Source organism: Cervus canadensis, chromosome 10 (assembly GCF_019320065.1).
Source record: "Cervus canadensis isolate Bull #8, Minnesota chromosome 10, ASM1932006v1, whole genome shotgun sequence".
Taxonomy (NCBI): domain Eukaryota; kingdom Metazoa; phylum Chordata; class Mammalia; order Artiodactyla; family Cervidae; genus Cervus; species Cervus canadensis.
In genome coordinates, this window is record NC_057395.1 from 53,692,555 (window position 1) to 54,703,595 (window position 1,011,041).

The 1,011,041-nt window shown below is 52.2% G+C and overlaps 16 protein-coding genes, 1 long non-coding RNA gene and 2 other non-coding genes across 34 annotated transcripts; 10 read left to right on the forward strand and 9 right to left on the reverse strand.

Annotated features, from left to right (window-relative positions):
* The first annotated feature begins 21,930 nt into the window (after window positions 1-21,930).
* On the forward strand, window positions 21,931-28,066 carry LOC122448296. Of its 2 annotated transcripts, XM_043479520.1 has the most exons (3): window positions 21,931-22,062; window positions 22,491-22,883; window positions 27,333-28,066. In XM_043479520.1, exons 1-3 carry the CDS (start codon window positions 21,987-21,989, stop codon window positions 27,533-27,535), a joined length of 672 nt encoding a protein of 223 aa, XP_043335455.1. In that variant the 5' UTR covers window positions 21,931-21,986; the 3' UTR covers window positions 27,536-28,066. The 2 variants fall into 2 exon arrangements, 1 of the variants encoding a protein (XP_043335455.1); XR_006271558.1 differs by lacking the exons at window positions 21,931-22,062; window positions 22,491-22,883 and adding an exon at window positions 23,082-23,270.
* Window positions 28,067-72,912: 44,846 nt separating this feature from the next.
* Window positions 72,913-83,070, forward strand: GATA5 (GATA binding protein 5). Of its 2 annotated transcripts, none has more exons than XM_043480488.1 (7): window positions 72,913-73,252; window positions 73,437-74,002; window positions 75,301-75,473; window positions 80,860-80,985; window positions 81,464-81,551; window positions 81,831-81,958; window positions 82,294-83,070. In XM_043480488.1, the coding sequence occupies exons 2-7, from the start codon at window positions 73,465-73,467 to the stop codon at window positions 82,447-82,449; spliced, it is 1,209 nt and encodes a 402-aa protein (XP_043336423.1). In that variant the 5' UTR covers window positions 72,913-73,252; window positions 73,437-73,464; the 3' UTR covers window positions 82,450-83,070. The 2 variants fall into 2 exon arrangements, with proteins under 2 accessions (XP_043336423.1, XP_043336422.1); XM_043480487.1 differs by having other exon boundaries at window positions 72,921-73,252; window positions 75,298-75,473.
* Window positions 83,071-118,355: 35,285 nt separating this feature from the next.
* RBBP8NL (RBBP8 N-terminal like) lies at window positions 118,356-133,204 on the forward strand. Of its 3 annotated transcripts, XM_043479638.1 has the most exons (14): window positions 118,356-118,439; window positions 124,617-124,761; window positions 125,806-125,848; window positions 126,393-126,488; window positions 126,794-126,906; window positions 127,476-127,548; window positions 127,862-127,998; window positions 128,131-128,219; window positions 128,478-128,644; window positions 129,195-129,900; window positions 130,149-130,275; window positions 130,720-130,790; window positions 130,883-131,009; window positions 132,571-133,059. In XM_043479638.1, the coding sequence occupies exons 1-14, from the start codon at window positions 118,422-118,424 to the stop codon at window positions 132,588-132,590; spliced, it is 1,932 nt and encodes a 643-aa protein (XP_043335573.1). In that variant the 5' UTR covers window positions 118,356-118,421; the 3' UTR covers window positions 132,591-133,059. The 3 variants fall into 3 exon arrangements, with proteins under 3 accessions (XP_043335573.1, XP_043335571.1, XP_043335572.1); XM_043479636.1 differs by lacking the exon at window positions 130,883-131,009 and having other exon boundaries at window positions 132,571-133,204; XM_043479637.1 differs by lacking the exon at window positions 130,883-131,009 and having other exon boundaries at window positions 127,862-127,992; window positions 132,571-133,204.
* Window positions 133,205-134,736: 1,532 nt separating this feature from the next.
* On the forward strand, window positions 134,737-145,554 carry CABLES2 (Cdk5 and Abl enzyme substrate 2). Its single transcript, XM_043479689.1, has 10 exons — window positions 134,737-135,178; window positions 139,497-139,568; window positions 139,655-139,747; window positions 140,865-140,942; window positions 141,211-141,319; window positions 141,705-141,870; window positions 142,220-142,323; window positions 142,439-142,545; window positions 143,128-143,332; window positions 143,417-145,554. The coding sequence occupies exons 1-10, from the start codon at window positions 134,790-134,792 to the stop codon at window positions 143,555-143,557; spliced, it is 1,464 nt and encodes a 487-aa protein (XP_043335624.1). The 5' UTR covers window positions 134,737-134,789; the 3' UTR covers window positions 143,558-145,554.
* Window positions 145,555-145,649: 95 nt separating this feature from the next.
* On the reverse strand, window positions 145,650-146,978 carry RPS21 (ribosomal protein S21). The gene is made up of 6 exons (XM_043479690.1): window positions 146,883-146,978; window positions 146,574-146,636; window positions 146,431-146,494; window positions 146,221-146,292; window positions 145,800-145,855; window positions 145,650-145,720 (listed from the first exon to the last, which is right to left on the reverse strand). The coding sequence occupies exons 2-6, from the start codon at window positions 146,621-146,623 to the stop codon at window positions 145,711-145,713; spliced, it is 252 nt and encodes an 83-aa protein (XP_043335625.1). The 5' UTR covers window positions 146,624-146,636; window positions 146,883-146,978; the 3' UTR covers window positions 145,650-145,710.
* Window positions 146,979-163,328: 16,350 nt separating this feature from the next.
* On the forward strand, window positions 163,329-215,101 carry LAMA5 (laminin subunit alpha 5). Its single transcript, XM_043479134.1, has 80 exons — window positions 163,329-163,751; window positions 168,204-168,356; window positions 176,877-176,994; window positions 177,797-177,915; window positions 178,001-178,171; window positions 178,358-178,455; window positions 182,781-182,896; window positions 183,260-183,378; window positions 183,486-183,576; window positions 183,798-183,932; window positions 184,108-184,170; window positions 190,085-190,225; window positions 190,307-190,444; window positions 190,531-190,665; window positions 190,749-190,883; window positions 190,970-191,107; window positions 191,518-191,570; window positions 191,773-191,878; window positions 192,021-192,073; window positions 192,164-192,269; window positions 192,681-192,780; window positions 192,914-193,070; window positions 193,185-193,323; window positions 193,485-193,627; window positions 193,704-193,810; window positions 193,905-194,058; window positions 194,585-194,745; window positions 194,854-194,962; window positions 196,751-196,848; window positions 196,929-197,130; window positions 197,206-197,332; window positions 197,909-198,048; window positions 198,563-198,678; window positions 198,762-198,973; window positions 199,289-199,493; window positions 199,718-199,862; window positions 200,060-200,200; window positions 200,284-200,442; window positions 200,647-200,748; window positions 200,852-200,935; window positions 201,428-201,658; window positions 202,101-202,214; window positions 202,419-202,546; window positions 202,785-202,865; window positions 202,973-203,187; window positions 203,569-203,669; window positions 203,878-204,058; window positions 204,154-204,303; window positions 204,679-204,830; window positions 204,917-205,027; window positions 205,252-205,363; window positions 205,990-206,160; window positions 206,315-206,511; window positions 206,713-206,829; window positions 206,945-207,099; window positions 207,374-207,515; window positions 207,640-207,742; window positions 208,360-208,470; window positions 209,228-209,407; window positions 209,502-209,650; window positions 209,728-209,898; window positions 209,996-210,132; window positions 210,216-210,369; window positions 210,489-210,622; window positions 210,697-210,859; window positions 211,107-211,232; window positions 211,324-211,472; window positions 211,567-211,699; window positions 211,780-211,926; window positions 212,025-212,155; window positions 212,267-212,431; window positions 212,529-212,667; window positions 212,757-212,902; window positions 212,988-213,180; window positions 213,267-213,431; window positions 213,538-213,700; window positions 213,822-213,955; window positions 214,031-214,124; window positions 214,335-214,454; window positions 214,595-215,101. The coding sequence occupies exons 1-80, from the start codon at window positions 163,473-163,475 to the stop codon at window positions 214,720-214,722; spliced, it is 11,061 nt and encodes a 3,686-aa protein (XP_043335069.1). The 5' UTR covers window positions 163,329-163,472; the 3' UTR covers window positions 214,723-215,101.
* A 157-nt stretch (window positions 215,102-215,258) lies between these two features.
* ADRM1 (ADRM1 26S proteasome ubiquitin receptor) lies at window positions 215,259-221,057 on the reverse strand. Of its 3 annotated transcripts, none has more exons than XM_043479136.1 (10): window positions 220,914-221,057; window positions 219,981-220,194; window positions 219,218-219,334; window positions 217,748-217,871; window positions 217,322-217,408; window positions 216,691-216,772; window positions 216,227-216,459; window positions 215,925-216,082; window positions 215,679-215,781; window positions 215,259-215,490 (listed from the first exon to the last, which is right to left on the reverse strand). In XM_043479136.1, the coding sequence occupies exons 2-10, from the start codon at window positions 220,191-220,193 to the stop codon at window positions 215,384-215,386; spliced, it is 1,224 nt and encodes a 407-aa protein (XP_043335071.1). In that variant the 5' UTR covers window position 220,194; window positions 220,914-221,057; the 3' UTR covers window positions 215,259-215,383. The 3 variants fall into 3 exon arrangements, with proteins under 3 accessions (XP_043335071.1, XP_043335070.1, XP_043335073.1); XM_043479135.1 differs by lacking the exon at window positions 220,914-221,057 and adding an exon at window positions 220,410-220,799; XM_043479138.1 differs by lacking the exons at window positions 219,218-219,334; window positions 220,914-221,057 and adding an exon at window positions 220,410-220,804.
* Window positions 221,058-228,952: 7,895 nt separating this feature from the next.
* Window positions 228,953-264,731, reverse strand: OSBPL2 (oxysterol binding protein like 2). 3 transcript variants are annotated; one of them, XM_043479383.1, is made up of 14 exons: window positions 264,610-264,731; window positions 246,460-246,630; window positions 243,060-243,204; window positions 241,311-241,386; window positions 241,027-241,161; window positions 240,329-240,426; window positions 237,825-238,007; window positions 236,176-236,283; window positions 235,326-235,415; window positions 233,839-233,962; window positions 232,452-232,580; window positions 231,064-231,187; window positions 230,405-230,495; window positions 228,953-230,177 (listed from the first exon to the last, which is right to left on the reverse strand). In XM_043479383.1, exons 2-14 carry the CDS (start codon window positions 246,494-246,496, stop codon window positions 230,075-230,077), a joined length of 1,443 nt encoding a protein of 480 aa, XP_043335318.1. In that variant the 5' UTR covers window positions 246,497-246,630; window positions 264,610-264,731; the 3' UTR covers window positions 228,953-230,074. The 3 variants fall into 3 exon arrangements, with proteins under 3 accessions (XP_043335318.1, XP_043335317.1, XP_043335319.1); XM_043479382.1 differs by lacking the exon at window positions 264,610-264,731 and adding an exon at window positions 247,625-247,768; XM_043479384.1 differs by lacking the exons at window positions 230,405-230,495; window positions 264,610-264,731 and adding an exon at window positions 247,625-247,771.
* A 15,872-nt stretch (window positions 264,732-280,603) lies between these two features.
* Window positions 280,604-285,105, forward strand: HRH3 (histamine receptor H3). The gene is made up of 3 exons (XM_043480536.1): window positions 280,604-280,860; window positions 281,877-282,043; window positions 283,057-285,105. The coding sequence occupies exons 1-3, from the start codon at window positions 280,605-280,607 to the stop codon at window positions 283,984-283,986; spliced, it is 1,353 nt and encodes a 450-aa protein (XP_043336471.1). The 5' UTR covers window position 280,604; the 3' UTR covers window positions 283,987-285,105.
* A 127-nt stretch (window positions 285,106-285,232) lies between these two features.
* On the reverse strand, window positions 285,233-288,981 carry LOC122448874. Of its 3 annotated transcripts, none has more exons than XM_043480545.1 (3): window positions 288,305-288,981; window positions 287,877-288,031; window positions 285,233-285,674 (listed from the first exon to the last, which is right to left on the reverse strand). In XM_043480545.1, exons 1-3 carry the CDS (start codon window positions 288,709-288,711, stop codon window positions 285,415-285,417), a joined length of 822 nt encoding a protein of 273 aa, XP_043336480.1. In that variant the 5' UTR covers window positions 288,712-288,981; the 3' UTR covers window positions 285,233-285,414. The 3 variants fall into 3 exon arrangements, with proteins under 3 accessions (XP_043336480.1, XP_043336479.1, XP_043336477.1); XM_043480544.1 differs by having other exon boundaries at window positions 287,877-288,046; XM_043480542.1 differs by having other exon boundaries at window positions 287,877-288,981.
* Window positions 288,982-291,494: 2,513 nt separating this feature from the next.
* On the reverse strand, window positions 291,495-300,952 carry MTG2 (mitochondrial ribosome associated GTPase 2). 2 transcript variants are annotated; one of them, XM_043480539.1, is made up of 7 exons: window positions 300,817-300,952; window positions 299,252-299,476; window positions 297,381-297,528; window positions 296,630-296,745; window positions 295,768-295,986; window positions 295,465-295,603; window positions 291,495-294,742 (listed from the first exon to the last, which is right to left on the reverse strand). In XM_043480539.1, the coding sequence occupies exons 2-7, from the start codon at window positions 299,453-299,455 to the stop codon at window positions 294,348-294,350; spliced, it is 1,221 nt and encodes a 406-aa protein (XP_043336474.1). In that variant the 5' UTR covers window positions 299,456-299,476; window positions 300,817-300,952; the 3' UTR covers window positions 291,495-294,347. The 2 variants fall into 2 exon arrangements, with proteins under 2 accessions (XP_043336474.1, XP_043336475.1); XM_043480540.1 differs by lacking the exon at window positions 300,817-300,952 and adding an exon at window positions 300,023-300,804.
* A 120-nt stretch (window positions 300,953-301,072) lies between these two features.
* SS18L1 (SS18L1 subunit of BAF chromatin remodeling complex) lies at window positions 301,073-329,570 on the reverse strand. Its single transcript, XM_043480541.1, has 11 exons — window positions 329,244-329,570; window positions 314,747-314,823; window positions 314,150-314,234; window positions 313,410-313,554; window positions 312,780-312,977; window positions 311,868-312,029; window positions 311,579-311,683; window positions 310,699-310,791; window positions 306,359-306,478; window positions 304,778-304,905; window positions 301,073-303,698 (listed from the first exon to the last, which is right to left on the reverse strand). Exons 1-11 carry the CDS (start codon window positions 329,310-329,312, stop codon window positions 303,672-303,674), a joined length of 1,209 nt encoding a protein of 402 aa, XP_043336476.1. The 5' UTR covers window positions 329,313-329,570; the 3' UTR covers window positions 301,073-303,671.
* A 93-nt stretch (window positions 329,571-329,663) lies between these two features.
* Window positions 329,664-335,340, forward strand: PSMA7 (proteasome 20S subunit alpha 7). Of its 2 annotated transcripts, XM_043480547.1 has the most exons (7): window positions 329,664-329,902; window positions 331,928-332,054; window positions 332,713-332,837; window positions 333,464-333,586; window positions 334,004-334,123; window positions 334,770-334,832; window positions 335,126-335,340. In XM_043480547.1, exons 1-7 carry the CDS (start codon window positions 329,807-329,809, stop codon window positions 335,216-335,218), a joined length of 747 nt encoding a protein of 248 aa, XP_043336482.1. In that variant the 5' UTR covers window positions 329,664-329,806; the 3' UTR covers window positions 335,219-335,340. The 2 variants fall into 2 exon arrangements, with proteins under 2 accessions (XP_043336482.1, XP_043336481.1); XM_043480546.1 differs by having other exon boundaries at window positions 334,770-335,179.
* A 1,693-nt stretch (window positions 335,341-337,033) lies between these two features.
* Window positions 337,034-347,516, reverse strand: LSM14B (LSM family member 14B). Of its 2 annotated transcripts, XM_043480537.1 has the most exons (10): window positions 347,225-347,516; window positions 345,126-345,289; window positions 343,882-344,017; window positions 343,032-343,148; window positions 340,817-340,984; window positions 340,515-340,592; window positions 340,156-340,317; window positions 339,654-339,804; window positions 338,647-338,832; window positions 337,034-338,165 (listed from the first exon to the last, which is right to left on the reverse strand). In XM_043480537.1, exons 1-9 carry the CDS (start codon window positions 347,349-347,351, stop codon window positions 338,661-338,663), a joined length of 1,275 nt encoding a protein of 424 aa, XP_043336472.1. In that variant the 5' UTR covers window positions 347,352-347,516; the 3' UTR covers window positions 337,034-338,165; window positions 338,647-338,660. The 2 variants fall into 2 exon arrangements, with proteins under 2 accessions (XP_043336472.1, XP_043336473.1); XM_043480538.1 differs by lacking the exon at window positions 343,032-343,148.
* Window positions 347,517-372,777: 25,261 nt separating this feature from the next.
* On the forward strand, window positions 372,778-435,195 carry TAF4 (TATA-box binding protein associated factor 4). Of its 2 annotated transcripts, XM_043479347.1 has the most exons (16): window positions 372,778-373,100; window positions 373,182-374,141; window positions 407,720-407,886; window positions 408,799-408,918; window positions 410,920-411,039; window positions 411,794-411,916; window positions 413,554-413,643; window positions 414,180-414,422; window positions 416,833-416,980; window positions 417,344-417,458; window positions 418,480-418,649; window positions 418,948-419,078; window positions 419,873-419,998; window positions 420,540-420,596; window positions 421,046-421,165; window positions 433,708-435,195. In XM_043479347.1, the coding sequence occupies exons 1-16, from the start codon at window positions 372,854-372,856 to the stop codon at window positions 433,873-433,875; spliced, it is 3,105 nt and encodes a 1,034-aa protein (XP_043335282.1). In that variant the 5' UTR covers window positions 372,778-372,853; the 3' UTR covers window positions 433,876-435,195. The 2 variants fall into 2 exon arrangements, with proteins under 2 accessions (XP_043335282.1, XP_043335281.1); XM_043479346.1 differs by having other exon boundaries at window positions 372,778-374,141.
* Window positions 435,196-451,032: 15,837 nt separating this feature from the next.
* Window positions 451,033-926,248, reverse strand: CDH4 (cadherin 4). 2 transcript variants are annotated; one of them, XM_043480167.1, is made up of 16 exons: window positions 925,970-926,248; window positions 923,643-923,754; window positions 580,282-580,508; window positions 556,845-557,018; window positions 507,172-507,327; window positions 502,608-502,752; window positions 485,249-485,421; window positions 470,358-470,495; window positions 461,183-461,368; window positions 456,765-457,018; window positions 456,119-456,261; window positions 455,457-455,690; window positions 454,376-454,609; window positions 454,055-454,194; window positions 453,212-453,376; window positions 451,033-452,649 (listed from the first exon to the last, which is right to left on the reverse strand). In XM_043480167.1, the coding sequence occupies exons 1-16, from the start codon at window positions 926,024-926,026 to the stop codon at window positions 452,443-452,445; spliced, it is 2,745 nt and encodes a 914-aa protein (XP_043336102.1). In that variant the 5' UTR covers window positions 926,027-926,248; the 3' UTR covers window positions 451,033-452,442. The 2 variants fall into 2 exon arrangements, with proteins under 2 accessions (XP_043336102.1, XP_043336103.1); XM_043480168.1 differs by lacking the exon at window positions 925,970-926,248 and adding an exon at window positions 925,256-925,498.
* Window positions 603,432-607,606, forward strand: LOC122448678. The gene is made up of 3 exons (XR_006271721.1): window positions 603,432-603,497; window positions 606,054-606,240; window positions 607,541-607,606. It is a non-coding gene; the product is annotated as an uncharacterized LOC122448678 (long non-coding RNA).
* Window positions 667,312-667,418, reverse strand: LOC122449107. The gene has a single exon (XR_006271909.1). It is a non-coding gene; the product is annotated as a U6 spliceosomal RNA (small nuclear RNA).
* TRNAE-CUC lies at window positions 673,201-673,273 on the forward strand. The gene has a single exon. It is a non-coding gene; the product is annotated as a tRNA-Glu (tRNA).
* Window positions 926,249-1,011,041: the final 84,793 nt, after the last annotated feature.

The window sequence follows — 1,011,041 nt, forward strand, 5'->3', positions numbered from 1 at the left end:
CCCTGAGGCACTTCCAGCCTTGGGTGCCTCTCCCCATGGGTCTGGGTCTAAGCACTCTCCCTCCACAATGTGCCCCAATGTGTTGCTTCTCAGTCATCACACTTTACAGATGAAACCGAGGCCCAGACAGATGCAGCAACTTGCCCGGGTCACACAGGCCCTCAGTCCCTAGGCTCCAACCCACTTAGCTGTGGGAAGTCCGGCTGAGCTGGGCTGAGGAGTGTGGCCAGCAGGAGGGACACATGGCTGTGGGCAGGGCCACCTGCTGCCACCTTGGGCTAGGAATATCCTGGATGCCTGCTGGTCACGTGCACTGCACCTAGACACACCCACAGCCAACTCTGATGGGAGAGCCGGCCACCTTGTCTATGTGGTGACCTGTCACCTGCAGGGGATGTGTGAGTGGCCTGTGTGTTTTGGGCATGTGGTCTGTGTTTGTACAGCCGTGTCACACCTGACTGTGGGGCACATGGACCTGGCACTGCAGGTTGGGTCTGAGGGGTTTCTGCTCACACGTCTTGTGTCCAGCTCGGCCATGTGTGTCCAGGTGAGCGCAGGAAAAGTGGGGTGAATTCACTGTGACTGCAGAATAAGCCCTGGAGTTGGTGTGGCTGCAACCTGCAGAAGCGTGCTGCTGGTACTCAGAACACGGGTGCACACCTATCCCCATTCCCAGAGGGCACTCAAGGCCCAGGTGGCCAGCAGGTCTGGGGAAAACCTGGGAGAAGTCACCTGCTCAGAACTCGTACCCATCATGTGGGTCTCAAGATTCATCTCCCTTCCCCCAGGAAGTCCTCCCTGATCACTCACCCAAAGCAGGTAAGGAGTGACTGCCTTGAGCCCTCCCACCCCACGTGCCCTGCCTCCACTGGTCTCTGCTGAGTCTGGCACAGAACCTCCTCAGGTGTTTCCTGAGTGGGTTAGGATGAAGATGAGCACAGAGCTCGACAGTGCCCAGGCCTGCAGGCTCCCAGGAACCAGGAGCTGTGAATCCTTCCGAGACTCTTGCCACTGCATCATAGGTCTCCTTTGGGAGAGCGGGTGGAAGATGTAACTTAATCCCAGAAATACCAGGCCTCCTGGGCTTCTGGTAGTGGGGTTGGGAAGACTCCCCCTTCACACTGGGGAGGGAGGAGGTAACTTCACAGCTCCATCAGCTGGGCCTTGGTGCCCAATTCTTTGGTCAAACACCAGCTCAGGTGCTTAAATCAGCCAACTTCAAGGAAAGCGGGTGACCCACTGTGATGTGGGTGGTATCTGTCCAAGCAGCTGAACAAAGACTGACATCTCCCCTCAAGGCCATCTCCATCAGTGTGCCCACGGAGTGGGGGACTTCAGTGGGAGATGCTAGCGGGGGCGTCCAGCCTGGCAGTGGCCCCGCTGGTCGGGGGGAGGGCACAGTTTACTGGTTTTGCTGTTTGTCCATTTCCCCTCTCAGACCAGAGAGGCAGTGACAAGCACCTCTGGGCAGCAAGGGGTTGCCTGCTCTCACCTAGCACACACATACCCAGGTTCCTGGACGAACACATTCCGAGCAGCCTGAGTCTATAGGTCTCAGTCACAGAAACTCACACATAACAGTTAGGCTGGGCTATAAACTCAGGGACAGGGTGGGGGTGTGGGGAGTGCTAAATGCTTTCTTTCTAAACAGCCTGATGGGAGGAGCAAATAGAAGTGAAGTGAGAGACCTGCAGGCCCTCGTGAAGTCCTCCCAGAGGAGGAGATGGTGGGTGGTGGGGGTTGACAGGCTCTTGTGATGTCCTCCCAGAGGAGGGGGCAGTGGGGAGGGGGTGAGTTGAACTGGGACTCCTCCACCCTGCTGGGGGCTTTGCAAGGAAGGCGACTGTGCATGGGGAGGTGGGCGGCTGTCAGACCTAGTTTCTTGGGACCTGGGGTCCTCACCACCCTCCTCTCTGAATGTTGTGTTCCAAAGTTTTTCAATGCTCGTTTTTGAGTGAAAGCAGCTGTTGCCACTGGTTTAACATCCAGATGGTGAGAAAAATGCCAGTTGCCCCTCTGGCCCCAGCCCCTTGCCCCTCCCACAAGTTGTCTGCAGAGCAGTTTCTCCAAAGTCTTAGGAACAGCTTCTTGATCAAACTTGCTTTAAAGCAAACCCCTCTCCCAACGGGACCATACAGCCTCTAGGGACTGCAGGTTCCCAGGTGTGGGGTTTGGTGCTCGAAGACCCCCACAATCTATGCAGCTGCTACTGGGACCTTGGTGTGACTGCACCAAGACTCTAGATTTATTTACCAGGCCCCCATCGCCATGCAAGCCTGCAGGGCCTCCCCAGCCTGGAGGTCCTCCCTCAAGGCCAAATTCAGGCAGGAACATACAGAAAAGGGGGGAGGTTTGGGAAGAGGGGCTGCCCCTGAGAGGCACCCACAAGCCTCCAGGTTCAGGGTCCACCAGGGGCCAGGCTCTCCTGCCTATTCACCTGGCTCTCCCCATCAGGAGTCTTCCCTTTGACCCTTGGGTGGTCATGAGGGTGCACGGCTGGCCCAGGACACTGATGTCAGGACATGTGGTCACTTGGCTGCGGTCTCCCAGCAGGCCCTGTGCCAGACTACAGGGGTGCCGCCCCCAGACAGGTCACACCGTCTCTGCACCTTTGCTTCTCCTGGAAGGCCTCCTGCCCCCGAACCCACGGGCACTGAGGACCCCAATCCCACCCCCCCGCCCCCCGCCACAGCAAACCCTGCCTGCTAGTCCCCGTTCCCTGCCTGGTTGCTGAGCCATGTGGGGAGATTCTGCCCAAGAGGGACCTTGCCAGCTGGGCCTGTGTCCCCAAGTTGTCAGCATGACTTGAGGCTCAGGGCAGCCCTCCCTACACAGCCCTAGCACAGCCAGCCCTGGGGGGACGGACACTGCCTGGCAGCCTTCCCTGGACAGAAGCCCTGCCCCGAGTGGGCCTGTCGGAGGCAAACCCCACTTCCCGGCAGGGATGAGAGCTAGCCTCCAAGGAGAACTCGCGGTTCACTAGGAGCCCCATCCTACGTCCTCCCATCATCCCCCGTCCTTGATGACCTGCCGCCCCCTCCAGGGAGCACTGGGAAGTGGGCCCTGCTGGTATCTCCCCACGATGCTGAGGGTCTGTTCTGCTCAGGAGAGGCCTATTCTGGCATAAGTTGCCAAAAGGGCACAGAAGCAAGATCCACGACCTTTGTTCACTGTGACAGCTCCGCTCCGAGTCATGCGCCCCAAGGAGCCAGACCACAAAAAGCCGAGGACAACAGCCCATATGGGTAGGTGTGGAGCAGCCGGGGGTCCCAGTGTGTCTGGGAGACCCCAGTGTGTCAGGCCCCCATAAGGGACAGGCTTGCTACGCTCGGGGGCCCTCCAGATAATCATCCTGGAACCATTATTATTACATGGGGGAGAGAAAGAGAGAAAAAAGCATCAGAGAGAAGAAGGGGAGGGGCTGCAGGACTGTGTGAGGGAGGGCTGTTGACAAGGCTCCGGGGGCCACCTCTCCAACTCTTGGGTGGGAGGAGGGGCACCTAGTGGCCCTCCACTCTGTGGTTCTGGAAACTTCTGCCTGTATCTGAAGCCCAGTTCAGGTGTTCCATGGACTGTGACCTTGGATAAGGCCCTTAACTTGCCAGAGTGTCCCTTCCAATCTTTAAAATGGGGCTAGTAACAGTGATCTGGGTGAAAGTGCCCCCATGAAGAGGGACCAGGAACCCAGAGGCAGGAGGGCTCCTGGCACCAGCCTCCATGGGGGTTCTCCAAATATCAGATGCCAAACATCATTCCCTCCCGGCCCTGCAAAAGGGACAAGTGGCAGAGCACTGGTTTGTTTTCATTTTATTTTTAAAACAAGCCTCCCCCAGCAGGAGGTCCCTTGCTCGAGGAGCCCACATGCTCGACCCCCATGGGCCCACCCCGGCAGCACAGAGCTCCAGCCGAAAGTTGGGAACACGTGAGCAACCGGTAAAGACCCCCACCTGCCACTGCAGGAGACCTAAGAGATGCAGGTTCCATCCCTGGGTGGGGAAGATCCCCTGGAGGAGGGCATGGCAACCCACTTCAGTATTCCTGCATGGAGAATCCCATGAACAGAGGAGCCTGGCGGGCTATAGTCCATGGGGTCACAAGAGTCAGACATGACTGAGGTGACTTAGCACACACACACAAGCAACTGGTCAGCTGAGGGACACACCTGGCTATGCCCTTGGCCTCCCTCCTGGGCACACCTGGAGAGGGACCTGTGTCACCATGCCATTTGGTGCCACTTTTTCTGCACTGCCCTCTGGCATGGTGGGGTATAGTCAGGCAATGTGCCCACTGCTCTCCGCTGCCCTTTGGCTGGGCTCCACTCCCCCGGAGCTGTGTGCTCCTCATCCCAGGGCAGACATCATGGGAAGGGCGTGAGTAAGCAGCACAGACTAGCCACAGAAGTGGTTATTAGCATGTCATTATTAATTATTGATGAATCAATACAATTAATACAGTGCCGCATGAATAATTCATGTGTCAGCACTAGGTCTGTGGAGGGTATAGTAGAAGCTTGGCAGGCCTGTTTTCAGGCCAGGGAGTCCCCAAATATAGTGAGTCTCTGTGTTAACACCCTCATTCCAAGTTGCGCCTGGAACCATTAGTGAGCAAGCATTTTAATTAAGTTGCTGAGGCTCAGATTAATGGCTCTCGTCTTCCAGCTCAAGGGTTCCTCCTCTGGCATCAGTAGCTCGGGCTCAGAGACACACAGAGGGGAGGGCACAGGGTGGGGCTGGGCTTCTGCAAGCCCAGCTCCCCAGCGTGCGCCGACGGGCATCCCCACACGTCCCCTGCCCACCAGCCTAGGGCTCGCCTGGGGGCAGACGGTGAGCTTGGCAGGGAGCTGTCCACAGGCAAGTCCTGAAAATGCTCTCCACTGGTTTTTCTACTGTTTAAGGAAGCACTATGCCCAAATCCCCCTGCCTGACCCACTGGCCTGCCTGGGCAGGTTTTCCTCACGTGAAGAAGGCAAATTACTACCCAAGGTCCCCCCACGAACCACTGGAGAGTCCTGGAACTTCCTGTCCCCCAGCCTTCCTCTGTGCCCTGTCCGGTCCCCCAATAGTCTTTTCCCAAGCAGGGAACTTCTGGTCAGTTGGGAGGACCTTCTGTTTGGGGGTGACAATGCACATGATGTGCATGTGCTATTTTTATTGTTGTGTTATTATTACAACAGGAATGACTGGAAATTGTGCCAAATCCAAAGCTGACATGTCCTTCATTGAGAGTGGCCAGAAGTTCAGTGCTGTGGATGGGGGAGGGACCACAGGGATGGATGAGGGTTGGGGGAGGGACCACAGGGATGGATGAGGGTTGGGGGAGGGCCTTGGTGGGGGGACTCTGCTGACATAGAAGGAAAACAGGAGGGAGGCTCACAAGGAGACTAGGGCACCCTCCTGGAGTGAGAGACTCTGGATATTCCTGGGAGCATGTCCTGCATCCCATGGGCTGCCCAGCTCTCTCTGCCCCTAGACACCACACATCAGGTCAGGAATGTAGATGGTGGTGTTCCCCTGGTGGGCTGTGAATCCCAGGCATGGCATTTTGGTTCCTCGCCTTTACCATGAAGAGGAATGCAGGGCAGCTCTGGCTTAGATGAGAGCAGGCTTGCGGATCTCCCATAAGGTCCCAGAACAGGACTTCCCAGAGGCCTCTGCACATGGGCCTGGCAGCTTCAGAGCAGCACATGATCTTCCCTGAGAATGGCCAGTGGGCTCATAGGGCTGTCCTCCAGTGAAGGGGCCAACTCTGCCTTTAGGTTCACGTAAGAGGCCTCTCCTTGCCTCCGGGTGGACTTGACCCCTGCCCCTGCTCTGCTGACCCCCGGCTTCCCTCCTAGCTTCTCTTCTCTGAGGAGACAGTGGCTACATGGACAGGGGTCCTACTTGCAGCTTCCAGAGTGGGCAAGGTGGGCAGGGGGTGGCAGGCCCACCTATACAAGCTCACCCTGACTCTAGGATTCCAATCTGTCTGAGTCATGATGGAGTAAGGAGGATGGGGGAAACCTACTTCTTGCAGCAACTTCCCTCATTCTTGGCTCCAGGAATTAACTCTCTGAGGCAGTGCTGAGCTCCGCTGCCCGAGCAGACGCACTAACAGAGAAGCATCTCTGACAAACCCGAGCAGGGACCCAATGTCCTTCAATTTCAAGACAACGGTTGGGTGTTCCTGGCCCTGGTTTTTCTCAGCAGAAGCCAGTCGCCCACCGGTCCTGCCACCTCTGCCAACGACTTCAGCTCACCTTTGTGTCTCTGGTATATTGGGGAATATGGGGGCACAGGAGGGTCTGGGCCAGACCTGGGTTCCCCACCAGGCCCCCTTCCCCTCTGTGCTGGCCAGAGCCCCTCTCCCCTCCCTGGTGGACTGCAGTGTCCACCCCATCCTCAGCGGGTCTTCAAGCAGAGCTGTGACTCCCCAGCCTTGCTCCTCTTCCCCTGATGAGCAAACCAGCTGGAAGAACATGGTCTCCCGCCTACCCCCAATGCCCCTCTGCCTAGCTCAGGAGGAAGGGGGCCAGAAGGGGATACACCAGATGGAAAGAGTTACCTTGGAAATGGAACCAGTATAAAACCTTCAAAGACAGGGACAACCCCAGAGGACTGCAGAAAGTTCAGAGCCCCCAAAGCTGCTCTCCAGGATTTTTCAAGTTCTGGGGGACACAGAACACCTCCTCTTCAGCCCAGCCCCTGGGGCCCTCTGGAGAGACACCAGAGGGGTTGGGCAGGGGCTGTTCCAGGGAGTTACTGCAGCTGACCCCGCCTGAGCCAGCCCCCAACACCCACAGAAGGGCAGGTCAGGAGAAGCAGAAGGCCCACACAGGGAGAAGCAGGTCGTGGAAGCTGCATTTGGTTCATTTGGGAAGAGTGAATGTGTGGCTATTGATCTGATATTTTTATGCAGGACTGGGGCACTTAGCCAAAGCGAGGGATGAGCAGATTCATATACATCGTCATCGGCGTCTCTGGAGCGATGTTGGGCTTACATTTAAAGCTGGGACTACATGCAAGTAGTCCCATCAGTGATTGTGTCCCTGGTTGGTGCTAGAAGATGCCAAAAAGAGGCTTCCATAGGGTCTAGCCCTGCTCCCCTGAGAAAGCCATTTCTGGCAGGAGAGCTGAGAACTACGGTTCAGCTTTGCCTGGGGTCTGTTGGGTGTCATTTGCTTTTCACTCCGATCTTGACTGGGCGCACACAACCTGGCCATCTCCCAGTGAACCTACTGACGGGCTTCACCCACAAGCCGGGAACCCCCCTCCCACCCTGGGTGCCTGTCAGGGCCCCACACTCCCACCCACCTCCTGGAAAGGGCCCTGTGTCTCCTGATGCTTGACCATCCTCGTGGGAGGCTCAAGCCCTGGGGACCAGTCTATGTCCTCTTGTGAGTCTCTCACTGTGGACACAACAGTTCTGGAAAACGCTAAACATCTACTGAAACCAGCCCTTCAACGGCCCGGATGGTATCCATCCGGGTTTCAGTTATATTAAGCCTACAAAACATGTGCTTCTTGTTGTTGACATCTGCATTGTAACATTTCTACTTTTATTTATTTTTAGAAATAAAGACAAAGCCCAGAAAAGAACTTGACAGCCCCCCACCACTATACATAGAAGGCTGGGCCCCCCACCACTGCGCCTAGACGGCTGAGCTGTGGAAGTGATAACCGGCCATTGGCCAGCCCTCCCACACCCACAGCCCTGAGCACAGTGAGGGTAGCTCCAGATGCAAGGAGCCTGGCTCTGTCTGCCTGTGTCCTTCTCCCATGGTGCTAACAACTCCCTGGCTTTTCTCCGGAAAGCCTGGGCAATTCTGGTGGGGGGCCTCCTACCACCCCCAAGCAGTCAAGGGACCCAGGCCTGGTTCACGAGTAGCCGCCAGGGTGTCTGTTGGTTCTCTCTTCCTCCCACCCTCTCTGCCCCCCTCCTTGCTCCCTTGGGCGTGACCAGACCAGAGACGAGACAGGAAGTCGCACATGGGGACTCTGCTGACACTTGGCCCGACTGTCGTGTTTATTCGAAAGTGAGAGGGCTTCCCCAAAACTGGCAGGCAGAGGGAGATGACAAAGCAGGTTGAGCCCCCACTTCTGACAGGCAAACCGGGAAGCAGGCTCCTTCTGCAGAGGCTGTTGAAAAGACAGGAAGGGGCTTTCCAGCCTGTGGACCCTCAGCAAAGCCCCCCGACCCCACCCGTCCTCATAGGAAGGACCTGCTACCTTTCCCACCATCATCCTCTCTCATCCTCCACCATCTGGGGCTGGTTACTGGGGAGCATCCATGTCGTCAAGGAGAGAGAGAAAGATGAATCTCTTTCAAACAAGAATTTCCTTTTCTTTACTATAATGTAAGGGGTATTTCAGGGCTGCCTGGTAAGAAAGAAATGTCCAGAACAAAAGTGAGGACCAGGCTTCCAACCAAAAACTATAGGCCCTCAGCTACTGAGACCCAAACCTCTACCCAACACAGACATCCATCCACTGGAGCCGAGGGACACCACGTGGGAGAAACAGAGTCAGGAGGTGGGGGGGCAGTGTCCCCTCTATGAACTGGAGATTCAGGATGAAAGAGAAGTCCCCTCATCCCAGCTAAGCCTTTGTAGGGGGCAGCGGTGAAGCTGTGTCCAGGCTCCAATGTGTCACTTTCCTGCTTCAAGAGCCTCCAAAGCTCCTGGATCACAGGTTCTCCCAGAACCTAGAAGGCGCGGTGCTGGGCCCACACATCCCCAACTCCTGGGCAGGGCCCCGGAGGCACCTCCGCCCTCAGCTGGAGGACTATCCTGGCCAGGCACACAGAACGGGAGCCCAGCCAGCAAACTGGCCCCTGGTCTGGGCTCAGCATCTGCAGAGAAGCCCCCCTCCCGAGGGCGGGTGCTCCTTTCCTGGGCTCTGGCAGCTCTAATCCCCACGGGAGATAGACATGAAGTGGATCCAATCCATTGAAAGCTAATAGATCAGCTTCTGGGGCAACAGCCAGCTTTGTGGCGGGGGGCGGGGTTGGCAGGCTGCAAGCCCAGAGTTTTCCCTTCCTGAAGTCGAGGGGTGGGCGCCCAAGTCCTCAGCGGGTGCAGGACTCCACACCAAACTGAGAGCTGCTTCAGCAGGCAGGAGGCAAGAGTGGGGCTCCTCAGTGTGGGGGGTTTCTGGGATGGGCTCTGTCAGGAGCCAACTGATCCAGCAGCCAGCTATCCCAGGACCCAGGGTGGCCCAGGACTTGTGGGGGCAGGGATTCAGTGGGCCTGCCCCCAATCACCACCCTCAGCACCCCCAAGGAAACCAATATGCAGCCCTCAATGGTCTCCTGGACCGAGGTAGCTCTGAAGGGGAAAGCAGAGCAAGGCCGAGCGGGCATGACCAGCTCCTGGACACACACTCTCAGTGATGCTACGGTGTGAAAGCAGACATTTATTTTCACGGTAAACTGGAGAGGGCGGTGGGGGTGGGGCAGCCAAGTTCTGCTGCCTCGTTGCTCGCAAGGGGAGGGTGTCTCCGAGGAACCCACCTCAAGGAGGGGCGTCTGGGTCCCCTGGCCGAGCTGGCCTGAGTGGCCTCCATGTGGCCGTGTGTCCTCCCGCCGGGCCGAGGCGCCATCAATGCGCAGCTACAGCTGGTTGAAGGGGACCAAATCCATCGAACAGTTGATTTGGTTCCATTTTACCAGCTTTAGCAAAGCATTCGGTCCCGGGTCCGCGGGAAACAGCGGCGTCGACGATGAAGGCGGCTTCCTGGTGACGTCTGGATGAGATGGGGCCACAGGGTGTCCAGACTCCGCGCCCCCACCCTTCCCTGAGACCACCTGGGCCGAGGGGCCCCCGAGCTCTGCTGGGCTGGGGTGGAGAGGCATGGGGGAGCGAGGGTGGGGGTCTGAGGGTCAGTCACATGACCAGACACACACGCACGCGCCAGACACACGCGCACAGACACGTAGATACAGAGAGACAGACACACACCCCCAAAACACACACACTCAGACACAGACTTGCCCAGATATAGACACATACACACACACACTCACAAACTCATCTTTACACACCATTCACACCCATTCACACTCAGAAACACACATAAGTTCACAAACTCAAGGACACACACACACACATGCATACACGGTGTTTGGCCGCCCACTGGGTCGATTGGAGGAGGCAGGGGTGGAGATGAGGGGTGAAGGGGGCCAGAAGGTCCTATTCTTGCAGCTGATGCCCACCCCTCCAGCGTCTGCCTCCCATTCCTCCCACCACTGTCCCTCACTGATTCTTCAGCCATCCTACCTTTTGTCCAAGGCCCTTGGCACCACTACTACCTCGGCCCTGGGGCCCAGGAACCACCATCAGGACCTGCCCTCATGGGTGTACATCCTGGGGGCTGGCCAGAAGGGGAATTGGCCCCCATCACATCTTTAGCTGCAGCCGAGGCAGGACAGGCCCCAGATCCCACCTTGGGCCCCAGCTGACCATGAGCCCAGTTGACCCGGCTGTAGGTGGCCAGGGCCCGAGATTTCCGGGGAAGCCAGGCCTGTGTGCCTGTAGGGGGAGAAGCAAGACAGAGACCCACATGAGGACCTTCCCCAAGGCCCAGGCTCCCAACCTGGGGACCGGCAGCCTGTCAGGTGTGTGAGGGTGGGCCCCCCGGCCAGCCCCGGCCGAATTTGCCTGATCACCCTCGGTGATTCAGAGGGAGCAGATTCCTTTTTAGAAAATTAGTTTTTCTGCCAGCAGTCGATCCATCGGAGCGATGGCAGGGATGGGGTGCAGGGGACGCAACATCCTGTGTGTGGCCCCACCTCTGGGCACAGACCAGCTTGTCCGGGAGATGTGACCACACATGCCTACTGCCCCCGCTCCACCTGCTGCTCTTCTCTGGGACCCTTTCTGCCCCTGTCTCCTCACGCCATGGCCACAGATGCTCGGGCAGTGGGGATGGGCCGCAGGGCACCATGCTCTCCCTCCAGGGTCACTCCAGGACCCCCAAGACCCCAGCCCCCGTCACGCAGCCTGCTACCTTCCCCCGTCCCTGTCTTGGCACCCCCTCCTGAGAGCTGAGCCTGGCTGGGACCCCTCTGTGGATCGCTCTGGCCTTTCACCTCAAGACCACCTCCCCAAAGTTCAGGGGAAGCCCAGGGGTGGGTGCCAGGCCCTCCTAGACTGACACCTGTGACTAGATTGTTGGCCTTTATCAGAACTTAGCTCTGGAGGCAGCGGGGCTGAGAGGACTCAGTTCTGCAAACCCCTTTCTTGGTTAAACTCCAGGAGCACAGGGGTATAGGGGCAGATATGAGACTCCCCAGAACAGTAGCCCCAGTCCCGGTGAAAACACCATGCAGACAAAGCAACCTGGCTGTCTTTATCACCTCTGTCAATATTCCTAATGAAGCCAGAGATTTAACAAGCAACAGAACTGCCCTGTGGGCTCCACGCCCCGGCTGGCATGAGGGGACCAACAAAGAGAGCCAGGTACCCCATTACTGATGCCCAGTCCATCGTTAGGCAAGAACCCAGATCTCAGCACAGGTGGGTGACCCCCCAAGCTGTGACCTGCTCTGGCACCTCCCTGCAGCCCACCTCTTCTCCTCATCTCTCTCCATGCATCCCTGCGGCTGGAGGAATTTCCCCAAATGACAGGCCTTTGCTTCTGCGTCAAACGCTCTATTCCTGACACGCCCCTTGCACATTTCAGTCCTCCTCCAGCCTGGCTGGCTCCCTGCTCAAGGCCATTTGGAAGCCAAAGCAGAAGACAGCACCCAGGGCAGGGGCTTGGTCCAGACCCCAGCTCTTTCCTCCAGGGAGCTGGCAGACTCTCTTTCACCAAGGAGTGCAGCAAGCATTGCACCCATGGTCACCATGGCAAGGGTGCTGGCTGCAGAACCTCGCCTGACCTTGGACAGTGGCTGATGGCCCTGTGGCCGGGTTGGTTAAGCAAGCCTGCCCTGAGCTGCCCAGAAGCCCACAGGGTGTAAGCACCCAGGACGCCACCGCCTGCAACCCAGTGGGGTCCTAGAGAGCAGGGCATGGGGACTTGGGTGGCATCGCCTGCTCCCAGACACAGCTTACCCATCTCTCCTCCCCAAGGGCCACTCTCCTGGGGGCCATGGATGTCCAGTCTCTTGCTCCCCTCGCGCCCCCCATGCCTTTGTTCAGGGAATGTTCCAGCAAGCCTTTGCTGAATAAGTGATTACCACACTTGATTGTGCATCTGAAGGGCACACAGGGTGGTGCCCACAGCAGGGTCCACTGTGAGAAGCCCCTGCACCCCGAGTGCCCAGCTGGCAGTTTCAACTCACTTTGGCAGACATCCCTGAACCCCTTCACTGCATCCTGGTGTCCCACCTACCATTAGGGGTCCCACCTTCCTTGCAATACTTTTCCTTTTCTATCTAGAAAAGTCCAAATACTAATGGACTACAAGCCCCAAGCTCTTAAACACGTCCATGGCTCAGAGACCAAATACCCCACAAGCCCATCCTCTACTTCGGAGGTCCCCACTCCTCTTCTCAGGCCCTGCACTCGCCTCCCCCAGGTGACCTTAGGCAGACCACAGCCCCCTCCCCATGAGGCCACGCTGCTGCTCCAGGGCCTCTGACCCCAAAGTTAGAAGGAAGCACAATGGGGCTAAGCCCTGAGGCCTCCCAAGGAAGCAGGAGGGGCCACTGCCAAGTCCTTTGGTGACTTGCAGTCACGTCACAGACTCTGCATTTGTGTGAGCAATGCCTCTGGCCCAGGGCATGGCCTGGCACGGGGATGGCCTGGGTTCTGGTGAATTTGCCATTTGCCGGAGAAGCGGGGCTGCACCCGCCCTCTGCCTCTCTTTTTACCAGCGTGTGAAGAAACAAGGCTGCAGCTAATACAGTTTGTGCATTTTATGAACCAAACAATTAAATAGGTTTTAAAACATCTGCTGATGGAATCACCCCACATGGGGAAGTACACTCAGCATTTTTAAGCAGCAACTGATATGAGATGCGGGGAACCGCTGCCGAAAACACCAGCAGCCCCGTTAAAATCAATAGAAAATTAGATGCTATGAAAAATGTGATCTGTGTCCAATTAGTCCTAATTGGAGCAAACAGCGGTGTGGACAAAGGCCAGCACTCCGTGTGTGCACTGAGGCTCGCCTGCAGCAGGCTCTGGGCCACACCGGTCAGCCTTGCCCAGCAGGGCGGTGACACGCTGACACCAGGGCCGGAAGGTTGTGGGGCTGCTGCTGCTGCTCCTGGACACCCTCAGGCCTAGAGCTGTGGTGACCACCTTATCCAGGAAGCCCCCCTGCATTGGATAAGGCCCCAGACCGAGAAAGCAGACTCAGTACAGCCTCACCAAGTGAATTCCACCCCGGCGCCCAGCACCCCCAGCAGTCCCCAGGTCTGACCTTTGGTGGTGCAGAGAGCAACCTTGGGCTCTGGAGCATACACATCAAGATGGAGCTCCCGGGGCTTCCTTGGCCCCTCTGAGCCTCCATTTCCCTACGTGGGGGTGCCAGATCCTAGTCACTGTCACTTCATGCCTCGTCACCACTGTCATAGCTCCAGGGGTGCCCCAGCCACTTGCCCCTCAAGGGCAGCGAGGGACCACTTCACCCATGCTGCCCCACAATCTCTGACCCAGGACCTCAGCAAACAGCGTCCACTATGGGCAGAGAACACCCTCAGGGACGTCACAGTGGACACTATGGCCAATGTCCTTAGTGAAGGTGTGGCACCAAATTCTGCTCATGGATGACCAACTGCCCAGACCTACCTGAGACCAAAGATGCTGCCCTCAGAGCCCGCTTCATGGGGTTGAAGTTGTGCCCTCCTAGGGTCATCACAGAGACAGGGACCCCAAGAACAAGCCCCCTCCCCTCCAGCTTCGTTCTCACACCCTCAGGCAGTGGGCGGCTCCTCCCTGCCGACTTCCCTCCCCTCCTGACCCGGGAGGTGCCACCCACTTGTATCTGGATCCGTTCTGTGTTTTTCACTATGGAGTTTTAAAAATTTAAACATCAATAACCTAATATTTCTTCAGTGGCAGCACTACCTATTAACACTAGGATTCACCACTAAATTAATTTTTAATTCCAGATTTTGGTTAATTATTAAAATCAATAGCAAAGAATGACGGTCGTGGGAGTTCGAGTGGCCTGGCCAAAGGAGCCTTCCCGGGGTTCTGTTCAGGCTGCTGTGACTATGCAGGGGAGTCTCAAGGGAGACCCATGATTCAGACATAAAAGGGAACCACACCCCCAAAACAGCCCCGTTTCTCATTATCGCCAGCACTGACCCAGCCGGAGGCCGACCAAGACCCACTCAACCCGGCTCCATAACTTTTCTGTCTATTCCAAAAAAAAATGCATTATTTCTCAACACTGATAAAAGTTTAATACAGAGTTGCCCGGGTTTTTAATAAACTTGTCAAAAAGAGCAGAGCAAATTGATGGCCCCTCCTGGAGATAAATTTTGCCTCAAACAGACCCAAAGAGCAGGGGGACAGGGCAACGGGAGGCAGGGACAGAAAGGGACGAACGAGGGTTTTGCTGTTCTTTGCAAAAACTCCAGGACAGATTTTTGTGTCTTGTTATCTCAAACGGACCAGAATAAAAGCTGGTGTGATTTCAGGGGAGAGAGCTGCTAGCCTGAGACTCGATGGGCAAGCCCTGAGGTCTGGGGAGGGGTGGCAGCTTCGGAGCAAATTAATGACTGATGTGTCTGGAGATAAAGAAAGGGCAGTGGGTACCATGGGATCCGCGCAGCCCATCCGCCTGTATAGGCAGATCCAGCACCGCAGGACTCAGAGCATGGGACTGGCCTCATCACCCCCAGATAGACTAGTGGGAGGGCCACTGTGGCCACCCACAGGCTGGGGACACCGCCCACACCAAAGCCTGTGTGTATCGTCCTCCTTCCAGCTTGGCCAGGCCTTCAGGATCGGGAGACACAGAAGTGCACTCCAGGCCACAGGACTGGCACCTAAGCTTTGAGGGGGACTCAGCAGGCCCTGTGCCTTCACCCAAGGTCATCTGCTCCACCGGCCTTGGTAGCAGGGGTGAAATTCCAATGTTAGAGATTTACTTCTTGGTTAGAATAGAGGGAGGCAAGGTCCCTGGGGAAGGGGAGTGACAGGCTGCTGGCTGTGAGTCCTCTAGGGCATGTTGCCATGTCCAGCACAGGAGGGAATGGCAGGAGATGATGAGGAAAAGACCACAGGGTGCGGGGCCTTGGGGGACCCCAGCACCAGCCTCTGCCTGCTATAGGACGAGCCCCCCAGCCTCTCACCTCCCCTCACCCCAGACACAAAGCTCCAGCCCAGGCTGGGGTCCTGGCCCTCTTCAGCCCTTGGATGTGGCTGGCAGAGGTCTCCAGGTGCCGCTGGATTTGATGCCCACCAAGGGGGCTGGCAGGGAGCGGGGAACAAAATACGGGTTGGGGCAGAGCTCAGAGCCTCACTGCCTGGTCTGTCGTCGCCACTGCAGCTGCGGTCCCGGGCACTCCGCTGGCGGGCGGGGTGCGAGAGGGCCACCCCGGGTTCATCCAAGTTCAGCCTCTCCAACAGGACAGCTGAGAATGTGGACTAACTATTTATACCGGCCACGGTGGACGGGCGACGGGGGAACACGCAGCCTGGTCGCCATATGTGGGCATGACCCGCGGTGTGCAGGCCTGCCAGGGGGACGGGCCCAGAGCTGCGTGTCTGTCCTGGGTGTCCTTCAGCCTCCCAAGTCCCCACGGGCACCCGTGACAGGTTCTGGGGACAGCTGCCCTCTCACCGCCCTGCTGTTAAAAATACCTGGGTCACTCCCCCTCCATCCCACATGTCCTCCTGCACTGGCTCATGCTCACACCTGCCTCTGGCCCCGGCCGTCCTCACTGGTTCCCTCCCCAAACTAGAGGCTTGACCCCCTGGGAGTCCCCAGACTCTCAACCACCAGGTCCTCTGGTGTCACCCCTGGAAGGGAAGCAGCCAGCGACCCTCCTGCAACTTCTGTACAGTGGCCTTCTCGCCTTTGTTCTCTGCCTGTGCTGGATACGGGAGCCTGGGGGTGCCTCTGAGCCCAGCCTCTCTGGCCCCCACCGGCACCTGGTTGGACCACCTGCTTAGCCCAGGAAGCAGAGCGGTCCTGAGACTTAGCGGGGCTCCCGAAGACCCAGGTGGGTCAGCCCAGGGAGCTGGTGCCCTTGTCAGACCCGCTGCCTGCATCTCTCCACCTAGGGAGCAGCGGCGGCTGCAGTGGTGGCCCTCTCGTCCCTGCCCTTGAGACGCGCAGCCCTGCATGCAGCCCGCAGCCGCGCCTCCGCACTGCAGCGCCCTGGGGAGCAGCTCTGCAGCGGCTGCGCTGCTCCCCCCACCAAGCCCTCACTGCTGGCGGGCCGGGCCTCCCTGGTCAGGGAGACTTGGTACTTGGGCACTAAAAGGGGAGCCAGGAACACAGCCCGGAGCAACTCCAGCTGTGAACACCTGGGACCTGGCCTTGTGGGGCCAGCTGAGAGAGGCCGGAGCTGGATGTGGGCCGGAGTGAACAGCACCAGTTTCTGAGGCTATGCGGGGGCCCTTCCCTTCCCGAGATTCATATCTGTCTCTTCTCATCCCCAAGCCAGCTGTTGACGGGCCGAGGACAGTGGGCAAGGCCAAGGCCCCTCAGAAAGCCCCAGGGGCTCCAAGCCTGGTGACCCTAAGGAGCAGTGGGCATCAGAGGCAGGGAACAGAGCTGCAGTGAGGCGAGAGGCCCTCTGCAGTTGGACATGCAGCCAGCGGAGCTGGGCTGAGTCAGCACCGCTCAGATAGGACCATGGTCACCCTTTATGCTAAGGTGGCAGCAATTAATGCAACGGCCTGGCCCCGCCTCTGGCCACACCTACTGACCCGCTGGCCCCACCTCCCCTGTCAGCAAAGGGCTCCAGGGCCATCTTCCCCACCTGGCCCTCATCCCCAGATTACTCAGATTCCCTCATTTCTTATTTGGGACATTTAAGGGTGGGGGTTGCAATTCAAGCAGTGTTCACTTTCATGGACCCGGGGCTGTGGCAGCTCAAGTGTCTGTCCTGCAGGTCAGTCTCATCACCTCACGAGCAGTTTGTTCTTCAGGCGACATTTTTCACGTGGGGCTGTCAGTTTTAAGAGAGATCTCTGATACCTGCTGACAGAGGCTTTCACCATGGCCACCCCAGCCCCTCTTTGAAAGCCTTGTGCAATCTAGTTTCTTGCCTTTGATGAACCCTCAAACAGAGCCACACAGCCCCTCTTTGGAAACCGTGCCTCAAGGTATGTGGCCCTTGGCTCCAGAAAGGAAAGACAACTTGCCCTCCATGCACAGCACACCTGAGCACACCTGAGTGCACTTGAGCACACCCATGCAGAACCTGACCCTGATTCAGAGCTGCTCTCTGTCCAGTGTGGAAGCTTCAGCTGGAGCATGGCTAGAGTTCGTGAGCCGTAGCATAGAAAATTTCAACTAGTTTCCTCATGAACTGATGAGCCCTACAATCCTTGGACCTACTGTTTCCACCAGCAGAACCTGGACTACCATTGGACTGCTGTGGGCCAGATTCTGCATTCTCAGATGCCTCCCCGGGGACCTGCCCTCTCTGAGCTCTGGGAAAGGGGCATTTGCCACCCCCACCCAACCTGGACTTCTCCCTTCAGCCACGCAAGGCCGTCAGGATCCCCAGGTTGGTGGGTGAGCCCCTGAGTATGAGCTGTCCTGCTCTCACCCTCTTGGCTCACTCCAGGCTCCTCTCCCCTCACTGGAGCCCCAGAGCCCCTATGGCAGAGTGTCAGGGTTTGGGGGCACTGTCCAGCAAAAGACCCTCTGGGCAGAGCACAGGCACTGCTCCCACAGGTCTCCCCCATCCTTCGCAGAGAAAGGCCCAAAGACTCCACCCGGAGGAACGCCAGCCTCGCTTGAGGGCCCGTCCCCAACTCCTCCCCTGGAAAACCAAGAGATGGAGCTTATACAGAAAATACAGCCTCATCAGCATGGCTGGGGGCAGCAGGACTGGGCAAGGGGCTCTCGCCAGGAGGGCCCTCTGGTGCCCCTTTCTAATTCGGCAGGTAAGAGACCCGCCACGATTTACAGCTGAGAAGGCCAAGGCTCTCTCTGCCTGCAAACTCTCTAGTTTTACTGCTCAGTCAAACCTAATTCCAAAACACTAATGCTTTTATTTAAACACCACATCCTGCAATAAAGGCTTAATGTGCAGCGGGACGCATGGAGGGGAAGAGAGCGCGTGTCTGTGGCCAGCCTCGAGGGCTGCACCCGGCTGCTTCCCTCCCTGCGGCCGGAGCTGGAAGCCGTAGGCAGAGATGACCTTCCCAGGATTCGGGGCGCTGACCCCTTCTGGCAAGGTCATCTTCCTTTTGGCCCCGGCGGCCAGAAGGAAGGCAGTGCCAAGGACAGTCCCACCTCCCACGGTGGATGCCAGCAGAGTCAGGAGTGAGGATACTTGAAAACTGGGAAGGGACCCTGGACCCTCAAATATAGTCAGCTCCCCAGGAAGCAGTGGCCACAGGTGAGCTTGGAACTGCCCATACCTCCTTGTCCCCAGCTCCTTGAGGAGCCTTAGCGGCTTACAGAACCTGGCTACCCCTAGACCTTTACAGCAGCTGGAGAAGGAGGCCAGCTCACTCCTCCTCTCCACCCCACCCCCCACCCAAGGGCCAAATTCCTGCCAAAGGTCAGGGTGCAGGAGGGGCCAGGGCACCTGCCATGGGCCTGGGCAGCAGTGCCAGGGAGGGCAGGAAAGAGGTGACGCATGCTTTGGAAAAATAGCCCCGAGGCCGTGGAGGACGTGCCCTGGGCAGGCTGCAGATGCCACCACTCCAAGAGCCAGATACTGACAGGGACACCCCTCCTCCCACAGCGGCCCGGCCCCACCACCTGCCCCCAGAGCCTGCTGCCCTTTGCCTCGCCAGAGAAGGTTCTGTGCTGCAGAGACAGCCTTCAGAACTGGACACAGCATGCCCCCAGTGCCTGGGCGCTCACGGTCCAGCCATGAGACCCAGAGGACATCACCCCAGCCCCTGTTCTGCCTGGGACCTGGCTGGTGCAGGACAGGTGGGTTGGGTCCTGGCCTGCACCACACTGGCCAGCGTGACCCCACCGTCCTTCAAACAGCAAAGCGCTTTCAGCCAGAGTTGCTGAAAATCAGAGAGCAGCGTGGGGCCTGGGGGTCAGAGTGGGACCCAGGCCCCAGGAGGGGCTCGAGTTGCCTGGTTCAGACCCTGGTCTCCTGTCTTATGCATCACAGGTGCCCCAGAAATGCTGGGCCAGGGTGTCTCAGAGGAGGGAGTGTGGCCTGGAGCTGGGGAGGCTGAGCCACATGGTGCTCTCACCGTTGCCTCGCAGATGGCCTGACAGCAAAGACCGAGTGTCTCTCCCTGAAAAAGCCCCTCACACGTGGCCACCCAACCCCTTCCCTCCTAGGCAGCTGGCCCATCCTTCCTGGAACAGGTTACTCTGCTTCTCCTCTGAGCAGTTTCATGCCTGCATCTCACAAACAGCCCCTTCTGCTGGCAAAGGCCCCTTCCAGGGTGGCAACAAGTGATGCCCCAGAGCTACTGGCGCCCCCGCACCCCCAGCCCCTACATGCCCCCCAGTGGACCCCATGCCTGCCACAGGCCGCCTCCCCTCTGCCGCAGTCAGCACGTTGAATATTTAATGTCTGGTGAACGCTTCCACCTGCTGACACAGGCAAAGTGACAGAACAATACCGGCCGGGGACAGGCCGGCCACTGACGCCCAGGCAGCCTGCCACAGAGGCCCGGCCGGCCACAGCTGCCCGTCTGTCTGTCCCCTGGGCGGCCCCATGGGCGCGCTGCCCCCTTCCTCCAGCGAGAGAGTTCCCGACCTGAAATACATACTTCTTTACATTCCATAGCTTAGCAGGTCCATATGGGCACATAAAGAAGTATGTTTCCCAAGCAGGTAGTCCAGCGGGCATGGCTGTGGGCGCAGGAAGGGCCCCCCGAGAAGCTGCCCCGGACCCTGGAGCCAGCACACCCCGCCCTGCATCCCCACGGCCCCCCTGACCCGGCCCTCCCCTCTCTCCCCCACTGTCTCTTTCACACTCTCTCTCTCTGTCACACACACACACACACACAGTCAGGAAGGGCAGACGTAGACAATGTATCTCTAAAGTCTCAGGACTCCCTTGATCACCACACATCTGTTTAGTTTTGCATCAGTGACACAAGAAAGGACCCAGAATGCCACCTCTCACCGTTGGTCCAGGAAGGATGAGCCATTCCCTCCTCCTGCCGGCACCTCCCCTCCACCTAAGCCCCACCATCCTGGCCAAGTGCACGTGGCGGGGGAACTGCATGAAGGGACAGCGCTCGGGAAGACCCCGCCACGGGTGGCCAGGTAGCAGGGTAGTCAGAGCCAGCATAGAGCCGTCACCCCTGGCCACAGATGACCAAGAAGCAGGCAGGCCTTACCTGGGCAGCAGCTGGGCAGCTTCCTGGGCGGGTCCCTGGTGATTCGGCCTCCCAAGAGCCAGTGCCCGAGAGCAGGGCTCGGGCCCCGTCTCTGAAGACATGCATGAGAAAGGCAGTTGCAGGTGGACCTCGCGTCCCCAGAGGGTGGCTGGAAGCTGCTAGGATGGGGCCCAGGCCGTGGCCAGCTCCCTCGGTGCCTTGGTCTGGCCACAGAGCAGACGCCCAGCCCGGTGAGGGACTGGTGCCGGCTTGGCCTCCCTGCACTGACCGCTGCCTCCGCCGACACCCTCCCTCATCCCTTGCTCTCTTCTTCACCCGTTCTCTCCCCTCCCCCCAACTCCTGGCACATCACCACCTAAACCGTTGCTTGTGCCGGTGGCGGGTGGCTCCCACGGGCGCCCAGGGTGGCCGGCCCTCACCTGGCTCTTTGTGGCCTGTGCCCAGCCTCCGCCAGGCCTGATCAATACCAATTTACAGTCAAATGCAGGGGCCGCCTTCCTGTTAATGAATTTCCCCGGTGCTCACCGCTTCTAATGAACCCGTTAAACAGGGTTTAAGTAAACTTAGCAAGCGGCCAACTAAGCACTTTGGAATACTTAATTGTATCGATATTGTTTTCCACAGCATTTCAAAATTTCTCTGTGATGGAAAGCAGAGGCCCCTCCTCCCCACCACCTTCCATGGCCACCACGAAGCCAGGAGTCAGAAAACCACAGGGGTCTGAAGCAGGGTAATGGGACCTTGGGGCCAGTCCCCATGCAGGAAGGGGAGCCACCCCAGCCCAAGCCGGCATTGGGAGGACAGAGGAGCAGCAGGAGACAGGGCCCCGCTGTGGCCAGGTAAGGCCATGGGTAAAAAGTAGAACTTGGAAGGAGGGTGTCACTGACTGCTCGACACTCCTTTGGGGTGGGGAGACAGACCAGGTGCAGATACACAGAGTCTGTCCATTGGCCCAGGTCCTGTGTGGCTAGGAACTGATCCCTGCCTGAGGACAAGGCCCTGGACCTGAGTGGACTTGTAATTCTCCTTTCATTAGCAAGACAAGGTCCAGGGTTACCCTGCCCGCCCTTCCCCATGGGGCAGCCTGGCCATCACCATGTGGATGGGTGCAGAGAGGGTTCCAGCATTGCTGCCACCCGGGGCAGGGCCGTGTCTGCAGAGCCTGCATCGGGCAGAAGAATCTGAGCGATTTCTCAAGTCCCTGAGCTTGGCAGCCACTCTGGGCACAGCAGAGCTGGAGTTCATGGGGGTGGGGGTGTGATCAGGGCTCCAAGGGGCACCCCACTAAAAGCAGAGCGCTACCCGGCAGAAAGACACAGAGGAACAATGTCCCACTTCTGTGCGCTCTTGCCATTTGTCATCCTCAGGGAACCAAGGATAGAAAAGGACAACTAAGACCGTTGCTCCAGCCCCCACTTCTCCTCAAGCCCCCCGGGGGTGGAGGGCGCCCTTGAGAGAAGCTCGAATGATACCTGGTGTCTGAAGTCCAAGTTTCCAGGCTACCCTCTGACAAATGAGGCCTCAGAGACTGGGAGGTGTGGCCAAGGCTCAGGTCTAGGATCGCCCCTCCGACCCCCATTCCCAGGCGTTCATATGGATGGTGTCTGGAGGTCAGGGGAAAGCTGGGGGCCTCAAGGAGCAGGAGAGTCACCCGAGGTCCAGCCAGAGCCCTGGTGAGTTTCTATCCATTCAAAAATGAACCACAGCCACTTTTCAAGAAGTTTCCTGTCTCAACAGAAAAGGACCACCTCCAAGGGGACCACGGAGGGCAGTGTGCTGGCCCGGCCCTGTGCCAAGTCCAGCCCTTCAGCTGTGAATGCTCCCAGCCCCCAGCCAGGTGGAGGTCGCTCTCTCTGGCAGAGACCACCGGCTGCTCCCTTCCAGCCCCGTCTCCACCCACGTGTGCCCCTGCTGTACACGCCCAGCACAGGGACCCTCCCTACCCTGACCCTGGCTATGAGAGCCGCCAAAGTCCAGAGTCCCCTCCTGGGGCAGCCTCACCACAGGCCCGGCTCCGGGACCCCTGCCCCCAGCATCTCCACAGCCGCAAGTTCCGAGGGAAGTTTCGCCACATCCCCACCCGAGCCACGCTTTGTTGCAGGTCAGTCACGCCTTCCCCTCAGACCCCGCGGCCCCCACCGCAGCACCTCGACCCTCGTGCACCCCGGCAGTGACTGCAGGCACCGCTTCCTTGCAAAACGCCCGCATGTCAAAGTTCTCGCATCGCGGTTGGACGCGCCCTCCCGGCCCTGCTGTCTGCTGGCTCTGCAGTTTTCCAAATGCGGACGATGCCACGAGCCAAGAGAAAACTCCGAAGCACCCCCAGCTGGAGCCACGCGGCGCCGGCACCATGGCTTCCCCCTCGCCGCGGGCACACCCCTACCACGGCCGCCGGCAAGTTTGCGGGGGGCCGGGCGGGCTGAGTGGGACTCACCGCGGAGCCCCTCCGGCCGGGCTGGCGACGGCGGCCGTGGGCGCAGGGTCGCGGCTCCCGGTACGGTGCGCCCCGTGCGGCTCCCAGAGAGATGGTGCTGCAGCCGCGGCAGCCCATCCTTCTCCCCGAGCCAATCGCGAGCGCAGGGGTGGGGGAGGCCCGGCTCCCGACTCGTCCGCACTTGGGGGGCGGGGGTGGGGGGAGCGGAGAGAAAGAAGACACCAGGCACCCCTTCTCCGCACCCTTGCCCTTCCCCCAGCCCTCCTGCAGCAGCGAAGACTTAGCAGGGAGGGAGATCTTGAGAGAGAGAGAGGGAGAGAGAAGGGAGGCGCAGGGTGGCAGGCTCTGCGGAGTTAGGGAGCGACCTCTCAGCCCGCACACCTTGAGCCTCCCTGCCTGGGCTGTGTCTGCAGGACGCTTCCGCACCCCGGCCGGGGTCAGCGCAAGGTAGAGGTCAGGTGAACAAAAGGGGACGGTCTGGCGGGTGTGCAGGCTCACGCAGGCAAAGCCGGCCGCACGCGAGACCCACACAGCCAGGGGGAGGGGAGGGGAGGGGAGGGCTGACCCGAGGGGCCAGAGCGGGCGTGGGCCCCCCCCTCGGATCAGGAGCCGGCCTCACCTTTGCAGTCCTTATATACCCAGCCAAGCATCCCAAACACGCGCCCCGGCCAAGTGGCCCCTCGGGCTGTGCTCTCTGACCATATTTAGTCAAGCAGGGGAAAAAATAGCCTGTCAGCTGGGCCGCGGCTGGCCGGCCACCGGGAACAGGGTGGGAGCGCCAGCGCCATTGACTGCCGGTCCCGGGGCCCAGGCTGCCGGCCGGCCGCCGCCCCTACCGGCCCCTCCCCATGGGCCTCCCACTGGAGGTCCCTGCCCTGCCATCCCCCCTGCTATTTTTAGCCCAGCCCAGTGCAGAGGCGACTGGCGGCAGCGGGCAACCACACAGCCCGCCCCAAGGGGTGCCCTGGGGAGACCCCAGCGGCCCCAGGGCACAGGCAGGCAGCAGGCCTGCCACCTCCTCCCATCCTGGGCCCCGGGGGGCTGTGCCCACCTGTGCCCCCTCCACTTGGCCCTGTTGCCCAGAGTTGGGGCCCACATCAGGTGATAAGGGAGCTGCCGGGTTTCCAGAGGCTCCTAGGCCAACCCCATGAGACGACAGGTCACCTTGGACAGCGAGCAGGAGATGTGCTTCCACACTGCATCCCAGGCTGCAGCCAAGGGTGCATGTGAGCAGGGCACCCCAGATCCGTCCACACACCGTGACATGTGGGCACCCCCACCCTGGGCACAGTGAGCTGGCTGTGTGCCGGGCACAGCCTGCAGGCACCATCCTCTCAGGGCCGGATGCAAAGATCCCCTGCCATGTGTGGGCCGGGCAGGTCTCCTCTCATCCTGGGGTCCCCCAGGACCAGGAGAGCAGACGGCATTAACAGGGTGGACCCACTTCCCCAAAGGTCAGGTGCAGGATTCACACGGGAGGGGGAGGGGCAGTCAGCATCACTGTCCCCAGAGTCCTGACCAGGGCATGGGGCGCAGGAGGACCCTGCCCGCAGAAAGCCATGTCCCCTGAACCTTGCAGGCCTGGCCCAGCCAGGGATGTGGGGGTGTCTGTGCCCCTCAGAGTGGGCTCCCCTGTGCCCATCCCCCACGACACCCCAGGCCAGGACTCGGAGTGCAGGGTCCAGTCTTGGGCCCAGGTTGTGGTGAGGATGTTCTCTGTGGATCACCTGGGGATCCAGCCTGTCTCTCATGGAATGTCCCGGGCAGGGAAGGCGTGGCTGCATACCCCAGCAGTGCCGCAGAGGGACATGTAGCAAGAGCAGGGCTAGGAAGTAGCAGGGGTGGGGCAGGGGGACCACACTCCCAGGAAGTGCCCAGCCAAGGGCCCTCTGTTAGCTCTGAGCAGGGGTGGCAGGGTTGGGGTGGGGGGGGATCACAGAGGTTGAGCAGGAGCATCAGGCAGCCAGGGACTCCTGACTGCGTCTGATTGGGGGTGAGGCAGGCCTATCCCCAAGGCGACCCTGTGAGTGATGCTTCAAGCAGTAAGGGCGGGAGGGTGTGGGGCTGGCGCTGCTAATCACCTAACCACCCCTAATCACCTCCTCGTGGCAGCTGGCCCTACCGGGACAGAGCAAGGGCTCTCCTCCCAGGAGAAGGGCTAAGTGTGGGTGGTCGGTCCCAGGGGCCCACAGACGATAGAGCACTCTGTTCACTTAACCATATCACCAGCATCCACGGCTATTCCAGAAGCTTCTCTGGGGATTATCTCCTAATCTTCAAAGCACCCCTAAGAGGCAGGCATCCTGTTGTCCCCACTTTGCTGGGCAGGGACAGGGCTCAGAGGGGGAGCTGACTTGCCCGAGGACACACAGCAGGGGGCAGAGCCGGGCAGCGTCCTGCAGGCTGGTTGCTCTCCAGTCCTGCACCTTCCAGAGCCCCTCAGTGGGGCAGTAAAGACAGACCCAGCCTGCCTCGGATGCCAAGCATGGGAGACACACGGAAGGCCTTCCTCCTAGTGGTTCTCAGGAAGGCCGCAGATGACACGATGGCATTTTCCATGTGAGGATGGATAAACAGTGGCCAGAGAGTCCGGAGGCCCACCTCCCACCCTCGTTCATTCCCCAATAAGGATGTGTGGCTCACCCACCGTGGCCAAGTGGGCTGGCCATGCATGTCCAGTGGAAATTCTGCCGAGGCCGGATGTGCTGTGCTCACCCACGGGGCCACATGTGGCTGCTGAGATCTTGTAGTGGGGCTGGTGTAGCTGCAGACCTGAGTCTTAGATTTGATGTCATTTAATTAACTTTAGTTTCAGTAGCCGCCTGTGAGCAGCATCTGCTGTGTTGAGCGGCAGGTAGGAGAGAAGATGGAGAAGGAAGCGGGAGTTCTAGGATGCACAGAGGAAGCAGTTCGGGGAATGGATGGGCTTGTAGATCAGAGGTCAGGGGAGGCCTCTGTGGGTGATGGACAGGAGCCCGTGGATGTGAGAAGTGTCTAGGTGGGAACACCCACACAGAGGGCATTAGGAGGGCAGAGGACAGTAGTGGGTGAAGGGTGAAGGGACCCATGGCCGGGCTGGGCAAAGGCTGGTGCTCATGTGGGAGTAGTGCTGCAGGGGTCAGGGTTGAGCTGCCATGAGACCCAGGCCACCAGGACAGATGCTCCCCAGCGAGGCTGAGGTCCAGCAGGGAGAGGCGCTCAGGTTGTGGCCAGACCTTGAGTTTGTCCACAAGACCTGCTGACCGAGGGGAGGTGAGCAGTCCCTGGGGCATAGGGTGCTTCTCCCAGGAAGGTGGGAGGAGAGGAAAGGGTGGGTGGGGCCTCTGCCTGGTGGGAGGGGCCTCTACCCCAGCAGCTTGGAATCCCACTCCCTCCCCTCCCCCACCCCCCTTCCTCCCCCACCTCCCACTGTCTCCTCCCACCCCTGGTGATGCAGGAGGCACCTGAGTGGCCGTGAGGGGTGGGGGGGCTCCCTCCTCAGAGCCTGTTGTACATCTCAGAGGGGTCCCTGGGATTGGTCTGGGGGAGCATCTCCTGGTAAGGAGCTCCTGTAATCTGGGTAACTGGAGGCAGGGGCAGTTTCTGGGTCCTTCGCCCCTCACCCCTGGAGCTGGGCAAGGAGGGGAGTGGTGGGTAGTGGCTGCTGGAGAGCAGTGATTTCCTGGAAGCACGAGGACAGTAATGGAGCCTGGGCGGCCCCCGGGAGCAGTGGCTGCTGGCTGAAAGTGTTTCCTGAAGCTCTGTCCCTGGGGGCGTGGGGCGGAGCTGGGGCTAGGGGTGTGGGGTGAGGGGCCTCAGGGAGGGGGGCTGGGCAGGCAGCCCTTGTTTGCATCCCTCCATCTGCCAGCCTGGAAAGAGAGGAGCTGCTGAAGCTGGGAGACCCCAGCAGAGCTGCCGGAGCCTGATTCCAGGCTCACTGAGAGACCCTCGGGTACCTGGGCAGGATGAGACAGGAAGAGACCACTCTGACCTCCGAGTCTCAGCTTCCTGGTCTGTGAAGTGGGGCCATGGCCGCTCCTGGGCGGTGATGAGGCTGGTATGGACAGAGCCCCTGGCCGAGGCCCAGTCAAGAAGACCCCCCCCCCACCAGACAGCATCATGGTCTCCCTCACCAGCGGAGCTGAGGGATGGATGAATGAATGACGCATTCAGGGATCAACTGACACCTCCACCACTAGGCAGCATGTGTGGGGAGTGGGGCAGACGGCTGGACACAGGTCAGTGTGCATTCAGCTTTGGGGTGGAGGTGAGGCTGAGGTGTTATTTGGAGTGGCGGGAGACAAGGCCAAGCCAGTGCCCTTGAAGCCACAGTCAGAGGGGGGAAGACCCTCACTCATGTCTGGGAACCCACCTCCCCAGGAGGCATCCAGAGCCATTCCGAGCATCAGTCCTCAGTCAACTGTGTTCCCTCTGACAAGACCTTGCTCCTGCTCACTCATTCTTCCCCAAATCTTTAAACAGAACAAAATAAAACCTAGATTTTATCTTAAAATTTCACTGTACTTTCAGACAACAGCAAACACATTCTCTGCGATGGCTTCTCCGCTAAGATGAGCCCAGTTTTACCCATCAGAGCCCCTGAGCCGTCGACGTCGTCCTGCGGAGGTGACCTCAGCATCACCGGTCACCAGAACAATGACCGCAGCGGGACACCGCCTCACACCGCCGGGACGGCTGGAAACAACAGGAGCCCCAAACCGGAAAATAATTAGTGTTGCTGTTGTCAGTGAGGATATGGCGAAATTTGAACCTCCAGTGTTGCTGATGAGACGGTAACACGGTGTGGCTGCCTTGGAGAATGGTCAGGGAGTGCCTCAAAAATCAAACCATCATGCCAGCAACCCCGCTCCTCGGAGCATGCCCCCACCCCGATGACGGGGACCTAAGCAGACCCTCGCACTGGAGCACACACAGCAGCTGAAGGGGGCCCAGAGCTGGCTGCCCATGGATGGACAAACCCACACGGGTCACACCACGCACACACCTGGGAGACGCGGTACTGACTGAACCACACGGGCCACCTCAGCAGGAGGAGCCACAGAGGTGGAGCAGACAGAGGATGCCGGGGCCAGGGGACAGGAGAGCAACCACCTGATGGGAACCCGGCCCTCTTCCCAGGGAGGGGAACATTCTGGAACCAGAGAGAGGTAGCAGTGATGGTGCCAAATGCCAGGAAACTGTTCACTATAAAATAGCTCATTTGATGTTATGTGGAGTTCACCCCAATTAAAAAACAACAAAAAGATAAGTGGCACTCAGGGTTCACCCCACCTCCTCTCCCCACTGACCCCACCACCTGGACACGGGCAAACCCCCAGGCTGTGAAGACCACGTTTCTGCTCTCCTGGGGACCTGAATGATGGAGAGGGTATCCCCAGCTTCACCTCTCTCAACACCCCGGCACCTGCCTCCAGTTGGGCAGGGGACAGGAATGGGGAGGGGAGGAGGGAAGGGGGAGGGGAGAAGGGGGAGCAGGGAGGGGAGGAGGGGGAGGGACAGAAGGGTCAGGAGTGGGGATGGGAGGGGCACAGCTGCTGCCCTTCGGGCTAAGGACGGCCGCAGTAGCAGACTTCGGAGGGATGTCATGTTGCCCAGTCCCGTCTGCCACTGGAATAGTCCCTGTGGGGTGGACAGGATAAAGCCACTCCCCAAAGAGGCCCACATCCCGTCCCCAGAACCTGTGGACACAGCTGTCCCCCTGCCTCGGTGGCAGGACCACAGACTGGGAGGCACAGAGCGGCTCCTAAAGCAACTAGGGTGTCTGCGCTCCATGCATGTCTGCCTGCAGGACTTCTCAGAGCCTTTATGAGACCAGGGCCAGCGTGTGCTGTGAGTCCCAGAGCCCAGCCTCTGCTCACCCACACCTCACCACCCTGGCACACATAGGCACACAGCATCTGGAGGGGCTTGGAGGAGGTGGTGAATGGAAGGGAAGACCATGACGCAGAACCTGGTGTGGAATGTCCATGGTGGGGGGGAGGACCATGAGGTCCTGGTGCCAGACCTCAGTGCCCAGACCCTCAAATGTTCACATGTGCACAGGCCAATGCACAGGCCAGTGCGTCCACACACACATGCATGCACGTGAGCACACGCACACAGCAAAACAAATGTGCATACATTACCATAATGGCAGTGGGAAAACCACCCTGACAGCTCGTAAAGAAAGTGATATTTCACTGCCGTGATGTCAGCAGAGAGCAGTTTGTTTCCAGAGACATCCTCCCCCCAAGAATGGTGACAGCCTCACCGTCATGGAGACGCAGGGTGCTTCAGGGACCTGACCACGGCGCCGCTGCAGGTCCCCAAGGGTTAGTGCAGCTTTGGGTCAGCAGGGCCTGCCCCACCTTGAGCTCCCACTAGATCAGAGCTCCAGGGAGGGGTAAAGGAGGGCCCTAAGGGCAAGTGGCATTGGAGGGGAGGGGTGTTGGGGGTCCAGGCTGAGCTCCGAGCCCTCAGGGGTCACCCCCAGTTCTGAGGACAGAGACTGGCTTCTTACTCCACCTCCCTCTCCTCTCTGTCCCCCCATCTCAGTGTGTGTTCCAGAGGTGACAAGGGCTTCTCCACCCTCAGAAGCCTCCCCCTGGGGAGGACTCACACAGACCTGTCCTAGAAGAAAATGGGCTCTCAGTAAGTAGACACCACGGAAGATGGGCCAGGCTGGGTGGCTCTGGGTCCCACCCCCGAGTCCTGACCCTGTGCCCCACTCCTTCTTCCCAGATGCACCCACAGAGGGGTCCCCACCACCTGGTTGCCCTCAGCATCGCCCCTGAGGGCAGAGCTGACCTCCTGCTTCCATCCCTAGCTAGTCCTGCAGGGAATGGGGGGCAGGAAGCCGTGGAAGGGGGCTGTTGGGTCCCTTCACACACTGCATCCATTGGCCCTTGGGAAGGTGTTTTTCTGGGTCAAGGAACAGACTCCTATTTCCAGGGAGAAAGAAGCCCCTGATCATAAAGATGGGGCAGGGTGGGGAGGTCCAGGAGCCATTTCTGGTTGCATTTGAAGTCCGGCCTTAAACGTGGACGCTCATCACAGCAGAAAGCTTTCCTGGCTCTTGCGCAGATGCAGCCATCAGAACAAGCTGTGAAACAAGGGGATCACGGCTCTGCAGGTGGGTCCCGGCACCCCACAGAGGAACCGGCAGCTGGCCGCCTTCCTTCCACGGGCCACCTGCCCTTTCTTGGGGCTCCTACCTCGTCATGGTCATCTCACAGTTGTCCCAGTCACTTCAGCCCCTGCTGAGGGCTGTGGGAGGCCAGGCAGGAGGGCTCAGAATGTTCCAGAATGACATGGACTTGGTGGCCAAGGAACCCAGGAAATTGGGGGTGGGCTGTGCACAGGCAGGCTCTGGGGAGAAGGGGAAGGGTCCCAGATGAGCACGCCCATCATCTATCCTGTGCTTGCAAGCAGAGCCAACTCAGTTTCCAACCCCTGCCCCCCACCACAGCCACTCCCCTCTGAGGGGCCTGAGTTGCTGTGGGCACATAGTGTGGGTCGGGCAGGAATGCTCTGGTCCAGCTCTCTGCTGAGGAAGCCCTTCTCACTGCAGTTGACACCTCCCTCCTGTTTCTCAGCCAAGCAGAGTTTCCCGTCCTTCACATGACAGAGGAGCCGGCTTCAGACCTACCAAGTGTGGGAATTGATAGAAACAGGCATTTAGACCACTGACTTGCAAACCCTTTTAGCCCCCAAATCATTTCCCCTTGATAATGTTGGACAGTGGGACAGAATGTCCATCAGGTGGGTGATGCACAGGCTCCAATACGTGTTAGGTGCCTGGACACTCCCTCCCCACTGTCCCTTCCCACCACTGTGGGCAAACACAGGGTGATGGCTGGGGGCACCTGTCCCCTGCCCCTCCCTCCTCCAGGGCTCAGAGAACTTCTCCTCCCCAGGTAGACCGCAGGTCTCTGGCTCTGCCCTGGAGAGGTCGAGGGGTGTCATTGCTCAGTGGATGCAGGCAGGGCCTCCCCAGGGGTCCTGAGAACATCCACAGAGCCCCTAGCGCCCCATTCACACCAGATCTTCTCACTAAGGCTTCTGGGGGAGGGGTTACTTCCTGCCACTGGCTAGCCATCCCAGGAACCCTGAGACAAAGGGTGTCCGGGGGTGTTGACCCAAGAAGATCTCAGCCACAATTAGCTGGGTCCCTTGTCACTGCCCCCTAAATGTTCATTCTACGACTGTTGTGAAAGTGCTTAAAAAAAGACAAGCAAAGCCTAACTCCAGAGACTGAGCAGCTGCCCGCATGCGGGCTGCCATGCCAATCCCACTGCTGATGGGGTGACACAGTTGCCACCCAGTGGCTTCTCAGGGTCCACGTGGGTAGGCACTCTCTGGGTTTTTGCTTAATTTGGGACATTTTTTTTTCATTCCCTGCGTGTAACATTTATAAATGTCACAGTGTGCCCGGGATGTGCTATACCGGAGGCGTGTCCTCTGCAAGGCTGCTGGGCCCTGCAGCTCCAGACTCAAGGGGGCCCTCCTGCTCCCACTGGGAGCTGGCTCTGCAGACTGGCCTCCACACCCCAAGGCCAGAGCTCCCGCCCGCTTGCCCAGGTTGTTACGGCCCATCTTGACCCACTAGGGCTGATGGAAAAAAGGGGTTCCAGCCCATCCCCAGGGCCCCCGAGCCACTCAGATCCGTGTCATACTGGGCACCCCAGTAATGGCGAGCTTCTCAGCCTGGCTGACAGCTGGTCCCATGGTGCTGGTGACAGTGACAGGTCTTCCCTATCTGCCCTGCTCCAACCCCGGCCCGAGGCCCAGCTCCTCATTAACACAGCCCCCTCCTGGCCCTGCAGGCTGGTCTTGCACCAGCCCCGGGCCAGCCATAGGGGGAAGCAGACATTCCTGGGGTAGGCAAGGGCCACAGCCTGGCCTAGAGAGAGGGTAGGGTGACCCACCTGCACTGCCGGGATCTGGGCTCCCACTGACCGAACCCCCGGAAGAGGACGTACTGCGTGCACCCGCTGTGTGTGCGCTCATGTGGCTGCATTGGCCGGGACATTCTCTCATGGAATTCTCTCTCCTTCTTCACCCTAAGTGTCAGACGCCAGACCCACCAGTTCTGTCCCAGAAACATTCCTAAGCCTCCGTAGTGACAGAAACTCGTGGGCTGGGGTGGGGACAGCCACACTCAGGGTCCCTGGTGGGGGGGGGGCAGGGGGCTTTTGCTTTCTTTCTTTGTTTCTTTACTTATTTTTGCCTGTGCTGGGTCTTCATTGCTGCACACAGGCTTTCTCTAGTTGCGGCAGGTGGGGGCTACTGTTCGTTGAGGTGTGAGGGTTTTTCCCTCCGGTGGCTTCTGTTGTCACAGAGCAGGGCCTCTAGGGTGAATGGGCCCTATAGTTGTGGCACATGGGCTTGGGTGCTCTGCAGCATTTGGGATCTTCCCAGACCAGGGATCGAACCCATGTCCCCTGCATTGGCATGAGGACTCTTAACCACTGGACCACCAAGGAAGCTCCCTCCTTTTTCTTTCTTGACAGAGCAGTTTCCCTGTAGCAGGTGAGTTGATGGTGAGAAGCAGGGCCCTGACAGGAGCCGTCCACTTAACAAATGGAACTTGCTCAGCCCTGATGGATGGCTTTGCCGGCTCGTAAAACTCCAGAGGAAGTCGAATTCGGGTTCTCAAAACCTTGGAGATACTCCGTGAATTTATTATGTGATCTGATAAATTATTGAATCCCAGTCCTCGCAGATCTGGAACAGGCCTGGCAGGCAGGGGTGACACTCTGAGTCCTGAGGGTCCAGGGGACTCATGGGCTGAGAGTTACGGTTCCCCAAGAAACGCTCTTCTGGTAACTTGGGCTGGAAATCCCAAATCCCAGGGAAGCTTTCCCGAGGCCACAGGGAAGCTAAGCCTGAGAGCCCTTCAGGGTGGTCTTTGGGACTCTCTGTGACTCTCGGCCTGGGGTCTCAGGTATTTCACTGGCCAGCCCTCTCTGGAGAACTTCTCCAATTTCTTTTGAAAATGAGCCTGTGGGAGGCAGCATCCTTGCTGCATTGTCCCCCCAACCCTGGTATGTGGGTAGGACCAGCCACTGTGATAGGGACTCATTCCCAAGATTAAGATGTTGCTCTTTCAACTATAAGTTCATGAGAAGGAATATTCTGCAGGGTGGGCCAGGCCTAATCAGGTGAGTCCTTTAAAAGGAGAAGCATCAGAAAGGCGCTGTCCTGCTAGCCTCAGAGAAGGAACCAACAGCCAGGTCGTGACCTGCCCTTGGGGGGCCACATGGCAAGAGTCTGTGGGCGACCCTTGGCCCATAGCCACAGACAACCTGGGACTGACAGGAATGAATCCTGCCACAACTTCAAGGAGCCTAGAAGAGACCTCAGCCTCAGCCACACCTGCTTTCAGCCCAGGGAGACCCTGAGCAGAGGAACCACACTGGGCTGCTGAGCCTCAGGGACTGTGAGACGATAACTGGGTGGTCATCTGTCCACAGAGCAGAAAATGGACACAAAACTGAATCTTAAACTGTAAAACGTAGGACACAGTTCAAGTTGCATCCATGGGGGAACATGCACAGCTGGTCTCTGCGTCCTCAGCCCCTTTCATCTCCCTGGGGCTGCTGGCTGTGTTGAGAAGGATGCCAAGGTGCACCAGGCTCCATGGAAAGGGCATGGCTAGGCAGGGATGCCCTGTGGGTGATGGCATATGGGCCCTATATCCAGGCCTGGCTGGACTGAAGGCTCACAGTTGGAAGAGTTGTATGGGAGTCTGCTGCAGAGATTTCCCCAGCAGGTGCTTCCTCCCACCCCCACCCCAGGACGGGAAAAGAAGAGCAGATCCCAGGTATCTCTGGATCTGGCTCTGTCACTGAGGTGATGGACAGTCAATTCTGTGTCCTGCTCCAAGCTGGGAACCATGGGTGCTGCTGGCCCCATCCAGGGTGCCATGAGGAGCCCCTGTTACCTTCCCATCCCCCCATTTATTACATGGTGTAGGTCTCCCTGGTCCACCCCCCACCTCCCCCAAGATCTGTCATTATCCCCATCTCCTCCCGGACAATGTCACTGCAGCCCTCACTCCGCACTGAGCTGACCTCAGATTTTTGAGATTGTCAATCAGCTAGCTGGTGCTGGGCTGGGGTCACTGTCTAATGGGACAGGATCCCCGCAGCCACAGGGCTGAGGAGGGGTCAACCCAAAGGCCCACTGCAGTGCAGGGAGTGGTTTCTGCAGTGCGTTCCACCCAGGACTAGCTGCACCCCCCTCTGGGGCCTGCCCCTGTGTGGGGAGCCCCCGGGGCTGCCACCCCCAAGGCAGTGTCTCTGAGCCCCAGGAGTGACCTTCGCCAAGGCTGCGAAGCCCGCAGCCAGCTTTGCTGAAGCACCATGCGTTCACAGTTATGAGCTATTTTATTGCCCAGTCAGTAAAAAACCTTCTGATTATGTCATTGCAGAGGCAGGCGAATGCCAAAAAATATAAATTTTCTTCTGTCCACCACTGACCCCTCTGCCTTCACGCCAGCCTTGGTTCTGGTTCCTTCCCTGGGTTTTCTTTAATTAGTGAGATGCAGAAACAGTCCTGTATCCAGGGCTGCCCCCAGGGCTCCTTTCTGGAGGCCAGGGACAGGGGCAGGGCGGGACGGAGAAGGGGCTGGGGGAGTGAGGGTGGGGACTTGGGGGTGGTCTCCTCAGCTCTGTGCTGGGGAAGCCGCCTGTGGCCCCATGTCTCTGAGTCTGGCCCTTTCAACCAAGGGTGTGGGCACAGAGGTGGCCTCAGGCTGAAGGCTGCACCCACAGGAGACTGGACCCCTCCCCAGGAACCAGGGCCTCTGAGGAGCAGCACAAAACCCCCCTTTAGACAGATGCACTGGGGTAGGGCACATCCATTCACACGTTCACTTGGAAGACACTTGCTGGGCCCACACGGTGCACCCTGGTCTGCTGGTCCACGCTCTGGACCCCGCCCCTGGGGAGGGAGCCCAGCACAGGGAATGATGGAGATTCAGACCCCCACGGCCAGCTCAGACACAATCCAGGCCTCCCTGCCAGAGAGCCCAGCTTAGAATCAGCAGCGGTGTGGGTAACAGGAGGGGAGGGGGCAGGGAGGACTTCTTGGAAGGGGTGGCACCCACCCACCTCGGGGCTCAGGCCCACTCTCCAGCCCCTGGGTGAGGCCTGGAGCCCCCCTGCAGAGCCAGCTGGGGGCACTTGGCCAATCAGGGCAGAGGTGCTAAGCAGGACACTTTGGGAAGCTGACATCACTGCAGAGTCAAGCCCCACCCGGCACCTGTTGCGTAGACCCAGAATAGCCGCTCCCAAGAAGCCAAGCTGGGTTGGATGATCAGAGGACTGGGGGAGGGGCTCTGGGGGATGTGGGTCTGGGGGAGCTGCTGCAGTCACTTTCCCCTTTAGGCCTGCCCGGCCAGCCCACTCCCACCCCACAACTGAGCAGTGAGAGTCCAGCAGACAAGTAGGACGACGTCTGAAAGGCATGTGACGTGGGCACCTTCAACCACTGCCATCACAGCCTGTCCCCTGGTCAATGAACCCCAGAGCCCCAAGAGCCCTGGCTCACTCCTGGCATGTTCTGGACCTGCCGAGGATGGGACCAGCACACAGTAGGTGCTCAACAAACCTTCACAGGCCCCACGGCGGACGTTGAGACAGCACAGTCCACGATGCCTCGGACACCATCTCCCAATCCGGCTCCCCTGCAGGGGCTTTTCTCTCCCCACTTTCTTCCCCAGACCCCCTCCCTGGGGCTCAGCCCCCCAACTTCCCTTGGGCCCCTTTCAGGACTGAGACAAAGATGAAGAAGCACCTTCTCAAGGCTGGAGGCCCACTGAGGAGGCTGGTCCTCCCTTGGAGTGACAACCTGGTGAGCCTGGGGGCCTGAGGCTGCTGTGAGGGAGTTGGGGTTCACCCTGTGCCCCAGCTGAAGACCCCACCACCCCCAGCATCACCCTTTCTCCAAAAAGTTCTCATGGTGAGCTCACGCCTTCCATAGGTGTAATTAAATATGACAACCTCGCTGCCTCTCCCGGCCCCCGAGTCAGGTCAGGCTTTTTAATTAGCCCCACCAATAAATGTGTCAGAAGTCCCCTTAAAAATATGTTTCTCTCCAAGGGCCGTGCAGAGTGACAATGTAAACGGGGCTTAGACACCAGGCATGGTTGTCTCAAGTTCTCACACAGTGGCGTCGCCTGAGAACAGGAGCCCCACCCCCCCTCACCTGCCCAGGGATCTAAACACTCAGCCCCACCAGGCCCCTGACCATGGTGGGGCGTCCCCTGGGGCCCCAACTTCACCAGGTATGGTGGGGAAGGAGGGGGCTGTGGTTGGCGGGCTGGAGGCACCCACAGCTGCTCAAGCTCAGCCCTTGTGGGCTGTGCCGGGCAGCAGGCTTTGTCTTTGGCCTCCACCCATGTCTTAGAGGGTATCCTGGTGTTCTGGGGGATTTTCTCTCCAAAGATGGTGGCCCCAGGGGCCATAAGGAGGGTGTCCACCCCCTTGGGGCTGGTAACCAGCTATTCACGCACCCCTCCAGCCCCCACTGTCGAGGGTCACCAGCTCCAAGGCACCTCCAGGGTCAGAGAGAAGATGAGATGGAGAATTTCACATTCGGAATCTGACCATGGGGCCTGGCTCCCCACCCTGCTGCCCGGGTAGATGGGGGTGGGGTAGGCAAAGAGGATGCTTACCTTGGGGAGGTGGTAATTTCAAGAATCTTTTACCTCCTAGGAGGGTCCAGAGCCTCCCCTGTTCTCCCTATTGCCTCACCTGGGTCTAAGTCCCAGTCCATTGGGTGCCCCCCACCCTCTCTAGGTGGCATTGTCCCCAGGAGGCGGCTGCTCGAAGCCCAGGTCCCCACGTGTAGGGTTGCCAGGGGCTCAGCCCATGTGAGCATGACCCTGAGACGGAAAGGATGTGCGTGGGGGTCGTGGCCTGCCCTGGGCGGGGCCTCAATCAGGCAGGACCCTTTTCACCTGCCCTCGGCTCCTTGTGAGCATCTCCCAGATGAGGAGGAGAAAGAGGCAGAGGTGGCTATGTGCCCTGAGCTGGACTGAGGGACCAGTGGGCGGCAGGACAGCCCTCTCCCCCTCCCCATACAGCCCTGGGGAAGGGCCAGGCCCCAGAGCCATCAGGGCACCCACGTGGAGGAAGGCGGAGGCTCTCGCGACGGGTACAGCCAGCATTCATTGAGCACCTGCTGTATACCTGCACTTTGTATTCCCCACTCAGCATCTTTACAAGCCCGCCACGTAGTTCTGGTGTTAAGTCAAGAGGGCGGCCTGGGGGCTGAGGTCCAGTAGGCAGGGCCACACACCAACTCCCGACAAGAACTGAGGGGCCCCAGGCTCACCACCCCTGCCACCCCCTCTTGCACCCCTGGGCGGGTGGGGTGGGTGGGGTGGGCCCTCCCCAGTGGGCCCTCCCCTCCCCTCCCTCAGCTGGCGTCCTGACCAGAGAGCCGGGTATTGACTGAGGGCAGACTAGGCATCGATTGGCTGAAAGGTGAAACCTGAAATAGTCCCCGCTGCCAGTAAACAGGATTTTTAATTGTTTAGGCAGCTAATCTCTGGTCGCCTCCCAGGAAGCTGGGGGGCAAGGGGTGGGCACGGAGGCTTTGATTGTCCACAACCACAGGACAGGCCTGGTAGGGACCCATACCACCCACCCTGTGCATGGCCCATCAGGAGGTCTGTCCCCCTAGGAGCCCAGGCTCCCTGGGCCGCTGGTCTGTGCAGCCGGCCTGAGTCAAGGCTGCAGGAAATGGCACTAGCTCTGAGACCTAGTGTCGGTCCTGGCGCAGCTGCCTTCTGTTGAGATCGGGCACGTTCAGGGTGGTATGGCTATAGACCACAGCTGCCTTCTGGACCAGAGTCCCCAGAGCAAGTCCCATCCATGCCTCCACTTCCTCTTTGCTAAAATAAAACACCAACCACAGATGACACTTGCCCGCCTGAGCCAACGTGGGCACCGCCCAGAGGAGTGTCTGGCTTGGGAGGGGGAGGTTGTTCAGTTAAGGATAGTCATCACTATGAAAGTAAACCTCTAACAAAACTGGTGAAAGTCACTAAGGATGTTCTGAACGTTTGACTACATGTGCTGAGAGGCCTGGGCAGGTGCTATTGGAGAAGCAGGTGTGCTTGTGATGCAGGGGGTCATTGAAATACAGGCCCTGCACCTTGGAGGGCATTAGAGTCCTCATAGGTCATCGTGCGCACCTTCTGCCATCCTCAATGATTCCAAATGTGGTGCTCCCAGGGTGAGGTGGGCTGGGCTCGAGGATCCAGCCCTGGGGGCTACAGAGACCCCTGTAAACAACAATACAACGTGAAGACAGCAGAGGCTGAGAGAGCAAAGATGGGGGTCATGTGGGGTCGCAGGCCAGGATGGGAACTTTGATTTTATTCTAAGGGCAGGGGACCCCCAGGGAGTATCAAGAGGGGAGAATGGTGAGTCCAGGACAGGAGGCTAGGGTGGGGGCTGTGATGAACCAGGAAGGAGGTGGGCACAGCAGGAAAGCCTTCACAACGACTTATTTCTGGGCCTGGGGCCCTTTGCACTCTGACCCTGGGGCAGTGACCTCCCCCTCCTGCACTCATCCCCACTCGCCAAGGCCACCAAGGCCTGGAGCCAGGGCTTCAAACACCCACATGCCCCACAGAGGTGCCAGGTCTGAACATGGGCACCTCCCCCAAACCCTGTGCCCAGCGCCCCCTGGACCCCAGACCCCAGCACTGAGCTTGCCAAGCGGCAGCTCTGCCTACACAGCTCCAACTCATTAGGGCCCGGCTGACATTTCTCCCAGAAATAATTAAGTTTGACATCACAAAGGGCATTTCCCGCAGCCAAGGTCATTTCAGAGCCGGCCACGGCCTCTCTGTCCGCAGTCCCTCCCCAGCCTGCAGCTCTAAGGAACGGAGTTTCAGAGACCTGGCTGCACAATCGAAGAGTCAGGAAAGCTAAGGCCGCTTCTCTTGCAGGAATAACTGCTGCCTCGTCAGCTGCAAACCGCCGGGCTGGGGTGGGGGTGGGGGGCTGGCAGTGCCGCCTCAGACTCAATCCCCACGGGACCTTGGGCCTGTGGGCTGCTCAGGGTCCCCGCACTGTCAGCTTCCGACTCTTTGGACACAAAATTCTCTGGCTCCCCATCACCTGAGTCGGGGCTGTGGGGAGCCAACTGCGAGGCAGGTGATGGGGGCTCTCTGCTCCCACCTGCAAACCAGTGATAGAACCTCGAGCCCGGCATCCAAGGTGAGTGAGACAGTATGCAGGCTGTGTGTGCTGCCCAGCACATGCGTGTGACTGTACAGGGGCCCCTGTAACAAGGCCCCACAGACCAGTCCTGTTCCCAAGGCTGGTTCCTCCCCAGGGAGGCCCTGCCCCCAGCCCCTGTCCAGCTCTGCTGACTGTGGGCATCTCTGGCATTCCTGGGCCCGTAGAAGAATCTCCCTGGCTTCAACTTTCATCTGCACATGGTGCCTCCCTCTGAGCGTGTCTGTCCCAAAGACCCCTTTTCGTAAGTTTATTTGGATTAGGGCCACACTTCTCCAGAGTGACCTCATCTGAGCTAATTACACCTGCAACAACCCTATTCCCAAATAAGGTCACCTTCTGAGGTCCTGAGAGTGAGGACTCCAACAGACAGGTTTTCAGGGGATGCAGTCCATCCCACAGCACTAGAGGCTTCAGGGTAGGAAAACCCTCTGCACACAGAAACTTGCATGTGGAGGTTGACAGCAGCTGTATTCATAATCACCAAACTTGGATGCAGCCAGGATGTCCTTCAGCAGGTGATGGATAAATAAACTGTGGTGTTTCCAGACAGTGGGATATTATTCAGCACTAACTGAAACGCGCTAACAAGCAATGAAAAGACATGGAGGAACCTTAAATGCATTTAACTATGTAAAAGGAGCCAATCGAAAAAAGCTATAGACTTTGTTATTCCAACTCTCTGACACTCTGGAAAAGGCAGAACTATGGAGACAGTAAAAAGATTAGGGGTTGGCAGGAGGTGGGGGGAGGGAGGGATGAACAGGTGGAGCACAGAGGACCTTTAGGGCAGTGAAAATACTCTGCATGATGCTATAATGGTGGATACATGTTATCATGAAAGTGAAGTGAAAGTGTTAGTGTCTCGGTCGTGTCTGACTCTTTGCGACCCCATGGACTGTAGCCCACCAGGCTAGGAGCCTGGTGGGCTACAGTCCATGGGGTTTCCCAGGCAAGAATACTGGAGTGGGTAGCCATTCCCTTCTCCAGGGAATCTTCCCCACCCAGGGGTCGAACTCACATCTCTTGCATCTCCTGCATTTCAGGTGGATTCTTTACCGTCTGAGCCACCACGAGAGCCCACATGTTATTGGACATTTGTCCAAGCCCACAGAATGTACAACAGTCTGCCCAGATGTAAACTGTGGACCCTGAGTGGTGATGACGTGTCAATGCAGGTTCATCAGTTCTAACAAATGCACCATCTGGTGGGGAGTGTGGATGATGGGGGAGACTGCATGTGCATATGGAGGGGGATGGGAACATAAGGGGAATCTCTGTGCTTCCTGCATGATTCTTCTGTAGAACTAAAACTGCTGTTTAAAATATAGTCCATTACATTAAAAAAAATTTGCCAGAGGGACCCTGAAAAGAGGGTCAGGTTTCTATGAGAGTCATAACTGTGTGCCCTGTACCTCTAATCCATAATCAGGACGACAGTGTCTGTCTTTACTGCCCGCCACCCCCCTGCCCCGGAGCCACCTCGGCTGACCTGGAAGGGTCGGCAGTGAGCTGACCCTGAGCTCAGGACCCCCAGGAGGCAGGATGGGACACCAGACATGGGCATGGTCAGCGGTTGCCCCAAGGAGAGGAACTCAGGCCCATGCCACGGCTGGAAAGCTCTGGAAGAGGGGGGAGGAGGGTGAGGGCCCGCCTGGCCACTGAAGGCGGATGGTTGGTGAGAACCAGGCCTGCAACAGCCACCCTCACAGTGCCCTTTGCCTGCACCTTCTCCCCAACATGCTGGAGGGGGGATGGGGGAGGGGGTGGCGCTGAGCACAGACTTGGCCCCAAGTCCCAAGACAGCCCACCCATCCTGCCATCTCCACCATCTCCTTTCCTGTCTGCTTCCCCTCGGCGGCACTTCCTAATCCAGCCCCGCAGTGACCTTTGGCCCAGCGAAGGGATCTGATTAGAAGGCATTCCGAGGGGGCATGGATGTCACTCTGTCCTCCGGGAGGGTCAATGCAGAGCCTTGTCAAGGTTTGACAGAAGCCAGGCTGAGGCTCAGAGAAGCGCAGTGAGGTATGGTGAGTGCAGCACTCCGGCGGGTCCGGTCCACCCGCACGTCCCAGGTTACTGCATCCCGGTGTGAGAGGCAGAACCTGAAGACACGGCGTCCTGACCCTCAGGACAGCAGGGGCTCTGCACGTGTGGTACAGCTAAGGACCACAATGGAGAGACTCTCTTGGGCCCCTCAGTACCTCTGAACACCGGACCACAGACATTTTAACACAGCCGTAGGAGGAGATGTGATGTGGAGCCAGGAGGGACTGAAGGTGCCAGCTGCTGGCTGTGAGCATGGACGGAAGGGCTCTGGACACCAGAACTGACCTCCTGGGGGGCCTCCAGAAAGACCAGCCCCGGGACCACTTGATTTTAGCCCAGGAGATTCATCTTGGACTTCTGACCCTGAAGACTGTGAGATGACACACGTGTGCTTCAAGTCACTGGATTTACGGGGTGTGTTCTGGCAGCAGCAGGGCTCTGGTGTGCCCCGTAAAATACCTTTTGATTCTGGGGCCAACAAGTGCGTCCTGCCTGGCCAGTTGCCACTCTGCTTTCATAGGATTGTGCCTCACTAAGCCTCTATCTCTGAGGCCCCTTCTTTATAGGTGTACCCACCAGCCCTGACCCCTTGTTTCGTGTCCTTGCATGGCACCCTCCACCATGGGAACCCTCCACCAAGACATCAAGCAAAGGGCATCATCTTGCTGAAAGAGATTTCCTTCTCACGTCCCAGTGCAATTTGGGCTGGAAGTTGCCAGACAGAAACTTCATTTTTGCTCAACATTTCTCGCCCAGTTCTCCTTGGCGATTTAGCAGAGTACACTGCAGCTTATAAAAAAAAATTAAATAAATCTAAATAAAACCCAGAGAAAAAGACTGCAAACCATTCAGTACTTCTGCCTCTTAAAGGAAAACTGTCTCCAACTAAGGGAACTCTGACATTGGTGATGACTCTTCAGATACAACACCAACCAAAAGTGAGGTCTGTGAAAGAAAAGATTGATGAATTGGGCCTCATTGAAATTTTAAATTCTGCTCTGTGATAGACACAGAAGAGAATGAAAAGATGTGCCACAGTCAGGAGAAAATATTTTCAAAACACACATCTGATAAAGGATAAACACACATCTGCTTTCCAATAGAGGCTTCCCTGGTGGTTCAGATGGTAAAGAATCTGCCTGCAGTGCAGGGACCCGGGCTCGATCCCTGGGTCGGGAAGATCCCCTGGAGAAGAGCATGGCAACCCACTCCAGTATTCTTGCCTAGAGAATCCCATGGACAGAGAAGCCTGGCGGGCTACAGTTCACGGGGTCACATGCCAAGAGTTGGACACAACTGAAGCGACTAATGCTTTTTCACTTCTTCACACTCAGTAAGAAACCAGATTAGAAGTGGGATGATGATCTTGAGAGCCTTCACCCAAGAAGATAAGCAGATGAGAACAAACACAAGAAGAGATGCTCCCATAGTTTATCATCAGAGAAATGCAAAATCAGAACAATGAGATGCCACTACCTACCTATTAGAACAGTGAAAATCCAGAACACGCACACACCAGGTGCTGGCGAGGAGGTAGAGCAGCAGGAGCTCCCATTTGGGGCTGGTGGTGATGCAAAACGGGGCAGCCACTTTGAAAGACAGATTGGTGATTTCCTATAAGACTTGTCATACTCTTAGTATGCACTCCACTGTGCTTCTTGGTATTTTCCCAAAGGAGTCGAAAACCTCTGTCCACATAAAATCCTGAACATGGATGTTTATAGCAGCTGTGTTCACAGTTGCCAAAATTCAGAAGCAACCCAAGATGTCCTTCAGCGGATGATGGATAAAAACTTGTGGGGCATCCAGACAGTGGAATCTTATTCAGTCCTGAAAAGAACTGCACTGTCAAGCCATGAAAAGACACGGAGGAATCTTAAGTAAATTAAACGAAGGGGAAGAAGCCAATCTGAAAAAGCTACAGACTTTGTGATTACAACTCTATGACACTCTGGAAAAGGCAGACCGATGGAGATAGTAAGAAAGATCAGGGGTTGACAGGGGTTGGGGGGAGGGAGGAATGACCAAGTAGAGCACAGAGGGTTTTTAGGGCAGTGAAAGCTACTCCGTGTGATCTATATTGGTGGACACATGTCATCATGCATTTGTCCAAACCTACAGCATGTATAACACAAGAGTGTGCCCTGATGTAAACTACAGACTTTAGTTAATAATAATCTATCCACATTGGCTCATCATTAATAACAAACATATCACACCAATATAAGATTCTAATAATAGGGGAGGGATATACTGGAAATTTCTATACCTTGCACTCAACTTTTCCGTAAACTTGAAATGCTCCCCCCAAGTTAAGTCTATTAATTTTACATAAAAGCAAAAAAACTACCATAGCCATTCATGCTATCTTCTGCATTGAAAATACTGTACACAGTTGAGATCATCATGGGTACAAGGTGTGGAATCCAGAAAGCCACGGTTTTGGTGAAAAACTTAAATGTGATGAAGAAGCTAGTAACAGGCTTGCAGCCGGCACCCCTCCCAAACCTCCCAGGAAGGCCCATGTCCCGCCTGGGCTTGGCTGGCGGCTCTGACTCCTGCGGAGCACTTAGCGGACCTGGAAGGACATCCTGCAACAGGGCGTTGTGTGCTGGGATCCCTGGACCTTCTTGAACTGGGGTGATGGCCACTTTGCTGCACCTGGATGTGCTGATGCCTCTGGGGTGGGGAGCCTGGGGACCAGGAGACCCAGTGGAATTCCAGGGGTCTCCAAAGACCCCCTATAATGTGGGGGGCAGTGTCTCCGGAGAGGCCAAGCCTGGAGTGCCCCACCTGTTCCTCAGGAAGCCCCCTCCTACAAGCTTCAGGGGAAATGATTCCTCTCCCAGGAAGGTGCCGACACCCCAGATTCAGCTGCCTCCCTCACTCGTGGGTCATCAGCAGCGCCCATCTCTCACGTGCCCCAGGGCCTTGTCATGTGACATCATCCATGAGATCATGTGGCTGGGGTCCCAGGAGGACAGAGAGGGACCACGGGTTTCCCACCACTGTCTCCTAGCACCTAGGAGTCCGGCCTATAGCAGGTGCTTGTGAAACACATGTCGAGTGAACAGATGGATGGAAGAGATCCAGGCTTGTCGTCCAGGAGGCCCCGAGGGCAGTGGCTGCTCCAGACCAGAAGCGGCTGATGCACTGGGCCCACAGGGCCTGGCCAGCTGCCAGGGAGGGGAGGGCCAAGGCGCTCCCGCTGGGTGGCTGGGTGATTCTCGGGTACTTGCAAGCACAGGACGGCCACAGCCTGAGGGGATTAGGGAGCCTCCCAGTGCCAGGATCAACCATCACCTAAGGCTATCTCAGGACCTTGATTCCCAAAGCATTTGAGCTGCCACATCAGGTGGGCCCATAGGCAGCACCTCCTTCCTGCTCAGCCTGGGGATGTGGCCAGAGTGGCTCATGTCCCATGGGGTGGCCTGTCCTGGAGCAGGCGTTCAACACACCCAGGGGGCTCTGCAAATGGCCCAGCAGGTTCAAGTGAGCCCTCAGCATCTCATTCCAAGTGGAGGTGCATGCCCACTCTTGGGGGGACCCAGTGCACAGGGCCTATGCTGTCCTTCATTCTGTTTCCCCACCTCCCTGGGGGTGGACTTGAGAATCCCTGGGCACAGCCCCAACCCTCATTTGAGTCTTGGACTCTACAGAGGCCTCAGAGTCTTCAGACAGAACTGAGTGTCCCCGGACAGACCTGGTGACCACGTGGTCAGCCTGTCTCTCCAGGTCCTCTGACTGCACCCCCCGGGGTCTCATGCCCACAGGCTTTCATTTGCTTCACAAATATTTTTGGAAGGCTTGACCTTTGCTGGGACCACCAGGCACCACCCCACACGTAAGGACCATGCTCTCTTATGAGGAATGCTCACAGGGGTGACTGAGAGCCCAGCCCTGGGTGGCCCCTTCTTGCCCTTGTCTGTGCCCCAGTCTACGGGGCAGGGGGCTCACACAATTACCCCTCAGAGCAGGAAAACCTGGGACAAAATGTTGGCAGGGGTCAAGGTCCTCTCTCCCACTTCATCTACGTTTCAATCAGTCACTCAACAAACGTGTTTAAATGCTTGCTCTGTCCCCAGACCTGTGTGGGGTAGGCCATTCCGGTCCACAAGCAAGTCCAGTCTGACAGGCTCCCACGCCAGAGGCCTGTGGTACAGCATGGGGCAAATCCGGGATTATTGATGAACTCATTTGGAGCATTTCTTTCCCTTTGCCACAATGAAATAAATATTTACAGGTTTACTCCTAACTTCGGGGACTAGAGGAGTTCTTAATTTATGGCTGTAATTATATCATTGGCTCAATTAATGCCCACTAAAAATTTTATGCCATATGTGACATTAACGTAGCACCTCTGAAATAAGTGGCCAATCCCACAGCATAAGAAATTTTGGCATTTATGGGGTTTGCTGCTTAGTAGATTGTCCTAAACTGCCTTTTATTCTCATCTGACTCTGTCTGGGGAGGCTATACCACAGGATCTGAGACCCTGAGCCCTGGGACCCAAGTGGGTCCCCTCAGGTCCACTGGGCCAGCGTCCTCACCCACAGCTCCCAGGCCAGCCCCCAGAGTCACCCCAAGCCCACGCTGCCCCAGGTACCCTCCAGGGCTGCCCTTTAGGCTTGTGCAAGGGGATGCTTTCTGAGCCCTGCAGATTTTTGTTCGTCTACACCAGTTCCCTCTTCTCTCCCTTCCAAATGGAGCTGAAATGAACAGCCTGACTGAAAGGAGAGGTGGCCTCATGCACACGGATGCTTCTAGAAGACCAGTCCACCTGGGGGATGTGGCTGGGGAACCAGGAGGGAGTCCCTCTAAACAAATGTCTCCCCCAGGGACACAGTACCAGGACATAGGGTGGCTCAGGGTCTGTTCAAAAAAAATGATGTCACAAAATGCATGTGTTCTCAGAACCAAAGAGAATGCATCTGCCTTCCCAGCAAAATTAGTTGCCTCAGACCCTTTGGGTTTCTGATGAAAGCTCTGGTTCTGTCCCTAAAATCACTCATGGTCTCAGAAGCCTGGAGGGGATCATGGCCCCCCCACCAAGCCCGGCTCCAGCCTGTATGCCCTCCACAGCCCCACCAGGCCAGTGACAGGGTAGCCCCTCACCCCAAGAGCCAGTCCTGGGCTCCACACTCCAGGAAGCGAGTCCTTTCAGGCCTCCATCACTTGCCAGGTGCCGGGGGACCTGTCCCCGAGCCCTCCGCCCCAGCCCTGGTCCCAGCACCAGGCACGATGTCAGAGTTATATTAAGGACTGACAGCGGCATGGGGAGGGGTGTGCGTAACCAGATAAGACCATCAGAACAGTTGTCAGAGGAGCCGGATTTATCCTGTCCCAGTCAGCTGATGGGCTCCAGTTACAGCCTGGCGGCCCAGCGGGTGCGTGAGCCTGCTGTCCACGCTGGGCACTGCACGGATTGATCAGGAGAGCGGTTTTCCTGAAGAAATGCACTCACCACACTCAGGTTAAAAATAGCCAGCAGCAGAGCACTGAGGTGCCGGGCGGAAATGGCTCTGGGTGGCTCTGCTCGGGCTCAGGGGGAACTGGAGAGAGAGCTCCGACCACGACAGGATGGACCTGGCCCAGCCACTCCCAGACCTGGGGCGCGGAGTGGGGCTGCTGACCAGCGCTCTGTGGCCACATCACCACCAGCGGTGCACAAAAGGCTTAAATGGCCTCAGCCTTTGGAAGAAGGCAGTCCCAGACTGGGGAGGGTAAGTGGTGGCCGCCCAGGCCCCCTCCCAGGCATCGCAGACTGGCCAGCCCTCTGCTGTGGGAGCCACCACCCCACACCCTGTGTCTCTGCTCTCCTCCTCAAGTTCACGGCAAGCGAGAACCCAAGTGGCCTGGCTCTCCAACCCACCCAATGAGGGTGTCCTCTGGCTACTCTCCGGCTGTGCCCCAGGGCTGGCCAGCCTGCCCATGGGCCGTGGGAAGGGGCGGCTTTTTTGGGAAGTCTGTGCTGTGCACACTGGCCCTGGCGAGGAGCAAGGAACAGGGCGCCTAGTCACAGCTATTTAAAGGCCAGGAATGGACAGGTGCAGGGCGGGAGTTGTGTTGGATGTGGGGGAGGGGCTGGTATTGCAAGGCTTCCCGCTCCTGGGGCAAGAGGGACCCTGGAGGCTTCCAGGCACCCCTACACACTCCCACTGGGACCTGGATGGTCTCACTACATGTTGCAACTAGAAGGGAGAAACCACAGTGCCCACCCATGAGGACGCCCCAGGCAGGGTCTGGACGAAGCTGGAGGGGCAGCAGCCAGGACAGCCTGTCCCTTCCCCGGTCGGCACCCACACAGGAAGCTGAGTCAGGCCTGCAGCTGGCCCAGGCTTGCCTGGAGATCCAGAAGCAGTTTTCAGGCCTCCAAATGCCCGAAAACCCTGGCTCCCAATGATGGGAATGCACGAAGCAGGAACCAAGTTTCCTATGTCATTTCCAAGTGGACTTTAGCCTTCCCACTAAAGCATCCTCCTCCTCCTAATGGTCAGAGGTCCACTCAGACCCTCCTGGGTCAGGTCATGTCCCCACCACACTCACTCTAAGACTCCAGGCAAGTTTCTTTATCTGAGCCTCAGTTTCCTCATCTTCAAAATAGAAGGATGGGAATTCCTTGGCAGTGAAGTGGTTAGGACTCCAGACACTTCCATTGCAGGGGCCATGGGTTCAATTCCTGGTCGGGGAACTAGGATCCCACATGCTACATGGCATGGCCTAACAATAATAATAATAATAAAATGGGAGGATGGTGGCACTCCTGCCTGCCTCAGGGAGGCATGGCACACCCAGTTGATGGGCCAGGGCCAGAGCCTAACAGGCATGCTGTAAACAGTGGCCACTGCAAAGCCCTTTGGGAAGACAGAGCAGGTTGGCCTAAGTCTCACTAACGTGTAAATGACTGCTACAATCCTCCACTCTGGAAAGGGTTCCTGGGGTAGCTGGTGAGGGAGAACAGAGAGACTAACGGCAGGCACTCTGCTCCAGGCACTGTAGGTCTAGCCTGACTCTGGCCTAGTTGGGCTGGGGTCACGGAAGAGGTTGAGGGTCCCACCCCAGGACCCCCGCCCAGGTGCTCCGTGTCGATCTTAGCAATGGTGACTAAGCACAGCAGGGCTCCACCAGGGTTGGCTAATGGGGCTTCTGTCCTGCAGCGGGCCGGTGGGGGGTGGCGCTCTGAAAACACCCTTGGCCCATGGGCTCCTCCAGGGGATGGAGAGCGGCAGAGCAAGCCAGCCAGCCGGGCAGTGTCTCTGCCCAGCTCTGCGCTGGACAGGGGAGGCATGAGGGTTTGCAGTCAAGGCCTTTTGCGAAAAGGAAATTGCCTTGTCCCCCCTGCCCACTGGCTTTACTTCTGGGCTGATTGGACACGGAGCCCAGGCTGGGATCCGGAAGCCGTGGGGTCAGTGGGGCCCTGGGTGTGAAAGGTAGGGATGGGACTTGGCATCCACATGGTTCATCTCACCTGAAGGCTGGCCCTGCGGAGATGTGGCCACTCTCCCCGTCCTGTACCTTGGAACCACTAAGTCATACCCACACTCCTCACATGGCCTGCCTCGGGAGCGCTGGTGTCCCTGCGCTCCCAGGATCCCTGGGAGCACCCCCACCCCCTCAATGCCTTGTCCCTGCCAGTTGTGGGGTGGCCTGGAGAGCCCTGAGAACCCCTTGGTTCCGTCGTCTCGAGAGGCGGCCACTGCAGGACCTCCCGCCCTCCAGGAGCCCCTGCAGCCCCTCCCCTGCCCCTGCACCTGCTGTTCTGCTGCCCTCCAAGGTCACGTGGGAAGGCAGGTGGTGGGACTGGACCTGTGACCAAGGGGGGCAGGATGGGGAGGAGGGGAAGCCTCCCGACCCCTGTGAGCATCATGATCCCCCATCACCTCTCAGAGGAGGTGGCTCATTCACCCAGGAACAGGGATCCCTGAGGGAGGTGAGGGCTCAGCTGATCCAGAACCAGGGGGACTTAATGGGGGGCCTGGGCTGGGGAGGAGCTGGAGACGGCCAGAGCAGCCACAATGCAGAGACGGCAGACACATGACAGTGTCCCTGTTACCCGAGAGCCGTCAGTGGGTGCCTACACCCCCAGAGGCTTGGTATGAATGGGCTGCAACCCACGGTGCTCTGGGAAACTGAGGAAGGCTCTATGTCCACTCTGAGGGGGACGGTTAGCAGAGGGAGGGGAGGGGACTTGGGCTGTGAGTGAAGGTAGGAATTTTGATCAGAGAATCAGGGGGCTGGTGGGACACCCCCCAGGGCACCTGCTCCACTTCCAGCCCCACCCCCTGCCCAGGCCCTCGGATCAACACACACCTGACAAGTCAGAGACGAGCCCCTAGGGCCCTTCCAGGAAAAGGGAATGAAAACACCAGTGGGGACAGGACTTCTGCTGGACACGGTGCTGGAAAGGGAGCATGAGGAACCTCCCAAAAGGAGAGATGACCTCAGAGTCTAAACCCAATCCCAACCCCTCTCAGCTATCCTGGGACTGGAGGCTCCCAGGGGAGCACCCTCCTGGTCAGCAGGCCCATGGGGTCTCCCCTGGGACAGGGAGCTGAAGCCAGTGGGCTGCAAGACCACAGAGACAGACTTGAGTCTGACCCCACTGCCCCAGGCTAAACTCCTACCCTGATCAGACAGGCAGCAGTAGCTTTGTTCCCAGGGGGGTGGTCAGATGATGGGGGTAGTCATGGGGTCCAGGTAGTTAGGGGTGCAGGCAGTCAGGGGTGCCGGTAGTTGTGAGGTGCCAGCAGTTGGCGGGTGCAGGCAGTCAGGGGTGCAGGCAGCCGGGAGTGCAAGTAGTGATGGGGTGCAGACATTCGAGGGGTGTGGGCAGTTGGCAGATTCAGACTGGAAGACCAGCATCTGGGGCCAAGGCAGGGGTGTTCAGTCTGCTCAAGTCCAGGCACTTCCCAGGCCACTTTGGGACCCTGGACCCCCTGGGGGTGCAACTGGGGGACCCTCTGAGATCCTCGGAGCCAGCCGCTGTTGGGCAGTGTTCTCTGATGACAGACTGCCCCCAGAGTGTCTCACATGAAACAGGCCAACTGGAGGGAACTGTCAGAGCAGCTCAGGGACCAGAAGTCTCCCTGCCAAGTGGCCCGACAGGCCAGGTCAGGTGAAGGGACAGGCCAGCTGCTGGGCCCGTTGTCCTGTGTCTGCTCTGGGAAGAGTCCAGGTCTCATCTCCAGGCTGGTCCAGGGCAGGTGGAGGCACAGAGACCCCTGCACAGATGGTTCATGTAAAGCCCATTTCTGCAGGGCCAGGCGTCCAGCCCCTACTCTGAGCAAATCGAATACTTGGTGGCCAAAGGAAGAGACTCACCCAGGGAGGTGACCCTCGCGGGCCACACCTCTGCCCTCCAGGGCTTTGCTGATGACAGGAGCTGCGGCCAGTCTGTGTGGCGCCGCGGACTCGGATGTGTGCTTGGCCCTGGAATCACTGTGTCAAGAAGTTCTTTTCCAGCCTGGCAGGGCCGTGTCCAGAGCTGCTGCCAGCGCACCCCTCAGTGGGATGACTCCTTGAGATGCCAGGGGGACATGGGCCGGCCCAGCACTCTGAGCACCCTACACCCTCTTTGGAGAGGTTTGGGGGTGCTCAGACCCCTCCTCAGAGACTCAGGGAGGGGAGACCCTGCCAAGAATAGCCTCTATGCCTTTACTGATGGTTCCTGAGGGCCCTGGGGTCCCTCTGTGAAGGCCTGGAGACAGAGGATGAGTCACCCACCCTGGGGCTCAGCAGGGTGAGGCCTGTCTGATGGGGGAGACGGTGCCCCCTCCAGTGCCCAACAGGGGAGATGTAGCCCCACTCTGGGGTCTGGGTGAGGACTCAGGACACTTAGACTAAGTGCCCGAAATACCATCCCCAGACCTGGTCTGTCTCAGGGTGGGTGGGGCCAGCAGAGGGAATTTTGGGGTGTGCCCAGTGACAGGCAGAAAGGCCTTGAGGGAGCAGAGCACCCCCTTTCTCTGCAGCCTCTCCCTGCCTCACTGCTGCATGAGCCAGACTGGACAGCTTGGGGTCCTGCAGGCCCGATATTCTAAGCCCAACCTGAGGAAGAGCCCACCTTCACCCCATGCCCACAGGACACCCAAAGGCAGGTGGGTGGGCAGGTGGGCAGCTCCCGGGCCTCCAGAGGCCAGCAGTGAGATGCACACTGGCAGAGAACAGGGCAGGCATCCCTTCCCCTTCAAGTGATGCATTATGCGGGTCCCTCAGGAATGGGAAGGGCCCTTTGGCCGCTGTGACCCTAACCTGATGGGAGACCAGGAGCCTCTTTCCCAGATGCCCTGGGAGACAGTGGCATCTGCACTCATGCCCTCCTTGATGCTTCCAGGATGTGCCCGGGCCACCCAGAAAGGAGGGAGGTGACCACAGGCCCCTCCCCCACGGCTCCCCCTCTCCCTGCCCCCCAGAGAGGATGCTCAGCCCATTAAGTGGCCTGGCGGCTGCCGTATCTACACCTCCTACCTGACACCTCTGTTATCAGAGGAGCCGGGCCAAGGGTCCAGGCAGCCTGCTGTTGGATCACGCTGCCCCGCAGCGCCCTGAGGTCACAGCCCCATCTGAAGCTTGGGAGGTCTCTGATGCGGTGACACCAAGGAGAGGACCAGGTTGTCTGGGGACCAAGCATTCCAGATGGCAGGAAGAGCAGGTGCCAGGGTCCTGGGGCAGGAGCAAGCTTGGCAGTGGTCCTATAGAGCCTGTGCGTGGCAGCCCAGGATGCGGTGCTCCCCCGTCTGGTGATTTGGTGCTCCCCTGTATGGTGACAGGGTCACCCACCCAGGCTAGGTGGCCCCCGGAGTTGTTGGGAGTTGGGGAGGAGGTTGAGGTGCCACGTCCACCTCAGCTGGGTGGACCACCCAGCTGGACCTGTAGGTCCACCCTATTGGATTTGAACAGCACCAGGAGGTGTGTCTGCCAATCACCCTTGCAGCTTGGTGGGTCTGAGTATTTTTAGCTTAAAAGTAGCCCCATCAGAAGGTGGTTTAAGACACATATCAGTGACAGGGCCTTGTCATCTCACTCGCCTGGGGTCTGTCCTGGGACCCACCAGAGGCTCCACTACATCCAGGTTTTAGAGTGTTGGGGGAGGGGCAGCCCTGAGACTAAGCGGGTGGAGGAGGTTGTGTGGGATCAGAGGTTCTAGAGCCCTAGGCAGGCTGCAGCCACTGGGGGGCCACCCTCAGGCTCTGCCTCGGGGTTCTCAGCCAGGGATGGGGCCAGGGTCACTGACTATGCCCCTCTGAAACCCCACCCAGGTCGCTGCTCACAGACCCCAAAGGGAGCTGGGGTCACAGAGAAGATGCTAGTCCTGGGCTAGCAGGCAGCACACGGGCACCGTGTCCATTGCTCAAGGCTGGTTTCCACCCAGGTCAGGGGAGGGGGGGGGTCCCAAGATGCCATATGACACGCCGGCTACGTGGAGAACCAGGGCTCCTGGGTTTGCACGGGAGTCACAGCTCCCAACCCACAGCAGTGCACACAAACGCTGGCTCACACACACATGCGTTCACACACAGGGACACACACACAGAGGGTAAGACACTCCTACACTCACATGAACACACAGATCCACACGCACACCTACGCTCAGACTCACACAGACACAGCACACTCAGGCTCATCTGCACGCTTGCACCCCCATCAGAGACAAGACCTCGGGTACCGCCTAGTGGTGATGTCCTGCACACCACCAGGAGGAGAAAAGTCCCATCGTCTGGGGTGTTTTCTCAAGCAGACCACGGGGCACAGCCCGCTTCCCTAATGGAGACCAGAGGTGGGGTTACCGCTTGACCGAACTCTGAACTTGACCTGCTTTCAGAGTTCCTGACACGCTCAGATGACATTTGCCCAAATAAAATGTTTTCCCCCATAAAACACTCAAATCGCATTCAGTTCAGTTCAGTTCAATTCAGTCACTCAGTCATATCCGACTCTTTGCGACCCCGTGGACGGCAGCACACGAGCCTTCCCTGTCCATCACGAACTCCCAGAGCTTGCTCAAATTCATGTCCATCCAGTTGGTGATGCCATCCAACCATCTCATCCTCTGTCATCCCCTTCTCCTCCTGACTTCAGTCTTTCCCAGCATCAGGGTCTTTTCCAATGAGTCAGTTCTTCATATCAGGTGGCCAAAGTATTGGAGTTTCAGCTTCAGCTTTAGCATCAATCCTTCCAATGAATATTCAAGACTGATTTCCTTTAGGATTGACTGGCTGTATCTCCTTGCAGTCCAAGGGACTCTCAAGAGTCTTCTCCAACACCACAGTTCAAAAGCATCAATTCTTCAGCGCTCAGCTTTCTTTACAGCCCAACTCTCACATCCATACATGACTACTGGAAAAACCATGGCTTTGACTAGATGGACCTTTGTCAGCAAAGTAATATCTCTGCTTTTTAATAGGCTGTCTAGGTTGGTCACAGCTTTTCTTCCAAGGAGCAAGTGTCTTTTAATTTCATGGCTGCAGTCACCATCTGCCCAAGAAAATAAAGTCTGTCACTCTTTCCATTTTTTCCCCATCTATTTGCCATGAAGTAATGGGACCAGATGCCATGATCTTAGTTTTTTGAATGTTGAGTTTTAAGCCAGCTTTTTCACTCTCCTCTTTCACTTTCATCAAGATGTTCTTTAGTTCTTCGTTTTCTGTCATAAGAGTGGTGTCATTTGGATATCTGAGGTTATTTATATTTCCCCCGGCAATCTTGATTCCAGCTTGTGCTTCATCCCACCTGGCAGTTCGCATGATGTACTCTGCATATAAGTTAAATAAGCAGGGTGACAATATACAGCCTTGACGAATTCCTTTCCCAATTTGGAACTACTCTGCTGTTCTATGTCCAGTTCTAAATCACGTTAATATGTGATTAGTGGAAGTACTTAAATTTATCTTCCCAAGAATCTCATTGTAGAGTGGAGACACTGCCCCTCCCAGAGACCCTCAATGTCTGGGCCTTGGTGAGGGGTGGGGGGCACCTGTGCAGGGGCAGGATCATCCCCATCGACTATCAGCCGGTGTCCCCACATCCATTCTTGCCTCTACCTCTGTGACCTGGACCCCCTCTCTTGCCCCAACTGTGCGTGTCTCCCAGGCCAGCCTGAGCCAACAGTAATTGATAATTCATAACAGCAGTCTCCTTGCCTTAAACAAAGATCAAGTGTATTTCAGAGAGTATTGGGGCTTCCAGACAAATGTCCCAAAGGTGAGCTGCTCTCTGAAAAAACATCCCTGTCACTTCCCCCAAGCCCTGGTAAAGGCCACCTGTTGCCTCCCCTTCCCTGAGTGATGGCTCTTGTTAAACATTAGTGAGATGGCACCCACCAGACTCTAGAAGGGGTGCATGCCTCCTTGCACCCCCCATTCCCATGCTGTAATTTTCCAACTCTCACCACAGATAAACTTAGTTATTCCACAAAAATGTTTTGCAGGAAGAAATGATTCTTTGCTCAGTGTCCCCGAGTGTGTCTTGGAAGGAAAGGTACGAGGAGCATCAGGAAGCCCAAGCCAGGCAGGGCAGAGGATCAGGGCCAGTGAGAGAACACTCATGGTGCAGCCAGCCCCAGGCCAGGGAGGGAAGGCTTCTGGGGTCCCTTCCTTTGCTGCTGAACCTCCCCCTCCGCAGAGCTCCGTGGAGGCCGCTCTGAGTGCACACATGCTGTTCCCTCCACCCCAGTGCTGTTCTTCCCCTCCCCACTCTCTCCTGCTCAGCTGTCCTCCGTCTGCCCAGAGACCACCCCCATCCCCTGCCTTCAGAGTTCCTCCCAGTGTGAAACAGATGTGTGTATTTCACTGTCTCATGAACGTCCTCCTGCCCCTGGGGGGATGGGCCAGCCACAGTGGCTCCCACCTTTATTGGATCAAGCTGCCCCATGGACCTATGACCCGAGCCCAGGCATTTCACCAGGCCCTGCAGCCCTGAGCTCCGCCCAGTGGCTTCTCTCGACATGTTGGGGTGGGGGTCCTGCCCAGGCCCCCAGACCTCCACTCTCTGGTGCCTGGCTCAGTTTTGGGGGTCCTGCTTTGAGGCCCAGGGCGGAGGTGATGCCTCAGGGACTGCCTCCTCTCCCTGTCCAGGAGGGGCTGAGATGACTAAGCTGCGGGCGTGGAGAAGGCTCAGCACCCATCAGGCAAGAGGGCGGGGAGAGAGGTGGGAGTGAGGACCCCGCCCGTCCAGGGAGAACTTTGTGTCCGAGTAGGCTCTGAATCCTGTGCACTGAGGCTGGAGGCCCTGAGGTCCTCCTGTTCCAGCCTGTTCTGACCACTCAACGCTCCATGGAGCCACTAGGGGGCGCCCACCGCCCGTCCACCAGACCCAGACACCCCCCAACCAGGATAGACCTGGGGCATGGGAAGAGAACTTCCCACCCAAGACCCAGCAGGGTCCACTGTGGGGTCGGCAGGAACAGGGCTGGGGGCTCATTAACCTTGAACCTGAGGGGTTGGCCCGCTCAGCCAAGCCCTCCCCAAGGTGCCCTGTAGGTGACCACGCAGAGAGCACAGGTGTAGCAAGGGACATGCCCCGCCCAGGGGAAGACCTGTTCCCAGAAGTGGGCGCCAAGCTCTGGCCGAGGACCACCGTTTAGACGCGTCAGGCGCTCAGCCTCTGAGTACAGAACTCACCCTGCTGAAACGCGTCGCCCTCCTCCCCACAAGCCCCCTGCAGGGGAAAGGCGCCCACCTGCCATGGACTTGAACGGCCTGGAGGAAGAGCGCTGGGCGCCTTCCTGGGGCCCCAAGGGGCCGGGTGACCCCTGGACAGAAAGCATCACTGGTTGGACGTTGGTGGTCCCTGCTTGGTCGCTCCCCAGGCTCCTGTCTGCCTGTCATCCATCACGTCATCAGCACACATCTGGGGCCTCTCAGTGCCGGCAGCAAGGAGACCAAGTGGGGCCTGCCTGTGGTGGTTCTTACTCTTCTCCACAAGCGGAAAAGACCCATTGCCAGACAGTGGCCAGGGCCGGGGAGGGGTCCATGGGGGCCAGTGCCAGCAAGGAGGGCTTCCTGGAGGAGGTGACACATGCATCGCATCCCAGCAGCACAGGAGGCTTCCCTGGGGCCCTGACAGGCTTCCTGGCCCTTCCCACAGGATCACAAAGATTCCAGAGAATGAGGATGCCATCGTTCCCCACCTCGCCCCAGCTCCAGTCACAGTCGGGTCACCTAGGGAGTTGAGGGCGAGCCCACTAGGGTCTGTACCCACAACCCCCCAGGCCTCTCCTGGGCGGGGGTGCCGCTGAGCCCTCGGCAGTGGGCAGTGACCCTCCTGCCCCTCTCCCCGTGGGACATGCCAGGTGGGCCTGGCTTTCTCAGGGGACACGGTACTTTGTGGAGCATTCATTATTGGACACTTGGAATGATGTGTTCCGGGAAGTTCCACAACTATATTTAGCCCAGTGGCTTTTAGGCCCGAGGCTGCTCACAGGAGGAGAACCAGGCCCCGCCCTCACCCCTCATCCACACTCAAAGGCCAGGGCAGGGCCCCCTCCACTGGAGACCTGCTGTGTCCTTGGTCTGCAAAGTGGACAGCAGCACACCCATCCCATCTACAGCCCACCTGCCCCCAGCAAGTCCTCAACATCAGGGCGCTGCTGTCTGTGGTGGCCTCAGGGGCATATCTTAATTCATCTTAATTCTGCTGCCTGGACAGTACCCACTCCGCACCCACCCCGCCCCCCGCACCCCCCTCCATGGGCAAAGACGCAGGAAACCCCAGATCTGAGCCAGGGCAGGAACTCAGGGGTGTGGCTGCAGGAAGCAGGCGGTGGGGAGGGGGGCTCTGGGGGCAGGGTCTGTGGAAGCTGGTGAGAGGCCACCCTCTACCCCCTCCCCTGGCCAGGGGGCTGTGGGCTTCTGGAGTCTCTTCTTAAGAAGCCAGACTCTCCACTGGGCTCCCAGCCCCAGGTTAGAACCCGACAGCTGTCCTACCCGAATGGCAGGGGCTTGGCACTGTCCCCCCGCGTTGCTGGGGGCCCCCATGCTCCACAGGCTTTCCTCAATGCCGTTGGACCCGCCAGGTCTCACCCTCCCTCGGGAAGCTGTGACACAGGACTGGCTGGGCCCCCTGCGGGGAGAGGGGGCACCCTTCTCAGCTTGCCCATCCCCCAGCCCCTACACCCCATAATCAGTGGCTCCTGGGGAACCCCCCACACCTCCAGTGCCTGCAGTAAATCAGCTCAGCCTGGGCTCTGCAGGCAGGTGGAGCTGGGCTGGCGCTGCAGAGGCTGCGAATGGACGGAGGTCTTGGATACATCTGGCCCAGTGCAGCTCCAGGACCAGGCTAAGCTCCTAGGCTGGGCAACAGGGGATCCCACCTCCTTCCTGGGGTCTACAGGGTCATGGGGCATCCTCCAGCCTCCCCTTCACCTCTTTGGTCTCTTTCTGTTCTTCAGCTCCATCCTGCCCCAGGGCCTTCGAATATGCTGTCCCCTCTGCCTGGAAGACGCCCTGGGTCTCCAAGCACTGCCCTCCCGGCCCTGGTTCTCAGCACCAAGGGCCCCTCCTCCAGGGGCCTCCCTGACAGTCCATCTCACATAACCCTGCCTCCATTACAGGTCTTCTGTGACCTTCTTGCCCTCGCTATCACCAGATTCTGTCTCTCTGTCCTCTCTGACTACTCTCCCTCCTTTAAGCCCACAACAGCAGGAGCTTGTCTGCTATCCTCTTCCTCTTCTGCTCCCATGCCTGGCACAGAGCAAAGGCCACACCCACCAGGGTCTCAAGGGATGGTTTATCCTCCCAGCCCACCCCACACCCCCAAGTCTGGACAGCACTATTGACCAGACCTCCACCCTCAGCAGCAGGGGCCTGGGGGAGAGGTGGTCCTGTCTGCTGTCAGGATAATAAACAGATGCCATGGCTCTGGAACCCCTCTATCCTTAGGGAAAGAAACTGAGTCCTCTGGAAAGGACAACAGAGAGTCACATGGTGGGTCCTTAGTAGGTGAGGACTGATTCCCTGCATGGCTGGTGACCTCTCCACTTCCAGGCTCCAGGCTTCTGCTGCTGCTCCACTTTCTCCAGAAAACTCCTATGCAGCCTCCAAAGCCCCGCCCAGAAGGCCCCTTGCCCTCAGAAGCCCCTCCAGGTGCCATATTCACATGGGCCAAGTGAGGGAACTGGCTCAGAGCCCCAGCCACAAGGTCAAGGTCACACTGAGAGATTTCCCACCCAAACCTCTGCAATACCCTCGGCAGGTACCAGAGCAGAGGCGCCCAGCAGGGATGGAGTTCTCAGCAGGGACAGGTAATCTGCTGGGGGCCCAGGAGGACTTCCTGGAGGAGGAGACACCCAGAACGGCTGGCAAAGAGAAAAGGGGGAGAGGAGGAGACCTGGCAAGGATTAGGGTGACATTTATGAGAGGGAGAAAGGGAGCAAGGCAGGGTGGATACACCCCAAGCTGCCCACACAAGGGTAGGGTAGGGTGGGAAACCCTGGGGTGGGAGAGTGGGGTGGGAGGCTGCAGAAGTCGGCAGGGGCTGGAGAAGCCCCTATTCAGCCTGGGACTGGCTCCCCCAGGTATCTCCTTTTATGAGGGGGACAAACAATGATCCCATCCCCCAACACCATGAATTCCTCTTTCCAGATTGGGAAACTGAGGCACAGAGCAGCTCAGCAGGTGGCCAGAGGCCAGCGGGGAGGAGGGTCAGTGTGAGTGGTCACCGCAGCTCCTGAGTCCACACTCTTAGTTCTGTCCTCAGCCCCACAGGAGCCGGATTCCTCCAGAAGCACCCACAGGGCTGGATGTCTGAACCTGAGCTTGGCACCTCACACTGGGCTCCCCTCTTCCCCCAGTCTCTAAAACGGGGGAAGGGGTGAGCGGGGACCCTGTGCCGATGTTAGCTCTTTGTGCCATGCGGCTCCCCACCCAGGCCTGTTTTCCCTGTTTTCCCACGTAGCCAAAAGCAGGAACCTAGCGGGGATGGAGTTCTGAGCAGGGAGAGGCAATCTCCCGGGGGCCCAGGAGGGCTTCCTGGAGGAGGGGACACCCAGAATGGCCGGCAAAGAGAAAAAGGGGAGAGGAGGAGATCTGGCAAAGATTAGGGTGACACTCACGAGAGGGAGAAAGGGAGCAAGGCAGGGTGGATACACCCCAAGCTGCCCACACAAGGGTAAGGTAGGGTGGGAAACAGTGGGGTGGGAGAGAGTGGGGTGGGAGGCTGCAGAAGTCTGAGATGAACCCAGAGCTGCCCTGTGGGGACAGAATTCAGCTTGGCTAGGCTACAGGGAGAAGTGGGGTGCGGTAAGCACCAGGGAGCCCGTCACCTCAACTTTATGGTGGGTGAGCCATGAGTCACTGCCAGTTACAGGTCAGGCCATGCGCCGCCTGCCTCCCCAGGGCACCCCAGTCTGCAGTCGGGGTGCTGCCAAAGGTCAGGGCGGTCTGTGCTGGGAAACACCCTCTCCCAGGCGCCACGGGCCCAGGCGCAAAGTCCAGAGCTGCCTGCTTGCAGGGCCCAGGGAATCTGCCCAGAGGCACTCCGCAGAGCAGGAGGGGCAGGGAAAAAGACCCCTGGCAGAGCCCAGAGCTCATAATCCAGAAAAGCCCTAGTGAACCCCAAATGGCCAGGGTGGCTTCAGGACAGCTGAGGCATCCAGCTCCCTCCCTCACAGTTGGAGAGGTTAAGGACTGAACAGCTTCTAATCTGTGAAGGTACACACAGGACTTCAGTCACCCTACGGGTGAAAGTTTCCACTGAAACCTTGGGTTGGGAGGGGAGGAAATGGGCCTCACGAACAAGGCTGCTGCGTCCTTCAGCACTTCTGCTAAGGGATCTGGCAGCATTTACTAAAATAACACGTCCTCAGAGCTGTCCCCAGCAAGCCCACTTCTGGGAATTTATGAAGGTTCCCAGATGTGCCAGCAGGCCACTCAACAGCAGTTTCCATGGCCAAGAAATCACCCTGGACACATCGAAATGTCCATCCTCAGTGGCTGGCTGAACCCGCCATTGCTCGTCCCACCAGAGTTCTGTGCAGCTGCTCAAGAACACATGCTCACGTGGAAGGATCCATGTAGACTGTTCAGGAAAAAAATAAAGCTAATGGCAAGAGATGCAGATTTGTTCAAAAAAAATGAGCACCTTTCCATAGACTGACGTCTGTGTGTTTGTGTAAAGGGGCAGGTGAGTCAGGACAGAGCAGATCCTGAGGTCTCTGGGGGGCCCATGGGGAGGGGGACGGTGAAATAGCATTGGTTTTCCTTCAGAAACTGTTACTGTGGACACAAATTACTTTTGTAATTCATAAAGGCCAACAGGAAATCCTATTGAGGGCTGTGCTTTGATGTCAAAATTTTTTTAAAAACAAAGATTCCTTTGCCTGATACACCAGGTGTATTTATGCTCCCCAGGTGTCTTCCACCACCAGCCACCCAGTTCCAACCACTTGCTCACAGCAGTCACTACCCATGTGCCTTAAAACCCTCTCCTCTGAAAGCTCTTTCCTCTCACCTTATTTGGCAAACTCCTACTCACACCTCAAAGCCCTATCCAAATGCCCTCTCCTCTGCAAGGCCAACAGACACATTTCTGGGCTGGATAAGCCCCTGGCTGGGGATCAGACTGACTTGGGGGCCTCTCAGCCCTTCCTTGCTGAGCCCTGCATTGGCCTCTAGCTGTTAAACAGGGCAGTAGGGCCTCCTGGCAGGAGTATTTCCAGGATTCACAAAGGGTGTCCCCATCAGGCTCTCAGCATTGATGATGATGATAATGGTGAGTGTGAGAACCATGAGCCAGGCCAGGATGAGCTCCCTGGGAGGTTGGGCTCATCACCCTACGTCTCAGATGAGGAGACCAAGACTCACAGGTTGCCCTCACCTGCCCTAGACAAATAAAATGAAGGCCATGCTGGACCTTGCTCCAGGTGGCCTCTATTGAAATTGGAAACAGCACACATGTTCATAAACTGGTGGGTTGGGCTTCCCTGATGGATCAGTGGTAAAGAATCTGCCTGCCAAAGCAAGAGACACAGGTTCGATCCCTGATCCAGGAAGGTCCCGCATGCCATGGAGCAACTAAGCCCATACACCACAACTACTGACCTGTGCTCTAGAGGAGCACACAACTACTGAGATCCATGTACACAGTGTCCATGCTCCACAACGAGAGAAGCCACTGCAATGAGAGGCCTGAACACTGCAACTAGAGAGTAGCTCCTGCTCACCACAACTAAAGAAAAGCCAATGCGACAATGAAGACACACACAGCCAAAATTAATAAATAAAATTATTAAAAAAAAAAAAACACCACTGGTTTGTTAGGGCCCCAAATTCACTTCCTAATGGTCCCCAGAGTCTCCTGGTTAACTGGTCAGTGGCTACAGGGCGCCAGGCAGCTCAGCCACAGCTGGGAAATGGATGGTGGAAGGAGCCTCCCCTGCCCCACCCAGGGTCAAGAGGAATGTGCCTGGTGGAGCAGTGCCAGCTGGACAAAGGTCACATTTCACCTCTTCCAGGGCTGTGGACTCAACTTAGAGTGTTCAGTCCTCAGGAAGGAGGCCAGGCCCATGCTGACCCTGGGATGCCCCTGGCAGGCCTCAGTGGGACAGTGGGCAGAGTGCAGTCCTGGGGGTCAGGAAGGTGGAAAGGACTGTTCCTCCTTGTGCAGATTTGGGCCAGTTCACGTCTCTGGACTGTTTCCCTGTCTGTAACACTAGGCTGCACCAGCTCATCTTTCTGTGGATCCAGGCAAGCTGACCCTTGTTAGAAGCAAAATCAATCCGGGTCCAAGTTCGGAGCTTGGGGACCACTAGAAATGACTCTCTGCAGTTACAGGGGGTCTGTGCAGTGAGACTGTAGTGAGTGGGGATCTGGGAGCTGGGGGCCAATGTGGAAAGGACCCTTGTCCCCAGGCAAGATGTCCCTCCCCAGAGGGGCAGCCTCACCCCTGGTGGCCCCAAGTTGAGTTGAGAAAGGTGTCAGGGAAATTTATTTCCCTTCCATCTCCTCCACCTCCATCTGAAACTGCCCACGGGGGCCAGGATGGGGGCAGGGGGGAGGTGCTGGTGTTCTCCAGCCAAGGCCAGAGGATTACTCAGCCAGATAAGCCCCCAGAAGGCTCTGGCCAGAGCAGGCTCGTTTATCAGACTTGGGCAAAACCAACAGAGGAAAATGCCACAGCAGGGCTGGGCAGACACCCCACCCCAGGCCTCTACTCTGTGCAGACCTCTGCAGGGCCTTTGCTGCTTCTTGTCCCAGAACTGGGACTGGCCCTGATCATGCAAGCTTATCGCCATGAAAAACATCCACCTCCTTGAATCAACGGAGCAAATGCCACCAGCTGTCGGCCACACAACTTATCAGCCCCATAAGTGGGGAAAGTGTGAACAGCCTTTGAGGAGAAACCAGGAGATCAAAGAAAATTGCTCTGTGGACAAACTTGGGAGGCCTAGCACATTCTTCTGCCTGTATCCCAGAAAGGGTACCAGCAGTGGGGGACCCCACTCCTCCCACCTTCCTGCTGAGACCTGACCTCCTTGGCCAGGTAAGGCCTCTGTGGGGCTGCTTCTTACTCTGTGAGCTGTAAGTGAGCACCCTTTATCTGACAAACCACAGAGAAAACCGACAAAAGCAAGATACAGCCCTTCCTCACAGCGGGGAGCAGAGCAGAGGGTGTGACAGACATGCAAGTAATAAACGCATAACAAACATGTTGGACATGTCATATTGCTTAGTCCAGCATTGCTGAAGGGCACTTGGAGAACATCAGTCCTGTGAAATGCTCCTCAAAAGAGGGCTCACTGGCCAGTGCCTTTGGACGCTGCTGGATGTCAGTCTCCCAGCCCCAGCTGCTTGCTCATCACTATATGAAAGATTAGCCAGTCCTCCCAAATACAGTCTTTGTGGGCCATTTCACTTTGCTTCATCCTGATTCTTAATTCCAGACAAGGATTGCCTACAAAGCCTCACAATCTTGCTTTTAGAAACCTGCTCCACGTCTTCCACTCATTCAAAGAATTTAAGGCCCAGAGAAGATGACCCTGCCCCCATGAAGATGGAGCTACATGTAGCTTCATCAAGTCACCTGGACACTCTCCAAGTCACCCCCAAACTTTCCAAATTCAGGTCTGCCTCTTGATGGCAAAGTTATAGAGACCCTTCCCCACCAGGAGAAGGGCTATGTCTTTAGCATAAGTTGATTGAGAAAAATACATAATAACCAAAAATTACAACTAGTCAAGCCATTCAAAGACATGTGAATTTTCTGTGTGGCTTCAGTGGCAAAGACATAGGAGTGCACAAACTTGCCCATCTGCTGAGGGAGTTGTGCACACATAGGGACTTGTGGGTGCTGGGGTCTGGCTCTGAGCCCACCCCCAGGCCACAAGCTCCTATGATTGTGCTGTCTTCTGAGCACACAGGCATGAGGGGCTTCTTCTGGGGATAAAAACACTGAGGCTCAGGGAGGGACAGGGTCCTGCTCAAACAAATCAACAAGTCAGTGACAGGTGTCTGGTCTCCTGAGACCAGGTCAAATGACCCTCCTGCCAACCATTTTGCAGAGCAATGATGTCCAAGTCAGGAGTTGGCCACAAAGGGGCCATGCAGGGAACCAGTGGCCAGTTGGAAGAGGTGCTGTCTGTGGTCTGAGGGCGTGCCCTCACCTTTTCTAAAGGTGGAGCTCTGGCCTAGAGGAAACACTGTGATTTTTTTCAAGAGAAAAAAAATCTGTATTTTTATTTAAATTCTTCTATTTTTAAAACACAGTGGGGCGGCCATGCAGGGTGGCCTGTTTGCAACCTCTGGCCTCAGTGTTCTCAGACAGGATGGAGTCATGGACAGTTGGAGGTCCCAGGGACAGGGTGGCTGCTCTTGAGCTCCAACTCCCTGAACCCCTCAGCATGGTTCCACCCTGACATGACCTCCTGCATGACCTGTGTGTTTCCTGTGTCTGCCCCACGCTGCATGGCTCACCAAGGCGGCCCAGGCCTTGCCCGTCCAAACTTGGCCGAGGTGTCAGGAGAGGAACACACTTGCTGCTTGTTGGCCAAGCCCAGCTCCAGCAGGCTCTGACTGGAGACGGCAGTCCCCCAGGAATGAGGGTGACCCCCCATGAATGAGTGCAGCCATGTGCCAGGCACCCCTCCCAGCCCTTTGCCCTAGACCAGCAGGGTGGGCCGCCAGGCACAGACACAGCCAGGCTTAGGCCAGAGGTGGGCCTTGGGCCCCAGGGCTCCTTTCTGTAGCCCCAGAGGAGAAAGGGCTAGGAGAAGCTGCCAGGGGTCTCAGCCGTCTCTGGCACACCCCCACCATCAGCAAGCTATGGGTCTCTAGCCCATGAGATGCTGACAGCTCCTTATCTTCTCTCCAAGGGAAGCCAAGCCAGGGCAGGGGTTCCGGGACCAGGGACGCCAGCCCACGTCTGCGTCGGGAGACAGATACACTGATTTTCCTCGGGACGTCCAGCTGCAGAAATGTCCCAGCTGCCGCTGTGGCTGCACGGGAAATTCTTTACACGTGAGGCACGAGGCTGGTGATCTCTGGGCGGGGGCTCGGAGGCAGGCGCAGCCTGGGACGGGGCGGAGTCAGGCTGGAGCCAGGCAGCCGCCCTGGGGTCAGCCTGGAGGGGCGTCCACCAACCTGCGGCCCCGCCTCCTGGCTGAGGCACCTCTGGCTGAGCTCTGCATGACATCCGGCCCAGAACCGGGTCTCACTCGGACGCCGGCGGGGCACCACTGACCGGGAAGGCCTCCCTCCGGCTCTGGGGGCCACCTGGCCGTCCAGGACTGGGGACTTCCCACCAGTGGTGTCGCTTCCTGGCTCCCCTTGTGCCAGCCAGTGTGCCTGGCAGGCCCGCCCTCTCTCCTGACAACACCCCCTCCGCACAGATCAGGAGAGTGGGGCTCAGAAACCACATGACCTGATCCCACATCACAGGATGGAGCAGCCAGCCCCCTAGGCCACAGACCCAGGCTGCCCCCTGACCAGTCTTCAGGGGGGCAGGCCCAGGACCCTGACCCTGAGACATAACCACTCCCTGTCCAGGGAGGGAGCCCAAAGCACAGGGCTGAGCCTGACTGCCTCCAAGGTGACACCCGCTCCCAGCTCAAAACTCTGCCCAGCAGTGGCCCCAACCACAGCCTCACACAGGTGAGTGTCCTGGGATGCTCATGGGCAGCAGTTCCAGGCCGGGGCCCCAGCTGGCCTCCCCAAAGGACCTGGGCCCTGGAGGAGAGGTGGCAGCTTTCTGCTATCTGTGGAACACCCAGGGAACGTGTTTAATCCCCCCACACATACACTCCTCCCCACCAAGCCCCTGGACCAGCAGGATATGGTCAAGGGCACTGGACAAGGCCCCTCGACACTGAGGTGCCAGTGGGCTTGGCCCTTGCTCCTGGCTACTGGGGAACACAAGGCCTCCTCTGCCAGGAAGGAGGTTTCTGCTGAAGTGGGGCCTGCCTACCGTCCATGAAGTCCTTTTCCGGCCTGGAACCTCCTTCCCTGCCATTGGCTCCCTCTCTGCTCCAGCAGAGCAAATGTGTCCAGCCTTCTGCAAACCCCCAAGGGGCTGGGACGGCGCCTGACCCAAGGCACCCTTGCGCCCTCACTCCCCAAACATGTTTTCCTGTCGTCATTGGAGCTCCTTCAGCCAAACTCTATAAAATGTGATTTATTTCCCATTGCATTTCTGTTTATCTATGTGTTCAATGTGGAAAATACAGGAAATGCAAGAAAAGCAAAAGATGAAGATGAAAGGCGCAGTGGTCCCAGCCGGCAAGTGTCCTCTGCAATCCAGACTGTCTGACTCTTTCGGAGCCCTTTCAAGGTCCCTGATTTTCCTCCCGGTCCTCAGCTGCCAGCAGGAATGGGGCTGACGGCTCTGACACTCCCTGAAGTCTGTACATTGAGCAGATGTGGCTGGGACGTGATAAAGTCCTGGTCTTGGCTGGGAGACCCTGCCATCCTGCCAATGGAGGCTGGCTCCCGGGCGTCCTCCCCCCAACCCCTGGCGGGAAGAGCCCAGAGGTGGCCTGGGGCTCCCACCCCACCTCACAGCGCCCGGGAGACCCCCAACCGAAGATGGACACCTCACGGGGATGTCCTCAGAAAGACAGTGGGGACAGGGCAGAGGGCCAGGGCCAGAGGCAGGTCAGGAGCAGAGAGAAGTAGGGTGAGGAAGGCTGGGGGAGGAGGACAGAGAGAGGAAAAGGGGAAAGAGGAAAGGAAATTTCTTTGAAGATGAGAGCAAAAGAATACAAATCAAGGTGATAGAATGGAAACAAGTAGGCGTCAATACTGCTGAGCATCCAACAAGGCTCCACCCCCCTGCCTGGGCTGTGCCTGAGCACCCTCCACCCACTGGCCCCAGGTGCCTCCAAAAGTGAACCTGCCCCCAGTCCTGAGATGGCGCCCTAGGCACCTCCCACCTGGAGCAGCCAGACCAGGTCACATAGACAGTGCCGTGGTCTAGCTCTGCCCAGACCCACTAGCAGGCCCACTGAACCCCTTCAGGCCTCAGTGCCTGGGTGTGAAAGTGAGAAAGAAATACCTCCCATTTTCATGATAAATCCCTGGAGGCTGGGGTCATCACCTACAAGCCCAGGTGAGTCTGCCATATGGGAAACTCTGGCGGGGGTCGAGGGCAGACTGCCAAGGGGTGGGGGTTAGGCAACTTGCTGAGAGAGGCCCTGGCAGCCCCAAACCTGTTCCTATTGGGCCGAGAAGGGGTATTCTGGAACATGCCTTCAGAGAAGAGTTGCCAGTTGCAAGCAAGCAAAACAGACGCATGTACTCCACAAAACAGACCAGTGTACTCCACAGAGGGGTTCTCACAGACCCACCCCCTCCATGATCCAAATTCAGGGCTGGAACTGGCCTCCCAAGAGTGTCTAGGGCTGGAAAATCCCCTTGGTGGCACAGACCAGTCAGGCAGAGCTGGTCCTGCCCTGGGATGGGTAATTATGGGAGGGGGTGCAGGCCTGACCCTGACTTGGCACAACCACGGGCAGCTCCACCCACCCATCTCCCAGCCCTGGTGAAAACGGACAGCAGGGCCCCTGGCGACCCCCAGCCCTGCCTCTCACCCACCCAGACCAGCAAGGAAGGAGGTAATTTATACCCTGCTGGCCGAGCGGGGTGGCCCAAGGGACACCCGCTTCCTAGGGTTGCCAGACAAGCCCCAGGCTCCCCAGTTAGAGGTGAGCCTGAGGTAAACTGCGAGCACACCCTAAGTACACATGTGTCCTGGACATTGCACAAGATACTGACTCAAAACGTCACTGATCTGATATTCAAGTTTAACTGGGGGGCAGCATTTCTATTTGCTAACCCTGGCCACCTTCACTCTGTCTCCTGTCTGGGAACCCCCCCCAGCCTCCATGATACCTCCTCACTGGGACTCCAAGGGCTTCTGTGCCCTTGGTTCAACATCCAACCTGTGCTTTTCTCTCCACCCACCCCAACCTTCCCGTCAAGGAGATGTTCCCGCATCTTTGCTGATGTCACCCGGGAGGGTGAATGCAGGGCCAGGAGGGGTGAGGGCTGAGCCCCTGCCCATGGGGACCAGGGAGGGAGCTGGGACAGAGGCCTGGAGGTGGTACCTCCTCAGCCCCCAAGTGTGGCAGCCAGTTGCTCCCCAGGGAGGGACAGGAGGAGCAGTAATGTTGAACCCCCTCTCTGTGAAGCCTGGGCCTGGGGTGAGGGGTGGTGGCTGACCCTGGGAAGGCTCTGTGCTCTCCCTCACACACCCCCCATGCCGCTGTGATACACACACCTCCCTCTCCCCAGAGGAAAGTTCTGGCATCAGCACCTCACTGTCTTGCAGAGTTTCAGCCAGGATGGAATGGGGAGATTAGGGAGAGCTCAGAGCCAGGTGGCACCAGGGATGCAGGTGAGGGTAGGGGAGGCAGGGTCTCTGGGAAATCACACCCCCACCCTTTTCCCAGGGAGCCCCCTAGATGGGCCGTCCCCCTCTAGGCTGGAAGCAGGAGGGGGAGGTGCCCAGGTCCTCGGTCACCATCACTCACAAGCTTCTTCAGGGCCGAGGTCTTCTCCACAAGCAGCCGAGCAGCAGCTCCATACTGGGGAAACGATGGCTCAGTGGGAAATGAAGACAATCAGCTTCATCACCTGCAAGAGTGGATCCCACTTGTGAATTTTCCCAGCCCCACCAGCAGACATCAATTTGGAAATGAAAAGGAAGAGTTGGGGGCTGGGGGGAGGCAGGCGAGGTGCTTTCTGAGCCACCCTAGGTCTTCAGGGTGTTTGATCTTCTGGGGTTTCCCTGAAAGGTTTTGTGTCTGTGACGAAATATGCAAGCATGGGTGGGTACATACATGTGGCTGCATGTGCAGGTGTCTGTGCATGCATGAGCAAGCACATGCATGCCACTAGTGTGCACTCGTGTGTGTGTGTGTGTTCAGGTGGGCACTCCAGCATGTTTGTGTGTGTGTGTGCCCCCGTGTGTTCAGGTGCTGCTAACATGTTTTCTTGTATGAGCTCAGTGCATTTCTGGGAAGGCATAACAGGAACGGGTGTCTCTGGGGAGGGCGTGGGGGACAGACGACCCCAGTGGAGGACCCGTCCCTTCACCCAGGGTGGCCCCCGAGACAGAGTTGCAGGTTAGTTTCCTGAGACCCCCAACCACCTGGGCTGCTACTAACGTGTGGTTACAGCTCCCTATGCATCTACAATGTCCGTGAAACCGTCCAGCAGGACATGGAGGGGGGTGTTGGCCATCCTGCTTAGCAGAGGGTGTTAACCCTTTGGGGAGGGGGGAGATAAACAACCATCCTGAATCCTAAGCCACTGGCGGCAAAATGCGATCCCAGGAAGGACAAGGGAGAAGCCTGCTGCTGGTAGGGCCGTCAAAGGCCAGGGAGCCACATGCACCACGTGACAGCCAAGCATCAATCCCATAGCAGCCTCTGCTTTTCATTCTTCAAGTCAGGGACCCACTGCCACGGAGGGCCTGGGGGTCACAACCTCGTTCAAGTCAGGGAACTGCTGCCATGGAAGGCTAGGGACCTACATGACCTTGTTCAAGGCCCCCAGCATGATGTCACTCAGGTGAAGTAATTTACAGGTAACAGATGGGAAGAGGCTGCCTGCACCAGCCATGTATCCACATATCCATCCTCACTGGAGCCCAGGCAGGGTGGGGGGCAGAGATCCCTGCATCACCCTCCTCCCAGGGGTCAGACGGCCGGCCGTCTCTCTGTCCATGTGCCTGCTCTGTGGCTCTATACCCTCCCTCTGCGGGAACTCCGGGGCCTGGAAGCTGGTGGAAAACAGCGGACATTCGCCATCTCTACAGCCACTGGCTTGCTCCCGACAACAGACGGGGAGATGACTCGCACAAGTGTGATTATGTCTCCCCCAGAACAAGCTCCCTGAGTCCCTTCCCGGAGGACCCCTCACTCTCATGAGGGTTGTCTGGTGACCCAGCCGCGAGGGCCTGCAAGACCAGACTGGGTTACAAAAATGACACAGTGCCCGTGAGCTCTATTTCCATTTTCTGCTCCCCTTTTCTCGGCAGCCACCTCAAGGCCCGACTGGGTCATCCTCAGGGCAAGCTGTGTGTAAGGCCGGGGTCTCCCTCCACTAAGCCTGGGGAGAAGGTGAGTGATGACGCCCCCACCCAACCACATGGACCCTCTAAGGGCTGAGGACCTAGAAATGCAGGCTCTAGAAGAGCCAGTCATGGACCAGGATTGGGGGCAGTGGCCAGAGGAGCAGGTGGACAGCAAGGGCCGAGGAGACGCAGTGGACAGAGCAGAGCAGGCCCAAGAGTGCCCCGGAGTGAGGTTCCAACCTTTGGCCCCCGCCAGGCCTGGCCCTGGTTCTCATCTATGATGTGGCGTGACCGCTCACAGAAATCACCCCCGCTCAGCAGGCAGCCGTGAGCCTTAGAGTCAAAACACAGAAGCTCTGGGCCCAGTCAGGTGTGTGGGAGACCCTCAGGAAACCTAGTGACAGTGATGCCAATGGGGGGCCCTTCCCCCTGCAGCTGCTGCCCCTCGCTCCAGCTCTGAGCTCCCCCAGAAGGGCAGGCAGCCCAAGGCGGCCTTGGGCTCCAGAGCTCAGCCCTCCTTGCAGGAGAGGTGCACGTACCTATGTGTCCACAGTGACTTGTACACCCACGTGGCCCCCCAGCCCCTCCCCATTGTACCTCTGGAAAGTCCCCACCCCAACCTGCCTCACCATGCTGAGTTTTGAAGTTCCTGCTGGGGTTGGAGAGGCCCTGGAACCCTCCATCTGGACCCCACCTCATTCTCCCCAAGGGGCAGGAGGAGTCAGCAGACACCCCAGGTCAGGGAAGAGGGGCCTCAGAGTGCAGAAGGCAGAGGTGGGGCTGACTTTGAAATGGTTTTTCCTACCCAGAAGGGAGGGAGCATGGGGCTTATCTGAATACCTGGGGGAGGACACAGAATTCCTCTGACCTCCCAGCCTGTCCCCACCCCAGGCCCCACCCAGCCAGCCCGGGGCTCCTTCCCTGAGCCCCCACCTATGGGAAGGGCAGACCCTGGGAGGCTGGGGTTGGAGGGAGAGCTCTGGCAGGTGACCCAGACAGCTAGCTGCGCCCTAAGGGGCTGGCTGCTGGGCACTGACCCAGGGGTGGCCCTGAGGCACCCAGGGAGAGGCCTGAGTCCCTCCTGGGGGCTGGCCCAGAGGCCCCGCCCCCTCCTTATTTCCCCAGGAGGTCTGTTTTCATTTCTGATGCATGTGTCTGAGTGAGGGGCTCCCAAGCTCTGGGCTGGGAAGAGGCAGCTGCTGCATAAATGACCCCCAGAGTCCAGCTGGCTGGGAGGGCCTATCCCACCCCAGGACCCAATCCCCCAGCCACTCAGGCCCTGGTCCTCACTTTGCCTAAGGCCCCTCATGCAGCCCCTGTCTGACCTGGAATCATGGATTTCGGCTCTGCCTGGTCACCAGGGGGTTAACAAGCCAACTCTCTTATCTCCTGGGTTGGGAGATAGGGGTAGGGTCCCCACTCCCCCAGACCCCAGGCCGACTCTGGTTGGGTTCCCAGAGTGAACCCAGAGCTAACCTAGAGTTAGCTCCTAGAGGGAGCTCAGGGAGGGGTAATCAGGACTGACCTCCAGGTAGAAATTCCATCTCGTGTCTCTTTCACCCACCCCAGTAGCCCTGATTTCAGGGCCCATCACCCAGCTCTACAGTCTCTTCTGCTGCAGCTGAGACCCTGGGGCCCCAGCCCTCTGCTCCCCCCAGCTGGCTCCCCCTTGGCCTCTGTCTGGTGCCAGCGGAGTGCAAGTCCCAAGGAGACACCAAAGGACCCAGTCACACTAACTCCTCCCCAAGCCAGTGTGAGGGGAGGCAGTGAGGGCCGCAGAGGCGGCGAGGGTTCTACTGGCTTCGCAGTGCTATGGGCTCGGCGCCCTGGCCGCTGGTGAACCTCCCCAGGGAGATGCGCATCCACGAGCCCTGAGGACCTTGGCACAGTGAGTTTCCAGGACCCCCGCCCCCTCTCCTGCCCCACCCACTACGGAAGAGAGAAAGTTGAGATCCACTGGCAGGGTCTGCAGGGGGTAGGGTGAGGAGGGTTTGGACTGGCGGGAGCGCGTGGGGAGTGGGTACCAGGGGAGCCTGTTGGGGTGGTGTGGACCCTGGGGCCCTGAGGGTGGGAGAGGAGGCAGAGACTGGTATGGGTGAGTGTGGGGGAAGCACTGGGAGTGGAGAGTAAAGGGGATAATGAAGACCCCCAAGCCCCCTCCCAATGGCACATGCCTAGGCTTTTGAAGAATCCAGAGCCCGTGGGGAAACTTCCATGGGGTCCCCCGCCCAGGTGAGAGTGGAGCCCTTGCTTGCCATCTTCCAGGGGCCTTAGGTGACCTGATGTGCGCCTCAAATTCTAGTCTTGTCCTGGAGTAGAGGGAGATGAGCAAGTGCCCACCCCTCCACAGGTGGAGAGCACCCAGACCAATGGTGGAGGTGATGGCCCATTTCTGCAAATGAAAAACATTCATTGTCCCAAGTGCAGCAGCCAAGCGCCCTCCAGTGAGCCCTGCTCCCAGGGCTGGTGGTCCAGCGCCTGCTGTAAGGTGGCTGGAGAGTATGGCCTGGTGGGAGGCTGGGTCATCAGCCAGCGAAGCTGCTTGGAGGCCACTTTCACCAGGGTGCTGGCACCTTTGGGCTCACCCAGGGAGTGCCAGGGGCCACCTCCAGACCCGAGTGGCCTCCCACCCTTCCCACATTTCCAGTGCCTTGAGGAGACTCTTTGAGAATTCCCCACACAGTGAAAGTCCCCCCACCAAGGGGTGGAGGCAAGGACCTTGGGGAATGGAAGTGCCTCCAGACTGAGGCTGCCCGCCGGACCTGCGTCCCCAGCAGGGAATGAGAAGGGACAGTGGCCCTGCTTGGTCATTGAGGAAGCTGCGGGACTCCCATAGGACTTCGCCAGTGCCGTGGCCATGGAACAGGATCTGAGTTCAGGGGAACCGAGCTGGGCTGGGCTATCACTTTGGGAGCCAGATCCCTGCTAAGGGCCCCAGACCAAGGGCGCAATGAGGAGTCCGCACCACCATATCCATGATCGCTGCAGAGCCAGGGTCACAGACGCATTCACCGCAGCCCAAGACACTAAACCAGCCTTAGCCGCAGCCCGCCAATAACACCCATCAAGAAGGAGGGCTTCAAAAGCCCTAACACATTTAGAGAAGTCTCGGCGTCGGAGCTCCTCCGGGTAGGCGGCGCCGAGCACCTGGCTGGTTCGTGTTGCCCGCGTTGGCAAGGACTCAGCGCTGGCTGCCCCGGGCCGTGTGCGTCTGGTCGCCTATCCCGCGGAGCCCCGAGCGCCCGGCCTGCTTCGGTCACGTGGCACCGAGGCCGCAGCCCTGGCTCTGACCCCGCGGGGAGGGAGGGGAGGGCCCCCGGGAGGGAAGGGGCGGCGCGGCGGGGGCGGGCCAGGTCCGGGCGGAGCTGTACCGAGGGGCGGCCGAGGAGCCGGGTCGCGAAACCGCAAGGACCCCGGCTTCCAGACTGCAGCCCGCCGCCCGCCGCGCCCTCGCGCCTTCGGATCCCCACGACCAGCGGGCGAGTACCGCAGCCGGGCCCGGCCGCTCGCCCCTACCCAGCCGGGCTCCTTCTCCCAGAGCCCAGAGCCTGCGCCCTGCGGACCCGCCGGTTTCTCCTTCTCTGTGCCCACTGAGCCCACCTGGGAACCTCGGAAGCCCCGGCTGTGAAAGAGGTGAGCTCCGCGTTGTGGCTGCGCCCGGATGCCCCACGGGCCGCTCGAGCCGACCCTGCCCCCGGCTATCCTGTCCCCGCGGGTTCCCACCCCAGGAACCTCCCAGCTGGGGATCCAAAAGCGCGACTCGAGCGATAGCACCTGTGGGGCACAGTGGCCGTGACCTGGACGCCCGTCCCTCTAGTCTGCAGGTCAAGGCCACGCCAGGGAAGATGTACCAGAGTCTGGCGCTGGCCCCGAGCCCCAGTCAGACCGCCTACGCGGACTCGGGCGCCTTTCTGCACACGCCGGGCGCCGGCTCCCCAGTGTTCGTGCCGCCCGCGCGGGTCCCCTCCATGCTGCCCTACCTGCCGGCGTGCGAACCGGGCCCGCAGGCTCCCGCAATCACCGCGCACCCCAGCTGGGCGCAGGCGGCCACGGCAGACTCGTCAGCGTTTGGCTCCGGCAGCCCCCACCCACCGGCCGCTCCGCCGCCGGGGACCACTGCCTTCCCCTTTGCGCACAGTTCCCCGGGGCCCGGAGGCGGCACCGGGACCCGGGACAGCGGCGCCTTTCAGGGCGCGATGCTGGCTCGGGAGCAGTACCCAGCGGCGCTCGGGAGGCCCGTGAGCTCCTCATACCCCACAGCTTACCCTGCCTACATGAGCGCGGAAGTGGCCCCGTCCTGGACTTCTGGACCCCTGGACGGCAGCGTCCTGCACAGCTTACAGGGCCTCCCGGCTGGCCTCCCTGGCCGCAGGGCCACCTTCGGTGAGTGCGGGACTGGGAACTGGCTCCACTGACCAGGGTCCTGGGTGCTGGCGGTACCCGGATGCAAACCCGCACCCTGCGAAATGCCCCCCTCTCCAGGATCAGGGCTTTTTCAGCCAGGTGGGACACCAGCTTGGGGCAGGCCCAGACCCCGGGGAACGTGTAAACCTGGGTGGAAATCCGCGACTGCTGGCACCTCACCCACACCAAGATGAAAACCCGGTCTTGAGATCCTTTATACACATATCTGTTTTCGCTTTTCGTTCATCCAAACCCAGTATCCTGGGATCATACCATTTAGAGCCTATGTCTTAAACGGTTTTTATGAAAAGTTTGGGAAATGACTTTTTTTTTTTTTTAATGCTCAAAATTCTCGTTTATTTAAGTAAACCACCACATTCGTCTCTGTTCTAAAATGTTTACATATTCTAATTTGAGACCCAGTCCCAGTCCCTCTCTGGGATCTAAATTTGAGTGATCGGATTCCAGACCTGTAAAGCTGAGAATTGCTCCCCACCCCCCTTCTGAGTAGTGGGCGCCACCGACCCTTTCTCACCCCTGCTCCCCCAAAACCAAGGCCACTCCTTTTTTTTTTTTTTGCTGCTCCGGTCTTTTAGCCTACACTCCTCCTCAGCTCCTTGGCAGCAACGGCGCAGGAAGCGGGATCCACTTGACCCGGCCGCCGAGGCGCCCCACGCCTGGCGCCCACCCCCGGCCAGGCGATGATTGATCCCTGCCCCACCCCCACCCGATCCAGCCGCCCAAGTGTCGCCAGCGCCTGGCCAGGTCTGGAGGGGCCTGGAGGCCGCGCCGCTGTGGCCGTGTGTGCTGCTCAAGTGGGAGGACTGTGCCGAGACCACGAAAGCTGACAGTGAAGGCACCGCGGTCCCTGTAGGATCCCGCGATCCCCGACTGCCCCTCCGATCGACCCGCGTGGGTCTTCTGCCAGTGAAGACGCTCCTGCCTCCCCACTGGTCAAAATTAGTGATACTGGACCCTGTTCCGAGTAGGGCAGTTAGTTCCTGTTGCCCTACCCAGGGTTGCATTTATTAACTCTCCCCCCACCTTATAAAGCATCCCTGACGAGTGACTTAAATCTGGCACAAACATCGCTGTGTGTGAATTTAAACTTAAAAAGAAAGTTAGATTAAAAAAAAAGAAAGTTAGACAAAGTAAATTAGCAAAATAAAGGCACAAAAGGGAAGGGAAGGAAAAGGTGGTGCGAACGCGGCGGCTCAGCGGCTCCCGGGAAGGGCCCGAGCCTCGTCCAGCGGCCGCCCGCCTTGCTCCCGCAGCAGCTGAGCTCCTGGAGGAGTTCCCCGGCGAGGGGCGTGAGTGCGTCAACTGCGGGGCCCTGTCCACGCCGCTGTGGCGTCGCGACGGCACCGGCCACTACCTGTGCAACGCCTGTGGCCTCTACCACAAGATGAACGGTGTCAACCGGCCCCTCGTGCGGCCGCAGAAGCGCCTGGTGAGTGCGGGCGGCCGGGCCGGTCTTCCTCGATCACAGCCTGGGAGCCAGTGGAGCTCCGGGACGGGGAGGGGAGGCTCGGGCAGGATGACAGCACCTGGCCCACTGCCACGGTCCCCCTGTGATGGGGCCTGCTCCCCCAGAGGGTCTGTGGGGTCTCCCCCAAGGGGCTGGGCTGCTCTGAGCTTGACACTGAACCTCCTGTGCCGGGGATCACTGTGCGCCGGCTGGGGACTCAGCCTTGTGACTCTGGGGACTTTGGGCTGCCAGGTGGTGGGGCGGTGGAGAAGTAAGATGACCCGGCCCTCATATGGGACTGGAGGGAAAAGTGGCCGCTGGATGCTGGCTTTGTTGGCTGACAGTGACTCTTACAGGGGAGGGACACTGGGACCGCTGCCCCTGATATTGCAAGGATGGGTCCAGACCAGGTGTGCGGTCGTTCGCTGGGGGAGATTCGTTTTCACTTTCGCTTCTCTCTGCTGTATGGCTGGTTAGCGAGTAGGGGACTGGGCGCCCGAGTTTTGCCCACAGCAGGGCAGAGTCCCCAGAAGCCGTGTAAAGGTTTCCAGTTGCTTCGTTCTCTGCCGTTTTGCAGGCAAACTTTGATGGTCAAGTAATTCTGTCAGTAATTCCATCTGTCCAAAGTCGGGGGGTCGCAAGGGCTTCTTCCCGGGTCCGGGCTAAGGCTTGTGGGAGCCCTACAGGTGGCTTGTTCTGGTGTGTCAGGCCCTGGAGTGTGGAAGGGCTTTCCATGGCAGATGCTGTGGAATGGGCCTGCCACGGCTGCAGGGGCGGTCAGTCACAGGCCTTTACTGGAAACCTTTACTGAAGGTTTCCTTTACTGAAGGCCTTTACTGAAGCCCCAGCTATGGCGGCACCGGGGCTGGACGCTCTGAGGCCCCAAAACGGGTGGGCAGGAAGCAGGACTGAGGCGGTCAGCAGCTTGAGGGCAGCTACTGTTTCTCTTCCTCTGATCTGGCCTGGATTCGGAGGCTCTGTGGGTCCCCCACCTCTCTGCACCCGTGTGGTGCCGCTCACAGAGAGGGTTGCCCTCAGAGTTCACAGCACCCCCACTGTTGTGTCTGCCTGTATTCATGCCCACAGCCCAGACAATGTCTGTTGTGGCCTCCGGGAAGGGGAAACTGAGGCCAAGGGAGAGGGTCCTAGGGGGCTGTGACCTAGGCTGGCTCCCTCCTCTTACTCCCTCTGCTTTTCTTGGGTCAGCCCTGAACCGGGTGCTAAGTACACAGGAGAGGTGGGCCATCCTCTCCACCTCATCCCTTGCAGGGCTCACCTCCCGGCAGAAAATTCCTAACTTGAGGGTGGGCGGGCAGAGGCCACCATCTGCACGCTGAGGCATCTACATTAACAACAGCCAGGTGACCACCAGGGGCTTCCCTGGACTCGCAGCCGGCTAGCGGCAACCCCAGGCTCAGACCAGGACTGTGGCCTCGAGTTCCCACAATGCCCCACTCACGCTGAGCCTCCTGACTCTGCCCTGGGTCTTCTTGTCTAGCCCCCTGCGAGCTGAATTCAGGAACTGCCCACTACTTGCTGGAAAGGGAAATTGGACAGCCGTGGCCAGCGCCATGGGTGGGCTGAGGACAGACAGGCGCTTGGCCTGGTGAAGCCTCTGTTTCCAAGTCTGGGGACATGAAACAATTAGCTTTGGGGTGCCATCTAGGATGGGGGAATTCCTGCATGTCTGCTCATCTCCCTGAGGCTGCAGGGCCTGGAGGGCGAGCATTCTGCCTGCCCTGAGTCCAGGCCCACATGAACCTGAATGTAAAACACACCCAGGAAGTGTTTGCCAAGCGGTGCTGAGGTTCAGGGCATCCTCATGGCCCCTGTACTCCCCGTGTCTCCCTGAGCAGGCTCCTAGGGGGCTCCTCTCACTGGCTGCAGGGTGCCTGCCTGTCCCTCAGGGTGGCCCCACTGCTCACTGCGTGGCTGGTCCTTGCAGGGCCAGGCTCCACGTGAAAACCCCAAGATTCTCAGAGTCCCAAGGCCAGAGCCCCGCCCATGTGCTCCTGGCCAAGGAGGTGCTGGGCTGGTCACCCCAGGCTTGCCCCTACTCTGGGGCCTCACTCTCCCTGGAGTGTGAGCAGAAGTGATGGCTCAGGAGGGCCCTCTCCAGGAAGAGCTGGTCTCGCCCTCCTTTAAATAATTCCAAACGTCCTAGAAGCTTGTCACCAAGAATACAGGAATGTGACGATGACAAGTGTGCATCCCCTCCTCCCAGCAGGAGCCCCTGGCTGTTCTACCTTTTGCCTCCTGTGTGTATCTTGGGTTGCAGGGTAGGGCTTACACCTTTGACCCAAGGCTTCCGTCAGTGAAGACGAGTAGTGGGGGGTTGTCGCAGTGGCTTTGCTGATGTGTGCCTGCGGCCAGGGTCTCTGCGAGTGCCACTTGCCCTGGCCTGACCCCTGAACATCAGAGCCCAGAAGCCAGACTCTGAGGACGGCAGGCCTGTGAGCCTGAGGCTGGTTCTGGCCCCAGCTCCAGGACATGGCTGTGCCATGGACAGCCCAGCTTCCTTGGGACACTCACCAGCCCCGGGTGAGCCTTCCTTGCACAGCCTCGCATCCACAGCACATGCTGCCCCAAGTGCGGGGGGGCTCCCACGTCCATCACAAGTCCATCAGGCTAAGTGTCCCCAGGTCTCCCCGCCAAGAGCACGCGGAAGACCTGTTTGAAATGGCAGCGTCTTTGCTGCTCCACCACCTGCAGCCTTTACTTTCCCAATACCCTCTCCAGAGCCCCCCACCCCTGCCAGCCCCCCACCCGGCTCCAGCTGCCCCCTACCCTCATTCCTCTGGATGCCTAGATCCTTGTGGAACCTGGCACTCAGGCCAGCTCTGCCACTGGCTTTGAATTTCCACTTCTTTTGAAAAGAACCGACTGAAAGAGAAAAAGAAAACGCAGGCTGGAGAGGCCCAGCGATTAGGGGGCCCTGAGAGTGGCCAGGCCTGGCCGCCTGGCCTGGCCATGAGTGCAGAAGGACAGAGGGAGGCTCTGGGTGTCCGTGGATAGCCCCGGGGATGTGGCCACGGGGTGTGTTCAGCCAAGGGAGGAGGTTCTGTCCACCCCGGGACCACCCCTGCACCCTGGCCTCTCATTGTCTGAGCTTCAGTTCCCTACCCCCTGTAAGACGCAGGCACTGAGGGGATGGAAAAAGATAAATCAACAAACGTGTCTGAGAATTTTGTCAAGGCCATTCTTTTTACCCATTTTCTTGATTTTAATCTGATTTCCAGTTTATGGATTTTAATCTATGCTCACTGGAGAAATGTTCAAACGTGACTTTCGGGTTTCGCTGCACCCCCAGGGTCCAGGAGGTGGGTTCACACCACCTGAGCTTGTGTCCTGTGTATACTCGGTCCACCTGAGGAAGTTTCTGCCCCTCCACCACCCGAGTTGGTGTGCGTAGTTCTGCTGCTTCCTAGATGCATGGGCGACTCTGGGGGACGCGTGGGGGCACGTGTGTCCGCAGTGGTGCCCACGTGTGTGCAGCTGTGTGGTGTGTTGTTGAAAACAGTGCTGGCATGAAGGCCTCGCATGGGTCTCTTTACACCCTTGCGATAGTGTTCCTATAGGAAGGATTTTAGCAGGAAGTGGCCAGACAGCCCAGGAGACAGCACTCCTGTGACCCCTGAGTTTCAGTGATGTCAACTTTTTTTTTTTTGGAATGTGGGATGGCTGTGTGAACTCTAAGGGGGCAAAAGTTGGTAAGAGCCCCCGAGGGTCCCAGCTTGTTTGGAGGGGAGGGGCCTCAGGCCATGGTCCTCCTGGTCTGAAGGCACAGCAGGAGTAAGGAACCATGATGTAGCCCGGGAAGGTAGGTCAGGGTGACCAGATTGATTACTAAATGCACAGTTAGGTGTGAATTTCACACAAAAAATAAATAGCATTTTAAATGTGTCCCAAATATTGCGTAGAGTGTACTTACAGAAAATATTTACTGTTTATCTGAAATTCACTTCTAACTGGGCATCCTGTTTGCATGTTTGTTCAATCTAGGAACCTTGGGGAGGTCCCAAGAACCTCCTCCCACCTTAAGAAAATGAATGGACTGGGGGCTCAGGAGATTCTGGACCGGTGGTGGGGGGAGCGGCAGCAGGGATGGGAGGAGATGCTGCCTCATGCGGGACAGTGGGCTCCGGGGGGTGCTGCGCCTCCATTTGGGCATAGCTCCCTGCAGCCGAGAGGCAGATGGAAGGGAGGAAAGGGGACAGGGAGGACAGAGACTCGGGTAGTGTCCAGTAAAAACAACTGCTCTCTAGACAAGGTCAGGACGTGGTTGCCAGCCCTCCAGGGCGGTGTCAGGCTGGGGGCCACTTGACCGGGGGACTGGGGCTCCTGTGTCAGGGCCGTGTCCCACCATCTGCCCTGGGGCTGCGGCCACCACTGACCTTCCACTTCTGCTGGGCCCAGGCCGGCCACCAGCTCTCTGCACTCCAACCAGGGCGCAGGTCCATCCCTAGGCCCCCAGGGAGACCACTGGTGATGCCTGCCAGGCTGGATGTCAGGCCCCATACGGCTGTGGCCTGGAGGCCGCCGGCCAGAGGGTGGGGTCTCTCCAGCCGGGCCAGGAGCTCCGGCCCTGCCCTCCCTCCGGAGCCTCCTAGGCCTCATCCTTTCTCTGTCTTGGCCTTTGTGCCCCGGATCCCAAGGCAGAGTCCTGCCCTGGAGATCGGAGGCCGGGCCTCAGACTAAACAGGGCGGATTCCCTGAACTTCTGACAGCTGCCCAACCCAGGGAGGGAGGAGATGAGGCTTTTCCAGGTCTGTGTCTTCTTGGGAATGGTTGGTGGGGGTCTCCAGACAGGCCCCACTCTCCCTCCCAGGCCAGTGAGCAGCAAGGGCAGATGTGGACACCCACTGCCCACTGTCTGGTGCAAGCAGTTGAGCTGAGCATGTGCTCAGAGCCCCAAGTCTTCAGAGGCAGGCCCCCTGAATGTTCAGTCTGGGGTCTGACCCGAGGGGGCCCTATGGCCCCTAGGGGTACTGTTCCACCACAGAAATACAGAGTGAAGGCCCAGGGTTGGTTAAAAAGAGGCCACAATGGAAACCCAGCAGCCTGTGTGTCCTGCACTCCTCACAAGATCCTGACCCTGCAATGGACCTAGGCAGGTCTGCTGTCACCCCAATTTTATTGATAGGGAAGCTGAGGCCCAGAAGGGTGAAGTGACCTGTCCCAGGGCTCCTGGGCACTAGGTCAAAGCTCCTGCACACAAGGAATCTTGGGCAGCCTCAGGACCTTAGCGCCCAAAGGCCTCTCACCCAGCCCCTTGCATACTCAACCCCATAACTGGTCAGCCCTGAGCCCAGTGTCCATCCTCCTGCCCGGCTGCACCTGCCACGCTCACCCCGCCTCCCATCCACAGTCCTCATCCCGCCGGGCTGGCCTCTGCTGCACCAACTGCCACACCACCACCACCACCCTCTGGCGGCGCAACGCAGACGGCGAGCCGGTGTGCAACGCCTGCGGGCTCTACATGAAGCTGCACGGGGTGAGCGGGGTCATGGGGCTGCCGGCACAAGTGCACCCCCAGCCCGAGACGGGGCTGAGGAACTGGGTAGGGTGTCGATCAGGCAGGGCCTGGGCTGAGCAGGTACACGCCTGTACACATGTGGCCCCACTGCCCATACCATGCACATATGTTCCTGCTAGACTGGTGGTACAGACGGGCTCTCGGAAACCATAGCTTCACTGCAGCTTCCCTGCAGCCATTCAGCCTGGGACAGAGGCTAGACACCCCCAGGGCTCTTCTGGACCCTCCAGCCCCCAGCCCTGGGAGGCTGGGGTGGGACAGGCTTCGCCCCACCCTGCCTGAAGGAAAGCACTGAGCCTGGGGGTTAGCAACTCCCCAAACAGGGCCACAGCAGTGACTAGCTCTGCAGGGCTGAGATCCTGGCAGATGGCCTTGCAAGAGGCCACAGGTGTGACTGCAGACAGTGACTAGCCATCCACCCTTGCCTCCCTGCCAGGTACCGCGGCCCCTGGCGATGAAGAAAGAGAGCATCCAGACACGGAAACGGAAGCCAAAGAACATTGCCAAGACCAAGGGCTCCTCAGGTACGGGGGCCAGGGCTGGGGGAGGCCTCCTATGGGGAATCACTCTGGGTGTTTCACATTCCACCATTAGGGATTCACATGTTTGGTGCAAGCATCATCTTCCTGAAGTGCGAGTCCCTGCCACTGCCCTGGGATGGTTCTGGCTGGGGGAGGGACTAGGGTGGCCTGAGTTCATGGCATGAGGCAGGGGCTCCAGTGGAGGAGGCCACATCCACCCCAACCCCATGTTACCAGATCTGCAGTGTCTATAAATGCCCCATCTTCCCCCACCCCTGCCAGGGTCTTCAGGACACACCACAGCCTCCCCACCAGCCTCTGTCCCTGACCCAGAGGTTTCAGCAGCCACTTTGAAGCCCGAGCCCAGCCTGGCATCCCCTTCATGCCCCGGGCCCAGTGTCACCTCCCAGGTAAGGAAGACGGGGTGGGTGGGGTGCGCAGAGCTGGTTCCCAAGCACTTCCGGGAGGAGCCCTGGCATCTTGGCCAGGTCAGAGCCCCCATGGGCCCCTCCTGGAAACTCGGGGCTGGACACACAGCTGGCCGATGGAGCCAGGGGGTGCCCTGTGGCCAACGCTGACTGAGAACCCTTCCGAGGTTATCACATCGTTCCTCACAAGGAGTGCCCACCCCATTCCAGGAGCTAAGGAAGCCCCTTAGGGGAGACCTTCCTGTTGAAGGGCTCCCACCCTCAGGTGGGCCAGCCAACTGTTCCCAAGGCTCACACATGGCCCGTCCTCCCTGCAGGGCTCTGCACAGGTGGATGACCCCCTGGCCCCCAGCCACCTGGAGTTCAAGTTCGAGCCTGAGGACTTTGCTTTGCCTTCTGCAGCCCTGGGCCAGCAGGCTGGCCTTGGCGGGGCCCTGCGCCAGGAGGCCTGGTGTGCACTGGCTTTAGCCTAGGTACCTGGGCACCCCATGGACCCACCTCGCTGCCTCTTTACTCCAACACAAAAGGAGACCACCAGGCCTGCTGCTAGAAGAGACTGGAGCCAGCTGGACCTGGAAGAGCTGGGTGTCCCTCAACGCGGCAGCCATGGCCTTCTGTGTAGATGGGAGGAGGGCTCGAGCCCCCTCCCTGGACAGCAAGGGACCTTCAAGTGATGTGCAAGGCTCTGGCTGACCCAGGGCTCCCAGCCCCCACTTGAATTCTGTCGTCAACACTTGCCGTCGTCATGTTTACAGGTTGTAGCAGCAGGAAAAAACACCTTCCTGTTGTAAAACCAAGATCACAGGTGAAACGACTGAGGCCAGGCAGCAGCGGGGGACGAGGGGGCTGCCAGACACAGGGCTTCCCTGGCCTCCCTCAGGCTGCCCACTTCCCATGTTTGATAGATAGAGACACGGCATGGAGACCTTGCCCTCCTTGGAGCATGGGACAGCCAGGGACAGATGGGCAGGTTGTGCACCGTACCAGGATGCCACCCCGAGGGGCCGATCACATTGTAGTCATCGTGGACTGGTATTTATTTGTATGGTTTTCCCCAGACAGGGCAGTAAAGAGCCTTCCTTGTTCTGACTGAATCTGTGGCTATATTGTGACCATTTCATACGTCAAGGTACCTGGGACCCCCATTTTGACCCACAGGGGCACTCTCAGGGCTGATGGTGGGGTGACCACAGGTCCTGGCTCATCTGGGTCTGTCCCAGCAGCATCACCAATAACACCCCCTTTCACTTACAAAGACATCCCCCACCCCAGGGCTGGATGACAAATTAGCTGTTGTGCTGGGTAGAGGCACCTCTGCCCAAGGAGCTGACAACGGCTCACAGCCTGACGGCAGAGGCAGCAGAGAGTGGGGCCCCCTGCAGAAGGGCCCCTCCATTCCTCCCGTCCTGCAGCTGCCCTTCACCAACAAGACCTTCTGATTTTTCCATGGAAGCCAGAAACTGGGCTTTCTTTTTTTAATGTAAAATCTTCCAATTGAAAGCTTTCACCTCCAACTCCCAATTTGATTCAGAAAGCTCAAGTTTTGTAAACCATCTAGAACAGCCACTGTCGTGCTATCCTATGTAAAAACGTCTCCTTCGTATTTAAGAACACTCATCCTTCCTGAATGTGTCCCTTCATCCTGAGTCTGTACCTCGAGATTCAACCAGCTGCGTCTCCACATGACCTTGTCTTTTTTTTTTTTAAGACAAACGACACCATCAGAAAACATGTAAAATAAAAACTTGATTTTGCTCTCCTCTCCCCATCACCGGTGGGTTCCGGGCCTCACCCCTGCCTGCTGGGATCCATTCAGGTCGTTTCTCCTTCCAGAAACACGTCCCCGGGGGCCGGGCTGCAGGACCTCACTGGCTATCCTGGGTTGTGCCAGGGGTTCCTAAGGACTTGATGAGGCCCCTGAACACTGGGCGCCTTTGAGGGTGCCACCAACACAAGGGCGGGACACTGGGTGGAGCAGCCCAGGGACCACACTTTGAGAAGTCACCACTTGGAGGTCAGGCAGACTCCAGTCGAGCCCCTGTCCCTATCCTGGCCTGGGGCTCTAGGGGAGGGGGAGGGGCAGCAAACATCCCCCTGCAGAGTGAAGGAGTGATGCGGACAGAGGAGGTGGCGGGGAGTGCCGGGTGAGAACCATGAGACAGTGCCACCACTTCGGTGGTCGTGGTGGGAGCACCCCTCCTCCAAGTGAGCACCACACCCTGTGTGGACCAGCGAGTCTCCGACTCCTTCCTCCGAAGGGCAGGCTCCGATCTCCTTCCTCCCCAGAGAAAGAAAAAGCACCTGAGAAGTGGCAGGTGGCTGAGAGAGGTGACACAAGGCGCAGGGCCCCTGCAGGGCCCTGAGCGACCTGAGCAGTCTTCCTGGAGGAACCTGCAGCTCCGTGAGCAGAATGCGGTAGGGAGGAGGGGGCTGGATGCCCCACCCAGGAAGAGAGGTCCTGAGAAGGAGTGTTTGGCAAAGAGGAAGGAAGAGGCCATCTCTTCCTCCTGGGATGGGGGAGGCTGAGCCCCCACCTCTGGACGTGAGGAGCTTCAGGGGAGAGCATCTCAGTTTAAGCCTTTCTCCCCAGCCTCTCTACAGGACCCGGAAGCTGTCAGGACCAGAGCCTGAATATAGCCGCCTGGCACCCCACTTCCTGCAGCTCTTCCTCCCGCCTGCCGGCCCCGCGGCTCTGCCCGGCCGGCCATAAACAACCGGATGAGCCGGGGAGGCTGGCAGGCGTGGGCAGCTCCAGGCCGCTTATCAGACGACAGGATGGAAAGAAAGGCCACTTCATCTGTGCTGCCTGCTGCCTGCACCTCATTTCCCACGTCTTTCAAACTAGAGCAGTGTCCAGGGAGCCTGGGTGGAGGGGGCCACAGCTCCTCCAGCTGGGGAAGCACCCTCCCGTCCATGGGAAGTGTCCACCGAGCCCCGCTGTGCTCTGTCCTGGGTGCCTGGGGAAGGGAGAAGATCAGACTAGCCGGGGAAGCTGGAATATTGGGGACATGGCATAGAAACAGGGAGACCCAGGAGCACTGGGGTTTTTGATCCAGAAAAAGCATTTTCAGTGCACCCTTCTCCCCACTTAAAGCTCTTAACCTGTTGCCTCGCTCCAGACGCAGAACAGGGAGGCTGACAGCATCCCAGGGCAGTCTGGAAGCACAGCAGCTCCTCCCCCGGCCTGGCTGGGCATCCTCGAAGAGGATGTCAGGGTGGTGATCCCCAGTGGCTCCCCCTCGCTCTGCTTTCCCCAGTCTTGGGGAAAATGATGTCGTTAGTCAGCAGCATATCCCCTGCCCACAGCAGTATATCCCCTCTACACAGCAGGCGCATGTCCATCCTGTGGGCCCTTTAGTTGGGGCATCGCTGCCACGCAAGCTGCCTGCACCAGCTCAACCCTTCAGGGCAGCCAGGCCGCCGTGTCTAGCTGTGCCCAGACCCCCTGAGCTTCCTGGTGGAGCTGGGGCCAAAGTTAGTTTTCCCTTCGTTACTGAAAAATGTGGCTCTTTAAAAATGGGTGCCAATTCTGTAAGCCTCTCATCTGAAAACATCATGCGCTTCTTAAGAAGTGAAAATCGTCCTTTGGAGGAAGCAGTGCAGGTTACCCACTCTTTATCTGACCAGATAAAGGCCTTTCTTGGACAAGACCTGCTACTGTCGCCATCATCCTAGGCGAGCCATTCCGCCACCAAGCACGCAGGCTGCAGCCTCGGGGGGCAGGCTGATAGGTGTGTAGTCTTCCCTGCCCTCCCTCTGCCACAAGCCTGGGGGAAGTTCACAGGGCTCGGGGCGGTTGTCCTTCAGAAGTTCCAGCCCCCACGTAGGCCCCTACTCAGCAGAGGGGAAAGGAGGTCAAAGAGATCTAGCACCCCTGAGACTGTGAGGCTGCAGGCCCCAGGGTGCCCCGTCTTGCTCAAGTGCACCTCAGTGGGGGCTGAACCGGCCCCAAAGAGGAGGGGGCTGGTGAGTCCCACAGTCCCACTGGAGCCAGGGTGGAGGGGGTCGGCCCTCAAAGACCACGTGGAAGCCACGGGGGGCAGCCCCCCCTGCAATGCCCTGCGAGGCCCGCCAAGATGTTGACACGGACGGCTCCAGCCGCCTTATTTATTATCTGATAAAGGGTTCTCGGCACCGCGGGTGGACGGCGTCTGGCCGCGCTGGGGCCTGGGAGAGGGAGGAGGCTGGGTGGGGGCCGGGGGCTGGAGCAGGCCTCCACACTGGACTCTGGGGCAGGACACACGGAGGAATCTAGACTTTTCCTTCTCCAGCCAACAGCCTTCCTTCACTGCCAACAAGCCTACAGGCCAAGGAGAAGCCCTGCTCCTGCACGGAGGGCCCCGGGGACCTCCTGAATGGGTGTCACACCTCCCGAGAACTGCACCCTACCCCGTGCTCCCCGTGGTTTCCAGAAAACCCCCAGCCGGGGGCCTCCTCTCCATCCAACCCCTCCCACCCAATTACTGCTGCAGCCCATCCCCCACCCTGCTGCTTGGCCTGAAGCTCAGACTTTCCATGATGCAAATCTGGGCCTGTTTCTCCTTTGCTTGCAAATGCTCTGGCCCAGGTACTGCCCAGCAACTGCATGGATGGTCCAGCTACCACCACCTTGTGGCCTCAGGGACCCCCTCCCAGCACCTGCATCACTTGGGTACGGGGACCCTCGCTGACCTCCAAACGTGTCACTCCTCTGGGCCTTTGTATGGGCTGTTCCCTCTGACTGTGCGCCTAACTAGGATGTGGTCCTCAAGGGTCAAGACCCCTGATGCCACCTCCTCCACAGAGCCTTCCTCGGGCAGTCAGAATCCGAAGGCCTCCACCAGGCAGGGTTGTCATGGAAACAACCTAGCTGAACAACAAGAGGAGGTGGGCTAAATGGCCGAGCAAATGTATGTGGTAAGCCTCCTAAGAACATTTGACAATTACAGCTTAGCCCAGAGTTTTTTCCTTGAATCTTCCTTTTTTTATGACCAAGAAGGAGACAACTAGGGGCCATCCGTGGGGTCTCCATGTTCAGCCCCGCCCACCAATATCACCACCTCCCTGTGCATCTGAGAGAGACCCACATGAGGCTGCAGGGGAAGGGAGTTGGGGGGCTCCAGGACAGGCAAGGGCCATCTGGGGCCCCTTGGGGGCCTGGTCATCCTAGCGACCAGCTCAGAACCCTCAGACATCTCTCCCAGGCAGTGGGCTGCCCGTGGCCCCTGGTGCTGCCCCCTTTGGCAAGGATGGCTCCTCCCAGCTGATCACTTCCTGTCTGAGCATCCTAAAGTCTAATCCCCACCATTCCAGGCAAGGCCCAGCCCAGTGCCTCCTCTGCGGGGCTGCAGCCATCCTGACACCTGCCCATTCCGTAACCACAGATTTGAATATTCCTGTGCTTGCCTGGTCTCGCCCACTAGAACACAGCTTCCCTGTGAGCAGAGGCCTTGTCTAATCCATTCCCCTGTGTCTGGCGATGAGCCCAACGCCTGGCCAACACTCAGTGATGGAGGAAGGAATGCATGGATAGACCATGGGCCCGGCCCCTGCTGACTTGTGGGGTTGGGCTGACTAGTCACCTCCACAAAGCTCATCCATCCACCTAGGGGTGACGGGCTTCTGACCGCCTTCTGTCACCCTTTAGGGCTCTCAGTCCTGCTGCGGATGCCAGCAATAGGGACAAAAGGCGTAGGGAGCCTAGGTATCGGGTGTCCCCAGAAATACAGATGTGAAATGAGACCCTGTACCTATCCTGGGTTGGGGGCTGGGTGGGCTGCAGGGCTCTTACATGTCCCTGGATGTTCTCAGGCCTGGACAGCCGTGTGCAGGGACCAGGAAAAGGAGGGGCCACTCAAAGTGCCGCCCGGCGGGCAGGCCTCACCCCAGAAGACCCATGGATGTTGCCCAGGCTGTGTCGGCCAGATTCTGGTTCCCAGAAGCTTGGAAACGACTCTGGGAGGGGAAGGGCAGGAAGCCCCACCGTGCTCTGAAGGCTTCACTTCTGGCCTCTGATCTCATCGCTTCCGAGTCATATCTCCCGTGTGTAAAACGGGCCAAGTGGTTGGAGGTCACAATTTCCAAGTTCAGTTCTGGCATTTCTTTGCTTTTTAATATGCAGAGGCGCTCAGAACACAATCAGAGACTAGGCCTTTTGTCTTGACCTCCCAGAGGCCAGGAATACACCGCAGGCTCTGTGGAGGGAGTGAGGCTGCCCACCTGTGCGAGGAGAGGAGTGAGGCCATGTGGGGGCAGGATGGAGACAGAGGACACGGCGCAATGTTGACCCCTGACCTCCCCACCCCCAGGGTCTGGCAGTCACAGCCCCCTCTTCCCATGGCCTGTGCTGGGCCGTGTACCCCTGGACCCAAGGAGTCCCCCAGACCCTCTTGTCTGCACTGTGCTGCCTCTCGGAAGACAAGGCAGATACGAGGGGAGGGGGAGTGACAGAGCCCCTGCCACAGGTGAAGCAGGTGAGATCTACCAAAGAATTTGGAGGACATACCCCCCATAATTTTCACATGTATCAGGCAGAACTGCTGACCACGGGCCAAGACCAGCCGTGTCCCTCTCACAGAAGTCCTTCCAGCAAGTCTAAAATGGGATGCGGGGCTGGTGGTGAGAGGAGTCAGGAGGGGCCCCACACTGCTGGGCCTGTTGGTCAAGAGGAGCCCTTCAATCTCCCCACTGGGGAGCTCCCCTGATGGGGGCTCCTGACTCCCCCAGGCAGAACTCAGAGGTCACCCAAGGGCACTGGTGAGCTTGAGGCCAGCCCTCAGATCCCCCAAGGCTGATCACTGCCTTAACCCACCCTGGAAACCAGAGGTCTTGGGCTTGAGGGTTGGGGGTTGCATCCACCTAGAGGACAGGAATGGTCCTCAACTTGAAGGCAGCCCCCACTGGCCCATCTCTCACCCCTGGGAGCAAGGACTGGGAAAAAGGGACAGAAGAAGGGCTGGGGGCGGGACTGACCCTTGGCTCCAGTCACAACGGGTGGTCTGATTTCCTCAACCAAGTCCGGAAGTCCGTCTCAGACACATGGGAACAAAATCAGCTGAGATGAATGGCTTTGGGGATCCTCCCCCCAGAGAGCCCCTGCTGGGTTCCAGAAGGGTAGTCATCCCTCCATGAGCTCCTCCGAGTCCTCAGTACAGAGCCCGGAACCCTGAAATCACAGCCCAGTGGTTAGGGAGAGCATAATGGGTTTCTCTGAAGCTTTTAAACTAAACACAGAAAACCCTTAAAGCAGCGGCCTCCTTAAATCAACAGCTCTGAGCCAGCACGTGCCGCCCACTGATGATCTGGGTTCTCCTCAAGCCGCGCCAGGATTTTCTGGAGAAAGATTTAAGGCCCGCCAGCCCGGCCCCGTGAACCTTCCTAACTAAAACACGGGGCTGTCCACTTCCGGCCTGCTGGTCACTGAGAAGTGGCCACTCCCCCACTCTTGTCCCTAGTGGCTTCCTGCACTGTGGCCCCCAGACTCTGCGGAGCGCCTCGGCCACGCGCAGATAAATCTCCCTTGTTTATTTTATGAATGAGAAGGGACATTAAATACTCAAACGAAGTACGTCTCTGCACTCTGGGGCCAAGAGACACTTAGAGCGCCAGCCCTCCCTGGGGCCCTTAGTCGTGTCCGACTGTTTGAGACTCCATGGACTGCAGCACGCCAGTCTTCCCTGTCTTTCACTTTCTCCCGGAGTTTGCTCAAACTCATGTCCATTGAATCGGTAATGCTATCTAACCATCACATCTCATCTCATCACCAGGACAACTCATCCTCTGTTGTCCCCTTCTCCTCCTGCCCTCAATCTTTCCCAGCATCAGGTCTTTTCTAACGAGTCAGCTCTTGGCATCAGGTAGCCAAAGTATTGAAGCTTCAGCTTCAGTCCTTCCAATGAATATTCAGGATTGATTTCCTTTAGGATTGACAGCTTTGATCTACTTGCAGTCCAAGGGATTCTCAAGAGTCTTATCCAGAGGCTGCTCTGAAACACCCTTGACCCACTGCATTGCCCCCTCACCATTCCTCTACACACTCGCACCCCTGCCCCCAACTGTGGGATCCCACCCTCTGGGCCTCAGCCCAGCTCCAGCTTCCTTAGACTCAGCTATTCCACCAGTGCTCCCCAAGCCCCCCCATACATGGCTGCTCCCCCAACAAAGTGGGGGGCTCCCAGCCTCTCGCTCCCTCCTGCCTCCCGCAGATCCCAGCTCTGAGATGGGCATGCAGCAGGCATTCCATAAAGGTCAGTCCCAGGCAGGTAAGGATGGAGGGGGCCCAGGGCCCATGCCAGGCCTGTGGAGAGTGGGCTGGGCACCCCTCCTCTCAAGACCCAGAGGTATCTCACGCTCCTGTTCCCCCTGCCCCAACCGAGACACGTGGAGAAGAACCCTGTCAGAATGACAATAGGCTCTAAAAATACCCCGAGGGCAGGCAGGATTTCCCAGGAACAGCGTAAATTCTGTCCAGCGGAAGTTATAAATATCAAATAATGCTAATTCGGAGTCGTCAGTCATCCGGGGACAGCCTTGTCCTTTGTGACAGCAAGGGATGTTTTTCCAGATTAGTGATTTATTGCCCTTTACAGTTAAATCCAGCTACAGTCAAAAAGAGGAAAAATGGAAAAAACAGAGTTTCCCTGGAGCCACTGAGAGCTGGGGCAGTGCCTGGACCACCTCTGTCCTGGCCCCCAGGCCTGCGAGCAGCCCCTGCCACTGCCCCAACCTGTCCCCCACCCCCACCCCCCCAATCAGCAGCCCTGACTCAGGTTCCCTCGGGGTCCCAGAGTTGTCCTTTGTTGTTGTTCAGTCGCTCAGCTGTGTCCGACTCTGCGACTCTGTGTCTGACTCATGGACTGCAGCACACCAGGCTTCTCTGTTCTTCACCATCTCCCGGAGCTCACTCAAACTTGTGTCCATTGAGTGGGTGATGCCATCCAACCATTTCATCCCCTGTCGCCCCCTTCTCCTGCCCTCAATCTTTCCCAGAGTCATCCTTGATTTCCCCAAAGAGTGTCCTGGCCTGCCCCCTAAGTGAGGCAGATGACTCTGCCCCTCAGGCCACAGGTGACCTGAAGCCTCCCTCCCCCAACCCCTGCCTTCCTGATCCTCCCTGGTGTCTGCCTCCCAAGCTCAGTCCTCCACGTAATAGCCCTGTGGCTCCCCAGGGCCCAGCAAGCACCACACTTACCCTCCCTCCAGCCTCTGCCCGCCTCCTCCTTGCAAACCCCTCCCGGAGGCTTCATCTCCCACCTCCCCACTCACACTCCCAGCCTGGGCTCTGGTCTGCCCCCTCCCTAGACTGTCCCCACTGGGGTCCTGTAGGCTCCTGGTGTGGCCATCCCTGCACCTGGGGCCCAGCACAAAATTGGCACTGTCGGTCTCCCAGGGATACACCAGCAAATGCCACAGCCCCTTCAGGGAAATTCAGAGGCTGCTGGGCTCCTAGGGCACAGACCTGCCCCAGAAAGGTGGGGAACACAGGGGCTGCAGGGCCCAGATCACACAAGTCCAGGCCTCCTCTGACACCAGGACAGGCAGAGGTCAGTTAAGAAAAGCCAAGTGGTCAAGGAAGGGTGGCCCACGTCCTAGCGCCCTGGGTGGGGCAGCGGGGGTTAATGGCCCTAGAGACATCTGCCACAAGCGGGGTGCATGGGGATCCCAGTGCAAAGGTCCCAGAGAAAAGAAAAACAGCCATAAACCAAAGGGCAGCATTCCAATGAACAGAGCGTTCAGGCAGCAGCTGGTGCCCGGTGGAGGAGACTATGGGTGCTGGGACCTTCCCAGGCCGCTGGGCTTAGGCAGGGGAGCGTCAGGTGGGGACACTGGACTGGAGGATGCGCACCCCTGTGGTGGCCAGGAAGGACATCAGGGCAGGGTGACGACTGTGAGGGGATGAGCCCGGGGGCAGGCAGGGCTGCGCACAACATCACTCCCGCAGTGTGCGTCCCAGACAAGCCCACTCGGGTTCAAGGGAAGCAGTAGAGACCCTTCTCATGGGAAGAGTCCCTGGGCCTGCCCCCAGGAAATGAATCCTGAGTTGCTGGTTCCTCTCTGGGCCCCTCCATGCAGAGGCCCAGGCACCAGCGATGGACGTGGGATGAAGGGCTGATCCACCACTTCCCACGCGGGGCTGGAGCGTGGGTGCAGAAGGTGGACAGGCAGGCATGACGGTGGGCCGCCCATCTCCCAGCGGCTCGGAGCAGTGACCGTGTCAGCTCACAGCTGCCCCGACTCCAGAGAATAGCCCTGGGCAGTGGGGGACCAGGAGATCCTGGGGACAGATGCCCACCATGGAGGGGCAGCCATGACTCGAGACAGACAGACAGAGGCAGGGGACTGACTCTGGGTATTTCCTGCTCCAGAGGGCCCTCGATCACCACCCCCACCACCACCCCCACCCCCTGCCAGGAGCAGGCTGAAGCTGGTCTCCAGCTGAGACCACCTCCTTGCTCGGCGTCCCCTGCCCCACCCTGCATCCCACCACCTCTCCCTGAGAACCCTCCCAGGGGGTCACTGCACAGGGGTCTCATCTCAGACTCTGCTTCCAAGGAACCTGATCTATCGGGTCCCCGGGTTGGGACAAAGTTTGGGAACCAAGGCCGCACTCTGGGCAGCTGTCCCAGCACTATCTCCTCCTGACCAGAGCTCCTAGCTCAGTTCTCTACCAGCTTCAAGCCAGGTGCAGGAGCAGAGAGCTGGTCCTGTCCCCCTCCTGGAGGTGTGGGAGAGCTGGCCCTGCCCCTCTCCCGGAGGTGTGGGAGAGCTGGTCCTGCCCCCCTCCCGGAGGTGTGGGAGAGCTGGCCCTGCCCCTCTCCCGGAGGTGTGGGAGAGCTGGTCCTGCCCCCCTCCCGGAGGTGTGGGAGAGCTGGCCCTGCCCCCCTCCCGGAGGTGTGGGAGAGCTGGTCCTGCCCCCCTCCCGGAGGTGTGGGAGAGCTGGCCCTGCCCCCCTCCCGGAGGTGTGGGAGAGCTGGTCCTGCCCCCCTCCCGGAGGTGTGGGAGAGCTGGCCCTGCCCCCCTCCCGGAGGTGTGGGAGAGCTGGCCCTGGCCCCCTCCCGGAGGTGTGGGAGAGCTGGTCCTGCCCACCTCCTGGAGGTGTGGGAGAGCTGGTCCTGCCCACCTCCCAGAGGAGGGGGAGAGCTGGCCCTGTTCATCTCCTGGAGAGGTGGGGGAGGGGAGGGAAGGGAACCAGGGACGCTGGGTCCCCTCCATGACACTCAGTGAGGCAGAATCTTGAGGTGGCCTCACTCCATGCCAAACCCTAGCCAGTCGGACTCTGCGGTTAGTTTCCTCCCCAAAGAGGAAGATTGAGACAGTGTTTGCCGAGGACAGAAACCCCAGGCACAGCAACCCCCTCATCCCCTTGTCAGTGACAGATGGGGTGGGTTTTCCATTCAGCCTCCTGGCAGACACCCCGGAAGGGTCCAGCCACCTGGGTGGGGCGGAGGTGGTGCCAGCTCTGCTGCCAGGCAGAGGTGTCTGCTGATGCCCCCGGGAAGGAAGGGAACTGACGGGGAGCCAGCGGCCAGGGGAGGGGAGACTCAGATTTTCCGATGACAGCAGGGTGGCCAGAGGCACCGCTGATGAGAGGACGGCCCCTTCATCCCCACTGGGTCCGCCTCTGCGAATGGTGGCCAGTCACAGCCACAGGACGCGGCCCAGGGCCTGCCCAGGGAGGTCCAGACCAGGAGCCAGTGTCACATGTGCCCCCCCAGAGGGGGTGGTGGCCTCCCCAGGGCCTTAGCCAGCTCCAGGCTCCAGAAATGGGCCATGAGTCCCTCACTCAGTTCTTACACCCATATGGGACAGAACAAACTGGGTTGCAAAGAGGATGAGGATGAAGGCTGCTTGGTGGGAAGGATGAATAGAGGGAGGTCCCCAGGGCTCCTAGGGAAGCACTTGCTCTGTCCCACACAGTCACCAGGTCCTACAGCCTGGGCCCGGCGCGTGCCTTACCAACGGGGCCAGCAACTGGACAGTGGTCAGCACAGGCCATCAGCACTGGCCCCACATATCCTCCAAACATCCAGGGGCAAGACCTGGCTGCACAATCCCACCCCTGCACGTGCCACGGCATCAGGGAGGGGCAGGTGCAGGCTGGTCAGGAGTGAGGACCCTGACCACACCCCATGGGTCCATCCCAGGCCTGCACATGCTGGCTGCACGGCCTTGGGCAAGTCACTTAACCTCTCTGTGCCTCCAAGCAGCCCTGCTGGTTCCTGAAGACTGCAGAAGCTCCCTCCCCTCAGGCTATGGGGGGGATGGACAGAGCACAGCAGGGGGCTGGCCACCTGGGGACATCTCCTGGTTGCTCCACTTAGTACAAAATACTAAGCTGCCAAGTGAGGCGTTAGTCTGACCCCACATCTCTGTCTGCATTCCCAGGGCTGATGCATGGGCCACGTCCTGGGGGGATGAGGTGGCAGGGGGAGGGGACATGCAAGCCTGTGAGTCCACATGGCAGCCACATCACCCACACTGCTCATTTTCCCTCCCGGCAGCCCTATTCCATACGCGAGGGCCCAGAGGCCCAGGGCTCCTGGTGACATGGCCAAGGCCCCCAGTGAGGGCGTGCCTCTGCTTGTCTCCTGGGCTCCCCCACCTTACCATCCACCAGGCTCCAGGCAAAGTGCATTCACACTTTTGGGAGGCCTCTGGGCAGGATCGACCTGCGGCAGACTCTGGGGCACTGTGGATAGGAATGGGGGGCCCTGGGGAGGCCTGGCCCCTCCTGGCAGCCCAGTGCCTCCCCTCTAGTCTGGCTCTCAGATCTGTAGGGCCAAAAGTCAGCCAGCAGGACTGTGATGACTGGTGCTGCCAGTGATGACCCGCAGGGCCCCTCCCCACATCACAGGAGTAGCGGCTACCAGGAGACCAGAGAAAGGGCTGCTGACAACAGAAACGTCCCTCTGAAACCCTTGAGCCTGGCTAGGTTTCACCACCATCCTGAGTAATCACGAGTCCCAGGTGTGAGGGTCCACTCATCAGCCTCTGGACCCTGGAAACAGACTGTGCTGGCCCTTCCCCTCCCCCTCTAGCCCCACCCCGCCCCCGCCCCTTGGGTCACGAGGATTAGCGGGAACCCAGGGGGAGGAGGTCCCAGGAAGGCCTGGCTGCACTGGGTTGGGGTGGCCCGAGGATTCTGGGGTCAGAGGGAGGCAGTAGGGGTGAGACCTGGCCAGGCTGGAGAGAACACATGGTCTGTGCCCAAGGGGACAGGACCTGGGAAAGCCCTGGGCAGTGAGGTCAACCTGGATCATCACCAGTGGAGAAGATGTTTCCTCAGTTACTTGTCCAGCCAGACGTGTTTACAAGTGGCCGTCACATGGGTGTTAGTGTCCCGGGCGGCTGAAGCAAAGGACTATAAACTGGGGGGTCTGATGGCAACAGGAACCCACTCTCTCACAGCCTGCAGGCGACAAGTCTGAAATCGAGGCGTCAACAGACTGTGCCCCTTCCGGAGGCTCCAGGGGAGGATCCTTCCAGCCCCTCCCTGCTCCCAGCGCTGCAGGCAGCCCTGCTTCCCTGGGCTTGTGGCCACATCACTCCATTCTCCACCTCTGTCAGCATGCATCTTCCCCCCATGTCTCTTATGGATGTCCTCTTCTAAGGACACCAGTCATTGGATCAGGGCCACCTTGTGACCTCATCTCCACTGGATCACTCCTGCAAAGACCCTATTTGCAAAGGAGGCCATACACACGGGTTCCAAGGTCAGGACCTCCTGGGGGGTCAGAGTTCACCCTCAACAACTGGCAGGTTCTGGGGAGGTGGCCTGGGGGAGGCTGGGCCCCTCATCTCCTGGCAGCGTTGGGGGGAAGCAGGCGCAAAGGCCCTGAGGCAGGCACCCAGCTGGGGGAGAAAGAGGGAAGGAGGGCAGAGCCTGGCCAATCACGGGCTCCAGCTTCTCCTGCAAATGAGGTGTGGGCTGCAGGGGCGGGGGGAGGCAAGGGCCTCAAACTTCCATTATGGGGGCCTCTGCAGCCATGATGGGCAGAAGGGTGAGCTGGGCTCAGAGCAGCAGATCAGGCGGCCTTGGAACCACACTCAAGGACCACTGGAACCAGGACAAAGAAGGATCTAAATGCCAAGCATGGGAAGGCTGAGCAGGGTACCCGCCACACAACTTGGGGGAGCAAACGAGATGCCCCACCTATGACCCAGGATCCACAAGTCCCTAGTCCTTGGGGAGAGGGGTCCCCAAAGCTGAGAAGCGATCAGGGCAGTGGCCTCCTTCCCTCACTCGTGTGTTCAGCCAGCCTGGGCTCCGAGAGCCTGGGGGGTGAGAGGCGTCACATCTCCCCAAGGCTCACATGAAAGCAGGTGGAACACCTGGGTCTGCCATGCTGCCCTGTAAGGATGGGGCCTCAGTGATTCCAGGGGACCCCATGCACCTGCTCCCACACATCCCACATGGTCCCCTCAGACTGCTGGGTGCTGAGCCCCCGGATGGGGCTGCCTCTGAGGGGGGACTGGCCTCAAGGCCCCCTCTCCAGACCCCAGCCGCATCGCGGTACCAGTGATGAAGAGGTCCAGGTGCCCCCTAGGAAGACCTGGAGCAGGGTGTCCTGATGCCCGGGGCCCCTCACAAACTCAGCATATCTCCGGAGCAGCGCTGGGCCTCCGCCGGCCAGCTCCCTGGCGCCAGCCATGGGCCCCGAGGCCGGGCAGCTGGCGAGGCGCCCGGCAGCTTGCTGTTGCTCACTGACCAGCACACTCGGCCCCGATGGCCCTCCCTGGACAGGCGCAGACGGCAGCGGTGAGTCCTAATGAGCATCTGGAAGCCAGGAACCCGAGGGGCCTGCCCGGTGGGAAGGGGCCCTGGAGCCGCGACTGCCCAGATCCGAGCTCACTCGGAAGGCCCCGCCTTCGGAAAGACCAGGACGGGTTACTCTGTGTCCTCTTCTCTGAAGAGGAGGTCGTCCCTTCTGCCTTTGATCTTCCATAAAGCCCTGCGGCTTCTGCTTCGTGTCGGCCGTGACATTGACAATTGTTTATTAGTTCTAAAATAGCTGAAATTCATGTCAAACATTCCGCATGTTAGAAAAATGTTTATGAAGTGTTATCATGGTTTATGTAACTGTGCGTGTTTGGGAAAGCAACATAGGATGTGGGGACCACACAGGCCTCAGCCCCAGGCCGGGCCTGCCTGGGTGAGGGAGGGTCTCAGGAGCATCCCACCCTGCTCTGGGGGCTCCCACTGCCTCCCAAGGTCAGGGAACTTTCCGTCCGTCCCCCTGGCCACCCACCAGCCTTGGGTTCAATGGAGGGAGGAGTCTTACCATCCCCACCTCTAGGGGTTTATTAAAGGAAGCCTAATATGACTATTGCTATTACCGAAGCTTCGAAGAGTCTTTCCCACTGGGCTGGCCCCCGGTCTGTCTAGGGGTGAGAACACTGTCCTGCTTGTCTCCCCAGATTTTGAAGTGTTCACTTATCAGTCACTGAGTGGACCTTTCTCTGGAGGCCTTTGCAGTCTGTTCCAGGACAGGGGTGCCGGCACAGGCCACGTAGTTCGGGACTAGGAGTCTGGGCTTAGTCGCAGGCGAACTCCGAGTCTCTCCGCATGGGACCCTGGACAGCTCACTTCACCTCTCTGAGCTTCAGTTGTCCTAGCTTCAAAGCAGGATCAATACCCCTTGAGAATGGCTAAAATTTAAAGTACTGACAGCTCTGTGTTGGAAAAGATTGGAGCAGCTGGACTCTCATACCTGCTGGCCAGAATGCAGATGGAGTGGCCGCTGCGGAAAGCAGCATGGCTGCTTCCTACAATCAGGGAGATGCCATGTTAACCACCATCCATTTACTCCTGTGTATTTGCCCATAGAAAGGAAAACCAACGTTCACACAAAAGGGGCACACAAACAGCAGCTCCACTCAAAAAGTTGCATCAACAGGAGAGCAGATAAACTAATGTAGTCCACCGACTCGAGGGAACTCTCTCAGCAAACAGAGTGACCACTACAAAGGGACCCGGTGAGTGCCTCTCACACATGTGACTTTGACCAGCAGAGGTTACCCGCCGTGTGACTGTGCTCACCTCTGGTGCCGAATGTGGACTAGAGGCTGGGAAAGACAGACGACAGGAACGTGGATACGCATGTACCAGCAGTCACGGCAGTGCTGCTCACTGTAGCCGCAGGAGAGAACAGCCTGTGTCCATCACAGGATGATGGATCAACAAGGTATGGCCCATCCACACAATGGACCTCAGCTGGTCATGAAAGAGAACAAAGAACCACACTGGTTCCCTCATGGATGAGTCTCAGTAACACGAAGCTGAGTGAATGCAGCCAGACATGGGCCACCATGTATCGTAGGACTCCATTTACACAGAACGTCCATTGAGACAGACAGCAGGCTGGTGGTCACCAGGAGCTGGGAGAAGAGAACAGGGGGTGAAGGCTTGATGGATACAGGGTCTCCTTTCGGGAAAATAGAAATGTTTTAGAACTAGATGGAGGTGATGGTCACACAGCGTTGTGAAGGTACTACATACTCCCAAATTGTTTGCTTTAAAATGCAATTTGAGATCGTGGGAATTTCACTTTAATTTAAAAAATTAAAATAAAGCCTGATCAAAGCTTTGGGAGAGTCTAACCCTGGGTGTGCAGTGTTCTGGGTACACACGGGCGGCAGAGCTCAAGTACCCTGATGACTGGCAAACCCCGGGGAGTGCAGCAGGGACAGAAGCCCCACTGGACGAGAGAATCGATTCACCTGACAGCACATCACCTGTCCTCACAAAGCTCTCAGCGCCCTGGGGGAATGACAGCCCACTAGAGTGTATGGGACGGCCACCCCGACTTCCACCATCACAGTCCCTTCAGGCCCCCTAATCTGCTCATTTGTAGAGGGTCATTCAAGCTCTTCAATCCATAAAATAAAGGCTTAAATTCTGATCCCAGAGCATTTTCCCTCTGATGGGGAGCCAGAAAAATCCCCTTTCTGGGAAGAACTGGGGTGAAAGGAAGTCCTCGGTGCATTCCAGCCACTCCCAGAGTCAGGGGACCAGGCTGATGGGAGGCCCAGTTGCTGCTCCCAGGCTTCAGCCCTGGACATGCGGTGGCCCCCCTCCCAGGCCTGGCCTGTGAATGTTTGGACAACCCCAGCATCCCTCATCCTATTACGTACCCCCCAAACCTCCCAAGGAGGAGGCTCCTAGAGGGTCCACAGCCCACAAGGGGCTGCTGGAGACTGGCAACGTCCATCACAGGCCCCTCACCCCCAGGATGCTGAGACCAGCAAGGACAGTTTGTGAGCTCCGTTCCCACGTCCTCATCACTTAACTTTTTTTTTTAAGGCCCTAACATTCTGACTTTTAATATTTTCAGCTCTCATTTCTCGTAAAACAACAATATCAGAATTTCTGTAAAGACATATGGCCCATTAATGTATCTTTATGATGTGTGTGGGATCCATGGCGCATGGGCCGTGGCTTTCTGACATCACACTCCGGGCCGCAAGGCCCCATTACAACATCCTGGTCCACAAGGCCCCACCCCCCACACCCCCCCCTCCACCCGAGCACTGCAGGAAGATGCAGTTTTATTATCTGTGAGGTGCCAGCGGACAGCCCAGCTCAGGGCTGGGGTCACTCTCATCACAGACACCTCCTTACCCCTGCCTCCTCTCCTAAAACCCCGGATCGAGCCCCCCTGACTGGCTGTGACTTCCAGTCCTCACTACGCGTGCCCATAAATTCCCGCAGCTCCAGGAAGCCAGGGCCACTCTGCTCAAACATGCAGTGCCCGAGAGCCCAGCCACTGTGGTCCAGGCTGTTTATATTTGGGGACAAGGAAGCAGAAAAACAAGTTTTAAGCTTCCTGGAGTCAGGCGAAGAGGCCAAGAACTGCTGGCCGGGCTCCGGGCAGCCGTCACAGCCCTGGTGACCAGGATGCCATGTCCAGGGGCGAAACCACCTTCGCTGACAGCCCTGCTCCCTAAGCCCACGTGTCATCCGGCTGCAAGGCTGAGGGGTCAGTGCCCTCCTTAGCCACTAACCTCCAAAATGGCAACTAACAAGGAAATCTCAAGACTGCACATTTGAGAGGACTTGCCTGGTGGTCCAGTGGTTAAGAATCTGTCTTGCAACGCAGGGGACACAGGTTTGATCCCCGGTCTGGGGACTAAGATCCCAGATGCCTCCCGGCAACTAAGCCTGAGTGTCGCAGCTACTGAGCCCACGTACCACAACTAGAGGGGAGATCGGGCACCGCAACAGAAAGATCCCGCATGCTGCAACTAAGACCCGACGCAGCCATAAATATACGTATAAATTTTGTTTAAAAAAAAGACTGCACATTTGCAAGGACTCAGCAGGCCCGGCACCGCCTGGGCCTTCCACATGGGCATTCTCTCATCAAATCCACCAGGAGACAGATACCTTGGACACCCCCGTTGTCCCCAAAACAAAGTTGAAGTGGGTGACAATCCAAAGCACACCAGGTTTAGCCCCAAGCTCCTCTGCAGTCCTCAGAGCCCCTACCCCAGGGCCAGCAAAGGCTATTTCAGGAGGGTGTGGAAGATTCAGTGAAATCCCAACCAAGATCCTAGCAAGTTGCTCTGTGGATACCAACAAACAGATCCTAAAGTTCACATGGAGAGGAGGTGAAAGGCCCAGAATGGCCCACACAACACTGAAGGAGAAGGGGCTTCCCTGGTAGTCCATTTGTTAAGACTCAGCACTCCCAATGCAGGGGCTGGGGCTGGATACCTGCTCAGGGACCTAAGACCCCACATGCTGCAACTAAGATTTGCACGCCGCATTGACAAGGGATGGTCCTGCAAGCTGCGGCTGAGACCTGACACAACCAAATAAATAAATAAATATCAAAAATTTTTGAAAGAGAAGAACAAAGCTGGAGGAGTGATTACCCAGCTTCAGGACTTACTAAAATGCTACATTAATGAAGACAGAGTGGTTTGGAGAAAGAACAAACAGATCAATGGAACAAAACAGAGAGCCCAGAAACAGACCCCCATAAACACAGTCAACTGGTCTTGGAAAAAGGAGCAAAGCAACACAACAGAGCAAAGACAGTCTCTTCAACAAATGGTGCTGGAATCACTGGACACCCCTCCACCAGCAAAAGACGAATCTAGACGCAGACCTTACATCCATCACAGGAATGAATTCAAACGCATCACAGACCTAAATGTAAAGTACAAACTAAGAAACTCCTAGAAGATAACACAGGAAAAAGCCTAGATGACTTGGGCAAGGTGATGCCTTTTCACATACAACACCAAAGGCACAGTCCATAAAAGAGAAAACTGATAGGCTGAACTTCATCGAAACTGAAAATATCTGTTCTACAAAAGACAGTATCAGGGCTTCCCTGGTGGCTCAGTGGTAAAGAGTCTGCCTGACAATGTAAGAGACACAAGTTCAATCCCTGATATGCCCAGATCCCACATGCCATGGGACAACTAAGCCCGTATGCCACAACTACTGAGCCTGTGCTGTAGAACCTGGGAGCTGTAACTACTGAAGCCCAAGAGCCTGGAGCCCATGCTCCGCAACAAGAGAAGCCGCTGCAATGAAGAGTAGCCTCATCTCTCTGCAACTAGAGAGTAGCCCCCGCTCGCCACAACTAGAGCCAAGTCCTCACAGCAACAAAGACCTAGCATGGCCAAAAATAAATAAAATAGCAAATTTAAAATACATATGTATTTAAAAAGACAGTATCAAAAGAGAACTTCCCTGGTGGTCTCGTGGTTAAGATTTTGCCTTCTAATGCTGGGTGTATGGGTTCAGTCCCTGGTCAGGGAGCCAGGATCCCACGTGCCTTGAGGCCAAAACCCCCCCAAAAAAAACCCATAAACAATATTGTAACAATTTCAATAAAGACTTTAAGAAAAAGGTCCACAACAAATAAAAATCTTTTTTAAAAAAATGACAGCAGCTATACCCTAATACAAAATAAAAGTTCAAAAAAAAAGACGGATACAAACACCAGTCCCCAAAGGGCAGAAGCAGTACGATCCCATAGCGTATTTTGGGAATGACAGATTCTAGAAATGCAGAACAGGTCAGTGGCTGCTGGGGTTTAGGGACAGAGGCCCCAGAGGCAGTGTTCATAGAAGGACAAGGGAAAGAAAGGTCACAGTAGGTACTGGGGACACCATCTCAGCACTGGTGGTAGGTCTGGGAAACAACAGAGGAGATGAGATTGTGTAGAACTTCACACACACACCAGGGCAGTTAACGATCTGCAATTCAATGAAGACTTAAAAAATGGTCCACATTGAAAAACAATCTTTAAAACATTTTTTTAAATAAAATAAAAATTTAAAAAATCAAAACCCAGAAATGTACATTATGTCTCTTGATTGCGAAGCTTTTAGTGCCGCCTTACATTTTTATACTCTTTCCTCACCCAGATTCAGCCCTGGTGGGGACTCTGGCCACACAGACAGCCCTCTTCTCCTGCCCCTTGCTCTCCATCAGCCCCCTGTCCAGACTCTACAGGCCAACCTGGATCCTTCACCTGGTCTCCTGCATGGCTCAGCTCAGGACTGGCACAGCCCTCTGGCCTGGAACAAGCCAGGATGGAGCCTAACCTGAGACTCCACTTCTCATCTTTCTGCAAGAATCAGTTGCCCTCCAGCACTCTGTCACAGGTGAAAAACAAAATGAACCCCAGAAATGGAAGTGATATGGTGGGACTTCCTGGGGGTCCAGAGGTTAAGACTCTGCCTTTCAATGCAGGGGGCACAGGTTAGATGCCTGGTCAGAGAGTGAAGGTCTCACTTGCCATGGGGAGGAGGAAAAAAATTTTTTTAAAGAAATGGAAGCAACAGGAAAGTCTGTGAGTAGAAATGGCTAAATTCAGTGAGGTCGCTCATGTGGAGGAATGCCCTGGAGCTGTCAGGATGGAATGAAGACTAGCCTGATCCTACAAACCACCTAAGAGCTTGCTAAAACAAGAGTCTCTGGTCTCACCTCCAATCTGCTGACTCCCAATCTCCATACCAGCCTGGACATCATCCATCCATCCATCTATTAATATCATCCATCTGTCTATCCATCCATTGATCCATTCATCTATCCAACCACCCATTGATCCACCCATCCATCCATCTATTAATACCATCCATCCATTGATCTATCCATCATCCATCCATCCATCTATCCATTTATCCATCCATCCATTGATCCATCCATCCATCTATTAATATTATTCATCCATCCATCCATCTACCTCTCTATCCACCAATCCACCTATGTACCTGTCAGTCAGTCTACCTCTCTCCAGCTATTTGATTACCATCTGTCGTTCTTGACCTGCATTTCATGACCACAATAGACACATAGACAATTTTCAGTAAGAACCCCAGAAGACTCCAACATTAGGATGTGTGAAACATGCTATGCTAAAGACTGTGTGTGGTTCTCACCAACTGCTCAATTAAATCACCTCATTGTTAAAATTCTGAATCCTTTGGCAGCTCCCCAAAAAGTTAAAGAGGAAGTCATCATACAACCCAGCACTTCCACTCCTAGGTATTTACCCAGGAGAACTGAAAACAGGTGATCGGTAAAACATGTGTCCATGAATGTTCATAGCAGCATTATTCCCTGTAGCTAACAGGTGGGGGAAAAAACAAAAGTCTATCAATAGGTAAATGGATAAACAAACATCTGTTCATACAGTGGAATATCATTCAGCCCTGAAAAGGAGTACTGACACATGCTACAACACGGGTGAACCTTGGAAATACTATGCTCAATGAAAAAGTGAGACAGCAAAGACCATATAGTGTGATTCAATTATATGAAATGTCCAGAACAGGCAGATCCATAGAGACAGAAAACAGCTTAGTTGTTGTCAGGGGCTGTGGGGAGTCATGGCTAACAGGTACTGGACTTGTTCTGGGGATGATGAAATGTTCTGGAGTCAGTGGTGTTGATTGCCCAAATCTGGAATTATACTAAATGTGCACTTTTAAGATGATTAAAATGCACAGGTAGGTGGTTACACACAGAAAGATCTGGGGGGAAACGCAGTCAGCCTCAGCAGAGGTTACCCTGGGGAGGGGACAAGAGGTGACAATAAAAAGAGACTTTGGCCTTATTTGTGGCATTTTACTGCTTTGCAAGGTGGGTCGTCCTTACAGTTCTTGCGTTATCAAAAGGAATCTTCCAAATAGGGTGCCTGGTCTTGAGGCCACTCAGAGGGAGGGTTGGGGGTGCCGCACCCTCTCCCTCCCCTAAGAAATCCCGGGCCCTCTCCACCCTTCCAACTGCCCAGGCCAAGCCCACTGCCAGTTGCCCCTTCCCCCAGCCAGGTCATCAGGAGTCTGTCTTCAGTGAGGGTGGGAACAGCAGTCCCAGACATCACAGGAGCCCCTCCCCACCCCCGCTTTGCAGGGCCATATTAATAGGTGACCCATTTATCTGGGGGCCAGTGCCCTGCACCCCCCTCCCACCCCATCCATCAATCCAGTAACACAAACAGCAGGCAGAACAGGCCCAGCTTTTAAAGGTACATTTGCAAAAGCCTTTGATGCCTTATCTCCAACCCCTCCCAGCGCAGGGATAAAAGCCCAGGAGAGCACCTCACCAGGGCCAGGGTTTTACCTCCAACTGTCCAGGGAGGCAGGGCTGGGGTCCTGGAGCCCTGCTTCTGCAGCCCCAGTCCCCAAGTATCAGAGGAAGGCCGCCTGGTGCAGAGGACCTCCGGGCTGGGCTCTGGGACCTGCCCCAACTCTCTGCTCTCCTGCCCTGCCAGCTCCAGCCTCAAACTGAAGTGGAGGACTGGGGGCCCTGGAGCAGCCTCTGAGCTCTGACACCAGGCCACAGTCTCCTGGACAACATGCCCTCTGAGGGATGGGTGACCACCTGGTTAGGTCACCCCATCCCCAGCTCCTGGCTCCCTGGGGCATCAACTCTGAATGAATGCATGCGTGATGCCAAGACACCATCTCATCTAATCCTCACGTCCACCCTGCCAAGTGGGCATCCTCGTCTCTGGGGTACAGTTGAGTACACTGATGCTCAGAGAGTGCTCCTGAGCACCTGATTCTGACAGCCAGACATCTCCTAAGCAGGAGGGACCTGTTTGCATCAGGGTCACAACCGTGTGTGCACCCAGAGCTTAGGACTGAGCCCTGTAGACGCTCAAATGAGTGAATTCATAAGTGAATGAGTCTGTGGGTGACTGGGAAGCAGCGGGTATCTGCCACCCTATCTGCCACCCCCCAGACCCTCCTTTGGATACCTCTTCCTTAAGCCAGGAGGCACCTTTCCCTGCCCTTGCCCTCCACCCATGACCCCAAAGGTAGAAAAGCTTTGCATGGTGCTCCTGGAAGTTGCTGGCCAGCCCAGTGGTGCCTGCGCCTGAACCCTGACCAGCTGTGGCTCTCCTGATGGCCCCTCAGTCCCAACACACCGAGAGGGGTGTCCCAGAACTCACAGGGCATTTTCCTGCACTTTCAGGAAAAGCTGGTCCAGCTTTCCCAGGCAGGTCCTTGGTGAAGGCCAGTCAGATGAACAGGGAAACTGAGACTTGAACCAGGTCTCCCAGGGGATCCGAGGCAGCTGAGCTCAAGATCCAGGGCTCTTGACATCAGCCCAACAGAGTAAGGGAGACTCCAGGCTGGGGAAGGAGACCTGTCCCTGAGCTCCCAGGCTCTGCACACTCCAGGCACACTCTCTAGCCACGTGGCTTCTCCCTCCTGATCCCACCCAACGTCACCCTCTGATCTCTCAGTGGATGCCTCCTGCTCTGCACTCCCTCTAAAGGCCCCCTCAGTCAGTTAAGTCACAAAGTCATGTCCAACTCTTTGCAACTCCATGGACTGCAGCACGCCAGGCTTCCCTATCCATCACGAACTCCCAGAGCTTGCTCAAATTCATGTGCATCCAGTTGGTGATGCCATCCAACCACCTCATCCTCTGTCATCCCCTTCTCCTCCTGACTTCAGTCTTTCCCAGCATCAGGGTCTTTTCCAATAAGTCAGTTCTTCATATCAGGTGGCCAAAGTATTGGAGTTTCAGCCTCAGCATCACTCCTTTCAATGAACACCCAGGACTGATTTCCTTTAGGATGGACTGGTTGGATCTCCTTGCAGTCCAAGGGACTCTCAAGAGTCTTCTCCAACACCACAGTTCAAAAGCATCAATTCTTCGGTGCTCAGCTTTCTTTATAGTCCAACTCTCACATCCATACATGACCACTGGAAAAACCATAGCCTTGACTAGACGGACCTTTGCCCCCTCACCCTGTCACAAACCGTCCTTCACTTCCTGTTCCCCACAGCTCCAGCACCTGCTCATGTGACCAGGGTGATGGGATGTCACCAGGGCCTGCACACAGTGGGGTTCTGCAAGCAGTGGACTCCCTCTGTACTACCTGGCCTACAGTGGTGCTCTGTGACCTGCCAGGTGGGGTCCTAGGCTGCGTGTCACCTGCTCCTCTGCACCTGGCTGGTCCCACCGCTCCCACCGATGTGGCACGATTAGCACAGGAACAAATGTCTTATGAACAGTGTCCTCACAGTGTCCGCACGTGTCTGGGACAAAGAGAGGGAGCCTGAATAAAGCTGTGCCCCCTACCCCCGTCACCCCTGGCCCCAGGATTACTGGTCCCTGCACAGTGTGGCAGCAAGCGCAGCCGCCGTCACCTGGGAGCAGCCAGCTGATCTGGTCCCTAGCTTGGCTGGACAGTGGAGTCTTATTCTCTTTGGGCATGGGGGTGGAGAGGTACAGGGCTAGGAGAAAAGCAAGCCTGCGTGTCCTAGAGAGCATTTCAGCTTTTGCAAAATCAACTTCATTCTTATTAAACTAAACATGCTCTGACTATCCATACCATCCAGCAATCATGCTCCTTCTCTTTACCCAAAGAAGTTGAAAGTTGTGTCCACACCAAAACCTGCACGTGGATGTTTACAGCAACCATATTCATAATTGCCCCAGGTTGGATGCAATCAAGATGTCCTTCAGCAGGTGATGGACAAACTGTGATGCATGCAGACAGCAGAGTATAAAATAATATTCAATTGAATGGCACGAGAAAGAAATGAGCTATCAAGCCATGGAAAGATATAGAGGAAATATAAGTGAGTTTTACGAAGTGAAAGAAGGCAACCTGAGAAGGCTGCAGACTGTGTGATTCCAGCTCTGTGACACTCTGGGAAAGGCAGAACTATGGAGACAGTGAAAAGATCAGGGGTGGCCGGGGGGTGGGGGGGAGGGAGGAATGAATAGGTGGAGCACAGAGGATTTTTACGGCAGTGAAAATACTCTGTATGATGCTATAATGGTGGATACATGTCATGATATGTTTGTCCAAACCCACAGAATGTACAACACAACAGTGAGCCCTGATGTGAACTGTGGACCCTGAGTGGTGATGACGTGTCAATGCAGGTTCATCAGTTGCAACAAACGCACCATCTGGTGGGGGGTTTGGATAACGGGGCCGGGGGCGGGCGCGCAGCCCAGGAGGCATATGGGGAATCTCTGTGCTTCCCTCTCATTTTGTTGTGAACCTAAAACTACTCTAGTGCATTCATTTTTAAAAAACTTTATTGGGGTATAATTTGCATAAAACAAAATTCACACTTTTAAAGTGTAAGCTGATGGGTTTTGCCAAACAGGCACTCCCCTGTAATACCAACCACCACAATGCTATATAGAACATGCTGTCACCCTAGGAAGTTTCTGCCACCCTTTGTTCACCCAATCCCGGACCTTGGCAGCCTCCCACTGCCTCTGGCTGTTCCCTCTCCGAGCGCTCTTGGCCTGGAGTCCGCTGGCGTCCCCTCCTGAGCCGCCCTCCCCCAGTGGGATGCCTGACATTCACTGCATCGCTGGGGTGTCAGAGGTCTTCTCCTCCCAAAGAGGTGTGGATGGCTTGTGGATGGTTCATCCACGCACCCATCGACGCACGGTGCGTTGCTAGAGACATGGAGACAGTGCTGCAGGCACCTCGGATCCCTGGGTTGTGGGACAGCTCTGAATTTCCCTTTATGGGGAACGAGAGCTTTTGTTCAACTACTAACATGGTCCAGCCGGAGCCCATGCCCAATCTACTAACAAGCACAGTGAGTGAGCACCCCCTGGGGCAGACCCTGGTCCAGCAGGCATCATGAAGCCAGTTTTCACAAGGCCATGGCTCAGAGAGGTGGGGTGACTGGCCCAAGGTGAGCCAGCTCTCAAGGGGCAGAGTTGGGGTTCAAACCTGGCTGAGGTGGGGGGAGGGGGCAGGGCTCAATTAGGCTGACCCTGGCTGCTTTGAGGGTCAGCCCCGCCCCTGCCCCTGCCTCTGCCCTCCCCGTGGGGACGCCCAGACACACGCACACAAAGCCAAAGCCAAAGCCACAGCCCACCCTCACATCCACAACCCCGACCTTGAACGTGGCACACCACTTACACAACAAGAGCACACCACACACGTGAATAGACACGCTGAGGGGTGAGCACACACACACACACACACACACACACACACAGTCCCCACAGGCCAGGCTGCGCCACGCTCACCATGTCCACTCCCTTGTGCAGGGCACATGCCAAGGGCCCCACAGCTTGCAGACACCTCCCCCAGGGGCCCAGCCAGGAGGGATCTGCAAATCTCCCGGCAGGCTAGAGCTTGGGGATGCTCCCCTGAGAGTCTGGGGTGGGGGGTGGGGGGCAGCCAGGGTGGGGCAGGGGCCTCACCAGGGAGCAGGAAGTGCCTCCTGGGACCTCACCAGGGAAGCTGGCCTGGAGCCCAGGTCCTCCCCCATGGAGCCCTGAGCACTCCCTGGGGTTCCCTCAGGTACCCCAAGTGAGGACTCCTGTGCAGAGTTGGGGGTAGGAATTTGGGTGTAGCTTAAGTGGGGTCAGGGTGAGGGAGCACAGGGTGGGGGCTTGTGGAAGAAGCAGGGGGAGCCAAGGGGGAAGAGTAGGGGGTGGCAGCTGCGGCCCTCAGGCCAGCTCTTTTCTGCATGAGTGTAGCCAGTGTCGCGAGCAGAGTACAAACACGGAAAACCGCAATGCCTGGCTCCTCCTGTGCCCACGGTGGTGGCCCCTGGCCCAGCCCCACAGGGCACCCCAGGCCGCCCTGAGACCCCAGATGCCCACCCACCTAGGCCACCTGCCTGTTCTCTTCTAGGGGGTGGAGGGACCAGTGAAAGGCAGGGGACCCAACCCAGCAGGACCACTGCCAACTCCAGGTCTAGATTCTGTCATGCGAATGTATGTTCCTCGGTTCTTTGTCTCTGTCACAACAAAAATTTGGAGTGACGGACATTAAAGCCCCCTGGCGGGTCATAGCTCTCAGAGGACAGACCGTGTTATAGCTCTCAGGTCTCAAACAGACCGTGTTATAGCTCTTAAATAAATCAGTGTTACAGCTCCATTTATTTAGATAATAGCAGGAAAATCCATCTTTGAGGCGTGAGGGCACGAAGAGAAGATCGCCCCATCGCGCGGGGGAGAGGGAGGGAGCAAAAAAAAGAAGAGGGTTTTGGCTCCTCTTTTTATGTTTCTCTGTCCCTGGGCCTGTCTTATGTAAATTGGGCTTAGGCAGGAGCGTTGTTTGTTTTACCTAAGGTTCTCACTCCGCCTCGGAACTTTTTATTTTTTTTTTAATTTTTTTTTTATTAGTTGGAGGCTAATTACTTCACATTTCAGTGGGTTTTGTCATACATTGATATTGAATCAGCCATAGATTTACACGTATTCCCCATCCCGATCCCCCCTCCCACCTCCCTCTCCACCTGATCCCTCTGGGTCTTCCCAGTGCACCAGGCCGGAGCACTTGTCTCATGCATCCCACCTGGGCTGGTGATCTGTTACACCGTAGATAATATACATGCTGTTCTTTCGAAACATCCCACCCTCACCTTCTTCCACAGAGTTCAAAAGTCTGTTCTGTATTTCTGTGTCTTTTTCTGTTTTGCATATAGGGAACTTTCTTTGTTCTATTTTCGAGGGCTTTCCCTTCCAGGTCTTTTAGCCACTGCCATTTTGGACTCTTTTTCCCTATTCTAACTACCTAACATTCCCCCCTCAAGAGATGGGAGGCCCAATTCTTTGGGAATAGGGGAGTCGAGGTCTCTCTGGCTACTTCCCACTGAACTGGGACGGCGAGGGGCATTGGGCCCCCCCCTCTTGTCTGGGGTAGGGGGTGGGGGACAGCCAGGTGGGAGCAGGGGCCTCACCAGGGAGCAGGAAGTGCCTCCTGGGACCTCACCAGGGCAGCTGGCCTGGAGCCCAGGTCCTCCCCCATGGAGCCCTGAGCACTCCCTGGGGTTCCCTCAGGTACCCCAAGTGAGGACTCCTGTGCAGACTTGGGGGTAGGAATTTGGGTGTAGCTTAAGGGGGGTCAGGGTGAGGGAGCACCAGTCCCCCTCTTGTCTAGTCTCAGGCCTCAGAGTCCTTATAGCGGTGTCCATCTAAGGGTGACTGATGTTTTCCGTGGTTGGCTGTAGTTTTATCTTTGTTGAACTGGCGCTGTATGTAGTAGCTTGACCTGGGCAGAGGCAAGACAGGTTAGACAGTTGACAGTACATGGAGCAATCATTAGCAGCATCAGTATGGCATAACAAGGACTAGTAGGAGCATTAGCCAATTTTAAATTCACATCGCCAGGATAGCTCAAGTCCCTCCTTGTTCAGGGATGAGATCTATCTCCTGTCTGTTTTGGAGTACAATCTCTGCCAAGCTGTGTTGGCTCTTTAGAGCTGTCTTGAGAAATCTTATCCCCAGAGACCAGATGTTGGGGTTGTTTATTAGAAGGGCACTCATTTGTAGTTCTGAATAGGTATCTGAGATCTCCCGGGGGCTCACAGGTGTATTGAGTGTCCTCTTCTGTTTTCTTCCATGGCTTGACTCGTGAGTAGTGAATCCAGGAGTCATGTCCTGGCACCTTGACCGCTGTGGGAGTAGAAAGTATTACAGGGGAGGGGCCCTTCCATGTGGGCTGGAGTTGAGCCTTTGGAGACCCATCTTTTCAGACTTTAATTAGGACTGGAGTCCCTGGAGCATATAGTGGTGAGTCTTTAGAGTCTTTTGGGTCCTGGTTCATACCCCACAAGCATATATCCTGTTGGAATTGCCCAAAGGCCATGGTATAAGACCAGAGTGTCTGAACCTCTGGATCTAGGAAGAGGTCATTGACATAAACAAAAGGTCTCCCATATAGAATCTCATAAGGACTAAAACCAACCTGTTCCTTAGGGGCAATACGGGTACGGAGGAGAGCTATTGGTAAAGCCTCCTTCCATCCCAGGGAGGTCTCTTGGGTTATCTTTTTTATCACTGATTTTAAGAATTGGTTGGCTCTTTATACTTTTCCTGAAGACTGAGGCCTCCAGGCACAATGGAGATAATAAGTAATGCCCAATGCTTTGGAGATTCCTTGGGTGATCTTAGAAGTAAATGATATCCCATTGTCACTTTGTAATGACCTGGGCAGACCAAACCTTGGAATGATTTCATGGAGCAGTTTTTTTACTACCTCCTCAGCCTTCTCAGTCCGGGTGGGAAAGCCTTCAATCCATCCTGTGAATGTATCTATCATGACTAATAGGTATTTATACCCTTGAGAAACTGACACCTGGGTGAAGTCCATCTGCCAGTCCTCTCCTGGATAAGCCCCACGTCGCTGGACGGGCTGGGCCAGCTGGGGTCTTTGAGCTCCTTGGGGGTTGTTTAATTGGCAAGTGGGACAAGAGGAGACCACTTGTCTTATAGTTGTTTGGAAGCCTGTTCCTCTGAAAGACCTTTCTAGTACCTTCAGAGGGCCTTTTCTCCTAAATGAGTGGTGGCATGTAAGGAGTTAACCAACTTCCATTGGAGGTTCCCAGGCAGAAAAAGGAGCCCCTCCTTTTGGAACCACCCTATATGATCTTCTTGAAAGCCCTCACCCTTAGCTTTAAGAGTTTCATCTTCAGTATATGAAGGAGTTTTTGGCAATTTAGTCTGTGGAACTAAGGTGGCAACCCCTATTAGGTCATGGTTCTGTAATGCTGCTCTCTTAGCTGCCTGGTCAGCTGCTTGGTTCCCTCGTGCCACGTCAGTGCTCCCTTTTTGGTGTCCTTTACAGTGGGAGACTGAAACCTCAGTGGGCAGATGGACTGCCTCTAAGAGTCTAAGGATTTGATCACCATATTTGATGGGGGACCCTCGGGTGGTCAAATGGTCCCTTTCTTTCCAAATAGCTGCATGTGCATGTAGCACCAGAAAGGCATACTTGGAGTCAGTATAAATGACTATTCTTTTTCCTTTTCCCAGCTCTAAAGCTCGAGTCAGGGCTATGAGCTCAGCTAATTGGGCTGAAGTACCTGGTGGTAGAGGCTTAGCCTCTATGATCTCAAAATTGGAGACTACTGCATATCCGGCTCTTCTTTTTCCATCTAAGACAAAGCTGCTTCCGTCAGTGTACCAGATTTCTTCAGGATTGATCAGAGGATCTTCTGACAATCCCTCTCGGGGTTTTGTCCAGTGGTCCAAGGTTTCTAGACAGGAGTGAAAGGGGAGAGAGCCCTCGGGGGTAGGCAGGAGGGTGGCTGGGTTAAGAACCTCACAAGGGGTTATAGTGAGGCCTGGATTTTCCATCAGTATTACTTGATATCTGAGGATTCTTTGATCAGACATCCATAAATGGCCTTTCCTATTTAGGAGTTGTTTTACTTGGTGGCTGGTAAAAATAGTTAGTTTGCCCCCAAAGGAGAGTTTTAAGGCATCTTCTATCATGATTGCAATAGCTGCAAGATTTCGAAGTCGGGGGGCCAGCCTTGTGCGGTTGGATCAAGTCTCTTGGATAAGTAAGCTACAGACTAGGGCTCAGATCTCAACCTTTGAGTTAACACTCCCAAGGCTATTCTCTCTTTTTTATGGACATAAAGTTGGAATGCTTTTTTTGGATCTGGCAACCTCAAGGCAGGTGCCTGAGTTAAGGCCTGCTTTACTGTAGCCTCTGCCTTCTTTTGAGGAGTTCCCCACATTAGGGGGATTGAATCATCTCGTCCCTTTAAGCTTTTATATAAGGGATGGGCAATTAGACCATAGTTGGGTATCCAGATTCTACAGTACCCAGTTAGCCCCAGGAAAGCTCGCAAGTGTTTGAGAGTCGTGGGGGAGGGCAACTGGAGGATTCCTTGTACCCGATCAGAGGACAGCCTCCTGGACCCATGTGTAATCTGAACTCCCAGGTAAGTGACCTTTGTCTCGACCATCTGTGCCTTAACACGGGAGACTTTATATCCCCTTTCTGCGAAAAAGTTTAAAACCCGAATTGCATGTTGTTGGGCACTTTTTCTCATCTGGAGAGCAGATTAGTAAGTCATCTACATATTGTAATATTTTCCCATTAGGTCCCAGGTCCAGCTCTAGGAGATCCTGGCTAAGGGCCTGTCCAAACAAGTGGGGGCTATCTCTGAACCCCTGAGGTAATACTGTCTAAGTCATCTGTTGGTGTTTTTCTCCTGGGGCCTCCCACTCAAAGGCAAAAAGATATTGGGATTTTTTAGCCAGTGGTATGCAAAAAAATGCATCTTTGAGATCCAAGACTATAAACCACTTGGCACTGGGTGGGATTTCTCCCCAGATTACATAGGGATTGGGTACTGTGGGATGGAGGGGGACTACAGCTTCATTTATGATCTGGAGATCTTTAACCATTCGCCAGGTTCCATCCTTTTTCTTTATTGAGAGGATTGGGGTGTTACATGGCGAACTGGTAGGGACCAATAGCCCACAAGCAAGGAATTTATTTATTAAAGGCTGTAGTCCCTCCCGAGCCTCTCTTTTGAGAGGATATTGTTTCCGGTTAGGAAACCGAGTGGGATCTCGGAGGACAATGATGACCGGTTCAGCTTGGTGGGCTCGTCCAGGAATCCCTTGGTCTCACACCTGGGGGTTAATTTTGTCCTCCCATAGTCTTTGCTCTCTCTCTATTGGAGGTGTGATGGGTTCCTCAGTAGTAACTAGAAACTGTAGGGCCCTAGGGGCTGAAAAGCTTCCCATCACAAGGGTGGTCCCCAGTTTAGTGAGTATGTCTCTTCCCATTAAGGGAGGAGGACACTCAGGGACCACCAGGAACTGGTGGGAAAATATCTGTCCATCCCAGCAACAAAGAAGTGCTTGGGTGAATCTTCTAGTAGTTGCTTTTCCTGTAGCACCCAAAATGGTACAGGTTTGGGAGGAGAAGCCTCCGGAGTAGGAGATCAAGACAGAGTAGGTAGCCCCTGTGTCAACCAAGAAATTCTCGGACCTACCTGCCACATCCAGTTGCACCCTTGGCTCCAGCCCCGTGATGGTTATCTGTGACAGGCGGGCTAGCTGGAACGGGCCGCTTCAGTCCTCTTGAACCATCGTGAGGGAAGGCTTGGCACTTGACCTTGAGGCTCTTGGGTCCCGAGGGCAGAGTGTCGCCCAATGTCCCAGTTGATGGCATTTGTGGCAAGCTGTTCTAGGAGACTTGTCACTAGGACACTCTTTGGCCCAATGCCCCGCCTGTCTACAGATTAGGCATTTGCCTCGTGTCTTGTCATTCAAGGGCTCGGGGTGTGCCATAGGGCTTCCCTGGAGGGCGGCCAGCATCTGGGCATGCCTTGTCTCTTTCCTTCTCTCCCTCTCCTGGGCCTTGGCCTCTTTCTCCTGTTCTCCGTTATAAAAAGTATTGGTGGCTGTCTGGATCATCTCATCTAGAGAGGCAGCAGAGTCCTGCTGCTGTAGCTGTTGTAACTTAATTCTGATATCTGATGCACACTGGGACAGGAATTTGTCCTTTAAAATCACCTGTCCTTCATAAGAGTCTAAGTCCAAATTGGTAAACTTTTGGAGGGCCTCTTTAGCCTTTCTAGAAAGGCAATGGGGTTCTCATTGGACTCCTGAGTTATTGCTGAGACCCGGGCATAGCTGATTACTTTTTGCTGGGCTGCTTTCAGTCCTGCCTTTATACAGATTAGAAAATGATCTCTTTCCCAGATGTGCCCAGGGTCATTATAATTCCAGTTAGGATCAGAGGAGGGGACTGCAGATTCCCCTACTGGGTATCTATCGCTTGACATGTGAAGCCCTGTTGCACACCTCCGGGCTTCCTTTAAGACCCTAGTATGTTCAGGGTCAGATAAAGTTTGACTAAATATGACCATGATGTCCTTCCATGTCAAGTCAAAGGCCAAGGTAATATGTTGGAACGTATCTATGTATTTGCCTGGGTCATCTGTATAGCTTCCCAGGTCTTGTTTGATCTGTCTTAGTTCTAAGAGGGAGAAGGGTTTATGGACTCGGGATGGCCTGAATTCTCCTCCAGTTTCAACTAAGGGACATACTCGAGCTGACTTTTGTGGAGGGGGTGCTCCTGGATATGGGGGAACGCTTGGATGCAAGGAAGAAGCACCAGGCAACTCGGGAGCTGTGGGAGGTGAGCCTTCACGGGGGGCTTCCTTCTCTTGGTTGCCTGTGCCTAACACCATTTGCCTAGTGGGCTCACTTTTAGGGCGTACAACAATCCCATACTTAAGACAGAGTTCCTTCATATCTCTCAGTCTGAAGAAAATTTGGACATAGGGGATCTCTGTCCATTTCCCTTGTCTTTTGCAGAATAATTCTAATTGCAGGATGGTATTGTAATTTAAAGTCCCATCCTCGGGCCAGTGTTCCTCGTCCCCCAGTGGATACCGTGGTCACGCAGTGGCACAAAAGAATTTTAACGACTCTTCCTCAGAGTTAGAGGATCGAACAGCTTCCAGTTGTCAAGGATGCATCTCAAGGGTGTCTGCCGGAAAGTGGATTGGTTATTTCCCATCTGAAAAACAGTCATGTTAGGGAGGAAAAGGAAAAGAAAAAAACTAATAGGCTTTTTGAAGCTTATCCTACCCAGTACTGTGGCAACCTGAGAGCCAGGCGTCCCTGGGTCAGGATGCAGATCTCCAGGCAGGCTGAGGCGTGACAGCCTTTCAAGGACCAGATCCCTAGGCAGGTCAAGGCGTGATGGCCTCCTGGGACCCCCGGGCTGCAGTTTGGGCATCCCCAAGGTCTCCAGCGTGACCAGTGCTGGGTAGAATTAAGGGGTTGTAACTCATTGCTAGTTTGTCCACTGTGGATGGGAAGATACCATGATGTAAGCTCATCCTACCTAGTACTGTGGAAACCTGAGAGCCAGGTGTGTCCCCGGGTCAGGATGCCGATCTCCAGGCAGACTGAGGCGTGACAGCCTCCTAGAGATCGAATCTCCGGGCAGGTCGAGGCGTGACGGCCTCCCAGAATTGAGCCCCTGGGCAGGTCGAGGCGTGACGACCTCCTGGGACCCTTGGGACTAGCGGATCCCCGAAAGGCTGAGGCGTGACAACCTTTCGAGGACCAGATCCCTAGGCAGGTCAAGGCGTGATGACCTCCTGGGACCCCCGGACTGGAGTTTGGGCGTCCCCAAGATCTCCAGTGTGACCAATGCCAGGTAGGACTAAGGGGTTGGATGTTATACAGTTCTTCCCTCCCAAGGCCAGCTATTTTCTGGTTATCCCCCTAGTAGATTGTAGAGGCAACATTGTGGGCCCGGATGGGGCTGAGGAAAGGAGCATGAAACAGAAAGGAAGGGGGGCAGAGCACAACCTTTGGAAGAATGACATAGCACCAGAGCATAATGTAAACCGATTAAAGTCAATTGGGTCCAATCGAGCAAACTTTAATCCCCAATCTGTAAGCCAATGGCTGGGATGATCCTCCCACTCATTAGTATATGAATTCGCCCCGCTCGCAAAACTTAGTTAGGCCACATTCCATGGCCGGTACCCTGTAGAATGGGCGCTTCTCTCTGAATCTTAGCAAATCCACCTCCCACTTATCGCTTTGTCTCTCACTGAATTTTTGCAATAAGACCTCAGAGCCTGAGCCGGATATCCTGGGTTTTGGTCGGGCTCGAGTCCCAGGAGAAAGAGCTGAAGGAAAAGAGGAAAAAGCAGTGGGAAAGATGTGCCAAGGAATCCCCTTCATAGCCTACTGGAAATTTTGCTAGATATCTGACCAGTGCTCAGTTTTTATTGGCCTGATTTTTGGCACAAAGAATAAGGACAGGAGAACCCCCGCCGGCTTGGGTAACCGCTACTGGGGCTCAGCAGTAGTGCCTTTGGGACATACTGAAGAATAGCCTCTCCAGAGTCCCTCTGGCGCCCACTGCCGCCTGCCTGTTCACGGGGGGTTCAAGGAAACGAGAAACGAGAGATTGTAATTGTTAGGCATGTCCTTCCAGCCATAGGAGCGAGGACCTCCTACCTCAACCGGAGGTCTGCTGGAGTCTGAGGCTGAGCCGCGTGGGCTTTCTGCTGAGTTTGGTTTTCGCTGCCCCGGTTTCCAGCACGACGGGCCTTCCCCTGTGTTGAGGTTTCTTCACGTTCTGCTTCTACCGCAGGAGCTTCGCTGAGTTGGGCTCCTGCTGTGCTTGGCCTCTTCCGCGTGGAGGTTGTTTCAGCCAGGTTTTATCCGAGTCACCGCACCATAGATGTCACACTCCTCGGTTCTTCGTCTCATCACAACAAAAATTTGGAGTGACGGACATTAAAGCCCCCTGGCGGGTCACAGCTCTCGGGAGGACAGACCATGTTATACCTCTCAGGTCTCAAACAGACCGTGTTATAGCTCTTAAATAAATCAGTGTTACAGCTCAGTGTTACAGCTCTATTTATTTAGATAATAGCAGGAAAATCCATCTTTGAGGCGTGAGGGCACGTCGATCCAAAGACGCAAGACGCGAAGAGAATATTGCCCTATCGCGCGGGGGAGAGGGAGGGAGCAAAAAAAATGGAGAGAAGAGGGCTTTGGCTCCTCTTTTTATATGTTTCTCTGTCCCTGGGCCTGTCTTATGTAAATTGGGCTTAGGCAGGAGCGTTGTTTGTTTTACCTGAGGTTCTCACTCTGGTCCTCGGACCTTTCTTTGTTCTATTTTCGCGGGCTTTCCCTTCCAGGTCTTTTAGCCACGGCCATTTTGGACTCTTTTTCCCTATTCTAACTACCTAACAATTCCATCTCCAGAGCTCCAATAGAGGCAGGCCCGTGGTCATCATTCCCAATTTACAGACAAGGAAACTGAGGCAGGACAGCTCAGCCCAGGAGAGCCAGGGGAGAGGCTCGCTGCTGTCCTCCACCCCGAGGTAACAATGTTCCTTCCTCCCCCAGCTCCCCCACAACCTGCCCCTGCCCTGCCCCTCACAGCCACTTCCAGGCTCTGGATTCTCCTTGCTAACTGCCCGGCTCCAGCCAGAGGCCCAGGCCATGCAGAGATCATGGAGAAACAATCCTCTCTCTGTGAGGGTCAGACCCGACCCGTTCTGCCACTTTCTTTGCGATGGCAGAACCCGTTGGGTGGCTTTGGGCCGGCTCTGCCTCCTCTCTGCTCCTGGCCCGGGGAATCAAAAACCTGTCAAGCGGGTTTGGCCAAAATTATGTCTTGTTCCCAAGCAAGTTCATAGTGCTGGTTTCCATCTCTCAGGCGGGAGCTTCCCGGAGCAGAGCGGAGGTCCCCGGAGGTCGATGCGGACACGGGGCCATGTGAGTACCTGGGGGCCCCAGGGCCCCAGCGGCTTCAGTAGTTGGGGGCAGGGGAAGGTGCACAAGATCTGGGGTCACTGTGGGGTGCTAGCTACCAGGTGGAGACCCAGCCCCTGCTCGTGGGGGCTGGAGGAGGGGCCAGGGTGGGGTGGTGGCTGCAGCCCTTGCTCTGGGGCACACAGTCCAGGGGACTGAGTGGGAACACAGGCTGCAGCGAGCTTCCTGGGCAGACAGGCTGGGGGAGCCAAGGCTGGGAAGGCTGGGGTTGGCACTGCTGTGCTGGGAAGTCCCTGGGTCGTCTGGGGACACTGGGAACAGGCCGGGGGCCTGGCACTTCATCCTGGTCCGGCCTCACCACCCGGATCCTCAGACAGGCTGCAGCCAGGGAATGAGGGGTGGAGTGCGTGCGGTGCAGCCGGCCACGTCTCCCTGCTGGGCACTGTAGGACATCAGCTGCCCTCAGTTCGGTGTCCCCTGGGAAGCAGTGACAAAAGGCCCCCAGGCCTCGGTCCTGCTCAGCCTCCCCTGCCAGGCCTCAGGGAGGCGGCTGAGAAGTCGCAGTGGCCCTGGGCCGGCCCATCCTTGAGGAATCAGGTTGCAGGGCCCACTGTTACCCGAGCCACCAGCGACACCTCGGCCATGCTTAGCGAGCGCACACCTGCCTTGTGTCTCTGTGCATGTGTGCACACGCACATGCGATACTCAAGTATGCGCACACACGTGCAAGCAGCTTTCCCCCGTCCTTCAGAGTGCCACATGCACGGTGAGGGGAGTGCACGCATGTGCACACGTTTCTCTGTTGTGCACTAGTTGTTGGGATGTTGTTAGGATACTGTTGTGTCTGCACGTGTGGGCATCACATACATATGCACATGTGTCACGGGTCTAGGTGTCTGGCGATGCTAGAAACCATCCAGGCAGTGGCACCTCTCAGGACCTGCCATCTGAGCTGGCCCAGGAGGTTGCAGGAGGCTGCACTGGCCATGTCCCTTGCGAGCTGGTGACTGTGGAGTAGTGCCATCTTTCAGAGCCATAGATCCTTCATCTGCAAAGTAAGGGCTGTCATGGCCACGCCACAGGCAGCATGAGCCCAGGGACTGACTACATGAGACGTTCCTGCCAGACGCCTGGATGTGGAGGCTGGCAGGCTGGCCCCTGACCACCTGCCGTCAATGGGCACTGGATACCTGCCACATGGAGGCGACCCAGCCGCCCAAGGTGGTGCAGACTCCTCAGTCTCCAGGAGCTGGGCCAGGGCACCGCCGTCGTTTCACGGCCCGGGACACTGAGACACAGTGGGAGAGAGACTCAGCTAAGGTGGCCGAAGAAGGGGCTTCTCCCTCACCACATGGGGCGCAGGGAGCCACCACCAGAGCCTCCGACCTGCTTCGCACCTCAGTCCCTGAATCTGTAGAATGGGACAGTGAGCGCCAGAAGGCAAGGTGAGCTCCAATCACCTGTGGGCTGAGCCGGGGCACACAGCAGGTGCTCCATAAAGACCTGTGTGGAGGACATGGAAAGGGCTTGGATGGTGTGCGCAGCCTCGTGAGGTCCTTGGTGACGGGCAGGCGGAGCATCCGTGGATCACCCTGGGACGTGGTAGGGGGCCTGCTGTAGACACCACACAGCGCATAGAGCCCTGGCCCGGTACTCGGCTGAGCGACTGCTCGGGGAACAAAGGCCACCACTGTGGTTACTGCTGCACCATTGTCATTGTGTTACTCACAGGTGGGTGGATGGATCAATGGCAGAACAGGCGCAGAACTGGGGGCCTGGGGCTCCTGGACCCCAGGGCCTGCTGGAGAAGAGGCCCCAATGAGAGAAAGTGATCAGGGCCCTGCCGGCCGGCCCAGGAGCCAGGCAAGAACCTCACCACCAAGGCTTTGTGGCTCAGCGGGCAGCACCCGGCCTGGGGCCACAGCGGGGGCTCTGGTGGCCTTCTCTGTACATGGTGGCAGGGGCATTTCCCTGAGCCATGGCCACCAAGACCCAGTGGACCCTGAGTGTCCATGAGGGGCACGAATGTGTGTCATCAGTGCTGGCATCTGAGACTCTGCTCTGAACTCAGGGGCGTTCTTGTCCTCCTGTAGAGGGCCTTGGTGGCACTTGAACTTGGGCTCCTATAAGGAGCCCTGCTGGACCCCTAGGGCCACCTGCAGGGGAGGGGCTGGCGCGCAGCTGCATGCAGTGGATGCAGGGTCTCCATCTGCAGTTAGCTGAGTGCATGCCAGGCCCTGGGCTGGGTACACACTTCACCCGGACGGCATTGTCCAGACACATGTATTTGGTGGGACACACCCACAACAACCTGAGCTGGCGGCGCGGTTACCCCAGATGAGGGACTCAGGCTCTGGGAACGCACTAGTCCTGTCCACAAAGGCTCCAGGCAGGCCAGGGTGCACTGCGCAGGCTGACCTTGCCCAGGTGAGTGGCAGGTGCATGGGGTCAGCAGTGTGCCTGACCCCTGCCCTGCCCTGCCACCTGCAGCTTCTGGGGCTCCACCCAGCAGAGACCTTCCAGCCTGGGTGTCCAGAGCAGGAGTAGGCATGACCCTGGGCCCTTGAGGAGCAGCCTTCAGGCCTCTGCTCCCAGCGCCCACCGCCCCCCGCCGCAGCGGGCAACTCGGGCCACCCTCTCCATTGCCCAGGGCCCCCAGGCCCAGAGGCAGCAGCCAAGACCCCACCCCATAACCTGCTCACTCCTCCTGACAGCACTGTAGCCCCCACCCCAGGCCTGGGGGGAGCCCTCCTGCCTTGAGTTCCCTGAGCCCCTGAGCCCCTCTCCCCTCAGTGGCTCTCAGCACACCTGGCAAATACCACCGAGGCCCCCAGGGAGGGCTGGCCCACCGCCCCCTGGCAGAGACCACATGCACCTTTTAAAAATAACCTTATTTATGTTCATTTACTTGTTTTTGTCTGCGCTGGGTCTTTGCTACTGCACAGGTTTTTCTCTAGTTTTGGCAAATGGGGCTACTCTCTAGTTGTGATGTGCAAGCTTTTCATTGCAGTGGCTTCTCTTGAGGAGCACATGCTGTAGGCAGGCGGGCTTCAGTAGTTGTAGCTCCCAGACTCTAGAGCACAGACTCAGTAGTTGTGGCACATGGGCTTAGTTGCTCCACAGCATGTGAGATCTTCCCGGACCAGGGCTCAAACTCGTGTCTCCTGCACTGGCAGGCAGATTCTTACGCACTGAGCTACCAGGGAAGCCCCCACATGCGCTTTTACAGCTGAGGTTCTTCCTGCCCACAGCCACCAAACCCCTGTCAGCTGCGGACCCACCTCCTCATCCTACCGCTGCTTCCTTGGACCTACCCCTCCCCCCTGCACTCAGAGAGTGGGGGCTGGGACTGCCCCAGGAGACTGACTGTCCTCTTCTCCTTGGCCAAACACCCTCTGTCACCTGCCAGTCCAGGGGAGCCACACCACCCCCATGGCACTGTCACCAGGGGCTGGACAGCCCTGGTCATCCCTGGGAGATGTGGGGCTCCCAGCAGGACAACACCCTCCAGCTGCGCTGCCCCTGCCTGACCCCGTGTCTGTGTCCATGCTGCCCTCTGCCCATCAGAGACCCCAGAGGGGCAGCCAGGTGGGGCCTTTGGGCGGTTTGGAATAGAGACGAGCCTGGGGTACCGGGACAGAGGAGGGTGTCTTGGCCTTTACCTGCCCTGCTCCACACCACAGCGCTGTCATTAGGAACAGTGTTGGCCTCTCACTCAGACCTGCGCCTGTCCGCAGAGCCTCTCCAGGGCCTGGGGCACCGCAGGCTCCCAGGGACGGCTCCTTCACGGGCGTTGGCCCAGCCCACGGCCCATGGCAGACGCTGATGGGGAAGAACGGCCTGTCAGGCGGGTCTGGGTGGAATTTCAGGCACAGTGGCTTGGCCCTCCCCAGCTGGCCCACCTCACCCTGCAGGGAGCCCGAGCTGAGGAGAGCTCCTGCCGCAGTCCCGTCTCCCACCACAAGATGAAGATGGGAGAGCCAGCAGAGCAGGGCCACCTGGAGCACATCCCTGGTCCACAGCGGGCAAGGACACATCCTCAGCCCCAGGAAGAAGTCAAGCCCCGAATCCTGCTTCCCACTGGGCAGCCAAGGAGCATGCTTCAATGTCTTTGGGCCTCAGTTTCCCCATCTGGAAAGTTGGCTCCTTGCAGCGTGGTCAGGGTTAGATGGGCTCAGGAAGTGGGGCCGGATTACTTTGTATTCCTACTATAGCCTTGGCTCCCCCAGCCTCTGCAATTCAGCATCTTATTCCCTAACCTGCCAGGATATGCCACTGGCTCCCAGCCTCAAGGAGGGGAACCCCGCCAAGCTCCTCATTCTCAGAGCCCTCACCCACCCAACACACAGCCAGTGAGCAGGGATCCCCCCTTCCCTGGCCATCTCTTGGGAGTGTCCCAGAGGCCAGGCAGGTCTAAAAAAAAGTTTGGGGAGCCCCACCTTCCTGTCACTACATCCCTCCAGCACATCTCTGCCTACGGGCTCTGGTGGCCACTGTGAGACACAGGACCATTCTCTGTCCTCTTGCTGGGCCTGGGGTTCGAGGACCAGGCTGAGAGCCAGCCTCCCTGTCAAGTCCCCTTGGAAAGCTCCAGGATAGTGCTTGCCCTGGCCCCTGGCTTCTCTTGGGGTCACAGGGCCTGCTCCCCTCAGTTAGTGATCCCAGTGCCAGAGTGCCCACCACCCAGCTTCAGAGAGCCTAGAGCAGCTGTGCCTCTTCTACACTCCCTGTGCATGAATCCCGCAGTGCGCTGGCTTCCCCAGTCTGGCCCCTACTCTGCAGTGTCTCAGAACCAAACCGTAATGGCCCTGGGTCGTCATCTCTCTTGCCACTGCTGGACACTCACCAGCAGGCATTGGAGGATTTCCAGTTTGGAGACTACTGCTGCAAACACTCCAGTCTCTGAAATGCAAGACCACAACCCTCCTTCGGGCAAGGCCGAAGGGGTCTTTGGGCAGAGGTTTCCAGGGTTTGTGCAGAGGCCCTCCTGGGGGTGGTGGAGCACTGCAGCAGTGGTTGGTGGCCTGGGCCCAGGCAGGCTCTGTGAAGGAGGGAGTGATATTCTGGGCATGTGCAGAGAGCAAACCACGAGCTGCTGCCAACACCCAGTGTAGGACCCCGGGAGGAGAGGACTCAGTGTACCAGGAGTCAGCCGCTTGTTCTCGAGGTCCAGCGGACCCCTGGGCTCCTCAGGCTGAGAACAAGGAGGGACCAGAGGGGCTGCCTCCCCCCAGCTTGGAGGTGATGGCACGGGTCTGGGCTGGTGGCATCTCTGCTGACCTGGCTATGAGCTGTGGGTCTGACCCCCACTGGGTGACAGATGGTGCCACAGGGTAATGGTGGCCGGTGGTACCCACCACCAGAGATGTGCCACCAGGACCAAGGGGCTCCCGCCTGGAGGAGGGTGGTGCCTGGCACCACAGTAAGGAAGCTGCCGCTGGGCTGAGCCCCGGCCTCACCCCCAGCTCCAAGCTGGACCCTGCAGGATCCCGAGGCATGTTCACCAGGCCCATTAGACAGGCCCCATCGCCACTACCAGAGGGAAGAAAGGGCTGCTCAGAGGTGCCAGAGCTCCCAGCAGTCACACGATGGGCAAGGTTATCTAGCTCCCAGCTTGGGTTCTCAATCCCACAATCTTTTAAGTTTTAACAAATGCCTCATGGAGGTGAAACACAGGCAGGAAAACGGGCCCAGGCCATGAGGGGCAGTTAGGTGGACTTCTGCCAGGGCACAGTCACCAGTTCCGGCAGAGAAAATAGCCAGCCGACCCCCGAAGTCTCCACTGTGGCCCCATGGGGCCATCCATGCCACTTCAGGAACCTGGACCCTACTGAGAGAGCTTTCCAGGCTGAACACATCCTGGCTTACTGACCCGCCAGCTGTCGGCCGGCATGGACATCTCCAGTCTGGGGCCTCATCACAGGTCACATGCACCCTTGTGGCGCCAGCATCAAGTGGGAGCTGGTCCCCTCAGGCCATCTGCTTTGCTGTGAAGACTGGATTAGGGAGTTGAGATGAAGTGAGAAGTCCCTACAGGAGGGACATACATGCCCCCCTCAGGTGTGGACATGACCCAGTGGGTGGTCACAAGACAGGACTCCCACACCTGCCTCCTGCACCCGGCAGCCCACAGATCCCTCCTGAGCTAATGTGACTGTACTCCTGCTTCCTACTCCACAGGCTGGAAACAGAGGGGCAGTAGAGGCCAAGGGGCCGTCCCCACACCTGGAGCACAGAGGACCCAGGGCCAGGGCCACGGGAGCCATGGAGAGCTTCACAGAATCACTAAATAGACTGAAGGAAGTCCACGAGAATGAGGTCATGGGTGAGTACCTTGGGGAGGACAAACTTTCAGCCAGACAGCAGTCTAAGGGTCAAGGTCAGGCCAGGGGACTCCCACATGTTGCCTCAAATTCTCACCAAAACCAGGACCACGCCTTCCAGGCCCAGAAAGGGAGTCCTGACCCAGAGCCCAGAGCTGCATAGTGGCCAGGCACCCAGCCTTAGATCAACACCCAAGTGCAGCCCTGAAGGGGTGGTCCCCAAATGGTCAGCTCACATCAGAACAGAAAGAAAAGACCAGCCTGGCCGCAGAGAGCCAAGACACTACAGCCAAGACCAGCCCCTTGCCCAAGGTGGGGGCCTCCATGTCCCCCAGAAGGGAGGTCACCTTCTTTCCTTGTAGGAGTGGAGCCCAAGGCTCTGGAGGCTTGTCTGGAGCCTTCTGGGTGCTGAGCTAAAATCCCTCTGCCGCTTCCAGAACCCCAGGCTAAGCTCTGCCCTGGCATGCATGTCTATCCAATTTCCCCACCAGCAACAGGACTGCAGCCACCTGCTCCATTCACTCCCCCAGCGCCTGGGCCAGACCCTCCCCTGACTTTTCTGAGAGTCCTCACCTGCCCCCCACACCAAAGGCCCAGAGACCCAGAGAGGCAGGAACTGCTTGGGCTAGCCTAGGGCCCAAGCCAGACCATGATAGGGAGGGGAGGAGGGGCTCTGCTGGGGTCTCCCTTGGGGGCCCATTGGCAGCACCCAAAAAGCATCCCTCCCGGGCCTTGGCTGGGTAACTGCTGACTCCCAGCATCCGGGACCCATCCTCAACTGACACCAGAGCCAGAGACAAGGGAGGAGAGAGGCTGGGCCCAGACCGGGGTCCCAGGCAGCCAGGAGACTGAGCAGAAGCTGGCGGCAGACACAGACTGGGAGCCCTTCAAGGGGGTGACCTCAGGGAGTCCGTGCAGGGACTCAGGCAAGTGGCGGGCGTCTGGAGAGGGCTCTGCCAGACAACCAGGGACAGGAAACACCCCAGCTCCATGTAGAGATGGCAGCCCGGCTGGGCCTGACCTCTGCCCCTTTCCTCACTCCTCAGGCCTGCAGAACAAGCTTCTGGAACTGAACTCAGAGAGGTGCCGGTGAGTGAGGACAGGCCTGGCCCAGGAGACTGGAAGGGCAGTGACTCCCAGAGCTCATCTCCCCCTCTTCCCCTGCAGCCCCAGAGCCCTGACACTGCTACCAGCAGTGATACAGGAGAAACTGAAGCTCAGCATAGTGGGTAGGGGGAGGCTGGTCCAAGGTCATGCTTCCAGGAGCTGGAGGAGCGGGGCTGGAAAGTCTGAGCCCAACAGAGTGAACAGGGACCCTCCAAAGGGTTGGGCAAGGAGTATCCATGCAGGGCACATCTGGGACTGATAACTGTCAACAGGGGGACTCCTCATGAGTCCTGGAGACCCACAGGCAGACTCCCCAGGTCCCCACTTCACAGAACTCTGCCAGGTGGCACGGGGATGAGAGAGTCCTCAAGGTGGCTGTACATGCTCACGCTTGGGCGAGCTGGCATAGCCCTTGCAAGGCCCTAAGTCTCAAGGAAGTCCTAGGCTGGTGGCCAGGGAGAGGCTAGTGGGTAGCGGAGGGCTTTCTGGGTAGAGCAGACCCCCAACTTCAGATCATCCCCCACAGGGATGCCCAGAGGGTGGAGGAGCTCTGTGCCAAGAACCACCAGCTCAGGGAGCAGCAGAAGGTGCTGAAGGAGAACCTGCGGGTGCTGGAGAACAGGTGGGGTCACCTCACACCCCACTCATGATGGGGGCAGGAGCAGAGGGAAGACCAGAGCGTTCTGTGGAGAATGAGTCTGGGATGCTCTGGAGTCAACTCCGCCACTGCAGGACTTCTCAGAGCCTTAAGTAAACTGCATTTTTCAAGGTTCCTTCCCAAACTCAATAGCATGTGGTGTGCTGAGCCCACGGGGTGGGCAACGCAGTGGGGAAAGGCAGGGCAGGTCCTGGGAGTGGGGCGGGGGGTGGGGTATCCCAGCCCCTCCCTCTCAGAGCGGCCCCTCGCCATCCCTCCTCGCCCCACAGGCTGCGGGCTGGGCTGTGTGACCGCTGCATGGTCACCCAGGAGCTGGCCAGGAAGAAGCAGCAAGAGTTCGAGAGCTCCCTCCTCCAGAACCTGCAGCACGTCTTCCTCCTCAGTGAGCACCCCCTGCCCCGCGTCCTGCACCCCATCTTCCTGTGGGGGGCGGCGACCCCCCACCTGCTCAGCCCAACGAGGGGTCTCGGGGAAAGGGGAGGAGGTGATCCAGGCCTGCACTGTCAGGAGGGACATCCGCACCGCAACTCACAGACAGATGGTGCAAAGCCCCCCGCTGACCCCCACAGGCCACCTGCTGCACAGTCACCAGGCCGGGGCATCCCTGTCCTCTCAGGGCCTCAGCTCCCTCCTTCTAAGGATGAGGAGGGTCCCGCAGAGAGCTGGGTTCCATGCGGCCTGCTGATGAGCACAAGCCCCTTTCCTTTGGCTGGGGGGGTCCCTGGGAACTGGGGAGTGCCATCCCTTTTCATGGCCTCCAGGCTGGTTCTGCTCACTCAACATCCACCCACCCACTCAGGCAGCAAGCATCTATGGGGCACCTACTGTATGCCAGGCCCCGAGCCAAGTGCTGGAGTCCCAGTTGGGCCAGGACAGGGGGACTCCCAGGGTCGTGAGGTCCCCACCCGCCCTTCCCTGCCCCAAGTCCTTCCTAATCAGTGCCTTCTGCAGCCACTGAGCTGACGCGGCTGCAGGAGGAAAATGATGCCTTGAAGGAGGAAGTGAAGCGGCTTCAGGGCCCAGGGTGAGTGGGGGGAGCCCCAGGCACTGGTGCAGGGGGAGGGGTCTCACAGGCCAGCACCCTGGGACAGATAGCAACCTCCCCTGGTCTGCAGGCACAAGACACCCCGAAAACAGAGCTGGGCCACAGCACCCATGGCAGCTCTGGCGCTTGGGCCACCCCCAGACATGGGTGTGAGCCCACGATGATGTCTTTCCTGGTCACCTGGGTCTCCCGCACAGGCGGCTTGGCCCCCAGGAGGGCACCCTGGCCTTTCTGATCATCTCTGGGATGCTGCCCCCTCACCTGCCTCATCTTTGCCTCCCACTGGGGACAGGCCCAAGCCCCAGCTCAGGGAGGGCGCCTCGGAGCCCCCGTCACCCCTGCTGCTCCCCTCCCTGGGCGCCCGGAAGGCCGTCACTGAGAAACCACTGGGAGGCCACGAGGAGACGGAGGATGACCACGCAGGTGCAGGTCCACAGGAGAGGGGGGTGTGGGGGCAAGGGAGGCTGAGCAGCCTGGGACCAGGGAGCCCTCGGGCCGGGGGCTGAGCTGACCCCTCTCAACCCCTCCCAACCATCCTGCCCTCTGTCCCTCCTCCCACAGAAAGGCCGGGGGTGTACGGGACATCTCCAATGGCCAAAATCTCCCCAAGTCCCAATCTGCCTGAGGCACGGACCCCGGACATGGTGATGGTGAGGGACCCCGAACCCCTGAGCCCACTCCTCCCTCTTCCCGGGCAGCCCAAGGAGGAGGCCAGAACTGTCAGCCTTGCTGTGTGCCATGCACATGGCACGTGCCCGTCCTCGTGCCAAGCAGGGAGTCCTGAGCTCCATGAGACGAGGGTGGAAGCGAGGCTCAGAGTGGGTGGGTGGCCTGCCCAAAGTCGCACAGAGAAAAGGGCAGAGGGTAGCAGCCGAGCCCACCCAGGCTGACCCGCCCACCCCGTGCAGAACCCCCAGCGCATCTCCAACCAGCTGCACGGGACCATTGCCGTGGTGCGGCCAGGGTCCCGGGCCTGCTCCGCCGACCAGGGCTCCACCAATGGGACGCCCCCACTGCCACCCACCAGGAATAGCCCACCCAGCCCACCTGGCGAGCACAGCCTCCCTCTGGACAGGTGAGCACCTGCCCTCTGCCACCACCAGGAGCTGCCTCAGCTGGGCAGCCAGTCTCCTCCTCTGGTCCCAGCTTTAAGGCAGGGGCCAGCAGCAGGAAGTCCCTCGCTTTGTCCCTTCAGGAGACCTGCTCTCCCTGGCTTGGCTTCCCCCTGCCTGCAGCATGGTTCCCACGTGGACATCTGAACTGCCAGGGTGGGGTGGGGATTCGTGGACAGAGGAGATTGGGACTGGGCACCCCTCTCATCATGGTCTGAGGAGAGTAGGGGTGGGGTTGTGGTGGGTACCCAGGTGGGCAGGGTGCTCCAGGGGACTGGGCAGGCAGCTGACGCCCAGAAGGGGGAGAGGCCTTAGTGGCTGGGTGCCTCCTCTGACCCCCAGGCCCCATGTCAACTCTGAAACCAGGCACCCAATCCCCAGGGGCCTGGGCACTCCCCTCCCCACTGCCCACCATGTCACGTGGGCACCCGCCTCACCCCTAGGGCCCCCAGTCCTCCCTGTGAAGTGGGGCTGACCATGCCCCACAGTCACCAGGCTTCTCCTTGCCCACAGCTTCCTGCAGGCCTCTCGGACCTCTGCCAAGACCTGCGAGTCCCTGAAGCACTCCCTCCAGGCCGACCGCCTCTGCCTCCTGAACCGCCACCTAACTCTGCACCTTGGCAGCCCCCCGGCCCCCACCACAGCCCCCAGCGGCCCCCAGTCCCAGGGCCTCAAGGCTGGGGAGGCGGAGGTCTGGGAGGAGCCCTCAGGCCTGCTGGGCCTGCCAGGCGCCCTGGCGGGCATGCGGAACCCACGGCTGGAAGGCGCACTACACATGCTCCTGGCCCAGCAGCTGCAGGCACAGGGCAGGGTGGGCAGTGCCCGGCTGAGGGGCCCTCAGGGGCCCAAAGGGATGCCACCCTCCCCACCAGCAGACTCAGACTCCGAGGGTCCTGAGGGTGAGGCGGCCAGGGCAGCCCTGCCCAAAGGGAGGCACCCACAGCCTGCAGGCCCGGGCAGCCCCCAGGGGAAGGAGGGCACGACCACACAGGACTATGTCCCAGACAAGCCCCTGGACCTCTCAGAGCGAGGTCGGTGCCGGGCCAGTGCCCCCAAGCCTGCCAACCAGTCAGGGTCACTCAGCCCCCCACGGGCCCCCACGCCCAGCCCTGAGCCACCCCAGGGAGTGGGACCACCTGCCCAGTGTGGAGCCCAGAGACTCAGCAATGGCACCCAGGAAGCCAGAGAGCCAGAGGCAAAAGAGCATCCACCTTCCCCGGTGAGCGACCAAGCCCCATTCCTGGGCTCCGTGTATCCCACCCAGAGCACCTGAGCCCCGGGCTGCCCTCTCTGCTCCACCAGCCAGTTCCCGAGGGAAAGCCTGCTGCCCAGGTCACAAGCCACGGGGAGTCAGCTGACCCTCCAGCCCCGCCCTGTCCAGGGCCCCCGCAGGCTGTGCCCGAGGCCGGGTAGGGGAGGGGGAGGGAAGTTGCCTTACATGAGCTCAAGTCTCTTCCTTCTCGCCAGGACGCCCCCTACTCTGCCCCAGGGCCCCACCTCAGCCTGCCCTCTCCAAGTGGGCCAGGAGAGGAGGACAGAGGGAGGCCTAAACTGCCCCCCTACCCACCAAGGCCTGGTGGAGATGGCCACGCAGGTGAGGATGTGAACACAGGAAGTGTTCCACAGTGGAAATGGAACCACCGTGAGCGGGGAGGGCCTGACCCAACAAACTCTGGTCTCAGATTTGGTTCCCCACCTCCAGACCCAGAGTGGAGTGAGGGGCCCAGGGAAGGCACGTTTCTGACCACAGGAAGTGAATGGAGGGCATCCTAGCAACTGGGGCTTCAGGGCAGGTGATGAGTTCCCTGTCACCCAGCAACCAAGCCAGGGGCACCCCAGTGGGTGGGGTCATTGCAGGAGTGCAGGAGACTTTGGGCTTGGACTCCACCCCAGGGCAGGTTACTCGGGCTCTCGGTGCCTCAGTTGCCCCAGCTTCAGAGGTGTTGCCACTGATCCCAGCCTGGTAGGTTAGGGGCCTAGGCTTCTACTAGATGCCCAGGCCACCATCCTGGCCTGACCCACACCCTGCGTCCTGCAGAGCTCAGCAAAGCCCAAGGACAACAGCCGGCGTCGGATGAGCTGGACGAGCCAGACACCTCGGACAGTGAGGTCAGTACAGCCGTACACTGGGGTGGGGTGGTGGCACCCTGGCTGCCCCAGGCTTGGGGGATCCTCACCATGACCACACCCCCACCCCTCAGATGGGCCTAAGCACCAGGGCGGAGGCCACACAGAGCTCGCCAGGGGAGGGACCCGGGTGCATTTGCAACAAGGAGTGTGGACGGGGCCCGCAGAAGAGGAAGCGGGCCTCCGACCCCTGGAGCAAAGGTAGGCCCCCGGGTGGAGGCAGGGCCGTTGTAGCACCAATGCCCCCAGCCCTTCTGACTACTTGGAGCTGCTCCCAGAGCAGTCTTGTAAGAGGACCCAGGTCAGGCCTGGGCAGACACTGCGTCCACTTCCTCCTCGCTGGGCTGGTCCCTTCACCCCAAGCCTGTCTCCCTCTGGAAAGGGGGCAATACCATGGCTGATATGAGACAGTAGTGGGACACAGGCAAGGATAGTCGTGTCATCTTCAGGGGAGACGGGGCATCCTGGGCCACAAGCAGTCCCAGGCCTGGTGGTCCTAGACCCCTCCCCTCTCACAGCCCCACCTGGGAGGGGGCAAGCTCTCCTGGACCACCTTGTCCACTTCTGAGGAGGAGACCCAGCAGAGGGTGCTGCCTCCTGGGCGTGAGTGTGTTTGTTCTCGATGGGGGGCTGGGGGCTGCTCTCCCGTTTGCCAAGGGTGGTGCCTGTGGACTCCCCCTCCACCCAGGTCGACGGTATAAGGACAGCTCCCACTTCCTGCTCCGGCCACAGTGGCATCTTGGGCCAGGTCTCCAGGCGCCCGTGAGAGCCTTTGAACACCTGAGCTGATACTGCACGCCGCCTGGTGTTTGTCCAGGCAGGTCCGTGTTGCAGGCTGGGCCATAGCTGCCACAATGCACCATTGTTGCCGGGAAGGTGACTGCAGCCTGTGTTTGTCAGGCAAGCGCTAGAGGAGGCCAGCATGCTGGTATGACCTCACAGCATAGCCAGCTGGGCATTTTCGGAAGCCATCCTGGCAGGCACGGTCCACAGGGGTACACTGCATCTGCCCCCACCGTCCACATGGAGTCAAGCCACCCCCTTGCCCACCCACCCAGACCATGGCACCCATACCCTCAGCACCTCACAGGTGATAAGTGAGAATAGCATCCTTGTGTTGTGTGCCCATACAGAGAGAGGCTCAAGAAGCGTCCAGTCGTTACTGCCTTTGGGCCTCGTGGGCCTGCCCGGGGATCAGCCATCACTGTCTCATAGATGGCAAAGTGGGGGCTCAGGGTGGGGTAACTTTCCCAGGGTCACAGAGGTGGTACGCGGGGTCAGGATGCCAACCTGATCCATCTGACCCAGAACCAGAGCTGGTTCCGCATCAGAGGCACACCTGAAGCTCAGCATCGTGTAGGTTTCACCTGCAAGGGTGCCAGGAACCATATGTCCCTTCTCTGTGACCCCAGAGGCAGGCCCATGGAAGCACCTGCCAACATCCCAGGTGTTCTGAGAACATTTCCCAGTGAGCTCAGCTTATCCAGATGCCCCAGACCCTCTGCAAGGCAGCAGGGGAGGCCCCAGGGCCAGGCAGATTCCAGGGTCACACACTTTCTACCAAATTCCCAAGGCTTCCCTCCAATCAGGTCGCCCTGTCCAGCATCCGCTGCCATCAGGAGCAGGTCAACTGCCAGTGTGGGCTCCTGTGTTCCCAGAAACTGCCCACAAGTCCCTGGGCAAAAGCCCAGTGTCCCCGCAAGAGAGGACACACAAGGTTACTACCGTGCCTCCCAGCTTAACATTTGTCCACTTCCCCCAGCCTCCAAGAAGCCGACCTGAGGAAGGAGGAACCAGGGAGCCAGGAGCCACTCACCCAGCACCAGCACCTGGGAAAAGACCGGGGCATCCCAGCCTGCCCAGTCATGAACCCCACCCGACTGATTGCCCGCAGCCAGGACAGCCCCCACCACCAGCCAAGCAGACGGCCCCAGGAGTGGGGTAGTGGACTGGGTCCTGCCACATCCATGGGGGTGTGAAGGCCAAGATGACTGGCCTTTGAACACCTCCATCTCGGAAATGATCTTAACCACCACTCTTACCCCAGCATCTGCTCCCCTGTGGGGAGCAGGGTCCTGGGAGACCGGCATGGCTCAAGCTCCAGCCAAGCCCCGCCCCCAGCCCTGCTTTGCACGGGCAGGCCCTACTGAGCAGTGCCCCTCCTCCCACCAACCCAGACTCTACCCAGACTACTACCCTGGACCCAGGGACTGCATGCCTCGCTACCCATTCCAGATGGGGTGTCGAGCTCCAAGCAGTGGTCTCGGGCGCCCCCTTGAGGGGTCCCACAAGTGTGCTGCCTGGTGAGGGCTAAGAAGGCCGGCAGGCAGCAGTGCAGCGCCTCTGCAGAGAAGGGGTCCCAGGGCATGGGGAGAATAAAGTGTAAGGAAGGATGACGTGTGCAGCTGGCAGGGTTTGGGTTCAGCCAGGCCTCCACCTTCCCCGGGTGGGTGACTCTTGAGTGTCCAGGGATGGGGAGTCTGAAGGGCAGGACCCAAACCAGCCCTGTGTGCTGAGCCTCTGCCGAGGACTTCAGGAACAGAATGTGCACCAGGAGCCACGCAGACCCCCTCCTCACTGACACTTCCATGTCCCTGGCCCCACACCCGCCACTGAACCGTCAGCCCTCTGCACGACCACAGGGCAGCTCATCCAGGACACCGCCCCGCACAGAACCAGGAAGACCATGTTCTGCCCCCCGCCCCCCGCTATCTCTGCAGCAACCTCAAAGCTTAACATGGTGCCAGCTGGCAGAAGAGAGACCACCCCAGAGCCCAGCCCCATTATCCAGCTGCAGATAGCATGGTTTTGGAGCTGAGGGTCAACAAGCAGATGACAGCCCTCCATCCTCCCATCCCCCTTTATCTTCCTCATCTGACATCAGTGTAACTATTAGCCACCAGCTTGTGGATCCCGCCCCCTCCACCTGCCAGGGCCCTCCTACTAGAACAGCGGGCCAGCAGGGCCCTAACCCGTCAATGTTGACCCCAGCTTCTCCTCACTAACAGAGAGAAATTTGTGTGCCATGTGTGGCACATTGCGTGGGGAGCATTCACAGAGCTGTGTGGCAAATTTCATGGCGAGTGCCCAGTCCCCAGCCTCCAGGCAGACCCAGCGCAGTGACGTTCCCTGGGTGAGCCACTCAGCCCTGACAATACCCTGAGGTCGCAGTCACTGTCCCCACTTTAAGGATGAGTAAACCTACAGGCAGAAAGCTGGACAGAGCAGGCCAGTGGCATACAGGTGGCTATACAACCCTGTCCTGCAAGACGCAGGTGGGCTCCTGAGCATGAAGCCATTGGCTCTGGAGTCTGGGCCGGGAACAGAAGGCCTGGTACCCCGCAGACTCAAGGTCACTTTGCTGCTGAGGGACGAAAGTGCAGGACTCTGCCTGGGGCTCAAGCTCCAGCATCACCCTGCCTGCCACCCCAGGCAGGTGCCTTCTCCCCTCCGGCCTGCGGTCTTCAGTCGCTGGAGACCAGGTGGCATCAACGGTCATTCTTGGAGCTCCTCGAGGGGCCGCCCAGAACTCTGATGCCGGTTGCCACAGCTCCAGTCCTGCACCTCAGCCCTACCCCCCGCAAAGACACACACCCTGAGAGCGGAAGTGGAGCCTAAAGACAGGCTCGACGGAGGCTGACCACGAATGCCGCAGCACAGCAAAAGGAATAGAGCTCTGGAGTCCCGGGGCCGCGACTTCCGAGCCGGGGACTCGAACCCGCGGCGACGCCGCCACTCGCCCCGAGTCAGGCCTCGCGGGCCCAGAAGCAGACAGACTCGCGGCTCCTGGCTCCCCAGGGCAGCATGAGAACAGCCTCTAGGACCCAGGGGAGCGCCCCCCCCACGCCCCCGCGCTGGCCAATGGGCGGGCGCGATGGCGATATATTTGCATGCGAGCGCGCCCCGGCCAATCGGCGGCGGGCCCGGGCGCGTGCGCGAGCGGGCGGGCGGCGGCCGGCGGGCGGCGGGCTCAGTCGGAGGATGGCCGCAGCTGCGGCGGGTGGAGCGCCGGGCACGTCCCCCGGTCCCGCCGCCCGGGTAGCGCCGCAGGCGCTGCGGAGGCGCGGGGACTCGCGGCGCCGCCAGGCCGCGCTCTTCTTCCTCAACAACATCTCCCTGGACGGGCGGCCCCCGAGCCTGGGCCCCGGGGGCGAAAAGCCCCCACCGCCGCCGCCACCGCCCGCCGAGACGCGCGAGCCTCCGGCGCCGCCGCCTCCTCCTCCGCCGCCGCCGCCCGCGCCCCCCGCCGGCCTGCCCCTGCCCGGGCCCGGAGGCAGGACCTCAGCGCCCCAGAGCCTGCTCAGCCCCGCTCCCGCGCCCACCGGCTTGGGCCTCGGCCTCGGCCTGGGCCTGGACGGGCAGCGCCAAAGGTGAGTGCGGCCCGGGTCACCTGGAGCCTGGGGGCGGCGGAGTGGCCCGAGGCTGGGTCAGCGCGGGGGTCGGGGTCACCTGGCAGTCACCCAGGGTTCAGGGTTGGGGTCACTGGGCTCCGGGTCAGTGGAGTGGCCCTGGCAGAGCTTGAGGTGGCCTAGGGGCCTGGCAGCCCAGGACATAGGGTCGGAGTGACCTGGGGCCATCAGCTCAGTGGCAGGATGGCGAGGTGGCCGTGGGCTGGCTCAGTGCATAACATGGGGCTGAGGTGACCTACGGAAAACCAGGATCAGCCCGTGACACAGGGCTGAAGTGACCTATCAGCATAGGACTTGGAGATCAGGAGGTGACCCTGGTCCTCTGTGAGCCCCAGACACATGTTGGGGTGTCCTGGGCCCTGTCAGTGAGGGAGAGAGACTTAGGGTTTCCTGGGTCTTGCCAGCCCCAGAAGGGAGTCTTGCCTGGGCCCCTCCCCAGCCTAAGGTGTCAGAGTCAAGGGTCTTCTGGGATCTGTCAACCCCCTTTACATGGATGTTAGGGTTTCCTTGGGCCTTATTGATCCCCAGACTTAAGGGTCATGGTCCTCTTAATCCTGCCACCCCTGAATACAGGGTCAGGGTTCCCTCAACCCTTGCCAGCCCCCAGACACGGAGCCCTGTCCGGTCCAGACACACACACACCCCTCCCCCGCCCATTTTATCAGTTCACTGGACACAGGGACTCACAAACATCCACCATACGTTCCCCTTTGTTCTTTGAACTGGGCAAACCCCGCTGTGGGCCAGGGGTCTTTCCTGCACTGTGACCTCTCCCCAGAGTCTCCCACATCCGGCCAGACTCCCAGCCCACAGCTGCTGGTCTCTGGAGCCCCCCCATCACCCTCTCCTCCTTTGTCCTCTCTGAGCTCAGCGTCCCCGGGCCCATCACATCCCAAGTCGCAGGCATTTCCCCTGCCCCTCACCCATCTCAGAGCCTCCCCAACCCCGAGCCCTGCCCCTCTAGTCTGTGCCCCCTGCCCACACGTGTGGCTGCCGGACACCCCACTTCCTTCCCCCAGAGACCCTTTCACAGGCCCTGGAGGTGTGCAGAGTCCTGCAGCTGGTGCCGCACGTGGGTGGGCCAAGACCTTGAACTCACCGCAGTCCCCTGGTGTCCAGAGGCTCTTCTTACCTGGAGGTCATGACGGCTGCACTGGCTGTCGTTGCCTTGCAGCCCTGGTCCTCAGGCAGTTCCAGGTGATGGGTTCTTCTGAGGGACTTCGGCTGGGAGGTGGAGGCCAGGGTATGGTGCTTGTTGCTAGATTTCTTGACTCTACATTCGGAGTCCTTCTGAGTGGCCCTGAGGCCACTGTCACACTGCGTAGGTAGACTTCAGTAAGAGCTGCATCTGCACAGGCTAAAAAGCCTGATCCTGTCCACAGATGAGCCTCGCCAGGGCTCTGACGGGGGCCGGGGGCTGGTTGGGACAGAGTGGTCTGTTTGTCCCAAAAGTGGCAGTAAGTGTACCATGTACCCAGGGAGATGGGGCTGCTTACCCGACGGGACTGAGAGGAGAAAACACTGTTTTCTTGGTGGAAGTCAGCCCACTTTAAAACAGCCCCAAAGCCTGCTTGTCCTCGGTTGGCAGACTCTCCCACAAAGTGGTCCTGTCTCCTGGAGGCCCTCAACCCAAGGACAGTTCCCTGGTCACACCGGGTCTCCTTCAAGCCACTCTAGGGCAGAGTGGCACGGCTGTCCGCTGTGTGAGGCCCTCCCTCCCACTTGGCCTTCACATCCCTGGTCAGATGTCCTTCCTGCCCTTCAGGCCGTACCTGCCCACGCAGACTCTGCCCCGCCTTGGTTTCTGCTCCCGAGCCCAGGGCCCTGCCCTTGGGTCTGACGGATGGAGGGCCCCTGGGGTGGGCGCTGTCCGTTTCTCTGTGCTCTGGGGGTCCAGAGGCAGGGCCGTGGATAGTCGCTGCTGAGTGTGGGAGGGTGGCTGGCCTAGCGAAGTGGGCTGCCATCTACTGGCTGTGGGCTTCAAGGGACACTTGTTCTGGGCATGGAGAGAGTTCTAGGGTCTTTTCTCAAAGTCTGTGTCATAAGAGGGGTGGTCTGAGCCAGGCTCTGGGAACAGACCTGGTTGGAATTCTGACTTCACCACTCGTGAGCTCTGTGACTTGGAGCAGGTGGAACCGCCTCTCTGAGCCTCAGTTCGCTTCCCTGTGAAATGGGTTTGTGTTAAGTACTACCTGCCAGAGGGGCTGTTGCGAAATCAGATGGATGGCCAGGCTCAGCAAGGGTGGCTTGGCAAGACCAGGGCCAGGGAATGGAGACTTGTTACGTCCAGGTTGTCCAGGGCATGCTCATAGTCTGGTGTGGCTTTTTCGCAGAGCCAGGGAGTGAATCCTCAGAACCCTTATCTTCTTCCCTCGAACTTCAGACTCCCTAGAATTTTCTTTTCATATCAACACCATGGTCACTTAACACTTGGCAGGTTCCGGGCTTCCCCAGCTGGTCAGAAGCGGGCTTTCAGGTGCTCCGCCTGCCCCACCAGGCCACTGTGCCCTCCTCCTCTGCCGCGCGTCGCACTCCCCTCCCCCGTGGAAAGCCTGGCAGCTTCATGCAATAGCAGGGTTCCCTCTGGCAATCTTGTAAAGCCTCATCCCAGCAGGGCTCTTGGCTTCCCTCAGGCTGCGGGCCTCTCCTCTGGAGTGGGAGGGTGGAGGGAGGCAGGAAGGCAGCAGCCCCTCACTTGGCTGGCCTGTTCTGTGCTCAGAATTCGCGGTGCCATTGTCAGCGCTATCCTTGTCTCTGCACCCAGGCACCGGCCAGGTTCAGGGAAAGAGCCCTGAGAACACAGCGGCCTTGATTCCAGTGCCCCTGCTGTGGTCAGGAGGGCAGCAGGTGGAAGAGTCTGGTGGTGGAGGCTGGTGCTCAGAGCTCGTGGGATGCAGCTCCCAGGCCCGCCCGCACCGGCTCTGTGCCTCAGTTTGGCCCCTGTACACTGAGTGCTGTGAGGACTGACTTGATGTGTAAGATGCTTAAAACAAGGAAAGATAAAAGGAGACAACAGTGAAGACAGCGGTGCACGAAACCAGCTGGGCTCAGGTGCTCAGCTTGCTGAGGGGAGAGGCCTCTCCTGCAGGGACCCGAGACCAGCAGGAGGAGCCAGGTCAGAGGCCAAGCAGCCTCTAGGCTCTGGGGTGTGTGCGCTGATTGTGCCCCCAAGGGCCCATGGCATCTGCCGGGCGCCTCCATGGAGACTGCCGCTGGCCCAGGCCCTGTCAGTGAGGTCCCAGGTGTGCAGGAGCCATTGGGCCTCACCTGGGAAATTACCTGAGGAAGACAGCCTGAGAAAGCCACGCGGGACTGCTCCTGGGGCCTCTGAGCCCGCCCGCGGGACGCAATGCACACACCTCCCCAGGGATGGTCCGGTCTCCACTGGGCCGGCTTCGCTGCCTGGCTCAGGTCCTTCCTGCATGTCCACCTCCAGCAGGGCACCGTCTCAGGGCAGGGCAGGTCCTGCCTCATCACCAACTGTGGGTCAGTGCTTACCCAGCCCCTACCTGGGGCGTTCCCAGTTGCTGGGCAACAGGCAGGAATGGACAGTCCCTGAGACTCAGTCCCAGGATCACGGGTGATGCCAGGGCTGCTGCCCGTGGGAGGATGAGGGCCACATGAGAGCTGAGCATCCAGTTGAGGGGGATGTAGCCATGGGAGGACCTAGAGAAGGAGGATCCAGATGGAGAGAACAACCCCGGTGAGGGCCCTGAGGCAGGAGAAGGGCTGGCACAGGAGTGGGGGGCAGTGAGGGTGGCCTGGCTGGGGGGGAAGGGCTCCTGGGTGTCCCTGGCTGGGGACTGAGCAAGCTGTGTCAGTGCTAATGGTAGCTCCACACACCAAGATGGGCAGAGCGGGTTGGCAGGACATGTGCTCGTCTGCCCTTCAGCCCTGCAGAGCCACCGCCAGGCCCCGGTGTCCCCTTCCCTGGCTTCCACCAGATCCCTTCTGGAAGCACTTCCGCCTGCAGCCTGCTGTGGGCACGCATGATCTGTCTCACCCCATTCCTAGGCCCAAGGGAGCTCTCGGGACCCCTAGGCTGAGCTTTGAGAGGCGGCGGGCAGACCAGGGCACGCCCAGCCTTTCCTCTCAGCACTACGCCCCACCTCAGGCTCTTCTGGCCTCGGGTGACCCTGCCCAGCACTCAGGTCTGCTTGCAGACCTGCTTCTGGCCCATGGCCTGGGTCCCCTCCCCAAGAACAGAGCCCAGTACCGGGGCAGCCTGGGGTTGCCCCCTGAGGCCCCGCACCCTGGGGCTCTTCTGTCCTCCTCACAGAAGACGTGTGGCGTCCCAACGCTGCTCCCTCGAGTTTCTGGAAGACACAGTGGGATGTCCCTCGGGTCAAAGGTAAGGAGCCCGCCTGTGTCCCCCACCTCTCTCCTGGGGCCAGGATGGGTCTAGGAGGGGCAGAGTGACCTGCTTTTCACCTGCAGAACCAAACACATATCCGGATCGCCAAGACACAAAGGCCTGAAGAAGACACACTTCATCAAGAACATGCGGCAGTACGACACCAGGAACAGCAGGTGCAGGCGCACGGCCCACCGTGTCCTCCCTCCAGCCCCGTGGGACCTCGTCCTGCCTATGTCAGCAGCCCTGCCTTCCTTCAGCTCAGGAGACTTATCCCCACAGCCCATCCCTTGTCCCCTTGGAAGTGGACCCTCCTTCCCTCCCACCCACCTCCATTCATATTCCCTGAGTGCCAAGGTCCACAGCACGTCCTGGGCGAGGGGCCGCCCAGTAGACTGGTCTTGAATAGAAATGCTGAACGTTGAGAACACAGTGGGGAGAAGGAAACCCAGAGGGCACCTGGCTTCCCTGAGCCGGGCACATAGCCCTCGGAGGCCCTGTGTGGGAGTCGCCTGGTCCCTGGTGCCCCATGTCCCTCACGCCCCACCCTCCTGGCCCTGAGGCCATTGTCTTGACCCTGAGCAACCCCTTCCTGCTGGAGGCCGTGCCCAGGTACCCACCAGGTAGCCCTACTTGGGGAGTGCTGAGTCTTCCCCCTGGTGGCCACAGCTCAGACAGTCCAGAACCCCCAACACTGTCCCCATGACGGGCTCCGTCTGGTGCTTAGAAGCAGGCCCCAGGCCGACTGAGTGCTAGCCTGGCCAGGAAAGGGGTCTCCTACCATCGTCCTCCCTGCTGGACTGGGGCTGGGCCAGGCAGAGCTGTGCCCAGAGGGAGGAAAGGCCAGCCTTCCTGCCATGTGCCCCACATAGGGCCCCTCTCGGGCCACTTTGGCTCGGGATGTGGAACTTGGGGCTTCCTGATGCTCTTAGGCTCCTGTCTTCCTGGGATGCCTGGAGACTGGCTCCTTCAACCAGCCAGTCCTCCGGGACATGCCTCTGCGCTCCTGCACAGCCTGTCCTCTCCTGGATGACCTGGCCTCCGGCTTCCACCCTGCCTGCAGTGTTGTGCATCATGTGGAAGGGCCACACTTACTGAGGGGATGATGCACAACGCCCTTCTTAAACCAGAAAAACTGGCGAAAGCTGGGCAGCCAGACGGACCAACCCTGGCCACTGGGCCCCCTTAGCTGGGCGTCCCCTGACCCCTGGGACAAAGCCCAGTCCTAATCCTGGTGGGAAGGGGTCTCCTGGGAAATGCCAGCTGCCCTGTTCTCACCCGTCCCTCCTGCAGGATTGTGCTGATCTGCGCCAGACGGTCCCTGTGCGCGGCCTTCTCAGTCCTGCCGTATGGAGAAGGCCTGCGAGTCAGGTGAGCGGCTAACCCCCACCCAGCGGGGGCTCCACACTCTCGCAGCTTCACCCAGGGGCCAGCAGACCAGCTTCTGCTGAAACTTCTCAGGGACTCCAAAGGCCCTGTGGGTCCTGGTTCTCTGGGAGATGCTGCTAGACATAGGTACCTGGGACATTCCTGCTCAAGGGTACAGAGGTGGGGGTGCTGCCAGCCTTGGGCTCAGCTCCCAGTCTGCGCGAGGTCGGCAGTGGGGAGTGGCAGCTGTGTACCATCCTATGCGTTGCAGTGACCTGAGAGTGGACAGCCAGAAGCAGAGGCACCCATCTGGCGGCGTTTCTGTGTCTTCCGAGATGGTCTTCCAGTTGGAAGGCGTTGAGCTGGGGGCAGATGGAAAGGTGGGAGCTGGCGCTATACTTGGTGGGGGCACAGGGCTTATGCATGTCTTCCGGGAAAGTAGACTCAAAGATGTGTTTGACTGAAATCCTCTTAAGTGTGAGGTCCCGTGGGAGGAGGCCACACAGCCTGTGCAGATGGTCTGGTGGCCTTGTGGGGCTGGGTGACAAGATCGGCTCTAGTAGTGAGAGTGAGGGGCTCAGGACTCCTGGGCCAGGAGAAGTTCCAGCTGCAGATCCCAGTGAAGGATGGGGCATTCTGGAACCTCTGAGGGAGTGAGCAGCATCAGTCCTAGGCAGTGGGAGCTGTGGTGGCCGGGAGGGAGCTTACTGGACCTCTCGTCTTGGACGGGGCAGCAGGGTTGAACCCAACGCACTGCCTTTCCAGGTTGTATCTTACGCCAAGTTCCTGTACCCCACCAACGCCCTGGTCACGCTCAAGCCAGACAGCCACGGCCCAACGCCTCAGCCCCGCCCCAGTGTGCCCCGCACTCTGCTGGGGTCCCGATGCAAACCCATCCCACCCAGGGCAGCGCCAGTCAGCTCGGAGCTAGGTAGTCAAGGGCCCTGACCAGGGGCAGGGCAGGTGGCCCCGGTGTCACATCCCAGCCCATGGTCCTTAGTCCAGGCTTGGGGAGGAGGCTGGCCATGACCTCTCAGGAGAGTGGGGCCCCCACCAATGGCTCCAGGGGTCCTTCATCATCAGGACACCCTTCCTCCCACCCAGCCCCAGGAGAGAGGACCACACCTGGAGCCCCTGAACCCCATTCTCCTTGTCCCACAATGACACCCTCCACCCAGCTGCTCCCTGGCGCTGACAGGTCCTACCCCAGGCTGGGGTTGGCATAACCGCTGACCCAAGCTCCGGGCTCGTGGTGGGTGAGGGCTGCCCTCTGCCCACAGGGGCCGATGCAGGGGATGCCCTGGAGTACAACCCCAACCTGCTGGATGACCCTCAGTGGCCCTGCGGCAAGCACAAGCGTGTGCTCATCTTCGCGTCCTACATGGTAGGGGCGTCGCCCTGGGGGCGGCTGAGGGGTCAGCACTGAGGGGGCGTGCAGCCGCCTCCCCTGGCCGGGCGGGTGCCCCCAAGCTGCATGGGGATGGTCTTCTCTGCTGCAGACCACGGTGATTGAGTACGTGAAGCCCTCCGACCTCAAGAAGGACATGAACGAGACCTTCCGGGAGAAATTCCCCCACATCAGACTGACACTGAGCAAGATCAGGAGGTGAGGCGGCCTTGGTCGTCCCCAAGTCTGCGGTGTCCCTGTGCCCACAGCCCAGCCAGCTCAGCCCTTCTCTCCCATCCCCCATGGAGTCCTGAGCTTGAGAAACCCAAGGCGTCCCTCCTCAGCCCACCCTCCTGCTGTCCAGCCCGACCAATCCTGGCAGCTCCCTGCCACCTCCTTGGTCAGGCGTCTTATTCCTGCCCGCACCTGTGGGGGGCCCCACACCAGCACCCACAGCCCCTAAGCCGGCCACTGACCATCCCCACCTGATGGGTAGGAGGTCAAGGCCCCACACGAGCCGCCCACACATTCCCCCGGTGCCTTGGCACTGCCCTTCCCTCCCAACACCAGTCCCCTCGCTGCCACAGGAGCACAGGGACCCAGTCCTCTGTGGGGTCCCCTTGTGGACAGTGCGGGTGCTGTGGGCCGAGGAGAGACCAAGACCAGCCTGCCACTGCCCCTCACCACCCCAGCTATGGGCCCTCGTGCTGGGCCGCACCCTCTGGGAGGAAAGGGTGCTTTTCCGGGGCCCAAAGACACGCCCCCCAGCCCCACAGTCTGTGGCTCCATGTAAACCCGCAGTTTGAAACGAGAGATGCGGAACCTGTCCGAGGAGTGTGGCTTGGAGCCCGTGACCGTGTCCATGGCCTATGTGTACTTCGAGAAGCTGGTATTGCAGGGTAAGCTCAACAAGCAGAACCGCAAGCTATGCGCCGGCGCCTGCGTGCTGCTGGCCGCCAAGATCAGCAGCGACCTGCGCAAGAGCGACGTGAAGCAGCTCATCGACGTGAGTACGGGCCGTCCCCGCCCCCAGCCCGGCCCAGACCCGGAGGAGGGGCCCGGCTCAACCCCTCTTTCTTCTTGGATGCAGAAGTTAGAAGAAAGGTTTCGGTTCAACCGACGGGATCTCATCGGCTTTGAGTTCACGGTGCTCGTGGCCTTGGAGCTCGCTCTCTACCTTCCCGAGAACCAGGTGTTACCTCATTACAGACGCCTCACGCAGCAGTTCTAGCCGGCCGGCCTCCTCGGGCACCTTTCCAGGCCGGTGTGTGGACGTGGCCCCTCCACACCCTGGCTTCCATTCCTAAGCACACCACACCGCCACGGTACTTTGAGAGCCCTTCTGCGTTCCTCTGAACAGACCTGGGCTCTGTCAGTGCTTCTTATTTTCCTGTGCCCACGACTGCCCTGGCACCAGGACTTTGGTTTACTGCGCCCAGTGGTGAATCCACCGTGCTTCTCCTCTTTGCGTCACCCAGCCTCCTGCTGCTGTCGGAGCCACCACGCTGGTGTCTCATGGAGGCCTGGGTTTCCAGACCCCACTGCAGATGCTGGGTTGTTGGACTTAACCCATTGGAGCATTAATCTCGGCTATTTGGGGTTTTCGGAGGTGGAGACAGCACTGTGGAACCCTCCACCCCGTCAGCCCAGCTCCCCTCCCAGCCCAGCCCAGCCCAGGTGGGTGTCTGTCCACCTCCCCATATCCACAAGCAGAGTTCTGCGTCAGCCTAAGCCAACGAGGACAGACTCCTGGTTAGTTGTGATCTCATTTTTTACTCTCAGACCTCTGTTCTTCCAAGGATCGCGTCACTGTGAAGTCCTGAGGGCCTGGGTGGCACACACCCCAGCTGGCCTCTCCATGGAACCAGTCCGCACCACGCAGGGATGTCTCACCGGAAAACCCCACTTGCCCATGACAGCCAGGACCTTCAGAATGACTGGATTGCTGGTTCTTGGATTTTCCTAAGCAATATTGTGGGGGAAAATGTATTTTATTATCATTTAGGATTTGGTTCTGTGGGTCTTTTTCTAAGGGAACAAAAACTAGCTGAGTATGTGATCTGAACCACACCTGATCCTCCGGTGGGGAGGAAGACAGACCACTTCAACCATCTTACTCACAAGGGTAAAGGCTCTGCCTTCTTCCTTCCAGGCAGGAAGTGAAAGCCACCTTGGCCAGAGCAGTGGTCACACCAAGCAGACCCCAAGGGCAGGTCGTTGTCCAGGGCAGGCCTGTGTCCAGCTCGCCCACCTCACCAGGCTACATGTTACCCAGTTCTTCCACTTGCTGCCCCACCATAAACACTGAAGACCTAGGACTGGATCTTCTCCTTCATCAGCCAGCTGCCCTCAGAAAGGACCATGTCGGCTGGGCCATCAAGCTGCTTCCCACTGTTGTCCCAAGAACCTGTCACTGGAGGGGCGCCGGGGCAGCCCCACGCTGCATCCTGCCCATGTGGACTGGTCCTTCTGCAGAAGAGATGCCAGCCCTCATCAGCGCATTCTACCACCAGTAGCTCAGCAAGATCCCAGCCCAGGAGGGCACAGGGACCCCAGCAGGGGCACAGGACAGCTGCCCCACCCCACTCGCTGCTCTTCCTTGGTCACTCACTTAGGTCCAGGGGGGACTGCAGGATGGAGCTCGAAGCTCAACTCTGTACCCAACCTTATTTATTGAGGAGTGCCTCTTCCCTGTCCTCCCCTCAGAACACCCCCAAACTCTGATGTGCACCAAGGGGGCTTGAAGGATGAAGCTGCTAGGCCCCAGGCAACCCTGGAAGGTGTCAATTGTCTCAAGGACACTCCTGTTACAGGCACCTAAAGGGACCAACTTCCAAAATGTACCTGCTGGTTTACAGTTAGCTTTGAGGAACACATCTTGAGAATTTCCCTACAGATGTTAGAATGGCAGTACAGTGTTTATATAGTGAGAACCAGTCATTCACCAGGCCCTGTAACCTTCCCTTCAGTGTGTTGTGTCCTTGTTAATGTCAAGAGCTGCCACTGTGTGGTACTCAAAGTGAAGCCAGTATTTAAGGCATTAAATGTCAGCCTGAACTGTCACCCCAGACACCTGTGTCCAAGGGCCTGGGGCTACTCCCTCAGTGCCTGGGAGGCACCATAGACTTAATGTGTGCTAAGTGGCTGGCTGACCTCACTGTCAAGTGTCAAGGATCTGTTTGCAAAAAGTAATGTATTTGTGCTTTAAGTAAAAATTTGGTTTTGCAACGCGTGTCATAGACTGTCTTTCAGCTATCACCCCCAACACTCCAGAGCCCCCAAGAGCCCACCCACCCCCTCCTCCGGCTGCCAAACACACACAATGAAGCAAATAGGTTTTCACTTTATTTATAACAAATATTCCATATCCGGGATCCTCTTCAGTTAGAAGTTCCTGGAACAAAAAAGGACAACATTAAAACCTGGTTTCTGAAGCATCCTGAGCCCTAATGCCCAAACTCCAGTCCTCTTACTTTGAGACAATGCCGTCGGCCTTGGCCAGCCGGAGAATGGAGTCATCTGATTCACCCTAGGGGAAAAAGCACGTTGGGACCAGCTGCCCTTCTGGCCTGAAATCCCGCCCAGCTGCCCACCGGTTGGACCAAGTGGAGACTAGCTAGCAACAGGCAGACGGTCGCCTCTGCAGAGGGGGACAGGGTTTCAAGGAGGTCCCTGTGACAACTGGAGAGCTCCGAGGTTTTCCAAGGTGAGGGGGCCCCTTTCTTGGATCCTGAGCATCCTATTTCTACCCCCAGGAAGAGGCTGGTAACCAGCACAATCTGATCCAACACGCTCCAATCCATTTCGCCAACAAACCCGCTCAGGCCTCAGCGAGGGGGATGCTATTCCGGTTCAAAAGCCCACCAGGTAAGCGCGGGGCCCCAAGACACACACCATCCTGCGAATGGCCCCGCAGATAGCGTAGGTTTTAAACTGGCCGTTGAACCTGCCTGTCACCTTGTCAACCTAAAAATTGAGAAAAGGAGTCGTAAAGAGGTGCCCAAGCACCTTCGGGTCGAAACCTGAGGTTTGGGAATCAACGTGCAAGTCCGCCCGACCTCGCCCCCTCACCCAGCGGGTAGGCCCTGCGGCCGCCCAGCTCACCTCGGCCACGTTCATCTGGATGGACGCGTGGTCCTTGGCGCCGATGATACGGTTGCTGGCGGAGCTGCGGGGGGAGCGCAGTGAGCAGGGAAATGTAGATCGGGGATGGAGGGGGTTTAGGGGTAGCAGAGAGGGACGCTCACCATTTTCGCGGCACATACAGGTCCACGAACTCACCGGCGTCGTTCTGCATGTTGAGCGAGCGTCTGCGGGACCCCAAGGCGGATTCGTAAGGGCGAACTGTGTCCGCGCGCCCCTCCCCACCCAGCCCCGACCACCGCGCGCCTGGGTATGTTACCGTCCCGATCCCGGGCCCAGCGCCGTACCCCCACCCCCCGACCCCGGACCCTAAAGCCGTTCTCCTGCACTGATCCCAGACCCCATGCCACCCTCCCTCCCGACCTCGGGCCCCGCGCCGTCCCCCTTGCCAGTACGCCAGCCTCGCAGCCCACCTGATGGCACCACGATGAGTGCGAGCGCAGAAAGGAAGCGCCGCTTCCCCCGGCAGCGCTATTGGCGGACGGGGCGGGGCCGCGACGAGTACTTCCGGGTCCTGCGCCGCCGCGAGTTTGCGCAGAGAGAGCGAGCGCGCGCGCCCTCGCGGTCCGCCGCTATGACGCATTTCCGCTTCCGGTGGGCGGAAACCTGGCGTCCCAGGGATCTGGGCGGGCGGCTGGTGCAAACTTGCTAGACCGCAGGTTGGCGCGTTTTCGCAGCGGTGGTTTTCGCCCCTGTGGGCGCTTCCCGCCGCCGGGATCGCCGGGCCAGAGTCCTCCCAAGCAGGACCCGACCCGGGTGGGAGGGCGGGAGCGCTGACACGAGCCGGGTTGTCAGCACGTGGGAGCTGCAGACTGCCCCGGGGGTCTTAGCCCAGGGCCAAACCAAGGACCGCGAAGATGGACACAGAACGAGCGCCGCTGGTTATAAGAGCAAGAGCGAGCCCTGGGTTCCTGAGGGAGGAGTGGCAGGGCTGGGGTGACGGGCTCCTCCCCAAAGTGGAACTCAACTGCCCCAGAAACCGGGGTCTGAGCTAGAAAGGAGCTCGGCCACGCCTCGTGGCGGAACCAGGTCAAACCCGCACAGCGGGTGCTCAGCACTATCCGGGGCCTGCCCAGGACCCTTCCGCCACATCAGTCCCACTCCATCCTCCCCAGAGCATCTATGCCAGGCCCGTCCCTGGTGCGAGGGTCTGTTAATGAAGAAAATAGAAAAACTCCAGGCTGCAGAGCTAACTCCAGAGCCCCCCGTCCCGCAATCCTGGGATTTTGCCCCGCCGTTTCAGCTGAAACACCCCCTTGAGACTTCATCTTTCAGATGAGAGAGAGGGCCCCTCGGGGGTGGACTCCAGAGCTTGTACACCCCTCCGCCCCAGCTGCCCAGGGCCGAGCCCGGCAGTGGAGCCTCCAAAATCCCGATGCCTCTTACTCGGCAAATCCTCCCGGTCCTCCAAGATTGGGCTCCCACCTCACTTCCCCCACTCAAGTCTCCGTGAGGTCACACAGGTGAGGGCTCTCCCAGGGCTGTGTCTGCTCACCTTGTGGCGACTGCAAATGATCCTGGTCGGCCTGGCCTCAAGGTGCCCCATTTGAGTCACTGCCAACTTCTGTACAGGTCCGGGAGGATTTAATGTCTGGGCCTGGTCAGGGCTGAGGCTACTCATACCTGGAAACCAGTGTTCAAGTGGGCAGTGTGTTTGCTGTTGCTTCCACTGAGCTCTGGCAGCTGGGCCTCAGGTCACTGAGGCCCGCGCCCTGTAGGAAGGTCATCATTCCCTGTTGGTTTCAGCTGGAGAGATGTGTGCCCTTTCCAGGACCCCCAGCACATGCACGGACATCACGTGTTTATGTTTGTGGTTGTATTATGGACCAGGGTTCTTGTCGTCCCTACATGCGTGTGTGCTAAGTTGCTTCGGACTCTGCGACTGCATGGACTGTAACCCTCCAGGCTCCTCTATCCATGGAATTCTCCAGGCAAGAATACTGGAGTGGGTTGCCTCCTCCAGGGAATCTTCCCAACTGAAGGATCAAACCTGGATCTCCTGCATTGGCAGGTGGATTCTTTACCACTAGCATCATCTGGGAAGCCTTTCTTGTCCTCCCTAGTCAATAGAAATTGATACGAGATGAGATAAGAAATTCAGGCAAGGCTTTATCAGGGTTCCTGCTGCAGTAGGAGGGAGTGAAAACAAGTAATAGGTTCCCTGGTTCGCTCCCATTATATGGGATGAGGGTAGGAGTGGGTCCAGGGATTGGGCTGGAGGGTAGCTTAGGTGGTTTGCCCATCTCTGGTGATTTTGAATGCAAGGGACATGTGCTGGTATCCTGCTTTTGCTCCCAGCTCTTTAGAAAGGTCAGCTGGATTTTTAATCTCTTTGTGTCTTATCCATAGTTTGCTTTACCTGCACATGTAACAAAATCCACTCACACCCATTAGAATGACTACAATGAATTTGAAAAAAAAAATAAGTGTTGAGGCTGTGGAGAAATTGAAATCCTGTGCATTGTTGGTAGGAAGGTAAAATGGTACAGCTGCTGTGGAAAACAGTATAGTGGTTCTTCAAAAACGTAAAAATAGAACTGCCATCTGATCCAACAGTTCCACCTCTAGGTTACTTACCCGAAAGAAGGCGGTGTCTTGAAGAGATTTGTACAGCCGTGTTCACAGCAGTATTATTCACAATAGTCTGTGATGGAAGCAACCCACGTGTCTATGGGTGGGTGACGGGATAAGCCGGATATGGTCTGTGCACACAGTGCAATGTTGTTCATCTTTTAAAAGGAGGGAAATTGTGACAAGCATATGGATGAAACTTGAGAAGTTGTGCTAAGTAAAATAAGCCAGTCACAAACAAGTACAGTGTAATTCCAGTTACACAAGGTGCCTAGAGGAGTCGAATAACAGCGGCCAGGGGCTGGGGGTGGGGGTTAGTGTCTAATGGGTGTAGAGCTCCATTCTACAAGGTGAGAAAGTTGTAGAGATGGATGGTGGTGATTGCTGCATAACATTATGAGTGTATTTAATACCACTGAACTGCACGCTTAATGGCCAAGGCAGTAAGTTTTATTTATATATATTTTACCACAATAAAAAAACATTTTAAATACTATAAGACACGCATGGACACAGAGAAGACAACACTGTCTCTTCCTGGTGGGGCCAGAGTTCCTCAGGCCAAGTTCTACAAAAGGAAGCTCTGACCCCACCCTCTGGCAGTGAAATCTGTATGAGCCCCTCTTTAAGAAACTGTTTAAATAAATTTTAAAAATAAGAAGAAACCCTGCTGTCCCAGGTCCCACAGACAGAGGATCGAGTGGTCCCTGAAGGGAGCCAGTTGGGCCTTCCATCAGCAGTGCTCCTGTCATCTGAAGTCAGGGCTGGGGTAGGGGGCAGCTGCTCAGGCTGGAGGCTGCGGGAGGTCCGGAACTGAGGAGAGGTGTCCCCGCTTGTACTCTCCTCAGCAGCCACTATGGGGCGCCCAAGAGCTGCATCTAGCCCTGCCGGCATCACTGGGCGGGGCTCAAGGACAGGCTCATCAGTCACTTTCCTGCTGGCCTAGGGGGCTGGCCACCTCCCTCAGACCTCTGGCCCCCAGCCAAGGGGTGACTTGTTTACTGAGCTTCCTATGGGGTCTCCAGGTTGGGAAAGGGCTGGAGGCTGGGTGGGATGAAGGGGTTGGGGGCTGGAGGACCTGGCACTTGTAGATACTGTCCTCCTGGGGCAGCCCCCAGGGGCTTAGAGCAGCAGCTGTTGAGCAGGGTGGTCCCCATCAGGATCCCTGAGTACCTCCAGGCCTGCAGAACCTACACCTCTTCCTGCCCCCTGCACCCCCAAGTGCTCTAGATCACCCCGCCTTGCAGTATCACATCAGGATGACAGGCTGACCTTGCCCCCTCTTCCTGCCTCTTAACTGTGTGGCCAGTCACTTAGCTGTCTCTCCTCCTGGCTGTAAAGTGGGAACAGTGGTAAGAGCACCACCCTGAAGGGTTAACACATCTGGGGAGCTCAGAGTGGACACAGCAGTCAGGGTCCTCAGCAGCCCCACTGTCTCCACTAGCATCACTGTCACCCTCATCACCACCGTCACCATCATTATTTGGGTGGTTATGCCATGACCCCGGGTCTACACGGCTGTAGAGCTGACTCCTGGGTCAACTTGAAGCCGCACTATCACCACCCACATCTCACACAGGACCTCATTTAGGCTGCCCAGGAGGGTGCTGGTGGCCAGAGATGTTGGCCAGTGTCTGCATCCAGCATCCACTGCCCATTCGCCTGCACTGTCCTGGGGCCCAGCTCATGGCAGGTAAGCGGGGCTCTGATGCATGGGATATAGCCTTCCCAGGCAAGGGGCTGAGGGGCTCCTCCCGGAGAAGCTGTGTCTGGGCTGGGTGGGGCTTGGGCAGCCTGACATGCATTGTGTGTGGAGGGGAACCAGCCCCGAAACCAGGAAACCCTCCTTCCGGGCCTGGACGCGGGCCCAGGGTGAGATACAGGTCAGGGCCAAGGGACAGGATTCTCCCCGTGCAGACCTAGCCAGGAGCTGCAGCCACAAGCACCTCCTGCCTGCCCTGGTTCCCTGGGAGAAGGTCCAGCTCTGAACACAGACCTGCCTCAGAGGTACTCCAGCAGTCCCTGGTGCCACCGCCTCCAGCCACAACTCCAAACCGTCCTCCGGTCTCAAGGAAACAGGCGGTTCTGTCTGACTAAGTCTCCCCAGTCTCTGTGAGTTCAAGGGAGGTCCCAGCAGCCGTGCAGCCCCAGCACGTAGGTCTGACCTCAGTGACCTGGGGTGTGGGGCCTTGGGCACCAGTGCTCACAGGCCATCAGGGCTAGGAGCCTGAGAGCATCCAGCTGGTCACCCTTTCTGCTCTATTTTATTTTGTCATTTTATCATTTATTGTTGTTCAGTCGCTCAGTCCTGTCTGACTCTTTGCGAGTCCATGGACTGTAGCATGCCAGGCTTCTCTGTCTTTTACTGTCTTCCAGTGTGTGTATGTGTTAGCCGCTCAGAGTGTCTGACTCTTTGCAACCCCAGGAACTGTAGCCCACCAGGCTCCTCTGTCCATGAAATTCTACAGGCAAGAATACTGGAGTGAGTTGCCATTTCTTTATCCAGGGGATCTTCCCAATCTGAGGATCAAACCTGGGTCTCCTGCATTGCAGATGGATTCTTCATCATCTGAGCCACCAGGGAAGCCCAGATTTTACTCAAACTATTCTGTGTTAGACTTTTTCATTGAGATATAACCCACACGTGGTGATAAGGAGCACAGACCCTAAGTGCCCCCCACCCCCCTGATTTTTACATCTGCGTTCACCCACGCAGGCAGTGTGTGCTGCACACTGCTGGCATTGGGGCAGCATCTGGATGGGCCTCTCCCCTCCCCACCTGGCTCCCAGGAGGCCTTCATGGACTTCTTCCCCAGTTACATGTACAGACATTCTGGAGGTGGGGTGGGGGCCTAAGCTGGGCACCTGGATCCCCACTGACACCCAACAGAGAGCACTATGAGGTCAGAGACACCCAGGAATGTCTCGTCTTCTTGCTCCACCCCTCCCTCGGGGCCGGGCCACAAGGGCTGAGCCAAGGGACAGGAATGGAGGCACTTCCACCCTAGGCATGCACGCGGCAGCCAGCTGGCTCATCCCAGTGGACACGCCACAGGCTCACCACACTGGCCAGAGGCCAAGACATTCCAGCCAAACTGGGTGGAGTTTCAGGTTCAAAGCAAGAAGGCTGCAAGGCCCACCTTTACTCCTGGGCCAGGCCCGCCAGGGGGACACCAGGTTCTATCCCCAGGCTGACCTCTGACCCCACCCAGGTGGCCCCATGTCCACCCTGAGAGGATGTGCAATTATGAGCCCACTGTACAGAGAAAAAAACCGAGGCCGAGGGAGAGGAAGTGGCTCCCCCAGAGTTACAGAGCCAGGGCACAGGGCAGGGTTTGGCCCAGCTTGGGGCTCTGGGGGTGGGGGGTGGAATGTAGTGCAGCCAGAACAGGGCCTTGGACAGGAGGAGAGGAATCCCCCAACACTGCCCCATGCCCAAGCCCAAAGCTGAGCCCTAAGGAGGGTTAACTCCGAAGCAGAGTGTGGGGGTCCCTCACCTGCCCGCTGGGGACACCCAGCTGGGGACCTGGAATGGACTAGAGAGGAAGGCCCTCCCTTGGGCCCCTGGTGGTGATGATCTGCTTACAGGGCCCATCCTCTGAGCTCCAGGCAGTGAGTGTGTCGGCAGCTGCTGGAACGTGCCCAGAGGCAGAGGTTTGCTGGGCCTGGAGAGTGCAGGTGGAGGGTGAGGGGGAGCCCAAATTCCTGCCCCGGTGAGGAGCCTAGCCCAGGCTTGTCTCACTCTGCCCATCCCCAGCTCTCCCCTCCCTGCCCAGCTCTGCAAGTCCTCTGAGGCCCCAGGATGTCCAGCAGGGCCCAGCCAGGAGGTGCCTCTGCCCCCACCCACCATGACCTCATGCAGGTGACTGGGCAGATGGCTGTCCTGTGGCCCCAGGTGAGTCCTGGGCCCGGCAGCGTCCCCAGGGAGCCCCTGGCCCGGTTGTTGTTCACTCACTAAGTCGTGTTTGACCCTTTGCCACCCCATGGACTGCAGCACTCAGCTTCCCTGTCCTTCACTGTCTCCCGGAGCTTGCTCAAACTCATATCCACTGAGTCAGTGATGCTATCCAACTATCTCATCTTCTGTCGTCCCCTTCTTCTCCTGCCTTCAATCTTTCCCAGCATGAGGGTCTTTTCCAATGAGTCATCTCTTCATGTCATTGCATCAGGTGGCCAAAGTACTGGAGCTTCAGCTTCAGCATCTGTCCTTCCAGTGAATATTTGGGGTTAATTTCCTTTAGGATGGACTGGTTTGATCTTGCTGTTCAGGAGACTCTCAAGGGTCTTCTTCAGCACCACAGTTTGAAAGCATCAGTTGTCCTGGAGAAGAGGACAATAAGCCTCTCATCTCAGGAAGGTCTGGGGCAGTGGGTCTCACCTGGGGACGTTCCTTCCCCACCCTGCCCAGGATACACAGCAGTACTGGCTGTCCTGCCTGGGAGAGGGGAGGGCGCTGTGGCCACAATTGGGTAGTGACCAGGGATGCTGCTCGAAACCCCACAGCACCCAGGATGGCCCACAGGGAGGCATCCAGCCCAGAACACCAGTGGGGCCTGGTCTAGGACTTTGAAGGGCAATGGTCTCTCCGAAGGGGCCATAGGTCAGGTGGTCAGGGAAGGCCTCTCTGAGGAGGGGACATTGTAAAGCAGGGACCAGCCTTGGAAGGTGCCACCCCTTCCCACTGGTCACCCTAGTCACAGCAGCCTGTGGAGAGGAGGGCCAGGGGCTCACTCAGTGGTGGGGGTGGGGAGAAGCAGGCCAGGATCTGATGCCAGGCCTGGGGAATTCCAGAAGGCGGAGGGAGGCCTCTCACCACCCCTCCTCCCGGGCTTCTGGCTCCCAGTAGCCCAGGCCACATTCCTCCCCCGGGGTGGGCAGGTGATGGGAGCTCTGAGCATTCCAGTGGAGATGCTGGAGGCCTGAAGGCTGCTGGCACCAGCCTCCCGTGGGGCCCAGGTAACCTCTTGAGGCTCTGCCCCCACTCAGCTTCCTGGGGCTGGGGCCACAGGCCTCACTGAGGACGCGTGGGGTCAGGTGTACCAGAGAGATGTGAACATAGGTCCAGCCAGGAGCAAGCCCGCAGGATAGGGACTGAGCACCTTGCAGATAAGGGCAGGACTTACCAGCCCGGCAGCCTCCTGACTCCTGAACAAAAGGCTGGGTTGCACAGAGCCTCAGAATCATGGTGCTAGCAACAGGCAGAGTCCACAGAACCCTCTGATGCCCTGTCTCCTGTCTCTAAGACAGACTTTTGTGACCATCAGACCAGGCGCCTGCCAAGCCACCAGCACACAGAAAGGGCTGCTCCCTAAAGCCCCGCTAGGTGAGCGGCACAGACGTGGTGCTGAAGGGCTAGGGCCAAAGATGAGGTGAGAAAACAGAATCGGTCCCATTGGCTCTGCGAGCCCAGAGAGGTCGTGCCTCTGACCTGAGGTCACACAGCAAGCCCCGGATGGAGCATAGAGGCCACAGGAGACCAGGCTCCCAAGGAGGGGTGAATCTCAATTCCCACCCACTGGGGAGGCCAGGCACAGACTCCCAGAACCACCCCCCACCCCGAGATGAAGATGGGCTCCCAGGCCACCAGCGCCATGCCTGGCACGAGCCTTCCAAGTCTCGAATGTTTACATTCCTGTAGGAAATACCTCCCCAGAAGAGCCCAGGATGAATGTTCTGTAAATGTTGAAACTTGAGGCAAACAGAGGCCTGAGCTGAGCCCACCCACCACCCTACCTCTCCGTGCGACAGAGGCCCCGCGCGGGTCCTGGAGGGGACCTCCTGTGCTGCCGCCAGGACAGAGCCCTGGGCGGGCAGATGGGGGTCCAACAGTGGGTTCCTGTATGCCCCCCATCCCTTCCATGGTCTCAAGCCCCCTTTTGTGAAGTTGGGGTGACAGGAGATGGGCTTGGTTGGGGTGTCACTTGCACTTGAAGCCCTGGTGGCCCTGGGGGAGCCCCAGTACTTGGGGGGTTTCACAGTCAGGCCCTGAGGTGTGAGCCATAGGCTGACCTGCGTGTGACCAAGGGCCCCGTGTGCGCTCAAGACAGGGTGAGTCAGTCAGGGTGAGTCAGTCTGCTGTTTACGGTTGAGTGTCTTGGTTCCCTGCAGCCCTAAACACAAACCTGCACCTCTGCCATGCTCACGGGATGCACGGGACCAGCTGGCAAGCATGGGGGCTGTGTGGCTGTGGGTGGTCCGGCACCCAGAGGTGACTCAGCCTCCGCCATCTCCGTCTTTCGGCACCCACTAAGCCGCGCCTCCCCATCCACACCTGGGAGAGGCCAGTGGCCCAGGTGCACCCCAGCTGCCAGCCCCCTGGTTCCAGCAGCTTCTTCAAAGAGCCTGCCTCCCAGGCTCAGTGGTGTGGCAGGTGTGGACCTGCCGGGCACCCGAGCGCCTGGACCACCTCCCTCCTGCTCACCCGCTAATGGCATCTGGGCTGGTTCCCCCTTTCAACTGTTAGAGAAAGTGCCGCCACAAACATTCGTGGAGGAGATTCACATGGACCCATCCCTGGGAGTGGAGGTGTGGACCCACGGGGACACTGTTTCACCTTTCAGGAAGCACAAGACTGTTCCACACCCACACCATCTGCATCCCCACCAGCAGTGTGGGTGCTCCAACTCCCCAAATCCTTGCCCACACTTGTTGCTGTCGGTGTTTTTACTATGCACTGTGGCCTTCAGGCTGCGCGAGAGGAACAGGGGCCTGGGCACCAAGCCCTCACCCCTCTGACCTGCCTGTCCCTATCCCAGGCCTCCAGGCCAATGTGAAGGCAATGGGGCACAGGTGTCCCAGCGTCCAGCCATGACTGACCAGCACCAGCTCAGCACAGGACTCAGGACACTAAATAACAAAATAATAAGGTGAAATGTAATAAAATACTACATAGTTGTTGGAGGAAGAAAGGGGGAATGTACCCTGGAGCTGGGGTCTGTAGGGTGAGCCGAGAACTGGGTGGAAGATTTCTGGTGGAAGGTGTGGTTTGTGCAAAGGTCCTGTGGTGCAAGGGAGCACTTAGCATTTGTACGGAGGCCAGTGAGGCTGGAACACTGAGGGCTCTGAGGTGGTGAGGGGCTGCTCAACGACCTTGGAGGCTGTAGGGGGTCTGAAGACAGGAGCAACAGGGCAACCTGCCTCTTAAAAGTCACCTGAGGTTACAGGCAGAGGAGGACCCCTTGTTACAGTCACAGCCAGGGGCCTCAGGGTGGGTGAGTTGCAGCCCCTGGGCAGCATTCAAGTCAGGGCTCCCAAGAGCTGTGCCCGGCCCCTCCTGGGAGGAGATGTCACGGGTTTCTGTCAGCCCAGGGCACGTGCCCATCTGGACTGCAGAGGACGGACTGGCTAAGTGCTGCCCCGGGCCTCCTCCCCTTCCCTGGCCTGGGCAGCCAGGCAGCCCTTGCCCAGAGCATATCCTGGATGGACAGACAGCTGTCGACCCCTCAATGTGTTGTCTCAGGCCCCCTTCCTGGGTCACAGCACTGCCCGAGACTTAGCTTTCCCCAAGAGCCTGCAGGCAAGATGCAGGCCCATGGCAGGGGCTGGCCCCCACACCATCCTCGTCTTTCTTTCATATGGGGAGACATAGGGGGTGGTCTGGGCCGGCCCTGCCCGCTCTGCTCACCTGGTGAGCAGGGTGACAAGAGCCCCTGCCTCCACCGCTGGCCCAGGAATGGCTGCACCGAGCAGTGTGGGCCCTGTCACCACTTGTCCTTCCCGGCCCATGGTCTGGGGCCTCCCCTGGCCGCAGCCCCAATGTGCAGGCAGTGGACTCTGGTCCCCCCTGGAAAGGTGGACTCCACCTCGACTTGCTGTGTCCCAGGGCCATGTGACAGCTCAGGGGCCCAGGGGAGCTGCGTCCTCATCGGCTGGCCCACTCCCCAGCCCTGCCGGCAAGGGCCACCAGGCGCCCACGGCCAGAGCTTCCAGGTGGCAGACAGGCCAGTGGGCAGGAGGAGCCTCTGTCACCACTGCTGCTGCTGATCTTTGGGGGAGGGGCTAGGGCTGCCCAGAGTAGGGGAGCTCAGCAGAAGGAGGGCAGCAGGTGGGAGGAAGAGGGACACCAAGAGACACAGAGAAAAGGAGAGACAGACAGACAGAGGCAGGGAGACAGAGGCAGAGAGAGAGGGTAGCCAGAGTGAGAAACCCAGAGAAGGAGAGAGAGAGGTGGGGGTGATGGAGGGAGGGATGATGGGCTGGGAGGGGGGCGGGGAGGCTGGGCAGGGAGGTTGAATCCCAGCAGGTGTCCAGATGTGGCGTGGGGACCCCGGTGCCACTCTGGGAAGGGCACTGATGCCAGGCTGGGCCTGCCCAGGGAAGGAGGCAACTTGCTGAGGGCCAGTGACCTGGGGCTGCAGGCCCCAGGCTGTCTCAGGCTGTACCTGGTATAGTTCGGGTGGTACTGGGGCGGGTGGGGCAGCTGGCCTCGAATCTTGCAGCTCTTGCCAGGATGGCAGACCCCCAGAGTTCGTCACAGGGCCTCCAGCCAGATGTCCCAAAGTTGGCAAGGGGGTCAGGCTTATCTGGCTGCTTTTAGGGGGCTGTAGGCCAGGGGACTAGAGCCATTCAAACCACTCCCCTTGGCCCAGCCTGGGGCTCAGCCCCACATCCCTGCCCTTCCCGTGGGATCAGATTCCTCCTGGGCAGCAAGGCCTTCTGGCCATATAAGGCCGCCTGTGGGCACCTCCTGGAGGAGCTGCAGAGCCCTCACCCCGCGGGAACCGGAGCTTGGCCAGGCCCCCAGGGACCTGGGGGGAGGGGCCTGCTGCAGGTCAGTCCTGAGAGGGAAGGGGTGCAGGGACAGCCCAGGGCCCTAGGTGCCACCCCCTCCTTCTGTACTGGGGACCCCCTGCCACTCACCTGCTTCCCCCAGGGCTGCCCAGTCCAGAGTACAGAGCAGGGAAGTGGTGAGTGTGGGGGTGGGAGAGTCCTAGGAGCCAAAGGTCAAATGGGGTAAATAATAACACTGCAGACATGTTGGCCCCACGGGTGTCCGATGTGGATGCTGCCGTCCTGTGTGGGGGATACAGGGATTGATGTAAGCCTTCCGGGGTCACCCCCCCGCTCCCCACAGATCTGAGAGCAGGAGGCCTGGACCCCCGATTTTACACCTTAGGAAGGTGCTGGGAGGTGACCCATTGAGGGAGGCACCTGGGCCTGGAGTCTGAAGAGCGACCTCCCTTCTGAACCAGCCCCTTCCTTTGCCCTCTGGATATGATTGGCTCTCCAGGGAGGTCCGGGCCCCCTCCTCAGGGGTTCCTAGGGTGCCCCCCAACTCAGCCCGCCGCTCCCCTGGGGCTGGGGTGGGAGATTTGTGGCTGAGGGTTGCTCTTCAAGCCCAGGGCTGGGTCAGGGGGGCGTCTGGTGAGCCATAGTGGGAAAGATATCGTGCAAGGATGCAGACATGGGGGCTATCTCAGACAGCAGCTCCTTCCTCTCCGCAGGCCCTGCCTCTCCTTCCAGCTCACAGACCCCGTGCTGGGAAGGGGTCCCCAGAGCACAGCAGTGGGCTTCTTCTGGGGAACCAGAGGCCCAAGTCTGGTTACAGGGCCCTGCACAGCCTGGAAGGACCTGTGACAGGGTAAACCCAAGAGGCTGTCCTTCATGTGGTGGGCACTACCCAGGCACCTCCTCTTCACCAGGCCGGGGGATATGGCAAGATGGACAGGCAAGACACAGGTGTGATTGAACTGAATCTGAGAAAGGGTAGGTGCATATCTGTCTGACCCACTAGAGGCCCAGGAAAGCAGACAAGGGGCTCTGTTGTGTCCTGGGTAGAGGGAATAAGGCCAAAGTTCCATGAGACAGAAGCGGAGGGAAGGCTGGAGGCTCAGCCTGAAGGCCCAGACAGGCAGCGCATAGCTGCGAGGTTCCTTGGAGCCTGGGGGCTTCAGTGAGGGGTCTGGCTTTTATCCTAAGATAAGCAAAAGGCAGTTTGGCCTGGGAGGAGGGAGACAGGATGAGGCGTGGCAGGGCCCCAGCCCAGCAGGCAGCTGGCACCCCTAGCTGTTATCATAAAGGTTCCAGTCCATAAGGTGACTGGTCCGATTCCTCCAGCTCGTGGCGTCCTTCACAAAGCTTGGTGCCCCATGTCAGCAGGGTGGGGGGTTCCCCTACACTCAGCTGGAGACACTGAGGCCACAGGAGGGGATGTACAAGCCAGACCCGGGACTCTGGACTCCTGCCTGATCCAGGCTTTCTGTTCATGGACAGCACAATGACAAGCCCATGGGGAGTCACGAAGCCCCACATTTCTGAGCATCCTGGACGTGTGTGCCTTCTACAGAGCCAGGCCTGCCCATCTAGGACACCGGTCGGGAAGGAGGTGAGACGAGTAGGACAAAGGAGCTTTGGGGAACTTCTGTGGAGAGCCCAGGCCTGGGGGCTGGCCAGCCCAGCCCATGGCACTGGGCACACGTGAGCTTGTCTGGACCCCCTCTGAGGTGCAAACTGCCCACCAGGATGCCCAAGGGTCTGGCCTTTAGGTTGGAGACTGCAGCCTGTAGGCTGGGCACAGAGCATCCAGAGCTCCGGGGACAGAAGGCTCCTAGAGGAAGGCTCTTGGCTGGCCAGCACGGGGGTCAAAAGCATCTGCTGCTCGTTGGGATCAACCCAAAGCCTGGTGGCCTCAGAGGTTTCCCAGAGCCAACGCCCTGGAGGCCTGGGGGAGCCCCAAGGTGGCCCGGCTGGGGTCACAGGCAGGAGACACCAGTCCATCAGGGGCATCCAGGGACCTGTCCCCAGACACTCCTCAGTTGAGAATGAGGGGACTCCAGCCTGGCACCCTTCTGGTGCCCATTCAGGTCATCTGGCCTCTCCTCTGCCCTCCCAGTGGACTGTGCCAGCCCACGGCCAGGAGAGGGCTCTGGACTGAGCAATGGCCCAGAGGCCAGGAAGCTCTCTCAGCCCCAGACCTGCTGGCTTTACAACCCTTTACAACCTCCTAATGAGGCCTCCCCTCAGCTGGTCTGCGTCCTCCCCCCGCAGGCCTGGGCTGGACCAGGGCTGCCAGCAGCCGCCAGCATCAGCCTTGCCGCCTGCCCCACAGCCAGCCCGGATGGACCGGGTACATGTTCTGGCCAGCTGGGCTCCCCTGGGGCAGCGAATATTCCAAACCACAACCAAGCTTCTCCTGAAACCTCTTCCTGCCAAAGGGAGACAGACACTCCCAGTGAGGAGCAGAGAGCTCACCTTCCTCCTCCCACGGGGCATTGCAGTTTCTCCCCCCAATCCCCCCAGAGGAGTGGCGCCGGGTGAGAGCTGGGATCCAGGACAGCGGTCAGGGTCAGGCACAGTCATCTGTTACCGACTGTGACGTGATGATGCGGCTGAGTGTAATGAGGGGTGCCCCTCGCAGCTGTTCCTGGGGAGTTATGGTCGCGGTTAGGACTCAGCTCAGGCTATGGCAGGTGTGCCCTTGTGGCCTGGCCTGTGGCCCCCACAGCTGCCCTGCAGATGGGGCTGAGCAGGGCTCCTGGGCATGACATCAAGGTGGGGGGGTGCAGTCTCGAGGGTGGGCTCCCCTGGCACCAGGCCCCACCACAGGGGTCTTATCCCAGGGCTCGGTGTGGGGGGGATCGGCTGGACCCCCTACCTGGGTTCAGGAGCACCTCTTTCCCACTCGAGCTGCCACCTGTGTCCGATCTCCCACAGGTCCCAGGGCTCCAGTTACTTTGGGGCTGGATGGGGGGAACTCTGGGTGTGGGGTCCTCCCGTGGGACATGGTCAGAGCGCAGCAGGACAGAGTGGGTCAGGTTGCCTCCACATGCCTCCCCATGAGCTGCCTCCATCCACCACCCACCTCCCAGGACTTGGGGTCCCTCTCCTGTGGACTTAGGACAGAAGGCTAAAGCAGCCTGTTTCAGGGTGGGGGGCACTGCATTACGGACCTGTACCCCAAAGGTGCCCAATACATCTGGGAGGAGAAAATGAATGCCAGTCCAACTCCTTCTCTCCCTTGCTAATCACATGCTCCTGACTGACCCCTGGGCCTTGGAAACTGACCCTCAGTTTCCCAATTCCTAAGTAGGAAAGGTGGCTGGGTGGCCCAGGAGTCAGAGCAAGACTGGACACCCTCGCTGCACCAGCTGAAAATGACTTGCTGGAAATGTGCCTTGGGCATCAGGCATGAAGGTGAGCAGAGACGGGCCTCCTTCCCCTGCCCTGCTCCAGCTGGGGCACCTAAGCGGGCACAGGGTGGGGGCCAAGCGGGCACCTCACTTAGCTCCTTCCACCACATTGCCCTCTGCCCACTTCACCAGGCAATGCGCCTCCCCCTTCACCCCCAGGCCCAGGCCACCAGTTGCTCAGGGCAGCTGTCTCCCGGAAGCCGCGAGCCCACGATTAACCCTCCGCATGCTGGCCCGGCTGACTCAGCGCATTCTCAGGCGGCGGCCCCTCCCTCCCGTCTGCTCTGTGCCCTCTGGACAGCGGTGGCCTGGTCACTGGGAGGCTCAGAGGGCTCCTGCCTCTCACCTCTGTCCCCTGGCCCCTCCATGGGTGTTGAGAAGCTGACATGGGGGGCGGCCCGGGTGGAGGGTTCCCAGCCCCAGCCCCCAGGATGCCAGCTCACCAGCGCTAAGGGGGTGCTGATGCCAGGGCCAGAGCACACTGCTGTGATGTGTGTTATGGGGGCACCTCTGGGCAGTAGGGAGGGCGGGGCCAGGACAGGTCAAATCCCCCATCTGGAAACCCTGCTACTGCCCAGAGGCAGCTGTCCTCTCAAGGGGTCATAAATTAGCTGGTGAGCTGGCCTGTCAAGGCACAGGGACTCTGGATTCCTTCCTGTCCACCTGCCCCTCCCCCCATCTAGGCCAGGCCCTCTCCAACTCAGAGGGTCTCTGGAGAGGAACCACCTCTTCTCCCCCTGCCCAGGTGGAATTACAGAATAGCCTGAGAGCCGAGGGAGATGAGAGAGAAGAAGGGAAAGGAGAGGGAGGGGAGGCGGGAGCCAGCCCACACCGCCGCCTGCCTGTCTTAACTCTGCAGAGAAGCTGCCTCCAGCCCCTGGGGATTCAGGATTTGCAGGAGGCCAGGGACAGCCAGAAAGATGTGACCAGTGGTGTGACCTTCCGGGAACAACTACTGGGGCAGGACCCGCCAGGACCAGCTGGCTGCCACCCCACGCACTTACTCGACTCCCCAGGACTCCAGGGGGTCCCACGTGGGACAGACACCCAGCTGGCCTGGCTCATAGACTGGGGGCCCTGCCAGCCCAGCAGCTGCGCCAGCCCCATCAGGGCTTCCCTTGAGGCGGATGTGGGCCAGGAGCTGAAGGAGGGGAGGAGACCCAGTGGCCGAAGCCACCCAAATACAAAAACAGCTGGGACACAATCCTGAGCTCGACCGACCTCTCTTCCAGCCCCGTTTCCCCAGTGTCCTTGAGAGCCTGCCCTGAACCTGAGGGTTCCACTAGCAGACAGAGACGGTGGGATCCACAGTGCCTCCCAGCAAGGAACCCCAGGCACCAGGGTGGGCTCACACTTGGCCCCTCCCTTCACACAGCAGGTGCTCAATAGATGCCCTCCTTTGCAGCCAGTCTTCCTGGCGCCTACGGGGCTCAGAGTATCCTCCCTTCACTGCAGAGGGCCCCACTTCCCCGTTTTAGAGAATTTTTAAACCAAACCTTGCCCAGGCAGGAGTCAGGTGGGGTAGAATCTGACCTGGCCCCTCGCAAGGAAGCACGGAGTCCACAGTTGAGGGTCTCCCTCTCCTTCTGCAGATCGGATTGCCTCCGGGGCCACTACCAACCGCCATTCACAGCCGGCAGAGCGCACCTTCCAGCACACCTGCTGGATGAGGCAGAATGGGGGCCAGTGCCATGCGCAAAACACCGAAAACCCGCCGGCGAGAGGCGGCCAGGATGCGCTGCGCTCCGGAATTCACATCTCAATCCCAGGGACCCCGTGTTTGGGCTCCCGGGCTGCGGTCACTCGGGTCGCTCTGCCGGTTCTGGGGTCGCGGGTGGGGGTGGGCTGGGCCCGGACTGGACCCGAGAGGAGTGGCGCCAAACCCGGGCCCGCCGGGGACCCTCGGCCGCCGAGAGGTGCCCGAAGTTAGGGAAACAAAGAGCGGATCCGCTGGACCGAGAGGAGCGGGCCGGCGCGTCCGGGGCCGCGGTGCTGGAGGGCGCAGAGGGCCGCCCGGGACCGGGAGCCACGCCCCGGGGCCGCCTCGGCGTCGCGTTCCCACGGCCCGGCCCGAGGTCAGCAGGTGTCCCCCTTCCAGGAGGCCGGCCGGGCCGGGGTCCCAAGGGTTAAGGCGGCCGGCTGCCCCTCCCCCCGGCCTCCCCCGCCCCCTCCCCGGGGCGCGGGGCCGAAGCTCCCGGGCGGGCCGGGGCGGGGCCTGACGTCCGCGGGCGGAGCGAGCCGAACCCGGCCGGGCGCCGCAGACCCGCCGGGCTCCCGCCTCGCCCGCAGTCCGCGAGCTGGAAGATGGCGAAGCCGGGTGCGCGGCCCCGCGGTCCCCGGGGCCCCGCGCCGCTGCTGCTGGCCGGACTGGCGCTGCTGGGCGCGGCGCGGGCGCGGGCGGCGGGCGGTGGCTTCAGCCTGCACCCGCCCTACTTCAACCTGGCGGAGGGCGCCCGCATCGCCGCCTCGGCCACCTGCGGTGAGGAGGCCCCTGCGCGCGGCGCCCCGCGCCCCACCGAGGACCTCTACTGCAAGTTGGTGGGGGGCCCCGTGGCCGGCGGGGACCCCAACCAGACCATCCAGGTGAGCTAGGGCCGGAGGCCGGGCGGGGGTGTGGGGACGCCGGCGCGGGGTGAGCGCCGGGCTCGGACTCCGGAATTCCAGCCCGACTCGGCGAAGAGCCCAGGTACGCACCGCGGCCGCCGCCGCCCGTCCCAGTGCCCCAGTTGTGCATTTCGGGGGACGGAAGGGACCGCAGCTCGGCCCTTCGGGTTCAGCGCAGAGAAGTGCGCTTCCCGCCGGGAAGGCGGCACGCAACCCACCCGGGCGCGGCTGGCACCAGTTGAGTTCGGCCGCGGTGACGAGTTGGACGGGAGGGGTTGGTGCCTGGTCCCCCGCGGCCCCGAGTCCCGGGATCCCGGCGAGGGCGGGACTTGGCCTCCGTGGCCGGCTGCCCTTGGGGAGGGGGCCGACCGCTCCGCCTTCCTCCGGGACAGGCTGGAACCTGCTGGAGACGGGATGGGCCAGGGATGGGGGCGGAGGGGCCAGACACAGGGAGTGCTAACTCCGTCTGGAGGGTTGAAACTGTCCCCGCCGGGGTTTCTAGGGAGTCGGTAGGACCCTCGAGGTGGGAGGGGGACAGACGGAGGGGTTTTTAACTGGGGATGAGAGCTCGGAGCTGCAATCAGGGGCACTTCTCTGCCTGGGGACGGGGTAGGGCCTGCTCCGGAGGTTTCCTGACATCCCATGCTGGGCCCATCCTCCCATCCCTGCCCTACCTAAGGGAGAGTCTGGGGGCCCCAAGGCTGTTGTAATCTGAGCCTCAGCCTCCAGGGACTTGCTGCCACCTTCCTGGTAGGAGAGACGGGGGGAGGGGAGGAGCTTTGATGGGGGTGATGAATGAGGGAGGTACTGCTGGGGCCCCTTTACAGGGCCTGCCTGCCCACTCCCCTTGCTTCCCCACCCCTGTGGGGGTGGGTAGAAGTGAGAGGGGGCCCTGGTGCGGCAGTGTTGTCTGGAGCAGAGTGTCACCTCCTTCGGGCTCCTGGACTCACCTTTCTGGACTCATGCTCTTCTGAAAGCCCTGCCCAGCTGAGGGGGAGGGCTCAAGCCCACGTTTCAGGTGGGGAAACTGAGGCCTGTAAAGCCCCAAAGCAGACCAGGATCTGGCTAGGGTGAGCGGGGCCACCTGGACCCCTACCCTGGGCCCTTAGTGTCTCTAGGTGACATCAGAGAAGCCAGGTCAAAAGGAGGAGCTTGTGGGGAGCTCCAAAGCTGCCCAGAGGGCCTGGCTAAGTGCCCCGCCCCCAGATGCTCAGCTGGGATTCCACAGCTCATCAGCGCAGGCTCCCCGGCCAGCTCACCCCTACCAACCTGTGCTGCCTGCCCAGGCCGTTGAGGGAAGGCTGCTTATTACCTCCTCACAGTGTTTAAATGAGCAGCCCAGGAGCTGGTGGCCTGTGGCCCAAGGCCCTCTCCTTAGCTGTGTGGCTTCCCCCATCCCAGTCTCAGGCTCCTCATCTATAAAATGGGTACATCACGAGGGCCGCTTCACCTGAAACTGTGAGCTTGGCCTGCCTGAGGGGCCCAGGAGGCGGTCCATCACACAGTGACTGCTTGGCAAGTGGCCATGGCCGTGGCGTTGCAGGCAAGGGCTCTGAGCAAAACTTGAGTCCTGCACTCTCAGTCTAGCAGGTTAGGGCTGAAGCCTCACTTTAAAAGTCTGCAGTGCTCAGCTATGGCACCCCTGTGCAGAGGCTCAACCATGGCACCCCTGTTCGGAGGCTGCCTGCATGGCCAGAAACACTGATGGCCAGCCTTGGTCGAGTCACTGGACCTGCTTCCCTGTCCCCTTGGGGGATGAGGTCTGCTCAGCACCCTGGCCTCTTGTTGGGTTGGTGAAGGGCCTTGCCTGTAAGCACTGTCTGGAGCTGAGTGACCAGGCCCACCTCTCCATCCCAAGAGCCCAATTTTGTGGGTGGGTCAGGGGGGTCGTGTGGTCCACGGTTGCAAGCCAGCAGTTCCTGGGGTCTCCTGGGGGAAATGGAGCAGAAGCTGGCTGGGGGCATGCCACCCAGGGCACGGGGTGAGCCCTGCTGTACATCGGGGTGAGGCAGTCCTGTGGGCAGCTGGGGCAGGCAGAGGGTAACTTGGGGATCTGGCCCTGTGACTTCAGGTGGGCACGTGAGAAATTCTGGGCTGGCCCCAGTGCTGCAGGGGAAGTCGGGGGCTCAGCTGCCAGCATGGTGACTCACTGGGAGGGGAAGTCCTTATCACTGCTCCTTGCTTCCTCGCTCTGTTCCCAGCAGGACCCTCTGCAGCGGAGGGGCGGAGTGAACCTCGTTTCCCCACCCCTCCACCCCCGGCTCCATCCACTGTGCGCCCATGTCACGCAGCCCTGCTGTGGCCCCAACTCTCAGGGGAGACCTGAGCAGACACTTACGTTGTCTCCCTTGACCAAGGCAGTCTTCTTTGAAAGGCCCACCACCCCAGCCAGACCGCCCTACCCACCTCCTCTGAGAGCCCCACCAGGCCCCAGACAGCTTGCATACATGTTCTCGGTGTTTCCCATGATCCTCTCTGAGCCCAGCCCCTGGGAGCTCTCAGAGTCTGGGACCCGGAGCCCAGGTTCCTCCATCTGAGCTGGTGGTACGGCTTCTACAGATGGTGCCCCTCTTCTGGGTGTCCTCCATTGCTCCTGCCCTTCTGTGCGGCAGCTCTGGGTCATGGCCTCAGGGATGCAGTTAAGAGCAAGGCAGGGGGACTTCCCTCATGGTCCGGTGGCTAAAACTCTGTTCTCCCAACATAGGGAGCTTGGGTTTGACCCCTGGTAAGAGAACTAGATCCCATATGCTGCAACAAAAAGATGCAGTGTGCCACAAGTAAGACCTGGCACAGCCAGATAAATAAATAAAATACGTATAAAAACAAGGCAGGTGTACCCCCCCTCTTGCCCCTTCTGCCCAGGGAGGCAGTAAACGGAGAATCGGAGAATCGCAGCAGCCTCATGTGACAGAATAAATAAAGCAGAGTGGTGGAGGGGGGCTGTCAGGTCAGCTTCTTGGGTGGTCCTGCGCAATGGGGCTCTGCTGAGGAGTGACAGCTGAGCTGGAGGACAAGAAATCAGGGTGCGAGGGCTGTAGGGAGAGGGTAGAGGGGCCTCCCCAAGCACCCAACACACGGGGTCCTGCTTCTTGGCGGCTTAGTGCCCGAGCTTCCTCTTCTAGGTCTTGCTGTCCTGGGCACATGGTGGAAGCTGTGAGCAGGTGTGTCCAGGGGAGGCAGGGGCACACCTTGCGTGGGTGGAGGCTGGGGGCTGTCTGGCTGCCAGGCCTGGGAGTGGGGACAGGGCATCTCCCACGCTCCCAACTCTTAGGAGGAGGTCTGGCCCCCTGGGAGGCTGGGAGGGGTGGAGCGGCCACATTTCCCAGACGCGGCCTCTCTGGGCCTCAATCAGTGCCAAGTCTCCGAGGGCCGCCTTTGTGTGCGAAGGGACAGCAGGTCTGGTTTCCTCTGGGCTGGGGGGTTGGGCCTCCACTGGGCCAGCAGCCAGGGCCCAGCGCTGCCCCCTACCCCAGCCTGGGCTTCCAGCACCTGCTCCTACCCCATGGGGACAGCAGGCCGGGATGGCGCTGGGAGCCCCTGTGTCTCCCGCCAGAGGACAGGGCCCCGGCAGGTGGCTGGACCGTGACAGAAGCAGCTGCCAGGCCCCGCGTGGGATCCATTAATCCTGCAGTGGCCGCAGCAGGTGCCAGCATTACGCCCACTCTTCAGACAGGGCAGTGAGGCTCAGCCGTTGCTGGGACCTGGCCGGGTCCCAGAGCTCGGAAATGGCAGAGCCAGCAGGTCCCGGCCTCGTCTGCCGGCTGCCCACGTGCCTGCCCTCTGGGGCCTCCCCACAGGCTGCCTCCCTGGAGACCCTGCTCCATGGCTCTGGGTGAGAGCCTAGCAGGGAGGTTTGAGGGATGGGCTGGTAGAGGTGGGGAGGGGCACACACTCGGCCTGGGCCTTCTGACTGTAGCCCCACCTTCCTCCCTCTTTAGGTTTCCACTGGGCCCCATCCTGTGCCAGCCCTTCTAAAGCCCCCTGCAGTGGCCAGTTTTGTGGGAGAGAACGACATGTGACTTGCTCCTTAGCCAGCCCTTTGCCCTTCAGCTCCAGTTACACTAGCCTTCTTGTGGTTTACTCTTAGTTTGCTCTTCCTGCCCCAGGGCCTTTGCACAGCCAGCCCTTCTGCCTGGAGCATACCCTCTCTTATGGTGTAGGACTCAGAGCCACCTCCTCAGGGAGGCCTACCATGATTTCCCCACCTGCGCTGGGTGCCCCTCCCCCGCCTGCTCTCCTGTTTCCTCTGTGGCAGGTGTGATCGTCTCATATGAGCCGTGTTGGCACCCAGTGTGTGTTTGCCAAGTGAAAGAGTGAACGGCAGACAAGGCTCCACAGGCTAGGGGTGGGCCCCGTGGGCAGGGGTGGGAGTGACTGGAGAGGCAAAAGGTCACAGCACTCCTTGGCCATCTGACCACCTCTCCCCCACAGGGCCAGTACTGCGACATCTGCACGGCCGCCAGCAGCAACAGGGCTCACCCTGTGAGCAATGCCATTGACGGCACGGAGCGCTGGTGGCAGAGCCCACCACTGTCCCGGGGCCTGGAGTACAACGAGGTCAACGTCACTCTGGACCTGGGCCAGGTACAGTCCCTGTTCCGTCTGCCGCAGCCCCACCCTGTGTCTCTGGCCGTAGGGCTCCCCTTGAGGCATGGACTGGAAGGCGGGGTCTCCACCTACAGTAGACTGGGAGGCCGGGCTGGACCGGGCACGGATGGGCTGCTTGTGGCAGGCTCAGCACAGACACAGGGGTGGCAGGGGGCACCTTCCATTGTTTTCTCAGCATCCTCATGGTTCACAGCAAGGCGGGAGGCCAGATGGGGGCCTTCCCAGAGGTCACATGGAGAATTAGGGTGAGGGGCGCTGGGGGGCTGACACGGAGGTGGGACTGAAGGCTGTGGGCCCTGTGCCCCTGGCCAGGCGCCCTGGTGTTTACTCAGAGGAATTCCTCCGCAGGGAGCCAGGCCCACTGGGGAGTGGGAGGGGCTGCAGGAATGCACAGGCCAGCGGAAGTGGACATTCCTAGGATACCTGTGCTGCGGGGCCACCCAAGGGTTAGGTGTGCACCCCCCGACCCCGCACTCCCAGTCAGGCATGCAGGAGGATGTCAGGCATTTCCCCCTTTGGTGGATCTGGGCTGGTTCAGGCTCACAGGCTTTGTCCCACTCCCCACATGACATTGTTAGGTGTCTAGCCTTGGAATCCTGGCCTGTGAAATGGGCCAGCAGTCCCATCACCTTCTTGGGTGGAGTGGGGTAGGGGTGGCAGGTCGATGAGGCCGAGCCCAGGAGCAGCCAGCTCTGGGCCTGCCTGGGCATCAGGCTCAGGGTTGATCCTACTCAACCCCATGCTCACCCCTTCTCTGGTCATAGGGACTTAGCCACCATCCTGGTGCGTGACCTGGTGGGTTTCTGTTCCTCACTGGGCCTCCATCCTGCTGTCACCTTGAGGGCATCCCAGGAGAGTTGGGGATGCATCTCCTGGGAGCCTGGCTGGGTGGGAGGCGTGCCCTGCAGGTGGGTTTAGGGGGCAGTGTTGGTTGCCTCCTGCCCCCACCTGGAGGCCTGGTGGGCAGGGGGTAGTGAGGGGAATGGGTTTGAGTCCCAGTAAGTGGCCTGGGAGTTCCAGGGGAATGGGGGGGGGGTTAGCTCTTAGGCCCTGGGAGGGGCTCCCTTCCCAGGCCCTGCAGGAGGCCCCTGGGCTGCTAGTGCTGCCTGGCCCAGGTCTGGGGGGCGCCAGGCCCACTGCCCTTCAGCTCACTGGGCCTTCACCACACCTGTGCTCTCTTCCTTTCTGCTGGGAGCATGAGAGGGACCTCAGCACCCCTGGGTGCCCCAGGGTGCCCCTGTCTCTGGCACTGCCCTAGTGGGGGCGCCAGGGAGGGAGAGGGGGATGTGGACTCTGCCCCTGCCCCGGGGTCAGCAGGGGAGCTTGTGCGGAGCCACTGGGTCCTTCTCGCCCCTCCTCCTCTGTGGACAAACCTGGCCTGGCTGGGGCAGGGCAGGGGTGCTCTCTGGGCACACAGTGGTCTGGCCTCCCAAAGCAGGTGGGCACAGTGCCCTCCCGAGGTACAGTGGGTGGGGCCAAGGGGGAGCTCGGACAGTGCTAACACCACCCCACCCCCGCCCCGCCTCCATGGCCCCCTGCGCCTCAGTGTCTGTCTGTGTAGGACAAAGATGCGGAGGCAGGCGGGACATTTGCCCTGCAGACTGGGCCTGCACTGGGGCCAGGTTTCACTCTGTGTGCGTCTTGCCCACCAAGACTCGGTTTCCCCAAATGTAAAATGACACAAATGGGAAAGCGACCGTTTCCAGCCCTGCTTGTGGGGAGATCGACTCTCCCACCCTCCCACTGCTCTTACTCTCTCTCTCCCCCATCCTCTCTTTTTGCCACCCTCCCACCCATCCGTCTACCAACCCACCCTCCCACTCATCCATCTACTTACCCACCTTACCAGTCCACCCGCTAACATCCATCCACTTGCCAACCCTTTGCTCTTCCCATGTCCCCACCCCTCCCTTCTTCCTTCTCCTCTTTATGACTTACGGAAACCCCCATCTTGGTTAAGGGGATGCCAGCCTTGGTTGGGGTGGGGGCAGGGGAGCCTCGGACATGCCCAGTTGTGTGCTTTGGAGTTGGGTGGAGTGGAAGCACCCAGTGTCCAACTCTGTGATGAGAGAAAACCCTTTCCTGGACATGTTTCTGAGCCACGGTGGAATTCCAGAGGTGATTCCCATGTTCACCACCTTCCCTTTAGGAAAAGGAGCTCATTGCCCTTTCCTCCCCGAGTCACTGCATGACTACTACTGGGTCCCTTCGGCCAGTGCCTTCGGCCAGTGGGGGTTGGGAACAGAGACCAGGTCCCTCGTGGGCAGAGGGGCTCATGGGGGTAGGAAATGGGAGCTCTGGAGGATGGAGGGGGCACCAGCCGGAGTGCTGGGGGAAGGTGTTTTGGAGGCACCCTCACAGCGACCCTGGGATCTACCTCCTCAAGTGCCCCCATTCTGGTCACGGGAGCAGCTGGCCTGCAGCCAGACTGAGGGTGTCCCGGGCAGGACCCTCCAAGCACACTGGCTGTGCAGGGGGAGAGAGGCCAGTGGGAGGGGCCTGGGGGTTCCCTGGCTTAGGGGCTGGGCCTTCCTTTGGGGCACAGGTCCCCCTGGGGTGGGGCTGGGTCCTCTGTCAGAGTCGGTGAGTGGGCAGTGAGGCTGGGCCCTCCCCTTGCGGCGGCTGCCAGGGGCCTTTGTTCTGGGATGTGAAGCGGATGCCCCAGGAAAGCGGGTGGGGGCGGGGCAGCTGGCCCTGGGCATCAGGAGGACTTCCTGCCCCGGGAGGCCAGGGAGGACCGCTGGCAGCTCCTCTTCCTTCTCACCCCGGGGGTGGAGCTGCAGCTGGTGGGGCCTGGTCCCTGTAGCGTCCTTCTGTTCTGGGACCTCAAGGAGCTTTCTCCCTGTCTCCTCCTCATCACCTCTGACCTTCCCCAGGATGGGGCAGGGGTCACTGCACTCTATTCCCCTCATTTTGCAGATGGAAAAACCGAGGCCCCAAGAGTGAGGGTCTGGCCGAGAAGGGCATGAAGTCCAGGCCTCCACTCCTGCCCTGCTGACCTTGGCCAGGACCCCACACCTGAGAGGACTGGCTGTGGAGCTGAGCCTGTGGGATGCCAGCCTCAGAAGGGGGTCTCTGGCTGGAGACCGAGGGGGCACTGTCCCAAGTCCCAGCAGTGGCCTGCCTGGGGGTCCTCCAGGGGCCAGCGGGTTTTTGCTGTCTCCTGTCTCCCCCGGGCCTCTTGCCTGTCTCAGGCTCCCTGTTCTGAGCCTCACTTTCTATGTTCCCAGGGGGTCTTAGGGAGCTGGGCAGGGTGAGTAAGGGCTGGTTCTGGGAGGAGTCCCCTCCCTCTCCAGACGCCCCCTGGTGGCCCAGCCATGGGGGAGGGCCTCTCCCCAGCAACCCCCACCTGTGGGCTCAGCCCTCACCCTCAGATGCAGAGGCAGGTGAGGAATAGAGGTCCCCTCCCAGCTGTGGGCTGTGTTCTCTGCTTGTGCCCTGATGGGGCGGCCCTTTGTCCCAGCCCCAAAAGGCCAGGCCTGGAGGGGAGGAGACTGGAGACCAGGTGAGGGGTACAGTGGAGCAGGGTCTGGGCTGGTAGTGGGGTGTAGGCTGGGGGGTTGGGTGGGAGGCCAAAAGTGTTGGTTGAGGGACTGAAAATGCCAGGGTGAGGAGTCTGCCCTCCCTGAGGGACAGTGGGGAGGCAGGGAGGGCACCAGCTGTCTCCCACCCCCACCACAGGGGGATTGGAGCCCCAATGTGGAGGAGAGGCCAGGCTGACTGTGCCTCCGGCCCTCCTCTGGATGTGGGCTGTGAGCATGTGCCTCGGCCTTGCTGCTCACAAGGGCCCCAGACGTGCTGGCTGCTTTGTGGTCAGGACCCCCCATGCAGCCCTACCCTGCCCACCCCAGTCCCGGACTGTACCCACTCTGAGCTGGTCAGTCTGGGGCTCCCTGGGCAGGCAGCCTGGTCCCGGCGTGCCCGCCGGCCTGCTGGGTTATGAGGTCACGGTCACTGGCCAGGCTGGCCAGGCCCAGCTGGGCTCTCAGCCATGTGGGCAGCGCCCCAGGAGGGTCAGCGGGGTTGCTCAAGGGAAGTGGCCGGAAGCAGCCAGGCTCTGCTTACAGGTGGGGGGGGGGGCGGGGTCTGAACCGGACACAGCTCCTTGGGCTAGGCTCCCTGGGGGTTGGTGAGAGCGTGGGGGTCTGGGACAGCCTCCCCAGGGTGAGTCCTCAGGTCAGCAGGGGTCCCTTCTCTCCTTGTGGGAGTCGGGAGACCGTGCCTCAGCTCGTCCCTCGGCTTGAAGGATGCAGGGCCAGAGGGGCCATGGGGGGCTGGGACTGGGGGCTATTTGTCCTTGGCCCCTGCTGCCACTCACCCCCGGCCATCATGGCACACAGCAACACTCTGGCCTCCTCATACTGAGCCCCCCAGCCTCCTTTCTTCTGTCTGTTTTTAAACAAACACTATGGCATTGGCTTCCAGCAACACGGCTCATGCTAAAGTCTATAAACTGTTTGGGTGTTGGGGTCCCCTTGGGATAAACTCCACTTCCTATGGCCCGAGGCTGACCATCTGGCCTGACCTGGGCCAGGCTGCAGGTGCTGTGGGACAGGGACAGGAGCTCTGGTGGGGGTGGGGTGGACCCCAAACCCCCCCTTCAAGGCAGGGGACCCAAGACAGCATATGGATGGTTGGGGGTGTCTGAACTCCCCGCCAAGCCCAGCTCCATTGAGCTGGTGAGCTCCTATAGAGCTGTCAGATCGCCCAATCGCTGAGAAACCCCCTACGTGCTCCATTCTACACACCAGTGTGTTGGGCACCTGGCCCCACAGAGTCAGGGTTCCTGGGGCCTCTGCCTGCCCACTCTGTGTTTCCAGGTTTTATTTTTCTTTCCAGCAGTAGCTTTTCCACTCCTGGAGTGGCAGCCACGTGTGGCCTGTTTTCAGCTCCCCGTTGTGTGGATGGCCATTCTTATTGACCCAGCTGGGGGCCTGAGTTGACATGCCCACTAGGCCACCCCACCCCCCCACCTCCCACTGTGGCATTTATATTTATCAAGGTTTCCAGATGGGGTCTCCAGGGAGAGGGCAAACCCGGGGTGCTGGCTCAACTAGATTCAGCACACAGGGCCCTGAGGCCAGTCCAACAGTCTGGGGTGGTGGTCCAGGAGGTCTGGGTGCCCCTGGGAACAAAGGGGGAGGTGGTCCGGACGCCTGGTCTAGGAGGGGCTTCCTGCCCCACCCGGCGGGGCTGGGACCCTGGCCCATCCCTGGGAATCAGCAGGGGGCCCTGCTTCCTGCAGGGTCAGGCTGAGTCACAGGCTGCCTGGTGATTCATGCTGGTGGCCCAGCGGGTGGGGGCAGGGTCCTCTTTCCCCAGGACAGGGGCACAGGGCCTGGCTCAGGGCAGAGGTGGAGTGTGCTGGCCCTGATGACCTTGTGCTCCCAGAGGCTCCAGCATCAGCCCTGTCCTTGGTACGTGGATGCCTGAGCCCAGGAGGCTTCCTGCCTGCTGTGCCCCCCTGCACCCCCGTCCCTGGCGCTATGGAGACCCCCAGGGGTCTTCAGCAGCGGCTTCCTCTCTGGCCCTCCCTGTGTCTTCTGACACCAGCCCATCCCCTGTTTGCCCTCCCCCCGCCCCCCAATCTCTGCCTCTGGTGTGGCTCTGGGTGACCTTTGCTTGCCTGCAGGAACAGGTGGCCTCTTCTCTTTGGAGATTCCCTGAGCCTTCACACCCTTTCTTCAGGTCTTGCACCCTGACCCCTGGCCTCTGACCTCTACAGTGTTTGTCCCACTACCCCCTGCCCACCCTGGACCATCTAGCCACTGAGGCCTGGGACGCACCCAGGCTCTCCAGGCTCCGTCACCCACTCCAGGCAGCGGTCACAGGGCAGACCCCTTCCTGGCGAGCCCAGCCCTCCGAGGTCAGGCTGGGTGGGGGGGCCGTGGCCGAGAGGCGGGTCCGGCTGCTGTCCTGGAGACGTGCCTGCCCCAGAATAGCAAGATTTTTAAAAATAACTCAGGAGGCTTTTGTTTGGCTTTTGCTTTAAAAGACTTTTTTTCCTTTTGCGCAGAGCTCTGTAGCAGCGGGAAAGGTCAGGGGAGTTGGCAGCTGAGCAGAGTGAAGCAGGCGGGGACGATGTGGGGGGGGCCATGTCCAGGGAGGCCAGGGGTCTGCACTTGCTCTGGGTCGTGCCCAGGGCGGCTGTGCGGCTCCCCGAACCAGATCGGGGACAGATGGGAGAGCTGAACATATGCCTTCCTATCCTTCCAGCCTGCTGTGACAGTGAGACAACCAGGTGGACAGATGGACGGAAGGCAGGGGTCTTCCTTGGAGCGCACCCAGAGGGCTGGGCCTTGGGGGAGGGGGGCGGTAGTTTTCCTGCTGCCCCTGTCCTGCCTGATTAGCATCTTCGAGTCAATATTTGTGCAAGTGCTCTCAGCTGGGAAAAATGTGTGCAGCCCGCCGACCTGAGGGAGGGACCAAGCTGGCCACGGAGGGTGCAGCCTGGTGGCCTCACTCAGGGAAAGGCGGGGGTGGGCCCCACGGGGCTCGGAGCGAGGCTTTAATCTCTCTGGGGGCCTTCTGTGGCAGCCACGCTGCCACCCCCAAAACAGCCTCTCCGTGTCCAGTGCACACTGAGGCCCCCACCCTGCCGTGTCCCCCTTCCTCATGAAGACCCCTCCTGGCACAGGGGCCGTTTTCGGTCCCCAGGGCTTTCTGGAATGCCTGAGGGGTTGGCCAAGGTGTCTGCCAAATGTAGGGTCTGTACCCCCAGAGGCTTGAGCCCTTCCCCTGACTGGGCAGGGCCAAGTGGAAGATGATCTCAAGGCCTGGCAATGGGTGAATAGGCCCTCACCGCCCCCTCCCCCCGCAACACACCCCGGGACAGGCCTTTCCCTGCAAAAGCCAGGCCTTCCTGGAAGCGCAGGGTTAGGAATGGGTGTGTCTCAATGTCCTGGGATCTCACAACCCCCGCCCCCTGCCCTACCCCCACTCCTGGATTCTAGGCGCCTGGTCTCCTGAGGGCTGGGCCCTGAGGGGTCCGTGGTCCCCTCACTGTCCCTCGAGGGGTTACCCCAGCAGCTTAAGGCTGACCAGGGGAGAGGGTGACTGTGGGCATTGGGCAGCCCTGGAGGGAACCCCTGCTCTGTCCTTAGGCTTGGGGCCTGGCTGACTGACAGACCAGCTGGTTCCAGAGCAGTGGACACTGGAAAGGGCCTGTTCCCCTGGGCTGGGCAGGGCCTGACTGAGGGGACAGTGAGTGGCCTGAGGTGCGACGTTGCTCTTGAGGCTGGTGAGCACGCCCACCTGTGAGCAGGTCTGGCATGGGGGTGTGACTGAGGGCCCTCAGGGGTGGGGCAGGCGTCGTCCATGGGTGGGGTGCTCACTAGCTGTGTCTCTGCCCTTCGTCTAGGGCTTCAGCTCTCCTTGTGTACAGACTGGGCACCGGGTTCTCCGCCAGCCCTGCCTAGGTCTCCTTGGAGCCCAGACTTTGCACATAGAGAGCAGCTCAGAAAATGGCGCCTCATCTTTGACTTTGGGGCGGAGGTGGGGGAGGAGAAGGGGTCATTGGCCCTCTAAGCTGAGGTCTGGGGCACGGGACAGAGGGACATCCAGGGATGCCGACCTCTGGCCCAGAGGGGAGAGACAAGGGAGTGAGGTCAGATTGAGACCCAGCGACGGAACAGTAGAGGTCAGCCTGGGACACCTGGCGGGACCTTGGGGGTTCTGGGTGCCTCTGTATGAACAGCCTCCCCCGTCCCCCTGGCCAGGTGCTGCCCCAATGGCTGGGCCCAGCAGAGCTCCAGCTTCTGACTCCTGGGCTGGCAGGGTCTCCCTGGCCCAGCTTTAGGAGGGCCTATGTTTGTCTGTCTCCCTTCTTGGGGCCTCGTGCCAGTGGCAGGCAGAGGCTGGGCCCTGGTGGATCCTCGCTGCCTGCCCCTGTGGCCAGTCAGTGGGTGAGATGGGCAGGTCCTGAGTTGGCTCTGAGGATGATGGGGTCACCAGGATGACTGTGACAGGGGCCCCCATCCCGGGCAGGGGTTCATCGGCCTGCTGTGCAAGGAGGCCAGGCTCCTGGGAGCTTGGGACATCATCTGGCCACCTTCCCAGGCCAGCCACCAGAGCTCTGGGGACAGTGGGATGAGCTTCTGCCATCACTTTGCCCAGCCCCACTGCCTGGGCCCTGTCTGACTGCAGCCCCCATCAGGCTTGTGTGCAGCCTCAGCTGGGGTGGGGCTGGAGAGGGGGTGTGTCTGAGCCCTAAGGCACCCTCAGGCCCAAGAAGGGAGCCCTCCAGAAATGCTGGGTTCTGCTGGTCATCTCTATGTCCCCGGTGCAGGTCTCACTGGCCCTGGGCTGGCCTGCAAGCCGAGGGGCTGCTTCCTGAGCCAGCTGGCCCTCTTACCTGGGTGTATCTGGCCCCTGAGGGCAAGCCCACAGATATCTTCTGGAACCTCACCTCACAGGGTGGGGGCGGCCCTCCAGGTTGTTTGGGGGCCCCACGTGGCATGGAAGGGGTCTCAGGGGTGTTCACCCACCATCCGGCAGGTTTTCCACGTGGCCTACGTGCTCATCAAGTTTGCCAATTCCCCTCGGCCAGACCTCTGGGTGCTGGAGCGGTCCACGGACTTTGGCCACACCTACCAGCCCTGGCAGTACTTTGCATGTGAGTCTCCCGGAATGAGGGGCTGGCAAGGGGGGATACCCTGGGTGGGTGGGCTGCCAGTGCTGTGCTCTCAAGGCCTCTGGATACCAGGCCTGCCCTCACGCCCGGCTTCTAGGTGGGCCGGGCTGTGGGGTGCATATTCCTGAAGGCAGATGGGGGTTCAGGGCCTTGTGTCCCTGACATGGCACTGCTGGGTCCATCTCCTAGCTCGCTGTGGACTGGCCGTATGCTCCAGCAACTCCCGAGGTGGCAAAGGCCACCAACTTAGCTGCCCCATCAGGGGAGCACGGGAGCGCTGCACCCCTGCTCACTGGTTGGCTCTGCCATGTGCCACCCTGACCAATCATGTCCATGCAGCTTTGATTGGGTGGCCCTGGAACTTGTGTCCCCCTCAAGCTCCAAAGCCCAAGAGTGAGTGCAGGGCAGCCGTATGAGGGACAGTCAGGATGGGTGCCCCAAGGGTGGGGTTGGGGAGGGACACGCAACGGGACACTCTGCAGAGAGAATGGCAAAGGCCTGGACGGTCAGCTCGCCAGGGGTGGGCAAGTTCAGAGCCTCGGGGCAGGGGCACCCTGGGTCCTGACGCGCCCTCTGGAGGAAGCTGCGATGTGCTCCAGGCTCTGTTCAACAAAACCCCGAGGGTGGGCCGCGATCCTGCATTCCCATCCTGCATTCCGGTTGATGCTTCCTGCTGGCTGAGGCCATGGGGCTCCCGGAAGACAGGGCGCGCAGGGCAGCAGGGCACTGCCTCCTCCAAGGGCTTCCCCAGAGCGCCGCGCGCTCACCCTCGGCATTCCCGCAGCCTCCAAGAGGGACTGCCTGGAACGGTTTGGACCGCAGACGCTGGAGCGCATCACGCAGGACGACGACGTCATCTGCAGCACCGAGTACTCGCGGATCGTACCTCTGGAGAATGGCGAGGTGGGCCGGGCGGGACGGCGCGGGGCATGAGGCCTGGCGGTCAGTGACGGCACCATGCCCCCGCCTGATCTGCGTCCATCCTCAGATCGTGGTGTCCCTGGTGAACGGCCGCCCAGGTGCTATGAACTTCTCCTACTCGCCGCTGCTGCGTGACTTCACCAAAGCCACCAACATTCGCCTGCGCTTCCTGCGCACCAACACGCTGCTGGGCCACCTCATGGGCAAGGCGCTGCGGGACCCCACAGTCACCCGCCGGGTGAGCTGGCGGGCAGGCGGGCCTGGTGTGGGCGGGGCCACGGGGGCTGGGGCTGCTGTGGGCGGGGCCCCGTGGGGCCGGGCTGCTGTGGGCGGGGCCACTGGGGCTGGGGGTTGATGAGGCGGGGCCACCTGGGCTCAGGGCAGGAGCGGGAAGCCACGCGCTGACGTTGCGGGCCCTGCACAGTACTATTACAGTATCAAGGACATCAGCATCGGCGGCCGCTGTGTCTGCCACGGGCATGCGGATGTCTGTGATGCCAAAGACCCCACAGACCCCTTCAGGTGAGACCTGCTGCTCCCTACTCATCCCCCTATCTGGTGCTCAACCTGAGGGAGAGGAGGCCTGGTTTCATTGCCCCTACACTGGCCCCTTGCCCCTCGTTTTCCCGTGGCCTCAGTTTCCCCGTCTGCATAGTGAGGTGGAAGGGCAGGGCCTAGTGTCTGGCTTGGGTCTCTGCCCTGCTGCCCACAGAGGTGGAGCCTTACCTGGACCTGTGACCCAGCTGCCCCTCTGGGGTGCGGGGAGCTCTCCCACCTTCCTTGAGGACACAGATTATACACTCCCTGCCGCCCCACCCTGACCTCCATCCTCAACACAGGCAGGGGCCGAGGCTCAGGACAGGGAGCAGCCCAGAGACCCCCATCTGACACGCTCAGTGGAGGCTCTGAGCTCAGCCAGTAAGGCAGGGCTCAGGAACCTAAGTCTTTAACAAGCTGCCACTGGTGCTATGTGCCTAAGTGGCTCCAGCGCCATGAATTCAGCAGTGAGCACTCAGCTAAATTATCAGCTGGAGCCTGGCACTAGGCCAGCTCTCCTCCGGGCTCGGCAGTGGATTCGTCCGTGTATTCACTCCTCCCTCCCTCCTTTTCCCTTCCCTCTTACCTCTCTTCCTCCCTCCCATCCATCAGCAGCTGTGTGTGGAGTTAACACATGCTGGGCTGTGTTTCTGCTTCAGAGGCACAGGTGGGCTTCCCGCCCCACCCCAGCAGCCCCTATTCTGGGCATGCAGGGAATGGGAGGCCTCTGCCCAGCACAGACGTCCTGGCAGGGCTGAGGGCTCTGGGGCATAAAGCAGGTCCAGGGCTGGACAGGCGATGCTGGAAGAGGCAGCAGAGCCTGCCAAGGGAGCCTGAGGCCAGGCTCCTGCAGCCCCCACCCTCTGTCAGCCACCTCCTCCTGCTGCTTCCCTCGCCTCAAAATCATGCAGGCCCCTCAATTCTGGGGTTTATCACTGTGTCCACATCCTAGTTGATAGGGAGGTGGATGAAACCCAGACAGTGCAGAAGCTCACCCCTGTTCTCATAGTCAAAAAACACCAAGAGGTGAACCCTAGACCTCCTCAGGCGTGGCTGATGGGTCTGCAGGGGGAGGGGTACGATCACACTGGTGCAGGCTCCCAGGACCCGTGTGGCCCATGCAGGCTCAGTGTGGCCCTGGGCGAGGATTTCTGCCCACAGCTTCAGGTGCTGAACCCAGGCGCAGCTGGTTGCTCCAGGAAATTAAGTGCCAAGTGGGACTCGTGATGGTTGTTTAGGGCGCCAGCTGGGCGGCCAGATCAGCCCCGGAGGAGAGGCAGGCCTGCCCATGCCTGCCGGGAGGGCGTCAGCATCTGCCCTGACTCACTTGCACCTGGGCATAAACAGAGCTCTGCTCACCCTGCAGGGCGTGTGGGGTGTCTCTCCCGGAACCTCAAGTGCCAAAACCCCTCGCACACCCCTGCCCTGCAGCGTCAGCCTGCTGTGTCCTCCCTGTGTTGTGTCTCCTGCCTCTTCCATGAAGGCTCTGCCCTACCAGCTGCTCTTCTCTGCCCCTCAGCCTCTACCACCATCACCTCCACCCCCACCTGCATCCTCTCTGCCCTCTCTACCACCATCATTCTGAGTGCCGACTACCTGCCCAGTCTGTGCCCAGTCCCCAGTCTTCCCCACCCCTCGGTTTGGAAGGCACTTGTTTTGTTTCTGTTGTGCCTTAGTCTGTTCAGGCTGACAGAATGCCAGAGGCTGGGCAGCTTATAAACCATGGAGACTTATTCCTCACGGTTCTGGAGGCAGCTGAGGCCCCCTTCCTGGTTCATAGGTGACTGTCTTCTGGCTGTGTCCTTGTAGTGTGGGAGGGGTGAAGGAGCTCTCCGGGGTCTTTTTATTTTTATTATTTTTTAATTTTTTAAAGATTCTTTTTTGTTTTAAAGCATTTTATTTTTGGCTACGCTGGGTCTTTGTTGCTTCTTGGGAGCTCTCTCTAGTTGCAGAAAGCGGAGTCTATTCTTAACTGTGCTACTTGGGCTTCTCATTGTGGTGGCTTCTCTTGTTCCAGAGCACAGGCTTTACGGTGCATGGGCTCAGCAGTTGCTGTGCGGGCTAAGTTGCCCCACAGCATGTGTCCTTCCGGACCAGGGATTGAACCCATGTCCCCTGCTTTGGCAGGCGGACTGCCAACCATTGGATCACCAGAGAAGTCCTCTTTGGTGATAGTTTAGCTGGCTGTAGAATTCCTGGTTGATGGCTATCTCTTTCAACACTTGAGAACTGTCGTTTCACTGTCTTCTGTTATAATCTTTAAACACTCTCTTTTTATGGTTTCAACCTGATTGCTCCATGAAGTGAAGTTCCTGGGGTGCGACCCTGCTGTTGGTTGCATCGACTGACCCCATTGGGTTGTTTCTGTGCAGGTTTTCAATAGGGCTTCACCTGTGTGATGACCATGTGCCCTAGATTGGGAAGAATCCCTCCAGTGTGGTTTTCCAAGGACTTTTGACAGATGCCCTAATCTTTGTGTTAATCTCTTGGTTAAGGGGTACACTGACAGTGTTCAGTTGCTCAGTCGTGTCCGACTCTTTGCGACCCCATGAACCGCAGCACGCCAGGCCTCCCTGTCCATCACCAACTCCCGGAGTCCACCCAAACCCACGTCCATTGTGTCAGTGATGCCATCCAACCATCTCATCCTCTGTCATCCCCTTCTCCTCCTGCCTTCAGTCTTTCCCAGCATCAGGGTCTTTTCCAATGAGTCAGCTCTTCGCATCAGATGGCCAAAGTATTGGAGTTTCAGCTTTAGCATCAGTCCTACCAATGAACACCCAGGACTGATCTCTTTAGGATCGACTGGTTGGATCTCCTTGCAGTCCAAGGGACTCTCAAGAGTCTTCTCCAACACCACAGTTCAAAAGCATCCATTCTTCAGTGCTCAGCTTTCTTTATAGTCCAACTGTCACATCCATACATGACCACTGGAAAAACCATAGACTTGACTAGACGGACCTTTGTTGACAAAGTAATGTCTCTGCTTTTTAACATGTTGTCTAGGTTGGTCATAACTTTCCTTCCAAGAAGTAAGCGTCTTTTAATTTCATGGCTGCAGTCACCATCTGCAGTGATTTTGGAGCCCAGAAAAATAAAGTCTGACACTGTTTCCACTGTTTCCCCATCTATTTGACATGAAGTGAGGGACTGGATGCCATGATCTTAGTTTTCTGAATGTTGAGCTTTACGTCAACTTTTTCACTCTCCTCTTTCACTTTCATCAAGAGGCTCTTTAGTTCTTCTTTACTTTCTGCCATAGGGTGGTGTCATCTACATATCTGAGGTTATTGATACTTCTCCCAGCAATCTTGATTCCAGCTTGTGCTTCATCCAGTCCAGCATTTCTCATGATGTACTCTGCATATAAGTTAAATAAGCAGGGTGACAACATGCAGCCTTGATGTACTCCTTTTCCTATTTGGAACCTGTCTGTTGTTCCATGTCCAGTTCTAACTGTTGCTTCCTGACCCGCATACAGGTTTCTCAAGTGTAGATTCTTGAAAAATGAAACACCAGCCACAGGGCCTTGGTTGCGGATCCTCGGGGCTTCCTATGATGGCCCCTCTGTGGCAGATTATTCCTGGTCCCTCTCTGGATGCCAAGGAGCAGTAGTGTTGACTCTCCAGGCTCTGTATGTAGCCCCTTGTGCAGGAAGGGAGGGGCTCAAGTGGATTTGGAGCTCTCAGTCTCTTCTTCTTGGACTGGCTCCTGAGGCCGGCTCAGGACTTGCAAGCACTGTGGTACTGGTCTAGGACTGAGGTGCACACGGCCCTGGGGTGGGGCTGTTCTTCCTGCTCCCCCTTTGACTGAGTTGTGGAGGTGTGTGCCGAGGGGAAGGGTGGTTCTGTGCTCAGTCCTCAGCTGCAGCCAGCTGTCCCCCTGCCCACTGAGCCAGCAGGAGCTGCTCTCCAGGACAGTAGGCTGGATTCCAGCCCTTTGACTGGAGTCCACCCCCGGCTGGAAGAGGAAGCAGTTCTTGGCCACTTGCCCCTGGGGAGGAGCCCTGGGTAATAGGGGCGTCTCGCTGAGCCCAGGGCTGCCTGCTGAGCAAGACCCAGACCTCAGAGTTGGCCCAGGAAAGCTGCAGACTTGGCCTGAGTCCTGGCTGTGATGGGGAGGGTGTAGCTAGAACCTGAGGGGCCCAGGGCTCAGGCTCACCTGTGGTCAGGGGCCACATGCACGGACCATGCCATGCTCTGCCCGAGCTCCCAGCCTCCATGAAGTCCCTACACAGCCACTGCCTTTCTCCGGTCCCTCTGGGTCCCTGGTGGGTCTGAGCCCTTCCTGTGCCCATGTGTCCCCTACAGGCTTCAGTGCGCCTGCCAACACAATACGTGTGGGGGCTCCTGTGACCGCTGCTGCCCCGGCTTCAACCAGCAGCCATGGAGGCCAGCAACCACAGACAGTGCCAACGAATGCCAGTGTGAGTGCCCCTCCACACGCCTGCGTGGTGCTCACACATGCACTACTACACATGCTCACACGTGCTCAAATGTACTCATACCCACACAATGCACTCTTGTACTCACATCTCATTCTTCATATTCATGTACACACGCATGTTTGCACACATGTGCATGTGGACATGTGCTCACACAGTACACACAGCATTCATACACATTCACACATGCTTATACATGCTCAAGAGAGTGCCTGGCACACAGGCAACATGGCACACTCCATCACCTGAGTCTGGGGTCACCTGCGGTTTATGGGACGTGCCTGGGGGTCCCAGTCTGGCGGGGGTCATGGAGGCCTGGCCACAGCTGAGCCTCTTGCTCTCCAGCCTGCAACTGCTATGGCCACGCCCATGACTGCTACTACGACCCAGAGGTGGATCAGCGCAACGCCAGCCAGAATCAAGACCAGGTCTACCAGGGCGGGGGCGTGTGCATCGACTGCCAGGTGGGTGGGGCTGTCGCTAGGTCTGTGGTGAGGGTCTCGGGTGGGCAGGGCCCGCACAAGGCTGGGGGCAATGGGTTCCTGGACTAAGTGGCCCTGTTCCATCGCAGCATCACACCACGGGCATCAACTGTGAGCAGTGTCTGCCTGGCTTCTACCGCTCCCCAGACCACCCACTCGACTCACCCCATGCCTGCCGCCGTAAGTGGAGGTGACTGGGTGTGGTCGGGGTGGGTGTGTCCCAAGGGTGTCCAAGAGCAGGGTGTGCCCAGATGGGGGGTCCTGGGGCCTTTGCAGCTATCTGGGAGGCCATGGCTCTCATCCCACATCCCAGGTTGAGGGGTGGCGGTGCAGATGCTGACCCTCCTTGGAGGCCTGAGAGTTCTGGGCTTGGGGTCCCCTGACTTCCCACACCCACTTAGGCTGCAACTGTGAGTCGGATTTCACAGACGGGACGTGTGAGGACCTGACTGGCCGCTGCTACTGCCGGCCAAACTTCACAGGGGCGCGATGCGACGCGTGTGCTGAAGGCTTCACTGACTTCCCACACTGCTACCGTGAGGGCATGATGGGGGTTGGGGGAGTGGGCAGGCACCTGAGTATCCCCCGATACTGGGCTGGAGCCAGTGGGGGGTGGGGATCCCATCCTGCCTGTACCTCTGGTGATGTGGGGAGACCCTGGCAGCCAGGTGCTTACCCCACCTTGCTGACATGTGCTGTCCCCTCCCTCAGCGGTGCCTTCTTCCTCCCACAATGACACCGGGGAGCAGGTGTTGCCTGCCGGACATATCGTGAGTAAGTGTCCCTCAAGATCCCCATCCTGCCCTAGGCCCCACTGGAGCAGTGGGGCAGAGTGGGCCACACCCAGGCCCACAGAGACGGGGTGCAAAAGTAATTGTGATTTTGCATTGTTGACCTTTGCTGTTTGATATTGGAATACATTTTTAAATGTGGTTATGTGATGCATCATTTTAGTGCACATTTCTTATTTTATGTTCTTTTTGCTAATGACTTATTGAAAGTTGAAAGTGTTAGTCACAAAAAAAAAAAGAAAGTGTTAGTTGCTCAGTCACGTCTGACTCTTTGTGACCCCATGGACTGTAGCCCACTGTGCTTCTCTGTCCATGGGATTTTTCCAGGCAAGAATACCAGAGTGGGCTGCCATTTCCTTTTCCAGGGAATCTTCTTGACCCAGGGATTGAATCTGGGTCTCCTGCATTGCAGGCAGTTTCTTTACTGTCCCCCAGGAGAGCCCTAATGAATTATTACTTGCTGTTTGTGAAAGTGAAAGTTGCTCAGTCATGTCCGACTCTTTGCAGCCCCAGTTTATTTTATATTTATTTTAGATTAGAGAAAAGATATTAGGCAAAAATCAAATTTCAGCAATTTTCTTATTCGAGTTCAAAATGGGTTGTAAAGCAGCAGAGACAACTTGCAACGTCAACAATACATTTGGCCCAGGAACTGCTAATGAACATAAAGTGCAGTGGTGGTTCAAGAAGTTTTGCAAAGGAGACAAAAGCCTTGAAGACGAGTGCAGTGGCCAGCCATCAGAGTTGACAACAACCAAGAGAATCATCGAAGCTGATCCTCTTACAACTACATGAGAAGTTGCCAACTAACTCAACGCTGACCATTCTACAATTGTTCAGCATTTGAAGCAAATTGGAAATGTGAAAAAGCTCGGTAAGACAGTGCCTAATGAGCTGACCACAAATTTTTTAATAATCGTTATCTTTAAGTGTCGTCTTCTCTTGGTCTGTGCAACAACAGTGAACCATTTCTTCATTTGGAATGTGATGTGTGACCAAATGTGGATTGTATACGACAGCCAGTGACAGCTAGTTCAGTGGTTGGACCCAGAAGAAGCTCCACAGCCAAACTTGCACCAAAAAAAGTCATGGTCACTGTCTGGTGGTCTACTGCCAATCTGATCCACTACAGTTTTCTTTGAATCCCAGCAGAACCAATACATCTGAGAAGTTTGCTCAACAAATCGATGAGATGCACTGAAAACTGCAATGCCTGCAGTTTTGGTCAACAGAGAAGGCCCAATTCTTCTCCACAACAACGCTCGACCACACATCGCACAACCAACACTTCAGAAATTGAATGAATTGGGCTAAGAAGTTTTGTCTCATCTGCCATATTCACCTGATTTCTTGCTAACCAACTACCACTTTTTCAAGCATCTTGACAACTTTTTGCAGGGAAAATGCTTCCAACAACCAGCAGGAGGCAGAAAATGCTTTTCAAGTGTTCATCAAATCCCGAAGCACGGATCTTTATGCTACAGGAATAAGCAAACTTATTTGTATTGATTGTAATGGTTCCTATTTTCATTAATAAAGACGTGTTTGAGCCTGGTTATAATGATTTAAAATTCACGGTCCCAAACCCCAGTTACTTTTTCACCAACCTGATATTTCCATTTTGTTCACTTTGTCTTTGGTTCTTTTAATTTTGTGCAAATAATACATATTCATTCTAGAAAACCTTAAAAAATATAGGAAAGCGGAAAGTTAGAGAGAGTTATCCAGAATCACAACTCCTGAAAACAACCCCTCCTCCCTCTGCGTGTATGCTGTGTTTTTATAAACATCCACGTGCACTGTGTGCACTTTTGTGTAATTGCGCTTTCCACCCACACCATCCTGTAAACACGTCATTTCACATTCTACGTTATGTACACAGATGTAGTTCTTGTTTGACCAACTCTCAATTCTTGGTAATTTAGGTTCTTTCCAGAGTTTTTAAAAATAACACCATAAAAAAAAAAAACACACCATAGTAAACATCCTTGCAGCTAAAGCTTTCCATGAATTATTAACTATTTCTGCAGGACAGTTTCCTAGAAGAAGGTTTTGAAACATTTTTGGCTGCACGTTGCCAAACTGCTCTCCTGGCAAAATCGTCTGCCTGGGTGGAGTGGCATCATTCACGTCACTCGTGTCAGAACGTTGCTGTCTCTGCACGGCAACATTCATTATTACAGAAATCTTCAGTTTTCCTGGAGTTGGGGTGCACCTTTTGGTTGGTGGCTTATCAATGTCTAATTGGCCAGTATTTTCCTTTCACAGCAGCTCAAGATAGTGGTGTGTCCTGTAACTGGTTCTTAGATCTGATGGCATTTGGTGTTTCCTTGGTCTTAGCCGTATTTCTTTGCCTCATTTGCGTTTGAATCTTCTCTCATGTTTCTGGACTCTTTCTGTTGCTTTCACGTGGGAATTTCCCATTTGAGGTCATGGCTCAGTTTTCTTTTCACTCGTTTGCTGCTGTAAGCTCTTTCCACATTAACTATAGTATATATGCCTCATGGGTCACATGCTTTTCTCCCAGTGGGTAATTTGCCCTTGTTGTTATTTTCTTCATGTGAATCTGATTAGACCATGGACATCTTAGGTGATGGTTTTAATTTTTTTTTATTATGCATGTTCATTTTCTACCTCATCTTAAGTCAGTTTTGGTTACTTATGTTTTCTTAGCAAATTTTGCTTATATCATTTGGATTTTAAAAGGTGTTGGCATAAAGTTATGCACAGTATTCTGTACGTGATTTTCAAATTTCCTTCCGTTCCTTTTGTCTGTTTTTCTTTTCTTTCCTGCCTTCATGAGATACAACAGAAGTTTGCTGAGTTTTTTAGTGTTTTTGAAGTGCAGCTTAAGGTTTATATTGATAAGATCTGCTGGAGTTTTTCTCTGGTTTGGGAGAGAGATTTTACTTCCTAATATAGAAAAATTTGAGCTAAAATCTATCTTTCTCTCTTCTCTCTTATACCCTGTTGAGGTATAATTCTAAATCAGTATGTTAATTTCAGGTACGTAACACAAAGGTTTGGTATTTCTAGACATTGTGAAATGATCACCACACAGAATTATAATTTTTTTCTCATGATGAGAACTTTTTTTTTAATTTGGCTGAGAACTTTTAATGTCTACTCTCTTATTAGTTAGTTAGTTCAGTCACTCAGTCACGTCCGACTCTTTCCAATCCCATGAATCGCAGCACGCCAGGCCTCCCTGTCCATCACAAACTCCCAGAGTTCACTCAAACTCATGCCCATCGAGTCGGTGATGCCATCCAACCATCTCATCCTCTGTCGTCCCCTTCTCCTCCTGCCCCCAACCCCTCCCAGCATCAGGGTCTTTTCCAATGAGTCAACTCTTCGCACGAGGTGGCCAAAGTATTAGCTACTTTCAATTATGCAGTATGTTATTATTAACTACTGTTGCCATGCTGTGGGTCATATCCCCATGACTTATTTAACATTGTATTTGGAAGTTTGCATCCTTTGACTCCCTTCACCCATTTTGCCCAACTCCCAATCCCTGCTTCTGGCAATTATCAACCTTTTTTTTTAATATCCACTAGCTCAGGGTATTTTTAAAGATTCAGTGTGTGTGTGTATTTTTTAAGATTCTACATATAAGTGAGATCATACAGTATTTGTCTTTTTCTACTTTCTTCTGACTTATTACCATTTTCATAGTTTCTTGCATTATTATTATAGTTTCTTGTAATTATCCACAAAACATTTAAAGCATTTTTTCCTCAACCAGGCTGATTTTATTCTACAGGAAAATGTCTGGAGACATCTGTGGTTATTATAACTGGAGGATGCCATGGTCATCTAGTGGGTAGGGGCCAGGGATGATGCTAAATATCATGCAGACCACAGGACAGACCCACCCCCACAATAGTCATCCAGCACAGAATGGTACTGGTGCCAAGGTTGAGAAACCCAGGGTTAAAGCTATGAATTTGCTTCAGAATGTAGCTTTGGCTAGGTGTATCCCATAGAGTTGATATGCTGTGTTCTCACTACTGTTCCTTTTAAATTGTGTATCATTTCAGTTTTCACTTTCCTTTTCACCTGAGTTGTTTAGAACTGTGTTTGTCATTCCAGATGGTTAGATTTCCATTCTGTCCCTTCTTTTTATGGTTCTGTTTTATTTTACTGCACCATGATCAGGTTTGGTAGCCTGAAAATTTCTACTTTTTGTCTTTGGATTTTGAGGTTTTCTTTCTCACCTGGAATGTGACCCCTTTTAGATTGTCCGAGAATGTTTGACAGGAACTTGTGTTCTCTGTGGGAATAGATTTGTACACATACGTTTATTAAAGGACATGTTAATTATGCTATTTAAACCCATTCTGTTCTTAGTTTTTGTTACATTCTGGGAACAGTATTTTCAGTCTTTCTCTCTGTTTCGCCAAATTTCCCTCCCAATTTCAATAGTTTTAGTTTTCAGTACCTCTGGACCATGTTTATCCTGCTCTTAGAGCTTTGGGTTTTCAGCATCTTTTGGGGGGCAAGTCCATTTCCTCCACACACAACATCCTTGTCTCCATTAATGCTCATGCCTGGGCTCACCACGCTCCACACTCTCCCTTTTGGAAGCTCTTTATTTCTTGTCCAAGTCCTTGGTTCAAGGTGCATTCTTTCAAAAGGGTGCGACCAGATTCTCCTTCAAGAGTCAAACCAATGCCTTTGGGTTTATCTCATGAGAGGAGATGCGGCCTGGCAGAGGGACTGTGGCTGCTATTGGTTTGGGCTTGCCCCTGCCCCAGCTGTATCAGTTCTTTCATTCTGCTTAAATTTTTGCTTTCTTGACTTTTGCTGGATTGACCGCAAAACTTGTTTTGGTTGGCTTGTGTTTTCTTCTCTGAGGGTTTGCAAGTTCTGTTTCTATCTTCTGGTCTGGGCCAAGGTTACCTTTATGTTTTGACAAATAATGAACCATTATTTTGTGCTGCAGTCACAGAATTAAAAGACAGTTGCTCCTTGGAAGAAAAACTGTGACAACCCTCAACAGTGTTTGCTGACAAATGTCCATATAGTCAAAGCTCTGGTTTTTCCAGTAGTCATGTACAGGTATGAGAGTTGGACCATAAAGAAGACTGAGAACTGAAGAATTGATGCTTTTGAACTGTGGTGCTGGAAAAGACTCTTAGGAGTCCTTTGGACAGCAAGGAGATCAAAGCAGTCAATCCTAAAGGAAATCAACCCTTCCAATTCACTGGAAGGACTGAAGCTGAAGCTCCAGTACTTTGGCCATCTGATGTAAATTGCTGACTCACTGGAAAAGACCCTGGTGCTGGGAAAGATTGAGGGCAAGAGGAGAATGGGGCAACAGAGGATGAGATAGTTGGATGGCATCACCAACTCAATGGACATGAGTTTGGGCAAACTCCAAGAGACAGTGAAGGACAGGGAAACCTGACATGCTGCAGTTCATGGGGTTGCAAAGAGTCAGACACAACTTAGTGACTGAACAATGAACCATTATTTATTTTATGTCAGTAACAAAAATAATATTAGTCCCTTTTCGTGCATCAGTTAAGACATCTAGCACACTTTTTCTTCCTTCTTCCTAATCTCCAGAATTACTTATAAAGAGTAGAATTTTCTTTTTGCCTTGTTAAGATTTTGTTTTTGCATTTTCTTTGGTTATGTCAACACCTGCAGTTGACTTGGTGTCTACATTATAAACAATTAATTATGTGTATATAAAATGCTCCTGATTTCATTGCATGCCACTGTTTTCCTGAAACATCCACTTTCCCTTGTTGGCCTTTTTAAAGTCTTTCTCATTGTGCATAAGTACAGTGTTAAAAGGCAAGGAAAGGAGTTTGTGGAGAAGGGAGGTTTTGAGCAGGGCAGCTGCAGGGCCTCTGAGACCCCCATCCCACCCTGTCCCCCTCCAGACTGTGACTGTAGCGCCGCCGGGACCCAGGGCAACGCCTGCCGAAAGGACCCGCAGGTGGGGCACTGCGTGTGCAAACCCAACTTCCAGGGCACCCACTGTGAGCTCTGCGCCCCTGGCTTCTACGGCCCAGGCTGTCAGCGTGAGTCCAGCCCCGGCCCTGGCAGCATCCCCTCGCAAAGCCCAGGAGTCCGGCCCCTCTGTGACCTCCTCCTCTCTGCAGCCTGCCAGTGCTCCAGCCCCGGCGTGGTGGACGGAACCTGTGACCGTGACTCGGGCCAGTGCATGTGCCGGACAGGCTTCGAGGGGGCCGCATGTGACCGCTGTGCCCCCGGCTACTTCCACTTCCCCCTCTGCCAGTGTGAGTATGGCACCCCCAGTGGGCAGGCGGGAGTGGGGTTGGGTCTGGGCTGCCAGCTCAGGGCCCCGTGCATTCTCGGCCTGCAGTGTGTGGCTGCAGCCCCGTGGGGACCCTCCCTGAGGGTTGTGACGACACTGGCCACTGCCCATGCCGGCCAGAGTTCAACGGCCCCCACTGTGACCGCTGCCGCCTGGGCTACCACGGCTACCCTGAGTGCCACGGTGAGCGAGTGGCTTTGGTGGGGCTCCGGGCAGGGGGGAGGACCACTGCAGGTGCCCAGGGCATGACCCCAAGTCCTCTGCAGCCTGCGCCTGTGACCCCCGGGGCTCCATGGACCAGCTGTGTGGGGCGGGCGGGCTGTGCCGCTGCCGCCCGGGCTACGCGGGAGCCACGTGCCAGGAGTGCAGCCCCGGCTTCCACGGCTTCCCCGACTGTGCCCGTGAGTGCCCTGGGAGGGGGAGGGGGGCAGGGAAGGGAGGGCGCGTACTCTCCACGTGCTGACTCCCCCTCCTCTCCCTCCTGTAGCCTGCCACTGCTCCCCCGAAGGTTCCCTGCACGCAGCCTGCGATCCCCACAGCGGGCAGTGCAGCTGCCGACCGCGAGTGACGGGACTGCGGTGTGACATGTGTGTGCCTGGTGCATACAACTTCCCCTACTGCGAAGGTGGGGCTGGTCCCGTGTGTGTGTGTGATGTGCTGCGTGTTCCCGCAACGCTGGTGCTGTGCCCTGTGTGCTCTCTCGTGTGTTCATGCGGTTCACACAGTGCAATCACATGAGTGTCCATGTGTTGTGCATGTGGTCACGTGCTGTCCATCTCTTCACGCTTGTTCATGTGCTTTGTGCGAGTGTGTGCTCATTGCGTGTTCACAGCTGTGTGGTGGGGGAGAGCACATGCCCTCACAGCTATGGGGACTAGGGCATGAAGGCACCTGTGGTTTCTTACCTGTTCATACGTGTGGAAGGCATGTGTGCTGACTCCCATGGGGCCTCAGGTCCTGGCCAGGCCTGGGGAAGCCCTCAGCCGTCAGGATCGATGGCTGAGTAATGACCATGGCCTGGGCCTCTCTCCACAGCTGGCTCCTGCCATCCTGCTGGCCTGGCCCCAGCTGATCGTGTCCCTCCCGAGGTGAGCCCGGGGCAGCCCTCTGGTGCTGAGGCCTTCACTTCTAGAAACCATCACTCACCTGCTGCTCGGTCGCCGTGGCAACCTCAGAGCCCATTTGGTTCCCTGGCTGGGTCATGCCCGAGATGGGGCCAGGCTCCAGGGCTGAGGGTTTGTGCTAGGAGGGCAGGGACCTACTCTGAACCTCAGTCTCATCCTCTCCCAGGCACAGGCCCCCTGTACGTGCCGGGCTCATGTGGAGGGGCCAAGCTGTGACCGCTGTAAACCTGGATTCTGGGGGCTGAGTCCTAGCAACCCTGAGGGCTGTACCCGTGAGTCTGCCTGGGGTGGCGTTAGTGTGCTGGGGGAGACGCTGGGGAGGGGAGGACTGGCTCCACAGTGGCCAGGGTGGGGATGGAGTCCAGCCCTCCTGTCCCCCACCCTGCTCTCAGCCCTGCTCTGCCTCTCCCCCAGGCTGCAACTGTGATCCCAGGGGCACACTGGGTGGGGCTGCCCAGTGCCAGCCGGTGAGTCTGAGGGCAGAGGTGCTGGGGTCCATGGGAACAGAGTGTAGGGACCCTCCCAGACCTGGTCCCAGCTTCTCCCTTGGTCTCCAGGGCAATGGCCAGTGCTTCTGCAAGCCCCACGTGTGTGGCCAGACCTGCGCGGCCTGCAAGGACGGCTTCTTCGGGCTGGACCAGGCTGACTACTTCGGCTGCCGTAGTAAGGCCCACTGCTTGGCCCTTGGACCACGTCCTGGGGAGGCTGAGGCCCAGGGAGGGACACATGGGACAAGGGCCAGCCAGGGCCTGGGTGTCACATGGCACTCGCTGAGCCACTCTGGGTGCCTGGCCAGACCTGTGCTGGTGTGGAGGAGGTGCAGATTTCACCCCGTCCTTCTCCCTCCGTCCCATGCCCTGGCAGGCATCACTCACCAATCCCAGGGCCCTTGCCCTAAACCCTGACCCTCTGCTGTCCAGAGCCCCGGGCAGCTCCTGGTGGCAGCCACACTCGTCCTCTCAGCCTGGGTCACTCTTGATGGAGGGTGGATGGAGCGGAGTCCTGAGCCACGGGCTGCAGGAGGAGCACGGAGGCTGTGGGGCTGGGCCTCACTCACTCGCTCCCCCATTGCAGGCTGCCGGTGTGATGTTGGCGGAGCACTGGGGCAGAGCTGTGAGCTGAGGACAGGCGCCTGCATGTGCCGCCCCAACACCCAGGGCTCCACCTGCAGCGAGTGGGTACCCCACCCTGTTGGGCTGGGGGTGTGGGCTGGGGCAGCAGCTTGTCCACTGGCTTCTCCCTGGGGACCCCAGTGTGCGGTGCAGGGCCAGTACCTGTCCCGCCCTGACTGCCCCTGCTGTGGCCAGGCCCGCTCAGGACCACTATCTCCCCGACTTGCACCACCTGCGCCTGGAACTAGAGGAGGCGGCCACGCCCGAGGGCCATGCTGTGCGCTTCGGCTTCAACCCCCTGGAGTTCGAGAACTTCAGCTGGAGAGGCTACGCGCAGATGACACCCATCCAGGTGCGGGCTCAGTGTTCCTGGCATGATGGCTGGCAGAGGTGGGCTCATGGGTGTGGGCTGAGCATGACCAGGAGGGGCTGCCCCGACTTTCTGTACTCCCCGACCCCACTGCAGCCCAGGATCGTGGCCAAGCTGAACCTGACCTCCCCTGACCTCTTCCGGCTCGTCTTCCGCTATGTCAACCGCGGGCCCACGAGTGTGAGCGGGCGGGTTTCCGTGCGAGACCAGGGCAGGTTCACCACGTGTCCCAACTGTGAGTGCTGGGGCTGCCCCCTCCCCACCCAGCTCCCACCACATCCCCATGCGTGGGTGGGGAGGCCAGACCCGTCCTCCTGACCCTGGGGAGTTGGTGACCGTGGCCTGGGGTGGCCGTCTCATCCCTGCGTCCAGAAAGCCCACTGTCCGCACCCCCAGGCACAGAACAGAGCCAGCCCGTGGCCTTCCCACCCAGCACCGAGCCTGCCTTTGTCACCGTGCCCCAGAGGGGCCTAGGGGAGCCCTTTGTGCTGAACCCTGGCGCCTGGGCCCTGCTCGTGGAGGCCGAGGGGGTGCTCCTGGTGAGGCGGGGCTGAGAGGGCTGGGGCGGGGCCCGGGGCAGGGGCCACGACACCTAACCTCCCCCCTCCCCCCAAGGACTACGTGGTTCTGCTGCCTAGTGCCTACTATGAGGCGGCCCTGCTGCAGCTAAGAGTGACCGAGCCCTGCATGTTCCGGCCAGACGCCCAGCGCTCTGGAGACAAGTGAGGGCCAGTCTGGTGGGGCTGGGGGGGACCTGCCCCTCCCGGTGCTCAGGCCACCTGCCCTTTGCTGACCAGACTGTGTGTCCCTAAGCAGCTGCCTCCTCTACACCCACCTACCCCTGGATGGCTTCCCCTCCGCCGCTGGGCCCGAGGCCCTGTGTCGCCGTGACAACAGCCTGCCCCGGCCCTGCCCCACGGAGCAGCTCAGCCCCTCGCACCCACCACTCGCTATCTGCTGGGGCACTGATGTGCGTGTCCCCGGGGCCCCTTGGGGACAAGTAGGATCAAGTCCTGGGGAGGCGTGCCCTTGGCCTGGAGGATGGGGGGGTCCGTGTTGCAGAGGGGACATGGGTGCAGGGCAAACGTGACGGGGGCAAGGCCCACACAGTGGCTCGGGCAGTGCCTGCTGCCTTCAGGATTTTGACCTTGAGAGTCAGTGCCTGGGGCCTCAGCTGTAAATGCGGTGAGGGTGGCCCAGCATTCCAGCTTATCACGAGGGGGCAGCAGGTCGTTGGTTCACTTCAGGCACCAGACACTCTCCAGTGATGAGGCTGGTGGGCCACGATGGGCAGGGGGCGCTCAAGAGTGAGCAGAGGTTGGAAGGTCGAGTGGCTGCAGGAGGAGCGCCTCCAGCATCAGGAATGGTGGGCACACAGGCCCTGAGACGGGAGGACGAGGCTCTGGGCACAGAGGGTGGGAAGGGCTGTGTTCAGGAGCACCCTGTTCTCTTGGAGGGGGCCTGGGATGGGGCCTCACATCGCACTGTCCCCCCAGGTGGACATCCAGCTTCAGATGGCAGTGCCACAGCCAGGCCCCTATGCCCTGGTGGTGGAGTATGCCAACGGGGACGCCCGCCAGGAGGTGGATGTGGCAGTACACACCCCCCAGAGAGCCCCCCAGCAGGGGGTGCTCACCCTCCACCCCTGCCCATACAGGTGTGTGGGGAGTGGGTAGAGGGTGCAAGCCCCGGGTGTGGAGGGCGCTGGGGCTGGGTTCGGGACCCCAGGGCTGCCCTACCCACTAACCACCCCTGCCCACCCCAGCACCCTGTGCCGAGGCACGGCCCTGGACGCCCAGCGCCACCTGGCCGTCTTCTACCTGGACACGGAAGCCAGCATCCGGCTCACAGCCGAGCAGGCACGGTTCTTCCTGGTAAGGCCCTGACCCCTCGCCTGCATGGGCCCTGGGACCCCACTGCAGGGCTCCATCTTTCCAAAGATTTAAACATGTGCAGAAGTAAAGTGTGGTGAGCCTGGGTGCCCATCGCAGGCACCGCCCTCAGCTTGTGCTAAATCCAGGTTCTTCCAGAACCCCTCCCCTGCAGGTTTTTTCCTATGGGTATGAAATGTGTATTTGTTTATAGAGAATGCCTGTAGTCACTTAAGGGGAACTATAATGCGTTGGAGCCAGGGTAGAAAGAAATAACCTTTCTAAATTTTTTATTTATTTTTGGCTGTGCTGGTTTCTCTAGTTGTTGCAAGCAGGGGCTACTCTTCGTTGCGGTACTTGGACTTCTCACTGCAGTGGCTTCTCTGTTGCAGAGCACAGGCTGTAGGGTGTGTGGGCTTCACTTCAGTAGTTGCGGAGCATGGTCTCAGTAGTTGTGTACACGGCTTAGTTGCCCTGCAACATGTGGGATCTTTCCAAATCAGGGATCAAACCCGTGTCTCCTGCAGTGGCAAATGGATTCTTTACCACTGAGCCACAAGGGAAGCCCAGAAAGAATGATCTTTTGGTATCAAAAGAAAGGCCGCTTTTTGATATAATTTACAAAAATGCCACACCATGTGAGCATCTTAGGTCCTGAAGCTTGGGACTCAACTAGCATCGAAGTCAGTTGCTTCTGTGTCCTCCTCACAGAGTTGGAAACTAAATCCCAAGGTTAACTGTTTGCAGGCTTGTTCTGAATCATTAAACTCCGTGCAGTGTTAACCATTAGTTTGATGCCCAGAACCAAGCATACGTGTTTGTTCAGTAAGTGACAAAATAGATGACATTTTTCTCATCAGAGTATTACACAGTTTCATCATTACGTATTCCTAGGCCTTTAAAAGTTTTATCAAAGTAATAGGTGCACATTTTTATAAAAGCTTCAAATATTGAAAAGACTTGCAACAAAAACCACAGTCCCACACCCCATCTGCCATGTCTCATTCCTCCTTCCAGAGTCAGTGTGTCTCTTCCATGTTGCTGAGTGACTCATGTCACATAGCTTTCTCCTAAGGTTTTGATGCTGGAACTCCTGTGATTCCTTCCTCACACACACACACACACACAGTCCTACAGTCCTGGGCTGGGTCACTGTAAACATCCCATAGAGCTATACCAACTGCCCAAGCGTGATTCTCCCACACGCCCAGTACTCAGGCCAGAGGCAAGACGGCCCCCCCCGATGCCCCTTAGGCCCCTCCCGTGGTCACCCTGGACACTGGTTGTGCCGCCTAGTATGCCTGTTCTGGAACCTGCCATAACGGGAGTCACGTGGGTGTTCTGTGCTGTCTTCTCTGCCAACGCTGTGTTGGGATGGACTGAGCTGTCTCTGTAGCCTCGCAGTCTTCTGTCTCCGCTGTTAGGTTTTTCTAGACACACTGGGAGGTCATGTTTTACCATACTTGTCACATGTGTTTCTACCCCTTGGGGACAGCACAGGGCGGAGACGCCTGCTCACGAGCCCTGGCTTGCAGAGCACCTACCTGTGCTGGGTTCTGCCCTGTGACCATGGACAGTGGTGAGGGCGCAGGAAGAGGTGTGGCCTGCGGTTGGTTGGGGCTGGAAGGCACTCCAGGGCCTAGAAACCATGTTTGAGGGCTGGGGTTTGTGCAGCCGGAGGAGAGGCAGGCTGAGTGGGGATCAGGGGCTCAGTGCCGAGAGCCGGGCCAGCCTGGGCAGGTGTGGCTGGGCTTCACCTGCCTTTGCACCCACACCATCTGCTGCCCACAGCATAGTGTCACCCTGGTACCCACGGACACCTTCAGCTCAGAGTTCGTGGAGCCCCGAGTCCGCTGCATCAGCAGTCATGGTGCCTTCAGCCCCAGCAGGTAGTGGGGCTGGGGGCCTGGCGGGGGCGGCAGGGTGGTGGCGGGGACACGGGAGCTCACCGGTGTATCCCCTGCCCCAGTGCCGCCTGCCTGCCCTCCCGCTTCCCGAAGCCGCCCCAGCCTGTGCTCCTCAGAGACTGCCAAGTGCTGCCGCTGCCGCCCGGCCTCCCGCTGACCCGCTCGCAGGAGCTGACACCAGGCGCACCCCCACCCGGGCCCCAGCCCCGGCCCCCCACCGCCGTGGACCCCGACGCAGAGCCCACGCTGCTGCGCCACCCCCAGGTGAGGGCCCGGACTCACAGGCTCGTGGGCAGTCCGCCTGTCCTGGTGTGGGCTCACCAGAGCCTCTCCCCGCAGGGTACCGTGGTCTTCACCACCCACGTGCCTGCCCTGGGCCGCTATGCCTTCCTGCTGCACGGCTACCAGCCCGCCCACCCGACCTTCGCCGTGGAGGTCCTCATCAATGGGGGCCGTGTCTGGCAGGGTGAGCAGAGGGGTTGGACCCCTGGGTGAGAGGGCTGTCAGGGGTCTAGTCCACATGGCCCATGCAGGATGTGGATGGGGTGCGGCTGGTTCCACAGCTCACGAGGCCACAAAGCAGAGCCCATCCCCTGGCTGTGAGTGACTGGGCCACACAACTTGTCCTGCCCTCGGCTCTCAAACAGGGTGCCCCAGGCCATGGCAGGTGGCAGCCCCTGCCCCTGACGTCTGTGTGGTAACTCAGAACTCCCCCACCACATGCCAGGGTGACTGAGGGCTCCCTGGGGACACATGTCCATATGTATTTATTTCCTTCTGCTCTGCAGGGCTCAGAGACCTGCATCTCACGGGCCCTCGTGCGTGAGCACGGCCAATTCGTGTTGCACCAGTGCACCCAGCCATGTGGGCCTCTGTTTGGGTCACACATCCGTGTCATGTTCATAGATGCACAATCCACAGTGGCACGTGCTGCCCTGGGTGCCCCCACCTCCGTGGCGACTGCAGGGGTTCCTGGGACGAGGCCGTGGGGCAGGGGTGGTCTGCATGTGGTGGGTGTTGACCTGCTGGTTCTCACCTCCAGGCCACGCCAACGCCAGCTTCTGCCCGCATGGCTATGGCTGCCGCACACTGGTGGTGTGTGAGGGCCGGGCCATCCTGGACGTGACTGACAGTGAGCTCACTGTGACCGTGCGTGTGCCTGAGGGCCGGTGGCTCTGGCTGGTGAGTTGGAGGCTGGTGTCTGTCCTCCACCCATCCTTCCATTAGAGGTTATCCTGCCAGGGCATGTCCCCTGCTCTCTACAGGCGACTCTGAGCCCGGTGCTAAGGCAGCAGCATCTGGGGACCTCTAGGCCCATCTTGAGAGGCCCTGGGTGTCCTTGAGCCAAGATGACACCCACCAGCTCCTGGGGGCCCTGCTGGTCAGAGTGGCCTTCCTGGAGGAGGAGGCCTGGAAGGAGACAGGGGTGTCTGGCAGAAAAGGATGGGAGCACCCGGAGCCCAGTTGCCTCTTCACAACCTGTTCCTGAGCTCCTGTTTGGCTGCAAAGGCTGGCCTCCCCTCTGAGTGACCAAGGGAGGAACCCATAACCTGGCAGCCTCGCCAGGGTCCAGGACAGGGTGTGATGCTATCCGACTGGATGCTGGCCTGTGGGAGAGAAGCACTGGTGTTGGCCCCTCCCCTAACCTGGACCCTGAGCTGGGCCCACAGGAGGTGACCGGGCCTTGATGCTCTAGGAGTACGTGCTGGTGGTCCCCGAGGAAGCCTATAGCTCCAGCTACCTGCGGGAGGAGCCCTTGGACAAGTCCTACGACTTCATCAGCCAGTGCGCCGCCCACGGTTACCACATCAGGTGGGCCGGGCTCGGGGCTGGGGGTGGGGGTGTGCAGAGGTGTGACTGGCTGGCAGCTGGCCTTACCCCCACCCCTCCCCCAGCCCCTCCGGCTCGTCCGCCTTCTGCCGCAGTGCCGCCGCCTCCCTCTCGCTCTTCTACAACAATGGGGCTCGGCCGTGCGGCTGCCACGAGGTGGGCTCCACGGGCCCCACATGCGAGCCTTTCGGGGGCCAGTGTCCCTGCCGCGCCCATGTCATCGGCCGCGACTGCTCCCGCTGTGCCACGGGCTACTGGGGCTTCCCCAACTGCAGGCGTGAGTACCCCAGTCCCGGGAGTGCCCGGGGTGCCCGCCAGGCAAGAACGGTCAGGAGAATGTTCTGGAGCTGATGAACTAGCCCTGCCCCCTCCTGTCTGTGAGAGTCGGGCCTTGCACTGTTGTCCGGAAGGTCCTGGGGATCGGACAGCAGTTTTGAGCACCTGACCTCACATCAGAGGAGCTGCCTGGGACTTGGGGCCCGGAGTGGGTGGATCCAGGCTGGGGTAGGGTGGCCTCGCTCCCCGCCCCACCTTCAGTGCCCTCAGGGCCGCCATCGGGCTTGCTGACCGGGTGCTGTGCCCGCACCCACAGCCTGTGACTGCAGCGGCCGCCTCTGTGATGAGCTCACAGGCCAGTGCATCTGCCCCCCGCGCACCATCCCGCCCGACTGCCTCGTCTGCCAGCCCCAGACCTTTGGCTGCCACCCCCTGGTGGGCTGTGAGGAGTGTAACTGCTCAGGGCCCGGTGTCCAGGAGCTCATGGACCCCACCTGCGATGTGGACAGCGGCCAGTGCAAGTGAGTGCCTGCGCTGGGGGTCTCTGTGGCCTTGGAGCAGTCCCAGGTCCCCTGCCAGCGATCCCTGACCCCATCTCCCCCAGCAGGGTCTCCCAGGGCTCAGCAGCGCCCTCCCCTCTGGCTCTTGGGGGGTCATCACCATGGTGGGGGGACACCTCTGGTCCCGTCTCAACATGAGGGGCAGGTGGAGGGAGGCCCAGCCGGCTCCTGACCTCTCACGGCAGGTGCAGACCCAACGTGGCCGGACGCCGCTGTGACACCTGTGCTCCTGGGTTCCACGGCTTCCCCAGCTGCCGCCCCTGTGACTGCCACGAGGCAGGCTCTGCACCTGGCATGTGCGACCCCCTCACAGGCCAGTGCTACTGCAAGGTGAGGGGTCCACCGGCCCGGCCCGCTGCCCACCGCGTACCCCGTCCTGCTTTGTCAGCTGAAGTTCATCCTCTCCAGGAGGGCTCCTTCTGGAACCCTTTGGGACAGCCAGCCCAGTTGCAGGGTGACAGGCAGCACTGGCTGGACCCCCTACACATGGCTGACTGCCCTGCCCTGCCGTGCCCTCCCACCCACAGGAGAACGTGCAGGGCCCGAGGTGTGACCAGTGCCGCCTGGGGACATTCTCACTGGACGCTGCCAACCCCAAAGGCTGCACCCGCTGCTTCTGCTTCGGGGCCACTGACCGCTGCCGGAGCTCGACCTACGCCCGTCGTGAGGTGTGTGGGCAGGCAGGCAGGGACACATCGGCCCGTGTGGACATAGGACATGAGCCTGTGTGATCCACCTGTGTGCCCCGCAGTTCGTGGACATGGAGGGCTGGACGCTGCTGAGTGGTGACCGGCAGGTGGTGCCCCACGAGCGGCCGGAGGCGCTGCTGCTTCGCGCTGACCTGCAGCGCGTGCCCGAGGCCATCCCCGAGCTATACTGGCAGGCCCCACCCTCCTACCTGGGGGACCGGGTGAGCAGCCAAGGGTCCCCTGGGAGGGCACCTCGAGAGGATCCAGGGCCTCCTGGAGGCTAAGGGCAAGCAGGGAGGGAGGAGGCTCTGTGAGGGTGCTCGGCCCCACCCGCACCCCCAGCCCCAGGGTGCCCAGAACCACTGCTGTCGACTCCGGGCCCCTGGACTGAGTCTGGCCAAGTCACATCTCTGTCTGGCCTCCAGGTGTCATCCTATGGTGGGACCCTCCGCTACGAACTGCACTCGGAGACCCAGCGTGGGGATGTGTTCAACCCCATGGAGAGCAGGCCGGATGTGGTGCTACAGGTGGCCGACCAGGGGATGTTGGTGGGGTGGGCAGTGGGCACAGGCAAGCCGAGACTGTGGTCAGCCAGCTTCCTGGCCCTTATCCACCCACGTGCCTCCCCAGGGCAACCAGATGAGCATCACGTTCCTGGAGCCGGTGTACCCAGCGCCTGGCGACGTTCACCATGGGGAGCTGCAGCTAGTGGAGGTGAGTGGTCATCCCTGGTCCCCAAGGCTGCGGGGCCTGCTCCCTGTGACGTGGAACAGCGTCGAGGAGCAGGATGGGTTAGCTCCTCCAGTGCGCTGTCCTCGTGGTTCCCTCTGCACGCTGCCCACTCCTGTCTTTTACGTGTCTCTTTTCTGGTGGGCCTGTGTCATCCCTGATGCTCAGCCTGTGTCCTGACTTCGGAGCTGTGCTGTCTGCTCTGCATCTGTAGCCTGTGCGTCTTTTTCTAAGATCCCTTCAGGGTCACAGACAGTCTTATATTCAGTAGGCTCAAATAGACCGCTTTCGTGTTTGCAGTTAGTGTTTCTGTGAGTTAAGTCTTTGTCTCTCAGGTCAGGAGTCGCTCACCGTACCACATGTCCCCCACCCTCACCCAGGTGCTCTGAGTGCCCCCGCCCCCAAGGGAGGGTCTGTCTTGGGCTCCTGCTGTGCCCTCCTGTGGCCAGCGCAGTGAGCCCTGTCGTGGTCATGCAGGGGAACTTCCGACACATGGAGACCCACAGTACCGTGTCGCGCGAGGAGCTCATGATGGTGCTGGCTGGCCTGGAGCAGCTGCATATCCGTGCCCTCTTCTCGCAGGCCTCCTCGGCCGTCTCCCTGCGCAGGGTGGCGCTGGAGGTGGCCAGTGAGATGGGTGGGGGGCCTCCAGCCAGCAACGTGGAGCTCTGCATGTGCCCTGCCAACTACCGTGGGCACTCATGCCAGGTGAGGCAGTGGAGGTGGGCACCAGGGCCAAGTGTTCCGCCCGCCCGGCCCACACGTCCCTAAGCATTCACACTTGGCCTCCGTCTCCATCTCACCCCACTTCTCCTCTTATACCTGCTGGGCATCACCCTGCTAGCAGCCAGCCTTCCCACCTCAGGCCGAGCCGGCTGCTTATTCGACCATCTGCTTGTCCACTGTCAGGCTGCTCCCTGCCTGGCCCCTGTGTGCACTAGCTGGCCTTCACTCATTTAGCGCACAGTTCGTCTTATATCCACAGTTCACCCAGACAGCATCCACTTCACCTCCTCCACACCTCACCTGTGCCTTCAGCCCGTCAGGGTCAGGACCCCAGAGGGCTAACCCATGAGCATGGTCCCTGGTTTGCCCCCGCATCAGGCTGGCCCTGCCTCCTTCCCTGACCACCAATGCCCACCCACTCCAGGAGTGTGCCCCTGGCTATTACCGGGACATCAAAGGTCTCTTCCTGGGTCGCTGCATCCCCTGTCAGTGCCACAGCCACTCAGACCGCTGCCTCCCTGGCTCAGGCATCTGTGTAGTAAGTGGGGCCCCGTGGGGGGTGGGAAGCCGGCACCAAAGACACAGGGTAGGGAAGGCCAGGGCACCTTTGGGTCCGTGGTGGTGGGTACGCTGAGGTGTAGGCAGGGGTGGGTGCCCTGGGCACAGACCCTGCAGAGCTGGGGATGGAGCTGGTGGGAGCCAGGCCTCCACTGTGGGTGCTGAACTGTTCCCTCTGCCCCAGGGCTGCCAGCACAACACCGAGGGTGACCACTGCGAGCGCTGCCAGGCCGGCTTCGTGCGCACTGGTTCCGAGGACCCTGCAGCCCCCTGTATCAGCTGCCCCTGCCCCCTGGCCGTGCCTTCCAACAAGTAAGCTGGGCCAGCCATCCCGGGTCCCGACTGTTGGCTGGTGGCCCAAAGTCTTTATAGACCCAGAAGGGAATACCACCCCCACACCTGGTTGAATCAACACTGCCCTCTGTGGAGGCCATTGCAGCCAGGTGGGCCCATGAGGTGGGACCCCAGCACCTGGTGCCTGGCCCAGCCTAAGTACACAGGTGCTTGCCCAGAGGATGCCAGTGTGTGATGACCACTTCCGTCTTTGCAGCTTCGCGACAGGCTGCATCCTGCGAGGTGGCCGCACCCAGTGTCTCTGCAAACCCGGCTACGCTGGGGCCTCTTGCGAGCGGTGAGCTGGGCGGCAGTGCCTGAGTGGGGCAGGGTCTGTTTGAGAGGCCCAGGGCACTGAGTGCCTGAGCCAGCGCCACCCACTGGCCCCGCTCATCCCCACCCCAGGTGTGCACCCGGCTTCTTCGGGAACCCCCTGGTGCTGGGCAGCTCGTGCCAGCCCTGTGACTGTAGCGGAAACGGCGACCCGAACATGCTCTTCAGCGACTGCGACCCCCTGACAGGCGCCTGCCGCGGCTGCCTGCGCCACACCACTGGGCCCCACTGCGAGAGCTGCGCCCCTGGCTTCTACGGCAATGCCCTGTTGCCCGGCAACTGCACCCGTAAGCGGGGAGGGCAGGAACGAGGGGTGTCCCACCCAAGCAGGCTGTGTCCTGGGCCGAGCCCAGCATGGATGGTGTGGACCTGACCAGGCCCCCCGAGCTCACAGTTAGGCACCCCCTGGCTGGGCCAGGGGTTGTTTGGAGACTCTGGCCTCTCTTGAGGGTGGGGGCTGAGCCTGGGCTGAGCGAAGTTGGGCACAGTGGGACAGTGAGCGGGCAGCTGTGTGGTCTGGACCTGGATGGAGCAGGGAGGTGGTGAAAAGTAAGCATCTGGGGGCTTCGTTTGGGGCAGGAAGAAGGTGCATGTGGAGTAGGAGCCTAGTAAGGGCTTCCGAGGGCTGGGAAGAAGCTGGGGTGATTTCCCAGGGTGACTTTCTGCAGGGTGTGACTGCTCCCCATGTGGGACGGAGGCCTGTGACCCCCACAGTGGACACTGCCTGTGCAAGGCCGGTGTGACTGGGCTGCGCTGTGACCGCTGTCAGGTAGCACTTCCTGGGAGGGGCGGGGCCTTGGTGTAGGGGCGGGGCTCGGTAGGATGGGTGGGGTTTGTGGGTGGGGCTCAGGGCGATAGGGGCGGGGCCCGGTGGGAGGGGAGGGGCTCTGTGTGGGCGGGACCTCATGGCTCCAGGGCTGAAGGAAGGTGGGTTTTGAGGGCTGGACAGAGCCGTTGACTGCAGTCTGTGCCCCCAGGAAGGACATTTTGGCTTCGAGGGCTGCGAGGGCTGTCGCCCATGTGCCTGTGGACCAGCCGCCGAGAGTTCCGAGTGCCACCCCCAAAGTGGGCAGTGCCACTGCCGACCAGGGACTGGGGGACCCCAATGTCGCGAGTGTGCCCCCGGCCACTGGGGGCTCCCCGAGCAGGGCTGCAGGCGTGAGTGCGAGCAGGCGGGGCACCTTGGTGTGGCGAGTACCCCCAGGGTCCTCAGCCAGCTACTCATCCCGCCTCTCCCGCCCCTCCCACCCAAGGCTGCCAGTGCCAAGAGGGCCACTGTGACCTGCACACGGGCCGCTGCACGTGCCCTCCTGGGGTCAGTGGGGAACGCTGTGAGACCTGCAGCCACCAGCACCAGGTGCCCGTGCCGGGAGGTCCTGGGGGCCACGGCGTGCACTGTGAAGGTGCGTCCCTGCCCTGCCCACTGCCCTGGCCACCGAAACACACCTGGTTCACCCTGCCCTGGGGCAGTGCAGGTCCCAGCCCCGTGCTGACCTGGCGACCCTGACATTCATCTCAACTTCCAGAGCCGCCCTAGAGCCCTAGCTCTCCTTCTCAGTTTTCTGAGACCTCACAGCTGTCCTCCTGTTGACCCTGAGACCCCCATGCTAACCTCTGACCCCCCACTCACCTCATCACCCTCAGCCCAGCACCCCTGTTATATCTCTGTGAGCCCCGGTGACCATCTCTACCATGCTGACGCCCCCATGACTCCCTGCTGGGCCCCGGCCCCGCCCTCCCTGCCCCTCACCCCACACCGACCTGCCCCCTGCCTACAGTGTGTGACCACTGTGTGGTCCTGCTCCTGGACGACCTGGAGCGGGCTGGCGCCCTCCTCCCTGCCATCCGGGAGCAGCTGAGTGGCATCAACGCCAGCTCTGTGGCCTGGGCCAGGCTACACAGGCTGAATGCCTCTATCACCGACCTGCAGGTACTGCCCTGCCTGACCCCCAGGCACCCTCTCCCGGCCCGTAGCCTACCCATCCTGGGTCACAGACTCACCTTTTTCTCCCCCAGAGCCAGCTTCGGAGCCCCCCAGGCCCCCATTATGAGACCATACAGCAGCTGGAGGCACTGGAACAACAGACCTCAAGCCTCGGGCAGGACACTCAGCATCTGGATGGCCAGGCAGGCCCCTGGGGACTCCTGCCCCAGAACCCCCTGGAACATTCCTCCTCCAGAGAAGCCCCCACTCACTCTCAGCCAAACCTTCCCTGAGAAGTCTCTCTCCTCAGGCCCCAAACCATCCAAAGTCACCCCTGACCTTCAGCTCAGGCTCAAGGTCCCTCCCAGGGCCCCAGGCTTTCCCCAGCCAGCAGGGGCTGAGGCCTGATGGGGAACTTTGTCCACAGGCCACCAGAGCCCGAGCCCAGGCCAGTCAACTACTGGACAGCACTGACGCCACGCTAGGCCGGGCACAGACGCTGCTGGCAGCCGTCCGGGCTGTGGACCTTGCCCTGAGCGGTAGGCACTGGCTCAGCTGGGCGGGTGAGGAGAGTTGAGCAGAATGATGTTCAGGGCTGAGGGCAAGGGGTGTGTCTCTGGGGGCTTGGCCTCTAAACACACTTCGGGGTGTCTGTTTAGACAGGGAGATGGTGTCCTGGTCACAGAAGCATCAGGTCTGAGTAGGGAAGGGAGAGGGGCAGCCCATGTGGCCAGAACGAGAGGGCAGGCAGTCCCTGCAAAGTGGGAAAAGTGGTGGGTGAGCCTTAGTTACAACCTGACACCTGTCACAAGAAGAGATCAGAAGGGACCAGGCCCAGGCCAGGGTCTAGGAGATGAAATTGCAACTGAGCGCTGGGCTGGGAGGAGGGATGGTTAAACCAGGGGGCCAAGGAGTGGGCTGAGCAGAGGGAGTGGTGGGGGTATTGCCGTGGGGGCTGCAGGAGGTGAGGGGACATGGGCCAGAGGCCAGGCAGGCCTCAGAGTCGTGGCCTGGAGCAGGATCTCTGTCCAGGGCCTGCCAGCTCATGTGTGGGGTGCCTGAAGAGGCTTAGCCAGAGGCTTCTGGATGGAAGCTAATGGGCAGAGGTCTGCCCAATAGCAGGCCATCCCTGGGCCCTGACAGCCCGTTGCCCAAACCCCCACAGAGCTTGAGTCCCAGACGGACCGCCTGGCACCAGCCAATGCCTCAGTCCCGTCAGGCGAGCAACTGCGCCGGGTCCTGGCCGAGGTGGAACGGCTGCTGCAGGAGATGCAAGCCCGTGACCTGGGGGTTCCACGAGCAGCCGCTGAGGCCGAGCTGGGGGAGGCCCAGCGATGTGAGTGGGGTCTGCCCAGCAGGGCAGAGTTGGGAGGGCCCTGGGGCTGAGGCCAGCCCAGACTGGTGTCGCATCAGCTTGACAGGGTGGATGGGGGCTGGCAGGCACCAGGGGGCACTGCCCGAGTGACCATTCCTACACTGGGCCTTGCCAGTGCTGGGCCGTGTGCAGGAGCAGCTGACCAGACCCTGGGAGAGAAACCAGGCACTGGTCACACACACCCGAGACCAGCTGGCCCAGCATGAGGCCGGACTCATGGACCTGCGGGAGGCCCTGAATCGGGCAGTGGGCACCACACGGGAGGCAGAGGAGCTCAACAGCCGCAACCAGGAGCGCCTGGAGGAAGCCCTGGTAGAGAGCTGGCCCTGCCCCTCCTCCTCCCCGCCCCCTCCTCCACCCCACCACCTCCTCCACCCTCCTCTCCTCCCCGCCCCCTCCTCCACCCCTCCTCCTCCCTGCCCCCTCGGACTCATCACCACGTCACCCCCACCCCTTTACTTTCCCACCTCACCTCTGTTCTGTTACCTCCCATGCTCTCCCCATCATCTCCAGCAACGGAAGCAGGAGCTGTCCCGGGACAATGCCACTTTGGGGGCTACTCTTCAGGCTGCCAGAGACACCCTGGCCCGGGTCTCTGAGCTTCTGCGTGGCATGGACCAGGCCAGGGAGGTGAGCACCCCCCTCCCCAAGGGCTGCATACTCAGTGGGGACGGGCATGCCCAGATCAGGTTTGGGTGAACAAGGATGGGGACGAGGGTCCCATCTTACCTACCCCTCACCCCAGGAGTATGAGCACCTCGCTGCCAGCCTGGATGGCGCCCGGACGCCGCTGCTTGAGAAGATGCATGCCTTCTCCCCAGCGAGCAGCAAACTGGAACTGGTAGAGGCTGCTGAGGCCCACGCGTGGCAGCTGGACCAGCTGGCACTCAACCTTTCCAGGTATGGGGCCCAAACAGGATGCCGTGGGTAGGGCAGAGCTGGTTTGCGAGGGCTGTTAGACGGAGCAGCCATTGTTCCTGCAGGGCCGGGCAGAAGTTGGGGCCCAGGTTGGCAGACAGGAGCAGGAAAGGAACACTGGGCAATGGAGGGTCATGACCTAGGCCGGGAGTCTGGGGCCAGCAGGCAGGCAGGCCCAGCAGCTGTGATGGGGAGGCCAGTGAGCTGGGCTGAGCCCCCACTCTAGCCTCGGACCTTCCCTGGCTTCCCCTCACAGCATCATCCAAGGAGTCAACCAGGACCGCTTCATCCAGAGGGCCATTGAGGCCGCTAACGCGTACAGCAGCATTCTGCAAGCCGTGCAGGCTGCTGAGGGCGCTGCTGACCAGGCCCGGCAGCAAGCGAGCCACACGTGGGCGGTGAGGCCCTGACCCTCCCACCCCACCCCACCTCCACAGCCCCGGCTGCAGCCCCAGCTACAGCCCCTGTTCCTGGCAGCCCCTTAAGGCAGGGCTAAACCATGTCCTATCCCCGCATCTGCAGATGGTGGTGCAGCGGGGCCTGGCGCCCCGGGCCCGGGAGCTACTGGCTAACAGCAGTGCCCTGGAAGAGGCCGTCCTGGGAGAGCAGCGGAGACTGGACCTCGGTGAGTGTCATGTCCCGAGGGGTGTCCCGGCTCTGTGGGACTCTTGCCCTCCAGCCACGTTGTATGGGGGTTCGTGGATTGCCACTGTGAGAGTCAGGATGGCAGTTGCCATGGGTGTGAATTTTCCCCACTGCCCAGGCAAGTCCACTCCTGGAGCCCTGCAAAGGCTCACCCACCCTATCTTTGTGACAGGCACCCAGGATGTGGAAGGGCCTGGGGAGAGGACACGAGAACCAGCTGATGGTTCTGTTGTCTTGGCTGAGGGCCATGCGTGTGCTAGGCCATGGGGGAGGGCCAGGCAGGCTGTGTGTGTGTGTGTGCACCCTCTGCTGTGAGCACCTCAGGGCGCTGGTGGCCATGCACAGTGGCTTAGCTTTTCTGAGCCTCCATTGTTTCACCTATAAAATGGGGACGGTTGCATTTGCTGTGGGCCCAGGAGGCTGCTCTGAGGCTTGGGCTGCAGTACTTCCCCCCACGCAGATGGCTCTTGTGTCCAGGTGTCTCCCTCTGACTGTGTGTGTGTGAGCCTTAACACTCCCTGGTCAGGAGGACTGAAGTGGCTGTACCTGTACTGTGGGGGCGGGGGCTCCTCAGGATTGAAGCCATCTCCCCCACAGCGCGGGCCACCCTCCAGGACACTGGGACCCAGCTCCGCGATGCCCGGGCCAGGAAGGAGCAGCTGGCAGCCCGTGTCCGGGAGGTGCAAGCCATGCTGGCTATGGACACAGGTAGGGTGGCTCTCCTCCCTGCACTTCCCCCACCTCTTGTCCCCAGAACTGAAGGGGCACCTGCCCACACGGGCATCAACCCACCAGCCCTGCCTGTCCAGTGGGGTCACCATCCAGGAGGGGGACCAGGGTGGTTCCAACCCCAAGGACTCTCCCCAGCCCTAAGGACCTTCTTCTGGTTGGGAATCAAGACACCAAACAAAGGTTGCCCCCAACGTCAGCCTGGGTAGCACGTGAAGCCAGGAGGAACGGGGAGCATTTGGAGAGAGGACGTGGGGCGGGCGGGGAAGGTACAGGTGTTCAGTGGGCTCAGAGGTGGCGGCAGCAGCAGAGGTCAGTGTGGCTGGAGCTGGACACCCAGGAGACACCTCGAGGGTCTGGGGGCCAGGAGGGCTCAGGGCACAGGAGGGATCCCTGCTGACTTGAGAGTGGACCCTGCCTACCAGCCTAGGGGCCACGGGAACTCTGGAAGGACCTCAGGAAAGATGGAGTGGCAGGGTGGGGGGCCGACTAGGGGGAGATGAGGCTGATCTGATGCAGGCAGGCTTCAGGGGACTCCACTCAGGCGTGTGGCTGGCACAGGCGGGCTATCTTATCTGGGAGAGGGTGGTGGGTGAGTCTCAACTGCCCTGAGATTCTCACGAGGCGAGGGGCCGGGGGTTAATTCCCTGTTGCTGGTCCTGGCAGGGGGGTCTTAGCGGTCTCCCCACATGGGGATGAGCCCCCCCTCACTGAGCCTGCACATGGCCCACCGCAGATGAGACGAGCAAGAAGATAGCCCATGCCAAGGCCGTGGCCGCCGAGGCCCAGGACACGGCTGCCCGCATGCAGTCCCAGCTTCAGGACATGCACAGGAATGTGGAGCGGTGGCAGGGCCAGTACAAGGGCCTGCAGAGCCAGGACCTGGGCCGTGTGGTGCTTGATGCTGGCCGCTCAGGTGAGCCCTGGGGCATGGTGCCCTGATGGTGGGTGGGCCAGGGTGTGCAGGCCAGGCACTCAGGGCTGCTTTCCCCTCTGTTCCCTGCCTGCAGTGTCCACCCTGGAGAAGACGCTGCCACAGCTGCTGGCCAAGCTGAACCTCCTGCAGGACCGCGGGGCACACAACGCCAGCCTGGCTCTGTCAGCCAGTATTGGCCGCGTGCGGGAGCTCATCGCCCAGGCCCGTGGTGCCGCCAGCAAGGTGGGTGCGAGTGCCAGGGCCACGTGGGCATCTGGGAGACCAGGAGGCGGACGCTGACAGGCCGTGTGTCCCCACAGGTCAAGGTGCCCATGAAGTTCAACGGGAGCTCAGGGGTGCAGCTGCGCACCCCTCGGGACCTCACCAACCTCGCCTCCTACACTGCCCTCAAGTTCTACCTGCAGAGCCCAGAGCCCACAGCCGGCCAGGTCGTGGGGGACCAGTTTGTGCTGTACATGGGCGGCCACCAGGTAGCAGGCGGGCTCTGCAGGCTGGGTGGAGCTGGGTGCCAGGCTGGAGCGGGTGGGGTGCCCGAGGCCCTGCCCCACTGAGTCTCCTGTCACCCAGGCCACCGGTGACTACATGGGTGTGGCTCTGCGGGGCCAGAGGGTGCACTGGGTGTACCAGCTCGGCGGGGCAGGGCCTGCGACCCTCAGCATCGACGAGGACATTGGGGAGCAGTTCGCGGCCGTCAGCATTGACAGGTAGGACACCCAGTCCCCACAGCACTCCCCCACCTGCGAGTGTGGCCGCGTGTCCACACCTCACCTCCCACTTCTGCCTTCAGGATCCTCCAGTTTGGCCGCATGTCTGTGACGGTGGAGAATCGGATGGTCCAGGAGACCAAGGGAGACACAGTGGCCCCTGGGGCTGAGGGGCTGCTCAATGTCCAGCCGGACGATTTCGTCTTCTATGTGGGGGGCTACCCCAGCAACTTCACGGTGAGCCTGGCCGGCCTGGGTGCGCAAGCCGCCCTGCCCTCCTGTCCCAGGAAGTCCTGCTCAGTGTCTGGCCTGAGCTCCCCGCTGGGGTCTGCCCTGACTGTGCACTGTGCCCACAGCCCCCCGAACCCCTACGCTTCCCCGGCTACCGGGGTTGCATTGAACTGGACACGCTCAACGAGGAGGTGGTCAGTCTCTACAACTTTGAGAAAACCTTCCAGCTGGACACAGCTGTGGACAAGCCTTGTGCCCGGTACGTGTGGTCTGAGCCAGCGCTCACTCCGACTCCGCCCACCCTCAGCTGACCTTTCCACCTCTGACTGGCAGCTCCAAGTCAACCGGGGACCCATGGCTCACAGATGGCTCCTACCTGGACGGCTCCGGTTTTGCCTGCATCAGCATGGAGAGCCAGTTCAGCAACACCAAACGCTTCGACCAGGAGCTGAGACTCGTGTCCTACAGCGGCATCATCTTCTTCCTGCAGCATCAGGCATGTCCGCTTGTCCATGCCCCCCTCCTTCCCCCACCCACTATTCACACCCCCCACCTCGCCTGCTGTCCGTGCCCCCACCCACTATCCATGCCCCTGCCTGCCTGCTGTCCATGCCCCCATCTACTATTCATGCCCCTGCCTGCCTGCTGTCCATGCCCCCATCTACTATCCATGCCCCTGCCTGCCTGCTGTCCATGCCCTCTCCCCTGCCCACTTGGCTGTGCTGACCCTCCCCTTTCCCCAGGACCAGTTCCTGTGCCTGGCTGTGCAAGAAGGCAAACTCGTGCTCCTCTATGATTTTGGCGCAGGCCTGAAGGAGGCCGACCCGCTGCAGCAACCTCCGCCACAGCTGACTGCAACCAGCAAGGCGGTAAGGCTGGGTTCAGAGAAGGCCCTGGGTGGAGAGGGGCAGCGGGGTCGCAGCTCCCCTGAAGGTGCCCACCTGTGCTGGCGCCTCCCAGATCCAGGTGTTCTTGCTGGGGGGCAACCGGAAGCGTGTGCTGGTGCGCGTGGAGAGGACCACAGTGTTCAGCGTGGAGCAGGAGAATGTGCTGGAGCTGGCTGATGCCTACTACCTGGGGGGCGTGCCGCCCAGCCGACTGCCTGCTAGGTGAGCACTGGCCTGGGGCGGGGGGTGGGGGTGGGGGGGCAGGGCGCGGGGAGGCCACCCCTGTGGCTCATCCCGTGGGCACTGGTGCCTGCAGCCTGCGGCAGCTCTTCCCCTCTGGAGGCTCTGTGCGAGGCTGCGTCAAGGGCATCAAGGCCCTGGGCAAGTACGTGGATCTCAAGAGGCTGAACACCACGGGCATCAGCGCCGGCTGCACCACTGACCTGCTGGTGAGTCCCCTCCCGCCCCCGGCCGTGTGCATGCCCTTTCCAGCTGCCACCGCAGGCCCTCACAGTCGCTCTGCCCGCAGGTGGGACGGGCCATGACTTTCCACGGCCACGGCTTCCTGCGCCTGGCTCTCCCCAGCGATGCTGTGCCCCTCACAGGTGATGTCTACTCTGGCTTTGGCTTCCGCAGCAGCCAGGACAGTGCGCTGCTCTTCCAACGAGAGTCCCTGGTACGTCCGCCCCACCTCCAGGGCAGCAGGGTTGGGGCTTGTGGCCAGAGGGAGTCTGGGCCCCCAGCCTGGCTCACTGACCCAACCATGCTCTTCAGGGTGGGCCATGCGAGGTGACCCTACAGCAGGGTCATGTGACCCTCCGGCTGGCCAGGACTGAGCTGAAGACACAAGAGCGTTTTGATGACGGGGCCGCCCACTACGTCACTTTCTACAGCAACAGCACGGGGTGAGCCCGGCTCACCTGGCCTCTCCAGGGCAGGGAGGCAGGGCTGAGGGTTTGGGGACAATGCACTGCAGGTTGGGTGGCAGGGCAGGGAAACACCACTCTCCTCACCAGGGTCTGGCTCTACGTGGACGACCAGCTTCAGGAGATGAAACCCTACCGGGGGCCACGGCCCCAGCCTCAGCCCGCGGGGCCTCCTCAGCTCCTCTTGGGGGGCTCGCCCAAGGCCGATGACATTCGTAACTTCAGTGGCTGCATCAGCAATGTTTTTGTCCTGCGGTGAGCTGAGTGGGCATGGGGGTGGGGGGTGGTGTTTGCTGGCAAGAACCTGCTGACTTGGCCTCAGCCACTGACCTGCACCCCTCGCCCTCCGCAGGCTCCTGGGGCCTCAGCGCGTGTTTGACCTGCAGGAGAACCTGGGCAGCTTCAATGTGAGCTCAGGCTGCACCCCAGCCCCTCGCACCCAGCTCCCGGAGCAGGTCCCACAAGGGCTGCGGGCCACCGTGTCTCGGAAGGTGGGGTACAGGAGGGGTGTGGGCGGCGGGGCTGGGGTGGGCAGAAGGCCGCCTCCTCATGTCCCCGCATCCCCATCCGACCCACCCAGGCTGCCCGCCGAAGCCGGCAGCCTGCCCAGGACTCTGCCTGCTCGCCACCTGGGTCCCTCAGGACCATCCGAGACGCCTACCAGTTTGGGGGTCCCCTGACCAGTTACCTGGAGTTTGCACATGTCCCGGCCTCCCGCAGTGACTGGTAAGCCTGGGTGGGGACCAGGGTGGGGGGTGCCACCGTGGGGTGGAGGTAGGGCACAAGGCTGACGCCCTTGCTTGGCTTCCAGGTCACAGCTCTCCATGCTCATCCGCCCACACGCCCCCCGAGGGTTCCTGCTCCTCGCTGTCCCCCAGACAGCCAGCAGCCCCTCCCTGCTTCTCTTCCTGAACCACAGACGCTTTGTAGCTCAGACCGAAGGCCCTGGGCCCCAGCTCCGAGTCCAGAGCCGCCAGCGTTCACGCACTGGCCAGTGGCATACGGTGAGGGACTGGGAGAAGGAACACGGGGCAGCGGGTCAGGGGGCATCTGGGAGCTCCCACCCTGATGTACCTCTCCCCACCCCCAGGTGTCCGTGCGCTGGGAGAAAAGTCGGATCCAGCTGGTCACAGACGGGGTCTGGGCCCAGAGCCAGGAGGGGCCAGGCCGGCAACACCAGGGGCAGCAGGGCCCCCGACCACACACACTCTTTGTGGGGGGCCTTCCTGCCAGTGGCCATAGCCCCAGGCTCCCAGTGAGTACCATCTTGCCCAGCCTCCCGCCCCTCCCCAGCCAGATGCTGTCCACCTTCCTCAGCACCCCAGGGACCTGACCCCAGCCCACTCTCTGTGTTCCCACAGGTGGCCATCAGCAGAGCTGGGTTCAGGGGTTGTGTGAAGAGGCTGAGGCTGGATGGGCGGCTCCTGGGGGCCCCCACACGGATGGTGGGGGTCACACCCTGCTTCTCAGGGCCCCTGGAGAAGGGCCTGTTCTTCACAGGCAGCGGGGGAGCCGTCACTCTAGGTCTGTCCCTGACCCATGCCCTCCCAGGTCTCTTGGGGTGGCCGAGGGGCAGAAGAGTGACAGCCAGAAAGGGCAGGGCCTGGGGTTGAAGCCCTCCCTCTCTCACCGCCCCTCCTTGCAGACACCCTGGGGGCCACACTGCCCGACGTGGCCCTGGAGCTGGAGGTGCGGCCCCAGACAGCCACCGGCCTGGTCTTCCACTTGGGCCGGGGAGAGACACCCCCATACCTAGAGCTGCAGGTGCTGGGGAAGCAGGTAAGACAGGTGTGAGCCGCAGCCTCAGGGTGGGATCGGGGCAGGCAGGGCCCCCTTGACCTCTCACACCCCCAGGTCCTGCTGTGGGCCAACGATGGCGCTGGTGAGTTCTCCACGCTGGTGACACGCCCCGAAGCACTGTGTGATGGGCACTGGCACCGACTGGGAGGTGAGCCGGGGCCTCTCCCAGCGGGAGGTAGGGGACACTCCTGACCCCCACCTGCTGCAGTCAAGCCTGGAGGGACTCGGCAGGGGTCAGCCGCAGGCCCCCAGTGGGGAGGGTGGCAGGGACTTAAAGCCAAAGAAACAGGGTGAACAGCCCCTGGCCCTGCGGCTGGCGAGTCCTCCTGGCCCAGCCACAAGGAAGCCGTGCTTGCAGTGACTAAAGGTGGGAACGTGCTCCGGCTGGAGGTGGACCAGCAGAGCAACCACACCCTGGGCCCAGTGCCGGCCACCTGGACCAACACCCTGGTGCCACTGCACCTCGGGGGCCTGCCAGGTGAGTGCAGCCTCGGCCTGGGGGCAGGGGGAGGGGGAAGGCTGCCCTGGGCACCAGGTGCTGAGGTTGAGAGTGGGGAGCCCAGGCCTGATGAGACACCAGCCTCTGCTCCAACCGGGCCCTCTCCTCCCCGCCTTTAGAACCCTGGAAAAGGCCTCCCTACAACGGCTGCGTGCGGAACCTAGTGCTCAACCAGGTGTTGGTCACCTGGCCTCCTACTGCGGGCGTGCAGGGGGCAGTGGGGGCCAGCGGCTGCCCAGCCACGTAGCACAGCCACACGAGGGGGTCTTCTGGAGCCCACAGGTGGTCTGCCCCGTCAGGCAGGGTCTTGCCCCCCAGAGCCCCCAGCCCCTCCACCAACGTGCAGATACCACCACCCTCAGCCAGCTTCTTAGATGAAGTCTGTGTGTATTTACCTAGACTCCAGATTCTACGGGTAATAAAGTCTTATTTCTGGGAGTGGTTTTTAAGTTATGTCTGACTTCCTAAAGGAAAGGGTAAATAACACTGTAAAATGGGGGTTTGTATTTTTTATCTTTCAATTTAATTATGAAATTTCCCTTCCACCAATATTCAGTAATAGGAAAGCTGTAAATCACTGGCCCCCCCTGCTTCTTGAAACAAAAATTAAAAAGTAACCTGTGTAACTGAGTGTTGACTTTAAATGTAGAAAAAGAAAAGCAGCCCAGTGGGTCTGGAGGCCCAAGCCCAGCACAAATGTCCCTCAGAGTCAGAACCCAGGCCCAGAGGAGCTTCTTGCACCCAACTCCCGTCAGCCCACCCTGGCACGCAGACAATCCAGAGTTGGCAGATAAAAGAAAAGACTTTTACTGATTAGCACATTGGGGCAGAGGTGAGAGGGTGTGATCACAAACGCCACTACTGAGGCCAAATGACCTGGGGGTTCAGCCCTCGTGGCCACAGGCAACCTAATCCAGGCTCATGTCCTCTTCTTCGTCCTTCTTGTCCTTCCCGTCGCCCTCCTGCTGCTCAGGGCTGGCGCTGTTCTGCATGGCTTTGGCAAATGCTTCCACGTCTAAAACACATTAAAAAGCCTGACGTGACCTTTCCAGCCTCGGGCCCGGCACTGCTGACCGGGGGACGGGAGGTGAAAGCCAGATGGAGGCCAGGGTCATAGGACTAGGCATCCTCTGCACACGAGGGAAGCCTTTCTTTTCAACAAGGCCTCACCTGTGGCCGAGGGGTGGGGGCGCAGATACTTACCACCCTTGTTGGCGGCCTCCACAGCCTCCGCGGGCAGCCCAAACTGGCACATGAGGGGGCCCAGCTGCCCCGAGGCCAAGGCCGCACTGAACATGCCGAGGGCCTGTGGGAAGAGCCAGGCACCTGAGTCCATGAGGGAGCTGAAGGGGCCGCAGGAACCAAGACACTTGGTGCCAGGGGCCGTGCTGCAGGCAGCAGTGTCCCCGACACCAAGCTTCCCGCAGGACACCTGGGCCATGTGTCTACCTGCTGGAACTGGGGTGAGGTCAGCGTGTTCTGGATCTCCTCCGCGGTTTGCGGCAGGGACTCCCCTGATGGCAGGTACGGCAGCAGGCGCTCCTGGACATCCGCGTTGGCAAGGATGGGGGCCATGATCTCCGGTGTCAGCACGCTGGCCAGGTCAACTAGGGCACAGGCAGTGGCCGTCAGTGGCTGGAGGCCAGCCAGGATGCCCACACGGGAGGACAGTGATAGACTCAATTGTGGACCTTCCGGGCGTGGTGTGGTGAGGCGAGGCGAGAGAGGCAGGGGCAGAGGCTCCGAGTTACCTTGCTGGCCGCTTCCCGGCCCGGCCGGCACACTCATGGTGGCCAGGATGCTCTGCAGGTCGCTGAGCTGGATGGGCTGGGCGGGGCTGGCTGCTGTGCTGGCTCCGTCACCTGAGCTGGGTGCGGGGCTCGGGCTGGTCGCTGAGGCAGCTGCTGGAGCGGAAGGGGCTGGGGTGGCGCGAGTGGAGGAGGTGGTGGAGGACGGGGTGACCGCTGCTGACTGGCTCCGGGAGCTGGGGAGAGCGAGGGGACACTGGAGGGTTACATGCCCACAAAGGTACCACAACACATCCATCCAGCACCAGACGTCCTTGTGCTGCCAGATCTCTAGGAGAAGTCTGAACCATGAAATGGACAGACCCTCCCCAGGTGCCTACTCTGTGCTTCAGCATCTCGTATGTCCAGCCTCTGTGAAGGAGGCAACACCTGGTGACACCAGAGAGCCAGGGGTGAGGCTCACCTACCTGGACGAAGAGCTGCTTGCCGGAGGCCCTCCGCTCCCCAGTAAGCTGGCCAGGCCTGGCCCAGTCAGGGCCCCCAGGCCACCTGCAAGGAGCAAGGACACAGTTCAAAACTCACGCCTGGCCAGAGGCCCCCTCCCCCACCACAGAGCAGACCCACCCAGCACTACAGCCCAGGACAAGCAGAGGAAGGAGCAGAGAGGGCCTGTCTGTGGGGGCCCAGGGCCGGGACTCCTCAGGCGTGTTCTGGCAGCTTAACCCACTGAGTCTATCACTTCTCCATCCCATGACACTACCAATGCACCCAGACTCAAGGACACAGTCCAAATTCAGTACAAAGTAACAAGCGTTCCCCGACAGGCCAACCTGGGAGACCAGTGGGCCCAGGCAGGATCCCTGTCCCATGTTCTTAGTGCCTGCTCCTCAGCCAGCTGTGCTCCCCTTTAGTATGAAACTGTGTCCTCCCTGGGGGCCCTGGAAGGCCTTGCCCGCCTGGTGCCAGGTCAAACCCTAAGGCAAACCACGCCCCTGCCCAGAGAAGCCAGCACACAGACATGGCTCTGACAGAGCCAATTAGAAGCTGCAAGCTGCCCGACTCTGTTACTAAGAGGCTCCCAAGCCCTCAGCACGTTACCCAGTCCTCCGAGGCCGGCAGGTCCGATGAGCTGCATGAGCTGGCTGTGGCTCATGTTCCCCAGCAGGCTCTGCAGGCCACCCTCCCCTGCAGGACAGAAGGTGCTCAGATCGGGGCTGCGGCGGCCAGGGGCCTCCAGCTGGGTCTGCCCCCACCCCTCCACCGCCACCAGGGTCCTGGGGGCGGCCCCCATCTCAGCTGCCCCTGAGCTGTGCACTGAGTGTCTCCTGCCAGGAGCCAGCACAATAGGGCTCACAGACAGGTCACCAACTGAAGACAAGAGCAAGGACCAACTCCGGAACCGCCCCACGGGGCTCCTAACCTGGATCCTCCACCTCCGCTTAGCCACCGGCCCGCACCACCCAGGGTCCACGTCAGCGGAAACCGACTCCAACCTCACAGCACATCCGGGAAGGTGACCATTACCGCCCAGCGCAGACAGCTCGTGGCCTCCGCTCCCACTCGCCCCCAGGGCTCCGGGCATCGGCGGGTTGTTCAGATACTCGTTGACCTTCCGGCAGTGCTCCTCATCCTGGTCCGTCTTGGGCTCCTGTGGGGAGGACACAGCAACAGGCGCAGCTGAGCAGCCCACCCATCTTACAGATGGGGAGACTGATGCGCTAGGAGCACTTGGCATACAAGTAACCCGATCCTCCAGGATGAGGCTCTTTATGTGACTGTCTTAAACCACAAATCCCGGATGTCCCTGGTGGTCCAGTGGGTAGGACTTCAGTTTCCACTGCAGGGGGTGAGGGTTCAAGCCCTAGTCAGGGACCTAAGATCCCACATACCTCGGGGGCCAAAAAAAACAAAAAATAAAACAGGAGCAATATTGTAACAAATTCAATAAAGACTTTAAAAATGGTTGTCAAACTTTTTTTTTCATTAATTTTTTATTGAAGGATAATTGCTTTACAGAATTTTGCTGTTTCAAACTTCAAGTCTAAGTTTTTTTAAAAATAAAAAATAAAATAAAACCTCAAATCCTTCAACGCATGTAATGCTGTAAAATAACCCTGTAATTACACCACTGTCACCAACCAGCCCTGGCCTGCAGCCCTCCAGAGTTAGCTGGGTGCTGACGGTGAGCACTTGGGCATGCAGGGGGTCATCAGGCAGCATCACCCTGAGGGCACCCTCAGAACTTCGAGACAGAGCACCCATGACTGGTGCACTGCCACCCAGAGGCCCCCAGAGCACACCAAGGGGAAGACACAAGACAGGGTCACCACACAGGGTTCACCTGGCTTCCGGTCTGGGCTTCTCATGACCCTGGAGGGGACACTGGGAGACCAGCAAACCACAGGCAGAGATGGGACCCAGCCCAGAATCACTCCTGTCAGTGGCCCAGGGATTTCCAGCCTTGAAAGGACCCCCAAAGCCAAGCTACACACTCTGGACTCTGGCAGAGTCTGCTACAACATCCCCCTCCCTCACCCTACTCCCCACAAACAGTGACACTCTTGAATCCTTAGGTTCCATGGCAAGCAGGGTCAGCACCAGCTGATAAGTGAAAGCAAATTCTACCATGAGAACAGCTAATTCTGATAAGCTGGCACTTTTCAAAAATTGTGTTTGAAAATAAAATAACATAGGTCAATCAAACAACAATATTTTCTGGGTACCTACTATACGCTAGGCATTGAGCTTGGGTCTCCTACATTGCAGGCAGATTCTTTAGTGCCTGTGCTACCAGGCAAATCCATTATTTTATATACTGAATAGAATTAGAAAACAGACCTAATTCACGCCTTCATGGAATACGACTTGTATATGAAGGGGTTTTGGGGGGGGGGACTACAAAAAACCCACAGATACCCAAAGGCCCGATGAGCAAATTTCTAACCAAATTTTATGGCAAGATTTTAAGAGAAAAAGTAAACAAAACCTGCATACCTGCATCCAGAAGAAGAGTCGTTTGGACCCTGCCTTAAACTTGAGCACGTAGACCCTCCCGCTGGGGCACTGTGGCACGCGCTTGAACTCACAGTCATCGGGGAAGATGATCAGATCCTAAAGAGAGGCACTGCTGGGCCCCAGGACCTCCAGGAATACAGGCCAGGCCCGGGCCTGGGGTTGTGTGGTGGGCTGGGCAGAAGCCCCGGGACACAGAGACCAAGCCCCTCACCAGCAGGGTCTGTGCAGGGCAGACAAACGAGGGTCACAGGCACCCCAGGAAGGTCGTGAGGGCCAGGAGAGGGGCCTGGTACTGAACAGGGAAGGGGGGTTTCCGGCTCCTGGAGGACTTTTAATAGAGACGTTTTGGGAGCAACATTCCAAGATGAGTTAAAAAGTCAGCCCTGACCTGCTCCTGAACTTAACAAAAAAAACAATACTGTCTGAATAAAATGATCACTAAAGAAAGCTTTCTAGAGGGGCTGTGATCAAGGTCAGGATTTTTACACGATTTCTCCAATTTTAGGCACCTGATCTTCAGAGTTTTACACATGCACCGGGTGACAAGAGGAGATGGACATAATCGTTGAGACTAAAAAGCCCACAAGCAGATCCACGTACCCCACCAACACACTCCAAGCTGTCAACCAGTTGCTTCAAGCCCAGAGCGCGGTGTCCTGCTGTAAAGACACGCTGTCCTGACCACTGGGGGGCGGGGGGAGGGTAGGTGTCCTCAAAACAAGGTTCACTCCCAGGCACTTACATCCTCCACGTTCCCCGATGTCCTGTCTTTCCAGCAAAAGTGAATGAGGGAGTCATCCGTCTGCTGAATGTACACAAGCCCTTTCCGTTTATCTGGGGTGACGGTAGTTCCTTTTAATGACATTTTTCCGGCCCGAAACTCCACCAAATACTTGTTGGAGGACCCACGGGAGCCTGGCACCAGGCTTGGAAACAGAGCTCCTGAAGTCGTCATCCTAAAAGAAGCACCATCGCGCAGGCCCGGTCACGACCGCGGACACCCTAACGTCCTCCTCGAATGCTGCGCTCGAACAGCAGAAGGAAAGCGCCTCTCGGAGCCGGGCCAGGCCTCAGACGCCCGACACCTGCGGCCGAACTCATTCCGGGGTGGGCCGGCCCACGGGGCCAGGTTATCAGCTTCTGCTCCCGTTTCTCAAACCCCGAAATTTACCTGTGCATCTAAACCGCATGGCAGCTGGGGACCTTCGTCAACACCACGTTCCGTACATTTTAAATAATCTATTAACCTGCGGCTCCGAAAGATTTAAAACCTCGAGCTGGGCAGACAGGCCGCTAACACGCTGGATGGCAGGCCAGACTTCGGCCTAAACCTCGCTTCTACCGGACACACGGCCGGTAAACTGCAGCGCGGCCGGCTCGCTCCCCTCGGAGAGAAAACCCGAGCGAGCACCTGAGGAAACGCGAGTCCGGCGGCCGGCGAGGACTCCGCGCGAGTGAAGACCCGCTCCCAACCGCAGGCCCCAACCGCCCGGCGCTCTCGGCTGCGGGCGCCGCGGGCCCGGGGCGGCGGCCGGGGTGCCGGAGAGCCCCCGCCCGCGCTTGCCCCCGGCTTCTGCGGCCCCAGCCGACCCGGCGCCCGCCCGGGGACCGCCGACGTCGCAGGCCCCGCCCCCGACCACCCCCATAACCGTCCCCGCCCCCGACGACCCCGCACCTGGCCCGCGCCGAGACTCCGCCGAGAGGCGCCGTCCGGGTTCGCTCTTCCTCCTCAGCGCCTGCCGGGCCCCGCCGGAAGACCCCGCTCGCCCCGCCCCGCCCGCCGCTCTCGCCGCTGATTGGGCTACGTCAGGAGAGGGGCGGGCACTAGTCTGCGGGCGATTGGCGAGGGCCGCCGCCCGTCCCACCAGCAGACCCGCCCCCGCGCCGGCGGCTCTCTTCCGGAGGAAGCGCGGGCCGGCGGCCCGCGGGCCAGAGCGGCCCCTATTGTTGCTGTGTCATAGGGGCCCGGCGGCGGCCCCTGGCGGCAACACCGGGAACGGCGAAGCGGTCGCAGGCCGAGCGGCGGACCTTGGACCTGGGACCGAGAACGGGGCGGGGGGCACCTGCGGGGCGCGGGGCAGGGTGTCTCAGGTGTGCTGACCGTGCGGGACGCCAGGTTCCTAGACCCGGCGAAGTAGTCGCCGGCTTAGGGGAGGGGATGTCATAGGACGGCGGGGCCGTGCGGTGTCTTCGCGTCCCTGGAAGAAGGTGACTGCAGCCCTGGACTCAGGTGCGTGGACCCAGCGTCCTCCCGACGAGCTGTGGTCCCCTGGGGTGGCGCTGCCCTGCGCCTCGAGACCCTGTTGAGAACTACCCTCCATCCTCCCTGTGCCCTGGGAGTCCCCCAGCCCCCCACAACAGTGACGGCATGACTGTGCCCCCATCCTCCCCAGACCTCCTGTAATCGGCCGACAAGCCTGCTCCTTCATTCCGTGTCTGGTGTGTGATGTGTGCAGTCAGAACCGAATGAAATCAGCTGTCCTGCGCACACTGGACGAGGGGAACGGAAGCGCTGCCCTCCCATTGCCTTTACTCCCCTTCACTTACGCTTTGTAGTTTCTGCAGAGCAGCACACACACCTGGAGCCCATGCTGCAGGTGATGTGTGACTCCCCGCTCCAGAGGCAGGGCCATCCTGAACTGTGTGGCCACCTCCATGCCTGCTTGATTTATAAGGGAATCGGCTTCCCTTATAGCTCAGTTGGTAAAGAATCAGCCTGCAATGCAGGAAACCTCGGTTTGTTTCCTGGTGTCGGGAAGATCCACTGGAGAAGGAAAGGGCAACCCAGTCCAGTATTCTTGCCTAGAGAATCCCATGGACAGAGGAGCCTGGCAGGTTACAGTCAATGGGGTTGCAAGAGTAGGACATGACTTAGCTGGCCCCTACCACCATCACCACAGAGGAACCTGGCGGGCTACAGACCTCCATGGGTTCTCACAAGAGCTCGCCACCACTTAGCGACTAAACCACCACCACCATGAACACATAAAATCCATTTTTAAGCTTTTTTTTAAAAGGTATAAAAGTGAAAACTATTCTTTTATTCAGCATTGTTTTTAAGATGTATCCATGTTGACACATACAGCTCTAAACATAGTCTATCTTACTTCCTGTGTAACATTCTGATGGATAAAACACCACAAGTTCTGTACCCATTGCTTTGTGATCTAAAGAGTCTATTTTTTTTGTTTGTTTGTTTGGAAAAATAGAGCTGGTTTTCATTTTTAAATATTTATGTTGATAAATGTGTTTTTTTAATTAATATTTATTTTAAAATTTCTAATATGGTAAATATCCATAGATAAAACCCATGTATGCAGAAGCTCTATGGGGATCCTTGATAGTTTTTGAGAGTCTGAAGAGTTCCTGAGACCAAAGTGATGGGAACAGAGACCCGTGAAGAAATTCGGTGGCCTGTGACTGGGGTCATGATCCCCGCAGCAGTACCATCCTGCGCGCTCTGTGAAACCAGGCAAGAAGACAGTAAAAAAACAACCTGGCTTCCTTGAGAAGGGACCAGCAGGTGGGGGTCACTTTCCAAAGTCTTGAGAAGTTCAAAAGCTGCCAGCAGAGGCCACAGGGAAAGCAACTTTCTAGAACCTGAAGACCCTTCTGGGCAGTGACCTCGGTGGGGCCTCAAATGAGCATTTCCTTGTCCCAAACCAAGGGAGCTTGTGTCCTGGGAGACTAAAAAGAGAAAGCTTTATATACTTTCACTGGTTTCTGTGAAAAACCAGTAGGGAGATGAGCTACTGGTAGATGGCCATCATGGAGGCCAGTCCATGTGCCCCCCGCCCCAGTATGGACTCTGGGAACTGGGCCCCGCAGCAGAAAAAGCAAACCCAGTCCTTCTCCCTGAGCCTCGGCACCTCCCCCAGGCGAAAGGGAAGGGGTGCAGTGACTGTGGGCGCAGGGAGGGTCGACAAGGAAGCTGAGTGCCCAGACATCTCCTAAGGAGGGTGTACCGATGGCCTGACGTGCAGGAAAGGATGGTGGACAGCACTATTCATAAGGGAAATGCAAATTAAAACACATGGATTAGAATGGCTTAAAAAAGGAAAAGCGACAGTACTAAGTGCTGGGGAGTCTTTGGTGCTGGAAATACAAAATGGCCCAGCCACTTAAAAAAACCATTTGGCAGGTGGCTTTTGTTGTTGTTTTTTCTTTATTTAATTATAGATTTTCTTTTTTAGAGAAATTTTATGTCCACACCAAAACTGAACAGAAAGTACAGAGTTCCCACACACCCCATCCAACAGCCTTGCCACCACCCACATCCCCCACCAGAGCTGTGTGTTTGCTACAATCCATGCTCAAACACTGGAGAAGGAAATGGCAACCCATTCCAGTATTCTTGCCTGGAGAAGCCCATGGACAGAGGAGCCTGGAGGGCTACAATCCATAGGATCGCCAAGAGTCAGACATAACTGAAGCAAGTTAGCACATGCTTATATGTGGACACATCACGTCACCAAGAGTCCAGAGTTTACATCAGAGTTCACGCTACATCCACATGTTCAGACAAATGCTTAGCGACATGTGTCCATCTTCACAGCATCACACAGAGTGTGCTCACCGCCCTGAAAATCTGATGTCCTCTTCCTGTCCTTCCCTCCCTCTTGCTTAATCCCTAGCAACCACTGATTTTTTTTCCCCCAGTTTTTTATTATGGTAAAATGACACATAACAGAAAGTTTACCATCCTAATCTCTCTTTAAGTGTAGAGTTCAGTGGTAGTAAGTACATTCATAATGTTGTGCAGCTATCACCACCATCCATCTTCAACCTTCTCATTTGGGAAAACTGAAACTCCATCTCCATTAGACACTGACTCCCCATGGCCCTCTTCCCCCAACCCACCACCATTCTACTTTCTGTCAGCATGAATTTGACTGCTTTCGGCATCTATCAAATTGTACAGTACTTGTCTTTGTTGTGACTGGTTTTTTTCACTCAGCATAGTGTCCTCGGGTTTCATCCATGTTACAGCATGTGTCAGAATCCCCTTCCTAAGGCCGAGTAATCTTCTGCTCTAAGTATGTCTACACCACATTTTGCTTATGCGTTCATCAGTGCAGGGATGCTTGGGTTATTTCCACAACTCAGCTATTGTGAATAATGCTGTTGTGAACATGACTTCCCAGGTAAAGATCCTGGGAAAGATCTTGGTAAAGATCTTGGAAAGCTCATGGTAAAGATCCTGCTTCCCAATGCAGGAGACATAAGAGACCCTGGTTTGATCCCTGGGTCAGGAAGATCCCCTGAAGAAGGGAATGGCAACCCATTCCCATATTCTTGCCTGGGAAATCCCATGGACCGAGGAGCCTGGCAGGCTGCAGTCCATGCGGTCGCAAAGTGTTGGACACGACTAAAGTGACTAAGCACACACGAACGTGACTGAACAAATATCACTTCAAGGCCCTGCTTTCAGTTCTTTGGGGGTAAATACTCAGAATGGAATTGCTGGATTATATGGTAATTCTATTTATAAGTTTTTTGAGAAACCGCCATACTGTTTGCCACACTGGCTGTACCATTTTATTCCTACTAACAGTGCACAAATCTTCCTGTTTCTCAACATCCTTGCCCAAACTTGTTGTTTCTGGGTTGTTGGCCATCCTAATGGGTGTGGTATCTCACTGTAGCTTTGTTTTTCATTTCTCCAGTGATTAGTGATGTTGAACATGTTTTCACGTGCTTATTGGCCATCTGTTTATCTTCTTTGGAAAAATGTTTATTCAAGTCCTTGCCTATTTTTGAATCAGCTTTTTTTGTTGTTATTGAGTTTTAGGAGGTCTCTGTATATTCTAGATATTAATCTGTTATCAGATGTTTGATTTGCAAATATTTTCTCCCACTCTTTGGGTTGCCTTTTTACTCTGATGCTAGTGTCTGATGCACAAAATATGTTTAAATTTTCATGAAGTACAACTTGCTTATTTTTCTTCACTTGTTGCCTGTGCCTTTGGTGTTATATCCAAGAAATAATTGCCACATCCAAAGATGTGAGCTTTGTGTTCTATCTTTTCTTCTAAGAATTTATTGTTTAGGTTTCACATTTAGAGCTTTGATACATTCTAATTTTTGTAAATGGTGTGAGGTAAGGGTCAACTCCATTCTTTTGCATATGACTATCCAGTTTTCCCAGCACCATGTATTGAAAAGACAGTCCTTCCTCCCTTGAACCTTGCCATTAAACTATTTATGTTGATAGTGTTGATGGTTACAAGATGGCATGAATCTGTCAACTGTACACAAGGGTGATTGTCACTGTGTGTCAAGGTTTGAATTCCACTTCCTCCACTTACCTGCTCTGAAGCCTCAGGCAAGCCCATCTTCCTGCACCCCCTCTTCCTCCTCAGTGGGTGGGACTGGATGGTAATTTTGGGGATTAAGCACCCAGGACACCAGGCTCAGGCTCTGGCAGGCCTGGGTTCTCTGTGGTCCCCATTGTCAGACATGGTGGCCATGGTGGGGGCCCCACATCTATGTACCTGGGCATTCCCAGGGCATTAAAGTTGTATGAACAGTCTGTCCCTCTGCCCGGAGCTCTCGTGGCTACTGCATAGCTCACCCTTCTGGAAAGCACACAGCCAGCGGGCACCTAGAGCAGCGGTCGGGCACAGGGGCCGCCGAGTCAAGCTGGCTGACACCGTGTTCTGGGTGTTTCATTGCTTCTGGCAATGGGCTCCAGTCCCCGGGGAACCCAGACCCCTTCCTCCATCTTGTGTGCCCGAGCCCCCTCTTCACTGTAACAAGCAGTTTTCTGAAACAATCTGTTTGCTGGGCCAGTCCTACAGGACTACAGTCCAAACGTCTGTCGCCTGATCTCCAGGACACGTCCACAGCCAATTTGCAGTCCTTTCCAGAGAGGCCAGAGCAGCAGACAGTGAAGAAGTGTTCAGTCCAAAACAAATGTCAGCTGCCGCCCTTTGCTACAAGTCTCTACTCAAAACCAGGGTTTAACATCTATCTCCACTGACCTGTCCAGTCCTCCCCCAAATCTGCGAATGACTGATTCCATCTACGTGAACGAATACTGACAGTTACTACATATTATAAAATTATGACAATAAAGCCACTTCATTACATGTTTCTTGCCTGACCTTTTCCTGCTGCACGGATAGGATGAACTGTTCCTGCAGTGATGGAGGGAGGACCCTGTCTGTGTGTTGTCACCTTCTGCAGAGACCAGGGAGCCCTTCGCCATGCCTCTGGTCCAGGACAGCCAGTTCAGAGAGGGAGAGGAACAGGGCCTCCAGTCAAGGGCTGACTGTCCAGGAAACTTGTGCCAGGAGATTTTGAAATGGTGTCTTCACTTTGTGAAACCCTCATGCGAGAACACACAGGATAGTGAAGCCCAAAGGTGACGAGGATTGAGGGAAAGGCTGCCTGATGTCCTGCAGGCGGTTACAGGCCCTTCTGTCAAGAGACCCGATCTTCATGCCCACTTTGGATACAGGAAGGTCCTTCGGAAGATGAAACCAGGTCCTGCAGGAACTTTCTGTTGACTAGACTCTCCTGTGGCGTCGACAGCTCCCCACGGGGCACAAGGCTTCACTGAGCCGCCCCTCCCCTCCTGGCACAAGGGTCGACAGGATGCGAGGGCTATCCTCACTTCTGATTTTTGGAAGCTTGTTAGCATTGTAAATGGCAGCCCACTCCCGAATTCTTGTCTGGAGAACCCCAGGACAGAGGAGCCTGGTAGGCTCCTGCATCCATAGGGTCGCAGTGTCAGACAGGACTGAAGTGACTTAAGATTGTAAATGATGTCTTCTTGGTGGATGCTCGAGGCGAACTTGTTCTCATCCCAGGAGCAGGTGTCCTGAAAGAAAGCCACCTGCTGCAGCAACCTGAGGGGCTGCCTGGCTGGAAGATTCTGGGCCTTTCTCTCATCCTGTTCTGATTTCCTAGCCACGGGGCCTGACAAGGACCCAGCAGCAGATGGCGATGGCTTTGGCTGGACCCCTCCACACCCACTGCAACAGGTGAACAGCAGCATCAGCAAGGGCTGTCCGGACACCCAGAGGCCATCAGCGCTGGGCTGAGTGCTCCTCCCCAAGTGTTGAGCAGGAGGTTCCTTCCAGGAGCCCCAGCATCATCTCTGGGGACAAGCTCTGAAAGGGAGATGCTGCTAAGAACATGGTCAGAGCTGATCCTTGGGGCCCTGCTGGTGCCATTGCTAGCTCCGTTTACTTGGGGAGGCTGTGATGACACCTGGTCATGTGTGGCCAATGCCCTGCACAGACCTGTGAGCCTATGAAGGAGCAGAGGTCGGCCTGGCACCTTCGTTTTCCCCTCACAGAGCCACCACGCTGTGGGGTGGAGGGGCCTGGCCTTCACAGAAGCCTGCAGTGGCCAAACACAGCACTGCCTATGAGGGCTGGGCCTGCTTCTCTGATGCCTTCTTGTGACTGGAGGGCACACCTGGTGAGGAGCCTGCCAGTGCTGGGGCGGCCCTGACCCTTGACCCCACCAGGGAGAGCAGCACCCCACCTGGAGGGGACCAGCCTGTGTGGCTCAGGGACGCAGACGCTGCATTGGCCCCAGCCCTAGATGGCCTGTGAAGTCCAGCCAGCTCCAGTGTGCGTGCAGCAGGTCCATCGGCCACCATGCTGCCCGTGTGGCTGGCTCCCCAGTGGCTCTCAGAACCTTTCACTAAATCAACAGACACAGAACTGAACCTTCAGAGGCAGCAGAATCAAAGCCTGAAGGTCTTTGGGTGAAGTGGGTCCTACTTTTCATCCCACAAGGACATTCCAAGTTACAAGGTTGCTCTGAAAACCACCCAGACCCTCCATCCAAGCTACGATCACCCACTGGGGGCCCACCCTCCACACACAAGGCCATGCCCTCCACACACCGGTCATGGGGGGGGTCGTCTCTTAAAAGCAAATCCCACGGAAACACTCTTTTATTAAAGAGAGACCCCTGACGTCCCAGTGCATCACGGTGGCCAAGCTGAGGGGCAGCTCTGGTGCGTGTTGAAAACTTGTGCTGCCCGCGCTTTGGAGTCCCAGGCCATCCTGCCTGTTCTCCTTCCACTCGAATCGGGCTTGAAGGAAGCAGCAATGGGGACTACGCTGTGTGATCTGACCCTGGGGAGGACCCAGGGATGCAGATGAAAGTGTCGGTCACTCAGTCATGTCCAACTCTGTGCGACCCCACAGACTGTGTAGCCTGCCAGGCTCCTCTGTCCATGGGATTCTCCAGGCAAGTATACCGAAGTGGGTTGCCATTCTCTTCTCCAGAGGATCCTCCTGATCCAGGGACTGAACCTGGGTCTCCTACATTGCAGGCAGATTCTTTACCATCTGAGCCTGCAGGGAAGTCCCCAGAGATGCAAACCTTGCAGCAAATTACTGGAGTGGTAAGAAACAGGACAATCCGTGAAAGCTGCCAAACTGTCCTAAACACCATTGCTCTAAACGTGTCCTGGGTCCCCCAACCTCACATTCCCCAGAAAAGCAGTTTGTTTTAGTTACCGGCCCCCACCAGGGATACAGGGCTCCCGATGCCAATGACCAGGTGTGTCAGCACCTCCTCTCTGCAGAACTCTGAGACCACACATGCTTGGGGCCTCTGTGTGGTCTGGGGGCCTCTGCATGTTCCAGGGACCTGGCTTGGGTCCCACCAGGCAGATGCCCTGGAACTCGACCGTGGCATCACGCCTCCGGTTTCCAAAGCTACAGAATCAAGCCTTCAGAACAAGGGTTCACTTTTAAAAGTGTTTTAATTACAAATGTGGTTTTGAAGCCATGACACACAATGCCGACACCCTCTTGCTGAGAACCCACACTGTGTACAGCTGCATGTGTGTGCATGTATGCGCTTGTGCATGTGTGCACACGGCAGATTGTCTTCGATTCAAAGAGCTCTGCCACGGCCGGTGGTGTTGGCATCTCTACAGAAAGTAAACAGTCACAGGGTGTAGATGTGTGCGGAGGTGGACACGCACAGCGGTGAGGACACCCCCGAGGCGGGTCACACATGCATGACAGGAACACGAGTGCTGCAGGGACAGGTCGACTGTCGTGCGTGCGGGACTCACTCTGTGTGACGGCATGGCCTGCAGCGAGGGGGAGCCTCAGGGACCAGAGGGCTAGGAGCCATCTGAGAACTACTGGTCAGAGTTTCTGGCCACCCTCGTTGTCATGGTAATGCTTCATTTTGGACAGTGTAAAGTGGTGATTAATGCCTATCTTGCTCTTCAGCAAAGTATTATTCAAGTAGTTTGAACTTAAATATTTTCAAAGTAATCTTTACATTATCGAAGATTGATAAAAAATACAAACTCTGACAATTTTTCATTTCATTCAATCAGCTGCTTTGAAAACCTCCACTTCTGTGTTACTGTGATCTAAAAAGCAATTCCTGGCCTGTATAAGGCTCCTGGTGGGACTTTTCTCAAGATCCATCTTTTCCTGTTATTGGTTCAGATTTAAAATACTTTTAGAAACCCTTTGCCGCTGCATTACGAGGAGGAATATGGACCTTTCCCATTAATTCCTTTATTTACAACTTTTTGTAATGAAGAGGGTACTGTACTCTACGCCAGCCCAGCTCGTCCTGTCACATAAAGGGAACTGTAAAGACTGTTCCTTCTCAAACCTTAATGGAAACATGATGATCCCAAGGGAAGTTTTATGAAGAGGCTGCAACAGTAGTAAAATGTTTGGCAATCAAAAGTTAATTAGAATTAAATCCTCAACCAGGGATGGTGCAATCTCCATGAAGTCATGAGAAAAGCTGGTTTCTGCCGTGGCGGAAGCTCAGAGCAGCCGCTTGACGGAGTCCAGCCTCCGGGTCTCCGGGTCTGGGGGCCGGTCCGGCCTCTCAGTAGATGTCGGGGCAGCCTGAGAAATCCCGCTCGAAGTAGCCCCCCGCGTACAGCCAGTCTGGGGTCCCAGTGTACGGGTTACTGCCTCGGTGAAACCACCTGTGACACAGAGCGGGTGGTCAGGAGGCCGGTGGCCTTTTCTCCACTTAGGATCACGGCCCCTCCAGTTAGCGCCGTCACCTGACATGTCATCTCACGTGCAGCCCAGGCTGCAAGCTGCAGTCTCATGGGACACGGGGTAGCTTCGCTCAGCCCCTCCTCACTGCCCCCAGGTGGGTTGGTCTGTGCCTCCCCCGCCCCATCCCCGTGGCCGCCGGGTGCCTCACCGCGTCTGCCACTCAGCCTCCTCCCGGGCCCGCTCCCTCCGGGCCTCCCTCTGCTTCTCCTCCAGCCGCTCCTTCTCCTGGCTTGCCAGATCTAGGTGCAAGCACGGGGCAGGTCAGGGACCAGGGCGACGGGCAGAGGTGAGGCTGAGAAAGTGGATGAGGGACACCCCCACACCCCCCACCCAACCCCACCCAGGTGGGAAGCCACACACAGGGAACCATAGGCAGTAAGTGTGCGGGAAACCAGACCCAGACACAATCCCACAGCCAGGCCCAGGCCCCAGGGCAGCCAGCGCCCCACAGAGGGGCCGTGGGGTAGGACAGGCATGGGGGGGACCCTCCACACCAGAGACTTTCAAATAACAACTTCTGAAATGTAACCTTATTGTCTGTTGAACCTAGTAAGAAAATCGGGGACTTGTATAATATTTTGTATATATTCTCTTTCATTTCCTTTTTCTAGTAACTTAATCTTATTTTATTTATAAAAGAAGAGGCCTGCAGCAAACTAGTAGCTTTACAACTCTTCCCCACAGACGGTTTGAGAAGCACGTCGAGAAGATGTGACGTGTGTTCAGTTAATGGGGATGCGTTCCTTTCCCGCACCACCCACGTGGCCAGGGCTGGGTGCTCGGTCAGCCCCCCACACGAACACGCACCCATGTTGCCATTCTCCATGCCTCGGATGTCGGGGCGTAGCCGGCAGTCAGTGGGGGCCAGGATCTTCTCCATGCCTGTCTCCAGTTCGTTGAGACTCACTGTGAAGCTGGTGAAGTTGTACATCTGGAGGGTAGGCACAGAGTCGTTACTATAAACGATACTCTTTTCCGCACTTGCCTGGATCTCCTCGGGGGCTCATCTTCTCCACCCCCACAGGAGGCACCCAGACTCTCACTGTGACATCTGACCTACACGTCTATCTCCTCATGCCCCAGGGGTCCGAGAGGAATCTCTATCTCAACCCCTCCGCGGTGGGGTCTGCCGCCTCCTGACACCCAGACCTGGGGACTTGCCTCCCTCCGGCCCCTTCTGCTCTGGTCCCGAAGGCTATCTCCACAAGGGGCTGGAGGGGCCCCTGGTCCCTCAAATGACCCCATGGTTCCCCACGTCATGTACAGTAAGAGAGGAGATTGGACCCTGGCCGCTCCCCTGCCCGAATGTGGTCCTCTGGCCAATGGCCCGAGCTCCCTAGTCCTTGCTCCATGTACCCATGTCCCCAGGAGGCCCACCTCCAGCCCATCAGACCAATCACTCTGCTGTGTGGGGCTGGGGTCCTCGCCCATCTGTCCTCGGGCTCTACTCCAAGAGATCTGGACCCACCTACTCCAACCCAGTAAACGTTCACTGAACCAAAAAAACGGGTGTGACTTCTAGTTTTTACTGGTTTTGTGTGTGTGTGTGTGTGTGTGTGTGTGTCTGTGTGTGTATGATCTTTAAACAGAAGCTTTTTCTCTATTATTTTATAATTTGTATTCCACTGAAACTGCAGTAATGGCTGTGCTGAGATCATCTATTTATTGCTGAATGTTTGTTTCTTTTATTTTGCACAGGTTGTGGCTTTACTTAAAGGATGTGACAAAAAATTTTTTAAAAATCTATGGTACACTGTATATATAAATAATATAAAATTTATAATATATTAAAATGAATTTTACTATACATTTATCATATAATTATTTTTATATATTAAACATTACTGTATGTAATATAATCATTTTACCATAGGTAACAAAATTATAAGTGCAATTTTCCAATTTTATCATAGGTAACAAAATTACAAGTGCAACTTTCCAAAATAAATATCAAAAATGTATTTAAGGACTTAAATTGACAAGTCAAAAAAACAATCTCTTGAAACCAGTTTGGAAACCCTTGTGGTCAGACACAGCCGGCGTAGACACTGAGGGTTCGCAGTGTAACCGGGTCCTGAGGTGTGTGTGGATGCCTGAGCTGAGTGCTGACGGGTGGGGGTCATAGGGCTCGGAGGGCAGGGAGCCCCGGGGGTGACAGGATGGCGGGGGGCCTGGCTGGGGCCGGGCACACAGACCTGAGCGGAGTTGGGGGGCCGGGTATTGACTCTCCAGAGTAGCTTGCTGCCTGGAATGACCTGCACCGTTTCCTGAGACTCGGGCACAGTGTCCGCCACATCGCCATCAGCCTTCTCGGGGCCGTCGTCCTGAAAGACACAGCACCCACTGCCCCCGGAGCCCTGGCAGACCCTCCCAAGCCCCCGAGAGGGCAGCAGGCACCACACTCCTGGTAGGGGAGCCCATGTGGCCTCCTGAGCATGACTGGACCTCCTCAGGCAGCTGAGGGCGCCCCCAAGTGGTCCTCTCCCCACACGCTGCCCTTCTGCACACGTGGTGACTTCAGGTGTCTCAGCGTCTCTAGACTAAGCCCTAACTGGGGGTCACACCTCAATAGAAAAGTACAACTGCTACTTCCTTTTCAAAAGCAGTGAGACCTGGAGAAGAAGAGTGGCTTTCAGTTAGCTGTGAGGGAGATACTTAATTATAACGAGCACAGCCTGGCAGTCTTCCCCGCCTGCGGGTTACATGGTGTGGTGCCAGAAGCTAAGTGAAGACACACAGCAGCGGTTTGCACCCCCATGAAATGCTCCCTCCTTGTGACGTCACCCCGAGCGGCAACACAGCCAAGCAAATGCACTAAACATGTCAGTAAACAGATTTAACATCTGCTGTGTGGTCTTCAAATGGAACTTTACTTTTTTTTTTTAGTTTAAAGGAGTATTTTTTAGAAAAGATGTCTAATAGCACCTGTGAAATATTACAATATAAAAAACCAACAGGGATGTCCCAGGCAGTCCAGTGGCTAAGACTCTGAGCTTCCCCTATAGGGGGGACAGGTGTGACCCCTGATTAGGGAACTAAGTTCCCAGACGCCACATGCCTCGTGCCTTGGCCAAAAACAAAACAAGAAACACTAACAATCTCAGCAGAAGTTGAAGATTCTGTTAAACAGACATTGAACACCTCGGGTTTGGTACATTCTAATTTATCATCTAGAAAAACGTGAACCCTCTTTTGAACTACTGCCTCTAGTTTTAAACTCAAGAAGAACTATTTTTTTTTTTTTTTTAAAGAACTAGTCTTAAGATAATCAGTATTGGGTTTTATCACCTGGAACTCAGAACTAGAAACGCACTTGCTTGTATACTGGGTCTCAGCTAACAAGGTGCGGGGACAGGAGATGTATCAAGAAATATCCAGAAGGAAATGGAAGCACCCTCGATCCTGCTGATAGGGGGGTGGGCAGAGGCACCCCAGCACCCGGCCGCCCAGAAATCAGGTGGACAAGCACCTTCGCTCTGAGAGACAGATTCTGTAATCCATCTCCTCCAGCTGGATCACAAAGGCACTGCCTGGCCAGGCCCCCACACCCTCGCTGGGGACTCCCCCACGGCAGCCCCGTACCGGTTTCGTCTTCCGCAGGGAGTCCCCTCTTCTCTCCTGCTTCCTGAAGGACTCGTACGTGACAGGGTCTATGCCCCACAAGCACTCTGTCCACTTGCCATAGATCATGAAAAGCTTCTTTTTGCTGGAGGGAAAGGGAATTTTTAAAAGCAAGTAACAGTGATTAGCAACCATTCATCCAGACACGCAGCACCCTAACTTGACCCCAAATCAATCCTCATTGTCAAGTCTTTTTGTAAACCCCAGGATACTGCTGGTGCAAACATGCAGATGGAAAGTTCCATTTCAGTATCGCCACTCACAGCTTTTAGACTAACTCTTCACACTCCTTTGCCAAAGCAGGGAAGAGAAAACAAGGGTACGAGAACCTGAAGGGCTGCGGGAGGCAGCTGGGGTGAGAACAAGTGTGTAACATAACACCCTATGAGCCTGACTGTCATTTTTTAAATACACTACATCTTTAAGTACCACGTCTCCTGCAGCCCCTTCTCTACATGTTCTATAAACAACCCTCCCCACATTCAGCTGCCGCTGCCTCTTCAGCTCCATAACCTGGAGTCAGACCCCCATCACTTCCACCCACAGCCTCCAGAGAGGGCGCGCTGCCTGATTCCCAAGGAACGATGCACGCTGTGCCCTGTTCTCCTTTCCCGCATCTTCCTGGGTGAGCAGGGAGTTGACCATGTGCTCCTGGAAGGCCGTGCTGGCAGCCGAGGGCCATGCTGGGAGGGCACCTGTGCCTCAGAGGCTGGGCTTGGAGGGTGGCAGGCAGGGACACATGGCCGGTCCTCTCTGTCCAATTTGGGATGGAAAACCAGAAACTCGGAGCTGGGCTGGTGCAGGTGGGTGTCCACTGCTGCAGCCTGTGTCTGTAGGCCAGCTGACGGTGGTCTCTCTCTGGGCTGACTCTGCAGGGCTGGTCGATGCCAGTGCCCCGAACAGGACTGCTGTCCTGTGAAGCCGCACACCAAGTCCCAACAGATTTCAAGGGGCGAAGTGGTCAGAGTCCTAAGTCTAAAGGGATTTGAACAGGTGAACGTCTGACACCCAACAGAGTGGGATAGACTTTTACCCACTGCTTTACACTAGGAACTACTTCTACCTGAAAATGTACATATTTTAGGAGCTGAAAAGAGTCTTACGGCTGTTATGTGGTCCAAGTTACTTGATGGAAAAAAAGAGAGAGAGAAACTGAGACCCAACACAGTGTAACTAACCCAAAGCAGGGAAGAATCCCCCAAACTTGTTAAAATACTACTGGTCATTTCTCTGCTCACAGAAACTTGAACAAGTCCCAGATTTCCTGATAGGAACGAAAAAATCATGTGGGAAAGGATGCCCATAAACGAGTGTTTGGGTTTTGCCTGACAACCATACTGAGCCCAGCAGAGAGAGCGAAACATGAGGTCAGATTCTAAAACCATGACTTCTGCAGAAGACGCATGCACCAACTGGGCACCTGTGACCCGACCTGCGCAGGGATCTACCTTTTGTCTTGAATGTACCCCTCCACTTTGTGAAGTTCTTTCCCAAACAGTCCACATGGTTTAAAGTGAAGCACGCACTTATCTCCAGTCCTGCAGGGAAGACAAACACAGGCTTCTGTTGTGGATGGGAAATGTCCAGAAAAGGTGAATCGAGGGGGTAGCGAAAGAGAGAAGGAGAGACAGATGGAGGTAGAGATAGAGAGGGAGAAACCGAGAGTGAGGGGAAGATGGGGAGATAGCAGGGGAGAGAGGGGAGCAAGTGAGAGCTCGTACGAGGGGCTCCCCAGGGCGGGGCAGCATCAGGACTGCACGGACGCCCCAGGGACCTTTCGAGGGGACAGAAAGCTCCAAGTACTGCCTGGTGCTGATGGTTACACAATTCAGTAGATTTACTAAAAATCATTTACATGTCTACTTTAAATGGGTGGATTTTTATGACATGTAAATTATATCTTAAGAAAGCTGTTAAAAAACAAAGCAAACCAGCCATGAACTTCCAAGAATAAGGCCTGACAGACTGGACAGTGGTCACTGTTTTCACCAAGAAATCAAACCATTCTTGAGTGTAATTTAAAACTTCAAACTAAACCACTGTGACTAAGAACACAGAAGTAACAACACGGAGCACTAACGATGACTCTGACCAGTGCCGACCAGAATCAGATCCGACTGCACCACGTGTGGTGCCTCGCGGCCAGTGCGGCCCGTCTGGAAGCCGAGCGCACTGGGGACCAGGGAGGGCCCTGGGGAGCTGAGGGTGGCATGAATACACAGCTGAACGCCAGCGGCCGGTGCTCTGGGCGCCCCATCGCCACCCTGACTCGCAGCGTCTCAGCACTGGGCCCATTACCTGTGGTTTAAAATCTCCACTGTCCCATACTGCTCTATCCAGAGCTTGCCGATAATCACGTTGTGGACACAGCACGTAGGGTTGGTCCAGGTGTATGCCTCCTTATGTCTGAAATACGCCAGAGAGCAGAGACACTGCGTGACCCCAGAAGCCAAGTCCCAGACAGAATCACACCATAATTGACTGAAAGCTGCAGAAGGGCACAGCATAGCTTTGAACTCCCGAGCAGGGGCTACTTCTTTAGCATTCGTTTGAAATGTCCTTTGTAGTATCAACAAAGCTTTCTATTTAAACGTGGAGACAAGTTAATCAGCAATAAAAGGCTTCACAAAGGCAAGACGTTTCCTGTGAAGTCGTCAACAGAACAGCCCCCCTACCCATCCCCGCCCCGCCCTGAAGGAACCACGAGGTCCCTAGCAAGCCTGGGCCCTGGCCTTCTGGGGCCGACTTGAGGCGGGGTGGGTCCTGCGGTGCAAATGCCTTTCCCATCAGTCAGGCCCCTTGCTCCCCAGCTGGGCTTCCCCCAGGAGAAAAGAAACCTCATAAACAGGCAGAGAGCGGAGGGCCAGATCCATGTCTCAAGGGAGGCTGTGTCAGAGCCACAGTTGAGGGCAAAAACCAGGCCAGGGCACAAGTATTTCACGAGGAACATTGGGAACTTTTTGAATGTCCTGGGAACCCAAAGCGTTCATTGACCAGGCTTGCAACTCTGCAGCTCCCGGTGCCCCACCCCAGAAAGCCAAGAGCAGGTGACCAGGAGGGGCTGCCCTAGTCTGCCCTGAGATGCAGGGGTCTGGGGTGGAGACCACGCTTCTCTGGCCAGGTGGGGCTCACAGGAAACACAAATGACATCCAAAGCTCCCACGGAGCTGCAGGTAACAAAGCCCGTGCTTCAGGGAGTCAGCTGTGCCTCTCAGCCTGGATCGTCCACAACAGGTTTGCAGTGCCAGTGGGCTGCTAGAGACTCAGTTTCTGCCTGGAGGGTCTTTGATCAAGGTCAGATTGGGCATGTCTGGATTTAAAGGTATGCAGGCATCCTTGAAGACGGCCTCTCCATTCTCCTCCCCTCCTGGAGTTCAGACCCTCGACCACGGCTGGTCTGTGTGACCACGGCACGTGCACGTAGGCTGCGGTCACTTCTGAGGTCAGGTGATAAAGGACACTTCTATCCTGGTGCAACCCTCCTTGGCCCCTAGCTCTGGGGGGTGCCAGCGTCTGGCTGCACAGGTGTACGGAGCAGGGGAGCGGCAAGTAACCCAGGTCTCCGCCAGTGACCGGGGAAGGGACTGCGGGAGCAGAGGCTCTGCCTGGTTGTCTTCAGGGGTTCGTCCAGCCCGCAGCCTGGCTGCACCAGCACAGAACCTGAACAGAGCCCCCACATCACCCCCAACAGCACATGAGGACAGGACTGTTTCAGGCTCTGAGCTGGGCTCTCACACAGCAGGGGATGACGACCCCGACCAGGGACTGAACTGCAGAGACCAGGGGAGAACAAACAGGACCCAACCCAATCCTGTAAGGAGCACACTCCCTGCCCAGGAACCACCGCCCCAACGAGGCCTCCAGGCTCCCTGGAGGAGGGCCTGTGCTGCAAGGCTGCCTGCCTGGCAGAACACCATGGCCCCTGCACCGCACAGCTCCCCACTCACTTGAGCAGCTCCAGTGTGATGGTGCCACGGGGCTCTGCCTCCACGCTCTTCCCCCAGAACTTGAGCTTTGGATAGATGGAGCCATGAAAGAGGAAGTCCTGGTGGAGGCCCTCCGAGTAGAATGCACTGATCGGGGGGTGGTGGCTGACCTGCTCAGATATGAACCTGAACCCTAAGTCTTCCCTGGGAGCAAAAATGAGGAAAAGAAAGGGGCAGGAGAGATAGCCAAAGGGCCTTGTGAGTGACAGCAAAGCCCATAAAGTCAGCCCAACACCCCCGTCCCCAGGGAAGCCCATAGCTCAGCACCCGCATGTGGGGTGGAGGACCCACAGAGCCCCTGACCCCCACATCTGGGAGGGGTGCTGGGATAAGGGGACCACACATGCTGTCACACGTGGCAAAAACATCCTACACGGCTCTCCAGTGTCACACTTGGCCTAAGGCTGACCACACACACACACACTGTGCCCCTGGGGCGATCATCCACACACAGAACAAGCAACTATGCGGACAGGCCTCCTGCCCTGACCCCCTGCCCACCCCAGTGCTCTTAGGACCAGCGACTCAGAGGCCTGACAGCAAACTGTCACCAGAGTTCTAGAGGGATGCCCACTGCCCAGGAAAACCAGAGTAGGACTGTCCAGCCTCCTTTCAAGGCTCCCAGGATGTTTGTGATGAAATGTCTTATGCCCCAAGATATTCCTGGCCAGGAAACAGGATTTTTAGTACACTTTCTTTTTCAATAAAAATGTCAGTTTTTAATTGTTCCAGAACTCTGAATACACCTACAGCTGTAGTCATTAAAAATTATAAAAGCTCAACCACATAATTACTAACTTAACTGGAACCAGAATTTCCAATCATTACAGAGGAAAGAAAGTTGAAAAATTAGATTTTAAAAGGTTGCCTACCAAGGTATGTAATTTACAAAATGAATACTTGTCTAAGAACAGAAAGTGTTATTTTTAGTTATCCATGAGCAAGCTCTAGGGACAAAAGGATACTGGTGAGTGGCCAGTTTAGTTACATTGCCCAAACAGGAAGATGGCTGTCTCACACGCGTGGCACGCGGCAGACACCGGAAGCGTGACTGGGAAGTTGCGGCCTGACACGAGTGTAGAGAGTGTGTCAGTGTTCCCTACCAGTTTGTGAGGCTAGTTCAGCCCTGAACCATGCTCTGAAAGAGACGGACACTGGGCTGTCACTACATTCAGCACCTTGGAAGGCTTGCATGCTCTTAATCCCCCTGCTTACTTTCTGTTGTCTGGAACTCTTAATGTACTATTCTTTGATTTATCTTTTCAGATATTTCAATGATGCTCTTAATATGCACAAATGCCAAAAACTATCTAACAGCTACATAAGGGCAGAATCTCGAATACTGGACTAGAGTATGCTGACCAGAGGGAGGAAGCTCTTGCTCAAGAGGAATATCTAAGGAACATCTACACGAATTCCAGATACAAGGGTCCCCCTGAGACTGACCCTCAGGCCAGCCTTCCCCTGCCTGGGCTTCAGCTTCCCTGTTTCTCCAAGGAGAGGGCTGTGCCTTACAGTCCCTCTAGCTGTGACCTGCCACAGCCCCAGGCCACCTGCTGCACTCCTGTTGTTTACAAGCCCCCTGGCAGCACACAGCATGCCTTCTCCTAACTCATCCAGCTTTCTCGAAGAAAATGAGACGTGGAGAAGGGGTCCTCCAGCACCCAGAGCCAGCCAGCCTCTAAAGCACACTAAAACCCAGGAGGATCCCCACACAGGTCCTGTGCACAGAGGGGCCACTGCTGAGCCATCCAGGACAAGCCAGAAATGGTGGAATCTGAAACTGGCATGAATGCTGCCTCCCCACCTGGGAAGAGATGTATGTGCAGGCTGCCTGCATCACTAAGATAACAACTCCTCCCCGGACGGTCTGAAAGCAGTGCTGACACATATACCTCCGCACACACGGTAAACTCTGACACATCTGAAGGGCCCGTTCTCAGCCGCCTAGCATCCCCACACCCCAGCATCATCTACTCACCACTGGAAAGACTCAACCATTAACAACACATATGCTGACAAGGACCCAAGAACTACAGCCAGAAGTTTGTGGTTCTTTGAATCCAAGATTAGTCACACAATACACCACTGTTTTATAAAGATGCTGCAAATTACAGTAGGCCTCGCAGACATGCCCACACACACAAGCACCCAGCAGCCCTATACCCCACCATCCCCTCTCTGTTCCTGAACCTAACCTAAACTACACATTTAGGTTAGGTCCTGAGCCTAAACCACACATCTCGGCCATTCCTGAACCTAACGCAGTCTTCAGTTTTCAATTCGGTTTCTCACAAGGGTTCTGTTATGCCATTAACACAACACCTCTCTAATGTGAACCATCTTTCCACCTGCAGGAAGCCCCTCAATTCAGTCGCCTGGAGACGTCCATACTGCACAAGGACCCTCCTCACCCGTCACCAGAGTCCTGTGCCCAAGACACCACGAGGGCCCCATCCGCTTACCTGATGAGCTCATACGTCTCCCCCAGGAGTGGGTTGAAGGGCTTGCCGGTCCTCTCCCACTGGGAAGCCACAGCTGAAACCGCAAAGGCCGCCACAGACTGAAAGCAACCAAAGGCCAGTGAGGGGGTGGTGACCACGAGGACATGTGAGCCGAGAGCTGGGGTGGCGCCCAGACATACGCTCGGGGTGACTTCTCGTCTCCCGCTGGTAATGCATGTGAAACCACAGAACTTCCGGGGAAATGCTGTTTATCACCCACCGCTTCCTCAAAGCCACAGAAAGCAGGAACTCTGCCGTCTCCCACCCCAGTTGGGGCCTGCCCTGCAGGCTATCACACATGTGTACACACACACACATGCATGCACATGCACACACTTGCATGAGAGGTGGTGCTGAAAGGACCCAAGAGGGGCCAACTGCCAGCCCCACACCCCCCTGCAGCCCTGCATGCCCAACCGATAGGAGGCTAAGACTACACCCATGGAGAATGTGCCTGTGGCAAATGCCTAGGCCACTGGGCAGGACAGTTCCCCAAAGTCAGTGGGAGCCACTCCAGCCCTGCTCCCAGATGTCCCACTGCTGAGGGCCTGGGTCCCTGCCCCCACGTGGCCAGTCAGATCAAATCACATTCTTAACTGCTGTGGTCTGCATGTAACCAAGCACAGTGCCAGGTGCCCCCCGAAATGAGCTTGCCTCACCTGCATCCTTTCCAGGGACTGGGGCTGGCGGGAGGCTCTGTGAATTAGGTACACATGTTCCATGTACTCTGTGATCCGCTGCAGGAAACTCAGGGGCTCATTGAAGGCTATGGGCATCGTGATCTTGGACAGTTCCTAGGAGGAGCCAGAAAGGACCCGCTCCATTAGCAGCAGGCTCTCCCCACACCCGCCCCTGCTCCGAGCACCACTTCTTGGGAGTCACAGCTGCCTGCGCCAGACAAGATGGTGGAGGCCCCGCGGGAAGTCTGGCTGTCTGAACTTACCAAGCCGATGCACTTCTTCAATATGCTCCACACGCTGAAGTCGCTTCTGGTAAACATCGGGGCAGGCAGAGATGTCCTGCAGAGGAGCAACCAGAGCGACACGTGTGTTTCAACAACGTGAGAGTCACTTACAGTGGATGGCTCTGCTCAGTGGCCCTTGTCTTTCACCTTTTCTAAGCATTAGGGTTTCTCTATGCTGGCTCGCTAGTGGAGGAAAAAAGGACCAGACTGCTGCGGAAGTCCCAGAGAAAGCTTTCTGCACCGAATACTGGAGGGCCTCCTGGGAAATGATCACAGCCACATGGACGACCTTCCCCCATGGAGCTGGGGAGTCAGGTCACCACACCCCCACCCCAGGGCAGCCGGGCGCCAACAGCCAGGAGTAGCTGCAGGACCATGGACAGAGATCAGACAGGAAGGAGTCCCACTCAGAAAATATCTCAGAAACCAGCTCTTAAACCCCTCTGAAGCCGGTGTTTGTCTTTCTTGAGGTCCTGCGTGGCCACAACATGACAGGCCCTGGCTGTGAGGGGTCACGAGGAGGGTGGGCAGGGCCCAAAGATGGCCCTGCATGTAGACAGGAGTGAGGGCAGAAGCTGACAAGATGGAGGAGAAGAGGGCCTGGGGCTGGGGCTGGGGCACAGAGCAGACAGAGCCCTAACGAGGGAAAAGCTGGGGCACCTAGGACCCCACGAGGCTGGGACCTCTGACAATGGGCGGGGCTTTCCCCGGGGAGAGGCACAGGTGCAGGTGTCATCCTTAGAGGAGACCCTTACAGTTCATGGTCCAAACTAACACACTGGAGAAAGGGCTGCCGGCACCCTCACTCAGGGCTGTGTGTCTACTGCCTGGGAGCTTTAAGAAGGGGGCAGACCTGTCCAGAAACGGTGGAATCTGGGCGAGAAGCAGGCACAGGAGGTGCCCACAGGAGGCCCGGTGTGGCAGGGACAGGCCGGGACACAGGAGCTGGCAGAGCTGAGGGTATCCAAGACACATCTCCAGAGGCCAGCAAGGCAGGCTGGGGGACGGATATGGGAGGAAGAGGCGTGCGGCACCAGGGCCAGCTTGAGCCAGATTCCGGGGTATGGGAGACGGCGGGGGGCTGATGGCTGAGCCCAGGCCATGAGACCAGGCAGGAGGTGCTCTGGCAGCTCAGGTTCCCGCTGGGTCCAGTGCAGGGCAGAGGCTGGGTGAAGGTGGGCTCCCTGGGTGGACAGAGGCCACTGCCGCCATCCCAGGGGCTCCACATGCTTCTTGTCTGTCCCACCTGAGTCCTCCCTTCTATTGGCGAACTCGGGTCACTGTCACTGGAGTCTGCTCACATGAGAACCCAGTGGTGGTTAAGAGAGAACGGAATGTGGTCTCGCTGCACCAAACCACCCTGAGAAACTCTCAGGGTCAGAGGTTAGTGTGTGGAAAGAGAATGCAGGCAGATCTGCATGAAGCCAGCAAGATGGTCTGGTAACAGTGAGGGCAGGCTGTGTGCAAACACCAGGGCACCCTGGAGCTCAGTCCCGCAACCCGGAGCAGGCACAGCCGCCCTGTCAGCTTACGGATGGGGCTCAAGTTGAAGAAGCACCATCACTGATCTGCAGGGGCCACCCAGAGGCTGGCTGAACAGGCCCTGGATCTGCCCAGTGACGCTGGACAGGACGTTCTCAGCTCACAACCTGCACCCTCAGCATATCTGGAGCAAGTTGAGTACAGGTGTGCTGGGAGATACCAAGATGTACCCATGGGACAACCTACCTGTGCTTCTGAATCCCATTCTCCTGAGGAGTCCTGTCCCCAACTTTTCCGATCCCATTACTTTTGCTGGTGTCCACATGAATCACGCCAGTGAGTCTCTGATTTGCCTCTGAAAATTCCCCGGAAGAGTTATCAGAGTCAAAGCCTGCGTGAGACAAGCAGAGGGTGACATGGCAGGACGTCACCTCTAAGGATTCTCACTGAAAGCAGAAAACCTGAAGCTCTAAAGTGTTTCTAATGGACAGTCAGAGTAATTAACTCCACTTGCCAAGAGCTGCAGACAGAGGTGGAGAACGAGGACTGCTCCCGGGGGCTCCCCAAGGAGGACCCCACCCTGCCACCCACATTGCACGCTCCATGGTCCTTTCCATGTGGGGCAGCCCCAGGGCACTAGGATGGTTTTCCCCCGTGGTCATCAATGACTCATGTCCTCTGGGGTGGTCACACCTAACTCAGGCCACAACATCCTCCTCCTCTGTCCATGTTTGAGGTCAAACTCAAACTCTGCATCATGTTCTGAAACACATCTGCTGTAGTATTTCTAAGACTAAGCACCACGCCAATGAACCAGCAGAACCTAGCCAACCTATGAACAATAACCCAAACCGTGGATGATGGATGTGAACCCAGAGAGTACACGGTACACGGAAAACTTGGAGAAAATGACCCATGAGGACTAATGTGAAACACAGGTAGCCATCTCCTGGCCTGTGCAGTCCCCGAGGAAGAAGGTCACAACCCTGGGCAGACCTCTGGGTCTTCTCCACCAGGAAGGCTTTTTCCGAAGTGATCAGTGACCAGGGACAAAGGAACTGTGTTTCCTTTTGCTCCAGAGCGAGCCTGGAGGGAGCTGTGGCTTCCAGGTGAGTCATTCCAGCTGGAGCAGGGGCTCCTGACCGCTGACCCCCAGCAATGAGCTCACGAGGAGCACAGGGTGGGCTCCCATAACAGCCCCTCATTTCTGAGTAGAAAGTGGGGCCCAGCGTGAAAGACCCGGGGGGCTACTGCCACACACAAAACGTAAACCACCTTGCCACTGATAAGCTTCCTTGAGAAAATGCAAAAATACCTTCTTTCACATTCTTCTCTATTGGCAGATCCACAAAATGTAGTAGCACTGAAACCAATGACACAATGAATTTGAAAGGATATATTAAAAATGATCAATACCTTCTGAAATAACCTGTCACCTCTAGTTTTTGCTAACCATCCCCAAAGTGACACCTGCTGATTCCCAGCATAAACGTGGGTCTAAACATAGCCTGAAGTGGTTCCAGCTTAGGAATGCTGAGTGCACAGGTATCCCTGTATCCCTCGGGGCTGAGAATCTAGGCCACCGTTAAGTAGAAAGTTCGTTTAGATCACAGCCCTGGGGTAGGCCCCAGAAAACAAGGCAGCTTCTCCCTCACAAGTGCCTGAAGTCTTATCTCTGGTGAAGCCAACGCTCTGTAACAGCTTAATCATCTTAATACACAATGTTTCTTGTTATTACACAAAGAGAAAATACAGAACAGACAAGGAGCAAGCTGAAAGCATCTATAATCTGATTACTTAGAGATACCTGTCTTTGACAGGTCAGTCTGACTTTTTAAACAGCCCTTCATCTGTACATATTCTCATGTGCTTTATTTAAAACCTTTCAATTGAAAGGTACTGATTCTTATAGGGAATAACTGCCCATTGAAGTCATCCATTCAGTAACTGCTGGGTTTAAATATGTTTTAAATTAGAGTCACAAAAGTTAACACCGACTCTAAGACAGGAAAGTACTCACTGGGCATTTCACTGCATTGGGAGACTTCAGATTTTTCATCTTCCTGTTGCTTGTTTGGGAACCAAAGGACTGAGGTGAGAAACTGTTTTCACCGAGAAACCTGCTTCCTCTGCCTCCATCTCAGGGACTTGTGGAAGGTCCCGCCGTGCGGAGAGCCAGGGATGGAGTCATACACACATGGCACCCCACACAGCTCAGGGCCTCTCCAGGGAAAGCCCTCAGGAGAGCCAGTTACACTGGTCCCAGTAAGAGGGCACCTCCAGGAAGCTCCTGGGTGAGAGGGCCTCACTGAGGTCAGGCTCTTTTGGTTTCAGACGTGGTGCCTCTGCCAGGGCCAGGCGGACCAAGGGCATGATTCCCTGACAACCAGCCGCTAGGTGGAATTCAGCTGCTAACAATCACTGATGAGCGGGTGGTTGAGCAGACAATACGCTTCCCAGGAAAACATGTCTACAGGGAACATAATAGCTATGAAATCTTGGGAGATGACTCAGTGGTTCAGCCTTTAAGAACAGCGAGGAGAGCACAATGCCAGCTCCTTCTGGGGCTTCGGACGAGAGTAAGTCCATCACCTGGGGCTGCTGGCCCGCAACTGCTCCAGCCCTCCCTCGGGAGAAGTATGGTCAATGAACACAGGCAGCATGGGGCCAGGGCACCACCAGGGCTCCAGGTGTCCCGGCGGGGACAGCACAGGTGTCTGGGGACAGCGACCACCACCAGGCAAGAGCCTCCTGTCGTGCTGGGCACCACGCTCTCTCGGCACCAACCATGGTAGGGCCCCTCTGACAGCACTGGGGAGATTATCACTGAAGGATCTGGTGGTAGTAACATTTCAGAGCCGCTGTTTCTATGTCCCCACATCTGAGAGCAGGCCATGGACTGGAAGAATCCCCTGAAGTCCGTCTCCACCAATAAGAACCCTCAGCAAGAAAAGCAAAGTGATGCTCCCAGTGCTGACAAGTGGGTGGAGGGCAGTGGGGGCATCTTGAACTTGAGTTTGGGGCCCCCTCAGGAGGTGACAGGAGGAGGAGGGGCTGCTCTAAGCAAATGTGGCCTGACCCAGCCTGGCCTCTCCTGCCCCCCACCCCCTGCCCCCCGCAGTCACTCACACACACACAGAACACCCATCCCACCATACATTCCACCCCACTAGCCTGGGTACCAGTGTTCACAATGGTGTTTGAAATGCGAAACAGAACTGAACTTTTTTTTTTATAACCGAACTTTTAACACAGCAAGAGTTGCTGTGGAAGCAGATGATCTACTATTCTTTGGTAGACTTTAAGTGGTACAAAACAAGATATAGTTATAAGACAGGACAGTAAGGTTTTGATCATTATAAACAATATAAGGATGCTGACCAACACATTCAGGAGCCAAATAAAAACATTTACACCCCAGGGCAACCCTTTCAAAGACTGAAACACACAGTTGCCCTTTCATGTTATCTCCTGTGGTCCAAAGTGGATGTTTTCCTCCAAATCTGGGCCAGGACAAGTGCTTTTCCTGGGAACACGTCACCCTTCTCTCCGCGTGGCTCTCCCAGGCCATCCTCATGTCCCCAGGCTATGTCTGAGGGCTTCGCACTCATGACCTGGCCTCTGCGCTGGCACCCCCTCCGCTTACCTGTGACGGCATCGAAGAACTCCTCCTCTCCGTTCATCCTTCAGCAGCCAGGCGCCCGCCGCCTGATCTGGAGGGTCCTCTACTCAATCATTGTACTGAATCTACATCGACAGTGTAAGAAATTTCACTCTGTGAACTTTTTAAGGTAAAAATCCAACAGGCACTGGAGACCTACAGGGGAAAAAAATTTTTTTTGGTGTATTTAGCTTTCAGAGGTTGTATAGTTTAGAAACATCTAAAAATACCCATTCACTATCCTTGAGTTCATCTCGATTACATCTGAGCAAAGTAGTAAAAGGAATGACCTCACACTAGAGGAAACAGTCACATCTGTGTCCATCAGAGGGCACCACTATCTGAATTTACTTTAAAAGCCACTGTCCACAGCTGTATAAGGAGCACTGAAATGACTAATCTGGGGTCACGTGGACAGTTTGAAAGGCCACTTAGTGAAAGTGAGGCGTCCACATATCAAGGCCCCAACACACCTCTGCCACTGCATATCTTCACCAGAAGCTGGAACAAGTGGTTATAAATAATGCAAAGTTCTGTTAAAACATTTATTCCACATTAACCTGAAACCAACTTTCAACTCTGGGGAATTAAGACTGCTGTGTAAGTTCGCTGTCCTCAGCATAAACTGTAATCAACTTAAATTTTTCCAAAATTGTTTTAGCTCAATATTTTGGGAGAACTCATGCATATTAACTTCTCCCTTATGAAGCAGTGTTTCATCAATGGCAAGAGACTGTCCCCACAGGTTTGACGTTCCAGGAAAATCAGCAGAGACCCACGGTTCATTCACTGTGTGAGGTGGGCACAGGACAGAGCGCTCCCCTCCAGTTCTGAGAGCAGTTCCAAAGGAACAGATGGTCCCCAGGCCTTGGAGCGGCCACATGGCACCTGGTATCACCACCAAAGGGTTCATCTCGGGCTCCATCCTGAGCACAGGTGAGCGTCTATGTCATACAACCAACTGGGGTTGGGTTTTCCATCCTTCCTCCGCCCAAAAAGCTCTTTCAGAATTTCCTTTCCTTCCCCATCTTCCTAACCTGCAGGCAGAACCACACCCGGGCAGCTTCAGGAAACACCCATTCAAAGCCTCACTCAGTCATCCATGCTGGTTCTGTTTTCCTTTTGGCAAATTAGAGAAGTTATTGCTCACTTCTGACTCTTCTCTGATGTGACAGGCCCAATCTACAACATCCAGCATCACACTCAGGCTCCAGAAGCCACGAAGCAGAACCAGGGTTCCCTGGAGGAGAAATGGCTGAGTCCAGAAGTGGGGTCCCTCTAGAGGCAGCAGGAAGCTGGCAAGACTACTTGAGTCAGGTCAAAAGGTTCAGACGAACCTGCAGAGGCTCCACTGAGACACCAAGTTCCTGTGAGCCCTGAGAACAGCCAGAGCAGTCACATCACACATTTAAGTCCCCGGGTTCACCGAGATACTGAAAAAGAAATCGACTGGTCACTACTGGATGGATGATGACAATACGTTCTTCTGAAAACTAGGACATGCAGGAAAGCACAAGCCTTTGAGTTGCCTTCCTGTGCAGGCTCTCTGTCCCACTTTTTAAAGGCGTTCCTGCTGATCCATGAAGGACCGGGCTATGTCCATTCTGTGTGCAAACCTGATGAATTCCCATGTCTGAGGCCATTCCATCACAGACCCACATGCGCAACCTGCCTCCTCCTCGGGGGTCCTGCTAAGAGAATGGACCCTCTTCCAACCTTAACTACCAACGTAAGGAACACAGAGAAGACAGGAACATGCCAAACTCCACCAAAGGGACACTGTGGGCAAAATCCAGACCCTGGGCAAGTATACAGGGTGAAACTCAGCTTCTTCAACCAATAAATCACACACACACAAAGTGGCAGGTAAAGGGACACTTCCCTATCTTGAGTGAGATGACAGTTTCACGGGTATAGACAGATGTCAGAACTCATCGTACGCTTTCAATATGTGCAATGTAGGGAACTCCTAGTGGTCCAGTGGTTATGACTCCATGCTTGCACGGCTGAGGGTGCGGGTTTATCCCTGCTGGGGGAACTAAGATCCTGCAAGCTGTGTAGCGGGGCCAAAAATAAACAAATACCTGCAATTTACTGTATGTTAATTATACCCCCTAGTTCAGTTTAGTTCAGTTTAGTCCCTCAGTCATGTCCGACTCTTTGTGACCCCATGGACTGCAGCACACCAGGCCTCCCTGTCCATCACCAACTCCTGGAGTCTACCCAAACTCATGTCCATTGAGTCGGTGATACCATCCAACCATCTTATCCTCTGTCATCCCCTTCTCCTCCTGGCCTTCAGTCTTTCCCAGAACCAGAGTCTTTTCAAATGAGTCAGCTCTTCGCAGCAGGTGGCCAAAGTACTGGAGTTTCAGCTTCAACATCAGTCTTTCCGATGAACACCCAGGACTAATCTCCTTTAGGATGGACTGGTTGGATCTCCTTGCAGTTCAAAGGACTCTCAAGAGTCTTCTCCAACACCACAGTTCAAAAGCATCAATTCTTCGACGCTCAGCTTTCTTTACAGTCCAACTCTCACATCTATACATGACTACTGGAAAAACAATAGCCTTATCTAGACGGACCTTTGTTGACAAAGTAATCTCTCTGTTTTTTAAGATGCTGTCTAGGTTGGTCATAACTTTCCTTCCAAGGAGTAAGCGTCAAAATTTTAATTTCATGGCTGCAGTCACCATCTGCAGTGATTTTGGAGCCCAGAAAGTAAAGTCAGCCACTGTTTCCACTGTTTCCCCATCTATTTGCCATGAGTGATGGGACCAGATGCCATGATCTTAGTTTTCTGAATGTTGAGCTTTAAGCCAACTCTTTCACTCTCCTCCTTCACTTTCATCAAGAGGCTCTTTAGTTCTTCTTCACTTTCTGCCATAAGGGTGGTGTCATCTGCATATCTGAGGTTATTGATACTTCTCCCAGCAATATTGAATCCAGCTTGTCCTTCATCCAGCCCAGCATTTCTTGTGATGTTCTCTGCATATAAGTTAAATAAGCAGGGTGACAATATATAGCCTTGAGGTACTCCTTTTCGTATCTGGAACCAGTCTGTTGTTCCATGTCTAGTTCTAACTGTTGCTTCCTGACCTGCATACAGATTTCTCAAGAGGCAGGTCAGGTGGTCTGGTATTCCCATCTCTTTCAGAATTTTCCACAGTTTATTGTGATCCACACAGTCAAAGGCTTTGGCCTAGTCAATAAAGAAGAAATTGATGTTTTTCTGGAACTCTCTTGCTTCTTTGGTGATCCAGAGGATGTTGGCAATTTGATTTCTGGTTCCTCTGCCTTTTCTGAAACCAGCTTGTACATCTGGAAATTCACGGTTCACATATTGCTAAAGCCTGGTTTGGAGAATTTTGAGCATTACTTTTCTAGCATGTGAGATGAGTGCAATTGTGCGGTAGTTTGAGCTTTCTTTGGCATTGCCTTTCTATGGGACTGGAGTGAAAACTAACCTTTTCCAGTCCTGTGGCCACTGCTGAGTTTTCCAAACTTGCTGGCATGTTGACTGCAGCACTTTCACAGCATCATGTTTTAGGATCTGAAATAGCTCAGCTGGAATTCCATCACCTCCACTAGCTTTGTTGGTAGTGATGCTTCATAAGGCCCATTTGACTTTGCATTCCAGGATGTCTGACTCTAGGTGAGTGATCACACCATTGCGGTTATCTGGGTCATTAAGATCTTTTTTGTACAGTTCTTCGGTGTATTCTTGTCACCTCTTCTTAATATCTTCTGCTTCTGTTAGGTCCATACCATTTCTGTCCTTTGTTGAGCCCATCTTTGCATGAAATGTTCCCTTAGTATCTCTGATTTTCTTGAAGAGATCTCTAGTCTTTCCCATTCTATTATTTTCCTCTATTTCTTTGCACTGATCCCTGAGGAAGGCTTTCTTATCTCTCCTTGCTATTCTTTGGAACTCTGCATTCAAATGGGTATATCTTTCCTTTTCTCCTTTGCTTTATGCTTCTCTTCTTTTTACAGCTATCTGTAAGGCCTCCTCAGACAGCCATTTTGATTTTTTGCATTTCTTTTTCTTGGGGATGGTCTTGCTCCCTGCCTCCTGTACAATGTCACGAACCTCTGTCCATAGTTCATCAGGCACTCTGTCTATCAGATCTAGTCCCTTAAATCTATTTCTCACTTCCACTGTAATCATAAGGGATTTGGTTTAGGTCATACCTGAATGGTCTAGTGGTTTTCCCTACTTTCTTCAATTTAAGTCTGAATTTGGCAGTAAGGAGTTCATGATCTGAGCCACAGTCAGCTCCCGGTCTTGTTTTTGCTGACTGTAGAGAGCTACTCTATCTTTGGCTGCAAAGAATATAATCAATCTGACTTCGGTGTTGGCCATCTAGTGATGTCCATGTGTAGAGTCTTCTCTTCTGGTGTTGGAAGAGGGTGTTTGCTATGACCAGTGCGTTCTCTTGGCAAAACTCTATTAGCCTTTGCCCTGCTTCATTCTGTACTCTAAGGCCAAATTTGCCTGTTATTCCAGGTGTTTCTTGACTTCCTACTTTTGCATTCCAGTCCCCTATAATGAAAAGGACATCTTTTTTGGGTGTTAGTTCTAAAAGGTCTTGTAGGTCTTCATAGAACCGTTCAATTTCAGCTTCTTCACACTCCCCCCCAAAAGATACTTATAGGCACAGATGTCATAACTGCATCTTTTAAACTGCTCTTATCTTTTCAAGCTATGCATTGAAACACATCAGATAGAATAACAGCATGTCTGGGAGTTTCTTCAAAATGACTTGGGGAGAGGCCGGGGTGGTTAAGGGGACGAGATGGGCCAGAAGCTGGTGAACTGCTGGGTATGGGGACAGGCTCACAGGGGACCATGGTGCTGTGCTTCCTGCTTCTCTGTACCTTTAATATCTCCCATAATAGAAGGCATGTTCAAAGCCATGGTATTTTCTTTTTATGTGCTTCCTTGCCCATAACAAAAGTCCCAATGTTCAAAGTAAATCAATCAAAACTCATGGAAAGCCTTTAAAATGAAGGTCAGGCTTAAAGTAAGATGTCAGGCTGGACAAACAGTGAAGACAGGAGCTGAGCCAAACAGCTGGGACTGTGACGTGGCTGCAGCCCTGTGACCCCCTGCCACGCAGATCTGTGGTCCAACCACCACCAGGTACCTGAGCCCCATGGAGAAGGCTCCACAAGTCCAGGCCAGAAGCCTCGCAGCCACCTCAGACCTGCACACACCTGCCAGGTACACAGTTAATCCCGCCCAGCGTCCAGGCCATGCCTAGGGGAGTTATCCTAAAAGCCACACACCTTGTATGGTCTTTACTGTGCCAGGAGAAACCAACCACCACTATGGGATCAACATAAGATGGCAGTGATCTACCTCCTTCAGGACAGAGGGCATGCCTGGGAGCGACAGCCCCCAAGGGCTCTCCCTGAGTTTGGGGGGGCCAGGGGCAGGGAGAGTGGGGCCCCAGGGGCATGGGGGCAGGGCATCCTTGGTCCTATCTCGGTTTGGCCGCCCACCTGACCTCTTCTCGGAAGCCTTATGGCTGTGGGACCCTCCATACTCAGTCCCCTGCTGAGTGGCCTCTGACCCCAAGGTGGTCCTTGCCTCCAATCCAGCCCACACCCACGGAGGGACACTAAAGTGGGCGGGGAGCAGAAAGCCTCCTCTCCGGTGTGTCTGCTGGACCTCAGAGAAGACCGGGTTTCAGAAAAAGACTTTCTTTTTTCAAATCAGCTGCTTCCTTTTCTAAGTCCAGAGAAAAACGCAGAAAAGTAAGCTTGTGCTGGACATCTTTGTGGGCCTCCAGGGGCTCCCCCTCTGCAGCCCCTCCTCAAGCCCCACAGTGAGCACTCCCTCCAGGTCCCGTCAAGGGCCAGCAGCCAGGGCGCCCCACTGCTTTCAGGTCCCCACAAGGTGCCTGCCCCTCCACAGAACTCCTCACCTCTCTTCAAGGTGCCCACCCCCAGAGTGCTGCCCCATGCTCCCAGGACCCGGCTCTAAATGCGGACTGTCCACCACCACATATATGAATACCCGCACTCAGGTCTTACAAACCCATCTTTACATTTTCTTAGAAAAACAGACCTAGTCACTGAGGAATAAGTGGCTGGCTTAGGGACCTGGTGGTTAATCTCCAAGGTCAACTCACTAAAGAGTCAAACTGTGTATTACTTCTCTGCTCAAAAATGAGCAAGGCAACCTAGATGCAATCTTCACAAAGAAAGAAAAGCTCACCAATAATTTGAAAATTCTAAAGCTACTTTTGCAGTTAAATGTCAATTCTGAATTTAAGTTGTCCAAAATAATATAAATTTTATTTAGTAATTTAAAAATACATTAGCAAGCATCAACCAGATGGAAGATAAGAAACAGAAGACTTGAACAACACCATCAACCAATTAGATCTAACAGATGTATCCAGAACACCCCACCCAACAACAGGACACACCTTCTCAAGTGCACGTGGGAAGTTCTCCAGGACAGACCATATGTTAGGCTACAGACTATGTCTCAGTAGATTTTAAATGATCTGTATCATACAAAGCATCTTCTCTGACTACAAAAGAATGAGTTAGAAATCACTAACAGAAGGAAAACTAGAAAATTCACAACGTTCTGGAAATTAAGTAACATTCTCTTAGGAATTCCCTGGTGGTCCAGTGGTTAGGACTCAGCTTTCACTCTCAGGAGACTGAGTTCAATCTCTGATCAGGGAACTAAGATCCCACAAGCTGCCCGGTACTGCCAAAACAAAAAGAAAAACTATCTTAAACAACCAACAGATCAGAGGAAAAAACTACAAGGGAAAAGTAGGAAATCCTTATAAACAAATGAAAATGAAAACACAACACACCAAAGTTTATGGGACTCAGTGACAGCAGAGCTAAGTGGAAATTTTATAGCAACCAATACTCATGTTAAAAAATAAGACATCAAATCAATAACCTAACCTCACAACTTAAGGGAGGAGAATAACAAATGCCAAAGCTAGCAGAAGGAAGAAAATAATAAGAATAGAAAAATAGAGGAAATCAGTGAAACCAAAAGTCAGTTCTTTGAAAAGATTAACAAAATCGATTAATCTTCAGTTAGACAGACCAATAAGAAAGAATACTTAAAAAACTAAAATCATAAATTGAAATAAGGACATTACTCATTCTACAGAAATAAAAGAATTATAAGAAAGGGCTATGAACCCTGCAAAACTGGATAACCTGGATGAAATGACAAATTCCTAGAAACACAAAACGTACTAAGCTCAAATCAAACAGAAAATCTGAGCAAGCCAATCAGTAATCAAAAATCTCCCAACAGAAAGCAAAACAAAACAAAAATCTCCCAACAAAGAAAAACCCTGGATTTGACAACTTCACTGGTGAATTCTACAAAACATTTAAAATAGAACTAACATGAATTCCTCTCAAACTTTCCCCAAAATTAAGAAGAATAGACACTTCCTAACCCCATCTATGCAATCAGGCAAAGACCCTACAAAAAAAAACTACAAACCAATATCCCTTACAAACACAGATGCAAAACTCCTCAACATAATACTAACAGATAGAACACAATGACACACATTTAGCAACATATTAAAGAGGATTACATGTCATGACCAAATGGGATTTACTCCTGGAACGAAAGGATGATTCAATACATGAAACTCAATTGATGTAATATATCACATTAATAGAATGAAGAAGGGGGAAAACCACATGATCATCCCAACTGATGCAGAAAAATCATTTGGCAAAGCTCAACACCTTTTCATGATAGAAACACTTGATCAACTGCAATGGAAGGACAACATCATAAGGGCCAGATGTGAAAAAACAACAGTAAATATCATACTCAGTGGTGAAGCTTTTCCTCTAAGATCAGGAAACCACTGATGCCCACTTTCACCAGTTATAGTCACCACAGTACTGAAAGTTCTAGGCTGAATAATTAGGCAAGAAGAAGAAATAAAAGTCATCCAAATTGGAAAAGAAGAAATGAAATTATGTTTGCAGATGATGTGATCTTATATAGAGAAAACACTAAAGATTCCACAAACACACACAAAAAAACTATTAGGATAAATTAATTCAGCAAGGTAGCAGGATACAAACTCGACATGGAAGAATCAGTTGTATTTTTACACAGTTAGAGTGAACCATCTGAAAAGGGAATCCCCAAAACAATCCCTTTTACAATGTTATCTAAAAGGACAAAGTTCTTAGGAATTAACCAAGGAGGTTAAAGACCATACAATGAAAACTATAAAACACTGCCAAAAGAAATGAAAAACATAAGCAAATGGAAACATATCCCATGTTCATGGATTGGAAGACTGAATATTAAGATGTTGATACAATTCAAATCAATCTATAGATTCAATACAATCCCTATCAAGCATCAATGATGTTTTCTGCAGAGACAGAAGAATCCATTCTAAAACTCATATGGAATGTCAAGTGACCTTCAATAGCCAAAACAAACTGAAGAAAGGAGAACAAAGCCAGAAGACCACACTTCCTGATTTCACAACTTACTACAAAACTACAGTATAATCAAAACAATGTGGTACTAGCCCAGAGACCAATGGAAAAGAAGAGAGTCCAGGAATAAATCCTCACATATACAGTCAATTGACTTCTGACAAGCAAGTGTGCTAAGACCATTCAAGAAGGAAAGGACTATCTTTTCAACAAATGGTGCTGGGAAACTGGATATCCACAGGTAAAGGAATGAAGCTGGACCCTATCTTATACCATATACAAAAATTAACTCAAAATGGATCAAGGACCTAAATGTAAGATCTAAAACTAAAAAATTCTTAAAAGGAAGATACAGGGCAAAACCTTCATAACTTTGGATTTGGCAATGATTTATTGGATAAGACACGAAAGTGAAAGTGGCTCAGTCATGTCCAACTCTTTGTGATCCCATGGACAACACAGTTCATGGAATTCTCCAGGCCAGAATATACTGGAGTGGGTAGCCTTTCCCTTCTCCAGGGGATCTTCCCAACCCAGGGATCAAACCCAGATGTCCTGCAACTGCACCAAAGGCAGAGACAAAGAGAAATTAGACAAACTGGACTTCATGAAAAAATTTTAAAATTTGTGCATTATATACTGTCAGAGTATAGCGGCAACCCCAGAATGGGAGAAAATATTTGCAAATCATACATCTGAAAACAGACTAATATCACGACTATATAGAGAACTCCTAAAACTCAATAACAAAAAACAAACAACCTGATTCAAAAACGGGCAAAAGAGTTGAACAGACATCTCACCAGAGAACACATACAAATGGCCAATAAGCATATGAAAAGATGCTCAGCTCACTAATCATCAGGGAAATGCAATCAAAGCTACAATGAGACACAACCTCACACCCTTTAGGATGGCTACTATCAGAAGCAACAGAAACTGACAAGTCTTGGTGAGGGTGTGGAGAAACAGGAACCCGTGCGCATGGTTGGTAAGAACATAAAATGGTACAGCCGTTGTGGCAAACAGGAGGGCAGTTCCTCAAAAAATTAAAAATAGAATTACCACGTGATCCAGCAATTCCACTTCTGGATATGCACCCAAAAGCACTGAAAGCAATTCTTTCAATTTTTTGCGCGCCCATGTTCACAGCAGCTAAAATGTGGAAGCAACCCAAGTGTCCATCCACAGACAAAAGGAAAAGCAAAATGGGGTCCAGACACATGACGGAATATTATTCAGCCTTAAAAAGGAAGGAAACCCTGCCGCATGCTACAGCACTGAAGAACCTTGAGGACATTATGACCAATGAAATAAGCCAGACACGGAAAGACAATTACTGTGTGATTCCACTTACACGAGGACTGTAGAGGAGTCAAATTCATAGAGACGGAAGGAAGAAGGTGGTTGTCAGGGGCTGGCAGAGGGGAAACAGGGAGCTGATGCTTAATGGGTCTTTACCATTTCACAGGATGAAAAGAGCTTTGGGGTGCATGGTGGTGATGGCTGTATATACGACCACTGAACTGCACACTTAAAAATGGTCAGGATGGTAATTTTTATGCTATTTGTATTTTACTGCAACTTTCTAAATTGGAAAAAAAAATACATTAGCAAGTAGGACAAACAAGAAATGAACAACTGTGCATAGAGCTCCACGCGCTGGGTGCCAGGCTCTGAAGCACTGCCCTAGAAAGGGAGAATTCCCCTGGGAACTCTGACAGATTCTCTGCGAGGCTCTCGCTAAAAAGGGTCCCAAACCCCAACCACACTCCAACCTCAGGGTGTGCTGCTCCTTGTAACGGCTCAAACGAATGCAGCCAAAACCTTCCATCCCCATTCCCACTGGGAGAGACCAGGGAACTAGAGCACCAGGGCTGGCGTGGGGGAGCGGATTTGGGAATTGAAGAAGGGTACAGAACTGGCCAGAAGGCCCTCAGAGTGGACTCCACGAGGCCTGGTCCCACCCCCACCTCCTGCTCCCCAGAGCTTACACTCAGAGGGTGGTCACAGAGTAGGTGACCCCAAAGGAATCGCTGGTGAGACCCGGCCAGGGCCTCAGCCGGGGGGCACGCTTCCCTGATAGGACATGTGCTCAACCCATCAGATGCAAAAAACAAGATTTCCGTCAAGAATGAGTCAGAGACAGAAGCAAGGCAGCAGCAGCCAGCAAGAGCCCAGTCTGTCCATAAGTCTCTCAGTGTCCCACAGCTATCAAGGTCAAGATCAAACTCTTCCCGGAGACAGACAAGCCCGTGCAAAGTGCAGAGGGCAGCAGTCACTCTCAGGCCAGTGATGGAACAGACCAGAGGTCCCAGCATTGCCCTAGGGCCTCCCCTTCCCGGGGGCAATCTGGCTGGGACCAACCTGGCCACACCCCCGAGGCTGTCCTGTCAGACCCCAGAGAGATGCTACAGAGATGCTTCCACGTTACCAGAGCACACAGGCTGGGATGACCACCAAGAACGTGGAAGCAGCATCTCTTCTGAGTGTGAAAACCAGAGTTTAGCACATAATGGACACCATCAGTATCTGGAGGAATTGAAGAGCCGAAGGATGGGGATGGGAAAATTAAATCTGGAAAAGGGGAACCAAGACTGCTGGGTGATGCCAACTCATCCTGGGGTGGGGCAAGTGTGCCCACAGGCTCTCCTGATCCGGCCGCTCCCCAAGGAAGGAACAAGGCCCAGGGACACCACCAGTCCCGGGGCCTCCCGAGGCCGCATCCCCTCCATTTGGCAGTGTCACTGTGGGTGAACAGTGACCTTTGTGGTCACTGACTGTTTCAGTTTTGAGATGTCCACTTTGTCAAGGAAACCCACCTGTCACCTGGATGCCTGACGACTCCTACCTATCCTCCTCCTGCCACCATGCCACAGAGCCCAGCTTCTTTCTTCTGTAAAATAACAAGACTTAATGGACCCAAGCACGCAGTTTGCACCAATCCCAGCGCCGCGCTAAAAGTACTCTCTCTAACCTGCTCTGTCCGGAGCTGTGGCCACAGGGCCACAGGTGACTCTGAGCTCATGCAGAGAGGAAGCCAACGCTTATTTCTCTATGACGCTACCTGGCTGAATCCCTTCTGCTCCAGTGGCCAACGTGGCAGGTGGTGTCCATCCCAGAAAGAGCGCTGCAGGGCCTCGCTGGGCTGGGACAACACGGGGACCCAGGAAGCTCCGGTGGTCCCGCTTGGCCTTTGCACACAAGTCAGGCAGTGGCAGCAGAGCTGGCCTGGTCCCTGCAACTTTCCCAACCAGCCACAGATGGAGTGCAGAGAAGAGCATCAGGCCAAGCCTGCCCTTTGTTCTTATTTCCAAAGCTGCCCTGGTTTTCACATCTTGAACTCACTGAAATGCGCACTTCACTACCTGCTGAAGAATGATCAGATCTTCATGCTCCTGAGGCTGGAAACGCTTAGTGGTGGAATCAGGTAAACACCCCCACTCTGCTCGCAGCAAGGCCTCTCAAAAGGCTGGCCGTCATCTGCAGAGCACCTATCCACATGCACCTCAGGGACCACAGGAAGGAACCGAGAGTGGCCTTTTGGACACTGGTTCCTTACACTCGATGGAATCCAGCTGAGTCTAGTTGTGCCTGAGGCTCCATCAGGGTGCTCTTTTAGGGCAAAACAAGTACGTGTGTATTTTCTGACTATGGACTTTCCACAGCCCCAGCCTTCTGCAAGGTGGTGTGATCTTCATCACAGATGAAAATACTACAGGGACCTCAAAATGTCTTCGCTGAGGGGTGGATGTTAGGGCGGGGGGCCAGGGCAGCCCAGCCCCAGAGGCTCCCGTCTTGTCCATGCCAGCGAGCAGTTTAGTCAGCACATGACTAGCCAAGGTTGTTAGGGGTTCAGGCAAGAAACTGAAAGTTTCCAGACTCAGGAAGGTAAGCAAACCTCTCTGCTGTGTAAACAGCTCCATTAATCACCCACTGTTTACCATTCTCCACCCTACAGGGCAAACCAGCCCGGTCCCAGGAGCCACACTTCCTGCTGGGCCTCAGCAGCAGCTGAGACCCCCATCCACCTACTTGTCCATGACAGACTCAGTTTAGACCTATGCGCCCCCCACCCCCACCCCTGGGATCCAACTGCTCCCTGTGCAGTGGCAAGCACCAAGACAGTACATCTTGGTATGCACTTTGAGGACACACTTTGATGACCCAGCACACAGTACTAAAGGCAAGGACTGCACGGGATGAATGGATGCTCTTCTGTGCAGATGCATTTGTTTGAATCAACACAGAGTAAAGCAGAGTGGTGTGAATGCAGCCTGGGGTGTGGGTGAGACAGCTCTAGACAGGGAGCCCGTTCACAGCCTCCGGGGCTGTGTTCATACAAAACCACAAGAGCCGCAGCCACCATGGAGGCAGCGCACTGAGGGCCGGGAGCAATCAGGCCGTGGAAATGCCCCTCCTGCGGCGGGTCCATCTCTCATGAGCAGGAGCACAGCCTCGACACGTTGGGGGGGACTGCTCCAGATGCCACATCCATCATGGGGCAGGGACCAGTCTGACAGCCTCACCCTTTCGCCTGCTCCCTCTCCCACTCCAGGTCCTTCCCCATCAGCTCCCGCCCAAGTAGGACATACTTGCTCGCTCCCCCAACCAGTTTCACCTGCTAAGAAGTTCACCAACCGAGTCACACCTGCCCCAGGCACTTCCTCAGCGCCAACCAAGGTCAGGGAACTCCACCAATTTCTAACCACCCCACCCCTAAGAAAAATAAGAGAGAAACGAAAAGGGAAAAATTGCAAAGTTCTGTTTGCGTTCATTCTTTTCCCCAGGAACCTGACTCAGACTCTTCATTCAGTTCTCAAAGCAAGGGGCAGCAGGGGTGGGGGGTGGAGGTGGTCCCTGATCCTGATCCAAAACAGGTTAGGACCCTGTAGTAGACCCTAACCCCTGGCAAGAACACCAGCCCCGCTGGAGTCACAGGAGTGGGGCGCACACACGACCCAGGCCTCCCACCTAGGAGCCCGCTCCCAGGAGGTGAGGTCTGGGCCTGGAACCTCCACTTTTTACAGAGTTGCACAAGTTCTTCTGGTAAGAAGCCCTGCCATTGAACCCACAGCACCCTACCTCCAAGACAGACTTCATGGCGGCCCTGGGCCCTCCAGCCCTCTCCCTCACGTGTCGGAAGATGCCCCATGCTTAATGCTTCTTCAGAACACAGGCACTGGTGCCCAACTGGTACCAAGATGGGGACAAGATGCTCTGGCCCTCCCTGGTCACGGCCCCAGTTCCCACCTGCCACTGCTGGAGCTCTCTCTGAGGTGCTCCTTTTCACCCACAAAGCTGCCCGCTTTGGCCGTCAGAGCACACACTTTCCTGGTTTAAGGCAACAGTGGAACTCACCCTTCAGCCAAGCACAGTGGCACAGGTGCCAAGTCACAGCTGATCTTTTCTCACGACCAGCGTTTCATTTGTTCAGTAAAACACACACCTACCCCTGCCCCCCCTTGGCTGCCATCATCTTTTCTAGAATCTGGGTTCAGGAAGACTTTGCACAAGACCATTTCTCATGCCAGGCTCTCCCCCAGCCTGGAAGGCACCTGTCCCGGGCACCTGTCAAGGCCAGTGGGCCCACCGCTCTGACAAAGGTATGAGCTCGAGGTCAGACAGGTCTGCCTCACCCAGAGCCACACAGACCATTCCTCCTGCCATGACCCCAGTGCCCAGGGGTGAGCAGACTTCCTCCCCGCCCCCAGGCCCCCAGGCTAAGGGCCGGGCTGGTTCAGGGCCAACTGGGCCAGCATTGACTCGGAGTTTGCATCTCAAAGAAAATCCTGCAAGAACTCCACTGATGAAATGAGAAAGCAAAGAGACAAATAAACATCAGGCAAAGAGGTCTCCACACCTCCACGTCTCTAAACACGGTCCTTTCTGAAGGCTGACCTCCGCTGTCCAGCTCATCACACAGGTACGAGTGTTTACATCACTGGGAAAGCCAGTTGAAAGATGGTGATGCTTTGAAAGGCTGCCCGATGACCCCAAGTGCTTTTCTGAATTTGGAAAAAAGAGGAAATAAGAGCCACAGAGATCCCGGATGGGCTACAGTGACCATTTCATTACATGTTTGTTAAGGAGAGCTGCCGGGCTGGGCCAGTATTCCACACACGCTTCCAGCCAGAGGGCAATACGGCTGCAACGCCAATGCCTGGGATTTATCAGCAAAAATGCTTTGACAAGTACACACTGCAGCAGAGACACAAATTAATCACGGTGCACAGAAACTGCATTGAAAGTCCCAAACTAAGACCTAAACTACTAACGATTCTTAGGATTTAAGTATTTGTAAATAATTATGTTCAAATGCTAACTTCCTCCCAGGATCCATATCAATTCAATCTTAAAGTGCATCAAGTTTCTGTCTGTGGGCCTGAGCCCCAGAAGAGATAATGCTTGGGTCCAGGGGTCTTCCTACAAGACAACTCCACCTGAATAGTCATATCTTAAAAGTGTTACTGTAAAAAAAAAAAAAAAGTGTTACCGTAGCTCATTTCAGTAGAACTGCAAATCTACCTATCAAAGATTTCCCTGGTTTCCCTTCACTGATAAGTTGCATTTGTCTGTCTGTGTCAGTGTCGGGAGAGGTCAATTTCAGGGCTCTCAGGTCTGCGACTGAAAGTCTACTGAGAATCTATGACAGTGCCAGGTCCACTCAGTTACATTTTCACATATAACCTACGCAATAGCCCACTTTACAGGCCAGCATCCTTGAGGCAAGAGCAGATGAGTAACTTTCCTCCCATCAAAGAGAGCCAAGGGGCCAGAACCGGAGAGCCTCAGGCCACTTCCGGGAAGATTCCTAACCTCTCAGACAGAACACTTCAGCCACCTGAGGACCAGCATCACAGCCCTTGCTCAAAGACGCAAGCCTTGAATGCCTTATACCCACACAGCCAAACTCCTAGGAAAAGATGGGCATTGGCTTTTCACAGGAATACTAAAGAAATCATTTGAAGACAGTATAAGAATATATAAAATGTTTCCAAAAAAATAAAATGTTTCCGACATTTCATAATTAGCTGAAGATTTTACCAAGATTTGTACCAAGATCTCTAAAGTCAGGCTGGTTTTAAGTATTTATCCAAGACTCGTTTGCCAGCACTTCCTGGAAGGCCTAGATAAGATGCAGTGGGATGAAGGTCAAGCGGCACTTTTTAAACACTAAAATGACACTGCTTCTGAAAATGGTAAGCCAGAGCCAGAACCCTCTGAATACACCTAGGAGGAGAAAGGAAAGCCCTCAGTGCACGGTTTACAGCCTTAAGTTCACTGATCAGGCTTGCATAGAAATGAATTCAAAACCACAGGCTTGGGCCCAATAGCATATCCATCCATGTCACCCCTGCCCCCTCAACTTGCCCTCTCACACAGCGAACATTAGCGGCTTCCCCACTGACTGCAGAACTGGGCACCAGGCAGGATATTTCAGCAAAATCCTGGATAGCCAGATAGAGAATTACTACTTTATTTCAGAAGAAATTAAACGGTTTCATAAACATTCATGCTCACCCCAAATGAAAAGCTATCAGTTATGTGTGCTGCAAGAAACAAAGTTCTGACACACAGTCATAAGGCAATTAAACGTTCCACAGAAAAATGCTGAAGGGACCTTGAAAAAGAAAATGTTGGTTTTAAAAGGCAGTATAGAGAGGTATTTAAGGATGTGCACCCTGGAGCCAGACTGCCTTGGTTCAAATCCCTGCTCTATAACTTACTCCTATGTGCTTTAGAGTATGTCACTTAACCTCTCTACTTCGCTGGTGGCTCAGACAGTAAAGAATCCGCCTGCAAGGCGAGAGACGTGGGTTTGGTCTTTGGGTTGGGAAGATCCCCTGGCGGAGGGCATAGCAACCCACTCCAATATTCTTGCCTGGAGAATCCCCAAGGACAGAGGAGCCTGGCGGGCTGCAGTCCATGGGGTTTCAAAGAGTCAGACACGACTGAGCCGACTAAGTACACACACTTAGCCTCTCTGTTCCTCAGCTTTCTCATGACTAGACATAGGATAATGGAACTAAGGAAGAGTCTTGGAGGCTGTTGTGAAAACCACATGAATCAAGTGAATATAATGTGCTTACAGCAGTCCTGGACAACCCTTGTCAGGTATTACTGTCATCTTAGGTAAGAGCTTATTAACAGAAGGACAGGTGAAGCAAATAGAAAAAGTAAGCTCTAAGGAGCTTTCGGCTGTCCCTAGACTGAACAACAGCACCCTGCCAGGAGCTGCATAGGACAAGGAGCAAGTGCAGCCCGTAAGGTTCCTGTCCACAACCAAGGGGCAGAGAGTTAACCGTGTACCTGTCACATGTCAGAGCTGCTGCAGACAAGCGCTGCATCTGCTGTCTTATCAGCCCTGCCAGGAACATGGCTATGTGTCACATAGGAAGGAACTGAGGCCAGGAGTGCTGGGCAAACACTGCCCAGGGTACAGTCAGGAAGGGCCTTCGCTCTGCCACCAGGACAAGGAGCCACAATGACAGGGGTCCCGGGACACCTCCGCTCCCCAGCCCCACTGGATGGACAGGGCCTGCAGCTCACAGCCAGGCATGCAGCGGGCACCCCAGAGACGTCTGCTGAACTGCAGAGTGAGACCACGTTTCCAAATGTGCACAGGCCGCCCCAGCAAAGGGACTAAGGCACAGGATGCTGCTGCTGGGAGGTCCAGAGTTTGTCCTAGACTGACCCCAAGGACAGGAACCCAGCTTCCTGGGAGGCGATCCTCACACTCAAGAGTGCCAGGGACAGCCTAACACCACCCAGCTGCTTCTCCCAGAAAAACCTGGGAAGACTGATTGCTGATTACCCAATAGTCTTGCCCTTAATAAGTCTTGGGCTTATTAACTCTCAAGATTTATTCTGCTGATTACTGAAATGTAACTGCAGAAAGAAGGAAGCTTTTAAAATCAGATTACATATCTAACTTATCTAACATGTGTTAAGTGTAGAGCTCTCTGCAGTACGTACAGTCTGCTAAGTAGACAAATTAAAAACAAAAGGAAGAGCAGGGGAGGGGGTGGACATGGGCACAAAACCTCGTAGGGCACAGACAAACCCACAGGTGGTCGCAGGGCAGGGGAAGGGAGGGCAGGAGAGGGAGGGCTACACCACGAGCGGGGACACTGGCTCTTCACCGCGTGCCCTTGCAGGCTGGTTGACCGAGGACGCTGCTACCTTAGACACAAGGGAAAGTCGAGGGTCCCGCCACCCCTGCCCAACGCGCCCCTCGACTCATCCCTGCCGCTGAGAGGGGCGCCCGGAGGGCTCCCGGGCCCGCTCTCCAGTCCACTTCCGGGTGCGGCGGCCGGCTGTCCAGCACCGGAGCCGCAGTTGCCCGGAGACGCGGGGTCTGGGCGGCCGCCCGGGACCCAGGCCCGCCGCCCCCGCCCGCGGGCCGTCCCAGCCGCCGGCCGCCAACTTTCCTCCCAAGTTTTCTCGGACCCAGGACACGGCCGGCGGGCTGGCTGGCGGCGGGAGACCGGGCGGGCCGGGGCTGGGGTCGAGGCCTGGCCAGGGGCCGGGGGGCGCGAGGCTCTGGCTCCCCCCTAGCCGGGCCCGGCCTCCCTGCCGCCCGAGGCCCAGGCCCGCCCGCCCGACGCCGGGCGCGGTTCCCGGGAGACGTAGGGTCGGGGTGCCAACCGGGTCACTCACCTGGACTGCTGTCCCTCCGCCGCCCGCCGACTCCCGCTGCCCGCCCCGCCCCCGCCCCGCAGGCCAGCGACCCACTGACACCGAGGCGGAAGTGCGGCCGGCCGCCCCGCCGACTGACAGCCCAAGTTCGCCACTCGCTGCGCCCGGCGCCGTCGCGTCAGCCGCCGCCGGTCCAATCAACGCTCGACCCGAGGGCGGTGCTGGGAGGCGGGACTATGCTAATTACGTTGCCAGATAGGCCCCGCCTTCCGCCCCTCTGGAGTCCGGCCCTTGCGGAGGAGTGACGATGCGGGAGACCAATCAAAGAGGGCAAAGGCGGGATTATGCAGATATAGACGCGAAAAGGGTGGGCGAGAGGAAGGAAGGGGCGTGGCTGGGTGAGCTGAGTTTACAAACAGCGAGTCAGGTGGCGGGGTTGCTGATGAGGCGCGCGTGGGGGCCTCTGTGCCTGCCGCTCCCAAACCTTGGGGACGGGCGGAACCCGGAGTCACCCTTCAAAAAACTGCCTTCCTCAGCAGCATGCAGGGCTTCTCACCGTCCACCCTCCGTGCCATACCTTTCACCACTCACCAAAACCCGGCGCCAGTTTACCCTCCTGACCGTTCCCTCCTTTGTTTAAAACCTTTCAGGGCTCTTACTGACGTGGTAGTGGCTCCACGGTTAAACCCAGAAGCTCTGGAGTCAGATCCGAGCTTGCATCCTTACCAGCTGTGTGGCTGTGGGCAAGTAAACTAACGTCTCTGAGCTTATGAGTACCAAGATTTCCTTTGCAAACCAGGTTTCTCCTACCCAATCCCATCTAAATCTTAGGTCTGATTTGGGGTGAGTGGAGTAACATGAATCAGGCTGACTGCTGAGAGTTACAGCAAGTGGTTCATGGGTGAGCAGGTGACCCTGTGCTGGCCAGTGAGGGTCAGTACTGGGACTTTCACTGAGGGTCAGATAGCTCAGGCCAGAGGGAAAGCTGAGGTCAAATGACTCTCCCATCTACCCACAGACCTCCACAGAACTAGTAGGTGAGAGAAAGATGTAAGTCTGGGGCTACTGATGGGCATCTTGTCACTGTGTGGGGAGGGGCCACCTGAGGACAAGACTAACCCAGAGGAAAGCAAGAGCAAACACCCCTGGCTCGCCTGGAACCAGCTGCCACCTTGGCAAGCTCTATCTAGACTTTTCAGGCATGTGCATGCTAAGTTGCTTCAGTTGTGTCTGACTCTTTGCCATGCTATGGACTGTAGCCCACCAGACTCCTCTGTCCATGGGAATCTCTAGGCAAGAATTCAGTCAAGTGAATCACCACATTTTCCTTTCTGCTTAAGCCAGTTTGAGGTGGGACCCTGGAGCCACAAGAGTGCTGACAGACCTCCCCAATCACAGAGCACGTGCTGGGCTTCTGCTCCTCACCATCTCCTCCTCAGCACCAGCCCCCTGGGCCTTTGCTCTCCCTCCTCAGAACACTTCCCCACTTCCAGCTGGGGTGCCTTGAGGGCAGGCCTTAGCTGCCTCTGCAGCCCCGTGCATATGAAGGTGCTGCCTGTAAATAGTGGGGCGCAAGCAAGTGCAGCACGACCAGGGCCTGAACTGTGTTTCTGAGCCCAAAAAACCAGTCATCCCCATGCCAGGGTCTGGCCCTGGCTCACCGGTGGGCCCACTGTCAGTGGGTGCTGGAGATGTGCGGGGACTGAAAAGGAGCTCTCCCAGCCTCTGCTGAAGAGAAAAGCTGGGAGGGAGGCGGGGCTCAGCCTCGGAAACAAAGGGATTGCCATGGTTACCTCTGAAGAAACGACTCCAGCAGGAGAGGGAAGGGTGCAGTGTGCAGGCTCCCAAGCCAGGACAAGGACAAGGCCGGTTGCCAGGGAGATGCTCCGCAGTTTCCCTCGTGGGCCTGGCCTGAGTCCAGCGCAGGGTCTGTTACTCTGACAAGCCTCTAAGACTCTGACCCCCAGGTGAAGGACATGCTCCTGAGGGGTTCGACTAACCAGCCCACCCCTCAGCCATGAACTCCAGAGGTGAGTGCACAAGGGTGTGCTCAGGCCAGGAGACAGGCTGGGGTTGAATGATCCTCCGTCTGCCCATGGACCACACTAAGCATGGCCATCTCCGCCCTGGCCTTAGGGGTAGGGGTGGGCTCCAATCCCAGGTGGGTCCCATGGCTGGGGTGTTCATCCCCTTCAAACAAATGCAGCAAACTGGGTTCTGAGTGTCAGCTGTTGCTTCCTCTTTCCTGTGCCTGTGGGTTGGACAGGAATCCTCCCCCAGCTAGAAGCTGCAAGGAGAGTGCCTTGGGACCAGTCAGGAACATTTCTTATGACCTTCACTAGGTCAGGAGGCCAATTCCAGAGGCAAAATTCTCCAGGAATGGGCTGAAAACTAGGAGCAGGAAAGCAGGCAAAGAGGGTGTGGGGCCAGACAATGATGATGAAAGCTGACATTAGCTAGTTTCATGTCTGCAACAGCCAATCCAATAGATACTGTGGGTCATCATTCCCACTTCACAGATGAGCAAACTGAGCCTCAATCAGGGAAGTGACTCACCCAGGACCTGCAATGAGGAAGTGGCCTGACCGGGTGTGTTTCTGCCTGGCCCAGCCCCAGAGCTTGCCAGAAAGACAAAGCCCTGTCCAGACCTCCTGGACCAGGATCTGCATCTGAAATAGGTGCCCAGGTGTTCCTGGAACCTGGAGGGCATGGCTCGTGGCCAGGACATCAGCTGATTCCTGTCCCATGGTTGCAGGGGTCATTGTAGTGTCCCCCTTCATCCTGAGCACTCGGGCCTAGCTTGGCCCCAGAGTCCCTTCAGGACCCCAGGGTCCATCCTGTGTGTGCTCTCAGAGTTTGAGAAGTGCTGGGTGTCTGGTCCCACTGCAACTGCTCTCAAATCTGACGAAAATCAGACCAGCCCTGCAGTCATGTCTGCCTGTGACCTTCCCCTGACCCCAAGTGAGCATGACTGGAGCCTCCCTGTCCCAGCTCCTTCTGAATCAGGATCAGGTGATATTGTGGCCCACAACTCCTCTCCCCTCAGTCGCCAACTGAACTCGTGGGCGCGAAGCCCTGCATCCTGGGCTCCAGAGGCCCCAGCGTGGGGGAGCACATGCCCTCACTTTACCCTCAGGAGGCACATTCACGTGCATCATCCCCCTTCCTTCCATCACTTCAGGAGGCAGAACATAGATCATCGCTCCCCCTTCAGAAGTGCAACTGAGGCTCAGAGGCCACGAGCCATGCCACCCAGGCTCCAGGAACACCTGGGCACCTATTTCAGATGCAGATGTGAAGGTCCAGGAGGTCTGGGTCAGTGGTGACACTGCCAAGCAGGCCAGTGGAGCCATCCCTGCCTGCAGCCCACTGCTCTGTCCCCAGCTTCATACTTTCCTTTCCAGCAGGCTTCTGAGCCTGGGTGAATCTTTTTATCTCTATCTGTGGCCAGAGAAGCAACAGAGCTAGGCATCCAAGGATGCCAGGTGCCTGGGATTGCCGACCTGGCCTTTGCCCCTGGGGAGGCCCCCTTGAGGTCACTCCTCTCCCTGCCCATTCTCTTGCTCCACGGAATGGAAATTTCCCTCTCCCCTTCTGTGGAATGCTAGGAAATCTTCTGTCCGGATGCATCCTGGGTGAGCAAAGGGTGACTGGCCACTGCAGGGGGGCCCCAGCCCTCACGTGGCCCACGCAGTACCTTCCCCACACAGCTTTCAACTCTCCTCTGCAACGTGACAGCACTCGGCTTCCCCGCCGTCGGAGAAGAGTATTTTTAGTTTTGAACCCACCACGTGGAGAGACAAGTTATCAATAGCAACGGCAAAGGGCTTTTTCTTTTTTTTCCCCATGGCTTTGGGACCTGAGCAATCTGCACCTGTTAATTTCTGCCAAAACAGAAAAAAATGTAATCCTCTGATAAACTTTTTACCCCGTGCCTTCCTCGCTGCTGCAGCTTTGCAAACCAACTCTTCCCCAGGTGGATGCCACCCAATTCCGCAGTGCTCTGCCCCCAGTCCCTAGGCCTCTGCAGGGGGCCACCTTGCCCCACAGAAATAGGAGAAAAGGCAGGGCAAGGGTGCTGGCCTGGGACAGGCAGGAATGAGGGGCCGGGTGGGGTTGGGGTGACTTCCGTGCTGAGAGTTGACATGGGCCCCACTTCCAGCTTCAATAGGAGCCCTAGCACTTACTGAGCACATACTGTGTGCCCAGCTGTAGGCCAAGTACCTTTGAGTGTTCTGTCTCAGTTAAATGCCCTATTCACCCTTTGAAGGGTTTCCCAAATGAGGTGCCATGAAATCCCAATTCTGGCTGCCATTAGGTGATTCGAGAGGAAAGTGTTCCTTCGTCAAGCAGGTTTGGGAATGCTATTTAAACAAAGCCAACAAGTGTCCCTCTTCTCAGGGCCCTTCCCACTCTGTTGGGTATGGATCCCCCAGGACTCAGAAGGGCCTGCGACAGACCCAGGATTTCCTTGAACTGAACTTTTTTCCCCTATGGAATGCTTTGTATGACTCTGAAGTGGCCTTCTACCTTGTTGGGGGGACATTTGGGCCCACTTGGCTCCTGCTTTTTAAGATTAGTTAGAGCTGCATATATGAGAAAACCCAGAATAACAGAGGTGTTAACAAAACAGAAATGTACTTCTTTTTCACATGCCACAAGCCTAGGCTATCCAGGTTTGGCAGGTACTCAGTTCCTAACTTATTGTGTGCTGTGTGCTATGCTAAGATGCTTTAGTCGTGTTTGACTCTTCTGCAGCCCCGTGGACTGTAGCCCAGCAGGCTCCTCTGTCAATGGGATTTCCCAGGCAAGAATACTGGAGTGGGTTGCCATGCCCTCCTCCAGGGGATTTTTCCCACCCAGGGATCAAACCTGCATCTCTTACATCTCCTGCATTGGCAGGTGTGTTCTTTACCACTAGCACCACCTGGGAAAGCCCTTATTGTATCACTCTTCTAATACTGGCTTCTAGCCTCAGTGTCACCTCACAACACAAGATGGCTGCTGGTGCTCCAGCCATCACATGCATATTTGGCCAGGAGGAAGAAGTGAGGGAAAGAACTAGGGCCCCACCAAGTGAATCAGCTCCCTTTGAGAACCTATTCCTGAAGATAACACCAGGTACTTCTGTTCACATCTCACTAGCCAGAAGTTTATCCCATGCCACTTGGTGGAGCAGTAACATTTTAGCTAAGTGCATTTCCAGTTTGAATAAAACAAAGGGGCTGGGGAAGAATATTATGTGTGGTCACTTGTTCAGAGGACCTCTCTACTGGCCTTTCCTGACAGAGACCCCTGAGAATACCCAGAGGATCATGTGTGGTCAGGCCTGACTGTGGCCTGCAGGTCTCCCCCAGCATCCTCTGCAGGCTCAGAAATGCAGTCAGATACCTGGCATGGTGTGGGCTCACAATAGCTGCCCGGAAAGAAGGGGCAGTGCCAGCTGCAAAGAGGCACTCTCAGCTCACAGCCTGTGTGCCTGCTGCATGCCCAGCCTGGTGCCAGGCAGGAGCCTCAGCGTTGTCCCTGGACTGGGCCCTGGTTTCTCTCTTCCTGGCTGTGCCCTGACTGCTGAGCACTGCCTGCACTGCTGGCCCTGCGCTGGGTGCTGGGTGCCATCGTGAGCAAGCATGGGCCTAGGGACCACGGGGGACCTGCAGGCAGGCAGGGTTGCTCGGGTCCTACTCTCCCCACCCCTCCCAGGGGCTCACATGGAGTGGGAAAGGTGGAGGCGCATCTGTGTGCAGGGGACCAGTGGGGCGGGTGGAAGCAAGAGGAAGACAGCTTGGGCTGGGTTAAATTTAACTTGTCGGAGCGGCTGGCCCGGCCAGGGGAGCTCCAGGCGTGGAGGTGGGAGGGGGCAAAGTGTAAACCTGCCCAGGAGCAGGAATAGGGGTGAATCATTCTTCTGCCTGGGAGCAGCCAAGGCCAGTGGGGAGGGGACAGGTGGCAGCCGCCCTGCCTCCCTTCCTGGCAGCTGGCGGTGGGTGGGGATGGAGGCCTTGCATAAGGGCATTTGGGGACTTTTGGAGGTTTAGGGATGCTGCCCCCTATTCTATCCCTGGAGAGGAAGGAGCAGCTAGCAGTCTGTGCCAGGCGGTCACAGCGAGGGTGGGGGCCTGCCCTTGGGGGTCACAGCTGGAGGCAGGGGCAGAGGTGGCCACTGTGGTGGGGGCTCCGTGCTCAGTTTCCGGCTAGCTTCTAAGGAGGGGCCAACACTATAGTCTTGCACTGGGACCCACACATTCCGTAGCCATCCTGGGGAGGATTCGGTGCAGGAATTGGGGCCCATGGGGTGCTACCTTTCCACTTCCTGGGGCCACAGGACTTAGGAGCAGCCGGCCTGGTGGCTCTGTGCCCTCCAGGAAAGGGGGCTGGCTGGGCAAGCAGGCCAGGTTTGTTCTGGGCAAGAGGCAAAAGGGCTGATGATAGGCCTCATGCTCAGCAATTGTCCAGTCCTGCCCCAGCCACTGGAAGGCAGTCTATCCAAGAGCCCCACGGCCTGGAGCTTGGGCTTTCAGGACTGGGTCCCCCCTGAGGCACCCCAGAAGACAAAGTTAACCTGGCACCTCCCACTATTCACGGGCCTCGGGAACCCATGCTGCCTTCTGGGCTCCTAGCTGAGCTGCACATAGCAGATGCTCCATAGATGCTCTGGAGGCCAGCAGGCAGTTGTGGGAGTGGGTTTGGCACACAGCAGTGAGCTGGGGTCGGGGAGGAACCTGCAGCCCCCAAGTTAAGGCTCAGCCACTTGCTCACACAAAACCTCGCGGAACAGCCTGTTTCCCCAGTGGTCAGGCCCTTGGAGGACCTGAGGGCATGGGCGTGGACCCCTGTGATGAGCATCCAGTGCTCCCAACCCTGTATTCTAGCAAAGGCCCCAGAACCTCCCACAGCCTGACCCCATCTCTGGGCCTATCAGTAGTAAGAGTCTGGAACTGCAGAAGTCACGACCTCATTTTGAGACAAGTAGTTAGGCCATGGTCTTGGGCGAGGGGCCCCCTCATCTGCTGCCAGGGCAGTGAGTGATGGGATGTCAGCCTGGAGGGGCCACACCAAAGGGAGAGCTGGGCTGGGAGACACAGGCTCATGAGAGTCGTGTTCCTGGATCCAGCCAGGCCTGAAGGAGGCCCACCACCAGAGAACCATCAGATGCATGCCCTATTGGGCCAAGATTTCTCCATGCTTGTCAGGGAGACCTCTGGACCCTTCCTCTGTCCATCTGGGCTTCCCAGTGAAGAGCCTTCCAGTGAACTTAGCTACTTGTTACATGAGCATTTCCAGCTCTGCATGAATCAGCTAGACAAATTTAGAAAATGTGAGAGGATTATGCAATGCCAGGAAAAGGTGGACCCAAACTGAGGTCTGCCAGGGGCGTGTGAGAGGGGGCAGGGGTATGAGGGAGTGGGGAGGGGTGTAAGGGAGTTGGCAGAGGTGGGAAGGTGGGCAGGGACTGGGGCAGTGGGCAGGAGTCCCACTAGGGTAACCAGCATCCAGGGCCGTGGGGAGGGCTCAGGTGGTCCCACTGTGCTGTCTACAGACAGCAAGGCTCTAGTCGGGGGCTGGGACTTTGTGGTTCTGAGTCACAGCCCAACGTGGCCACTTTCCATTCGTGGCCCAAGTCAGGCCAGCCTCCCAGCGCAGCCACTGACTAGCCGGGCCTAAGAAAAGCCAATGGCTTCTGATCAAAAGCTCAGAAGGGCGAGACCCCAGCTCCCAGGGCGAGACCCACAAGGTGCTGCTCCTGGGACCCCAGCCTGTGACCCCACCGGCCCCTCTGTCTGCTGAGCTCACTCCCCACCCCCCATCCCCGGCCTGGTAGAGGCTGTCTACTTGTTTCTATGTTGTGATCTCTAGCTGTGGGTGAGTGTGTGCAGAAGTGTGTGTTTGTGTGTGTGTGTGTGTGTGCAGCCAGTGAACAACTGAGACTTGTGCCCAGGCTAGGGGAGGGGGCTGATTCTGGAGCAATCTCTTGACCCCATGACCCCTACCCTGGCCCGGGACCTGGTCCCACAGTCAGGACCACTGTGGAGGGAAGGGGACATTTCTCTGACCTGGCCTGTCCCTACAGGTGGGATGGAGGAGCCCCACCCATGCTGGAGTCAGAAACACACCCACAGACACACACCTATACACGTGTGTGCTCAGACACATACACTGACTCATAGACACATAGCCAGGCCCCCATGCACACACACATACTGAAAAGCACCCAGACACGTGTGTACAGAGACACATACACATATATAGTCACGAACACACACAGGCATACACAAATGTACTTACACATACATACAGACACACGTGTACACACCTCCTCGAGGACTCAGGGGACGTCTTCATTAACTGCACCCCCCAGCACTGAGCTGGCCGGTCAGTTATTTTCCTGACAGGCACAGGCTCCCCAAACGGCTGCTGGAGCAGCCGGGACTCAGGGAGTAAACAGAGGTTCTGCTCCGGGACTGGGCTTGTCTCCTGCGGGAAGCAGCTCCCAATGTGGGCCTCGTCTTCTGAATCCTCTGAAGGCTGCCTCGTGAGGAAGAGAGACCCAGGGCTTCCTGCCCCCTGCCCCCCGCAGGGTCAGGGCACTGTGCGTGTGCCTTGGGACTTGCACCAGGCATGCATGACATAGCCACACACGCATGCACACATACACACATGCTCTCTGGACCCCAGTACACGGCAGTCGGGCCAGATGGGGAGACCTAGAGTAACCCTGTGGGCTTCTGGGAGGGGAAGGCGGCATGGCGGGGAGCAGGGGTGCCTATGCTGGAAAGAGAAGGAGGTGGCCTATGGTTCCAGGGCAGGGTCTGGGGGGCCCTGATGGGCTCTCAGCCTCAACCCCAGAGCAGAGTAGGGCAACAGCCAGGCAGGTGGTGCCTGCACAGGAGTCAGACCCCCGCGATGGCTCCCAGTGTGCCCAGCCCAGTGGCCACCCAGCCCCCACCCCAGACCAACTACCCAACCCTCACTGTGACCGTCCACAGGGAGGGCGTCGCTGGCCCATGAACGGGCGTGCTGCCCCAGCCCATCCCGCCCAGCCTCAGCCCCAGGCATGGGGCTGCAGAATGGACTGGGGTCACCTGGCCCAGGTCATCTCATCGGCATTGTCACCAGGGCCACCCCATCTGGTCACCCTAGGAGAGGCCCAGACTAGGGCAGGAATGCAACAGGGCAGGCAAGCCAGAGTAAGGTCAGGCAGGACAATGCCTTTGGGCTCTGGCCTGCTGTGACAGTGGCGCTGCTGGGCGCAGGGTGCAGCGCGGGGACATGCTCTGCGGGGGCTGGGCCTCCGGGGGCAGGCAGATGGCAGCCAGCCAGGCGTCCAGACAAAGACGTGGCTCAGCGCCCACTCCCAGCCCTTGCCTCACACTCAAGATTGCGGGGCTGAGACCACAGCAGGAAGCTTTGGGGTTGGGGTGCAGTTGCAGCATGGGAGAGGACCTGGGGGTCAGGCTGGGCAGAGCTGGGCATCGCCTACTGCTTACACACGTGACCCACACTCACCCACTGCCACAGCTCCTCATCGGAGCAGTGTGTCCACCCTGGCCTGGCTCAGTGACCCCAGGAGGGTTGACACTTACTATCCGAGTCTGATCGGGATCTAGTCTGCAGGCCCTGGAGAGTCTTGGCAGGATGCACAGCCTATGCTTAGCTAAGGCCCCCAGTCCCGGTGATACATGATGCTGCTGATCGGGGCCATGGGTGGCCCCACCAAATATTCCTGGGGCTGCAGCGGAAGTTCCCAGGCTGAGACCAGCCCCCACAGCTGGATCTGGGGGCCTCCTGAAGCCACATGCCAGCCCACACCCAGCCCCACCCAAGGCTCTGGAGAAGGCACCCCAGAGAAAGGTTCCCCTTTGCCCTTCTTTCCTGTTTTCTCCTTGGTTTATGCATTTTTAGTGCTTGGAGAGAACCTGCAGAGATGCAACTGGTTTCATCCACTCCCTCAGCAAAGACTGGACGGCCAGCCCTGGGGAGAGGGCACATCCAGAGCCACAGGCCAGGTCCCAGAGGGACTTCAGAGGCACAGCACCTTGTCCTCGGAGAAGAGCATCGCTACCTCTCTGCCTCCCCCTGCACCTCCCCTGGCAGCTGTTCACATGCCCATAGATCACACCTCCTCCAGAGAGTCTTCCTGAGCTCTCTGCTCTTGTGCTAACATCTCCGCGGGTGGGCACTGTCTGTAGGAGGAAAGGGCAGTGGGTGAGAAAATTCAGACTCAGGATCCGGTCCCCACTCCGATCAGCTCCCCAGGCTCTCCATGCTCCCTCCAACCTGAGCCCTCTCCCCACCCACCACATGGACACCAAGGCCCCAGAGCTCTGTTTTCTGGGGCCATTGATGGGAGATCCTGCCTCTGAGCTGGCAGCAGCGGCTACAGGAGGGCTGGGCACAGACTGGGTGGAGAGGGCTGTCAGCCTCCTTCCTGCAACCACCGCTGGGGAGGACCCCAGCCCCTTCCGGCCCAGGCCCTGCAGTCCTGTGCAGAGAGCTGCCCCTCCTCCCTCAGTGCCTTGCCTCACTCCCCTCACCCTCTCAGCTCACTCTCGCAGAGGACTTTGCACTCACAGCAACCAGGCACAAGAAGACACAGATGCCCAGGGAGAGCCATCGCTGCATTCCCTGGCCCAGCTTCCCCAACTAATCCCCATTCATGAACTTCATCTCAAGGGTCTCCCACTGGGGTCTCAGTGTCCAGGTACGCTGTCCCCCCAGGACCAGGCATGGGCTCCCTGGGCACCGCCAACAAAGGTGCTGTCTGGGGAAGTGGCGGAGGCACATAGTACCCACAGGGGACCACCTGGGATGGGGTTCCAGTGACATTGACTACGTTGCTGTAAACGCAAACAATGCTGCCGCAGCTGGCCACCAATACTGTCCATGCCAAGCCAATGGGGCTAATTCTGGGGCTCTGATGTCACCCCATCTTCCTTCAGGGGAGTAGACGAGAGCACAGGAGAGCAGCCTGGAGTTGCAGGGAAGAGATCTCAGGGGAACGCTCACTCCTAGGAATGAGGTGAACACAGGGGAGAGACAAGAAGTCAGTATTTGAGCTCCTGGATGCAGCTCTGTCTGAAACCCAGTCCTGGACTTTTCAGCCTTGGCCAACAATAAATATACCTTTTCCTCAGGCTTTTTTGAGTTGATTTGTGTCATTTGCAGCCAAACCAAAACTATTTCCTCATTCTCCTGTCCTCTCCTCCTTCCTGCCACCAGGGCCCTGGGCCCAGTTCAGTCTTGTCCCCGAAGACAGAACACTAAGTTTTTCTTTCAAAGCGGTGGCCTCAGGAGCCATCCTGATCACACCCGGGCCTGAGCTCATCAGGACGCAGCCTGAGCTGGCTCAGAATGTCACCAGGAGAAAAAAAAAAAAAGACAAGGAGCAAAAAAAGAAAAATCTGCATTCCCATATTCAGATGAGCTTCTGCAGAATGAGTGAAAGCGAAGAGGAGTCACAGCACTCGGCCCCAGAGTGCTGACAAGCACCCTGGCAAATGCGCCCTGGCTGGAGAGCAGGACAGTTGCCCGCAGCGGGTCGCTGGCAGCTCCACTGTCCTCATTATTTCTCATTAGCGGGCTGTGTCACCACGCAGCAGGGCAAGGCTCTGTGGGCACCAGCCCAGGGCAGGCGGTCCCGTGGAGAAAGGTCTTCCAGTGGGGCAGTTGGAAGCAGAGCCGCTGCCCAGGGACAGCGCGGAGTGGCCAGCACAGTGAGCCTCAGAGCAGACACACAGAAGTCTGTACCACGGCCACTGGGGAGATGCCCGAAAAGAGGCTGGTCTCAGTGGGGGCGTCACCTGCCCTTCTTTCAGCAACATCCCTGTGGAGGGGCCTCTGAGCAGCTCAGCTCTGTGCAGTGGTGGGGAGGCGGACAGCCCTGTGCTGCGGCTGGTCTCGGGGCCTCAGCTGGTGCTCAGCCCCTCCAGCCTCCACTCACCAGTCCACATCCTCCTTGCTGTCACCTCTGCAGGTCTCAGAGGCCTTCCTGTGAGAGTTACCACAGTGCCAGGAGAGCCCTGACCCCGCATATCTCCTGGCCACTCTGTGTACCAGCAGCGCCACCTCCCCTTGCTGACTGGGGCTAATTAGCCCTAACAGAACTGAAAGCCCTCCTCTTGATCATTGATCCTTGGGTCCAAGGGGCTCAAAATGCCAGGGAGGCAGCGGTGGTCCCCAAACCCCCTGTCCTGGCACCCTCCGTCCCCTGCCTGGGGTCTTTTCTCTCCCTGGAGTGCACAGCTATCTGACACGCTCATTGCTCAACTCCTGTGTTACGCTTGCCTCCCTGCATCAGAATGCTTGATACTCTGATATTCTGTTGACGTTTAGTCACTCAGTCGTGTCTGACTCTTTGCAGCCCTATGGACTGTAGCCCGCCAGGCTCCTTTGTCCATGAGATTTTTCAGGCAAGAATACTGGAGTGGGTTGCCATTTCCTTCTCCTGGGGGATCTTCAACTGAGGGATCAAACCCACGTCTCCTGCATCTCCTGCATCAGCAGGTGGATTCTTTACCACTGAGCCATCAGGGAAGTTCCCTAATATTTAGTAGGAGCTCAGTAAAACCTGGGCTTCTCCGTTAGCTCAGCTGGTAAAGAATCCGCCTGTGATGCAGGAGACCCGGGTTCAATCCCTGGGCTGGGAAGATCTCCTGGAGAAGGGAACAGCTACCCACTCCAGTATTCTTGCCTGGAGAATTCCATGAGCGGTCGCAAAGAGTCAGACACGATTGAGCAACTTTCATGGAGAAGGAAACGGCAACCCACTCCCGTATTCTTGCATGGAGAATTCCATGGACAGAGCAGCCTGGTGGGCTACAGTCTATGGGATCACAAAGAGTCAGACACGACGGAGCGACTAACACTTTCACTCTCAATAAAACCTTGTTGGGTGGATGAATGAATGAATCAGCCAGTTAGTGAATAGGCCTCTCCTCTGTGAGGGCTTGCAGAGGGCCTGATTTCTCTAATCTAGGGCTTATGTGGTCAGGACGTTGCTTCCTTGTTGGACTGGACATTTTGAATCCCAAATGCTGGCTGTTTTGATAAATGGAGAAACTCAAGCTGCAGGCCATAATCTCCAAGGATGTCCTGGTGGGCTGAGAAGAGGGGTCTATGTCTCCTACCCTCAGCCAGCCTTTCCCGGTGTCTTGGGTGGGGGGGGTTCCTTGCAATCCTGGGGTTTGAATATCCCTCCTTGGGACAGAGGCCTCAAGGCAGGAGGCTCTGTGGGCAGCCACGTGGGGACCTGCCTCATTCATCCCAAATTGCCTTGGCCAAGTTGGGCCCAGCACAGAGGACTCTAGGTTCCCGTCCACCCAAAGTCAAGGCCCCAAGAGTTGGTACCTTTAGTGACCTCAGAGGCCTTGATCTCAGGGCTGGGCCAGGAGTGTGGCCCTCAAGAGAAGGGCCTCTGTCCTTGTGTGACTTGGGCTGGTGGCTTCCTGGGCTCCGTACAGGCTACTGGTCCTATCACTTTGTAGGGTGAACGCGGGGGCTCATGAGGTCATGCCTGTATGTGACAATAGGGGGCGCTCACCACCCACAGCCACGGTCACCCTCAAACCTCTGGGCCAGCTGTGGCTTTCCTTCTTCTGATGGCCTCCTTTCCAGGTCTCCACACTCTGAGTAACTCCCCCAAGGCACACAGCTGGGTCCCCAGTGCCAGGGTCTGAGCTGAGTCCACCTCCCCCCATCACATCCCTGCTCCAGCTGCTGTGGTGTGAGACCACCAGGGAAAGCTGGAGAACACGGACACCACATGGAGCCTGACTGAGTCTGTAAAGGGGTTGCCCTCCGCTCAGACACCCCCTGACTCAGCCCTCCACCCAGGACAGCAGCTGAGGCTGGGGAACAGGCTCCCAGCCAGTGAGGAGAGGACTAGAGCCCCTCTCCAAAACCCCATCCAACTCCATCTCTGGAGACCCAGGGAAGGGGTGTGGGCGTGCCCACGAAGCACGACTGGCCGGAGCCAGCCCTGGGATGGCCACAGCTGAGCACAGGGACGCGAGGCCCTCACCCAGCACCAGTGATGCAGGAAGGCTTGGATGGCGGGAGCGCCTGGCTGCCCACTCCATGAGCTCTCTGCCTCGGCTTGTCTACCCATCAGCTTGCTCCTGGGACAGCCTGGTGCACCATGCAAGTTGGGGGTGCAGTCAGGGGGAGCTGCGGGAGCCTGTAAGAGGAGCAAGACTAAAAAAAAAAAAAAAGAGGAGCAAGACTGCTGGTAGTGGGGAGGTATTGAGAGAGGGCTTGGGTGCCAGGTGGTGAGCTGGAGTCTCAACAGCTCTCCCCCAGTGCAAGCTGCAAGAAGTCATAGAATCATCACGCATCCTCTGGGGCTGGGGTGAGGGGCTAGGGTCTCCTCCCTGCAGTTATCCCTGGGGAAGGAGGACGGGGAGCCCAGCACCCCTCACTCCCCAAAGTTTCTAAGGCACCTCAGGACTAGAGGAGGAATATGTCCCAGCTTGATCAGGAAGCTGATGTAAATGTGGGGGTGCCCGTGTGTGCCAGCACTTGGGGTCCCTCTGCAGCCCCTCCCCCAGCCTCCCGTCCCTACCCCCATGCGCAGACGCGCCCTTCTGTTCTGCGGCTTCCGCGGATGTGCGCCGCTGGCGACTGAGCGGAGTCGCTGCTTCCCTCTCCCTCGGGCTGTGCTCCCTCGCTGTCTGCTGTCTGATGTGTGTGTGTCTAACTGCCGTTCGTGGGTCCCCAGCCTGACGCTGGGTGGCTGTTTCCCTGGTCTGTGGGTGTCTGTGTGTCTGCCTACGGGCGTGTCAGTCTGTCTCGCTGTGTTTGTCTCGTCCTTGACCCAGTCTATCCGAGCGCTTATGCCTGGGGGAGGGGGCGCTCCCTCCTGCCGCTCTCCCCCCATCCCCTCCCGCAGGCGCTAACGCAGCGCGCCGCCTTAGCTGCGCCGGGAGGGCAGTGACCTCGTCTGTCCCCGCAGCAGCGACCTCCCGACTGCACTGTCCACCGGGGGGACCCCGAGGCTGGGTGCCAGGCCGACGGGCGCTTTCCTCCAGCCTACGGCCCCCTGAGCTCAGGATGGGCACGCTCCCTTCCCGGCTGGGTTCGCTGGTTCCCCATCTTCCCTTATGTAACTCCACATCTGTCTGCGCCTTGCAGGTCATCCTGGACCCTGCCCTGGGTCCTGCCCAAGGGAGAGTGAGACCCAGAGTCCCACGCATATGGGGGTTGGAGCGAACCCCTGACCAGGGCACCGGCTCTCAAGACCCCTCCCATCTTTTCTCCTTGGGAGATTCCTTTCTCCAAGTCCTGCTTGCTCGAAGGGTGAAACGAGGAGGGGGTCCCTTGGGGGCAAGTTCCCCTGAGCGCGGATGCAGGAGTTTCCCCTCACCCCAACTCCGGACCCCCTTAGGCGCCCCAGATCCCGATGAGAGCCAGCCAGGGGTCACTGGGACGGAGGGCACGGGGCATGTTAAGCGGCCCAGAGACTGGCTCCTGTGTGCGCGGGCGGCTGACCGCAGGCGAGCCCCCAGCTCGGGCGCCCGCCGTGCCAGGCTCTTCGCCAGCCGGCGTGCGCACTTGGGCTGGGGCTCCGGCGGCCCGGCGGGCACGCGGCGCTGTCCGTGGTGCTGCCGGCGCCGGGCGGGGCGGGGGCGGGGCGAGGGCGGCAGCCAATGGCGGGGGCGCTTAGCGGGGCGCGGGGGGCCGCAGGCTGGGCGCGGGGCTCACTCCGCTGCGCGCGGCACTCCGGGCGCACGGACGCTCAAGCAGCTGCTCGAGCTCCAGCTCCGCCCCGGGTCCGCTCAGGCTGCAGCGGTCGTGCCGCTGGCCCGGTTCGGCTCAGATTCCGGGCCGGGCCCCCTAGGCGCGGCCCGCCCCGGCCCCCGTCTCGGCGCCCGCGGACCATGCGCCGGGCATCCAACGGGGAACCCGGCCGGGCCGAGAGCCCGCAAAGACCAGGCTCCCGGACCGGGGCCCCTCCTGGCCGCCCGGCCGGCGGTCCGCACCCTGCCCCGCGCTCCGGCGCTGCGTGAGCCGGCGGGGCCATGGAGCGCTCACCGCCCGACGGGCCGCTGAACGCGTCGGGGGCGCTGGCGGGCGAGGCGGCGGCGGCGGCAGCGGGCGGGGCGCGCGGCTTCTCCGCCGCCTGGACCGCGGTGCTGGCGGCGCTCATGGCGCTGCTCATCGTGGCCACGGTGCTGGGCAACGCGCTGGTCATGCTCGCCTTCGTGGCGGATTCGAGCCTCCGCACGCAAAACAACTTCTTTCTGCTCAACCTCGCCATCTCCGACTTCCTCGTGGGTAAAGCCCCCAGCCCCCGCCCGAGTCAGGGGCGCCCAGCTGGGTCGGGTCAGCGGGGGCTGGAACGTGGACCTAGTGTGCTTTTCCTCGGGGACACACCCCGCTAGGGAGCCAGGCCTGAGTAGGGGGTGTCCAGGACTTTGGGGAGGTGGGCACAGCAGAAGTTCCTTGCCTCTCGGGCCGCGGGACTCGGGCTGGGGAAGGACGTCCCCAGGGAAGGGGTCCGAGCAAGTGGGCGCTCAGCAAGGCGCAAGGCGCTGCGGCCACGGTGCAGCGCGGGCTCCTGCGCCGTAGCCAAACAAAGGCTGCAGCGGACTCAGGACGCGGGGAGGGTGCTGGGGGGTGGCTGGGAGGAGGGGACGTGGAAGGGAGATTTTTAGAGCCGTGTTGGGGGAGGAGGCCGCGGGGAAGGGGGGGGTTGGGGACATGCTCTGAAGCGCGCGTTCTCACGTGTCCGTGCGCTGCTGCCGGCTGGGGGGGCGGGGCGCAAGGAGGGGGCCGGAGCGCCAGACACCTGTTGGGGCTGAGAGGAGCGTCTGCCAGCTGCTCAGAGCGGGGCTTGGCGGTGGGAGCCGCCCGCGTGGCAGCAGTCAAGTGCCCTTTGAGCCCGGAGAAATGTTTTCTCGGCTTCTGAGCCGATGAGGAGGAGCTACCCAAAGGCCAGGATAGGAGCTGGGGTGCAGCGGGGCGGAGAGGAAGGAAATTCTCCTTCCTTCCTTCAGGCACTGGGAGGGCTAGCAAAAGGCCAGGAATGACGCTTTGGGTCTCCTTGTGCCCAGTGGGCCCTACCGCTGGAGCTTTATCCTGCTTCCAAGTCCAGGAACACAGTGGGGCTGGGGGTGGGGCAAGGGTTGGAGGCCAGGTGCAGGGCTCAGAGCATGCCTAGGAAGGAGGCAGAGGGGGGGTTGCTGGTCCCAGAAAGGGGCCCATTATGTGACCCCAGGTCCTGCTTATCCCCCAGCTGTGGGGGGTCTGACCCTAGGGCCCTGCCCAGCCATGGCCCTCCTCTCCCACAGGGGCATTCTGCATCCCACTCTATGTGCCCTACGTGCTGACCGGTCGCTGGCCCTTCGGCCGGGGCCTCTGCAAGCTGTGGTTGGTGGTGGACTACCTGCTCTGCACCTCCTCTGTCTTCAATATCGTGCTTATCAGCTATGACCGCTTCCTGTCGGTCACCCGAGCCGTGAGTCTGGGATGTGGGTGCCCATGTTCGCTCCCAGGGGGCAGGGTGGCCAGAGGCGGCCAGGAGACCCACCAGGCAGGGGGTATGGCCACTTCTGAATGGGCGGTGCTGGGTGGGCTTGGGATCCGCTCACCTCAGGCATTCTGTAACCACCTGCCTGCTCATCAGCCATCTGCTGCCAGTAGGACTGGTCTGGGTTTGGGCAGAAGGGGCCGTCTAGACCTGAAAGAGGGGATCACTCCAGCCTCCACCCTGGAGCAGGTCCAAAGTCCCTGGAACTAAGGGACTATCTGGGGCCAAGGGCCCCAGGTGGAACCTCCCCGCGGCGGGGGGGCGGGTGGTGGTGTGCCTCAGAAAGACAGGCTCCACGAGCTGCCCTGGGTGTGGGTGGCCACACTTAGGGACCCTGGACTGCCTACCCTTCCCGTGTCGGAGTCACGCAGGCACAGGGCTGGCAGCAGCACTGCAGCAGAGGTCAGTCTGGTGCCGTCTCCTCTGACGGCTCTACCAGGCTCCCTCTGCTGGGGCTGTGTGTGTCCTGGTCTAGGGAAGCAGTGGGTCAGGGCGCAGAGAGCGTGGGTTTGGAGCCAGCTCTGCCCATGGAGCCCCTCCACCTGTGGTCTTCCCTGCCTGACCTGAACCATCAAGAATGTGGGAACCAGGGTGGAGCAGGTGTGAAGATTAAATGAGATGATATCAAAGGTGCCGAGCACAGAGCAGGGCACACGGCGGGTCCTCCAAGGACTGGACAGTGACGTGACTCCTGGGGAGTGCACAGCTGGCGGGGGGATGGCTGACAGGCAGCCTAGCACAAAATTAGGATTCTGAGGGGCGGTTCCAAGCCCATGGGAGAGTCACAGGCCTCAGCCTACCGGGGGTTCATGTAGGAGAAGGGAAGGCATCTTTGCCGAGGAGGGCCCTGCACAGAGGCCTGGAGGCTGCCCGGAGCCCTGGGCGGCACTGTGCCCTGGACTCAGTCCCCTTGCCTCCTGACCCAGCGTGTCCCACTGCAGGTCTCTTACCGGGCCCAGCAGGGTGACACGCGGCGGGCGGTGCAGAAGATGGTGCTGGTGTGGGTGCTGGCCTTCCTGCTCTATGGACCCGCCATCCTCAGTTGGGAGTACCTGTCTGGTGGCAGCTCCATCCCTGAGGGCCACTGCTACGCCGAGTTCTTCTACAACTGGTACTTCCTCATCACGGCCTCCACCCTCGAGTTCTTCACCCCTTTCCTCAGCGTCACCTTCTTCAACCTCAGCATCTACCTGAACATCCAGAGGCGCACCCGTGTCCGGCTGGATGGAGTGCGCGAGGCGGCCACCACCGAGCTTCCGCCCGAGGCCCAGCCCTCTCCACCGCCTGCCGCACCCAGCTGCTGGGGATGCTGGCAGAAAGGGTGTGGGGAGGCTGTGCCGCTGCACAGGTACGGGGTGGGGGTCAGCGAGGTGACCCCGGGCCCTGAGGCCGGGGAGGTGGCCCTCGGGGGTGGTAGCGGTGGGGGTGCCGCGGCCTCGCCCACCTCCAGCTCTGGCAGCTCCTCAAGGGGCACCGAGAGGCCTCGCTCACTCAAGCGCGGCTCCAAGCCATCCGCATCCTCTGCGTCCCTGGAGAAGCGCATGAAGATGGTATCCCAGAGCATCACCCAGCGCTTCCGGCTCTCACGGGACAAGAAGGTGGCCAAGTCACTGGCCGTCATTGTGAGCATCTTTGGGCTCTGCTGGGCCCCCTACACACTCCTGATGATCATTCGGGCTGCCTGCCATGGCCACTGCATCCCCGACTACTGGTACGAGACGTCCTTCTGGCTGCTGTGGGCCAACTCGGCCGTCAACCCCGTCCTCTACCCGCTGTGCCACTATAGCTTCCGCCGGGCCTTCACCAAGCTGCTCTGCCCCCAGAAGCTCAAGATCCAGCCCCACAGCTCCCTGGAGCACTGCTGGAAGTGAGCTGACCTTCCATGGCACCCGGGATGCTTGAGGCCACTGCCACGCCCTCGAGGCCCTGGGTTCCTGGGCAGCTGGGCCTTCACGTCCACCTGGCCACCCTGCAGGCATGTGCTCTGCCTTGTCTCTGGCCCACCCTAAATGCCATGGCAGCCTCTCAGACCATCCGCTGGCAGTGGAGGCAGCTTGGTGGGCGGCTGGAAGGGCCCCTGCTGCGTGAGCCAGGATGATGCCACCCAAGTCCTGCTGTAGCCCAGGAGGGACAACCCAGGGCTCCCAGTCACTCTGTCCACCCCCACGGACAGTGTGATGGCTGGTCATGTCCTTGCTTCTCACAGTTACTGCTCAGTGTTCTTCCCAAAGCAAGTGCTTGGCGTGTGCTCCAGGCCTCTGGGGCCAGCGCTTGGCCCCTGCACACACACACACCTGCGCATGCCTGCACACCTGCCCTGTTCCAGACAAGCCCTGGCTGCTGGCTTTGCTGCTGTCCATCCCCTGCTTGAGGCCGGACCCGGTCCTTCATCCCTCCTCCCTCGAACTTTATCTGCTCCCAAAGTGCCGGGCGCTCCCCAGGAACCTTGCTCGCAGCAGGTCTCTGCGTCTCCATTCTGGGTGTTTCAGGAAGACGGAGAAGAAGAAAACACGTCCATGAACTCGATGTTCCCTAGATGTTTAATCAAAAGAGACAAAATTGCTGAGGCGCTCGGGGCTGGATTGGCAGGTGTGGGCTCCCACGCCCTCCTTCCTTGTGTGCCGCTTCTGGCTGAGCCGAGCCAGCTGCTCTGCCCACCCCGCCCCCAGCTCAGGTACTGGGCCCCGACTGGAGGCTCTGAGGGTGGCCGGAGCCCCGGACGCCTGATTGTCCAGAAGGCTGCCCCTCCCGCTCCATCTGCTCAACCAGAGTTTCCTGGTTGGGGAGAGGGAAACAGCCGAGCCCTGAGAGTCCTCTCAGGGCAGTCAGAGGAGCCCAGCGGCCAGGGGCCAAGCCCAGCAGAGGGGCCGCTTCGCCGCATCCCGTGCACTGGCTGGCGCGCTGCATGCTTTGCTCCCCACACACCTGCCGTGCTGCCCCTGCAGACCCTGAAGTCCACACAGTAAAGTGTATTTTTTTATTGGTGCTGATTCCTGAGGACTTCATGGGGGTGGCCGAGCATCAGTTGGAACCCATGGGGACACAGGAGCACCCAGGCGGGCATGAGATGCAGGCCTGCCCCTCCGCCTGGCCGCAGTGTCTCTTCAAGCAGGGGAGGGGGCACTGTGATGGGGAGAGAAGGCGAGCCGGCAGTCATACGAGGGTTTAACCCCAGTAAGGGACACGGCGCCCCAGCAGCGCCCCGCCCGCCACTCCCTCTCACTTCAGGCTTGAAAATACACGGCACAGCCCCCACCTGCTGCAGTCTGCCCGCCCTAGGACAGGGGTTCTCACTGTTCTCAGCCATGGGGAGCTTTCAGGGGTGTGGGGGCTGGAGCCGAGCTCAAGAGGACGATGGCCCAAGGTGGGGAGGCATCTCTGGTAGCGTGGCTTCCTGGCCACGACTTGGAGGCGGGACCGAGTGTGATGGACGGGGACAGGGAGAAGGAGATGAGGAGGATGGTGCTGGGTGAGCCTGAGTCCATTGGGCTCCACAGAGGGGCAGACACTGGCCCAGCTGCCCAGAGTCCACTTGGAAAGAAGGCAAGACCATCCCAACCTAGGGGTGACATAAACATGGGTGGGTCAGATGCCACTGCCTCCAGGAAGCTTCCCCTCCGTTCCAGCCACGAGGACCCTCCCTGCCCTGACTTCACAGACACCCCCTGCCGTGCCGGCACAGCATCCACAGTCCTGACCACATCCTCTCTTCCTCTGGCTGAGAGACACTCGGCAGCCTCAGTGCCTTACGGCTGGGTGCCGTGGCTCCCAACTCCAGCAGTGAGGTCCAGACAGTGCTGACTCCCACTACAGCAGGGGCGCAGCTATTCACAGCTATTCACAATGTTTAAAACCCACAACCTTCCTCTTCCAGACATTTTTTTTCACCAAACTGGTCCCCCTTCCCCTCCATGATCTCCATCCACCAGAGAGACCCCTCTGATCCAGGCAGGGCAACAGTCTTGTTAGTGGCCCAAGGGAGGGCCAAGCCTCAGGTCCACTTTGGGCCTGGGCACTGTCGGGAGCTGAGCACTGGGAGCAGGGAAGTGAGGCAGGATCGGCAGAGGCCACCCAGTGCCTATGGCCGGAGCTTGGGGAAGCCCTCGCAGCTCTGGGCCCTGGGGTGAGGCTGGCCACTGACCTTCCCTGCGGCCCTGCAGACCTGCCTGGCCCCTGGTCTGTGGGCGTCATTTCACAGCCCAGAGCTGTCTGGAGAAGGACAAAGAACCCATTCTCTGCAGCAGTGGGCGCCTCTGTGCTGCCCGCACAGCCAGAGCCCACGCTGCCCCTCAGCCTGGCCCTGCTAAATGGCTACAAATTGGAGGATAAAAGTGCAGGCTTTCAAGCAATTTTGCCTTCAATCTCTGGCAACTGCCGCTCCCCAAGCTCCCTTGCAGGGGTGGAGGAGGAGAGAAGAAAGACACAGAGTCTATTGGGTTGTGTCCTGCCACAAACAAACCCGCCAAGGGGGCCTTCCTCCTTGGATCCACTGCTGGGAGCAGAGACAAAGCCCAGAAGCAGGAGCTGCCACCCCCGTGGGCGCCACCCACATCAGCAGCTGCTGTTTACTGAGCACCTACTGTGTGCTGGGCTCTGAGCTGGCCATGGGCTGGTGGGAGGCAGGTAGACAAACAACTGGCCCATAAGCAGGGCCGTTCCCACGGGGGTGGAAGACAGGGTTGGGGGGACCAAGAGGAGGGGGCACCTGACTCATCAGCCATGTGGACAGGGAGCCTGTCTGCAGAGCTATTGTTTCATTCCTTCATTCCACAAACCTCCACTGACCCTAGTGGGGGTTTGAGCCCATGGGCTGAAAGAAGGGCATGTAAGTGAAAGGGACCCAGATGGACAGCAGTGATGCTCCGGGGCCTGGAGGCCGAGATGAGGAGGGTGGCCTTGCTTCTGAGGACAACGAGGCCACCAGAGAGTGAGCCTGAGGCCCTAGGATGGCGCGCAGTCGGGGTGGTCTGCCTGTGTCAGCCCAGCCCTAATAGTGGGTACCTGGGGGATTTGGGAGGACAAGTGCAGAGACTGGCAGAGGCACACAGCTGAAGAACTGGGCAAAGGCCTGAGGCAGGGTTCTGCCCTGGGCACTCATGGGTGACCTGGCTCCCCTCAGGGCCAGATGTTGGCCCTCGGGAAGCAGGGCTCAGGGCCAACAGGTCTCCAGGGTCCCCCCTCCTGGGGCTGGCACTGGCTCCATCTGTCTGGCCACCCCCCACCACTGCGGTACTGGCTCTGGGAGAACCCCCTAGGAACTGGCTCTGCGCAACTGCTGGGTGTGGGTCCTTCCCACCTTGGGGTGAAATTCCCAGGAGACTGGCAGGCAGCTCCCATCCTTCTACAAAAGGCTAAATTACTCAGCAGTCCTTTGGGGCATCAGGGTCATGATGGGGGAAGCCTGGGTTCAGCTGGCAGGGCTTCTGGAGGTCTGAGCCATGGGGAGACCCACCCTATCTAGCCCCTGCCTCCACCTCCCATCCTGACACTCGTGGCTGGGCTCAGGGGGTGCAGGAACCTTTCCACCAACAGTTATTGGAGCCTGTGTCCTCAGGGACTCCCCACAGAGAGGGGTGGGCTCAGCTCTACACTCAGCAGGCCCTGACAGTTGGGGGCCTGGAGGCTGGGAGCTCATATCCCACACTCAGCAGCCAGTAGGGGCCAGGACTCCATCTTCCCACCCCCTGGGTCCCTCGGGGCACCACGGGGGATGTGGGGTGTGAGCGGGTCCCCCACCCCACTGTGTCCTCCTGGGACTCACCTGCGTCCCTGGATGACGAGTACAGTGGGGAGACCTGCCTGGTGGTGCGTCTGGGAAGGGCTCCCATGAGCCTTGGGAATGAACTTGACTGTGCTGATCTTAACCCAAAGCACACAGTGGCGCCTGCTGTATGTTCTGTGTGTGGTGCACAGGAGCTGGAAGAAGTTGCCCTTTTGGAGCCAAGAAAGTGGGAGAAAAAAGGGAGAGGTAGGAAGGAGGGTGGAGGAACCTGGACCCAACCACCCAGGTCATGTGGAAAATGTGCTTCAGGGGAAACAGGCCAGGGCAGGGGGCTGCCCCTCCAGAAGGCTAAGGGGACACTCTGCCCTCTCCCACCTTCTCTTCCTCTCCCGAGCCCTACTCTGGGCACCTGGAAACACACACGCTCCTGAGCAAGCCCAAGGCCTCTCACTGCCCAAGCCCAATACCTTCTTCTGGTGGCAGCAGCTCCTGCTTTTCCTTTGGGAACCATCCCCCTTTCACTCCAGTGGGTCCACGGGCTGACACCGTCCCTGGGCTCCAGGATGGCTGTGAGTCCCAGGTGTGGCTGGTAAGAACCACCAGGGGACAGTTGGGGCAGTGCAATCCCCAGTGTGGCCAGATAGCAGCTGTCCTGGGACTTTGGGGGTCCCCGGGAGGCCGATGCTCCCCTGCATCTGGGGTTGCTGGCCTGGTGGCCTCCAACACTGTTCTCTAGAGGGCTCTCCATGGAGGAAGCACCTGGCGCAGCCAAGGCAGAGGAGAGCCACACTGAGAGCTGGCAGATGGCTTCCACCTGCTGCTCTCTGAGCGCCTGGATCCAGCCTGGCCTGAAGCTAGCGCCTTTTGGTTTCATGAGTCACCAAATGCCCCTCTTTTCCTAAAGCCGGCACAAAATAACATTTTGTAATGTGATGGCCCAGCTTGGCATCCCTCTGTCTTGGGGTGGGGGAGGGGAAGGAAACATTCCTGCTCATGAGAGGGCTCTGTCTTTAATAAAAAATGGGGAAGTGAGTTAATCATTTAGTAAATAAAAATTAGTTGTTTGTGATGATTGTGGGCTTCCCAGGTGGCGCAGTTGGTAAAGAACTCATCTGCCAATTCAGGAGACCCAAAAGACAAGAGTTCAATCCCTGGGTCGGGAAGATACCCTGGAGGAGGAAATGGTAACTCACTCCAGTATTTCTGCCTGGAGAATTCCATAGTCAGAGGAGCCTGGTGGGCTGCAGTCCCTAGAGTCACAAAGAGTCGGACATGACTAAGCACACAACACAACAGTTGATTTACAATGTTGTGTTAGTTTCAGGTGTATAACAAAGTGATTCAAAAATGTCATGATTGTTAGTAGGAAATAATGACTGTTGGGATGTTAAGTGTAACATACCGGCTCTAAGGAAGGAAGGGCAGGATGCCAGGCTTTTGGTCTGTGACATCCTTCCCATCCACAGGTCACCAGGCACTCTGCCTTGGCTTAGATTCCTTCTCCACTAAACAGGGTACCCCACACAGCACCTAGCGTCCGGCCCCCAGGGTGGCAGGCTCTGTGTCCAGAGGAGGTGCCTTGCTGTGAAGCTTGTCAGACACAAATCTCAGAGGGGCACAAAAATATCCTTCAAAAGAGAAAGAAGAAAGACAGGAGAGAAGGGAGGGGGAGGGAGGGTTTGGAGCAAAGGGAGGAGGGGGTGGTAGCGCCGGGCTAAAAATGCATCTGTGACATTCCAGAGTCACCGGCTTCCAAATTCAAACACGTCAAACTGGGTGATCTGTAAACGCTCTGCTTTAAATGCTGGACAGTCCTCAAAGAGCTCAGCAAGCCCTGGTTCTGAGCAGAGGTATAGGATAGGGACTGGCCTGCCCTCTGCCCTGGGCCCCAGTTTGGCAGAACCCCAGATTCAGAGTAGCCACGGGGGTGGGCAGGTGGGTGGACTATTCCTTGCTGGCCCCTCCCTGATGCCCTTCAAGGCCCAGGGCTTCCTGTATCAGCGGAGGCTCTGCTCTGCCTGGGAATTGTCTGCCCCTCATCCCAGTTCCTCAAACCTATTAATTCATACTAAAGTGTGATGGGTTGACTACTCCAGAGAGGGGAGATGTGCACTTTAACAGAGGGCCATTTTTGAATCTAAAGGAGTCAAATTCTAACCCAAAGTGTTTCAGACTGCGAGACACCCCAGGTGGGGGAGGGCTGAGGATGGTGTCCACACACTGTCCTGAGCTCCCGCGGTGGAAGCCCATGTCACTGAGGATCCCAGATCATTGATGGAAGTCAACATCCCTCAGTCCGAGCTCCTGGATGGAACCCCCATGCTGGGTCAGCAGCTCTGTGGGCCGATTCCTGGGACCAGGGCTGGGTGCTCCCCGGAGGCCACCTAATCAGCTACGGACTGCAGACAGCCCTCTGTGGTCCTGATGAGCCGGCTGGCCCGACCTCATCAGGGGAAAGCAGCCATGTGGGCCAGCGCCACCATCTGAGGGAGGGGGTCACCACTGCTGGGCCACCCAAGGACACCAGGGGGCAGCCGGCTGAAGGTAAGCACTTGGTGCTGCCCTGGCATGGGCCATCGGGGTGGGTCCTCTGCCCCTCCAGGGACGGGAAGAAGGCAGGACCCTGGTGGGGTGGAGCCTCTCCCCCAGGTGGCCCGGTTCCAAAGCCCTCCCTCCAGGGCCAGTGTCAATAGGGATGTGTTTGCACAACCTCCCCCTGCTTCACCCCTTCACTTCCGCCATCAGATAAAATGCAAGAGCTCAGTGCAACCTGGATTTCAGAGTCACAACAAATAATCTGGTGGCTAAATACCGCATTCTTTGTTGCAAGTCTGAAATTCAAATCTCCCCAAGGTGGTGACCCTCCCTGTGTTCATGGACAATGTGGGGGAGGGGCTGAGCTCTGAAGATCCATCCAGCTCTTTGGAAGCTATGGGAAGGGCCTGGGGCTGGGCAGGTGAATGGCCGGTGGCTGCCTGTGGCCCGAACCCCTGGGCTTGGCCAGGGACGGTATGCTAGCATCTTGGGGGCATGGCCCTCTAGACTCCAAGGCTTGCTCTGTCCTTGGCCATGGGTCCCAGAAGATCCCACATGGGGAAGGGGCTGTGTATCCAGGGTGGGGCTGAAATGAGCAAGTTTTAAGACCCCAGGCCAGACCACGGGCACCCCTATGCTGTTGGACCTTATAGATGCGTCCCAGGTATATAGATGATAAAACCAAGCAATAGGGGTGGGTGACAGGCATATCCCAGTGCCTGCGATATCCCAGTGCCAAGTGTAGTGGGTTCCATGGGCTGGGCAGCCCACCCAGGCCACAGTGAGGCAGAAAGCCTACCCCTCACCCCCACCTCCATTCCAAAACCATAGCAGAAAGTGGAGACATCTCCTAGCTCTGGAAAAATATGGACCCACTGGTGCCTGGCTACTTCTGACAAGGAAAAATTTTTTTTTCTCCAGAGAATTAAAGGTTTGCAAGACGAGACCCCTCCAGATGCCCCTCTTTGGGTACTTACACTCCTATAGGCAGCTCTGGCTCCACCCAAGGGCTGTGTGTCCCCACTGCTCCGTCTGCCCTGTTGCCCTTTCACGAGAGACACCCTGGCCATGGTGGGCGTGAGCATTAGAGCCTCCCTGCAATGAGATCGATGGTGTCAGCAGTGCTTAGCGCTTGCTCACCTGCACATGCGTGCATGTAACTGCATGTGTGCACACAAGTGCGTGTGCTTCGTTCTGTGTGTGTTTACTGTGGTCAAATATATGTAAAACTTACCCTTTTAACCATTTTAAGTGCACAGCTCAGTGGCCTTAGGCACTCTCAAGAGTTGTGCAACCATCCCCAACATCCACCTCCAGAACTTTCTCGCCTTCCCAGACTCTGAGTCCACCCATCAAACCTCAAGTTCTGTGCGACTTCGTCACGTGATGACATGACCAGGCACCTCACGTGCTTTCAGAGCCACAGCCATCTCTACCCCCAAGCCTGACCACCACTGACCCGTCTGGACAGAACCCTCAGGGGGTGGTGCCCGCCTCTCCATGACCTTTGAATGTCCCCCCACCCCCCACCATCTGCAAACACACTGGTGTGTATCCCCACACACATGTATGTTTTACCCAAACTACTATGGGCCCAGCAAGTCTGTCCTCCTGCTTCTGGTGTCCTGGCCCTGGGATGCATCGCAAACCAGTGAACTGTGTCTCAAAGAGCCATGTGGCGGCTGATTAATATACCAGGGGCCACATGCCTGAGACAGGCCAGCACGGCCCAGGGCATGGCCGTGTAGGGTGAGGCTGACTTTGATCAGATGGTTGGGGGGCCACCAGCTGGGGGGCACTCATAGCGTGTCTGAGGAAGGGCATTGGCAGCACGGAAGCCTGGTTTCCCAGAGGATCCTTACTGGAGGGTCCCTGGTGTTGCAAGGAAAGAGCTGGAGTGGTGGGGCAGGGGGCCCAGGGGCCAGGGGGAGTCAGGCCAGGCACAGGAGAGGGTCGCCAAGTAGGGGTGGGGCAAGGATCTGTGCATGCAAGGATGGGGCCGCATAGGCTGCTGCCTGGGGTGATGAGGGGGCGTCAGCTGGGTATGAAACAGGGTGCTGACAGGGCTGAAGAGGACCCCAAATTCACATCAGTTGGAAACTCACAATATGACCCAGTTTGGAAACAGGGTCTTTGCAGATGAATTGAGAGTAAAACGAGGGAGAAGAGAACAGGGAGGTGGTGGCCACCCTGGCCCAGGAGGCGCTGAGACCACTGTCATCCATGGGGGAACAGAAGGCTGAGGAAGTGGAGAGAAGACCTCAGGGGAGGCTGGTGGCTGAGCTCCGGGGAGATGGAACCAGTGGGGAGGGATGACACTGAACAGACACCACCCGGAGGAGGGAGAAAGCCGTGGGAAAACCCAGGGCCCCACAGCCCACGCCCCGATGGCCCGACGCAGATCCAGGGAGGGAACAGGGAGTAAGCGTGAGAAAGCAAAAGTCCCCGTTCGGGGCCAGAAATCAGTAAGTGATGCTCCAGGCTGATCAAGGTAGTTAAGAGCGGCTCAGACTTCAGAGCAGATCACTCAGCAAAACGGCCAGAAGAGGCAGGTCTGGGGGAGCTGGGACGGGGGCTCTGGCTTGGCGTCCACCGGGTCTTTTAATGTCTTTAAAAGCAACCCAAATGCACTGAATGTCTGCCACCACACACTTGCTCATTCCACAAATGTATTGGTGCCCCTGAGGGTCAGGTCCTGAGGCTCTGGGGGACACAGCGAGAACTGGACGAACCCCCGCCCCTGCAGTGGGGCCCCTGGCGGGTCAGCCACACGGGCATCTTAAGCATCTCCGCCTCTGAAGAGTGAGCGTGGCGGGGGCCCTGTGAGCAAGATGAAAGGCCGTTGATAATTAAACGCTACTCAGACCTGGCTTTACTCTTTGTGGTGGCCTGAGAGAACAAATAGATGCAAAATCCATCTCTGGTTTCCAGAACACAAGGACCTCTGAAATTACAAGACATTAAAATAAAGCTTCGGGTAAAGAACTCTTGTTCTTGTTGCAGATTTGATGTCAGATCAAAACGGAATTGCTCCTGAAAGCTGAGGCGCTGGCTTATTGTTTGAGGTCTGCCCAGCCCCCATCATGCAGAAACAACACGGGTCTGAGTGATCCAGAGGCTCAGATGCCTTGAGACCCTGAGGCCAACTCCCAGAGGGCCTGTTCCCCTGCCCCCCCTCACCCCTCAGGGACACGTCAGGGGAATCAGACTTTAGCGGGGGAAACAGAAGTTTAAGACCACCTCGCTCGATGCATGGGCTTGTCTTCATTAAGGCATCTGCAGTTGGGGGACCCTGAGGTGTGGGTACAGCTCCCAGTGACACCTAGAAATACAGACCTGTCCCTGACCACCCTGGGGCTCAGGCTGCTGACACCCTGCCTGCAGACTGCAGTTAATAACCCACCGCGAGGCCCAGGTCGGATATTGGGAGCATTCAGTCGTGAAGCTCAGCTTCCAGAGAGCACAGCACCGTCTGGGATGACAGGGCGGACGTCACCCTCACTGAGTCCCTGTTCCTTCACAGCTGGGCACCTGCAAACGCTTCCCCGCCCCCTGCCTCATGCAGCAGACGGAGCATTCCTGTGAAAGGGTGTCAACAGCTGTGGCATCAGAGGCCCACCTCTGCCTCAGCTGCCACCACCTACAAGTCAGCGCTGCTGACGCTGGCTCCTGTCCACGTGCCCATCTGGTGACGTCAACTAGCATGTAGCCCATGCTATTAATAATTAGGGGCCAATTAACACAGATGAGCCCATTGCAGCGTGTCACTCACACGCAGGCAGGCATGGAAGCACTGGGGACAGACTGGCGGGGGCAGGAGTGTCCGCTGCCCAAGGGGTCCTGTCCCGGGGCAGGGGGTGTGTTGGCTGGGAGCCCCAGGTTGGCAGGAAGGCCCCTGCACCAAGGCCTCCTGGTTCCTTGGGGTTCCTTCCTCATCTCCAGTCACAGCTGGCCTGCCAGGCGCTGCCTTCTCTGCTACCACCGCAGCGGCTGGCGGCCACGCGCCAGCTCGGCGGCCACGTGGCGGTCGTGCAGTTCCTTCAGACGCAGCAGCAGCTCCTCCAGGTTTTCCCCGGTGGCCGCCGACAGGGCAATGGCCTCCTGGCCCAGGCGGGCCTGCAGCTGGGGCAGCCGGGCCCTGGCCTGCGGGAGGTCGATCTTGTTTGCCACGACGGCGTAGGGTCTCTTGGACAGGCCTTCGTCGTATTGCTCCAGCTCATACCTCAGGTCGTCCAGCTGAGTCCAAGGCTCTGGCACCGAGAGGTCTACCAGGAACAGGAGGAAGGGGCAGCGCTCAATGTGCCTGAGGAACGCCAGGCCCAGGCCCCGGTTTTGGTGGGCACCCCGGATGATGCCGGGGATGTCAGCCACTGTGGAGGAGACAAGCAGACAGTCAGGAGGGGAGCCCGGGGCCTCTGAGCACTGAAACTTTCCTTCCAAGGAATATCTCATGAGTGAAGTCGTTCAATTTTCCGCCTTGCTGATTCACCAGGCCGATTCCATCTGAGGCAATGCAGCTTCCAGTCTTGCTAATGCTTTGAAATATTTGGGTGACTGGCATGACGACAGATCAGTCTAATAAGAACTACTTAACACATTCCAATCTTTCTGGCTTCAAAAGTGATTCAAAAAAGGGGAAAACGGCTTCCTGTAATCTATTAATAATTTGATTACTGATAGAAATTATGATAGAGCCCTCTGCAAATATAAAGTGCTATACAAACCATGTTGCCAGCAGGCTTACTATTTTTAATGGGTACATTATCTTCTGGAAAAAGTTTTCTCCTCTCAAAATGGTACAGGAAAAGCTTTTAAATTCACATGTAGTCCACATGACTGATGCTGCCGAATTCCCCGTAGATGGAAGAGAAGAATAGAGGCGGTGAAAAGGAGTAATTTCCTCAGGTTTGAAATTTAAACTCAAATTCCAGAACTGCCACTAACAGATGCCTGGGGGAGGGGGTGGGAAGCAAATCTAAACTGATTTTGATAAAGAACTATAATTTTTAAATGAAGAAAAACAAGTATGCATGTAAGTTACATAAGCATGGCTCTGAACTCCACCATCACCCACTCCTCTGAGAGGTCCTACCTGCTATCTGCTGGTGGTCTTCGTAGTGAACAATCCCCACGTGGGGGTTCAGGGTCGTGAATGGGTAGGAGGCCACAGCAGGCCTTGCATTTGAAATGGCCCGGAGAAGCGAGGACTTCCCTGCATTGGGGAATCCAACCTGGAAGACAGTGAAGACTATCACCACAGAGTCTATAACTGGCTGGGGTCAGGGTGTCTCAGGTGGGGAACAGGGGACAAGCAAGAGCAGGGCTCCTAATGAAGCCAAGAGGATCTGATAGGAGAAAGCGGGTTGCCCGGCCACCACGATGCACAGACACCCACCAGTCCAGCGTGTGCCACTGTCTTGAGCTCCAGGAAGAGGATGCGCTCCTGGCCTGGCTGTCCGGGAGTGCAAGTCGTGGGTGCACGGTTGTCGTTAGCCAGGAAGAAGCGGTTACCCTTTCCCCCTGACCCGCCCACCGCTGCGATGAACTCGTCTCCTGGGCGCGAGAGGTCAGCCAGGACTTCACTTCCCTCCTTCACCAAAGTGCCCACGGGGACCTGAAACACAACAAAGCGCTTTTAGGGGCTGGGAAGGACTGGGGGCAGGAGGAGAAGGGGACGACAGAGGATGAGATGGCTGGATGGCATCACCGACTTGATGAACATGAGTTTGAGTAAACTCCGGGAGTTGGTGATGGACAGGGAGGCCTGGCGTGCTGCGATTCATGGGGTTGCAAAGAGTTGAGCGACTGAACTGAACTGAAGAGAAGAGGGTACTTCCAAGCTCCCAGAGGGAGGAGGGCCCTCAGGGGTCTGCAGGGCAGGATGCACAATGGCTTCTCCCAGTAGCACTTCTGTAGCATCAGGGTGAGCAGAGCATCTGCCAATGAGAGCGATGCTGAGGGCATGAACCCACTGCTCACACGGAGATGCCCCAGGGGGGTAGGGCAGGGGAGGCTTGTGGGGCTGCAGATAGGGACTGCGGACCTCTGGGTCCCCTCGCTGGAAGACAGAATCGTCTCGTTGACTGTGAACAGGTCACAGATGCACATGGTATGAAATCGGCCAAAAAAAAAAAAAAGAAATCAACAGAGTCCCCGTCTGGGGTTGCTCCATGGAAGACGGGCCCCTCTGGACCCCTCGCAGGACCTGGGAACCCAACGGCCCACAGGGTGGACAGGGGACTCTGTGCCTGGCCTACCCGAATATAGAGGATGGAGCCATTCCGCCCAAAGCAGTTCTTCCGGCCGCCATCCTCGCCGTCAAACCCCTGGTACCGCGAGAGGACAGAAGACAGAGACTTGACATGCTGGTCAACTGGAAGTCAAAGCGGGAAGCGTCACCGCCCTCTGTGTTAAAGGCAGACCTGTCTCATTTCATCAAGTTTCTCTTGTTCAGATTAAGAATGCAGATGGGATGAAGTTATGGCAAAAGTTACCAAACAAGCAATGAGACTTTTTGAAAAAGCTAAATTCTTAATTTCTTTTAAAAGATACTACAGTTTCCAAAAAATTCACAACTACCCATAATATCATTGTGAGTTTGAAAATAGCTGTACTTTATTATTATGTTGTGAATGGCTACTAACTTCAAGTGGACTAGTTAGCTAGGCCTTTGTGCTCCATGCGTGTAGGGGTGATCAACACCCTTTCAGCACTTGACTGAGATAGTAACAGTAAACAGATTTAACCCTTGGACATATGGTACCAGAATGTTAGATTCCCTGATAGTCTTTATGTTCCTGAAATGTTAAAAAAAACAACAAACCATCAAAGTTGGTTTGAAAGTCGGTTTGGAGTGAAATATCTAAATGTGAACATCCACATAATTTAATAAAATGATGTCCACCCATCGGTTTTGAATTCAAATTCCTGTTAGGGCAAGAAGGTGCAAACTCCCCACCCAGAGATGGTAGACACAGTGAACTCCCCCAGCTGCCCAAGGGCACCTGCCTCTCAGGATGACATGGCCCCCGTTGCCTCCATCACCGCCGTCAGGGCCTCCAAACTCCTTCCGGGGTTCGCTGTGAAAGCAGCTCACCCCATTGCCTCCGCGTCCCCCTCGGACAAGCACTCGGCGATGATCCACAAAATGCCGTTTCTGCAGAGAGCACAGGGTGCCCTGATTGGTATTAACTCCGCAGTCCTTGCAAGGACCAAGCAGCCGTTTGAAAGGTACCTTTTCTACCTAGGAAGAGCTTTAAAATTAGATGCTAATGATACTAACATTGCTAATCTCACCTAAAATGCAAATATAAGAAAGAGTTCCCAGAAGTCACTGCTATTTATAGGCAAATGGAAATCCAGGACGCAGATGTAAAGAGTGGTCAGCATGGAATACACACCCCAGAAACAAACGCGACACTAACAACCTAAATACAGCACAGCATAGGAGACACTCCTTAAATAAAGCGTCTTCCTACATTTTTTTCAAATATAAACACACTACTGAAATAACAGACCTTTACTAATGAAGTTTCTGTTCCTCAGCACGAGACACTGAGAGGGACACTCCCTGGGCCACTGCCAGGCTTCCCGCTGAGACCAGACGTCTTCTCTGGCCAACTGAGTAGGTCCACATTTTTAAACGTGGTGATGCAAACAGAGCTCTAATCTGTGAGCAAGTTCTTCTCCAGGTCCCTAAGGGAGCTACAACTGACCTAAAGAATTAGACTAACTAACCAACCAGGCTAATATTTAATAAATGTTCACTCTCACAAGACATCCAGCTGCCCGAGGTGCCAGGGTGCAAGTTGGGGCTACCACCCCAGCCCAGCTGCCCTGTCCCAAGAAGCCTGTCTGCTTCCCACAGGAGCACACAAGCAGATGTGGCCGCCCACACAGCCCCTCCGTGGGGACCAAGGCATCTGCATTTCCATAAGCAGATCTTTTTTTAAAAAAGGAAAACACACCAATATGTTAAGATGCTCTGGCACCACCAAATGGAAAAACCATGAATGACTATTCAAAAACACAATGCATAATTTTGAACATGATGGAAAGCAACCTGATGGGAAAAAAGCACAACTGATGAGCACTGTACAGAAGATAAAACTAAGAGTTAATGTTTACATTCTAGGGAGGAGACATAACCATTGAAAACCTGATACATCTGAGTACACTTGCTGACTGCCAAAGTAATTTTTCCACAGGAAGTACTCTCTGCCCTAATGAGCCTCATGTGGAACCCCCTACTTAGGAGAAAACAAAGTGGTCTTAAACATGTACGTTCTTCACTTTGATTAAAGATCATTCATATTTTAAATAGGTTTTGATAAATAGAAGAACAAAAAAGTGTGAGACTTTGAGAACTATAAAACTAAACGTCTATGCGTCCCCCTCCAATGATATAAATTAAGAACTATTCACACATATTTAAGAATATGAAAGTGAAAATTGAAAGTGTTAGTCACGCAGTTGTGTCTGACTCTCTGTGACCCCATGGACTATAGCCTGCCAGACTCTCCTGTCCTTGGAATTCTCCAGGCAAGAATACTGGAGTGGGTAGCCGTTCCCTTCTCCACGGATTTAAGAATATATATAACACTTATCTCAGACACATAGGCTAGTGATACAGGGGTCTGGGCACCCTCCGGATGAAGGGAGAGAACACCCAGAAGGGTCATCACTTTTAGCACACTGGGCACCACCTTGGGGCTGCCACAGTTTTGGCCAGCACAGTACTTGGTATCCACATGCCTTCATCTCATGTCCTCATTTTCAAGGATAAATGAAGACAAGGTAATGGGAGCTCAAAACAACATCCTGTGACTTCCAATGAGGAAACTGGAGGCAAATCCCTTCAGGGTTTCTAGAAGTCTCACCAGTTTTTTCTCCGAGAGTGGCTGCTTCCTGGGGGGTTCCTGGTGCTTGTTGCAGTCTGCACAGCTGACTGAGAGCAGCCTGGGAGAAGTGCGCAGCAGAAGAAGGCGGTTGGGCCCAGGGACCATGCGGGCTGCCAACGTCCAGCACCCCACACCCTCCAACACCGCCTGGGGTCTCGCTGAGAAAAGCCTCGAAGGTATCATGACTCCTTAACAAAAGGCAAACTGGCAAAATAAGACAGCTGGTTTAAACCTGAACATGAAATTGAAACTAAAGAAGTGTGGGCGCCTAGGCCAGAAAAATCCTGATGTATGTTTCTGAAATAAATGAGCCCACGAAAGAAGTTCTCACCTCACTCGCCACTTTCCACCCGAGTCAGGCCCTCTGAGCCCATATGCCACTTGGAAGGAGCTGCCTGGAAGCCTAATGGTTAGAATTCTGGGCTCTTACTGCCAGAAGCCTAGGTTCACTCTATGGCTGGGGAACTGAGAGCCCATAAGTCTCGAGGCCAAAAAAACCCCCCAAAACAAACCCATTTGTTTCTTACAACCCTATGAGGGGTAACACCACATGCTGGATTTTTCCCATTGGCTTTTCGAGACTTTTCCCACCCTGCTGTTTCAAGAGAATACCCTGCAGGACCACCCTCGTGGCCTTGCTGTTGGGCAGAGACTGGACAGAGTAGCAGAAGAGCTGGATACTGATTGAAGGCTGCACCACCAGCCAAGCAGCCCATGTCTACGCTCCTCTGTCCTGGTCCTTCTCCTTACCCTGCGGGTGTCCAGGAGCCGAAGCAACTCCATTGTCACCAGCTCCAGATAAAAACACCAACTCTGCTGTTTCCCTGAATGCTCCCCTTCAAATGGGGGCCTTTACACCCTCCTTAAATTGTCCTCAAGAGACTGTGCCAGGATTTTGGACCCCTACATTTTGCATGCCCATTTTAAAGCAGTGGAGGCTGAGACTCAAGAGAGGCTGTCATTTGCCCATGTCCATAATGTCCTCGCTGCACCAGTGATTCACAGCAGTGTTCTTCAAACGCGGGACACACACGCGACCACCGTCCAGTGCAATAAGGCAAGGGTAATTTTTAAAGAATCAATATCGTGTTCCTTAACTCTGGACACGTTTCTTCTGCTAAACTCTATCTGCCTGAGAACTATTTTAAAAGCGTGTTCTCCTTTCCGCTGGTGTCTCGAGAAGGGTCCTCCACAGAAGGAAGCCCCCTCCTGACAGGCCTGCGAGCAGGACGGACCGGGGCGCCCGACCAGGACAAGTCTGGGAAGTCCAGCCTGCCCCGAGCTGCCCTCAGAGCAAGACGCTGCTTCTGCAGAACTGTTTACCACGTGTGTTCACGCTCACACTGTTCTGTACGACCGCGCCACCGCAAGTACAGAACAACACCCGCGAGGACCTCGGCCCGAAGGCATCTCCGGGCTCCCGGAGCGCGCCCACGCGGGCTGAACGGAAGCAGGCAGCCCGGACCGGGGACTCGAGGGCGCGCTCGGTCCCACGCCCGCCCCCTACCCTCTCCCACGAGTACCCGGACTCTACCCACACTCACCGCCCGAGTGGGCACGTCACTTCCGGTGCCGCCTCCAGGGATCACTTCCGGGATCGGCCCCGCCTGCGCAGGGTTCCCCAGCGCGCATGTGCGGGAGGGGGAGGGGCTACGGGCGTCCGGACGGAGCCGACGAGGGTTTCCAGCGAGTGGGCGGGCGTTTCCTTTGAACCCCGGGACTCCGAGATCCCGGGCCGGGCAACCCTCTCCCACCGCGGCTTCCGGCTCCCCATCACCTCACGGAAACTCACTCTTCAGGTCGGTTCTCGAAGAGCCAGTTTATTAATCACACCAAAGGCATAAAACAACTTAAGACGCCAAAGTCCGACTGAAGAGAGAAACGGCGGATGAGGACGGCTGTCCCAGGACGGCCTGTGCTCGCGAACGAGACGGGGCTATCTGCCCGGTCACGGCCGGACGGTCAGACGCCCACTTCTGGCTCCGAGGCTGAGCGGCCGCAGGCGCTCAGCGACCGCCGAGGCGAGGCTCCGGCTGGGCGCGGGAGAGATGCTCGGCCGGCCGGGCCGGGCCGGAGGTGCCGAGTCCAGACGGGGCCGGGGCGGAATCACCGCCCGGCCTCCCGCACCTCAGCCGGGAGACCAGGAGGCACCGACCACGCCGCGCGGACGACTCGCTTCGGCCTGAGAGCTTCCGCAGACAGAAGAGACGCAAGCGAGTGACGAGCCGCTGGCATCACTCCCCACATTACATAAAAATGGACGGCACGTTAAATAAACATTTTGTTATTAATCATTAAATATATTAACACCAACAATCGTGTATAAATTAGGAAATAAATGTACAAACTATCTCACAAAGTGCTTTTTAAAATATATACAACAACATTCAAGAAATTCTTAATGTAAGACATTTCAGATTGAAGTTTTGGGATAAGTTTTTTTCAAGTGTCCTTTTCCTTCAAAAAGTATTAATACAGCACTTTAAAAAAAAAACACACACACGAAAGGCATATTCCCATATTGGCAAAGAATAAAAATAAACTATTTTCACAGTTCTCTGAAATGTTTTAACATTTTCAACGGGAAATTTTAATCCCCAATTGAGTTTGCAAATTACCTCTATGAAAATTGTCAGGAAAGAACAGAACAAAAGGGAAATGACTCCCTAAATTGAAATTGCTAATGTCTGTGTCATTTAGCAATTAAGGGCTCTCACTTCAGTAATTTAATGTAGAGATGTATTTTTTAAGCCCTTACTAGTGTCAAGGGTTTCTAAAACCCGAAAGTCTACAAAATAAACACTTATATCCCACTGTCCGTGTGATTCTGTCTCCACAGAAGAGGGCAGAATGTCCTACAACAGGACTTGTACTGGACCCCAGCTGTCCCTTCAATGAGCCTTGGTGCCTCAGCTGTAAAACAGCAACAGTAACTGTTGCCATGTTCCCAGTGGGGACGGAATTCATTCCGCTAGAAACACATTAAAAATGTCTTATAGGCTGCAAAGCATCCAATTATGGATAAAGTACTACTTTAAAATTTTAAAACATAAGACTTCACTAAAACATCACCTTCAGTAGACTTGAGATATCAAGAATTGGATTTTTTTTTTTTTTTGGATTTTCTTGGTTCTTGGAAATACGTCAGCATTTACCCAAAGATGTTTTTAAAGGGGCCATAATAAATATGGGTATTATTATCCAAGTAAAGGTTAATAAAATGTCTGTAGGACTTACTAGTGAAATGTAGAATTTTTCCTTTGACTTGACTTTTCCACATGAGCTATCTTTAACGTCTGTGCAGAGTTTAAATGGCATTTAATGTCCTAGGAATGTAAAAATGACTCAGATTTCTCTACGTAAGAGCTTTCCTTTTCTTTAGGAAGAACACAGTAAAATCAGTGGTGTTCTCTTTAAAAAATAAGATGTGAATTCCAGATATTCCTAAATGAAAAGGAATGCTTGCTTGGAGACTTGAATAAGCAGGTCCCGGAAGAAGTAGTATAAAATAACTTGTCAACTCTTTGGAGAATTTGGTGTCACTATTTTAAATTATGAATTTAGAATTGAGCATATTACATATTAAAATTCCAGAAACAGCCATCCAATAAACAAGGGTCAAACCCAAAGTAATTCCTTCAGTAATACCCTCTCCTTCCTTCAGTAATACTGCTCTCCCTGGGTGAGGCTGATCACAGTTGCCTTCTTGGATTCCTACTTATTTGGAACAAAGTCATTGATCCCTCTTTACTTTGTAATACAAAAACGTGTAACTTTTTGGATAAACAGAACCTGTGAGAGACACAGGTAAGGAGCGAGCTCTGGAAATAAAGGTTCACAGCCTCTCCAAGTGAAGCTTATTTATCCTTTCCATTGGGTAACAGAGACTGATGCAAACCACAGAAAATGCTTCCCCCACCTCCCCCTCATTGAGGCCCAGGAAGAGGCTGCCAGCCAGGGGCAGTGCAGCCAGTGAGAGACAAGTTTACGACCCCCAGTACAAGCATGACATGAGAATCAGACCTCAGGTCTGTTCATAAGAGCACGCGGACTGTGGCCTCTGGTAGGTTTGTCCCATCACTGGGCACAGAAGACTCCAATGACAAAAGGACCCCTAAAGCTAGCTAGAAACATGGAGGGGGGGACAAAAAGGGACAACCTCTCCGTTGTATGAACATACAATACTATACACAGCACCAAATATGTCACACCATCAAAGCGCCATCTGGCACCAGCGTGCACGCTCGGTGTCCTACCCCGCATGAAATGTGCGCGCTTCACAAGCAGACGCTGCGTGAGGCAAGGGGCAGCCTACAGGTCACAGCCCCTCAGAACTGTCACTGGCCTGTCCATCCTGGGCGGACATGCCGCCTCAGGATTCCTCACAGATATGGGTTCTTCACTGCTGGTAATTTCCGTACTGGCCCTGCAAGAGAGCAAGACACAGATTATAGCCCAACAGGTCTGCGTGAGAGGGTCCACACCTGAGGATGAGACAGATCCCACCCCAGCCCACACCCAGGATGAGAGGTGGACGGGGCATGGTTGGCCAGCGACCAAATGCCTCAGCCTGTTTCCATGAGGCAGGTGGGTAGCTGATGTTCTGGAAGCCACCATCCAGGCTGAGATGACTGACTTAGGTCAGTGGGTGGAAGAGGTTGGCCTACGTGGTCACACAGTAGCTGACCGTGCTGCGCCTGGGCCAGGTACCCCCGACACATCCCCACCGGACCCTGCCATGAACAGGTTTGGGACGGGCTCCCCAGGCACACTCCCCTTGGCACCGCTTCCCGCACACTCACCGGAACGTTCCAAAAGCCAATAAGATTTGCTCCCCTAATGACTCTGCCCTGGGCTTGTTTACTTCCTGTTGAAAACTCGTTCTCTACGTAAAACTGGCTCATTCTGTATCTCTCTTTAGGGAGCAGGGTGAGAAGTATTTAAATAATGAGATACAGGACCTTACCTATTCAGGTACCAAGAGAAAAACATCCCTAATCCACACAGTGCCTTAAGGTTTTATTAGACATGTAAATGGTCGTTAGTGCCTCTGACCTACCACATAGTCACTGATGGATAGTCACCTCTTGCCCAGGACTATCCTCCAAGGAGACTGCAGAGTGCCCAGGACTGATCTCCTCCCACCTACTGCCCTGCTCCTGCCCCAGACAGGTCCGACTGTGACAGGCAAGATGCAAGCTCTACAATCTGCCCAGGTGCCATAACCTGAAGGCACGCCACGGACACTGACGCTGCCAGGCATGAGGGAAACATCCGAGGTGTGAACGGACGAGACTCCAGGTGAGTTTAGGACACAAAGAGCCAGCTGTGTCTGACCAAAGTGGCAATTTTTAAAATCCTTACAGGCTCAGAGAATTCATGTTCCGGAGGAACCTGGGGAGCCAGCCTGTCCCATTTTATTGTTCCTCGTGGCCACAGGGGGAACTTTTGTCACATGTGATGCACAAGGCGGGGCGTGGGTCTGGAAACGGGCAGAAGGCTTGCCTGCTCGTAGCCATAAGGCCGCTGCTGCTGGGCGGACGGGCCTGTCTGAGATGCTCGGTAGCTTCCGTACTGCTGGCCTTGTCCCTGCTGGTAGCTGGAGTACTGTGAGGGGGCGCCCTGGGCGGGCCCTGGAACACAGCAGGATCCGTGAGATCACCCCCGCAACGCCCTCTCCCACAGGTCCTCCCAAGCCCCTGAGACATGCGTTCGTGCTAATTCAGTCATGTCTGACTCTTTGCAACCCCATGGAACGTAGCCCGCCAGGCTCCACTGTTCATGGGATTCTCCAGGCAAGAATATTGGAGTGGGTCGCCATGTCCTCTTCCAAGGAATCTCCCCAACCCAGGGATCCAACCTGCATCTACTGTGGCTCCTGCATTACAGGTGGATTCTTTATAGCTGAGCCACTGGGGAAGCCCCTGAGACATCGGCACCCGTTTTTCCTCCACATTAAACCTGAGCAGTGAAAGCACCACAGCTGGCGGCCACCCCTGCTACATCCGCATGGTTCCAGCTATGCTCCCCCACATCCAGACAGGGACTGGGGGCCACTCTCAGAGCGCTAGACCTGTTTCCTGGGACCAGTTTACACAGTCACAGTTATCACTGTAAACACAAGTTAAATGCACAGGAAATGGTGAAAATACATGCAAGACAGTGATGGTGCCTTGAAGCCTAAGTGGACAGTGTAGGTGGAATTGACAAAGGCTGAGGGGTTTTTCCAAAACCAGCTGCTTCAAGGGCTGGGACAGGGGAAATGCTATGGTCCCAGAAAGAAGCACATGCCCAAAGCCAAAAGCAGGGGGCACGTCCAAGGGCCATAGGCACCAACCCAAGCTCCCGAGAGGCAGGGCTGAGACAGCTTGAACCGTAAAATAAAGAAGTTTGTATCATAACCCGATGTGTAACATCAGTACCTGTGAGCACCTACCAATAGAAATATATGATCAATAACTAAGTGAACAGGGGAGAAGACACCTGTCTTCCCTGGAGAAGACTTCCTGGACAATCTATGTGGATGATACCTCCTCAGGTGGGGATGGACCCAGTGACACCACAGTCTGGAGGACGGGATGGAGGGAGTCGGGCAGTGGGAAGGCCTGGCAGGCGCCCATGAACCACATGACCACGGTCAGCCTCAGCAGAGGCAAGTCACACCCATGGGAGGGGATATGAAGACACTTCCCCACCATGGTCTTCTTTTCAGAATCCAGACAAAGCCAGCCTGATGGAGGGTCTACAAAGTGCCTGCCTAGCCCTCTTCAAAGTGCCAAGGTCAGGAAAGACAAGGCAAGTCTGAGCAACTTGCAACCCAAGGAGCTGTAGGACCCCAGACAGTTCAGGACAGGAAAGGACATGAGGTAGGCCCAAGAGATCTGAAGAAACTGGGTTCAGTCCACGGCCACGCACCAGTGCTGGTTTCTTAGCTGTGACCATGGGGCGCTAGGAACAGAAGAGGTTAGCCGTGGGGTACCATCAGCTCTCCCCACAGCTTTTCTGGAAACCTACAGCTGTTCCAAAATAAGAAGTGTGCAGGCACCCATTGAGTGACCACATTCCTGCAACCCCCCTCCACCTTACCGTAGCCTTGCTGTTGTCCGGGGTAGCTCTGCTGGTTGGGGTACTGCTGTTGGGAGTACGTCTGCTGCTGGGCCGTGCCCTGCTGGTACCCTGTCTGCTGCTGGCTGTACTGTGAGTTTCCTGCAGAGGGAAGTAGACGTGAGCTTGTTTCCAGAGAGCAACGGCAGCTCCGTTGTCCCCCAAGGTGTGGGCTACTTTGGGTTCCATAGATTGACTCTGCTGTTCCAGTACCTTTTCTTTACCACAACAATACAAATTACTTTATTATACTTCTCTCTTACTCTCTGATAGAAATACAAAAATACAGCCAAAATAAAAAGATTATTGCAGTTAAAACAAAGCCTGATACCAGGGCTTTGAGGTCCTGATCCCGGGGACTGGTGGCCTTATTTGGAAAGAGGGTCTTTGCAGATGTAATTGTTAAGGGGAGGCCATACTGGATTAGACTGGGCCCTAACCCAGTGTCCTTATAAGAAGGAGATCTGGACACACACACAGGGAAAGGCTGTGTGACTTCCACAGTTCAAAGGGACCCCACGCGTTTCAGTGCACTTTCGTTTTACAGACAAATGTGCAAGCCAGTTCAGACCTGTAATGTGTTTGTCCTCTGACTTCATGGATGAAAAGATGCAGAAATTTGCCTCTGTATTCTTCATCTATATGTGGGTATAGTCCCAGAGTTGTTTTAGGTTCGTTTTTTCTTTTTTTTCCGAAAAAAATGCCTTAATTCTCATTTTCAAAAATCTTAACTAGTCAGCCAGCACCCATGCTAAAAGCCTCATTTTTGGAAGAAAGCTCATAGTAAACTTTGAGAGAGTGGTAAGCATATTAACAAATAGTTATCAAGGGTTAAGAGCGAATGTAAACAACCATTTAAAAATCCTACACCTACAATGGAAAAGAACCTAAAATAAGTACATATGTAAATATATGTGTGTATATATATATATATATATATATAACTGAGTCACTTTGCTGTACACCTGAAACACGACACTGTCAATCAACTATATTTAAATAAAATTTTAAAAATCAATAAAAATTAAAAATATTTCTACAAAGTCTTCCTAACACAGGTCACAAGAGTTTTAGATTGGTGTAGAGATTAAATGCCATTCAGTTTTCATAGTGCTTTTATACAAAGACCAATTTAAGCCTAGTTTCATTGTTTTCTTTCATATAGGGCTTTGCTCTTCAACACCACAGTGCCTGCCCTTTAACTTACAGTATATCTGGTCCTACTTTGCATAAGACCCCACCCTCTAACAGGAGCAGCTGGAGGCAGGGGGCCCAGGAGTGTTTACTCCTCTGTGGCATCAGAGAGCCAGTGAACAGCCTGCCCAGAAAGGAGAGCTATTTGTTGTTTTGTTGTTGTTCTTTAATGAAAACATATTCTGGAAGTAAGAGACAGAGGCACCGTCAAGAGGCCAGGTTATGAACAATGGAATCCAAATAACCCATTTTTCTACATTATTTTTCCAGTTGTAAATAACTTTCCTCTTCTAGGAGTTGTAAATTGTTAAGTATTTAAAAACTGGGATCCTAATAATGTACATTAAAAAATAACAGCTTTATTGAGAGCAAATTCATGTGGAAAGGCTTAAAACCCCACTAGGAAGTCCATTTCCAGCTGCACACAAAGAAAAGGAACACGCTCTGTAATATGGGCAAACTTTTCTCCAAGGTGGGCTCTGAGGAGCCTGCCAGGTCTTTTTAAAAAATTATTTGTTTATTATTTGGCTGAGCCAGCTCTTAGCTGTGCTGTGGCATGTGGGATCTTTAGTTGTGGCAGGTGGGATCTAGTCCCTTGACCAGGGATCGAACCTGGGTCTCCTGCACTGGGAGTGTGGAGTCTTAGCCACTGGACCACCAGGGAAGTCCCTCCTGGGTCTTTCTGACTGATCACCATCTAAGGAAACACCCTGACTTCTGCTCCCTCCTCACAACCATGGCCAGTCCCAGCAATAATGGCCAATGGGACAGCCAATGGCCAAGGAGGTGTCAGCAACTGGTGGAGATGAGGGTTCACTGTCCTTGTGTCTCCTGAGAAGTACATCAGAGACTTGGCAGGTTTCTCCAGGGCTGCAGAGTTTCGGGGCCCATCTGCACGTTCTCATGTCTTACAGTCCCTGTTCTCCTCCTGTGGTAACAGGTAAAGGGGCTAATTTACAACAGCAGCCGCTGAGGCCTGGACACAGCAAGTGTGCAGTAAGAATGCAGCGCAGATCTCAGGCACCCAGAAAAACCTTCCCTTGACCCAGGGCCAAACCCCAGCAGAAGATGGGCTGGTTTGGACAACTCTGAAACAAGAGGCAGGACTCTTTGAACATGCCTGAGGGATTCTCAAGAGGGTCTTGTGGGAGCAGCAGAGCCAGGGAGCCCAGATTCTGCCCTTCCTAGAACAACCTGGGGCTTTCCCTCCACTGGAGCAGAGACGACAACTTCCCTTGTTTTTCCGCTCCTTTTCATTTGTTTCTATCTTGAGCAGAGACGACAACTTCCCTTGTTTTTTCCGCTCCTTTTCATTTGTTTCTATCTTTAAGACTATTGCGACAGTCTATGATGTGGCCATGAAAAAAGGAAACATTCATTGGTGAAAGAAGAGGCTGGTGTTAATAAATGTGGCAGGAATGTGGCCACAAAACAAAGGAACAAACCCATGATGGTGACTTGTCTATAAAACCTTGTCGTCAAGCACAGATGAGCCTTGGGGCCTGAGTGGCGGCTGTCTGGGGCACAGCCACCCTGCTGTCCCGAATGCCCACCCACAGTTACCACTGTCATCGGGAGAAACTGAGAATCGACCCGAGGACTAGGGGTGGGGAGCAGATCTGCACAGCCACAGGGTTAGCGCTTTGATTTTCAACGACAGCCAATAATGTTTAATATTTCGAAGTTTGACTTCTAAATGGACAGATACATTGATGCAATTTGAAATCTAAAACCAAACCCAGTCCACCTTGGAGAGGTCCAGGGCCCGCCTGCACCACCCGCCTGGCCTGGCCTTATCACCCCGGAGTCACTTCCATCACTGTCCCCAGTATTTCTGGTCTGTCTTTGGTGGGTGGGTGTGCTCTTAGCACTCACTGTTTTGCACAGAAGGCAGCATCCAGACACCCTGGTGCTGCACATCTGGTGTGACCCGGGGGACCTGCCACAGCAGCACTCTGGACATGTCACAGTGGACACTGGCTGTGTCTAGCCTCTGCTCCTGCAAACCTCATGGAGAGGAAATGCCTGTGGGACGCCAGGGTTTCCATGGAGGGCTCTGTAGTGGTCCTGACAGCAACCCTGTCCCACCCAGCTGGGTTTGCTGTGCCACTTCTCGGCATCTCTCACTCCAGGGAACCCGCAGGGCACCTGCCTCCTGTGAACAATACCAGGACCAGCCACCCGTGTCTCTTGAGGTTCCTCATTCCCTTGGGGGACAAAGCTAGTTATGGCAAAGTCCTTCACGTCGGTTTCAAGCCACCCCTTATCGCCCCCGCCCAACACCCCTGCCTTTTTCAGGGCACAGACCACTCCTCTGAAGGAGACACCCCCACCTTCCAACCTAAAAAAGACCAGGCAGGCCAGGCGTGGCCAGTACCGTGTGTGGTCCTGTGCGGGGGTCACTAACCAGGTGGAACAAAATGTTTCCAGATCCAGGAGGAAACCATGCCGTCTGCCACACCTGCCCTAAAATAAGTCACTGGATGTTTTAGCAAAGTCCTCATCAATTATGGAGGGTGAGTGCTTGTAACCCAAAGCGAGGGTACAAACTGCACTTGAGGCTTTGACAAGCCTGCCCTGGTGAGCAGCGTGGAAGGCGGGCAGGGGCTCCTCCTGAGGAGGAGGCTGAGCCCAGCTTTCCCAGAGAGGGAGGGGAAACAGGGAGGCAGTGTTTCCTGGGGACAGATGGTCAGTTCAGGAAGATGAAGGCTCTGGCGATGACGCTGTGACATCACAGCGTGCACTAGTGCCACTGAAGTGTGCACTTAACAATGGCTAAAACACTAACGTTATGTGTTTCTACAATTAAAAAAAGGTCACCCCCAAAGTCACATTTTCTAGTTACTCATTCCATTTATATCATCTGTCTTTTCTTTCCTGGGCCACTGGCAGCACTGACGTTGTCCCCACTCCTGACCAGCAGACTGGGGCCCTGGATCACATCGCCCATGAGCTTATTAGTGGCCCCTCTCCTCTCAGGGCTTCCTGGGGGCAGCAGGAAGTCCTTTCCAGGGCCAGCTGGCACTCAATCAGTTTGGCGACATCACCTTGGCGGCTTTATCAGCACCCGCCCCATTTCTGCAGGCCCTGTGCACATTGGGCCTGGAGCTCACAGCCAGCTGCCTTACCGCCCTCGTAGTAGTGCTGCGTGGAGTCCTCAAACGACCGGTCATAGGTCTGCTCTGTGTAGGACGCTGGCTGGTAGGCATAGTCGCCGTGTCCTGCAAGGAAACGAGACGCCTAGCGTCAGCGGAGGTCCTGGCTTCCCAGACCCGGGAAAGACCACATGGACTCAGCCATCAGGTCAGGATGGCCTGCCACTGGATGTGGGTCCCGTGTCCTAGACGGAGCCCGTGGGGGCGCTTCCTGCTGTCTGGCAGCCGAGGTTCCTTTAAAGTGCAGATGGCCACCTGCTCCTGGGGCCAACAAGCCAAGGTTTACAGGGCATACTTGGTGCCCCATGTCCGACACACACATGTCCATTAGCTCTTAATGTCGCTATGGTCACCATCCCGCCACCAGCTCCCATCGGAGTGCATGACCCCTCTGGTCTTGGCCACCTCCCCACGGCCCACTGCCTGACCCAGTCACACATCCCTGCATGGGGTCCTCTCCAAATCCCACCCATCCTCTGTAGTCACTTTAAGCCATCTCCACAAACCCTGATTTTAAAGATGCTGGAACGGTGACATGAAAAAGGAAAATAACCTGCAGAAGTTGTAACTGAGCAGCTGGGAGGTGGGTGTTACGGGACATAGAGTTGGCTCAGGTTTGTCACGTTCCTGAAGGCACTTCACCACGAGCTCGTGTCCATCCTTTGGACATTTATGTCCATCCATTCAGAGGACTGTGTCCCCAGCCCCAGGGAGCCCAGTGCCAGAAGCTTTTCTCAACAGAGACCAGCCCCTACCCTCAAAGGGAACTCTGGGTGCTTTGCTGGCGGGGGCACTGGGGCTGAACTGGGAACAGCTGGGAAGTGGGGACAGATGCCAGGGAAGTGGACCTCACCATCGGGGTAGTACTGCTGGCTCATGGGCTCCGAAGCGGCCTGGCCGTGGCCGTACTGCTCACCGCCGTAGTACTCCTCCTGGCCCAGGTACTGCTGGGACGAGCCTGGGGGAACAGTGCTGACGTCACCTCCCCGAGCCCCAGAACCTCCCAGACAGGCCCACTCAGAGGACACCCCACCAGGCCCACCCAGGGGACATGGGGCCCTGCCACATGTCCAGCCCCCAGGAGCCGGGCTTCCCACAGCGGCCTTCCCCCCACCGGTTCCCTGTACCGAGGGTGGCCTCACCTTGCTGGGAGGGCCGGTAGGGCGCCATGGGCCGCTGCCCCATCACGCCGCCCCCCTGCCCGCTCTGGCCCATCATGGCCATGGACTGGCCCTGGTAGTGCTGGCTCCCGCCCTGTGCCGCGCTGTAGTGAGACGAGGCTGCCTGCTGGTGCATCATGGACACTGGGGGACACGACAGACCCCAGTAACCCAAGCAGTTCCCGGGTGGTGCCTCCCCCACCCTCAGACTAGCCTGCACCCTCACCCCAGGCTGAAGCTTCTACAAGGTCCCCCCAGGGGGCCACGTCACCCTTCCTGCCAAACTGCCTTTGGGTGACTCATAAAATGTGAAACGGGGTCCCTACTCTGGTCCCAGAGAAGCCTGTGGCCCTGCCCTCCCCAGACTGTAGCCTCAAAGGGGGCTCCCCCTGCCTATCCTTTCCTGCCCCCCTGCTCGGGACCCTCCAGGCAGCGCTGTCCAGCACAAGGTATGTGAGCCACATCACAGAATGAAAAGAAACAGGTGAAATATATTTCAGCAACATTTTATTTGAATCAATATATCCCAAATAGGTTGTTTTCAGTATGTAATTAACATAACAAGCAAGGAGAAATTTCGTACCCTCTGTTCCTGTTCTAAGCTTTCAAACTCACGGGGCACCCCAGTTTGGACGCAACGCTTCCTGAGTGCTCAAGGCCCCAAGCTGCCCAGCGGGGCTCCCGCCACCCCTCAGCATGCCCTGCGTGCCTCCTGCCTGTGGAAGCCCTACCCCATCCTCCCAGCGCGGGGTGGGGCATGCCACCACCCTTCAGAGCCTCCCCTGAAGCTGTCGTGGGAGCAGCCAAGCCCCCCACCCGCCGGGCCTGTACCCACCAGCGCCGCCCCTTGGGAAGCTGCCAGAGGAGGGGGCCATGGGCAGAGCGGAGTGGTACCTGGGTTGGACTGCATGCTGATGTTGGCCCGGGACACATAGTTGCTGATGGCGCCCTGGCTCTGCAGGGGTACACTCTGCGAGGCAGGGCCTGAGTGGCTGTAGCCGGGCCCTGAGCCGTGGCCGCTGCCCGACATACTCATAGAGGTGGTGGGCAGCGTGCTCTGCGCCGTCTGCTGCAGGGACACGTGGTTCGGACCTGTGGTGGGTGAGGGGGTGTGAAACCCACAGAAGACCGGCTCTGAAGAACCCCCCCACCCCGCTGAGCTTCCTTCACGTGACTGTGCAGGGGGGAGGCTGACCATGGTCAAGCACACAACCAGCGAAGGAAACGGCCTGCTTCCCATCACGTTAATCAACCGTCCCAATGGCTGCCACTGACTCTCAACCCAAGAACAGGACACCTGTGCACTCAGGTGACCAGGTGACGCATGCCGATTTGCAGGGTCACAGTCAATCTGGGGCTGGAACAAGGGCCCTACCCCAACCCCTGTCACCCGCGCACGTGTGCCTGCAGCAGGGCCTCTGGGAAGAGGGGGCCTCCACCGCAGCACCAGCCACTCGGGAGCCCAGTCGGTGACCCGGTTGTTTCCCGGAACCAACCCGAGCCCGACGCGCCAGGGCTGCTCACCGTTGCCGATCTGGGCCTGCATGAGGGAGGACGGTGGCAGGCCGGCCCCGATGGCATCGCTGAGGCTACCCTGCGAGTGCAGGCCCTGGGCCGAGCCGCTCTGGGACAGCCCTCCCGGGCCCAGCGTCATGCTCTGCGTTGGCGGCTGTGGCAACAGGAAGGTCACCGGGAGGAGGGTTAACGCGGAGAACGGCCTCTAGACTGTCTCATCCAGGGACTCAGCCACCCCAAGACCTGTAGCCACATTTGCTGGCTGCCTGGCAAACGTCTCTAAGACAGACCACCACTCTCATACAGCTGGACAGCTTAGGCCAAGACAGAAATGCTACTCCAAGTGTTCCCCGAGCTTATCAACACACACTTTGAGGTTCAAAGCTGGGCCCCCCTTTCCTGGGACTCAGGGAGTTGCTTCACCAGCCCCAGCTGCGTCCACCTCACCTTCTCCACACCCTTCCCCACCCGCCTTGGTCTCAGCTGGCCAGGGTCTCTGTCCCTGGTAGCCCCGAGTCCTTGCACAGTCTGTCCTGTGCTACAGTCTCAGGTGGCCAGGCGCCCTGCTCCTCCTCTACCCCCAGGGCCATCTCTGATCACAGGACTAAAGATGGAGCTTCCAAGTGACCCCCTCCCTGACCTGGGCACCCTCATCTCCCAGATCTGAACCAGATAGTTCTGCAGCTTTGGACCAATGGTGTCTATACCCCCCCCCCCGCCCCCCGCCACCAGCCTTGGTGGGCACTCACGGCGGGCAGCAAGGACTGCATGTTCTGGTTGGAGTCTGCGATCGTGGCCAGGTAGACCAGGTTCCGGTGTAGGATCTGCTGGTATCTGCAGGCGGGGGCGTAGGTGAGGGGAGGAGCCTGCCCAGCCCTGCAGCCAAGCCCTGGGGTGGGGCGAACGGACAGGTGGCACAGCGCTCTGCAACCCAGAAAGGGCCGGGGGTGGGGAGGGATACCCCGACCTGGGACCACTGAGTCTGTTCAGAGGATGGAGGTGGGGGTGGGTCAGAGGGACTTGGGGGCCAGGGAGATGCAGGAGGGGCTGCCAGGGGGCGAGCCTCATCGGTGGACCCTGGCACTGGGCTCACTTGATACCCCAGCCCTCGAAGAGGCAACAGCATCTACGACAGCAGTTTCTGAGCCCACTCTGCACCCAGCCCTGGGCCCCACAGTGGTCCCTTCTCCCCTACACTTGCATTTCCCTCCAAACCCGCCCACCTTTCTGTGGGGAGCCACCCAGGGGAGCCGACTCAGCAGCTTAGCTGACCCTGCGGCCCCACTCGCTCAGGCCACCAAGCCCCAGAGGTGGCTGGGAGGGGTGCAGGCAGTGCGGCCACTCACTGGGTGCACTCAGCCGTCTTGCCCTTGCTCTGATAGTCCAGGATGCACTGGATCAGGTGGTGGTTCTCATCCAGCATCTGAAGGAGAAGCAGACGTGATCGTGGGAACACAGTGTGTTTTCGGGTGGTCTTCGAGGGGGCTTGAGGGCACCATCCCACAGCTCATGAGGCCCAGTGTTGCCATCAGCAGAGCTGCCCCCTCACAGCCCGAGCCAGCAGGGCCCAGCACTTTCCACATGCCTGGGCCAAGCCCGCAGCCCTGCAGGGCCAGGGTCCATCACACCCAGCCCCACCCAGACAGGTCCCAGGTTCTCTGCAGAGGAAAACCCACAGCCTGCAGGACCTGTTTTCCAGGATCCTTGAGGGTGGATCGGAGTCTGGAGAGCATGAAACCTGCAAGTAACAGCCATGTGGTGGGGATGCCTAGGGGAGGCATTCTCCAGAATGGCCACTTGGGGACAGCACCTGGGGTGGCCCTGGAGACCAGGAAATGAAAGAGCCTGCAGAAAAGGTCACCACGTGGGAGTGTGGGAGAGGCTCCCAGAGACCAGCCAGGAGGCCCTGCGTAGACACTTCCCATCTGGACGTGGGGTGGAGATGAGGGCCTTGCCCTACCCGCTCAGCCCCTGAGCCTTTGGGCTTGGCTTCTCTTGCTTGGTTTTTTTAGTTACAGCCTCTTCCTCTTTGCTGGACTGTTTTCCCCACGCTGGAGATGATGTGCCAAATTCTGCCATTCCCATGCCGGCGGTGAAGCGGACCGAGATAGGGAGCCACAAAGCGGCGCTGTGGGCCGGGGCTGCCTGCAGAGCCCAGCGCAGGCAGGCTATTAGACCCACGGGGACTGGACATCCCAGCCATTTGCCCAGGAAGTCTTTCCCAGATTAATTAAGAAAGGAAAACAACCACAGAAGGCCGTGTCCTCTCCCTCTCAGAGCCGCCCCTAGAAGGCTCCACAGGCTCTACCTCCTAGGCTCATGTTGCCAGGCCAGAATCCTCTCCCAAGGTCACATGCTTCACAAGAACCATAAGTCCATTTCAGCATCCTTCCTATCTGCTCAGAAAAGGGGGGATGCTAAGTGCTCAATGTTGGGATAACTTATGCAATGACAGGAAGACCATAGGATGAGACGTTAACCAGCTGTTAGGAACATTTTTGTAGTTCTAATAACTATGAGAAAATGTTACACTGTTAGGATTTTTTATTTTTTGTTGGGATTTTTTAAAAACAAGGTACTATCTCACTTCATGGAAAGCAGAAGGGGAAAACGTAGCAGCAGTGACAGATTTTATTTTCTTGGGCTCTAAAATCACTGCACACGGTGACTGCAGCCATGAAATGAAAAGACACTTGCTCCTCGGAAAGAAAACTATGACAAACCTAGACAGTGCATTAAAAAGCAGAGACATCACTTTGCTGACAAAGGTCCATATAGTCAAAAGTATGGTTTTTCCAGTAGTCATGTATGGATGTGAGAGTTGGACCATAAAGAGCGCCAAAGAACTGATGCTTTCTAACTGTGGTGCTGGAAAAGACTCATGAGAGTCCCTGTGACAGCAGGGAGATCAAACCAGTCAATCCGAAAGGAAATCAACCCTGAATATTCATTGGAAAGACTGCTGCTGAAGCTGAAGCTACCACGCTTTGGTCACTTGATGCGAAGAGCTGACTCACTGGAAAAGACCCTGATACTGGGAAAGACTGAAGTCAAAAGAAGAGGGAGGCAGAGGATGAGATGGTTAGATAGCATCACCAACTCAATGGATATGAGTTTGAGCAAACTCCAGGATAGTGAAGGACAGGAAAGCCTGGTGCATTGCAGTCCACGGGGTTGCAAAGAAATGGGCTTCTTAACGGAGGCTGACTTCTGTTGTTGCGTCTCACAGGCTTAGCAGCTCCATCTTCCTGGATCAGGGATCAAACCTATGTCTCCTGCATTGGCAGGTGGATTCTTAGCCAGTGGCCCACCTGGGAAATCACTGAAGGAGACTTTCTGAGGAGAATAATCAGACCCTGGGAGAGACTTCCTGAGGTGGGTGACCCAGTTCTGACTGAGACGTTCTGAGGAGGGATGACCTGATCCTGAGGTGGATGACACTCCTGAGGGGAGATGGCCCAATCCTAAGGGAGACTTCCTGGAGAGGAACGCCCCAAATCAGACAGAGATTCCCTACGGAGGGACAGCCTGATCCATGGAAAGGATTTCTGAGGAGGGATTATCCAACTCCCTTTCTGAAGAGAATGACCTGCTCTGAGGGAGATTTTAGAGAAGGAACGACCTGATCCTCAGGGAGACTTTGTGAGCAGGAATGACCTAACCCTGAGGGAGACTATCTGAGGACGAGTGTCGGGATCCTGAGGGAGACAGTCTCAGGAGGGATGACCCGATCCTCAGGGAGACTTTCAGAGGAGGGATGATCTGATTCAGGAGACTTTCTGATGAGGATAATCAGACCCAGGGAGAGACTTCCTGAGGCGGGATGACTCAGTTCTGACAGAGATCTTCTGAGGAGGAAAGACCTGATCTTTGAAACACTTCCTGTGGAGCGATGACCTGATCTTGGGTAAGCCTTTGGAGGAGAGATGATCTGATCCTTAGGGAGACTTGGAAGAGGAATGACCCGACCCTGTGGGAGACTTTGTGAGGAGGGATGAGTGGATCCAGAGGGAGACCTTCTGGATGAGAAATGAGCCAATGGGGAATCTTTCAAAGGAGGGGTGACTCAATCCTAAGGGAAGCACTCTCAGGAGGGATTAGCCCACCTGAAGGGAGACTTCCTGAGGATTGAAGACTCCTGAGGGACATTATCTGAGGGAGCTTATGAATCCTAAGAGACTCTATCAGAGGAAGAATGACCTGATCCTGAGGTATACTTTGTGAGATGGATTACCTGATCCTCAGGGAGACTTTCTAAAGAGAAGACCAATTGCCCGGGAAACTTATAGAGGTGATGACCTAATCCTGACAGTGACTGCCAGAGGAGTGACTACCTGGTCCTGAGGGGTGTCTTCTCAGGAGAGATAACTGGATCCTAAAAGGGCACTTCTGAGAAGAAATGAGGCAATCCCAAAATATCCTGGGGAGCAACAACCCGATCCCAAGGGAGACTTAACATACTTTCTTAACACAAAAAGGAAAAGGCATCTTCCACACTAATTGAGTGCAATGTGTCTGTGTTACTTGTATCCGACTCTTTGAGATCCCATGGACTGTAGCCCGCCAGGCTCCTGTCCACAGGATTCTCCAGGCAAGAATACTGACGTGGATTGCCAGTCCCTCCTCCAGGGGATCTTCCTGACCCAGGAATTGAATCCAGGTCTCCTGCATTGCAGGTGGATTCTTTACCATCTGAGTCACCAGAGAAGCCCTATTGAGTGCAACTGACCCATAATCTTCAAAACATCACAGTTTTAAAGACCAAGATGGAAGACGAATTCCTTACTGGGAAACTGAATATACGTGACTTGGTATTTTCTTTTTCTATGAAGCACATTTTTGGCATAAATGGGGAATTAGAATTAGGTCTACAGACCAGATAACAGTCCTGTGTCCATGTCCGTGCCCACATTCCCATCTCTGTTCTGTGGTTATGTCTTTGTCTTTAGGAAAGTGATGCTTAGACATTTAGGAGTAAAAGTCAGTTTGCAAATCTCAAACAATTCTGGCAAAAATAATATTTATACACAGGGCAGGGGGGCAGAGAGAGGACGAGAGAGCAAATGAGGCAACATGTTAACTTGGGGAAATCAGGGGGAAGAGAATATGGGAATTATTTTAAAGGTTCATGTCTCACACACCTTTTTTCAGGAATCTGTAAAATGACGTGGTCCCATAAAACAAGGGAGCAAATGGCAAAAGGGGAAGACCTCAGACCAACACAGAGGCCTAAAGAATGGGGACCATGGTGGAGGGAAACCTGGAGAGGCCCAAGAAGAGTAGCACTGAGACCATGAACCTGACAGATCACCTGAGCTGAGGCTTCCATGACTGGGAGAAAGTCTAGAATAAAGTAGTGAGAAATGATTTAAAAGAAAGTGAGATTGCCAACTCCAGGGGAAAAAAAAAGACTGGACAGGAAAAATGATCACACACAAGATCGTGCATGGAACAATATTTACACTATCACAACCAAAGGCGGATCAACCACCAGGGGGCCATCCTGGGGCAATTGGAGCACTTGTGTGTGGTGGTAGAGGGAGCACGAAAACGAGCCATGAACCCCTTTGCCATCATCTTCATGTGAGAGCAAATGTTAGGGACTGAATATCTGCTGTCCCCCTAAAACTCCTGTGTTGAAGCCCTAACTCCCAATGTGATGGCGTCTGGAGGCAGTACCTTTGGGAGGTGTTCAGGTTTGGATAAAGTCATGAGGGCAGAGCCCCCATCATGAGATCACTGCCCCGGTGAGAAGAAAACACCAGAGCTTCCTCTGGGATGAAGACAGCAAGAAGGTGGCCGTCCACAAACCAGGGGGCAGGTCCTCGCTGGGAACCAAATCTGCCACCACCTTGGTCTCAGACTTTCAGCCTCCAGGCTGTGAGTGGACTGAGTCAACAGACAATGCTTAAAGCTAAAATCATTCAAGAAGCAGCCACTTGGTTTAGCAATGGTGAGGGCAAGTGGTGTTGCTGGGAGGTGGAAACCAGCATGGGGGTGGAAGAATGACCCTGAATTTCTAATACAAGCCTCACAGCATGATTTGATTCTTTATGTGCAGGTGTGGTTTTGATGAGTGTAAAATCTAACCTTAAAACAAGAAGTAAATGACCAGAGGGAAACCCTGGCTCACTCCAGATTGGAGATTACAGAGATTTTATTTCCTACGAAAGTCACTCAGTCATGTCCGACTCTTTGTGACCCCATGGACTATACAGTCCATGGAATTCTCCAGGCCAGAATACTGGAGTGGGAAGCCTTTCCCTTCTCCAGGGGATCTTTCCAACCCAGGGATCTAACACTGGTCTCCCAAATTGCAGGCGGATTCTTTACCACCTGAGCCACAAGGGAAACCCAAGAATACTGGAGTGGGTAGCCTATCCCTTCTCCAGCAGATCTTCCCAACCCAGGAATCGAACTGGGGTCTCCTGCATTGCAGGTGGATTCTTTACCAACTGAGCTATCAGGGAAGCCCTGATATTTTCTGATGGACTAGAAATCCATCAGGGTCTCCCTGCGAAGGTTCATATCCTGCCAACTACATGGTGGTTATCTGTGAATCAGTTCCTTCTTATTTCCTATATGTGTTCATTAAAATTTCTAAGAGAGGCATTTGTTACTGTTATCATTTAAAAGATGATTCTCTTTAAGCTTCTTTTTTTTGGATCTTTTAAATTTTCATTTAACTTTTTCTTTAAAAAATTTTTTAAATTTTATATTGGAGTATAAATGATTTACAATGTTGTGTAAAAGGTGATTTTAAAGAGTCTGGGACTGCCGGGGCTGGATGGGTCCAGGGGTTCACTTGTTCTTTTTCCTACCAGTGTGTGCATGCTAAGTTGCTTCAGTTGTGTCTGACTCTTTGTGACCCTGTGGACTGTTGCCCCCCCAGGCTTCTCAGTCCATGGAATTCTCCAGGCAAGAATATTGGAATGGGTTGCCATTTCCTCCTTCGGGGAATCTTCCTGACCCAGGGATCAAACGCTTGTCTCAGGCATCTCCTGCAATGGCAGGGGTGTTCTTTAACACTAGTGCCACCTGGGAAGCCCCTTTCTCTACCTAGTGTGTGTCTAAAAAGTGTGTATCCTTAATACAAAGTTGAAAAATAAAGACAACACTTACACTGACAGGGGGATTAACAATCTATTTCACATATTTATTGCTGTCTTCTGAGCTTTCTCACAGGAGATTCTGTGTCTTCCTGCACCAGAGGGCATGCCCCTTGCTCTCTGCCCTCTTGGGAAGCCTGGTATTCGTAGGTTCAGGAGGATGGTGCAGGTGATGTCACAGAGAAAGGAGCTGGAGACTCGTGAAGTATAAGAGCTGAAACTCAAGTGCCAGGCGTGGCCCAGGGCCTCTGGAGGCGAGAATCCTGGGGTAGACAGTAGAGAAGGTGGCAACACCATTTGGAGAAGCTGGCGCTCAGCACTGAGGGCCACGACTGCCAAGTTGATGGTGAGATCCCATTTCTGAAGGCCTATCCTAGACCCAGGCAAGTGTGACAAGGAGATGGCCAGACCCCACCCTTGCTTGTGATGGAGTGGGCAGTAGGCGGCCGGAGTCAGGGCGGGTCAGCCATGGGCACACATCTGCTTGGTTGTCACAGGGCAGCTGTGTGTCAACTGTGATCTTGACAGCAGGGATCCAGGAGCACTCAGCAGTGACATCTGAGCCATGGTTGGAAAGCCGACCAGGAACACACAGGTGGAGATGAAGGCAGGGCAGCCTGAGTGGCAGGGATGGCCCAGGCAAAGGTGTGGTAGAGCAGGGCACATCCGAAAGCAGAGACAGAAGTTTCAGGAACGTGGATAAGAGGATGCGGTGGAGACGGAGAACTGTGGAGCGGCTGGGGGAGGGGGAGGCCTGTGCCCAGAAGAGGGTGACCCGCTGAACCGCAGCCTGGAGGGACTGCAAAGGCCAACGGGACCAAGGTCATGGGACACAGGGCACAGCCGTTACCTGCTGCATGTCACAAACGTCCCTGTGCCCCGTGGTGAAAATAGCGGCTTCTTAGATCTCATGATTCTGGGCCGTCAGGGCGGTCTGCCGCAGGTCTCTCCTGGCCTCGGCTCTGGCATCGGTGGGGCCTCCTTGGCACGTGGTCACCTTGGTGGTCTCAGGCCCTGGTGTGTAGCCGGACAGCACAGGTCTCATTAAGCCTCTGTTGTGCCAGCCGCTGTTTCAGCGGTCAGAGCCCCATGAAGCAAAGCCCGGGGCCGCCGTGGGGCGGGGGGAACACGGGCTCAGAGCGGGGGTGGCCCCACTCAGCTGTTGTTTCTGTGACAATCCACCACAGGCTTTACCAGGGACTGGACCTGGCTTCGAGGGAGGTGATGACCGACCTGGCACTCTGCTGCCCATGGGCCTGCCTGGAGGTGAGGACACAGGTGATGAGGCAGGGCTGGGCTCAGGGGGCCACTGACGCCACACGTGGGGTCCTGACGGGTGGGTGAGGGATTGAGGATATCAGAAATTTGGGAAGGGGAGGGACTAGGGGCCCTGGAACCCCCAAGAGAGCAGGGTACAGGGACTGGAGCCATCAGAGAACCCTGGAATAGGGGCCACAGAGGGACCTGGAGGCCCTGAAACTTGCTGCCAAGGGGGGATCGGGTCACCCCACAATGGGCAGAAAGACCCTTCACAATGTCCTTGTGGCTGTTCTTGTAATTAACAAAGGCTGTACCCTCGATGTGACTTAGCAGCAGCAGCAGTACCCTCGAAATGGGAAAAAAATTCACGGATGTGCTGAAGTCCAGGGGGAGGGTGGGCCTCCCACCTCCAACCTCCCACCTCCCACCTTTGTCTGCCACTCCAGCCAACCTCAGCTGGTTTGTGAAGCATCTCCCTGTCCCTGCTGTGCACACATGGGGAACATTTCCGTCCCACTGGTCTCCCACCATCCCTGTCTCAGAGACTGTCCCGTATCAGCCACAAAGGTCCCCCCTCGTTGTTTCCTAAGCACCAGAGAATTCCACAGAACAAACACGGTATTCAGGGGCTTCTGTGGCTACAAAAGAGACTGCAGAGCATGCCTCCACACATGAGATAACTCCATGTGAGATAATTCCTGGGAGCCACCTGAGCTGTGGGAGGGACGACTGGAGAGCTGGGTAAGCGTCCCCAGTGGCCAACCCTCCTCCCGCCATGGTTCTCAGGGCAGATGTTTTGCTAATCCATCAGGGCTCCTTCCTGCCAGCACACAGGCAGCTGCCACGCAACCACCCTGGAGGATAAGTAGGGGCCCCCAGGCCACAGACCCGGCTGATGGATGCCGACAGGACCCCTTCCAACAATCTGCCTGATGGGACAATCTGTGAATCAGATGTGTGGGTTTCAAAAAACCCCAAACCTTACTCCTATGGTGTCCTTGGGAGGGGCTGGCCCGGCTCTGTGGTCCTCCCTCTGTGGCTAACACGTGTGTTCAGACTCTAAGGACATGGTAAGGCAAATTAACATGGTTGTAGTTGTTCAGTTACTCAGTTGTGTCAAATTCTTTGCAACCCCATGGACTGTGGCATGCCAGGCTTTCTTGTCCTTCACCATCTCCCGGAGTTTGCTCAAACTCATGTTCATTGAGTCGATGATGACATCCAACTACCTCATCCTCTGTCATCCCCTTCTTCTCCTGCCTTCTATCTTTCCCAGCGTTAGGGTCTTTTCCAGTGAGTCGGCTCTTCACCTCAGGTGGCTAAAGTACTGGAGCTTCACCTTCAGCATCAGTCCTTCCAAAGAATATTCAGGGTTGATAACCTTTAGGATTGACTGCATTGATTTTCTTGATGTCCAAGGGACTCCCAAGAGTCCTCTCCAGACTACAATTCGAAAGCATCAATTCTTCAGTGCTCAGCCTTCTTTAAGTCCAACTCTCATATACATGACTACTGGAAAAACCATAGCTTTGATTATACTGATCTTTATTGGCAAAGTAATATCTCTGCTTTTTAATATACTGTCCAGGTTTGTCATAGCTTTTCTTCCAAGGAGCAAGCATCTTTTTATTTCATGGCTGCAGTGACTTCACTGTCCACAGTGATTTTGGAGCCCAAGTAAATAAAGTCTGTCACTGTTTCCATTGTTTTCCCATCTATTTGCCATGAAGTGATGGGATGAATGCCATGATCTCAGTTTTTTGAGTGCTGAGTTTTAAGCCAGCTTTTTCACTCTCCTCTTTCACCTTCATCAAGAGGCTCTTTAGTTCCTCTTCGCTTTCTGCCATAAGGTTGGTATCATCTGCATATTTGAGGTTATTGATATTTCTCCCAGAAGTCTTGATTCCAGCTTGTGCTTCATCCAGCTCATCATTTCTCATGATGTACTCTGCACATAAGTTAAACAAGCAGGGTGACAGTATACAGCCTTGATGTATTCCTTTCCCAATTTGGAACCAGTCTGTTGTTCTATGTCCGGTTCTAACTGTTGCTTCTTGTCCTGCACACAGATTTCTCAGGAGGCAGGTAAGGTGGTCTGGTATTCCCATCTCTTTAAGAATTTTCCAGTTTGTTGTGAGCCACGTTAATGTGCACACAGCTGCAAACATATGTCCATCCTCCTCAAGGACATGGGGCCCGCACATTATTCAGTCACCGCCACTCTGCCCCTGTGAGCCTGGCTCCCTTCCCTCTTCACAGGACCCTGGACTCCTGCGGTTTGGGATCACCTGCCCTTCAGAATCTACTCTTCGCTTTTGCTCAATGTCAAGAATACCATCAAAGGGCTGAGACCATCACTTACTTACAAGGTGGCTTGCCTTACTGTACCAGGCGATCACGGGTTACCACAAGTGCAGTTGAAAGGACCCAACCATGTCATCTTCCTTAAAACAAGGAACCCGAGGCCTGGAAGTGGGGGTGGGGGGTGCTGGGCTGTGAACTGTCATAGCTCCACCCTCACTGCTGACCCCATGGCCCACTGCCCATCCACCAGCCCTGCAGTCCCAGCACAATCACCCATCTGCTCAGGAGCTGTGCTGGCCAAGGGGGTTGGGGCCACATTTCAGGAGCCTCAGCTGCACAAACATCCAGCACCTTTGCCCTGGGGCCTTCTGACTCCTGTCATGTTCATGCAGCAGGGCACACAGTCATGGTGCCCGCCAGAGATCAGGCAGTCCAGACTGGCCTGACGTTGCCCACATCCTGCCACTTGGGGACATCAGCGCTAGGTCCCCTCACTGCGGGGGTGAGAGGGCGGCTTCTACTCAAAGCCTGGGGACCGCATGGATGCTGTCATCCAACTCCCAGCACAGGGCCCACCGGCCCAGGGAGCGGGCTGGGGCAGAGGGCCGGGGCCACGAGCAGGGCACAGTGGGGACACCTACTAGTGAGTGTCAGAGGGCCCCTGGCTACCTCCCCCTCCCTCCACCTCCAGGCTCTGGAAGAGAGACACAGCCCTGAGGAGGCAGGCTTGCGGAGGGGTCGGGGGTGGGGCCTGTACTTTATCCAGAGGCTTCCATCCTCCACCAGGGGGCTCCCAGGACAACATCTGGGTTGAGGCAGTGCCTGGGCAGAAGGGCAGAGGCCAGGCGGTGGCTGTTCCCTCCCTGAGAACACCCATATGGGATGCACTCAGAGCCTCCACAGGGCAGGTTCAAGTGCTCTCAGGGGCAGCACCCTGCCTCCCCACCCAGGGCTGGTCCCAGAGACCACAGTGAAGGGGACACCACCATTCCCACCCCGGGAGACCCTTCCCAGGCCTCTGCTCACTGGGGAGAAAGTGCTTTCGGTAATTACTGCCTGAGATGATCAATAGCAAAGTTCACAGGAGGCTCTGAGTCCCCAAGACCCTGTCAGTTGTGAATTTTAAAATGGCCAATCTACCTCCCCCATGAATTAGCCTACATTTTTAAGGCAAGTTTCAGGTCTGAGAGAGTACAGGGCACCCCCCTACAATGGGTCACCCCTTACCCCCGTGCCCCCACCCTGCCCCTGGGCACAGAGGTCCTTGCGGCCGGGCAGCCACCCTGCTGGTCTCTCTCCCATGCCTGACCCGTATCAGCAAACACGCCAGCTGCCTACCCCTCCATGAGCTCCCACAGAGCCTGTCCCGCCTGCACAAGGTACTCGGGTGCAGAGGGACAAGACGCTACCCCCGCTCTTCAGCTAAGGAAACAAGCTAAGGAAACCAACATAAACAGTGATGATAAAACTCACATTTATTAAGCAACTACTATGTACGAAGCAGCAAGGAGGCACCTACACATCAGCTAAGGCAAAGCAGCCAAGGGCCCCTCCAACACGCCCCAGCCCAGCCACACAGGCTGCAGAGACGGCGGCCCCCCAACCCCCACCAGTGACATCCAGAGCAGCTCAGGGCAGGTCCTGGCCTATAGGTCAGCTGGCCAGGTACAGAGCCACTGGCTTTTCCTGGGGACACTGTCCACCTCCACCTCAGACCCTCTGGCCAAATCATGTCCCCCGTGGTTCTCACCTGGGTTGAACCTGCCCTCACACTACGCTTGGTCACGGCAAGCAAGACCACTAAGTGCATGACTGAGGCACCCCTAATCAGGCTGGCCCTTCCAGCCCCGCCAGTTTTGGTGCCTGATGTGAAGAGCCATCTCATTGGAAAAGACCTTGATGCTGGGAAAGACTGAAGGCAGGCAGAGAAGGCAGCAACAGAGGAGATGGTTGGATGGCATCATTGACTCAACAGACATGAGTTTGAGCAAACTCTGGGAGATGGTAAAGGACAGGGACGTCTGGCATGCTGCAGTCCATGGGGTCACAAAGAGTCGGACATGACTAAGCCACTGAAAAACGCCTGCTCTGCTCCCTGCAGACCACAGGCGGGACCACTGGTGACTCTCAACCTTTGAGACCCTTCCTATCCCCACTCTTTGGTCCTCCTTGTCTGATACGCCCCCGCCCCATGTGTCCTCCTTTAGGAGTTGAACTGTGTCCCTCAAAATTACCTGGTCAAATCCTAACTCCCAGTATCTGGGACCATGGCCTTATTTGGAAATAGGGCCCTTGGAAAAGTAACCAACTTATACTTGAGGTTACATGGATTAATGTGTTAGTTGCTCAGTCGCGTCTGACTCTTTGTGACTCCATGGACTGTAGTCCATCAGGCTCCTCTGTCCATGGGATTCTCCAGGCAAAAATACTGAAGTGGGTTGCCATTCCCTTCTCCAGGGGATCTTCCCGACCCAGGATTGAACTCAGGTCTCCTGCGTTGCTGGCGGATTCTTTACAATCTGAGCCAACAGGGAAGGATTAGGGTGGACCTTAAACCCCACACCCGGTGTCCTCATGAGAAGAGGGAGATTGGACATAGACACATAGGAAGGGGCCAGGTGAAGATGGAGGCAGAGGTCAGGATTATGCATCTACAGGCCAAGGAGCTCCAAGGACCACCAGCAATCGCCAGAAACTCAGAGAGAAGCCTGGAATAGATCCTGCCTCGGAACCCCAGAAAGGAAGCAACACTGCCAACACCATGACTTTGGATTTTCAGCCCTTCAAACTGTAAGAAAATTCATTGCAGCTGTTTTAAATGACCCTGTTTGTGGTAATCTGTTATGATAGCCGTAGGAAATGAATACAACTGCCCATCCCAAACGCTTGACTGATGGAACCAGGGTCACAGATGCTCCAGCACATGCTAGGCACTGACTGTGCTGGACACTGTGCCAGCCTGGGGACACAATAAGAACGGGTCAGCAACACAAAAACTTGGGAGCCCAAGTGACATGTCAAAGTGCTGCACTTACCACATTACTGCCAAGGGTGTACAAGGAAGGGGCATTTCAGTGGGGCCTTGAAGGTTGAGTAGGAGTTTGTGTGGCAAGCTCCTGTCCAAACATACTCTAAGGACAAGAGTGTACTTCCTGCTGTCTCTCTACCAAGTAGGCTTCTGAGGAACCCCTGGCTTTTTCCTCAATGCTCTGAGCATGAGCACATACTGTGGACACAGCTCATATGAGTGCAGAACATGTATTTCTGATGCCCTCTCAGAATACCAGTAAGAGAGCCCTGCGTATATATATTGACAAAACACCAAGGTGACCACACAGACTGCTAGTCCTATCAGGTCAAACCAGATGACAGCCTAAGCCGAAGACCCACCTCCAACAGTCAGCAGGCATACATTCTGCCCTGCGATGCGGTCTTTCTGATCTGATGTTTGGGAGCAGTGCTCAAACACACACTTCTCCCTAGAGACTTGTAAAGTGCAAACAACTGGATGAATGCTGATGCCAAGGCAGCTTCAGGAACCGTGGCTACACTTGTCACACTTAGCTCCAAACACCAGGGTCCTCAGAGCCTCTTGGGCTGCCAACCTGTGTGTCTGGGTCACATGCTTGACTCTCTGCCCCACCAAGGGTCCCACATGGGGTGTCACTGTCAGGGCAGACCCTGGAGTTGCTGTCCAGGTGTGACTCCTGGCCCCACCGTGTACCAGCACGCACTCAGCCTCCCTATACCTGTCTCCTGATCTGTAAAATGGGGACAATAGTAACTCGAGACATTAAACGAGCTGAGACCTGCAAAGCCCTTAGAATAAGGCCAGTAAGCTCCCCATAAGGGTTAACCAAACAAATAAGAATGCTCTGTTTTTAAACCTGTATTTCTCCTGCTTAAGTCCTCTCTTCCCCACTTAGCATTTATGAGGCTCCTCCTTTGTCAAAACCAGTCACAACAAAAGTCTCAAACAGTCAAGAGGCTGAGGACAAGTCCACCAGGTCCCTGCAGGCCATCAAAGTCAATCCCTTCAGGGGAAAAACAGGCTCACAGAAACCAAGGCATACTGCAGAGGACCACAGGTTAGAAAAGAAAGTAACATAGCTGTCAAAAACACCAAGAAAATTCAAGCGGGAATGACTAACACCCTCTTTCTTCTAAGCTTATCTTCTAAGGAAAAACAGTAGGAAAACTGAAATCTTCATTTTCACAACTTAAGGCTTTGTTAAAGGTGCCCCCAAACCAACTGGGAAGGTTATCTCTAGAAAACTACAAGGCCGAACTTAAAGAACGTGGGCAAGGCTGTAAAGCGAATGTGTAAAGTTTCTGTTAGGTGAGAGACTGGCTAGGTGTCACACTGAAAGACAATTTGACACGCGAATAAGGGCAGCAAGGTTTGGCCGGCAGGTCGGCCCGGGGGTGTAGCGTGCTCCTTGAAGGGCTGCGGGGCTGCTGGAACTGCGTCCCACCCTCTGGATGCGCCCCTTTGTGCATCGGAGTGTACTTAAGCGGGCGGTAGGGGCCGGCTGCTGGGACCTATTCCTGTCGCCCCGTGCACCCCTCGACCAGTCAAGGTGCGCGTAGGGGCCAGGGCCGCCCACCACGCAGCGCCACCGCTTTCGCCAGCGAAGCGGATCCCTTGTGCACGCAGGGTGGCCGGCGGACACCACTCAGTGGGCGGCTGGTCCCACCGCCCTGCACCCCTGCCCACGGACCGTGGCCCCAAAGATGGTGAGTCACCACTGTGCCCGCGCGGCCCGCAGTCGATCCCAGGTTGGATCCGAGGATACCAACCCGCGAGCAGCATCTTTCGGACACCACCCCTTGGGCAGTCTGTTCCGCCACACTGCGCCCCTGCCCGCGGCCCCTGGTCCCGAAAGCGGCGGGTCCCCACCGTGCCCGGCGTGGCCCAGGGTCGTTCCCGGCTTGGATCCGCCAACACCACCCCGCGGGCTGCCCCGCGCCCTGCTCACGGCCCACGCGCGCCCCCGCCCAAGCTGGCGCACGTCGGCGGCCAAGCGCGCGCGGGGCCCCGGCGGGGTCGCTGCGGTCGCCTGCGCCCCGGCTTTGTTCGCGCCCCGCGCCCGCCGGCTACCCTCGACCCGGCCGGACGCCCGCCCGCACCCCGCGGCTCCCGGGCCCCGACCCCGGGCTCCCAGCCCACCTTCTGGATGGTTTGCTGCGTGACCTCGCCTTTGCCTCTAGGCCGGGCGGACGCGAAAGCCACCGACATGGTAGCGGGCGCTGGATCAGCCCTAGATCATCGGGGTTTATTCTCCGGCTGCGATCGGCAGCCGGAGGCGCTCATTCTCCGCAGTCGCTGGGGGGCCGGGGGGCGCGGGGGGAGCCGCGTTGTGGGCTCGTCCGCCCCTCCGCTGCCGCTTCACCCTGAAGCCCGCCGCGCCCCTATCCCGAGCGCCGCATCAGCTCGAGGCGGAGCCCCGCACGGCGCCCCCGGGCGACCGCTCCGCGCCCCGCGCCCGGCCCGCCGCCGCCGCGCCACCCCCCGCGCCCGGCCGCCGGTGGTTCGGCCGGGCCCCGCCCCGTTGCGCGCGCACGTCAGCCCGGCACCGCCTGACGCCCCGGGACGCCGCCTTACGCCGGTAGCGTAATCGGGGGCGCCGGGGCGCGGGCGCGCGCGGCGCGGGCGCAGCGACGTTGTGACTCGCCGGCTGCGCGGCCGTGAGTGTGCGCTTTTCCCGGGCCCGGCCGCGTAGTCCAGCAGGCATGAGCTACGACCGCGCCATCACCGTTTTCTCGCCCGACGGCCACCTTTTCCAAGTGGAATACGCGCAGGAGGCCGTGAAGAAGGGCTCGACGGCGGTGAGCGGGGAGGCGGGGCGCGGGGGGCGACAGAGGCCTGGGCGGCTGGGTGGGGCCCGGGCGCGTCTCGCCGACCCGCTTCCCCGGGGGCCACGCTGACGGGCGCGCGGTGGTTCGGGATCCAGGGAGGCATGGTGGCCTGGGGCGCACACAGAAGCTGGGACTGGGGCGCCGCTGCGAGAAAGGAGCGCCGCAGGCGGCGGTCGCGAGGGCAGGCCGGGAGGCTCTTCGGGCTCCGGTTTCCGCGTACGGGCGAGCGGGGCTGTTGGTGCCTCGACAAGGGCTCTGCTGGCTGCGGGCTTCGCTTCCCCGCGCCGTGTCCGGAGCCGAGCGCGCGCCTGCCGCCGACGCCATCTTGGCGGGGGGCCCTGCGCGGGCCTGGGGGGCCGGGGGCGGTGCGAGGGCGTGGGACTTGGTGAGGCAGGGCCCGGCCCTTGCTAGTTCCGAGGCGCTCCTTGAGGGAGTAGGTGGCTGCGGCGGACTCAGTCTGGACAGCTCCCAGGTAGCCGACTCCCCCCTCCCTCTCGTCTCCCGCCCCCAGAAAGTAGTTGCCCTCCAGGTCCGGGGCTATCTCGAGAACAAAGGGCGACCGGTGTCAGCATCGGCCTTGCACTTCCCGGGCCGCCGGCGCGGCGGGCAGGCTCCCTCCTGGGTCCGATTGCTGAGTCCTACCCCCTTGGACCCTGCCCTCGACTCGTGTCCCGTCGCACCTGAGCGGTCTGTCATTTAGGCCGCTGCTTCAGGTGTGAATACTTGATGTCTTTAAGATACCTGTCAGTTTGTTTATCGGTCTAACTGGATGATGGGTTTTTGTGGGGTTTTTTTTTCCCCCCTAATCATTTAGTGTTTCGGAGGCCTGAGTAGGCAGAGAGAAAACACACGGTTCTGTGAATTTTGAAGTACTTTTTATTTCATGAACCTCGAAATTAAGGCCCCCAAATCCACTTTCTGACCTACCTCAGCTCAGCTTGAAGATTACTGGGGGAATGTCAACTGACACCCCTCCACCGTGGGCCAGCCAGGTGGCTGCCTTTGCTTGCCCTGACTGCTGCCTCTGGGTCTGGCCTTTGCAGACAGTTTATGAGAAAGCTCCTTGAAATCTGAAACACTGCCACCCGGTGCTTCTCTGCACGGGACACGGAGACTTCTAAACATCCAACAGGGCTAAGACCTGGCTCCCCACATTGAAGAATTAGCTGGCCCAGGTGCCTGTATGGCCAGGGCTGAGATACCCTGTCCAAACTGAGAGAAGTTGCTTTTACAAGTGATTGTCTCGTTTGTGTCTGCTGTACTTTGAGTGGGTTAACTGGCAGCCAGTGTGGTTTTCTCCCCCATGTATTTAAAACATCTCTTTCTTGTGCTACAGTGTCAGCCATAAGCAGAGAGCCATGGGCCTCCCAGTAACAGTTGATAGTTGTTCACCTGATACCATACCAGGCACTTCTCCACTGCTGTGCACATTGGTTTCAAAAGTGCAGGAGGGGGAGTTCCTTGGCAGTCCAGTAGTTAGGACTCTGCTTTCACTGCAGTGGCCCAGGTTCAGTCCCTAGTCAGGGAACTAGGATCCCTTGAGCCTGATGGTATAATCAAAAAAGAAAAAAAAAAAAAAGTGCACAGGAGAGAGAGGGAAGGATTTGGGTAGTTTCATAATCACAGCAACATTGCTTTTGGAACACCTGACTTCACTGTTAAGGGTCTCACGCTCAAGCTTTACAGAGACTGATTCACTGGGTTGAAATGACACATGTTCACAAGCACATGGATTATATAGCAGTTATTCCTTAGTTGTGTTGTAACTGAAACTACATACCAGTATTTTAAGGCACAAGGCTAGGTGCCTAGATGGTGATGCCTGGGCTAGCGCTACCAAAAGTGGATTGAGACCCACAGTTTGCAGGGTGTGCATGCCCCCCCCCACCCCCACGGGTGTTCACAGGCCCATGTTAACATCTGCTCTTAGTGGTGTGTCTCTGGTGGCAAAACCTCTGGTCAGTTTCGTAAGTGCCCCATTGATATTTATTGAAGGTCGGTGTTCGAGGAAAAGACATTGTTGTTCTTGGTGTGGAGAAGAAGTCAGTGGCCAAACTGCAGGATGAAAGGACAGTGCGGAAGATCTGTGCTCTGGATGATAATGTCTGCATGGCATTCGCCGGTGAGTCTGGGGCCAGCACCGTGTCTCTGTCTCTTGGAAGAACGGCCCTCTGGAGGTTAACCTGGTGAAAGGGCTGTAGGGGACATGTGGTTGGGTAAACTGGAATCATTTAGAAGAAAGATTTGGCCTTTAAGAAAAGGGCTGGCCTCAGTTTCAGGGGTAGGATCCTCCCCAGGAGGCTGAAGCAGAGGGGCTAAATGAATAAACAGTTCCAAAAAGAGGGGCTGTGCTGTCTCCTATATTGCTGCTATCAGGAGAAAGGTTAGCTGTCCACAGTTAACCGTGTACCTATGAAGTGGGGAAGAGCTGGACAGCACCCTGCTCTCGGGATGTGCAGTGTTCTTGCACTTCTGTGGCTTCACTCATTTCCTCCTTCAGCAGGAAGATCCCAGTTCCCCTAGAGATTGACTTGTCAAAGACCTAGTGTGTGTGTAGCCTAGCACCCATAGCTCCTTAACCATGCAGCTTTCTTAGAGAATTTCACAGAGGCTGCTGGTCCCACTGTGGGGCTCTCAGAGTAACCTTGGTGCTGCCCATCAGGACCAGTTTTAGAACTTGTCCAAGGTTATCTGCTGTCCATGCGTGTGATCTGCACCATTCTTGACAGTTGCCCGGATGAGGCATGGCTTAGGGGGCATTGTCTTTGTGATTCTTGCAGGCCTTACCGCTGATGCAAGAATAGTCATCAACAGGGCCCGGGTGGAATGCCAGAGCCACCGACTGACCGTGGAGGACCCGGTCACCGTGGAGTACATCACCCGTTATATCGCCAGTCTGAAGCAGGTGGGTGTTCCTGCTGTGGCTCGGCTCTGGTGTCGAGCTGTGTCCTGGAGCGTCCTGCCACGGGATATCACTGTGGGGAAATCAGGAAACTGCACTTGTTCCACAGGAACAGTCCTAACCTCGACTTTCTCATCTGTAGTTTTACTGTTGTTTATCCTTTACAGTGGCATTTGTGGTGTTCTTATTTAGTGGTGTGGGGTAGTCCAGATTCGTATTTCTAGAGGGACATGATGTAGTTTTTGTCTTGTTCTGAATGACCAGTCACCAAACAGTTGTGAGGGGGCTAAAAGCCACCCCCACTCTTGGTGAAATTCTAGTCACCTGTGAACCTGGTGTGTAACCAGTTTGTGTCTGCTGTCAAAGTAACTCCAAGGAACCCCAGCCACTTTCCATGATGCATTCTGGTTTTCTAAGAATGAAAATGTAGCACAGGAAGGAGGAATGCTGAGAAACCATGGGCTCGTTTCATTTTTCACTTGAATTACAAGTAACCTGAACATGGGCTTAATTTACTTTCATCCTTTTGTTAAGATCTGTTTGGAACATGGTGTGTGTTTTATTTGCAGTGGGTTCTGGGTGGCCTCTGGGCGGAGGCTGCGATGACAGTGTGTCTCTTTCTCCACTAGCGCTACACGCAGAGCAACGGGCGCCGGCCATTTGGCATCTCTGCCCTCATTGTGGGTTTTGACTTTGATGGCACCCCCCGACTCTATCAGACTGACCCCTCGGGCACATACCATGCCTGGAAGGTGAGTCCCTGACGAAAAAGGAGCTTGGGGCCATTTTGCCTGTAGAAGCAGTTTTGGAGGCTGTTAGGGACCTTGAGCTGGCCTCATCTTATAGAGGGATGTATGCATACACACGTTTTGTGCTCATGACACTTGTGATGCGGAAGCCGGGAAGTAGTTCAGTGTTGATGTTTGGGAGCAAAGGACAGTGAGCTGTAAGGACACGTGGCGTATGCAAGATGCCCGTATGTCTTTTCATTAAGAGTCCCATTCTTGGTGGGTATGAGCACCAACTCCAAATAGCCCTTTGCAAAAAGAAGCCATGGGGCAGGGCTTTCCCCAGCCCGGCTGCCTCTCCACAGCACGCAGGAGCAGGGTGGCACTGGCTGGCTCTGGATCGTTGCATTCTGTGCCATGTAACACACATCCCTGTTTCAGGCCAATGCTATAGGCCGGGGTGCCAAGTCAGTGCGTGAATTCCTGGAGAAGAATTACACTGACGAAGCCATTGAAACAGATGATCTGACTATTAAGCTGGTTATCAAGGCCCTTCTGGAAGTAAGTTTGTGTTTGAAACCTGGGCAAGATGTAGACACCCATGCCATGGTGGTGGTGGTACTTGGCCTGGGGAATGGACAGCATGGGATAGAACAGCCTAATGTATAGGCAACAAGGAGAGGCACAGGCACTCACAGTACCACCAGGCACCACTTTAGTGCTTTGTCAGCTCCTTACACATCTGGGGCAGTCAGGGTACCAAGTGGCTAAGCTGGCCTAGAGTTCAGACTTTCTGAGGCTTAAGCTATGGCTAGAGTCAGAAGAACTGGGAATAATGGGTGGGAGCTGTGATGTCTGACTTTGTCAAGACCTTGGAGGTGCTGGGAGTGAAGCCAAGAGGCAGAGGGGGATTACAGCTTTAAGGCTAGGCTGGGGCTCAGGCCTCGGTGGTGGGGCAGGCTGCGAGCAGTTGGCAGGGCCCTGAGTACATGTGCTGCAGGAGGAGAAACAGACAGCAAGCCTGCCCAAACCCAGCTGCCCCAAGACAGGAGGAGTGCAGATATCCCGAAGGACTGCATCAGCGTGCAGCTGGGACACCCCGGTGTCCCACCCTTCCCCTTGTGTGGCAGTTCTGGGTTCAGGTTCACGGGGCACTAAGTCTAGTTGAGGTGGGTGAGGTGTCTAACACGCTTTTCTCCCCTCGAAGGTGGTTCAGTCAGGTGGCAAAAACATAGAGCTGGCTGTCATGAGGCGAGATCAACCCCTCAAGGTAATCACCAAGTTGGTTTGCTGTCCTTCTCTTTGGGTATGTTCCCAGTGGTCTGAGCAGGGGGCAGTGCACATTCAGAACTGCTCTAGCACCAAGAAATGTTCTTTCCAGGGGGCCCCACACAAGTGGAAAAGAAAACATTCCCACATTGACCATCTACACATTGGTTCCACCTTGTCCCCTGGGTCAGCCACATGTGACTTCGCTCTCCTGTAGAAGCAGCCAGAGGGGGCATCTGGGACTTAGGTTTGGGGGCACCTTGTGTGGCTAACCATACACTGTTCCTTTGGTAGATTTTAAATCCTGAAGAGATTGAGAAATATGTTGCTGAGATTGAAAAAGAAAAAGAAGAAAATGAAAAGAAGAAACAAAAGAAAGCATCATGATGAAATGAAATTTTGCTTGTAATGATTTTTTTAAATTCAAATCATGGCTGATTTCCAAAACGATACGTATGCGTTTCCATTCCAAGTGTCCTACAATAAATCTGCCTATTTTTTAACCTTTCTTTCAGAGGTGAATGCATCTTTTAGGTGTACAGATAGCTCTTTAGGGAACTTGCTCACTTTGGGTCTCTGGAGCATTCCTTCCCACTCCTCACCAGGCTCTAAGACAAGGTGATGGCTGAGTGGGATCCCTCCCTTGGGATTTGTGGAAAGGCTGTACGGGGCAGTAGACAACAGGTGCCATGGAGGCAGAAACTTGGGGTTTCTCCACACAGGATGACAATTTCTTTTCACATTTTGTTGGAGTCCTTGATCAATGTATGACGTCAGGACACAAGGCCAGACTGTGCTCAGTTTAAACCAGGAGCTCACTTTGCAGCACAGCTCTGGAACTGGTCTTGAATTTCTGGTTCTAGTAAATCAAGTCAGCATTCCTCCTGTTTTGATCCTTAAAGACTTCTGGTCCCTACCCACTCTCCCTCTTTAGCCCGAAAGATGATCCTTCTTTTAGCTTCCAGCCCACTTACAGGGTAAGTAATGGTCCTCAGCTTTGCCTCGGTAAGAAAACCCCAACCACCCACTTTGCCCGCATAGCTCTTGTGGGCTCTGCCACCAGCTTTAGCAATGGCATTGCCTTTTGGCTTCCAGTACTGCAGGAGAACCCAGAGGGCTTTCTTGAGTCTCTGGGCTGGTGGTCTCTTGTGACTGCACTGGTAGTACTCTAGGGCTCTGCTCTGTCTTGTCTATGGTTTTTCTTGAACTGAGTTCTCAGTTCAATGGATTATATCCATCCATCAGACTTCTAAAGAGTACCGGGAATTCCCTGGTGGTCCAGGAGCAGGACTTAGCACTTTCACTGCTGAGGGTCCCGTTCATTCACTCTTTGGTCGGGAAACTAAGATCCCATAAGCCACACAGCACAGCCAAAACAGTCAAGAGGCCTAGATACATTGTAAACTCAGCCTGAAGTGTCTAGTTGTCACAATGATTGTCAGTTTAAATTTCTAATAGCAAGGTTAGTCATAGGTGGTAAACTGTGACTTAACTACATTTAGACTCTTTAGCAGAGAAATACCTGTTGAGCTTGAGTGTGGAGTCACCTACCTAGTTTAGAATTAGTGTTTAGGCTGGTTGTATCCAGCAAGTCAGCTGTGGAAGGTGTTTATTTTTCATTGGTCAAAGATGTCAGTCGCTCAAATGGAAAGTTGCCAAGAATTTGTTCAAATTCTGCAACTACCACCAGGGCTCAGGACCTGCTAGGAGTGGTGGACTGCCCAGAAGAGGACGTTGGCCAGAGCACAAGGCTGGGTCCACCTGCTGCCTGGCCCTGCCCTGAGACTGCCTTTGAGAAACCACCTGGACGCTCATTAACAGTGATGTGAGGCGTGTCCATCTGGAAGCAACCAGGTCTCTGCTTTTCTCTGTGGTCCAAAGGTCCAGCCCTGTAACATGTTATAAAGCATCAACATGAAGTTCTGGGGGTGTGGAAGCTGCATTAAGGTAGCAAACCTTCTGAAGCTGGTTCTTTAAACCAGTGTTCCAAGCGTCTAGAGAGCAGGATCACTGACCCCAGAAGGGCCTGGCTGATGGCCCACATCCAGACTGACCAGGTCTTGCTCACAGCACCAGGTGTCCCCAGAGATCTGACCAGCTCAAGGCCTGAACAGCACACACACAGCATGCATATGGGACGGGCATGTTAACCCTGATGTAATTTAGGCAACAGAGTCAACAGGACTATTTCTAGAGCGAGAGAAGAGTTTTAAAGGTTTGCGTGTTTATTTATAATTACAAGTTTACATTACTCCAACAGGGCAACCCCACCGCTATGCTCTAATTCTTAGCCATGAAGTCCTACAAAAATAAACCTAAGCCTTTACAGTAACTTAATACAGAACTAAAACCTTTATACCTACTTAAAGGGATTTAGTTACCAAGGTGCTTATGTTCACCACAATGCCCTGTCAGAGGGAACATGCTTCTACTAAAGGTCTCATGCAATGAATTTATATTCCCACCCTCCCCTCCACCTACCAGTAAAACAAAAACATGGAACTATTTACAACTGAGAAGAAATATGCTCTTGGGTCAATCGACCTCGCAAAAAAAAAGACTGGCTCATTTCCAAGTGGATGAGACACCAAACAGTGTTCGGCCTGAGTCCAACACTGACTGGCCTGGGTCAGGGACTGGTGAGGACAGGCACGCCACAGAGGGGCTTGTCCTGGGTGTTCACCCCACCCCGATTCCTATGAAGTCATGCTCCAAGTGACAGCTCACCTCCAGGAGCCCCCCACCCCGACCCCACCAGCCCCTACCTTGACATTGCCCCTTGGGATGTCAGGGTCATCTGCTTTGCTTATACAACATGATCCGTGGGACACCGCACTTTCCCTGCCCTAGGCCCACCCGCCCCCACATGCCCCCGTGCTGGCCATGCCCGGCTCCCGGGCCCCACCTGTGGCAGTGGGGGTGCCAGGCCAACAGCACCCGCGGCCAGTTGAGTTACAGAGATGCGTTTGGCTGCTGCATTTGCCAAATGAAATTTGGTTCCACCTTAAAGTCAGAACTGTCCAAGAAAGGTCACAAAATGAGGATCACGCTTTCGCTCTAGAATCTTTCTGCAGAACACCAAAACCTTACAATCAGGCTGTGCACAACTAAAAACGAAAAATAGGCTAGGACACCTCAGAGCGGTTTCCCATGTACACTTCCCCAAACAAGAGGTTCTAACTCAGACCACATCCAAGTTCAGTCCAAAATTTAAGTAGTAGCGCGGAACTTTCCAAACTCAGTAAACGAAGTGACCATGTCTCCCCCAGTAAGTGCAGCGTTCTCCATCATCCTCGTAGACACGGCCTGGCACCCGTGCTGCTTCAGCAAGAGCCTTCAAGAAGACATGACACCTATGAGTGTCTCACCAGGCAGCTCCCCAGCCCAAGCCCAGCACACCTTGGCCTCCAATGAAGAATGGGCTACTCAACCTTCCCCCGACCCCAAGTCAGCCAACACAACCTGAGGTCATTTTTTGTCCACACTGGGGGTTGGAAGGCAGCTCCAGGTCCCACCTACAGCTCATGCACCATCCAGGCCCCAAGGGGCACACGTGATCCCCCTTGACCTAGTTTAAAGATGCAGACTCGGGGGCACTGCAGGGCCAGGCTGGAGCTGAGCCCCAGCTTGTAATCATTTCTCCTGATTGACCACACTAGAGAAGGAAATATCCCACCCTTCTGTGCCTGGACCCTCATTTTGACAACCTGGGGCCTGAGTCCCACTGTCCCTGAAAGCCCCCCCAAGTGATTCATTAAGATCACAGGGCCCAGTCTGGCCACGATGCTAAAGGATCACGAAGCCCCCTCACTCACCTTTGGCTGCCTCCTTACACCCTGCCGGTCCCAGCTCTGTGGGAAGTCGGATTACGGCGGGTTGCACCGTTGCCCCTGCCCCCTCGAAATCCACCGCGGAAACTACGGCCTCGGAGGAACCTCCCTGACACCCCAAAGGTCTCCGTGTTGAGCTTCCTCTCCTCAGCCCACGTCGTCCGCCTGGAACTGAACCACAAACAAAGAACGTGAAACTAACTGCAGCAGGCAGCTCCTCACACAGCCTGGGAAGGAAGGACAGATGGTGACTCATCACTGGAGCCATGAGGGGGCGGGGGGGGCAATCCAGTCAGGACCTTGGAGCCCGAGCCTCTGCACTGCAAGGGTTCCCAGGCCTGTTTCCCACTGGACAGGTCTCTCACACCTGCAATGTCTTAAGGCCAGCACAAGACCCCCGTGTGCTCAGGGGGAGGGGAGACAAGAGCCTCTTCCTTTCCTTTCTGCTGCACCCCCAGCACAACTACTCCACTTAAGAACGAAAGGACCTAAGTGTCCACACCATGCTCATCCTTCAGACTCCATTTACTGTCTAGCATGTTCCCGGGCAGCACCTGGGCATCAGCTGTTGGGTACTAAAACCGTGGACACCCTTGCCAGCTGCCTAGGTGGCAAGGGCCTCAAGCCAGCAAGGTCAGACCAGGAAGCAGGCGCAGGCGAGGTGGTGCAGAACTGAACATCAGCAGTACCAGCAGGGAGCACTCCACCCCCCCTTGATGGGGAAAGGGCAGCTGAACAAAGAGGAGCCTGGATCTGCGTCAGATCACTCCAGCACCAGTGACCGCCAGGGCTCCCAGGCCCCCACCTACTGCTGGTGCCACTGGGGCTACTGTATGCATGATGGTAAAAACTGAATGGGGGCCCAAGAGATCTGCCCTGAACCTGAGATCTGGGTTTGGTCTCCATGGGAGCATGCCCCAGTCTCAAGAGCGCAGGTACACCATCTCCACAGCAGCTCCCCGAGGCCTTGCCTTGTCCCTCAGCCCCCCAACCTGGTCTTGAGTTCAGAGGAGATGTTGTCAAAGAAGGACTTGGACTTGTCGTAGTAGCAGTTGGGTCCCAAGTGGTCCTCCTCAGCAGGGGCCTCGTCACTCTGGGTCACCACGGCCAGGTCCTTCTCTTCCCCTTTCTCAGCTTTGTCATCTGCACAGAGAAGCAGAGCACCGAGATGCCAGGGAGCAAAGCAAGCCCCTTCCGCCAGGACAGGCCCCACTGGGCCACTCCGCCTGACTGAGGCTTTGGGAAACACCCAGGAGTGTTCTGCACTGAGTGGAAGCTCTTCTGCTCCTCAGGGCTGGTCTCGGTCCCCCCTGCACTGCCCCAGGCCCTGCAGCCTGCCTTTGTCCCCACCTCCAGACGCCTCTCCTTGCCGGGACTTCCTTACATGGCAGCACGCTCTCCCACTGACCACCATTCCCAGCTGCCCCCCACCCCCAGCTGTCTTTCCTTGACCCACTCTATGGACACTCCTGGGGTGAGGGAAAATTTTCAGACCTTTAAAATTCAGTTTCTTCTTAAATTCCTTGTCCAGCTCTTCTCGGTTGAACTGGGCATTTGCACTCTCAAAATCAAAGTCACCTTCAAACTTGATTGTGTTTTCCTTGATGTTAGTTGGACGGCTTTGCCCTCTGGAGCGGTTCCTTGTTCGTCTGTTCCCTGTGAGAAGAAAGGGTGGCCCTGGCTGTTAAACCACTAACCCAACATTGCTCAGCGTGAGACAGCAGAGCAAGAGGGACAGAATACATGGAAGCCACCGCTGAACCCAGCCCCCCGAAACTGTCACCCACGAGAAGCAGGCAGGAGCCATGAGCAGAGCACAGCTCCCCAGAACTCTAAATGGCAACACCTGTTACCTGAGCGCCTCCTCTGAGGTCTTCTGTTCTCGTCGTTCACCTGCCCTTGAGTTTGCACAGCTGCCGGCTGAGCTACATCTAAGGCGCAAAAGGGAAGAGTTTAAGGCCAGCACCTGCAGAAGCAGAGCCCGGTGAGGGATGGGGGTGGCACCCCCAGGGGACACGTGGCAAGAGGCTGCCCTGCAAAGCCTATAGGGCTTGTGAGGTGTGGGGCCGGGGGGTCTACTTAAAAAATAGAGACCCCCAGGAAGCGCTGTGCCTGAGAACATGAATAAAGACCAGGGGAGAGAGCAGTTAAGTACCGGGGGTGGCCTTGCTGCCGGGTGGGGCCGGGCGGCCATTGAGCTGCATGCCCACGGTGCCCTTGCCAGGTAACAGCTTCTTGGAGTTCAAATTATCAAGAGATCCAGTCTGGACAGCCTGCTCCACCATGGGGCTCTTGCCAACTGAGACAGACGGAAAGCTGGCTCCTGAGTTGAGGAGAAGAGGATATAAAAATGGAGAAAAGGAGCAAGCCTCACACCCCGCACCCTGATACTTGTCTCCCACCTGGCGAGTGAGGGAGAACAGGAAGGCAACCGCCTTGAGAAATTCTACTAAACGCAGCACAGCCCCGACCCGTGCCATCCCCTGCATTGAGCCTAGGCAGCAACAAAGCCAGCAGGCTCCCCTAGTTAGGGCACCCCGAGGAGGGAAACCCCTACCACCACGAACACCTCTCAAGTGCCTTAGAAAACGCTTCCCCCAACCACACAAGCTCTAACCCCATGGGGGCTCGACAGTAATGAGATGCTGGTGAATTCACGGTCTGAGAATGTGTTTCACTCTGGGCCCTGCTGGACAAGAACCATCTCAATCTGGCATCTTCCAAAAAATGCAGTGGTCAGCCTTTGAAGTTAAAAATGCTAGAACATGGTCATTTTTGCTTAAGGTACAATAAAATCAAAAAGGATGAAGTGATGAAAGCTGACTACAGAGAAGTGACAGCCTGCGCTCTTCCCGTGAAGGCTCGTTTTAAGAGCCCAGGGTTCCCAGGCTGCCCCAGGAGTCCTTCCCCACCCCGAGGCATCCCTAGGCCTGAGGGCAGGAGAGACGCCTCGGAAGCCAGTCTTGGCAGAATTCCCAGCTCACGGGAGGGGCTCAGCCACAAGAGGAGGTCAGACAGGGAGGTCAGGCCATCTCCCCTCCCACGTTCCTATGGGCACTGTTGCAACGGACAGCTGAAGACTAGGTGGAGGTGCACAGACTTCTGAGACAAAGAACAATGAATCCTAACTATGGAGTAACTATGTTCGGAGGAGCAGCCCAGCACACATGAACACAGGACAGTCTACCTTAGTTCCACACACAACAGAAATGACTGTGAGAAATTCCTTGTAAAGATCAGGACTCAGAAGCCAGGCCCTACACACAGGTACTTTTTTTTTATTTTGGCCACACCACAAACCATGCAAGATCTTAGTTTCCTGACCAGGGATCGAACCTGTGCCTCCTTCAGGGGAAGCGTGAATTTTTAACCATTGGACTACCAGGGAAGTCCCCACACTGGTACTTCTAAGTGTTCTCTGTGATGGCATTAATTAACCTAGACCACTTTCTCTGACAATCATGTCACTGAACACGGCCTTCCCCCAACAAGACACAGCTGCGTCCTACTCACACTATAACCAGACTGGGCAAGAACCTTGGGCTTGTTTGCTTTTCACAAAAACAGACCAAACTATCTTGCCCTTAGAGCAGTTCTACATAAAGAGCCCCGAGAACAACCAACTATCTTGGGCAATTTTTAAGTGGGGGAAAAACCACCGCAGCCATAGCTCAGATCCTCTGGCATCCATGCAGGAAAGCAACACAAGCAGGTTAACAGACTGACAGTAGTCGTGGGCTCTAACGGAAGCCCCAGGTACCATCGTGGACCGAGTCTCTGCAATGGTGAGGGCGGCACACACAGCGCTCTTGTGTCAGATTGCTGGTGAAAGGAGAAGACCCAGAAAGGTCAAGAAACTCCAAGTGCAGGTGCCCGGCAGACAGGTGGCACAAACCAGCATTAACAAGCCAGGGATCAGGTCCACTATTCACCTGGTCCACAGCTCAGGTTGGCCTCCCAATTTTAATGGAGCTTCTTTTCCCAAAGATATCTGAGGCCCCCGATTACTCATGCCCTGGGTGGTGAGGAAAGTGCCACATGGATCCCAGAGCAGCAGGCGATCGCCCTGCAGTCTTCCCCACCAGAAACCGCAGAAAAGGGCCTTCTGAGCAGAGGTAATTATGGCAGAGGTGAAAACAAGCCCTGGACTCAGGATGAGTAAACAAAGTGCACTGCCGGTTCTTCCTAATCAGTCGTTTAAAACTGTGGGAGTCATTACTCCAGGACTGCGTGCAAAACCACACAGAAGCACTTGAACTGATCATGGGCTCAGCAAGTTATCTGCTACAGCTACTGTCATTCTGGGCTACTGGTTTACCCCTCGCTCTTAGCTCGCAACACGGCATGCAGTTCTCCAAAACTGCTGTTACCCTTGGAAGTGAGCTGGTGTGGCTCTGAGGACATGTCAAGCTCTGAAACAGGTTGTGGAGATGGAGAAGAACTAGGGCTGGAAGCCGCGGCTGAGGCTGGAGGGCTTACCAACTTCTCTAAAAGAAGATAAAGGAGACAAGAGCAAACAAGAAAGCACACAGGTGAGTAAGGACAGACCCCGCTCGTACCCAGCAGGCTCTCTCACGGGGCACTCTGTTCACACAGGCCTCATCTAGGAGGCGGGAGCCAGGTGAGAAAGCCTCCTGCACTGCGGGAGCAGCAGTCAAGATGGCAGGAGTCTTAAAGCACGACTCATGAGCCAAGTGGGCAATGCCTGCAACTCTGTGGTCTGAATACACTGCAAACCTATGGCCAGGTAACCCTCAGTCTATGCATGTAGAGGAGAATTTACTGAGCCGTGGGGGAAATTTCATTTTTTGAGCAAAGCGCTGACAGGAGAATGATAAAAGGATAGAATAGGTGGGTGTTGCATTTAACTTTTATATTTATAGGCTGACAAATGTGTAAGTGGTTAGAACTCATCTGTAATTACACATATCAGTTATTTCTTCCTTGAAGCAGTCGTACCACAACTTCCACCCAGACACAGGCTATTTTAAAGGAATTCTGATTCGATTCATCTGTTTTAAAACTCACACTGCTGCCTCTCTCACTCATTTGAGGAATTACTAATTTCTCACTAGCTGAAGGGGCACTGAGAAAGGTACATTACGCAGTGTGCACTACAATCTAGATGTGACAAGAATGCAGTGTCCCCACCACCAGGGTCTGTGCCCATCTCCTGGATGTCACAGCACAGGCAGTTCACAGGTGGCAAGGGTTACTCACCTAAACCCAAGGACGCGGCATACTGCTGGCTAAGCAGGGAGCTGGCGGCCAGCTGGCTGTAGGGCGGCATCCCTCGGAAGGGGCTGTAAGGCACGTGTGGCTGGAAGGAGGAGGCCGAGCCCGAGCCCAGGGAAGACTGAGCAACGAGACACACAGGTGAGAGCAGCGCAAGGCCTCCCGTCACCCTGCCTGGAGAGCGCCGTGCAGACCAGCAAAGGCAGCCAGGCTACCAGCCTGTGTTCGCAGAGGCTGAGGCGGCGCGGAGGCGCGAGAGCCTCCAAGACGACCTCAGAACCGCCAATTCCACACTTCATCCCCACTCCACCAGTATACGAAAGTCTAACACGATCTTCTCCTAACTCTATGAACCCCTCTGATGGCCCCCCGCTGCCTGTGACCAGAAACTCAGAGAACGGGGGGTATCGACTAGGCCCTTCCCCCAACATTCAGGGGCCCAGCTGTGCCACTAGGAAACTGTCTCCACGCGTCTCCTCTCTGGCTGCCCACCTTCAGGCAGACTGGTGCCTGGGCCCCACTGTCTCTCAAGGACTTGCTCGGGTACTTCCTTCTCAGCTTCCTAGGGACACTCATTCCAAACCTTTCCGAAGTCTGGCCTGGGGCTTCTTTATGGGTTCCACAGCCCAGAGTGCAAGCTCCTACCTCCCAGGGGGCATGCTCAGCCCCAGAGCCTCCTGCAGTGTGAACCCCAGAAGAGTCAGTGACTATCGAAGTTTACAAGTCAAGAAAGTATCAGCCTGGGCTCCCTAGTAATCCAAGGCAAATGCCCTAATGCAGCAGGCAGGCATGTGGTATGAGACCTGCAACATCAACGTCCCGCAACTCTGAATGCAACGCCTGGACAGTGTAGAGAGAGCGAGTTCTGCTGACCCAAGTCCCTCCAAGCATCTCTGCTGCTCATAGCATGCCACTGGGGCTCCAGGCTTACCCAACCAGACACTAAGGACAAGCCCCCCAGGTGCATATCAGTAATTTCCCCTAGAAGCATCTCGCCCCCACCCCTCCCAGCACACCTACCTCCCTCTTCAGTACACCCCACAGTTTTAGAGGAGGTTAAGACCTCCCACAGAATACCAACTGCCTAGACAAAAATTCAACTACTTTTCATGAAAAGGTCATTCTTTGAGTTGAGCACTCTGGCCATGGCCAGATGACACCAAGTTCTACTTGGAAACCAGCACCTCTTAGAAACAATGCCCACAACAGAAACACAGCAAGGCACTTACTTGAACGATAGCAGGATCCTGGGGGAGCGTGTGCTGAGCTTTCGGAGGTTCACACACCGTAATATCTTTGATATCACTTCCTCGGAAGATGATGTACTCATAAATCTCCTCTCTAGGGGGGGCAGGCCTATCTGTGGGACGGTCTTCAGTACCAAAGGACCTCACTTAGGGGTTGAGAAAAAGAAGGGTTAATTTGTTGTCCTCAACCAAGTGCATTCAATCAGTCCCCTCCTAGGAGCCAGTTTCCACGTTTCAACTACTACCCACCCCCAATTATCAACGGAGAAGACCCCATTATCAACCGACAAGTCCCCAGCTGTCAAAGCTCCAAAAAGTTCTAGGTCACAAAGGACAAGGAAAGATTCATGAAGCTCAATATTCTCATTTTCAAACACAAACCAGCGCTCTCGCAAAATGAGTCGTCTGATTTACAGAACCCCCATTCACATCTGACTTAGCAGATTAAACAGCCCCAAAGCTGCTTTTTGATTGAAACTTCACAACACATCAGCCCTGGGGAGTCTTGTGTTCAACCGAGAAAAGCCGTGGGTTGAGTGCTATCCGCACCCTTCTGTCCACAAGCAGCCTGGGAGGAGCTGGTAGAGAAACAATGGGAGAGGGGTGCCCTGAACATGGACCCCCACCAGCAGTGTCACTGTCTCCCGGCGGAACTTCCTAGGGGGTTAACCCATAATGGCAGGGTTCAAGGAGCCCAAGCAAGTGTCTCCTCCTGGGATCTCTGAGGCACAGATGGGCTTGAGACTGCCTCTAACTAATTTGAGCACAGTGAGGACCAGGGACTACTCTGGGCCTCAGGTTTTCCAACCAGGGTCTCAGGCCAAATGCTGTCAAAAGTCAAGAGTACAAATGACGATATAATCTTATAATACTAATACTAGTCAGTACTAATACAAATTAGTACTTATACTAACACAATACTAATAGTACTTGTATCAACACCTCCTGGAGCAACGCGTCCATCCAAACACTTAACTACTAGTCTTTAGAGGAGCTATTACCCAGAGCTGGGAACTGACTGCGACCTAAAGGCCTGGGGCTCTAACACAAGAGAGTGGGTGCTTCGCCTTGACCCTTGAAGCCCAGCACAATGTCCCTAGCCTAACAAGACTCACCAACCACATGGGGCTTCTATAGACCTGGCTGCACGCAGCACTTCTACGAGGCAGAGGAACGACACTAGTTACCTTCCCGGAGGATGAAGACAAAGGAACTTTGGAGCCACCTCCTGCCTCAACACACTCAGAAAGACTCTGAGCTCCAGCAGAGGGACAATGCAGCCATCTTTCCCTAAGTCTCCCAGGACTTCAGTGGGGTTACCAACGCCCGCAGGGAGAGGTCTGTCACCAAAGAATAAACCCACAGACCGAACGTCTGAATTAAGAGTAGGAAGGCGCTTTCAAACGGAGCACCTAGCCGCCAGCCGACGCTCTTATCCTAGCAGGAGAATCCATTAAGACGTGGTATTTGTTCAGGCTCAAGGCCCCAGCTGCTTAATAGGTTCCAGAAGGGCTTCCAGGAGTCGTTTTCTCACCCCCCGCCCCCCCAGCGGCCTGGAGAGGCCCGGGGAGACTCGGGTCTGCACGCTCCCCCTACCCCTCCCTTTCCCTCCCCTCCCCCCAGGGTCCGGGTTTTCTCGGCGCCCGCGGCCCCTTCGGCCCTAGGGCAGGTGGGGGAGAAGACAGCCCAGCAACGCCGAGCCCCCACCTGCAGAGGTGGGCTACGCCACCACGGAGAACGGGGGGCGGCGCCGCGGGAGCTGGACCCGCCCCCACCTCCCCACCCCAACTCCGGGCAGAGCCGGGCGGCCGCTCACAATTACGCCGCCTCCGGGGCCGGGAGAGCCCATTGTGCGGGTCGAGCCCCGGAGGGCTGCAACGGGAGAGGGGCGGAGGCCAGGGACGCCCCGGGGGGCGCGGACCGGATGCGGGGGTGCGCCGGGGGGCGGGGGAGGGGCGCCCCGGGAGGTGAGGCGGGACTGGGGAGGGGGCGCGCTGGCGAGGTGGGGGTAGGGCGGGGGCGCGGGCCCGGCTGTTGGCGGGGGCGGGGGCCGGACGGTTGGGGCGGCCGCGGGGCGCTACCTTTGGCGAGAGCCACGGTGGAGTTGTCCGTGTCGATGGTGTAAAGGATGCCCTCGTAGCGGATCTGCGCCTTGGAGATGAGGCTGATCTTGCTGCCCAGGTACGGAGTGCCCGAGGAGCCGCTCATGGCGGCGGCCGCCCGGCCGGGCCTGGCCCGCTCGCCTCCGCGCGGTCGCCTCGTCGCCCTCTCCTCGGCCTCGGCGCCGCCTTACCGCCGCGCGAGGGCCTGCGCGGGGACCAGCGAGTGAGCGGCGGCGGCGCGCGGCCGGGGGCTCTGAGGGGAGCGCGGGGGAGGAGGGGCCACAGCAGCCACATCCGGGGCCTGCGCCGCCACGCCCCGCCCCCACACGCCTTTCGCCCATTGGCTCGCCTCGCCGGCCTCCCTTTAAATATGGCCGTGCCGCCGGCCTGGGGGCGGGCCCGCGATGTGCGCCTGCGCAGCCAGCGCCGCCAGCCCGGGCAGGCTTTCCCCAGCTCTCCGCCCCACTTCTCGGCTGGCTCCCGGCGGGCCCCGCGCAGGGTGGTAGCACGAGACGCGACGGGCAGGACTGGGGGAGGGGTGGGAATCGGCCGGGGCGGAGCGCGCGTGCGCGGGAGGGGCGGGGCACACGTGTGGCGAAAGGGCGGGGCGCCAAGCTCTGCCTGCAGCGCGTGCTAATCTTCTCGCCACCCAGGGACAGGGAGCCAGTGGACAGTGTTAACGGCTCTCAGTTTCCCCTTTTTCAGCAGCTTGCCGGACATCTTTCTCCGGCCCTGGGCGGGAAGGCCAGAGTGCGCCCCAACTCTCCCGTTCCCCAGGGGCAAAGATTGGGGGCTCCCTTCCTCGGGGAGTGACGGAGGGCCGAGGTCACTGCCCGTGGGGTGAAGGTGGGAGGCCGGGGAGGTCTCTTCCTTAAGAGTAGAAGGTAGGAGGCCGGGCCATAGTCATTGCCTGAGGGGTGGAGGCGGAGGGTCCGGGGGCAGGGTCTCTTCCCCGGGGGCACGAAGACGGGATCAAGGTCACTGCCCAGGAGGTTAGGGTGGGGGCCGCCCCTCGCGCGTGGGGCGCCGTAGTAACTGCGGGTAATGAGCGCTTCCGGCGCGTTGGCCGCTAAATATAACATGCTGAGCGCATCTCCTTTAATCCCGCCCCTCCCCCTCTCCTGCGGTGGCGTTCCGCGTCCCTTAAAATAAATCCCCGCCGCGCCACCAGGGCCTCCGAGCCCCGCCTGACCTGGCCTGCTTGCCGCCTTGTCCGGCTCCGGCTGGAGGTCTCGCAGTGAACTGGGAAACGGGTCGCCCCTCCTGTTCGCCAGGCCCCTCTTCCCTGTAAAGCCCTGTACTCCATGGGTGGTTACGTCTGCACTTGCTTTTTTATTTTTTTTGGTCTGTCTCTCTTGACATCGGATCAGAGGCCAGCATTGGGTCATGTAAAAGCTTAATGAGTGGTGACCAGCATTTTATAAAAACGAAACAGAATGAGGCGGAGAGCGTCTCAGGGAGAGTGCTCTGGCTCTGGGAACCGTTTATTTCAGGTACACGTATTTAAGTGGGTACTTGACCAAGATGTAAACGGCGTTGCTTGCAGTAAGTGCCCAGTGAAAACGCAAGAGCCACCGCAGTGAACCCCTTACCACACCATGCACTTTGGCTCTGACTCCCCATTTTACAGAAGAGCCCCAGCATGGGAGGGTCACCCAGCCCACAGGTTGCAGATACCACAGACTCCTGCAGCCTGCCACAGACTCCTGCCCTTGTGAACCCCCTAGTCCCACAGGCACCCCGCAACAGAACAGTACTGGGTTGGAGAAAAGGGAGCAGAGAAGGAGCAGAAGACAAGATGAAAAAGTCTTCTAAAGTTTAACTGCCGAGATTTAGCTGTGCTTCTCTGCTGCTGGAGGTGCACTGGTGAGATGGCCCCTGGGTTAGCCCAGCTCCAGTAAGAAAGGTCACCAGGCCTGGGGGCTTCTGCCCATAGGCGTGACACAGGGCTCTCCCTCAGCACAGTACAGTCTTCCCCAGGGTGTGCCTATGTGCTATCAGTGCCCCCCCCCCAAGGTCTCCTGAGCACCTTAGTGACTATCTGGGCTGGGGTCCCCTGTGCAGCTGATGCCTCCCCACCCACTATCCAGGTCCAGAACATGACTTGCCCCAGGTCACAGGTTCTGTGGCTCACACATCTCGCCCCAGCCGCGTGTGCGCGGCGGGGTGGGGGACTGGAGGTGCGTTCTTCGCCAGCAGGAGCCGACTCAGCCATGGACAGGGGCGCTGGGTCATGAGCTCCAGGGTCAGGGCAGCAGCAGTGCCCGAGACCTTGGAGAGACCACTGGGCTCCCGGTGTGCAGCCGGCTGGTTCCCTGAAGATGTCAGTTGCTGCAAATGGCAGGGCAGAGGCTAAAAATACACGTGGCGCACAGGTCCAGGAAGGCTGGCTGTGCCATTCATTCCTTGGCATCCTGCCCACAGTGGAGGGCGCTTGCAAAAGGACAGGGGGGGGGGGCAGTTGTGTGGGGCTTACATGTATCCCAGGAGTCCATTAGTGTGGTCTGTTTCCCAGGAGAGGACACACCCCTCCAGCTCCACCACCCTAAATAGCCGTTCACAGTGCCCACCTGCTCAGTCATCAAGCCTTAGGCTCCCAAGCCTGGGGATGTAGTGTGTGCTAAGTCGCTTCAGTCATGTCCGACTCTTTGCAACCCCGTGGACTATCCCTCGAGGCTCCTCTGTCCATGGGATTCTCCGGGCAGGAATACTGGAGTGGGTTGCTATTTCCTGTTCCAGGGGATCTTCCCAACCCAGGAATTGAACCCACATCTCTTATGTCTCCTGCATTGGCAGGTGGGTTCTTTACCATTCGGGCTACCTGGGAAGCCTGGGATGTAGAGAGAGGAGCTAAGAACCCAGAAGATTCTGGGTAGGTTGGACTCCCTGCCTCAGTTTCTCCTTTTGCCAGATGGAGATGACAGCTGTCCTGCCTCTCTCACTGGGAGCATGTTAGGACCCCAGAATATAATGCTTGTGATGGGCTTTTGATAGGTGCTGGGGCTCTGCATGGGAGAGGGGGGGCCATGCAGAGGACCACAGAAACGGCTGGCTAGGTTTCCACTGCACCCACGAGCCACACACTAAGCCCTGGTGCTTGGAGGAGAGTGTCCTTTATTAAGGGCTTCCCAGTGGTAAAGAACCTGCTTGCCAATGCCCAAGAGATGCAGGTTTGATCCCTGGGTCAGGAAGATCTGGAGAAGGGCGTGGCAACCCGCTCCAGTATTCTTGCCTAGAGAATCCCATGGACAGAGGAACCTGGCAGGCTACAGTTCATAGGATTGCAAAGAATCAGAGACGACTGAGGAGACTCAGCACGCTCACGCACATGTCTCTTACTAGGGACAAGTGTGAAGATACACAGAATCCTGCCCAGGGTTTTATTGCTGCCTGTGTCCTGCAGCAGGTGAGGGGCAAGTTGCCACAGAAAGCCACTTTGTGACTGATACGCAGCTGAGAAGGAATGCCTGGCCTGGCCACTGACCTCACAGGTATTATGGCTTAGTAGGGGCTTCCCCGGTGGCTCAGTGGTAAAGAAGCTGCCTGCAATACAGGAATCACAGGAGATGCAAGTTCAATCCCTGGTTGGGATGATTCCCCTGAGGAGGTCATGGCAACCCACTCCAGTATTCTTGCCTGGAGAATCCCATGGAGAGAGAAGCCTGGAGGGCAACAGTCCATGGAGTCACAAAGAGTCAGATAGGACTGAAGCGACTTAGCATGCATGCACATGGCTTAGTAGCAGCAAAACAGAACAGGTGAGTTGTTAGTAATAGATAGGTGGTCACAGATAAAGCAGGAATCGAGCCTATGGTCTGAAACTGGGAACATGCCAGCAAGGCAGGACCTCGCCTGTCCCCTCCTCTCCTCCAGGACCTGATGCACACATGGGAGGGGTAGATGTCCACCCTCTGGGAGGGAGACATTGCCCATAGAGAGTGAGGAGCCAGGAGGGAGCTGAGGAGTTACGGGTGGGCTGGGTCAGGGGCAGGGGGCTGGCTTTGGGAGTCTTCCAGGCAGTCTTCCAGGGGTTGGGAGGCCCCGGACAGGTGTGCTCAGGGCTTCAGTGGTCTGGGAGTAAAGACAAGAGGAGCAGGGTTGATCCTGCACAGCCAGGCATCCTCCCCAAGTTCTCATCTCTGTGAATCCACTGGAAGTGCATTCCCTGCCCCAGGGCTTGCAGGGCTGTTTTCCCTGGAGGCTCCCAGAGCTCCAGTGGGTTGAGGTTCATGCATCTTTGGAAACCCCCCTGCCTTCCTTTCCCTTCTCCTTCATCCCTTCCTTCCTCTTCCATCTCCTTCTCCTTCCCTCCCCCTCGCCCCTTCCTCATCTCCTCTCCTCCTCTTGCAGCCCACCATCTACCCAGCTGAGCCTCCTGGTGATGAGGCATGCTGTGGGGAGTAAACAGAAGTGTATTTGGGGACTTCTCTTGTGGTTCAGTGGCTAAGATGCTGTGCTCCCAATGCAGGAGGCAGAGGTTCAATTCCTGGTCAATGAATTATATTCCACAAGCTGCAACTTAGAGTTCACATAACTCAGTGAAGGTTGAAGATCCCTCATGCTGCAACTAAGACCCAGTGCAGTCAAATAAGTGTGTTAAGAAACAGACCTAGCTAAGCAGCCTTGGCCTGCCTTTCCAGGTCCAGCTGGGTGGGACAGTGAGCAGAGTTGATGGGACCCTGGCAGAACCAGATACTTGGTCCCTGAGTATCAGGGGGCTTCCCTGGTGGCCCAGTGGTTGGGAGTCCGCCTGCCAGTGCAGGGGATATGGATTCGATTCCTGGTCTGAGAGGATTCAACATGCCTCAGAGCATCTAAGCCCGTGTGGCACAGCTGCTGAAGCCTGCGTGCCTGGAGCCTCTTCTCTGTCATAAGAGAAGCCCTCACGCACTGCAACTAAAGCGCGCACAAAGCAATGAAAACTCAGTGCAACCAAAAATAAATCTCAAAAGAAAAAAAAAAGACAACAAACTTGAAAAAAAAAATAAAAGAGCCCAGGAACAACTTAGGGGGCACATCCTGGGACCCCTTAGCCACCCTCACCACCCAGGGCCGGTCACACAGAACTGGCTGTGTTGTCCTAACCTCTCCTACTCCAGCATTCTAGAGAAAAGTGGGGACCAGGTTGTGGCTCATGTTCTGAGGATGGAAAGTGTGAGCACCAGGCCAGCAAGCAGCAGGGACTCTCGTAACACCTCATCCTGGGTCACCCCCATCTGCTCGCATGCTCAGAGCCTCCCTGAGAAGGGTGATAAGAAGGGTCGTTAGGGACCAGGGCCCACCATGCATACAGGGAGGGTGGAAGGAGGTTGAGGTCCCCGGGGTCCCCCACATCAGCAGCTGGGCCCACCCTACCCATCCCACAAGGCCCCCACACCCCTTCCATACACCTGGGCTCCCTCACAACCTCAAGGAAGAAGTGTCCAGGCCGGAGAAGTCAGTGGTGAACGTTTGACTCCTGAGAGCAGGGTGGGAGGAAGACAGGTTTCAGAGAGGAGAAGGAAATTGCCCAGAAGCAGAGCCCTGGGACACCATTCCTGGTGCCTCCCACCTCACCCCCTGCTGTGTGCCCTGGGCATCTCCTGCCCACATTCTTCTGGGGTAGTGAGCCGCCAGCCACGGTGATGGGCAGGCCCACGGTTCAGGTGACCTGTCCCCACCCCCTAAGAACCTCCATGCCAGGCTCTGGGTTTGGCACCAGGCACATGCACCATCGCTGTTTATCCAGCTCAGCTCACAGGGGGCCTGCCAGCGCTCCATGCCAGCCACCCAGCCCTGGCCTCCTGGTGGTTCCCAAGGGGAGCTCAGAAAAGGGATGTGGGCAGTGGGGCAGGAGGCTATAGGGAGAGTCCCCTGTGTTCCCCTGAGCACATGACAAGTGTTTTTATTTATCAGTAGAAGGTCGCTCTAAGGGCCCAGTGGTGATGCATGTGTCTGTCGAGCAGCAGATGCTGTGGAGCAATCTCACAGCAGAGCTGGAGACCCCCATGAACCATGACTGCTGGCAGGACATTGGGTCAGTCTGGGCACCACACATAAGCAGACCATGGTCGTATAGACGGGGCCGTGAGGGAAAGAGACTCAAAGAACCCACGCTCTGATCCCCTGTATGGAGTCACAGGCCTGCACTGCACGATGCAACCAGGATGTTGGAGATCAGGTTGGGGCCCCCCAGCCGGGGGCGGGGGGGGCTAATGATGATGAACCCAGCCTGAGCTAAATGCTCATCCAGGGTCATACGGCTAGTGAGTAGCCGGGCTGGGATTCCGATCTGAGCCTCCGGCTTCTGACCATACACCCTGCCTCCTGGCATTCCTTGTTCAGCCCCCAGGGGAGAGATCAGATGCCCACTCCTCACTCAAGGAACCCCCACTGTGTCTGTGCCCAGGGCAGGCTGTCCTGAGCTGAAGCTTGGCTGGGGGGCATACCTTCTTCTCTTGACCCCATGCAGAGAGTGCAGGATGCGTCCCAGGACGTTGCCACAGTAACCCAGAGACTTCCCGGGAGCGTCCTAGAATGTGAACACCCCGTCAGCTCCAAGGCTGGACGCCTGCTTGTCTTTGCACCTGCTGATGATACACGAACACAGACCTGACACAATCGCAGCTCCAGGAATGAAGTCGTGTAAATAAGCAGTAGAGGGCTTCCCAGGTGGCTCAGGGGTAAAGAATCCACCTGCCAATGCAGAAGATGGGGGTGGGGTTCCATCCCTGGGCTGGAAGATCCCCTGGACAAGGGAATGACAATCTACTCCAGTAATCTTGCCTGGAGAATCCCACGGACAGAGGCGCCTGACAGGCTAGAGTCCATGGGGTTTGCCAAGAGTCAGACTAGACAGAGAAACTGAGCACACGTGCAGAGACGGTCCAGCCCCCGAAGCCTGTGGTCACTGCAGTGCTTGGGAGCCAAGCCGAGGGCTTCTTGGCTGCATGCTGACACCCTCACCCAGTGAGAGGCTGGAATGTGGATAGGGAGCATCCTGCCGGGCCCATGGGTGCTTTGGCTCGTGAAGGTCCAGTTTGTTAACACTACACACCTTCTCTTCTGTGACTGCCGGAAGCTCCCTGAACACCAAGGGTTGGCGGCAAGGAGCCAGGTTCGTGGAGAGCCTGGGCCCCGAGGCAGACACTCATTGAACTGCACACGAGCCAGGCGGGCACGTGTATGGTGGGAGGGGCAGCCTGTGGGCCGGGCTGAGGAGGGGGCTCTCCTCCAGGAAGATGCCTCCGCCCAGAGCTGCTTCTGGGTTTTCCAGGAGGTTTCAGCAGCTGGATGGGGTGGGTGGGGGTGGGCAGCGCCAAAAAACACACCCCCATGGCTGGAGTTGCTCACACAAGCCACCGCAGACGTCCACAAGTGTATATTTGTCTTTCCCAAGGAGCAAGCATGAGAAATGTTTGCCTTGGGAGTCTCCCTGGGTTCGGGAAAGTGTTTTCACAAATAGTGTTCACCATGCTCCCTGGAACCTCAGGGCCAGCGGTCCAGAATCTGGTTTCTCTCCACACTGGGCTATACCGAACTCACGTCTGTTTATTCATTTCTTTGTTTAGCAACATTTTTGAGGTATTATTTACACACCATAATATTAACCCATTTAAGGCATTCAATTCAGAGATGTTTAGTATAGTCACAGAGTGATGCAGCCATCACCACTGTATAATTCCAGAACATTCCAACCCTCCAAACCGGGGTTTCCCTGGTGATCCAGTGGTTAGGATGCCGATCTTCCACTGCAGGGGCAGGGGTTCGATCTCTGGTTGGGGAACCCCGCATGCTGTGAGGTGCAGTCAAAGGGAAAAAAGAAAGGTCAACACAGCGCCCCCAAACTCTGTAGCCATTAGGACTCACTCCCCACTGCACTGTCCCCCCAAAGGGGCAGGCAACCAATGTGGATTTGCCTGTTCTGGACATTTCCCATCCATGGAATCGTACCCTGTGTAGGTTTCTGTGACTGGTTGTTTTCACTATGCAAACGTTTATAAGTGTGTTCAAGGCTCATCCAGGTTGCAGTGTGTATAAGTACTTATTTCTTTCTGTAACTGAATAACATTCTGTTGTAGGACAGTGCTTATGTGTTCATCAGTTGATGGATATTTGGGTTGTGTCCACCTTTGAGCTACTGTGAATAATGCTGCTATAAACACTGTGTACAGGGCTTTGTGTGGACATATGTTTTCATTTCCCGCGGTATATACCTCAGTAGAATTGCCTGCTCATATGGTGAGTCTATGTTTAACATTGTGAGAAACCACCAGACGGTTTTCCAAAGTGGCTGCACATCTTTCTGTTCCCACAGCAACGTGTGAGGGCAGCCGGTCCTTGTCTGATGCTATCTGGGGACAGGGTGTCCGTGTCTCTGCAGGACTATTCCTTCCATTTGGGGATGAAAGGCAGTTCCCTGCTCAGATGAGCGCCCCAGCACTGAGTGTCCACCCCTCTGTCAGCAGTCGCCGAAGGGGCAGATTTGTGCTCAGCTGGGCAGGATAGATAGAGGTTTCTTTTAGGACAGGCCTTGGGAGGGGACTGACAGCCTGCTTCTGGGAGAGCTGCCCTGGGGTTGCTGTGTATGCAGCCTGCCTTTCATCCCAGTCAGTCAGCTAGCGCACGAGTCATAGGCCTTCGGCCCAAAGTCCCCAGACCTTACAGCTCCAGGTCTTCAGGCCTGTGGGTCATCATCCTGACCTTGGATACAAGCACCGCAGAGGTATTGTGGGTTCCCTGCCATGCCACTGCAATAGAGTGGACGTCAGAATACAGGGAGTCGTGAATTTTTTTTGGTTTCCTAAAACGTATGTTTAGGGTCATGAATTTTTTTTGGTTTCCTAAAACTTATGTTTAGGGGCTTTTCAGGACTGATGCTGAAGCTCCAAAACTTTGGCCACCTGATGCAAAGAGGCAACTCATAACACCAGGAGAAAACAAAGGACAGAGAAGCCTGGCGTGCTGCAGTCCATGGGGTCACAAAGAGTTGGACATGACTCAGTGACTGAATAACAACACCTAGTAGTCTAGCAGCTAAGACTCCATGCTCCCAGTGCAGGGGATCTAGGTTTGATCCCTAGTCAGGGAACTAGATCCCACATGCCACAACTAAGACCTGGTGTAGCCAAATAAATATTTTAAAAGTTATGTTTACACTATAGTCTATGAAGTGTGCAATAGCATAATGTCTAAAGGATAATGTATATACCTTAATTTTAAAATAATGCTGTTGGAAAAATGTGTGCTGATAGACTTGCTAGATGCAGGGTTTCCACAAAACTTCAGTTGGTGAAAAATGCAGTATCTGTGAAGTGCAATAAAGCAAAGCATAATTAAACAAGGTATGCTTGCAGGATGCTGACTGTGCATTCTGATTTCTGCAGAGAAAAATAAGGTCCATGGAGCAAACACTTTGAAGGAGTGCTCAGAAAAAAGGACAGCAGCTGAAGTTCACAGTTGCTGAGTGTGTGCTGGCCAGTGTACCAAGCAGTTTCCATCTACACGTTTGATGTTAGAAGCAGTGCTCTGGGTTGGTGGGGGGTTGGGGGGTGGAGTGCTCTACAATTATCCCATTTTATAGACGGGAGAGCAAGGATGAGGGCAGTTATGGAATGTACCTACCGTTCTAGCTATGTGTTAGTTGCTCAGTCCTGTCCAACTCTTTGTGACCCCATGGATTGTAACCCACCAGGCTCCTCTGTCCATGGGATTGTCCAGGCAAGAATACTGGACTGGGTTTCCATTTCCTTCTCCAGGGGATCTTCCTGACCCAGGGATCGAATCTGAGTCTCCTGCATTGCAGACAGATTCTTGCTGAGCCAGATGCAAACCCCAAACATTTGCTGAATGAATAAACCAACCCTCCCCGGTCATCCTGCCTGTCATCACATAATGACCAGGTGAGAGGGTCTCCGGGAAGCAGATGCTGAGATTTGTGAGGGTTCAAAGGGTATGGCTGGGGGGTGGGGTGGTAACACCTCTGAGGGGAGAAATGGAGGAAATTGGCATAGGCTGGGACTTGACAAAGTCTCCCTGCTGAACAGAACTCTGGAGTCCAAGTGAGGAGTCCCATGTGGGCAGAAGTGACCAGGCCCTAGGAACACAGCCTCGCTCGGGGGCTGACTGCGGCCACCCTGAGAAGGGCACCATCTCCGTGAAATCTGAGGCAGACCCTAAGCCTCTAATGGCTGTGGGCAATCAGCCAGCCCCGCTCCTATATGGGGCAGTGCGTCTCTTTGGGAAGAGAGATCTGTGTGACCACAGTCCACACCCTTGGGCGAACAGGTTCACTCCCTGGCACGTGGGGGCTCTCCAGGGGTTCTCCAGCCTCTCTTCCTGGGGATACTTAGATGAGAGAGGGAGGTGGATGTGCCCTCGCGGGTCTCGGGGCCTCAGCTGGTGCTCAGCCCCTCTGGTCTCCACTCTCCACTCTCCAGTCCACACCCTCCTCATTGTCACCTCTGCAGATCTTAGGGGTCTTCGTCAGGGAGTGACCCTCACCCTCATTCCAGAGGATCTGAGCCCCAGTTTCTGTTCCTCCTCAGGTTGGGGGCGCTCCTCTGTCCATTCATGGTAATGGTCATATGGGGAGCACCATGGTGCCAGGGACACCCTCAGAATTCACTCCCTACCCTGCAGACTTCACAATATATGTCAGCCAAACCTTGAAGTCCCTTTTCTCCAGTATCGTCCCAGCTACATTTGTGACTTACTTCTCGTTACAGGCCTGGAGGCCCAGAACGCATGTGGGACAGGCATCTGCTGTCTTGTCGGGGAGAGTTCCACATCACTGCTGGGGAGTGGGCCGTGTCTGCAGGCTCACGTGGCAGAAGGCCTCTGTGGAGTCAAATTCTGCATGCACACATTCAGGTCCCCACCCCTTGGGGGTGCCTGGGGTCCCAACCAGGGTCCTGATGTAGGCAGAACAGTCTTGCCTCAGCTGAGCACTCAACCATCTGAAGTATAGCCTCTCTGGCCACCATATTTGAACTTGAGTGTTTTCTGCTCTTGGACCTGAGATGGGAATTGCTTTGAAGTTGCTAATGAGATTGCTGGCCCTCACACCCTGTTCCCAATTATTTAACTGCCCCCAGCCTGTCATTAGCACCTTAATGTCAATGTCTCTAAGTCAGCAACTTAGTTAAGGAAGGTTCCATTATCTCCTCCCTCCTCCAGATGAGCCAGTGGAGATCCCTCCACCAGCCTCTTTCCCAGCCCCTTCCCCAAACCATCCCTGGGGAAAGTGTTCACAGCTGGGCCCCTGGCCAGGGATAGGGTTCTTCTCATTGCCCTGACAGTGAGTGGTCCCATCCACAAGTCCACCCTGCTGCCTTCTTTCCTGAACAGCTCTAGTCCCAGTCCCAACTTCTCCAGGAAGCAGACAGTGAAGTGGAGTTGGGAGTGCAAAGGTTTCTTGGAAAGAAATACCTGCAGAGGGGAAAAGGGAGGTGACAGGGCTGAGCAGGAGGGACCACCAATGGTGATGTGTCAGCCCAGGGGGGTGGCTCAGGAGCACTGGCCCATTGTCGGAGTCCTACACTGAGCAGAAATAGCTGGCAGGGCCTGGGATCACCCGATCAGAGAGTGACCTGGGTTTGCAGCTAATGGCTGGAGGTTCTAGGGTCACCCTGCTCCTTGCAGCTGGGCTGTGGTCCTTTCCCAGAGGGCTGTGAGCAGCACATCTCTGCACCTGCACAAAGAGGGTGTCAAGAATCCATCCCTTCCCGGGAAAGCCCTCAACCTTGTCACTTTGGGCTGGCTTGTCAAGAGTGCCATATTCCCTTTGGGAGACTGGCATGGTCCTGGCTCTTTTCTGTGAAATGCAGCCCCACCCAGATGTTTAGCATCTTTTCATGTTCTTATCGGTCTTTTGTATATCTCCTTTGGAGAAATGTCTATTCACATCCTTTGCTTGTTTTAAAATTGGGTTATTTGTCTTTTTATGATTGAGTTGTGATAGTTCTTTATATATTCTAGATACAATTCTCCTCTAAGTGTGATTTAAACTTTTTCTGTCATTTTTTTTCCATTTTCTTGATGTCTTTTGAAGCACAAAAGTTTAAAAATTTGATGATGTCAAATTTATCTTTTTTTGTTGTTATTGTATGTGCTTTTGCTGTCATATACATATATATGTATACATATATATGTATATGTATTGTATGTATATATGTATATGTATGTACATATGTATATATGTATATGTATTGTATGTGCTTTTGCTGTCATATATATACATATACATATATATACATATACATATATATATATATATATATATAAAAATCACCTAACCCAAGGTCTATATGTGTACTTCGCTCTAAGAGTTTTACAGTTTTTGCCTTCACATTTAGGTGGCTCAGATAGTAAAGAATCTGTTTGCAATGCAGGAGACTTGGGTTTGATCCCTGGGTCTGGAAGATTCCCCTGGAGAAGGGAATGGCTACCCACTCCTGTATTCTTGCCTGGAGAATCCCATGGACAGAGGAGCCTGGTGGGTTACAATCCATGGGGTCACAGAGAGTCGGACTTGACCGAGCAACTAACACTTTCACTTTTTTTTTAGGTCTTTGATCGATTTTTAGTTCATTTTTGTGTCTAGGGTGAGAGAGGGGTTTATTCCTTTGCATTGCAGATGGTATGCAGTTTTACCAGCACATTTGTTAAAAAGACTGTCCTCTCCTCAGTGAATTGTCATGGCACCCTTCTCAAAAATCATTAGATCGTTCATGTGAGGGCTTATTTCTGGGCTCTCTTTTCTGCTCCATTGGTCTCTATCTCTCCATACCCTAGTTCTGCTCTGTCTTGATTACTGTGGTTTTGTAATACATTTGAAATTAGGAAGTGTGAGTCCTTCGACTTTGTTCTTCTTTTCCAAGATTGTTTTGGCTATTCTGGGTCTCTTGAATTTCCATATGAATTTAAGGATTCCTTTGTCGATTTCTGAAAAGAAGTCACCGTGAGTTTGATAAGGATTGTATTGCATCAGATATACAAGTGGTATCAGGGCAATGCAAATAAAAATCAATTTGGGGAGAGAGTTCCCCAGTGGTCCACTGGTTAAGGCTCTGTGTTTCCACTGCAGGGGGCACAGGTACGATAGATAGCTGGTTGGGAAACTAGGATCTTGCATGCTGCATGGCACAGCCTAAAAATTAATAAATACAATAAAAGATGCTGAGTGAAGGAAGACAGACACAAAGGAAGACATGTATTGTATGATCCCATTTATGTGAGATGTCTAGAATAGGTAAATTCATAGGGAGAGAATCTGGATTAGTGGTTGCCAGAGGCTGAGGAAATAGGAGATGGAACTGACTGCTTACAGTTTTCCTTTGGGGTGAAGAAAATATTCTGGAACTGGGTAAGGGTGATGGTTGTACAACACTGTGAATGCACGGAATGCCACTAAATTTTACACTGTAACAAAGTTGAAATGGTGAGTTTTATGTTATGTGAATTTTACTACAATAAAAAAAATATTAACCTTTACACACAAAATAAAACATTGGGAAAAGAAAGAAGAGAAGTCTGTGTAATTCCACTGGCCTCAGGTCCCCAACCTGGCTGCAGGAGTGCATGCTATGAGAACTCAGGTGGTGGTCACCTGGGGGAGGGGAGCCTGGGAGGGGGGTCTCTGGAATGGTGGGCACCGTTCTGCTCCTTGATTTGCTGCTGGTGATGTGGGCGTGTCAGTTCGAGAAGTCACTGAGTTGTGCATTTTTTTAAAAGTGTGTGTCTTTTTCTTCAAGCACAGGTTAAATGATGAAAAATCAAGCGATGCTTCTCTTTTGTTTCTCTCTCCTTTTTTTTTTTGCTTCGCTCTCTTTTTAATGATAGCAGAACAACACATCCATTCGAGAAAATGTGGAAACTCCAGAAAAAGCACAGAGGAGAAGGGAAGCAACCTTGAGCTCCCCGTCATCTTTCCAGTCTTTTCGCAGACAGCCCTGGGGAGGGGGCAGCCCAGCAGCTGGAAACTGGTGAAAAACAGCCCTCTGTGGCTTCTGGCGGATGGATCAAGCCCACTTGGACCTGGTCAGCTGTGTCCAGAGTTGGGGGCAGGCCTTCTCTCCTGGTCTCCAGGTCATGTCTTTTAGGTTTACGTTCCTACTTTGATTCTTTCTCATGCTCTCAGGTTCATCAGGGAGAGCCCATGGGGCATCAGGCTCCTAATGAAAAGATTCGCCCTTTTGCACTCAAGAGTTAGGCTATGTTTTTGCTTTATAAGCTTTAAAAAAAACAGCATGTGGGTTCTTGGGGCAGGACATTCATTTTGCAAATGGTTTCTGAATGACACAGTCCATTTTGATAAAAAAACAATATGACTAGCAAAATAAATGCATCGTCATCTTTTAGTGGCTAAGTTGTGTCTGATTCTTTGTGACCCCATGGACTGTAGCCCGCCAGACTCCTCTGACCATGGGATTTCCCAGGCATGAATACTGGAGTGGGTTGCCATTTCCTTCTCCAGGAGATCTTCCTGACTCAGGGATTGAACTCAGGTCTCCTGCATTGCAGGCGGATTCTTTACCGGCTGAGCCACCAGGGAAGCCCAAATAAATGCATGTTGGCATGAATTTGGGAAAGGCTTTAATGTGTGAGCCTCTCTCAAAGATGCGATTCACTGGCTTGTTCTTGACCACTAACCTCATTCTGCACGTGGGACTCCCTTTTGTTCTCCCCAGAAAGGAGCCGGTGACTCATTTCGCTTATTCCCCGTTTTAGGGAATCTGGGGGGAAATGACAGGCATCCCAGGCTTCTTTTGTATGAGAGCAATGGGTCTTAACCTCAGTGGGAAAGACCATAATTCCAATGATTTTTTCAGAATGTAGGCGGCTGCATCCCACCCAAAACCTGTGGACACACCCTCCCAGAGAGAGGCTGGATGCATCTGAATGCACACCTGTGCAGGTGCATGCACCATGTGAGTCTGTGTGGGTGTTTGTTTTACCTTTTAAATGCTAAGTGTCTCATGCATATAAAAGAGTATATACATCACAATGCAGGGCTTCCCAGGTGGCCCTAGTGGTGAAGAACCCGCCTGCCAATGTAAGAGACTTAAGAGAGTGGGTTTGATCCTTGGGTTGGGAAGATCCCCTGGAGGAGGGCATGGCAACTCACTCTAGTATTATTGCTTGAAGAATCCCCATGGACAGAGGATCCTGGAGGGCTATGGTCCGTAGGGTCGCAAAGAGTTGGACACGACTGAAGTGACTTAGCACATATCAGAATGTATCTTTTAACTAACAAGAAGAAAGTGAGTGCCCATGTCCCCACCATCCAACCTAAGGAGTAGGGCATCATTAGCACCTCCAAGCCTGGGAACCTTCTTCAGTGGAAGGAATTTCACTCAATCCACCCCCTCCACCTCGCTGGGCTCCTGCCCCTGTCTGAGTTGTCTTTGGCTTCAATTCTTCAGGAGTGAGGGGAGTACTACCTGGCCATGTAGGGCAGGGGTGGCAACTCGGGGTCCCTCTGCTCAGGACACTGTCAAGCAGGGCCAAACTTCCAGCATCAGGCACCTTCTTGGTCAGTACACTACAGTTGCTGGGTAATCACCACAAATTAGGGGTTCCCTTTTAGGAAGATGGTTATTAAACACTCATGCTCCTGTGTGCTCACTCAGTCATGTCCGACTCTTTGTGACTCCATGGACTCTAGCCCGCCAGGCTCCTCTGTCCATGACATTTTCCAGGCAAGAATACTAGAGTGAGTAGCCATTCCCTTCTCCAGTGGATCTTCCCGACCCAGGGATCGAACCTGTATCTCCTGCATTGGCAGGCGGGTTCTTTACCGCTGAGCCAACACTCACCAACACCTCACTGAATGATTGATCCTTGACTTCTAGGACCTTCAGGTTAGTTGGGGTAGTAAAACCTACAAGTATAAAATAACTAGAGAATGTTGATGAGGTCACTTCTGGGTAATTTATCCAAAAGAACTGAAAGCAGGGGCTTGAAGAGGTATTTGCACACCTGTCTTCATAGCAGCGTTATTCACAGTAGCCAGGAGGTGGAAACAATGCAAGAGTTTACCAGAAATGGGCAGAAAGAAAGGGATTTGATGCAAGCAAATTGCTGTGTTGGGGACAGTACTGACAAAGGATTTAGGAACTTTGTGTTTCCTTCTATGTCTCCATTTCCTGGTGGCCTTAGGCAAGTCGCTTGCCGTTGCTGGGCTCTGGTTTCTGTCTCTTAGAGAATGAGGGGTATGTTTAAGTCTTTCCAGCTTGGAAAGCTGAGTATGCAAAGCCTGATACATTTCCTCATTGACTTTCACTCAAGTGTGACATTTACAAAAAAACTCCACACATCAACACATTCTCTCAAACCAAACACGCCATGTAATGCCATTGAATGAGTGGACTGCCATTTGTTTATCCATTTCACTGGTGATGGAAATTTGGGTTGATTCCAGTTTGGGGTGAGTCCAAACAGTGCTGCTCAGACCGTTCTGGTTCTTCCACGGGGCACACAGGACTTTCATCTATGGGGTGCAGGCGGAGACTTGCTGGGCCCCAGGCTGAATGCCTGCACTGCTTAAGCAGAAATTGCCAAACAATTTACAAGGTGGTTGAACCAATTCCTACTGTCACTTGCAGATACTCCTCCTCAACAGCTAGATGGTGTGGTCCTTTTGAGTACGGTCTTTCTGGCAGGTCTACAGTGGGTTTGGTTTGCATTTCCCTGGTGATCGATGAAGCTGGCCACTTTTTATATTCGAACGAGTCTTTTTATACATCAGAAGTCCTATGCCCATTTCTCTATATTGCGTGTAACTTCTCCCACTCTGTGGGCTGCCTTTCCATTCCTTTAATGGTGTCTTTTTAATAATTTATTTAGTTAGTTATTTTGGGTTGCACTGGGTCTTTTTTGCTGGGAGCGGGCTTCGTCTAGTTGTGCTGAATGGGGGTTACTCTTTGTTGCGGTGTGTGGGCTTCTCACTGTGGTGGCTTCTCTTGTTGCAGAGCACGGGCTCCAGAACACTGCCTCAGCTGTGGTTGTGGCACACAGGCTTACTTGCTTGGAGGCATGTGGGATCTTCCTGGGACCAGGGATCGAACCAGTGTTCCTTGCATTGCAAGGCAGACTCTTAACCACTGGACCACTAGGAAAGCCCCTTCCTGATGTCTTTTGTTGAGAAGTTCTTAATGTAGTCCAATGTATCAACTTTTTTTCCTTTATAATGTTCAGCACCTTTTGTACTTATTTTTTAAAAAGACCTTCAAAAAAATGAATGCCCTGGCAGTCCAGTGTTTAGGACTTGGTGCTTCTACTGCTGTGGCCCAAGTTCAATCCCTGTTTGGGGAACTAAGGTCCTATAAGCTGCATACCACGGCCAAGAAACGGACAAAAACTTTACATGTTCTGAGATTATAAGCCCATTTCCTTCTATAAGTTTTATTATTTTAGCTTTCACATTTAGCTCTTCAATTTACCTGGAATTGATTTTTCTGTATGGTGTGAGGTTTGTTTTTCACCCTTTTGGGGAGCCATGGTCCCAGGACCAGTGGTGAAAAAGACCATCCTTTCTCCGCTTCAAGGCATTGTCCGGTATGTCATAAGTAGGTTGACTAAACACATGTGAACTGTTTTGAGGTCTTGGTATTCATCTGGCCTATTCACCTATTCTTGCACCAACCCCTCACTGTCTTTTTTTTTTTTTTAATTTTTATTTATTTATTTATTTTTTTGTCATACCTCACTGTCTTAATTACTATCACAGTCATGATATCTGGTAGTGAAGGCCTTCCAGGGTTGTTCTTCAAGATTACCTTTGACTTTTTACGTTTCCATATAAATTTTAGGGCTTCCCAGGTGGCACAGTGGTAAAGATATCTGCCTGCCAATGCAGGACAAATGGGTTCAGTCTCTGATTCAGGAATATCTCAGATGCCTTGGGGCAACTAAGCCTGTGTGCCATAACTACTGAGCCTGTGCTCTAGAGCCCACGCTCTCCAACAAGAGAAGCCACTGCAATGAGAAGCCCACACACCACAACTAGGGAGTAGCCCTGGCTCGCCACAACTAGAGAAAAGTCCAAGCAGTAATGAAGACCAGCACAGCCAAAAACAAATAAATAAAATTATAACAAAAGTTGGAATTTGCATTTCTAAAATAAGCATTATAAACTAAATTCCCGTTATACATTGTTTATCTTGCAGCCCACACATTTTGATATGCTGTATTTTCAGTAAAATTCAGTTTGAAGTATTTTCAGATTTCCCTTGTGAATTTTTTTGACCCATGGGTTAGTTAGATATTTCCAAATATTTGGAGTTTTAACCATTTTGTTATTGATTTTATTATTCTTACTGTTATCTTAATTGTTTTTACTTTTTGGCCATGCCATGAGGCATGTGGGATCTTAGTATCCCAACCAGGGATCGAAACCACACTGCCTGCATTGGAAGAGCAGAGTCTTAACCACTGGGCCACCACTGGGCCAGGGAAGTCCCTGTTATTGACTTTAATTCCAATATAAACAGAAAACATATTCTTGCATGATTTCAACCTTTTAAAATTTGTTGGGATTTGTTTTATGGCCCAGCATTTGGTTTACCTTGCTGAGTATACTATGTGCAATAGAAAGGAATGTGTTGGATGTAGTGTTGGGTAAATAGCAAGTCAAGACAGTTCGATTTCTGGGTTGGGAAAATCCCCTGGAGAAGGGAAAGGCTACCCACTCTAGTATTCTGGTCTGGAGAATTCCATGGACTATATAGTCCATGGGGTTGCAAAGAGTCGGACATGACTGAGCTACTTTCACTTCACAAGACAATTCAGTGTTGTTCAGATCATTTGTGTCCATCCTGAGATTTTTGCCCATTGATTCAACGGCTGTTATAATCTCCAACAATGGGGACTTCCCTGGTGGGACAGTGAAAAAGAATCTGCCTGCCAATGCAGGAGACATGGATTCGATCCCTGTTCTGGGGAGATTCCACATGTCGGACAACAGCTAAGCCCATGCGCCAAAACTACAGAGACTGTGCTTTAGAACTGGGGAGCCACAGCTACTGAAGCCCGTGCACCTAGAGCCTGTGTTCACCAACAAGAGAAGCCACTGCAGTGAGAAGCCAGTGTACTGCAACTAGCAAAAAGTCCCTGCAGCAACGAAGACTCAGTGCAACCAAAAAAAAAAAAAACCTCCAACGATTGTTGAATTATCTATTTTTTGTTTAATTCTGTTAATTTTTGCTTCATATGTTTTGAAGCTATGAAGCACATAAATTATGATTTTTGTATTCTTAATGAGTTAACCAACCATTTTTCATTAGGGCAGTGTCTCTTTTTATCTCTGACAAGCACTGTGTTGAGGTCCATTTTATCTGATGTTAATACAGCCTCTCTAGCCTTGTTAACCTGTTAGCATGATATATTTTTCTGAAATACATCTCTCAAAAATAGCATATGGCTTTCTTCCTTTTCTATCTTTTTAATTGAAGTGCTTAATGCTTACCATTTGATATGATGATGAAGTTGGTGAGATTTAGGTCTATTGTCTGTTTATGTTCTTTCTAAAAGGTGCTCTTTTGTTTTCTTTTAGATTATCTGAATATTTTCAACATTCTAATTTATTGATCAGATTTTTAACTGTGACTCTGAGTTAAACTTTTTAGTGGTTGCTTTAGGTATGTCAATACATATTATTAACTTTTCAGTCTTCTTTGAGTTGACATTGCACCACATCACATAAAACGTAGAACCCTAAAAAAAAAAAACAAAAAAACAAAAAAATTTAGAAACCTTTCACTAGTATAGGTCCATTTTTTTGCTATAACTTTGCTATAGTATATTTAAATGCAGGAAAACCTCCCACAATTCAGTGTTATAATGTTGCTTTAAATAGACATGTACTTTAGAGAAATGAAGAGGAAAAATATTCTTTCATATTTATTCTGGTATTTACTGTTTCTGATGCTTGTCATTCTTTCCTGTTGACCAGTGTCTATCTGGTATCACTTTCCTTCAGTTTGAAGAATTTCTTTCAGCATTTCTTATAGTTCAGGTCTACTAGTGATGAATTCTCTTAATTTTCTTGTACGGTAAAATATCTTTATTTACCCTCATTCTGGACAGTTTGAAAGTTTGATGTTCTACAAAAGGGTTCATGGGCTTTCTTTCAATACTTGAAGGTGTTGGTCCATTTTCTTCTGGTCTCCATAGTTTTGGGGAAAAGTCAACAGTGTCATCTCACTGTTCCCTGCATGAGATGTGTTGTTTTCCTGCAGCTGTTGTTGTTTAGTTGCTCAGTTGTATCTGACTCTTTTGTGACCCCATGGACTATAGTCTGCCAGACTCCTCTATCCATGGGATTTCCCAGGCAAGAATACAATACTGGAGTGGGTTGCCATTTCCTTCTTCAGGGGGTCTTCCTGACTCAGGGGTCGAACCCTCATCTCCTAGGAAGCCCTCTCCTGTAGCTGCTCATTAGATTTTTCTTTTTACATCTGGCTGCCAGCTGTTTGACTGTGCTCTCTGCTTGTGCATGGTTTTCTTTGATTCTATCTTAGTTGGGGAATTCGGGAATTCTTCAAGTATATAAATATATGCCTTTCACCAAATATAGAAAATTCTGGAAATTATTTCATCAAATACTCTTTTTTGCCTTATCCTTTCCTCTGTTTTTGTGATTTTGGTTGCACAGATGTTGATATTTCAATACTATTCAGTATTACAGAGATCCCTTATGCTCTTTTAATTTATTCCCCACTCCTTCTTTTTCAGATTGAATAAATTCTATTGATATACCTTCAAGTCTACTGATTTATTTCCCTTTGTCATTCTACTCTTCTGTTTGGTTTCAGTTAAGTGTATGTTTGTGTGTGTGTGTGCTTCAGTTGTGTTTGATTCTCTGTGACCCCATGGACTGTAGCCCGCAAGGCTCTTCTGTCCATGGGATCCTCCAGGCAAGAATAGAGTGGGTTGCCGTGCCCTCCTCCAGGGGATCTTCCCAACCCAGGGATAGAACCTGGGTGTCCCACATTGCAGGCAGATTTTTAATCATCTGAGCCACCAGGGAAGCCCAACTTTATGTTTAGAAAATTTTAACTTTCAGTTATAGAATTTCCTTTATAAAATATATTTGCCAGTCCTCTGTTGTGATTTTTATTTTTATTTTATTTATTTAGTTTTGGCTTCACTGTGTGGCATGTGGGATTCTAGTTCCTGACCAGGGATTGAGACTGTGTCTCCTGCAGTGGAAACTCAGAGTCTTAACCACTGGACCACCAGGGACGTCCCAAGTCTGCTGTTGAGTTTCAAAAAATCTTTTCCCTTGTTAAAGTATGTTTTTCTTTATGTGAGTGATTATAATACTTTGAAATTTTATTTTGCTAATTCTGTTATTTGGATCATATCAAGGATCAATTGCCATTTTTTTTTTCCAGGATGGCTTATATTCTCCTTCTCTTTATTTAGTAATTTTTTTTCTGTATTTAGTAATTTCAGATTGTGTCCTGGATATTGTGTTATTTTGTGTTGACACTAGATTCTCCTACACTAACTCAGAGTGTTGATTTTATTATTTCTGTGTTTGTGTTAGCACACAGCAAATGACTTGGTGGGACTGACAGCAAACACTTTCCCTTGGACAGCAGCTCAGATCTCATCTCAGTTCTTTCATTCTTAGCCAAGATGCTTAGAGTCTGTCCTATACCTGTGTTCCAATGTCACCTGGAGATTTAGGCCCAGATTATAAGTAGAATTGGAGTCTCCCCTTCTCTCACTCCTTCCTTTCTGGGATGACCCCAAATACTTTCCACAGGGTATCACTGCCCCAACTCTATCTCCTGGCTCTCAGGCCAGCAGGCCTGGGGGTGTTTCCTTGGTGTTTATCTGTTGAGGCTGAAGCTCCAATATTTTGGCCACCTGATGGGAAGAGCTGACTTTCTGGAAAAGACCTTGATGCTGGGAAAGACTGAAGACAAAAGGTGAAGGGGGCGGCAGAGGATGGGATGGTTAGATAGCATCACTGACTCAATGGACATGAATTTGAGCAAATTCCGGGAGATAGAAGAGATAGAAGAGGACAGAAGAGGGAAGCCTGGCGTGCTGCAGTCCATGGGGTCACAAAGAGTTGGACATGACCTAGTGACTGAACAACAACAACAACAATCTGCAGTTAGAGTAGAAGCTGTGAAAACAGGCAGCTCACCCTGCCATTCTCTTTTCCTGAGTGTTGACTCCTCTCCAGCATCTGCCTGTGCTCATGACAGGGGCTCCAGGTTAAGGGTTATTTTGTATTTTGTCCAGAGTTCATAGTGCTATCTATGGGAGGTCAGTTCAGTAGTTTACATATTGGAAATGGAAGCCTAGCTTGTCCATTTCTGTGAAAGGATCCTGTCTGGGATCTTAAAATCCATTTGTATGGAATCTAGATTATCCTGGGGAGAAACGATATTTTTACAATATCGAGTCTTTCAATTCTTGAACTTCGTATATCCCTCCATGTATTTATTTTTTCTGTAATTTCTCTCAATCATGTTTTACAATTTTTTGGTCTGTAGGTCTTGTGCTCTTCCTTCTTAGTTCTGTATCAGGGTATTTGGTGATGCTGCTGCAAGCCAACAATGCCTTGCGACCACCAGGAGCTGGAAGAGGCAGGAAATTCTTCCTGCATTCTCCAGAGAGTGTGGCCCTGCTGACACCTTGATTTTGGACTTTTGGTTTCCAGAACTGTGAGAACAAGTTTCTATTGTTTTAGGCCCTCAAGTTTGTGATAATGTTACCAAGACCCTAAGAGATTCATGGAGCTGCATTTACAATCAGGTATGTGTTCCTGAGCTTGCCCCTGGGATGTGGAGCCATTCTTGACCAGAGCACAGCCCACTGATGCTGTGTTGCTGGTTGGGACCAGAGCCGGGTCACCAGCTGCCACCTGGCTGTATGTCTTTTTTTAAAAAAAATTGTTTTATTGTGTGGTATTTCAGGCAGACAACAAAAGCATAGATGATATAACAAATGCTGCATATCTTTCACAAATCCAGGGCAACACTGCAATTATTGACTTGTGGTTATGTTTATTCTTATATTTAAGAGAGCGTGTCTGATGTTTTCTCTATTTTATTGAAAAGACAATATACCGCTTAATAAACCCTATAGTCCCACATAGCTGCCAGCCTGGGAGGTCTCCTTTTTGCTCATGGCCTTGCACGTTTGCACCGCTGTGGGTGGCGACGATATACTGTTTTAGGGTTCTGCCATTCTCACTTAACAGCAAACATTTTTCTGTTTAAACCTGGTGTGTATATTTACACTCGTTTTCGGGCCCGTTTCTCTTTTCATGCTAGGTGGAATTTTTGTTTCAAACTACGTAAGTCATACGGAAGCTTCTAGTGGGAACAAAACCAAGCAGCGATTGAAAGAAAATGCTCCGAGTCCCCAGGGTGGCCAAGGTTAAGTCTGGCAGCATCTCCCCGCCCTCCATAGGGAGGAGGGGAGGAGCCACGTGGCTACCGCCCCTCCCCCACCCTGCAGGGGGGCAGGTCTCCGGAGGGCGTCCGAGGCGCAAGAGCTGTTTAAGCAGTCGGTAGCCCCCACCTTCCCTTGGGGCGCAGAGACCCCGTCTGGAAGCGGAGTCGCGGCGGAGCGGGGTGGGGAGGGAAGACGGTGCACCGACGCTTCACCTCCCACACTTCCTGCTGGACCGGAGGGCGCCTCGGAGGACGCTGGGGGTGATGTCAGCACCGCTGCGGTGCGGAGGCCTGGGCGGGGGAGGGGCCCCGGGGTTGCCCCTATGGGGAAGCAGGAGGGGCCCGGCACCGTACCACCTGCTCCCTTCACTTTAGATCCCAGTAACTAGAGGGGCGGACCCCCCCCCCGCCCCCCACCGGGCCTCACCGTCTCGCGTCAGCCAGTTATTTGCCTCGTAGCACGGCTGTCACTCTTCTGCCCCGACTCCGATCTGGGTGTTTTGAGTGCAGACCACGGTGTACCCTCTGTTTCCCACTACGGCACCCGGGGCCTGCTTTTGTTTGGCTCACTTAACATTTTCTGATGAGTTGTCATCATTAAAGATGAGATTTTACACATATTCCCACATTTCTGCTCTTGCTCGCAAACCAGATCGTCGGCCCCCGCTGGGCTCAAAGCGCGGTGGGGATGGGACCCAGACACCCCGAGTTCAGGGTACCCCCAAGCCCAGGATTGTTCCACCCCTTTCTTTTCCTGTGTTTTGGGTAGTCATATTCAGGTGCAAAATTCCGATTCTCTCTTTGCAGGGTTTCCCCGACACGGTCGCCCGGGGAGGCCCCTTCGCAGGCTCCAACCCCCGCGCTCATTGTCTGAACCCGCCCCGGGAGCTGGGCTCGCGGGGGCCGCCGGCTCTTTTGTTAGGCGGGTAGAAAAGATCATTTGTGTGTCAACAGCTTCCCGCATTGTGCTGCGGGCCGTGTGACTGCGGCGCGGCCTGTTCGGCCGGAGGCGCTTCTCTGGGTCTACCCCCCTCACCCCCCCAAAAAAGAGAAGAAACCACTAGACATGTCCCAGAATACCATCTTTTGGTTAAAAAAAAAAAAAACCACGCAGAATTTCACGTGAATTCTTCCTAGAGAAGGTGCTCGTAAGGTTATTTTAAATAACTTACTTCGTCAAAAGGACAGAATGGGAAATAAGGACCCCAGGAAGACCTCCAAGCTGGACGCTCCCCTTCCCTACGCGAGAAGCTGGTCCCGGCCGGCACCGCCGTCTCACCCAGTGATTTAGACACTCGCGGCCAGGGGCCGCGCCGCCGGAGGAGATGAGTCACCCTGGTGTGGCCTCGGGCGCCGACCCCTGCCCCGCCCCCGCCGCCCAAGCAGCGGCCCTCACGGCTTGAGACGCCCGGTCTCGGGCTGACCGAGGCGCCGGTCCGGGGGGCAGGCCCGCGCTCGCCACGCCCGATGCCCCGAGCTTCGGGGCCTGCGCCCGCCCGGGAGCAATGGCGACGACGCCCAGGCCACCTCGCTGATCCGGCCCCCAGGCAGTGCCCTCACGGGGTGCCGCGTTCCCGCGGGCTGCGGCGGCCTTGGTTCCGATATAGGCGTCCCCGCTCCCTCGACCGCCCGCCCGGCGATCCCGTCAGCTCCGGCCGCAGCCATTTTGGAGCAAGCGGAGACAAAGAGCTTGTCATTGCTGCCGCCCCCACCAGGCCCCGACCGCGGTCCCCGCCCGTCTTGTCCTCTGGGTCGTCGGCCTCTGGCCCGTCCGCCAACCTGGACCCTGACATCCCCGCCAGCCCAAGGACTCCCCGACCCCCAGCCCACTATCCCGCCAACCCCCGGCGGCCCGCCCGCGCCCCGGCCTCTGCCGCTCGCAGCCATTGGCCGCGCCTTTTAAGCGCAAAGCGCGACCAATCGCGGGACGCCGGGCAGCCGGGAGGGGGGCGCCGCGGCCAATGACTAGGCGCCGGGCGGCGGGCGGGGGCGGGCACGCCGCCGCGCCTGCGCACCGCGTTGCCGCCGCCCTCCCCCCGCCCGGCCGCCCGCGCCCCCCGCCCGGCCGCCGCCCCCGCCCCGCCCGGCGCGCGCCGCCCCCCGCCCGCCCCCGCGGCCGCCCGCCCGCCAGCCCGCCCGCCCGCGCGGAGCCTCCTCCCCGCCCAGCGCCGGCCGAGCGGCGGCGGCGGCGGGCCGAGGAGGAAAGATGGCGGCGGGCTCGGATCTGCTGGACGAGGTCTTCTTCAACAGCGAGGTGGACGAGAAAGTGGTGAGCGACCTGGTGGGCTCGCTCGAGTCGCAGCTGGCGGCCAGCGCGGCCCACCACCACCACCTCGCGCCCCGCGCGCCCGAGGCGCGGGCCGCGGCCGCCGGCGCGCTCGGGAACCATGTCGGAGCCGGAGCCGTGCCGGCCGAGGGCGCGCCCGCAGCGGCGCCGGAGCCGCCCCCCGCAGGTAGAGCGCGGCGCGGCCTGAGCGCGGGCGGCCGCTGGCCGGGCCCGCGTCCTCACCGCGCCGCCCCGCTTGTCTCCGCAGGGCCCGCCGCGAAGCTGAGCGCGCTCGAGGCCGGCGCGGGCGCCGGGGCCGGAGCCGGAGCGGGCGCCGCGGCCGGGGCCTGCCCGCCGGGGGCAGCGGCCGCGCCCGAGCCCGCCGCCAAGCCCGTCGCCCGCAACGGCCCGCCCGGCGGCCCCGGCGCCGCGCAAACTTTGAATGGGAGCGCCGCGCTGGGGAACTCGCTCCGCGCCGCCGCCGCACCTGCTGTCAGCCTGCTCCACAACGGGCCCGCGCCCGCGCCGCCGCCGCCCAAGCCTGCCGCCGCCACTGTCATCCAGACGCCGCCCTTCCTCGGCGCCCCCGCCGCGCCCGCGCCCCGCGCCCCCTCGCCCCCCGCGGCCCCTGCGCCCGCCGCGCCCCCTGCGCCTCCCGCGCCCGCCGCCGCCGCCCCGCCGCCGCCGCCGCCCGCGGCCGGCAGCCTGGCCCGGCCGCCCGGGCCCCCGGCCGGACCACCGGCGGCCGCGCAGAACGGGGGCAGCGCCGCGCCCGCGCCCGCCCCCACGCCCGCCCCCGCGCCCGCCCCGGCCCCCGCGCCCGCGCCTGCCCCGGCGCCCGCCGCCAACAGTCAGCCCGGGCCCGCCGCCGCGCCCGCGCAGGTGGCCAAGGCCGACTCGCCCAAGACCGCGCTGCAGCAGGCGCCCCCGCCGCCGCAGACCCTGGCGACCAGCTGCCCGGCCGGCGCGGGGTCCGGCATGATCCTCGGGCCAACTATGCAAGGGGCGCTGCCCGCCGCCGCCGCCGCCGGCCTCCCGCCGCCGGCCCCGGGCACCCCCACCGGGCTGCCCAAGGGCTCGGCCAGCGCGGTGACCCAGAGCCTGCCCAGGACGCCCTCGGCCACCACCGGCGGGATCCGGGCCACGCTGACGCCCACGGTCCTCGCCCCACGCCTGCCGCAGCCGCCGCAGAACCCCACCAACATCCAGAACTTCCAGCTGCCCCCAGGTGAGTGGCTGCGCCGCCGGGCGGCTGTGTGTGTGTGCTCCCCAGCCGGGAGTCCAGGAAGTTGTCGGGCTGGCAGGACACGGAGGTCATGAGCCCTGCGCGGGCTGCCGCGAGCGGGGGTGCGTCTCTGCCCCGGTCGGGGCCGGTCCCCGGCGTGTATGTGCTGGAGTGTTGCGTGATGTGGCTGCGGGGGCCTCTTAGCTGTGCCAGGCTTGGCTTCTACTCTCCGCTTTGCGTTGGGGAACTTTCTCTGTCGGGACTTCCGCCGAGTGGGCCCTTTCCTCTTCTCCTGGCTTTGTGTGTCCCTGCCCGGTGCCCCCAGAGTGGACAGCAGTAGCAGCTGGTGTTCTGGGGACAACTTGCTGGGTTATTCAGTCTGGGCCGGTGACTTTCCCACGCTTGGCTTTTCTCTCCCTGGTTTCTGGGATCAGGCATATGGTCTGTGTCCTCACTGAACTCTTCTGCTCTGTTACTGGGCTGGTCTGTGATTGGTGTCCCCTTCCGGTGGTCTAGGGACTCCCTTTCCCGGTGAGGTCAGGGGAGTGACGCCCCCTCCGGGAGGCTGGGCAAGCCTGCGTGGAAAGCTTTTGCTCCCCTGCTGACACCAGGATGGCAGAGTTCCCAGGTGAGCTTGTAGGGATCCCGGGACACACACCCTTCCTGGTCACAGCCCTTGCCTCACGCGGCTCCTGCAGTCGTTTTTCAGCACTTCTCGTGGTAGCTGTGTGGTTCTGCACTGGAGTCCTCACTTGGAGGACGCAGGGTTACTTTGATTGTTGCTGATGCAGTCCGCGGTGGGCTGGGGTTCCCCGGTCAGTGAGTCCTTTGGAGGTACAGATGGTGTAGGAGGACAGGCAGCGTCTCTGAACCCACACTCCATCTCCCGTCCTCTGGGCAGCTTTTTAGGGCTTTCTAGGTCCCCGCGGCATTCAGTGTATCCCACTGCTTTCTTTCGGGCTTCCTGGGCAGAGAGAAACCCCAGCACTGGAGGCTCCCAGTCTCTGCTTCCATCCCCGGCCTCGCCTGCGTGGATGCAGAGCGCTCCTCCCCTGCCGTGTAGTAACGTGCTGGCGGCAGGAGTAGTGGAGACAGCACTGTCTGTGTGTGCGTCCCCTTGTGCCTTCTGAAGCAGCCGTTGGTCACCTTGAGAGGATTTCAGCGTCTTAGAAGGAAGGTCTTGTCACAGTGCCGTGAGGTTTGGAGCGGTGGTGGCACCTGGCAGGGATCTGATTTCACACCCCAGAAGGGAGGAGGCAAGGTTCCAGCCAAGAGTGCTGTGTTTGGGGGTGCTCGTGAGGGCTGCCCTGCTCCCCGGAAGAGGTGACATGAAATAGGTACCTGAGAGGTGCGGGGTGCCTCTTACAACACGCTTTGTGTTTGAGTTTGTAGGAGGGTTTCATTAAAGGTTCTGTTTTGCTCATTATGTGTATTTTGACCTTTTAGTGGAAAATATGTTTGATCTTTAGTGAGGTTTAGAAAAGAGAAGTGACGGTGGCAGCAGGTTATGTAAAACGTCAAAATACTTTTTAGTTACTCATTAAAGTACCCCCTCAGTGGTCCTCAGCGCCTGCCCCACTCCTGGCCCGGACAGTTCCCTGCGCGACGCTTTTGTTCTGAAAACTGTCAGTGAAGTTTGAGTCAGTGGAGCTGGTGAGGCTGGCGCTGTGCCCAGGGAGGAGGCCCCCCCCCCCGCCCTCCACCCTGGGGCACGCGTGTGATGCCTGTAGGTGTGGCGGTTTGGGGCTGACTGGATCGCCTCGCCTCTGCATAGGTGCAGCCTTCACTGCCTGCCGCCTTCTGGGGGAGGAAGCTGTGGTTCTGAAAGGGCGCCTCTGTCAGCTTTGTCATGATTGACCCTGGACGCACTTTCATCTCCTGTTCTACCGGCGGTGTTAAGGATGTCTGCATGTGACAAGTAGGCGACTCCTTGAAGAAAACTGTAAAAGTGCTGACTCTTTGCATGAGTTCTCATGAGTCTTTGCGGTAGTCCCGTGTGTGTATGTGTGTGAGCAGAGAACAGCTCATGTTGACATTTGGGTGACAAATGCGGAGAGCTGTGCTTTAAAGGGGCCAAATGCTTTCTAGAAAATAAAAAATTCATATCCATCTCTTCATGCTTCCCCTACCCCCACAGTCGATCCGCTGATTTGGAGCTCTGATTAATTCTATTCCATCATTTTAATAAAAGCAGGAGCAGAACAAGCATAGTTAAAACTACTACCAGTTCCCCCAAAACAAAGTACTTTCTTTTAAATAGTACAAATTAATTCTATAAATCAAAGTGACAGATTATGAATATTCTAGTTGCCTCATGTAATTGATCGATTAGAAGATACTAAGTTCTACTTGAGGTCTCCTGTTCATTGAAAGCTCTCATCATAAAAATGTATAAAGCGGAGGTGGAATTAACTTGTGAAAATAGCTATCGCCTGGCTGATAATGCACTCTGGTTAGTACTCAGAGGTTAGGGGTGGGCAGGGTTTTCAAAGCTACACATAGGTGTCAAGTGAAATAACAGACTGTTGGCAATTGGAGTGTGGGTGAGAGAGGCCTGCCCCACCGTGGGGGGTGGTGGTGATGGAAACAGAGGGACAGAGGCTTCGCTGAGTCCCTGAGGGTCCTGCAAGGCGGCCGGCCTTGTGTGTTTCATCCTCCCAGCCCACTGTGAACTCCTGTTGAATTTGGTTTCAGCAGATTCAGTTATGATGTCTTTGTCAGGATGGTTTTGTAAAGAGACATTGATGTTATTGTGATTAATTTACTTGTATGAAGGTACCAGAGTCTCAGTTTTAAGCTGCTGTGGGGAATACTGAGAACACGTAAGTCTTCAGAGAGATTGTTGCAGCAAAGGCGGTGGTCCCAAGAACAGTGAAGAGCACTAGTTAGTTTTGTACAGCTTAGAGTAGTCATAACATCAAAGTAATATTATGATTATAGTTGAAGAGAAAAGTGATATGACACCAAAATTAGCATGTGCGCAAATGGTTTTAAGAGATCTTTTCAGATAGGTGTTACGTTAGAGATCCTCATTTTTAAAGGTTATCTTTTGTTGGCAAGTTTGCATTTTCAGTAGTGTGTGTCTCTGTTCTGCTTTCACGGAGAATTTGTCCTCCTGTGATGCTCAGGTCTGGCCGAAGTACAGTTCTCATTCCAGGAGAGAACGCCTTTCCTCCATACCCTGGTTTCGGGACGTTTGCATGGGGCTGACTTAAGATGAGCAGTCTTGAGGTGGCTGCGCTTGGAAAGACGGGGTCTAGGGTGGAGTTCCCATCCTCGGTGAATGGAATTGTTGGATGGTGGGGAAAGAGGAAGAAGAGTCTGGGGGCCGACTGCTGTGTAGACCGGGTTGAGTTCCGGGAGGGCGGACCCTGAGCAGCATGGTAGGGCTTGGGGCTCAGGATGTTCTGGTGGCGGACTTCTGCAGAAGTGTTTGACACAAGGGATAGTCTTAGGAGTTTATATGTTGTCACTTGAGGGCACTTTTCACCTGGGACAGAATCCATGGTTCCAGGGGCCTCAGTTTCCCCAGGTGGAAAGTGGGCTCGACCCTGTTGTGAAGGCCGTGAAACTGCATCGGGATGAGCCGTGCACGATTGTCAAGTAGTGTTTATTTACATGGTGTCTCAGCTCCCTGGCATTTGTAAAAATGGCAGCCCACTCCAGTATTCTTGCCTGGAAAACCCCATGGACGGAGGAGCCTGGTAGACTACAGCCCATGGGGTTGCAAAGAGTTGGACACGACTGAGTGACTTCACCTTCACCTTCAAGCAGTATGTGCTATGGATGTAGCCTAGTCTACAGGATGGCTTTATTCCCATCAAATCTGCGCCCAGATTGGATAGGTACTCAGCACCCGGGGAGCCTACACTTTCTCACTGTAGGTGAGAAAGTTGCTGAGGTTTCACAAGTGGGCCGCAGATCTGGGGGATGTGTCCTGACAGACATGGGGGACACGGGGTGCAACTCTCTGCAGAGAGAGTAGATTTGGGCAGGGGCTCACTTTAGGCCAAAGGCCTTGGCCAAGTTTTTCTCTTGATGTACTTAGATAATAGTGGAATTTGAAAAGAAGGAAGAAAAATAACTTTGGGGCAGCTCTGCTCAGCGACAGATGAAGTGATGTCTCTGAGGTCGCTTCCCCACTGCTAGCTTGGGGTAGGCCCTCGGTGGACAAGCAGGCGTTCCCTCCTCCTCGCTCTCTGCCCCACCTTCTGTCCTGGCTGTCCCCGTCTCTTTAGTGTGGACATAGCTGTCTTGGTGATGTGGCCTGGGATGATGTCTCATGCCCATGTGGGTGTCTTTGGGACTGATGATCCTCACATTTTATAGCAGCAACCTGAAGAGGCGCCCCCAGGCCTTTTGGGGGTGTCTTTTCTCACTGTGCTCCAGGGCAGTGAACCCTGCCCTGGTGGCGGAGTCACCGGAGTTTGAGAAGACAACAGTCAGTCCTGCCGCAGGAGGGGTGAACCCTTACCTGTTAGGGCTCTGGAAGGAAGCAGTTAGGAAGATGGTCTCCTGGCTGGTGGACGGCCATCCTGTCTCCCTGGACGGTGGGGGTGAAGCCTGGGCTCCTCAGATACCTTCAAAGTTGCTGACCGGTGGGCGCTGGGCCCCCAGCAGTGGGGTGGGATCAGAACAGGACTGGCCCAGTTCTGCCCTGCCCTAGCTCAGGAGGTGGCAGTGGGAAAGAGCAGTAGGGGCGGGCACACCTGTTTGTTTCTTTGAAATCGTAATGAGATGACGGTGGTTCTGACATGTTTCTTGAGCCCATTGCAGTGTGTAAATGTAAGCTTTCCTCATCTTAAGTGATACGTCTGAAGAAAGCTTTTTTATAAATCACTAGTTGTGTGTGAATTGATCAAAACATAATTAAAACTGTTTTTGAAAATCTTGAAGCAGAAATTTGAAAGGACTCTGGAGAAACTTGCCTGAGCTTTGGGGTAATTTGCATCATTCTCAAAAGCACTTTTCCTTGTCTTCAAGTTGATAACAAGCAGGAGACTCAGGCTTTCCAGATTGTCTTGATTGACTCAGTTGCTGCTTGGGGCTCTCACCTCTGAGATTTGCCTTTGGCTGGAGGTCGGCAGCATGTTATTTAATCAGGCCTCTGATGGCAACAGGACAAACTCAGAAAGAAAAGCAAGGGAGAGGGGAGCTGTCTGCAGCAGGACCCCCCGTCCTGGGTGCTGGGTGCCTGGCAGGTGACTGCACTGCACTGTTCCTTTCGTGCCTGAGGGGATCATGGCCCTGGTCTGTAAATTACAAACCCTGCATTTCAGACCATCTTAGAATAATCGCTCTTTAACGCCAAGTGAAGTAGATTAAGTGCTATAAAATTATGTTTGAAAATTGGAAACTTGATATTTCTAGGATAGGGCCATGCAAGCTTTAAATTAACAGTTTTGAATTTTCAGTTCAGTTCAGTTACTCAGTCGTGTCCAACTCTTTGCGACCCCATGAATTGCAGCACGCCAGGCCTCCCTGTCTGTTACCAACTCCTGGAGTTTACCCAAACTCATGTCCATCGAGTCATTGATGCCATCCAGCCATCTCATCCTCTGTCGTCCCCTTCTCCTCCTGCCCCCAATCCCTCCTAGCATCAGGGTCTTTTCCAATGAGTCAGTTCTTCACATGAGGTGGCCAAAGTATTGGAGTTTCAGCTTCAGCAGCAGTCCTTCCAGTGAACACCCAGGACTGATCTCCTTTAGGATGGACTGGTTGGATCTCCTTGCAGTCCAAGGGACTCTCAAGAGTCTTCTCCAACACCACAGTTCAAAAGCATCAATTCTTCGGTGCTCAGCTTTCTTCACAGTCCAACTCTCACATCCATACATGACCACTGGAAAAACCATAGCCTTGATTAGACGGACCTTTGTTGGCAAAGTCATGTCTCTGCTTTTTAATATGCTGTCTAGGTTGGCCATAACTTTCCCTCCAAGGAGTAAGCATCTTTTAATTTCATGGCTGCAGTCACCATCTGCAGTGATTTTGGAGCCCCCAGAAATAAAGTCAGCCACTGTTTCCACTGTTTGCCCATCTATTTCCCATATCTTCAAATAGCTACACCAAGAAATTAAAATCTTCAGAAGACAAAGTCCACAGTTTAGATTCCTTCCTTGCCCCCAGTTTGAGAAGCACATGGATGCCACACCTGTTTCTTGTCTGGCTGCCCATCTGGCTGTGCTGCTGCTCGGGGGTGGGTGGAGGCCATGCGTGGATGGAAGGGGGAGCCCCCCACCCTCCCAGCGTGGGCTTCCTGAGGGACCTGACGCAGGCCTGTGAGCGCAGAGCCCCTCTGTGGCCCTGTGAAGCTGGGTCGGACGTTTGTCCTTCCCTCCCGAAGTTAGAGCCTGGATGGGACCTTTCTGTGTTTTCCACGTGGCCTGGGAGGACGGGACATGCCTGCTGATGTTGAGCCCCAAACTTGGGAGGTACGTGACCAGGTAAAGAGGAGGGTGCAGGGGGTTGGTGCTGATGCTGGGGAGCCTGTGTCCTGGAGGACTTGTTATCGTTTGAGTATCGTCCCCCTCCAGAGATGGGGAAATCCTAAAACAGTTCTTCAAATTGGATGTTGGATTTTAGAACTTAGGGGCAAGTGGTAAGAAGGTTTTACCTCGTGAGTGACTTGTTTTGGGGGGTTAGTGGCCTGAGTGGACACTGAATGGATAGGGCAGGTCTCGGAGACCTCAGCCCCTTCCCCAGTGCTGGGCGTGGCTGGCGTGCTGGTCAGGCAGAAAGAGGCCTGTGGGGTCAGCAAGGAGGCTGCGGGCTTTGGGGAGGAAGTGTATACTGTGCTTACACCTGATTCTCGGGGTTGGGGGGAGAAGGCAGCTTTTCTGCTCTTTGTGCAGAAGTACGTGGACAGCCACTCAGGAGAGGTGTTTAAAGGAGTTTATACAGCTCTCATGGGGGGGGCTCGTCTTCATGAAGTTTATTCAGATGGATGCCAGGTGTTAGTGAGCTCAGCACGGAAGAGACAGGCCTGTGTCGAGCCTGTTTGATCTTGTGAAAATGCTGTAAAATAGTAGCGTCTTAAGTATCATGGTGACTATTTGAAGAGTTAAAAAGGAATATGTTCTTGATTTTTTAAAATATAACTGTTACACAAATTGTTGGTCACTTGAAAATGATTTCTTTGCCCACCTGTTTTTTCTGATCATAAAATTAGTTTTATTCATTATAGGAAGTTTGGAAAGAAAGGAAAAGTATAAGGAGGGAAAAGAGATCACTCGTAACCTCACTTTGTCAGACAGGTCTCATTTTGGCGATGTCATCTCAGCCCATGTCAGGTGCAGAAGTGCCTCTAACTTTTACAGAATCGGGGTCACCCCATAAGGTCCGCCTTCTCCTGCCTGAGTTTTGGGTGTGGCTCCCACCCCGCAGTGGTCTTTGAAGTTCCCTTCGTCCACTTGATGTCCCTCTGCCTCGGGCCAGTGCTTTGTCTCAGCTCTGTGACACCCTGCAGTGCTCACGTCCACTGGTCTGTCGTGGCCGTCCTGTGTCCGCTCTGTGTGCCTGCTGTGCTGAACGTTTGCAAGTCTTTGATACTGGTGTCTTTTGAAGGACTCAACTGTTTACGCTTTTAAAACCGTGGTGTTTAGAAACATGGCCAAAATGTGACTTTTTAGAAACTGGTAGTGTTCTGAAGATTTCCTTTTGCAAGTTGTATCTGGTTTTGTGTCTGGATTCTTAAACCATGTGAGGGTAATTAAGCCCTTGGTTGATGGAGGTGTTGGTGGAGACTGTGTCCTGCTTTCCAGGCGTGGACTGAGCCAGTGAGCCGGGCTGCTGTGGATGCCGGCGTCCAGGCTGGGGCCCCAGACCCACAGAGCCCCTGCTTTCGGGGGCTTGGTTTTGTGGGTTTCTCACCCCAGGTTGATGAAGGCATGGACAAGGGACCAGAAGGCCTTCCGAGCAGGCATTTGAGGCCTGGGTGGTGAGAAAGGAGCTGAATGCTGCCAGGGACCTGGGTTCAGGAGAGGAAGGGGCCAGTGCAGGGACTTGAGAGCAGGTCAGGGAGGAGAGCCCAGGTCGGGGGAGCCATGGGGACCAGCTGGCGGCCGGCTGGTCACAGGGCTGTGCATTCAGAAGTGCTGAGGGTTGAGTTTATTCCAGGGTTCTTGGCAGGGCGGTGGTCGGATCTGAGCTGCGTTATGAGAGCACTTTGTGTGTGTGGAATACAGGGGTGAGGTAGGTAGAGGCAGGTTGGCCAGCAGGGGTTGTTGGTGGCCAGGGCAGCATCCAGGTGTAGGCAAGTAGCCGGGCCTGGGACGCCAGTGTCGACATGGAGCATGGTGGACCTACTGATAGGTTGGAGGTTGGGGTAAGGACAGAGCATCCTGGGGGGAGTGAGGTTGGGGACCGGGGTGACATGAAAGAAGGTGGGACATTCCTTGGGGGGCAGTGGGGGTAGGCACAAGTGTGCTTGTTTGGACATGTTAAATTTGAGATGCCTGTTTGTGGAGGGAGTTGAATATAAGCAGGAGATTGAGGGAGAGGTCAGAAGAGGTCAGGATTTGGGAGTTGTGGTATTTGCTGGACTTTTTCGTCGTGTGGTCACCCCCACAGGAGCCTCAGTGCAGATCCAGAGAGGGCTGCCTTCTGGGAGAAGGTGGGGAGGGGCAGACCCTGCTGGGCAGAGGGTAAGGAGGAAGGGGGGAGTCTGAATGCTGCCAGCCCTTCTGGGTAGAGTATTTTGTGATGTTGGACGTTGTCACTGGGGAAGTGCTGTCTGCTGGCCTCTCTGCCTTATTATGAAAACCCCCTAAAATGAACGTGGGTACTTTTGGTGTGGGGCTCGAGTTAACGAGCCCAGGTGTGTGCAGTCCTCGACTCCTGCCAGGTGCCAATGGGCAGGCATCTATAGGTCTTCAGGGGCCTGTAGGTTTCTGGAGCTGACGGTCCCCTGCAGATGACCTCCTTTGAAGATGCTGAGACTGGAGGTGAGTCACTTTTCAAGGACCTAATGGCCACTTACCAAGGGGCTGGGCATCCAGGGTGCCTCCTTCCTTCTGGTACGCCCTCCTGGCTGTGCCCACTGAAGCAGCTGGTGTTCAGGGTCCAGGCTTTGCACAGGGGAAGTCCGCGTGTGGAGAGGCTGTCCTAGGGAGCATGCTCGCTTTCTGTCTGGAGAGCAGGTGTGGCAGGGCGTGGAGTGTCCAGCTGCGGGCTTCTCCGAACGGCAGGAACTGTGCGCCATGGTCCTGACTTTGAAAGGCCCCTCACGGCCCCTGCAAGCGCTCCAGTTGAGGCCACCCAGCTGACTGGGAGGGTGAACTGTCAGGAGGCACCCTGGCCTCGAGGGGCAGAGGCTGCGGCTCCTCCAGCTGGGCCTTGAAGGCACAGAGCTGTCTCGGTGGACAGTCAGTGGCCCTACTCGTGGTCCCGCAGGCCAGGGCAGTGGTTCCAGAGCTTGGCCGCTCGTCGATCAGCAAGTGTGAACTGAGCACCAAGTTCAGGTCTGACCTGGTGCTGAAGCAGAACTGTCCTGCCCTCAGGGAGTGCCATTCTGATGGGCGGGGCGTGGCTGAACCTCTGCAGGTCAGTGGGGGTGGAGTGAGTGGAGTGTCATTTCTGAGATGCCGTGTCATTAGTCACTCCCTCCCTTGGTGTAATTTCTCAAAATAGGCTTTTTGCCTGTTCTGTTCAGTTCTGGATGCTCCGCAGTTTTCTCTGCTGCTTTGGACTGATTAGATAACAAGTCAGGTTTCATGCAGCTTAGTGACGTGTTTTGCAGTTAAACTCAGTTCAGAGTGTCCACCTTGAAAGTCCTCGGGTGATGAAGACAGCCTCCAGCTGGGCCATGGGAATGATGGGCAAAGAGCTCATTAGGGATCGTGTGGGTCCAGGCAAGGCTCCCAACCTCTGTGTGCCTTCGCAGCCTGGCCTGGGTCCTCGTGGGTCGACTCTGCTTTCCTTCCATGCTGAGCAGTTGGGAAACCACATGCCTCTCTGAATGTCTCTGAGGCTGCGCTTGGGGGTAGTGTTGGCTTGGTGACCTTGGGGGCTGCCGGCCTGCTGGGGACCTGCCACTCTAGAGAGAAGTGTCATGTCCCGGCCTAGCCTCAGCAAGGTGGGACAGGCCGTGCGGGGACGTGTGGGCACAGGCAGAGCTGACAGAGCATCTGGGCTCCATTCCCTGGGTCAGCATGCCCCATGTGCAGGGAGGGGGCCCAGGATGAGCCCCGTTCCGTGGCTGTGCAGGGACACTGCTGGGGTCAGTTCCCACAGTGTGGTTTGTGTCCTGTGTTCCTTCACTTGTGGGCAGTTGTCCAGAGGATGGGCTTGAACCCTCTGAAGGTGTAGCTCCTGAACCTGCGGCCCCCAGCAGAGCAGGCGCTTCCTCAGGACCATGGATCTCTCCCTGAGGCTTGTCTCCAGGAGCTCCCGACAGCAGGGCAGGTGTTCTGAGTCTGTGTAGGTGGGACTTTCTGGGAATTACCCATTGGTCTCGATTGTGGTCTCATCAGTGAAGCAGGGCCCCTGGGCCTTGCTCTGCCTTGACTTCCACGTTGGCATGGCCCTCACGTGGGGAGTCCCGGAGACCTGGGGGTGTTGTGGACAGTCCATTGTTCAGCAGACCGGCCGAAACTTCGGGAAACATTGGTTGAGACAGAGACCAGTAGAGGGCAGGATGTGTGTTTGGATCTGAGGTGTGTAGAGTTGAATTAGTCACAGTCTCTGGTCGTTTACTAGTTAAATAATCACCTGAGACACCCCTGGCAGGAGACCTGGGTCCTGCCTGCCTCCTGTGTGACTGTCTGGACCTCCCAGGCTGCAGCAGCCCGTGTCCCAACTTGTGATCACCACACCCTCGTTTCCCCCTCCTACCCACTTGGGGCATCTTCCTATATGTAGCTGAACCACGTGTTGGATTTTGTTGTCACTCTGTAGGGAGAGCCGTGCTGTGGGTCGTTTTCTGGGACCTTGTGTGTTATGGTGCAGGGTTCCTCCTCCTGTAGGGTGGGCGTGGGTACCCTTGCCCCTCTCCAGTAGGGGAGCAGGGGGCACAGGCCTGTTGTGGGAGGAATTGTCATCCAGGAAGCATTGCCATTTCCCAGCAGCGTGTGGGACATCCTGCGAGCAGGCCAGTGGCTCCCTTAGGAAAGCCATGTGCTTGCTTCTGGAAGTTTGAGTTTGGGTCGTCTACCCATATGAGTGTGAGTCAGAAAGTGGGTTCAGGGCTGGGACCTAGAAAGGGCTTCTTAAAAGGGGGGTTGCTCTTCACACCACGGGACGGTGTGCTCACCTGGTTCGGGGGAGGGTAGGATAGCCGGGAGAAGAGAAGTTGCCAGAGACGGGTTCTGGGTGTTGTGACACCTGGAGGGTGGAACAGGTGGAGCCCTCGAAGGATGCTGTGGAGGGGAGAGGGCGGCGTGCGTCCCCGCCACAGAACTGCCAGGGGATTCCCGCAACCTCCTGTCCATCTACTCTCTTCTCTTTCGAGCTTAGTACCACTTAGGTTCCTTTAGTCTTGGTTTAGAGGGTCTTGGTGGGGGAGGAGGTTGTTCCACTATCAACCAGTCACTCAGAGGCTGTTTCTCAGGTGTGGTTTGGGGCTCTACTCTGGACTCTCCAAGTACTAGCAAAAGTAGATTTAAAAAAAAAAATAATTTTTTAAAGCATTTTTAGTTTCACAACAATTTAAGAGGAAAATACAGTGATTTCCTATACACCCCTGCCCCCAACACACACAACCTCCCTCCTCATCCACAACCCCCACCAGATGATGCATTTGTTACAGCTGGTAAACCTGCGTCGACACGTCATCACCATGCAGGGTCCACAGTTTACATCTGGGCTCACTGTTGTGTTGTGCATTCTGTGGGTTTGGACAAATGTGTGATGATGTGTTTCCATCATTACAGTGTCACACGGAGTGTTCTACCGCCCTCACAAGTCTTGGTGCTCCACCTAGTTGTCCCTCTTCCTCAGCCCCTGGCGACCACTCATCTTTTCACTCTCTCCATAGTTTTGTCTTTTCCAGAATGTCATACAGTTGGAATAATACACTATTGTTGTTTTCTCTGATTGACTTCTTTCATTTGGTAATATACACTTAGCATTTCGCCATGTCTTTTTCATGGCTTCATAGTTCATTTCTTTTTATCGCTCTGTAACGTTCCACTGTCCAGGTGCACTACTGTTTGTTTATCCATCACCTAGTGAAGGACATCTTGGTTTCTTCCAAGTTTTGACAGTTATGCATATGGCTGCTATAACATCCACGTGCAGGTTTTTGTGTGGATATAAATTTTCAGCTCCTTTGGGTAAATAGGAGCAAGAGTTGCTGCATCGTATGGTAAGAAACCGCCGAACTGTCTTCCCAAGTGACTGCACCGCTTCACATCCCCGCCAGCAGTGAGCAAGTGTTCCTGTTGCTCCACATCCTCACCAGCACTTCTGGGTTTTGGCCTTTCTATTTGGAGTGTGGTAGCATCTCGTTGCTTTGATTGGTGTTTCCCTGATGACATACTATGTGGAGCATCTCTCCATGTGCTTATTTGCCTTCTGTACTTCTTTGCTGAGATACCTATTTAGGTCTTTGGCCCATTTCCAATTGGGTTGTTTGTTTTCTTGCTGAGTTTTAAGAGTTCTTTGCATATTTTGAATTACAGTTTATCAGATGTGTCTTTTGCAAGTATTTTCTTCTCCCAGTCTATGACTTGTCTTCTCATTCTCTTGATATTGTCTTTTGTAGAACAGATGTTTTCAGTTTTGATGAAGTTCAGCCTATCAGTTTTCTCTTTTATGGACTGTGCCTTTGGTGTTGTGTCTGAAAAGGCATCACTGTGCTCACGTCACCTAGGTTTTTTCCTGTGTTATCTTCTAGGAGTTTTCATAGTTTGCACTTTACATTTAGGTCTGTGATGCATTTGAGTTCATTCCTGTGACGGATGTAAGGTCTGTGTCTAGATTCGTCTTTTGTTGGTGGAGGGGTGTCCAGTGGTTCCAGCACCATTTGTTGAAGAGACTGTCTTTGCTCTGTTGTGTTGCTTTGCTCCTTTGTCCAAGACCAGTTGACTGTGTTTATGGGGGTCTGTTCCTGGGCTCTCTGTTTTGATCCATTGATTTGTTTGTCTGTTCTTTCCCTGAACCACTCTGTCTTCATTACTGTGGGTAATCACTCCTCCAGCTTTGTACTCCTTCAGTGGTCTGTGGCCCACTCTGGGTCTTTCGCCTCCTCTCCCATGTGACCTTCAGAATCTGCTTGTTGATACTCATGAAATAACACACTGAGATTTTGATTGGGAATGTGTTGAGTCTACAGATAAAGTTGGGAAGAACTAACATCTAGACAGTATCGAGCCTTCCTCTCCATGAATGTAGAATATCTATTTCTTCATTGATTTAGTTCTCCTTTGACTTAATTCATCATTGTAGGCATTATGTTAGATTTATAACAAAGTATTTCATTTTTTTTGATGCTAATGTAAATGGTATTGTGTTTTTAATTTCAAATTCCATTTATTCGTTGTTGGTTTATAGGAAAACAATTGGATTTTATGTATTAACTTCGTATCTTGAAACCTTGCTATAACTGTTTATTAGTTCCAAGGAGTTGTTTGTTTTTTGGTCACTTCTTTTGGGTTTTCTGCATAGATGATCATATGATCTGTGAACGGAGACAGTTTTATTTATTTCTTTTCCAATCTGTATACTCTTTATTCCCTTTATTGCCCTGGCCAGGACTTCCAGTTTAAGCAGTGGTGAGAGGGGGGCATTTTTGCCTGCACCAGATCTTAGTGGAAAAGCTTTGAGTTTCTCACCATTCAGTATGATGTTAGCTGTCAACTTTTTGTAGATTATCAAGTTGAGGTAATTTATGTTTTTTCCTGTACTGAGACTTTTTATCGTGAATGGGGGTGTTTGGGGAGCCTCCATGGGAAGCTAGGGGCACACACTTGGCAGGGGAAGGCTGAGGGAGACCCTCATCCCGTCCAGGCCTCGGTCCCTGAGTGAGTCCAGAGTTCTGAGAAGGGCATTTCTGGAATGCTAACCCCTCCTCCCCCAAGGGCGAGTCCCCTGTTTGTTCCGGGGTTCTGGTGACAAGGGCCAGTATTACAGCCCAAGGGACCTGGCCCCACCTGAGCCCCCAAGGGCTTTTGGGACTTTCAAGGGTGAATTTTGGTGTTTGTGTTAGAAAGCGACCCTCCCCAACCGGGGTGTCCTGCTCTGGGTTGGGGGTGGGCTGGTTCCCGCACCCACGGGTAGTGAGGAGGGAGGTGCCTGCTGGGTGGCTGGGGTGTGGGGGTGGGGGCCAGCCTTGGTGAAGGGCTGTGAGGCAGGTGAAAGAGTGGGTCTGGGGGATCCCAGGAAACAGTGGCGTGGGTGCTGCTTTGTCCATCAGGCAGCCACGTCTGAGTGTCCTGGTAAGGGAGTCCGGGCGCTGTATTGGGACGGTAGATCTCTGGTCCCCTTGACATGTCGTTTTCCATAGGACTAGAATTTGATGGCGGATGTTTGTATTCTCCACACTCTTAGTGTGGAGACCAGGGGTCACTTTTCTTACGGCAGAGCCTGGCTTGTGCAGGTTAAGCCCTTGGTGGTTGCACCGTGTGAGCGCTGCCTTTGCAGCAGAGAGAAGGGCTTGTTGTCTCGGTGTCTTGTGAGATGTCACCACCTCCACTTGTGAGTCTGGTTCTTTACAACCAGGCTGTGCCTCTGGAGGTCTCCCTGCGGGCAGCTTCGCCAGGGATCCACCGGAGCCAGTGTCCTGTTTCTTTCTGTTAGGGTCTCCTCTGCTTGGGCCTGGGCTTCCAGTTTCCCGTTCACGTCCCGGGCTCCTGTTTTAGGGATGAGAATGTCAGGTGACGGAATGTCTAGCGATCTCCAGGCTGTCACCCCTGCTGGGAACGTGTGTGAATGCTCGTTAGCTTTAGGAGCTTGAGGTAGCTTTAGCTCAGTGCCTGCTCGCTTCGCTCTGAGAAGGTGGCACCTCAGGGCTGAGCACAGCAGTAAGAAGACAGCTCTGCTCAGAACAGACCGGAGTTTGGAATAGACATGAGACAGGTCTTGAAGATGGCTGGCAAACACATGAAAAGTCATCAGAGGACTTCTAATGAAGGCCCCTGTGGGGTATTCCCACCCTGTCCACCCCCACTGAGGCAGGTAGAGTGAAAAGGACTGAGCACACCTCCAGTGGGCGGATGTGTGGGGGTCGTTTCTGAAGTGGCCTTGGTAAGGTACACATTTCCTCATCTGAGCTTACAAACCAACCAGGTAACATCTGGTCTCTAAATTTATTTTCATTGTAGAAAGTTTGATGAACAGAAAATAAGTGCGGGCAAGGAATGATTATTATTAATGTGTACTGTGTATTTCTGTCACCAAGAGGTCATTATAATAATCTCTGACCCATTGTTTCTTGATGTCTAGAATTTCCCCGGTCCTTAACTATACCCTGGTTAACATGATCTTAATGGGTGTGCACCTAAGTGACCCGTCATTCACTTTTCAGTACTGGTCTAGTGCCAGCTCTGTGCCAGGCCTGTGGTGCATGATGGGACCCTGCGCAGAGGGAAGACGTGCTTCGGTGGGCAGGGGCGTGCGTGGGGTGAGTGGTGGAGGGTGGCCTGGTGGGTCCTCACGTGCCTGTGTGGTGGGCTCTCGCTGTGGGAACGACCCAGATGCTCACTTGAGTCTTCTCGTGTGTGTTTCCTCTGGTCTTGGCTGGGTCTGGGGTTGGTCTGTGTGTTGCAAGGCAAGTGGATCACACCGCGTTTCTGGAGGTGCCTCTTTTGTTGTCCCTGTCTCTCCACTGGGGGCCAGGTGGGGTGGGGATGGCTCTTCATTCTGTCCTGCTGGGCTGTGAGCGCTCACTGTGTCCTGTGCTCTCGGGGTCCCAGGCCTGGAGATGAACTTTTCCCAGTGAGATGGGGAATGTTCTTTAGAGGAAAGTGGCTCTGGAAAAGCCAGGGGCTGGACTTGGTCTCTGAGGGGAGGGGCTCCTCTCGGTGTTTCTAACACAGGTTACCCCCCAAGTCTTCGAAGCTGTGTATGTATTTATAGTGTTAAGATTTTATTTATTTATGTTTGTGCTAGGTCTTCATTGATGCACATAGGCTACTCTCTAGTTGCGGTGGCTTCTCTTGTGGAGCATGGCCTCAGTGGTTGTGGCGCATGGACTGGGAGCGGATTCTTATCCACTGTGCCACCAGGAAAGCCTTTCTCTGCAGTCCTTTATATGTTTAAGACTCCGTTAAAATAATCTTTTCTTTTGTTCTATGCTACCAATTTGATACATGGTTTACTTTTTTTTCTATTTTTGTTTTACTTTGTTTTAAACTTTAGTTCCTATTTTTTTGTTTGTTGTAATTTTGTATTTTGAATGTGTGAAACATTTTCAGACATTTCCACTGTATGAATGCTGAACTTTTTAGAAGGACTTTCAACTCTAGTCCCGCTTTATTCCTTTCCCCTAGAGGGATAATTTAAAAGTTTTTGATTTTTATTAGTTTGTGGGACATCTTTTCAAGTATGTCTTTTTGTAAAAATAAATATGTGCACACAGAGATATATTCTTTCCCCTTTTTTTTCTACAGGTGGCATATACATTGACTTGAATCTTGATTTCCTTTTTTTAGCAGTGTAACCTGGAGATCATCATCTAGTGACGTTTTGATTGAAAAACTACATTTTATATCTAGCATACTCTGAGAAGAAATAACTTTTCGTAGTGACACCTTCCTGCATGCTCAAACACTAAAACTTAAAAAAGTAGGTTTGGAGGGGGATAGTTGAAAATGACGTTTTAGTTTTCCCTGAACGACCAAAGGCATCCATCAACATGGGCCGGCCGGCGAGTGTTGGGCTGGAGGCGGAGGGCTGTGCTGCCTGCGGAGGGCAAGAGCCCGGGTGGTTCTGGTCCAGCCTGCTGTGCGCTGGGAATGGGGGCCTCGGCTTCCAGGATGACTTGGAGGTCTGGTCTGTGACGTTTTAGGGTTGACAGGGCTCATCTTTAAACACTCATCAGCACCCGTGAAATCTTTTTGGGGGTATTTGCATGCAACAGAGCAGATCCGTTTTGCACACACAGATTGAATTTTGAAAAGTGGATGCCCTGTCTGTCCCCTGTCACAGGACGCAGGACGCTTGTTTACCCTAGGCCACCCTGGGCCCACGCAAATGTCCTTTTTGCTCTTCTGTCACTGCCGCCTGGTTTTGCCTTCCTAGAATTTCCTGTGTGTGAAGTCATGCGTCCTGTACTTTCTGGTGTCGGTCGCTCTTCCCTCCATGCACTGTTTGAGTTCACCCACGTGGCTGTGTGTGCCAGTGATGCGTTGATCGTGCTGAGCAGCATTGCACGTTTGGACACACGCCATACGGTCACCCATTCACGGTGGGTAACTTCCCACTTTTGACTGTGACGATCGACACTTCTGTAACATCAGTGCCCTGGCTTCACATGGACGTGTGCGTGGGCATGCTCTCCTCCTGCATGAATCTTAGGAGTGGAATTTCTGAGTCGTGTGGAAGTGTACGTTCAGTCTCATCAGAGGCCACCTCATTGCTTTCCTAAAGTGGTCGTGTGAATTTCCTAGAGTTCCTGTTGCTCCGTGTCCAAGCTGGGGGTTGGTGTGGGAAGGCTGTTTCATCTTAACTGTTCCAGTGGATGTGCAGTGGTATCTCATTGTGTTTATTTTTTGAAGTCTCTTTTATTGAGGCATAGTTTTTACACAGTAAAATTTACCCTTCTCAAGGTATAGTTTTGTGAGTTTTAGCAAACATAAATTATGTAACCATCACCACAGTCACGATAGAGAATTGTTTAAAAAAAAAAAAAAGAGAATTGTTCGAAAGGCTGAAAAAGTTTTTCCTTTTGCCCCTTGCCTCGGTGGTTAGCTGATGATCTGCCCTGTCTCTATGATTTTGCCTTTTCTAGAATTTTATATAAATGAACTTACACAGTGATAGTCATTTCTCTCTGGCTTCTGCTTAGCACAACACTTGTGAAAATTTCCAAGCTGTTGTGTGTATCGGTGTATGCTGTTTTGTTGTAAAGCAGTGTTCCGTGCTGTGGATGGATGTGGCGTTTGTTTGTCTGGTCACCATTTGGTGGGTATTTCGGTTGTTTCCCGCTTTTGACTGTTAAGGATAGCGCTTCTGTGAAGCTGAATAACTGAAACTAGCACAGTGTTGTCAATTGGACACACATAAGAAAAAAATAATATTGCTTCTATAAACTTTCTTACCAACCTCTGTATGGACGTGAGGTTTAATTTCTGCTGGGCACATGCATAGGAGTCGGACTGTTGGAAATGGTAAGTGAATATTAACTTTTTAATCTGCCAAGCTCTTTTCCAGAGTGGCTGTCCTATTTTACATTACCACCAGCAATGTGTGATGGTTATTTCAAATCCTTGCTGTTATTATGGTCAGTATTTTAAATTTTAGCTGGTTTCTTGGGTGTGTGATGCTATCTCATTATGGTTTTAATTTGCATTTCCCTAATGACTAATGTTATTGAGCATTTTTTCGTGTGCTTATTTTTCATTTTCCTATCTTTCCTGAGGTGTGTATTCAAATCTTTCACCTGTATTTTTTTATTGGGTTGTTTGTTTTGTTATTATTGGTTTGGTAAGAGTTTTAAAAACAGATACAATCAGTCTTTTATCACAGAATTGTTTTATAAGTGTTTTTTCTTAATCTGTGTTTGCCTTTTCATTTAACTAACTGTGTATTGCAAAGATCAAGTTTTCAGTTTTAACGAAGTCCAGCTTATCAGTTTCTTTCAGTGTTCACATTCAGTTCAGTTTGGTTGCTCAGTCGTGTCCAACTCTCTGTGATTGCGTGGACTGCAGCACACCAGGCCTCCCTGTCCATCACCACCTCCCGAAGCTTGCTCAAACTCATGTCCGTGGAGTCGGTGATGCCATCCAACCATCTCATCTTCTGTTGTCCCCGTCTTCTCTTTCCTTCAATCATTCCCAGCATCAGGGTCTTTTCCAATAAATCAGTTCTTTGTATCAGGTGGCCAAAATATTGGAGCTCCAACTTCATCATCTGTCCTTCCAATGAATATTCAGGACTGACTTCCTTTAGGATTGACTGGTTTGATCTCCTTGCAGTCCAAGGGACTCTTCAAGACTCTTCTCCAACACCACAGTTGAAAAGCATCAATTGCGCGCTCAGCTTTCTTTATGGTCCAACTCTCACATCCATACCTGACTGCTGGAAAAACCGTAGCTTTGACTAGACAGACATTTATTGGCAAAGTCATGTCTCTCCTTTTTAATATGCTGTATAGGTTGGCCATAGCTTTTCTTCCAAGGAGCAAGTGTCTTTTAATTTCATGGCAGCAGTCACCATCTGCAGTGATTTGGGAGCCCAAGAAAATAAAGTCTCTCACTGTTTCCATTGTTTCCCCATCTATTTGCCATGAAGTGATGGGACTGGATACCATGATCTTAGTTTTCTGAATGTTGAGTTTTAAGCCAACTTTTTCACTCTCCTCTTTCACTTTCATCAAGAGGCTTTTTAGTTCTTCGCTTTCTGCCATAAGGGTGATATTATCTGCATATCTTAGGTTATTGTTATTTTTCCCAGCAATCTTGATTCCAGCTTGTGCTTCATCCAGCTCAGCATTTCTCATGATGTAGTCTGCATGTAAGTTAAATAAGCAGGGTGACAGTATACAGCCTTGACGTACTCCTTTCCCAGTTTGGTACCAGTCCATTGTTCCATGTCAGGTTTTAACTGTTGCTTCTTGACCTGCATACAGATTTCTCAAGAGGCAGGTAAGGTGGTCTGGTATTCCCATCTCTTTAAGAATTTTCCAGTTTGTTGTGATCCACATAGTCAAAGGCTTTGGCATAGTCAATAAAGTAGAAGTAGATGTTTTTCTGGAACTCTCTCGCTTTTTCTATGATCCAACAGATGTTGACAATTTGATCTCTGGTTTCTCTGCCTTTTCTAAATCTAGCTTGAACATCTGGAAGTTCTTGGTTCATGTATTGTTGAAGCCTTGGTTGGAGAATTTTGAGCATTATTTTGCTAGTGTGTGAGATGAGTGCAATTGTGCAGTAGTTTGAACGTTCTTTGGCATTGCCTTACTTTGGGATTGTAATAAAAACTGACTTTTCCAGTCCTGTGGCCGCTGCTGAGTTTTCCAAATTTGCTGGCATATTGAGTGCAGCACTTTAACAGCATCATCTTTTAGGACTTGAAATAGCTCATGTGGGAATTCACATTATGTTTTATCAAAGAAGTTTTTGCCTGACCCAAGGCACAAGGATTTTCTCCCATGTATTCTTATAGGATTTTTATTTTTTTAGCTTTTACTCAGTACAATTCAAGTTCACTTTGGGATATTGGTAAGGTCGGGGGTTGAGATTAATTTTTCTCCCCATAAAATACTCAGTGGTACCTATTTGATGTGGTCTTTGTTTATGGATTGTATTCTGGTCCCATTTGTTTATCCCTGTCCACAGTTCTTGATTAGCATAACTCCTTCATAGTAAGCCCTGAACTCAGGTAATATCAATGTTCTGAGTGCTCTTTTTAAAAAATGTTTGGAGCTACTTGTTGTTGTTCAGTTGCTAAGTTGTGTCTGCCTCTTTGTGACCCCGTGGACTGCAGCATGCCAGGCCCCTCTGTGTCCTTGGAGCTACTTGAGTTTCTTGCAGTTCCATATAAGTTTTAAAATCAGCTTGTCCATTTCCACAGAAAAGTCTTCTGATATCTTCCCTGGGATTGTATTGAATCTGTGAACCAGATTTATGATAATTGACATCTGAAAGACATTGATTTCTGATCTATGAACATAGAATACCTCTCCATTTATTTAGGTTTTTAAACATATCTCTCAGAATTATGGTTTTCAGTGTTTATGTCTTAAACATACTTTGTTAAATAAGCATATCTTTAAGCATTCATATTTTTAAGTTACATAAATGGTACTTAAAAATTGAAATTTCCAGTTACTTGTTGCTAGTATTCAGAAATAAAATTGCTCGTTTATTGACCTGTATCCTGTGACTGTGCCTAACTCATATATTAGTTCTTTCAGCAATTTTATGGGTCCTTTAGCATTTTCTGCAGAGACAACTGTTTTGTCTGTAACAGAGAGAGGCTTCCTTCTTCCTTTCTGATCTGCACATCTTTATTTTTCTTCTTGCTATATTGCACCAGCTGGGATCTCCAGTGTAATGTTGAATAGAAGCAATGGAAAGGGACATTTTTGCCTTGTTTCTGATTTGGGGGGATCGTATTAGACTTCTTCCCTTTAAATGTGTGATATTAGCTGTAGGATTTTCATAGATGTCCTTTACTGGGTTGAGGGAACTCCCTTCTCTTCCTTGTTTGGTGAGAATTTTTGAATGGATGTTTAATTGGCAAATGCCTTCCATGTTCATGTATTGAGATGTTCTTGTGTGGTTTTTTTTTTTTTTTTGTCTGTTAATAAGGTATTACATGGATTTAGTTTTGACTGTTAAATCATGGTGCATTCCTAGGCTAAACCCCACTTGACCGTGAAGCAGTATCATTTTGTGAACTATTATATTTGCTGAGGTTTTTGTGTGAGTTTGTGAGGGCTGCTGGTGCTGTCTTCCTGCAGCATCGCTGTCTGGCGCTGGTACCTGAGTGATGCTGGCGACTCCAGTCTGCCTGCCTCCACGCAGCGCTCCTGTGGGTCTTCATCCCTGACAGCACTTGGTGTTGTCAGACTTTTCAGTTCTTCAAACCTAGTGCGTGTGAAGTGCTGCCACATTATTGTTTTAGTTTTCATTTCCTTTTCCTTCAGTATTGAGGAAGTTGACATTATGTTGTACACTGCTGTTTGTGGGTATCCTTCTGTGAAATGTCTGTTTATGTCTTTTTGCCCTGTTTTCTTTGAATTTTTCTGTTAATTTGTAGGACTTCTGTCTGTATCCAGCTCACTATTCCTTTATAGGTCATGTAGTGACCAGTTGTTCTTTCAGTTTACGGCTGGTCTTTTCACTTTCTTTATGGTATCTTCTGATGAACAGGAGTTCTTGATTTAACGTAGTGGAATCTGTTTTTTTTTCTTTATGTCAAATACTTTTTCCAGTCGTGTTTAAGAAGCTCTTTCTAACCCCAAGGTGGTCATAGGTGTGGTCTCCTGTATTTTCTTCTAAAACTTTAGTGTTTACTTCCACTTTTATGTCTTTAAACCTCCTGGAATCTGAAGTGCATATGGCACGTGAGAGTTCCGTTTTCACTCTTCATTCCATTTGTATAAACAGTTGTCCTGGCACTGTATTTGCAGTGACCTTCTTTGTCTCAGTGATCTGCATGTCCCTTCTGTAATATTTTTGTTTTTATGTTATGTAGGGGTCTGTTTCTGGGCTGCCAGGATTTTCTCTTTATTTGTTTTTTCATCAGTGGCATCATGTCCATAAATAGTGTGGCTTCATGCTGACTCTTGGTGTCCAGTGGAGCCAGTGTCTCACTAGGTTCTTCCTGATAATTGTCTGTGCTTGTCTTGGTATTTTGATCTTGCTTATACATTTTTGAATCAACTCTTCGAGGCCCAGGTTATTTTGATCAGAATTATATTAACCTGTGGGTCAATTTGAGGAGGATTACCATACACAAATAGTACATATGTATTCATGAATATGGCATTATCACTCTACTTAGTTCTATATCTTTCAGTCGAGTTTTATAATTTTTTTCTGTTATAGGTCTTGTGCATGTTTGATGTTTGGTTGGATTCATTCCAGGACACTCTAAAGTTTATTCTGTTATCGTAAATAGTAGTTTTTAAAAATTGCATTTTTCTAGTTCTTTATTGATGAAATGTTGAATTGTAGTTGAGTTTTGGATATTGATTTTAAATGTAGCGATGTTATCGAACCTTTCATTTAAAAATGTATGTGCAGTGACTTTTCTGGTGGTCCAGTGGCTAAGACTCCTGCTCCCAATGCAGGGGGCCCAGGTTCAATCCCTGTTCAGGGAACTAAATCCCACCTGCTGCAACTAAAACTCAGCTCAACCAAATAAAATAAAATGAGTAAATATTTCAAAAAATACATGTGCAGATTTTGGGGTAGGGGTGTTATATATAGAGAATACTGTTGTATGCATTTATGACAGGCTTATTTCATTCCAGCCCTCATGTTCCCACTTCTCAACCTGTTCTCTGGTCTGTGGGGTTTGCCAGGATCACTGGTATGGTGTTGGGTAGATGGGTACTGCTGCCACCCTTGAATTGTTCCTGATACCAAAGGAAATGCTCCTGAGGATTTACCACTGGGGCTGGGAGTTTGGAGGTTCATTTCAGAGTTAGCGAGGTTCCTTGTCTTCTAAGACCATTTGTTTGCTTTTCCTGGTGGAGGATATTTATTTTTTAGTCCAGTGGATTTTGAGTTTTATCAGATGCCTCTTCTGCTACTGTGGGGTCCCTTCAGTTATTTAAAACCCAGCTGTGTGCTCATCAGCTCCTCACCTTCCTGGTCCTCTGGCTTCTCCTGCAGAAGAAGAAGACCATGATCCCCACCTGGGCCCAGGGCCCTCCTGACGGGTGGCCGCGGGTCTTGGGCCTCAGCCCCCAGTCCCCTTGGCTTTCTCCTTGGCGTGTTCCTGGGTGGTCTTTGCCTGCTGTGCTGCAGTGTGGGGTGCCCTGCCTTACCCCTCCTGACACTGACCCCCGCCCCTCCCTCCTGGGTCGTTTTGGGGTCCTTCAGTTGAGACCAGGAGTGTGCCCTGGTTGCACAGAGCACTGGGCACCTCCCCCCTGTAGCATGGCCCTGGCGTCGATGGATCAATCACATTAATTGATAGGTGGTTGTGTTGATGGGAGGTGGTGGGTCGTGGCTAGTGCCTGCCTCACCCCATGTGTAGGAAGCCCCTGGCCAGTGTGCATTTCTGGTTTTTCTCCAGGGCCCCATGCAGTCCAGCATGAGTAGGTCCTCAATGAGTGTTGGCGGCAGTGAATGAACGAAGGTGGTTCAGTCTCTGGTTTTGCTTCTTCCTCTCGGGCCTTCTAATGAGTGAGGGCAGGTGGCTAAAGTTTGCCGTGAATCCTGGACCGTGCGCACTGTCTGCCACCTGACCTTGGTTCCCTGGAAACCGTGCAGTTTGCACTGTCCAGATGTCTCACAGCATGCAGACCCACCCTGGGCTTCAGTTGGCTGCCGTAGACCCAGGCCCTGCACCGGCCCTTGGCCTGGATGCTGGAGCCCAGGGTGGGGTGGGGTCAGGGCAGTGGGCCACGCTTCCCGCCTTCAGCTATCAGATCAGAGCAGCCCCTCTGCTCTGGCCTCTTTGCCTGAAGGCCGATTTACTGAGCCCTTGAACATGTGAGAGGGTGGAGATGGACACATCTGTGGCGTTCAGGCTGGAGAAGCTGGTACGGACCCGTCCTCAGAGTCAGAGCCTGCTGAGCACACTGTCTGGAAGAGGGGTTCTCATCTCTTTGCTTATTGACCTTCAGAAGGGCCCAGAAGGTTCCTCCAGAGCATCTTGTGTGTTCCCCTCCTGCCCTGTCTCTGGAGCAGCTCTCGACACGCACAGCTTTGTGGAGGGAAGAGGTGCACCCGCCTCCTGGCTGCACCCCCTCCCCTGTTCTGGGAGGAGCATCTGCTGGTTTTTTTACTTATTTACACACGTTCTTACCCGCAGAAGCAACAGAAGGTGAATAATAAAAACAACAGAAGATAAAGTTAAGGGAAAGTCTGAGGAAAGAGAAAATAAAGGAAAGACAGGGTGGACTGGGTTGCCTGGAGAAGTGCCCCCTGGGGTCTCCTGGTGCTGTGTGTGGGGCTGGGGGCACAGACTGGCTAGTGCCGGTCAAAGCGGAGGGAGCAGAGATCTGTGGGCAAGAGGGGCTGCGCTGCATCACACGTGGATGCAAGCTGTCCGCTAGCTCGGAGTGTTCAGAACTTGGGACGTGGGCTGCAGTGAAGCATGTTCTTGCAGAAGTTCGGGGAGGCTGCAGACAGGGGCACCAGGGCCTTGGGATGCTGACTGACCTCTCAGCACGGCCACCCTGGCAGCCGATGGGTGCAGGCTTTGGGCGCCAGCACAGGGCTGGGAGGGTGGTTCAGGGCCTCCAGAGGAGCTTGGGGAGGCCTCTGAGACCTGTGGGTTGCAGGCATCTTGAAAACCTGAGGAGATGAGAACCGCTCTGTGCTGACTAACGTGAGGACAGCAGAGAGGCAGAGGAGGGTCCGGGCCAGCGGTGTCCTCCACAGGTGCGTGGAGAGGCCTGCTGGGCCACACAGTCGTTTCCCATTTGCTGTGCGTGGACATGCAGGGGTGAGGGCCCTGGGCCAGGGGACCTCGTTGGGCAGATGCGTGGACGTGTGCCACCTGTCGGGTGAGGCCTGTGTCAAGTTGGAGGGAGACCTTCCCTCCGTCATGCTGTGCCCTTAGGGGCACACGCCGCGTCCTGTGGCATCGTGTTCCCTCTGTCACCCAGAAAGGAGCGAGGTGACAGGCACCTGGAGCTCAGAGCCGGCCCAGGACACAGGAGGCGAGCGCAGTGTCTGAGACGGGGCGGGGCAGTGCTGGCCGCCGAGGCACATGGTGGCGCCCTTGGTGGTGGACCTCGGGGAGGAGGGCCTTGGGGAGGAGGGGAGTGGAGGCCGCCCCAAAGGTTGAGGGCACTTCAGGACTGGGGGGCTCTGGCACCCCCGCACTTCTTGGGATTGTCTTCCTTTCTGGGATCTCCCTGAAGTGACAGGGCAGTCACAGTGCTAGTTTAAACAACTGTGACCCTGGGTCTTCTCCTGGAGGACAGTACCCTGAGGTGTGTCTAGACCGGGTTTTTATCTCTCGGGTACATAACTGAGCGCGCACACGTGACTTTTCCACGAGCTGGTCACTTGTATTGTGGTGCTGTTGTCTTCTCACATCCCGTCCCATCACACGTCCACGGCACGCGTCCCTGCCAGCTCACTGGTGGACACCGTGTGGACACGGCGCATCTGTCTGAGCCCTGAAGGCGAGTGCCGCTGCACAGGACCCCGCACTGCAGTGGCTGGGTCCCGGGGCACCCATCCTGGTGTTGGTGCTCGCCCCACGCCCCCGCCTGTGCCAGGCCTGGAGGGCAGAAAGGACGCTGAGCTGCCTCTGGACGGTCCTCGCCTGAAACCTGCCTCTCCTAGCTTGTCAGTGAGGTTGAGCGTCTGCTGTTTGGCCCTTTGTGTTGCTTTTGGGAATTGCTTGATGGACATTTTTATGGTCAATTTTTAAAGTAGGTAAGACAGTTGTGGTTATTGACTAGTCAAGTTTGGGGTAAAATTTTGTTTTCAGAAATTGTGCTCTAAGCAGGTCCATTTCTGGATTTCAGCCTGTGTGGACGTGCTCGGTGTGGGAAAGATGTCCTCCAGCCCTGACCCCCCCACCGCCCACCTCGTCCTGGTCCTCCTCCTCCAGCCTCTCCTGTGGGGACATCTCTGCTGCCCTGTGTGCACACAGCAGTGAGCTGCTTTCCTTTCCTTATTTTTAATTGCAGGGCAGTTGCTTTACAGTGCCGTTTGGTTTCTGTTGTACAGCGTGAATCAGCCGTTAAGTACACGTATGTCCACCCTGGGAGCGAGGTTCAGGCCCAGTGATGCCTTAGCTTACTTAGAGCCGATGCTTGGTTTCATCAAGACTTTGAAAGTCACTGTGTGATGTGAAGTGAAAATCAGGTGTGGAGTCCTGAATCTCCAGCCGTGCTCCGCCATGACCCTGAGCTGTGTTTGTCTGGGGGAAACCTGACTTGGAGGCTGGAAGCAGCGGGAGGGGTCTGCCTGCTCGGGGCTTTTCTTGTTGTTGTTTTTTAAATTGTTTTATTTATGCATTTATTTGTGGCTGTGCTGAGTCTTCATTGCTGGGTGGGCTTTTCTCTAGTTGCAGCGAGCAGGGGCGACTCCAGTTGTGCTGCGCAGTCTTCTCGTGGTGGTGGCTTCTCGTCGCAGACCACGGGCTCTAAGGCACAGGGGCTTCAGTAGTTGCGGTTCCCCGGCTCTGTAGCACAAGCTAGTAGTTGTGCCGCATGGGCTGAGTTGCTCCCAGGCATGTAGAATCTTCCAGATCAGGGATCGAACCTGTGTCTCCTGCACTGGCAGGTGGATTCTTTAGCACTGAGCCACCAGAGAAGTCTTGTTGTTTGTTTTGATCAAATGTTTCACGTGTTGTTTCCTTTCACCTTTAGCTTTGAAAGCTCTGACAGTGCAGGCAGGCAAACACTTCCTTACGTTTGCAGCAGTCTTGCTCCGTCCTCAATGCTCAGGTCCTGTGAGGCTGAGGTGAGGCCAGGACACGGCAGCCCCGCCTCCCACACGTCTGACCCCCCCCACCAGCCTTCCTGGAGTCATAGCTCTGTGGGTTTAGGCACTTTCTTTTAGGTGATTTAAAAGGCAGGCAGCCCTAAGAGTGAAAGAATATTTAGGCTGTAATTAAGTCAGCGTCACTGGTGTCTGTTGGTGTCTGGCTGAGTTTGCTTCTGGTAGAGTAGTTGGGGGACCCTGCCCCCAGGGACGTGCTGGAGGGGCCCCCGGCAGGACTGCGGGTGGTGTGGCAGGAGGCCCCCGTCACACCCTGGCCAGTGGCTGTTCTCTTGGGCGTGGGTCTCAGAGATGCTTCATGAGCCCGGGCTCCTCTTCTGCTGCTGAGGGCTGGGGTCTGGATGGGCCAGTCCTGGGGCTCCTCCCAGGTGCCCCGCATGGCTCTGAGGAGAGAGTTCTCCGGCTGTATCATGCCTCTTTGCATTCCTCTGCTCCTGGTCTGATTCTGGCTTCTTCAGTGTTCATGTCAGGGTTCAAGGGCAGTTTTATTTTGCATCTTGATTATGGAAGGTCTGCCATTCATCTCACCGTCTCTGCAGACCCTCTGAGCTATCTGGCTAGTGACGGGGCTAGGAATGCTTGTTGGGGGCAGGTGGGAGGGCAGGGAGGGGTCTGGCTCCTCCAACATGACTGCTGTTCCCTGCTTGTGCCAGTACAGCCGGGCTGTGTGCCAGGCCTGGGAGCCCCCAGCCGAGGTCGAAGGACACGCGTGTGTCCTGGGGGCAAGGTTGGGGCTGAGCGCTGAAGGCCATGCTGAGACTCTCTTCCCAGAAGTGGTGACTTCCAGGTGGACGATCCCAGGCAGAGTGGAAAATGCCTTTTTAATTTGTCGTGTAGCTCTGGCTGACCTACATTTTGGTTAAAAATACAGTGAAAAATGTTGGTATGAAAGGGATCAGGGAAACTGTAACCTTGGGTACAAATGCTGGAGTTGATCTTGAACTCCGGTTCTTTCAGGAGGGTGGGGCTCATTTAGTCCTAAGGACTGTTGTTGTGCTCGGGCTGTGATGGGGACGTGGCCCCACCCCGACAGAGCTCACTGCACTCTGTGCCCCTGGGTGCCCAGCCTCCCAAACAGGCGGTGCTGTGTGTGTCTGCGGTATGACTGCACGCAAGCGTGGTCTTAACAGGGGTGCTGCGGGTTTATGCTGCGTGTCTTTCTGTAAAATCCTGAGCTCTCACAATGACAGAAAGTAGAAAATTGCCTGCCTTCATCAATAAAGAAATTATAAATACGTTTTGGATGAAATACATAGCCACTGAAAATTATGGTTTTGAAAAGAAAACACCAAACTGAATATCAACAGAATTACCCCAATTTTCTTTATGGTTATCAAAACACATATGTTGTACACGTGCTCATAGAAACAGAGGGTGGAAAGAAACTCAGAGTCTTGTAGCCAGAAGGGGCGGGCTCCTGAGAGTTCCGTCTTCCGGGTTCGTCTCCGCGTTTTTCGAGTCTGCTCTCATGAACGCTTGTGTCTGCACTAAGAAAGATGTTACCATAATTTAACGTGGAAGTTTGAGTGGCTTTCTGTTGTGTGAACTCACCACGTCATGCTTGTCGCTGTGCACACTGGCTGGTTTTGGTTCCAGAGCACCCTGAATGGGGTGTGAGGGGTGCAGGGAGGGGCCTGGTGGGGTCCACGGTGCAGCCAGACCTCCAGGGTGTGTGTGCGGGGGACCTGGGGGCCGTGTGTCTGTAAGGCGGGAGGGTGGCGCCTGCAGGGGCCCTTCCCTGACCGCTCCCAGAGCTGGCCTTGCGCCGGCAGAGGGATGACGGCTCAGACGGCCTCCTGGTCCCCGCTGGGGCCGGGGTGCTGGGAGTCCCAGGCCGGGTGCTGCTGTTGTGAACACACAGTTGCTTTTCCATGATCTTTTATCTAAAGTTTGTTTTAGTTACATTTTGAGACCGTTGTGTTTCCTTGCTTTTGAGTGGTACTGCAGAGTCATCTGTTAGAAATGAGCACTATGACCAGAGTTTATGAGATCCAGAGAGTGTGATGATGTCACGACTGTGTGGCATATTCTCCCAGGTGGCACGGGCATGCCTGACTCCACTTCTGTTGGAATCAGTGGCTGTATGCGTGTTACCCAGGGAAGCTGCCACGCCTTCTGGAGCTGCCACCCGTAGAGCTGCTGGCTGGCGCCGCCCGTGGCCCTCGTGCCTGGAACAGCTGTCCTGGTTCTCTCTTTCCCGGGTCTGTTCCCACCGGAGACGTTGCTGATGCTGCCGAGAGGTCTCGTCAGTACGAGAGTCCCACGTCACTTCTTGGCAGGAGTTTTGCTTCTGTCCTCAGCTTTCCCCACTCTATCGGCACATTGCATGGCCCAGTCTGTTTTTTTTTTTAGACTTTTGTGTCCAAAAGACCACTGTTACTTGACTGGCATATTAATCACATTGCTTTTCTTGAATGTTATTTAGATATTCCTTTGAATTTCTGTGAACATCATTCTTTAAGCAAATAAGCAAGTATTCAGTAAAGTGTAGGCATCAGCTGCCCCATTAGCGAGTTTGAAATTGGGGTGTCCAGCTGTGGAAACTGCGGGGCCTGCTGGCCTGCCCTGCTCCCTTGAGTCCCTGTGATGAAGGAGTGGCGTCTCTGGATGGTGCCTGAGTGAACTGGTGAGTGAGTGGCTGGGCGTGTCACTAGGTCCCCTCTTTTGGGGTCCTCAGCACAAACATGGGCCAGGGTTGATGACCATGCAACCCCCTTGAGCTGCCCTGTGGCCCGAGCCTGTCCTGGGCGTGGTGCAGACTTCTCAGGGCGTAGGCATCAGTTCCGGCTGCCAGCCTGCCAGGCCTTTCTCTCCTCAGTGCTTTCACAAGCTCCCAGGTTTTAGAGATTTCAAAACAGTGAGTTATTTGCAGCAGCTGTGTTTTGTTTTGTTTTGAAAATATGGCTTATTGTCTTTCAGTTCAGTTTAGTCGCTCAGTCGTGTCCGACTCTTTGTGATCCCATGGACTGCAGCACGCCAGGCTTCCCTGTCCATCACCAACTCCTGAAGCTTGCTCATACACATGTCCATTGAGTTGGTGATGCCATCCAACCATCTCATCCTCTGTCGTCCCCTTCTCTTCCTGCCTTCAGTCTTTCCTAGCATCAGGGTCTTTTCCAGTGAGTCAGTTCTTTGCATCAGGTGGCCAAAGTATTGGAGCTTCAGCTTTAGCATCAGTCTTTCCAGTGAATATTCAGGACTGATTTCCTTTAGGATGGACTAGTGGGATCTCCTTGCAGTCCAAGGGACACTCAGGAGTCTTCTCCAACACCACAGTTCAGAAGCATCAATTCTTCAGCTCTCAGCTTTCTTTATGGTCCAACTCTCACATCCCTACATGACTACTGAAAAAACCATAGCTTTGACTAGATGGACCTTTATTGACAAAGTAATGTCTCTGCTTTTTAATATGCTGTCTAGGTTGGCCATAGCTTTTCTTCCAAGGAGCAAGTGTCTTTTAATTTCATGGCTACAGTCACCATCTGCAGTGATTTGGGAGAAAATAACTCCCCAAAATAACAAGAAAATAAAGTCTCTCACTGTTTCCGTTGTTTCCCCATCTGTTTGCCATGAAGTGATGGGACCGAAAACCATGATCTTAGTTTTCTGAATGTTGAGTTTTAAGCCAACTTTTTCACTCTCCTCTTTCACTTTCATCAAGAGGCTCTTTAGTTCTTCACTTTCTGCCATAAGGGTGGTGTCATCTACTTGTCTGAGGTTATTGATACTTCTCCCAGCAATTTTGATTCCAGCTTGTGCTTCATCCAGCCTGGTATTTTGCATGATATACTCTGCATATAACTTAAATATGCATTATTGTCTTTATTTTAGTTTTATTTTAAAATTTGTTGTAAGTTTTAAAGTTTTATTTTATGTTGGAGTATAGCTGATTTACAATATTGTGTTGGTTTTGGATGTACAGCAGGGTGGTCCAGTTACGCATATATTCATTCGTCTAGGTTATCACAGAATATTGAGCCTCCCTGCACTGTACCGTAGATCCTTGGCAGATTATCCGTTTGAAACGATTCATTCATTTATCTGGCTGCGCCAGGTCTTAGTTGTAGCATGTAGGCACTTTTAGTTGTGGCATTTGTATTTTTTGGGCTTCCCCAGTGGCTCAGTGGTAAAGAATCTGCCTGCCAATGCAGGAGACAGGTTTGATCCCTGGGTCAGGAAGATCCCCTGGAGGAGGAAATGGCAACCCACCCCAGTATTCTTGCCTGGAGAATCCCCTGGACAGAGGAGCCTGGCTGGCATGGTCCTTGGGGTTGCAAAGAGTCAGACGTGACAGAGCACATGTATGTACACATTAGAATTCTATAGTTTTGGCATACAGACTCTTCAGTTGTGGCATGTGGGGTCTAGTTCCCTGACCAAAGGTTGAACCTGGGTCCCCTGCATTGGGAGCAGAGAGTCTTGGCCACTGGACCACCAGGGAAGTCCCAGTTATCTATATTACATGTAGCTGTGTGTATATGTTAAACCCAGTCTCCTAAATTACCCTCCCCGACTCCCACCTTCTCCCTTGGTAACCATAAGTTTGTTTTCTAAGTCTCTGAGTCTGTTTCTATTTTGTCAGTAAGTTCATTTGTATCAATTTTTTAGATTCCATATACAAGTGACATCATATGATATTTGTATTTCTCTGACCTACTTCACTAGTGTGGTCATCTCTAGGTTCATCCATGTTGCTGCATGTTGCACTATTGTATTCTTTTTCATGGCTGAGTAGTATCCTGTTGTACATATGTACCACATTGTCTTTATCCACTCATTTGTCAGTGGATACTTAGGTTGCTTCCTTGTCTTGCCTGTTGTAAATAGTGCTGCAGTGAACATTGGGATATGTGTATCTTTTCAAAGTACAGTTTTCTCTGGATATGTGCTCAGGAGTGGGATAGCAATCCCACTAGATCATATGATAAATATGTTTTTAGTTGTTTAAGGATCTCTGTTTAGATCTGCCCATTTTTAAATTTTTTGTTTGTTTTTTTGATATTGAGCTGCATGAGCTGTTTGTGTATTTTAGAGATGATCCCTTGTAGTTGCATCGTTAGGAAATATTTTCTCCCATTCTGTGGGTTGTCTTTTGTTTTGCTCCTGGTTTCCTTTGCTGCAGCATGGCTCACTTGAAAGGGTTGTCTTGGAGGGCGCTCTCATAATGGGCACACATGCGAGAGGTTTTTCTGGACCGAGAGTTGCAGACGTGACCCCGGGGAAAGGCTGTATTTCCTGATGTGATGATGCGTGTTGAAGGAGCCGGGACCAGCAGCTCCAAAGACTTCTCCGACTTCTACGTTGGATGGAGCTCCCGTCTGGTTCAGCAGGGAATGCCTGTTGTTGTGATGGCTGGCAGGAGGTTCTCTCGGCCTTGAGGTTTTCAGCTGCCCTGTGGGGCTGCCCACTCAGCGGGCTCCTTGGGCCACACCCCTGCCCGGCTGAATCCTTCTTCCGTGGGGTGCCTCGTGCCCATTCTCCTCGAGCCTGGCTTTGGGGCGACTTGTTCATAGGACTCCTTTCAGCCCCATTGCTAATCCGTCATGGGAAATTGTGTGAAAGCTGTGTTACTGTTTCTAATGGAATCTAGGATGTAATTGGTGCTGGTTTTTGAAGCTAGAATTAATGCCACACTCCCTGCTAGGATTTGGTTTCCAGTGATGTAGCTGGAGCCCCATGAAGGGTGAGTGGTCCTCCGTGTCTTTGTGTCTCTGTGGGTGGGTGGGGGGGTCCCAGGTCACCATGGACACACGAGGGGGTGTCTGGGCTTCAGGCACTCCAGGCCCGGCCCCAGGCATGTGGGTGGTGGGCACTGCTGTCTCGAGGTCCAGTCTAGTCCCCAGGGATGGGGACCTGATGGGAGAAGAGACCAGGCTGCCTCTCCCAGAGCCAGTGGCGGGCTTGGGTGGTGACCTGCTCCTGGGCAGGGCTTGGGTCTGAGGCTCCAGGTGCAACCTCTCCTGAGACACCTGCTGCCTTGTGCACTTGGCCACTCCAGGCGGCCCATGTGGGGAGCACACCTGGCCGCGGGGGCTCTTGCCAGGCCCTGGCTCCCTGGCCTCCGACCTGCAGGCCAGCGCGGGGTGCTGTGGGGTGGACGGGCTGTGAGGAGCTCTGCCTGCCTGGCTGACGGCTGCTACTTACATCAGTGAAAGCCCCTCTCATGTCTCTGTCCTCCTGTGCACATCCTGTCATCATGTCTCTGCTGGCAGGTGTGCTCAGAGCTCAGTGATGGGTTCGTAGCGTCTCCCTTTCCTCCTCAGGGCTGTTGGCTCCCCGTGGAGTCGGGCCCTGGGACGCATTCTTGACACCAGCCCCCTCCCCCCCCCCCCCCCCCAGGTATGGTCCTCGTGCGCAGCGAGAATGGGCAGCTGCTCATGATCCCTCAGCAGGCCCTGGCTCAGATGCAGGCCCAGGCCCACGCCCAGGCGCAGCCGCAGACTACCATGGCACCGCGCCCGGCCACCCCCACAAGTGCCCCTCCCGTGCAGATCTCCACCGTGCAGGTGAGCACGCGCCCAGCCTGGGGGGGTTGTCGGGGGTAGGATGGCTCAGCTGCCCCAGGAGGAACTCGGGTTTCCTACCTGCACCCCTCCCCCCGCCACCTCCTGTGATACCTCCCCCACCCCCCGCCCGCGCCTCCTCTTCCTCCTCTGCAAAGTACGGATCCTGCCACCCGGTAGGACCATGACGGATGGTTAGGACACTTGAGTGCAGGACCCAGTGAGCCCTGAGCCTCGTTAGCTGTTGTGACCAGAGGGATGCAGAGGAGCTTTGCAGAACTGTGTTAAACAGCCCCCCCACCACACACAGATGTGTGAGCCTTGGGGGCTACTCCCCCCCACCCCCAGGCTGTGTCCCCCCCGAGGATGCCCCCCCCCCTCCCCCGCCGAGGTTGTGACTGGAGGACAGGTTCAGTGCCTGGGACTCGCCCCTCCCCTAGGTTCTGCCTCCTGGTGCCTTTCTGTCCCTTCTGAGCTGGTTGACTGGTCAGAGACTAACATGGAGACTAGAGGGGTCCTGACAGCTCTGTCGTCCTGTGACTTCAGCCGCATCCCCTGGAGTTGGTGTCCCTGCACTGTAGACAGAGGGGCCCCTCCCTGAGCATCCAAAACAGCCCCAAGCAGCTCGCAGGGTCTGTGGAGGTCTGTTCCGTCAGATGGTTGTAAGATGTTCACTTTGAGTGCTGTGTGATTACAGGAAATCAAAGTGTTGCTTTCCCAGATGCACGCCTCCCTCGAAGACCACGTGGGCGGCTCTGCTAAGGAGTGTGTTGTAGTTATATGGTGGCAATTAGGGGGCCTCGCTGACTCTGCCTAGCCTGGGGGCCCAGGTGTGCTCTCTGTGCTGAAGGAAGGACCGTGTGGTGTGCCGCCTCTCACTTCCCTCCTTTTAGGCGACAACTCCTTGTTTTTCAGGCACCCGGGACCCCAATTATTGCACGGCAGGTGACCCCAACGACCATAATCAAGCAGGTGTCTCAGGCCCAGACGACGGTACAGCCCAGCACCGCACTGCAGCGCTCGCCCGGGGTTCAGGTGAGGTGGGGGCTGGGTGGTGCCCACGACGCCCGGGGTCAGGGGTCGGGCCTCATGAGTTTGGGTGCTGGATGCCAGGGTTCAGGATTTGGGGCAGGAGATGCTTTCTCTGCCCACCAGTGCAGGGGAAGCCAGGCTTCTCTAAAACTACACAGAGTTTAGCACCAGCAGCACTTTCAGAAGCCGCCTACTGTGCCGGAAGCGCAATTAAAAAATGTCACCTACTAACATTTGATGGCGCATGTCTCTGAAGCAGAAACGATCTACAGCTCAGAGTGTGTGTGTGTTGCACTGAGGAGGGTGTGTCCTCACTGTGTGTGTGTTACTGTGTGTAGCTCTCACAACACCCTCCCTGATGGACACCAACAGCGCGGTGTGGGGGCTTCTGGCCCTGATCCTGAGTGCAGCCAGCTTGGCCTCCTTGCTTGCCCTGGTCTCCCCGCTCGCCTTGGTCGTCTGTCTCTTGCCGCCCGCAGCCGTGACACTGCTTTCAGAGCAGCTGGAGGAGCAGTTGGTCCCAAGTAGAAGAGCTTGGTGGTTTCTTCCTGCGATAAGAGCTGCATGGTGATGGTGCTTCCTGGGGTTGGGAGTCGTCTGGCCGAGTTCAGCCTGGTTGGAGTGTCTGAGCTTCAGTTGTAGAGAGAGGAGCCTTTTCTGAGAAGGTGGTGAAGCTCATGGTGAGCTTTTGCACCAGGCTTATCAGAATAGGTTCTGTCTGCCATCTCAGTATTGTCCAGGTGAAAGGTGTTTTCATGGGACTAGTGGGAGCCGTGTGAGGAGTGCATTTTGATAGAAATGACAACCTCCAAGAACTGGATGTGCCCAGGCTGTTTCTGATTGTCCAGAAGCAGCTCTGCTATGCCTGCTGGTCCATTCTTTTCCTTTCTTCCTCTGAAGTTTTTTATTTGCCATTTTCTTGTTACAGAAGTAATAAGTGCTTAATGTTACAAGTGAAAGAATTTATCAATGATAAAGAAAGCCCACCATGTCTTCTGACTGACATTTCTCCTGGGAAACCAGTGTTTACAGCCTGGGGTTGCAGATAGCTTCCTGCCCAGAGGCCCCCCCTGTCCCTTTGCCCCCCACCAGCAGCACCATTGGAGCACCTCCTGGAGCGGGCAGGCACTGGAACCCGCTTTGCTGAGAGCAGCTGCACGCGTCATGTTCAGGGTTATACTGCCCCCTACCTTCCAAAGTCATAAGAAAGTTTGAAAAATCGAAGTGTAGATTTTTACGTTCAGTTCAGTTGCTCAGTCGTGTCCGACTCTTTGTGACCCCATGAACTGCAGCACGCCAGGCCATTGGAAGAGTGCCAATTTAAAATAGAGAAGCAGTGAACATTTGCATGATTACTCACATAGGATAGAAATCTCGAGAATTTGACAAGCCCAGTTGTTTGGTGTCTAGTTGTTCATTTGTTTAAATGTATTTGTTTAGCAAAGTCACCCCTACCTCCCAGCACCGACTACATTGAGCCCCTGCCTGGTTAAAAACCATTTCCAGAGCATTTCTGGATGTGACTCGCTTTGGGGGAGCAGAGAAGGGTGTTGCGGCAGTGGAGGGGAGCCCGGGACCCCAGTGAGTCCCGGTGCTGCCCTGTGGGGTGCCTGCCTGTGTGACATACTGGATTTCTTGTCACCAGCCTCTCTGCACGAGCCAGGGGATGGGCTTTTCAGCTTGTTTCTCTGTTTTCTTTTTTTCCTTTTAATTTCTGAGATGTGATCTGGGTTGTTACGAAAACGTTACTTGTCCTGGCCGCCATGTGACACTCAGGATTGACTCCTGACAGCCAGGTTCCCTCTGGCCGTTGGCTTTGCTTCTGTCAGTTTTTGCTGAAGGTGCAAAGTGCTCCTTCCTTGGTGCTCAGGATCGCAGCTCTTGGGGACACAGTCAGCTGTGGGGCTGGCATGGTCCCTCGAGGTGGCGGGTCCTTTGGGGCCTGCCTGTTGCGGGAAGTCTCACGAAGGCCGTTTGTTTACCTTGTGCTTTGGATTCTCGTAGCCTCAGCTTGTTTTGGGTGGCGCTGCTCAGACAACCTCACTTGGGACGGCAACAGCTGTTCAGACGGCGACACCTCAGCGGACGGTCCCAGGGGCCACCACCACCTCGACAGCTGCCACGGTGAGAGCTGCCTCTCGGGAGCCACGGGGCCGTGTGTCGGGGTCATGCTGCCCCAGCATGCACGTGGGGAGCCCTCGGGTCTCCATGGCCCCGTACGTGGCGGGGTCTGAGGGCAGTGGCCTCTGCAGGGTCACAGGGAGGGTCCGGCATCCTGCACCACCAGGATTTCGGGCTGTGGGAATGTCTATGTGGATGAAGCCCAGACCAGCCACATTCAGGGACGACGGGGCCCGCACAGCAGTTGTAGCCTGCCAGAGCAGTGGCGTCGTCCTCTTCAAGTTTATTTCCAGCAGTTTTCCTACATGTGGATGAATCTTTAAACCAGTGGGATTGTGCTCCATTTGTGATTTAAAACTTTTTCATGTTTCTTTGCTGAGTGTTTTTCAGCATCTTTGTTTAGTAGCTGTGTCATGATTCTGTTTCTTTTATTGTGTACTTAGGTATCGGTTTTTCTTTATGATAAGCAACATCACAGTGAATGTCTTGTAGATTGTCTTTTTGCATTTATCAGTTACATTTCTGAAAGTAGAATGGCTGGGCTGAGTGAGCTGTGAATTTGATCTGTGCCTTGGGAGCACAGGTCTTGGCTTATACTCCCATCATCAGGCGATGAGAGTAACTGCATTTTCCTGAGACATTTTAGAGAAGAAATACATTTCTTATATGATACACAGCATCTTAGTTAAACCAAAGGCTATGATAACAGTTTGCTTTGTAAGAGTTTTTCACTTATACCTTCTTAATTTCTATCCAGGAAACTATGGAAAACGTGAAGAAATGTAAAAATTTTTTATCTACGTTAATAAAACTGGCTTCATCTGGTAAACAGTCTACAGAGACGGCTGCTAATGTGAAAGAACTGGTACAGAATCTGCTGGTAAGAGCCCGCACGCCGGCCCCTGCCTTAGAGCGCAGTACTTGGCTACTTGGAAGGGGGGGGCGGGGGTGGCGGCTGCAGTCTGGGCCCCTCTGCCCTTGCCCTGACACTTTTGCCCCTGGCTTCTTGGAACCTCGCAGCTGGACAGCTCTCCCAGCGTCTCCTTTTCCACGTCAGTCGCTTGGCGTGCTGGCCACACAGGAGCGATGTGAATTCACCAAAGAGATGGCGGGTGTTTTAAGGGCTTTCCCTCTCACTCCTCCTCGTCTTTTGTGGAGGATTTTGAATGACACGGAAGCGGAAGGCAGAGTGAGGAGCGCTTGTGGGCCAGCTGCTGGCTTCGCGGGTCCTGAGTTCTTATCTGGCTTTGCATCCACTGTGCCCGTGTTGCTGCCCACAGCCCCTCCCCAGTCTCATTCCTGGACATAACCTGGGACCCTGGGGATCCTCGCAGCCCCCAGGCTTCTGGAACCTGAGTCCAGTGTCACCGCAGGGCTTAGTCAGTCATCCGGTCCACTTCTGGCTGCTGCCTCTGTGTTGCTGTTCACCTGGGGTCCCCTCCTTCCCGCTCTTTCCTTGCTCTTGGTCTCTTGGTCCAGGAAGCCTGGTGGTTTAGCACACGGGCTGATGGCCATTTCTGTCCTGCTGCTGCTGGGTTTGTCGGCGCGACCCCTCCACTTGCAGCCTCCCTTCCATGCCACGGGCTCAAGCTGGAGGGGAGCTGCCCCTGGGCTCAACACGTGGGTTTGGGGCTGGAAAGGAGTGAAGTTGCGCTCTCACAGCAGAAATGATCACTTCAGATGCGCCTTAAATATTTTCAGGAAACTAAGAGATTGAAAAACAGTGTCACCTCCTGAGAGGAACAAGAACTCCCAGCTTTTTGTTTGTTTCAATTACAGTTTATCTTCTAATGAACATTTGTAGTTAAATACATGCTGTTCTTTCTTCCCACGGCCCCTTGTCTGCGGCCCCTCCTGGGACTGGAAGCACGGGCTCATCTCACCATCTCTCTCGCTTCCCAGAAGAGCCCAGCGCTATCCCCCTGTGCTGTGCCCTTCTCAGGGTTCTGGGACCCCCGTCCTGCCCTCTTTGCAGCCCTGACTGCTCCCTCCTTGACTTGGGCCCAGTCAGCCCCGGGCTTGGAGGCTGGTGGGAGGTGACCCCGCGTGAGAGGGTGCAGGTGGGCACCTTGTCTCGTAGGACTCCTGGGTGTGGGCAGAGCCACCTGGGTCAGTGCTCACGCCTCCAGGGCACCTGTGCTGCCCTGTCCCTGCCCACCTCTGGTCCTCCTGGTCTCATGGCCGCTTGCTGTGGCCCCTCTCATCTGGGCACGTGCTTCTCTCTCTGGCGCCCCAGCTGGGGTCTCAGCATAGGTGTGGTCTCTCCAGGGAAGGGCGTCCCTGGCCTGCCTTACCTTCCGACTTGGTCTCGAGGGTACTTTTAGGCTTGTCTGTCTCCTGGCAGAATGCCTGATGTACAGTGGTAGTAAGAAAACTGAGGAATGGCACAGCGAGCCCACGGCCTGGAGGGAGGAATAACTGTTTGTAAAACTTGAGACCTGGAGAAATACTGCATAAAGATACATGTGTGCAAACTTGTATTCACTGAGGAATTTTAATATGAATTTTGTCTTCAAGGATGGAAAAATCGAAGCAGAAGATTTCACTAGTAGGTTATACCGAGAACTTAATTCTTCACCTCAACCTTACCTTGTGCCTTTCCTGAAGGTAATCCGAAGCCCGCTGTGAGCGCCCAGTGTTGGGGGGGGGGGGTGGGCTCCTCTGGGAAGGGGTGGACTTGGACGGGTGTCACCGGTGCGTTTGCAGCTTTCAAGCCCCTGAGACAGACTGTTAAGTTTTCTGTTCGGAGGCTTTTCTGTAAGTTTCAAGAGCCCTACCGCTGCGACCACAGTGTCGTGTTGCACCTGGGGGTCCAGAAGGGCCCTGTCCTCTTAGAGGGCGGCCCGTGTGCCCGCGGCTGAAGGGGGCCACTCTGCTGGGAGGCAGGTGTCGCTCAGACGCCTCTGCTGCCCTAATGCGCTTTAACCGCCTGTCGGAAATGACGCTGCTGGTTGGTGTTTAAACAGTTCCAGCCAGTTCTCACTGAGGGCCACCCTGCCCAGCGGCAGTGACAGTGTGGGGTGCTGACACTGGATCCCTTGAAGCCCCACACCGACGCTGGGGCGTATTCTCAGGGTTGTGTATTTCTGGGTCAGAGGAAGGGTAGTGCTGCCAGCCGACCCCATGTCTGTCTTTCCGCCCAGAGGAGCTTGCCCGCCTTGAGACAGCTGACCCCCGACTCCGCGGCCTTCATCCAGCAGAGCCAGCAGCAGCCACCGGCCTCACAGGCCACCACCGCGCTCACCGCCGTGGTGCTCAGTGGCTCGGTCCAGCGCACGGCTGGGAAGACGGCGGCCACCGTGACCAGCGCCCTCCAGCCCCCTGTCATCAGCCTCACGCAGCCCACACAGGTGGGCGTCGGCAAGCAGGGGCAGCCCACGCCGCTGGTATGAAGGCCAAGCCTTGCCCTGCTCCCCACCCGCCCACCTGCCTGTGGCCCAGAGAAACTGGCAGGGGGAGTTTGGGGTGTTAAATCCTGAGTAGTGAACTGTCAGGTTGAGATCAGGGCCCTGCAGGTTCATAGTTTATTTCTCAGTAAAGCGAAGTAAGCCTGTCGGTTTCTACCCTCTGGCATGTCCGTTATCTGTTTAGGCTTGAACAGACGGTTCAGGGTGTCCCTGGGTTAAGTGGACATAGCATGTGTGTGGTGCATCTCAGCCAGGCGTTGTCTTCCATCAGGAGCCACGGCCCAAACACACGGAACCAACGCAAGTGCTGAGCGTTGGGCACGTCAGTTTTCATGGCTTAGGACCCAGCTCCACAGCATAGTTTGGGGCCTGGGGCTTCCCACACATGCAGCTGCTGATGGTGGGTTGGTGTGTGGTTCTGATCCAGGTTCTGGTTGTGCAGCTGTGTAGAAGGCGTCTCTGCTGGGAAGAGTGAGGTTTGCCGGCAGGCAGGTGGAGTTCGCCAGGCATAGAAAGTCAGTTGCTTTTTTGTCCCCCCTTCCAGTTTCAAAGGGGTGTAGTTCCTAAGCGCGTGTGTGTGTGCAGTCGTGTCCAGCTTGTTGTGACCCCATGGACTGTAGCCCTCCAGGCTGCTCTGTCGATGGGGATTTTTGGGCAAGAATACTGGAGTGGGTTGCCATTTACTCCTCTAAGGGATCTTCCTCACCTAGGGATCGAACCTGTGTCTCCTGGACTGAAGACAGATTCTTTTACCGATGAAATCACCTAGGAAGGTCCTTTGTTCCCACTGTTGTTTATCAGTTGCTCAGTGGTATCCAACTCTTTGCCACTCCATGGATTGCTGCATGCCAGGCTTCTCTGTCCTTCAGCATTTCCCAGAGCTTGCTCAAATTCCTGTCCATTGAGTCAGTGATGCCATTCACTCATCCTCTGTTGTCCCCTTCTCCTTCTGCCTTCAATCTTTCCCAGCATCAGGGTCTTTTCCAGTGAGTCGTCTCTTCACATCAAGTGGCCAGAGTATTGGAGCTTCAGCTTCAGCATCAGTCCTTCCAATGAATATTCAGGGTTGATTTCCTTTAGGATGGACTGGTTGGATCTCCTTGCAGTCCAAGGAACTCTCAAGAGTCTTCTCCAACACCACAGTTCAAAAGCATCAATTCTTCAATGCTCAGCCTTCTTTATGGTCCAACTCTCACATCCGTACACGACTCCTGGAAAAACTAGCTTTGACTATATGGACCTTTGTTGGCAAAGTTTGATGCCTTTGTTTTCTAGTACATTGTCTAGGTTTGTTACAGCTTTTTTCACGAGGAGCAAGCTTCTTTTCATTTCATGGCTGTAATCGTTATCTGCAGTGATTTTGGAGCCCAAGTAAAGAAAATATGGTGCTGTTTCCACTTTGTCCCCATCTATTGGCCACGAAGTGATGGGACCAGATGCCATGATCTTAGATTTTTTTGAATGTTCCTATAGACAGTTAAAAAATTTAATAAAACAATGCAGGTCTTTGTGTTACTTTCATTGGTTGTAGAGTGTGTATTTTATGATAATGCCCAAGTGATACTCAGGTGGGTGATCAGAGTCATGAGGGGAGTGCTGGTCTCTCACCTGCTCAAATTGAAATCTGTGTTTGTTTCTGCCTTCATCGGTGGTGAGGAAGATGGGCTCCACAGAGGTGGAGAAGTGTCTGCTGGCCACGGCTGGAGCCGGTGTGCCTTGGGCCAGTGTGCCAGTGTGAGGGCAGGGCTCCCTGCGCCCCTCCCCCGGAGGGGAGGGCTCTGCCTCGGTCCTGCTTTATTGCAGCAGAAAGACTAGATGCAGCAGACTCAGGCACCCATCATCACCTGCTGTCCTTGAAGCCTCTGGGGACGGGAAACCCTGAGGCTTTTCTCTTAGCTTGTGCCACAAGGTGGCCTGAACCTCTGGGGAAAATCGTGCATCTGTTCTCCCAGATGGTGTGGATTTCCACAGGACTGGTTGCAGAGATCACATGGGCCAGGGTACCCCCAGCCCCCTCCTCGAGTACCTATAGCACAGGGCAAGCCCCCAGGTGACCGTTATAGAATTCAGAAGCTGGGTTTTGAGCATCCTGCCTGAGGCTGTGGTGGGTCTGAGGTGGCCCTGGCACCCGTGCTGGCATCTGGGGAGAAGCCACTTGTTCCTGCTGGTTCAGGAGCTCTGTGGACCCTGTCCCCCGGGTGCTGACCTCAGGGCCCCACGTGCGGCTCTGCTCCAGGAGCTCGAGGTGGTGGTGGAGGCACTGGACGTGGGGCACCATCCAACCTGCCTGGTCTTTTGGGACGGCTGGGACCCTGGGCTGGGGATGGGTGCTGGCAGCCCCTTTGAGGGTGGGGGTGTGTGCTCATGCTCCCCCGTGGACTCTCCCCAGGTGATCCAGCCGCCGCCCAAGCCCGGAGCGCTGATCCGGCCGCCGCAGGTGACACTGACGCAGACGCCCATGGTCGCGCTCCGGCAGCCCCACAACCGCATCGTGCTCACCACGCCCCAGCAGATCCAGCTGAACCAGCTGCAGCCAGGTGAGCGCCTGACCCTGTCCGCCTGGTCCTCATCGCCGTGGGACTCACAGCTCAAGCTTGGCTACTTCACGTGGCCCGTCAGTGCTGTTAGCCCCGGTCCCCACCCTGGCAGCATGGTTTTTAGAGGACTGGATTCCTTACCAGCAGTCATTCTTAGACCTCAGAAAGTGTGATGAAATGCAGGAAGATAAGTACTTGAGACAGGCTGCCTGCACTTTTCCTGTAGCTTAGAGTTAGTAACGTGGTGTTTCTTACGGTTTAGGAAGCTTCCTCATGGCGGGTTGGGGGTAACGGCCTCCCTTGGCCCACCCAGCCCTGGCGCGAGTCCGTGCAGGGGGCATACCCTTCTCTCTTGCTCTGCAGTCCCTGTGGTGAAACCTGCTGTGTTACCTGGAACCAAAGCTCTTTCTACTGTCTCCGCACAAGCTGCTGCTGCACAGAAAAATAAACTCAAGGAGCCCGGGGGAGGCTCGTTTCGGTAAGGAGTGTGCACAAGAGGTGCCAGAGGGAAGGCCACGTGGGTACCTGCCTGTGCCCAGGAGTGACTGCTCCATGGCACCTTTTGACGCTGTGTCCCCACCACGCTCAGCTCTGATCTCCGAGCTTGTGTTTTCCCACTAAGCGACTCGAGGAGGTTTGCTGCAGACACAGGGTGGGAAAGGCAAGCCAGCTGACTCTGCAAGCCAGCAGGAGGTTTGTTTCTGAGACATGATGGCTCAGCCTTCTGAGTGCATCATGGTCCTCATAGAGGATGCATCCCGTGTCCTCCCATCAGTCTCAGAGCCTTTAGAGGTGCTGTGCTTTGGTCTCTTGATGGGCAGCTGGTCTGAGTATTGCCCTAGGAATGTCTGCGGTATCTCCTCTGGTTTAGGTCCAGAGGTGGTGAAGTGTGCACGTGTTGGGGGCCCACTGGTCCTTCCCTTCCCAGACGCTTTGGCTCCAAAATGGTTAGGCAGCACTGGGAGGCTTCGGGGCCCACATCAGAGCTGGGCTGTAGGCAGGACAAGGAGGTGGGGGCCGGGCAGGGTGGGAAGGATGCTCATGAGGGTGAGGGAGGTTGTGGAGGTGAGAGACACGTCCACCGGCGGGTCAGAGAGGAAAGGAGCGAGGGTTCCCAGAGGCCATGCTTCCTCCTGCAGGTGAGAGAGCCAGATATGCAGAGCAAGTCAACCAGATGGGCCTGGTGGGGTTGAGTCCCGGCTGAACACTCAGGTGACAGCTCTGGGAAAGCCATCACTGGGGTTGCCCACCTGCCCTGGGGGCCTGGGACCAGTGACACACAACGACAGCAGCACGCCCAGCGCCCTCGTCTTGTTGTCTAGAACCGATTCTTCCACAGTGACCAGGCGCTTCACGAGGCTGCTGGTTCTAGGTGGGATTCAGGAGGATGCAGGATAAGTTAGTGCCTTTCTGGTGGTTAGAAAGCAGTGCTCGAGGGTCAGAGTTCGTAGAGTTCTAACCCTCTTTGAGTTAGAGTCGCCGCCTTTTATTCCCTGAAGGGACGATGATGACATCAATGACGTAGCGTCCATGGCTGGAGTGAACCTGTCAGAAGAAAGCGCGAGGATATTGGCCACAAACTCTGAGTTGGTGGGCACCCTGACACGGTCCTGCAAAGACGAGACCTTCCTACTCCCGGCACCTCTACAGAGAAGGATATTAGAAATAGGTACAGCCCTGGGATGTCGGGCCCCACGTGTGGGCTTGGTGTGGACCACAACCGCGTGCTCGGTGCGCAGCTGTCCTGAGCTGGGGGGACACACCTCGTTCCTGGTCACCTGTTTTGCCAGGGCTGTGCTCTCCAGGGGGTTGACAGTGGTGGTCTCAGGGAAGCAGGTGTAGACCCCCTCCCCTGCGGGCCTGCCTGGGGTGCCCTTGGGTGCACAAAGCCATAACCAGTGAATAAGAGGAAGACAGCGAAGGGAAGAACAGCGCTCCAGTGATGGTAAAGTGCTGCCTGTCCCCAGGGAAGAAACACGGCATCACGGAGTTGCACCCAGACGTGGTGAGTTATGTGTCACATGCCACGCAGCAGAGGCTGCAGAACCTGGTGGAGAAGATATCGGAGACGGCCCAGCAGAAGAACTTCTCTTACAAGGTAACTGCTGTTTCCCTGGGGGACGCTCCCTGTTGTCCCTCCCCGGGGGAGGGTGCAGAGGTAGGCAGCCAAGTGTCCAGCCTGTTTGGAGTTTTCCCAGAACTGGATTTGGGGATGAGGATACTGCTTTCAGCCCCATGGCACCTTTGGGTGCCGTCCACCTGGCTGGGGAGGAGGAGCCGAGAGCTGATCTGCTGGTCCAGGCAGGGGCCTCTTCAGCTCTACAGTGGGTGGAGTCTTCCATCCATTCTCCACACTCCCCTGCGGTCCTTGGGCCTGAGGCCTGAGCTGTCCCTGCAGCCCTGAGGGGGTCCCGCCTGCCTGTGATTCGGAGCAGCTCTCCGTTTTGTTCTGTGGAGGGCCACTTTTGGGGCACCGTGGAGAGGCCAGGTGCCTGCCGAGCCCTACCAGGCACTGCCTTCAGAGCAGCATTTGGAATAAAAGCATGTAGCTGTTTATTTAAAAAAATTTTTTTTAATGTTACTATAAAAATTTTCGCTGTCACTTAAAAAAAAATCAAGTGATGTTTGGTCCTGGATTTTGGCACCAAAAAAAAAAACAAGTGATGACAAAGTGTGTAAAATGGAAACTTCCCTGTGAGCCCCAAGGAGACTCACTTGTGACGGCATGTGAGCATCCAGAGTACTTATCAGATGTGGAGCTGGGAGGTGGAGGGGGTCGTTGGAGTCTGCACACCAGCCTGGGGATTGGGCCGAGGGAGGCCGGAAGCGGTACGCCGACTGGCTGACTGGGCTGTCAAGTTTATGACAAACAGTGTTTTCACTTTTTTGTAGGATGATGACAGATACGAACAGGCAAGTGATGTCCGGGCTCAGCTCAAATTTTTTGAACAGCTTGATCAAATTGAAAAACAGAGAAAAGATGAACAGGAAAGAGAGATCTTAATGCGGGCAGCAAAGGCAAGTGCTTGTGGCTCACTCAGTTTTCCCATCTCATCCTGAGGGCTCACACACACGCTCGGGGTGTCTGGGGGCCAGAGCGCGCACACACTCATTCGGGTATCCAGGAGCCCGAGCGCTCATACTCATGCTTGGGGTGTCTGGGGGCCTGAGCGGTGTTTGAGGGTGACCTCATGACATGGTGCACGGGGCGGGGAGCCTTCGAACAGCAGTGGTCACTCAGTGTGTGGGCAGGTCCCCTAGCCGCGCGTCACCCTTGGGCTGCCCGTACCCACCATCCTCATGTCATATCACATCAGATTCTGCAGTTGGCAGACCCACCACAGGCCACACCATGGTTCTTCTGTCCAAGTGGTATTGATTTTCTCAAAAATAATGTTTGTTTTTTGTGATGATATTTGGCTAGGTGCATTTAAAAAATTTGACGTTTTCTGTTGTAAGACTTAGATTTTGTTATATCACGAATAAGATAACATGTTTGTCGGATGAGAAACGTTTAGGTCATAAATTGTTTTTCTTTTTTACTTGTTTGATAAAATAGTCTCGATCCAGACAAGAAGATCCAGAACAGTTAAGGCTGAAACAGAAGGCAAAGGAGGTAAGCTTTTCTAGTCTAAGAACCTGCACAACACACTGGAAAGTGTGTTTGTAGTCAGCCTGAGCGCTGATGGGTGAGAGAGGGGCTGAGGAAGTGATGGCATACCTGAAATGGGCCTCCACATAGCGACTAACACCTCTCCAGGTGTTTGCCTGTGCAAACCGTTTGTGTCCTGCTTTTACGTTTCCTGGTAATTTCTCATTCGGGGCATCTAATCTCTGTACTCTCAAAATTTGCTCACGTTTTCTGAGCTTTTTAAAAGATTTCTTTTATTATTGCTTTACTACTTTTATGATTGTAAAATATGCTTACTGTATATTAAAAAAAGTCAAACTAAAAGTTTAATTTAGAAAAATTTGGAAAACCCTTTGGTGTCTGTGTATTACTTTTGTAGTAAGAAAAAAAAAGGTGCATAAAATGACAGTCTCTGTTTGCTTTTCAAAACAAAGATGCAGCAACAAGAACTGGCACAGATGAGGCAGCGAGATGCCAACCTCACAGCACTAGCCGCCATCGGGCCCCGGAAAAAGAGGAAAGTGGACTCTCCGGGACCGGGATCGGGACCAGAGGTACCGCTTGGATGCAGGGACAGGGGCTGGAGGGCCTCGGGCGTCAGCCTCCCACTCACCCTCCAGGGAGTCGGGCTTTCGCACCATTTACATGTTGTCTCACCGCCCTCAGAATACGTTTTACATTCGATGCTTTATATTCAAATCAACCTATTTGTGGATGTCACTTGAGCCATCCCTTTGCAGGAGGAGGTTTGATCTCTGTAGCTTATACAGTGAGATTTAGGCTGACTTTGGAGACCATGTGGGACATTCAGTCAGCAGAGTGACCTTCCTTGAGGTGACTGTCCTCATTGAGTGTGGATGTGAGGTGAGCCCAGATCCCAGCATGAAGGAAAGCTCTGGCCTGGTTCTGTTTGTCCACATTTTGTTAGTTTCCTGTTTTGTTTGCTCTCGTATCTTTATATATAATTACAAACCCTCTTTTAAAGTATCATGATTTTTTCTTTAAACTGCCAGTTGTGAATCTCAGGAAGACGAGAACATTGTCTTTTATATTTACCTGCTGACTTGCCATCTCTGATGTTTGGTGTTCCTTCCCCGAGTTCCAGGTTTCCATCGGCAGTATTTCTCTTTGGCTTGAAGGACAGCATTTAGTGTTGCTGGTAGTGCAATCTGCTTGGTGATGGGATCTTTCAGCTTTTGTTTACTTGAAAGTGGTTGAATTTCCTCCTTAAAATTTTGAATGAAATTTTCCCTGAATATTCACAGTTCTTTTCTTTCAACTCTGTTTTTTTTAAAGTCAATTTCTCTACCTTCTTGAATAGGCCAAGCAAATCCAGATACGTATAACTAAATTTAATAGAATGACAGACGAACAGGGACAAGCGATTCTGAGAACTTTAGCTGCCTTTACATTTCCCCTATCTCCTGAGGCCTGTCTTAGTGCTGGTCTGTCTCTTCTGAGGGAGCTCCTATTCTCATTTAGTTGTGTTGTCTTGCTCCAGCTCACAAAGAAGATGGGAGGTGTCCCAGTGTGCTTTGCAGAATTACAGAACTCTTATTCTTTCTTAGATGTGAACACAGCCATGAACGTGTGAGCATCTGTATCCTGAAAGAAGTTGTATAGTATTCAGTGTTCCACTGTGATTTCGATCCTTGTTTCCTGTTGGTCATGAGTTTCAAGATGACTGTTTCAAGATGACTGTCTTGCTTCTTAGAAGTTTGTTGTCTTTGTTTAGACGTGGTTCTCTTGACCTCTGCTGGGGCTTCTCTGAGCTTCTTGGGTCTGTAGGTCACTGTTTCTCCTCAAATTTGCAGCACTTTGGCCTTTACTTCCTCAAACCTTTCTCTGTTTCAGTCTTTTCCTATGGGGTTTCCCAGGTATACCTCTGTTAGCTCTCTTGACACTGCCCTGTGGGTCTCTGAGTCTGTACCTGTTTTTCTGTAATCACTTTCTTCTCTGTTCGAGACTGGATAATCTCTACTGATCTATCTTCAGATTCTCTGTCATCTTGCCTGTCCAGTGAAGTTTTACTTTGTTGACATATTTGCAGCTCTGGGATTTCTGCCTAGGTCTTTTTCTTTTTTTAAATCATTGCTAATTCTTTGCTGAGATTTCCCTGTCTGCTCCTTATTGAGGCCAGATTTTCCCATCATCCTTGGAACCTCTTTGTAAAAGCTGCTCTGACGGTTTGTCAAATCCAACATCTGGGTCATCTTGACTCGATCTCTGTTGACTGCTCTTGCCCGCAACTGTGGTAACAGCTTCCTGTCTCTGCACGTCTAGACATTGTCACCTGTACGCTGGATGTTGTGAATGATATATCATCACCCTCTGAAGAGTGTCACTGCTTGTTTAAGTTCAGCAACCGGCTGCTCATCTTGAGTGTGTGCTTTGCGTTTGCTTCGGTGTTCAGTAGGGTCTGTGGCGATCTCACCCAGTGGGGCTCAGTCAGCACATTTGCCTTCCCTGTGAGGTCAGGGTGGGTCTTGCATAGGGTATGATCCTTACTCCTGGGAAAGGCCTTGGCATCTTGGACTGGACCCCGGGAGTGAGGACGTGGGGCGGGCTGTACTCCTGCAAGGACTGTTAACTTGCGCGTGTTTTGGTTACATCACACAGCTGTTTCATGGTAATCTTAGTTCCATAAGTAACTTGATGGTTAATACTGACTAGTCTTTGTGGATGTCTCTTTAGTCATTTGGTTTTCCACATCTTATTCTCTGTTGGATTCTTTTGGAATGTTTCCTGGGGGCCGAGTTCTCCAAATTTGTGCGTGTTGACGACAGTTTTGATAGCTATAAAATCCTTGGCTCACATTTTCTTTGCTTGAGACTCTTCCTTGAGTAAGTAGTTACATTAGATATTTTCCCCTGATGTAAAAGGTTTGCTGTCTGTCTGATGACTGTCTGATTTTATTTCTCTTGTGTTTCACATGTTCTTTCTGCCCGAAGTTGCCCACAGAATTCTTTTCCCTCAAAGCCAAGCATTTTACTTGGAATCGGCTGTTTTTAGGTGGTTGTTCTTGGGGAGAGGTTGTGTTCATTCAGCATGCAGTTTGAACGTTTTTGTATTCGGGAACATTTTCTTTTTTGTTTTTGTTTTTCTCTTCAGAGATTCCTGTTATTCATATGTTGTATCTTTCATACCTACCGTCAGTATTTGCCTTTTCTCTTCGATCCTTTTAATCTCTCTTTTAAAAAAAAGTTTTATGCTTTTTAACCTTCTTACTGTCTTCTTTCTTCCTTAGTGTCTTATTTGTTTTATTTGCTCTTGTGTTCTTTTTTAGTGTAGTCTTCATTTCTCAACTGAAATTCTCTTTTCTTTCTAATTTTTCCTTGACTTTGTCAACTCATTTCCAAGTTTTGCTAATTTTGATTTATGTTGTTCTTTCATGCATTTTACCATTTTCTCAGTGTCTCTGCCTGTTTGGAAATAGACATCATAGTTTTGATTTCTTATTGATTGTGTTTCTGATGTTTTCCATTATCTCTCTGGGTGGTGTTCTGCTCCTTATTCTCATTTTTCCTTAGGGCAGCTTGTCTAGGGTTCAACCTTTTAGTGGTTCACTTTTGTGTGAACTGTGTGGTCTTAAACATTCAGGAGGAGGCAGTGTGAAAATCTGCTGGCTTCACTGAGCTCCTCTTCCATAGTTTGCACATGGTGTTAGATGTGCTGTCTGTGATTCTTGGCTCTGCCCCTCTCCACTCTTAGCTGGACCTTTTTGTTTCCTCTGTCCTGTCCTGCTCAGCTTCTGTTTCACTCCTCACAGAGTCCCCTCTGTGTGGGCCCCTGGCTGGTCACAGGCAGAGGTCCTGGTGGCAAGGCCACAGTCAGAGTACCAGCCCAGTCTAGTGCCTGCTGTCAGGTGAACCTGCCCCCTTCTTGGTGAAGACCCTGAGGGTTTGGTTTGAGACCTCAAAGCTGCCCGGCAGCTTTTCGTGCATAGTTTTGAGGTGGTCTCCAGGCTTGTGGTTGCTTGCAGCTCGTCTCCACTGGTTTTGTTCTGTGTGTTGCCTGCTGGCCTTTGGTTTTGCTTCCTAGCTGCTCTGGATTTTCTCTGGCCTTTGGGAAGATTAAAACCTCTGATGTCTCTGGCACCATCTTTCCAGGATGTATTGATTAACATTTTTCAACATGTTTTCTTTTAATTTATAATAGTTTCAAACCTTTAGAAAAGTTGGAAGAACAGAATGAGAATCTCCATATCCAGATTTTCCGTTTTGAACACTTGGCACCTCTATTTCATCACCTCTTCTCTTTACACATGCAGTGTGCCTGTGCACTTGTATATTATACATGATGTGTATAAAATCTTTTCCCGATGGATATCCCATCACCTCTAAATGCTGATGATGCTGGACACTCTCTTACGTTACTACTGCACCCCCCTCCCCCCCCGCAATCAGGACATCGCCCTGATGGCCCAGGGTCCCCAGACCTGCTTGCACTTCACCGCCTGTCCAGGGCGTGTGCAGTGTCCGGCTGGCACGTGGTGTGAGCCTCTGCCTGATGCCTGCATTCCTGACAGCATTAGAGAGGACAGGCTTCTGGTTCTGTAGGGCGATCCTCAGTGTCATTAGGCCGACAGTATTGACTTCTTGCTGCTGGTGACCATAGCCTTGATGACCTGACTGCATGCTTGGTTAAGAAAGCAGCCTTCCCCACTGTGTAGTTGCCTGGTCCCTTGGTGTTCATTAGTGTTGTGTGAGGAGGGGTCAGGGTCACGCACTGCTCTGTCCCTGTCACCCCTCCCCTGGCCTCAGCACCCACGCATGGCTCCCGCTGCGTCAGGACCTCCAGGCTAGGGGCCAGGCTGTGGCGCTCTGTGTCCATCATGCCCCGACATTTACTGGTTGCCTTCTGCTGTGAAGAAGAGCCTCCCTCCCACCCTCCTCCATCCATCCATCCACTCATCACCGTGTGTGGACACATGGATCCTGCCGTGTTCAGGGGGTGTAATCAATGCTCTCGTTGTTTCTAGATTGATCAGTGGAAGCTTCTTCAAGCTGGTTCTATATCCTTTTGAAACGTTGCCCTCAACCTGTAAGCATGAGAGGTGTCTGGGTGACTGTGCCTGCCCTGTCCTCGCCCGCGTGGCACCTGGGAGCGTCCCTGCAGTGGAGGGTGATATTTGGAGACCAGTGTCTGAGCACTGTGCGTGCTGGTCACCACGGGGTCCCTGCCCCAGGCCCTGGAGGCCCCAGCATTCAGAGACTGGAACGTGTGTCTGTGCACAGTTGTGTGCGTGTGTGCGCCTCTCTGTATCGAGAATGACCCTATGCGTTCCAGTGGATCCTGAAATTCTAGTCTAGGACCTCAGGGCTTCTTCCAGGCTCCTCCCCTTCCTTCCTTCGGAGTCCCTTCACAGGCAGTGAGACATCAAGTTTCCATTCTTCTCAGAATATTTGGTTCTTCTTTGTTTTTGCTCCATGTAACCAATCCCACAACCACTCTGGCCGCTGGGGTCCCTGTGCTGGGAGGGGAGGGCCCAGGGGAAGGGCATGTTGATCAAGTTCTGTCTTAGGTACTGAAATACCTACAACGTAGAGACTGGCGGGGTGGGTGTGGGTGAGAGCAGGAGAGGTGTTTGGGAGGATGGAGCACCCCGAGGAGACAGTGGAGACGCGTCACTGGAGGGGGCGTGGCACCGTGCATTGTTGGTGTGCTGATTTGGGACTTTCGGAAAAGTGAGTTTTGTGTGTGATAACAAACACAAAATCTGGAGCTTCAAAAAGTCCTTCAAGTGCTTTTCTTCATCAGAGATAAGGCTTGATGTTTTTCTTTTTTAGTTTAGGACTATATCCTTAGGGTATGTCTTAAGAACTTTTATTATGAGCCAATTGTAGACTTGCAGAAAAGTTACATAAAGGGTAGAGTTTCCGTGTACCCCTCACTCAACTTCCTGATGTGAAGTAGTGCTGTGATACTGTGAACTCAAGACATTACTGGGTTTTGTCTTTCAGAATTAATTTTAAATATGTAAACTTCATATTTTAGAGCAATTTTCGGTTCACAGTCAAATTGAATGTAAAGTACAGTTTTTCCTATGCCTCTGCTCCTCCACCCCCTTGCACAGCCTCCCCCATTATCCATGCCCCCACCAGATGGTGCATATGTTACAGCTGATGAACCTGCATTGACACGTCATCACCACTCAGAGTCCACAGTTTATATCAGGGCTCACTCTTGTGTTGTACATTCTGTGCGTTTGGACAAATGTATATAATAACCTATCCACCTTTATAGCATCACACACAGAGTATTTTCACTGCGCTAAAAATCCTCTATGCTCTGCCTGTTCATCCCTCCTGTTCCCCACTCCCTTGAAACCCATGATCTTTTTGCTGACTCCATAGTTCTGTCTTTGCCAGTGTCATAGAGTTGAAACCAGACAGAATGTAACCTTTTCTTACTGGCATCTTTCACATAGTTGAATGTTTTTAAGGTTCCTTCATGTCTTTTCATGGCTTGATAACACACTTTGTTTTGTTGCTATTTCATTGCCTAGATGCATCACATTTTACTTAAACATCACCTACCAAAAGACATCTTGGTTGCTTCTGAGTTTTGGCAATTATGAATACAGGAGCTGTAAACATCTGTGTACAGGTTTCTGTGTGGATGTGAGTTTTGAACTTATTCAGGTAAATACCAAGGGACACAATTTTGTGTGGTGAGAGTATATTTACTTTTGCTATAAACCTCCATACTGTCTTCCCAAGTGACTGTACCGTTTCACGTCCCCAGCAGCACTGAACGAGCGTTCCTGCTGCTCCACACCCGCACCAGCACTCGTGTTGCCAGTGTTCTGGGTTTCGCCCTTTCTCATAGTTATGTGGTAACGTCTCTTTGCTTTAATTTGCGCCTCCCTAGTGACATCTCTTCGTGTGCTTATTTGCTATCTACATATCTTCTTGGTGAGGTGCCTTTTAAGATCCTTGATCCATTTTTAAAATGGGGTTGTTTGTTTTCTTGTTATTGAGGTTTTAGAGTTGTTTGTATAGTTTGGATTTTTTATTTTTTAAGTCAGATGTGGCTTTTGCACATTTCCTCTGTATTTGCTGGTGCCTGCTCTCCATTGATGCTGCAGGGCCCTGTCCTGGTGTTCGGTCTCTGTAGCCCTCCGTGCTTCCTTGTCTTTCCTGACCTGACACTTGGAAGAGTGTTTATCAGTTGTTTGGTAGGCGGTCTCTTGTTCTGGGTGCATTGTCAGGTTCCTCTCGGTGAAATCCAGGTGATATAACGGGGCTGGAGTGTCGCCCCAGCCATGCTGCGTCCTCGGCGCGTCATCTCAGGAGGCGGTGACATCCGGGTGTCCCGCTACAGGCGGTGGGTCAGCTGGGCTTTTGGGTGTCCCCGCTGGAAAATGCGTTTACTCTCTTAATGAGAGTCTTGTGGGGAATTCTGGGGCTGTGCTCCGTCAACCCCTGTTCCTCCCAGTCCGTATCACTGCTCCATGCTCGGGGCCTCGGGCTCTCCCTGGGCCTTTGTTGGGGGAATCTGCTCTCTCTACCTCCTCCATTCCTTGCCTGCCTCTGTCACGGTGGGGCTTGCAGTGGGGTCTCCGGTCCTGGCCCTGCTCAGTTACCACAGGCCCCTTGTGCTTGGCTTCTGTCTCCTCTCACTTAACCCGCTACCTTCTGAAGGTTTCTCTCCTTCCCACACCACCTCACGTTTTCCTGCTGTAGCTGTGGGGTCGGCCATGTCTCCCTGGAGCCATGGTTCCTTTTGCTGGGACACGTGTAGGACCGTGTGTTGCCATGCTGTTGAGTTTTGCAGACCTGCTGGGCAGCAGGGATACTTGGTGTTTGTGAATGCGCTGTGGGTGCTTGTTCTCAGGACAGGGTATCGGCTCTCGTGGGGTTTACAGAACCTCCTGGATTACACCGACTCTCGGCTTATCTGCATCCACCTGCTGTGTTCTGTGCTAGATGTGGAGCTCCACAGTCACCCTTGTCAGTGACTCTGTCTTCATCTCCTGCGGGTTTTGCTTTTCTGGGGGTTGCTGTGGTATTTGATACGTACATACCCGTAAGTGTATCTTCACAGTCAGTTGCGATTTTTAGCATCATGAAGTATCTGTCCGTGCCCAGGGGGCTCGGTGTCCCCCTTGTCCTCAGTCAGGCCTGTTTCCCCTGCTCTCCTGTTCCCCTTGGTCTGGAGCCTCTGTTCCTCCTGGGCCCGTGGCCTCTCCTGTAGGTGCACCTCTGTGTGGTGTGCGGCAGGGTCCTGTCCTCTGAGTCCTGCTGGCGAGTGTCTTTCCATCACGCACAAGTTAAGCCCATCATCTGTGTTGATGCAGCTGACATGTGGGTTCAGACTCTGTCACAGATTCTTAGGGTTATGATTGTTTTGGTGTGATGTGTAGTCTTTGCTCCTTAGTTAAGATAATTGTGTTTAGGAAGGTGTGTGCCTCTGCTCTAGTGGTCACTTTTGTATGTAAGTGTTTGGGTGTCTTTGCCCCGGGTTTTCACGAGGTAACCAAGATGTTTCCTGTTGGACTTCTTAGCTCAGGTCCGCATTCTCCTTGGCCCCAGGCAGCCACACGGCCTCCCTATGGGTCCTGTGACCCCTTCCATTTCACTCTTTGTCACGTCATTTCTACTTCGTCATGGCATACGGTGTCATCTCCCGGCCACTTCCTCAGTGTCACTGTCGCAGCGGCTGTGTGTTTGTATTATAAATGCTTATTTCTCCCTTCTTCTGCGGATTCTCTGTTCTCTCTCACTGGGATGACCCTGACCTGTGGCCAAGCTCTCACGAAGCTCAGGTGCAGAGTCCCTGCCATATTGCAAGTTGAAACGGTTTTTCTGTGGCCTTCATGTGGAGGGCAGTCAAGCTGGATATAAAAATGTTGGTTCATGCTTGCTTTCAGTGATGTTTTTAATGCTTTTCCTTGCTTACTGTATAGGGGTTTCCCTAGTGGCTCAGTTAGTAAAGAATGTGCCCGCAATGTAGGAGACCTGGGCTCGATTCCTGGGTCAGGAAGATGCCCTGGAGAAGGAAATGGTAACCCATTCTAGTACTCTTGCCTGGAGAATTCCATGGACGGAGGAGCTTGGCAGGCTATAGTCCATGGGGTTGGACACTGTGTGACCAGCTTTCACTTTGGCTTACTGTATGGGTTTGGGAAGGAGAAGGAAATGGCAACCCACTCCAGTACTCTTGTCTGGAAAATCCCATGGATGGAGGAGCCTGGTGGGCTACAGTCCATGGGGTCGCTGAGAGTCGGACACGACTAAGTGACTTCACTTTCACTTTTCACTTCATGTATTGGAGAAGGAAATGGCAACCCACTCCAGTGTTCTTGCCTGGAGAACCCCAGGGACGGGGGTGCCTGGTGGGCTGCTGTCTATGGGGTCGCACAGAGTCGGACACAACTGAAGCGACTTAGCAGCAGCAGCATGGTTTTGGGAAAGCCTGATTCCAGGTTAATTTATCTTGGAAAACTGACAGTTTTATGAGGTTTCGTGGAAGTTGATTTTATGGGTTAATTTTCCTAGGTGCCCACTCACCTTGTCCATGTAGGTTTGGTTTTTGGTTTCCATTTCTTGCAAGTTCCCTCAGATTATGGTTTAGTGTATTACTCCTGCCCTCACCTTTGGCTCCCTCTCTGGGGGCTCCGATGGCTCAGTGTGTGTCCTCCTTTCGTGTCTTCCTTTACCCTGTGTGTTCCTGGCCCTTTAATTTTTTTCCCCTTTGTCTCCTTTCTCTTCTTTTGTTCTGCTTTTCTTCTTTGCCGCTTATGAATTTTTATTCGAGTTTTTTCTCCCCTGAGCACCTTACAGTTTATTTGTGTATCAGATAATTTTGTCTTTTTTTCTCATTTCTTTCTTGAGTCAGTCAACTCTCATTTCTTTCTGGCTTTTAATCCATCTTGCCCTTATATTTTGAGTTTTTGATTCAAGGTGATTTTCATACCCTCCAATGTGTAAGTACATTTTTTTGTTGAAAGGGTTGTCTTGTAGTTGCTTATTTTTCCATATTGCGTTTGGACCTGATATGTGCGGGATTTCATTTTCTGACTGCTTGTGGTGGTTCTTGGTGGTCTTGCTGATCTTCCTCTTGTTAATTTCGTGGTATGGGTGTTGACAAGATTTGTGGTCTGATGACGCCCTCTCCTGACTGTTGTGCAGAGCCCAGTGACTTAGCTGGTGTCTCTCTTGATGTGGAGGGCTGAGGTCCTCTGGTGGAACCCGCAGGACCCTACCCCTCCCGACTCACTTCTTGGTGTGCACTTAGGCACCCCCCAGCCTGCTCTGGTGGGAGGAGGACTCTCGCTGCTGTGTCTACTGCTTGGCATCATGGGGGCATAGCCCCCCTCCTCGGTCTTTGCGGAGCCTGGGCTGCATCTTCATGTAGTGCGGATGCTGTGTTCCCTCCCTGTTCTGGATGGCCCTGGGGGAGATGATGAAAGATACCAGGGTGACCTTGGCTCTCCTCAGCCAAGTGCCAGGGGTCCCTGGCGCCCTCCAGCTGCCTGTGCTCGGGCGTGGACAAGCTCGGGAATTGCACTGGTGTGAAGAGGAGCAGAGCAAGCCAGGGGGTGTCTGTGCTCTTGGTACTTTGACCTCCGTTACTTACCACCTGGCACATGGGGCATCACTCAGACACCCTCTCATGGTGTGGACCTCTTGCTACTATTGTAGGTGCTCTGGGGGGAGTGGCAGTAAGGCCCCCCGTGCGAGTTCCCCCAGACAGTCCCCGAGGGGCTGGTGCTCTCTGCCACCGTGGTGAAGGCCCGTGGCAGGTCCCTGCAGCTGCAACCAGGTGCCATGGCCCATTGTGCATGGCTCGGGGGCCTGAGTGAAGTGACTGGCGAGCCAGGCAGGTTGGGGCTAAGGTGATTGTTTCCACTTGGTTCCTGCATTGAGTACTTGTTGCCTGTCAAGTTGGTTGTGGCATTTTCGACAGTGTTAAGGTTGCCTTCAAAGGAGACAGTAGGGGATAGCCGAATCATTGATCCTCTTGACAGTCTTGGAATGGGACAGGTTGAATTCACACAGTGCTTTCAGGTGGGGAGCTGGGGTCCAAGGTTGCTGTGTTTCAACCCCAACCGCTGCACATGCAAAACAGAACAAATCCATCATCCTCTGTGCTTGAACCTGTTGGTGAAAGTGGATGCTGGCATCTTCCGTGCAGTTTTCTGTCATCTGAGGTCACTGCTGATAACCTAGGGCCACTTCCTGCAGGCTGGGCACTGGGTTCCTGTGACTGCCTTCTGTGGCTAGGACACCCCAGAGCTAGTTGGTCACAGGCTGGCACTCACCCCATGACATTGGACGACATTTAGTGTCAGGTAGGAGGCCTTTGAGCACAGGCTTCTTGTTAAAGTCCATGAAAGAATGACATGTGGCCACCTCATGACCACTGGTGCCTGAGACATGATGAGCGTGGCCAGCATGGCCACGGCCCTGGAGTCCCGCTGTGGGCTGTGCTAACGCCTGCTTGTCTTGTTTGGAGCCACTTTTGACTTCTGAAAAAGATTTCATTAGAATATCATTTACCTTGATTTCTGAGTTTCAGCATCCTTTACATTCTGTGCCTGAAGTGATAGCCCTCACCCTTCTCCTAGCTGGTTTTGGTCATTGAACTATTTTGAAAGTAACAGCGTCAAACACGGTCCAGAATTGTAGTGAGTGTCACAGAAGACACCTGGCCCATGGTTTAGGTAGCGCTTTGTTCTCTGTGAGCCTCGAGGTCAGGTGGTGCCCCGTCCGCTCCTCCCAGCTGTCTCTCCAGACACTGGCCTCTGCAGGCTCCCCCGTGTTGAGGGTGCAGACCCACAGGGCCCCGGGCGCAGGCCAGCTCCCATTTTCCTGGTTCCTCTTGGCTATGTGTTTTCATCACCACCTTTTCAGGGGCGCTGTTTGTTTTGTACACAAAATGCTCCTATAGGGCTGTTATGGAGACTCAGGGAAAACTGGCAAGAAAACCTAAGTAGTTGTTTCAAACACGGACAAGTAGTCACCAGAGGACTTGTCTGGAGGAGGGACCGGTGTTTAAGGTTCTGAAGGGGGGTGTAAGGAACTCGTAAATTAACGGAAGACGCATGGGATGCCTCGCCTGCCATCTGCTGGCCGCTTGCTGCACTGCGGCCTCCTCCAGCATCACAGGACTCATGGCTCCCACCTTCTTAAACTTTGAGAAAACGCAATAAAAGTTCCATTGTAAGTTTTGCACTTGAAATACACATGAGCAACTTTAACCATCAGAATACAGACACTTCCTGTTTATTCTGAACGGAAAACCAAGACCCGTCCAGCTGGGAGTTATATGGTTTGCGCCCACGAGTGTCGGATGGAGACGGTGACAGACGTGCTGAAATCATGGATGCTGCTGCTGGGGGGGCGGCGACACGGCAGGAAGGCACCCAGAACCCCAGCTCGGCAAGCAGGCAGGCTCCAGAGCTCACACCTTCGGCCGGATCCCCCCGCAGGCTGACCAAACTGGGTGCTGAGCAGTGCAGACCACTGTCAGCCCAAGGGAGTGGGGCCACCCTCCAGGCCGCAGACGACATGGTGACTGAAGAGTCCTGCAGCCCAGCTTGCCGACCGCCAGCCCGCCCAGCCCACGAGCCTGGACCTTGCGGCTTTGGGAATGTGCCTTTGTTGGCGAAGTGGTGGGTGACATGGCCATCGCAGGTGCAGTGCCAGCCCACCTGAGTCCTGGACACCAGCAATGCCAGCCACGAGCCCTGGAGCCGTTCTGCGTCCCTTTGGGGCAGGAGCCGCCACGTTTTCCTTCTGTGCCCGGGGCCAGAGTCTGAGCTCTGTGGGGAATCGCAGGGTTAGCATCTTCCAGTGTGTGCCTGAGAGCACCAGGCCTGGAGGTGGGCGCGGGGTCATGCCCCCTGCCCTCACCCCTTCTGTTAGGGACTGGCTGAGCACCGCGGCTCCAGCAGTTGGCCTAAGCCTGTCCAGGCCCGGCTTCCTCCATAGCCGGGTTCCGTGGGACACCTGTAGGGAACCGTGCGCTGCCCCCAGGCCTGCGGTCCTGGGGTAGCACCTGGCCTTGCCCCTTCCTTCCAGCGCCGAGGGCCCTGCCCACCTCTGCGCTCCACTAACTCGGCTGTCTTCTCCTTTCTCGTCACCAGGGCTCGGGCCCAGGCTCGGCGGTCCCAGGCAGTTCCGGCGTCGGAACCCCCAGACAGTTCACGCGGCAAAGGATCACGCGGGTCAACCTCAGGGACCTCATATTTTGTTTAGAAAATGAACGTGAGACAAGCCATTCACTGTTGCTGTACAAAGCATTCCTTAAGTAGCACGGACGCGGCCTCTTAGCAGAGACGCCTGGGGACTTTTTATATATTTGCAGATTACGCCTTTTTGTAACGAGCAAATGGGATATTGTTTAAAAAACAGCCACCTCTTTACAATGGAACAGTTTTATATTCCTGTTTCTAAGTCAACTCTTCAGTACGGAGGAAAACATGTTTCTGTAACAGAGAACACAGAGGCCTGCGGGTACTCTTACAGGACAATTAAATCCTAACTCATCTTTGATTGAGTGGCCTTCTTGCCAAACAAGCCATATATAAAAACTGATGGAATCGTTTAGCAAATAACTAGCTGCCCTCTTGTCACCTCATAGCGGTTTCTACATCGTTTGTGCATTTGGTTTAGTTCAACCCAGCTTACTGCGTAGGTGTGTGTCTACAGCCAGTGACCTCATTTCACTTATTTTATTTTTGTATTAGTCAGTTGGCAAAGCAAACTGATTTTTTAGACTATTTATCTCCCCCCCTCCCCCGCCCCTCCGTTCAGGATCCTCGAGGAGCAGGCAGCCCACCGTCCGCCTGCGCCTCGGGGCTTGTCCCTCTCTGCTTTGTGGGGCCCCGGTGACGCGGCTCCTTCTGAATGTGTGGTCAGCATCTGTACAAATGCATTTTATTTGCTATTGTTTGTAAAGCTGTAAAGTTAAAAGAAATGAAAACCTTTTCAGCATAAATCTATTTTACTTGCACTGTGTTTTTTAGCTAAAAGTGAAAACTTAGATGAAATAAAATCAAAGTTGAGAAGAATCATCAAAAGACTGTTTCTCAGTGTGAATCAAGTGTTGAAAAATGGTTGGTGTATTTTGTCAGTAATTGTACATAATTTTTGGCACATAACATGAAGATGGCTATGTAACTATAATTATTTTGCTAAGAGACTGTATGCAAGCTGTGGGCCCACTTTACAGACGTCCAGAGCAAAAGCCCCTTCTTTGTACCTATTTTTTTATTACAAATATACTAATTGGTTCTTTATATTTTCAGAGGTTATTGTATTAAATTGTCTATTGATAGTACTTTTATGACTGTAAATACTTTGGCTTTCTCTGTGTGAATTCTCATATTAGACTTTATTCGCGCGTGTGAACTGAATGCTGATCAGTATTTTTTATGGACACCCGAAAACTGTTACACCTTTTATTTTGTCTTTTAGGAAATCCCTGTCTTTCCATTTTTTCATGTAAATTTTGCACAGTTACTTGTTCATATGTAAATATTTTACTTTCAAAAATGAAGTTTTTAATTGCTATTGTTTTATATAGGATTGAAAGAAAATTAACTCCTTTATTAAAAACAAATTTATCTGTATCTGTTTTGCCTGTTTTTCCCAGTTTTCCACTTATAGATTCTGCTGCCAGAGATTCAGCTCTGGCTCTGCTGAGGTGTGTCTTTATGAGCCACTTGTTAGGAGTCAGTGTCTAAAACCCAGCGAGTCCGGTAGTAATAGCCTCACCTCCGAGGACAGGACCTGCCTCCAGAGTCAGACCTGGTGTCGCGTGCGAGGGCCCAGGAGCCGAGCTCAGGCCTTGCTCCTTGCCGGGCCACTCTTCCTCGGACACGGATGGACTCGTGCATCGTGGACGCCGGGCTGCTGTCCGTGCAGAGGCCTGGGGCGCCCCTGGGAGAGGGAAGGTAAGGCGGGGGTGGGGACATGCGGGCGTCCTGGCCCCAGCCCTGACGCGGACCCACCTTGTTGGAGGGGGTGTGGTCTCTGGAGGCCCCGCCCTGTCTGGCGGTGAGTGACAGGTTGGCCTTGAAGCACTGTGGTTCCTGAGCGGGCCTCTGCCAGGGGTTCGGCCGCCGAGTTCATGCCAGCACGGGTCTCGCCAGAGCCGCCGCCGGCCTCGCCTGTGTGATGGCAGTTGGCGTCCATGTCTCATGTTGATTTTGACTGGTTTGCTGGGCCTCCCAAGATACGTGGGTTTCTGTCAAGTTACAGCCTCAGTCTGACCCATGTTGTGTCGGTCTCCCCAGTGACGCAGCACTGCGGTTGGTCGTCTCCGTGCTGGAGGCTGAGGTCGAGACCCAGATGCAGGCAGTGTGGTGTGGAGGGCGCGCCCAGGCCTCCCCGGCTCCTGGCGGTTGTGCACGTGCTGCCGCTCCTTGGCTTGTGGAAGCGTCGCTCTTTGCCTGCCGGGCCGTTTTCTCTGTGTGCACATCTGTCTCCGTGATTAAATTTCTCCCTTTCATAAAATGCCAGTCGTTTGGGTGAGGGCCTGACCTAGTACCTCATTTGAGCTTTGATGGCCTCTGTGAGGACCCGGCCATGTTCTGAGGTCACGTTCTGAGCTCCTGGGGCGTTGGGACCCCCCCAGCGTGATAATTTTTGGGTAGGGGAGGCAGTTCAGCCCATAACACCTGTGATGCTGGCGATGAAAGAGGGTAGATGTGAATTTTTAGAGCCTTTCTTGGTGGCTCAGATGGTAAAGAATCAGCCTAAAATGCTGGAGACCTGGGTTCAATCCCTGGGTTAGGAAGATCCCTGGAGAAGGGAATGGCAACCAACTCCAGTATTCTTGCCTGGAGAATTCCATGGACAGAAGAGCCTGGCTGAGTACAAGCCCATGGGGTTACAAAAAGTCGGGCAGGACTGAGTGACTAACACTTAGCAGGAAGCACCAGGGCATGATTTCCAATCTTCCCTCTGCACCAGAGTGCTGGAGGTTGAGTACTGAGGTCATACTTGGACTCTCCCCCATGACTATTACTTTGTTCTCACTAAGTCCTTGGCTGGGAAGTATTGAGAGCAGAAATTAAAGGGTGCAATAGAGGATGAGATGGTTGGATGGCATCATCGACTCAATGGACATGAGGTTGAGCAAACTCCAGGAGATAGTGAAAGACAGGGAAGCCTGGCGTGCTATAGTCCATGGGTTGCAAAGAGTCGGACATGAATGAGCAACTGAACAATGATAAGTTCTTGGCCCTGAGATAAACTAGTTCAGTCAGTGAAGGGTGGCAGTACTTGCATTTCTGCAGGTGCAGCCTTGGTTCCAGCTTATCTGCACGTCTGATTGGGTCTGGTCGTCCTGCCCAGGGCCTCGCCCAGGTGCAGACTGACACTCCCTAGGAATGACCCCCGACAGAAGTGTGGCCAGCAGCTGAGAGGCACACATGTGTCTGTGTTTATGCCTCCTGTGAGCACAATTGTTAGTTGTCTCAAGTCTGACTGACGTTCCTGTGTGGGCTTGGGATAGACAGCCATTGGGCCGGGCCAGGACCATGACCAGGATGTCTGCTCTGACCATGTGCACCCCCCAGGGAACTATAGTGGCAGCTGGGCAGAAAGGCAGAGGAGAGAAATGCGGCATGAGGTTTGGAGATGAAGAAGGTGAAGGCAGGACTTTAGACAGCACAATCATGGACATAGAAATCCCCAGAGACTCTACAAACACATTGAAACTGAGCTGTGTGTTTGGTAAGATATCAGAGTGCAAGGTCAGTATCCAGAACAAAACATAATTTCATGTACCAGAAAGGTAGAAAGTACAAAAGAGAGCATCACCACCACCACCGAAAACATGGGGGTACCTTGGAATATATGCAGTTAAAGATCTTTACATTGAAATTAGAAAGAGGACCTAAAGGGAGAAATACGCTGAGCCCTTGGAGGGGACCCAGTATTGTGAAGACAGTAGTTCTGTCTGGACTGATTCAATGCCATTCCAGTCAGAACCCAGCAGTTTTCATAGAAACTGAAATCTGATTCCAGAAGCTTATGTGAATCTGCAGAGGACTTAGAAGAGCCAAGACAGTTTGGAACAAAATTGGAGAATTTCCACCCCTGGATTTCATGATTTTCTGTAGAGAGAAAATAATCAGGACAGCACAGTATTGGTGTAAAGACAGATAGGATCCATGAACAAAATAGAGTCCAGAAATGCATCCATACATTATGGTCACTAGGTTTTTGCTGGTGTGAACCAGATCCCGATGGGGGATGTGCACCTTGGCTCTACCCTCACACCACACGCGTCGCTTACAGATGGATCACAGGCCTGAAAATGGGGCTAACACCACAAAGCTTCTAGAGGAAGATGTCACAGATCATTGTGACCTGGGAGTGGGCAGGGACTTCTAAGGGGACAGAAGGCACAAGCTGTAGAGAAAAGATTGGAAAATTGGAACTTATAGATCCACTCATCAGGTGCTCTTGTGACAGAGAGAGGCCAAGCCAGGGACTTCCAGAAAACATTTGTGGTGTGTACTCTTGACAGCGGACTTGTGTCTAGCATACATTAATAGGAAGAATTCCACAACTGAGCAGTCAATAGACAGCTCAGTAAGAAATGTGCGAGGCCCTTGGATAGGTGCTTCATAGAAGACATGCCAGTGACCCAATACATGAATGGAAAGGTGTTCACCATTACTGGTCATCTGAGAGGAGCAAGTGAAAACCACAGCAAGTTGCCACCACGTGCCCACATTGGCTCAAACTATGATGATCAATGGTATCACATTGTGAGTGCCCTGGCCAGATGGAACTTCATGTGTGCTGTCATTGTGTGACATGGCGGGACCACCTGGGGAACCGTGTCACTTTTTCTAATATAAATGTACTCCATCAAGGTGAACACATATAAACCGGAGGTTATTTATTCAGTGAAATAACCATGCTTGCGTGTGTACTCAGTTGTGTTCGAATCTTTGTGACCCTCATAGACTATAGCCTGCCAGGCTCCTCGGTCCATGGATTGCTCCAGGCAAAAATACTGAAGTTGGTTGCCATTTCCTATTCCAGGGGACCTTCCCAGTCCAGGGATTAAACCTATATCTCCTGCATTGGCAGGTGAATTCTTTGCCATTGCACCCTGTGGGAAGCCCTCGATGCAGTACTACCCGGGAGTAAAAGGAACGAACTACAGTAAGTCCCCTACACACAAACCTTCAAGTTGTGAACTTTCAAAGATGCTAACGTGCGTTCCGTCAACGTCAGATGTAAGTGAAATTGCAACTTGCCCTCTTGTCTCCTACTGTTGACAATCTTTTGGCTCCACCATCTCTCACCTCCTTCCCTTCCTCCAGTTAGTGACTCTCCCTGCCTGCTCACTCAGTGCTGGCCCCTATATGCCAGCGGTAGTACTTTCAAGGTGCTGTCCTATAAGATTAAAAAGGTTTTATTTGTTGTGTTTGGTTTTTATGTTTTTTTTTTAATGTTTTTATGTGTTTTTTTTATGTGTTATTTGTATGAAAGGTATTGTAAACCTATTACAGTGCAGTACTATATAGCCGATTGTGTTAGTTGGGTACCTAGGCTAATTTGCACAAATTGGGTTTATGACTATGCTCTTGGAATGGAACTCATTCATAAGTAAGGTACTTACTATACTGATGTGGCCAGTAACCTGGGGCATTAGCTCAGGTGAATAGAGGCTGTTTCTGGGCCTGATGTGAGGAGCTGTTAGCAGAGGGGAGGCCAGGGAGGCCCACGGTGTCTGGGAGTGACACCCACGGCAGGGGCGTGGCACAATTTATGTGGCTGCAGAGTCGCCAGTGCCACGTGAGGGCTCAGGCCAGCACACTTAATTATCAGGCTGGGGACAAGGAGCGCCAGAGAGTGGTGAGCTGCTGCCCTGCTCCCAGGGATGCCCTGCAGGTGGGATGCTGCTGAGTAGGGGGTGGAGGTAGAGAGAGGATGGGTTGGGGGTCGAGCTGTGTATATAACCTTGGGAACAGACTGTGTGGGAAGAGGGGCAGGAGGCTGAGGAAGGCCTTTTAAAGATGGGAGATGACCCCTGAGGGACTGCTGCTGCTGGCAGCAGTGGCTGTTTCAGTCAGTGGTGGTAGGCTGGGGCATGCTAAGGAAAAGAGAGGGTGTGAGAGGGGGCAGATGGGGGATGTAGGGAGGGGGGCTCAAAGGGGGTGGGAGGAGTGGAAGGGGTACAGGGGGAGGGCTGTGGGCAATCCACAGGAGCTCTACATGTTTGGGGGCTGGTAGGAAGTTAGCTTTTCTGGCTGGTGTTTCTGGAGAGTATGGCTGAAACCGAGGTCAATACAGAGGCAAAGAGTGGTGTTCTTGGAGCACCTGATCCAGCCATGCCTGAAGGCACAGCAGTGAGCCTTTTTCAGAGGTGCTAGGGCAAGGTGGTGGCAAGAATTTCACTTGTCAATTCAACCAGGTCTGCAAAAGCAGCCAGGCCCTGAGAACCAGCTCCCAGGAGGTTGGGGAAGGACCGAAGACTGCCCCCTCACCCCCACCCCACCCCAATGTTACAGCCCCCACCCTGGAAGGAACCTGTCTTAAGTGTTCCTTACTCACACCCTCATGGACCCTCCCCTTCTCCCCTTCGCAGGGCAAACTCAGCGAGGAAGCCAGGTGCAGTCCCCAAGTCTGGCTGGGCCAAGGACCCCTCCCCACCGAGAGGAGGGGAGGGACTGCCCCTTGGGAGGGGGTCCTCTGTCAACTGTGGGTGAGAGCATGCAGGGATTTCTGGAAGAGCTGGGCCTGGGGAAGAAGGGAGTCATGCAGGGAGGGAGTTGGGTGGGGGTGACAGCACCAGACCCTGGCCCCTCATTTGGGCACCTGCAGAAGGGGTGGGGTCCTCAGGCCTCCCCCCACCTCATCTGCCCTCACTGGGTTCCTGGCAAGGTTGGCCTATGGCTGCTTCTCCTGCAGCACGGAGTTGGGGCTCGTGTCCCCTCCTCTGGATGCAGCCTTTTCACCCACTGGGCCTCAGTTTGTTCATCTCTAAAGTGGAGACAATAGTAACACCCCCACCCCCAACCCCAGGGTGGCTGAGAGGTTAACCAAGGCACCTGTTCAGAGTGCAGTTTCCATCTTCGCTTCCCTGGGGAAGGGCAGAAACCTGGCTGATGCCCTGGGTTTAGAGCCCAGAGGGCCCATTACTAAGCTGATTGCCCGAGGGGCAGCTGTGTGCCCGCCCCCCAGGTCTGTGGGAGTGGAGTACCTCTCCATGCACCCAGAACGCCCCAGTGAAGCTACCAAAATGTTATTAAAAAGCATGGGCATGCAGCTGTGTGTGTGAAAACACTGGTCAAATCTGAGAAAGAAATGGGAAGTTTTTGTGCCAATCTGTGGATTATAACCTAGGAGGCAGCTTCTCAAAGGGCTCTGAGGATGTCTCAAGGAGATGAGGGGAGGGGCAGCATAAGTGAGCTTTTAAAAAATTATTTGTTTTTGGTTTCACTGAGCTTTTGTTGATCCCCGTGGGCTGGGCTTCTCTTTAGGATGGCTTCTCATCTTGTAGCATGGGCTTTAGTTGTGGCTCAATGGCTTTAGAGCACAGGCTCAGTATTTGTGGCCCACGGGTTTAGTTGCTTTGTGGCATGTGTAGTCTTCCCAGACCAGGGATCGAACCTGTGTCCACTGTATTGGCAGGCAGAGTCTTATCCCCTGTACTACCAGGGAAGTCCATGTATGTGACTTTGTTCGTGGGGTGCAGGCACCCAAGCACACAGCTTGGTGGGAGGTAACTGTTGTCTTTGAGTAGGTCTCTTGTTAATGGTTTTAGTGCTTTTCTCAGTATGGGAAGAGGCAAGAAACTGGTTTCCTAAGATTCTCTCCTAAAAATATCTGACTACCTGCAGGCCAGTCCTGCCAGTTTCCCCAGAGCCCAAAGCACCTTGCCCTGGTCTTTGCCGTGAATTCCTGTTGGGCTATGCTGCAGGTCAGCAACTGTGGTGGCTGGTAACTTGATTCTTGTAGAACTGGGTGGCGGGCAAGAGTCTTTGTGTACAGTCTCCTCCCTTTTGGCCTGAATTTCTATGCAGAGTTGGAAGGCATTTCATGACCAGTTTGTCCCCCTGCGCTCATTCTCTGGTCAGGTGAGGATTTTGTTGCTGGGCACTCGATGTGCTATTACTGGACCAGGCCCTGTTAACAGTAGTCAAGACTTTGGGCCACCTTCTCACAATCTGTCATAGTCTAGAATACAGTTCCCTCTTGTTGCTTCCTCAGGCCACATCTAGAGTTACACGATTACAGTCGTTGGTCTTTTACACTGTGTATCTGGTCAGTGGTTTCAAGTTGCCTTTGTTGTTGTCAATCTTAAAGGAACTCAACCCTGAATATTCACTGGAAGGACTGATGCTAAAGCTGAAACTCCAATACTTTAGCCACCTGATGCGAAGAACTGGCTCATTGGAAAAGACCCTGATGCTGGGAAAGATTGAGGGCAGGAGAAGGGGGCAACAGAGGATGAGGTGGTTGGATGGCATCACCGACTCAATGAACATGCATTTGAGCAAATTCCAGGAGATAGTGAAGGACATGGAAGCCCGGTGTGCTATATAGTCTATGGGGTTGCAAAAAGTCAGATACAACTGAGCGACTGAACAACAACAGTCACATGTTTTTTAACGCAGGAACCAGGAATCTTGTCAAATAGGCAGAGTATGGGTGACATAGCTAGAGACATTGACGAGGTCCTCTGTACGTATTTAGGGCTTCCCTGATAGCTCAGTTGGTAAATTATCTGCCTGCAATGCAGGAGACCCTGGTTCAATTCCTGGATTGGAAAAATCTACTGGAGAAGGGATAGGCTACCCACTCCAGTATTCTTGAGCTTCCCTTGTGGCTCAGCTGGTAAAGAATCCACCTGCAATGTGGGAGACCTGGGTTTGATCCTGGGGATTGGGAAGATCCCCTGGAGAAGGAAAAGGCTACCCACTTCAGTATTCTGGCCTAGAGAATTCCATGGACGTATAGCCCATGGGGTCGTAAAGAGTTGGACACAACTGAGCCACTCTCAGTACATATTTAAGCTGCAAACTTCCATGAGGTGCAGCCCAGGTGTCTCCCCAGGTCATCTGGTTAGTCTCTTCTCTACCAATCCTTATCTTTAAGGGAAATGACTTAGGGGTCTTGTCCATAATGCACAGCAAAGATGTCTGCACACATAAGGTGAGTGATGGGTCATCTGAGCGCCTTCCAGGACTGAGAAAGGACTGAGAAAGTGTGATCTTCTAGGGAGTTACATGGCTAGTGCCAGAAGAAGCAAAACTGATCTTTATGGTTGAGCAGATATTTCTGCTGATGGGGAGGTCTGGTTATTTCATAATGCACCCTAGAGGGGAAGGAGGAGGTCAAAGGGCAGAGAAAAAGATTTAACTTTTTCTTGCTTGCCTTACAATATGAATTTTTATTTCATCACCAACACCACCAGACAGAAAATATGAAGAAGCAGCCCTGGAACCTGACAAAGGTCCTTCTCATGGGCCTCCCGGTTTCCCATGTGAGAAGTCCTAGGGCCTGAGCTGAGCAGGCAGAAGGTAGACACATGCCCTGAGATGTGTCCTCAGGCCCTGAAATGGCCTGGCCCATCTCTGTTCACCACTTGTGGTTGACCAGCCACCCAGGGTCACCAGGGACCCCCTTCCTGCTAACAGGATGAGGCAGGGCAGGGGCTGGTGCCCACCATCTTGCAAAGGGCATGTGAAAGACCTGCTGGATTGCTCCAGGCATAGTCACTGGCCCTTCACGTCCAGCATCCTCTCCCGGCTTCCTCCATACCTGTAGCCTGGTACTCGACCCAGAGAGAAGTCCTGTAACTTTCCAAGAGAGGCTGAGAATCCAGATTTTCTTTCTTTCTACAGAGTCAGAGGGGTGGGGTGCGGGTGACTGTCCCCACCTGGCCACAGGCCCAGCTGATCGGAGCCCAACTATGCCTCCTCCTCAGCTGCTCTTGACTGCCAGCCTCTGTTTCCATGGCAACTGTTCCAGAAATTTAAAAGGAAGGAAAAGTCCTTCCTATGCTGGCTGCCAGCACAGACCCACTCCTGGCTCCAGGTGCAGAGTGCTCACCTCTCACCCCCTGCCTGGCCACTGGGGCCAGCATGCTTCTGGAAGTTTCCTGCCCCCTCCCTAAGTCACCCCCCAGAGTCTTCTACAGCATTTGGTGGTGGGTGGAGGTCTCGGTCAATAGGGCCAGGGTGCAGTGCCCACCAGCTGCCTGGTTGGTTGGTGGAGGAGATGGTGCCTGTTTGGCAAACAAACACATGTGCACACCCTGCCTGCTTGCTGACCATAGCATTCATCCCTGGGGGCTGGCCCTGTAGTGTGGGTCCCCTGGGTGCCTGCCCACCCCTGGGCATTCTGAAGTGCTCATGGGCACTTGGCCTTTATCTCCTCTCAGTTCATCTTCATCTTCTCAGCCACCCACTGGGAAGTGGTGTTGGCCCAGAGACCTTTAGGGAACTTGTCCAAGGTTAGAAGCTCCAGGAGGAGCCAAGCTGGACTCTGGCCAGGCTCTGGCTACACACTCGCTGCTGCCCCAGGGAGGCAGGGAGCGGGGGCCTGGTTAGCGAGTCTCATCAGCTGGGGTGCCGGCTCCTCTGGGCCAGGCCATGCTGGCTGCTTGGAGCACAGTGGGGACAGCCAGGGCGATCACTGCCCTGCCAAGATGTAGAGACAGTTCGGGGGAAAACTCGAGGTAAAACCCATGAACATTCAATAGTGAAGTTGTTGAAGGAATCCCATAAGGAGGCAGATGGTGAGAACTGAAGGACCATCTTGGCGGGGGAGCTCTGTGTGCAGAGGAGTCTGATGGTTGAGGACCACGAGAGCCTCCCAGGCGTGCAAGGCGGCAGGCTGCTCCCGTGGAGCCCCGGCTGCTGGGCCCCCTCCCCACTGCCTGGCCCAGCAGGGGAGGGCCAGGAGAAGCGGTGTCCCCGTGGCAGGAGCTCAGCAGGGCCAGACCTCTCCTCTCTCTGTCGCAGTTCTTGCCTTTGAGGTAAGTTCCCAAGCAGGTGATTTATTCCCAAACAGGCAGAAGTTCCCATGGGCGCTTCCTGAGGCCACACGGGGCAGGGCCAGGCAGCTGAAAGTCAGCACCGCGGACAGCGCCCTTCAGCCTCCCGTGAGTCAGGACAGCTGTGTGTGCGTGTGTGTGCGCGCGCACGCGCGGTGGGGCGGGTTGGGGACAGGGTTGGTGGGCATTATTTATTGGGGGGGAGTGGTGATGGAGCACGTGGGTTGGGAGGGAGGGCGGAGGGAGTGGACTTGACTGACTGTGGGCAAGTGACCCTGACACCCAGCCATCCCTGCCCCTTTAGCCAGTGTCCAGGGCCTCCTGCTTCCTCAGGGTCAACCTTGAGGACCCTTATTTGGTGAGGTCTGATGGTGTCCAGCTGAGTCAGTGTTTAGGAGGCCTCCAGGCTGCAGAGTGTCCCCCACTCCGATCCAACCCCTAAGGGCCTGGGTCAGGATGAACTTACTGCCACCCAGGCCTCCGGGGAGCTGCCGGGCAGGTTAGCAGGTACAGGGAGTGTAGGGTGGTCTTCAGGCCCTCTCATTCTAGGGTGGGCCCCCCTGGAGGCCTTGGCCTTGGCCTTACCTCCAAAGGGGGCTGACTGAACTACTTACCCCACCCTTGCTCAGGGGCTCTTCTGTCTCTGATGAGGCTGCTTCAAGCTGCAGTATGGAGGGTCGAGAGAGAACTCTGCTTGTGCCCATGCACTACCCCTCTTCCCCAGACTGAGGTGCTTCAGGGCTGTGCTTGAGAGGCCTGCCCTGGGCACCATGGGGGTAGGTCCAGTGAGCTGGCAGCACCCCTGCTTTTGTGGACAGGCCTGCTGGGGCAGATCTGTGGCACCTGAGCCCTCCTTCACCTCCCTCACCCGGCTCTGGGCTGTTGGGATGGGGGCATCTCCCGGGGGCATGTCCCTGAGCAGATGGAGGAGGACTATGTGTTGGGGGAGAGGGCACTTAGGGGTTGAGAGAGGATGGGAGAGCAGGAAGGGATAGCCAGGAGAGCCTGGGAGAGCTGAGAGTGCTCCGGGCTCTTGTGAAATAGCGCCCAGCCTGTGTTTATCAGTTAAAATTGGGTTCAGGGTGAAAGTTTATTTTTTTTCTTTTTTTATTTTATTTTTTTTATTTATTTTATTTTATTTTATTTTTTTTCTTAAGTGAAAATGTTACTGAACTCAGGTCTGGCTGCTCACTGCTTAAAAATCAATACTGGAGTGGCATGTGTTGGCAGGAATGGAAATGGTGCTTTTAATCAGAAAACCAGCAATCTGGGGAGAAGGGACTCTGTCCCCCAAAACGGAGTCCCAAGATTCTGCTTAGCCATGAGGGTTTTAAGGGGGAAAGAGGAAGTGAGGTCAGTTAATCATGGAGATGGGGGCTGGCCCCCACTGCCTGCAGGCTCGTTGGCTCCTTGTGATCTTTCCTCAGTTGCTGTCTTGTTCATGTACTTTGTTCATGAGATTACTGAAGGCGGAAGCTGGGATAGAGCCCTGGTTATCTATTAATTGCTTGGTCTTCCTTTCTATGTCTTTGATCTATGGAGAGACCCAATAGGTTAGGCCAGGGATTGTGTGATCAAAGATTTGAAAGGTGTGCTTGGGCCAGAGATGAGCAGAGCATGGGGGTGCCTGGTTTGAGGTTAGTGACAAGGCAAAAGGGCCTCCTGCAAAGAGCTCCTTCTTGCAAAGAGCTGCTTACAAATTCCCACTTGTTGGGAAATTATTCCATTTCTGTGGGATCAGGGGTGAAGTCCATCTTTTGTAACTTCTGTATGTTGACATAGTGAAAGTGAAAGTTGCTCAGTCATGTCCAACTCTTTGTGACCCCATGGACTATACAGTCCATGGAATTCTCCAGGCCAGAATACTGGAGTGGGTAGCCTTTCCCTTTACCAGGGGATCTTTTCAACCCAGGTCTCCTGCATTGCAGGTGGATTCTTTACCAGTTGAGCCACAAGGGAAGCCCAAGAATACTGGAGTGGGTATCCTATCCCTTCTCCAGCGGATCTTCCCCACCCAGGAATTGAACCAGGGTCTCCTGCATTGCAGGCAGATTCTTTACCAACTGAGCTATCAGGGAAGCCCTGCATGTTGATAGAGGGCACCATATTCTCAGAGTGGAAGCTGTCGACATGGGTGTGTAGCATGTCTTTGCTGACAATTTTAGTCGTGCATCAACATTGAGTCTGCGACTATGCAGTATTCACTAGCTGCTGGAGCCACTCCTTGTGACTCTGGGAGGCCTGGGAGACTCAGCTTTTCTACAGAGAGAGACAGGGGGTGTGGAGGGGCCTTTGTGTGTTTGTGTGTGGGGAAGGAGGGGCACAGGGTTCTGCTGGGTTCCAAAAGCAGCTCCCGGGGGTGCAGTTGCCCACCAGTCTGTCCATCTGTAGGGCCCGCCAGCATCAACCTGGGGGTTCTCAGCCCTGAGTCTCCGCTCTGTCCCTTATCACCCCCTCCTGGGACATGTGGCTGCTTCCGCTCATGGTGTCCACTTTCCACTGTGCCCTGATGACCCCCGTCCGTCCCACTTGACATCTCCCTGAGCTCCAGACCATCCTGCTGCCGGCACAGGGTATCCAGCCATAAGGCCAGAGCTGAGTGCGGGTCCTCCCCACGCCTGGGCCGAGCTGGAACAGGGCCTCCATGGGGGTCAGTCCACCACCTGCCTCCCACATCCTGCCCTCACCCACACAGCCATTTCCTCTTCTCTTGGCCCTGTTCTCCGTCACTCTCCGAGCCTTGGCTCCTCCTCTGCTTAGGCTCTTCTCCTGTCAAGGAAGCTTTCTCGGGGGTGGGCATCGGGTTTGTGGTGGGGGGCTGCCATGTGGCTGGGGCATATGGAGGGCCATCCTGTATCACTGCCTCCCATGGCCTCCTGTGTGCATCCCCCAGCACGTCAGTCCCAGAGTCTGCCCCTTCCCCCAACTGCTGGCTGAACCCGGCCTCCTTGGTGGAGCAGCTGAGGCACCAGGGGCTTTGCCAGTGCTTGCCTGTGAACTGACTGCTCTGACTGCCCTCCTGGGCCTGTGTCCACATGTAGGCAAGGTAGTGACCTCTCTCTAACAAAATGACCCAAGGGTAGGCCCTGGGGTCAGAGAAGGGACTGTCTGGCTTCCGAGAGGCCCCAGGCTGGCCTTTGTGGTTGTTCGAGCCAGCCTGGTTGTTAGGGACAGCCAGGCCTCTGCCTCCAACCCCATGGATTGGGGTTTCCCAGGCAAGAATACTGGAGTGGGTTGCCATTTCCTCCTTCAGGGGATTTTCCCCACCCAGGGATCAAACCCATGTCTAATCCTCATCTCCTGCTTGGGTCTCTTGCATTGCAGACAGATTCTTTACCTGCTGAGTAAAGAATCTTCTGAGCCACTTGGGGAGCTGGGAGGGTGACCTTAAGCAGAATGACCCCCCGGGCGTTGCCCCGGGGGTCTGATTACAAGGAGTTTGTGCCCGACCCCTCTTTGACTGCCTATCCCAGGCCCACAGCAGTTGCCTAATTGTGAATGTCATTAGAGGCAAGTGCTAATTGTGCCTGTGATTGTCAGCTGCGCCTGTGATTAGCTGTGATTTGAGGCCCAGAAAGGCCTGGTGGGGGTGGTTGGGGCTCCCTCTGCGGGTCTGACTGCATCACTTAGTACTGGCTGAGCTTGGCACCCCTCAGCCTTTCCGAGCTGCTTCCCTGAGGCTGGCAGAGCCCCAGCGAGCCCAGCAGTGTCCCTGGGGGTCCCCTGTGTGGCTCTGTGACCAGCAAAGTGTGAGCCAGCGCAGCTCAGACTCAGGCCAGTAGTCAAGGGCAGGCTGTGCTGTGAGAACATTGGAGGACTGGGCCCACTTGCCTTGGGGTTTCTGGCTGGCATGGGGCTGGGGCTGCAGTTTGGGCTGGAATGAAGAGCCCCTGTAGTGGGGAGAAGGTGGGAGGTGCACAGAGAATCAGAGGAGCAGGAGAATCCTCAACGTGACCCAGGCCTTTCCTGCTGTTACGAAGGTGTGTCTGCCAAGGCAGGAGGCGGGACGCACCTTGTTTGTTAGCCTGCTTTATACCTTCTAGGAATGTTACCATATTTAGACGCATGGCGCTTGGGTCTTGCTTGTCCACATCCCTGGGCCTCACCTGTGTGAGGAGCCTGGTTCTGTTGAGGGCTGTGCTTGGAGCCCAGAATGGAGGCCGAGACACAGAGGGCCCTGAGATGTTTGCCGAGCGAGCAAGTCCCACTCTGGACACCAAAGCCCCTGTGTTCATCCATCTGCCATTCACAGGGACACTTGAAGAAAAACAAACCAGGGTGAGGCCAACTGCGTAAAAGGGGGGCTTTATTTACTCCCCTGCAGCAGCGTCTGCTCCCGCACACGACGACCCTGCGGAGCCACTGCGCAGTGTGGAACCAAGACCGCCTGGCACTAAAAACACATTGAAAACATCAACGCTCTTCCCTTTTTTTCCTTTTTTTTTTTTGGTACAAAATGATACAAACAACAATACAAAATAGTTGTGCTGTTGACGATTACAAAAAAAGTTGGAACGTTTGTCTAACTGCGCGATGCTCAGAGTTGCAGTGAGAATACATCATACTCCAGTATCTTTCCCCAGAACAACCACAGTCATGCGGGCTGCTACACATGTTGTCCATTGTCAGAAAGAAACATGCAAAAAAAAAAAAATCAGAATGGGAAAAGGAGAGAGAAAGGAAAAGCGAAACGCGTTCCAATTATACACAGAGGTGCTCCCCCCATGGGATCCCGGCATCGCGGAGCCTGTCGTATGTACACCACATGGCCAGAGACTGTCTCACAGGGCGCTCTTCGTGGGGGAGACTGTGTTTGCTTTTTTGGTGTTCCTTTCAGCCTTGACAAAACCCAAGACTCCCCTCCCTGACATTTCCCCTCAGAGAGAACAGAGTTGTCTCGAAGACCTGGGTGGGTCAGTGGTGCTCACAGTAGGGAAGCCTGATGGCTGGCTGGTACCCTGACGCTCTGGCGGTGGGAGGCCTGGCGCCTGGGTGTTCTGAGAACACGAGAAGGGGAAGGCCGGCTGGGCCGTGGGGAAGGGCTGCTGAGGCCTGATAGGCTCGGGGCCCCGGGCTGGGGATGCCTGCTTCTCAAGGCTGGGGTGTCCTTGCAGGTGAGTCCTGGTCACAAGAACAAAAATCTCTGCGGGCACAGGACCTGCCCGAGCACCTCGCCAGCGCTGAGTCCAGGCCTTCTCTGGCCGCCCCTCCTAGTCTGGACCCGTCGCATCTACAAGCTACGTGAGAAATGTTTGATACTGACTGTGTAGCTAATGCTAACCGTTGGTTGGGACAGAGTTCCCGGATGCTTCTGGGAGTGGGTGGGGGTCTCCAGGGGCTGTCTGGGGTGGAGGTGAGGAGGGGCTGTTCTTCGGCTGCCTGGGAGCAGGGATGGGGCCTGTGTAACATAGACAGATTGTGGGGTGGGGGCCTGGCAGTAATGAGAGAAGGGGGAGAGGAGCTGCAGGGAGGCTGGGGGGCTGGTGTTCAGGACAACGAGCTGTGGGTTGGGCCTGGCACCCCATCCCTGGGGTGATCCCAGGACCCTGGGGACCCAAGGAGGCTTCAGGAGTCCAGTGGGGAGAGTTCACAGCTGTCTGGGTCCCCCACCCCATATTCATACTTAGAACTTTGACTGAAACTTGACTGAAACTTAAAACTTTGATTCCAGCTCACATCTCACCAACCCTGAGGACACTAGCAGTCCTCAAATGGCCACGCCCCCAGGTGCTGGGACAATCCTCATTGGCTGTCTGACCCCAAGCGATTTGCATAGCAGGAAGCGGGTATCCCCCCACCTCAGCAGGCTACCCACCCAGGTCTGTGAGATGGCCTGTATGCCTGGGGGCATTAGTACATGACCCAAGTGGCCGCTGCCTCCGTCCACCTGTCCCTTCGTCCCTCCCTGGGCCATTGTGGACGGGGTCAGGATGGACCTGCCTCCCTCAGGCTACAAGCCGAGTCGCCCCCCGCAGCTCAGCTCAGCCCTGGGAGAGTGGATGGAATTAGCGAGGAGTTTGGTTTGGGGAAGACCCTGACGTCCAGCGGAGACACACCCACGCAGATCACACACACACACACACGTGTACACTCAAGTTCATCTTTGAGGCTGAAGCTGTTTAGAAAAGAGGATGACCATGGCATTGGGGGCAGGCCATGGGCGGGGGTGTGGATCAAAGACCCCCCTCCATGGAGAACATGGGGAGTATGTGCACCCCTGTCTCAGGTCCTCTGGAGGCCTGACCCCAGGAGCAGGCCCAGGGTGGGGCTCCAGGGCAGGCCCGATGCCAAGTCCTGCTGGGGAGCTGAGAGCAGGTGAGGATTCCCCTGGAGGGGCCTCTCCAGCCAGCCCAGGTGCCTTCATACCAGGCAGGCTATCCCTGGGTGATGCTTGGGGGGAGAAGCTGCTCCAGGGCATTTTCTCACCCGTTCCCCTCTAGCTGCCCACCCCCCGCAACCCTGGCAAACACAGCAGGGGCTCCGGTGGGTCCTTGGGACGCAGCGCCTCTTGCTGTCCTGTGGAACTGAGCCTGGAGTCTGGCTTGAGAGTCACACTGCCCATCAAGAGGGCACATCCAGGTCTGAGAGCTTGAGCAGCTAACTGGCCCAGCAGCTGCTGGGTGCTGACATGGGTCCAAAGGAAAGGAGACTGTTCCCGGCAGGCATGGCCCAGACACATGTGTGGGATGGACGGCACGGATGATGGGACTGTTCCGGCATTGGAGTAGACCTCTGCCATCCTTGTCAGCTCCTGGGTTCCAGAGACCGGTCCAGAGGGGCAGGGCTGGGGCAGACCCCAGAGTCTCCTGCTGGCTGTGATGGTTTCTGGACCCCAAGTGAGCATCAGCTCTCCCTGTGGTCGGTGCAGCCCTGCCGGTGGCCAGAGACATCCAGAGCCTTTGGGGCCTGGACTGGTGCGTGTCTGGGGGCCTTTGACTTGGGGTTCCTTGGGAGTCTCACTGAGAGGGTGGAGGGTTCATGCCAGGGGTTGGTGGGATGCTGGCTGGTTTTGCTTGTGGTTTCTTGGGACACCATACTGTCTTGGTCCAAAGATAGTGGGGACCTGGGTGGCTTTCAGGGTCACAGTTGGCCCTGGGGGAGGCCTAATGATTGACTGGGGGGCCCTGGGGATGGCCAGGGGCAGCCATGGGGAACATCAGGGATGGCCCCAGCTGTTTCCAGATTCTGGGAGTCGGGGCAAAAGTCAGAGTCACAGTGGGTCTTGGGTCCACGGGCTTGGCCTGCACCCAGGGGACTCGCTGCTGCAGAAGCTGAAGGTGGGTCTTCGTGCTGACCTGGGGACCCCATGGGGTAGGAGACCCTGACTGTGGACAGCAAAGCATGAGGACTCAGAGGGGCTGATGGGGTTTAGACCCGTTGTTCTTTGTCAATTTTGTCAAGCGAGTCACCCATTTGTTTTCTTGATAAAAGATTTAAAAAAAAAAAAAAGACACATTCTTCCCAATTCCTTAATTGGTGCCTTCAGAGCTGGGACTAGCCAGGGCTAGAGGTGCTCAGGACCGGGTGGGGGGTCTGTCTGCTTGCTTTTAGTCGCTCCTGAGTTTGAGGGAATCTGATACATGTACCAAAAGGCACTTTCATTTTTTTTTTAAAACAGTGCTTCTGTCCTAAGAAATTCAAGTTAAGACAGAGTGCCTCTTGCTCTCCTCAGTGCTGAGTCAGCCGCGGGTCAAGTGTTCATGCCAGACAGCTGGGGCGGGGGCAGGGCGGGGACCCCCACCACGGAGTGACATGGCCTTGCGGGTCGGGAAGGCCCGTTGCCTCCTCCAGTCCTGCTCCTCCCGTCCGTCCGTCTGTCCATCCTTGCGTCCGGCGGGGAGGCCCGTTAATCCTCCTCACCGCCTCCGTACATGTCCGCTAGCTTCTTGAATCTGGGCCCCCAGTCGTTCAGGTAGTCGTAGTCCTGGTCTCCGGAGCTGGAGGAGTCCAGGGAGCTGACGGAGCCTGCTGTGGAGCCGCTGCCCTCGTAGTCAAACACCAGCAGCGAGTCGTATGGGGGCGCCGTGGGGTCATTGTCGGCTGCGCGCAGTCCCTGGGCCACAGAAACGGGGTTAGAGTGCGGGGCGGGGCCATGCGTGCAGTAGGTGCTCAGTAAGTGCTGCGTATGTCTGTGAAAGGGGTCTCAGAGCTGAGTAGAGCAAGGTTTACCGACTGGCCTGGCGGGGGAGGTGGCCACACACCGGCTTCGCCGTGCCCCCCTTTCCCACAAAGGAAGATATGCAGAGGTGGGGCGCACCCTTGATGCCCGTGGACTTGGCAGGTGGGCACCTTGGGCTCAGTATCAAGACTGGGGGGGAGCGAGCTAAGGGAGGGACCCTGTTGGCTGGAACTTCAGATCCCAGATGTCAGGAGGGACCCTCAAGTGTGTGGTCAGGGGGCGGCTCTGGATGAATGCCCACCCCCCAGGCCATTCCCAGTGGGGATGCTGGGGGGCGGGGCTTGGCCTGCCCCCCACCACACCCCTAGGCAGGGCTCAGTGAACCCAGGTCTGAATCTGCCTCCTCACGCCACCCTCCTCACAGAAAAGTGAGCTTTTCTGGTCCGTGTGAGCAAGTGTGCCCCCCCGCCCCCCCACCCCCTACCAGACCACCCACCTCGTTGATGAAGTCGCCGATGTCTCCCGGGTGGGGCACCACGGGCCTGACTGGGTACTGGGGTTCGGCGCCCACGGGCCTCTCGTCCACCCGCCGCACTCCGGGGGCCTTGCTCAGCACGTGCTCCATGGCCTCTGGCTGCTGTAGCTGGCTGAGGTCATAGTCCTGTGGGGGGGGTGGTGGAGTCCGCGAGGGGGCCCAGGGTGGGGGACAGCAGGCAGAGACATGGGGGAGGTCCATGGGGTGCATCCTCATCCGTCTCTATCACCTGGTCTGTCCTCCCTGAAAGGCTTGCCTCGCCTCTGTCCATCAGATCCTGTCTGTCCTCAAGGCACATGTAGGGTCTGTGCCCCCAGCCCCCCACAACCTGGGCCCACCCCTCACCTGCTCTGTACCTCGTCACTGACCTGGGACCGCTGTTACCCTACTTCACAAGGATCTCTAAGCTTCCATGGGGTAAAGTGACAGTGAAAGTCGCTCAGTCTGACTCTTTGTGATCCCCATGGACTGTGCTGTCCATGGAATTCTCCAGGCCAGAATACTGGAGTGGGTAGCCTTTTCCTTCTCCAGGGAATTTTCCCAACCCAGGGATTGAGCCCAGGTCTCCCACATTGCAGGTGGATTCTTGACCAGCTGAGCCTGGTAAGGCTCACCCCAAATGCCCAGTGAGGCCCAACCCACAGCTCCCAGGTCCCCTTCAACGAGCCCCGGGATGTAGGGTGGCACAGGCCTGGGGTCAGTGGCTGAGGGAGGTGCGAGTGGGGGCTCAGGGCTGAGGAGGGGAGGTCACAGGGCCTGCTGGGGGTGTGCTCAGCGGGGCTGGGCAGGCCCCCACAGCCTCACCTGGTCCTCCTCGCCGCCCCCTTCCTCGTCGTACTTGAGGATGTTGTCCCGCACGTCGTCCTCGGGGTCGATGAGCAGCTGCTTTGTGTGACGCTCCTTCTCCCGCCGCTTCATCCACACGACGAAGAGCAGGACCATGGCTGCGGGGTGGGGCTGCTGTGAGCAGGCGTGCGTGTGTGCACCCTCGGGAGTGTGTGGAAGGCGGGCACGTGTGGCCACTGGGGCCCGTGTCCATTACCACTCCCCTCGTCTGAATTGGGCTGGTGGCAGACTCTGGTGGGTAGGGTGTCCCCCCACCCTGGAACCTCCAGCCGCACTCACTGAGCAGCATGACGATGCAGATAAGGATGGCCACAATGGCACCTGTGCCCAGCCCGGCTGCCGCCACTGCGCCCACGGTGGTGCAGTCGCCGTTGTCGTCGCATGGGCACACCTTGACTTTGATGATGGACGTGTGGGACAGTGGCGGGTTCCCCGAGTCCGTGACGGTGATGGGGACGTCATACACCCCGGCCTCCAGGTGCAGGACGCGCAGGCTGAGCTGGGCGTAGTCACCTGGGTGGGGGCGGGGCGCGCTCTGCTCAGCGGGCAGCCAGCCCGCCCTTCTGAGCCAGACAAATGCAGGCAGAGGCTCGGCCTGTCTGGCTAAGACACACATAGGCACACACGCACATGCACACATACATACCACACACCATCTGTTGTCCTGTAAGGTTAAGAGACTTGGCAATTCAGGAATAGACCAATTGCAACATGTAGGATGAAGGAATTATGTCCTTAACATAGAAAGAGTTCTACCAAGTCAATTAGGGAAAAAAAAACCATTCCAAAGAAAAATAGTGAAGGACATTGAACAGATAATTCACAGAAGCAAAAAATGGCAAATAGATGAAAAAATGTCCACTGGTAGTTAAAAGATGCAAGTGGAAACAGTGATTTTGGCTAAGAAATTAGAAAAATGATTTTAAAACAATAATGCTGTGTTGGCAAGGGTTTGGGGAACAAGTAAATGCTATCAGGACTCCAGAACTTGGAAGCCCTGTCCACCAAGACCATGGCTAGGAAAGTGCCTCAGGGAACATGGTGGTGGTGGTGGGGCCCATTGTTCAATGACTGGCTCGGGGAGTGGTCTCGGTCACATGCGGTTACAGTGGCAGAATGGTCATGTGGAGCTCTTTAAAGGACAAGGTTGGGGCCTGCCTTGGGGCCTCCTTGGTGGCTGAGCCCTGGAGTAGGCAGGGCCCCTGCCCTGGAGAGGGTTGCGCAGCCCCTATGAGACTGGCTCCTGACTCCACTGCTCCTGCTTCCCTGGTGACAGGCCTGGGTGGGGCTGCCCTCCGGACTCGGTCTGACTTTCCCGGTGGCCGGGCAGCCAGTGGGCGGGTGCCCGAGGCGGGCTCACCATTGAGGCGGGTGACAGTCCAGTTGTTGCGCACGCTCGCTGGAACGAAGGGCAGCTCGAAGACGTAGGGCCCGATGTTGGGGTCCACGTCAGCATCAGCCGCTGTGATGTTGATGGCATTCAGGCTGGGCTTCTCACAGACCTGCGCCTCCTTGGGCAGCAGCTCAGGGGCGTTGTCGTTGATGTCGATAAGATAGATCTGGAGGGTCCCAGTACCACTGGCCGGGGGGATCCCTGTGGGTCGGACATGGGCAGTTACGCGGTCACTCCTGGGCTCCACGAGCGCAGGCCTGCCCAGGACACACCCCATGGCCCCATACACTGGCTCTGCCGTGTGACATACACAGCGACTCAGTTGCACACCACGCATGAGCGGCACACGCCTGCGGACGTGTGGTCGTCCTGGAGCCCCCAAGCCCAGCCCCTGCCTCAGTGCAGGCCCACAGTGTGGGAGGACTGGTGCCGGCTGGCCAGAGCTGCTCCCTCTGTCCTCCGCTGACCGTGGTCCTGCCTTTTGGTGGCATCTCCAACCTGAGTAACAATCGTGTTGTTTGGCTGAGGCAGGCTTCGAATGGATGAGGGAGGGGCTCCGGGGCACCAGTGGCTGAGGGGGCCCCGCTCACAGCCCCCCACCCAGCACATCTCCCTGCCTCTGGGTGCACCATTGTCAGCCGCCAGGAAAGTGGCCTCATAGACGTTGTTCTTGATGTAGAGAGACTCGCGGTCAAGCACAGCCGCCGTGCTGATCTGGCCGTTGGTGGCGTTAATGTGTAGCCAGTTCGCTGGGTCTGAAAGCTTTGAGTATCTGCAGGGAGGAGGAGGGGTGAGGCGAGGGGCTGGGGGAGCCCCTCCTGCCCGCCCGCTTGCTCTCTGAGCTCACTGGGGCCTCTCACTTGGGCCGGTGACAGCAGTGGCTGGGAGTCCCTGAGGAGGACGGGCTACTCAACCTCACAAGAACCGTGGGAGGCAGATTCTCCTATCACCCCCCTTTACAGAGGGGAGATGGGGGAGCAGAGAGGGCTGGTGACTTGCAAAGTCACACAGCTCAGGAATGAGCGGTGGGGTCTGGACCCAGTCTGACACTAGACGTGGATTAATGTCCTTCAAGCTTTTCCCACTGTCTTGTGTCGGGGCAGCTGAGTGGCTGGTGATCCAGCTGTCCCCAGACTGGGCCTCCCTGCCTAGGGGTGCCCCTAATCACCCACCCAGGACTTTCTGGGTCTCAGGTTTCACGGGGCACTTTAGGACTCTTCTCTGTGGAGCATGGGGCACCCCTTCCCAGGGCCCGAGGGTGCTCTGCGGGCCCACCTCACAGCCTGCTGCATGAACCGGTCGGGGTCCACTGCTGAGAACGTGGTGAGTACGGTGCCAGTGGGCACGCCCTCCTCCAGGCGGATCAGCTTGTGGTTGGAGGGGAAGTAGGGGGCCTCGTTGATGTCCATGACGGAGATGGTCACCCCCGCCGTGGACTGGAAGGACATCTGGATCCCGCTGGCCAGGGGCGCCTGGTTGGACACCATCACAGTCAGCATGAATGCTCTGTTCAGCTCATAGTCGACTGCCTGGAATGAGAGGCACCAAGAGGGGCAGCCGGCTTAGTGCCCACGGGGCTGCTTGGTCTGCACCTGCTAGCTCTGGGCCCAAGAGGCCAGTCCCCAGGAATGCCGTCCCCCAGCCTCTGTGTCTGGCTTCCTGTGGGGTTAGGGCAGTGGGAGGAGAGAGAGTGGGGTTGAAGGACCTCACACCTCACCTTCCACCCCCAAGTCATGGAGTGGCAGCAGCTGGGCTCCCTGGGGGCCACAGTTCCCCCAGGCGCCCCCCAACCAGGCCTCCAGCTCTCATCCTGCATTGGGAGTGTGGAGCCCCCACCCTGCCCCTGACACCCTGGGGGACTGTTGTCTGTCCAGGCTGCTCACGTGCTGTGGTGGCTGCAGGGGTGGCCCCCAAAGATGTGTCCACCTGGAGCCTGTGAATGTGCCCTTTGGGCGCATAGGGTCTTTGCAGGTGTGATGAAGGTGAAGGTCTTGAGAGGTGTTGCCCTGGATTGAGGTGGCCCCCAGTCCAAGCATGGGTGCCTGGGAGTCAAGGGAGAGAGACTTGAGATGCAGGGAGGGGCCAGGTGAAGGCGCAGAGGCAGAGATGGGCTGGTATGGATCCAGCCAAGGACAGCACCAGGAACTGGATGAGGTTAGGGGGACCCTCCCAGAGCTGTGAGAGGACGTCCTTCAGTTGTTGTCACCCATCCGGTCAGGGGTGAGTTACCGGACACCAGCCCCTGAGGGCTTGCGGGCCCTTCACCTCTGTGTGGGCCCCTGCATGAACATTCTTTCCAGTTCACACACATGTTGGGGTGTTAGGACCCTGACTGATAAGTGCTGGTGTGGTCTGCAGGGTGTGGCTGGCCTGCGGGGTCATCTTCACGTGTTGAGGAGGATGAAAGCTGCACAGAACTACCTGGGGCCCCAAGACGTGTAATTATTTGTGGCAGAGCTCGCAGCAGTCTCACTGGACAACAAGCAGCACGTCACACTGCGACTGAACTTGAATAATTCTGCTTGGATGCATGTGAAGTAGCACGTGCCCGAGAACGTTCATCACAGCATCATCTGTATCGTTCACCGAGGATGCCACGGTTTCCACGGCACTGGTGGGCGGACGAGCCGCGTCCACACAGTGGGGACATTTGCAGCTGTAAGAACCAGGGTGATGCACACAGAAGTGGCGAGACCTCCAGGATGGATTGGTGAGCTGAAAAGGCAACATCCTTCATGTGCTGCCTCTTGTGTAAAAGGGGGAGAGGAGTGTGGATTTGTGTATGTACCTGCTCGTACTTCTAGAAAGAAATGCTGAAAAGAGGGAAAAAAAACCTCGTTAAAATGGTCACCCCTGAGCAGAGGGAAGGACCCGGTGGAGGGGAGTCTGGGGGCATGAGTTTGCTGCATGTTTTGCCGTATAGCTTTGATTTTTGGAGCCACATAAAATCTTGTTGTTGTTCAGTGGCTAGGTCATGTCCGACTCTTTGCAACCCCTTGGACTGCAGCATGCCAGGTTCCTCTGTCCTCCACTGTCTCCCGGAGTTTGCTCAGATTCATGTCCATTGAGTCGGTGATGCTCAATGGTAATACAACTCCCAAGAAAATAATGATTTCTAGTGACTAGGACAGTATTTAGATCGTGAGTCCTTCGTGGTATTTATTCTGAGGATAACAGTTCTTGCAGAAAAGTCTTAAATTCATTTGGTCTTCCTGGTGTTGGCAGTGCTGTTTGGTTTGTTATTTTTTAAGTTTATTACGTAAAGTCAGTTCTCTATATCTATGGGTTTCACATCTGTGGACTCAACCAACCACCAACTGGAAATATTTGAAAAAAATTCCAGAAATTTCCAAAAGGCAGACCCTGAATTTGCCACACACAGGCATCTATTTACACAGTGTTGGTATTGTATCAGGTATCATAAGTTAAAATATATGTGAGAGTATGTGCAGATTGTGTGGAAATACTGTGCCATTTTATATGAAAGACTTGAGCATCTGTGGATTTTGGTGTCTCCCTGAGCTGGAGGTCCTGGAACCAGTCACCCCATGGACGCGGAGGGGCAACTGTGTGTTGTAGGTTCAAGTAAATTAGCAATTAACATTGTTTGGAGCCAACCAAGAGTTTCAGTGTAAGAGAAATGAGATCAAGTACAAAAAGCAATGAAGTTAAGTAAAACCCTCCTATGTTCAGTTTGGATGGAGTGTTCATGTGAATGAATGGGTGAAAGATTTGAGATGGTCAGGAAGCACATTCTCTAAAATGAGGGACCAGATGTACCATGAGGAAGCCATCGACAGGGCTGGCACCATGGACCCCGAGTTTGTGACAGGTCTGCAGTGGGGGGGGGCGGGGATGGTCTCAGTGTGGAGAAATTCAAGAGATGGTGCAACCGAACACAGTGTTGGGACCCTTTTGGGATCCAGACTTGAAAAACGGCACAGCACAGATGGCCTTAGGAAAATGGAGAGAAGTTAGGTGTGGACACATCCTGGAGACTGCAGAGGTGTGGTTGGCTGTGCCAGGGGCTGTAGCGGGACATGGTTAGGAGAGCAGAGGAGGGCATCCTGAGGTCTGGAAGCATGGATAGAGCAACGCTAGCAACCAGGGAATTGCAGTGCCAGGCGCGGCACTCCTGTCTCTCATGGCTAGGTGCCCTTGGAAACGTCTGTGATAAGTACTGCGACACACCTCTGCTAAAGGGGACTTGATGGCCTCGTGGGGCCAGTGGTCCTGTGAGACCTGTGGGTGCTGGAGGCGGGCCCCCTGCTTGCCCAGCTGAGGTGTCCCCGCCCTGTCTGGACTCCCACCGCAGTCTCTGTAAGCGTTTAGTCATAATGCCTGGTACATCAAACTCATGCCTTTTCAGCCTCTGTTACTACATAAGCTATGGAGTACAGGAAGGAGTTTAAGAAGTAATCTAACTGGGTGGGCATGGAAAGGGGGCTGAGGGTGCCTGCCCACGGGAGGGCCTGGAGGCGGGAGCAGAGATCGGGGTTCTGGGGCCGACACCCTCATCTCCTCCCCACTGTCCCCTTACCACCCCCGATGACCCTGAGGGGGAACTCTTATCCTCTGCAGGCGTGGTCTCATCTGCCGATAAAAGGGGTGTCTCACAGACCCCCCCAGAGCCCCCAGTGAGGCCCCCATCCCTGCATGGCACTTACCCCTTCATGGCTGAGGCCTCCCTGCCCCGCCAAGACCTGTGTGGCTGCCAGGTCTCCAGCCCCTCCCCCAGGGCCCCCCTGAGAGTAAAATGGGGGCCACTTCGCTTGAATACACTGTTTCATAGAATTACAGTGGTTTCGTCTGTGAACAAGTCACTGGAGGAAGTGATCTTTCTCCCGTGTGTGTCAGGTCGTGTCCCTGGAGGACGTGGGATAATGCTGTGTTTGCGTTAAAACTGTGTCACCATGTGAGCGAGGACACCTTCCAGAGGATGGTCATGGCCAGTAAGGTCCACAGGAGGGAAAGGAAAGCGTATTTGTCATGGGGAATATGATCAATTGTAACAGGGAATATGATCAATTGTAACTGGGAAAATGATCAATTTGGGGAAATCAATAGGTGATTTGCTCCCACCCTTCAGTCGGAGTCTGACACACTCACCTGGTCTCTGTTTGGCTGCCTCCCCCCGACAAGGCCACGACCCCTTGCTCAAAGCCCAGGGGCTGGTCTATGCCCCAAGAGGGAGTAGCCCAGTGCGGGGTGCAGGCTTTTGGGCCGGGGGCACTAGAGCCTGTGGGGAACCCAGGAGCCGCACTGTCTCCACGGTCAGGAGGCTCCAGGGGAAGCCTTGCTCTGGGAGCTGCAGGGGGAGGAGGGGCTGGAGGGACTGCGACCCCTGAGCTGGCCTGCTCCCTGGTGTTCTCTCCTCCTGACCCTCCTCCGGGCACCTGGGTCACAGCTTGCTCACTGCCCCCGACAGGGCTTGTCATTTCCTGAGGGGAAGCAGGAGAGGCTGATTCTCGGCTTTCGAGCTTCGGGAGCTTTGGGCTGGGTGTGGAGAGAAGATGGGAGAGTTCTCTCTTGGTGGGGCGGGGGATGCCAGGTCACACTGGCAGCGTCCTGGGGGTCATGTGACTGGTCCTTGTGAGACTGCCTTTGACCCTGGCTTTTGGGAGTGCAGGCAATGAACCTGGACGTCGTTTCCGTTACGTCTGTCTTGGGGCGGGAAGTGAGGGAGCACCCACCTTAACCACGGTGACCATGCCCTCGTTGGTGGTGGGGTCCGTGCGGACGCTGAAGTGGCCCGAGGGGTCCCCACTGATGATGCGGTAGACGGCGTTCCAGTTCGGGGAGTGCGGCTGATCTCGGTCCATCACTGTGAGGTTTGCCACCACCATCTCCACCCGGTTTTCTGGAACTTCCCCAGCGTACTGTAGAGTGTCAGAAAAGACAGTGTGAGGAACCCACATGGAAGCCTGGTGAGATCAGAGAGACCCCTGCCCACCCTGGGGGCTGCCCTCTGCCTCCAGCTGCTTCCACACGGTGATCCCCAGGGGTCGGCCCATCCCACGTCTGTGCCAACCCAGGGGCGTCCAGAGAGGCCCAGGCTTGTCTGCATACCGAACCCCGCCTGTGACACCTGAACGCCAGGTTGCTCCCCTAAGTCCCCTTCATGCTGCCCTGCTCCGTGCAGTGGGGGACCAATGCTAGTACCTGGGGCTTACGAGAGAGTAAAATGTGCTCGTGGGACGGGAAATGAACAGGAGTGGGCAGCAGCTGCAAAGGGCTTCCTGAACCGAATCGCCTCTGGGTCCCTAATGGGCCCTGGGGCCTGTGGTCAGCAGCTGTGGGTGGGCAGGTGACCAGACACGGAGCCTTGGCCCATTTTTTTCCTATCGCAGCTTGGTGAGGGCTTCGAGCCATCCCCGTCAGCGAGTGTGGTTCACAGGGCAGCAGTGGTTATGGGCAGGCAAAGTGTGTGTGAGTCTGCATGGCTGTTGGTGCTGGTGCTGAGGTGCTGATAAAAAGCTGAGCGCCTCCCACCAGTGAGAATCACTGCTGTGCAGACGTGGCCCAGCTCAGAAGAGCCCTGAGCTGGGTTTATGCTCTGCATCAGTCTGGAAATTCTTCCTTGTGAACGAGGGCCCTGCATCCTTACTTTAACACTGGATCTGCAAGTCACGTGACTGACCTATGACTGCGCAGTGTGCTTTTGGGCCACAAAAGCCGGGCACAAACCTGGACAAATGGCCAGGGCTTCCTTGTGTTCACAGCAGCACAGCTCTAACCATGGTTACCGACTTCCGGGTGAAGTTTATTGGAAAAGGGTATTTTAATTTCATGCAGGTTTAATAAAGGTTCTCAAAGAAGGGCCTTAAGCTGGTAAGTCTGGTTTAGGATTTTCTTGTCAGCCTTCCCCTAGCCATCATGAGTTTTTAATTTAATTTCTGAGGTTTTCAGGCACAGGGAAAGCCTCCCCCATGCCCCATGGGATACTAAGGCAGATATTTGGGAAAGGAGGGATTTAAGGAGCGTTGGAATGGGATTTCTTGCCTTGCTGGTGGGTAATCCAGAACTCACACCTACCCACCCCAGGGGCAGGTGGATTTCCTGTTCAATCCTAACTCCTCCCAAGGGAGGGTCACGGTAGCAGAACAGTTGGCAGGGAACAGGGAAGCCCAGCGACCCCTCAGCTGCGCCGAGCAGATGGAGGTGACAGCGCCTGCCCCCCACCCCCTGGGGGATGCCAAGCCCCCGAGATGTTGCTCTGTGCCCCCTATTCAAGCCATGACTGGTCCCATCTCGGCTCAGGTCTGAGGACCTGCCCCCTCCTGCCACCTTCTCCCAGGGCCCAGGACCTGGTATGGCTGAGGGTGTGAACTGCGAGGGGGTGCCCCGACCTGGCCCCTGCCTGGGGATCTGTCCTGGCAGCCCTTGTCCAGCCAGGATGTGGTCGAGCCCCGCCAGCCTTGGGGCCTGAGGGGCTGAGTTGGCTTCTGTTGGGAAGTGACATCCCAATAATTTTAATGTATATTTTTTCAGTTTGTTATTTGCAGTTGGGGTTTCCAGTCTCCTCCTCTTCTCTCCTATCCACCCTGCACTTCTGGGCTCCTCTCTCTCTCTTCATTTTTCTACACGTGAGGCCCTGGGGACTCAACAGGGAGGGAAGTTCCAGCTCAGGGATACGGGCCGAGAGGGATGGAGCTTGGGGTGGCTGGTGCAAGGGGTCAGAGGTGGGGGCGGCACAATGTCCCGGTGATTTTAACCTTTGAAGTTTAGTTTCCTGTCCAGTGAAACTGCAGCGATTTCTGTTGGCTGCTGAGTTTGGAATCGGGAGCCGACAGGTGGGAGCCGTGGCTCATAATAACGGGGTGAGACCTGGGGGCTGACGTCCATCCTCCTCCACCCCCGGGAGGAGCCCAGGGCCCAGGACCGGGTGGGACGCTGCAGCCTCGCCCCTCCTCGCGGTGATGTGGTAGGAGCTCGTGAGTAATGCGGGGACGTGCCCCCGTGACACTGGCTCAGGGGAGGACCCGACCCTCAGCCATAAGACACCTTGAAGCCCCTCGCTGGCTTTGTGGTTCACAGGCGGGCTTGGTCACCCCCTTTCCAGAAAGGGGGTACTGGGGCTTGTCCTCTCTTCCATCTTCAGGAAAGCCTGGGATGGGAACCGCCAGAAGCTCACCCTCCATTTTAAAGATACGTATTTCTTGGCTCTGCCAGGTCTTAGCTGTGGCACGTGGGACCTTTTGTGGCACGTGGGATCTTCAAAGTTGTGGCATGTGGGGTCTAGTTCCCTGACCAGGGATTGAACACAGGCCCCCTGCACTGGGAGTAGGGAATCTTAGCCACTGGACCGCCAGGGAAGTCCCCCTTTTAAAAATATTTAACCTAATTTTATTCATGCTTGTCTTGGATGGGGTCATCTAGTCAAATACACAGTGAAAACAAACCTACCACAGTCTACAACTATGTACCTGCAGGACTCCCGGCCTCCTCTTTTGATATTTACATAATATAGTTTATTTACAAGAAAAGGATTGTTGTGCTCTTCACCTGTCCTGTCCACTGGCTTTTCAGTGATTAATCTATCTGGAGGATTTTCCATATTAGAATATTATACATCACTTCATGTTTGTTTCAAGCGGTTCTGTTGTATTGATTGTATCAACATATAAGAATTTCTCTGACCACCTCCTTTGCCATCCTTTTTTTTTTTTTTAATTAACAGATAAGGAAACTGGACTTGGAATGAATGTTCTGGCGCCTCCATCCTGACCTCTCCCCTGCTGAAGGCAGAGCTGGAACCCTGTCCACTCAACTGCCAAGTCAGGCCCCTTGTGATGGAAGGCAGGTACCACCCAGTGGCATTTTTAGGGCAGAGAACAAACTTCCCTGTAGTTCAATGGATGCTCCCAGCTTCACCCTGAGCTGTGTAACACTCAGGTGTAAAGAGGGGAAGACACTCCTATGTTCAGAGAGGTCTGGCCATCAGCCCAAGGTCACACAACAGGGACTCTGGGGGCAGAAGGCGTTTCCCGACTCCAGGAGACCCTCCTGTGGGCTTGTGTGTGGCTGGTGAGGGGGCTGGGTCTTGGGGCTTTGGTCTAGGACCGGGGCCTGCTGTGGGGCTGTGTTCTGGGGGCTCAGCCCTGCCCCCCAGGGAGTGCTGAGGTCAGTGGCCTTCTGACAGCAGGAAAGCCATGCAGGGTCAGCAAGCGTAGTGCAGGCCCAGAGCAGGCAAAGGGAAAATGACTTTAATTAACATTTAAGAATAGGAATCGGATCATGCAAATCCACCCTCCCATCTCTTCAGCTTCTGCTGATTGTTCTTGATTAAACTTGACAAAAATAGCCCAGCTGTGTATGGGGGTGTGGCCAGCCCCCCCTGAGCCCAGCAGACCGTGTCCTGGGGTCCTGCTTGCCACGGGGCCCCAGGAACATGCTCCAGGGTGCCTCCTTGGTCATATGCACACCCTGGCCGGGGTCTCAGTGTAATTCCTGGGCTTCCCACTCTTCAGAGGTGGGTGTGGACCTGGGAGTATCTTGCTGGTCATCCCCCTGCCCTTGTGCAGATGCCCCGGTGCACACAAGGAGTCAGGACGGTGTCCTCCTCCTCCTCCTCTCCCCCTCCCCTTTGCCTCCTTGTGGGTCACCCAGGATCCAGCATTTCTGGGGGCTCAGGGTATTTGCAGTGTGGCTGGTGTGCAGAAGGGCAGATGAGGTTAAGATTAGAAGCACGAAGAGCCACAGGACGCCAGGCTGTCAAAGGCAGACCAGGGCTCGAGACAGTGGACAGAAGTGGTCCCCCGTGGACCCGCCCTGCAGGAGCTTGGGTGTAGGGGCCGCCTCGAGTCCCTCTCAGGAGCTGCAGAAGCCAGGGTTGGGGAGGGCTGGCAGGTGCAGAGGACATGGGAGCTGGGAGGGTCTCGGAGGACAGGAGTGTGGTGAGCAGGTGGCCGGGGGAGCAGGAGACCTCGGGCAGCCCAAAAGTAACTCTCTGAGCCTCAGGTGTCTCTGGTGGGAAAAGGGTCTCAGCCATTTCCCTGAGAGAAAACCCTCCTCTTAGGAAGAGGTGTTTGAACATGAGGCTTCACAACGTATGGCTGATCGTCCAGCCGTTCCGAGGAATTCTGTGGGCACGTCTACAGGGAGCGGCAGGTATGGAGGATGGTGTTGATGGGGTCACGTGAGTGGCTGTTCTTTTTGCCTGAAGTCTAGTTGATTTACAGTGTCTGTTAGTTTTAGGTGCGCAGCAAAGTGATTCAGTTGTATGTATAGATATGTATATTCTTTTTCAGATTCTTTCGCCATATAGGTTAAAAATACTGAGTTCCCTGTGCTATACAGTAGGTCCTCGTGGATTATCTATTTTATATATAGTAGTGTATATATGTTAATCCCAAACTCCTAATTTACTCCTCTCCCCACTTCCCTTTTAAGCTTGTTTTCTAAGTCCCTGCTTCTCTTTTCTGTTTTGTAAATAAATTCATTGTATCGTTTTTTTAGATTTGACATATAAGTGATATCATACTGTATTTGTCTTTCTCTGTCTGACTTTATTTACTGTGATCATCATCCGTCCCTGTTGCTGTACATGGTATTATTTCATTCTTTTTTATGGCTGAGTAATATTCCATTATGTCCCACACCTTTATCCATTCCTGTCTCAGGGGACACTTAAATTACTTCCATGTCCTGTCTGTTGTAAATAGTGCTGCAGTGAACACTGGGATGTGTGCATCTTCTCAAATTATGGTTTTCTCTGGATTATATATGCCCAGGAGTGGGACTGCTGGATAATATCTAGATCTGTATTCAGTTTTTTAAGGAACCTCCATACTGTTCTCCATAGTGGCTGCACCAGTCTGCATTCCCACCAACAGTGTAGGAGGGCTCCCTTTTCACCACAGCCTCTGCAGCATTTGTTGTTTGCAGACTTTTAAATGATGGCCATTCTTACTGGTGGGAGGTGGTATCCCTTTGCAGTTTTGATTTCCATTTCGCTACTAATTAGCATTGTTGACCATCTTTTCATGTGCCTTTTGGCTATTTCTATATCTTATCTGGAAAAATGTCTACTTAGGTTTTCTGCCCATTTTTTGATTGGGTGGTTTTTTTATACTGAGCCGCATGAGCTGTTTGAGTATTTTGGAGATTAAGTCCTCGTCAGTTGCTTCATTTGCAAGTATTTCCTCCCATTCCGTAGGTTGTCCTTTCATTTACGGTTTGCTCTGCTGTGTAAAAACTCTAAAGTTTTATTAGGTCCTATTTGTTTTTTTAAAATTTATTTAAAATATTTATTTATTTGGCTGCTCTGGGTCTTAGTTGAGGCATGTGGGATCTAGTTCCCTAACCAGGGATTGAACCTGGCCCCCTGCATTGGGAGAGAGGAGTCTTAGTCACTGGACCACCAGGGAAGTCCCTACTTGTTTTTATTTTCAGTACTCTGGAAGATGGATCTAAAGATATATTGCTGTGATTTATGTCAAAGAGCATCCTCCCTATATTTTCCTCTAGAAGTTTATAGTATCTGGTCTTATATTTAAGTCTTTAATCCATTTTGAGTTTTTGTATGATATTAGAGAATGTTCTAATTTCATTCTTTTACACATAGCTGTCCAGTTTTCCCAGCACCACTTACTGAAGAGACTGTCTTTTCTCCATTATATATTCTTGCCTCCTTTGTCATAGATTAGGTGACCATAGGTGTGTGTTATTTCTAAACTTTCTATCTTGTTCCATTGGTCTATATTTTTATTTTCATGCCAGTATCATAGTGTCTTGATGACTGTAGCTTTTAGTATAGTGTGAAGTCAGGGAGCCTGATTCCTCCAGCTCCGTTTTTCTTTCTCATGATTTCTTTGGCTGTCTGGGGTCTTTTGTGTTTCCATACAAATTGTGAAATTTTTTGTTCCAGTTCTGTGAAGAATGCCATTGGTAATTTGATCAAGATTGCATTGGATCTGTAGGTTGTCTTGGGTAGTAGAGTCATTTTGACAATATTGATTCTTCCAATCCACTTAGTGTATTTCTCCATCTGTTTGTGTTGTCTTTAATTCCTTTCATCAGTGTCTCATATTTTCTGAGTACAGGTTTTTTGTCTCTGTAGGTAGGTTTATTCCTATGTATTTTATTCTTTTTGTTGTGATGTTAAGTGGGATTGTTTTCTTAATTTCCCTTCTGATCTTTCATTGTAAATTTGTAGAAATGCAACAGATTTCTATACATTAATTTTGTATACTACAACTTTACCAAATTCATTGATGAGCTCTTGCTCATCTTTAGGATCTTTAGCATCTTTAGGATTTTCATGTATAGGATCATGTAATCTGCCAACAGTGACAGTTTTACTTCTTTTCCAGTTTGGATAAGTTTTATTTCTTTTTCTTCTGTGATTGCCTTGGTTAGGAGTCCCAAAACTATGCCAAATAAAAGCAGCAAGAGTGGACATTCTTGTCTTGTTCTTACCTTAGAAGAAATGCTTTTACGTTCTCACAGCTGAGTATGATGGTAACTGTGGGTTTGTCATACATGGCCTTTATTATGTTGAGGTAGGTGCCCTCTATGCCCACTTTCTGGACAGTTTTTTTTTTATCATAAATGAGTGTTGTTGAATTTTATCAAAAGTTTTTTTCTGCATCTATTTAGATGATCATATGGTTTTTATTCTTCAATTTGTTAATGGGGTGGATCACACTGATTGATTTGCAGATGTTGACAAATACTTGTATCCCTGGGATGAATTTTCCTTGCTTATGGTGGGAGGTCCCAGTCTTTTTTTAAATTGATTGATACTTTTAATATGTTGTTGGATTCTGTTTGCTAGTGTTTTGTTGAGGATTTTTGCATCTATGTTCATCAGTGATATTGGCCTGTAATTTTCCTCTTTTGAAGCATCTGCCTGATTTTGGTATCAAGGTGATGGTAGCTTCATAGAATGAGTTGTTGCTTCCTCTGCAATTTTTCAGAATAGTTTCAAAAAGATATGTGTTAACTCTTTTCTAAATGTTTGATGGAATTCACCTGTGAAGCCATCTGGTCTTGGACTCTTGTCTGTTGGGAGTTTTAAATCACAGACTCAACTTCAGTACTTGTTATTAGTCTGGTCATATTTTCTATTTTGTCATGGTTCAGTTTTGGGAGATGGTACCTTTCTAAGAATCTGTCAGTTTTTTTCTAGGTTGTCTAATTTATTGCCATATGGTTGCCTGTAATAGTCTCAAAGAACCAATTTTTAGTTTAACTGACCTTTCCTGAGATGGGATTTGTGTACATTGTGACAGTGCTCTCCTCCCATCGTGTTGTGGTTTCTTCTTTATACCCCTGGATGTAGAAAATCTCTTTTGGCAAGTCCCAGTCTTTTTTTATTGATGACTGTTCAGCAGTTGTGATTTTGAGTTTTGTGGTAGGAGATGGGCTCAAGGCCTTCTACTCTACCATCCTGCCTTCTCCTCTATTCCCCATTCCTATTCTTGCAACATTTCTGTGAACTTGAAATTATTTCTAAACACATGTTGAAAAAATTCCAAGGCCATTTGGAATCTGGATGTGGAAATGTCTTCAGGACACATCATAAACAGAAAACTAGAAACGACGCAAGGACAGAATTAAAACACCAGGGCCTCTTCCTCAAAGTAAGTCATTTTGTAACTTTAAGTTGTTGTGCTATGTGTGTGAATGACCTAACCAAAATTCAAGTTAAAAGAGAATGATTAAGTTGGGAGACATAATGAAAATTTGTTCCTGAAAGTTTCCAAGGATCCATGCTGAGAACAGAAAAACCGCAGAAGGGTGGGGGCTGCCTTGGGGATGGGCTTGGGGTTCCTGCAGGCTGGGGGGATGTCTCACTCATGTCCAGACTCCCTGGACGTTGCCCCCTGGCCCTGGAGAGCCCACAAAACGGAAGCTATCCCACCCTGACCCCACAGGGCGATCTGCCATCTGCCCACCAGGTGGCACTGTGCCCTCACAGCTGGGACTGCCCTCTTCCCGCCTTGGTCCAACGGGACCTAGAGCCTGGGACTCTGGGATGCAGGATAGAGGGCTGCGAGATTGGGATTGAAGGGTGTGGGGGCCGTGGGGAAGCAGGATGAGGGGATGCTGACGTGGGCTCATTGCAAGGGGCTCTGACCTGTGAGATGCCTCTACAGCAAGCTGACCCACCTCCTGGGAAGGGTCTCCTCTCCTTCCCCTGAGAGCTCAGCTTCTGGGGCCCACTCCCAGCTGCTCCTCTCGTGGACTCTGTGGCTCTGGGTAAGTGACTTAGCCTCTCTGAGCCTCAACCTCCTCTCCCATAACTGGGTCCTGAGCCTCACGGGGTTGGTGGGGACCACAGGTTGACCAGAGGCCCAGGCTGGTGCTGGGGGAGAGGGGCTCTGCAGCCTGGTTGGTGCCCCAGGTCTTCATTTGTTGCAGTTACTCTCTCATCTACTCGGTGCCCCAGGAGCCCTCACTGACCACGCTCCCACCACCCACCACATTTCCGGCCAGGCAGCTGCAGGGTGGGTGTAGGTCTCTGTCCTGTCAGCACCTCCACCCCAGGCGAGTGGACCAAAGGACAGATCCTTGGGAACCCAGAGGCGTTGGGAGCCCATGACTCCTGGTGGCTCTGTGATCCCACGTCTGTGCCACTAGGCCGTTCCTGTGGGCACTCAGGCTGTCGGTGGGCAGCCTGGCTTGTGGCCTGGTCACAGCCTGCCTGCCGTGCCTGAAGGGGCAGGACACATTGTGGCCCCCACTGCCCTCCTGCTGATGGTGGGCTGTGGAGGGTCCTGCCAGAGGGACCTGGCATGTCCCCCTGCATCCCGCAGCCTGTCCCGCCGAGCACACCCCAAAGTGGCCGACGCTTCAGCCCCTCCCTAGAGCCTGAACACCACTGGCCAACTCCTCCAGATTCAAGAAGGGACACCCACTCACCGTACTGGCAGTGAACTCCGGTGGGTTGTCGTTCACGTCCGTCACTGTGATGATGGCGGTGGCTGTGTTGGAGAGGCCGTAGTTCAGGTTCCCTTCCATGTCTGTGGCCTGAATGATGACCATGTACTGCTGGACTTTCTAGAAGGGACAAGGGGGAAGAACAGAGCCGCCGTTTGGGTTTAGCTGTTTATACTTTCATCAAAGAAACATATTCCCTGGATGGACTCAGCTGCTGCTGGGTCCCCTTCCTGCCCAGGGTATTGGGTGCTGGGTGCTCGGCAGGTGACTTGGCAGAAGAACATTTTCTTCACTCACAGTGGGTGGCAAGGTCTTTGCCTTCATCCCAGCACCTGGCTTTCACACGTGTGGATCAAAGTAGAAGGAAGGGAAAGGGGGCTTGGACTGTAAGACACTGAGGTCTGTAAAATCAGGGTGGAAGTGTGCAAAGAGAGGCGACCCCAGATGTGTGTCTTCAGGGATCTCATTTCTTTAGCATCTTCAGTGTCAGAAATTCAAACAGGAGAAGGGAAGTTGAACCCCCGACCCTGTTATCTGCACACCAGCAGACTGTGTCTGCATGCTGCCTGGAAGGAGCGGTTAGTGTTCGGATACAGGTGTGGGTTTTAGGAGGCAAATAAAGCTGGATGGGGGCAGCGGATTTCTGGGCACTGAAGGGGCTCCCCAACCCTCCTGCAGCCAGACCTCGCCAGGAGCCATCAGTGCAGCACCCCGAGAGAGCAGTGCCTGGTAAGGTGTCTAGACCTTCGTGGGTAGTTGCGAGTCACTGAGGGGCCTTTGAGGATCAGTAAACTCTGGCCTATGGGCCAAATCTGTCTGCCACTGCCTGTTTTTTGTAAATAAAGTTTTATTGGCACACAGCCAGGTTCATTCATTTACACATTGTCTGTGGCTGATTTTGCACAACAGCTGAGCTAAGTGGCTGTGATGAGCTTACATTACTCGCAAAGCCTAAAACATTTGCTATTTGGCCCCTTTCAGATGTTTGAGTCTCTCCAGCAAGTAGTGTTGGGAAAGCTGGACAGCCACATGTAAATGAAGTTAGAACACTCGCTCACACAATACACAAAAAAATATGACACAACACCATAAAACTCTTAGAAGAGAACATAGGCAAAACATTCTCTGACATAAAACATAGCAGTGTTTTTTTTTTTTTAGGTCAGTCTCCTAAGGCAATAGAAGCAAAAATAAACACAAGTTTTGCACACCAAAGGAAACTTTAAACAAAGTGAGAAGACAACCTACAGATTGGGAGAAAATATTTGCAAATGATGTAATCGATAAGGGCTTAATTTCTGAAATCTACAAACAGCTCATACAAATAAATAACAAAAAAACCAAATAACCCAATAAAAAAATGGGCAGAAGACCCAAGTATACGTGTCTCCAAAGAAGATATACAGATGGCCAACAGGCATATGGAAAGATGTTCAACCTCACTAATAATTGTGCGTGCTAAGTTGCTTAGTCACATCTGACTGTTTGCAACCCCTGTAGCCCACCAGGCTCCTCTGTCCATGGAATTCTCCAGACAAGAATACTGGAGTGGGTTGCCATTTCCTCCCCCAAGGGATCAAACCTGGATCTCCTATATTGCTGGTGGATATTTTTACCGACTGAATCACCAGGGAAGCCCTTACTAATAGAGAAATGCAAATCAAAACCACAATGAATTATCACCTCACACTGGTCAGAATGGCCATTATCAAAAATATCTATAAGCAATAAATGCTGGAGAGGATGTGGAAAAAGGGAACCCTCTTTCACTGTTAGTGCAAGTGTAAATTGGTGCAGCCACCATGGAGAACAGTATGGCGGTTCCTTAAAAAGCTAAGAATAGACTTACCATATTTTCTAGCAATCCCACTCCTAGGTGTATATCCAGAGAAAACTCTTAATTTGAAAAGACACATATAACCACAATGTTAACAGCTGCATTACTTACAATAGCCAAGGCATTGTGTCCATCAACAGATGAATAAAGATGTGGTATATACATAACAGTGGAATATTACTCAGCCATAAAAAGAATGAAATAATGTCATTTTCAGCAACGTGGGAGGAACTAGAGATTATCATACTAAATGAAGTGAAGTCAGAGACAAACATATGATAGCACTTATATTGTGGAATCTAAAGTATGATACAAATGAACTTCATTTATGAAAGACTCACAGAGAACAGACCAATGGTTACCAAAGGGGAAGGAGGGGGTGAGGGAAGGATGGAGTGGGCGTTGGGATTAGCAGATACAAAGGACTACATATAAACTAGATGAACAATAAGACCCTGCTACAGAGCACAGAGGGCTGGATTCAATATCCTGTGATAAAGTGATGTTTCTCTAGCACTTCTGTCCCTGACCCTCCAGGGCACCGCTGGTCTGAGGGCAGACTCGGGGCCCAATTGTTGTAGCCTTGGGGTGGTTGTGGTGGGGGCTCCCTCTCTGGACATGCTGGTTACCCCCACAGTGCAGACTAACACCGTGCCCCTCTCCAGTTCTGTCTGCGGGTTGTCCCTGACAGCAAACACATTCTTATACTACAGTAAACACATTTAAAAGCAGTTTCTCAGACTCACAGACTTAGAGAATGAACTTGGGGAAGGAGTGGCGGGGAAGGGGTAGTTATGGAGTTTGGGATGGACATGTACACACTGCTGTATTCAAAATGGATAACCACAGGGAACTCTGCTCAATGTTACGTGGCAGCCTAGATGGGAGGGGAGTTTGACATGTGTATGTATGGCTGAGTCCCTTTGCTGTGCACCTCAAACTATCACCACATTGTTATTTGGCTATACCCCATACAAAATAAAAAGTTAAAAAAAAAATAAAAGCAGTTTCTGCCACTGCTATAAATGGCAAACCAGCATCACCCGCCATAAATAGAAATTAGTCCTAAACATGACTGTTTATTTCTAAAGGTCCGTCTGTGAATATCTAGGCCCAGCCCACAAAGTATGCGGAAGAGGGGGACCCAGGCCGACAGAGCCTAGAGCAGCCTCCTGTCACCTCTCATCGCGCAGAGAAACGGAGGCCGAGAGACACATACAGGTGCCAAGAAGACCCTTCCCCTCTCACGTGGCGGGTCTGGTTAACACAGAGCTGGGGGCTCACCTCTGCTTCCTGGGGAGGAGCCACGGGTCCCAGGAGCAGGTGGTGGCCTCAGCGGGCTCATTCTCTCCCCTCCTGCCTCATCCACTTTGCTGTGGCCACGGGGCCTCCTTGCTGCTCCTCAAACGCACATTCCCCTCCCCACCGGGGTCATGCAGGGCTGCTTTACCTGCTCTGACACTGCTTGCGCCCATCAGCCTTCCCTCCTCGAATAAAATACAAGTGTGCACCTGCTCCCCCTGACAGACACCCACTCTCCTGAGACCCTGCTTTTCTTCTCAGTGTCAGCACGGCGGCCCTCTGCCTGTTCTTGCCCCACGAGCCGGGCTCCAGAGCCCGGGACTTTGTGATCAGAGCTCTCCCTCCAGCGTCTAGAGCACGTGTACACACTGTCACTTGGCGGAGGGGACCCTCCCTGGCACCCGCGGTGACCGTCTGCGTCACAGCTTGGCTCTGCAGGCACTGGTCGATTGCTAGCTGATTCCAGCTGTGCTAGACACTGGCCCGGGCTGAGGACGGTGGCCAGGCCGGGGGCACACCTCGGACAGGCCTGTCCTAGAGCAGCTGGCCCAGGACGGGGGTGGGCGTTGGGGATGCCTCTTGGGCTGACCCCCTCCACAGGCCTGGCTGCAGAGATGTTTCTGGACCTCGCACAACATAAACCGCGGCAGGCAGAGTCAGGGAGGGGGCTCCTGGGATCAGTGTTGAATGGAGACCACTTCACGGCTGGCGATCTTGCAGGGCTGAGGCGTCCAGAGTCCCACTGCGGGGCACCCCCAGGGCTCTGCCAACCCAATGTGGAAGCTCTGGCCACCTGGGGTCCTGGGGGATGAGGAGCAGGAAGGAGATGCTGGGCGTCCCGTCTGACCTGCCCAGGCCCTGCTCTGCGCGGGCGTCGTGGGGAAGACGACACGCAAGACCCGGCTCAGGAGCCCACTGTCCAGTGCAGGCAACTCCTCACTAAACGGGTCACACGTGGGCCACACAGCCGGCCCGGGACAGATGGCGCTTGGCTCCTGGGCCCCAGCCACCCACCTCTGTTCCTACCCTGCTCTCGGTGGCCAGCAGAGGTCATACTTCAGGGACAGTAAAGAGATGATGGGACAACCTGGTGACTGGTTAAGTTGTGTTCCCAAGTCCATCATAAGCCTTTTAGATAAAGTCAAGGTCGAGATGGACCTGCGCCCCCTGGGTCAGGGCAGCCCAGTGCAACAACAGGTGTCCAGTAAGAGAAGATGAGGGCAGAGGGCACACGAGACGGGGCAGAGGCTGGAGTGACCACAAGCCAAGGATGCCAAGGGCTGCAGCATGGCTGGAAGCCAGCAGATGCACAGGCAGTGATCCACGACCCCCCAGAAGGGACCAGCGTGGCCCAGCCCTCGTCTCGGACCCCTGGCCTCCACAGCTGTCATTTGACGGCACACAGTGTGTGGTCGCCCCAGGAACCAAGGCCTCAGCGTGCCCTTCCCAGGCCACTGGCAGGACCGAGGCCCCTGAAACAGCCCCATCCCCACGCTGGCCTTCCTTGAAGCAGATGGCGAGACCCCCACTGGGAGAGGCTGTCCTGTGATCCCATGGCCTCAGCATCGGGACTCTGCCCGTGCGGCTGCCTGGTGGGAGGGAGGGAGATCCAGGCTGGAGGGCTGAGAGGAGCGACCTCACCCCAACTTGGCTCCTGGGACCCCACAGCAAAGGGAGGGATTTAACCAGAGCAGAGGAGGGAAAGTGTTCACCCCTTGACACTGCTGTCATGTGACTGACTGCAGCAAGAAGTCACCCCTCCAATCTTTATTATCTCTTTAATTGTGGAATCACCGCCTCTACTTTGAGACCATTATCGGCTGCGGCCCTAAGACGACACTGGAGAACCAAACCATCTCAGAGACAGGGACACTTCATGTGTGTGTTTGCATGGGTGTATATGCATGTGCAAGCTTGTGTTCTTGTGTGTATGCCTGTGCTTCTGGACCCGTATGTATGCATGTGTATGTTTGTGTACCAGTGTGTGTGCACATACATGTACACGTATAGGCACATGTATGTCTGTGTGTATGTATGTACATGTGGTGTGTTTGTGCATGCCTGGGACTGTGTGCACATTGGTGCCTGTGCGAGTGTGTATTGTACAGACAACCACCACTAGAGGGCATGCTGGTCCTGCTTTTGGGAGCCAGGTGGTGGTGGTGGTGTCCTTCTAGGCTGTGTGGTGCAGGGGTGAGGGGAGTGCGGGGTGCAGAAAGAAAATCCAGAGAGAAGGAGGAAATATGGGCAGGGAGCAGAGCCCAGTGTCTCCCCATGGGTGGGGCCTCTGAGATCCAGCCAGCACAGCTGGGCTCAAGACAGGTCATTGTGGGGGCACTGGGGGAATGCGGGCCAGGCTCTGCTGTGGCTTTAGCTTTAGAAAGTATATTTTCCAGACTTCATAATGGTCACCTGAGAGTGGGTGGTGGGGCCCAGGTGGACCCTAGGAAACGTCCCTGGACAGACACCCTCTTGCAAATGTTCCAGCTTTACTTGCTGGGAGGGTCTAGTGTGAGTAAGAGATTTGAGTTTTTATTTAAAAAGCCTTCCTCAGGCCTTGCTTCTTGGCCTTAGTGTGCTTGTCACCATTTGCGTGAGGCCGGGGAGGGGCCCCAGAGTTGGTGGGCTGCGTGGGGCTGTTTTCAGGCTGGTTCTAGTGCCTCCTGCTGGTGGATCCACAGACCACATGCAGTAGCCCCACCCATCCTTCGGCCAGCCCTGGGGAATAGGGTGCAATACCATCCCCACTTTGCAGGTGATCAAACTGGGTTCTCAGGTCGGAATTGGTGAGCCATGTGGCGGCTGGATCCCGGACTCCAGTAAAACCCTCTTCCTGGGTCCCCCTGGGACTCAGAGAGGACCCTGGGCCCAGCTCTGGACCAGTCATCGGCCAGCGTTCCTCCTGCACCTCTCCTCTCCCTATGACGCCCACCCCAGCGGAGCTGGAGGGAGGTGGGGGCGTGGGCCACCCGCTGGAGGATGGTTGGTGATAGCTGCGGCCACCAGGGGGCGTACTGAGCAGGTGCCCCTGCTGGTCAGCCTGGCAGCTGCCCAACAGTCCCCCTGCTCCTGCCGGGTGCACAGCCTCCAGAGCCGGGCAGCAGTGGTGCTGCAGTGAATTCATTAAAACGTGATCTGACCATTTTCCAGTTCAGGAGGAGGGAAGAAAACTGCAAGCGGGAGTCCCTGGGGTTTTCACTCACCTCCCCATAGCTCAGCATTTAAATTTTGCAGAACATCCATCAATAATGCAGCCGGCTGGCCTGCCCTAGAAAAGCATCAAAGATTCCTGCACCCTCCACCCTCGGCCCTCTCCACTTGGGGCTGCCAGGACATGCAGCTCGGACCCTGCTGCCCCACTGCTCCTGGGACTGGGCCAGCCTGTCCCTGGAGACACTGCAGTCTAACCACCTGCCCATGTCTGGTTCTCATGTGCTCAGCCCGTGGGTGTCCTCAGGGCCTGAGAACACAACGGGGGACCCACTAGATGGGCCCTGGGCATGGGGCGAGCCACAAGGCTGATGAACTGTTCACACAAGCGCATTGAGACTTGTCCCAAAAGGCATGGAGAGTGTGGCCACCATGGAAAATAGGCAGTGGGTCCTGGGAATTTACAGTCACCTTCTGACCACAAGTCCATGTCTAGGCATATGCCCAAGAGGACGAGAACAGGCGTCCAAGCAGGGGCTGTTCTGTGATCACAGCAGGACCTGTCATGGGGAGTGGTCTGAACGCCCACCAGTTGACGAGGGGATGAGCAAATGTGCCTGTCTGCAGCAGAATACAATTCAGCCATGAAAAGGGGTGAAGCACTGACCCCAGCCACAGCGTGGACAAGCCTTGAACACAAGATGCTCAGTGAGAACGGCCAGACCCGCAAAGGCTCACGGTTGTAGGCCGCTCCACTGGGAGGGCAGGATAGAGGGGCCGGCCCTGGGGGGCTGAGGGTGGGGAGTCACTGCTGATACCCGGGTATCCTTCAGGGCTAGAAAGGCCCTGAGGTAGACAGTGGTCAGGGGGGTGGGGAGGGAGCACAGCGCTGCAGAGGTGCCAAACACCGCCAACCCACCCACGTGAACACAGTGGGCTTCGCAGACCCAAATGACACTTCCAGGTGCCCACACTCCACTCCTGCCTCGTGGGGTCCCCAGGCACCCGCACCCCATGCTGGGCCTGCAGGCCAACCGCAGGCTGAACAGCCTCACAGGGCACCCACTCCGCACCCACAGCTTCAGCCCGGCGGCACCACCCTGACCTGGATGGGAAGCTGGCCTGTGCCAGGTGGTACCCCAGTCCATCCTCCTGGTGGCTCCAGACTCTAGGCCCCAGGTCTGCTGCTGCTTCTCTTAAAAGCCACTGTCAAGAGTGAGAATACAGGGCTTCCCTGGTGGCTCAGTGGTAAAGAATCTACCTACCAGTGTAGGAGACACAGGTTTGAATCCTGGTGTGGGAAGATTCCACATGCCTCAGGGCAGCTAAGTCCCAGAAAGCAGGTATGGGGCTGAGGGCCTGAGCCACTCCTGGGCATGCTCTGTGGGCAGCTGCTGGATGGCTCTGTCCCGCATGGAGAGAATCCATCAGGGAACTCAGCACAGACCCTGGCTTTTATTTTGCATTTCTCATCTTTCTCTAAAGGAAGTGCTATCATCTGCTTTCCCCGGGGCTTATTTCCCACTGTGACAACATTAAGTGGAGGCCGGCAGGGAGGTGACATCTGGAAAGCCCTGGAAACCCTGGGAGCCGGTTGGACCCAGTGTGGCCAGGAGCATGGTGTCGGGGGTCCTCGTGAAGACAGATGCACAGGCGGTGCGTCCTGATGGGTTGCCCTGCTCGCTGCCAGACCCCCACATCTGCAAGACCATCCTGTGACTCAGGAGACCCTTGGAAGGCACGGGCGAGGCCAGTCTCGGAGGCAAGCTGCAGCCCTGAGACCCTCCTAGGATCACTTTTCTTCTTCTCTCTGTTCTCTTTTTTTGGGGGTGCAATGACTTCAGGGGTGAGGACCCAGTTGTGAGGGGGGTCAGTAGATTCAATGGGCATTTTTTTTTTCTCTGAGACCACAAAGCCGCATTTGGTGTCTTAAAAACAGTGTTCGGCAAAAATGATTCAAGAATTGGCCAGTGGGATATATTGAACCCCCTTCGTGGATCACAGCCTTGTCGTGGTAAAGTGACTTGTGTAGCTGAATGAAGCTATGGTAACTCAATGGTGCAGGGCTACAGGGACGGATGGATCATAGTGGAGAGTTCTGACAAAACATGGTCCACTGGAGGGGGAAATGGCAACCCACTCCAGTATTCTTGCCCCAAGAACCCCATGAAGAGTATGAGAAGGCAAAAAGACATGACACTGGAAGATAAGCCACCCAGGCTGGTAGGTGTCCAATATGCTACTGGGGAAGAGTGAAGGGCAATTACTAATAGCTCCAGAAAGAATGAAGTGGCTGGGCCAAAGCAGAAACATTGCTCAGCTGGGGATGTGTCTGGTGGTGAAAATCAAGTCCACTGCTGTAAAGAACAATACTGCATAGGAACCTGAAATGTTACATCCATGAATCAAGGTAAATTGGAGGTGGTCAAGCAGGAGATGGTAAGAGTGAACATCGACCTCTTAGGAATCAGTGAACTAAAATGGACAGGAATTGGCGAATTTAATTCAGATGACCATTGTATCTACTAATGTGGGCAAGAATCCCTTAGAAGAAATAGAGTAGCCTTCATAGTCAACAAGATTCCAAAATGCGGTACTTGGATGCAGTCTCAAAAATGACAGAATGATCTCTGTTCACTTCTAAGGCAAACCAACATCACAGTAATCCAAGTTTATGCCCCAACCACTAATGCCGAAGAAGCTGAAGTTGACCAGTTCTGTGAAGACCTACAAGACCTTCTAGAACTAACACCAAAAAAGATATCCTTTCATCACAGGGGACTGGAATGCAAAAGTAGGAAGTCAAGAGATACCTGGAGTAACAGGCAAGTTTGGGAAGCAGGGCAAAGGCTAACAGAGTTTTGCCAAGAGAACACACCGGTCATAGCAAACACCCTTTTCCAACAAAAGAGGTGACTCTACACATGGACATCACCAGATGGTCAATACTGAAATCAGATTGATTATATTCTTTGCCGCTAAAGATGGAGAATTTCTATATAGTCAGCAAAAACAAGACCCAGAGTTGACTGTGGCTCAAGAGCCTGGTGGGCCACAGTCCATGGGGTCACAGAGTCGGATATGACTGAGTGACTAACACACACACACACAGGGAAAAAAAACCACTAGGACATTCAGGTATGACCTAAATCAAATCCCTTATGATTATACAGTGGAGGTGACAAATAGATTCAAGGGATTAGATCTAAGATCATGGCATCCAGCTCCATCACTTCATGGCAAATAGAAGGGGAAAAAGTAGAAGCAGTGACAGATTTTATTTTCTTAGGCTCCAAAATCACTGCGGATGGTGACTGCAGCCATGAAATTAAAAACGTTTGCTCCTTGGAAGGAAAGTTATGACCAACCTAGACAGCATATTAAAAAGCAGAGACATTACTTTGCTGACAAAGGTCTGTATGGTCAAAGCTATGGATTTTTCAGTAGTTATGTATAGATGCGAGAGCTGAACCATAAAGGAAGCAGAACGCCTAAGAATTGATGCTTTCGAATTGTGGTGCTGGAGAAGACTCTTGAGAGTCCCTTGGACTGCAAGGAGATCAAAGCAGTCAGTCCTAAAGGAAATCAACCCTGAATATTCATTGGAAGAACTGATGCCGAAGCTGAAGCTCCAGTACTTTGGTCACCTAATGTGAAGAGCTGACTCATTGGAAAAGACCCTGATACTGGGAAAGATTGAGGGCAGGAGGAGAAGGGGGCAACAGAGGATGAGATGGTTGACTGGCATCACTGACTCAATGAACATGAGCTTGAGCAAACTCTGGGATCAGTGAAGGACAGGGAAGTCTGGCTTGCTGCAGTCCATGGGGTTGCAAAGAGTCAGACACGACTTAGTGACTAAACGACACACACTGAACTCTGCCTGGTCCAAGACCACCACTGACCCCACTCCCCCTGATGCCTGCTATAGTCTTACAGAGAGCTCCTTTTCCAGGAAAACAAATTTTTGGAATTTCCCACGTGGCCTGTTGTGACATTTCTTGTGAGCAAGGGGGGATGCTGGTCTTGTCACTAAGAATGTTTTCCACCTGAGCTGAGTTCCATGAGTGAATTCATAAAGTTAGTGGAGGTCACAATCATCACTGGCCCTGGGATAAGCCATCTTTATCACTCATCACTCTCTGTGAAATCTCATCTGATAGCCACATAGAGTGGAGACGCTTGAAAAATATAGAAAGGTGTTGGAGTTGCTTTCTTAAAAGTCCTATTAAAAAAAAAAATCCTATGAACCATAATATGGTGAATTTCGCCCACCTTTGGGAGAAGTTTCAAGATGGTGAGCCGCCCATGGTCAGCGGTTCAAGGATGGAGCTGGACGGGCAGGTCACATAGCCCAGTGACTATCCTCCCTCCAGAGCACCACCTGCCTGGCTTATCAGGCCATAAATATTCTAATTAGGAGGGAGGCAGATGAGCAAGATTAGCGAGAGGGGCCCCTCGGATGATGGCGATGCGAGAGACACTCAGCCGCTCCTGTGTCACCCCAGCTCTCCTGACATTTTTAATCATGTAGAAATGCTCGATTTACATAGCTCTGCCTAATTAGACACAGTGGCAATTATGTTTGTGGATTTTCCTCCTTTCTAAAGACGACTTACTCTGCAAACAGGAAGCCAGTTTTGAAAGAAGTATCTGCAGTGTTTCCCCGCCAAGGGGAAACCTCTGTCCACAGGAGTGGGGGTGGGGGTGGTCAGCATCCTTCAAAGAGAGCAGAAAGGCCCTGCCTGTGGTCCTTTGTACGTTTAGTTCATGGGTGTCCAGACAAAGCCACAGGTCATGTTGGGAAACCACACGGGAAGGGCGCGGCAGGCTGAGTTCCCACCCAGCGTGGGTGCACCCTCCATACATGCAGCCGAGGCCCTGCAATGTCTGTTTCTAAGTAGAGACATACCGGCCACTGCCAGAGGAGTCTGGCATCCCACCCACAGGGGGCAACTCAGGACAGAAAGAGGACAGAGTAGTGGATGGCGTCCCCAGCAACTGGGCACTGGCTGCCCCAAGGGGCTTGTCTTTAGTGCAGTTAGTATCGGGAGTGCATGGTACACAGTAGGTGCCCAGTGAACACCACCTTGCTCCCTCCCTCTCCCCACCGCCCACGTGAATGACCATCTCCCTGGGGGAGGCTCAGAGCGAGCCCCCCAACCCTGTGTGTGTTCTCTGACCCACCCCCTTTGTGACTCCAGGCCCCAGGCCACCATCCTCATGCTTCCGGCTCCCACTGGTCCCAGGTGCCTGTGTGACCCCAGACAGGATGGCTATGGTCCCTCCCTCTGGGCCACCAAGCCTCCAGCTCACCCATCCATCCACACTGTGTCCTTATCCTGGCCTCACATGACCTGGGCCCTGGGGATGGAGCCTTCTCTCGGCCCCTCACCAAGTCTCTCCCTGTTCCTCACTGGAGCTGGGGACACTGGCCACCCCCTTGGGTCACATGTCTCCTTGTGGGGACGTTGCCCTGATGGTGGGATGCAGGGGTGCTGGGAGAGAGGCTCATGCATATGTCATGGGCCATGCAGACCCATAGGAAGGGACCCCTGGCAAAGAAGAAAAGTCCCCGGAGTATCTGCCTCACACTGGGCTCTGTAGGAACTGCAGGTTCAGTGAGAGAAGAGGATTCTGGGGGGGCTTCCCTGAGGAGGTGGCATCTGGTGAGAATACGGGAAGAGCCAGATGGGAGAGGCCAGTGAGTCCGGTGGCTGGAGAGGGGAGGGGTGGAGACAGAAGCCAGCATGGTGGTGATGGTGGTGGTGGGGCCAGGCCACGGGATACCAGGGCCGAGGAGCTCAGGCGTGGGGGCCTCAGGGTGCTAGTCTTGCTGCCCTTGTCCTGGCCCACCCTCTCCCTCGCTCTGTCTGCGGGGTTGCCCTTTCCTGGTCCAGGCCCTCCCGGGCTGCCCCCCACACACCTAAGGGCTCATCCTGCAGTGGGGAAAGGAGTGGCCAGCAGCTGTCTCAGGATAATTGCAGTCCTGGTCCGTGGATGCACTAATTAGTGCAGACAGCTTGTGCTTAATTATTTCACTTGACCCGCTTAAGATTCAGCAACCACCTGCTCTGGGGGGAGGTGGGGGGAGGAGATTTTGGGGGGGGGAGCCGGTGGGGTGCCCATGACCGACCCAGGAGCAGTCCCAAAGGAGAGGCCTGGTCTCAGGGGCGGGACTGAGTCAATCAGAGGCCAGAGGACCCTGGGCTGGGCACTGCCCAGGCTGTTTCTTCTTGTTCAGTTGGGTCACTGTGAACTTGAAGCCAGGCTAGTCCCAGAACACCGGCTGGCTCATCCCGTGCCGGGCAGCCAGCCAGGCGCTGCAGAGCCCAAGGAAGGGGTATGCAGGAGGGGGTATGCACACCGAACTCTCCAAGAGGTACCCCTGCCCCCACCTGGGCCCAGAGTGGGCGGCTGATTCAGGGTTGGTTGCCAGACAGAGCAAACAAAAACAGCCTGCTCAGTTAAATGTGAACTTCAGACAACGACGGACAGTTTGTAGAATGGGGGCTGAGCTCCTCCTGAGCTCTGAGACCCTGTGGCCCTGGGCAACTAAGAGCCCTGAAGCTTTGCCTTTCTCATCTGGAAAGAAACGCTGTTCCAGGAGTCCCCCCAGGGCAGTTTCAAGGACTAAGATGTGACAGTGCACACAGTGCTTGGCCCATGCTGGGGTCCCTGGGGCGCCCCACTGTCCAGAGCAGGCTCTGCCATGCATGAGCTCAGTACACACTTGCACAAGTAGCAGACATGCCCACACCTCCTCCTGCTTCTGGCTGACCACCCATCCTCTGTCTGTCCCACTCCACACCTGCCCAGATAGTCGTAGGTAAAGGCAAACCAGGGACAGCCCGCAGGCCACTCACAGGGGAAAGCAGGGGCATGGTGTTCAGAGCCGCCCTGCGCCTTCGGAACGAGCAGCTTCCCCCGCCCACCTCCCCGAGCTTTCCCAGCTGGGGTCTCCCTGCTCTGCATAAGGTCCCTTGGGTGCTGCCCTCTCTCCTCGGGCAGAGGCCCTGGAAACACCTCTTCTCTCCTCCAAGCCTGAAGCTGCAGCCAGGCTCCCAGCAGGACCGTGCGGCGGGCTGCTCGTTATCTCAAACAGGGCAGGTGATGGCTCAGCAGGCTGGGCGACTGGGGCCAAGGGCTGGTACCACCTGCTCCTGCCTCTCTGCTTCCTTCACCTGAAGTCCAGGCTCATCTAGCAATGAGCAGGGGCTCTTTAGAGGTGGTGGAGGCCAGCAAGGTTGTGCTGGGCAGGGGAGTGGATCTGCCCCCCGGGGGAGGTGGGTGGGACCCTCTGCTCTGCCAGGCTGGGGCCCAAGGTTGCCAGGATCTTGGACTCATGGTCTCCAGCACTGAGAGAGGACATGCTTCCTTCGTTAGGACAGCCCTGGGACGCTCATACACACCCTTCCTGAGACCAGGACGGGGTCTCCCTGGACGCCAGCCCCTACCAAATCCTTTGTGAACATCACATGATGCCATTTCCTTATAAGCCACACCACTACCTGGACTCATTTATCTTGTGGGGATCATCCCCCCTCGCCCACTCCTCCCTGCTGTGAAGTCAGCCCCACACAAACAGTCACCACTTGCCCTGTCCACTACTCTCTGTCTGGCACCCTTGGTGGTTTCCAGCACAAAGTCAGTGCTCAGTGAAAATTTTTTATTGAAAGGAGGAGTCTGTGGGGTGGGAATCTGTGATTGCTCAGAACCAGTTAGGCGTGTGGTGTGCAGTGTTCAGAAAAAGTGGGTCTTTAGTCCCAAAGGGGAGGAAATATAACTGATTATATCAACCTCCAAGGCTCAGAGCAAGGCCACCTCTTCTGAGAAGCCTCCAACTTCTTCATAGTTAGCTCTACCTCATCCGTTCACGACACCTTGTGGACAGAGTCCACTGCCTATACATGCAGTCCACTGCATATACACATGAACTGCTCTATAAAAACGTGCAATCCACTACACACACATGTGATCTACTGCATATAAACACATGGCCCACTATACATAATGTGATCTTCTCCACATTCACAGCAATCCACTATATATATATATGCGAAATCAACTACTTATATATGTGATCCACCGAGTATACACACGGTCCATTGTATATACACATAATCCACTTCATATCAACGTGATCCACTTCATATCAACCCATGATCTACTTCATATCAACACACAATCCACATCATATAAACACACGATCCATATAATACACACAATCCATATAATATACACAATCTACTTCATATAAGCATGTGATCCAATCATATAAACATGTGATCCACTTTATATAAACACGAAACCCACATCATATAAACACACCATCCACATAATATAAACATGTGATCCACCACATACAAACACGTGACCCACATCATATAAACACACGATCCACACCATAAACATGTCATCCACTGCATATACACATGATCCCCCTCCTCCATCCCTTTGGTGGCGGCAGCAGCAGCGACCACCACCATTCCACCCAGGCCGGTGGCGACCCCCCTCTGGGCCACCCTCTCCCACACAGACTGCAGTGGGGAGACCGTGGTCCGGCCCCACAGCGCCGCCTCACCTCTCGGTCCAGGCCAGCGGCCACAGTCACGATGTCGCCTGTTTCACTGTTGATGGTGAACATGTTCTGGGAGGGGCTCTGCGGGGTCTGCGTCACGATCCGGTAGCGCACCATCCCGTTGGCCGTGGTGGCGTCATCCGCGTCGTTGGCCGTGACTGTCATCACGTAGGTGCCTGCAACAGAGACAGGCAGCTCCTGGGGGACTTGCCTGCCATCCCCGCCGCTGCCCCTCACACACACCCTGGCAGATGTCTCCCACGATCATGTCTTCCTGGAGGCTGGATGTGGTGCGTGTCCTTCTCCACCCATGGGCTGGGCCACTGCCAGGCCCTGGGAATGTGTCTGTCCCTCCCCCCACCCCCAGATCCCCCTGCAGAACCACAGGGGTGGGGCCTTCTTCCCAGGCTCAAGCCTGCTCTGAGGCCGCTGCTCTGACGTCGTCAGGAGAGGGAGCCACCCAGCGTCAGCACAGCCTGCAATTCCGGCTCAAAACCCTGCACACTCCCTCCTGAGCCACACAGCCCAAGGCTCCGGCCGGCATGGTGGGGGCTCAGCACATAGTAGAGAGACAGGGCTGTATCCAGAAGGTGCCTAATAGGCACTCAAGGATGCTCAGTGAGAAGAGACCCCTCAGAGGGGATGCTGTGCACACGGGATGCAGAAGCAGGTGCAGTAAATTCGGAGCGTGCGAGCTCAGAGGTGGTGAGTACCTAGACCCTCCCTCGGCTCAGTGCCTGTTCCCCACCAGGCGCCAGGGTTGGGGTCTGCAGAGGACACCCCGGGATAGTCCCCTGACTCCTGAGAGCAGGGTGTGGTGTTCCTATTGGCACCCACCCTTCCCCATTGGGAGGCCCTGGCTAGATCAAAATGCCCCCCACCCCTGGCCACAGTGGTCGGGTCAGCAGTGGGCGCCATACCCAGTCAGAGCTTGGGAGCAAGGAGATGTACTTTTTGGGGTTTCTAGGAATTCAGCGTGCCATCCCTGCCCCTGGACTTGGCTGGGCCGGCGTGTGAGGCTGGGGGCTGTGATCACTTTGTGGCAACAGAGATGGAAACTGGAGGACAGGGCCACCTCAGAGGAAACAAAGCCATGGCAGGCTCAAGTGACCACCTCTCACTGGGCAGCCCCTGGGTCAAGCTGCACCTGAAGCTCTTATCTCTATACAGAAAAAAATGAAGACTTTTCTTTATAAAGCAGTTTTAGGTTCACAGCAAAATTGAGGGGAGGGTCCCTTACAGATGCTTTGTACACCTGAACCAATATTAGAATATATTCCCTTTCTTATTTTATGCTATTTTAGGCTTCCCTGGCAGTTCAGATGGTAAAGAATCTGCCTGCAATGCAGGAGACCCGGGTTTGATCCCTGGGTCGGGAAGATTCCCCTGGAGAAGGGAATGGCAACCCACTCCAGCATTCCTGCCTGGAGAATCCCATGGACAGAGGAGCCTGGCGGGCTATAGTCCATGGGGTCACAAAGAGACATGACTGAACTAACACTACACTACCTTTGTTGCTTGCAACGAAGAGTTCTGACTGGCATGGGCTCCCAGCCCTGCACCTGCCCCTGGGGCATGCCACCCTTGTCCTCATCTGCATGTTCTTGGTTCAGCTCCGTGTTCCCAGGTTGTTCCAGTGTGCTGTCAAGGGCCCACAGGGGAGAGGGAGTGTGGGCACCATCCTCCACTGGGTCCTTTTTGGAGGTGGTGGCTTATGCTGAGGCTGAACTTGGCTTGGGGCTGGGAGGGACCCCAGGCCTGTTGGGATCCAAGGGGGTAATGGGCGGGGGGCTTCATTCATCAGACATATGCTAGGCATTTGCTCTGGGCTGGTGCTGTGCAAGGAGCTGGGCGGACAGTGGTGGAGACACTTCCATGGTCGAGGCAGGGGTCTCACCTGCATGCTCCCAGAGTCTCTCATGTACAAGGTGTGTACCCAGCAGGTCCTCTTGCATGCCTGTCCAGCCTCCCCCACCCTCCTGTCCAGGGAGGGCCTGACACAGAGTCAGCTTTACTGTCGGCTTTAACTGAATAAAAGTTTTTTTTAAGGCAGATGCATTTTATGGAAACAGAAAAGAAGGCAAACAGCAAGAGGAAGGTGGAAATCTGTTTTACAGGGTTCAGGTTTTCTGTCCTCATCCTCCAACCAGAGACAAATGGGCTCAGGACCCACCTTTTCATGACTGAAAGACAGGACATCCTCGGTAGATGGGGCTCAACACTGCAGGAGGCAAGGAGCTCCAGGCCTGCAGACCCTGCTGCCCACTCATAGAATCCTCAGATTTATATAGGTTTTTTTAACAACACGTAATCCACACATCAGAAAATTCACCCTTTTAAAGTGCACAAGTCAAAAAATTAAATAAAGTGCACAAGTCAGTGTATTCTGGCATTTTCAGTTGTTGTGCCATTGTCAGTAGAAAGTATCTAATTCCAGAGCATCCCGTCATCCTCCCAGAGAAATCTGTGTCCACTAAGAGTTTCACCACATCCTCCTTCCCAGCCCCCGGCAACATGTGTCCACTTTCTGTTTCTATGGATCGGCCTCTTCTGAGCATGGCTTATAAATGAAATCATATACCATGTGGCCTTTGCGTCTGGTGTCTTTCTCTGAGGCTAATGATTTCAGGGTTCATTCCTTTTTTTTTTTTTTTTAGTTCTACCACTTTATTGCTACCAACCCATTTCCCTCCACCCTTGTGCACACATGCTCAGTCATGTAATCCCATGGACTTCAGCCCGCCAGACTCCTCTGTCCATGGACTTTTCCAGGCAAGAATACTGGAGTGGGTTGCCATTTCCTTCTCCAGGGGTTCATTCCTTTTTATGGCTGAATAATATTCCAGTGTATGGGGATGCTTAGCTCTCAATTTCCTGGTAGCTCAGTTGGTAAAGAATCCGCCTGCATTTATAATAGCCAGGACATGGAAGCAACCTAGATGTCCATCAGCAGATGAATGGATAAGAAAGCTGTGGTACATATACACAATGGAATATTACTCAGTCATTAAAAAGAATACATCTGAATCGGTTCTAATGAGGTGGATGAAACTGGAGCCTATTATATAGAGTGAAGTAAGCCAGAAAGTAAAGCACCAATACAGTGTACTAACACATATATATGGAATTTAGAAAGAAGGTAACGATAACCCTATATGCGAGACAGCAAGAGAGACATAGATGTAATGAACAGTCTTTTGGACTCTGTGGGAGAGGACGAGGGTGGGATGATATGGGAGAATGGCACTGAAACGTGTAAAATATCATATGTGAAACGAATTGCCAGTCCACGTTTGATGCATGAGACAGGGTGCTTGGGGCTGGTGCACTGGGATGACCCAGAGGGATGGGATGGGGAGGGAGGGGGGTTCAGGATGGGGAATACATGTACACTCATGGAGGATTCAAGTGAATGTATGGCAAAACCAATACAATATTGTAAAGTAAAAAAAAAAAGGAATCCGCCTGCAATGCAGGGAACCCTGGTTCAATCCCTGGGTTGGGAAGACACCCTGGAGAAGGGAATGGCTACCCACTCCAGGATTCCTGGGCAACCCTGGTGGCTCAGCTCATAAAGAATCTGTCTGCAATGCAGGAGACCCTGTTTCATTCCCTGGGTCGGGAAGATCCCTTGGAGAAGAATTTTCTACCCACTCCAGTACTCTTGCCTGGAGAATTCCATGGACAGAGAGCCTGGTAGGCTATAGCCCATGGGGTCGCAAAGGGTTGGACATGACTGAGTGACTTTCCCTTCACTTCACCCCTCAGTTACTGACTGAACACTTGCTGTGTTCAGGCACCAGGCTCTGTGCTCAATGTGTAGAGAACAACCATATGGACATGGTCCCACCCCTACTAGGCCAGTGAAGAAGGACAGAACACACAGGAGAGACACATCATTGGCAGCTGGGATAAGGGCTTTGAAGTGGGTAAGAATGCTTGTGCGAACATGGAGAGTAACCAGGTGGGAGGGGACTTCAGAGGAAGGAGGGCAGGCCTGAGAGATGAGGGCAGTGGGGTGGGGAAGTAGGGGGCAGGACTGTAGGCAGGGGGGACAAAGGCCCTGGGGCAGAGAAGAGCTCTGGATGTTTGAGGAAAAGGGAGGTGCGGGCATGTGATGGGGCTGGAGGTGGGTTGGGCCCACAGCAAGGATTTTGGACTTTGTTCTAAGATCATAGGGAGATGTTTTCATCAGGAGAGTGGGTCGAATATATGTCTTAAAGACACATAGACAGCTTCCCTACTGGTCCAGTGGTTAGAAATCCACCTTGCAATGCAGGGCGGGGGACACTGGTTCAATTCCTGGTCCAGGAAGATCCTACATGCCTGAGGGCAACTAAGCCTGAGAGGCACAACTACTGAGCCCACACACTGAAACTGGTGAAGCCTGTGTGCCTAGAGCCTGTGCTCGGCAACAAGAGAGGCCACCGCAATGAGAAGCCAGGGCACCACAATGATGAGTAGCCCCTGTTCACCACAACGAGAGAAAGCTGACGTGTAGCTCCGCAGACCCACCACAGTCAAAAAATAAAAAAAGTAAATAAATCAATCTTAAAAAATATATCATTAAACAAAAGACATGCAGAGAACAGGCTGCAGGCAGCCAGAAGTGTGGGGGTCGAGGGTGGCAGTGAACATGAACTCATTTGCTGGATTTCAGAGGGAATTGGCTGCAGTCAGACCAAGATGTTGCACACCCACTAGGATGTTTATTCCTTCATTCCACTCATGTTTATCGAGTGTCTTCTAGGGGAAACATACAGAACTTCTGTGTTTTGAAAGCCATAGGAAGAAAGTCCATCAAACGCATCCACCTACCTTCATGCAATGGCTGTTCTCAAAGAATTGTGTGTAAACCCAATTTTAATGAATTTAATTATCAGTAGAATTCCCCCAGAGGCATTCAGTATTTAAAAGAAATCCAGAAAGTCCTGTTTTTAGCAAATGGTGGACCATGTTATTTTAAACCAATCTTCCTCCCGAGGAAAACGAGAGAAGCTGGACCTCACATGCAATAAGAGCTCATTCAGGGCAGAGACACACCAGCAGCGCAGACTTGGGGGTGCTGGCTGGAAAGGGAAGCCCAGGCCTGGGACCATCTTTCCTCTTGAGATGTTTGCTGATTCCAAATCGGTTTCTGACAGCTGAAGAGCTACATGGATCTTTCAACAGACTGATGGGAATGGGGTGAAAGCACTGAGCTTAGGGCTTGCCGTGGTCGTGTGTGTGGGAGCACCTGGAAAATGCTGATCTGGAAGGGCAGTGCACTTCCAGGGGTGAGGGTGAATGGGAAAGAGATGGCCTCGCAGGAGCACGGCTCTAGTTAAGGTGACTTAGGTTACCAGTGTCCCTGGCAGGAGCAAAAGCACATCCTCCACAGAGAAAGGTCCTGTCTCACACAGCCTCAAGTCACCACGGCAACTGTTCACACACAGGGCTCCGCCCGTGATGAACCAGGCACACAGGAAGACAAAACCTGTCTGAAAACAGAGGGAAAGAACTGACCAGGACCAGAGCAGGGGAGACTCTGATAACTGAGTCATCAGAGGCAGGTTAAAAACAAATCAGCCAGGAACTTCCCTGATGGTCCAGTGGTTGAGAATCTGCCTTGGAATGCAGGGAACACAGCAGCCAAGATCCCACATGCTGCAGTTGTGTGCCACAACTACTGAGCCCGTGCTCTAGAGTCTGTGGGCCGCAATTAAGGTCCGATGCAGCCAAATAAAAACAAAACCCAAATCTGCCAGAAAAGTCAAAATGCACCCCTAGTCAATCACATAGGATGCCCCACACTAGGCCCCTACTGCCAGTCCCCCAGCCCCCACTGGGGCACACCCAAGCCCCCCTCTCCACGCCTTCCAGTCTGCCTGTGATGGTGGCTGGTGACCCACCCCCACCCCACCGCTCCCCACCCTGCCATGCCCTGAACACACAGCCTCTGCTGGTCCCCATCAGCCAGTCTTTATTTTCACATTACTGTCAGGGAAGGTGGATGCGAGCTCTGTGTGCCTTCTGCTGCACAAATGCATGTGCATCAACAATGGTCTCAAATAAAAGTAGAAAAATGTCCCTGACCCATGAACCTCACACCTAGCAGTGCAAATGAGGAGCACAATTAATAAGTAATTGAGAACTTCCCTGGTGGCTCTGTGGTAAAGAGTCTGCCTGCCAATGCAGGGGACACGGATTCTATCCCTGGCTGGGAAGATTCCACATGCCGCCAAGCAACTAAGCCTGTTGCTGAAGCCTACTGTTCTACTACCAAAGCCTACCCATTCTAGAGCCCATGAGCTGCGACTACTGAGCCCGCATGCCCTAGAGCCTGTGCTCTGCAATAAGAGAAACCACCACAATGAGAAACCTGCACACCACAATGATGTGTAGCCCCTGCTTGCTGCAACTAGAGAAAGCCCATGCAAAGTGGTGAAGACCCAGCATGGCCAAAAATAAAAAAAATTAAAAAAATAAGTAATTGATGCTGAAAGTCTGACAACTGGCTGAATAAACTGTGGTACATTCCCACAATGGAATCGTTTAAAGCCAGAATATTTCATGACACTTGAAGTGTTCATGATATACAGCAAAATGGAGAACAATCCAGTTTCTAAACTGTGTTCTTTAATATAACAATGTGTTCGTGCAGAGAGGAGACCAGAGGGATCTTTGACAGATGTGCTCACGGCAATCTGCGTGGCAGGCAAGATGGAAGAGGGTGTTTTTTTCTTTGTGATTTTCTCTATATCTCCCAAGTTTCCTCCAAAGATTATCACTTGATGATCAGAAGGTAAAATGTTATTTTAAAAAAGGAAAACTGATGGGACTTTTTTTCAGCCTTAATCACAATTTGGTTTCCTTCAAAACAGATTCTGAAAACCTGGCGGGTCCGTGGCCACTGCTCTGTGGTCAGGTGACCCAGGCATGCCCAAGTGCTCTGAGCCCAAAGGCCAAGGGCAGGGTTGCCATGGCAACAAACCCAGATGAAATATAAGTGTTCGGGGCCCTGGAACTGATCTAGGGCTCAGGGTTATTTTCACTTCCTTCCTAGAAGAAGAGGGCGGGGCAGGGGTGGAAGGAGCTCCTTTCTGAAACCTGGAGAGCTGCCTGGGGAGACGGCCTCTGCTTGTGGTCTGGGCACTCGTCCCAGCCCCCAGCGCCACCCCCAGTGGGCACTCCGAGATGGTTCCTCACTTGGGGGCCAGGCCTTGACCTGGGGGCCGGCCTTGACCTGGGCGGCACCCTACCTCTGCCCCTGGCCTGTGTCCCATGACTCACTCCCCTTACACTTGACAGCACCCCTTCCTAAACCCTCCAGCGAGTGTTCAGCAGCTACACCACACCTCGGGTTGTGAGCAGGGCTGGCCCCAGTGTCTGGGAAGGCATGACCTGGCCATCAAGTCCCCCGCTAAGCCTGACCCTTCTCCAGTCTGGTCCACGGGCAGCGTAAGCGCGCAGTAGCCTCAGTGTCATGGTGTACCTGCTGAGGCAGCCTGGGCCACCCATGGGAGGGAGCGATTTGGCCGTGGTATCCAGCTGTGCGCTCTGCTGGGACTGCTCACTGCAGCAGCCTCTGTCGTAACCTGGGAGTTAAGCCTCTCCCCACCAGCTGGGCTGTGAGATCCAGGAGGAAATCACCTTCTGGGGCTTTCTCCTTGGGTCTCCCTCCCTCCCCAGTAGAAAGGCCTGACTTCATCTTAACAAATGAAACTGAACATCGCTCTGCATTTTCATCTAAGAGGGCATGCCGTCTGCTGCCTGAGATGCTGGACATCTCTCTATTAATCGGGCCAGCAGGGAAAGGGGGAGAAGACAGAGGTTGGGTTCTTGCGAGGAGTTCATGTACAAACGCTGCCATGAGCCTTAAAGGATTAATTTCACAAGCCTTAAATCGCAGTTTAATTTGAAAACTAATTCAGCCCCATAATTGGCTTTCTGCTCAAATCACTGAGGCTAAAGATTTAAATTCTTAATATTCGGATGACTTTCAAGTATCTGGTGCCATCTGTGCAATAGTCCGTGGCATTAGTCTCAGGGGGACCTCCACTGGCACAGAAATAAAATAAATAAATAAACAGGGCCCACTAATAGAATAATCTATTTAAGCAAAACTCTGCATTATATAGATGAAGGTTTCTTTGACTTCATTTGCAGCATGTAGATTTCTCTGCTATTTAATATTTTAAAGTGACATTAATTTCAAAATTTATAACATAGGCCCTCATGCAGTTACAAGGGGTTAGGAAAAGCAGAGATTCCAATTAGAGCTTTTTTTTTTTTTTAAGTAAAAATAATCGATACGGAGGAATCTTTTCTTGGGAGGCTCGAGAGACGCCATGAGACCCGTCTGGCTGCCTCCAGGCAGGAGACCACACGGCAACTCTGATTTCCAGAGGGAAGGGCTGTTGTAAGGACATGGACCCCCAGCTGGTGCAGGTATGAGGATGGAGCTGTGAGGTCCGTCCTGAGCCCTGTGAGCTTGTTTCCTGAAAAGTGGGGGCTGGGCAGGGTGGCAGGAAGTGTGCGACTGGAGGGTCAGCAGGACAAACCTGACTAGGGGTTGAGCCACATAGCATCAGACACTGCCAGCCGCTGGGGCACACCGCAGGCCTGGCCGCCTCCCTCTGCACAGGTGTGGACCCTCCAGGAGGCCTTCACAGAACTGCTGTGCACCCTCGGAGCTCCAGGGAGGTGGGGCCCTGGGCACGGAGGTGTGGTCCCCACCCCCGAGCTGGCCTGTGGCTCAGGCTGAGCTGTCACTGAATCCCATCCTTGCTCAGGCACATGGTGGTGGTGATGGAGGAGGTGATGGAACAGACAGGGTCTCTGCCCCACGAAGGGGAAAAGCAGTGATGACAACAAACTGAGAGGATGCAGTAGTGATTCGACCAGAGGCCTCAGTGTGAAGGGAGGGGCCTGCTGGTGAGAGCGGTGGGGAAGACAGCTCTGGAGAAGCGTGGAGGAGCCAGTGTACTAGTGGTCAGGGGGAGAATGGCCAGGCTGTGGGCACAGCCCGTGCAGAGGCCCTGGGACAGGAAAGACTTCTCCCATCCTGATGGTCTTTGCCCACACCTGCATCAGATGCCATCTGTAGGCCCCTACCTAGCACACCTGTCTTTTGGTTCCTCAACTGGACAATGGGCTTCCTGGAGGTGGAGTTCACGCTTTCCCACCCTGGAAAAAGGGCACCTCACACACAGCTTTGGTGTGTGCTTTTCCAGGGGGATGGTTCCCACGCTACATACTGCCCTTCTCCCCTGATAGCGGATGTGATGCTTGGAGGTACAGCAGCCATATTGTGACCTCGTGGTGAGAAATCAGAGAGGGAGGCAAAGGGCACAGAGATGGTGAGTCTGCCGGCTTCATGCGCTCATCTAAAAGGCTACTTGTTTCAGCTGGGTTTTCTGAGACTTGCGTCCATAGTTATTCCTGACCCAGGCTGGGGAGGGGAGGCAGTTTAGCTCCAAGGTTAGAACTGCAGCTTGTGAGCCAGATCACCTGGTTTTATTCTTCCCTCCACCTGAGCGGAAGCAGGACACACCCGGGCCTCCGCCCCAACTTCCCCGCGCTGGCCCCGCCCCGCCGGCCCCGCCCCCGCTGGCCCCGCCCCCAAGTCCTCTGCACCAGCTCCTCTCTGAAGTACCCGGATAACAGCATCTGATGCTGGTCTCCTGGGTAGGTTAACAAAGCCTGAGACCACCACCCTGTGGAGGACATTAACTATTTGATGACCATGAGTTCTGAGCACCGTGGCCCGACCTACAGGCGCCTAAGAGTTGATAATATTGACCCCTGCGACCCCGCCCTGCCGTGTGACCCCGCCAAGCATAGAATTGTGCACGAGCTAGTCATCACTCTCCTGCTCGCCCCCCATACCCGCTACCCTCAACCCCGCAAGAAGGGTTTGGATCTTTTGAGCACGAACCGCCTGTCCCCGTTTGGAGCCGTTTCAGTAAACACCACACGTTCCTTCACCACAACCACACCCCGTGTGGGTGGACTGGTACCTCCGCACCGGGGGGCGGCCCGGGTTTGGTTCGGTGACACAGGTTCCCGCTGTGTCTCTTCTTACCTGCTCTTCGCCTCTGTTCACTCCTGTCCACAGTGCCTGTCACCGGGCTGTCCGCGATTCAGCAGGTTTCCTGTCTGGAGGCCCTAACGCGGTGCCCAGCCCCCAGGGGGCCGGGTCAGTGCTGTTTTCATGGCGGCCGCGTAGTCAGAGCATCAGTGGCAGGTGCGCCCACTGCGGGGGAGCCCGAGGCCTCCAGCAGAGACGCGGGGCCTCCCCCGTCCAGGTTCAGGAGCCTGGGAAGCGGTCGGGCTCAGAAGCTGCAGGTCAGGGGGCCCAGAGTTTTTAAATCTATCCTTCTTCTTCTCAAAGAGGCCAAGTTCCAAGGAGCCGAACTTGACCTTTTAAAGATGCGCCTGCACCCCAGAGGGGCACCCCGAGGTGCAGGAGAGCCTTGCTTCTGGTGAAGAAAACAGTTGGCCTGGCCAAGGGCCTCCCAGGGTCTCAGCCTCCGCTCTGCAGTGCCACCCCCCAACCCCATGCAACTCTGGGAACAGGACTGGGGTCAGAGGGGTGAGTGGGGGCCCGATGGGGAAGCCAGCTCGGCTGGAGGCCGGGGCTTGCAGGGGTTCCCTCCAGCTTCTCCTCGTGAACGCCCGTCGCTGCGCCCCATTGGCCAAGGCCCAACTGTGGCCTCATCCTAGGAGGGCCCCTCCCCTTCCCTCTCCTGCGCATCCTCCTGGAGGGGGCAGGGCCCGGAGGAGGACCTGGGCCCAATCCTCCCATCAGCTCTGGGACCAGGCCTCAGCTTGGCTCCGGCTGGCCCAGCCCAGGCTGCAAAATGGCCATCATTCAGCCGTGGCCAGTGGAGAGTTTGTGAAAATTCAGAATGTCTGAGGTTTGGCTCGGCCATCAGGTGACCTGAGGGACGCGGGAACATAATGTTGAGGACAGCTGGTTTTAAGCGAGTCTTACGGTTCAATCTGAGATTCCATCTGACAATGTAACTTGCTACCAGAGTTGGGAAAATGAACCGATATTTTGAGTAAGAACATTTAACAATAGAAATAAGGTAATACCTGTTAATAGTAATTACACCATTAACAATAGCACAGGTGTCAGGTGCCTCAGGTGGACGCCTTCAGCTGATTCCCCCAGGTTGGTGGTACTATTACCTCCATTTAACCATGGGACAGAGTGAGTGGCCGGCCGAGGCCCTGCCATGCCACACGCAGGCCACAGCTGGCCACTGGGAGTCTAAGACGAGTGGCTGAGTGCCATGTGACGTCACCTGCCAAGTGCTCAGTCCCACCCCGCGAGGACCAGGGGTAGCTGGGGTCTGAAACAGCCTTTACCTCTGCTCCACTCAAGGTTTCCTATGGAGCTACCGGCATCCAGGGAGCGAGGTGCTGGCGGATCAGTGGATGGGAGCAGAGAACCCAGAGCAAACCCACAAACAAGCCAACTGATTTTTGACAAAGGTACACAAGCAACCCAATGAAAGACAGAAAGCCTTTCCAACAAACAGTGCAGGAGCATCTGGGCATCCATAAGCAAAGAAATGAACCAGACTAAGTCTCACGCCTTCTATAAAAATCACACAGAAATTAACTCAGAATAGAAAAGTCAATGTCCAAAAGTGAATTAGAACAGTCTATAGCATCCCTGAAATGTGAATATAATGGAGTGGGGGGAAGCACATTTTTTTGTTAATAGATGAACAAATTTGAAACATTAAGAGAAAAGAAATTAACTTGGAATGGACCAAGGATGAAATATAAAATGTGAAACTATAAAACCTTTAGAATGAAGCCTAGAACATCTTCAGGACCCAGGGTTTGGGAAGAGTTCTCAATACCCAAGTCCAATCCATCAAAGGAGAGTGAAAAATTGAACTTCATCAAAATGAAAAACTCTTGCTCCCAAAAGACCCCCTGAAGAGCATGAAAACATGAGTCCCAGAGTAGGAGAAATTATCTGCAGACCACACATCTGGCAAAGGGCTTGCATCTCAAAGAATTCTCAAAACTCAGTGATTAAAAAAGCAACTAATTAGAAGATGGACACAAGACATGAAGAGACGTCTCAGCAAGGAGGAGATGCAGATGGCAAGCACAAGAAGGGATCACCACCATAGTTAGCATGAGGGAAAGAGAAATAAAAACCACAGTGAGGTACCAATGTGCATCTGTCAGAATAGCTAACATGACATAATGACACCACCAAATGCTGGCAAGGACACAGAGGAGCCGGAACACTCAGATGGTGGGACGGGAGATTGTACGGTCACGCCAGAAAAGTGCATGGCACTTCCTGGCAGAGCTAAACACCTGGTCCCCGTACCCCCCAGTGACTGAGTCCTCAGGCATTTGTCCCAGAGAAATGAAAATTCACATGAAAGTCTACATGTGAGTGAAAGTTCTTGGCAGCTTCATTACTGCCCCAAACTGGGACAACCAGAATGAGGGTAGGGCATCCACACTGTGTACTTCTCAGCAATGAAAAGAAATGTGCGTAGGACACACAATTTGCCTGAATATCCAAAGAATTATACTGAGTGGAAAAACCCAGCCCCTAAAGGTAACATGGGCTTCCCAGGTGGTGCTCAGTTCATTTCAGTCGCTCAGCCGTGTCCGACTCTTTGCGACCCCATGAACTGCAGCACGCCAGGCCTTCCTGTCCATTACCAACTCCTAGAGTTCACCCAAACCCATGTCCATTGAGTTGGTGATGCCATTCAACCATATCATCCTCTGTAGTCCCCTTCTCCTCCTGCCCTCAATCTTTCCCAGCATCAGGGTCTTTTCAAATGAGTCAGTTCTTTGCATCAGGTGCCCAAAGTATTGGAGTTTCAGCTTCAGCATCAGTCCTACCAATGAATATTCAGGACTTATTTCCTTTAGGATGGACTGGTTGTGCTAGTGGTAAAGAATCCGCCTGCCAATGCAGGAAATGCAAGAGACATGAGTTTGATCCCCAGGGCAGGAAGATCCCTTGGAGGAGGGCATGACAACCCACTCCAGTATTCTTGCCTGGAGAATCCCATGGACAGAGGGGCCTGGCAATCCACAGTCCATGGGGTCACAAAAGTCAGACACGACTGAGTGACCGAGAGCACACTCAAAGGTAACGTACTGCTATGGTCACAATTATATGAAAGTCTTAAAATGATAAAATCACAGGTATGGAGAGCAGGTCAATGGTTTCAAGGGTAGGGATGGTGGGCAGATGGATCAGTGAGCGGGGAGATGGGTGTTAGCCTTCTTAAATGTTACTGTCTTGACCATGGAGGTCATGTGAATCTGCACACGTGATAAACTGCATGGGCACACACGCACTCACGTACACACACGTGCTGAAGTCTGAGTGAGGGCCAGGGCTTGCACCAGTGTCACACCCTGGTGTGACCCTGCATCTGTGAGAGGTTAGCACTGGGGGAAGTCAGGGGACGGGTCTGTGGGGTGTCTCTGTGTTACTTCTTACAACTGCACGTGCGTCTACAATCATGTCAAAATAAAAAGGTATCTTAAAAAGATATTTCTTCCAATGAGATCCTATCAGGAAGCACATTGAAGAGTTGCTTGGAGTGGTGCTTGCCTAGGAGGTTCAAGGTTGCCCAAAGCCCGGCCTTCCTGCTTCCTGCCCACCCAGGGCCAGAGATGCCTCTGTTACCCCAGGCCTCAGTAAGCACCAGGTCACAATCCTCTTGGGTTTCTTCTTGTTGCCTCTCAGTTGAACCTTTTTTCCGGGAAATTCTAATTTTGGTTCCACTTTCTGGTGCACTTGAAATAAACAAAACTCCATTTCTTTATGGAAAACATCTATATTACAGACATAATTTTTCATAATTATTATTAATCTGAACTCATGGGCACAGGGTCAATTTCAAAGCTAGGGAAAGAGGATTTGATAGAAAAGACTGCTTCCTTAAGACTGGTTTTGCTGGACAGGGATGCGCATCCAGCGCCCACGTGTCCTGACAGCAGGAGCGCGCAGAGCCTGTGTGCACTACGTAGCCACTTCTGCAGGTGCAGCTTCTGCCTGGAGGCAAGAGATGGTCCCTCCCCGGGGGGTGGGCACAGCAGTTTTGGGGGACACAGAACAGGGGGGCGTCAAGGCAGAGTTTGGAAAGGCAGAGGTGGGGTGTGTGCCTGGAAGTGGTGGGGCACCCACCCAAGCAAAACTCCAGTGTGGGACATTCATAGGGCGGTCAGCCGACCTGCCTCCCTTTCACATCTCCAGCCTAGCATGCAGTCTCTCAGGTCTTGGTGGCCCCTGGCCAGTTCCCTCCAGGATTTGGGACCATGATCAGGAGGGGACCGAAGATCCCAGGCATGGGGAGGGACTGCTGCTGTGGCCCCATCTGGGTGGGAACCCAACATGGCAACCACTGCCCCCACGTGGCCATTTATATAAATACAATGAGAAATTCAGCTTCTCAGGTAGATGTGAGTTGGACTATGAAGAAAACTGAGCGCCGAAGAATTGATGCTTTTGAACTGTGGTGTTGGAGAAGACTCTTGAGAGTCCCTTGGACTGCAAGGAGATCCAACCGGTCCATCCTAAAGGAGATCAGTTCTGGGTGTTCATTGGAAGGACTGATGCTGAAACTCCAATACTTTGGCCACCTCATGTGAAGAGTTGACTCATTGGAAAAGACCTTGTTGCTGGGAAAGATTGAAGGCAGGAGGAGAAGGGGACAACAGAGGATGAGTTGGTTGGATGGCATCACCAACTCTATGGACACGAGTTTGAGTAAGCTCCGGGAGTTGGTGATGGACAGGGAAGCCCGGCGTGCTGCAGTCCATGGGGTGGCAAAGAGTCAGACATGACTGAGTGACTGAACTGAACTGGACAGCTGTATGAACCGGAATTGTGTGTGAGGCCCCTGTGACTCAGCAAAACCAGAGAGGGCTTCATGACATGGAGGGCCCTGGGGGTCGGGGAGGATGTGGGGTGACCTGGGATCTGGCCCCCGGCGGCTGGCTGATGTCCCCGCCGCAACATCCCAGACCTTAGCCAACTCCTACCCAGCTGAGTCAATACTGAATACATCTTTCCACTTGTTTTCCATTAGAACATGTGTCTGAAACCCTTCATTAGCCTATCATTCCAGAGAATAATGACTAATTTCTGGCGGTAGTTTTTCCTTATCCCACAAAGGCATTGTGTAAAACCTTTTATTATTGTAATTTACTGGGGTGAGAGAAGGACTTATAGAGACTGTTTCCATGTCCTGGGGAGCCTCCTGTGTTGAGGAGGTGGGCCCTGCTCTGTCTGGACATGGCCTCCTCCTCCTGGACCAGGGCGTCAAGCCAGGCCCAACAAGGCACCGTGCAGCTCCATCCTGGCTTTGCACAAAGAGGTCACATCTCTGGTCCCCTCTGATGGTTATTCTGGGACCAGAAGTGGAACTGGGGGCACCCAGGGGCTCCGAAAGTCACCCAACATTTAGTGCAAACAGCCCTGCAAAGGTGTTGAGTGCCCAGGGAATAAAGGGCCAGCCTTCAGCCTGCCTAGGCCACATCCAGAGATCTGAGGATGCTCCAATATCCTGGCTTAAAGGCTTATCAGGATTTTGAGGGGAAGATGAAACAGTTTGTTGTTTTTGTTATCCTAATGAGTAAAGGCAGTCATGCGTTTGGAAAAACTGTCTCATTGATTTGTTCGAAAATAAGACGTGGGAGACTTGATTTGAGGCACCTTCACAGAGTGTCTTGGGTCTTGGGGAGAGAGGACCCACTGCTTCCGTTAACAAGAACGTCCCCACCTGCCTCACACCCACCAAGCCTGACACCCACTGTCCACCCTGCTCCTTAAAGAGCTGGCTGTCAGCAGTCCTCATTCGCTTTCTTTGGCTGTTTGTAGCTAATTTGGCCACCCACCTGCCCCTCAGGGGCCGGCAGGGCCCAGCTGCCTGAGGTTTCTGCAGAAATAATGTCACATTGCTTTCCCTTTGCTGACAGGCTGGCCCAAGCCTCCTGATTCTGAGGACAATCAGTTGTAAACGCATTTCACCTTGTGGAAGCAGCAGCCCCTGGAGACAGAGCTGTGACAACTGCCTCCAGGGAGAAGAGATGATAAATGTTTGCTTTCATGCCCCTCTGCATGCTGGACGCCTGCTGACCCCTCCTCAGAGGCCCGGGAAGTCTTCCCAGGATGGGTGCCCACCGGGGGCTGGGGAGGGGCAGCCTCTGTGATGTTCAGATGGCAGGCAACACCTTTACTGTGCGTATGTTCCCAGTATTGCACGGGGCATCACTCATGAATCAAAATGACCTTTTGTTTCTTTCAAGTTCAAATGTAACCAGAGTCCGAATTTTAGTGGCAGCTTCCAGCAGCCCTTAGCAGGGGCCTCAGCAGTGGTGCTTGGCTCAGCTCCACACTGCCCCCTGCCCCTGCCTGCCCTAAACTGAGTAGTTGTCCTGAGGACAACTGCCCCCCACCCTCCCCCAAGTCAGGAGACAGTGTGGGGCTGGGTTTCTTAAACCTTAGCAAGTGCAGAGTTACTTGGAGCTTGGCTGCCTCCTCGGGGCCCCACCTGCAGAGTCTGAATCAGCAGGTGGCCACCAGCTATGCACTTATAACATGTTCCCAGGTGATGCTGGGGGGTCTCTTAGCTGTTGTGCCAGCATCCGCTGGGGATTCGCACCCATGTCCACACCGAGGGGTTGGGACTGCTTGCTCCACCTCTTCAGGCCTTGAGTCCTGTCTGAGCTGAAGGGGGAGGGAGGCGCCCACTTCTTGGTCATTATGGGATCCAGAGACCAGACACTGTAAAGTGGTCATTATCATTTATGCTGGACAGGAGTCCTTGGGAAGACGGGTCAGCTCTTGGGTCAGCTCTGAGGGGGGCCAAGGGCCTCAGCCACACAGCTCACTTCTTTAGGCCGAGGGAGTCAGCCCTCTCAGGGGCTTCCTGCTATGCCCAGAGGTGCCCAGGAGGCCTCAGATGGCCAGCCTCCTCCCTGACCGGCCCCAGGACCTTCGCACATGCTCTCCCTGCTGCCAGAGTTCTTCCCTGCACTTCTGAGTGCTGCTCCTGATCACAAGTCAGCTCCTGGCCCACAGGTCACCTCTGCAGAGGAGCCTTCCCTAATCTACAGCCATCCCCATGACTCAGCGCCCAGGGGTCTCCTGAGCCAAATCGTCACTGCAGTGGCTCTGGTCCCTTGTTTCAGCCCCTCTGTCTGTGTCTGCCCTGGACTGTGAGGTATGTGGAGCAGGGATGCCCACTCCCTAGTGCGAGCAGTGGGTGCTTAAATAAACTCATAGGCGATGAGTCCCAGGTGTCATCATGGCGGCAGGGGCTGCGTGTCCCTCTTCGGGAACGTCCCTCCCTCGGGGCTCAGGGCTCACCTGGCTTGGAGCCTTCGTCCACGGAGCCGTTATACACCTGGTTGAGGAACTCGGGGCGGTTGTCGTTCATGTCGATGACATAGATGTACAGGTCGATGGGGTTCTCCACCTTGTTGCCGTTCATATCCACAGCATGTGCTCGGAGCTAGAAGGAAAGCAACATATGCTGTCAGGGCCGGCAGCTGCCGCCGGCGGGGATGTGCCTGACCCTAAGCCTTGTGAACCACTAAGAGCAGATTTCCTGTGACCTACAGCCCTGGGGTGGGGTGACAGAGCAGTTCAGGGCCCCCCCAAGGGGCAGCCTGGGGAGTGCGGGGTGGGCTTGGGACACGTCATGAGCCTGGGTTCTCTCCTCTGTGGGAATGGGGAGGCATCCTGGGAAGGTGAAACAGAGCGACCATGGGAGCTGGAGGCTGACCCGAGGGTCCACGCCGATATCCGTCCCCGCACCACTGATGCGGAGGACTCACGTCTACCTAGAGCAGGTGCAGAAAGGCTGTGTGTGCTAACGGGGCGGGGGCTTAGGCCCCTTGCTGCCAGGAGGCCAGGCCTGGGGGAGGCCCAGAGAGGAGACACAGTGAGTCCTTGAACTTGGGCATCCACTTCAAGTCTACCCTGTTGGCCTGGTTTATCTTTCTTGGGGCAGCAGAGAGGAAATGGGTCCACCCTTGGGTGGAAGGCCCCACTCCAATGGGGAAGGGGCTCCAGGGAGCTCCATCTGGGAACAACTCAAGGTACAAAGGGTAGGTCCCCCAACTTGGGCTGGAGGGCCCACAGGGGCTGCTCAGACTCTCCTCTTCGATTTTGGATTTTTATCTTTTATTCATTCATTCACTCATTAATTCATTCGCTCCATCAATATCTATTGAGGGCCCACCTGTGGGCAGGCACTGGCTGTGCCCTAGTTCGTGACTTCATGAGACCCGGGGCTGCCCTGGGGCTTCTCATGCAGGAGATGGCCCCTGAGAAGGCATGTGACCGCAACGACCCATGGGGTGGGGAGGAGGCCAGGCAGGCCTCTTGGAGGAGGTGATGCTGGAGCTGAACCCTGGATGAGGGGCCCAGAGGACAGCAAGCATGGGGGCCTCCATGGGGGATGCAGAGTGGCTGAGCCCCACGGGCAGCAAAGCGTGCTGGAGTGGGGCCATGGGGGCCCTGAGACTAGACAGGAAAACCACACTTGGAGGTGGAAGGGGCTGGCCTGTCTCTCCAGACCAGCACTGTGACTGTCACACAGCCATGCCCTCATCTCTCTGTGGAAACCATGTCACCCTCGAAACCAAACACACTGGACTACAGGGTCCTTATGCCAAGACAGCGCCAAGTCAAGGGTGCCCAGAGGAGCCTCCCGCAGAAGGGGTCTCAGAGCTGGGGACCCCGCCTAGTCATCAGGCAGTCCCCTTGATGCCCTGCGCCCCCAGCTGCTCTGCCAGCCTTGGGGGAGGGGAGGGTGCCATCCATGACTGCAGGAGGGGCCTTGAGTTATCCGCAGCCTCGGCCGACAGCCCTGTGTAGAATTTCCCCCTTGAAACCATGTGTTTGGGGGGAGCTCAAGGCAGGCTTCATGGAGGAGACGATCCATGTCATCACAAGGAGACAAATGAGCTCAGGTTCCTGGGAGCTGCAGCCTGCAGAGCCATGCAGCTGCCCCCTTCAAGACAGATCAGCTTGAAGTATCACATTTAAACATCTCAGGATGGGGATTCGGGTGCAGTTGTTTCTCCCAGCCGACTGCTCCCCAGTGCCGCCCCCCCGCCTGGCCATTGGGTCGCCATTCCTGAAGCCCGGTTTGCACCTCCCTGCTGTGGAAGTCCTCCTGTAGGCGGCCAGTGTGTGCTTACTAAGTCACTTCAGTCGTGTCTGACTCCCTGTGACCCCATGGACTGTAGCCCACCAGGCTCCCCTCTGTCCATGGGGATTCTCCAGGCAAGAATACTGGAGTGGGTTGCTGTACCCTCCTCCAGGGGATCCTCCTATGGGCGGCTGGGCCATCCTTCATCTTGTCAGACGTGGCCAGGCAATAAGGCGCTGAGCCAAAGGTTGAGGAGGCTTTGAAAAAAGTAATTCTGAGCTAAAATTAAAGTTATTATCTTCTAACTGAAGTGATACCCCAGTTGGGCCGCTATCTTTAGCAGCAGGAGCAGGCCGAGTGGAGCTCTCGATGGAAAGTGGCTGGCAGGGTCTCCTCATCCCCCTCCAAAAGCTTAAAACAACATTTGATAGATTCTGTTGGAAATCTCTAAGAGCCCACCCATCCCCCTCCATCTCTCAGGCTGGACACACAGCTGCAGGCTTGGGGATGGGGGTCTGTCTTGATGTTGGAGACAAGAAATGCTTTGCGACTTGGAGATAAGAAATGTCCTGAGACTTGCAAATCTGGGTGTCTTGTGCAGAGTAAATTTCCTGCGATGCGCTGTGCATGCCTGCCATGTGTGGGATCCTGTTGTCTTCCATCAACCCTGTGCTGGCTCTGGCTGGGAGTGCCCCGAGACCTCCACAGGCACTGCCTCACCTCATTGTTCACAAGAACCGTGAGACAGGTCTGTCGGATCTCTATTTACAGGCAGGGAAACAGAGGCTCAGGAATATCCCGCCCAAGTTGACGGCTCGTGGCCCCAGCAGCAAGGCTTCCTAAGGAAGCCATGAAGGCACCTTCTGGGGGAATCGCCTTGCAGAGCAGACAGTGATGCTCATCTGTCTCGTGATCACAGGCTTCGTACAGTCATCTCCAGGGACCCGTGTCCACGGTCTGTCAGCTCCCTCTCAGGTGGGAGATGCTGCTCCACCCTCCTAACAGCCATGATGACGGTGGGACTCAGGACAGGATTATACGGCACCCGTCGGGGGAGCAGAGAGGACTCTGGGATGTGAGGCGCAGGTTCCAGGTGGGAAGGTTACAGGAGTCACCCTGTGATCGAGTCACGTCATGTAGGGGGTTGACTTTAGTGGCAAGGAGACTGTCTGGGTGGACAGAGGTAACTAAAATCAGAGCCTCACTAAAATCGTGGACTCTCAAATCAGAGTGATCCTCTGGCCCACAGCAGGTGAAGGATTGGGGAGCTGTCTCTCAGTCTACTGCCAAGTGGGTCTCCTTTTCCCAAATGTGGCTCCTGCCTTCCCAGGGTCTGGTTTGGGGGTGCGGGGAGAGGGTGTGTGGTGCTCTTGAGATCGAGCTGCTCTTGGGGTGCCCAGAGCTGGGGGTCCTCAGAGTGGACAGTGACACCCGGGTGTGGCTCTGAGCTGTTTGCACCCAGACGGCCACGAGATGAGGCCCACAAGTCCTCCAGTGTCAGCTTCCTGTCCGTCCCACTTGACAGGGGGCGAGTGTGTGACCCTCATAGTCATTCGGGCCTTGTACTCAGAAGGGTCTGTATGTGGTTTGACGCTCGGCCATCACCATCTTAAAACTCATAGTCAGCTCAGAGGGGTCCTCATTGCATCTTTTGCTGGACTCAGAAATTCTGCAGCCATCCTGGGCTAGGAGCTGAGCAGTTGAGAGAGGAAAGCCTGTGACTGGCCTGCCCCCGTGGTGGGTTCTGTTCTCTGCCAGGGGATGTGGTATGGACAAGCCTGCCACGTGGAGCCTCCCTTCTCATCCAGGAGATGGACAGTGAACCTGGAATATGAAGAGCAGGGTTCACATCTGGCACTGCAGGCTGAAGCCAAGTGAGGTCAGTGCCGGTCCATAAAGGACACAGGGCGGAGGCTGTGAGTGCATCCCCTCACCTGAAGGTCTGTGAACACAACCCGGGAGCTGGGAGTTCTGACGCCCTGGCTGTAGCCACAGAGGCAGCCTTACCACGTGCTGGGCCCTGTCCTGAACACCACAGGGATGGTCACCCTGAGTCCTCCGAGCACACGCTGAGGCAGCCTGACTGTTTCCCCTTTGCAGGAGAGCATGGAGGTCGGAGGGGTTAAGGGCACATGTCTCAGCTGCTGGGTGGGGCTGCCCAATTCCGCCCCCCAAGTCCGGCTCCAGCCTCTGCCTCCCGAAGGTACATGCTCATCCCATGACAAGGAGGCAGAGCCCAAGGATGCCAGGACGGGTGGTGTGAGAGCCGTGTGCCCACCGAGCTCTAGGGCCAATTGTGTGCCAATAGGCCAGGAGGCCAAGTGGAAAGTGGTGGACGGTCCCTTTAACTGAGTCTCACAGCCTTCACTTTCTCATGGTCTTTTCCTCTCCACTGGCGGCTCCCCATGAAAGCAGCAGTGCTCGCTCAGAGCTGCCTTTCTGCTCTCAGAGGAAGGGGCAGAGGGGCCGGGATGCGTGTCCGGAACTGGAGAGGTGGGGGTGACACAGCAGCTGCACGACCCCTCCCCCAGCAGAACTCCTGGCTGGTCACGTCGGTCCACGGCTTCCGACCAGTGGCTCCCCCAGTGTGTCCCAGACCCTCCCGGCATCACCAGGGACACGTTACTAGAGCACATTCTTGGCCCATCTGCTCTGTGAATTGCACAGCCCGGGGAGGTGCCCTGCAGGCAGGTGGGCTTTTCTGATATGGACTTGGGTTTGCATTCCCCTCCAACCCCCTGCCCTTAGGAGCTCGAGTCCAGGGACACTCACGTGGTAGGAGGCTCGCTCCTCCCGATCCATGGGCCGTGTGACGTACATCCGGCCGGACATGGAGTCGATGCTGAAGACCTCCATGGGGGGCTGGTCGGCGCCCACGCCTGTGATGCTGTATCGGATGGGGATGTCATTGTCCTTGTCGGACCGGATCTGGAAGGGGGAACAGATGGGGGCAGGGGAAGGTCAGGCTTCTTACCTGGACCTTCTGCTCATCCCACTGGATGGCCTTGCATGACGTCTCTCCCAGGGGCATATGAGGCCACAGCCAGCGCTTGGTCCACTCGGGGGACCAGAAGGGCAGGTGAGGCCAGGGGTTCACTGGGAGCCTACAGTACATGTCCGGTGAGCCCCAGGTGACAGGGAGGAGGGGACACAGCATTCCAAGAGGAAAGGGTCTGCAGGGAGCTCAGCAGAGGTGAGGACGCCCACGGTAGAGCCTCAGTGATGGTCTGAGATGGCCGAGGACCCTGTTCAAATGCCCCTCACGCCAGACCTCAGGAAAGACAAGGGCAAGGACACAGCTCACTCCATGGGGTTTTTAGGGAAAAGGTCAGGGCCCAAGACACTTTTGCCCCCGAGTGATCATCTGTGCAGAAAGGCAGTGGACATGTTTGGGTGCGCAGAGACACAGAAAATGTCCCCTGTTCCTGCTCTGGTCCTCCTCCCCTGCCCTGAGAGGGGGTCATAGCGAAGACCTCGAGAACAGGGGTTGCCTGGGAAATGCACCCCCCACCCCGCACCAGCATTTGGACACAGAAACACAGACCTGAAAGGTGTTGTCAACATGGTTACAGAGCTGCTTACAGGCACAAACAGTGTTTACAGAAATTGTATATTGTGGAAAACAACAATTTAATAATGGTGAAAAGTGAAAATGATAGTTGCTCAGTCATGTCCGACTCTGTGACCACATGGACTGTAGCCTGCCAGGTTCCTCTGTCCATGGGATTCTCCAGGCAAGAATACCTGAATGGGTTGCCATTCCCTCCTCTAGGCGATCTTCTCGACCCAGGGATTGAACCTGGGTCTCCTGCATTGCAGACAGGTTCTTTATTATCTGAACCATCAGGGAAGCCCAAGAATACTGGAGTGTGTTGCCATTCCCTCCTCCAGGGGGTATTCTCGACCCAGGGATTGAACCTGGGTCTCCTGCATTGCAGGCGGGTTCTTTATTATCTGAGCCATCAGGGAAGCCCAAGAATCCTGGAGTGGGTAGCCACTCCCTCCTCCAGGGGATCTTCCCGACCCAAGGATCAAATCTGGGCCTTCTGCAATGCATACAGACTCTACTGTCTGAGCTACCAGGGAAGCCCTCAATAATGGTGATCTGGGTTCCAAATCTAAAGTAAGCTAGCAAAGCCTGAGAGCTGGGTGAAGCAACGGAAAGAACAGAGAAAAAAATGCACGATTCTGTGCTCTACATGGGTTGGGGGTGGACTATGCAGACAGCCCCTCACTTTTGACCAGGTCGTTAGATAAATGCACGACTATAGGAGATAGCAAGGACACCCGCAGAATTAAACATAAGGTGCATGTCTTTCATTCAGATGAAGCAGAGGTCCTGGTCATGTAAGGGGCAGTTGACGGGCAGGATACCATGTAAGACAACAAGCTTCTCCGATGGTGAGAGATTGTAAATAAGCCACAGGGACGTGAAAAGAATAACTGCTGGGGCCAAATTAAGATTAGCATAAACTCTGAATACACCTTTAGAAAAGACAACTTTTAAAAATCAAAGCCCAGGGGACCATGGCAACATTGACCAGGACTTTTTACTAGAATAATACAATTAAAATTTAAAGATGATTCTTAAAGAGATATTTTAGAAAACATTCTGAAGTAACCACAAATTAAGAATCAAAACTGTATTTAGAGGTGATTTAAAAATAGTAATGACAATGAAACAGCAAAACCCAAGGAATTTGGCCAGAGACTGAATCAAAACAAACCCTTAACTTCAAATATTTTCATCATTAAAACAGAATTACAGTGAATGAACTGAGCATTTATATCCAGAAGGAAAGGAATGACAAAGCAGGATATGGTGAACACCCGGGTAATTAAGATGAATGCAGAAATTTCTGAATCTGAAAACAGAAAAGTTGGAAGGACTGATAAATAGATGCAAGAGCTGTACTCTGGGGAAAAAAATTCATAAGAAATAGATGTACCTTTGGCAAGCTTAAGAGGAAAAATAAGACTTAAAAAAATCTATTTTATTCTTTATATTTTATGCGAGCCAAGTTGAAAATCCTGATGAACGGGTTATTTTTTGAGAAAATATAAAACTTCACAGTTGGCTGGAAGGAAGAACAAACGTGAAGGGACTGCTAATTCTTCAGGAAATTCCTTGGCAAAGGGCTCGAGGGTCAGGGGAGCTCACCTAGGAGGTGTTTAAAGTCTTCCATAGAAGAGGACATATAGAGAAAACACCTGCCTTGGCTTTACAAATCCTCCCCGGTACCATTCTCCTAAGACCACAAAGTAAGATAACTGCAGACAACTCCCCCAGGCCAATGGAGGTGTGACGGTCAGCATGGAGACACCAGCGGGTGGGGTCAACCCACCAGAGCTGCCTTCATCAGCTGAGCAGAAGGGCCCAGGGTGACCAGAGAGAGTCCTGGCTAGGAGCTACCGCCCAGCAACCTCCCAAGAGCCATGTCAAATGAGATCAGGCTTCCTTTGCAAAATTGGTTTTACCATGATTATCTGATTATCTTAGAAATGGGGGTGATTAAAGAGAGAAAAGTTAGGTTTCGGTAGAACTCTGTGCCTTGAGATTCTAGTCCTGTTTGTAGTCTTTGAGGTTTTATTTTTTACCTGTAACTGGACTGGATTTAACTTCTAGTTTCCTCAAATATCTGGCTACATGGTTCCAGACCAACGCTTCCGATATCCTCCCACGCTTCCGACTTAGAATCACTAAGAATCGTGCTGCTGCGTTTAGTCGCTCTGTCGTGTCTGACTCTTTTCGACCCCATGGACTGTAGCCCACCAGGTTCCTCTGTCCGTGGGATTTCCCAGGCAAGACTGCTGGGGTGGGTTGTTATTTCCTCCTCCAGGAGATCCTCCCTACCCAAGGATCAAACCCGAGTCTCCTGAATTGGTAGGCAGATTCTTTACCTGCTGAGCCAACTGGGAAGCACTAAAAATGAAGCTGCCCTTTTCCCACAGCCCTGCAAACTAAGGCTGGATGAGTGGGTATGAAATTCAGGGAAGCACCTGAAAGATCTCACGCACAGACAGCCTGCATGCCTGCTGCCGTGCCAATGACCACTCAGAAGGTTCCCCGGACAAAACACGACCCCACCAGAGGCATCCAGACCACAAAGATGCTGTGAGCTCGCCATCCAGAAATCTCGCCTGGCTGCCTCCCACCCCAGGGCTCGGAAACAGGTCTGCTCTAACCAGTAACTTAGATTCTCTTTGGCTTTCATAGAGATGCCTCCTATCATAACCTGACTGTATGCCTGCTCTGGAGCCTGCCCACAACCCGTCCCCCGAAATGAGACAACTGTTTACTGAACTGACCTCCTCTCAGGACTGAGAGATGGGTTCAGGGAGATGGAGCAGCCTGCCAGCCCGGCTTCCGAGCCTAGAAACTGCTGGGGGGAGTGTCAAGGCAGGGAGGAGGGTAGCCCCTGCCATGTGCTGCTGGGTGCAGTGACGTTTCTGCTGCGGGCACTTGAGAGCCATCAGCTGTAGGAGGGGCTTTCTCTCTGAGTTCCCTCATCTACCTGGAGAAGAGCCTCAGAGGGGCTCAGGTGTCACAGCCCCGCCCCCTCCCCCCCCCACCGGAGGAGGGATTATCCACGGAGGAACATCATTGCCACCAGTCCTGGAAGGGGGCCTGGAGGAGGGCAGACCTGTCACATGACCGCACCTCCCACCTCTCCTCCGAGGGCCATCATCTTTCCTACAAATCACTTCCTCTCCCCCTTTCTCTGGGTTGGGAAGATCCCCTGGAGAAGGGAATGGCTACCCACTCCAGTATTCTTGCCTGGAGAATTCCAAGGACAGAGGACCCTGGCGGGCTATAGTCTATGGGCTCACAAAGAGTTGGACACAACTGAGTGACTAACACTTTCACTTTCACTTCCTCTTAAACCTGAATTCTAAGGCATCTTGGAGAGCTGCTCATTTTCCCCTGGGTCTCCCCCAAGAGTACACGAGGCACACATGTTAATAAACTTCTGTTTTTTCCTCCTCTTGTTTATCTGTCTTCTATTACAGGGGTCTCAGACAGGACCTCAGAAAGAGGAGGGAAGTTGACTTTTCCTCCCCTACACGCCTAGCAGGATTTACCTCAGAAACTAAAGACAGCTTTTTCTTGGGCAGCTGATCTCTGTAGCAGGACAACTACCACAGGATGGTCTCCATGGAGGTGCCTCAGAGATTTGATAATGAACATCCTTTCCAACTGAATTTGGACCTTTAGCACAAACTACCCCCCTGAAAACTCTGCTTCTGAGAAAATTCGACTTAATAGAGAACCCCTTTCCAGCCAGCTGTGACTGTTTACATATCGGAGGCGACCCCACCAGGGCAAGAGCGTGGGGGTAGGGTCACTGGCCACCCTGACCATGATGGTGGCTTCCTACCTGATACATTAGAGGATGGGGAACAGAAAATGTCAGGAACAGTCGGCAAGAAGGAGGCAATGCCTCATCACACAGGCGTCAGTGACCTGGTCTGCTTGGGTGCTGATCAGGGCCTCTGGGAGAGGAACGGGCACGTGCACACATGGGCATGTGTATACTCAGGCATGCACATATGGGCCGCGCACACATGGGCCCGCACATATATACAGGTATGCACACACACGGGCATGCATGCACATACAGGCTTGTGCACACTTGGGCCTGCACATACAGGTCCTTGAAGTCTGTGAGGGATGTCTTCGCTCTGGCTTTCTGGGCTCCTCCTCCCTCTCATCAGGTTGGGCTCTCCTGTACCTTGTCTGCCCTAAGCAGGAGCACTGACCATGGTCTAACTGGATGCCTGTCTGCACCCCCAGGCTCCAAGGGGCTCCCCTCACTCAATCAGCGCTGCCCCACGTCCTGCTGGAGAGAGATGCGGGGTCCCGGCTGCCTGCCTTCTGCCGGCTCCATGGCTCCGAGTGCTATGCGTCCCGGAGAAGAGGCTCTGGCCCGTCGGCATCACACAACCCCTCTCTGTCCACCAGGGATGGTCCTTCAGGCCACACCACGTCTGACCAGCCCTGTCCGAGGCGCTGAGCGGGGAGGAGTTTCGACCCGGCTCCATTCCTTGGAGTCAGTTTGTAGAAAGAGGGTCCTCCCTGGCTGAACTCCCTTATCACCAGATCTGGGGGGCAGGGAGGTGCCTGTGATGATCGATTGAGGGGAGAAGGGAACTGAGTAACTGGTGCAGAAACTCAAACCAGTTCTTCCTCCCAGGAGTCTGGAAGATTCTAGAAAGGCTGGTGAATTCAGAGGCTTGCTTTGAGTTTAGGTTAAGAGAAGAGGACTTGGGATACACAGGAGGGCCCCCGAGGACAGCAGTTGAGCTGAACTGGATGAAGGGGGGGCGTGTGAGCCCCTACGGTCCTGCAGAGACACAGCCGGCCTGCACCCTCCCGGCCAGACTGCCCATCCTTCACAGGGAAATTTAATTATGAAACTGCTGAAAAGAACCTGCCACACGTTTAAAGCTTTTGATTTTTTGCAAAGGAATCTCATTACATCCTGACCATCAGGCTACATTCCCTTAATTCTCCAGGTGCCGTTCACTGGCGCCTCCTGAAATACATGCTGAGTGCGTCCGGGGCTCTCAGGACGCCCTCAATTCTCCCATAGTTTACCGTGTTAAGAAGAAATACTGTGTGAATGAATTCACCAGATCAGGCGAGAGCAGTTTCTCCTTGATTTGTGCCTGGAAAATGAGAAAAACATCCCAGCGGCGTCCGGCAGGGCCGTGAATAAAGAGTGGAGACGGCTTTTCCATCACCCGTCCCAGTTTTATGACGCCACCGAGAATCATGCTGTTTTGCATTTGTTATTAAAGGACAGAACAGATGGTAAAAGGTTAGTTTAAAGTGATGTCTACATTAAAATAACGTATGGTGCCTGGCCATTGTGCTCACCCAGGGACCTCCTTCTAGGGCCGGCTCCATCCTCCGGAAAGGCTGCCTGGATGGCAGGATTCCGGCAGAATCTCCCCCAAGGAGGAGGTATTTTCCTAATTTCAAATGAACTTGAAACTGGAGAAAAAGTCACCCTGTGTGGTCTTGTGACTTGCAAAGGCCTTGGAGGTTTATCCCAAGAACTGAAGGAGCAGAGAGTCCTATGGATGCAGAGAAAACCTCGCCCCAGGAGGGGAAGGGACCTGTCATCCCTGGGACCCTCATTGTTGGCTGGGTACTTCCCACCCTAGTTGTTTCAACGTCTTCACTCAGCCCACATGGCCTGTGCTCTTTGCCAGGCCCCCCTGCGCTGGACGGACATGGTCCTGCCCTCACGTGGTTCATGCACCAGCCTGCATGTGAGCTCAGTCGCTCGGTCGTGTCCTACTCTTTGTGGCCCCTTGGACTGAAGCATGCCAGGCTCTTCTGTCCATGGAGTTTCCCAGGCAAGAATACTGGAGTGGGTTGCCATTTCCTCCTCCAAGGGATCTTCCCAACCCAGGGATTGAACCCACATCTCCTGAGGCTCCTGCATTGGCAGGCGGATTCTTTACCACTAGCACCACCTGGGAAGCCTCATGGACCAGAAGGATTAGATTTACAAAGTGACAGCCAGTCAGTGCAGAATTATAAGGTGACAATTATGAAATGGGGAAAGAACAGGGTCTGTGAGAGACTCTGGAAGGACTTGAGGGCAGAGGGGATCTTTGAGAAAGGCCAGTTAGAATTCCGTGGTTTTGTCTACTGTGGTATGCAATTCCTGGACAGGCACACACAGATAGAGTAACACACCCAAACATATGCACAAACAACACATGCATAAGTACACACACACACACACAGACACACAGACACACACACACACACACACGTGTGTACATGCATGCACATGACTGGATGTCCCTGCCTTTCTGCTCTAAACCTCTTGGAAGGCGATGTTATTCTGCAGCTTAGTGGCTTTGCCACTAATAAGGCCTCCCTGACCCCGTCTCTGTGTTTTAAAAGATGCTCTCAAAACCCTTAGGATCAGGATCTTCCAAGAGGATGTAATTCTTCGGTGAAGTGTTTTAGCTCTTTCTCTTCGTGTGATATTAAACCCAGGGATCTTCCCAGGAAAGCAGATTGCAAGCTCTCATTTTCTTTACCTGGTGGGAGTTTTGAGTTGCCGGCAGCAGAGTGAAAAGCCCTGAATCGTGACCGCAGATGCTTCGTTCCCCGCCTACCTTGGATTTCAGGCAGGCCAATCTGAACTTGGCCGTGACTGCAGTCAGCCAGGAGAGGCAATTTCTTTTAAAATCTGACTCTCATGAGAGTCCAGAGGTAAGAACATGATTATACCTAAATGCATTTCAGCTTCCTTGGCCTCACTGGTCCTCACGCCAGCTCTCGACGCCGGGACTCCTGGATTCTCATGCTGACAGAGAATCTGGATTTTCTCAGGTTCTGTGTTTGTCCTCTTGTCTGCTTTGCAGGGATGGCTCCCTGTCTCCCACCTCCTTCCCCCCTGTTCCCTACTGCCCAGCACTAAGGCTGCCCCACACCCTCCTGGGCCATGGGAACACAGACACCCTGCCTGACCCCAAGGATGGCAGGTGCAGGCCTAGCACCACACACACAGTAGGTGCTCAATAATCACCAATCGAACAAATGAAAAGAAGGACATGCTGCCCGGGGCGGGGCGGGGGGCAGACATGCAAACCGACAGCCAGGGTCACAGCCAGGCACTTTGGGAAACCAAAGTGTGTGGGAGGCCCTCTTCCTGGAGGAGAAATGTCTTTTCTGAGCCTGGAGGGAGGAGGCAGAGAGCGCAGGGGGTAAGGTGGAGAGGGGAGCCTGAGGGGGTGTCAGGTGTGGCAGAGTTCTAAGATCCTAGGTGGGAGGGAGAAGTTCCAGCCAGTCCTGTGCCTACTGTCTGACGATGAAGAAACAGCAGGGACACGTGGAGTGGGATAAAAGCAGGAGGAAGAGTCAGGAGGGAAGTGATCACCCCTCCCCAGGTGACAAGCAGGAGAGGAGGACCACCCCAACTCCGTCTCCCTCCCCTCGTCCTGCCTGGCAGAGATTTCTGGGGGCCCTGTGGGGTTGGAGGAGGGGTCAGAATGGTTTTGCTCTAGAGACACCAGGGGGATGAGGGGCGTGGTACCACCTGGTCCCCGCCTCTGGCAGGAGAGGAAGGGGTGTGTGTGTGAGGGGAGGTGGGGAGGTGGGGGGTGAGGAGGTGGTAGTGATGGGGCGAGTGGTGGGGGGGTGGGGGGGTGGGGTGAGCGGATGGGGTGGCAGCCTGCCCTCCACTGTGTTTATCTCGGGTCCTCACTGTGTCTCGAACGCCTGCAGCTGGGATGAGCTCCCCTGTGAATAGCAGGGCCCAGGAATCTCCCCTCCTCACCCCTGTAGTTCCTTAAGGACTAGAAAAGGGAAGTCCAGGATGTTGGCCCCTGACCGTCGGGTCCAGTCCCTTCTGCAGATCGGGAGACCAAGGCCTGAGAGGCTGAGGACTGGACGAAGGTTTCACAAGCCATCGCGTTTCGAGGGCAGAGTTTCAGGTCTAGTCTTGGTCACGTTGCCTTCCTGGGAAGCTTCCTTGAGCAGAAAGTGAGGCTGAGGAAGTTGTGCCCACTTGTGCAGACGGGACGGGGGCCCAGGAGGTCTCTGTATCTCCCTAGGGTCACTTGACTCCCAAAGCAGACTCAAACCCTGGGTGTCGTGCTCACTCTGGTAAGTTCTGCAAATCTGCTGGGATTGCTGAAATGCTGTGTGTTTTCAAAAGACACCACCTCACACCAGTCAGGATGGCTGTCATTAAAAAGTCTACAAACAGTAAATTCTGGAGAGGGTGTGGAGAAAAGGGAGCCCTCTTGCATTGCTGGTGGGATGTAAACTTATATAGTTACTATGGAAGATGGTGGAGATTCCTTAAAAACCTAGGAATAAAACCTAGGATTAAAACCACCATATGACCCAGCAATCCCACTCCTAGACATATACCCTGAGGAAACCAAAACAGAAAAAGACACACGTACCCCGATGTTCATCGCAGCACTGTTTACAATAGCTAGAACATGGAAGAAACCTAGATGTCCATTGACGGATGACTGGATAAAGAAGCTGTGGTACATATATACTATGGAATATTACTCAGCCATAAAAAGGAACATATTTGAATCTGTTCTAATGAGGTGGATGAACCTAGAGCCTATTATACAGAGTGAAATAAGTCAGAAAGAGGAATATAAATATCACCTACTAACACATATGTATGGAATCTAGAAAGATGGTACTGATGAGGTTATTTTCAGGGTAGCAAAGGAGAAACAGACATAGAGAACAGACCTATGGACATGGGGGGAGGAGAGGAGGGAGAGGGTGAGATTTATGGAGAGTAACATGGAAACTTACGATTCCATTGGCAAAATAGATAGCCAATGGGAATTTGCTCTATGACTCAGGGAACTCAAACAGGGGCTCTGTGATAGGCTGAAGGGTGGGATGGGGAGGGAGATGGAAGGGAGGTTTGGGAGCGAGGCGACATGGGTGTGCCTGTGGCTGATTCTTGTTGATGTATGACAGAAAACCACAAAATTCTATAAAGCAATTATCCTTCAATTAAAAAAAAAAAAGTCATCATGGCTCAAAGGCCCAGGACTGGAACCTGACTTCAGTTGCTGTTGAAAGCAATCATGAAGCTGTAACTGAGTTCTGCATGAGGCACTGTTAGCTTGCAGCAAAGTTTAATTGAAAAGCCCTCTGCCCTGGGGCTGGGCGAGCAGTGAGATCTGGCTAGGATAAAACCATTCTTAGCATGTGATGGGACAGACCTGGGGCCGGAGGTGAGTGAAAGTCCGGATTCCTCCCACTCTCCACTCCCTGATACATGAACATGGCTTTAAGAGGCTTGACAATGTTTGTGTTTCTTGCATTTTACAAAATACTTTCCATGCACAGTGAAATTCAGCTTTCAATTACTTTCAATTAGGTTCTTATAATGAGCAGAAAAACCCAGAATGTGATGGGGAAAGGCATTTGTTGTGTAACATTGACACTGTTATACATTTCCATTCACAATTACTTGGAATTTTACAAATCATGAAAAAAATCCTCAAAGTTATATGAATATTAATAACAGCCATGAATATGTTCTTACAAAATTTGCCTGGTGGGGAAGCGTGAATTAGATGCTTCTCAAAAGTGTTCTTCAGGTTGTACCAAATTAACAAAGACAGGTAGCTTCTTAATTCTGGGCATGGGACAACTAAGACATTATTGCTGAAGACGGGAGTGGGGCAGGGTCCACTCCTGGCTCTTCTGGCAACAGAGGCCTGATATTCTTTGGGGAGCATCATTCCCCATTGTCTCGGTCAAGTCAAGGTGTCAGTCAAGTCAGGCGGTTGGTCAAGACTCCCTGCCCTCCCCTGGGCAACAGGCAGACCCATGAGTTGACCTGGCTGGTCAGCTTGTCTCTCAAGCGTGGATACCGAGTTGAGAAAGCGTTGGGGCTGGGAAATGTGGCTGGAGCCCCCCACTGCAGGGCCATCTCCCTATCAAGACCAGAGCACTGGACCACCTGCTGTCCAGCCTTCCCTTCCGGGGGGACCCTGCAGTGTGGAGAGGTAAGCCTTGGAGCAAAGAGATGGCCTCCGGGGGCCGCCCAGGTGAGGAGGGGTCTGTCCTCTCCTGAGGTGTCCAGCTAGTCATCAGGGAGGTTTAGTGCACCTCTTACACCTGCCTACTCGTCTTCCCAGCCCCTACATTGCCAGTGTTTTCTTGTCTATGTTCTTGATGACTGCCCTCTTTCTGTCTCCCTCACTGGTCTGTCCAGGAGATGCTCAGGAGAGACGGTCATGTGGCTTTCAGCAAACTGTAATTTAACTCACACAGCACCCAGCCTCTAGTGGTGTTCAGTGGACATAGAGTACCTGGACCACCTCCTGGAAGACCAAAGGCTCTGAACACAGTCTGGGGTTCCCTGCAGATTCTTGAACTTAACCACTATCAAGGGCTGTCATTACACAGAAGCCAGGGCGGGGGCAAGTTTCCCTCTAAGCCCCCTGGCTGGACCCCTGTTGTGTCAGGGAACTGAGCCCATGGATGGGACCCTCTGCCTGAGCTGGAGAGACGGGGTGCCCAGGGCGGATGGCACCGGTGGTTGGAGTATACTCTCAGACCTGTCACCCACATCCTGCCTGGTGTCATTTCTGGTCCCCAGATGAAGAATCAAGTGTCTCGGGACTTCCCTGGTGTCCAGTGGCTAAGACTGTGTGCTCCCAATGCAGGTTCAATCCTGGGTTTGATCCCTGGTCAGGAAATGAGATCCGACATACTGCCACTTAGAGCTTGCATGCTGCAACTAAGACCTGGAGCAGCCTAATCAATCAATAAATGTTAAAAAAAGAGAGTCAAGCATCTTGCCAGGAACACTTCTTCACTAATTTAACATAATGTGTGTCCCTGCCCACCTCTGGAAGGCCAAGCACACACAGTCTTTGACAAGATGACCCCAGAAGAGATCCAGTCTCTGGGATGGAGGCTATGGCAGCCAGACCATGGATGAGGCTGGAGAGAGGCCCAGGTGGGAGCCCAAAGGTGAATTTTGAATGAGATCTTATATGTGAAGCATGTGGACAGGGTTTTGTCCACAGTAAGCACTCAGAATTCTTATGAGCGAGCCTTGTGGTGAGGAAAGAGCCAGAGGCTGGATTTAGAAAAATTTTTACTTTGGTATCATCACATAGGTAATTTCTCAAGTCAGGAGACAAAGGTATGAAGGAGAGAAGAAAGAAAAAAATAGCCTCCAACTCTGGACTCCACAAGTCAAGTGAGAAAAATCTACTCTTATGCTGCAAATGCAAACATTTTAAATGTGACTCTGAGATGAAAGAAATGGCCATTGGGTACCAGGAGAAGCGTGGGGTTTGGAGAGACCCAATGCTTAAACATCCTTCTTGAGGAGCCTTGTCTTTGTGCTGCCGACACTCAGAAAATGTAGCTTCATCTTGTAATCTTACGAGGGTTAAGCCTGTTCTTACAATGCACATGGCCCCAGTGTTATTGCACAATTTAATGGTTCTTTCATAGAATAAGAGAGAAGAGGCTCTAGATGAAGAAGGCCTTCATCTAGAATTAAAGGATTCTTTTTCTCCTTCTAAATATCCCTACAATTGGATTAAACTTGACCTGGATCTCTTGTTTGGCACTGGCTTACTATTTCTTATCAAGACCTCTTTTCTTGGGAGTTTTCATGCTGGTTAATTCCAAATAAATTAATGAGATCAGTATTAGAAATATGAACACGTGCACACACAGACTCGCAACACAGAAGCAGACAGCTCGGCACGGGAAAGAAAATGAGGGGAGTTTCACCTCCTTAGATGAGACCCAGGACCCTGTAATGTTACTCCCCAGGAGTCTCTGTTTTAATTCCTTCCTCCTCTTTACATCATCAATTCACTTAATTCACATCACAGAGGCAGGAGAGCATCCTTTGTGTATCCTTATCCGCCTCTATGAGATTCTGGAGCCACCTTTCACTCTGAGTTATACCAGTTACCTGGGGGTCCAGCTACCCAACGGCAACCCACACTTGCCAAGACAGCAGTCAGTGGAGATGCCTTTGGACACATGATGAGACCACCCTGAGGAGCCCAGATCTGAAAGCTGCAGAGGATCATTGGATTTTTCCCCAGGGGACCTGTGACTCCCAGGCATCTGCTGGAAGATCATAATGTAAAGGAAAACAAGCTGATGTGTTCAACTGTGGCAAACAGAGTAATGGTCCTTAGAGACTTGCTTTCCCTGAGCAACTGCTTCCCCACCCTAAAGACACTGTCTCTTCCAATCTTTCCAATAAAACACACCATTTCCACCTAAGAAAGCTGCCCCATGACGTGGCTCCACTGCAGAGTATTACTGACTGAGCCTTACTTTGATGTAAATTTACTTCACGCAGAACAGCATCTCTTGTTTTCTTAAGACTTTGCATGAACTGGCAACATAAATGTGCTACATGTATTTATTCCCGTGGTGCCAAATAAATAATTTAGGTGGACATTAAGGGATCTAGCAATTCAGCTGTGTACAAAACACACAAATTCATGGTGAAGGTATTATATCGACAATGACAATCATGGGTTTCGTGTGAAATAGTTCTGGGTTCAAATCCTCATTCCATTTATTAGCATCCACATGGGTAGATTTGATCTCCTTTTGGGTGTTTCTGTGAGGGCATTTTTGATGGAGGTGATCATTAAATCAGTGAACTTTGAGGAAAGCAGATTGCCCTCTTTAACATGGGTGGGCCTCCTACAAACAGGTGAAGGTCTGAACAGAACAGAGACTGACCAACCCCAAGCAGGTGGGAATTCTCCAGCAGATGGCTTCAGACTTTTCTAGATGGGCAGCTCTCCTGAGTCCCCAGGCTACCAACCTACACTGCTGATTTTGGCATGAGCCACTTCCTTATATCATAAGTCTCTTTCTTTACATCCATCCATCTATCCATCCAAAAGGAAGTCAACCTTGAATATTCACTGGAGTGACTGATGCTGAAGCTCCAACACTTCGGCCACCTGATTCGAGCAGCCAACTCATTGGAAAAGACCCTGATGCTGGGAAAGACTGAGGGCAGGAGAGAAGGGGATGACAGAAGATGAGGTGGTTGGATGACATCACTGACTCAACGGACATGAGTTTGAGTAAACTCCAGAAGATAGTGAAGGACAGGGAATTCTGCTGAGCTGTGGTTCATGGGGTCGCAAAGAGTTGTACACTCTTTAGCAACTGAACAATTTGCTAAATGAAGTCCCAGCTCCTGGAATAGCTGAGACACTTTTAGGGTCCTGGTCAGGATATTGGGGACCCTGGGGCGGGCTCTGTGCCGAACTGTGTCGCCTTGGCTGGGTCATACCCCTAATGTGCGCAAGCTCCGGGAGATGGTGAAGAACAGGGAAGCCTGGCGTGCTGCAGTCCTTGGGGTTGCAGAGAGTCGAACTCAGCTGAGCAACAACAGCGACAACAATCCATCCTACTGGCCTTGTTTCTCTGAATAAGCCTGGTAATTACACCCCCTCCTCTCCCACGGTGGGTGCTCAGGTTGCACAGTGGGGCCAGCTGCCGGCTGGGAGCATGCTGATCTTCAACCTGCTGCTCTGGCACTTCTATGTCCAGAGATCACAGGCGGGACTTCTCTGGTGGATAAGAATCCACCTGCCAATGAGGGGACACCGGTTTGATCCCAGGTCCAGGAAGATGCTGCAGCACAACTAAGTCTGTGAGCCACAACTAACAAGCCCATGTGCTGCAACTACTGAAGCCCGTGCGCCTAGAGCCTGCACTCTGGCAGCAAGAGAGGCTGCCGCAGTGAGAAGTCGGGGCAATAAAGAATAGCCCTACTCTTTGCAGTCGGAGAGAGCCCATGCGCAGCAACGAAGATCTGGTGCAGCCAAAATAAATAAATAAATTTTAAAAAGTTAAAACAAACTCACTAAAATTACAGGTAGATTGCAGCCTCCTGTTATGTCCAGGGTCCAACTGGGGGTAGCCGGCCCTCGTCATCAGGGAGAAGAAAAACTGGGCAGCTAGCCGATTTGACAAGTCCAGTGACCTTCGGTCGGCCATGCTTGAGACCCCCTGAAGCCCAGTGACATCCTCTGTGGGGAAGGTGGGGGCTTGGGGGGGACACACCCTCTAGTGCTTCCTGAGAGAGCCTTCTACCCCCCAGCCCTGCCCCCCCGGGCCGTGCACAGGGTGTCACCACTGCCCACCATGGTGAGTGACGGCTGAGGTGCACCTCTGGGGTAGCCCTTTGCCTCCCAGGCCCTGGGAACTACAGGTATGTCAGCCCACGTTTTTCCTTTATCAGTTTTCATTTTAGCACCATAATAAAAATTCTGATAATCTAAACATGGCAATAACTCTGCTCCATAAAACGACTGTCTCCTCATGTTACTGCTGTCATCAGAGGTGCCGTAATAACACTCACAACACGAGGGAAGATGGTTATTGTATTAAAATGAATAAATGACAAAGGTTTTTATTACATGAGTGATTCTTCTAGGCATCAAGACGCTCTTTCTGCTTTGCTCGTGTAATGAACACATAATTCACCAGCACATTAGAGCACTGGCCTTGGAGTCTGAAGGCACAGTCACGGCAAATAAGTAAATTATTAATGAGATGAAATCTAAAAATAAAATCGCAAAGCCCCACCTTCCTCCATAAAGAAGGAACAAAAATTTCTAGTAAGTCTTCAAGCTGGAGGAGCTGGTAAGGGACCCGCTGGCTGTGCCTCCTTGCTCTAGAACATGCGTGGGAGGGCAGCTGATCCCAGTCAGGAAGCTCCCTCCTCCCTCCCTGCCTCCTACTGCAGAGGCTGGGGTTTGCCACCATTTGCTGTCACAGCAGCCCTTTGCAGTTCAGAGGGTCTTTGACAGTATCTGAAGGGTGAGATATGAGGAAAAGTCTGGATGGGAAATCCTGGGCTTTTTAATTTTTTTGCTTTCCTTTCCTGACAATAAGCTTGAAAAGATAGTTACTACTGTCATTTCTTGAAGTGGAGAACATTGCAGGAGCACTGGCAGCCCTTTTGCAACCATGAGGACACAAAACCAATAGCTAAGGGTGGCGGAGTAAGGAAATGGCAGGTTTGATTCCTTGAAGACATTGATGAGCCCATGAACTGGCACCAACTCACTTTTGCTTGTCATAACATGAAATAAAGACTGTGTCCAGGCCATTGTAGATTGGGCACTGTTTCTTGCATGGAAAACTAGATCCTGCATACTGCAACTAAGAGTTCAAATACCTCAACTAGAAGATCTCACATGCCACAACCAAGACCCAGCACAGCCAAAGAAATAAATAAGTTAAAAATAAATATTCAAAAAATTTAGAAAAAAATTCTCAAAGGGAAAAAAAAGGGAATTCTGACCTGTACTACAGCACAGGCAAACCTTGAAGAGATTATGCTAAGTGAAATAAACCAGTCACAAAATGAAACTCTATATGATTCCACTTCTGTGAGGTCCCTAGACTAGGAGTCAAGTTCATAGAGACAGAAAGCAGAACTGAGGGGATTCCAGGGGCTGGAGGTTAGTGTTCCAGGGGGACCGAGTTTCAGGTTTGCCAGATGAGAAGAGTTCTGGAGAAGAAAGAAGGTGATGGCTGCATAGCATTATAAATGCATTTTCAAGCCACTGAAACATGCACTTAAAAATGGCTATGACTGATAATTTTATGTCATGTGTCTTTGACAACAATAAAAAATCAGTTTCACATCTTCTTCTTTTACTCTTCTAAATGTGGCTGGTAGAAAATGTGAACTTCACGTGAAGTTTGCGTGTTATCTCTGGAGAGTGACGCTCTGAGCTGGGGTTGTGGCCCCACAGCATCCTGCGTCTCTCCTCTGGCCCTGAGCTGCTGGGGCTGCTAGATTCGTGCTTGTTTCCTCGGGTTCAGGTGTGTTTACTTCTCTGGGTCTCTCTTCAGGTACACTGTGCCCTGGTCACAGAGGGCCTGCTAAATGTTGGCAAAATTGAACCAAATTACAATGATCAGATCCTTTCCTTTGCTGTTTCAAATTTCAAACCCATCCTAAAGATCACAGGGAGCACAGAGTGGGGCTGAATCACAGAGGAGGAGAAGGTGGAACTTGATGGGGGCGGGGGTTGCGGTTTCTGGTTCTTTCACAACAGCTACTGCCTTATAAGGACAGCAAGGAGGTCAAACCAGTCAATTCTGAAGGAAATCAATCCTGAATACTCACTGGAAGGACTGACACTGAACCTGAAGCTCCGATACTTTGGCCGCATGATGTGAAGAGCCGACTCATTGAAAAAGACCCTGATGCTGGGAAAGATTGAGGCAGGAGGAGAAGGGGGCAACAGAGGTTGAGATGGTCAGATGGCACCATCAACTCAATGGACATGAGCATGCGCAAATTCCAGGTAACAGTGGAGGACAGAGGAGCCTGACATGCTGCAATCCATGGGGTTGCAGAGAATCAGACATGACTTAGTGATGACACAACAATAACAACTGCCCCACAAATCCTAGAATTTGCATTTGAGCCCAGCACTGGGCACATGCGATTCCCTGAGAAATGGCAGCTATTCCTAAGGCCCCGTGCCCTGGGGACCCTAAATGACCTTGGAGTTCTCTGGGGAAGGGAAGGCTTGGGGGAGGTGAGTATGAAGACAGGATGGAGTTGAGAGGAGATGGGGACCCCCAGTCTGGAACAAGGTGCAGCCAAGAGGAGGAAGTCGGTTGGAGATGTTCCCCAGAGGAAACCAGCAGATCTCGTGGGAGAAGGGGACCTCAGATTCCAGGAGTCAGTGCCTGAGGACTTGACCCAAGACCTTTCAAAGCAGGTCTGCCACAGCTCAAGGTCACAGAGTCAAATTGGTAACGCGTGTCCCCACTGTGGCGTCCCATCCCAGAGAACCCAGCATGCCTTGCAATAATAGCTAATTAACCCAGCCCCCCCCGCCCCATAAATGAATATGCATTTCATCAGTACAACTAAAATAGATCCTTTAGAAACATCTTTCCTCCTCAGAGTGCACAAAGCTGGGAGAAGGTTGGTAATTATACGTGTATCACAAGCAGTCCCAGCCCGGCGGGGGCTCATTGCTTCATATAAATTATACCAATCAGCAGCAGAGGGAAGAGACCCCACAAGGGGATGGAAAGTGGTGCTTTCCCTAACTGATGCACACAAGTACGGGATCCTGGCAGAATCGTGTGGGTCTGGGGCGGGGGTGTCATCGTAAAGTGAGAGTTGCGCTCCCACTTGGCTGCCGTCAAAAACCATGGAGATCCTCTTGATGATGTGTTTGGAGGAGACGTGATCAACCACAGAGTTAGGGGGTCTGCAGAATACAAATGTGTCTGCAGGTTTCCTCGGGCAGTGGGGGATGGATGATGTGTTTGAATGCATCTGAAAGGAACAGCGGGTGCAAATACCGATACATGCTCTCACTGCTTCTGTGTCCCCCTTTCAGAAGGGGACAATTTCAAGGCTAATGCCATATTCCCTTGGTTGTCTCTGACGCTCCTTCAAGTTCACTCAGTCCCTAATGGGCCTGGCCAACATGCTCTTTGAGGGAAGGTCCTGCTGGGAGGTGGAGATGAAGTCCTTGCATGTGCAAAGACCCTGGACCTCAGGGGTGGGGCTGAGAAGAGAGGAGGGAATCTGGAGGCTCACTGAGGCAGGAGAAGGCAGTGAGTGCCTTTGGCTGCAGCCATGGGGCTCCTGCTGCAATGCCAGCCTCAGGGAGTTCCAGTGGGCCCCCTGACAGCTTTCCCTGGCTTGTTCTAAGCAGACCCACCAGTGAGGGCTGTGAACAAAAAGGAGAAGCTTAGAGAACCCACAGCTATTTGTGTCATTAGTTGGGATGACACGCAAGGCTCCTGCTTGGATGATTAGGGGGTGAAGATGTACAGAGAGCAGGTCTGGGCACCTTCTGGTCCTGGGTCCCCAGGAGACGCCACTGGAGTCTGAGACCTCCCCGGCCCCACAGGACCTGCTCTGGGGTGCTTTGGTGCCTGTCTTGAGCAAGCTGCTATGATGCAGAAGTCACTTATGGAAGCAAGTGCAGGTGGCAGAGACAGCCTCAGGAATGAGCCCATACCCCGTGGTGGGAGTGGAAGGTGTGGGAACCAGGGGGCAGCCTGTGGGAGAGTGTCTAGTCGGTGAGGTCACAGCCGTGTCTCCCGGGAGTGGCTACACCTGCTGTTCGTTAGGAGAGCTTCTGCCTTTTGTCAATCTGTGACGACCAGGATCGTCCCCACAATTCTAGACTCCATCATCTCCCATCTGCCTGTGGACAGATTTCCATGTTTCACCAACAGCTCACCAACTGCAGGAAACCCAGAGGTCACATTTGGCTTTAAATGGTCATTTGCATAAGTCCCGAAGAGCCAAGGGCACGGTTTCCATCTATAATAGGGGCTACATTTTACGTTTCCGGTTGGCAAAACATGGCCTGTTATTATGAAAATTAACATCTCATAGGATAAAAGAAAATAAATTTGGTGTTTAAGGAAGTGGAAAATAGAATTTTCCATCCTCTTCCCCCGAGAATCTCAGCTTAATGTGGCTATCAGGATTGCTACTTTTGTTTTTAGAAAGTCAGGGAGCCGCTGAGAGACTTGTTTGCTAGGCTGTGTACTTTTTAAAAATATATATATATTTTTTTGGCCATGCTGCCTGGCATGTGGAATCTTAGTTCCCTGACCAGGGATTGAACCTGTGTTCCCTGCATTGGAAGGTGGATTCCTAACCCCTGGACCACCAGGGAAGTCCCTCTGCTTCGTATTTTTACCCCTCTGAACACTGGGGAGATATTGCTACTAGGCAAACAACAGTGAAAGCAAACAAACATGTTACGAGGGTTTTCAGGTCGGGAAAGTGGCTGCACCTCCTAAATGCTGCACCCCCCATGACCCCACGCTCCTGTCCTCGAGTTTCCTTTCTCGAAAATCTGCTTCAGGACAGACATCCCCATCATACCTGGGCCTCCAACTGCCCTTGGGTGGATGTCTGCTCCAGAGTGAAGCTGTGACAGTCTTGGGAGGTTGCCCAGGGGCCGCCCTGGGAAGCTCCCATCTGCTCCCCAAATGGAGACATGCATTTCCCAGGTTTTAGGTGACTTTAGTTTCCTCTGTGCCAAGGCCAAGAGAAAGTGCTTGCTGAAAGCTCTTCTGTGAATGAGAGATGTGGGGGTTTAAAGTCAGCACAGCCTTTCCAGGTAGTGGGAGACGACCCAGTTCCTGACTCCAAACCTGCCTGTTGCGACCGGCTCATTTCTGACCGGGGCGTATTTTGCATTTGATAAGCTAGGATTAACAGTTTCAAAGACTTAGAAACAGAAAACCAGTGTTCCTTTGGTTTATTTTCATTCCAGCTTGGAATTCCCTGGGCTGTGGCCTCCAAGGCCTGAGAACATAATCTCTGAGCTTTTATGCCCCCCTCCCCACCTCTTTACTGCAAAGATAAATCCCATTCTGGGGGGCTTCCCGAGGGTCTTCAGGACTCCTGAGTGCTGAGGAGTTTGGCTTCAGACTGTTTATTCTCCAGAAGTCCAAGAGCTAGGCTAAATTCTGAGCCTTCCTGGACTGATGGAATCAGGAAAGACCAGGTCAGGAACTCAAATTACTCTGGAAGCAGCTGTGGGCCACGCTCCCAGTTCATGAGGGCAGAAGGTGCTGGAATCACTGCAGGGGCCACTCCTGGGCCTGGACAGACACCTCAGGGCCACAGAGCAGGACATGTGGCCCCACTGCCCAGGGGAGGAGGGCCAGAGTGGTGATCTGGTCACCACAACTCTCTCGGGAGGAGGTGTCAGGCTGGGACCGTGGTTTCGAGTCAGAAGGCTGTCTCGGGTTATGAGGCATACACCCTTTCTGCCTGCATCCTTTTCTAGCCCTTGACCTCCGCCTTGCACCCTAGGGCATGCACTCTGTCCAGTGCACACATCCTTGGAACTCAAGGGCACCCAGGTGCAGAACTTTCCAGCATCCTATGAATACTTTCAGAGCTCCTGTGTTGCTGCAAAAGTAGGCAGGGAATCCTTGGTTTACAGATGGGAAGAAATTGAGTTTTTTTCAGGAACTGCCTCCCTACACCCACAGCTGTGGTCCCTCAGGCATCACAAAGCCCTGTGCAGCACCAAGGTGCCCCAGGCTGCTGGGCAGGGAGCACCCTGTGGGTAAGTAGGGGCAGAAAGGAGCAGGACCTCCCTCGGGGGGCTTCCTGCAAAGAACAGTCAGTGTTAATCCCACCCCACCCACGACAATGCCCCAGGGCGAGAATGTGCTTCCTTCAAAATGTTCACTGGGGAGGGGCTGCCTGGCCTGGAGGACTCCAGATGCTGGCGATAAAGTGCTCATCACCCGCTGAGGAAGATGCTTGAGCACTGGAGTGAGTGGGAGCAGGAATTAATGAGGGACCACTTACAGACACACCAACATCCTAGAGATGTATTTACGGGTGTGGTGGTGGAGTGGGGAGAGCTCATTTTCCTATCACGTAAAGCAGGGTTTAATTGCTGCGAACGTTCCCTCGGAATGGGGGCTCTGCCTTGGGTCTCTCACACCAGGGAGTTTTCTGCCAGGTGCTTTGGGAGATGCCAGCTCACAGGTGAGAGGGCAGCATGCTCCAGTTCACAGGCTGGAGGCAGCAGAAACCAAACCAAACAGCAGCAAGGATGTGGCTCCCAGGGCAGACCAGCTGCCTCCCTTGAACCCCTGGGGAAGGTCTGAAGGGTTGCTTTGCCGGCCTGGGTTCCAGTCCTGCCCCAACGTCCCAGCTATGTGACCTCGGGTGGCTTACTACAGTCTCTGTGCCTCACTTTGCTTGTCCATGAACTGAGGTGACAGTGCGGATGAGAGCAGCTAAGTCCTGGGATGTTCTGGGTGGGGGGGGGGTCAGTCCTTGCCTACGGAGGGGCACATTTCAGATGCACAAGTAGACCCAGGGGGGCAGGCTGGTGGCCCCCAGTCACACGCGGGGGGACCTGATGTGAACTCAGAGCTTGAGCTCCAGAGGCTGGGCCCTCCCCTGGGGGGTTCTTCTGGGCCACTAGCCACGAGCGGTAGGGGCTGTGGTGGTGTCAGCGGTGACCGTCGTCCACTGTTTTGGAGAGGACAGTGGACCAGGTTCTGGGGTCCCCAGGTAGCCAGGGAGGGACGGGAGTCACACACTGGGTGGAGGAAATGAAACACAGGCTGGCTGGAGCTGGAAGAGGCTGGACGCTTTCCCTGCCCTTGCGGGCAGCTCTTCTGGCCCAGGTATTGGTGTGGGGTGCTTGGAGGCAGGTGGGCCTGGAATTGCAGCTGCTGCCTTCCTGTGTGTGACCCTGGGTAGGTGACTAAGCCTCTTTGACCCTCAGTTTCCTAATCTGTGAACAGAGAACGATCACACGTCCTCATGGACACGCTCGCTCCATCTGACCTTGGGAGACAGGAACCAGGTGAGAAGTGCACCACTTGGCCCCCAAGGGGCTTCCCTGCTGGCTCAGATGGTAAAGAATCCACCTGCAATGTGGGAGACCTGGGTTTGAGCTCTGGGTCAGGAAGATCCCCTGGAGAAGGGCATGACAAACCACTATAGTTTTCTTGCCTGGAGAATCCCAAGGACAGAAGAGCCTGGTGGGCTACAGTCTATGGGGTTGCAAAGAGTTGGACACGAATGAGTGATTAACTTGGCCCCCGAGTGTCCCAGCAAGAGGGTGCTGTTGTCACCAGGCAAACCTGACTCTGGAGCCAGAAGCCGAGTTCCCAAGGGTGTGAGGCTTGGGAGGACGGATATGAACCCGGGCTCATTAGCGGATAGGCCAGAACGAGGGTGGGGGCCTCCCAAGTGCTGGAGGGAGTGGAAAGCACATTTTAAACATCCTCCTTGCGCTGTTGTTTACTCTGTTAATTCTCAAAACTGAACGGGTTTGCCGAGGATGCTTAGAAATTCTGTTTGAAATCTGTGGCAGCAATAATTTAAGCTCTTCTGTTGGAGAAGGGAGGCATACTGTGAATCTGGGTCGGCTCTAGTCTACGTGGCGCTTGCAGCCCCTGGAACCTGGGCATCAGCGGCTGCAGTGGGATCCTGACTCAAGCCTTGGGCTACAGAGCCGACCTGCTGGCCAGCACGTCAGTCTTGTTTGTTAGGAGGCTGAGGTTTTTCCCCATCTGTTTCTGCAAGTGCCGCTGACCTGCCTGAAGAGGCTCCTCTCTGAGCCTGGGGAGCAGAGCAGCTGCTCCAAAACCGAGTGCTTCTCTGACACATCTGGGGTGCAGTGGGTGGGGAGGTGGAGGAGGCTGTGTGCCTTCTGCACATGATGCAAACCCCGAGAAATTCACATGTCCGCGTCCTAACTCCTGGGATCCCCCCAGGGGGCTTGACCGGGTAGCAGACCACCTTCTACAGAAATACAGAGACTATCTGTTGGTTGCTTCCCTGTTTCAGATAGTAAAGAATCTGTCTGCAGTGCAGGAGACCTGAGTTTGATCCCTGGGTCGGGAAGATTCCCTGGAGAAGGGAATGGCAACCCACTCCAGTATTCTTGCCTGGAATATCCCATGGACAGAAGAGCCTGGCGAGATACAGTCCGTGGGGTTGCAAAGACTCAGACACGACAGAGACTCACAGACACATCTGTTGGTTGGTGTGTGAATTATACATCAAGGGTGGGGAACATTCTTACCCAGTTTCAATGCTATGTTTGGGATGGTTTGACTTAAGGTCTAGGCCATATGGAGAAATCCTCTTGGGATGTTGGAAAGCACACCAAAGAGAGAAGCAGATACGCATGTGGCCAGGGCTCTGCCCAGACCCACCTACCTGGGCAGCAGCTTCTCCTCCAGCTGCTGGGAGGGGGCTGAAGAGCTGCCCTTGGCCAAGTGAGCCCCCTCCCATGGGAAGTTACTGCTCCCCGCCCAGGCAGCCATGGCCATGAAGGCTGTGGGCACAAGGGTGGGTGGGGCTGGGCGCCACTCTCCTCCTTGGCTTCAGTTGGACCCAACTCTCTGCTTGGCTTCTTCCTTGCCCACCCCACTTCCCTGCCTCTTCTCCTGATAGCGCTACCCCACCAACCCCCATATATGCACCTAAACCCCAGCCTCAGCTCTGCTTGCAGGAAACCTCAGCTAAGTGCAGGCAGCCACCCTTAAGAGCAGATGAACCGAGCAGGAGGGAAGCTGCTTCCAGAGGCCCTCGGCCAGGGATATTGCTGAAGACACGCAGGTGGTGGATGGCAGAACCACCTGAGCTTCGATGTAGAGTGCAAGCTGAAAGTCAGATGGCTGGGCTGCAGATTGCCGGGGAGGGGCCTCCGCTGGGCTTATCGCCAGGATGGTGGCGAGGCCAGGGCTCTAGGAATCCCAACACCTGTTGGCTCAGGCAACAACCATTTCCCATTTTGCTTTTCCATTTTCAACAGGTTGATTTCATCTGCTTTGCTCATGCCTGTATGGTGAGCATCCTTTTCTCATGGCAAAGGCAAGAAAGCTATTTATTTTTTTCTCCTTGCTTCAGATCGTTAAAAGTTTGATCTTTATTACAGGCCATTGATGGTCACTGCTCTCCCTTCTGGGTGATTCTGTGTGAGCCCAGCAGACGCATTTAATGCAGAGCCTTGATTAAGGCCTAACTGAGATGCTGGCATGCCAATCCTGCATCTCAGGAAAACCTCGTTTCTTAAGCCTGAGTCCTGCGGATCTTTCTTCCAGCAACTTCTCACTTCTACCTGGATCACATCCTCAGCATGGAGTGCATTTTTTTCTCCCTAAGAGTTTGGGGATGTTTGTGGTTTTTAGAAACGTGATTTCTGCTAGATTCCTCCGGAGCAGTGTGCCTGACAGGAGCCGGCTGCTGATGAAGCAGCTGTCAGCGCATCACCAGCGCTTTTGCAGGAACGAGGTGCGTGAGCATGTTTGATTGATTCCTTTCCAGCTCAGGTTACAAATCCCGTTACAAGGGTGGCATAATTGGCAGAGCAGGGTAATGTCAGGGTCTCCAGCCCCCAGGAAGCCCGGCCTAGAAAGTGCAGAGGCCACACGCTCCTGCCGGTCCCACCCCAGGGAGTAATAGAGGGTGGGGGGCAGCGGAGGTGTTGGGGGCAGTGGCTTTGCTGAGAAGCTCTGAGACTTACAGGGTGACCAAGGGTCTGGAGTACGGAAGTTCTCAGGGACAGTGGCCTCCGACTGGTTCTGCAGAGAACTGATGCGTTTATGGCATTTGGGGTTGCTCTTGAATTGGCAGGGGGAAGGGGAGGGGGCTTGGCGGAGATGGAGGAGAACAGAGTAGGGGCTGGGCAGGGAATCCGGGGAACACAAGCAGACTTGGATCTCCACTGGGAGTGGCTCCATTCTTCTGATTCCTGGTAACCCTCCACATTGAGTGAACAGAGGAGGGAGCCCGGGTGTCACGTGGGTCTGAGAATCCGGGGGGCACATGCGCGGGGCAGGCTGCCTTCAATTTCTATTTGATTACATCTTGACTGTGGGATTGTGGGGTCACTTACTTTCATTTAAAAAATGGGTCTTGAGTGAAAATAGGAATATAATGGGGTTTCCCAGATGGCTCAGTGGTAAAGACTCCACCAGCCAATGCAGAACACGCAGGAAGCGTGGGTTGGATTCCTGGGTTGGGAAGAACCCTTGGAGAAGGGAATGGCTACCCACTTCAGTATTCTTGCCTGGAAGATTCCATGGACCAAAGCGCCTGGCAGGCTACAGTCTATGGGGTCACAAAGAGTCAGATATGATTAAGCAACTGAGCAGACAGCACAGGACAGGAATATGACGCTACAGCATCACTACAGGTCAGAGTCATGGTGAAACACACTCTAGAAAAACTCCCCAAGTTAGAGAGAGGGCTCTGAGTCTGGCTCAGCATTTCTATGTAAAAGACAAATTCTTTTTTTTTTTTTTAATAAAGGGCTTTTAGACTTCACTTTATTTTATTGCTTTGCTTAGCAATACTCTCTTATTGTGATAAAAGATACACTATGTTAAATCTACCCTCCTAACCATTTCTACATTTGCTGTTAAGCAGATTTTCGCTGTTGGGCCATAGACCCCCCAGAACTACCCCCTCTTGCAAAACGGAAACTGTGCCCACTAAACACCGATCACTCCCTCTTCTCTCCCTGCACTTGACTGGAGCTGGTTTTTACTGGCAAGAATTCTGGGAACCTGCCCTCAAGCAAAACCACTTAGCACACATAGGGGGCAGAAGGATGACAATAATAATAACACCTACAGCACAGACTCTTGCAGCTCCATGATGATGGGTGGATTTCACCCCAGTCTAAATCTTCTCCCCATGCCCTCCCCACACCCACCACCCTACCTTCTTCGCTGGGGTCAACCAGCGCCTTGCTTGGCCAGCGGGCCATCAGTGACTGGCCTTGGCTGCCTTCTGCTTCTCTGCTTCTTTCTGGAAAGCCAGCCTGGCTCCTGCTGGGGGATGGAGGCCTTCCGCTCAGCCCAACCCCTACCAAGCCCCCAGGCTCGAGCAACCGTTGCTGGGGTGGTGAGGACTACTGCAGCAAGAGACACAGTGATCTTTTCAAATAAAACTCAGGTCACCCCTCCCTATAAAACTCCCACCGCCCCTGGGAATGCCCATATACCTCCCCGTGGCCTTTGGGTTCAGCTGAAGGCTTCTCATCACCCCTCTCTGGCCTCTCTGCCCTTGCCCCTCAGTCGCCCGTCTGTCTTGTATGTTGGTTGTAATGTCTGCACTCAGCATTCTGCCTTTGTTCCTGAAGAACCGAGCCACGAAAAACAGCTCTGGCCAGAAACGGCCTGCTTTCCTTCACAAATCCTCATGCCTTAAAACTCAAGTTCCTGTTCGGGTCTCCTCATCCATCACCTCCAACTGGATAAGGTTGCACCTCCGCACGTGCCAGCTTTGCCTCCCCTCTTCCTTGTGAACGTTAATTAGTCCTGGTGTCACGGACACGCGGCTATGATTACAGTCATCGCCGGCTCGCAGGACCTTGGTGGCTAACGAGAGGTCCCTTGTTGCCAGGTGCCTCCGAGCTGGGGATCGGCTTTAGTTATGTAAACGGTGGAGATGACAGGTCAGCGTGTCTTCCTGGGTGTCATATACAATTTGTCACAACACTGAAGACCCTAGATTAATTTGATTTCTGAGTTGTGCTGACATGTCACACCCGTTTTTCATTCGGCTGGCCACCCCTGGAAAGACAGGCTGGTTGTGACAGCACACCGGTCTTAGAAACACTTCTGAACAGCGCAGAGAAAGGAGAAGCCTCAACTGGCGGAATTGGTCATCTATATTAATTCCGAGTTAAAGGTATCAAGCCCATGGAGCACTCTCCACGTGGCTGCCATCAATGACCTTGCCATCTCCCAAGTGGTAGCAGGTGCCGTCCTGCTGGGGCTGCAGTTGGTTTTCAGGGGTGGATGGACAAACACAGCTTTTAAACAACCACATCATTTTGATGCTGTTTTTGGGGGCGGGTCTGTTTTCCTTAGGCTTAGTTCTGGGGGCTTTTCATTAAACAATGATTGCACAGAGTGGCCTTTAAACTTATTTTGAGAGGGGTGGTGATGGGATGAATTGGGAGGTGGGGACTGACATATATACAGCCTCGCCTGGTGGCTGAGTGGTAAGGAATCCACCTGCAATGCAGAGATGTGAGTTTGATCCCTGGGTTGGGAAAAAAATACCCTGGAGAAGGAAATGGCAACCCACTCCAGTATTCTTGCCTGGAAAATCCCATGGACAGAGGAGCCTGGAGGGCTACGGTCCACGGGATTGCAACGAGTCAGATACAATTTAGCGACTAAACAACAACATTAACAAAATAAAACAACTAATGAGAACCTACTGTATAGCGCAGAGAATGCTGCTCAGTGCCCTGCGGTCACCTAAACGGGAAGGAAATCCAGAAGGCAGGGCAGACGTGTACATAAAGCTGCTTTACTTTGTTGTACGGCAGAAATGAATACAACGTTGTAAAGCAATTATACTCTAGTACAAATTAATTAAAAAATAAATAAACTTAATTCATAGGAAAAGTGAGCTGATTAAAACAGCACCATCAGGGAAACCATAGCATATGCAGATTCTAACCGAAGGCAGAAAGTACGGAGGTGGGGTCATGAAATGCTCACCCCAAGGGGCTTGACCCAGACCCCACCACCGTCCTGACCCCACCCCGCCCCCTTGGGGACATGGTAGCGTATTTGAAAGGCAAATGGGAGGCTGCAAAGCTGGGAGGGAGGAGGAAAAGCTGAGAAGCTGCTCTGAGGTGCAGAGTCGACTGCTCCTCTGTTTCTAATCACGGTAGGAAGGATCCTGCAACTACCCCTTAATGTTCCGAGACGAGCTCGCTCTAGGAGGGGCAAAGCGGGGTGGAGGAAGCCCCACACATCATTAAGATCTAGAGCCGGGCTTTAATGTGCCCACGGTCTTGAAATGAGGTCTAAATGGAGCCTTTTTTCTGACTGCAGGGCACGGTGGTTATAAATGTGTCTTTGCACGGAGATTTAGCTGTATTTTTTGCAGCTGCCATTGCTGCATTTGAAACGAGGCCAAGAAAACAGATGTACCCGTTAGGTTTGAGATCAGAGTCATGGTTCTGGAAGTGCAGACTCTTGGGTGACCCAGAGCTTTGTGAGGAGGGAGCTCTCGCAGCCCTGCCCCACCCATAGTGGCATCTGTCCCCTCGTCTGTCGGGGCAAGGTTTCCGAGTCACTGCGGCCCAGGTCCTTGCAGCCACAGATGACTTTCAGGCACCTTGAACATGGCCGGAGTACGTCTCACCGCCTTTGTCAGTCTCAGGCATAATTTTGTCTGGATTGGGGCATGGTGGCTGACTGGCCTTTTCCAGCCTCAGGTCTTGCCCAACCCAGCCCAGCCCAGCACAACCCAGTCCTCCCAGCATGGTTTTGGAGCTCCTGATGCCTGCATCCCAGCCATGCCTGCCAGCCCACCGCTTGGCCGATATTATTTAAGGTAACAGCGATGACATCACTGGCTGTGAGTGTTCTGTCTTTGCTGAGCAACCCCAGATACCCTGGGGGTTGATAAAGTGCTATGGGCAAAATCCCAAGGTACCTGGTCGCCCTCTTGATACAAGACACTTTCCCCGCTTGTTCCACCACGTCATTCGAGCCTGAAGAGCTGTCAGTAATTTCTCAGCTTGTCTTGTCCTCTTGCTTCTGCTTATTTTCCTGAGCGCAATTACCATGTGGCTGCTCCACACAGTTTATCACAGCACACAAGACCTGCCCGAGGCTGCCCTCCCTCCTGGATGGTGGGAGTTGCCAGACCTCCAGGCGGGGCCAGGATCCTGGGCTCCCTGTAGGCAGCAGAGGGAGTGGATGGGAAGGAGGTTTCTGGACCCGATCAATTTAGCCTGAATAGCCCCAAACTCAGACACGGTAGGTATCTTGAACCCCCTGTTATCAGATGCTTAGAGAAAGGGCATAGAACAGATAGTTCTCTCAACATCCTGACCGTTCTCAGGCCCCCAACCTCCACAAAGACACTAGCCAGGCAGAGCCAGCCTGGCCCACCCTGTAGTTTGGAATACAGCGACCTTGGGCTTGACAACATCCATTGCTTCTTCCAACATCACCCACTTTCTTCCCAAGGCAGCTTCTCCCCACCAGGCACCTCCTGAACCCTCCCAGAGGACCCTCCACGCCCCCCACAGCAGTGCTTCAGCTGGGCGGGCGTGTGTGTGGTGGGGGTGTTTCCACGGTCTCGGAAACTCATAGATCAGAACAAACGTCTCCTTCGTTTTCAAAATCGTCTACTGTGGTGGTTTCTTAGCAACCCATTATTAGAGGGCTTCTTGGCAGTTAAAATAAGCTCTGCCTCTCTCAAAAGTGTGGTTCTGGTTTCAAGAAGCCCAGATCCAATCTGTGCCAGGCATCCGTGTCACCTGGCAGGATGTGGCCCTCAACTGTGTCCTCGGGGTCATCTTGGCCCTGCATTGCTCTCAGGGGTGGAGGGGTGGCAGATGGTCCCTCCATCATCCCACTTGGCCTCCTGGAGCACTGATGTGGAGGGTTGCTACACATGCATGTGGCTGAGATGGATGCAGCCGTGGTGGGGATGAAGGGGCCTGCCTTCACTGTCTCCACTCTCCTCCAGAAATTAAACACCTGTCAGAGTGAATGGCTATGCGGTGTTCCTCCAACAGCCCCACCTCTAGCCTGGTCTGTGCCTAGACTCTGCTATGGCGGTGAACTTCTAACAGGAGCGTCCCTCAACTCTGCTGGGGTCCGTGTGTGGACATCTGTGTGCATGTGGATGTACCTGCGCATGCATGCATGCACGCACAACACATGCACACATGTGTAGGTGTGTGCTTGTGTGTGCATGTGGACACACATGCACGTGCACATATATGCATGGCACGTACACACGTGTATAGGTGTACACACATGTGTGTGCACACATGTACATATATGCACGTGTGTGTGTGTGTGTGCATGTGAGCATCTCTCTGGGGAAAGGGTCTGGAACTACCCTCAGACCCTCAAATGGGTGTGGATTGCCCCCAACCCCACATTATAGTCTTTCATGGCAGCAGAGCACCTTCTGAATTACTGGGTGGCAAAGACTCTTGAGGGTCCCTTGGACTGCAAGGAGATCCAAACAGTCCATCCTAAAGGAGATCAGTCCTGGGTGTTCATTGGAAAGACTGATGCTGAAGCTGAAACTCCAATACTTTGGCCACCTGATTCTAAGAGTTGACTCATTGGAAAAGACCCTGATGCTGGGAGGGATTGGGGGCAGGAGGAGAAGGGGACAGCAGAGGATGAGATGGCTGGATGGCATCACCGACTCGATGGACATGAATTTGAGTAAACTCCGGGAGTTGGTGATGGACAGGGAGGCTTGACGTGCTGCGATTCATGGGGTCGCAAAGAGTCGGACATGACTGAGTGACTGAACTGAACTGAGACCCATGTGGGTGGGTTCTGGAGCCCACCTTCAGGGGTGTAGACTGACCTTGTGCTGTTCTAAACCATGGGTGTAAGTGGAACCTGGTCTCTGTTCTGGGCATGGGACCTCAGGTCCATGCCTCAGCCCTGGGGAGGGAATGAGGACACCCCTCTTCCTGGTGTCTATGAAAGAACAAACAGGCCCCCTGGAGAGGGCCCTGCATCATGCTGGCCCTAGGTGGGTGCACTGGACATGGAGCCCCCTGCCCTCCCCAACCTCTGGGGCCAGGGCTGAGCACAGGGGTGGTGGGGGTGGGGGTGGGAGAAGGTGAGTGGAATTCTGCTCCTTCATTTACTGAATGTCTGCTTCCCATAAAAACACTGTCAAAGACTTTCAGCCTTTCTTCCCACTGTGGATAAGAAAGCAAAGGCTCAGAGTCCCATCAGAGCCCTGTGGTTTCCATGCGACTCCCTCTCCTCTGAGAGGGGTAGATCTCTGCCAGGATGACGGGAGGTTGGGGCGCGGGGAGCTTGCCTGGCACCCTTGTCTTATTACAAAGGGGGCATGGTCAGTCTGCAGGTGGTGGGACAGCCTGGGGATGCCAGACCCTGGCCATGCACCAGGGTTACCTGGGCAGCTTCTGAACATTCCCAGGGCTCCGGCTGCCCCAAGACCAGTGCGAGCAGAGTCTATGGGGTGGTCACTGGGGCTTCCCTGAGAAGCGAGTGCCGTTAGGCCCACGCTGCCCACTGGTCTCCCTGCCGCTTCTAGGATTCAGTTGTGGCTCCTTAAAATGGCGTGACCCTGTGGGGTCTCCAGGATCCAGCCCCATGCCCCTCGGCCTCATTCCTGCCCCCTCTGCCCCCACGGAGCACACGTGCTCTTGGGTGGCTGGTTTGGAGCCGCTGGTCCCTCTGCCTAGGGGCTGTCTTATGTCTTCTCACCTCATTGCTGGGTGGGTGTAGGAGCTAATCAGATTCATGAGTTGCTCCAGAGAATTTGCTGGAACCACTGGTTGGAGAGAGACTCTCTCCTTCCACAGAACTGGGGATGTGGGGGTATGTGCTCTGTGCTGCTCATACCTGGGGTTGAGGGGCGCTGCTGAGAAGGGCTAATGTCAAGGATGGCAGATCCACAAGATGAGGAGAAAGCCACCTGATGATAGAGACTTCGCCTGAGCGCCTAGATCCTACCATGCCTGAAGCTGACACAGCTCATCATGTTTCATCTACATGAGCCATAATCCCTGAGTTTGAGAGTGGACTGGTGCCATTTGCAGGTAGAATCCTGACTCTCCTACCCCAGACCTCAGCCCCCGTCATTTCATATTCAGGTGATGGTGGCTTCCACACTGGCCCCTTCACTTGAGACCCTTCCACCCACCCTGAGTTTCTGAGTCTGCTGCCCCTGCTCATCTGCTGGGTCCCCACTCTGGGCCCCCCAGCTTGACCACAATACACCAGAAGCTGAACTTGCCCCTAGGTGAGAGATGGCCGGGTCTAAGCTCCTCTTATAACGAATTTTCATCTGGACAGTTTTATAATCCAGTGGCTTGGGAGACTGGGAAGACTAAGTTTTCTACAGATGGCCCTTCCTTTGTGGCCAAGCAGGGAGCTGGTGTGTCCCCCTCCTAGGACCACAGATGACACCCTGAAACCGTCGCCTCAGGACTCCCCACCTGGAGAATGCCTGGGTTGAGCCTGGTCCATGCTTGTTCACAGCAGTGGCACGGAGCCCCCCATTTGGGTGGATTCCATCGGCAAGGGGATAAACTCAGAGGAGCAGAGACTTTGGCTGCAATCCCCCAGCCAAAGCTTCCTTAACGTGTAATCAAGTTACCGTTTCACAGTTCCAAATAAAGTTGAACAGGCGAATGCAAAGATCTCATTCGGGAGTCGAGCTTAAATTTAAATACCGCCTGCCTCCCGGAATTAGGGATTTTCAGACTTTGAAATAACCAGCCCGGGGAAATTGGTTTGGACAGACTCTTTGCCTGCACTTCCCTCTCGGTGGCATGGGTAATTGCTGGCTGGACGGATCACCACCGGCATGCCAAGTACCCTCGAGTTCCTCGCTGGTCCATAAGCACTGGGAGGTTAGAATCTGCTGGGGCCACCCCTGAGAGGACCCCACAGCACTTCACGGGCACACAGGTGAGGCAGATGCCATCGGACACCTCACTGAAGAGACTGGATGGCTCATGGATAGGTGGTTAATTAGTGGGTTGTTGTGTGAAGCGTGGGGGTGGGGGGTGGGTGAGAGAGGAGGCTCCTTGTGGTCCACAACTAGTCAGATTCCAGCAGTGACATCGCAGACATGACTGCCTCCCCATCTGCCTACGTGCAAGGATGCCAGACCCACTCCCAAACGAGGCAGAAATATCTGAGCCAAAGTCAGTCTGTGAGCATTGTGCAAAGGTAGGTGGGGTGAGGAGTACCGGACCCAGCCTGCAGCACATAGGGTGCCCTCCCCCCTCCAGTGGCCCCCAGTAATGAGGCTTGGGAGTCAGTGGAGGGCAGCCCCGGTCACCTACCCCCCGCCCCCACATCCACACCCGTGGCTGCATCTCTGCTCAGTAGGTCCTCAGCCCCTCGCTGCCCCAGGCGTGCAAGGCATCTCCATGGATCTCGCTTTGTTTTCCTTCAGTCACTGTCTTGTTTGCAGCCATCCTGGAGCTGGTATGGCTGATTAGCTTGAAGCAGCAAGTGAAAAACACAAGCCATAGATTCCTATTTTTCCTTCCCTCCAACAGAGAAGCTTGTTTTTCTTTCCCTGAGTAAGTTTTCCTTCAAAGAGATATTCTGCAGAAAGAATGCCTTTACTGCCATCCCAGAGATGGTAAAAATGGGGATGATGGCCACCCCTGGACCTGGGTGCTCTGGGCTCCCAGTACACTTTGCCAGACTTTGTGGGTTCCCAGCCTAGCTCTGTGCTTTGAGCTGTGTGACCTCCAGTGAGAACCTTGGCTTCTTTGAGCCTGATGCCTCTGCTGGGAACAGACGTGGGTCAGAGTCTGCTTCTCCTCCAGGGCTCAGGGGTTGAGCTGAGCAGGGGTGGTGTCGCCTGCACTCGGCTCCTAGGGAGGCTAGTAAAGGTGAGCTGTTGTGAACATCCTTGTTTCTGGGGGAGCAGGTGACACAGCATGACAGGAAAGGGGGCAGAGACCAGATAGCACCTCCTCTCCCCCCACCTACAGGGGTCCCCACATCCTGCCTTGGGATTGACCGGCTGAGCAGGGCCATGTGTCCTATTCAAAGACATCCGGGTCTGGATCCCTGCAGTCCATGAGTGTCACCTCACAGGACAAATAAGAGTCTGCAGCCATGATTGCATTCAGGCTCTTGGTCTGGGAGATGATCCTGGATCAGCCGGGAGGCCCTAAGGTCCTTACGCGGCAGAGGGAGAGGGAATTTTACTAAAGAGCAGCCAGGGGTGGGTGCTGTGACGCTGGCCTTGGAGATTCAGGAGGGGCTGCTGGCCGAGGAACGCAGGTGCCTCCAGAGGTTGGAAACAGCCAGGATTCTCCCAGAGCTTGTGCACTGGCGGGAAGAATAGGAGCCCCGCGCTCCTCCCATTCAGAGGGGCCGGAGCAGCATCAAGAGTTCACACAGATTGTCCTGACCCTTGGAGGGTTCTGCTTCACAAGGGACACTGAGGACACACTCCCGGCCCCGAGACTCAACTGGGAAGGGCCAGAGGTGGCCCAGACCCCAAGGCTGACCCCTGATTGCCCTTGGTCTGGCTGCTAAAAGAGAATTCCTGTGGGATCTGGCTACAGACAAGGTGCTCTGAACCAGGCCACAGGGGTGAAGCTGTGTTACCTGGGAAATCCCTGACCACAGTCAGGGTTCACTGGCCTCTGTGCACAGGATGCCCATAGAGGGGTCTCTCCAGGAACCCCTCCTAGGTGGTAGATAAATGTCCCAGAGCTACTGCTGCCCCTCCCCCGCAGGCCTGTGAATGAACACACCCGTCTCATGCCCATCTCTGCTGCCAGCAGCTCAAGAAGCCCCAGAAAGGCCTCTTTGGTCTGTCGTGTTCTGTCCCTGCTCTTGGCCACCGAGTTGTGCAGCTGTCTGGATGGGGCACCTGAGCATGGATAGTAAGCTGTTCTGGGCTTATAGGGAGATATGAGACACAGCACACCTTGCCCCCCAGGGCTGGCAGAGGGGTGGGAGCAGGGCAGCCTGGGGGCATCCACTGCTATTGTGATGGGCCTCCTTCCACTCCAGGATGCTCCTGGATGGAGCTAGTGGCTGGAGGGAGAGGAGACATTGTTGGGAGCACCTTGCTGATCTCACCAGACATGTTTGCAGAGACCCTGCTGTCAGCCCCCAGCAGGACCCCCAAACTGAGCATCCTTGTCCCGGGAGGGGCCCACAGGTATCTCATGGGGTGTACCGGCCTCTGCCCCCCAAAACCATGAGGGTCAACGCAGAACAAACTGGGGACCCAAGCTGAAGCTGCCGGGCACAAGTGCCAAACGTGAAAGCTGAGTTTGAGGAAGGAGCGTCAGCCTGCAAAGTCCCCCCCAGCCTTAAGAGAATTTCGACTCAGGACTGTTTATGGCTTGCTTGATTTCTCCTGATATTCATGAGGCTATTTAAAAATAATCCTCTTACACTCTGAAACATACTAAACTGTTTTTTTCCCTGGAGTGTAACAGCTGGGCGTCAACAAACTCCACACTTAGAGCAGCCAGATACATGGACCTGCCCCTGTAAAGTTCCCAATTTAAATGCGATTTCCCGATGGAAGCAAAAAGACAGCTATTTAGTTTATTTAAAACATTCAAATATTATCTGATTATTTAGAAACATTTATAGGGGCTAATTATAAGTAACAGTTGATCAGGAATGTAGCGGTTATAAAATTAACCCTCAATAACTACAGCTCTGACGAGTAGCTGGTATGTACCTAACGTTACATTAAAAGCTTTTAAAATTTGCATTAAGAGAGGCTAGAGCTCAGCGCAATCTCCGGGAGCCTGATTTTGAGGAAGGATCTGCCACCCCTCAACCTCTGGCTCCGAATGAGATGGGTCAATGGGGCTAGTTTTTATCGGCTTCCCCAACCTGGGAGCCAAGCAGAAGGCTGGAAACAGCCTGGTTTTTCTTCAGCAAACATCCTCCTGGTGTGAGAGTCTGCAAGTCCCACAGCTGGCCCCACTCATGGGGCCATGAGTGGTCCTGGTCCACAGCACCCCACTGCTCACAGGCTTGGCCTGGATCCCACCTGGACCTTCTTGATCCGAACCCCAGGCTCCGAGAGGCCTGGCACCAGCACCGTAATGAGCCCTGATACATATTACTTTTTCTAAACACAGTCAGAGCTCCACATGAGCCAGAACTTGCTTAATTTAAAAACATCGGCTGGGACTTTCTTGGTGGTCTAGTGGCTAAGACTGTTCTCCCAACTCAAGGAGCCCAGGTTTGATCCTTGATTGGGAAATTAGATCCCATAGGCTGCATCTAAGAGTTCGAACGCTGCAACTAGAAAGATCCCATGTGCCTCAATGAAGACTGAAGACCCTTCATGCTGTGACAAAGACCCGGTGCAGCTGAAACAAAACCAAACCTGGGCTGTGGACAGACACATTCTGCTGTCAGGCAAACCTTTACCTCTCTGTCATGATGCTTAAGCTCTTTCGTGGTCATTTCTTGCCCTGGGCTTTGCCATGGTTCACAGGAAGAAAGGATGGTGTGAACCCTTGTAATCGGGGGTGACATTAGTGTCCCTTCAATGCTAGATGGAGGGGAGGGACCCATTGGCTTCCTCACTGACTGGCCTTCTGGCCCCCAGTTACCAGGCTACAGAGCACAGCACGCCCCCCTGGGCCCTGGGGTGGGGCCCCACTTCCTGTGCAGCCAGAAGGAGGGTGCCTTGTGGCTCTGTGGCCCCCCCGACCTTGGGGCAGGGTTAGGGGCATCCCATGGGCAGTCACCATTCACACCAGCCAGTCAGGAGGCTGCACTGTCCCACTCCTCCTCCGTCTCCCCTCCTGTCCCGCCAGGCCCATGTCAGCATCCCTTGGGCTGAATCCCCCCATCCTGGAGCTCAGGTGCAGCTCCCATCCTTAACTTTCCATCTCTCACATGTAGCCTGCAGCTGAAGGCATATCACAGAGGACGAATCAGACAGCATTCTTGGGTGTGGAGGGCGGGGGTCGGGGATCACCCAGACCTGCCACCTGGTCTGAGGCCCTGAGGGATGTAATTTCTGCTCTCCTCCCTGGTCAGCCTCCCCACCTCCTCTCCCTGCTGCCCACATTCTTACTGCACAGACCTCCATCCCTCTGTGCACCAAGCTCGTTCCTGCCCCAGGGCCTTTGCACTTGCTGTTCTCTCTGCCTGGTCCTCACACAGCTGGCTTCTAGCCCTATAGGAGCTCAAGGGCCTTGGGTGACACACCCCACCTGATGCACCATTTCTGTTGCCAACTGGCCCGTCCCTGCCCGTCTCATCCCCGTGTTTGATTTTATCATGGTTCCTTCCATGTTCTGAACCTCTCTCTTCTCTTGTCTGTCTCCACCACCAGCACGTAAGCTCTCCAGGACAGGATGGGACCACCACCATGGGGCTCAGTGCTGACCTCAGAGTCAATGCTGGATAGATGTCTTTGAAGTGACCAGCTAGGTCACTATTTCCTTCAAGCCTAAACTGGACTTCTCTCTAAAAAAAGACTGAAATTTCCTCTAAGGAGGAATCTGGAGGAATAAACACACTCCTTTCTTGTAAGCCTACATTTTCTTGGCTGTTGATGATCTGAGAAAACAATCAAGATGTCTTCTCTGGTCCTAACATCTTCCTCAGGGATTGGCATCATCATCGAGTCCAATAATTTTGTCATGTTCATAGTTAAGCCAAATGGATGACTCTCCCCCAAACCTGGGGAAGAATTTTCCACCACTGTCAAATACGTATTACCTTTGTCCTCAATGGGGAGTCTTCAGATGTCGAAAGGATTTTAATGATGCCAACTAATGATGTGGGGTTTTTGACTTCTTCAATTTATCCTTTACTTCACAGGCTTTCTAAGTTTTGAAAAATTAGCTGGAGTGTGTGTTGCTGTGGTCATGACAGAATTCTGCCTTCCAGCATGGAGGGTGCTGAGAGGGTGAGAGTCCTGGATGGCCAGAAGGACAGATGGGCAGACGCTGGGTAGACAAGCAGGTAGGCGGGTGAGGGAAAGATGGATGGATGGACAGACAAACGAGTGTATGGATGGACAGATGGATGGATGCGTGGGCAGTTGGATAGGGACATGGATGGATGGAGAGAAAGACAGACAGATAAACGTACAGAGGGATGGATGAATAGGTGTACAGATGGACAGTCACTGGCCTAATAGGTTACGGATGTACTAGTCACCCCGACATCCTTTCCCACCAACCCTGTCCAAATCTACAGGGTAAGTTTGCAGCCCAGTTTATCTTTGGATTCTGTTCTTTTTATTTAGGTGTTTGACTGCGTCGGGTCTTAGCTGTGGCATGCGGATCTTCGATGCCTCATGTGGATCTTTCTTTGTGGCTCATGGACTTTCTAGTTGTGGTGAGCAGGTTTAGTTGCTCCCCAGCATGTGGGATCTTAGTTCCCTGACCAGGGACTGAACCCACGTCACCTGCATTGCAAGGCAGATTCTTAACCACTGCACCACTTAGGAAGCCCCAAGGATTCTATTCTTTTTAACAGGAAACCTAAGTGCTATCTGGATGCTGATCTCTGCAGACAAAGTGCCCAGGCTTGGGCTCCCTGTTTGGCCATGGAGAACAAGCCTCTCCTCTCTCTTCTCTGTCAGTTCCGCCTCCCTGAGGCAACTGGTAAGTTGAAAACACTGTGCTTCCGACCCCTGGCCAGCTCCGACCTGCACGCAGCTCCCTGGGCTGCGGGGATGAAGTGCGGGGGACAGAGGTGGCCTCGGAGCCCAGCGGAGCATGGAGAGCAGGTTTCTACCGACGCATGGGACACACCAACCGTGCCCTCTCCCTTAATTTGTTTCACGTGTGTAGACCTTTCCTGAAGCCACGACTGCGGTAACCCGCTTCGTCCTCATGATGCACTGCTCAGGGATAGAGGAGTGGTGTGAGGCTGTGAGTGAGGTTGCTGGCACCTCGTCCCGGGGGGCACCCCCTCAATCTTGGGGGCTTAAGAGGGCCCAGGCCTCTATGAGACACTGCTTAATTGTCTGCTTAATTTTGCTTTTAACGCATAGACACTGAGGCTCCATGGCTTTTCTTGTTCTTAAGGCTTCCTTCTTTGGGAAATGAAATCAGCTTCTTGACTTAAACAAGCCTTTACAGCTCAAGAAGCCCCAAAGCCCAAATCAAGCTGGTAACTCAATGGCCAGGCAGACTGGGAAGCTGAACACCTAAGTGTAGGTGCAAACGCCTCTTTGGACTTGGGTTGATTAAGGGAGGGCAAGTGCTGAGTCTGTTTCTGATGGTTGAGATGGAGAGGGCCCTGTGCTCAGGGCCGTGGTGGCCTGAGACCTAGCCGCTCTTGGACGGGAGTGTAGCCAGAAGTAAACAAAACTCAGAGCAGGCTGGTCGCAAGTCTAGCCGTCAACACAGCCTGTCTCTGGGGTGTCATTTTTAAGAATAACTTTGGAGATGTAGGCTTGACTGCTCCAGCATCATGGGGGCGGCTGAAACCGCAGTCTGCCGCTGTCTTCTGTAGGTTAGAGGCGGCCTGAGCTCCCTCCCCAGACACTCTCTGTTCTGACTGGCTTTGCTTGTGAGCTGGCGTCTCTGTGCCCTTGTTCCAGGGAGGGGAAGTCAGATCCTCAGCTGGGAGCTTTGTGGACAGATTGCACTGCCCCCCGCCCCCGCCGACCCCCTGACCTGATTCTGTACAATTTGGAGGAAAAGAGTCTTCAAAATAAAATGTCTGTGGTTTGGAAGTGATTAACAGGAGACAGTAAGCATCAGAAACAAACCTGTGTCTCCTGCAGGACGCAGTACCTGTCGTCGTCCCAGGACGGCAGGGGCCTGTGCGCTTCTCCCCCTAGGCTCCAGGGAGCACCTGGACGACCCCCACACACCAGCAGGGCTGTCCTCTGCCGTCTGCTCCCTCCTGAGCTTGGAGGCGTCTCAGAAAACAAAGACTGCACTGTGCGTTCTCCCTCCTCAGCGCCTGCAGGGACCCCCGTCTGTGACCACCCCGGGGTCATGTGTCCTTCTGGTGGTCTCCCTGCAACTGCTGCTCCCATCACATGCACACTGAGGGTCCGAAGCTCCAGGGCCCCCTGGCCACGGGATGGACTCAGAGCGACCAAAGGGAGCCCCTTATTCTCTGGGGATCACAAGCACCGTATTGGGTCATCCTGATGGGCAAGCCCCTTGTGACCTGGTCCTGGCACTCCCTTCCTCATCACCCTCACCCTCTCTCTGCCCATCCCCATCCACTCTGACCTCCTGGCTCCTCCTTCAAGACTGAGCTTGATGTTCCCTCTGTCCAGAATGCTCTTCCCCTTGGTATCACTCTGGTTCATCTGCCCCTGTATTTGCTCTCATGCCAGGGAAGACTCTCTGGGCCACCTTGTTTGATGGGGACACCCTTGCACCCCACATCTCCTGGTCCCCAATACATAATCAGCAGCTTGCTTCTCCATCTCTCTGAACATAGACTCTGGGGTGGCTAGGCTCTGTCTCACCGTGTCTTTGTGTGTCCTCTGTGCCAACCACAGCAGAGGGGATGCTCCGTGTGCATGTCCAGGCTTAACCTTCACCATGACCTGTCATCATTTCATACAAAAAAAGGAGGCCACACCGCAGAATGAAGGGCACCTCTTCCAGGAAAGGACGGCTGACAGCCCTTCCCCGAGGTACCCTCAAGTCTCTACATCCTCAAGCTTATCTGCAGGCCATCCACCCTGCAGCAGCTCCCCTAACCCCACTCATCAGTGTGGGAATGAGGGTCGGAAAGTCAGTTTCCCTGGTAATGTCCACATAGTCCCGGAGGTGACTTAGGAGTAAAAGAACAATGAACTCAGCCTGCCCACCAGCGTTGGTGGGGGGAGAGTGTGTGTGTGGGGAGAAGCAGGCTTCACCCACATAGCCACCTCTTCCCTCAATTATTGGCCACTGCTCCCCGAGTTCTAGAATCTTCTGAGCTCTGATGAGCCCCACCTGGGCTCTTCTCTGGTGTCCATGGTGAGCACCATGGACATGGTGGGTCGTGTCCATACTTGTGGACATCTGGTCTGTGGACATGAAGCCTGGGGGCCACGGCAGAACCCTGGATGTTGGGAAACAGTCGGGAAAGGGGGAGGCCCTGGGAGCTGCCCATTCTCAGCAGGTGCTGAGTCCGCGTCCTAAACCCCATCCACCCAGGGTGATCCAGAGATTCTACGACTAAATTACATTTCTGAATATTAAGTTAATGGTGGAAACCTAAAATATTAATATATTCTAATTGAATATTCTCCAATAAATTATCTGAGCATTTACAGCAATTTGATTTTACTTTCATTTCTTAAGGAACTTTCAGCTGCATAAATATAGCCATTAAAGCAATTCAAGAAAGGGAACATTCTCTACTCAGATGAGGGAGCCGTAAACACAAAGGGACTTGCACGTGTCTTCTGCACGATTGATTAAATCACAGAACCCACGGTGCAGAGGCATTCAACGACGCTTTCTTCAGGTCCCTCTGGCTTTTGTGAGGGTAATGCATGCTCCCTGCAAGTAATTACAGGGAGGCCTGGAGGCTGCCTCGAAAGAGCCCCGAAAGCACGTTTGGGTGGGGGCTGCGCTTTTAGAACTGACTTGGGGGCTGACGGTGCTGACCCTCCCCACCAGGGCTGGACAGGCGGAGGACCCCGCATTGCAGGTGCTGGGCACTCTCGCTGCCCCGCTTCACCAGGAAAGGAGTTCTGCTATTTCTCTGAAACTGTTATTCCCAATACTTGAACACATTCTTGTGGAGGGTGGAGGTGTGTCTCCTGGTGGGGACGAGAGGATGCCCACTGGATTCTCTTCTTCAATCCTTTCAACTCCTTTCATTCCAGATCCTTCTGCTGCAGCTCCTTCCATTTCAGCAACCCTTGAAACAGTGGAAAGTGTGGTGGAGGTAGAGGTGACACTTCTGCAATCTCTTCAGATCTATCTGGGAAGGAAATCCAGACACAAGCAAAATCCCGGAGCAACCCTGCTTTCAGTTTCTCCCCAGAGGCTGAGAAAATCCACTTCCTCTTCACTCACCCATGTGCATTTCTGGCTTTGATGAACAGGCCTGAAAGACCCACTAAAGAGGTTAGGAATTAAAGCATCTGAAGGCTCTGCCTCTTAGAAAGCAGCCACCTCTGCCCAGAACCTGCTCCTAGGTGACTCCTTGAAAGGGAAGTACGCTGAGCTTTCAGAGGGCAACATCCACCTGGGAGAGGGTCCTGTGCACTCGGAGGAGGGCCTTGTGTACCTGGGGGAGGCTCTGGGTACCTGGAGGAGGGTATTGTGCACCTGAAGGAGTTGCACTGCCACAGGGGCGAGTTCCAGTTACACTGCTGTGTGCATCAGACGATCAACCTGACAAGCAAGATTGAGTCTAGAGCTCGGGCCACATTAGTCGTCTTTCCAGCAGGTCCTGTTATTGTCAAATTTGTTATAACTACAGAAACTAAAAACCCACAATATACTGCTATATGTTTGCTTTAAATAGTCAGCTGCCTTTTTAAGTAAGTTAAGAGGAAAAATAGTCTTTTACGTCAACCCACACACTTATTTTTTCCTGTGTTCTCCATTTCATCCTGTAGATCTGAATTTCCAACTGGTGTCATTTCTTTTCAGCCTAAAGGACATCATATACTGCTTAATGTGGGCCCACTGGTAAGGAGTTCCTTAAGTCTGTTTATCAGAAATGCCTTTATTTTACCTTTAATTGTGAGGGATATATTTTTTCTGGATATAGGATTCTTGGTTGACAGTTTATTTTCATTTAGCAATTTGAAAACATCATTGCCCAGAGACCTCCATCACTCCTAAAGAGAATCCAGCTCTTGCTATCATTGTGGTCCTTGTTGTGCTTCATTTATCCTCTCTTTCAACGTTTTCTCTCTAGTTTTAGAATTTCAGCAGTTTGACAATAATTAAGGTATGGTTTTGTTTGTTTTTAATCCTACTCTAGATTCACTGAATTTATCAGATCTGTAAGTTTGTCTCTCCACCAAATTTGGGGAAATTTCAGGCATTTTTCTTATCTTATTACCTCTCTCCTCTTACTTTGGGATTCCAGTTACAAACATTGGGCCACTTGGTCTTGTCCTATCGAAACGCTGTGCATTTCAATCCTCTCTCTCCTGCCGTTCTTCAGATTGAATAATTTTTACTGACTGATGCACTGACCTCTCTTCTGCCCTGCACAATCTACTTTGTAAGCCCATCTAGTAAGTTTCTCATTAGAGATATCATGCTCTCCAGTTTTACCATTTCCATTTGGTTGTAGGTTTGGAGTTTCCATTTTTCTGTTGTGATTCTCAATGTATTCATTCATTCTGACCATATTTTCCTTTAAGTCCTTGATGTATATTTGTGAGAGATATTTTAAAGGCCCCATTGCTAATTCCAATATTTGGGTTAGATTCTATGAGCAGTTTTGGCCTAATTATCAGTCATGTTTTCCTTTATTGGCATGTCTAGTAATTTTTGTTTGTATTCTGGTCATTGTAATCATTGTAGATGATGCACTGTAGAGAAGCTGGCTCTGCTGTCTTTTTCTAAAGGGTTTTAACTTGGCTGGACTGAAAAATTTAAATCTGTTTACCTTGCCTGGTAAGTCTCTTCTTGATTCTTTCAATCATCTAGCTGTTGCTTTTCTCTGGATTCTCTGGAATCTTCTGTGGGCATGTGAAGTTCAAGGGGCAGCTGAGGAACTGGACAGAACTTATGAGTATTTCTGGGAGTCTCCACCTGTGGCTACATATTTTACAGGATTTATCCCCTCACATTCCAGCTGTTTTTAATTCTAAATCCCATCTTCCAACTCTGCTGGCCAGTAAGACTGGTTTTCTGGGTGAGATCTAGCTATATTTTGATGCAAGGACAGATTGGGGGTGCTCTTAAAGACACACAAACACAGGTCACACTCAGTTCTGTTTTCTTTTCAAGGGTGGAGTCCTCAACAGTTTCTGCCTACTATTGATCATTCTCAAGCAACTTCAAATAGTTTTTAGCAAAAAATTTTCCCCAAAGTTTACAACTGCTATTTGAGGAGTATTGGTCTGATATACACTACTCCCGCACTGCCACAAACAGAACTTCCAGTTTCATTATTTTCAAGTATCGTTTATCTAACCCAACAATCTCCATAATGATCATGAAAAGCGGACTAGTAGATGTGGGCACAATAGTTGAATCATTCACTCAGTAAGTACTTAATGACATCTGTTCTGTCCCCATTGTTGTGTTTGACAGGTGAACTATCTCAAGGACCTCTGTGTTTACTGGGGAGACAGATTGATAATCACTGGAAAAAAAAAAAAAACAGTGCCAAAAACTCTGCCACAATGGCAGACAATGTGGGAGGGCCTGTGTTAGTTCTGAGAAGTGGAGCGTTCTCAGAGAACAGAGGAAGTAGCCAGGTTGGGATGGCTAAAACACAGGGAAAACACAGGACTCCAGGCAATCAAGGATGTGATCAGAACTGGAAGCCGCACGTGGCCCAGCATGGTGGGAGTTTGGTGCACGAAGGGCAGTCAGATCATGGGGTCCCATAGGATGCGCTTGGAGGTTAGGTTTTCTCCTGGTGATGACAGGGAAATGATGGGAGGGGGACAAGACATGCACGCTGTGCTTTGAGAGATAACCTGGTTTCCACAAGAAGGTGCATAATGACCACATCCATCATTCACGAATGGATGGATGCCTTCAGAGTACTAGGTTCTGAGGTAGGCTCAGTGACAATTACATTGCTAGGCCACCAAGCAAATGTTTTGTAGGATAACACAGAATTCATACATGTGTAGGATACCTCATGTATTCATACATCTGATGAACATTTATGGAGAGTCTACTATGGGCAGATCTGGGGTTATCTTCCATTTCCCTGTCACACATCTCATGATGCAGACCCCAGCTCAGGGCACTTTTCATCCCACAACTGGCTCCTGAGCCCTTGTTCCCCAACCCCAGGTCATCCTCTCTTTACACAAAGGTCTGTAAACATTTGTGGATGGACCTGAGGCAGTGTGGTCCACATGCACAAAATGGGAACTAAACTGTCGAGAACATGTGAAGAAAGCCTTTGACTTCAGTTGGTTGAAGTTCATTTGGGTTATCAGATGTTGAGGGGCTGGTTTTTATGACCCTTCCCAAGCCATCTGCAGCCCAGTTCCTGCTCTCCCTACTCTAGGGGAGTCTCCGGCTCATCTTCTCCATGTGGCCATCTTCCACACAGAGCAATTATGTAAGGACTTCATTCTGGAGCCTTCTGTTCAGAGCTCCCTCTCCAGGCTGGCTCTCGGGCAAGGGCTCTGAGGATGGGTTTGGATGACTCATTGTCTATTAAAATGCCAACTTCCAAAATTAAAGGACTTGTCTCCCAAGAGCCTTGCCTGCCTCCTCGTCATCTTGAGCCGACCCTACGGTTGCCCTGGACAACCTCTCAAGTTAACCAGTTCTGAATTTTTATTAGACTCAGCTAAGAAATGTGTCCTCTTTCTAAAAGTTTGATTTTACCCTCATTCTGAATCTTGCCAGAAGTCAAACCTAACATACACACTAGAAAAGCGAGTGTCTTTTCAAAACCCTCCTCTAATCTACATGTGAAGGTGTCTCAACCAAGGTAGTAAAGGGACCAAACTCTGGATGACAAGTGGGAAATGGATGCTTGCTGCTTTTTGAGGCCACAAAAGGGCTGTGTGTTTTCTCCCTTCTGATTCTCCAGCCTGCACGGTGCCTGGCACCCACAGGTGGCTCCAAACTGTTCCATCCGGAGCCCAGACAGAGCTGGAATTCAGGAGCAGGAGGGTCGCCTGTTACCCTTTGCCAGGGGGTCCCCTCCTGCCATTTTCCATGATCCTGGATAACGAAGAGCCTCTGTGCAGCTTCCTAGGAGGTTGGCTTAATGGCTGTGAACTGCTTCCTCCTTCCTTCTGAGAGGAAGCCCAGCCTGGATCTTCCAAATGGGCTCTCCATGAAGTGACTGCGTCTCCTCACTCACCACTTAATTTAGCTTGTGATTTAATTTGGGTGGGCACAGCCCCTGAGTGGTTCCACGCCTCGCCATGGCCATCATAGCTCCTGGCAGCCCCGCCAGCCACAGCGACCCTTTCCTGGCCCAGGACTCCCCTCTGCCTACCTATTATCTCTTCTCCCAGCACAGCAGAAGGAAGGCTTGTGAAGAAACATGATATCCTTTCCAAGGAAAAAGCCTGTAATTAACGGAGGTTTTTTGGGAAGAACATTCTGCCTGCTCCTCTCCCTCCCACTTTTTCATTTAACATATTTTATCAGAATGAAATGCCTTAATGAGCACAGAATTGCAGCTGATCCCAGCTGCACCTCCATGCTCCACACCCGGCTTCCCGCTCCCATCAAGCTGTATTCACATTCATTGTGATTGGGGGCTTCTTTCAGGAGCACCCCTCCCCCCCCCAAGAAAAACACTGACAGGAAACTCATCGACTTCCTGTAGACAGAAATGGGTCAGAAAAGCACCCCAAACCCTTGTCCATGCTACTTAAGAGTTTAAGGAGGAAAGCGGGGAGGAGAGAGGGAGAGAGGGCAGGAGGAGGCAGACAGTGAGCATGTGAGAGTGTGGGTCTGCGTGTGGAGTGGGAACGGGTGTGTGCACACCTGTGTGTGTGCATTTGTATGCATGAGTTTCTGGGCTGAGTTCTTGCGTAATGACTTGGAATCCATTGTGTGTGTGTTAGTCACTCAGTCGTGTCTGACTCTTTGAGATTCCATGGACTGTAGCCTGCCAGACCCCTCTGTCCATGGGATTTCCTAGGCAAGAATACTGGAGTGGATAGCCATTTCCTTCTCGAGGGGATCTTCCCGATCCAGGGATTGAACCTGGGTCTCCTGCATTGCAGGTGGATTCTTTACCATCTGAGCCACCAGGGAAGCCTTTTGGAATCCATTGGGAAAACATAAATACTGTACAGAAACCACAATGGAGACCCTATTTTCCATCTGCTGAAGATTCATCTCCCCAAAAGGATCAGCTCAACTTGGATGCCTGACTCCGGTGGAAGCAGTCTGACCCCAGAGGAGCCAGGACAACAGTGCCAAGATCCCCCAGATGCCCTGTGTCTTGGCTACCATGGGCACCCAGGACAGTGTTCACCACTGGGGTGGCTTCAGTCACTCACTCATACATTCATTCAACACAGGCAGTGCCTACTGTTCATAGCACTAGAGATGCAGGCAGGCCTGGCCTTCAGGAGGCCTGTCCTTACATGAATAAATAATGACCATGATGTCGGAGCATACTAAGTATGGAAGACATACAGCAGGACAGCAGGGTAAAGACAGACCAGCTCAGAGAAGGGCAGTAAGTCAGGTCAGATCGCTCACCTCCGCCACCCTCTCCTCGGAGCAGAGGGACCCTTAGAGAGGAAAGGACATGCACCATTCTCATCTTGGGGAAACCTGCTGGGTCGGTGCCCAGTGCTTCCCCACACATAGCCCTCCTCCTGGGACAGAGCTGCGCTGCATACCCCAGTTCCCCTGCAATTTGGCCAATGGGATTCTGGCCCAACTGGTGTTTGCCACGTCCAGGCCCAGCCATCCTGTGCACTTCACTCTGGAGCCCTGAGTGACCACCCCCAAGTGACTGTTTCAGGAGCAAGAAATAGGCACGTACTGAGTTACATTTCTGAAATTGTGGGAAAGCTCGTCATAGCATCAGCCCACCCTAAGCCACCCTCTCTTCCTGCAGTCTGCGTCAGGGCAGACATCGACTTGGAGGTAGCCTCTCTCCAAGGGCTGCAGACACATTGGACGTCTGAGGAGCAGAGGACACACTCTCTCCAAACCACAGCAACACTTCAGACTAGAAAACAGGACAGCTTGCCCCCCAGTGACTCTGAACTGTGTCCGCTGGTTTCTGGCATGTGGAGTGTGCAGCTCTGCCCACCTGACGCCGGACACCTCGCCTGGTCACCAGCAAGGCCAGTCATCGGGAGCTTGTGTGTACAAGGACCTGAGAACCTCTGCCTACTGCTGCTTGCCTGCCCGATGTGCAAGCTTTGTGTTAACTTGGGAGGGGGCGCGTTTTCCCGCATTGGAGCATGCAGACATCACTGTGGCTTGTGAGAAGACGTGTCCCCATCAACATGCCCATGGGCTGGTGGGGTGGTGAGCCCCTGCCAGTGGGGGGACGCCGGCCCTCCCCCTGCCGTCACCAGCCACAACTTCTTTGTCCCTGAGACCCTGGAGGGGGTCAGGAGGAAAGCACACCCGTGTCTTTTCCTCCATCATCCATCAGAGGACAGACACCGCAGGACTAACGGACCCAGCAGATCCTGGGGACCCTCACAGGATAAGGCTCTGCCCGTGGAAGTCTCCTCCCCTTTCACAGGCCTGTGCGCAGCCTGAGACAGAGGAGGGAATTTCCACGTGTCAGGTGATAATATCATTAACCTGGGAGGCTGGGAACCAGGGCAGCAGAATATTCCAGCAGTGCTTCTGACTGGGTGGCTGTAAATCTGAGATTCCAACAATTCCTCTTCGGGTTCAGGTTGGATTAACATGCTAGAGCAGCTCACGGAATTCAGAAATGTGCACTCACTAGCTTGTCAGTTTATTGTAAAGGCTGTGACTTGGGAACAATCAGGTGGAAGAGGGGTGTGGGGTGAGGTGGGAAAGGGGCACCCCAGATTTTCATGTGCTCACCCCCCGAGGCTCTCTGAACCCCGTCCTTTTTGGTTTTTGTGGAGGCTTCATCACGTCGGCATGATTGATTAAATCAGGGCCATTGGTTCAACCTCTAGCCCCCTTTCCACCCTGGAGGTGGGGGTGGCAGAAGTACAGGTCCCAGCCCTCCAGTCTCAGGGTTGGTCCCCCTGCTGACGAGGGTCCCCGCCTTTCCAAAAGTCCCCTTGTGCAAAAATTCAGCTGTGCTAGACAGGGTTTGCTATGAATGTCTGCAGATATCTTTCTTACTCTTATCTTTTAGGAAACTGCACAGGCTTTAGGAGTTCTGGTGAATAATGGGGATGAACACCAAACTATATATTTCTTAAGTCATAGCATCACGTGTGGAGAAGGCAGGATGATGTTCATGACAAGTCACTGCGGCTGTGATGTGTGTGTGATGGGGTGTCTGACCTGGGGTCCCTGCGAAGTTTGTGGCTTCATCTCTGCATACTAAACACCACCCTCCCTTTCTTCATCAAACAGAATCGGAAACAAAACAGACAAGTCAGGCCAAGGAATGAAGATGACGCCTTAATAACGGAGTGGGGCAAGGCACTCTCCATGGAGGGCATTATCTACCGGAATTCTCACTACCATTTTATCAAATTATTGCTCATATTAGGTTGCAATTTTCATTCAAAGGGAAGAAGAAAATGCTAGTTGATGGCCTTGATTATTGAAACATGAATTTGTGAAATGAGTCTTTCCCTTCTTCAGGAGAAGCAACCTCATGGTGGCTGTCGGGAGCAGGTAACACCAAGGGAAGGGACACAGAACTGCCCCCTGGCACCCCAGGCTCATTCTCAGGCCCTCTGACTTCACCAAGGTCGCTGTCAGCACGGACAAGCCATCATTCTCCATTTAGCATCTTAGTCACAATGGGGAAGAAGTGTGCACAAACAGATCAAGGGAAGATGTCAGAGGTCAAGGGCCACGAGCCAAGTTCCTGTCCCATCTCCTCCCATGCACCAGAATCGTCACTTGACAGTGACCGGAGAGAGAGGACCCAAAGCGAGTAGGCCTGTCCACCCTGGAGGATGCGGCCGCCCTTCTGATTTTTTTCTGTTCTGTGCAATACTGATCTTGTTACTGAAAAGGCGAAATCTTGATCTTCTCAGACACTCAGTGCAGAGCCGTCCCAAGCTCCAGGAACATGCCCATCAGGCTCGATTCTCGACATCCTGGGAGGAGAAGCCTAGACTAAAGCTGAGAGTAGCCCCCTTGGCAGGAGGCTCTCCACTCACCCTCACCAGCTGCTGCGGGAAGGGCCCGCGTGAGTTCTCCGGCACGTTGATGGGTGGGATGACCCAGTCCCGTTTCTGCCGCCTCAGCCCGTTGGAGCTCTGGTGCTGCGGCCATGGCAGCAGCGTGTCATTCGGAGGCTGGACGGGGTCCAGGGCTGCGTTCTTCTTTCCTTTCTGCAGAAAGGGAGAGAAGAGGCAGAGAAGCCTGGTTAGGTTTTGCAGAGGAAAAGGCATCATTTAGAATCTGTGTGTGTGTGTGTTTGTGAATCACTAAGTCGTGTTAGACTCTTTGCAAACCCATGGACTATAGGCTGCTAGTCTCCTCTGTCCATAGGAGTCTCCAGGCAAGAATACTGGAGTGGGTTGCCATTTACTTCTCCAGGGGATCTTTCTGACCCAGGGATTGGACTCTGGTCTCCTGTATTGCAGGCAGATTCTTTACCATGTGAGCCACCAGGGAAACCCCCAGAATCTAGATCCAGGAAAAGACTGGATGGTGTTGGGAAAAGTGTGTGTGTGTGGGTATGTGCTAGGGGGAAAAATTCTAGCAAGCCTCTCATCTGTACAAAGAAATGGACTACAGATTGAGTGGGGGTAAAGAAAATATAGCTGACTATTTAACAAGTAGATCAGGGCTTTTAAAGATGAAAATAATGGAAAAAAATGACAAAGGAAAGTACTCATACATTTTAATTTAAAACCCTTATTTATGGATGCTGCTGCTGCTGCTACTGCTAAGTCGCTTCAGTCGTGTCCGACTCTTTGCGACCCCATGGACTGCAGCCTACCAGGCTCCTCCATCCACGGGATTTTCCAGGCAAGAGTCCTGGAGTGGGATGCCATTGCCTTTTCCATATTTTTGGATGAATTTACAACAAATATGACCAGAGTTAATAACCTCTCTATATAAAGAGTTCTTACAAATCAATAAAAAATGGAACTTTATTATAATAGGAAAAAGACCACAAATAGATAATTACAGCAAAATAAATACAAAGGATTGATAAACTCATGAAAAATGTTCACATCTTCCAGTTATGAAACCAAACTAAAGCAGTGTATCTTCCTCACCCATCAAAGTGACAGGAGTAAACAAAGTGAATCCTCGGTGCTGGAGTGTATGCTGTGAGTCAGCAGGGCGTGACTGTTGAGGGTGTGGGATTTGGTGTCACACAGACCCTTGTCCAAAGATTTGTGGACATGGGGCAAGGCCCTCAATCTCTCTAAGCTTAAGCTGCTTCTTTTGTAAAGTAGGGATGGTATAACAGTACTGAATTCAGAGAGTTGCTATGGAAATTAGACTGATAAGAGCCCATGCCTGATGGGAATCAGTGGGACTGGATGTTGGCTGCTCTGAAGTCATGGACCTCCTCACTGCTGGGACCAGCATTTAGCCAGTGACTGTCAACGGCCTCAGAAAAGGTCCTCGCTCTTGACCCATAACTCCAGAGCTGAAACCTGTCCCAGTGAAACTGTGTGGACAAAATCCTACAAATAAAGATGTTCATTGTAGTTGTCTGTATGATAATAGTGTGCAAATATAAAATAGTAAAATTATCAGGAAAAAATTCTGGAATTCTGATAGTAGTAAACAGTAGTTAAATTCCTTGCACTACATTCATATTTTGGGATATTACATGTCATTAGAAGTTACTCTTTGAAAAAAAAAAAAAAGAAGTTACTCTTTGAATACACAAAGAAAATTCCATACAATAATAGCAAATGAAGAAACGGTACCAAAGTTACGGGCGATATGAGTTCCATGATTTTTTAAAGGGTAGAGAAAAGGCTGGAAGGAAACACACAGAAATGAGAACTCTGGCCTTCTCTAGTCACCAGTGAGTTTTATTTTACTTGACTTCTTTTACCTTTCTATACTTCAGGATGCTATAATGTACATGAAATTCTATAATTAAAAGAACCCACAGAACTCCTGTGTACATGTGACACCTACCCCTGTGTGGCCTCCAGGTTTATTTTCAAGGCACCTAGTTTGGCTGCCTCTGCACCGTTTCCACAGTTGATGTTCATTTTACTCCAAGCCTCAGAGCCAGGAGCACATGGAAACTCATGGTACGGAGACAGACCTTGGACCAGGATAGCCCAAGCTCGGTTGGAGGCACCTGGCCCTACATGGCCCTTCTCCAGTCACGGCGGGGTCTCCACCCTCAACTGAGCTCTGGACCCAGTGAGAACCCGCTGGCCTTGGTATTGGCCGCTGTGGACAGAGAGCCTCCCTCACTCCCTTTTGCAAAAAAGTTGCATAGAAATGTTAGACACAGGCAGACAAAACTAGCTGATTAAAAAAAAACAACAACAACTTGTATCCTTCCTGAATGCCCAAACCTAATGTTGATTTTTTGTTGTTGTTTAGTTCGCTCAGTCGTGTCCGGCTCTTTGCGACCCTGTGGACTGCAGCACACCAGACTTCCTTGTCCTTCACTAGCTCCTGCAGTTTGCTTAAACTCATGTCCATTGAGTCGGTGATGCCATCCAACTACCTCATCCTCTGTCATCCTCTTCTCCTCCTTGCCCTCAATCTTTCCCAGCATCAGGATCTTTTCCAATGAGTTGGCTCTTCCCATCAGGTGGCCAAAGGATTCATACTTAAGCTTCAGCATCATTACTTGCAATGAATTTTCAGGGTTGATTTCCTTCAGGATTGACTGATTTGATCTCCTTGCTGTCCAAGGGACTCTGAAGAGTCTTCTCCAGCACCACACTTCAAAGGCATTAATTCTTCAGTGTTCAGCTTTTTTTATTGTCCAGCTCTCACATCCGCACACAACTGCTGGAAAACCATAGCTTTGACTGTACAGACCTTTGTAGGCAAAACCTAATGCTACATCAGTGGAGAAACCTATCTAGGCTAACGGTACTCCACTGAAGACCCCCTCTGGGACTTTCCCCACCAGAGGCCCAGCTGTCTTCCGTGTTGAATTCCTGCATTTAAATGCATTTAAATCGCATTTAAGGCAGTTAAAAACCAAAAGTTTCCCTAGGTTGCATCCCACCTTCATCAGAAGGATCCGTGTGAGGTGTGTGCATCCCCAGAGGCCTTGATTTCTATGGAGACCTGACATCCTCCCAGCCTTGTGACCAACCTTGAGTCTCTCATGATGATGGGCGGGGTCGTCTCTAGGCTCCTTGATGAGCATCACAGAACAGCATTCAGGGAGGTCCTAGCTGCGTGTCTCTACTTCCCTGGCAGCCAGAAGGTGAAAGTGTCAGTGGTTCAATTATGTCCGATTCGTCTTTTTGACAAATATGTCAATTTGTCTTTTTGACCCTGGACTGTAGTCTGTCCATGGGATTTTCCAGGCAAGAATATTGGAGTGGGTTGTTATGCCCTCCTCAAGGGAATCTTCCAGAACCAGGGATTAAACCCAGGTCTTCTGCATTGCAGGCAGGTTCTTTATTTTCTGAGCCACTAGGGAAGTCCCTGGCAGCCAGGATGCAGATGATTGCTCTCCATGTGCCAGGGTCACTTTGTGGTCACTGAACGTTCTCCACCGTCTCTGCCTGCATCCTTCCTCCCTTCAAGGCCTCAGGAAGGTTATCCTTTCTCTACCAGGGGACCCAGGGAGGCCAAGTCACTTCTGAAGGTAGGATCTGAGTGCCGGGGGTCAGGCCTCAAGGTTGGAGCATCTGGCTGCATGCTACCCTCACTTCTGGGGTTTCTTCATCAGGTCACATCCCCTCTAGGAGTCCTCATGTCAGCATGCAGTGGGCTGGTTAGACAGGGACATTCCCAACTAAGAGGCCCAAAGACATTGGTTCATCTCTGAGTTCCCCACAGGTCAGCTTGCAGGTTAGAAACGCAAAGTGTGAGATCCCTGCCTGGACTCACGCCCTCTGGGATGATGCCTGTGGTGTGTGTTTATGGAGCCCTCCAGGGGACCAGGGGGCTGTCACCCTCCACAGATGCAAGACCTCGCTCCTCGGGAAATGAGGGTCACCTGTCCTAGCAACTGCCTCAGGAGATGGGAGTGAGACAGTGTTTGTTCTGAGCTTGTCTGTGTGAGGGCAGCAGATGGAATCAGCCAAACACACCTTGCATGATGGTGGGGGTTGGTGGGCTGGGGCAGGGGTACCAGCCACAGGTATAATCTCTGGGAGGTGGGGACTGGACATCTGGGCTCCCCCCACATCTCCCTGTGTGTGATGCAGAGAATGCAGGTCTACCTGGCCGCCTGCAGAGGCTCAGCTGAGCCTCTGAATTGCAGACTCAGGATTTGAAAGGTTTTCATCGAACCGTTCTGTTCTCCTTTAAAAAACCTGCCTCATCCTCCTCTGCTGAGGCTGCGCCTCCATGGCGTTAATTTCCCTAGTGTTGTTTAAATAAATTGCACATATTTGCTACTATTTTAAAGCTGTGAGACAAATGTAATAACAAAATCTGGAGAAGATCGATGCCAGACCTGCGCTAGCTTCGCGGGACGGGAAGACACCCCATTCCTCTGGGGGAGGGATGCTGACGCTGACATGGACCAGCCGTTGCCAGGGGGCGAGTGTGCGCTTCTGGACCTGTGATGACCTCAGGCCGCTCGGCTCGCAAATCCCAACGCACAGTCACACAGATGGGAAATAACGCTGTGGCCACTGTGGAGAGCATCTCTGAGCCGACGACAGCCAGCATTTCTCCATGCGCCAAGGTCACCAGTGCTTCTGGAGCCACTATGGTGGATGTCGGGTGAGACACGGATGTAGCCTCTGTGCTCCTGTTACTAAAAGCCACACATGTGCGTGTTCATGTCCAGGCCTATATAGGCACATGTATGTATGGACACGGACATGTATGTGTATGTGTACATGTGTACATATATGTGTGCTGTTGTATGTCTCTCTCTCTGTATATAAGGTGTCACAACTTTCTCAGAACCAACAGCCCGGCCCTGACCCGATGACCAAGCCCACATCACTGGTTCCTTACAGACACCTCAGCTCAAGTCAGAGGCCTTGTAACCAGTAGGGGGTGGTTCCTGACTGCCGGGCTGGCCTTGGATTCGGCCACACTCGTACCTGCAGGTCTGCAGAACGGCGAGCACTGAGGAAATCGCCTGGTGGTCTGGTTGGACCCTCGACCCAGCCCACCCGCCTGCAGAGTGGGCGGCTGCGGGGATGGTGTGCAGCGGGGGATGGCATTCGAATCCTGAGGCGGTTCCCCTGAATTCTGTACATCATCCCCTGTGAGTCTGCACCTCTGTTCTGTGAGTCTGGGTGGAGTCTGCTGGCTCTGGGGACCCCTTGGAGCCCTGACCGTAGGATGGGGTGGCCGGTGGGCTTCTATGGGACACAGGGCTGTCCTGCCCACAGGTATGGCCTTTCCTGAAGAGGGCAGATGTGGGTGGGGACCATGGCTAACAGGCGTAGATGACGCAGAGACTGGACGCTTGTTTGTGAAGCCCTGAGTCTGCCTGCTCCTTAATCGGCTCTTACTTACAAAGCATCTCTCCTTTGAGATGGCCTCTCCCACTGAGACTTAATCGATTGGGTTCAGCACTGGATTCTTCTGCCGAGGAGGCTCTGAAATGGTGAGCTGCTCAGAAGAGTTTCCCCAGGGGCGGCGGGGGCGGGGGGTGTCCTTGCTCCAGGCCTGGGCCCTGAGTGAGTCTTTTATTTCCCCTGGGCCTCTGTTTTCCTCTCCAGGGGCCAGACGAGCTCTGGGGGGCAGCTGGGCTGTGGGCCAGAGGTGGGGAGTGTCTGCCTCAGGTCACAATCTGGGGATGTTAGGTGGTCTCACTCCCAAGCGATACAGGTGAACTACAGGGTCACATCCTCAATAAACACGCACTCTGTAAAGAAAACGTCTGGTGCTTGTGTGGCTGCTTGGGCTGGTCCCCCTGGAGGGGTATGCGCCCCACTCTGCCTGTGGCTCTTGGGGATCTGGGGTGCCTAGGACAGGGTCTAAGATCCTTCCAGGTCACCTCGTCTCTGGGCTCAGTGCTTCTCTCTTGGCAGGGTTTCTGGACCAATCTCAGGTGTAGCATCCTCTCTCCAGGGAAAAAGGGACGCACCCTCACACTCAGGAACACACTTCAGTGAACTCAGGAAAGAAAGGGATGCAGGAGGACAAAGACTGTCCTCCTTTCTCAAGGGAAGGCCACGGCCCCAAGTCCACAGACAAGCTACACGATGCCCCCGCAAAGCCATCACTTTCTACCCTCTCCCTGCCCTGAGCCCAAACCTGGAGCCCAGCAGTGACCCCTGTGCCCATCTCCCCGAGATGGCTTTCTCCCCAGCTCCTCACAGGGCATACCATCTCATTTTCTTAAGTTCCCGCAGCCCTGAGCCCGCCTGGCCCTGCTCTCCTTTCAACGAGGTTGTCCTCTGAGTCTGATTATGAGCGTAATTGAGAGTGACTCCCCGGTGAGGTCTTCAGGGACTCGCCGACATCAGGAAGAAGCTGGGTCATTTCCCTCCCATCAACGTTCACAAGTGAAAGATGAATAATGCAAAACTATCCTGGGGCAGGTTTTAAATTATCGCTTCTTTTTTTCTTCCTTTTTTTTCCAAAAAGTAAAAAAAAAATGAGAGAGAGAAAAGTGTCAGGGGAGGACGATAGTTACACGCTCCTCCTCCGATCTACATGCAAAAACTTATAATTGGTTATATTTTCCTGTTATCCAACCGCTCACTGGTAGGAACACAGAATTATGAAGAGCCAAGTGTAAGCAAATAGCTGACTCATAGAACACTCAGAAGTGAGCAGGGAATACAAACAACCCAGACTCTGTCTCCAATGTAGAAACTCCTTCTTAGCCATTCTGGATTGAGGAGGGTGTCAGCTGGTTAGCTGTGGGTAAGTGGAGAATGTTCACCTCTCCTGGTGATGGGAGTGCAGGTGAGGGTCCCACTATGAGCCAGTCTGGGTCCTGGGGCCCTTGGCTGTTGCCTGGAGCAGGTGGACGGGGAGCAGGGCCTGGGACACAAGCCCAGGTCATCACACGTGGGGGCCCGGCCTTTCAGCAAACTGCAGTGAGCTCCAGTCCTCCAGAGAAGACGGCTCCCCAGAGGCCTCTGCCCTCATGGGATGACGTGGATCTGGAAGTGGCTTATAAACTCCCAGACCACAGTGTGTTTCTTAAGAGCACCTAGTCACCCTGCCCCTCAAAGATGGGGTCACAGATGAAGTCTGACGCCCCCACAGCCATTGCATGAAGCTGTTGGGTCCTGGGCTGCTCTGCCTCAGTGCCTTAAATTTCCCCCACTAAAAAATTATTTATTTGTTTTTGGCTGTGCTGGGTTTTTGTTGCTATGCAGGCTTTTCTCTAGATGTGGCAAGTGGGGGGTTCTCTCCAGTTGTGGTGCACGAGCTTCCCATTGCAGTGGCTTCTCTTCTTGGGGAGTACGGGCGCTAGGGTGCATGCCAGCTTCAGGAGTTGGGGTACAGGGGCTCAGTAGTTGTGGCTCCCTGACTCTAGAGCACAGGCTCAGTAGTTACAGCACAAGGGCTTAGTTGCTCCGTGGCATGTGGGATCTTTCTGGACCAGAGATCAAACCTGTGTCTTCTGCACTGGCAGGCGGATTCTTTACCACTGGTCTGTTAGCGAAGCTCTCCCCCCACTTTTGAGAGAATAGCATAAGCACAAGTCCACCAGATTCAATAAAAGCTAAATTTATCAGAAAATGTTCAAGCCAGCTCCCCGTGGGACCTGTCCATCAGGCGAGGTAACCCTGATGTCCAAGAGGACGCTTCTTAATCAAGGGGCACAGGGTGGGCTCCCTCCCCCTAGAGGTGATAGTGGGCACTCACCACCCCGGGCAGCTCCTCCTGGGGAAGGTGCCCCACACATTGATGGGCAGTGCAAGCCCGGACCCTTAATGCTGAGAGACAAGGCTTCTGTGAGGCTGGAGCCTGTGGCTGCAATTTGCATAAGCAGATAAGGAAGGGATGATGCAGGCAACAGGGAATCCTGTTCTTTAACTTGCTGGTCTTCCCTGCTCTCTGGTTTCTAGGCTGGTCATGTGCCCGGGAGCCACGTGCCAGCACCTCTCTGGGTGGTGGATGCACAGCTGAGGGTCAGAGGTCTGGAACTGGGACCTGCACTGAATTTTCTGGGAAATGCAGGGAGAGGAAGTCCTCAGGTGGAAGGTCCTGGGAGTCCTGATTAGGCTGGGGCTGCTTCTGTTTCAGAGAAGGCAATGGCACCCCACTCTAGTACTCTTGCCTGGAAAATCCCATGGACAGAGGAGCCTGGTAGGCTGCAGCCCATGGGGTCGCTAAGAGTCAGACACGACTGAGTGACTTCACTTTCACTTTTCACTTTCATGCATTGGAGAAGGAAATGGCAACCCACTTTAGTGTTCTTGCCTGGAGAATCCCAGGGACGGGAGAGCCTGGTGGGCTGCTGTCTATGGAGTCGCACAGAGTTGGACACAACTGATGCGACTTAGCAGCAGCTTCTCTTTCATCACAGAGGTCAACCTGTGCCTGTGAGTCTCACTCTACTCCATCTCTGGGTATCCACCCCTTTCCTTTAACCAGCGCCCAGCGTCCAAGCCCTGCCTGCTTCTGCACCTTCTTATGTACAGAGTGACCAAGATCACTTGCAGTCTCATCGGACCCTCTCGGTGGCCCCGATGTTGGGGAAGGGGCTGGCCCATCCCAGCAGAAACATGACTGATGTAGGGCTTGGTGCCCCCAGGTTACAGAATTTGTGGGTCTGTGCTCAGAATGAGACATGAGGGGGTGACATACTGTGTCTGCGTGTGGACTCACAAACGTGTGATGGAACACAGGTGCATGAGATCCACCCTCAAGCATCAGTGTTATTTACGGCTCTCTCCTTGGTTTCTGATTCACCAGCCTTCCTGTTTTCATTGCTTCCTTGCAGCTTTGGGTTAAACATGCTTCAAATAAGGAAACAGCGTCCTACCCATCCCAACTCCCCCAAATGTCAGGTCTAGTACTGATTTTCACTGAGGATAATTAGATTTCGTGAGAAAAAAAGAGAGGCACCAAAATCTATAAGATAGTTCATTCCTCTACCTCCGACTTCCCTTTCAATATACATTTGAAAAATGGTACATTTTGTTTGCCTGCAAGCATGTATATTTAAAATATTTAACTAGGGTTCTGTCTGCAGCCTTCTGGCTGGTTTCCATGGCAGCTAAGGACCGGCAGAATAAAATGGTATTTAACAAACACAAAATAAAACAACAGAAAGATAGCTCCCTTCTTTAACAAATAGAGCATGGGAGCCATTCTAAACAAACATTTGCATGAGTTTGGTTCTGAAAAGCACTTAGTGGAATTTTTTTTACATCCACAACACAATGGGGAAGACCAATGCCCTATCCTTGCCCCTCAAAGCAGCTATGGTATTTCTTACTTCTCATCTCTTCTAAGAAGGGGAGACTGTTTTGAGAATTCCCATGAAAGTCACGCAAAGAAAGGTCTCCTGCACGAAACAGCATGATTATTTCCTTGTGTATCCATATTTGGAAGGAAAGTCTGACGCTAACACTTCTGTACTCGCTGCCTGGGGTGCGGGGGATGCGGGGGTGGGGTGGAGTGGGGGATGGGATGGACTCCCCCCAGCCTCGCTCACTTGTACCCAGAACAACCCAGGAAGGGACGAGCTGACACGGTCGTCACTCATACCCGAGCAGAGGTCCAGGGACTGGCCAGGTTCATACGGCTGTGACGGCGGCTGGGGTCTGAACTCGGGCCGTGTCCCGTGGCCCCTCCCTGCTCATCACTCACAAGGGGAAGCCCTGACCTGGAGGCCGGATGTCGCGGTGCTGTGTGGTTCTGACAGCACTGCCGCTGTTTCCTAAGCAGACGGGTCAGGGACTGTGGGGGTGGGAGCATCCCTGGGGAACCGCGGAGCCCTGTTTCTTCAGGCAACTTGTTTCCATCACCAGCATCCTCAGGGAAGCTTCGTGTTCTCAAGTAGTTTGAAAACCTCATTTCTCTTAACAGACACTCAAAGCACATCCCTTGCCCTCTGCAGCCTTGTATCCCCCACAAAACGAAGACACAAGACAATGTGTCTCCTAGGGCCTGAGAATTTCCCCCTGATCCCGCCTGGCTCTAAACTAGGCTCTCTGCACTGCCAACGTGTGGAAGCAGGGCGTGCTTTGGGGGGGTGTCCTGTGCACTTGTAGGGTGCTTGGGTCCACGCGATGCCAGGAGCACCCCCCCACCCGCTGTGACAACCCAAACTCCAGGCTTCTCCTCCGAGCGCCCTGCTTGGGGACCTGCTCTAGGGAATTAGGACAATTATGTTTTGATAGCAACAACATAAATGAAATTACTCTTTAGTTTACAGAAAGAAGTACAATTACAGTAAGAGAAGATAAATAAATGAAATGAGCAAGTTAAGCCAAAATGCATGGCTTTTTCCTGGAGTTGCAAGCGATGGGACTGGCTGGGATCGCTCGCATTGGTGTCAATTAGTGAGAAAAACGGTCAGTTTCGTCAGCATGGATGGTTCTGGAAGGCTTCGGTCAGGATGAAGGTAAGCATTTTGTGGGTGGTGAGGGAGGGTCTCTTTCTGTTTGTACTCACATCTTGGTGCCTGCACAGCTGCAGGAGAGGCAATGAAGGAGGCAGGGGTGTGTCCTGCAGAAGTGACGGGTGTCCCCTCATGGGAACAAGGAGGCAGAGTGGACTTGGCTGGGTGGGGATGGCTTCCGCCCTCTGAGGCTTAAGAGAAGCTGAGAAGGGGGAGGTGCTAGGATCCAGGTGGTGGGTATTGGGTGGTGGGACCTCCTGCAGCAGGGAATGGACAGTGGCCTGGCCAGAACACAATGGTGAGATGCGATGGCCCCCATGGGGCAGGAGAGGCAGTGGGGCCAGCCCCTGGGGGCCTTCATCCCACTTAGTAAACCAGCCCTGACCAGCGCCTACTCCTTGCCTCTCTCTCAGCAGAGACACAGCAGGAAGCAGGCCGGGCATGGTGCTGGCTAAGCCAGGGTGGCTGCAGAAAAAGCCTCACCCTCCTGTTAGGTAGTTAGAATAGGGAAAAGGAGTCCAGAATGGCAGTGGCTAAAAGACCTGGAAGGGAAAAGTCCGCGAAAATAGAACAAAGGAAGGTCCGAGGACTGGAGTGAGAACCTCAGGTAAAACAAACAGCACTCCAGGCTGGCCCAATTTACATAGGACAGGCCCAGGGAGAGAAAAACATAAAAAGAGGAGCCAAAGCTAGCTCTCTCCCTCCCACACGCTGGGGCGCTCTTCTCTTCGGGTCTTTGGGTCGACATGCCCTCACGCCTCGAAGATGGATTTTCCTGCTATTATCTAAATAAAATAGAGCTGTAACCCTGATTTATCTAAGAGCTATAACATGGTCTGTTCGAGACCTGAGAGTGATAACACGGTCTGTTCAAGACCTGAGAGCTGTGACATGTCGAGGGGGGCTTTAATGTTCGTCACTCCAAATCTTTGTTGTGACGAGACAAAAACCGAGGAGCATACACTCTCCTGACACTCCCACCCTTGCTCTCAGCCCACCTGGAACCCCGATACATCTTAGAATAGACACAAGTGCCTCTCCAAGGGCCACCTGGCCTGGGCCCTGCCTAAGGGTGCTCCCCTAGCCCGAAGGTGCTCCCATCTCTGCCTGCTTCTCTTATCTCCAGTCTTGACTCAGATGTTGCACTCCTGGCCCCCGGGACAGACCAGCAGCCTCTGCCCTCTACCGGCCCAGCCCTGGGCCATTCCCCACTCCCACGATAGGCCAGGGAAAGTGACCAGTGACTGTCTTGCCTTTCTCCCTGGGCCTGGACCCTGGGCACCTCTCCTCTGCAAAACGCAGACCCTGACACTCGTTCAAGGACATCAGCAGGCTGAAACATGGTCCAAGTTGGCCCTTTTCCACTGTATCACTCCTGCTCACCCCGGGGCAGCCGGCAGCTCTCCGAAACTGCAGAAGGTGCAGCTTCCAGGGGTTAGAACTCACTTCTGCCTTCGCACTTGTGGAGTTAACAGCTGTGGATTTCTGGAGAGCACTGTGCACCCACTGAGGTCTAACACTGATCACCTATCCCTGGGCGGGGCCACCCGCTGTGGTCACCATGGATTTCCTTCCTGGCAGTCTGTGTGGGCCTGTGACATGGACACTTGGTTCTTGAGTCCCCCAGGCAGTCAAGCCTGTGCCTGAAGCTGGCCCGCATGGGCGGCACCACCTAAACCTGCAGGAGCACCGAGCTCCCCATCGCTCATTCACATGGCTGCCATCCTCCGAAGGAGAACAGGCGCATGGACAGCAGTCTGCTCGCTCGCTGGCCGTACCGTCACGTATGGGCCATAGTGGGAGTCACTGTTTCTGTCACGTGGAGGCCACCTTTTGGAAAAGCATAAAAGGACCATCTTGCTACTTTCTGAAGGTGCGTGCACACCCTGCTTCCCGGGCTCCACCTGATGACCTTCATGCACTTTCCCAAGGTGACACTACGCGTGGCAAGCTCCACGGGCCCCCTTTGGTTAAAACTCCCAAGTGGGCACCGTAGGGGTTAAGGCACAGTGCTGGTCCTCTGGCGCTCATGGAGGGCTGCTCCGGGGCCAGCCTTTCCTTAGGGACCGGAGTTGGGGGGTCTCAGGAACTGCTTCTCAGCCAGGTCCTCTATTCTGTGTCCTGTCGCCGATCTGGGCGTCTGTGATACCGACGGGCTCCTTCCACTCACAGAGGCAGACTGTGGGGATGGGGCTTTAACACCTGTGGTCTTGGCACGATGTCCTCACCGGGACTGGAGACATGAACAGCAGCGGGAAGAGGACTGCAGGCTCCGAACTCTCATCCACCTTCAGGAGGTTGCACGGACGGTGTGTGTCTCCACCTCTGGGGTCGGATCTCCACCTCAGCTGGAAGGCACTGGCGACATCCCCGGTGACTGACTGTCCTGGGCCCACCACAGACAGGGGTTTCCATGGCAGACACTCACGTCATCGTTCTGGAGGCCAGACGCCAAGACCAGGTGTGTGAAGGGCAGTACCCCGCAGGGCTGAGCGAGAGCCTCGCCCCAGGCCCCTATCCTGGAGCCTGGTGGTTGGCGGTGTCCTTGTTTTGCAGAAAGGTCACCTCCATCCTTGTCTTCATCTTCACACGGGTTCTGCCCGGGACTGTGCTGTTGTGCTGTGCTTAGCCATTCAGTCTCATCTGACTCTTCGCGACCCCATGGACTGTTTCCTGCCAGGCTCCTCTGTCCATGGGATTCTCCAGGCAGGAATACTGGAGTGGGTTGCCATTTCTTCCTCCAGAGGATCTTCCTGACCCAAGGATTGAACTTGTATCTCCTGCATTAGCAGGCAGATTCTTTACTGCTGCACCACAGGGGAAGCACCAAGGACTCTGTCTGTGTTAAAATTTCCTCTTTAATAAGTTCACCAGTCACTTAGGATTAGGGTCTCCCTGCCCCGAGGACCTTACCGGAACTAATTCCGTCTGACAACCTGGTCCCATTCTGAGGAACTGTGGGCTAGGACTTCCACACAGGAACTCTGGGGGCACAGTTCAGCCCATCACCTGGGGAGGTGGAAATTCCAGGGAAAGATGGCGCTTTGGCATCTCGGCCCGGGCACGGGATAACACGTGACAGAGTTTATTTTTCATAGATGCTGACACACTCTACAATCTAATATTAGTTTCATAAACAACAGTTTCCTTTTTGCAAACTATACCCACAGGTCCCATTGACACTTTCAAGTGATGCACAGCCAGCCAGATGACGAGGGTGCGAGAACTTGATCTCAGTATCGACTGCAAGGCCGAACGTTGCTCCAATTCCTTGGGGGCAATGCAGCTCTCCCGTGGGAAATATGTGACCTCATTTGCATTTTCTAATTGAATTGCTATCAGCTTTCCTGCAAGACTGCACACAAAAACCTTCTTCCAGATTCCAGCCCTGCTGGTATTACCCACAAAAAGACCGCCTTTAAATGGTTGCTAAGAAGGGAGAGGAAAGGGAGAAGTTGCCAGGAGTTTATGGTTCACCTGACCGTAAAGCTCCTTTTGCCCGTGCCTTGAGAGTCGCTGAAATGACGGACGAGGGAGACCGTGCTTGATGGGACCTGACGTGAGAGAGTAGGGATTTATGGAACCGGGAAATTAGGGGGTCCCTTTGGGCCCTCCTCCGGGGATTTGCTTCAAGTCTCCTTTCATGAGAGTTTCTTGGGACTTTTAACCTTGCAAATGGCTCCTTTGAAGCAGGTCCTTTGACTTCCCTGGTGGATCAGACCAGGGCATCTGCCTGCAATGCAGGAGACCTGGGTTTGATCCCTGAGTGGGGAAGATCCCCTGGAGAAGGACATGGCCAGTATTCTTGCCTGGAGAATTCAATGGACAGTGGGGCCTGGCAGGCTACAGTCCAAGGAGTCACAAAGAGTTGACATGACTGAGTGATTAACACTTTCACTTTGTGTTTCTAGAACCTTCTACCAGCAGAACTCCCACTTGCGGTGTTCCCCTTGAACTCCCCACCTTTCCAAACCCAGCTAGGAAGCCCTCTACATGCACTGAAAAGATGCTTTGAAATTGTGAAGTATAAACGACCTGTGGGAAAGTGCTTGCAACTTCAGTAAACAAACACAGGAATGATAACAGAATGAACACCTGGCCCAGGTCCCCCCTCTCATCCCTCAAAGCCCCCCAGGCCCGCCTCCTCCTGCTTCCTCTGTGAGGTTGTACACACACTCCACGTTGTCCAGGTCTGGACCACAGTCTGCATTTCCCAGCCCTCTATCCCTCGATGCATGTCTGTGGGATTTGCCTACCCTGTTCATTTTTGCTGCTACACAGAATTTCACTGAATGAATCCACCCCCAGGTTCTTAACCAACCTAATGCTGATGAGTCTTGGGGTTCTTTTCAGGTTTATCAAATTCTGGTGCAGAGCTCTTGGTATGAATGGGTCCATACTTCTTTTGGGCTTGTACCTAAGACCAGCAGCATGATGAAAAATACACAATTGGTCTCTGCCCTCCATTCCTGACACAGAACTCTTGAAACCCTTGCAACCTCTGCAGTGATGGATTGACAGGGGTACCTTACCCATGGCTCCTAAGTCCCTGGGAATTTTCCAGGTGATAGGGCATCTTTTGTTCTAATGAAGTGACTCTGGGTGGGCTCCTGGAGGGGGCTGGTCACCAGAAAGTCTGAGTCATGATTAGAAACTTGGAGCTCTCAGCCCCCTGCCCACTCCATCTTCTGGGGAGGGGAGAGGGGCTGAGTTGAGGGGTTGAGTTCATGGATCATGCCTGCAGGATGAAGCTTCCACAAAAATCCCTGAACTCTGGGGTATGGAGAGCTTCTGAGTTGGTGAACACATCCATGTGGCAGGAGGGTGGTACACCCATCACCACGGGGATAGAAACACTTGCATTTGAGACCCGTCTGGACCTCCCCCTATGTAGTGCTTGACCTGGACATTCCTTCATGATAAACCAGGAAGAGTAAGTGTGTGCTGTCCCCAGTTCTGTGAAACTTCGTAGCAAATGATTGACCAGAGGTGTGGGTGGTGAGAACTGAGTTGGATAGGAGCGAGTAACCAGGAGGAGACTCAACACTTGTGACCCACATGTGAAGGAAAGTGGGCTTGTGGACTGAGCCCTGAGCCTCACGGTCTGTGCTGACTCCAGGCTGTGAGGGTCAGAATTGAGTTAAATTAGAGAACACCCAGTTGGTGTCCATGCAAAGTCAGAGGATTGGCTGGGGTGGAAAACCTACAGCTTTGGTGTCAGAGGTGTGAGAAGAGGAACAGTTTCCCTCTCAATTAGGCAAAGGTATATTCAAATTTAAATGGAAAATGCTGATTGTTATTGGAGAGGCTGTACCATAGTGCATCCCCACCAAGCACATGGGAATGCCATTTCTCCTCGTTCTCATCGATGTGAGAACCGGTGTTGCCAGTCTTTCGAAGGCTAGTCATTCTGGTAGGTTTTTGGCTTTTATCTGCGTTGCCTGCTGAGGTTGACATGTCCTCACATGGATCTACCACCAGGCTCTCCTCTTTCATGGGCAGCTTGTTGTTTTTAATTTTTCTCCTATCAGGTTATCTGTCTTTACATAGTGATTTGAGGCTCTCTCTCTATTCAGGTGGAGAAGGTAATGGCAACCAACTCCAGTATTCTTGCCTGGAAAACCCTATGAACAGAGGAGCTTGGTGGGCTACAGTCCACAGGGTCACAAAGAGTTGGACACTACTGAGTTTGCACACTCATCTATATTCAGGACATGCCTCTTTGTCAGTCATTAAGTGTCACAAATATCCTCTCTCATCTCCGGTTTAACTTCTCACTTAAAAAATTATTTATTTTTAATTGAAGGATAATTGCTTTACAGTCTTTCCGCTTTCTTAAGTAGTGATAAGTAGATTCTCATTTTTCATGAAGTCAAATCATCAACCTTTGCTGTATTCTCTGTGCTTCATCACGTATAAGAAAGCTTTCCCCACACATCACTCCCAATTCTCTTCTATTTGTCTACTTTGTCTTGCAAACTCAGAGTTACAATCTACCTGGAACTGATTTGGGGTGTAGCATGGGGTAGGGGTCACTTGGGACTTCCCTGGTGGCTCAGATGGTAAAGAATCCACCTGTAATGAGGGAGACCTGGGTTAAGAAGATTCCCCTGGAGGAGGGCACAGCAACCCACTCCAGTATTCTTGCCTGGGGAATCCTCAGGGACAGAGGAGCCTGGCAGGCTGCAGTCCATGGGGTTGCATAGCCTCGGACATGACTGAGTGACTAAGCAAACACACGGGTCACTTGACTTTTCCCCTTTAGGGTACCCCATTGGCCCAGCATCACTTATGGAAAAGACAGTCCTCCTCCACTATTCTAAGTAGGCTTGGCAATTTTTTTTGTTAACGGGTCACACAGTTAAATATTTCAGACATTGCAGGCCAAGAAGTAAAGTCGAGGATATTAATTTAAGTGCTTATACAACCATTTGAAATTACAGAAACCATTCTTAGCTTGCAGGCATCAGCAGGCAGGTGGCAGATCAGATGTGACCTTCGAGCTGCAGTTTACTGGCCTCTGCCATCCAGTGCCACTCATAAAAGAGCCAGCGTTGGCACTGTGCATATTTGACAAGGTAAATCAAGTCATTTGTGTGAAGTGGGTGAATTTTGTTGTATAAAAGTTAAACATCCATGAAGATGAAAGTGAAAGTGAGTCGCTCAGTTGTGTCCCACTCTTTGCGACTCCATGAACTATACAGTCTATGGAATTCTCCAGGCCAGAATACTGAAGTGGCCTTTCCCTTCTCCAGGGGACCTTCCCAACCCAGGGATCAAACCCAGGTCTCCTGCACTGGAGGCGGATTCTTTACCAGCTGAGCCACAAGGGAAGCCCAAGAATACTGGAGTGGGTAGCCTATCCCTTCTCCAGCAGAACTTCCCAACCCAGGAATTGAACTGGGGTCCTGCATTGAAGACGGATTCTTTACCAACTGAGCTATCAGGGAAGCCTTCCATGAAGATAAGACTTTCCAAAATGTTAAATATTTTTTCTGGGCCACTTTGTTCCATTTGTTTGATCTCAAACAGCACCATCTAATGACTGTAGCTCAGTGGCTCTCAGATGGGGCTCCTGGGGAACATCTGGCGATGACATGAGACAGCTTTGTTGCAAACAGGGGTGGCGGGGTGCTGCTAGCATCTGGAGGGGGGCAAGGGATGCTGGCAAACATCCCACAGTGCACAGGGCTGCCCCACATCAGAGATGATCTGGCCCCAAATGCCAGCAGGGGTGAGGTTGAGAAACTGGTGTGGTTTATTCAGTCTTGATGTCTGAAACACCTGGTCTTCCCATTTTTGTGTCATTCTAGGTTATTCCTGCATGTGTGCTCAGTCATTCAGTTGTATCCAACTCCTTGAGACCCCACGGACTGTAGCCTACCAGGCTTCTCTGTCCATGGGATTCTCTAGGCAAGAATACTGGAGTGGGTTGCCAAGCCCTCCTCTAGGGGATCTTCCCAAACCAGGGATCAAACCTATGTCTCGGGCGTCTCCTGCATTGCAGGCAGATTCTTTAACACTGAGCCACCAGGGAAGCCCTTTGTATTTCTGTTTAAAAATTTAAAGTCAGCTCTTAGCCTTTCTATAGAAAAGCAAAGAAAAAACATGTTGGATTTTTGCCAGGATTGTGTTAAATCTATAGAAACCTTTGGGTAGAACTGACATCATCATAACATTAAGCCTCTTATGAACAGGGTGTATCCCTCTATTTTCAAAGATCTTTAAGTGTTCTCAGTAATACGTAGGGAATTCCCTGGTGGTCCAGTGGTTAGGACTTCATGCTCTCACTGCCAAGGAGCTGGGTTCAATCCCTGGTGTGAGAACTAAAACCCCACAAGCTGCAGAGTGAAGCCAAAGAGGAAAAAAAATTGCTCTCAGTAATATGTAAGGGTCTTGTATAATTAATGTTATTGTAATTGGTATCTGGTTCAGATTTTATTTTCTAACTATTCCTGGTCTGTTGTTGTTCCGTTGCTCAGTCGTGTCCAACTCTTTCGACCCCATGTACTGCAGCATGCCAGGCTTCCCTGTCCTTCACTATCTGCTGCAGTCTGTAGAGATGCTATTGCTTTTACATCTAGCATCCTTGCTAACATCATTCATTAATTTGAATAAATTAGCCCAGATTATTTTGGATTTTCTACATTCACAATTATATAAGCTACACAAAATGCTAGTTCTATTTATTCCGATTTCTTTTTCTTGCCTAAACTTACTGGCATGAAGCTCTGATGTGTGATGTAAGAGTGTCCTTGTCCTATTTTTGAAGTCACGGAAGGCTTTGAGTATTCCAACTGTAGTTCAGATATTTGCTATAGATACTCTTTGTGAGATTAAGAATGGTTTCTTTTCTTCATTTGCTGAACAGTTTTATCTTGAATGAAGTTAAATTTAACAATCACTCTTCAGAAGATCATGTGATGTTTATTCTATTTTGCATTACATGGGTTAATGTTTAAGTGTTAAACCAAATCTTGATTTCTTGAAACAGACAAATGTGGCCACTGTTTATCCTATGTAAACATGGGTGGATTCATGTGTGTTAAAATTTTGCTTAGGATTTTTTTCCCATCTATTCTGAGTGGACAGGCATGTAACAATCCTCTCTCTCATTGTTCTTTCAAGGTCCTTGCTGGCTTTGGAAAAAGTTCCTGTTGGTTTTAACATGGTCCCCCTTTGGTTGGGGAAGCCATCCCTCTTGTAGGATGCGTTTTAACTCCTTATAGCTTGGGTAAAACTTACCAGTGGAGCCATCATGGTGAGAGTAATTTTTTTGTGTGATAAAAATCTGAGCTAAAACTTTATTCACAATAATAAAACAGTTCAGGTGTTCCTTTCATGTTAATTTTGGTAAATTTTATATTCTAGAAAGTTACCTATTCCATCTTTGTTTTCAAATATATTGGTATAAATTGTACATAATGTCTTCAAGTGACCTTTCTAATGTCTGTGTGATTGGTCATGAAGTTCTCCTGTCATTCTAGACAGGAATGTAGTAGTTAAAACTACTAAACTGAGCCAACTTCTGTCTTTGTTGATTCTATTATTTTCTATTTCATTATATTTTCAGGTTTTTTCTTGGTCTACAGTTTAGTAGTTAAAACTACTAAACTGAGCCAACTTCTGTCTTTGTTGATTCTGTTATTTTCTATTTCATTATATTCTCCTCTTTGTTTTATTATTTCCTTCTTTCTGCTCTGTATTTCATTTCCCATTTTTATAATTTCTTGAGATAAGTGTTAAAATTGCTGATTTTCTGCATTCTTTATCTTCTAATATATGTATTTAAGGCTAAACATTTCCATCCGGCATGACTTCAGTGATTAATACATCCCAACTAGTTTTATTACTCAGTTCAAAATAGTCTCCCATTTTCATATGATTTAATTTCTACCCAAGGGTTAATAAGAAGGCATTTACTTAACTTCCAAATCTATGGGGGCTTTTCAGTAATTTTCTTTCTTATTGATTTCTAGTTTAATTGCTCTGTGGTAAGAAGAACAGAAACTACATTTTGATTCTAAACTTTTGAAGCATTTTGAAGTTTGCTTGAAGTTTGGCTAATGTTTGTAAATATTCTGAGTATACTTGTAAATAATCCGTATTTAGAAGCAGTTGGTTTCTGTGCTTTATGTACATTTCACCAAGGTCAGACTTCTTAATTCTGTGCTCCTAATCTTCTATTTCCTTACTGATATTTTGTCTGCATGTTCTATTGTTTACTCATAGATGTTAGCTAAAATTTACCATTAATTTCATACTTGTTTATTTGCCTGGTATTTCCCTGCCCCCATGCTTTTACTTCAAGCTTTTCTGTATCTTACACTTTTTAGATGTATCTTTTGTAAGCTGCATCGTGGCGGTTTAGTCGCTAAGTCGTGTCCTACTCTTGTGACTCCATGGACTGTAGACCCCTTGGACTGTGGCCTGCCAGGCACCCCTCTGTCCATGGAATTCTCCAGGCAAGAATACTGGAGTGGGTTCCCATTTCCTTCTCCAGAGGATCTGCCTGACCCAGGAATCGAACCAAGGTCTCCTGCATTGCAGGCAAATTCTTTACTGACTGAGCTATAAGGGAAGCCCTGTAAGCTGCATATGGATAGATTTTGAAAAATATATTGTCAGTTTGTTTTTTTCCAAGTACAAGAGTTAATCTTTTTTTTTTTTTGAGTTAATCTATTTTTAATGATTACAATTAATAATATAATTGTAAATCTACCCCATGGGTCTTTGATTATCATCTGCTTTTCCTCTTAATTTTTAGTTATCTTATTTTGTTCTTCCAGTCATTTTCAGTTGAGTGCTAGAAATTGTATACAAAAGAAGACAGATATAATTTGAGGTCTGGCAGGATACCTTCCACCGGAGAAGATTGACATTTGCTTCTGGCAGGTGACTAAAGACACCAGCCATCTGGATCACCTTAATCCGTTTACACAGAGTGACATTCAAAGGTTGGCACTGTCTTTGTAAGGGTGCCTCCGCCAGTGTCCCACACTGACCTTCCTCCCTGTCCTCCCAGGCACCACCCTGGTGAGGACCCAGCAAAGAACTCAGAGGGCTGGGACTGTGCCAATGACAGCAATAAGATCTACTATTTTCCACCTCTTTGGGGACAATGCTCTCATAGAGTCTGCACCCTGTCTGACCTGACATCATCCCACATAATCCTCTTAACAACCCTAGGGTGGGATGTGGGCAGCGTTGCTGTCCCATTTTCCAGAGCAATATGCCTCAGAGAGGTTGTATGCTTGTCCCAGAACATCAGCCGGTAAGCTGGAAGAGCTTGATCCAAACAGACAATCCAGGGCAGCCAGGCTCTGTTATGATGCTGGGCTTAGCTGTGCCTAGAACGTCCCTTATTTACTCCTTTCCGGAACATCAGTTCTCCCATGCATCAAGAGGCTGAAGTCAGACAGCTCAGCTTCCCCACCTGTGAAGTGGGGACAGCGACAGTGCCCACTTCTGGAGATGTTGTGAGGATCGATGTGGACACACTTAGGGGAGGGTCCTAGAAAGTCAGAGCAGGGCTCTTTGGGTTGGAAGATCGGAAGCACGGAGCCCTTAGCAACGAAGGCGATGGGAAGTAAACAGGGAAGGACCGCGTCAGGTGGGTGGCAGGGACTGTGCCCACTGCCTACATGGTCACGTGTCACGTGCTCAGGGTGCGACCCCATAGTCACCCCATGGATGCTCTCAACCTGGGACGTGGAATCTGCAGATCGGGTGCTTCTCGGCCCTGCCTGCCACGGGGTTGGAGGTGCATGCATCCTGGGGATTGTCTAATTGCAGTCACCTTCTTGGAAGATCAGGGGATTAACTGCCTCAGAAATCACTTCATTAACATGCTTGACAAAAGGTGTCATTATGTTTTTAATTAGTGCCTTTTATCTGAGGCCATCCATGGGCTTTAGAGAGCCCTGCTCCTTGCCCACAAGGCACCCTCTCCGCATTGCAATTGCAATCAAGATGTAAGCCTTCCACTGCTGTCCTTGGCTCGGCCCTGGCAGGGAGGGGCCCCCATGAGGGCCATGTTGCCCACCATGGCGTGGCTGGTCATGATCACTCAGGAAGGGATGGAAAACCACATCCATCTCAGGATTTTCAACATCCTCAAGGTGAGACTCATGGTCTGAAGGGCACCCCTGTTAGAAGTGTGTTTCAATACCTAGTTCAGGACACCCCCGAGGGCACTCAAGATGTCCTTGGCTAAGGTGTCAGCCTACCTCCCAGGATAAGGCTAGCCCGAGTCACCGATTTTCTAACCTAAATCACCTCCTTGTGGTTTAAAAATATGGCTTAAAAATAAGACAAAAATGAAACACAGCCCCAGTTTTCCAAAGTGAGTTCCTCAGAACACCTGCCTTGAAAGATTTCCTGTAAAGAAGGCTCCTTGGTCAAATAGGTTTGGGGAAACCTGCAGACTGTGTCCCACTGGGGTTTGCTGAGCACTTTAGTTCTGTGAGTTTCTGGACAAATCTATAGAAAGGCATCTGGTCCATCTGGCCTAACCCTCTACTTCCTGTGGGCCTGTCCCGAGCGAATACTGATGGATGTTGTCCCTGACGGCCTGTCTTGCTTTAACTGGTGTGCTTCTTTTCTAGTGAACCACATGCATATCATAACACCAACGGCCACAAGGTCTCCCAAGGGTTCTCCCTCCCTACGGGTCCACCTTCATGTAGATGGACATGCAGTGGGACCCATCATGCGGGTCCTCTGGGCCGCAATTTCTCTGCTGACCTAGCAGCTCCCAGCCTGAGGCCAACACAGCTACAGAAACATGGGCCAAGGTGAGCAGAGCTGGTCCCCTCAGGCTTGGGAAACCTAACGTGGGCATTTCTGGGGGCTGAGGGGTCTGGGCCTGGAGTCCTGGGGCACACGGGGCTGAGAGATCTTTCAGGATGGGGGGACGGTTGGGGGAAGGTGAATTCACCCCTCCCATCCTATCAACATAGCCACGTAGCTAAGTTAGAGGGGAAGTCTGGGGGCCTGGGCACATGGGCTGGTGTGTGTTTATGTGAAGTGTGCCCTCCCTACTCTCCCTCCTCCCTTTCCTCCCCCTCCCTGACCCCCTCTGCTCCCCCTCCCCTCTCTCTGAATCAGTGTCACACCAGCTACCCTGCCTGCCTTGCACGGCCAGCCATGTGGCCTCTGTCTTCTTTCTCGGTCCTCTAGGTCTCAGGAGCCCCCAGGCTGGGGGGTTACAAGCTTAGACAGGAGAGGTGTCCAGTGAGAAATGAAGCCATGAGGCCCTTGTTCACAAAGGAACTGACCATCAGGGTGGTGATGACTGCACCAAACTGATGGGGCCTGTGGGCAGCCCTGCCTGGGAAGGTGGGAGGTCAGGGGTCACCCCCAAGGCCAGTGCCACCCACTCAGGTGTCTGCCTCTGCCAACCAGGCTCCGCTCAGCCACCTGAGGAGGAAGGACATGCGCCCAGCCCCTCCCTGCGTGCAGTCATGCCTTACCTTGTGTCCGGAGTGCGTGGACGAGGTCTGGGCCACCAGCAGCCGCACTGCGGCATCCCAGCGCTCAGCCGTCTGGTGGTCCCACGCAGTCACGGTGAAGGCCACCTGCTCGGAGGGGATGCGCAGCTCCCGTGTGGCAAAGACCGTCCCGTCGGCCCCGACCTTGAAGTCCATGCTGTTGGTCTCATAGTGCGTCCCCTTGGTCCCCAGGCAGCTGCTGAACTTGACTGCAAGAGAAAGGGGATAAGGTCAGTGTGGGTGGGGAAAGCCTGGCGGGCAGGCGCCTGCTCAGAGCTTACGTTCAGCTGAGGACCTGGGTCTCTAATGTGGTTGAGAAAGTGGTTATTTAACTGATTGCTTGACCTTCAGGTACTGAGTTTTATCTCTGTGTTTGTGTGTTTAGTTGTGTCTGACTCCGCGACCCCATGGACTGTGTGTAGCCCTCCAGGCTCCTCTGTCCAGGGGATTCTCTGAGCAAGAATACTGGACTGGGATGCCATTTCCTCTTCTGGGATCCTCCCGACCCAGGGATCAAACCTGCCTCTCTTGCATTGTAGGTGGATTCTTTATCACTGAGCCTCCAGGGAAGTCCAGGGGTTTTTATCTCTACCTCCTGAGAATCAGCTGAGGCCTTAGAAAAAGGAACAACAACAAAACACAAGGAACTTGCTTCATTCTCTCTGAAGCATAGCTGTTCTCATCTCTGCAAACACATCCCCCTCTCCCCCTCTTAACTACCACCTCTGGGCTCAACTGGAGTCTGAGTTGAGGGAAGAGGATTCAGTGGATTCTCTAGTGACCTTGGATAGCTGGAACTTTCTTATGACCTGGAAGCAGGCGTGTAAGGTAGACGGTCTACTGATACCAAACATCCATTAGGCACCTCCCGTGACTCCATCGCCGGACCACTTGTGCCCCCCCGCCCCCTCCTTGCAGGAGAAGACATAGCGGAAGCTGCCTGTTGACTGGGACCACATCATGACCTTTTTATCCATGTACCTCTGTAGCTGTCACCTGAGGCCATGGTAAATTACGAGGCACCCACAGCCAATGTCACATTCTGCTGATGAAAGGAATGGATAAAGTTACCTAGCATTTATAAAAATGTGGGTATCTCAGCAATTATGGTGGGAGGATTGGTTTTTTAAGCAATTTCACTGTCACAGCTTACATGATTTAATTACTATTTATTCTAGAAACTAAAAAAAGCTCCTCACTGTTAGTTCTGATAAAATGTTTCCCCCGGGTTCACCTTTTATTGTTGGCTGCCTTGAAATAATAAATAACATGAACGTTCCCTCATTTCAAATACGTCACTCCAGACATCTCCCCAGTCACCGACACCTCCCACTTGTGGGTTTAATACAAAAATGCTCTTCAGTGTGATGGAGCCAGGCATCTCCATGTGTGCACAGACTCCAGGGTTCACAGACAAGGTCCTAGGGTGGAAGAGGGCAACCAAGGTGACGAGTGGGTTGAGGCTCCAGGGAAACGCCCCCCAGGTGAGGGAATAGTCACATTGTTTCCCAAGTGACAGGAGAACACTAGACTGCTTTCACTGTACCATCGCCCAACGGTATACAAATTAAAGTCAGCAACAAACTGAGTGGATCAATCATTTCTGACGCCCAATTGTCTTTGACAAAGATAAAAATGACAATGCTGTGATTGCCGGAGATTAGCACAAAGTACAGAAATAAGCCCTTTGTTCTCTGAAAGCAAATTTCTAATATCACTAATGGGACTGGACAGCAGCGGGGAGTTTGCATTTCTTCAGGATTAAGTGACGATGTTGTATTTTTTTTAATTAGTGCAGAGCTTTGGCGGCATTTGAGGGAAGTGTGGACGCAGATGTCAGAGAAAAAAATCACCTGCGTAGGCGCTGCCACAATAGGAAGGTTGGGGCACCGTCCATAGGAGCAGGGACCTTGCAGGGGTTGGACGTCCTCCATGGATGGGAAACCCTCAGGACATTGAAGATGGCACTATCAGATGCGGTCTACAATGATAAAGCCAGCCTCTCCACGCAGGTGCCTTTAAGACCATTTTTACTGTCGGGATCTGACTAGGACCCTCCTGAGGAGGCACAGGGGCTTTGGGACAACACACAGCTGGCCTCCGGCTTGGGTCACTGCAGGCTGGCTGATTGGCCCCACACAATGGCTCATTTCACCACCTTGTCTGAGACTCGGAGCCCATGTCAGTGAGGAAGCGGGAGCTGGAACGTGTCTGTGGGAAGTTGGGGGCCGTTCCGAGTGCACGCAGAGTCGGGGAGCTGGCTTTTCAGAAGGAGGAGAGTTCAGGACAGTGCCTTCCTGGGCACTGCTGGGTGACTGTCTCTCTGTCAAAGGGAAAGATCAGGAAAGCTTGTTCTTCGTGACACCAGGGGCGTTCATGGCACTTTAGCTCTGAATAAGTGAGCTCCCACCTGAAACCCTAAGAAATGTGGGTTTAGATTTCTCAACATGCAAACACTGCTCAGAAGGTTACAAACATTATATCTTGACATAAAAATGGGAAGTGAGCTCTTGGCGAGTGGGGGAGGGGGCAGACTCCCCTGAGACACATCTGGGGTCTTGGGCAGGAGCTGCTGCTTCACCCAGGAGCCCATTTGTATTTTCCTGGAGAGTTTTTCAAGGCGGATGCCTCTTTATCAGTGGCTGGGACGCTCAGAGTTGGCGCTGTAGCCGGGGGTTAGCCGAGCGGAGGCATTTACTACCCTCATTGAATCCTGCCCAATTTTCTCTCTTTGCTTCCTCTTCAATCCACTTCCCTCTTCTTGTTCTTTTTCATTTTGGGATCTACCTCCTGTCTGCAGGTAAAGTCCTTCTCTTTTAGGGATCAGAAGCTGCCGGGCCGTTGCACGCCCATGGACTCCTCTCGGGCCAGGCCGGGTGCTGTGAACCCAGCACAAATGTCCGAGAATGTCCTCCAGCCTCGTGGGAAGAAGACACCTGTGCAGAGTCGCAGGCACCAGGGTCATGACCTCCTCCAGGCTCCACTGGAGAAACCTGCCTGGAGAGGTGACAGCGCCTCCTTCCATCCGTGGCTGGGATGTGGACCCCCTGGGTGCTCGCTCCCCGCAACCCAGATCCGCCACACATCTCTGAGGCCTGCTAATTGCTTCCATTAGTTTTAAACAAACTTGACAAGAGGCAGAAGGATTCCTGAGAGAAATTAGGTCCAGTTGATGAAACATGCACAGTCACAGCCCCCACTGCCCCTGTCCTCTTGGAGGTGTGGTGGGCTGTGGGAGGCCTGGTGGTCCTGGGGGGAGGACTCGGCCACCCACCTGAGGACAGGGCCAGGGGTAGGGGGTGATGTGTGTGCCCCTGCTGGGATGCCAGGGTGTGGAGGGCCTGCGTGGGGTGTAGCTGACCTCTGCAGTCACGCCCACCCTGGCAAGCCTCCTGGGGATGCAGCTGGGACCCTGGGTCTGCAATCTGACCAGCAGCAGGTGCTCTGAGCACCAGCCTTTGGGAGCAGCAGCAAAGGGTGAAGCTGGGCCGGTGCAGGCAGAGGCTGGATGAATCCAGCTCATCCTGCATCCCAGCATGTCACCCATCCAAGGAGATGGGGAGCAAAGACACTGGCCAAAGTCACACAAGGTCATTCACTGCACAAACATATTCATGGGCTTGTGGTTCCCGGCTCTGGAGATCTACCTAGGAACCCCTAGAGTGAAGGCTCCGGGTGGGTGGTGACTGGGAAATGGCAGTGTGGATGGTGGAATCTAACAGAGAGCAGGCCAGGCTGGGGGCCCCTGGGTGGGGAGCCCTGCAGGAGGTGTGGGGTCAGCCAGCCCTTGACATTCTGACCGTCTTGCATGACTGGAAGCCTAGGTCCCCTTTCCCAGCTGGCCTGGCCCCCGAGAGCCTGCCTCTCCCTTTAGACTGGATTCCATTTCCAAGCCCTGTTTATTTTGAGAACAGACAGCCGCCAGCATCCACTCTGCTCCTGAAATGTAACTTGATGCTGAGAAAGCCCAGCGTTTACAGCAGTAGCAGCACTGTCAATGGCTATTTGAGAAGCACATGCAAGAACCCAACACCCAGGAAACTGTCTAGTTGGACACTATGGGAAAGGCTGAACACCAGGAGATTCAAGAAGAGTAGGATTTCATCTTCCAGGGGCCTCCCCTCGCTGACCCTCACCAGGAAGCCCGGAAAATGAAGTGGAGGCTGATGGGCACCCTGGGCTGGTTGCCCTCGGGCTGGGACCAAGGGCAGGGATGCACCCGGCCAGCCATCTGTCACTGAGGCGTGTTTTCCTTCATGCTGTGTACATGTTAGTCTCTGTTTGTCATCCTCGTGGTGTCCCCGCCAACACGCCCACTGCGGGTCCACTGAGTTATTGCTGGAATCTCTGTGGCCTCCCCCGCCCCAGGGCGGTCTGCATTCTGCCCACCCCTGGAAGGGCCCTGGCCCTTGGAGAAGGCAGCTGCTCACACAGAGCTCCCATGGGAAGCGCCATCCATCCATCCGTTCTTGTGAATTTACAGATGCCACAGTCAGCAAGAAGCACATCCCTGCCAGATGGAGCTCAGGGTGGGGGGGTGGTCATCACACGGGGTGTGGCTCCCAGGGGTTGGGGGGTGGGGGGCTCTGTGTGAAGGAAGGAGCCTGGTTCTGAGACAGCCTGATCCAGACGCCAGCGGGGAGCGCTTTCCCAGGATGAGGACCTGGTGCCTCTGCCAAGCTCCAGGGATGAAAGGGTCCCCAGGAGGCCTGGGCTGGGGAAGGCTTCCAGGCGTGCAGCATGAGCAAAGATGGGGGGGGAAGGGTGGACTCTCAAGGACTGAGAGCCGGTGTGGTGGGAGCTGGGCTGCCGGGTAAGCCAGGGTCAGAATAAGCACACAGGAAGGAGCTCAGCCGGTGAGGTGACCTGGCAGTAAAGAAACCCCCTGCTAATGCACGAGACCAAAGAGAAGCGGGTTTGATCCCTGGGTCAGAAGATCCCCTGGAGGAGGGCATAGCAACCCATTCCAGTACTCTTGCCTTGAGAATCCCATGATAGAGGAGCCTGGTGGGCTGTATACAGCCTGGGGGTCACAAAGAGTTGGACATGACTGAAGTGACTGAGCACACACGCAGCACGGGAGGGAAGAGCCCCTCACCCCCCAACTCTGGGGGTTTCTAGGAAGGTCCAGTGCCCTTTGAGGCTGAGTGGGTGTACCGGACGTGACACCCTCTCCTGGAGCCAACATTGAGAGAGGGTCACAGCCTTTCCCAGCCATAGAAACAGCCAGTGAACTGAGTTAGAGGCCCACTGCTGTGACTTCAGAGGTACGTCCTCAAAAGTTAGCTACAGTGGATCATAGTATCCCCTGTACCCACTTCACACGTGTCTGCTTGCAGGAGAAGAACTCAAGAGCCAGGAAAAGATGGAGAAAAGGAAGAAAAAGAGTGAGGAATCCAGGAGAGGCTTCTGCAATTAGGTGATTCACCACCCACCCAGCAAGGATGGATCACCAGGGAGATGTGCAGGGAGGCCCTCCATGGTGGGGGTGGGGGACAGAGAGGAGACTGGCAGCGCCTGCACAACCTCAGGACTCCCGGCACCCTTGTCCTGGGGGCCCCCGAGGGAGTCTCTTGTGGGTCATCCACGGAGCATGGCTGTGTTCCTGTGGGGTCTCCCATTATCCCTCAGCATGCTGCCTGCTGACTGGGGGGTCCCCGAGAGACCGTCACCATTGCCATTGCCCATCTGGAGGGCTGGCACTGCAGCCATTGAACACAGATGCAGACAAGTGGTGGCCGGTGGCTGGGGAGTGTCTGCCAGTACGTATGGGGTCTCCTTTGGGGGACGAGAAGTGTTGGAACTAGGGAGAGGTGATGACTGCTCCACACTCAAATGTACTGAATGCCACTGGATTGTTGCTCACATTAATGGTGAAATTCATGGTGTATGAATTCACTGCGAAGCAGTTTCCAGGGCCTCCGGGCTGCTGCAAGGACTGGGAGAAGGGTCTCTCTGCTTCTTGCCCCTGGAGACCCCAGTCCCCCAGGCCCCGCATGCCCAGAGCTCACAAAGTCTCCCTGTAAACAGCCGTGCCCTGGGACGCCAGCTCCCCTCCTCAGGGCCCCTCCCCTCCTGGCCCAAGCACAGGTCAGAGAGAGAGGAGGGTGGGGTGAGGGGATACTGACTTCATAGGAGAAGTTGGGAGAAGGGGACAGCGCACCTGAGCCCTGGAGGGAGGTGAAGGCTTCATGAAGGGGGTGTCCAGGCTGTCCTCCTGGAAGCTGCCAGCGTGCATGAACCACGCGTCCACACTCTGGGTACCATGCTCCCCGTCCCCCGCCCGCCCCGCCAAGAACCCGAGATGCCCGAGATGTCTTCCCCTTCTCGCCAGGATCTCCAAGGGGTGTCTCAAACCTCTAGGATGTCAGGACTGGAACACGCCCCAGAAGCCATCTATCCCACCCCTCATTTTATCAACAAGCAAACTGCTCTTGCTGGGAGAAGATGACATTGTGGAATGCACTCATTCACTCCAGGAATTCCACAGATCCTCCCCGAGCCTGGTGCTACATGGGCCCCGAGTTGTTACATATGCCAGCATTTCCCAACCGGGCCCCAGGTACTTTTATAACGTAGCTAACCAACACCCCAAATGCAAGGCATTTGTAATGTTTCAGCTGGTGAACATCTCACAGGTCAAAACTGCACATTTCGCAAGCTGGACTCAGCAGCATGGGGCCCTGGCTCCGGTGAGTCCAAGCTGCTCTGTGTGTGCAGCCCCATAATTAGGCCCTGGGCTAAACAGCAGAGACCTGCTTCTTTTCTTTTTTAGGACTGTGCAAAGCCCTTTCTTAGGAGAATGTTCCCTCCCCCATGCCCATCTTGCTGCCTCACAGCAGACAGATGCAGCCATGCTTATCCACAGCATCTGCTGAGAATGCGCGGCACCCATGAAAGGGGGCACAGCAGCCCCCCCAACCAGGAGGGTTTCATTCAACTCCCTACCCTCATCATTTTTGATTGCTCGCTCCCTGACAGGAAGGGGGCGCTAATGTGCTGGGAACGGGCGACCCCTGATCTGCTTCTTTGTCGGCACCGGCATCAGCGTGCTGACATTTATGGGGGCAGCGGGCTGCATCTCCCGGAGTCTGCCGTGCTGGAGACGTGAGTCGCGGTTATGAAACCTCTAGTTTTATTATTTTTCTTGTTAGTTGAATTGAGAAAGATCAAATGAGCCAGAGGTGATCTTGTAACTGGGCCTGTGCTGAGGAATAAATATGTTTGCCTCCCTCTCCTCTCCCTCCTTCCATCCATCACTGGCTGTACCTGCTCAAGTGGCTGCCAACCCTGAGGTGTCCTGTGTGTGCAGGTGTGTCCCCAGGGGCCACCTAAGCTGCACCATGGTCTCCCTCCTTGCGGTCCGAGGCTCAGCCACCCAGGACTGTTCCATCCCACCCTGCACCCCCTTCGCTTCCCTCTGCTCTGTGTATAGGAATGCTTTCTCCTGCCCAGGGATCGCCCCCCTTCAGGGCTCCCTGTCCCCCAAAATATGGGGGACCATCCTTTGTGCCCCCAAGGCCACTGCCCTGCTCACATGGCTTCAACCACTTAGGTCAAGTGTGCTGGGCCCCCAGGCATGAGGCCTGCCTTCCTCACTGTGAATCCCAGCACCTGCCATGGGGTTCCTCTAAAGGCTATTGGAATAAATGCACGAGTTCCATTCCCCTTAGCTTTAAAAATGGGAATCCAGGGATACACCAAGTCATGACAAGACGTGGAGGAAACGTAAACACATGTTACAGTGAAAGCAGCCGATCTGAACCGGCTGCAGACTGTGTGAGTCCAATGGCATGGCACTCTGGAAAAGGAAAGAATATGGAGACAGTGAACCATCAGGGGCTGGAATTTACTGATGGTCCAGTGGTCAAGATTCTGCCTTCCGATGCAGAGAGCGTGGGTTCAGTCCCTGGCCAGGGAACTAGATCCCACACGCTACAGCTAAGAGTTCTCATGCCACAACTAATACCTGGCACAGCCAAACACATACATAAATAAAAACAAATATTTTTTAAAAAATCAGGGAGTGCCAGCGGTTGGAGGAAGAGAATGATGAAAAGGAAAAGAGCACAGAGGATTTTCCAGGTGGAGGAAATACTCTGTGATACTGTAACGGTGGATACATGTCATCACACATTGGTCCAAACCCAAAGAATATACAACATCAGGAAGGAACTCTAAGGTTGGCTGTGGGTTTTGGGTGATGGGAGGTGTCAGTGCAGGTTCATCCACTGTAACCATGTCTGGCACTAGTTGTAATTAGTGAAAGTGAAAGTGTTGTTGCTCAGTCCTGTCTGACTCTTTGTGACCCCACGGACTGTAGCCTGCCAAGCTCTGTCCATGGAATTCCCCAGGCAACAATACTGGAGTGGGTTGCCATTTCCTTCTCCAGCGGATCTTCCTGACCCAGGGATTGAACCCAGATCTCCCACATTGCAGGCAGATTCTTTACCTTCTGAGCCACCAGGGAAACCCCTAGTTGTAACAATGTCCTGCACTAATTGTAACAACAGGAGGTGTTAATAGCAGGGGAGACTGCAGGGAAGAGGGGGTGTCTGGAACTCTACTTTCTGCTCTATTTTTCCCATGAATCTAAAACTTCTCTAAAATATAAAATCTACTAAAAAATGGATATTCACTCTCCATCAGACACATCTTCTCCAGAGAAAACACTCTGTCTCAGAGATGTTAAAAATCCCATTTTAAAACAAAACACCAAAACCTCTCTGATGCCATTTCATCTATGGCAGACAACGGGAAACCTGCCTCTCCCCCAGGTTTCTTTTATAATGAGTCTAGCGCAGTGATCCAGCTATCCCGACTTCATATCCATTTTTCTCTCCTGGAAACATCGGTGGAAGTGGTACCAAGTGTGCGCCCTGGTCTGGGTGACTGTGTTTTCCAGTGTGACCTCCGCCCCAGTACTGCTTTGATGAGCTCCTGGGGTCCTAAGTGAGGATTCACACACCCTACGAATCCAGGGATGCTGGTGGGAAAGGCAGAGATTGTCTCTCCACACATTGCCCACCAGAGCTGGGACTGCATCACAAGGCTTCAGTTTCAGAACGGTTCTGAGCCCACGTAGGAGGGGTACTTCTCTCAGTTGTGGGACTAATTAACAGTCCTTTGTTGAGGAAGACAGAGGTGCAGGTGTCTCAGGAGACAGAGGGCTTGGGGAGTTGAGGGAAGGCAGCGACTCCAGATCCGAGGAAGGTTGTTTACACAGACATTCCTTCTGCAGCGGCCGTCAGAACTGAGGTCTGAGCTCCTTGTTAGTAAATCCCACTGACACCCCATCAGAATGGAGCCCGAGGCCTTTAAGTTGGGGGGGTCCTCTGACGAAAGAGACAGTCCCAACCTTGGTGAAAGAGGAGGTTGGCAGTCCTTCTGTCTGCACTCACAAGGCGCCAGCAGGGGTGATGCTGGTGAATCTGGCTGCAGACCTGCCAACTGGCCTGCTGAGTGCCAGGTGTGGGAGGTGCCCAGGTCACAGCTGGAGGACAGCATGATAAATGACTGACCACACCTGTGTCATTCCCACGCTTAGAGATTTGGGCTGTGAAGGATGTTCTTCCTCCAACATCCGGGTGTCACTGGAAGGGGGAAGGGCCCCGTGGTCCATATCTGATCTCGAGAATCTAGGAGCCTTGCTAATAGCCAAGGATGTTGGGGGGTTCTCCAGAATTGGGAGTTGACCCTAGGGGCATGGCCCTGCCCAGATTCTTTGCTCTTTCATCAAGATTCCTGGAGTCCATTTGATTCTTTGGAAAAATGGAGGTGGTTTTTGACCGTTAAGAAGAGAAGTCTATGGGGGCCTCCTCTGGTGGTCCACTGGCTAATAATCCATGCTATCAATGCAAGAGGCCTGGTTTGATCCCTGGTCAGGGAACTAGATATCATATGCTGCAACTATGAGTTCAAATGCCACAACTAAAAACTCTGTTTATTGCAATTATGACCTGGCACAGCCAAATAAATAAAGAAAAATAAGTAATACAAAAGAAGTCTATGGGGACTTCCCTGGTTGTCTGTTGGCTAACAATCCATGCTCTCAATGCATGGGAATCATAGGCATCGTTTAAGAAGCACCACTCCTAAGTTATTTCCAAGGCTCCCCCGATTCTTTCCATCAGCTCTTGCCACTAAGAGCTTGACGTGTAAAACCACACCCAGGTGTCCATTCACAAACAGATGGGCATGACTACAGTTTAAGCCACTGCGAGAGACATAGCTACACATGTATGGACAGTCTTGACAGTCTACAAGTGCAGTTCAGGCTTGTGGCGGTAATTCTGTGCACTGTGGTGAGGATGGCCTGGGGTAGACCTTTCCCGCGCTCCTGATGAGGATGGTCAGGAAGAGAGGATAAGGCTCGGGTGATCCTTAGACCCCAGGGAGGAGGTGGTGGGCTCTCTGTGAACAGACTCTGCGACACTCAGGGCGGTGCCCAGGGGCTCCCTGTTCCATCCCAGGCGTGGGAATGTCATTGCCACTGGTGTTGCTGGCAATGAATGAATATTGCTAAGCTGCACAAGTACAAGCTAACACGTCTCTTAGGGGCCCTGGTTACAGCTAACAAAGATGATCATTGTAATAATAAGGACTGTGGTTGCTTATAGAGGTCTCAGCACCTGCCAGGCTCTGGGCCAAACTCCACACCCAGAGCACACGGCGTCCCTGCCACTTGGGAAGGACAGCTGTCACCTGTTTTACAGGTCAGGGTGGGGAGGCAACCCCTACACTTGGCCTCTGTTTAGGGAGTGTCGGGGCGGGGGTTCCTGAGAGAAAATAGTGTGAGGTTGCTCCCCTGGTGGGGCTCAGGGGACAGCTGTTTGCCTGGTGGTCACCCCGTGAGCTCCTGGCCGCTCTTCTGCCTTAGTCTCCTTTGGGGGGCCACCCGGTGCCCGGTTGCCCCAGAGAAGACTGTTGCTGTGAGAATAGGGTGGGTTTGTAGCACCTTCCATGGCCCCCTCCGTCCTCTAGCCTCGCCTTCTGCAGGCCCGGCTTCAGTGACCTGGGGCCAGGCTCCATCCCCTCTAGGGCTCCTATCACATCTGAACTGGGTGGGGGGCAAGGGGTAGGTGCTGGGGCAGACAGCAGGCTCAGGGAGGGAGGGGGACAGGCTGGGGGGCAGGCCATGGGGGACCCTTTACAACACAAGGAGCAGGACCGGCTATTTTTAGAACCATCAGCCTCTGTCATTAGCTCCCATGCATCAGGATGAAGCTAATGAAATCATTCACAATTAAGGCCCAGGTAGAGAGGAGGTGCTTTCTGTCCCCAGGGTCCACCTCCCCTCCTGCTTCCCCTTCTCACCTCCTCCCCTCCCTATTCCCTTCTCCCCTCCCCACCTCCCTTGTCTCCCTTCCTTCACTCCCCCTAACTGTCCTCTCTGCAGGTGAGGCCAACAGGAGGAAGGGGAGACCCTGGCTGGGCCCCCAGACTTGGTTTATGATTTTACTCCATTTTACCAAGGGGCAGTGGAAGACTGTTTCATGCTCTCTGTATTTTAAAAGCACTTGCAAGCATTCCCGCTCCCCAGATCCATCCACTCACAGCTTCCTTCTCCTCTCAAGCTCTCAGAGACTGTTCCTACCATCTAGGGAGGACGTGCTGTTTGAACCTGGGCTGAGGATGGGGAGGGCAGCTCCAGGTGACACAGGGACCTCAGTCTGGTGGGTGACTCCGGAGACTCCAGCTCAGAGAGGTGGGATCAGCCTCCTGGCCCTGGTCCCTTCCAGCCCCGGGATTTGGGGGCTCCCCACACGCCCAGCACCATGAAGAGAGGAGCAGATACATGCTCCATGTCTGTCCATCTGTCTATCCTGATCTGCGTCCATTCATCTGTCCAACTGTTCATTCACATACTGACTGTCCTGGCTCAGCCCTCACACCCTGCTCTCTGCTGGGCCCACCCCCCACCACTTGGGGATCCCCCCCTCTTCTTCAAAGAGGGGAGACCCCCTGGGCAGAACCAAGTAGCCTCTCAGGTGGGGCTGCACCACAGAGCAGATCTTTGGGAAGAGTGGCCACATGCTGCCCTCTGAACTCTCCGGGGTGGGCCTCCCTCTGACTCACTTTGGGCTCTGATGGTCGGGACCTGGAGACACACCCACCAGGCTCACGACGAGGAATGCTCGGTAAAGAGCAAAATCAACCTGGACGTGGAGAGAAAGAGCACAATTCTTCCTGTCCCCCGTCTTTCCGGAGCACCTCGTTCCTTAGCCACGGACCACCCCAAGGAAGCAAAGACCTGAGACATCTGTGCTGTTTCTGGTCCTAATCCTGCATCCACAGAGCTCAAGGAAGCAGGAGCCCATTCACAACATCACCATCCACAGAAGGCCCAGGACCATGGGTCCAGGAAGGAGGGGGGCAGGAACATGGCTTCCCAATGTGGCCGCCATGCTCACTGCTTCTCCCTCTTGCAATCTTCGTTAGAGGCACAGGGGCCTGGGAAGTCTGCGAGGGCCAGGGGGCTCTATAGCCTAAGATGGTTGGATCCAAGGCTGAGAGAGGTGTCTCTGCTCCCATGATTGCTGAGCAAGGAGCACCTGCTGCTGAGAAATGGGGCTCACTGGCTCCTGGGTCTCCTCCTGGGAGAACCTTGCTCTGGCTCCCAGTTCTGGCCAAAGCAGGGCACATGGCAACCGCCCAGGAGTGAGGGAGCCACAGCATGCCCTGCATTGGAGGGAAGGAGGGTGGACTCTGTCAGTAACACGTGAACACGTACGCAGTGACCAAGTTAAGGACAGAGGCTCGGGGAAACCGTTGTTCTGTGGACCCCTCATGACAGGTGTGATTTCTTTTCTATCATAAACACAATGGCGAGTAGAAGGATAAACGTCCAAAGCAAGTCTTGCGTCTAAGGAAACTGTTGTAATAGATGCCTCCAAAGCTGCTACTGTTTCCTCTCAGCCTGGGGCATGAGTCGGATGCGCCCCTGCGAGGGCATCCTGACCTCCCTGCCTTGTTTGCTCGTCCTCTCCTGTCAGTGGTGAGATTCCTGTCGGTAGAATCTGTGACGCTGATCTGTTCTCACCTTGAGCAGAAGACTCAGGTTCAGGGAGGTTTGTCCATGCTTCTGCACCCCATTTCTCTGATGGAGGCCACTGGACAATTGTTGCTGTTATTCCCTAGCTCAGTCATGTCTCACTCTTCGCAACCCCATGGACTGCAGCATGCCAGGCCTCCCTGTTCCTTGCCATCTCCTGGAGTTCACCCAAGTTCTTGTCCACTGAATCGGTGATGCCATCCCACCATCTCATCCTCTTTTGCCCTCTTCTGCCCTCAGTCTTTCCAAGCATCAGGGCCTTTCCCAAGGAGTTGGCTCTTCGCATCGGGTGGCTGAAGTATTGGAGCTCCAGCTTCAGCATTGGTTCCTTCCAGTGAGTATTCAGGGTTGATTTCCCGTAGGATTGACTCATTTGATCTTGCAGCCCAAGGGACTCTCAAGAGTCTTTTCAAGCTCCACAGTTCGAAACAGTGTGTTGGCCATTAAATCCCGAAGTGGAGGAGAGAGCTGTGTGCTGGGCTGGGTCTTGCAGGAATCTTTGCAGATTCCTGCCTACCTGAGCAGCACTGCAGGGGCTTCACCCTCTGCAGGGAGAACAGCCAGTTAATGAAGTCGATTTGGAGGCGATGGATCCTGGCCCTGCCCTCAGTCCTTGCCAGGCTCCCAGTGCTCCCTCCCAGGCCCTGCCCGTGGACCTTTGTGCAAATGCAACGTTTATCCTGGGGTAATTACCCCTGGTGCAAATTTGACATGAAATCTTGATAAAGAATTGTTTTTTAACATAGTGGCAAAGAGGCTCAGCCAAATGCATAAAAATTATGTGACATTTTACTTCTGAGTGTAAATTAAAATTTGCAGAAAGGTCAATGAACCAGGAATGATTTTGTTTCAGATGATTTAGACCATGAGAAATGGGAAGGCTGGAGGCAGGGGAGAGCTCCTGGTGTCATCCACACCTGCTGAGTGTTTGCCTGCAGGGGGCTGTCCTGCCATCCAGCCCACCACCCTGGCCCAAACTCGATTTGTTCCCAGTGGGCCTCACTCCTGCCCAATGCATGTTAGAGGACTGTGAAAGAAGGTTCTGGACTTTCCTTGTAAGGCCATCTCTCAGAGAAAGGCAGCCTTTGGACTAGACTCCTCTGGCTGCCGGAAAGAGAAAGTCATGTACAGGAGGCTGCAGTTCGTCTCACTGAGTCCCTACTATGTGATCAGCACCTACTATGTGCACCGACTGTGGCTGGTGCGAAAGAGGGCGATGAGCTGCCTTGCCGAGAGCTGAGGCCTGGGAGCCAGTGGCATGAGCTGTGCGGCCTTGGCGCACTTGCTAAACCTCTCTGATCTTCACACCTGAGCCAGCACAATCACCCTCACACCACAGGGTACGAGCCTGTACCCACAGTCAGATTTATGGACTCACTGCAGCAAGGGAGATGGCATGCTGAAATAACAACCTCTGCCTTGAAGGGTTTTGCCGTAATTCAATGAGGTGATGCACAGAACAAGCCCCACACAATTGTGCCCGGAGGCAGAAAGAAGCTGGCTAAGACTCCGGTGCCTCTTCCCACCCCTCCAGGGTCTGCTCTCCACTCCCAGCCCCTCTTCTGTGCCGGAGAAATGCAAGGAAGATGAAAGAATGAGACAATAGCTTTTACAACAAGATGTGAAGGGGTAACTTTGTTTTCTAGGCTCTGCAAGTAACCAGAGCGCAAGGTCTTATCACTTTGCTTCCTTTTACAAAAGCAAGGTGCTTCCCCAGGAGCCACATCTTTATCTCAGCAGTCGGGGCTGCAAAGTGTATCTTAATTTAAAAAACAATTATGAGCGAAACACAAACTCCCAGGAATTATCCATTCTTCAGAAAGAAAGAACAAAGAGCCCGACAGAAAGACACGTGCCCCCGCTTGTGGTACAACATTCCTGCGGATGTTCACAGACACTTGGGGGATGAAGATGCCTGCGTCCTGCCTGGTTCCCATTGTTTCTGTTTGGGGCGGGGGGTGGGGCATGATCGGGTGGCTTTGTAGGTGAGAACAGCCTAAACACAGCCCAGTGCATCCTGCATTCATGTCTCTAAAGGCTTTTGTGATTTAAAGCAGCAATTATATACAGGCCTGAGATAAAGACTCTGAGAACTTATCTCTCCTTGGGGTGGGAGGGGAGGGCAGCAGGCGAAGGTTAATGCTTTGGTGAAATATTTCCACAGTTATTTCATGCAACCGTTTTGCAATATCCCTAATGTTTTCGCACATTACATGCTCTTCCGGGAGAGAAACAGCTTGTGTTTTTGAAAGCAAGGAATAAAAACCTAACAGGCCTGGTGGCTGACTTGTACCTTGGAAGATTCTACAAGGAGGTTACAGCTTGGTGTTGTTCTTTTATATTCAGGCACTGAAGATCCGGCTGTGTCTTTCTCGCAGTTGGTACTAAACAAAAATGGCCAACACTCAAAAGCAATCTCTGATCAGAACCCACCGAAGCTCCCTGTTTGGCTGCAGGTGACACTGAGGACGTGGGTACTGACCCTGATTTCAGCCCTTCCTGTCAGAAGGCCCTCCTCCACGTTCAATTTCTTCCCAGGGACTGTCTCTCACACCTTTGGAACTTGGGGTTCACGTGGGTCAGGGCTCAGAGGGGACCATGCGAGTTCCAGGGGGCGGGCAGCACTTCACCACTTCACCTGCTGCCCAACTTGTTGTTCCCGTTCCCACGTCATGTCTGACTGTTTGTAACCCCATGGACTGTAGCACGTCAGGCTTCCCTGTCCTTCACTATCCCCCAGAGTTTGCTCAAATTCATGTCTGCTGAGTCAGTGATGCCATTCAACCACCGTATCCTCTGTTTCCCCCTTGTCCTCTTGCCCTCAAGTTTCCCAGCATATTAGGGTCTTTTCCAATGAGTCAGCTCTTCTCATCGGGTGGCCAGAGTACGGGAGCTTCAGTTTTAGCATCAGTCCTTCCAGTGAACATTCAGGGTTGATTTCCTTTAAGACTGACTGGTTTGATCGCCTTGCAGTCCAAGGAACTCTGAAGAATCTTTTCCAGCACCATGATTCAAAATCATCAATTCTTCAGTGCTCAACTTTCTTTATGGCCCAGCTGACCTCGGGCATCATCCCCTTTCCCCTCACCCCCAACGGGGGCAGTGGGACTCTCTGCTCAGCGCAGGACCCAACTTTCCTTCCCTGTGACAGGGTAGCCCCCCAGCTCGGCACTCTGAGACGCGTCCTAAAACCATATCTTGAACCCAGCAATCTCTGGGGACAAGGGTGCAGGCTATTTCTTCAGGCTGCACAGGGTGCACTTTAAAAGCTTCTTTTGGGGGGCATTCTTTGTGCATAGGTCCAGATAGAGGTGAGATCGGGCTCTCCTGAGATGTCAGGATGAGAGAACAGGGCAGGCTTGCGAGCAGAATGGCTGTTCAGTGGACCCTGGTGATGTGGAATTTTCTGGTACCTCGCTTGTCCTTCATTGGTCACTCACAAGTTCCAGGGCCATCCCTGGTGAGTCAGGGACAGTTCTGCTGTTTGCTTCCATTAGTTCATTAACATTAAAAAAATATGACTTCCTGCCTGTTCAACATGGAATTCTGGCCTCTAGCCCTGGCTGGAAGCTAAGAGGTTCCCTCTCCAGGTGGCCAGGGGCTGGGGACTCCAGGCTCTGTGTCTGCGTCTGGAAGTGGCGCCCAGCACGCATCTAGGCAGGAGGGCCTCCTCCCTTACCCCAGCCTCTCCCCCTCGCTTGCTGCCCCTCTGACCACTCAGACTCTGCCTGTGATTAGGGACTGCTCCTGGGAGTGGACACTCCCGCAGGGCCAGGGGTGGGTTGGCAGGAATGTTTCTGCAACAGTGGGTCTGATATAGGCTTTAAACTGCCAGGAGGCGGCGGAGGTGGCGGGGGAAAGGGGGAAGGACTGGGGGGTCTTCCCATCCTATATGCTCCCTGGCTCTGCCCTCTCACCCTTCCCCGGGCCTCCAGGGTGGCCGGCCAGCCAGCTCGGACCTGCCTGGAATCAGTCAGGGCCCCTGAAAGCTTCCCAGCACCTCTCCCAGCCCCTCTGTACTTTGCCCACCCCTCGGCTCCCAGAACCTAATCCTAGAACCTGAAAACACCTCACCTTCAAGGCCAAAGGGATCCCAGATGTTTTCTAGTTAAGGATCTGGAGATGGGAAGTGATCCTGGGCCACCCAGGTGGCCCTGAGTGTCTTGACCAGGGTCCTGATGAGAGGGAGGCAGGAGGTCGGAGCTGGAGAAGGAGATGTGCTGAGGGAAGCAGGTCAGAGAGAGACTGCAAGACGCTGTGCTGCGGGATTTGCAAACGGATGAAGGGCTGTGAGCCAAGAATTGGCTTCTAGAAGCTGGAAAATGCAGTGCAAGGATTTGCCACCCCAGAGCCTCTAGAAGTAGCCAGTCCTGCTGCGTGGGGACAGGGCCCCGGTATGGACAAGTGACCTCACAGATGCCAGGTAATAACACTCATGTGAATTTTTAAAAAAAAATCTATTTATTTATTGACTGTATAGGATCTTCACTGCTGCATGTGGGCCTTCTCTAGTTGCAGTGAGTGGGGGTTACTCTTAATTGTGGTGTGCGGACTTCTCATCGTGGTGGCTTCTCTTAGAGCAGGGCTTGGGCTCTAGGCACACGGGCTCAGTAGTTGTTGGTTGCAAGCTCAGTCACAGCTCTCGGGCTCTAGAGATCTGGCTCAGTAGTTGTGACGCATAGGCTTAGTGGCTCTACCGCATGTGGGATCCTCCTAGATCAGGGATCGAACCCATGTCCCCTGCATTGCAGGGCAGACTCTTAACCACTGAACGACCAGGAAAGGCCCATTCCTGTGGTTTTAAGCCACCACATTGGTGGTGCTTTGTTACAGTAGCCCTGGGAGTCTGACTGGCCCTCCACTGGCTGGCATGCTCCTTGCAGGCAGGCCTGCCGTCCTGGCCTCCTCCTCTCCAGCACGAAGCGGGCTCTCAGCATACATTTGTTGAGTGAATGAATGAGCATCTGGTGCCCTGTTAGTCTGAAGCATAGTTTGCATCTGCAGAGCCGTGGAAATGTGTTGGATGAGCGTGGCTCTGTCCACACCAGCTCCACCCAGGCCCTCTCCTCGTTGTCCCAGCCCACAGCCCTCCTGCCCGAGGACCCAGAGGTGGGCAGGCTGTGAGTTCTCTTGTCCTTGCTCACCAATTTGCGTTGCTTTAATTGCAAATCGTATAAATTTGCACTAGAAGCTAGCTGAGAGGGCCTCTCTGCCACAGGAGAGATGACTCAGGAGCTGCAGAAGGATTGAGGGCCCGGCGTGGCTGCAGACCTCCTATGCTGCAACTCATCCTCCAGAACCTTCCGTGAGGTCGCAAGGCCCTCACAGTCACTCTGCAAGACTGGACCCCTGTGAGCCCAGCGGCTGTAGCTTCTCCCAGATGCTGAGGCTCCCAAAGTGAGCTCACCTGTCTGAAGATCAGCTGGCAGTAGAGGAGCTTCCTGCCACTGTTTTTTTTTTTTTTTTCTGGAAAGTTCTCTGGCTTGGTTTTCAGCAGCCTGGGCTGGGCACACCACCCAGACCAGGGGAGCTGGCCAAGAAGTGAGGAAGGCTGTGGGAGGCCCCCCACCTGGCCTTCTGGTCTCTGCATCCCCGCCCCTCTCTGGCAGCCCCCACACAGGTGAGAAAACATCCCGCTCAGCCCTCGTTTCAAAGTTTTAAACTCACTGTTGGTGGCGAACTTCTCACTAAACACGCAGATGGTCCTGCCCAATCCTGTTAATGGAGAAGCTCTCACACAGCTATGGAAACAGACATGATGATCTGTTTCCCAACATTTGGAAAAAAGCCTACAGAGGTGTAAGGTGGCACACAAATGAGGATAATTAGCGTGTGCCATCTGCGGGAGAAGAAAAGACACAGGCCTCCCTCCCTGCCGTACCTGCTATTTTGGGCTCGTGAAGATGCCGGGAGCGTCTGGGGGTGGGGGGGGGGCGTGCAGCACCAAACACGGTTCAGTTCCCGGCACCCTTGCCCTCATTCACTCAAGAAACTGTGGGAGCGCCTCTGCCATGCTCCTCTTTCACCTTGAGAGGAGCTGGTGATAACGACTCGTCACTAGGAAGTACTAAGTGGAAGTTCCTGACAGCCCCAACTGAATCTGTGGACAGCAGCTGTCCGGGAAGTGGTTGGGCCTGGCCACAGCCTCACAGATTCGCTCACAGTTCCTGGAGATGGGCAGGTGCGCCCAAGTTCATAATGTGGACAGCCGGCCACAGCGTCCAGGTGCAGGGGTGATGGACCCTGGGGTCATCCATGAACTCAAGCCTGTCTCCCCCATGTCTTCTCAGGCGCCCTGGACCTTCTTCCTAAGGCAAAGCCTACTCCCCACTGCCCAGTCCATTCTGCCGAAAGCCCAGTGTTTTGCTTTTTAATTTGGTTTCTGTCACTCGCTGATACCTCTGTAACGTACAGTAAAGATGAACTGCCAGGGGAAGATGGCGGGCAGGGTGTTGCTGCAGGTTCCTAAGTGCTCATTCGTGATTTCTGTGCTCGTCTAGCCCTGATCTGTAACAAACAGTCTGGGGGCCCATGTCCATCTGGGACCCCACTCTGAGCAGTGCCCACAGCAAAAGGCAGCAACACCCCGTGTGAGGCTGGGGCGAACAGAGCCGGGCAGCCAGGGAGAAGCACAAGGGGGCCTCGGCTGGGGGATTCCAGGTGGCTTCTGGAGGAGGCAGCATTTCACTGAGCCACAAAGGGACGGGTGGGCTGCAAGCTGTGGGGAAGCAGCTGGCTCCCCGCAGAGGAGGCCTGTGAGGCTGGAGTGGGAGCTGGGACAGGAGGTACCCAGGTGAGGAGCCAGGTGGCAGTGTGTGCCCAGGGTGTTTCAGGGAGAGACAGGCAGGACTGTGGCAGGATGGTGGGCGTTGCCATTACCTGGTAGGGGACAATGATGGCTTCAACTCAGGCCAAGGCCAGGAAGAGAGGGGAGATGGAAGGGGCTGAGCTGCTTGTGGACTGTGTGTACTGGTGAAAGACCAAACAGATCAATGGAACAGAAATACACCCCCAATACAGTATACTAGCACATATATATGGAATTTAGAAAGACGGTAACGATAACCCTGTATGCAAAACAAAAAGAGACACAGATGTGCAGAACAGACTTTTGGACTCTGTGGAAGGCGAGGGTGGGATGTTTCGAGAGATCAGCATCAAAACATGTATATTATCTAGGGTGAAACAGATCACCAGCCCATGTGGGATGCATGAGACATGTGCTTGGGCCTGGTGCACTGGGAAGACCCAGAGGGATCGGGTAGAGAGGGAAGTGGGAGGGGGAATCGGGATGGGGAATACATGTAAATCCATGGCTGATTCATGTCAATGTATGGCAAAAACCACTACAATATTGTAAAGTAATTAGCCTCCAACTAATAAAAATAAATGGAAAAAAAAAAGAAATACACCCCCATAAGCACAGTCAACTCATCTTGGACAAAATAGCAGAGATAACACACAGGAGCAAAGATATCTCTTCCAATAATCATGCTGGAACCACTGGACACCCACATGCCCCCCGCCCCAAAAAAAAAATCTTCACACAGACCTCACACTCTTCACAAAAATTAACTCAAAACGGGTCACAGACCTAAATGTAAAATGCAAGCTATTAAACTTCTAGAAGGTAACACAGAAGAAAGTCTAGGTGACCTTGGGTATGGTGATGACTTCTAAATACAACACCAAGGGCATAATTTATGAAAGAAATAATAGATAAGCAGGCTTCCTGCGATTTGCTCACAGATGGGATGATGGGCATAGGAGAGGTCCCAGCTCTGCCAAGGGGGTGGTGTGAGAAGGAGTCCCCACCCCTGCCAAGAGGGAACCAGGGGGGCCACAGGGTCTAGGAGCTGGAAGCCCAGCCTGAACCTGCTGGAGTTGGGCTCCTGCCAGCTTGGGTGGCCATCTACCCAACACCTCTGCAGGTCATGCCTTTCAATCCAGAGTCAGGGGGTCCCTGAGGGACACTTCCTCCCGCACTCCAGCCAACAAACACCTCTTGGGTGGCTGCTCTGAGCCCCCAGGAGGCAGGGACAAACAGAAGTTCTGAACATTCACACAGGAAGCCCTGGGACATCCACTGCCTGTGGCCAGCAGAGCTGGACACCAAGGATGCAGGCTTTACTGGGCTGCTACCCTCACTGAGCCATCTGGGGCCCCCAGGGAGTGATCCCCTGAGCTGATCACCCACTCCAGGCATGGCCAGGCTGTAGATGGATGTGGGTGAGACAAAGGCTCCACAGACACTGCTATGGGGTGCTGATTCTGGGTTCCCTGACACTGTCGCCTTGGGAGGAGATGCACACAGACCCAGCTTCCTGTCCAAGGGCCGCGGCAGCCGAGTCTGCTGCTTCCCAGGGAACATGTGACCCCCTCTCTGGGCCGGGGCAGCCAGATTCTCAGTCCCAGTGCAGATGCTTTAGCGAAAGCTCCCGACAGCCTCCCAGGAGGAGGACACGTAGGCTCAGAGAGGTGGGCTGTCTTCTGTAGAGCCTCCAGCCCTGCAGCAGGACCTCCATCCCAGTCCATCCACTCAAAGCCTAGGGTCCTGACCCTTCGGGGCACCAGCTTCCCCCGACCGAGCACAGGAAGGATGCTCACCTCCCTTGCTTCGGTTCCCCTTTTGTGGGGCGGCCTTCTCCCTGCCTGCCAGGACTGGATGCTCTGCGCTGTATGCAGGTGAGGACACCAACCTGCCCTTTGACTTGTTTTTACATCACTCTACACATCCTGCATCACGGATTCACCCAGCATGAGTAGGAGGAGGGTGGGGGGATACATGATCATCACAGCTCGTGGCGGCCAGCCATCCTGGGTTCAGATGTCCTTCGTCTTTATAAAAGGCACGGGTTCCCTTTATGAAGCCAAGTCCACGCTGGGTTACCCACTTCAGGGAAAGTCCAGAGCTGATGGCCAAATGAAACTGCTCCGGGGCTGAGCCTCATCATTAACACCTGCCTGACCCTGTTCCACTGAAGCTCGCTGTTCATCTGACCTGCGAGCACAGCACCCTGAGGAGACATTAGCCCCACGTTTGCTAAAATGCGAGGGAGCCAACGTATTTTCTGTGAACTTGGAGGGAAAATGGGCTCTGTCGGCTCAGCTCACATTCCTTTGCAGACCTGACAATCTGTGTCCCTGTCTTTGGAAACCCAGCACCTAGTTGGACTGGCCCCTCCATCTGCCCTTCCTCCCCTAGAGCCTGTGCTGTGCCTAAACTCTCTGCTTCCAAGGAACCAGCCTTTGTCGCATGCCTTCCCCTCCCTCATTATATCTATGAAAACTTGTGTTATTGTTGAGAGACGTGGGTCTCCTGCAGAAGAGGCTGACTGAGCTATTGCCAATGGTCAGAGCTTCACGGCTGGTGCCTGTGTTGTCCCCTTGTTCTCCCCCAGCCTCCTTTAATCCGCAGGAAATCTAAAGGCAGGACTGACGCTGTCTGGCTCTGAGACAGGGTCCTGGGCCCCTCCTGCAGAGCTGCTCACCTGAGAAGTTTTTCTGGGCAAGAGCGGCAGCCCAGTGGGCTGCTCCCACTGCCCCCAGTTATGAGCACAGGCCATGGGAGGGCTTGTTCTCTGCCCCGAGGGGAAGAGAGGGACTCCAAGGAGCCAGTGCTCCGGACAGAGAAATCTCTAGGTGTCTTTAACGGGAGGAAGCAACGTGGAATTTACAAGGGGCTGCAAGCTCTGCATGTCACATCTGGGGAATCTTGACACAACTGGGGTTTTGATTTGGCCGTTGGAGATGTGATTTTTCATTGTTGACATAAATGTGTGCAAGAGAGCCCAGCAAACCCCTAGCAAATGGAGCCTTCCAGCGGCTCTGCGGGCTTCTGCCTAATTTAAAACTTCGCTGAAGCGTCTGCTGTTGGAGACAACCCAGACGCTGGCTCACAAGCCTGGGCAGAGTGAGCTGCCAGGCGACACCACTGTTAATCCGCCTGGTATTTCCGCCCGGACTGGACCTGCAAGGGTCAGAGCCAGCCCCATGTGGGTGGATCTCCTGACGGAGGGTCCCTTTGAAGTGTCTGGAGAGGACACAGCTGCTGCTTCCTTGGACAGCTGTCGGCCACGGGCTCCAAGATTGATGGCGATGCTGCCGGGGACAGTCCACTGAGCACTGCAGCCCCTGCTGCTCGGTGAGGTGGGCCTGGGAGTGGGACGGTAATGCAAGCCGCAGCTGAAAGGCTGACCGTTCATGTGATGTGGGGTGAACCTGGTCCCCCAGCCTGGCTGGTACCTGCCACACCCCTCATTGACTGGAAGGGGCATGGCCTCTCCAGGTGACTGAAGGGTATTCTGCTCATTTCGTGGAATCTGTAACAGCCCCATCTGAGGATCTGGAGGGAGTCTAGGGAGAAGATGGGAACAAGCATTTTGTGTGAAGACACACCCCAGAGCTCGTGGTGGGTCTGCCCACGGCTGGCCGGGTTTAGGTATGAAGCCAAAGTGGTGATGGGCGGGGCGGGGGGATGCTCTGGGGTTCAGGTGTCACCAGGCAGAGGGAATGGGACTGGCAGGAGGGCAGTGACTGGCCAGGTACACCAGGCAATAAGGGAACCCTTAAGCCCGCGTGCATCTCCAGGTCAAGCTGGAGCAGCAGGTCAAGGCTGTAATGAGGAACGAGGACAGGTCTCACAGGACTCAGCTTTTTCCCCACTTGGGACAGAGACCAGGGTTCCCAGACCTTGAGGGGCGTGGCCGCCTGCCTGTCTATTCCAGGGGCGAGGACTCAGTGGACAGTGTCCCAACTACACAAATCTGCCCTGCCTCACCCCGACTCATGCTTGTTCAACCTTTTCATTTTATTGGAAAACTTTAATTGGGAGTTCTGAAAGGTCACAATTAATATTTCCAAATGAAAAACACAAGTTAGAGTGGCTCTGAGTAAATATTGTTTAAATCCACATCCAATCTGCTTAAAGTCAAAACAAAAAGGACAGGATTGGGGGAAGGAGGCCAAGTAGGACACAGGGTCTGGTGGGACAGTCCAGTTGGGGCCCAGAGGGGCCACTGAGTCCTGCATAGTAGACCAGATGGCTGCACCCACCTGTTTCAACCATACTTCTCTTTCCCCGTTGATCTGTGGGTGCCCACAAATGGCATCTTTTCAAGATTGGGTTAAATGCTCTGCAAATGCAAGGTCATGCCCCACCCTCCATTCCCAGCCACGTGGTTCCCCCAGCTCCTCTTCTATGGAACTTCCACTCCACAGACACCTCCATCCATGCCAGTCCCATTTACCCCATTAACAATTACACCCACCTCCCATTTCATCTGTGTGTGTGTGTATGTGTGTGTGTGTGACCTGTCTCCTCAAACAAGGAAGGAAGTCCAGTGACATCATGGTTCCTGCATGCAGAGCAGACCCAGCATGAAGCAAGGTGGATGGTGCACAGGAGGAAGGAGGAGATGGGGGCCCAGAGGCCCCCTGGTCTGTGCAGTATGCGTAGCGTCCAATGGCCCTGGTAGCTCTGCAGCTGTATGCTTCGCTTGCCCAGACATTCAGCAAAGAGGGGTGATATCTACCGTCATCCGTGCTCTCCCCCAATGTCTGGCACTGACCAAAGCACACAAAAAACGACACATCCAGTTTGCAGAAAAGAGCCTAGGTGCCCTCCACATGGCACAAACACCCACACACCCAGGGGACCACCTTGCACGATGAGCAGGTCGTCAGGAAAACCAGGCCTGATTTGCTTGGAGTAGAGTGACAGACGTAGATCAAGAACTCTAAATTTCCATCAAATTCGACAACAGTTAGCTGCAAAACCTTTCAAGGAGCTTTGAAAAAGACGCCAGGCTGAGGCAGGCAGGCACACATGCCTGGGCCCTCTTCCTGCCATACTGCCCGTCACTGGTCTACAGAGCACTAGGAACCCGTGGCTCAGGTACAGACAGCCTTCGTGGTGTTGAGATGCACACTCAGATAAATAAGAACATGTTTAACGACAAGATGCTGTTTTTTGTTGCTTTAACTCTGAATCAAGGTCGCAGAACAATTGCAGCATCACTGAAATGGGCCTGAGGACTCACAGCTACACACAAAATGCAGAGACTGGCACCCGAATTGGCCACACTTGCTGCCCTGCCCTGGGAGCACGGCACCTGCTCTCCTGTTACAGTGGGGTTCTGAGGGTTTGGAATATTCTGGAGGTCAGAGGGCTCTGCTGGGATTGTTCCTGTCCCACTCACCTTTGCTAAGCTGCCACCCAGGCCGCCCGGGTCCATAAGGATCACAGGAGCCTCACAGAGCCCCAGGCTTTCTGCTTACTTCCCACCCCACCTGCCTCTCCATGTCTCCTCTTTCCTCCTGATTTATCCTCAGCTCTGATCTCAATTTAAGGCCTGATGACTGGGTGACTTCTGAGAGATAAGCTTGAAGACCCAGGGGTGGAAGGAGCTGAAAAGATTGGGTGGGGCTGGAGAAAATAACTCGGCCAGGGCGCTAGTGACACCTGATCTGCAGAAAATAATAATGTCTGGAGTTGGCAGCAGCCTGTAGCATGAGAGGCTGCCGTTCCATCCAGAGGCTGAGATGAACGCCCCCAGACCCCTCCACCTCTGCCACTGAAGCCCTCTGGAGTCATGGGCTGCCCAACCCTGGGGGTTGATGGGACTCAGGTTGACCATGGGGGTGGTGCGTGGACCTCAGGGACTAGCCTCTCTGCTCCAACCTTAACGGTTGCTGCCAGCTTGCTTTTCCAGCTGCGATGACCTTTTCGGGAGGAAGGAGTGACCAGCCAATTAGACTCGGGAGTGTGGAGAAGATCAGAGCATCTATGAGGCCCTGCATGCTTTCAATTGAGGTTCTGATAAATCACGCCATGGCTGAAGCTGTAATGAGGAGGCAAGAGTCACCTTTCTGCTGATAAAGACCAGGTAAACACACATCCCTCAACACGACTCGGAGGCTACGCTTGCAGAGCATGAAGTGGGGGTGTTCAGTGGGATGTGTTCTCTCCTCCCAGAGGCCCTGGGATCCTCGAACCCCCCAAAGGATGAGCTAGCAGGGCAGTTTCTCAACCTGGCCTCAGTAGGTCACCAGCTAACAAACCATTACAGATGCTTAGCTTCTGGCTCTAGTGCGGACCAGCATCCCTGGGGACTTGCCAAGACCCTGCTTTCCTTTTCCTAATGTTTACCCAGGGCAGATAGTGAAGGACAGGGAAGCTTAGCGTGCTGCAGTTCATGGAGTTGCAAAGAGTCGGACACAACTTAGCGACTGAACAACAGCAAACCCCAGGGCAGTAGTTCTCAGCTCTGTGTCTGGGGCGTTTTGGGGGTTCACTTCTGGGGTGGGTCTAGTGGCCTCTACGGGTAGTAGCCAGGAGCACTGCTACTCATCCCGTGATGCCCAGGGCAGCCCCTCAGCCAAGGGACACCTGCCCCTGAGTCAGCAGCACCAGGGCTGGGAAACCCTTGGAGCGTGTCTGAGAAAACCCTGAGGCTGACGCCCAGCACGGTGAGAACCCCGTGGCTGTCAGGTGTCATTTGTCCAGAGGGGGATTAGAGAAGCGAGGTCAGCGTGGAGACAGAGGAGAAGAGCTCTCGAGTTGGCGAGGTGTCAGGTCAGCTGTTTTCCAAGTCGACTCCTCTCCCAGATGCTGTGGCTTCTTTGCTGGCCTCTTCCATTCCTTTTGTAGGTGCTACTCAGAGATCCTGAGTGTCCCTGTTTTCTGGTCCTCTAACACACAGCAGCCCCACACCCAGCCTCGCAGGGCCTGGAGCTGACTAGGGGTTCTCTGTTACTCCGTGAACACCGCCACCCATGGTGCTCAGGTTCTGGATGAGAAGCACCAAGATGGGGGCTGGACGGTGATCAGGGGTCAATCTCTCCCAAACTGTGAACCTGCAGGACTTTTCCTGCAGCCCCAAGAGGGGCCTGGCGCAAGCTTGTGGGGCCACTCGAGAACTTCTGATCCCTTGGGCGGTGTGGACAGTGAGTGGCATAAAATTGAGATGGCACTGCCTCCAAGCAGGAAGCCCTCTCCAGTCTGCCCTCTGACCTCTGGCCGAGGGAGGTGTGTGTCTCCTTGCTGGGTGATCCCACCCACCATGCAAAGTGCTAATTACTCTATGTGGGTATTAGTTCTGTGCCGACACTCCCAATCTGCAGACTTGGCTTCAAAGCATTCAAATTTTGCTCAGAAAACACGGTGGTTTTGATCTTCCTTTGCAGCCGAGCAGTAGGAATGGTGCACGTGTTTTCCGCACCTCTCCGAAGAAATCCATCTTTCACACCCTGCTTCATGCCATATGTTGGGAGCTGAGAGAATGAAAGATTTAGCTGTCAGTCTCTGAAGGCACAACCAGCCCCACTCCAGCTCTTCCGTGGGGCCTTGGATCTGCAAGTATGACATTTCACTTAGCTTCTGTCAGCAGCATCCCCGCGTATTGTTGCCATGCGCCATGGAGACTTCTGAGGCTGCTCCATGCACAGGAGAAAACTGTCCAGTAATCTCTTCATGGTGTCATGTAGGGGTGGGTTGGACTGTGGTCCCAAAAGGATGCAGGAGGTTGTGAGATGCAAGGCGGTTTGATACTGCCCTGGTGCACCCCTGTAGAGGTCCTGCCTCTTACTTCCTGATTTAACCCTCCTCCAAGTGAGCCTGGGGGGCCCTGATGCTCTGAGGATGCATGGCCTCCAGGAAAGCATGTTCACTTTCTAGTTTGAAACCCCAGGTAACATTTTATTTGGCAAAAAAGATTTAAATGTTGTTACTTCCTCATTGCCCTCTTGGTATTTTCACCTTGACCTAAGTGAGAAATAAATTTGTCTTCTGCGTCAATACTGGGAAGGTGAACAGGCTGGTGAAAGTGAAAGTGTTAGCCATTCAGTCGTGTCCGAATCTTTGCGACCCTGTGGACTGTAGCCCGCCAGGCCCCTCTGTCGATGTAATTCTCCAGGCAAGAATCCTGGAGTGGGTTGCCATGTCCTTCTCCAAGTGATCATCCTGACCCAGGGATTGAACCCAGGTCTCCCATGTTGCAGGTGGATTCTTTACCGCTAAACCACCAGGGATTAGGCTGGTAGGATTGCAAAATACAGCATCCTAAAAAAAATGCAGAACAATTAAGTTTCCTTCCCATGGAAGCTGGCTTGTCTTTCTGTTCTGCAAGTTCATAGAGAATGCCATCTTGGGCATCTGAGAAGCAGTTCCAGTTGGAGGGAAACTTGGAGCTGCTAGCGACAATATTCATTTCTCACCAGTAGCACTGGATCCTGCCTCTCTGGTGCAGTTACGGGGAGCTGGCACTGTCTGAGTCCTATCAGGGCACCTTATGCCTGTTGGTTTTGTCTGTGTGTGGGAGTGGACACAGGCCAGGCACGGCTATTACTCTCCAACATTCTAGCTGAAGAAGCTGAAAACCCCAAGTCAATATCCCAGGGAGTGACACAGTGTGGATGGACAGACCCAGGGGCTAACATAGAGCAGGGGCTCCAAAAGCCTGAGAATGAGTGTGATGCCTGTGTGTTCAGGGGCCCGGGTGAAGCTGCAAGTGACTGTTTGCTACCATTGCTCTGAGGCTCCCAAGTCTTTTCATCCTAATCAGACCCCAAACTTCCACGGATGGCAGGCCAAGCCTGCTTCCCTCGGCTGCCCCTCCTGCCCACTCTCTGGGCTCCCGGCAGATGTTCCCATACAGCGTCTGGCACAGTAGATGACAACGGAACACAGAAAGGAAAGAATGACCACACGATGCTCAGATGAGTGACCCACCCCATCACAGGGCCCATCCTGTCCTATCTGCTGTGCCCAGCGAGTGATCAGCAGATCTGGAGGTGGGTTAACAGGGTCCCGCAGGTCCCCAAGTAGCCATTGAGAACCCCCAACACCTTTCTTCCTAGCCTCCCTGGGGCTGGCTGCCCTCATGGCTCATTTTAATTGGATAACTGAAAAAAATCCTCCTTTCATAAACCTCCCAATGCTTAGTTTAAGGGCTTTGAGGAAAGTGTGCTAAGTTTTGACCAATATCCAGTGGGCATTTCCAAGGCCCTATCTAGCAAGAAAAAAAAAAAAAAAACACTCACTTGCTGGTAGAAAATAGAGCATTAAAATAGAATCTGAATCAATTTTTCTGATCAATTGCGGCAGAAATGTGTGTAAGTGGCTGCAAATTGAGTCTCAGGGAGCACAGATGGGTTTTTGCGATGGTGTAAAGTTGTTATAAATTTGCCCCCTGCCCCATCACACTCAGACGCTCAGGGAATTGTTGGCGAGGGTGTGTATCTGAGAAAATATCCTGGTTGATCAATAAATGCTTATTAGGAAACGTGGCATAACACATGCCCACAGTAAACAAATGTGTTTGATTGTAGACAGATGCCAAGTTTTTCTCATCTTATTTTCCTCTTTTAAGCCTAAAGGAGATTTGTGTGAGGTCAGCCTATCTGTTTAAAACAGATCCTTTTAGGAATATGTTGACCACCCAGGAAAGAAAATGCCTTTGATGCCTCTGGAAATAAAGAAATATACCTTTTAAATTCCTTGATTAAACTTTAGGACACAGGTGGTGAAAGCAAATATAAAAAGATATAAACACACACACATCTTTATCTCCCAATGGACCTCATTTTCCCTCATGTCTAGAAATTTCCTTACACCAAGACAAGGTGAAGAATTTCCCTTCCTAGTCAGAAACAAAAGATTGTTTCTCTGCTGATGCACACTATACTAGAAATTCAAGGAAGACGGTAATGGGTGCTAACTTATTTTTAGGAGTCAAATATTTATATATTTATATCTATACCTACACATGGGCTTCTATGGCTCAGTGGTAAAGAATTCACCTGCCAATGCAGGAGTCCTGGGTTTGATCCCTGGGTTGGGAAGATCCCCTGGAGGAGGAAATGACTACCCACACCAGTACTCTTGCCTGGAGACTCCCATGCACAGAGGAGCCTAGCGGGCTACATATAGTTCTTGGGGTTGCAAAGAGTTGGACACGACTGAGTGACTGAGCTTGCACGCACACATACCCACACAGACACACACACTCGTATCTGCTGCCGGGTGGGTGAGGTGGGCTGGGGCCTGGTCCCTCCTCCCACTGCAGCTGTCATAACGGGAGTCATGCAGAAGGGCAGGGTCATCAGTCTGAGAATCGTCCAGTAGGTTCCTCTCTGGGAGAGATGCTCGGCCCACAGCAGCTCTGCAGAGGCTGTGGCTGAGTCCTGGGGAGTGCGGCCCCTCCCAGAATCTGTAGCAACACTGCCACTTGGTCCTTAAAACCTGGAAACCTGCAGCCAGTGTCTCGTGTCTCCTCTGTCAGGCCAGACCTGAAGACAGCAAAGCACAAGGCTATGAGTGTGGCCAGCCATTCTCACGGGGAGGTGGGGTGGTCTCGGGAGGGGTCCCTGGGGTCATCAGAGCTCTTTTCTCCCTGCACGAGGTGCACCTGGATAGGCCCCTCAAGTCCTGCTGCTTGGAGTGACTTGGAGGGACAGGGAGACCCACGGGGTCCTGTAGGGAGGAGCCTCGGCAGGAGGACAGGAGGGGGCAGCAGCCCCTCCTCCGCCCTTGGCCACCACTGCCCTTTCCTGGGGCTGACGCCCCACACCAAGAACCAGCCTCCAAGGGCACAGACCTGCCCAATAAGCCCAGCCACACCCAGCATCACCACCTCCTGGAAGTCTCCCGGCCTCTCACCCTTATCACCTGCTTGTCACCCAGCTCCCAGCCTTGGTCCTCAGTCAAGGGAGCTAAAGTGACACCTGGGTGCCCTGATTAGGTTGTGGGGGCCAGTGGTAGCCACTCACACGTGGGTCACATAGGCAGGAGAAACTCAGCCAACACAGACGCTGGGCAATGGCTCAAGTCATACTGGGGAGTGAATCAAAAGGAACGGCCAGAGGGATTTCAGTCGTAAAGAATAAAACACATGATCTCTGTGCATATTTCACTTTATGCAGAAGACAAGCTCTTGGAGGACTATCGCCTGACTCGTGGCTGCTCTCCACGTGGCTGGGAAGACAGAGACGTCTCCATGGACATGACACATCCCCATGTTTGAACTTTCCCTGCATCACAGGCAGGGATATATGACATATGTGAATATGTCATAAGGAAAGATGGGGTTAGAGAGACGCACTTGATGGTGTGATCACTCACCTAGAGCCAGACATCTGGAATGCAAAGTCAAGTGGGCCTGAGGAAGCATCACTATGAACAAAGCTAGTGGAAGTGGTGGAATTCTAGTTGAGCTATTTCAAATCCTAAAAGATGATGCTGTGACAGTGTTGCATGCAATATGCCAGCAAATTTGGAAAACTCAGCAGTGGCCACAGGACTGGAAAAGGTCAGTTTTCATTCCAATCCCCAAAAAAAGGCAGTGCCAAAAAATGCTCAAACTACTGCACAATTGCACTCATCTCACACGCTAGCAAAGTAATACTCAAAATCTCCAAACCAGGCTTCAACAGTGCTTGAACTGTGAACTTGCAAATGTTCAAGCTGGATTTAGAAAAGACAGAGGAACCAGAGATCAAATTGCCAACATCCGATGGATCATCGAAAAAGTGAGAGAGTTCCAGAAAAACATCTACTTCTGCTTTATTGACTTTATGCCAAAGACTTTGATTGTGTGGATCACAATAAACTGTGGAAAATTCTTTAAAAGATGGGAATACCAGAGCACCTGACCTGCCTGTTGAGAAATCTGTATGCAGGTCAAGAAGCAACAGTTGGAACAGGACATGGAACAACAGACTGATTCCAAATTGGGAAAGGAGTACATCAAGGCTGTGTATTGTCACCCTGCTTATTTAACTTATATGCAGAGTATGTCATGAGAAATGCTGGACTGGATGAAGCACAAGCTGGAATCAAGATTGCTGGGAGAAATATCAATAACTTCAGATATGCAGATGACACCACTCTCAAGGCAGAAAGTGAAGAAGAACTAAAAAGCCTTTTGATGAAAGTGAAAGAGGAGAGTGAAAAAGTTGGTTTAAAACTCAACATTCAGAAAACTAAGATCATGGCATCTGGTCCCATCACTTCCTGGCAAATAGATGGAGAAACAAGGAAACAGTGACAGACTTTATTTTTCTGGTCTACAAAATCACTGCAGATGGTGACTGCAGCCATGAAATTAAAAGACACTTGCTCCTTGGAAGAAAAGTTATGACCAACCTAGACAGCATATTAAAAAGCAGAGACATTACTTTGCTGACAAAGGTCCGTGTAGTCAAAGCTATCGTTTTTCCAGTAGTCATGTATGGCAGTGAAATTTGGATTGTAAAGAAAGCTGAGCACTGAAGAATTGATGCTTTTGAACTGTGGGGTTGGAGAAGACTTTTGAGAGTCCCTTGGACTGCAAGGAGATCCAACCAGTCCATCTTAAAGGAAATCAGTCCTGAATATTCATTGGAAGGACTGATGCTGAAGCTGAAACTCCAACAGTTTGGCCACCTGATGCAAAGAACTGATTAATTTGAAAAGACCCTGATGCTGGGAAAGATTGAAGGGAGGAGGAGAAGGGGGTGACAGAGGATGAAATGGTTGGATGGCATCACGGACTCAATGGACATGAGTTTGAGTAAACTCCAGGAGTTGGTGATGGACAGGGAGGCCTGGTGTGCTATTGTCCATGGGGTCGCAAAGAGTTGGACAGGACTGAGTGATTGAACTGAACTGAACTGAACTGTGTATTGTCACCCTGCTTATTTAACTTATATGCAGAGTACATCATGAGATGGGGGTGCTGCTGAGTTCTAGGCTCAGGTGAGGGCTCTTGGGAGGCACGCTGGGAAGAGGCGGGGCCATGCAGTGGTTGAGATACAGGCCCCTGTGGTGGTGCTGATGCTGAGCCCAAGGAGAATGAGGGTGAGGATGCAGGCCCTGCCCACGGGGCTCTGGGGCAGAGTTCTGCTGGCAGGGTAAGACCATCTTATGATTTTTATTAGAATGATAGCTGTTCTATAAGCGCTCAGCAAACATCATTTAGAACTAAGTTCATCCTATCAGTGGGTGGTAGGTACAAGAGGGGGTCAAATGAAGGGGCAGAGCACAGGGTAGAGAGAGCAAGGGGGCTGCAGAGAGGGGAGAAGGGGGATGGAGGGGGAGTAGGGAGATGGAGAGGGAGGGGAAGTGGGGATGAAGAGGGAGATGACGTGGGGGTAGGGAGGATGGAGAAGGAGGAGGGAGGATGGAGGCAGAAGAGGTTGGAGGGAGACAAGGACCAGAGCAGGTCAGTTTAACTTGATCTGGTGACTATTTGCACAGCAGTTATTGATTTGATGATGGTGGAGAGACACAAGTGTTGGATAAGAATAATCCAGGGCTTCTCTGGTGGTCCAGAGGTTAAAAAATCTGCTGGCCAATGCAGGGGACACAGGTTCCATCCTTGATCCAGGAAGATCCCACATACCACAGAGCAACTAAGCCTGTGTGCTATAACTACTGAAGTCTGTGCACCCTAGAACCTGTGCTCTGCAACAAGAGAAGTGACTGCAACTAGAGAAAGCCTGAAGCAGCAATGAAGACCCAGCACAGGCAATCAATCAATCAATTAAAAAAAATAATATTCCAGGCTACATGTCAACCGCTAGAATTAAGGCAACAGCCTAGCTCAGGAGAGGGTCTCTGAGCTCCCAGGGTGGAGGACAGGCCCCTGGGTTGCAGACCTGGCTTCTGAGACTCAGTTACAACTCGGCCAGCAGGTCCTGTGTTCTGTCCAGTTCTTGGTCTGCTGAACTTAGATATGACCTAAATGAAACACTAGCACTAGTGAAAGTAAATAATAGCCAAACTGATAGCCCTTAACTAACCGGAATTAATTTCCTTTTAAGAAAGTAGGTGCTTGCTTAGTCGCTTCAGTTGTGTCCGACTCTTTGTGAACCCATGGACTGTAGCCTGCCAGGCTCCTCTGTCCATGGGATTCTCTAGGTAAGAATACTGGAGTGGGTTGCCACGCCCTCCTCCAGAGTATCTTCCCGACTCAGGGATCGAACCCACGTCTCCTGTGTCTCCTACATTGGCAGGCGGGTTCTTTACCACTAGCATCACATGAGAAGCTCTGTAAGAAACGACCAGATACTACAAAATCCAACCTAAAACAACGCCCCCACACCCCTCCTACAGTGGCGAGGCGGCTAAGTCTTCTTCCTGGTAAATATTTCCATGCTCCAGACGCTCGGAGACTATAGACTGCATTTCTATTTTTCAAATAAATGCTCCCTCATCAGGTGCTCGAGGACTAGCAGATGCTCCCTGAGATAAATGCTACCTGTCAAGTTGTCCCTCTGATCAGGCTTTAAGGGAGAAAGAATTTCCAAATCATTTACTTGGGAATTTAAGTAATCTTAAGTGAGTTTGTTTCCCAGAAAGGAATCCCTCCCCTATTTCACATTGTCAAAACTATTTTTAAATAGAGTTATTCTTTGTGCTTAAAACTACTCCTAAAAATAACTCCCTGGCTGTTTGGTGGAGTTAAAGCAGGCTCGCTGATTAGAGGGTAGCTTGAGTCAGCAGGTGCCCTCTGCTCCCGGAGGCCATGGGCAGACAGACGGAGGGGCCGGTGGGCTGCTCGCCAGCGCCTGCATCTCTGATGATCACACCTTCCTCCCTCCTTGGCTCAGGCTGCCTCAGGTACAGACAGTTACCACATGGGAGACTCTGGGTTTGGAAAGAAACTATAGTTAACAAGTCACATCCACGGTGGAGGAGGGGAAGAAAGACACTGTCCAGTTCTGTCCGGTAGATTATGTCTGGAGCTGGAGACACAGTCAGGGAGAGAAGCCCAAGGAGGAGGGAAGGTCACGGAGGAGGCTCTTGGGAAAGGCGGTGCTTCCCTTTGGGGAGAGCTGGATGATGAGCATCATTCCTGCCAGTTACACTGGGCAGGGCTGGCCAGGTCAGGGATGCCCGTTTATGGTCACTGTCATGGGAAGTGCTGAGCGGTTGGGTCCTGAGACCAGGCAGCAACTTGTCAGTGGGGAGGGAGCAGAACCCCTGGTGGGCTTCAAAAGGAGGCTTTAATCTGACTTGAGAGCTGGAGAGGGGTCAGTAGTTAGCTCATCTCCATTGTCTGGTGCTTGCACATGTGTGTACACACAGCACACGCATGCATACACACACATGTGCACACATGTGCATACAACACACATGTGCACACACATGCACACACAGTGCACTCCTCGATAGAGCTTCTGAGCCTAGTCTCTTCACGCTGTCATCACAAAATATCACAGTCTGGGGGCTTATAAACAACAGGAACTTATTCCTCACAGCTCTGGGGACTGGACATCCACAACTGAAGATCCAGTGTCTGGTTCCCAGAGGGCCGTCTACCTGCTGCGTCCTCATGTGGTGGATGGGACCTCTGTTATCAGGGCTCTAACCCCATTCAGGGGGCTCCACCCTCACCACCTCATCACCTCCCAAAGGCCACCTCCCAACACATCACCTTGGGGGTGAGGATTCAACACATGAACTGGGGCAGGGGAGAAACATACATTTAGTCTCTAGCAGGCTCGCAGGTCTCCTGAGCCGAGCAGCTGTGGGGATGGGCAAACACTTAACCAGGGAGACGGCCCAGCAGGGAGACCACCTGTCATCAAATTCACGAACAGTTTGTAAAACTCCAGGAGTTTCACGGAAATTCTGGTTCTTTTAGGAAAAGCTGGCAGGACCCTTATTCTCTTGGCAGAAAAATATGTAAAATTATCAGTACAGACGCCACTGGTCTATTTTCACTGGAAAAAAATCCCACCACCTCTGATGGTGCTAGAATGGGTCTTAATTTTGCCTTCAGTATTTACCAGAATCTGTAAGAACTGCAAAATCTCCTCTGATAAAAGGAGGGAGAGGTGCTTGGAAGGAAAAGCTTTTCTCCTAGGATGCTGCCGTCTGGAATGTCAAATGGCCCAAGGGCGCCATGCCACTGGTATCCAGGGGGCCATCTGCATTGCCCATGATAAGGGAAGGGTTATACACTGGGCACATTTGAGGCTTCTGAAGTGGGTGAGGGGTTACCCCGAGAGGGCTGGATCCTGGAGCTCTAAGATGGTGGGCGTCTTGGTGACCCAGGTCAGGGCAGTGGAAGGGGGTCCGGAGGATGGTCTCATACCATCCAAGGTGGAAATGACCATAGCCAGGCCCCAAGCCGCACAGGCTGTGTCCAGGCTAGAAGTAACGTGATAGGAAGGACCACTGTCTACACAGACGGCAGGATGGAGGACAACCCCGAGGTAAGCGGGGGCAGTGAAAGCTGGTGCTCTCTCCCCGGAGGCCTGACACGTCCCAAGTTCAAGGAGAGGCAGGCAGAGCAGGAATGGCTTGGTGTGCAGTCTTCTCCTTCAGTTCCTATCCTGTGCTGGGGGGCTATCACCCCCACTTCACACCTGGGGTGGCAGATGCTTTCAGAGATCAGTAGGTGGAGGCAGGTTTTGAAGTCAGTGGGAATTTATATACGGCTCTCAGAAAATGATGTTAGCTAAAACATAGACTTACAGACATTCTGCTGAATGAAAAGAAGCTGGAGACAAAGGACCACATGTTGCATCACTACATTTTGGGAGAAATCTCCAGAAATGGGAACTCTACAAAGATAAAGAGACCGCGGTTGTTGAGTGAGGGTGGTGGGCACAGGCTTTCCTTTTGGGGTGATAAAGTATATTCTGTAAAAGGATCTGAGACAGGCTCAGCCAGCAACACCCCCGCTCACATTCATATTAAATGAGACTTACTTCATGGGCATGTTTAAGAATAGGAGGTTCAAAGACATGAGTTCTGTGACTGCTGGAAACTCCTAGGGACTGTGCCGGGGGCCCTCTGAGGACCCTCCCAGGCTGTCCTGCTCTCAACGCCAGTCCTCGTGCTGGTTTTGTTTCGAAGTCAATGGCTTCTAGAGTTGTTTGCTGGTTTCTAGAGTGCTGTGTGTCCCAGGGTGGGGGCCTTGTCTGGAAGGACTCTGTCTACATCCCTGCCAAACAGCGGGTGTGAGTCATCCCGGCTAAGGAATCTGTGAGTAGGGGTGGACACATCCCACATGGGCTGCCAGGCAGACCATCCCAGCCCCCCTGGAGACACCTGCCAGTTAGGATGGCCTCCTGTCTGTCTCCACTGTGGATGAGAGCCAGGCCCGTGTTCGTCACAGCCAGTGGCAGCAAGAAAATCTTCTCTTGAAAATAGGGCTGTTAATTAGGGTCATTTTCTCAGCACAGGGCCTGGCTCAGGGCAAAAGGCCTGTGACCAGTCGCTGGTGTTACGAGGCCAGTCTTCTCCAGAAAGACTTATACTATGGGCAAGCAAACACATTTTAATATTTGACTTGAAGATTATACTTCATTATATAAAGTATTTCAATTGTAGTGTTGGAGAAGACTCTTGAGGGTCCCTTGGACAGCAAGGAGATCAAATCAGTCAATCCTAAAGGAAATCAACCCTGAATATTCATTGGAAGGAGTGATGCTGAAGCTGAAGCTCCAATACTTGGGCCACTGGATGGGAAAAGCCGACTCACTGGAAAAGACCCTGATACTGGGAAAGACTGAGGCAGGAGGAGAAGGGGGCAACAGAGGACAAGATGGTCAGAGAGCATCACCAACTCAATGGACATGAATCTGAGCAAACTCCGGGAGATAGTGGAGGACAGGGAAGACTGACATGCTGCAGTCCATGGGGTTGCAAAGAGTTGGACACACCTTGGCGACTGAACAATGATGATATAAAGCATGTGTTCCACTATGCTGGCAGCTGACAAGTTACAAGCAAGGTTCTGACCCGCTGACCTATCTATGCGATGGTCACAAAGCTTGGTGTTGCATATACCCCAGCCCACAGGTGGGCAGGAATCTGCCCTCCCACCCCCACCAGTCCATACCCCTTGGGACATCTGCCTTCTGAGTCCAGCACCCGCAGTCTGAGGGTGCCAGGATGAGGGGGACCACTTGCCAAAAGTCAACCCACGCTGCTCAGTGCAGGGGGTGAGAGGCTTTGCCCGATCTTCCTTCTGTGCCGTATATACAGTCTCTGAAACAGATTATTTCCTCTGTAACTATGGGTCCCCTCTGCCATCCTAATGTCTATTACTCACTACTTTCAAAGATCAGGATTTTACAAGACTAACATATGGATCTCAAGATTTATCATATGCCCTGTACCACACAGACGTGGAAATACAGCTGTGTGTGCTTGCTCACATTCTGCATATTTATACCCAGCACATAAATTCACACAAACACATTCCAGGGAGAAAATAGTGCATCGGAATCAGAGGAGGTGAGTCCTGCTGCCAGCCCCGAATGGCACGGTGACTCTGTATTTATTTTAATAGACTCCCATCTGTCATTTCCAGCTATAGAAAAACATGCTGGAGTTTTAGAAAACCGGCCAAGACAGAGCCATTCACAATTTGTTCTTATGCATCTTTTCACACAGTGCATTTTTCCAAAGAAAGGGTGAAGCTGGTTGGGTGAGCAGCTAATACCCACTTTCAGTATACTTGTTTATGGACATATTGTCCCACAATTGAAAAAGAAGTTCTGATGACAAATGCCATTAACCCTACAAATTTTGAGAGTAGTAGTGTCACACAGATTAGAATCAACCAGAAATTTCCAAGGGGGCTACTCTCTAGTTGCAGTGCATGGATTTTTAATTTTGGGGGCTTCTCTTGTTGTGGGTGGGTGGGCTGCAGGAGTTGCGGTACGTTGGCTTAGTAGCCCTGTGGCATGTGGAATCTTCCTGGACCAGGGATTGAACCCACGTCCCCTGCGTTGGCAGGTGGATTCTCAATCACAGGACCACCAGGGAAGTCCTTGGGACTTGTTTAAAATGAGAATCCTTACGCTTTACCTCAGACCTACTGAGTCAGAAACCCCAGGGATGGAGCTGCAGGTCTGGGTCAACAGCCTCCAGGTGGCCCCGCTGCCCAGTGGAGTCGGGGCTGGGGTCCTCGCTCCCCAGCATTGGTTCCTTCATCTCCCCAACCTGTGATGTCTATGAATTTAAACCTCAACTTGGCCTCTTTGTCTTTTGTTTGCCTATTTTTTGAACCCCTTGTGTGTGAAGGGGTGGGTGCTGATGGAGATTTGGGGGCCTGGCCTTTGGCCCCACCAGCCAGGCAGAACTGGGGACAGGGACTCACCTGTGTCGAGGACACAGATGTACAGTTCTGTCACCGCTGGCGGCTCACACAGGCTCATATGATCAGGCTTTAACATCACAATGTCATCCACACCTGCAAAATGCAAACTTCAAATCTCTCTCTGCCTTCTTCTTGGCCAGGAAAACAGACACATTAATGAAGAAATCATTTCCAGAAGCAGACAGAGAGCTCCCTACTGTAGTCATACCAATTGCACCCCATTCGAGGCTGTGAAGGGCCCTGACTTTCTTTACACCCCAGAGGCTCTTTTGGGGGGCTCTGTAGGGGAAGCCACAGCCCTGATCCTCTGGGCAAGGATGCTTAGACCATGGCTTTCCTCCACGCCCAGGTCAGTACCCCGTTATCCCCTCAGGGGCGGGAGACTAGCAGATTCCGCAAATCACATGCACAGGTGTAAAGTTCTCAGAATTATCTATTGCATTTTGGCCGCCTTTTGGGTGATTTAAGTCTCATTTTCACGCGTGGCAGAAAATCTTAACAATTCAGAAAGAGTATTTTGTATGATTTGGACAAAAGGGAAAATGCATCCTGAGCCCTGCAGAAAGCTACTTAGTGGTGAGGTGCTGTGTATAATGTGTAGGTAATTCACACCCAATTATGTCTCAGATTTGGCTGTGTGTGGTTCAAAGAGGGGAAAAGCAGTGAGGATGTGAGGGTGGGTGTTTTCCCACCCTGTGAAGTCTCCTTTAAGCACATTAGGGGCCTGAGTTCTCTCCCTTCAGTCTCATGGCCAAGCGATTGGTTAATAAATGCTCGGGTTGAATGTGTATCAGAGGCCACTTCACATCAAGCACATTTTCCCCCCTAAAACGTGACCCACTGGTTTTCCAACAGAAGTGGGGCACCAGAGGCAGGGTGCTCCCCCCGCAACTCCCAGATGCTATGGTCCTTCAGAAGCATCTACTGAGGCTCCATGAGAGGAACTGTCCCCCGGGAGACGGGTGAGCAGGCCTAGTGGCAAGGAGAGGGAGAGTGCTCCACGTGTCAGCCCAGGAAAAACTAACACAGACCCCGAAACTGCTCGACTGAACAGCTCTTTCTTGACTACTAGATGTTGAGACGTCCACCACAATATATGGTATATAATGCTTATCTACATCGTTTGTGACTTTGAAAGTATTTACTTGGGGCTTCCGAGGTGGCTCAGTGATAAAGAACCTGCCTGCCAATGCAGGGAATGCAGTTTGGATCCCTGGGTTGGGAAGATCCCCTGGAAAAGGAAATGGCAACCCACTCCAGTATTCTTGCCTGGAGGATCCTATGGACGGAGGAGCCTGGTGGACTACAGTCTCTTGGGTCTCAAAGAGTCAGACACAGCTGCGTGAATAACACTTGCACTTTCAGGTAATCCAGGATCATTTCCTAAATTTACTCCCACCTGCAGAGTCCCTTTTGCCCAGTCAGGTGACATCATCATGGGTTCTGGGGATTAGGAGAGTTACCTCCTGGAGGGCCCTTGTTCTGTCCGTCACAGGCACCGAATTGAGCTTGAGTCTGGACACAACACCGAGGTGCCATCTGGGTTATTTCTAGTTCCAAGAAGACTAGAAATAACTTGAGGGAAATAACTACTGAGAAGCTCCTTGCCCTGCAAGGTGGGTGACTTGCACCTGCTCTGCTCCCTGCTGTCACGACCACCACACTGTCTTCTGCCTCGTCCCGCACATCCTTGCAGCCTCCGTCTCCCCAGTGAGCCCTCTCCTCCCTGATCTGCACACTCACTCCTCGGCCCCTCACCTCCCACTCACCCAGCTGAGAAGACAGCTCAGCTCGGCAGGGACATGGGCACAGGCTGGCTCTTCCTCAGCAGCTCCATCGGACTCCATGCACGCAGGCAAGCGCTTTGCACCTTTTTCTGGATAAACATTGGTCTCAACGGCTCCCCCTCTCCTGGTGACAGAACCTCTTCCCTGTCTTGGTGGAGCTCCTCAGGAGGGAAATTCCACATGCAGCCCCACTGGGGACACAAGACCCTGGTCTGGATGATCCAATGATTCCAGGGCCCGACTCTCCACTGCCCGGGCAGGGATGACACCCTGCTGAGGCTGACAGATGACGTCATTTCCAGTACTTCCCTGGAACCATGGGGGTGGGGGGTGGGCGGGGCGAGAAGTCTCTCTCTCTGTCTTTAAACAGCTGATTAGTCATTTATTGAAAAGGCTGATTTAAGCATCTGTAGTGGTGACTTCCCAGGATGACTCAGTGGTAAAGAATCCACCTGCCAATGCAGGAGATGCAGGAGATGTGGGTTCGAACCCTGAGTTGAGAAGATCTCCTGGAGGAGGGCATGGCAACCCACTCCAGTTTTGTTCCCTGGGAAATTCCATGGACAGAGGAGCCTTGTGGGCTACAGCCTATGGGGTGGCAGAGTCGGACACGACTGATTGACTGAGCACACACAAAGGTGATTTCTGTCTCAACTCCTGGCTCAGTAGGTGGAAGAGGTCAGCATGATGACCTCAGAAGGATGGTGCAGGCTGATGAGTCGCTGGTGGATTCTCACATGGGAAGGATCCCAAGTCTTAGAACCTTAGAACCATTCCTCGTGGTGAATCTCAGAGTCCTGGTGGGCATCCGAACCAGTCCTTTCACTCTGAGGCTCTTTTCCTTTGAGCCTCTGATCAGGTCAGCTCACACCTTCTCCAGCGATTTCGCATGGTGGCTGGGGAGGGTGATGCTGACTTGGTGAGTCACCACCTCTGGCTCCACAGGGTGTCTTCCCAGTGTCATTTAGAAGCCACGGCTGTGACACAGATTCCTGGCTGACTTGCTCCTCAGCAAGAGTGGATGATGCTGGGTCAACCAGGAGTGGGCAGCACCGGCTCTCCAGGGCGATTGCGTCCTCCTTTCTTGACGCTGGGGTGGCTGGAGCACAAGGATGGAAGTTTCAGCAGGGTGGGATCTACCCGAGGTAGGGCCTGCCTGAGGCTGAGGATGGAGTGACCAAGGGGAAGCAGCCAGAGTGTCTTAGGCACCCCGAGTGCTGGGCCCAGTGGTTCCTTCAGCCAGACCTGCTGGGGGGTCGCCGGGAGAGCCACCCTGCTCCTTAGGCTGCTCTGGGCCTGCTGACCCCCACTTCCCGCCAGCTCCTCCTCCTGGGGCCACGTGTCCCTCCTGTGGTGAGAGCAGCTCCTCCTAGGAAGGGTGCTGCCCCGAGCCGAGAGATGCTGGCCTCTCTGGATGACCTGGGTAGGGGCCACTCCATTCCACATCAGTGTTCGTCTGTAAACACGGCTGCCACATGTTATTTTCACTAGAACCTATAGTGGCTGAGGGGAGTGGGGGTGGGTGGGTGGACCCTCCTTTTGTGGAAAAGGATGGGTGGACCCTCCTTTTGTGGAAAAGGAAGAGCGTTAGTGGGAGAAGCATTGCTTTGGCTCAGAGGTAGATTTGAATTTCAGGAAAGGACCTTTCTCTGGGAACATTTCACCTGGGGTAACTTTCTGACGGGCCATCCGTTCTCACTTTCTTGCCACTCTCCAGTTCCTCTGGGCTTGAGAATAGAAGCCAGAGCAGAGGACACTCAAAGGCAATTGAATACAGATCCCGCCCTCCTGATAGAACCCTCAGTAGCTCCCAGTGGGCTCAGAATAAGCATGACATTTGCACCATGACCTCCCTTCTGTGACCTGTGACCTCTCACTCACTCTATCATTCACTCTTTCAAGCTCCTGGTTGGCCAGTGACTGTGCTGAGGACCTGGAGGGGGGCGTGGTTTGAGGTCAGGGGGCTGAGAGCAGGGGGTACAGGGACATAAAGTTAGGTGCCCCCAAGTCTCACTTATTACCCCAGACCACGTCACCAAGAGCCTTGTGCACACCAGACGCCTCGTTGGCCAATCTCTGTGCTGTTCCAGGGGAGGTCACATCACCAGGCTTGTTGCTATAAATAGGACTGAGTCCACAACTGAGGCCAGAAACACACCTCTCAGGACTCCTGGGAGGAGACTGGCTCCAGGTTGGTCCATGAGGCAGACCCCCAGCTCCTGGCCCAGCCCGCGGTTCCCATCTATGCACCCTCCTCTAGGGAGGCACAGTGGCTCTCTGACCACACTCAGGAAAGACCTTCCCCCTTCACGGAGGTGGGGACCAAGAGCTTGACTTGGAGGGTAGGGGACAGTCACCTTGCCTGCAACCTAGCCGGCCAGCCAAACCTGGGACATGGCTTCCGGTTCCTGTCTGCACGCTTTGGTACCTGGGCCACAGCGTCCACCTCAACTGGGCTGGATATGGGTCTCGGACCCTCCCCTCCTTGGCCTCTGCCCTGTCTGCCCTGAACAAACCTCCTAGCATGTGACCTTAACACTTAGCCGCTGGGAACCCCTCCCTCCTGCCGCTGTTTCCTCTGCTCCCTGTCATCAGTCAAGATCACTCTGAGAAGCAGACAGTCTGAGGAACTCGCCCGCTCCGTGTCAGAGCACTGTATAAACTTTGCATGCACAAGCCGCCAGCCTGCTCGTCAGACACTCAAAGGTCAGAGATAAATCTGATGCTATGTGACCCCCATGTATCATAAGCCAGTTCGGCTGCCCTTGGCTACGTGCACCTCATCAAAAATGAACAAACAGGAGTCTGCCTGGGAGCACCTCCTTGCTTCCCCATCATCCCAGAGCTCTTCTAGCGCTCTTTCCAGACCCCATGAGCTCAGCTTGGCACACTTCACAGGAGGTGTTTATCACTCACTCAGCAGACCCAACTGGGATCTTGCACCTCGGTGGAGGCAGAATCTGTGGAAGGGACTCACCACGTATCAAAGTGAATCCCCCCAATGTGAAATCATCCCCATCTGATCTGCTTGTAAACAGGCTTTTGTCTCAAGCCCATAGCTGAAAACCCAGACCAATTTGTTTTTAATGTCATGTAACTGACGGAAGGCAGGAGGAGAAAGGGATGACAGAGGATGAGATGGTTGGATGGCATTAGTTGCTCGATGAACATGAGTTTGAGCAAACTCTGGGAGATGGTGAAAAATAGGGAAGCCTGGTGTGCTGCAGTCCATGGGGTTGCAAAGAGTCGGAAACAACTGAGCGACTGAACGATGATGACAAACTGATCAAAGATCAGAGAGTTTTGGGTCCATTTCAGGAGTGAGTTGTCCAGCATGGCCAGTGCTCAGCACAAACTGTGTCCAGATTACAGTGAGTGACGCCCTGACAGCAGCTACTTGGATCTGGAAGACAAGATCCCACAAGCCCCCAGGGGACGCTACTGCCTTCTGGCTTATGGTATGAGACCAAGACTTTTCATCGGCTCAGCAGAGCACATGCCCCTCAGCCTTCATACCCGGGCAGGACTGTCCTACATGTCCCACCTCCTGGCTGTCAGCCACCAGCCACCACCGCCAGTGACATTTTTTGCCTGGAGATCTCCGTCTCTTAGTAACTAAAGATTTTTATTTACTCAACCCCAGTCGAATGGGTTGGTCAAAATAATTTCAGTTACGAAGCCTCTTTTCTGTTCTTGTTCTGATTTGATGACTTGTTAATTTCAAGAAACTTCATTTGATTCCCGCTGCCTTGTCCCTCCGAACAAACATGGAAAAGGTGAGCCATTGTTGTGGAGTCCGGTACGACGTCGCTGTTTGGGGGCGTCTGCTGACATCCTGGGAGTAAAGGACCAGAGGGTTGGAAGTGAGGTGGGCCGAGCAGAGGCATCTGTGGACTTCAGGAAAGGGTCCCGAGAAGGAAACCCTTTTCTGTCTGTGCAGTAGGGTTCATCTCGGGGATGGGGTGCTTAGGTCGGATGGAAGACCTGTGTCCAGGGTTCCTGACTCAAGGAGGCTGGGCCCTGCCTTTCCCTGTCTCAGAACATGGGTTTACGGGGATGCCTGGACCCGGCTCCCAGCTCAGGCAGGTGGTGGCATTTTAACAAGCTGGTCAGGGGCACGTGGTGCTCCACCAGCACGGCAGGGGGATCGGGGAGGAAGGGGGCACCAGCTCACCCTCTAGCCCGAGCTGTGGCCTCTGCCTCCTCCCAGGCTGTTCTGGTCTGGCTTTCGACTCACAGCAGACAGGAAAAGAGACCAGGCTCATCTCAGCAGCTGAAGCCACTGCCAAAATGTCCAGAGGCAAGTGTGACCCCAGCTCGGGATGGGGCAGGCAGCAACGAGGGTCCCTCCCTGGGCCTTGCTCTCCCAGTAGGTTGGTTCTGGTTCTGGGGGCAGTTAATGTGCTTCCGTGTGGGGAGGGCATCTCAGCTGGGCAGAGGCCGAGGTGGCCCTTGGGGGTCCAGGACCACTCATCTGGGGCAGCAGTGGTCTAGCATTTGCAGACCTCAATCACCATGCCCACCAGCATGGTGCCCGCCAGGCAGGTCACTACTCATCCACCATCCTGCCTCTTCCGCTAGCCCTGAAGTCTGCACTCTGACACGTGCACTCTGATGGGTTCATAGCTGAAGGCCCGGAGGGCTTCCTGGGTCAGCAGACAGTCACCTACAGAACCTGGGGCCTCAGGCCCATCTGTCTGGACCTTTGGGTGTGGGGGGCCCATGCAGACCAGGAGGGGTGTGGTGTGGGAGCTGGCCTTGTAGAGGAGGGAGGGGCAGAGAGGTCAGAGCCCTGTGGGGATGGGGTTGGGGAACAGCAGGACAGAGACTCACTAGATGTGTTACTTACTTCCTGATGGCCCGCCTGCCAAGTGCACAGAGAACAGAGGTGGCCATGGAAATTTCTGGAAAGGCTTCTACCCACCGGAAGCCCCTGCTTTCTCTTATCACCCCTGGTACCTCATTGTGTTACAGCATGCACACCATCAGCATGATGTTATTTTTCTTTACACTGATTCAGTTTATCACTGTCCATACACATACACACCCACACACAGGTATGTGTGTATACACACACGTGCATGCACACTCATGTATTACATACATGGATGCACACATGTATACATGTAGGTATGTCCACACACATGTATGTGCACATATATGTGTATGCACACATGCACACATACACCCATCCTTTCCACCGAATCCTTAAATCTCTCTTTGGTAGAAAATCGGCATCACTTGCTGTAAAGAATGGGTCATTGTAAGAAATAAAGGAATGTTACTATGTTCTGGCCAATAGTACACAGTGCTTGGAGGCAGGGTGCATGATGATTACAGACAGGAGCTCTGGGACTGGATTGCCTGGCTGAAATTCCGCTTTGGAGATTTTTTTTTTTTCCTGTATGATCTTGGACAAGTGACTTAACCTCTCTGTCTCAGTTTCATCATGTATGAAATGGGGCTAATAAAACAACCCATCTCACCGGGTCTTGTGAACTAAAGGCTTTGTCCCCAAATGGCTGAGTGCTGTGTCTGCTACAGGACACAGTGTTCCTGGTCTTGTTACTATTGTTGCTGTCACTAGTAGGGCTGTGATGGTTCCTTCCTGGCTGAAGTTCTGTGCCCGAGGTCTATTCTGCTCTTTGAAAGAGATTAGAAGAATCAAAGACACATTTGTTGAGAACTGGCATTTTCTCCTTGAGGTGGTCAGAACAGATGGGCGAGCCTTGGCGTTAGAAAGCAGATGCTTTCTTTTTAAGGCTCTTCTGTCTGCACTCCTGCACTCTACGTGCCTCCCCTGAGTCCTCGTCCACCTCAGGGATCAAGGGCCACCCTGGAGTCTGGACCTTGGTGTGCATCCTGGCAGGGTAGGGGGTCCTGGAAGTCCTGCCCTTCCTGTACTTCTCACAGTTCATCCTCTCGGGATGCTCCCCAAACATGTGAGAGGGCAGGGCGGTGGGAAGTGGCCGGGGCCACACACAGTGCCCAGTAGCCTGAGGGCACAGGTGCCCAGGAATCTGCCCTAGCTCCTCTCTCTGACGCCTTTGGTGGGTATGCCAGAGCCATCCTGGAAGACCAGGAGGAAGGAGAAGGGGGTTTTGCCTCCAAATGCTAATTCCTGGAGAGGCCAGGGCGCCAGATGCAGGAGCCTCTGTCTGCTATCACATGTAATTAAACTCCTGAGACTGTGGTTGTGCAGGTAGGAAGTCCTATCACCTGCTGTCCTCTGATTGCTTCCAGGAAGCGGGTTCGCTGACGAGGGAGCCCCACACCCCTGACCCAGGAGGCCCAGCCTCACCAGAGCCTGGAGCTAGAGGCTGCCCGGCCAGGAAACGATTTTTCCAAGAAGAGCACCAAAGACAGTGCAAGACATAACTTTTTTTCAAGCTCGATAATGAGCAGCTTTTCTAGCCTGTGTTCACGGGAAGTGGTAGCAGAGCAGTGGGAACGAGACAAATTAAAACAGGCCTGGACTGAGCGGGCGTTTCCTGAATGAAACATCAAAGGCAGCCCCAGGTGGGAGGCTATTTACAGATTCTGAGAGCCTGAGTTATTCATCACCATGGCCCCTGGGCCATGAGGGTTCTCCCTGTGTGTGTGCTCACCACACGGAGGCCTTGCACGGAGCCTGCTGGTGTCTTCGCATCTACCCAGAGTGACGCAGGCTCCCTGTCCGGACTTGCCTCGGGTCCCCTGCAGAAGGGCAGTCATAGGAGGGGTGGGCTTGGGAGGGAGTGGGGTGATGTGAATGCTGAGCACCTCTGCTAAGTACTCAGGGACCCCAAAGTACTGAGTACTGGGGCCCTCTGCTAAGTACTCAAGCACTCCTAAGTATGCAGTACTGGGCACTTCTGCTAAGTACTCAGGGACCCTGAAGTACTGAGTACTGGGGCCCTCTGCTAAATACTCAAGCACTCCTAAGTACACTGGGCACTTCTGCTAAGTACTCAGGACCCCAAGTACTCAGGACACCCCAAGTACTCAGTATTAGACACCCTTATGAAGTACTCAGGACATCTAAATACTTCGTACTGGACATTTCTGTTAAGTGCTCAATATTGGGTGCCTCTGTGAGGTACACAGGCAGTCGGCCACCCTGTGAGATCCCACTTCCCCTCTGGGGGTGGTTCACAGCCTGGAGTCTCACCCTGTCTTCTGGGCTTTACCAAGGAAGAGTCACACTTTTCCCCAAATGGTCCCCATCTGCCCTGTCTCACTCAGGCCAGGCTTCTGTTCCATGGGGCTCTGAGGGTGACTGTCCTTCCCTCCAGACACCTGACCCTAGCCCGGCCACTGACATGTCTGCACATTCCATCGATGACCATCTGCCAGCCTGGACCACCGAGGCTCAGGGTGGCCTTTGATACAAAGGAAGACAGTGGTTGGGGGTCTCCTTGGGGCTCATGGTTATGAGACAGGGAAGGCGCAGGTGGACACGGCTTAGCATGGGAAGACAGGGACCTCGGGGGACTGGGGAGACCCTGAGGGAGTTCTGTACTCGTGTGTGTGCTGGGGGAGGAGTCATTCATGGAAGCGACTCCTTGGAGGTAAGTCCTAGGAGAATCTGGCTTTAAAAACTCATGTGTGTGCCCACCTGTGGCAAATCCAGGTACGTGGCTGTGGTCAACCTTTCCACAATTTAAGCATAGACAGCCACTGTAGCTCATTCTCATTCCTCTCACAGGAAGATGCTGTTTCTCGGGATTTGGGGTCTTCCTCGCAGCTCCCCTGCAGCCCTAGCTCTCTGGGTCCCCAGCCTCCTTCATGTCCAGCCTCCCTGGGAGGTCTCCCTGATGGCGGGTTTGGCAAATACCATCCCCAGCAGCTACCCCATCCCCGGGGTTCTGTGTAGAGAGTTGAACCTCACCTGGGGCCCCCAACACTGTGCCTGTGGAAACCAACCTCTCCAGGGGTGAGCAACCCCAGCACTCAACTGACTGCAGGGGACACGCTCCTTGGAAGACAGGTGGCCATGATCTTCCCTGCAAGGTTTAAAAAAATTTTTTTTTATTTTAAAAATATTTATTGATTTGACTGTGCAAGATCTTAGGTTCGAACTCTTGCAGGTCCAGCATGCAAACTTTTTAACTGAGGCATGTGTGATCTAATTCCATGACCAGGGATTGAACCTGAGCCCCCTGCATTGGGAGTGTAGGATCTTAGCCACGGGACCACTGGGGAAGTCCCTCTGCAAGCTTTTAAAGACAGGTGCCTCCAGGGACTCATACAATAGGATCTGAGGGTCCTTCCCTGTGGCTGGGTCCTGGGCTCAGAGCTCTCACATGCACTGTCTCATAATTCTGCACAGCAACTATCAGAGTGACTGTGGACTAAGATGGTGCTTCTTGAAGCGACTTCAAGACCACCAGCCCTAGGGAATTGACAGATGCACAGTTTTGGCCCCCCAAAACCTACTGACTCAGAAACTCATTGGTGGATGGGCTGCCCACCTATCCTGTCCACGCATCCTGCCCACAGCCAGGCACCTACCGTCATCACAGGAGGGCACGTCAGTGTGTTTTTAAAGGATTAGGTTCCTTCACCAGCATGGATTTAACACTACCAGTTTTGGTCCATCACAAACCCCATGCCATGCCACATTCCACTATGAGCTGAAGGCCATGTTTATATTACTAAGTATTCTGCAAACACCTTCATCTCAAGACCCTCTGCTCAACATCCCTCCAGCAACACACAGAACCTGGATGCACACACGCAGAGACAAGACTTCTGAGCTTCTGGAATGATCTCCACAGCACTGGTTTGCTTTTCCCTTTACTGTGACCTTGAAGAAGTCACAGACATCCCTGTCCTACATTTTGCTAATCTGGGAAACTAGAGAACAACTTATCTGCCTCATCAGAGGTGCTTCAGAATGGGTTTTGATAAGCGAGAGAAAAGGACATAAAACTAATAGCATCAGATAGGCATTTGTAAGCTGCTTTGAAAGTCATCTTGTGGGTTTATCTTTATAACCCTCAATCCCTCGAATCACTCAGAAACACACTCATGAAAACGTGCACCAGTTACCATGTGGGACCCTGCTGAAGCATCCTGTTTGTGGAGACGAACCTCCTCCTTTCTGACTTAGAGCATGGAGGTGAGCTGGCTCTGTTGTGTCAGCAGTTAGGTTTGCATGTTCATGAGTCATGGTGTGGGGCAGAGGAAAAAGGGTGTCTACCAGGTCAGGCCGCAGGGAGTGCAGCCCATGGAAGGATCCATGGTTAACCACATGTCCCTGAGACGCTTGCCCTGTAAATAGATTCAATCACACATCTGTCAGGCCCTGCTCTGGTCCAAGAATGTTCTAGTTGCTGGGGGTCTCTGTGGCAGCCTCAGTGGGACTTGGCTGTTGTCAGTTGTGCCTGGCAGGTCTCCAGTGAATGTTTCTGGGGTAGTAACAACAAGAGGCACCGGAAATCAGTGGCTAAGAACTCTCTGCATTCTCACGCCATGGCCCTTTGAGAGCATGGAGGAAGAACCGGGCTAGCACAGGCAACCCGAGCCCTGGTCCACCTCCCTGTCTGCCTACCAGGGCCTTGTCTCCAAATCTGCAAATCCCGCCATGGTTGCATCACCCAGGAGAGGGCCTGTGGAAGCCCGACTCTCCAAAGTCCTCCCCTCCCAGTCGGCCCATCCCTCCACCGAGGGAGGACCATGCTTGGAGGGCAGCCCCTGCAGCCTCCCTGGCCCTAGCACGAGTGGCTGTCCGATCGTCCATGACCATCACGAGGGCTGATGTCACACCTTCCAGGCCCCACACATTCAGATGTTTGGAACAGGGTCATTTCAAACAGGAACAGGGTCACCTGGTCCAGGCAGGTGCATTCTTGGCCCCTGGTTCCTCTTATCAGCTGCCCGCCTTTATCTGTGCTGTGCTGGGCACCCACTGCTCACGGGACCCTGTGATGGGATGCCAGGGACCTGTTCTGTCTGTTCCCTATGCCCTACCCCTACCCCATGCCTAGAACAGAGTCAGCACCTGAGCGAGTGAAGGAAGGAATGAGCAGGTAAGCAAACAAGCCCGCTTCCAGAGCCGACACGCTCATGGGATGCACAAACCACCCGTGACAAAGGATGCGATTCCCTGCTTGGCTGAGACCTTCTGCTGAGGCTGGGCCCAGGGAAGGGGCCTCTCCTCCAGAGAGGGGGACACACCCGTGGTCAGAGAGTACCTGGGATATAGGTCACTTCTTTGAGCTGGGTCCCTAGTGCCAGTTCTGGGTGCAGAGGCCAAAAGGAAAGAGTTGTGTGTGTGTGTATGTGTGTGCATGTGTTCCATAATAATGGTCACACTTACACAGCAACCTATCTATTAAAAACTGGAAGGCACACATGGTTACAAAGCAGATGGGTCACAGCCCAAAGCCTCTCACCAGCAAGGAGCCTTGCCTGAGTTTCCATGTTTGCTCCCGGCCACCTGCCTAAGCTGAGATGCACACGAGTACACAGTGCACATATGCACACTGCATTATACAATTAAAAAGGTACTATTCTTATTAAGAAAAGGATCAAAACTTCAATAAATGTAATAGAAAAGTCCTTCTTGGTGCCCCTGGTCCCCGCCTGCCTCCCCAAGCCAGTCACCTGTTTCCACAGGTGGCTGGGAGCCGCCGGCCAGGCTGACTACTGCTCCACTTGGGGGATCCATCTAGAACACCTAGAGTTCTGTCCTCTGGTCTGAAGACCTTTCTAGTCAAGGTTTTTGTGGGTGAGGTCACACTCCCTATAATAATTTAGCTCCTGATTTTATTGTTCAACCTGATTCTATAACTGCTTTATGTCAGTTTTGGTAAACATTTTTAGTAAGTGTTATAGATGCCAAATGAAACTCAGCAATGGATTAACACACATCTAATAAATACAGTTGTGTAATAAATTACAAAAGAGCCAGGTGAAAATCAAATAATTATGCATATGACTTTTAAAAAAGATTACATTGCTTTTCACACAATATAAATTCACAACTAATTAACAACAAAAGCTTCTATAGAATTCTTGAACTTTCTTTGGCATAATTATAGGAAATGAAAATGCATTTTTTTGAAATGAAAAATCACCCCATGAATTAATATCCCAAGCATTAACCTGTGAATAATCATCAGGTAAAATTAAATTTCAATATTCCGTGGATTTGAAGGAATTTTTCTCAAACACTAATGGTGGGAATGCAGATAGTCAATTTTTTTCTAAAGGACAATATGATAGAACTTAAAAAATACTATAAATTTCCATTATTATGACCCAATAATTCTATTTTTCAGAATTTATCCCAAGGAAATAACAGACAAATGCAAAAATGACTGTTTATTATCACATTATTTATAATACTGAAAAATTAAAAGTAACATAAACATCAGTCATTCAGGACTGGTCATATTACAGTTTCCCCATAGTAGTGTATCCAGTCATTTAAAACATTGATATAAATTTATAACATGGATAGCTGCACATGGTTTATTGAGGAACCAGGCACCTTACTCTTTAACATAGAGAGTATCACCCACTGCAATAAATGAACATATATATATATATGTAATTTATGGGAATAAGAACCTGCATAAAAGAGGCTATGTAAAAGTAATTTTGCATGGATCCTGGGGTTATGGATGATCTTTTTCTATATTTTTCACTTTTTCTATCATGAATGTCTATTATGTACTTTAAAAAGGTTAAAGAAATGGTGACATTAAAAAATGTTGACATTGACTCAAACCTCATATTATTCAGTTCGCTTTTTCTCCTCTCTGTGATTGCAGGCTGCAGTCCTAACCAAGGACATCCTCTAAGTAAATATGTGGAAGGTCAGTCACTATCCTCTACCCAGCACCCAGCACCCCTTGCTGTGGGACTCTTGTCTCCTCTGAGCATCATCTGGACAGCAGATACTGGGACCTGCCTCTCACCCTGGAGCTGAGGTCTCTTCTCTTAACACCTGCCATCCACAATCACAAAGGTAAGTGAATTAAAAGAGGAATACCCTTTTTCACAATTGTGTTTAAGACTAAGGGAACAGAGAGAAGCCTGAGAGAGGTACTAAAATCACTAAATCATTGGAAAATAAATGAGCATAGATAAAAATTTGGGATTCTCTAAATTAGAAGAGAGGAGGTTGGTGGGAGGCCCCTAGAGTGGGGTTGACCAGATGGCCCTTAGTTCATCTGTGGGGTGGGGCAATCTGTCCAAGGTCACAGGGCTCTTATGAGGTGAAGCCTGAGTTCTGGCTTCACCAGAACACCAGAGGTTTGAGTCCACACCCACGCACTGACCAGGTGAGGGGCTGACTGGACCGAGGGCTCCTGTTAAGATAAGTTGCTGGTCTTAAGTGACAAGGTAAGGAAGCTGCAGAAAGGAAACCAGGGCAGTAACAGGAGCATCCACCTGTTCTTGGGAGACTCTGCACACAGGGCTGGGAGATCCAAGCAAGATCAATACCCGTGAGTCTGGGAAACACCCACCAAAATGCAACTGTCATTTCCCCAAATATGAAGAAACTGTCAGAAGTCACTGCCTTGGCAAACCACAATTCTAACTTGCAAGATAACCCAAATGTCCTCTCTGGAATGTTACTGGTTTTAACACCTCCTTCAGTAAAGGTCCAATGTTAGTCCTGGGTGGAAATAAATATAATGACCCTTTAAGAACATAATTATGTAGACAGTCTATGTATGGATATGTTGATCAAAACCCTTGCTGATATCTAAATTAAATAATTTTTACACCAGCTGCAGAGCCTAAGGTAATTGTTAGCTTTTGGAAAAACTAACAAAATACTACTTATTTCTGAATTAGCAGCACTAAAGACCTGTAATTACTATTACCTTTAAGTATGGAAATAAACCTCTTAAAATATAGTATAAACATAGCATGTGGATGATCATAGATTGATGCAAAAGGATAGTTTTTTTTTAAAGGTGAGAACTAGTCTCTCTCATCAAGACTACATCCCATTGCCTGGAGTGGTGGCTGACATACAGTAGATGCCCAATAAATATTTTTTGGGGAAAAAGGATGACATATTTAATAATAAAGCTTCCTGGCTAATATTAAATGAACTAGTTAATGACAATGTCAGTCAGCATTTGTCCATGTGTCCAGATACCCATTACATAGACAATCAAATCTATACACACGTCACAGCATAGATAGCAAACGCAGCATTCATTCAACAAGTATATACTGATTCATAGTTTTTCTGTATAGCATTTGTGCTCAGCTGCAGAGTTGTGTCCAACTCTTGACGAACCCAGGGATGGTAGTGCGCCAGGCTCCTCTGTCCATGGGATTTGCCTGGGAAGAATACTGGAGTGGGCTGCCATTTCCTACTTCAGGGGATCTTCCCAATATTCTGATTGCCTACTGTGTTTCAGGCATCATCTTAAGCATTATGAATTCAGTTGTAAAGAAAACCCAGTACTGGTCCTCATGGAGCTTATGGTCTGGTGAAGAGATTCATCGTGAATGATAAATATATAATTATAATATATGTAATTACTGAATGGGGAAATGCACAGAGCAAAGGACAGGGCTGTAAGAGAAAAGTGCACAGTGGGGCAGGGGAGGGTCTAACGTACACTGAGGTGGTCAGGGCAGGCGTCTTGGAGGGGGTGACCATCCTGAAGGGAGAAGTGCCTACCAGGTGAAATGCAGGAGAAATGGCATTCTGGTAGCAATGAGCCATAGACTCTGAGGTTAGGAGGCACTTGGCTTCCTCAAGGAAATCGGAGACACTGTGACCGTGTTGAAAAACAGGCCTGAGTGCAGCCACCAGATAATGGAGGGCCTGGAGTCCATGCTGAAGAGCCCAGGGCCCGCTTCACTAATGTGATGCCAAGCAATTGATGGATTCTGAGCAAAGCAGTGATTGACATAATTTTTATTATAAAAATATTGGTCGGCAACTGTGTAGAGAATGAAGGTGAAGAGGCAAGCATAGGTGATGAATGAGACCATAATACCAGGAAAGGTACAAGCCTCCCAGGAGGATGCAGCTAGGACACTTATCCCTGAATTAACTGCGCTAAAGGCCTGTATTATAAGGCTTCCCAGGTGGCTAAGGGGTAAAGAATCTGCCTGCCAATGCAGGAGATGCAGGTTTGATCCCTGGGTTGGGAAGATCCCCTGGAGGAGGAAATGGCAACCTACTCTAGTATTCTTGCCTGGGAAATCCCATGGATGGAGGAGATTGGTGGGCTATAGTCCATGGGGTCACAAGGAGTCGGACACGATTTCGTTACCAAACAACAAAACAGCAATCGCAAGCTAAGATGCTTCCTTCAAGTTCTCCCACACTTCCTGCTCCTCTCTCTTCCCACACTGACATGGAGCCCCTGTTTGCTCCAGAAGGAGCTGAAGCCTCAGCCATTCCTGGCAGGTGCCAAGCCTGCAAGACTCTTCCTGCAGGAAGCGAGGTATTATAATGAATGCAGAGTTCCTTGATTCCCTGTCTCCATTGCAGGCAAGAATGTCAATTCTTCACTTCTCAACTGGAGTTTTTTGACAACTTATAAACTGTGACCTGGATGTACAACTTATAGACTCTCAAAATTCAGTTCAATGAAGTAGCAAGAGAAAGGCTTTTCTTTTTTTAAAAAAGAAGTGAGAAAGAGAGCTAAAGAATTTAGGACAAGATCCAGGTTGCATTCTTGGCACACAAGGGCCCAGAAGCACTGAGCCTGGTCCACGTCTTTGACCTTATCTCCCACCCTGTGACTTTGGGCTCCAGCCAGAGGATGGTGGTTGAATGCAAACAGCGAGTCCCTGTGTCCCGTGGACTTTGTCCAGATCTGGCGGCAGCCACAGAGAAGGGTGGATCCCAGTGGCCGGGCTGGTGTGACCGGGGTGAGTCAGCACGATGGTGACCACAGTTATACTTGGACCGTCCTCAGAGGGAAGCAGGCAGTACCCTTCATGGTGAGCTCCCTCTCGAAATGCCTTGCAGCAGTAATGCAATGAAGAGTGGACTCTGATCACATGGTTACAGCGCTTTGCGACTGGCAGTGGAAATTGTAGAAAACATGGAAAAAGAGAAACACCAGGGCACGAAGACTCTAGTTGGGTTGAAGGGACAGAAATGTTGGGTGTAAATTGAGTGTCACGGTGTTTGGAGATGGTTCCTCTAAGGATGTTGTTAAGGTTACATAAGGTCACAATGGTGGGGCCCTGGACCTATGGGATTAGTCTCCTTATCAGAAGAGATGCCAGAACTCTTGTGATCGCTGTCTCTCTCTCTCTCCCTGCACTCAGAGAGGTCATGTGAGCACACAGCAGGATGGTAGCTACTACCCTGCCAGGAGGAGAGGCTGCACCATAAAACCTACCACATTGGAAACTTGAACTCGGACTTCCTAGCCTCTGAACGATGAGAAATGAATTTCTGTGTTTAAGCTGCCCAGTCCACATGTTTTGTCATGACAACCTGAGCAGACTAATGCAGTGAAAGCTCTGTTTGTAAAATAAATAGGAAAAAACCCTGCAGTGTATCCCCTGTATAAATTCATATATTCTTTGTATTGAGTGTTCTTAAAGACAAGTGTATCTGAATCAATGGAGAAGAAAATGGTAACCCACTTCAGTATTCTTGCTTGGAAAAGTAAATGGACAGAGGAGCCTGGTGGGTTACAGTCTATGGGGTCACAAGGAGTCAGACACAACTGAATGACTGAGCATGTACATACATACTTGAATCAACGTATCCATTGTTTTTTTTAAATTTGGGCTTATTTATATTTTAAAAATAATATGCTAATTGAACAACATCAAAAGGCTCATCAAAGCTGGCATGTGGCTGTGATATACAATGGAGCTTCCCAAGGTCAGGGACACGCCTGGCAGTAGCACACCTGTTGAGCTCCCAGAGTTCTCCCTGCCTCTGGGAATGAATCAGTGATGTGAGCTGAGGGGGTGGAGCAGCCGTGAGGGTGGGTGTTCTGTGCACGGGGCCCTTCCTGGGATTCAGGGCTCTTTGAGGAGCAAGCATTGTCCTTCCTTCTGCATCATTAGAGCAGAATCTCCCCAGGATATTCTCATTGCTGGTGGGACAGTCATAGTTTCCTCATGACAAGGCAATTGGTTAATTCACCCTTAACGCCTCCACTTTGCTCTGACACATGACACTTCCTGTCTGACACCACCTCTCTCTGGGCTTAATGAAGACCGTGGCTGTCTTGAACTGCTATCTATTGACTTGGAAGGCATTCGCTTCCTGCTGCACATACTTTTACGGCACTTGACAATCCTCAGCTGTTCTGAAGGTGCTCTTTAGGGGTTGGAGGGGGGGTTCCTAAGCCAGAGGGAGGTTGAAGGAACCCTTCACACCTTAGGTTCACCAGTCTTGAATTGGCTGATGGGAGTCCCCTCCGCAGAGTCCGAGCCAGCCATAGCAGTCCTCCCCAAGTGCCTCTGTCTTTGGGATCCAGCTTCGAGTGCCAGTTTTCTGGAGACTTCACGGGACAGGGGAGGCTGGTTTTTCACCTTGGCTCGTCAGCTCTGCTGCTCCTGGAAGATGGGAGGCTGCCTGTTCGCCTGCAGAGAATCTCAGAAACTGGCAAGTAATCCGGGCCACAGAAGGGGCGAGGAACACATTTCCTTCTGCCCTGATTAGGGCTTCCCTGGCTTTCAGTGGGGTCTGAGTGGGACCTCCCCACCTGCTGAAGCTGCTTGGGTGAAGACCTCTCCTTTCTGCTTCTGCTGGAACTCATGCCTAGCCCAGCCGGTTCTCCTTCATCAATAGAGCTCTCATGCAATCTGGGGGAGGGGACGGGCTCGGTAAGTGACTCCTTACCAAGATCTGGGACCAGCACTTCAAGGGCAGGATGGTCAGTGGCCAGGTTTGGGAGATGGTGTCACCATGGCTGGCTGTGAACCCTTGCTCCCCAACCCCATGGCTCTGTGCGAGCCCCCACATCTGCAGGGACGATGACAGGGTCTGTTCTCGGGCCTCAAACGCACACCCGAGGCCGGGGCTCCCCTCTGACCAAACCTTCATCAGGGTCCTCTGAGCCCTCTTCTCTACCTGGCCTGGACCTTGCCCTGCCAAACCCAGGTTTCATCAGAGAACCCCGCTGGGTGGTTTATGCACAATTCCCCTCGCCCTTGGTATCTGACTCCTTGGCCTGCCTTTAGCAAGAACCCCCACCCTTTTCATCTCATCAAGCTCCTCTCTGTGATCATCCCCTACTCTGCCGGCTGGTCATGCATCCCCAGCTCTCCCTGCTGCATTTGGAGGTCAGGTCGGTCTGCCTCCCCTTCTGCAATTGAATCCAGCAGAGTCTTCTCTGCTTTCTTTAACGAGTGTCAGAATAACGTTTTCTCTTTAACTTCTGCAACATAGCAGGGGCTCAATCTACTGACAGTGTTACAATGTCGGCGAACAGCATAAATGAGGGAGAAAAACGCAGAGGGATCAGGAAAGGGCAGGTTCAAAGTCAGAGAACATGGTCAGAAAATCTGCAGTGGTGGGCTCACAACCAGAGGTTTGCTGCCTGCTTGGTAGGAAAGAAGGGCCACTACTGCCAATAATAACAACCCAAATCACCAGTCATGAAATGGGGGAAAGCCTGAGAGTGTCCCCAGATTCATCCATGGGTGGAAGGCCCCAGTGAGCCCTGCTCTTGGCACCTTCCCCTGTCAAGCTGCCTCCTTGTCAAGCTCCCCTCTGATGCTTCAGGACCCACTCCAAGGACCCCCTTCATCACAGCTGCCAGAGCATGTCACCAGTCTCAGAGGCATGGAATGAAGCAAGAAGAGTGACCCAAACATGCAGCACAAGCAAGAGGCAAGTCAGAACTCAACACCCACTTACATGGGCCTCCTGGTACAACCTGTGAGCCTTGGGGGAGCAGACTCAAGGCTGCCCGCCGAGCTCCTTGTGGAGGTGGACATGCACAAGGACCATGTCCTGAGTGGTTGCTTCGCCCGGGGCCCAGCATGGACTCTGACCCCTGTCATTGAACCCGGAGCTGAAACCGGCAGCGTTAAGGAGTCATTAGTACGAGCAGAACCAAGACTCACCCGGAGACAGACCAACAGCATAGCCCAAACTCCTGTTTCTCTTCAAACATTAATCACCATCTCATGTTTAATTAATCTGTGCTGAGTTTGCTGGGTGATGAAAGCAGAATTTTCTATCAGTAGGAAAAACACATATGGATTCAAGGCTCTTGTGTGACTCTGCCGGCAGATCCCTGCCAAGTCTGAAAGAGCCTTTCAGATCCCTCTCCCCCGAGGCATCCCTCATCTTCCCCTGGGTTGGGACAGGGACTCACATCGAGAGATTACTTTCCCCTTTCTCATGGTGGTATGGCTTGTACACTTGTCTAAGCTCACCAACAATCCCCTTGGACAGTGACAGCCATGGTGTTGGCCCTAGCAGCCAGCACGGGGCTGGGTGGCTGGTCCCCCCTTGGAAGCACACTGCCTTCTGGGCTGTGTCTGCATTTGCCCAGTGCAGGCTCGCCTTCTCCTCTGGAGGCTGGACTGGTGCAACCAGGGATGGAGGGGGGCCATTTAGGGGGTCATGGTGAGCTTGGCCACAGAGACACGACTGAAATCATTATTTGTGTTCTGATGAGCTGGCTTTAAATCTCTCTGTGCAGGAAAGCTAGCCTGGCTTTCCTGTTCAGATGTCACAAAGAGCGAGAAAAGTAAACGATTTTGAGCACATGCTTTCCTCCAGCTAAAGAGAGATTTTGCTATTTTCTCCGGGATTTTCTATCAAAATCTACACTGAACATCAAAAGCTGTGGTGTTTCTTGGGGACGCCAGATCTATGGCTTTCTTTTTCTCATCAGCTCTCCCAAGTGAACCATCCACGAAGATAAAACAGCAAAAACTCCTATAAGAAAGTAATTACTTCAAAACCGAACAGAAGGCAATTATGACTAAACAGAGCTGCGTTTGGGTTCGGCATCTGACAAAACGGCTCCGAGATGACAAAGATGGGCATTTTCATTGCCAGATAACCAGACCGTTTTCTGTTCACAGTGGTATTCTTAATACAAAAAAGGACATAAAATAATTGGCCAGCTAACCTCCAGTCCACCAAGAAATAAAGATGCTGCTCACAGCTCCGAGAGGTCCTGAGAAGCTCCTGCCTTCAGCTCCGCGCTGAGAATATAAATTGCCAGAGGAGACCGAGATGGATCTTTAAGGAAAAATGAACTCTTCTCCTTTAGAATTTTGCAGGATTATGGCCCATGTTGGACAAGTACAAGCTCAATTTATCCTTGACCCCCGATCGTCATGTTAAACTCCAGTTTTAATCACGATGACCTACCACCCGACTTCTTTATCATGTCTCTGAAGAGGCCATGTGCTTAAATTAATATCATCAATGGCTTTATTTCAGGTTGGGAACTGTGAGCATCGGATAGTTAGTGAGCACACAAAGTAAATGACAGAGCAGAAATCTGACACAATCGGGGGAAGGAATCAATTAATTTGATGGTACTTGCCGGCTGGATTGCAGCACTGGCAGAGGGAGCCAGCGGTTGGCCCACGCTGGCTCCCTTATGAGGAGGATGAGGTGGAGAGCACTCTGGGAGGCCCATGCGATCCGTGGGCACTTAACAGCACAGTTCATAATTGCACTGATTACTACCACTGAAGCAGGGTCAGGTGCCTGTATTATGAATTCATGCCCGTCTCTCATTTTCAGTCCATTGCCCTGCTTGAGCTTCAGATGGGCTGCCAAATGCTGTAGAATGTCCTGCACAGAAGCATGATCCAGGTGGATGGTCTCCTTCGTGCATTCATTCCTGCGTTCGTTCATTTGTTCTACCAGCAGCAACACCTGTGACGTCCTTATATGCCCCTTCTGTGCTCTACACGAGACAGTTCACATCACTCCCATGATGACACCATGAGATGCTTATAATTCCTATCATCCTGTCAGCTGGGACCTGAATTGGCTCCAACCCCCATCACACACTTGTGGAAGTTCAAAGCCTCTCTGGGATCTCTAAGAGTTTCTAGGGGGGTTCAGTTCTCAGGGTCCCCTCTGCTTCCACATCCATAGTATGCCTCTGTTCTGTGCTGCATCGTTCCAAATGTCAAAGCAACACCCTAAATCAACTCTTTCTGGAAGCACAGAACTCAAGAGGGCAGAGAGGGAGATGGGAGTCCGCACAGGCAGTATACACTTCAACAGAATGTGAGGCGTCTCTGCTTCACTGCCTGGCTTCCAGGCTGGACCAGGTCTCCACGGCGAGCAGAGGGTGTGCCCCAAAGCCCGGAGCACCCATCATCTTTACCCGCAGCCGATGGCTGAAAATGACCAAAGAAAGGATCCACCCCACGGGCTACCAGTCTTCACCCACCCTGTGGCCTGAGAACTTACACAAGGGTAAGTCAGAGAATGACTCTTACGGAGCATTCAGAGCTGTGGAGAGCAACCTGGTCCACATCAGACAAAGTCATTTAAGGCCATCGATCGAGAGATGACAGGTGACCCGAGGGCAGGGGAAGGGCTGAGTGACTGTCCTGATTCTTAGTGAGACCCTGAGTCCAGGTGCTGGGAAGGGAGTGGGCCAACCAGATCGAGAGAGACCAAGTCTAAGTGAAAAGAGTTATTCACAATTCAAATAGGGAAAAAACCCAAACCTAACCAATTCAGCCTGAGAACCTGATGCTATATGTTGTTATATGCGCATTTCAGGGAATTCAGAGGCTGTGAAGGAAATGGTGGGCAATTCAGAGCATCAGAGAAACAAAGAAGTAAACTGTGAGCTCAGGAGACATCTCCTGGGCTTTACGATCCATGATTTGTCATCGATTTACTCCCCCAAAGGGACTCGATATCATTCAAATTTAGTCAATATGCTTTTTATTTTTATGTTATTTTCCTTCTAATGACAAAGATCCTCTATACTGAAAGAGAACAAAGCTAATATTTTGTAAGGTTTAGGTGCTTGTTTAGATGTGAGGAAAAGTACACAGGAGAAAAATAAAATGGAAAAGAGGAAAGGAAGAAGGTGAATTGACAGACAAGTTGACACAGGGCAGTGAGAGAGGAAGAGAGTCCTGGTTCCTAGGAAGAACTAAAGCTTCAGGGTCAGGCAGAAAGTGGGTGCATGCGGGCAGTGGGGCCTCCCACGTGCTATGGGAGGAGACTGGGTGGGAAGTGAGTGACCCATGGCCTTGCTGGTATGACTCGAAGGGCAGAAGGAGGACGGTAACCACCCTGCTACAGCTCTGTGTCTGCTGCGGGGGCTGCATGAATCCACGTGCATGATGGACAGCAGAGAACTGGGCCGGTGTCCAGTTGTGACTGCGCACCAGAGCTGTGGGCAGTGTCAGCCACTGGAGGTGGGGTCGGGGTGGAGAGTACTATCCCTGAAACTTTCCACAAATGTACAACCATTTCAAAATAAAACAGTTAGAAAAGTATTACAGTAAAAACAAAGAAAAACAAAAATCAAAACAAGTCAAGACAAACTGCAAAATCACAGGAAGACTCAGTGCACCCTGGTCTCCAGGGTGGATCCAGGAGTCTACAGTGGATGAGAGTCCAGAATCTCTCCCTGCAATCTGGGGGTGGAGGTGGGCTCGGTCCAGGTTGTGCGGGGGTCACCCAGGGAAGGTCAGCGGGCTGGCTGAGGAGCGGCTGGAATCCTGTCCCTGGTCCCAGGCTGACACCCCTTCCACTCAGGCTCAGGCTGCAGACTCTTCCGGTAAAGCCTGGATGAAGCTTCCTGGGCAGCTGGACACATCACATCATGAGTTCAGATGGTTGGGCCCCAACATGTCCAGTGACTGAGGGTCTCAGATGTCTCAGGGGTCAGAGGTGGGCTCAGAGTTGGGAGCATCGGGCCCTGGGGGAGATGGTGGAGGGAGAGGGAGGGGGGCAGTGGTGGGGACCAGTGACCACCATCCCCTGCCTTCCAGCCTGAGTGCAGCCAGGGCTGAAAACTGTGTGAGAACTTGCAAACAGGGCTCGGAGGGGAGAGACAGAAAAGTGTGTTCAGATGATCAGGAACCACCAGGGTCTAACAGGAGACACAGGAGACGAACGAACTCAACAGAGATGGAGATTTCATTTCAGTTGGTAAATGAGAAAACTAATTATTCAAGCAAAAATCCCAGTTTAAAACCACACTTGACTTATTAATGTAATAAGAGCCCTAGCAGATCTCTCTCCAAAAAAGAAATTTTTCTCTTTCTCATTTTTAATGGTTTGAGCCAAAGTCTCCTAGATTGAATAGAAATAGACTTTGACTTCTTAAGAAGGTTTTGATTTCCCCACATTCCATCTCAGGGTCTCCTGGAGCCCTTTCCTAGTGGGCAGAGGGTCAGTGCCTCCAGAATTCTGCAGTAGCCCTTAGCACGAGGATCTAAATGAGGGATAGCTGCTTTTTACCCTGGAATGAGACGAGAGAGAAATAACAGCGTGTAACACCAAGGTTCACGTCCAAGGGCAGAGGTCAGATCTGATGAGCAGAGCAGTGGACGGGGCTGTCTGTGCTTGGGAGGCCTGGCTCTGCACGGCAGTCATAAGAGGTGGTTTCTGGGCTCAGGAGAAGTCCCTCTCCTGCCCCTGGCAGAACTCCAAACCACCTCCAAGCACAGAAGCAGACCTCTGTGGCAGCTCTGAGGCCTCTCTTTGTCCAGCCACCTGCCCTGAGGTCTATGAGGTAGCCTACAGCCTGGTAGCTTTGGGAACATGGTGGGGGGGGGGGTGTTAGAAGGGCGGGAGCCAGAAAGATGGTACCCTCAATTCCAGTGCTCAGAAGAAGGGGGTCCCAGATGTGTGCAAAGTGGGGAGCCCCTGGAGAAACCTCCTCCTTGTGTTCTGACTTCAGGAATTCCAAAGCTGCTTCATTTGGGGTTCAGCCTCATCAGGGATGACAGCGGAGACCCACAACATCTCCCTCCTGAGCAACTGGACTTGGGATGGATGGATGGATGGGAAGATGGGAGGATGGGTGGGAGAATGGATGGATGGGAGGATGATTGGGAGAACTGATGGATGGATGGGTGGATGGTGGATAGATGGATGGTGGATAGATAGATGGGAGGATGGATGGATTGATGGATGGATGAATGGGAGGACAGTTGGGAGGATAGGTGGATAGTGGATGGGTTGGAGGATGCATGGGAGGATGGGTGGATGAGGCAGGACTGTAGCCAAATCTGGACAGGCTGGTGAGGAAGCCTGGGGATGGTGGCTGGGGTCTCCAGGGTTTGGGGTGAATTTCCCCTCAGAGCTCACTCTGTAGGATGTCCTGGTCTGAGTCTGTCTCCTTCCAGGCCTCCATGGGCATCAGGAGCTCTGTCAGACGCTGTCACCCTCCTTGGAGCCCAGAGAAAGGCAGACACTGGGATGAGACAGGGCTCCCTATCCCAGGGCTCCATGTGGCTGGAGTCACTACAAAGTGCATTCATCTCCAATAGGAGAAGCAGAGTCCTATGTAAAGACTGAGATCTTCCAGTAGAGAAGCTTGGAGGGGCTCAGTCTGTCTGGCTGCGATGAGGAAGGGCACTTGGGGACACATGTGGCACCAGCACCCCCACGTGGGCAGGACACAAGCTGGACAGCACCAGGGTTTTTGGGAGGCCCCACCCCTGGATCTTCCCCATGGCCTTGGCTACCTCTGGGAACGGCTGGAAAGTCCATGGCTGACTCCAGTGATCATTCTTAATAGGTCTCCCTGTAATTGGAAGATAAACCTTCCAAGTTTGTAGCTGTCTCAAATTCATCTTTAACTTAAAAAGAAATATCAATAATTAAAGCCAACCGCAAGCACCGCGGCGACACGTGTGAGGGACAGATAAGGACCCGCCGAGCCTTTGATTGTGACTCGTCTGTCTTGGCAGATTTACTCCGGAGACCCTGCTCTGAATTATCTTTTTTATTTCATTTCTGGTATCGCCGAGAGCTGAGAGCATCCTGACTCCAGCCCCTGGCAGATGCTCCGTGGGACTTGGGCAGCCAGGGAGCTCCTCAGGCCTGGCGGCCACTGCTGTCCCATTGCAAGCAGGGTGACCACCCATCCAGCCCCTTGCTCCTGCTTCCCACGTGGTTGAAAACAAGGTGAGCACCTTGGGCTCTGCAGACAAGCCTCGGGCTCCCAGCTGAGATGCTGCCCACCGGTTCAGGAGCTGAGGTGCTCGCAGAGAGAGCCCAGACATGTCTGCAATGCCTTGGTGGAGAAGTGCAAGCTAACATTCATGAAGCATTTATTAAGCTCCCCTGCATGCAGTGCACTGCTCAGAACCAGGCTGAAGGGTGTCCAGGACACCATCCTACCCTACAGGGAGGTGAGAGGGGGTGTGGGGTCTGTTGTCCACTCCTGACCTCACACATCCGTCTGGGGATATGGTCAAGTGGCCATACTGGGAGGGTCTGGATGCAGGGGTGAATGTGCTCATGGCTCCGCTGTGTCCCTGCTTCTCAGACTTGAGTGTGAAAGCCCAGGACTGGGCCAGAACAGCCCCGCCCCCATCCAGGCTGGACACACAGATTGTGGGGCTGGGGGTCCTCCCGGTCTATGGATGGTATGCTCTCTCCTGTACCCGGAAGACCAGCCAGGCTCCTGGCAGGAGCACTCACACCCATGCTCAGCCTTCAGTGAATACAAATAAAATACGAATTCGTGCAGCCTGAGTTACGTAGACAAATAGATAAACTGGAGACCTCAGAGGCCAGCGGGGAAGCTGGACACTGATGAACAAGCCCACAACATTGTCACTGAGGAGGGACTGTCTGGGGAAGGTGTTCAGCCCCATACGCATTGGGGACGAGGAGCGAAATGTGATATGAGTGGTGCCTCTCTTGACAGACAGCACGGGACCTGTCAGTGTTTTCAACCTGACCTTGGTCCTGGGGAGAGGACACAGCACGTGTGAGAGGTGCACAGATCTCCGGGAGGGAGGGCAGTGGGGGTGGGGGTGGGGAATTTCAGAGATGCTGGAAGGAAGACAGCCTTTCCAGGGGCCAGACAAACACCAGGGCCCAAAAGTGAGATGAGAACCCGCTTTGTGCTGTGTGGGGAGGTAGGGCAGGGACCCCTGATGGGACCGCAGAAGCTGAGCAGCCCAGGAGCCATTCCCTGATTTCCTTATCTGAAAAATGTGGCAATGAGGCCAAAATTGCCCTGCTGTCAGGGCGAGCACAGCGCTTAGAGGACGAGCACATGGTGATGCCCTCTGCAGTCTGTGGCAGCTTCCGCTTTTTACGTATGGAGGCCCTGAGTATCTGAGTGTCTGCCTAGATGGCTGAGTCTAAAAAAAGACCCTGAAAAACAAACAGACAAAAATCCCCATTTTTTTTTTTCCTCTTTAAAATTATGTTGTTTTCACTGCTTCCAGGTTTGTTTTGGTTGATCTGATGATATTTGGTTCTCCTGATAAGTAGATGATCATTATTTCTGACCCTAATATAGCCCTGTGTTTTCCCTACTTCCTACACCCACACAATCTCTTTGGAACAAACTCTCACACAGACTGCTCAAAACTGCGGACGCCTCCAATACAAATCCTTAATAAAGATGCCAAGTCGGTTCAGCAAATGTCAGAGATTTCTGATGTCACAGAAGAGGGAAAAGTTCTTATTAAATATTTGCATGTTGAATGAATATACAAATTAAACAACCAGAGTAGAAACAAATTTGTTAAAAGTGGCCCTTCCCGTGTTCTCGTGCCCAGGGTGGGTGCCTCTGGGGATCTCAGTACCACCAGGAGAGTCCTGCGGGGGCTCTAGGCACCACGCAGCGAGATGCTCCTCTCTGGTCTTCAAGACCCAGTGGGTCTTGTCCTGGAGATGCTTACACATCCCATCAATGATGCATGAGCCTCAAAAGGCAACCTGATGGCCTAGGAAGACCCCAGCTCCATGACCTAGAAACAAAAACACCTATTACTTAGGTGGAGCCTCACAGTCCACAATTATGTATAATTGAGTTCAATTTATTAACTGTGTGGCTCTGACCAACTGGTTGACCCTCTTTCACCCTCCTTTGCTGCGGTTCTACAGACGGCTTCATTTGGGTCACCTGGATTGGTGCTGGGCTCCTGAGATCAGTCCTGGGAAGAAGCCAGCACCCTGCTCCCTCTCACCCAGGCCTCACCTACTCCTCCCGCTTCTGCAAACACGTCTCTAAGCTCTTGGTTTCATTTTTTTCCTCATCAGAGAAGCCCCCACAGTTCCCTCTGGGGGATTTCCTGGCATTTTCTGGGGAATTTTTTGAGAGATTTTCTGTCCCTCGAAGTTGACACTGTCTTTTCCTTTCTTATTCCTTATCCTTGCATTGAGAATCCCCATCTTCACGCCCCTGGGTGTGGGCACAGGGGGTTGGCCTCACAGTCTACCCATCTGGCCTTGGATTCCACCTGATGAACACTGTCCTTGCCAGACACCCTCAACCTTGTCTGGAACCACTTTCCTGGGAAGTCAGGAAGGGAGATTGCAAGGTTCCCTGATATAGGCTACATCTACTTCCCAGGGAAGCACTTGAAGACCAAGAAGCCCAAAGTCAGCCTTGCCTGAGGCTGAGACTTGGACAGTAGGGCTCTGTGGGCCCACGACTCCTTGATGTGGCTTTACGGGTGAGTTTTAGGAAAGACGGATGGTAGCTTTCCTTTGTTTGGACCCTGCTCATGAGGGGCAGCAGCATGATGAAGGATGGTCTCATGGAACATTTACTGGGAGCTTGGGGCTTCTTGTTTCATCTTTGCTGTATCCTCCAAGGTAAGACTCTGATCACCTCAATTTACAGATAAGGAAGCAACAGCAGGTGTGTGTGCATGCTCGTGTCTCTTTGCAACCCCATGGACTGTAGCCTGCCAGGCTCCTCTGTCCATGAAATTTTTCAGGCAAGAATACTGGAGAGGTTTGCTATGCCCTCCTTCAGGGGATCTTCCCGATCCAGTGATTAAACCCACGTCTCTTGCACTGGGAGGTGGGTTCTTTACCACTAACGCCACCTGGGAAGCCCCATTGCAACAGCAGGAAGAATAAGCTACTAATACTTGCCCCAAGACCCAGAGTGAGGACAGGGCCCAGGTTTGAACCCAAGCCATTTGGTTCCAGAGCCATTTACAGTGAGGTCTGACTGGGGTGGGGATGACCTCTTAGAGTAGGTCCTGCCAGGGTCAGATTTGCTGAAGACAGTGGAAAAACCGTGTTTCCTGATTAGATTTTATTTCATTTACAAAACACTTTACACTCAATGACTTGCTAAAACAGCTTTTCCTGTTGATGGCTGGTCCCCAGGGCTGCACAGTGACAGGTCAGAATGTCCCTAAAGATCAGCTCTGACACACTTTCAACAAATGGTGCTGATGTACAGAGCAGAAAGTACAGCCATCGCACAGGACTCTCAGTTAGCCTACCGGGCTCTCTTTCTGCGGTTTAATTACAGGCAATTGTGCATTTGTAGGTGTTTGGTTTTTTCTTGAAATCACTTCTATTGTAGTGGGAGTCCTAAACACTTTGACAAAGGGTGGAATCTACATAAGGAAGAAACAAGTGGAATTAGCACCTTCAATATTTATTCTAAAAGGGAACTGAGAAGGGGGCTCCAGCTGGTGTGGAGAAATGTAAACCCCAAGGTTCTCCTAGGAAGGTTCCATGTCCCAGGACAGGAGGACAAGAGGTCTGCTGGTGACAAGGTGTCCTCACACTCTGCCATGGGCGTGATCCTGTTTAATCCTCCCATCAACCCAGCTCCATTTCACAGATGGAGAAACTCAGAAACATGTTCCATAAACTCCCAGCCACCAGCTGGCCCAGGGCCTGGCTGGAATGTGAAGCCAGGCCCGTTCCAGTCCAAAGTTCAAGCTCTCAGCTGACACTACCGATCCTGTGTCCCCACTCAACCCAAATACCCGTGTCATTAGTCTAAATATCAGTCTGCCCCAAAGGTATGCCTCTTAGTTGGTTTAATTAGATTAGATACTTTAGCATGGTCCACAATGAAAGCTCAGACTCATCCCACTGCCCCAAATGGCTTCCAAGTGACAGACGGCCTCCCATCCTCATGGCCTGGCTCCTCACTGAACCCCCGAGGTACTTGGCTCTTCAGCCTGCAGCCCCCATTGCTCATCACTTCTACCTTGAACAAAGGTTTCCAACTGGGAGTGATTCTGCCCCCACCCAGGGGACAAGTGGCAATGTCTGGAGACACTTTAAGTGACAACTTGGTTGTTGATGTCAGTGTGCCCCCTCTACAAACGCATGAGCTGACAGAGTGTAGTATTGTGTTATAGCATATTATGGACTGAGTGTATGTCCACTGAATTCATATGTTGAAACCCGGACCCCCCTGCATGATGGTGTTTGGAGGCAGAGCCCCTCAGGAGGTGATGAGGTCAGAGGATGGAGCTCCCACGATGGGATCAGCGTCCTCATTAGAAGGGACACAGGAAGCTTCCTGCCTTTCTTGTCCCTTGCCCCATGAGGACACGGTGAGAAGCCAGGTAGAGACTCCTCACCAGGAACCCAATCTCCTGGCCCCTTGACCTTGGACTTCAACTGCCAGACTGTGAGAAATCAATGCTGTTGTTCACCCGCCTGTCTGTGGAATCTGTTATGGTCAGCAGGACTGAGACAGGCAAACCCATCCATCACTTCCTCCCAGCTCTCCTGTGTGAAACAGGACACAGAGTGTCACAGTCAAACTTCTCTTTTTCCGCCTCTCCTGCTGCAAGTCCTGGAGGGCTGGTCCTTCCCTGAGAGGACAGAACCCAGTTGTGAGATGACTAACCCAAGCTAATGTCGGCAGAGAACTTGGGGACCCTACTTTAATATTACTAATTATAGTGTATACATGTAATCTGGGCTTCCCAGGTGGTGCTAGTTGGTAAAGAATCCGCCTGCCAATGCAGGAGAACTAAGAGACTCAGGTTCGATCCCTGGGTTGGGAAGATCTCCTGGATGAGGGCATGGCAACCCACTCAAGTATTCTTGCCTGGAGAATCCCATGGACAGAGGAGCCTGCTGAACTACAGTTCATGGGATCGCAAGGAGTCAGACAAGACTGAAGTGACTTAGGATGCACATACACATGAACTATCTTTATTTTTGAAGTAAACACCTATGTGAGACAGAAGCACAGACACACTTCATTTGAAAGAGTGTTTTCATCTGTAGCGAATTAAGTAAAATAGAAAATTGACACATGTAAATAATACCAGCAATCTGAGTTAAATATTTAAGCCGTCTCTAACCTCAATGACTACATACTACTTCCAAAACGGACTCTGAACGGTAGAACCCTCCTCGCCAGCACAGCCCCTAGCTGCTGGGTGTTTCATGTTGGATGGCATTTCTGGCACTCTCGCTCATTGTATTTCTGCCAACTTGTGCAACCAGAGGACGGCAGTGATGAAAGCCCCATTTGACAGATGCGGGCATCAACAACTTTGTTACTCTGATTGACTGCATGGTATTTTAGGCAAATTAACCTGTCCAAAAACATTCTTTATTGCTGCGCTCAGGCACAGATGGAAATACGAACTTGACAATTCTGGGGACTAGCTTCGCAATTAACTGTAATGTTTCAATAGACTAATGAACTTTCATTCGAGGCATGTTCCCTGTCAGCAGAGGAGATGGGCAGTTGTCTGAGGAAGTTACAGGACGGCAAACACACTCAACAGCCATGCTCTGTGCTGGGGGGCAGGCAGGGCATTGTGGGGGGCCCCGGGGAGCCAGCACCCAGTCTGGGATCGTGGTCCGTTGGAGGGCTCCTGTCTCACATTCCGACTTTTCCTAAAGAAACCCCAGTTTCAGTGCTGACCTTTGACTAAAGAAATGTTGGCAGTGCCATTTTAAGAAATGCATGAGAGCAAATATTAACAGTGTGACTGGAAGACAGATTCCAAGGACCCCCTGAACATGGGGAAACAGAGAGAGGCCCACAAATCCACAGATGTGATGGACAGAGACCAAACCGAGTGGGGATCAACCCAGAGACACAGGGAAGCGGACCCTTGCTCCCTGGAAGAAGGCCCCTCACTAGGAGATGGCTGGCAAGAGGGCTTGAAGCCCCTCCAGCTGCTGGGGTGCCCAGGGGATGCTTCAGTTTTGTGTCTGATCTGTCACAACATACAGATCACTCTCTACCACAACACTCTTTCCAAGTAGCCCAGTGGGAAATGGAAGATGCTGGTTTCAATTAAATGGACTAAAATGAAAATAATTTAAATATCTTTGCTAATGAATTATGGAACATGCTGGCAAACAGTAACCGCTATCTCTCTTCTTCTGACTATATTTGCACATCTGTCTATCTATCCATCTACCCTTACCTATCTATTTATCCACTCATCCATCCATCTATCCATCACCCCTATCATCTATCTGTATCTACTTCTATCATTTATGTATCATCTGCTAGATATCATGTACCCACCCATCTTTCCCTTTCCTTTCTTCCTTTTCCCTTTTTCCTATCTATCCATCACGCATCCATCATCTTTCCCCTTGCCCCTTCATTCTTTTTCCTTCCTCCTTTTCTGTCAGTCCATTCACCAATCCACCCATCCATCCACCTTCTCTAACACTATCATGGCACAGAGCCTTAGGCATCCACACCCATGAGGAGGCCCTCTTCCTCTGAGCTTGTTCAGTCACAAGGATGTCCAGGAAGACAAGCATGACAGCAGCTGTGTTTCCCTGTCTGGTGCCTCCCGACTTCTAGACTAGAGACATCACCAGCTGCAGTCACCTTTCCATCAGGCATCCTGAAAAGTATGCAGGGAATGCCCAGGAAGATGTAGTCGAGGGGCTCCGTGCTCTTCTGTAGTCTTGCCCCAGCACTTTGCCAGCCTGTGTCTTCCTAGAGAAGGTTCCATCTGAGCTGTTCCTTCACACAGACTCTTCTGTGGCCCCAAAGTCACACAGCCCACCCCTCTGTTGGGCACTTGGCTTTTGGTCAGCCCCGCTTGACAGTTCTCTGAGGGACCAGTCTCCATGGGACGACAGAGCCATGCATGTGGGGCTGTGGCCACAGGGGCAACTCAGGATCTTCCCCTCCTCCCTGATGGAGATGCTCGGGTCCTGCACTCCTGGACCTCGGAAAGGAGATGGCCCCCGACTCAGCCGGGAGGAGGGGCGACAACCCAGGAGCCATGATTAGGACAGAGACAGTCCCCCGACTTGATGGACCACACCTCACCATCACCCTGAGTCTGGAAGTGCAAGCTGCAGTGCCCCCAGTCTCGTGCACACTGATTTTTAACGAGATCATTAATTCTGCCATCTCTCGAATCCCTACATTAATAATCACAAGGTCTGTTGGAAAATGTAGAGCTGGCTGGGCCCAGATACATGCTTTTTCCTTAAGACACTGCAAAGAGACAAGAGGAAACGCCAAACCGAGGATCCTCAGGGAGCCGACAGGGCAGTGTCTCCAGCAGAAAAGTTTCCAACTACCTGCTGTCCATTAACTTAATTTTCCTTACAAAATATTAATACTGGAGACTTAAAAGTTTGCAAATCAGCTGCACTTGAGAACTTTGAGGTTTAACTGATTATAAATCTTTTTCATTGTGGGAAGTTGCTCGCTTACGAAAACACGCAAAATATGTGGATCCATTTCCAGAGCATGGAATTCCGACACTGTGGAAGGGTTTCTGCCAGCAAGAGGTGGGTGCCCATTGACTCTTGCACACTCTGGGAAAGCAGAAGTCAGCGTTTTCTTACTGAATTGGTCACTAGACAGAGCCCAGCAGTAGGAGTTCTCACTTGAGAAAAAAGGGCGGGGAGGGACAGTGCCCCGGGTGGGGTCTGGGCAGGTAGCCCATCCCTGGGGTCTGCAAGAACAGCGCCTCCTTACAACATGAGAACCTGGTGCTTGCTCTGCTCACCTCCCCAAACAACAGGGTTTAATTTTTTGATAGCTTTTTGCTCACACCCTCTGGGGTGTTTTCTTTGGCACCAACCAGTTCTCAGGCAACAGAACTGATATACAACCATTCAGTTCCATTGGACACTAGCTACTGACAGAGAACTCGGACCGCACAGGTTCAGAGCTCAGTCCCACGAGACCTTCCCTAATTTAGACACAGTCATAAGTCCTAGGTTGTCAATTTTTTCTTCTGATCAACTGGGGGTTCCCATGACCCCCTTATCAGGTTCAATAATTTGCTAGAACGTTACCTATTAATACATTTGCTGGCTTATTATAAAGGACACATCTCAGGCTCAGTCACATGGAAGAAATGCACAGGCCAAGGGTATGGGTGGAGGCAGAACTTCCATGCTGTTTCTGGGCTCCCCATCCTTCCCGCACTGCTGGGAAGCTCTCAGGAATCTCAGGGTTCCAGAGTTTTTAATAGAGTTCAACCTCCAGCCCCACCCCCTCCCCTCTTGGAGATTGGTGGTCAGGTGGGGCTGAAAGTCCAAACCCTCTGAGCACTTGTTCTCTCTGGTGAGCAGCCCCTTTGAGGTTCTCCAGGGACCGGCACTAAATCTCCTCACTAGTGTAAACTCGGGGGGATGGAGAATGGTCCTTATGAGGATCTAAAGTTACTCCCACCACTCAGGAGGTTCCAAGACTTCCAGGGGCCCTGTGCCAGGGATCGGGGACAAAGACCAAACAAAAAAAAAAAATCATTTATTTTTATTTACTTATTTATTTGGCTGTGCTGGGTCTCAGTGAATTCTTTAATTGTAGCATGTGGGATCTGGTTCCCTGACCAGGGGTTGAACCCAGGCCACCTGCATTGGGAATGTAGAGTCTTAGTCTCTGAACCATCTGGGAAGTCCTCAAATGTATTTCTCATTCTACTGCTCACCTCCTCTCGGCCATTCCCACCTCCTGGCAGATCCTGCCTCTACAGGATGAGACAGCTGTATCAGAGACTCACAGGCTCAGTGCTCACAGGGACCCCAAAACATGTACACATTTAAGCTGCAGCACATCTGGAAAATCAAGCACCAGCAGCTGCCATGGGGAAACAAACAGGCACCCCTCTCCCACTGCCCTGTCCCCGATCTGAACTTTCAAGGGTATTGGAAACAAGCTGCAAAGAGCCCATAGACTGTGTATCCTGGGCCCTGGGAGCAGGCTGGCCACACACACCTGTCCACAAGGAAGCCCAAGATGCTGACAGGAGGGGTGGAGCCATGCTTGGCTGGACCTCCCAGATGGGCTGCTCCTCTCCTTTTTACCTCCTGGAATTAATTATTTCCCTAGTGGTTTAGGCAACCAGGTCACTAGAGTCACTTTTCTTTTGAAGCCTTTTATCCGTTTTTTCTAGTGTTGCATCCCGGATTCTGCTCAGAGGTGTACAAGTTTTGCAAGTATAAGAGTTTACAAGTGACTCTTACTAACACCAGTGTGGAGATGATGAAAGGAGATGCATGTTCACCCTGATGCTGGCGTGTTTCCAGGATGATTCAAGGAGTGGGGACACTGCCACCTTGCACTTATTCTGCTGCTGATCATTGGCTGTCTGGTTGGGTCTGTGATGCAGGTGGGGGTCCCTGCACTTCAAGAGGAGCCGTTCTGGATACTTGAATTGCAGCCTTGGGTTCGCTCTGCCTGGAGGGCGGCTGTGTCTCTCTAAGCTGGCTCTGATTTCTAAACCCCTCTGAAGGCGTGTTAGCTTTCTGAAGCACTGGGGTGAAGACTGGGGGCTGTGGTAATGAGGCTGGGACAGTGAAATGGAGACAGAAAGTGAGGGTTGGGGAGAGAGAAGGAAAACCCTGTATTTTTCAAGACGGAGCACTTGGAGGGGAGAACAGATGAACCTTCTCTAAGCAGGTGCATGAGAAGCATGAGATCAAAAACCCATATCCCTGGGCAAGCAGGACCCCTGATCACACCTTTGCTTGCCTCTGAGAGGTGTGGAGGGCTGCTCCCACATCATTTTCTGCTTCACATACAACACAGAGGGAGCGATAGAGGCTTCTGAATGCTGAGTTCTCTGTAGAAAAAAATGAGGTGGAAGAAGAAATGGTCAAGCACCAGACAAGAGAAAGGAGAGCCTGGAGACAGAAGTCTGTGTGTGACCCCTTCCTCACACCAAATGCAAAAGCCAAGTCCTCAAGGGTCGCAGAGCTCTGTGCAACACACAAAACCGTAACATCAATGATCAAAGATGGAGGGGGCTGTTTGTGACTTGGGAATGAGGAGAGAGTCTTTAAATAAGACCCGAGAGTCTAAACATTGGCAACAGAATGAAGGACTTCTCTTCAGTAACATCCACAATTGACAAAGTCACCCTATGTGTACCCAGTTGGAGACATTCCATCTTGTAAAATCAATAATGTGAATGCTACCTAAGAAACCTTTGCAAAACCACAAGGAAAAGGCAGGACCAACTAAATTCTTAAAATCACAAGGGATGCAAGTAGAGAATTCACAGACAGGGTGTAAGTCAAATGGGAACTAAGTGTGTGAGAAGATGTGAATCACAGAAATGCTCATCGAAGCAGAAACAGGCCCCCAGGGCCCACTGGATTCAAGAACACAAGAGGTACTGTGCTTGTTCCACGTCTGGTTTCTACAGGACAAGCGTTCTGTGTATCAGGTACAAGAACGCGAGGCCTCCCTCTCCGTCTCTCCTCCTTCATTTCCTGCCCTACCTCTACTGCTGCATTAAAATAGATCTTCTCAGAGGAGGGCCATCACCAAACTCTTCTTTTCACATCTGCTTCAACTTGGGAGGCGCTGCCAAAAAGTACGTAAGAAATAAACCAAACTGAGAGCAAGGTGCCAGGTGGAGGTGGCCTTCTATCTCCCAGGTCAGCAGCCTGTACAAAGCCCCATACAAGCACCAGACAAAGGTTCCTCAGTGCAGAAAACCCTAGAGGTGATTCCAAAGCAGGCGAAACCAAGCCTTTGCAGCAGTCATATCAGTAGGTACTAGTGAAGGCAATGAGAATCTTTAGAACACTCATATGTGTTTGGTTTCCAAGTAATAAGACAGAAAGAGACATTCTCCCTATAAAGGCTTGACTGGACTAATTTCAAAAGCCATAACTGCATGCCCTGGACACTTGGCATTTGAGGAGTTCATGGAGCTCTGAAGCCTGAGAGGGGAAAGCAGTGTGGGATTTAGCAAAAGCTGGAGGAACTGGGAATGGCTCTCGATGTCCAGTGTTGGGCTTGGGCATGGGGCTGCAGAGCTGGCACTGCTGGACAGGTCTTGGGGCAGCTGCCGCAGAGCCAATGCTGCAGCGGTGGCCTCCAAGCCTGGCAACCAGGCCTGGCCCTGCACGGAACATGAACATCTACTCTCTGACCTGAGGTCCTGCTTGTCCCCAGTCTGGATGAACGCATGACGGCTTCATGGGGAAATGCCTCCAGGGACCCTCAGCAGTGATGCCGGTGTCCTGCTGGCCACGAGGGCCAATCACAGAGTGAGGTTGATGCAGTGCAGGTGGTTCGTCCAGTGACTCAAGAGTGAGTGTCCTGCATGCAAGTCTGCAGGATCCACCACTTGAATAAAATGAGTGTTAGTCGCTCAGTCGTGTCTGACTCTTTGTGACCCTATGGACTGTAGCCCACCAGGCTCCTCTGTCCATAGGATTCTCCAGGCAAGAATACTGGAGTGGGTTGTCATGTCCTTCTCCAGGGGATCTTCCTGACCTAGGAATTGGACCCAGGTCTTCTGCATTACAGGCAAATTCTTCACCACTGAGCCCGCAGGGAAGCTGAATAAAATAAGAGGAGGTGAGGAAAACGGCAATGGGTCGTGTCAAACATTCCTACATCACAGAGCAAAACTATGTGAGAAACAACCATGCTCCAGAGTCAGGCCACAGCTCCACAGGCTGAGGGGACAGTGACAGTCTAGCCAGGAGTCCCAGAAACTGAGACCCCTGGCTGCAGGCTGCAGAGCTCTGTCCAGGGTGCTGACAACTCCTGGGTGCAGTGGTCGGCCCTGGCAATCACCCGCTGGTGTTTGGGGCTGTTCCATTTGGACAAACAGTGGGCCAGCCTGTTGGCAGGGAGGACTCTTAATGGACCCATTGATATTATTTGTTCTCAAAATGACAGCTGCAACTTCCCATTTGACTGGAGCCCTTGGGTAAATTTATTGTTAGCACTTTCTAGACATGATCAAGACATTCCCCTGCCAATTGGTGTGGCTTAAAAATAAATCTGCTCTTTCCCAAATTGTGTGTGCTGGACTGGGTGTCTGTTAGAGGGCTGCACAAAGAAGGCTGGGTTCCTCTCTTCTAGCCCAGGACACAGTGGCCACTCAGGGGTGGAGAGGGACAGACTTGGAGGGAAAACACTCATTTTCACACCGGTGCTGCTTGAAACCTAACAAGGGTAGAGTTCCTGGAATGTGGAAAAGCAGGAGGGAAGCTGGATGGAGCAGGTGTAGACTGAGTGCTCCTGTCGGGAGGGAGGCCGACCCAGCAGGTCAGACTTGGACAAGGCCAGTGCTCCAAACTGGCCATGAAACAAATGCATAGCACCAGGCACCCGCCAATGAAAACCCTTTCTTATTCCTAATGAAAGCCTCCTAGAGGCACCTTGAGTGGCCCAGATGAAAACTCAGCCAGGATTTAGAAGGCTCTCAAGGGCCCTAGCCCAGGTAAGGAGGACTCTCTCCCAGAGAGGATCCAGGCTGCCAGTCCCTCCCTAACTCTGGCTTCCACAGAGGCTTTCACTAGTCTCCTTGCAGAAAAACTCCTTCAAAAAGTCACATGAGTGAGCGAGCTAAGTCGCCTCAGTCATATCTGACTCTTTGAGACCCTAGGGACTGTAGCCTGCTGGGATCCTCTGTCGATGGGATTCTCCAGGCAAGAATCCCGGAGTGGGTTGCCATGCCCTCCTCCAGGGAATCTTCCCAACCTAGAGATTGAGCTCCAGCAGATCTTCTCGACCCAGGGATCAAACTCGTGTCTCTAAATCTCCTGCATTGGAAAGTGGGTTCTTTATCACTAGTGCCACCTACCATGTATACCCATGTGAAAGCTGCTCAGTTGTGTCTGACTCTTTGAGACCCCATAGACTATGCAGTCCATGGAACTTTCCAGGCCAGAATACTGGAGTGGGTAGCCTTTCCCTTCTCCAGGGGATCTTCCCAACCCAGCGACCGAACCCAGGTCTCCTACATTGCAGGCAGATTCTTTACCAGCTGAGCCACCTGGGAAGCCCAAAAAGTCACACACATTTTACTGAATCTTATTACATCAATGCAGATTTCATGGCTGCCAACCATACTGTATGTCATCTCCCCCATTTTCGCATGACCATGTTAGTTAGGTTTTATGTCCATTTTAAAGAGATGGTGAGGAAAATAATTCATGAGAAAATCATAAGTAATGAGTGTGGGTCACCAAATGTGTTTTTGAAACAGGACTTTATTTCTTCTTAAATGGAATCAAAAAGCTTTTCTGATTTTTAAAAAGTCTTTTTGCATTCCAGAAGATCGTGATATTACTGAGCACTTTTACAAAAGGAAAAAAGCAGACAAATGTTAAAAAGGAAAACATCTTGGCCAGTGCCTCCTGGGCCTGGGGCAATTCCACCTCCGTGGATGTGTCCACTGAAGACCCACGGCCCTCAGCCGAGCGTTGCTTGCTTTCCGTCACGTCTGTGTAATCAGCTGAGCCTCTGTGTTTCGGGGCTGAGTGGCAAAGGCAGATTAAAACAGCGACGGTGTTAAAACAAGATTGTAAAGGTTAACAGACCAAGAAATGGACAAATTACCGCCACTGGCCATGGCCAGCCCCATGCTCTGTCCCTTCTCTGTCCTGCCTCAAGCTGCCTGTCAGGCCTCTGGACCAGCTTCCTGAAGGCCAGTGAGAAAAATCTCTTCTGGACACCCCAGCCCCTCCCGCCCTCGACAAGGTATCACAGCAGGGACCTTGAGGCCAAGCTGGAGGTGGTGGCATATGAGCCTCGTGCCCTTCCCCACCAGCCTCTCCATATAAGGCCACCAGAGCCACTTAACTTGAGTCCGATCTGAGGTTCATTTCTTTTCCTTTCTAGGACGCGTCACTTCCAGGCCCACCCCCTGACCTCATGGGCTGGTCTTTCCCATTTCAGGCAGAAGTCAACACAGGCACGGGCAACGCCCCCGCCTTCCACGTGTTCATAGCAGACACCCTGGAATTGTGCTAGGGACGCAGGAAGCCTGAGTCCAGCCCTGACCATGTGGGCCATGAGACCTATGTTTTCAGGCCAGTCCCTCCCGCCATCTCCCCCAATTACACGGGCATCCCAGCTTAGTTCCCTTTCTCCTGAAGTGATGCCCACAGCAATGTCCACCGGGAGCTCCATAATTAGGCCATTACTGTGAACCGCTGGGTTGGGAGCAGCCATTTGTCAAATGTCTTGTCCAAAAAATGAAAACGAAAAATCCGTATGTGTGTGTGTGGGGAGGGCGGAGCATGTGTGCACACATGTTCTCGTGTGCGTGTGTGTGTGTGTGTGTGTGTGTGTGTGTGTCGGGGGGGGAGCGTCAGGAAGAACAAATGCCAAACAGAAGGAGGGCTCCCCCCACACCCCACCATGTCCCTCACCACGGGGTGCCTGGACTCCCGGATGTGCCAGGAGCAGTCCTCCCGGCTTCGGATCGGCCTCCTGCTCAGGAGCACGTCCAGGTCGAGGCCAGAGGAGCGTTTTTTACACTGCCAGATGGCTCCCAGTCCGGGTCCTGTGCTCCCCTGCAGTTACTGGAGCTGCCTCCCAGGACTGGGCCTCACCGGGGACCAGCCTCACTGTCCAGGAAGGCTCATTAGTGGCACAGGGCCGTGTAGGGCCGAGCAGGGCCGCAAGGCGACGCCGCAATTATGTTTGCACCGCCTCCTCCGCGTAAGTTCTTGGCCTCACTGTCAGGCAGTCACCGTCTCAGGAGTCTCCCTCCGGGGCTTAAAGACACTGTGTTCCTGGCTCCTGACACAAAAGTTAATTGGGAAGAGAGCAGTGACATCAGTGTGAACACTGCGGTCTCTGCTAGGATGTGGAGAAGTCGCCGTGTGTGTGTGCTCATATGTGGATGAATGTGTATGTTGCACAGCCACATGCATATACCAACATCCCTGAAGTGTGCTACTGTACCAAAGGCTTTGCTTGTCTTATCTGCCTTAGTAACCCTCAAAAAAGATTACAGGAATTGGAATTTTTACTTTTCTATCTGGGGAACTCCTCTGAAGGTTTCCTGATGCAGCTCAAAGGCCACCTCTTCCCGGAAGTCTCACTAATGTCCCCAGCATGTTGCACACTAGGAATTCTGCCCTGTGGGGCCAGGAAGGGCCTGGGAGACAGGATCCCCTGCCAGAGAGAGGCTCCAAAGAGGTCCAACCTCTGCTTCCACCCCCATCCCAGAGGGTGTGGCTGGATGTGGGCAGAGGTGGTGAGGTGGTGCCTAGGCAGGCACAGGGAGGCCGTGGCATCTGAACCAGCCACTGAAGGTCATCCAGAGTCTGCACAGTGATACCTACTGTGCCTTGGGTGTCGGGAGGGCAAGATAGATGTCAGGTCACAGGTCAGGAGTGTGCCGGAACTTGGAGCAGGAGAGGAATGGAAGTCAGGGGAGCTGCCTTAAGGAAGGACAAATGAGCAGGGTGTTGAAGGATGAGTAGGAGTTCACAAGCAGGATAGGGTAAAAATTGTCCTCAAGGTTATGATGAAGTAATTAACACAGACGTCTCTGGCTGAGTGCTTACTCTGTGTTAGATTCTCAGAGCAGCCTGGTGACGTAGGCACCTTCAAGGTTCCCACCACGGAGATGGGAAAACTGAGGCACAGCCCAAGGCCTTGTGGCAGAGAAGTGGAGGAACTCTGCCTGGCACTGAAGTCTGTGTCCTCAATCACCCCGCGTGTGTGCGCGCTGCCTGAAGACAGCACGGCTGCAGAGTAGGTCCCATCCTCCCTGCCCCAGGGAGCGCCACGTGCTGGCATTCAGAAAGCCATGAATCCAGAAACTGATGGTCAGCCCCACTGCCCTCCTCTCTCATGTTGTTTTGGCCAAAAATTAAATGATGCAACATAACCTTTGTGGTTTCATGCAACTCTTGCCCTCCTCACCTGGCCACGGCCCCATCCCTCCAATACCGCATATCCTGCACCTCAGCTATGCTCTTACATGTCCCCCGACTCTCACCCCTTCCCCATATTCATAGCGGAATTCTGGGAGCCAGCTGGTCTTGAGAAACATCTCTTGATAGGCAGGTCATCTGCTTGACCAGAGAGCACTGCTAAATTACAATAAAGCCTCACACCTTCTGTCGTTAAACCCGAGTGAATGCCTGTCACTCCAGCTCAGCTCTGACAGTGGTTCTCTGACAGTGGAAAGACTGATGCTCTGTCCTGCGGCTGGGACTCCTGAGCACAGAGTCATGCAAGGCACATGGATGTGGGGCTCAGCTTCAGCAGAAATAGGAGAGAGTGTTAGGAGGAGGAAGAGGGATGGGAGGTTCAGCTGATGCAGAGAAGGAGGTGTGGCCACGGCCGGTGATCAAGGAGGCACACGGAGCAGATTCCAGGTGCTTATCCATCGCTGCCTCTGCCATTAGCTCGGGGCTTGCTTCAAAGGAGCCTGCCCTCTTGGAGGGTAAACGTGGTTGGACGTCCCTTCCAGCATGTCCCCAAATCGGGGTCACAGCGTCCATGCTGGCCCCCCGATCCCATCATCACCTGTTGTTGCAAGCCTGCCCTGCCAGGTTGGGGCTGAGCCTCAGGTCAGCTTGTCCGCTTAAGACTCACTCTGCAGCCCTCATCTCTGTCCCATGAGAGCCCTTCCTGCCCCCACACTCACCCCATTCATGTCCACTGTTGGCTCCACTTTCCTGGACAGCCCCCCAGGACCAGACGGCCATGCACAGGGGAGAACAAATCTAGGCATTAGTGGGAGGCAGGGCCTGGGGCCACAGAAGATCCACACAGTGAGGCCAGAAGCTGCCAGGGCTCAAGAAAATGCCAGGAGTAAGGACAGCAGAAGGCTTCCCCGGTGGCTCAGTGGTAAAGAAACTGCCTGCCAATGCAGGAGATGTGGGTTCCATTCCTGGGTTGGGAAGATCCCCTGGAGAAAGAAATGGCAACCCACTCCAGTATTCTTGCCTGGAGAATTCCATGGACAGAGAAGCCTGGTGGGCTACAGTTCATGGGGTTGCAAAGAGATGGACACAACTGAAGTGACTGAGCATGCACACACAAGGACAGCAGAAGGAGAGGGGTGGATGGAGGTGTGGGCAGAGCAGATGGAAGGGCCTTCCAGGCCAGGGGTTCTGGCCGTACGTGCGTGTGCCTGGAGCTCAGGGAATCCAGGAATGTAGAGTACAAGCTAGCCCCATCTCACCCCTGTAAGCAGCGCACCCTCCATGTTGTCCCAGGTTTGTATCTTGTGCTGCAGCTGTGGGTGGCCTGAGGGACTGATGGTCAGCACCACTGGGAAATTCCAGAATGTGTTAGAGCCACTGCAGGATACTCTTACTTAGCAGGTTAATAAAAATACACACTTCTATGTCACAGATTTGTTTTTCATATTTTGACAACCATATTCCAATATAATTGCTTGCCTCTGTGATCCAACAAGTTTCATTGTATGCATTTGGAAACATTGCTCTGTTAAAGGGGGGGGGGTGTGTCACAGCACAGCTCTGTCCATCTGGCAACAAGATCAAGGATACAAATACCTCAGAAACAGACACATAGCAGCTGGGGGTGGGAGAACAGGGAGGAAGCCGGGAAAGCCCAGGTGGCCCCACTGGGGACTTAACCACCCCCGTCCAGTAACATCATGCATCATCACTATTCTAAACATGAGGGCTCCTGGGACATCAGTCTGTCGTCTGTCGAGCTCACCACTGTGTCCCCAGACCCAGACCAGAGCTGGCGCTCATGACCCAAGAAGGGATTATGACTTTAATGTTTTCAAATTAAATGATAAACAACTTTAACTAAATGGCAGCCACTGGTTTTGTTACAAACAGCACACTTGATGCCTCTGCTCCTCCAGTTAGCATTTCCTACGGACACTTGGGGCACTGAGATGACTGGAAAGCATGGGCTTCCCTTGGGAAGCACCTGGCTGCATCCCCTCAAGCCACTGGGACTTGCCACTTCCGGTGGCAATGAGCTGTCAACCTTTGGGTGTGGCCGGTGTCCCCAGAGCTACTGGATCAGGACCCCTCCCCTTCAGCAAGCTGAGAATGTGTGTTGGCCTTGGGAAATCCTAAAGATAACCCACCATGAGTGCCTGTAAGAAGGCTCTTTTGCTTGTCAATATAAACACCTTGAATTCCTTTGTTTTACTGTGGTGGGAAGTCTCTGGCAGGGAGGGAGATGATTTTAGAGGTTGAGATCAGAGTTACTTTACCCCCAGTGCTTAATGCTGCTTTGGTCCCTGGAGATTTCTCAGCTCAATTCAGGCAAACTTGCCCTCTCGCTGAGAGATGTGTTTGTTCCAGGCTGTCGCTGTAACAGAGCCCGCATATTCCCAGAGGACCACCCCCTCCCCCTGTAGGCTCACACATTCTGGAGGGGAATGAGTGGCCTCTCCTTGCCCTGAGCCAAGAGATTGAATTTTTATGGGCAGACATTATACCAGGAGGGTTTATGGGAAGCCGTTATGGAAAACGTTGCCATCAACCCAGCCCATGGTCATCTCCTTGAGTCAGAGGCAGAGCCTGGTCCCCAACAGTTCAATCTTTCCCACCAACATGCTCCTGAAAAGCAGCCCAGAGAATTAATCCACAGGCACAGGTCTGCGGTGTAGGATGCACCACAAGGCTTAGACAGAAGGGACAGCTCTGGAATCTGAATGAGCTCCTGCTTCTTCCATCCTGCATGGCGCTAAGGAGCCTCATAGAATGCTCTTGAATCAATGAAAACATTTTCCTTAAAGAAAGAACGGTTAACTCCTGTATGCTTCTTGTTTGTTCTATGGGACAGCAGGGAGGAACGGGGTTCCCATGATTGGACGGGGTTCCCATGATCAATTCCATGATTCCCTCACAAGCCCCCTTCTCTCTTCTCAGGCTTCTCTGTGGGGAATGGCCTCTGGAGTTCACTCAGGCAGCTCATGGGGCCTCAGAAAGGTGCCTGCCTGTACACTCCAGTGAGGGAGTCTGCCTGGAGAACTTCCCGTGGTTCTGATGAGACTGGACACTCGGGCTGAGAGGCTGCCCGGCACCCAGTCCTTCCTATGTGCAGAGCCTGAGAGGTAGGCCGGGTGGGGGGGTGTACACAGTGGACGCTGGCAGGGGGGTTGATTAATCCCTTAACGCTTTTAGGAAGACAATGGCATTTGGGTTTCCTAATTGTGAAGGAGAGGACCAGGAGGTCACAGGGAGCCAACTTAAACCATTACTGACCTCTCTTTACCTATTTCCTGTTACGCAACTCAGGCCTAACGACAGTCCCCAAATTGCAGGTCATGGTTTACATCCCCAGTGAGTGGCCAATGCAGACACAAAGCAGGAACTCAGTAAATATTGGGTGAACGGATGGATGGGTCCACAGTGAAGATTTAGTGAAACAACGGGTGCAAAGTTCTCAGATACTAGCTATTAACTCTATCCTATTTATTGGTCTTGAAAAGGAACTGTGCCCGTGTGGCCGGCCCTGGGGCCCAGGGCTCAGCTGACACAGGCCGTGTTTAACACCTGGCGTCAGCGCTGAGGTCCTTTCCTAAAGCGGCACATTACTCCTCCTGCTGCATTTTATCAATTAGAGAGCATTCTATGAGGCTCCTTGGCGCCACGCAGGATGGAGAAAGCAAACAGAAGCACAGTCCAGGGTGTGTTCTGTCCTTGGGGCCCAGAGCCCCAATGGAGCGGGTGCTCAGGGCTGGGAGGGGCTCAGGGTCTCATTGAGCTACAGTGGGCTGTTCTCTGAGCCTGTTTACACACCAGGGAACCGGCCATTCTGGAAACTCCTGCTGCGGGAGGAGGTGAGTCGATTCTTCCTTCTCAGAGGCGGGCCTGTTCCTCCCGGAGCAGCAGTGGGGCAGTTACTGAGATAGATTGAAAAAATCTCACAGCAGATGACCCCGTGTTCAGCCCCTTCTCAGGTGCTCATGGGGTCTGGCTCCTCCCAGGGCTGCAGATGACCTCACCCCCACCCCCACCCCAGCTGTGCTTCCCACCTCTGAGCCTGCACCTCCACGTGCACCTGGACGTTTGGCTCCTTCTTTCAGTAAATACACAGTGTCTGCCATGGGGGCTTCCCTGGCGGCTCAGCGATAAAGAACCCACCTGTTAATGTAGCAGACACAGGTTCCATCCCTCAGTAGGGAATATCCCCTAGAGGAGGAAATGGCAACCCACTCCAGTATTCTTGTCTGGAGAATCCCACGGACAGAGGAGCCTGGTGGGCTACAGTCCATGGGGTCTCACAGAGTCAGACATGACTGAGTGAGCAGGCACGCAGGTCTGCTGTGTGTCTGGGAGACATCAGCAAACAACGCAAGTCCCTGCAATGCTTCTACTCCAACGGGGCACACGTTTCCTGTGATTTCACAGCTTCCTCAAAACCCTTTCAGGGGCTCTGCAATGTCCAGTGATTTTTATAATAATAATAAGATATTGAACCTAGAGAGTTCTGGAATGGAGGTGTGAGGACCCCACAGACTCCTTCCCCGGAGAAACAAATGTAACTGGTAAAAGTATTTAATAAACAATCATTCAGCATCTTTGGAAATTGTCCTAAGAACATAGACCAAGTGGAGAAACACTCGTTCAGGCAAAGGTCCTAAATCACAGTAGGAACAGTGTGAGTCTGAGTCTTTGAGACCACCTGCTCCTTAACCTTAACCCTGCCCCTCCAGGTCATCAAGAGGAAAAGCCTACTCCACGTGGGTGTGGCCAAGAAGACAGGGCTTCCTCCCTCTAGTTCCCCGTTTAGGGCAGCAGGTTCTCTCTGGGAGGAGTAGGACTCCAACATTCCTCAAACCTCCCCCAAGCTCTGTGGTGTGGAATGGCTGTTCCAGGCCAGTGTGGCTGAGAGGTCTGGGGCTCCCTTCCCCCATACACCACTCATAGATCAGAGACCTGAGCATCTGGGGAGGAAATATGTGCAGATGACATATCTAATAATGAACTTGTACCCAGAATGCATAAAGAACTCTTACAGCTCAATAGCAAAAAGATGGATAACCCAATTAAAAATGGGTAAAAGACTTGAATAGATATTTCTCCAGAGACCCAGATGGCAGATAAGTGAATGAAAAGATGAACAATATCATTATTGTGGACCCATCAGAACCCAAGCAAATCACAATCACAATGAGCTGTTGTTGTTGTTCAGTTGTTAAGTCATGTCCAGCTCTTTGTGACCCCATGGACTGCAGCATGCCAGCCTCCTGTGTCCTCCACTATCTCCCAGAGTCTGCTCAAATTCATGCCCACTGAGTTGGTGATGCCATCCAACCATCTTGTCTTCTGTCACCCCCTTCTCCTCTTGCCCTCAGTCTTTCCAAGCATCAGGGTCTTTTCCAGTGAGTCAGCTCTTCATATCAGGTGGCCAAACTATTGGAGCTTCAGCTTTAGCATCAGTCCTTCCAAAGAATATTCAAGAATGATTTCCTTTACGATTGATCTCCTTGCAGTCCAAGGGACTCTCAAGAGTCTTCTCCAGAATCACAATTTGAAAGCTTCTATTCTTTGGCTCTCAGCCTTTCCATAATAAGCTACCACTTCACGTCTACTATGAATAGGAATCGATGTAATAATAATTTAAACAAAACCCAGAAGACAACAAGTGTTGGTGAATATGTGGATGCATTAGAACCCTAATACATTGCTGATGGACTGAAAATGATGTAGTTGCTTTGCAAAATGATAACTTGGCAGTTCTTCAAAATGTTCAACATAGGACCCAGCAATTTCACTCCTAGGTGTATATGCCAAAGAATTGAAAACATATGTCCACACAAAAATGTGTAAACAAATAGTCCTAATAGTTTATTCTTAAAAGCCCAAAGGTGGCAGTGATCCAAGTGTCTATCGAGGAAGAATGAATAAACAGAATGTGATAGATCCACACACATTACTTTCCTGCAGCTGCTCTAACGAATGACTACTAACTCAATGGCTCCAGACCACACAAATTCATTACAGTTTTGTAGGCTGGAATCTGAAAAAGATCACAGAGCTGTGTTCTTTCTAGAGGTCAAGGAGAGAAACTGTTTTCCTACCTTTTCTTTTTTTTTTAAAAATATGGAACACTTCACAAATTTGCGTGTCATCCTTGCGCAGGGGCCATGCTAATCTTCTCTGTATCGTTCCAATTTTAGTTTATGTGCTGCCGAAGCGAGCACTTTCCTGCTTTTTCTAGTGTCTAGAGGCACCTTCGTTCCTCAGCTCCTGGCCCCATATCACCCCAACTTCTGCTTCCACTGCCACATCTCTTTCTCTGACTCTGACCTGTGGCTCCTTCTTGTATAAGAGCCCTTGTGATAACACTGCACCCACCAGGATGATCCAGGGTAATTTCCTTATCTCAAGGTCCTTTTTGGTTTGTTTTTTGTTTTTTGTGGCTGTGCCACCCGGCATGTGGGTCCCAGCTCCCCAACCAGGGACTGAACCCTCACCCCCTGAAATGGAAGTGTGGATTCTCAACCACTGTATTGCCAGGAAGTCCCATAAGGTCCTTAACTGACTCAACCTGCAATGTGTCTTGTGCCATATGCAGTGATATAGTCACAGCTTCCCGAGTCAGGAGTAGACCTCTTTGGAGGGCCATTATTCTGCTTATGATATCATATTATGAAAACCTATTCATCAATAGAAGAGAAAGAAGCACTGATAAAACTTCAAAACCCATGAACCTTGAAAACAGCGTGCTATTGAAAGAAACCAGTCACAAAAAACCACATCTTATATGATCCCATTTACATAAAACATTTAGAATAAGTAAATGTACATAGATAGAATGTATGTTGGTGGTTGGTTGTTTAGGGTGTGTGTGTGTGTGTGTGTGTGTGTGTGTGTGTGTGTGCAGTGAGTGGGAGGTTAGGAGGGGAATGGGGAGCAACTGCTAATGCATATGGAGTTTATTTTGGGGTGATGAAAAGGTTCTAAAATTATATTAATGGTGATGGTGGCACAACTCTGTGAATATACTAAAAATTCTGAATTTTACATTTTGAAAGAGTGAATTTTTTGGTATATAAATTTTATCATAATAAAATGGTAAAATGGTGAGTGCCTTGGCAAAAACCAGGGTCATGAAGTCATCATGTTTTTCATCACCAATACTTCACTGTGGGAAAAACATTATTCCATTAAAGAATGTCCTTGTTGAAGCAGAAGCAGAATTAATTTTATTAAACCTTAATATATTTCTTTTTATTATCCAGTGTGATGAAAGGGAAAGTTCAGATACATACCAAAGGGAACTCTTTGTCTCGAGGTGAAGCACTTGCGTGACTGTTTGAGTTGCCAGCTGAACTAGCTACACATTTTTTTTTCATAGAAAATTATTACTTCTTAAAAGAACAACTGACAGGCAAACCATAGTTTGTCATCACCCAGTGTTTGGCAGACATTTGCCTGAAGATGAACAAAGTGAGTCTGTCACTTTGAGGAAAACAACTGACAACATTTGTTTCCAGTGATAAAATTAGAGCTTTTTTTCAAGCGAAAATTAGATTTCAGAAAATTTGTGTCTGTTATTGTGAGATTGAAAGTGTCCCAACAATGAAAGACTTTTCAGATGAGACTCGTGGCGGTATTAATAAATGTGATTTTTAAAATATTGTATGACTGAAGCTACACATAACGCAGAAAAACAACAATTTCAAAAGGCTAATCCATGATGTTTTAAAATTACTCATCAGTTAGAGACTCATTCTAAACATAAGACAGGTCCATGGATTTTAATTTAATGGAGTATGAGAAGTTCAATGAGATGGTCTCAGCTTCCCACATTGCAGCTAGCCTTTAAGAAACTAACAAATCAACTTTTGGTATAATATCAAAGAAGAGTATCCAATATTATCTGAAAAGATGATTAAAACACACACCACAAATCTGAGTGAGGCTAAATTTTTCCATATATTTTTCAACCCAAACAACACAACACATAGGGAATGCAGAAGCAGATATAGCAGTCTTTTTCCAGACATTGAAAGAGTTTTGTAAAAATGTAAAACACTGCTGCTCTTGTCACTCATTTGGTTTTGTTTTTGTAAAATATGGTTATTTTTCATAAAATGTGTTATGTTAGCAATGTAATGGGTTTATTTTTCTTATTTTTAAATGAATTCATCAACAACTAGTTTCAAATATCTCAGTTCCAATGTTTACTGTGGTAAATATGGGAAGATTTCACCTGTATGCACAAAAACGCTTTGGGTCTTGAATGATTTTTCAGAATATAAAGAAGCCCAGAGAACAAACACTTAAGAAGTGCTGGTAGACCCTGCTGGATGTAGGCACGGGTGGTGCTAAGTGGGGAGAGCAGGATGAGGAAATTCTGAGCTCTGAGGCAAGGAGACAGGCTGCTGACCAGACAGGGTGGTCAGGGCAGGTCTCAGACAGAATGTGTGGGGTGAGCGATGTCCTTCATATGCATGCACTGAAGCCCGAATCCCCCAAGCACCACAGGATGTGACTGCATTTACAGACATGGTCTTCAGAGAGGTGATTAAGGTGAAAGGAAGTTGTATGGGTTGGCCCTAATCCAATATGACTGGTATCCTTGGAGAAGATTATGAATACACACAGAAGGACTGATAATGAAGCTGAAGCCCCATACTTTGGCCACCTGATGCAAAGAACTGACTCACTGGAAAAGACCCTGATGCTGGGAAAGATTGAGGGCAGGAAAAGGGGATGGCAGAGGATGAGATGGTTGGATGGCATCACTGACTTGATGGACATGAGTTTGAGCAAGCTCCGGGAGTTGGTGATGGACAGGGAGGCCTGGCGTGCTGCAGTCCATGGGGTCACAGAAAGTCTGACACAGTGAGTGACTGGACTAAACACACAGAAGAGAGCTGATGGAGGTGAGAACGTAGGGAGAAGACGGCCATCTACCAGCCAAGGAGAGAGGCCTGGGGAGGCCAAGCCTTGATCTTGGACATCAACCTCCAGAACTATGAGACAATACATTTCTGTGTTTAAACCTCCCAGATGGCAGTCTAAGCAGGTCTGGGAGAGTCATACAAGAGCTGTGGAGCTGTGAAGCAGGTGGATATAAGGAGGAAGGGCATTCTGGGCAGGGGGAACAGGGAGCAACAGTGCAAGTGCCTAAGTAACAGCTCCATTGGCGACTGGGACAGAAGGATGGCAAGAGCGGGAAGAGGGTGGGTGGGGAAGTGGGGACTTCCCTAGTGGTCCAGTCATTAGGACTTCATGCTTCCAATGTATGGGGCGCAGGTTCAACCCCTGGTCAGGGAACTAAGATCTCACATGCTGTGTGGCCAAGAATTTTTTTTTTTCAAAGGAAGAGGGTGGGTGGCGACAAGGGTGGTTGCTGCAAAGCCCTTACTCTGCTTTGAGAGAAAAGTGGACTCTGGAGTCCTGGGGGCTGCCCAGTGATGGGACCTGGTCTGGGCTTTGGCTCGATCCCTCGGCTGTGTTGGACAAGGATCAGGGGTCAGCCAACTACAGCCTGCCCACCACCAACTGATTTTGAAAAATAGTTTGGTTGGAATGCAGCCATGTCCGTTCTTTTACATATTGCCTATGAGGGCTTTTCGGGCTACCGTGTTGAGTAGCTGAGTACAGGAAGCAAAGCTGAAAGTATTTACACTCTGCCCCCTGAGGGGACAAGCGTGCAGACCCCTGGCAGTGACGGTGGGGATGAGTGTGGATCAGAAGACAATTTTGTCCCTCAAGCACAGAGTTTTCAAAACTGAGAGTGCTATCAGCCAGGTGACAGGGTAGGGAGCCCCAAATCCTTCCACAAGAACAATCATGTAATAACAATACATAGATCAATTGCCTTTGAGAAGAATCCAGAAACCAGTTAAGAGAGTCCTGCATCTGAGATGAACCAAGAAGAACCACATCAAAATGGATAGGAAAAAGTGTGACATTTACTCACCCTAGTCCTGCCCCCAGCACAGAAGAATATGATTGATTAAAAACTCCCAACTCTTGGCTGCTCCCTTGGGAGGGAAAGAGAGGCGTGAAACATGGGCCAATACTCTGACTTTTTAGGGGTCTGGCTAAGAGACCAGCTTCTGCCTTGGATGAACCTAAATGTTGACAGGGAAGGGAGCCGGGTTGGGGGCCTCTGAGAAAGGAATTCCATGGCAGTCCAGCACCCGAGAGGCTTAAGTGCCACAGACAGAAACTAGGGAGAAGTCCTGAGTAGAAACAGGCTGTCCTCAGATAGGAGGTTACTTGGACCAGCAGAGAGACTATCATCACTAGAAAAAGTCTTGAGAGGTCTCCAGAATCTTTAACTGGTGGATTGGTGAAGGTCTGTCTCTATAAGCCAGATTATAGAGACTGAGAAAGGCAGTCATTTTTTTTTTTCCCAAATGTGCCAGTCCCAACAAAGAAACACAGAAATACAGATGAACCTATTTGCAGGGCAGGATTAGAGATGCAGATGTAAGGAATGGAGCGCAGGGGTGGTGGGGTGGTGGTGTTGAGGCGAATGGGGACATTGGGATTGATGTGTGTGTAAAATAGAGAGCTAGTAGGAAGCTGCTGTTGGAGAAGGAAATGGCAACCCACTCCAGTATTCTTGCCTAGAGAATCCCGTCGACAGAGGAGCCTGGTGGGCTGTTGTCCATAGGGTTGCAGAGAGTTGGACACGACTGAAGCGACTTAGCATGCATGCATGCATTGGAGGAGGAAATGGCAACCCACTCCAGTATTCTTGCCTGGAGAATTCCAGGGACAGAGGAGACTGGTGGGCTGCCATCTATGGGGTCGCACAGAGTTGGACTTGACTGAAGCGACTTAGCAGCAGCAGCAGCAGGAAGCTGCCATGCAGCACAGGGAGCTCAGCTCGATGCTCCGTGGTGACCTAGAGGGGTGGGATGGGCGTGGGTGGGAGGGTGGAGATATATGTATACATATAGCTGATTCATTTTTTCTACAGCAGGAACTAATACAACATTGTAAAGCAACTATGCCCCAAGGGAAAAAGAACAAATTAAATCTCAAAAAATCAACTTTAAAGAAATGGAAATAAATGATTTACCAGATAAAGGATCCCAAATAACCATCATAAGCTTGGTCAAGGAAGTAAAAGATATCAGAAAGACAACTAAATGAAATTGGGGAAATGATGCATGAACAGAATAATGTATCAACAAAGAGAAACTATGAGGAAGAAAGCAGCAGACACTCTGGAGCTGAAGAACACAATGATGGAATTGAGAAATTCACTAGAGGAGTTCAACCTTGAACCTGACCAGGCAGGAGAGAGACTGGAGAACTTAAAGACAGGGTATTCAAAATAATCAAGTCAGAGGATCAAGAAGAAAATAGAATGAGGAAAAATGAAGAGGGCCCAAGGGATTTACAGGACACTATCAAGTGGAAATACTTAAACATTATGGGAACCTAAGAAGGAGAAGAGAAAGTGGCAGAGAGTCTATTTGAAGAAACAGTCAGTGAACATATCCCAAATCTGAGGAGAGAAACAAATACATTAATTCAAAAAGCTTAAAGGTGGCTAAGTGGTGTAGAATCAGCCTGCCAATGCAGCAGACACAGGTTTGATCCCTAGGTCAGGAAGATCACCTGAAGGAGGAAATGGCAACCCACTCCCTTATTCTTGCCTGGAAAACACATGGACAGAGGAGCTTGGTGGGCTACAGTCCATGGTGTCACAAAAGAGTCAGACATGACTGAGAACACACACACACAGACCACCAACTATGTTACATCTAAAGAGACCTATACTGACATGCTATAATCAAACTGTTAAAAATCACAGACAGAGAATCTTAAAAGCAGCAGGAGAAAAGTCACATTTCACACAGGGGCTCTGGTAAGACTGTCGGTGGAGCCTCAGTAGAAATCTTGCAAACTAGCAGGGAGGGGTGAAGCTTCCAAGTGCTAAAGAAAAAACTGCTAACCAAGAAAACGGCGTCTGGCAGAACTGCCTTCAAAAATGAAACATAAGGGACTTCCTTGGTGGTCCAGTGGCTAAGACTCTGTGCTCTCAATGCAGGGGGCCTAGGTTTGATCCCTGGTCAAGGAATTGGATCCCATGGGCTGTAACTAAGAGTTCTCATGCTGCAAGTAAGAGATCCTACATGCCGCAACTAAGACCCGACATAGTCAAATAAATAAATTTTTTTTTAAAGGTAAATTAAGACTTTCTCAGATAGACAAAAGCTTAGTAAGTTCATCAGTAGATCTGCCCTGCAAGAAACACTAAACAGAGACTTTCAAGTTGAAATGAAAAGATGCTCAACAGCAAAATATGAAATATCAAACCTTCTGGTGGAGGTGTCTATATAGGTAAATAAAATGCCTGTAGCATCATAATGTTGGAGTAGAAATCACTTTTAATTACAGTGTAGAATTTTTTTAAAAAAAGCATAGAAAGTAACTATAAATCTTTGTGAATGAACTTGCAGTATAAAAAGAGGTAATATGTGTCACAGTAAGATAAATGGGCTGCAGGCTTGTAAAGGATAGTTTCCATATGTGGTTGAAGCTAAGTTCTCATCAGCTTAAGTGAGAGTGTTACAACTTTATGTGTTTTGTGTAATTTCAACAGTAACCACACAGAAAACACCAACAGAATAGACACAAAGGGGGATAAGAAGGCAATCAACATACATTATCATTGGCCTCTGGGTGTCCTAGCATCTAAAGTGAATCTCTTGTAGACAGCATATTGTTGGATTTCATTATTTTGTCTTTTTTGATCCATTCGGTCACTGTGTGTCTTCTAATTGGGGGGTTTAATCCATTTACACTTAGAGTGATTACCAATAGGGGAGGACTTACTATCGACATTTTTACTGTTTTCTGTATGTCTTTTCCCTCTTTGTCTCTCCTTCCCTCTCCTGCTGCCTTATTTTATGTTTTCAGACTTTTTTTTTTTTGCAGTGACAAATCCTTAGTTAGACTGAGAAAAGATTCAAATAACTAAAATTAGAAAGGAGAGAGAGGGCATTACCACCAATGCCAGCAGAAATAAGCAGGATTATAAGAGAATACCATGAACAATGATGAGCTAACAAACTGGATAACCTGGGAGAAATGGATCTATTCCTAGACGCATCTGACCTACCAAAACCAAGCCATGAAAAAAATGAATAAAAATCTGAGCACCCTGTAACTAGCAACTAGAAATGCTGCCAGGAGAGAGGCAACCCCGCCAGAGCCTGCTGGCAGACCCTTCATGCCTCCTCGGGACCGTTACTTTGAAAGATGGGTGATCCCTCGTTTCCAGAGAACCGCTACACCCACGCTGTCAGAGCTGCCGTGCTGTCTGGACGTGTGAGAAGCAGTGAGGGGAGATGGGGTTTAAAGTGCTCATCTCGGGAATTTGGTCTCGTAGCTGCCAGAACCGTCCTGTTAGAACATTCCCTGATGGCATCACTGTGCTGCCGACAGGAGGAGGTGACTGTCGCCCTCCACTCTCTCGCCCTGGCCCCAGGTCCTGGCAGCTCGGGGTCCTCGCCCATCCTGCGTGACTGGCTCCCTGGGTGGCAAGGGTTGGCTCAGGCTCAGCTCCCCGTGAAGCCCTCTCTCCTGCCATGCCCTGTCCCCACCTCACCTCCTGCCCTAGGGAGGTGCCCATTTCTCCGGGGCTCGCCAGCTTCCCACTGACACCCACAGGGCCTGTGGGAATGGGCAACCTCCTGTACGTGCCCCCCACCCCAGCCCATCCCAATCCTCCCCACAGGCTGTTTCTTGACATAGAATAAAGCCTCCTCTCCCTTCTGAGCACAGAGGAAACGCTGCTTCCCATGGGCGCCTCCCCAGGCAGCACCTCTGCAGCGCTCGCGTGCTGAGAACCTTGCAGTTTGCAGCCGGAGTGGGGCTGTCTCAACACTCATCACAGACTGCAGGCTGGTGGGGGGGTGCGCAGGGCGCAAGGGCTGTCCACAGGGAACCCCCCGCGGGACCCCAGAGGACCCACCAGGGCCACTCACTCCTTGACCAGGTCTTCAGTGAGTGGCTCCTGTGTGCTGGGGATGCCTCTCTGGGGACACGACTGATAAAAAGGCACCGTGAACGAACTAGCAAAGTTATGTACCAGAGCGGGGAGGCGGATGGCAGACAGACGGGCAGCACAGAGAGAACTCAGGCGGAGCGAGGGGCCAGTGGGGCAGGGCAGGTGGGGCGGACGGGAGGCGGCCTTGAGGCCTGGGGAGCCGTGTCCTCGAGACCCTGGCAGATGCTCTGTTGGACCACTGCCGTGTCCCACGGGAGCATGCAGACCTGATGGTGAGTGTCACAGACAGAGCGAGGCTGGGCATTATTCCTCAGAGTGGAGCCTGGGGACTCAGGGACCCCCAGCGGTCAGCCACAAGTATCTGGATGGTAGCCCAGCACCCAGAGTGACACCAGGACGGTGGACAGTGTGTTGACTGCTGGCCTGCCTCTGACCTGGGGCCCACAGAGCCCCTCAGGCCAGGAGGCTGCCCCATGGTCAGAACCTGGCAGAGGAAAGGCTCTGTGTCCTGCCCGAACTCCCTCCAGATGAAGCATTCCAGAAATCTACTGATTCCAAATACTCTGTTATTAAAATGTGCAAGGAGACTACTCATTTCCTATAAAGAAAAATGTTTTTTTTGCCAGAGAGTCAGTGTGGGCCTGAGTCTACGGTTGCTGACACAGTGGGGGAGAGCCACCCTGTCCCCGGGGTGTGGTGGACACCCGCATCTCCCTGCCCATGGGGTGCTGAGACCCTGCAGGCTGTGAGGAAGGTCCCTTCTTGCCCAGTGGGCACCGAGGCTCCTGGGATCACATGTAAAGCAAACCTAAACCTGCCTCCAGGGCGCCCGGCTCAGGGCAGCATTCTGGCTGGTTCTGTCTGTGCTGTCAAGTCTGGACACCAGCCCCATCACATCCCCCCTCGCTGCTCCCTGTCCATAAATCTTGCACAGGGCTGACCTCTCTCCCTCTGATCCCTTCACACGAGTCTGCCCACAGCAGTTGAGTGAACACAACCTGCATTGCATCAATTACTTGGGCTCTTGGTATAAAATCCTCCAGCGCCTCTGTCTGTGGGGCCACCGGATTCTCTCCCACCCCAGGGTCCTTGCACCTGCTCTTCCCCTGCCCAAGGCTCCCTCCCAGCCCTCCTTCCTGCAGGAGGAACCTCAGCTGCCCCCGGCTGCCCCTTCTCAGGGAGAACCACTCTCAGCACCGGGGGACCCCTCGGCGCTGCTGATTACAGTTTCTGTTTATGGTGTTGGTTCACCTGCTTTTAATTGCCTCTCCCCAAAAGTCTGGGGGTCCCTGAGGCTGGAATCTTGTCTTTCTGTTTCACCCTTGAATTCTCATCATTTATCACTTTACCTGGCACACAGTAGGTGTTCTACAAGTGCATTTTGAAAGGAAGACTCAGGAGAGCTTTGGCTTCTCTTGTGGACTCACCTGTTTCTGTATGTCAGTTGTTGAATTATAAGCTACAGGCATATTATATTCACAGAATAGAACAGAAATTTTCCAGCAGAAAAAAAAAAGAACCTAAAAATTTATATATTAGAAACAAAGTTAAATGGAAAGGTTAAAACAAACCTAACTTAATTATTTCCCTTCCGCGAACATTGAAAAACTCAGATGAAGAAGAAATCACTCCTGATTAATTTACATCTGTCTTAAATCCAAATGGAGCCTTTTTGTTTTAACATCACTTAATGCTGAGGCAGAGGAAGGCTTGTGTTTTTAAAGACAAATGATTTGAGTCTTATTTTTAAGTCTCCACGTAGCACAGATAATTCTAAGAAGCTTGTTTGGCAAAAGTTAATCAGACATTGGAGATTAAATTTTTCCTTTATAGTATGCACACATTTAAAGTTATGAAGAGAAATTCTGAGCAAATAAATCATGCTTTATAAATTACTAATACCCAAGGAACAGATTAAGACATGTGGTGAAGTTGCGTTCCAGTCTCAGATGTGTAGGGACACACACATCTCTGATCTACTGTCAAACGGCTCTAAATAAAACAATTAGAGATGTTTGCATATATTTATCTTCTTGTGTGTTTGTACGAGCGGGATGCCAAGAGTGTGCTTGGAGCTGCACAAAAGATGAAACAGGACGAGGTCTCAGCCCTCGGGGCCTGCAATCAAAGTGAGGCAGATAAAACAATTCAGACATGAAATACATCAGTTGAGAAGGCTGTTAAAATTTATGAGGTGCAAGGTTTGTTGGCTTTTCCAGGAAAGGCAGAACCGAGAGGGGGGCCAGCTTACTGAGAACCACCGTGGGTGAGTAAGTTCCAGGAGGAAAGTTGAATAAAAGATACAAGTGCCCTGTACTGGGAGAGAGAAAGAGTGGGTGGGGGTCTGCGGGGGGGCCGGCTGCGGGTGGGAAGAGCAGGGCCCCCAGGAGCAGAGCCCCCAGGTAAGAAAGCCAAGGACCTGCGCCTCAGGCCTAAACGGAGACTCGATTTCACCTCTGGGGGGGAAGTGCCATTGCTCAGGTGACCACTGGCATCTGGGACTGGTCCCTCCATGTAGAATTCAGGGTCCTCACTCTACACGTCTCATCCTGCCGAGGGCCTGGAACTGCCCGAGAGCAGGGCTGGTCCTCAGTGTGAGTTGAAGAGAACAGAGCCCTCCCTGCCCTGGTTTCCTGCCCAGACCCTGCTTCTGGAAACAGGCTGACACCTCGGACCACAGAACCTCAGACTGATGGCTACAGGAAGGAGTCCGTCCTCTCTCAGGGCCCGGGGTTCAGTGTTAACTCTGTTAAACTGCTTTGGAAAGCAACCTAAAAATCTGGAGCTTTCTCCGTTTGCAAGCCCCAGTTCCATCTCTTTCCCAACTCTGGCTTGCTGCAAGTAATAGGTGATGCTTCCAGAAGAGCCATGATCCTGGCATCTGGGTAAGTAGTTCTCAGGCCCCACACCTCAGAAGGATCCCTGAAGCTAGAAAAGCAAGTTCTCATAGCAGTACGGTAACATCACTTATGTCTCTAAAATGGAAGACAAATCTGTTCACGCTTAGGTATGTTTTTAACTGTGCAGGGAAGTAAACACACGAGGCAGTAAACACGGTTACTCCAGGGGAGAATCGATTGAATGTGGGGCTGTTGCTACTCAAATGGCACGACTTGACTTCCCAACGATAGGGAATCATTCATGTGATAACTCATGCAGTTAAAAATGAAATTTAACAGAAGATGCCAAAGAAAGTGGCTGCTTTCTGCTGCTTAGTTTTCCTTCAAGAAAGATGCTGAGAACTGGGTGGGCTACCAGGAGGCTGTCAGTCTTCAGGTTACCTGCTTCCTCCTCCTCCCCCCAATCCAGGCTGGGGTCTTCCACACTCAACCCACCAGGTAGGGCCAGCTGGTATACCAGAAACAAGTGCTGTGGAAGGTGCTGGTGGCCTGGCTGCAGGTGGGTAGGTTGGGGAAGGAGGGGGATGTGGGCCTCTTCCACCAGCACCCCCCTGCCACCCTCCCACCCCACTTGCCTTGCTCTCTGCCAAGGACTCTCTTCTGATCCTTTGAGCTGAGACAAGACTGCAACAGGAAGACGGAAGCCTAATTCGCAGTCTCAGAGTCAGTGTTTCTTGGTTAAACTGACTTGGAAATCAGTGTAAAAGTCCAGAAGAGAAGACGCTCTGCTCCCACCCCAGTGGGGGTCTCCAAGGATGAGGAAGTGAGCAGAAAGACAAGGACCAAGTTGGAGGGGGAAATGCTGCTTCATTGTAGTGTCCACACCCCACCTTCTCTGCCCCACTTCAAGCTGCCGCGCTCCTCACCCTCCTCAGGGGTTTCTCCCTCCTGTTGCCCAGGAGACCGGAGGCCAGGTCTCCACAGGGTCCCTTCTCCACTCGTCCTCTCCCCCTCGTCCTCCCCTGTGCCCCCTCTGGTTCTCAATCTCTCTACAGCAATCAGATGAAGACCCTGATGCCGGGAAGCTGAGCCACCTTCTCCAGCCCCTGCATCATCTCTGCGCCCTGAATCCCACAGCATCGTTCTCCACACCTCTTTTTTCAGTCGTGGGGCACCCGGGACAGCAGTGAGGAGGGCAGCTTCCCCCTTCCACCTTAAGCTCCATAAACCACATCCACTTCATCCACACTTCTATCCTCAGGCTTATTAGCACACAGTAGGCACTCAGATGTTTGTTCAGTGAATAAATTAATGATTGAACCACAGTGGGCAATTTCTGAACTGTTATTTGATTGCTTTGAGGTGTGCATGTGTGCGTGCGTGTGTGTGTCTTGTCTCCCACAATCTGGTGCATTCTCCAAAGATGGAGGCTAAGAGCAGGACCTGTGGTCCCAGCAGCCTGGGTTCAGACTGCACCTCTGCTACTCACTGCCTGAGTGACTCTGGAGGTCACGCCAGTTCCCTGTGACTCACATTCCTTGTCTGCAGAAGGCAGATGCTTCATAAGGTTATTGAGAGCATCAGATGAGTTAATGTGTGTGAAGGTCTTAGGACTGTGTCAAAGAACCCATCCATGGTGAAGAGTGTTGGCTGCAATCTTCATCATCATCACCATTAACATCACCATCACCATTATGACTATCACTATCATTGTCATCATACCACCATCATCATAACCACCATCACCATGACCATCATTATCACCATCATCACTATTGTCACCATTATCACCATCATCATGACCATAATCACCATTATCATCACCACGATTATCACCACCATCATCACCATTATCACGACCATCATGACCATCATTATCATCATCATCACCATCATCATCATGACTATCACTATCATTGTCATCATATCATCATCATCATGACCACCATCAACATGACCATCATTATCATCATCATCATGACCATTATCATCATCACCATCATTATCATCATCACCATCACTACCATTGTCTTTATCACCACCATCATCATCATAACCACCAACATCATGACCATCATCATGACCATCATCACCATTATCATGACCATCATTATCACCATCATCACTATCGTCACCATTATCACCATCATCATGACCATAATCACCATTATCATCACCACAATTATCACCACCATCATCACCATTATCATGACCATCATGACCATCATTATCATCATCATCACCATCATCATCATGACCATCACTATCATTGTCATTATCATCACCATCATCATCATAACCACCAACATCATGACCATCATCATGACTATCATCACCATTATCATGACCATCATTATCATCATCACAATTATTACCACCATCATCACCATTATTGTGACCATAATGACCATCATTATCATCACCATTATCATCATGACCATCATGACCATCATTATCATCACCATTATCATCATGACCATCATGACCATCATTATCGTCATCTCTAAAGCTCCACCAAACTTCAGCAGGGCCCCACAACAGATCTTCCTATTGAGCTGACATCCTATTGAGCTGAATTTGGGCAAATAATCAGAAAGAGAAAACTTCCTTTGAATATGAAAATTGAAAATTAAGGGGGAAATGATGCATAGATAACATATAAAGAAGAGATCTGCATCTGAACAAGCCTAATAAATAGAAGTGATTTGCTGGTGGGTTTAGAATTGACAGGACAGGAGGAGGTAATGACCCAGGGCTGATGGGGCAGGGAAGACCCAGGGTGAGGAGAACTTCTGCCAGTCAAAGGGGAGATGGCTGGAAATGAACAGGAGCCCACGGTTTGAGCCTATGCCACTCCACACAGCACTCAGCTGTGCAGATGGCGTTTCCCAGCAGAAGCGCTTTGCTGGAATGTTTCAGAGCAGACCTGTGGCTGGGTGCCAGTCCTGCCACTTACCACGCTGGCCACCCTGAGCCAAGATTCCTGAGCTTCAGGTCCCACTTTCCTTATCTGTGTTGTGCAGGAGGAGGAGCAGGGAGCCTGGTGTGGGTGGGAGTGGGGCACGGCAGGCTCTGCACACAGCAGTGGCCGACCGCAGGCATGCAGAGGGGATGGAGGGCTGTCGGTGGCACCCTTGAAGGTGACCTCCCAGGAAAATGCCATCGCTCCTCACGGGGAAGCTGCGTCCTCCTGACAGGCTTGTCCCCTTATGTCTCACAGTGACCGATGGCAGGCAAATATCCCATGGGTGGGAGAGCTGGCGGCCAGGCTGGGCGCCCTGTGCTCCTCACCTCCCTTGGGCAGCCATGGCATGGACTGCCCTGGAGCTGGCAGCCTCTGTGGGCTCTGGGTCACTGCTTCTGTCACCTGGGGGTTCTTTTTCCCTCAACTCATTATATTTTACTGTTGTCTGAGTGAAAATCATATTATGCAGGTGGCCCTAGTGGTAAAGAATCCGCTTGCCAATGCAGGAGACTCAAGAGAAGCGGGTTCGATCCCTGGGTTGGGAAGATCCTCTGGAGAAGGAAATGGCAACCTACTCTAGTATTCTTGCCTGGAGAATTCCATGGACAGAGGATCCTGGCGGCTACAACCCATAGAGTTGCAAAGAGTTGGACAGGACTGAGTGAAAATCTACTGGGACACCCTGAAAACCTTCACCTCGCTGTGGCCAGGCAACGTGCTGCCATTGGAGACAGAGCAGCAGGCAAGATTGGGGCTTTTAGAGGGAGAAATAGACTAAATTGATCCATTAAAGACAGGCAATCACAGAGTTGGAGAAGAGCGTGGAAGAAAACTGAGTGATCTGGCAGTGGGCAGAGCAGGCACTCTGACTTGAAAGGGGGTCAGAGAGGTCTCTCTGGGTGGAAGGGGCTTCTCAGATCTGCTGAGAAGGAGTGGACACTGCCGTGGGCACCCAGGGACCAGGATAGGACACCCCAGGCCCAGGAGCAGGGGAGTTGAGTCTAGGCTATCTAGAGGCATAGAGATTTTATTCCCGGAGCAGGGGTGAAGCCAGTGGTGGACCTTAGCAGAAAGAATCCTGACCTTGTGCTTATTAGAGGTCCCTCTATTGTCTGGAAGGCTTGCACACGTGAAGTGCTGTCCTAACCTGTGTGTAAGGGGGGAGAAGTCGGCGAGGGGAGGTGCTTCTAAAGCCTGAGTGATACAGCAGCAAACACAAAGCCTGAACAGTGTGATGTCACAGACAAGACACTCAAATGTGGAAAGAAGGGCAAGTGGTGATGCTGACGTGACTTCAGTGAGAAGAGAGAGAGGCCGGGCTGCCCGGAGAGGAGGGGTCTCCTCGTCCACCCCCCTGCAGGTCCACTTGCTCCTTCTCCTCTCCCAGACGTCCCCACACAAGGTGGGGCTTTTTGCCATGAGGCAGCTGGGAAGGCTTCCCTGAGGAGGGAGCTTAGGCACATATGCTTGTGCTGAGATTTGAATGACAAACGCTGGGAGGACCACCAGGGTGGCGTCCCATGATGATGACAAGACAACCCAAGGACGGGCTGGCCCGCACGCTGGTGAGACCCTAGGACCCTGAGATGGCTCCACTGGGGAGGGTGACAGAAGGGGCCTGACGCTGCCCATGGTCATCAGCCTCCAGGAGAGATTTCAGGTATTGGAGAGAGTCATACTGTGGGGGCTGAGTAACAGCATCCACAAATGTCCATGTTTGAACCTCTGGATGCTGTGAAGATGTCACCTTCCAAGGCAAAGGGGACTTTGCAGATAGGATTAATTAAGGACTCTGAGATGGGAGGTGACCCCGGATTCCCTGGGGGCCCAATGTTGTCACAGGTCCTCATAAGAGGGAGGTGGGAGGGTCAGAGAAGGGATGTGATGACTGAAGATTTTTGCTGCTCCCTGACCATGGAGGAGGGGCTGGGGGTCCAGGAGCCTGGATGCCTCCAGAGGCTGGAAAAGGCCAGGATCCAGATCCTATCGTGAAGCCATCAGGAGGAACCTCCCGCTGACATCTGGACTTCCAACCTCCGGAACCGTGAGATCATAAATCTGCTATTTTTAGACCCTCTCTGTTCATTTGTTACAGCAGCAAGAGGAAGTGAATACACATGATATGTCCACTCTTGTATATTTGGAGCCAGGCTAGACAGGCAGCTCCTAGGATCTCCCTTGTTCATGCACCATTTCTCTCTCAGGCTTTCTGCCTCTTCTGAGAACCAGACCAGAAAAGAGCAAGACGACCCTGGAGGAAGACTCTCCTGCCTCCCCTTCCCTATTCTAGCAAAGAAGTTGCTCTCTGGGTCATGGTTGATTTTGGGGTGTGTTCACTGGCCGTTGGTTTGCAGATAAGCCCTCATGGACAAGAGGCTGGGACCCAGGCCCTGGACAGACTCCGTTTGGTGACTGTGACTTCCCCAGGCCCTTGGGTCCCAGAGAAGCTGCCTGCTGTCACTGACTGTGGCTCAGGGCTCAGGGGGTCTCTGTGAGGCTCAGGGTCACCTCGACTTTTTGGGGAGTCACAGTTCTAGTGCTAAACTTTTGACATGAACAAAACTGGGGGTGGGGAGGTCGTGCCCCACTTCTGAAGCCCCACTGTACATTGCTCAGTATGATTTCACTCTATGTTCCTGCACTTCCACAGACATGGTCTGCAGACAGAGAGGCAGAATCATCTAAACAAGGCATCTCGGCTTCAGCCTGCAGAAGACACACAACAGACTGACTTCCCTCCTTGAGTCTCAGCTCAAAATCAATGAATTGCCTTCACTGTAAGGGCAGCGCAGCCGAAATGAGCTGCGTACTCTGCTAATTAAGGCGTGAGAGGTCTGAGCTGCATAGGCACCAACCAGACACGCGTGAAGTGGTAACAAAACACACTCAAACATTTAAAAAAAAATAGAATTTGCCTTGACTTTATGCAGATTTCTCCCCTTTTTACACCAACACGAGTCTGTAAATCAAGGCCTGTGCCCCAGGTTGTGTTATAAACAGAAAGGGTGTGCTCCGCAAGTGGGCTGGTCTCCAGCTGATAAAGATGCAAGATGCACGGAAGGGGCTGGGTGAACCTCAGGTGCACAGATGTTTACTCTACAGTTTTATTTTTATTCAGAAAGTGTGTGCAATTTAATTAGCTACTTATTTTATAAAAAAAAGGTACATTTTGACTCCAAGAGCTTCTGAATGACTGCAGTAGAGGGGGAGGGACCTTCCCGGTGAGCAGCACAGTCGCTCACCTCGGTTTGACTGGACCTTCATCGTGAAGGCAAATGTCATCCGGCTTTGTGTGGAGACGTGCCCGTGACGACAGGTGCCCCCTCTGTGCTCTGCACCGGGCATGGGGGCGGAGGATAGGGAAGTGAGCCATACCGAGGCTCTGTTTTCATGGAATCCAAATCGGGACCTTGCTCCAAGGCAGGAGGGATTCAGAGGGAAGTCCTCCCAGGTCACCTGGCTGCTCCTGGTCCTCCCACTCGCTCTTGTGGACAGGGTGTGGTCCTGTGGATGCCAGTCTGAGGAGTCCTGGGAGGAGCAAGTGCAATGCATATTTGCCAGTTGGAACCCATCATCTCTTTTGGGAAGCCCCTCTGCTCCATCTCAAGTGGGTTTGAGCAGGACAGGCCCTCTCCCCTGGTGCCACATTTGGGCCCCGAAGAGATGACCCGTGTTGCCCGCCCCTTGGCCACAGTGGTTCTGGGGTGGAACCCAGACCTGCCAAGGCACAAGGGAGAGGAAGTGTCCCCTCTCCTTCACAGACCCAGCAGGGGGACACTGTCCTCTCTTCCGCTGGGTGGGGTGCAGGCACCACCTCACTGCAGGCGCGAGGATGGGACCTGCTGGGGGCTGGGCACAGGAGAACTGGAAACGGATGGGAGGATGAGGAAGAAATGATGCTGTGATGACATGAGCTCTCATCAGACGAATGTTGGGTTTGGTTTTGAGTCCCTCGTAACCCAGACATTGCACAGCAAGGAAGAATATGACTCGTGAGGAGGTGGCCCGACAGGCAGCAGGCTCCTGGCAGAGGGACACCTCGAGCTGCCACCTCCAAGGACCATCCCGTGAGGTCGGAGTGTGAATGCTGAGCTGCAGACCTTGTTTCTGACTGCTGAGCTGCGAACGGTCTCTCTGGACCTGTCGCTCATGGCTCCAAGCCCAGGCCAGGGGGAAACCAGAACATCCCCAACTCCTTTGCATTAACTTGAAGAGAAAGTCGGCAGCTACATCCAGTGAAGTCACAGAACATAGTGGTATAGAACCTTCTGACAAACCCAAAAAGTGTCACCGTTTCAAGAGAGCCGAGTCTGCTGAGACCCACATGGCACTCACACATAGTTTCGGCCCCAATCCTGCCCGCCTGCCTGCTGCCAGTGGACCGTGAGCATAGCATTCTGTCTGTCTGGGGACCGGCCTCTGCTCTCCAGGCAGTGGATCCTAAGCATCACAGCCACCCCAGGAGTCAGGCCCAGACTGGTGGGGAAGCTGCATAGGCACAGGGGCTGGGAAGGAGGGAAGTGGTTAAGATTCTGTGCTTCCACTGCAGAGGGCTCGGTTTGATTCTTGGTTGGGGAACTAAGAGCGTGCCGTGTTTTTTTTTTTTTAAAAGGATAAGATGGGAGAGAAATGAAGACAAGCTTTGCCTGTTCACAGCTTTGCCTCAGGCTAGTTTGCTTCTAAGGCGGTAGGAGTAGGGAAGACACTGATCAGAAATGTTAATTGTGTCAAGACACACACACACCTCTTCCCACGTCCTCCTGGGGCTGCCCAGGGCCACCACCAGGAAGATTTAATCAGCAAGGTGGAGCCACCTCCTCCCACAAAGGCTTCTTCCAGAATGCTGAGAACAATGGCCTCTTCCCAACATGCTGCCCATACACCCAGCCCACCAGCTCCATTTGTCCTCCCTGGGACCCAGACCCCAGCCCATAGCGTGTGTGGGGAGGAGAGAGATTTGGCTGAGCTGCGGTGGACCGTGATGGGGTCCTTCCATCACACAGATCATCAACAGGCAAGAAACCTGCCTGGCAACAAAGGTAAATATCTCCTTGAGCTTCTTGCAGCCATCAGCTGAGTTTTCAAGGCTGCTTTTTAATTTTCTACTGCACTTTATGGCTCTTGCAATGACTTTCTTGTCTGGCATTAAAAATAAATAAATCTCCCAAGACCCTAGAGTCCCAAGGCTTAATGGGGCTAATTGTGGATTTGCGTTTTCAATCTTACAGACGAACTGCTTAGGGGCACAGATAAATTAATGTGCTTCAGACAAGCCCTCTTTCTTTCTCACCATTTTCGAGCGCCTAGGACGAGGGTGACACGTGGGTTTCTCTGGGTGCTGAGTGACAGTAGTGGCTGCCAAGAGGTCTGAGCTGAGCAGGTTCACAAGTCTCCATCTAACCCAGCTGGGATTGATTAGTGATGTCTGCCTCAGGTGAGGGGGGGATGGGTTTGCACAGATGTCATCATTTCGCCAGCCCACATCCATGCATGGTGCTGTCCAGGTGCTGAGGAGATGGTTAAGCCAAGTGGCTGCTCAGGCAGGCACCAGTGAAGCCAGGAACATAGGTTAGAGAACAAGGTTAATCCATCCAAGCTTGGTGTTCTCAGCACCAAGAGGTTCTTTATTCTCTCACAACCCTGACGTGCCACCTACAAACACCACTGTCTGGAAGAAGGATGGAGGTGGAGGGGGTTAACAGCACCACTGGCGCTTAACCCAGTGAGGATGGATCTGAAGTGTCGTCTCGCTGGAGGAAGAAGCTTTGTTTTATGTTCACACGCACAAATGTAATAAATGTCAAGATGCAACCCGCACTGAGAAGCCGAGCTCCCAGGAGCTGTGTTCCAGTTCCTTCTGCAGCTTCAACTCACTGCCATGCCTGCTGCTTCAGAAGGGAAGCACACACCCCCTGGGGCCATCCTTCACCTCCTCCACGTGTCCCTCCCCACCTGGCAACATCCCACTCAGAAAAGCTGATCCCAGGAGGAGCAGTGTCTTAGAGCCAAAGCCCCTGACCATCTCCCCAGCCCCTCCCATAGTTTCTCTCCCCACTCCGACCTCTTCACTGAATTAAATCCTATTTATTCCCGAGATCCCAGTTCACATGTCCCTAGGGAAGCTTGCATCCATCAGGCCATGCTCCTTTATTCCTTGCTCTGTAGGAGTCAGCAAACATTTTTTTGTAAAGGGCTGAGAGAGTCACTATTTTAGGCTTTGCAGGGCATATGGACACTTTGCAATTGTTCAGTATTGATGTTGTAGCATGAAAGCAGCCATAGACAATACATAAACGATGGACATGGCTGTGTTCAATAAAACTTTATCTGCAAAAACAGGCAGGGGGTCATAGCTTGCAGACCCCTGCTCTATAGAGTCACGTTCCTTTCTTCTTACTGCTCGTTTTTTCATTCCAAGTTTCGATTGTCTTTCATTAACAGATTTAAACTCTATGAGTACAAATTGGTTTTTTTTTTTACCACTATGATAGTCCATCTGACAAATGCTTGTGAAATGTGGCACTGAGCCTGGTGCTGGAGCTTGTGCAAGACATAAGCATGTATCCTGAGAGTCGTACTAACACTGACAGGAAAAACCTCTTCCCCCTCTCCTTAAACTGGAGAACAGGTAGGTTTGGCTCTGCCATTGCCAGTTTGTCTCACTGAGGGGACAGCCTTGATTGAAAGGAGCCAAATTGGAGGTGGCAGAAATAAGAGACACCAGACCCAGATGATAACATCTTCAGCCCCTGGTTCAAGCCACAACTGAAGGTATTGTCTGGATTTCTCTGCTACTTAACTTTTTTATATTAGTTACTTTGAGTTCAGTGTGGCCACCTTCAGTTGAAAGAGTCCTAATTGAAGAACTTGATTAAGGAAATATGGAGCTCTGACCCTATTTTGACACTTTTCTAGTGCCTCAGTTTTTAATGTGGTGGAACACTCCATGAGTTCATTAATAGGCATCTGAGCTGCACTGTGGTTATTCCTATATCCTGAGGCTCTGCCATATTAGTTTTCCCCTTGCTGGAACAATGCCCGGGTGTTTAACTGGCCACCGTTGGGGCATATGGCAGTTGGCACAGCTATGAGAATCTCGGACTTGGCCCCAAGCCCTTATGGGTGAGGACAGAGCCTGCAGAATAGAGCGCACAACCAGTTCCTACAGCAGAGCTGCGGACGCGTCCCTCCATGGAAGAGCCGGGGCTCCCACTGCAGATGTCTCACCCTCTGTGACTGGCAGGTCAGAATCTGCTCATCTGACCAGAAACCTCTGTTTCTCTTATTTGGGTCATTTGCTGAGGCTCTGAGTTATCTTTTTTAAACTCAAACTGAAAATTACATCTTCTCTGTTAAATAAGTTAAATAAGATCCACAAGGTTCCAGTGGCATTCACACCTGGAGACGAAAGTGGGTAGGGCAGTAGCTGGCTAGGAGCAGAGGATGCAACTGTGTGTGATATTTATCTCCCCACAGCGATGTGAAGGCAGTGGGCACCACTCCTGGTGTGCTCCACGGCGCCCCCATTACACAAAATACCTGCATCTGTATTCATTTCATTTTCCTCCTTGGGGCTCATGCGCCTCACGTGAACATAGCCTTGCTTGGTGGAGCGCGCATGCAGCTGTCTACTCGGACGGCGATAGCGTGAGATCCCCATTGAAAATATTAATCTTGGCATGGTTACAAGTGAGGAGATGCTCTTTTGAGTCTGATGTATGGGCTGGGCTACTGAGCTGAGAAGGAGGGGAGGGCATTTTGCCACCACAATCAGGAGAGCGGGAACCTGAGGGCTCAGTGAGGGAGGGGCCCCAGGCCACAAGGGTCAGCTGGGGCTGCTGGTGAGAAGTGGATTCCTGGGGCACCGCCCAGGGTGGGGGAATAATTGGCTGGAATGCCCACCTGCAGACCACTGGCTTCACTGTGCCCCTACAAGTGCCCTGATCAATCAGCCCGAGGCTGAGTGGGACTCAGGAGCTGTAGCAATTAAAACTCGTGCCTGTTGTTCCTCCGGGGTGGGGTGGGGGTGGGGGTGAGGGCGCGAGGATGCAGGATGCTTGGTGCGGGGAGGGGTACAGAGTTCCTGGCTGCGCTCGAGATGTTATCGGCACACAGCTTTCCCTTCCATCTGTCCTGGTTTGAGTGTATCACGATTGTGTCTGTGTGCAGTTTACGGATACAATCACAGTTGTGATATGAGGGAATTTCTGCCAGATGAGGACCCAGAACACAGAGGCTGTTGCCACTTTCTCTTCTGCTCCTAATGAAAGGGTGGTATTAGCGAGAGGGCGTGTGGTGGGCTGACTCCTGGCTCAGTGGGCACCAGGGCCTGGGGTCCCCTGAATGGCATGTGCCAGCAGCCAAAGACACAGGCTGCACATGTGACCCTAGGCATGCTCACAACTCCCTCCACCAGCCTCATCTCCTGATCTGTGATGGGTGACAACCACACACTGAGGGGACCCCACAGGGTTGTGGCCAGGTTGCAGGGTCATGACGTGCTCTTGGGACCTCAGTTTCACTCTCAACAGCATCCAGCCTATCCCCCAAAATGCCTAACCAGGGACAGTTCCCCAGAAATCTCCAAATCCTCCCTTTTTTTGGGTTTGTTTATGAAACAAATCTCAAGGTAAATGCCAAAGTGAGTCCTGAGCACTCGGCGGGGCTCAGGGGTTGTCTAGTAATAGGACTTCCACCTTCCCTCCCTGCAGTTACTAGGGTGGCATTTCCTCCACCTCCCTTCATGTTGGGGGTCCCTTCATGATGGGGGTCCCTCTATGACGGGGTCCCTCTCTGATGGGGGTCTGATTTCCCAGGTTTGGAGCTCAGCTGAAATTGGAAACCCCTCCCCAGTCAGCTAGCTCTCCCTAGAGGCAAATTTTATACACAGGTGGGTCTGCAGGTGGAGCCCCATGGCCCCAGCCAGGAAGGGCTCCTGTCCCCAGCTATTTGTCTACAACAGGAACTTTAAAAAACAATTGTGGTTGAAAATTCATGGCACAAAATTGTGCATCTTCACTGTGTTCCAGTGAACAGCAGTGTTATCTCCACACAGCCATCACTGAACAGAATCTTCTCATCCTACAAAACAGCAACGGTTCTCACTGAACAATGACCTGACTTCCCCTCAACCCTAGCCCAGGGCTTCCATGCTCCTACTTCTGGGGACCTCAGATAAGTGGGATCCTATAGCATTTGTCCCCCTGTGACTGCTCATTTCAGGCAGCATCCTGTCCTCACGGTTCATCTGTGTTGGCAGACGTCAGATCCCCTTCCTTTAAAAGGCTGACTAATATTCCGCTGTGTGGCCAGCGCACAGTCTGTGTACCCACTTCTCTGTCTGTGGAGCACTATAGGATATACATTCTAAATGGGATCTTACAAGAAGGGGGAACTTCTCAACAGCCCCTACATAGTAAAACACAACACACTTGGAAGAGGAAGAAAACTCCAGCTCTGGTGAAGAAGGAATTCATAGGGCCTGAACTCCATCTCAGGCCTGTCCGTGCTGGCTGTGCTCGACTGCCTCTCCAGTGGACTCTGAACTCTCTGCTTAGTGCCTGTGAGGACGACAATGGAAGGATAAGACCCCCTCCAGACAGAGGAATCCTGAAGATCACATCCAGGCTACTCATTGCCTAAGAGGAAGCATACCATAATCACACCTGTCTCCGGACAGGTCGTAAACTTTTTTCATATCTGTCAAGATGTAATCACAGGCTTATCGATTATTAACTGGTTGAAATGTAACTGCGGGCTTATTGACTATTGACTGTTTAAGACACGTACACATGGGGCAGGTGGCGGGTTTAGACACGTACAAATGGGGTAGGTGGCGAGTTTAGACACGTACACATGGGGCAGGTGGTGGGTTTAGACACGTACGCATGGGGTATAAAAGATTTTCACAGATGCTGGACGGGGTCCTTGGCTAAGAGGAGACTCTGCCTTGGGCCCGTCGGTGTAATAAACTGCACTCCACTATCTGCATTGTCCTTCTGAGTGAGTCTGTTTCCCGGAAAGCGTGGCTATAACCCTGGTTCCCATGTATCTAAGTTCTCCTTCTTTGTGGCCACCTGCAGTGTTGTGCACAGAAATTATTCTTCTGTAGTGAGTGGTGCAAACCGAGACAAGAAAATGGTAACCACACAAGGCCGTGGAGAAGGGCCTTCTACCTGGAGGTGGGGCGGCATCCCAGGGCCCAGGGGTGATCCCAGGGCATGGTCTGAGCTTCCCGTGTGGATTGGCAAGGCTGCCTGAGGATGGCCGGCAGGAGTTGTGTGCCTCTGCTGCTGCCCTCGAGCCTTCCATCCTCCTCTCAGGCTCACACCACACCCGGGTCCCCTCACCTCACAACTCGGATAACTACACCCAGGCTGGCCCTGGATCCCATCTAAGTGAACACCCCTCCCTCCCTTGACCTGTGTTCTGCCCTTCCACCCACCTGTGCAGGAATATCTGCGGGAACCTCTGACCCTCACTGTGGAGAATGAAACACATGAATGTGTATCATATACATTATCATATGTCACATATACACAATTAATCTATGGGACACACAAGTATCAAAGACAAAGGAAAAGCCCATTTTTAAGCAAAGTCAGCTCAGCTCAGAGCTCATGTGACTGATCCCAAGCTCAGGCAAGGTACCCACCCGAATGTCCATTTCCTTCTTTGATCAAGCCTGCTTCCTGGAAGCCATGGCCCTAGAACGAGAAGTGCTACCAGCTCCAGCTTGTTGTTTCACTCGTTTAAGGCTTGGCTCCAGGGAAAGCTACTCCCAGGGCTGAATCTTGCTCTGTCACCTTCCAGCGGTGGGACCCTCTGAGTCTGAGCCTCAGTCTCCTCCTCAATAGCAACAGCATGGCGCCTGATACGAGGTGTCACTCTGAAAGGTCCTCAGGGCGCAGGGGGTGCTCGGGAGGATGGGAAAGCCCTTCCTGTTCCTTGCAGCAGTGAAACTGCCTCGTTTCAGCTCCTAAAGCCTCAGCTGCAGCTGCAGCTCTTGGGCTTCTGTGAACTGGCCCAGACCCCAGGCTAGGTCAGCTAGGCCCGACTCCTGTAGAAAGATGGGCAGGCATTGCCTTGCAACTGCCTTGCAGAGGGTCTCGAAGGGGCCTCCCTGTTGAGTGGAGATGCCTGCCTGCATTTCTGGCTCTCATAGGAACCTGGGAAAACCCCGAGTCCTAAGGTCGCTGAAGCTGGGGGGACCTGCCCCCTGCTGGTCCTGTGCTCACCCACCCTCTGCTCCAGCAGCCCCGGAGATTCCAGCCCTTAAGCCCCACTCTTTCCTGGGCATCTGGGGGACTGTGATGAAATGTGGATGCATGCCAGCATCGCTGGCCTTAGCTCAGGATAAATATCTCTGAACTGACAGAGGCTGCATACTTGCTGTGGCCACGGACAGCAAGCCCTGGGGTCCTGTTAAGATTGGGGTTGAAATTCCTGTTCAGACCACACATAATGCTCGTTGGTAGAGGACAGCCGACACACCCTCCTTGGGATCTGTTGTTTCCAGAGTGAAAGTCCACACCTTGTCAGAAAGCAGTCTTCAGGCTGGGTATTGAGCCGCCCTGCAGCTGCAGGTCAGGGATGCAGCGCCCTGTTTGCTCAGAGAAGCACGAGGCAGCAGGTGGGGTGGGGGGAGGCTCCCTCACTTTGCAGCCTCAAGACACACAATCTTCCTGTCTCAATGCAGTCTCCCTGCCTTCTGCGTTAGCGCAGACACACTTATGCACCCGGGCTCCACATTTTCTTAGGAGAAGATGGCAACTTCTCAACAGCCACTACACATGCATACAATTCTCTTGGAGGAGGGAGAAACACCAGCAGCCCCAGGGCATGGCGGAAAGGTGATTAGCATTTATTACAGGAGCATCATCACACAATGAGGTCAAGAAGTTCCTCTCCCACTTCTGATTCCCCCTGTCAAGCACCCACTTTATTTGGCATCACTTCCCTGGAACTGGAGTTCCAGATCAATGGCCCAACGACGCATTGCAAACACAGCCGTCCATACATACCACTCCCCCTACTCCCATAGCACTCATGCTCAGGAAGCACAGGACTCGATGCCCAGGCTGAAAACAAGACTACCTCTTGTCACCCACCTTTTCATTGCCATCCTTAGGGTGGCCCCAGAAGATCCCGTTCCTGGGAAGATGCAGCACAGATCAAGGCTGCAAAAGCATTGGGTTGCCAGGGCCCACCACCCATGTCTGCAGCTAGGCCTGCATGCAAGAGAGTGAAGACGACCCAGAGGGCAGCAAACTGTCAGGAGCAAATGTTTCCTCGAGGCCAACATGTTTCCAGCGAGATCTCAGATGCAATGAGCAGAGGCAGGGGGATACCAGGTGTGCTCAGAACCCCAGTCTTGGCTCTGTGGGTCCACAGGGACCTTCTTCCCAGGCGCTTCCCAGAGCAGAATCAGGAGCCATGTCATAACATAGCGAGTGTTTGCCTTTGAAGATGGCTACTTGTACATTCTCTCCTGGAGCCACGAAAGGATGGCAGGAGTGAAACAGAGCTGCTGTCATGCATGGCCAAGCTGAGGCTCTCACAAGCTCGTGCCCACGTGCTATGCCTGCAGCCGGTGGGAACAAACCTGACCAAGGCAGAGGAGGTGGCCTTGTCACTGGAGCTGAGCTGCCCAGGGGTGGGGGATCCCACTAGGGCCTGCAGTCCTGGCAGGGCCGCGATCTCAGGTTGGTGAGACCTTTCCTCTCTTATCCTGGGATAATTTGCTCAGCCACAGTTTACACAGAAAGACAGCTTATTTAACTTTTCAAATTAAAGCTTAAAAGCCCCTAATTAAACCAATAAATCAGAGCCGTTCCCGTGGGAGGGCGGAAGGAGCCAGACAGCCTCTGGATCCCTCCCTTATATGCTGCCTGAGACCTGAGTGGCCGTGGTACACGGCGACTTTTGCTGCTCTGCCAGCCCGACTGCGAGGGATGCCCTAGGCTCTGGTCCTGCCAGACACTGTAGGGTGGGGTGCACATGGCTGGCCCCTACCAGACACCCCCAGTTCTCAGGTGACAGTCCTAAGAACCAGGGAAGGACTGGGAACCCCCACACTGAGGCCCTAGCAGCCGAGTGGGTCAGGACTCCAGGGAATCTTGAAATTCCCTGAAGTGGAATGGGAATGGCATTACCACCATCCTGGGCCTGGACTTTGCCCAGAAAGAGGGAATATCAGCAGCTAGACCTGGAGGAGAGCTGATCCTAAGCCAGAGGAGGATGAAAGCTTAAATGTGTGTGTGTTTTTGGTTCTTTTTCTACCTAGGTTAGTAGAGCAGGGGTTGCAGATGTTTTCTTTCTTTTTTTTTTTCCCCAGATGTTTTCTGTGCAGGACCAGAGAGTAATTAGTTTTTGCTCCGTGGGCACCAAGGAGTGTTTCACAATGACTCAGCTCTGCTGTGGGTGCAGGAAAGGAGCAGAGATAATAAATAATAATAATAATAATAAAATGGCCAGACACTGTGTCTTCCAAGACAATGTTGTAAGAGGAGGAAGCAGGCCAGGCTGGGCTCATGGGCCACAGTCAGTCCCTGCCAGGGCCCATCAGAATAAAGATGGTGACCCCCCCTTAGTACTGCTTTTTATTTTGTTTTATTTTCTGTACTTTTAGGCTGTGTCATGCAGCATGTGGGTTCATCCTTGACCAGGGATTACAGCCCCTGCATTGGAAGAGCGGACAACCAGGAAAGTCCCACTCCCATTACGTTTCATGGGATACTCCTAAGGAATAGGATCCCTCTCCTAATTCCACTGGCCAGGTGCAAGCTGAGGCAGGCATGAGGCTGTGGTGGCTTTGGGTCCCACTAGCTGTGTGGCCCAGAGCAATTACTTACCTGCCCTATGTTTCAGCTTCTCATCTGTAAAATGGGGTAACAGCGTGGCTCCTCTTAGGGGTGCGGAGAGGACTAAAGTGAACTAAGTCCACAGAAGCCCCTAACACAGTCGCTGCTTCAATTCCCACCAATTGGGCATGGTTTATGTACAGTTGCCAGATCCAAAGGATGGAAAGAGAACTGGTATCTGATTTCCTACCTTTACTATCAGTCCAAAAAGAAATAGTTATTCATTTGTGAGTCTGTACGCACCTAGAGGCTCAGGGGTGGGGGTGGCTGGAGGGGCAGTTGTGTCCAGAAGCAAAGGCAAGCACTTCTAATGACTTATCCGGGTGGGACCTGGGGGAGGGTATGCACAGTCCCTACAGGCCCTGCAGGGTGGGAGGTGCTGTCATCTTCAGGCTCCGCGTGAGGGTCAAACAACCTGCTAGGAACTGGTACTTGGCAGCCTGGACCCAGGCAAGGGGAGCTGTCACTCTTAACTCCTTGGATATAATGACACCTGGAAACATCCATGGAACAACTTTTACCATGATGGTTACATGCACTTATAAACCTGAATCAACTGAGTTGCTCCTTTAAAAGACACATGATTTTAGAATCTGTTACCCTGGTCTTGATAAAAGCAACCAGCATCCGTGGGCAAGAAGCCGCTGTCCGTGGTGCTGATGCCAAGAGGGCTCCCAAGCTTTTCAGCCACGCAGTATTGCTTCACCCAGTAACCAGATAATCAAAGCCAATGTCCTCATACGGCTCAGCTCATCTCATCTCTGCAGACACTGCAGGGGACTCAGGACACCTAACAGCTGATGGCAGGAGAGGGAGGTGAGTAGGTGTTTGGGAAAATAAATGAGTTGATGTCAATGGATGAAAGTTTCAGATGTGTGGTGTTTGTGTTTGAAGTATGTGCAGCTGAAGATCTCAGTGCTCCCAGAGGGCCAGCATCTGCTTATGAGTCTTGGCAAGCGAGGGGACCCTGGGAAGCCAGTTGCACAGCCCCTGGGACAGAGAAAAAGGATGGAGAAGCCCCCAAGAAGACTCTGGGTGATCTTTAACTGTAGGATCAGAAGGTGATGCCACCACTTTGCCTCTCTGACCAGTATGCTGGCTCTCGCTGGTGACACATGGATCCTCCCTTCTCTGAACAAACCATATGTTCCAATGAGCAAAGATGCTCTTTCCCTGTCGAGCTTCCCCCAGGCCTGCCCAACAGGGAGACGAGGATTAGTCTTTAAAGCCACTTAGCACAGCTGGTGACTCATCAGTGGGGGGAATGTGAGGCTGGAGCCAACTGGTAGCCAGCAGCCCATTTGGAGGCCCAGCAGCGGTCTCCACGGGGACTGTTGCTTTCCGGCGGCTCTGGAGGCAAGGACGCTGCTGTGCCTGTCAGAGGACCTTCCCTGTGGGTCAGCATGAAGTTTTCCCACCACTTCTACATGATTGATACCGACTCTGACTTTCTCTCTATGGGTTTGCCCCCTTTGCACCTCAGCTTACTCACTTGTGAAAAGGGACAGTAATAGTATCTGCCTCACAGGCTGTGATGAGGATTTGATGAACTACGATAAGTAGAGTCATGGGAGACATTAGATCAACGATGGTGATGACACGATGAAGATGATGTGTTGACAGAGGGCAAAGGGGGAGCATGTGGTACCTGATCCCTGACTCTTCAGGCTCTGGGGCTTTCATCAAGGCATCCTCAGGGGCCCCAGCACATGATCTGACCGTGACCCTTATTCATCTCACATTTGTTCACTGAGCATTTACCACGTTGTGAGAGGCTCTGTGGGGGGGGGGGGAAGGTGGATGGCAAGGGTACAGTGAAGTACGGGGGACAGAGGATGGTCCCATGATCACAGATGACCACAGCATGCTCTTCTCCAATGCCTCCAGCACTGAAACAAGAGAAAGGCTTGGAGAGGAACCTGACTGCTCATGCTGTTGCTCTAGAACTTAACTTCTCTGTCTGTACTGTCTGCAGTGAAAATGGGTGAGAAGATCAGAGAGAGGGCTTTGAGAACCAGGCACAGCCAGCGTGAGTCTCTCAAAAGGATGGTCCTAGGGTTCAGGACCAACTCCTTCCGGGGACAGGATTCCTGGGGTGAATGACTGAGAATTCCTCTTTGTCCTGGACATAGAAGAGAACTGTGTAATCTTATACGAAAACCCACCATGGGCTGAATGAGGTGAAAAAGATACCATTTCATTATTACCCAGTAATCACAGTTTGCCCTGGTATGCTGTTATCACATTGGTTAAAAAAAAAGTTCAGAATTTAATGAAAGTGAGTAAAAGTAAAACTAGTCCATCAGAATTCCAACTTGAAAACATAACCATTCTCCTTCTAACTGGCAATTTCTGTATAAACCCCAACCTACTACAAGAACCATTTTATTGTCACAGCTTGAAATTTGTTCTGAATTACCTTGATAATAATATAGACATCCATTCAGCAAGGCGTACCACACCGCTAATGGATCTCGGAGGCCTAATTTCTAAAATCCAGTGTTGCAGAGTTATCGTATAACTAGAATTAGTGATGCTCCACCAGAACAAAATGGTCTGAGTTTGTCTTTGCATGATTAAAACGCAGGTAGTTACACATTAATGTTGTTAACAAGACTTTTCGGATTCCAGCAGGGCCATCCATCCGAGAAGTTCACAAACAATACTCGCGCTCTCTCTGGTTGCCCCCACCCTGGAAATTTAAGTGCATCCAATAGTGCAGCGATTCTGTTAGAACAAAGGCTCCATTCAGAATAAGACTGTAAATGAGGGGCAATTTTGCTCACGAATTTTATCTCCCTTTTTCCCTCTAAGCTATCGGATAACAGCCATCACATTAAGAAACTCAATTAATATATAAGCAGAATCTATCGTAAGTAGATCCAGGTCTTGCTGTACATAAAATTTACTTCCACTCGAAGGCAACCTTGGAATTGAATTGCTTTTGCACAACCAGTATTGTCTTGGTCAAGTTACACGGAATGAGAGGTTTCTTGGACCAAAAGTCAATAATTATGGCCTGCCGCCATAGTAAAATGGGATCCGCCACCGGGTTCTGTAAGTCGCTCTGTGGGAAAGTGGCCACCCCATACATATATTTACTGTCTGTGGCTACTCTGGGGCTCGAAGTGGAGTTGACATGATAGAAGCTCCATGGCTGCAAAGCCTATAATATTTGCCATTTTGGCCCCTTTGTGGAAAACATACCTTGACTGCTGCTTAGACCACAGAAACTTCTAAACCAGAGTGAGCTGCCTGGAGACGGAGGAGCCAGGGAAATGAGGGTGCCTTTGCCAGTCCAATTCTCTGTCCTTTGTTCCCACCGGGCCAGTTCTGACCTTTGTAGTGATCAGCTCACGGCTCGTAGGGTACCTGCTCACCCATGAATGCAATACCCAGAAACACCCAACAGCAAGGATAAAACTTAATAAAATTTTCACTAACTCATCAACGGCTGACCTTACATTTGGAAAGACCCAGAAATAAATTTCTCTTTTGATTAAATGGAAAATCGATTTCCAGTGACATTTCTATTCATCAGGCCCCAAATCGAGGCAGGAACCAGTGCCCCAGGAGGACTGGGGTGCCCTGGGCCCTGCCCCTTTTCTGTGACACCCCTGAGCAGAACCGAGCCCCTGCATACCTGTTTGGGGCAGACACCAGGGTCGTGTGACCTGAGGCTTCGGGATTTCAAGGATCTACGCACGTGACCCCTGGGAACAGAGCTGCTGGGTGAGCAAGCTGCAGACTGCATGTGTTCAGAGGGCATGCTACCTGAAGTGGGAATCTGAAGTCACAGCAGTTCCCTGTGATGGATAAGAGGGGTCCTTGGGTCCATTTGTTCTCAACTGTGGCTCAGTTAAGAAACATTCCAGTTCACATGTGGACTCTGGCCAGTTCACTTGAAGGACTTTTCATTTAACACAAATGGGAAGAGCACCCAGGGGTCCTGGCGGTTCTGAGAACACAGTCTCTGCACAGAGGACAGATGGCCCCCACCCCACCCCCAGAGCCTCTCGCTCTGCGATGTCTTTCTTCTCAATCACAAAAAGGTCTGAGTGGCTACCCACTCCTTTCTGAATCCTGGGGGCCTGTGTCTGCCCACATCATCCTGGGTTTATTTTCTAAAAGAGAGCCAAGCTTTGAGGACTTGGTGATGCCCTCATGCACACTCTCATTGACAGAGCCCACGCTGGGGTTACGAGAGCTCTTCTGAGAGAGGCAGAGGGATGTGTGTGTGCTTCCCCGGGAGGCAGGGGTGCCGTGGGCCATCCCACCACACCGTGGGAGGGTGTCCGAGCAAGAAGGGTGTGGGCCTTGCTTGGAGCTGCAGGCAGGAGCAGACACAGGCTGTCTCTTTCTTTAACACCATTTTTGATGTGTCATCAATCGTTATGGGCTGTCCCCATGGAGAAGGTATCATGGAACTGAGTTGTCACACAACTCAAAACCATGTGCCTCCCGCTAAAAACAGGACTTTGTCTTACCTCCTGGAGCAGTGCTGATGATTCCTTGAGGTGGGCGGGAATTGTTTCTAAAAATGAACGCTCTGTGTGATTTAGGTAAACTTAATATGATAAAGGAAGGTGCTCTACCAGTCTAATGAGCCTGTAACTCATCGTATGGGTCCAATTCATCCCAAACGGAATTGCTGTTTATGTGGAGTTTTTGAGTAAAGGGTGCGATTTTGTGATTCATCACATCAAATCCGTTTCAGTCCCTGCACAAATGGCTCCAGAGGCGAATATAATCAGAAAGATGGAAAGCAGCTTGTCCTTGAGTGTGGGGCCTGGTGCTCCAGGCAGAGGGGGAGTTGGGTGGGGCAGGCAGGGCTGTTGGAGCGTCCATGACAGGACACCATCCTGCAAGGAGAGGGGACAGGCTACCCCTCTCAGCAGGCTGAGTGAGCCTCACAAATGTTGGGGTGAATGAAGGAAGCAGAATTGACATGGATGGTGCTGGGTGCTCCCCGCACATGAGACTTGCCAACAACATGGGTCACTTGTGCTGAGAGGTGTTAGGGCAGTGGCTGCCTCCTGGGCCGGGACTCACTGAACCAGAGGGACTTTCAGGGATGCAGGAAAGGTCCTGCCTGCCCCTTGATCCACTTGCTGGTCATATGTGCAAACTCACAGGCTGTGCCCTGAAACACACAAAGTAATTATCATGTTTATCAGCTAACAACCCTCCAGTGCCACCATGTGCACACACCTCCTTTCATTACATCTTTATAAACCCTTAGTAGGAGGGTCAATCCTAAAGGCCACCTGATGCGAAGAGCCGACTCCTTAGAAAAGACCCTGGTGCTGGGGAAGATGGAAGGCAGGAGGAGAAGAGGGGGACAGAGGATGAGATGGTTGGATGGCATCACCGACTCAATGGACATGAGTTTGAGCAAACTCCAGGAGATGGTGAAGGACAGGGAAGCCTGACATGCTGCAGTCCATGGGGTCGCAGGGTTGGATACGACTTAGCGACTGAACAGCAACAATAACAAGGAGGAGAGAACTACTATTACCTGCATTTGTAACGGAGGAATCCAATTTATTATGTTATTTTGTTTTATTGGAGTATAACTGTTTACCAGTGTTGTGTTAGTTCCTGTTGTACAACAAAGCGAACCAGCTATATGTGTATATATATCCCCTCCCTCTCGAACCTCCCTCCTATCCCCCTCCACCCCCTAGGTCATCCCAGAGCACTGAGTTGAACTTCCTGTGTTTTATAGCAGGTTCCCACTAGCTATCTATTTTGCACATAGTAGTGTATACACGCGGGCTTCCCAGGTGGCTCAGTGATAAAGAATCCACCTACCAATGCAGGAGACATAAGCAATGAAGGTTTGATCCCTGGGTCGGGAAGATCTCCTGGAGGAGGAAATGGCAACCCACTCCAGTATTCTTGCCTGGAGAATCCCATGGGCAGAAGAGCCTGGTGGACTACAGTCCATGAGGCTGCAAAGGGTCGGACAGAACTGGGCGACTGAGCATACATAATACAGTGTATATATGTAAGTGAGGAATCTGATCTGAAGTGAAGCCATCAACCCCACATCACATGGGTGGGCAGCAGAGCCTGGATCCCAATGTCCTTTCTGACCACAAAGTCCACTCCCCTCCTCACTTTCCTTGCTCCCCTCGAGGCAGGAGGCAGCTTGGCACTTGCTGCCTGGAAGCTGAGCCACATAGCTGGTGGGCCCTCTGCATCCTGGAAGCTTGGCTATTTGTCTCTCAGCATTGAGAGAATGCTAAGGATGAATGCGGATGATGCCTTTGCAATGAACAGGATGAGGGGATGAATGGAGAAGGCTGCACACCCTTAAAGCACATGAGGAAAGCCCTGAATTTTCGAGTCTGTCAACAAAGAAGCAACTGTGGACGAGCCTTTGCCGCAAAACTCACCCTTCCCCCGCCCCTTCCTTCAAAGCACCAAACTATTCTTTAAGAATGCCACCAACGTTAGCCTCACTGAGCTGAATCTGCTTCTTGGATAGATACCAGGATGGTGTCTGTAGTTTCTAGGAGCCTTCCTCATGCTCCTTTCTGGCATCGGTGAGCTCTGTTATTCTGCCTGGGCGTGGAGCTCACGGTGCTCCGACTGGTGACTGAAAAATATATTTTACATCAATTGCTACTGGGTCAACCTTGGGGTTGGGAGCTCTGTTTCTCAAGACCACAGGAGGATGGTTTCTCATGGTGATGTTAAAAAATGGGGAAGATATTTTTGGTTGTCTCCTGGGCCGAGACGTGTTTGCAAAGTAGAGATTTGGCATGACTGACAATGCTGCTTAAATGACTACTGCGGGCCTTAATGTACCTCCGCTATCCCCACCCAGCCGCGAGGCATCCACCTGGTTCGCCCCCGAAAAGCTGGAGCCATTTGTAATTTCACAAAACGAGACACAGCGCTTTTCTTGCTGAAGGTTTCAGCTCCGTAACCTTCCAAATTCATTTCCTGAACGAGCCACCTTAGCCATTAGTTGGATGATAATATTCCAATCACTTGCCAATTCCTGTAATATCCCAACTCCCCCTTTTCCCGTCTCCTAATCGGTGACGTTTCTTTTTAGAAGAATAAGCATCGAGGTGTACCGTTAACCGTTCTTTAAAATCTTACAAGGTTGGGCCATGCAATCAGAAGCTGCTAATCTCTGCCTTTTCTCTCTGAATTGCTTAAAACGGGTGCTTTTAGAGGCAATTTGTTTACTGCACTCTGAGAATTTAAATTTCTGTAAATACACTTTAATTTTTTAATAGACATTTTAAGCCATGAAAACGCAACCCATCTGAATAAAAATGTTGCCCCAAGAACTTAATAGTTTCAAAAATGAAAATGTAAACTATTCAGGAGTTGTAACAGGGAGGGATTAATGTGAACGTCACACACAAACACACCAGCTCTGTCTCTCTGTCCCCCAATCTTGAGTCTCTCTTTACTTCTCCTCTTAGGCTGACCCTGGTGCCTGCCTCTGTTGCCCCCATCCCGCCACCCAAGCCTGAGCCTGGAGCCCCCAGGACCCTCCGACCCCAGGCCTGCACTTCTGAAAGGCTGGGCAGTGGTTGGTTATGGGTCCTGGAGTGTTTCTCCCACTGCATCTCCATCACCCTGCATCTCTCATTATCTCTTACTTCTAAAGTGCGTAGGGGACCTGACCCCCTGTGCCCTGATGGATGACCTGGCTGCTTCAGTGAGCTGGATCCTTCCCCAAAACAAATCACAGCAAATCTGCTCAGGTCTCTGGGTGTGACTCCCACTGATTGGCACGCGGTGCGGGGAGAGGAGCCTCTTACACCACACTGGAGATAAAGATGCAAACCCAGAGTTGGGCCTCTACAGGGCAGACCACCACCTCCTCAGCCGCAAACCAGAAAGATGAAGTCAGGGGAAACCATCAATCAAACAGCACTTTTCACAGTGTGGACCCATCTGGATCCGAACTCAGATGAGCCATTTTTAAAGATGACATTTGAGCCCCAGGTGTGTGGACATGACTGCGGCCCCCAGAGGACCAGAGGAGGGGTTGAGAAGCTTTCAGGTGGGATGACGATGTGGTTGGTCGTGGGGGTGAGGGCATGGAGGAACCCACCTCCTCTGCAATGTGTGTTCAAACAAATCCCTGAGCCAGGCTGGGTGCCAGAGCTAAACACAGTGCTGAGTTCATCCCTTTCAGAGCAAACGGCAGCAGGTGCTGGGGTGGTGGCTGGAAGGAGACCCTGTCGGTTCTACACCCCCTTCTCAAGCCTCACCACTTACAGTCACTTGCAGCAATAGAGAACTGTGTCCCATGGACCCTGGTGTCCTTGGCAAGGGATTGGCGTACCCTACACCCGCCAAGCCCAGGCCTCCTCTTTGGGGCTGGCCTTACTCCACACTCCCTGCAGGAGGCTGGCTACCTGCTGGCTCTGGTCAGTCCAGTGGCCACCTGGGGGGTCAGCTCTACCTGCTCATGGAAATGACTAGAAGCGGAACAGACATCCAACAGGCAGAACAGAGAAATCCCCTTGGGTCTGGACTCCCGGCGTCACCAGCATGGCCCCTGCACTCACCTCACCGCCCCCTCCTCTGTCTGCTCCCCAGTGGGGTGCACTGGGCCCCACATTGACCAGGAGCCCTGAGTCACAGGGCAGACACCCCCTGTTCCAGGAGACAGAACACATCAGGGGCAGCAAGATGTCCTGTCCCTGAGTGCAAATGGCATGTTCTGTTTTATTTTTTATTTATTTTACAAATATTTATACAAAGCTTACTCTATGCCAGGATGCTGTTTGAAGGTTTTTCAAATGTTAACCTAGGCAACCAGTACCTGGGTCACCCTGCAAGCTCTGCCTGGCTCATGGCTGGGCTCTGAGGGCAAGGCTCCCTGAAGTCAGCTGAATGGGGGGACCCCTGCCCCGGGGCCCATCACCTTTTGTCATTGCTGCCTCTCACCTGCATCTGTCTCCCAGCATCACCCAGGGTAGCCGTCCTCTTGCATCTACTAAACAGGCTGGTGGGAGGGGCTTAGACCGCCGTCCCTGGAGACTTGGTGTCTGTCAATGCCGGGTCCCAGCTCGCAGCCCTGGCACAGAGGATGGCAGAGCCCTGCTGAGCACCCCCACCCAGCAGCCAGACACCTGCTCCAAGTCTCACAAGGACACGCACATGTGCAAGGCATAAGTATGTGCATGTGTTCACACACACACGGGCACATGCACACACACTCGTGTATAAAACACAAACATGCACACATGTATGTACACACTGATGTATGTGTTCACACACACGTGTGTATGTGTATGTTCTTGGTGTGGGTACATACATTTAAGGAAATGTGTATGCTTGTTGTGTGTATAGATGCATATTTTACATGTATATACATATATGCACATGTGCACACACACGCATATAGGTATGCACACATATTTAGTCCTTTAAACAACCCCATGGGTTATCATTTTATGTGTACATGAACAGGTGTTACACACATGCATGTATATAAGCATGCATGCATGCGTGTACACACACCCAGATTTGTGTGTACATGAAGCTCACACGTGTGTGTTTGCACACATATCCAGTCCTGTAATATTCCCACACAGGACTGTGTTACAAGGGAGGTGACACAGCAGTGGGAGGGATGATGAGAGCGCCAGGGCTCCTCCCCGGGGTGGCCGAGCCTGGAGCTGGACGCAGCCTCTTCACTGCCACCCTGAGCCTCTCTCCAGGCCTCAGCCTCTCTGAGACTCCGTTCAGGACGGGACCTCTAGGCAGACGCTCATTGCCCTACCAGCTCTGTTTTCAGTTAGTCTCTTCTCTGTTGTAACAGACAAAGAGACACACACCAGCACACACCCCGACCCACCCAGATTTTCAGGTGAAGACTCACCTGAGAAGCAGGTGGGACTTAGCACCTTAGTTAACTGAGTTCTGGGGTGAGACTTTTCAAACATGCTGCAGACAGCGGAGGTCACACATGCCAGGGACACCGTGTGCTGACGATGCAAAGTTAGGCCTCTGACGTGTACGCCAAGTGTACGTATGTTTCACGTGTGTCACACACACACTGTATCACGCACAGTGTGCACACGCACTGTGATACACAAGCGCACACACTCCGTGCAGCACGGAACATGGGTGGTGCTGATCTCCGAGGGCTCCAGGAGAAATGGACGGGCGAACCAGAGAAATGAACCTGAACCACGATTGTGCAGTGGGACTCACGTCACCAGCTGGTTAAAAGAGAGGGGAGGATGGGGTTGGTGTGGGGGCATCCCGAGGGACGACTCAACATCTGACACCAGGGCCTGGTTCCGACGCAGGCCCAGGAGGCCAGGGAAGTCTGCGTGGGCGGTCAGCATCCCTCCTGTGCCCATGACAGCCTGATAGCCATGATCCCTGGGAAAAGACTCTTACCTCTGACAGGCCTCTGCAGTTTGAATAAATTTCCCACAGCCTTTTGATGGATGTTAATTGCCCTTTCATGAGTTTCCCACCACTTCCCAAATGTACACTTGCTGGACATGGCTGCAATTTCAGCATTTTAAAGGTAATTTTTAGCGTGTTGGTTGGCTTGGCCTTTTAGAAAGGCTGTGTTTGTTCCCATGTGGGAACAGTTAATGCCATGCTGACCCAAGGCTGCTCAGCCAAGTGACATGTCCCCTGGGGGGGGGCGCAGAATTGCCCCTGGGTGAGAACCGCCCATCTGAAGAGACCCCCTGGCAGGTGGATCCACACCTGTGGGTCTCTGTCCCTAGAAGCCGGCTGTGGGTCTTGGAGGAGGCGGGTCCTTCCTGAGGTCCTCGGGCCTCAGTGGTGAGTGAAGGGTGGCCATGCTGCTGTATTCTTTCAGCCCAGTTGAAAGGGCATCCTTGCTGACAACAGGGGGAGCCCAGGTCAGTGTCTGAGCCTCTTCTGCAACCCTGGAGGAGGTGATGTGACTGGGAAGGGGCCCTACCTGGACAAATAGCCTTCAGCTTGCCTGTCTCTTACTGGCTTTAGGGCAGAGCAGGTACCAATTCTGTGATGCACAACAAAGGTCCACTGACACCCTCATAATCATGGATTATCAGGTGGTGTTCAGGATGGTGGAGTTTTAAAGCTGTGATTTGTGAGCGTGTGATTTGTGTATGTTTGCTGGCTGTGCAGCTTCTTACTTCAATCTCTGCCTCGTCTCAGCACCAACGTAGTTCAGATGTACCCTCAGCGTTTTGGGTTTAAAAAACTTTTTATAACCGAAGTTAGAAAGAAAACAGCGCTTGGTTTGGCAGTGTCGCAAGTGACAAATGAAACCTATTACGGTTGTGAAATTAGCGAGCTGTGACATCCGTGAATTTAGCAACACTTCTGAGTATCAGCCCAACCCTGCATTCCAAGCTTCTATGAACACAAGAAACTGTCATTCTTCCAAACCACAAGAACTTGAAACATCACTTGCAGAGTCACGTTGGACCTTCCCACGGGCTGAAGCCGCTGCAGCCCTCATTATGAGTGACAGGATGTGAGCTGTGAGCTGAATGATGGCCCTTCCAATGCAAGAGTCATTTATTAAAAAGAATAGAAAGACCCTTTTAAGATGCTCTGCTTATGAAATATCCCTCGTGTGGTACCACAAGTTCACTGAGCTGGTAACAGCTTCCTTTTCTCTTATGTCAACATAGAAAATTTCCCAATATTGTGCAAAATATGAATTATTGTTTATTAACAGGGTTGTTGGACTTCCCAGGTAGCACTAGAGGTAAAGAACCCACCTACCAATGCAGAAGATATAAGAGAAGTAGGTTCGAACCCTAGGTCGGGAAGACCTCCTGGAGGTGGGCATGGCAACCCACTCCAGTATGCTTGCCTGGACAATCTCATGGACAGAGAAGCCTGGTACAGCCCATAGGGTTGCAAAGAGTTGGACAAGACTGAAGCGACTGAGCATGCATACATGTACACATGACAGGGTTGTTATTTACATGATCACGGGGGTCTCTAATATTTCAGAGCCTGACATCATACACTCTATCTGAAAAGAGGGCTTCTAGGGAAAATTAAGCAATGGAACAACAAAATTCACACTCCTCAGCCTGGCAAACATGCAACGTCTATAATGTGCTGGGCTCATTCGGAGGGAAGGACTGGTGCATGGAGGGAGGGTAAACTGGTTCAGCCTTTGTGGACAGCGAATCAGCCAGGCCAGAAAAGTTGAAAATGCAACTGCCTGTTGAACCAGAAAATTGAGGTAACCACTCTAGAGAGAGGTGAGCACTCAGACCAGAAGACACATGAGGCTTCTCACTGTCAGGCTGCTTATGATGACACGAGCGGGGACCAGATGCCGATGAGTTCAAATAGGGCGGCTTCTGCTATGCTAACAACCAGTCCAGGTCTCAGGGGCTTAGCCCCATGCAAGGAGTTTATCTCCAGCTTAGGCAGCCCTCCAGACCTACTGCCCTGTGGATGCTGGCTCAGTGTTCTGAGGGGCTTTGAGTCGGAGGATTTCCGGTCACGGGTGTGGCAACTCGTGTGACACACAGGATCCCACTAACCTTTCATCTCCCAAAGCACGCTGCCTGGCCACAGCTGACTCCAAGGGGCAGCTTGGAGCAACACTCTCTGGTGCCCTGGAGGGAGCAGAGGGCGGACACTGTGGAATCTCAGAAACTATATCACACAAAGCAAGCCAGTTCCAGAATGACAGGGTGTGATGCCACATACACACATGCTAAGTAAGTCGGCATAAAAATTCAGCATAATCTTTGCACACATATGATACTGAGAAAGTACAGAAGCATGGATGGAGAGATGCCACACTCAGAAGTGTTGCTTCTGGGGATGGAAGGGGTTGTCACCTTTCCTCTAACGATCTTATTTCTGTAAGAGTTCTATTTGTTGTTGTTGTTCAGTCGCTAAGTCGTGTCTGACCCTGTGACCGCATGGACTGGAGCATATCAGGCTTTCCTGTCCTTTACCATCTTCTGGAGTATGCTCAAACTCATGTCCATTGAGTCAGTAGTACTATCCAACCATCTCGTTCTCTGTTGCCCTCTTCTCCTTCTGCCTTCAATCTTTCCCAGCATCAGGGTCTTTTCCAATGAGTCAGGTCTTCCCATCAGGTGGCCAAAGTACTGGAGCTTCAGCTTCGGCATCAGTTGTTCCAGTGAATATTCAGGACTGATTTCCTTTAGGATTGACTGGTTGGATCTCCTTGCAGTCCAAGGGACTTCCAAGAGTCTTCTCCAACACCACAGTTCAAAAGCATCAGTTCTTCAGTGCTCAGCCTTCTTTATGGTCCAACTCTCAGTGCTGTACATGACCACTGAAAACTGTCTATTAACTTCTATTAATTCTGGACCGTGGCCCTCCCTGAGTTTGCTCTGTCATTTGCACTTTTCGGTGTCATACTGATCCTTTGGACAGATGCAAAGCTAAGCAGGGTGCTTGCTGAAAAACAGAAACACTCCCCGCATGGTGACACAAATGAAGACACAGCGGAGCCCAAGGGTGGCCAGGTTAAACCCAGGGCCGGTGCATCCCACACAGAGCTTCATCTCTGTTCCCTGGTGTAAACTCTCTGCATCTCATCCCCTCCACCCCGTGTCTTCACTTTCACTAATGTTCTCTACACTTTATCTCACGAGCATAAGGTAGGGACTCCAGTCGCATTACAGCAGCTATTGGAGAATTCTGTATTTTGATTACTAACATGAGCAATGCCTATAGCATGAATGTTGACTGGGATATTTGACTATTTTCTGCAAAGGCACAGAGAAGACAGTAAGTTCCCCTTATGACACCTTCTGGGCACACAGGTAAATGGCAGAGGATACACTATTTTAGGGGCTTCCCAGGTGGCTCAGCGGTAAAGAATCCACCAGCCAATCCAGGAGACACAGGTTTGATCCCTGATCTGGGAAGGTCCCCTGGAGAAGGAAATGGCACCCCACTCCAATATTCTTGCCTAGAAAAGTCCATGGACAGAGTGGGCTATAGTCCATGGGCTCATAAAGAGTTGGACACGACTGAGCAACTGGCACCCACACAGTAAGCTACTTTAGGCAGCAGAGGGAACCATCAAGTTTGTCCTCCCCATGTCCTTGAGCCTGGAGAGACTCCAGGGAAACTTGCAGGGAATCCAGGCACCCGCTGACGCCCGGGTAACTGGAGGTGCCACTTCCCTGGCTCTGCAGTGTCGGGGTCTCTCTGACACTTGAACTCTCTGCACAACACCAGTGCTGACCTTGTCCCTGGCCCCCAGTGGGCACCCCAGATACTGCCTTCTGCTCCATGAGAACTGTGGGGTTGGGGTGGGGAGGTCACAGCTCTCCAATGAATGGGCAGCCAGGCTTCACAGCAATGAGGTAAGGCTGGTATGAACCAGGAGGACCCGGTAGTGGCACCAGGATGCGCACACAGTGCAAAAGGACTGGGAAGAGTGGATAGGACTGGACTGGCCCGGCTGCCCCCTCATGGAGCTGTGATGTCTGCCACTTTTGGGACCGTTTTCTCCAGATCTAAGCCAAAGTCGCTCTGCAAGTCTCTTTTTCAATCTCCATTTTGAAAGGCACAGCTGGTTACTCCCCAGGAGCCTCTGCCTAGAGTCTTCTGCAGGGAAATGGGCGGGGAGTGGGGTGGGAGGCTTGAAATTGCTCCTCAAGGCTTCACTGGGGGAGGGGAAATGGAAGGGCCGGTACAGAGACCCGCCCGCCTTCCCCAGTCACCCCTGGCTCCTGCCGCTAAACTCCAAGAGTCCCGGTGCATTTACTGCCCAGCTGTGCCGTCCTGAATGTCTGAATACTCCTTTGAAGGAGGGCCTATGTTTTCATTCATTCTGCACTGGATCTCACAAGTTATGGCTCCGGCTCTGACTCTCCCCACATATAATTTCTTTCTGAAAACATTATATCTGAAAGGTTTTCTGGATGACTACAAATTGATTTTCTTCCTAAGCCTGGTGTTAGGACCATTATTTTAAATCCAGTTCTGTCCGCTCTGGATCAGCAGCCATTTTCAACAAACAGGCCTATGGACTAGATTGGCACATACAAGGTCGAGCCCTAAAGGGCCCTTGGGGGGTTGTCCCCATCGCCAGGGGCCCCCACGTGACCCAGTGCACCCTCGGTGGGGCTGCTGGGGATCCAGAGGAGGCCACTGGATCCGCTCCTTGTCTGACTGACTCTAATCTGCCCCTGAAGTCAGTAAATCATTAGCTTGTGCTTCTGAGCCTCACCTTCCTCATCTGTGAAATGGGAATCATTATACCCACCCAGCCTGTGTCCTTATATCAACGAAAGTGGGGGCTCGGGTGACAGAGGCCACAGATGCCTCTTGGATGAAAGGCTCAGTTAAGGGCAGGAGCTCTATCTGTATGGATAAGACTGAGACCGCCATTTGAGGCAGGCTTCAGGTATCTGACTGCCCCAGCAGATGGGCACGTTGACTTCTGAGCGAATCTGGACCAAGGTCCCTTTCCCACCACACCCACAGGAGGTTGTCAGAAGGGGTGGCATCCTTGCTCTATGGTATCCCTGCTCAAGAGGTCTTAGGAGACCAGACAAGGCACAAATTGGGGAAAGACCCCAAAAGAAAGAGAATCTGATGACTGCAGACACCATGGCTACTTCTGCAGCTGCAGGCTCCATGAACAACCCAACAACGACCTCAGGGTCCCCAGAGCAGGTGCCTGTGGACGTTTCTCAGCGGGCTTGGTAGGTGCCTGGCCCCAGACAAGTCTCGAGCCTGCTTTTCACTGTTTGCTAGCTTTTCAACAACTATATTGAACACAGAACACACACGCCCAGCACAGACGAAGTCCTGGAAACCAAGCATGCGGAGACTGGTTTTTCCCTTCGTATCTATGGCTGGACACTTACCCACGGCCACGCGGACCCCTCCCAGCTCCAAGGGGAAGTCACTCACTGCCCCAGCTGCACGAGATGCAAGAGCACGTGGGAAATGAAGGAAAAAAAATCGAACAATCTCAATAATATTTTAAGCCACAAAGTAATATTTCTATAGCAGAGTGCAAATAGAATTTTACATAATGCACAGAATAAATGCTTCTGAAAATCAATATTTCCAGCTGGATGTACAAATTAAATGATGATATTCAAGTGCGAGATTAAAACAATGATTTAAGATAGAAATTGAGTTATATTATCTCATGCCTGCCTACCGCTGAATATGTTAATAGAACAAATTTGTTAGTATTCAGTCAATTTGTCTCCCTAAACAGAAGGAGGTGGGGATTACTATCTGAAAGGCGAAAGGTTGGTGAGGAAAAAGCTCCCCAAATACATTTTGAGTGGAAAGACAGCAAAGCCAGATGCTCATGGGGGGATCGGGGGAACCTGGGTATGGCTTGTTCTCCTCCTTCAAGGAGAGTGGGGTTAATTTTCCAGATGCTTCCTTGGTCCCACTGTGCCTGTGAGTGAGGCTCCCGCCTCTTCCCCAGTGCAGGGGGGTGATTAGGCCCAGGCATGTGAGGTCTGCAGTGCTCAGGCTCCCATCGTTGACACCCCCGGTCACGTCCTCACCCTATTTATTCTCTTTGAAGACTGGGAGGCCTGCTCTGGCCCCCGGGACACCCGCTCAATAATGCAGCAGGAGGAGGCCCTGTTCACATCTCTGCACGTGGAGCAGCTCTAATTGTAGGGAAGGGTGGCCAGGGGGACTCTAACAGGGGTCGTGCTGGCTGTCTGGCTGCCCTCTCGGGGCACTGGGTCTTCCCATGCCTGGGGCACTTAGTCCAGCGTGGCTTTCTGACCCGTCTGTGCTGAGGGGGTCTGCCTGCTCCTGGGGACAGAGGGAAGTGGTGGGAACACCCACTCAGCCCGGGGCACCTGTGGAGCCGCAGCCCCAGGGGGTTTCCACACACAGAGCGTCCCTCACCTTTTGGCCCTAGGCCTGCCCTGCATTGCCTGCCCCAAAGTTATCAGCTGCTGTGGATCCTCCTTCCCTGAAAACGTGCTTTTACCTTGAGCTCGGTGAAGGTTCCACTGTCCCCGTCCTCCCTGGCTGAACCTTCTCCTCGCAGCCTCCACAGTCTCCTGGGGGCCTAGCCCTGGAAACCTCTCCCCCTTGTCCCTCCCACCTCACTCAGGGGCCTTCCTTGCAGAAGAAACCACATGGGAAACAGAAGGAAGTGAATTCCACCCCAGCTGGAGAGCCTGGGGGACCCTGGCCCTAATGAGAAGGGAATAGCAGCCCCAGCCGACTCCTGCTGTTAGCACCATGAGACCCTGAGCTGAGAGTGGAGTGGCCTTGTGACCACAGGTTGCATCAATGGGTCTTATCTGGAGCCGCCACGTTTGCAATAACAGTGACCTGGAGCAGAACACTGATATGTGTTCACCTGTCTGCCTGTCCGCCCCCAGACTGGGCCCATATTTCCTCACAGAACTCTGTGGGGGGGCTCCATCTCCCCAGGGCCTTCTCAGCATTGGCATCAAAAGTCTAGATTTCTGCTAATTAGATTTGCCCGTGGGACACTCTGGTTTGTTTTTAAGTGCGTAAACCATTTCTATATGTTTACCACTTACTTGTGTGTTTTCCCATTTATGTCTTTTGCCCACGTCTCCACTTTACTTCTGTTGTGTTGCTCTTTTGCACTGATCTGTATGTAAAGCAGGTCTTCCTACAGATGAGCTGCATTTGACTGGAGGGGTGGGGGTGGGGCTGAGACTTAGCGATCCGTTTGAATGTTTGGCCCAGACGACGAGTCTCCATTTTGATATCTGCCCCTCATGCTTGTCAGGGCGCTGGACTAATCACGACACCACCTGGGATGTCCTTTATGTGTTAAGACCAGGTGAGAACAGAGATTTTGTTTGGGCCCCGTGCTGCCTGGGGTCAGGGGGTGGAGAGAGGAGCCTGTTCCCTGGGGGTCTCGCAGAACTGGGTTTCGTGTGGGACCACCTGGGGTCCGTTCTTCAGGGTGATCATGACAGGGTTGAAAGGGTGTATTCCTCAATCACAGAGTGGGGGGGCCCGGCAGTTGGTTCTGGCTTCGTCAGCACTGGTTTCCATCAGCATCTCTGCCAAGGGCGTCAGGAAGCCACAGGGCCAGTGCAGGGGCCATTTTTGCAGGGATGCCTGGTGCTGTTTCTAGCTGCAGGCTTCTGACCAGGGCCCCAAATCCCTTCAAGTTCCTACACTTGAGTGGCACAGAAGATGAAAACAAACTTTAAAATCCCGGATAATCCTCACTTTACTAATAAGCAGTTTTATCTAAATCCTGCCTTTAAAATTGGGCTTCCCAGTCTGATGCTAGTGGAAGCGTTTTGACATCCAATTTCCAGGCTGCATCTGGACAGTGTAACCCCTAGGCTCCACACCCTGCCCGAGGGTTGTCTCAGACCCACCTGGTCTCCACAAGGGGGGGCTTGGGTGATGCTGCCTCCACTGTCTGCCCTCAGCGTCCAAGGGTTACCTGGGAGAACGAGGAGGAGGGTCTTGGCTTCTTGTGGACGAGATCAACCCTTGCACTCCACCAGCCAACCCATTTGAAAAAATCTTTTCATTTAATTTACTTAGGAAACATTTTACAACACATGTTGTGATGTGCCAGGCCCTCTAGTGGTTTCATATTCATTCACTCAGTCCCTATAACAACACATAGGAAGATCCCTCTGTGATGCCCATTTTACAGATGGGGAAAATGAGGCAAGAGGCGGTCACTCAGTGGGGAGTTCTGGAGCTGAACCTCAGACACAGCAGCTGGGTCCAGGCTTGCCCCTCTCGGATGGCAGCCTTGGGCAGTGATTCCAATGATATTAAGGTTGTCCAGTCCGCTTTCTCCCTCAACCTCTAGACATGAATATTAATTGTCCTGACAACAAGGAAGTGCAGCTCCATCTTCAAGCACCACCTCTGTGGACAGCGCCATGCCCCAGACACAGATCCATGACTGTGGATGGACGCGACTGCAACAGAGGGACTGTCATGTTTTCTCCGCTGTCGGGTCAAGTAGAAGGCAGGCCCCTTCACTGGTCAAGTGTACATGCTCCTGGGCCTGTCTCCTGGACCAAGAAACTATGGTCAGTAGAGCAGGTCCATCTGTTTCGTGATGTGAGACTCTCCCGATGCAGCCTCTTCCCAGCCAAGCATCTTCCTTGCGGCTCTGTTTCCCATGAGGCTCTGGCTCTTTCCTGGGACCATTCTTGCTGCCTTGTTCTGTGTCTCATCCGGTTAACCTAGAGGTGCCAGGTCAGGGGCGGCACTGTGTTCCTAGTGGCATGGGCTCCAGTGAGAAAACCCCTGGGTCCCTCCATCACTCACTAGACAGCGTCCACTCAGCCTGACTCCACCCACCCTATGCGGCTTCATCAACACCAGAGGACCCCAGATGTTGTTGGAAAGAGATTCTAAGAAAAGGGCAGTTTGGGGCAACACCCACAACAGTCAGAGATGAAAAATAATGCTGTGAACACATTCCATGCAGCAAACGTCTCTTCAAATAAAAGAATCTAGAGTCAGAACAGGAAAATACGCAGTAAATTCTCAAGGAATCAGGCTATAGATTTCCTGTAGATAGATTCCATGTCATATGATGACACATTTGTATGAAATTATAAAAACCAATATCCATCCTGGGATTGTGCAATAAATAGAATTTATTAAAGTGCTTGTGAAGCGCCTCCAGTGAGAATTCATCTTTGATCTAGAATTTAATAAGGATTATATAATCATAATGAGACTGTAATAAAACAGCATTACCTGAATAATCCATTTTATTACCAGTTTTATTATGAGTTCCCATTTATTACCATTCATTGGATATTTAAAGCATATGTAAATGATGCAATGTGAAAGATATGAGGAACAAGAATTATGGTATATGTCTATGTAAATTTATCTTCCTGATATCCAAGATCTTCAGAATTCCAAAGTTTATACAGTCAGAAAGGATCTCAAGAGAAGGTTAAAAATGTGGCTTTGGGTTTCAGGCATCAAATATGAATGTCTTGCCAAGAAAATGGCCATTCCTTCCAACGGATATGATATTCAGAGTCACAGGATTAAATCTTTACTAGGAGTAGGAGACATGACACCAGAAAACCCTGTTTACTTGGGTCTTGAGTGGAAATCTTTCTAAAATGTCTAGCTCCTTACATTAGCAAATATGTGGACCACACCTAGGGCTTCCCAGATGGAGCTAGTGATGAAGAACCCGCCTGTCAATGCAGGAGACATAAGAGACGCAGGTTGGTTCTCTGGGTCAGGAAGATCCCGTGGAGGAGGAAATGGCAACCTACTCCAGTATTCTTGCCTGGAGAATCCCATGGACAGAGGAGCCTGACAGGCTGCAGTCCACAGAGTCGAAAAAGAGTGGGATAGGACTTAGTGACTAAACAACAAACAAATGGTTAGGAATCAGGTACTTGAAATCTTGTTAAAGGGGTAGGGCTCCTGTTACGTGTTTTTACTGCAAACAAACAAGAACCACAGCAAAGGGACAGGGAAACTTTTGGTGGTGACGGACATGTTCACGACCTGGGTTTGATGATGGTAACAGGAGACATATGTCAACACTGATTAAACTGCATGCATTCATTATGCACAGTGTTCTGTACACCAATCATACAATAAATGTGGGGGTGAGGGGCATAGATCCCATGCGTTTAGGGACGTCCTTGGTGCTCCATTGGCTAAGACTCCACTTCCAGTGCAGGGGGTTGGGGTTCGATCCCTGGCCGGGGAACTAAGACCCCACATACCATGCACCGAAAAAATAAAAATAAATAAAAAATTAAAAAAAGAAGCTTTTATTTATTCAAAAGAAAACATGGGAAGGGGGTATCTGAGGTGCTGCTTATGTGATTGTCATTCCCTTGTGAACATTCAGAGGGATACCGCCTGCAATTTGTTCGTTTTTCTGTATGTGCTGTAGTTTATAAAAAGTTTGAGAACGTTAGCCAATATTCCCAGTTTTGGAAGTCCCGCAATGGGCAGAGTGCCCCTCTGAGCACACGGGAGGCCTCGCTCCAGTCTGCCACATGCTGTCGCTGCTGCCTTGAGGGCAGAGCACTTGACAATCAAAACTTGAGTCAATTTTCAAAGAGCTTTCCGGAAGAACATAATTAGATTAGAACGTTACATTTGTTAATTTTTCAGTTGCTCATTAAAATTGACATGTCATTTGATTTTGACAGAAACCTTTTTATCTTGATGTAGGGCTGTAGGCTTTTTTTTTCCCCTATAATAAAGCTATATTTAGGAAGTTCTGAAATATGACAACTGCAATAATGAAATGGAAACCACTCGCTCCATCATTCGTATCTAAGAATCATGAAATAAATCATCTTTCTCCATAATATTTAAAAAGAAAAACAAATGAGGCTGAGGTCTTTATTTAAACTTTGAAAAAAATGAGACTATCGTGGGAATGAAGCTCGTGACTCTGGTGATGGTGTTCGGAACTCATGCAGCAAGCCTGCTCTGCAGAGGAGTGGTGGGCATTCGGACCACAGGACATGGGTTCAGGGACATCTCTGCTTCCCTCCTCACGATGTGCGTGTGTGCTATCACTTCAGTTGTGTCCAGCTCATTACGACCCCACGGACTGTAGCCCACCAGGCTCCTCTGTCCTTGGATTCTCTAGGCAAGAACACTGGATTGGGTTGCCATGCCCTTCTTCAGGGGATATTCCCAGCCCAGGGATCTAATCCACATCTCTTAAGTCTCCTGTATTGGCAAGCAGGTTCTTCATCACTAGTGCCCCCTGGGAACCCTCATAAGCCCCCATGTGTAACCTGTGACATGAATGCTAAGTGACCATGTTCATTCCTGCCAAGAAAAGAAAAGATGGCCTTCCTGCTTCGACTGTGTCCTGTCCTGTTCTGTTCTGCAGAGTCAGAACAGAAGCCCCTGGGTGGTCGGTGCATATCAGACAAGAGGGAGTGGGTGGTGGGATGCACTGGGACCCCTGGGAATGGATGGCCTGGGTCCTAGTCCCCTCCTCTGACTTAGCCATGTGCTCTGGGGCAAGATGGCTGTTCCTGGATCTTCTGTTTCCTCATCTGTAAAATGGAAGTAATGCAACTGTTAATTTTGTTCAAAGCAAGGTGGCTGATCCCCAGCATGTGTGCCCTCCATGGGAGCAGGTGCCCACGTGGGGACATGCCTTTCTTCCATCCTGCAGACACATGCCTGTCCAACCCTTAGCTTCTCTCAACTCCAGCAGTTAGATGGAGGGAACTCCAGCGACCCAGGGCAAGTTGGACACTGAAGGCAGATGGAGTCTTGGTTTCTGTGCGATGCTGGGCGGGGAACCTCAGCAGAGCTTTGAGCCATGAGAAAGGCACATGCAGAGTCCCTGGGAGCTGGGCTTTCTTGGTTGTAGCTGCTTATCAATGAGGCCGCAGCAGCTACTGCAGAGTGCGGGTGTGGCCGTTGTGTGGTGCCAGGCACACCGCCGATGCTCCACAAACCTCCCCTTTCCTCTCTCTGTCTTCCTTTAAGCAACTTGCTGGTTCCTGCCTCTGGAGGGGGTTCAGTTGAAGTGTATCTTGGATACAAAGAACACACTTGCTGGGGTCACGGCTATTTCTGAAAAGCCCGCAGACACCCCCAAAGCACCCTTAGTATCCTGCAGAGGCGTCTGTAAGAAGTGTCCGGGGCCACCCTTCCCGGGTGTATATGCTGCCCCCCCGGGTAATGGAAACCACCCAAGGATTCCCAGTGCAAACTCAGGAATGAGGCAGAAGAAATGAACCCGCGAATGTCCTCACTCCCAGTAAAACTCCCACGAAAGCGCTTCCAAATCCACAGCTGCAGCAGTTTACCTCCCCATGCTCCCGCTCTGTTCTAGCCCAGCAAGTGGGCACTGGGATGAACCAGGGTATTTGCCCACGAGACGTCTGACTAAGGTGCCATTTGAGCTTAGTAACAACAGCGATCATTCAGAAAATGACCTGCTCTGAGTCATTTCTGACTTGGGAATAGAAAGCTGGCATTGGAACCAGTCTCACAATTTTAATGCCTATTTCAACGTTCACATTAGAAAGAAGGATTATTTTTTAAATAGCAGGGAGGTGAGAGGAGGTAGAGAGAAGCCACCTTTGTGTGTGAAATTCTGGTTTCTTTTCATTAAAAGTTAGTTTGGAGAATTTGTTTATTGTCCAACCCGAGAAACCTATCTACAGAGGTATCATCTGATGAGAACTGGAAGTGGTGAATGAGGGCTTTTTACATTTTAATTCTGGAATAGTGTAAGACTCACAGAAGTTGCAAACTCAGTGCAGAGAATACCCAAGTCTACCTCCCCTAGCTCCCTGATGACACAACACAGTGGGTCCTTGTCCTGGAGGAGAACAAGGACGGTGTCAGCATGAGGGACCCCAGGGCAGACGGTAGTCAGATTCACCAGTTTCCACGTGTCCTCGTTTTTAAGAGGATGCAGTTCATGGGCTCCATTCTAAACATATTCCTCCAACAGGGAGGTGTTCCAAGTGGAATGTGGCTGTTTTATGGCAATATTCTTCCAGCTCCCCCAGCATAAACAGAAAGTAGCACAACTGATTATAGCAGCTACTGAGTTTCAGTGACTTTGTTTCTTTGTAGCTTTAAGAAATGGCACTAAGAATGATGGGACAATCCCCTGGAGAAGAAGAATACTCCACTACAGTATTCTTGCTTGGAGATATCATGGACAAAGGAGCCTGGTGAGCTACAGTACATGGGATCGCAAGGAGTCAGACACGACTGAGTGACTAACACTACTACTACTATTATTACTAAGAGTGACGGAGGGACAGGCTGATACACTGTTGCTGGGTGCCAGGGAAGCCCCACGTGCGTGACTGAGGCACACACCTCCTCTCCCCTGTCACTTGGGGGACAGAGAAGCCTGCTGGACCTCACAGCCCCCTGTGAGTCCCCTCTCTCCCACTGGCAGGGCCATGGGAACGCTCAAGAAAGGAAATGGCCTGCAGAGCCGCCCCCTATGCCCAGCCCTCCAGCCTCCCCATCTGATTCTGCAGACCTTCCCTCTTTTAAGCCTAAGAGCTGACTTCTGATTACATAACTCTATTCTGAGATGAGCTCTTCAAAAACCTCGGTGCTAGTTCTGGAAAACAAGCAGAATCGTGCTATTTACAACATGAATATGGCTCTGCACCAGCCTCCCTGCGCCCAGGGGTCTGCATCTGCTCCCCTTCTCCTCCTTCAGGTCTCGGTAGCTAAGGGGGCAGCCCTGGGGTCTCTCTGGGTGCTCAGCTAAAGCAGCGGGTCCCTCCTTGGGCTGCTCTGGCCCTTCAGCCTCTTATCACTTTTCATCATCATAATTAAGTGAATCCCAGCTCTGAAGGATTTACTGGAGAGTTACTACAGGCAAAAAACTCTATGTGTGTACCCGTGTGCAAGTGTCTGCAACCTGTGCACATGTAGGTGTGTATACATGTGTGTATATGCATGTGCATATGTGTGTCCATATGTGATGTGTGTGTCCAGGGTGCTGGGGAAGTCTGAGCTGACCCGCTTTGTCACGTGGGCTCATCAAGGGCAAGCAGAATCCATCATATCCCTCCTCGGGCCTTGTTCTAAGTCAGATTCTCTGTCTCCTGTTGCAGCTGCTTGAGGTGCAGAATCACAGGTGAGGTGTCCCCGTGTCTGAACTTATGTTCCCGTTACTCTCTCCCGCAGCCCTGAGAAATACCCACACAACTGCCTGGGACCCGCGTGGGGAACCGCCCTCACCTGGGCTACAGCCCCCACTGCGGGGAGAGCTCTCTGTTCTCGGCCTTCTGTGAAAGGAGAGCGCTGGCCTTGGTGTCACCTGGGGCAGACTCTCTCAGGAGTCATGCTATTGAAGCGACATGATTCAATAAGGCCGAGCCTCCTCCTGGGAGCCCCCAACAAGGCTCACAGCCCAGGGAAGGAAGCCCCCACAGCCCCCACACAGCATCTTCATTAAAGCAGGAGAGGTGGGCGGCGGGTGGTGGTGGGGAGGCTTGGCAGATAAACCTCAGGGCTCAATCTTATATAAGAAGCAATTTCTAGACATCTTCTCAGTTGTTGCTCCTGTGATATTATTCTGGTTTTCTTCCCCAGATGCTGTGAACTTCTGGAAAATGAAGCCCTGCCTGGACCTTGGCCTCCTCCCTGCCCTGGAAGCCCCGGTGGGCTCTTCCCGTGGAGGCAGAGGAGATCCCTGATGGTCATGATGAGTAGGAGCTGATGTGACAGCCCGGGCGATGGCCTGATGCTCTGATCTGAGGATAAGCCAGTCCTGGCAGACGGTGCGCCTGATGCCAGACCAACACTCAGGAGCTGAGCTTGGCCTGCGATGCCATTTCTGCAGGCCCATCAGATACTCTGCAGCCTGATCAACTGGGGCTACTGGTCCATCTCACTCCCGCCCCAGGGATACTGGGCGATGTCTGCAGACATCTTGGGTGTCACAACTTGGGTGTTGGAAGCAAGGGATGCTGCTGGACACCCCACTGCGTGCAGGACACCCCCCACTCTAGCAGAGGATGGCCCAGCCCTGAGATCAACACTGTCCAGGTTGAGAAACACTAGCTTTCTTATGCAAATATTTCTTATCACAAGTTCTTATAAAAATGTATTATCATTAAAGTTTCAGAAATATATATTTTTGAGAATAAAAATATCCTCAAAAATTATTTAGGGTGGTGGGTCAGATAAAAAAATAGGAAAAATTCACAAGTATTTCATGGTATTAAAACAAGAATCTGAGGAATTTCCTGGTGGTCCAGTGGTTAGGACTCTGCACATCCACTGTAGGGGATATAGGTTCGATCCCTGGTCAGGGAACTGAGATTCCATAAGCCTCATGGCACAGACAATAAATAAAGGCAGATTCCTGGAGACTAGTCCAAGTTGGACCCCAGGAATAAGAAAAAAAAAAGGAATCAGGCTTTTTTTCTCTTTTTTTCCTTTGAAGAATCTGAAGCAGGGAAGGATGTAGATTTTGTTTCCCCCTTAAAATCACATTTTAATAGACGTCCACAAACCAACTGTGACACAGCTGTGTTTTGCCACCCCTTTTCTCCTCCCCCATAAAAGGTCTGGATTTAATTAATTTATCAGTGTTTTTCTTTGTTCCAGTTCAAGTTCAATTAGTTGGTTAAATGACATAATGGATATGGAGAAAAGCTTTGAGAAGGGTTTAAAGCACTACGCACATATAAAATGTCATCATCGAAACCTGGGAAACAATTTGTCCCAATTATAATCATGGGATATTTGCATGGGTAAATAATGACAGGCAGTGTGCATACTGCTTTGGTATTTACAAACCCCTCTTGCATGCGCTATTGCATCAAAAGAAAGTGAAGCATGAGTGAGATGCAGACGCCAGTGCTGCAGAGACAGCCCATCTTGAAATTCAAGCCAAAGATCACTTTCTTTCCCATTCAATAGGTGGACAGAGTTGGCTGAGTTGATATCTGCTCCCTTCATGTGAGAAAACCCAAGTGAAATGGCAGGTTTGTCTCGGTACACATCCATCAGCAGCTCTGGGTTATTATAAGCAATTTCCCCTAAATATTAACCAGGGTTAGTTTTACTTTTATAGAAAAGCAACATTTGCCACTAGGATCCCATACGGGAAATGGGCGCATATCTTTCTGGTAAGGAGGAGAGCTCAGTGCTTACAGGTGACGAAAGCCATGTTGTCTGCACTGACGGTGGGGGAGATGGATGGATGGTATATCCTAACCAGATGAAGGGCAGAAACATGAGTGTCCACTCCTGCCCTGGCTGTTCCTGCCAAAGGCGAGTGGCCCTGAGATGCCCTGAGGCCACTGTCTACGGCACTCCCCACAGAACACCTGTGATCAGCTGAGGTATTTATAAATGAATGCTAGTGAAAATTACAGCTCTCAACTGAGAGGCTGCTGGAGGCAGAAATACTTTACAAAGGGTGCTCTCTATAAGGCCATGGAAGAGAAGGATGGGCAGCGGTGGACTTGTCGTGGGCTCTGGGTTAACCTTGGGCTTCCCAGGTGGCACTAAAGAACACGCCTGCCAATGCAGGAAACATAAGAGATGAAGAGATGTGGATTGGATCCCTGGGTTGGGAAGATCCCCTGGAGGAGGGCATGGCAACCCACACCAGTATTCTTGCCTGGAGAATCCCACGGACAGAGGAGCCTGGTGGGCTACAGTCCATGGGGTCCCAAAGGGTCAGACATGACCAAAGTGACTTAGCATGTTCGCACCAGGTTAACCTTCTAGTTCTCTGAGCACTGTCCAATCCAACCAGGAATTCACCTGAGGACTCAATAGGCTGTGACCTTGGACAGAGCTTCCCAAGCTGCCTGAAAGTTTCCAGCGAGAATGAGGAAACTGGGCCCATGCACCTGAGGTTAGAGAGATAGCTGGAGGACGGATGGGTGCATGGACAAAGCCAGCCAGCTTGGGGAAGCTGGAGTCACCCACCTGTAACCTGGGCTGAGGGAAAAGCAGCAAAGTTCAGACAGAAGCCAAACCAGGTTACTTGTTATGAAGCATCTCATTTCAAGGCATCAGTGGTGGATGGAGCTGGCTAGCCCAACCGCAAGACACGCGCTCTGAATGCAGCATGGTGGCGCAGATGGGCTCATGAGTTGACAGTTCTGTGTGATTCCTTTCCACTCTGCTTAGAGAAGATGTTGAAAAGCTGCAGCCCACCTCAGCAGCAAGTGCCTGACTAATCAGTTGTACAGAATAACCCAACAATAAAAAATTAAAGGGAGAGGTGAGGCCCTGGAGCAGGTAACAAGACACAGAGGCACCTGGGTGGTCAATTAAAGTTTCCACGGAAGACAGCGGCCAGCACTGAGGTGAAGGGGCAGCTGGGGCTCAGCAGGAAGCGGCTCTGCACACAGGCCCCCCACCTCATCCCACCACTGGGGCCTCAGCCTGCCTGACTGGAGGCGGAAAATGAATCAATTAATAAAAACAAATTACCTTTTACCAAGTTAAATAAAAGCTAATATAAATGAAGCACCGTGCGTATGGCAGATTTACGTTCGCTATAACCATTCCATTCCAGGATGGAAACGTTTTAATGTGATATTAAAAAAGATCAAATTAAACTTTAATGGATGCGACACTTGGTGTCAGAATCAGCACGGCGCCAGGTTGCAATTCCAATGACACCAACTCTAGCTGTGGGGAGGCGCCTTTGGGGAGGGGGTTTGCCCTGCGTCCCTGCTAGCCTGCTAGTGGGTTGGCTGTCCCTCAGGGGTCTCCCTCCCCTCCCCAGACTGGAAGCACAGTCCCCAGGCCCACCGACCCTCTGTGTTTTGTGGGAGGTGGGAGGTCTAGGAAGGCCCTGCAGGATCATGGCTGGGCTTGGTCGGAGCTCATGCGAGCACTAGGGCGTCCTGGAGTGCTGACCGTGTTTCTGCAGGAAACGCATCCCAAGTCCTCTGGTCTACTGACCCACATGGCTCCCTGGGAACACAATGTCCAGTCATCAAATCTGGATCTGGCAGGTCAGGATGTGGCTCACTGCTGGTGCAGACAGGGTTCACATCCTGGCCACTCAGAGACCTTGTTGATCCTCCTGTGCTGTGCCCAGGGCTCCCCCTCTGTAAAGCAGGCACGTGCTCATCTCGAGGTCCTCGGAAGGTTGGCGAGGTGGGGCGGGTACGTGCCACATGCCCACCACCAGCACACATGGTGATGTGTTGATCTGGAGCTTAGCTTAAGATGCCCTCAAATAATGATGAGAGTGAGGCTGAGCCCCACCCCTTCTTGTTATTGTCCCTTTGGACTCGTTTCTCCCTTCCGCGATGGGTTTCCTGAGAGAAGCGTTTGAGGCAGTTCTAGAAGACAGTGTGTTACTGTGCTGTTGATGTACCTCCTGGTCTCAGAGGTCATCTCCATCACTCTGCAGCATAAGGTGCTGCAGGTACAGGAGGGACCAGGCCATCCTGGACCTGTGGGAGCTCAGGGTCCAGCTGGACGTGCAGACACATGGCGTTCCCGGTGGCCCTGGGAACAGCGACGGTTGCTCGTGCTCGGAGAACTATGAAGAAGAGATCCAGGAGACCTGCTTTGACGGAGCAGAAGTCCATTCTGATGGGGATGAGCTTGAAAGAGACTAATCATCTTGTAGGTGTTCTTGAAATCAAAGTAGATAGCATGCTGGGGTTCACAGTTGATCCCCAATATGGGGTGCAGGCCCTTCTCTGGTCTGGAAGGGCCTCCTGCATTCCCACCATGATCTCAATTCTATTTGCCCTTCAGAAGTCGTGTCCCCCACTCCTTGTTGGCCTCTAGCACAGATGCAGATCCACTGCCCATCTGAACATTTAATTATCCCCTTCATTGTCTCACCATAGTTTGGACAAATATAATCTTCGCAACAAGGATGCAGTGGGTAGATGGGGTGGCAACATGGGGTCCAAGGAGTTGCTAGAATTTTCATGCAGAGTGACCCCTCGACTCCACGGAAACTGCAGTCCATGTGAGTCTTCAGGGAGGGGCCCTGGGAGGGAGCCAGTGTCAACTCAAACAGGAAAGGAAGCACCTCAGACCTTCAGTCACTCTGCAGCTGTCTTAGGAGGGCTCCACTGTGTCCACTGGAAATACACAATCTTGGCTAATCAGATGGCTCTTCAGACCAGCCAGCAGGGCGGTAGCCTTCATGGACTGCAGTGTCCTTTTGTGTTAATCCAGGGCCTTTGGGATGCGGCCCGCCCACATCACCAGGTGATGTCCCAGAGCTGGGAGCTCAAATGGAGGTGGGCGGTGGCCAGGTCCGTGGGGTCTGGGCCAAGCAGAGGCTTTAAAGCTTTTCAACCATTTTGCAAAATGTAAAAGAAAGCCAATTACACATTAAAACAGAGCTCCTGTTTCCTCTTCTTTCAACTCTATTTGTGACTAAGGGCCTGTGCTGTGCCTGACGCTTTGCTGGCACCTCCAGGACAAGAAGCCTCGTTTGCAGGTGAATGGTTCAGGCTCAGCGGGTGCCCGGCCTGTGTCCAGGCCCGAGGCCACTCAAGGACCAAGGTCAACTGTGCTGAGGCCTCAGAGGGGCCCTCCCCCCTCCAACTCCAGAGGCGGTCTGAATGCCTCTCGTCACCACGTCTAGAAAACGTAGTATTTATGACCATCTAAACCCTCTTGACCACAATTCTGGGGCTGCTCTAGAAATGATGACTATCTGGGCCAAATCCATGAGTATTTTCCGGAGGCAAAATAAATCTATGGCTCTCCATTCAGCTCCCTGCTGAGGATCATGTCAGTCCATTACCAGCCAAATTCAGCCTAGGGGATACTTGGCTCTGATAAGACCTGGTCACTCAGTTAATGCCCATGGCCCTTGCAGGGGCCCATGACAAAGAAAAAATCGGGCACGATCATGATGGGGAGGCCAGCCTGCAGAGCAGGGAGGGGTGACAGGGGAACAGAAGGGGACTCATGGCCTGGAGTTATCGGATTTTCTTTTCAATGTTTTTAAGAGAAAAGAAAACTGATTGCATTTCAGGGATGAGATCTGGCTGAAGGGAAGGGAGGCATGCTGAAGGTGACCACGACAGTGGCCACGTATGTGCATCATGGTTACGGACATCATGTTTCCTGAGCATTGGGTTCTTCCCTGTAAGATGGGGGGGCAGTAAGTACAGCACGGCCCTGGGCTGCAATGAGAGGATGCACGGGCGGTCTGAGGATGTGCACCCCCCAACCCAGGCCTGTGTTCTTGTGGAGCCGATGGAGGAGTGCACACCACAGCCCCATTCTGGGCCCTGGGCGCTGGACCCCACTGAGACCCTTTCCCCTTCCCTCCTCACCCTCCCACATCCTGTGATATCACAGGTTGGGGACCTTGTCCCAGGCAGAGACAACAGGTGGCCAGAGGGGCAGGAAGAGGCCAGGCCTGGGCCGGCTCCAGGAGGACAGTGCTCCGGGCCTGGCAGAAATGGCTCTGCTCTTCAAGTGGAAGCAAGCCGATCACATGGGATGTCCAAGGCTGCCTTGTGAGGGGATGGCGTGGCTCTGCTCTTGGGCTTCACCCTCAGTGGAGGTGGCAGGGATGGGGGGAGGGGGTACTTATATGCTTTAATTGTGGAGAAAAAGAACTCAACTGGTATCCAGATTCTACTTTGAAAAACCCATCCGATTTTGATGGACTGAATTTGTAATTTGCCAAAACAGACTAACAAGAAAACCTGAATTACAAAAAACCTGACACCGTCCCAGGGCAGGCTGAGTTCTCTCTTGGGAACATGAGAGAGTTTACAGGGGGAGGCGAGGACAGACTGGCCTGGGGTCACAGGCTCCATGTCACCAGCAGCCTGCCTCTGAGGGGCTCTGGCAGGTGGATGGTGGCCACCAGGGGAGGACGAGGTGAGTCTGGGATCCGGCTCCAGCCCTCAGCTAACCTTCGGAAGCAGCATGGGCACATTTAAGTGACTGTCATGGAATGATTTCTCCCCCTCACCCACTCCATCTCCCTCTGATGACCTACTTTCAGTCTTTCATAAGCCAGCACTTGGAGAACTGGGTCATGACAGGAGGGAGTCTTTGGTGATGCATATTCTCATAGACTCAGCCATTTAATCTCCCTTCTTCTGGGCCTGAGACAAGCCAAGGCTTATTATTCAATCTGCAAACAGGTTACTCAGAGGAGAGAACGGTCACTTTAAATGATCACGGCTCATGTTTCCCTATGTCTGGGGATCCCTCTGTAAAAACTCAAGGGGTCTTTTTTTTTTTGGCAGCATAGCACACAGGATCTTAGTTTCTGAACCAGGGATTGAACCTGTGACCCCCTTCAGTGGAAGCATAGAGTCCTAACCACTGGACCACCAGGGAAGTCCCTCAAGGGGTCTTTAGAGCAGCTCACACACTCAGACACACATGCACACTCAGATCAGCACCATGGGGGCTCTGAAGAGGTGGTCCTGGAGCCTGGGTGTGAGTCAGAGAGGGCATTGGACACTACAGGCTGGACCACTGGGGTGGCCACAGGACAGAAGACTAGTTCTGATTTCCTGTTTGGAGTCAGTACCCTCCCTCACCTCCCAGGAAGCCCAATGAGCTTGATTACCACGTTTACAATCAGTGCAGATGAAGGGTGTTCTTTGTGAAATGCCAGTGTCCCAGGAGGCAAGCTTCATAGTTCCTGAGAGCAGATAAAGAGAGCTCTTTATCCACAGGCATCTTATCAGCAGCGCAGGAATTTCCCAGATATTTACTCTCCAGGATAGCCAAGGAAAAAAAGAGTCTCACAGTTCAGCATATCAATGTCTTCAGGGCAGGAAATAGTGCTGAGCATCCACAGTGACTTAATCTCTGCAGAATGATTAGCTCTGTTTCTGATTAGGAAGCTCAGAGCTCCTCAACTCTCTGAGTGTAATTCCTCCATCCACACAATGGTCAGCACCTCACTTAACGCAGAAACCTGTTTTATGATTCAATGCAGAAACCTGTTTTATGATTCATGAGCAGATTTGTAAAGAGCTACGAATTGTCTTCAGTAAATGTTGGAAAGTAGCACATGTGCTGGTCAAAATGAAGCAATGTTTCTTTTAGGCTTTTTCTTGGTGGCTGGGAAGGGGCGTGTTTCTGAGTCTACAGTCTCATCCAAGCAAATCTGATTGAGCAGAAGCACTTTTTAAACAAATTCTTCATTTCTGTAAGTGGACAAGAGAACCACAGTACAAGCCATGGAATACGAGGGAGGTTGGAGGGATGGAAGATGCCTTCCAGGCCAGTGGTCCCCAAGGTGGACTTCTAGGCTCTACCTGTGAAAACTGAAGGGGCTCAGGCTCTGAGGTCCCCCAGGCGAGCCTGATGCGTGCACGCGCGCACACACACACACACACACTAGCAGCAGAGTAGGAAGGTGACGCACTTCCTGCTGAACAAATAGCATGTCTTGCCCGACTTGTGTATTCCACCTCATGCACTTAGGACCTGAAAGTGCTAGTTGCTTCAGTCATGTCCAGCTCTGCAACAACAGGGACTGTAGCCCAGCAGCCTCCTCTGTCCATGGGATTCTCCAGGCAAGAATACTGGAGAGGGTAGCTATTCCCTTCTCCAGGGGATCTTCCCTACCCAGGGATCAAACCCAGGTCTCTTGCATTGCAGACAGATTCTTTACTGCCTGAGCCACCAGGGAGGAGATACTTGGGACCCACCTCCCCTGAAATAATTTAGGATACGCGTTTCTACCACTTTTGTCATGCATGCAATCTCTCAAACTGTCCTGCTATGGATGGCCAATGACAAAGCAACCACAGGGAGAAAGGTGGGGCGGCCAGCCACTTGCTGGACCCTGGAGGCCGTTCCTCCAGCAGTGACCATGGTGGAATGCTAAGCAGGATGCTTGTCTATCTCAGAGGAAGTCATCGCCCCATATGGCAGATCAGAGTCAGATAATAAATGAGCCCTCCACTCCTTGAATGAGAGTGAAGGGGAGAGGCCAGGTGAGGCCTAGCATCCACTGTAAACTTCTGCCCCACGCTTTCCCAGGGACCAGCTTTGGGCCTTAAATCACAGTCCTCAAGGCCAAATCCAAACTCATAGAACTCAAGTTGCAGCCTGTCCACAGCACACACCACACAGCACACGTTAAGGATACGGGTTTTTTTTTTTTTTTTGCTGCTGCTCTGAGCGGCTTGTGGAAACTTAGTTCTCTGACCAGGGATTGAACCCAGGCCCATGGCAGTGAGACCACTGAGTCCCAACCACTGGAAGGCCAGGGAAGTCCCCCAAGGATACAGTTCTTAGTTGTCCTTTTTCTAAGCATCACTCGGAAGGAGCATCTCAGAGGATAGACACGAGTGTAGTGTCTTTCAAATCACTAAATTTCTGGGTTGGAGATCTTTCTGATCAGATTTTCAAACAACTTTAAATGAATAACATTCTACTGAAAAACACACGCAAAGCTATACAGGCTTTCAATAAGGAAATTTCAAATGCTGAATATAGATGCAGCTGATATTTACAAATGATTTCCAAATGATGTTAACCCAGCCATTAGTGAAGTTTACAATTGATTTTAATGAGAACCTTCACCATATGGAAAGATCCCCCCACCCCTTTTTTTCTCTCTCCCTCCTTTTTTACCCCTAAAATATGACGCTCCTCTCCTTAGCATCATGGTACCAGCTGTGAGCAGTGAGTGAGCTGTCTGTCAGCCTCTGTGAGTGGTCGTGAGCTGTCTTTCCTCAGACCTGATCTGAGCGGTCCTGATTTCCCCTTTGATGCTGTGGCTGACATTGCCTGAGGCTGGGGCTGTCTAGCAGAGGCCTGCGGAGTCTCTGAATGTCAGCTCCTCCTGGTTCCACCACCCTATCCAGATTCGTGCCCTCCAGCCTCTGACCTCACTTGGCTCCAAGTCCTGCAAATGACTCCCCAGGCTCCAAAATACTCCCCATACTCCCCAGACTCCCCAGGCTTCTCTCCCCACCTGCTGCCTCCCCCCATTCGGCCCTAGGAGGGAAGGTCCCCATCACCCATCACTCATATCCTCATCCTCCTTCAAGCCCACCTCCTCCAGGAAGCCTTGGCTGATCTCCACTCCCCCCGCTCCACACCCAGCAGCTTTCAGCGGTGCCTCCAGCTTCCAGGAGACAAGAGCGGCTTCTCCAGAGCTCAGCCTCCAACTTGGAGCATTAAGACCGGCACTGGGGCTCACGGGCTGCCTGGGGTTGCGAATGTCTTGTGACACAGAATCCATTTCTGAACTTACTTCCAGTCTCAGGATGACGTCGTGTTCCCCGAGACCGAGTTTATTCACATACTGACTGACCAAATCACTTTTAGTGACACAGGGATGGTTCTCACACTCCTGCATCATTAAGGGGAAAAGCTGGTGATATGGGCCCTTGTACTGGTGTGCTTCTCCCTGTGAGGCAGCGTTCACAGGAACAGCTGAAGACGCCGAGATGCTGACAGCGACGTTTCTTCCCAGCAGTGCAAGAGTGGGTGGTTCTACGTTATCTTGTTTATACATTTTAAAAAAAATTTATATAAAAATATTTATTTAAAATTTATTTAAAAGGCCCTTTATTTAAGAATAGTTTGGTTTTTTAAATGAATTGCTTCTTTTAGTTGCTGGAACCTGGGCCGCCTGCATTGGAAGCTCGCAGTCTTAGCAACTGGGCCACCAGGGAAGTCCCAGAATAGTTTTAAATTTACCGAAAAGTTGCAAAGACAGCACAGAGAGCTACACAATGTGCATCTGCTCCTTCCTACTGTTAATGTCTCACCGTCACCAGGTACATTTGTCATAATTAACAAGCCAGTATCGATACATCATTATTATTAGCTAAAGACCACATTTTATTCTGGAGGAGGAAATGGCAACCCACTCCAGTATCCTTGCCTGGGAAATCCCATGGACAGAGGAGCCTGGTGGGCTACAGTCCATGGGGCCACAAAGAGTCAGGCATGACTGAGTGACTGGTCACATACACTTTATGCAGACTTCCTTAGCTTTTCCCTACTGTCCTTTTCTGCCCAGGATCCCATGTGACTGTGAGTTGTCACTCTCCTTAAGGCTCCATTTGTCTGTGACAGTTTCTCAGACTTTCCTTGGTAGTTGGAGGATTACCAGTCAGTTCTGCTGTTTGTCTTTTCCACTGTACTCCCTTTTTGTTTTCATTCTCCAGATTCTATTGTAAGTCCCTGGCTTCAACCATCAGAAATATTGATGAAATCCAATCATGACTAGGAATTTTTCAGTGAATATGTACGGAAATATTGGGAGATTCATAAGTTTAGGTTACGGAAGTCTGGGTTATGGAAAAACCTTGATGTTCATTAACATGGAAAAAACTAGATGACTAAAGTAATTAATACTGTAAAGAGCATCATTTTTTCTTAGGTGTTGATTACCACCCACTGAATAATTCCAGGGATCATACACATGGGCCAGTTTTGTAGATAGAAATGGTCAGCCTGCCGGATGCCATCTTCTTTTCTCTATCAGGTATTTGCGCCTGTGGACGTGTGGCCTGGCTACAGTCTGGGAGGCAAAGAGATGGTCTATTGAGAGTGTAGGCAAGGCTTTGTGGTCCTGATCTCAACTCTTTTGGATAAACACCCAGCAGTGGTGTTGATGGTTATATGTTAGTTCCGTCTTTAGTTTCTGCAGGAATTTCCATACTGTCTTCCTTCCGTAGGGGCTGCACCACCAGCACTGTGTAAATGCGACGATTTCTCCACATCCTTTCCAACATTTGTGCTTTTCTGTGGTCACAGCCATCCTGACGGTTGTGAGGTATCGTCTCCCTGGAGTTTTGACCTGCGTTTCCCTGAAGTTACTGACATTGAACTTTTTTGTACATGCCTGTTTATGACTTGCATGTTCTCTTTAGAGATACACTTGTTCAACTCCTTAACATGTTTTAAAATCAGGTTATTTGTTGTTTCTCTGCTGTTGCTATTTTTGTTTGCCATTTAATTGTGGAAGTTACATATGTATTTCTGGCATTAACCCCTAACCTGATACATGGATTGCAGATATTACCCATCAGGTGTTTTGCAGGATGTACCCTTCATTTCCGAGTGCACCATTGTTTGTTTTTCTAGAGGGAAAGCTTCTCTGAGACATAGTGAACCACCCCCCACCATCACTGTGGGTTTTTTTCCAAACTTCCTTCTGAAAAGGCCAAGGCTCGAGTGCCACCAGCCAAGTCTTCGGTTTCCTCGCTTGCTGAAAACCCTTCATCTCCATTTGGATTCCTGGCTTCAAACAAGGACTAAAAATAAACCAAATCTACTTACAAAATAGATGTTCAGTGAGCTAATTTAACAGCGCATTATCTGAAGACGGTTATTATAATCAAGATGGTTGTGCGTTGTTCTACAATCTCTTAATTAGATGTGGTACCAAAAGCTACCCTGGCTTTTAGAAAAATTACCTTTGGAGAAAATGTATGTATTTGTAAGTGTCTCTAGTGTGTGTATATTTATTTTGAGTTGTTGCATTGGACTTGAAAAACTATATTTTGCCACACAAACTCACACGGTGTGAGGCAAAGTCACTTAGGAGAACCCAAAAGCCCCTGAACTCTCAAATGGGACAGATTTTCACTAGTTGAGTCCTAAGGAAGGTGGAGGAGTCACGAGCCACTGAGTTGAGTGATTTTTTATTCTCGCAGTGACCTGGGGCATGTACAGCCTTGTGTTTGATGGTGGGCTTTGACGGCTTCTATGTATACAGAAACTCCTGGCTGACACAGACTGTGGTTCTGTTATAAAACACATAAACCCTAACCAGCACCGTGGCCCCACCCCCCACCCCTCATCCAGCTCAGAGTTAGAAGAGCAGACTTGATGGATATTCCTCACCTCGGGGGGCCCAGGAGCCTTTCTTGCATTGCTGTGAGCACTGCATATGCGGAGTCCACAAAGACTTTTTCTTTCCCCAAATCTTGCAGGTGGGCTCAGGTTTCTATCCACCCAGGGGGAAAAAGTCTTTGCACCTAGTAGGTGCCATATAAATATTCATTGAATGATTTCTTTGATATGTTTTAGGCTAACTCATCAACTTAGTAAAATGGAGGGTTTATCCTAAAGGGGAAAACGAAAAATAATGTAGGTAGGATTTAGTGCTTCAGCAGTTTTTCCTCCCTCACATTTCTTTTACCCAACAAACCCCTGAAAGTCAGCTGCAAATGAGAAGCAGCTCACCAGTGGTGAGAAATGTGAACTGGAGAACCATCACACACAGCCGAGCTGTTTAAACATTTATGTTGCATCCGTAATACCCCAAGTTTAAGGCTGAGCTATTACTGTAATTGGATTTTAATAAGGACAGAGAATTGTCTGGAGTTCCGGTTCCTGCTTGCACCACATCTGAAAATAAAATGCGTGAGCTTCTTCACTCTCCACCAAACGCTTCCTAACTCGTAATTCTGGAAAAGACTCACTTCTATCATAATGTGTCGGCCTCTGTTTACACCCCTCCATAAACTATGTAAATATTTAACACTAATAATAAAGTCGCTTGATTTTTTTTTGCTGCTATTCGCACTCAGAATTCTTACCGGGGAGCAAATGACTACCAGATCCTATATGGTATGAGGTTCATTTATGAAGCTGTAATGGCATGTGTCCAATTCTAACTCTAGATTTGGACACCGTGTTTGGACTTCTCATGGACCTGGCCCACTTATACGCATAAAGGTTCCCTCCTCAACTTATCAATAGCGTTTTCCCACCTTTAAGAGTAGGGAAGATTTAGCAAAGGATGGAAACTAAAGAAGGGCACTCCGTGTGGACCTGGGTATGCTGTGGGAGAGCTCACCATTGTGCTCGTCACTGTGATGACCGGGCTTCCCCTAAAACACACCAGACTCTGAGTTTCTTGGGAGTGAAGACACCCTCTCCCATCACTCTCTCCTACTTTCTTCTTTTCTGCCAACTTTAATGAAAGGCCTATCACATGCTAGGCAGGATGCCAAGTGTGGGTGACACATAGAAGGACAAAACCAGTGCCACCAACAAGATCATTTCCCCCAGGCCTGGCACCATCACTGGTAAACACGTGCTGGTTGATGTGTTTCACAGGACCAGCGAGAGCAGGCCCATGATCTGCGGTCCATGTGGCCCCATGAATGAGACAGGGCCAACTGCACAGCCCAAAGTCGGGATGGGACTCCGTCACCCAGGAGAAGTCTCCTCCCTTGACCTCACTGCTGTTGTTCAGTTGCTAACTCATGTCTGACTTTGTGACCCTATGGACTATAGCACACCAGGCTTCCTTGTCCTTCACTGTCTCCCAGAGTTTATTCAAACTTACGTCCATTGAGCCGGTGATGTCATACAACCATCTCATCCTCTACTGCCCCCTTCTCTTCCTGCCCTCAATCTTTCCCAGCATCAGTGGTCTTTTCAAATAAGTCAGCTCTTCACATCAGGTAGCCAAAGCATTGGAGCTTCATATCCCCCAAACCTCATATCCCATTTCTATTGATTGGACCCCAAAGCCTGCTCTCCTGGGGTGACAGTACACTTCTGGTGGGTGAGGAACATACAGAAGTTCATGGTCGGGAATCCGGGATTCATTCTCAATCCCCCTCCCTTCAGCTGGCCAGTAGCAGAAAGTCACGCGGGTTGGCAGGCCTGCCTCCCCAGTTCTAGTCTTCATGTGGCTCCTTAGTCACCAGCTCATGGTGAATTCCAGGACACCCCACACCACATCAAATCTGCCCAACACGCCTCCCGTCACAGACCTTCCTTCCAAGACATTAATAAAAGCAGTGCGAATTGGAAAATAATTTCTAGGAGAAACACAGCCTCCAGCCCTACATCTTAAGCAAAATGTTAAAACGAGAAACAAAGAATGCTGAGCTGTGTAATGGAAGAGAAGCACCTTCCCCACACTCGGAGGGCTTTCGATGGCCTGTTTTTGTTGTTTCATCTTTTTCTCCCCATTAAATCAGACACTTCTTCTAAATCAAGCCCTCGGGGTGGAACCAGGGAAGTGATGAGAAGGCGCCGTGTGGATGGGAGGGGGAGCGTGTGTTCCTGCCTCGGTCTGCACCCGGATCAAGAGGAGTGTTACCACCCACAGCCGTTGCAAAAGAACCCGTGTAACCATGCTTCTGGTACCATTTAGGTCATTAATCAAGCTCCCACGGACAGAGACACCAGGGCTGTGACAGCAGATCATTCCACGGCCGGTTATTAAATGGAGGGGCAGGAGGCTGGGAGAGAGCTTGCACTGGGGAGAACAGGGTCACCCTTCATGCCATGTGGGGTCTCCACCAGCCCAACTCTTGTCTGGGTGAGAAAATGCAGCCAAGTGACACAGCAGGGACTGTGCAGCCGGGACGGAATGGCTCTACCCCTGACTTGCTGTGTGCTCTCGGGCAGCCGCCTATCCCCTCTGGGCCTTGTTTCCCCACCTGCAAGGTGAGGGTGAGAACCACGTGCACCTAAGGGAACCAGGAATTAAATGAGATGATGGACAGAAAGTTTGTACCTCACCCTCAAATCATTGTTTATGTAGCATTAACATCAAAGCTTTTTCTCATCAGGGAACTTGGGGTCTCACATCCTCGGCCTGACTGACACTTGGGATGGGATGAGTCTGTGCTGAGGGGCTGTCCTGTGCGGTGGAGCATGTTGAGTGCCTCCTTGCACCGAGCTGATACCACAGTGCATCTCCCCACAGAACGGTGAGAACCCCAAATGCCTCCAGACTTTGCCAAACACCCCCAGGGGTCAGTCACCCATGGAGAAACTCTGAGTTAAAGAAGGGGGAAGCCGAGGTGTCACATGAATAACCCAGAGGTAGAAATCCTCTTAAGATGGTGTTTAAGGACCAAGTCAGCACCGCTTCAGTAGCAAATGTGTCTCTGCAGAGAGCTGGGGTGAGCACCAGGTCTGAAATCAGACGTCGAATGGGGACTCACAGTTTCAGACCCAGACGGTCTCAGGTCAGATGAGGCAGAAGTTCACTGGACAGAATCGCCAGTCCTAGCCACAGAGGTCCCCACCCAAACAGGCTCCATTTTTCAGCGCCACCTGGGGCACTGGCGCCGTGTCCCTGGGGTGAGAGTGCCCTGCAGGGCATCGGGGAATGATGAGGTCTCCACTCCCAGGACAGCAGTGCCTGATCCAAGGTTAGAACACAGGAGAGGCCACCATAGCCCAGGGTGGCAGCTGAGGTGAGTCGGGAGGGGAGTGTGTCCAGCCCCAGTTTCAAACCCCGGGCTCAGGCAGATAGCAGGAGGGGACACCCCACAGAGCCCTGGCCACACCCAGGGGCTCTTGGCTCACCTGTCCAGTCACTTTCTGTCCCTCTGAGGTGAGCCCAAGATACACTGAGTTCAAATGGTAAAACACTTTTCCTTGTGGGAATAAAGGCCAATACTTACATGGAATTAAAAAAAACCATACCCACTTTACCCATAGACTTATGAGATATGTTAAATAACATGATGCAAGTAATAAATAAGAATTGGCCAGTTCATTCAGAATGTGTGTCCTTTTACCCTGGGATTCAATTACTCTGAGGCCAATCGCTATGCCTGAATTCAAGGTAAAGCCTGACATATGTCCGTACCACATATGACCTGTGACATGTGACCTATATCCTTCCACAGACTCTAGGAGAGCTGGGACAGGGGAGCGACCCAACATCTGGAACATCCGGGCTGCACCCAAAAAGCATCCAACATTCACGCTCCCATAAGTGAGCTTGTTCAAGAAAACAGCACTTTCTCAAGAGATTTTAGGCTCCCTTTTAGTGATATAGTTATCTTACGATCTTTCTTCTGTTCCTCTTTATCTTTTTTGAGAAGAGAGTCCTGAACATTTGCAGTTAAGTCTGTAGCTGAAGAGTCTGAAATCAGGCTCCCCAGACTCAGAGCTCAAGACATACGCCTTTCCGCTCACCTGCAGGGAGCATCTTCTCTTCCCCAGAGGGTCCCACCTGGTCGTGGGTGTCCTACTACCATGCCCAGACTCCAGGACCCCGCAGCCCAGCCTCATGCAGGAAACAACCCCTCCATTCTCATCCGTGCTTCAGCAGGGAGCTACCTTCCCAGGATCTGTCTCACCCACTTCTCCAGGTGTACAAGGTTCCCCTGGGAGCCACCAAGCCATGAAAAGAAAATCCATTTGGGCCAAATCACCTCGGCCAACAGACACGCTTTCAGTGGGCTATGGTTTAACGTTATTCTCGACCACCTACACTTTCTGCTGCACCCACAGCTGTCTTTCTGCGAGCAGAGAACAACCCTCAGCTACTTACTTTTAACATTTTCTTTAACTGAAAGCACTTTTGAACCATTTGCCACAAACCACAAGAACAACCTTAGTCCTGAGAAGCCAGCCCAAGGACAACCTGGGAGAGGGACAGCCTGACTCCCCAGAAAGTGCTCAGGATTGAGAAACGGGTGCTTCCAGGTCAGATTCGAGAAAAAAGGCAACACACACCACCAGGTCACTCGGACAGGAAAGCCGCCTCATGGCGAGAGCAGGTCTGGAAGCTCATATTGAGATGCTGGACTCAGTCTTACTTGGGTCAGAGCAGAATCGAATCACTGTCCAGGCTGGCTTCTCAGGTTAGAGAGTCCACATCAGGTCCCCTTTATCTGGTTTCCATGTGACTGTCTCACCCCTCACCCCCTCCTTCATCAGCACAAGTCTGGCTAAGAAAGAGGAGTCATGTCGCCAAGGCCCGGGAAATGTGAGCCCATCCTCGCTCTCACCGAGTCCACCCGGCTCACACCTTCCTGAGAAGACTGCAGAGGAGCCGGGGAGTGGAGACAGGTTCTTGTAGGTGAGACGGGCATGTGAGGACACGCGTGTACGTGAGCAGCGGGATCACTTACCTAGGAGGAGAAAAGAGGACAGGTCATTAGCTGAGCCCAGAGCCTCTCCAGCATGCATGGCGCTGATGCTCAAGGTGGACCCTAGTTACCAGAACTAACACCCCAGCAGCCTCTGCATTCTGCATGGCACAGCATGCTTTCACAACCTGCTTCTCTATGTGCTCTGGGCTTAGAGACAGCTGTTGAGCAGTGAGGGTGGGAGACATAGGCTCAAAGGTGTTGAGATTCAGTCGCTGAGGGGGGCTCCTGACCTTTCAACCAGTCCTCTCTCCAATAGCACCTCCATCAACAAATTATTTTTAATGGGATGTTCAGTGACTGGACAGGTATCCAGGTAAATATAAATAATCGGTGGCATTTCCTAAGGACGTTGTCATTCCATCTCTCCAGGCACTCTTTTCCATCAGCTGTAACTGTTCTTACGCACGTGTGTCCTTGTGCTAAGCCGTTCTGTTGTCTCCAACTCTTTGCGACCCTATGGACTGCAGCCTGCTGGGCTCCTTTGTCCATGGGATTCTCCAGGCAAGAATACTGGAGTGGGTTGGCATTCCCTCCTCCAGGGGATCTTCCCAATCTAGAGATTGAACCTGTGTCTCTTATGTCTCCTGCATTGGCAGGCATGTTCCTTACTACTAGCGTCACCTGGGAAGCCCATTCTTATGCACAGAAGGCAGATACAGTAACGCGTCATCTGTTTGACCTTAAGCCACAGGCTAAGGGGACCACTGAGGATGTCGATACAATGAAGTCTGAAACATCAGATGTGGGGAAGTAGTCTGGATGAAGACTCGGGCTGTGGGCCACCTCCCTGACCCTGGTTCTATATAAACAGGCCCAGCTGGCCAGGCTTGGGAGAGGACACTGCCCTAGAGACCAGGAACCTTCCCCAGGAGAAGGAGGCTCCTTCTCTCTCACCACCAGGAGCACAATCAGGGCTCAAACGCCATGGTTATGTGAGTAATAGCCTCCTGGAGACACACTCAGTGCCCGCTGTAAGGAGAAGTACATGCTGCAGAATCTTAGGAATAATGGATCTGCCTTCCTGTCTCCAAGCCAAGAGAGTCCACATGGTCATCCACATGGCCTGTGTTGGGGACCTCGACCCACCGACTCAGCACCCAGGCTGGTTCGGGACTCGGGGCCACAAGGCTGCTGGTCACGTGCCCGATGCGCCCATGGTGTTAGGAGACAGGACTTGTAAGGATGAACTATGAACATTGATAGAAATGCCTCTGCTTGACACCACGGAAACACCGCCACACAGCCCTTCTTCTCATCATAACGGCGCTTTATGACACTTGAGCCCCCAAGGCCTCACAGGTCTTCCTCTCCACATCTCCAGGGGGAAGAACTCGTGACAGAATGCGGTCATGTCTCTCAGTGTTTCTCGCTATCACTAGTCGACATGGTCACGGAAGTCCCTTTGAGGCGGCTTTGTCATGGCCTGAGATGAAGCCCAGGGAGGTGGACGCTGAGCTGCCTGGGAGACGGGCATTCACTTCTCCCCACTCGACAAGACAGAACTTTACTGGGCAAGTGCCCTGAGTGGCCTTTGCTCCCAAACAAGCTTCTAGTTCAGAGAAGCAAGTGTGAGCAATGGCTTCATGATTTGTAATCATTGTGAAAGGGGCCTCCTTTGTGCTCCTCCTTTCCGATTAGAGTGTATCACTTATTATAAATTTAATTTCCATTTCTGAGCACAGCCGATAATATCCTCACTATTTGACAAACACAGCAGTGATGTGAATGGATTACTGACCCCTCCTCCCCATGACAAAGCCAGAGGAGGCCCCACCCAGCTGGGCTACCCCTTCCTCTCTAAGGACACACTCTCCTGAGAGGAGAGTGACTGACCTCACAGGGATGGCCATCATCATGGCAACAAGAATGCTCATAAAATTAATAATACTAGTTATAATGGCCCAGGCGACATCTCGGTGACTCTGGAGCTGGGCTTGGCTCTGTTCTATGGGAGCTGTATGGAAACTCCCTGCGGAGAGCCCCCACCACCAGTGGAGAAGACAGAATTGTCACTCACGATCGGGGGCTGGGGGTTGAGCACACATGAGGCTCAGAGGTCCCAGGGGTGGCGGGGCCAGAGTCAATCACAGGCATCTGACCTGGGGCCTGGATGGATTCATGCAGCCCCTGCCCACGAGGTCCATCTCTGCCTCCAGATGTCCCTCAGCACCACTTTCCTGGGGACAGGAGAGGGCAGGGATTCAAGCATGAGGCCCGGGGCCCTGTGCACAGAGGAGGAGGGCATCCTGCCAGGATGCTGGTGGCTGCAGGCCAAGGGTGAATTCTGGTTCTGCTACCTCTTGGCTGGGTGACCTCAGGGACCCCAAACACAATGACAACATCTTGGCCTCCTGAGCCAAGTGCAGGGTTTTTCCCGAGGGACCACGGTGTCCATAGGACATCACTGCCTGTAACTCCTTTCCCATGCGTGGTGTAGACTGCCAGGCCACCCCTAGCCATGCTGGGCAAGCCTGGAGACTTGGTCCCCATGTCACAGCCCCATACCCAGGTATGGTGTCTGCAGTCCTGGGCTCAGTGCCCACGGCTTCTGTCCACACCTCAGTTGGGGTGTCCTCAGGAGGAGTCCAGATCCCCAGAGCCTGAACTCCAGGGTGAGTCTCCCTTATGGAAGAGAGTTAGGGTAGTCAGGATCTGGTTAAAAAACGAGTCTGGTTTTTGGGAGGTCCTCTGGCAACTGTCCAATTATATTAAGAGTGGTTTTAAAAAATTCAGTGGTTATAAGGTTGAATCACAATTTTATGTATTTTTTTGGCTGCACGGCCTGCGGGATCTTAGTTCCCCCACCAGGGATTGAACCTTGCTGCTGGCAGTGAAAGGCAGAGACCTAGCCACTGGACCACCAGGGAATTCCCTAGATTCAATTATTTTCAAAGAGGTAATTAAAAGCCTGAACCATACTGTCACCTGAGTTTGCTTACCATTAATGATTAAAATGTCGATAAATTTACAAGGTGGGGAGAGTTTGAGTATATATTTTCGGTCATTCAGGCCAGGACATTCTGAAGGTCCCCCTTCAGCTAACTGTGAAATCTGCCTGCTGACATCAGTCGACTTCTAACCTATCTGCCTTATTCATGTCACCCACTTTTCCCTCCCACGGCTGCTGCCTGACTTTGCCTTTTAACAACCCCTGGAACAGATTCTGCTTTCCCAGAGATTCCTGGAACCACTCCTGCGACGTCATGCAGAGGGAGAGCTAGAATTCTGATGTGTGTAAGTTGCTTCAGTCATGTCCAACTCTTTGCAACCCCATGAACTGTAGCCTGCCAGGCTCCTCTGTCCATGGGATTCTCCAGGCAAGAAAACTGGATTGAGTAGCCATTTCCTCCACCAGGGGATCTTCCTGACCCAGGGATCAAACCCACGTGCGTTTGATCAACCCCTTCTATATCGCAGGCAGATTCTTTACCATTTGAGCCATAACTGGGGAAACGCATAACTCCAATCAGTTCAGTTCAGTTCAGTCGCTCAGTCATGTCTGACTCTTTGCAATCCCATGAACCGCAGCACGCCAGGCCTCCCTGTTCATCACCAACTCCCGGAATCCAGCCAAACCCATGTCCATTGAGTCGGTGATGCCATCCAACCATCTCATCCTCTGTCGTCCCCTTCTCTTCCTTCCCTCAATATTTCCCAGCATCAGGGTCTTTTCAAACGAGTCAGCTATCAGGTGGCCAAAGTATTGGAGTTTCAGCTTCATCAGTCCTTCCAATGAACACCCAGGACTGATCTCCTTTAGGATGGACAAGTTGGATCTCCTTGCAGTCCAAGGGACTCTCTAGAGTCTTCTCCAACACCACAGTTCAAAAGTATCAATTCTTCGGCGCTCAGCTTTCTTTATAGTCCAACTGTCATATCCATATATGACTACTGGAAAAACCATAGCCTTGACTAGATGGACCTTTGTTGGCAAAGTAATGTCTCTGCTTTTTAATATGCTATCTAGGTTGGTCATAACTTTCCTTCCAAGGAGTAAGCGTCTTTTAATTTCATGGCTGCAGTCACCATCCACAGTGATTTTGGAGTCCAGAAAAATAAAGTCAGCCACTGTTTCCACTGTATCCCCATCTATTTGCCAGGAAGTGATGGGACTGGATATCATGATCTTAGTTTTCTGAATGTTGAGCTTTAAGCCAACTTTTTCAGTCTCTTTCACTTTCATCAAGAGGCTTTTTAGTTCCTCTTCACTTCTGCCATAAGGGTGGTGTCATCTGCATATCTGAGGTTATTGATATTTCTCCTGGCAAACTTGATTCCAGCTTGTGCTTCCTCCAGCCCAGCATTTCTCATGATGTACTCCGCATATAAGTTAAATAAGCAGGGTGACAATATATAGCCTTGACGTACTCCTTTTCCTATTTGCAAACAGTAACTCCAATAAAGAACTGCAAATTAAATTCTAGAAAAATCAATGGATGTAAATAAGGAGGAAAAGAGAAACCATAAAGGGACATGAAATTAAAACCACAAACATCAAGCAATCAATTTCACACCCATCAGTCATGAAACCAAGAGGGAGCATACACTCCAAGCTCAAGACAGAAGTTGTTATCAGTTCAGTTCAGTCATTCAGTTGTGTCTGACTCTGAGATCCCATGGAATGCAGCACACCAGGCTTCCCTGTTCATCACCAACTCCCAGAGCTTGCTCAAACGCATGTCCATCAAGTTGCTGATGCCATCTAACCATGTCATCCTCTGTTGTCCCTTTCTCCTGCCTTCAATCTTTCCCAACAACAGGGTCTTTTCTAAAGAGTCAGTTCTTGCATCAGGTAGCCAAAGTAATGGAGTTTCAGCATCAGTCCTTCCAATGAATATTCAGGACTGATTTTCTTTAGGATGGACTGGTTGGATCTCCTTGCAGTCCAAGGGACTCTCAAGAGTCTTCTCCAACACCACAGTTCAAAAGCATCAATTCTTCAGTGTTCAGCTTTCTTTATGGTCCAACTCTCACATCCATACATGACTACTGGAAAAACTATAGCTTTGACTAGATGGACCTTTGTCAGTAAAGTAATATCTCTGCTTTTTAATATGCTGTCTAGGTTTGTCATAGCTTTTCTTCCAAGGAGCAAGCGTCTTTTTAATTTCGTGGCTGCAGTCACCATTGGCAGTAATTTGGAACCCCAAGAAAATAAAGTTTATCACTGTTTTCATTGTCTCCCCATCTATTTGCCATGAAGTGATGGGACCGGATGTCATGATCTTTGGTTTTTGAATGTTGAGCTTTAAGCCAGCTTTTTCACTCTCCTCTTTCACTTTCATCAAGAGGCTCTTTATTTCCTCTTCGCTTTCTGCCATAAGGGTGGTTATCATCTTCATATCTGAGGTTACTGATATTTCTCCCTGTAATCTTGATTCCAGTTTGTGCTTCATCCAGCCTGGCATGTCACATGATGTACTCTGCATATAAGTTAAATAAGCAGGGTGACAATATACAGCCTTGACGTACTCCTTTCCCAATTTGGAACCAGTCTATTATTCCATGTCCGGCTCTAACTGTTGCTTTTTGACCTGCATACAGATTTCTCAGGAGGCAGGTAAGCTGGTCTGGTATTCTCATATCTTGAAGAATTTTCCACAATTTGTTGTGATCCACACAGTCAAAGGCTTTAGTGTAGTCAATGAAGCAAAAGTAGATGTTTTTCTGGAATTCTTTTGCTTTTTCTATAATCCAACGGATGTTGGCAATTTGATCTCTTATTCCTCTGCCTTTTCTAAATCCAGCTTGAACATCTGGAAGTTCTCGGTTCACGTACTATTGAAGTTGTCATAAAAGAGAAAAAATCAAGATCATTTCAAAAGCACACTATTCACAGGAGCTTCCCATTACAGACAGAGCTGGGTGCAAAGTGTAGACGGGAAGATGCACGCAGGCAGCAGTGAAGTGCCTGGCAGGGGTTGCTCCATCAGCATCGCAGAGCAGGGCTGTCCATGCCAAGGGCAGAAGCACCTGTGTTCACAGCAACTTCCTTCACAGCTGCCCCAAACTGTCTGCAACCTTTCCACTGGTAAAAGGCAAAGCCCACACTAGACCCCAAATCTCAAACAGGGGGCATGACCAGTGGACTCACTGTGGGCAATATTATGATGAAAAAACCAAAACAGCGATTGCCTCTGGACCCGGGGGGAGGGGTAGCCCACCAAAGAGCAGAAGAAAACTTTCTGGAAAACGATGCTCTAGACCAGTGGTCCCCAACCTCCAGGCTCTAATGCCTGATGATCTGAGGTGGAGCTGATATAATAATAATAGAAACAAAGTGCATGATCAATGTAGTGTACACTTAATCTCCATCCCTCCCCACTGGGGTCTGTAGCAAAATTGTCTTCCAGGAAACCGGTCCCTGGTGCCAAAAAGGTTGGGGACCATGGTTTAGAACTTGACAAGACTTTGGGTTACTTGGGCATATACATTTTTCAAAGTTAAAAGGTATGCAGTTTTCTCTCTGTGAAAGCTTGCCTCAACACGTAAACAAACATGAGCTTTATTTTGTGAGCTGCCTGCTGAAGAGTTTAGGGGGGAGGTACACTGATTTCACTGTGAAATCCATCAGAAGCAAGATGGATGGAAAGGGGATGGGGCTGAGGTGAAGTCAACTGGCAGTCTGTGAAGTGTGGGGTTTACACGGTTGTTATGTGCAGGATTTTCATGGTGGGTGTGCTTCTGTCAACTGTTGAGTTCACTCAGCTTTTCTGCAAGTTGGAAATGTTTCATAAACACTGGAGGGAGACCCTGGAGTTGCTTCCCCTAGGCAGCAGGTGCCTGGCGTGTTCTCTTCTGTCTCCTGCTCACGGCCCCTGGCTCCCTGCCCATCCCTCTAGCCTTCCTTCACTTCACCCGGCCGTCCGTCTCCTGGATCCAGGTCCCCTCAGCCTCCTCCCATACCTGGGGAATCCCTGACCATTCGACCCCTCCAGTGCTGTGTTATCAGGGGCCACTGGTGGCCTCCCCGGACAAGGCTAGGTCTCCTCTGTCTATGGTCTTAGACTTTGGTCCCACGCTTCCTGTTGTGTTTTGCAATTAATGGTGTTTTGTGTCTCTAGGGGCCTGGGGCTGCGTTTCTCCACGCCTGACACATAAAAGGTGTGCAACAATCAGTTTTGAATAAAACAAATGAATATATCACCCTCTCTCTGTATCTCACTTCTACGTGACTGGTGTTGGGGTGTATAGGATCGTGTGTTAATTTATTAAAACAGCAGGTATACCCTCTCCGTGGGTCTCCCCACCCTGGGCCCCCACGCCTCACTTTATAAACTCAAGTCTCTGCCTATTCTTTCAGTCATTCAAGGTGTATTCCCTGTGCAGCCCCCTTTCTGCCTCGGCTTCCCTGGTGTAGACACTCCTCCTGCAGACAGACCACGTCCAGAGAACATGGATTAAGTGAATAAATGTCAATCCTATGTTTGTGGTTAATCATGCTAACCTAACAGCCTAGAGGGCTCCACCTTCCAAAGAAAATGAAACCAGAGAACAGATAAGGAATTCCACCAAGTAGGGAATAACTCCAGTTTTCAATAAATTCCTTCTCTCCCATTCTTTGTTCCCCCAAATTGATGGCTTTGACTAGATGTCTCTTAGAAAAATTCTTAACTGCTATGTAATAAAATCTATTAGGGAATAATTCCAGTTCCCCCACATATAGATTTTTGTAGATACAGAATGTTTTAGGAGAATTATTCTCTCACACGTATTTTATTAAAAAGCCTAGCACTAAACATCCCTCTTCTTAAAGCAAAATTACTACCTGCAAGGGAGTAGCTGTTTTTGAAAGAAAGGAAGGGAAAAAAGCCCTTCCAACTGTGTCTTTCTGTATCTCATTATAAGTTGTTTGTTAAGTACTGAAAGGATAATGGGTAACAATGCATTTGTTAAATGACAAAACTTCAAATATGAAGATTCATTTACGGTTCCTTTCATAGCAGTGTGTGATTTTCTAAGTCTATTCAAGGTTTATAGATTTTATGATTTGCACACAGACTGTGAGGGCAGAGAGGGAAATTTTGCTATCAAGCTTAGAAAAAATAGCAAAGATGAAGGCAGAATTGTACACAAAACTTCTCTAAACTTTTGGGATGAACAGAAGCTGTGATTCCTAAAATGATCAGACTGTAGGGGCATGCGGCCCCTGGGACTCATGGGGACTCATGCACGGTGTGCAAGGACCAGCCCAGACACCACTCTTGTCAACTGGCTCCGGGATCGAGTTACCGCTAACCAGCTACAATCCAATGGCCATTTTCCTCCCTCACCACGTCTCGTCCAGGCAGTTTAGCTGAGAACTGTCTTGGCAACACACACCTAGAGTCTCACGTCTGTCTCTGTTTCCTTGGCATTCTTGAAGTGTCACTGGTAAGTGAACCTACACCAGACGCACCTTGGACACTGAAAGGACACGGAGAGTGAAGGGTGACAACAAGTCAGGCAGGGAAGGGTCCCCTGAGCCCAGGTCACTCTGTGCAGGTGTGTATGCTAGCTCAGCATCAGCTCCCACGCAGGATGTGATAGGAAATGAAACATAGGGTAAGCTTAGGAGAATAAGCTACGGTGACCTATTAAAGGAAAACCCTAGTAATCCTTGTTATTGGTCAAAACTGCGACAATTACAAAATGGCAGCATCTTTTAGCAGACCAATAGCACTTGGCTCTAACAGGAAGGAATCAAGCCCTGATTCCTTACCCAGTGGGTAAAGAATGTGCCTGAAATGTAGGAGCCACAGGAGTGAAGAGTGACATCTTGCATGGGAGTTGCTGCTGAGCTAGTACACATACCTGCACAGGTGAGTGGGCTCTGATCTCAGTGTGACCTGGTCTCAGGGGACCCATCCCTGCCTGACTTGCTGTCACCCTTCTCACTCGAACCTAGGGTTCGATCCCTGGGTTGGGAAGATCCCCTGGAGAAGGAAATGGCAACCCACTCCAGGATTCTTGCCTGGAGAATCCCATGGACAGAGGAGCCTGGTAGGGGCTGAAGTCCAAAGGGTTGCAAAGAATCAGACACAACTTAGTGACTAAACAACAAACCTAGAAGAAAAGAGGTCCTTGCTGGACTGTGTTGGCTGTGCCCATTCGCTGCCCGGGCCAACTAGATATCGTGGTCTTAAGGGTCACCTGTCTCCTCTCTCTACTACCTGCCATTTAGGAGGAGGAAAGAATGCGAGTCCTCCAGCCTGGGGCCAAAGTCAGGACTCCAAGGGGAGGGCAGGCAGCCCCATTTTCCCATCCAGCCTCACGGTGACGAACTGCAAACCCGAATTCCCACTGGGCTCCTGCATCTCGGCAATGGCTGGAATCCTTCATACACAAGCACCCCTCAGACCCAAACAGGGAGGTGGTCATGAGTGAGCATTCTTCACCTGGGGCAGCTCCACAGCGGGGGACCCCTTCACTGCTGCTTTGGATAATAGTTAACATCACCCAAATCACGGCTTACATTTGCTCTAACATGTATCCACTCATCCTTCCCCTCCCCCATCAATCCAGCTCATTTTGGCTTACATCAAAGTCGCTACAGACTTCAGAGTGCTTTGTCCCTAAACATTTCACCATGCATGCCATTAATGAGAGTTCCATATTTCATTTATGTTTCTTTTTCAATATGGAGTGAAATGTAAAAATCTTAGGTGTGACAACGGCAGACCCGTGCCCAGACAGTGAACATGCCCCAGACGTCCCCTCACTGCCCATTCCAATTCCATCACCAGCAGGCAAACACCCTGATAATTTTTTCAAACCTTCCATTGGCTTGGCTTCTCCTGGAAGGTCACATAAATGGAATTGTACACTAAGTGTGTCCTCTGTCATGTGTTTCTTTCTACTCTGCATGCTTTCGAGATTCATCCGCTGCCTGTGTTAGCAGCTTGCTCCTTTTCATTGTTGAATAGAATTCCACGACACAGAGATACCTGTTGGTCACCTGGGCTGTGGGTTTGGCCTACTGTGAACTCTGTTATAAGTCTTTGGTTCCCTTAGATAACCCCTGAGCCAAACGGTGGTGTGGGTTTGATTTTCTTTTTGATAACAACATGACTGTTGTCCATCAGGAACTTGTGGGTGAAACAGCAGTTCTCAGGTAGGGTCCATCATTAATGCAGATTCCTGGCCCTCCACCCACTGACTCAGGAGCTCCCTGAGAGGGGCCTGAGGGAGCTGTAGTTTTCAGAAGTTTCCCCAAATAATGCTGATGAGGGGCCATGTTTAGAACCACTGGCCATTCAGCTGGGCTGGGTTCTGACTCTGAGACCAGCTGGATTGGGTTCCAAAAGCCAGTTACTTAACTATCCTGCACTGGCAATTACTTTAACCTATAAATTGAGAGTCACAGCAGTGACCACTTCCTAGGGTTGCAGGGAACACGAAAACTTCATAAATGCCCAGCGCTTAGCATCTGACCACAAAGCACAGAACACACTGCTGCATTATCAGAACCAACTGACCTATCCACTTAGACCTGGTCAAGGGTTCAGCTCAACTCCAGCTGTGACACTGGCCGTCGGTGCTCAGCCCTTGGGGAATAGGGAGGAATTCATCAAAGTAGTTTAAAGTTCAATGTTACTTTGTCACAACTTTATCTGTGAACGAAGTCATCATGCTGCTGTGCCCAGGTCTTACCTGGGTTCTGTCCACACTCCCAGGAGATGTGGGGAGTTTCTTGGAGTAATGGCTGACAAGCAACTAGAGACCCACAAGGGACCAGAGAAGGACAATAGACTGATGCCTGGAGCCCCAATATAAAGATCTTCAGCAGGGAGCCCAAGGGTGGATCTCAAGGTAGCACCTCAAAGCACCAAGTGATGAAACACCTTCCTTTCCCAAACTGATGGATGAATATAGAAAGGATACTTGAGATGTACACAACAGCCAGACAAGCCAATTTCCTGTCTTTGCATCTTTAAGCAACATAAGCGCTCTCAGGTCACACTGGTCCCAAGACACACTCAAAAAGTGGGTGTGCACCTCTAAATTCTCACCATCTTGGAGAACACTCAAGGATCAGAAGACAGCCAGCAGGAGGGTGCTCTCTGATTTCTTTAAAAATTATTGTAGATATTTTCAGCCTCACAAGTTGGGAAAGTGAGGGACAAGCTCCTCAAATATCAAGAGCCCAGGAGCCAGCTTCTCTTACTTTTGGTCTCTCCTCATTCAGCCAGCCCTCCCGCTACCAATCAGGCTCCAGGACGCTTTTTATGGAGGCTTGTACTTTAGAATTTATCCCACAATTTAAAGTAAATTAGCCCAGTACACATTCTGACGCCAGCATAATTCACACCAACGGAAGCGATCTCAGGGCAATCACCCCTGCAGGACGTCTTTTAGCCAAATCCACTTAGAAGGATCATTCCAGGGGGACCCATGTGAACTCCAAGCATTTGTTTATAGAAGCACTCAACACATGAGTTAATTTGGAAGGTTCTTTAAAGAAATTAAAAATGGGTCCGTTTTATTAAAACACTGAGTTTTGGCAACGGTGGCTTGTTACACTCACTCCCTGCTCCTTGCAGAAGGTCAGGGAGGTGAACTACAGAGAAGGAAGCAGGTGTTGATCCACTTTTCAAAAACTCTGGTCATGCTTACTAACTAGTGGTGCATACTAGTGGTGAGTACTTCTGCAAACTGGAAGAAGTAAACCTCAGGGAATTTGCCAAATCACCATGTCCCCCACCACCACCCGCAGCATCACTGACCAGACCACTTCCTTCTGATCTGGGCTGTAAGGAGCAAACGTGGACGCACTGATGGTGGCTGAGGGCTTGGGCATCCTCGTGTCCTCCCACTCGGAAAACTGATCTCTACTCGTCATTTTCAGGCCCACACGGGGCTGACAACACACAGACATTCCTGTGCACGAGGCTTAGGCATTTTGAGTTGCACTTCAATTACAAAGCAGACGGGCACACGTTGACAAGTCCTTACCAGGTGGACCAGCATTTTGCCGAATGCTGTTGGAGGATGAGCATTTCAAGGTAGATTTCTGACTGGAAAATTGAGGGTACAGGACAGATTAAACTGCCAAAGGGCTGCTGTGTCAGCTGGCAGCTCATTTCCCTCTGAGGCTTGTCCTGGGAGGAACAGTGAAGAGTAAGGGTTGGAAAAGCAAGGCAGGCTCAGCTGTTTAAAGGGCGCGCGTGTGTGTGTGTGTGTGTGTGTGTGTGTGTGTGTGTGCTCAGATGCTCTGGTCATGTCTGACTCTTTGTGACCCTATGGACTGTAACCCTTCAGGCTTCTTTGACCATTGGATTCTCCAGGCAAAAATACCCGAGTGGGTTGCCCTTTTCTCCTCCAGGGGATCTTCCAGACCCAAGGATTGAACCCACGTCTCCTGCGTCTCTTGCATTTCAGGCAGATTCTTTATCACTAGCGCCACCTAGGAAGCCTTGTTTAAAGGGCTACTGCTGCTGCTGCTGCTGCGTCGCTTCAGTCGTGTCCGACTCTGTGCGACCCCATAGATGGCAGCCTACCAGGCTCCTCCGTCCCTGGGATTCTCCAGGCAATAACACTGGAATGGGTTGCCATTTCCTTCTCCAATGCATGAAAGTGAAAAGTGAAGTCCCTCAGTCGTGTCTGACTCTTAGCGACCCCATGGACTGCAAGGCTACCAGGCTCCTCCATCCATGGGATTTTCCAGGCAAGAGTACTGGAGTGGGCTGACAGTGCCTCCTCCGGTTTAAAGGGCAGGTGGACCTAAATTAGGAGTCTGGGATGAACTTATACACATTACTATATATAAAATAGATAAACAACAAGGACTTACTGTACAGCACGGGGATCTCTACTCAATATTCTGCAATAAACTAAATGGGAAAAGAATTTGAAAAAAAATGGATATGTGTAAGGAGAAGGAAATGGCAACCCACTCCAGTATCTTGTTTGGAGAATCCCATGAATGGAGAGCCTGACAGTTGCAAAGATTCAGACACGACTGAGCCATGAACACACAGATACATGTAGATGTATAACTGAATCACTTGCCGTACACCTGAAACTAACACAACGTTGAGAATCAACTAAAGTCCAACATAAAAAAAAAAAAAGGCAAGTTGAGACACGCTCTCTGAGCTGTCTCCCTAAAATCTTGCTCCTGGTTATGTTGTTGTTCAGTCACTAAGTGTGTCCAACTCTTTGTGACCTCATAGACTGCAGCACACCAGACTTCTCTGTCCACTATCTACTGGAATTTGCTTAAATTCATGTCCATTGAGTCAGTGATGCTATCTAATCATCTTATCTTATCCTCTGTCTTCCCCTTCTCCCCCTGCCTTCAATCTTTCCCAGCATCAGGGTCTTTTTCGGCTCTTTGTATCAGGTGGCCATGGTACTGGAGCTTCAGTGAAGTCAGGGGGTTGGCACATGACTGCCTTTGTCTGCGTTAGGTCAGTGACCGTTAGAGTCCTGCATTCGACCTACCAGCTGCAATCTGACGTGCCTTCTCCACTGTGGGAACCGGAGGGTGGGTGGGGGTCCCAGCAGGGACTGGACGTCAAGTGACTATGACCCATCACACCCTGGTGACCCATTCCAAACCTTGGCTGAGGGGCTGCTGTGCAGATAAGCTTGTTTATAGCTCCAGGAAATATCTGCGGTGTATGAACTTTACAGCATGATATGGGGGAGAAGGAGAATGAAAGAACACAGCAGAATTAGACGTGTTGCCTTCAGCTGGGTTTCTTCAATGTGTTTTGTGGATTTTTCTGGTTCATAAAATTTCACAAATGAAAAGAATTGCCCATCATGGAGGCAAATACTTGGCATTCCTCTTTGGAAAGTGGCACACTCTGGCTTTCTATGCCTCAATCCGCAGAGAGAATTATTTAAGCACATGAGCTGGTGCATTTGTGGTTTGTAGGTCCAGGTATAGACAGAAGAAACTGTGCTGAGTTCCTGTGGTGATTCTCTCGATCGGGGAGAACCCAGGGTCACTGCCCCTGTGGGGCCCAGGACTGACGGGAGCAATCCAGCGGCTGTTCCCAGTGACGGTGGCTAGTGGGCAGGGGGGATGTCGCTGAAACCTCCATTTGGCAGTTGGTGGGAGGAACAGGATCCAGCCCTGGGCACTGAGGCAGGGATAGCTGCCCGGCCCCAGGTGGGGAGCAGTATGCAGTCCATTTTAATTCATTCCACAGCCGCCCTGCCCTTGGCTACAGCCAGCGGTCTCCTTGAACATCGGCATAGAGCAGCTTCACTGAGGCCCTGGAGGTGGACAACAAGCCCTCTCGTGGGGACCTCGCACATGCTCACACCTGGGCAGTGTGTAGTGGAAACCTGTCCCCCGAGGTTGGCCTCCCCAGCTGTACATCCCCAGGACCCAACACAGTCCCCAGCAGAGTGGACAGGCTCAGGCACATTTGCGGGTGGGATCCATAAATATGAAGAGTCTGGTGTGCTAGCCTCAACCTCCATGCCATGGGATATTCTGGATGAGGCTTTGGGGCTGTGATCCACGGGAGCTATTCAAGACCCAGCCAGAGAGAGCGAGAGAGTGGGGACAGTGAGAGTAAATGGGTAGGGTTTCCTGTTGCCCTGTAATTATGTTAGAGAAGTAAACGGAACACAGTCCCCATCAGGGAGATCTTCAGAAGCTCAAGGCTGCCAACCACATCCTGCATGAAACGGGGGTGCTGACTTCAATTGTGAAGAACCCAAATCCTTGGCCAAAATCATCAAAATGGAGTGTGGTGTGCCAACTCATTTCATGAAAGGAAGCCACCCACTGCAAAAGGATGAAGTTATTTCTTAGCAGGGTCTGGTCTACCGTATTTATTTTTTCATGCCTAACTCCTGGGTATTGCCCAAGAGTCTTTTCTTAGCCCCAGGAGGAAGCACGGATGACTCTGTGCTCTGATCTGATCAGATCTGCTCTGAAAAGAGAAGAGGTAAGACAGGTGCCAGAAGGCTTTGAGGTGCAGTGATTAGGAGCTGGCTCCACACCGTGAGGAAGATAGCTTAGATCCTGGCTGTGCTGCTCTGCAAGTGACTTCACCTCTCTGTGCTCCCAGTGGGCTGCATCAGGACACCCCTCACCCAGGGTTGGTCTTCAGGTTTTCATGAGAATTGATGTGATACCCTTCCAAGATGCCCACCAGGGCGGGTATGCCCAGCAGATACAGGTGACTAAAATTATTGAGGACAGACTATGGGCAAAGCCAGCCCAGGGTCTCAGACTGCTTACTACATGTTGGTGGTGACAAAAGGAACATAAGCTGGAGCAACCATGGTGGCAAGTTAGTGGAAGATGAGCAGGGCTGATGAAGAGGGGAGCAGGATGGACTGTGATGGCAGGACTCCCCCTGTGGATGCTCTGAGCTGAGGGTCCAGAGGAGCAGAACTGCCCAGTGAGGTGGTTGTCAAAGGTGTACAGAGGAGGTGGGAGCTGAGTGGGTCTAAAGAGTTAGTGGAACCTCAGGAAAGACAAGAGTGCACAGTGCACAGCTTGGAAATGGGAATACTAGGGTGAAAGCAGACATGGTGGCAGTGTTTTATTCGAGGGGAGGATGCAGTGGGGGCTAGTGTCGGGAGAGGCCGGGCTGGACTGGCCAGCCCAGTGGGATTGTGAGGAGCACAGATGCAGAGGCTATTGGCTGGCCATTCCCTGTAGTGTGACGTATCTCAACTGCTTTGTGCAGTTGAAACAGACCAGTTGTTTTCATGAGCATCTCCTTATGAATAAAAGAAAGGCAAACCAGGGACAGACAAACACAAATATTTTGAGAAGTGTTGGTATGAAACATTTCGCATTTCGGCATCATTCTGCTGCCAGATCTCTGATAACACCTGGTATGCTCAGGGCCCTACAGAATCCTTACTCTGTTAATCTGCATTTTGCAGCACAGGCGGCAGTGGCGCAGAGAATCCAGCCACTGGAATAAGCAGGCGTGATGGGGCCAAAGGAAGCTGAATTCCGGAGGCTCAGAAGCAATGGGCTCAGTTTCCTGAAAAACAACGCGTCAGACCCCCTGGCTGGGACCAGCCAGCTGGACCTCGAGAGGGAGATGGAAAAAGAGATGAGCAAGGAGACACAGAGTCATGGATATGGATGGACCTGCAGAAGAATCACCTGAGAACACTGCATAACTAAAAATGCATGAGCACTTTACTGGATTTGAAAAGCATTTGCTGAAGTAGTTTGGTTTCTAGGGAGGGAAAGAAAAAAACATTTTAATGCTTTCTTTTACACACAGAAATGTACAGAGAGCTAGAATGAGAAACAAACTATGTCTTGTTTTAACTTGCTATTGCATTTTTAGCATCAAATTAGCCCTCTAAGCTGTTGTTGATGCCGACAGCCAGCACATTTTAGCCTAGGCTGTGCTTCAGAAGGGAGGCTGCTTGACAAAATGGTGTGGTTTTTGCTTACTCAAGCTTTGCACACCCTGGAGGACATGCCTACTGTATACACCTATGACATCATTGTAATGCACCTGTGTGCGTGCCTGGACAGCAGAGGGGTTTAAAGAGATGCACCTCCTTTAGATGTATGAGGGCAGCAGAGCCAGGAACTTGATGACTACTGATCAGGCTGGAATCATGAGATTTTTACATGCACAGCACTTCATGGTTTCTGGAGCACTTTCACAGGAATGTGTGGACTAAGGGTTCTCCACCTCAACTCCGTTCCTCCACTCTGGGGCCACATCACTTTCTACTGGGGGGCATCCTGCCTCCATTGGCCAGCCCCCTGAGTCTAGTAGCAGCCTGCCACCCCACCCCAGCTCTAACAACCAAAACTGCCTCCTGACCTTGCCAAACATTCCCTGGGGGGCAAAACTCCGGATTGAGAATGGCATGAATTTACTCATGATGCTCTGTGTCTGGGGGTAGAGATTTGGTGTTGAGAGACTTGAGTTCTAGACCAAGGTGGTCACTGCCTTATAGTGACCTCTAGCCAAGTTTCTCAGACTATGTGCACTTGGGTTCATCCATTGGGGGAACGGACAGATAACTCAGAAAAAATCTGCCTCGGGAGTGGGATGAACTTAGCCCTGGGCTAAATATTGCTCTAGTCCTGCCTCTTATAAAGGACTAAACTGTTTCCAGATAAGTTACCTGTGCACCAAAACAAAGATCGGGATTATTAATAGGTGTACAGAAATGCCCACATCTACCAAAGTAAAACTCAAAATATCTGGCATCCAATGAAAATACCAAACATACAAGGAAGCAGGAAAATATGACCCATAGTAATAAGAAAAAGCAATCAATAAAGAGGTCAAAGTGAGAGCTGGTGGACAAGGACAATGAAAAGGTCTCTCTCTATCCTGCATGTTCAAGTAGGTAGAGGAAAGCTTAACCATGATAAGACACAAAAATGACCCATATCAAACTTATACAGATGAAAACTACAGCATTTGAGATGAAAAATACATTTGATGGGATGCATAGATCAGACACCATGGGAGAAATATTGAACCTGAAGATATACTAATAGAAAGTATCCAAAATGAAATACACAGAAAAATAGAATTAATGGGACAAAGAATAAGTGAGTTATAGGACAACTCTGAGTGGCCTGACAGCCATGTAATTATACTCTCCAAAGGAGATGGGGCCAGAGGGACTAGAATATTTGAAATGACGATGAGTTCCCAAATTTGATAAATACTGTAAATACAAAGATTCAAGAAGTTCAACAAAACAGCCTCAAACAAAAGAAATATCAAGAAAACTAGGCCAAGGCAGCGTATGATCAAACTGCTTAGAACCACTGATAAAGAGAAAAATCTTAAAAGTATGTGAGGAGGGGTTAGTTTGCTTTATGTCATTAGATTAGAACAAAGTTAAGAAGGATGGCAGATTTCTTGTCAGAAATGATGCAAACCAGAAATCCTTGGGACAGTATTTTTCAAATATTTACAGACCAAAAAGAGTCCAAAACTTCCAACCTAGAATTCTACATCCAGCAAAAATGACAAAACATAGATTTCCTTAGAATACAAATGTTGTAAGAATTCATCACCAGTAGATATGCACCATAATGAATGTTACAGGAGGTCCTCATGACAGAGGAAAGTGACACCAGATAAAAGTATGGATTTACACAAAGGAATGACAAGCCCCCGAAATGGGAAGCAGAAGAGACAGCTCTTCCAATTTTATCTCTATTTAAATGGTAAACAAAACATAGTTTATCTCTGTTATGCATTTATCACACCACCATGGTTTCTTGTTTCTGTGTCTGCTGATTCTGGTCTTTGATCCCTGGACAGAGGAAAGTAATGCATATTCATTTTATATCCTTAGCAGAAACATGGCACACATCAGACACTTCACGGTTTGCAGATGACATGATCCTCTATACAGAAAACCCTAAAGACTCCACCACAAAATTACTAGAGCTAATCAATGAATATAGTAAAGTTGCAGGATATAAAATTAACACACAGAAATCCCTTGCATTCCTATACACTAACAATGAGAAAACAGAAAGAGAAATTAAGGAAACAATGCCATTCACCATTGCGATGAAAAGAATGAAATACTAAGGGATAAATCTACCTGAAGAAACAAAAGACCTATATACAGAAAATTATAAAACACTGATGAAAGAAATCAGAGATGACACAGATAGATGGAGAAACATACCATGTTCATGGATTGGAAGAATCAGTATACTGAAAATGAGTATACCACCCAAAGCAATCTATAGATTCAATGCAATCCTTATCAAGCTGCTGCTGCTGCTAAGTCGCTTCAGTCGTGTCCGACTCTGTGCGACCCCACAGATGGCAGCCCAGGAGGCTCCCCTGTCCCTGGGATTCTCCAGGCAAGAACACTGGAGTGGGTTGCCATTTCCTTCTCCAATGCAGGAAAGTGAAAAGTGAGAGTGAAGTCGCTCGGTCGTGTCCGACTCTTAGCAACCCCACAGACTGCAGCCTATCAGGTTCCTCCATCCATGGGATTTTCCAGGCAAGAGTACTGGAATGGGTTGCCATTGCCTTCTCCACCCTATCAAGCTACCAATGGTATTTTTCAGAGAACTAGAACAAATAATTTCACAATTTGTATGGAAATACAAAAAAGAAAACAAACAAACAAACAAAAAACCCTCGAATAGCCAAAGCAATCTTGAGAAAGAAGAATGGAACTGGAGGAATCAACCTGCCTGACTTCAGACTATACTACAAAGCTACAGTCATCAAGACAGTATGGTACTGGCACAAAGACAGAAATATAGATCAATGGAACAAAATAGAAAGCCCAGAAATAAATCCATGCACCTATGGACACCTTATCTTTGACAAAGGAGGCAAGAATATACAATGAAGAAAAGACAATCTCTTTAAAAAGTGGTGCTGGGAAAACTGGTCAATCACTTGTAAAAGAATGAAACTAGAACACTTTCTAACACCATACACAAACATAAACTCAAAATGGATTAAAGACCTAAATATAAGACCAGAAACTATAAAACTCCTAGAAGAAAACATAGGCAAAACACTCTCTGACATAAATCACAGCAGGATCCTCTATGACCCACCTCCCAGAGTAATGGAAATAAAAGCAAAAATAAATGAGACCTAATGAAACTTAAAAGCTTTTGCACAATGAAGGAAACTATAAGCAAGGTGAAAAGACAGCCTTCAGAATGGGAGAAAATAATAGCAAACAAAGCAACTGACAAAGAATTAATCTTAAAAATATACAAGCAGCTCCCATAGCTCAATTCCAGAAAAATAAATGACCCAATCAAAAAATGGGCCAAAGAGCTAAACAGACATTTCTCCAAAGAAGACATACAGATGGCTAACAAACACATGAAAAGATGCTCAACATCACTCATTATCAGAGAAATGCAAATCAAAACCACAATGAGGTACCATCTCACACCAGTCAGAATAGCTGCTATCCAAATGTCTACAAACAATAAATGCTGGAGAGGGTGTGGAGAAAAGGGAACCCTCTTACACTGTTGGTGGGAATGCAAACTAGTACAGCCACTATGGACAGCAGGTGGAGATTCCCTAAAAAACTGGAAACAGAGCTGCCGTATGACCCAACAATCCCACTGTTGGGCATACACACTGAGGAAACCAGAACTGAAAGAGACACATGTATCCCAATGTTCATCACAGCACTGTTTACAATAGCCAGGATATGGAAGCAACCTAGATGTCCATCAGCAGACGAATGGATAAGAAAGCTGTGGTACATATACATAATGGAATATTACTCAACCATTAAAAAGAATGCATTTGGGTCAGTTCTAACGAGGTGGATGAAACTGGAGCCTATTATACAGAGAGAAGTAAGAAAGAAAAACACCAATACAGTATACTAACGCATATATATGGAATTTAGAAAGATGGTAATGATGACCCTATATGCGAGACATCAAAAAAGACAGATGTAAAGAACAGTCTTTTGGACTCTGTGGGAGAAGGCGAGGGTGGGATTATTTGCGAGAATAGCATTTAAACTTGTATATTATCATATGTGAAACAGATTGCCAGCCCAGGTTTGATGCATGAGACAGGGTTCTCAGGGTTGGTGCCCTGGGATGACCCTGAGGGATGGGATAGGGAGGGAGGTGGGAGGAGGGTTCAGGATGCGGAACACATGTACACCCATGTCTGATTCATGTCAATATATGGCAAAAACCACACAATATTGTAAAGTAATTAGCCTCCAATTAAAATAAATAAATTAATTTAAAAAACAGGAAAAAATTTACTATTAGAAATTAAAAAAAAAGAATGTCTGATGCATTAACATACACTTGGGGCTTCCCAGGTGGTGCTAGTGGTGAAGAACCTGCCTGCCAAAGCAGGAGATATAAGAGACTTGGGTTCAGTCCCTGGGTTTGAATGATCCCCTGGAGGAGGGCATGGCAACCCACTCCAGCGTTCTTGCCTGGGGAATCTCATAGACAGAGGAGCCTAGTGGGCTACAGTCCATGGGGTCACAAAGACTCAGACATGACTGGAAGCTACTTAGCACAGCACAGAACATTAACATACACTTGGTGCAGGCCCCATGCACATCCCTGTGGACAACAGTAATGCATGGTACATCACACCTGGATGATCTGCTGGATGGCAACCAAATTCAGCCCTGGGTATCCACCAATCACACTGCTATGGGCTGACCCCTAACCCATGTCTGATGGTATTTGGAGGCAAGCCTTTGGGAGGTCATTAGGTTTAAGATGAGGTCTTGAAGAGGTGTCCTAATAATGGGATTAGTATCCTCATAAGAGGAGGAAGCCATGATTGCATGCCATGAAATTAAAAGATGCTTACTCCTTGGAAGGAAAGTTACGACCAACCTAGATAGCATATTAAAAAGCAGAGACATTACTTTGCCAACAAAGGTCTGTCTAGTCAAGGCTATGGTTTTTCCAGTGGTCATGTATGGATGTGAGAGTTGGACTGTGAAGAAAGCTGAACACCAAAGAATTGATGCTTTTGAACTGTGGTGCTGGAGAAGACTCTTGAGAGTCCCTTGGACTGCAAGGAGATCCAACCAGTCCATCCTAAAGGAGATCAGTCCTGGGTGTTCATTGGAAGGACTGATGCTGAAGCTGAAACTCCAATACTTTGCCACCTCATGCGAACAGTTGACTCATTGGAAAAGACCCTGATGCTGGGAGGGATTGGGGGCAGGAGGAGAAGGGGACAACAGAGGATGAGATGGCTGGATGGCGTCACCGACTTGATATGGACATGAATTTGGGTAAACTCGGAGTTGGTGATGGACAGGGAGGCCTGGTGTGCTGTGATTCATGGGGTCGCAAAGAGTCGGACATGACTGAGTGACTGAACTGAACTGAAGAGGAAGAAGAGATGTCAGAGCTTCTGTCTCTGCCATGTGAGGACACGCCCCAAAACTAGCATCTGCAAGCCAGGAGGACAGTCCTCACCAGGAGCCGAATCTATCAGTATCTTGATCTTAGACTTCAGCCCCCATACCTGTGTGAAACTGTCTGCAGTTTGAGCCCCGCAGTCTATGGTATTTTGTTACCACAGCCCGGACACACTAAGATCCATATAAAATGACATGTCCTGTTGTCATGTTTGAGACAGAGCAAAATCCCCACTGCTCCACTGTGTCTACAACTGTCCCCAAGCTAAGGGCCACTTGGGCACTAGTTCGGAGGATGAACGCCCAGCTCTGGCCTAGCTGTCTGGATTCTCCTGCCCTGGAACAGACAATGGCTCCTAACATTCCTGCTCCCACTTGACCGCTCTCCTGTGCACACCAGGCTCAGGGTAAGCAGTGGGCGTGGCATCTGGATATCTGGACCTAAATACTTGGGGAGATTCTTCTTTGTTGTCTGGGTTGCCAGAAATGGGTCTCAATTTAGAGGCATATTTTTGTGCTCCAAGCAGCTCCGATCCCTGCCAGCAGACGGGAGGAAATGTCACTCCTTGTACGATTACAGACAGCATCAGCTCCCGTCTTACAGGAGTTATATTTACATCTCATAAATGATGTTGGTGCTTTATTTTAAACAACTAAAGCTCTGTGTCTGGGGGTAGGACTGGGAGAAAGGAGTTATTTCCCAGCCCATGAAAACTCCTACAGAATTGAAAGGTTCTGCTTGAGAATACTCTCTCTTAAAGCTTTCACCCAGCAACAGGGTTGTAAACTGCTCCAGGAGGGGAGTTGCCCTCCCCTGGGAGAGAGCCTTGCAATCTTTTTTATGAGCAATGGGATGGAAGGAGGGAATGTTGCTCTGGGGAGGGTGTTCCTGCTGCAGAACTGAGTTCCCCTCACAGTTGCTGGATGAGTCATTCACTGGGTGTTAAGTGCAGGGTAAGAGGGGGACCCACTCAGGAAAGACTGATGACTAAAACAAAGGCATATGGGGTAACGTGCCAATCCATACAAATCTCTTTCTTGTGTGCATGTGTACTTAGTCACTTCAGTTGTGTCTGACTCCTTGCCACACTACAGACCGTAGCCTGCCAGGTTTCTCTGTCCATGGAATTCTCCAGGCAAGAATACTGGAGTGGGTTGCCATGCCCTCCTCCAGGGGATCTTCCTGACCCAGAGATCGAACTGCATTATAGGTGGATTCTTAACTGCTGAGCCACTGGGGAAGATCCTGCTCTCTTGTATTCTACCCCGAAAGTCTTATATGGATTTTAAAAGACCAAGTAAGGGTCAGTCAATTTAGAAAAGTACTGAACATGAAATCCTGCTTTAATTTTTTAATTAACAGACTATTTTAAGAGAAGTTTTAGGTTTGGAGCAAAAGTGAGCAGGAGGTAGAGATTTCCCCTTATACGCCCTGCCCCCTCACATTCACAACCACCTCCATTACCCACATCCTGCATCAGATGGTGTGTTACTTACAACTGATGAACCTGTGTGGATATGTCCTCATCAACCAAAGGCCAGTGCTTACATTTGAGTTTACTCTTGATGCTATATATTCTGTGGGTTTGGATAAATGTACAATGATGTGTATACACCATTATAGCATCATACAGAGTAGCTTCACTGCCCTAAAAATCCTCTGTGTTCATCCCTCCCTCCTCCGACTCCCTGGCCACCCCTGATCTTTTTACTGTCTCCATAGTTCTGCCTTTTCCAGAGTGTCACAGAATTGGAATCACACAGTCTACAGCCTTTTCAGATTGGCCTTTTTCACTCACTAATGTGCATTTAAGATTCCTACATGTCTTTTCATGGCCAACAGCTCAAGTGTCTTTATTGCTGAGTAATAGTCCACTGTCTGGATGCACCATCTCTTGAACAACATCATAGTGCTTCCGAGTGTCAGCGATTATGAATAAAGTTGCTATGAATGAACACGTGCAGGATTTTGTGTGGACATAAATTTCAACTCCTTTGGGTAAATATGAAAGTACGTGATTGCTGGAAATTCTGTTTTTATCTAAGAAACTGCTTCCCAGGTGAAGAGCATTGGATATAACTGCCTATCTTGCAGAGTCACTCTGAGGCCACTTGAACAATGAAACAGCACAGTTCAGTGCTGGCTGTCCAGTGGAATTTTCTTTGGTGATGGGAAGGTTCTGTATCTGCCCTTACAGTAGCCACAATTGGGAGCTCAGCACTTGACACGTGGCTTGTGTGACTGAGAAAGTGCCCACTCACTGTAGTGCACTTTAGTTAATTTAAGTGGCCACATGTGGCTAGTGGCTCCGGCGCTGAGAGGGGAAGGTCTATTGGCTGAGATCAGAGCAGGTGGGGTGGAGGCTGTGCCCAGGTGTAAGGCCTGCTTCTCTCACCTCCCAGGCTCCCTTTCCCCGCCTCTGGAACCAGGTGGGTGGGAGGGACCTCCCTGCTCCCTGAAGCAGGTGCCACATCACATCCGTCTCCAAGGACGCTGTCCCTGAACCTCCCCTACCCAGCACCCACTCCAGTCCTTACTGCACTGGTTCTCGGCATGGTTCTTGTAAACACCTGTTACTGGCACAGCTGTCCTGGCCAGCATCTCAATTCCTCCTCTTCTCGGCAGCTTCGAGCACCTGCTTCCTCTCATGCTCCACTCTTAACCCCGGGGCACTTGGCTATGTCGACAAAATCTGCAAGAATTTTTGCAGATCTGGTGCTAGGTGGACAGGGTGGGGAACCCCTTACTGCCCATGTCTCATTGTTCATTTTCATGTGTTTACATTTGGTATACATACATGTCGTGTATTTGTTCAGAAAAAATAGATGAACACCTCTATGTTTGGAGCATGTATTCAAAACACACACACACTAACACTCACACTTTTAGATCAGCGGGACAGGCAGTGAATGTTTAGGAAATTTTCACTCTGACTTCCATCTTCCCAAGGACAGAAACCAGGACTCAGACCTCCCCACTTACCAGAATTTTTCCTATTTCAAGGTTCAACACAAGATTGAATCTAACAAAATGCTTGTTGAATAAGAACTCAAAGAAACAGCAACAAAATGTTAAAACTCATGTCAAAATTATATCTAATGTAAAATTATGCAGTTGGTCTTTAAGTTTGAGTAATATTCCAGCAAAGAACCATTAACCAGAACCAAGCTGCACTGAGTGTGTTTATATCACTGCTATGAGCTGCAACATAGTCCATCCAGTAACACTAACTATTAGTGTTACTGTTCCCGGGGTGACAACACCCAGATCCCTTTGGTCATTAACGTTCACGCTTGCCCCTTACCCAGCCCAGGTTCATTTTCCTGACATCACCTGAAATTCCATCTCTGGCCACAATACTCAAAAGCAGATGCAGAAGCCACAGTGCTCAAGCAAGATTTCTTGCAAAATCAGTACACCTACGCCTTGCAAATTTATCTCGCAAGCAGCATTCATGTGTAATCTGTGATGAAACAGCAATGCACAGGCACTCAGAGGCCCTGATGGAAGCAACGAGGAGGTTTATCAGCAGGCGTGAAGCTTAGTCGCAGCTTCTCAGAGTCCAGAGCTGTGGGGGCGGGACGTAGGGCAAGGAAGAGACAAGTCCTACAGGGAAGGAGAGTGAGGGTGGGGTGGGGGGCAAGCCTTTGAAGCTCCAATTCAGAACACCCTCATTTCTAGGCAGTTATTTTGGTGGAGTAGAATTGAGGTCTGGGTGTCTGAAGGAGGTTGGGACAGAAGGAGGCTGGGGTTGGGGGTAGCAAGCATTTCTAAACCCCACCGCTGTGGTTCAGCTGAGTCCTCTCTCCAGGTATGAAGTCAGCAGACACAGTTACATGTCCCCGAGTGCCTTTTGGTCCTGGGCTCAAAGTGATGGGGAAAAAGAAGTGGCCGCACAGTATCTGACTTCACAGCACACACATCCCCTTTGTGCAGTGAATCCGAGGCTGGTTTATACACTGCGGGCTTCTCAGATAAAGCACATCATTAATTATGTGGGGTTGCTATAATCAAACGGCATCACAAATCAGAAGTGAATAAGAAGACACTGCTTCTGCTGTATTTGCCTTGGAAATTTTAATCTATCCAGAGATGCTGGAAGTAAATTATATTAGGAGACAGGCTTCTAAATGGACAACGAAAAGCCGTAAGTTTACAACCAGACCCTACAGCTTGCACTACTGATAAAACATTTTGAAATGCTCGATAATGCTGTAAAATCTCACTGAGGCAGAAGCCTCAGCCTGCTCTAGAGTACTTGCTGGTAGCATCTGCCACAGCAGGAATTTTCTTAATAGAACATATAAAAATGCCCCAGGCAGGATCAAAATAAAGTTAAAAAAAAAAAAAAAGGATATTTCCAGAAAAGAGAATGTTGAAAGCAATCATAATTATGTCTTAAAGAGAGGGTTTGATTGCTTCACCAAGTCACCCAGGGCACAGTGATTATAAAACTCATCTCTCCTCCAATCTCAGGTAAGAGGAGTCCTCTTAATAATCTAAAAAATATTGCTACATCTCTCCCAACCTCTGTGAATCAATGCTATTTACAACCCGAGGGTACTGAATTTCTTTTGTATCAAGGAACACTAATAATAATGTACTGTTCCATTACAAAAGAACATCTCACCGAATGGATGTTTTCTGAAGACCCAGGAAGCGGAGGAAGTTTAAAACTCATCCTGTGTGACCCTCAGCAAAAGAGCCTGGATCTTTACAGAGAACCAGAGTGGTCCAATACTCCGTGCTACTTGTTACAACAGAGTCCAGAAGAAGAGCCATAAAAACATGAACTGGTGTGTAGCAAAAGAAGCGAGGAAAAACCCCACCAGTACATAGTTACGCATTCAAAGCTGATCTCCAAAATCACGATTGTCTTTTCCTGCTGTGGATGTAAAAAGAGGTCGGTATGTGTGTGTGTGTGTGTGTGTGCGTGTGTGCGCTCATGCATGCGTGTGCTTGTGTGCCTGTGTTAGTTATTCTGTGCTCAGTGCCTTATTAAAGTTGTTTTAACAAAATCATACAGACTAGGTGGACTTTTCTCCCACAATGTATTTTATTACAAGGGCACAGAACTGAGAACTATAAGCAATCTGCTAAATGAACCAGAAATTCAACTTTCTGCTTATGAGTTAAGTTATGGTGCCTATTGGTTAAAATGTGAGCTCCAAAAGTAGGTTATTTCTAGAAACAAAGCCTTGGGTTGGAGAAAATAACACTCTGGCTGAGTAAGGCAGGAGACCCGTGACTCATCATAAGAGGGGCCCACAAGCTCTCTGGACACAGCGCTCGTGAGTGGGGTGTAGCCAGCTGTGTGTAGCGAACTTCTACAGACACGATGGAGCCCTTTGATAAATATCTAGAAAATGTGTCAGCCTGTTGTGAATCACAACCATGGTTAAAAATTTAAGTGTACAGGGCATCCCCCGTAGTTCAATGGTTAAGAATCTGCCCTCTAATGCAGGGAACACGGGTTCAATGCCTGGTCTGGGAAGATTCCACATGCTGTGTGTGGGGCAGCCTGAGCCTGTGCGCCACAACTACTGAAGCCTGCACACTCTAGAGCCTGTGGTCTGCAACAAGAAGGCATCGCAGAGAAGTCTGCACGCCTCAACTAGAGAGTAACCCCTGCTCACCGCAACTAGAGAAAGCCTGCAGGCAGCAATAAAGACCCAGTTTAGTACCCTCCACATATTAAACTGTATAAACTCACTATGTGAGAAAGAAAGTTAGTCACATGGTCGTGTCCAACTCTTTGTGATCCCATGAATTGTAACCTGCCCAACTCTTCTGTTCACGGAATTCTTCAGGGAAGGGAGTACTAGAGTGGATTGCCATTTCCTTCTCCCGGTAAGGCAACACACTCCAGTATGCCCTTGCCTGGAGAATTCACAATACATTATATTAAAAACAGTAGTAATGAATACTCAAAATTTCTTTTTAATAACTTCACTATTTTCTACTAATATCTATCCTACTGAGGTTATTTCAGTTTATTTTATCTAAAGGTAGAAATATCATATGATGATGTGCTATTTTCAGCTCTTTGCAATTATACCTCAACAATGTCATGTAGCTTGAAATAAACTACAAAATGACACCCTGGTAACTAGAAAATTCTGTCTACTCTAAGTCCTCTCCAGTCCTAAGAGACGAGGATGTCACTAACCATTTACCAGAACATTGCAGGTACAGCTTATCAACTTCACGTCATACTTTTTAACTGGAAGAGAATTAAGTAAAAGCAAAGTTGCCATGCAATCTAATTTTGTAGGGGACTTGCCAAGTCTCTTTTCTTGCAAAAGGGAAATAGATGATTCATACTTGAACACAAAGCCAACATTATTCAATTCTGCTTACTGGGAAAATATCAGCCAACGGTATTGTTTGCTAAAGAAATTCATCAGTCAATGTTGTAGACTTAACAGAACAAACCATATAACAGGCTCCATGAATAACGGTGGCTTCCTGGGAAGTGGAAAAGTCATGACTGCAGAAGTATTCGAAAAATTCCAACAGTTAAGCTGTGTAAGAAGGGCTTCCCTGGTGGCTCAGACAGAGACCCAGGTTCAATCCTTGGGTTGGAAAGATCCTCTGGAGAAGGGAATGGCAACCCACTCCAGTATTCTTGCCTGGAGAATTCCACGGATAGAAGAGCCTGGTGGGCTACAGTGCACGGGGTCGCAAAGAATCGGACACGACTGAGCGACAAACACTCACTTTCAAGATGGCAATAACTTTACACAGAGAGTGGTCTGGCCTCAGACTCTAAGTCCTTGGGACATCCTCCCTGATAGGAGTCTTTCTTGGCCTAGGGGCCTTGGACCAGCCAGAAAGTAACAATGCGAGTAGGGTGGGGGCTTTGGGTCACTGCCAGAGGTGCTGGAGATGAGGTCAGCCACTGGGCAGTCATGTGGTGGAGCTGGCCAAGATTCTGGACTCCAAGTGAGCTTCCCAGGTTGGCACTATTCCACGTACCACTCAGCAACGCTAGAACAGCCCTGCTCTGTCTCCCTGGAGAAACCATGTACTCAGTACCCTCCCAGAATCTGCCCATGAGTCTCTTCTCTGGACTGATTTTAATCTGTCCTTTTGAGGTTAGAAACTGTAACCATGAGCATGACAGTGAGTTCTGTGTGTCCCGAGGTTAGTCCCAGGGGCTCCCAGACTCTGCACTTGGTGTCCAAATTAAGGGTAGTCTAGGAATCTGTCCCCTCTAACCTCCCAGCTGGCCACCTTCACAAAGACCACCAACAGGATTGAAAAGGTGAGCATGGCTTGGGAGAGCCACAGTCTCCACCAATCCTGCTCTCAGTAGGGTGGCAGGGTGTGGAGTGTGTCATTGAGAGTCAAACCCTGAGGTCAGGGGTAGCCTTTCTCAACCCATTCTTCTCATATTCAAGACGATGTTTCAGATAATTGACCACAGAGCTCCTCAACGAATAGAAAGTGTTGAGACTCAAGAGCTCAGAAAGAAAATTTTCAAAAAGAACTAGTTGAATTGCAAACTTGGTACTTCATATTTAACGCATGGCAGCTGAGTGAGTTAAAATGTGTAAGACTTCTTTGCTGGTTTTTATTGGTTTGATTCAGGCTCAATTTAGGTGAACTGGTCGTGATTTTGAGAGTCTGTAATAAGGAGAATGTGACCCCTTCCCGGAGGCTGGTTTCCTTGTCCACAAACCTGAGAGAAGTCCAATTTCCCCAAAGGTTATTTATGAGGAAATACTGTGATGGTGTATTGAAGAACCCGGCACAGAGCAAACACTCACACATGGCAAATACTATCAACATCACTGAGAATATCATTGCTTTGGTGGAAAACATGGACAGAGACAGGAATTTCAAACCTGAATGAATGTTTTCAACAACTATTAAGAAACAACAATTTGACTGGCCAGCTGTCTGAGCCCTGCCTCTCGAATAGGATTAATTCTCAGTTCACTGTGGACTGCAAGGAGATCAAAGCAGTCAATCTTTAAGGAAATCAACCCTGAATATTCACTGGAAGGACTGATGCTGAAGCTGAAACTCCAGTACTTTGGCCACCTGATGCGAAGAGCCGACTCACTGGAAAAAGACCCTGATGCTGGGAAAGATTGAAGGCAGAAGGAGAAGCAGGCAACAGAGGATGAGATGGTTAGAGGGTACTGCCGACTCAGTGGACACGAAGTTGAGCAAACTTGGGGAGATAGTGAAGGACAGGGAAGCCTGGCATGCTACAGTTCATGGGGCTGCAAAGAGATGGACGCAACGTAGCAACTGAAACACAACAACATTGTCACTGTAGGCAGGATGCTGCGAACTGTAATTTATGAAAAGCCTTTTCTGGTCCTGGATGGTGGTTCTGACTTGGCACTGAGTCATCCGCTGTGCTTTTCTGCTCTTGGTTTTGAGACACACTTTGTGTTTTCTCTCTTACGACAACTGTGCTGTAGTCTCTCCCTACTTACCCATAGTTTAGAGGAAAGAAAAAATCATGGGAAGGAAATGTCATTGAATAGGACTGCAGCAAAATCAACTATTTTGGTAAAGATAATCCAGCTGTGTTCACATATTGTCAGACATCTGTAGAGAAGCTTAAAAAAAATCATTCGAGTCAAACCGTCGGATGTCTGGGCCTGCATGAATGCAAACGCTGCTTGCTTCTTTGAAAATCTCTGACTAAATCTTTACATTTTCAGCCTGATGTTGTGGAGGTGTGGGCGTAGCTACAGAGAGAAATAATTGAAAACTCGCATCTCCTTTGGTGGACAGGAGCACGTTACATGCCGTCCACACACTGAGCTAAATGTGATGCAATTTCACAATTAAAGACTGTCCCAAGGGTTGGTTCTATCTTATTTCCTCACCATCCCAAACAAGACGCTTCCTTCATCTGTGAACTCATGCAGGCAAAGTCATTTGGAAACCGGGGAACAGAGGGAAGTCAACATTTGTCCAAAAAAGTAAAGGAGAGGAAAAAGGCTGTATTTTCTACCCTATAAAGGAACATGCTAGACTTGAGAGCCTGTCATGCTGGTTTACAGTCTCTAACAATGTGACCTGCTCACAAGTGAAAATCAAGTTAAAATGTTCAAAGATTGACAGAAACAAAAACCAGGAGATAAATATTCAAAATCAAAGTAAAGCCATTGAACTCCACACCGCCAACAGTTCAGAGAAATGTTCACTGAGATGTCATTCTTCAGATGCACTTCATCTCTGTGTCAAGTCAATATGTGTGGACTGTTTACAGAGACGGGCCCCGTGTCACCCAGTGTGGTGACGGAGCCTCCCTCCCCAAGCATAATCATCTTTAAGACAATAAAAGGATAACTTCACTATAATGAGTACATTTTGCTATGAAATATTGAAGACGTTTGTATGGAGGGAATACAGCAGAGGTTTATAAAAAGATAACCAGGTTCGATTCCCACTTGCCCCTTGCCACTGTCACACCTCCGTGGAAAGTTTTCTTTTTAAATGCATAATTCCAAGAGAAATTCCATTCTTCCTGAATGCTCTGATCAAAATTGGAAAGCCGCAGGTTAGCTAGTCTCATGGAATCAAAACACAGACTCTCCAACAAACCCCTTCCTCGTTCCCAGAGGGACGGAAAAACACACAATTCACTACCCCTTCCAGCTTTCTCTCTGTCTGATCAAAGTCCCTGCTGACAGTCACCTGGGATGTTCAAACACAGCCTCTAAACGTGTAGGCATATGAAACTTGCACACACGTTTGAAGGTCTCTGCACAACGCAGGACCTGCTTAATAAAGGATCCAAATTCGACATTTTCAGACTCTTAGCTTATTAAACAGGGAAAATGTAAAATGCATGACCTGGATAAAAGAGCCATTCTCCTTACTGGGCTTCTTTGTTCTCAGTGAAAATTAGTTTGGTAACAGCTCCAAGTCCACAGCTGGTGGTGAGACCCACCCCTCCACCATTGGTGGGTACTGGCAAGAGGGTCCCCTCTGCTTGGGAGGGGGCCTGGGCTCAGAGAGCGGGAAGACTGAATTGCTTCTCCTCCAGGGAACAGTGGGTACATCAAGTTAGTTAGTGGACTGTTAATAAAGCTGGATCCCTGAGACCTCGTGGTCCAGCTGGTGGCTCTAACCTCAACTCCGAGATCCAGGGAAGCCGTTGGTGTTCACATTTGCCCACACCAATTAACCTTCTCGAGTGCTATTCCCTACTCAGGGACAAAATGCTGTGTGCACAGGCAAAATGAGGGCTTGGCCAGGCCCTCAGTGGTGATAAAAATCCAGCATATTCTGGTCAACAGCCCACCTCTGGATGGTCGTTTCTTAACTGAATTATAGGGAGGCATTAACCTCTCTTCTCCTCTGAGCTGAAAATGGCCAGGAACATGCTCCAAAAACTCACTCTTTACATTCGATCTGGGCCCCATGTGGAGGGTAGAGAGATCACCTCCTGAATATCTCACCTGGAAACTAACCTGTTGGGCCTTCAGTTCACTTCAGTTCAGTCACTCAGTCGTGTCCGACTCTTTGTGACTCCATGAACCACAGCACATCAGGCCTCCCTGTCCATCACCAACTCCAAGAATTCACTCAAACTCATGTCCATTGAGCTGGTGATGCCATCTAACCATCTCATCCTCTGTCGTCCCCTTCTCCCCCTGCCCTCAATCTTTCCCGGCATCTGGGTCTTTTCAAATAAGTCAGCTCTTCGCATCAGGTGGCCAAAGTATTGGAGTTTCAGCTTCAACATCAGTCCTTCCAATGAACACCCAGAACTGATCTCCTTTAGGATGGACTGGTTGGATCTCCTTGCAGTCCAAGGGACTCTCAAGAGTCTTCTCCAACACCACAGTTCAAAAGCCTTAGAACACGTCATATTCTGCTCGGCCATCAGACTGCAGCAGGGCTTCCCCCATCCACCGGGCAGTTTCTCCCCAATACCAATCTGGGGCCCCACATGCCAGGTTTCCCAGAAACTAACAGCCCCTTAACTCTGTTAGCTGACCATAAGCTCTTGGGCATAGTGACATTAGAGTGGAAAATTAATTGTTCAGGGGAGGGTCACTGCCGTGGGCTTATAGTGAGAAAGGCTCAAGTTAAAATCTTCGAATTGTCCTTTCCCCTTTGACCAAGATTGCTGCAATGTTCCCCTCAACTGGACAAAACCCTAGGCAAATTTCTTTCTGACTATGGGCTCCCAACCTCTGTTTCCTTAGAGCATCTACTTAGAAACCTTGTTACTATAAACTCTTCCTCTGTCCCTTTGGACAGGAATGACTTTACCAAGGACCTGAAATGAATCACTGAAGGAGACTGGTCGGCTTGGTCTCTGTGGGCAGAAGGCACCTAACTCTCACAAGGGACAATTAGCACACCCAGGTGGTCTACTCAAGATGCCCACTTAGCCCCAGAGCTCTCCAGGACCCTGCCACCGCCCCCACTGTTGTTCCAGCAGGGTTAAATTCAAATCTGTCTCCTCTATTACAAGAGTCTCTAATAAAGTCTCCCTTGCCTGTTTTACTCACCTGGTGCAATTTTCTCTTTTGGTTCTGGTGCTGTGACTCAGACAGGACAGGGCTCATTACTGGATCCGAGTTCTCTCACCCAGGACCTGGGGCTGCATCCCTGAAGCCTCTGTTTTCCCTCCTGACTGAGCATGATCCACTGGTGAGTCTGAATCCTGGTCCAGTGACCCGGACGGCAGTCCATTTGAGGCATGGGCAGGACAGTTTTGATTCTCAGGATTCTGAGCTCACTCCTGGGGTGGGTTAGAGTTTCGGGTCTATTTGCTTGAGAAGAATCACTGGTTTAGAAATGGGAAATGCTCATGAGAAATGCTCACTGAGCCTTCACAGGGCTGAACTTTGGTGCCTGGTGTTTTTGTTGTTGTTTTTGTTCAGTTGCCAAGTTGCGTCCGGCTCTTTGCCACTCCATGGACTGGGATTTAGCAGATGCTGTTCCATGCAGAGCATTCATATTGTCTTCACTGCTGTTACTCTGGTGCCACTGTCCCCCACAGGGACTCTGACACTCTTCTGACAGCCTCCTCTGCAGACTCTGTGTCATTTCGATGGTACCAGATGACCACTTCCCTCCTCTTTGGCATGGTTCTGCTGAGATTAATCTGATTTCAATAGAGAAAGGGCAGGGAGACAGCAAAGGACTGGTTCTACTCCAGGTTTCTGGAAGGTCAGTATCACTGTGAGGAGGGAGGACAGAGCGGAAGCTGGGGGCCTGCTGGGTGGGGCGCTCACTGCAGGAAAACTGTCACAGGACTCAGGGGCCGGTGGGATAAGGGAGGGAGAGATGGATGGGTCCCTGATGCGCCCAGATGTGCTGCCAGATGATGGGGAGAGAGGACTGATCGGGGTGCCCGGAGCCCTGGGCTCAGAAGGGAGAAAGTAGGGCAGACTCTCAGAACAAACGTGCTTGGCAACCTTGCAGGACACCTATGGTTAGTAGTAGTAGTTGCAGTTTAATTGTTACATCCTGTCCAACTCTTTTTGACCCCATGGACTGTAGCCCACCAGGCTCCTCTGTCCATGGGATTTCCCAGATAAGAATACTGCAGTGGGTTGCCATTCCCTTCTCCAGGGGATCTTCCTGATCCAGGGATCGAACCTGGGTTTCCTGCATTGGCAGGTGGGTTCTTTACCGACTGAGGCAACAGGGAAGCCTGATATTATGGCTACTTAAAGTAATCTCATTACTTTCAGAATACAGACTCAGGAAAAGATTAGAGAATCCTTAGAATGAGGACTGTTGGGTCCTCTGATTTAACAAACAAGAAAGAATAAATTTTTTTTCAGAATCTCAACTTTTGGTATACATGTGTCTCTTTCACCTTTGAAGACCATTCCTTCCCCTCAGAGGACTCCAAGGAAACCCCAACCATGCACGTGCCTGGGCAGGACTTTCGTGTGTTACTTTGCGGGATTCAGAATGGTATCTGAATCACTGAGCTCTCAGGGCATGTCTGTCTTCATGGCCTCGGTGGAAATGAAAGCAGAATTTCAACTGAAAGTTCTAATCTGTAACGAGATTTCAGGAAGGCTGATGGAGGAGAGCATTCATCAGCTGGCCTTCCAAAGCTGCAGCACTCCTAGGTTAGTTTCAGATTTATTCGCTAATCCGGCTAACACCTATTACTTGACAATTTTCTCATCAAAAAGCCTCACTGTCACTCAATAATTTCAAGCATGTGCGAGTGCCTCAGTGGAGCCCGAACCAGGACTATGAACAGTGGCAATCCTTTTGTCAACTCAATTTTTAATGGCGTCTTAATTTTTCATGGACTTCGCCACCGGGTTTCGCCTTGACTCCTTGGCCCTGGGAGCTCACACAGCTTTCCAGTGCTCTGGGCAGCAAAGCGCTGAGTGATCCCTCTCTCTTCGCTCGCTAGTCAAGTGTAAAGAGCATCTGAGCTCATTCCGTCAGATTCCTTTGCAAACAGTACGCGTCTCTGGCGGGGACGATTCCAGGTCAGCGCACAGGTTAAGTGAACAACCTCACAAATGCAGAAATGACACAGGAGGACAAGACACCAATTCCAGAGGGCGGCAGTTTCCGGGGAGGTAATCAAGCCCCCGCCCCTGCATCACCTTTCCCCACCCGGGGCTTCTGCCTCTCCCAGGCATCCATCTGGACTCGCCCTGGGAGCGTCACTTTCCCTTTGCCTGGAGCCCGTGGCTCCTAAGAGGACCATTTGGGAAGACACCTCCTCACTGGACCTTCAGTCTCCTCCTTTCAGAGGAAGGAAAGTCACTTCTAATTTCCTATAGAGATATTCTACGGAGGCTCTGTCCCAGTGCTGGCATGTCAAGTTCTGACAGTCAATATGTTATTTTTCAATGAACTAATGTAGTTCATTAACCCTGCACAACTGACAATTAAGAGTGCTGGAAAGCTTTGCTTTTCTTCATACCCTTTTTAATTGCAAGAAAAGTTGTGAGGGGGGTGAGCAGTGGCGGGGGGGTGGGGGTGGGTTGTATGCAAGGCTGTCTTCCTTCCTGATTCTGAATTCCAGACAAAGGGATTTTCGCATTTGTTAATCCAATTTGCTTCTGAAATTGCCAATATTTTTAAAAGACATTTTGCATAAAATTGGGGGGAGGGTGGGGTGGGTGGTACAACACTCATTTTTTTAAAGTTTGAATTTAGATGCATGCGTCTACAAATACAGCCCAGTTCTGTGTTAGAGACAGGGTCCTTGGTGAATTCTCACAGGGAACGTCTCTGGAAACTGGCGCAAACAGACCAGAGCAGGACATTTCCTGTCAGGGTATCAGTGGAAGGGGTCCCCCCAGTGGTCCACCTCCTCCAGCCCCCGAGGTCTGCTGTCTCCTTACAGCCAAGTTCAGCACCCATCGCCCCCTTGCCCATGGCCAGACCTCTGTCCCAGAGAGCCAGCTCTGCTTCTTCTCAGGAGTCCCTGGGGGCACCCATGCAACCTGTGCCTTTCCTACAGGCCCACCTCCCATCCCGTGCCTGGGGACACCTCTGTTTACACAGGACACTGGCTGCCTGGCCTCTAGAATCCCAGCAGGCTCTGTCCCCACATACAGACCAGGTTGTTCCCAAGGCCGGTGAGTCTAGGGATTTGGGGCCCCATACTGCATCCCTTCAAGACAAAACTGGGACCCAGATACCCTGGCCATTCCAACAAGGCTTGGCTTGTTGGTGTAGCCATCATCATCACCATTCTTGTCATCATCACCATCATCACCAACAGTCAGAGCTCCGAGGCCAAGAGGTGTGCGGGGGAGGAGTGCAGATCACTGAGGGGCACATGGGGCCAGAGGACCACTGCGCCGACCCTAACGAGGCTTCTTCCATCACTGCCATCATCACATCACTGTCACTGCCATCACCAACATCACCATCACAGCTGCCGCCTCCATCGTCACGTCACTGCTGCTACCACTGTCACCATCATCAGCACCACTGTCACCACCACGGCCGCTGTCATCGTCACCTGGCTGCTACTGCCATGTCACCACCATCATCACCACCATCACCACCCTCATCATCACCGCCATTGTAACTGCCACCTCCATCGTCACATCACTGCCATTGTCATTGTCACCACCATCCCCATCCCCACCACTGTCACCGTCACATCACTGCCGTCACCAGATTTTCTCATAGTGGCTCTGTCTCTGCTACTGTCTCTGGCTTTCTCCACATTGGTATTACCTTTAACAGAGCTCCTTGAAGGAGCATAGATAAGCCGCCCCTCCCTCCAGAGCCGGCACTGGCAGCCGTGAAGTTCTGATGAGCAAAGGAGATGCTGTCAGTCTCCAAGGTACTCGGAAAAGCTGGACTGCAGTGGCCACGGCTGCAGAGTCTGTAAAGACTCATTGTTTCTCGACGAGCCGCATGGTGACTGCAACAAGGGAGGCTGGTCCACGAACTCCATGTAGGTACCAATTGCTTTCAAATGACTGTTTCGGCGGAGACTGTAAACATTTGTTTGCCCTCTTTTAAAGAAAATTCACACTCTGAAAGAGGAACTCTGGTACAAAGAGCCTCTTGCCAGTCAGTAATTTTCTGACAAATTAAAACACCGATTTTCCTTTGTGTGGTGAGTTTCCATTTATTACCCTATTGTGAATCCAGACTTCTCCTTCTCTGGGTGTTAACTTGCTCACTCTTAGGAGAAGTTTTCCTATTATTCTCAGAAGTGTCGCTTCATTTAAAGAACAACTGTGTATTCACATAAGTATATATAATCACACTAATAGTACATGCAACATACAGGGCACACTTCCTGTGCTAAGGACACCTGGGGAAAGTTCCTCAGAGACCTCCTCTTGGGAGCTGCCTCCCCTGCATCATGTCTTCTGTAGATGCACAAGCTTTTTGTGCATCCATTTTGCTCGAGGCTGTCTTTAGTATTCCAAAGTCCATTAATTTACATTATGGTGACTTAAAAATAATATAGCTGAGCACCTTCAGCAGAGTTTCTCAGCTGAGCACTCTTGGCCATCTGGCTGGACCATTCTTTGCTGTGTGGGTGGCCTTGCGCTCCTAGGAAGTTTAGCAGCATCCCTGGTCTCTACCCACTCGATGTCAGTAGCACACTTCCCCAAGGTGACAACCAAGAATGTTCTCAGGGATTGCTAAACAATCCCTGGTTGAGGCGGGGTGGCGGTGGGGAGGGGGGTGGTGTAAAATCAGCTCTTGAGAACCAGACCTACAGTAAAACCTCACATTCTTACATAACTTGGTGATTTTACAACGGCCAAATGATTTTCACCTACACGTTACCAACACATTCTACTTAGAAGTGGGAAGGTCCATCCATCCTTAAAGTCCAGAGATGGTGAAGTCAACACATATGCTGGGCAGCTGGTTCCTGAGGGTTTTCCAGGTAAGTGATGTTAAAGCCATCCATCCATCCATCCATCCATCCATCCAGCCATCCATCCATCCCTACCTCTCCATCCATCCACCCATCCTTTATTCATTCATCCAATCATCAAGCCATTAATGCATTCATCACTCATCCATCCATTCATCCCTCATCCATCCATCCTTCACCCATTCACCCATCATCCACTAATCAATTCATTTATCCCTCATCCATTCATTCTTCATTCATCTATCATCTGTTCATCTATCCACTCATCCCTCATCCACCTATCCATCCTTCATCCACACATGTCTGTTTGGCTACTTCACACCTGCCAGGACTCATGCTTCAGATGAAATTTAGGACTAGATACAGGTCTTGAGGAAGTAACTCACAGTTGAGCACAGTGGCTATCTGAGGGGTGGTACCATCCCGAAGAACAGTTTTGGAAATATATGGGCACATTCTGGTTATTCCACATCTGGTTGCTCTGAGCAGTTTGTGGGCAAAGACTTGGATGCCAAGGTGTTCTGCAAAGCCTGAGAAGTTCTGTCTATGCATAGTGGTATGGCCCACTGTCACATCCTGCAAGTCTAGAATTATTTGAGCCTAGAGTTTAATTTTACATATAAACATCACCTGGTTTGGCAGGGTTTTAAACTACAATGAATTTTTCAGGAGTGAAATTGCCACAGAAACAGAAGGAAGGCTGTCCTTTGGGTTGCCAGAACTTTCTAAGAGTTCTTCACCATCAGAAAATCAATGTGGAGCTGAGGCCCTTGTGTCAACTATCAAACATGCCCGTGTCCAGAAACATTTGCCCTCGTCACCCTCCCAGGGGTTCCACAAACAAGTCACAGGTGCCTCGCCTCACCTCCTCTACCTCCTGAGAGTCTGGTGCAGAGCTGTCATTGACTGGACACTCCTTACAATGTTTGAGTGGATGGAACATTAGAGAGGGTCACGCAGCCCTGGGACTGAAAGCTTCTACCAGGTGGAGAGGAAAGGAAGCCCTGTAGGTGCCCCACCATCTGCTTCTACCACCTTGGGGTGTCAGGACCACTCTGGCCCAAGGATGCTTTGCAGTGAGCATGGGTAGGGTGTGCTGTGGCTGGGGTCCATTCCAGAACTCTTTCTCACAACCACATGAGGGTTGGATGATACTTAAACTCGAGGGACCCAGAGGGAGGTTGTGGCTGATCTGGTGTGTGATTCTGAATGAGTGTGTGATGCCCTGGTGGAAGGCAGGGTCCTCAGTGGGCAGATGAAGAAGATGGAGTAGCTGAAGTCCTGAACATACACTAGCCACAGGCCAGGCCTGCAGAGGGGGTCCTCAACTGAAGATGGATCCCTCCCTGCAAAGTCCCTGGTAGGGACGGAAACCAGGTACCTGGCTGGTTAGCCCCTGGCTGTAACCACAAGCAGGGTCATTCCCATGAGAGTTTTAGGACCAAATGCAGGCCACTTGGATGGACTTTTCCATGTTTCAGACTGTATCCCACAATCCCATTAAGGGAGACAGATAAATTGCTTGGCTTTTAATAGAAACAAACCTACAGTCTGCAAACTCTTCCTCCATGGTGCCAGGTGCTTCCCTGGACCTGGCCCCACATGGGTACCCCATGAAACCAGGGCTATTAGCATCCTCCTCAAATTGAAATGTATACTGAACAAGGGTGAGTCCAGCTATGCGTCCAGGGCCTCACGGGGAGCAGGATGGGAGGGGTATGAACACAGACACCACAGGCTGCCACCCTGTCTGGCTCTCTCCCCTCCCACTCTGCCCCTCCAAAGTGAAATCTGAGTTCCCTCGCTGTGAACCTGGCTCTCCAACCCCCACTAACAGCACCATCCCACCCCTGAAAGATGAATGCTTCAACCTGACAATTTCGAGAACTATAAATTGTTCGTGTTCCTAGATATCAAATGATGACATTAAAATTACTTAATTTAATATCCTCAATATACTCTTTCATTGCTTTTTTCCCCCCCCTCTTCCTTTCAAAAGTCTTACAGCTTGTTATAAACTGGGATAATTACTTCCCAGTAAGTTAGATCTTCGCTTCTTCATTTGCTTCTTAATAAAACCCTTTTCTATACAGTTAGCTTGGGAGAGGACACATCGTGAGTCAAATTTGAAGATGTTGCAGGATTAAATTAAATGCCAGCTCTGTGTTTGCTGCCATGTATTATTACAGAAGGAAGTGAGTTGCAGCGGGAGTTGGGGTGTGAATAGATGGAGGGGAAGAATGGAAAGAAACAAGAGTTCCTGGTTTTTCTCTTTTCATCGCACCCCATCCTCCCTCTGTCTTGTCTGATTTCTCAGGGTTTCACCTCCTGAATCACGTACCATGTATGCATGACAAGCAAAGCTTTTGCACTTATCAAAAGAATGTAGCTGAGGATTAATTGTGAAGGAAGAGCCAAGCAACACCCCTGATTTCCCTGCCTTCCTTCATGGGGAAGGTGGAAAACCCTTCCACAACCGCAGAAATTTGGAAACGGAATACATCAGAACACACACAGCAAGCCCACCTGATAAGATGCTTCAACAACCAACTCTACCTTCGAGATTCATTAACCAAGGCGACTTACCGAGCCTGCCCCAGAATGTATTATTCACAGGAGAAGAGCCGCGTTGATAAATATGGAAACCTTGCCTATTCTGCAGGGTGTGAGTGCTTTTACATAAACTCCCACTAGGATTAGCAATCTTTTCAGAAATCAAACGACACACATAAAGCTACTTAAAGTCTGGCTTTTCTTCTCCATCAGGCAGTGTAAAGGAATCTCTAAATGAGGAACTAAGATCCATTACAGGCCAGTGGAATCAGGCATCATCTTGTATAATTTTCCGACACATGAGATTAATTCCAGAGACGCCTGGAGCTCGATGTGTAAATTCACCCACTGGTTTGCGGGCTCAGCCTGGCAGGACGAAGAGGTATGCATTTGATTGCAACCTGGGCACAAAACAGTGACAGTCACAGAGCTCTAAGTGGGGCCTGAGCTGGTGACAAACAAATAAACAAATGGCATTAGATGTCCAAGGGTGCCTGGTCGTTGGGCCAGGGCCAGGGCAATTTTCTGGAGGATGCAAAATGAGTGTATGTTAGGCTGATGATTGAATTTACACTTTTTAAAGTGAACTTAAGTGTTGGGCAATTATCTGGATAATTAATTTTCAAATGGCTTCTGCCTAAATCATCTAAGTGCCCATTAGTTAGGGAGAGGCTAGAGGAGGAGGTCAGGTCTTGGGGCAAGCAGCAGTGGAAGACCTGGTCACTTGGGGGTCAGTCTCTCCTGAGGATGGACCCTTGGGAGAGCAGACCAGCCTGGAGGCTAGAGGTGGTGGTGGGGGGAGGGCTGGGGCGAGAGCTCCTGTCATGGGCTCAGGCCAAATCCTTCCCAGGAATTGTCTTTGTGATAGGACCGTTGGCCAGGAGATGCATGTATGTCCCTCTGATCCTCCAGTGACACAGTCATGTTTCAGAGGTTAGGGGCTGGTACAAACCACACTCCATTGCAGGGAAAACTGACCTACTTGAGCACCAGGGGTGTTTGGGGACAGGCCCAGTGCTCCATCCTTTGCCTGGGATGACGGGGTTGGGGGTGGGTCTCTGCTCTGGGTTCAGGCCTGTGTGTGTGCATCCTTGGGTCTTGTTTAGGCTCCCTGGGAAACACCAGTTTCCCATCCCCACTGGTCTAGAGTTTAAAGCTTGGGGTCTCACAAGGCCCCAGTCCTGACTGGGGGAAGTGTGACCCCATGGAAGCTTGGGGTCTTACAAAGGCCCAGTCCTGGGGAGGGTGGTGATCCCATGAATGGAGTTCATACAGAGACAGTCCTGACTCACAGACTCAGGTTCAACATGAACAAACACAACCACAGAGGACTATTTTGGAAATGTCCAAGATTCCACTAAGACACTCTCAGTCATAATGGCATCATCGTCAACACTGTAGAAATTAACACACCCTGGTTTCCCAGTCTAAATAGGTGTGTGGGTCAGTCAATGACCAGCCCTGCTACAAACTGCTCACCCCTCAAAACAAAGCCTAAACAGTTCCTGCCCTTTAATGACAGGGACACTGAAATAAAGCATATTCTGAACTGATTAGAGAAATTACTTCATTAAGTACTATGGAGTACCACAGAATCTATGCAGCTCTTAAAAACAGATGTCAAAAACTATGTGCAACATGGGAAATAGCCACAGTCGATAGATAAGTTGGGGCAAACCAAAATGGTGTGGAATAATTTCACTTTTGTAGGTTTAATGAAAAAGCCTAGAAAGGATATCTGTAGATTATTGGTGATTTTACATCTTAATTCTTATCCATTTTTATTAAAATTTTCTACCATTGATATGTACTACTATTAAAATAAGTTTTAGAAAGCAATAAAAGTTGTTGTAATCCTTCCTTTTCCTCTTGTTAGGAGACTGTGAAAAATGGTCATTTAAGAAAGATGGACTTTAGGTTCAATTAAGAAGTCTTTGCCAGGTCACATGAGATAGAGCCTGGGACTCAGAAGGCAGGATGGAGGATCCTTATTAGCAGAGGGACCTGGGGGACAGGCAGTGTAAAGAGTAGCTGCTCAGAGAGCTGGGAGAAAACTGAGAACTGAAGGGGATGTAAATGAATGGCTTTAATTTCTGCCTTCCTTGGGTTTGGTGGCAGCCTGCCCGGCCATCCGTATTGACCTTTGCTGCCAGGTCCCTCCCCCAGGGGAGATGAGTGTGCCAGACTGCAGGCCTCTGAGGACAGCCTTGGCTGAGGTTAAAACTCGGGTGCCCCTCAAGGCAACAAAGATTAAGCCTGGATGTCCCCCAGCCCCCATGCAGCCCACCACTGTGGGCAGATGCAATCCTGATCCCACTGGCTTCCCGGGAGGCCGTGTGTGAAGTGACAGAAGTTAATGAGAATCCAGATTTTTAAAAATGGTGGAGCAAACCATTGCATATTCACGACCCAGCAGACCTTTCACATGACCTGCTGCATAATCAAGTTGCCGCGGCTGTCTCCCAATGAAAATTTAAATATTTCAGGACTTTTTGATTTCATTTTGTTTTTTTGTGTGTCTGCTGTTGTTGTTATTATTATTGCTATTTCTCCATCACTAAACTCAAAGATCGACCTAAACAAAAAAAGACAATAGCCTTTTCAGAGTACCAAAAAAAAAAAAACAAAAACCCTTGGATGTGTGTGGAGTGCCTGTTTGTATATTCATTAAGCAGAGCTGCACATGCACACAGGGAAAGTTCACCGTAACGAGGTTCAGCACAATCATGGTCTCTGAGGCTCGGCTATCTGAGTTAGTTCCTCCCAGCAGCATGGTGATAACGCAGGACCGACTATCCCTCCAGCTCCTATAGCAGCTCAGAGCAGCCTTTGTCCTTTTAAAGCACCCATTGTCTTCCCAGAGAACACAATAGGTGTTTATTGCATGGAACCCCCAACACAAATGGAAATAAAAAACACATTCTGGAGGAGATTAGAGGAGCCTGCGATGTGATGTATGATTAACCGTGTTCTGTCGGGGTGTGAGCAGCAAACAACGATGAACAACCCACATTTCTAGCGTTTCTTTTTTTCCTCCATTAATTTCTACATTCGGCTCATAAAATGTTCACATAATGCCTTTCTGGTCTGGGAGAGTGCAGGTTTGTTTAATAAAAAATCTCTCAAGGAAACTGTGAAAGCACCTTCTTCAGAGTCAGCAGAAGGTGAAACAAGCCCCTCAGTGATGGCAACCCTGGACACATGGAGGGGTCCGGTGCCAGGCTTCTCAGGGATGAGCACTGGACCACCCACGTTTCAGACCCTTCAGGTCCATCTAAATTGGTTACACAGGGAAGTCAGTGTCAAGTGAAGGGAAGAGGTATGAACATAGAACTGAGGACAGAAACTGGGGAATGCAGGGGATTTCAGACAAAGGAGTTAACTCCCTGGTGACAAGGAAACAAGGGAAGTAGAAAAATGAGGGAAGTGGAGCATCGGGGAAAAAAGAGTGATGGAAAGGAAAAAGAACAAGCGAAGAAAGCAGATCAGAGAATGAAACAGGGAACATTAAAGACACTGAATGATGAAGGGCAGATAAGAAAAAGGCACATGGGAAAAGACGTGACAACAAAATAAGTGAAACTCTAATTCAGAAAACATGACTAAAACTGAAAGACCAAAGAAAAACAGGAGCCATATGAGCAGGAGGTACAGGAGGCAGAAAGATTCATGAACAGCACCAAAGAATTCATACAAATCAAGCACAAGTACTTTGTGTTTGAGAACACAAGTACTTTGGTGGGAAAAAATAAGCAAGTAAACCCAAAAAGATAACTAATTTACAAAGAAAAAACAAATGGTCAATAAATTAGTGGCAATACATCTTCAGTACACAGGAGGCAATGGCAACCCTCTCCAGTACTCTTGCCTGGAAAATCCCATGGATGGAGGAGCCTGGTAGGCTGCAGTCCATGGGGTCGCTAAGAGTCGCGCTTGACTGAGCGACTTTACTTTCACTTTTCACTTTCATGCATTGGAGAAGGAAAGGCAACCCACTTCAGTATTCTTGCCTGGAGAATCCTGGGGACAGAGGAGCCTAGTGGGCTGCTGTCTATGGGGTCGCACAGAGTTGGACACGACTGAAGCGACTTAGCAGCAACAGCAGCATCTTCAGTAATGATGGCACATAAAAATGTAAACAAACCTTTTGTCTTCCTTCACAGGTCTTCCCCTAGTGAACCAGCAGAAATGGGTCTACCTGTGGCCCCGACATGCTGGGATTCCTACAATTAGTGAATGTTCACACCTGCTGGGCTTTCTGAGGGCACCTCAGCGACAGGTGTGACAATCCTTAGACATATTCTGAATCTTTAGCCCCGTGACTCAACCTCAGGGAAATGATCAGAAACTCATGAAAAACATGCAAAGGATTGTTATTCTCCCTAATAAAAGGTGGAAACAAGCTAACTTTCTAGAATAAGGTGAATAATTTAAACAGTAATAATGTTTAAAATAATCCATATGATGGAATATTTATGGAGTTGTGAATGTTTGATGACCTGGAAAGTTGTGAGATGAGCCGAACAAAAATGTTTGTTTGAAAGCGTAACTCCTGATTTGGTTTAAAATTGTTTTAAACTATGGGTGTGATTAAAGTGTAAAGTATTTTCATTGGAAAACTGACTTTCATAGTGTGTGCTCAGTAGTGTCCAATTCTTTGTGACCCCATGGACTGTGGCCTGCCAGGCTCCTCTTGTCCCTGGGATTCTCCAGGCAAGAATACTGGAGTGGGCTGCCATTTCCTGCTCCAGGGTATCTTCCCAACCCAGGGGCTGAACACATGTCTCTTGTGTCTCTTGCATTGGTAGACAATTCTTTACTGCGAGCACTGCTTGGGTGATCTTGACTTTCACAGGCAAAATAATTAGTCATTTATTTACTTGCATAGCATTAAATCTTGCTCCCCGATGTCTTTTTAAACATACAATTGAAACAAGGTAAATTTATGAAAGTAGTTTTCAGAAAAATAGCAGTTGGCTATTAGGTCTAAGAATTCTTTTATAATTAATCCTCTTGGCCAGTGGTGCCTGGTCTGTGGCAATCCTTCTCTTCCCTAATTCAATTATGAGAGTCTATGTTTCTAGGTAATCTCAGTAAAACTCATCCTTCCAAATATCACCCACACTTCCTGATCTATTTGGGTGTGAATAAGATCACAAGTTTCTACATTCTGTAAGTCAATATCTGATTAATTGTTTTGCTTATGAAAATTACTACTTTCCCAGTTTAAAAAAACCTTTACACTGTAATCATATTTAAGTGTGGAATATGAACCATATCATTTTCCTAAAAAAGTCTGAGAGTTTTTCATCTTTCATTTTTAGCATCTTTCATTTCTTTCTCTCTCTTTTTATAGTCCAGTACCCAGTGACAAACTTTATTAAATATATTTGCATTTTATTGTCTCTCTTTTATTTAGACATATGTATTCCACTGTTTTTATATTTATCTTTTAAAAAATTATTGAGGAATAATTGACAAATATAGCTGTATATATTTAAAGTGTTAATGGACTTCCCTGGTGGATCAGATGGTAAAGAATCTGCTTGCAATGTAGGATACCTGGGTTCGAACCCTGGGTTGGGAAGATCCCACTCCAGTATCCACTCCAGTATTCTTACCTGGAGAATTCCATGGACAGAGGAGCCTGGCAGGCTCTTTTTGCAAAGAGTCGGACACAACTGAGTAATGAACATTTTCACTTTTCAAAGTGTTACTAGTCTTTTTTCAACTGGTCCTAGGACTAAGCAATTGTAAATAAGCTGCCCAAGATCCCCTGGTCTCAATGTCTGTCTGTCTGATGCATTGTAATGAATCTCCAGGTGCCAGAGGGAATGAGATGCAGAGATAAGGACTCTTCTGGAAGAGAAAGATGCCGAAGATTTTCCCAGACCCCGTCCATCAGAGACAAGGGGTAGGGCTAGCCACCCGCCCCCACATCAAATCCCGAAGGTATGAGTCAAGCCAGGAGCCACTGCCTTGAGCACCAGACTCAAGGAATATGTACATAATCCGTGGGGAATGCCCTGCATTTTGCAGCAGTTTACTTCTGCAATGTGTCTCCCCCTACCATTTAAAAAATTTAGAACAAGCTAAATATAACATGAACCAGGTGGATTTGAAGATGGTGAGAAAACCACATCTTTGGAGCTAAAATTGACATCGTCATGGTCCCTGAGCCGAGTGCTGACTTGTAGGAGGCAGGTGAAAGAGGGATGGAGAGGAAAAGATGGAAGGAGGCGGGGACATAACAGTTCTCTCTCAGAATCCAGCCCTTCTGTCATTAGCACTTCTGTCTTCCAGTAGGTAGGCATGTACGGATGTGAGAGTTGAACCATAAAGAATGCTGAGCATCAGAGAACTGATGGTTTTGAATTGTGGTGCTGGAGAATACTCTTGAGTATCCCTTGGACTGCACAGAGATCAACCATCAATCCTGAATATTCATTGGAAGGACTGATGCTGAAGCCGAAGCCCCAATACATTGGCTACCTGATACAAAGGGTCGACTCATTGGAAAAGACTCTGTAGCTGGGAAAGATTGAAGGCAGGAAGAGAAGAGGACAACAGGATGAGATGGCTGGATGGCATCACCGACTCAATGCATATGAATTTGAATGAACTCTGGGACATAGTGAAGAACAGGGAAGCCTGGTGTGCTACAGTCCCTGGGGTCTCAAAGAGTTGGACACGACTTAGTGACTGAGCTAGGGCTTCCCTGGTGGCTCAGAGGGTAAAGCATCTGCCTGCAAGGTGGAAGACCTCGGTTCGATCCCTCGGTTGGGAAGATCCCCTGGAGAGGGAAATGGCAACCCACTCCAGTACTTTTGCCTGGAGAATCCTGTGGAAGGAGGAGTCTGGTAGGTTATAGCCCACGGGGTCGCCAAGAGTCGGACACGACTGAACGATTTCATTTTTCACTTTAGTGACTGAACAACAACTGCCTTTCAGGGACCCTTGTCAGGTTCAGTCCTGGTAGGGGCACTCCTGCTACCCACCTGGAAGGGGCTGGTCCCAGGGTAACCAGGTAGAGTCAGCCTGGGCTTGGCCAGCCAGACCCTTCCTCCAGAGATGGAGTCTTGAATATTAATTGGTGCCTGCGTGGGAGGGTTGTGGGCACATTGTGAGGCTCCAGGCAGGCCAGGCCAACCCCTGCTGCTTCCACAGCCCCTGATGGCCTGCATACTCTGATTGCTAGAGATGCCAGAGTCACTTGTAATTCCTACAGTGAGGAGCAGGAAGGAGTGGAGGGAAAGAAATGAATGGGATGAAGCATTCTGGGCACCAAGAGGGGTGTGAAGAGTGCTTCCTTAACATACACACACCACACGCAACGCCCAGTCCTGCAAACCTGGCCCGTAACATAAAGGGAAAGAGTTGTAGCCTTCAGATACGTTCATGTTAATAACTTAGGCAGCAGTCCTGTCTCAAAATTAGTATCTGCTCCAGAGGCTCCCAGCTTCTCTTGTAAAAATAATGGCAGTTAATAGGGAAGGGCTGTCATGCACCCCGACTCCAGGTACCGTTGTGTGACAGCTCTGTGATCGGGAGAAGAAAGGTATGCAGAGACAAAAGGAATAATTACCATGAGCCACCAGCACCAGCCCTGGATTTAAATGTTTAAATGTTTTAATTTAAAAGAACAATGGCGCCTTGAAGTGTCTTCACAACTGGTACTGACAACCTGCCATTTATTAATCAGTGTTAAATAACACGGCTCCGGGTTTGACACCAAACATCAGATGATGTGTGATGATCCCGAAAATAGCAACCGTGTCCTAAAGCTGATTTCCAAATGACTCTGGCATAACAAGGAATGTTTACTGCACCGATTAGAGGGTGTCAGTCACTCTTGTGGTAATCACAGTCCAGGGGAGTGAGACTTAAGTGTGCGGAGTCTTTTAGTAAATCCAGGTGCTTTGCACACAGGTAGTGAAGTGGATGGTCCTTGCCCCACCCCACCCCATGTCCTCCGCCTGTCTTTTGTCCGTAGAAAAACTTTAGCCAAAGAATAAGTTTAATCAGAGAAGTGAGAAAATGCAGAAACAAAGGAAAACAAAGGAACCCAAATAATAATAATGCAGTCATTAAGCACAGTCAAGGACCTTTAGTTCCTCCTCTAGGGATATGGATAATATTCTGAACTATCTCCCATGAGATGTCTCACAGGTACTAAACACCAGGTGGAAGAAGTTAACTACACGATGACCGAACTGCAGCCATGACATGAAGCTGCCACAATTCTGAGAACTGGGAACAAACTGCAACTGAAGATTAACTGTACCGAAAGCAACCAAGATGACACTTTTTAGACCATTGATGACCAATTTCAAGATGACTGTCAGAGCTGATTATGCAGTTTCTTCGTGGAGTACCCTCCCTTTGTCTATAAAAGCACTTATCCCCTGATTGTCAGTGGGAGGAGTCAGCCTTTGGACAGATATCCGCCCCCTCCCCCACCAACCCCTACCCTGGATGCCAGCATCCTAAATAAAGCAAACTTTCCTTTCCACCAACCTGGCCTCTTTAATTGTTTTTGAGCGGTGAGCAGCCAGACTCCACTTCTGGTAACAGTAGGGCTTGGGGCATTCCAGCCATGGCTCACAGGACAAAGACCATTTAAAAAAGGCAAATTACTAAGACAGCGGTTCTCCATCAGGGGCTGTTTGGTCTCCAGGAGACACCAAGCAATGTCTGGAGACATTTTTGATTGTCATTCTGGGGAGGGGGAGGTGGTGCTGCGTCATCTGGTGGGTGGGAGCGGGGTCTACTGGTGAACACTCTCCAGGGCACAGGACGCCCCCCCACCAACCCCGCAGAGAATGATCCAGCCCCCAATGTCAACAGCATCCAGGCTGAGGAACCTCACAGGGCTGAAACCCAGAAAATGCATTGTCACAAGTGTGTGTTTCTTCTAATCAGCAAGAAGATGGTTAAAAATCTTCTTTGCTACTTATTTTTGATAAGGGACTACACTTTCACAACCCCAGGGCCGCCCTGACCCCCTTACTTCTATCTGGAATTCACTGACAGTGGCTGAGGCTCTGATGAATGCAGGTTAACGTCCAGCATTTTGTATCTCAGTCTCCGCAATGCAAACTCCCGATCCAGAGGCAAGCCACTTAAACGCAGGTGCATGTACGCCCCCAGAGGGAGAAAGCCCTGAAACACCCCAGTGGGCCCATTGGAAATGCCACTTTTACTTAAAATGGTGGTTAGTTCTGCAGTAATTTTATTGGAGTTCTCAAAATCTGTTATTACCTTTAGAACAAACATTTTCTCAGCAGGATGATAAGCATAAAGGATACAGAGAGCTTTCATCGATCTGACAAGGATGATGTTTGTTTAACAATATGTTCTGAAGGTACGGCATTGGGAGGGTCTCATGTTGGGCCACGTTCGATCTAAGTCAGTGACACAAGGTTCTCCACCCAGTGCCAGCCAGCTCTCCCTGCTAGTGGTCTTTGCAAAAAGTGCACTAACATGGCTTTAAAGGCATCTTGAATAAATCCTCGTTTACTTGCTCAATTTAGCAAAGACTGATAAAATCCATCCTGCTAATTAGTAGCAGTGAAACAGTAATAACTGTGTCTGAAAGCCAGGCTGTGCTTGCTCCTAGGTGGTCCCCTGTGGGGGTTGGAGGTGAGCTCTGGGCCGTCGCTCATAAGGACACCCAGACACACAGGACAATCTCTGAACAGGGCTTGTGTTTCCTGATAACACATTTTCTAGTTGACGGGGTGGGGGTGGGGGCAGGAAACCTGGGTCAATACACTGCAAAATGATTTTTTTTTGACTCTTCTTTTATGAACCAAATGGTGACAAAATGGTAGTGGGAAGAGGGAGGTTTCTCTTTTTTGGTCCATACAGTTCATCTGCTGACCGGCCATGAGGGCCTTGCCCACTTCTGGTCAGCTCATCCTGTGGTCCTGGCCCCACTCTCAGCCCTGGGGTGTGAGGATCTGCCCACTGGGGCTGTGATCTGTGGTCCTCAAGGATGGCAGACTCATTTGGAAACAAGGGGCTGGTGAGAAAGCCCCTTCTGTCTCCTGTTCCCAGTAAAATCCCTGATTCTAGACTGAGCCCCATCTCTGTCCACCTTGCCTGAGGACACACACTTCAGCTCACGCGAAGGCCTGGACCACACCAGGGTTTCTGCTCTGAGGCAGCATTTCAAATCACCAAGCCCAGGCCTGCACACTCCAAGGAGGTGCTCCCTACTTTGAGAAGTGCAAAGAACCATATCTTTTCACTCCAAGACTGAAGCTAGAGAAAGAAAAGTCTTTGCAGTTCTATGTGAATGCAACAGAAACTTTTGTCTCATACTCAGTTCTGTGCCGATGGCTTCACGTCTTTCACAGGTGCCTGCAGGTGCGCTCACCTGGCCTTTCCCCCAAAATACGTCCTTGCAGAGGCAGTTCATTGTCTCCTGACATGGGACCACACTCCCTACCCTGTGTCAGCAAAGCACATGGCAACCTGGGACACCTGGTTCCCCAAAGGTGCTCTCTTAATCCTTTAAGGTCTCAACAGTTCTCAGGATGAACATGTTCTATCATTGGCAGAGAGCTGATTGTCTCTTCAGTGATTTTCTGGTTGAACTTCGCCTTCTTTTCATTTGTCAATAATTGTGAGTGTAATTCCTGAAGTTTCCAAAAACACTCTCATCATCTTCATGAAATGCAGCATTTTTGCATTATTTTGTACTGTAATTTTGTGATCAACTTACATTGCAATTATGGTTTATTATATGCCACTTGCAACACTGGGCAATCGGTTAAGACTGACCTAAGGAGAAGGTGCATCAGGCAGCGACCAGCAGAGGAATTCAGCACACGAGTGCTCTGTACAACGAGGACCTTCTCTGCCCCCAAAAGCCTTGTAATGGGGGTGGGGGATGGCGGGAAATAGTGTTGGGGTGTGAAGGCCCACTCCCTGGGGCTGTGATGGGTGGTCCCCAAGGATGGAACCACTCATCCTCCCTTCTGTGTACTTGCCAGCTGCTATCCCTCCTAGCTATTGTTTTTGTTCAGTCATTAAGTCATGTCTGACTCTTTGTGACCCCATAGACTGCAGCACGCCAAGTTCCTCTGTCCTTCACTATCTTCTGGAGCTTGCTCAAACTCATGTCCATTGAGTTGGTGATGCCATCTAACCATCTCATTCTCTGTCACCCCCTTCTCCTCCTGCCCTCAATCTTTCCCAGCATCAGGGTCTTTCCCTGGACGGGGATGCTAAGCTCCTCCCTCTGAACCAGGACTGGCCACTGACTGCTCTGACCAACAGAATGCAGAGCAAGGGGTGCCCGGTTCAGGAGTCAACTTCCATCTAGGCCTCTGGTGAGGCTGTCTTTTGGGGACACAAACAACCACTATGAACCTAGTCTCCAAGCTGTGAGAAACCTGAAGCTCCAACCCACAGCCCCAACCAATTTCCCAGGTGATGACCATGCGTGCGCCATCTTGGATGTCTGGACTCACAGCCTGGGGAGACCCCAGCCGCAACCACCATCTGACTGCAGGTGCCAGGGAGCCCCCATGGGGAACCGTCCAGCCAAGCCTGTCCACAGATGGGCATCCTACCACAGTCCCACAGGACAAGGAAGATGCTGTGTCTCGGGGCCTCTGCATCTGTGGAGGTTTGTTTGTAGGAACAGACAACCAAAACGCACACATCAACACTCTTCTGGATGCTCGCTCTTAATAGACAGGCCCGCATCTTCAATAACATGACTTCAAGTGTCAAGATTGTTTTGACCATTTTGACAAAAAGTCAAACTATTTTTCCAGTTAAGAGACAAGTCTTTTAAAAGTTAAAAATATATTCAGTCAGAACAGTCAACACAGAAGACAAACGCCATGCTAAGAGGAAAAAAAAGAAAATAAGTGTTCAAACACTTCGCCCGACATGTTTCCGCTGTGTGTATAATAATGGAATTTTGTTTTCTTGGTGTTTTTAAGTGAGTTATGTGTTTGTTTGTTTTTTTTTTTAACCAATTTGTACTATTTGTTTGGGGCATTGGAAATGGACTGGACTCCTGATCTTAGGTCACTGCAGATATTGTTGATTTAATAAGACGCAGCATCTATATTTTGCTGAGGATCTGTTTTAGGACAGGGCTGGGTATATCCTCTGGGTGAGTTGCTTCTACATCTTATCAAAACAGGGTTGCAAAGTTTCGCCAAAAGCTTTTTTGAAGCACAGAACATTCTCCCTGATACATAATGCTTTCATGTCAGCTTCCCCACCTTATTCACTTAAAGTTCTGACACTCAAATTTTGCATAAGCTGAGATGTTAAGATACCCACAGTTAAGGACTATGGCCAACCAATTATATCCATGTGTCATTTTGCACTTTTAAAAACCCCTGATAAAAAAGAAAATCTTGAAGAAAATACTTCACACAGAAAATATTTCTTTTATAGCAAAATGTGTCCAATTGATTTATGAGGTCTTTGGTAGGAGAACAAAACACACGCTATAAAACTGGGATGTAAAGAAAGCTTTCCTGGCTTTTCAGAAGAATAAGGCTCACAAGATGGGGGCGGGGAGGGGTTTCATATTTTCTAACATGAATTCTTCACAGAGGCTGCATTTTCCTACTGGTGGGGATGTTTATCTTCATGAAAGAATAAACTGAAGAAACAGTAAATCTTCTCAAGTGCTGGGCCTTTCATGTAAGCCATAATTGGTAAAACGTGATCCACAAATTAGGGAAATATAAGGAAATTTTGTCTGGTTTGGAGCATTTAAAAAAAATCTTTATTTATTTCATTATTTACTTGGCTGTGTCCAGGCTTAGTTCCATCATGCAGGATCTTTTGTTGGGCCTAAAGACTCAGTAGTTGCAGTGCATGGGCTTAGCTGTTTCAAGGGATGTGGGATGTTAGTTCCCTGACCAGGGATCAAACCTGAATCCCCTGTGCATTTCAAGGCAGACTCTCAACCACTGGACAGCCAGGGAAGTCCCTAGTCTGGGACATTGAATCAGAGCTGTTGAAGAGATTGGCTCAGGTATTGATAAACCACTCTTGTGTCCCAGTAGTCTGCACTGTTGTGGGGAAGAAATGCTGCTGGAATCCAGACATCCACCTGTGCCTGTCTCCTTGCCCTGAGGCAGAGCTGAGTAGCCGTGATGCACATCGGGGGCACAAAGCGGAAGGCATGTCCAGCCTTAACGGAGGATGCTTTCTGGGGCTTCGCAGGTGGCTCAGTGGTAAAGAATCCTCCTGCCAATGCAGGAGATGCAGGAGACATGGTTTTCAGTCCCTGGGTTGAGAAGATCCCCTGGAGGAGGAAATGGCAACCCACTCCAGTATTCTTGCATGGAAAATCCCATGGATAGAGGAGCCTGGCAGGCTACAGCCCATGGGGCCGCAAAGAGTTGGACATGGCCGAGTGACTAAGCACGAGCGCTCACTTGACTAACCGAGAGCAGCCAGTCCCTTTGGAATTCCGGGTGTGACTTTAGTTTTCTAAGGGGACGGCACAGACCCAGTGGAATTTCTCATCGGTCTCGGGGGTGTGTCTGCACAATGGGAGGGTCCATAGCGGTGTCATCACTATAAGAACCCCAGCGACTTAATCCCCCTTAGATGGAGCGCAGCGGACCCTAGTTTCACAATTGAAACCACCAGGCAGTGACACGGGAGCAGAAGAAAAACCCTCTCATTTTTTTGTTACCTGAACACACGAAGATCCATTTTTAAAAGTCAGCCTGGCCGGTGGGCTCTCTCTCCCCTCAGCATGGTCCGTGTTGCTGAAACTCTGATTACAACTGCACTCAGGATGAAAGGAGTGGCCCCGAAACCTCACTTAGCAATCAGTGCCCGGGCGGCAGCTCGCTCTGCCGAGGAGGAGGAGGTGTCTCTGCTGGTCACAGCAATTTTGCTGTGTCACAGGAAGAAGCTGGCAGAGCTGCTATTACGGCAGCTAAATGCTATCATTTTAAGCACCATTCCAAAGAAAATAAGGATCTTGCCAGAGGAAAATAGTAACACACCAAAAAGGGGGGAAAAAATGACATCAAGGTAAATAAACAGATTCCTCTCACGGGCCTAGGATGTCTTCCCTGGATGAGAAACAGTTAAAAAGAGTGAGAGACAGAAGTGGTGGTGGTTGGTGGTGGTGGGGTGCTTGTAGGGTGGTGGGGGCCTGCACTCTGATCTTCAAAGATGCGTTTTGGTGGACAGTTTTTCTCCTGTCTGCTCCCAAGTCTGCCACTGGCTCTGCTCCTATCACTCAGACTGATTGCCTCCTTTCAGTGTTAATATTTGGGGAGCACCCCTGTGTTCTAGGCACTGTGCGGGGTGCTAAGATACAGCAGAGAGGAGAAACGGGCAAGGCCCTGCCTGTCCCGAGCCTGCTGAGGGTGGCAGACAAGAATGGAACAAACACACTGTTGTGTAGTAAGAACTGGGCCTTTGTCCCTGGTCCCTGGCAGGGAGCTTCTAAAGCCCTTGGGATTTCCTGAGTGATGGAGTGTCTTTGTTAGACTGATGAGCTGACTCACTGTGGGCTCTAGCTTAGGATGGGGGCTGGTCATCAGAAGGACAAACCGCGGGCCTGGAGAGCTGGGAGTTTGAGCAGGCCTGACCTCTGGGGCGGGTAGTCACAAGGCCAGTGATGCAACCAACCACACCAGTCATGAGCCCCAACAGCAATGCTGACACAGAAGCTCACTGGTTGGTGAACACACTGGTGTGTGGGGAGGGGGCGCCCTGATCTGAGGGGGCGGGGCTGGACGGGATGCCCAGCCTCCTAGACCTAACCCCACACACTTCATAGTAAAGCTGTAACCCCAGGCGCTGCCTGCCTGAGCTCTGCGAGTCTTTCTACTGAATACTGAATCTGGGAAGGGGACATGGGGAGTCTGTAATTATATCCCAATTGGCCGGAAATGCAGGCAGCCTGGAGATGCCTCAGGACTTGGGGCTGGCATCAGAAGAAGAGAAATCTGCCCTCGACCTGTGGGGTCTGAGATAACTCTGGTGGGCAGTGTCAGGATGGAATTGCAGGACCCCTGGCTGGCGTGGGCTGGGCTGAGCTGAAATGCAGTTCGCGCTGACCTGTGTGACAGTGTTGGTGACAGGGTTGCAGAGAGGGGACAAAGTGAGTCAGACCTGAGACTAGGGGGCCTGACCCAGAAGGAGAGGTCGGGGCAGCTTCCCTGAGGACCTGAGGGGTGAGCAGAGCCAACCAGGCCAAGAAAGGGCAGAAGGAAGAGCTTGTGCACAGGCTCTGGGGCAGGACAGAGAGGAGACAGTGTGGCCCAAAGGTCAGGGAGGAGGTGACCCCAAAGATCATGGAGGTGACCCTGAAGATCAGGGAGGTGGTGACTCCCAAGGTCAGGGAGGGGGTGGTCCTGAGGTCAGGGAGGAGGTGACCCCAGAAGTCAGGGAGTCCCATACTAGCACCACAGGCCCAGAAGGACTCTTCCCCACACCTAGATGGGTGCACCGGGTCCTCTTCCCTCCACGGTGAGAACCTACAGCCTTTGGCAGGTCCTTGTGACTAATGGGAAGGCATCAACCTCTGGCCCCACGCACCCTGTGACCTCTCGCTATGGCAGCTGTTGAAGGTTCTGAGCTTGTCCTTGGGCACAAGCCTCCAGAACAGAGCTGCAAACTCACCCAAAGGATGGGCTCAGCCGTCAGGCCCTGCAGGGGTGGGGGGTGGGCAAGAGCCAAGAGGTGACCAGGACATGTAGCCAGGACAGTGAGGTGACCTGTCTGGGGACAGACAGTGAGCAAAGTCAGGGAGGCTACAGCAGAGCCCAGCTGTGTCCTGTGGGCTGAGCTGGGCTGTTAGGTCCCACCTCACATTTGGAGTAAGAGCTGCCCGGGCCTCCTGGAGAGGAGAGGGCTCGTGTGGACAGGGCAGGGCCTGTGTCAGCTCAGGCCTGTCCTGGCATCTTGCCTGCTCCCCGCTCCCGGACCCTCGGTCTAATGTCCCCTTCCCAGTCGTGTCTCTGAAGCCTCACGTTCGGTCCTTCATCCCTTCAGTCTTCTGTGCGCCAGGTAGGGGCATGAGATGAGGCTAGACTGGGTATCCCTGGAGGGCGAGGGGCCCAGCAGAGCCCTCCTGGGGACCCCAGTCCTGGGTAAGAGCCTCAAGAGTGAAAGCCTGGGGGCTATGCTCAGGGCGGGAGACACGCCAGGTCTCAGAGTTGCAGGTTCGAATCCTTCTTCCTCTGCCTCTGATGGCCAGACCTGGTTGCTAGAAATGGGCTCATAGAGAAATCTACACCTGGGTATCTTGAAGGTTCACACAGATCACGCAGACGCAGATGCCGTAGTTTCTTCAAAAACCAATCCCATGAATCCTATGGCCCCATGGTTTCAGAATAAAAACCATGTCTGCCTATACAATTTGGCTCGAGCAAACAGTCAGTCAATCCAGCTTCGTATGTGTGGGCAGCAGTGGGGGCAAAGGCTGCGCTGGGACAAAGAGAAGGAAACTAACTCACATTTTATCTATGTTGTGTCATGGGAGGGGGGCGGGGGTCCCAAAAGCCAAGGATTAAATTACCTGAAACCCTAACAAGACAAGCATCAGAAAGAAGGTGTGGAAGGAGCAGGAAAAGGAAACTGGGGCCAAAATGAGGGGCAGCCACGGAGGAAGGAGCCCCCAGGATCACGCAGGCCGTCTGGATGCTGCTGTGGGCCCGGCGCTACCTTCGTGCCGTCACACTCACAAGATGGGTGTCCTGAGGGTGAGGAGGTGGGGCTGGGCCTGGAAATGAAGCATCCCATGAAGCGCGTAAGAGTTCATCAAGTCCCCTAACGCGCTTAACGCAAGTACCTGCTCCAGGACAGGTGCCACGGAGGCGATTTCCACCGCCATATCTCACCCTGAGCGCTCTGTACAGCTGGCCTCCTCTTCCCCCAGGAGAGTGGATTAGGTGGGGAGGAGCCCAACGTCTCTAATGCAACCTGATCTAGTCTCACTGCACACGCGTAACGTGCCATCTATCTCATAAATGCATCACAATGTTCCACAAATCACCCACGTTTATCCCTTGAGACGTCTTTAACTCGGGGCTTAGAGTTACAAATGAATTCTCCCATGGATCTATTATTCTCTCAAATGCAGAGAGAGAGCCCAGGCTCATTCAGCGCTTTTCAGAGCTGAGCTGAATCGGGTTGTGCATAATCTGATGGGAACCTTCGGAACCAGCATGGAACCATGGCCAGTATGAACTGCAAGCCAGCTCTTGACTGGGCAGGTATCCAGGGGTCAAGTGTGAGTTCCATGAATTACTGGCTGATGAGACATCTGACACTTGTAGGGACAAGTGACCAAAGAAGAGTTATGTAGCATCCATCATGGGACAAAGCTATGGTTTTTCCAGTAATCATGTATGGATATGAAAGTTGGACTATAAACAAGGCTGAGCACTGAAGAACTGATGTTTTCAAATTGTAGTGCTGGAGAAGACTCTTGTGTGTCCCTTGGGCTGCACAGAGATCAAACCAATCAATTCTAAAGGAAATCAACTCTGAATATTCATTGGAAGGACTGATGCTGAAGCAAAAGCTCCAATACTTTGGCTACCTCATGTGAAGAGCCAACTCATTAGAAAAGATTCTGATACTGGGAAAGATTGAAAGCAGGAGGAGAAGGGGATGACAGAGGATGAGATGGTTGGATGGCATCACCAACTCAATGCACATGAGTTTGAGCAAACTCTGGCAGATAGTGAAGGAAAGGGGAGCCTGGCGTGCTGCAGTCCATGGGGTTTCAAAGAGTGGGCTACAACTTAATGACTGAACAACAACAACCCAGGGTCAAGTCCCTGAAGAATGACTGATCACAGAGAGTACAACCAGACTCCCTGGGAGGAGACTGATGGTCCTGACACAAAAAAGCCATACCACCCAAGAAATACCTACTGAAACACACAGTTGGTGGGTCTCTACATGAGCTGGGTTTAGATGGAAATATCCCCTGGAGTAGGAAATGGCAACCCACTCCAGCAGTCTTGCCTGGAAAATCCCAGGGACAGAGGAGTCTGCTGGGCTACAGTCCATGGAGTTTCTCTCATGAGTCTCCAGGGAAATGAGAGTTAAACACCCAGGTCTCACATGACACATTCATCAAAAAGACTATAATTTAAAGGACTGACCATACCACCTGCAGGGTGGGACTCTCAGGCTGCCGGCAGGAATATAAAATAGTCCAACTGCATTGGGAAACTGTTGGGAAAGTTAAACATAACCCCTACCAGGAGCTGTCCCACTCTTAGGGGCTCACCCAGGATGGCTAAAACATACCAGGCTTAGATCCAAGTGCTCAGAGCAGCTTTATTCACAATAGCAGAAACTGAGAAACCATGCAGAACATCCACCCGCAGGTGAATGATAAACCAAGTGTGTTTCCATACGTGGGAATACTACTCAGCAACAGAAAATGACAGATACACAAATAACTCGGACAGATCCCAGAGTCATTAAACAGGGGGAGAGAAGCCAGGCACCAAATTATTCCATTTCTATAAAATTATACAAAATGCCAACTAATCTATAGTGACAGTAAGCTGATTAGTGCCGCCAGGGGATGGCAGAGAGGAGGCTGACTGCAGAGTGGCAGAGTGAGCTTTTCAGACGGGATGAAATGCTCTAAATCTTGGTTATGGTGGTGGCTTCACGAGCGTGTTCATCTGTCAGAACGCATCGTTGAAATGTACACTTAAAGGATCAGAATTTATTGTATGTAAATTTTATCTCAGTAAACTTAATTTTTTTTTTTAGAATAATTTTGGCCAAACAAGGTTTTCTCCTACATTGGAACTTCAGGTTTGTCAAGGAGATCTTCCCCCATTCAGTACTTTACCTGAAATTGTGGGGGAGAGGGGTTTTGCTTGTTTGTTTAAAAGAAAACTGGGCCCTGGTGGCTCAGTGGTAAAGAATTTGCCTGCAATGCAGGAGACCTGGGTTTGATCCTTGAGTTGGGAAAATCCCCTGGAGGAGGAAATGGCTACCCACTCCAGTATTCTTGCCTGGAAAATCCCATGGACAGAGGATTCTGGTGGGCTACTATCCATGGGGTCGCAAAGAGTTGGACATGACTGAGCGACTACCACTTTAAAAGAAAACTACTTCAATGAGCCTTTAAAATTGAGGTCCATCCACCCCTGAAGGATGTGCTGTACTTGGCAGGTGATCCCCAGCACGTGTCCAGTTTCACTTTTGAATGAGGAAGCGGCATGTTACAGCTGAGCAGAAAGACACAACCAGAACAACCCTCCATCAGTGCTGCTGGTGGCACCTCCCTGGAAGCAGGGATCTCATCTCAGGGTGTTTTGGGCTGTGGGCACCTCTTGCTATGGAGCAGACAGAACAGTTTAAAACCCAGTTCCTTAGCGAAACTGGGGCCTGGGGGTTGTCGGCACACAAGAGCTCTCAGGCATCTTTCTCTGTCTCTTGGAAGGTAGGAAATAAAGAATACACTTTTAGCTAAATGAGAGTTGAAGTGTATTGGAGAAGTGTTATGAATTGTATGCAGGCCACCAAATAAAATTCAATTTCAGGTGATGGGAAGGTGAAATGTTTCTGGAGAAGCCGTTTTGCATATCACACCAGACAGCAGGTACTAAGAAGGGGGGCGGGCCTTGGGACGGATCCGTCAGCGGTTGTTTCCTTCTCTGTGCTCCTCTAATCGCAGGCTGCAGTGTTGATTCAGAACACGGCGGCCCATGAAAAATGTCACCGTCGTGTCGATGGTGCGGATCTGCCGGCAATTGCGGCGAGCAGTCGCTGCACATAAAGGGTGATAAGGCGCTACATCCTGCCATGCTCAGCAGGCTCCCCATTTCCTGCTGCAATTACACATCAAACTGCTTTAGCTTCACAAGCTTCGGCACTATAAATGGCCTGGAGGCAGAAGGCCGCCCGGCACACTGATGAGCGGGCTTCAAAGCGGAGTGCAGACTCACGTTCAGGGCAGGGGCAGCGGAGAGGAAGCTACGGAAAAACCGTATCACTCCCATCTCTGCAGGTACACACCCAGTCCAAGAACCCTTAAGATGTGCCCTAGAAATCACTCTCTCGTTAGCTCTGCTTAGTCTAATTAACAGAGGGTTTACCGGAGCATTATCAAGTATCACGGCAAGAGCCACGGCACGAAGGCGCTGGAGAGCTCTCGACGTCCCGGCCCTGGCATCTCCGGTGTGGTCCAAAACTGAGCAGGGCAGCTCCTCTTGGGAGTTTGGGAGGAATTTGGGATCCCAAGACCTGTCTGGGGCCCGCTGACTCAGAGTCTCTGCGGCGGACTCCTGGAGATCCGCTCCAAGATCCCCTGGAGAAGGGAATGGCAACCCACTCCAGTATTCTTGACTGGAGAATCCCCACAGACAGAGGAGCCTGGTGGGCTACAGTCCGTGGGGTCACAAAGAGTTGGATGCCATTGAGCAACTAAACACAGCACAGAATTCTCTTTTTATTAGATTCTTTTTCCATAAAAGCCATTGCAGAGTATTCAGTAGAGTTCTTGTGCTCTACAGTAGGTCCTTGTTGGTTATCTGTTTTATATATTTGTTATTTAGCCGCTAAGTCATGTCCGACTCTTTTTCAACCCCTTGGACTGTAGCCCGCCAGGCTCCTTTGTCCATGGGATTTCCCAGGCAAGAATACTGCAGTGGGTATTCATTTCCCTCTCAAGGAAATCTTCTCAACCTAGGGATTCAACCCATGTCTTCTGCACTGCAGGCAGTTTCTTTACTGCTGAGCCACTGGGGAAGCCCAATTTTATATATAGTAGTGTGTATGTGGAGCAGCTTGGTGGCTCAGCGGTAAAGAATCTGTCTGCAGTACAGGAGATGCAGGAGACGTGGGTTTAATCGTTGGGTCAGACAGATCCCCTGGAGGAGGGCATGGCGACCCACTCCAGTATTCTTGCCTGGAGAATCGCATGGACAGAGGAGCCTGGTGGGCTACAGTCCATGAGGTCACAGAGAGGTGGACATGACGGAAGTGACTGAGCATGCACACACACAGTGTGTATATGTCCATTCCAATCTCCTCATTTATCTGCCCCCCACCCCATGTTTCCCCTGTGGTAACTGTACGTTTGTTTTTGATATCTGTAAGTCTGTTTTGTAAATAAGTTCATTTGTATCTTTCTAAAAAATTAGATTCTACATATGAATGATACCATATGATATTTGTCTTTGTCTGACTTGCATCACTTAGTATGATCATCTCTAGTTGCAATTCACAACTAGAGCTGGCATTCGCCAAAGGGGAACAGCAGGGGCAAAGGACAGGGGCAGAGAAAGAGAGATAGCCAGGCCTGTGGAGCAGGGAGCAGAGGTGGAAGGGTTGGACTCACATGTTTCCTACAGGGTAGGAAGTGTCCAGACTGGAAGCCTAGTGGGTAGAGGGTTCCTCTCTTTCCCAAACATCAGGAGCATCAAGATGGCCGGCTGTCATGGCCTGACTGCTGGACCAAGACAGCCAGGGCTCTGCACACAGGGAGGGGTCAGGCCTCTGGTGGTACCTTCAGAACAGAGGCTTCCTGAGCATGACCTCTGAGGGGCCTCAGGGATAGGGTCAGGTCCAGGTGTGTGCCCCCACCCCCACCCCACTGTACACGCTCGGAGTCTGTCTCCAGCCCCCCCGGGACTATTTCAGCAATAAAACAAACAGTGCAAGTCTGGAGAAACCGACTGACATTCTGAGAAGTAAGCAACTAGAGATGCCCCCCAGGTGCACTGTGTTCAATTCAGCATCCTCAGATATCAGTATATAAACGTGCTGTGGCTGGAGACGGGCCGGTGTGTGGGGCAGTTGCTGGTAACAATCAGCTCAGACGAGGATGTGCAGATGGCCTGATGGTCACTCCTGAAGCACTCACTTGCACCCACAATATTTTCAGAGGAAACAGCTGGCGCTTTGGTACATATTGTATACCCCACCGCTGGTTCAGGTAGAAACAGTGACCTCAGCAGGTTTGGTGGTACAGGGAGTGGGGGAAGGAGGGAGGAAAGAAAGAGCTGGTGTGGGAAGGAGGGGAGGGAGTGAGGGAGGCCTGGACTACACGGCCCTCAAGACAGGCCTCTCCTTTAGGAGAAGGAGCTGGGCCACAGAATCTGAGTCTCACCCACAGTGCTGTGGTCAGCTCTGCGGGCCTCGTATTTCTCTACTGAGCAGTAATGCCAGGCTGGGCTGGTCCTGCTGAATTCAAAATGAGAATTTCCAAACACCTCCTCAATTCTGCCTCTCCTTGGGTCCACAGTCATTCCATGCAACATGTGGGCCAGCCCAGAGATGTTCACCCTTGTGTCTGTGCAGACGTTCAATCCTCCCCAAGGGCAGCGAGCTGGGAAAAAATAGTCCAGATTTTACCAGCTTAAAAATACTGCCTTAAATTAAAATGCATAAACCCATATCCCCCAAATCAAATTCAGAACTTTGTGTCTGACATCCACCCATGACAAAAACTCTCCAGCAAGTGGGCATAGAGGGACTGTACTTCAGCATAATAAAGACCACATGTGACAAGCCCACAGCTCACATCATATTTGATGTTGAGAAGATGAACGCTTTCTCTCTAGGGTCAGGAATAAGACAAAGATGCCCACTCTCACCACTTTCATCCAACATGGTATTGGAAGTCTTAGTCAGAGCAAGTAGGCAAGAGAAAGAAATAGAAGGAGTCTGAATTAGAGAGGAAGAAATAAAACTAAAACAGAGCCAGGCCCTATTGTCCATTTCTACCCTCCAGGTCCTTTGCCTGCCTTTTCTGTGGAAAACTTTTGTCAAAGAATAAGCTAATTAGAAAAGTGAGAAATGTGGAAACAAAGAAAAACAGTCAAAGGAGACTAAATAATATTAATGTAGTCATTAAACATAATCAAGGACCGTTAGTAGACATTTTTCCGAAAAAAAGAGATAGAGGTGGCCAACAGAGACGATACATGAGACGATGCTCAGCATCACCAGTCACCAGGGAAATGCAGATCAAAAGACCACAATGAGATGTCACCTCACACCTGTTAGGATGGCTGCACCAAAAAGATAAGAGTTAACAAGTGTTGGTGAGGGTGTGGAGAAGAGAATTCCTTGTACACTATTGGGAGGATGTAAACTGGTACAGCCTCTGTGGAAAACAGTATAGAGGTGTCTCAGAAAGTCAAAAGTAGAACTACCGTATGATCTAGCAACTCCAATTCTAGGTATTTATCCAAAGAAAGTGAAAACAGGATGTTGAAAGGATATCTGCCTCCCAGGTCCACTGCAGACTTACTTACAATAGCCAAGACATAGAAGCAACCTAAGTGTCCATTAAAAGAGGAATGGGTAAAGAATATAGGGTGTATATACACAATGGAATATTATTCAGCCTTTAAAAGGAAGGAAATTCTGACACATGCCACAATGTGAACAAACCTTGAGGACAATATGCCACGTGAAATAAGTCAGTCCCCAAAAGACAAATACTATATAATTCCACTTATGGGGGTCCTGAGAGAAGCCAAACTCATAGATAGAAAGCAGACTTCCAGATGAAGAAGTTGACAAGGCTGCTACAGACCCAGGTGCCCAAGAGGAGAGACCCACATGGGGCCTGAGGACAAGCGTCTCCCCCCAGGTTGCGACATCCAAAATACAGCAAACTATCTTGTCCACCAGCCTGGCCACTTCACTGACTTTTGAGCAGCAGGCAACCAGACCTCACTTTCAGTTACACTGTTAGCCAGCCCCAGTCACCCTTGGTTCATGCCCTGCACACAGGTTTTCTTGTTAACACTCACTGAAATTCCCTTGTTTTTCTTAGTATTGACTAGACTGCTTCCCTGGTTGGCTCAGTGGTAAAGAACCTGCCTGCCAATGCAAGAGACACAGGTTCGATCCCTGGGTTGGGAAGATCCCCTGGAGTAGAAAATGGCAACCCACTCTAGTATTCTTGCCTGGGAAATCCCATGGACAGAAGAGCCTGGCAGGCTACAGTCCATGGAGTTGCAAAGAATCAGATATGACTGAGCGACTACACAACAACAACAACAGACCAGACTGAAGACAGATAGTCACCTGCCTACCAGGATTCAGCAATGAGTCAGGCTGGGGCAACCCCAGAAGAGAGAGTGTCTGGTGCCTGCAGGGGAGGGTTGGTTGTCTCAGTGAAGGAAAGTGTCCTCTGTCTGCTCTGCTGAGCAGAATGACAGGGAGGGGCCTAGCTCTTCGGCTCTAAGGGTAGTGGAGGTGGGGGTGGGGGGCTTGGTCTCATTCACCTCTTTCTAGATGAGGCAGGTGGCTGAGAGAAGGGAAGGGATGAACCCGTGGTCACACACTGAGATGAGGCCTTATCCACAGTCCCCCTGCTGGGTCAGGCTGAGGAGTGAGTGTACTGCTGGTCAGACACCCTGTGGGCCTGACCAGTGCCTGGCCTGAGTCTCTGTCCACCCTGCCCATGCCTGCTGGCCGCCTGCTCTGTCTGCCCACGTGTGGATGTACCCCGGCCACACACATGCCCCACCATCCACATGCTGCTTGCCTTCCAGGTCTGGCACTCACTGCTCACTTTATTTTCATTTAATTTTTTTAGCTGAAAACTTGCTCTGCACCAGAGTTCCATGAAATGAGCTTCCCGGTGTAGATGCAGAGCATATGGTGGGCCGTGTTGGGGGGTGGCTGCTGGCGGCATCTTTGAGGCGGTGACACAGTGCGCCCAGCCGGCAGCTGAGCCTCCGTGTGGAAGCTGGGCCGTCTGACCCTGTGGGAAAGCTGCCCGTATAAAAACTAAAATAAAGAAGATGAGAGAGTCTCACTTGAGGTTGTGCCAAGGCAATTATCCAGGCATAAGCTCTGTTGAGGTCTTTCCATCTCAAAAGGCAGCTTTTCCTTGCATGAGGGAGTGACTAATGCAGTTCTGAGATCAGACTCGCCCTAGATAAGCCCAAAGGTGGATCTCTGGGGGCCCTGGTCAGGACACCACACAGTCTCCTATTCTGATGATGGTACAGGATGGTGAAGAGTAAACAGTAAGAATGTTAGATTCATGAAAGGAGAGACTCTGTCAGCCTTGTTGACTGCAGAATCCCCATGATCCGGGATGGATGGAGGCATGAATGGATGGATAGATGGATGGAAGCAAGGATGCATGAGTGGGTGGATGGATGTTATGTATGAGGGATACACTGGATGGATGAATGATGGATGGTTGTTTGCATAGATGGATGTATGGATGGATGGATAAGTGGGTGGATGGGTGGATAGATGGATGCATGGGTGAGTGGGTGGGTGTTTGGATGGATAGATGACAGATATATTGATTGGATGGATGAATGAATGATGGATGTCTGGATAGATGGATGGATAAGTGGATGAATGGGTGGATAGATAAGTGGATAGATAGGTAGATGGATGGATTCATCGGTGAGTAGACAGATAGCTGGAAGAACGGATGCATGGGTGGGTGGGGTGATGGATGGATAGATAATTGATAGATGGATGCCTGAGTGGGTGGGTGGTGGATGGGTGGATGCATGGGGGGTGGGTGGATGGATAGTTACATGGAGGAATGGATGCATAGGTGGATGGGTGGATAAATAAGCGGGTGGTTGAGTGGATGTATGGATTATGGTCACAAGGTATTCTTTTATGACAACTTATGGCAAAGGCACTGAAGTGTCACCAGGCTTCCCTGCAACAGGTCTGTCCTGTCCCAGTGTAGAAGAAGCTGCCTGATCCCAGAACTCAGACTTGCTGGTTGAGATCCTTGCTCAGTTCTGAGCTGTGTGCCCTTGAGCAGGTTGCTTGACTTCTCTGAGTTTCCTAGTTCTCATCAGGGAAAAGAGGGTGAAATGACATTCCCTCTAAGGTCTGCGCAAGGACGGCCTGTGGTTTATGAGTCCCCAGACATGAACTACGGTTATTAGCGTTCTAAAACACCGAATATTCCCAGCTACTTAATGCCGTATCTTTGGTAGCTTTGATTGATCCCCTTTCAAAGTTTCTAAACTGGGAACATTAAAAAATAAATGACATTTCAGGGCCACGGGGAAATTGCAGTGTTATAGAATAGTCCCTAAAATCTTTCCAGAATGATTTCTGGGGCTCACATCTCTCATATACAGAAGCTCTTTCCTGCTCAGGACATGCTTAGTAGTTCTTATCCTGCTTCCTTTTAAAATAACTCTAAAATACACGAAGTGAAGGTACAGCACACACCGAGCTCCACCTCAGGTTGGGGGTGGTTGGGGCCTGATTTCTGACGTGCTCAGGCTCTGCTGAGCATGAAGCCCTTCCTGGGCCCCAGCAAACCCTCATGTTTTGATGCTAATTTTCAATTTGCATCTTTAAAAAGGTAACATTTGATCCAGATGAGCTGGTCTGGTCTGAAATTTTTATCTGTGAAGAACACATTTTAGTTCCTTCTGGGGAGGGAGGGAACCCCTTTCGACGTGGAAGGTATTTAAAGAGCGTTACGGGGGTGTGGCGTGCCTCTCTCTGAATCCCAGCTGTTTCAATGTCTCTTTGCCTGTTCTGACTCTGGTATTGAATGAGGGATAAGCTCAAGGTCAGGGCCATGCTCCCCATGGCAGCTGCAGGGCTGGCATGGGCGTCTCTGAGGTCAGTGATAGATTGGGAAGTCCCTGTTGGGGGCCAGCCCAGCTGGGCCCTGGAAGCCAAACACACCATGCAAATGTCCATGGTGCTGCCTTCTGACAAAACTGCCTGGCAGTTTTCTAAGCTGTTCATCATGCAGAAGCTTAAATGTCACACTTGGGAGTGAAGAAGCAGATGGACGTAGGTGTCTGCAAAGGAATGCACTCTGGGTGGCCCCGGTGGACCTGTCCCCCTGGTAGTTGTCTGGCTGGGCAACCTGAGGACACACAAGGGACCAGGGCACCAATGGTCACAGAGAGCTTCATCCCATAGATGTCTGTAAGAGGCCCACCCTGCAGACTGTTAGCATGCGTGCTCAGTCATGTCTGACTCTTTGCGACCCCATGGACTATAACCCTCCAGGCTCCTCTGTCCATAGAATTCTCCAGGCAAGAATACTTGAGTGCATTGCCATTTCCTTCTCCAGGGGATCTTTCTGACCCAGGGATCAAATCCACGTCTCTTACATCTCCTGCATTAGCAGGCAGGTTCTTTACCACTAGCACCACCTGGGAAGCCCACAGACTGTCAGAGGCCCTGTTAAAAAAAAACAGTTATTCTACCTTCCAATAGCATGTACCTTCCATGGGCATTGTATGCAAAATGAATCAGAACCCAAGAAGGTCCATAAAACAGGGTTTCTGTCCACCCTCCTTCTGCTCCAGGCCTCACACTCCATCATGGCAAACTGACACTAGAATCTGGCTCTTTATTTATCCCACTGAGAGTGGGGGTGTCAGTGCCACAAGGACAGTGCAGTGTCTGTCAGGGGACTGACCTTAACTTTTTTTTCTTTTTCAAAAAATATGTACTGATGTGTAACTCATACACAGTAATAATGTGCACTGGTTTTCAGGTGACAGCCTGATCATTTTCACAAATGCAGATGCCTGTGTAAACAGTACAGTGATGCAGACCATTGAACATGGCCAGCACTCCTGTCCATTCACAAGCACCACCTCCCCACCAAGGCAGCCTACTATTCTATTGTCATCAACTAGTGTGGGAGCCAGAAGGATGGTCCCCAAAGATGTCCATGTCCTTGTTCCCAGAACCTGTAAAGATGTGACTACATGACAAGAGGGACTTGGCAGAGGCCACTAAGTTAAGGACCTTGAGATGGGGGATGATCCTGGATTCTGGGTGGGCCCAGTGTAATCACAAGGGTCCTTGTAAGAAGGAGGCAGGCAGGTAAGAGTGAGAGGAGGACAGGTGATGATGGAAGCCCAGGATGGGGTGATGTGGCACCTGTAGAAGCTGGAGAAGCATGGTAGCCGACTCTCCCCCAGAGCCTCCAGAGGAACAGGGCCCCAAGGACCTACCCCAAGGACCCCCTACAGGGTTAGACGTCTAACCTCTGTGACTGTAAGAGGGTGAATTTAGGTCTTTAAGCCACTATGTCTGTTAACTTGTTATAGCCATAGGAAGCTAGCACAGTAGGTTTGGCCTATTTATCAATGTCATGCAACTGGAATGGTTAGTGTGTGCTCTTTGGGGTCTGCTTCTCTTGCTGGCGACCCCCATGCATGTCACGTGAATAGCTCCTCCCCTCCACTTCTGTGCTGCATCCTGAGGTACACCTGTGCCCCAGTCTTTTTACCCACTCTCCTCTGAGTGTGCACCTGGGCAGCTCCTGGTGTTGATCAGATATGAATAAAGCTTCTGGGGACATGCCTGAACATTTTTAAATTACTTTTTTGTTGTGATATATGTACTCATTTCTCCTGTGAATATCCCCAGGAGTAGAACTGCTAGGGAAATTCTTCATAAGAAAGTTTCTGTCTCGCTTTAGGGAAAGCTGGCCAACCCTTGTGTGAAGTGTTTGCACAGATCTCCACCACTATTCATGAACCACAAAGAAGAGTACAGTTCTTCCACACCTTTGATGACTTCTAATCACAATTTCACCACTTCTTCACTGAAAAGTGACTTATCTGAATGATTACTCGGGGTCAAGGCCCTTGGATTATACTTCTATTTCAGTCTTGGTTTCTCCTGCTCTCAGCCGCAGATGTGAGAATATTAACTACTTTAATAATATGAACATGGGGGCTTAGGGCCATAGCTACGGGTATGTGGTTCAGTCACTCTGATTTCTTATTCCTTGCTTTTGAACACGATCCCTAAGATCCGGTGTGGGCACCCAGGTCTGTCTCTAAGACGTGGGACCCAGCCCATGCTGGGAAGTGTCAGTGCTGTGGGGATGGTGGATTTTAGGGCACTTTATAAAGCCTGGGGTCTCCTTGAGGGACGGGAGTGGTAGCAGCAAGGTGTCCACAGGACAGAGGGAGAGGCAAGTCGCCAGACCCGAGGAGGGCAGAGGAGGGGAGTGCGGTTGGAGTGGCTTCTGGGGAGTGGGGCCAGAGCTCCTGCATCTCCTAGGGGGGCATGTGCAAAAGATGGGGGACAGACAGCTTTAACTGTGGTCGCCAGGCCCTAAACAAAATCAGCCCAGAGAAGGTGTTTAGACCGTGTCTCAACTGTGCCCATGATTTTCTTGACAATGTTCTCCCTAAAAATGACAAGACCTCCCCCACTGAAAGTCCTCAAAGCCCTGGATGTTGGGCATTTCCCTTAGGAAAGGATGCAGGTTAACAGGAAACCTGGCCTTAAGGGAACAAGGTGCCACTTCCACCCAAACCCCTGCCCACGCGGCTTCCTTCCTCAGTCTCAGCCATGTGGAGAATCATCACATCTCCTTGCGTGACTCTCACAATCACCATTAAATCTTGGAGCCCTGGGTCCGAGCCAGGTGCACTGGGTGCCACTGGATATTTCAGAAAAGGCAGGAAGCATGAAATTTATCTGATGCCTCTACATAAAACCGTTCCACCATTGGGGAGGAGAGTGAAAGGCATGAAAATTAGACAAATCACCCCAACTTTCCCCAGAAGTGCCATTGTTTCAGACTTCACAGCTGTCCTCATTGTTTTCAGAAATTAAAACAAACAGAAAAAGAGCAAAAAGAGCAGAGGAACGAGGTGGGGCATGCAGGGCCTCTTTCCCGGAGTCAGGAGGAGAAACACCCATGGGACCAGAGACAGTGGGGGGTCGTGGTCCTACGCCCCTGCCTGCCTGGCCTCTGGGCAGTGTCTGGGCATCCTTCCCACCCTCCCTGCCTGGTGCCTGGCCCCTGGGACTCCCGGCTGCACTTTCTGATCAGCAGCACGTGAAAAGACATGGTCCTCTCATTAGTCCTTAACTGAGGTTGTCAGTCATCTAATTGCTTCAATAAAATATAATTAATTAAGAATAACATGTGGCGATATTTCCATGTGCTGAAGATCACACACGGCGATTTCTAGATTCTTCCTGATAAGCTGTATCCTGCCATCCACTTTCTCGTTGTATTTAGCTGAAGGGGGAAGCAATTCCACAGTTAAAGATGGGGCTTTCCATTTGCCCTTTGGACTGAGGGGACAAAGAGAATTTAAGATCTACTATTATTTGTGCAGAACAAGTGTCCCATGTGAAGCCTGGAGCATAGGCAGAAGCTGCTTGGAGAAAGATGCAGATGTGGGAACATGTGAGGTGGAGCACCTGGAGAACAATTCAGAAGGTGATGCTGTGAGATCTGGGCAGAAGTAAGTAATGTGGAAAAGGACCACTTCCTGTTGTCTGGATCTGGCTTAAATATTTTCCATAAGGTTATTTAGTTGGAGTCATTGCACCCATAGCGGGGAGGGCAGCACAAAGCGGCCACTTTCCAGAGTGCTCTGAGTTCTAAAGAGGTGACCACAAGCCACAGAGCATGACAGCAAATGGGGCCAGTACTACGTGCCCCTTACTCATCATGTCCAGAAAAAATAAAAGTTATATAGCAGGAAAAACTGCGTTAAGTTTAACTGGACACACAGACATTCCCTCAAACTTGTAAAGGTATATTTGCTCATGTCAATGAAGGCTAGGGGTGTGCAATCCAGGAGATTATATAGTGGCCAGAAGGATGATGTAGACTTAGCCTCCTCTATTTCTTTGTGCTGTGTACCTGTGGTTTCCCTCCTCAAAGTCCCCTCATGGTCCAATGTGACTGCTGGACCTCCAGCCATCACTTCTATGTTCCACACAGGATAAAACAAGGAAAGAAGGAAGTTGAGGGGCTGGGGCAGGTATAAGGAAAATTTTTCAAAGAAAGGAAAAAAAAAAACCTTCAATTCCCACGAAATATTTTTGGTGAGAACTTAATTGTCTGGTGAAACCTAGCTACAAGGGAGCCTGGAAACAAGCCTTTTGGCTGGGTAGATTATTTGTTCTGAGTAAATCTGTGGATCTGTAAACAAGAAAGAAAGGGAAAAGGGATGTTCTCCAACAGACTCCACCCCATGGCGACCAGTGAGAACGTGGTTTAACCTTCCTGTTTTCTCATCTGTAAATTGGTTCTAACACTCATTCAGATAAGACAAGTATGTGTTTTAAAGCTAAAGCTCTTTGCAAGCACTCATTATTTAAAAAAAAAAAAAAATCCATTCTGCACCAAAGAGCTAAATAACCAGGGCAGACATGATAAACAAGATTTCCAGCCAGAGCAAACTTCAGCTGACACCACTGGATCCCCCACCATGCATCTGTGAGGTGGAGCTGTATCAGTGCCTCAGGAGCCACGCTGTCCCACCACCAGAACTGAAGGTGCTCCCATGTCCCCACCACCCCTGACCCTACCCCCATATTGCAAGGTTTCAGTTTCCCTGAAAAGGCCAGTTTCTCTGAGTGGCCATGAGTCTAGTTCTGGCCAATGGATGCTCTGGCCATGGGTTCCTCCCAGTGGGCGGGTCCCTGCAGTGGTGACCAAGGAGTCCTTGGGCTCTGGATGGAGCAGACAGCCTGGATCCCTGCCTGACTATGTGGAACAGAGCCCTCCAAAAAGACATCACCTTTGATATTAATCCTGATGTTGGGGGGTGTCTGTCCCCCACACAGATCCCAGCTCCCTCTGCTTGTCCAGGCTGCTCTCGGGACTGCACCCCTCTCCTTGGGCGGCTGCAGCTCAGTACTGCCCTCACCCGCCTTGGAACAGCACTACTGGGCTCCATCCTTTCCCTCCTTTCAACAGGCACTTCTGGATTCAACTGTGACTTCTGGGAGACACTATTGGTTGCAAGCATGGTTTCAGCAGCCTTCAACCTGGGGAGTTGTGCTGGACAGATAGAAAAACATTCTGGCCTCCAAGGGTTTCTAAAGTTGAGGGGGTGAAACCCTCCTGGAGAAGACTCCTGAAATGGGGGGTTTCTCTGTTTTGCCACTAGGACTGTGAGAGTCAGGTGAACTATACTCCATGTCAGTGTCCTCTGCGGTCAGGCCATGATCCACCATGGCAAGGGCTGTCCCTGCATGGGAACCTGTCTAAAGAGGACAGGAAGGGGTCCAGGGAGGCCACCCAGCAAACCCTCACTCCACCTCTGGCATCTGGATTGCTGTGTCCAGCAGGGAAAGCTGGGCTCAGGGGTGGCCCCGTGTGCTCACAGCTCCCTCACCCTAAAGGGCACAAGTCACGGCCACCACTTGTCTGGGAGCCTGCGAAGGGCAGGCGCAGAGTTCATTTCACCCTAGTCTCTCCAAGGCTCAGCATCATGCATGCAAGCAGCCACTGAATAAAGCACCGGTTATTGTTCATGACAAATATACATATGGTTCCTCTCCCTTGTTCTAGAGAAAAAGGCCAGTGAGTTGAAGAAAGGAGGGATTGTAGGCCAACTTCCAAAAGTGGACTGTGTGTCTGAGGGTCATCCTGATTCATGAAGGGTTGGTGGCTGAATTGAGGTGGTCTGGGGGACCTGGAGAGAGTGAGAAGCCATCCCAGTCACCTTGACAGAGTGGTCTGGAGGGACTGGCTTCACTGACCAAGACCGTCACAGTCAAGACCTGCAGCCACAGCTCCAGGTCACTTCTAAATAAACATCTGTGCAACAAGTTTTGATAAGAAAACCAAGCAAGAAAATGGACACTTCGTAGCTTTTCCAAGAGCGAGGATGTCATTTGGTGAGAATCTTAATGAGAAAGGCAGTCTGGAATATGTCCAAATCTAGTGCTTTTCTGGATCCTGCATCTGAATACATCAGCACAGAATATACGATGCCCCAGAAATATGTCAAAATCAATCCTCACTCAGCTGGAGTCTACTGGCCCAGGGCAGGGGTGTGCAGCAGCCTGGGTGGGCCTTCCTCTCCAGTTTATAGAGAAGGCCACTGGGGTCACCATGGGGGTGGGCTGGGCACCGTACCCCAGGCTTTGGGGAGGTTAAAGCGCATGACTCATAAGAGCATGCAGGCAGAGGAGGCTGGCCATCCTCACGTCTCTGACCGCTCTGATTTCCTCTCTGTGAGAAACAACAGGGTTGCCAGTGATGCACGGCAAGTGCAGCTCCTGCCCACCCATGTGCATGCTTCTTCCTATTAAGTCAAGTCTCAGTGGCTCATGCAGAACATGATCTGCTTCTCTCAAGAGGCAGGTGGTTCCTCCACCTGCGGCCAGCAGTGAACCTATGAAGCAGAACAGGTCTGTCATGGTTAATGCTGTGGGTCAGCTTCGGCCTTATGTTCTGTCCAATAGCAGCCTGCAGGTGGCCTGAGGTGTTTGGGGATGAGATCAACATAGAAATCAGGAGACTTGGAATAGAGCAGAAGGCCTTCCATAACCTGGGTGGGCCTTGTCTAATCAGGTGATGCCTTGACAGAGAAAAGCCTGCAGTACCTTGACAAAGAGAAAACTCTGCCAGCAGACTTCCTGCCTTCCAATACAACTACACCATCAAATCAGCTCTTCCCTGGGTCTCTGGCCCTTTCTGCAAATTTCCCCCATCATCATGTGAGCCAAGGCCTTACAATCCCTCTCTCCCCATCTATACATCCTACAGATTCTTTCTCTGGAGAAGTTACTAATGCAAAGTCCCTCCTGCTCCCTTTACCCTTACAAGTCTCAAGCAACATGATTCTAGTCTTTTCTTCCTCTTCTTTATCTGTAAATAGCACTCTTGGGAACATCATCTCTCCTCTACATAAGTTGCAAGAATCCAGGATGCAAATCTATCATAATGCAAAATCAAGCCTCCGTAAATATTTAAAGCTGAAAATCTTTCATGGTACATCATCAATCCCAAGATAAATAAGCCAGGCTGATCTACTTGGATGCTCATTCAATGCTAATGTGAGAACACGGGTCTGTAAATGAAAACAGCAAGCAAATCCTGCAGAAAGGACACTGCGAGCTCACCCTCCCAATGGTACAACGTGTGCGGAGCTGCCACTGCTCAATGCTCGTTTCTGTCACACAAGTAAGGCCCCTGTCCTCTAAAATATCCATTTCATGGATGAGGCGCTTAAAAACAGCAACCTCAACACAGCCAGGCACTTACAGAATTGTCTTCGCAGCCTGGTTCCTAAACTTTGACACGTGGAAGAATTTCATCATTCCTTCCTCCATTCAAACAACTTCCGTTTCCTAAGGCAGGTGCAGGGCCCATAGGCACTGCCCACACAGATGCCAAATGGATGGGGGTCTCTACTCAGGCAGAAACTATTTCCTTTTTAAAAAATTAGTTCATTTATTTATTTGCTGCGTTGGGTCCTAGTTGCTTCTTACAATATCTTTCGTTGCAGCACATGGGCTCTCTAGCTGTGGTGCGCATGCTTAGTAGTTGTAGGTCTGCGGCATGCGGGATTCTAGTTCCCCGACCAGGGATCAAACCTGTGTCCCTTGCATTGGCAGGCAGATTCTTAACTTTTGGGCCACCAGGGAAGTCCTAGAAATTATTTCTTTTCCCAAAAAAACCCTGTAATTTAAATGCTTAAACTTCATATATCAACATTTTAAACAAGAAAAATATACAATGCCACAAGACTATGCCTTTCTGAAGAAAAATGACAAGACCTATACAAATTACCAATTCCAAGGGCAATGCAGGGGACACCCAGGAACTGGATACAGGTTTCAAGTTCAATTCCATCAGTATGTCAAGGTGACCCTAGGTCACCTTGAGCCTACCTTCTAAAGCCTCTATTTCAAAACACATGTGTTCAGGAAAGCATATAATGCATGCAGAAGGCCAGGACATCCAGACTGATGGATTTTCACAAAGTGAACTCATCTGGGAACCCCTGTTGGGTGGGAGAAGGCCCCTAGAACTGCCCGGACTCCCCTTCCCAAAGGAATCACCCCCAGAAGAGGCTGTATTTTCAGAAACTTCCCAGATGTTTCTGATTTCAATACATATTTTTATCAAAATTCTTTTCAACTAGTTTAAAGAAACCCACTAGACTCCTATCACCCCTCCCCAGTCCTATGGCATCAGCCCCCTGGGGTTGTTTCCAGGGCTGAGATGGGGTTACAGGTGAAGCAGTGACAGGGATAAAGGGGAACCAATACCCCTCTGGTGCCTCCGCATGGCACTCAGGGCTCTGAGCCTGAGGAACCTGGAAGGACTGAGCTGGGAGAGACTAGGACACAGGGCAGGTCATTCTGGGGCTGTGCCAGGCATGGACCCTGCCGCATAGCCTGTCTGTGGCTCAGCTGTGGTTAAAACAACAGATTGCCCACCCGGCAGAGGGGTGGGAGCAGGATATGCACCTGCTGTGAATACCCAGGTGAGCTGTTTCTATGCAGACGGTCTGAGGACAGATTTACCTGGAGAGACCCTGGTCAGGTGGCCTTGAGAAACAGCCCTCAGTGCTTAGCAGATGTGAACCTCACAAGATATCACTGAGAGGCCAGAGTGTGTTCTAGATTCTTCCCAATGACCCGAGAAGCTCATTAAAATAAAGACCCCAGTTTCTGCCTCTGGGATCTGCAGAGGAGGAGTCAGGATCCAGATGATCAACAAGGGCCCCTGGTGGTTCAGGGGTGGCGCACTCCATGTTTGGGAATCATTACTTTTCCAGAAAGGGCTGTTGAGTAAATAGTTTAGACTTGGAGGCCCATGTGGTCTCTGTTGCAATTACTTAACTCTACTACTGTGTAAAAGCAGCCACAGATGATACCTGACAATAGGCTGTGTGCCAATAAAACTTTATTTATAAACTCAGGCAGAGGGCCAGATAGAGTGGCTCCACTTTTATTTTAGCCCATTCTGTCAGCCACATTATGAACACCAAGACCCCTGAAATCTGTAGGGGTACTGCTCTAGCTATCTTGGGAAAACTACAAATAAATAAGAGTGGGAGATAGCTCCCCCCACACAGACCATGCAATCTCCCATCTTGACTCAGGAGGTCTGAAGGATTGCAACAATGATTCCAAAGAGGCTGACAGTGCTGCCAAAGATCTCCATGGAGGAACAAAGCAGATTTGATGAAATCATCCCAAACATGTGAAATTAATAAGACTCTCTGGATTTAATATGGATTCATCCCCAGCTCATTTGTGACAGAGCTTGCCCTAGGTGTTTACTGTGCTAGGAGACATGCAGATAGTAGATTTAACAAGGCCTTTAAAAGCTGTGTTTAGAACATTAGTAATGTTATTAATACTGTCATATACATATATATATATACACACACACACAAGCAAAGGTTCTCTTACTGTTCACAAATTAAGTAAATATCTGTCTTTCTCATCCTTTAATGTGTCCATTTATGTTGTGTGTTTTTACTAGATAACAGTATTACAGGAGCTCCCGCATATAATTTATAAAATAACAAATATGGGCTAAATGGTTGGGCCTTTACCTCTGGGTTTGAGAATCACTGATCAGTGATGAATGGCTTTTTTTTCAAAGCCTCGAAATTTCAGGCCTAGGAAGAAGTGAAGGCCCTAGAAGCTGAAGGCAGACCCCCAGGGGCCCTCCAAAGGTCCAGCCCTGCCCTGTCATGTCCTGCCCCTCCCGGTTGAGGTGGGGAGAGCCCAGCTTCAGATGGAGAGATGACTACCCCTAATTCACTGGGAGATGCTGACCTCTGGGCTTAGAGCCATGGCTGGGGATCCTGCATGCTCTGAGTCCAGGGACCGATCTTCACGAAGTGCCCTGGAGATGCTGTAGTCACTGTGGGCATGGGGAAGGTGAAGGGAGGGGGCTTGAGGGGCTTACAGTCCAGTGGCTGCTGAGGCTCCTAAAGTACACAAGTGTTAGTTTTGGCCCATGCAGTGGCTGTTGTGGTTTCTGTGTTTTTTAATATGAAGCTTCCAACATTTAAAAATGGAAAGATTTCCCATAAAATGGATTTGACTCCTTTAGAGAAGTTGGTCGATGTGGTGGTTCTCACTCAAGGATCTGCAGTGGGGAGGGGCTGACTGCTCAGATGAGGCTGGTCGCCTTTGGCCACAGACCACACCCCTGCCCCATAACCGCCCCCCCCCACAGTAGTGCTCGGGGGCAGTGTCTCACTCTGTCCCTCCATCAGGGTGGGAACGTGGAAGGCCAAGGCTCTCGAGGTCCAAGTGAGCAAAACCTTTGTTCATGGAAATACAGCCAGCTCCAGACCCCAGGGCCACTCCCCTCACCCGCCGAGAGAGACAGGCAGGGGTAGGACAGACTTTGGTGGGGAACGAATCCTTGAGTCAAGTCTTGACAGGCGAAGGAGAAGATATCAAGGGGGAGATGACACAACTGATGGAGTGACCCGAGGTCGAAGGTATGGTCCGGGGGAGATGGTTTGAGAGGAGAGAGACTCTCCGGAAACTGCCTGCTTCTCCTGAGATGCAAATCAACAACAGCACCTGGGAACCCCTCCAGGTGAACAGGCAGTCCCCTCCTCTTCCTCACATATCTCAGAACACACAGCACAGTGCTAGATCAATAACAGTAGTAACCACGATGGTAATAACAACATTATCACTTGTGTAAGTATTTTATATTATGATATGGACTTCCCTGGGGCTTCCTAGGTGGCATTGGCGGTAAAGAACTCACCTGCCAATGCAGGAGACTTAAAGATGACTCTAATTCAATCCCTGGTTTGGGAAGATTCCCTGGAGAAGGGCATGGCAACCCCCTCCAGTATTCTTGCCTGGAGAATCCCATGGACAGAGGAGCCTGGCGGGCTACAGTCTACAGGGCTGCAGAGTCGGACACGACTGAAGTGGCTTTGCATGCACGCATGCAGGGGTTTCCCCTGTGGCTCAGTGGTAAAGAATCCACCTGCCAATGCAAGAGACACGGGTTCAATCCCTGGGTAGGGAAGATCCCGTGGAGAAGGAACTGGCAACATACTTCAGTATACTTGCCTGGGAAATCCCATGGACAGAGGAATCCAGTGGGCTACAGTCCGTGGAGTCACAAGAGTCAGACAAGACTTAATGACTAAACAACAACAACAACAACGTGTGATACATGCACACAGACTAACATCATCACACTGAGCGAACATGATAAGATAGTATCAGTCATGAGGATGATTGGACAGTGACTGGTTCACTCTTCCTGAGTGCACACTCTGCCAGGTGTGTTACAGACCCACTTGACCGGTGATGGGAGCTCCATGCAGTTGCAGCCCAGGTCTGTCTTGGCAGTAAGGGTGGAAGCAGCTGACACTGCATAATCTCCAGATCAAGCAGCCGAGGCTTGAATCCAAGCTCTGCTGTTTCTCAGCTGTATGATCTTGGGCAGGTTACTTAACCTCTCTGAGCCCAATATTCATCTGTTAGAGATATTCTAAGAGTAACTACAATACTCTGCACACTGTATGTGCTAATAGTAAAGTGTTGCTTGGGCCACTGCCCAGCACATGTGAGGATTTAATGAAGGCTGGCGTTGCTGCTGGTGGTGGTGGTCGTCGTCATCCTTATTAATTATTGAGCATTTATCCCTGGCATGATGCCCACCTCCATACATGCATTAGTTCACTTAATCTTCACAAGAGCCCAGCAAGCTGCACTCTTATTTTCCTGATGTGATGGGGGAGTTGGAGGCCCAGAGTGGTCGGAAAAGGCAGCTGGGAAGCCCCCCCCCCCAAATCTGCGCTGGCTCGACTCTGCCACTGGGGGCATCCCAGGTGGCGCTAGTGGTAAAGAACTCACTTGCCAATGCAGATTTAAAAACGTGAGTTCGATCCCTGGGTTGGGAAGATCCCCTGGAGGAGGGCATGGCAACCCACTCCAGTATTCTTGCCTGGAGAATCCCATGGACAGGGGAACCTGGTGGGCTGCAGACCATGGGGTCGCAAAGAGTTGGACATGACTGAAGTGACTTAGCACTCTGCTCTGCCGCGGGTCTTCCTTACACGACAGGCATGGAGCAGACACCTAACATGAGGCTCACCTGGAGTAGTTGTTCAGCAAACACCTGCTCAGAGATGGATGTGCTGGGTATAGATGCTGCTGACTCAGAATTCTCAGTTTTGTGAGAGCAGCTCCTCTCAAGATGCTCCTTTCTGTTGCCAATCAGAGCTTCCAGGGTTAATTCTGCCAGTGCCTGGGCATCCCCCAGATCAGAGGGGCTAGGGGTTGTTCATCATCCCTGCATCAGATACTCTGTAAGGAAGGCCCCCATCCCCACACACTGATGGACCAAGTGCTGCTCTGTCTTTTCTCTCGAGGGACAGAGGGTCCCCCATTAGGGGACAGGGAGATGCAGCTGCCCCAGGCTGCCTCATTTGAAGACCAATTATACAGCATTGTCAATGTCACCAAGACCTAGTGGTAGAAAGCAAACAAAGGCCTCAGGTCAAATAAGATAATAAAAAGGATTTTCCTATGGAAAATCAGCGGGAACTGACTCAGAAAGAAATTAGAAACAAAATGAATTGCACCAAGCACAGACTGGGCCCAGCAGGAGGCATATGTGTCACCACTCCCACCCTTTGTCCCCTCGGTCCTTTGGTGGGTGACACAGGCACCCCCGGCCACGGCCCCTAGCCTCTCCAGGGATGGACAGGCCTTTGTACCTTCTTCCCCATTGAGGAGCCTTTGTGTTGGTCAACGTTATTTCTGAGTCAAGTGACACAGGAAGACAGCAGCGGGGCAAAGTGAGGGCTAATGCATTTGACATTTCTGCAGGAATCTTGGGGGGCTGATGTTTCTCCACCCCTGCCCCCCACCATGAAATAAATGTGCAATATTGAGTTTCTGGTGAGTGCTGGGAGAAACAGTCCCAGGTTCTTTGAAAATGTCAAATTTAACAGCACAGGAAAATGTCTTTTGAATCAGAAGATGGGAGCTCAGGGGAGTTGAATTAACAACAGAGGACAACATTTTACCAAGTAATAGGACCATATTTCCCCTTTATGGGACACTGCTCAGGGCAACACTTAATCTCTGGAGTTTAATGAACTTTTAAAACTACTCGATAAATACTCAAGGCCATGACAAGCGCTGTCACAAGATAAATCCAGCCCTACTTCAATGGACTATATCATTTTGTTATTAAAAAAGGTTAATTTTCATATTCAAGGAACTCAGTTCTCTGGAAAATAACGTCAGAGTCTCGCATGTTCCATGCCGGCAGCTCCCCGTGAGGGCGCATACTGAGTGGGCCGGGTGACTTGGAGTCTCTCAGAATATGTGGGCACCTGCTTCCACAGAGGTGGGGCCCTCAGCAGACACAGCAGTTCCATCACCATGGACTGTCCTGCAGCCCGGGGGTCTCCACCCAAAGTCATTTGAGCTGCAAGGCTCTCTGGGCATTTTTCAAAAGCCCACCATGAAGCTTAAAGCCATGCTCACTGCCCCCCACCCTGCCCCTGGTGGTTGGACGGCATCATCAATTCAATGGACATGAACTTGGGTGAACTCTGGGAGATGGTGAGGGACAGGGAGGCCTGGCGTGCTGCAGTCCATGGGGTCCCAAAGAGTCAGGCGCGACTTAGCGACTGAACGACAACCACCCCCGCCTTACATTCAGGCCCTAGAACGCATCCTGAGCTCCCAGGACAGCTTCCTTGCGTGCCAGGTCTGGGGAAGGCTGGGGACCCGTCCACTCTCCTCACTTCCCTGTCTACCAGGATCACTTCTGTTCACCACTCGCAGAAGGAAGCTTCCTCGGCTGGCTCCTCATCACCTTCTACTGGATGCAGGAAGAGAGAGGGTTCCCTGCAGAAATGATCCCCCCAAACCTGCAGCCAGGGTGTCTCTCTCCTTTCCACTTCTCTGTCCACACTGGCAGGCCCAGGAGAGTTGCCCGATGCAGCAAGCTGGGTGCAGGGTGGATAATTAGGGACAGACTGTGTCCTCCACTGTGACTGTCTGACCTCCAGGCTCAGAGAAGGGCAGTCCACCAGCACAAAAATATCATCTCCCTATCTTTTTTTATTATTTATTTTAATTGAAGGATAATTACTTTACAATATTGTACAATGGTTTTTGCCATTACTTAGCTATAAAAAGGAAAGCATTTGAGTCAGTTCTAATGAGGCGGATAAACCTAGAGCCTATTATACAGAGTAAGTCAGAAAGAGAAAGACAAATAATGTATATTAATGCATATATATGGAATCTAGAAAGATGGTATGAATGATTCTACATGCCAGGCAGCAAAGGAGACACAGAGGTAAAGTACAGACCTTTGGACTCAGTGGAGGAAGGAGACGGTGGGATGATTTGAGAGATTAGGACTGAAATATATAATTACCATATGTAAAATAGATAGCCAGTGGGAGTTTGATGTGTGATGCAGGGCACCCATCTTTTAACCTGAGGATCTTTCTGCTTATGTCTCCAAAGGGAGAGGGGAGGAGGGGAGCGGAACCAGCCAGAACAGATAAGCCAGAACTGGTTGGTTCCCACAGGAAACAATGAGGACGGATGTAGCCCACACTGCGTTGTCTCAGCTCACACACCTGGGCCCTGTGCATGGGATGGGACTTCCCCACAAGGCTGCAGGAACAGTCCTTAGAGTGATGGGGACTGTGTCCAGCCCTGACCATAGCCCTCAGTCCACCAGAGGGGTTCAGGGGGTGCATGGAGTGTGGGGGTGGCCCCTTGCCCTGGCTGATGGGCACCAGTGATGCTGCAGATATCGGCCGAGCGTGTTCTGCCCACATCCCACACAGCCCCGTCCAGCCCGCCTGCTTCTGGGCCCTGGGAATACAGTGCTACAGTTCAGCCCTTCTCCTTAAATGATGCTGGTTCTGCCCCTTTGGGTAAATTACTGATTTCCTCAGCTCACTTAGTGGCAAGCCAGAATGAGCACATCTCAGGGGAGCTTTCTAGAATATTCTTTGAGTCTGCACAGGCTCGAGGGCCTAAGAGCATGTTCAGAGACTTCCCATGGAGGACAAAACCAGCAGGTGGGAGGCTGTGGACAGAGGATTCCTGAGAGTTCCTACTGCTCCCTCTCAGCTCATATCATATCAGCTCATACCTCTTTTATAAGTTTTAATTACACAATGATTTCAGAGACTTTGGGAAACTGACACAATGAAAAGGAAGAAACGACCTCGTGACCTAGAATGGGGGTTCTCAAACTTGGTGCTGCTGACATTCTGCTGGATCCTTCTCTATGGGGAGATGTCAGCGGGGGGAGGGCTGTCCTGTGCATTCGGAGGGTGTTTAGAAGCATCCCTGGACCCCACCCCCTAGATGCCAGCAGCAACTCTCCCCTCTATTTGTGACAAAAATGTCTCCAGACATGGTCCAGTGTCCCTCAGCCCAGCTGGGACATCCTGACCTATACAACCACCCTTGCATGCTGGCTGGCATTTTCCCCACCTTTTCTCTACACGCTCATCAAATTGAACACTCAGGACTTCCCTGGTGGTTCAGTGGTTAAGAATCTGTCTGCCAAAGCAGGGGACATGGGTTTGATTCCTGGTCCAGGAAGATCCCACATGCTGGGGGGCAACTAAGCCTGTGTGCCACAGTTACTGAAGCCCACGCGCTCTACACTCTGTGTTCCACAATAAGAGAAGCCACCGCAGTGAGAAGACCACACACCACAACAAAGAGTAGCCCCGGCTTACCACAACTAGAAAAAGCCCGCGTGCAGCAACAAGACCCAGAGCAGCCATAAATAAACAAAAATTTTAAAAGTATTGATTCCACAAGGCATTTGTGAAGCATCTACCATGTGCTGGGCTTTGGAGTGAGGTGAGAGAGACACTAGGCTTCCCTGGTGGCTCAGATAGTAAAGTGTCTGTCTGCAATGCAGGAGACCCGGGTTTGATCCCTGGGTTGGGAAGATCCCCTGGAGAAGGAAATGTCAGCCCACTCTGGTACTCTTGCCTGGAAAATCCCTCGGACAGAGAGAGACACTGTGGTGAGAAAGACAAGCTCACTTTTTAAAGGGAATAAATATATTTGCAAGTTGTGCCAAGTGCTAGGAAATGCTCCCTGGGACACAGATGGGACCACAGGATAACGAGGTCTCTGGCACAGATCAATGTCGAAAAGCCATGTTGTACCACGAGGCAGAGTCCAGCAGATGAAGGGGCGGAGTCCGCCAGAGGGAGGGGCGGAGTCCTCCAGAGGAAGAGGGTGGAGTTAGTCAGATAGAGGGGTGGGGAGAGAGGCCCAAACCTGCCTCCACTTCCGTCTTCCTCGCTGAAAGCCACACTCAGAGCACGGTCACAGTTTGGCGGGGGCCATGGCTGACACTCTGCCCTCCCCGGGAACTTTTGGTTATTTTCTTTCTTTGAAAACAAAAAGAAACGCCACCAAACAAAAACACCACCACCAAAAAACCTCCATTCTTTTATCCACAGGTATCAGAAAGCTTTTAGAGTCTGTCCTCAACTCGACACTTCTACTACTTAAAATATCTCCCAAGGGCAGAGAAATTCAAATGTAAAAAGATTTAACTCCGAGGCTGTTTACCCCAAAGCTGTTTATAATTGTGAAAAATTGAAACAACTTTCAAGTACAAATATAAAGGATTAGTTAAATATAGTACGTTGTGCTCACACAATAGCATAATTAAGGTTATGTTTTGGAATATTTTGTTTTTATGAAATTGCTTCAGGAGATGCTGTTAAATGAGAAAAAGCAGACCATAAAAGTGTAAAACGTGTCCGCCTGTGTGAGAGTGTGTGTTTATAAATGCACAACATCCATCAGTTGTCATGATGTTTAAACATCATGTCAATTGTCCATGATATATTTAAAATTTGAGTTGTAGCACAGTATGCAGTAGTTCTATTTGTGTTAAAAATGACAAGAAGATAGAAAAATGGGCAGTAGAGATGACTAGGAGCATCATAAGTAACATGGATGGTGCTAGGTCCACAAGGAGATGGTAAACCACATTCACTGTCTGGATCATCTTGACCCAGTTCAGTGCACAGGGCTAGCAGCCCAGCATCGCCAGATTGGGAGAGGGCATGATGGTCAGGCTCTCTCAGCCGGGGTTCTTGGGAGTACATTTTGTTATTTCTACTTTGGAGAGCAATCAGGCACGATTGCCACGTGTGGAACTTTCGAATTCCTCAGACTCTACCCAAGTGAGAGAACTCACCTGTGGGTCCATAGAGATGCAGACCACAGCTTACAACTGCAAAGGTGTCTGATGTTTACACACTGGGGGTGGATAAATTGTCGAACTCATACAACAGAGCCTTAGATGGTCAAATGTACACTTTCTGACTCTTACCAAAATAATTTTGAGTCCAAAAGTCAGTGACCAAAGACTACATACAAAGATCCCCATTTATTAAAATTAAAATAACCAAAATCAAAGGACATACACTTTTCAGTGAAACATACAGATGTAATAAAACTATATGAGAAGGCAAACTGGGAACAGAGATAGCGTGATTTAGGACAGTGGTCTTCTGGGGGCAGGGGCAGTGGGAGGTGAGGACAGGATGTGGGGGAGCAGCCATGAAGGTGGGTACAAATGCCTATGACCTTGTTATTTAGGGGGCTATGACTAAAAATGAATTTATAAAAATGAGAATGTGCCATGAGCCAAATGCTAGCATTGTTTTAATGCTATACTTCATTTAGTGTATGTATCAGCTAGAAGGGCTGTCTGCTCTGTCAGCAGGGTGCACTAGCAGCCTTGGAGATGGGGTGGGGTGTGCATCTTTCACCTTCAATCATTCTGACTTGCAAGGTTTCTCTTTCTCTTCTAACCATGGGTACTTGTTATTGTTCAGTAGGTAAGTAGTGTCTGACTCTTTGCGACCTCATGGACTGTAGCATGCCAGGATTCCCTTGTCCTTCACCATCTCCCAGTTTGTTCAAGCTCATGTCCATTAAGTCGGTGATGTTATTCAACCATCTCATCCTCTGTTGTCCCCTTCTCCCCTTGCCCTCAATCTTTCCCAGCATCAGGGTCTTTTCCAATGAGTTGGCTTTTCACATCAGGTGGCCAAACTATTTGAGCTCCAGCTTCAGCATCAGTTCTTCCTATGACTATTCAGGGTTGACTTCCTTTAGGATTGACTGGTTTGATCTTCTTTCAGTCTAAGGGACTCTCAAAAGTCTTCTCCAGCACCATAGTTTGCAAGCATCAATTCTTCGGCTTTCAGCCTTCTCTTGTGGTCCAACTTTCACATTTGTATATTTTCATTTTATAATTTTTTTTTTAACAAAATAGCACAATTTAAAAGGAATCCCATCCAATAATATAAACCCAAACAAGAACATGTAAAACTGGTCACAGGAGGGCTGAATGGGCTCTGCCTCTCAGGTCACATGGGCATGGACTGCCAGGAGGGCCAGCGCTCCCTCCTCCGGGTGCCACCTGGTCTTCTGGAGGGTCTAGCTTTGACTTCTTCTAAGAAGCCCTTTGGTGCCTGCAGTTCCTGGATACACAAAATTTCAAGGTCAATAACTACAGTTTCCTGACTTGAGCTCTTAGTTTATGCACCAGCCACTGGACTGGGTGCTTCAGCAAAGCTAGATCACCTTGAGAGTGATCCCAGGGGCTCACGCATCATCCCCAGGGGGAAGTAAGACATGTCCAAGGTGGAAGAAGCTATCTGAGCCTCTGCATAAGGGCAGAACCAGGGAAACCACAGTCCCTGTGGCCCTATAGCACCACCCTGTCTCGTCACATTGGAGACCTCGGGACCCTCGCTCCTTTCTTGTTCCCCCAAAGGAGTGAGTGGTGTAGCATGGGCTCTGAGTATGCTAGGACTGCCGCAGGAGGTCTGGTGGGAGAACAAAGTGAGCTGGAATTATTTAGAACATGCTGCTGAGACAAAGCATCAGGCAGAAGGTCAGGAGGCATGGGGGTGGAGGGAGAAGCTTTAAGACCTCTCGACACAAGCCCAAGGACACTCTGGGGCCCCAGCTCACTGGCCAGCTCCTAGATCAAGGGCAGCACACTGACCCCCAGTCCCCTCTCAGGCTTGGGGCTCCTTTATTCCCCCACCTGGATGAGAGGCCAGCTCTTCAGTACGGGCCAGGTGGGGCTTGGTTCTGACCCAGTTCCCACACTGTGGAGTGACCCTGACTCTAGCCTCATGTTTCCAACCCCCTGTCAGTCCCATCCACTTTGCCACGACGCCCACTGCCCCTACTTGGGGTCACGTTGTGGGATGAATGGTGCCCCCTCAAAAGATAAGTCACATCTGGACCCTGTGAACATGACCTTATTTGGGAAAAGGATCTTTGCAGGTGTGACAAAGCTGAGGATCATCCTGATTGGGGTGGGCCCTAAGTCCTGTGACAAGTGTCCCTATAAGAGGACAGAAGGCGGGACACAGAGAACATGTGACAAGAAGGCAGAGCTTGGAGGGATGTGGCCACAGGCCAAGGATGCCTGGGCCCCTGGAGCTGGGTTTCAGGTGTCTGGCCTCCAGAATGGGGAGAGGATACACTCTTATTGTAAAGTCACTCACTTGGTAATTGGTCATGACCCCAGGAAACGAGCACTGTCACACCCTCTGCCTCTTTATGTGGTGGCGATGGAGACCCTGGTAACCTGCTCAGGGGGACATCCATGCCTGGGGCTGCCTCTTTCCACCCCAGGGTCTCCTGTCTGTTTGCTCACCTGCACCCCTTGCAGAGCCTCCATCTCTCTTTCTTATTATCATCCTGATGTGAAAGTGACCCCACATCCCAGCCTGGTCTTCTCGCAGTAAGTTAGAGCCACCACACCTGAAAATTCCATTCAGCATCTAGATAGTTAACAAGTGAACTCTGCTTCCAGTTCTCATTTCTTATTTTTATATTTGCACCTCTAATTAAAGGAAAGATTTAGCTAGAGGTATCAGATATCCCTTCTATTAGACATTTCTTCTGATAATGGCCAAGTTTTTAAATAGTTCTCTGAAAGACATCTTCTGATTGAGATTTTTTCCTGTTGCTTGATTATGTAAAACTCAAACTGGGGGAAAAAAAATAAGTAAATAACTTACATTCCTTTGAGTGGGTGGATGGGTGGCTCGCTCAAATTTTCAAAGTGGGACTTTCCAAGGTCCAGGCCCTGCTGGTTCTGTTGGATTGCCCCTTAGTAATGATGCCACTTTGTTCTGAGCTTCAATCCACCTTGGGAGGGAGTGTTGAAGCACATTCTTCCCTCCTTTCTCCTCCTCTAAAAGATCTCACCAAGTGAATGTTTTTGTTTATCATCATCTGCTGGTTCATGTGCGATGGACTAATTATTTCCGCACGGCCTAAAACAAGCCTAGGGTAATTGTCTACAATTTTCTGCACTTGCTTTCTCCCAAAGAATGTGTTTTTCTCCCTTAAATTTCAAAACCCAAGTTCCTGATTAGGCTCTGGTGATGTCATGTATAAAATGAGCAGGATCTCGTATCCAGTGTCAATCACAAACGTCCTAGTGACCTTTCTGCCCTCTAGGATCCTTGGAAGGATAAATCAGAGGGAGCCTCATCCAGTGGGGGTGGGGGTGTGGGGGCTGGGACTGCAGGCCCTCCCTCCCCCTCCACACTTAAGATGTTCCATGCTGAGGCCTGCCCAACCTTCCTTTTGCAGAGAGCACCATTCTAAATTTCCATCTGCCGCCTTCAGACGGTGGCGATATCACTTGGCACGGCTTGTAGTTTTCAAATATTTGCTAGATTATAAAAGACTAAGAAGTGTTGTCACTACACACACACTTGCCCACGTCCCCCCCTCTCCCGGGTGATTGGTGCTGGTGCCTTCTGAAGCAGGTGCAGCCGCGAAAACTCTGACGGAGCCCAGATGCCATCTTTCCTTGTAGAGCCCCAAGCTTCTCCTTGGCCAGAGCTGTGGTGGGCCCCCACCCCCTTTTCTCGCTGTTAAAAATCTCCGAGTTGTAAAAACCATGCCCATATTGAGCCATTTAACAGTTCATATGGTCTTTAAAATGCATGTCGTGTGACAGTGGATCTGGATTTGTGAATGACAGCTTTTTATTAGAACTGCCTTCCATCCTCAGGAAGACCGCATCTTCCTGTCGTTGCAACTTGCCAACAGCATCTTGAGGGACCCAACATGGGTTTATGTGGGTGGGAGGCAGCACAGGAGAAGCAGAGTCTGCAAAGAGGAGTGTCTGAATCTTGGAAGTTTACGCAAAATGGACAACGCATCTGTTCATAGGCATGGAGTCCGTGAGATGATTGCAACTCTGTGACGAGGCCCTGAAAGGGAGGGGGCCTTGACAAGGGAGGGGGTGTGATTAATTGGCATGGTGTCTGTCCAACCACTGAGGCAGTGATAAAGGTATTAATTTAGCTTCAAACATTAAAGTATGTACAGTAAGATGGATTTTTTAACAGTTCAGTGTGGCATAACCTTAATGCAGTGTATTAAAATCATTCATTACGATGAATAAATAGCTTAATGAGACTGGAAGCATCGACCAGTCTCCCCGTAAATGTGTGATGAAGTGAAGCAGGCGATGTCTGTCACCGAATATAAATTATGCAAAAATAATACCCTTAATACCTTCTCTCCGGGTGCATTGTTGCTTTTGTTGAATATTCAAAGGGACGGCTTCCCAGGACAATATCAAATTAGTCCGTGTAATAAAAAAAAGTCTGCCACAAATTATCTACACAATCCTTATCTGCGTAACTCTCCGCTTCAAACAAAGGCCAATTACAGTCTGGTTTCCTTTTCAGTGATTTGTCCCTGCTCCGAAGAATGCTACCTGCTATAAGTGATTCTTCTTTTTGTTTCATATTCCCAAAGTTGACACTTCACTTCTAAAACTTGCAGTGGGGACTTAAACAAAGACTGTTCCACCACAGGGGCAGTGAGCAGAGTTGCTTAAACAGTGAGAACAGGAGAGAATGCCACAGAGGTTTTTCTGTTGCTCCTTACTTAGAAGGATGCTTAGTCAAATCAGTGCATTTAAATGAGGTATTGGAATATCATTTTTTTCTTTTTTTTAAAGGTAAGTTCATCCCTCTCTCCATTTTATGTTTCAAGCAGTGGCAGTTATGCTATAAACTGCAGGGAGGGGCAGAGTATTTAAACACCAGTACTAAGAGTCCCCGCCAATGCCTCTTCCCTCGGGAGATGAGGTTCTGAATTTGCTTCATGACCGTCAGAATTTCCTACACAGAGGTAAACGCTGGACCAACTTTGATAACCATAACAATCACGGATGTAACTGTTCTGTCCTGAATGGTAAGCTGGGAGAAGAGCAGGAATATGCCACTTGGCTGACTGCCCAATAACTCAGCTCCATCCTGCAGGCTCGTCTGTCAGGGGCTGAGAGAGCAGAGCTCTTGCTGCAGCCCCCCAGACCCAGGCAACAGGCTCATTCTGAAATCACTGGCATGTTCCACCTCTGATCTCCAGACCCTTTGAAGGAGTAGATCCTGAAACACACATGTTCCAAGCTCCAGCTTTAATCTGTCAAAAGGAAGCACCCCGCCATACCATGGGCAGGCAAGATGTTCCATCCAGGTGTCCACTGTTGCTCAGCTGCTCAGTCATGTCTGACTCTTTGTGACCCCATAGTCTGTGGCCCACCAGGCTCTTTTATCCATAGGATTCTTCACGCAAGAATACTGGGTGGGTTGCCATTTCCTTCTTCAGGGGGTCTTCCTGACCCAGGGATTGAACTCGTGTCTCCTGCCTTGGCAGGTGGGTTCTCCATCACTGAGCCACCAGGGAAGTCCCCGGCATCTGTACGATCTCCTAATTTTCTCAACCACCTTAGCCGGCATTCTCACTCTCCTTTCATAAATAAAGAAAATAAAACAAAAGAAAACAGCCCTGAGCTCAGGAGGGTGAAACTTTGCTTAAAGTCACATAGCTATGAAGGGGGACCTGGGATGTAGACACAGTCCCTCTGATTTGAAATTCAGCCTTGAATGAAAATTATTCCTTTGGGATTTCCTTCCCTGGTGGTCCAGTGGTTAAGAATCTGCCTGCCAGTGAAGGGAACACAGCTTTCAATCCCTGGTCTGGGAGGATCCCACATGCCACAGGGCAACTAAGCCCATGCGCCACAGCTACTGAAGCCCATGGACGTGGAGCCCATACTCCACAACAAGAGAAGTCACCGCAGCGAGAAGTCCGCGCACCTCAACTAGAGAGTAACCCCCGATTACCACAACTATAGAAAGCCCTCGCAGTAACAGAGACCCAGCATAGCCACACACACAAAAAAAATTAAAATTAAAAAAGAAAATTACGCCTCCAATATAAGGATTGTACCTCTGCCCCATTTCCCGCTTGTGATATTGAACTGGTGCTAGAGTCATGTGACAGGTTAGAGTAGGGGACATTGGGTAAAGGGGCCTTTCTGTGCTCTCTTTGCAACTTCCTTGTAAATCTCTAATTTACCTCAAATTAAAAGTGTATAAGTTAGACCACCTTTTTATACCCTTTTATATTCAAAACTATACACGGTGGGTTGAGTGGTGCCCCCTCTCCAAAAGAAATATCCGTTCATGTCAAGCCCCGGGACCTGTGTAGGTCATCTTATTTAGAAAAAAAAAAGTTTGCAGACATAATTCAGAATCTTGAGATAAGAGACTATCCTGGATTATCTAGTGGGGCCCTAAATCCAACGACAAGTGTCCTTATTAGAGACACACAGAGGATGACTCCGACTCTGCCCACTGCTTGTGACAGCAGCCGTAGGAACTCAATCCACTGTACTCTCCAGCTTTAAAAGGAAGGAGCTCTATGTCTTGTTGAAACATGTAGAACCATTTCCCCAAACGTATCCATCCAGATTCAGATCAAGCAAAACCAACACAACATTAAGAACTAAAAGGACAGTGGTCACAGTATTGCTTACACATGGGGACACAGGGAGCACCCTTGACCTGCCTGCCCATTCCTTATGGGATCTGCGCTGACTGCTCTTCAGCCACAGGAGTGGACCCAGTGAGGTTTAGACCCCTGTGGGCACCACCTGAAGCAGTCAGACAGGAAGGACGGTAGCGCCATTTACAGGGTGCCGAAAGGGTGCCTTAAACTTGAGACCGTCATTCCTTAATTCATAGCAGTCTGGATGCTTCTGAAAGGGACTTGAAATGAGCTCAACAAGGAATTCTTTCAGGGAATTCAGTGCACACTTATGGGACCTGATTAAAGAGTAAGGTTTGGAAGTGACAGCAGTCAGTGAGCTACAGAAAGCCATCAGCAGGTGGTTTTGTTTCGGATCTGAGCTGAGAGGAGAGAGGCCAAGTTCCCTCCCAGACAAAAGCTCCAAAGGCTGTTAGAATTTGCAAGAGGTCAGTTTTACTCAAACCCTCCAGGGGCCTCTGGACTTTGATATGGGGATGGTTTCTGTCCCCATACCCACTAGGGAGGCCAAAGCAACAGATCCCCACCAGGTGGGATGGGAGGACACTGAGGTCCAGCACCATCCAGAGCGTCCCAAACACCCCTGGAGTCAATGACACTTCAAGGTCACCTTAACCATCATTTCTCATTGAAGTGGCACTTGGCAAATCTTGATGCCAGAGGATTTTGCACTGAGGCCAGGGATGAAGTGGCAGAGGAGGGGATGGAAGGGCACAGGCCACCTGACAGCTGAGCCACTGACTGCAACTCACGGGGCTAGACCCTTGGGACCTGCCGAAGCCCAGGAGCCCCGACCTGCGGCATTTTTTAAAGAGAGTGGGAAAAGCAGAAGCAGAGAGCAGGCCACGAGAGACGACCATGCTCCTCACACTTCTTCCTCAGTTTTAGATCAAGCCACAAAGTCTTCAGTAATTGCAGAGCGCTGCTTGCAAAATATGTCACCACCGTCCCCTCCAAATCCCCCGTTGCCTTGGCAACACAGAGTGAGCGACAGCAGTCGCCCGTCACGTACTGGTGGTGGGCGCACACGAACATTTTGAGCATCCTACCACTCCAAGCTCGCCTGACTGGTGCTCACGGTAGGGCTGAAGATGATGAGACAGCCCTACAGGGAGGGGAAGCACGCCCGTGCATGGGGACCATAGAGGAAGCCAGTGGGACTCAGACACCCTGCAAGGATGTCTTCTGGGAAGATATGGAAACTTCTGGAAGGAGAGGTGGTGTTGGGAGTGTCCCACACTGCCTGCAGCCCTGACTTGGGAGCACAAAGATGGGAGACTTGGAGAAGTTTTGTCACATTCTTGATGTGGAAGTCTCAGCACCCTCAACCCAGGGCTCACTTGAAAGTCTGTGCTAGTCAGGTAGAAAGGAGGGCCCATGCCAGCCGCATGGGGAAGAACACACAGGACGTGGCTGTTCCAACACCAGCCCCTCCCCCATGACTGATCTGAACTCTGTCCCGGGTAGGTATTTTCCATGATTATCATGCCCAAGTCTACGCCTCCACCTGATCCCCTTGCTCCCGCTGTCTCTGTCTTAGGACCCCAGGCCTGTCCTGCCTCCACTGCTGCACTGGGGCCGCTTCTCTGACTAGGAGAGTTGGCCTCCCTCCCCAGGCCTGGTCTGAGCCTCACACCCTAGAGGAGGTTGACCCCTGCTATGGCCTTCCCTCTCTGGAGACTTTGTCTAATAGCACACACATTCCACACCATGGAATCCCACACTGCGGAATCCCACACCACGGAATCCCACACCATGGAATCCCAGGGCAGTTCTTCCTTGTGGCCACTTTCTTATGGATTCTGTGCTCATTTCACCAACCCCATGGGGATGCAGACGACAGAGCATCACCAAGCCTCTCTACCATATTTACCACCAACACACAACTATAGTCACCACCTGGACCACAGTCTCTAACATCAATAGCATCACACAACCACCATCATTGCCAATCCCATCTCTACCACCATCACCTCCACTATGAACTATGACCACCATACCATTCCCAAACCAGTTCTGTCACCACTAATATTATGGTCATCACCATTTCCATCACCTCCACTATGAACCATCACCACCATCCCAACTAATACTGTGGTCATCATCACCTCCTTCACCTCCATCACCACCAGCATGACCACCACCAGCATAATGGTCACCACCATCACCTAGTATCGTCTCTATCACCAAGACCACCACCACCACCACCACCATCAACATCTAACTTTACTGGGCACTAAATAGACATGAAGCATATGCTTTTAATCATGTGCATTAGTCACTCAGTCATGTCTGACTGTGTGATCCCTTGGACTGTAGCCCACCAGGTTCCTCTGTCCATGGGATTCTCCAGGTAAGAATACTGGAGTGGGTTGCCATTTCCTTCTCCAGGGGATCTTCCTGACCCAGGGGTTGAATCCAGGTCTCCTGCATTGTAGGCAGATTCTTTACCACCTGAGCCACCAGGGAAGTCAATGCTTTTAATCATAGGGTTGGCCAAAAAACTCCTTTGGGTTTCTCCATAGCATTTTACAAAAAAACAAATGAACTTTTTGGCTAACCCAGTGCCAACCTTATGAAAACACTGTGAAGTGGGTATTTTTATTCCATTTTGCAGCTCAGAAAACAGAGGCCCAGACAACTTAAGTCACTCACCCAAGGCCACAGGGGAAGTAAGTGGTGGAGCCAGGACCGTCTGACCCAAGTCAGCACTCTTAACCCCAATCCCAAGTGCCCCCACCCCTCAGGACTCCCTGGGAAATGCCCTAGCCGGTCCAGACCTGGCCCTCTGTTCGGTGATCCCATAGCTCATCCTCTCCCTGCCCCTACCTTGGCCATCGTCTCCTCCGAGCAGCCTCCCTGGATCCGATGCTTGGAGGGGTTGCACCCTCCTCTGTAGTGCATGGTGCTATGTTCTTCTTACAGATTTTTCTCCCCTGTCAACCCGTGAGCCCCTCAGCAAGGACAGGCCACCCTCCTGTCAGATGACCAGCTCTGTGCTCCATTCCTGGTCCACAGCAGGTGTTTGATGAACGTTTAAAAACTCAGAAGGCCTGATCTGCCAAAGCTGGTTGACTCCCTACAGTCAGGAGTGCCATGATCTCCATAGCTCTAGGCTCTCCCAAACCCCCCATGTGCACCCCAGCCCCATGCGCCCACACGTACACCCAGAGAACTCCCTGCTCTGGGTGTAGCAGTCTCCACACCTGTTTCTGCAGAGGCCTGGGTGTCCCACATGGTTAATGTGAGTCCAGAGACTTTACACAGACACACACATATTTCCACCTCTTCACGTCACCATGCATTTGCCTAGCTTACACTGAGCACTCATGTTGCCCTCCATGTTTTCAATAGTACCCAAAAGAGAACTGTGAGTGTGATGTCACAGTTGACAAAACAGCCCCAGATATACCCCTAGACAGCTGGCCAAGGTCACTTGGCAATTCAGGTGTGATCCTGGAATGAGAACCCATGGCCCTGGTGTCTGGTTTCTAATCCTGTTTAGCGGGGAGGTCAGAGGTGGTGTGGGATTGCTATAGCTTTATCTGCTGCTTTTTCTCCATTAAGTCCAAGTGGTCCTGAGAGGCCCAGGATGACATCCATTATGAGAAATGTAATAGGAGAGACTCTGCTGCATTATCTGCGAAGAACAAAGAATATCATTGCTGTTTTTAGAACAATAAAAGGAGCTTTTGAACAAGTCTCCAGGAATTCAGAATGGGCAGTTAAAGGGCACAGCCCGCTTCACTCGTCTGATGCACAAGAGTGCAGCCAGCCTTACTGCTTACCGATCTGTGCCAGCCATCCTCTTGGAGTTGTGACCGTCCTGGGTCCCAGACTTGGCTGGTGTTGAGTGTCACATGCACAAAGGCACATGACTTTATCTTGGGCCACAGGACTGGGTGGGAGCCGTGACAACACAGGGAACCCACCCAACCAAGGGCCACCACTGCCCCACCCCGGGCCACCCCTGCCAGCAGGAACAAGCCCTACAGCCAAAGCCTCCACTGTGTTAGAGAACAAGGCAGAAATCATGACTTAGTGAAAAATATGATTAAGTGTTGACATCTGATGAAGAAACAAAAATCTGAAGCACAAGGCACATAGAAGATGCAGATCTGGCCCGACTGCTCCTTCATGCTGCAGGGTTAGCACTTTTCATTGTTTCCAGGAACGCAGGGCACTCCTGGCATCACTCCACATGGGCAGTGTCGCATTCCAAACCAGTGACCACCCTACGGCTAAGGAGCTGGCCCTCCTTCCACCTGGCAAAGGCCTGGTGGACAAGGTTTTTCTTCCTCATCTGAGGCAACGTGGTGGGGGTGGGAGGTGCAGAGGGTTGGCCTGGGCATCCTGCAGATGTGATGCCAGGGTGACCAAGATCTCTCAAGGCCTGTGGGAATCCCCGAGATGCCAGAGGCCCAGCCAGTTTGGGAGCTGCTCCTGGTTGTTTTTACTTTATTAAGAGAGGCACCTGCCATCCCTGGTCCAGGGGAAGTCACTGCATCGGCAGGTAGATTCTGTGAAACTGCAGGGAGCACAGCACCCGCGGAGCATAGCGTCTTCAGGGTATAGCGCCTGGCACGGCCACCTTGACTGACAGTCTGTGGCTGAGTGCCGGCCTTGCTGGTTTCCTTTGGATGTGATCACGGGGGCAGGAAGGGCTGGGGTGCCGGGTCCTGACACAGCTGAGTGTGACTCAGGCCACGCCGTGGCCGTGTGACTGCAGGATGGGGCAGAGCCAGACACGAGGCTCGGGGCCTGGGAGGACGTGGCGTTTGGCTCCCAGGGGTGATAAGGCAGCCAAGCTGGTCACATGCTTCTTTTTGGACCAAAACACCCTGCCAGTAAGAAGTATGAGGTGGAGACAAGATCCCAGACATGGAGCAAAAGCACTGAATTCAGATGTGCATTCATGTAGAGCGATTTCTTTAACCTGAACTGGACAGTGTGTTTACAAACACAAGCTGCCAGCCTGTCACTGGATCAAACTCCACTGTGAGTCATCTTCACGAGACCGGCCCGTGTGTGTCCCCAGATGAACCTTGGCAGAGGTGAGAGGTGGAAGACTGAGCCATGTCGCGGCAGGGGACAAGTTCAGACTCCAGACCTGCCTCCAAGATGTGCCCAACTCTGCGTGAAGCCTGTTTCCTGCAAGGAGGCTCGGCTGGGCTCCCACAGAGCAGATCTGGGCATGGCCCTGGGTCCCCTGGGAATGCACAGCCCCCACTCTCAGGGCCAGGTTCTAATGACCAAGCTGGAGGGACACACATTCCACTGAGGTGAGGGGTGGGCCCTGCAACAAAGGCCTCCCAAGCCCTGCGGGGGCCAGGGTGTTGTTCAAGCGCAGAATGGGCCAGAAAGCTGAGATGCCCCAAAGAGAGAAGAGGAGTCTGGAGGGCAACCAGGTGGCTGGTCTGCACCACGCTAGCTGGACGGCATTTCCCAGCGGACGGAGGCCTGGCAGGATGAAGTATGTCCCCATGTGCCCCAGTTCCGGAGTGGGAAGCAGTGACTTTATTGATGCCTCCTGGATGCCGGTGTTGGGGGTGTCCCAAGAAGAGTCTCCGTCTCTCTGCCACCTTCTCAGGACAACAAGCCCCAACGGGGTCTCTGGGAGACGCCACAAGGTGACAAAAGTGCTCCCAGACTCCCAAACTCAGTGCGGAGGCCTGCTGGTACTGAGAGCACCTCCTCTGACCCCTCCGCCTCCCCACACTGCACCGTCGCTGCCAGAGGCTTGCGCAGTGCTCTGAGCACCAGGCTGCAATCAGATTACACGCTCCGGTGCCCAGCCCTGCACGCTGCACACAGAACGGAGCCATTCATTAACACCAAGGCCAATTAAAAAGCAGGCAGGCTCCCAAATTAAACCCCCAAGCTGTGCACTTCCACTCTTTCCCAGGAAGTGACCACCACCCTCACAGCTGGCATCCTTGGGGATACAGGCGGGGCGAGGAGGCGAGAGAGGGGGCAGTGGGCACTCTGTTATCCCTGGCTCAGACAGGAGGGTCACCGTCGGTTCCCAGACCCCTCACGACTTGGGCACAGCACTGAGCCCCACTGCAGCCCACTCCAACCCAAGTTTTATGGGGCCATTTTGTGTATTCTCATTAAAGGGCTTAATATTCAGGCGACGGGGGAAGTGGGGGGGAACTGCTTTCTCATTAAGAGTCTCTGTAAAAACAAAATTGTAAAAATTTACCATTGAGCTATTTACAAAGTAAGAGATGTGATCAGTATTTGGACAGCTTGCTGGAATGATCTGTGACCCGTGGTCATTTTGCAAGCCCAGGTTGGCAGCATCTGATTCCTTTTCCAGGACTTTAGAACCAATCAAGGATGGTCTCTGATCTTTGAGGATGAAATTCCTGGCCTTGGTGCAAACAGTGACCCACATGAGGGCAGAGGCCTGCCAGTCAGTGGGAGGAGGCATGGTTATGGGAGGTGCAAAGGCCTTGGGGAATGCCCCCTGCTCCCTGGAACCCACCACTAGCCCCCTCCCATCCTGAGGGCATCACAGATACCACTATCTCATTCATCTTGGAGCCAGGAGCTTCTTTAAGACTCGGGGTCCATCTTAGCTCTCCACCCGGGTGCTCAGGATGAAAGGACAGGGTCATCTCTGAGCTTCCCTTCTCCCTGGACCCCCCAGCTCCATCTCAGAGTATATCTGAACCATCCACTCCTCTGCATGTCCCCCCCCCCGCCCCTAACTCTGCCAAGTGTGGGCCTGCAGCATGGAGGCCTGCAGCCCCATCTGGATGGCAGAATGGCCTTCCTGGCTGGAAGCACCCACCTGATCCCCAATCAGTTCTCTCAGCAGCAGCAGACAACAAATGCTCCAGACCCAGGTGGTTATGGCACTGTGCTGTCTGGAACCCTCCCCCAGGTTCCCCGGTACCCTGTAGGACTCCACATCCTACCTGAGCTCTGAATCCTGCCCCTCCCCATGGTCCCCCAGCCTGAGATAAAACGCGGCCCCTTGCTGTCCCCAGGACTCTGAAAAGCTTCCCGCTGTGGCCAGCTGCACCTCTTCTGTCTCTGATATGTGTGGCTGTGGCTGGTACTCTCACCTCATTCATGTCTCAACTCAAATGGCGCCTCTGCAGGGGTCCTCTCTGACCATCTGATATAAAGATCTCCCTGGAGCCCATCTCTCTCAATCTGACATTGCTCATGTACTTTCTTAAACTCTTATTTCAATATAATTTCTGACTTACAGAAAAGTTACAAGAATATGACAAATAATTCCCCCGTATTCCCTTCACATATATTTCCTCAACCCCATTTGCTTTATCTCTAACAACTCTAATGTATGTTTTCTGCAACCAAGGATGCCCTCTTACACATCCCAGTTTAGATATCAAGATGAGGATGATAATGTTGACTCAATATTATAGCCTAGTCTACAGATCTTACCCATATTTCATTAGTTGTCCCAAGGATGTCCTTTAGTAAAAACAAAACAAAAAAAAAGAAAAAAATCCCAGATCAGGCACTGAACTCTGTTGCTTTCACTCACATTTTCTTTAACCTGGCCAGGTAATCAGTTTTTGCATTTCATGACTTGGACATTTTTGAAGGGCACAGGCCAGTTACTGTAGAATGTTCCTCAGTTTGAGCTTGTGTGATGCTTCCCCAGGAATAAGTTCAGGATGTTTAAGGACAGAATGATGCTGTGTCCTTCTCAGTGCCCCATTTCAGGAGGCAAGTGGTCTCCATTTGCTCCGTTTCTGCTGATGCTAACTTGAATCACTTCACGAGTCAGTGTCAGCCAGGTTTCTCTCGTGTAAACTCACTATTGATTTTATAAACAGTAACTTCAGGGAGGTATTATATACATATCCTGTTGTTCCCTGACTTTCATCAGCTAGATTTAGCATCTACTGGTGCTTCCTGCCTGAATCAACTGTCATTATGCGCTTGTCAAACGGTGATTTTCTGGTTCCTTCACTCACTCCTCACTCATTAGGTGCTGTTCTGCTATAAGGAGGCTCTGCCCCTCCCTACCACCTTTTCTTTGTCATTATGGATTCCAGGATTCTTACTTTATTCTAAAGGCTATGACCCACTATTGTCATCATTTATTTCTGATTCTCAAATATCCTAGAAGGGGCCAGCAGGAGCCACTTGAGGCTGGTCCTGTGTCTCTTCACCACACCCCCTGTTGTACACATTGTTCCTCTTAAATCAGCTCCCTTAGACGGAGCTGGAATGCTGCCTTCTTATTTACTGACTGTTTCACCATCTGGAGCAGAGAGAGCAGTTAACCAGAGACAAGTATCAGATCTGTTTAGATCCAGCAAGCTTGAGGGAGCAGGTATTCACAGAAACCTTAGCGAATACTTTAGGAGCCCCATCTGTAACTAACCCTGGGTTCCCATGTGACAGGTGCTGTGATGGGCAGTCTGACGCTTGCACACGTGTGAGTCAGTGTCTGGGCAGACTGGGCCTGCTGGGTGGACACCTCAGCCAGTGAATGCTTCCTTGGAGAGGTTCTTTATTAATTAATTTTTATAAACTTCTTGGCCACATTGGATCTTTGTTGCTGTGCAGGCTTTCTCTGGTTGTGGTGAGCGGGGACTGCGGTGCTCAGGCTCCTTATGGCAGTGGCTTCTCTTTTTGCAGAGCATCAGCTCTAGGCACATGGGCTTCAGTAGTTGTGGTACACAGCTGAGTTTCTCTGCAGCACATGGGATCTTCCTGGACCAGCGATCGAACTTCTGTCCCCCACATTGGAAGGCAGATTCTTAACCACTGGATCACCAGGGAAGTCCCCTTGTAGTGAGTTTTATGTGGCTTCTTAGAGGGTGCCCAGAGGGACTGAACTATAGCTGCCCAAGGCTGTGACCCCCATTTATATGCCCTCTGTTAGTTTTCCTCCTTGCTTGGTCACCCCTCCCTAAGCTTCCTGGCCTCACTTCCCGAATAAGCTGCCTGCACCCCATCCTTGTGGCAGGCTCTACTTGTAGGGGATTCTAAGTCAAGATGGGAACCTCATCTTGAGACGACCCCCAAAGCTGCAGACACGACTCTTGCTGGAGATGAACTCGAGGTAGGAGCTCAGCAGTCAGTAGGGTAACACGTTGGACCCCCTGGTCTTCTAATTGCTGAGGAAAACAAGCAGGTCACCAACAGTGTTCATGCTCACAGGTACACATGCGTGTATATACCTTCACGCACACACATTCACACATGTGAGTGCATACACACAAACATGGCCTGGGGGGTTTTACAGTGAAGTTTTACCAAACAATCAAAGGGGAATTTTAATTTTATGCAATTTTTCTACAGAGTAGAAAAACGGGGAGCATTCCCCATTTCATTTCACAAAACTATCAAAAGCTTGATACCCAAATCAAGCCAGAAAAGTACAATGAAAAATTCAGTTAATCTTCTTCTTCAATCAAGATGTGAAACTTAGTAAATTAAATACAGCAAGTTGTCTCTCGTGGCCAAGCAGAGTTTATCTCTGTGATGCAAATGTGTTTATTAATGCAATTTTCTATGTGAACAGATTAAAGAGAAAAATTACAAGATTATTTCAGCGGAAGGAAAAAATTCCAATAAAATGTCATAGCAAACTGGGATTGAAAGAGAACTTCCTTAAGCCTCATAAAGAATATCTTCTAAACCAACAGCAAACACCATCTAATGATGAATCCTCTGAGCCTTTAAATGAGCAGCAAGACCAAATTACAAAGTTATTCATGTCTGCAGTTAACACTGACGGATCGACACAAAAGGACAAGCAAAGGTACAAAGACGGGAAAGAAATAATTAAAAATTGCATTATTCATAGATGATATGATTAACGACATGGAAGAACCCCAATTAATCTACAATTTATTAGAAATAAGAAACTGAACAGATTGCTAAATACACTTTTACAAATGTTCATTGCTTTTCAGTACCATAGAACGGGTAGAACATTTAATTTAGTAAGAGATGGTGTTTCTAACCACATGAGGAATATGAAGTAACTATGAACATCTCTAAGAAGAAATGTACAAGGACTTCAGGGAGAAAATTATACAGTATTACAGGAAAAAATAGAATATTTGCATAATGTAGAAATAAATCTCTAGAGTAAATATGTTAGTTCATATTTTATTGGCCTTTGGCTTGAAAGAAATGCTAATCAGAATTTCAGAATTGTTTGTAGAGGGGGTTCCAGATTTCTACAGAGGAGCAAAGGATGGAGAACAAGTGGGACAGTCTGGGTGGGAATGAAGCGGAAGTGTGCCCACAGAACTCTGAGACTCAGAATAAGGCCTTGTTAATGTGGGGGGGGGGGCGGCCACTGGTGTGGGTTTCAACAAATAAAAAGCCCAGAAACACATCCATACATATATGAAAAGTTTCCACATAAAGAATTTGTATTGAAAATTAGAAGGGAAATGAACAGGTTCCTGATCCATAGTCTGAAACAATCAACTTCCACAAAGAATGAGGTAAAATTGTATTTCTGTCTCATACAGCTCACAAAACCAGTTTCCAAAGGTTGAAGAACTTAAACGTGAACTTTTGGAGAAACCTTAGAAGCAAATAAGGCAGCAGAGTATTTATACAACCTTGGAAGAATTTCCTAAGTAGGACACACACACATACACTTATCAATATATACAGAAGACTACTGATAACTTCCTCAGCACCCAAGTAAGAACTTGTGTTTACCAAAGGACACTGTAAAGACAGTTGAAGGACAGGACACGGATAGGGAGAAAATAGTTCCCCAAACAAGCCTAATAATAAAGAACTAGTATCTAGAGTATGGGCTTCCCAGGTGGCACTAGTGGTAAAGAACCCGCTTGCCAGTGCAGGAGACACAGGAGACATGGATTGGAGTCCTGGGTCAGGAAGATTCTCTGGAGGACATGGCAACCCACTCCAGTATTCTTGTCCAGAGAATCCCATGGACAGAGGAGCCTGGCGGGCCCCAACCTGCTGTGTTGCAAACAGTCTGATATGACTGAAGTGACTTAGCATGCATGCTGCTAAGTCACTTCAGTCGTGTCCGACTCTGTGCGACCCCATCCCTGGGATTCTCCAGGCAAGAACACTGGAGTGGGTTGCCATTTCCTTCTTCAATGCATAAAAATGAAAAGTGAAAGTGACGTTGCTCAGTCGTGTCCGACTCTTCATGACCCCATGGACTGCAGCCTACCAGGGTGCCATTGCCTTCTCCGATGCATGCATCTAGAGTACATCAAAGACAACTATAGATCTGCAAGAAAATGATAGCAGAAAAATGAGTAAAAGATCCAGCTAAAGTTTAACATCAGAAATAAAAATGTCAAACAAACATAGGACAAGGTGCTCAGCCTCATTACAAATTTTGGAAATGGGAACTATCACCCAACAGCAAAACAAACATCTTTTAAACACCTGACCAAAACCTCTGAAAAGTATTTGGAGCAACAGGAATTCTAATACACTGCTGGTGGGAGTGAATATCCCATTTTCCAATCTCTTCGGAAAACAATGTGATGTTTTATATTAAAGTTGAAAGTGAGCCGGTCTTAGTTGACAAGCCAGCAGTTCCATTGTGGGTCTGTTAACTAGGGAAATTCTTACATGTTGACACTAGAGCATGAAATAAGAAAGTTCAGAGAAGTATCATTCATAAAAGAAAAAAAAAAAAACTGGAAACAAACCAATTGACCATCAACAGGCAGGTGAATATGTTACACTGAATTCATACAAACTGTGGCTTTTATAACAATGAATAACTTAGAGCTACAACATGAGGGAGTCACATAAAACTAGTATTTTTTTAGTTTAAAAAACTGCAGGCACAACCAGATGCATACAGCTGCCCTTTGTAAAAACATCAGAATTACGTTTTCCAGATGAGAAAGTGGAGGACCAGGGATCTGGTGGGCTTGCTCCAGACCACAGGGGCCGCCCTGGGACATGAACCCTGTGGCCAGCTCCAGAGTCAACATGGTTAATCGTTTTCTAGGCTGATTTTCAGCATTGAATGAAAAAAAGCCAGATAAGAGAGCATTTGGTACAATTTTCCATTTTTATAAAACTCAATCAAGAAGCAAAACAAAACAATGAGTGTTATGGGAAATGATGAACAGAACATTCATAGGCAGGCAGGGGATTCTATTGGGCGGGTAACTGTCTGTTTTTATTGTTGTTGTTCAGTTGCTAAGTAGTGTCTGACATTTTGAGATCCCATGGACTGCAGTACACCAGACTTCCCTGTTCTTCACTATTTCCTGGAGTTTGCTCAAACTCATGTCCAATGAGCAAGTGATGCCATCCAACCATGTCATCCTCTGTTGCCCACTTCCTCTGCTCCCAATCCTTCCCAGCATCAGAGTCTTTTCCAATGAGTCGGCTCTTTGCATCAGGTGACTGAAGTATTGGAGCTTCAGCTTCAGCATCAGTCCTTCCAATGAATATTCAGAGTTGATTTCCTTTAGGACTGACTGGTTTGATCTCCTTGCAGTCCAAAGGACTCTCAAGAGTCTTCTTCAGCACCACAATTTGAAAGCATCAGTTCTTCAGTACTCAGCCTTCTTTATGGTTCAACTCTCACATTCGTACATGACTACTGGAAAAACCATGACTTTATGTTGGGAGCTTATTTTTCTATTCTTTAAAACATACTTATAAATTTTTGTTGGCATTAAATATTTCATATGTTGTTCTGGAGCCATTTCAGGGGGAAAAAAGCTAAAGTAAAAACAACCACACAGATGAAATCAAAGGAGAGAAGCTCGCCAGCCTGGCCCCTGATCCAGCCTGGAAGGTGTATTTACAGGCATCCTAGCTGACGACTGTGATGGGGCAGGTCTGTGTGTGTGGCCCAGGGCAGTGGGTCCTCAACCTCACCCTGCATCAGAACCCCTGGAGGTCTTGTTAAAACACCATGCGGGTCCCCACACCAAGAGTTAGAGTCAGTAGGTCTCTGAGAACCTGAGTTCCTAACCGGTGATGCTGACACTGCTGGTCTGGGGACCACTTGGAAAACTGCTGGGAATCGTATGAGCCTCTGTGCTCCTCATTATCTCCAGAAACAGACTCAACATTGCTCGGGTTTGAACCAGAGAAGTTTCTCTTTTCTCAAAGTCCACTCGGTGGAAGCAAGGCGTGGGTCAGGTCTCCATCCTCAGATTCTAAAGCAGCAGCAGTGTGTGCACATTCCTGCATTGTTTGTGGACAGCACGCACACCACGGGAAGGCCCACAGAAGCCTTTAGTCCAGGAAGATGGTGAGTTATGAGTTGGCTGACTGGGCCCCAAGCTCCCCTTGGAAGCACTGTCCTGACTGTAGAATAGAGACAAGAATAGAGGCTGAGCCCTGCGGAAGCAGCTGGAGGCACCCCTCCCACCCAGGCTACAAGGCTCCCGGGGCTTCAGCAATGCTGGATTTGAAGGTGGGAGATGCTCGGAGGCATCAGTAGATGGAGGGCAGACACCGCTGGTCCCTCAGCACCGCTTCCAGATGCCCTGGACCCTGCCCTGAACACTGGGGGCTTGGAACTGGACACACAGAAGAGCAGACGGATGCAAAGCCCCTTCTCTCCTCGCTTCACACCTGCACCGTTTCCTGGCTGGACACGGGCTCTTTTGGCTCGGCCCCTATGCTCCCATGGGTCTGGCACCTGCTGTTGAGCAGGTATCCACTCACGGAGGACTTGGGCCAGCCTCCTTCACAGGCGGTCACCAGAAACCAAGTTAGGATGGGAGCGTTTCTTTTCCAAAAGCCGACAGACAGATGCTGCACAGATTAGGAGGCGGCCCCGGCACCATGTCTGGGACTCATCTGCTTTGATCACCAGTGTTGTTCCCACCTCCCCCTGGAAAACCACACCCTGGAGGGACTTACAAATACTTGCAACACAAGGTGCCAAGACTCTGTCTTATCTCCCAGTTCCTCAAGTTCACTCATTTCTTTTTGACACATACAGTCATGAAAGCTAAGACGTGATTTCTCCTCCTCCTTCCCCTGCCCAAACCCACTCATGAGCTTGTATGTACACATGTCTAGAAGGGGCTGGAAGGGGCTCCAGAGCAGCGGGAGAGCCCCATGCTCCATGCCAATGGAGAGGAAGATTTCAGTGGCCTCTTCTGTCCAAATCTCAGCCGGGCAAACACCCCCAGACCCCCAGGCAGAGTTTCAGCCTCAACATTGATGCCCCTAAACTCTATGACACTGGTCACCCTCTTGCCCATGTTCCCTGAGTCTCTCATCTCCTGAGGCTAGACCAGAGCTCACAGGTTGCCCACTCTCCTGGAATCTAAATTCTCTAATACCTTGCTCAGAATTCCTCTGGCTGCCTTTTTAAAAAAATGATTTATTTAATTTATATTTTGGCTGTGGTGTGTTTTAATTGCTGCAAGCAGGCTTTCTCTAGTTGTGGCAAGCGGGGGCTACTCTCTAGTTGTGGTATGAGGGCTTCTCATTGCAGCGGCTTCTCTTGTTGCAGAGCATGGATTCTAGGCACGTGGGCTGTGGCAGCTGCAGTGCATGGGCTTAGTTGCTTTATGGAATGTGCAATCTTCCTGGGACCAGGGACTGAGCCAGGGTCCCTTGCACTGCAAGATGGATTCTTAACCACTGGACCACCAGGGAAGTCCCTCTTGCTGCATTTTAACTCCCTTCCTTCTGATAAAACTCTGTGGAGGTGGGAACATCCAGGTAACCTTCTCCTTGGGCAGCAGATTTACAATCACCAGTTCACTGGTGTACAGGTCTTATTTATCAAAACTTTCTTCCCAAAGTTGATCTATATGCCTTTGCTTGTTCTGGCTGCTTTTAAATAGATTGTGTCAAGATTTTTTTCTACTCTGTGTCAAATGCAGAAAGCCCCATGATTCACAAGCCTCAGTATCTGGTTCAGAACTGAGCCCTAACGAATATCTTAGCTCTTCTGGCTCACCTCTTCCTGGACTCCTACCCCAGGTAGCCTCTTTCTGGTCTTGGGACGACTCAAATGAACCTTCATTGCTGTGTTCATCACAGCCTGCTTTGACAATGGCACCCTAGACCCTGAACTCCAGGACAGGGAGGGTCTTATCTCTGCAACCCTGGGCAAAGCCCTGAGCCTAGCTCACAGCAAACAAATAAATGGGAACCACCAAGGAATGAGTGAATAATGGAAGGAGGGATTCAACCAGGAAAAGACCCAAAGATCCTGACTGCGGCTCCCTCCAGCAGACCCTCCACAGCACATGCCAGCCCCAATGGCCTCTTTTCTGATTCTTCCCACCGACGGTTCCTTCGCAACTCCTCCTTGTACCCCTCACCCCCCTGAAAGGTTCTTGAGGATGAGGAGCTCATCCATTCACTGTCTGACAACTCTGGTCATGCTGCACCCATGGGGTACATGTCAGTGTCCTCTGCTCTTCCCAACAAATCCAGAGTCTCAGTCCCCCAAGACACTGTCTCCAAGGGGGCCTCGCTCCAATCTGAACGCCTCTGGTTATGTTTTGGGCTTGATGGGAAGAGAAAACTGTGTGTGGAAGTTTACTTCTCTTCAGAACCAGGATCTTGCCAAGAGTTCCAGATTTCAGCTTTTGGATGTTATTTGTTCTTCCTTCCAGAAAGTCATCGTCTCTGTTCACATTCCTTCCGAGGATGTGTTTGATCTGTTGTCTCATTGCAGCTTATTATGGCTAATTGCTCAATAAAGAACTTCTTTCCCAGGCCTTCCCTCTAAAGTGCCATCTCGCGGGGTAGAAGTGCTGTCTTCCTCTTTTGATTTCCCTCCATCACAAACACTTTCATCAGGACCCGCCACAGACTCTGGTGGGAGCAGTTAGTGCAAAACGAAGCCTTTAGGTTTCCTCTCTCCCGCTGCCTTTCTCACTAATGCTGAAAATGAAGTACGTGGGAAAGGAGACAATGGCTCCAAATCCATCGCCCCCCAAAGAAACGCACTGAGGGTCTGCCAGTGCCAAGGCCACGGGCCGCATGCTTCATTTACTGCTTTGTGGGCAGGACAAAGGCTGCGGCCCAGCCCTCAGGAGCCCTTCAAACCCACCCTGCGGGGGGCGGTGAGAACAAGCCAGGCTCATCACCCAGGCCAGCTGAGCGCTGGGAACTCGGGAATTTTAAAGGCACATGTTTCTCGAGTGAACTCGGCACTTGGACCCCTATGCACTTTATTGCAGGTTTTCCCAGGGAAAGGGAAAGGGAGCACTCATACACGGATACACCTGGGCACACACACACACATAAGCACAGGCACATATACATATGTGTATATGTATACACATACACACATGGGCACATACATATAAGCACAGGCATACACACACATGGATGCATGCACATGGACACGCACATGTACATAGGCACAAACATGGACACATGCACATATATGGATGCACGCACATGAGCACACACACAAGTAAAGACACACATACACAGGTGCACACATGAACACACATACACACAAGCACAGGCACATGCATGTACATGTGCACACAAGGATACACATGGACTCACATACACACACAAGCAACAGGCACACACCTGCACACAGACACACATGCACATGCACACAGAAAGACATAAGAGACACACAGGGTTACACATAATTTCCAGGGAATGTGCAGAGTGACCCTTGTAATGAGCCCTCTTTCACTGCCTATGAAAGTCAGCCCAGGACACAGAGTAAATAACTCATCAGGTTTAAGAGGGCTTTCCTGTGGTGGTGGTGTGTGAGCTCATTGTTTCTTTACGAAAAGAAAGCCAAGATAAGTCACTGACCCAGAAACTTCCCTTGGAATTAATGAACTCAGGCTGCCAGGGAGAGAAATATGGGCCTGATTCTTTGCTGGCTGCTCTCTGGGCACCTCTGCCTGCTCTCTGCACCCCAGCTGCCCCTCCTGACCCTGACAGGTTAAGGGTGTCACTGTGGTGGACCCTCTGAATAGAGGCCCATCCCCCGCCATGTCCTATGTGGGGTGCACAGAGGCTGGGTACGCACGAAGCAGGCCTTGTCCTTCTATCCCACCCCTGGCTGAAATTCACAGAGCAGATTTGGCAGGACAGCTCCCTGTGGGGCACATGATTTTATATGGTTTTATGTGGTTTCTTCTCCTTCGGCTCCTGCGTTAATGGGATTGTTCCCACTGGTAAGAATTATTGTCTTCGGCCTGAGGCCAGGCTCACCATTGCCTTCAGCCTCTGCACCCAGCCCTTAAGAACATAAGTGAGCGCGTTCCCCAGACAACAACTGTGTGAGTCTGCAACTGGGAACGGTCGTATACTGACCCTCTCCTGGAGAAACACAGGGCCATCTGCTCACAGGGACTTCAGGTTTCACCAATCAATACTGTAAGGCTGAAGCTTTAAAATGTCCTGGTTTAGACATCAGAGAAACTGTAAAGGAGCTGATGGGCAACCCATAATTCATTTAGTCTTTATTTGGCGAATGTTTATGGAATGTTTACTCTGCCTGGGGGCCCTTGGATAGGCATGGGAATATTTGAAGAAATAGTTAGGCCTGTGCCCCACCCTCATGGGGCTTATGGTTCAAGGGAAATACCACTGGGCAGTGAGAATAAGTCTTAGCTGATGGCCTGTGTGCTGGGCTTGGGGCTCAGTGCTTACGGGGAGTAAGGGGACAGCAGGATGATGACCCCGCTGAGCTCACAGTTTGTGGGTGGTGGGAGAGGTGGATGGCACCACTGCCCATCCCAAACTAACAGCTCAAGGAGAGATTCAGGCTGGGGGTGTGAGCCTGAGTGCCGGAGCCAGGTCTGCCGCGTAGCTCATGGGAACCTCTCAGACTGTGTATCCAAGCAGAGGATGATGAGGGTGATTCTTGTTTATTAGCATGAACACATCTTACTGGAACTAATGGTTACAAAGCTAGTATCTACAAACACTTGTTGTTCAGTCACTAAGCCGTGTCAGACTCTTTGCGACCCCATGGACTGCAGCAGGCCAGTCTTCCTTGTCCTTCACTATCTCCCAGAGTTTGTTCAAACTCATGTCCATTGATTCAGTGATGCCATCCAACCATCTCATCCTCTGTTATCCCCTTCTCCTCCTGCCTTCATTTGTTCCCAGCAACAGGGTCTTTTCAGTGAGTTGGCCCTTTGCTTCAGGTGGCCAAACGATTGGGGCTTCAGCTTCAGCATCAGTCCTTTCAATGAACATTCAGGGTTGATTTCCTTTAGGATTGACTGGTTTGATCTCTTACTGTCCAAGGGACTCTCAAGAGTCTTCTCCAGTACCATTGTTTGAAAGCACCAGTTCTTTGGTGCTCAGCCTTCTTTAAGGTCCAACTCTCACATCTGTACATGACTACTGGCAAAACCATAGCTTTGAATATATGGACCTTTGTCGGCAAAGTGTCAGCAAAACTGTTCTAAATGTTAAACATAAAAAGCTTTTTTTTAAAAAAAAATTATTAACTACCACCAGTGTTCAGTTACATAGGTGCTGTAGGGAGCACCAAGGAAAAAAACAAAACAGAACCATGGTTCTAGCTCTTAGGTGTCATCGCATTAAGACAGGAAAGAATGAACTGGTCTGTAGTCCTTGCTGGAGGGGGGTCTGTTTCGTGGGGACTGCACAGTGTTCTGTATGACAAAGGATGAGATGGTTGGATGGCATCACCGACTCGATGGACATGAGTTTGAGCACCCTCTGGGAGTTCGTGATGGACAGGGGAGCCTGGCATGCTGCATGCCATGGAGTCACAAAGAGTTGGACATGACTAAGTGACTGAAATGACTGACTGACTGCACAGTGTTCTAAAAACAGGTGAATTAGTTGCCAATATTTGATGAGAGATTTCACATTTAATTCCAGATTTCTGTCTTCTGAAAAGTGTGAAGAATGGGTCATCCACGCTGGGCCCACTTTCAGGGCTGCTGTAAGTGAGCATAGGGTGGGTCGTGGGTTGCCCATTATCTGTGGTTCTCCCAAGGGCACTGTCTGGTCACTGCAGAAATGGGAACATGGGACCATGATAGTGAGAAGAGGTGACCACCACCAACATGGAGGACAACTCCTCATACCTGAGACCTGAGAGAGGGAGGGATGGCTTCTGGCATGGGGGCGGGGGGCATGGGGCAGGGGGAGAAGCCGAGAGGCTGCCCAGTAGCACAGGTAAGTGGCAACGTGTGGGATTCTCATGAGATACTGGCCAGCCATGCCCTTCTCTTCCTGTCTCACCCAACCTTTCCCAAAGCCAAGGGTGATGCTCAAAGTCCAACGAAAGGCATGAACAAGAAGGCAGGTTTTCACCCAGCAGGACAGGATTTCACGATGGTGGGGCTGGCCATGCCTCACTGCTGGAGGTGTGCTACCTGGAGTGGGCGTCGGGTGAAGGTGGGGGTTGTGGGCTGAGCAAGCACCCAGTGCAGGACTCCATGGGGAGCAGCCCTCCTCTGTGGATGAGGATACCCTGAGGAATCCAAACCTGCTAGTGGCCTTCTTTTATTAGCACCATGCTCTAACCATTTGGGCTAACCGGCCAAAAGACCCCTTCCTTTCTTAGAACACTGGATCCTTGAAAGAACCACCTCTTCCTCCCAAGCAGCTGCCAAAGGAGAGGTTGAATTGGAATAACCTCTTTGAACTTCATTTTACATTAAAAAAATCTGCCCAGTGAATCCCAGCCTCAATCCAATCTCCTGACTTTACATAAGTGTTCCAAAAACTGACTGATTTTCAGTTGCTTTGGCTTAATTTTTTAAAGGGATATTTTCTAATAGATGGAAAAAAATTCCTTTTCATGCTTCACTAATGCAAAAACAGCTGAACCAATTTAGCTCAAACTTTCTCAATAGCTTGTTACAATCCTAATTAAAATATTCACATACGGCACAAGCTTTGGGGAACATAATATTGCACTGCCAATCAAATTCTGGCTGAATATTTACAACCAGCTAAACAGAAAAGCAACTGCATGGCTTTCACTCTTTGTTGCCTCTTGAAGAAAATGTAGTCAGACAATTAATGGTGAGGGGATTAATGCAAGTCCGGGCCGTGGCATTTCTCCGCTTGGCTTAACTCATAAACAATTGGGCATAAAGCCTCTTGGGGCTCTTGGCTGGAGCGGGTGGGGTTCACACAGAAGACCTCATTTGCCCAGGATCTCCCAGGAAACGGTGGCTCTTAACTTGGGAATGGCCATGCTGCCCGGTGGGAGAGGGTGGGCACCATCAGGGAACAGACTTGGTGAGAGACCAGTTGAGCCAGCTTCCAGCTGCAGGACCCTGGGCAAGAGGCTGGACCCTCTACACAGATGGGTTCCCCATCTATTTGGTGGGAATAATGATAGTCCCCAGTGACAGACGGCGTGTCCCAATGCCCCACTGCGCATACCATAAATGCTCCATAAATGTCACTGCCATATCTGCTCCTTCCACCTCAGTGGAACACACTGATAAACAAAGTCAAATCCCTGAAGTGAAAAATAGCAAGAAAATAATTTACTCTTGCTGGAAACAAACTTTTAGCAATTGAACGATAAGCTTCTTGTCTTCTGAAACCCTGGATGCTCTCCTGACAAGCTGATCATTTCTAGAACAATCTATCAACATTTGGTTCCCACTCTACGGGCTGTGAAGAAGGGAGCTGCTGCTGTTGCTAAGTCGCTTCAGTCGTGTCCGACTCTGTGTGAGCCCATAGACGGCAGCCCACTAGGCTCCCCCGTCCCTGGGATTCTCCAGGCAAGAACACTGGAGTGGGAGGCCATTTCCTTCTCCAATGCATGAAAGTGAAAAGTGAAAGTGAAGTCGCTTAGTCATGTCTGACTCTTCACCACCCCATGGACTGCAGCCTGCCAGGCTCCTCCATCCATGGGAGTTTCCAGGCAAGAGTACTGGAGTGGGGTTCCATCGACTTCTCTGGAAAAAGGGAGAGGTTTTCCAAGTTTCCTAATGCTTTTCAGTTCTTGTGATGGCTATGTGTTTGCATGTGTGTGTGCGTGCTGATAAATGTTAATCAGTCACTAAGGCATGTCTGACTCTGTGACAACATGGACGGCAGCATGGACTGCAGCATGCCAAGCTTCTCTGTCCTTCACTATCTGTTGGAGTTTGCTCAAACTCATGTCCATTGAGTCAGTGATGCCATTCAACCATCTCATCCTCTATAGACAGATTGATAGATACAGGTTAGATAAATAGATACACAAACATATATATAGTATATATATATTTATACACATATATAAATATATATAAGACACATATGTGTGTGTTAATCACTCAGTTATGTTTGACTCTGTGACTTCGTGCACTGTAGCCCACCAGGTTCCTCTGTCTAAGGAATTCTCCAGGCAAGAATACTGGAGTGGGTTACCATTCCCTTCTCCAGATATAACACATAGATCATGTACATACACACACACAGATGTATGCATCTCTACTTGTTTCCCTGTGCCTTAACCATCAGCTCCTATTTCCCAGTGTGTGTCTCTAGCCCTATGTTTCTTGCCTGAAACCAGGAGACCAGACGGCTTTATGTGGCTACAGCAGAATAGTCTCTAGATGAGGTTCCCGCACACTCTAATGGACTCTGAGGTTTCCATTTTGGATACAGGTGGCCTCTGCTTCATTTTTAGTGTTTCTCTTATACCTGAAAGCCCCCACAAGAGGAAGATTGACCTGCATCCCCTCCCTACCACCTCCTTAGCCCTGCCAAAGTCCCTCCTTCAGAGCCCCGCGGATGTCTAAAGCCCTTTGCATGACCGTGCCTCACTACACACTTTCCTATGTGGCAAAGGCAGAACAGGAGAAGAGTCCTCTGCCCAAGTCTTCCTCACATTCTGCTTTCTTGCTTCTCTGGGGTCTGCAATTCTCCAGGGAAGAATTTACTGCCTGTTCAGTGTTTACTGCCTGGACATTAAAGGATTTGGGGTCTCTGCCAAGGGGACCACAATGGAGTGCCTTTCTCCCTGTTCAGTGAACACGGCCACATTTCAGGAATTTTATTCCCGCGGCGGCTGCCTTGGATGTGCTGAGTGTGAAGCCGAAACCTCAAAGCCAGCAAGAATTAAGTTGGCTTTGCTTTTCTTTATGACCAAATGGCCTATAAAATGTTAATGCATGGCTCCTAATTAACAGGGCGTCCTTAGGTGTGGAAGCTGCCTGAACACAGCCAGGCAGGGGCTCTGGGCTCTGCTACCCTCCCTATCCAATGCAGCCCTGGCCAGTCTCACAAACTCAATAGTTTGACCAGGAATGCAGTCATCAAATTTGGGACAGTGACTTATATCAAAGAACCAGCAGCAAGTACCATCTGGACATCTGTCATTTGTAGGTATTTTTCTAAGCTCTAAATATGAACTGTCCTGTTGACAGGTCTTCTTAAGGGCCCCTTATCAGAGTGGGGCTTCCCTGGTGGCTCAGAGGTTAAAGCGTCTGCCTCCAATGTGGGAAACCCGGGTTCGATCCCTGGGTCGGGAAGATCCCCTGGAGAAGGAAATGGCAACCCACTCCAGTATTCTTGCCTGGAGAATCCCATGGGTGGAGGAGCTTGGTAGGCTACAGTCCACGGGGTCGCAAAGAGTTGGACACGACTGAGTGACTTCACTTCACTTCTTCATCAGAGTGGGTAGCCATCTCTAGTGAACATATCAGGAAGCTGGGGTTCAGAGAGTGTAAGTTGCTAATAAGAGATGAGGCTTGAAACACAACAAGTAGGGGACCCCAGCTAAGGAGAATGCCCGCTGGCAAAACTGTGTTCTTCTCACTGGCATGGAGCCTGTGGGGCAAGGAGTCTTGAGTCTCAGCCTCAGCATCTTGGACACTGGGGTCCTTGTTGGTGGTCTGAGGTTTCCTGGGCACTAGAGGCTGTTGAGCAGCATGCCTGGCCTCTACTCACATCCTTGCTGTCATGACAACCAACAATATCCCCAGACATTTGAGAGCAAAATCACCCCAGCTGAAAACTGGGGCCGTAGAATCTTCAGAATCACTGCCCATGCTGTAAATTACTTACTCTCCACACCTCAAAACAGGAAAACAAAGACTTCCAACACTGACACAGGAAATGAGTCCTCTAAACCCAGGGCAAGATGAAAATCCATCATTCTCCATTGTGCCCAAAGATAAATTTCATTAATGTAGCCAAGTGAAAGAGAAGTTTTCATGTTTAGATGTTCCTAAAGTGACACATCCAAGGTTCTGACTCGTCTGTTGGAAGGTGAACTAGGACAGATCATAAATATTGCACTCTCATCAACTTTCACAGGCCAAGAGAAAAAATAAAAAAAAAAGAACAAGGCAAAGAAGGCAGAATTAACCAGAATTAAAAGCCAGGCTACAAGGGGAGTGATTAATTTGAACCGTATCCACTCTCAAGGCTGTGGAATAAAATCTGGCTCCCTGTGAAGACTGTGTTCTGTGGATCATCAGTACATTAAGATGGTTTATAAGGGAAATGGTTAGATAACAGTGTAGAAGTGAATTTACAGGCCAAAACTGCAGGCATTATGCAATCTCCATGACTTGGCATCTCGCCAGAGACTCTGACATTAATTTTAATGGAAGAGGTGACTGTTAGTTGGGAGTCAGGCTGCCTTGGAGACGCACAGTGGCCCAAGGTCCCAGGCCCTGGTGCCTTTACACCACCCTTGAGATCCCCCCACCTTCTAACCAAGCTTGGCTTTAGTGGAGGAAGGATCAAATCTGTCATTTAATTCCACAGAATCTGTGCAGTTTCAAATCAAACTCAGGAACTGGGGTGTGTGGGGCAAGAAAAGTAGGGTGGGTACTCAGGCAGGTGAGGCCACCCCATCAGGGGTCAGAAACCAGAGGAGTAAAGAACCTGTTCTTCCTTACTTCAGGTTGGAAGCAGGCTTCTGTCCCCAAAGTGGTAGGGGAACAGGAAAGCCAGCTGTCAGTTCCCCTAAGGCCTAAGTCCAGCTGAGGCCCTCAGTCCAGCAGGACTTGGGCAGAATACACTGATTGTGCCTGTTGTGCTATAAGACTTCAAGGTTTCTTGAGTCCTCTGACCTTCTGCACCAGGTGAGAATAGAAAATTGGCCCCATTTTTCACCATCTGAGTGTCACCCCTTCAGAGGGTGTCAGGTTATGTGCTGTGTTGTTCAGAAGAACTCAGAAGAGCAGAAAAAGGCAGGTAATGGACTGCCAGAAAGTGAACATAATGTGTGACAGGGAATTAACATATAGCATATATAAAGAGTTCCTGTGAATCAATAAGAAAAAGCTGTTCCCCTGAATATATTCATGTAGTAACATAAATGGTCAATATCAGACATGAAACATTCAACCCTAGTGGTTATCAGAGAAATAAAAGCTAAAACAGAATTCAATGCCTTAATTACAAGATGGCCAGAAATTCAAAGGGCTGGGAAGACAAGCACGGGAGGGGTAGCTCAGAAAGAGCTCACTGTGCATCCTTGGGAGGCATGTGAACAAGGGGACTCACTTTTAAAGAGGAATCATCAGAGTTTCTCACATCTTTAGACGTGTTGTCCACAATGCAGAAGGACATTGGTTGTAATAAAGGACAACACAGCAACAATCTAAATGTCATCAATAGATAAATTAGTGGGACCAAGTCATGGGATATGCTGAAATTATTTTTTTTTAATTGGGAAAACAGTATGTTCTAAAGGTAAGTATTCCAACAAAAAAGAAGCTTAAAAAGCAAGTTGCAGAAATCTATGTATAATAAGTTCCATTTATCCTAGAGTAGGATGTACACAGGTTCATCTGTTTATGTAAATACATTGGAAAGAGGCCCCTGGTCATCTCTGTCAAGCAGAGTGAAAGAGGAGGGGTGAACGGGGGCCATTAGGGTTTGCTGGTTACTCACCCCATTGTCTGTGACAATGACAATATGTCATGAATGATTTGTGGGGTAGAGGAGAGAAGGGGGTAAAATTATGATGCAATAATTTTAAAAATTTAAGATGGTGGATGGAAAGGGAATTTGTGGAATAGCACAGACTTCATTCAGCATCTGCTTTCTCTACCTCAGAGACCCACTCAAGCGACACTGAGGCTGCTTCAGCCACATTTAGAATTCAGTGTATTCACACAGAAGTGGGTGTTGGCTGGCAGGAAGGCCCACCCATGGCCTGCACAGCATCGCCTTCCTCTGGGACCTGAGCTTCTTTGGACTGGAACCTGGAAGAAATCGTCACCCTTGCTGGAAAGCACCCTTCCTTGTGACACAGGTGGGGACAGTCACACGGCTCGTGACTCCTTCTGCAGCAGGTGGGTCTGCAGTCAGGGATGCAGTGGGTCCCTGGTCTCACTTCAGATCTGCTCAGCCTGGGGCAGATTCTGAGTCTTTCATGATTCAGTCTCTGATTTGTACAATGTTTCCTTTCAACATTATCTTTCGAAAATAAAGAAAAGCAACATGTTCATGGAATAGTAACTCCAAGGGAAGCTTGGGCTTCCAATTCCATAGCTTTCTCATGAGACCACAAGGTTTACTTGCCTAAAACTGAGCCTGTCCCTTGAGGCCACATGCAGGGGATGGCTCCAGAGTGGAGGGCAGAGGTGCATTAGCCGCAGTGCCTGACTCATGCACCCGGCCAGGGTCTCCACCAACCTCGGGAGTAGAGGAGTAGGAAGAACAGACCACAGCTGTTCAGGGTCAGAAGTCTGATTCCGCCATAGGCTCCTGGTTGCACTGGTGGGTGCGGCCAGGTCCCTTCCCTTTCCTACATGGCTGTCCCCACACTGGGCAGGAGCGAGATCTGGGCAGGGGCTTCTCTGGCTCACAACACTGAGGTGTGCTTGTGGCCAGGCTGCCCATTCGGAGCACAGGGCTGCCTGCTCTTGGCTTAGAGGGGCTGGGCTCTGGGCAGATGACCCCAACCTGGCTGCCATTGGTCTCTTGGAGTAAGTGCCTGGTCTCCCTCTTTTCAGCTCATGCTTAATTTCCTAGAGGTTCTCTATTGTAGACAGATGGGTAAGATTTTCCTTGTAAGCTGTTTATAGATGTAACTGTTGCTAATCTTCAAAACAACCAGGGCTCACCCCTGAGCTCCTGAAATGGAAAGCGGCTCTGGGGGTCGCTGACCCTGCCAGCCCCTCGACCAGAGTGTATTTGCACCTGCCCCTAGCCTAGCAACCATGCTCAGCTGACAGAAGAGGTAGAAGACGGTGGAAAACTACTCTGCTTGCCTCTACTCAGGGTTGCTTGGAAGGTTTTTCCTCACCGACCTTGTAAATTAACTGGCTCACACTTCAAGTGGCTATTTTTGCCCCAGGATTCAGTTCACAGCAAACATGAGCCAGTGCTCCAGAGGGTAACTCCCTGGAGTTACCAGTTATCAGAGCAGATACAGCACATCTCACCCACAGAGGGGACGGGGACGAACCTGGGTTACATTCTGCCTTCCACCTTGAACCACCAACCCCTCCTGGTACACAGCAACCACTGGTCAGAGTGGGCAGGGTGCTCTTGGAGACCAGTGGGTCCCCCACAACTGCTCGTGATGATGACGACCTGTCCTCTAGATCCCAGGCTGGTTCCAGAGATTGGGTCTATGACCTGTCTCTAGAGTACCTAGAGAAGCACTCAAACCACAACAGAAGATAAGTTCCCAGCACAAAGTCCTGGACATCATGGCTACACAGCATAAAACAAGACAGGAAGCACAATACATTACTGGGTGATCGGACAAAGCAAGGCCACCCTTCCGCTCTCATTAGCCAGAGAAGCCCTTGACAGCCAAGAAAGGACCCAGGCTGTATCCTTCACAGAGGTGGAGGCTTGTGGGGCATCTTTGGGTTTTTTATTAAAAAAAAAATGTAGTTGCCTCAAAACACTCAAAACAGAGCTACCATATGATCCAGCAATCCCACTCCTGGGCATATACCTGGAGAAAACCATAATTAGAAAAGATACATCCATCCTAATGTTCATAGCAGCACTATTTACAATAGCTAAGACACGGAAGCAACCTAAATGTCCATTGACAGAGGACTGGATAAAGAAGATGTGGTACATATATACAAAGGAATATTATATTCATTCCAGAAAAAAGAATGAAATAATGCCATCTGCAGCAACATGAATGGACCTAGAGATGATCAGACTAAGTCAGACAGAAAAAGACAAAGACTTACGATATCGCTTATATGTGGCATCTAAAAAACATGATACAAATGAACTTATACACAGAATAGAAACAGACCCACTGACAGAGAAAACAAACTTATGGTTAACAAGGGGGAAAGAGGGGGGAGGAGAGATAAATTAGGAGTTTGGAATTAACATACACACTATTAAATATAAAATAGATAAACAACAAGGACCTACTGTATAGCACAGGAACTGTACTCAGTATTTTTAATAACCTGTAATGGAAAAGAATCCAAAAAAGAATATAATATATATATGTATAAATATATAATATATAGAGAGACAGAGATGCTATACACCTGAAACTAATCCAGCATTGTAAATCAACTAAATTCCAATAAAAATTTTAGTTTGAAAACAAAAAGCAAAAACTAGGAGTTTCTAGAAATCCTGTGTTAATTATATTTAAAAATCCAAACAGTTTTCTCTTCCTTACAGGAAATGAGGAGCAGTTATTAGCTGTCATTGGATTGCTTATTTCAAAGCCAGGAAGAAAGTCACTTCTGAAATGAAAAATCGTATTTCCAGAAGTCTTATATATTTTCACTTCACACCTGTCAGTCCTGCTGGGGAGCCATAACCTCCAAGGCATTTGGAGATACTCAGCCAAATTGTCAAAAGAAGAGACCACCAACTGTAAACTGATTCTGGATTGCATAACCAAAGGAAGAAAAAGAAAATTGAATAGAATAATGACGATGCTCTCGTTGGAAATTCAGTTTTAAGGTTAGAGAAAATTGGGGCAGAAATCAGTCTCCCTCATTTTTGCTAAAGAGAATTTTTCGAGGGGGCTATTGTTCAATTGGTCCGAGAGGCAAATGATGTCTTCCTGTCTCCTTACTCTGTCACGTTAAATGTGGACATTTTTACTACTACAGTGAGAAAATAGCCCAGTGGACATCATCATGTTACTTGTACCTGGGTTCACTTGTACTACACAGAACAAAGTTTTCTCTGATAAACACAATTGTGGGTTTCTGGAATTTTCTTCAGTCATGGAAAGGGCTAACCCTAATTTTACAAAATTGCTATTCACTATGGTGGGAAAGACTTGACAGTCCCAGGATAAAGTCAGTAATTCCAATGCTCATCTTCACATACCCCAAGACATCAACCCCAAGACATACCCTGGTCGGCCATGTCAGCTGGAGCTGGGGAGCCTGATGTCTTGATCCAAACCAAGAAAGCAAAGCCTACCCACTCAAGACAAAGACCGTCTATCCAAGACAAAGAGAAGTGAGCTGACATTTCACAAGCACTCAAGCTGGGTGTATTTTGCTTTGTTAAGTGTCTGTGATTCCTGACTTACCTGAATGGGGTACATCTAGGTGTGTGATGAATGGCAACATCCTTCAGAGAATCTCTTGGCCTTCATTACAGGGGAAACCAAAAGGTCTAATTCATTTTAAATAACATGGACAGCTGCCATTAATGATTCCTTCTGTGATTTGTCATAGATATTTATATTTAGTCATCACAGGAAGAATCGTGGGAGGTCCATATCCTGCTACTTTTTTTCCCCTTTGGTAAAGCATGAAGTAGGAAAAATGTGTTGACTTCTTTTCCCTTTAAGCAAAATCTAAGTAAGAACATTTAGAATAATCTAAGGCAAAAAGTTCTTCTAACCTGATCACAGGCTTGTTGCTAAACACAGGTCAGCCACCACACACAGACCACAAGGAACTAACAGGACACGTCCACGGAGCACTCTTGCTTGGTGCATGCCAGGTCAAGCACAGGTGGGAAACGGTTCTTTTAAATCAAAGGTAAGGTCTTGGCTACACAGGGGATGAAGCACAAGGCTGACCTCATGAAGGCCGAGTTCTAATAACCAGATGAGTTGGGGGTGCTGTGAGGTCAGGATCTACGTGGGGTCCTGGAGATGAAGAACCCACAGGCTGGTGAGGGGACAGAGGAAACCAAGGTAAAGGATCATGTGATGTGTGGCTGATTAGGTGCACGTGACAATTGGTAGGGAACAGGAAAAGCAGGTGGACTGCCCTGTGGGTGTGTGATGGGGATGAGGGGACAGACAGGCCGCCACCTGTATATGGAACCAGAGGAGCTTTTATCCTGTCCTGAGGCACTCCCCATGGCCTCTCTCCTGCAGTATGCATAGCGGCAATACTGGTTCCCCCTGACCCCTACTCCACTCCTGCTCCCATAACCCACTGTCCACACATAGCCCCTGGTAAAGACCCTCCAAAGCCTTCCCGCTTGCTTAGAATGGAACCCAGGCTCCACACCATGGCCCCAACCTCTCTACCCACAAACCATCTCCTTCCCTGACCCACTGTGCCCCAGACACAGGACCTTCTTGTCCCTTTAGGATTTCCCATCCATCCCTGTCTTAGTTCCTCTGCCCTTGCTGTCGCCTCTTCCAGAAACAGCCCCACGGTTTGACCGAATCCACTCCCGCTCCTGCCCAAGAGCCCAAAGCAAGCACTCAATCTGAGGCAGCAGGCAGTTTCAGTCACACCGCCTGCTCTGCTTCCTTCATCATGCCCTCCTGCATGAAATCACCTTGCTCAGGTACTTCCTGGTGTCATGATCCCCACGAGGGAAGGAGAATTTAAAGCTGAAATGCCCAGGGAAGTAATGGGTCCAGAGCAGGTGCCTGAAAATGTACTGGGTGGAAACAGTACCTTGGACAGCACCCCGGACAGCAGTCCACACAGTTCCTGTCCTTCTGGCAAGCAGGGCATCCATTTGCCCAGCACAGAGCCTGTGACTCAAAGCACAGAGTCTCCTCCTGAGGACTGGGTGGTAGATGGGCCTTAAACATCCTTTCCTGCTTCCACTTAGGTGCTGAGCACACGGACACCTACCAAACTCTCTCTTCTCCCAACTGCAGTTAAAGGTGCCAGTGAACCTGACAGTTTACTCCACACTTGCTCAGTTGGATAAGATGAATAAGTGATCAGCAGTGTCCCAGTTAGGCTGCCTTCTGTGGTTATTATAGATTCGACACCCAGGCATCCCACAGAGGCACGGCTCCTTCATCAATGCGGGCTTCTTTTAGCCCACACTATATTAAGCTGAGTAAAAATTAAACACTGACTGTTCAATGAAACATTATATTCCCAATGAAACTTGGCTAGTTAATTACAGGGACTAACACTGCTTTTAAGAACAGGAGGGTTTGGATTTCACTGTGCTCATAATTGCTCGGGGGTGTCACGTGAAGTTTCAGAGCTACTCCAGGTAAGGAATTACGGAAGAAATGGCATGCTATCCATCTCCATTTCACTGGGGGATAAATATCACTTTTATAGATGAACATATCTAACGAATATGTCAACAATGAGGGAAACAAACTAGAACTGGCACCAAATGCTCATACCAATCTACTCATGTTTCTCTTTAGGAGAATGCTCTTGGGAGAATTCAGTCATTTACCAGAAGAGACAGCTAGGAATTAAGTGAAAGCATTTTTGCCCCTAACATTATCAGAGCATAAGGACTCTTACCTTAGATCCTTGCTACAATTTCACTTATCACATCACAGAATGGAGTACCATAATGGGTCCTGAACCCCAATCCTACAGACAACTGGTGAAAGCATGAAATTATATTGTTTCAAAGGAGATATACCCAGTACCTCAGAATCCAGTGATTCATTGTTATATAATTCTGCTGATTTTTGTCCCTTTATAGAGTGACTTCATATAGTCAACTTTGAACTTAGGAAAGTCTTATTTTGAGTGTGTGTCTATGAATTTTTGCTGGCATTATAGTTCTCATCAAAAATTAAAATATTAAAGTTGAATAGAAGACACTGAACAATAAGGACTGAGCTGAAATTTATAAGGAAAAATTAACATAGGAAATGTCAAAATGAATAGAATTTTGTAAATTAGTAAGTACCAGGGAAAAGCAACTCCTTGCTTCTTAAGGAATAGGTAGGTCAACCTCTGGCTATCTTGTCACCGGGAAAAATGGCAAACCTAGAAAACAAAGATACTTGAGGGCGTCCATAAGAAAGGAACAGATGTTTCAATGAGTTACCTCTCGCTGTTTCCATCTTACCACTTCATGTATATAGTATTTTATTGAAAATTACCTCAAATCCCTTTCAAATGTGGATAAAGAGAATAAAGACAAACAAATAAACATGGAAAACCCAACAGAGTAGCTAAGCAATTTCCAAACACATGAACCGAGGGCATATGAATATTCTTGCTCATGTGATCCTGGTGGGAGAGAAGGCTTAGAGCAGGTCCCTTCCAAGAAAAGCAGAAAAATATACACCAAGAGAGAGGTGTCCATGTCAGCACTGGCCAGCACTGTCCTCTGACCCCACGAGGGCAGCATGACCTGCCTCCTTCTCTCCATCAGGCACCACTGTGCCTCACACTGAACACTCCCAGAAAACTTCCAGGAAGACCTCGGTACATGTCAAGATCTGTCATGTCTCTAAGGTTTGTCCAGAATTCTCCTTCCTCTGGAATGTGCCTTCTTCATCGTTCACTGAGATACAGTCCTTCAGGTCTAAGTCAAGTCAACTTCTCAGGGAGTCTCTCACTGTTTATTTGCTTTTTATCTCAGCTCTACTGTGTCCATCTTACAAATGTGAGAGTTGGACCGTAAAAAAGGCAGAATGCTGAAGAACTGATGCTTTTGAGCTGTGGTGCTGGAAAAGACTCTTGAGAGTCCCTTGGAAAACAAGGAGATCAAATCAGTTAATCCTAAAGGAATCAACCTTGAATACTTGCTGGAAGGACTGATGCTAAAGCTGAAGCTCCAATACTTTGGTCACCTCATGCAAACAGCTGAATCATTGGAAAAGACCCTGATGCTGGGAAAGATTAAAGGCAGAAGAAGACAAGGGTGACAGAAGAGGAGATGGTTGGATGGCATCACTGATTCAATGGACATGAGCTTGGGCAAACTCCGAGAGATGGTGAGAGACAGGGAGGCCTAGACAGGGAGGCTGTAGTCCATAGGGTCGCAGAGTCAGACGTGACTTGGTGACTGAACAACAACAATAGTGTCCAGCAGACGTGACTGGCTGTCATCACCGTGATGGGCACTCTGCTCTATGGCACTGATACAGTGGCCCACGCCGCCTTGGACCTCAGAGCCTGACAGTTATGCATTAAAAATTCCATCCATTTATAACATGAGCTTTGAAAAATGCCTTGAAGAAAAGCACAGGTGCCTGAAGAGCAACAAACATTCTCAGCCAGGATTCCAAGATAAAGAAGTCACTAAGCCAACCCACAATAGTGTTTTTGAGCAAGACCTTTCCAGAAGTCACTGAGAGCCTGTGGTCATCTGTTACTGCAGTCATAACTTACCGATGCTGACTGATTCCAGAAACATGGAAGGTTTTTCTGCTGGAACACAGGGGAGGGAGGAACAAGCCGACAGGGGAACAATTACATGAGCTCTTGCTGGACTCTTATCCACAGACACAGACCTAGTCCTCTAAACATATCCCAACTGCGGGTTGAGATCTGTCTGGGTTCCCACATGGAGACACAACGTATACACACGCCTGCACACATATATCCCCACAGAAACGTTCAAAAATTCTAGCTAAATATTGTTCTTTTTATGTTCTTGGCTCCCAGCCAAGCTTCTGATATAATCTGAATGGAAATTATTTTTTGGCAAAGACTATGAACCTGAAGTTCCTTTTACCTTAATTCATAATCATTTCACATCTCATTTTCTGGCCCAGAACAGATATTCATCTACTCAGGTCGACATGACGTTGGCTGAGTGAAAAAAAACTCTTCAGGAACATAACAAATTCCACGAGAGGTATGAGCAGATGCCCGCTTCCTAGGCTACAGAACAAAGAGCATCCTCCACCTTCCCCAGAAAGTGGAGCTCGGAGATGACACCATGAGGCACTCAAAGTCCTGTGGATGGATAACCATGGAAACACCTCCAGAAGTCAGGCAGAGCAGCCTTTTCCTAATGGTGAGGTCATTTGTGAGGGTCAGAGGAAAGGTACTATTGACAGGCCATGGTTGGATGACTTCAAATATTTAGGATTCTTCAACTTCTTTGTGTTACTTTTTTTTTTCAAAGGCTAAATGGTACAGTTGAGTGAATTTCATTTGAGATGCCACCTTTACGTGTGGCCAGAATTGCCATGCAGAATTTTAAAATAGAGCACTTTCCATTTGTGACTCCATCTGGTGTCCCTAATCCGGCTCCTGCAGCCTCAGTGATATGTGGGAAGCCACTGCTGAGTCAATAAGATAACCAGGGAAGTGGTCGTGCAGGGGGTGTCCACATTTGCTGTCTGCCTTCCTCTGCCATTACAGAATAGATGGTCTCAATTATGCAGCTGGGTCTTTACAACCTATGCTCTTCCAGGAAGTTCAAGCTCGCCATTCTTCAGACCAACTGCCAGAGATGCAGGACCCTCTCACAGTGTCACTCAAGCCAGCAGGCCTCTCAGACAGTGGCCTGTGCATTTCTAAAGAGTTTTATGAGCTCTAGACCTTGGATTAAACACCTAGGCTTCAGCATCTCCCCACTGTCCACTAATCCTTATGCACCAAAATGGGTCATAAAAATGTGACAAACAGATGCATCTACAAGACCCTTCATCAGTCACTTCCACTGATGCAGTTTCCTATTTGTAGCATGCGGCAATTAACCAACAAATGTGTTTACCATCTTAGAAGAAGGAGCTCTGGCTGAGGAATCACATTATTTACCCATCTTCTCACTGCTAGTTTCCAAGATGGCCAAGAGTCAAGATGCCCATCTCCTTCCTCAATTACAGCTTGTCTTAAATAAAGATGTACACACATCAAGTGAATGAAGCTAGGTAATCTTTTCCAGACATTTCCATCAAACCAAGGGAATGCTGTGTGTGGGCTGCTTCACAATTCCCAAATTTGGTCACTGCTGGCCACATAGTTTGCTTTGTCACTGGAGTCCTTTATTCTCCCCCTGAGTTTATATAGCTGAATCAAAAGTTCCATAGTAGCAATAACAATGACCAACATTTATTGAGATCAAGCCATGGACTGAATTTTGTGTTGAGCACTCACTTCACCTCTGTTTGAAGCACAGCCAAGGGCAATACTTCCGCCACGTGATTTCTGCCTTGGAAATAGTGGAAGGCACACAGAACAGCAACAGAGCCACACGCTGGGATGCACCTGCCCAGTGCTCATTGTCTAGCACTCTAAGCTGGGCAGTGGCTAGCTGCGGCACCCAGGATTGTGCCTGTTGAGATAAGGCCTGGGGTTTCATCCTCACGTCGGAGGGAATCAGGCCCCACCTCTTCAATGGAAGGGTTACTCTCAGTTCCACAGGGGACACAAGGATGCATCTTAGAGTTTGAATTCTAAAGCTGTGACGCGTCCGGCCAATAGGCTCTGTGCTGGGCAAATGCCCCATGTGGTGGTCAATGCCACGATATTTGGGGCTTTGAAGGGAAACAAAATCAAATGCAGACCCAAAGGGCTGAGAAAGGACCATTTATTTTAACAGCATGCTCTAAATTCTTGACCTGGAGATTACTTTAGGAGGAATAACTCTAATACGAGTCATTGTACAATCTGATCTAGAAAATTCAAAACACCCTCCCTTTGGCAAGATCCCTGACAGATGGATGCCTTGCCTGTGTTTGTCCACCCAAGGTGGTGCCTCCCTTATGCAGCAAGCAGAGGGGATGCTGGTTGGTGGCCACTGCTGGAGGCTCCAGCCATGGGTAACACACCCATATGTTCATGGACACCGTCTCCTTGATGCCCCACTGGCTTCATGACCTCGGGATCAGAACAAGTTTCCTTCCTCACCCACCTGTCATCTCCGAATGGGTGACCTCCATTCCTTCCCTACCCATGGACCCTCTTGCTGGGATTACCCGTATGGTTAAATGGTTATTTTCTACTCTCTCATTTGATTTAAGGTTTTAAATGATGGGATTACACTTACCTGGGTTTTTAAATTATGCCAAAGAGGCTTTCTGGGAATTATGACTTCTTAATTAACTCATCTTCTTAAACTCAGAATACTCTTTATATTCGTAAAATGAACTCGGAAGCAATGAGATGGCATTTAAAATGTGCAAGTAACTAACTCTTTAAGAGAGTGACTAATTCAGAGGGCTTCTCCCTTCAAACATTCTAAATTGGTTGCTCTATATGGGGTTCTGAATTCACTCCTCTGATCTGAGCCTGGGGAGGGTACCTTCTCAAATTCTCAGAGATAATGAATTCGTGCAAGGTATCTGATGTCCAGCTGTGCCTGGGAGGGGAAGGAGCTGCAAGAATACCAGAGTGTCCATGTCACAGGTCTGGGAAAGGCAAGGAGCAGGCAGAAAACGTGTGTCATGACCTGTCTCGAAATCCTCTACGAAGTCCTGTAATGTCTTTTGTGCACTCAGCACACCCCAATTTTCAACTAGACCCAAGAATTCTACCTCTTCTGAGGTTCTGATGTTCTAAAACAATTATGTAGAATCCCTTCAAGTACACAACATGACCAACAGTGTTTATTTAACTATGAAAGATCTCATAACCTACAAAAAATAATCACACACACATCACCTAAATTTAACAAACAAAAGCACTCGCATTGGCTATTAAAAAAAAAAAAAATTGGCTGCACCGCATGTGGGATGCTACTTCCTCAACCAAGGATCTAATCCTGCCTCCTGCAGTGGAAACATGGAGTCCTAACCACGGACAACCAGGGAAGTCCCGACCATGCTGACTTGTAATCTTTGGGACATTCACATGTTACAGTGGAAGCCCTCACTGCCCACCCTCTTGCGTCCTGTTTCCACCTTCATATCAGTTAACACTGCTTGAAATTTTGTTGGTATGTTGACTTTCTTCATGTTTATGCTTTCATTCCATATGAAAATACAGTATTTGAGGGCAATCTGAAACATCACATTAATGATACCATTTACTCAATATCACTGCAATTTTTGTGTACATTATGTTAGAGATTTATCCATGGGGATAAATATATAGAGAAATAGTTCATCACAGAATTACACTGAATATGCCACATTTATTCGCCTATCATTGGACTTTTTGGCTTTGTTTTTGCCATTATGAATGTTTTGACAGCAATGTTCTTGTGCATTTTCCTTGGGGACATGTTCAAGAATGTGTCTGGGGGATATATATAGAGATAGTAAATTCACTTTAGGACATCCACAAACATAAAATGAAGGACAGGATTTTCTCTAAAATTTTCTAAGATAATGCTATCTTGGTCCTAAGGATTGTTAAACAATTGAAAAATAAACACTTTTCAGAGAGACATTAGTATAATGACGACATCCCTATCAATTCCATCTTAAGTCTTAGTATTGGGAAAGTGCTTGACATTATTGTTGAAATTAAAGAATAACAGTTGATCAGGGGCCATTGAGGATGAAGGGTCAGGTCTACTCTTGGAGAACAGGGCAGTCGATCTTGGGTCAGAGGGCCAGACAGAGAGAGGAGGGGTGAGGGTTTGGGTAAAAGAAATGGTGACAGCCCCGTTCTATAGCCCAGCTGCCTGCCTGCTGGTTCTCTGATTCCCCTTCTCCAGAGAACACGTCTTCATGGTGAGAAAACCAGCCTGCCTCATCCTCCCACCCCCATTCTCGCCCAAGCCTTATTTACAATTGCTCAATCTGCCAAGACAGAATGTTCTCCTTTGAAATGTTTAGTTGCAGGAAAAGCCTTTTTGCTGGTTCTAAACCCCTGGTTTTCTTCTCCTCAGCATTTCCTCCACCTCCCTTCTAAAAGTATTTGATAACGAGCTTCTTCAAGTGCTTTTAAGTGACATCTGTAGAAAAGGAACAGTTGAGCCAGGGTCAGCAAAATGGCTGACATTTCTCTCCTGGGTTAGACCAAAAAGGCAAACCCAGCCTCACGATTTTCTTGGGAACGGCTAGAGGTGATGCTATGGGAACAGCTAGAGATGATTCTCTGGGAACAGCTAGAAGTGATTCCAGAGGTTCGAATCTCTCCCCCTCCCTGGATTCTCTGTAAGCCCACAGCCCTGCTGCCCAGCCCTGGGACTAGAACCTCGCCAGAGACCTCAGCGAGGAGTAAGAGTCCTTGGGTATCTGCCCAGTTAATAAGAAGACTGTAAATGCTATCGTGAAATAAGTAAACTAATTAACCCCCTGCTGTTTGAGAAAACTAAAAACTCCGGGGCAGAAATTCACACATTTCAAAATGACTAGGAGAAAGAAGGAAGGAAGCACCATTTCTGTTTTCATAGCAGTGAGACTCAGTAGTGTGGCACCATTCTGAAAGCAGGAAAAGCAAGCACAGTAAAGAAAAAAACCTCAGCACCAAGACAGAGAAATCTTAAAGATGACAAAGGTCACACAACGGGATGCCAAACTTCCAAATGGGGAGGGCCAGGCAGCCCGGGTGTGGGTGTACGAGCGGTGTGAGTGTGCAAGTGGACATCCTCAGGGAGAAGGCTTTGAAAACAAACCACCTAGACTCCTGAATGTGAACATTGGAGAACTTTAAGGACTCGACCCAGAGTGTATCTGCCCAGGGCCATCATCAGCAGTATCATCATCATCCTCTCTTCCTTATCATCATCATCATCATCCTTATCCTTATCATCAGCAGCATCACTATTAATATCAGTCCTCTATTATTATTATCTCCATCATCTTCTTTATCATCATCACCATTTTCATCATTATCACCACCATCATCACTGTCATCATCATTGTTAACTTCATCATCTCACTACCATTATTTTCTTCATCTTCATCAACACTATCATCCCCATCGTCTTCACCATCATTGTCATCATCTTCTTCTTCCTCATCGCTACCTGCATCATTGTCATCATCACCTGACAATGCACTCTGCCAGCCACATTCAAGAATATAACCCCTACTTTACAGTAAAGCCCCTGCCACTCAGAGAGAAACAGTAACGTCTGGGTCAAGGGGCCGAGAAGCAGAGTCAGGATTCCAGCCTGGACCTGTTTTTCTCAAGCTCTTGCCACAAGACTCGTGGGGAGAAGGACCATGGTTTGTCCCAATCAGCCAGACTGAGGCTGAAATCTAACTGCCACCCAGAGCGCCTGTCCTCACTGCCCTGTGTGAGGGGATATGTTTCTATACTGGCTGTTGTTTCCATGAAGAGAGGCAGGGAAGGAAGAGAGACCCATCCCTGGAAGGTCCAGTGCAGGGAGGAGGGCAGACAGAAATACCCCAGGCCCACAGGGCTGGAATTCTCAAGGACTGATTCCCATCTGATTCTCAAGGACTTGGGCCACTTGTCCTCTGCAGGGAGGACTGGAAATTCTAAGTAACAACCTGCTCCATTTCAATTAAAAAGAAGCTGGTCCCTACACACACAGAGGGCTGGATGTGGCAGGCATTGGCTTACTTCCAACAAACACATAGTGAGGACCTACTGTGGGCACAGGATTGGCACTGACCAAAGGAGAATGAAGGGCTTCCCAGGAGGTACAGTGCTAAAGAGCCTGCCTGCCAATTCTGGAGACTTAAAGAGATGCAGGTTCGATCCCTAGGTTGAGAAGATCCCCTGGAGGAGGGCATGACAACCCACTCCAATATTCTTGCCTGGAGAATCCCATGGACAGAGGAGCCTGGTGGGCTACAGTGCATTGGGTTGCAAAGAGTCGGACACAACTGAAGCGACTTAGCATAACACACTGCAAGGGAGAATGAAAGGGGCCCACAAAAGGCCTTGCTGGAAGAGAACAAAAAGCAAATGGAGAGAAGACTGGTCAGTGTGCTGGGGACCAGGTCCTAGGAGGTAACAGGACAGGAGAATCACTGAAACACTCTGAACCACAGTGATGCTACTGATGGAGAAGGAGTTAACAACCTCACTATGTGCCATGTTTATACATACCATCTGACTTCATCCTTGAAATGACTCTTGAGTGAGGCAGGGCTGCTCTTACCCCAATGTACAGATGAGAACACCAGGCTGAGTGAGCAGCTCTTAGCACAGTCACTCTGTAAACATCCCCAGCAGCCAGATCAGAAGGTAACCACCCTGCACAGCTCACTCCGCAGCCGCCACCAGGACCACACCCTGCTCTGTGGCTCCTGGCCAGGGCAATGCCCTGTGAGATCTATTGTAGTCTCTGCTTGGATGATCTCCATGCAGGGAGCTCTTCAAGTCTGCCCAGGTTGTGCTAGTGGTAAAGAACCCGCCTGCCAATGCAGCTGATGCAAGAAATGCAGGGTCAGTCCCTGGGTCAGGAAGATCCCCTGGAGGAGGAAATGGTGACCCAATCCAGTATTCTTGCCTGGAGAATTCCATGTACAAAGGAGCCTGGGGGGGTGGGGGTGGGGAGGTATAGTCCATGGAGCTGCAAAGAGTCAGACATGACTCAAGTGACTTAGCATGCACGCATGCATGCACAATATATGGACCCCATCTTGGTGTGAATTTAATGCAGATTCTCTCACAGGAATCTGATCCTGGACGTTCAGGAACAATCGTTGGTGTAATTAGGGTCCTGCCAGGACCACCTCTGAGCAGACAGACCCACTCGCCTGGCTGAGTAACCAGCAAGCGGGCATCCGCACCAGGTGTGCGGTATCCACGGTGAAATAATCACACTTTGAGCATCACAAAAAGGTGCAATTAGATGCTTTAAATAGCAGATCCATGTGTCCCGAATCTCTAAAAGCTTCATGTGTGGCTCATTCCTAAATTTTTGAACAAAGTGAATATAATTACCTCCTATGTCCCTTGGACCACAAACACTGTTGTTACATGGAAGAGGAAACCGCTGATCTGGACCCGGCTCCTCCATCCTCTTGGACTGGGCAGGGAAGGACAGAATCAGTGCAGACACTGGACATTGGTCCAGGCCCCCACACCCACCTCTGCAGGGCTGCCTGTCCGACACCCGATAGAGCCACCACGTTACCAGGAGCTGTGGGATGTCTTCTTTCATGAGCCCCCTGTAGCACCATTAGAGCTGCCATCGTGCTTGTGAATAAGACGCACAATGCCTCTCACATCTGTTGCGGGGACACTGAGATCTGAACGGTGACTGAAGCTCCGCCAGTTCTTTGCAGTAGCTTCCACCAGGGAGGGGGTCTGGGGGCTTCGTCTTGGCAAGTGAGAAGAAATGTCCTCGCTCTCTTTCCAGGGTTCTTTGTTGGGAGTTGCACACTGTCTGGTCCTTTACCCAGGAGGTGGGTCTCACTCCCATCCCATGGGGCAAGCCCCAGTGGGTGGCCTTCGTCCCATAACCATTTGGGGTTTCAGAGCCCCTGATAAGACCAGACAGGGAACTCCAGGGGATGAGGCTTCTGCTCAGCGCCTGCTCATCCAGGGAGGTCTGAGCACTTACTATGTGCCAGTCATGGGCACAGAGCAAAAGGCTGCCTCTTGACCACAGAGCATCTTGTCTCATGGAGGAAAACAGACAACAAACAAACGAAGAGGAGCAGTGGGTTCAGAGCCTGTGAGTGCTGTGAAAACACAGGAAGGGCACAGCACAGAGAAAGCGGGAGTGAGTGAGGGGCTGAGGACCACCCGCTTCAGACCACAGGTCCATACTGGGGACACGGGAGCTCAGGAGAGGGCACTGCAGGCCTGAGAGGTGAATGAGCCTGGGCACACGAGGACCTGCAGAATTGCCAGTGTGGTGGCTCCCTGTGTGGTTGGGGGGGGGACGGTCAGGAAGGGCAGGACAGGTAGTGTAGTGGAGGAAGGCTGCATGGAGACAGGAAACTGATGCTCTGGGGCCATGAGATGTCCCCAAGTCGCAGGAGCCACCTCTGCCCCTGTGACCTGCTGGGTGATGGAGCTATCGACTCTTGAGTTGGCTGAGCCTTTTCCTAAATAGCCCAGGACTTTTAGGACATTTAGACTGAGACACAGGGTTGCAGACACAGGCTGAGGGAACACAGTGCTGGGTGTTGGGCAGCGAGGACAGAGAGGGTGCAAAAGTGTGTGGGCGTCCCAAGGGGAGAGACCGAGAAAAGGGCTGAGGCAGTCCACCCACCTGCAGGCTGGAGTTTCACCCTCATAACCAGTGAGGCAAGCCCTTCCCACCTGGGGAATCCACAGCCACGTTCACAAATGGAGTGGCCAGTGGGTAGTCCTCTCCCAACCTGGGACTGGCCACAGAAAATGGGACCCCAAGTCCTGGCTACTCAGGAAGAAAGAACTGGAAGGGGGCTCCATCCAATAGGAATAGAACGCAATCCTAAACCTCTAGTGCCATGTTAGAAAAGTAAAAATAGAGGTGAAGTTGATTTCCCTAAAGCTTTATTTAATCCAATACAGCTGAAGCAGGAAACAGAACAGGCTCTATCTTGAAAGCAGGACTCCATCTTGGGCTGGACTGTGGACTTTGAGCTATATGCCCCCTATCTATGGAAATGACATACCAATTGGAAAACCATGCCCCTGGAAGGAAGAGCCCCAGGGCTCATACCTAGACTCTCCATCACCTAAAAGAATACCCTAATTATCTCTGTAAATGAACAGAATCATACATTCTATTATGCTTATTGGGGTATGACCACAGGCCTACTGATAATTGTCCAGTGTTAACTACCTAGGCTTAAGGCATATGATCGTTGGTTAACTTTGATTGTATCTTTCTTTTTCCTTTGTTCAGACTAGTTTCAGGGAACCTTATACACTTAGGGTATATAAGGTTTTCACAAAAACTGGTCGGGGTCCTTGGCTAAGAGGAGACCCTGCCTTGGGCCTGCCAGTGTAATAAACTGCACTCCACTATCTGCATTGTCCTTCTGAGTGAGTTTGTTTCCTGGAACGCATGGCTACAACACAGCAAAAAAAATAGTTTATACACACACACTGCACAAAAGGTTATTAGTGGGAGTCGTGTGGGCTCTTCCATGCAACAACTCAGGAATCTAGTGTCTTCTACACTTGCCTCTCCACCACTCCCCGCATCACCCAGCCTCTTCAGGCCTCAGAAGCACTGTGTTCTGAGTGGTAACACTGGAGCTGCATGGAACATGCCCTCACAGCAGGTCTCCCAGAGAGCCCAGAGCTGGATTTCGAGCCAGTCTGCCACAGGCACCATAAACTCTCTATTACTGGCCTGAAATGTCAACTGGGGACTTGGGCACAGGTGTGTGGAAGCCATGGAAGGAAGACAGCTCTGCTCACCACTTCACCCAGAGCAGCCTTGCATTCCCCTTCTACAGCACGGCCCTTGGGGCCCTGGGCCTCCTCCACCCTCCGCCACCTGGACACACACTGGTCCCTGGCGTGGCCCCTGCACTGAAGAACTTCTCAGAGCCTGGCCACCTGGTGACCTGTGTGGTACACAGCGCCTGCAGGGTCTCAGTAAACCAGAGCATGAGCCCTCCTTAGAGCCCATGCCCCTGCAACACCCGAATGGAGGAGGCCAGCTTGGGATTTGCCAAATGTCCAGGAAAGAGAACCTCACCACCCCACCCCCCAGCCCGGCCGAGGTGTGTGTGCGACTGGAGCGTCTGTTGCACCTACTTCTGCCTCTTTTCTTTACAAGAGTTGCTGAAATGCATCTAAAAATAATTCCTTGCTCTCAAAAGGCCAAGCTGGCAGTGGACACCCAGGCAGCTTCTTCAGAGGGGAAGAGCCCCTCCCTTCACAAACAAAAACAGAGTCCAGCTTGGTCCAAAAATAAAGACTCCAGGTCGGGGCAGGCGTGGCTGAAGCTTTATTCCAGAAAAGGTTCTAAGGAGACCTGGGTCTGGGACGGGAGGGGTCCAGACCCCCACGGGGCAGAGAGGAAGCCATCACGGGACAAGCACTAAGACAGCAGCTTAGTCCCAAAATAGCTGGGAACAGGGTGGGGCCCAGGAGGGGCCAGGGCCTTGTGAGCAGGATGGGTACCATCTGTGAAGAAGGCGTATTTTTTACCTTGAGTTGCCAGGTAAGAGCCAAGAGTGTAATCAAGGGTGCTCGCAGCCAGGGGAGGGACCATGGAAAGTCAGCCTCCGAGTTAGCCCAGAGTGGGACTGTGTGCAGGCAGAAGAGCCCTGGATCACCACCCCCAACCCAGGGCAGAAGGAAACCCACAGCATTCTCTCCACCTAGGAAAGGGTCTGTGCTGGGGCTGGAGAAGTTCTTATAAGTACCGCGCACTAACCCATTGCGCCACTGGAGCTCTCCGAGAAGTTCTGACACATGCAGGACAATGGGATGCACCAAGCATCCCCCAGGGCCAGTGAGAACAGGAGGGAGACCCCAGGGCCAGAAAGCGCTCTTCCCAGGGGGTCAGGAATGTCTGGTCCCGTGTGGGTGGCCTGGGGCCTCTGAGCTCCTGCACTTGCTGGGGGCGGGGTGGGAGGGGTACATCTGTAAGGAAGGACCATGACCTGAACACCAGAATTGCGTCCCAGGAGGTGCCCTGGATTCTTCAGGGCTGAAGCTGGACCTGGCTGGCCCTGAACCCTTAACCATGATGGAAACCGATATGCCCAGGAACTCTGGGTTCTTTCCGCATCACCACTCTGACATGGATTTACGTGTTCTAGGTTCTCTCCAAGGAATCACCGAGACAAGCCTATATCCAAACTGACTCTGCTGTGATGGAGATCATTGTGGGGGCAGTGCCTGCTCTGGCCTGCTCTGTTCAGTGTGGAGGGCATGATTTCATGTGGATCTGTGCTTCCGTCCAGGATTGACCTCTGTCTGTCAGGAAAGACCTTTTCAGGCCAACAAGTGCAGAATCCTAAATACATCCTAAATACAGGGGCTTGTGCAGCGATGGGCAGGGCTGAGGACACCTGCAGGGTCCCACCACGGGCAGCAGGTGCTGCTGCCCAGAAGGCAGGCAGCTGAGGCTAAGACATGGGGCATTCTTGACCTTTTTTTTTTACCATACCATGTGGCATGTGGAGTCCTTGCTCCCTGACTAAGGAAGGAACACATGTCCCCTGCAGTGGAAGCAAGAAGTCTTAACCACTGGACCACCGGGATATTCCTGACACCAGGTGTTCTTGAAGGACCAGCAACAACAGCTTGAACTTTGTTAAGCCAAAGCACAGGCCACTCTGCTGACAAACAGTAAATGATGGTCCAGGGTCTGTGGGGTGGGAGGGGATAAGTTCTAGGAGACGAGAACACGTCCGAAGGCAGGAGAACATGAGAGACTATTAACACAGGAGCAAGACTAGAACCCTCTCGTACATGCACCCAGGTCACTATCTGCACTGAGAATTAGAATACAAAGTGCTTGTGCATATTTGTATTACTTTAACATATAATGGGAAATGGGATCACCATCAACACCTAATAGAAAAGGTAAGCTTCCTCCTTGAGAAAACTGTTGTTTAAATTAGCAATTCTATTAAAAACCAAACCAAGTCCAATATGAACAATCCACAACAGGAAGCAAAAGCCCCTCCCTCTTGCCCCCCCCAGCCCCGCCTCCCCAGAGGAACATGTTATCTTTCTCTCAACCCTTCCAAAAATGTTCTATGGATGGATATACTAAAACATAAGAACAAATGTCAGAGTCCCCTACTTTCCACACACAGGGTCCTAATGAATGCATCATCTTGCAAATTTGCTGTTTATCACATAAGGTCAGTTATGAACCGAAGTTCCACGGCCATTCATAGAATTACACCTCATCTTTGATAAAGGTTGGCTGATTTTCTGTTCTGTACTAGAGACACTTCTTGACTGATGAAGACTGTCATTTCCAGTTTCCTATAATAAACAACCTTTCAGTGAATGCACCTGCATACCTGGCTGTATACAGAATAAGTATCTAGAAGTGAAATTGTTGCATCAGCAGTGTGCCCACCTTCCATCTGATGGATGTGGTCAAGTGACCACCCATAACATTGAATACACATCTCCCATCACCTGTGGCCAGTGTCCTCCCAGCATCCCAACGCTGTGCACCAGTTGTTTAATCTTTACCAATCTGAGTGGTGAAATCGTAGGTCAGAACTTTATTTTGTATTTACATGAAAGTGACAAAGCACCTTCAAAATGTTTCTCAATCATCTAAAATCCTTTCCCCACCATAACTGCTTGTTCACATAATATAGCTATAAAATCACATAATTTAGTTCAACACCCCTGCCTCCCTTCCCCACCAATTTGAGCTCTTTGTCTCATTGATTTTAAAGAGCTCTTTATTTATTAAGGAAAACTGTCAAATACATAAAACCATTTTCCCTAGGATTCTATTTTTTCCTATAAAATTTAAATGGTATGCCTTTGACTGTCAGGAACTTTAATTTTCATATGGTCAAACATGGCTGTCTTTTCTTATATGGCTTCTGGGCACATGAATTTTTCAGATAAAGTATGAAACTTCAAAGCAATTATTTGCTTCCAGCATACCACTTCAGGTGATGTTCACAGAATCCCAGGGCACCCCCTCCCCCTCCTCTGCTACAGGACTGCTCTGGGAATGAAGATGAAGAGGACACCTTAATCCTGCTCGCGGGGGTAGCTCTTAAACCTCACAGCCAGTGAAAATGTACCCGGCAAACAAGTTATTTGAAAACGACATTCAGGAAGGCTACACGAGAAATGGTTATTTCGTGTATCTCACTAACTCCACGGCTGTAGTATCTTGGTTCTTCAGATGCTTCAGGATTACTGAGATGAAAAGTCATAAGAAGGAACATGTCTTGCGTTTACTTGTGCCCTCGTTCCACAGAAAACCAAATAAATTTTTTCTCTAAGAGAATGAAAAACAACTCATTTTGTGCTCCAGATGGATGTGACCTGAGAGATAAAAGCCTCTGTTCATAGACTTAGAGAACGAACTCATGGTTGCCTATACACACTGCTGTATTTAAAATGGATAACCAACAAGGACCTACTGTATAGCACAGGAAACTTTGCTCGATGTTACATGCCAGGCTGGATGGGAGGGGGTTTTGGGGAGAATGGGTACATGTATATGTATGGCTGAGTCCCTTTGCTGTCCACCTGAAACTATCACAACATTGTTAATACAAAATAAAAAGTTTGAAAAAAGAGAAAAGCCTCTAAATTGTAGAATCTCAGCCCCAGTGCTCTGGGGCAGCCAGTCAGCTCCTCTGACATGTAGGACACGGGGTCTCAGTGACCCCTGCACGATGCGTGTGAGCCTTTTGGGTCAAGGAGGAACTGAAATCCATGAACCAGTGTAATGTTAATGCTACTAATACTGTCTTACACTCAGTCTCTGAAAACCGGTCATCTACTGTGTATATAGTAACACACTCAGGCCCCTATCCCATCTGAGTAGCCAAAATTATACTCCTCTGAGATGGCCAGACAACACGTGTGCTGTGAATTTTTAGGAGATTCCCACTGCACATTGGGGAGAAAACCATGTATTTCATAAGAATAACCCCTTTTCTTCCCCCTAAGCAAGCTTCCTGTTATGAATGCAATTTTGCAGCCGTGAGCGAATATAGTTCAAAACATGTCACTCATTCATTTGTTCGTTCGATATATATTCACAGAAACCTACCGTGAACTCCACTCTGGGCTAAACTCTTCCTAAAACAAGTCACTTAAGCGGAGAAGTCTGTGGAGAGTAACTATGAATTACCTGCCTAAATAAAGATTCCATGAGGGAAACTCAAAAAGAATCACCTTATTCCTTTACTATATTTGTCACCTGAAGTTAGTGTCTGAAAACAGAAGGGAAAACATAGTTACAATCAGTTCCAATCAACTTCGTATCTCTCTGGGATCAGTCTGTGTACAGATGGCCCCAGACTTAATAATGGTTCAATTTATGATGTTTTGACTTCAGGATGGTGCTAAGGGATACATGTTCAGTAGAAACCAAAGGCTTTTGAATTGTGATCTCCCGGGTTGGCGGTGTGCCAGTCCTGTGACCAGAAGGGTGTACAAGCAACACACTTATACTCACTGTGGACCCAGACAACCACTGTCCTTCACTTTTCAGAACAGCATTCAGTCAACATGAGATACGCAACATTTTACTATAAGACCAATGGAATGGACATTAGTTTGAGCAAACTTTGGGAGACAGTGAAGGACAGGGAAGCTTGGCATGCTGCAGTCCATGAGACCGAAAAGAGATGTAAGTGAGTGACTGAACAACAATTATAAAACAGGTTTTGAGTTAGATGATTTGGTCCAACCATAGGCTGACGTCAGCATTCTGAGCACATTTCAGGTGGGTAAGGCAGGTGGGTAGGTCAGGTGCATTGAATGCATTTTTCACTTAAAATATTTTCAGTTTACAATGGATCTGTCAGGACATAATCCCATGTAGGTTGAGGATGATCTGTATTAGGAATGGTGATTTCTCATCTCCTGATGGGTGTGGAATAAGGGATATTGAGAGGTGTGGGAATAGGGTGCTGTGCTGACGAGGCCAACTGGGCGGGTCCAAGGAAAAAAATGGCCAATGTCATTGGGGCCTGCCCTCCAAAGCTCACAGCATGGAGCCCTTTACAGAGATAAACCCACAACACACCTGAGGACAGAGCATGCTGTCAAACCCTCCACTTAGACCAGGGCTCCTGGCTTTGCCTTTACTCCAGGAACTTGAACTCTGTCCCCCACAGCCTGCTCTCCACATGCACTCACTCATGCACACACATACATGCACACACACACATGCAGAGATACATATGAGGACACATTGAGCTACATACACATGCATATGCAACTTCTCACATTTTTTTAAGGAAAAGTCTTAGCCTTAGCATTCCAAGGCTCTCATTTTAGAAGACATAGGAAAAAGACAAAAACAAAAATCAAGGTGGATTATGGGTTTTGGTTGAAAGGTGACCTCACCTTCAGAATCCGTAAGAGGTGATTACCTCCCCTCCCCCACTCTCCTAAGGAGCACCCTCCTTTCTCAGATCAATGAGACCATGTACTCACTTCCCAGGCAATTAACTGGTCTAATTTGCAGAGTCAGATAACCGCCAGAGCCCTCTGACCTCAATCGACTACTAACGAGACCCACGGAGCCCCTACCTCCCTGGAAATGTGCAGTGGGGGCTGGTTTCATTTTTTTGATCACTGGCCAAAGGCCAGACTAGCCAGGTCAACACTGCCCCAAGGAGGATCCAAGTGTGGAGAGCCTGGAGGAGCTGGTGTTTCAGGGGCTGGAGACAGACCGCAGGCCACTTCCCCATGCTGGGCTGTAAGACAATGCCTACCCTGTCCCACAGAGGGAGCCAGGCCCTGGCCAATGTCCAACCCCAGCGCCCCTCTTCAGCCCTGTCCTGCCAGCCCCGTGGCCCTGGACTCTCCCAGCTCCTCTTCACCCTTGCTCCTCCTGCCTTATCTTCTTCCCTCTTTTGTCTTCTTGGCTCTTGCTCATTGCTCAGATCTCAGCTAAAGCCAGGTTTTCCTAGCAGTAGGAACATTCTAGCTGGATAACCCTCTGTCTTGAGGCGGCTGCCTTGATAACTGCAGGAGGTTATCAGCATCACTGGCCTCTTCCCATCAGATGTGAACAGCACCCCCTCCTCTAGTTGTGGTGAATGTAAAAGTCTCCAGGGTTTCCAGGTTCATGGGGGCAGATGAGCCCTGGCCGGAGACCACCGCACATGGCAGAGGTCCTTCCCTATCCACCCCAACTCCCCTAGCCTCCACCACTGCTCCTGCCTTCTTCTTCAAGGTCACGGGATTGGAGTTCTCAACTGGCCTACTGGGGTCAAGAACCAGCAAATTAGTTCCTGTGCCAAACACAGTTGGCATCTGGTAGATGCCCCCAAATGTTGGCTGAATGAAAGAACGACCACGACAAAAACAGGAAATAGGGAACCAGAAGAATACACACATATGTTTGCACCTGAGGTGCTCAGGAAGAGACTTGCTCACGGACTGCCTGGATACCTGTACCAGCAACACAGGGGCCCCACAGCAATCCAGCCGTGAGCCCTGCCCCAGAGACACTGAACCAATAAGAGCATTTAACTGGTGATCTTCTCACTGAACAAACTGTGGCAGCATCTGTCTATGTATGGTGGACAGCTAGTTCTAGGAGATGCTCAGCTTGCACAACTGACACTTCATCCCCATTCCACTCTCCCAGCCCAGCTACCACCCACCACATGCTCTAGTGAGCCCACTGCTGGGTATGCACCCAACAGACCTGAAATCAGCCTCGCAAAGAGACATCTGCACCCCCGCATCCGTGCAGCCCTGTTCACAACAGCCAAGAGGCAGAAACAACCCACGTGTCCACGGATGGATGAATGGATACAGGCAATTTAAAATCTGCAACAGTGAAAATGCAGTCTAGTCCTACCTCTTGGTATAATAAAGAAGGAAATTTTTGACAGCTGAATTCTCCAATCTGGAAAGTATCAGAAACGTCAACGTATCCAGTTGACCCTGCACCCATGGCCACACCTGTATACAGAACCAGCCATGGCCAAAGACACTGGTTGGAGGCTGGGGAGGGGTCTTCTGCTTAGCCCTCCACCCCCAGTGCCTGGGCAAGTGGCAGGCACATGGAATACGAGCACGTTTGTTGAATGAATGAACAGATAAGAAATATAACACAGTGCAAGAAGCAGACTAGCTCATTGGTTCAATCAATGACTATGCAATGTTCCTTCTCTATGCCAAAAGACAGCCAAACAGGACACACTTCTTCACTTCATGGAGCTTACAGTTTTCTCACCAGGGGTAATGCTCTGAACTGAGTGTGTAAGCTAGGGTGAGCAAATCACTCCAATTCCTTTGTCTCACTGTGACTGGTAGAGGATGCACCCACATCACAGCCCCCCAGATGCCCTGATTCATGGTTTATTAATGAAGCTGTCGAGTGGACAAGGCTTCCTTAAGAGAGAGTCAATATTAATGCTAAGAGGTAAACAGGTAGGCTACCCAGGAGGCGCTAATGGTAAAGAGCCCACCAATGCAGGAGACCTGAGATGCAGATTTGACCCCTGGGTCAGGAAGATCCCCTGGAGGAGGGCATGGCAACCCACTCCAGTATTCCTGGCTGGAGAATCCCATGGACAGAGAAGACTAGTGGGTAGCAAAGAGTCAGACATGACTGAACATGTTGAGCAAACAAATAGGTAAAAGGGAAGGGAAGAAGAGCATTGCTTTCAGAAATTTTTACATTCTTAGGTTTTTATCATGCAAAGCAGTAGGTCCTAGATGAAATCAAGCACAAGGCAAACTAAAGATCTTGCATGCCACAACTAAGATTCGGCGTGGCCAAACAAAAATAAATACGGCTATTATTTTTAAAAAAGCATTTCCCAGGTGGCACTAGTGGTAAAGAACTCGCCTGCCAATCCAGGAGACATGAGATGTGGGTTTGATCCCTGGGTTGGGAAGATCCCCTGAAGAAGGAAACGGCAACCCACTCCAGTATTCTTGCCTGGAGAATCCCATGGACAGAGGAGCCTGGCGGTCTACATTCCTTGAGGTCTCAAGAGTCAGACACAACTGAGCAAGTAACACACACATATTTTAAAAAAAACAAACCTCAAGGCAAAGCTGCATCCTATGTGATGACACGGTTGAGACCCTGTGAACAGTGGACTCACTGAACCAAGTCAAGTCTGCTACATAAACTTTAAGATTCTGGTGGGTGGGGTGGAGATCTACTCGACTTGTGGCACCAGGTCAAGCCTCGTATGTTAGTTCTCTGCTTGTTGAACCTGTCACCCATCCATCTGGAGTGGCTGCCCCTTCTCAGGTCATTCCTGGCCCTCTGTGTGCGGGATCAAATTTTGAATCAACTTCAGCCCTCTGTCTAGAGCTGTGGTTCTTGAACAGGGGGATTCTGCCCCCAGAAGACACTGGCATGATCTGGGGGCACTTTTGGTCGGGTGCTACTGGCATGGGGTGGGTGAAGGCCAAGGATGCTGCTGGACATCTGACAGCGCACGGCACAGACCCTAAAACAGAGAACTACCCAGTGGTGCTCAAGTCGGGTCCCCAGCACCCGCTGCTGCTGCTAAGTCGCTTCAGTTGTGTCCAACTCTGTGCGACTCCATAGACGGCAGCCCACCAGGCTCCACCGTCCCTGGGATTCTCCAGGCAAGAACACTGGAGTGGGTAGCCATTTCCTTCTCCAATGCATGAAAGTGAAAAGTGAAAGTGAAGTCGCTCAGTCGTGTCCCACTCTTTGCGACCCCATGGACTGCAGCCTACCAGGCTCCTCCGTCCATGGGATTTTCCAGGCAAGAGTACTGGAGTGGGGTGCCATTGTCTTCTCTGACCCAGCACCTGGTCTAGAGCAAAACCAGAGGAGGCCGTGGCCCTGCATGGGACCTCAGTGGGATGCCCTACAGCTGCAGCCTTCCCACCTCCACCAGGACTTGCTAATAAACACTTCAATTCAAGCTTGATTCCACAGAATTACAGAGCAGGTACCTGGAGGCTGGGCTGCTCCAGCACCTTCATTTATTGGGTTTCAGAAATAATGGAGAGCATGGTAGACTTATAGTCCCACAACAAGGTGTGTGCTCTGAAGGCTGCCCTGCCAGAAGAGGTGAGGTGGCCACGCCTACCCGGTGCACCTCCCCACCTGGCCTGCACCTCGGCCCTGACTGTCACCCTGAACAAATGATTATACAACAAGAGATGGACGGTTTCTAGCTCTGGGCATCCACTCAGAGACTCGCCTCCGCCTCCACACACAATGTGGGGCAAGGCCACCCTAACCATAGTGGAGTCCAACTTCGCTTTCATCCTCTTTTACACGGTCAACACTTCTTTGCTACCAATTAGCCAATCTGTTTGATCAAACCTTACTCCCAGCCGTCAGCAGCATTTGTGTCCTACTAAATTAATTGTGCTGAAAAGCAACCACTTTTCCTGTAACGGGCAAAGCAATCCTGCTCAGAGAATGCGGCATATGGTGGACGGGCAGAGGCGAGCGGCAGAAAACTGATAAGAGGGAGTTGACAGCTTTATTCTCCCTTCCAGCCAAAGGTTTATTCTACCTCTGCCGGAATAACACATCGGTTTTGCCATCTGAACCTGATTTAAGGGGAAAGGGGACTTTTTCAAACTCGTTAGAGCCTTCAAATTACAAACTTAGTTAAGCTTGGTCTCCATCTGTGAGGAGCGGGGCCTCTTCCATCTCTGATGTTCCAGAAAATCAGATTTTTCTTTTCTTAACTTCTCCTGATGGAATGGATTTTGAGAAACGCAGATCCATCAAAAAATCCCTTCTGAAAACACCCTTCCCTTTGGAAAACGAGCTTCTATTTCCTGTGTCACAGGTTTCCCAGAAATGGGCAGATCCAACCCAAAGAAACATGCCAGCAGTGGGGAGGTCAGAGGATCTGGGTGCGGGCATGCAGGTGGGGAAGTGCCTGGACTCTCCCTCCCCCGAGATGACCTGCATGCCAAGGCCACTTTCCCAGGCCTCAGGAAGCCCACCTTTCCCTGGACCTGCTCCCTGCTAACCCACCCCAAGGACAGAGAGTGATGTCCTAAGGACCAGGTCCAGTGCACTCTCCCCTCATCCTGTCCCTGCTGCCTGACTCTGCCAGTTCTTAGAACCATTCCTTCTCAAGCCCTTGTCCGTTACTTCTCTTTCTGCAGCAGGAGATGGAAAAACCTGACTCCGAGTAGCTTAAGTCAAAGTGGGACTTGTATGATTTTGCAGCTGGAATCTGACCATATTCTCATCGGTGGGGTCACTGTCCCCAGGGACAGCTTCCTCCCTCCATTCTGAGCTCTAGGCTCCCTGGAAGCTCTACCTCTCCTTCCAGACACCAGACTTCTCCAGGGCATCCAGGAAGTTTCTCTTGCCCAGGAACCCAGAAAGCCACAAACGTTTCACTGGCCGTGTCTGATCACAAGCCCACCCCCACATCATTACTGTGGACCCAGGTAAGAGAAGTGCTGCCACTGAGGCTGGGTCCCCACAGCCCCCATGCACCCTAAGTCTGGGAGGACCCTCTGAGAGCACACGGGAGTTTTCTCAGACTCGAGACACGAATGGAGGTTCTATTACCAAAGATCCCTGAAGGGGTGAGGGATGGACAGATAGACAAACCAGATCCCTCTGCTGCCCAGGCCACCTCACACCCCTGAAGTCCAAGGGAATGAGTTCCCTGCACACTCAGGGCACAGCCTCCTGAGGCCCCTGACCCCAAGCTTTGGTAACTGTTAATTCCTCCTTCTGAGGTTGTCCTTCAGATCAGCAGAAATGACAGGGTAACCACTGTGCTTGGAAGAGGGTCTGAGGAGTCCCCATGATGGAAGGCTCTTCCCTCACACAAGTGATCAGCTTCTGTGCTATGATCTACCTGGAAGGAAAGAGGCTCATCTACTTAAAAAACAGAGACAAATCACTTCTGGGATGTGCCCAGGCCCCAGCAGGGGGACAGTCCTAGCTCCTCTCACACAGGCTGAGACAAGGGGGCCTCCATTCCCACATGAAATTAACAGCTCGCTCCCCTTGGTTCTAAAAACATATTTACCCAAGGTCCATGCACTGTGAGAAGTGACTGCTGGCTCCCCAGCAGGCCTGTCTGCACTAAACAAAGGTGCCAAGGACAACCCAGCAGGAGCCGAGAACCCAGAGAGACGTGCATCCTCCTTTAGGAAATCCAGCCGTGTTCACCAGAGCACCCCTTAAACCCACGACCCTTCTGGCCCCTGGTCTTTGGCCCTGGCCTCTCCCCATAAGCTGGTGCCCTGGGCCCAAGGGTGGAGGGGAAAGTCACTACAGAACAGCAGCAAGGACTGTTATCCCCCTGCTTGGCTAAACCAGGCCGGTGTAGTACACGGGATTAGGGAGGAAGGAATAAGCAGATTATAGACACGACTAGGCCCTGATAAGCCACAACGTGAGAGTCACACTGGACTAGGACCAGCCTGTAGTAAGAATTCCCTCCCTGTGTTGTCGGCCTGGTGTCCACTGTGAAGGAACTGGTGTCTCATCCCTGGAAGGCCCAGGGGGTGGGCACTACCCTGGGTAGTGTGGAGGCGTGGGGGCTCAGCAGGAGAATACCCTGCTCACCCCAACTCCCAGCAGGAGTGAGGCCGTGTGTATGTGGGGAGAGGGTGGCCAATTGAATATTGAAGGAGGGAGGGCAGTGCTGGCCGGGTCAGCTCCCAAGTAGTCTGGGGGTTAAGCTCTTTCTCTGCACTGGGGGGTCAACAGTAGGCAGAGGATAAGGGTAGGAACTGTTGGGTTGAGATAAAGGACAGGAGAGGGGCCGGGGGGTGCCGGCCACCCTACGTGTCCCATCAGTACAGGGGCTTGAGGTCCACCCTGGAAGATGGCCTCGTGCTGCCCACCCTTGGCCCATCCCTCCAAGTGTCTGCTGCGTGCAACGGGAAGCATAGGACCGAGGGACGTGGCCCTGCCTCCAGGGTTCCCAGCTCACAGGGCAGGTGGAAGTGGAGACGTGAGAACAAGGAAAGTGTAAGTCGCTCAGTCATGTCCAACTCTTTGCGACACCATGGACTATACAGTCCATGGAATTCTCCAGGCCAGAATACTGGAGTGGGTAACCTGTCCCTTCTCCAGGGGATCTTCCCGACCCGGGAATCGAACCTGCATTGCAGGCAGATTGTTTACCAACAGAGCTATCAGGGAAGCCCTGAGAAGCAGGAAGAAAAGCCCCAGGCTGGAAGAGTCACTGTGCAGCCATGGGACAGTGACTTTTCCCGACCCTGCGGGCTGGGGCGGGGCAGGTACCACAGACACTGCAGAGCGAAGAGCGCTGGGCTGCCTGCAGGCGCCCCCGCCCTGCTGATGGGGCTGGTCCTACACCCATGGATTCGCCTCCTTTTTTGTATTGACTAGGTCTGGAATCACTGAATAAAAGCACAAAACCATTTCTCTGGCTCTTGGCATGTTTTGTCAATTTCTTTTCTATTTCAATTTAACATTTCTGGATGTAGTATAAAAAATGCTAACTCAACAGATTTGGGCCAGTTTTCAGTAATATCGCTTAAAAGAAAAAGAAAACTTTGTAGAATTGGTAGGACAACAGTGGCAAAATACTGTTTTCAGGTCATTTCCTTGGTTACTCGTGAAACTGAACACTTTTCACTATGTTTATTAAATATCTGCTGTTGTGTAATTTTTCTCTTTAAGGTTTGGTCTGCTTTTCTAATTTGGATTGTTCTCACCAATCTATATTATCTCTTTATATTTAAAGGTGAGAAATTCTGTGTCCTATTTATCAAAGTGATTCTTCCCAATCTGGCTTTTATTGTGAAAGTTTTTTTTTAAATCTTTTTTTTTTTCAGATCCAGCCATTTTTTCCTTTCTGGTTTCACCTGCTTTTCTGTTCAGCAAGCATGTTCCCATTGCTATTCAGAGCTCAGATAAACACTCAATCCTTCACATTTATATTTAGTTTTTGTCTTTTAATGGGCTAACTTTAAGTATCTGCCCACCCATCTGGGATTCAACTGGCTCTTCAGCTCACCCAGAAGGTCAGACCCTAAGCCTCAGGAGGCCGCCCCTCCCCCTCCCCCTCCTCCTTTGTGTGTCTGGCCCAGCTCTGACCGGGGGTGGGGGTGGGGGTGGGGGCGGGGGAGGGCCGTATGTGTCTCTCTCCAAGCCCAGTGGCTGCACCTTGGGATGAAGTGTACCTCCCATCCCAATTATCTGTTGAAGTCCCAACCTCATTACCTTAGAATGTGACTGAATTTGGAGAAAGGGCCTTTGAAGAAGTAGTTTAGGTAAAATAAGGTCATTAGTCCTGATAAAAGAGAACTGGTGTGTGTTAAGAGGAGGAGATTAGGACACAGTGCAGAGGGAATGCCAGGTGAGGATACAGGATGAAGATGGCCATCTACACACCCAGGAGAGAGGCCTCAGGAGGAATCAACACTGCTGAGCATCTGGTCTTGAACTTTCAGCCTCCAGAACTGAGAGAAATACATTTCTGTGGTTTAAACTCATCGGGTGTGCGGTCCTTCGTTATGATGAGCAGGTGGCCGGAGCAGATGGATATAGAAGACTCCTGATCTGGCTGGTGGGAGAGGACCCGCCCACTGGAGTGAGAAGCCCCCGGTGGCTGAAGCATGGGGTCTGTCCATCACCTGGGCCTGGCTGTTTTGAGACCAAGCCAGCTGTAGATGGCCCTGTGCTGGAAAAGTTGGGGGTCAGCAGAGGAGGGCAGGTGACCTGAGCCAACCCACAGGCAAGAGCCTGGATGATGACTGTGCTATCTCTGTGACCAGTAGGAAGGTCCCCCACCCCCACCACAGACACAGGACTTTTCAAAACTGATCTGGACAAAAGTGAAATTGTTAGTTGCTCAGTCATATCTGACTCTGCGACCCCATGGACTGTAGCCACCAGGCTCCTCTGTCCGTGGCATTCTCCAGGCAAGAGTACTTGAGTGGTGCTATTTCCTTCACCAGGGTATCTTCCCGACACAAGGAAGCCACATTCAACTCTAAGATCCTCATGGAAGACATTCACCATGTCTAAATTCCCTACATCTTTCTTGGACTTTGTTCTGTTCGCTGCTACATCCAGGCCCTGGAATTCAGCACACAGTCAAGAAATACTTGAATGTACACAAATCAATCGTTCCACTGCTCAAATCTTCTACTAAATATTATAATTAAGGTCACGTGTTTCCTTCCAATAGAGGCATAAAAAACGATTTGGGGAAATGGTTCTGGAAGCTTTATGACATCTCAACCGTTTCTCTTTCTTCCTGTTTATCTGTGTTTTTTTTTCCTTTTGTTACTTTGCTGTCTGCTTACAACACCCACCCAGCCTGACACAAACTACCTCAAATAAACGTCTAGAGCAGAGAAGGCGGTGTCCACGCCAAGGCAGCTGAAAGGGAAGAGGACAGCTCTGCATGAGTGGTCCCTTTCGAGAGCCCCTCCCCACACTGCAGGGGGTTCAGGAGAGGTGCTCGCCTGAGTTGCCAAGGATGGAGAACCCCCTGGCCCTCCACCCCAGCACTCAGCTGATCTCAGGACTGGCTCCAAGGAGGTCACAGGATCTTCCGGCACAGCTGTCCCTGGAGCAGGGCTGGCCTTGGGGTGTGCCACCCTCACAGCTACAAGGTGGCCGGTGTTGGGAAGGGCTCCTGCTTGGCTCAGAGCTCTGCTGCCACCGCTTTGAAACTCTTCACGAGTTTTGCACAAGGGGCTCCACACTTTCATCACGTACTGGGCCTCGCAACTCTGCAGTCAGCCCGGCTCCGACCCAGGTGGGAGCAGAGCAGTCTGGGCATAGGCTCACCTGCTGGGATCCAGATCACCAGGAATCCATCCTCCTGCCAACTGTGAGCTGCAAAGCCCTGCTCCCACGGCCAGCCTTTGAACGTGTTCTGAGCAACTTCAGATGCACAGGAAAGGGCTATTTCAGGTACCAAGACAGGTTTCTGGCAGCAAAATCTAAGCTCCAGAATCCGGGTGCCCAATCTCCTTACCTGAAATCATCAGAGGCAAGACCTTGGGGTGGGGGTGGTGGTGCCTGAACAGACCCCATCAGCAGAGGGAAACCACACACACTGGAGAACGGGATGCACCTCACATTTTGTCTGGTTTGTGCCAAATGGTAAGCCCAGCTCCCCCCTTCCTCCAGCCCCCAGCATAGGCAATTATTTCGATGAACAAAAGCAGCAGCCGTTTCAGCAGAAAAAAATCTCAGAGGCTGCTGGTGTGTCTGACTTCTGCCAGGATTTGCAGGTGGACAAAGATTAATTGTCTGCGAAGCTTTCTTGCACAATGCAGCTCGAAGGAGGGTGCCACTGGACTTCACAGCTCCCTGCCTCCCTGTTCCCACAAAAGACACTGGGGATCCTACTAGTTCCAACTGCACAAAACCAGTTCCACTCACTCAGCCCCACGGCTTAAGACAGTTCTGTGACAGCTTTGGGTAAGTGTGCAAGCACACGGTGTTTAATATCAAAACACTCATCTGCAGAGCCCTGGAATATCACACTGCCCCTGGCAGTGCAAACTTGTGTGAAAACACATTAGGTACACTTAGAACCAGGAGGCTCACTAGGAATGGACTAAATGATACAGGAATATTTGTATTTTCCCCCCGGGTGCTGAGAAGAGAGTGAAAAAGCTGGCTTAAAACTCAACATTCAAAAAACTAAGATCATTGACTTCTGGTCCCATCACATCATGGCAAATAGATGGGGAAAAAAATGGAAACAGTAACAAACTTTATTTTCTTGGGCTCCAAAATCACTGCGGATTGTGACTGCAGCCAGGAAATTAAAAGATGCTTGCTCCTTGGAAGAAAAGCTATGACAATCCTAGACAGTGTATTAAAAAGCAGAGACATCACTTTGCTGACAAAGTTCTGTATAATCAAAGCTAAGGTTTTTCCAGTAGTCATGTACAGATGTGAACGTTGGACCATAGAGAAGACTGAGTGCCAAAGAACTGATGCTTTTGAACTGTGGTGTTGGAGAAGACTCTCGAGAGTCCCTTGGACAGCAAGGACATCAAACCAGTCAATTATACAGGAAATCCGTTCTGAATATTCATTGGAAGGACTGAGGCTGAAGCTGAAGCTCCAATATTTTGGCCACCTAGTGTGTAGAACTGACTCACTGGAAAACACCCTGAGGCTGGGAAAGATTGGGGGCAGGAAGAGAAGGGGGTGAGGGAGGATGAGATGACTGGATAGCATCACTGGCTCAATCAGTATGAATTTCAGCAAACTCTGGGAGACAGTGAAGGATAGGAAAGTCTTGTGTGCTGCAGTCCATGGAATTGCAAAGTGCCAGACACAATTGGGCAACTGAACAACAACCTGGGTGCTGAGTTCAGACCTGACACACTAAACCGTTTACACCTTTCATTGTAAATGAGAATTCCTGTCCTTACACTAGCACAAGGAGGGCTGTGCTTCAGAAGTTTAGTGCAGAAGCTCAGCAAGTGGCTGTGGTGGGCCCTATGTGACACCGTCTGGCGTGGCACCGTTAGAAAAACCCAAGTGCTTATCAGCATAGACTGGACAGATAAAACATGGACACGCACAGGAAGGAGAGCTCTGTGGCAATGGAGGTGGAAAAGCCTGCCACAGGGAAGCCAACATCCGATGACTTACAGCTTAACCAAAGAAGCCAGAAGCACGAAGAAAGATGCTACAGGATTTCCACTGACGTCCAAAATCAGGCGAAACAGGATGTGCAGTCAACCCCCTTGGAAGGAGAGACGACTAGGAAAGGCCCTGGAGTGTGGGTTCCACTCAGTCCCTTGGTAATAAGTCTGGTGCTGGTGGCACCATGTGTTTAGTTTAAAAAGTTTTGCCATCTGAACGCTCACAACTGATGTGATTTTTCTGCATGTACTTTTAGGTCAATAAAAAGTTTTTAAAAAACCTAATGGCACTGCAGCAATGTAGCCAATCAACCATGTCCTGGAGTGTAAATGGAAGTTTTGAAGGAACCTGGGATGTTTTTGCCTGTGATATTCTAAAGCAACTTGCTGAGTCGAGATTCTCAATCATCATTCTTCCCAACAATTTTGGAAAGACCCTTAAAGTCAACAGATGAAAATAAAATCCTCTGTAACGAAGGGAAGTGGGGAAGCGTCCTTGCTTTTCATGGGGGATAGCCGGGGACTGAGTAGACAGGGCCTCTCCCTGAGCTGTGCTAGTGCGGCCGCTGTTCATAAAAACATTGAAAGGCCTAGAGCAAAAACAGTAAGGGTGCCTTCAGAAGGCTTATCAAGTTCAAGAGCAATATAGGCCATAGGTATTTATGGCCCCAAAGGATCTGGCTGAGGCTCCAATTTTCCCATTTGAATCCAGGTGTATAGACACACACCATCCTGCCAGTTATCCTGAACTCTGCACTCACCCACCTGGTGGACACTGGCTGAATCCATATGGGACATGGAGGCATCCTTCACCTGCTTCTTCTATGCAAGTGGACATGATGAGCACCAAATCGTGGCAGCTCATTCTCATCTTGACCTGCTGAGTGGCCACTTCACTGCGGGTGAGCAACAAGCCAGGCTCCTCAGCAGGTGCAAACTTGTGTCCATCAATACCTGGGATGCTGTCAGACCAAGGGGAGGAGGTAGGAGAGTTAGGAAATTTGTGGGGGTGGGAGGCTCTGCCCCTTCCTAGAGGCGCCCACACTCCTTGGCCCGTGGCCCCTTCCTCTTATCATTTCAACCTCTGCTTCCACTGTCACACCCACTACTAACTCTGCCCTCCTCCTTCCAGTCAGAAGGGGTCCTCTGGAGAGCATCTCCCACCTGCATGTCCTTAACCAAATCCCACCTACAAAGTCCTTTTTTTGTCATGTAAGGCGACATATTTGCAGGTCCTGGGGATTGGGACATGGCCATGTTTGGGGTCATCATTCAGCCCCTTACACACAGATATCTAGGTTGAGTCTAGAAAGCAGGTGTGTGTCCCAAACCTTAAACTCTCCATCAGGGGTGTGCAGGGCCTGGTGAGGGGACCACCTGCCTCACAATGACATGGCAGGGGGCACTTAATAATGAAGATCCCCTGTCCCCGCTCTGATCTCAGTCAGAACCTCTGCAGGAGGACAAAGGGACCCTACTGATCTTGAGAGAATAAGGTTCATGACAACAGACTTGACACTGAGGTCAAGAGAAAACACACACATCAAACATTCCTTCTGCTTTTAGTTGTCAATCTGAAGTTATACATCAGGTTAGCTCATCACTTTGGCCCATTTGACTTTAGAAAGACCTGCTTGTAAAGGTCTGGAAACTGCATAATGAATTGACAGACTGCAAACCCATCTTCAGCGGAGTGTGGACCCGGTACGAGATTCAGGAGCAGAAACTTGGCACGGTCCCCAACCCGCACGGTCAAAGTCACCCAGACCAGCTCCCAGGCCTTACACTGAGCATCCTGCAGCCAAGGGGCTCAGATAGCAACTCAGTCGGCTCTGATACCCTTCTCTCCCCAACGAAAGTTGCACAGCTTTTGTTGGGGTTTCTTACTCTTGTCACTTGGATCTGACTGAAAAACTACACTAATCTTTTCTTTCCTCTGAGTTATCCTTTAAGTACTTAAGTTTTAATTATACCTAAGTCTACCTGAAGACGTTCTGGGAAAGTTCCAGTATTGTACGTCAGCAACGGAACACAGTGTAAGAGTGCATGTAGTTTCCAAACCCCCAATTGTTAATGAAATCCCAAACATTCAGATTTTAATTGAACTAGATAAAGATTAAGAAGCTTAGCAGCAGCTGGCATTACGAATTAGTTCTCAGCAGAGTTTTATGTTGTACTCTAAATCATCGCCTTTGTAATCGTCCTAAATTGTCCTTTATCTTGCTAATGCAGATACGGTTCTCAGGGAGCATCAGGCTTCCTGTGTCCCCAACTGCCTGGAATATTTTGATGTGTAAAGTCTTAATAGTAATTTTAATAATATTGTGATCTACACGTATGATGTATATTCAATAAATTCTTACACTAATTAGAAAAAAACATCAAGGCCTTGATGTGCCCTATTTTTAGAGATGAAGTTTATTGCCTGAGTATCATTTCTGGAAACTAGCAGAGAAGCAGAAGAGCTCCCTTGAGGGGGGTCTGCATGGGGTGGAGGGTGGGGGGACAGCATGGACTCAGCAGACCAGGTCTGCCCTCAACATTGGTGACAAACATCCCCCGCCCCCTCCAGGCAGCCAGCATGGGCAGACCACGATTCAATTAAACCAAATTTGATTCTGGGCCCTGGGGCTGTTTTCCCAAGTGGGGCGGTCAATGTACTTGAAGTGCGTTGACATAGGCGCCCTTGAAAATGCACAAGGGATGCTCCCCAACTCCTACATCCATATGACAGTGACCTGGAGGGAGGCAGTTATGGGAACAACTACAGAGACAGGCAGGCTCGGGGTTCAGAATCCAGAACAGGACATGCTTGTTTGCTGAACAAATTAAGACACACATGCATAAAATGCTATTTTTAATAATATTCCTTTACATGAACTGGTCCCAAACCTTATCCTCCTTCTAAAACTTCATCTCAAATGATCACACCAGCAAAACAGCAGCCTGGGATGCTTACTGCAAGCACCCACCCCAAAGAAAAGATGTGGGATGACTTTTATGGCTGATTTCAAAGGGCCCCTAGCACTTTTACAGGCTGCTTTTCTTTGACTTTAGGCCTCATCATTGTCTGCATATAGAATGTGATTCTACTGAACTCTCACAAGGCAGAATGTGGAGAGGGCGGGTGGGTGGCTGTGAGTGTCTGAGGGGCCTCAGGAGAGAATCACACATCATTGGGATGACAGGAAAATGACACCCGGACTCTGGACACCAACCCTGTGTGTTTGGAGTGATGCCACTGATCCATCATCAATGGAGCCGGGAACAGGAAACTCACCCAGAGTTCAAGTTCCTCCTTAAAAGTCACTCCTGGGTGTCATCAAGAAGGTAAGTTACCAGCATGCAGCTGAACCAACAGTTTCATTCCACTGTGGTTTCCTCGTGGCCTTGCACAACTGCAGTATCCCTAGCATATTCCTGTCCCGGGGCTCCCGTAACAAAGTACCACCAGCTGGGGTGCTTCAGACAACAGACTTGACTCTCTCATAGCCTGGAGGACTGAGGTCACTCTCAGGGTGTGGACAGGGCCAGGCTCCCTCTGGAGTGTGTGGGGAGGGCGACTCCTGCCCTCCCAGGCCATCCTTGCCTGCAGACACATCACCCCACTCTGCCTGCACTGTCCACCCCGCCTTTGTGGGTCTTTACCCAAAACTGGATTAAAGGTCCTCTTCCTCCCTATGAGGACACCAGTCAAGGGATTTAGGGCCCACCCTAATTCAGTGTGACCTTGATTTACCTTGATTACATCTGCAAAGACCTCCTCCCCTGCCCCCCAAATAAAGCCATACTCAAAGTACCAACCAGTTAGAACCTCAACTAATATTTGTAGGGCATACAATTCAACCCCGAATATTCAGTGATATTCAAAATGCTGCCACTGGGACTGCAAATTCATGGTCTTTAGACACCAACTCTGTTCTTTCGGAGCATCTCTAGGTCCTAAATTTAGACAAGCACCATGTTCACCACACACAAAGACCTGCTCTTACTTCTGCCTTTCCCATTAGCAAGGGAGACTCAGCAGCTATGAATTTCAGACTCCTCTGCAGCCCAACTTGGAAATGATTTTCTTTAGTACATGTTCTTTTAAATTTATTATTTTTCTGGCAAGAGAAGATGGTGATGACTGTAATAGAATTTGGGGGTCCTGTGGGTGCCAGAAGGCTTTGAGTGTCTGCCACAAGTAAACTGTTATTTCTCAAAGGAGAAGCAGTGTTGACAGGTCAACACCAGGACCTGATCCTCTGATGGTTTGTGGCAATGAACGCCAGCCTGTCATCCTGCAATACTTGGAGGACCGAAGAGGACTGACTGGTGAGAACATTCCAGAAACACAACCGAGGAGAGAGGAAGGCGGGGAAGCTGATAGGAAGGGGTGAGGGAGAGACTGAGCCAGGCCTCGCCAGGCTGCGGGTACTTGGTGCTCAGAGGAGACTTGATTGTCTAGGATGATTGATCACTAAAGCACATGGACTTCAATATAATCCCAGCAAATGCATACACACATGACTTCATTTCTCTTGACAGTTCAGAGCCTGTGGCCAAGAGGAATGCGGGTGGTCTAGGACCAAGATACTCTGCTGGTGTCCAAGGTCAGGCAGCCGCCAAACACCGGCCAGGAGCCCCGCTCTCGGACAGGTCACCTCGATGGCATCACCTTCTCCCATTTCTCCAAGCCCCACCAAGAGAGCTCCCTGAATGGCAGGATTATTGCAATCACCACCTGTGAGAGCCAAAGCAGTTTTGGGTTCCCCAAAGCAGAACAGTGTTCCCCCAGAGCTGGCCTGAACCCCTAAACCCAAAAGAAAGTAGAGCAGTTTCCAACAGTGATGGTGCCTCCTCCAGCAAAAGAAGCGTCTCCTGATTGCCATTCAAGCCACACCATCATCCTGCCTTCTCTCTGGTCTCCCCACAGACTCAGGGAAGTTCAGCCAAGGGCACATATTTATTAGATTAAAGGAACACACTAAAACAACGGGAAACCCGCTAAAGGGTCTGACACACACTAATGTCTCTATCACACACGAGACCTGGGCTGCGGAGAATGTGCTCACGGCCTTCGCAGCGAGGCAGGAAGACATGAATCTCCATTCAGTGGACAAGTAGTCAAGTGTCTGCTGTGCACCATGCGCTGTCCTTGGCCCTCAGAAGAGCAGTGACTGAGGCAGACAGACCTTGGCAGAGCTGGCCTGTCAGTGGAGTGACGTGCATGAGCTCAAAGGCACCAGCTGATCACCAAAAGTCACCTTCTATGGATGTTTATGGTGAGCAAGACCTCCACCCATGGCACTGCTTTATACCAAACACAGATGCTCTTTGCATGACAAGGCCAGTGCTTTTTTCATGTTTTTTAAAATGAGGGAAACACATTAGGAATACCATACGTAAACAGGTTCTACTCACTTAACTCAGCCCCCAAGTCCTGCCAAAAACACCCCACACCTCCAGAAAAAAATCTGCTGAGTAATAACCATTATGAAGAAACTCAATCCATCCATCCTTCCCTTTACCCATCCTCACACACACCCACCCACCCATCCATCCTCCATCCCTCCGTCTATGAATACACCTATCCATTCATCTGCTTATCAATCTATCCATCCACCTATGAATGTATCTATCCACTCATCCATCCAGCAATCTATCCATCCATGAATCTATGTATCCATCCATCCATCCACTTATCCTTTTATCTGATTTGGCCTGAAATACCCAGTTTAGGGATCTTCAGCCAAACCTATTCTTTCCTAAATGCTGTCCAAACACCCACCCAGAGCTTGTGCTCCAACATTTGCTCTACAGGGAATCCCTGGCAGTCCAGTGGTTAGGACTCCATGCCTCCACGGCAGGGGGCACAAGTTCAATCCCTGGTTGGGAAACTAAGATCCTGCAAGCCTTGTGGTGTGGCCAAATAAATAAATAAAGAAATGCCTGACTGTACTTTAAAAATGTGATTCACAAACTGTGGCCAACAACCTAGTGAGCATGAGGAAGCTTCTAAAACAAAATACAACAGAATGGAAAATATCCATGGTAATTATATCTCTACTAGGAAGGCAAATATTGTTCTATGAGATTTTATTTATGTGTGTATGGGGGAGCTGCTTACTGCTTTACATTTTATAAGTCATTGTTTTCTATAAGTCATGGTCAAAAAGTTTTGAGAACCTCATCTGAACTGTATATTTCACGAATGTAGGAACCTTATTGCTTTGTTACCTCCAACTGCTCCAGAGCTGGGAACTGTGGCAGGTAGTGGGACATGGGGATACACACACACACACACCCCTTATTTCATATGATCCAAAAGGATTCCAGCATGGTGACCCCTTAACAGAGTAGACAAGTCATCTGGTCTACCTGCTGCCCATATTCCTCTCTCCTCCTCTCAGACTCTGGCTTATCCCTTAGTCTCAGTGTAGCCATCATCCTCCTGGACCCCCACCCACCACCACCACCACCTCCTGTGTCCTGGTGTAGACCCCCTCCCACAGATTCCCACTGCCCCCACTCACTCAGTCTCGCAGCCCTTTCTCACTTGACAGCTGCCCTTTGGTTTGTCTGCTCCCTTCAGACTCAGAGGGCAGATGCTGTGCTTATTGCTTTATTTTCTGACTCCAGCCCAATGCTAGTGCAAAGGTGACCAGAGAGCTATATACCAGATGGGCAGATGATGTGCTTGAAGCAAGAACAAGGGCTGGGGTGGGGGTTGGGAATCCCAACATGGTGGTTGGGACAGTAACGAGGCTAACGACAAAGGGAGTCAGCGTGCCTCCCCGCTCCGTGAGGGGCCACAGGACCACTGCCTGCAGCTCTGAGGAGCGGGCGAGTGGATGTCAGGTATGGTGACCCTAGTCTGAGGGGCTAGATTGAGGGTGAGGAGTCTTCTGGACCACCATCTCCTTATTCTTGGCCATATGCTATTCATCTGTGTAAATAGAAGCATCCTAGGAGGTGCCCAAGGCCACATGAGAATCTGCAACTTCCTACAATTAGTATTGCTGTCCCGTGAGCTCAAGCATCAAAATCACAGACTCCAAAAGCCAAAGGGACACTCTGACCATTGCTGTTAGGTCCACTATGCAACCTTCGGGGAAGGTTTCCATATCCGCAAATACATCTGTATTTACAATAGCATCTTATCATCGTAACAGTCTAAGAGCAGATGGGGATGAATGCCATGACCCTCCTATGCAGAGAACAGACCTGGCGCCCTGTCTGAGGCCACAGACTTAATCAGTGTGCCTCCAGGCTGTCGGACTCCAGAGCCTCATGGGGGGACTTACAACTCCAGGTCTCTGTGAAAAACATGCATTAAAACATCGATAAACATGCCCCAACCTAAGCACACTTAAGACTCTTTCCACGAAGCAGGGGACTGCTTTAACTGCATCTCAGAAAACAGAGCATCTTCTTTCAGCCCACGCGCTGGCCCACACTAGCTGCTTGGTCTTCTCCCTTCTGTGATGCAGGGACCGGACTGTGTCCATCAGCAACTCTGTCACCTCTCCATCGACCTGGAGGAGTCTCCCCTCTCCCCAGCTCCTAACTGCCATCTCCCCTCTGCACCTGTGCCCATGGGAGGACCAGAGGACGTGGCCAATGCACAGCACTGTTCCTGACACAGCGACCACATCCGTTGAACTGCGTTTCTGTGGCACTTAAACCCATGGAGCCCTGCTGCCTTTGGGGTATTCTGGTGTCACTGTCTGTTTCATATGAGATCACCAAGCCTGCTTTGTGCAAAGGCTGAAAGGCTGCTGGTGTGGCCATCCTCGCCAGACATCCCCTGCCTCAACCCATACCAAGGAGGCGCCTCCCAAGTGCTGCTAGCTGGTGGGGCTCAGCTCCCACATGGGAAGGCAAGGGAGCCAAAGCAGGCAGAGTTCATGGCTGACCTGTCCTGGAGGATGGGTGGCTGCAGGGGGCAGAGCCAGAGGGCCGTTCCTTGCTGGTCACTGTGACCCTGAGCCTGGGCATGCACATGGTGGGACAGGTGGGGAGGAGGCCCTGAGCACAGCCAGCCCGCCAAGTCGGGTGGGGTGCAGTGGAGTCACCCCTTCCCTGGACCCCCATCTCCCCAGAAATACACATGGGAGTATCTCTGAATTTTTCACTTGGCCTGGGAGTGAAAGCAACAGCTCTGTTCTGAAGCAGGTGTGCGCTGCATAAACCACTTTCCCACTATAATGGCTGGAGAGAGAGAATGAGTTCCTGGCTTTTTAAATGTTTTTTGTCCTTTCCTAATAGGATCTCTAAAAGCCACTTTCCTTTAAGCCCCAGTTTACTTGCCAGGAGCCCAAGTCTCTGACTTTCACCTCGGAACATGATGATTTTACTACTCCTGAAGACGATGAATACCTTGACCCTCAGGCACAGAGAAAAGCTGAAATTGCTTGTTTTCTTTGCAGGGCCACCTATCTCCTCTGAGCAGCAGCCCCTGCAGGGCCAACTTGGGCCAGGGGAGAGCTGGGGTCTCAGGAACCCATCATTGGTGGTGTCTCCTCGCCTGCAGCAGTGGTTGCCAGGGCCCTGGCAGCTGACCACAGCTCCACCTACTTACCACAGGCCAGGCCCCAGGGCTGCTGGACATGCAGACTCATTCATCAGGGACTGCTCAGGGTCCACTCCCCTCCTGGGTCTCATGACAGCATGAGCAGATCATGCGATTAAGAGGCAAGCTCCTGCCTGTTCTCCCACCCAGCCCTCAGCCCCGAGGAGAGGCCCCCACTGTCCCCACAGGTGGTTGAACCACCCGGCAAATGCTGGGAGCAAGGGTGTTCGGCTGTCAGTAGAGTGACAAATGAGAGGGAAAAAAAAAAGAGTGACAAATGCGATTTTTTCAGCTAAAATAGGTTACACAGTCCAGCACTAGGGGCCTGAACCAAAGACAGGAAAATCCCATTTTTATGGATCAGCCAGGAAGTACGGCCATTGCCAGAAAGGAGACTTTCCGGGGAAACATGTAATAGAACTCCACCGGAGAATATTCAGGAAAAATAACACCATGAGGATAGAAGTAGCCAGTGACTTCTCTCATCAAGTGGATTGGATAAATAAAGTTAAAGGCTGATCACTGTCTTCAGAATCCTATTGGCTGTAACTGTGTTTCAGCATGTGAAACTCCACATCATTGACAATATTTTACCCCCAAATGGACTTGCGCCCTCCCTGGAGGTGCAGCAAAGCCTCGCTTGCCAGGTGACACAGGTCGGTGGCAGAGTGACCATCGGACATCAGGGCTTGGACTGTCTTTCCCCACAGAGGTCAGGGCCCATGTCATGGTTGTACTCCCCACGTGCGATGCCATACATGGGGGTTTGACCAACAGCCACAACTGCCCAGGAGCCAGCTGGATGCTCGGATGCTCACCCAGAGGGAGGCCAGTTCCCCAGCGCATCCTCCAGCAGCCTCTCACCACCACCTATGAGCACAAGGAGGCCATGCCGATGAGGCAGGCCCTGGAGCTGCTGGGTTTCTCGTCCCTGACCGTCCCCAACTCAGGCTCTGACCCACTTGGGAGCCTCGGGAGGGGCTGGGAGGATCTTGCTGTGGTGGGGGGTGACCTGGGCTCCCGCACCCCACATGTGCCCTCCACTGAGCTTATTTCCCCCAAGAGCCACCGTGGGCTGAACGACCCTCATCTGCCAGCTGCCTGCAAGGTCGCTGGCCATGTACACCCACCTCACCCTTTAGGACGTGGCTTAGAGAGCAGCCGCAACTCTTACCCAATTCTCAGACAGGAAGACTGAGGTGCAGAGGGCACCGGCATGGGGCCTGCCAACTCGTAGGTTCATTCTCTGGTTCCAGGTCCCCCCGATCATGAGAAGTCGCAAACCCAACAGCTCAGGAGGCACCGCAGGGAAAACCGACATCAGACAAGTTTCAACGCCACAAGTTGCTTTTCTGGCTTTAAGTCGTCCGTCCACTTGATTTTAAACTTGGGTGAGCATTCCTCACAGAGTCCAGTTCACCCCGGGGAAGACGTGAGCTCTTGGGCAGCAGGTGCGATGCCAGTGTTGCCTGTGGATGAGTGACCAGGCCCTGTGGTGACTGAGGAACAGGACCTGCTGGCCTGGTGGTGGGCAGGTCACGCAATCTGGATGGCGGGCAGGTGGCTTCACTCAGGGCCATGTCCAGAGAGCAGCCGTGCCTTCGGGGTCCGTGGCACAGGGCACCCAGTCAGTGCCTCCCGGCTTGCACTGCAGGCGCCGAGTGGCCACAGGTGAGGCTGCGTCGTTCATTGGTCTGAGGGTACCCCAGGGTCCCGGCGTCCAGCCAGACAGGAGAGTCGGAAGGAAGGCGACAAGATGCCTTGTGGTCAACTCACCCCCCATCTGAACACCCGAGGTCCCTTCCAGTGTCTCTGCGCCTGGTGAAGACAGGCAGGGACGTCCTGACTTAGCCACAGGGACGCCTCCTCAGCTTAAAAGGTCGCCCTGTGCTCTTAAAGGTGACCCAGCCAGGACCCACCCACCCTGACCCCTGACCTGGATGGAGTGTGCAGAACCGGAAGTGCAGGAGACCGGGCGGCAGGAGCGCCTCAGGAGGCCACAGGTATCCAGTGCCAGACGCTGTAAATAAAGCTCACCTGCACACAGCCACCACTCACAGTGAACTGTCCACAGCTGCACCTGTACTATAGAAGCAGACGTCCCACCTGCCCCAGCCTGCAGAGCCTAAAATAACTAATATCTGGCCCCTTACAGAGAAAGCTTGCCAGCCTTGTCCTGGTAGCTTTAGGTTTCAAACTAGGACTCCAGGCTCTCAGAAAGCCCCTCTGCCTTGCAAAGAATCCGTGCTGGGTTTCCGCCAGACTGCATGGACTTGGTTTACTTATTCAGGTAAATAACGGTCCTTGGTTAGGCCAGGTTCCATCAAGTGCACGTCAGCAGCACCTCCACCCTGCAGACGCACTGCTCGCACATCCACACGTGTTACACTCGGGGAAAAACTCTAGGAAGACACCAGAACTACTTGGAAGAATCTACAGAACTTTCCTGAGGGATCTCAGTGGCTTACAGGCTTACAGGTTGAAGACAGATGTCGGATTTCTCGTAAATGAATCTCTGTGTTTGTAGGGGCCACTCCAATCACCTCTGAGAGAACATCTGACAAACACAGACACTTTATTTGCAAAAGCAAAAAAGAGGAAAGAAAAGCAGATTTTTAAAAAGTTCCCTACCTCTCTACTAATCACCAATTAAATCAATGCAAGATTAAATAACAGTGTCTTACACCTGTCAGGCTGCAAAACACTTCTAAAAGACTGGCCATGTGACAGGCCTTGGGGCCAGGAGGCTGGGAACAGGGGGTCTCCTAAGTCCTGGCTGGGACACAAACCTTCACCACTTGCCTAAAATATCCTTTAGGTGCGTAGATCCAGGCCCACGTAAGGAAACAGAAACTCTGAATTCTGCCTCTAGTGAGTCATCACAAGGACATAATGAGAGATGAGCCTGAGACAGGTTTACACAGATTTTCTTTATGGCATTCATTGTTTCAGCAGTCAAGAACTGGACTCGTCCTTCTGTCCCTCCACCTGACAGGCACACCACACTTACCGGATATGCATACAAGCCACATATGTGCACACGTGTGCACACCACCCACATGTATAAACATCCATACCTGTACATATGCACACACCACTCACATGCTTATATGCATGTATGCACCACTCTCACCCAGCACATGTGTGTATGTATGAACACATGCTACAGCCTGCTCATATCACACCAGTCACTTGCATGTTTGTGCACATGTGTGGTGAAGTGAAAGTGAAAGCCGCTCCCTTTTGTCTCTTTGTGACCCCATGGACTATAGCCTGCCAGGCTCCTCTGTCCATGGGATTCTCCAGGCAAGAATACTGGAGCGGGTTGCCACTTCCTCTTTCAGGGGATCTTCCCAACCCAGGGATTGAACCCAGGTCTCCCGCATTGCAGGCAGATTCTTTACCATCTGAGCCACCAGGGAAGTCACACAAGTGTGTTCGCATATGATAACACACCATGGTTACACACATGCACACACACACCAATTGATTAAAGGTGGTTGTTTGCGGAGGGAGACAAGGCCCCCAGAGGTTAACTCTTGCTTCATGTCCTCATAACTCAGCTCCTGATCAGCCTCTTCCCCAGTTGTCTTTCTCCTCTGCGTGGCTACCTCCACAGCAGTTGGAATTTTCAATGAAACATCCACATAGACCCAGATGGGGCCAGAGCTCACTCATTCTGCAGGCTCTGGTGTTTTATTTGTGTTTAACGGTAGTAGCCAGGCTGGTGGACAAGGAGATGACTGGGTCTCCTCAGGACAGATGTACATTCTGTGCTCTGTCCCTGATGGGCTTCAGTGCTGGCTGTGTGGACTCCCACCAGGATGTCTGGTATATGTGGGGCTTGCTGGGGTCTGTGCCAGCCCTCACACTGGTGTCAGAGCTGGTGGGGAAGAGAGGCCCGACCATACGCTTGGCTGTCCTGGACTCCAGTGCAGCTCCATCCAGCCCAGGCTCTTGGCCCCGTCTGTGGACCATCTTACCATTTTCCTTTCCGTATCTCTAAAAAAAATTCATCACTTCCATGGGAAACATTTCATCAGCAGGGAAAACGGAAAACTGGTAGCATTTACCACAGAGAGAAAGTAAAGTGGAAGTATCAGTCACTCAGTCGTGTCTGACTCTTTGTGACCCCATGGACTGTAGCCCACCAGGCTCCTCTGTCCATGGGATTTTCCAGGCAAGAATGCTAGAGTGGGTTGTCATGCCCTCCTCCAGGGGATCGTCCCGACCCAGCGATCGAACCCATGTCTCCTACATTGCAGGCAGATTCTTCATCATGTGAGCCGTTGGGGAAACCCCATGACGTTGCCACAAAGAGAAGCAACTGTCAAAATGTTGGAAGATGCGATGCTATGAGATGTTACCTGGACATAGCTGCCCTCCTACAGGGCACAGCACGACTGGACAGCAGCCAAGGATGTCCCATCCCCAAGTCCTCATCAAGGCAGCAAGGGCACACCACACACATGGACACCATGGAGTCACCCAGTTGCAGGCGCCCCAAGGCTTTTGTTTTAATGGACTCTGCGATTTTATGGAAGCTTGTGCCTTTAAAAGGGAAATTTGTATCGCTGACTAATATCTCACTTGTAAATAAGCACAGTAAACGCAAAATAATGCTACTAAACTCTTGCTCCAAGCCCGGTGCTAGCTCCCTTGGTGAAAAAGCGAGATTCTCTAGAATAAGGACATCCCAGCTCCCACGTGAGGCCTTGATGCTGGAAGAGAATGTAAAGGTCACTTTTCTGGGACTCACTCTCCCTGAGGTGACAAGACATAGGACCTTCCCGGGGAAAGAGAGGAGAGGGATGAAGGGCCAAGGAATTCCAGCCGCAGGGGTGGGAGGGGGTGGGAAGGGTGGGGAGCTGGACTAGAGGGCGGAAAGGAGGGTGACAGTCACGAGAACCTGCTCATGGGGCCTGTAGATGATGTTAGTTGGGGGTGGGGGTGGGGGATCAGGGCAGAGTGGGGACATGACCTGCTCAGCAACCAGCCCTTAGTACCCCTCTGAGTGAGTGAGGAGGAAACCGAGGGTTCTTTTGGCTGCACCACAGACCGCATGTGGGGGGCATTGGGGAGCTGACGCTGTGGGGGTCTGCGGGCTCTGACAGACCCACAGAGTCTGCATGAAGTGCACTTAAAATCCACTTTTCCACCTTGGTGTGAGTTTCTGGTCAAAATGAGCTGTCCTCACTTGCACTGCTTACCTGCACCATCCTGCTCCTTCCTGGACCATGCCCAGCCCTGGGGGCTTGGCCTCAGAGACCACACACCCCTCCCCACCCAGCCCCAGCAGCCAAGGCTCAGGGCCAGTTGAGGGTGGGCAGGCAGGGGTGTCCCCAATCCTGTCTTGGTGGCCCTGGGCCCTGCTGTCCACTCTGCCCTCCTCTGGCCTCCAGTCAGCAATGAGCCCCATTCCAAAGATGCCAGGCTGGGCTGTCTCCACCCTCTCAAGGAGGTTTTCTTCCTTGCAGCCATCAGGCCCTGGTTCAGGTGTCCCCTCCTCTCCAGTGACCCAGCGTCCAGAGGTTTCACAGGTTCACCTGAGTGCGGCCTCCACGCATGGCTGTGTGATCTACAGCAGACTCAGACCTGTAGTCATGGACTGTTGGCCTGAGATTCAGTCCAGAGTTCTGCTGTGTTTGGCTCCTGGAATGTTACACCATTGGGAATTTTCTCACCAGCGTCCAAACTGGCCACATGTCTGAACTGCAAACAAGGCTGAGTCTGTGTCCCCCGGGGCTCAGATGAGTGCACTGCCCTCAGAGGTGCCCAGACTTCTACGCCCCTTACTGTCTCCCCCCTGCCCCAGACCCTGGGGGCCTTGAGGGCACCCTGCTTCCAGCATTGGGGGCAGGATCCTTCTCCGCCCAGGAGGACAGCACCTGTGGGTGATTGGCCCCAGGAGCTGCACTCGGAGGATGCGAGGTCCAGTGGCTGAGCTCCTTGGGCTGAGTAACATGATGGCCCCTGCAGCAATGCCCGCCAAAAGGCAGGGGAGAGGTGGGGGGCCAGACCCCAGGGAGGGGCAGGGGGCCTCCAACAGGACTTGCTGCCTGAGGTGACAAGACATAGGAACTTCCCGGGAAAGGAGAGGAGAGGGATGAAGGGCCAAGGAATTCCAGCCACAGGGGTGGGAGCTGCACTAGGGGATGAGAAGGAGGGTTCATGAGAACCTGCTCAGGGCGGGGGGCGGGGGGGCTGTGGGTGACATCAGTGGGGGCAATCAGAGCAGAGTGGGGATACAACCTGCTTGGTGACTGACCCTCAGTGTCCCTCTGAACATGGCCAGCTCAGGCCCCAGGGCCCGGGTGCTCCTGGAACCGCGATGCAGCGGGGGCAGGTGTAATGGGTGAGAGGATAACAGGGAGGGGCTCTGGGTAGCTGCCCCGAGGCAGATGGAGCAGGGAGACCAGGAGGGCAACAGCCAGCAGGGTCGCCCCCAGGGAAGGGACAGGAGCTAAGGGCCCCGGGCAGGAAGCACAGTGAGGGCAACGGCAGAGGCCCTGGGACAAGTGTGAAGAGGGGGCCAGGAGCCGTGGGCACGTGGCTTAGCCAGACACTCGGGAGGGGACAGGACGAGGGCACGTGGGCTCGCGGTGGCTGTGGCTCCGCCTCCCCAGCTCCTTCTGGCATTTTGGCAAAGGGTGCATTTGTTTTTGTTGTTGTTGTTCTTCTTCAGGGATAAATTATTATTATTTTTTCATTTATTTTTATTAGTTGGAGGCTAATTACTTTACAATATTGTAGTGGTTTTTGCCATACATTGACATGAATCAACCATGGATTTATATGTGTTCCCCATCCCAATCCCCTCTCCCACCTCCCTCCCTATCCCATCCCTCTGGGTCTTCCCAGTGCACCAGCCCTGAGCACTTGTCTCATGCATCCAACCTGGGCTGGTGATCTGTTTCACCCTTGATAGTATACTTGTTTCAATGCTATTCTCTCAGAACATCCCACCCTCGCCTTCTCCCACAGAGTCCAAAAGTCTGTTATGTACATCTGTGTCTCTTTTTCTGTTTTGCATATAGGGTTATTGTTACCATCTTTTTAAATTCCATATATATGCATTAGTATACTGTATTGGTCTTTATCTTTCTGGCTTACTTCACTCTGTATAATGGGCTCCAGTTTCATCCATCTCATTAGAACTGATTCAAATGAATTCTTTTTAATGGCTGAGTAATATTCCATTGTGTATATGTACCATAGCTTCCTTATCCATTTGTCTGCTGATGGGCATCTAGGTTGCTTCCATGTCCTGGCAATTATAAACAGTGCTGTGATGAACATTGGGGTGCACGTGTCTCTTTCAAAGGGTGCATTTGAAAGCAAGCACCAAGGCACAGCCAGGTCTGGGCGAGGGCTGGCCCATCAGCTGGGCGGGAGGACAAGGTGGTTGGGCACCCCTGCCCGCCCAACCCAGGGAATGTTCCTGGACATGCATTCTGTGCTTCCTGGCTACAGTAGAGACCTAGAGGGCAGCTCAAGGAAAGGCGGTCAGGGCCATGTGCTTCTCATCCTTAGAAGTACAGGACCGTGGACGGCGCTCAGATGAGAGAAGCGGGGCAGCCACCCTGGAACCACAGCTCCCAGCAAGCTTACCACCCCTTGATCTCCTCCAGGGGCTCCCACGGCACCTGCTACCATAGATAGCAGAGACCACAGGTCAGTCCTCACCCTCCACGTGGATGGATCCTTGCTGTCGGGACGTAAAGCCAGCCCCCACTTAAGAAGTGAAGCTGATCAGATTCACACCTTCCAGATCACAGCATCAGTGGGCATGCAGGTGAGGCCCCGGGTGCACCTTCTCCCTCAGAACCCCGGCATTACACAGGCTCACATACAGAGGAGCGAGTGGTGACCTAGCAGAGTTCTCACTCCCTGCTCCTGGAGGACACAGAACACTCCTGGAGAACCCCTCCAGCCGCTCCCACACTCCCTTCCTCCCGAATCACCTCTGTTTCTCTTGCACTTTGATCGTTCTCCTCCTGGAACAGTAACTGTAAGCCCTGACCTGCTTTTGGGGGGTTGAACCCCAGGATAGAGTCTCTGGTTCTTCAAGCTCCCTCCTTTCCACCTCTCCCCACACCTCCAGCCAGGTGGGCTGCTGCTGGAGTCCCTGCCTGCTGAGCCTAGATGAAGACTCAGTCCTCAGCCCACTGACACATCATTTTGGCACCGAGAATGAGAACTTCCCCATATGACCACAACCCCAAACATCACTGCCTCATCTGGGGCGGGCCCAGGATCAGCAAGCAGGGGAAGGAGACCAATCGATGCCGTGTTATCAGCCAAGCAGTTTGATTCCTGCACATTTAAGCACACAAGCACCTCAAAGCTTGATCCCCTCAGGTCAATACAATTTTACAGAGATGCCCCCTTCTCAGCAGTGCAAGATACTGTCAGAGAGGCCTGTCTGGGGAGGGTGGAAGGGGCAAGGAGGGGGCACAGTTCAATGCAATTTTACAGAGATGCCCCCTTCTCAGGCCTACCTGGGAGGGATGGAGGTGTAGGGATGGGGCACGGGTCAAATAATTTTAAAAACAAAGCAGAAGTCTCTGGTGGACATCCTTGGCACCCTGACCCCCAGGTGAGGAACCGCCAACCTTGCAGGTGCCCAGACCAGTAGAGCAGCCCGCTCAGTAGTTCACCAGAGGACAGCAAGAGGGGCTTTTCATCCAGGTCCCAACACGGAGAAGAGTGCCAGGAGCTGAAATGTGAAGGTTTGTGGGCCTGACGGGCACCCAGTGTGCAGTTCCCAGTGGGAACTGCGGCTGGAGTGGTCAGCTCTGCCCTGGCTTCATCAAAAGACCTGTGAGCCGCTGTGCAGAAAAAGCACAAAGGGAGAGGCTAGCCAGCACTAAAACTCCCGGTGCAATAATTGTCATTGTTATCCAATTATGCTCAGGATACCTGAAGCTCACATGGCCCACAGAGGGGCAATTTCATTAGACTGAGACCCACTTGTCTCACTTTACTTTGATAACGGCTTAATAAATAAACTGAGTGAGCCCTAACACCGAGGTGCAAAATGAAAAATACTTTGGCTTTTCCATTTTATGCCCCTCCTTCTCTAATTATCTCGCTTTCATATTTCCTTGCTTGTCAGCTCCAGCCTCTGCCTCCTCCAAGAGGTGGGCAGAACTATCTCCTTCCTCTTGCGAAGATCCCTCCCTGGGTGTGTGCTGGGCCAACTTCTTCTTTCTCCAGCCCCCAACACACACCCTCCCCTCACTTCTCTATTACCCAGAAAACACACTCAGAGTAAGACCACAATTGGGGCAGCCATGGAGGAGAGGATGATAAACATTATTATGTCATTGTACATTTTAATAAAACTGTGAGACAAGGGAGGCGGAAGGAATTAATTTCACTTAGCTCAGGCAGAAGGGGAGGGAGATGACAGCCAAAGAGAGCCCAGTGGAGAGATGACATTTGGATCAGGAGGCCCTGGAAGATTCCCCTAGATGCAGGGGCAAGATCAGAAGGGAGGCAGCCAGGACAAAGGGATGGAGCAGAGAAGGAAAGGATGGCAGAATTGTGCTATGTGGGCAGGTGAGTCAATGTTGGTGCCTGGCAGGGTGGGTGCTGTGGGGGAGAAGGGAAGAACCATGCGGAGCACGGCATGGAGGGCCTAAGACTTTCTAGGGTCCATCGATAATGTGGGTCAAGGATGGCTACAGTCACTTTGAGATCTAGGAATCCAGAGACCCACAGAGTTCATGAAGTGAATCCCTACCACCAATGGTAAAATGAACAACACAATGTCATAGTGACAAATGTGCACCTCACTGGTCCCCTGACCCTGTGGCCTTCTTAGAGCCACTGTGATAGATTAGCAGGTCCATTGTCCTTGGATGGACAGATGTTCCCATCATTATCAAAACATCTGAATTGAGCTCAAGAGCATCGGGAGCACAGGCACAGCTTTGTCACTTTCCTGGTGGGGACAGGAAAACGGCAGAAGCATGGGGTCATGCTGCTCTACTGCTCCACTGCAGCTGCTAATCCTCTCCCCACAAACCCCAGGTACAACACTGAATTGGCACTTGTATCAAGATCACCCCATAGCTCAAGGTATTCACCCATCTAACCAAGCGCATCTAATCTCAACCCTTTAGATCATTTAAAAGCAAAAGCATAAACACATCAGAGATACAAAGTCTATGGAATGATATTTAGTTCGAAACTGGAGATACACACTCCTGGTCCTTATTCTAGTGAGAAATGGAGGTTTCCTGCCTTATCAATAAACAAGGATGTCGCAGTCATCAGTGACTCCAGGCCTCCAAACGTGAACTTCTGAGCCCTAAGGGCACCCAGGAAGGAGAAGAAAATCTGCATGATGTGGCTGCCACCGGTCTGTAGCACCGAGCAATTCAGGATGTGAAAAACACAGGACACTGGCTCCAGATAGCTGAGATTCACATGAAAGGAATGATTTCATTGACTCTTACATCTTCCCATACATAGAAAAGCACTAAATTCCTTAACTTGGGATGTCTGGTTTTCTTTAATTAACAATAATCCTTTGATGTTCAGACCACCTGCCCTTTATTGCAAAATTTCTATATAACCTGACCCTTCCCTCTCCTCGGAGGTATTCTCTCAGGGTCACTTGAGATACTGTCTCCTGGGTTTAAGTCCTTAAAATTTATGTGGAATAAAACATAACTCTCAACTTTAAGGTTGTGACTATTTTTTAAGTCAACACTAGTTTATGAGTTCAATCAACAATGAGACTTTAATTCATGCTTTAAATTCCAGCTGAGCTATTTCAGATTCTAAAAGATGATGCTATTAAAGTGCTGCATTCAATATGCCAGCAAATTTGGAAAACTCAGCAGTGGCTATAGGACTGGAAAAGTTCAGTTTTCATTCCAGTCCCAAAGAAAGGCAATGCCAAAGAATGTTCAAACCATCGCACAATTGCACTCATCTTACATGCTAGCAAAGTAATGCTCAAAATTCTCCAAGCTAGGCTTCAACAGTACATGAACTGAGAACTTCTATACATTCAAGCTGGATTTAGAAAAGGCAGAGGAACAGAGATCAAATTGCCAACATCCATTGGATCATAGAAAAAGCAAGAGAATTCCAGAAAAACATCTACTTCTGTTTCATTGACTATGCTAAAGCCTTTGACTGTGTGGATAACAAAAAACTGGAAAATTCTGAAAGAGATGGGAACACCAGACCACCTTACCAGCCTCCTGAGAAATCTGTATGCAGGTCAGGAAGAACAGTTAGAACCAGAAATGGAACAATGGACTGGTTCCAAACTGGGAAAGGAGTACATCAAGGCTATTATATTGTCACCTTACTTATTTAACTTATATGCAGAGTTCATCATGCAAAATGCTGGACTGGATGAAGCACAAGCTGGAATCAAGATTTCAGGGAGAAATATCAATAACCTCAAATATGCAGATGACACCACCCTATGGCAGAAAGCGAAGAGGAAATAAAGAGCCTCTTGATGAAAGTGAAAGAGGAGAGTGAAAAAGCTGGCTTAAAACTCAACATTCAAAAAACTAAGATCATGGCATTCAGTCCCATTACTTCATGGCAAATAGAGAAACAATGGAAACAGTGACAGACTTTATTTTCTCGGGCTTCAAAATCACTGCAGATGGTGACTGCAGCCATGAAATTAAAAGACACTTGCTCCTTGGAAGAAAAGCTATGGCCAACCTAGACAGCATATTAAAAAGCAGAGACATTACCTTGCCGACAAAGGTCCGTCTAGTCAAAGCTATGGCTTTTCCAGTAGTCATGTATGGATGTGAGAGTTGGACCATAAAAAAAGCTGAGCATCGAAGAATTGATGCTTTTGAACTGTGGTGTTGGAGAAGACTCTTGAGAGTCCCTTGGACTGCAAGGAGATCAAACCAGTCAATCCTAAAGGAAATCAGTACTGAATACTCATTGGCAGGACTGATGCTGAAACTGAAACTCCAATACTTTGGCCACCTGATGTGAAGAACTGACTCACTGGAGAAGACCCTGATGCTGGGAAAGATTGAAGGCAGGAGGAGAAGGGGACAACAGAGGATGAGATTGGTTGGATGGTATCACTGACTCAATGGACATGAGTTTGAGTAAGCTCTGGGAGTTGGTGATGGACAGGGAGGCCTGGTGTGCTGCAGTCCAAGGGGTCACAAACAGTTGGACACTACTGAGCGACTGGACTGAACTGAACTGAGCTTATGGGTTCAATCAGCAATGAGACTTTAATTTATGCTTGGGAAAATAAAAATAGATTAATAGGATCCAAGTCAAGCTGCTAGAAGAGGTTTTTCTGTGCCAAGAGCCCAGCACTGTGAGTTTCCCTAAACAGGTTATCATTGTAACATTGTAAAGCACTAGACTTATTTTTTAAATAGCAAAACTACAATTATCTCTGCACGCCCATATCATGGCTCTGCAGTGCTCCTGCATAACCATCCGGCTGTCAGCGATATGGCTGGGACAAGCGAGTCTGTGCCATACTAGACGGCTAGCCTTATCAAAACTCAACTGCATTAATCCTTGTCCTTACATCAAAAATCAAATAACTTCCCGGGGAGAGGCTATAGTCACACCAGGGGCCATTCCACTGGGAGACGATGAGTTGAGATTCACAACACAACATGGTAGGAAATAAACAGATAAGTGTTTGCCTCCTTGGCTGCTGGCTGACACTCAGAACTCAGGGCTCCTTCAGAAAAAACACAGGCAAGTGTCTGGAGTCACACATGGTCTCGCCGTTAGCATCCACCATCCAGGAGAGAGATCAGGAACTTCTAGGAAAAAAGCACCCTCACCCACAATGCTCCTTCTCAGCAATGAAAGTGTCCACTCGCTTGCGTGGTATTTAAGCAAGAAGGAAATAAGATTTCAAAACTGATGAGAGAGAAATGCAGTAAAACAATGTTTAGATAACTGCAGGAGAGATGCCTTCCTGATAGAATAACCACCTTTCAAAGTGAGAAAACAATGCCATTTTCTGCCCATTGAGAGAAGCAGCTAGACGTGGGGGGAGCTGCAGCCTCCTTATTTAGGGAGCAGCCCCTCTGCTCCCCTGGGGCTGGAGGAAGTGATTAATCAGTGCCTCCTTGAAGCTGCAACCTCAGACCAACTGGGGGACTTTGTCTGTGCATGGCACAGAATACTATCTTTCCAGAAGCCTCTTAGAACCCAACAATGGAGCATGGCTCCTATAGTCTTCAGTGCCAGTTGGGGATGCCAGAAGGACGGAGGCCCAGCTTGAAAAGAGCTCTCTTCTTGGTGCCTCTTTTGTGTGGAGAGGAAAAGCCACTCAGGACACAATTTTAACTGAAGAAGGAAGCCACCAAGTCCTCAAGTCCACTCCCAGGTCCCTTCTCTTCTGGTCCCTCTCCCTCTGCCTGGCACCCCTTCCCATCCCTGCCCCCAGTCAGCTGCCTGATTTAAACACAGCCTCACAAACCCCCACCTGCTTCTAAACCAAACCTGGGCACATCGAGGTGAGATCTGTCACTCTTCAATTTCATCTTTCAATTGGGAAAAGGCAAAGCCAAGACTCCCTCATGCCATGACGGAACCATCTTGCGGAAAGGCACAACTTCCAGGCTGATGGTGCTGGAAAATCAAATTCCTATTTTAGGTTCAGGCAACCTCGCCCACCGTGTGAGGCTGACAGGTGAGCACTACCGATGCTGTGTCAGGGGAGCACGGAGGATTCTCAGGATTTAAATGCAGACACGTGACCCTCCAGGCTGGAGTGTCAGAATGTAAGATGCTGGAGCAGGCCTATGGCTTCACGCCAGCCTGTGGGGAACTCAATCCTGCTCGCAGAGACATCAGAAAGGCAGCCCTTGGCCCCTCCCTTGTGCTGAGTCAGCCAGGCTGGACGTGAGGGCGGTCTTCCCTCGCTTAGGACGAAGAAGAACCCTTATCAAGGGCTGCATTTAATCCAGCAGAAGATGCTGGGCCCAGAGGACACTGGGAAATTAGCACACAAGGAATGATTACTCGCTTCCTCTAACTGCAGGGCGTCTGATCTGCCCCCTCTCAAACCCACCTCCCAGACACAGCACGGAATACCTGGAGAGAGGTGGAGGGGCATAGTTCAGAGGGTTTTTTCCCTCCCATCCCTCAGTCTGTCTCTGTGAAACTAAAGTTCCAGAATCTCTGTGTGCTGGAATTTCAAAATGTGGAAACAACCGCATTCTAATCCCAGGGGCTATAACACAAGCCAGTCACAGTCACTGTATTTTGTTTTTTAATTTTTTTTTTTCCAAAATGTTACAGGAGAAAAGTATTTTATTTTTAACTATTTATTTATTTGCCTGTGCCGGGTCTTTACTGCAGCACATGGGATCTTTAGTTGAGGCATGTGGGGTCTAGGTTCCCTGACCAGGGATTGAACTTGGGCCCCTCTGCATCGGGAATGCAGTCTTAGTCACTGGACCACAGGGAAGTCCCATCGATGTTGTCATATTTAAAATCAGATCACTTTGCTGACAAAGTCCATACAGTCAAAACTATGGTTTTTCCAGTTGTCATGTACAGATGTGACAGTTGGACCATAAAGAAGGCTGAGCACCTAAGAATTTAAGAATATATGATTTTGAACTATAGTGGTGGAAAAGACTCTTGAGAGTCCCTTGGACTGCAAGGAGATCAAACCAGTCAATCCTAGAGGAAATGAACTCTGAATACTCATTGGAAGGACTGGTGCTGACGCTGAAGCTCCAATACTTTGGCCACCTGATTCCAAGAACTGACTCATTGGAAAAGACCCTGATGCTGGGAAAGATTGAAGGCAGGAGGAGAAGGGGGTGACAGAGGATGAGACGGATGGCAGCACTGACTCAGTGGACATGAGTTTGAGCAAACTCGGGGAGATGGTGAAGGGCAGAGGAGCCTGGCGTGCTACAGTCCATGGAGTCACAAAGAGTTGGACAAGACTGAGCGATTGAACAACAACAAGCTTATAGTATTTCAAATGCAAATTCCCAGGATGCCCAATCCACAGACCCACAAATACAGGTTTATCAAGGGGGACAGATCTGCTGTCAAGCATCTGCAGTTTCCAGGACTAGGAATCCAGAGTGTTTGTTAAGGGTTTAAACCAAAAATACCCTGGAGAAACACTCCCACCAGTCGTGAGACGCTCTCCCTTCTAGCAGAGGTGCTGCGGCTCAGTGAGAGGGAGAGAAGCCTGGCGTTCAGCCTGTCCTCCTGCCCTCGGCACTCCCACAGGATCCCAGGCTTCAAAGTGGATTTCAGAGGACGCTGCGATTTTGGCAGCATGACATCTTATGTCTTACAAGCTATTTTTTTTTAGCCAGGATGGTAGAAAATTGACGTTTACCAGTCATTAACCTTTCAAGCATGTAACGTATTTTTTCCCTTACATGGAAGTATATCTTACACTTCTCCACAGATAAATCCTTAAGGGGTCCAATTTCTTAAAAAAAAAAAAAAGTGATTGTGAAGCCTCTCTGTTCTTAAGAAAACATAGTTCTATCATTTTATGGACTTCTGATCACAATTTTATCGCCTTCAACCCTTTGCTGGTCTTCAATTTTTATCTTAAACTGGTAAGAACTACATAAGACAAGTGGTATAATCCCTTCTTTGTATCTGAGGGAAGGTGGGAAAGAATAAGATAAGATGAAAATAAAGCTTTAAACAGTAAGGAGCCTTGCAGCATGGTGACGGCTACCTTCGGACACTCATTGCCCAATGACTCCAGCAGCTCATCACAGCCACATTATTAAATGTGATAAGACATAATCCAATCATACCCAATCCTATTAATAAACGATGGTAGTGAAATTATGTCCATGGGCGGCCTCCCTCCCCCACGAGCCTATGAAGCTTTAAATAAGCCTCTCCATCATTTATTTATTCAATTCTAAAAACATGTCTTTTGCCGAAAGGTCTCTGGCCACACATAAGAATATAAAGGTCAAGAAGGGAAAAAGTCCCCAAAGAAAACCATAAAGAATATCCAATCAAGCTGCTGTCTAATGGAGAAATCACTCCTGGAAAGGCCAGTTCATCACATCTCAGGGGAAGGGCCCAGGGAGAGGAGAGTCTGGGTTATCCGCTAATAAGACCAGTGACAAGGGTGCAGGCCGGCAGTGGGTCGCTTTCCACTGGCCCAGACTTGGCTTCTTGAAAACCACATGTCCATCCCACTGGGCCCTCAAGACCAGCCTGGGCAGTGAACTGTCTTCTCCCCCTGGGGATGCAGCCTCAGAGGTCACGCCGGCCATAAAACATGTCTAGTGCCACAGAGCTGATGATGGGGACTTTGGCCCTGCACTCCTGAAGCTTTCAGACCCTGCACCTTGGGGTGCTGGGTCTCCCTGAGGGGGAATCAGGGCCGAGGTGATGAATAGGATGCATCAAGGAAGGGCCTCAGGAGGCAGACTACCCCATTAAACAGGTGTCCCTACATCATCTTCCATCTTCCGTCAGCGTCCCCTGCTTCATAAAAGAGGGTTAACTATGTGCCAACCTTAGAGGGTGGTTGTTGGCACCAACGAGGTGCCGGGTACCGGGCCAGACGAAGGTTTGACCCATGGACTGGAAAACAGAACAACTGTCCGACCAGCTCCTCAAATGGGGCCAGGCGCAGGCTTGGGATGGGGTGCCCATGGGAGCCTGGAGTTCACTGCGGGGCTTGTATGAGGCAGCTCACCCCATTTACAGCTTCCATAACCAGAGCAGCACACACAGCCCGAGCATCAGGAGAGAGCGACCACACAGCTGATCCAGAATGCTCCAACCTGAGGGCCCCTCCCACTCTGCTCCAGCCGTCCTGAGGTTCTCATGTCTTGCGCCATCCAAGGGGCAGCTGAAACAGTGCCGGAGCCTGAGAATCCTGGTGCTCAGTGGCAGTGGTCGAGCTCTGGAAGGGCCAGGGCCATGTCCATGCTCGTCACCGGCCTTTGGGTTGGTTGTGCATCCCAACCCAGAAAGACAGGATGGCTACAGCCACTCACTCCCAGTAAGACCTGGAGCCCCTGGGGTACCCAGGCCTCCCCCTCAACTCAGACCCAGCAGGCAAGGCGGTTTGCAACAGTCTAGTGCCATTTGTGCAGGAGGCCACTTGCAACATAGCCGCAGAGGTCTAAGGCCAGAGGAGGGAGCTGGAGGGGTGGCGTGCAGGGAGCCCCCAGGGGGAAGGGTGCCCTGGAACCTGAGCTGAGCAGCTGCCTTCCTCTGCTTCCTGGGGAAAACCTGCTCACCTTGCAGGAGAGCTCAGAGGCCAGGCAGCAAAAACGTGGCTGCTTGAAACACAGAAACGAGATGCTGGGAGCCAGAAATAATGCCTTTTTGCATTTGCAGAGTAAAGCAGTTTTGGGGAGAGAAGAGGCATGTTCTATAAATGCTTTCCTGCCGGAGTGCGCCCGCTCCTTCTCGGGTGCCTCCACATCACAGCAGTGGCAGTTAAACGATCCACTCCCAAACATGGACCTTCAGATTAACAAAATATTAGTGTATCTATGAGATCTTATCTGAGCTATAATCCTTGTTAAGAATCCATTTGACCGGGAAAGATAATGGGAAGAGGACAAATGTTCACATACATTTTAACTTCAATGGATTTAATTTCAATGAAACTGTTCTGTGTCAGGCTTCATAATACGAGAGCCTACATTTCTGTATTGAAGTGCCCCATTTACCGTTTTGGGGAGACGGGAACCATAGCATCCTTCCCATTGCTGACCTGAGCCGCACTGTAAGACGTGGGTTACCTGCTGGCAGACACCCTCATGGAAAATACACTTTCCCTTGAGGGATGCTGACCACTGGAATTTGGAAGCTAAAAGTTCTCTAGACAGGAAGCCCTCAGGCTTTAAGGAACATCAGCTTCCCTGGGAGATGAATTAAGCAGGCAGAATCCCAGGCCACAGCCCCAGGATTCCTGATTCAGTGCTTCCCAGGTGGCACTGGTGGTAAAGAACCCTCCTACCAATGCAGGAGACATAAGAGATGTGGGTTTGATCCCTGGGTCAGGCAGATCCTTTGGAGGAGGGCAAGACAAACCCACTCCGGGGGGTTGCAAAGAGTAGGACCTCAGGTCCACTGGGTCACAAAGAGTTGGACATAACTGAAGTGACTTAGCATGTGTGAGTTCCCTGCGGCTGCTGTAACAAGTGGCCACAAACTTAAAATAATAAAAAAAAAACCTTATTCTCTTGAAGTTCTGGAGGCCATTCATCTGAAATCCAGGTCGCAGGGCTACACCCCCTCCACAGGCTCCAGGGGAGGGTCTGCTCTACCTCTTCCCTCCTCTGGTCTCCCAGTTATCCTTGGCTTGTGGCCACATCCCTCTGCCTCCAACGTCACATGGTTTCTCCCCAGTGTCTGCATCTCCTCTTCTGTCTCTTAAAAAGACACCTGTCATTGATGTGGGGCCTTGGATAATCCAGGATGATCCCATCTCAAGATCCCTAATTTAGCTGAACCTGCAAAGACCCTCTCCAAACACAGTCACGGTCACAGTTCTGGGCTGGTGTATCTTTTGTGCCACTGTCCAAGCAGCTGGAGGAGGTGTGAGAGGGGACCCAGGAGCCTACGGGGTTTCACCATGTCCCCCAGGCAGGCAGTTCCTACACTACACTTAGAGCTCAGTGAAGACTATGCACAATGCCTAGACATCCTGCCTCACTGCAGGTCAGCAAACAAGAGGCCCAAAGAAGGATGCTCCCCTCTGCTCACCCTATGAATTTCACTCCTCTCCCAGGAACATCCCCTACCCTGTTGCTCGGCTCACTCTGCACTCCCCACCCTCTCCCGTCCCTGGCTTAGCACAAGTACACACCAAGGGACCCTCTCAGCTTTCCAGGCAGATCAAATTGTGTTTGTTGGTTCAGGCAGATCGACAGAGTTCAAACTCACATTTGGGCAGCAAAACCCAATGAGACTCCTTCATTTCTCCAAGTCAGACGTACAAGCTTGGGCGCACACACCTGCAGGGGGAACATGGTCTGCTCTGTGAGCCTTCCTTCCCATCTGGCTCAAAGACCAGAGAGAGAGGTCTCCTTCCTGGACAGACACAGAGTCTGAATGCCCATCCTGGGAGCTGGAACTAAACTGTTCCAAACGGAAAGTGCACCTGTCCCAGGCCAGGAGAGCCTGCAGCTTCTCTTGAAGCCTTTCTCTGGGCAGGTAAGCTCCCACGTCCAGGAGGACCCTCCTCCTATCGGCAAGGCAGGGGGTGGCCATCTTCCGCCCTGCGTGTATTTATCTGTCACTGAAGGCTTACCTTAATCCTTTCTAAATCCCCACGCGCTGTCAGCAAGAAAACACACTGAAGCCGAACGAGGCGCAGTGAAAGCACCAGATCGGAAGCTGCTGCGGGCTCTGCAGTCACCGTTTCCCCTTTCAGTCTCCAGAGTGGACAGTCTCCATCTCAGGATCCAGGAAGAAGCTGCCAGCCAGGGTCCTAGTTACAGATATGGGAATTGGGTATTGCAGGCAGGAGCTTCTGGACAAGGCAAGATGGGAGGAGGGCTACATGGGCCAGGGCTCAGGCTGCAGCTTTGTGTGCAAATAGCCTCCCTAACCCAGGACTTCTGCTGGGTCACTGAATCCCTCTGGGCCTCAGTTTACTCCCTGAGAACCACTGAGGGTCCACAGGAGCTGAGTGAAGAATATGCACGATGCCGATGTCGGAGACTCAGCACGTCCTCAGCACAAGGACCTGCGAGTTTGTCAGTTTCATGGCAAAAGAGCCTCTGCAGATGCAGTCAAGTCCAGCACCATAGATGGGAGGCGATGCTGGACTATCTGGGGGGTGGGGGCAAGGTTGTATCAGGGGCCTTGTGAGCAGAAGATGCAGTAGTCAGGAAAGGTGATGGGATGGGGGAGGAAGAGGTGTGGGGAGCCATCAGGCTGTCCGTGCTGGCCAGGTAGTGGTATGGAGGAAGAGGAGGGGCAGTGAGCCAGGGAAAGCAGGGGGGACCTCTGGAAGCTGAAAAAGCAGGAAATGGATTTCTCCCCATGCTCCCGGAGCCTCCAGGGGGATCAAGCCTGCCCACACTGGATGTTAGTCCAGGGGACCTGTGTTGGAGTCTGATGTCCAGAAAAGCAAGCTGGTAAATTTGCATCTTTTAAGCTGCTATGTTTTTCACCACACTAAGAAACAATTACAATCCGCAAACTAAGCAAATTTCTCCCTGCGGAAGGCAACATGGGAGTGGAAAAAGTCATGTGGACCAGACAGACCTGGTGATCTGGGGTGTGGCCTCTGGCGGAGCCCACAGGTGTCTCCAAGGTATGAAATATGAGTCCACATCAGCATAGGGTAAGTTCTCAATAAACACCAGCCTTGATGGAGACTGGAAGGGAAAGGGCGTTTGGTAGCATACACTAGTCAAAGAGAAGTAGGTTTTTGTTCTGTTTTGTTCTCTTTTTGTTTAAAAACAGGGGTGGGTGGACTAAGACAGGACTGGAAGCCACCAGGAGAGGGCAGCCTAGAATCTGGGCAATAAGTTACCAAAATTTCCAGTCTTTAACTAAAAAGCAGACTCTTTACCAGCCCATCTTACAATATAGCACAGCTCCCTCTGAAGATGAAAAGAAAAAGGAAGTGCCAAGAGGTTTTACAAGAGCACACTGGGGAGAAATTTACCAGCCTTGATGCAAAGAAAGTCAGGTAGCTTACAGTTATTTTGTATAGTGGAATTCACTCAGAGTAAGAATTGCTCCTTCAGACAGTCAGAAAAACAGAAACATTCTCTGAAAAGATGAGTGCTGGTTTCCTCGCTTTTGCTCGCAGTTTGTGGTTAGTTCTGGCATCTACTTAACCATGCTCCAAAGAAGAGAAGGAAAGAAAGAAGAAGGGAGGGAGCGAGGGAGGGAAGAACCTGGAGTTGGAGGCCCCTGCAAACACCCAGAACCCCAGACCTAAGCAAAAAGGACCACCTGCAGATGGAGGGCACAACCCCCAGGAGATCAGCTGGGGCAGGTGGACGACTCCTTCAGACCAGAGTCCTCAGTACTTCTCAGGAGGCCCATCCATGTCTCCCAGGCTCTGAGAAGCAGCAAGAGTGGTTTCTGAAGCCAATCCTGAGCCTCAGCTCAGCTCCTGGCTCCTCCTGGCTGTCTGCTGTGTCCCGGACGCGGGCAGAGTCTGGAAGCCGAATGACAGTGCAACTCAGGGACTGTTTGCTATATGCCTGGAATTGAAAACTCCTGCTGGCATTGCAGAACCCTGGCTCTTCTAATCCCAGGGCCAGCTGTGCAAACCCAAGGTGTCCACCGAGTTTGGACCCACTTCAGATGGACCCTCACACATTAGCAGCCGTGATCAAGCACTTCTGGGTGCACCAGGCCTCTGTTCCAAACGTCCAAGATGAGAAACAATTAGCACGTCTGAATGCCTGATAATTGCTGATCTTACGACGGTGCCCGGAACATCTGGGGTGTTCTCGCGTATGCCTGTAACTCAAATGCTCCAGAAACCAACCCATTCACATCAGAGGGAGATGTAAATGAGCTGAGAGCTGGCGTGGGTCTGGACAAGAGGGAAGACAAACAAGCTGCATGCCTTTGGGGCAATCTCTCTACCTCCGATTTTCTATTTCTGATCCACAGGATGGGAATAACTCCACCTCCCCGACAGGCTTTTGTGAGAATTCCACAAGACAGTTGCAGAGTCACCCAGTCACAGATCCAGCTGGGACTCAGGATTATAATTACATAAAGGTTCACATTCCCTCATCTTAAGACTCCATTAAAATACATATTTCTGAAATGCAAAACTCTTAATCTTTAAACCGCAGTGTGGCTGAGGCAATCATCCTCACGTTTGACTGGTGTGGGCACCTCTGCAATGAAGCTTTTTATTTAATGGGGGGTGATAGGAGAGGGGCAAAGGTGGGGGGTGGGGGGAGAGGGGCAGGGACGAGAGGGGTGGGGATGCTCTTGATCTATGGCCTTCTGGACCTAGAGAGGAAGGCCAGGCATGGACACCTCCCTCCTGGCTGCAGAGACAGCAAGGGAAGCAGAGCCAGGCCTGCATGCGGTGTGGCGGCCAAGGGCAGGGCGCCGCAGACCTTGGCCTCCTTCTGGTTTTAAACATGGCTATCAGGGCCCTCCATGTGCACACGCTCTGGCCTGTGGGCAGTGCATAAAGCAGACTTTCCAGGCTTTATCACTGTGCTGGTCTTCCCTCTTATCTGACAAAAGCCACTTTCTAAACTTCCCTTTCTAAATCCCTTAACTCTGCGACCAGGCAGAATCACAGCAGGAAAAGGCTGCTGAGAAACCCCAACAACTGGGCCCTTGAAAATGCCAGGCCGGCCCCAAAGACAGCCAGAGCATCTCCACCACGCGCTCTGGAAGTCGTTCTCAGGGGCCCCGGAGGCATCGCTGACAGAAGGCAGTGAGGGCTGGGTGCTCAGAGAAGCCCTCCTCTGGCTTCAAGAGCAAGGAATGTCCTGGCCACGAGCCAGGGGAGGCCAGCCACTGGGGTTCAGTCCTGTTTCACCTCCACTCTCTCCACATCTTTGTTGAGACCAAGAGGCCCAGGGCATAATCTCCTGGCTTCCTGGAAGACGGTGGCTAAGAGTCAGGAGAGAGTTCACATTCTGTGATGGGCGGATCAGATAGACAGCCCTAGCTTAATATATTTAATGATTCAGTCATATGCTGGCCAAAGAGAGAGTTTGAAGTTGTGACTCTTGACTTTACCTGTTAAATGTTTACCGAGTGCCCAGACATGCTCTCTGCAATCCACTGTGCTGGGTCTGGATACTAACTTACAAAGGAACGAAGGATCACTAGAGCAGGGGTAAGGACAAGGCCCAAGGAACACAGAATGAGGAGCGGCTCAAGGCAGAGTATGAAACAAGCTCTGAGCTTCCAGTGTGAGACAGGCCCTTGCTAGCATGCATAGCTCTTTTGTTCTCCCCAAGGCAGGGAATGCATTTGGCTGCATGCCCCAAGAAACTCAACTGTGGCATCTCACTCATTTTTCTCATCTCTCAGGGCACAATGAGTCCAGAGGTCTGCAATTGTTCAAGGATGCCACCTGAGAGCTGGTTCCTACTCCACCATCCTTATAGTCACAAGATGGCTGCTCTGCCCTAGACATTATGCCCATATTCCAGGCAGGAGAAAAAAAGCTAAGGGCAAATGGCAGAAGGTATGGCCAGTGAGGTCTGTTCCTCTTCATCAAGAAAAAAAAAACAAAAAACCAGCTTTCTCACATATCTAACAGAATAATATAGGTAGATTCTGCTGACCAGAGAAAGGCCATATTGCCACTTTGATTTAAGAGTTTACTGGAGGTGTGAGTATTTTAAACAGGTCTCAGTGTGGGCCAAATGGATGAGGAGAGAAGAGGTTTTGTTAGTGAGGAAGAGGGAGAGAATGGGTATCGGACTGGCAACTCGCAGTGTCAAGTGATGCTCAGCACACGGAGTTGGTTTGTCATTTGTGCCATTTATTTAAACATTCAGAGTAGCTCCTGCTTGTCTTGAGTTGATGGAGGGGACTCAGAAACATTGCAGTGTCAGCATTTTCTGGCTCATTCATGACTTCATTTGACAATGATGGTTGCACACCCACCGCCCCACAATGCAGGCATGGCACTGGGTGATGGGTACCCAGTCAGATTTGCTCAGCATCTGGTCCACACATCTTGTGATGCCTTCCACCCTGCAAGAGTTACCCGTCTTCACAGAGGAGGATACAGAGGCTATTTTCAACATACTTGTGAAGATAAGATAGCGGTACATCTGGCCACATTAGTTACATCACGGTGAGTTCTTATATACCCATTCCAGACTCCTGCATGCATCTGGTTCCTTCTCCGCCATCCCTCCCTCTATGTGCCTTGGTACTCAAATGAGTCAATCATCTGACAATGCATTACTTGTCACTCTGCTTCAGGGAAGGTGCAGGGAGGCCAGAAAAACCTCATGTGGCAGACATTGACACTTGCCTCCTTGGCACACATTTCTCCTTTCTTTATTCCTAAGGCTCCCAATTTTGCTCCAGGTAGCAACATACTCATCTACCAGGTGATGGGCATAATAGGTCGAAGTCAGACCATACAGTTCTCTGCTTCCCAGCCTCCCTACCTCTTTCCTCGGGGAGTGGCCTATGACCTAATTGTCCCCAGTGAGAACTTCTGCAAGGGTTCTGAGAAAGTGTGTACTTTCCTTATACAGGGAAGAGGTGCAGATGGTGCTACTGCTCCTTCCTTTTTCTTGCTTGCTACAAACTCAAATGCAATGCCCGGAGCCACAGCAGCCACTTTGCAACGATGAGGTAACACACTGACAAACTATTACTAAGATGGTAGGATGATAAGAATAAACATTAGGCATGAGATTGGTGCTATTGATCTGGTCATCCCTTGACTACCTATTTCCTCATGGTTATGTGAGAAAAATTAACCTCCATTCAAGATTCTGGTAATTGGGATTTATCCTAATGTTGGCTCAGAACATTCTAAATGTTAAACCAGAGTGACAGGATTGCTGCCCTCATGAGCCTTACAATTTAAGTAAGAGAGAAAATATAAATTTAGATAATATACATTCTCTAATAAGGAAGCAGAGTATGGTTAAAGGCACAAGATGGTCATGAACTGACCTGGATATAGGAGAGGGAAGGCTTTTCTGAGGTAGTCGCATTAAAGGAAGTCACCAGAAATAAAGCTCTTCTTTCTATATTATCTGAACTCATGGGATAATTTTTAGATCCCCCTCCTCTGACCCAGCAGACAGCATTTTCACTCACACATGGCCCTCTTCTCCAGGAGCAAAGAGAGATATGACCCACATGTTCTCGGTTCTCACTAAGCCACCCTTTACTCTCCCATCCTTGGGGGATTTTGCTTTGAAGGGGGTCTGGGTTTTCGCAGAACTCTGCCTGCCATGAGAGAGCGATGCAGGTCAGTGCATCAGCTGCAGCCTCGAGCCCGGCTGACCATTCATTATTAACAAAGCTGAGAAAAAGACACCAGGTTAGCTTCTACCCCATGCTAAACTATGGTGTGGAGAACACTTCCTTGAAGCCAAAGGAAAAGGGCTTAATAATCCTATTTTAGATACGACCATGCACCCGTGATCATGGCCATCAGTGAACGATCCTGGAGACGAATCTACAGAGTAAGAGTGTATGCAGTGACACCTGACTACTCGCCAGAGAGGGCACAGACCAGAACCATGAGGCGGAGTGGATCCAGGAATTACACAACAGCTAAACAAATGGCCCGTGTGCCACATGGAGCGCTCAGCCCGCCATTCAAAAGGTTCTCAATTCCATAGTATTTGCTACCCTATTGGGGAAAACTATTTTAAGCCTAATTAGCATGAAATTTTTCGAATGCAAATGCTTTTCATTTAGACATAAAACAAAATGCCACGACATTTCTTCCATCCATTTATCATAAACAAGTTAATTACTGTGTAACAAATCTCTCCTTCTGGAATGTGGATGTTCAGGGCTGCTGGTGAGCTGACTGGGGCAGAGAGAAGGAGCCTCGAGGCAGTTGTTAACAGCTTACGGTGCATTTAGAATAAAATGGTGACTCCGTGAAGCTTCGCTTGTCAAATTAAGGTTAAGCTCTCTCCATTGGAATAACTCAATTATAAGTAGTCATTATCTGTTTAGCGTGATTCCTACCAGGATAACAGAAATATTGTGCCACTTATTTTTGACACATGCATCTTCACTGTGGTCTCATTGTTTGCAAAGTTTTCTATGTAAATAAATTTTTATCTGCCCTAGCTCAAGTGTATGCAGTGACAGCTTTTGCCTCCACGTGTGTAAAATTATTTCTAAGATATAAAACCTCTCTGTCCCTGAGCACAGAGAGCAGGTGGCACTCACAGGTGAAGGAGATGCTCTGTGATTTCCCCCCAACCACGGTTGGGTTGGGACACTCATCTCAGGGGTATGTGTTTGGACTATGAGTTGTGTATCCACAAATCCCATGAGTTGGTCCAAGTTCATCTACCATGATGGACTCCTGGGGCATACGGGGCAGGCCAGCATCCAGCCAGCAAACAAGGCTTACCTACCACAGGGGCCAAGGGCAGAGGGTCAAGTCAGCCTGGACCTGCGCAGTCCACCAAGAGAGAGGAAAGATGCTAGCTGGAAATCTCACATTTTACTATGAAAAGCATAAGAATGTGTCATTCTCTTACATGGCAGGTGGTAGCACCTGCTGTTACAGAGACAGAGGCACATTTTCTTACATTCCTGAGTAAAATTGATACTGCAGGATCTTATCAAGGTTAGCTCCATATAGGGGAGGTGGCAAGTATGCCAGCCTCCAGACACGCAAACAGCAAGACCACAGTGAACTGCTCCTGTTTTGCCTGCAGTACAATGCACCGTGTGGGAGAATCTTCTGGGCCTTCTCTGTGCACACATAGGGATTCTCATAAACCCACAGATCCTGAAAGGCGGTCCACACCTTCTAAAATGACATGCGCTGTGCAATTAACAGAGCATCTCTTGAAAACTCTTCCCATAGACGCCCACTCCTGCAGCATACCCATCCTGCTTCTAGGCCCACAGCCAAGAGGCTGGGTTTTTTGGTTTGTTTGTTTTATTTTTTGTTGTTTGATAATCAATGAAAGAAGCAATAGTATCACATCCCCTATGTTGACAGTCAACTCAGATGACAACAAATAAGTTAGCAAAGTTGGACTGAGTGCAAAATAAGATCCTGATTCACATAACCAGGCACACCCTGTAAGTCAACGAGCTGTCCCCACAGAGAGGATCTGAAGAATTCCCCCGCTCTGTGAGAGTCCGTCCCAACAAAGGATCTGCTGTCAGTGCTGCGGGGTGGGGGTGGGCAGAAACTTTGTTTTCCCTGAAATGGAAAACTGGGGACAAAGTCAGCAGCCTGAGTGTGGTTTAGCCATGGATACTGAAACTCAGCTTTGATGCTTCTGCTAAAGTTTGTTCCCTCTATCACTTTGAAACTGGCTGAAATCTGCTTCTGGGAAACTGATGCAGGGAGGGGAGGCACAGGGTCGTGGTATTCGCTGTGCCAGCTTTAAAACCTCAAGGGAGAAAGAATTGATTTATTTCCCCTCCCATGTGAATAAAAAGTTTAACTAGTTTGTCTTGAGAGGGAAGCAGATTGCTATGCAGGAGGATCTACTGTCATTGGAGTTCAGAAGCTGCCTCTGACTTCCCCATCACAAGTGTGGGTATCGCCCTGTAGTGACAATGAAGCTAACTGGCAGCTCCCTCCTGCATGTGTGTTTCCGTGTTGTCAGTGGGACAGTAATGAGAACGCATGAAACGTCTGTGAACAGAACGTCTGTGGGCTTATTTACCACATCCCCAACAACATCGTCTGCTTTATCATGCATTGCAAAGCAGGGATAATTTAAGAACCCAGAATTTCATACACAAAAATACTTGGTAAGAAAGTCTCTCTCTGCACATTATTTGGGTGACACTATATCTGAATTCCAATTTGTTGCCCAGGAAATGATTCACCTCACTCAGAAATGACAGGGACTCTGAATCATTCACCTGTGACGCAAAAGGCCATTTGGGTCAACTGATCTGCACATCACTGACCTCGCCACCTTCGCTTTGCATAGAGCCTGGCTCAAAGCCAGTCCTACCCCTTGTTCTGCAGGTGGCAATGTCTCCTTAGGCCAGAGTGCGGTATGCGAATTCATTTTCACATCCACCTTACCTTTGAGGACCTTCTCTCCTTCCAGAATATTCTGGGAGATTAATGCTGTGTAATCTTCTTCAGAGAATCCAGCCTTGCAGGTCTCCCTGGCTGTAAGATCCCCATTGTGGGCCTGAGAATGGACATAAGTGAGGTTAGAAAAAACACAGGTTCATAGAAACTGCATCCAACCCAAGTTTAGTAGGGCCTGCTACATTCAAGGGCTCCATTATGACAAGCTTTGGTCCACCAGAGTCTCCACTCAGACATAACCCAAGGTCTGCCCCTGTGGTCACCATGTTAGCCAGTGACAGGGGCATGCAACAGGGAGGCCAGGCTGGTGGATAGCAGGGTGGAGGGCCTGATGGAGCCTCACCAGCATGTGGCAGAAGGGAAGGTCTGAGGACTGTCCATCATAGGGAGGCAAGAGAGCCAGGAGGTAGCCAAGGAAGACATGGAGGAGGGGAGGCCAAGGGAGCAGGCCTCTACTAGGGCCATGTCCCCTCCCACCCCAGTGCTCAGGCTTAGGATGAGGTGGAGCGGGCTGTCTCTTCCCTGTGGTGCCGCAGAGGAGGGAGAGGGGCAGGGCTGAAAGCAGATTCTGGGACTCAGCTCTGAGTTTGGCTCTCAGGGAGGTTGCAGGGAGGTGGGGGAGGTTTCTACCATCCAGTCCTCTCCCCTCACTTCCTGGAGGCTTGTCCACTCTTGGAGCCCCCATCTCCAGCCTAACCAGGCTAGAGAGCTCCCGTAATTGACCGAGAAAAGGTGGGAGTCCTCTTGTCCTGTCCCCCCACCCCAGCACTCTGGTGTATCCTGCCCAGTGGGAGGTCTAGAACCCTGGGCGCCCGGAAGGCAGGGTGGGAGAAGGGCCCCTCCCAGGCTGCGGGGAGTGGCAGCGAGGTCAGCCATAGGGATGGGGAATGGAGGGAGAGACTGCGTGTGCCACGGGGAAGCCAGCCCTGCGACAGAAGGAGCGCCACAGCGCCGGCTCCCTGGAGCGCGAGGAGCAGGGGCGCAGCCCGCACCCACCCCACAGTCGCGCCTTCGCGGGGCCGCCGAGCGGAACGCGCCTCCCCGCCGCCCGCCTCCTCCAGCACGGCGCGCAGCCGCCCGCCAGTCCTTGGCTCTGGAGGCCGCCCGGAGCCGGAGCTCCAGGCACCCTGACGCGGGCCTGGACCCGGCGGCCCCACGGAAAATCACCGAGGGGAGGAAGAGCAGAGCGCGGGGTCACTCCTCGCGTAAAGCTCCAAACTGCGGCCCCGTGCCTGGCAAGCGAGCTCCAAATAGGACCGAAAGAGGGGACGGCGGACGGGGGGACGCTAACTCGCCCAGGAAAGTTTCCACCCGCCCAAGCGAGCGTGGGTCGAGTGCACCCGAGCGCCCAGAACCTCAGAGCGGGCCTCCGGCCTCGGGCACTTGTTTATTTCCGAGGTTACAACAGCGCGGCCCGGGAGGAGCAGCGAGGCGGATCGGCCACGAGAGGGGGTTCCTGCAACTCTCGCGGCCCCGCTGCCTTCCCCGAGCGGCGCCCCCCGGCCCTGCACCCAGCGGACGCGGAGCTGGGCTGGGGACAGAGCTCGCGGGCTCCGCAGGAGGAAGGCGGGCGCGGGGACCGCGCTCCCGGTACACCTCACCCTGCTCCTGCCTGGCCCCTGGCTCCTCGACCCCGCTCCGAGCGACGAGGGCCCCGCCGGATACTGGCCGCGGTCGGGAGTCCGGGGCGAGGGTGCCCCGCGGTCCACATCCGTTGCCCACCCGCATCGATGGTCCCTGCCAACGGTCAGAGGACGAGGACAGGGAAGGCGCCGCGTCTCGAGCACACAGTCCCCAGCAAGGGCGGCCAGACCGGGTATCCTCAGCACCCTGATGTCCGGCCGCCTGCCGCCAGCCCCCCTCGTCCGCAGCCCCGGCTCGGGCTGGGCTCGCCAACTCCGGAGGAGCGCGGCGAGCCGGCGATGGAGGGCGCGCCGGCTCCGCCAGCGGGCAGCCTGCCCCGGCGCGGGCGAGTCGAGCTCAGGGGCAGCGGCCGCGGACCTGGGGTGGCGGAGGGATGCCCGGCGGGTCCCGATTCAGGCAGAGCTCTCTGCGTCCCCCGCTCACCCATACTCCCACCTCGCTCCGCACCGCCGCTCCCCGCTGCACCGCGGCTCCGCGCTCCTGCCGACCGCAGGCGGCTTCGCGGAGCGCGGGAGCTGGCAGGATGCAGCGGTGCGCGCGGCAGGGGCGCCCGGTGCGGGCCGGGGAAGCCCGGGAGAGCCCCGCCGGGCGAGTGTGAGCCCCGCCGGCTCCGGGAGCGGCCCCGCACTGCCTGGGCTTCCGGGCGGCCGGGACGGGAGGCGGCAACTTACCCGGAGCGCGCCGGAGAGCGAGAGCAGCACGAGGAGCACGCCCGAGCCCGCGGTCATCTTCCCCGCCGCGCCGCGCCCCAGCGCCCGCCCGATGCCCGGCGCCCGGAGCCCGCTCCCCGCAGCCGTCCGGATCACACTGCTCAGATCGCCGCCGCCGCCGCTCTAGCGGGCCCGGCGCCTCCGGCCAGGCTGCGCCGCCGCGACCGCCGCCCGACTCCGGGAGCGAGGCCAAGTCCAGCGGGCGGCGCGCTCCCTCGGGCCGGTGCGTCCGCCGGCCTCGCAGCCGCCCGCGCCTCTGTTCCGCGCGCTCGGAACTGCAGGTGAAGCCGCGCGGCAGCCCCGCCGAGGCCCCGCCCCGCCGCCCGGCCCCTGCGCTCGCTCGCTCGGCCTGACGCGGGCCTTAAAGGAGCCGCGCCCCCAGCTCCTCACCCGCGCGCCTCGCGCGCTCGCCCCAGCCGCCTGCCCCAAGGTACCACCTAGCTGGGACCGTGCATCAGGAGCCCCGGTCAGCGCATTAGGAGCCCCGGTCAGCCGAAGGGGCCGAGAACATAAAGTCTACAGGGGAAAAGGTGGGGGCGGGGGAGGCTGCTGAGGTCTGAACAAGGCAGGGTAGTCCCAGCTCCCAAACCAAGAGAACGCTTTCTGGATCTGCACCGGGAGCCTCTGCTGCCTACATCCAGTTTGAGGTCTGAGCCACAGGGGGCTGGGAACGCCCATCAGTCTTGTACATTTTGGATGTCTTCCTGCTAACCCAGACCCACCTCCTGGCCTTGCAAAGCCTTTGGCCTCTCAGGAGTTAGCCTTGAGACCCAAGTGGATTTGAAAACCACAGAGGGAGGGGCTCCAGGCTGCATAGACCCCCAGGGTGAGGAAAAGCTCCAGGTCCAGGCCCTGGCTGTGATACACCCATCAGGACCAAGGAAGGGGCCTGTGTGTGCATCAAAATACCTGGTTAGGCCTAAGAAGCCAAGAAAGACATTGAAGGACTTGAGAAGGTAAGGCGGAAATTCCCGCACAGAAGGGCTGTCAGGACCATCAGGCTTGGGTGATTTCTGAACTGAGGGGACCCTTCTTTAAGGGCTCATCAAGTGAACAACAGGTACAGCTTGAAAAGTGAGTAAATGTTTCTGCACATTCCCTTTCGGTTTGGAGATTTTAAGAAAAGTGGTTTTGTTTGCTCAGATATTGCAAATGTTCTTTGTCTTGGTTTGGAGGGCTCTGTGTCCAGAATACATTAGTTCTGGTTTAAGAAATACACTGCCAAGGAGGGGGAAGAAGATGGAGTGAACTCTTGGGGCTTCCTTGATGGTTCAGGGGGTAAAGAATCTGCTTGCAATGTTGGAGACCTGGGTTTGATCCCTGGGTTGGGAAGATCCCCTGGAGGAGAGCATGGCCACCCTCTCCAGTAATCTTTCCTGGAGAATCCCCATGGACAGAGGAGCCTGGCGGGCTGCAATTCATGGGGTTGCAGAGTTGAACACGACTGAACAACTAAGCAGAGCATACAGTTGAGCTCCAAGGTCAGAGCCTACTTGGGCAGGAGAGCGGTTGCATAGCTCTCCCCCTTTCCTGGACCCTGGCACCTGGGTTGGGCAGCCTGCTAGTTAGCTTGCTGCTTTAAACTACAGGAAGTCAGATTCTAGACAACTTGAGAGGGACAGGCAAATTCTATATCTGAGAGCACGGGTCAACTTGTGGCTTCTTACCTAGGACCCATGTGGCAGTTAAAGGGAACACCACATCAGTACCGGCCTGCCACACCTGGCCTGAGCCGACTCTGTCCCCAGCCTCTTGGGATAGGACCAGGTTACCTCTGGGTGTGCCGAGTGTGCCCAACTCATCTTTATGCTCAGACTCAGCACAAATCCTTTATTGCCAGTGAGGTTTCATGGACAGATCCACCCCCAGCCCTGTGCTCACACCTCTCAAAGACCCCTCCGATTCCCCCCTTACTCAGGGTGCTTCATCACTACAGGTGGTTCACAGAGGCCAGCTGCGGCCCTCGCTATTGTTCTGAAATGTCTATCCCTAAGACCCGCCTTTGTCTTCAGAAGGTCTGAGTGTGATGGAGATGGTTCTCAGAAAAGGGGTCCAGAACCCAGCACTTGCTCTGCTGTGCTTTCCAAAATTGCTCAGTGCCAACACGAGTGCCAACTTGAATTAAAAAAGAAAGTGATGTTGGCAGGGGTTGGGGCGGTCCTGAGGCCCAAACACCAGAGGAAACACCTCCCCATCTCCTACTGCCGAGTATTTCAGGCTTGAGTCTGCTGAAGGGTGTGATGACTCGCAGACCCAGCAGGTCCTTCCTGCCTCTAACCAGCCTTGGGGGAGGCACACATCAGGGAGCTCTGTGTGGATTAACTCACAGAACCATCCTGACTCCAGTGTGGGGTCTGCTGTCATCCCTGCTGGTTGTTCCCCCAGGCAGGGGGAGGTGGGATGAGGCCAGACGGAGGCTGCAGGACTCCGTCTCATCCCAGGACTCATGCCAGCCCTGCATACCTGGCCGAGGCAGCATTTTTCCCCCAAACTCATTTGCTGGAGGAGCCCTGGTACACAACATACGATGTCTTATGGGAACTCACATGTTCAGGAATATGGTTTCAGAAACACTGCAGTAGCTGAAGCAGGTCCAGCAGAGAGCATTGGTTTATCAGACTTGCTGTGAGCGAAGCAGAGAGGATCCACTGAGAGGGAGGAAAAGACGGTCTGAAGCACAGGGCAATGAATTCCATGTGACAGTCCTCGAACCAGCAGCACCAACACCCTATGGGGGCTTGTGGGAATTACAGACCCTTGAGCCACACCCCAGACCATCGAGTGGGAGTCTGCAGGGGAACCAAACTTCCCTTCACCCCTCGGATGATCTGGTTCAGCATCCTAGCAAGGCTCATGAAAAATGTTGATTCCTAGGCTCCACCTAGGGCTTCCCTGGTGGCTCAGTTGGTAAAGAATGTGCCTGCAGTACAGAAGACCTGGGTTTGATCCCGTGAGTCGGGAAGATCCACTAGAGAAGGAAATGGCAAGCCACTCCAGCATTCTTGCCTAGAGAATCCTAGGGACAGAGGAGCCTTGTGGGCCACAGACCATGTGGTTGCAAAAGTTGGACACGACTTAACAAGTAAACCACCACCAGGCTCTACCTGAGACTGATGACTTGGAACTTTGGGGAATGGGGCCTGGGGCCTGGCCTTTTTTTTTTTTTTTAATGTGCTGGCTTTTCGTTGTTCCGCAGGTTTTCTCTAGTTGCGATGAGCAGGGGCTACCCTCTAGTTGTGGTGCTAGGGCTTCTCATTGCAGTGGCTTCTCACTTGTTGCGGAGCACAGGCTCTAGGGCATGTGGGCTTCAGTAGTAGTAGTAGTAGGTGCATGGGCTTAGTTTCTGCCCCATGTGGGATCTTCCCGGACCAGGGATTGAATCCATGTCCCCTGCGCTGGCAGCCGAATTCTTAACCACTGGACCACCGGGATGGGGACCTGGCCTCTTGGATTACTGTTCTTGAGCCCTAGTGTTTAGAAACCCTCACGTATCCCACGTGCCATATGCATCTCCTGGAAGTTCGTATAAATGCTCCATCCTGGACCACACACTGGACCTACTGAATCTGGGTGTCACAGGACAGAGCAGGGTGTGGGTGGGTGGAGCAGGGAGGAGGTTGGAGACACAGCCTGCCCTGAGGGGGAACTCCAGCCAGCCCCACTCTGGCCAGCTGCCTGAGCCCACCTGGAGGAGGAGCTATGCCCTCAGGCTTCTGGGTAAAGAACCCTGGAGAAGAGTGCTTTTGTTTCTAAGAGAGAGTGTATGAGAATTCCCTGGGGAGGGTAGCTTGTGAGTGTTGGTCCCCTCTTGACTGCGGTGGGGCTGTGGATGTTCGCCCCACTTTTTGAGGATGCTTGGGGAAAGGTCAGCTTTGGAAGCCAATTGAATGCTTGCATGGGGACCGTTTCCCTGTCTTGTCGTCTGATGTCAATTTATTTTTCCTCCATTTATCCTTATAGACACTTCAGTGTTAGACAAAAAGCTGTTTTGTAAAGAAAGCAGGGAGAAGTTAGCAAAAAGTGGATCCCCAGAATAAAGCAGGATCTTTGCGGAGGACTGAAGATGTTTCAGCACTACAGAAACGAGTGCGATCAGCCTGCTACCTGCTCGAGGAAATCTCCCCGCATGCAAGCCAGAACAATTGTAAAGCAAAAAGCAAGAGACAGACAGGCCAGCACAAGGAACCTCCACCTTCAAGTCCACGGAGGTTAACCCTGGAGCCTGCTGACTGGGAAGAAAGAGGAAGGCCCTGGTTATTAACTGCTTTTGTTTTCACTGATGTCGTCTCTCTCCCTTAACACGTGTTGATATTCAGGGTGGGCCAGGTGGCCCACATGGGGGCTTTTGAACTTTATCTCCTGTAATCCTCACGAATGGAGGAGGTGGTCTTTCCCACCTGTCACAGATGTGGGCAAGCCTGTCCAGGGTCACCGCTGGGGCTGGGGCTGGGGTGGCCAGGCTGCAGTTCTGCTCCAGGCAGTGGACAGAAGTCAGTGAGGTGACCTGGCGGTTCTTGGGGCAGGAACCCCAGGAGGAAAGGTGCACAGGTCCCTTTGTCCCTTTCCAGCCTCACCCATCTTCTTCCTTTTTCCAGCCTTGGGCTCAGTCATGCCAACCCTGCCATCCCCCCCCCCCCCCGCCTCCCCCCTCCCCCCCAGCAACCAGATCTCCCACCAGGAACTCAGGCATCCTTCCAAGCTCCTGGGCCTGTGTCCCCACCACGCCCTCTGTCTGGACCCCATCAGCCTTTGTATGAGAGGTGATCCCTCTCTCTGTCTCAATCAGCCTTTCTTCAGGGGAGAGGGGCTGACTTTGGCTTCCCTCTGACTTTGTACACACCTCACGCTGTCTCACTGTCATGACGCTGTTTTCTGTGTGAATCCCCGCTCACAGGGCACTCTGAGAACCTGAGGGCAGGGGCCCAATGTAGTCACCCCTCCCCATGTCACCCAGGGTCCTGTCTCCAGGGCCTGGATGAATGAAGCAGTGATGACAATTGGCTTGCATCAGCAGTTCTCCTGAGCCCCCAGGCACCTTCCTACATGCCCCCATTAGACAGAGGGGAAAACCGAGGCCTGGAGCAAGCAGAGGGCTTGAACCACCTCCCACTTAGCCAGGACCTTTCACGCCTGATTCTCAGTTTATCTCATGTCTGCAGTGGGGTGGGGGCACCCCTACCTGACCCTTGGCTCTCCCCAGCCCTGGACCAGCTTCAGGAAATTTCTGAAAAAGTGAACGTCATGGTGGATGATGGGAAATCTGGGAGGGATGGAGCATCTCCTGGGCAACCTCAGAGGAGAGGGGAGGTTCCCGTGATGCTGCACCTGAACCCTCAACCCACTCCTGGTAATGTGAACGCGGGTGATTTCTTTCATCTCATAAACTCCAGGCAGAACAAGGAGAATTGGGGCCAGAGGAGGTGGTCCAGCAGGAAGGCGCAGGCAGCAAGGAGTCTGGCGGGTGGGTGGGGGAGGGGCTGCAGGGAGGATGATAGACACAAATGTCCGAGGAGAGGAAACCAATTAAATGGTAAAACAGATAATATGAGATTCAAGGGGAAGGAGAAAACGGGGGAGGTGTTGGAAATATGAGTAGACTAAGAGTGGCAATAAAACACAAGAGAGACCAAGAAAATGGAAAGGAAATGGGAAATGGCTTTACAAGTTAAAACATCTGCCTGGAATTATGAGCCTCTCTGAACTGGAGGGTGTCCTGTTGGCTTCAGCCTGTCTGGGCTCTTGGGGGGACTGGCTTCCGCCTACAGTCACTGGGCAGATCCTTCTAAGCTATATTTAACCTGGTTTTATTATTGAACTTTGAGGGGTTACCACTGATCACTTTCTCTGGAATACCAGCAAGGCTGTCAAAAAGGTGCCTGGATTTCTTGTGGGGATGGTGACAGCCCTGGTCAACTCTGCACAGATGCAGGGAGATGTGCTTTGGAAGGCCCCCCCACCCCCAAGGATACCCTGCTGAGTGCGGGGGACCAGGGATGCTGTCCTGTCCTCAGGAAGCCAGCCCTCAACTTGCCTTTCCTTCTGGGTCTGTATCTGAAGCTCTGATGGAGAGGAGGCTGCAGAGGCAGATGGACGAATCACCTGCCCCCAAAAACATGACCTCCACTAGAGACACACTTCTTTGGGATAAGGCCGAATTCTCACACTTTAGGTAAGCCACCGAACCTCCTGACAAGTGTCTTAAAATATGGGTTGTGGGTGGACCCCAGCCAGCCCCGGAAATTCCCTTTTAGTGAATATTAGGTACTCTGCTCGCCATTTCCCTAGCTAGGTAAGGCATGAGACCACTTCCGAATGTTTCCGTCTTGAACGATTTACTGTGGCTTCATTTGGTTCCCATGGGTTGGCCAAACGAATGCCTGATTTGAGGGAGGGAAATGTGACCAGGGGTCCAGAGGTGGTAAGGAGGTCACCTGTTCAGGTGGGGTGTGGCAGGGGATTCTTGGAATGACTGGGAGGGTCTCAGGGCTGCTGGGCTCTCTGTGTACAATGCGAAGAGCCCTGAAAAGAAAGAAAGGGTGGCGGGATAGTACAGGCATGGTCACTGGTCTACTCAGTAGGCAACCCAGTTCTAAAGCTAAACTCTGTAGACTTGATCCATAGGAACAAGGATCCTAGGACTGGTCACCAGCTGTTCACGGAAGAGGCAGGTGCTGGGTGGATTGGTGGAGGTGGCACTGGCAGACAAGATGTAGTCTTTCTGACTGGCTTCTTTCACTTGGCAACATGCATTCATGTTCACGTTTCCCCCATGTCTTTTTATCATCAAATTAGGGCTTCCCAGGTGGCTCAGTGGTAAAGAATCTGCCTGCCAATGTGGAGACGTGAGTTTGACCCCTGGGTCGGGAAGATCCTCTGGAGGAAGAAATGGCAACCCACTCCAGTATTCTTGTCTGGAAAATCCCATGGACAGAGGAGCCTGGTGGGCTACAGTCCACGGGGCCACAAAAGAGTCAGACACAACTGAGTGACTGAGCATGCAACACTCTATCGCGTGGCTGAAGGACCTTCACTGACGTCACATGGAGCAGAATTCCTGACCTGCGAAACTGTGACGTACAATCTGGGGTGGATGATTTAACACACTGAGCCATGGGTGACTTGTTACTCAGTCGTGGTTAGCTAACTGTTACACACCTGCTGCAGAGGCAGGGAGACTGCCTCCAATGCTGGCCCACTTAGCTGCTCGTGGGTGAGACACACCCACGCTTCCATGGCTCGTGATGCACGAGAGCATGAGCTCGCAGGCTGTGCCGCCCTGTGATGCTGTCGGGGAGGGAGATGGGGGCAGCCCGCAGAGGACAGCCAGTCCAAGACAGCCAAGTCAGCCGGCCTCTTGTCCCCTCAGCCGTAATCACAAGACTTGGACTCTGGATGTCCAACCGTGCCCCTAATGAGGTCTGTGTTCCTTGTGCAGCTGGAAGGAAGTGACCGTTCCCAGGAGGCCTCAGCTCGGCATGCCAGTCCTTTCACGCCCGCCCTTCACATATGGAAGGTGTTATTGTGATCACACTCTTGTTTGCAGGGGAAGCAAAACGGGAGTTGTGCATCTCAGCTCACGTTTTCTCCAACCCCAGAAGGAGACAGGGAGGAGGTGGGGAAAGACCAAAACAAGAGTGAAACAACGCATTTCAAGAGAATAAATACTGGCTACATGTCCCTCCTTGGGACTCTGCCCTGAACAGCCTGGGATGAAGCCCCTTGGTTCCTGGGAGACATGGGTTGGCTGTGGTGAGTGGTGTCTGAAGCAAGCCCAGAGGAAATTAGGGACATTCGCTGGTTGTTGCTCTGGGCATAGACATGTGCTCCACAGAGGAAAATTTGTTGGGGAAAGTGGGGCATAAAGAGTCTCTATGTAGGAACCAAGCCAGGGATGTGTTTCTATCCTTCTGAAATGCCCTGCTTCCCCAACATCAGAGGCCAGACCCCATGACACTGGTCCCAGCCCCCTCGGAGTGACATCTGATTGAAGGGGTGACCTCTGGGAGGCTGGCTACTCAATAGTCCAGTTTCACAGTTGAGGAAGGAAACCTTCCAAGCGTGACTTTGTGGAGGAGGTTTGTCCCAATAGCTACCTCTATAAGCTATAGTCAAAACTATGTTTTTTTTTTTCCAGTAGTCATGTACGGATGTGAGAGTTGGACTATAAAGAAGGCTGAGTGCCAAAGAATTGATGCTTTCAAACTGTGGTCCTGGAGAAGACTCTTGAGTCCCTTGGACAGCAAGGAGATCAAACCACTGAATCCTAAAGGAAATCAACCCTGAATTTTCATTGGAAGGACTGATGATGAAGCTGAAGCTCCAATACTTTGTCCACCTGATGCAAAGAACCAACTTATTGGAAAAGACCCTGATGTTGGGAAAAATTGAGGGAAGGAGGAAAAGTGGGCGACAGAGGATTAGATGGTTGGATGGCATCATCAACTCAATGCACATGAGTTTGAGCAAACTCAGGGAGATAGTGAAAGACAGGGAAGCCTGGTGCACTGCAGTCCATGGCACTTCAAAGAGTCAGAAATGACTTAGGGACTGAACAACAACAAAAAACCACATTAGCAGAAGTAAGGGTAAAAAAAAAAATCACATGATTATTATCTGTAGATTTGGAGAAAGTGGTTGACAAAATTCAAGATCCTTTCATGATAAAAATTCCCAGGAAACTAGGAATAAAAAGAAACCCTCTCAACATAATAAAGGCCATATATAAAAAGCACACAGCTAACATCATACTCAAGGGTGAAAAACTGAAACTTTCCTTCACAATCAGGAACAAGACAAAGATGCCCACTCTTATCACTTCCATTCAACACAGCGCTGGAAGTTCTGGCCAGAGCCACTGGGCAAGAAAAAGAGAGAAAAGCCATCCAAATGGGAGAGGGAGAAGTAAAGTTATCTCTGTCTGTACGTAACATGATTTTACCTGTAGAAAACTGTGAAGACTTCACACACACACACAAACCATGTTAGAATGAATAATTCAGTAAACTTGCAGGGTTAAAAAAACCCAACATACAGAAGTAAGTAGAGACCATCTTTAGATTAACTGTCTGCCCTTTAGTTTCTGTCTCAGGCTCTGCTTTCAGGGAATCCACTGAGACCAGAGGACACACGACCTGCTCCACATGAATGTTCAGTGGGACCTCCTCCCTGGGGCATCTCTGCATCAGGAGAGACTGGCCCTGTGTCTTCCACAGTGACAACAATAGACTCTGCAAAACCATGTTGCTGGCTGCAGTCAAACTCATTAAAAGTGTGGCAGAGGCAAACACTCTTTTGCCTCTGTTTGCCAACAGAAAGTTTAAGCCACATTTATGTAAGTTAAAAGTCTAAATCCATGTTTACTAAGCACTCAATTGACATTGTGGCTTCCCACGTGGCTCAGTGGTAAAGAATTCACCTGCCAGTGAAGAAGATGCAGGAGGTGTAGGTTCAATCCCTGGGTCAAGAAGGTGCCCTGGAGTAGGAAACGACAACCCACTCCAGTATTCTTGCCTGGGAAATCCCATGGACAGAGGATCTTGGTGGGCTACAGTCTGTGGGGTGGCAAAGAGTCGAACATGCCATCTGACATTGGGCCTCTTACATTCTAGGCTCATCTCAATCAAGGAAATCTTCCATTCATCAGGAGACATGGGCCTCCAGCCCAGCTGGCATTTTTCACTGTAATGAGAAACCCAGGTATTTTCTGAGCTCCAGCTGATTTCCTGAGGTTAGAACAGATCAGGACTGGAGCCACCTGTGTCACAAGATTCGAGGCAAACCTGCCACATCTAGGGGCGTGTTTATGTGGCCTTCTGTGTAATTATGTGTGCTTATTTACATAGATTTTCCTGTTGTGTTCAAAATGCCATGGACTCCAGCTATGTAAAAAAAAGTAACATGAATAGTTCAACTTAGGTGTATTTACACATAGTATTCATACATGCTTCCTCTGTTGGGAGAATGGGGCCAGTGGCAGCTGGCTGGGCTGAAACTTCAGTCATCTGCCCATTTCTCCGAATCTAAGGCCAAGAGCTGGGAGAGTTGAAAATAAAATCTACAGGCTAGGATGGGCTTCCCCGGTGACTCAGATGGTAAAGAAACTGCCTGCAATGCGGGAAACCCAGGTTTGATCCCATATTTTGGAGAAAGAACTGGCAACCCATTCTAATATTCTTGCCTAGGAAATCCCATGGACAGAGTAGCCTGGCAGGCTACAGTCCCTGGGGTTGCAAAGAGTCAGAGGCAACTGAGGAACCAACACTCACTTTTTTCAGAGGCTATTGGAGTATTGGGTTACCTCTAAAGCAAGAGAAAGTGGGTTGGGGATAAAAGAGGAATAGGTGATCACAGTTGCAAAGAAAAGACCATGGAGAAAACCTGCTTCCCCTTTTGATTTTAAAATAATGCATTTCTTCCATATACACTGATCCTTTTTCACTCTAACTGCCTGAGAGGTTGGATTTACAAACAATAGCACTTGAAGGAATCCTAAAACTGTAAGAATTTTGAATCAGACTCTCATGGTTGCAAGGAAATTAAAACAATAGCAAAGGGTTGGGGAAATTCTGATGCTTGGTGATTGGGTTCTAAGCTGTATTATCAGAGTATTGTTTTTTAAGCAGAAGAGAGTGAATCCCAAGTCATACTGGCTTATGTTTAAGAAAAAATATGTGTTGGCTCAGGTAACCTGTAAGCCAAGACATAAACGACTTCAGGCATGGCTGGATCCAGGTGCTGGATAGACTTTGCTTGACCACTGGGCTTTGTCCCCTTCTGTTTTGTACATACAACTTCATTCTGAATGAGGCTTTCTCCTTCTAGTAGCAAAATGTTTGCTGTTTATGTTAGCAGCTCAACGTGTATGCCCTGCCTTTCCAGTAACACAGCAGCAAGAATCCTACAATGAACCACATTGGACCAAGCTGATGATCTTAGCTCCCTGAACTAGCCATTGTGCCAGGGTGACTCAGTGCTCTGATTGGCCAGGTCTAGGTCACATGACCATAAGGAGGCAGGGGCATCTGAACCTTAATGATGGGAAGATTACCTCCAGTGAACACTGAGAGTCTGTTACCAGGAGAAGAGGGGTAGATGCTGGAAACGGGGGACCCAGTCACCCACAGAACAGTAGCTCTGAGCCCAGGTGCTCAGGCCTGGGCCTAGAGTCCTTCCCTCACAACCCAAGGCAGCCCTTACCACATAGGTGTGTCCTCTGTGAGTGTATATATGAATATATCTATGGGGTAAATGTCAGGGTACAGGCTCAAGGGGTCAAAAGGTCCATATATTTGTCAAATACCTAGAGGTCCATTTTGTTCTTTTTAGTTGCAGCCCTAAAAGAAAAAAATAAAAGACTTGCTTTAAGCAAGCAGCTTGCATCTCTGGCCAGAACCAGTTTAAATATTCAGACTGCTGCATCAAGGACCCTCCCTGTGTCAATGACTCCAGGCTGCCGTGGGACAGCATGGAGGGGTGCATCCCCGCCTCCCCCGATCTCTGCGACTCCTGCTGCCCCATCTCCTCTGCCGAGGCAGCCCAGCAGCATGCACGCTCCTCCTACAGGGCCGAGAGCTTTCAGCTTAGATCACTGAGCAGCAACCAGTGGAGAGGGCGGCTTGGAGGTGTCTCTTCTAAATCAATAGGAAGATGACGTGTGAGACTTTTCACCTTCACAGGGTGCGGCTCCAACAGAGCGGCGCGAGCAGTAACGCCAAGACTAAATGGAATTTCAGGGGTGACGGAGGTGGGGGCCCGGGGGTGGCATAAATTCACACACATTACAGAAAATATCGCCTGGCTCTAAAGCACTTGGCACGGGGCCAGGAGAGGAGCAGACTGGCTTCGTGTTTACCCAGCATGCTTCAGTAGACTTTCAATCTATTTACAGGTATGCATGACAAACTGCCTTGAATGTGTGAGTTATCGGTTCTGCTATAAATGAAATTAATAATACGAGGTGGAGGAGGTGTAGTAATAGCACATCGCTGAAGCTGGCTCAGCTTGGAGACCAGAGATTAGTTTTCAGGAGACAGAGATTTCTAACAGCTGCGATGTATGGCCAATTGACCCCAACGCCCTGGGGCTACCTGGCTAGGAAGAGGAGAGGGTGTCTCTGCAGGTGGTTAGTTTGAGTCAATGCTTCCAGGAGGGGAAGTTATCAGACAAAATTGCATCCCTCCATCCCGTCTTCTGGCCAAGGAGGCTGACATGAAACCACGAGGCAGCCCCTCATTTATGGATGGAAAGACTTAGGCACGGTGTCCATGGGCACAGCTCCCGCCTCTCAGAAGTGACAGTGCGAGGGACTGGTGATCCTGAGCTGTTACGTGAGAATAGCCACACAGCTGTGCTTCTAGCAGCCCTCAGGGATCTGACGCTTGTCCACAGCTACATTTGAGCTTTGTGAGATTTGAGGAGCTCTCCAGTTTCATTCAGCATCAAGACCTTGTTACCCTTACAGTGCTGGGGGAGGTTCCTGCCCCGCCACGAGGCGGATGGTCTGCCTGGGTCCTTGAGGGTACACGTTGTAAATAATCTTCCCACAGTTCAGGGCGTGCATGCATGCTTGGTTGTATCTGTTTTGTGACCCCATGGACTGTAGTCCCTGCCAGGCTCTTCTGTCTGTGGGATTCTTCAGGCTAGATTACTGGAGTGGGTTGCCATGCCCTCCAGGGAATCTTCCTGACCCATGGATCAAACCTGCATCTCCTGTGTTGGCAGGTGGATTCTTTACTACTGAGGAGGCAGATGATGCTCAGAGATGGACAAGCCTCTCCCTATGAGCTCAGGGCAGACAGGATACACATCCAGTGATCTTTGCTCACCAAACACTGAAGATTTGCAGAAAATTCTTACAGCAGGTAGAAATAGGGATTGGCGAAGGTGACGTTTGTTTTCCTGAAATGTGCAAATGCACACGATTCTGTATTCTCTCTGGGCAATTTTTTCCCCATTCATCAAAATATGAAATTTGAATAGTTCACCCCAAACTCATATCCAATCATGTAAAACCTCCCCAAGATTGATGGGGGTGAAAAGTGAGTAATGAGTTTGCCAGTCTCTGGGTTTCCCGTGGTTCTGGGCAAACACAAATTAGGATGAACAGAAAGCGGGTGGTAGGGCGCGGGTCAGCCCTAGTAACACTGCCTCTCCCCACTCTGCTGGCACGCAGGAAGGCCTCCCATTTATTTGTCAGAGGCCAGAACACTTTATAATTATTGAAATAAAGCCGTGGTTTGAAAGTGATGTCAAGTTGCTGGCAGAGTAATGATGCTGCGGCAGACGTGCTGTCAAACAGCCGCGCTGAGGGTGCGGGCCTGGCGGGGCTTTTATTTTGGTGCTTACTGGGCGCCCATCTCTGTCAGACCCTTCAGCAGGCAGCATTTAGTTGGGGAAGATGTACTCTTTACAAGCAGTCAGAGATCCTCAGACAGGATAGAATTGGGCTGCACCCTCAGTTTCCCCTGTCTTTGGAAATCAGTGACCTACTCACTTGGTGACAAAGTTGCTGAAGGCCACTCAGAGTGAACTGACCTGGTGTGGCCTGCACTGACCTGAACTGACCTGGATTTGGCCTGAGTTTGACCATTCACTCCCTCCAAGTCCAGCCTCCCTTGAGGCTTCTTTAAAAAAATATGTTTATTTGTTTGGCTGTGCCCGGTCTTAGTTGTGGGGTCTAGTTTCCCTGACTAGGGATTGAACTCAGGCCCCCCTGCATTGAGAGCACAGAATCGTGGCCATGCAGCACCAGGGAGGTCCCTCCTTTGAGGATTCTTGGACCGGGCGTTTTTCCTGGGGCTCCACACTTTCTCTGAATGCACCCAGGAGAGCTTTTGGGTTGGGTGTGGGAGATGGCAGGGGCTCCTCCCGGGCGGTTGGGATGAGTATGAATCCGAGGGCTGTGAGTCCAACACTGAGAGCCGGGACTGGGACCAGGTAAGGCCAGGGAGGTGGGCAGGGTGCAGGTGTGTGGCAGCCCTCACTCCTGGGCTCTGAAAGTGTAGGCAGCCTGGGGGACCTGCATGCCGGGGGGCAAATGCTGGGGGGCCTAGCTTGCTACACCCCAGTTGGGGTCTCCTGGCACCTGCCTCGGAAGCGATGAGTGATGAGTTTCTCACTGTCGGGAGAGTCGGGAAGTGCACACACACGCCCCACCGCTCATTACTGTGAATCTCAGTTCACGCTGCCCTGTGACGTGGTGAGCTCCAACCCCTCACTCCCCAGAGACCCTGCTCAGTCAGTGACAGCATCACAGGGATCACTCAGCATTAGAGAGATAGCTTCAGTCCAGACTTGGTCCATTTAGCCTGGATGTGGCTCGTCCCAGCCCCTGGGGTTGCCACACAGGACCTCAATGAAAGCATCCTCCCTGAGTCCTGGAGCCTCGCCAGCCTGGGCAGCAGGGTGTGCCTGGGGCTCTCGGCCGCTAAGCGGCGCTATGTGCAGTTCGACTGGGTCTGGAGGGGCTGCCAGGCTGGGCAGGGGGTTAGAGGTTTGGGCATCATCATCGGACCAGCAGAGATGGTCCCAGTCAGGCCAGACAGGAGGCGGCAGGAGGAAGTTCTCAAAGGAAATGAAGACGCACGAGATGCACAGGGCCGCAGGTTGCAGGGAAACTGAGCAGAGGCAGGAATTTACTTGCAAAAAGCGGCAAAGGGCAAACCCAGTATGAGGCCTTTGGTTTTTATCTCCAGGAAGTGAGAAGAAAACAGAACAGTTCACGTTTCACAAAGCTCAGGCGTGTGGGAATGAAACATCTTTCCTTCTCGTGGAGGGAACAATGCCTCTGCTTCCAGCATTGTCAAGAGACGGCGGAGGGCTGACCTCAGATTGGGGCCGAGGCTGTTTTCTCACTTGGTTGCTCTGTATATTTTGTGTCTGTTCCATCAGCTGAGGCCCCGGGCACTGCATGGAGATCAGTGAGGCCGTGTCTGCACAGCGTCCAGCTAGGGTGGAGCCCAGGACCTACAGTGAAGCCAGGGGTGCAGAGGCTGAGGCAGAAAGTTCTCATCGGCTTTACTCACAGGGAATAACTGACCTGCAGGTGTGTGACTGTTACAGAGAGCTCTGCAATAAGCCTGCTGTCTCCACGATCAAGACTGAAGGCCTTCCTAGTACCATGAATTCTACATTGTGCATTTTGAAGGATACAGACCCTTCCTTTAAATACTTTTTACATTTTTTTTCCTTTTTATTTATTTATTTTTTCTCACAGGGAGTACTCACCAGAGCAAGCACTTCTCATGCAATATCTCATTTAACCCTCCAGTCCTGCAGTGTAGACACGCCCACTGCCTCCACTTTGCAGGAGTGAATGTGGGCGGTCCAAACTACTGGGGCAGCCTGATGGCAGAGCTATGTTAGTTTTCCTCTGGATGCTGAAGAAAATTACCACAAATGCTCCCCTGGTGGCTCAGATGGTAATCTGCCTGCAGCAGAAGACCTGGGTTTGATTCCTGGGTGGGAAAGATCCCCTGGAGGAGGAAATGGCAACCAGCTCCAGTATTCTTGTCTGGAGAATTCCATGAACAGAGGAGCCTGGCGGGCTACAGTTCATGGGGTCGCAAAGAGTCGTACATAACTGAACGACTAACGTTTTTTTCAACAATGAGACATGTTATCTCACAGTCTGGAAGTCAGAGTCTGAAATCGTTCTTGTGGGGCTAAGATCAAGGCAGCTGTGTCCTCCTGGAGACTCCAGGGGAGAGTCCACTTCCTGGCCTTTTCCATCTTCTCAGGGCACCCGCATTCCTTCGTTCCTGGTCCCCTTCTCCAACTTCACATCCAGCAGCTGTGGGTCAAGTCTTTCTACACTGTCTCTCTGTCACTCCCTCTATCACCACATCTCTCTTTCTGCGACCACAGTGAAGACTGGTGCTCTGCTCTCAAAGAACCATGACCTTGGGTTCACCCATATAATCAGGATCATCTCCCAGCTCAAGGTTTGCAATCGTTTTTAAAAAAAAATTTTTTTTAAGTTTTGTCTGTGCTGGGTCTTCGTTTCTGTGCATGGTCTACTCTCTAGTTGCTGCACGAAAGCTTCTCATTGTTGTGGCTTCTCTTGTTGCAGAGCACGGGCTCTAGAGCCCAGGCGCCATAGTTGTGGTACACAAGCTCAGTTGCTTCTTGGCATGTGCAATCTTCCAAGAACAGGGATGGAACCTGTATCTCCTGCATCAGTAGGCAGATTCTTCACTACTGAGCCACCAGCGAAGCCCCAAGGTTCACAATCTTCATCACAGCTACAAAGCCCCCTTTTGCCTTGGAAGGCAAATTCATAAGTTTGGGGCATTCAGATGTGGGCACATTTGTGGGGACAGTACTCTGCTGCACGCAGGTGCCCACAGCTGCCTGGAGTTGTCTGCACAAGCCTTACAGCCATCATTTCTGATGGCGATTTCACTGCTGTTTCATTTCTCCTAATCTGCGTCTCTACACCCTCCCATTGGCTTTTGAGAGCTTTCTAATTTCTAGCTGTAAAAATCATTGCCTCCATGTTAAATACTCCCCAAACAATGTTTTCCACATTCTGAACAGACATACACCCATTCAGAGCCCCTCACCATCCACCAGGGGACAGCTCACCTCTGCCAGAAATCAAAACCAAGAGCTGCAAGGTGAGAGGGCTTCCCGGGGCCAGTTCTGAAAAAGACACCCCACCGCTGACATGCTCACTTGTCTGACCCAGAAAATCGGTTCAATACAGCCGGCCTGACTAGTGTGGTCATCCTATGCAGAAACTTTAACCAGAATATCAACTCCCTTTTAAGGCAGTTTCTGTCTGATCTGATGTAATTTCCTCAGAATGTGTGTGAGATGGATTTTTAAACTGAAATTGATGTGTGGCCCCTGAGCATGTTCTGAGCAGTGAGCGCGAGAACCTGTGCCTGGTAGACAGAGGGTCGATGGTGATCTGAGCATGCACCCTCCTTCAGCTGAGTCCTGCAGTTTCCCTTGGCTGGTAGAGACTGTATGAAATGCTGACATGGAGAGAAGGGGCCGACATGGTGGGCCAGAGACAGCTTGGGCAGGACCGAGTGCAGGAGCCTGGCCGGAGCTCAGGAGCAGGTATGCATTGTCCCAAGTGGGAAGTAGACACAGATTCCTTGGCCTCTCCCCAGAAAGTGTGGGTTCTGGCCGATGTGAAGCCCAGGGGATTCTTACATGTGGGGAAACTACATAGCCTTTAGCTCTACCTTTTTTTAAAAGCTTATTTTATTGAAGTATGGTTAATTTACAAGTTTGTATTAATTTCTGCTGTGCAGCAAAGTGACTCAGTTATGCTCATACATTCTTTTTCATATTCTTTCCCCTTATGGTTTATTGCAGGATATCGATTATATTTCCCTGTGTTGTACAGTAGGACCTTGTTGTTTATCTGTTCTATATATACTACCTCGCATCTGCTAAACCCAAACTCCCACTCCATCCCTCCCCCAGCCCTCCATGCCCCTGGCAACCACAAGTCTGTTCTATGTGTCTGTGAGTCTGTTTCTGTTTCACAGATACGTTCATTTGTAACATGTGTTAGATTTCACCTATACGTGAGGTTAGATGGTCTTTGTCTTTCTCTGACTTACTTCACTCAGTATGATAATCCCTAGGTCCATGCATGTTGCTGCAAATGACAGTATTTTATCCTTTTTTTATAGCCTTCAGCTCCACCTTTTTTAGCTGTATTTGTGTTCGATCACTCTTCTGCAACCTGAGGATGCTGAATTCCACCTGTGGCTGCCTGGTGCCAATTTTCACCACGAGCACACTAGGTTCTGTCAGTATAAAGGTGAAAAGGTTTCAGGAAAGATCAATTCTGCTTAGAGAGACATACAAAGAAAATGCCCAGAGTGATGCTCTATGGGTCCCCTTTCATTCTTGCTCACACACACTCAAGGACATGCACACAGTATGAGTCCTCTTTCCTTGCAGAGACTCAGACACATAGAGAAACACAAACACAGACACAAGAATGGACACACGCAGACACGCACACACAGACACACATGCAGACACACAAACACTTACCCTCATTCATAAATTGTTTTGCTTTAACAGCTTAAACTCCTGCAGAAGAAACAAAGAATAAATTAATCCCTTGCAGTAACAGAATGGACTTGGCACACAAACTGCTCTCATATATTTGCCCACCTTGTGTTAGGGTGAAGGCTGTATCATAATCAAAATGGACACATGTGCTCACCTGCTAACACCCTGCGAGTCCCTTAATGTAATTAACCTGCCAGGCAGCCCGTGAGGTGAGAAGCACCTCTGTCTCTTCTGTGAGACCCATGAGCCTGGGGGACTGGTGTGGCCACAGTCAAACAGTAGGTGTGTGAGTGAATAGCACTCACCCAGGCAGCCAGACTTACCCCTCCTGGCCGCCTACAAGCTCATTGCTGAGCAGGGCACACATGCATCCCCCGCAAGCTACACTGACCTCAGCTATGCCCCACGCAGGGAGCTGTAACTTCTAAAGTTAGACAGGATCACCTGCCAACCCCAAGAGACACAGGAGCCTGGGGTAGGCAGAGCCACTGTCCTGCCCGCTGCCTGGGAAAATGAACCGATGCTCTAAGATGCATCCTGCCCCTCCCCCCACCCAGGGAGCCAAGTTCTTGGGCTTCTGGTGTCTTGTGAAGGGCTTGGCCCACCCCAGACACTCTACAAATGACCATCAAGTGAACCAGCTCTAGAACTTCATAGAGGGTTTGTTCCACTTGATGCCACTACACTGTCTTTAAAAAATGATCAAAATAGTAAATTTCAAACATACAATGGGGAGAAGGGCTTTGTGGTTATTAAAAATATCTTGGAAAAAATGTGGAATAGACTCTTCTTGCATTCAAAGAGGTTGTACAATTTTTTTAACCTACAGACTAATGCATGTGATTTTCACCCCATAATATGGACCTACTAATGACAGATGATGTAGGAGTCACTTGGGGGCCCAGCATCGGCTCCCCTCCTGACCTTACTCCAGCTTCCTTCTGGGGAATTACCCTTGCCCTCATTGAATGGGGCCCTGGCAGGAGCAGACCCAGTGCCCACCTTCCACCCAGGAGGCCAGAGGGCCAGGGCAACTGCCTCCTCCCTCCACCCTGGGCGGTCGGAGGGCCTGACCATATCTGAGTCTATCCACCTGCACTCTGAGAATTCTGGCCTTTGAGCCTGTGGCTTAAGGGTGGCAGGGATGGTGGGCCCCGCCTGTGGAACCCTCTTCATGACTTTCAGGAGCTTCCTAAGTCTACTTCTCTAGGTGCCTTCCTGCTGGGAATGTTCCAGACTCCTCAGTCCCCAGTGTCCAACCCGACTACATCTTTTTTTTTTCTTTAAATAAGTTTTTTATTTATTCATTTGGCTTCATCGGGTCTTAGTTGCAGCACCTGGGATCTTTGTTAGCTCTAGTTGTGGCCTGTGGGCTTAGTTGCTCTGTGGTATGTGGGATCGCCTTTCCCAAACCAGGTATTGAACCTGTGTTCCCTGCATTGCAAGGTAGATTCTTAACCACCGGACCACCAGGGATTTTACTGCACCTTAAAATCCCCTAGTGATGTTTTTAAAAAGTACTAATTCCCACAACCCCACCTCCACAGAAAGTATTATTTAACAACTGACTCTTGTGATCTCGGTATTGGTATTGGCGTTTAAAAAATCCTCTCAGATGATCTAATATATAGCCAGAGTTGAGACAACTGCTCCCAAAATGAATCTCTTCTCTTCCCCTTAAGGTGGTTGGAATCAATCTCTTGACTTGGAAGAACGCTGCGGATTATAGCAGTGTGCCCAGGAACACGCACTGGGAATTGGTATTTACCTACATGTAGGAGGCTGGCTGTCTCTTCATTTTCCCTTAGGAGTGATGAGTGTTGACTTCTTGCTGGAAATCACAGGGCGTTATCTCCCTTCCCCGTGTAGCTGCCCCAGAAAATGTTCTCAGTGCCTGGGAGAGTATGTGGCCAGCTCGTGGTGTTTACCCACTGCCCTTTCTCTGGCTTATGAGCAGCCTCAGCCTTAGCTGAGCAAATATTTAAGAGCTTCACACCCGCTGGCACAGGCCTGGCTCTGAGAGATCACTTTTTAGTGGGATTGCCGATCCCCTGCGATCAGTTCAATAACTTCATAGCAAGTATGAGGACTTGGATGTGAGTGTTCAAGGAGCAAAGACAACATCCTCCCATTGAGTTCGATGGGACATGGGGCGAGTGCAACTAATTCTGGCCATCCTGTAGCCGGGCCAGAGACTCTCAGGCTGTCATTTTCCTGGGAAGCCCAATCAGACAGCATACTAAATAACACTTGTCAAATGTAGGGTTCTTACTATGAGGATCAAAATGCCGACACGGGCAAGTAAATCTATAAACCTCGTTTTCCTCGTTTAAAAATGTCGTTCACTCTGGATTATGGTCTGGGTGCTCTGACGCATCAGGAGGTGTCTGTGACTGCTAGAGTGAAGTTGAAAAATGTGAACCTGGAATGGTCTTTATCATGCCAGAGTGACAGTGGCTACGAGGCTCGTCACGGGATTCCAGGACAAGAGAAAAATCACCTCCCCCAGGGAGAAGAACCCGGGGAGCTACACCTAGGACCCTCCTTTCTCAACAGACATCTGTCTACATGTGGATTTGTTAACTTCAAAAAGTTCAATGATCTTTCTTATTATGAGAAACATTTTAATTGATGGTTGTCATTAGCCCTTGTAGTAATTCCACATGTGCAACAAAAAGTCACCACACGTGGGCCACCCCGGGGTATGCATTTCAGATGAGGTACAATGTGTAATGCAAATTGACAGGTACAGTAGCCAAAGAAATAGATACAAGGCATACAGACTAAAGATTTTTTTTTTTTCAAATGATAGGGTGATGGATAGGCGAGCACATGTTTTCATGGAAGGATTATACATCTAGGTCTTGGAGGCTGGGATGAGCCTGACCATAAGGCTGACAACCCCAAGGTCAATAGCCTGTGCTCAACTCCAAGACCAATGTCATGGACACACTTTAGGTTCACACATGTTTCTTCAATTCTGTGCTGTCCAGTACAAGAGTCAGAGACGGTTACTTAAGTTTAAATTAACTGAAACGAACCTAACTTTTATCTTCCTCGTTCTCACTGCACCAGCTGCTTGTCACCAGAGGCCACCATATTGGACAGATCATGAATAGGACATTCCAGCATGGCCAAGTTCTATTGGACAGAAAGGGTCAGCACTCCCAATCATGCCTTTTTATTGTCTCTTTGAATCTCTGCCCTTTTATCTTCCATGACTGTAATAAAATGGGCAGTTGCCAATGATGCTTTTATGTGTGCACAAATTCTGGCCAGTGACCGACCCCACCCCCACCACCCACCCCGTGAGCTAATGGTTACTGGCCAGTGAGCAGTTGGTGAATTGTACTTCTGTTTGCATGTTAAAGGCTGCTTTAGTAGCCAAGCATCCTCATCAGCATTCCGTCATATTAACCCGTACAGCCGTGAGCCTGGCTGGGTGATAAAGTGCTCTCATGCTTATGCTTCTGTCCCCGAGAATTTGAGGTAAATTCAAGGTCCTTTTGTAAGGTCCCTAAACAGGGACAAGGCGAGAAGTAGACCAACATTGAGAGTATATGTTTTCCACACAGAACACTGACCTTGCAGTCTCCTCTCACTGAGAGGAACTGATTGGAGATCACTGGTACCTGGGACATCACAGGGCAGTGGGCAGGTTGGTTTGGGGAGCCGAAACTCAAGAGGTTCAAGCCATGCTCTTGAGATTCGTATTATGAAGACCTGTGAACTTGGGCTGAACCAGCTAAATATCTATTTCCTCAGCTCCAAAGTCAAGCATGTCCTCCTTTATAATCAAGTCTGGGTGAGGAGATGTTGCAGGTGGAGAGAGTGCCTGGGGATGGCTCAGCCCCTGGGGTATTGGTCTCTCTTCGTGTCCTGTGCCCTGACGGATGCAGGCCATTTGTCTGTCAGCCTGTCTGGCTCTCCTGAAACTCTTTCTCTTTTGATGTTGAAATGTCTATGGTGAGGGAGCTGGGTCTAAGCAGCCACTGAGGGAGCTGGCTCATGGGTGGGGGGCATCTCCCTGGTGGTGTGTTATCTGTCCAAGTGCCTCTGGGAAGTGCAGGAAGTTGTTCCAGGTAGTGGATGCATTTGATCTCTCTTGATGCTCTAACGCATTACTGCACTGGGGTGCATGCATGCTCAGCCATGTCCAACTCTTTGTGACCCCATGGGCAGTAGCCTGCAAGGCCCCTCTGTCCATGGGATTCTCCAGGCAAGAATGCTGGGGTGGGTTGCCATGCCTGCCTCCAGGGGATCTTCCTGACCCAGGGGTTGAACCTACGTCTCCAGCAACTCTTGCTTTGGCAAGCTGATTCTTTACCACTGAGCACCTGGGAAGCCCATACTTAAAACGCCCATTTATCGTTGTGTAATTCTGCAGGTCAGAAACCTGGCCTGGGTCTCGCGAGTCTAAAACCTGGGTGTGGAAAGGGCTACCTTTCTCTCTGAAGGCTCTTGGTGAAGATTGATTTTCTTGCCTTTCCCAGTTTCCAGAAGCCACCTGCATTCCTTGGCACGGGGCCCCTTCCTCCATCTTCAAAGCCCTCTGTGCGGGCTGAGCCCTCCCATTGTGTGGCTCAGGCCCTGCTTCTGTTATTGGCATTGGCATGTCTCTTCCTCTGGCACCACCTCCCTCTCCACCTCTCTTTCTCTGGCCCTGTCTCCCTCTCTCACTGCTAAGGGCTGTGGTGATTACTTGGAGGCCACTCGGATAACCCAGGACCCTCCCCTTCTCTTAAGGTCCCCGGATTAGCAATCTTAACCCCATTTGTACCCTTAATTTTTCTCTGCCCTGAGCCCTAACATATTCATAGGATTGAGAGATTAGAATGTGGACGTCTTGGGCGGGGGGTGACATTATTCTAAGGGGGCAGTAAAAGACAAGCAAAAATCTCAGTGTTGCATTTTTGGAAATGGTCCATTGGAAAATGGACCATCCTGACGTAAAAAGGTTGAGATGTTTCCCATTGTGTTTTTCTAGTTTCTTACTAATAGGGAGGAAGGTTGACAAATGAACCAACTGAATCATGTTTCTTTTCTTCCCCAGAAACACATCACGATAATGCCTCCCCCAGATGCCGGTCCTTTTGCCAGGCACGAAGAAGCAAGACCAAAGTGGGTGGTTAGGGTTTTCTCCTTTTTCTGAGTTAATGATCAAGGAAGGTTATGAATTCTCTCTCTCTCCTAAGGTATGTTTCAGATCTGCCCACTCTCCCTTCTGTACATTGATGGCATTATACATGTGGTACCTTTATTAATTAATTCCTTCGCCTGGAACCTTCTGTAACAATTACATCATGGCTGATGACAAATCACCTTTGTTTAATGATACTAGTTTTCCAGTATGATAGTTAAGGAGATTATTTAATGAGGCTGAAGTCAATGTTACTTAACATTGCATTACTTAACATAACATTACAGCATTATTTAATAAAACAAATTTTAAAATGATGCTGGGGAATTAGGTGCATAACTCTCATTATTGTTAATGGTTGCTGCATACCTAATTCCCTGTTCAGTGCACTCAAATCTTGCCTCCAGCCCCTCCTCCTATGGAAATGAGCTCACCAGCATCTGCACAGAACATACTGGGCCCAGGAATAAATAAATAACCGTGGCGATGTTTCTTTGTGTATGCAGAAGTAGCCCTGACCCGGGGAGAGGCAGTGCCTCAACATAGATTCAGTTTGACAATCAGCAGTGTTTAAGGGTCATTACCAAGGAAATGAGGTAAACATCTAATTAGTTTTTATTGACTTTCACACTCGGAATGTAAATCTTGGGAATAGGTAGGACTCTCGCTTTCTGGGGTCTCAGTCTGGCGCTGATGTGTTTTAACAAGATGGTTTACTCCTCGGCTGGCAGCTTTCTGTGCTCGGTCACTTCAGTCGTGTCCGGCTCTTTGCAACCCCATGGACTGCAGCCCGCCAGGCTCCTCTGTCCATGGGATTCTCCAGGCAAGAATACTGGAGTGGGTTGCCATGCCCCCCCTCCCGGGGATCTTCCTGACCCAGGGATTGAACCTGCATCTTCTGCGGTTCCTGCCTTGCAGGTGGATTCTTTACCATTCAGCCATCAGGGAAGCCCACTATGATCATTACGTAAGTTCAGTACACTTCTCCCTTTTCCACACTGAGGCTTTGTCTTCTTTCTCATCCAAGCGTTCACGAAGGTAGTGGTCACTGCAGCTGGACACCATCTGGGTGCTGATCATAGTGGCTCGGGGAGTCCCCAAGCCATCCCCAAGGAGATGGAATGGAGAACTTGGCTTCCCCACAAAACAGGCCCAGAGGACACATCACTCCCCAGATGGAAAGGTCAGAGTACGTGGATGAAATGTGTTCTCTTTGTGAAGGATGAAGGGAGGGAGAAGAGTTTGTTTTCCAAATCCCAATTCCCAAATTCAGGAGGTATTTTTGTGCAATGTAAAGAAAATTGTCTCAGACTAAATAAAGGAAACATGATTTCATGCATTTGGAATCAGGCATGTGGAAGTCATTTCTTAAAGGCCCCACATACACGGTACACATTGTGCATAAAGAATTTCAATTCAGCAGTGTGTTTATGAATATTTGCTGAGAGCTTTGCGTATGTATCCTGTTGTGGATGGTCCTGCATATGCAGAACTTCATTGGCCAGTCTGGGAGACCTGTAAGTTATAGGTAAGTAAGCAAGGGGTCAAAGGTCAGAGACAGGAACAAAGTACCCATTCTTTACCACTGAGCCACCTGGGAAGCCCAATTCTCAGGGCAGTGTTGTCTAATTCCCAAGATGATGTGTGGCACCACTATGCCATATGATGTAGGCTGGGATTAGGGTAGCTGCTCATAAAAGAAACAATCTCCACCCCAAAGCAATGGCTTATGAAAGATCAAAGTTGATATCTTGCAGGCGAAAACTTGGAGGAAGGCATCCAGGATATGGTAGAAAACAGTTTCAGGGTGTCATCCTGGGTTCTGGGGTTTTATCCTCCTGCCCATCAGCTTAGCACACGGAGTTCATCTTCCAGACCAGCTGTTGGGCAGAAATGACTGCTGGAGTAACAGCCTTCTGAGTTGTGGGCTGGAAGAAAGAAACAAGGGAAGAACACATCATGTTCTTGCTTGTGTCTCATTAGAGAGAACATGGCCAGGTGTTTAGGTGTCTATGTGTGCTGATCAACATCAGGGTTTTTTTCCTAAAAAGGAACAGGGTATGGCTGAAGAATGCATATCACACATGTCATCTCACTTATCCTGGAGGAGGTAATTCTGACATAGAAGTCAGACAAGTCACAAGGATTGCAGAACGAGAGACAGTCATTCCAGTGAGAGTTGATATTTACATAGTACTGAGGTTGGAGAGGAAAATGTAATGCATAAGATGTTTCTGTGGTAGACCTGGCAGAATCTGGTTACTAAATAGAGAGATTGGGTGACAGAGAAAGGAGGTGACATACTTAAGACTGGAAGATGGGGAGGGTGGTGATGCCTTTAATTGAAAGTGAAGTGAGTGAGCTGGAAATGTCTGCAGGGCTTTGGGGTGACAGTTGAGGATTTAATTGTAAATAGTGGACAGGCTAGAATGGGAGATGGTGGCTTGGGAATTGGCAGCATATAAATTATTATTAAACCCTAGGAACAGGGGAAGTCATCCAAGGAGAGACCAGAAGAACATTGTGTTGGTGTCATGGAAAGGACCAACACCAGAGAGATGCATACAAGGCAAGTCCACAAAACAGGCCCAGAGGTGGCAGGGGCTGGGGGAGTGAGTGGTAAAAGTCAAAGGGGTGGGGGGAGAGCATCAGAAAGTAAGGGCGAGATGCAGGCTTCTAAATAGTTTTCCCTCCAAAAGGAGCCAGGGCCAGTGAGACCTGATGAATACAGGTCTGGGGATAGAAAGAATATGATGAAATGGGAACATCTTCTTGGGCTCAAATTGAGCAAGTGCTCAAAAATTGTTAGAGACAAAAAACAGAAAAGAACACCATGGCCAGGTCTGGGAAATGGGTTGTAACATATCAAGTAAGAAGAAAACTGAAAGACTCCATGGGTCCATATGTATGCAAACGAGTGAATGAATGAACGGACATTTTAAAAGTTGGGATACGTGGGAACGCTTTCTTTACAGAAAAATATTAGTGACTAAATGCAGAGGAATCAAAGAAATAGGAAATCACCACTTTACAGTCACCATAGTAACTACTGATTTGGGTAAGAATCATCAATGGATGCTAAAATCACTGGATGAAAGATCATTGGTGAAGAGGGTATCCACATGCTCAAAGTCTTGTGTCATAAATCACTTATTCATTACAATGGGAAAAGGATAAATTGATAGGAGAGAAACTGGGGGACACTGTCTTAGCCAAATGCTCAAACGTAATATGGTGAATCATAAGAAACAGTAATTGCCCATATGCCCAGTGAAGGAAACATTTCCTACGAGAGGTTCTGACCAAAAATGATGATCTTGAATCAAATCACAAGGAAATAATCAGATAAATACATTTTAGGGGTATTCTCAAAAATAACTATCCTGGACTTATCAAAAGATCAATGCCTTGAGAAACAAAAATAAAAATAAAGCCAAGGGAACTGTTTCAGATTAAAAAGCGATTAAGGGAATTTTTCAACTAAAGACAATTTCTGATCCTCAATTGATCCTGGATTAAAGTATAAAACATCTACAAAAGGTGTTATTGGGACAACAAGAGAAATTTGAATATGGACAGCATTTTAGATAATAGGATGATATTAACATTGCATTTCCTGTGTGTGATAACAAAGTTATAGTTATGTGGTTGTTTTTAAAAAATGCATGTTGATATATTTAGTAGTAGTGTCCTGATAGCTGTATGATTCCAATGGTTCAATAAAACAATATACACTGTAAGAACATAGACTAATGTCTGTGTGTGTGCACTATGCTCCTTGTACTAGTTTTGCAACTGTTTATTTTTCAATCTAAAAATTTGGGACTAAAGAAGAGATAAGTGTGCACATTGTGAGATATTGCAGGTATGTGTGTGAATCTGTGTGTCTACAAACACAACACTGGTGGATACAGACATTCTGATATTCTGAACCAGTCCTTCAGAAATGAGAGCATGTACTCATAAGAACTCGTAAGGACTCTTTCTGGGTCAAAAACAAACAAAACAATCCAGAAACAAACTGGCTATCCATCTATCAAAGATTAAAAAGTGGAACATTTATAATGTGGAATTTAATGCAGCTATTACAAAGACTGCCTTCTGGCAGAATGGTGGGCTAGATATGACAGATTCCACGGAAACCGACCAAAAGTACTGGATTAGAGAGAGAGAGAGGAAAAAAAAGCAACCCTTTAAAATGCATGATGTGTCGTCAAGAAAGTAAATTATACTTGGAGGCCAGGGACTGATTATTACGGGGAACCCAGAGAAGTGATAAGAGCAGGGAGCTGGTTCTACCTGGAGGGCATCTGACAACCAAGCACATTTGAGCTTCACTTAGAGCCTCGGGGAAGGAAGAGAGAGCAAAGCTCGGGCTCTGTCCAAGGTGCTAAGTCAACCACGGGTTCCTTCTATGTGAACCTAGGCCCCTGAAGGCCTGCACCCAATATAAGGGGCAGTGGAAACAAACCTTTGGGGGCTGCAAGGCCTCTGTCCTCTCAAACCTCAAGGTAGATTTGAGAAAGAGAAAATCTATCCTGAAATTGTTAACTTGAGAATTCAGCATTGCAGGCTGAATTTACATTAATACCTAGTCTGTAAAACATCAGATGGAGAGTGTAATTTAATATAGTCCTGGTTGATAATGCTCTCAAAAATCTGCAGAAGAAAAAGGAAGTCATGTCACCTTCAACACCGAGTTCAAGGAACTGCCATCAATAAAGTCTTAAATAAATATGAACTCATTAAAAAATTGTACTTTCACAGGAACACCAGGCTCCATGAACAAGGGCCAACAAAACAACAGACAGTGTAATAACTATGTAAATTTTAGATATTAACATTACCAGGTATAGAATATCCAGTGAGTCCATTTAGTTAGTTTATGGCAATAAATGAAAGGATTGCAAATATGGGGAAAGTGAGAGACTATAAAATGGCCAGACACATTTAGAAAAGAACCAGTTACAAATGTGAAAAAGGAGAAAGGATCAAATTGAAAACTCAGCGGATGGGTTTAACAGTGGATTACACAAAGATGAAAAGATAATTAGTTTATTGAAATATGTATCTGAAAACATTATCCAAAACATCTAGCCCAGCTAGACAGAGAGCTGGAAAAATATGAGAGGAAAACTGACATGAAACATGAATGGCCAAAACCAATACATATGTACTCAGAGTTCCAAATCAAAGGAAAGAAGTAAAATTGTGGGGACAATAATTGTCTGTACAATGGCTAGAATTTTCCAGAATTGATGAAAGACACCAATTCACAGATTCAGTAAGTGCAATTAATCATCATCAGGATAAACACATTTTAAAAGCCTCCCACAATTCTAAGCACATTTTAGGGAAACTATTGAAAACTAAAGATCAAATTGGTCAATGCTAAAGGAAATCTGTCCTAAATATTCTTTGGAAGGATTGACTGATGCTGAAGCTGAAGCTCCATTACTTTGGCCACCTGGTGTGAAGAACTGACCTATTAGAAGAAACCCTGATGCTGGGAAAGATTGAAGGCAGGAGGAGAAGGGGATGACAGAGGATGAGATGGTTGGATGGCATCGCCGACTTGATGGACATGAGTTTGAGCAAGCTCCGGGAGTTGGTGATGGACAGGGAAGCCTGGTGTGCTGCAGTCCATGGGGTTGCAGAGTCGGACACAACTGAGCGACTGAACTGAACTGAACTGAAAGATGAGATACAATCTTCAAGCAACCAGAGAGAAAAGACATATTGCTCATAGATTTATGACAATTAATAAGCAATTGATTGGCTTGTCAATCATTACTGTACAAATTCTTCTTGACAATTTCCTACAATATACAAAAAGAATTGTCTTTTGCATGTATTCCTTTAATCCACATTGAATTGGTTTTGCATATGATATGAGTTAGAGATGTAATTTTTTTCTGCAGGAGAAGCCAATTGCTTGTCACCATTTATTGAAAGCTCCATCACTTATCTATCTCTACTCTGGATTCCTACCAACCAAGTTTTCCCTGAAACATCCTTTGAAATTTTGCTTCCTGATCTTTCTGCTTGAAATATATGTCCCTTGCACCCAGAAAGACTCCATCATCAAGATTCACTGCAAGTATGTTTCCTTTATGATTTTCCTTAATTCTTTAAAGAAATTAATTAATCCTTTAATTCTTCAGGCTACACAATATATAACCCATAAGTTATGTAAGTTATGTCACTGTATCACTTTTTACATCTTTAAAAACTGTGTAGAATCATATCTTTGATGCCAGATGTGGCAAGACTTGAATCTTAACTCTGCCTCTTTCAAGCCACTAGGAATCTGAGTGAACCAGAAAAGCATTATTGAATTTGAAAAAGATACCACTGTCTTCCCAGGCTCTGGGTTGGAAATCTGTATGTCAAAGGAACACATTAACAAGAGTTAAGAATACAAAATATAGTGAGAGTTGGTGAGAAAGCAGAGAAAAGGGAACCCTTGTGAACTGTGGGTGGGAAAGTAAATTGGTTCAGCCACTGTGGAAAATAGCATGGAGTTTCCTCAGAAAATAAAAATAGAACTACCTTATATTTTATCAATCCTACTTCTGGGTATATATCCAAAAAAATGAAAATAGAATATCAAAGAGATACATGCACTCTGATGTGTGTATGTGTGCATGCTCAGTCATGTCTGACTCTTTGCGACCCCATGGACTGCAGCCCACCAGGCTCCTCTGTTCATGGGATTCTCCAGGCAAGAATATTGAAGTGGGTTGCCATCTTACTCCAGGGGATCTTCCTGATCCAGGCATTGAACCTACATCTCTGGGGACCCCAGCATCGACAGGCAGGTTCTTTAATTGCTGCCTTATTTACAATAGCCAAAATATAGAGGTGTCCTGTGTCCATCAACAGATGAGTAGATAAAGGAGATGTAGTACACACATACACACACACAGAGGAATATTACTCAGTCATGAGAAAGAAGAACATTCTGTAATATGCCGTAATATGGGTGAAACTTGGACACAAGTCAGACAGAAAAAGACAAATACTGTATGACATCACTTAAAGTGGAGTCTGAAAGAGCCAAACTCATAAAAACAGAGTAAAGTGGTAGCTACTAGAGATAAGATGAGCGATAGGATAGATTTTGTCTCGGGGCACAAACTTGAAAGGAGTGGTAAACCAGTCCTAGAGATCCAAGGCACAGTATAGTGACAACAATATTGCATTAGAATCATCAAACTTAGATCTTAATTATTCTTACCACTAAACAGATGATAATTATGGTACTTGATAGAGGAATTAATTATCACTACAATGACAATTATAATACAGTGCATGTGATCAAATTAACATGGACATCTTACATGTACATAGCAGTATATGGTAAATATGTTTCAATTAAAACAACAACAATACGGCTCAGATGGTAAAGAATTGGCACAGAATCTGCCTGCAATGCAAGAGATGCGAGTTCAATCCCTGGGTCGGGAAGATCCCCTGGAGAAGGAATGACAACCACTCCAGTATTCTTGCCTGGAGATTCCCATGGACAGGGGAGCCTGGTGGGCTATAGTCTATGGGGTCGCAAAGAGCTGGACATGACTCATCAGTTCACACCTTCACATTTAAGACTTACTACTGAACTGAAACTTTCTGCCTGAGTTGTCAAAGGAATGAATGCGTCCAGTGTTATTCAGCATCCATAACTGCAGTACCAAAATTCACCCACATGCAACTTCAGTGGCTTCCTGAAACCATGTAGGGTGTTTCTAAAAACTACCCACATGGAGCCCATTCCCAGGCACCCAGTGTTTCAGAGTTCTACACAGAGTACAGATTGTCTAAACACCCATCACAGCCTGTAATTCTGTGTGTATATGTGGTGGTAATCAAGGATAGTTCGGTTTACAAGAAAATTCTCCACGTATTACAGGACCCCATTTAAATCAATTCAGCAAGTGTTCCTTTCTTTTTAAAAAATATTTATTTTTTATTTATTATCCATTTGGCTGCATCAGTTCTTAATTGCAGCCCATGGATTTTTTGTTGTGGTGTGCAGGCTTCTCTAGTTGTGGTATGAGGGCTTGGGCTCAGTAGTTGTAGCTCTCAGGCTTAGTTGCCCCATGGCATGTGAGATCTTAGTTCCCTGACCAGGGATTGAACCCGTGTCCCTTGCTTTGAAAGGTAGATGCTTAACCACAGGACTGCCAGGGAAGTCCCCAGCAAGTGTTTCTTTAGTGTCTGGGAGAAACACAGCTCTGAGTCCACTAAGTGGTCTGGAGTGATTAAGAAATGAAGAGAGACTGAACCTATGGATGTTTTCAAACCTGAAGAATTATGTCAGGTATTACAGAAACTGCTAAACGTAGGGGCATTACAGAAACAGGTCACAGCCATTGCACACATTTTTCCAGAACCTATGATTTGTTCTTTGGTTTTATGTTTAATTTTGCTGTGGTACGAAAATGTCGTTATAGGAAGTATTCCTCTTATGCTGTGTCAGGGGCTTTGTAGGGAGGATACACATAGGCTGTGAGTCTTCCTATCTCTTTTAGAGGAATCTTCCTCAGTGATTAGTAACTGGGACGTGTTCTGCGGCTTCTTGAAGGCAAACAAGAAGTTCTTCAAAGCTAGGAGCATGTTGGTCCAGTTAGATTTTTGTCAGTGCAGTGTTTCTCAGCTAAACTCACTGGAGTGGCTTTAAAAAAATACTCTCATACACTTATTCCTGGATATTTTGATTTAATTGTATGGGGGTAGTATTTTCAGAAGCTTCTCAGGTCTCTTTACATTTTACATATCTCTCTATAATGTTTTGATCCTATGGAATATAGTTATAATAATCATACTAATGTCCATCTTTTTCTGCTACGTCTAACAACAGTTCTGGATTGGTTTTAATGAATTATTCTCATTATGGGTAATGTTTTGCTGCCTTTTTGCGAGTCTGTTAATCTTTGTTTACATGTCACACTTGTGTGTTTTTATCTTTTTGAGAACTGCATATTTTTATATTCTTTTAAAAAAATCTGTTTTATTTTTAAAGAAAGAAAATATTTTAATTACATTTAAAATTAGCTAGAACCTTGTGCTTGTGCCAAGGAGTTTCCTGGGCAGGCTGGAACATTTCTGATGAATGGGCCACCTTGGCCATAGCTTATGTAATTGCTTCAAACCCCACCTGGGGAGGTCTGGACCAGAGAAGAGGCTGATTCCTACCCAGAAGAATTACCTGGGGCCAGCAAGATCTAGCCTGGGAATGTCCCCACAGCCTCTTATTAGTATTTTAAGTATTTTTTTCTTATAGTGCAATTAAGTTACTTGGAGACAGTTTAGTCCTTTTGAATCTTTAATGATGTCTAAGATGGCTTCAGAGCTGTTCTCAGTCTAGGGCTAATTTTTTTTTTTTTTTTTACTTCTATTGATGCAAAGGTTTCTGAACACTTTGTTAAACGTCCCGTGAATTTTGAGTTTCTTCAACTTGGCTGGGGGATAGAGGTATTATTCTTAGCCCCAGGTGGACACCTGCCAAGGTTCCCTGCATCCTTTCAGGTAGTTCTCTCCTTAGCCACAGGTAAGTCCCTTACCTGTATGTTATTACAGTGCTCAGCTGAATATTCCAGGGGAACTCCCAGTTGGGGACCCTCCAAGATGCTCTTTTTGTGAATTTCCTCGGTTTATTCTGAAGTGAAGCCAAGGCTGATAACATAACCCAGGCTGAGTGGATCAAAAATGGTCATGCAGAGATGGTTTGCTCTTTCCCTTGCTCTGCATCACTGCATTTTCTCCCTTCTTTAACTTTCAGTGAACTGAAGATTTATCTGTCAAGAGCTCTGTTGTCATTGTTGAATGACTTTGAGATGGACAAGCGGAACGAAGCAACAAACCAAACACCAATTGTATTATAGAGACTTCTACTAAAGCTGTGGCAAAAAAAAAAAAATACTCAATAAAAGTCTCCATTTGAGATTGGGAGATCAGTGTCAGTGAAATTGGTCTAATTAAACTAATTAGCTGCTTTTTTATTTGTGATGTTGTTGTTGAGCCAAATAATAAGCTCTGTGAACAAACAAACAAACACATACTGCTTCTTCCATCCCTCTCCGAAATGTTATCTTGCCTCAAAATCAACAAGCACTTATTACTGTAGTCTGTGGTTCTTGACTGAAAGGAGGATAGTGACATCAGAATGTACGGAAACACAGAGTCTGTTCCTGGGTTTTGTATTTCAAAAGTCTAGGTCCCTAGGTAAACAAAAGGACTTGGGGAATAATCAGCAGATTTGGGAGCAAACAATGGACAGACTTTCCTACCCTCAGACAAGAAGAGAATCCTTGGGAACATGCAGAGTTTGGGATGATGGAGACATTAAGGACCATACGAGCCTCCCCCTGTCTGAGTGTCTTCTCACAGGGTAAATTAGCTGCAGACACAGGTTGAAGGGATTGTGTGGAGGTAAACATGCCAGGCTTCCCTGTCCTTTACCATCTCCCTCAGTTTCCTCAAACTCATGTCATTGAGTGACGCCATCCAACCGTTTCGTCCTCTATTGCCCCATTCTCCTCTTGCCCTCGATCTTTCCCAGCATCAAGGTCTTTTCTAATGAGTCAGTTCTTTGCATCAGGTGGCCAAAGTATTGGAGTTTCAGCTTCAGCATCAGTCCTTCCAATGAATATTCAGTGTTGATTTCTTTTAGGATTGACTAGTTTGATCTCCTTGCAGTCCAAGGGACTCCCAAGAGTCTTCTCCAACACCACAGTTCAAAAGCATCAATTCCTTAGTGCTCAGCTTTCTTTATAGCCCGATTCTCACATTTGTACATGAATACTGGAAAAACCATAGCTTTGACTATATGGATCTTTGTCAGCAAAGTGATGTCTCTACTTTCTAATACACTATCTAGATTTGTCATATCTTTTCTTCCAAGGAGCAAGCATCTTTTAAGCATCTCCAGTTTGAGAAGCTAGAAAGCTACAAAGCAAGGGCATGGATTTTTAAGATTAATCCATCTACCATGGGGGTCCATGTCAGTGCAGACATGTCGGGAAAGAAATCCATGGAAAGAGAGAACTAAAATTGGACTTCCAGGGGAAAGGAGGGTTTGGCCAGGAGCGGCTTCCCAGTGAGGGGCGTGGCCTGAGCAGAGAGTTAGCACCAGGCAGGAACCTGGTGAGTTTGAGCAAAAGTGGGTTTGGTGGTGGCTGTGGTTATTCTAACAAAACCCTGGCTGAACCTGGGTCCTGTAGACCCAATTGCAATGTACACTTTTCTGTCAGGACAAATGAAAATGACTGTTTGATCTTTAAGTGAATATAATTTTCCAGCACCCACAAGGTATTATTGGTTAAACAGAAGAGAGGCGTAGTAAATTTCCCAGCAGGAAACAGTGCCGTTATTCTTTTCTATGGAAAATAAATACCAAGTTCTAAGTGGTGTTTTTGGATGCATCCACTGAGTCGCTAAATCAGCCAGGCCTCCTCTCCACTGTGTCTCGAATGGGTGATAGACAACCGCTGAATTACTGTCGGCAACTGGTAATTTTGCCATTCACGGCCTCACTCTGCTCATTTAACGTTAGGAAATCTCAATACTTTTGTAAATGACTTAAAATATTTGACATGTATGTCTCGATTCTTTGAATACCGTGGAGACTGTGGAAAGAAGTCTTTGTTAAAAACTTGGCTTTTGAGGAATACTGAGAATGGAGCTTCAGCATCAGAAAAAAAAAAAAAAAAAAGGTGCTAGGAGAAACCAAGGCAGCAAAGCTCCAGTGCCAGCTCACCCGTCCTGTTGCACCAAGTTCAGAGCCACACGCCTGGACATATTTCGGGAGGTTAATGAAATAATGAGAAGACTGCCACCTCCTAAGCCCCTCATAGAGAGAAAACCTTTTCATTGCTGAGAAATGTGATACCATGATTTCTGCTAACGATTCCCATGGAAGGCCCGTGAAATTCATCACGGATGTGGTCAGGATAATTATAGATATTACTGGCCCTGCAAAACTGTTCCATTCCAAAAGAGGCATCGCTTTCTGCCATCAGTTTTAAGATCTAGGAGGTGAAGGGACACCCTGAGAAGCAGAGTTAATGGGAGTTAGAAAGAAATATCTTTAGAATTTAGACCCTGAGATCTCTGAGGTGCCCAGCATGATTTCAGAGAATAAGAAATCTGTCTGGAAGCTCAGTCTGAATAGAAGGAAGACCCAGAGGTGAACAGCGTGCCTTTCTCTGCAGTCCTGCCAGACCACAACACTGCATTCCAGCCTGGCTTCCTACTCTTTGTGGGTGAAGCTGATTGGGGCGGAGGTGGCAGAGGGAAGCTTCTCGGTGATTCATAAAGACATGGATGCTCTAACTCCGTCAGGCAGGTTGTGGTCACAATACCAGGACACTCAGGATCTCACGAGTTCCCTTCCTTAACCAGGAGGAAGGGAGGAGGGGCTTTCCCAAGGACTCCCAAAATTGTGCCTTTGGCTCTAGGTTACTTGCTGCTTCTTATCTGATCTGTGCTAAAAATCCAACTCAAACTGGTGCAAACCATTCAGGGAGATTACCAGCTCATATAACTGAGAAGTCTGAGTTGGGGACTGACTTACTGCAGATTTGTTTGTACGTGGGGTCTTGTTGGGGACACATGCATGTCAGGCTGCTTTATCATGAGTGACAGTAAGTTTCAATGTTGGCATAAAGAGGGGGCTTCCAGACGCCTCCATTGTGTATTTATATTTTCGTCTATTAACTAGCAAGTAACCTGTGGGGAAAGATTGAAGGCAGGATGAGAAGGGGACGACAGAGGATAAGACGAATGGATGGCTTCACTGACTCAATGGACATGAGTTTGAGCAAGATGTGGGAGTTGGTGATGGACAGGGAAGCCTGGCATGCTGCGTCCCAAAGAGTTGGATACGACTGAGCAGCTGAACTGAACTGAACTTGTGGGGTTACAATCTGGCACTGACACATCTTTAATCCCCATTAACCTTTTCTGGACAACTTTTCAAACTTTATACTAACTTGTACCATTTTGGGTGTCAGTATGGACCCATGGTGGCTCAGTGGTAAAGAATCTGCCTTCCAATACAGGAGATGCTGATTCGATCCCTGGGTCAGTAAAATCCCTGGAGAAGGAAATGGCAACCCACTCTAGTATTCTCGCCTGGGAAATCCCATGGACAGAAGAGCCTGGAAGGCTACAGTCTGTGGGATTGCAAACAGCCAGTACTAAACAACAACAAATGGACCCCTAGCTTTTCACTGAATTGACTTAGTTCTTTATTATTATCTTCCTTTTGCATGGTCCTATTGTCACAGTGTGTCCATTGGGAGATTGTTGGACTAACTTCCTTTGTCCTTTTAGTACTTTCCCCAGACATTTTGGAAAGAATTCTTGCTCTCGGACAAGAAGATGTTCCAGGACCATCTTGACTTTATTCTCCTGCAGGACGTCAGATCAATGGCTCTTTGAAGAGCTCTATTCCTCTTATAGAAGACTAGTATCTGGATCAAACCCTGGGCAGATCACAGTGTCCCGCATAAATCCCAGGGGGAAGGTACTTATTGTTTAAAACATGAATTCACAATTTAATAATCACACCACTAACACTATCAAACACTTTTTATTCTAAGGTTAAAAAAAGGAATTTTTGCCTTTGATATATTTACCTACCTGTTTCACTGTAATTGCAGCAGTAATTCTTACCTGTGCATTGACCATCATGCTGTGGGTTCCTAGTTGACCTGCCACTTCTTTCTGGATCCAAAGCTCATCACTTGTTTATTCTGGGAGCCCCTTGGTGCCAGGCCTGGAGCTGTGTCCTGGGCACAAGACATGGGTGTTGGACCTTGAGCTTTGCTGACTCAGAGGAAGACACAAACACAAGTGCTTGTGGTGAACCATGAAAACCAAGTAAGTGACGTGAAGCTGGGCCCAGGCTTGAGGCAGAACCTGGGAGGTCAGGACACGTGGCCACTTCCTCTGTCTCTCAAGGGTCCATCATCTTTCCTTTCTGTTCTGCCTTGTCTTCTTCTCTTTGCTTGTTTCTGTGCCTCCCCCTCTCCCCTCTGTCTCTCTGGCCATTCAGCATCCCCTTACCCACACAAGCACTGCTTTCTCACTCTTTCCTGGTCCTGTCACCAGTGGTGGGAGTGAGGGTCCAGCATTGTGTGGGTGGCCTTTTGGGGTTGAGTGACAGCAGATTCTCCAAGATAGGACTGTGGTGAGGGAGCTGATGGTTTGGTACATCCAAAATAACCCTGCTGGGGACATGGGGTCTGCAGTCTAGGTGCTCAGGAAGACTGTCAATGCTTTCCCATCTGGGTATCCTGGTACCCACTTTCCACCCTATCCCTTCAATCCAGTCCTGATTCCAGGACACGTGGCTTGGCTCCTTGTGGTGAACTCTTCCCTTCAGAGGATGCTGTTCCCCTACAAGGATGCTCCAGAAAACGAGGGCTCAGGGGAAACCCCAGGAGGTGTTACCACTCAGCTGAGATTAAGGGACTTCTGTCCTGAACAGTTTCAGGAGGCCAATGGCTACTTTCTAGACATTTTTGTGATGGATACAATATGCACGTGTGTATGAAATCTAATCCTTATGGGGGATTCCATGTAACTGATTAACATGTTTCCAGAATTTGTAAAGGTGACTTTTGAATATCCGAGACTGGTTAGTTTCTCCTGAAACATTCAGTTCAGTTGCTCAGTTGTGTCTGACTCTTTGGGACCCCATGGACTGTAGCAGGCCAGACTTCCCTGTCCATCACCAACTCCCAGAGCTTGCTCAAACTCATGTCCATTGAGTCGGTGATGTCATCCAACCATCTCATCCTCTGTCATCCCCTTCTCCTCCTGCCTTCAATCTTTCCCAGCATCAGGGTCTTTTCCAATGAGTCAGTTCTTCACATCAGGTGGCCAAAGTATTGGAGCTTCAGCATCAGTCCTTCCATTGAATATTCAGGACTGATTTCCTTTAGGATTGACTGGTTTGATCTCCATAGTTTGGTCTCAGGTCAAACAACAGGGAGGGAACACAGTTGCGCCCATCAACAGAAAATTGGATTAATGTTTTAAAGTAATTAGCCTCCAACTAACAAAAATAAATGAAAAAAATAAAAAAAAAGATTACTGAGCATGGCCCCGCCCATCAGAACAAGACCCAGTTTCCCCCACAGTCTCTCCCATCCCAGCTTCCATAAGCCTCTTATCCCTTGAAACATAGATGTTGCCAGTTAATGAACTCATGTCAAAATTTTAGAATGTTGTATTGAGATACTTAATTTTAAAGTAGTTTAATTAAAAAATGAACATTTCTTATACTCTGCCAGCTTGTCTGGTGGTTCAGCAGTAAAGAATCTGCCTGCAGTGCAGGGGACACAGGAACACAGGTTCGATCCCTGAGTCAGAAAGATCCCCTGGAGGAGTTGATGGCAACCCACTCCAGTATTTTTGCCTGGAGAATTCCATGGACAGAGGAGCCTGATGGGCTACAGTCCACGGGGTCGCAGAGTCGGATAGAACTGAGCATGCAGGTATATACACATACTAGGAATACAGTAAAGCAAGACATAAATCCCCCATCTAAAACCTATAGAACATAATCCCCCAAAACTAAGAGAACAACCAGAACCACAATAAATGGAGGGGAAAAAAGTCAAGCAATAAATACGCCCGTCAATAAATGGTGAAACAGATTGAATAACCGCAGCTGCACAGAGGAAAAAACGTATTTGTTGGGAACAATTACTCTTCAAGCAACTTGATTCCGGAGGATTTGCTCAAAAGAGAGTCAATCAGAAACAAAACAGCTGCTTTTAATGGGGGGAGAGGGTGTTGTTTCCTACTGGAGTAATTTGTATTGAGGAGAGAGAGGACCAGAGAAGAGGAGGATGAGCTGGGTCACCAGGTGTTGCAGACACGGAAGACACAGTGAAGGCCCCAGACAGTCTGCCCCGGGGGAGGATCCTGGACAGCCTGACCTGGGGGAAGGCCTCAGAACTGCCCAGCTGGGACTTCCCTCTCCATCCTTCTGATGAAATAACAAACTCAGGGAAAGTAATTTTCCTAAAGGTATGTAAGTCCAAGTGTGTGTGTACCTGTGTACTCCTGCATCCTATTTGCATGCTAATCTCAGCCAACATCTGCTGGATCATTGAAAAAGCAAGAGAGTGCCAGAAAAACATCTATTTCTGCTTTATTGACTATACCAAAGCCTTTGACTGTGTGGACCACAATAAACTGTGGAAAATTCTGAAAGAGATGGGAATACCAGACCACCTGACCTGTCTCTTGAGAAACCTGTTTGCAGGTCAGGAAGCAACAGTTAAAACTGGACATGGAACAACAGACTGGTTCCAAATAGGAAAAGGAGTACATCAAGGATGTATATTGTCACTCTGCTTATTTAACTTATATGCAGAGTACATCATGAGAAATGTTGGGCTGGAGGAAGCACAAGCTGGAATCAAGATTTCCGGGAGAAATATCAATAACTTCAGATATGCAGATGACACCACCCTTATGGCAGAAAGTGAAGAGGAACTAAAAAGCCTCTTGATGAAAGTGAAAGAGGAGAGTGAAAAAGTTGGCTTAAAGCTCGACATTCAGAAAACTAAGTTCATGGCATCTGGTCCCATCACTTTATGGCAAATAGATGGGGGAAAGAGTGGAAACAGTGGCTGACTTTATTTTTATGGGCTCTAAAATCACTGCAGATGGTGATTGCTGCCATGATATTAAAAGATGCTTACTCCTTGGAAGGAAAGTTATGACCAACCTGGATAACATATTTAAAAGCAGAGACATTACTTTGCCAACAAAGGTCTGTCTAGTCAAGGCTATGGTTTTTCCAGTAGTCATGTATGAATGTGAGAGTTGGACTATAAAGAAAGCTGAGTGGCAAAGAATTGATGCTTTTGAATTGTGGTGTTGGAGAAGACTCTTGAGAGTCCCTTGGACTGCAAGGAGATCTAACCAGTCCATCCTAAAGGAGATCAGTCTTGGGTGTTCATTGGAAGGACTGATGTTGAAGCTGAAACTCCAATACTTTGGCCACCTGATGCAAAGAGCTGACTCATCTGAAAAGACCCTGATGCTGGAAAGATTGAGGGCAGGAGAAGAAGGGGATGACAGAGGATGAGATGGTTGGATGGCATCACCGACTCAACGGACATGGGTTTGGGTAGACTCCGGGATTTGGTGATGGACAGGGAGGCCTAGCGTGCTGCAGTTCACGGGGTTGCAAAGAGTCGGACAAGACTGAGCGACTGAACTGAACTGAACTCAGGAACAGGATCCCAGATGGTTTGAATGGCTATGGCATTCTCTAATTTGGTGATGGAAACTCAAGTCCCATTGAATGCTTACAATGTAGGTTCAGGGTGAACAGTTGCTTTTATTTATGCTTCACCCAGAAGGACCTGAATGCTTGATGGGATCTGGGATCCAGGTGCCCAGTGGCTCTGCAGAGAATCAGAGCCAGTTTTTATTGAGTGCCTGCTATGTACTGGGAGTTTTGCTAACCTCGTTTTATCTTCAACCCCAGGAGGCGGGTGTTACAGGGATGAGGAGATCAGGGCTCAGAAAGTTCACGAAACTTAAGAATCAAAGCAAATCAGTGGAAGCATGGAAGGATGGAGGAGATGGTCTAATTGAAGCCACATCTCTAACTCCCAGGTGACCCTGAAGGGTGCAGAGCAGGTGAATGTGGCTTACACCGATGTCAGAGTCCCGGATTCTGCCCACTGTTCCCTCTGTGTCTGTTACCTTGCTCAAAGTGCTGGAATGCAGCTAAAATTTCCCTCCAGATCAAAATAGTCTGTACCAGTTCTTGGGGAGAACTGAATCTCCTTGTCTCGTGGTGTGTGTGACAGCAACAGCTTGACAGTCTGTGCTGCAAGCAGGTCTGTTTCCTCGAGCACACGCATTCCCAGTCAATGCTTCAAAATTCTTTTCAGCGTGGCACTGGGGCTGGGGTTAGAAAGGTGGGAAAAGGCAATGTGAGCTGTGGGTACCACTGCTTAAAATCCTTGCTCCGTGGATCTCCTTTGCAGTGGGGTTCTACTTCCTTTCTGAAGACTACATGATGGCCCGGGCTACGTGATGGCCCTCCCTAAAATTCCTTACTTGATAAATTATATGTTTCTTTAGATCTTGCACTTGCCAAATTTCAATATTAATTGTGTGCAAGTCTCTTTTCAAGCCACAGGGTAATTATAGCTATTTAGGATTTATCACCATTGTTTCAATGATGCGCTATCATTGTCTCCCGTGTTTTGCCTTGAGCATAAAGAAGCTAAACAAAGAATTTCAAAATGTTGGCAAGAAACACCCATCCAACAACACATGATACAAAAATGTGCAGTCTTCAGTCCTCCACCCAGCTCTCCCATTTCTTTCAACAGCCTGTTAGAAAGAGCTGCTGTGTGTGTGTGTGTGTGTGTGTGTGCGCGCGCACGCGCATGCATGCTCGGGTGCTCAGTCATGTCTGACTCTATGTGATCCCATGGACTGTAACCTGCCAGGCTCCTCTGTCCATGAAATTCTCCAGGCAAGAATACTGGAGTGGGTTGTCATTTCCTTCTCCAGGGGATCTTCCCAACCCAGGAATTAAACGCATGTCTCCTGCATTGGCAGGCGGGTTCTTTACCACTTAGCTACCAGGGAAGCAGAAGAAACTGCTGGTCATCATCAAATCATTCCAACAGTGACGAACGTTTAGAAATGGCTCAACCCACCCTTCTCTCTGGGTCTGTCTCCAGGGTTTCACAGTAGACCTGAGTCCATTGATAAAGCTCCCGGGGACCGTTGGACCAGCCGGTTCTCCTGCAAAATACAGGAGGAAGTGTTGATGACATTCGTTGGGGGGCAAATGTCCCTCCCCCAACCTGAACATGCAGGTTAATTTTCCAACACGAGTAGCCCTGGGCGCGATGGACCCCCAGTGGTGCCCAATTCTGGAGAATGCTGGTCTGCCTTGGATACCTTCCAAGGAGTTAATCACCAGAGGGTCACCATGGAAACACATTCTCAACTCGTGAGCAGAACCCAGGTCAGCTGGTTACCGAGTCCGTAACTTGTAGGAAGGCAGGGGCATATTCTGTGTCTTAAATCAGAGCTGCGGAGTTTCATTTAATAAGGCTGGCTGCAGGGGACCTGTGGACCCACGTGTGAGAGAAGTGTATCAGGATGCAGAGGATGACCTGCGTGGTCAGCAAAGACCGACCTTCCCTTGTCTGCAGTGTCCTCTTCCCTCTATGTCCTGTCCTTTCCCTTGAACCTGGGTTCGCTCTCTCTTTCCTCTTCAGACACAAACATTTACTGAGTCTCTGTATCATGCCAGACTCTATGCTGGGTGCCGGGCAAACAGATGGTGAGAGACATGGAGCCAAAGGTCCCTCCCAGAGCTGGGACCACAGTGACTGATGGCCATAGGCAGCAGACATACGAACAAGCCAGCAAGCGATAAAGCTGAGGGTGCATGTAGGATGTGAGTGAGGGAATATGTGTGTGTGTGTGTGTGTGTGTGTGTGTGTGTGTGTGTATGTGTCTGTGTGTGAGTAGCCTGAATCCACATGTGCATGACTGTAAGTCTGTGTGTGTTTGTGTGTCTGAGCACTATTTCTGGTCCAAGTGACCCAGCCAGAAAAAGCTTGGTCTTGTAAGGAATAAAATAGACTAAGTATGGCTGGAAGACTGTGATCCAGGACAAAGAACAGCCCCTGGGGAGGGCCTGATGAAGGGCAGGGGGAGTGGACACCCCCACGGAGGGGCAGAGGAGGAGCTGGGGGTCTGGTTGAAATTCAGACCCTGGTGCAATAGGCTTGGGGCAGGGCCTGGAGCCCTGCATTTCCAACATGCTCTCAGGTGATGCCCAGCCTGCTGATCCCTGGACCACACTCTGAGAAGCAAGGTGTCTACCTCCTCATGCAGAAGTTTCTAGCTTGCCACACTGCCCAAGATGATGGTCTTTCTGCATCTGGGCTGCCTGGGTGCTGACAGAGGATGATGTCTGAAGGTCTTGGGTGGGAGTCCCAAGTTCCTGCAAATGCTAACTTTTTGTGAAGACTGGAAACTTCTGCCTGATCTCCTCTCCTTCATTTCCCTGGCCTGCTCAATACCCAAAGTGATAAATGGGAAACACCCAGCCTGCTCTACTGTGCTGAGCCCAGTTTTTGTAAGTTTGAAGGATTTATATTGGGATAATTTAGATTTGTGGAAGAGTTGCAAAGAGAGTCCAGAGAGCCCCCCATCCCTCACCTCATCTGTCACCCAGCATCACTTAACAGAGATCTCTCACAAAACCACAGTTCAATTCAGCTCAGTAGCTCAGTCGTGTTCAACTCTTTGCGACCCCGTGAACCACAGCACCCCAGGCCTCCCTGTCCATCACCAACTCCCAGAGTTTACCCAAACTCATGTCCATTGAGTCAGTGATGTCTTCCAACCATCTCATCCTGTTGTCCCCTTCTCCTCCTGCTCTCAATCTTTCCCAGCAGCAGAGTCTTTTCAGATGAGTCAGCTCTTTGCATCAGGTGGCCAAAGTATTGGAGTTTCAGCTTCAGCATCAGTCCTTCCAATGAACACCCAGGCCTGATCTCCTTTAGGATGGACTGGCTGGATCTCCTTGCAGTCCAAGGGACTCTCAAGAGTCTTCTCCAACAGCACAGTTCAAAAGCATCAATTCTTTGGTGCTCAGCTTTTTTTATAGTCCAACTCTCACATCCATACATGACTACTGGAAAATACAAAACCATAGGCATTTATCAAAACAAAGAAATGAGAACCATTAATGCCTTATGCATAACTCAACTCCAGACATCACTCAGTACCCCCTGTTCCTGGTCAGAACCAGGATGGATGTAAGCATGGTGCTTATTCTCCCAGATCCCCATGTCCCCTCCTATCTGTGACAACCTCTCAATCTTTCTTTGTCTCTCTTGACCTAGAAATGTTTGAAGAGCAGTGGTCATGAGACAGGCTGGGACCTGGGACTCTTTGCTGCAGAGCTTGCATCTGGACAAATGTCTCATTGAGCAATAAAATGCAAAGAAGTTATAAGGGAATAAAAATAATCATGTGTGTGCACAGTTGGGGCACATTATGGACAAGGTACAAAGATCAAGACCTTTCCAGTACCAGTTGCCACTTTTAAAGAATCAGGAGAAAAACTGGGTACTATGCAAGCCTTCTGCACTCAACATCACCTAAAGGGTGGGTAAACCACTAAGCCCCCCTCCAGCTTGACCCCTGAATACACCCCTAACTTTACCCCATGTGAGAAACCAATTCACCCCCCGCCACCCTTGGGGAACGAGCAAGCATGGGGCCCTGTTACTTGTTCTCACTCCCCGCTGCTGCAGCAGGGGCCCCGATAAAGCCTTACCTGAATTTCCTGCCTGGCCTCTAATCAATTTCTATTGATAGGGGAAGGCCAAGAATCCTGGCCAGTATCAGCCAGATGCTTCCTAGAATGTCCCTCAATTTGCATTTTTCTGAGGTTTTCTCATGTTCGCATCCAGGTTATGGATTTGAGAGAAGGCAACCCCAGGGGTGGGTTGCCTCACACCACGCAGGGGTACCTGCTATTGGCACGACTTGTTATGAATGATGGGAACCTTGGTCACTTGTAAGGTGGTCTCCCAGACTTCTCTGCTGTAAAAGTGACCATTTTTCCCTTTCCAAGCTCTATTCATTAGAAGCAAATTGCTGAAACCAGTGCATCCTCAAGGGAGAGAATTAAGCTCCATCTCCTGGAAGGAGGAGTATTAAAGAAAGTGTGGACAGATGTTCAACCCACTCCAGGAATTAATAAACACTTTGGGGAGAGGTACTTGAGGCTATGCTAAATGCCCTATTTCCTTGGACTTAATTCCTACCCCAGCCCCACATCTGAGCCATCACTGGTCTCTTTTCCACTCTGCTTTTACTTTTCCAAAATGTTGTATAAATAGCACACTGCATGTGGTGTATGCTCAGTTGCTAAGTCATGTCCGACTCTTTGAAACCCCATGGACTGTAGCCCACCAGGCTCCTCTGTCCACGGGATTCTCCAGGCAAGAATACTGGAGTGGGTTGCCATTTCCTCCTCTAGGGGATCTTCCTGACCCAGGGATCGAACCTGAGTCTCCTGTGTCTCCTGCATTGGCAAGCAGATTCTTTATCACTAAGCCAGTTGGGAAGCCCATAAATGGCACACTCCTATAACCAATAAGAACTAACTGTATAGCACAGGGAACTCTTCTCAATACTCTGTAATGACCTATATGGGAAAAAATTTTTAAAAAGAGTGGATATATGTATATGTATAACCAATTCAATTTGTTGTATAGTAGCAACTAACACAAAATTTTAAATCAACCTATACTCCAGTAAAAATTAAAAACAAAACAAGAAAAACAAAAACAAAATGTTGCATAAATGGAATCATACAGTCCATTGCCTCTTGACTTTGGCTATTTCCACTTAGCAAAATGTATGTGAGTCATCCATACTATTGTGTGAATTGATCACTCATTCCTTTATATGAGTGAGTGAGAGTCACTCAGTCTGACTCTTTTCGACTCCATGGACTATGCAGTCCTTGGAATTCTCCAGGCCAAAATACTGGAGTGGGTAGCCTTTCCCTGCTCCAGGGGATCTTCCTGACCCAGGGATCGAACTCAGGTCTCCTGAATTGCAGGCGGATTCTTTACCATCTGAGTTAACAGGGAAGCCCAATAGAGTATTATTCCTTTTCACAGATACACCACTGTTTGATAATCCATTCACCTGTTAATGTGTATGTGAATTGTTTCCAATTTGGCGCAGTTAAGAATAAAGCTTATAAATAGACTTGCAGACATAAAGAATAGATTTATGATTGCCTAGGAGGAGGGCAGTTTTAGCGAGTGTCTCCCTAATGACTAATGATGTTGAGTATCTATGATGCTGAGATTCCTATGAGATCTAGGAATCTATGTTTGCTTGCCATTCATATATTATCTGGGGAGGTGTCTGCTCAGATCTTTGCCCACTTTTAATTGGGTTGTTGAGTTTAAGAGATCTTATATATTCAAAACCTATGTCTTTTATTAGATATGTAATTTGAAAACATTTTTTCCCAAATGTGTAGCATGTTTTCTCATTCTCTTAACAGTGTCTTCCACAAAGTAAAACCTTTTGTTTTTAAAAAGTCCAATTTACCTTTCTTTTGTTTCCTTTTACAGTGTGTCGTAGCTATAAACTCATTGTCAAACTCAGTTCAGGTAGATTTTTCTCCCTAGAAAATCTCTAGAAGATGTTTTCTTCTAGAATTCTAATATTTTATGTCTTCCAGATATTTAAAAACTAAGAATATGCATTTGTTTCTCTCTCTCCCTCCTCCTTCTTGGTAATATCTTTGTCTGCTATTGGAATTAGGATAAACATGGCATCATAAAATAACTTGAGTAGTGCTCTCTTTTTTTAAAAAAAAATTTTGGAAAATATATCCTGATTTGGTAATATTTCTTTCTTAAATATTTGATTGAATGTGCCGGTGAAGTTATCTGGATCTATTTTTAAAAGATTTTTCACTACTAATTTAATTTCTTTAATGTATATAGGTCTATTTAGATTATTTCTTTCTTTCTAAGTTTTGGTTGTTTTTGTGTCTTTCAAGAGATTGGTATATCTCATTTAAGTTGTTGAATTTATCATCATAACTTTATTTGTAATATTTTCTTCCTTTTCTTAATATCTGGGGGATTAGCAAAGATGATCCTTCTTCCAATTTTGATATTGATAGTCTGTGATTCATTCCTTTTTATGTCTCCTTTTTTGTTTTAATAAAAGTATTAAAAATTTAATATTAATGTTTTTATATTTTAAATGGAATTCTTCTAGACAGCATATGTTTGAGTCTTCCCCTTTTTTAAATCCAACCTGACAGTCTCTGTCTTTTAACTATTTTTCATTTAGACCATTTGTATTTAAAAGATCATGGACAACATTGGAGGAAAATGTATCATTTTGTTTGCTGTTTTCTGTTTATTTCACTTTTTAAAATTATTTCTTCCTCTCTCTACCTTCTCTAGATTTAACTAACAATTCTATGTTTACATTTTATTTTTTCTACTATGTATTTATACATCTCAATTTTTTAATGTTTGCCTTAATATTTGCAATCGACTTAAAAAGAAATCTAAGTTCACTTTCAAGAAATATGATGCCCACTTCATATGTAGTGTGAGAGACCTACAGAAATATGCTCCTAATTTTTCCCTCCCATCCTTTGTGTCATCTCTGTCATGTTTCACATTTACATACAAACATGTGATGCTTGGTGTGTTTGTAAGATGATGCAAGCCCTCACCCATGTCTGTAGTCACCACATGCCCTCCATGCTCGTGCTCACCCACGCTTGGCCTTTATCAATTAGTTAACAGTTTAAGTTTAGTTCTGTTCAGTCACTCAGTTGTGTCTGACTCTTTGCGACCCCATGGACTTCAGCACACTAGGCTTCCCTGTCCATCACCAATTCCTGGAGCTTGCTCAAACTCATATCCATTGAGTCGGTGATGCCATCCAACCATCTTGTCCTCTATTACCCCATTCTCCTCTTGTCCTCAATCTTTCCCAGCATCAAGGTCATCTCCAATGAGTCAGTTCTTCATATCAGGTGGCCAAAATATTGGAGTTTCAGCTTCAGCATCAGTCCTTCCAGTGAATATTCAGGACTGATTTCCTTTAGGATGGACTAGTTGGATCTCCTTGCAGTCCAAGGGACTCTCAAGAGTCTTCTCCAACACCACAGTTCAAAAGCATCAATTCTTTGGCACTCAGCTTTCTTTATAGTCCAACTCTCACATCCATATATGACTACTGGAAAAGCCATAGCTTTGATTAGATGGACCTAGATGGCAAAGTAATGTCTCTGCTTTTTAATGTACTGTCTAGGTTGGTCATAGTTTGAAGCTGAATTTTATTAAAATATGTATGCTTATTATAATATATATGAATTTTATTACAATATATACAAGACATCAGATGACAGCTGCTCTGCATAAGCAAATGTGTGGAACTTCTTTTTCCCTGCATGCTGTCTCTCTCCAGGTTTTGACTTTTTTGTTTGTTCTGCAGTCTAGGTTCTTTGATGGGTTCAAGAAAAGTCAGTGGCTTGCAGTTTGCCTAGTCCTTTATTTGTCATAAAGATGGAAGCAATAATCTGCCCCAGGTCTCTCCATCACTGAAGTAAAATCTCGAGTCTTTAACTCCACATTGCTTGAATTGTATTTCACTCTCTTTCAGTGAACAAAAATTCCATTACAGAAACTTGATCTTATCTGACTATCTGACTGGTGCATCTTCTAAGAAACTGTCAGCGTAACTGCCAAGGCTCCTGAGTACCTACCAACTGTATCTCACACTAGAACCTGCAGGATGCTATCTCACCTTTCCATTACTTCCAAGATTTCATTCTTTTCACCTCCACAAAAGAAGTCCCGTGAATTCTGCAAGGTGCCCTTAGAATGGAAAAAGCCTGGAATCAGTCAGATCTGGGTTCAAATTCCTGTTTCACCATTTTTCCTTGAATGACAAAGTCAATTTTCTTAATTCCTCTAGGTCTTCCTGGGTGGAGAGATTATGTGTAATTACACATTATTCCTTTCACATAAGTGACAAGCAAGGTAGCCACCATTTGGTATGGTCTTATAGAGTTACTCCTATAAGATAATCCACATTTGAATAACTCCATAGAAACATCAAGTCCAGTTTTTTTTGTTTTTTTGGAAAGAGTCTCAGATAGATGCCAGTGAGGCATTCAATCCTTTTTGATTCCAGAAGAGCTGTGTCTTCGTCCCCTGCCTCCCTTTTCATGGGACAGAACTGCTTCTTGGACAATGTGCTCCACTCCAGCCAACATCCCTTTCATCTACCCTGATACTGAAGTTCAGAATCTAGGAACCATTCCTAAAGCTTCACTCTCTTATTCAATCCATCTTCAAACCTCATCTCCCTGACTCTCCTGCATTTACTAGCCTTGGTTCCAAAACCACTGTCATCCTTCCATGGTCATCCTGCATGGTCTTCTCTGCAGTGTTCCCTGCTCGTCTGCCAAGGGTTCTTTCTTAAAGGGACTCTTGGTTCCATGCCAAGCCCGTGCTGATTTCTATCCTTTGATTCCCACCATTGTCCCTGGTGGTTCCCCTTGATGTGTTCTGTGGCTCCTGCACCCCTATTTTTAGTTCTGTTTTGTTTACCACAACTAGCTGAGACCTCACCACCAGTATACAGGAGGCGCTCAATAAATATTGGTCACGTAAATGAATGAATGAATGAGCAATGAATGACTGACTGAATGAATGAGTAATAACGGGAGTCTTATGTTGCAGAAGAAGGGATCCAAATTTAGAAAGAAATAATAGGAACTTTTATAGTTAACACTGCTATAGCCCTTATCATGGGCTCAGTACTGCTTTAATTAAGTAATTTAACACATGCCAAACCTGCAAGGCAGGTGCTATTATTTTTGTTTTATAGATGAGAAAATTGAGACCTAGAGATGCCTACTAATTTACAAAAGTTGTAATGTAAGTTGTGTGTCTATTTATAGAAATCTATAAAACTGATTGAGTTTATATTACAAATGGGGACAAGTAATTATTAAAAATTAAATAACAGTACTAATGAAACATTAACTTAATTCTATGCTGAAGCATTAATATTTAACTAAATGCATGAAAACGCCCAAAGATCATTCTGGTAACCCTTCAATGCTCCCGCCCAGTGTTCAGAACCATGACTATAACCAATATCTTCTGAGCAAGAGTGTCTGGTCTCTCCCCTGTCAGAGTCCTGGTTCTTAGAGGGGCATTTCTTTCCTGAGAGCAGTGATGAATCCCAACACAGGTATCCAGACTCTTGGAATTTGTTCGGGCTGGAAGGAGCCCCGGCCTGCCTTGTCCTGTGCACAAAGGCTGTGACCCCTCTTGCTCCCCTTGAGCGTCACCTCACCTCCACGCATCCCAATCAGTAAGCCACGTGGTGTGTTGGGAGCTGGGGTGTGGCCCTCAGCAGAGGTGCAGCTCAGAACCTTTGCCTGTGGTGTTTGTTAAGCTTTTCCCAAGACATTTGTTTAAAATTTGATCTTTCAAAAATGCAGAGCTTGAGATTAATTCAAGACAAGGAAAGGGTTTCCCAGGTGGCATTAGTGGAAACGAATCCACCTGTAAGAGATGTAAGAGACGTGGGCTCAATCCCTGGGGTTAAGAAGATCCCCTGGTGGAGGACATGGCAGCCCACTCTAGTATTCTTGTCTGGAAAGGCCCATGGACAGAGAAGCCTGGTGAGCTACAGTCTGTGGGGTCACAAAGAGTCAGACATGACTGAAGTGACTTAGCACACACAAGAGAAGCGAGCTGATGATGTTTAGAAATGGTGCTCTCAGGCTGTTGTCCAAAACGCAATTGCAACCCAATATCTTTCCTTGTGGAAGTAACTGTGGTTGAGAGTTTGATGTGAATTCTCAGACATGATGAGGATGGAAACACACACACACCTTACATACACTCATATACAAATTTATGTGGTGTTTTATGCACATGTAAACAAATATATAAATATACATGTATAAATATATATCTGCATATGCACATGGCAACTACCTTGGGAAGCAGTGTGGCAGTTTCTTAAAAAGCTAAACCTTATACAAATCTAAAATTATTATATTGTACACTTGAAACTGATATAATGTTATATGTCAGTGATACCTCACTTAAAAAAGGTTAAACCTACAACTAGCATATGATCTAGACTTTCCATTGCTAGGTCTTTATGTAAAAGAAAGCATATGTCTGTGCAAAAACACATAAATGACTGGTCGTAGGTATTTCATTGTTGCTTTTCAGTCACTAAGTCATGTCTGACTCTTTTTGACCCCATGGGCTGCAGCCTGCCACACTCCTCTGTCCATGGGATTCTCCAGGCAAGAATCCTGGAGTGGGTTGCCATGCCCTCCTCCAGGGGATCTTCCTGATGCAGGGATCGAACCCAGGTGTCCTGTGTCTCCTGCGTTGGCAGGTGGGTTCTCTATCCACTAGTGCCACCTGGGAAGGTCCCATTTTATTGGTATTAGCCCCCAAATGAAAATAACCCAAATGTCTATCAACAGAAGAACTGATAAACTGCCAGGCATCCATATAATGGAAACTTCTGGTGATAAAAAGAGATGAGCCTGTGGGACCAGCAGCAATGTGGATGGAGGTGAAAGCAATTATGAGAGTGAAAGAAGCCAGACAACACTGAATATGCCCTGTGTGATTGCGCTTACATAAAACTCTGGAAAATGGAAATTAATCTACAGTGACAGAGAGCAGGTCAGTGGTTGCCTGGGCAGAGAAGCGGGAGCAGAGAGGAAGGCATGCAGATGGGCAAGAGGGAGCCCCAGATGGGGATGTGGTCCAACATATATAAATAGATTGGGGGTGGTTTCACAAGTGTGTCCTGTGTCAAAATGCAACACATCACACACCTTAAATGCGTGAAACTTATTAAAGGTCAATTATACCTCAGTAAGGCCAATTTAAAACACCCTTGGTGGGCTTCTTTCCCTCATTATATTTCAGCCTGCAACCCCATATGGACTGACAGTGTGCTGTGCTCACTTGCTCAGTTGAGTCTGACTTTGCGACCCCCGTGGACTGTGGCCATCTTGCTCCTCTGTCCATGGGATTCTCCAGGCAAGAATATTGGAGCGGGTTGTCATTCCCTTCTCCAGGGCATCTTCCTGACGCAAGGATCAGACCAGCATCTCTGCATTGGCAGGCAGATCTTTACCACTAGTACCACCTGGAGTTCAGTTCAGTTCAGTCGCTCAGTCGTGTGCGAATCTCTGTGACCCCATGAATCGTAGCACGCCAGGCCTCCCTGTCCATCACCAACTCCCGGAGTCTACCCAAACCCATGTCCATCGAGTTGGTGATACCATCCAACCATCTCATTCTCTGTCGTCCCCTTATCTTCCTGCCCTCAATCTTTCCCAGCATTAGGGTCTTTTCCAATGAGTCAACTCTTCGCATGAGGTGACCAAAGTAATGGAGTTTCAGCTTCAACATCAATCCTTCCAATGAACACCCAGGACTGATCTCCTTTAGGATGGACTGGTTGGATCTCCTTGCAGTCCAAGGGACTCTTAAGAGTCTTCTCCAACACCACAGTTCAAAAGCATCAACTCTTCGGTGCTCAGCTTTCTTTATAGTCCAACTCTCACATCCATACATGACTACTGGAAAAACCACAGCCTCGACTAGACAGACCTTTGTTGGCAAAGTAATGTCTCTGCTTCTAAACATGCTATCCAGGTTGGTCATAACTTTCCTTCCAAGGAGTAAGCATCTTTTAATTTCATGGCTGCAATGACAATCTGCAGTGGTTTTGGAGCCCCCCCAAAATAAATTCTGCCACTGTTTCCCCATCTATTTGCCATGAAGTGATGGGACTGGATGCCATGATCTTAGTTTTCTGAATGTTGAGTTTAAGCCAACTTTTTCACTCTCCTCCTTCACTTTCATCAAGAGGCTTTTTAGTTCCTCTTCACTTTCTGCCATAAGGGTGATGTCATCTGCATATCTGAGGTTATTGATATTTCTCCTGGCAATCTTGATTCCAGCTTGTGCTTCTTCCAGGCCAGCGTTTCTCATGATGTACTCTGCATATAAGTTAAATAAGCAGGGTGACAATATACAGCCTTGACATACTCCTTTTCGTATTTGGAACCAGTCTATTGTTCCATGCCCAGTTCTAACTGTTGCTTCCTGACCTGCATACAGGTTTATCAAGAGACAGGTCAGGTGGTCTGGTATTCCCATCTCTTTCAGAATTTTCCACAGTTTATTGTGGTCCACACAGTCAAAGGCTTTGGCATAGTCAATAAAGCAGAAATAGATGTTTTTCTGTAACTCTCTTGCTTTTTCTATGATCCAGCGGATGTTGGCAATTTGATTTCTGGTTCCTCTGCCTTTTCTAAAACCATCTTGAACATCTGTAAGTTCATGGTTCATGTATTGCTGAAGCCTGGCTTGGAGAATTTTGAGCATTAAGTTATTAGTGTGTGAGATGAGTGCAATTGTGCGGTAGTTCGAGCATTCTTTGGCATTGCCTTTCTTAGGGATTGGAATGAAAACTGACCTTTTCCAGTCCTGTGGCCACTGCAGAGTTTTCCAAATTTTCTGGCATTTTGAGTGTAGCACTTTCACAGCATCATCTTTCAGGGTTTGAAATAGCTCAACTGGAATGCCATCATCTTCACTAGCTTTGTTTGTAGTGATGCTTTCTAAGGCCCACTTGACTTCACATTCCAGGATGTCTGGCTCTAGGTGAGTGATCACACCATCGTGTGATGTTGATGTTCACTCTTGTCATCTCCTGTTTGACCACTTCCATCTTGCCTTGATTCATGGACCTAACATTCCAGGTTCCTATGCAATATTGCTCTTTACAGCATTGAACCCTGCTTCCATCACCAGTCCCATCCACAACTGGGTGGTGTTTTTGCTTTGGCTCCATCCCTTCATTCTTTCTGGAGTTATTTCTCCACTGATCTCCAGTAGCATATTGGGCACCTACTGACCTGGGGAGTTCATTTTTCAGTGTCCTATCTTTTTGCCTTTTCATACTGTTCATGGGGTTCTCAAGACAATAATACTGAAGTGGTTTGCCATTCTCTTCTCCAGTGGACCACATTCTGTCAGACCTCTCCACCATGACCTGTCCGTCTTGGGTGGCCCCACACGGCATGGCTTAGTTTCATTGAGTTAGACAAGGCTGTGGTCTATGTGATCAGATTGGCTAGTTTTCTGTGATTATGGCTTCAGTGCATCTGCCCTCTGATGCCCTCTTGCAACACCTACCGTCTTACTTGGGTTTCTCTTACCTTGGACATGGGGTATCCCTTCACGGCTGCTCCAGCAAAGCACAGCCACTGCTCCTTACCTTGGACGAGGGGTATCTCCTCACGGCCGCCCCTCCTGACCTCTGCATTTGCAGGCAGATCCTTACCACTAGTACCACCTGGAGTAGTCCCTCAAATTAAATGGACTGCTTTTGATAAGTGTTTAGGTTGTTTCCAGTCTTCTGTGATTATTCATGTGTATATGTCTTTGTTCATTTAGTCAATTATTTCTACAGCTAGAATTGGAAATGGAATTGGGTCAAAGGAGATGCATGTTTTTAATTTCTAAGAGATATGCTCTAACTGCCCTGAGAAGTTAAAAAAACAGAAAAGAAAGGAAAAAGAAACCAAATGAAACAAAGCACAGTGTAAAGATGTTCTGTGGATTTACTCTCTCATGCACAGATTTACTCTTTCTCACAACCCTAAGCAGCATGGCATTCAAATAATACAGCTGACAACCCTGCTATTTCCCTTAAAGATGATAGGGTGGCTGACCCCAGGCTGGAAAGGGCAGGGGTGTAGCTGGGGCACGCTGCCATGGAGGCAGGTCCCAGGGGGACCCATGAATAGGAGAGGTGGCGATATCATGCCTTTAAAAAGTAGCTCAATTCGTAAATGGACAAGTAGGAATTACCACTGTCAAGACGAGTTCTATTTTCAGACAATTGCTCTTGAGGTCGGGCAGGGGCACCACCACGCTGCACCGTCACACAGACTGGGCTCTTGTGCCCAGAGTCAGAGGTGATGGCAGATGGAGACCCTCAGCTGTCCATGCAGAAAGAGCCCTTCCTCCACTGCCCATCGCCCAGAGGCCGGCGCTCGGCAGGAGGGCTGTTTCCATCTGTATCCAGCGTGATTCTGCTGCCTGTACTTGACCTATGGCTCAGATTTCTGAGATTCAGATTTGCATAAGCAGCTGGGCTTCCAGCCTCACTGTTTGGATTACAGCTCGTCAGCAAAGAGGCGGCTCTTCCCCTTCCCTCACCAGGACCCTCTCTCTCTGTCTCTCTCTCTGACATGCACTGCTCCTCTCCGCACCACCAACACAAAACAAAGTCACTTCCGGTTGGACTTTGCAAACCTAGGATCCTCTCCTTCCACTGTCCACAAATCCTTTCCGTCTGCTCTTCAAGGCAGATGGAGGATCTGGCTCTGGGGCTTCCAGGTGGGGCTGTCAGGATTGCTGAGGCCTCAGGCTCTGGAGCCTGATTCTGAAGACTGTTTCACAGGATGTAGTGGGTTTTTATTTGAAAAGAAGGACAAGCAGAAGATGTTGGAACTTGAAATATGATGTGAAGAGCCAACTCATTGGAAAAGACCCTGTTGGGAAAGATTGAAGGCAGGAAGGGAAGGGGGTGGCAGAGGATGAGCTGATTGGATGATGTCACTGACAAAATGGACATGAGTTTGAGCAAACTCTGGGAGATGGTGAAGGACAGGGAAGCCTGGAGCACTGTAGTCCATGGGGTCGAAAAGTCAGACACGACTGAGCGACTGAACAACAGGCTAAGGGCATGCGTTTCCTGGGTTCTGACTGAAGGTAAAGGAAAGTTGAGATTCCATGTTTCTCATGTGTTTTGACTCCTAGTCTACATTTGCCCACTTTACCATTATTTTTATTTTGAGGAAGTCATTTTCATCCTGGTATTCTAGAATGTTGCTTATGTTTTGAAGGGAAGTTTTTAGAGCAGTGGCAATGTCTTCTGTGAAATATCTGAATTAGGTGTGCTGGCTTCTAAAATCCATTTCATTAGGTACTTAGGGGTGCACTTCCAAACACTCAGAAAGACCTCGGGGAAGAAAATAGCTCAGGAGCACTTATAAATGAGACTGCGTCTTGCTGCTTCTTGCAGGTTTTGATAGCCGGAGGTGGGAATGCGTCTTCTGTTCGAAGAGGAAATCGAGAGAGACATGATGAGCAAACCTGGAGCTGGGTGATGGGAGGGTCTTCCCCTGAGGAGGATAAGCAAGACCTCTACTCCTCTGAGCATCCACCAGACCCCAGGGATGCCGACCAGTCTGCCGGGGAACCAGGACATCACAGCAGGGGTGGGGTCAGCGCTCTGAAGGATGTGACACACAGGGTGGGTGTGGGGTCAGGACCAAGATGGGCAGAAAGGACAGAGCTCTGGCAGCTCCTTGACCCTCCCCCATGAACCCTGCTGTCCCCGGGATGTCTCAGAGGTCCTGGGGCCCATGACAGTTGACTGTGCTCACCTCATCCCCCTCCAAGCTTGGGATGCCCTATCCCAGAGTCACCACTGACCACAGAGGGAGTGTTTACATGGTGGAAATTGGCGAACCCTGAGGACCAGGGCCAGAGAAGGCAATGGCAACCCACTCCAGTACTCTTGCCTGGAAAATCCCATGGACGGAGGAGCCTGGTAGGCTGTGATCCATGGGGTCGCTAAGAGTCAGACCTGACTGAGCGACTTCACTTTCACTTTTCACTTTCATGCATTGGAGAAGGAAATGGCAACCCACTCCAGTGTTCTTGCCTGGAGAATCCCAGGGACGGGGGAGCCTGGTGGGCTGCCGTCTATGGGGTCCCACAGAGTCGGACACGACTGAAGCGACTTAGCAACAGCAGCAGCAGCAGCAGCAGCCCAGGGCTTCTTGCCCTGTCTCCTGAAAGCTGGATGTTGACAATGGTTGGCCACCCCTGCCCCAAGGGCCCTCTCTGTCCCTGACGTCTCCCCTGCCTGCATCCCCCCATCCCACACCCCATTCCCCCCGCCCCGCCCCATGCAGCTGACTACTGTTGTCAAGGAGCAGCCTGTCTACAGTTTGGGTCAACTCCCTGGACATCCCTTGGAGCTTGGACAGGTGGGTAACACCCAGGGTCACATTTGCAAAGAGCTTAGGCTGTCACAGACCTATCAGGGGGTCTGTCCTTCCTCGGGGGAGGAAGGAGCCCCATGTGGGATGCGTCTCAGGAAGCCCCTCCCCTGGGATGTGCTGCATGTAGACCTTGGGAGGGACACACAGCAGCTGCAATGCATTGGAAGCAGCCTAGGAAGAAGACACAGGAGCAGAACATGGAGGGGCTTAGAGAAGTCCAAAGTCTGGTGGGTAAATTGTAGTGGGTTATCCCTTCTGAAGGGGTTTCCCTGGTGGCTCAGTGGTAAAGATTCTACCTGCCAATTCAAGCAATGCACGTTCAATTTCTGGGTTAGGAGGATCCCTTGGAGAAAGGAACGGCAACACATTTCAAGATTCTCGGTAAATTCCACGGACAGAGGATCCTGGTGGGCTACAGTGCATGGGACTGCAAAGAGTCGGACACAACTGAGTGACTAATACACAACCCCTCTGAGAATAGGAGTGGAATAAAGGGAGATTAGAGGGGAGACCATGGATGCTAATGAACATGTAGTTGTTCTGAATATGAGAAGTATTGGATTATGGGAATAATTAAGAAAGAGCTTGATGAAATGGCTTATTTATTTTTAGTCTCAACACGATTTGTAAAGTAGAGCATTGATTGATTGATGACTCATTGATTCAATCAGAAGCTTATGGAGAGCACACTGCGTGCTGGGCAAAATGTGCTGGAGCTGCAATTGAACAGATTAGATGAGGGCCCTAGTTTACTGCCTGGCGGGAAAGAATCTAATAATGACATCAACAATTAGGTGATTGCAAATTGTAGCATGTGTGAGCTTTACAGACGGAAGGGAGCACATGCAAAAGTCCTGGGGTGCAAGTGAACCTGTCCTGGCAGGAAGGAGCAGAGTGACCAGGCTGTGGTGGTGGAGAGGCCCGAGGGCTGAGCTGGCCATGGCACCTAGGCTAGGTCTACGGGAGACAGGGAACACAGAGGGCATAAACCAGGCAGGTGGACCCTCAGAGGTTCTGTGTTAAAGTCCCCTGGCAGGGATGCTGTGGGGGGACAGATAGGCTGGTGGAAAGTCCTGGGAAGAATAGCTCCCCACTCCCACATCCTGGTCCTAAACTCCACAGTTCCCAGGGCCTGGGAAGTCACAGCCTGACACCTGTTTCCCCAGCTCACCTTGTGATTTTCATAAATGCAAATTCAAGTACTTATCTGCTCTGTAAAGACTTAGTGCGTTTAAATAACCATCATCCCATCAATGAATTCCAGGGATGTTGGAATCATTATTCTCACAGATAGAACAGGCATTAAATCCACAGGGGAGTCATTAAAAGATGGCTCTTTCTCTCCATTTGACCAAAGCAGCAGTTGTAATGTATTTATTCAGGATTTAGAAAATAGAATTCAATTAGAACCGAAATGGTGTTAAATTAAGTAATTCCTATTGTATTTGTCTGACAGACAGGGGTGGCCTGACCTGGGAGGGAAGTGCCCCTCCTACGTCCCCGGTTCCCTTTCGATGGCTGACAGAGGCCACTGGATCCCGCTTAACCCGTTAAACTCTCATTTAATTCTGTTAGTGACACCTGAGAGCCATGCAGGTTTATTGGTGCAATTTGATACGTTAATAGGAATAATCTTCTTTGTTCAACTTCTCTGATGGGACTTCACTCATGCAGTATTACTGTCAGGCACAAGTCATGTGGCTTGATCATGTTCCCTTTAAATAACAAGGTATAATGAAAGGATAAAACAGGTGGAAATGGATACGCCAGTTCCCTTTTTATTTTCCTTTTTACCATGATAGAGTTTGAGATTTCAGTGACAAGGAGACTTTGAGCTACTTGGGAAGAAGCTGTTTCAACACCTGCCTTGTTGCAGTTAAATTCTTGGTTGTTGTCTGCCAAAAAAAGGTAGATTTAAGGCAATTATTATGGACCTGAAGACAGAATTTTCTAGCCAATTAGAAAACAAAGTGAAAAATATTCATGGTTTAAAAAAACCCAGAGCACTAAAGAGAAAAAAGGAAAAACGCATGGATTTGGGATTTGGCCGTCCACATCCAGTGCACGTGCTGTATGCTGTGCTATGCTCAGTCACTTCAGTCATGTCTGACCTTTGTGACGCTAAGGCCTGTAGCCCACCAGGCTCCCCAGTCCATGGGATTCTCCAGGCAAGAACACTGGAGTGGGTTGCCATGCCCTCCTCTGGGGGATCTTCTCGACCGAGGGATTGAAACCCAAGTCTCCTGTATTGCAGGTGGATTCTTTAATGGTGCACCACCAGGAAAAGCCCCACCCAATGAATACTTCAAGCAACTATTCAATTTCTCCCTCTGCTGCATAATTACAGTGTAATGTGAATATTCAGATCCTTTATTGGAACAAACATTCACACTCAGGGTTAAAGCTTGCTCTACAGTTATAACAATTACACGTCCAAATGTGGATTCTGAAGACATGAAGAGAATCCTGAATGGCAGACTGCATTTTATCCATTTGAGATTACAGCTAGAGTGTGAGATATGTTGGTAAAAATTAGGCTCCGCTCCCACAAGTTACCATTTATTTCTATAGACTGAGAATCAAATGCAGTGACATCTTTTTCTATGCTTAGAAAATAAATGGTGGACAATTTGGTTTTGAGAGGAAAGGGGATGGGTGCAGGGCTTAGAACATTGCTGTGGATTTCTGAGCTGGGTGTTGAAATCAGAGTGTGAATTGAGACAAATGGTAAGAAATGCTTGCAGTCCCTAGACAAACAGCAACCTCAATGCATTTTTCATATGTGTAGACTTGGCAGTTTTCAAAATGCCTCTGCACTCACAGAAATGGCTAACATATGATAAATACCCCATAAGACATGTACGATCCCTTTGGAGCATCAGGAAGCAGATGGTGTGTCTGTAAAAATAAGGATCAGGCGAAGAGAGCAAAGGGGAGTGGGCTTCGGAGGCTCCTGTTAGTAGAACGCCACCCACCCAGAAGCCCGAAACCCTTTGCTGATCCAGAGAAAATTCTGAGTTCAGAGGAAAGGTTATTTCCCTGGAATACACTGAGGAAGTGATAACTCAGGACATGGACTTTTGTTGCTGTAACATGTTGGTTCTCACTTTTCACTGCAGGCACCATTCAGAGAAGCTCAAGCTGTGGGTGCTTCCTCTTGAAGAATGAGGTCGCCAGCTGGAAAACTGGATCAAATCTCATCATCTCAAATGACCAGAGGAGTCTTGATCCTGGCTAAGAAGGTGGGAGACCAAAGAGGAGGAGATGCCATCCGTGGTTGGTGCTGAGCTCAAGTAGGTGGTTCTTTCCCGGACATGTGGGTGGCGAGTCTGGCATTCAAAGACATGTGTGTGCCATTTAATAAGAGATGCACTTGGCCTCCTGCTGGAGGGCGAAGGCTGTGAATCCCAGACAGGAACCCACAACCCCTCCTCTTCTCCAGGGTCAACCACGGGCCCCAAGCTTTTGCCCAAGGAAGGCTGAGCTGCCCCTCCAGGTGTCGGTGCCCCACTGAGCATCCCCTTGTTTTTGTTCAGTCACTAAGTCGTGTCTGATTCTTTGTAACTCCACGGACTGCAGCAGCCAGGCTCCTCTGATCTCTACTATCTCCTGGAGTTTGCTCAAATTCATGTCCATTGAGTAAGAGATGCTATCTAATCATCTCTTTCTCTGCTGACCCCTTCTCCTTTTACCTTCAATTTTTCCCAGCATGAGGGTCTTTTCAGTGAGTTGGCTCTTCACATCAAGTGGCCAAACTATTGGAAATTCAGCTTCAGCTTTAGCTTCAGTCCTTCCAGTGACTATTCAGGGTTGATATCCTTTAGGATTGACTGGTTTGATCTCCTTGCAGTCCAAGGGTCTCTCAAGAGTCTTCTCCAGCACCATAATTTGAAAGCAACTGTTCTCCAGTGTTCAGCCTTCTTTATGACCCAATTCTCACCTCCGTACATGACTACTGGAAAAACCATGACTTTGACCATGCAGACCTTTGTCAGCAAAGTGATGCCCTGTACATTCTGATTATCTAGTGTGCTTGTTATTTCTTTGAACGCCCTGTAGTTTGTTCCAAAGGAGATCTACTAGCAGTTCCACTGTGGTCACTGGCTGGGCCAAGTATCCTGCAAGCCCAGCTTAACCTCGTGAGGTAGGAGCTCTGGCAAAGCTGGGGCAACAGAGGACCAGGATGGGAAACCAAGAAAATAAATACCTCCTTAATTGAGTCCTGGTGCCCCTCTGGGTTGTGGGAGCAGTATCTCCATGTGGTTTATTAACTTAGTTAAGTCCATGTTTCCTTCCTCAAGAGTAGGAATTGTGATAATAACCAAGTCCACGAAAGAAAGTAAAAGTTTGCAATAGTTCATGAATCATGAAACAATTCAGACGCCAGGAGCAAACAGCACAGCAACTCAGACTGTTCAGTGAGCCCTTTGTCTCCTTACAGGTGGTGGGTGCCCGCTGGTACAAGACTTGGGTTTCCTGTCCCTCTGGCAGGCACGCCCACGTGTACATTTTGAATCAGTTCCTGAAGTGGACAGGCCATGAGAGCTATTGCACAAGCCTCTATTTTCCTAAATCATTGTTTGAGAAAAATTGTTCTGAGTTTTCGATGTAGGAACCAATAGCCATCTAGTTTATTGTGCCACATTCAATCAATTCCTGAAAGTCCTGGGGAAAACAGACCATACGTAGTAATAATAATCATAATGTCTATTTGCTTATCTTGAGCTGCATTTTCACGTTACCTTGTGGAATTCTTAAAAGCAGGAGTTATTACTCTAATGTTAGAGGTGAAGCCTAGAAATAAAATAACTTTCCCAGACAATGAATAGGGGTCCAGGATTTGCACGCCGTGCACTTGAATTGTTAACTGGGACAGCAGCTTCCCCACCACGTTCCGAGTGTCAAGCCCTGTGTTAAGCATGTTATGTGTGCAGTCACTGTTCCCTGGGTGCTCAGGAATTGTTGCTGATCAATAAGTCATGTCAGCATCTGGGAGAGATCACTGCTGAGAGGATGGTTTCTGAAGTCCGCTTTTCCCCACTGCATAGACAAACCCTCTGAGGGGCTCTCGTTAACAGAGACAGGCTCCAAGCCCCTTGGCACACTCTCCTTACCTTCAAAGGTGAAAAGATTCTCCCCCATCTCAGCAACATCTTCAGTGTGGTACCTTAGTTCTACACCCAGGAGAGAGGCAGTCTGTTCTCAGGCCGTTTTCAAGTTCAAGGTCACTCGCTCATTTCTCGATGTCTTCACCAGTCATTCAGTTAGACCCAGGCTGAGCAGCAGGCTCTGTGGCAGGCTGCACTTTGCATGGAAAATAAATGGCCAAAAAAAAAAAAAAAAAATCACAGCTTCCAAACCTCATGGCTTCAATCTTTCACTGGTGATTTAAATTTTAAAATGTTTCTATTATAAACCCTGAAGAGTGGTTTCTGCTGGGTTCATTTTAAAATCGCCCTGTAACAATCCTGTTCCTGGAAATATCAGTCAAACTTAATAATAGGAGAGTTGAAAATAGAATGATAAAGACTTTTCTAACACTTCTTCCCCCATTTAAGTTAGATGACAATTTTGTTTACTTGGTTCAGGTGAAATCCAGTTGCATTGTGAGCTTTTCAGAAAAATGAGACATTTATCTTCTCTCCATACAACATGGAGCTCAAAAGCGCCTGTAATCTTGATATAATCTTTACAGTGGTCTATAAAGAAGGCTGCCACAGTATATAAACCTATGATGGCCAGGGCAGCCTGTTTCTCCCAGCTTATGGACCAAATGATACTGAGTTTTCTCCTTGGTCCATTAGGGAAGGATTTAGTGTTAGTCGCTTAGTTGTGTCCAACTCTTTGCAACACTATAGACTGTAGCTTGCCAGGCTCCTCTGTCCATGGTATTCTCCAGGCAAGAATACTGGAGTGGGTAGCCATTCCCTTCTTCATGGGATCTTTTGGACCCAGGGATCAAACTCAGGTCTCCTGCATTGCAGGCAGATTCTTTACCATCTGAGCCACCAGGGAAGCCCTTAGGGAAGAAGATGCAGCTGATATCACGTGTACACTTGATCAAAATCAAATGCCGCTGTGGTCGGGCAGGGCATATATATAAGTAAAACACACTTGGAGTGAAGAGGAGAGAGAGGAGCTCCTCCCTCACCCCCACTGTAGCTCTAGCATCTTCTGGTCACATGGGAAGGGGGCACCATGCTGTCAGATCTTAATTTCCCCGGAAAAGCCAGGAATCCAGATACTTGATGTGAAATCACCTTGGTTATTGGCAGATCATTAAAAAAGCAAAAGGAAAAGCGTCACACAAGCCAAGCAGAGCAGACCAGCAGGCCACGAATGCTGGCACCCTGCAGCCTGTGTTCCTGCTCCATTCTGAGGTCAGGTTGGATCTGAGCATCTCCCTGAATATCATCCTCGACAGGCTAATTATTCTGAGCGTCTGTCCTGGAAGTCATGGCTTTTATACTCACACATTCTTACCTTGTTTTTATTAATATTTCTAGTTCCCCACTTTACAGCTCTGCCTCACGACCTGTTGTCACCCAAATTATTATTATCAGCAGCTGGATTTGACAGGTTTTCTCAGTTCTGCTCCCATTATTATTCTACTCAATCTCCCCCCTGTTTTGCTGTATTTTATACATGCACAAAGACATATTGGGAGCTTCAAATGCATTCAGCACCAAGCAGTTCATTTAATACAGTGATCGCTTAGTGCCCTTTGCAACAATTGCATTTAAAATGTATCGTTCTTTTATTTACTGCTCTGGTCCACACTCTCGGCTTGATGCTAACATTTCTTGACTTACCATTCAATCAATAATTCCAGAGAACAATTGGTTTCCCTGAACTCTCCCACAAATGTCCTTAATTTCCTTGCTTTAATTCCCAGAGTCATTCGTATTAACTCCCCAGTCTAGTGAGGTTACAGCTTTGCGGCTCTCGGCTGTTGGCTGAAAAGGACCCATACAAAATGCTAAAGATCCTTCAAGCTTGTGTTTCTCAGTAGGTCTATAGCATCTTCTCTTTCTGCCTCTTATTTTTAATCCTTCAAAGCAAAACTATTTAATGTATGTATTTGAAAGTAATCTCATTTTGAATTCATATGGGTCATCATTTAAAAAATTACCAAGCCACATATGTACCCAAAAGTATGATAAACACCAGGCCTATTTAGGATATGGAGAAACTTAGAAACTCTTTCCTATAAATTTTCCATAAGGATATATGCTGAAGCTAGAAACATAGAGTGCCAGTGGCAATTGCTTTTCCTAGCAATTTGCTTTTACAAATAAAAGATGTGCTCTCAAAATTGGATATTAACAGTATACAGTGGAAATTGACATGAGCAATGTTTCCGCACCGTGTTGTTAGGTTTCCAGGTATCGGTGAAGAGTTGGCTCAGTGAAAATCAATGATTTTATTAATATATACAGGACCCAGCTCCTCTTCCTGCTTAGAGGCTCTTTAATGAGGTCGATGCTGCAAACACAGGGTTTTAAAAAAAGTGGAATAAATGGCATGTCAGTTCTGTTAAGTCATGGTTGGTGCTGTATTTTTTCCCTTTTCCTCCCCAAATGGAGCACGCTAAATAACCAGAGTCCTCGGATATATATGGTTTTGTTAAAAGAGGCTCCTGTATCCTGAATTAAGTCGTAAAAATGAGGTAGAGACAAAGCTGTATGTGCCCCCCAAAACCACCCAAATGCCCAGATCTCTCAGTGCCTGCACAGCGGGTTCTCTCCAGCACGCCCAGCATCACAGAGCTCATTAGTGTCATGATGGGTGTGAAGTTAACTTCCAGAGCTGCTGAGAGATCTAATTAGATGGAATGACTGATTGTTAAACACTTTAGGCTCTGGATGGCACTCACTTTGCAAAATAAATCAAGTTTCCTATGTATGCGTCCGGGTCTTGTGGGCTGGAAGAAAAAAACATGCAACCCCGTATTTGTCAGAGAGTCAAATTCTCCTCACTAAGGTTAAAAGTACATTTTGTTGTTGTCAAGGGTGAGCAAGAGAACACTTTGACTTTATATGTAGCTCCTTAGGCAATACTATTTAGTTACCAAGTTTTAACTGGAATATTTTATTCTTCTAAGAGAGGAGAAGCATGTAGAGTTGGGGAGTTTTTTAAAAACTGATTTTATTTATTTATTTTTGGCCATGCTGGGTCTTTGTTCCATATGGACTTTTCTGTAGTTGCATGAGTAGGGGCTACTCTTTAGCTGTGGGGTGTGGGGTTTGCCGCTGTGGTGGCCTCTCTCGGGGAGCACGGGCTCTAGGGTGAGAAGGCTTCAGTGGTTGTGGCTCCTGGGCTCAAGAGCACTAGCTCAGTAGTTGTGCTGCACATGCTTAGTTGATCTGTGGTGTATGGGATCTTCCCGGACCAGGGATCGAACCTCTGTCTCCTGCATTGGCAGGCATATTCTTTACCACTGAGCCACCAATAGAGAGAGAAGCGCCCCCTCTTTCTCTGTTTCTAATTGGATACTTCAAAAGTGATACATGTCATATCCTGTTCACGGATGAAGTGCAGCTAGAAGTGCCATGACTCACTGTCTACTTCAAAGCCGCAGCGCCTCCAGAGCACAGGCAATCTGTCTCTGGCAGAGATGCCGCAGTGCGTGGGGCCTGGGCTTGGATGAGAATTCATGACCTTCGGCATGCATTGGTTATTAAGATTTCATAAGTGTTACAGTACATTGTCATAATATTATGTCACTTCCTCCCAAAGTATGGAAGAGATCATGACAACATGTATCTCGTCAGACTATTAACCGTGGAGGCTGATTAACGCAGACAGCCGACGGGAATCCTTCAGGTACGGGGAACGTTCCAAGGGCTGGCATTCCAATGAGACTCATGCAGATGGCTGCGCTGACATCCGTGCCCATTTCTTTGGAAGAATTTAATTTAGAGCAAAGAGAACGCTTTGTTTCTCCTGTGGCTTCATTTTCTGAAGCTCATCCTTACCTGGGCAGTCTGTTCCTTTTTTTTTTTTTTTTTTTGGGCAGTCTGTTCCTTAAGTTCACGAGTCAGTTCTATTCCACAGTGATACCAGCATGAGTGTGCAAGGGGGTGTGCTACAAACAATGTTTAGCATGACGTTGTTTGTGTTGGGGGATTGTGAGTCACCATCTCACAGTGCAGGAGTGGAGGAACAGGTGAGTGCATTGTGGTGCATTCATAATGGAGTACGATGGAGTCATGAGATGGTGGGACAATCCTGTGTACTAATGCGGGAAGGGTCCTAGTATGTTGTTGTGTGAAAACAAATTGTAGGTTGATGTGCATCGCTGAATCTTAGTTTTGTTAAAAAGACTGTAGGAAACCCAAGTTTCCTGTGTGTGGGAGTGTGTGTTTCTTTTTCTGCATGCAAATAGGTGCATGTGTGTACACATGTTCTCATGTACATATGTGTGCACATGTGTGTATAGGTGCATTGCATGCATGTTTGAGTATACGCTGTCTCTGTGTGTACATATGTGGATGTATGTGCATGTATGTCTCTCTGTGCTTGCATGTGAGTACACGAGTTTAGGTGTGTGCTCATGTGTGCACTCATGCCTCACAGAATGTGTCTGGACAACCACTCCTGCCTGCATCAGTCTTCTGTTGTCACTCCATAGATAGCTTTGCATTTGGGTGTGGCTTTCACTTTATATATGACTGTGCTCTGCATTTATTACAGCTGACCTGGATTATTTTGTAATAAACATAAACAACCAAAAACCTACAGTACCAGGGACAAAAAATGTGTGGTCCTTCTGGGGTGGGAGAAAGTGAAGCACTTGAGAGAAAATATTAGACCCGCTCCATCATGAGATTTGGTCTTCTCTGATGGCTCAGTAAGTAAAGAATCCACCTGCAATGGAGGAGATGCCGGAGAAGCAGTTTTGATCCCTGGGTCAAGAAGATATCCTGGAGGAGGAAAATGGCAACCCACTCCAGTATTCTTGCCTGGAAAATCCCATGGACAGAGGAGCCTGGCGGACTACAGTTGAAAGAGTTGCAGAGAGTCAAACACACTTGAGCAGCTAAGCACACATTGTGAGGTGTGTCCGACGATGCTGTTTGGGGAGGACTGCCCTTGGCTCTTTACGGAAGGAGGTGGCCACGGCCTCTGGCTCCATGGGGGAGGGACTCCCCTCTTTAGGGTATGAGGGTCTGCAGACTTGAGAGTCAACAGCCGGTGCTTGTTGTATCAGCAGTAGTAATAATAAGCTTCATTGTCATCATACTCTCTCTCCTCAGCTTCCGTTTGTTTTCCAGCCAAGCAGCTGAATGGGGAAGGGAGGATAGTGGACCCTGCCGCATATGGGTCACTTCTGCACACACTCAGGAGGGCCCAGAGGTAACTCCCAGCATCTCCCCTCTGCCTGCACTTTGCAGGGTTGCTGCTTTTTAGAGCAAGGTGGCCTTCCTCTCCAGGGCCTGCAGCTGCTAGGTCTGGTCTCGGATGTTTCTGGCTCCTCTCCCACTCGGGGGGCTGGGAACCCCTGCAGGGGCTTGGAGCATTGGGGTGGGCAGTGTTGGAGCCCCGAGGGAATGGACAGAGCCCTGGAATATCAGGGAAGTTGCTTGTGGGTCGGCTGCTGGAAACAGCTGCTGAGGGACCCCGCCTTCCTCTCTGGGGTGTCTGCATGAATCCTCAGGCCTTTGGAGAAGGAACTGATGAGAATCCAGGTCAGGCAGGTACATGCAGAGAGGAAGGTCCACAGGTGAGTGGGGATGATACAGTCAGGGTCTCACGATGCCCAGACTCACCTGTGAGGGTGGCTCTGGGACCTGGCTCTCCCAGTCTCTCCAGCACCCTACCCTCTCACTCCCAGGACTCAGGGCTCACAATCTGCTGCAGTAGCCAGGGAGGCTTCCCCGTCAGACCAAATGTGGAGCTCAGCCCAAGGTGATGAAATAGGTGGAGTGTGTGGGTTTGTGTGGGAGAACACGTGTGTGCATGAATGTGTAAGTGTGTGCATCTGTGTGCAAGCATATAGGGTGGAGCTGGTGGTGGGTGGGCACAGCTGAACCACGTGGATTGAAAGGTGGGAGGGTGGTTTCCCAAAGGAACACCAGGTGTCACCAAGCTGGAGGGATGCAGGTGATCCTGCAGCCCGGTCCTGTAGAGATGGGGTCAGGAGAATGACCTCATGGCCTGCAGGGCTATACAGCTCTTGGGCTTCCCCTCCAAGAAGGACTGCCCCGCTCCCAGAGGACCTTGTCTCCAGGATTTGAACTTGAGACCCCAGAGCTGATTTCCTTGGTCCCAGAAGCAGGGCCTCACTTACCTGCAGCCTGCTGAATGAGAACCTCTCTGTCACTGAGACGCAGGGTATTTGAAGATACTTTGGACGTGGGTCCAGCCACAGTGCAGGCTTTAATTAGGATCCCTCTTTGTTAATCAGGGTAATCATTGCCAGCGTGGTGATTTATCGGCTCTTCAGGGGCCTCGCCTTGGCACGGTGATTAGACCTGCTCTGATAGCAGCCAGGACGCTTCTTCATTTTAATGACAGAGGAAACAATGTTTGTGAAGGAGATAACTTCATTCTTCCCTCTCAATGGTTGTGAGGCTTTGAGCTGGGAGGAAGAGCATCTTAGGAAGAAATGAGGACTCCTCCTGGAAGCCAGGGGTTCACTCAACAGCCGGGGGAAGTAACCTCTGATTGCATGTGTCTGGTTGAGGGTCAGACTCATTCAAGCTCTGTTCTTTGGCCTGTGCTCTTGGCCAGCTGGGAAAACATATGCACCTCCTCCCTAGCACTGGTGTGTCCGTCACCAGGCAGGGCAGGACGTGGGGCCCTGGTCTGAACTTGTGTCATGGATGCAATACCTTGGGGGAAAAGTGAATATTTAGAGGTGGCCTGCTTCTCTTTTTACTGCATCCTTCTCAAAAACCTTATTCCTGACAGTTTTGCAGATAAGCTGAGCTGGCTTTCCACAGAAGAGCCCTGAATGTGGGTGTTTCTTGCATAAGTAGATGCATTTGAGGCATCCCCAGGCACTCGGCACCTGAGGGGTGTGATCAGCTCGCTGCTCAATGCAGGCCCTGCCGCTGCATGCTCTGGGGCTCCCAGGGCAGAGGGAGAGGTGGGCCGCAGTAACCAGGATGCCCACAGCCTCAGCTTTGGTGGAGCCTCTATTTGAGAAACGAGTGTCCTGTGTGCCTGCTGGGACGGTGACCCCAGAATCATCTCCGAGGTGTCCAGTTACTGGAAGGGGTCGTGTGCACTGACCCAGGGCCAGTCTCCCGCCAGGATGGTGAGGCCCTTCCGATGGAAGGCTCAGAGGGCAGAAAGGCCAGTGGTCACTCCCTCGAAGCGAGCTGGGTAGACCAGGGGGCAGGGGTGGCTGACAGTCAGGACTTGCTATTACTAGGCCATTCTGGCTGCAGGCGTGCACCTTGGACATCATCTGTGCTATGGGGGCCTGGGCAGTACCACCTTTCCATGGCTAGAGGCAGTAGGCAAAGGTCTAGAAGCAGGCAGCTTCTAGAGCCCAGGCAGCTCAGGGGTCATGCAAGTGGTGACATGGCAGTCCCTTTTGGTGCTGGAAGCAAGCACAAACCCCAACTGTTTCTTCCAGTTGCCTGGATTTCTGACTATGAACTAGGACTCCACCCCTTTGCAGGGAGAAGTGTCAGTCCTGAGGGTACCATGAAGGGTCTTTGCTCCTCCAACTCCACACGAGTCCTGTGAACACAAGCCAGACCCTAGGGCCTCTCAGATGAGTTGGGGAGGGACCCCAGTAGACGTTGTAGGGAGGCAGGACTGGACTTCTCCATCTGGACTTGGAGGAGCTCCTGCTGTATTGGGGGGCATATGGGAGGCAAGAACTCTGGGGTCTGCCATCATTTAGGTACCAGGGGCAAAGATGTTTTTGCTTCTCTCCAACTCATCAGGAGCATCCAGGATCATGTCTATGAGTGAACAGTCACTGACCAAGTAAGGGATTTAGTTACTGGGCAGTGGTGCATGATGGCACACATTCCTCCTTCCTAGGTTGGTCCTGTGTCCAGCAGAAAGCATCCAAAACTGAAAGAGGAGCCTCTGGACAGTCATAGGCTGCTTGGCATCCGGCCAATTATAGTCATCAATAGGCAGTGATCTAGAACTTGGGGCAGGCCATTCTGACTCGTTTTATGTTTATAACTCTTAGAAAGAGTGTGTGATTTACTGTTAGTGTTTCATCTAGCTGTGGGCTACATGCTCCCACAGTATCCTTGGCTTGGTGATTTGCAAAGAGAGGGCTGTTTCTGCTACAGTTTGCACTGGAGCCAGGAAAGCAGATCCCAGCGAGCTGATTCCACAAAGGACAGATGGGAGAAGAAGGAGGCTGATGGGACAGGATGACGCAACTTCCACATCCGATGACATGTGAGGAATGCAACATCCACTTGCTGCTGTGAAAAGGCTAACCCTGCTCTGCAAACAAGAGCTGGTAAGACACATAGAGCATGTGCCATCATTTGAGATGCATGGGTGCATTAGTGGGCTTTGCAGTGGTGACACCCAGATATTTGGTCAAACATTATTCTAGGAATCTGCAAGGGTGTTTCTGGATGAGGTGCACTGAGTGAACTGAGGACAGCAGATTGCCCTCCTCAGTGTAGGTGGGCCACATCCAATCAGTTGAAGGCATGAGTAAAGCAGAAGGCTGAGTAAGAGGAACTCCTTTGTTTGACTGCTGATCTAGGACACTGGTCCTCTCCTGCCTTCAGGCCTAAGCTGAAACTTCAGCTTCTCCAGCTTGTTGATTGCAGATCTAGGGATTTCCCAACCTCCGTAATCATGGGAGCCAATTCTCTAGAGTAAATCTCTTTCTCTCTCTAAACATCCTGTTTCTTGGGGAACTCTGATGAACACAAGCCTCCAGGGTGGGCCATCCAACGGCAGCACTGCAGAGACTCCACGCCCATGCCAGGTCCATGATAAAGTGTGTATAGAGTGGGGGCTATAGGGCCCCAAACCTGGGGATCTACCTTCTGACCTGGGGCTCATTGGTCATTTGGACCATAGACCCTTGAAGGGGGGCTCTATGAAGCTTCCACTGTAAGCTCAGTTCAACCTCCCTGGACTTCGGATCCCTAAGGAGCATCCCTGGGGCCACATCCCATGTGAGGGTGGGACCTGAATCCCCCTGACTACTCAGGACTCATTGTCTCCATCTTCATCTTCATCTTCTGGTTGGCTCTGCTTCCTCATGTTCAAAGGCATCAACTAGCTGTTCCTAGGATTCCCAGGTGGCTCTGTGAAGAATCCATCTGCCAACGCAGGAGACCCAGGGGATGCTGGTTCAATCCCTGAGTTGGGAAGATCCCCTGGATGAAGAATGGCAACCTACTCCAATACTTTTGCCTGTATTCAAATATCTCCATCCTGTTCAAAGGCACCAGCTCTTCCTCTTCCCCTCTGGGACTCCTCCATGAATCTAAGCTCTCCTCAATCCTGTGTTCTCCAGGCAGCCTCTCTATGAGGCCCTGCCTTTGGGACAAGGGCACACATGCATTCTCAGAGAGAAGACAAAAACGCCATGTCCCCAAAATCTCATCCTTTCACAGGAGCGTGAGCTGCCTGTGACATCACACAGTTTGCACAGAGAGCACAGTTTGGATGGCTGCCTGGCCTCTACTTTCACTGGAAGTTCTGAGTCAGTGACTGTTCTTTTGAAAGAATTACAATTACTCCCAAGTTGACCTCATCTTGAATTCAGCCCACAGGAAAGTGCCCACAGGGATCCACTTATTAAAAACAGGTGGGGAGAGCAGTGAGCCATCTTCTCCCAGCAGAGAAGTGTGGTCAAAGGGAATTTCACATTTTATTTCTGTGGTTTGGAGCTATTTTCTTACTGTAAGAAGCTATACGATTTCATAACAAAACTTGAACGCAAGTTAATGCGGTTCATAATTAGTACATAGTAAGAATTTATAGTGAAACGCATGTCCCCTACCTGCTTGGAATCAGTGTGTGCCCTTAAGCAGGTAATGCCTGTCCCTGGTAATTATATTTGTACTGAGGTTTGTCCACTACATCTAACTTTCCTCCTAAAGATTATAAAGAAATGTTTTAAGCCAAAGCTTGCCTGCATCACAAATTCTGAAGTAGCAGAGTCCACATTAGCGACAATTTCCTCCATTTAGAGTTGTTATCAGGGACCCAATCAGTTACTCCTGGCTTGCTGGGTCCTGTGTGCTACATATTTGGAGAAAGAACAAATGGAGGTGCGTTCATTTTGCTGAATAAACAGGTAAAATATGTCAAGAGCACAAACACTTATTTTGCCTTAGGCTTATAATATCCTGTTCCATGTCTGTTGCAGAAAAGAGAAAAAAAAAACAAACACATTTTATCTTTTGATTTATAATTCATACAGTTGGTACACTAGATCTTCTGATGGTCTCAATTGTTAATGTTTTCTCTTTGTAAGACAGGGTTTGAGCAACGTCAATATTTTAATGTTGATAGCTAATGCTTGCTTGACATAATTTGTATAATACTCCCTTTAGAAACTGAAAGGAAAAGAAAGCACCTTTCCTGAAATAAAGTTTTGGGGGATGAAGATATCCACCACATTCAACATTCAGGATCCATTTATCTCAGGATTTTAAAGAAATATTAGAAATATTCACAGCGGCAAGATATCACTAGTGCAGTCTACAAGATAAATTAGAAACAATGGTATCTCGCCTTTGATTTATTACCCAGAAAATGTAAATGTGATTCTATGAATATTACTCAATGAGTGAAAAATGCCAAGGGTAGTTTACTGTGATTATTCTAGGCTAAAAGCTCTGTCCAGTTGTTCTATCAATAGTCTGGTTGCTAGGAAATTTAGGTGGCATCCTTCTCTTGAAGAATACTGGAAATTTTATCCTGTCTCCTGGCAGAGATGAGAGGAACAGAATGGGCTGTATGTGACTGCCAACAGGAGGGCTGTGATTTCCCAGCTGAAAGGTTTTGCTGGACGGTGATAGCTAAGGTAGTGCAGAGTATAACAAAATGTTGAGCACCCACCCAAGCTCAGTGATAATGGTGGTTTACCTGCATTTCCTTAGGCTAATATTGCTGGATATATGGGGTCACTCTCTCCACTGGGCTGGTGGCCCCTGTGTCTGATGTGAAAACTGGGCAGCAGCAGCAGTATCCAGTCGTCAGAGAATTATCATGAAATTGTCTAGATAAGCTGATCAGAATTGGTGCATTTTGCACAAGAGTAAAGATTAAATAAGGGGCTTCCCAGGTGGTTCAGCAGTAAAGAATCACCTGCCAATGTAGGAGGCACAGCTTTGAGCCCTGGGTTGGAAAGATCTCCTGGAGAAGGAAACAGCAACCCACTCCAGTATTCTTGCCTGGGAAATTTCATGGACAGAGGAATCTGGTGGGCTACAGTCCATGGGGTCACAAAGAATTAGATTTGACTTAGTGACTAAACATCAACAGCAACAACCTTTAAACACTGTACAAAATTGAAATTAAAAAAAAGAAGTGAGTTCCTCAGGGGCTTCCTTGATAGTTCAGTTGGTAAAGAATCTGCCTGCAATCCAGGAGACCCCAGTTTGACTTCTGAGTTCCCCAGAGGGGAGCACAGATTCACATCTGACAGGTAGGAGCTCTGGTTCCCCTGCAGGCTTCAGGGTGGGAGGTCTTCCCTTTCCTTCCTTAGTGAGGCTGAGAGTACTTGTGTGTTTCAGACTCTTGAGGTTAGGAGAGAGAGTGGGTGTCTCTGGTCCAAATGCCCTGCTTTGTTTCAAGTACTGCTTAATCACATTCTCCATTTAGCCCCTTATCCTGGAGCAGAGCCTCATTCTGGAGGTATATTTTGTCTTCCAGAGCAGAGGAACTTTGTCTAACTCAGAGCATTTCCATTTCAAACAACCATGGAGCCCAATGTGGGCAATTCAATTCTGGCTGAATCACTCTAGACTCAAAATCAAGTGTGTGCTCAGTCATGTTTGACTCTTTTGTGACCCCATGGACTGCAGCTCATCAGGCTCCTCTGTCCATGGAATTTTCCAGGCAATAATAATGGAGTGGGTTGCCATTCCCTTCTCCAAGGGAACTTTCCAATCCAGGGATCGAACCCATAGCTCCTGCATTGGCAGGCAGGTTCTTTGCCAACTGCACCACCTGAGATGCCACCTAGACTCTAAACGTTCCTTTAAAAGTACAGTGGTTCCGTGTCCTGACTATTATAAACAGTGCTGCGATGAACATTGGGGTGCATGTGTCTCTTTCAGATCTGGTTTCCTCAGTGTGTATGCCCAGAAGTGGGATTGCTGGGTCATATGGCAGTTCTAATTCCAGTTTTTTAAGAAATCTCCACACTGTTCTCCATAGCGGCTGTACTAGTTTGCATTCCCACCAACAGTGTAAGAGGGTTCCTTTTTCTCCACACCCTCTCCAGCATTTATTGCTTGTAGACTTTTGGATAGCAGCCATCCTGACTGGCATGTAATGGTACCTCATTGTGGTTTTGATTTGCTTTTCTCTGACAACCTAGATGCCCATCAGCAGACGAATGGATAAGGAAGCTGTGGTACATATACACCATGGAATATTACTCAGCCATTAAAAAGAATTCATTTGAATCAGTTCTAATGAGATGGATGAAACTGGAGCCCATTATACAGAGTGAAGTAAGCCAGAAAGATAAAGACCATTACAGTATACTAACACATATATATGGAATTTAGAAAGATGGTAATGATAACCCTATATGCAAAACAGAAAAGAGACACAGATGTACAGAACAGACTTTTTTCGGTGGTAGAAGGTGAGGGGGGATTTTGAAGAGACACAGCACGAACAGTATATTATTAGAGAGAAACACATCACACCAGCCCAGCTGGATGCATGAGACAAGTGCTTGGGCCTGGTGCACTGGGGAAGACCCAGAGGAATTGGGTGGAGAGGGAGGTGGGAGGGGGGATCGGGATGGGGAATACATGTAAATCCATGGCTGATTCATGTCAATGTATGACAAAACCACTAGAATATTGTAAAGTAATTAGCCTCCAACTAATAAAAATAAATGAAGAAAAAAAAAAGAATTAAAAAAAAAAAGTACAGTGGTGAACCAGAAAATTACTAGAGCTAATCAATGAATATAGTAAAGTTGTAGGATATAAAATTAATACACAGAAATCCCTATATACTAATAATGTGTATAGTGCATAGTGCATTCCTATACACTAACAATGAGAAAACAGAAAGAGAAATAAAGGAAACAGTTCCATTTACCATTTCGGTGAAAAGAATATAATACTTAGGGATAAATTTACCTAAAGAAACAAAAGACCCATATATAGAAAACTATAAAACACTGATGAAAGAAATCAAGGATGGCACAAATAGATGGAGAAATATACCATGTTCATGAATCAGAAGAATCAATATACTGAAAATAAGTATACTGCCCAAAGCAATCTATAGATTCAATGCAATCCCTATCAAGCTACCAATGGTAATTTTCACAGAACTAGAACAAATAATTTCACAATTTGTATGGAAGCACAAAATAGCTCAAATAGCCAAAGAAATCCTGAGAAAGAAGAATGGAACTGGAGGAATCAACCTGCTTGACTTCAGACTATACTATAAAGCAACAGACAGTCATCAAGACAGTATGGTACTGACACAAAAACAGAAGTATAGATCAATGGAACAAAATAGAAAGCCTAGAGATAAATCCACACACCTAAGCACACCTTATCTTTGACAAAGGAGGTAAAAAATATACATGAAGAAAAGACAATCTCTTTAACAAGTGGTGCAGGGAAAACTGGTCAACCACCTGTAAAAGAATGAAACTAGAACACTTTCTAACACCATACACAAACATAAACTGAAAATGGATTAAAGATCTAAATGTAAGACCAGAAACATAAAGCTCCTAGAGGAAAACATAGGCAGAACACTCTCTGACATAAATCACAGCAAGATCCTCTATGAGCAGAGTAATGGACATAAAAGCAAAAATAAACAAATGGGGCCTAATTAAACTTAAAAGCTTTTGCACAATGAAGGAAACTACAAGCAAAGTGAAAAGGCAGCCTTCAGAATGGGAGAAAATAATAGCAAACAAAGCAACTGACAAAGAATCAATCTCAAAAATATAGAAGCAACCCCTGCAGCTCAATTCCAGAAAAATAAACAACCCAATCAAACAAAGGGCCAAAGAACTAAACAGACATTTCTCCAAACAAGATATACAGATGGCTAACAAACATATGAAAAGATGCTCAACATCACTTATTATCAGAGAAATGCAAATCAAAGCCACAAAGAGGAACCATCTCACACTGGTCATAATGGCTGCTATGAAAAAGTCTACAAATAATAAATGCTAGAGATGGTGTGGAGAAAAGGGAACTCTCTTACACTGTTCATGGAAATGCAAACTAGTACAGCCACTATGGAGAACAGTGTGGAGCTTCCTTAAAACACTGAAAATAGAATTGCCATATGACATAGCAATCTCACTGCTGGGCATATGCACTGAGGAAACCAGATTTGAAAGAGATGTTCAGTGCAGCACTGTTTACAGTAGCTAGGACATGGAAGCAACCGAGATCTCCATTGGCAGACGAATGGATAAGAAAGCTGTGGTACATATACACAATGGAATATTGCTCAACTATAAAAAAGAATACATTTGGGTCAGTTCTAATGAGGTGGATGAAATTGGAGCCTATTATACAGAGTGAAGTAAGTCAGAAAGAAAAACACCAATACAGTACATTAACGCATATATATGGAATTTAGAAAGATGGTAACAATGACCCTATATTTGAGATATGGAAAGAGACACAGATATAAAGAACAGACTTTTGACTCTGTGGGAGGAGGCGAGGGTGGGATGATTTGAGAGAACAGCATTGAAATGTGTATTACCTTATGTGAAATAGATGACCAGTCCAAGTACAATGCATGAAACAGGGCACTCAAAGCCAGTGCACTGGGACAACCCAGAGGGATGGGATGGGGAGGCAGGTGGGAGGGGTTTTGGTATGGGGAGACACATGTACACCTGTGGCTGATTCATGTCAATGTATGGCAAAAACCACCAAAATATTGTAAAGCAATTTGCCTCCAATTAAAATAAATTAATTTAAAGAAAAGGTAAAGTGGTGAGTGTGTCTATCAATTTCTCAATATTCAAAGAATAGGAGTGCCTCTTGGGTCCTCAATAAATTACTACAAAGAGCTTAATCTGCGTGCACGTGGCCCAAGGCTGCCCATGTGACATGTCTGTGCCACTGACGTATTGTTTCCAGCTGGCCTGAGTCCCCTGGCTTTTCTTCCTCAGTGGGCTTCAGTGGCCTTGATGAGATCCCGAGAAGCAGCAAGGGCCCTGGTGATACACGGAGACAGCAGCCCGTCAAACAGCATGGAGACAGCAGGCTTTGAAAATAAACTGAGAAAGATAAATAAGGATACAAATCTCCTAAAGCAATAAAGAAGACTTTGACATTTCAGAGCCAATATGGTATCAGAAATAGATTTTTTATCTCTATTTTTCATGTGCCCTTCAGTCTATAGATCACAATTCAGTAAAGCAAATAAAAGGACTGATGTTCTGGGGTCTGTATTTTACACAAGATGAAGACATCATGGTAAAGCCTTCTCTTATATGTTGGTAAATAAAAGAATACTATTACAAGAGGTAATCAAAGAAATAAGAAATATAATCGCCATTGAGGAAACAGACTGCCACTCTGGGCAGGCTCTCAGGAAAGGCATAGATACCAAGGCAGGATGAATTTGTATTTTCTCTCCCTGGTTTGCTATGTCTCTTGCTGACATAAATAGAAACCTAGTACTTCTGTGTCCATGGGACTGAGCATCCCACAAATCACAGAGCACAGCATGGTTCCTGCTCTGACCCTGCAGAATAAACATTCCGAGTTCTGGGACTCTCAGCCAATGCACACTCTAGGGCTTTCAAAGAGTCTGGGGACTTGTGATGACCATTGTCTGGAGGAGGAAAGGTCAGAACCAAGACTTAGCCAAGGAGGAGGGTAGGGGTGACAGAGGCAGGCGTGCAGGGGAGGGAGCTTGGTGCAATGAATCCATGTTGGACAGATATTAACAGGAGGCACCTGCTTGGCTTCCACTTTGGAACAGCCCCTAGATCCCCAGTTTCTAGAGCATTCCTCAATGTTACCAGACAGCCATGATGATCTAGGTACATCGGTGAGCTGTACTTGGTCTCTTATAACCCACACTCACCCCATTTGATCCCCTCCTCAAATTAATCTACCCAGCATGGTTCAGTGAAGCATGCTACTGTCTTATATCCATTACCCTTGGGGGGTTATGTTCGTGGGGACTCAGCACCCCGAGTTTGGATCTTGCAGCCTCCCTTGGAAAGAGTCATGACTACAAATAAGAGTGTGGCCCTCCCTTCCCTTTTTCTGAAATGTACACTGGTCGGGGTACTGTAATTCAGCCTGTGCCAATGTGGAATTCATAAGGGCAGGCTACAGACTCAATAAAAGTCCCAATAAAAGGGCAGAATACAGACCCAATAAAAGTCTATGAAAGGGTCAGTATGGGTTCAGGGAGAAGCCACTCAAGGAGGACTTGCTTCTCACTACACGTGGCAGCCTGGGTTTGCAGTGAAGCCCTTGGGGTGTCACCCTGCCCTTGTCCCTCCTCTGTCTGTCCTCGCCTCTTGAGATGGTCTGGGCACTGGCTTGTTCCACTGGGTAGATGGCTTTGTGGTTTTCTCCAGCTTTCCTAAATCTCGATATGTTTTGCAGAAGTAAAGGATGGCATAATTTATCACAGTTGAACATGTGCTTTGTTCAATGACAGGGTAATTAGACATTCTTTCAGCAGACACATTAAATATATACTTATGCATTAAAGCTCTGTGTCTCCGATCAGCACTGCTGATTTATGCTTTATGCTTGGATCTTTGCCTGTTGATAGCCATATAAAATGAAACTTGCATGCCAAGACATAAAAGTGACAGGGAAGAAGAAATGGCTTCCATATGCTAAGTCAAGTTAAGGGGAGGGGTGGGGGGTTGTCTAGGGGGATGGGGACACATGCACATACATGTATGTATATGTATGTATGAGTATGTAAACACTTAGCCCTCCTGAACAGACTGGGGCTTGAATCTTTTCTCCCTTCCTCTGTAAGTATTAATTATGCAGTGATCAAAATAATTTTGCATGCATAATGCTGACCTCTTTCACTAGAGGGCAACACAACTCCAGCTTCAGGAGCCTCTACCTCTGCTTCCAATGACAGGAAGCATTTAATAAGATGCTGCACGGGTTTTATAATGAACACCCTATTAATTTTACATAAGTGCAAAGTTACTTTTGAAAATCCTGCAACACTTCTGAATACACATGAATTGGCCTTCTCAACAGTTGGCAAGCAGCTGTTCCTTCACTTTTTTTCCCTGTGGACAGGGCACCACCCTGTTTTCACTGGGAGTGCATTCTTATAAGAGGCAGGGCACTTCCCAAGGAGTATTGCATGCGTGCTAAGTTGCTTCAGTCATGTCCGACTCTGTGATTCCATGGACTGTAGCCCAGCAGGCTCCTCTGTCCATGGCATTTCCCTGGCAAGAATATTGGAGTGGGTTACCATTTCTATCTCCAAGGGATCTTCTCAACCCAGGGATCAAACCCACGTCTCTCATGTCTCTTGCATTGGCAGGTGGGTTCTTTACCACTAGTGCCACTTTTCAACCTCACCCATGCCTGCCTGCTCTGGAGCAGAATGACATCTCAGCATCCCAGAAGTACATGGCTGAGGCTGAGCTGTAGCTTGCAAAGGCTCCTACAGTTCTGCCACTCTCTGAGCATCTCAGGATAAAGCTTGCTCTTTGAGCATGCTCCTGGCTTCCTGTTCCACCCCTCCCTCTCACTCAGCCTCAGGAGGGATTCTTGGGGGTGGGAACAGTGGTAGGAGCTGCAGGTTTCAGGGTGTGGATCTGTGGAACTTTGGGTCTTTTTCAGGAGCCTTGGAGTTTAATAGGGAGGATCCTAGCTGATCTTCATCTCTGCCCCAAACATTGAAGGTAGTTCACCCACCACCAGAACACACATCAGCTTTGCTCATTCAATTTTTAAAAGTTTGTTTGCTTTAACAAGTGAGGCTCCTGCAGTTCTCTCTGACTTGTCAGTAAGGAGAACCTACTTGCCACCATGCTCTGCTGAGGAGGAAAACCTTTAAAAACCCTGAGAAACTGATTATATAAATTCTGCCAATTGAAACCTCATTACAGATATCTGTCTTTTTTTCCCCCAAATATGTTAAAAATGTTAGGAATCGTTAGAGGAATGAAACAAAGCTGCAAGTTCCGAGTCTCTGTGCCGAATGTTACATATGCAGAGAAAACACTGAACTTCTTTTCTGAGAAGCATTTCAGGCCAAGATGAATAATGAGGCCCGGTTCTCCTTTGGAGGAGAAGCATGGCATTCTACAAACAGCCTTACTCAGCATTTGTAGTTTTGCTTCCAGAAATAACCATGGCCTTTTCTTTGAAGTAAGTTCTTTGAAAGAGGAGCTCAGGTTTGGATGTGTGGGTCCTGGGGAGTGTGGAGGGGTAAAAACGCACACGTGTGTTTTCTCACCAGACAGCTGACACCCTTGGAGAAATGGGGGACAGAGACTGTGCAGTTGTGAAACAGATGAGAACATCCAGGGTGTTTTCAATGTGAACTTGGTGTCCTGACATGCCAAGCCCTTGATCAGTGGCAGCAATGAGAGCTGCGTGCTTAGTCACTAAGTCATGTCTGACTCTTGTGACCTCATGGACTGTTGCCCACTAGGTTCTTCTCTCCATGGGATTCTCCAGGCAAGAATATTGGAGTGGGTTGCCATGTTCTCCTCCAGGGGATCTTTCTGACCCAGGGATCGAACCTGGGTCTCCTATGTCTCTTGCATTGGCAGGTAGATTCTTTACCTGATGAGCCAGGTAGGATCCAGAAGGATCTGGGAAAACCCCCAGAGGCCTCCTTGATGCTTCTTGCTTTCTCCTTTCTCTCTTCTCTGGACAACCCACTATGGTCCAGCAAGGCCAGAGGCCACGCTCATAAGTCACGTGGGTGAGATGCATCTCTCTCTACTGCTTCACTGCTTCCTTTGAAATGTAACTCATTATACAGAAGCAGAACTAAATAAAAAATACTCCAGAGAGGGAACAGATTGTTAGCTATAGATTAGAAGCGCAGCCTAATCCTTCACAAGCATTAAATATTTAACATAATCGCACCACAGGTGCCAGGAAGATGTCGGCATTGTTTAATTAGACTTAATTAAACATAAGGAAAACTCTAATACTAATTCAGTTTGAGTTTTTTCATCGATTACAAAACCTCCCCTCCGAGGTCCCTGCATATTGGCTGTATTGTGCCTCACCCTCGTATTAACTAGAAAACCACTGGGAAAGAGTTGAAAAGTCAGGCAAAAAGAATAGAAGGGTTGTCTATAAACAACAGTACTATATATGTAAGGATCAAAGAAAAAGAATATTTTTACAGTAAAGGGATTGTGTGGACACTTGCCCACATCCAACATCTATAGGTGGGCCTAGGTCTTCTGTCTGTCTCATGTCTCATTCCTGATCTGAAATCTTTTAACTGGGAATGGGGACAGTTGGAACTTGAATTGTGTGGTAGTGTGAACATTCTTTGGTTTTGCCTTTCTTTGGGATTGGAATGAAAGCTGACTTTTTCCAGTCCTGTGGTCACTGCTGAGTTTACCAAATTTGCCTGGCAGATTGAGTGCAGCATTTTAATAGCATCACCTTCTAGGATTTGAAATAGCTCAGCTTGAATCTGTTCATACATACATGTGTGTGTGTGTGTGTGTGTGTGTGTGTGGAGAGCGTTGAGACTGTACTATCCATGTAGGAAAGCTAACAAGAAATGTGGCAAATCATCCCTGGACCACATGTTTTCAATACTGACTCTTAGCCCTGTTAAAGGGCAGGCAAATACATTTGCTACACAAAAGAAATGTTTTAACATTTAGTATGTATCACTGAAATAGTAACCTTTCTTGATAGCAATGCTACAGTGTGAAATTGTTTTAATTTCCTGCACTAATGTCTCCAAAGTGAAAAAGGAACACAGAACTTCAGAAGAAGTCATGCGAAACATGATGTTTAATAAGTAATTTTTTAAAACTTTTGCTACTATAGCACAATTGCAAACGCACATTTCTCATATGAATGAATGTATATTGGTTATAAGAAAGTTGGCTTCTGTCTCCAGGTCAACAATACAGGTTTTGCAAACTGGGACAAAAGCTCTTTGGTTATATAGTACCATTGATATAAAAATTTAATTCTGAGAATTTCATCCTAAAGAAATAATCATGGATACCCTCAAAGATTAACTGGACAGATGTTCATTGCAGTGTTGTTTAACATAACAAAAAAAGAGAAATAATCTAAGTGTTTAATCTTTACCTAAGAATTTATAAACACTTACATTTTAGAAAAATATTTCATGCCATGAGGAATCTAGCTGCCATTTTGGCTTCAAAGCACATAGATGCTCTTTGGAATTTTGTAATTTCACACAGGTAAGAGGCAGAAGTTTCACCCCTTTAGGAGGTTAGCCAGAGGGAGGGGAGTTCTTTTCCCACTCCTGGCTGAACGAGCCCATGCCCAGAGCTGGAGGAAAACCAGTGAGATGCTTTTGCCCAGAATGTGGAGGCCTGGTAGAGAGACAAAGGCTTGGGGTCCCTTGGAGGTTATTCGGGGCAGCTGTGGGAAGGGAGGATGACTTGTGTCAGAAGACAGTTGGGGTGATGTTGGCCTCTGCTGGGGTGTGGGGTGTGGGTTCCATTTTACTGGGCACCTCCCAAGTCTGTATTGTTTTATTCCTTTTATTTTGTGTTCATTTGTTATAACAGCCATAAGAAAGCCATATACCTATAGCTCATATTTTCTGAGCCTGTACCTGAGGTCATTGCCTTGGCGTGTGTTTCCTTAGCTTCTGGGATGTGGTCATGCAAGGAAACCACAAATAGGGAGTGAGTAGAGAGAAGGGCAGCCCACGTTGGTTCTGGATCCTTGAATTCCAGTTCTGCTCTGGTTGTGGGTAACTTTTCAGAGAGAAGCTCGCCTGCTCCCAGCCATGTGTGAAACAGAGGTGGCACACTCTCATTGTCTCCAACCATCTAAACATTTTTTGGAAGTTAAATTAATGTAAAATTCAAGGGAAAGCTTTGAGGTTCTTTAAAGATTTCACCAAGATGTTAACAGAAAATGTGGAAGCAATGCACTTTCAGGCAAATTCTTTACGGTTCAATTCAAAAATCGATATTTTTATTTTTTGTATTTTACAGAAATTAGGCTGTGTCATAAAAATAAAAGAATGCAGTCAGTATGGTGCCCTCTCCCTCCCAGAAGTTGTTTTGAATTTATAGCATGTGGTTGCCAATTCACAGTGTCAAAGAGTGGAGGGAGAATGGAACCGTTTTTTTTTTTTCCTACCTCAATGCTTTAACAAAATAGTTGAAAAGCATTTTTATAATGACTTCTGACCAGTAGGGCTGTCATTTGCAATGATTAGAATCAGTCCTTCAAGTGAAATGAGGGTTAAGTAACCCGGATCTCGTTTTTTTGGCAGCACCAGGACCCTCCTCTGTAAAAGATGGGGAGAGGGTGATGTGATCAGGATGCAGGGGGTCTGATTCCAATTGTTGGGGCCCACTCACCTGGCCGATTGGAATCATAAAGAGCCCCAGACTTAGAAAATGCCACTGGCCATTTCATTTCTTGAATTTTAGTCTTGGTCACAATTTTCTGTGCAGTGTGTTCAAGGGCTTGAGTTCGTCTCCCAAATAAATTGCTTTGGCTTTTCTAGAAATACGGATGTGAGCAGCAATTGTATAAAATAGCTTCAGCCCAAGAACAAGGAGGCTTACAGAAGGGAAACTGGGAAAGGCTCACTTCTAAGAGCCATGGGTCCCCTTTCTGTCCAGTCCTTGTGCTAGGAGGAGCGGCCACCTCTAGGGTCCCTCACTCCTCATCACCAACACCAGGGAGGAGGAGTCACACAGGGTCATCCTGGAATGTGGTGATCCAGTCACTTGCCAGGAGCTGGTCACCCCACCTTGCTCACTGTCCTTCCTGCCCCGCTGTTCCCAGCTCTCCCACATCTGCCCAGTCTCTCACTCTGACTTGGCCCTCGACTTCTCTGATGGAATTCTGTGACCAGAGTCTTCCTCTTGTTCTACAATAAAAATGTTTCACCCTCTTCCAAATCACACCAGGTCTTGCTTATGTGAAAGTGTGAATCTGAAGACACTCATTGGACCTTGGATGTGAGCAGGTGATGAGGCCAGGATCTGAGTAAGTGATGAAGCCACACATGCCATCTGTGCCTTACCTTCTGGTTTATACAAGTATGGTGCTAAAACTAGCTCTTCAGGGGCTGGCAAGATTGTCAAGTTTCCCCGAGCCTCTGTCCTCACCTGTGAAATATGAACAGATCCTGCTCACACTCCAGAGATGTTGTCTGCATGCAGCATGGGACTTGAGATGTTTAAAACACTGATCTCTGCAGTTCCACTGTTGTGAATTCAAAGCCTCCCTCTGCCCTAAGAGCTGGACCACTTTAGGCAAACGTGCAAACTCCTGGACAGTTAGTATTCTCATCTGTGAAAGCCAGGCTGTTGCATCTATCTTGCAGATTGTTTTGAAGATTAAATTAACTGGGATTTTGTAGGTGAAGCCTTTGGCATGATGCCTAAGCAAACTCTGAATGATGGATCTGACAATGGATATTTCATATGTTCCCCAAGCCCCAGATGAGTTATTTTTAACATCATTTTAGAGATGAAGAAACTGATTTGACACATTCCTTTTTACAGAAGTTACAAGAAACCTTCCCCTCCCAATTTCTCCACCCCTGCTGGCCCAGAGGGTGAAGTTTCTAAGCCTTAACTCTGATCATGTCAGCTGTCTTTAAGATCCGATCATGGATTCCCATCACTTTTAGGGTAGAGTCCAAGGGGAACATGGGGCCAGGTGACTAGACCATACAATGTGTGGACAGATGTGTCTCCATCTTGGTTTGCTCCTCTGGTCGTGTCCTGCACCCTGACTCCTGATGTACACGGACTTCGTACATTT

Bases quoted from the DNA above. Each gene is read 5' to 3' on its own strand.
- LOC122448296 (XM_043479520.1), top strand. From the start codon at position 21,987: ATGGTGTCTGGAGGTCAGGGGAAAGCTGGGGGCCTCAAGGAGCAGGAG. The intron at 22,063-22,490 runs GTGAGTTTCTAT...GCTTTGTTGCAG, and splicing joins GAGGTCCAGCCAGAGCCCTG to GTCAGTCACGCCTTCCCCTC. The intron at 22,884-27,332 runs GTACGGTGCGCC...CTGTACTTTCAG, and splicing joins GCGCAGGGTCGCGGCTCCCG to ACAACAGCAAACACATTCTC.
- GATA5 (XM_043480487.1), top strand. From the start codon at position 73,465: ATGTACCAGAGTCTGGCGCTGGCCCCGAGCCCCAGTCAGACCGCCTAC. The intron at 74,003-75,297 runs GTGAGTGCGGGA...TTGCTCCCGCAG, and splicing joins TGGCCGCAGGGCCACCTTCG to CAGCTGAGCTCCTGGAGGAG. The intron at 81,552-81,830 runs GTACGGGGGCCA...CACCCCTGCCAG, and splicing joins CAAGACCAAGGGCTCCTCAG to GGTCTTCAGGACACACCACA.
- RBBP8NL (XM_043479636.1), top strand. The intron at 128,220-128,477 runs GTGAGGGACCCC...CACCCCGTGCAG, and splicing joins GGACCCCGGACATGGTGATG to AACCCCCAGCGCATCTCCAA. The intron at 130,276-130,719 runs GTGAGGATGTGA...TGCGTCCTGCAG, and splicing joins TGGTGGAGATGGCCACGCAG to AGCTCAGCAAAGCCCAAGGA.
- CABLES2 (XM_043479689.1), top strand. From the start codon at position 134,790: ATGGCCGCAGCTGCGGCGGGTGGAGCGCCGGGCACGTCCCCCGGTCCC. The intron at 139,569-139,654 runs GTAAGGAGCCCG...TTTCACCTGCAG, and splicing joins GGATGTCCCTCGGGTCAAAG to AACCAAACACATATCCGGAT. The intron at 143,333-143,416 runs GTGAGTACGGGC...TCTTGGATGCAG, and splicing joins ACGTGAAGCAGCTCATCGAC to AAGTTAGAAGAAAGGTTTCG.
- RPS21 (XM_043479690.1), bottom strand. From the start codon at position 146,623: ATGCAGAACGACGCCGGTGAGTTCGTGGACCTGTATGTGCCGCGAAAA. The intron at 146,495-146,573 runs GTGAGCGTCCCT...CTCCCCCCGCAG, and splicing joins CTGTATGTGCCGCGAAAATG to CTCCGCCAGCAACCGTATCA. The intron at 146,293-146,430 runs GTGAGCTGGGCG...CTCAATTTTTAG, and splicing joins TCCAGATGAACGTGGCCGAG to GTTGACAAGGTGACAGGCAG.
- LAMA5 (XM_043479134.1), top strand. From the start codon at position 163,473: ATGGCGAAGCCGGGTGCGCGGCCCCGCGGTCCCCGGGGCCCCGCGCCG. The intron at 213,181-213,266 runs GTGAGGGACTGG...CCCCACCCCCAG, and splicing joins GCACTGGCCAGTGGCATACG to GTGTCCGTGCGCTGGGAGAA. The intron at 213,701-213,821 runs GTCTGTCCCTGA...CCCTCCTTGCAG, and splicing joins CGGGGGAGCCGTCACTCTAG to ACACCCTGGGGGCCACACTG.
- ADRM1 (XM_043479135.1), bottom strand. The intron at 219,335-219,980 runs GTAAGTGCCTGG...GCCTCTCTTTAG, and splicing joins CATCGGGGAACGTGGAGGAT to GATCTGATCATCTTCCCCGA. The intron at 217,872-219,217 runs GTATGCAGGTTT...TCCTCCCCACAG, and splicing joins GACTCTTCTTCTGGATGCAG to GAGCCCAAGACGGACCAGGA.
- OSBPL2 (XM_043479383.1), bottom strand. From the start codon at position 246,496: ATGAACGGAGAGGAGGAGTTCTTCGATGCCGTCACAG. The intron at 238,008-240,328 runs GTAAGCGGATGG...TTTTGCTCCCAG, and splicing joins GAGACGTATGAGCTCATCAG to GGAAGACTTAGGGTTCAGGT. The intron at 231,188-232,451 runs GTCTGTGTGCCC...CCTACCCTCCAG, and splicing joins GGCCCCCCAACTCCGCTCAG to ATGTACAACTTCACCAGCTT.
- HRH3 (XM_043480536.1), top strand. From the start codon at position 280,605: ATGGAGCGCTCACCGCCCGACGGGCCGCTGAACGCGTCGGGGGCGCTG. The intron at 280,861-281,876 runs GTAAAGCCCCCA...CCTCTCCCACAG, and splicing joins CATCTCCGACTTCCTCGTGG to GGGCATTCTGCATCCCACTC. The intron at 282,044-283,056 runs GTGAGTCTGGGA...GTCCCACTGCAG, and splicing joins TCCTGTCGGTCACCCGAGCC to GTCTCTTACCGGGCCCAGCA.
- LOC122448874 (XM_043480542.1), bottom strand. From the start codon at position 288,711: ATGAAACCAAAAGGCGCTAGCTTCAGGCCAGGCTGGATCCAGGCGCTC. The intron at 285,675-287,876 runs GTGAGTCCCAGG...TGTCACCCCTAG, and splicing joins CTCGTCATCCAGGGACGCAG to GTTGGGATGGTCTTGCCTTC.
- MTG2 (XM_043480539.1), bottom strand. From the start codon at position 299,455: ATGATACCTTCGAGGCTTTTCTCAGCGAGACCCCAGGCGGTGTTGGAG. The intron at 295,987-296,629 runs GTAGGCCAGGCA...GTTGTGTTTCAG, and splicing joins GCTCCATCCTCTATATTCGG to GTCCCCGTGGGCACTTTGGT. The intron at 295,604-295,767 runs GTGGGTGTCTGT...ACTGTCTTCCAG, and splicing joins CAGTGGCACACGCTGGACTG to GTTGGATTCCCCAATGCAGG.
- SS18L1 (XM_043480541.1), bottom strand. From the start codon at position 329,312: ATGTCGGTGGCTTTCGCGTCCGCCCGGCCTAGAGGCAAAGGCGAGGTC. The intron at 312,978-313,409 runs GTGAGCAGCCCT...CACCCACCACAG, and splicing joins GCAGGCCCAGATCGGCAACG to GTCCGAACCACGTGTCCCTG. The intron at 304,906-306,358 runs GTAAGGTGGAGG...GCTGTGTTCCAG, and splicing joins CGGACAACAGCAAGGCTACG to GGCCCGCCCAGGGCGCCCCC.
- PSMA7 (XM_043480546.1), top strand. From the start codon at position 329,807: ATGAGCTACGACCGCGCCATCACCGTTTTCTCGCCCGACGGCCACCTT. The intron at 333,587-334,003 runs GTGAGTCCCTGA...TCCCTGTTTCAG, and splicing joins GCACATACCATGCCTGGAAG to GCCAATGCTATAGGCCGGGG. The intron at 334,124-334,769 runs GTAAGTTTGTGT...CTCCCCTCGAAG, and splicing joins TTATCAAGGCCCTTCTGGAA to GTGGTTCAGTCAGGTGGCAA.
- LSM14B (XM_043480537.1), bottom strand. From the start codon at position 347,351: ATGAGCGGCTCCTCGGGCACTCCGTACCTGGGCAGCAAGATCAGCCTC. The intron at 345,290-347,224 runs GTAGCGCCCCGC...TCAACCCCTAAG, and splicing joins CACCGTGGCTCTCGCCAAAG to TGAGGTCCTTTGGTACTGAA. The intron at 343,149-343,881 runs GTGAGTAACCCT...ATCTTCTTTTAG, and splicing joins TGCCGCGTCCTTGGGTTTAG to AGAAGTTGGTAAGCCCTCCA.
- TAF4 (XM_043479346.1), top strand. From the start codon at position 372,854: ATGGCGGCGGGCTCGGATCTGCTGGACGAGGTCTTCTTCAACAGCGAG. The intron at 407,887-408,798 runs GTGAGCACGCGC...CTTGTTTTTCAG, and splicing joins TGCAGATCTCCACCGTGCAG to GCACCCGGGACCCCAATTAT. The intron at 419,999-420,539 runs GCAAGTGCTTGT...TTGATAAAATAG, and splicing joins TCTTAATGCGGGCAGCAAAG to TCTCGATCCAGACAAGAAGA.
- CDH4 (XM_043480167.1), bottom strand. From the start codon at position 926,026: ATGACCGCGGGCTCGGGCGTGCTCCTCGTGCTGCTCTCGCTCTCCGGC. The intron at 461,369-470,357 runs GTGAGTGGGTGT...GACACTCTACAG, and splicing joins CGGAGTTCACTGCCAGTACG to TACGCTGGGGAAGTTCCAGA. The intron at 452,650-453,211 runs GTGGGTGGTCTG...TCTGTGGCCCAG, and splicing joins TCGGCGACTTCATCAACGAG to GGACTGCGCGCAGCCGACAA.